The sequence below is a fragment of the Dromaius novaehollandiae genome, chromosome 2 (assembly GCF_036370855.1).
Source record: "Dromaius novaehollandiae isolate bDroNov1 chromosome 2, bDroNov1.hap1, whole genome shotgun sequence".
Taxonomy (NCBI): Eukaryota; Metazoa; Chordata; class Aves; order Casuariiformes; family Dromaiidae; genus Dromaius; species Dromaius novaehollandiae.
Window position 1 is genome coordinate 53,759,693 of NC_088099.1, and position 1,153,433 is coordinate 54,913,125.

The window sequence follows — 1,153,433 nt, forward strand, 5'->3', positions numbered from 1 at the left end:
GGATTTTTCGTAAGCGCAAGAAGAAAGGAATGAAAAGAAGTATTAACCTCTCTTCTATGACAACAGTTATATTTCCCCAGTTTTCTCAGTTTTGGTGTGTGGCGAGGGAAAGTCTGTTTCATTTAAATATTCATATTTAAAACAAGCACTACTTTAAAGTGAAGGAGTAAAATTATTAATGATATACAGCACTGTAGAATTGTGAATTACTAAGAAATGCCAGAATTATTTTTTCTAGCCCAAACATGAAATATGCCAATTTGTACGTAGGTATTACAGTCCGGTCTGTATGATCCTATACATTTTTATTTCATCACCAGAAAGTTCTAAACTTAGGACTTTGATACAATCCTTTCAGACAGCTGCAGACACTTACTACACAGGCCTGTGTAGGCCCTGTACACACAGCCTAAAGAATAATACAAAATTTGTTCCTGAACTGGGCTATCTCAAATTTTAAGTGGGTATATTACAAATATTTCTGTTTTGGTGAACCATCACCTAAAAGCTGCCTTATACTCATGATGCCAATGTAATTTCTGGAGCAGCTATTACACAGCAAGGGACTGAGAGTCAGTATTTTTCTGAAATGCAAAGTGGATGAAATTTGGGTCTGTCACACTACAAGATCTGAAGTCTATTTTCAGTTCTGAAATGAGCTGTTGCTTTATTTCAGCCTAATTTCCAGAGGAAATAACACTCATAGACTCTCATATTTTTTAACTCCTTAGTCAGATTTGAACAAACCTGATAGAAGGATAAAGTGCTCAAAGATGCAAAGCTAATGAAAGTTTCATGAAAAAAACTGTAGAAATAAAGGCGAAAAGCTCCTCCCCCTCTTTAGGAAAGATTACAGTATTAGCTTATTTCTTGTCAGGCATCAGCCATAAAATTTAAGTCACAAATCAGCAGGAAATGAGGCTTCAGGAGTTCATGAAGCAAACATGAAATAAGAATACCTGCCTCCCTCTAGACAGTTACCAGGGTTCTGCCTTGCACAGGAACTTGTCTGCAGAGGAGGCGAGCGCTGAGCTCTGTGCCCTTTCCTTGGCCATCTGACAAGATTTCTGTCAGTAGCTACGACATTTTATCCGCTGTAAGGGCTGACAGAGCCGGGCCAGAAGATACATGACACCGAAGTCTGGCCATGATACAAAGACAGGAAGAGTAGCACTGTTCAGCAACCAAAGAACAAGTGTGGGGGAGGAGGAGGAGTAACGTGGGGAACAGAAAGGTGCACCCATATTCTCCCTCACTAGCAGCCCATCTATTTTATTTACATCCATCTAGAGAAGTACCAAAACAGTCTAGTGGATGATTTTGACTAAACAGGCTTTCCTATGGCAAAGCCAGATCTGTAGCACAGGGTGGATAGGGCTCTTGCATTCTTGCTCCATCTGCTACTTTTCCCTCTACTGAAGAACGGACTCTGCATCTTTCACCCTTAGGCTAATATTCGAGATTCAGCAGTAAACCTACAACTATGCTATGCAACAGAAATAAATTCTCTTGACTCAACCTTTCTCATGAACTACACAGCCCTGCAGCATTTATGCCTTACAGCTAGCAGCCTTTTAACACTCAAAAGTTACACAATGAACTGTTCTAATATTTTTAGCCAAGTGGGATCTATTTTGATGGATTAGCATTTTCATTCAATTCAGTTTACACTGAAAACCATCTAAGTCACTATTTCTAGGCTTTGGCCAGCATTTCAGAGGATTCCTTTGTTAGTTCTGAACAAATCGAAGACAAACATATATACTCTCATGGACCAAGCAATTCAAATATTTATTCAGAACATTTACTGTTCTTCAAGTGTTTTTTTCTTTCTTCCCCTGGAAATACCAAATTTTAGTTAGCTATAGGCCATCCTTCATCTCCTATAAAATTAGTTTTAGAATGAAAAGTTCACACCTTCATTTATTCATTCGCATTTATTTATATATAAAATGGAACTGGAATTTATATTTATATATCAAATGGTAAAGCCCAGTTGAGCTTAAGGATTGCTTTTTTTAGGCTTAGGTGTTTTAAGGAGTCCATTTCCAGAAGCAATCTAAGCTCTCTGTTATCTTTCACTAGACAGCCATTTCTCATTTCCCTTATGCAAGACACATTGCTTGTGAAATCAGGAGAAGGACCTCACTTAACGCTTTCTCAGTAGGGGCAGCATTCAGATACATAAAACAAGCTGAGGCAGTTCTAGGGTATTTTTTGAAAGATGTTTAGCCACTTAAAAATGCAAACCAGTGGAATTAGATATCTAAAAAGGAATTTTTTGAAACACATCTTCTGGCACTTCAGTCTGCCTCTTAGCTTCTAAATCATGATTATTTATGTATTCTACATGTTTGTTGTCCTGCAACATTTCATCCATATGTGTGCTATTATTGTATTTTATACAGTTGCATTAAATTCAAAGCAATGGTTACCTGAAGTGTTAAGAATGAGCTGTCATTTCCTCTAATAGAAATAGCTGCAAGCTATTATCTATATGCATGTTATAGTCATGAGATCAGAGACTCGGAGCTGAATATGTTTAAACACTAAGTCTTTGCTAATAAACAGTTGATACCGCAGCTCTTAGATCTGAGCTCTTCCTTTGTTTCTTTAGCTACATGATCCTCAAATAAGAGAGAACAGCTCAGTATTCTGCACATATAATTTGACACAAAACAAACCAATAGACATGCAATAGACTTGTATTTCATAGAAAAAAAAAAAAAAAAAAGAAAAAATCCCTGGAAGATTTTGGAGGACTGATGGGATGGGGTAAAAATACTGCAAAGGCATTTCTGTCATTGGATGTTTTCTTTTTGCTATCTTATGGATCCTTGTATTTTATTATGAACCTTTTGTACTTTTATCTTCATGAGCTTCCAGCTTTTTCCAAAACTGTGAAGTGTCTATCATCTCAATCCTATGCAATGACATTAAAAGAAAATGCCATAATATAGCATTCTGATTAGACAGCACTGGTACTATTGATGGGTTTCTTTTTTTTGAAGAAAAGAAATATATCGGAGATGGTGGCTCTCTTCTGCAAGTTCAGAATTTCATCATTAATCATTTCTCTAAATATTTACAGCATCCAGTGTTACTGTATCACTGGAAACTCTGTACACACAAATTAGAACAATTCTAATAACTAGCTAAATCATAAAGGTTGTGGGAAGTATGTGAATATTAACTATACATATAAATCAAATCATGATGTGTCTCCAATATGAAGGTACTGCATAGAAACTCAGTTACTTCTGTATGCTTGTACCACTGCAATGCATTCCTGGTTCACATTACCATACCATTACTTAACAATGCCATAATAAATAAGAATGAAAGTACTAAGTTTGGTTTAGCAAATATCTCACAGAAATCTCTTACAACATAGAGGAGATTAAACTATATAATGGTTCTTCTTGCCTTAAAACCCACTAACATTTCCATTTTCATTTCAAGATACTGTTACTTGATTTTTGCTACAAGCTTGATGGGGGATGGGGTGGGGAAAGCAGCAACACAAGAGAGGTTTAATTACACCAACAGACCATCCACTTTGTCACTTGGGACTATTGCCATAGTGAAATGCTTTTTATAGGCAGCAGCCTAACAAATACATGCCAATTATTTGAATTAAACTGGATATGCTGTGCCTGAGTGCTCATGACACCATCCCATCCTTTGGGAGACTGCAGCATGTCAGAAAAGAGTGACTGGAGTAAAGAAGCATCATAATATCAAGTAGAGTGTCCTCTCTTGTTTGTTAAACAGGAATACAGATTAAATTAAAACAGTTCTTCCCTGGGAGCTTCAAATTCATAGCTCTGAACAAGGTTCTAGAGGGAGACAATTGTTAACTTTAATCCCATTTTAAGTATAAAGGACAACCAGAGTTTATCACACGATAGCACAGTTTCAGCTAAATGCTTAACACAGGACAGAAAATACTGTTACAGGTAGCTGAGAAATGTCATCCTTGGAAAATTAATCTTTTGTATTTGGTCAGCAGAAAAAAAAAAATCACCAAATTTGTCTGTTTTTTCTTTAAATTAGAATGGTTCCTAAAGCTCATAGAAGGCAGAGAAGTTTATATTGTACACAGCTATTTCCCCTAGCAGTAATTCCCTTTTATTCCTGAAGGGAAGCAACATTTCCCCAAGGCACAGTTAAACCTTTGGAAGAGGAAACTATTAGCTTTAAATTTGATGTAAATGTCAACTATCCATAAGGCTAAACAGTATTGGATGACTTCAGGAGGAAATAATCAAGGATTTCACTTTCTATAGCTGCACCTGCTTTTTCATAAACTGCTAATTTAAATGTAGTAGTACACTTTCTTTCAGCATGCACCTTCAAAAAAAAAAAATTGTTGTCTCAATGCAAAAAATCTTGTCTCTTTTTATCCAGCTTGAAACTTCAGAATAAAGCCTAATTTTGTGTGAAAATTTGACTCCAGTTTAATATTAGTCTCTTTGTGTTCAATAATTGTTCTTCCTTGCATGTTTCATTCACTTAAGTCTTACTGAAAATTCACATCCTCAGTTGTGAGGAAAACAGATTATTTGGCAGTGTCATTATCTTGTTATATATAATTCCTGACAAAATCCTACTCTATGGTTTTGATGTAAATTATAATTCTATGCCAGATGTTGTTTGTTTCTTATGCTATTAGGAAACATTCATTTCTACTTACTAAACATACTGTGTTATAGCATACACACAGCTTAGCATTTACAATAACTTTGAAACTGAACATGGGATAAAAAAATAGTGACAGTATGGTAAAAAATAGGTGGTTACACTTCAGCTTGCACCTGTAAGGTGCTGCACATTTTGGCTTCGATCCAATGAAGTGCAGAAGCTATAGTTTCATATTCATTAATATTAAACCTGTGCACTACTGGATCACCTAGAAGTTGAAATCTGGATCAGGTATAAGTAAATTTCTTCTGATTAAGCCAGAACATACCATATGGTATTTATGTCAGTTTTTGTTCTAGATATGGATCCATGGGCTGTTTGCTCTCCTCATAGAATCTGCTAGGACAATTGCCCCTTCGAAGTTTATTAATAAAATGAATTAGTAGAGCAACTTTGCATCAATTCACTGCTTTGCATCATGTAGGTATGGCATTTCTGAACAAGTATCAAGTGTCCTAAAACCAGACGTATTGTTTCACCCTTATCCCACTTCAACTCGGTAGAGTTTCTTCTGATCTTAACCATTAACCAGATACTTACATGCTTCAACAGATTTGTGAATTCAAACCTCTAACAATATACTTAGCCTTATCAAAACTGATAGAGGCTGCAGGAACAGATGGGAAAATAAAACCTTTAGTTTGGTAAGTGTCATTGAGAAAGATATTCAAGTTAATATAGACCTCATAGATGCAATGATGTCATGTTAGCCAAGTAGCCTTTATTAAGAGGATGAAATTAACTTCTTAGGATCTTCTATGTTTCCGGGTATGAAAAAATTACTGTTAAGGTTCTGGAAGAACTAAAGAGAAATATTTTGGTATCATAACCAAAACAGCTCTTTCCTCTGTGACCTGGAACACAACCTATACACTGCATCTTCATTCCAAAACTCATTGCTTCTCTTTCTCCTCATTCAATATTCCCTTTCACACATTTCATGAAGTTCTTTCATTGTCTATCTCATATAATGAGAAATAGATTACAATGAAAGAGTTCCTAACCTAGAAAGCTAATGGAATAGACTAGCCTTGATACAGAAATGATTTGAGATAGATGTATGTTTGAGGTTAGAGTTATCTAGTTGTTTACAACTGTTAAAATTTCTTGCAGTATTACAGGAATATTGGCAACATGCATGAAAACAAGAAACTACTCATAAAGCACATTCAGTCTTCCTGCAGCTAAGTGGAGATTACATCCTGAAAACATTTGGGTCTTATACAGTTTGTTTAAACCATACAGGATGGTAACCAAAAATCATCAGATCGTATTTCTTGTCCTTTGGTTTTGCTTCTTTCCAGAGCAATTTTAATTTGCAAAACACATCAATTTTCTGTAAGATAGATGACCAGAGTTCATGTAGTCTGACTTTTCATTTGGGAGGCCACAGTAAGAATCACAAATGGACCAAAAATTTTCTACTTAAGCGCTAGCTTGCCTGCAGACAGCCATAACAACTCACTTCCAAGTGCTAAGAAAATAAGTTTTCCTGCAAAATTATGTTCCACTTATTATTATAAAATGTTTTCTGAAAACAAGCATAGCTTTTTCCCTAAAGTAATATTTTAATGTTTTGATTTTTTTCTAATGAGTATCAGTGCAGAAAAATTCTAAATTGTTTATGCAAAGAAATATTTGCTGCAGTTGCACTTGATCAATGTACCATTTTTTTTCCAAACAAGTAACCACAACCAATGACCACAACCAATATTTTCTTTTGTGAAGCCATTCGGAAGGAAAAAGTACAGACTCTGCTCTGTTAATGTGCTAATAAGGAGGTGAAAGAAGATGCTACAGATTTTAAAACTATTATAAAAGCTCTACTATTCAAAAAGGGAAAAAAAACAGCCCTTACTGCTTCAACATTGAGCTCCACATTCTCATCTGTGAAGTTGCTTTGAGAGACCTGGAAGAAACATCATTTTAGCAATGGATTTGTTTTCAGGGGGTAAGACAGTCATTATGTCTTGATTAATATTACATAGCACTGCATGGTAGGATTCATCAACACATTTTTGTCCATAGGGGCTCAGTTCTATTTTATTTTCCAATAAGAAACTCCTACTTTCCAGTAAGACATTCCTGTTTTAGGGATGAGCAGCATGTAACTTCTTCAAAGTCCACTTATTACACAAGGAAACCAACAAATCTCTTTTCTATAGTGACAGGCAGTTTTCAAATGTGTTCCAGTCATTAACTGATCCTAATCAAGGAGGAAAATAGAGTAGAATAAGTGTGAGAAAGATGTATGGTATTAGAGAACCTAGGCAAACTGGCACAACTTTCTTCCCCTTTGATTTGAACAGAAAGCTGTTTGTCTGCTGATCACACAGATAACACACACACAGGTAATACATATATTATTTGTTACTCTTTATCCAGCAGGCTAAGACAGTGCCATCAGCAATTTCATAGCACCACCAAAACCAAAAATCATATGTTACAGCTTGAAGTCTGAAGAACAGTCATCAACAATTAAATCAGCTGTAATAGGGAAGGCATGGTAAGCAACAGCTGTATTGATAATTTATCGTGGTTCTGTTTTAAATGCTGACATTTTACATGACTTGGATTATGCCTATTATTACAAGATCATTACATCTCCTATCATACAAGCATAACGTTAATTTGGAGATAAAAGCTGCTAGACAATATACAATGCAAATAAAAAAGTTGTATAAGAGAGGGAAGTGCAAAATGATTTTCATGGGCAATCTGGAAACAGGCATCTGACTTGAATTTCTGACTTTGAAAACTTCAAAGTCATTTAACATCTACATTTCATTCATCAAGATACAGCAGCAGCTCCCTCTGAGCCTCATAATTCTTTTTGGCATCCAAAGCCCACATAGCTGCACTGTAAGCTTGAACACCCAGTGTACCAGCCCCATTTCCTGTTCCTGTAACCTAACTGCATGTACCATTTCTTACTATTTGAAAGGCCCGGTGATAACCTGCCACATCCATACCACAACGGAGTTAGTGCCTCCATATAGTATTTTTGCACCACGCTTCACAGAGATGAGCTGCTGAACCCTCCAAATGGTGTACTGTGTTTCAAGAAGGGTGTAGACCAATTGGGGGGAGCCTACAGGAAACTCATAAGGATGATCAGCAAAGTATAAAAGCCTGATTTAAAAAAAAAAAAAAAAAAGACAGAATTACTATGTTAATAGGGAGGAGAAGACTGAAGAGAATTAGCAATGTTTAAACATCTAAAAGGTAGCTATAAAGAAAACTTTCCTGCACATCCACTGTACATAGCACATTGAAAAAACAGAGCTTAAATTACACTCTGGAAAACTTAGGGTAGGTACCAGAAAAAAACTTTGCAAAAGTAAGAATAATTACTTCGACAAGCTTTTGCCAGGACTGATACAGATAGTCGATCATTCACCTTTGGGCTAAGAGAGACACTAGATTATCTTTCAAGATTCTTCTTTCACTATTCCCCTCCCTTTGTCTATGTCTATGGTCACCAGCCATAAACGTAAGCATTTATGTCCCCAGCTGTGCCACTTACAACTGTGTATGTATATGCATATGTCCACACATACAAATTCATTTCTTTGTCAAGCACAATGGGAAGAGATTACACATGGATAAACTGATTCCCATAAAACACTGTTTTTAAGATCAGCACCTTAGTTTCTTGCAAAACATTAGGCCCACAGATCACTGTCAGCACTATGTAAATCATTATTCCAAAATTATGTTCTCTTAAATCTCACAAGAAAATATTTCTTGTATAAAACCTAACTCCTCTCTTTTCTGATATTCCCTTTCTCTGTCATCAGACATTTATTAGATCGTAAAACAACTGACTGAGGCCAAACACCAAAACCAGCAAAATAGCTTACTTCTGTAACAGTTGCATATTAAACATTTGCATATTAATCAGTGTATATAAAGGTAGATACATATTTATAAATATGCAAAATGAATAATCTGTAAGTAGATAGACCAAGAACTCTGCAATAGCATGATATTCCAGATCAACATATATCTGTGGGGAAGGGAAGAACAGAAACATTCTTCCAGATAAAGAAACGCAGCATTAATATGAAAAGATATTTTGTATATGTTACTTGAAATCTATGGAAACAGTGTCTACAACAGCAGTTAGAACATGGGCAAATTATCTTCTCAATAGCACCTTGAAACTAATATGCATTAGGTCTATTGCCAGTTATCACCAGCAAATGAAGGCAATAAATCAGCAGAAGTCTCTAGAACACCGAAAATAAACTCTAAAGTACGTCACATACAAGATATTCATTCTCAATACAGTCCACATAGTTGTGTAACTGTAAAGTAACTTGTAACTGAGAATAAGAATCCTGAAATCTGGCTTGGGGTAAATTAGTTTTTAAATTTTTTTTTTATAACTATTTTAGAAATTTAAAAAATCTTGTTGATTCTTGCACACTGCAGAAACACACACAGTGTTTCTCCCACTGTGAGAGGAGCAGAATAGTATTCTTATCTATATGTTTGTCACAGTAATTGAGGTCACAGGAGGATCTGTACTTTTCCACTGATTGAAAGGAACAGACCAGGTGCTTTGTGCCTCCTACTGTATCTGGAGCATGCAGTTGCCTGGTAACTTGTTGTGTGCTATTGCATATTTACAACACATAGATATATTTTTAATACAAAGCTGACCGTTTACATTTATTAGCCAAAACAGCTTGTAGCAATACTTCAGAAAGTTTAATGCTGAATTTAGAGGAATTTAGGTATGTACTGAAACCGTTTGACAAACAGCTTTAATGTATCTTTTTCTTCATACATAAAATTATTTTTATGCGAATTTGGAGCATAGAAAAGGCAAAGTCTACAAATGAAAATATCAATTAGTAGTAGTAAGTAGCTTTTCACAGGACATCATGTAGTCTCTCAAACTTGACAAGCATAAATTGAACAGATAGTTAGCACTTGAAAATTTCACATAAATCCTAATATTTGTGCTGGACTCACTGTCTTCAATAAATAGATAATATCTTAATTATAAAAAGGGAAATCTGATATATAAATAGTGCTAAACACTAACTTTATAACATGTAATTTCCTCTTGTAAAAATGAAAGCAAGTGTTCCAGTTATATTGCTTTGTTCATATTTAAAATATAAAAATTTTGCAGGTAATTAACTAATCCCCCCACTCCAGCTGCAACCACAACAATATAAACTCCTTATATACTTCAGACTATAAGTATTACAAGATCCTATTTCATTCAAGCCATACAATTAGCATTACCTGTGCAAACCCATTTAAAACAACAGATTCTTCAGGCATCAAAGCAAACTGCATTTGCTATAATTGGTAATGTAACACTTCTATCATTGTATGTAGTACCGTAACAAACAAGAACATGTCTTACTGTCCAAGTCCTTAATTCACTTACAGGGCTGCAAGGAATCAGTGAAGCTATGAGCATGAATTCTTTAATGTCACTGTCAGTACAATTTCCAGATCAAGGATTCAGTGTCCTGTGAAGATGCTCAGTTGCAGTCTTTATTTCAGAAAACAAGTAATCCACAACACTGCATTAGGTATTGTATAAAAACCTATTATCAGATCCTCAGCTAGTTTAAGTGTATGTGTTCTACTAAAGTCAATGATACCGAATACATCAACATATGACAGAAATATTTCAGTGCTCAGACCTAGAAAAACACCTAGAAAATGGCCCTAATTATGTATACAAAGTCTCCGTTTTCACCAAGGATCTCTTGGCACTGAACAAGATTAGGACGCTATTAGTTACTTTCAATATGTTTCTTACTTAACATTAGTTTTGATTTTCATTAAAAAGGAACAACTGATAATGAGCACAAACATACGTTCGAGTTTTAAATTACTTTTGTATAAAGACTATTAAATCTCTAAAAAATAAAAAATAAATTAGTTATATTTATCTACCTATGGATGCTTCAAGAGATGACCAAAGGTGCAGAGGGCAGGATAAGACTGAGCTCTAAAAAAAAAAAAAAAAAAAAAAAAAAAATTTGGCAGGGGTCAGCCTGTGAGGGGAAAGAGTAAGCAGCCTAGAACACTGGCAGACAACAGACTTTCTATCCCTTTTCTCCCTCCCCCTTCCTTTTTTTAAAAGGCAATACTTTTTCATCCAAAGCCTGTGAAACATATTGTCAAGGATGTAGTGGAAGCCAAAAGTTTAAATGAGTTTAAGAGAGGATTAGCTGAATTCTTTAAGATACACACCAACACTATCATTACAGAAAGGATCTGCAGTGTTGAAACATTGACAGCTATTTTGATAACTACACACCTAATTCACCAACTTTGTCTTTTAACCAACTGTATAGTTGCTAATAGTGAGAAGAGACACTGCCATGCAAGAAACAAACTTACAGCATTTGTGTTTTTGAGAAACACAGCCTGTCAGCTCATCACAGATAAGTCTTAAAACTTACACATTCCAATTAGACTCCAAAAAGATCTGGGATGGCCTCCTGACTATATTCAAAACTTACAGCTGATGTAGAAGCCTATCATCAACTTTACTTATTTGCCTTTAACCAATTCTCCAAATCTTTTAAAATTATTCTTAAATTAGTAGGTTCCCAGTCGGATTAGCCTAACTAAACAAAATCTTCCTTCAAATGTGGGTTTCTCTTCTCATCAGTTTTCACATAAGAAGAGAAATTAAACTCACATAACCACTGAAACCAGTGAAAAATTTTCAATTAACTTAACAGCATCAGAAATGCTCCTCAAGTATCATTTATAAAGCAAATGCTTCACTCTTAGAAATGTTTTTTTTAGCAAATGCTAGCAATGCTGTATTACAGATTCTCATTCACAGTTACGCATGCTTCTCCTAAGATTGAGCAACTTAGTATTTTAAAATCACCATCATAATTGTGCACTTGATACAGTTTTTCTGCTTTTCAAAGCTTGTCGATACAGAAAAGCTGCAAGTAATAAAAACAGACTGACTTGCTAGTTCCTGTGGAGAAAATAATAAAAAAAAAAGCATTATTAAAAAAAAAAGACTATAACATATATTAAGTATCCATAAATCTATGATCATGAAGTGTATGAGCTTTTGTTAACATTGGTATTTGAAAACAGACATGCAAAGTGTTCATTGGTTCCATAGAAACTGTATGACAGAAATGCTGTGCAATTCCGTAAGGATGAGAAACATGTCAAAAGCCAACAGTAATCAAGGAATCTTGTTTCATTTCATATGGTAAAAAATAGAGTAAGTGCTGAAAAAGAGGATAGAAATTAAACAGGGAAAGCCTATATAGTCATAGGGCAAGCAGTAAAATGGTTAGGGTTTGGATTTTTTTTTGCTTTTTTAATGAATAGCTAGACAAACGTAGAAAACATTTCCAACAGCAATATTCAGATTTCTGTAAGACAAAATAGAATGCAGAAAGGAACCACATCCATACTACAACACAGTACTGTTAGTCATGTAGAAAAGTTAAAGATCACTGCATCCAGTGCCATCATTAAAGGGGGGGGGGGGGGAGGAGAAGAAGAAAAGGAACTATCACCGTGTATGTCATGAGCATAAAGAAGTTATTTTAACCTAATGAACACCGTGCTTTTAACTCTTCAAGCTGTGTGTATTTTTAAAATTCAAGGTTCAGGTACTATTTTAGATGACTGACTTGTTTTCCAGACTGCTGCTTTAGGGTACCACTGCAGCATACTGTCAAAAGCTTCCAAAGGACAGTACAGTAGCAACACAATTAAACACTAAATTTACAGAGGTTAAAAAAAAAGGTCCATTTAATAGAAAAGCTTATTACTTCTACTTTCAAAGCAACAAGTAATATGAATATTGAATGAGAACTGCAAATCAAAGCAGATCAGACTAGAATACTTGGAATTTCAAGCTCAAAGTTACAAACTTTTCCTTTCATAAGGAAACTGTCTTTAAAGTGATGTCTGCAGACCTCAAAGTCCTGAGTCAAAATATCTTCCTAAGAGAAAATAGTCTTAGCACTTCCTCTGAAGGGGGTGAAAAAACACAACCACAGACAAGAAGGAAGTGAGGCAACACCAACTTTTTATTCTAGAGATAACAAAATCTTGAAAGAATAAAATACTTGTGCTGTCAAAACAAAAACAAAAGTTTGCCTTGCCTATGGATAGTTGCTTTGAGTCAAGATTTATTCTTTTTCTCTCCCAAGCATGAAATCTCTACTCAGTTTAAGAATGTGTTCAAAATATTAAGTGAAGTAGAAAGTAAATGCATACAGCAGAACATTTACAGACTCTTATTCCGGGGGTGGGGTGGGGGGGGGGAAATTAAGTCAGATGAGATTCTTGCACACATACACACTGGCAGTCTGAAAGTTAAACCACTCTGAGAAATCCAAAACACTTCACATAGATCAGAACATGCTCTGAAAGTTAGTCTGAAGATATAAGTAGGTGTCGCATTCTCTTTAATTTTATTAATTTTTCCTTTTAGAAATACTGATGCTATGATATGCATTTAAAATAGGTTTTATTCAGTCATTAAGCAATCACTACAACATCCTTCACAAGAAAGCCTAGCTACAAGATAGCTTTTGCACAAGTGTATCTCCCATTGTGACTACAAAGGCAAGAAAGAGAGAGGGAGACAGACAGACAGAGAGACTAAAAATAGTATTATACTATCTATCAAGCTTTCTGAGAAAAGAACTCAACTGACAAAGTATTTGGGAGCTAAAACCAACAGATGAAATGATTCTAATCAAATGAAAGTTTAAAAAAAAAAAAAACCCTGATTTTCTGATGATATATTAAAAAAATTTGAAGAAGGAAGGAGGGACAAAAAATTAAAAACCATTCAGAGAGCCAAGGGTATACACTGTCACTGTCTAATCTGAGCAGCACAAAAGCAGTTCATAGATTCAAAGCAAATGGATCTTAATGTAGCATGTTCCTGTGGGAGGGAAGAGAGGGGGTGTCTTTTCCCCTTAGAAGGCCAAAACAAGAAGTCCTTCTCAATATACTTCAAGCTAAGACCCAGCTAACAGAAGACTTTTCTCAGACAAAGCGGGGCAAGAGGATCTAATACAACTTCCTTGCAGTCTCCTGCTCCTGAGCCCCTTTCTTCAACTCTTCTTTCCTCTTCTAGTGATGGGAAGAAGGCAAGGCATTCACTATCCCTAGGAGACCATATTCTACCCTGCTTGTCTCTGTAGTAACAGCAGGGAGTTGTGAATCTTCTCCAAACAGATTTAAACATAGAAATCAGTAGAGTAGGGCATTATGGAAGCATAAGCTGCAGTGGACATAATTTATAATCACATTAGTTTCTTGTCCATCATGATAAAATAAATACACCAGTTCCTTCCTTTATCGAGCCTCTTCCAAAGTAGAGGTTTCCTCCAATATCTGTCATGTTTCTGTTTGGATCACAGAAACGTCCAAAAGAACATATTTACTCTGAAATGACTACTCTAAACCATGCAAGCAAGCCTGGGCAGCTTCTAATTTAAGTAAGTATACACAGCACCACTTAGTGGTGAAAAAGCAGTCTCCAGTAACATGAGTGAAAAGTTGTAAGACTAGCCTTTTCCCAAACATGAACTAGGCCTGGTCTTTTCTTGATTAATGATGATGATGAAAGTGTCTTTACTGTAAGAAGGTGTATCTACCAAGCAAAAGAAGTTCAAGAGAGCTGAACCTGAATGATCTCCAGAGGTCCCTTGCAACCCCAACTATTCTGTGACAGCAGAACCAGAGGATCCTGAACTTCAGAAAGATGCATCCACTCTGCAAACTTCTCAGAATTCTACTACACTTCATAGCATTCACCTTGGTTTCAGGTGATTCAGCCTCAAGTAGTGTTTAAACAAATGATCCAGCTTAATCTCTGCCTGTACTCCAAAGAAGTACAACATCTTGGCTCATGAACGTTTACATAGACTTGCAACATATAGGCAACAGCGAGAGAAAACTAAAGACTGATTGACAGCAACTGGAACATAAGCTATTCTTTTCCATTTCATGAAACAGTTGCAAAATCATCTCAAACTTGTGCACTTACATAGCTAAACGCAATAATTAACAAAAAGAAAGCCTTTTATTCAGAACAGATTAGTGCGCCTTTACAAGAAAGTCATGATTTCAACTTACAAAGTCAGCATTAGCAGTGCATCTTTCCTGAAGAGGAAATCTTTGTCTTTTATCAAATATCAACTTGAAATGTGTGTAAAAACGGAACACAACCTCCCCACACACACCCACACCCCAAAAGCTCTATTTAGAATACATATATAACTTGTCTTCATAGATGACAAATGGATCAATTTATACTTCAGGTCCTTCTCCTCCAGGAACCAGCTATAAAAGAGCAAGATGGTTTTGTGTTAGTGCCATGGATGTGAGTTATACAAATCCGCATCTGACGCTTCTTGCTTAACATTTTAGCAGATGGAGATTTCACAGCAAAACACAAAAATGTTTTTTGTATTTGATATTATCTTACCCTCCCAAAAGAGGAAGTCAGTAACTGCCAGAGAGGCATACATGTCAAAAAGAAACTCCAGAATACAAAAACGTTTAATACTAAATAGAAGAGTTCCTAGATAACAAAACATTATCTGTTACTCCATTCAAGAAGATGATTCTGCCTACAAAGACTACAACTCATTTTCAAAAGGACAAAGAGTATGCTTCCTGCCAAGAAGCTTTTCTCCAATTAGTGGTTCTTCCCCAGACTGTTACTATACTGGGAAATTTGTTTCCTCTTTCCAATTTTTATTGCAAAGCGGAGTGCAAAGGCTTATAAAGAGCCGGAATTCTTCTAAACATAGCAGGAAATTAGTCAACATAGTATTTTCCTGTGAAGAAAGTAAAGAACCGAACAACACAAAGGAAATACAAAAGAAAAAATATGAATAAGGAAAAAAACATTCAGTCAGACATTGCTTTTACCAATTTTTTTTTTAATATTTAGCTGAGAGCTTCTAAAGGCAAAGATCTTTCCTTATTTGGAGACAGAGGTGAAGGAGAGAGAGGGGAGGGGGGAGGGGGGGAGAGAAAAGAGAGAGAGAGAGAGAGAGAAAAAAAGCCTAAACCATAATTTTTGACAGCAGAAGATTTCCTCGAAAATAGATACAAGATGTATTGCCCAATACTTGCACTCTAAGAATCAGCAACTTCTGTTTTAAGGGCAAGATACTTCCACATCTACTGGATGACCGTAATTTCACCCCATATAAGAAGTCTGAGTATACACTATCCATTAAGGATGCAGGAGAATAGCCAAAATGGAAAAGGCTTAGAAATTAAGGCAAGATGGCACTTGCTCAGAAAGGTGGGACAGAGAGTAAGAAGGTAGTGGTGTGGAGGTTATTCCTCCTTCAGAGAGTCAACCTAGACTCAAGTCTGTCTTTTTCCTCTTCTCACAGAACTAGGAATGCCCTTATATTCAGATATAGTAGGCCCTGACTTTGCAGCCGGCTATGCAAATAAGCAAAAAGCTACTGTAATACATCTATTTTTGTGGTAAAGTGTCTAGGAAGTTGCAGAATTCAGCTTAGGGATGCATAATCACAATACTCAATTATTGGTTCAGTCCTGGATTACATATATCAACATGCAGTAAACTAAAATCATAATGCTTCTAATTCAGTATAGCCCAACAGACCTCCGTATCTTTTCTCAGACCATAAAGGCACTGCTCCCTAGGCATCGTATGCTATTTCAATAGTTGAATGACTTGGCAGGAGTGTCAAACTGCTGCAAACGCAGCATACAGAACATAACGGATGTGATTTGAATGCGTCCTGCCCCACATAGTTATACAGCCAAGCACTCATTAGTTAAAAGCCACTAAATCAACCAGGCTACAAAGAAGGTTCCAAAGCCAGAAGTGACTCCCTAACATACCTGAAGACCAGAAAAGGATTCAACAAAATGAAATTATGGTCATCCTATTTTCACAAATTTTATACTGTAACATGTGACAAGTATGGCAATAAGATTGCTTCTCTAGCCTCAGTCATATACATATATGTCCCTGAAGCTCCTTGAAGTAGCTTCTGTAATGGAACACTCAGCTTGAAGTAGCAAATCCAGCAATAACTGAACTCAGCAAGTACAAAAAATAAATGTACACAATCTATTGGCGATAATGACTTACCATTGTTATGTTATTTCCATTTAGCAAAATCTGGTCTAGTTTTGTAATTCTTCTGCCCTCAGGTGTAATTTCACTGAAATGGCATGAGGAAAAGAAAAAAAAAGAAAAGGTAAATAAATAAGAACATGTAACTATGGAAAATGATTATAGTTTTGATTATAGTACTGACACAAAGCTCTATATTACAATGGAATTTATCAGAAGTAACAAATTAGCTATGTCACAACATGATTTTGATACACTGGCCACCTGGGTAAAGAAAGCTACCTGAAGACTAAAGAGATCCATTATACTTTTCTTCTCGGTACTTAACGATGTGGATTTACTCTCCAAATCTTATCAAAATCTTGACTACCACTAATATTCAAAGTAGGTTTCAAACAGTAAGATTGCAAGACAAAGTAATAAATATTTATCCTTAAGTGTGCCAGGTTTTCAAATTTTTGCCTATATGTTATGAAGACTTAAAAAACAAACAAACTACTGGAGAGTTCAACACAGAACCTATGCAAAATTAATGCCATAAATTAGGAACTTCATTAAAAATATTTACAGAGATAAACCAGGAAACAGGTGCTCTATGACATGGCTGTCCTCAAAAGATCATCCTCTAGTTTAAGTCTAAGGTCTAAATTATTCAGTCAGCAAGCAGTCTAAAAATATCAGAACACTTTGCTGATACCATGTTTTTGTAACATGGGAAACCAAAGTTTAAAAAGCCACAAGAGACAGAAATAATACTTACAATTCTGTAACATCTTCTAACACCATATCTGAAAGTCTAGTTTCAAGGAAAGTACAGCACAGAGCCTTTAAATTATTTTCATTTTACATGGAAGTGTGATTTTATCTATAAAATGAGAGTAACATATTAATCAATGCAAGAAATTTCTACTCAGTGAACACCAAACTGTTAAAAATCAACAAATGAATTAAACCTAAAGTTTAGTCTTAAATATTTCCATCAAAGGATACTGACAAAGTCATCAAACCCTAGAAGCGTTCCAACGATTTCTTTATCACTCTTCATCACAATATGAATGCGTGAACCTATGCATTTGTCCACAAGTTCTGTAAATTAAAAAAAAAAGAAAAAAAAAGATTGAAAGGGATTAAAAACACACTTCTAAACAAAATGTCTGTCATGATGGCAAAAAAGTAATCGCCAAGGACACTAGTAAGAGAGAAAAATAAGTGTTTTCCTTACAGAGCTTACTACTATTACATTAAAGAGTCTTTAAGGTAATAGTACTGTAATGACATACTTGCTTTGGTGAAGACATATTATTATTGCTGCTAACTGTATGTTTAATTAGTATGTGATTGCTCAGCATCGAAGTTGGATAATCTTCAGCCTGCATCCAGCTGCATCCAAATTAAAAGAATGAATAATTTTTTTGAATCCTGTCCATTCTTAAAGACCCATGATTTCCCCCAAAGGCAGAAATTTAAAACCTCTCTCAGTTAACATCTGCCAGAAACTGAACAGTTTACCAATCCAGACATTGCTCCTGAGCAGCTCGAGGAGTGTTATAATGCACCAAGTTCCCACAATTTAACAAGACACAAGACAGAAATTTCATTGACAAGTTATACCTGTTCTCCTCACCTTTCTTCCCCGACCACCTACTCTTAGAGCAATGGAAAGCTTATATACTACACGTTGCCTCAGTTTTGGGGGGTTATTTTGCTTTTTCCACCAGAAAAGCTTGACGTTTGAGCTACAACCATGTAACCACCTAGCTTTAAGGCGTGACGGCCACTTTTTGACGTATCCCTCGCACGCCGAGGGCGGGCGCCTCGCTTCGCTCCCGCGCCGCCACGGCCAGGCCTCGACACAGCCGCGGAGAAATCCCCTCCCCACCCCACCCCACCCCACCCCACCCCACCCCCTGCCCCGCCCAGCCGGCCTCCAACCACCGCCCTCGCGCACCCGCCGCGCGCCGCCCGTGACGTCAGCACCCACCGCCGCGCGTGACGTGCGCCCCGCCCCTCGCCTTCCAACCGCTCCGGCCCCCATTCAAACCTCCCGACACGCGCGGCGCCGCCAGCGGAGCCTAGGAACCGCCCTCCCTCCCCACTCTTTGAGGGGAGCCCCCCACGCGCGCACGCCGCCGCAACAACCGGGAGAGAGCGGAGGCACCGCGGCGGCGGCGCTGGTTACCGAGCGGCAGGAGCTGAGACGGGTTGGTAGTCGCGTTGGCCGCCATGTTGGATCCAGGCGTGAACAATCGCTCCCGCCTCCCGCGGAAGTGAACGGTCCCCTGACGGGGAGGCCCACTCTTGGGTCGGAGCGGCAGCCCCGCCTAGCCGATGTCCGAGCGCTCGTTCCTCCCGGGCGCAGGCAGGGCAGCGGGGGGAGGACATGGCCGCTCTGGCCGGTGCCTGGCCACCCAGGAGGAGCTCTGAATATGTTTCCTCTTAAGACAGACCTGGTACATCTTCCCCTCTAATCAGAAGGCGGGGGCTCGGTCGCTGCCTGCGTGAATGCCGTGCTCCTATCCCCTCGGCTGCGGTAGGGCTCAGTGCTGCGATCCAGATGAGAAATTAAGGGATTTAAATTCCGCCTCAAAGTGGAAAAGCCACTGTGCCATCTGCACCCGCTTTTTAACGTAAGCTGTAACATTACAGCAGAGAGCGAGCTCCACTGTATTTAAGGATGAGCGTGGCTCTCTGCCCAAAGCTTCGTTATTTCTAAGTGCTTTAAAAATCCTCCTGATTTCTCGAATTGCTTGAAATTTACTGTGCTTAATAGTAGCACTGCCTAGTATTAATGTCTCGAATTGGAGATTGTTGTCAAGCTTTACGCCTCTTTTGAAAAATATTTTACAAAATTTTTTTTTCTGAAGGTTGCCTGCGTTGTAGCACTGATCCTCCTTTGACTAAATACTGTCACCACAAAATAATTTTAAGTAAATATTTTTCCTCCTGTGGGAGATGTACATAGTCACTGAGGGTGGGCAAAAGGAAAAGGTAAAACAAAAGCCAAGCAACATTGCATAAGCAGCAAAACTAGAACTGTGTTGCAGCTAGACAGGTTTTTGGTAATTTGGTACGTTTCATTGAATTTGAGCTATACACAGTGCTCTGAATCAAACAACCACAGTTCATTTAAGGTCATCGTAAATACGTACTTATCCTAAACATGCCATTGATGAAATTCTTGTGCACCTGAATTCACAATAGTGAAGACAGATGACCCTTCACATTCCAAAAGTTTTTTTTTTTAACCTCTTGCCTTACTGCTTTTTTCCATATTTTGATCAAAATAATCACTTTGTTCTTCAGGGTTTTTTGTTTATTTAACTAATGGGTATCTTCTGTATTTTAATATTCATATCTAAGATTTTTGTCTTTGTAAAATGTACTTCAGTTTCCTAATATTGTGAGACACTCATGAAATCTCTAGCCCATCATTACTTTCTTTGTCTTTTATCTTTCTTATTTCATTTACAGGAGAAGTTCCCAAGTGAGAGATCATAATCCCAAGCAGTGTCATGGTCATTAATTCAGATTGGTTTCGCTAGTATTTAGAGTAAGAGCCTCAGAAAAAAATAGACTCCAAACAGGAACTAAGGTTGCAACCAGCAAGAAATCAGTTACAAACCTCAGTTCCATGCTAGGACTTCATCTGTGCTTATTAACAGAAATCCTAGAAGAATTATTTTTAGTTACATGCTCTTTTCTACAAATTTACAATTTCTTCCTTTAGGAAAGCGGGCTATACCTAACAAATTCAGTGAAACTACCAGCTACTGCATGTGCTGCTTACCTCTGAGGCTACTCCTAGATATATGAAACATACTTCTCTTGTAAAGGTTATCCATCTGAAGAAGTCTCACTACAGATAATCAACGCTGATAACTTTGATTATCACTACTAAATTCAGAATGAATGACAAATTCTGATTACTATGCTAATGATATAATAGGTGGTGGTAGCTAAGTAAATATTACTGCTGAGAGAAAGGAACGACCTATATGGCCAATTGAGTTTGTTCGAGTTTGTTACTGATATTTATTAGATATGCATTGAGAGTGTAAATTCCATTAGGAAAGTTCCAACTGAGACTTTTCCACAAGCTTCTGTTTCATAGCTGCTGTATCTCCCCTTCCATTTCATAAAAACAAACACACAGTGTTAGCTGTGAAAAAGACGTAGAAGATGTCAGTCAGATCGATTTTCTAGAACAGGCTGATGTCATTCAGTCCAATGTTTACCATTTTTATTGCCTTAGTGGAAAAGAAAATTTCAAATAATGAAAAAAAATCTAATAACCTATTCAGAGAAGCAATATTCCACAATTATCCAGCAGTCTTATTGTGATGTCCCTATAATGCAAAATGCGTAGCGGTGAGAGTACTGCCACATTGCCCTTTCTTCAGTTAACTGAACATGAGATAAAAATAGTCTCAGGCATCTCTTTTTTTGGTATATCTCATCACTGGAGGAGATAATGGCTCATATTTCATACATTTTTCTGTTTTGAAATTATACTGAACATCATAAAAGTAAGCTACAGAAAAGACCTTATAAGGAATCATTCTCTTGCCAGTGAAGGATTGTTTCCTGCAGTTTATCCTTTGTTCCCTAAAGTATACATTTTATGTAATGGAACTTCTGTTGAAGTTGAAGAATAATATGTAATTATAGACTTTATTGTTATAAGTGAAGCTTCTGGGTGTTGTGTTAGTGATGGGATTTTCTTTTATCATTTTTTTTTTCAAAAATAATCTCCTCTTCTGATTTCCACGAGGAGCATCAACTTGATTTTTCTAACTTTAATCCATTGATAGACATGCCTCAAGTTAAGCAACCCCACAGCTGACTTCTCTCAAGCTCTGAAAACATGAAGCCCTAATTTGCTTGAACAGCAGCACTTTGAAAATGGAAGACCTATGCGAGAAAAAAAAAAAAATGCTTCCGAACTAAATTTTTGTTTTCAGCCTTCCGCAAATCACGACACCTACGTGGATTAAAATCAGCTCAGACTTTTGTGCTGCCAGAAATTAAGTAGTCTGGGGGTGTACTGTTTTCTGTGCTTTCACAGTGGCTTTGAGAAGGGGGGGAGGGAAAGCAGGGGCACCCCCGGTGTGGAGCAGGCCGGTTTGTCCTGCAGCCGAGCTAAACCTAGCGCTTTTTTTTATTATTTATTTTTCCTCCGCGAATCCCTTCGGAAGGCGGTGGCGGGACGGGGACGCCCCTCCCGGCGGGGGGCGGCACCGGGCCAAGCGAGCGCGGCCGGCGCTCCGCCCTCGCTGCCGGCCGCCTCCTCTCCTCGGGCGGCCGGGCCGGCGTTGCGGAAGGAAGCGGGCGGGCGGCCGGGGCGGCTCTGCGGGCGCCTGGGCGCCGGGAGGCGGAGCGAGCGGCCGCGCTCGGCGGCGGCGGCGGCGGCGGCGGCACCGTGAGCCGCGGCCATCGCCATGGAGAAGCGGGGCGCTTCCCTGCCGGCGCCGCCGCCCGGCGCGCAGCGGGGGCCGGTGCTGCACATCGTGGTGGTGGGCTTCCACCACAAGAAGGGCTGCCAGGTGAGGGGGGGGGCTCGTTTCGGGTGGGAATCGGTGGTTTCCGAGGCCCCGTCAGCCCAGCGGCACGAAGGGCCCGGCCCGGCCTTGGGGAGCGCCGCCGGCGCCGTGACTCAGGTCGCCTCGCGCGGGAGGCGGCGGTTGGTGTTCGCCGGGGCGCGCGCGTGACTCCGTGCGGCGGAGCGGCCGCCCTCGGCGCTGGGGCGGGACAAGGCTCGGCGGCCGAGTGCCTTTCGGCAGGTCCCCCCCCTCCCCTTGGCATGACCGCTGCTGGTCAGGAAGGGCCTAGGGGCAGAGGGGGTCTCCCAGAAGGTCAAAACACACACACACACACACACACACATATTTTATTACTATTTTTTTTGAGGTGAGTCCACTAGCGATGGAGGACCAGTGCCCCAGTGTGCGCGTAGCGCTGGACAGGGAAGGCAGCTCAGGCCTGTGCCCTGCTCCCTGGCCTGACGGTGAGGGGAGATGAGCTGTGCTCGCCCCCGGCCCTGCCTGCACTCGGGGGGCTCCCTCCTCTCCTCGGCAAAGGAGGGGGCTGAGGGGGCCTGAGCCCTGGTGTTAGGAGGGGGTTATCCCTCCCGGTAGTTTATCCCTCCAGTGTGGAGTGAATCCCTGAAGCAAGAATTGGATCACCTACCAGAAAGCAGAGACAGAACTCTCTGCCCCTGCGCTTGACTCCTGGAGCACTGCTGACTCCTTGCCCAACAGGATTTTAGCACATTTTATCCTCTTTTCTTTTTTTTTCCCCTCGTTTTTCTCTGTGGTTTTCAATTTTAAGAGCTCTTATGCAATGGAGGATTTTTTTTAAGCTTGTTTTGTGTCAGTAGGAATTGTATTTGAGCCAATAAAATAATGGCTATTCCAATGGTGTTTTGTTTAATGTTGCAGTATTAAAATAAAACTGGTATATAAGCTGCTAGAGTCATTACACACTTTGTGACTAGGCAGTCTCTAGAAGAATTCAGGTTGAATAAATACTGACCTCTGCTTAGAAAGATAGTGAGTTCTGCATTCAGAAATACACATAAATTTGAAATCATCAAATGATGAATAGCTGTTCTTTTCAGATGGCTGTGTTGTGTTTGGTGGGGTTTTTTGTTTTGTTTTTAAATATGGTTATGTTGCAAGAAAATTTTAAACTCTTGGACTTTCCATTCCTAAGAGGAAAAATAACTGTTGCAGTCTGCAGATTTTGTTACCCAACTAGTCACCAAACATAGTTGCTTTGTTTTTATCGGGGCAGATAGATATAACGTTGGAATTGACTTGCTATGAGTTTGCATGACCGGCAGTATTTCTGGTGAATAAATGGTGTATGGAGTGCCAGTCAGGGTAGTTGTAATGATCAAAAGCAAATTTTGTGTCTTGAGCTTCTAACTTACACCAGTGAACGTTTAACACAAACGGTGTTTGTTATGATTGTTCTTTCCCCTTTTGTTTCCTTCCCCTTTCTTCTTTTCTCTCGTTAGCTAATCTTTGGAGATTGTATTTCACTGTTTCAGTGTGGGTAGCTGTTCACTAATGCTCTTCCTCCCCCTCCCCTCCCCAAATCTGGAAGGGTGGATGAAACTGTGCTGTTTGAAATGGTCCAATGTTTCAGTTGTTAGAGAACTGAATGGCCTAGTAACCCATAGCACTGATTTACCAGTATCCTTCAACATTCCTAGAAGAAGCCCTTTTGAAAGCGGGAGAGGACAGACCAATCCCTTTACCTAGAGCATTCTCAGTCTCTGCGAAAATTACCAAAAGAACAGCGTGTCATACTAATTATCTGAGAATCAGTCCAAAACCAACTTATTTAGTACAAGGTAACAAGGAGTTAAACTAATTTTTCTTACGCTTCAGTAAGCAAAACAAGCACAGGATGGCAGCATGTAAAAGAAAAGATCGTACCAACAGCAGCTGAAACTTAAGAGCAATATTATGCATTGAGTGCATTACTAAATCTTTTCTGAAAAACCTGTGTAATTCTGTAGTGCTTCATTTCTTCTCAGGACATGTAGGGGCTATTCAAATGTGCATGTTTGCAGGGTCAGTTTCTATGAAGTAATTGGATCATCTAGCTCTGTTTGCAGTATTTATCGGTCACTTCCTTGTCAAAGATTGTTAAGAGATCAACATCAGTTGGGTGTCTGTAGGAAGAATAGCACGTTTTTGCCCTCATCTAGTTTTTGGCCGTATGGAAGAAACATGGGTTGGAGACAAAAGCAGATGTGGCTTTTGTTGCTTCTGTTCTTCTTTTGGGATCTTCCTTTCTCGTACAGCTATGCAGTGTTGACGCAAAGACAAAAGTTGTAAATTTATTGATAACTGAGTTTTATCTCACTGCCAATAAAATGTCTGTAGAGGAAATTTTCAAGTGTTCTCAAAAACTGGGTGGCAAAGCCTCCAAACCAAAATCTTTTTAATTAGAGAATTTGCAGAGGAAGGTAGTTGGAGAGGGTGGAGCATAGCTGTGTCAGCAATAAGAACTCTGGGAATAGAATGAAAATTGTTAGAATCACAAACAGGCAGACTTTCTAAACGAAATCTGAGTAAAAGGGTCTTCAGCCACATAAATATAAAAATAACTGGAGGACGGAGGTCAGTAGGCAAAAGGGGAGATTGACAATAATTTGCATATGATTCGAAGAAGTCCACATCTCCTTTTTCAAAAAAAACTGTTATCAAGCATGACAGTGAAGATGGGATGAGGAAGCAAAAACTAAATCCAGTAAGCTTGATTAGTGGAGTCATGTAACTTGTTTCAGAATTCAGGAAGAACTGATTCATGAAGCTGAACACCTCAAAGCAAGGTTTTTAAACGTATACTACCTCCAACTTGGCAGGTTCATTACTGAAATATGGAAAAATATATCTTCTTAAAAGAACTGGAGGCAGAGATCTGCGCAGCTATAACCTAATGAGGTTGACATCAGTAATATGCAAGGCTCTAGAGAATTTTCGAAGGAAAGAATTAATTAACAATATGAAAGCAAGTAGAATGAGTCCTGTGTGGATTTACTAAAGATAGATCATGCCCAACTGACCTGCATCCTTCATAAGAGTAAACGATTTGTTTACTCTTTATGTAAAAACAAAGGTGTTTTTTATTCATATATATACATATATATATAATGCTAATAGAATAATATAAGAATGCTTATAACTAAGGGTGCTAATCTGCCTGGAATTGGATGATGATTTATAAAGTACCACAAAGTAAATCATTTTGTAAGATGGCAATATTGGAGAATTAGTACAAGAGCTAGAACTTAGGTGGGGAACAGTTTAAAGGGGAAGAAACAGCAACAAATTTGTGTCAAAAGAGGAACTGCTGGTCTGAAAGGTGCTTGCAAGTGGTGTTTCTCAAGACTGACTTTGGGACAATGTAACAATTGTGATTGTAATAATTACTGTATACAGTAAATTCTGACTTGATGGTGATCAAACTTGAGGGGTCAGCATTACAAAGGAAGGTTGGAATATCTTCTGAGAATGGATGATGCTGCTGAAATGCTAGAAAAGAGATGCAATATGAAAACATGCAATAGGAATGAGTAGTAATAACATTATAGGCATGAGAGTTAACACCAAGAGACCTCTGGGAGAGAAAAATGACTGCATGTGATCAAAGATAATTGTAAGCCACGGAAGTAGTGTGGCTGAGGGCAGGAAGAAAACAACACATGTAGTCCTACAAGGTATCAGTATATGTACTGATGTATAGAAGTTCTTATCACCATCTTTCAGAAAGATAGATTTAGGCTCTCTCTGTCAGTTCCAGGAATGGATGAGATGGCCCTCGGGCAACCTGTTTTATAGGAGGAGAACTTAGAAAAGCTTGGTTATGTAGGCCAGTAAAATGAGTTTTCAGGCTGTAGTTGGATGAATGCAGTAAGCCAACTCTACAAATAGGGGAATATTTTCCCCTTTTCCTCTCCTGCCTCCACATTGCTGTGAGGGGAAGGTAGCTCTGTAGTAAGCTGACACAGGGAACTGATGTGACCAAAAAGTAAGCTTTGTTTTGGTGTTTTGATTTTGAGTTGGTTGGTTCACTGATTCTGTAGTGTACATCTGCAGAAAACAGCTCTGCTGGAACAAGGTGAAGGCTAGTGTGAGGGTGGGAAGAGTGTCTCTTGACAGTGGTAGTCTGGGAGTTCTGTTTATGGTGGTCATGTTTGTTTACGGCGTTTGAAGAGCTCATTGAACATTTTATGTGCTCATACAGCACATAAAATCATATTTCAGGAGAATGTTGGAAGGGGAGAAGCAAGGAGGGGGAAAAACAACTTTAAGCTAAAGTCAGGACTGGAACCAGGACAAATAGGTATGAACTGGCTGTGAATATATTCTAGGTTGGGGATGAGAAACTACTAGCTAGCGAAGTAAAGTTCTAAAGCTGCTTTCAAATGGGAACAATTAAGACTGAACTTGATGAGTTTAAAAATAAGAGATCATACAGCAAGCTTGCCTGTTACAACAGAGATTGGTCTTGCTTAACTAAGATGACTCTTGTCTTGTGTTTCTATCTGTTTCCTCAATAGACTTCCAGAAAATGCATATAAAGTGTACATATTTTAAAGAACAGTTCCTGTTCTTTAAGTTAAAGCTAAGTATAAGAAAAGTTTAATCTATACCGCAAATCATTTTAGGTGCAGTTTAGAAATGTGTAGGAACTTCTTTTTCTTGTGTAGCTCTCTTAAATTTTTTTCATATACACTTGTTTAAAAAAAGAGAATGAGACTCAAAGAATTGCTCCATTTACATATGCCTTTTGATTTATAGCATGAATATGATGGTTATTCTCCATGCTCCTTTCAAGGACACATGGTTAGTGTTTGGTCTTTTTTTTCCGCTTTTTTTCTTTTCTCCTGTGTAAAGTAGGCTTATATAGGAAACGAGGCTAAGGTTTACCATACATATAATACTGTCAGCTGGACTGTGCAGCCTGAGGATGTAGTTTTCTGTGTAATTGTTACAAATTTGGAGTTGATGCTCGCTGTTAAGATGGCACATCATACCACATTTGAAGGAGTGTTCTCTGGCTAATATTGAGTGAGCTCGTGGAGGAGCTGTATGTTTTTGTTTGTGCTTGCACTAGCAGATCTCCAGCCCGCTTATCTAGGCCTATGAGCTGCTGATTTATATAGTGATACTGATGAAATATCCAGAAAGTGCTGTTTGCTGTATTTGATATATCTGTTTGCAAAAGAGAAAACGTAGTTATAGTAGTGTTCTTGCAGAATGGGAGGAGAAGCTTGGCTGGAAAGTAGATTCCTCTGATATTTGAGAGGCTCTCAACCAAGTCATTAAAGAAGGCAATGATAATTTGCTTGAAGCATCTCTTGTGAAGAGTTTCTTTTCTGTGTAAGTATTGGGTGTCTTGTTATGCGGACCCTTTCAGTGTTTAATTAAATAAAACAGCAAATGTCATGAAATGTGCAGGGGTCTTGGGCATTATACATTCAGTCATAATTTTCATTCATCTGAAATGAAGTGACTGAAAAAAAGGATCACAGAATGGTTGAGGTTGGAAGGGACATATAGAGATCAGCTAGTCCAGCCCCCCTGCTCAAGCAGGGTCACCTAGAACAGGCTGCCCAGCACTGTGTCCAGACAGCTTTTGACTGTCTCTGAGGATGGAGACTCCACAGCCTCTCTGGGAAACCTGTTCCAGTGCTCTGTCACCCTGACAGTTTTCCTTAGATTCAGATGGACCTTCCTGTGTCTCAGTTTTCTGCCCACTGCTTCTTGTCCTGTCATTGAGCGCCACTGAGAAGAGTCTGTCCCCAGCTTCTTGATACCTTCCCTCCAGATGTTTACACGCATTGATAAGATCTGCCCTGCCCCTAGCCTTCTCTCCTCCAGGCTGAGCAGTCCCAGCTCTCTCGGCCTTTTCTTGTATGAAAGATGCTCCTGTCCCTTAGTCATCTTCATGGCCCTTCACTGGACTCACCCCAGTAGCTCCATCTCTCTCTTGTACTGGGGAACGCAGGACTGGACCCCAGCACTCGAGGTGTGGCCTCACCAAGGTCGAACAGAAAGGAAGTATTATCTCCCTCAACGTGCTGGCAACGCTCTGCCTAATGCAGCCCAGCATATCATTGGCTGCCTTTGCTGCAAGGGCACATCACTGGCTCACATTCAACCAGGACTCCCAGGTCCTTCTCTGCAAAGCTGCTTTCCAGCAGGACAGCCCCCAGGCTGTTATATAGGAATAACCCAGGAATATAGGTTATTCCTCCCTACGTACAGGACTCTGCACTGGTCATTGTTGAACTTCATGAGGTTCCCATCTGTCCACTTCCCCAGCCTGTTGAAGTCCCTCTGACTGGCAGCACAACCCTTTGGTGTATCTGCCACTCCTCCCAGCTTGGGATCATCAGCGAGTTTGCTGAGGCACACTCTGCCCCATCATCCAGGTCACTGATAAAGATGATGAACTGTGCTGGACCCAGTATTGGCCTCTGGGCTACACCACTAGTTATTGGCCTCCAGCTAGACTTCATGCCATTGATCACAACCCTCTGAGCTCAGCCATTCAGCCAGTTTTCAGTCCACCTCCCTGTCTGCTCATCTAGCCCATACTTCATCAGCTTGTCTATGAGCATGTTACAGGAGACAGTGTCAAAAGCCTTACTAAAGCCAAGCTAGACAGCATCCACTGCTCTCCCCTCATCTACTCAGCCAGTCACCTCATCATAGATGGCCGTCAGATTGGTTAAGCATGATTTTTCCCCTTTGTGAATCCATGCTGACTACTCCTGATCACCTTCTTGTCCTTCATGTGCCTGGAAATGGTACCCAGGATGAGCTGTTCCATCACTTTCCCAGGAATAAGGCTTCCTAGTGAGACAGACCAGCTTGTAGTTCCCTGGGTGCTCCTTGCTCTTCTAACTTGCTGAAGTTAGGAGTGACATTTGCTTTCTCCCAGTCCTCAGGTACCTTTCCTGATCAACGTGACCTTTCCAAGATGATTGAAAGTGGCCTTGCATTGACATTAGCCAGCTCCCTCAGCACTTGAGGTGCATCCCATCAGGGCCCACAGACTTGTGTATGTCCAGTTTGTTTAACTGATCTCTAACCTGATCCACCTCCAAGAAGGGAAAGTTTTCCTTTCTCCAGACTTTCTTCCTGGTCTCCAGGGCCTGGGGGATTTAATTTTAACATTTAACTTTACAATGTAATTTTAACATCTAATTAAATTAATTTTAACATTTAATTTAATTTAAAGAGTTTAACATTTAATGAGTAGTTCAAGAAACTTACTTTGATACCTGTTTGGTAATGACAGAAACGGACAGGAGCTGTAGCACTTTATCATACATAGTTGCTCATATTGTTACCTGTTAATGTAAAATACTATTTCGATATGGTAGTACTTTACTTTCTACACACTTCTCAGGCTACACAGGATACACATGAACTGAGCCCTGTGGAAGAAAGTTGCCCTTGCCTGAAACAAATTCTGGATATCAGCCCACTGTGGTCCCACAAAAAAGTGCTAACCTTATCTAAGTATTTGGTTTTTTCTTAGTTTTTTATGACTTACAAGCTTCTAACCGAGTAGCTATTAGGGACCTTGCTTAGACTGGTTTATTTGTTTACTTTTCTACAGCTTATCATTTAAAGAGAAATTCTGCATGGGGAAAAAATGAGTAAATTGTTTAAAAAACAGTAAAAATGAAATTCAACATTAAAAACATTAACTCAAATAATAAAATCCAGACCCAGACACTGTAAAATTAATAATAACAAAGACAAAAAAAAAAGCGTACAGGCATAACGTCTAATTTTAGATTAAGTTTCTCACTTGACTGCATCTTTGCTTTCCCCTGTTTACTACATGATGTGGGTTCTTTCTGTCTGTGTATACATACAGTTTCTAGTTATTAGAACACAAAAAAACTTAGGTTAAAGAAAAAGGCATGTTAATTTCTGTCTAAAATGTTTTGTCTGAATAGTTTAATTCTGTCTAAACAGTTTCATTTGGAACCTTTGTATGCTGTAGCAAGCTGTGATGTCTAAAGATAGTTTACAGGAAGAACCATATGAGCAAAAATGATTTGGCAGTATTTTGTCCTGGTCTTCATACTGTCTCGGCTTTGATAGCCCGCAGTAAATAGTTATTACACCTTCCAACAGAGAGTTTGCTGCTCATGTATTATGTGCATGTGGGAGAAGTGTTTTCAAGATGCTGCTTTCCTTACCTGGTTCAGAATGCCACGCGTAGTTCTCTATTGAAAGAAAATGGCTCTAAATTGCCTATCAAACTTGAGTGTAAATTGGGAAATATTATGAGGAAGCAATTTGCTTGTGAGAGAAGTTCTTAATCAGTCAGAAAAACATGCTGGCATAAATTCAAAGTAGAAAGATTTACCACAGAAATGGTGTTACCTGTTTCAGAATATCTGTAGGTGGATAGTTACTGTGGACAGTTACTGGCGTAGCTCTCTGGGTCTTGGTTGTGTTCTGCTTGGTTATGCTTGCTTCAGCAAAGGATTGTAAGATATGGATTTGGGGGCTGTTGGTTCTTTATCTTCTGTAGTAGCTGATACTGAATTTCATAATAGTTTTTCAGGAGTTGAAGTGGTAAATGGCTACTGATTTCAAAGCAAATGAAGAGAAATGTTTTGGGGGATTTTTCAGAATCATAAAGTATTTCCTCTCCTCTCATTTAAAGTGAGAGATCAAGAATTTTATTTGCCTTAACATTTTAATTTTTGAAAGCATGAAATGATGTGAAAAAACCCTTACTTATTTTATGATAGAGATCTTCAGCAAAAATCTAATCTGAAAAGAGATTGACTAGTAGATACAAGTCATGTGTTGAAAAATAAATGGGGAGACCTTACTGTTAAAGTAAGAGAGTCATGAGGCCTACTTCTGTACCTAACTCTACTGGAGAGATCTTGTGTGATGGGATCCTTGGGCACTCTTGAGCTCTGTGTCTAAGTTTTTTTTATGTGGGGTGGCAGAGGAAGAATAGCCTCTGAGGATGTAGGTTGAAAATATGATTACTCAAAAAATCCTGCATTCTGAAGGTGAAGTTGAATTGAGAAATGATTGACTTCTTTAAAAGGAGAGGAAGAAAGATTGGTTTCAGCAGAGCCAGAAAAACCTGCAGGAAACAGAATTACGTAGAAGATGTAAGCCCAATGACTGGTTGTTGAGGAATTATATGGTCCATCTACTACTGTACTACCTAATCTGGCACAGGAAACCTGATCTTTTGTTTATGCTTTACATGAGTCTTTGTGGTTATTACATCTGCGTAAACTGCGGCTCTGACTGTGTAACCAGCCATGCCCACAATCTTGCTTCACTTTTTTATGAAAAAGAGGCGCAAAGCCCAGCTTTGCTGCACTTGATGTCCACAGCCCAGTGCTGCAGGTCACTGCTGTCCTTGTATAATAGGTGAACGTTGCGTTACTAGGCATTTACTGTACTCCTGAAGTGTTTGAATATACTCTAAATACTCTTTTAACACAGAAATTTCTAATTGTGCCACAAAAGAAGTGTGGATAATGGGAAAGTACTGCATGTGTCTTGGACTGCTCACATGACCAGTCACTTGTGGTTGCTTGGGATCCTTATTGTGTAAAATAATGGCAGCTAATCTTGACCTGCTTTTCTATATGCCAATGGAGAATGACATTGTAAACTTCATGTCCCAGATGTAGTGGTGGAATACTCTAAATACAGAATATTCTGTATGCTCTTGGAATCCACAAATTTGTGCTAAGGATCTTCAAAATACTTTCAAATATTTTAACTCATTAATGTGAATATAATGTTTGCTTTCCCTTAAGTATTGTTGGACTTGCATGTCTGTGTGACATGCATGTTTTCTGGGTGGATTGTGTTTGAAGAACAAGGCCCCTATCTTGACTGACTCATTGTACATTCTGTTCCTTGTGTGCTAATAAAACTTGAGATCAGGAATGACAGAACTGATATGTATTTTTTTAGAAGAAAGATTGAGTATTTTGAAATTTTAGGGGAAAGTGTGTCCTTCAACTTCTCTTCTCTTCCTAAATTGCGTATGTTCTCATCCTGTAATTTGAGAGGGAAGGATGGACTTATCCATGAGTATATGGAAGGAGTTATGTTCTCTTCTTACAGAAGATAATGCTTGTTTTGCTCTGCAGAAATTAGGACATAAATGCCCTGAACAATCAGTGCATGTGGCCTATTTTTAGACATGCCTAGAGAGCCTATGAGGGGTAGGGAAATTATCTCCAAAAAGCAGTTTTGGCAAGTTATGCTTCAACTTGCTTGCAGAATTAGGAGACATCTAAGAAATTAGTGTGGTTATAGTCTGCTGTTTTTATAAACTGTTCTGAGCATTGCTTACAGTTTCAAAGTCTCCTGTTGTCCTCTCCTGTGCTGTCTTTCTGAACAAGAATGCTGAAGTCACTCTCCTAAGTCACTTCCACAGGCAGCCTTTCTTGAGGCATCTGTCTTTTTTTTTCTTTTATTAAGGGGATTACTTCTAGCATGTCTTATTCTCAGTTTGTCTCCTGTCTTTCCTCTAAGACTCCATTTCACGGGAAAATTAATTCCTTTTTTCTCTTCCTGATCTCTGCAAACCCAGCAGCGGTGCTTCTGTTAAATTTACTTGATATTGTCTTAACAGAGTAAGTGAAGTGCATGCCTTGTCTTTAATATTCCTGAGTCTGTGCTTTTGGGGGAGCACAGTAGGTAGATATTATGCAATAGGTAATCTTGTCTAGTGTTTAAATAAAATCCTGTTCAAGGAGCAATAGAAACAGAAATATCTTGAAAAGGTACTGGACCAAAATCAAGCAGAAGGGTTTTGTTCCTGGCTCATGTTACTGATGATAACCTTAAACATATCACTTAAGTAGGGAACTAAAACGGAGGAATTGTAGTAAAAGTATTTAAGCACTTTACAGGATTTCATGCTTGTAACACTCCCTTAATGTTGCTAAGTTAATGATAACATACATTGAGTATTAAAGATTAGCTTATAAGCTATTGTGTACTAGATGGAAATATATGGATTTGCTTCTCATGTTCAACAGGTTGAAATTTTGAAAGAAGCTTTTAGCTTTTATTAGAAGGGAGGCTACTCAAATTAGCCTGGGATGATAATCATTTTAAGGACACAATGCACTGTTAAGTATACGGCAAAATGAGTATCCAAGACTTCAGTTCTGTAACCTGTACCACAGGTTCTGCTCTCTCTTTTAGAATTAGTGACGAATTCCACTCTCTGCATGGCTTTCTATTCCGTTGAATTAGTATATTTAGTACCTTGTTCAAGGAAAACTCGCAAGTGTGATGGGGTTTTTGGTTTCAGTTGTTTTTGTTTTGTTTTTTGGTTTGGTTCTTAAGTTTTAAAGAGCAGTATGCTCAGTAGTTGCTTCCTCGAAGGCTCGTAATGGAAAGAAGGAATGCTTCTTTTTACAGTTCCATACTGATTATTTTTTCCATAGTTGCCCTAGTGTGTAAATTGAGAAGACTTCTAAATATTTATTTGCAGCTATATAACACCTTCTACCATCATTAACTTTCATCTTACGATCTGTCAGTTCTTTGGACATATCATGGCAACCTTGTAGTTATTTAAGTGATGCTCTGTACAAGCAATTTTGACTTCACTTGGATAAATGAATGAGTGCTAGATGAGTAAAACATGCATTTCTGTATCTCTGTGACACTTCTCGTATGCCTATTTCAGAGTGCTTCCAAATAGTAGCTTGGCCTCCCAGCACATTTGTAAAGTTGGCAACGTAATTTACAACAGGTATAACAGAGGAAGGTGCAAAAATGTAAAATAACTTACCAAAGGGCACTTCTAGCTGCAGGAAGTTGGAACCTGCAAGTCTTGACTTCATGTTCCCCGTCCTAATATTGCCTTATTTTAGAATCTGTGTCTGAATTTGGTAATCTGGCCTATAGCTTGCGTGTGGTGCTGAACTATGACACCTAGGCAGGTGCATTTTTTTCTAAAAGCTTGCTTATAACGTTTCTGACAGAAAAATTGAAAGCAACTTCCTTGTCTATTATGACCTGCTGGGGAATAGGGCATGGGGCTGCCTGCTCCATTGGGATTACCTGGAGCAGAGCATGTTCTGTAGTGTGTAATGCCGTTGTCTTTGTGTAGCTTCTCAGCCTCGTACTTGGTAGTGAGCTTGTCCATGCTCAGGTTTAAAGCTGGTGCTGAAACTTGTAAGGAACTAAGAACTGTTAAATAAGAACTGTTCTGGGACCGTCAGAATTCTTGCAGTAAATATCCTGAACACTTGTCAGATCATAGAAAAAGAGGATTACTAGCTTGGACTGCATCAGTTCAGCAATACTTGTTCTATGAATTAGACACAATGGCTGTTTCTGAAGTGTGCCCACAGTCCTGGTCCTCCAGTTGTCCAGAAAGAGGGGTCCACTGGATCCTCTGACAACTCCCTGTCCATCTGCGTAGGCTTCCTCACGTTGGGAAACGGTGTGCGGCAGAGCTGGGGAAAGGATGCACATTCGAATCTCATCTGTGGCGCAGTTTAGGTGCCAGCCAGGGAGTGAGGGAGTGCTACCAGCCCCTGTAAGTATCTAGCCCCACAGGAGGCTGTGTGGATGGAAGATGGAGCTACTGCTGACCCAGTCTGTACCAGTCACTGCTTTGGTCAGAGGTAACTTAACAGCTAGCTGAGCATCACCTTCTTCTGTTTCAGCGAGGAAGCTGACCTCTCTGGTATCTTGTACCTTCTTAAGAGTTCATTCTGTCTGAATTCTGTCTTATTTTCTGTAAGACCACAGTCTTTCCTTGAGGGCACAGAGTTACCTAGCAAGTCCCCTAGGATGGAATGGCTGCAAGAATATTGTGCTCCTCTTCTGGAAGGAGCTTTCCTTTTTGGAAGAAGCCTTTATTTTAAGGAGAATGATATGGGCAAAAGTCTCCGAAGTACAGGAATTACATCCGAGTTGAATTGTATTATTATAAAAATAAAGTATTGGGGGGAATGTCCAGAATACATACCAAGGTGGTTTTAAAAACAAGTATGAAGGTTGGGGATTTTAAGATTATTTTAACTTTTAAAGGCATAAGAGTTAAAACTCTACTAACCTAGTTGGATTATCAAAGCAAACTTGAATGGTTACACTATGCACCTATAGCTATACAAGTGGTATCATTATAACTTGAGTGGTTGCTTTATAGCTTTAATGGTATGGAAGAATTCAGTTGGCCATAAAATTGGAGGGATAGAGAAGACAGGAAATTAATGTATTATAAATAGGTAGGACATCTATCACTGTTACCTAGTATACTTATTTATATAATCTGCTGTTAGAGGTGTTTAGTGTGTAGGCATTACTGCTCTTTGCCCTGTGAATCCTGATTTGGGTTTGTCATACAGTGAAGAGGAAAGTTTGTCATTTAAACGTGATTTAAATTATGACTTAAATAATAAATGTAATTCTTCAGCACTGAGAACAATGTGCTTTGAGTTTCATATGGCTGCATGCTGCAGTTGTGGTGACTCAGGTAAAAATCATTGGTGTTCTGGTTTCCTCTGGATCTGGTTATGCTACGACTAATGTATCTGGGACTTTTTTGCTTTTAAAATCCTGACTTTGAATGAAGAGCAGGTATACTCACATATTTGAAATCAGGGATCAATTTAAGTGTCATTCTAATCCATTTTATTTGTCACTGCTGCTTAGCAGTATCCTCAATATTCAACATTCTTCTGCTTTTCTTGTTCTTCTTTTCATCCTTAAGTGAGAGAGGAGGAGTTGATATCCAAGAACTGAAACCTGCTGAAATGATTTATGAATGGAAAGGTTCTCCTAAATAGGAATAGTGGGTGTTTTCTGCTGAGCTGCTTTTATTTATTGAAGCAATTATCCTACCTATTGATGCAGTACAAGTAACCAAGAGAACATCAGAGTGGTTGTTTTCTAGAATGGAATGGATTCACTCCCTGCAAAATAGATTCATGAAACTTTGCAACTTGCTTAGAAAAAGTTCTTGTCTTTTAAAATAATACTGTAGTTCTGAATGTTTCAGATTTGCATTAATTCTGTGGTGAAATTGTCTCCCTATTGAAGCAGTGAATAAACTTATTTGAGGATAGGATTTCTTCATCTGTGGTCTGAAGAAAAATCTTCAGAAGTATTTACATTAAAGAGGAGGGTATATATTGTAACTGTGTTGACTAAGAAGGGGGATAGGGAATTTGTACCATGCACATATTAAATATCATTCATTTTAATGTTCACCAAGGATCAAACTCTTACTGTGACTGCTAACACTTAACAACAATTCTCACACACAGGGAAGACAAACCTGACCTGAATATAAAGTTCGTTGAAAATGGATGGGGACTACCTATCTGATGTTCAGATGTTAGTTTAGGTAAACATGTATTTTGTGTGCATTCCTTTATCAGATCCTTATGAATACTTCTCTCTCTCTCTCTCTCTCTCTCTCTTTTTTTTTTTTTTTTTTTTGGTAATAACTATATACTCTTGGTCAGTTCCTGAATGCAGGAACTAAAATACATTTTCCTGTCTGCACTCATCTTTTCTTACCATGGTTTAGTCTGGTAAACTTACTCTGGCTAGGAAATCCTTTTAAGTGGGAGGAAAAAAAACATTGCCTATGTGGTTTTATTGTTTGTTTGTTTTCATTCCCCAAACAAGATAGTACTGTGTATCGGTACTTACTCTGGGTCCAAGCTGTTGTGCAGATGCCAATTCCTGTTAGATTCAGTAAGAATTGCTTACAGAAGGTTCGTTAACGTAGCCAAATTACAGGTAAAATAAAAATGTCAATTTGAAAAATTCAGTTGTAGTTCAGTTTAGGGGGAGGGTTTTGTATTTTGTTTGAACTTGGTAATCAACAGGAATTACTGCGCTCTGTGCACTGAGGATCGCCGTTATATTCTTCACTAAATCACAACATAGTACTTTGTGTTGATTTTTTTTTACTTCTGAAATTCATCATCAGCAGCCTATATACAGAACAAGGAAATGTAACTGGCAGAAAATGTTGCCGTCAGAAAAACCCTTGACAGGCGTGATAGTGTTTCCAGCTTTAATGAAGGTCCCTGAAACTTGGAAGAATAAGAAATGAGTGGAAAAAGTGGTTCATGTTTTATATAGGTTCTTCTGAAGTCTCTGAGGAGTTAGACTTTTAATATGAATTTCATTTTGTCGAGGAGTTCTCTTTAATTCATTTGAGGGGAAGAAAATAAGTGCAGAATCTACTCAGACAATCAACCAAGAAAACTTGCATTTATTTCTTTGTTCATATTGACTCTCCAGTTTTATTAACAAATTCTTTCTCATATTGGCAGGCATTCTTTTCTAATGGTTATATGTGTTAATGATGAACAGAGAAACTGAAGTGCACATGCTTATGTATTGTAATTATGCATTATGAATTTGCATAGATTTATACAAAAGTGCGCTGTTGTATTTAAATAAAAATCAAGCTCTTTCTCTCTTTATGTAGAGAAGAAAGGAGGATAGAAGGAACAGGGGAGAGGTCCCCCATGGTTGTTCTTGGGTTTGAAGTAGAAGATGAGGGAAAAAGAACTATTTTGGTTTTTTGGGTATTAGTCTTCACTAGGAAAACTATACTGCACAATTTACACGCACAGGCTGAGAAGAGAATTTTATTGAGGCTCCTCTTGTTCAAAAACTTGGAAATGATAGAATTGAGATTCTCTCTACCTCACTCACTATCGCTTTTGTATGTGTGCATGCCTTAATTTCAAGATCTTATTAAGACAGGGGCAAGTAACATTATGACAATGTTGGGTAACTTAATTGAGACAAGAACTGCTTTTTTAAAGACTGCTCAGTGTTACTATAATACTTAAGCACTGAAAGCATGGTTTTTGCAGCAAAAGTTTCCTCACTGCAATTGAAGCCATTGTGCAAACTGAGCTGTAGATGTGGAGCAGGCTGTTTAGAAGATGAGGTGCAGTTAGGGTGAGATTCATTTGCATTACTTCAGTCATCTGTAAGTTAGACTTTGAAATCTAAGCTAGCTCTCTTTAGAGATGATGGAAAGACATCAGAAGAATCACCCTCTGGGGATGTCTGCTTTCTCTGACTATGCAGAATGGCTAGGAGAAGTGGCGCTGAGATCCTTCTTTTCAATACGTAGTCAGAGGAGGTGAATCCCCCCTGTGGTGACTACTTGGAAAAAGTTTGATGTGACTGCTTTGAAATAAAATCCCAGGAAACTCTCAAGCTGGAGGCAGGGGTAGAATAAAGTTCTTCAGGGCGTTGCATGCTGCCTTTGCTGTTAAATTGTCCTTTTTCTTCCTATAGCTGTCTGCCTCTTTGCTATTTCCACTCCTTTCAGCCTTTGTAATATGAGATGGTACTTGTGCAAACAGCAGTCCCTTAGCCTACACAAATGTGATTCCTCCTTAGAAACTAAGGTACTCTGCATGGATCCTCTTCAGAAGGGAGAGGAGTCATCATGTAAATTGGGACTATCGTAACATATACAGATAAAACAGATGAATTAAGGCCACTAAAGCAATCTTACTTCTGTTTTTTCTAAGTTTTGTGATCCTCCCTCATCTATATGTGCATGCACACACATGCATACAGAAATTCATATATTAAAATACATATTTTTGGAAGAAAGAGTCTGATATAAAACATGATTATCATTGGTGCCATTAATGCCTGTTCAGTTTGTTGAATTTGAAACCATAAGAGCCTACAGAAATCCCTATCATTGGGAGTCGCCCGTAGCAGCTGAAGTGTTGACAGCAAATTGGGGGCTGGAGCAAGGGGGAACAAGTAGTTTTTCAGCAAGTTCCGTACTGGCAAAAGAACATAGGAGCCAGGTCTCAGCTTTTTTCTGGACTTTAAAAACAAGTATTCCTCAGCAAATGCATGCTTTTCATATAGCTTAACTCATTCTGCCCTCCTTCTTCCCTCTAGATGTATCTTTATATATCTTTCCATTTCTCTTAATTCATTATTTTGATTAGAATGTGAAATAAACATTGCCGTTCTGTAAGTACATGAAAGTGCTGATGCCTTAGATCCTTACTTAAAGTATTTTCTTGTCAAGAATAATGCTTTGGAAGGTATTCATTGGAATTTAACATCTAGGAGTCACAGGGTGTCCTCTGTATTTGATGAAGTTACTGCAAAGGCTGAATCAGAACCCCTCTCCATTGACTGTGCACTGAAATAAAATATCTGCTTCAGGAAGTTAGTATAGATGCTCCTTATAAATATTTGTGTTCTTAAAACATAGGACCTCTGCTTTATTTTTTGCTGAGGTTATTTGTGTTGCAAATAGGATAGCACTGCCTAATCCAGTAATAATTTTGCTAATGGTATTTTCAGCCAGCAAGTCTGAATCTGTGGACAGTGTCAAATTGTATGGTATAATCATCTTCTCAGTTGCAAATGCTTACATTAAATTTCTAACGGCTGAATGTTTTCACAGTCTGTAATGTGGAAAGTGTGTCATGGGATTCTCAGGAATTATGCATGTACTGAATGGCAGGCAGTGCCTCTGCTCCTTGAATATGCCATGGTCCACTGTTTGTCACATTTGGAAGTCAAATACTCTTCTAGTTAACTTAATGGCATATGCTGTTTGAAATGCTGCATGCATTCCTAAAGATAACTAAGTACAAGTAAAAGCCTAGATTTCTTCCCTCCTTCCCCACCAAGCTAATCCTTTTACTATTGCATGTTTTTTTTTTTCATTTTTTTCCCACCTCCCCCTTGCCCTCCTTGCTAAATTGTTCTTTCTGACTTATGTTCAGTTCAGGAATTTGGTCATTCACTAGATCTTTATTCATTTTTCATGAATACCTTCAGGATCTCTTTGCACACAGGGATATGGAATATAGTATGAGGAATAAGAAAATTTGATACAGCAAGTAGCAAGGCTGATTTTTTAGGCTGGCTTTTTGTCTTACGTGGTTTTTGTTTGTTTTGGGGTGGGTGGGTTTTTTTGGAAGTTGGCAACAATTGGAGAAAGAGTGACACTATGTGGTAAGATGAAGAATTTCACTTCTGTTTTCTTGTCCTCCTCCCCTTATTCTTTACGATATTTTTATTTTATCTTCTGTACAATGGCAAGATTATTTTTTGTGTGATTGCTTTGTTATGCTTTTGTATTTTCCATAGGTTATAAATTTGTATTTATGCATTTGACAGCTGACTAATTTATGACTAAGCGTTTTCCAAGAGTACTTGCAATATCCCATAACAGTTTCTTTTACTGATAAAGGAAACCTGTGTTTAAGTTTTGTTCAATACTTCAAGGAATGTATATCTAGAAAAAAAGACTTAGTGAAAGTGGTTGCAAACTCAGAAAGGCTTCCATAGGGAGGAAGAAGAAAAAATAGTGAATGGATAACACTGTTACGATGCTAATCATGAGAAGCTGTGGTAGGCATGTATTACAGTGCAGAGTATAGAGAGATTGCCCTTATTACTTGGAAAAAGAGGTTAATGGCAAATAAATTAGGGGTGAAATCAAAAGGCAGAATTTATTGGGGAAAGAAAAAGGAAATACTCTTAGTCACTGTATAAAACTGATGTCATCATTGAAGCAAACAGCTTGATACTTAAAAGCAATATTTTGCTGTTCATGTAGCTTCTGAGACTAATCAACGTTTGGTAGTGCGAAATATAAAGGCCTGCATGAGTTAGGACTGTCTGATCATGAGCACTTGAGGGGGTTTGAAGCCAAATCCAGTTTTAGGATGTCTGTGCCCTAGCACTAACCCATGCTGACATTGCAGGTGCAGTGACACGCTGTTGGCTATGCACATGCAGGGGAGAAGGTATTCAACTGCCAGGGCAACGTTTGCTGCTTAAAAATCTGTTTCGTACTTCCTTTGAGGAAAAGGTACCAGGCTGGATAGAAGCACAATGGAAGCCAAATCTGCCCAGGGCTGCTCAGACCACAGAGAAGTTGGTCCGTGGATGCTTTGGGGGAAGAGATAAGGAGTGCAAGCAGAAAGAAAAAATCTTCTTTCATGCTGCCGCTAAAGAAAGACTACTAGGCTGAATCACAGAGGCTTGCTTGTTTGGTAGCAGTAATCTGTTTTCTCTCTGCCTCCCTCTGCCCCCCCTTTTTTTCAGGTTGAATTTTCCTATCCTCCTCTAATGCCTGGAGAAGGACATGATAGCCACAGTTTACCAGAAGAATGGAAATACTTGCCATTTCTTGCTTTACCAGATGGCGCTCACAACTACCAAGAAGGTAAGAAACCAGTGAGGAAAGTGGCATGTACTAGTGTGTCGTCTGTGCCTCTAATGTACCCAAGAAAAAAGTCCTAATATCTGATCAACCATTCTTTTCTCTATTAGATTTCTTATACTTCGCATTTTTGTATAACCTGCAAAATACATTGATAATGATGCATTGCTTCAAAGTTTAAAGTGAAAATATATCATAAAAGTTCATCTCCTACATCAGGAAATCGGAGGTGAATAAAAGTTCGGTTTAAGGGTTGTGTATCACTCGTGTGTACTCTTAAAAAAAGTACAAGGACACCTGCTATCTCAAAAAATATTTGAAGGGAGAAGAACCTCTTAAGTAAAACCTAATGTAGTTTTGAGGTAAGGTGAAAATGAGATTCTAACATTCAGCTCTGTAACATACATGCTGATTATGATATCTGTTCCCACACTAACTTCATGATTATTGGAATGACCTACAAGGACCTACAGAGCTCTCATTCAAAGTCTGCAGAATGGCTATATGCTGAACACAAGTAAATATAAAGGGCAGGAACAGGAGCTTTAGTGTATTGGTCTGCAGAACAGAAAGACAGAAGGATTCTTTTGCCTTGTGGTTACTAGTAAGATCATTGCTGAAGCCTAGTGTTCTTAGTAAATTATCACAATAGATGATAATGCCCTTAAGGATTCTTGAGGAAAACAGGGATAAAGGAGACTGGAACTTTTATGTGAGCAGTTTTCTTTCTTATGCTTTCTTCTTGAAGACTGACCTCCCTCCCCCTGGAAACTAAGAATCATACAATTCCGAGATCTGGCTTCAGAATTTAAAATTGCTTGTCCCAAGCCAAAGTAGTGCAAGTACTGTTCACTCCAAAAAGAATGGTTGAAAATAACTGATGGCTTACAGCTGCTATTACTGGAGAAGTTTTTAATTTATTTCTTTGTATTTGACAGCAATTCAGTCCATCATAATAGCATATTTATTTGCATGTGCAGTTATTTCATCAGTTTTTCTGCACAGCAGTGAAGAAACCACTTAAAACAGCAAAATAGCAAGAAGACCTTTAATGCTACTTTTAATGAGGCTTTTTAACTTTATGTGCTCAGTTTTCTAATCTTTCAACTTCCAGAGATTCATTTGGAGGTGAAGGAATTCATATCAAAATAATAATCCCTTTCCCAGCAACAGTAAGAGTCACTCTGACTCTGTGCTTTGTCATGATTTTGTTCCATTTCTTCATTCTTAAATCTCCCGTGAGCAATAGGATACATTTAAAGCTAGGAAATCAGAGGCCATCTCACTTACCTAGTACTATGCTAGTTAATACTGAACTTCTGGCAGTTTTATTACTGCAGTAAAAGGTTATTGATGTGTATTTTTTTGGTAAGGAAAAAACTGACATGGCAATGAAACTGATGCAAATCTTTGTTTTATAGGGAGGAATAAACATGAACTTGGAATTGGCAAATGCACTTCAGATAATTATTTTATATACTGTAACTTTTAGTTGTGTATTTACTTTGAAGTTTATAACCAGCTTCTACTGAAGGAGTTATATTTTGCAAAGAGGATGATTTGATATAGGAAATGCTCTTAAAGGTTTACTAAAACCCTATGTGATCTCTATAATAGAGCTAAATTTGTTCAGGGGATTAAATTTTCTTACGTATAATCTGTCTCTCAGTTGGACCCAATACATATTGGTCCATTCTGCTAGTCCATTCTGTTCTGTTACTGCAAAGCGAGCAAAAAATTTTAACTGATGTCAGTACAAATTTCATTCAGTATATTTTGAACGGCAAACAGAATCATAGTGTATATTTTGCAACTCCTTTACTTACGAATTAAAAATTTTTTTTTGGAGTAACAGCAAGTATGTATCTTTATATCAAGCCTAATAAATTGAATCAAAATACTCTTCTTAAAATCCTTTCTTGTGTCGTATTATATGGAGATTGCGTGCTTCCTGTCACACTTGCACAGAGAAAATAACTATTTTATGTTAGACTGGGGCTCCCAGGTCCTTTTTACTACAGTAGTAGTGTTGTGCATGGATAGCCACCTTGGCAGTGGTAGCAGCTCTAAGCTTTCAGGCTGTGTATTTCCTCCTTGAATTTTTCATACCTTCATTGCATTTACCTTCTTAGTGGCACTGCACTGCTACTGTACACCCAGCCTCATCAGTTCTGTAAGACTAGCCTTATGGTGCCTTGTCTCTGCACCTTCACAGCAAGCCAGAAGTGGGTACCTGTGGGTTTCAAAGATGCTTCTCTGCTGACAAGAGCTGCTCCTGAGCATCTGTCAAGTGACTCATAGGAGTTTGGTCAGGCTAAAACTCAGACTGCTGTCAGAATATCAGTATTAGCGCAGCTGGAGCTACTTCCCCAAGGCACCTCTCAGTTTGAAAACTCTCGTTTTAAAGCAAGCATAGATTTCTAGAGGACTCTTGTTTTAGCACAAATTTTAGCAGACAAAAAAAGTACCCAGCATTTTCAGCAGTAAATGTTTTATAAGTAAGTGGCACTGAAAATAAAAATATTGAATGCTTCCCTTTGTTAGTGACTTACGAAGTATTCTTTTCTTCATAGATACAGTGTTTTTCCACTTGCCACCAAGATGTGGGAATCGAACCACAGTATATGGTGTCTCTTGCTATAGACAGATTGAAGCCAAGGTAACTTTACAAGTTGTAAATTCTATCAGTGAATTGATAGGCTTGATGTGCGAATGACTCTGAAATTCAATGGCTTGTGTTACACCAACATTCAGACAGCAGGATCAGAATTGTCATCTCGCCTTAAAAATCCATGAAAACCTGCACAGTAGATAGCTACAGAACTTGAACTATTTATTTCCTTGTGTCAGCAGACATACTGTATTTCTTGTCAATTGCTTTGAAGATTTCAAAATATGTTTTGGTTCTTGACAAATAATCCAGACATCAGCCCCAAGTAGCAAAACTTAAGCTGACAATCTGTCAAGCTGCCAACTCCTGTTGCCAGAAAGTAGATCTCTTGGGTGGAAGCAATTTAAATTTCTCCTCTGTGTGACTGGGAAGATTTTTAGACTATTTCTTAGAATCTGACCATGCAAATGCTGTGATGTTTCTTTTCACATATCTGCTTTGCCAAAAGTACATTTGTGAAGTGGACCAGAATCTTCCCATTCACTGTATGTAGCTATATAGCTGCCCACTGGTACTGACCTCTTCCCAGTAAAGCTGAAAATATGGGAGGAGAGCTACACTGTATATTTGATCACACTTTGAGGAAACTGTGTACTTGATGTACTAGAATGTGTCCAGATTTTCAAAAGTAGCAGTGATAGTATCATCTATGCAACTCTAATTGAAAAGTTTTTACAGATTTCTTTAAAAATATGCCCTTTCCAGTGAAATGCCAAGGATCTGAAATGCCAGGTAGCTCAAAGTTCTAGATGAGTCATACATTTGGAATTTGCAATTTATGTACTCTGTTTTAGTATTAACCATACCTTGATTATACTTCAAGTTTCTGTTTATGCTATGGGAAGAAATTTTACAAATGCAGATTTTAATTGTTTCTTGTGTTGATTTTGGTTCACTCACTATGTTTGTAGACAGTCTTCACTGTATTCCGTGATTAAAATCATGTTGTGTTTAACTACACAATTGTTTTAACTTGGTTTTATTGCACTCTTGATTCCAGTTTATGCTGTTTACTAACCAATTAAGAAGATAAATAGATTTTTAAATTGAACCATTTGCAACAAGTAGAATATAAAACAATATGTGTGTTTATATAACAACTCCAGCACTCTTCCTATCTGGCTTTTTGATGTGTGGGCTGCAATCTGCACACTTGCTGTTTTGTACAATTAAGTGAATCACTTGGCTGTATTTCTGTCCCCACCTTTTCTAGCTTTGCTGTTAAGTGTTAGGACCATTTGGTCTGACTGAGAAAGTAGTTGCTCGTGCGTATGATACTTCTATTTTATAGATGGCTCAAAGAAAATCCTTGAGTATAAAGCAAGCAAACTATTGCCAGGCAAAGTCTTTTCAGCCTGGTCCATTTGCAGAAACAGTGTTGGAGAAGATCGTGATGTGTTGAGGCTTCTTCTCTTCTGCTATGTTACCCTGAGTTTAAAATGCCATTGCCTTTTACTTATACTAATGTCTTTTAAACAGTCCTGTGCATATCATCACAGCTGTAGTTAGATCTTTACTGTGAACAGTGAGATGAGAGCACAAATCAGTGTTATGGCCATTTGTACCAGGTAAGGACATACTGTTACATGGTTTGGATATTCCACCATTGAAAGCAGTCAGTCCTAGGATTTTATTTAAATAGGGTATGTGACAACTAGATCCTTGAAAGAATTATTTTTGAAATTGTGCGTGGGTAAAAATACCGTAATACTTCTATTTCTTAGGCATTGAAAGTACGGCAAGCAGACATCACCCGAGAAACAGTACAGAAAAGCGTCTGTGTTCTCAGTCAGCTGGTAAGAATGTTTGTTTAACTCCCAAAACACTTCCAAAGAACAAATTAAAATGGTTTGTTTTCCATATTCTTATTTGGAAACTTTTGGCTCTAAATATTTCTTTTTTTTAAATCATTGTAAAGTGTAACAAAATGAACACTGGAGTGAAAATGAATTAGAAAGCCATGGCATTTGAGCGTGCTGCCTTGAATTGTTATCTCCTTATAAGAATAATTGTAAAACTGTCTGCCTGTTGTCAGGAATTGGGATATCTGTTTGCACTTTTGATAGTTCTTAAGTGCTAATTCTTAATTTTTCACATAGTAGAATTTGGGGTTTTGGTTATTGTAATAACTATCAAAAAACTGGAGAAAGTAGCCATTGACAACTGTCAGGGAGGTTTTAAGATAGTCACATGCTCTGTTTTGAGGAGACATGTTGCATATATATACACCTATTTAGCAACAGCTACCAATTGCCAGGCAGGTAAAAACTTCTTTCAGTGCTTGAAGCTGAATTAAGGACTGTTACTGAAAGTGCATGAGCAGTGTTAAGCAGGAAGGTACTTTTCCAGAAAGTTATTCAGTGATGGTATGGTATGTACAAATGGAAAGAAAGAAGAAAGAATTATTATCATTTAAACTGAGCACAGAAGACAAGACAGCGCAAGTTGGCAGTCAAGAGTTTTTGCCCTGAAAATGAACTGTACCTCTAATAATATGTCCATATTGCAAGATAAGAATGGGAGAAGACTGAAGTTTAAAATGGATTGTTAAGTAAGTTTTCTTCACTTGTTTGCTTTTCTATTTGTTTCTTTCTTTCAAGCCTTTGTATGGGTTACTTCAGGCAAAGCTGCAACTCATTACACATGCGTATTTTGAAGAAAAAGACTTCTCACAAATTTCAATTCTAAAGGTAAAGTTTAAACCATATTCATACAGAACAAAGCCTTCAGTGTATGGCTAAAGGTTTTAATGCTTTTAGTGAGTGATTTGCTTAGATAATCCATTTTCAGAGGTGGTTCTGCTATTCAACTCAAATAATAAATTACAATAACTAAATGAACTGCCCAAACCTGACAGAGGGTCAACTTTCTGTTTTGTAATGAAATGCACATTGACTCTCATGCTCATTCTTGCATCTCCATTGGCTCTCTTAGTAAAACTTGCTTTTCTTCCTGAGATAAGCTGTTGAAATCCTTGAAACGAGTCATTTTTATTTATTCTGAACTCTGTGTGACCATATGCCATTAATGCATTCTGGGTTTTTTGTTTTTGTTCCAACTGTTACAGGAACTCTATGAGCATATGAATAGCTCTTTGGGAGGAACTTTGCTGGAAGGGTCACAAGTTTATCTTGGTAAGTGACATTTTTGTACAAGCAGCAGAGGTAATGTTATGCTAACCAACACATTTGCTTTTCAAGCTAATTCATTTCTGTGCATCAAGAAATTAAACACCAGGTTTATGTGCCTGCACAATATTCTATTACACTTTCCTTCCTTAACGGATTTAAATAAATGCCAAATAAATGCTTTAACTATTACTCCTACTCAAAAGAAAGAGAATTTGATATGAGTTCTCCTAACAAAATAACTAGATTCACATAGAGTGTATAGTTTAATTGCTCCTTGGATTTGGGTTTTGTTTTTTCCCCTCTCCTAAAGAAAAATGGTGCCAAGAAGTTAGTTGGAATCTCTGCTAGCTATTAAATTGGAATAATGGCTTTCTTTCTGGTATCTCAGGTCTGTCTCCTCGGGATCTTGTTCTTCACTTTAGGCACAAGGTATGCTTTCTCTGCTATATTATAATTATAAAGTACAGCATGATGATGCCTTGCACAAATTTTGTGGAGTAAAATGCTTTGTGAGCAACTGAAATATAAACATGTCTAAACACACATGTGCTAGGAGTGAGGCTCTTTCCTTAGGACTTCTGGTTACAGACTTCTGATTTCCCTTCCCCTTCTGTGTGCACACCTGCAGCAAAGGTTAGTTCCAGACAAAAAAGTTTTGTCCATTTCCTGGTTTCCCTGGAGACTTCTAGGTTTTTGTGACATTTCTTGAATTACATCCCAAAGTGCAAATTGTATCTTTGTTTCCTGCTCCTTGTCAGATGAACGTGATGGAAGAATGTTGCTAATGTCCTAGCACACACAACTTACCTTTTTCCCTGTATCTTGTAACTTTTACAGCCCCTGCCATCATAGAACATGAGGGAACTTGCTTCCCTCCTTTTTCTTGATGACTATTGAAATGAAGAGTGTATCTTAAGCTAAGTTACAAATAACCTTTAAAATCTTTTTTCATTAACTGAGAGGCATCAAGGAAACAAAGTTGAGAAACCAGGATAATGGTGTATTTGCATATGCACAGTAGATATTGGAGGGGGTGACTAATTTTTGTCTCACTACAAACATCCCAGTTATGCCCTAGAAGCATCTGTCTGTTTTCTTTGAGTACAAAGAAAGTCTGGAGAACCATCTCTGATCTAGGTATCTCATTTGTAGTTGTCTCAAATTAGGTGAGGTGAGTGCTATTCTTGGTGTTCTGCTGAATTCATTTGTGCATTTCTGTGGAGGAGATCTGTGCATATGCAGTTTACTGGTTTTAATAAGCTTTGTATGATTCAAAGTATGCAATTCCTGTTTGTGCAGTTCATTCTTTGTGCATCTCGGATGCTATTTTTAAAGAATGTTCAGGTGGAGAAAGGATATTAGGACACTAGTTTCTATTGGCCGAATGTATTTCACTGTTTAGCCAATAAAATCAATAAATGGTGTTAAACTTTGAATAAGACAAAGTTTGTACAGTATTTTTGATAAATGGCAATGGTTCACTAAGCATGTTTTTCTTTTCTGTATTTTTCAGGTCTTGATTCTTTTTAAATTGATTCTTCTAGAGAAAAAGGTAACATTTTGTAGGCCAAGGCAGAGAACTGAAGTAGAAATGTAATTGTTAGTTATCTTTCATATGAAGATGTGTAAAATATACCAGTGAAAACTAAGAATTATATTTAAAGTACTTTTGTATGCATGTATACATTTGGAAACTATGCTCTAATTAACTGTTGTGTGCTAACATAAATTTGTTCTCACCTCTTCTATACATACTTTGCCTTATTAATAGCTGTCCCAATGAAAGTTAAGTAAAATGTGTTTAAATGAGCGGAGAAGCATGATGTATTGTAAAATGGATGGATACATGAATGGATACATGTAATGCAAACAGCTGCTTGTGTGAAGGAATGGATAGGAAATGTGAGTACCTTAAAGAGCAACATACAGCTGTACAGAGTCCAGTTAACTACAACTTTTGATTTAAGCATTACATAAGCGTACCAAGGGAAACTAGTGCTAGGAACCTCTTTCAAACCTGAATTACACAGACAGCTGGAGGAGACAATGTAAAAGGTCATTTTTTTGCCTTGTTCTTTAAATTTTTGTTTAAACATTGCTTTTAGTTCTTCAAATGTCACTGTTTCTTTAGTGAGCCTGCTCTGTTAAAAGCCAGCTTCTTCAGAGTGGTGAGAAGGAACATCTGAATTTTCCCGTTGGCTACAACTGGAAAGTCAGTAGGACTTGACCTATAAAATATCAAAACAGCTTTTTGAAGTCTGTATCTAAGGCTTACCTACCTTTTGTGAGGCAGTAAATACACCCTTTTATAGATGTACTTGGAGGACTTCACTGAAGCTTCTGCACTTGCTACCTAATTCTGTATGCTAGATATACCTTGATAGTTATAAGTATTTCTTGAAGAGAATAAATCTAATTTCTGCATTAAAGATGCATATGCTAAAGCTGTTATATTATTTAAGGCTATGCGAAGAGTATACTTAAGAAAATACAGTTATTACACAGTGGCAGTGCACGTGTAGAAATGAATTTAATCAAGACTTGATAGGTAAGGTTTTATCCCCAAATCACTGAAAACATTTTGAAATTCTACAGTAAGTTTTTTTTTTTTTTTTTTTTTTTGGTAAAACATCTATATTGATCTGTTTAAAAACTTACAATGTTAGCATTACATCATGGTAGTTCAGCACTTAGGCATATATAAACAAAATACTTAACTGAGCTACAGTTCTTTTTTGAAGCTGCACAAACCACAAGACATAAATGCACAGGGAGAGTGGAGAGAAGCTTTCCCAAGCATGTTCATGTGACTCAAACATATGAATCTGGTTTGAAAAGAATTAGATGCTGATTGAATAAACCTGTGAGTTTGGATTTTTTTGTTTTTCATTTTTTTTCTAAGCCATAACAGGAAGAGAACACTTGCCATTTCAAAAGGAAGGGTTTGGTTTCCTGGTACTGCCTGTTTTCTGACAGATGTTAAGATTCCAGAATAACTCTGGGAAATCTGTATGTTCGAAGACCTTAAAAGCAAGAAGCTGCTAGTAATGCCAATTTTCCTTGAGCAGAAAAATGCCTGAATGCCACAGACCGATTTTCTTTAATCCCTAGCAATTTGGTTAATGCCTTTCCACAGGCTAAAGGAAACTTTTTTTTCACCTCTCAGCTGCTATTAAGCTGCAAGACTACTTCCAGATGGCAATTATTTGACTTTCTGCTGCCAGGACCACCCAATTTGCTGATGTGAATGTTGTAGACCTTATAACAGAATAGGGAGGGCTAAAGAAATGTGCACCCATACAGATAGAAAGACGACAGAGGCACTCAATGGAAAAAAAGTATAGAAAAGTGATCAGCTTAAGTATGCAGTACACCCAACCTAATAAACAAACGTAGGTAGACTTCTTGAAAAGGAGATACTTTATAAACTTGTTTATTACTGTAGACTTAAAAGTAAATTCATCTAGGAATACATGATACCTGAGAATCTTAAACTGAAAAGGGTATTGTGGGGTTTCTGCTGTAGTTCCATGCTATTACATCATCTGTCCTTCATTAACTTATTGACCAGCTTCTCAAAAGAAGCCAGACTTATTCCCATTGGTGTCAATGGAAATTACTCTGGTCAGATGAACTGCCTGTTCTTCTCATCATGCTATTGGCTTTTTCTGCAACTGTTGCAATTCATCTTTCTTGAACGTAGAAAAACAGATTGTACAAGACACTACACATGGTGTACTCTGTTTCCTGCTGAGATACCATTAAACATCATGTGATATGTTAGGACTGCCTTTCTCTTGGATCCATCAGGTCAGTGGCTCAAACACTTGAGCATACTGGTGGATCATGAGTTACTCATCATTTACTTCTAACAAGTAACAAGATTTTTCTAACCAGATTTTCTAGCTTATAGCAAAAGTCTTTTGTTAATTCTAAGTCCACAAACCTGCACTTTTGAATTTCATTATATACCTATTAACGTGGCCTGCAAAGTCATCACATTACTTATGGTCATTCTGTATTCCTTTGTATTGCTGACTCCTTGTAATGCTCATATTTGTCACTAGTATGCTACTACTTTTTTACTGAGTATGTTAAAATGGCATCATAAAGCAAGTTGGGTATTTTTTTTCTGAAAGTCCGTCTTGGAGGGACTGCAGTATTTATATTCCTTGAACCTCATGCTGCTTCTTTCAGTGCTAGCCTTTGACATCCCCCTTCTGAATTCCTAAATAACTTACTAATTCCAGTCTCTCTAAGGAAATTCTAATTTCCCATGTTATGCCCGAAGTGCTTTATTGAAGTTGACATCAATCAATTTTCTGTTTCCAGAAAATCAGTTTTTTAATCATAGAAAGGTATTTTTAATAAATGCATGCTGCATTTGTCCTGTTCTCCATTTATCTGCTTATTAATAATATATTATTTTCTTTGAAGAGCTTTTTTGCATAGGGTTTTTTCAGAATTCTGGAATGGTGATTATTTGGCCTCTGATTTACAACAGAGACAGACTTTAATGTACAAAAAATAAGCAGTGATGTATGCAGAGTGCCAGGAACCACTTTTGTCTGTCAGTCAGTGAGATTTTTTTTCTCCTGAAATTGATCCAGTCAGCATTGGATTGAGTTGTCCAACTGCAAGTTATACATGTACACACATTTAAAAATTTACTTCAAAAAACTGTTGTAAGAGCTTTTGTTGGTGAACAGACATAAAAAGAAAGAAAATGCCTTGGACAGCTTGCATGCATTTTTATCTGTCATGTGTAAGCTATCATTTGATTTTTTTTTTTTTTTAATTCTCTCCTTCCTACTCCACCCCTCCCTTTTTTTTTCCCCCCTCCTGCCACCAGGTGCTGTTTTACATTTCTCCAGTAAATAGATTGGTGGGAGCTCTAATGACTGTCCTGTCACTCTTTCCTGGTAAGAAGAGACATTTGGACTTCTTTTTAATATGGTTTCTGTTCATAACTGAGACTGGCTGTACTGTTCCCTGTGGAAAGCAACCGTATATGACAATAGAGTTCTGTTTATATATTGCCTGAAAAATGGAATAACTTGTATGCATGTCTGTGTAGTATGGACACATCTCCTAACGCTTATTACTTATAGTATATGGATTATTCTCTGTGTTTAGCCAGAACTACTACATCTTCTGTATTATTGCTTGTTGATAACATAGATGGGACTCTGAATAAGTCGTTGGGCGTGTATTCTTGCCAAGTTCTTACAAATCAAAAATACAGCTCTATTTCTTCTACACATACCCCTCAAAGAAAAAAAGGGGAGAGGAGGGGAAATCCTTGCCTAGCTAATTCTTAAGTTCTAACCATTCTTCTCAAAGCAAAAGGTTGCGGCAGATTCTCTTGGAGAGAAGGTTTGATTTTCAAAGTAGTGTTCTGAAGTAAGTGATTTCTAGTATGCACAGAAGAGCATTTCCTTCATTGCCTTTAATGAAAGTCATTTGAATTTGTATTAAGGTGCTGATATTCATGTGTGATATCACTTTCCAGGTATGATTGAACATGGTCTTACTGACTGCTCACAGTATAGACCAAGAAAGAGTATTTCAGAGGATGCTGGCTTGCAGGAAATCACTCCACGGTTAGATGATTATGTTTCTGTGTCTGCTGCTGATATTTCAAATACAAACTTGGGAAAGGGAAGCAGAAAGTTGGCAGGAGACCATTCACTGGAAGGTCAAAAAGCAAATGTGCCTTTTTCCCAGTCAGAGAAGACTTGCAATAGAGCTCAGTCCTCCAATGGTACTGTACAACGCTTGAAAGTTCCTTTCCGCACTTCTCCAGAGTCTTCTGAAAGTGATTGGGAAACCTTAGATCCTAGCATTTTGGAGGAGTCTAATTTGAAAGAAGAACGTGAAAATAAAGCATCTGAACAGGCTGAAAATCTACCAAAAGAACGCATCCACTCGGAAGGCCTTCCAATCACTGTGCAGCCCCAGGCAAATACAGGACACATGGTGCTTGTTCCAGGATTGATATCTGGGTTGGAAGAGGACCAGTATGGTATGCCGCTGGCTATTTTTACAAAGGTAAACAGGTTGTTCATGGTACCTGGTAACTCAAGACGACTTCTGTTTTTACAGAAGTGACTAATAATTTTGGTTATCCAGCTCTAAATGGACTGTAGGGTACTACAATGTACATGTAAGTACAGTCTGTGTGTTCCTAGGCAGATAAAGAAACTGAGTGCCTGTCTGAGGGGGGTGTGCATGCATGTGCACATGCCTTCCACTTTGCTGTCACATGTATACTTGTGTACTGCTTGCAATTCTGTATGATTGTAGCCTGTAGACCCACTATGCTCAATCCATGGTAGGTGTCAGTAACTGCTATTTTCTTTTACTCTCTGGAACTGTTAATCTAATCTATATGGGGCAAGATCAGAGTACTTAAGAAGCATTTAAATACCTTCATCCTAACTAAGATTCTGCAAACTATTCCTTAGCTGCTACCTAAGCCTAGAGGTAACTTTTCTTTTGTCTGTTAACACTTCCTCATTATCTGTGGCTCTTTATGCATGCTACTGAGCTGCAGAGCTCTAAGATTACACAGAAGTGTAATTGAACTCCAGGTATTACAGAGTTTCTCTAAGGACCCTGATAGGCATTCTCAGCTAATGCGGAATACACATTTACTACTGCTGGGTTACCTATGAAAATCAGGGCAGATACCTCTCTTTTAAACATAGCTTTGTCAGTGAAAGAAGTGATATAATACTTCATTTTGTTTTTATATAATAACCTCTTAGATGAGCACATTCGCCCAGGAAGTGGAGGATTCAGATTCATCCCCTCAACCCGATGAGGTTCACAGTAGTGTCCTACCCTTTGGAGATATTTATTTGCATTTCCTTGCAAAACATTGTATTTGACAGTTGTATTTGAGCTTCTCAGAATAACTTTCATTGGCAGCAATACATTAGGCCCAAATGAGCAGATCAAATGCCATCTGCTCTATATTGCCTTAAGCCACTGTTAGAAATGGCTGTCCAGCAAAGATCTACAGTCTGGTGTTTGCCTTTATGGTCTGTCTGGTCTAAAAAATAGTCTGTAAATTGTATTTAGTTTAGTTCTATTAAAATACTAGATTGAAGGCAAGGAACAAATAATTGATGGGGGCGGGGCTAAGAGTGCAAACTTTGTTTGCTGCTAAGCTCATAAAATGGAAAAGTAAAGAATTTTTATGGAAGTTGACAGTTTCTGCATGTTTACCTTCTGTTCCACGAAGGCACTTTTCATTTGAGTTCATCCAATGTAATTAAAATAGAAAAGGCTTTACATCTCAAAGTTATCAGAAAATGTGATTGCAAGTTAAAATTTAACTGCTTACTGGAAAGTTTAAATCTCATTTAGAGCTGTCATCTCTGGGTTCTTCTATGCAATGCCATAGAAGAGTAACAAATCTGACAAATTTGAATAGGATGAGATTTTGCCAGTTGGTAGAATATATCCAAATACACCAGAGCATAAGGAAAAATAGGCTGTGATATTTTGTTTCTTTATTACCAGTTCTATAGGCTCAAATGCTCACTTCAGTTGCACTCTTTTAGGAACAGGTTCACAGAAACCAACACAGTTATATTTATGGAGAAATGTGAATTTGGGAATTGACACTTGATATTTTAAATAGTGAAGTATTTCCAAAATTTAAGTAAAAATTAATTAGACCTTTCTTTGCCAACTTCCTAAGCCTTATTTTTTCTGAATATTTTCTATTTTAGGTTGGTGATTCTGTTTCAAAGCGCTGTTCTTTTGACACAGGCTGTTTGTTTTCAGCTGATAAGTGCTTGTCATCTGGAAAGCTATCCCTGTGTTTAATATAACAAAAGGGAATAGTTGTGCTCCCTTCTTCCATATGTTTCCAATTATCATGTACTGTGTGATAAAGTACATGTGCTCTTTGTTTCTGTCCAGTATGCCATTAGCTGTTCTGGGTTTGTACTAGTGAATAAACTGCATTGTGCTTTATGCAATTGAAACAGCTGGGGTTAGATTTGAGTTTTAAATTCAATCGGTATGTTGATTCTACCTTTAAAAGAAATATCTGCAGCTTCTTCTCAATGATCTTTGCATAACTTGCTTAAAAACCTTACACTTCCTTTAAAATGTGGAGTTTTTTCCTCTTTTTTCTTTTTAATTGGAATGTAAAATACTAGATTAATTTCTAAGCATGGAGTGGTTAAAAAGCACAGTGCATTGCTTTCTTTCCTGCTTTCTCTTAAAGCAGGCATGCACATGCTCACCCAAAATTGACCGCTGTCTCTGGAGCCTGTAAGTCTCCATCTTCAAAATGTGGACAGCAGCTGTGTAAGCTTCTGTAGCTTTTCTGCATGATGCACCTCAGGTCTACCAGAAGACAGTGTGGTATGCAAATGAGAAGTGAGATGAATCTGTGTCCCTTGACTTCGTGTCTTTAAACTGACTTGAGACCTCCATGCTCACTTGACACTGCTTATTCTGCTACTGTGTAAACACATTTGCTTCTTGTCAGCTAGTAGTCTATTTCATTTTCCGTCCTGAGACCAAAAGGCTACACAACCTCTTGAAAAACTTAGTTTATGTGAAATGTTTCCTTTGCTTTACAGATACAATGTAGCAAAGAAATAGATAAACATGGCTGAAATTATAGTAACCAGAGTTCTTCATTCTGGATGGGAATGTGCTGGCTTTTGTTAGGAAAAATTGTGAACAGGGACAATGTTTTGTCTTTTCGTTAATCCTCTAAATATCTCTGTTACTTTAGGGATACCTTTGTTTGCCATATATGGCACTGCAGCAACATCATCTCCTCTCAGATGTAACAGTTCGTGGCTTTGTCGCTGGAGCCACCAACATCCTGTTCCGTCAGCAGAAACATCTGAGTGATGCAATTGTAGAAGTATGAATCCACATTTAAACTTCTTGAACTGGAGAAAAAAAGGGGGGGGGGGAACAAAGCAGAGGTTGCGTTTTGGATGTATGTCTGTAATGTTTCAAGGTCCTGCACGAATTTTGAGTAACTTCCCCAGGAAATAAACTTTTACATTTAAGAATTTATTCTATTTGTATAGGTTGTTAGGGTGGAGAACACAACTTTTAAGCTGTGAGAAAGTAATACATATTTTTCATGTGTATTCTTATATCCAATATTTGAATTTTTAGGGCATTTTTTAAATTTTTATCTCACTACCATTTTAGTTTTACTTGCTATGGACTTTCATGGCTTTGTAATAAGGTCTTCAAAAATAAATGCCTGCAGCTGAGAAACTGCATCTGTATACAGTTGGAGAATAAAGGCTACTAATGCTAACTTCTTTCTGATTTAGTCAGCAGTTTAAAAAGGAAAAAAGTGGGGGGGAGGACCTAAGAAAGCACCACATGTGTTCTAGCAAATAGTCACAAGTATATAATCAGCATTTGGTAACATAAATATATGTAACCAACTTAACATAGTGGAAAAATTAAAGCAGTAATCAAAGAGAAAATCAAAGAAAATACATATGAACACTAGACTTCTCTGCCAAATACTGTGAAATAAGCAGCTTTTACTCTGTGCCAGGAAGATCATCAGGTTCTGTTTTTGTCAGCAATATCTGTCATTCTGAGAACAGTTCGCTCGTGATTTATTTGGTTATTTGTTTCTTCCTGATACAGGTTGTGACTGTGTGTTTAGATTTAGGTAGTTGTTTGACAGTAATAGTACACGGTTGTTTTTGTGTGTGTGTGTATGTGTGTATGTATATATATATATATATAAAAAATTTCATTTGGATCCACTTTTACCCTTGGAATTATTTCAAGCAGATAGAAGATGCTCATGTACAAATCCATGATCCAGAACTCCGTAAGATCCTGAACCCTACAACGGCTGACCTAAGATTTGCAGATTACCTGGTGAAGCATGTGACTGAAAACAGAGATGATGTTTTCCTTGATGGCACTGGTTGGGAAGGAGGAGATGAGTGGATCAGGGCTCAGTTTACTGCTTATCTTCATGCACTGCTTGCTGCTGTGCTACAACCAGGTACACTACATTCCTTATCTAGGGGCTGAGATGAATGTGGGTGTAATAAGCATTTGCTCTGTTGCCGTACATGCTTGGCCTACTGCCAAGGAGAAGGAGATGATCAAAGAAGAAATAGTCTTTAAGGCTGCAGAGTAAGAATTTAGTAAATAAACTTTTCAAGGTATAAAAAGGATAGCCAAGGACAACAAAATCTCCTTGATTTAATTAAGCTTTCCTCATAAGTAGAAGAACTTGCAACTCCATATAACAAGAGATTTTACAAATTTAGCATATTCTACAGACTCTATTGCCACCTGAAGTTCAGTTTGGGGAATTAATTGGATCCAAGGAGGAATGAAGTCAGTGACTGTCCTTAGAGTCTTGGTGGTCTGACCCATCTCTTCTCCCTTCCTGCCATAGTCTTAAATAGGAATTCATTAAGTGAAAAATGTCAGCTATCAGCTTTGTAAGCTTCTATTTTCTGAAGCTTAAGCATTTGTCTCAGTTCAGGGGGAATTCCCTATGTTCTAGTCTTTCCTGCATGAATATAACTGAAAGAATCAGTGGTTTATTTCTGGAAAATGTTTCATTTGCCCCACACTGATCCTCTTTGCCTCATCTTCTTCATGCTTAGTTTCCTTTTACTGATTGCTAACTAATTCAGTACCCGTTCCATGGTATTTATGCGAGAATATGGGATTGAGAACTACACTTTAAGATCTAGAAGAGGCTAAGTTTTGTTGAACAACGTTATTATTTTAAGATGATTACATGCCTGATATGAAGTATCAGGCTTCTCTTGAAACTCATGCTGCTTCACCTCTGGTTCTAAAACGATTTCATATGCTCTTATGTGTTTTATCTTAAAGGAGATGTAATTATAAGTAGCTGATACTTCAGTTTTGGAATCCATCTGAGGTTTACTAAATATGAACGTGTAACAGCATAGTACAGCAAAGCCTAGTGCATCTGACCAAGAGTAGTGCAAATGATGTTTCTGTTCCTGGTTGCTGTGTGGCCCAGAGAACAAGTCAAGAGGGCTGTGTTTGGATGACTTTTTTTTTTTTCCTCCCTAGCTGCACTCCTCAGAGCTTTATAAATAAATTAAAAATAAGAAAAATATTGTTTATTCTTAAGCATTATGAAAAGCTTTTTATAAAATCTGTCCTGTTACTGTTGTCATGAAAAAAAGACCAAAAAAAAAAGAGGCAACATAAATTGTGTAATCGTATCTGGTTTTTGTTTTTGTTTTGTCCTGGCTCTGTATATTTGGGACACTTTTTAAAATGAGTATAATATAACATCTGTGAAGTGTCTGGTTCATAATACTGGAATTTGACTTGACTTTGATTTGTCAAGAGCCTGGAAAATTTTAGTTTTTCTTTAAAAGGAAAAAGAAGCCTTCACTTTTCTTGTATTGCACCTCTAAAAAATTGGTACAGATTCACTCATCTTTATTTTAATTTATCAGACAATGAAAAGACTCTGTCAGACTTTGGAACAGCATTTGTAGCAGCCTGGAAAAATACACACAACTACAGAGTATGGAACAGCAACAAGCATCCAGCTCTTGCAGAGGTAAATTCTAGGTAAGGAACCAATTTTTAGCACTTAGCATAGAGAGTGCCTAGTGTGCAGAGTCAGGCACACTGTTCTGTGTGCCTCACAGCACACAGCGTTCTGTGTGCCTAATGCGTTCCCCTTGTTCCTCTTACAAAGCCCTTGAGGCTGAAACTTTTGCAGCCCTATGCTGAGAGGATTCTGAGCGTACAGAAGCAGAATGTTTCTGTTCTTTAATACCTTACTGTTTTTCTGGGATATAGTTTTATGAAGAAAACTATCCAGAGTCAGGAGATGTGAAACTTGAACAACTTAACAGTTGGCTGTCCCCTGCTGTAGAGAGTTTATTGTCATTCCTCAGGAATTGCCCTCAGATGGTTCTGCTTTTTTTTCTTGCTTTTTTAATTGCTTCCAGGTGTCCAGGGAATAGCTGTGTCCAAGGTTGTCATTGATGGGGATGGAGGGGAGCTGGCTGATTTGTATTTTGTCTTTTATACTTTGGATTGTTTTATGCTTATTTATGCTCTAATATCAGATCATGACAGGCTTGGTAACACTGTAGGTGCTGCGTGTGCTTTGTTTAGCATGGATTATTACTGTACTGCAGGGAGGTTTGTATGTTTTTGCTCTTGCTTTGGCAGCTGCTGTAGTCTGGAGAGGAAGGTTGTTTTTCTTTAGACCTGCAAAGCTCTTTTGGCCTACTTAAGGGATCACTTTTTCACACTCCGTCTTGTTAGAAGGAGGTGTGTGTCTGCCTTAGTGTGAAAAGAAGATTGTTTATATCTGGTTTATAAATAGAAAGCACCTTACAGGTGGTTCATAAGAAATCTAAGGTTGAATAGTCACTGGACCTAGCCTACTATAAAGTGATATACTACTACATCTTTAATAGACTTTTTTCTTTTTTAACAGCAGAGAAGACTATAACCAGTGATTTCAGTTGTTGTAATGTGGGTTCATCATGAAAAAATAAATAAATTTATTTCTTGGGTTTCTTTCCCCTCTTCCAGCCATCCATTCCAGGGACAATACTCTGTATCAGATGTTAAGTTAAGATTGTCACAGTAAGTATATAGTATTTCAATATATACTGGAAAAAAAAGTCAGATATTAATAACTGTGTAACTCTTGCTATGGTGAGCTAAACAAAATAACAATCTGAATCACCCATGTACATGAAAATGTATTTGAAGTTCTCTTGCAAAACTTCACCACATATAAAGATGGATGGTTTGCATAAAATAGGGGAGAATAGTGCTAATACACTGTTTTGTTTAGTCTTCACACAATAGAGCCCCGACTTTCGCATTGCAATTACAAGGCTTTTTTATATCTTTAAACTGTTAGGAATCCACGTAAATCAAAGCTATTAAAACTTTTATCAAGGTTTTTCTGTGTGTTGGCTTTGGGTCCAGTTGTTAGGAGAAATTAGTGTTTGGGGGCATTTTGTTTTTTCTGTTTTTTTTTAATGTGGCATTGTTCTAAAAAAATCTCTCTTGGAGGTCGTTGTATATGTGCTGAGGCTGTGGTCAGATTCTTCAATTTAGAAATTTAAAATGCATCTTCTGAAACTTCTTGCTGCACCAAACTCTGCCTGAACTTTAAGTTCTGTCAGTTCTTACCTATAGTATTCAAGTGTAAAACTGGCTTCAGTGGCACTTGTTATTCTCACAGCTGTACAGCTCTTAACTAAAGCCAAAATTCAATCTTTCAGTTGCAATTAACTGTTTCATTTTGTTCAGCCATCAAGCAAAACAGGTTGTTTTCTCTTACTTAGCTATGTTGACTGTGAAATTTATTCTTTAATAAAAGTCACTGGATTTGTTGAGATTTGATGGTGCCATCTATATCGTTGGCCTATTGTAGACATTTAAGCAGACTGGTTCTATAAGATGCCTGTTAAATCAGCAGTGCATATGCACTGCTAGTTCTGCACGTGCCTTGACTGTAAACTGTTACTTTCAGTACACTTTGAGTAGACCTAAAATACATGCTAACATAAAAGGGCAACTTGAGGAGTAAAAAGGTTCACACTTCAGCCCGCTAAATCTTTTTGTTGCTTCTGCTGACCAATGACAGATTAAACTTCTGTGATGAAAACTGAGAATTGCGAACAAATAAAGATTTAGCTCAAGGTAACTGCCTTCAATAAGGCGCATGCTGATAGCAGCTCTTACTATTATTGTGGCTTGTAGCCTTTGTAGAAAGACTTAATAATCTGAAAGATGCAGGGATGGCTATTATGTGTGCCCCCCCCTTTCTTTTTTTTTAAAGGGGAGATATTAACACTTTCTGGTACTCTGAAACGAATGTGAAAGGATCAGTAGTTGTCTCTAATAATAAAAATATTTTTACAACAGTATCTGTATTCTTCAGAAGCAATTCACCTGTCAGATACTCATCAAAATTACTTAATTTTTTGCAAATTGTACCTGAATTTGTTCTTGAGACGTACTCTGTTCTTTCTGCTTTTCATCTACACTGAAGATTTTGAAAGTACAAGTTAATGTAGAAAATTGTGAGGTGGAAGAGAATGTGGCATGCTTTTCTATAGCTGTGTTGTTGAGTTTTACATAAATAGGTTTTCAGAGTATGAAATGACTCTGAAACTTTAATGTTATGATTTAAAACTAAATGAGACTATTTTCAAGTGATTGCATTTGTGCAATAGAGCTGATTACTTTTGTGTGGTCCTTTCCAAATGATGGTAGTGTCTGTCGTCTTTTTACTTTTTTTTTTTTTTTGGAAACAAAAGCATGAGAGTTAAATTATACTTGATCAAAAATTACATCTTAAAAGCAAACTACAAAGTAAACCCTATTTAGAGAAATGATGACTATTCATTAACATGTATTTCTCCTTTAAGACTTACAGATCAGAGCTAAAACTTCCCAAAATTTCTATAAATTTGATTTTATAATTTAGAACATAAATGCATTTTAGTAAACATTTATGAGAGGTGGTAGTGTGTTTTATAAGAACGAACTGTTGTTGCTTGCTTTTTTTTTTTTTGTTCTATGCCTAACTGATCTTTGTGGATGAGATGCATACTTCCAATATAGGAATTGTACAGGCTTGATTTTGTGTGTGTCTGTGTGTGTGTATATATGTACATATATATGTATATATGTGTGTGTATATGTATATCAAGCCCATACAATTCCTATGCTATATATAAAATATTTCTAACTCTATAGTTTAATTACAATTAGAGATAATATGTCAGATGACTAACAGTCTTCAGCATCTCTTTCGTTTAGCTCAGTGCAAAATAGTGAACGTGGAAAGAAGATTGGAAATGTGATGGTTTCCACTAGTCGAAATGTTGTACAAACAGGAAAAGCTGTAGGTAAGAAATTTATTGAAAGCCAGCTTGCATCTAGGCACTGTCTATCTTGTAGAAGCATCCTGTATCTCACTTATATTTCATTTTAATCAAAGTGTACTTAAAACATACATACAAAATAGAGCAGTGTTTTGAGAAGCTAAGCTGCTGATTGAGGCCTTGTATATTGCATGATAGTAGAAAGAGAAGCAGTTAGGCCAAAGAAACTAGCATAAGTTTCTTTTCCATTGTAAGCTGGATAGGAACATGGGAGAGGTTAGCATAAAAGCTTTTCATGTCTTCTATAAATGCTTAAGACCACAACACTGCCTTCTGCATTCAGCTATTCTCACTCTTGTATCACTTTGAAACTATCCAGAGCTGGCTGAAATCACAAAGACTTTGTCAGTCTCTGTAGGTTTTGCAATAGTCTGCAGTCTTCTGGAAAAGCAGTTTCTGCACTTGAACAGGGACACCTTCATGAGATTGTCACTTTGCAATGTGAGAGAACATGAGTCCACCAGCTGAAGAGTCCTGTAGCTGTTCTGTAGTAGCTTTGCTGAAAACTGTTTGGCTTGCTGTGTGCATTGGAGTCTTGCACTTGTTTTTGCTGCTGTGTACTCTGGCCAGGAGCACTTTTCAATACTAAATCCTAACAGGTCCTCCAGGACAAAGGAAAACATAGGCCATTTCTGCTGACCTACTATGAGTTCTTTGAATGTTTTATGACACAGACTGTGGACTTGCATTTTTAAATCCCAAATTAGACAATCAGTTGTGCTGTTTTATGGGCCTAGTAATGACAAGATGACAAAAACATGACAATCATTGACCCTCTTTCTTTCATTTTATAATGCAGGTCAGTCAGTTGGAGGAGCCTTCACAAGTGCAAAATCGGCCATGTCATCATGGTTTTCCACTTTTACTCAGTCAACACAAAACCTTGGGGACTAAGCAATGCTACTGCACAGTGCTGCTGAATATTTCAGGTGCAGTGGCTTCTCTGAGCTCTAAAAAGACTGCTTCAAAATGTAGGAGTGAAGACTAACAGTCCAGGACCAAAATGAGGCATATGTTGCTTGCAAACAGATGTGGAATGTTATCATTCAGTTTCCCTAGAAGTATAGAAGAATGGTGAGTGTCTCCATACAATGGGATGGCGTTTGCAGCATACTGGTTTAAAATGACTACTTTTCTTTAAATCTGAGCCTTTATAAAGACATTAGCAAACAGGGCTTATTGCAAGCCAAATGTGTTTAACTTCAGATTTGTACATTTTCTTGGATGTTGAAGATATTTATGTAAATTAGCTATATTTTTCAATTCAGATAGCCAAATGTTTGTGAATTCTTGTTAGAAATAACCAGAGTATGAATACTGATTTCTCCTTCAGGTTAGATTTGAGAGCATGTCTGCAAAAAGCATATGGTGGGAACGCTTAAAAGGTTCCAAGCCAGGTGGAACCTTCTCGCTTTCACCTGCAAATTAAAATCGGCATGGTGCAAAGTGATGCTGTGGCTGACTTGAGATTTTTCTTTCTTTTTCTCCTCTGTAGCCATATACAGTTGTTAGATTAATCTATCTCTAACTCTTTGTGTTTTCAAATCTGTATGACAATTGTGAAATCAGTATTTTCTCGATGTTATGCAGTAGGCCTTCTCAACTTTACGTATGTTTCAGCTGTGTTTTACCCTGGGACATGAGTAGGAGTCCGGTTAGAGAGACCTCTTCAGAAAAAGTATTTAAAAAAACAGCTCTCCCAAATTGGGATAGAATCATCTATTGGGATGTAATTACACCATAAATGTAACTACATGCATATGAATACAAAGTATTAAAATTACCTAAAACTAGCACAGTAGCAAACTCTGAACATTTTTATTGCCAGTAAAGTTATGAAGACTCTTTCAAATGAAAATCAGCTGTATAGATTTTCTGTGTTTACTCAGGGAATGTTTTATTCAAATAACTGCTATTTTCATAAGGAAAGGAACATCAGAATTGAGAGAGTAACTGGAACAGCTCAGTTCATATCCATGTATGAAGAAATACAATAGTTTATGTGAAAAGATGTGGCATAATGCTGTATTTCATATATAAGTGCATAAATACAGTGTCTTCTGTATGCAAGCATATTCTACTTCATGCATTTCCTGCTTCTGAAACAAATTATTTCCTGTTTCTTTAAAGTGTATTCCTCTGTATGCCTTCTAACATCCCCATGTGGTAGCTGTTACTGCTTTCTACATTACACTAGCAAGTATTCCAGCTTTATACAGTAAAAGACACTCTTAGTTTATTGCCTCATGGGTATCTGTCAGCTTTTTGCCACGCTCTTTTCTGGGGCCAAGATTTCAAGTCATAGTTATTCCTTCTATTCCTCGAACAAAATATAGCAGCTGTACAAGAGGTAACTAGGAAGAGCCTAATGTAATTTGTTTTAAGAAATTCACTTCTAATTTCTTTAGGTGCATTTGAAAAGTTAATAGAAAAGCCAAATTTGTATCAAGTAGTTACTATCCAACAACTTAATTTTCACCTTTATTACTTCAAAAAACACTTTGAATTTGAAAACACAAGATCTGTTTTAAGGCCTTCATTATTTTTTCCAGGGCAAGCTACAGACAGAACAGCCATGGAAAATCTGAAAGTATACTGCTAGTCTAAATAGTTTTACTTGAAAAGGGCAAATAATGCCTCTGAAAAGCACTACTAATCTACTGCTTCTGACATACAAGTAAAATGTACCTGTAGAAGTGTAACTATTGCTTTTGGTCTCTGTATATATGTGTATCTTTTAAAATGACTGATGCTCTTTTCTGTTCTATTCCACAAATCTGTAATAGACATTTGTATCATTTTAAAGGCTGAGAAATACCTAGTATGCAGGAAGAGCTCTGGTGAAATCAGAGTAGGGATGCAATTAGTCGTGATGATTCTAGAGCATTCTGATTCAGCATGCAGATAAGAAAATAATTACTTGCTTTTGTGAAATAGTTAATTTGTATTATCTGCTGGCTGGATTTTAGGGGATCAGGCTTCATGTTGTAGTGAAGACTCACTACGGCCTAAAGGATTTAAGCACTTACAAAACTAACCTCAGCAACCTAAGGCACACTAGGAAAGTCTAGGCTTAGGAGCTCATGATGGTGAGTTCCAAGAGCTAGGCAAGTAGTTGGGATTTACATGTACAAGGTATAGTAACGGACTGGCGGGGTCCTTTTTTAATATCCTTGTTTCTGTCACCTCTTCACCTTAATTCCTTCTGTAGAATTCCCCTCTGCCCCAAAGTCATATTGCTGATTTGGTAGCTCTTTGCGTTCCCCTCACTCCCACAAACTCCCTCACTGACCCGGGGATTTTGGTAAGGGCAGGATTGTTTAGATTCACCTGAGAAAAGGCAGAATGAGGTGCCGTCTGCAGTGCTCAGCAGATGCCTAGCTGCTTGCTGTTTCATGTGGGGAGTCTGTTGTGGTGCTTCACAGTGTTTTCAACAGGCAGGAAGACCAGACAGATCTTTGAGCAGTCTCTGTCCTACTCTCCCAGCTGTCTGTTGCAGAGACAAACCTATGCAAACTGATAAAAGTGTCTTTATTCTACATTTAACAAATGGTAGAATAAGAAACTTGTATTAGTTTTCTATCTTCTTAAGAATCAGCTTCCTGCTAGCAAGTTGGACTGAGATGTTGCAGTGGATGGAGGCAAAGTGTTCTTCATAATAGGTGGTCTTCATTAATGCATATGCTTGCTCTTTGGGCTACAGTTGGGCATGCAGCCACTGAGATTAATAAGAGCTCTTAGTTTTCTTCTTTCTTTAATTGTTGTAACCTCTCTAGATAAATCCAAGAGAAATGCCTATTACTTTCCTCTCCTTGCCTCTCCTCTCTGTCTGTTTTTAAATTTCCAAAACAAGCATTATTACTTATCCTTGAAGATTAATGCAGTTGAACTTCTATCTCAAAGACCCTGACATCCATTTCTCCACTGCAAGGAATATGGAGTCCTAAATGAATTGGTGACATTGCCTATGATGACTAAGCATTGAAATTAGTTACACCTCAGTCATGATGCATGTTGCAAAGGTATTTCTGGCTGTCACTGTACAGTTACAACTGATTTACTGTTAGTACAACGGTACCTCTTTTTTTTTCTCTTGACTTTCTGAAGTGAAAAGCATCAACTTCTGCTTTTTGTACGTGCCAGGGTTTGGGGAACTGCCTATTGAGTGTATGTAGATACAAGATACAGGTCCCCAAAACCCCCAAGACAAAGTATGGATGACCTAATATTTGATTGGACTAAAGTGTTCAGTATTTTTCATTAATCATTTTAATGTCATAACCTTAATTCCTGTGCACACCGGACACTGGTTTTTCTCAAATATTATGTATCACAAGTATCAATTTTTAGATCAGTATTCTAATAAATTGCACTTGTTTAACCTTGTACATCTGTTTCAAGCACCTTTGTAATTAAATTTAGTATTTTGCCTAAACAAGCTTCCTATTTCCATAGAAATTATTACCAAGCAGAGAAACTAATGTGGCAGTATTTAATTGTGAAAGTGAAGGTGTAAATGCAGTTTTTAAATATAGAAACTGTTATTTGATAAATGAACATACAAGTAATGTACTTGATTTCTCTTGTGCTGCTTGAAATTAAATACATCCAGCCTGTTCAAAGCTCTGTCTGCTCAGAAAGATGTTTTATTTTAAGAAATTAATACCACTAGAAGAAACTGTAGATATCTGGTTTTGATACTAGAAGCTGCTTGTAATACATGGTCAGTCTTTTTGAAACTTGTATTCCATTTAAACTCACTATGGATGTTGCTTTTGCAAATTTATGGCAAGTGGATCATGTAGCGTAACTGTTTTCTTTTCCTAACAAATATTATCCTTTGGGAAATGGTAAGTCTTCAGTAGGTGACAGACTTCTCATATATCAGTAAGAACTTTAGATAAAACTGTGTAATTTTGAACTAAACATCAAAATAATATGCAATTAATGTGGATTGTGACATCTAGTCAAAATCAGGATGCTGAGTAAGTTAATTACTACGTATCTAGCTCTCTGCAATAGTGAGCTATACATTAAAGATTTATTTTTAAGATGCTTACTCTGATTTTGCCACATAACTAGCTGAGAATGATTTGGTAAATCACTTTTTCCAGTAGGAAGAAACTGACTTCCATATATAATATTCAAATGTGCATTAGAGCTTATATTTTGAAAAAAACTGTTGCATTTTTCTACTATTCTGACCATATGCAAGTAATTCTTTAAAGACTTTGAAAAACAAACTTGCATTGTGTCATTTACATGTTGTAATTTTGCTTTCTTGAAGGTATTTAGTTTTTATTTAAAAGAGCAACATAGAGTATTCATTAAAGGCAGAAATATTGCATTACTGTAATGTGATTTAAGGACTTATAGAGAGTTGCTTCATGGTGTTTTGAGTTTTTAATACTATAGTGGAAGAGAGACTGACTTAAAAAGAGCAGGCACAGAACTTTAGTTCTGACAGGTTTGTGGTCTTCACCCCATTCTTTATCAAACATTAGAAGTACTGTTTAGACTTGTAAAACAATTTGCAGATGTATTACTTCTATCAGTGTCCTTAAAATGGTTAATTTTGTTCTGATTACTTTATTCCCTGTAAAGTGATATGATACATCTGTATAGCATCTGTACAAAGACAGTGTAATCTCTGCTGTGATGGAACTTGGAAGTCTAGCTAGCTTGTTGAGTACTTTACTTCTGTGTGTGTTCAAAATAAAATCATTGCTTAATCATAGACTGCTCCTGTTGTAATACTACATTCCAAAAATAATTCATAGAAAATAAAATTGTTTTGTTACTTCCCTGCCTGAATTTACTGACTAGTATTGACAATAGCATATTTACTGTTTGCTTCAACAGTAGTAGAGAACACCTACTAAATCCTCTTCCCTTGTTTGAATCTAGATTACCAAGAAAGTAGCAGTGCTTTCTAGACCAGGCAAGAATGAAGAAAATGAATTAACTATTCTTCTTTCAGTCTAAACATGCTTATCTAAAGTAAAGGCAGACACAGAGTTATTTGGTCTTCTTAAAAATGACGTGGGGACCAATATCATTTGCATGTTACATGAAACAGGCTAAAAGTACTGACTGAGCAAACTTAATTGATATCTTATCTCTAAATTCAAATACTTCATGAAAAGCACACAGAAACATGGTGGAGAACTTTAAAAGCAGAGGCATCCCAGAAAGTGGCAAAAAAATAAGTGAGGTTTAATGTATTGCCTAATACAACCTATAGTCACTGGTCTTTGCTGCTATTAATAAACTGTGTATGTATGTGTTTTGAAATATTTAATGCAGTGCTTAAAGTTGACTGAAGAATATGTCTGTGCATACTTATATTGTGAAACTCAAATTTTTTAACTTTGGTAAGAACAAGTGCTCAGAGCTAAGAGCTAGTACTACAGTACCTTTTTAAAGAAAATCTCAGCATGAAGACTTAGCTTGGTATTTAGCACATAGACCTTAAAATAAATTCAGACTACATTACATCATCATCATCTTAGTATCCTTACTGTCTTGTTTGACTAGATCTTCAGTCATATTAATTAATTAGAGGTGCTTAAGAATGCATGTATGCATTTCTTCTGCCATTTTAAGACATAAGGTGACTTAACACTTCAGATAGAGTCATGCTTTAGCACTTTAGTACTGGGGTGTGTGCACAGTGCTTAAACCAGTTCCTTGCTGAAACAAAGGTGTCTAATTTTACAAATTAGATCAAACTGTAGAAGAGTTGGCTATTCTACATGTTTTCAAGTAGAATGGGAGAAAAGCACACACAGAGGTAGTTATTGCAGTTTCACTCTTGCTCATCTTGCATATCACTGTGTGTGAACCCTGGCCTTCGTGCAGCCAACTAATACTTCTGCTCGAGGTTGTAAGTTTGCTGGCTAAGAGCTCCTGCCTTGCTGAATGGTACTTCTGGCAAGTGCTGTAGGAGGGATATTTTAAATAAAACTCCGTGTCTGGCTAATGGTGGGCACAAAGTGGAAAGAAATGTGTTTTGAGGGCAAGCCTACCCCAGCCTCCTTTCGTGCTCCAAGCCAGAGCCAGAAATAGAGAAAACAATCCAAAGGTGGTGGTAAATGGGAAATGGAGGAGGAAGAACACTAGCCTGGTAATGAGTGTAGTGGTGATACTGTTTCTCCACAGGTGCAGTTAGTGCTAAGGAACAGTAACAGGTGCTTGTATGCCTTAAGAGAAGCTTTAAGCAGAAAAAGGAGACATACTGTGAGGATAAGTACCAGGTAGTGCTTTAAAATACTTTTTAAAAATTATCTTTAAAAATATTATTCCTAAAGATTAGGCAGCCTTCTATCTGTTCTCTATAAAGCTTGACACACTTCACCATCCTAGTTTTGTTTATTTCCCCTTGGAATAGAAGTTAAACTTGCAGTTAGGAATGTAGCCTTAACTGTAAAAAAAGAAAAAAAAAAAAAAAAAAAAAAGTGAATGCATTGGAAATCATTAGTGGAGGCCAGATCTTTTTTCTTTTTTTGGGGCGGGGGGGGGGGGAGGAAGAGAGGAATTGAAATTGTTTGTTTAAAAATTGAAGTATTTCTACCATAAAAGAGGCAAACTTACTTTTAGCATATATGGCAATGTTTGAGAAGGTAACAAAGTTGGTTCCTTCAAACTTGCACGTAAATGCACCTCAAAGCCAAGCTCAGGTTGAACAGTAGTATAACATTAGACTGAAGCTTCATCATAAGATACTACTTTAGAACTGTATGAATGCTTTAATCATCTTTGCTCTATTTATAAACCCCCCCCCCCCCCCGCATTTTCTTCAGCTGTTATCTTTGTTCCCACAGAAATATTTCTCTAATTCTGCCATTAGCAACCACTTTCAGGCATACAGCAGTACTTTGCCTGCACAGTTTCCTTTCCAATTTATACAGGAGCTTAGATGTGACAGCAGCCTTTGACAGTGACAGCTCTTTTCCTTTGGAATTGAATATTGACTGCAGTGATTGTTAACTGCATAAGTGAACTGACAGGATTTCTTTAAAAAAAAAAAAATCACTGGAAAAAGAGATTTGACTAGTCTCATCTTTCAGCACTGTATTATAAACAGTACCTGAAGTAAGGTACTACACAGATTTATACAACCTAACAATGTTCTAAAACGTTTTAAAAGGCAAACTAGCAAGAAGTGTTGTAGACCACCTGTATTTTAAAGGATGCTCCTACATGGGTAAAATCAAGCATCATCTTTCAGGTTCTGCAGGACAACAGTGACCAATAGTTGCTACGCTTAAATTTAAGATCGTATGCATACCTTCTTGCAAAAAATAAGGTTAGTCAGCTACTTCCTATTAAAACTTAACTTTAAAATTCTCAAAAGCAGAACACCACTGTGTGCTGTCATTAGCTACAGATCATATACGCTTGAACTTAGGAGTGACCTAGAGCCTACTGCTATTGGGTACAGCTTGATAAAGTCAGCTAATGTGAGGATGACCCACTTAGTTCAGCAGTCCAGTCAAGCTGGAGTTACCAAGATACTACTGATACTTTTACTTGAGGTGTGTGATTTTTCCAGCTTGCAGTACAAAGCAGTATCACTGTTCAGCTGTTTTTCTTCTAACATGTACTCCCTTAAACAAAACAGGTTCACAACCTGATGTCCCAGACCACAGGAAAGCGACATAAACAGAACCACTGGCAGACAACTTTCAGCTTCCTAACAGGATCCACAGAGTCACTTCTCAACTCTTGTCTAAGCAATTCAGGTGTCAAAAACAGTTTGATGCAGCAGTGAATGCAAACATGTGATTCACCCACAGAAATGAGTAGTCTGCCTTTTTCTCATTTGGAACTCATTATTCTAAAACCTTACACTGCAAAATGCCAGAGTATGAGAAGAGTTTTATATAGGGCAGCTTGCTAATCTAAGGTCCCTTTCCCACAGCCAACTGCAAAAACGTGCCTTCCATGTTGCAAGCTCAGGTTGTATTTACTAGGATAATAAACAAATTCAGTAAAATGTAATTGTCTGGAATACAAAGCAAATAATAAAGTCAACTAGTGAAACTTCTAGTGGAACTAGGAGACCTACCTTCTGAGTTTAGGTAAAAGTCTCCCTATTACTTCTGTAATGCTCTTCCTTCTCACTTTTAGTAGAGCAGAGTTTGTCCCATGATTGGAGAAGTACTGATTTACAGAAATCTTACTATTGGGGGAATAAGTACTACATAATCCTCAGTTTGACCTGTATGCTCAATTTCCAGTTCTTGACCAACTAGTGAGCACGTGTAACTAATGGACATGTCTCCCAGCCTCTTGCAGCTGAACTATCTGAAACTGTCTTCAACAAACCACTTTCTTAAATTTGGATCAGTTGGTAGGGGAGGGGGCTATAACTGTATCAACTTCAACCACAAAGCACACCCAAGCACAGTTGGATTCAGTCTTTTTTAATAAATTAATGTCATTCAAAATACAGTGCCAGAACATGATGCAGCTGAACATGCTAGTAAGGTCTGTCATGAAGCACCTGTGTTCATGTTAGATTGGCAGCGCCCCACTACTGCTAGTGGTTCCTGGGATTAATGCCAGAGCAGCACTAGTCATCTGCTCTCCTGCACACAGAGCACAGGATATTCCTGAACAGTTTGCTCCCCCCAAAAAAGTAAAAAACCTGATAGCTAAGGGATATCTATACACAATCACACTACAGTAATGCTTGTTATTAAATTAACAGAAAATAAAGACCTGGTTAATCCACACTAAAACTTTGTTTTACAATGGAAAAATACATCAGCAGCAGGAAGTAATATACATGAGCCAATGTTACTGTAATACAGAATGTGGAGACATTTACTGATTAAAGCTCCACACAGACCCGCACTATGAGGGCTGACAATTCCTATTGCAAGCCCAGCAACTTAAGTCCACACCTGGTAAACTACCAGCTGCTTGGAAGACCTGTATTCTAAATAGACAGGTATAAGTTAGTGAAAATAGAATACATGCACCTAATAATACAGCTTGACTGAACCTGCAGTCATTTTGCCCTGCATGTTACCATACAATGGAAGATCTACCCTTCCTACCACAGGTAGATCCATGGGATTTGTTTCTTTTTCTTTTAATGGCATTACTATACCAACGTGGATATTAGTATTAAGTGCAGCACAGTCCATTAATTAGGCCACACTGAGAATTACATAACTAGCACTTAAGTAGGATATCCAGAAGTAGTTCAAATATAACTGGAAGATACTTTCAGAACAGTAGTGACATACCATCCTAGAAACAGTAATTACTTTTCTGAAGCTAATTTGCTGAACTGAGACTTTATAGAACTAGAAATTAATTCTTTAGACAAGTCAGATGCTTAAGCTTGTGATATACATATATTTCTCAATTATCAGATAATAGTATTTCAGATTATGGAAGCGTATCTGCTCATTTCACTGATTTATACTGAATGGCTGCAAATGTTAGGTAGGGCATAAAAATACAGCTCATGAAGGACAGGTTTAACATCTCTATTTCAAGACCTGTTCTTACGTGACTATTTCTTTCAGGGTAGCTGAGCGCAGAATTGGTTGCACAATCTAATTTGGGAGCTATACAGGTGGTAAAGTAACCATCTCCCCATCCAGCTCAAATTCATCAGCTCCATCTGGTGAAAAGAGATACGTTGGAGGTTTCCACAGGGACTCTTCAAGGCAAGATGGATACAGCTTTCCTACAGTGCACCGGAAGTCTTTCCCCAAGTCCCACAGCACACGTTCTGATATATGCTGTCTTAGAAACCAGCGATCAAGTTCCAGGTCATATTGATAGGTGGCATACTTTGCTCTCTCGTTCATGTGGGTTTCTCGTATAAAGACGCATAAAGAATTAGAGATGACAACGGCTCTAACGCAGGGGTCAGAATACCGCTTGGCAGGGATATTAGCTGCCATTCTCCACTCATTTTTATTCACATCATAGATTTCCACAGTTACGGAAGACCCATCTACAGTACTACTTGGGAGTCTTATACCGGAATTGCTGGCGATATGCAATCCTCCAATATAGAATATTTTATCTCCAAAAGCGGCAGCTGAAGCAAAACATCTACTTGTTTGTCTCATAGCCATTTCTACCCAAGCATCTGACCTGGGAAAATAACAGTACATCAAGTTGTGTGCCATTACATAAATGCAGTTGTGAACTGCTACTGCTGTGCTCCATTGCCATGCACATGGCAATGGGCTTACCATGGTCCATTCATCTTTTTCCGTATCGTATCTTTCCACAGTTCTCCTGTTGAGTTCTCCTCCTACGCTGTCTCCTCCAATTGCATAGATGTATCCTTCACAGCAAACCAGGGATGGCTTTATACGAACAAAGAGCATTGGCGTCTTTGGAAACCAGGTGTTTTGCTGTGCATCAAACCAGTAAAAGCAATTCACAGTTCTGAAGGCAGCCTGGAGTTTGCTGCTTTTACTGTGATTGGTTTTCGTGTTTTTCAGAGGAACTTGCCCACCTGCTATATAGATATCATTATCAGGAGTTACAAGTGTTCCAACCTTATGCAAATCAGCAGGAGGGTTGCAGAGTTTGTAAACTTTTTCTGCCTGTGGGCTGTAACAGACAGAAGAATAAAGACTACCAGGGTTTTCAGCAGCAGCTTCAATGAATATCATCATCTCTTCTTTAGTCATACCAAGTCTGGGCTTGAAAAACTTGGGCATAGATTTGTACAGTCCTTGCACCACAACTGATTTATCATTAGGCGGTAAACCTTGAAACCAGGCTCTCTGTGTTACTTCTGAAAGTGCATCAATTCGAATTTGGCTAAGAACAGAGGACAAATACTGTGATCGTGATTCTGTGTTGTATTCCAGCCATAACATAGCAGCTTCACGAACTGTCTCCTCCTTTTCCACATTTAAATTGTCACTGCTTAAAATATCTATCAGTAGATCATGAGACAGTTGCATGAAAGCCTCCTGGTGGTACACAGCTGTGAACTTGTGCTCTACCATTCTTTTAGCACTCTGTTTTAACTCCTCACAGCTGAAGAGATCAGCAAAACTTAACAGACGCACACAATTTTCTGCATTAATTTTTTTAATTAAGTATTCCCTACATCGTTGTAGCACATCTTCTACCTATAACAAAGAAAAAACACATGAAGGAACAGATTGTATGCAGTAATACTTAACTTACCAGCAGTAGGTAAAAATACCCACACTTAGAAGTGAACAACCAAGTTTAAGCCTGGAATACTACACATACACAAAAATACAGGAGTGACTTAACTGATTCATACAGATTAAGTACATCTCGTGATGATGCCCCTTTGAGAAAATAATTATCTAAATGTTACAAGTGCACTGTTTTACTTCCACCCTCCAAAGAGACCTTCAAGTCAGGAGGAACATATGTGCAAAAATATATCTGCCAAGTGAGTGCTGTCCACGCTACTGAGCAAACTGAACAAGAGTATTTTGAAACAACTAAACAGAAAGGAGTGTCTAAGAGAAATTAAATAAAAATTAGTTTAGATATTAGAAGCAGTTATTTCATATTCAAAATAAACATTCCTACCTGTAAGAAGCAGGCAGTTTCATAAAGCTGTTCTACCGTGCTGTCACTTATTGCCAAGTTACCCGTGTATGCATAAGTTATTATAATTTGTAAAGTGGCTGCATCCACATTCCTCAGATGTACATGTGTTTGTTTACTTTCACTCAGCCCACTCATGAACATGGCTCTGAAGAGAAATATACAAATTAAGACAAGGACCCTATACAATACAATTGCAATAAGCACTGCAATCTTTAATAGCTTCTTTACCATCTGTAAGTCTGCAGTGATTTCACTCTAAAAGATAAATATTCTTTTTTGCTTGTGTATTTACAGGAGTTGGGTATTTACCTAAGGCTTCCATCTAGCATTTAAAATTGCACTTGTATAAAACATTCAAAAAGTATCATCAGTGCCTTCAGCAAGAGTATTTTATCTTTTTGCATACTATTTTATGTTAATCAGCAGAGAACTGTAATGATTGAAATTTCAAACTTTGCTATGTTAGATAATGATATGAGGGAAGAAACATCCTCCAGAAAATACTGCTTAGGCATATGCAGACAGATCTTAAGATTCTAAAACAAAAGAAGCAGATTTATGCAACTAACAGTTCAGTTTTATCAAAAGACATGCTCTAAGCGAAGGCAAAAGCCTGTCCAGAAAGACGGACAAGCACTAACACTACATCAAGCATTTCTCATACACCATTCTTTACAATATGCAGTAAACTACAAGTTTCTAGTCAAAATCAGTGTCAGAAAAAACTGTATCAGACTTGTTCTGAAAGAATCCTTAAACATCCTTACTACATCTTTCTGAAAAGCAGAAAGGCAACTCTAAAAAAGGGGTTTTTTTTGGTAATGCTTTGTATACTTATCACCCATTCTGCTTTCTAACCACAACACAGTTAAGAACTAACTGGATTCTGATACTGTAAATTGGGTACTTGATATTTTCTTTTAAATAGGTGATTAAGACTTTTATATGCATTCAAATTTAATATTAACAATCATATTGAAAATTTATTTATTTTTTTTAAAGGAAACCAGGTACAAGAGAAGTTAGAAGGATGGTGGGTGCTTGCTCCCTGTAGTCCTGCCTCTAATTACATAGGTGAATGGGACACAGGGATACATTCCCTCAAAAAAGCCATACCATAAAGCATCCGATAAAAATAAGTAGTGCCCTATCTCTCTGCATTCTTTTAAGTTCCTTTACTCAGGGCGAAGGCATTTTAGGAGGAGTCATTGACAGGCCGAGTGAGTATCTTGTCTCAACTTGCCAGGCAGCTTTCTGAAGGTGAGCAAGACAGTACGAGTACCTGGAAAGATTCTCTCTCCTCTTCATAGAAAGTAGGGGGGAGCTGTTACGGAATCTGGCTGTACTGCACACTTAGGCACAGCTGAGCAGCACGTGCCAGAGCTGAGCTGCTGCTAGCACAGTGCTTAAGTACAAAGACAAAAGGTAAGCTGTCCATATTCATACACAATGCTAGATCAGTCTAGGAGATATTTCCCCACCCCCCACCCCCCAAAGTCTCCTTCAGGGCTATCAGTTTTTCATAATAAAGCTAAATTTTGGAAACTGAACACCTTTTCGTAAACCAAAGCAGGGAAGAAAAACAGAACATGTCAAAACCACAAGCTTGATACTTCTTTTAACCAGTGTCAGAACCCCATTCCATAAATAATAAATACATAAGAATAAGAGATCTGACTGCATATTCTAATGCAGCACACTGCATGGACTCATGAGAGCTTTCCAGCTTTATGATTAGCCACCCACACTAAGTCTGATCACATTTCCAGTGGCTCTTACTGTATAGATTGTTGGAACTATGTCATCTGCAGAAGGCCACCACCAATAATCACTATCTAGTGATCGTATGGTATTTGTTGCTAAAAATTGTACCAGATTCATCTGAGATTAAAAAAAAAGATGAATATAGAAAAAAACAAGTGACATTTATGTGAAAGTATCAAATTACCCATTGAATATTGTTGCATTAAGAGTTATACTCTAACACAAGAAAGTAGACAAAATACAGAAAACACTTTGAAAGTGTTCTGCATGGAGAGACCATCTCAGTGAGAAAACAGAATTTGCAAACCGTTTGTGGGAAAGAAAAGCTATAATTCACAATGCATTAGGAAGACAAAATACCCATGGATGTCACCAAAACGAGCTTCAAGGCTTTAAAATTCCTTGCCTGCAAGCAGATTAATTATCCTGTGATGCTAACGAAAATGGTTAATCACTGCAGAAAATCCATGCTGCCTCATTTTCTAGGACTTATTATGAAGTTATCTGCAAAAAGTAGTAGCATTGGATAGATCTCAGTAACAAAACTTTTAAAAAGAAAAACAGGACACTTAGGAAAACAGGAGCTAATGAATTAAAAATTGCAACAGCATCTCAGTGGAAAAAAAACAGCACTGCTGCTTTGCAGCAAGACTGTCAGGCAAGAGCAGAGTTTCTGGCTTCTTTGCTGAATAGAGAAAAACAGATGATTCAGAACAGAAAGCCCATAAATTTGCATAGCAATCCCTACTTTTAGCAGAGGCTTCTGCTAAGACACTTCAGATAAAGTAATCATAATGGGAACTCCCATAGCCAAGTAAATAAAACCTAGTTACCCTATCTTGGAAAACAGAGAAGATCAAATACTTAAAGATTAATTTCATCTAGAAAAAAAAGTATGAAGAATTGGAAATGTAAACATTATTCAGACTCAATTAACTCTCTAAAGAAAACTATCACAAGTGATTTCTTTCTGTACTTTTGTAGAAAACTAAAATATTTACCAGAGTAAGTCACAAGATGCTAGAAAAATTTTACTCTTCATGTTTGCTATTAACGTTTGGATTTCTGTGATTTACTTCACTGCTCTCTAAAATACTCTGCAACACATTAACTGTTTATCAATTAAGCAATATTACACTCAAAAACAGATATCATACTTTACTTGAATTAATAGATCCTGCTTTGAATACTTACCTGAAATACGAGCTACATGTTGCAAGAACCATCTTATGGCAGGGGAATTCAGTGCCCTCAACAATCAATACTATGTCAGTGAGCAACTGCTGTTCATAAAACAATTTTAACTGCTCCAGCAAGGATACAGCATATTCGGTATTTATCTGCCTCTCGTCCTGGGTAGACATGACTGTATTCCATTAATGTTTCCAGGACCAGAGAGAAAAGTCAAGATCTTTCTACCAGAAAAGGGTCAGCTGAATGTTTCTGAAGTAACCAGGGAAGAAATGGCAGGAGGTCTGTAGCCTTCAGAAGCGATACTGATAACAAAATGCAGTTTAGCTTGGACTGCTGAATCAATGTTTTAGATTTTGACCTACTGTTAGGTCATCATGCTTTGACGTGATGTCACAATCTGTTCAGAGACTTTCAAGAGCATCTGCAGAGATCCTGTTGAGACTTATAATGATGCAGCAAATGAATGAGCAAAAGCGAAGTCTGAGGTAGATTTCGTGGTAACATCTCGTGATCAGTGGCTGCACTTGAGTGACTGAAAGCAGGAAAATAAAACTGGTTTACACATTAGTACTTATTCCAAATTGTTTTTCCCCTTTTATAGTTACCCTTTTGTAAAGCAACTGCCTAAAAGAATTATTTCTACATAAGTACTTAAGTACTATCCCAAAAATCCTTGTAGAGAAGAGAAAAATTTAAACAATAAAAATATCCCAAAGAAATGCAAAGCAGAATAGCTTGTATACAAATTCTCATACAGACCTAGAAAAAGTTATCTTAATTCATGCATCTATCAGCACAGCTTCTAACCTTGAAGAGTTTAAATGAGGTTTGAAAAGACTTTATTCCTACTACAAGAGTCACCCAGTTTTCCCACTGAGTTCACCTGTGTATTTACTTCAATCATTGGTAAGATAGCCACATTTTTTTCATTCCCATATTAAGCAGCTCTTTTATTGCCCATACATTTTTGTCTACTTAAGGTTATCAATATGAGGTCTTCTAATAGATGCAGTTTCCTAAACAGTCCATCACTTTCAAGGTCAACTTCCAACATCTCCATAAAACCATTTATTCCACCTATCACCCCTGGCATTTTACTATAGAGCAAGCAGAACCTGAGCCTAAGCATTAAAAAACCTGACAACCTATCTTTCCAAACCTTGCTTGCTTCATCAGCTCTCTCCAGAAGCGCTTCATCTATTTACATTCCACTTTATCCTTTGTTCCAAGTCATTTCCATACAGCCAGACAAGCACTACCACTATAGACAGGAGGAAAAAAAATTAAACAGATAACAGTAGCAAAGGAGTGATGGAATAGCGGCAGTCAAAATACCTACAAAGTGTTTATAAAGTGACCACAAGCTACCAAAGTCTGTTTTCTTGTTTGGATATTTCCTCTCTTAAAAAACAGTCAGGTTTTATCTTACTTTCTACACAAACACAGAAACATAATTAAGAATGGGAGAGTTTTGACAGTAAAATCATTATCATAAAGGACAGAGTACCACATCTATCAAGTACTTCAAGATTTATCTAATGTTGCACTGTTCTTTTCCACTCCCAAATTTAGGAACAACCAGTGACGTATTTGTCTAACATCTAAGTCACTATCACTAGTTCACGAAGAATGGGGAATGTAGAAATCCATCTTATTTGAAATGACATACTTTAAATTCCAGGCAAAATTACAAGATTAGGTGCAAGATGAACACTGTAGAAATACCTGCCAGCCACGTGAGAGATCTGCTATTTCAACAGAGGCCTGCCTGTAACACAATTCAAAGATAGCTGTCTTTTAAACTCACTCACTTAAAACAGATATGCTTAATTAATGCCATTTCAGTTACTACCAATTTAGTGTCAGTGACCTAATTCTTTATCAGTGATGAAATATACACGAAGAGAAAATACACACACATATTCAAACTCTTAGTTTTCACTGGTTGTTTAACTGGAGAACAATTAAAATAATCAAAGCCATCAGTGTTCAGTTTGTTGAAGTGAAGCCAGTTAATTAAGAAAAAACAGAATAAGTGTTAATATTTTGGGGAGGGAGAAGGAGAGACTACTATCTCCTGTAATAATATCTATTAGCATGGAATTCCTGCCCTCATACAGACCTTTGAGTTTCAAGTGCTGTTAAACACCAAAGTCACAAAACTGGAAGTGCATCAAGGAACTGGCTTATCTAAAGCAATTACTGTTTTTCTTCAAGTCTCAGCTTCTTTTCACCAAATTAATACATATCCAGTCTCTACCTCACTGACTGCTATCCTGGTTATCTGATAATAGCTTAATGTGCAACCTAATCCATTGACAGATTTTGCACTGAACCTTAAATGGCTACAAAGACATGCAGACTTCCTAAGTGTGTTAGCTCCATAGAAATAAATAGCTCATGGCTCTGCTGGTATCCAGGGTCTATCCACAGCATTGTTTTTCCTGACTTAGAGTACAGCTTTAAGAATACAAACTGGTGGATTAAGCTTTGTTCAGGCAGAACTTCAGTATTACTTCTTTTAAAGCTTAGTAAGATTTAAGAAATCATTGGTATCATAACTTCATGTTCTGATGTAATTTTAAAGAATATAAATCTTTAGAAACTGAAGGAAAAAAGTAAAACTTAAACATACAGAGTTTTAGTCATTGGCTAACAGAACTAAAAGATTCCACAGAGAAATTGATATACACCTGGTAGTAAGAGCGAAGACAGTTTTGGCAACATGAGGCTGACAGTGGGTAACTGAAAAAGTGGACCTGTTGAACAGAAGACAAGTTGAAACTGTGAAATTAATTACTATAAATAGCTGGAACATTTGAGTATGACCCTGAGTGACAGAAAAGACTGAGGAGATGACAGGAGCCTTGCTGCAGAACATTTATGTGGATGTGAACCACCTCTGAACTGTGAATTCACAAAGCTGGTCTCCTTGGCTTACAGCTGATCTGAAAGAGTGTCTTTTCAATGTTGTGCATTAGGGAGGTCTTCTGCTGGGAGGAACAAGCACACGTTAAGTACACAGGTCCCGTTTTCCACATCTATACTGTGTTTTGCTGACAGTGATAACTGTTTGCTGAAGAACATAAAAGTCCCATCCCACTCCATTCTACTGGAACGATACTAAATTCTCCTAGAAGGACAATCTGTCAACATTCTCTGAATTTTTGTTCTAAAGTTACTGTTATTTCTATAATCACTTGACAAAGAGAAGTGAATTTGTTCAAAACATTTGGGTAAGTGGTGTACGAACATCATTTTGTGCATGGAAAGTCATCCAAGACTACTTGACTCTCTCTCACACCCCTCCCTGAAGAGTTCAAGACAATTTTTAAAGGCGATGTCCCTCTCACCTTAGAGGATGAAATACTGACACACTGAAATAAGCAGCAATTTGGCAAGTGTGTGGCTTTGGACAAAGGAAAACCCTAAGAGGCTCAGTTCTCACAAGTCCCAATCTAATGTCGCGCACTGCACTATGCTTGGTTGGCATACAGCTCTTAATCTCAGCTAACTGAAAAACAGTGGCATTGATGGTGTTACAAACTTGAAAAGATCAACAGTCTTCTGTAGTTCTAACAGCTACACAGAAGTAGACATTTGTCATTTATGGATGAAAAGATACAGATGGCTGAAGTTAGAAATTCAGTTCAGCATATGATGCTAACAGAGTAAAAATACTCCTCGAATCCCAAGTTCCATGAAGGAGACTCTTCCCTCAGTACTAGTGTGCCACTGGAATGACCTACCTCTTATGCCACCTTGTTCTGGGTAACTTCTTGAAAGACTGCTATCAAAAGCAGGGTTGGTAGATAGCAGCTGGAAAGCCCCTGCAGTACTAGATTGCAAATTGAACCAAAATGTTACCCAGTGATCCAAAGTAACTCCATATCAAGCTGGAGACCAACATTAAGTGACAAGTGGATAAGAGGGTTTGTTTTGTTTTACATAATTATTCCTTATAGAGTAAGTTATTTTAATGAGGTGGCTTTAACATTGGTGCATGTAGTTCAAATCTGAAATAGGCCATTCCAAAAATCAATCATTAAATGTTAATGAGTTATGGCACAGTGCTATTAATTGCCTTCCTTGAATCCGTTTATCTTCTAAGGTCAGACAAAGACTTATAAACAGAGATATAACTCTATAAACAGAAATACATACTGCACTACATACATGGAAGTGTTAGCGCTATATTTTGATTTACGTTGTGAAAAAAATTATTATTTCCAATCTGAATAACAGCGAAATATGAAAGTCATACAGATATAGTATAATCTTCAACTGAACTAGAGTCATCTTAAGCTTTTTTATGTTTTAAACAAAAAATTTACTTTTGTTTCCCAAGTAATAAGGGCAGAACAGAGATGTGTAGACACACCTTTCCTTAGATAACTTAGATATTTTGATACTAGGAAAAGAAATAGGTTCCTCTAAAGATCCCATTAATAAGCCAGATTAGATGCCTAACTTCCAATAAAATTCTGGGAAACAAGGACATGTTAACGTTCCACAGGCAGGTTCCTATCTGCACCTTCAACCATCTAAACACCTCTGAAACTAACTTAACTACAATTAACACTTCAATAAACCACTGTGTTGAGGGAGGGGGACTTAACTGCCTGGACATCCAGCTCATTTAAGCAAGTTATAACTAATAAAAAGTTCTAAATGCTACTTTTGTGCACTTTTAATCAAATTCCAGTTTCCATCCAAGCGCAGTTTCATACAAATCACAAGTAAAAACATGTCTAAAGAAGTGAGTCACTCACTATTTTTAACATAATAAAATGTCAGAATTAAGAACTGAACGACCATATGCCAAACTACACAAGCATTCAAGTGTGTAGAGACAGTGATCCTCCCAGCTATCAATGAAAGTACCAAGTTCAGTATTAAGGCTATGCTGAATTACAAATCAACATGTTTCAAAATGCATATACAATCTCATGGCACAGGGAGAGGGGGTGTATAAATGCTAAGAAAGATTAAAAGCAATTATTTAAACCAATACACCTAGCCAACAGATCTCAAAGATGGGAAACAAAGGAGAAAAAGGAGTTGGAAGCTCTACATTCCCAAGCAACGTAACAAATTTGCTTCTTCAGTAGTGAAAAAGAAACAGGTAATTGATGAAGCAGTTTCAGACTTGGAGGTTTTCCTCTTTTCTGAAGCCATCAAAGCCATCACTGACAGCACTGGAGTCCAGAAACTTGAGGGCATCAAGGAGATTGTATCTGATAAGACAATGACATGAAATCTCAACAAAATCAGAAAGGACAAGTTCATTCCTACACTGTTGTCTTCCTGAAAATTACTTTTCATTTCATACAGGAAGTTTTTCAACACACGTTATGCTGGGGACAGGAGTTACAACTTCAAGGTAGATGAGCTTCCTGAAACTAGACAGAAACTAGAGACCGGAAGTGTCAGACTCCAGGCTAACAACATGTTTGGTCACAGTGCACTCCTCAGTACCCTTTTTTTTTCCCCCTGTTTTTCTGCTCCTAAAGGAAGTTATACAGTAAAGAGAAAACTGCACAGAAGTAAAGGTAGCACAAGATAAACCAACAACTTAACCTGGCACCTGGCCTAAGTAGAGCACAGGTACGGTTTCCATCCCCAAGGGCACTTCCGTCTCGTGGAAAGAATTGACCTGCATTGGTAAGTAAACCTTTGAAAAAAATAAGCCATGGATGTCTCTAGTAAGGTCCAGCCATATATCATGAATATACAGAACAAGTGCATTTTCACTGAACTCTAGAATAAAAAAGCTACTTTTTCCTTTAACAACTTCAATTCCAATTCACAAGGGTACATCATTCCCTTGAACGTTATCACAGTTTCATAGTGAATATTTAAGCTACAAAAATTCAAGCATCTCTAAATTAAGAAATTAGGCTAATAATAAGTGTGGCTTAAGTAATCTTAAATTACTTCCTGAAAGGTTAGAGTCATATAATGGGTACCTCATTCACATCCATTTATTCTCAAAGTGGAACAGCTACTAAATTAAGGATGAAACATCTTAAGACTTGCACCAGTTTTGGTCAATTTCACAATCCCATGACCAAAATTAAAAACCCTGCCTCAAAAAAAAGTCCAAAATTTAGTCAAAAAATACTGACCAAATAAGCAGCAAAGTTCTTTCCTCACTTTCGCTCTGTTCCTGCAAGATGCTAGAGTTACACAGCACCTTGTATAACTGGGCCTTTTTATTCCACATGCAAAATCATCAGATAAGAGGTGTAACACCTATGCCCAGATTGTGTGGTTATATGATTTATCTGAGTATCTGAAATACTGAAAATTATCTATTTCTCCTAATACACTTTGGAGAAACCGAACTAACTTGATAAGGTATTTTAATGATGTCCTAACTGCATCATCTTAACAAAATTAAAGTGGAAATAATCCTAGATGAACTCCAGTCACTCACAGAAATTTCCACTGGAGGTAGGCATTGGAGTTTCTGAAACAAACTGACAAACTGAAGGGGAGAGGGGGATACCACTCAGGTTGACTGTGATAATGAAGTAGTGCAAAAACAAAACAAAACAAAAATCATGGTTTTGCAAGGAAACCTCTAAAAATACAGGTGCTAAACACTACCCAAATCTATTTCTAAATCATAATTAAAGTTACTTGAAAAGCAGCAGGTATTTATTCCCTATAGCAAGTGTTTCTAGTAACAGAAATACTAAATATTGGAAAATCTTACGCATGCAAATGGTTGATTTCAAAGCTATCTTGCATTCTCTACTACACGTATGTTTGGTCTATAAAAAGTTCACCACGAATTATTCTAATCTTCAAATCCACACATACTGAACCCCCTCCCCCCAAGTCACTATGAGTCCTAATACTATACATACACACATCTAGACGTATCCGCAAGAAAAGGTGGTCAACTATAAGAAACAGCAGTGCCCACTGCAGCGCTGTTCTCCTGAAGACTACATCCTATCCGCCCTTTCGGGCATCTCTAGAAACACTCACGTTACTCTACGTGCCGGGCCGAAGAGGCACACTCAAACGCTGGGAGCCCTAATGTCCCCACCACAGAAAGTGCTCCGCAGTCCCCTCTAGCCGGCGGCACAGCACTAGGAGGCACGCACTCTTCCCCTTCCCGATACCCCGGTGTGCCGTGCCATCCCGTCCCTCCATTTCTCCACTTCCCTCTCCCCCACGCCAGAGTCCCCGGCCAACGCTAAGGACGGGCAGCGGGGCCGCTGCGCGAGCGCCGGCGCACAGCGGGGGCCATGGCCGGGGCCAGGCCCGCCGGCGGCGGCGCTCCGCCGACAGCCAGGCGCGCTCCCCTCCTCCGGCCGGGCTCTCTCCAGCTCCGCCGCACCAGCAGCCGGCCCCGGCCAAGGGCGGCGAGGCGGCCACAGCAGCCACCACGCCGCCTTCCCCAGGGCGCCCCCCCTCCCCACGGGTCTCTGCCGGTGTCCGGCGGGGCCTGGAGCCGCAGCGGCCGCCGGCGGAGCCGCGCCCAAGCCGGGGGGAAGGAGGCACGGGCCGCCGCGGGCCTCCGGCCGGCGGGGCGAGGCGAGGCCGCCGCACGGCCACGGCTGGGCTGGCCCGCCGCCCTCACAGGCCGCAGGGCGACGAGACGGGAAACGGCGTCGCGGCCGGGCCCGGCTGGGGCGGCCGTCGCCTCGCGGCGCGGGGGGACGCGGGCGCCGCCGCCATCTCCCCAAACAAACCTCCAACCGCCGCTTCCTCTTCGGCCTCAGCGTCCCGAGCGCGGGCGGCGCGGGGCGAGCGGGAAAGCAGGGGGCGGAGGATCCGGTCTCCCCCGGGCTGCGGAGGCGGCGGCCACTACGCGCGCAGGCGCGCTGCCCTCCGCCTCCTCCTCCGCCTCCTCCTCATCGCCAGCAGCATCACCTCCGCCCGCCGGCCGTTACGACGCGCCGCGCGCTGGCGCGCCCGCCTCCCCTGCGCATGCCCAGAGCGGCGACCGTTGGGGGCGGGGGAATGAGCCTCGCGCGCCCTGTCTCGAGCCGGCCTACCCCCGTTTCCTGTTCCTCTCCCTCGAGCCTCCCCTGCCTACGCAAGCGCCGGCGCGCCAAGGCAACGGCGGCCGCTCGAGCGCTTCCGTCGCCTGCTGCGCAGGCGGGCGCTGAGGTGGGACCGGCAGAGGGTTCTCGAGGGCGGCGAGTGCGCCTGCGCGGCAGGCAAAGCGTGCCCGGCCGGCTGGCGGCGCGGGAGGTCCCTGGTGCTGGGGGGAACGGCTCGCGGCGCCCATGAGCGCGGGGAGCCTAACGGCTAACGGTCGGAAGGCAGGAGAGTAGGCGGTTCGGCCCTGCTCGCCATGGTCCCTCTCTTCTTCCCAGGACCTCCATTCCCGGCCTCCGTGGTCCTCGTTAGAGCCTAGACACCGTACACTTAGAACAGTCATTTGGCCAAGTGCCGGAGTCGCAGAGCCTGGCTTTGCCTTTACCACATGCAGCCTGAGGCTTTGAGGGGTTGCGCCTGCAGCAGGAGAGAAACAGCAGGGCATGGAAAAGGGGAGTAGTCTGAAGTCTAGTCCAAGAAAAAGGAAAATCCTGAGATAATCAACTTCTTAAAAAACACACAGTTTTATTTATTTATTTATTTCCCTTTGGGTCCATTTGTGTTTTCCAGTTTTTGTCCACCAAGAGGTAGGCTAAAAATGTAATTCAAAAATAGGTGAAAGCTTAATCAGATGAATCCAGGAGTTGAGGGCTTAAAAAATCCCAGACAAGTCACAGAAATGATATCAAAGTCCAAGATAAGAAGAAAAGACAAGATTTCATTGAGGAGGTCTGAGAACAGCAAGATCAACAATTCTTCCCTGATAGAGCCCATTTCATAATTTGTGTCTTAGTGCAAAGGACAAGGTTAATCTGAATGTTACGCAAAGAAACAATAAAAATACGAGTAATTTCACAACCTAGATATCTTAACTATATCTAAGCATCCACACTTACCTTTCTTCAGTTACTCACCTACGTGCATCATACGTTGGTTGTGTGTTCCTGTCTTGCCATCTCCCCAGTACTGATGGTAGTTGTAGCGTTCCGTCATTCAGAGAGGTTCTCTCAAGCTGTGAAGTGGCAACTCAGATTCTCGTTTCCTGTAAGACCCAGGCAGAGTCAAATTGTAACCATCTATTTCATAAATTACTCTGGTTTACACATGGTAGAGTACATTTGCCTAGAGCAAATATTTCCCTTGTTCATATACAATAAAACTACAGTCACCTGTCCAATTAGTTGTGCGAGGATAGAAGAGCGTTCCTTCTTGTAGTCAGACTGAGCAGCTGATAAACTTTAAAAATGGATGTAAACTTAATCTTCTACTTTCTGCATTTTGTTTCTACAAATGATGTCTTTAACAGTGGGGTTTTAAGTGGAAGATTGGTAACAATTTCCTTTGACACCTATGGTTTTCTTAATGTAAGTTCTGATGTAACAAAATTTCCTAAAGATTGGATATATTGGAATGACTTAGGGACTTAAATGTCTGCAAGATGAGAGTACTAGCTTTCTTCACACAGGATGAAGGCTTCTACTGCTGTTCCTATCCCCATGTTTGATTGTTCTTCCCATTGATTAATGGAAAAGGGCCCCCCATCACTGCTAAATGAGCCTCAGGTGGATGAGGGAGTGGATCATAGTAGCTGCCTTCCATAAAGAAGGTGAGCTGAAAGAGGGTTTAGCTAGTTTCTTGCTGGGCTGTATGCAGCAGCAGCATGGACCTTTGTTTTGAGGGGCCCTAATGGGGGAGGAGTAGATTGGTTTTGTAGGGTTTTTTGTTTTTCTCTCCTGTTTATTTGCCATAGTCATTTTGGGAGCCTTGCTCTAGTAGAGTGAGGGGAGCCTGTAGGGTTCTGGTGCCTGCATCAGCTGGGCAGACTGTTCTAGATGGAAACTGAAGAGGGCTCCAGTGTTCCTGAAAGCTTTTTGAAAATCCTCTAGGCGTGAGCTGTGTGCCAGTCTGTAAGAGGTCTTAACTTCAACTTTACTTCTGTAACTTCAAAGTGTTTAACTTCTCCAAATTGTTTAACTGCTGCCTTTTTCCTATGTAAACACTAAATCTTCAGTGTTCTCCTATTTTATTCTTTTTTTATAAGCTCTATGTGACAGCATTGTATCTGTTCCTTGGAATGGACTATATTTGCTGTATGAATTAACTGAAGAAATGCATAGATGGGTGAGAGGGTTCTGTCTTGTGAACTTTTTATATGGTTCTTAATGTGAACATAAACATAGGGGTCTTGCTTTTCTTGTTGCCTGTCACTGGGTTTAAGCATGGGAATTATGGTGTTGCTGTATTGTGTTATGTTTAATGTTTTTTATTATATTAGCTATTTCTGTTTTAAAGTATCTTCTGATGTAAGAATGATGAATCAGTAGAGCTCTTATTGTGAGTGTAAATACAACATATGTGCTGACATCTACAAATACTTTTTTTATGAAGAACCAAACCTCAGAGCAGTGGAATGCTTTACACAACCAATCTAGTTTCTTAAAGACCTTTTGATCAAGATTCATTGGTTCAAATGTTAGCTTTTAATTGGCTGGCATACTACTTATATGGCTGTGTGCCTGTAAGGCTATGTTGAAGTTCAGTCTTATGACTGTTTTGTGGCTTTAAAATGGGGGTCTGGAGAAGCCTGAAGAAGGTTGGATTGAAGTACTGAGAGTTGAACATAAAAGCTTGCTTGGTAAAGGAGAATTAAAAAAATCTTTGACTTAATAGTAGTATTGGTTTTGTATGTTTTATTTAGAGGGTAGTCTTTTTTTTTTTCTGTGAAATGTTTGGTTTCATTGGGCTAGAGGTGAGGTTAGGGGGAGAAATACCTGTTGAATTCTGACAGGGTATGAAATTGTCAAGTCACACAGAATATGTTGAAGTGGTTAATCCTTATGACTTATCTTTTTCAGTGTTTAAAAAAAAAAAATGAACACCGCCTCAGCTTCAGAAAGTGGATCATATTCCACAAACCACCCAAGACCCTTTTTTTATGCCCAGCCAACAGCACAACAGCCTTTTCCAAATCCATGGTACCTCAGTCATGCATATAATCCATACTGTGTACCAGCACCAGGTAAGGTAAATGAAAGCCATCTGCAGTAGTTATGCTTAGTAAATTAGTACTTGTGTGTTTAGAAGTTTCTTGAGAGTTTAGAGTGGAATTAATATAATCTCTTAGTCTTCAAAGATCCAATTTTTGAAGTGTTAGTTAACTGTGTAGCATTATTGGAAGGTATCTGTTTCTGCAGAATGGAAGCTAAACAAAATACTAAGTAACTTTATAGGGCTCTAGAATATGCCTAAGAATGAATATGTGTGTGTAAATGAGCTTTATAAATGTACACACATGCTATATGTGTATGTGTAAATATAAATCATGCAAACAGTATTGGTAAATATATAATGTAAATAGTATACATAAGCTAATTGCTACCTGTAACTGGAGCTGTCTGTTTAAAGAAAATACTATGGCTTAGTGGGTAAAATTGCAGAAAATACGGAAAGCTGATCAGTGCATAGTCCAGGGACAAAATCAAACTGATTACAAAGTGCAGCTGCCTAGATAAGCTGCTCCATAAGAAGGAGCCCTGTCTGGGGTTTCTGTACAAGACTTGCTTTCAAGTGTTGATGGTTGAAGTGTATTACTTAAAGGGTCAGATCTTCTAGAGGTGCTTAGGTATGCAAGCAGTTATTAATCAGAACAATTTATTTTGGAAAGAAGATACATTTGTCTTTCTTTTTAACCCTATTGTCTAGGCTTCCGAAGTGGAAATCCATATTTTCCATTTTATTCTGTTGCACTCCATGAGTACCCTGGATTTTTTGTTCCACAGCATCCAATGCACGCAAGAATTAACAGAAGGCCTTATTTTAATGCTCCCCCACCTTCCCCTATGTTTTATCATGCAACACGATTTAGACACTATAGTACCCCTGGGAAAAAGACAGAGACAAAGGAAACACAGACTGATCCTAGACAGCCTGAAAACAAGCCAAAAAAGCATCAAGATACCCATATAGAAACGAAAGGTTGTGATGCAGGAAATATGGCCTGTGTTTCTTCTGGTATAGGTACAGAGACTGAAAGTACTTCAGAGAAACAGGATTCATCTGGATCTTCCATTGTGGTAGATAGAGAGTTTCATAATCAGAACCCTTCCAGCTCTACGCAGTATAGAAACCTTCCTTCTGGAAGCTATGCCTTTGAGAAGGAAGAAGTGAGAATAGAATATGGAAATGGCTCTCCAGCAATTCAGTTATGGAAGTCCTTTAAAGAAACTATTCCTTTGTATGATGTGGCAAGTGGTAAACCAGTCCCGGAGAATATAGTGCAGCGTGACTTATTTTCTGTTAGTTCATGTGAAGGAATGATATATGGCCCTCATGAAGGGGAGAAATTGGTGCCAGGAACTTATATAGAGGAGAGAAAAGCTGTTCTGCCCTCAAAACAGAGTGTTGATGCTATGCAAGAAAAAGAGGTCCAAAATAATGAGGTGAAGCTGGATGCAGAAAAGCAGGTGACTACAAGTCAAAGGGCAAAATCCCCCCCAGGTGAAGCCATGGCAGTGCAAATAACAGAGTTGGCCAGATCTGTTAGCATTGATCAACCAGTGACAAGACAGGATGTGCTAGTAGCCAAGAAGTCTTCTAGCTCTAAAAGAACTACAGGCTCAAAAACTTCTGAAGAAGAGTCCAGCCTTATTCAACAAGCAGGACTACTTCCATCTAGTATGGAGGTAATGAGTGACTTGAGTTTACAGCAGAAAAAGCTGAATCTAAGCCACAGTGCAACCAATGAAACTGATAAAAGTATTTGGTGTGATGAGTCAGTTGAGAAGTATGTTCCTTCTAACAGCTGGGTGGCTTGTTTGGACAATATGGACACAAACTACAACTACGATGTGTGTTTGCCACAACGGAAACGTCAAAGTGTCCTCAGTCTGTCTTCTGAGGAAATGTCCTCTAGAGAGGAAGGTTCATCACTTGATAATGCCCCGGTGTCTTATTTTGTCCCTGACTATGTGCTTCAGAAAAGCACGTATACTTTCCAGAAAAGTACAGAGGGCTTGGAGAAAGAGAAAATTAAAAGTGGTGGGTCCCTTAACGAAGATGAAGTGGTAGGAAAGGAGCAGATCAACAGTTTTGATTGCCCAGATGTCAAAAAACCTTCAACCATGAAGATTAAAGAGGCTTCTGGTAAAGGTAGAAAGCTGGGAGCACTTCCTAGGTCTTCTAGCTGGAAAAAAATCTATTCTCTCAAGAAAAAAGCTGCTAAGAGTTTGTCAGAAGCTGAGGACTCAGAAGAATACTCTGTGAGAGGAGAAGAGGAGGATGAAGATGGAGAGGATGAAGAAGATGAGGAAGAGGATGATGATGATGTGGATGAAATTGAATATTTCTTTCAAGAAACTACTCCATATGGAATCTTGATGCCTAATAAAGGAAGCTTCTACCGACAAGTTGGCCAGAAGGTGCTGTGGAAACCACCTAAAAATGTGATACCAGCTCAACTAATTAGCTGGCCTGCTCAAGAGAAAATAAAAACTAGGAGTGGGCTTGGTGAAAACATTGGTCTAGTTTACAAGCCAAAGGGGAAGGAACAGGATGAAGTTGTATACAGTGACTATGGGTATTATGGAAGAAAGAGGCCTACAGCAAAAACAGAGGGAGTTGAACATAAAAGAACACTGCAGAAGTTTTTGGGAGGTAAGCTAATCACTGAGGAAAAGGTGCTGGCTAATAGTTAGAAAACACAAGGAACTCCTAACTGTAACTCCAAATTGCAGTGATCAAAGAATGTAGCTTCACATTTGGCTTAGAGCAAGAAGTACTTAAGAACTTCTTTTGAGGCAGAAGGGGTTTGCTGCAGGTTGCTTGTTGTATGAAGGTTATGCATTTTTGCAACCAGCAGAGAATTAAAGCACAGATTTTAATATCAAGCTAATGTCAACTGATACAAAAATTGATAAGCTTAAAGTTGCTTGAACTACACTTGTTTACTGTTGTTTAATATCTTGGACACTGATCACTTACATCTATACAAACATTCTGAGTGTCCTCTCCCACATCTGTGTTAGGTGGGTTAAATAGGGCTCATTTCCCTGTAACCTGATGGCCGCACCTTGTATAGCTTATGTTCTCTATGGCCAGAGTGTCAAACCATTATTTTTTATCTTGGTTACTGCTGCTCCACTGTTAGCAAAAAGTTTTGCTATACTTTCATAAAAAATCAGTGTGAAATTGTATTAAATCTGGTCTGGAAAAGAACATTCCATTTAATAAAAGGTGGGTATTATTTGAAGTTGGGTCTATCTAAAGTGAGAATAAACAGAAGTATAGTCAAGGTTCAAAACTGGTTATTAGGGCACTTGTGGCTGTGCTTCTCATACTGTCTTGTATTGTGAAAGCCATCTAAAACAGGCTGATCTAATTCAAATAACATGGTTAGTGTTAAACTTACTTGCTTTAAATCTCAAGACTTTGTACAAAGCTGCTGGTAATCTTTGTGAAGTGGGGACTCTAGAAAGTTAGGTTCTTGGTTTTTAACAGACTTAAATTAGATTCAGTGATTGCCTTTGTATTTAGCCTTGTATTGTGGATCAAATAGTATATTAACATTAGCAAAACTAGCTACTGACCTGAAATCAACTCTTCTTAATTAGGAAGGCTGTTAAGGGAAAACATGGTGATACCAGCTGAAGAGTTCTGGATTAGAAGTGGTGCTAAACCCAAACTTACCAGCAGAATACATAGTAGTCTCTCGCCTCCAGCCAAGAGCAAAGAACAAGGTACAACTTCTTTCCTTGGTGTGTTTTTGTTCTTGCATTTTTTGAATAATCAAAAAATATTCAAAAAGCAAAATACCACAGCTTGCAATGTAATAATATTTGAAGGCAATAAAACTAATTCTTATTGCACTGGTATTGATGAAATTGCCTGTCAGTCCAGTACTTCTCAGGATGTTTCACATCCTCCTTGAACTCAAACATGCGAATAAAGATGTACTGCAGCTGTTTGCCTTTAAAGATACTATGGGAAAATCTTGATACGGCCAAGACTTTAATTGTGCAAAGCTTCTATTGCATAAACTGTAGTATTAATTCGTTACCCAGCTAATGCTTTTTTTAAGGGTGTGCACAGCAGTACTGCCAAACCCTGATGAGTACAACATACAGCAACTCATCTGTGATAGCTACATAGGCTAATGTTAAGAGAAACTAACATGGACCAACAGTTGCCCTGCTACTTCTAAAGGAAGTCTGAGCACAAATATTTCTGTTCTGAGATCAGTATTGTTTTGATGTCTTGAACTGACAAATCCAAGTTTGTGTGTTTTAATGTATGTGGGCATGCTAATTGATGTCTAATCACTCTAAAGATTCCTAAGTTTATGGCTTGGTGCCTGCCAGATTATCTTCAGATTATTCATTACCTGATATGGTTAAGGGAAAGAAGTCAAAATTATTCTGTGAAAGCAAAAGGTTATATAGTTTCTTTCTTCCCAAAGTAGAATGTTTTTCTTTGTAATTAAGATCTACTTGAAGTTCAGATCTTTCTAGATGCTCAAGGCATTTCTCAGCTTGAGTGCTGTTAGAGCAACTCTAGCATTTGCCCTATTCTGAATATTGCTATTGTCTCTGGTCACATGCTTTCAAGTATTACATGACCAGTCTATCAATTAACTGAGTATGAAGTTATCTTCAGAATAGATTAACTTATTTATCTTCCTTGTTGGCTTTAGTTCATTGATATTGTACATCAGGTTCCCTGCATCAACTGCCTAGCAGAACATTCTTCAGTGTTGATTTCTCTGCATTGCTTTCCTGCTTGAGGAAGTAAGGGTTTGGGGTTTGTCTCCTGCATGGGAGGGTTCATGTCCTTCTGTATTATAACTTGATACAGACTTCATCAAAATGCTTTTAAGCTGGTCTGCCCTGTCAAAGTTGTAAACTCTTTATTTCAGCAGAATTTTCAGTAGTTCCTTACAGCAATTCATAAAAATAAAATACTTGTAAAATAATCTTTATTTTTAACTTTGAACATGGCCCCTGCATTCTCTTAAGTCACAGATGGTAGAGCAGACTGAGGGTGCTTGGGCTGTGCATTATTTCTTCCTTTCTCCTTCCCCAGCCTAGTCAGAGTAAGCTATCACATTCAGTATTAGATAAGTGGGAACCAGTTTCTTCCGAATGGTGTGTCCATGCCAATGAATCTTTCTTCCTGAGATTCAGAAGCACTAAATATTATCTTTATAAAACCTGGCTTATCTTAGGACTGTGGTTTCTTCAAAGTTAACTTAAATTTAAGTGCCCTGCAAGTAATGGGGTCCTGGCTAAACAAAATATGTTGTTTTAGCAATGATATAACATGCTAAATTTGACTTCTAGAACTGGACACTTGCAGTGCATGACTTAAAATATGACTTGCCACTTCAGATCTATTAAGACAATAGGTGAATTGGGTCACTTGAATGGTGAACTAGAGCAGAATTGGTCAGCCCTCACTGGGTTCTACTTCTGCCACATTAATATCTATAGAAGTTATCCCAAAACATGATGCAGCCAGTGTCATGATTACATAGTCATTAAATATTGCAGACATAAAATTCTTGCTTGGCAGATAGTGTCAGTTTTAGCTGCTGCTAAAATGGGTACAAAGCAGTATACAGGGAAGGGAAAAACCCTATTTCTTGAGAGCAATAGGGGAAAATCAAGCTTAAATTTGCTTTATTGATTTATAGAAATAACACCAGCTATATCTGGCTATTTAGGTTGCCTGCCTTTGGTTAAGCCAAAGAAGAAAAGAATAGGCAAGCCCCCTTCCAAACGCAGAGACACAAGATGCGAGGTGGAAGAAGTGGAAGTGTGGGAGATGCCTAAAAGTAATGTATGCAAAGGTGGGTATATTGCTACAAAAACAACTCAAACATTCTGTTATCATCCCAAGGAATAATGTTGCTCAGCTTGTGATTTGTGAGGGTATTGGATCATCTGTGAAATGACAGCATATGCAAACAGGATAAGGAAAGGAAATAAGTTAAACTTTGAACACTCACTCACTTTGCTATGAATATTGTAGCATTGAATAGGTTACATTCTTTATAAAAAAAAAAAAAAAAAAAAAAAACCTCACACACAAAACCCACTGTTTTGGTCTAGTTGCTTTCCAGATTGTTTTACTACTTAAATGTTGGGTCCTGGGTCACTTCTTGCAATGTATGCCTTTTCCTAAACTATAGGACTGTCTTGGCCAAAATATTGCAATACGATGCATCACAAATGCATATAGATAGTTCTAAAAAACTTAAACTTTTATAGAGTAGGACCTTGTTGCTACTTTAGAGGAAGGTGAGGAACATTGGAGGGGCAAATCACATTGACTAAGTAGGTTCAATAATAAATAAGCTTTTAGTACTTCTGTGGGAGATTATAAAATGGCTAAAAAATCAAAAAGGATCAGTAAGCATAAGAAGTTACTTAAAGATCAATTTGGCATACTAAAGCCAACTAGAATATCCAATGAGGAAATAACACAAGGAAAAGAGGCTCCTTTTCTCTCAGTGAACACAACATTAACCAGAGGAGTCCTACAGACTAGAGTCTGAAACAACTTAAAATGATTGAAGTGTCCTATTAGTCTAAATTGTTGTCAGTCTTCAAGTCTGATTATTTAAATGTCAGTGTTATACCTTTTAATTGCTCATCTCCTTTAGTAAAAGTAGCTGGGATAGTTTGTAATTATGCAATTATCTGCTATATTTTCCCCAGAACTAGTCAGTGTCTTGGATGCCTCCATAAACTTCAGTGTAGTTACAGAGCACACTGAAAATATGCTTGTTCAATGCAGAACTCCTGTTGCTCTGTTATACTGGTTCAGCATCCTCCCTTCAGAGTTCATCCTTTCTGGGAAGTTTAGTACATAGTTCTAATCTCAACCACCAGTGTCCTCTCCTGCAATAAGAAAAGCCAGTTACTGATATCTAATCTTCCTTTGGAAGCAAACCAACACAAGGGAAGCAGAGTGCATAACTTGATCTTGATTGATTTATTTATTTTCTTTAAGGGCGTGGAACAAGAAGATCGCTCTATAAGAGAAGATAACTGCAAATATGGGGTAGGAGGGGAAATGCAATTGTATCTGAAGTTTCTGTAAATCCATAAATTAATTCTTTTGTATAGTTTGTAAGTTGCTGTGCACTCCTAAAAGGTAAGAAGTGACACTGTAAAGACTGAGGACACTATTAAAAAATGGAATTAAGTACTTAACACTAAGCCACCTTTTGTGAATAGCACCCCCACTATTTAAATAAATGTAATAGAATTGCACTCTGAGATTTGTATTCCATCTATACATGGGAGCAAGAAAGTTTCTGATAGGGATGTATGTGTAGCAATGCTGCTATTGCATACCAGCTTGCTGCTGCTGTTAAGCTCTACAGGACTATGATGCCTGTCAGTTCATCTCATCTCATAGTCAGCTTGCCTGTATGGTGGAGTCATGAGGACAAGATTCTCTTCCATCAATGAGATTTTTTTGTAAAGTTCTTTCTGTAGAAGTATAATGGAAAATACTCAAAGCTGTGTCAAGTTCTGACTTACAATATCAAGGCAGTTCCTCAGCTCTTAAGTTATTTTTAAATGCATGATTGAGGACTATAAAAAGTAGCATTGAATAGATGTTGTGCTTCCCCTCCCCTTTTCTGTGAAAAAAGAATAGCTAAATCATGGAGACCTATAACTGGAGAGGTGGACTTGGGAGGTGAAACAAGTTTCTAAATAGTGGCATTACCCCATTCTCTGACTCGTTACTGACAACTCCTATCACTGTCCTTGATACTGTCCTTGGCAGATCTCTATATACATTTTTTATAGTATTAACAAGATAAACATACATTCATCTATACATGTTTCTAGTATTAACAAGATAAAACTATGTCTCTTGCTGAGCTATATTATGAATAACTGGGGCAGGCATACCTAATGAGGTGGATAGCTTGTGACTTTTGACTTTTTAGTCTATGGAAAGTGGTATTGCCATGTGAGAACAATGAATAAAGTGGTAGTGTGAGTGAGGAAGACAGTAAAATTGTAGGAAACCAGTTTAACACAGGGTTTGGGGGGACTGGGGACAGGACTTACCTTCTGCTTCCTCAGTCTCCTGTCTCCATATACTTATTCTGTCCGTGCCCTAGAATAACCCATGGGGATAAAAGCTGCATTCAAACTCTGCACACCTATTACCAATCTGATCTGTAACTGAGCTTACACTTTATTTTCTGTCAGTGAGGAATAGTGAGGTTTCAATCCCCCACCCAAATGATCCTTGCTGTTGCTATTTCTTAATAGCACTTGTAGGAATTTACTTGCTAAAGAGCTAGAGTAATTATAGCCTTTCCCCCAAGCTATTAGGGGAAAGGATCCACATTAATATTGCAATACCAAGTTTTTATTTTCCCTTCCACCCTGAATACCACAAGGAAACACAGAACACAAATCCTTATTTGCCTTTTTTGCTGCATAAAGCTTCTATTAAGGATACCCCTTGCATCAGAACCTCAAAGGAGGGGGGGGGGAGAAAAGGTGGGGGAGAGGATTCTTTCAGGCAAAGGGCTTTTTCATACCATCCTTGCCCTGAATAATACAGGACTAAGTAGTCATTTTGTAGAGGGGAGACAGTTCTCCCAGACTCTATTCTGATGGGCAGAATGAGTGCTGGAATCCACTCAACTTGGTGGCTAAGTGACAACCTAGAAGGAAGCCTCAGCTGTAGCTGAAACCTTTAAGTAAGAATTGACTTTTTTTCCCTGAACTTGAGTGCAGCCTTAGTATTGAATGTTAAGCCACTTCTGCTGACAGACTTAACTGGTTACCTTCTGATCCTTGTCTGGTAAGGGGAATAGCCAGGCAGGTAGAAGGCACTTCTTGGGAGTGGCTAGTATCTCACAGATACTCCTCCCAAAATCATGCTATTCCATCCTTTCACAGGTCTTGTACTGGTCTGTGCTTTCTACCAGATGTAAGAACTAATTTATGGCCTGGTGATACAAGCTCACAAGAACATGTGAGGGAATAGTAGGACTGTGTAAATAGCTTTCTGTCTGAACACAAATGCTACTGTAAATGAATCCCTTAACTTCATACTGTACCCATGCTATGACCCATCTCTATGCTTAAAGCTGTATGCATGAATGTTGAAGTGCTCCAGAAATACTTTTCTGGATAGCTGTTATATATGGTGTACTCTGGAGTACACTAGTACTAGCTAGTCCTCTGCCCTTAAAACTAAGTCTTCTACTTGTTTTTCTTCAGTAAGCAGCATTGCTGACCTGCAGACTGCATCTTAAGTCAGCTGGCTTAGAACCATGTTTAAGGTTCCAGTGGATAAAATGGCTGTGGTTGAGAGAGGCTGTGAGCTACAAACTGTATTTTAAAAGGTTGTGAATCACAGCCCAGGCTCTCACATTCAATCAGGTAACTACCTACAATGATTCCCGAGATCTAATTTCTAGTTAGAGACACATACGTGTCAGTTTTTTGGTCCTTGTGAAGATTGATAGCCCAGTTATGAATAACTGCAGTACTGCCAGTATTATAAGCTTTTAACAGTGGCATCATCTTCAAAGATTTCACATGCCTTCTGCAAAATCTACTGAAAGGCAGCTGAAGACTCTGTTTGCTTCTTGGCAAAGCAACAACAAACAATAGAGGCCTCTGAGATTCCCTTACTGGCTGTTCTGTTGGACAGACTTATTGTCTGTGACTCAGAATTTCTAAAGCATTGTTTGTAGCTAAAACCTCTGTGGCAAAGCGGGTAGGGTGTAATAGCTAAGCTGGAGCCAGTGGTGTGTTGGCTTGTCAGGTTTTAATCTGATACTTTAATTTTCAGTTTGCTAGCATCTCTGTGGCATAACTTTCCCTTTTACAATGCCCTGTCTTCTGCCTTATGTTGGGAAAGATTAATTATAGATCTTTCAATTAAAATAAGACAATGGAGTCTTAAAAGACAAAGGAACAGGAGCCAATGGCAAAAATAGTCATTGTAAGCTAACCATGATGTACCAAGGAAAAGCAATCTACTGTTTAAAAAAAAAAACAAAAAACCAACAACAACAAAAAAAACAAACTCAGATTCCCTAGACTGACTCACTGTCATTGGCCATTCATACTCAACAAGATTGTAAAACCAAAGTCACCCCTGGCTGCATGACAAAGATGTAGGCAAATGTCTACTTCTGCTGAAGTAATCTTTCTGAAAAGAATGGTTCTGAGAATTAATATAATCAGACCTAGGAGCTAAGGAGCACTAATTACAGCTGTATTGCCTACTAAGCATGTTGTAGCTGCGCTTCAGATTTATGTAGATTCATGGGAATATGATTACACTACTATTACCACTCAAATTCCAGTATGGCTTTCAAATGGAAATAAACAAGCCTGCAAAAGAGGCAAGAAATACTAGCAAAAAATTTTGGTTCTTTGAGCAAGATATATTAAGTAGTCCAATAGTTAAAATTTAAATATAATGCTAATCATAGTCTTGAAAGAATATGGCTTCCTCTTCTGCTTTCTGTATTTATGTTTACAGAATCATTTTCCATTGATATAAATGGTTCTTGAATTTATTATTGTTCCTTGTCTACATATTTCTAAAAGACCTATCATCTCTTAAATGCCAGCTTTGGCACTTTTTAAGATGCCAAATGAGGAAACAAGTTGTGCTTCCTAGCACTAACACTGGTTGCTAGTCACCACTGTTAAAAACTTGTACTGTATTGAAAGTGGGCTAACTTTAACTTTGTTGGAACTGGCTATACTTTTATTAAGTTTGAGCAGAGACCTACTAAAATCATCTTTACACAGGGGTTTAGAAAATGGCAGGGGGCAGACACAGTGCTCAAATGCACAAAAGAGCTCTTATATCAGGAAACACAAAAAGAGTGATGGAGGGGCTGGGAATATGATGGTAATCTATAAAACCGCAAATGGCATGGAGAAGATGAATAGGAATCGGTTGTTCACATGCTTTCTAATAGAAGAACTGCTCTATGTGAAATGAGCAAGGGACAGTTTGAAAATATTTCATTACATTGTATAACTAATCTGCAGAATTCCTTGCTGAAGGAAATTGAATACTGGAGTTTACAAGAAGTGACTGGATGTTAAAGAAAAATCCATACAAGACTACTAAATACAAAAATGTGTATGACTCAAAGTAGATGCACTGCCAGCAGTGGACACTGAGGCAGCATTTTGGTGAAATAAGAGAAATATCACTATAGCTTGCCCTGTTCTGTTGCCTAGGCATCTACTATTGACCAACACTGGAAAGGATACAGATCTTTAGTCTGACACAGAATGGGGATTTAGCATTACAATTTAAGAAGAATCTGTTTTGAAATTGGTAAAGAGAATGTCTTTCCTTTAAGGTATTCTTCTTGACAGTTCAAATAGTGAACTCTGATAGGTAAAATTCTATAAAACATGTAAAGGGGAGGGATGAAAGACTAAGGAAAATATAAATTTATTTTAATTAAACTAAGCTTCAGAAGAATCTTAAATAACAAAAGCTAGAATAACCAAAGAGGCCTTTGGGTTAGCTCTGCTCTAGTGAAATCTGTGCATGATGTCTCTTGGAATGTACCAGGTGAATACTTCATTACCTGTGGCTTCCAGCATCTTTCCAACAATCACCAATGCTGTAAGCACACTTCTCATCAAATGTATGAGGTTCATTATAAATCTTCTCAGGCTATTTCAATTGTTAAAAATTCTTTTGGTGAAACAGCCAGGAGCTTCTAATTCATTCATGAGAATGCTGATACAGAGAACTGCTGGGAGTCACTGGTGAGTAAATCCCATCACAGGGAGATTTGCTAAATAACAGCACTGGAAGATACAAAAAACTCACTCCAGAACATTCAAGCTCTGGGAATATGACAATCTATGAGTAGTTTCACATAAAACTACTGCTGTGATTAATACACCTCCTTATAAAGTTGCTAGGATATAGCGGTATCTAAAACCATATGCTTTACCAGTGAATGTGTTTTCCTTTTGTTGCCATTGCTTATTCAAGATGTAAAATCACCAAAGCAAGAGAGGGGAAAGAGGGGTAAAGAATCTTTTTGTAAGTAGGCCTTGTCCGTCTTGTTTTCCCCGGGAAGTACCGTGAATGACTGTCAAGGTATGGGGCTTTGTTTTTACTAAATGACTTTTAGCTATTTAAGAGTTTAAAAAAATGTGTTTTCTCCCACCTTTAACACCTGCTTTCCCTGTCGTCTTTTCCAAAGGTTGAAAGCGCTCTCAAAAAAGGTTCTTAAGTGCATTTTAGTCTACTGTTCCTGAATTTCATTGCTAATGGCCAATGATGTTAGCGCTTTATCATGCATTGTTTTTGTTATAAATGCAACTGAAGAATCTAGGTTCTGTACAAGATCAAGCATGATCTAGTCCTTTCAAAGCAAATCTATGCTTCTTGTTACCCTTTGCAAGGTACCTATAAACATCTAGGTCCTCAAATCACAGATTTGTATCAGTAACTGTTGATCTTTCAAAAAGAGACACTTGCTCTAATGCAGTTTATAGCTGTATCAATCTTTTCAGTCAAGTCTGCCTTGCAAGATTATTTAAAAAAGAATCTTGCTGTCAGTCCCCAAGGTTAGTTAAATACACATAACTTTCCCTTCTTTCAGCTTGCAAGTTCTCTGCTGCTATTCTGTTGCTTACATGTATATACTTGAAAACCATTTTGAAATCCTTCCACATATTTATATTCTTCTTGCAGTATGATTCATAAAATACTACTACACAAAGTAACTCTACTAAACATACAAAATAAGTTGGAATTTACTTCCCCGAGCCTTTTTAAGAAGGAAAAAACAAGATGTATCAAAACAATTGATACTGAAGTGTATGTAGAAATGCATATCTCTTTCATTTCCAACATGAAAACACCCCCCCTTAACTAAAAATGTTAGTTTACAGTAAAACTGAATATTTAACATCCAACTCTTATGCTTGGCTCCCAATTCTATGGTTTGGAGAACACTTAAGATGTTGAAAAACTCTGCCTATTAATGGTGATGATGTTGAGATTTTTGCTATACCTAAAACCAAGTCTTGCTAACACTGCAGTTTTGTCTTGAAGTAAATTCCCTTGCTTAACTTTGCCCTCCCCCTTTTAGCAATGCTTTTCATTTCCCCGACTGCCAGTGCTGGGATAAGTACAGTGAACTTCAGCACATAGCAGTATATAGAAAAAAATACAGTACAACCTGCTCATGATAATTACTGTAAATGAAGTGTCAATGCTTTGCACAGTGCAAACTGCAGTCCCCGTTGCAATGAGGGTTTGTACATAGTAAGTTTACTTCCTGGAGAAAACATACTTCAGTAGACAGTCTGCTGAATTCTGCTGATCTGTTAGCAATCCTTTGGTAGGCACTGTTTTCTGGCTGTTGTCGCATGTGGCAATGCAGAGGCCCAGTCCAACCTAGCTAGATGACCTTCAGCACTGGCTCTGCAGTATAGAGATATGGTTGATTGAGTAAAAGTATTGTTTAATGCACCCCTCTCTTCTCTGGCTGCAGCAGAGGGGCAGAAAAGCAGAGCCAATGTAGGATGCTATATATATATATATATATATATATATATATATATATATCCACCTCTACGTTCTGAGGTTAATAAAGCCCTTTCCGGTGGTTTCTTCTTCATTCTTTGGATGTTTCCTTACAGTTCACAAGTAGGGGTCAATAAGCATGCAGCAGACAACTGCTGTCAATCAGATTCCAACCTCTCATTAGATTTAGAAGATTTATGCTTTTTCTTTTTTTTCTTCTTCTTTTCTTTTTTCTTCTTTTCTTTCTTTTTCTTTTTTTTCTTGTGTTTATCTCTACATTCTGAGGAAGTGGAGCTGCTGCTATTTTCATCATCATGCTCGCTGCTGTCATCACTGGTTTTGTCATCTTCTGAGGTAGAGTCTTCCAGGAGCTGCTTCAGTTGCTGTATCCTGAGGACATTTAAAAATGTGAATGAGAATCTTCTCTAACTCTCCCACACATAATAACTTGTTCTAGCTTTCATCTGTTCCCTGCCTAGCTTGACTAATGGAAGCTGCATGCAAATGGTTGGATTATTTTGCTGGATTACAACTCTTGTTACAATTTTCACAAACAGATGCAAGCAACCTCTTTTCAGACAAGCATATACTCTGTTCTCAAAGACTTTCCACTCCATGGGATATCAAAGAAAGACTAAGTTATTGGCCAATATGTAATTTATGTATGCAAAACCATCAGAGGCAACAGCTATCATCAGACCACCATAAGAAGTTCTATGCTTATGCAAACATGGATGCATACTGGGATTATGATACAAAATTCATTGCCCTGCTGATAGAGACAATGTCAGTGAAGTGGAGGGTAGAGTCTACTTTAGATCCGTAAGTATCTTTGAGAGGCAACACTCTTACTTTGTGCTTTCATGGATTCCTAGCAAACAGGGATAGACTACTTGCTTATTTTATTATTGTCTTTAGTATCCTCTTCATGAATTTGTTTCTTAAAAAACAACAAAAACAAAAAAGCACAACACCTTATCTGCAGCAGCAGTACCACTGTATGTGCCACCTGTAGTTTAAAAGGTTGTCCAGTATTCTTAATGGTGCAGTACAACAGATAAGAAAGCATTAGAAAACTCTGCCATTCTGTTTATTGAATAATGACTTCATATAAAAAGCATCATCAGGTGCTTGCAACTAGCTTTCTAAATCCATACCTACATGTCTACCAAAAGTACCTTAATGTACAGAATTTTAGAAAACATCTCAGTGAAGTCAATGAAAATTGGGCTGTATTTATTAGGTGCCTAAAACAGAATAAAACTCAAGCACCTGAAAGTTACAGTGTAAATGAATGCGACTCCTCTTTAAATTTTGTTTTGAAAAAAATACAGAAGCTAATAGAATTCAAGAGAAGTAGGAAATACTACTAAGAGATTCTTAAGACGGTAGAAATGCATCAGTCTCTGTTAACATAAAGAAACTCCCATTAAAAGATGTTCTGAAGTGGTGTGAGTAAGTTATGATGACATTTCACCTACAAACTTTAAATTAGTAACGTTATCAAAGTTAAAACCTTAAATTGAAAATGCACTTTACTACAGGGATACACTTACCTCATTTCTTTTACAAGGACTCACCTCATTTCTTTTTCATGACGTTTATTTTCTCTTATTATATCATACATTGGATCTTCATGTGCCTTTGGAAGTGAAAAGCAGAAATCCAGTGTTGGTAAAGAAAAGGTTTTATCACTGACTGTTGTAATTCTTAAGAAAAAAACAGAACACCACAACAACTAAAAGCAATCTAACACAGAGTCTTTTATCAAAAGATGAATTACACTCAGCAAGCTCTTAAGTAACAAGCCTACTCTCAGACTTTGGCAAACATTACGGTTAGTCTGGACTCATTTTTTTTACTTTAGAAAAAGCCTATCTAGTTATGTGATGAGGAGGGCTCTCCTTAGCTATGCTACCTCTCTCTCTCTCTACAATCACAGATTACTAACAAATCCCTATAGACATACTATAGGAATAGCTAAACAAAGAATAAATACTGGAGTTCAAAATAATAAGAGCTGTGCCTTTATAGCACATTTTAAAAACCTGGATACAAGCATGCGAGAATACAGTAGCAGGGAATATAAGGCAAATAGGTAAGGAGGTACAAGTTGTCCCAGCATGCTACCTACTACCATTCTTAACTTTTACAGTTTGCTTTGCAGCGAAAGATAGTTTTGAAAGAAGATAGCAAATAAACTTTGCAGATATTTAAGGTGAGTTCATCCCAAGCAAGAAAGCAGCAAAAAGAATGTGTGATCATTTCTGTTGGAAATTTAGTCAAAAAAAAAAAAAAAGAAGAAGAAGGGGGGAGAGGGAGATACGATGTCAAATGCTGATCAGCAGTGGAAACTGAAATTTCAGTAGTAAATGAAAAACATTGGGAATGTACCATGAAGGGCCTTGGACATAAAGCAAGAGTTTGATGCAACAGAGAAGCCTGAGGAAAAAAATGAGGGATAGAAGCAATCTGGTCAAGGGAAAGGTCTAAAAATTCTATTTGCAGTAGCTTGCTGACTGGCCAGAATAAGTCCAGACTGCATTTTCAAGGCTAGAAAGCAGGACATAGGAAACAAAACGATGAGAGTCTAAAAAATAGTTCAACAGTGCAGAACAATAGGAAAAGTTATATTTAAAGTGACAGGAACGCAGAAAGAATCTGCAAAACTAAGATGTAGCCTCATGTAGCAAGAGATCAGAATTGTAGACAATGACTGGACTACAGACCTAGACAACAGGCTTCATGATGTGGTTGTTCACAGTGAGAGTGGAAGGCTTGAAGCAACTGTAATGTGGGCAGCTCAAGCTTGACTAAACTTTTTTTTGTTATGTTGATATTTTATCATAAAAACTTTTGCTGTTACAGTTGAGTGAATATAATGGTTCAAACAGCTTCTCAAAGATTTCCAATTTAAATGTAAATATTAATTATTTTCCTCTTGAAGAGCAGATTTTTCTGCAAAGTAGTCAAACATCCAACCACATCTGTAGCTTTTTCTTTATTAGAAGATTTTCGGCATCTATATTATACTAGAGACAGAGGAAAACTCCTTAATAGAGCATCATCTAATAGGCTTCTCTTCACTTGCAAAATTACCCGTCAGTATTAAAAATACAAGCAATAATACTACAGTATTTGTACTCACTACTCTAAATTGTTCCAATTTCTGATTGCCTTTAATAAAGAATGGGCATTCTTTATCTCCTGTTCTGTGTCCATAACGTTTACACCTCCAACCTTTAAAAAAAAAAGCAGCAGTGAATTGCATCTCTGAGCCAGTTCAGAACAGAAAAAAAAGAAGTGTATTTATATTGAAAATATTTTCATTTTATTGGAACAGATACAGATACACAAGTGTTACGTTGATAAATGTAACTTTCATAAAATGTAAGGCTGTTATAGCCTTCAAGATACTGGTTGCTTTCATACCAATATGATGCCAGTCTACCTGGACCTCATCATCTTGTCTGCCAGACATCCTGCCCTCCCCCAGAGTAAAAGGATGGTCTGGTGACATCTGGAATATATTCAACCTTACACTGCATAACTTTGACTTCTTTTCCCAAAGGCATCCAAAGCCCTTTTGTTGGGGCATGTGCCAGGAATTCTCGTGCACTTTCATTGCCTGGTACATCAGGTATGCAGTCTTCTGGTTTTGTTTCATTTTCCTATGGAAAAAGATAGGAACAGTAAAAATCATTTTAGAAAAAACTTCATAAAAATTAATACTCCAAGTGTACAGGCCCTCATTTAATATGGAACCTATTTTCTCTGTACTGTTTCGTTTTCCTGTAACACATAAAGGATCCAAAATATCTGACTCTTTAAGTAACTACCTCATTTTCTTTTTCTCCTTACCCCTTGGCCAGCTTGTAACTGAGGAGTTCTGAATTATCCTCTGGGAGCACCTACTTCTCTCTGTAATTTATATAGATAACCTAGACACTTAAGGTAGATGGCTAAAGACAGGTTGTGTGAAAACCCCTTGTAGTGGTAAAAGATTTACTAAAATATATTTACTAACCTTAATTAGCCCTGGGGGAGGTTTCTCGTAGCTGAAAAGCAATAAAAATATAGTTACTCTGCTTTCTGTAACTTAGCACAGACAAATAAATTGACAAAATAGAGCATTTCAATGGTATAGCATTAAAATTCTCACCTCACATTTTCGCTTAAATTTTGCTCAATCAATAATCATTAAGAACTATAGCACAACACGGATACCTGGATGCAAATAGACTGAACCACAATGTTTCCAAACTGCCAAGTTTTTGTCATATCACAACATGCATCTTTTGTAAACATCCTTCAGATTCATATTCTTGTGTGGGGCCAACTACTTTAATCACACTGCTTTACAGCAATGTGTCATGCATCTGATTCAGCTTCGGTTACCATAAATTCACAGTTCTCTCATCTTTTTCTGTAGCTATAGCACACCCCCACCCAAGATCTCACTAATCCAAATTTCTTTACTTCAGCACTGCTGAATCACAGATATACTCAGCTGAAAACATCAAATCAGGCTGTTCCTTAAATCTAGCTTTGCCAGCCAAAGTTAGTATAAAATAATAAATCTCTTCCTCGCTCTGTATTTGACACCTAAAGATAGAACCTTGCTGACAAATGTACCATCTTTTCTGCAGCATTTTTCTGGAGCTGACAGTAAAGATACAATTTGCTAAAATCTAAATAGTAAGCAGGTGCTATGTAGTTTATAGCATTTCACAACAAACTTGACTTCCTCTAGGAAAAGATAAAGTTACATTCTAGTGAACTTCCTGATCTTTCTATTCCATTCAACCCCTTTCAATAAAATGGCATATACCCTTTACTGTACAGCACTGTGGACTACTAATGGAGTCATTTGGCATATCTCAAACCTTTTTATCTCTCTTTTTTTTTTTAACCATACTAGTGGAAACCTGCTGAACAACATCTGCTTCTCTGCTGCAACTCCCAGACATCTAAGAATCACTTGCAAGAAAAGACTCCCTTTTCCCAACAAATCATAAAGTGAGGAAGTTTTGCAGATGACACTTTGAAACAGAGACAAGAATAACAGTGTAACACCTTAAAACTTTCATGTTGACAGGTAGAGACAAGGGAGATACTGGCCACCTCCCAGGCGATGCCAAGAGCGACACAGCAGGTAAGCAAATGAAACACACCTACTCACAGATAAAAACGGTCCGCGTTTTGGAGAGCTACGACAAACGCCCCCCCTGAAGAGCTATGCATGGGCCCATTTCGAGGCCTCGTGGCCTGAGCGAACCTGGGGAGCAGCCGATGACGGTCACGTCCCCCCCAAGCGGTCCAGAACAGGCCAAACATGTAATAAATATGTGGTGTGGTGTGGTGAAGGCCCTGTGCATGACTCAGGGAACTTAAAATACTGCGGGTATTACTGCTCAAAAAGGCAATATTTTTAATGACTCAGCTTCTGCATTTGGCACTCCTGAGGCAAGGAGCTTTTCAGGGTGAAACCAAGGAAATGCTGGATTTGCGCAGAACGCAGGTAAATCACGGTGGAATGGGAAAAACCGTGTCAGTATAAAGCGGCAGCCCCGAGACGAGGGAGGCAGGGGAGCCGGCATGCACCCGGGTGTGAGGCCTGCATCGGCCGCGCAGACCCCACGCGCCAGCCCCGCGGCCCCCCGCGACGGCGGAGCGCACGCACAGACGTCCCTACAGGGGAAAAATAAAATAAAACAAAACAAAACAAAACAAAACATCCCCGCGGTGAAAACCGCCTCCCCCCGCGGTGACTGGAGCTGGCTGGGCGCCCCCCCGGTGGCTCCGGCGCGGCGCAGGGGCCGGCCGACCCCCGAGGATCGGGGAGGGGGGCGGCGGGCCCCGGGCAGCCTCCCTTCCCCGCCTTACAACGACTCCAGGTGCTGGAGCTTCTGGAGCTGCTGCGCCTCCCGCTTCTTCCTTTTCCTCTCATGCCGGTCCTGCGTCCTGCCGCCGCTCGCCGGCGGCTCGTGATGGCTCTTGTGCCGCTTCTGGCTGCTCCTCGCCGCTTCTCCTTCTTCCTCCTCCTCCTCCTCCTCCTCCCCCCCCTCCTCCTCTTCCTCCTCCTCTTCTTCTTCCTCCCCCCTTCCCGCCTTGTGGGACATGGGCACAGCGCGCCGGGCCGCGGCGGCAGCAGGCGAAGCCGCGGCGGCGCCGCCTCGCTCCCCGCCTCCCGCTCCCCAGCTGAGGATTTCGGTTTCACTTCCCATCGCCGCCCAAGGGGGGACTTCCTCCGGGCGGCCGGGCACCGCGGGGACGGGCAGCGCCCCCTCCGCCGCCGCCCGCCGCGCCGCGCCGCCTTCCCCCTGCCCTTCCCGCCGCCGCGGCTTCCCCAGCTGGCTGCCCGCGGCTCATCCCCCGCTCCCCCCCCCCCCCCACACTGGTGGTTTGAAAATAACGGCGAAACACGGCGTAGGGGCCCCCCAGCGCCCTGGTGGTTTACAAAGCGGGGCTGCGAGGGAGGGGTGAGGCACCCGCGGCAACATGGCGGCCGGGGTGGGGGGGGGATGGAATGGCGGTGGGTGAGTTAAAGGCCTCAGGCTGGGCCTGGCAGGGAGGGAGGCAGTCATGTCCCCCCGGTGTGCTGAGGGGGAGCAGCCTGTGGGGCAAGCGGCCTGTGGGGCGAGCGGCTGGCAGGTCTCAGGTGGGTGAAAGTGGGGATGGGGTCCAGCTAAATGGCGGCCCCCTCATGGCCCGCCTCATCATGGAGGCACCAAGTGACACTTGCCAGAGGCCAAAATACATGTACATTGGGGGCAGGGGGATTAAATGCAGGGCCATCTCTGCTAATGTAACATCCAAAAGACAATTTTTTTTTTTCTTTCTTTTTTCAGGGGCATGCCGGTGCCCAGGAAAGCACGTATTGGCTATGGGGCAGGCCCAGGGAGACCTGCCTCTGCACTATTACAAAGCTCCTGCTGCGTTTCTGGGGCCCAAACTGCTGTGTTACCTGACAAACAACAGGGAAGGCCCTTGTCTGCTGCGTGTGAGTGCCTGCACCACTAGAAAGCTGAATCTGGCGCCAGGTTTTTGCAATTTTCTGTCCCAGCCATGATCTTTTTGTTACACGTTGAGGAATGAGAACAGGCGACAGTTAGGAAGGCAAGTATAGGTCACTACTTTAGCTTCATGGTGAAGTTCAAGAGTACTTGAGATTTCTGGGATTGCTTAAGTCCTGAGTGATATGCACAAACTAAATCTTAGCAGAAAGAGAGGTCAAGTAATTGAATGTGATTGTAATTATTATCATGTCAGTATTTCAAAAATGCATGTCAAATGCACAGGATTAAGGTTAATTGTTAGTACAGCACTGTATGCTTATCAGTGCTGCATATATGCATATATCAGTTTTTCACTGCACTTAATTCAGATAGTGTTTTCTGAAGTTTTCTGCATATGACCCCAGTTACCCTTTGAGGAATCACTGGGAGCTGCTGATGTACTGCTTATCTTTTTCAAGAGGATTAACACTCTTAGCATTTATTTAACAATATAATATAATTTCAAAAGCATTATTTATTTCAATATTGTTTTAGGCACTACTGTGTAAAACCTTACTGCTTTGGGATACTGCCTTGCCATTGGAACTTCAGATCCTGGAAAATTATTTTTGTTTGTTTAACTGTCATAGCATTTTGCAAAGATTGAGCCTTTGTTTTAAGGCTTAAACAAAATAATCTAGCTTTTGTGTGTCCTGCCACTGATGTCTAATATTTATGATGATTTTTATTTCATGCTCCGGTTTTTTTAGGTTTACTGGCAATGGAAAGACTGCAGCAACCATTCTACCACAAAACAGCACTCAAAAACAAAACAATGTAATCTTGCAGATACATTTCTCAACCCCCGCCAATTTCTGCTCTCCATAAACTAATTCCAGCATTTCCATCTGGCTGAGATGCCATGAGATGCCAGGTAAGATGTGAGAAAACCTTTGTCATTCATTCAGTGGGACTGTAGTTTGTGTGTTTCGCTTAGTTGTGGGCCTTTTGTGAGTTTTATTAACAACCTTTCCTGGGACCTAATCTGAGAATAGAGACTGAGTGGTTGCCATCTCTTAAAATCCCAGATCATAACAGGCTGCAGGTGCAAAACCCATGGAAATCATCTTGCTAAAGGTTCAGAGGCAAAATCAATTTATCTGCTAATCTGAGTTAAATATCTGTTTGTCTGTGCTTAGTATGAGGCAAGTGTAAAGTAATGTGATTTAAGATAATCCACTATAGAGTAGGTTAAGCAGATGACTTGATGTTTGCTGCAGGCTAAGAGTTTTGCTACTGTGACATAGCTAATACGTGGTAACATGTCAAATCGTAATCAGTCCATTGCTCGATCATATATATTAAGGCAGCAGGTGAGGCCGGAAAAGTATTTTGAGGTGCCACAGTTGAAGTTACACAAATCACAGTACAGTTGAGGTTGGAAGGGAGCTCAGGAGATATCTGGTCCAATCCCCCTGCTCAAGCAGAGTGAGGTAGGGCAGGCTGCACAGGACTGTGTCCAGTCAGGTTTTAAATTTCTCCAAGGATGGAGAATCACCATTTAGTGAAAATAATCTGTCTTTGATCTTTCTTCATTGTTGAACTTAAAACTTGAGACACATGAAATCACTGGATAACTTAGACTTTTCATGAGCTGCACTGTGAGATAAAGTGAGCCCAAACCTCACAGCATTTACATAGCTCGCTGTACTGCAACTGCTGTGTGCACAAGGAGCATCTACTGAATTTTGCTTAGCCCCGAGCTTATGATATCAGTTGGGGATGTGTTGCTGTGCACTCGGCCTAAGCAGTGCCCAGACTTTGGAGGATATGTACTTAGAACCTCTGCATCAAAAAGCTCTGATCCCCTTTTTAGCATAGGCCTGATGGCTACACTGAGGATGCTGGATGAATCTGGTCTTGAGAATAAGCCCTGGCTTGTGGTTAACTGGTAGTGCAGACATGCACTTAGGGTGCTTTGGGGACGTAAAATACACGCTGACAGCAAAATCCTCTATAAGATGATGTTAGACTAAGAAGGGCAATCCAGAATGAACCTACGTGGATAAGAGTTATCATGTTATTGAGAATACAGCTGCAATGTTAATTTAGTACTTTTATTGCTGATCTCGTGCAGGTTCATTAGGTTAAATTCAGGAAAGCTGGCTGATCCATATTGCAGAATGCTAAAGCAGGTCCTTGAATCAGCTACATTTTCAGTGCCTTAAAGCCAGGTGAGTGACATTTTTACTTGACAAAGACATCTAACAAAATTTAAAAGAAAACTGTATAGTTAGCAAGAGAAAGAAGTGTACATCAGTGGCGTTATCAAGAAAAGGACCTATAGAAGCTCCAAGTGGTGAAACCTTCAGAGTATAATAACCATTGCAGGTATTCCTGATTATTGTGCTCAGTATTATAGTGACAAAGGTATACTTTTCCTGTAGATGAAAGCAAACTGGATATTACTAATTATGATATGAATGAATAAATAATGTATTTAATATCTCTTATATGAGGCTCACAAAGTTATTTAAAGGTACAACAAGAAATATACTTATTTTATTGATGAATAATCAGAGGCACAGAAAAACAAGGTTTTAGAGCCAGAAGTAAATCCATTAATTAATCACTATCAATTATATTAATAATTAATATTAATAATTTTTAATAAATTAATAAATATAATCATTAATAATTATTAATAATAATTGATTAAAATTACTAAGATTCATTAAAGTAATTAAATAAATTCTCTCATGGCTAACTACTGGCACTTAGTGGTATTTTCCTTAAGTGTTTACAAGCTTTAAAAATTGTTTAGAAACAGGATTAAATCTGAAATGATGACTCAGTTTCAGCTAGTCACTCATATACATCCCTGTAATCAGCTTTAGCTTTATAGTTTAGGAGCAGATCCTAATATCAGTATTGATGAGACAGTATGACTCATTTTCTTCTCTTGCTGGCCCCATGGTGGTAGACTCTGCTCACACCACTGGGCCCCACTCTGTACATACACCACTGGGCTGATTACCAAGAGGTCACAAATCAGTTTTGTTTGGTAGTTCCATGTTTTTGGGCTCTTCCTTTATTTCCATAGATTTTGTGTTTGATCCTTTTTAGTGTGTTGTAGCACAAGACTGCTGATTTATCTGTAGGCAGATACGATATCGGGCCGTGAAGCTGCATTCTTTGCCTCTGGATGACTCTTCACCCCCATACCTTAATGTCACACACACAAGATAAAATTAGATAGGTACGTAATTCTTCTCAGCAGTGATGCTTTAGACTTATTCTTTCTTAAGTTTGATACAGATAATTTTCTAGTTGCTTTCCTCATATATCTTATAAACAAATTTTATCATGAGGAAGCACCCAGCTCCAAAGTACCTAGGATGGAGGACAGTCTTTTTTTTCATGTTTAATAGAAGGAGATTATTTAAAGCTTTACTTGAGATATCTCCATAGTTTCTTTTCCCTCGTTTTCTGAGAAAAGCCCTGGGTTCCTGTGATTGTTGCACACTTACCCAAGGAGCTGATTACTTTAGTATCAGTCATTAGGAAAGATCCATACAGAATGAATTGTGAACAAGGAGGGAGTAGAAAAAGTGTAATGGTTATTTTCAGTGCTGGTTATTTTCAGTGCTGGTTATTCCAGAGCAAAGATTCTCAGGATCTGTAAATTGCTTGAATGTTATCTTTACAGAGTTTATATTAGCTGAGGAGTTGGTTGCTCCTATTTAGCAGGTGATCTATTTGAAGGCTGTTTTTCTTTATTTGAATATAGAATTTCAGACATTTCAGGACCTCATTTTTCATGATCTCTGACCACCATGGTGCTCCAATTCCAGCTTCACCAAAACATCCGTGTGCAAACATTGCAATTGCTGTTGCAATGCAAAGTATCTGAAAGACCTCTATTTTCATAATATCTACTACAACTTTATTTTTGTTACAAACAGTTGAATGTTTCAACTACAAGCAATAATATTTGGGCCAAATTAATTTACATCTATGTCATCCCGTAGGCATCAGTATGCTTATGAGAATGTAACTCTGATGGAATGTCACCCAGTCTGTTTTTCTCCATTTTTGGCTGGCTAGAGTGTTGGACCAGGATCTGTTTCTGATTATGTGTCAGATATTACGCACAGGAGAGGAATCCAGAACCCATGTTAGACTCCATGAGAAGTTAAGCACCTCATAATGGGATCCAGAACAAGCAGCAGGCTGAGCAGAGGACAGCCTAAGTCCGGCATGGTCAGCCTGCAGCTGCTTAAAACTAGCTTATAGGAAACAGTCAGAATAGGTGTGAATTTAGTATCTTGACCATTTCTAAGCTCAAGGAAATCTCCCTCAAGACAGCAGTGACGCTTCTATCCACTTGGGAAACTTAGCCTTGAAGAGAGGTGCTTACATCCTTTTTTGTGGAAAAGTGAAAAGAGCATTAAGTGGTAGTTCTGCCACTTTTCTTTTATATAATAGCTTAACAAATAGAAAGTGAGAGACTTGGGTTCAGTTTCTTCCTCAGTCTAAAGGCATTCAGTGACCCTGGCTCCCATCCCACTAGGAAAAAATACTCTTAACAACAAGGCTAATGGCCACTTTTATGGGGGCCACTCTCCATTCATATTCCACTCTTGTGGAAGCAGTGCAGAAAAGCATTTGAGATTCATGGTGGCACAGAGATGAGTGTGTCCGAACCTGGCTGTGCGTATACTCAGCTGGGTGCCCTCCCCAGCACTGGGAACTGTTCTTACTTCTTATTGTAAAATACAAAAACAATTTTATGAGCAGAGCCCAGAGTGCAGTTCTGCCTGATAAGCACTATTACCACTAAGTGACAATGTCATGCTGCTACTTCCTCGACAGAGTAATCTCACATTTACAGTGGCACTACTCAGCAGTGAAAAGTGTTCCTTTGCAGCCGAACCTTTACTGTGGTGTTTACTACCACAGGCCATTACATAAAGGGAGTGAAGGAGCACCTATTTAAAAGATGATGATGGCCACAGCTGCATTTTGTATAGTCAACCTGTCAGTGTTCAAGGCTCTGTAAATGTCTACAGGGACAAGCCTTCTAGGAAACTTGAGCCAAAGAACACAAAGTTTTGGATCCCTACCAAGCACAGGTACGGACTAGGCACTGAATTTTTCATTTTTGTCAAGACTGGGTTTTTACAGGTATGCAAGAGCATGCATCTGTAGAAAAGCTTTACAGTTGAGCGGAGAATTGTCTTTGGAAATTACGATTAGACAGCAGTTGAGCAGTTACTTGCATTGCAATTTTAGATTAAAGTCCCTTCATGTGGTTACCTCCCATTTTTGGCATCAAACTCCCTTTATTGAATCTATCCCAAAGACTGATAAGCTAGCACTTACAAGGGAAATGACTGGCTCCCTTTTTGTAAATTTTGTCCTCTAAGCCTCTGATAGTTGATTATATGGATGGATTCCCTCCATCCTTCTGTGGAGATACTGCCATATTGATTATTTGGAGCTTGTAGTGGTACTGTCAAGTGGCCCATTCTGTGAGAAGTGTAATGCTTACCGTCTCTCTGAGCCCTACAAAGACTCTCAGAATCACAGAACAGTTGAGATTGGAAGGGAGATCATCTGGTCCAACTTGCCCTGCTCAAAGAAGGTCACCTACAGCAGGTTGGCCAGGACTATGTCCAGTTGGGTTTTGAATACCTCCAAGGATGGAGACTTACCACTTAGTGAAAATGATACATCTTTGATCTTTTTTCATTGTTTAAAGTAACTTAAAACTTGAGAGACACAATATCACTAAGTAACATACATTTTTCATGAGTTTTTGTCCTTTGCTTTCTGATTTTTATAAATAAATACAAATAACTGTACTTAGTCCAAGCCATTTTGCATTAAGTATCATTGACTTTTTTTGAAGAACAGGGCTTTATTTGACAGTATATTTGTGTGGTACAATATTGATACAGAATTGCATTCTCCTGTTGTATACTGACAGAGAGTATCTCCTATTAATAGAAGGCCCAATATAAGTCATTACTGAGACAAGACTTCATTTAGTTTCCAAGGGAGTTTGCCTCAGTGAGGACTGAGCACATTTGGAAACCGTCTGTGTAGTAGGAGCACACGAATGCTAATGACACATTATATAACAGTAGAAGGGAGGGGAAATTTTGGCTGAGAAATCTTGGACAGTCTCCCAGCTTCTTATAAAATGTACCATCGTTTGTGGGAATGCTTGTGCCCAGGCTCAGTGGGCAGGACTTTGGTTTCATAAGAAACAGCCAGATGCAATGGAATCTATAATTCTCTATTTATCTATTCTGCCAGATGAAGGGTTGAGTGAGGCTTGCTGCAATTTGAACCCCTTATTAGAGGGTATATAATTATTCCAGAATGGATGCTCCTCTTGTGTTAAATTTATATATACTGCATATATACTGCTGCTTAACCCTTAAAGGGTGTAGTCTTACTGTCATCAAAGTTAGCAGGAGTTTTGCTGCTGACTTTAGTAGGGATTGAAGCCAGACTCTTCTCCTGGTAGCCAGTTTTTCTCACAGCTGCAGGAAATTCCTCCTTCTGAACTTTGGCAATATTCTTAAATCACTGATCAATTCATAAGAACTTTTGCCTTGCAAAAGCAGATTCCTTCCCTCAACTTTACCTCCTGAAATTCCATAATATAGTGACTGATAAAACAGTTTAAATGATGCTCAGTGTATCAAGTAAAATAGGCAAATTCAGCTTCATTGCCAGCATCTGCCCTTGGTATGTCCCCTATGAATTGCCAGCATTCCAGTGGAACATTGGTTGACTTGCCTAAAAGGGCCCCAGCATTTTTGAATGGATCACAGAAATTACAGAAATAAAGTGATGAAAAATACAGTCTAAAAGGTTTAAGGCAAAGATTCTTGGTTCTGCTAGCCACCTATATTAAACAGGAAGATGACTTTCTCTTACTAAAACAGCTGATCAGTTAGTTCCATGCACGACAGCTGTACCCATTTAACCATAGTTGTTTCAAGACCTATCCAAAGTTCGCAGCTCTTTAAGTTTAACATATTTGCCATATGTCAGGTTACCAACAGCTCCTCTCTAGATAACTGAAAAGAAATAAATGGAAATTCACAGTTCTAGACCACCTTCTTTTCCTGCCCCTGCCAAGAAGATAATGCAGAAGGACCAGAATAGAAATGGTACAGTAATGAAGCACATGTTAAGCAAATGTCTCATTGACCCAAGAGCATCTCTGACAGAAATGAGAAAGGATATCAGGGTGTTGGAATTCACGCCAGACATGCAAAAGGAACATTTTGCAATGACAGGCTAAGAGCTTCTATATTTTTATCCCATTATACTAGTTTTGCTGTGAATGATATCCAAGAACATTCCCTCATAGATACTTTTACTTGAAGGTTGCTGTCATCTACAATGATCTAGTTGGTATTTCTCTAACATGCATTTTCCCAGGCCATTCTGCATTTAGACAGATTTGTGCCTGGCCTATGCTTCTGTATGTCACTTGTGGCATATGTAAAAAGTTCAGTTTAGCATCCTTCAGCAGAGCTTTCTCCTGTTAGCCTTCTGAAGTGTTCTTTGGTCAGGCCTGAATAGACTAAGACATAAGAGCTGTTCTACCCTGTCGTAAAGTAATTTTAATAATGTATCAGTGATATTGCCAGAACTACTAGATATTGGCTGCAGGTGGTTAGGCTGTGTTAATAAAACTAAGTTATTTGGAGACCACAGCTTGAAGGCTGTGGAAATTTTGGGCCTCCCGAAATACAAGCACAAGGCAAGTGGAAACCTGGAAAATTCAAGCACAAGAGAGTTATAGAGGCCTCAGGGATATAGATGCAAACCACACATGATCAAATACAAGTTATTAAAGGAACGAAGCCTTGGGAGTTGGATAAATCCATTTTTGGGGATAACAGAACAAAGAACAAGTCTGCAACGTATTTAAAACATATCACATGTAGTAAAGTGAGATATAACACAGAGTTGTGAACCAGTGAAGAAATAGCAAGTGAGCAGACTGTTAGCAAATGCATAAAAATGACCCCAAGCAGACCTAAAGTGAGAAAAAAGAAATGCCCAACATCAACATTGTTCTCCTGGCAAAGAGGAAGAGGAAACCATGAATATTAACATTGTAATCATGACAAAGAACTTGGGATGCTGACGACTCACTGTAGCCAACCCTCACTTTTTCTAAAAAAGACTGGTGTCACTGACTTTTGGACCAGAGGGATGGTGGAAGGGTGAACATGATACCGGAGAAAGGGGTAGATACCAGGAAGTTTATATATAGTAGTTTTAATTATATCGTTATTGCATCAGCTGCAATAATCAGCTAAGTTGGACTGTAAGTTAGCATCGTTGTAACTGGCCAGATAGTAACTTTTTGATTTACTAAGACTTTAATTCTTGGCTTCGTGTGTATGATGTGTTTCTTTCGCCCACATACATTGCACAGGATGTTTAGTCTGGACCCCAACCTTGAGGACAGGCTGTTAAAATTTAAATGCAACAGCTGGTGCAGAATGTGGGCAACAAATGCTGTGACTTGTGGTGCAACAGCCCAGCAGTACAGAAATAGCATCAGAAAGTACTCAGCACTCAGTATAATCTTACTAGTTGTGTGCAAACACCTAAATCTGGGTATGTGAGCTGGAAGCACTTAATTTTGTAAGACTGGGCCTAAAACTATTCTTCAGTACTGTCGCGGCCCGAAAGGAGTCGTTCAGGACGACCTCCCTCCCCTTGGGGCCAAACGACCAAGTTCGTGATGCCCTTGGACTGAATTAAGGTGAAACGACACCAGCCAACCGGTTTTAAGATTTATTAACACAAAGATAAGGCATGTGGTCAAATAGGATAATTCAATGGCGAATACTGCAACTAGCTAGACAAAAACAGATCTTACCAACATTCAACAAAAGAGAGGGAGAAAGAGAGAGAGAGAGAGAGAGAAAGATATCACCACCCGTGGATCCAGCGGCGTCCTGTTGGTCCTCTTCCTTTGGGAGTCTCGGCAGTGGGGGGGGCTCCCGTCTGGTGGTAGGTGGGTCCTCTTCACCCTGGGTGTAAGTTTTGGTGGTGCGCGTGCAGTAATTACAACTCGAGTTGGGTCCGACCCTAGGTTAGCTCGGAATGACACGCGTGCAGTGGTTACAGCTCGAGTTGGGTACCTCCAAAGAGGGACCCTGAACAAAGAGATCCCTGGGCAATTATAGCTTTTTCAAATTAAGTTTCCCACCCCCCCACGTGGTAGTTCAGACCAATAGTAATTTTTGAGTCTGGGGTCTCCTGCTCCTTATTGGATCTCATCGTTGTTCCTAGGCAGGCTGTTTCTTTTCTCCCTTATCTTTTCTGTTGCAGTTTCTGCAGACAGGTGTGTCTTCCTTCCTTGGGTCCCACCATCATCCCTCAAGGTCTTGACAAAGAGGTGGTAACTCCAGCAATTAGCACTGTTTCAGCAGTGCACAGGAATGCAAATTGCTGGTAACTCCCTTATCGTTCCCGCCTGCACCAGCTCTGGGGCCCTTTCTCACCAAACTAGGGAGTGCGGCCTAAGGCTTCAGCAAATTTAGCCACTCATGCCAAGCAAGTTTTATAGAAGTTGTGCTAAAAACAGATCCCAAAGTCTCTGCCCGACTGTGGTCTCGTTCAGTGCAGGCTCGGTGTGTTCTGGGTGGTCGCAGGGAGACCATCTTGGGGGTCGCAGCAGCCCAGTCCTGTTTCCACCAGGGACAGATGGCTTGTTCGGGGTTATGGCCTGCCTGCACCCCATGCACCAAGAAATGTTTAAGGCAAAAAATTCATTCATCTGTCCGCCACAAGTACCTAGATTATATGCCTGAAAGAGGTTATTCAAATATCAGCCTACAGTTGCTCCTGAGATAATACCTCTTTGTTTAAAAACAAGATGTTCAGAAATGCAGTTAATATCCTATGAATCTGTTTCCTAAATAAGTGTTCAAATTTCTAGTAGAAGTGAACTGTTAGGGTTGATATCTAAACATACAATTTTTCTCTCTCAAGATCCACAATGTAAACAAAAATTCATGCAAGAGTTGTTAAATGACTACTAAACAGTAGAGATGACTACACTGATCTTTGTGCACTGGAAACCTGGTAAGCACATGCTTTCATTGTGTACAAATACTGTAAGAATGAGTTAGCATTATTCTGTAATAGCTGTGCACTGTGGGCCAGTTCCCAAGGGATCCATGTATGAATATTCATGACAGAGGGGAAAAATAACAAGGTCTTATATTTCCAGTTTTCTTAAGTAGTGGCCACTCATACTTACAGTGCTTGTATGCAGGGAAGTGACCAGACTTCTCTCTCTCTGATCACCTCTGAAAATGGACCTTTTGTCCAAGACATGCAAAGTGAGTTTGTGGTGTGCTCATTTCAAAATGCAGGTTAGTTTTACCTCTGGTGGAACAGATACCCTCACATTGCAGGGAAGTTTGCATAGCTCAAGTTGTGCCGAGTTTTCTGAGAAGGAACTGTATCCTCTTCTCCTCCCAACACATACAGCTTCCAGAAACCATTTTATAAGCAAAATGCTGTAGGCTGGGGATGAGGTTGTATGTATGTGTGTGGAAGGGTGCTGAAAGTTGGAAAAAAGGATTCTTTCTTTTGGGGTTGGAGTCATGATTCACACCTAATTTACAGGCCAACTTTATTCAGGCAGCTTTGTTTAAAGGAATTTTTATTTTTTTAATTTTTGATTATAGACCTATAAAAATTGTAGCAGACTGAGTACAGATTAGGCATGATAAATCTAGACATGAGAAGTTAGTTACCCAATTAATCACTTGCTGTTTCAGACCTTGGTGTCTATGCTACTTCTTGATAAAATTTCTAGCCTTCAAATAGATGTATAATGCTTCTGCCCTCCCTTTTGATTCAGTGAAGACCTTTTATAATAGGCAAATTATCCAGTTATTTTTTGACAGTGTTTGTTTCTAATGCAATTCAGAAAAACAGTGTGATAGATGGGATTCTTGTTGCAGGAAACGCCTGTTTCTGCACAGTTTGAGCAACATAGTTTTGCAGGGTGTGCATGGTGCATTTGACAGTTAAATGAGGCTCACTGTTTTCAGGATTTTGTAAAGCACTAGCCTAAAATTTAGTTCATTTGCTTTCTACCTTTTTTTTGCAGTATCCTAGAATGTTTGCATTACAGATGTGAACCCCACCTCGATGGGAGTTTAGGCCAGTGTATAGTGGGCCTTCTTACTGCTTGTTCATAAACCTAAGAAAATCCACAGACCATAGGCTGAAAACCAGTGGCTTAACCACATGTGTCCTTTGCCTATAAATATCCAAGTCTTTCTGCAGCTTAATATAACCACTCTGTTGTTTGAAAACTGTACTTTGACTTTGTGAGTACCTGCAATACATTTGGAAGATGCTTTAGTTCACCTGAGTTATAATAATTTGTTATCAAACAAATTTCGCATTTTGCCTCCAGCTACATTACATTGGGCATGTCACTTATGACCAGATTTTTTAAATTTCAGCCTGTCCGTAGATGAACATTTTTGAAAATCTGGTAACTAATGTTAGTACTTCTGTTGGAACTTCAGCTCTTTTGAAAAAGTGAGTCTTAACCTCTGTGGTCTCTATTTTCAAAGGTATTTTGGTTTGAAAACTTGGTTCTTTGTGTCCCTGTCCTTTTTGTGAAATGGGAATAATGGCATTTTCATATTTAACACATACTCATATATATTGCTGGATAAATACACTGAATGGGGAAGTTCTCAGATACTCTGGAAACTGATAGCATTTAAATATATAGGTAAAAGAAACAGTAAAAATTTTTTCTTGGCAATGGATGCATAGGTAACAGGTGGAATAGAGATAAATGAAGATAAATTCAGGTAAGTGGAATTTACCTACAGAATCAGCAATTTAAAGTATATCCATTTCTGTCATACTCTAAGCACTTCTGTGTTTACTGCTCAGCCACTGTCAGTAATAAATCAGAATAAAATCTGCATGTTAAATAGAGAGTGGAAGTGGCCAATCAATCCAGCATAAGCCTCTGTGAAAAGTAAAGGGTTCTGTGTTACAGTATGTCTCATGACCCAGCAAGAAAGAAGTCCAAGTCACCTGGGTCACTTTGGTCACCTAAGGCATTAAGGGTCATGTCAATCCTTGTTGAGTCATGCTGTTGACAGTAAACCGCTATTAAATTATGTGTAACTGGTGGAACTTATATTAAAATATTTTGTGTACAAAGAGATACTGCTGATTGCGGGTGTTCTGAATTTATCATGTAGCTATAGAAAATAAAATAGTATGTATTCAAATGCTTTTTACTAAAACAGATATTTATTGGGAATGTTTCATGGATATACATTAGCCATATTTAATATATAGAAACAGTATTAATATCCTGTGATTATGTGGTTGTTTCAAAGTATCTGAAAATCTCCAAGAACTTGACAGATATTTTAAATGAGAAATTAGTGCTGAGTTATAACTGGGGTTTTTATTTTCCTTACTTGAAAGGAAGGGAGAACAGCTCAGCAGGGAGAACAGTATGGTTCTTTTATATTAGTTGAAACCAAGAACTGTTCTCTAAAGAGCTTCTTAAGAGTTTTAAAGAGAGTACTGACTGAGATGAACGGCTGTGAAAAACTGTAGAGGAGAAAAATAATTCAGAATCTCTTCACACAATCCCCCTGTAGGGTATACTGCCAAAACCAATACTACACTGTGATCTTTCTGAATATTACCAGATGATTAAAAGCAGGCACATTTTTTTTTTTTTTTGGCTGGATTTGATAGCAGTTCAAACCAAGCTGGGTTTCTGATTGCTCACTTTTTTACTTCCAGTATCTACCAGAGTACTCTCTAAATTTGCTTGTCATGGTTTAAAGCTGGTTTGACATTTTCTTTCTAAGAAAAAAAAGGCTGCTTCTGTTTTTCTTGATCTATAATTGATAGAGTATTTAGAAAGCATCGTAAATCCAGTCTATATTTTTCTGTCTTTGTATGCCACCTTTTTATAAAACCTATGTATCAAAACACAATACATACTTGAGGCATCAGGGGAATGAATCTTCAGGTCTGTAATCTTAGCTGCATGATGGGTCATTAAGAACAATTAGTGGTTAAACGCTGGTTGAGTCGAAAGGCTACGCAGCAGAATATTTCACTAGTCACAGCCTCTCCTATATTTATCTGAATGAATGTACTGCAAACGTTTTAATTTGCATTAGGCCCACCATCTCATAACTGCCTTGTGCTTGACTTCAAGCACATTCCATGGAGCAGAACAGGATCTCAAGTTACACATGGGCAGGATCTCGCCTAACTCAAACTCCAACTGAAACTTTCTTTCCTTTTCCTATGTTACCATAAATTTTTATTTATGTGAGATGACTCATCAGCATGCTCCTCAGCTTTTTTGCATGCTTCTGAGACGTGATTTGTACCAGCAGCATATGAAGAAACTTTCATATCTGCCTTCTTGCCACTTGAGCTGTTGAATTTCCCCTCCCTGTGATTGAGATACACAGGTAGAAAATTAAATTTGGTATTTTACTTCCTTGCCTTTCAAAAGACTTGGGGACAGCATGGAACCCTAGACTTCTATTTTGGTTTGATATAATATAGCCCAAAGCCAGGATCATAGCCCAAAGCCAGGAGCTTGAACATTACACGAGGCACATGGTATCCTCCAAAAGGAGATGGAGCGCAAAGGACTGAATTGCAGCTCATGAGCTGGCACTCCTGTCCCCTGGTAACTACATGATCCTTGATCCTTATTTCAGGTCTAACCTGGGACATTCCTGAGAGCTAAATTTTCAAAGGGAGAATGGTCTGTAGTTGTACTGTGTTTTTAAGTCTGGGAAGCATAATCTTCCCTCTAGGACAGATTTCTGCAGTAGCTTTAGGCATGTCTGTGCTTATCCTGCTCCTCAAACTGTATTAGTCATTTGCTGTGTTTCAAGTTGACTGGAGAACAGGCAATCCGATAGTGATCAGCATCCCCCAGATTGCTTCCAGGGGAGCTGGTTTGGTGTTTAAACAAACCAGTAGATAAATAAGATTTCTTTGTTGTTGTTGTTGTTTGTTGTTGTTGTTGTTTTTAATACATGCTTTGAAAACTAGCAAAAATGTTAAGGATAACTTTTCGAAGAAAAATGATGGAAACCCCCTTTTGTATTCTGCTCCCTTTGTGTTACCTGAACAAAACAAGGAGGACAGAAAGCAACTCTATTTTCCTGGTTGAGAACTACTTGATGTACTATGACTTCTCCATTTCCTTATGTCATATGTGGATGACATACAGGGAGAACAGAGCTAAAGCACAAAGCACACTGTTTTGAAAATACAGAACTTGACCCATGGTTCTTTTAGCTGGCATAAATTATAGCAGTCTCATGGCAGTGGAAGTCTGCATCAGAAGTGGAGAATAGTTATTGACAGCGATAATAAATAATGAGTACAAAACTGCATGGAAATTAAGACTCTGAGGAATTGTTTTAAAAACTATAGACCTTCTTAAATAAATGGGCATAAATAAAGAATGTGTCACTGGCTGGCAAAAAGAAGTGCCAAATTTAGTGTACATTTTATCTTATATTGTATCAACATGTTCTGGTGGTGAACAGTGAGTTTTCTTCAAGAAAACAAAGCGTGCCCATTGAGACCAACATCGAAATAGATTATTTAAAACAAGGCAACTGCTAGCTGATTTGATTTAAATGGCTTGCTTGAAAGGATGCTTTATTGTGCTGATTTGGAAGGTGCAGTGTGACTGTGGTGGCAAGGAGGATGTGATCTGTAATCACAGATCTGGTTATCTTTAAACAGCTGCCTGAGTGCTTACTTTTTTGACTGGTTAGGTCATCTAGCAGCTGCTGTTTCCTAGCAGTGTGGCAATACTATACAAGAGCATTTTTGAAGGCACTTTGAAATCATTTCATTGGGCTGCATCCCTTCTGTTGCTGGAGCGGCAAAGCCGCGTGTCTTGGAGGTGCAAAGAACGGAGGGCTGCGCTGGCGAACCTCGTCCGCCCAGCTGAGATGCTCAGGCACCTATCACCACACCAGTGAAAAAAGTTGCTTTGCAGGCAAGCAGTCCAGTCAAGTGTGAGTCGTGCTTGCTTTATGAATCATCAGTAATAAGAGTTTGTCATCAGTGTTTCTTAAATGAAGGATATTCTTAGGTTTTGCTGTATTTCAGGGAGGCATCTCTCCTAACCATGAAACTCGTGCCATAAAATTTAATGCTTTTTCAAAAATATTGTATTATTTAACTTCATCTTTTTGTGTTCAGGGTTTGATGCTACACAGACAAATAGTTTGCTTTTCCATGCTTTATCACTGAAACCACTTTACAGTAACAGAGAACAAACCTAAGTTCTTCCTTACCAGCATGTGCAAGATCAGAGAGTTATAAAAAACGGATGGGTGACAGATTTTAATTTTGATTCCCCTCGGACACTGGTATGCTACGTGGTACTTGTCAGGTCATTTTTTCTCTCTGGGTCATTTGCAAATTTTACCTGACGGGGTGTAGAGAGGGTGAGCAACTGCCCGTGATGGGCGTGCGTAAAGCCGGGGGTGCCATCACCAACTGGCAGTATATCCCTTCAGAGGCTGGGGATAAGCTGGAGTATCTTCAAGGCGATTTTTTAATTTGCAAATATTCAAAGTCATGCGCGGGCTCAGCGTGCCACAGTGCAAGCAGAGTAATTAAAAAAAAGAAAAGAAAAGAAAAGGAAAAAACCAAAGAAAGGAAATGTTATTCAGCAGGTATCGGAGCCTGTCGCAAGCCGCCTCCAGTGCTGACCGCGGGCCGGGTGAGCGTGCACCGCCCTGCGCAGCGGAGGTGCCCTGCGGGCCGCCGCCAGCGCCACGTCGCGGGGGGAGCGCCGTGGGGGAAGGGGGGCCGGCGGCGCTTCATCCACGTTTGCAAGTTTTGCAGCAGGAGGAGGAGGAGAAGCGGAGCGGGCGGGCCTCCCCGGCCGCCTTTGTGCGCCGCGCCGCTGGTGCCGCGCCGCGCCTGCCCCGCTCGCCGCCCTCCATGGCGGGGCCGCCGCTGGTGCCGCGGCGGGGCCCCGGCTGCGGCTCGCTTCTGCTGCTGCTGCCGGCGCTGCTGGTGAGCTGGGCGGCGTGCCAGGCGCCGCCGGTGCCCGCTGCCGAGCCGCCCTGGGACGGCGCCGACGTCCGCGTCGAGCGGCGCTTCGTGCCCGAGCGCTGCCCGCGGGCCGTGCGCCGCGGAGACTTCGTGCGCTACCACTACCACGGCGCCTTTCCCGACGGCACCCGCTTCGACTCCAGGTCTGCCTTGCGGTCCCGGGGTGCATCCCGCCCCCGGCCCGGATTGCATCCCCTGGTCCCGGTGTGCATCCCGCCCCCGGTCCAGATCGCATCCCCCCCGGTCGCGGTGTGCATCCTCCCCGGTCCGGATTGCACCCCCCCCTCCCCCCCGGTCGCGGTGTGCATCCTGCCCCCGGTTCGGATCACATCCCCCCCATCCCGGTGTGCACCCCCCTCGGGGCTTGGCTTTCAGCCCCTGCAGGCTTTAGTTCGCATCCCCTTGGGTTGTAGTCTGCAACCCCCCTTCCCCCCGGGGCTCGGTTTGTGTGAGGACCCCCTTTGGGAAGAGGAGGGGACGGGGAGGTGGTGCCACAGGGGGGTGTTCTGGTGGGTGACTCATGGCAGTGGTGTCCAAACGGTGGCACTGGGTGAAGGCCATGGCCAAGCTTCGGTCCTGGCCCCTCTACTCTTTCCACCTGAGGCCCTTTTGGGGTGACTGGGCAGCAACAAGCTAGCGGGAAGCTGGGCAGCGCTGCACAGGCAGGCACGCTGTATGTACGGCCTAGTGGGACGGTGTCTGTGAAACACGAACGGGTAAGGAGATGGGGTTCAAGTGCTGGTGAGCGAGACCTCTCGCGGGGCCTCAGCCTAGGGTGTGACAGTCTGTGCGCTCCACGGGCCGCCACCATGCCCTCCCAGCCGCCTGTCCCATGCGCTGGCCTGGAGCTTTGCGCTCCAGGAGACGAGGAGACCGCCAGGATATTCAGCTAGCCTGGTAAACAGGAGCGTCTGTCATGCTGCAGGCAGTCGCTACATTTGGTGATTTCCTGCCGGTTTCTTTCTGTACACTTCCGATGTCTTTGTGAGGCTCAAACTTAACTGGAACACACAAAAAAAATACGAATCGTTTTTATCTGAAGTGCAAAAATTATCAAGCTGTGCTTACTTAGAAAATTTTGCGTAAGTTACTCCTGAATGAATGTGACCCATTCTGCAGACAAGTGTCTGATGGCACTCCTGGTGTTTCTTTGGGATCAGAAAACCTGAACAGCGGGTCAGGAGACTGCCGAGGATGCCAATACTGCCATCTCACTGCTTGCTCGTTTTGTCTTGATTCATTGATCGCCACGGATCAAAGTATTACTCAGAAAGAAAAAACAAAATGTATTTCCAGTAACTCTGGTAGTCTTCATTGTGCTTCAAAGATAATGCACAGCCTTAGGGAAGTAATAACTGTCCTTCAGGGTAAACTAAACTCTTCTCCGGAGCAGCCTGTACTTGCGTATGCCACCTCACCAGGAGTTCACTGCCTAACGCATAGGAGACAGTAGCTGAAGGCTCAGTTGGCCTAACTTGGTGCAGTTTCAGTGAAGTAACACACAAAAACAGTGAATTCATTGGCAACTGATAGTTGTGGAAAATAACTTAGTCACAGACCTGAGGACGACAAAGGCACTACCCTCAGTGCTCATTTTAAAAATGTGTGTGACTGTGGAGACCAGCCACGTGTTTGAAATGTGTTTCTGATTTATACGAGTCCGTACGGGGGCTCACTGGTGTGCCGAGCTGTACCAGCACCGAGGCAGGACACCTGGGAGCGCTGGGGGCCCGGCTGAGCACGTACGCTGGGCTCCAGACTTTTGAAGTGCTGGCTCAGCTCTGCCTCTAATGACCGCATCCTTGTAATCTGCCAGCAAATTATCTGGGGCAGGAGCAGGCTGTGCAGCACTGCACAGCTTTTATCTCTTTGGGTCCTCTAAATATCATTGTGACAAATAATATTGGTGATAGTCTACTCTAACTGAGTATTTGTATGATCGTCCTCATTTCAAAAGGAGGTAAAAAATCAGGTTTGTTTAGCTTGTAATTTTTTTTTAGATGGCAGCTTATGTTGATGTGCATTTTTGTTATTCACTGTTATTTACTAACTATGGTAAGTTTTTTTGATATTGAAAAAAGTTCATGTTAAGGATTAATGGAAAATTAAGAGTTTGGGGGATCCATAGGTTAATTGTAGAAATATTTTGGAATATTTCTCTTAAAACCTTTGCTGCTTACTGCATGCAAATTTAAGATAGTTTGTACCTCAGATTAATTTATTAAAAAGCCCGTTATTTTACTTCTCATAAAGGCTATCTAGTTTTTAAGTTGATGAAAGCATTTACTAATAAAGCATCAATTTAGTCAAATGCTATTGTGAAATTGGTCTAGAAGATACTTCAGGTGATGAACTAAGGGCAGTTTTACTTAGTTTCTTATTCAGCTGCCAAAAATTTTTTTGAGGTTTATGTTTTTTTTTCTGTACGGATATTTCCAAGTAGAAAGTAATAATACTGCTCTTCTTGCTAACAGGCCCTTTTACAAAATCTTACTAATGACAAACTTATCATGTGAATTAACTAACTTTTATTCTTTCAGTATTTGGGGGTTTATTCCCATGGTGCTAAAATGATGAAGATTTTAAAGTCTGAATTTAATTGCATTTGCATCTGCTATTACTTTGGTAATTTCCACTACTGGAAACTAATTTTGCTTAGTTTTAAGCAATCTGCAAAGTCAGTGAGTCATGCAGAGCTGCATGGTCTGTTCACTGCTTTGTTCAGTTCTTTGCTTAATGTCAAAGCTTTCTTAATTGTAGGTTTATTTTAGGTACAAAAAACTGAATGCTTTTATGTTTTAAATCTTTCCAAGACATAGTCATATTTTGTAGCAATTGACAAAGCTTGGCACTTTCCTTGGCTTTTCAGAATTTCTTAACATCTTAATTATATATTTACATATACAACAGAATTTTTCAGGAGCCTGTTTAAATATTTTCCATCCTTGTCCAGGAATAGGAATATTTGTGCCATAGAAGTGAATGCTTTGTATAGAGGGATGTCTGTTTTAAGAAAAATGTTTGCCGGAAGAAAAACTGTGGTGTAAACAGAGAGATCATTTGCAAAATTATTTGAGGGATTCGAGGCTTGGGACTGTTAGGAGGCTCAGTATGTAGTGGAAGTGATGTGTACAGCCTTCGAAGGAAAGTTTGACATCATTTCCCTAGTGATATCTAGCTACTGGCTGCTTTCCAGAATATTTTAGCAGGCAAAGACACACAAGCCTTTTTTTCTTTTTCAGTGCTCCCTTTTATATGAAAAAAGTCCTTTAAATTATAAAAGGAAATTGAGTAAATTAAAGCAGTGAAAATTTAAAAATAGGCAAGAAGCTTTTGAAGTGTTTCCTGTCATATTTGTATGTTGCTCTGAAAAAATAAAGAATAACAGCAGTAATTCAAGTACGGTGAAGTGGGATTGCTGTGTGAATTTAAGATAGTCAGACTAGCCATGTAAGCTAGTGTTAGTTTTAAATCACATTAACACTGCTGCTCTCAGTGCTCTATAGGATACTTTATTATCATCTAAGCATAATTTCTTTTTACCTACCAAATGTTCACATGTTATCACAGTGGAAGATTTAGTTAGATACATCGATTCTTGATCCTGCAAACTTGCTATTTAAAACACATTTGTGTTTTTTGCTATTTATTTAAATCTTTATGAAATGCAAACTGGGAGTGTGGAAGAGAAAATAAATAGCCAATTGCCAAGTCTCACAACTGTCACTCAAAAGGGCACCTTCTCCCCTTTCCTCTTCTCCCACAGAGAGTTACCAGCCATGAGGTCTCATGTCATAAAGCTTATTGATCTTGCAGAGTATTTTTCTGGTTAATCAACTAATATAAAGGTGTTAATCAACTGATATAAATAGGATGAGCAGCCATCCTTTTATACTTTATCATAGTGTTTAATCTGTCCCTTTTGTCATTAATTTTTCAGTGCTGCTGCTGCTTATTATTATTTTTATTATAGCATAAGTGTGTAAATTAACCATTTGTCATTTGGGGCTTGAAGTTTCTGCAGTATACGTCATGTTGTTACAAAGCGTTTGAGAGATGGTGAGCAGTGATGGAAAGGGGGAGTTGAAGTTTGAGAAACCCTGGGATTTGCCTGTTCTCTTGGCAGCTGTCTCTTAATAAAGTTATGCTAACAGGACAAAGTAGAAACACGATACAGTTAAACTCTCAGAAAACAGATGTGGAACAGTTGATTAATAAACTTTTTTTTTTTGCCTGTCCTTCCCTCTTTAGCTATGACAGGGGTTCCACATTCAACGTGTTCGTGGGAAAAGGGCAGCTTATTGCTGGGATGGACAAAGCTCTGGTTGGCATGTGCGTGAACGAGAGGCGCTTCGTGAAAATCCCCCCCAAGCTTGCCTATGGAAGTGAAGGCGTTTGTAAGTACAGCACCAGAGCCATGAATAACTAGTTGTGTGAGCAGTGCAACAGAGCAGTTGGGAGATCGAATGATAGAAAAGAATGGTAGAAATTGCATGTAATTAATGTCACAGAGGTTCTCCCCTGCTTGAGGGTATTTATTAACACTTTCTGTAGCCTGGCTAATCTGTCTAGAGTCCTTCTTCAATGGCATGCAGGATGTGCTAAAGTAAGATATGTTAACTACAGCAGACCTTCAGCAAATGAACCGTGTTAGCTGAAGTTAACTATTTATTTATACCTCCCTCACTGTTAAATACGTGTTGCTGCTGCAAGTCTGCACAAGGCCTTGTTAGTAATGAAAGCAGCTTTGCTCTAAAGACTCAGGGGACAGCAAATGCAAGATCAGTTTGCCCAGTGGACGTACCTGATAGCAGTTCACGCTTCAGATTCTCCCTGCTTATGTGGCTGCAACAGTGACGAGGGACAGAGGGATTTAAACACAGAAAGGAAGAAGTCACACACATTATTTTAGGGAATGTGTGGGTAGGCTTCTGTTTTGCTGATGCCCTGTAAAAAAAAAAAAAAAAAAAAAAAAAAAAAGGGAACTGTAACTGCTCGTGTTGTTTTGCTTTTGCAGCTGGTGTGATACCCCCAAACGCTGTGCTCCATTTCGATGTGCTCCTCATAGATCTGTGGAATTCAGAGGATGAAGTGCAGGTTCAGACTTATTTTAAACCTGAGACATGTCCTCGGACAGTCCAGGTGTCTGACTTTGTACGATACCATTATAATGGAACGTTCTTAGACGGGACCTTGTTTGATTCCAGGTATGCAGCTGCACTTTGTGTGTGTATTTCAATCTGATGTCACTTAAACCAGTGTTTTCCTCTGCCTCCTCTGGTGTCACAAATAATGCTAATTGCCCAGAAACACAGAGTTTTCACAAGAAACTGAAGTTAGCATCATACAAATGACAGTAATTTATTCAGGGATTATGGCAAGGCAGTACCGACTCAAACCAGTAAAACAATTTCATTATTTCTACATGGGCATCAGCAGCCCAGATTATTTTCTGTCATTCCCTGTATCCATATTACTGTTTATTGCAGTCAGCTAATAGTTTTTGTAACAATTGCAGCATTGCTATTCAAGTTAGATGCAAGGTTTATAAACTAAACAGACACAGTTGTTAAAGAGATTGAACTACTAACACTCTCATATTGAGATTTTAAGTTCCTAGCATGTGTAATCCATTAACGTTCTGAGGAAAATGATACTTTAATACCAATTGCTGTTACGTTTGTAAGTCAGTTTTCAAAACAATATTTAGGTTCCTAAATGAGCTAAGTGCTCTGGAAAATGCTACCAGGCAAGACCTTGGTAAATCAAGGAGCAATATATTCCAAGCAGCAAGTTGTGAGTTGTACTGGTTTTGTGCATGGTACAGCCTCTGAGGATTAATATTTTTCCTTCCTCTGGCTTCCTGTGACTTTTTTTTTTTTACATTTTTAGCCATAATCGGATGCGAACTTATGATACCTATGTTGGAATTGGATGGCTGATTCCTGGTATGGACCAGGGTCTCTTGGGAATGTGCGTAGGGGAGAAGCGTATTATTACAATACCACCTTTCCTGGCATATGGAGAAGAAGGAGACGGTAAAAGTTACTCTTATTCTTTCTCAAGCCATCCATATTCTAATGCAAACCTGTGCCCGATGTAATTTTAATTTATGGGCATCATTAGTACCACTTACAGATAAATGGAATGTACTGATGGAAAAGAGAGGTTCAAAACATATTACATGGAGGAGGTGGTTGATTAGAAAGTTCAAGGGTTTTTTTCCTACAAACAGTAAATTGCTTAGCTGACATATTGTTGATTCTAATTGTAACCTTTATATAGTGAAATTTAGTTCCCTTTCAGAGAATTTCCTCTGTGGTTAATGTCGTGGTTCAGAAAATTGGAAGTCAGGTGACTGCTTGATTCTTCCAGTGACTGTCACAGAGAGCAGAAAACCTTTAAAAACAGGAAAATCAGTTTGTAGCTCCAGTTTTGCTCATTTTTTGGCAACAAATCCCTCAGTAATAGCTACCAGATGGACTAACTGTCCTAGCAAACTCTATGCAGCCTGCAGGTCATACACAGAGCTCCCTGCTGTAAATGAGGGGGCAGTTAGGTATATCTGTGGATTCTTCCTTGCCTAAATTCTCTTTCTGCTCTTAATATTTAAGGATTGTCTGTGTCTGTGGTGTACAAGTTTTCATACTCATTCCATGACTTTATTACATTAATTATGATAACTCTACAGAGCTTTGTTATCCACGGAGATCGTTACTTTCTAAAATTTTGCCAAGATCTAGAGTTCATTGGTTCTTTGATAATGTTGTGATACAAATATCTATGATACAATTTGTGTACTGATAGAAAGGTACTTCTTCACTGAGATATTCGATTTACTTTTTTTCAAATTCTATCATCTGCTCTTCTGTTTTGCCATTAACAAGTAGGAAGAGCAGGAGGACCAGATCTGTGTTCTGATTGTTATTTTGATGTGCTTTCATAAAGTATGTTGGAAATATTCCTAGACTAAAACATGTAGCTCAGATGGACCTGTTGTAAGTTGACTATGGTAGGTGTTGTTGAAGAGATTGCAGTTTTTGGTGATCCAGTGCCATCATAATAAGAGCAAAATGAAATAATTGAATGTAGGTGACAAACCCACACATGAAATAAAAGATGGCTTACCGGAAGCAGATTACACTAATTTGTATTTGGAGGGGAAGTGCCTGATACTCTGAAATAGGTTATTTTTCTTCAATAAAAGAACGTAAGTTCATCCTAAAACCCCTGTTCTTTCTTACTGATTTCTACTCTAATACCCTTTCAGGTAAGGAGATCCCTGGCCAAGCTTCTCTGGTCTTTGATGTGGTTTTGCTGGATCTCCATAACCCCAAGGATGGTATTACTATTGAGAACCAGCACATACCTGAATCTTGTGAGCGGAGAAGCCAAACAGGAGACTTTCTCCGATACCATTACAATGGCACACTTTTGGATGGCACCGTGTTTGATTCCAGGTAACCAAACCATTTAGTGTTACGGATCGCGTTTCCAGCTTGGGTTGTCTGTCTGTCTATAATATACCCAAATAAAATTCTTCGCTTTTCCTTCCTTTTTGAAATTTTTGAGTGGGGTTGGAGCTTTCTGTTTTTAAAGCCCACACAAACCTTTTCAGTGTGGGGAGCAAGACAATGGCCAATTTTGTATGATGACAGTACCTAAGACACCATCTAGGGGTTATGATCCACCTGATGGAGCAATGTGTGCTTTAGACAAGCATGTTCGAAGACACTTTAGTCCAAAGAGTTTATCTGTCGAATAGGTAATATTACTAAAGAGAGAGAGAAAATAAATATGATTCCAGTTTAACATCTAAAGAATTGTAAAACAGTGAGCTAGTGGCTAGCTTGAGGTTATGTAAACCAGACCTTGGTCTCAGGATAGTCTTTCCTTCAGTACTTGAGGAGCGTCTGCATTTTGAAGGATAATGTCTTTCAGAACAGAATTCAGCAACAGGATTTCGGCGATAAACGAAAAGGGATCACTGTCACTTCAGATTCAAAGCTTTCTGGGCGCATATGAGTCCCGTGCAGAATTATATGCTGAATAATAACCCTGTAGCTTCCTGTCACTTTTTTTTTCACTTTAATGAGCGGTAGCTTACTTTTCCCACTGCAGGTAGAACAGCCAGCACAAGTAGCTAAAAACAGTTGAAAATGATCCACTGTAAAACATTTTAGAAAATAAACTCATAGAAAATTGCTTCATACTTCTACAGCTTGATCAGGATCAGTTTGCAAACATAAGCTGAGTAATGTGCCACATGTGCTATTAGTGTGAGAAGAAGTCAGGGCGTTACAGTATATGTTGTGTAAGTGAGTTGAGATGCTGTCAGGTTCAGGGTTAGCCTTGATCTCCCCACTCAACTGCTCAACTTGAGGGAGGCAAAAAGCTGAAGACCTGAGTCACCAGCCACCACTGTAGAACTCAAGTATGGCTTATCCACAGTGCACCTACGCAAAGTGTCTCGTTTTGAAAAGTAAATGATTATTGTCTTTTCTGTAGCAATTAGCAATTTTTGAGATGTCTGTGGTATTTCTATAAGGATTGTTGTCAATAGATAGTAATAAATGCTTTGTAGACAGCAGCCTCTACATCATCTAAAGAGCTGACAATTATCACAGGGCTTATTGGTTGGATTGTCATTCCCTGGCTTCCTGTGGAAGTTACAAGGCCAGTGTTTGACAAGCCTATGAAGACACACTGCCAAATCTGTTGGTCATACAAAGAGAGATAAAGCAGCTAACAATAGCTATTGAAAGCCTTGGAGTTGGCCAGGATAACTTTTCCATTGGTACACGGAGCATGCCCAAAGCATGGCTAATGGCTGCGGTTGGGAGCTCTGATAATTTTCCTTCATTCTTTTCTTTTTCCTCTGCAATATTGGCTGCAGAAGTGCTCCTAGGCAGCTCAGCCAGGGCTGCCTGGACTTAGAGCAGGTGAACAAGCCTCTGAATTTTATCAGGGATTGATAAAATTGATCGATAACAAATATTGGCCTCATGCTTTCCCAAAATCACCTTGTAAAGTTGAATTAAAACCTTTCTGCATTTCCTTCTTTGAGTTGTGCCTCCAAGTATCATGCCTTGAAGAAAGGCAGAACACAGCTGCATCCTTTGTAATCAACATCATCTGTTGTTTTAGTCTTGTTTTGTTTTATCATGAGGTGTTGCAGCAGATCCTTCGATCTATGTTTAAGTGATTGGCATAGTTTAGAAGGGAGGGATATTACTGATACTGTTGTCATGACTCATTTTTCTTCTATGCATCACAGGTGAACCTACTAGTTTTCCCATATTATGCTTGTAGCAGTTAAGCTACATAGTTGTGGTTGTTGGAAAATGAGACAGTCTGCAGGGCTAATCTATATCTAGTTTGTAAGCACTTATTTAAGCAGTATTGGGACAGGGGGAATTTAAAGTAGAAAACTTTTTTTCAGTTACTTATTAAAACATGATTTCTGTTTATTTTAAAATACATAAATAGACATGTTTTTTTTTAATGTAAGTGGTAGAAATGTGTTTGTAAATAAACGGCCAGTGTTCCAGTATTGGTTAATAAATAGTGCATGCATCGGTGACTGATGAAACATGGTAGCCTAGATTCATTGAACATGGTGATTATGTTGTGCCCATCCAGTGATAGTTAATGGCCGTGTGTTTGACTTTAACTCATTTAAGAATTGTTGCAGAATTGTGTCACAGACCCATTGCAGGAGTCTGTTTTCTCAAGCACACCTGCCACTGCTAAAAAGCAAATACTTTCCACAGCTATTCACGAAATCGTACGTATGACACCTATGTTGGGAAAGGCTATGTGATTGCTGGGATGGATGAAGGTTTGCTAGGTGTATGCATTGGTGAAAAGAGACGAATAATAATCCCTCCTCATCTCGGTTATGGAGAAGAAGGAAGAGGTGAGTTTGACTTTTTGTTCAGTACAGTCTTCTCCAATCAATGGTGTTTCCTTTGCTGCTCAGTGCAGTTGTATGTAGATAAGGTTTAAAGTATTTGTTCCACTTTTTTCACATTTGAAAGGCTTATGAATTACTCTGTTATTTGGTGGGTGTGCAACTGATAGGTTTACGCACAGAATTTGTAAAATTATTTTAATTAGCTTAATAGGCAGGATGATAAGAATGCAGGCCAATCTCGTATGTAATTGGTGACCTGCAATCATTTGAATGAGTGTTTCAGTCAGACTGGTACTTGGATGCCAGGAACTCTGCAGTGTGAGATCTTCCTTCCTGTATATCTTAACAAGCTCTGTGCATTAAAGGAGTTCATTGTGTTAAGTTTTCTTCCCCATTCCTTTCACAGCCACAGGTTTTGTGGACTCCTAAGTCGCCTCTGTAAACAGTGGATGCATGTAACAGCAAAGCATGTGTGTATGTATAACATACAATTAAAATTCCTTTGGGAAAACTCATTGGTACTTAAGAGTATTGTGAGAGGTTGAATATGTTAATCCTTCTAACCAATCACAATTTTATGGCTGGAGTTTCAAAAGTTGCCTCCTGGGATCTGATACAGGAAAAGTGACGTGCTATAAGAAAAGATTATTTTTGGTGAATTCTATTCAAATTCTATTATGGAGATTTGGGAATTAGACTTTTCTACCAGCAAAACCAGTTGTTGGGTCTGGATGTATCTGTCACTGCTGATGATGCAATTGCACATTATCCTGGGAAGGGGGGAAAGAAGTTGCTTGCTCTCAGGATATTTTCAAGAAATATAACTTTTTAAGCACAATAGCATTCCTTGAAGCATGAGAAGTCCTATGAGAATTTCGCTGATCAGTAATGAGTTGGTACCTGAAACAGAAATCAGTCATTTAGGATGGTCACAGGAAATGTTTGCTTATTACTTCATTTCTACATAATTTTTTAGATTCAGAATGATGAAAATGTTTTCCTTCACTGTTGAACTGAGTGTATATTTATTGCTTTTCCCACGAGTTCTCTTTCCATCATTGGATGCAGCTTGCATCTGTGCTGCACATAGAGGAGATGCAGTCCTCTCATCATGAGAAAGAAGAGCAAAATCAGTCAGTAGCAGACATAGTGGGAATATATATTCTTACAGGGTGCAGTACCTGGTCATCATAAACCCTTTTGGGGGTCATTTCTTTTTCTCCTTGCTTGATTTGCTTCCTATTTAGGAAAGATTCCAGGATCTGCAGTGCTGGTCTTTGACATCTACATGGTTGACTTCCACAACCCTTCAGATTCGGTTGGCATTACTGTCAACTATAAACCTTCCAACTGTACCATACTGAGCAAGAAGGGAGATTACTTGAAGTATCACTACAATGCTTCACTCCTGGATGGTACTTTGCTAGATTCGACGTAAGTAAATTCCCTGGTAAAGAAAATGTCCCTTTGTGGGACATTTTTGTGTCAAAAATTGACTATTTATATTAGAATATATTTTTCACGTCTGCCTACCTAAGACGTATAGGAGGAGGAAAATATCATCGCTTAAAGAGAGAATTGAGAACAAAGAGGATATTGGAATATGTTAGAAAGGAACATAAAGTGCAGGCAGAGTGATGAAACAGGTTGTGTGCATGGCAGTTTGTTTAAATGGGCTAATTCAGATATCTGGACAAGTCGTACTGGAACATCACAGGGCTCCGCATGAGTGAACTTTTCCAGTTTATTCAGTTTCTTGGGTAGGATTTGCACTCTGTCCTGATTCTGTGCTCCTAAGAGGTCTGGCAGAGGTAATCAGTGTAGTTTTGTTCGAGCTAGCTTGAGTGTCTGTGCAGGAAATGGTCACCACTGTGTCTCTACCCACATGAGTGCTAGTTTTCTTGTGTTGTGTGGCTGCAATAAAGGTCAGCATGGAGAAACTATTAGAGGGCTAGATGATGACGGGGACTGTAATGTTCCTCTTCCTTCTTCCTGTTGATGGTAGGTTTATGAGGAAAACAGAGATTGCTGCCAGTCCTTCCCTCTTCATTCAAAGAGCAGCTGAAACACTTTGTCTGACAACCTTGCTCCTTCCTGGTTGATCTTGCTTGCTTTTGTGATATCAAACATATTTCATATTGAACTGCATTGAGCCCACAGCACTGTTTACTGCAGCTGCAAGGGTACTTTTGCTAGCTTCTTGTTTCTGCCTTTATCTTTTGGATAGCAGTTGTTATCTAAATAGTATTGTATTTTATTTTTGGATGGGAAGGTGGAAAAAGCTATTTTTAAACAGAATGTAATTAATATAGCAAGCAAGTCATAGTTTTCACAATGTACACAATGGCTTGCAGAGCTGAAAACCTGGCTTACATTGACGTACGTGATGTGATAGTATGTATACAAGTAATGTGTTCAGCTTTAAAACACCTTTTATATGACAGGAATGCTCAAATCTCATCTTGCATCAAGAACCAAGGGATGTTGAGCTTGTCACTTACTCAGAGCAGTTTGCGGAGAAACAAAGATCGTGAATCTTGTGCTCCTGCTTTTAAGGCTGGCTTCTTATCCATTGAATTGGTTTCCTTCCAAATAATATTCCATGGTACAGGAGTCTCCTGCAATGGTACAACCAAGCCAAATAACCAAATAAAGCAGACTGACCAAAGAAAGCGTCCTGCTGTTGTGACACATACCAAGTAACGAGTCTTAACACAGCACACTCTTCTTTTAGAATCACAATATATGTTTAACTTCTGGGATTTTAACTTTTGCTAATTTCTTATTTTAGAAATGAGACACCAGCAGCAAGGCATAATTCACAGTATAATATGGTTAAATAGCAGTAGTATTCTTATATTTCAAAGCTGTCATGATTAAGTGACTAGTACATTATAGCGAATGATTTAGTTAAAGGAATGGCTGACACATGTAAATATACCCAGATTCTTACAGCTTTGTAGTTCTGAAACAAATGTACATCTGGAATTTTTAGATCTGCTAAAAACCCAACTTTGTTAGTCAAAAATATTTGCAAGGCAAAAAGCCCTTGTTTAAAGATAAAATACTTTGGAGGTTTAATTGGCAGGATTAATGGTACTAATTGGATTTAATTCAAGAAGCCTAAAATTTTAATACTGGAGGACTTAGCCAGAGAAATTCTATTATATGTTGCTTTTTCTTTTTCTCTCTTCACCATCCTCAGACTTAGTCTTGGCAAGACCTACAACATAGTTCTAGGATCTGGACAGGTGGTGGTGGGGATGGACATGGGCCTTCAGGATATGTGTGTTGGAGAACGGCGAACAGTTGTTATTCCACCTCATCTTGGGTATGGAGAAGATGGAGTTGGTGAGTAAAACCTAATGCACATCCACTTAGTATCTCTTGAGTAACTGAAATACACATGATGCATGTTTTGTTTCTTGCTATGCTTTGGGACACAAGGTGACTATAATAATAGAGACATCACTTGGCTGCTTGCATGGGGGATTTTAGAGTTTTTTCATTTAATTATTTTAGCCAACCCCTCCCCAGGGAAATGAAGATACTGTTTCTGTTTCATTTTAAGTCATTATTATTATTCTGTGCCAATGTAAAGATTATCCCAGCTCAAAGGGGAACACTTTTATGCCCCCAGTAACGTTGTGTTGTCAAAACAGAAAGCTCCAGGCACTCCAGTGGTGCAGGGGGAAGTAAACACTGTTTTCACAGATAGGAAATTAGGTACTCATGCTCGGACATACAATGTGTTATGTAGGAAAGAAAACTAAAGGGAACCATTCAGCACTAACATGTTAGAAAATAAAAAGAGGACTGAAAACTCAAGAACTACCTGAACCAAATATAAGATGTGAAACAGTGCATCAGTGCTGTTGAAATGCCAACAGTAACACATTTAAGGCAGTTTTGGAATCCCTATTTTACAGCATTGAGACAATCGATTTTTTATGATAGGGACAGCCATAATTAAAAAGACAAACACAGAAATGACAAGAACTTTAAGTTCCCACTATGTGGGGTTGTTACTGGCCTTCTGAGATAGAAGATTTGAAGGAAAGGAGTCTATCAGGAGATCACCAGGATCCACAAACTCTGGTTTCAGTGGAAACGGTTGCACAAATTGGTCTGTTCTTTGAATACCTCCAGAACAGTTTGTATTTTGCAAAGATTCTTTGTTAGGCATCATACATCAAGCTTAACAGAAAATTAACTTGTGGGAAGAAGTAAATAAGCATTTTCACTTGTATCTGTCTTTCATAAAAATTATGAATGAAAAAATATGAGTGTCATAAATATGCAGCATTTTATACTGTTACATAACATTGCTTAATTATATACAATTAAAAAATTGAAACTTTGCTTGTAAAATGAAAAAAAAATTGTTATGTTAACAAGACCTTAAAACATACCTGTCTTAGATATTTGGCATCATTCAAATTACATTAGGTATACATAGTCTGAAACACTGCATGATTGTTAGTGTTTTGGTACATTCCTACATATCTGAAGAGATTACCACTTATTTGCTATTGGACAGAATTTGTATGTGACATCTATTTTATTTTTTTAAGGATAAATTAAACTCCTTCCATGGTTTCACGGAGGTAATATACCAGGCTGTTGAGACACGGTTGTATCTGTCAGTAGAGGTTAGATACTCAGCTGCAATGCATACAGCAGAGAGATAAAGGAAAATCAATTCTTTCCCACAATTTTTAGTCTGTGAGCTTAAAAAAAAAGGATGCAGTTTTATTATAAAACGTTCCTTTATATTAAATGCTTATCAAAACAATTGAACTGAAACTTGTTTAAACTGTGATACTGGAAATTATCCCTGTTCCAGGGAATATACGTAAGTGGTTTAAAGTTAAAACATGTGCAAGTGTGCCTTTTGTGAATCAAAGCTAAAGGGCTGAAGTGCTGGTCATGTTATGTTTGTCTCTTGCTCTGCCTTTTTCTCATGATCAACATACTGTGCACATCATATATGTGTGCATACTGTATCTTGTGCATGTATCTTAGATCCAAATACTGCATCTCTGTAATCCCACCATGCTGTTTATGTTTGGCCTGATCCAGCCCCCACTGAAGTGAACAGGAAGGTTTGGTGGGCTTGGGATTGCAGTAGAGAGCCATCTCTTGGAGCGGGAAGAGACATTTAATTCTGTGTGAAAAGGATAGTGGGTAGTGGAAAAGAAAAAAGTAAGAAAGAGATGTTAGGCAAGATCAGTGAGAGAGCGATCAATGTGAGATCAGGGTAAGAGGATAAATATCTCTCCGTGCTGTTTGTTGTGACAGAAGGAGAAGTGCCTGGTAGTGCTGTCTTAGTTTTTGACATCGAGCTGCTGGAACTGGTGTCTGGGTTGCCTGAAGGGTACATGTTTGTGTGGAACGGCGAAGTCTCTCCCAATCTCTTTGAGGAAATAGACCAGAATCATGATGGAGAGGTTCTTTTGGAGGAGGTAAGCCAAGGCAATGAAAACACTTGCAGTGATTTTTCTCCTAGCACCGTCACCAAGGTACTCAAAGTCGTTAAAGAACTGGGTGTCCCTCTCTCCCTCTCTCCCTCTCTCCCTCTCTCCTTTTTTTTTCTTGTTTTTTTTAAGCTTTGGATGTGGTGGTTGTTGTCAAATTAACAGGAAACCAGTGTGTCAAATTAAAATATGATTATTTAGTTTTGGAGATGAACCTAAAAAGAAAAATGAAGTATAGGAATGGCCGTACTGCTTAAGAGCATTTAGTGTTTTGGTCTCCTTCTGTGGTCAACAACAGGTATTTAGAGAACAAGTAGAAGAGATGGGGTTAGTATTCAGTTGTCCTTCACCACATCAGCCTTCACAGTGTCTGTTAACTGGACTGCTATAGACAGTTCCCAAGCCAAGGCTGAGCCTGCAGCATTGCGTCCAGGAACAGTCTAATCACTTCTGGAGCTGAGCAGTGCCCACGGCTGCTCCTTCCTCAGATGACTTGTATGCCGTGTGAACAAGTCCTTTCCCATGCTTGCTTTTCAAGTTTGCTGCCTGAAAATTTCATTGGGTGCCCTAATGAAAAATCAGTTCTGTTTGCCATACCGCCTCTGATTATGTAAACCTCCACCTTATTTCCTCTACATTTTCTCTTTCCTCAAGTGAGGAGTTCAGGTTTTCAGCCTCTCCTCCAGTCAACTTTGTCACCTGTCTCTTACCTTTTGGTTCCCTGTTCTTCCTCGTTGGAGTAATGCTGCATGCGGCCCCCAAGGTGCAGGTTGCAGACCTAAAGAATAGCATGAGATGCCTTTCTCTTGTTTTTTCCTCTTCTGGTCACTCTTTCACACTTCTTTGTTTTCCTTCTTTCTCCATCTTTGCATTTACCTCCACTTCTGCCCTTGCAGAGAAGAAAAGAGCTTTTCTCCAGTCCAGAGAATGAGTGAGTTGGGGTGTGACTGATACCCGCATCTTTCTGGTCACTTAGCAATGAGGAGGAGGAGGAGCAAAGGAGATGTGAGAGGATCCTTGGTAAAATGTGTAAAAGAAATGTTAGAAATATCCCTCGTTGCTGAAGCTTATTTAACAAGTAGCACCAGGGACTGCGGTAACTGGAAAAATTGTAATTGATTGATTGTGGGTTTTCTGTTTTTTGGCAAGGCAGCCTGCATGACTTCTGTCAAATGTTGTCTAATTACCTTGAACAACTTCATCATTTGTAGCAGGATAGGGATTTTTAGGGAAATCTTGCCTGTGACCTTTTCCTCCCTCTTTCTCCCTTTTCCCACTCAAGCCAAAGCCCTTGGGAATTGAGTGGAAGGCATAATGCCTGAAACTACTTTTAATAAATCTCATGGTATCCTTATACTTTAACTCTCATCTTTTGATTTCATTCTTTTACGTTGTTTCTTGTAAGATGTAGGTGGGTGTCTGTTTTACAGGGTGGGCAGAGTGATTTAACCTCATTTATCTGTCCTAATTAGTCCAGTTTAGGTTGTAAGCTTTATAGGATGGTAACGGGGCATTTTTATATACACTTAATAATAAGTGGTAAAAGGCTAGATAGTCAACAGCAAATCAATACTTGTTTTGTAAACATCTGTTCAGTTTTAAATATCTGTTTCATTGTGAGCTGTTTTTTCTCTTCCTTTCCCTCCCCCTAGTTTTCAGAATACATTCAAGCTCAAGTCGATTCTGGCAAAGGAAAACTAGCTCCGGGTTTTGATTTTGAAAAGATTGTTAAAAATATGTTCACCAATCAGGACCGCGATGGAAATGGTAAAGTTACAGCTGAAGAATTCAAGCTAAAAGACCAAGAGGCCAAAGAGGAACATGATGAACTGTAAAGCTAAGAAAAGGAAGGTTATTGAGCTGACCGGCTGTTAGATTACATCTGTCCTGGAAGGAGTTTAAGCAAGCGTTTCTGAAAGGTTAGCACGCAGACGGGGGTGTATGTACATGTTCTGTGTGTGCCGATGCATATATGCTGGGTAGACTGTTGGAAGAGATTTTCATTTGGAATTGTTAGGTATGTTACAAAAAACCAAAAAACAGTGTTAAGTGCCTCAAGATGGGATTTTTAAATTGATGGAGTGTACTGCTGAACATGGTTTTGTGAACCATGTGGTTTATTTTTATATGAAAGAATGAAAGTCATCATTGAACGATACAGTCACTTGGATGGATGCTAAGGAGAAAACTTGCAGAGTGCTCTTCAAAGAGTTTTAAAAAACCTTTTGTATTTAAAAATATTTCTGCGGGAGAATAAATCAGAAAATATTCCCCAAGAAAATAATCTGTAAAAATAGTCAGAGATTGACCCCAGTTCCTTTTGGAAGGCAGGAACACTCTTTTCAGTAACTGAACCAACTCATATGAGTATTTGCCAGCAGGAACTCTGATTTGCAAATTACAGAACATGCAAATGATAGCTGTGTCATTGGAAAATTTTCATAAGCTGTGAACTTAAATTAAACAGACCTAGAATTGTAAATGTGTATGTGCTGGATTTTTACTTTACAAAATAAAAGCTTGCCACCATCTGTACCATATTTAATTAGTACCTTTGAATCTTCTTGCTGGCATGTTAAAGCAGTGTTCAGAGCAGTGATTCCCAAACCTTTCTAGCTGCAATCTTACTTACAGTTTTGTTAGACTCTAAATATTAGTGTTATGGGGTCCAAATACTATCATAAATACTGGATAAAATTGGTTTTACGTTGGGCTTCTGTCTCCTATTTTGGGAACTGTTAGACTAAGGAGTAAGTACTTAGATCTTATGCAGCAGAGCAGTCTGGCATGGTGAACAAACAAAAAGACAGTGATAAAATCAAGAAGCGGAGCCATCTGTTTATGCCTGCAAATGTTCTGGTGTATCCCTCAATACAAAATTAGTCCTGGGAGTGCTGTTTCAAGTGTGTGAACACTAACACAATCCCCCATTAGATCTATAAATGTAGCAAGCTGTTTAATGCAAAATATCCTGAATAGACATTTTTCTAGAAAACTATATGATTCCCCCCACAGTATACTACATTTAAAGAGCACGAATACATATAGTGCAACACTGACAAAGACAAGTAGGAAGGGAGTTGTGTTTCCATTATATGCTTTGTATCTAGTTTCTTGCTTTCCCTGATCTGTACATGTGGGTTGTAAGCTCCCTGAGATGCTCTTTTTGCAAACTGCTATTTCAATTGGGTGAAAACATTTTGTATTGCTTTTTTAATGCAGTTGTTATAGAAAATGAAAAGTGAAAATTTTGGGGGGTTTGATACCAGTAAATGTTGGATAACAGATCTTTTTGTTACATAAAATGTTGATCAACTACTACTGTTAACTACTACTGTTTTTTTTTCCTGGCATTTTGATGGGTGGGGAGTCTGAGTAGAAGAAAACACCCTTCACACAGCAGTCTTCTCATGCCCACACAGGCTTATCCTGAGTATGTTCACTATTGCTATTAACGTTTAGGGAAAATATTGTAAACTAAAATTATTTGACTCAAAATGATCAACAATAATAAACTGTAATAAAATATTTTGTTTCCATAGTTCACCTAGGTGAAGATAAATCATTCTTTGGCCTTGGAAGGAGTTCCCTAAACTATCCACCTCCTCTTGCCGTTAGCCGTGACTGTTGGGAATGTGATGTTTCTCTAGGCTGGGGACTCTGAGCCTCTCAGCTAACAAAATTGTCTTACCTAAGGATCACCGTTTCGTTGCCCAGGCTAGTGAAAGCAGCCCCCATGCTTTGTAGCTGAGGGTTCGTGTTTGCACTTTGTCTGTAGCTCTAGAATCACATGAATTGCATGAGCTGTTTCATGGGCAATGTTAGCCCTTTGTGTCTGACGTAAATGCCATGGGTTGCACGTGGAATCCAAATGTTTATTACCTCAATGGCAGCTCAGAAATGTTAATATCTCATGAAAGCAGCATTCTCAGAAGACTGCTGTATAAAATTTTCCCCTTCATTTTATTTGGAGGTTGATTGCTCGCTATTGCTGTAGTTCAGATTCATTGCTTCTGCACAGAGCTGAAATATATGTATTTTTCCACTTGGGAGCTGGAAGCAAGGTGAGACTGAGTGCTGCCAGAAGCAGTCCTTGCATGCCATGTGGAAGTAATTCTTTACTCTCTTCTCATACATTGTCACCCAGTACACCGCAGAAAGACCAGTATGTCAGCTGAATATCCAAAACTGTTTGAGCTGAGGAGGATCTTCGTGAATAGGTCTTTCTGCGTGGAGGATCCCTGGAGGTGCTCTGAAGAGTTCCTAGGAAGCCCCAGTGGCAAATTGTCCTGCAGGGCACATTTAGGACAAGGCGCAGCACCAGGCACAGCACGGCAGCAAGGTGGTAATCGGGAAGACTGTTGTGTTGGAGTTGTTTGGAAGGGCAAGTGGGAGATGGTATAACAGGTAAGATTTTGCCACGGCCTCTGACCAGTGTGTGTCTGAGGAGTGAAATTCTCATTCCACTGCTCCCCTGGCCTTAGCAAATGTGATCTGTGATCTGTCTAAATGACGTTTTCCTGTCAGAGGAAGTTTTTGTCGTCGCCCCCCCCCCCCAAAAGAAAAAAAAAAGCCTGGAGATGGCATTTCTGAAATGAGAATGCAGCTTTAGGGGAAAGCAGAGAGTAAAACAGAAAAACTTGCTACAGAATACTTGGGTCAAAGAAGGAGTTGTATTTATTTATTTACTTGCCCAGACGGTGACAACTGAAGCCAGGACTAGCTGGGTGTGTGAGGCTAAACTGCATAAAATCCAGATTTTTAAAATGCTTGTGCAGACCCAGTGAGTTGCTTTCCTTTCTTTTGGCAGCTATAGGTGCCTACCTCAAAGGGTAGCCACCTCAAAGGTGCTCTTTCTTGTCAGAAAATGCTTGTGTTTGTGCTGACAGCCTCTACCATGGCTTTGCATGGTGGCCCTTCGCAGGGAGGGGTGCTCCAGCCGGGCCCCTTTTCCGGGCCCTCAGTGCTGCTGTGTTGGCTGGGGGACCTATGGCTCCCGGCAGCCAGGTGCTGCTGGGGCGGATGGGCTCCGGCGAGCCCTGCTTTTCCCTCGTGAGAGGGAAAATTAAAAATATTTTCAGATCTTCCCAAGAGGCCTGTGGGAGCTTGGTGATTGCGCTCATCGTGCAGCCAGTGGGATACTACCTGCCAGGCAAGAAACCCCGATGTGGCAGGAGGCAGGGTTGGCTGCGAAGTTGAATTGGGCAGATCCTGAAGGGGAGAACCTGAGCATGGCCCCTCCACCTCACAGCTCCAGTGATAATCCGTGTACATCCCTGTCTAGTTAGAAGGAAAATAAATATTCCTAATTTTTTTTGAATACTTTCTACTTTATGTGGAAAGTATCTATTTAGATACTTTGGTACCCTCTGTACTGAGATACTAACCTATTTAGAAGAATAGCACAATTCTTTAAGGTTAAGTATCATTAATAATTGGATGAAAATAAGTGGTTTTCTTTAGCTCAAGAGAGACTCTCCAGAAATTAGACTGCTGCTGCTCTGATGAAGCAGCCAGGTGTGAGGCAGCTGGCTCCTGTTAGGCAGCCTGGTGGTGAGGGGAAGCTGGCTGCAGTCAAGATTGAAAATTACCTGCTGGCTTGTAAAGGTTGAAGGGAAGAGGGCTCTACTCACAAATGTCCAGGTATTTATAAGCATTTTTTTCTGCATGATTTTTCTGCCTTAATTTACCACAGTTACTTTATACTGTATAGCTGCCCCTGTTCTAAGTATATTCAGAAAAATTTACCAAAATGAGAGTTTGCATTTTTTGCAGTTGATGAACTCAAATGTTAACTTTGTATGTGAAAAATTATTAATTCAGATCTTCCTTGAAGCTTAGAAATGGCATCTTTAGCTAGGCCTTAGTGCAAATGTCTTGCTTAGTTCAGGAGTGTTAGCGCGTGTCTTGGCCAGTAAGAGGAGATTTGAGGAGGCTGCAACACCCACTCAGCAGGAGGAAACATTTTTAGCTAGATAAAGGTCTCAAATAGTTGACCTTGGACATGTGCTACAGAGCGAACAGATATTGTGAGTAGAGGAAAAACTAAGTAACAAATTCATGTAGCTCTATGCTTCTTAGGCCTTGCCTTAAATGTTAGAAATACACTTTTTGTTATGTAAAGGTTTGGGGAAATGTGTATGAGACTTTCCAAGCTGATCACAACTGAAATGTACTATTAGGACTGTGATATGTTTCTGGTTAGAAATCTGATTTAGAAAGATGTAGTGTAATAATATTTTTTTTTCCTAAAACTGAGTGCATAATACAGATGGCATTTTTAAGTTATAAGAATTAGACTTGCTGGAGAAGGATGGTTTAACCTATAATTGCAGTGTCAATTTTGTTTGAAGTAACTGGTCTGCTGCTTGTTCGTCGTCTTGGAGGGGTGATTGATAGTATTAGTTCTAGCCAAAATAGTGGGAGTAAAAGGGGTGGGGGGTTGATCAAAAATAGTGGCTTCTGGGGTTTTTGTTTGTTTGTTTGTTTTGAAAAAGTGGAGGATATCGATAAATGCATTTTGCACTTTCTACTGGCTTGTAAGATGATGAAAGGATATTGGTAATCTGTCCAGTATCCAGTAAGATGTAGAATCTTCTTAAACAGACCTCCTGATTCAGATTTATCAAGTAAATAACTTTTTTTTCTAGAAAGCTATGCATGTGGTGTTTCAAAAAGTAAAGTAATTTTTGGCACGCAAACACTCTTTGTGCAGGAAACGGGTTCCTTCAGTTAAATGTGGTTTTTGCATCTATATGGCTTCATTGTTCCTACGTCCCAGCCAAAGCAGAAGGACAGAGCAGGTCTCGCCGTTCGGGCATCCCCTAACAGGGAGTCTGAGACTGGTAGGGCTTCGTGATTGAACGAGAAAGCATGCTGCAGATTTTTCCCTACCAACATAGCTGCGGAAGGGTAATAATCCTTTTCTTTAAATGACTGTCATGGTGGTTTGAACTTTTGGTGAGTGACAACTCAGTGTCAGCCCCGAGCAGATAAACAATGAAAAATCCTGCTTACGCAGTGCTTGAGAAATGGTCACCTGACCTGAAATCCTCTGTCAAGGCAAAGGGTGTTAAGTGTTCACCTAGCTGTTTATGGAAACAGTCAGATGTTTCCCAAAAGGATCAGGTGACTCTGATACTGCCTGGTCTCCAGCTGGCTGAATACTAATTTACTAACTCTAATTAAGACAGAGTTGGATATCTGTTTTGATAATTCCTTCTAAAGATACTGCCTATTGCTTTGCATGTATTTTTCTGCAGTATTTCATTTTATTTATTTATTTATTTATTTATTTTTAATTATGGCTGGGTTGAATGAGCATCCTCATCACACTGAAGGAGTGAGAGTTTGCTTCCTGTGGAGTTGGGTGAGGTTCAGGAAAAATCTGAGAGGAGGATGAATGAGCTCGCATGAAATTCTGAAACAAGCTGGACAAGAACTTGAAGGACAGTCCTGCCCCTCGGAAATGCTTCACAAACGGACCAGAAATGCTCCCTCCTTTCAGCTGATGCTTGGTTCTCCAGAGAAATCCCCTGTGCTTGAAGTCAGGATGATCTTGTGCCACTGTGTGTTGCTGACATGTCTTGTGCTGTGAGCTGTGGCTATCGGTTGCCTCTCACATGCTCTAAATTCTCTTATCTGGATTCCAAAGGTAGCCTGCCTGTCAATGGGAAAACTTGTTGCAGGGTAAACTTTGGGAGTAATGCCTGGTAAGTAGCCCCTTGCAACTGGAGATTGGATGATGATTAAGCAGTACATCCAAACACCTGGGAGTTTTTCAGAAGACCTTTGCCTTTTGAACTTTACTTGACAGCTATTACAAAATATCCTGCATAATCTCTTAGTTAAAAAACAACAAAAAAAACCCCGGAAAAAACAGACCCCAAAAAACCCTGACATTAGCTCAGCTACTGCCAGCTCTATAGGTGTCTGAAATTAAAATGTTAGACCAATCGTGTGGTTGCTGACCTCCCCTGGAAATGCTACCACCTCCCAAGGAGCACAGCATGCCCGGGGTGGTGCAGGCTGTGGTGCTGAGCAGGCAGCTCACAGCCAAGCCCTGTGGGGATTCATACACGTGCAGCATCGTCCTACCTAGCTTGCTTACAGTGCAGAAACCGGTACCTGTTGGCAGAAGATGACAGCACGGAAGGCTCCTCTCCCTCCCTAAACTCTTGCAGTGTGACTGTGCTGCCCTCCCCTACAAGCCAGGCAAATGGGCTGGCCAGGGAGAGAGGTTGTGTAGCAGAGCCCAGCCTGGCAGTGAGGCTGTGGGGACAGGGATTGGGCTGGCTCCCTGGCATGTCCAGGCAGGAATAAGGGAGTAGGGCTCACTTTGTGCGGTGGGGAACATCGTTCCTGCCCTGCTGCCTGGGCGTTAGGGGCAGGAAGGAGGTTTTTTATCTCTTTCATGACTACCTGTACAAAGCTGCTCTGGCGTAGCTGCTCCAGGGTGATGTGCTAGAGCCCAACTTGCTGCCCTTTCCTGTGCTGCTTCCACTCCACGCGCTGCCCTGCTCCCCACAGCTGCCCCCAGCTGGCATGTCCTGACTGGCCAGGGCTGAGGTGACTGCTGCTCCTGTCTCCCTGCGTTCCTGGCACTGCTGGGGCACTCAGCTCAGCTGGGCTGCTGCTGCTGCCTGAGTCATGACTCTCAAACAGAGAGAGGCCAAGACCCAATCCTGTCCTCAGTCACCTTATGGTTTAAATGGCTTTCTGGTTGATAGATGGCTTTTAAGGCTCCTGCTGTTGGGGATCCAGCTGCTGCAGTGCCAGGAGTAGGGCATTGCATGGCTGTAGGTTGTTGTACATGAGGAATTTGTAACAGGTCTCTGGGCTCAGCAGTTCCCTACTGGCATGTGATATGCAATATGATCACAGGGGGTGCTCGGACCACTTCAGACGGTGCACCAAGGCTCTGCCACCCATTTAAAATATGGGGATGCCTTAACTCCAGTTTTCTGTAGAGGATGTTAATGCATTCATTTCCTCACAGGGATAGGGTAAGGAAACTAAAACATTTTGCCTTCTTCAAAAAGTCCCAGCAGGCACGGTAACAGATAAAAGTTTGCTGATGTGACCTAATATAAATTTGATGCTGCATGGTTGGCATTTAGATACTGGACCACAGGCTGAACAGGGAAGAAGCCACTTTTTGAGATCTCTCCACTGGGAGAGAATGCAGTTCTAAGCTCTCCCAGATTTTCATTCAGTTCCTTAGGGAACAGAAGATGACACAGTTCCTGCTGGGCATAAAAGAAAACAAAGAGGGCACAATGACTACATTGCACATTAAGGAAACGTATGATTGCCTCTGTTTTATTAATGAATAGAATAGTTGAAGTAATGAATGAATAGTTGAGACCTCTTAGTAGCAGGGTCTCAACACTGTCTTTAGCTTATCTTGCAGCACACCAGAGGAAGCTCCCACATCTGCAGCTACACTAAGCTACATCATCTGTACGTGATGCTGAGAGGTACTGCAACATGTTCAGTAGCAGGGGAAATACTGTCTGATGACTCAGTAGATGTTTAATAGTGAGGACTTGCATAGTGAAGCTAGAAGAGATAGACGCTATATCAGTTCTTGTGTTTCCAATTTGTGGACAGTGGGAATGTGACCCACAGCCGGCCTAAAGTCTAGAAAGGTGTTCTTTAATTGCTTCTGAGGCATGGGGCTGCTAGCAAGAAAACTTATTTTGCAGGATGGTTTGACTCAGCTTTAACAGCCAAGATCAAGATCTAGCTCTGTTCCAAGTCTGTGTCCAGAGCAGCTCACTGAGAATTCAGAGAAATTACTTTACACGCACTATTCTAGCTTTGCCGTGAAACAACAGGATAGAAGTGGAGTAATATTAACTGTAAGATCTGAGAAGGGGCTGAAATTATGGCTGTGTATACTAGTATTTGTAAAACTATCTGTTGTTACAAGGATGAGAAACTTTAATTCAAATATACCGACTTAAAACAGTGTGATTTCTCCCGCCCCCCTTCCCCCCCCAAATCCACAGAGGATAAACAAACAGTAGGAATATAGAATATTTTGTAATGATCAAACTTCTTAACAGAAATCTATTAATAGCAAACACTTTGCCTGAATTGGGTGAATAAAGCATTTTTACTGAAGAAAAATATATGTATGAAAAACTTCTGTGAACATCTGTAGCATGTTAGTAAGATCCTTCAAAGTGCAGCTGAGATTGAAGTCTCTTCTTTGAGAGACAACTCAGTAATGTAAAAAGGCAACACAAACCTGTGTACATTGCTTATTCACAGAACGTTTACACCTTTGATTTTACAAAATAGCCACATCTAAAATGCTCCTCTGAATGCCTGATTAAAAGAAAGTGAACCATAGTATTCCATCAGCAGCAGAGTTTATCTCATCTATAAATCCAATTTAAATCTAGTTATTATAATAGGAGTGTGAGACAAAGAACAGTATAACAACAGTAAAAGGAGCTTCTGGTTGACCATTGGTACCATATATACTTCAAAATACCAAAATGATGATAAAAGTTTTAAATTAAATTAAACAGTTCTGTAAATGAGTAATAAACACATCTAAGATGGCACAAGTGTGCTCTTCTCTCCAGTTGCCACCTGGAAGGAATGGAGTGACTTGAGAGTGCAATTTACAGGATTTTCTGTAAGATGGAGTTGGCGACTTCCAGAGATTCATCTTTCACCAAGACGATATCATAAGAGTCCATATATTTTTCCAAAAGCTCATCTACCTGATTGCAGAAAGGATAAAGACCCACTTAGTTTTAGAATATTAACAGATTTTTCTTCATTAAAATATTGCCCTGTCTTCCCACCAAAAATCAGGGAATGAGCCATGCAAATATATCTCATTCCTGTGAGTGAATTCTACAGGATGACAGAGAGTAGGACTAACTTGACGTTAACTGTCTGCACGTTCCAGGGTATAATACCTAAGGTTTATCCCAGGATTTCACATATAAGGATAGTGAAAGGGAAACTACTTTCTCAGGTTCCTGAAAGGCAGACAAAAACAGAAAACAGGGAAGAGTTGTCTCTCAAGTGCAAATGGATGTGCATTGTCATTTAGCAAACAATCAGTTCTGTCTCCTCCAAAATAGGAGACACAGCCTAAGTTTGTTATTTGGAAGATTACAGTTTTGCTCAGTTACCAATCCAGTATTGAAAGGGGGAAGGGACCAAAAAAAAAAAAAAAAAAAGGAATTTCAGAGAATTAATTTCTCCAGTCTCTGAATTTTAATTCCCAACAAAATATCTTTTCAGAAGAATTTCAGTATAAAAAGCAAAGCAATTTACATTTGTGTTTTCATAACTTATGGGTCAGAAAAAAACCTCAAAAGGCAAGAAATCCATGAAAAATGTTTGCAATCTGAAAATAAATATGGGCCTTGCATGACAATGACACTCGGTTTGATATTTGATACTTTCTATAATGAACCTATTGCTAATTCACAATATTTCACTCAAAGTTTACAACGTTACAAGGCTACTTACTTTATCATTGAGATAGCCAATCTTAAGAATGTGTTCAACATTTGCTACTCCATCTGCCATACTCAAGTCTCCTTGGGAATCCCCCAGCAGTATGATATTACTGTTGTCTTTTAATTGTTTGAAGTACTCTGTATTCTTCAAGGCACCATCATGTTTGTTGTAAACATGAATCAACTCTCCTTTAAATCCTTTTAATATTCCCTATTAAAAAACACTTAAGTTACTTTTGGTATTATATAAGCAGATAGAGTCTAGAAAGAAATAGAAAATACTGCTCTAGAACTAATGTTGAACAACTTATTCTTTAATTATGAACAAGATAAATTACTGTTAAATGACAGAAAGACTGTAGTAGCATTCCTAAGACCCAAGACAGGCAGTGATCTTCCTCACTTGGAGGAATAGTTCTGTACTGGGCTAACTGTGAGGTTGTCATTAGGTTGTCATTAAAGGAAACGAATGGCGTCTTAGTCGCACTATGCTAATAGTGTTTGAACTGTTACCTTCTGCTTGCTTTCTGCCTGGGAGAGTGGCTGACTACAGAGTTTTGATTTTCTAACTGACAGGGCAGCTGGCTACATCTGTTGCATTGAAGTGTTCATCTGTAGTATATATAAATAGATACTAAATCCTTCAACCATTATTTTTGATAAGAATGTGTTATTTCATACGTACGTTTTCATCAAAATCCATGAAATTGGAAACAACTTTCACATTAGAATGGTAGACCCCAGCCTGGTGGATAACTTCCTCAAGAATGTCTCCAATCCCAGCAGAAAATATGAACACAGGAATATTATGTTCATTGAGCTTATCAAAGAAGTTCTCATATCCTTCTCTGCAACACAAGATGTAAATATAAGTCAAATCTCAAATAAAAAAAGCCAAGAGAAGTCGGAGTTTTTGGAAGACACTCTTCTTTGGAAGAGAAAATGAACTTTCCCTAGGCTTTTACTGTATTTTCTTTGTCTCACCTTTTCAGTTAGCAAGAACAATCAGCCTAACACAGGGCATATTGTTTTAGCAAGAAACTCCTGCGTCAAGCAGCTTGTTTTGTTTTGGTCTATAGCATTTTTTTCTCCAAACACCTGATTGCGTTTTAAAGACTTCAAACTGAAAAATACTTTCCCCTACCCAAACTAGCAGAACTCTTTCTAGATACTTTTAGGCTGTCTGTCTCCCTTCAATCTTTCTAGCATAAAGGTTTGACTTTTTATAGGTTCTTCCTGTAAAACAAAATATCATTTTTGTTTTAAATCCTGAAAACATTCTTATTTCTCTTTCTTAAAAGCTCTTTAGTTTTCAATACCCAAATCAAAACTAATATATAGTATTCCAGTAACTAAATACCACCTCAACGAATGAGGTGCACTTTCACTACACAGACATTGCAGGGTAGAATTTTAGAGGAGGGTTTTTTTTTTCTTTTCTGCCTATAAAGTTCTTGTTGGAATCTTAGCCTGTGAATGCAGATTCAACCCAAATGGACTTAGGCTTTCAAATAACCAGAGATAGCAAGTGTCTATTTTTCCAAAGAAGAACTTAGTATGATAAACACTTCCACTTAGTATGATAAACACTTCCACAAGTTAAGTTTTAACATCCAGTTTCAGTATTTCAAAGTTTACAGACGATTATTTTGGAGAACTTTAAAAGAGATGGAAGGCACAGCACGTTTAAAGCAAGGATTCTGCTGGCTGTTAAACTTGCCTTTGGCCACCGAGAAAGAACAATAATCAATGCTGCAATAAAACACATGCTCCTCAAGTCACTGTATTTTTACCTCAGATGAAACTATAATAGGGAATGTTTTTCAAGGGCACAAAGTTGAACTCTGTGTTCCCACTTAAAAAAAAAAGTCACTAGTGCAATTTTGAGAGGGCGAAAGTCTGCAGAAATGAAGTTTGTAGAGATGTCACTCAAAATATATATATTTTTTTGATGCAACAAAAAACCTGTAATTTCAGATTTCTAGTTTATACAGTAGCTGTGAAATATCAGTAAAGGGGACATGAATTCACTGCATTCTAAGAACACGGTGTCACATTCCAAGTCTTTTTTTTTTAAACTGAAAAACACACAGTAAGAATCTATGAAAAATGCTTCAAACCAGTACTGTTCAAATCAAAAGGAACTTACTTCAGCATAACATCAGATTCCCTCACAATTTCTGAAAATTTATCCTTCTGTAAGCCTTGTTCAATGAGTAGTGCATGAGATTTATTGTACCTAGAATACAAACAGAAAGCTTGACTTACAGATAAAGATACATCATTAAATCTCATGACCAAAAGCATCCTATATAATTCTTGCTCATTCAAGTTAACAGCAAAGCAAAACCAGTTGTTACACAACACTCAGAGGTTAATTCAGTTGATGCATTACGAAAAGGCTAATCACAGCCATTCATGTGCTTTTAGAGACTTAGTATTAAATCTAATATTATTACAGTTTTAAGATGGGAGATGCCACTTACCATTCCACCATATATGGGTATTTTTCTTCAACAGTGAGAGCAGGATCAATTTCAATAGCATAGTATGTTTCTTTCAGCCATAATAACTGAAGAAGAAAAAAAAAGATGTTTAATGTATTTTTATAAAATAACACTTGTTGTTTGACCTAGCTAATCAAAATAACTTCCTTCATTCTAGTTCCTTTATTTAGGTACAACGGAATCTGAAATACCCTTTTCACGGACAAAAAGAATTAGCTTGTGGATATACCAAAGAAGAAAAAATGGACACTGTTAAACTAAATTATATGCAACTATGAAGAACATGAGCATTTCTGTTCTGTTTTATTAGTGATCAGATGAAATTCTGACTCCCTTGCAGTCAGCAAGGGAGATCTCAGAGCTGCAGGGATTTGAGAGTATCCTTTGTCTTATACTGCTGTGTAAGTCAACACAAAGTAGAGACAGAGAATAAAAACATTTGTCTACAGGAGGGACCAATAGTTAATGTTTTCTGTTTACCTTTTTCCGACATTCCTCTGTGATGAGTTTAGAGTTATCAATGATGTCTGTAGAGGGAAAAAAATTTTAAACGACATTATATTTCTTTCTGCTTTTCTATACAACATTGTAAATGGCATAGAAGACAATGTTTGATGACATACTACTATGTTTCTTCAGAACTTGTCTTACCAGCAACAACTGAAAGGTATGTTCTTTTTCATGAGCATGAAGATGTATTACTATCCTTCCCTCATCTCTCAATCAAAAGGTTAAAAAGTTAACTACTAGCCTCTTACTCTATTTCTTGAGACTTAACTGTTTCTGAAATAATCATCAGGCATCCTATGTATTTTAGTATTCCCACTTCCTTAGTATATTGGTTATTTTTATCTTGTGGCCTTTTAAAACAAAGGAAAAGTATCAAGAATTCCAGGGACTTTACTATCTGATTCTTAGTGTCAGGACTGTTATGGGCTCTTACGAAAAATATGTCAACCATATACAACCACCCACATCTTACAGTTCAAAACTTAGTTTGTAATTGTATATGACAACTTACCTGAATTTAATTCACACAGACTGTAATTAAAATATATATATATAAAATTACATACAGACACTCACTCTAAATCTTCTGCATTAGGATATACAGTTTAGCTAACAAGTCAATATCAAATCTGATATATTGGGGGATAAGTGGGATAGAAAATTAAAATCTGGGGAAAACTGAAAGGATTAAACAAAACAATTCATATTTAAAAAAAAAAGTACTCACTATGGCAAGTTGGACATCTTTTTCCATTGTAGGAAAATCTACTTAATGTCATATCAAAATCTGTAATAATCTATTTAAGAAAAGAAAAAGCAAAACTGTCTTACAACATGAAGGGACAAAATAAAGAATGGCTAGAAATTCTGAATGATCAACAATAGCTGCAGTTGAGTAGCAAATCCATCACAGATATCTCCCTAGTTTACTGAACTATAGTAATGTAAGCCAGAATGTGCTATCAGAATAACTTTTTCTTAAGAAATTTTTTTTTCAGTTCCTTTGGTCAGAATATTTCCTGAAATTACAAATCTTATGTTTATATCATTTACTTAATTACAGACTGGCTGAATTACACTTGAGACAACAAGGGTGACTAAGAGAGTTAAACAGATACAAATTTTGGAGGTTACCTGAAGGCTGACTTCTGTTATATATAAATTGCTGTCCCAGAGCTAAAGTTCTATGATTGCTTTCATTCTGATCTGGTTACTCCTCCTGTTATTTTTACCTGAAGTTTGGCAGCTCCACCTTTGATGAGGCCACAAATAATCTCTTCTACTCTTCCTGGGTCCTTGATATGGACAGTCTTCTTCTGAAATTCCGGCATCTATGGAGTAAGAACAAAGACATATTTACAGAGAAAACTTACTAGGTAATACCTTCTATCCATCAGATTGGAACTGTGCATATGGAAACAGTTTCACATGACATCAAGACATGCTCGGGTTTTTAAATCAGGACAGGAAGACAAGAGTGAGAAGAAATCAAGAACTCTGGATGTACTAACTCATGAATGCATACAGTTTTGTTTGCTTTCCATATGTATTTCGAGTCCCTTCTCTAATATCAAATTACTTAATAAGTTGACACTCAAAGAAAGGATAATCATATTTACAGGAAATAAGGGAAATGTAGAGAAATGGAACATCCAGGGTCACCTTGTAGTTGAAATAAGCCAAGGGAAATGGTGCACCTTAAAACTAGTTCTGTGTGAAATTAATAAGCACTTAAAGTCTCAACACAGATAAAGAAGACAGGCTGGTTTTAGAGTCCCGTTGTTTTGTTGAGAATGCTGCACAGTGTGTCTGTTGACAACAGGCTGCATTGCTCCTCAGCCAGTCCATCAACCATTTCCAATTACCTATTTTGTTGCAAACTTCCCAAGTAACATATGCTATCACACCATATATTCATCTTTAATGAAGAATATTTCCTGAACATCAAAATATATGCTAAATTTGGGTTTAAAAGGAAAAGGCAAGTTTTGCTTAATCTAAAAGTTTCTCTTCACACTTGCAGAAGCACCAAAGAGAACATTTACTAACAGAAATTTCCAAATATAGTATGTATTTATTTCCTTCCTTTATACCCAGTATGGACTGTTCCTAAAGCACAGTCTTCAGACATATGTAAGCTGTTTACATGGGCAGTTACAACTAGTAAGTTTTATTATCTGCGTATAGAACTTAGGAGATGAAGAAACACTAGGAATTATATTTTCCATGTTCTAGTCACTCAGCTTTCCTTTTCTTATACCTGGTATGTAATTTTTGCTGCAGTAAGCTTTTTTTTTTTTTAAAAAAAGCAACAAAACAACAAAAAACTCCAAATCCTTCTATTTTCAGACATGTTTCTGGAACTACCAGAGTTCGTCTGTGACCAGTTAGTTATTAGGTCATACAACACTATTCTTTCTTCCTGTTCTTGATGCTACTACACCTGTTTTTTATTCGTAACAACCAACTTGCAGTCAAATTGCAATCAGGTTGTCATTTAAAAATCCCTCCAATGTTAGTCTCTTAAAAGCAGTCCTGTAGATACTTGTATTTGTAATGGAAAAGACACTCATGTCAGGGAAAAAGCATTGTGTGTGTGTGTGTGTGGATCTTTAAGTATCTTCTTTAGTCCATTCTTTGTCCTCAGAAGCTACTATAGCAACAGATGCTTGTCTAACCTGTTCTTCAAAACCTCCTTTCACGCATTCCTCACTTTCTGCCACAAGGTATTTCAGTACTCAATTATCTTTATGTCCAGAAAAGTTTGCTTATTTGCTAACCTTCCCCCTTTCCACTTCTTTAACCTAACCTTTTCTTACTGAAATTGTAGCTTATTTAGCCACAGTGTACATCGAGAAAAGTATATGCTCCTTTCACATGTGCTCCCTTGGATGTTTTTCTTTTTTGCTCATCTGAAAAAACCCCAGTTGCTTCAATCCTCTTCTACATAGTGCATTTTTCTAAACCTCTGATCATTCCTCATGTTATCCTGGCCCCTCCATTTGATCCACATTTTTCTTGGAACACAGGATCCATAACTGGATATAACCTTTCTGTGCTGCTCAGCTCTGAAAAGGCTCCAGCTTAAAGGCTAACTTTGGCCTATGTCTTTCAGATAGTATTTTTGCATATACATTTGAATAAATTTCTTTTGTTAGCAATAATATGGTGATATTGATTCAAGTTCAGTTGGTAATTTGCAAATATTTTTCTCAAAATTACTGTTGGGTAGAAATAATTAGTTGCAAGAAGTGTTAAATTCTGCATTTAGTCTCACTAGAATATATCTGCTCTTCCAGACCAATGCTCCTATTTGTCAAATACAACAAATAATTCTAATCCTCTAGTATACTCATGACCACTTTCTGGCTGGTGTTGTCAAAGATGCTAATGAGAACAGACAGGAGAGATCCTTCTAAAAGCCTAATCATAAACCTTTGATAATTTTCCATGTTTTCCACCTATCTAAAAAGTTGCAGCTATGCCATAATATCTTGCCAAAAATTATAAAGTCATGACATGATACTTACTACTAGTTTGCTTTATGATCCTGATAAAGAAAGAAACGATTTGTTTTACATGAATTATTCTTCATGAACCCCTAGTACTTACTCATCTCCATATTATCTTCTAATGCTTGAAAATACTTTGATTATTTTTTCTAGAATTTTTCTGGGAAGTGCATTAAGCAAATGGTTTATAAATCACAAAATCATTTTTCTTCCCTTTGATAGATAAGCACTGTTTCGTTTTCATCTGCTTCCTTTTATTTCTACTTTCCTTTACTGGCTCTCTCATTTGCTCACATAGTGAGAATCACTTAATTTGAAAGAATTACACTTCCCCTGTTTTCTGTAGACCTGAGGAAAACCTTACGTCAAAGACATTTTCTGTAAAAGTGGTACCTTCTAAACCGATGTAGTTATTTTTTATGTAGCTGCAGTTCCTTGTTACTCTTATTAACACAGCAAATCCAGAAAATGTATACTTTGATTGGCTTCCAAATGCTAGCTACGTACCAGATCTGGAATCTCTGAGACAGCTAATGATCATAACAAAACCTTCATGAAAATGCCTGAATTCTCTCATCTTTTGAGAACTACATCTGCAAAGCACTTACATTTATTCACAAATACCAAAAGTAGTATATCAAGTGATCTAGTTGCATGAAACAAGACATTAAAAACCTGCAACTCTTTCCAAGGTGCTTTATGGTATTTCTCCTGCATTTTTTACAGTGTTGGTAGACAAAACTGAAATAGGCAGATAACAGCTCTTTGGTGGGTATACAGCACTGTTTCTCTATATTGAAAGATAAAGCAATTTGACTGTGTTCTGTGATTTTTTTCACTGTAAATTGACTAATTAATTGCTTTGGCTTTGAGGAGGTAAACTGTTTATATATTTTTAGACTTAGAATGCAAAAATTTACAAAAGGGAAATCTAAATGAGTCCTTTTGTAAGAAGTAGTTCAAACATCATTTGGTTTACTTAGATGCTAAGCAACAGACTTCATAATATAACTGATTTAAACAGAACAGCTGTTGGGGGGGGATGGAGAGATCAGAGGGAGAGCCTGTACGGCGACAGCTGGATTGTTTGCTACTGCTTTACTTCAGACTTTTGTAGGTTTTGAAACAACTTGAGGAAGAACACCCTTAGTAAACACTTCAGTAGATGATGTTAAACAAGACATTGCTTAAGACTGACTATGATAAAGGCTTCCTGCTTTGAGGTTGCAAACTGACATACTGTACTCTTACTAAAGACCAGTTCTGCTGGTTATAATTTATTCCTAATACAGTTTCATTTTCACACAAAGATTGAAGTGAGGTGAGCGTGAGCATTCTAATATAGGGGAAAAAGTCTTCTGCAGCAAAAACAAGTCTTTTTCATGGATACGGCATGTGATAAAGCCTCAGACAAATATGATTAGTCGAAATAGGTAGTGTCACTATCTTTATTTCCTTGTATTTATATTTACAACTGAACATTATGTAGTAATTATTTTATTTAGGCTTTATCATTATTACAAGTACATGAAACTGAGGGTTGGCTCCAGCAATCACTACAAGCAATCACCAGTTTTCTGGCAAATGGTCTTCTTCATTGCTTCCAATGTTTTACACTTCTGCCTAGTCTTGCTGTTGTTTTTTGCTGCATAATTGCCATTCTTCACAGTTGAAAAAAACCAAGCAGATTAAAGTTGAAAAGAACTGATAAGACAGATGAAAGAACAAGGAGGAATGAAATGCGAATAAGAAAAGTGCAGTTAATTTGATAAGCTCTGTTTCTATTAACTGTTCAGGAAAGCTCTAGTAGTCAAATCCGTGTGTACAAAAGGCCCCAAATTTCTGATGTACCAGCTAACTGAGAAGAACGCAGCTGGAGAAACAACCAACAAGAAACTCCACAGCACCTCGCAAAGACAAGAAAGCTTTCAGGGGCAAGGAGCTTCTACATATTGGACTAAAATTACACAAGCACAGGAAAAGCAATTTGTGCTTCCTTGTGACATCTGAAAGTACATCAAGCAAGCACTTAAGTGCCCTTATTTGTTCTGTTGTTATATAAAGGTCTGAGAAGAGTTTTGCTTTCTTATCAAGGACACCTGTATGTTACTGAAATAGCTCATTGAGACAGGTATCTTTTTGAAGTAGATGTTAAAAGATTACAACTCTCAAAGGTCATTTTTGGTTGATAAACACACTGGCCACAAACACATTCAGGTTTCTAGTCTCTCAGGTTTTTAAGGAGCCTTTAGAGAGAAGCAAGAACAAAGTGAAAAAATTATTTTTCAGGTTGAGCTTGACTGATTTATGAAAAGGATAAAAAGATACGGTTGTTTGTGATAGGAGGTGACTGGACCAAGGATATAGGAAAGTCTTTTGTAGTTCACAATGTTATAATCATACCTTGACGAATGAACTGTAATGGGTTCACGCAGGTTTGGAAATCCCCCAGTCCTACAAACCACAGAATGTGTCATTTACAACAAGGATACTTCTGAAAACAAGTCTATTCAGTACATAAGACATGCATCTATGGAACTGGGATAAATAAAGCGGAAAACTACTTAAAGACCATTTTGAATTTCAGTTTTGAAATAGTTTCCTGTATACAATGGGATCGCAAGAGTGTGAACAAGGCTGCTTTTACGTTTTATTTGGGTGCTGCTTATATACAGTTTTTGGGGGGAGAAGGGAGGGGAGGGGACAAAACAAGAAAAAACACCTTAAGGGCCAAAGTATGGTCCCACTAAAGTCCCTGACTTCAATAGCAAGTTTAATGGCAAGCTCCATGAAATTACCAGCGTTTCTAAAAAACCTAAAAACAGAAACAATGCATGTAATGTGGTAACTTACCACTAAACCTTTCCTTCATTTGTTTTAAAGATTCTGGAAAACTAAAATCTGATGTTTGTTTCCAAAGACTGTTAAATTTTATACAATTACTCTCCGAGATTAAGAAATGACATCTATGGATAGAGTGTGTATATTAAAATATTATATATATATATATATATATAATGTATTTTATATATACATATTTCATGGGGAATCTTGGACTCGATTCAGGAGATGTAAAACAAGATTTGTTCCCCACATCATTTTGCCACTGCTAGAGGTTAAAACACATCGTTATTCTGTATTTGTTACTATTGTAAGAGTGGTCATATTTTATTTCTAACATGTTTACATTTAGGAATATTTATTTTTACATACCTGCTCCTGTTTGGGACTGTATGTAAGGATAAGAGTTAGTTAGGATTTAGACACTTGTACAAGTTCCTCAGAATTATTAAGTCTGGTTTCTGGTGAAATGATTCAATTTATTGCAAAGCACTACTAATTATGTGCATTTTATATCCAAATTAGTAAAAAAGTGGGAAATCCTCAGAGCATGACACAGTGATTTTAAAGTACCATTTTGGGGGGTTTGGGCAATCCTTTCCCCTCCTCCTTAATTTAACAATTTCAAGTGTCTTTTGTGAGGGACCCTCCAGTTAAGTGAATTATATATCTATTTTGCAACTCAAAAGTGGAAAATCTTCCCACAGAGATAATCTACTATTAATGGTTGGTGTGCTACTTAATTATTATTGTTTTAAGACCTTAGCTAAACTCAGTAAGGAAAAATATACAGCTGCTGAAAGTCACAAAACTAGTCACTTTCTAGCAGAAGCGTATGTTTTGTTGGCCAGATTAATAAACAAAGAGTTGGTGATAATCACTAAAATAAGAGGCAAGTATCTAAGAGAATTCTAAAAGAATATTTCCCTTCAGGTATCCTAGGGAATTAATAACTGATTGGGTGCACAAGGTGTAATATCTTATTCTGGAATTAAGATTATATTGAACTTTTTGATCTACTGAGTGCTAAAGGAGATGCTTCCCTCCTCCCACCCAGTAAAACAACATCTAAAGTCCCTGTCATTATTAAAAAAAAAAAAAAAAAAAGAAAAAAAGTATTTTTTAAAATGTCTATTAGACCACTGACTAATAAAAAGAAAGTTCAGGTGAAGGAGGACTGTGGGGCCTTATTGTTTTCACTAACTGTGATTTTAAGTAGGGAAGGACGAGATGACAAATGACCTGCCATCTTAACCACATGGAGATATGGCTCATTTCAAAATCAAATCTAGATAAGCAGCCTGAAATATTATTAGCAATAACTAAAAATGTAAGAGGTTATCATCGTAAGACTGCTAGGCAGTGCTGAGCAATATCATTTCATATATCCTTTGAACAAAAAATTGGGGCAAAATGGTTTTGTATTGATAACTCTGTAAACCTACAGTCCTTGGCATATATGGTTTTCTTATTATACAAAGACTAATCTAATATGGATGCCTCCTTAAAAGCACTGTCTCTTTAAAAGCACCCTGCATCACTGGTTGATAAAGTTTTAAGGGAACTTCTCTATAATTCTCAGTGATTTATACAGTACTTTGTTAGGCATTAGTATCACACGTCTAAATTTTTAATAATAGTAACAAAAAGGAATGTTCACCTCACACTTACAAACATATTAAAAATATGAAAATAATAAAGTCATAAAAGTGATAAGACAAGGTATAAAAATTAGCTATGATACTATATTTTAACGTGTGTGAATAGTGACAGTCTGAGAATTTTGATTATCACGTGATTTCTTCTTTAAAATCTGTTGATAAGCCTGCCTTAGATTAGACTAGGTTCCAAACCTATTAACCACTTCTGATGTAGAGGACACATGAGGGTGGCAGGGCAAGGACAGGGAACTATTACTGTTATTTCTAAGCAAGTAAAATGCAAATCAAAAAGATGAAATGGATAGGAGACAGCTTCCGTGTAAAATGGCAAAAGCCAAGAAGAAACTACATTTATTCTGGGAACTGCAAATGCCTGATTCCAAGGTCTGAGACTAGCTATCATATATACTCACTTATGAACTGTACTAAAAAAGGCAGGGCATGGCATGGCATCAGCTATTGCTGTGCAATCTGATACCGTGGCAAGCTAAAGAAAATGGGATGTTAGCATTCCTGGTGGCAAAAAGCAACAGTTTGGTGAAATTGTAAAGAAAAGGGGCACATTGCTTGATTTGTATCTTCTTTTCCATTTCCTTTCTTCTTTTGATGTTATTACAGAACATTATTTAGATCTGCTTGGTCTACAAAACAAAGCTCGTCAGAAAACTTTTAAAAAGCCTGCAAACATAATATAACCTACACTATTTGCAGCGTATGAGTTGCAAAAAGCCACGCTTACGCCATAACAAAATTCACAGGATGGGAAAGTGTGCGCGCGTCTCTTTTTCCAGCTATATACATACGTATGCTCATGTAAAGCTTTAGGTGTCTCAGCTTTAATTCAGACACAAATTTGACTTTTGGTCCATAAGTGCAAGACAGGTTTCTCTCAGCAGCCCCAGCAGTTAGTTGACTTATCTTTTGGACAGGGACATCAAAAGCTACTGGACTTCAGTGTAATCACATCAATCACTCCATTACGTGCAGCTAGTCAGGAGAACTGTGCTATTGATCATGCACTATGCTAACAGAAGCTGAGCTCAGGACAGGCATCTTTCATTTTGATTACCAAAAGCAAAAACATACAGCAATTCATGTTCATATAATATAAACTCAAATATGATAAGAAATTCCTTAGCAACTAGTAAGTAGTAATTTTACCAGAAATAGCCTTAAAATTACTTATCTAAAAAATAATAGGCAAATATTATTATGGAAATGTAGAACAGAGCATTGAAAATCATCACATTTGCTTGACAGCATCCTGCAAAACTAGAGACTCAGCACTGGTTATATGAAATAAATGGCAGGCCCTTAACTACACAAGCCTATGCCACTCCAAAAAAATGTAGTGGTAAGCACTGGGATGCATACTAAAAATGTTTCCTGTTTTTTCTTATTTCAGTTTTTAATTATTTAGGTGTTTTACACAAAGCGTGCTGGATCCTGATGTTTAATTTGAAAAAAGAAATTGGAGAGACAGGGTTCACAGAAAACACGACAACAGCGTTTTCTCTTGTGCTTTTAAAGGAGAGTACCTGTGCGTTGAGCTTAGGGCACTCCTGATTCTTCTGTCCTTGATTTTGTCCTACTGCAACAGCACAGGTGGCAAGCAGAGTCCAGAGACGCAGGGCTTGCATACAGGCTGCCAACAAAAACCAACCAAATCCTTTTAAGAATTGGCCTGCTATATTATGTGATCTTTACTATTCCTGCTGTATAGAAAAGAAAGCAGACATGCACGGTAAACAGCTAGAACACTGAAAATACCTACATTTAAGACTACTCTGATTGATACACATTTAAAAGTAGATGAAAGTGAAAATTGAATTAACCTATCCAATAAAAGCTGGTAAATGTATTTATTCCTCTAATGCTGTTGTCAATTCTATGCTATCAAATTTATACTTTAAAATGTAATTTGTCAGAATAAACAACAATGACTTAGCTAGTAACCCTGGTTTAAAAATGCAAGCAGAAGACAGAGTCAGTCCTGTTGACAGAAGCTGTGCACGCTTACCGGAGGGTTTTGCAGGAGCAGCTGCAGAAGCAAAAGAAAATTCCTCTTGCTTGTGAAACACTAATATAGCAGTACAAGGTGCAGTTGAGGGCGTTTCCAAATACAGCCTGACTTAATCCCTGTACAAAACCCCAGGGTCCTGTGACGCACGCTGGCAAAGCACAGCAGTTTGTTATGCTCAGCAATACAGCCTGACAGGCTTACAAATGATCAGCTGGTGCACCAACAACAAAACCTTTGACCTTCACTGAATGAACAGCTTTCATGGATGCAGCAGGCAAATTTGGACTGCTCCAATAGAGGAAGGCCCTTGTTTTTCAAAGCAGAAGCTTACTACTTTGTTACTTTTTAACCCTTTCCTTACAAAATCTTTCAAAGTATTTTAGGATTTCCTATTGCAGAGTGCCACAACCTTCTCACAGCTCATTGACATTGGCCGCATTAACATTTAGAAGGGAGCACAGATTTATTTGTGTAGAAGTAGCAAATTAATTACTTAATGAGTCCTTGCTTTGACTTTAATTATCTATGCAATACTGGAACAGGTAATCAAGGAGGCTTGTTTGTCAGGATTTTTGAGAAACAAGGGGCCTCAACATGCTTTTAGAAGTTTGTCATTAGGCATACTGCCAGATGAAAGATAGTACCTCGGTGAGACAGAACATGCATTTAAAAGGAACTGTTTTTTTTAACTGTAAGAGGACAAAGAAGGTCATTTCTAATCTTATTTATACTTTAAAGTTGTGTAGATGCTTGGAAGTGTCACATCCAGTTAGTACCTGTGAAGAGTTCTAGTGCTATGGCAACACTGCAAACTTCCCTGTATCATCCCATAATTCCTGTTTAACTTTATGATCACTATCTCAGGCTGTCAGAAACAACCACAAACATCAAACCAATTCCTATGTGGCCATGAATGTGCTTGGAGCAACTGTCAGAATTAGAGCAAGGGCAGGTTAGTATTGTGGCACATGCAAAACCCCCAATACAAAAACTATAAAAACTATTACCATGATTCTAGAAATTCATTAGTTAAGCAAATTTGCTTTTAAAATGTAGGAAGAATAGCACATTCTCCATAAAAAGACTGACAGACTTTTTTGTGAATGGTACAGTGGATCCATATATGTTTTGTGTCCACATATCAACCATACACCAGTACCTACCATAGGCCAGTACATATTCTGTCAGGATTCCTCAGACTGTAACCTACACAGATGACTTTCATTTTTTCAGTTATGCTCTGTGTGTTTTGACCCAATGAAACAACTAATGAATATTTCAGCTGATATGAAACATGCAACTGTCATTGACACTCCTCTGCTAAAATTGAACAAAGCTCCCAAAATATACATGTTAAGGTCTGCTGTATTCTTGGGCAGTAAAACTGTTTGAAAGCTGTATTAAAAATGTAATACAATCCCTGCAAATACTACATAAAACTTACTTGGCATTGGTACTTGCCAGGATTTATAGCTCCTATTATATCTACTGGATATACTACCTTTTATAGTATTTATTTGTACATAGAGTTAATATACTTTCAGTTTATAATACCTATCTCCATAATAGCATTTGAGGAAGCTACAATATAACACCATATCTTGAATAAATATGAATTATTTGCACAACAAAAAGCTGCACCTTATAGCAGAGCAGGATTTCTATTTTAAGACAGTCTTACAAACACTGAAGAAAAAGTATTCTTGCCAGATGAATAATGTAATTCAGGTAATGGTATCACTTTATACATTTCATATACAAAGTAGCTGTCCTTGAGCTTTTATATACTTCAAGGATGACAGTGCTGTGGACATAAATGAATCTTGTGAAACCTCGTGTGACTAGGACATGGTGGGTCGTGGAGCCTGGCTGTTGATATTCTGGTGCTTCTCAGATATGATTCAGTAAGGGAAAATTAATTCCAAAGCCATCAACAATTTAAAGGAAATTAGCTTGCTCTTTATTAAAGTTGAAAAAAAATTCCTGTATTTCAGTCTTTTTTTAAACTCACTTATGATTTAAGTTTGAAGGAAAGGGTTATAGAAATTAACTCTAACTTTTACAGATTAGTATACCAAACTAATTAAAATTTTAAATGTACTAATATGGTATTAATGAAAGAACTAGAAAATGACACCAGCAAAATTTCTGTAAACATTAAGACAGCCAACATCTACTTCTTAGAAAAACATTTACTGTATCCCTAATAACGATGTATTTTCACTTTACGAAAAAGCAGCATATGAAGCTCCTCATCTAAAAAATACAAAGGACTGTCTTTGCAACTCAAAGAAACCTTTAGCTGAAGTGCTTTACTTAACTGACCAACAACAGAGAATAATAGCTACTGCTGACCATGTTCTGCTCCTGCTGACTTGAGTCAGATCAAGATTTGGTTTACACTGTTTAACTTCTGTTAGGAGGCAAATTAAAATTAGTGTTTGTTTTTAAAAAGAGATCAAAGCCAGCAGGACCTCTGAATAATTTCCACTCTTACAATATCGAAGGTCATTCAAAAATATTTTAAGCACCACAGACTAAAGAGGGATAGTTATTTCAACAGATAGCTTCTATTTTAACCTTCTCTCTTGGGCCAAGGGCCAAACGAATACATATCTCCAGTGCAGAATATTCTAAGCAGCAAAGAACCCCACTTAAAACATTAGATCATTTGTCTGTCCTGTAACACTAGGAAAAGGTTCCACTTTATATTGTGATGTGTTAAGTGAATGTGGTTTAAAAAGATTCAGGATGCTCTCAAAGAGCATAAGGTATTGAAAGTTATTAGTCTAAAACAAAGAAAAAACTGGTTCTACTAGTCCTTACGCACTTTTGCTCTAAGTTTCACCTACTCCTTTGGGGAAAGAAAAGAACACAGCACAGATAAGTTATGTAAGCAAGTCAGCTGAACTGTTTTTTAATAAAAAGTTAAATACTTCAACTAACCTGCCGTTGGGTTTTAAATATCAAGAAAGCAGTCAAATTTAAGTGTAATTTCCATTCATTAAAATCAGAATATTTCCTATAAAAATTAGAGATGACTGAATCCTGTATATCCCGTGAACATGAGCTAACAACTTTTCATGAGCTAACAACTTTTCATGAGCTTATTAACTTTCAGTCTTGTCTAATGAGCCTATTACAGCTGAACAACTTTGAATACATCCATGTACGTTTAGCAACGTTACTTGAGCAGTAGCCTGCTGTTCTATTGAAAGGATTGCTTTTAACCATTAAGAATTTTTTTTCCTAATTTTACTTTCATAAACTACTTGAGATAGTTTCCACAAGACAAGGAATGCTAACTGAACCTTTGTACTCAAACACCAAAACAAAGCAGAAGAAAGGAGCCAAGGTAAGAGTCAATTTGATCAATTTCAATTTGATCTTTATTCGTGTTTTAGCGAACGCAGCTGATGAGCAGCATACTGGTTTGGTTCCAGCAATATCTTTCTATGTTTCTAGGGGACAATCACAAAGAAAATAACATAAGCATCAAGTTAAACAAAGCCGGGGTAAATCAAGTTTTAGAAGAATATTTTGCAGGAATTCTGGAAGTGACTTACATTTTCTGTAGAGTTTTGGTGTAAAAAAAATGCTAGCCACATTCAAGGCTGATATGATGCAACACAAATACGTACACACAAATGTATGTGTGTATTATAGCAGTGGCTCAGGAGGAACACACATAGAAGATATTGTTTAAGCAGAAAGAGCTTGAACAGCGCTTACTGTAAAAGAATGCTTAGAAAGGGATTTTATTCTGGACTCCCAAAGAACATACCAAATGAGAGCAAGAGTGTTGCCTTCAGAAGAATAAAGATTTGAAGATACTAGAGTCCATTAAATCTTGATAAATCCAAAGGCGGCAAATGGTAGGAAGGAGAAGGTCAGCAAAATGTTAACATAAGAAGCTTTAAGATTAATCGGTAACATTTTATCAGAGAATGTGTTTTGGCTACTAAACTATCATATTTTAAAAATGCAACAAATTCATGCATAAAATGGACTATAGGGGGTAAATACAGTATCACAAGATATATTTAGCAACTTATTCAATATAGAATTTTTAGATCTGATCAGAGATCAGTTTTTATCACACAAGAGAAAATGAGTGACCATTTATAGTTTTTCCCTTTCAGTTTAAAGGGGATAACTGTATTGAACTGTAGAAAGCTATTCCATTGCAGTCAAACATACATTCAAATGTATAAACAACAGCTAGACTTCTGATGTATTTGTTTTGTTGTGTTTAACAACTTAATCACTCTGACGTTGCACTGAAAAGTATTTCAGTAAAACCACTGTAATTCATTAAAAATAAGGCTACATAAAGATGGATTTTAATTCAGCAAGATAATTGTGCATTTTTTAAACATAGGTATCTCGTCAGTTTCATTAGGACTAAGCACAGGTTTTAAGCGGTGAACACAAACAATAACTAACTTACATTAAGGTCATGGAAGTGAAATAAATTATGCTGTTTCAATGATTTCTCAAGGTGGTTACTTTAAGAAAGTCAATAATGAGTTTAGAATAAGAAGCTTCTTATCAGTTTCTGCAATTCCATAAATCTAGAACAAATAAGAGATTAAGCATCAATTTGAAACCTGTAGGAAACCATGACTGTTGCAATTCAATATGAAGCTGACTGTTCAGATAAAAGGATAAAACAGACTGCAGCACGTGTCCGTTAGCATCTTCCTCTTGTGCTTACAAAAAACACTTCAAAAGCAGAGATCCCTACTGGTAGTAAATCAACATTTAGCACCTCCCAAGAAAATAAGAATGAAGGCAGGCCAAATATGTTGTTGAACTGCTCTCTTGAAGTCTAGGTAACAGAATACAGGTAAGAGGTTTTGATGGACTTGCATATTAATGAAAGATATATTTCTTGAACATAGAGGTGTAGTTACACCTCTATAAATTATAATTATATATATGTATGTCATAAAACTCAGAATGAACTGCAACAACCGCAACAATAGAAGTTTGACACTTTGTGCGATATTTCAAATCCTCTGTAGAAGTCTCTTAGCAAGCAGCAGTAACTAGAGCTTTAATTTTCAATATATCATGTGATCTCCTCCTCTCAGTTATTACTCCAGGCAAAAATGTAGTCAGATTCTGACAGAATGTACAAACCATCTAGAACCAGTTCTGAAAACTGTGTGAGTGAATGACTATAGCTCAGGGCAGGCATCTTTTGCCTCTGATCATGTGTTAGGGGAATCAACACATCTCTGAATGTGCTTCAACATTCACTCAATCCAGGACAGAAGGAAACCGGGCTTTTTTTCTTGGCCTTTGTATTTACAGTTCACTGGTGACTATTCTCATGAATGATTTCTGGATACCCCTCTGTATAAATTCATTATGCACTTGCAACTTCAATACCAAATACAGTTCTGGTTTCCCTACCTCATAGAGTTAAGACAGCGAACAGTACTGAGAAAGGCAGTAAGAATGAGCAGTGATATGAAAAGCTTCCAATGAACAATTCAGTATACTAATCCTTCAGCCAGGAAAAGAAATGAATGGATGGCATGGGAAAGATTAATAGGGAAAGACTGTTCACCATCTTTTCCAGTGTAAGAGTTAGGGGTAATCAACAGAAATTAACAGGAGGTACATTCCAAAAACAAACAAAAAACCCCCCAAAACCCTGCAAGCTGGGAAGGCTGGGAAAGCATTCTGGGTAAGCACCATGACAGCTTGTCCTCTCCTTATGCTTTCTCTATGCCTCTGCTATAGCCCACTACTGGATACATGATATTACCTGTACCAAGAGAAATCACGTTCATGGAAGGTAAGTCAACACTCCTATTCTGTAACACATGACACGGAGAACCATTCATGGTTCAGGATAGTCATTTACTTACATTTCTGTTTATTTTATTTTTTTCCCTCTCCCTCCTTTTTCTTACCAGTTTGCCTTCAGAGAGATACAGAAAACTCATCTTTGACAAAATTAGAATTTTTGAATTTGATTGGTATTCACAGTTTCCTTTAATGCTGCTATGGTAAGAGAGGACAAATGTTGGAGTTTGGCTACCTGAAAGACCCACTTCCCTCTCGCATTAAACACACGCTAATGCTTACTGGAGGAACGTTTACAGATGAGATTGTTGGTACAAATAATCCTTCTACAAAATACCTAGTAAAACAATATAGAGCTTTAAGCATCGGCAGTATGTAGATATTGTGGTATCTTTATAAATTCTTAATCAGCTATCAGATGTGCAAAAATTCACCGTGCACAGTAACATATTTTTCATCAGCTATACTTTGGATTTTTTCCAAACTGTAAATTTGCATTTCTACTTTTTATAACAAAATATATGAGATATGTCTATTTGTACCTTGAAAGAACTTAGAAGTGCTTGTTTCCCTAGAAGCAGCTTTCCATGTAACACTATCTAGAATGGAATTTGCATTAAGCCTAAGGCCTGGAATGAAGCAGTTGCTGCTGATTCTCTTCTTCTCTTATCTGCTTGTAAGAAAAAAAAAATCTGCTTAGATTCACTAAGCCTAAGAATGGTGTATCTACATCAAATAAACTCTGACCCTTAAATGATGGAGTTGCAGGACCCAGTTTGAAAACAAAGTCCCCAGGACAAAGTTTAATCCACAATGCATTACCAGACACTAAATTCTGATGAAAGAATGTAGTGCTAATATAATTTTGCAATTAAAGTTACATATTAAGACTACCACATTAATTTTTCAACTGTTAGGATGTCTTCTGATACAGGCACTTCTTTAACCTTCTTTAAAAATAATCCAGTAATTCTAAATATGAAATTCAGCTACTTTACACTCATTTTAAAGGTAATAGGCAGCATGATGGGTTGTGGTGTAATGGATTGTTTCACCTCCATGTTCCATTTTTTCATGGCTGTTTCTGGATACTGGATCCATTTAACGATACAATTGGATGATCCTTATTTCTTGTTTCTCTGTGTATTTGCTCTTTGGAAGTGATACAAGGCATATTCAAAAACACTGTATACCAGATATCCTCCTTACCCTTCTGTTTCACACGCAATTTTTCCATACTAACATGCAGAGCAGATTGAAGACTTTAGATGATTGACTTTGGTTGCAAGGGCAGAAGCAATCCAGATGAAAATAATCGACTGCACTAAATAACTGACTGATAACTAATGTTTCCACCAAAGAGGGAGAGCCTTAAAAGAGCAGGTTAATAATATTCAAAAAAAATATAAAAATTTCAGTGGTACTCATTCTGTCTGAAATCAGGGCAAAATATCACAAACTCTTACGTAAAAAAAAAAGCTCCAGTAAATTCAGAGTATTTCAGTCATCCAGTTTACAAAGCAGACAAACCTTGATATAAGGAGGTAGGAAGTAAGCTAAAGCTTATGAGTGGGAAAACAAGTATGAACAAATAAGTAGAACACGACTCTTTCTTGATCGCAAAACCAATTCAAGAAGCCTGAAATTTTATATTCAGATACTTCAGGAATCTTCAGCATTCAAGTCTGGGCCTTGCCACACCCCTTTTTAGAAAAGAAATCATGAAAATTAAAACACTTACAAACTAAATATATTCTTTTTTTAAAGGTTGGCGTACATGAAAGCAGAAGCCACATTTCCTTCTATTACTACACATGCTTTACATAAGTTTATATATAAATTATTTTTTTAAAAGTCTTGTATTTATTGTCTGCGAGCAGGCTGCTGCAATTCTGTCTTTTGTGACATCACTGACCAATAAGCAGATAGTTACTCTTACTATTTAAAATTGGGTGTTGTCCTGTTTGACCTGTGTTCTGCAACCTTAAGCATATGTCCATTTGTACTAAAAAATGCCTCTTTTTTTAAACATTCAAGCAATACTCTATAAATTAAAGGGTTTAGCAGAATTAGAAAAATCCACTGAACTCAATTAAATACATAGAGGTGACCAACACAGTAGCTGCAGATTTCAGCTTATTGCCAGTGCTAGTCAAAGTGCTGCATAATTGACATGGAACTAAAAATCTGTCCACAACTAGCATCATCAGTTCTCTGACATTTTACAGCAGCTGATCATTGGTGATTGATTGCTTCTGGGTAAGAGAGAGAGCAGCTGATGTCCAGCGAACTGGTCAAAATAACTGCTGTAATAGCTTTGCCCCAGGAAGAAACAGTCACTACAGATTAACTGCTGCACAGTAACCTGACTGGAGGAAGGCCAGAAGAAGAGTTAGATGTGTCCACTACAGTATACTTACTTACCAACCTCTCTTGCCTGGTCTTACCTAGCCTCACATCTCTTTGCATGGTAGTTATAAAAGGAGGCCAGGAAGAGTAGTTGTGAGCTATTTCTGCCTCTCAGTTGCAATTAGCATGTGATGGGATCAGCCCAGATTCAGTACTGCATGTCTGACAGGCAGCAGAGACATAGCTGCTGCTCTAGGCCCTCTGGATGCAGAGGCAGTCCATTTGTACATGTCTGATCTGGAGTCAGCAGAGGCCAAGAAAAGCTAGTCACTGTTGGACAGGATTTCTTAAATGACAAGTTACTCTAAAAATATTGTATATCCATCTTCAGAGATGTACCGTGCAAACAGACACAAAATCCACACTTAGTGCCACCTGCTGTTCTATGTTGTCTACTGCAGCTAAACTAGCTAAAATTTAAGTCCTTAAAAAATATCATCTGACGAAGACACCAGATTCCAGAAAAAAATCTGACAGCATGCTTCTTTCATGATATTTTTTCCTTAAACCTCTCTCAAAAACTTACTCTTCACAAGCTATAGCACAAAATGTGCTTGTGTACGTTCATGTACAGGGAAGGCCTGAAACTAATAGCTTGAAGGGTATTAGCACAAAGTAGAACAGGCTAACAGAGAAAAAGATCATGTACTGTATATTATGCAATTATTCCAAGTGCTAAAAATAGGTAAGAGGCAGCCAATCCAGTTTCTTGAAGCAAAGAACTTCAAAAGTTAAGCTGTTTTAAGACATTTTCCAGATTTAGACAAGTTTTAGGTACATTTAAAATCACAACTGAATTTACAGACAGAATTCCCCTGCCCATAAATGCATGATTCCATGCACCTTGGGTCTCTTCAGCACTTACATCGATTTATTTAGTTATTTTTTTATAAAACTTTATAGCTCTTGTTAAGACTGATTGTTGAAATACTGTGCAACTGTAGTCCATAACAAGAACAAATTTGCACTGATACATATATTCAGGCATTTAAAAAATACTTACGTTGTTTGACAGTTAAAAGTAACATGCTTAATGTTTTCAGTTTTTGTTATTGGCTTTCATCTGTAAAAAGTTTAATAGAACAGATGCAATTATAGCTCAACCAATAAACAAGAGTTATTGCAAATAGGAGAAAATCACGTGACAACATGACTTAGCACCTAGAAAGCATTCAGGACAAGGTAAAAATGCTTCAGAGCAGAATGACTCATGGAAAGATCGCTCTACTGTTGTAGAGGAAGACTTTCTAGAAAAGATAAACGAAAGCAGCAATTCCTCAGTGCTGTTCTGAGCCTATACCTACTCTATATATTGTATCCTGACATTTGCTTATTATTATTTACTGCTTGGAGCTCAGTTTTCAGGTGAAAAAAAATCAGTAATATCTAAGTTAAATCAATATGAACTACATTTAAAATATTTTTCCTGGCCCTGTACAAATCTGCTTTACAAACCATGTTCTAGGTTACCATATATCATGATTATTTGGACAGAAAAGTCTGCAAGCAACACAAGCTTGTTTTCGTTATGCTGATGTTTATCACTCTGTCGAAGTGTTTTTTCTATTGATAAGTACAGTCTGAACAAAACCACATTTTATAGAAATAGTTATATGAAACCTCCAGTAGTCATACAATTCTAATGTAGTTTTAAAAGTTTAACAGTCTCCTAAAAATTATTCAAATAGTCTAGTCCCTAGTAATGTAAGGGCTCTCAGTCACGTATGGTCAGTGTTAGGTCTCAGGAGTTCTTTTACTTTTTAGTTCTTTGAGTCATACCATGGCATCATTCCTTTGAAACAGTATTGTTCCCACATGCATTACATCACTGGATAGGTTCCAAGGTCACAAAATTTTAAATACTATCACTGCAATACCCAGAAAGTGACAGTCCTACGGTGACATTTAAAGAGAGTCCATGTTCTTCCCCCTCCCCCTTCTATTGATTCCAATTTGCTTAGGCTCAAGCTCTTTTTTGTCTTTGTAAAGAAACAGTATGTATTTACCTGAAGGACTTTCATGTACTAGCCATTTAGATGCCCAAAGGACAGTGTCAAACACACGCTACATACTGCACACTCCTTTATTTCTTTCTCCACTAGGAGGTCATCAATGACCCACACCAGTGTGACATCACCGTCGCTACAGCAACTAGTGAAAACACTCCGAAGAAGAGCAAAGAGGCAGAGCGGTATGATATCACTGCCAGTTGCAAAGATCTGCATCCTTCATCTGTGACACAACTGCTTTGATCCCTATGAAATGAGAAGCCACTCTTGCCAGGGTGATGCGAAAAAAAAACCCAACAAGAAATAAACAAAAAAATCTCTTCACACAAACCCTATGACAGTCATGCTTACCAAATAAGTTTCTTTATTTCTTAAGAAAGGAAATAAATGGCAGTTACATCACTTCTTATCCACTTCCTTGTATTTCTCCTGGTAAACTTTTTTACTTTTTTTGTCTGTGGACACTCAGTTTCTGCAGACTTTCTATGGGCTTCAAAAAGATAACCAAGAAACCTATGTCTATTGTCAGTACACCTGATTTGCTCTGTAGGGATCCACAACTTCACTGCAAGACTACCTGGGACCTGAAAAATCCAAGAGATTGAGTGCTACTGTAATACTGTAAATTTTAATCTCTTTACAGTAGCTATCAAACATTAACTAATAAGTTACTTCAAGAGTCTAATTAACCTCCTCTTTAAACTGAAGTTAGCAACCTCACTGATAGCTTTTACGTTCACCTGACTGTAGGAATACTCCTACAATTGCATAGAAACAGCAGTTTGACTCTGCAAGGTAATATAGAAGTCATCAAGAGACAGCTGTTTCTTGACACACAGCATAAAACTTCACATAACTGGCTAAATATTTACCATTAATGCCTCTGTTCGATTGGAAAGGGAGTCACAACACTGTTTACATTCATCAGCACCTAAGGCAAAATCTGTATTTGTGAACCTTACATGGTCAATAAAGACAATACATTAATACCTTAACCCTATTCCAAATGTAAACCTTTGCTTTTAAAGGAGATGCAATAATTTCATGGTGTCTCTAATATGCTTAAATTTGTGTATCAGGCTAAATACTTTGCTAAAGAATTAATCTCCTGAAATATGAGACAGATATTTACAAATCTTTTGATTTCATCATTCAACATTGAAACATGGTTACCCTCATATTTTCATAATCCCTGAGAATACTTACCACTTTTCTTTAAGTTAAAAATTCTTGCCCTTACAAGCCTTGATATTACCTTGTCTTATAGATATTCTATTTGATTCACAGAGGTTGCTGTCTTTTTAGCATCTAAACACTCAGATTTTTTCTTAGATTCTAGTCTTATATTCATCTAATTATATTCTAGCCAAGGAAAGTCCAAAAAATTATTGCTGTGGTTAAGTCAAATCAAAGAATATTTCATTGGTAAGAATTAAAGCCATATAACTAAAGTCCAAATTCTGCAGGCCTATTCTCTACTGATTTTAACAAGTTTATACACCACGGTATCTGAAAATCAGAGTCTAATACTGGAGGTAAAAAGCCATAGTATAACTCTCTCCAAGATAACCAATTCCAGAATATAATAAGAAATCCCAGCTGTCCAGTTTCACACTTTCGGTTCAGCTTAACTATTTTAAATAGCTACTGCTACAGTGCTTCATTCAAATAAACTTGGAATTTGGAAATCAAATTACTGTTTAAATGACATCCACTTGCAATTTGGCCAGATATCACCTACAAAACCGTTGACAAGTAATTTTTAGATACCTCTACTGATATTGTGGTTTTTAATTTTATTCTGGTTTTAGAACAGGTATGGAAATACTTCTGTAATGAACAACAACAAAGACAACTCAAACCAGAAAAATCCACCAAAGATACAAGAACAATCCATTAATCTTAAAGTAAATATTCTAATGCAGCCTGGCATAGCAGGCTGCGTATTGGAAAAAATAGATTTCAACAAAGTATAGTCTTCTTTCCTACTTCACACTAACTTAACACTAAATTACAGACTGGAAAGCAGCACCTTCTCACAACAGCTCCAGAGAAGTCCTTCTTTCTGATAAATTAAAACAGATACACTGTGTCTTGTAAATGACAGATGTTGAATCAAATCCGCATTGGTGGAAAAAACTGTTTCAGGAAGATCCGCAGAATGCAGCATGTTCGGCAAACACGTAAACACATTTTCTCCCTTATCTGACAAACTAAAATCCTTGGTATGAAGTTTACATAACTATTTCACTTCTGAAGTAAGAGAAATTTTACAGCCTGACTACATAGGTTCACTGAAAATGCTGCTTGAGGAGAAAAAATACTTGTAGCTGATGAATTTAAGAAGTTTGTTTGCTGAGAAAGTTGCCAACTCTAATTAATTGGTTGAAATAATAACTCTCTGAGTGGGCAAACAGTATCAATGTGTTGTATCCATTTGGTAAAATATTGAAATGAGAACAAGCTGGCATGCTTTGAACAAGCTTTGTTTTTTCCTTGGAATTTAAAGTTGAGAAAAGCTGTGACCCTAAAAGCAGAATTTTCAGAAGTATCTATTTAGCATCACAGATCTGCGTCTGAGAACATAGATCTGAAAATATTATCTGAACATGTTCAAGAGGTAATTTTACCAGAAATCAAATTTTCATTGACATGACAACCTTTTTTCCTACTAAAAGCAAAACTTCTGCAACAAAGATAAAATGTTGAAGTTCAGCCTCTCTAGCTGAGATATCATTTAAAGAATGTAAAGAAAGTTAATACAAATATACCCTTAGCAATTATTATGCATTTTCTGAATTACAGCTTAATTGGGTTACTGAGAACACAAGCTGGTGAAACTACTATAACTGCCTTTTGAGTGTTTGTATGGTCAAGCTTTTGAGTTTTCATATTTTATTGTGCACATAACTCTCTAAAAGAAGATGTACTATCAGTACTAGACCTAAAAAAAGAAATAATTTCTAGTTAACCAGTATTATGCCACTATAGATTTTCAAATGAGTTTTTGTAAAATCCTACAATATAGTTCAGATCCCTGTTTAGAAACAGATCTAAAACCTATCTGAAGTGGTAATCTGAAGTTTCTGCTCTTCCACAAGCTGTTGCCAATAAGAGAGGACACAGAAACCAAAAAGCAAAACAACCCCCCCAAATTACTGAATGAAGGGATTGGTGACTGGGAATAGCATTCAAACATTTTTTTCCAGCAGGAAGTAGGGTGACTCTTATAAAAGCAGACAGTGGAATTCCTCTCTGAATCCACATTACCCTAAATTACATTGTACAGCTTCCACTGGCAACTGTTGAATTACACAGTCAAGTGAGTAGCTAGACATCTCACTATTTACATACACAACGGTAGTAATTCTTAGTAAAAATCTATGTTTTGATGTAAAATTAAAAAAAAAAAGCTCTGAGTAAAGTTTTGTAGGGGATATCACAAAATACTCATTTTGGCTAACATGAAGCAACCGGATGATTTCAGTTCAGTTCCTTAGTACAGCGGTGTCCAAATCATTAACTCGGATTCGAAGGATTTCAGCGTGAGCGACGACAGCATGTTGTCTAAGACCTTTTAGCAACCGCTTCCCCTTAAGTAAACACTCAAACCGTCTTCTAAATAACAAGTTTAACAAGGGCGGTAGACAGCTTAATCTTCCGTTTACAACAACCGTGCACAGGCATCGCTTCCTAGTTTCAACACCGGACTGAACACACCCCGCGTTTTTAGCTCGCTATGAGCCACGAGCAGGCTTTTAAACTCCCACCAGAGCAGACCGCTCGGCCTACGGGTGCAGGTCCGCAGGGTGCGAAGAGGAGGGGAAGGTGTGAAGGGGAGAGGAGCCGTGTGCACGGGGGAAGGGAGGGGAAGCAGGTATTTGGCGGCGGCGGGTGCGGGACCCCAACCACCACGACGTACCATCTCGATGATCTTGGTCTTCCTGCCCGTCTTCTTCTTCATGGTGAAGATGTACTGGGCCAGCACCACGCCGCCCACCAGGGCGCACACGCTGGCGCTGGCCACCGCTCCCATCTTCGCCACCGCGGTCCTGTCCATGGTAGCTGCCCGGGACGCGCACAGTGAGCCGCTGCGCGGCGGCGGGGCCGCTCTGCCGCCGCCGCCGGAGGAGGGAGCTTCTCAGCGCCGCCGCGAGCCGGCTGCCACCAACCGCCGCGGCGGCCGGCAACGGCAACGGCAACGGCAACGGCAACGGCCGCGCCGCGCGCCGCCTCCCCGCCAGCGACCGGGCGCACGTCACGTGAGCGTCGCCTGCCGGCGGTACCACCCAGAGGGAAACGCGGGGGACGGAGGGAGCGTGGGAGAAGGGCGCTTTCAAAAGGCGGCCTCGAGGGCAAGGAAGGTTAAAGGCTTCTCTGTTGCCTTTGAAGAGGAAAGGCGCACGCTGGGAGGCTGTGTTTTTCCTCCGGGACACAAGGAACGCCTTTATTTCTCGCGCTTCTTCCCCCTCCCCGGAAGAAATGATAGAGCCCAACTGTCCTTCGCGCGCGCCGAGGCGGCCGCCGCTTCCGGAGCTGCCAAACTACAGTTCCCGGTGGCGGCGGGAAGGGCGCCCCGCCCTTCCGGCCGGCGGGGTCCGTTGCTAAGGCGCCATGACAACGGTGCTGAAGATGGCTGCTGCGCCGCTGCAAGCGCCGTAGCCCATTCCTGCCGCCGTCTCGCCTTCTGTCCCCTTCCTCGGGGTCGCGCCCGAGCCCGAGCGAGGAGCTCCCGCGGGCGACGGGGCCGCCCCGGGGCCGGTCGGTCCGTGGCCGCGCCCGGGAGATGCTGGCGGTGCCCGCTCGCCTCGGCTGATCGGCGCCTCCGGCTGCCGTGCCGCCGCCCGGCCGCCTCTCTGCCTCTGGCCTCGCCTCCCCGGTAAGCCCCCTACGGGTGTCTCTCTCTTTATCTGTCTTTTTTTCCCCTTTCTTTCTCTTTATCTCTCTCAGCCACACTGCTCAGGTTAGCCCCGCTTTTCCAGAAGCATAGGCTAGGACTTGAGAAGTTTGAACTGAGGCAATGTAGTTGTCAAGCTGCCTACAACGCGATTAGCCTACCTCTTCCCCTCTCCCCCCCGCCTTTTCCGTCCTAAAATAACAGCAGGCAGGGAGCAGAAAAGCTGATTTGTGCCCTCTCTGACGGAGTTCTTCAGTCACATCGTCAGGGCATCTTTAAGGCGATTACTCAGTGGCGATCCTGATACTTTCTGTTTGTATCTTGATTGACTTTTCTAAAATAAGCTTTCTTATGAGAGACCTACACCAGAATCTTTTTTTCCTAATTCTCTTTGGTGAGAGGGGAAAGTCTAATTTCTGTGACTTTGGAAACTTGTATTACTTTTTAATGCTTGTTATAGGAGGCTTGTAACAGTTTTAAAAAAGAACTGTGTTTTTTTTTTGTTTTCTCCTTGTAATTGCCAGTGTTTATCACAACTAATCTAGGAATTCATCACAAGAAGTTCCTTAACTTTTTTAAAGTATATAATTTCAGATATTTGGGGTATTTGGTTAATGTTTTTTCAGTTCATGTTACAGCAATATGAAGCTAAGAGGTGGAAATAGAGTAAATATTGTTAATGTTAAAGTTACTTGTATAAACTCATTCATCAACTATAGGTTTCAACAACAGTTTGCTTCCCTTTCAGTGAAGAAGAATGTCTTTGTTTAAAGCGCGAGACTGGTGGTCCACCGTACTTGGAGAAAAAGAAGAATTTGATCAAGGCTGTCTTTGTGTTGCTGATGTTGATAACAGTGGGCAAGGTAAATTCAGAATCAGTGGCTGCTGACTTTTAAGCCACACAGCTGCAAGTATGCTTTGACAGAGCTAGTGCATGGTGACAGCTTGTTAGCCTGGCTAGTTGGTTAGTTAGTTTAAGGTCTGTTGTCTTCAGTGTGTCCTTAATAAAACAAGGTGAGTGCTCGTATTTTTGTTTACCTTTTGTCTTTGTGTATTCCTAGATCTCTAAACATTTCAATTCTTGTTGATGTTCAATAGCAATTTCTCTCATGTTTTATTCTTTTCTGGTAGCTATGTTTAAAACAAAGACTTTAAATTGGTCATGGAAAGAAACACATATATCATAAGTCATTGAACTTATGGAAAAAAAAAGAAGGCTAATAAGTATTTTTATTTTTAAAAAAGTCTTCTTGTGCTGAAAAATAAGAGCCCATTGAAATCAAGTTGCCCTTCACTTGAGGAAACCTTTTTCTTCTTTGTAGTCATTAAGAGATTAAAATACAGTGTGGAGTTGAAGTGATGCATCTCTGTGATCATATTTTTACAACAGTTAATGATCTTTGCACTCAGGGAGAGTTCTCATATATATGTGTGGTGTTGTGTGATGTGGTTTTTTGAGATTCTCTTGCCACATCTTGGAGCTCTATTTTTTTTGCTCAGCAGGGGTCCTTGAGTATGACTTAATTTTTGCCATTTTTTTGAACTTTGTTCTTTTAGAAGGATTTGAACAAAGTCAAGCTATGCTACTGTTTTGGTGCACTTTTTGTATAGGAATTGACTGAGGAAGTTATGGGTAGAATCTATTGCTAATGAGAAAGTAGGCCCTTCTTTTGTACCAGTTATGAATAGTGTTGTGGGAGTGTAATAGTAGTCCACTATTTCATTTGCTTTCCTAACACTGTATTTTCTCTTTGTTTTTAGACTAGTCTCCTTTTCTTGCAGAGTTCAGGGCCAAAAGTAAATGCAGTCTTAAGGCAAAAGGTGGTCTTCTAGATAAGTCTGTTAAGTATTTTTAAGGAATATGCAACTAAATTATATTTAAAGATATAGGTTATGCATCTGTTAATTTGTTGCTGGTAGACTACCTGTTACAGCACAGAACTGAGGCAAAGGCAGAAGGCAGACAGTAATATCTGAACCAGGGACTGTAGGTGGAAGTTTGCTGCTGGAGTGGAGAGGAAGTAGGCAGCTGATCTGAACTTCTGAGCTGGGGTCCTGTGGAACTATTCCAAGCCTTTAGAGGCTGGTAAGCTGGTTTGAGTGTGCTAGGAGTATGTCATCCTGACTTGCGGACAAGACTTACAAGATTTGATTTTGATCATCATTGATAATGATGACCTGTATCTGGAGAAAATACATACTGATGACTACTTTAGAACGTTGGTTCTTCTAAAGTAGTCTTAGCAGCTCTTTGAGGTTTTTCATTAATAATTTTTTTGTCGTTAACAATATCATCCCAAAATAACCCTGGTGTAATTTACCACACTCCTCTTGGAAATAATGGCTCTATCTCAAGATGTGGAGGTCTCAAGGCTGTGTTGACCTGACATAATAATTGTGTGGATTTAGTTTGCATTTGGATAAATGTCATGGATCGCAATTTTAAAATTTAACACTTCTGCTGGTTTGATATGTGTTTGCACAGATCAAAGATGTGGAAGCTGGAAGTTTGAAGTACTCTTGAAAATCAGAATGTGACCTTTCTTAAAGTGTGAGCATCAAACTGAAATGATAGAATAGTAGCAATGGTCAGTGCCATCACCATGATAATTACGCTATGTGGCCCTGTGCTAACCAGTTTTTGTTGCTGGAAAAAAATTAATTACTAACATTAGTCTAGAAGGCAGACCATCAATAGAATCACGTGTGAATATTTTATTTTTTTAGGGTATTCTTTGAAGCACTTCTGCAGCAAATCCGATTCTACAGGTGCTAGTGTATTTTTTTTAATCTCATTTGTTTTCTTTTTTCTTTTTTTATAGATAAAATTATTGTGGGCAGTTATATGGGATATCTCCGAATCTTTAATCCACATCCTGTGAAACCTGGGGATGGAGTCCAAGCTGAAGACTTGCTCTTGGAAGTGCAGTTACGAGAACCAATACTGCAGGTGGAAGTGGGAAAATTTGTTTCGTAAGTCAACATGCTGTGTTGCTGATCAAGCTGTGTAATTAGCATGGTCTGTGGACTAGTTTACAATAAAAGTTAGCTCCTCTCCCTAAGGATGGTCTGCAACAGTTCTGTAAAATACTTAGGGCAAATATTTAGCAAGTGTTTACAGCTTAGATGTCTGTCTGTCTTTTTAGGAATTTCAGTTTAGGAATTTCACTTTCCAGATTGGCAACCTGTTAAAAATATCCATACTATAGTATTCGTTTGATCTACTTAATCATCTCAATATGAGAGAGTTTTTGCTTAATGTATAGGTGGAAGAAAATCTTCCAGGTGTGTCTTTGACTTTTGTTTTTCTTACTTTTAAGAAACATGAGAAAACTTATGTTTTCTGTTCTAACACCCAGAAAACTTCCAGAGTAGCCTCTTTTGATCTGTTGAGGATGTAATGTTCACCAGTTGTTTTTGACAGAGGATTGAAGATCTTTAATTTCAAGGAATTTAATGAAAATAAGGAGCTGGGTAGAGGAGGTACTCAAGGAAAAGGCTTTATATCTAATTGGATTTAGAACAACCTAGTACAGTTTGTTTTGTTTTTTTTTTTAATTAAAGATTCTCCCTTGTGTAATCCTAGGAAGGACTTCTCTGAATCTTGTGCTTTGAGACCAAAGTCCACCAACCGAAAGGAAGCCTTTTCTGTAGGAAGTCATTCTTTTATTCTAGTAATTATGGAGTGACCCTGTGTAGAAATACTAATGTTTTGCCTGATGGAATGATCTAAAAATTCCTTCTGTAGTTTAGCATGAAAACTTTTTCTCTGCAGGAAATACTACTTAAGTTTGGTGGAGGAAGAAGGTCAATATGGGATTCGAAGTACTGTGTCTTTTTCCTTAGCAGTTTCTGGTGTGGTGTGGGTGTGGTGTGGATTTTCTGTTTGCTTTTTAGCTTAATTCGTTCACGTTTTCCATGCAGCTAGCACTGAAAAGTTAGTCACTTACATAGTTGCTAAATAATACTTGTTTGGAGGAAGGGTCCTCATATCTGTTTGTTTTTTGGAGGAATTAACAGCACCTTGTTTGGAGTGAATTTCAGGCTAAACTGGGAAAATAATTGGCTTGCTCTTCATACTTAAATTCGGAAAAAAATGTTCTGTAAGGATTCATTTTAATTTTGAGATGAAGTTCAAATACTGCAACATGAATTTAAAAAGATATTTAATTATGCTGGGATTTAGCATCCCCAAATCTTGGGGTCTGGCTTACACTTGACAAGAAATTATTGGGAATCTTTACAGTAACTTCAATATGTCACTTAAATTTAATCCTGTATGTTGCACTTTACTTCACACTAATCTGAAACAACTTTTTTGTCTTCTTTCTTTACAGTGGCACCGAAGTACTTCATCTGGCTGTGTTGCATTGCAGAAAACTCTGTGTATATGCTGTTTCAGGTGAGTTTAAAGATACAAACCTTCTAGCTATTTCAAGTTATTCTGAAGTTGGTTTAAGCTGAATATTAAACTCAATAGTAGAGGATTTGCTGGTCACTCCTGAATAGCTTTAGTGGTGTTTTCACTCAAGCTTGTGTTTGAAGAGGAACATTATTAATTAGGTCAAAATATCTCCTCATGATTAAAGGAGATCTGTTAATCTGCTCTGTGCCTGAAGCATTGTGATTTATGGTATGCAGGCTGCAGTACAGAGTCTTGCTCTGCTCTTTGTAATGCTCTAGATGCCTGTTGGAGAAAGATGGTCTTGATCTTGCTTATGGAAGTGATGGCTCTAATCTTTGAGCAATTCAGTTGCAGTTTACTAGCTAACTAGTCTTACAGTGTGTAGTGTCAGCACATGAAAGCTGTAAGTCTTTATATCTAAGTGTACATATCCAAATGTTTGAGTGCAAAAGTACCTGTAAATAACAGTTTCTTATTATAATTTTAGAAACAGGTGTTCAGCATGCAAATGAACAAATGGTTGTTTAAGTACAGCCTCTTTAAAAACAAAGCAGTTCTTATAATTACTTCTGAGAGCAAAAATCCAGTTAATTTCTTAGAAAGCCAAAAGATTGGAAACATATCCCAAGAGAAGATAGGAAGTTAATAGTGGTAAGAAGGTGAAATTACTACTATGGCTTTTCTTAAATCCTCTTTCTTCTCACTATCTTTGTCTGGAAATTCTAAATGATAGACTTGAACTGTATGTGGAAAGGAAGGTCATAAAATACCTATTCTGTGCCTTGAATTATCTCTAATGTTCACCCAAAGCACAGCTTTACAAGGTCTGTTAACGGTACCCTCATCTTCAGAATTCAGTAGACTTAACTATACAGTTTTCACCTTCATGCAGTGACAGCTGTGGCTGCTTTCACTCTAAGTGCATAGTTTTCTTACAGGAGCAGCTTGCCTGTTAATTGAGAGCCTGGTAGGTTACAAATGCACATTCTTTCCAGTTCTAATTGACTTCTAGTTGTCTTACCTGGGGATGCCTATATAATTGATCTTTGAGGGGTGATGCTTATCCTTCTCTAATGTTGCTTATGTCCTGTTGCCTACCAATGTAATTTTTACTGGAACAGCTTAATTTTAAATAGTTTCATTAAGAGCATACAACAAATAAATCCATCTAGAATTTGTTCCAATTTTAGTGTGCCATTTGGTCTATATCGTTTAAGCATTTCAGTCATAATGAAAGTAAAGTTTTACAATCCTTTAATTATAATACATTATATATAATAATATATATAAAAATAACAATTATTAACTAAGTCATAAGCACCCCTACTATAATGATAACCTTCTAACATTTGAACAGATACTTTTGAACAAGCTTGTTCCAAAATTCAAGATCACTACCTCTTTCTGCTTCAAGGGCAAATCACTGTTTTTGTAAAGTAGGATTTTACCTGCTTTATACATGTTGCCATACATTTGTTATTCATAGTAAAACAAATTCACCATGTTGTTTCTCTTCACGGACATTTGAGAGCATCTTTTAAGATTTGTTAGAGTATAGCCTGGATATTGCATTACAGACCATAGGCACAGAATGACTACCTTGTAACTTGTTTTTCTTCTGGTATTGCTACTTACCTGCCAGAGTTCTTTCTCTGTGTTTATTCCAATCCTCTCGCTAATCAGGCCTGCTTTAATGGTAATATCTGAAAATCTATATTGATTTTTAGTTGGAGCAGTTGCCTAAAAAGGTTATCCTAGGCTACAAATCTTTCTCAGAACTCGAAGATTGGTGTTGAAATGATCTTTATATACTTGAGAGTTGTGAGGGGATCTAGCATAGAACCAATTCAGTCAAGCAATTGGTGACTCTTTTTCCTATTAAGGTCACTTTTTTTAAACTTATTGCACTAGCTAATATGACTTCTAGAGTGTAATTCTACATGATGAAGAATTTTGAGTACTCTTCATGGGAGAGCTGAAGAAAGACTTTTGTTTATCAAAAGATGATCCTTAACTTCAGTCTCTTTCAAAAGACTTTGGATTTCTTAGTTCCCTGAAGGGATCAGGAACTTAAAGTTCTTGAAGGTGCTTTTGAGACAATATGACATTTCAGAAGAAATTATATCTATTACTGTATATATGTATCTCTTATCCTTGTGTTCTTAATGACTGCATTGAGTTTCAGAGCAAGTAAAGGCAAGTGATAAATGCACCCTAAAGTAGCTTTTCAGAATGTAACTTGGGACTGGCTACAGCTTAATTTGAGAGACAGACTATTACAGCTGAAACTATCTGCTGGATGTAGCACATCCACTGAATAACTAGAGAATCATAAAATTTCCCCTTTTCATGAGTAGGCTTTTTTGATCTGAGAGTGGTGTGTGTGGGTGTGGGTTTTTTGTTTGTTTTTTAATTTGAGGTGTGCTTGACCTGAGGAAAACTATATTTAAGTAATAAAATCTGTCTCTTGTGAAGTTTTTATACAACATTTAGTACAGTGGGACATTATTTCTGGTTCTGGCCTTCAGGTGCTTTTGTAGCTTGGTGCCTCTTTGGGAATCAGCAATGTCAACTATCGGATCTCAAAGTCATTAGGAGTAAGCTATGGCTTTCCAGGTCATTCTGTAAATTGATACTCCGTTACTTTTTTTCATATTGCATGATTTGGAGGGGTGTGTGTGTACATATACATATATATGTGTCTGTACACATGCATATATATCCCCCTCTTTTTTGTAGGAACTCTGGGAAATGTGGAACATGGGAACCAGTATCAGATTAAACGGATGTATGAGCACAATCTTCAGCGAACTGCTTGTAATATGACTTATGGACCATTTGGTGGTGTAAAAGGTAAGCTCCTTCCTGTGTAGTCTTTGTCATTAGTTGTTTAACTGAAAAGTTGTGTGTTAACTTCAATTTTGAAGAGCTATGTGATGCTGTTTTCTAGAGGAGACCATCTTTCTAAACAATGGTCTCTATCTCATGCATATAAAAAACACTGAAGTTAAAATGAGACAAAGGATATTAAATGCAGGATAGTTCTTTTCCTCACAGCTGTATCTTTTGAGAACAGGATATGGGTTTACAAGGATATATCATTGATTGAGAGGAAAAAAAAAATTATGAAAACCCTTGATCTTCCCTTGTAAAATATTTTAATAACAAAATGATTGTGTTCTTTTATGCTTTATTTTGTTTTGCTTTTCTGCAATGTGCTTATCGTGGACAAAGAAAAGTCAACATCTTCCTTCCCTGAATCTAAAATATTGAGTGTTCTTAAAAATACACAATGCAGGCTTTTTAAAAAAATAATATTTTTTTTATTGGAAAACATAACAATGGAAAGTAATATTTATGGTGTGTTTGTAGTTTTAAAAAAGCTTAATAAATTTCAGTCTCTGAACTTCTGTGACACAACTGTGGGTGCCTTCTTTGTGTTCCAATCTGGAAGCATTTAAGTTTGTTCTACATGACAGCACTTTCTCTTCAAAAGTCAAGTTTTGCCAGCAGTGTTGGGGGATGGTAGTCATCTGCACAAATGATGTCCCTAAGCTGTTGGCGGAGTAATACCACTTGCTGAGGCAGAAAAATATTCTGAGTCAATATGGCAAAGAAAGTGTGTATGCTGACAGTCCGTTAGTTCTGTGACTGTAATAGTCTCTCAGTAATAATCCTACAGTGCCTAACCATAACCTTGGGCTTGTACCTGGGCTTGAATTCAGCAGACCAAAATTCGGACAGATTGAGGAGACTGCCACTTACTCATTTTGCACATCTGCCTTGGAAAAATGGTCAACTCTTAAGTTCCATGAGTGAGAAGGTGAATAGTGCTATCATGAGTATCTTGAGGGGCAATTGTGTGAGGCATGGGCACATTTCTGCTAACAGCAAAAAGAGGATACTGACTTGCCTAGGAAGTGCACTATTTAATTTTCTCACTTCTGATATGCTACAGTGGAATTGCAGAAATAAATGTATTGAGGGATCCTGAGCTAAGAATAATTAGTGTGTCTGGAATGGAAAAACAAGGGATCTTTACATATATACCACCATGCAGTTCTGCAGAATAAACTGTCTGGATCTTCCTGTGTGAGGTGTGTTCTTCTACCATGGAGATCCTGGGCAGTGGTCTGACCAGCTCAGTGTTGATGACAGACCTCTATATGCCTATGAGAAGCTGTGGAGGAAGCTGCTATGTTGCACAGTGAAGAAAATATCTTCGCAAGTTAGGAAGATGGAGGGTGAACTTTACTTCAAAACCTACTCGGTCAGCCAAACACTTTTCAACACCTTGGATAGTTAAAATGAAGGCCAGTCCTTGGCAAACAAAGCTGCAAGGACAGGGAAAGCAACTGGTAAGTCCTGCAAATTTTTCTGGTTTTCTAGCAGCATTTCTGTCCCAGCATGTCAACCTTTATCCCTTTTCCTTTCTTCTTTCCTATGCTCCAGTTTGTGCTAGTTTCTAATGCTGTGGAAAAAGAGTGGCCTCAGGTGTTGTTTTGGGGTGGAAGAATATCAGGAAACAGGGCAGAGATTTGTGTTATGTAATAAATAATCGCTGTTTCTGTTAAAAAAAGAAAAGAAGTAGTTTTCTGTTTAAAACTTATGTTTGAGAAAACTACAGTGAAAGTTCTCCATTCAGGTGTCCCCTCATGGGCTACTAAGGCAGGCATTGAAGAATGGGAGTAATAGGCAAAGTGGACATGGGAGAAATAGCCACAGAGTGGACCAGAAGTGTTCTACCAAGTGCTGTTAACTTTAGTGAACAGATGCCTGTCCTGGTCTGGTCTCCTGTGCCATCTGTCTGTATCACTGGCAGATGTTCTGTGCTGCAATTGAGAGCCAACAACAGGTTATAAATAAATATATATTTTTTGACTGCCTTCCACCAACCTTTCTGGAATTCTTGCCAGGCATCTGTTAAGTCTTCCTCACTTCCAGTAGGGGTTAATTCATGATAGTGGCAGTGCTAGAAGTGTGCAGCAGCAAGCTTGCTTTCCCAGTAGTCTGACCTACACCAGTCGACACCACTCTCTGGAAAAGGTAGACTAACAAAAAACCATAGTGAGGCTTTTTTGTATATATTTCCTTTTCTGTTTTGCTGTGACTAATGTGTCCTCCTTATTGCAGTACTCAAGCATCCTTGGAAAAAAATGAGGAGGTGAAAGAGGCACTTCAGAGGTCATGTTTGCAGAGCTACTGAAGCAGACACAGAAGAGTGGCGGTTGAACAGAAGGAATACAAGGAAAACATGCTGTGGGAGTGTCAGAAGGAGGGGGGTGAATGTAAATCCCCCAGGAACATGATCTTTCATCTGTGGAAGCAAAGAATGTTGCAGGAGTTGTCAAACCACTTGATCTATGAAGTTGCTCTGTCTTGGTCAGATTTCTCTTACTGAAGATGAAGCGCTTTATTTTATTTTATTTTAATTTTTATTCCCCTCCCCCCGTTTTCTCTCTTAAAAAGCCCTTAATCCTATACCTCCAATGGTAGTGGAAACTCATCCTACCCAACCATACCATTTGAAACTGCTAAAAGAAAAAAAAAATGGAGTTGAATTCATGTGCACTGGTCTGTACTAGTGTCCTGTGACATACTTTGAGGTTCTTTTTGTCCTTTCTTGGGACTAACAGTTCTTTGGGTTCTTGTTAATGCTCTGGTTTTGTTTGTTTATTCATTTTCCTCTTGTTTACTAATCCCATACAGTTGGCTGTCAGTTTCATGGAAACTGAAGGAAATAATCAATTCACTACTGTTTGTTCTCACCTCAAATAAAATATTCTACTTTGGGCATTGTTTTCTATTGTGATCATTTAAAATTTGATTTCTGTCCATGTGCAGTTGCAGTCTAGTGCTGTCTAGTGGGCTGCTACTGTTGTGGTCTTAACTGGAATGCAGTGTGGTCTTAGTCTCACAATCCTGTAAGGGTGCATAGTGGATTCTGAAAATCTTGTGGAACCAGTGCATAATTTACATTTGCTATCCCACAGCTAGCAAACCTTTTCTGACCTATGGGGTAGATGGCTGTATTTTTCAAATGAATAAGCAGATGAAAATGTTTCCTACTTTGTTTGAATAAGTATGGCTGAACAGCAGAGAAGGCAGCTCAGGCTTCTCTCTTCTTGGCAGCTACCACCTGTTTCTAGAGCATGCTCTTGGGGAAAAGCTGGAGCATACTCAGTATTCCTCAAGAAGCTTCCTGTATACAAGATGTGGTGGGTAGGACTGTCTGAGAGAGGTGCACAGAGCTGGAACAGAAAAGTCTGAGGCTGGATGACTGCTGTGGAACTGTTCTACAATTTCCATAACTGGGCATCAAGGTATGGAAAGGTACTTAGCTTCAGTCCAGTTTTCAGTTTCAGAACTTCGTTTCTGAATTGCTGGAAATCCTGCAGTCCCCTTTAGATCTTTACAAAGGCCGAAGAGGCAGAGAAGTTTGTTCAGACCATGCTTTTAGTTCTCTTGATACTTTTTTTAAAATGCTTCTTAATCTTTAAAAGTTTGGTTTAGATTGTATTGGAATGGAGTCTACCTCTCCAATTTACAAAGCGTCTTACTGTCTTTAGGAGGCTCACATTTAAGGAGAAACTGCTGGCAATTCTTCCTTTAAATGTTGGTTGACCTATAGTCCTGTCAGAGCTTTTAAGAAGTTAAGCAGCATAGCTATTAAAATCAAATGCTCTACTACTGCTTTTATGGTTCAGTTTGCTTATGAAACCTCACTGGGTCTCCTTCAGCTATTTATAGTTAAACATGTGCTCACATAAACCTCTCTCCATGCCTATAGTCCCCCTTCTTCATGTGCTGCTTGATTAGGCAGGAGTATTTTTCACAGCTTCTCTTCATGTACTAGCTGGGGAAGAATGTCTCTGCAGTTGTTTGAAATGTGCACGCATTTAGAATCGAACGTCATTAGGAGATATGCAGATAGGTCCTGCAGTCCCATCTGGAACTTCACCATAGTTAAGATCCTGCAACTCACTACTTACATGTACCTACTGGTGAAACAGGGTATCTGCAGGATCCAGTAAGAGGTCTTTCCTAGTGCACCCTGAGTTATGCTGATGTCACTGTTTCTTGGACTGGATGTAAAAACAGGATGCATTCACATTGTAATATGCTTTCTTGTTTCTTATGAAACAGCAGACCTATTATGGTCTTCTATTTTCTATATAGTTTTAACTATGGGCTCAGTTTGACTGCTCCGGGTAGTTCCACACTGCACAAACAGTAAGTGTATATGCAATTTTTGAGGGCTTGGGTCAAATCTGTCAATATTTGTATAGATAATTTCATTGAAGTCAAGCTATTCATGAAGTGCTATTCTTCATGTGTTGTGGTACTGTAATAATATAAATATTCATATCTAGGCCAGAGTATGTCCTATATTATTTCTTTAATAAAATAACTGAAGTCTTGTAATTCACGATCTGCTTACAAATTTAAGTTAAATTATGCCTTATATCTTAAGACATTCAAAATGTTTCTCTAGTAACTTAGTCATCTATTCCATAATATTAAAAATGCATAACAGATATCTTGATTGGCAGATGTGAACTAAAATAAGTCTGTTTCAGTAGTGCAATCTCTCTGTCCCATGTCCCCCCCACCCCGGAAGAAGACTGTGTGGAACATGAGCTTCCTATTTAAAAGATTAGTCTTTTAGATCTTTGGCTGAGTAAATTGAGGGAGCAAGCTTCCTCATGAAATGCTTCTGGAGGACTTGTTTTTTTTTCGCTTGATAGGTAGTGATGGTGCTGTTTCCTCAAGCTCCTTGTCTGATAAGTGTAGTGGTGGTGGTGTGCAGAAACTGCTAGTCACAAGGTTCTTACTTTAAATCACAAAGTCAGCGTTCTTGGTTTTTATGCTACAGCACTACAGCTTCTGCAGGAATGTGCTGCTACTGTTACATTCTATAGCAAGTTTACCTGCTTTCTTTACGTGATAGTTTCTGTATGGTTTTCAGGTATCTCAGAAGCACAAATTATTGCTCCTTAAATTGACAATAATATTGCAGGCTTACACCATGTGAAGTCTAGAGTCTTTTCTCTGTTTAATCAGGTAGGAAAAGATGCTGCTTGTCAAAGGCACTAGCTAAGAAAAGCCAGTCTGTATGATGTGCTTTAGACATTAAGAAAACAACAATGCATTCAGTGCTTAGAAAAGAATCATTAGGTTCTCAGTCAACTTAAACTGGAAGGTTTTGTTCTTCTGTCCTTGCTAATTTGTTGCAATCTACTCTCCCACTTGTTATGTTATAATTTGGTCTGTTGATCTGCTTAGGTGATGTGATGGAGATGTAAAAGCTCTTGAGTACAGCTCTTGTTTTTCTACTGGTTCTTTTAGTCTCCTATATGTATTAAAAGAAGTGGCATTATAGATCTTTCTGCTGAAGCTCTCCAGAATTTTGAGGTAAATAAAATCCTACTCAGTCATTTAAAAGCAACCCCATTCTTGCTAGCATTCAAAGGTAACAAAACTTAATGCTGTGAACAACTTTTACATATATAAAAATTGGCATAGATTATTGTCTCGTAACAGGAGCAGATGAAGACAATAACAAATGCATTTATTGCATCTGATAATACAAGGCCTAAATCTAAACTAGAAAAGCTATTAAAGGCTGTAGAATAAAAAACTGCTGAAGAGTGAGAAAACAGAATTGTCCAGCTGACTTGCAGATGATAGAATAACGATGTGTATTTGTCACTGAAATAGTGCTGTGTGGAATGTGGTTGAGTCACCGCTAGATGGTCCTCTCATTACATATATTAGTCAGTAGGCTGCATTTTTAAAGTTCTCAAACTGGAACTGATTCTACAGGTGCATTTACTGCAAGACTTAATGAGGTGTAGAAAATGCAGAAACACTTGCTGAAAGTCTGTATAGTAAAACGTATTATATTGATTAAAATAAAATGTTTTCTGTGGGTTACATGGTTTTGGCAAAAAGGCAAAATGAATTTGACTTCCACTTTCTGCAAAACTGTTAAGGGGCCATGGATGTGAGAAAGAGACAGGAAAGCCCATATATGTTTACCATGTTTAGCTAGACTTCTAAACAAAGCTAGTAAGATTAGAAAAGGGCTAAAAATATAAATGGAAAAAAACTACAAAGGCTAAAACAAAAACCAAGCACAACGTAGGCATAGTTAAAAGTTATGAATTAGAATTTTAAAAACTCTAGCAAAGAGAAGGCTTTTAATATAGAACTTGGTGCTTGTTTGCTGCTTTAATTTTACATTTGTTCTTTGCTGAACTGCTCAAATGAAAACATGAAACTATGAACTGATACAGAATAATAACTAATCATTTTATGTTAAAGAAATTTGTATTTTAGCTCAAACTTTCAAAAATTGAGTTTAGATCCTTAAGTATTATTGTAAATTACAAACTTCTTTTAGTTTCATTGCTCTTGTTACATAGACTATCTGTGTATATCAATTTCCCCTATTTCTGAACTTTTCTTCAAGAATTCAGAGCCATAAACTGAGTTTCTGCTACGATGCCATGATTCTACCATCTGGGTCTTTTTAGGAAGGAATGATTCATGATAAAATCATGAAAGTTAGTAGTGCTGAATGCTGGTTTTTGATCAAGTGAACTCTTAACCTAGCCACAAGATGTCACAGCCCTTAAGTGATGAATAGATTGTACAGTCTTCATTTCTTACTTGAAATGTAAAACTGTAATTTGAAGACCTTCAGGTAACTCTACTGTAAGCTTTGTTTTTTTCTTTTTATTTAATTATTTCAAGAAAACTGAAGTGGAAAAGCCGCATACACTTTTATGATTTGTATTGCAACCTTATCTACGGTGAGGACTCCACTGTACAAAAGTTCTATTTTATATAACCTATTTAGTCACATAATATAATGTGACCCTACATAAAATTATCATGACATCCTGCAATTATGCCACTACAAATTGCTGTGTTAACAGTTCAACTTTCATTGTATGAAATGATGTTTGCTGATGGCTTAAAACATCTTGGAAAGTGGTTTCTGTATTCACATCTGTAGTGAGTCATTCTGGGTCCTTATAAGATAAAAAGTCAAGTTATCTGGTAAGATTATGTTGAAGAACCTGATCAGTTTGTAATAGTAGGAGTATAGTTTGTGTAGTTTATATTTTTCTTTGGAAGAGAAATGCAAAAGTCATTGAGCCTCCTCAGCATGTACAAAATCTTTGGTCACTAAAATGCAAAGCTATCAAATATCTGAGTTGACAGTTTCCCTAACATGAGCAAGGATGTGCTTATGCTTTTGTGGTTGCTGTGTGGCGTAGCTGTACTCATACTAGTTTTGAAGCAGGGTGTTTTCTAGAAGCAGTATGAGACTTCCTAATTTAGAGCCCATATACTGGACAGCAGGCCTCCAATGTGTCTTCTGTGAAGTGCCAAGATTTTTAAGGACAAGTAAATAAGTTTAAAATGTTGTATTTAGCTGGCAAACCCCAAGTGTTGGAACTTCATTTGGCTGATTGGAAGTCTTTAGATGTTTCACCTGAAAGCATAGAAATATTCATGCTAAAAGGATGGAAAAATTCATGTGTTTGTGCCAGAAGGTTCTGATAACCATCTCAGTTTTGCAACTCTTGGAAAAGAATGGAATGGAATGAAGCAAGTGAATTGGATCTGGTACAGTTTTAGTTTAGGAATTCTTTTTCTTTCTTATTCTTCTTTATGTAGCAGTGTATCTTCACTTAGGTACTTAATGAAGGCAAAAGTCTGATATTCATCTAGAGAGAGTTCTTATTAACCAATATTTTACATGTTGTTTAATCTTAATTAGATTGAAAACAATATTGAAAGACAGTAAGAGGAAATTATTTTCTACTGATGATTAGATTTTACTAAGTGTATAGTGATGGATTTTTATAACATGATTGATATCATTTTGAGAATGTTTTTGTTTTATTCTTCTCCTTAGATTTTTGTTTACAGTTCTACCAAAATCATGTGGTTTGTGTTCTCTATGGTAAAATTTGTATTTCTTAGTTGTAGTTCTTTTGATTAAATTAATGCTGAAATGAAGCTATTCTAGCTGTGCAGAAACTTTGGTAAATCAATTTACAAGTGTTGACTTTAATTATATATAATGATAGCAGTGAACTATCCTCCTGGAGTAACACTAAAGTTTTTCCAGAGGGACAATCAGTTAGATAATTTTAAATTGTTAGGAATGTGGTGATTTTGCATATTGATATAACAGTTACGGGAAACTGGCATTAAGCAAAACTCATTTTTAACTCGGGGCAAGAAATAAATTCATATTACTTTTTTATAATTAGTTGTTATAGACTTTCTCTAATGTGATACTTAGATAACCACCACTATGGGTGTCTTAACAGTGTGTCTGCAATATCTGGAAACAAACTCTGTACTGTGCCTTGACTCTCTGTCTTGTTCTCAGTGAGGGCATTTAGACATAACAGTAGGAATTTGTTGCTCTGCCCTTGGAGATATCTGAGATGAGTTATGTTGTGACTTGGCAAATCACACTTACACCTACACTTCCAGTTGCTGTTGGAGGGCTTACAATTCAACTAGCTTATAAACATTCACCTAAGTTCCTCCACATCTTGAGAAAGAGTCAGGACACTACTTGTACCTTGCTCTTTTTGAAAAGAGAGATTTACTGATTGTGGAGCCTGCTTCCTTCTACTTATAAAATGGTGGTATTATGCTCTTATGCAGTTAAAGAATTAGGATGCCTTTACTACTCTTTTGAAAAAGTGTGCAGATCAGGCTGCCATTTCGTTCTTTGCTGTATGTTCCTTGGGTCAGAGGTGTGACTTATTCGTAAGAAAAATGTATGCAGTAGATTTCTGCTGAGATTACATAAAGAATGGAGAAGTGCTTTAAAAAACAAAAAAAGAAAAAAAAAACCCAAAGCACCCAAACCCAATTACTTAAAGTTTATACAGGCTTATAAATTATCACATGAAATTCATGTGATCAGTTATGTGTTAGACTGAATGGTAGCCAGGATAGTAGTTAATATATGAACAAACATAAGCATATAAGGAGTGAATACTAAAATTCCATGCTTTGGAGACAGATGCATGAAGTGTAGGATTCCTGAGCTACTATCTGAAGTGCTCATGAAAGGTGTGAATGATCATATGGTGTAATAGGAAGATGACATTTCCTGGGTGAGAGTTGAGTTATATGATTGTTCTCTGGGGGATAAATGGTGTGTTGAGCTGCGTATATGAACATCGCCAACACTTTGAGATTTCTTTTTCAAATTATGCTTTTAAAAGATGGATGTTGCCTTCCACTCAGGAACTGAAGAAACAGCGTATTGATAGCTCACCAGTGGGACACACAAACTATTGGGTTACTCTTCAGTAAAATAGAATGCTAATTTGATCTGGCAGCAGAGAAAGAAAGCATGGTTTAATAATCTGGCTTTCTTTATTAGTTGCTGGGTTATTTTAAAATGATGTTCATTCATGCATAATACCTCCTTTATTTTCATTTGAAAAGTATTGTTACCATTTTGTGTGATTTCACAAAATATATTTGTGTTGCTTAATGGAGTTAAATGATCAGTGAATTCATAGTGGTTTGATATAGCCTCTTCAAATGAGTTCATAAATGATTTAGAATCGGATCTTCCTTAGTCATGTACAGGGTTTAGATTATTTTTTTTAATTGGAAACCTTAATACTGGAAATTGGCTTCCAGATTGGTCAGATTTGTTTGAAGATATTCCATGAATACGGTACAAATAAAAGGAAGTAATAAAACAATAGCAAAGGGAAGGAAAAAAATAAAATACAATTTGGACATGAAAAAGTTACAAGCAAAAAAATAAGCTGTGAAAATACCTTGAACCTATCTCTTTCTCAACAAATGGCCTTGAATTCATTTTACTTTTATTATAGCAGTGGCCTTGGGGCAAAGTATGTTTGGGTGTTACAACAAAGAGGGTGCTATAAGGAGGAATTTTTTTAATAAAAAAATACAACATATGTGTAAACCATGCAACCTTGTAACAGGAAACTTTATAAGAAGGGCAGACTGTGCTTAACTTTTCCACAATTCTGCAAGAATGAGTTTTATTAGGTGTTAGTCAGAAAAAAAATTATCAGCTGAGTTTTATGCTGCAAGGTTAAATGATTCTTATGACTATGTTTAAATACAGCAGCAATATAAATTCAAACTTTGATTTATTGGCTAGTTCTCTTAAGGAGCAGAGTGTTTTACTATTACCTTTCTGTTAAAATGCTTCTGGATAAAGAAAGATTATTTGAAAGGCTTATTCTTTGTGAGTTTTGTTCAAGAAATAAATCTACCAATCACTACTTTTTAAATGCTTTTTCTCACATAACACAACTTTGGAAGCCTATTAGTATGTTTTCAAATAATGGTTTTAGAACCTCTTCTCTAAATTGAATGTAAGAAAGGAAAAATAATCGAGGGAAAAGCTCTCTGAATCTCTTACCACCCGGTTCCTTTTCCCTTCAGCTTTTTTTCAGAAGTGAAGAGAAAAATCTTACTGAATTACAAACTCCCATTGACTTGAGTATGCCAGAATGTTGCTTCTGTTACCAGTTGCTAGGTCTATCACTTATTCTGTACTTCATATAAATAGGGCATAATAATTAAAATAGAGTAAAACTAACTGTAGAAGTAAATAACTTTGGGAGCAGTTATGTATGTAAGTGGAAGACTACATCATTCTTATTTTTTTTTCCAAATATTTTATGGATTTTGTACTATACTTTTCCTAATTTCTTTTGTTAAAATATGGTACCCAAATGTGTGCAGTCATTGTTCATTGGTAGTATAAAGAGTTTTGTATCTTGCATGTGGGGTTATGGCTTCTGCCGTATTCCTGCCAAGAATCAACCAGTGCCAAGCAGAACAATAATTACCTCATATGGTTTTAATAGCACATGTATATTAATAATGACCCAATCTTGCATTTGGCTTTTTGGTGACATATTGTTGACTCATATTTAATTCATCATCCTACTCTAATCCCCAGATTCTTCTTCTTAGTGCTATTGCCTGCCATTCTCTGGTTTCCTGTGAGACAATTGTCTGAGATCATATCAGATGTTTTACTTAAGTTTAGAGATGCTGTCTCCAAAGTTTAGAAATACAGTATATATTATTACCCTGTCTAATAAATAGTTGGATGTGATGAATTTTCTGTTACTTCAAACCTTTTATGTACAGCTTTATTATTTACATATGTACTTTCTTATTGAATGTTCCAGCATTTCATGTGAATACATTGGTTTACATCAGATTCATTAGCTGTCCTATAATTTTTCTTCTCCAGAAGAGTGCAGTTTTATTTTCTAACTATTCAATCTTTTTCATCTTCTTAAAGGATCTTTCTGAAATGTCTTTACATAGCTTTTAGTTTATTTTTCTAGTGTTCTTCTGTGAGTATTCCTATTGAAAAAAGAAAAAGTCTGCTTAAGTTATATAAGTTAATTTGGAAGGTCACCAAACCTTAGTTAATTGTGTTGCTCTTCCAAAAGGTGTGAAACATATCTTGTATAGGCTATGATGCTTTCTACTAATTTTACTGTAAAAGTTTTTTGGGATATCAGGAATGATTCATACCAACAAATCTATTAGAAATCACTCTGCTAGGTCATTCAAGGGAGATTTTCTTTACTTGGAGATTTTAGGTAGTAGTAGGTCTTAGTGTAACCTCAAAGCACAGGAAGAAAATGTAAAACAGAATACAGCAAGAGGAGTTAAAAATCAGTGAAAATATGACAAGGTAGTTCTGTTTCACATTCATGAGGAGAATTGTAATTTTGTACTGTCCAGTTGGTGCTAGTCATAGGGTGTGCCTTCTTATGGTGACAACTTGTTTTAGACCTTGTTGAAAGTTAGATTTATGGTTGATGGGAAATTTGGATAGCATTACTAATGCAGAATAATAAGATTTTTAAACACATCCCCGAGTTACCAGAAATTCAAGAAGCTAAAAAAATGAAAATTGTCAGTGGACTTTGTTTTATATACTTGTTTTGTGTAGCACTACCATGGTTTCCCTGAGTGTTAAGGCAAGTTATGCTCAATGAGACTTGAACATACCTAAATCATAGCTCTTGCCATCAGCGGAACCTCTCCCCATCGAAGATTTAAAGGCTGGTGCTATACAATGCTGCTATTTCAGGTAGCAAAGTTTTAAACTTTTAGGGGAAATTTGAAAATTCTGAGGGGTTTAAATAACCCCAAAAGCAGGTAAGCAAACTAAAAAGAGAATTTTCTAAGCTATTGGATTCAAAATTTGTTTTTTAGAGTTATTCTGTAACCTCAGTGTGAAGTGCTGTGCTTGTCTACCTGTTCTATTGCTGCTTATGTAAGGTCAGATTGGATGAGAAGATCCATAACTGAAAGCAATAGTGCTGCAACCTTTCAAATCCCATTTTTTTATAACATAATTGAGTCCGATTGTTAGCGTGGTTTAGTGAATAGAAACAAATATAAATAATCCACAGAAATTTACTTAGTGTCTGTAGTGAGTAAGAAGGACAAGGAAGCATTGCAGCAGCTTTGCAAATCTGACGTGAAAATTTAGCTGCACAGATATAAAATGTATTCAACTGCCCATTAATATGGCAATTGATTATAATGAAAAGATGTGCCATCTTGCTTACCTGTCAACAGTGACTTACTGGCCAAAAATGACTGAAAATAATGCTTTACAATGTTAGTAGCAAAGTAATAAGATCATGTGACTGTTTGCAGTATGCTTTCCACAGTCTTGAAATACAAGATAACAATTTGTTCCTGCTTGTTAAATCCATGATGTCTTTTCTCAGATTGCCAAAAAATAAACTGGTTATGATGGTGATTTTTTTGCTAGAGATGTAATATACTGACTCATTTGACCACAAAGTAAGAGTTAGTTCTTTCTATCTGTTGGTTATTATAGGCCTGGGGTGTGTATGGACAAATGGTCTAAATGTTAAAAGTGGCTGTATTTTACTGGCAGTTTTTTGTGGATATTTAGTCAAACTGTTTGTGTTTATAATTTTAAGCAGATATTTGAAACATCTTAGAGGTATAGGAATTCCAACTAAGCTACTGTAAAATAAATGAACAAAACCCCAGTTTTCCATTATAAGCTTCAGACTGTTAGACTTCATTATAAAAGTATATTTAAAGAATTCTTTGGATATGATTTCACTTATTGGGGATAGCATTCCTCAGAAAGTATTTTCAGCAAATCTCTATCAAAATCAATTAGTAAAGAATTAGAGTGCTTTGGGACACACTTGAAGGGACAATAAAAATGGAGAAGTAGGAGAAAAGATGGAGAATTTTACTGGGTTTCATCAATGCTGTCCTGTTCTATTTGGTTGTATGCGTACAAATCTGTGTCTTAGAATTCTGAAGACAGATTTAACATATGATATTGACTTAAGATCCTACAGATAACTTTTGAAAGTGCTTAAAATATCATTGCAAAATAGGGTCTATATTTCAGCTTTAATTGAGCTCAATGAAAAGTCTACTACTTATTTGTGATTTTCATCTAAAATTGTTATCCATATGCATTAAATAACTGTTCAGTCAAAAGCTATTGATTTTGAGGGGCTAACTGCTGACAGTGTTTGTCTTTATTTCATTTTTATTTGTGGCATATTTGCTAGTTCAGTGAGGTGTTAAATAATGTATACATAATATATGATATATATTTGTATAATCTCAGATGAGGGCAGTTTGACATTGGAAGGGTTCACAGATTAGGATTTCTCCTGCCTCCTGCGTAGAAATTCTCTTGCTAATTGATCAAATGGAAAAAAAATTGCCTATACTGTTAGTATTGCAACACTTTGCTAAATGCAGGGGCTTCAAACTAGATTTCTACGGTTTCCTGGGCTTGGAAAATAGTTGTATTGATGAGATGAGGAGAGAGAAGCTGAATTAAAGGGAAAGATGGACTTCCACCATCCTCCCATGAATCTTCATTATTCAGGCTATACTTATGCACACATCCATTCTCCCATGCACAGCTAATGTTCTTTTCAAGACCTGCTCTGTTATATTGTCTAGAATTAATCTGAGCTTCTGTAAGGTGTATTGAAAAAGGAACAACCCTTTGTGTGATATTGCTTTTGCAGTGTTTGTTCTGAGATGGCGAGCTTGCACTAGATGGTTAGGATTGTCCATTCCTGAATGCTTGAAAAATTCTTTGCTGAACAAGGGTTGTAATAAGCAAATCATAGTAACTAAAATCTGTTTGGAGGAGGACATTTTACCTCTCTTATGGCTATACAGTGCTGAATACAAGGTTTCTTTCAGTAGAAAGTTTTCTATGTGCTGGTTGTTGCATGTATGATAATTCTGGATCTCTGTACTGCATGCAGTCAGTCATACAATATGATGGGTGAGAAAAGCAAAAAGATCCATTCCTTAAGGTAGTTCTGCTAACTACATACTTTTCTATGTCTTAACCAGGGAGACTTCTGAAAGAGTGGACTGTTGCAGAGCAAACATCTTTATGTGTTGGGATTTGTGAAACTTTGCAGTAAAACGTGTTCACTATCTTCAGTGCCATAGTGTTTGGAAGGGATCAGAAATAGTTAAAACTGTAATATCAGTAGAGCAAGGATTTAGTGTTTCCCATGTAGTTACTCTTAAATTCCCAGCACCTTCTCTTGTTTTTATTTCCTTCCCGTTGCAGTGATTTTCACTTCCAGCAGAAGGGTGCTTAACTCAGCTGGAAAACATGTATTCTTCTTGCATCATTAGGTATGGATACGTGCATTAGCAGTGAATGATGCAGGGCATTTTTCCTTTTTCTCTTTCCCCGTTCTCAGAATATTGCACTGCCATGGCAATGCTGTCAGACCCTCTGGCTCTAGAATGAAGGTCTTCAGCTGAAGTCTTGAACTTTGATCCCTCCTGTGGTAATGTAGTGAGCAGCCACCAGACCACCAAGCTTGGCAATTTGGTGTTCTTTCTGAATGCACACTGACATGTGCTTCCTGCTTTGGGTTAAAGAAGTAACCTAAGACTTGCTTTTTACTAGGCATACGTTGTTTTAAGAACTGCCCAATGTATTTTTCAAATGGTTTTTCCATTAGTCAGAAGCGATTCCTGAAGTGCTTTTCTTGCAGTTGACCCAGATCTGTTTTGCCTCAGGAGCTACCTTCAGCTGCAAGTTGAATTCTCCAAAGCAACTTTGAACTGGAGGTGACTTTTCTTTGTGCTGGGAGAAATTCTGGGGGTAGATCCCACTGAGGAAGGAAAATAAAAACCTATTTGCTTGTGTCAAGTCAGGACAATGACTTCTGTTCCAGTCTGTGGGAATGCAGTTTGTGTACATCTTTTCACTAGTTAATGCTCTGTAGATTTAACTTTTCGTTTGTTAAAATAAGAAAACATTTCCTATATCTCCATTAAAGGAAAGGCTCTTAGGTCTATTATAAATACCAATTTATCTTTTTATTTCATCGACAATTCCTCCCACACTAAGCTTTTGACTGAAGCTTCTGAATTACTATTGGTGGCAGTAACGTTATCTCTGCTGACATCTCCCTAAAATCAGTAACTTTATGAAGCTTGTTCTGGTTTCTATTTTATCCCATTTGATGCTGAAGTTTTTGTTGCATGATTTCACGTGGTGCTCAGGCCTTGTGATTACATAATGTACTTATTTTCATGAAAACGATTTGGTGCCAGAGGGGAGGCTCAAGCAGAGGAAATCATTAACATGCAAAAACTTGAGCTCCAAAATAGCTTTAATTACAAGCTTATTTCAAAGAGCCACCACCTGCCTCTCATTTTGGCTTTGCATTAGCTCTAAAAATACATTGCGGTTAAAAAAAAAAGTGTGATGTAAATGTATTCGTATCACACTAGAATAATGAAACTACAAAACAACAGTAGCTGGACTTGTGCTTAAAAGTAACACTTGCTGGCTGAGGGACGTTCCTCTTGAGGCAAGTTGCTGAAACTATGTAGAGTTCACTAAGTGATTCCATCTGATCTGCAGAAAACACTATGGGTTACATTTTCACTTTATAAATATGTCACTGGCAAAGCCAACTGGCTGCAATAAGCTTTTTTGAAATGGACATTTCTGGCTGAGCTTTTGGAAGACAGCATTTCTTGAAGTGAAACATAAAAACCCTATTCACTAGCTACACATTAAAAACAAATGGCCAAAGAAAACAAGATGGCCCATAAAAAGCTGGGAAATAAAAGTTCATACACGATTTAATTTTCTTTAATTATACTTTTACCTGTAATAGATTAGATAATTAGAGTTTGATCCATTAATACTAGCTAGTTAAAATCCAAATTTGAAATAAACTATAAGGGAGTAAAAACAACACAAATATGAGCAAAGTGCTAGCAATATTAAGATGTGATGCCATCAAAGGCCATAAGAGTCATTACTGATTTAGTTTTGTTATGTCTTACGTGCTTGAAATACATTGGTTTCTTCAGAAAGTGGTTCAGTAGTACAGTATGTAGTGGAGATTATGGGATTGCTCTAAATAACCTGTCATATATTATTTAACTTAAAGTCCCTCATTACTATTAAAACAGGAGATCTTTTAACAATGGTAACTGTAGGTGTGCTTAGGGATTCATTCATGAATGCTAAGGGTAAATATTTCCATATCTTATATGACATATAACTTGCTACATTTGTGAGAAGATGCTGTTGTTTTATTTCTACTGCTCATTATTATCATGCTGTAACAAAATTGGTAATCATAAGTTTGATACTTCATAATATATATGAGAGCAATAAGTATTAATGCTTGTTACTTAACACCTCAACATCTCTAATAGTCTTTTCTTTTTAACTGTTATTAGCGTTGTAATAGGTCTACTAAATTATCCCTGCTGCATACCAATTATAATATCTGCTGTAATACATTGGGTTATTAAGCTTCATCAAAAGAATAGAAATTAACAATTAAATTGAATATTTTAGCTAAGCTGCTTAAACTTGAAGGTTATAGTCAGAAGCTGTCTAAAAGATACCATTTCCATGCTACCATGAATATAACCAGAAGTACTTGATATTGAATGCTAAGTATTAAGAAATGTATTGTTCAAGATTTCTGTACTAGTAAAGGCATTCACTTTATGATTAAATGTCTTTTACACTTTTCAAGTTAAATCAAGCAATATTTATAATTTTTTTAAAAGAGTAGAGTAACAGTATGGCAAAAACTTAGATGAATGTGGGGTTTTTTTTCCCCATGGTTTTTGAAAAAAATTGTACACTATTCTTATGTTTTGCTGCATTTTTGGGAGGAGTCGTGGCAATATCTTTATCTTTCTAGTGTAGAAAAGATGAAAAATGAGAGTCCTTGAGAAACAAAATACAAATGCATCCTATTGTGTCTTTTAAAAAACATAAATATGGTTTTTGTTTTGAAGTTGATACCTTTTATCTCTTCAGATTTCAGGTAGCAGGGAGATTCCTTGAAGCTAGACATTGAAAGTTAAGGCAATGGAAATAGGGCAGATTTCACCTCAGATTTCTTCTGTAGTGTATTGCATGCTGATGGTAGATTAATTCAAAGGAAACTGTAGAACAGAAGTTGAAGACCTTGTCTTTACACCCAGACTTACAGGGTTGTACTCTTGCTAAAGCTGTAAAATGGAAATAGAACTCAACAGTTAGTCAATGTCAAGTGTTGGGGGGGCTTTTCAGTATGCCTTTGGCTGTCGGATTCTAACATATCTAATTCCCAAGTGGTATTTGGGAGAGACAGCCCACTACACTTTAGAGATAACAGAAGCAGAATAACCATGGTCACACGTACATCTCGATCACGAAGCAGTATGTTCTTGCAAGGCAAATAATAAAATGCCACCAGTGATTTCTGGCAGCCAATAACTATATTTTTAAGACAGCTATACCTAAAAGACTGTTGTGGCAGCCAGTGGGCTAGTACTTTTTACTAAAGTTTTTGGCATTTGTACAAATTTCTCAGAGAACTTTTGCTTACTAGTTAACAGCACAGTTTTAAACAGTTAGCTTCAGCTAACTTTCTTACTTTTTCTAGACTGTATCAGCAGGGTGTTAGTACTGTCAGCAATTGCTGGAAGTGGAAGCTGGGTATCATTAACCTATTGATAGCATACCAGTGCAGAGCATCCCACGTTCTTCTCTAATGGTTTCTGTTGTTTGTTGATCGGAAGATACATGATAGGACTAAGTCTTGTAAAATTTCACAAGCTGGAGGAACAGATAGCTACCACAGAGCTTTGGAGTAGTTCAGGGATAAGAAAGATGAAAGCTTTCTTTGAATAATTTTTAATCTCTCAATGGCTCAGCTGCTAAGCTTGGGTGGAGTTATTTATGTAGGGTGATGATTTACTCATTTGAAAAATAAAAAACAAAAAATCACAAATTCAGGATGGCATCCTACTATCAGCTGACAGCTGTCAGATGATTACTTGAGCACAGGGAACTGGAGGCCCAGTGGGAAGTGGGTAGGACTGACCCTTCCAGCATTAGCAAAACTTTAGGTTGGCTTAGCCCATTTGTCTAGCCACAGCCTTCATGTGCTTCAAGTGACAGTCTCTGAGCTTGTATAGTTGCTATAACTGTTATGAATTTAATACATAATTTTTCTTTTTTCATTTGCACTAACAGTAGGTGAGATTGTCAGCTGCTAAAATGATGATAAGCAGGACATTAAAAATCATTGAACCTTAATATTAAATAATTTTCAATTTCACACATGCATCTTGCTTTATATTTTAATTGAAAAATATATATAGTACTTATAAATGATTTTCACTGACTAATTTCTGAATCATATGTTGGTCAAATCATTGCAGTGTTCTTGGCTAAAACTTCAGAGGCTCAGTATAAGCAGCAAACCAAATGTTCATCCTGACTGTGATCAGTAGATGCTTTAGCCTCTTGAATACTGCAGACTTCAGCTATAGAATGTCCACTCTAAGTTAGGAATAAATCAAACAATGCTGGAACCTTTGTGCTATGTAAATATTACTTAAGAGGTAAAATGACACTTTGAAGATTTTTAATAAAGCTGCTTTATACAAATTTGAGAGGAAACTGACTACTTATCCACATGTAAGAGGTGTGTGTATATATGCTTATCTAATGTGTTTGTATAAGGTCGAATATGTTTCTAATTTTATAAACAATAAAATCTAAGATTGAACAGAAGCCATAGGCCCTGCTTTATAATTTAAAAAGTGTGTGTAGAAAACCCTAGGAAAATCATAACTCTAAAACAATCTGTCTGTTTAGAAAATGTTTTGGGGATCTATATGTCAAAGCCATAATTCTCTTAAAATTATTGAGTTTAGTCACAGGAAACATTTGTTCATTGACTTTATGCTGTTAACAGAGGTAAAGAGTTTCCATTTCCTAGAAGGATGTATGACTTCAGTCTGCACATGGAAGAGGAAAAATTTTAAAAGTGCTGCTATTTGGAAACTTCAAACTTCAAAACATTATAGATTAAATTTTGAGACTTAATCATCAAATTGAAGTTGCTGGTGACAAATTGCCAATAGCTTAAAGAGCTGCTGGTAAAATGATATATTTAAACTTTCTCACTTGCAGTAGTAAAGAAAACCAAAGATGCACTGATTTGCTGACTTCAGTAGCTGGCAAAATCTTAGTCTGAGCTATTGAACAGTACTATAATGGTTTTCATGTTGAATCGCTTTTCTACAAAGTGTTGGTGGACCAGTACAGATTCTAGCATGGTTCAACTTCGGAAGATTAGTTTTCATTGTTTTCTCAGCTAAGTTTTTTATTCAAAGCTTTATTCAAAGTTTTCTCAGTTAATTTTTTTATTCAAAGGATTCTTGATTAATGGAGTACTTTATTCTATTTTGTGTTTGGTACGATAAATAGAATTTTTCTCATGTTGAAGGAAATTCTTTTCTATATCTTAATTTATGAGTTTGTTGAATGAAAGTGCTATTTCTACTTAAAAAAAAGCTTTAAGTGTTTGATATCAGCAGTTAATAACATTATCCTTCAAAATATATGTGCTTTAGGAGATTTAAGAGACAAAAGAACAAAACTTTGTTAAATAACAATGGTGTTTAATTATATGGTTTTCAGAAAAGATCTATATAGAACTAAGGCAAGAGACAGGTGGTGTGATTGTGGTTGAAATGCCCACAAGAGCATTCCTGCACTTACACTGTTGTTTTGCTGGTCTATCTATATCATCATCGGTGTGAAGAACTAAAGTATTTTCATTTTTTCACTAGAGAGACTGAGAGATTGAATTTAGCCTCTGCCAAGTGAACAACGTAAATTACATTTTCAAATATCCATCTCACCAAATAGCTGATACTTGCAGCAGGGTTTATACAACATGCAGTGGATTATATACAGTCTGGAAGGAAGGATAGGCGAACTTGATAATTTTTAGAAAATGGGAAAATCTCAACAGGGGCATAGGTGCCAGTGGAAAGGATTCAGGTGCTTTACCTTCCTTTCATCTTACACAAGCGTGCTGCTTGTGTTAGAATTTTGTGTTTTTACCCTAAGCCACATCTTTATCCTATGTCTTAATCACAAGGACAAGTATTGCAATGTGCTGTGTGACCTATCATGCTATTTATTTTAAATTGCTGTTGATACTTGCAACTTCTATGAAGAATCACAATAGAGAGGGCAACTTTTTCCACTGTGTTTTCTCTTTGTCCTTTTTCACATACTGAGCATCATCTCTTTGACCTTTGTGTAACCATGCTTATCAAGCGTGAGTGAGGTTTTTTTTAGTTCATTTTTGTTTTTCATATGTTAGAAAATAATTTTTAAGGGCTTGGGAATGGTGACTGAGTAAACAGAGAATTTGTCTTAATCCTCCATGCATCTACTATAGTTCCTGAGACATAAAGAGTACTTTAATGCAGAGGAATAGACTTGCATTAAATTACAAGTATTGCTGTGCTATGTTTGCAAGATAGGGGTTTATTTCTGAATTTAGAAGAGGTACTTTCATCAACTTCAGAAGATGTTTGAGTCTTATTGTTCCAACTGTCCTTTTATAAATACATGCAGAAGATTGTTTTTATTTGAATTATTGCCATCGTATGTGAAATGTACAACCCACAACCAGCTTTTGATCTCTGAAGACTTCAAAATGAAACTTGGATTTAGATTGGTGTAGTTGAGATATGGCAAGTCATGTCTAGAAGCTGTTGAATCATGGAATTGCAGGGCTGTGAGAGACTTGAGGTCATTTACTCCAAGCTGAATTTTTTTATTTCAATTTTTAGTAGTGTTGGTTACAAATTGATCAGACCTGTTTTATCTTTCCTTGAAGATATAAAATGTGAATGAAAAGCGTGAAAAACGTTATCATTGTATTATTTTCACAGTAGTGTATATTTCTATGATTATGAATACTATGAATAGTATATATTTCTATGATTTTTTTATATTGTTTAGCTAGACTTGAAAATGTGGAATAGGTTATTTATTTCTAAATTAATGCTGTTATGACTGCTTTTAAGGTATAGAGGTGTTTAAGAACTGGAACAATTTTACTTTTACAGGAGTATTCAAACATTTTTTTAAACTGAAATTGTAACAGTTGTGTCTTTGGGAATTTTAGTTTGAAATGAAGTAATCTAACTTTTTTTTGCTATTAATATATTGTGGATGTTATAAAAAGATTAGTTATTTAGTTTTGTTCTTTTTAATAAATAAGCTTTTTATTAAGATTGGAATGCTTAGCGTTCTTTCCCATAGTAAACTTGTAAATTAAAATTAATCCTATTTTTCTAAGGATTTCTTATGAGTACTATTTAATTTTTTTAACAATAATTTTAAGATTAAAACTATACAATTAACATTGCTTTATTTCCTTTTTATTTAGGTCGAGATTTGATATGTATACAGTCCATGGATGGGATGCTTATGTTATTTGAGCAGGAAAGCTATGCTTTTGGACGATTTTTACCTGGTTTTCTTCTGCCTGGTCCTTTAACTTACAGTTCTCGGACAGATTCTTTCATTACAGTGTCTTCCTGTCGACAGGTTGAGAGTTACAAGTATGTGTTTCTGTTAAGTAACTATTGCATATTTTGGTGATTTCATGTAGTAGGTAAGCAAATGAAATGAAAGTAATCATGTCCAATTTTTATTGCCTTTACTAATATTGTATCCCAAAGCAGGTGATAGGTGGTAGATATGTTGAGTGTGATTAATATCTGCGTACAGCTGTAGAAGAAAGCATACTGTGTGTCCTGATTTTATGGTCATTATTTAAATAATATAAAAATGTTGTTTTATTTGTAAGTTTGTTAACTAATCAAAAGCACATCATGTTGTCCTGCAAGTGCCAGACTTTTCCGCACTTCAGTGCAGTTCAGTTTTATGTGTGTTTTCAGTTTTCTCTGCATTAGACTGCTCAAGCAAGGAGATGTTCCTTCCAATTGTTTCAGCATCATTTTTATTTTGATGCAAATAGATGTTAGCCTGATGAATCTGTCCAGTTTTCAGGAAAATTTTGGATCAGGTTAAAAGTCACTGACAGTGCTTTGGCTCTTTTGATCATAGGATCCTCTTCAAGGAATGAGAGCTGGTAGGGAGAGATGGAATCCACCTGATGAAGCGGGGGAGGAGGTTTATTAACCTAGCTGAGTGCTGCACTGAGAGTTAAGTACTAAATCTTGCAGTTAAGTGATGGAATAGGGGACAAGGGTAAAGTGCACACAGGGGGTGCTGTCATACTCCCTTAGAGGAAGTGGAATGACTGGGGGCCCATTTGGAGGTGTTCACAAACATCTACAATCTGGGCAACAAAGAGGAGCACCTGAAAGTCTGTGTGCAGTTGCAGAGCTATGATGTCACTGTAGTTACAGGGATGCAGCGGGGTAACTTGCATGCCTAAAATGATGCAGTTAATGGCTGCAGGCTCTTTAAGGAGAAAAGAAAGACAAGGGGGATTTGTGTTCACCACAGAGGCAGCTTGAACACATGGCTCTGTTGCGGAATAGGTGATCGACTGGTTGAGAGATCATGGGCCACAGTCAGATGGATGCACAATGAAAGGGATGTTGTGGTGGACATCCACTGTGAAGCCTTCTTTAAACAAGTAGAAATCTTTCAATTGCAGGCACTTGCTCTTGTGGCACTGATATCTGCTGGGAGGACAGCACAATGGACTTGAGCAATCTGGAAGGTTTCTGGAGTGCATCAGGAAAAATGATGCAAGTGCTTGTTAGGCTGGCTAGGGAAGATGCTTTGCTGAATCCACAGCTTGCAAATAAGAAAGAACTGCTTGCAGATGCAACAGTCAATGGCTGAAGGGCCTATGAGGTGGTATAGATTAAGATCAACAGACTAAAGATTGTAGATTTCAGGAGAACAGACTTGGGCTAGTTCAGGGAACTAGTAGGCAGGATCCTGTGAGAGGCTGCCCTGAAGAACAAAAGGGCTCAGGAGAGCTGGTGGGTCTTCATGGACAACCTTCTCAAAGCCCAGGAACAATTCATCTCAATGTGCAAGAAAATGAGAAGGAATAGCAGAAGGCAGCTTGACTGAACAGACAGGTCCTGACTGAGTTCAAATGGGAAAAGGAAGTCTATGGGAGGTGGAAGCTAAGATGGGCTATCAAGGAGGCATACAGTAGGGCATGTGGGCATGCAGGGGATGGGATTGGGAAGATAAGCTTGGTTAAGGTTTCTGCTGGCAGGGGATATGAAGGACAAGAAGGACTTCCACAGATACATCAGCCATAAAAGGATGATCAAGGAAATTGACCTGCTGCTGAATGGATTAGGCAACTTTATGACAAAGGCATGGAAAAGAGCAAGGTACTCAACATAGTCTGCCTCATGTTTTCTCCATTAAAAATGTCAAGGTTTGCTCTAAGACCTTCTGAATCTCTGTGCCTAGCAGTAAATTTTGGAAGGCAAAGGTACTACCCACAATAAAAGAGAATTAACTGTAAGACAGAACAAAGTGTCAGAACTGTCAGACTTAAAGAGTAACAGTCAGCAGCTGGAACTGTCTCCTGGTCTCTTTAAGACTGAAATAGATACTTTAATATTCTCAGAAGTGCAACAAGCAAATATTATATGAATGCCGAAAGTCCTTATTTTCAGTTCAGTAGTTATTTTTTAGTAATAACTTAGTAGAGTTTCATTTGCCTCACAACTGACAGATCATCTTTGTGAATTGGTATTTTAGGCAGCTTTCAATGAATTAAGTAGGCAGAGACCTTTCAAAGTATAAAAATGATCAGAGTTAAGCAGAGCCCAGAACTGGAGCCAGCAATCCATACACGATCTCACTAGTGCTAATAGAGGCAAAGGATCACCTTCCACGACCTGCTGCAACGCTCTGCCTAATGCAGCCCAGAATGCTGTTGGCCTTCCATGCCATGAGAGCACACTGGTGGCTCATAGTCAGCTTGTTCACCAGAACACCCAGGCTTTTTCTGTAGAGCTGCTTTCCAGCTGATCGGCCCTCAGCTGACCAGCCTTCTGCCTGGGGTTTTTCCTGCCCAGATGCAGGACTTCGCATTTCCCTTTATTGAAATTCATGAAGTTCCTCTCAGCCCATTTCTCCAGCTTGCGGAGGTCCCTCAATAGCAGCACAACCCCCTGGTGTATCTGCCACTCCTCCCAGTTTTCTATTATCTGCAGTCTTCCTGAGGGTTCACTCTGTCCCATCATCTAGGTCACTAATGAAGATACTAAACAGTCTTGGATCCAGTATCAAACCCTGGGCTACACTACTAGTGACTGGCCTCCAGCTGGACTTCATGCCTCAGATCAGTCATCTGAGCCTGGCTGTTCAACCACTTTTCAGTCCACCTCACTGTCCACTTATCTAGCCTGTACTTCATCAGCTTGCTATGAGGATGTTATGGGAGTCAGAAGCCTTACTGAGGTCAAGATAAACAACATCCACTGTTCTCTCCTGTCCATCAAGTCACTCATCTCATGTTTGAAGGCTATCAGTTTGGTTAAGCATAATTTCCCCTTTGTAAATCCATGCTGACCACTCTTGATCACCTTCTTGTCCTTGATGTGTTTGGGATGGTTTACAGGAGGATTTGCTCCATCACCTTCCCAGGGATCAAGGTGAGGCTGACTGGCTTGTGGTACCCCACATTCTCCCTTCTTCCCTTCTTGAAGTTGGGAGTGATGTTTGCTTTCTTCCATTTCTTAGGGACCTCTCTCGGTTGTCCTTTTCTTGTGATCTTTCAAAGATAATTTGAGAGTGGACTTTGCAATGACTTTGGCCAGCTTCCTTGGCACTTGTGGGTTCTGCATCCTGTCAGGTCCCATGGACTTGTGTTTCAGGATGCTGAACTCAGTTGAAAACAGAATGGATAACCTGGACCTGTTGTCAAATTAATGTTCGAGTATGCTTGAATGTTATGCTTGAACATTGTTGTATACATGAGGGTTTTTTTTTTTTTTAATATGAAAAGGCTTAGAAACATTGACGCTTATCGTTGGGAAACATTAGTGCTTTTACAGACTGATTCAGAGCTAACCGGTTAGGTAAGACCTAATGCTAGGCTTTTAGGATTTTTTTCTTTTTGAGAGATGTGTTATCTCAAGATTGAGTGCTAGAATGTTAGTCAGGTACATTAGGTACCTTGTAGTGAAATCCAGCTGAGAATCACAAATCAGTATTTTGGTGCTGTCAAAGGTAAATACCTTAGAATTTCGAAAACTGGCAACAAAGCTTTTCCTGTCTGTTCTGAGAATTTTTTTTCCATTTTTTTCAGCTAAAACACTACTTGGCTTACTTATTTTCCTTCGTGTAAAGAACTTTTCTTTTGTTTAAACCTTGACTTTGCTATTTTGCTGAGGATACATGAGATTTTCATGCTACTGTTTGTAAATGGGCTTGGAATATATTCCTTTTCAAATGTCTAATGATCTACCTTCTTGCCATTTTGGTCCTATAGCAGGACAAAAAGGTGACTAGCCATTCTCTATTTGCCTGTCAGTGTGGTCAGATAAAACGAATTGTATTTTTATCATTAGCTTAGAATCATATTTGCTCTTTGGGCTTACGTGGTCTTCTGAGGCTCTGATGGTAAATATTTTTAGTTCACTTTTCTGTTGGGAATATCTTCTACATTAAAAACAACTGCTAAAGCTGGTGACTCCTCTCTCTGCAATAAAGCAGCAGAGAACTTGGGAAGCACTTAATACACTGTTTTTTGTCTTCCTAAAATGAGTTTTTCAACCTCTCCTCTTTTTTTTTTTTTTTTTACTCCCAATCCCAAGAGTCCTCTACTTGATCTCCACATCCCTTGAAGCTGCAGAAACTTCACCTTCACAGTATTGCATGACTATTGGTTTTAGATACACTGAATCACTCCACTGAACAACAGATACTACTAAATAAATGAATAAATTTAGGTCAGGACCAAAAGTCCTTTTTTTGTGAATGAGTTTGAGTGCAGTTGTCACTGCTCTTCTTCCTGGACTTAAGTTATTTTACTCCTAGTATTTAGGAGTGGCCAAGTGATATACCAAACCTGTTAACCATGATGTCTTTTTTCTTTTATTTTTTTTACACTGACTAGAGTTATGAGTTATGATTATGAATGATCTATTGTCTTCAAGTCATTAGTTCTCTGACAGATCAAAATATGCTTTCTGCAGTGGAATTTGGTCTCAATTACAGTAGTGACATAATCTAAGGCATTTAAAGGATCATTCTAGTGTTTTTTTAGAAAGGAATTAACATTTATGAAACATGTAGTGTCTATGGAAATTTAGGGAAACATCCTGTCAACTTTATTTTCTGTCAGAACTAAAATTACGTTTCTTTTTTATCATAAAGGCTCTTAATCATGATGTATTTTGGGCATGAGAGGGTGAAGGTATCGAGAAATAATCATAATAAAAGAAATCAAAAATGCCACTTTTTTGCAGATTATGCCCTCAAGCATCTAATCCAAGGAAAGTTAACCTAACACAGTGCTTGGTCGTACTATATATTACCTTGTTCTATCACCTGAATTTCTCAATCAGTTCTCTGTCTATTATGCTCCTTAAGCTTAGTAAGAAACTTTTAGCTTCTGGATATTGCGTCAGCAGATTATAGTCATTGAGTATTATTTTATGAATAGGGGAAAGTAATGTGGTATAAGTAAAAGTAATTTGTAAAAATAAAAAATTCATATTTTTCTGACTTCTAAGAAAAATAAATTAGAATTCAATTACTATTGATACTGATAATGAGTACAAAGAAATATTTTCCATTTAAAATGGACATCTAACTTGTTTTCATCATGTTTAAAGATTCATGACTTACTTTTTTAACAAGTTTGGTTAAAATTTTCTCTCAGTCTGTAATTGATTCACAAACATGCTCTCTTTATTGTAGAAATGTGTTGTTTTAAAGGTGTTCTTCATTTGAATCCTGGTTATTGGTCTTTACTGCTATCATGCCTTAAGACCCTGTGGTCCTAATCTCTAGTGTGTCTCTGAACTATTAGGACATTAGAACAGAGTTAAGTAATCCTTTTAAACTGAAGAAAATAGACATGGTAAGGAGAGAAGAGATTATTTTTGTTTATATTAAACAGGTTTTTTAAATTATTTTAGTAGACTACAAATGTAGTGGTCCTACCTAGTATTTTAGCAAACAAGGTGACAAATTAGATATTATTTATTTTCCTGTTGCTCATACAGAGCATTGTTTTCAGTTTGAAAGCGATAGCTGCTGTGTTAATTCAGAATTCTTTCACTATCTGACAGCAAAACTGCTTTCATATTTAAATGATTATTTATATGATTAATCATATATTAATGATTATATTTGATGTGATAGCTGGATTGCAAGTTTGTCTGTTGGTCATCTGTGGTTTGAGGCTTTTCGTGGTGGAGGACTTGTATTCAATTAGGTGGTACTTAGACATCAGTGCATATCAATGTTCAGTATGATTTTGGTTCGGAGACTAGGTATCAGCCCATTATTAGATAATGAAAGGATTATGTGCTACTTTACATTTCTTGCCCAGATTCCTGATGTCACCAAAGTAAGATGAAAAGAGAAATTTTTCTTGCATAAGAATTTGAAAGATCTCTTAAATTCTCTTTTAAATTAAAAAAGGCAAGTGAATTTGTTTGCGTAGGGAGATGTTAAAAAGACGTAATCATTTTGCACTTCTAAAGGCAATTTATTATTTTATTATAATATTACAGATCTTTCATTCTCAGGTCTTCATTGTTAACTTTTACTTTATTCTAGGCTGGCAGTTGCAAAGTAAAAACACAGCAACTTTTGCTTGTTTCTCAGATATATTTGAGGCAGATGTGCCACCTACCAGTGTCAATTTACAGCTATCTCTTGGATTAGAACCATTTAGTCTACTTAATGGACATATTTGAGATTGTAACTGTTATAAATAGCAGATTATGTTGTGGGGTAGTTGATAATTTTCATTTTTTATATAAAGCTGATCACAAGCAAAAAAAAAGTTTACTTTTTTTGTCATTGTCCTAATTTCCTATTTTGAAAATATGTTGGTATCCTGTCTCATTTGTAGTCTGTATTTCTATCCTTTAACATATTAAAACTTTGCTTTTTTTAACATCAGATAAAAATTCAAATGAAATGTATGTTTTAAATTCTGCCTTTGCATTTAACTCTTACTGTGCAGTGATATTCATTTAAAAATCTTTACTGTTAATAGGTGCATCTTCCAATATATGCATACTCATAGCTTGATAATTATATTTTGCTTTTTTCTTAATCTAAAAGGAATTAATTACAAAGATATTTGCTATTTTTTCCTTTTTAATTTTCTATAACAGATACCAAGTGCTGGCGTTTGCAACAGATGCTGATGAAAGACAAGAAACAGAACAGCAAAAACTTAGTTCTGGAAAAAGACTTGTGGTAAAACCTGTTTATTTTACATAACCTGTACAGTACATTGCATACATATTAAAAAGATTGAATGCTAAGTAGCAAATGGAAAAATTGTCTGCTGACAAAGGACCTGATCCAACTTCCATTAAAGGCAATGGAAAGACGCAAGTAGATTTTTGTTAGGATTTCTTTGGACTCAAATTGTTTAAGGTTGGGCCTTAAAATTCCCTGTTGTTCTAAGAAAAAAGAAGATTGTGTTCTGAAATTGGCTATTTCTAAGCTAGTCTTTGTAATACAGAATTTAAACTGTAGTAAAATGGGTATATCTGAAATATTGCTCATGTTTTGGACAGTCTATTTGTGATTGTGTATTGGATTTACAAAATAAACTTCATTGCACTTGGAGAATCCTTTGTTCTTTGCTAGAAAACTCTTCACTGAAAAAGATGTTTCCCTAAATAGCCAGTACGTGCAAAATCCTGGACTCTTTTTTCTTTTTTTTTTTGGTCAAAAACATGTGAAATAATGGTCTTCAAAAATGCTCTGCGACTAATAAATTGTTTAATAATTGATCTTCATTCTGTTAAGAGGAAGGGAATTTCCATTTCCATGGTTCTGCATTAGAATTGCTTGTCTGCTGAATATGGTGCATAACTTGCTAGGCTCAGCTCATTTCAGATGTGACAGTAAAATATAGGAGAGAGTTTTCCCTACAGCGGTTCAACTGTGAAGACAGTTGAACTTTGATATTTTCAGACATTAGAAATCCTGAATTTCTGTTCAACCAGCTTGGCAGTAGTCAAAAACAGTTTTTCGCAGGTGTGAATTGGTTTAGTTGGAACTTCTCAGAGGAGCTGAAATAACAAACTGATGAAGTGTATCAGTAAGCAGCAGCATTGTTTAAAAGTGTAAGGATATAGGCAAGGCAAGATTTGCAAGTATTTATTTATTTGTGCTACCAATGTATGTAGTTGAAAAGTAGACAACCTCTCATGCATGCAACCATTCTTTAGGCTGAAAATGTACACTAATGACTGCAAACATGAATGTTGGCTTGTGCGCCTGAAATCTAGTCTACTTTTTCCAATGACATATGTTGGTAGAATTCGTAGAATTATATATATTGGTAGAATAAGTTCTGCTGACTAGCCCTGCCCTTGATATCAAAGGATGTGCAGAGGCAGATTTAAATGATTTTGTAATTGTGTACTTGAATTTAATATTCAGAGTATAAAGCATTTTTATGTTGAATGGGATGTGTATTTTGAAATTTCATTTGTTTGTTTGTAAATTGAAGCGTAGCCATCAATTCATGACCGCTTCAAAAAGTATCTGGATGTTGTTTTTGCTGTTTTCCTCACAATGAGGAAAATCACAACTGCCTTCAGAATAAGTAAGTGGGTAGCTGCAATATTTTCTCCTTCCAAAAAGACTTTGATTTTGCTTTTCTAACTATATTACTGGTATTCATGTAATTTGAATTCTCAGCCTTCTCTGTAAGTGTTTTATTTAATATGCAAATGTCAGCTGATCTCTGGAGCATGTTTTTTCTTTCGAAGGTGGATTGGGTTTTAAACATTGGAGAACAAGCACTGGATATATGCGTTGTGTCCTTTAATCAAGCAGTTTCTTCTATTTTTGTGCTTGGTGAGAGAAACTTCTTTTGTCTTAAGGATAATGGGCAAATCCGATTCATGAAAAAGCTTGATTGCAACCCAAGTTGCTTCCTTCCTTATTGCTCAGGTTTGTAAAATGATAATTCAACTGAAAAGCTTTAGTTCAGTTATTTTTACAGCCAAGAATATTTTTTTCACTGAATAAATATATTCTTCTTAATATGCTGTTGATTCATAGAAAATATGTGAAATCAGCTCTTTCTTGCTTTGGATGAAGCAGATTTATTTTCAAATATTACTTAGTGTGAAGTATCATAAATTTTAGAATTTAAATAGGTATTTTTTCTTGCTAATAGCAGATCCTTGTCTAGGTTTAGATAGCTCTTGAGGCAGCTGAATAAATTTGCTCAGGCTACAAAGGCAAGAAGCATGCAAGAGTGAGAGGCTTTGGGAGAGTTAATTAGTATTTGAGGTGCTTCTGTCATTTACTAATAGAAAGAATGTTTGAAACATTACTGTAGAATAGGTATTAAGAATCTGTAGTTTTACAGCGACATCGAAGTTGCTTCCACACAATGCAGTAAGTTAGTTTTCTCTCCCAATAGTAAACTTTTTTAATATTTGATTTTTTTTGTCTGAAATTTGTCAGTGTCTTATTTTTAGATTTAGACTCTTATTTTAAACTTAAATACTATCGTAATCTTTATATACTTTCTGATTTAAAATATAACTAAAACATAAATGCTTAGATCTTTCATCAGTGTTCAGAGTTCAGTGAATTAATGAGCAATATAAGTAGCTGATCTAAGTTAACCAATGTGTATTTTTTGTCATGTCTATCCTGGCATGTGAACATAGTAATTATGACGAATCTTTGTTAGTCATGTTTTAAATTACCTAAGATGACTGGCTAGAACCATGTGATGTGGAAAAGTTGTGGCATGTGTGATGTGTAGTATGTAATTGGAATTTGTATTCATGATTAGTCACTTATCTCTTGGTTATTGTCAATAGTTATTGTCAATATGATTTTCTTCATTTTGACATTTTAAAATTCTGTAAGTAAAAAAAGAAGTGTGTGTGTATATATATATATACATACATATATGTGTATGTATATATATAAAAATATGTATATATATTCATGTATACCAAGTAATGGCTTACAAGGAAAAGAAAAAATAACATAATAATAATATAAGCCTCAAAGAAAAGTACTGGCTTATGAAAGTATCTTTCATCTAAAAACTATTTTTATATCTTTAACAGTGACAGAAGGAACAATAAACACTTTGGTTGGAAACCATAGTAACATGTTGCATGTTTATCAGGATGTGACACTGAAGTGGGCCACTCAACTTCCTCACATTCCTGTATCAGTAAAGGTAGCAAATTTACAGTAAGTAGCTTCTTAAAGTTTACTTTTTTTTTGTTTATAGTAGTGAAATTAAGGTGTAGATCCTAACAAACGGTTCCGAGGTAGGTAACAAGTAAGCTGAATTGTAGAAGGAAAGTTCAAAGTGTTTTTTCTTTGTTCTGTAAAATATTCAGTACATTAATGTATATACCGATAGTTCTAGAAGAATTGCTGTGCTTGTGCTTTAGATTTTCTGGTTTTCATGTATGAGGGCAGAACTTGGTGTCTCATACCTCCAATCAAGTAGTTTCTTCTTTAAGAGAATAAGCAGTGAAGCTTTGCAATCTGGTAGGGCCTTTCCTGAGACATGAAAATAGGGAATCTCACTGAAAATCTGTTTTTTATTAAATACATAAGAGCACTGGTATTCCAGAGATGATTTGTTGGAACAGATTATTCAACTCTATTATTAAACTTTTGAAATTAATTTAAGGAACTGTTTAAATTGCGCAGAATTGCACTGCAACAGACCAAATTTTTTTGTAAAGCATGTATAGAAGAGTAACAGGGCAAAAAACTCGGGGGGGGGGGAGGAGGGAGAGATCAAATGTAAAGAAATTATGACAGTATTACTTGTGTTGAATCTCTGTCACTGAAACGAGAAGAAAACTGTACAAAAGTTCAACTAGTGTTTTTACAATTCAACTTACGACTGTACTGCGTGAGCATACTGCATGAACAACACTGGGTGCTGGCTGCCTGGTGACCATGACTGCATGAAACGCAGTGGGAGTATCCTTGGCAGGTAGATTACCTCAGGTCCCCAGCAGGCTTTAGTGGCTGTAGTTATGCCTTTGAACTGTAATGCCAACATACTCTGGGTTGTTGAAAACTTACTGGATCGTAAATTGTGTGTTTTATCACAAAATCTCATAACGTGAAAATGCAACGTCTGACTAACTAGCTTTGCAGATTTATGCAGACTAGAAATCTGTGAGGGGAGTTAGTGTTTGCTGTTTGCTACTAATGGATACTTAATGATTTTAAAATAGTTGTAACTTAAATTTTTTTTTGAGAGACTCTAAAGAGTTCTGATAGCTTTCATCAAGCAAGTCTTACATGTAAAATAGAACAAATTACCCCAGTGGGCCAGTTAGCATAAAACAAAAAGGGCAAATTATGCAGGGTGTGACAGCACAGCTTTTGAAGTTTGGAAAAAATGTCATTGTCATTAGAAAAAAATTGAAAAAATAGGAGATTATACTGATATTTGTACATACAATTATTTGTTTAGAAACACATTATTCAAATATTTGTTTTAATTAACTTTTAAGAAATTTATGCAATTTCTGCCTGTTTCATGTGATTTTTAACATTCAGTAGTTTGATCTTAGTGAGAATATTGAGAACCAGGTAATTTGTCCTAGATCACTTTGCAATTACAGATTCAAAATTCCCACAGACATACTAATACTAGGGTTTGGTTGGGGTTTTGTTCTGTGAAGGATGGGGAGAAGGGATTCTAGACATACAAGGTTATTTTTTATACAGGTATTGATAAACACATACACATGCGTGCACATGCATACACACACAGAGATATGTTTATATATAACAAAGATATGTAAATGTGTGTGAGTACACACGCATACATGTGCATATAATGGCCAGAAAGGAATGGGAGAAGTCTAGGGTGTATGTGTTTCAGAGCCATGCACCAGGGGCAGTATAAGATCTCTCCCTTGTGTAGTTGGCTACAGTAAGAGACATGGTTGAAGGACAAAGGTTTGAAAAACCATGTGATTATATGATGGTTGAAGGTATTAAAAGAAAGCAGGAAGTAGTCCAAATAAGTTTTGACTTGCATTGCTTTGAGGTTCGTCTCAGTATGAGCAGACACTGAAAAAACTTGAGTAATCTATGGATTACTAATAATTTTGGATACTCAGCGGGAGCTACTGATTGATTGTGTGCATGTGTGGAGAAAAACAGATGGCCAATACATCAACTCTTTCTTATTTCTGGTAGCTGTTGTTTTCAGAAATCTCACTACAGCTTTTATTGTCGTAAGCTACTCTCACTTCTGACCTCCTCCTTTCCAGGAGGTATAGTCTGCTTCCAAAGAGAAGACAGGTCTGGTCTGGTTTACAGTTCACAGTTTGGGTTCTTATTAGAATAATGGTAGATTCCAGTATTTCATATTGTTCACTTTTTTAATGTGACCTCCATCTTTTTATCCCGCAGGAGTAACACTTGCTGCTTGGTTTACATTTGATTTTATTAACATATACATAATTTTTTATGCATACATATGGCTTTTTGCTTACTTAGACACTCCTTTGGATCACTGTATTCAAAGGGTAATTAAAAAATTTCAGTACTTCATAATATCTTGTATACGTAGCTAAATTCCTCATCCAAGCACATACCTCCAACCTTTCCTACAGTCTTTTCTCAAGTCTTTGCAACCCATTTTTGCTCGTATACACTCAGAATATTCCTACAAAAACTGTGGCAGTTCATCACTTTGAACAAATCATTTCCCTCAATCTGTTGCTTTCCTGGCTCATCCTCTAGTGCCTCAAAGATAGGTTACTTGTGTTTCTTTCAGACCTGTACAGCTGTTCATTGCAGGCACAGGAGGTCTGATGTGTTTGGAGTACATTGCTCTTATGCTTCTGTTAGGAACAAATGTGCCTTGCAAGTGTAGAAGGACCCATTGCTCAGGCACCTAGGAGGCTCTTCAGTACATGTGTAGTAACTTTAATGCTTGCAAAAGAAATGTATGTGACCAGCAAGTCATGTCTGGATATCCCATGATCATAGAACTAGATTTAGTGTATCCCACATGTATTTTATACATGATATGTTTACCATGCTTTTTGAGAAAAGCTAATTTCCTGTTCATTTGATTTTTTTAATGCTGGGTGAGGATGAAAATGCTTGTCCAAGTGGATACATTTAGTCATTTATTTAAATATATGCAGTATGCTTGTACTTCTGTCTAACATTCTAAATGAAGATGAGCTAAACAGCAAAAACTGCAGTAAAGCTTACAAAAGTAGTAATTTGGCTTAAACAAAGAATATGTTTAAAAAATGTATTTACTTAAAAGGAAATTCGTTTTTTATATGAGTCAAATGTGATAATGATTTTCTAATACTCCACTCAGGAGAGGCCTCAGTCTCAACAGGGGCCTCTAGGCACTACTGTTACATAAAAACATAGTTTTTTAATAAGCATAGAGTTGTTAATCATGTGCTGCTGAGAGGGAAGCGCCTTACATATGACATGTCAATGAATTATTTTCATATCCTTTTCACTTTTATTGTAAAACTTATAAAGTAAATGGAGCATTCTGAAAGTGCTTGTCTTTACAGATTGTGTATGTTCATCTACAGTTTATTGTTGGCATAATATCGCGCTTCCAATGTGCGTCTCCGTCTTGCTGGATAAGAAAAGCATTATTAGAAACTCTTTTATGTAAATCTCTTGGGGCAGGGGTAGTGACTATCTCATAAAGGGAGTCATACACTTACAATCTTTATAGTCTATTCCTAAGATCAAGCCTTCAATGGCTTCAGGGAATTTCAACTGAGTAAGCAACTTGTGTGTCTAGTGTGTGCCCCTCTTTTTCTTTATGAATTCATTTTTCTCTTAGAGTAATGTGAAATCCAGTATTTCTTTATAGCAAATAGCAGTATGGAAATAATAATAATAACACACTACAACATTTGAGATTACATTCCAGAATAAGCTGTAAGCTGTTTGATTTCCATACCACCATTTTCAGAAACGTACTAGGAAAAAATTGAATAAAAATTAAGTGGGAACTAATAACCTTTTTATTGAGGTTTATCTGTTTATGCTCTACGAGTGATGTATTTTTAAGCTGTTCAACTACACATTTTGCCCCTTTTCTGTTATAAAAATTTGAGTGTTCTCCATCAGTGAATTGAAAGTGAAAATTTCTTATAAAATCTTGCAATCAGAAACTTGAGTAAAGGTAAAAATTTGAGAGTTTAAATAACTTATTTTGTGTATTACCTGAAGATATGTATAACTATGATCACTGAACTGGCAGTTCAGTTCCAACCATTGTATAGAAATTTGTCCTCTATCTTGTTAGAAGTTTATATCCTTCTTCTGTTAGTGAGTGGTAGTTAATAGCAATATTTATGATTGTTTTCATGTCAGGGGACTCCTATATTATTAACACTGCCTGGGTTGCTTCAGAGTCATAACCACTTAGATTGAAAATTTGGATTAATTTAAACTGTTTAGGGCTGTGTCTCATATCAGCATAAATTCATCTTTCTATTAACAGGCCTGCTTAGACAGTTGTATTTTTTTACATGCTCTGTGTCATTACCCTTAAAGCTATGGCTGTGCAAAAGCATCCTCATTGAAGCTGAAACTTGACGAAAATGGTTTAGGTGTTCTGTCTGAGCTGATGGGGAAAAAAAGACCCCTCTAGAGCAGTTTGAGAGAGAAACTGTTGATGTGCTGCATTTAAAACAGCTGGATTCTGGGAAGTTACACAAAAGAGTTAGTGGCAATTTGAGTGGAATAGGAATTCTTGTGTTGAAACAATAATTCTGAGCACCAGCATTAGCATGGTACCCACCATAGTAACCCAGATATCTTCTCTGCATTGACTTCAAAGTCTGTTTCTTTTTTTCTTACCCTGCAACATCCATTTTTCTATTTCACTGGAGAGACTTTTTTCTAAGACCTTCACTGTACTTTGCAAAGCAAGTGTCATGAGCAGTATCTGTGGTGTTCATGGATTTGATGCAGTCACTTTCTGGTGCTGAGGTATGTTAGATTTTCCTCTCTCTCTCTCTCTGAATTCAGGTAAATGTGGGGGGAGCAGGCCTATAGGAATGTGATTCTGACAAAGCTGTTTACAGTTCTTGTCAGCTAAAACACCTCATATGAACTTTGTGTGTGTGCGTGTGTTGGCAGGAATTTTAGCTTGTAAAATTAAGTGACATAATCATTCTCCTACCAAAAAAGGTGGGTTATGTTTGTCTGAATCATCTGAAATAACTTTCGGAGAAAGTAGGAGAAAGTCACTTTTTAAGGGCCTATCACAGGTCATATTTGTTTTCCTTTGTCTGAATTATCCTGTCTCCATATGCTTGACCATAAAAGGTCCTTGGAGTGGATTAAAATCCTTAGACCGTTCGCTTTTCTATTTATTTGAGATTAATTCACTTGGCAAAGCTGTTTCTAGGAGTGCCATGTTCTAATGGCTGATTGATTGCACTCAGTGCTGCTCTGACCTGGCTGGCCCGAAACTAGAACAGTATGTTAAGGTGCGCTCAGTCCAAAGCAAAGCAGCTCGTGTTGCTAGCCTCAGGGATGTTTCCATCACAAACTTCTGAAACGCTGCTGTGGGCTGAGTTAAAACCATGTAGAGCATTAGGGCTTGGATTTAGTCTCAGGGAAGGGAATTCTGTTTTGATCTCTTCCAAGTTACAAATGTGTTTTTGTACTATTAAAGCGTGAAGACTCTAAATCAAGGACTTTGTTTCTTCTCAGCGTTTTTTATTTCAGTTGGCTAGTTTTGATTTTACTACTGGTTTTGTTTATACACAGCCTTTAGGTTATATCTAGTAAGCCTGTGCTTGCTAAAAGATAGCCTGTCTGTCTCTTTTCAAACTGAAATAGACCACAAAATACATCCCTCCCCCCCCCCCCCCCCCCAAGGTGGTACTGCCTGGTGCCCCTAGTTTTCACTCTTTGTGCTCTGGGCTATCCATCAAGCAGTGAAGACTGACAGTACCTGTAAAGAAAAAAGTAGTTGATTTGATGTGGAATTTATCTACAGATATAGTTCTCAGTGTGGTGCCTCTTGTTTTTACATCTGGGAATTAGAATATGGGTACCAGCTCTCTCCTCTGTGAGCTGTTGTATGTCTTGTGTCTGTGAGTGAAAGTACTGTACTTACTCTTTATAGAAGAAAGATTTTTCTGAGGCAAATAACCAACAAAATGACATATATGCCTTGTTAAATGTGTAGTTCTCTTTCTTACAAGGAGTTGACAGATATGGACAAGTTGGTGAAAGTAGAATACCTGCTTTTACTTTCATTTATTTGACAGATAGATATCATTTTACTTGGTAACAGAATAGCATGTTTTCTGAAGAGGAAATATAAAATGGTCTGGAAAAGGTGTTTCTTTAAAGTTGTTTTTTTTTTGGCCAGAAGTAATTTATTGCATTTGAAGAATAAGAATTTCTGAGCTTCTTATAATATTAAATTTCCAATATTCAACTTTTTAAGTTGAGTTAAGCTAGTAAATAGATTTTCATGATTTGACATGAAAAAAATTTTTCTTTTTTAACAAATGCAACTGTTGAAAAGTCAGGAAATAAAAGTAGACTTTAAATGTTGAAACTAGCAAGCAGGGTTACTTACTAATCTTTATCCATACTTTAACTCTTTCCTGGATTTCAAATCTACCTATGTTTCTGCTCTGAGGAATGACCCATGAAAATATTATACATCTCAATGTTTTCATTACTGATCCTATATAAGTTTTTGGTCAGTTTGCAATCAAAAAAATTGCTAGGATTATAATTGGCTGATTATGGTATAAATTCACTTGCTGATTCTTTTTGTGTGTTCATTATTACTTCTCCGTGTATGATAGCCTAATCCTTGACTGTAGGGATCATGGTTGAACTAAACATTAGTTTCATGAACCATCACGCTATTAAGACTGTTTTGCGTAGTAATGTATTTGTCAGCCGCCAATTAAAGACCGCTACTCAAACGCCATCCGTGTTCACGTTTTGAATTATGCTGTTGCATATTTGATTATAGATCCTACTGAATTAGAGACTTATTTAAAGTTATAAACTAAAAGTTGCATGGTGCAGGCTCAGGTGCAGAAATACTGCAGCTTACTGTATTGCTTTAAACCTGTTGACTGAAAACACTATATTAATGTGTGATTTTTTTTAACTTCCCGTCAGACAAAATAAAGCAATTTAGTAGGTCTAAAATTCAAATGTTGTCGTTGTATAAGTTCCTTTTCTGCTTAACCTCATGCCTTTTATGTCTTCGTTACCAGCGTTTAGGGAGTATTGACTCTCTTTATGTGCCTTTCTTTTACCCTTACCTACTATTAATTTTGAGAAAGATACAATGATCTTCACAAGCATAATGCTTCCACCAATACTTGTGGAAATAGCAAAGAATCAGAGACTATTTGGCTGATGCAGGTACTGAGAATGAATTTTTCTATGTAATCACGTTACTGCATATTAGAATTTTTGTACTGCACCATGTGGTGCTTGCTCATGCTTGGGAAATTCCCACTCATGCTGCAGTTAGCCAGGCTCATTACAAGAGAGAATTTTGCAATATTTTGCAATATTTGCAAGTCTGGTTTTGGAGACAATAACTTATCATTTACTGAAGCAATAATCTCTTGCTGTTATCTAAGTTATAATATAATCCTAGCTGCCGGTTTCCTTCTTTTTTTTTTTTTTTCTTGCAGCTCTTCTAATAAAAGCAAATCTAACATATGTAGCAAATCAGTAGTAAAAAAGATATATACAGTGTTGCTTAGTCATCTACTAGAATATGATTTCCAACCTTTTTCGCTTGAATGCAGCATTGCCTTGCTACCTGTCTTTGATTTTTCTGCCCCTGTTACCATATTCTACTCCAGGCATGTGGCATCCATTCTTTATAATCAGAGATGACCATCTAAGAATACTTACAGATCAAAAGGGAAAACTTTTGATCGATTGCCTGCTGTACTACCTTTGAATTGTATCAGTATTATTTTTCTTGGCCTTGGCTACCTGAGGACTGTATGAGCAACAGTAAGTGCTTAAAACAAAACAATGTTTGAGGAAGGGTTGGGTGATTTTATTTTGCCCCGACTTTGTCTTGTCTCATCTGTCCACGTTAGTACACATCTTGACCTTTACCTTGTGAGGCTGAGAAGTATTGTTCTGGTGATTCAAATGACCAACAGAGATTGTCCCTACACCTCCAGTGGGCTTTAAGCCTAAGCCAAGTGATAAGTACTGCTGAACTTTGGACTGTAGTATGGACACTCATTGGTTTGCGTTTTGAAGGGGAGCACAGCACTGAAGGAGACTTTTATTGCATTTATTGCATTTAAAAACAGCCCCATCCTTACCCCAAAACCAAACAATTAAGAATTTTGTGACTATTTGAACATGTATCATTGAAGATAATCACTGCTTTTGCTTTCTAGAAAAATGTTTAATCCAATATTTCTTTTAGATTATCTGATTTGTTAGTATTACGTAATAGAATATTAGAGTGATCTAATAATAAATGTGAAGTTTGTATAATGGAATACAAAGTGATGATTCCCTGAAGGCTGTTCACCGGCTTCCTAGAATGAAGACTTGTTGTCTCTATATGAGTATTAACCTAAGCCTGGCATGATTAACATGCATGTAACTTTATGGCACTTTATCTGAGTAAGTTTGATTGCAAGTCTCTGAATCAGTAACCTGTTTCCATAAAGGACAGAACATAAGTCAGTGCTTAGAGCCTTTGGAAGAATTTTGGGATTAATTCACAATTTTGAAACTATATTGTAGCACAGCAAACTGATTAGTTTTTATTTAATAGAGTACTTCAATCAAAAAAGATGGAGTTGAGAATTCTGGTGTTTAAACATTGGTTAAAAGTGTGCTTTATTTTATGAAGTTTTAGCTGCATATAGATATAAATATATAAGAGAGAATTAAAATATGTGATCAATTTGCCATTGAGAAAATGTCTGGTCGAAACGTGAACCTGAAGTTAAAACTTGTTCTCTGGCCCAGAGTCATAGTATACTGGGTGGTTAGGTGAATACATTTTGTGTAACTGGGGCTGTACAAACAGTAGAAGAGCAACAGGAACTGAATTTAACTGGAAAAATATGAAGAAATATTGTAGTTGAATTAAATATATAAGGTGTAAAAGTGCAACCATATACAGGGTAATAGTGGGTGGAATCAAAACAAACCCCCTCTCATTCAATTTTTTTAGCTATCCAGATGCTAGAAAATACTTTGTTCTTCATTCCAGACCATCTGTTATTCCTTATTATAACTGACATCACCACAGCTACCACAACTGTTAAAGAATCACCATATAAAAATGGCAAAACTTGCATATAAAAACAGCAAAACTTAGCACTTATTACATGGTTTTATGGAAAGAAAACTGCAGGAATCAGACTTTACAGTTTGCTGAAAGATTTTTCCTTTTTCTATGTAGTAGTACTGTAATAGAAGCAATGCCAGTTATGACGCACTGTATGAACTGTTCGATTATATGTGTGTGTATATATATATAAATTTTTATTTGAGTGTTCCGTAAGAATATGTTGCCTGATCTGAGAAGTTAAACACAGAGGCTTCTAGAATCTTTCTATTTAAACATAGTTGCATTTTAAAGAAAAGTTTATTAGGAAAAAGAAATTGATTACATGGATGTTTTTCATCATCAAATTGCCACTGAGGTTGGCAAGAAACAGCAGTACAAAATATTACCATTTTTAAAGGTCTTTTGAAGAGATTATTTTGATGTGTATAGTTTACACAGCCAGAAATTATGGATTTTTTTGTTTGTTTTGTTCCCTCCTTCCCCCCCCCCCCGCCTCGATAGGATTCTCATCCTGCAAAAAATACAGATGTGCCAAGTACTATATCTGGCATGCACTCTCATTCATGACTGAGGCTTTCTAGCAAGTTAGAAGTTTTAAATGGTATATATTGTATGGCATTAAGCACATGTCCATATTGCCAATTCTCCTAGTTTTATTGCATGTCACTTATTTGCTTTAAAAAAAAGCCTAGTTTTTACGGTCATGTGGTTTTGTAAGGGTTTCAGCTTTCTTTAGAAAAACACTTAAAATATTCCTACCCTCAAGGTTCTAGAGAGAGCCTTAAAAGTGGAAATTCTAAATGCTGAAGAACAACAAAACAAGTAAGTTTAGTATTTAACATAAAAAGACTTGCTTTTAAACGAAATAGCACGAGGCTTTTTGGTTGACTTGCGATTTCTGTATGCTTTTTTGTGTTAAGACAGAGTGGAATATACCTGTATCAGATTTTGAACTTGATCTTGGAAATGGGTATGGAGCAGTAGGCTGGAATTTGTGGCTGCATTGTGACACTTGCTCTGCCCATTGAAGTGCTGGACATCTTGATTGAAAGACTGTTGTAAACAGTCTATGGCTGTTGACTTTGAATGTCTTGAGTATTATTAACACAAATTAAATTTTTCTGTACTAGGACCTGCAAGGTGGGATGTGTATGCAAAGATGTGAAGATAAGAGCTAGCAGTGCAGAGTGCCAGAGATCCTTATGAAGAGTACCTTTGCTCTTTATAAGATAGGGTGAAGGGACAGTGATAAGTATTGTGAAAAATAATCACGTATAGACTTTTCCCAGACTGAAATGCTGGTGACCTTTGAAGTTTGCAAGCACATAATTGTCAAACTCGGTGAGGAGCTGGAGAAAAAGAGATAGAAATTAATTTCTGAAGTTCAGTGTTTTAAAAGTTCTCAAATTATTCAGTCCTGGAGTAAATTTTTTGCAGTTCCTTAGGTTTTCCAACCTGTTGTACCTATGTGTATTGACCTTGGACCTAAAGCTCACAAAACTTACCTGGAGCTCTGGGGATTATGTGAAAATGATGGGAGGAGTTCAGGTCCCAGTGATTTTGTTTGATCTGGAGGGGAAGTGATCTGCTGCTGTTTTTGGTGAAGAGCATTATAAAGAGGGTTGAATCTGGTAGGGTGCACAGAACTAAAGGGTCACTAAAAGCAGAAAAATGAGCAAAACCATATTTAGACTTCATTGACTGGGAAGCCCTGGAGATTCTAAAACAAATTTATATTTGCAAAGAATGATGATTGTATGGAGTGATGCTGGCAGGTGGCAGGAGGTAGTGCAAAGAACTGTTGCAGCGTGGTGATTTAGAATCATGCAGTAGTGGTCATTGAACAATGTTCTTATTTGTAAGATGTGTAACTTTCCTTGTATTAAGCTCATGCCTCGTATGGAATATGATTAAAACAAAGCTCGCAGATGATTTCTTGAAATGTAGTTTTACAATGCTAATGGCACGTGTCCATAGCTGACTAAGACTTCCCTAACACACGAGACTTGTCATCATCATTATTCTTGTTAGCCTCTTTGTAGTTTGCTTGTAGATAGTTGTCTAATTTCACTCATGTATTGTCTAACATTAAAGAGCTTATATGTAACAAGCAGTTGAGAATGAGCTTTTGCCGTAACAATAAACTTAGTAGTTGAGAGTAGATTTTGCCAGTGCAGCATCTTGCATCTCTTACAAATTCTTGGAGCCAGAGATGCTAAGGATCTCTGCAGCTTGCCTGGAGTAAAATGGACTGAAACTTCTGTCTTGAAGAAGTGGGGAAATTAGAGGGTTAGATGAAGGATAAACTTTTGAGGCACCTGGGTCCTATATTCACAATGCTGTAACTGTGGTAATACCTGTCACAGCCTTTTAGTATAACTTCTTTAGCCTTTGGAAGCTGCAGTATACCTATCTGCTAGTGAGGGACTCTGGCCTTAAAACACAGATTTTTAGACTTCAGGGGAAAAAGTTGTAAATGAAGAAATGTGGAGTCCTTAATCTAGTTCTAAGAGGGAATGAGGCATGGAGATGTTTGTGTTAGGCGTTTGATAGTTCCTCTTAATTTCTTCCTTGCTGCTGATGCTGATGCTATCATAAATGAAATTACAATGTAAGTTCTCTTGTTTCTTGTTACTCGAAGGTCTAACTTAGAGACTGTACTCTTATTTAAAACCATCAGCTTTTCTTATCAGTCTTTATATTTGTTTTCAATTCAGATAATGCAACTAAGTGTCTTAGCTACTAAACTGTGAGTGATAATATGAAATACAATGTAGAGGTTATGAACTTTTCCTAGAATGCATTGTACTTCAGAACTTTTAACATTTTTTTTAACCTAAAGTAAGATCACATATTTTAGGAGGCCATCACTTTGAATATTCTGCTTTTATTCTACTTTGTGACAAAAGATGATCCATCAGAAAAAAAAATAATTTCTTACGTAGTCAGTAGCATGAGTTTAAATTGCTTGTGTTGTGTAGCCTGCTGATACCAGTGTGTTTGTTCTCTACCTTAAGGACCCCAAAGAGCACATTGTGCATGGAAGTCTAACTCTGCACCTATGTATATTGTTAGCATTTCCTTACATTTAAACCATCATGCTATTATACTAACCCTGTTAAAACACAAAATAACTCTGTGCTTCATTTAATGTGACATGGTAGCTTTTGGGACTTTTGTATGTGAAAGCTTTGCTGTTTGGCCTGCCCTTGCAAGCCTTGTTGTGAAAACACGATGTGCTGACCCGCAGGTGGCAGCAGTGATCTGGCAGAAGAAGACCCCTCACCCAAAGTGTTAGTAGTGTTTTCTAAGTTGGCTGGAAAAGTGGACACAATGTTCATCTCCGTTGCTTTTTTTCCCTGTTGTCATTTGGTAAAAGACTTTTTATTTTTTGTTTGTTTTTGTTGGACAGTGCTTGACCTTTTAGACAAAGAATCTCTTTTAATCAGAAACCTACAAAAACTAAAGACTGTCTGAAGTTGTCTTTCTGTAAGAAAGATCATCGCTGATTTGATGGTATGATGTGTGGTGTCACCATGTAGAGGTGCTAAAATCCTGTTGCTAATGAAAATATTTTCATCTCAAATAGAGACCAAGAGAGTACTGTAGAAGAGCTAGAAGTTTGTGAATCCTGCAGGCATTCAAAATGGTAACATTCTGGCCAAATTTAGGTTTTATTATATTATTTATTCAGTTCCAACTCTCAGTGGATTTTTGTGTTTAGAAAAGGGGATAGTCTTTGACCTGTTGTCTTGGTTATAACTTCTCTTTTTTAAACTGAGTTTGTATGATGAAATCACGTTTCATCTCCCTCTTCCGCTTACATGTATTTCGTACATCTTTTTACCTGGATTTGTGTCTGGCATTCTGCTAAGATCACCTGTCCAAAATTATCACACAAATGGGAAGCATGAGGACTGCTTTTCCATACAGGAACAGCACAAACTCTTTGCTACTTAATGCTATTCAATATTAAATAATTATAATAAAATATTTTATATGTTGCATGCCCTCTTCGGAGTGTGCAAAGCATGTTTAATACATAATGTAGATAGCCTTAAAGGAATTCCAGTTTTTGTGATCAAACAGGTTATTTGTCTTCATTTGTAGTAGCAGAATGGGGAAGCCTTATATATACAAAAATTACTCTCTCTGCTGCAAAGCTGAGCAGAGAATTTTAATGAGGAAGTAGTTTTCAAAGGAGCCAGAGGGAGATCTGTTGATGCCCAGATATAGATAAATATGAGTGGTAGCTGGCACTGAATTCCATCAGGTAGACTTTAAATATTCAGCCAACGATCTGATTTCAGAGAATGTGTTCTATGGCAGATTAAGATGGTCTTTTGACTTTTACTCCCATTACTTCATGTTAGAAAGTTCTTAGAGTTTATTACAACTAGTCTGATCTTCCTTCAGCATTTTATCAAATACTTCACACAGTTACTGCTAAAGTGAGGTGGAAATGGTAGTGAGACTTAGAACGACTGGAGTTTCCAAGAGCACCAAAAATAATTTTAGTTATGCTATTGCATGTAAAAGTTGGCTTCACAGGATGATAAAATGAGGAGAGACTTGATTCAAAATGATTGAGTGCAGTTCAGGAATGTTTCCGAATTCAGTTATTTATAAGTAATACATTACCAATAAGGAACTGAAAGTAGTATTGCAGAACACTTTGCTTTCTAAAATTATTGGTATGAATAATATAAATTAAGACTGCATTTGAAATTTGGAAGTAAAAGTTTTATATATTATTACAAATATAAATAATTAAAGCTGTAAATAGTGTCAATAACCAAACCTATGGAATAATGCCTTGGTTTGTCCGTTAAGTAGAAATTAGAGAAGCTGAATCCATAATTCAAGGTCAATTTTTGAATGATCGCTTTGGTATTATAAAACTGGAAACATGCAAAGCAGTTTGATTTGTTGAAGAATTATGTTGTGAGCAATTTGTTTAGTAAGAGAAGACCTACAGAAAGCATGTGCCATTATTATTACTAAAATCCAATAAAAGATAGATTTTCAAATTTTTACCATGTGTGTGTAGGAGTTGCTTTGTACTGTAAAGTTATTTTAGATACCAGAATAATTTGTTTCATACTTTGAGTTCCTCTCTGTTAAAGTGTCCCTTTAGATTTGCTATTACTTTGACTATTGTGTGATATATAATAAAAAAAATAGTTTACGATAAAAGAAATTTAACAAGTAATTGAAATTGCAGATTGTGTGCCAAATGTGCCAAATGAAGTAATGGTATTTGCAGGGATATTGTATGAGTGCAGTAGCTGTAGGGAAACTACCATAAAACTGTTAAATACACTGCTCCCCCCACCCCTCCATCTCCAACCACTGTTATAAAAGCCTGAGAAAATAAAGCAATCTGACTGGATGACAAACATTCCAACAGATAAATTCATATACTATATATCAGGTGTTGCAACTTGTCGCCTATATTTCTCTTATGGTTTCTGTTGATCTACAAATTCAGGGACAGAATTAACATGGAAGAATTATTGGAAATAGCTGTTCTGTATTCCTATATGTTTCATATTGAGCAATCTTTTTCTTTAGGACCCGGCAGAATAGTAGTTGGAGCAAAGGCTAGGTGCCATTAGTTATGCTGCTTGCCTAAAACAACGCTTTTGCCTCTGAGCCACAGCAGACTTGAATGACATCAGGGCTAAAAGGAAAGTTGATCAAAATGAGCACAGGTTTATTTTAAGGCCGACTTTTTTCATATGCATTCTATAATCCAAACTTTTTGCTGACATAAACTCCAGAGTTTTTAGGGAAAAGTTCATTTGGATAGGCAGATCACCTCATTGAGGTTTGGTTTGATAGACTGCTTATCTGTGAATATGACTGCCAGCCTAAAGATGCATAAGGAGCACTGCGATTTTTGAATGCACCACATTTAAATGTATTATAGTAGTATATCATCAAAGATTTGTGGCTAACAGTGTAACTATATTTCTTCATACCCTTTGATTTACACTCAGATCTCCTCATGGATCCTTCCTTCTTAGCTTAACAGATTCCTGTCCTCAGGAAAGAAATTTAAAGATAGTCCAAAGCCATTGCTGGAAAATTTGAATAATTGTGTCAGAGTGTCAGAGTTTTCTTTCTCCAGTTGTGGAACAGGTTCATGATGCAATTCTCCTGTTCTCCTGTTTTTCTTCTTTCTTTTCTATTTCAGTAACTTTGGCATTACTTGTTGTAGCTAAATAGCAATTCATGATCTTTTTATTTTCTTTCAATTCACAAGATTGTGTATTTTGTAGCATGGTAGCTTCAGCTACAAGGATTTGTTTCTATAGTCTTCCTTTTTTGAGACTTCTCTGCAGCTGTGGCAACTATGGCAAAGTTCTTTGCAAACACCAAGCAGACGTTGAGCAAGGTCCTGTCTGTAAGGTGTAGTTTGCAAACCTTACCAAAACTGAATTATGCCCTCAGTATTTACAACAGTTAGTCTCCTTGTATTAGCGCACACATAATTTGGGAGTGAGTCCAATGTATTTGGTCCATGTGCCATCCCAGGATTCTGTAAATGTGGCACAGATGTGTGTTGTTTAGAGCCTTTTGGGCATCTGGAGAAAGAAGACCAGGATGAATAGAGCCCTATCTGGCCAGTTTGGCATATAATTCCAACAACAGGCCCAGGCCCGAGCAAGGAAATCAACATCTGCAACAAATACTTGAGTGGCTACAGGAACCAGGGCTCTCACTTAGTTCTACTTCTTGTCATCTTGATTTGTGAGTTTTGAATTTTTCAGAGATCTTGTATGCAAACCCCGAAGCTTAGGGGTTACAACTAGACCATCACCTTCACGGTACAGCGGTTAGCAAAGGTACTGGTTATAAAAGTTGCAAAGCAGTATTAGCAGTCTTCTACTTTTTCTTCTTAAAGTATATTTTTGGGAGAGATTACCATCCTCAGCCCTAGAGCGTTTTGTGAGCTGCAGAGAAGCTTGTTAGTTCTGCAGAAATGCTTTCACCAGTGTCAGTAATAGCAGTTGTCTTACACCTGACAAGTTTCATTCCTTCAGGGAATCAGACATGGATTTCTGATGGCAGTGGAATGGGAATTAACTTCTTTCTGGCCACTGCCACTAAGAAATGGGACTATAGTCATAAAACTGAGAAAGAATCTTTTATGAAACCTCATTTCAGAGGTTCTATGCATCTTTTCGTGGGTAAGATGCCAGTGGCTTCTAAGGAACTTAAAAGTAACAAAAACATGTTTAAAAATTATTTAATTCATGGTTTCTTGTAAATGCTCAAATTCCTCTGAGGATATTATAAAATCTAAGTGAAGATTACTGACTAAAACCCCAGTGTTAAACTAAAATATCATATTAGGTAGAAAATCAAATCTCATAAGTTAGACAACTAAAATAGCAGTATTGATTCTACCAAGAAAAGAGGATCTCAGATTCAGAGGAGGTCTTACTTCTAAAACAGACTTGGGAAGAAAAAGTAAGAATCAACTTCCGAAGCTTCTGACAATGGAAAACTTATCCTTTGTAAGGAAGACTTTCTTTGGAAATAAGAAAATGGCTCCTGGTTAACATTTATCATTCATAAGGTAGAGCATAGTAGAGCTGGCCAAAGATGTCTTCCTTTATACTTTTAAGGAAGTCATGTTCAATGTATCTGAAGAGTGGTTAGTCTTCCTAAACAAATACCTTGTTTATCTTCACTTAAAGGTGAAATGCTGTTTTGCAGAATATTATAGACAAATCGGTATCTGAGCTAGAAGACAGATCTTTTGTCTTGGTCAAAACCAGCATAGTGATGCATTGTTTATAGTTGAATATCAAGTGTATTTAGGGAAGAGCTATAAACCTGACTGAAAATTTAGAGCAGAATCTTCAAGAGAAACTAGACAAATTATCTCCAAACAACCCAAAAAGTCATTCACCCTGCCCTCCCCCCAAAAGAAGTATTTGCGAGTAAAAGATCTTAGTTGCCATGCAAGATTCATTCTGACAGGATGTTTGAGCATGTAGCTTGACTAGAGAAGTCAAGGCAAAGTAAGAATTTGCTGCCTCTGAAGGGGCGATGGTGTTGCTCTCCCCAGTTCCAGTTCTGGCTGTGCATGCCTGCTCTTTCCATTGCAGTAACTCTGGTGCAAATCTGACCTTTTGAAGCCCTGATTTAGCTCTCTAAACTACAAGAAGAAAAGTTAGGAAGGAAAGAAAAAGTAGTTTTCTGCTGGTTTAATTACGTAAACTGGCTCTCTGGGGAAAGGCATGACTGCCAGAACCAGTGGAAAGGAGCAGTCTCATTTTTAGATCACACCATGTCCCTTTGTTTGCTGACAGCAAGCTCTGTTGTCACTTTAGAATTCTGCTTATTTATTACGAAGAATGTATTTCGTTGTACAGATAGTATTTAGAAGATAATTTACTTTTAGAAGATAATTTGCTTTAGTGTACTTTACTTTTGGATAACTCTATCAACAGTATGTTTGAACCAAAGCCGTTTTCCTACTCCCACTCTGGAACAAAGGTCACAGCATAGGCACACAGGTTTCTCTCAGTCCAGTGTACTTGTACAGGATTATGACCAATCCTGGTTGCTTTATGAATAGATACAAGAAACTAGGTAATGAGGAATTTTGGTGCTGACAGACACACCATCCTATTATAGTTTGCTGAGAGTTCTTGCAGTGAATGTTGATATACATTCACAAAAGGGCAAGTAGCCGGAAGCTTTTCCATGGCAACGGGATTAGATTCCCCAAAAGAGAAGACTCGTTCTGTTTAAGATAAGGTTATATAATAGATAAGGGGAAGGGTATTTCTCTACTATGTATATTCAATTCCACAAGGTGCTTTGAACTTGCATTTTAATCTCCAGAGAAAGACTGAGAATACCTATAGTCTAAAAAGATAAATTTTGGTTTCCATATATACATAATTCAACCAGGAAATTTAGGTCATTCATTCAGTAAAAATATCCTTATGTAGAAGGAGAAAGCTCAAAATCATCTGCAGCAACTGCTTATTTTACTTGTATAGTGTTCTGCCAAATAGGGTCCTTATTTCTATACGCAGTTATCACAGAATGGTTGAGGCTGGAAGGGACCTCTGGAGATCATCTAGTCCAGCCCCCCTGCTCAAGCAAGGTCACCTAGAGCATGTTGCCCAGAACCGTGTCCAGACACCTTTTGAATACCTGCAAGGATGGAGACTCCACAACTTCTCTGGGCAACCTCTTCCAGTGCTCTGTTACCCTCAGAGTAAAGAAGTTTTTCCTCATGTTCAGATGGAATTTCCTGTGTTTCAGTTTGTGCCCATTGCCTCTTGTCCTATCACTGGGCACCACTGAAAGGAGTCTGGCCCCATCCTCACTGCACCCTCCCTTCAGATACTTCGGATCCCCCTTCCATCTTCTGTTCTGCAGTCTGAACAGGCCCAGCTCTCTCCGCCTTTCCTCTTATGAGAATTACTCCAGTCCCTTGATCATCTTAGTAGCCCTTTGCTGGACTCACTCCAGTAGCTCCATGTCTCTCTTGTATTGGGGAGCCCAGCACTGGACCCAGTACTCCAGATGTGGCCTCACCAGGGCTGAGTCAAGGGGGAGGATTACCTCCCTTGATGTGCTGGCAGTGCTCTGCCTAATGCAATGCAGGATACCACTGGCCCTCTTTGCCACAAGAGCACACTGCTGACTCGTGTCCAACTGGTTGTTCCACCAGGACCCCCAGGTCCTTCTCTGCAGAGCTGCTTTCCAACAGGTCAGCCGCCAGCCTGTCCTGGTGCCTGGGGTTATTCCTCTCTAGGTGCAGGACTCTACACTGGCCATTGTTGAACTTCTTGAGGTTCCTCTCTGCCTGTTTCTCCATCCTGAGTGGCATCCTCTGAGTGGCAGCACCACCCTCTGGCGTATCAGCCGCTCGTCCCAGTTTTGTATCATCAGCAAACTTGCTGAGGGTGCACTCTGCCCCATCGTCCAGGTCACTGATGAATAAGTTAAGCAGTACTGGACACCTGGGGGACACTGCTAGTTACAGGCCTACAAGTAGCCTATAATGGTTATAATACAACTGTACAGAGTTCACATGATCTCAGTTACAGCAGAGTTTTTTGGGCACTTTTGATTGGAATCCTGAAGCCAACAGTTGCATAACGGCCTTAGCATTCTTTAAAAAGGCACTGTCCGACTGACAGCCATCAATTCTAAAAACGAATCAGTGACGCCTGGTTTGCCTTCGTAGTTACTGTTACCCTGGAAATTAGATTTTTGAATAAGGTCTCCTATCTGTATATACTTGGGCCATGCTTCAGGACACTGTAGGAAACCAGATTGAATTCTGTTGCTCATATAACTACCTGCTTTTTTAGGGAGAATTGTATCAGAGGAGGTACTTCAATGGCACCACCATATATGTTACAAGAATTTTTAAAATTTCTTTACAAATTATAGCTTGAACGTTTATATAATACAATATTTTATGTAGGGCTAATTAGCAGGATAGTGTATTAGACTTTTTCATTAAAATTAAGTTTTATGTCTGGGAATTAGTTAAACAGATCTTTCAATATATCTTTACCTTGTTTAATGATAGTTGTATTTGACACAGCGGCAGTGTCTGCTGTAAGACACTCTAAGTATGGAATAAGAATGTATTACTGGCCTGAGTATGTTGTCATCTTGTGATTATGAAAATAAATGTAAACTTTTAGTTATATCATTTTAAAAATAGAAGGAAAGTTAGCTAGCTTACACTAACAGCTATGCTAGCCTTCCTTTAGTGTTGAGTTCCTCTTCTGATTCTGGATAACCTTCAGGTAAAGTAAAATATTGGTGGTACTTGCCCAGTTGTCTCATAATCTGTGAAAATACCTTTCTGAAGTGTTGTGCGTGCATGGTACATGATCAGATAAAGAAAACAGGAGTGAGATTTTGTAGGAGGAAGATCAAACAAGTGCTGTTCCTGGAGAGAAAAGTGTTACGGACTAGGGCATAGCTAATGAGGCACTAATTTGTGTTGATCTAGAGCAATCTAAGGGAATCTTCTGGCTCTATGCCTCCTTTCAGAAAGATATTGGAAGGAGCAGCTAGCCAGGGCTTGAAGCCAACACAGTAGCTGCAGCCGCAGTCCAAAGTATAAGGGGTGCTGCTGATGCCGTCAGAGTCCTTCCTGCTGTCTGCAGTGTGAATGTTCTTTCCATTTGATTAATGATTTGTTCTAATGTATCCTTTTCCTTCCCTTATTTTGTTTTCTAATTAGCTAATTCGTCTTCCTGCATACCAACGTGAATATCTATACTTCAAAAAAATTTGAGTAACAATTTGTGAATAAAAATGGTTACAACAATTGTACTGTCTATTCTGCTTGTTTGTTCTGGTCATTTCCTTTGCCTGTTTTGTTTATACAGATTCTGAGTTATTTGGATGATATTTATTTTGCCTTAGTAATCTATCTAACCTAGATTGCTCCTTAGCTGTAATTGTAATAAGCAAGACTAATATTCATAAACACATGTGAATAGAAGAATAAATACTGTTGTTTTCTTTTGGTCAAAGAATCTCATTAAATTCTGTTTATAGAGTTCTGTTATACTTGTAGACAGATAAATAGAAACAGCCTAAAAATTCAGTGTTGCTTGTGTGATTCTTTCCCATTTCTTAATAAGCTTTATTTATTTATTTTTTTTATGCAGAGATCTGAGGGGTGTTATAGTTACTCTGAGTGACAGTGGGCATCTTCAGTGTTCCTACCTTGGAACTGATCCTTCGCTATTCCAGGCTCCCAAGATCGAATCTAGGGAAATAAACTATGAGGAACTTGATGCTGAAATGAAACAGCTTCAGAAAATTATCAAGGAAGCCTCAAAAACACAAGGTACACTCCCTCCCTTTTCTACAGTTGTACATACTTCTAACTGCCTGGCTCTCACTTAGCCCTGTAAATTGCTCTATATTTAAATCATGTTTTACAGGAAATGTAATATTTAATATGTTCAACTTAAAAAAGTTCACTTTCTCCTGATGACAAACATACAAACTAAATCATAGACTGTATGGCTCTTGGATACACAGTGTATTTTTATTTTCATAATGTCCGTTGGAACTTGCAAGATATTTATGTCAGATTGCAGAGAATTCTTACTAGTGCTAGGTTTCAGAGAAAAATTGCAGGTAAAAGAAGGGAAGAAAATTTCCGTAATTTCATGCATGCAGTCCAATATACTTTTCAGCCTTTAGAAAGAGCAAAAGTGTTGCCAAGTTCTATTTTTTATTACAAACGGCTTCTTAAATGTCATGCAATTAACAAAGAATGAATTGTGTTAAAGCAACTGTTCTGCTACCTCTTTCAGAAGCAGTTATATTTGAACATGGCGAGAGATATGAAAAGTATTGCACAGAATAACTGATCATGTTAAGCTCTGGAATTTAAACGCGTTGCTAATAACTTATATTGCACTTGTTCAAATAATGGCACAGTATTTCCACAAAGATCCTTCAAAGATTGTGTTTTCATAACTTGAGTTTTCAAACAGTACATCTGTCTTGCATTGGGAATCGGAAGCATGTCATTTTACAGGAAACTGTGGAAAAAAGATCTTAGACAAGTAGAAAGTACCAGTTAAAATCTTTTCTTGGGGATAGTTAACATGTTCTCAAAATGTATATTAAAAATTATAGTTATTTATGTGAAAAAGGGAGCTAGAAAGCACACAGTTGGAGTCTGTAGAAAAAGAGTAGTTTGTTAGCTGCATTCATTAACTTCATTCTTCAAGTCAAAGATTTATTCTCTGTAATTGCATGTAACTTTTTCCATTACTATTGTGATAGACTAGTATCAGGGTTTTTTACTTTAACAAATCCAGTAATTGGTTATTTAAACATGCACACATATCTAAAGTTCCATTGCTTTTACCATAATCTTTACTGCAAATATTAGAACATTTTGTCTGGCTATCATAACCTATAGGAAGAAAAGCATGATGGAGGGAATCAATCAATTTGTGAGCAACTTTTCTATAACTTGCATTTTGATATGTTGTGCCAAATATATAGGGAGGGAACAGGAAGCGGGAGGGGAGGTGGGAAAAAAGTGGGGAGAGGGGTGGGAAAGGAGGAGAAGGGAGTGGGGGGTGGAGAGGGGAGGAGAAGGAGGTAGAGAGGTAGAGGGGAGGAGAAGGGGGCGAGAGGGGGGAATAAAAGGGGGGGCAGGGGGGAGAGAAAAACTTAACTGTCCTTTATAACTTCTCTAATAAAAATATACTGTTGTGAGATTGCCATGTTTATTGTGAATATTGCTGACTTTTTCCTCTTTTTATCCCTCTGTTAATTTTTTTTCTTCCTTACAATCTTTCTAAGGTGTCACAGTACTGTTTTCACAGATCTTACTGATGTTCTTTTCTTTTGGAGAGGTGGTCTAAAGAGATCTTGCTTAATTTTAATTGGATGTAAAACTTACCAGAAAACTTTTGTTACAACAAAACATGAAAAATTTTATAAAAATGCCTTTTAATTTGTGATGTTTTGCTTTTGTCTCATTTTGGCCTTTTTTCAGATCTTTACCTGAGTCCTAAAATAACTTAATCATGGATAGTTGAATACAAACGCTTTTGAACACAGGTCACCATTCAGTTACTTTAAATGTGGTCTTTAAAATGAACCATTGATTTTTCTGTCTTGTGTATTCATATGTGTGCAGTAAGATCTTGTGTTGTTCTAAAAACTGTCTGCCCTTATATGGAATTAATTTTTCTTTGTTTCATTTTGACTTCCAAAAATGGAAAGTTTTTAGAATTAGATCATCATATTAAAAATGTAGAGTGGTTATTTCCATAAATATGTTTTGTCTTTCTGTCCAGTGCTGACCATTAAACTGTTGAACTTTAGTCACTTTATACTTTCAGGGAAGAAGGATTTATATTATAAACTGTTGTAATATTTTAAAACCTTTTTTAACTGTTATATTAACTTAAATCTAATGTTACTTGCATCAGTCTGGATATATAACTGATTAAACATGGGTGCTTTGGTGTAGTTTAATACTAACAAAAAACTGATGCCTATGTGTAAACTTAGGCTGTGGTCTCTGTCCTTTTTCTAATAGAAGAATGACTGTGTGGCAGACCTTGTGTCACAGTTTGCTTGAAGAAACAACCTGAAGAAAAAAGATTAAATAGGGTTGGAAAAGATAGATCTTTTCTTATTCGTATAGGTGGAATGGGTTGTGCTAGTTGTGTACCATTGGCAAAACCAGCTGTGTGCATTTGATTATGATAGTATGAAACAGGCTTTGGCTTCTTTAGTAGATGATATTGGAGGCAAAATGTTTTGGTTTCGCTATTTTTTTCTTGTTGTAAAGGGAGGCATTGTTTCTGACCACAAGAAAATGGAAAGAAAACTTGTTCTCCTTTTCATCAGAATCCTTAAATCCTTCCCCCATCTTTATTGTTAGAAGGAGACATAATGTGCTACCAGCTAGTTCTAAGGTCATCTTTAGTACTCTAGGTGTAATAAAATTCTTGCAGCTTTCTGGATGTGCTCGCTTTCCTTAATTATTCAGTTGATATGTTAATTTCTTAGTTAGTTTGAGTGTTTACTGTTTGCTACGTTAGGAGCTAAAACTTCTTTTTTTTTCTTTTTCCAATACATTTAATATTAAGAAATAAAAGTACTTTTCAGAAAGACACAAATAATTTAAGGAGTTAAGAGAGTATTTTTTTTTTCCAGAAAAGATTATGTAATTCCTCACGATATTTAAATACCTTGCTTTTAACCCTTACAACTTCTTTACACATGTGAATCTGCATAAAGTTTTATATCTTGGATATAAAACAGTTGGTAGCATTTTTTGCCTTGTATGTAGACATTCCTTGGAATCACCATATTACAACCAAACTCCATATAGCATTCTGTATGTAAAACTTTATTATACCTTCCCATGCAGAGGAATTTCTAAAATGCATTCTAATTATGTTCCAGTATTAGTCACAGAATATTTGTCTAATGTATTAACTACCAAATTATTTAGATGAAAGTGTACCATGAGAGATATGTGCCATGTGTTTTGGAAATGGAGTTGTATTTACTATACATGTATATATGTGATGAAAGAAGTTTCAAAATTCCTTACAGGCTTTCTGGAGTCCTTGAAGACCGTGGGTAGTGGCTGTAAAATCCCGTTACGAAACACATCTAAATACTTTATCATCCATAAGACAGAAATCCAGACTGGAATCCAAGTTTAAGTTGCAAAATTGAAAAACTTCTTTGTTCAAAAAACAGGCATTGCTATTTTTTCCTTTACAGTAGTTGCTATAATGATATTAATGACATAAAATTCTGATAAATTTGATGCTGTTGAAATCATTTGAATTTTAGAAATTTAACTGAACATTTGTTAAAGGAGAGCTGATTTGCTTTTTCTCTTTTTCTTGCAGATGTTTTGCCCAAATCTGAAAGACAGAGAGATCTAATTGTCACTGCAGAAGTTTCACCTGAACTGGATGCAGAATCTGTATGTACCTTTATAAAAAGGAAATTTTTACAGTAGCGATGACAAACAGTTCAGATCCTTGGGAATGGAAATTAGAAATAAATTGAAAATAAGTCAATAGCTATTGTTTTTTATGTAGGAGTTTAGATATGTAAAATGCTATACAATGCTAACACATAGTTGTTCACGGCTGCCTGTTAGGTGAGTAGATGTAAGCTGTTTTTAGATCTTTAAACAGAAAAGAAATGCGGGTTGTTTTTGTAGGAGAAAAGCACATTTCGCAGCTGGCTTATTTTTTATAATTTAATAACTTGCCATGCACAAGCAAACACATGCTATTTTGAAAGTTCTCTTTCCCTCTGTTTTATATGAATAGCATCTAAGGCTGCTTGCCTTGGCATTTTGGGTAACGTTGTCTTGTGCATTTGTTTCTTGAACAGATGCGTCAGGAAATTTGAATGTTTATTCTGTGAAAACATTGATTTCATACACGAGTAAATAATGATTGATCACAGAGGATCTATACTAAAGTGCATGGATCCTTATTGAATAAAGCAGTATTGGGCACTTTTATCTGCAGTCCCACGTATACGAATGAGGCATTGCAAATGTGGCCAAATACAATTATTCACCTTACAAAAAAAGTTTAAAGGAGACAGGGCAGAAAGATGGCAAAAATTCCAACTTATTTTACAGCTTGTCATATAGCGTAAGCATTATGTCATAAACACAGTTAAAACATCTGAAATGTGTGATTATTATATATTTGTTTATATTTGTGGGACTGAGCTTGTGCATAACACCCAGAAGTATGTCTATTAAAATGTGCTGTTATGTTAATTATGTATGCTTATTATGTTAATTAGAATAACTGAATTTATCTATTATCTTCTGTCTGGGGACCTTTCGATTTTAGCCAAGCAAAACTAGGCAAAGGAAAATTTCCTTAGAGTTTGGAATAAATTTCTAATAGCGAGAAATGTTACAGCAGTTAATAATATGAGATGAAACAGCAATAAGTGTCCTCCTGTGGATCTCTTAAAGATAAAAGGTACAAAACACCCAAAGATGCATCACAAGAAGTGATCTTTCTCTGACAAGGTATCATTTGCTACTCTCTGATGCAGCAATCTAATTAGAGTTTACTCATCTAATATGCATATGTAGTTTATAAAAAATTAAAATAAAATTTAGGAGAGTTTATCTTCTCTCCTGAAATTTTTCACATGAACCTTTCAAATGTGTACCTCATTTTACAAGTATAACTATAATTAATCATTTCTGGCCACTGATTTCTGTAAAACTGATTTTCAGGGCTACTTATTGTTTTAAAAACACACATGAAACTGCTTTTTAACACTTTCTTTTACAAATCTAACAGCTATCTTTAAATAAAGTCTGTTATTAATATTACTAATATTATTTGATAAAGAGAAGTTTTTTAATATGTCCTGGCGCTTGTATGTTGAAAAGACTAATTGGTGGAAAAAGGGAAAGAGAGTGACAGGATCTTGGCTAGCAGCAGTAATTAGGTCACATCGCTTAGAACTATTAGATCCACAGAACGCTCTGATGTTGTTGTATTCATTTGCTTAATCTTGCAGATGTAAATGATCCGTTTCAGCTATAAGCAACTCAGTATATCAAACGAACCACAGCCTTGAATCTGTAGTGTTCACGGCTGTCACTATATCTTAATTTCCTGTGAGGTAGAATTTCCTAGGGGTTCTTTCAGTAACCATCTAGAGGAGGACAGTCCGATAAGGCACTTCATGGGGAAGAATCAGCACAGCAAATCTCAGAACAATTTTCAGGCTTCCACAGTGATCTCAGATACTACAGGCTTGCGAATATTATCTCTGCGCTTGTGAACAGACTTAAATTGCCATGTGGGTGGGTAGAAGCAAAGAGTATAAGCATGTTAAAATGGATTAGATAAGCAAATGGAGGACAGTTCTGGTTATTTAAACCCACCTCCTGAATGCAGCCTCTGATTCAGGAAGCCCGAGCTGATTTCTGAAAGCTGGATATGGTATACCTGGGCAGGGATCACCCTCTTTGCCTCCTGTGCTATTGCTTCAGGATCAACCACTGGTCCCCATTAGAGATGGTGGGCTTGACAGACCAATCTTTTGATCCGGTGTGAAAGTCCTTATGTTTTTAAACTGCAAATATAAATATATATATATATTTATTTATGCATACATAGGTATGTAGGTATGTATCTATATGAAAGACCTACTTGTAGAACCCAGAGGGAGCCTACTGACTTTTTGACTTCTCAAGAACTCTGCAGATGTGGACCTTACACTAGCATCTTGGGATGAAAAGGAGGGTGGGTTAGAGTGCATCAGATTGTTCTTAATTTACTGTTTTATCATGAGAAAGTATAATTTTACGTTAGTGCATTTTGGTATTTTAGCAATAGTTAAGTAATTCTTAAAAAAAAAAAAAAAGAAAAAAAAAGGTTTAGACAAATAAGAATACTTCCTTAAACTGTAGAGACTGCCCTTGCAAAATGATATATGAGCATAAAACAAGATATTCAAAAAACCTGCATGACCAAGATGAATTTTGCTTTTGATGGAATCGCTTATTGACTTAGACATAAGTGGGAGCAACAAGATGCCCACCATAATTTTCTTTTGAAGTTCAAGATATATTATTCTGATTGTAAGATAGTGTGCGGTGATTATATAGTACATACTGTGGTGTGTATATAATATATTGGTGGATTGGAAGTCACCTTTCCTTGCTGAATAACAGAAGGAATTTCCAAAATTTGAATAAATATACAGTAGAAAGAAGTGTGCCAAGCAAAACAGTTTCAAATATTCATATATAGATCAAAGTGTATTAGCTTCTTATATACACAACTTTCATGACCTTTTGCTAGCCTTTTTGCAGAGGCATTATATTTTCAGAAGGAGCTCAGAAATGTATTTTGTGTATTTTAATCTGTCATTGAAGTGATAAGTCCTTTACAGTTAATTGCCTGTTTACCAAGTTGATGGTAGGAGAGTAATATTGCATTCATTGTGTTCACTCATTCATGTGTAATACTGAATATACTCAGTTTTCATCTTTTTCTTCACAGCAAGCCGTTGACAGTGAGGTAAAAGCAGAGGCAGTTCCATCAGTCACAGTAAAGGTACTGTGCCTAGCTCAAACTGTAGCACTCAGATAGTGGTGGTAAATTCTAGCAAACCTGTCTATTTTCTGTCTGTTTCACTGGGACCATGAACATTAGTAGAATTTCAAATGCAATATATACCTAAATTCTTCCTTCTTTTTCTTAATATGACAAAGTGCTCTTCTTGCAAGCTTTCTGCTGAAGTTAAGGTGATTGGAATTTTATTTTTGATATATTTATGTCTCTTAAGAGACATGTAAAGACTTATGATGGGATGAAGTTATTTTTGAAATTTTAAGAACAATTTTTACAACATTTTTCAAAGGGAATATATGTCAGTTTGTGCAAAACTTGAAAATTGTTATCTTCAGCTGCTTCTTTAGTTATAAATAAGCAAAAATAGACTTTGTTTTCTAAAAAAAATTCATATTTTTAGTTATTATTACCAGAAAAGTCAGAAAATCTAATTTAAAATTCACACTATTTTAGCCCTCACTGAGGGTTTCTGCCTGTGCTTGATTTTAAAGAAAGCGTGTGTGTGTGTGTGTGTGTGTGTGTGTGTGTGTGTGTGTGTGTGTGTGTGTGTGTGTTCTCTGCAAGTGCAATTTCTCCTTGGTATTGCACCCAAAGGACTGTGATTTTATTTCTCAGTTTGATGGTGGCTTCTGGGAGTACCAGCAGAGCAAAATCACGGCCTTGTTTTTGAGAACCTTGCAAGTTTTCCCTCTGTCTGGAGTGAAAAGTTCAAAACCTAACTGGACTATTATTGAATCAGTTTCTCTTACATTAGTGTAGTTTAATTTCATTTAGTCCAGCATCCTTCTATACTTCTTTTTATGCTAAGATGATATAAGATTAAATTCTAATCCTGACTGAGTTGTGATAGTTTTGCTATGAAAACCCAAAGAAGTTTAGATGAACTGCCCTGGGCTTAGAATCGGACTGTGAACATATGGGTGTCTTAAAATATATAACACAAATTACCTCTGGAGATGTATGAATTTATCAGTACTTAGTTTACATTGGAGCTAATACATTGTATAGGTGACTTGTTGTAGATGAAAGTATTGTATACAATTGCCAAATTCTGTTTTGGAGAGGGGTTACGATTTTAGTATTAGGAATGCAGGTAATGCCCATTATTCTCTCTCATCCGATCATTATCTCTAATATAAGGCCAATGCCAAGTGCTATTTAAAATCAGTATGGATTTGTTCATGTGTTGAATATGCTTTTTGTGGAAAGATTTTATACTTTCCCATTCTATTTCCCTGTTCATGCATCTTGCACATTTTAACAGAACCAAGATAGTAAATCTAGGAGTTATCATGCATTCCAATTTTTGCAGAATATTTTTTCTGGGATAAGTGCTTTTAACTGATCTTCACATATGTCTCAAAATCAATTGTAGTTGATGGGAAAATTCTTTTAATTAGTGGAATTTAAATTCTTTATTTATGAAGTTACAAACATTGGTCATTATTAAAATAATAAATATGAATACGTTATGGTTGTTTTATGACTCCCGTCAGACTAAATTGAACTTGAACACTGAATTTGAACAAGCTGAGAACAATTTTGAACTTTATTTTGACAAGTGTTAAAATTAAATCTTATCTGGAATTAAACTGCAGTGAGTTTATATGAATACTTTTGCAAGTTTTCTGCAATATAGATAAGGCTAATAGTAAATGTAGTTTGGCTGTTACAACGGTGAATATGGCACCTGAAAAAATCTACAGGCAATGCATGACGCTGTAAAAAGTTTCCAACATTTGTGACACATTTTTATATTAAAATGTTAAAAGGGACAGCCGCAGGCCTATCAGAAAAGTTTTAATAAAATCATGCGCTTTTGACAAGAGCTATTGGATGAGAGCTTCTCACTTCAGGCTCTTATATACAGCAAAAAGCAAAGCATGACTTGAAACGGTTCTCTAACTGCAGTTGAGTACCGGAGACAGTTACTTAAGGACATCCTTGGAAAACGCGGTTTGGAGGGCCAGGCTTTAGGCAGGAAAGACATGGTCACAGCATGAAGTATTCTGGCAGTTTTAGGTGGTTTATGGCCCTTCCGTGCATTAAAGAAGTTGGTGTAAATTAGACTTCATAAAGTAACCTGATAAATTAGATGTAGTCAGCACTCTGACTGGAAAACATATAGATATTGGCTCAATTAGATTTGAAGGGACTAATTTGGGTATAGTAGCTGCTTTGGAAAGTTAATAAATAGTCAGAAAATTAGCTTGCACTGAAATTTTTGAGGTTGTAGTAAGCAGTCTGGCAGTGTCCAGCTAGCTGGCTTAAAGGTAATGCAAGTGCGTTTATGCAGCTGCATTCACTGAACTATTTCAAGTCTGATGTAATTCAGAACTGAGGACAAAAATGGATTTTTCAAAATGTGTATGTGTCCCTCTTTCCTTCTTTTTTTTTGGGGGGGGGGGAGGTAAAATACAGTTTATCTTCAAAAGCAATTTGTGGAAAAAAAAATTATTTTGGAACTGCCCTGAAATGGCATTTACCAGTGACTTTAAGGGTCACTATTTTGTTTATAAATTTTCTGAAGTGTGCAGTCTCATGCTTGCAGGTTTTTATCTTGCTTACTTGCAGCAGCATAAGTGAGGATATTAATTTCATCTTCCTTGTTCCTTTTGTTGAGATCGTGATTTCAGAGATGGGGTAAGGTTTACTTGATGGCTCTACAAAGAGACATCAGGTAAATATGAAATGATCTTCCCTGCCCTTACTTGCAAGCATTAGTAATTAAGGATTATCTGAGGGCCTGTTTACAGCCCAAACATATTGCTGTTTAACCAAAATTATTATTAAAGTTAGTTAATTAAAGTAGTCAAACTTCCTCACGTTCAAGTAATTTTAAAGCTTTAATAACTTTTTCCCAGTCTGATTTTACCTGGCCCGCGATGACTCTTTGGTAGACCAGCTGTAGGAAACATATAATAATAGATAATTGGTGTGGTCCAGATATATAGAGACCATGTTCAGATCTAGGTCAGCCACAGTAATTTCATTTTATACCTGAGTAAAGGACATTCTTTTGATATGCATTGTTTCTGCAGCCAGTTATTTCCCTCTGCAATGGAAGCAACAAGGAACATTCAGGTTTGCAGCTTATTCAGCTGTCATTTAATCTACAGTTCTAGGTGTTCTGGGCATACTATATATTGACTTTTAGAACTTGCTTCCAGTAAAAATCAAGTGGAACTTGACTCTGAAGTTATTCAAAAGACCGTGTGTTGTTCTTTGTAGTTGGAGGAACTTATTTCTTAGGTTAACTTTGCTTTTATTCTTTCTTTCCCTTTAGCCATCTAAAAGAGGGAAATATATATTTTTATTTTACATTAAAATAAGCAAACATGACATTTGAAAAATATTAAAATATTTTAATTAAATTTCAACATAAATTTATCTTGGCCTAAAATTATAAAGAAAATGTGAGAAATTCCCTCATTTTTTGTAGACTTTCTAGTTATTTCATACCATTATTTTTGGCTGAAAATATAGAAGAAAAGAAAAATATTGGTTTTGAAGTTGAATTTTGAATTTCTTAAACATTGCTGAATTATTTTGCTGATTTTTCTTTTTCTAGTCCTGTTGCTGGTTATGTTAGTTTTCTGCTATACAGAGATTAATTTGTTTCTTCATTTAAAGAATTCTATTTTAACTTGATTTAGATAACAATACAGAGCAGAGTGACTGCACAGAAACCAAAGCTGGCAGTATGTGTACAAGCTCCATTAGCGGTGACCTGCGACCAGTTCGTCTTTGATGATTTAGGTAAATGATTGTAGTACCATTACAGGTATTGTATGATATTTCTTTTTCTGGAGATGTTTGAAGCACATAGTCCAACCTCCATCAAGTGCATTTTTGCAGATACACTACAGTGCAAGCAGTTACATATTGGTCCTGCCTGCACTTCACAGCTCCTATGTGCCATTTGGTGGAGGAAGACGAAAAAGTAGAAAGGTTGAAAAATGGAGGACTGAAGCTTCTTCCTTGATTATGGTATGATGCCTGGCAGTTGCTGCAGGTGAGGAGAGGCAGGGTGGCAGCTTTACTAGGGAGAAAGAAACTTAGTTATTCTCTAGAGACAATAACGTGCAGGGGCATTCTGGCAATTCTGTGTGTGCAGAATAGCACTGTTGAGCTAAAAGCAGGGATTGAAGGCTTGATTACCTATGGGCAGTCCAGCTTATGTTCCCAACTTAGCATTTACTGCTTGGTGAGTCTAGCCTTTATCCAACTCTGTTGATATGGCCACAGGTGGGATTACCTTGAAGACTGTAAATGGAGCTGCAAGCCGGAGAATTGTGTCCTGCTGCCTCAGTTGGGACTGCAGACAATTTCTGCCCTGAGGCATCTAGTATTGGCCCCTGTTGAAAGAGGGCTTTGCTGCTCTTATCTGAAAGGAAAGAGTTCTTATGTTTCTTCAACATGTGACAGGGAAAAAGGGTGATGGTTTTGTAGGATGTTAAAATCACAATATAAAATTGCATTTGTCTTGGGATTTTCTATGCTTTAAGATGGCTTTGAGTTGAAGAGACTAGTTTGCTTTTTACAAACGAGTATTGCAGAAAAAATATGTGCCATGATTTGATAAAGGTTGAACTGATGGAAATGACTATCATCATTTAATAAAATATTTCCTGAAGTGCTAGAAACTCTGTTGCTTTTGTTCCTATTACTTGATTTAATTTTGTGTTGTCTGTAGAACCAGATGCATCTGAAACCGTGGTCCTGTCTGTCTTTTTGAAGGGGAATTGTCCTCCGCCAGAACTCGAAGGAAATGGTGTGCTTTCGTATAGTACACCAATAGGTGAGCCACTGGAAATTTCAAATTGATTAGCCTTCTTTTAGGTCTTATTGTTTACCTATTTCTTTTAACCTTCTTTTGATGTATTTTAAAGGGACTAGTAATTAAAGAAATAATGTGTCTGAGAATCCAGCAGTTGTTTTAGTTAATATTTTATGTAGCATCATTAAGCTGCACAATCTGTTCTGTAGAAGTAAAATCATGTTTATGGTATGAGAAGCAGCTGTGCAAGCTTCCCCATCCTACTCCATTAATTTGCTTCTGTTCAGCTCTTTAAGGAACCACCTCTTGGGGTGAGAAGTTAATTACCTCTTTATGACTATTCAGTCTTCTGGGGCTGCCAACAAATGTGACAATAACTGCCTCCCCACAGAGGAAGAGGATTTGAATAAGCATTGGGAGTGATTATTCCCCACTTCACTTTTAACAGTTGAACAAATTGATTCTGAACAAATAAACTAATCCAAAACAGTATAATTCGGTCATTCCATTTAATAATGTTGTAATGACCCTAGTGATAGAATATGTAAATTTACCCTGCTATCTATAACTGAAAGCTCATTTGGTTCATTTTCCTACAGCAACTCTTTTGAGTATTTGTCAGGCTACATGACAAACTGCACTCAGGCTGGGCTTCCCTGTTAAGTTAAACACAGCGTAAACCAGCTTAAGCAGCCTCATCTTTCCCCACTTCTCACTAGTTTTGCTTCTGCACCTCCTCTTCTAATATGCTCATGCAATCAGCTTAGTTATTTCTCAGCTAGATTTGCTGATTCAGTTCATTGTGCTGGCACAGCTCTCCGTGTTTACACAAAAGGAAGGGTGACATGAAACAGGCTTGCACCAAAGAAATGCATGTGGAGTTACAGCCCCTGTGGTGGGTTGTGGTCTTAAGTACATTATACTATGTATACACTTCTACTTAAGCATTTATTTCACATCAATTCTTCCTTGAAACATTCTATTTATGTTAATAGGCTAGGCTGTTTGCTAATTAAAATGCTGATCTAAATCTTGACATAACTGAAACTCATGCTTTTTGTAAAACTTGATCATATCCTCTTTAGGCTAGACTTACAGATATGTGTACATGGTGGGAAGTTAAAGGATGTTCTTCCCTTTCTCTTGAGAGCCTGCACAAACAACTTGTGCAGTTTAGTCCCTCTGTATTATGTTTCTTAGACTGCTTGTTCCTTGTGACTGAGTTGCTCTACCTTCACAAGTGTCCCAGATAAAGTGATGTGGCTTCAAACTGCTTCTGTGGTGCATCTGTATAGATAGTATACTTTTGAGTGTATTGGATCTTCTGATCTTAGAAGTGTGCTTTTTGTTTTTGCTTCTGTAGTTTTTAGCTTTGCAAGACCACTGTATGAAACTTAAATGTTATTTTCCCTCTGCAAATGAATGAATTATTATTTCTTTCAGGCAAAATTAGTTATGCTTATATTTTAGATATTAGTTTGAATTTTGTAGACCTTTTTGGTTAGAGGAGTAACAAAATCTTTTCACTTGAGTGTGTTTGAGTCTTTAAATGCAAAACAAACATACAAAAAGTCTCCAGAAGACATGACATCTAACAGAAGCAGAAGTAACTTTAAAAGCTTGTCTTGAATGGTAGAATTTGCAAGACTTCTAAATACAGAAGCATAAATGTTAGTATCTTATTAAAATTTTAGATATTCACTGAAATTATTAAGCTGGGATAATTCTCTTCAGTTACGTACCAACACCGGTGCTAACATTGCTTGTATGAGGCAATGAAATCTTTAAGTAATACACTAAAACAGAAAAATAAAGTGCTTTTTATGAGTTCATTTTATCTGAATAGAGACTTTTTTCCTCCATTTTTTTAATCAAGATACCTATATTTGTAGCCAAATTAGTCTTGCATGTAACTCTTTGGGATTCATACAGCTGAAGTTTAATATGAGTCACCATTTGGATGGGGTTGCATGGCTGATGAGCATGGTCTTATGACTGTTTTTTGGCTAATATTATGTTTTTCTGTATTTGTCTACTTACAAACACAGCTTAAGATTTTTTTAAAAAAAACTGTTAATAGATTTCTCTTTTCTTTTTTCCTGTTGCTGGTTAAATGGTAGAGCTCAATCCCGAAGGTGAGTGAACGAAAAAGCAGTCTGAATTGTCTTAAGAGTGAGAGCAGTTACTGAATAAAGCAGATTTGGGAGTGAGCTGTTAATTTACCTACAAGCTGTTCTACTGTTCTAGGCTTGATGCTGCTGTAAAGATGAATATTGGAGAAATTTGAAAGTGAATGAGGCTTAGACATGGGAAAATTACCCATGGGAAAATAGAAAGAAATAATGACATTTCTCAGTGAATTATGTTATGCTTTCACATACGTAACAGGAATTTTGCAATATATGAAGTGTTTTGTGCTTTGAGATTAAAAATGGAAAACACAATTCTATAGTCATTTTTTTACCACATTTTTAGCAATTTTTTCAGGTTTCAGTAAGAACTTATCAGGCAGCTAAGTTGTAGCTTTATTTTGTGTAACACAAATAACTTTCAAGATTTGCAGTTAATGCTATGCTGCTTGGAAAAAGTAGCTCTGAGAATAATGTAACTAACATCTATTAATTCCAATTCCTTTTGAAAGCATCTTAATCCAAGCTAAAATATTGCTTTCCAGGTGATTAAAAATAACAGCACAAAACTTAGCTGTGGTTGTCATAGATGTGATACCTTTCCAGTCCTGTTTTGTCTTTTAATTTTAGCTCTTGCAAGTAGCTTACATATTGGCAGGCTGAAAAGAGGGGAGTTTTGAAATATAGTTGTGTACAGGTATACAACAGTCTCAGTAGGAAATATTTTACTGACTTAAAAAATATTAGGTACAAATTCTATCACACTTGGGGGGTAAAACATTGCTTGTGATGGATTTAGGGGTCAACTGAAAGGACGTTTTTCAGTTTTACAGTTTTCTTCTGAACATAAGTGTATTTATAGATGTATATTTGAGTCTTGTCTTTCAACACTTATGCTCTCACAAGCGTAGCAGAAATGAAAAAGTAGATTATTGTCTTAATGATTCACTTCCTTTCCTACGGGTTTCTGGATATTTCAGGGGACCTCAAGATACTATACAGGAAGTAGATGCTGAACCATCTCGAACAAAATACTATTCTTGGCAAGAATGGCTGTCACTATGTGGCAGATTTTTGCCATGCGAACTAATTAAATTATTATAAAATATATAGAATAAATGTGTAAAATATATAAAAATCACTGCATATAATTTGGGTGACATTCTGAAAATGAAGATTTGGATTCTCTGATTTAAGAAACTTGTACTCAGGATGAAAACCTACTAATATTAAAGGGAATATTGTGGAGCACAGTGAACTTTATAGAATTATCCCTGGCAAAATTTGTGCTTGCGTTAGTGTGACGTGCACTGGGCTAGTTAAAGTCAGTATAATCAATAATAGAAGAGGCGTGAATTCTCTGAATACTTATCATCCCACATTGCAGTTCTGAACTTGACTTTCTTTTATCATACACATCTGATATCATATTGTAGACGTAATTAAGATTAATGCATCAGTAATTTGGAAGCGGAAGCTTAACTACAGTGCATGTAGTTATGTTATTACTTTCATCTGGTAAGCACATAGTATGTCTGTCTTTAAATATAATAGTAACATTATGAGATAGTCTGATTCATTTGTATGTCAGAGTAGGAATTCTACTTTTATACATGGCAAAGAGAATCTAAAAAAAAAGGTTTCTATGTGATTTCTTCTCCATTATTACAGTGTTAAAATTATATGATGTGCAATGCATCACAACTGTAGATGAAGGAAGATCGATTACTAGACATAACAGGAAAGGACTAAGGAAGTTCTGGCTCCCTGACTTTGCTATTGCTTTGGATTTCCTTACTTCCATTTAAAATTACTCTAGCAGTCCCAAGGAAACATTCTGAAAGGTTTTCTGAATATGAGTTTTTCACTCTAATGATAAATTTTGCTGGAGTTTTTTGATTTTGTTTTGTTAGATTTATTTTGGACTCTTGTAGACCAGAAATATCCTTTGTCCCCTCTCTCAAAGCAAAGTATTATCAGATTTAGTTTTGATTTCAATTTTCTCTGAAATGTTGAAAAATTATGCTTTATGATGAGGCAGACTGAGAACAGGCAATCAAGGAGAAGCTGATTTGAAACAAGAAGAAAAACACTGTTTTATATTTAAAAGTGTTTCAAAATATTTTGGATAATTTTGTTACTAATAAGCAAGATGTTTGTTATATTGTCATTAAGAAGAAAAGGTTTTAATTTTCGCATTAGATTGTGAAGAGATAGTTGGACAAATCATTCTGAAATGTCATGGATTTATTTCGAAATATTTTTCAGCGATCCTTCTTGGAGCACAGGGATAGTCTAGCTTTGAGGGGCTGTCTTGAGCTTTCTGCTGGTTTTACACTGATTTTTACAAGCTCCTTCAAAATAATTACTTGGAGGCATTATCAGCCAGCCAAAAGCACTAATGAATTGACAACTATGATAATCAGAATGATGAATTGAGTCCGAGTCTTGTATTTAGTCTTCTAGTAACTTTTTTCCCCCAGACAAGTCTTTGAAATAATTCTTCTTTGCAAGAGATCAGTGAAGGAAAGAACAAAAGAAAATGTAAGGAGAGGGAGTATTTTTATTCTAGTCTTCTAAACTTACATCCCCGATGACCTTTGTATCGCTGTCAGTTTTATAGCACATGACATTTCTGTCCCCATATGATCCATGAAGAGTAACTTTATTCTCTCTAAAAATGTACTCTAACTTCTGCTGGCCTGAGGTGGGTGTTGGGATTTTGAATTTCCTGGGTTGTGTGGAAGAGATTGAGTGATGTTGCTATGACGTTAATACCATTTTCAATTTTATCAGTGTTTGTACCTGTAGTGGTGTCTGTACATGAACAAACCAGTATGTTTTCCTGTTAGCTGCCCCATTCCTGCCCCCCTCCCCCAATAAAAACTGGTTGTCCCAAAGAGCAAGCACTCCACATTTCATAGCACTTAGGATTTCCATTTTTCATATATTGCAATTTCTGACCTGACAGGAATCATAGATAAGCATTTGCTTATATTTGTGCAAATTCTTGACTAATTGTATTGAACATGTTTTCTAAATATTAGTGTTACAACTTCCTCTTTTCTCTTGTGGCCAGCACCATTCTGATAAAACTACATCTGATAGGACATCCCAATACCAAAGACAGTAACTAGTTTGGTCTTCTACAGTTGTTCTATTACCATATAATCAGTTGAGAGATAAACATTTAACATACCTTTGGGTAATTCAGTATTTAAGCAAGTAAAAAAGAACTTACCAGGTTCTTTAACAGCATCAGTCATTAAATCCAGATCTTGTTTTGTATTCTTTTCTGTCTTCCCTGAAAAAAACAGTAACTTTCAGCTCCTTTTGGATTCTGTATTGCCAGCATGAAGGCTGTTAACTTGGGTTGTGATTTCCCCCTAATGTGCTCTTAAGATTCACTGATACAAGAGTGGCTACTACTGTTAGGCAATGATTGTGGGATGTCAGCTTTAAAAACGTTATTATCAAATTGATCATGAGCAGGTATCCTGGTAAAAATAGGAAGTTTTTGCCCAAGAAAAGAGATGAGGAGTTATTTAAAATTGGAAAGAATATCTCTGCAGAGTATGCAGTGATAATTACTAATGCCTGTGGTATTGTTTGCACCACAGGCCTGTTAATTTGTCAAGTCCTTGTGGCATGTTTCTGGCTGATAGTTTGGGTAGAAGCATGCCACTGTTTTGTTATGACATGTCAGAAAGAAAGCAGTATACAAAAATAGCTTTTGATATCTGCCCGTGAAGAACTGGTGCAGTTTTCATCAGTGCGTAAGTAATAGTATCTATTAGACACACTTTTTCTAAGCTCCAAACTTGTGGTAGCTGATAGGAAGGTTACATAGATTTCACTTAAGAGTATGAACACAAACAGACAACCCCCCCCACACCCCCAAACAAAGAGGATGTGTGTTCCTAACAAGCCTGTAGTTTGTTGTAATCATGATGTAAACAAATTTTTCATTTTTGTGTTCAAAGCAACAAGAGTAATGATGCAGCCATCTGTCATGAAGGTAGAATTGTTTGTCTAGAGGTTTAATTAAGCTATTGCTAATCTTTATTGCATGTTAATTGGTGTGAATACAGGTATGCAATGCATTTGGGTAATGATGCTTCTTTCACATTCAGTTTAAAATGTTCACTTGAGAAGGTAATTAAAAGTGGTCAAGTTTAAAGGTATTTTAGGTGGAAAGCTAACAATGATTGAGAGTTTTATGTAGTTTTTTTTTTTTAGCATGTTCCTTAGCTGCATTAAAAAAATTCATTGTTACACCTCTGAGGATAGTAGTATGAAGTATCTTGAATTCAAAATATGCATATGAAAAAATAAATCTGTATGTTCTTTCATTTTAGGAATACTAAAAGTTGCACAGTTTAAATTCAGGCTACCTTTGAGATTAATTTGCTTTCCAGCTCAACCTTCAAAAACAGCAAACCACAAGCTAACTATTGATACCAATAAACCTCCTGTCAGTTTGCTCACCATTTTTCCAGGTAGGATTTTAAATATGTCCATAAGAGGAGATGTGTTAGTAACTCAGACTGGAATCTTTTGCCAATAAGGAGTAATTAAATAATTAACAAAGCTAATATCAGAATGTTTTAAAAGTAAATTTTGAATGAAATGGTAGAATAACATTTCAAGGTAGGTTACCCATCTTGGCTAGTATGGTATCTGTTTCTGGCAAAACTGCTGATTTGTTTACACAAATGTGTAATTTAGCTTAACAAAACACAGGCAAAAACTGGAATACAGTTGCCTTCAGTAAATACTTTAGGGGTATATCTTTGATCTGGATGATAATGTTAGCACAAGAACAAATGAATAATCAGGGCTTATAAAGTGATTGTGAATAAATTTAGGCTGGAAACCCTTAAGTTTCTTAACTTTAGAGGATTAAGGTTCTGGAACAGTCTTCTGATGAGAGCTGTAGGGGCCAACAAATTTAATGTAATAGCTTTAAAGTGGAACTGCAGCCATTTCTGAAAAGATTATATAATACATTTGTCTGAGATATCAGAGGACTGGGCGTGAGTTTTTTGTAGCCTGGCTTTCGTCTCTCTGACAGTAAACATACCTTTTTCTTTCAAATATGTATGTGCTCTGTAACACTTCCCTCAAGCATAAGTAATAATTGAAGAACTTTCTTTTTACAGGCCTACATTTCTGGGTTTTTGTCATAGGTTTCTGTTATGGCTAAATGATAATAAATGTGTTGCATTATGAAATTCTGTTTAGAGATACTCTCAAAATAGAACATTTTATTTTTAACTTAGGGATTTATTGTTGAAAATATAACACAAAGTATAGACTTTGTGTTCCAGAAGGAGGTATTAATATATTCTGATTTTTATTCATCCTGTTTTCAGTGATGGAAAAGAAATATGAGGTATGCTGTTTATGATGTGATCTGTGAGGAAACTTTGGATTTTTGGTGTGCTCTTTAATGGGAATCGTATCTCTTCTACTCCTTGTTTGGTTATTTTAGGGGAAGGTTGTGAAGAGATGTGATTTGTAGTAGTTTTAAAAATGTGGTGCTTTTTAAAATTGAGCTTTTTTAACCAGATGTGGTCCAATACATAGAATTTAAATGAGAATGGGCAGGCAAGAGCTTTGCAGAGTAGCTAATTTTAGCAAGCTAGATGTTTTTTGCCCTGTATGCTGGAAGATAAAGCAGAGCTTTTAAAGTCTAGGGGCCGCTTAAACTTTATAATGATAATTTTGCATAGACGTCTGAGCTAAAGGAGAGCTACAGTGTTGCATCCATCATAGGTGGTCGTCTCTTTGGGCTGTGCAGAATTCACTACTTTTATTAGATGATACAGCTGAACTTCTCAAAAAGTGACCTTTGCCAGACCTACGCAATTTGATGTGAGAAGAGAGGGTGGCTCAGTTTCCTGCCTGTGAACGAACAACAGTTCCATAGAAGGAAGTGTATACCAAACTACTTGTGATATTCCTTACTTCTGAGTTGGAAAACCTTCTTGTTCAGATTGCTGCTCTTAGGTTGCTCATGCAAAGCTTGATATAATCCTTGCTATGGCTTGAAGTTTGGTGTATACTGGTGTTGAATTATAGCAAACTGTTTTTAATTTTCTTTTAGACTTTGCTGATCAATCTGAAGATGACCAGTCCAATGCTCTGGGATTTCAGTTTTTAACTGGTTCAAAAATCACTCTTCTTGCTTCAAAAACATCACGTAAGTGGTATCAGTATTAATTTAAATATAAAATGTAAAAGATGATAGGCCACAAAAGGACAATATGGATCATATATGGAAGGCTAATCTCTGTGTGGGAATTTACACAAGATTTTCAAGGTGTTGATAAACCATTTCTTAACAATTCCTGTTAACTATCCAGTAATGTTGCTAGGAAGTCACAAACTTTTAAAACTAAACAAAAATCATACTTAGAGTATGCTATGCTACAGTGATAAGTCTCTGCAGAAATTGGATTTTCTTCAAGTTTTTACTTTTAACACTGTCTTTATTCAGAATTTAATACTGTCGTCATAATTACGGAAAAAACCCGCATTTCCTCAAAGGTATTTAAACCCCTGTGGTTGGAAGTAATCATCTATTGGAATTTGCAAAAAGGACTAATAACTCCCCACAAATTTTCAGTAATCTTTGACTTTGAGAGATGGCCTTAGCCATCTGACCCCACCTAGGTATTTTTCTACAGATGCCTAAATACCTTTGTAAATCTAGGACTGTGGTTTTAATATCCTTTCTGTCAAATTTATGGAATGCACAAACATATATGTAGCTATACTGTTACCTGGTTCAGTGTCTCTTGTATTGGAGCGGTTTGTGAATTTGGTGGTCATGTTCCAACCACCTTTGCATTTGTACTCTTTAAAAAATTGGTTCTCTTAATTTTGGAGAGTTATGGAGTAGCCTTGTGCAACTACTCAACTTGCTAATCTCTTTCTTGGCACGTGCATTGGAACCAAATCAGTTCAAGTGTTTTAGCATTTTCCATGCCATGGAGTCTTCATTTAATACATCAGACTAACAAATTGCAAAGCTAAAATACCTGCTACTCAGAGTTCAAATGGAACACTATATGAATTCTCTATGAAAACTATTTTGAGTGAGTGAGAGATAAGAATCTAGTTTGTTGATGTGAAAGTCTTTCAATATAAATAAAAATAATCTGCCTCACTGTGTTTTCAAAATTCAAAATTCATGATGGGTTATATAAATATTAGTGGTGTCAGCTGTAAACTGTGGGATAATATTTAATACCTTTTTAATGTAATCAAATGTGTTAAAAATAGAAACCATCTGGAGATTAATTATTAAAGAACTTTCATTATACCAGGAATCACTTTACACTTCTAAGTTTCAAATCCATTTTTATTAGTTTGTGTATGCACTATTTGCATTTTGATTTATTGTAGTTGATTTTTAATATTTGTTTAAATAGACAGTAGATTTTAAACAGTTTAAACTAGCTAGACATGCAGTGATAGTTTCTAGAAACTAAAGAATTTAAAGGTTTTATAAATAGTTATTTCTTTTTGAATGATGATTTAAATCATTTTCTTGGATTTTGATTTGCGTAGTTGCTAAATCTGATGCTTATAAAAGGGACAAATTTGTGTCAATGTAATGAACATATTTTAACTTTTAGTGGGGACATAACTTTCAGTTCTTCCACCAAAACACTCGAGCTTTTCCTCTCAGGTTTATTTATTCACTAGCTAGGAATGACACATGCAGTCTTATTGTAAACTTTCCCACACTGCTTTAGTTGTGAAGTTTGCTTTAAAAAGAAGAGGTAAAATATCTGTTTTTCTCTTAGTGTGATTACTCGTTTCTCTTGTCTGGGAATCCTTCCTTTAGAAAACAAATGAGGTGTTTGATGCCACCTTCCATGTAGTGGCCTGTTCCCAGTGTCAGCCTCAAGCATTGCATTAGTTACAGAATTTCTCAGAGGGTTTTGCTTGTTTGAAATGTTATTTAAATAAAACTCTAAAAATTTTACAAAATCATTTGCAAAAAATGTAGTACACAAGCAGAGCATTTTTGTGAATGGAGGCTATTCATAGCATGACCAATACCAGACAATAGACCTTAACTTCTGAATGGGAAGGATTGTACACAGCAATGAAAGTCTCCAGGTTCAGCTGGGTTTCACCGCAGAACCTGCAAACAAGGATGCTATCGTGACATCTATTTAAAATTTATTTTTAGATGCATTAGCTAATTCATTTTAAACAGTGTAGTAGTTGAGGATGATATTTCAACCTGTCAAAATGTCTGCTGAAAAGTAGCCTAGCCTAAACTTCATTTTGACAGTTAAATATGTTAAAATGAAGCTTGCCCATGAGATTTTGTTTGCTAAAATGTTTAAAAGCTCTGCACTTTAATTCAAGTGTAAGTTGTTTGCTGAAATTTTTTGAAAGTTTTGCACTTGAATTAAAGTGTGAAGAAGTCTTGACTGCTATTTATGATTGTTTTCTCTTGTGATAAGGACTTCCTTGCTGAGAACTGAACTGAGTCTTCTAGACTTCCTTCAGATAAGCTACTGGCAGGGCAAATAATCATTCTTATTGCAGGTTTTATTACTTAAACTACCTGCTGTAGTGTTGAAAGTCTTTGTAACCTATTAGCACTCCTCTGAGTCTCCTGCTTTTCTCTCTGAGAATTTTCTGAAAAAAGTGTATTGTAATTTTCTGTAGGAAAGCTTTTTGACAAAAGGCTAACATAAATTAGTTTGTTTTTATAAAAGCACTGGAAAAGCAGAAGCCCACTTATTTTTCTTACTGCTTCCATTGTATTTCTGTATAAAAGCATGTGTTTAGTATAACTAGAGATTCTCAGTTTCCTACAGTTCCCAAACCTAATTTGTCTTTTTCTTGAGAGCTATAAGATCACGTAAAGCAAACGACAGCAGTGCTGTACTTGGGCCATAGTAAAATTAGATTGTGTTTGTATTGACCAACAAACAATGTATGGAAACTGAATATGCATTTTGGAGGAAATTAGTTTTATCCATTTTAAACCATTAATGTATTAGTTACATCAATTATAAATGGAATGACTGTTGATTTGGTCTGAAAATATCTGAGGTAATTTCACATAAGGAAAAATCGTTTAAGGTAAAATACAATGATATATCCAACTAAGTCCAGCTGTTATATTGTGAGTATTTAAAAAGTAGATATTAGGTTAAATGGTATCTTTAGCAGATGGAGTTCTTTTCTTTAACAGACATGGTTTTTAAACAAAACTTGCTTTTTTCCTGTTACACTGTAAACAGAATTTGTCATTCTCTCTTCAGTGAAATGCATATCCTGGGAATGATGCCAGTGGTCATGTCAAACAATCTTGGATTACTAATGTTGAGAAAATTTTAAATAAGTACATTAAAGTCCTAAAGAATTTTTGTTCATTTGATTTTGCTGTGAACCTTATTACAAAGGGGAAAAAAACCCCTAAACTATTTTGTATCAATAATCCCAACAACTGTTTTTCATCATAGCTTCATTTTTTCTTTCCTTTTGGATAAGATATTGATAGATGCATAATGAAAGGACATATGGCAAAAGTGTTAAAAAATGTCTGTCTGACCAAAAAAAAAATTATTATTATTATACTACCATGGTTTTCAGCAGTGTTTTCCTGTCAATATTTAGTTAATTCTGACTTCCTGGAAACTGAAATATGAAATAGAAACAGAAGAGAAATGAAGTGTCTTGCCATTAGTTAGATAATTTGAAGCTCATTAAAGTGTATCAAGTTGAGTGAATTTGATGGGACAGATAACATTGGCTAAAGAGTATTTATTTACTTACTTATTTTCAATTCAATTTATGATTGTATTGACATTTTCATTTCTTCAGCATCCTAGGCCACTTTTACAAAACCGTTCTGTATACTGTATAGATAGAAATCACCTACTACTATCAGCTGTCTCTGAAGTGAAGCATTGCACTAACAAAACTGAGTATTGTTGCCTATGACTCCTGAATGAGTAACAGTTTCCTACCAAAAGCCATTGTAGGAAGTAGAAATGTAATGCAAATACATTAACAAACTTACTGTGTGGGAACTGTTTGTAACTATGTTTCCAATTAAGAAATTCTATCTGGATTGGGGTTGGTTGGTTATCACAACTGTCAGCTGCTTAGGATGCTCTGCTTCCCTGTTGGTCCAAAGTGAATTGATCCTGACTCTGCCCCTAGCCTGGCAACCAAAGCTCATTGAGGGCATATTATGGCAGAGAATTGGTGACAGTCTGTTGTTATGACTTTTTCTCATCCAGTAATTCTCCTTATATTGGAGGAATCTCTTGTTTCCTTATTTCCTTATTGTGATAGTTCTTCATAGTTTTTGTGCTTCATGAACAGGCCCATATTCTGCAGTAAATAATCCTGAAGCATTAAATACTTTCATACCCTCAAGAAAAGGAAGAAAATGTGTATGTTAATATTTCTTATTATGTGTCATTAAGAGTTATGGAATTAGACTGTAGAATTTAAAGGTAATCTTTCTGAAAACTGTATTACATCAGACTGAAGAGTTCAAAGGTTTTTGTGGAAACAAGAGAGGTTGGGGTCCTAAAAACTTACTTGTCTGCTACAAAGAATTACCTATTAAAGTTAGGATAAAAGAGGGGGTATTTAGGACTATCTTATCTGAATAAAATATAAATGTATCTTTAGCACCATTGAACAAGTATCCCTTATTAAAACCTCTACTACAGACTTTGGATGTATTTAACAACTGTATTAAATTTCTCTGTATTAACTAAAGTATATTATATAGTGAATGTGTATGGCTTAAATTTACACATTTAGTCTTGTATTTAATCTTATTTTTAAAGAACGATACAGAATCCAGAGTGATCAGTTAGAAGACCTATGGCTAATCACAAAAGAGCTCACCCTTAGACTTGAAGAACATTTCAAGAAGGAAAATTGCAAAGACTTTGTGTGTACCTTTTCTGGTTCAATTCCCCTGCAAGAATATTTTGAACTAATTGATCGACATTTTGAGGTATGTTACATAATATATGAATAGCTAACTAATAGTTTCCCCAGTACAAGGTTGCTTGTAAGTCACTGCTGAGATTAATTAGGTTAAAATTGCATAGCTGTGGCACACAGCTAACTGCCTTTTGAAAATAGAAAGCTGTATCTAAGATAATGCTGGAAAAGATCTAATTCTCTGTTTAGTTTTTAGCATGCAGAGTATGTCTTGCCTTTGAAACAACCCTTGTGATTGGCAAGCACAAGTAGTTTATGTGTAGTCTGCAAATGATACAAATTGGGGTATTTGTTTAGTTCACTGCCTTTGTGTACAGAAGCTATAGGTTCTTCATTCAGTTACATCATGTTAATTGTAAAATTGTTTCTAAAATTTGTCCTTGGTCATAGGCTATTTTACTAGTCTATAATAATGAAGTCATGAACATTTGTTTCAGCAGAATCATCTTAGTAGTTATATAAAACGTACCTTTAGATTTTAAAATACTAGCTGCCCTTCTAAAACCATCATTGTAGATATGAACACATTTGCCAGATGAGGTATGAAACGTATGAATTATCTTTGCCTGCCTGTTTGGTCATGCAGATGACAATGAAAAGCCTCTCCTGAAGGAGACTCACCCTTATTAAGAGATTTTTGTGTTACAGAAGCATGTACTAGAAACTGAAAAGGTGATTATAAAGTAGGAATTCTCATTGTCTGGGCATTTGATATACAGTCTTGTCAAAGTTTTGTGAACATTTTAAGAGAGTTGGTTGCCATACTTGATCAATATATATAAGAAGGAAAAAGTGTTTCACCTCAGAAAAAGATGATCATTCAATCAGTGCAGAACTTAATACTCTATTTATATTAAAGGGAATAATCTATTTTCTAATGCAGTGATTATCCCATCTACCAAGTTGTGTGGATGTGTCATAAATAGCATGCCAAGACAAGGAGAAGCCCTGAGAGATCCACCCTGAGAGTGGTGAAATTTCACTCTTGTCATTAGACTTCTTGATGACATTCTTGTGCATTATTACAGATTGTGGCTGTCAACAATTATTTGTGATTTCAGTGGCAACTGATAGTTTTTCCACTGTTGTTTCATGAAGAGTCTGAAATTAACCATGTTGATATGAAACTGGCATGGGCAACAGAATCACGTTTGAAGGAATACGTACTCTCCCAAGAATTTTATTATTTTTCTCCCATATCATTAGAAATGTGCATATATCATGTATATGACCCTTAATCTGAATTCTTGAAAACCCTTAAATTGCAGCTACGTTTGAATGCTGAAAAATTTCAGGAGCTGTTATCTGAAAGGGCTGTACAGTTTAGAGCTATTGAGCGGCGACTGCTGACACGATTCAAAGACAAAACTCCTGCTCCTCTTCAACATCTGGACACCTTGCTAGAAGGAACATTTAGAGAGGTCAGTGCAGTTTGATTGTGAACCTAAACTTTCTGTATGTTGTTGGTAAAACTTAGTTTAAAGCATGTAAGCTATGCTTTCCTGGTTACATTTACCATCCAAGAGACCAGGAAGCAGTAATTTGTTTAACATAATATTCCCTGTAAGTTTCCAGATGATTTGCAATGGTTTTATTTAATCTGCAACCACAAAATTTTTACTCCTGGGTCACACCAGCTTGACAGCACATCATTCTTTCCTAACTGATGTTGATAGTGTAAATATTTTATAGTTCATGTGAAAATATTTTATAGTTCATAGCTTGTGTAAATATTTTATGGTACACTGTAAACTGGTAGAATGGTTTGGCTGGTATAACATTCACAACAAAATAGTCTGAGGCTCACCATGTCCTTCCTTAGGAGGTTTTTATGTTCTAATCATTTCAGAATGCAATAGCTGCAGAATAACTTTTTTTTTTCCAATTCGTTCCTAACTCATCCCTATACTGTGAGTACACAAGAAGGACAGAAAAACAAACTTTCTTTTTCCTACCTCAGCCCTGCAGTGCTTTAGAATAACCCTTGTTCCGTGATGCATCCCCTTTGCTAAGAAGTCACTTTATGGCATTTTGTACATTTCTGTTGGAGGATCTGATATATATTTTTTAACTTGTCCTATTAGAGAAGTTGTGTCACAGTTAGATTCCTTACTGGAAACAAGACTATATGCTGTTGCATTTGTATATGATGACAATTAAAAAAATGAAGGTGTTAAGGAAAAACATTTTTACTGTTTGAATTAGGAAAACCATTCTGCAAATTAGAGAAAAACTACCCTTCCATGTATGATTACTGTAAGAGTTAAATTTGTCTTTATTTCCATCTTTACTGTTATTAAATGTACCATGAGATGGTTTAAGTGTGAAAGTGATTTTTTTTGCTTACTTGAAGTACTAGGTATTGTTGACAGAGGAGTGATTCTTTAGCACTTTGAAATGGCACAACTAGATCAAGCTCCAAAGATCAGTTAAATAAAGTGGGTCTCTTGAGTCTGTTTTTTATATGCATACCTGTTGCCTTTAAATTTAAAGCAACTGGGATGTGCTTGATGGTTTTCTTACGCATTTGAGTTGAAACATCAGGTCTGACAATATGACCAAAGTCATGTAGTTGATATAGATGTACATTCTGGAAGTATCACAGAATGGTTGAGGCTGGAAGGGATCTCTGGAGATCATCTAGTCCAGCCCCCCTGCTCAAGCAAGGTCACCTAGAGCATGTTGCCCAGAACCGTGTCCAGACACCTTTTGAATACCTGCAAGGATGGAGACTCCACAACTTCTCTGGGCAACCTCTTCCAGTGCTCTGTTACCCTCAGAGTAAAGAAGTTTTTCCTCATGTTCAGATGGAATTTCCTGTGTTTCAGTTTGTGCCCATTGCCTCTTGTCCTATCACTGGGCACCACTGAAAGGAGTCTGGCCCCATCCTCACTGCACCCTCCCTTCAGATACTTCGGATCCCCCTTCCATCTTCTGTTCTGCAGTCTGAACAGGCCCAGCTCTCTCCGCCTTTCCTCTTATGAGAATTACTCCAGTCCCTTGATCATCTTAGTAGCCCTTTGCTGGACTCACTCCAGTAGCTCCATGTCTCTCTTGTATTGGGGAGCCCAGCACTGGACCCAGTACTCCAGATGTGGCCTCACCAGGGCTGAGTCAAGGGGGAGGATTACCTCCCTTGATGTGCTGGCAGTGCTCTGCCTAATGCAATGCAGGATACCACTGGCCCTCTTTGCCACAAGAGCACACTGCTGACTCGTGTCCAACTGGTTGTTCCACCAGGACCCCCAGGTCCTTCTCTGCAGAGCTGCTTTCCAACAGGTCAGCCGCCAGCCTGTCCTGGTGCCTGGGGTTATTCCTCTCTAGGTGCAGGACTCTACACTGGCCATTGTTGAACTTCTTGAGGTTCCTCTCTGCCTGTTTCTCCATCCTGAGTGGCATCCTCTGAGTGGCAGCACCACCCTCTGGCGTATCAGCCGCTCGTCCCAGTTTTGTATCATCAGCAAACTTGCTGAGGGTGCACTCTGCCCCATCGTCCAGGTCACTGATGAATAAGTTGAACAGGATTGGACCCAGTACTGACACCTGTCCTGGTCCCTGTGGGACACCACCGTCCCTGGGGGACACCACTAGCTACAGGCCTCCAACTAGACTTTGCGTCACTGATCACAACGCTCTGAGTTCTGTCTTTCAGCCAGTTCTCCGTCCACCTCCCTGTCCACTCATCTATCCTGCACTTTCTGAGCTTGTTTATGAGAATGTTACAGGAGACAGTGTCAAAAGCCTTGCTAAAGTCAAGGTAGACAGCATCTACTGCTCTCCCCTCATTGACCCAGCCAGTCATCTCATTGTAGAAGGCTGTCAGGTTGTTTAAGCATGATTTCGCCTTTGTAGATCAATGCTGACTACTCTTGATCACCTTCTTATCCTTTGTGTGCTTTAGAGATGAGGCATGCAGGATGAGCTGTTCCATCAGTTTTCCAGGGATCGAGGTGAGGCTGACTGGCCTGTAGTTCCCTGGGTGGTCCTCGCCTTTTTTTTATTTGAAAGGTCCTGCAAACCAAAATCAGATGGGTGATCTTTTTAATTACTACTGTTGTGTGCTTTTTAAAATTGTTTTTACTATTACTGTAGTTGAAAAAAGGTTGGGAGGGGAAAAAGATTTCAGAGAATGAATGTTTACATTTTTCCATATTTGTTAAAACTTTATTTTATGCAAGCTCAGATTTTCCTTGGTAGATTCATTTTGTCATTTTCTTTTGTGTGATTCTCTGTACAGTGCAGGACTTTTTTTGTTTTTGTCACAAACCAAAATGTAGTAAAATAGTAATTACCGTAGGGACCCCAAGATTTTATATATTTTGGAAGTGAATGCTGTGGTAGGTTTTAATATTGCCTCTTTGCTATTTGGATGAAGTGTGGTTGCTTGAGTATGTATTCCCTATGCATTGAAAAAGACCTTGCTTCTATTGTTTTCCTTTTTAAAAGTCAGTTTCATCTTCTATCTTTATTATTTGAACAAGTATATCTAACACAAATATTTAAAGCATTCAAAATACAGCATATAATTTTTTGGTAAAGAAGGAATAATGAAGCTGCATAAATATGAACAGTACAAAATCTCATTCCAAAAATTCTTTTAAGCCTATAGTCTTCTTGACATTGAAATGAACATTACTGTTTCTTGAGAATGCTGATTTTCATAAGAACTGTTCAAACATATTTTCTTTTTCTTTCTTTTGGAAAAGTCTGTTCTGAGCACGTTTGGTTCTGTTTGGTAGCTTTCTTATTGGAGGATGCATTCAATGAAGAATGGCAATCCATACCCCATAGAAGTTAGTGGAAGGGCTCCTATTGGCTTCAGTGCAATTTGAATTGAACCCTCAGTGAAAGTAATCTAAAAGATTTAAGTTTTTTGTAATAAAATAGACATGATGAGAAATCCTACAAAAAACATTTTAAACATTAGATAGAAATTATTCTTTTTATTCCATTGCTTATCATTGTGTCTAAGAATCTCATCTCTTCCCTTCTGTTAAATTTTGTTTAAAGAGGAGAAAATAATTTGAATCGTTTTGTCCCCCTCATTTTTCACTGAAGTAATCAATTATTTACAAAAGAAAGCCTTCATTTGTTACTTTTTATATCAGGTTTTGTAGTCAGATGGCAAATGCACATATGTGTTTCTACAGTGTATTCCAAACTACTTCGTCTAGAACAGTTAGGAGTTTACCTTTAGTGAGAATTTTTTGTGAGTACACTTAGTGAGATTTGATTAGTTATTGGTTAAAAGTCTTTTTTCCACCCAGAATCCTCAAAACTGGGACTATGTGAATATGTGTTATTTTTTGATAGAATTACTATCATGGGTTAGTAGGTGTAATGTTCTCTCCAAATCTACACTGATATAAGGTGCCCCTTACTGCATGCTTTGCATTAAAATAGTTATGCAGAAGATGTATAACCTTTGTGTGTAGCATTTTTAATACAAATCAAATGATGATTATTCAGGTCCCATAACTTCATTGTCTGTGTTTGATATCTATTTTAAACGTATTTTGTACAGTCCTTTTCCTTTGCCACACTGCTAATGCTAAGCTGATTGCTGAGCTCATTTGAATTCTACAATTGAAGTAGATTGCAAATGTTAATTTTCAGGTGTTCAACTTCATCAAGCAAATTTGTATGTTTGAGATGTATATGTAGGTGTATAACATATATGTTTGTCAAAGCTATAGATGCTAAGCCAGAGAAGATTATTCAGGCTGCATTTGATTCTCTGGTAAAATGCATTTCTAGTTGTGAGCTAATTTTTCTATTAGTCCTTGTACATGAGCACCAAGGCAGGATGTGTGCAGTGCTACAATAAAATTACTAATGGGTTCATTATAAGTAAACCGTAGCCTAATCTTTTTGTCCTTGCAATAAGAGAGAAACATATAAGCAGGCTTCAGTGTCGGCAGCAATGAAAGGCTTTTGTTTGTTTTTATATTCCTATTTAATCTTATCTCCTATAATTTGTCTTTTTGAATTAATGTTATAGATCTAAATAGATTTGAGTGAATATTACGACAGTTAACAGCTACATAAGGTGTTCTCCTTTAGAAGGAAAAGCTATTACAAAGCAGTAGTCTTGTACATTAGACAAAGGAAATGACATTCTTATGACAAGTGATTTATAGGAAGACACTATGAAAATACTGGAAAATCAGTTTGCAACAGATGCCATTTGCATGTCTGAGTTAGTTTCTTGAGCACTAGTTAAAAAAATTACCTCTTCAATCAAATACACTGCTTGCTCATGTTCTAAGAAAAGAATTTAATTAGATAAATATGTAAACAACTGAACAGCAGTTAAGATTGCACAGACATTTTGTAGCTTAAAGGAGGACTTTAAATATGAAATGAGATTTCAGCAAGTTTTATGGTAGCTGTTGTAAACAGTTTGAGCTTTGTATAATGCTCACTTATTGGAGACATGTTATTGCTTGAAAGTGTAATTTAATGATCTAAATCTCTCCAGTATTTTTTCTGTCATATTAAAAAATCATAGTTCGGCAGTTAGTTGCAGGTGATTGCTCTGGAATTATAATTCCCATACATTGACTCTTGACTGGTACAAGCAGGAATTAACAATAAGGATCATAAGCATCAGAAAGTTCACTTTCTCCTTTCAACCCACATGGATTTTAACCCAGTGAATCTGCATACTACTAACCATGTTTAGTACTAAGCTGTATTTCACCCAATAACCATGTTTAGAAGATTACTGTGGTTATTCCTTTTTCAGGGAAAGAAGAGGAGGGATGGATTTGAAATGTGGGGTGGAGTTCTCCTATGTTACTAACTGTTGCTCAGCCAATCTGATGTACTTGAACTGTTCAGTCTTCTCTTGTATTCATGCTTTAAGAAATGAAATGACAAAGCAATCTCTACTACATTCCATTGCATTGCATTACAGTAAAATGTTGTAAAATTAAGACAAATCATGAAGCTAACGGATTCATGTCCTGTATCCCTACACTTCCATTGTAAACCTATCTCCCTTCCTATTCTTTGATGCCACCGTTGTAATTCCTCAGGTTTTCCCACGTTGTAAGGCTTCTCCATCCCCCCGTAAAATCTCTAGCTCCCTTGAGTTTTCTAATATTGAAATCTCAATACTTAGTCTTGGCCCCAGCAATGCACCTGCAGCTGCTTATTGCATGTGTGTTAGCTGTCAAGCCAGAGCACTTGTGCTGACTGGCAGTAGCCGCCTAACCAAACAAGATGGACAATGTCAAGATTCTTGCCTCTGTCTCAGTGGGACTGCTGGCAGTGTCTCTCTCCCCTCCTGCTTTGCTAGTTTTAAAAAAACAAAAAAAGTATATAGGAACTTACTGACTTCTGGGTCTTCATTTCTCTGTAAATTCGGTAGTGGTCACAGGAATCAAAAGTTACTAGGAATGGGCTGACAGACCCAGTCTGATGTGAAAGGACAGCACAGTTGCAGAACCTTAGAAAACTGGGCTTATAAACAACTGCATTGACTACAGCAGTGGTTCTTTATCTTTTGATTGACACACTTCAGCTTTCTTGCTTTAAGGCACTTTATAAATTTCCTTTAAGGCACTTTATAAATATCCTCCTGCCATTAGCAGGAGGATAGTTCTAGACAGAATTGATAGAACTAGTTGAGGCTGCCAGCTCCATCTGTTTTCTCCTAATTCTCTTTCTCTGCTCTGTTGTGGTCATCTGATTTACGTCATCACTGAAAAGTTTGTCTCACAGAAATACTTGGTTGCAAACAACAATAAAATGGCTTTTGAGGTAATTTTCAGATCTTCCTCTGCAACAAAGTCGTCCAGTTCTGTTCCTTCTGCTTTCTTTAGAATATGCTGTATATTTATCTTGATTGGTCTTGGTCTTGCATCTTAAGAGGTCTGCATATGAATTGCAGCTCACAGAGATTCACACACTCGGGAGTTTTTTACTTCATAAAAACTCTGTTGCTTGAAACAAGGGGACAGAATATTCAAACAGCCCATCAGTTTGGAGAAGTGGTCACACGTTGCTGTTTAAAGGGCGTAGGAACTAGTACACTCTTTCAAAAGACTAATTTCAGTGTAATCCCTCCTCATCTGTTCTCCCTTCAGCATTCCCATTTTGTTTATTTCATTCTTATAGCTAGCAACATTGGAAAGTCAGTGTAGCATTTCTCCATCAGTCTCTTAGAAGTGGTCAACAAACATAATTCCTTCCAATTAAAGGTACCATGACTCCTCATTTAGACTAAGGAAGGTACTTCCATCAGGAAGATCCATTTTAATTCTTCGTACAGTAGTAAGCTGTACAAGAATTTATCACCTGTGACCAAAAATGCTTTATCTGTGGATAAAGCGTCTTTTCCCTGAGATATGTGATCTGAGCCCTCCCTTAGAAATACAGCCACCTCAGTAATTTGCCCTGAATGTTTGCTGGGGATCTTGAGGTTTCAGTAGTGACTGCTGGAGGAACAAACGTTTTTTGCAAGGCATTTGGAAGTCAGACTTCTGTAAATGGATGTGCTGTTTTTTTAATTAGTAATGTCATAGGAGTTCCCCTTCCTCTTTTGTGTACAACAGAGGGGTTTTAAGAGAGGTGCCTCTAATATTTTCAGAGCTTTTTGAACTGCATCATAAAACTGTTCTATGTTGTAGCTTAATTTAAACAAACAGATGGATTATTGCATGTTCTTCAGATGGAATTTAAGCAATTGTGCTGTGAATTAATGCCAGCTGCTAAAAGGTAGGACCAAATTGTAGCTGACATTGGCTCACAGTTTCATGCCACAGCATAGGACTGGTATTTAGGAGTCCTTAAGTTTGTTCTATGTTTCTGGAAAATTCTTCTTGCAACTGGCTGCTCCTTCTAGAGCCTGTCAATACCCCTGTTGTTTCCAGAATGACACAGAGTAGCCATGCCACATGGCAGGATCTATCCTAGTCTTAAAAGTTGACATTTAAACAACCAACTCTAAAGCTAACTTAGCAGTTTTCTTTTTCTCAGAAAGAAAGAAAGAGATATTTTAGAGCAACACCTGATTAAAGAATGTAGGATCTGACTTGCAGCTTTATTTAAGTTTACTTTAAAATACACACACATAAAGAACATTCAGCGCAAGGAAAAGCATTAAGTAAATGTTTTTTTAGAAAAGCATCCAAAAGGAGAAAGCTATGATACAATAAACCTTCAAAGTTAAATGTATGGAGAAAAAGCAAATCTTTTGTATCCATGAACATAATTTAGGAGGCCATAGGAAGTGCACTAAATATTTATGTTTCCTGAGGTTTCAGCAGAATGTGTAATTAATCTGAATTTTTGGGCAATGCTTAAAGGAACTTAAAGTTAGGATCCCTTTGAGCACATCTTTTTTAACAAGACAATTGTGAGGAATTTGCACCCTAGTGCTGCTGATCATGCATGCTAAATCTTTATTTTATTGTGGTTTGCGAAGAAGCAAGAATGTTGAAACCTTGTCAAGTAGTATTTTAAATATTAAAGTAGCGTGTGCCAGTTCTTGTCCGTTTTATAATAATACTTGATACTATCAGGCAAAATCATTCTGGGGTGTATATCACTGTCAAGATTGAGATAACTCGTTGATTCTGAGTCGTGTTCTGAATCATCTGGTTTCCTCTCTGAAGGTTGGGCACTTCAAAGGAAAACCAGTATTCCAGTTAACAGTTGACAAATATCCAAATGCAAGCACATTTTATCCTCCTTTCGTCTGACACATTTGATCAGTTTTCACAACAGAACCTTATTCCAGTGAGGTTGATTTATAAAACATCGGATTCTGGCTCACTGTTTAAGGGCTCGTCTTTATGACTGGGGACGAACTGTCACACATTTGCTTCACCTGTATTCCACACCAGCTAGGTGTGAACAAACTGCCATCTGGATGCTTTGCACCTGTGCAGTGCTGAACAAAAATCATACCAGTGCCCCTTATTCATAGCACTTCACTAACGTAGTTATATAGCTCCCAGTTTGGATATGGTTCACAGTCTGCTGGTTTAGAACAATTCTGCACCTCTCTGCAGCCTTCTCTGTAGATCTCATTCGACCTTTCTCTGGTCAGATGCTATGACAGTAGAAGTTTAGATACTCTCTTGTTCTGGGACTTTAGGGATGTGCTTTAGATTCAGTCCCATATCTGGCATCTCTCTTACAGGTTCCTGGAGTCCAGTTACCTTGTCCCTCAAACTGGTGTCAGCTCTTTCGACTTTGCCCTGAAGAGTAGTTACTGAATTTCTCCAGGCATGAAGGGTGTATATATATACATATATATATATATGACATTTAAAGCAAGTCACACTTAAATTCTGTAATGGAATTTTTGCATGTGCATGTGCACATGCACAAACGTGCATTTTGTTGTTAGGTTGCGTGAAACATATAGCTTTGTGGAAAACAGTGCGACATACGTGGAAATATCTAACTTAATTTCATCTCTTAAGAGAGAAGGATTTTGTTACTGCGTTTTGAAAGGAATTGTAAATCTCCCCTCTTTGTCTGTTCTGTTTGCTCGTTTCCTTTTTTTCTTCACTCCCAGAATAAGGTTTCCCTAGCTGCCAAATGACTTCTCCGTTTGGTATCAAGTCTGATTCCTGTGACTTCATTCCAGAATCACCTGATTGAATTGACTCCACTAGAATCAGCCAGTTTTTGTTTTAGGGAACTGGAAATCCTCCAGGTGGCCTTGGGCTGTTAGCTGCCTGTTAGATACAGTAATTTCTTTTGATATTTCCATAGTGATTGCAGCACAAAGATGTAAAAGGCAAATACATAGGTCTAGGAAGGCAACAGGCAATTTATAGGCAATAGTACAAATGGATACATATTTGTGTGTGGATGTATATGCATGCATACATACACATACACATAATTCATCACATCTTTATTTTAGTTTTCAGTCTTGTTTCCAAACATGTCTTTTCAGCATTATGTGTCTTAAGTAAGAGTCAGCATTTTACTTCCTTGACAGTTAATACTAATGCAGATCTAGCATATAATATATTAAATGAATAAACAACTTCCTTCCCATTTCTTTTACCTCACTTTCATCTACTGATTTAGGAAGCTAGGTTCTTTATTTGTAAGTCTTGATCTGTTAGAGGCACAATGCAAAATAAGTGTTGGAATCTACAATATTTTAAGTAAAAATATTTTTTAAATCTTTTACAAACACATGAATGTAGGTCTCTGAATTATTTTAACATTCGCAATGTGTGGAGCACTTTGATCACTGGTGATATGCGGTCAGTGGCAAATAAAAGTCATTATGTTCTATTCACTAAAATACATTTAGAATCTCATTAAAGGTCCATTAATTCTCTGTTCAGGCTTCTTAGCTCCTTTCCTTGCCTATTAGTCCATTGATAAAAATCTCAAAACTGATCACTAATGATTGAGTATTCTCTCTAGAGCCACACTTCTGACACACATGGCCTCAAGAACACAACATTTTTGGAATGATTCATTGCCTGATTAGTAAGGACTTTTACCTCAAAGCAAAACCATTAGGGTTTATCATGCATGACTCAAAGGCTGTATATCACACCCGCTTCTGTAATAGTCATTTTCCCCTGATAATGTCTGCGAGAGTTACACCCATAATATATATTAGTTCTTTTTGGCTTAAATAAATATGCTGTTCCTTTGAGGAGTTATATTTAGCTTCTCTTGTTTTATTGCTGTTTCTGCAAAATGTAGTATTTTATTCTTTTCATAGCCATTAAAAGTAGCTTACTGGGTATTACATATAATTAAAATTCTCTATTTTATTGGTGTTCAGATAGCATTATGTTTCTGTTTGCCTAAGACTTATTTAGCTTTAACAGTGGAATACTTATAATGTCATCAAAGCCCTGTTTATTTGAAGATGTAGTCAAAAAATGTCTGAAAGTAGTTAGCTGCACTTGGGAAGCATATATTGAGATTGCTGGCACAACTCTTCAGTATTCTAGTCTTTGCTAGCAATTATTTGCTCAAATGAGAGACTAATCTTAAGTGAAGACTAAATTTGTCCCACAGTTTGTGGGACAAATAGATGAAACTGATATTTCATATCCTCAGCAAGGTTTTTTCATGAGGGAGAAGAGTTTAAGACTTGTCTAGGAGCTGAAAACATAGGACAACCATTGTGAGAGAAGGGAGTTGGAAGTAAAGTGTGTGTGTGTGTGTGTGTGTGTGTGTGTGTATGTATGTGTAGATACAGTACAAAATGCCTCAACTAGGGTCTGTTGAACTGCATTCAATCCATCTGGCCTGTCACATCCTCAAAGAAGGACACCAGCTACAATGTGCCATGTCACACAGCATGCAGTCCTACCTACTGCGTTTCTCCCTTTGAACTTGTGAATGGCCAGGTTTGGAGACCCATTGTTCCATTCAAAATGCTGAAGGGCCAGAGGTGTGATTTTTTTCCTGTGTGGGGCTCACGTTTTAGAGCTGTTCCACCACCTAACCTGTCGGAGGATTCCTCAAACTTTGATTCAAGCCTGGGGGGCATGGGGGAGATTGTATCTTCTAGAATATAAAGGTAATAGCAAGAAGTGAATTCTATCATTCAGCTAGCATTGGAAGATCTGATGCCTTTTTAAAGGGGAATAAATGATACTACTTTGTAAGGCCAGAGCTTGTATCCTAGGACCAACACAAGTAGTCCAGATCATATGTTAGGGATCTCTGAATGGACTGAAAGAGCCTGAATACATTTAAGTGAGTGAAAATGAAGCCAGTTGGCTACAGTTCCCAGTAGAAAGGAATATTGAGATGTCTTACTTCTTTGAAAGAAATCTCTGTCATATCTGACAATATGAAATGTAGTGTATGAGATACCTACGTTGAAACTTAAATAATTTACAGGTTCTTCCACAGGGAGAAGTACACTCTGTAAGCGAGAGAGGAAGTGCTATACAGTATGGTAATCAAAATCTGAAGAAAAATTTCATAATGTCTTCATAGAAAGGTGGAAAACCACTATTATTTCATGCCCACTAGGAAGGTTTCTATTTCAGTCCTGTAATAATACAGTGCAAAACCAAATTGAGGCAGGAAAGCTATGTAATTGAGAACAACTAGTGAGTGTATATGAGGAAAATATGATGGCTGCTTGGCAAGTTTGGATATGTGATATTTGCGAAATTGGTCATTTTATGCGGGTGACCCAGACATTAGTTGTTAGACGATTATCAAACTAATATAAATGTTGGTTAATTTCCACGTGTGGTACCAAAAATTCTTCTGATGATGTTTTAATAGTTTGCTTTTGGATGGCTATTATACTTGTTTTACCAGTGTGAGCACAGGTGCTGTACCTTGAGATACCTGAAATAACAACATAATCAACTTGATCATTTGCTGGTATAGCTTACAATAAATTATATTGCTTTCTCAGATTTACAGAGATGACAAGTATATGTTGGTTTCAAATTCATGCCAAGTAGATATTTCAGAGATGTTAATGCTCAAATTCAGGGAAATTGAGTTCTTCACAGAGAACTCTTCACAGAGTTCTTCGTGCTTTGGTTCACCATGTTGAGTCATATGTTCATTATACCAACAATTCACTACACAGTTAGAAGGAGAGCTATATTTCTATTAGATTCAGTTTACAGGAATTTAATGGGTACCATGTAAGTTATCAGCATTTTACTCCAAATCCTGATTAAAAAAAAATAAAAATAAAAAAAATACTGGGCATTAAATATCTTAGGGCCAAACTGACTAAAAACTCATCTAATACTTGCAGGTTTTTAGTAGGAGTTAGATATCTAAATAGGGGTTAGTTACATACTTTTTTAGTGTAGGCCCAGCTTTGCCAAGCTATTTTGTCTGCTGACTTTATCTGAAATCATCTTACATCAGGCCCTGTAATTACTTATTTTCGTTAACTTTACAGAGAACAAGCATCTGAATCAGTCTTGTATTGCCAATTATGCATTATAATATGGAAAAAAAATTAAATAGTAGAATTATGACTTTTTTTGAAACTTACTCCCTTTCTTTGGTTGTATATTCCTTGCAGTCAGCACAATCTTAACTCAGGGCTCCTGGTCTAGCCACTACCTCTCTGAGGAAAAATGTAACTTGTGTGGTCATTTTCTGAATTTAGATCTTTTTAATAAAAGGAAAAGTTTATGTTGGAACAAAACTATGGGCTAAATCTGTAAATCGACAAAAAACAAAGAACATTTGTCTCCAGTTCTTTTTGCCAATTGGCATCTCCCATATCTAATGTATGTTTCAGTTGTGCTTAACTGGTACCTTCCACATAGTTAGTAATTCTACATTGGGAAGCTTTTCATTATTCTATTGTGGGCAATTTAAACTGGTATGAAAAAGGAAAAGATGGCTAATGCAAGAAAAGGTGGTGCAATGAACTGTGGGATCAGAGGTCAGGAAGCAAAAGGACAGTATAGCTGAGTATCATAGCTGTTATTTTAAGGTTTTAATGAAATAAAAGCTTCTTTCCATTCTGTTTATTTCTGAGTAAACGAACTTTTGACAAAGTGCAATAAAAGTTAGAAACTCTGAAGCTATGCTAGTTCTGTGCAAGAATGACACAATATATTCAAGTTACAATAATACATTAGTAAATAGTGGTTAATGTTTTGAAAATACATATATTGGGCAGTTTAGTTTTATACAGTTTTAATCATATTGATATACTTGAGGGATTTTTACCAATATGTCGGAAATAAATCAAATGGCCGTACCATAATTTGGATGATCTGAGTTTATTTTTTCTAAATAATTTGCAATAAATTGCCATGCCTAGCATCTTATGTTCTTTGACAGAGTTTTGTGGCTGCAGTTTTTTGTTTTAATACTGGCAATTTATTGTGGATACAAATTTGGAATTATTTAGCGATCTTAAAGTTAATCATCTGCTTAAGTTCCTTGTTGGATGGTGACCAGGATGCTCAAGTCAGGGTGTCAGGTTTTGAGTATAAGTGCTATATTCCTTATTTTTTCAAGAAGCCCTTGGTCAACCTAGAAAACATTATGTACAGGTGCTGAAGAGTGTGCTTGCTAGTCTAGATTCCTATAACATGGGAAGGAGAAGTAGAAAAGGAGACCTTGTACATTATAGGAATTGGGGTATTTTTAAGGATTTTTTTTTTTTTAAAGGAATCCTTCTCTTTCCCTTTAGGAAATTTGAAAGTTTTTGATATGGATAACATTTTTATCTTGTTCATTGTTTATACTCTGCACCAATTGACTTGGGGGGGGGGAGGAACCCTACACCTATTAAAGACCTTTGAATTCAGTCTCTTTCATGTTACAATGTGTCTATTTACTGCTGTCAGTAGGCCTGTAATATATTTAGCTTGAAGAGGTTAACAAGCATACCTTGGAGTGTTACTTTTATTTTCTGTTCTGTGACACTTAGCAAAATCCCATTATACAATTGAGTAGTATTATAATGTTAAAATGTCCATTTGTTCTGCATTCCATTAAAATTGGATTCTTTTTCTTGTGCATTGGCCCATGCATTTTGTATAAAACCTGTAATTTAAACACTACACCATAGAAATGCCCTAAATTAGTAACCTTTTGCCTTTGCTACCTTAATTACTCCTCATTATTTACTACTTAAAGAGCAACCTCTAGCTATTGGTTAAATATTTGCAAGCTAATTAGATTTGTCCTGTTAAAGAAAACAGTAGCCCTTGCCTCTGTTCTAATTTGAAAGGGGTTTCAGAATTTGGAGCAAATTCCATGCTTTGCTGGGAAGAAAAGTAGAGAACTGGACTTCTTGAATTTTACTTGTTCTTTCAGCTCTCTTTAAGGCATTTGTTGCAGTGCATTAGCTATCTACTACGTTCTAATGTGCAGCTAAAGTCTGTCTTTAAATACGTATTTTTTAAAAGGTTCTGTTTCAGTAGGTTCTGTCTTCTAGTTACAGATATTCCTTTCAGTTTTTATGAGTATCTGAAGCACTTTTTTTTTTCTTTTTAATTGTGGAAGTAAATAGGAGGCAGATTACCTGTTGTCTACTAATAACTGTCTTTCAGATTTTTACCTCTTTTTGGAAACAAGTCTGCATTATTTGGTCAGATTTGTAAGGAGTACAGTTTATTAAAACATTTTTTTTTTTTGACAAATGTAAGAACCACTTCTTTCTTCTTGTTTTTCTTTGGAAACGTATGCAGATATTATAAAATGCAGAAGTTATGAACAGTTCACAGGTTGACTTATCTTCAGTATTTTATCCCCCTGTATTGGATTATATTATTTTTGCAGTGTGTATTGCTAATTTTCTGGTTGTATGCAAGCATGTGAGCAGACTGTAGTTTATAATTGCAATTAATTAGAATGCCATGATGTGAGATTACCTGTCATATTCAAAGATACCATGTTTCATTTCCTGATTTGTTTCCTGAGATCCACAGTTGTTGGAGCTTTTCTAACACAGATTTTTCTACCTGATTTGATTCCTACCTAGCCTTGCGGTTCCCTGCTCAGTTATTGCTGTGTATAACTCTCTGCTTACCTTAATTGTCGTGATGTCACTGACCTTTTAGTTTTAGAAAGGCGTTAGAGACAAGTGGGGAAAAACACACTGATACAAGCCTTCATTTTGTTCATGGGACTTTTTTCCTCCTATGTGAGATCCATTCATAGATGGGGGGAATGTTTTGCCTCTGGTATTTTATTAAATTCTTTTTTTGGGAGGGAGGGCAGGGATGGGGGAAGAAATCTCAGCAGTCCCTTTGCAGTGAAGCAGTGTGGCCTGTCCAATGTTAGGCCAAGTAGTTTAACCTTTGAAGTGGATAGTTTCTATGCAAACTTTTTTCACATTTTGTTTCCTGTGTCACTGTTTACAGATTTTGTAACTCTGAAACCATCACTTAAGTATTCAGGTGAAGACTTTGGGTGATTTGTCGATTATTGCCTGTATTCTTGTTTTTCAGTTCAGGCAGGCAATCCGTAAAGGCACTAACTGGCTAAGAGGCCCTGTTGCTTTTTGCAAAAGAAGTGTTCTGTGAAAACCTTTCCCTGAGAAGAGTTTTTGAGATTTATGTGGATTACAGAGTATTAAGAAGGGTCATTCCTTAATTTTCTTTCCACGCAAACAGGCCAAGATACAATTTTAGCAGGTATTAGCAAAAATTGAAAAGTATGTTTTGTGTTCTGGGACTGGTGCCAACATCTGTATTTGCAACTCCCAAGACAGGTCTAAGGGTGAAAGCTTTTCCTCGTTGCCCTCCAAAGACTGCTAGAACAAGCTTGTGACATTTCTGTTCCATTGCATCTGTGTTAGTTACTTCCCCTTTCACATCTTTTCTTTGGAAGTTTATGGTCAATGCAAAGAGGTTTACTCTTTTTGGAGGGAGGGGAGGATCTTGACCCTTTGTTTTGACTACTGGTGCATTTTTCTAGCAGGTAGACACATTTAATTTGAAATATGGCATCTTTGGGTCATTCTGGAGCAGATTCTCAGCCAGAATAAATGATCTCTGCAGTTAGTAGCTCTGTGGCTGTTAATGTAAACTGAGGTCTGTTCTCTAGTTGTGCCTGGGTGAGCTGCTTCAGTTTTTATTTTTTAATGTAACAAATGGGACTGCAAATGTTAGTTGAATAAAAAGTCTAGTAAATTGTAGTGATTGTTTTGAAGAGATTCAAACTGTTGTCATTTTATATAAATGGTGTAATAACTTCTTTCCAGTGTTTACTATTATTATAAGTGGGGATCGAATGGAAGGAGATAAGTTTCTGTGTATAGACAGATTTTTTTTTAAATATAATCAGGCAGAGGATTTTTAAAATGATGCATGCGAATCCAGAGTTTTCCAGTTTTTGTTCCAAGAAACTTTTCAATTCCTTATTTAGCCACTTACTTTGTTGTAGTTTTACTGTGAGTGTTAGTAAGCCCTCTGTAATCCTGTTCAGTCTAGATCAGTTGCCGGTGCTCAGTGTCTTTGCAAATGGGACATTCTTATTAGACAACAAAATATGGATTTAAATGTCCAGCTCCTGGTTTGAAAAATACCTACACTGCATGATAGTCTATTTTTACGAGAAAAAAAGTTTCCTGGTTTTTTTGACTCTTTTTTTTTTTTTTTTAACATTTCCATTATATATGGAACAACATTACTTTCAGTTGATAAATGGATTGTTCCAGCAGAGTGCAGCAAAAGACAAATATTGCAAATATGTTTAGCCTTCTTGTCAAGAGTTGGAGTGTTGGAAAAAGGAGTTGACAATTCATAAAACGTCAAATAAAACATGGAGAATATCTGTATAAAGACTGCAGTTTAACAAGTTCTCTCTGCAGGTTTTTCCCTGCAACTCATATTAAGACTTAAGTAGAATTTGCTAGGAAAATAACCATGAAAATTATTAATATATAATGAATAATATGTAAAGTGCATAAAGATCTGTCAGGTGTCACTGATAAATAGTGGCAGAATCTCCAAGTTGTAGGTAACTAACCACTATTTGGTTAATAATTTACCTGAGGCTGTACAGCAAGGTGGTGGAAGAGGTGAGGTTACAATTCAAGAATTTTTTTTCCTTCTTCCCATACTTAACCTATCAGACTTCCCTACCTTTCATAATTGTAGCTACTGTATATTTCATTTTTTCCTACTTAGTTGCTTTGAAGTTAGTGGATTTAATTCAAATTATTTTGGCCTTTGTTTTATTGCAGCAAGCAAAAGATTCATTGACACCTAGGAGCATGAGGGATGACACCTAAGTGTCAGTATGGTTTTAAAGGAGACGGACCCAAAGTTTTGAGCAGCGTAACAGGAAGGGAAATGTGACTGATTCAGTGTTTGAATTAGCAGACATAAATTTGAGTTATTAACTAAGGGTGAAGAGTGAGAATGAAAGGAATGAACATTAGATTAAGTAGGCAAACTCTTCCTATACAAATCCTGCCTTCACCTTGTGTCTTCAAAATAAGATTGCAGAGAAAAAGTAGATCAGACTATCATGATGTCAGATATCCTTTTGCTGTCAGTTCTGAGAGGATTCACCAGTTGCTGTATACCTGAGTTTATCACAAGAAGTGTTGACCTGGATCCCTATGGATACTAGCTGCAATTTACTGTAGTATTCTGTATTATTTCTTTATCTTTAATGATTTAATCCAACAACGATATGAGGCGTGAGAAGGTCTAACACATGCTCTGTTAGGCTTGTTACAGAAGAGGAATTTCTTTTTTCTTCTGAAACCTAGACTGAAACCTGCAGGCTACGACAAACCGAAAACCTAGCTTCACTGTTTGAATGACCTCAGATTAGGCAGTATGAGGTCCAGCAGCAAGAGCTGTGTCTCATGCCTGGGACTGCTGATTCTGTGCTCCGACTTCCTACCTCACTGACGGGAGTGTAGGTGGCAGGGGAAGTGCAAACTCCATTGTATTCCCATCAGGGCATGTTCTGCATTATACCCTGGTGCTTTGGAATGGGCATTTCATTTTTAAATGTATTTTTTAAATACTCTTTTTTAGTTATAATAATTCAGGCTAGGCTAATTATTAACATTCCTAAAATTTCATGTAGCCATTTGAAGCTTTATTTAAATGACAACATTTAAATATATGTATGTCCCTCCTCCAAAATATATGAGTTAAGTGTGAGAGTAATTGGTTGAGGGTATTATGTGTAATTTGAGTCAGTCTTCTGGTTTCATTCAAAAATTCCCAATGACATAGGAGGATTCTTGCATGCTATCTATACCCTCTGCATGTCTAAAGTCATTTTTTTATGTTTTACTTTCTGTGTAAGCATAACTTCACTGGATATGAGGAGTTAAAGAATGCTGAAGAGACCACCTACAAGTATAGTCTTTTATTATATCTCTAAAGCTAGTAGTAGTTTTCAGAACTTGAAAAGAGGAAATTGAGTCTTAAAACATGTGTTAATGAGTATAAGAGCTACTTATTTAGCTAAGGAAAAGTAAATATTTTTTTCAAAGATTGAAAATTAAAATCAGTGTATCTCAAAGGAATGAAGTTTTCCTTAATCCATCTGTTAAATTTTATATAATTTGAATCAAGTCATACATTATTACTAATAGTTTCTAATGTTATTCCCATGTCAGAATATAGATTTAAAGCCTGAAGCAGGCTTATGTTTTTACTGTTTGGTTTGCAGCCTGATCCCCTGGTCTTCGTGATCCTGGGTTTCAAAATGCCTTGCACTGCCAAAATTAAAGTGGGAAGTGTTCCCAGGCGAGTTCATTCTCAGCTCATTAATCAACACAAACAAGTCAAATATGAAACTGAGGGTATGCAAGTTTGGGATCCCCATCCAGTCGTATTTGGACACCGGAGAACCACCATGCCCATAATATGCCCTTCCCTCCTTCAGTGGGTTCCCTGCCCCACTTGCTGAGAGCGGCCATTCCCCGGCACCTTTGCCCACTCGGAGTGCAGGGTATTGCTCTGTGCGCCAGTCCCTTCCTTCATCATCTTGCTGGTCAAATACTGACAGGTCTCCAGTGCCCCATGAGAGAAGTAACCTATGGGGATGTTGCCGTTCTGAAGGACTTGGGATGCTGGTTTGGAGAGGAGTCAGAGCTTGGAGAGGAGTTTTAGGAAGTTATCTCAGTATGCTACACTGAATAGTTTCCCAGTTTTCCCACCTCCTCTTGCTTCTAACAGCTGATGGTGACAGTCTGACACATACTGAAGGAGACTTCCTCTGCCATGACCAGGACTCTCTGAGATGGTGGTAAAAGAAAATTCCTGTTTAGGTTGAAAATTTCTGGTTTGGTTCTGATCAGGATCATATATGCAATATGAAGTAACCCTAAATTTCTGGAGTACCTAGCGACTTCCATTAGGATCAAGGCACCCAGTATGTTAAATGCTGTGCAAACATAGAATAAACAGGCTTTTTTTTTTCTTCCTGATGATCTTGCCATTTAAGTGCAGCAAAACAACAAAATTTGAGTTTAACAAATACTCGGGTAAAGATGAAGGCCAAGTGTGAAAAGAACATGCAGATATTTAGGATAGCTGTTACACAGTATGGTGATTCCACATTCATGTATTGACTTTTCTAATACTGTGTTTTGTTTAAATTATTGGATCTGTCCCAGTCTGTAGTCTGAAGGGAATTAGTTACTGACCTTTCTCATACCAGAAAATCTTAACAGTGCCAGAAGGGTGTTAAGCTCATCTATTTTTTTCTTGCCTCAGCTTTGTCAAGACTTTATTTACAAGAAGACAAAGGGGAATGCATTTAAGAATCATTCACTGATGAGAAAATGTGATTGTTGTGGTGGTGATTATTCTTGTGAAAGTGATGCTTAGTTTTACAGAGCCCATTACGAATCTCAATGAACTGAAAAAAGTGGTCAACAAATACAGGCCATAAGGTTCATACAGAAGAAAAATTTAAAACTGTCCTAATAATGTGGAAAATGTGGCAATGACTGCTTTTAGGGGCTGCCCTACAGTATTCATTATCTTAATATTTCTTCTGTGGTAGCACAGTGTGGCCACTCAAGTTGGAACCCTTCTCTGCAGGCACAGTCCAAACATAAATAACATTCATTGTCTCAAATATCTTACAATTTAAACAGTATTTCTCTGTCCGTTTTAACTTAATGACTGCCTTCACACTGACTTAAAAAATCCAGACACCCTCTTATTTTTCTCTACTATTTGGAAATGGGGAACAAGGAAAGATAAAGACATAAAGTGGTTAACATTTAGATAAACAGAATTTTATTGTTTTACAAAGGCATTATCTTACTGCTATAGGAACAAGTATTTTAAATCGGCACAGGCAGCAGTTACAAGCCATCCCCTGACTGTGCCTTCTGGCAGCCCCAGATACATACCTTCCAGCTGAGTGGGACTTCCATGTATGTGCTTTTCATTTGTATTTTTAATTGCCAGTTGCTTCATGGATTCTGCTAGGAAATCCACCAGTAGCTCTGGAATCACAGTTTGAAAAACTTTCAGAGTTTACAGATGTGTGAGATTAGCGGAGGTGTGATTGCAAAGGCTTTAAAAAAGCAACAACAAAAACCAACCAGAAGATGGAATCATAAAAGCCCTTTGGGTTGAGGGGAGTTTGAGATGGTAATTATGGCAAGATAATTATCTTGATGGGAGTCAGTAGGTTGGTCCTGAAATGTCTATGTGAAGAAGTCATTAGTCTTTGAGAGCCACTTTGTGGATGCAGTGGAATGGAGGTTTCAAAAATGCAGTAAGTAGAAAGACTGTCAAGACAGTGGTTACAAAGAGCACATTCACTGTTCTCTGAGATGAGGGAAAGAGAGAAGATGGAGTGATAACTTGAATAGAATATGATGTGCCTATGGGTTTTTTGATTTAATGGGGATACAAACTATATGCCCCTGGATGGACTATAGCACATGAACTGCATGCAGAGAAAGAGGAGAGGCTCAGAGCCCTGGAGTACAGAGCTGTCTTTGTTATCATACGACCAGATGATTTGCAGCTGTCATTTTTACTTTTCCAGGCACAGCAACTAGTAGGGGGTATTTATGATCTGCACGGGGTCTGACTGTTCACAGTGGTTGTGAGGCAGTAGGGAAGGAGATCTGAGTCGTGGATGGGTTTGTTAAGCCTAGAAGAGGTGTGGGTGCGAGCTATTTTGAAGTAAGTGGCATTGCTTAAGAAGAAACTCTGTACATAGATATCCACAATAGTGAAACTAAGAAAGAGTATCTTCAGCTCAGGGGAGGTTACATACATGTGAATGGCTCTTAGTAAGAAGGTGAGGGTTTAGGGAAACTGAGGGTTGGAGGAACATAGTAGAGATTGTCCTTAGAGGAGTAAGATGAGACACTAAGGAGAGGAATAGTGTCTGAGACTTTTAGGGAAAAAAAAAGGGGGATAAAAATTATTTTTACATGTTCTACTTTGCCTTAATTTTTTAGCCTAATCATCAACTTATAGAGGCCTAGAAATGATTTAAGACAGAAGTGGGAGTTTAAATGTTGTATGCCCTGATAGGGGAAAAAAGCCCAGTGGAAAGTACAGAAGCTTAGTCACGCCTCAAAGCAATAATAAATATTTGGTAAAGATAAAGCAACATTTATACTGCTTTTACACTCTTTTGTCAGAGTTGCTTCTTTTCATCTAGTAAAGATAATAAGTGAATTACCATAAAATATTTGTGTTTGAAAGTTCTTCCTTGGTTTTCAAGAAGAGTATTTATTTTCCATCAGTCCATTACAGTGTAACATTGATTGGTGCATGTAATGTATTATTCATACTGTTCTAGTTTCATCCCATTAGCAATGCCAACATTATGCTGCATTCTGCAGCGGTAATCTTGTGTGAAGAGTCTTTGTACAGCAACTTGTGCTGTGGTTCAGATCCTATTTCACATTTAGTGACAAGACAGAGTGAACCACAGCACCTTATTGATACTACTCAGACTTTGTTCCCCCTCCTTCCCCCCCTCCAATGCCGTGAGAATCGTAAATGTACTGTAGAGTTGTAAACCAAATTGTGAAAGGCAGAATGTGTATCAGAACTGGTTTATTTTTAGCTCTTGTATTATATCTTTGTCTTCCTGATAGCTAATGTCGTTGGAACTGACAAATAACTAAAACCATCCCATTACAAAAATAACAAGAACAGAATTAAAACCAGCCTTCACATAAAAGTAGTCTGATATTTTGGTCCATGCATATGATCCTTTGGGTATACTTTCTGATCATGTAAATAAAGTTGTGCCTAGAGCTGATGTAAATATACACTAAATACAAACAGCATGGTTAAGATTACTGAAGGTATGCCTAATGCTGGTAGCAAAAAAACCAAAAAATCAAACTTTTCATTTGAATCATAATTAAGGTTTGATTGCAGTATGCTGCTTTAACATTTAGTACAGGAACTTTTTTCCATGTGTAGTGGCCCAGCCCAATGTCAGTCAAATTCAGTGAGAATCTTTTTACTGACTGAATGATTTGGGCCTGGCTTTGTTAGGTGAATGCTCAGGGTTTTATTCCTTTTCCTGAAAAGAAATATACTTCTCCCTCATTCACTATACTCTCTGAAAATCCAATCCATAAAAACCCAAAATCTCTAAACAGGTAAATGAAGATTAATTTAAAAAATATCTTAACTTTGAAATACTAAGGATGTGGAATTACAAGGAGATAAAATTGGAAGTTTGAAGAATGATTTTTATTCAAATGTTTTCATTTTTTCAAACAGCTGTATAAACAGTGAAACAATCTCTTACTGGCATGGATACTTCAAAAAAAATTATCATGTTTTAAGGTGCATGTGTCATGAGGACAAATGGTTGGCATCTGTGAAACTATTTCTTTGGATTTTTATCTTTGGAGACAGGAAGAGCCTGAGCAAAGTCTGCAGAGCTGCCTGTGAGAAATGGGAAGTTTACAGATCATCAAAACATATTCCCAAGGTTCTGATAAAAGGAGGCGACGGGTAGCAAAGAGGGTCTAGAGATGCTAAGGGGTTAAATAAAGATAGAGGGGGGCAGACAGACAACTTGAGGGACAAAAGAAATAGATTAAAAACTCAAGAAAGAATATACCAAAGGAATAGAAAATAAAGGTTTAAGAGAAAATGATGGTGCAAGAGGGTGAGTATTTTCATTTTTAAGTGTATGCATATTCAAGAAGCATGGTTGTACTTTGGCTTTTATTGGGGCTGGCAAAAAGATGCTTGTTTATCCTTTTGGAGAGTAAGGAGGCTAGTGTTCTTTGACAGTCTCTAGATGGTCTGGAAGGTGCTTACCTTGCATGTAGGTAGATGCTTTGGAGATCATGCCCCCCTTTTCTTTCTTTGTGTTTCTCTGACAGGGAAATCTATATGTAGCAACTTATGTTGATAAAACACTGAGACTTCAGAGCTAAAAATAAAATTAGGAGAAAATTCAGTTATTTACAGCAGTGTTATGTCTTTGCTATATTGCAGTAAAATATTTTGTCTGTGATGCTGTGAATAGACTTTAGAAAATGTGAGGAAGTTACTATTTTCAGTAAAAGCTATGTTTTCAGGTTCTCTTTGCTTTTCATTGTTACCTAAATAGTCTTTATGATTTATTACCTAACATGATTTTGTATTTCAGTTTTTGAGAAATGTGTTTTTGAGTGTTGTAGAAGTTTAAGATATTTCCTCTTCATGAATTGCTGCATGCACATGTATAATGTCAGACAGTTATAACAGCATATTTTGAAATGATTGATCAAAATACTATTTAACCAGCATAGGATCAACCTCTTTGTTTGCACAAACAGGAAAGTTGCTCTACCAAACGGTTCAAAAATCAGCAAATCCCCAGTGTACTTCTCCTTCCCCACTGCCTTCACCTAGTGACATCCAGCGAAGAGGGGAAAAAAACCCATGATTTTGCAATGCCTTGTGTGGTATTTGACCTTCATAAAAGTAGTTGCATCTTAATGCATTCCAGTGAATAGGACACAGAGTTATGGGGAAAGAATTTAGATGCTGGCCAGGGTGAGATATGCCATAGCCAAACAGCATAGTGGATTATGAGAGAAACTTCTTCGTGCTGGCTTGCAGTTCTTTTTCTTTTCCTTTATTTATATATTTATTTATATATTTATTTATTTATTTTTACTTCTCTCCTGGCATCATAAATTTTTCATTCTTCACTTCATTTGGGCCCAACGCAGACTCCTTTATCGTGATGCTTAAGAAGCCTTACTAGAAAACAGGAATTGGGAGAGTCCTGTCCTAGGACAGTGCAGTAACCACTGCGGTTCTGTGTAAAGACCTGCAGCTTTCATTAGATGCCTTTTTTGTTTTAGCTTCTGAATCTTGAGTGGACAGCAGGAGCTACAGTAGAGCTCCAGGCTGCCATGTGCTTATCATTTGCTGTGTCGAGAAACTGGCAGTAGGATGAGAGAATACAGGCATGAGATGTGAAATTCAAATGAAGAAGAGTACAGTAAATGGGATAATTTTTAAATAGTATTCAACTCGTAATGAAAACTGCACTGTTCAGTCCATTTATATGATTAATGTATACATCACAGCAGCATTATGTTAGGGATAAGTTATTAAAGTTATTAAAAGTATGGCAGGTGATGAAAACATACTGATTATTCCCAGCTCCAGGGAGGTACAAATTTGTTAACTGGACTAAAAAACCCTGAATATATACAAACCTCCTCAATATGGTTCTATCATAGGTACCGAATAATAACAAGGGAGTATACCAGGGAGTATACCAGAGAGTACAAAACTTCAGGTTCATTCTTTAAAACATTTTTCTTTTACATTTAATGTATTTAGGGTCAGATTTTCATTGCTTAGTTTAGACTCATAACTTAGTGCATCAGTTAAAAACAGATAATTAGCTCCAGTGAGTTGATTCTGTCCTTGTCAATTAGATGTTTAGTATTTGTATACCACAAATGTCATTAATTGCACTGGGGCAATGCGATACAATGGATAAACTAGACTATGAGAACTGGTATTGGGAGACCTGGATGTCTTTTCAGCTTTACTATGATAGCGTATATAGTCTTGAATAAGTTCCTGCTTATTCAGTGATGCCACCATCTTAAAAACTTAAACTTAAAACTTAAAAAGTGCAATGTAAGAAGTAAATGCTATTATTTGCAAATAATAGTTTAATGAGAGGACTGTTACTTCTTAAGACATGACATTCGCAATCTTTTTAAATCATACTAAGAATCTAAATTTTTTTTTCATCTTGGGAAATTCTTTCTGCACTTCTTTCTCTTTTCAGTTTTCCATCCCTGTGTTCCTATTAAAATGTTACTTTTGTGTAAATGTTGTAAACTATGCTCCAAAGACTGTGTGTGAAAAATTCTTTTTAAGTGCTTCTTATTGCTCTGATAAATTTGTTAGACTTAATCTTCTTGAGATCTTTATCCAGATACTCTTTTTGATTCTGCGATTGTCTTAAGCTATTTTTAAAATTCAAACCAGCCCCCTCACTAACACCAAAAAGAAATATCAACAACAAGGGACAGATATTCTTTTGCCATCAAAATTTGACTGTGTACTTCTGTACATTTCATCAGGCATATTTCTGTTGGATTAGCTTGCTAAATTTTGATACTTTACACAATTCAAGTCAAAGATATTTGACTTGGAGCCTTATAGCTCTATAGAACGTTAGGAAAAATAGCAGATCAGTGGTTTAACCTGTTAAATTCATCCCCTAAATGTAGAAACTTGTTAGGATTGACAGTATTGCATCATTTTATTCCTAAAACGGTCTTTGCCAGTGGCATTGAATATTACTTCAAATGTAGCTTAAGTTTGGCATGTGGCTCCTGCTGTTTCACCATTCAGCTAATCTATAGGTTGGTTTTAGTAGTGAAGTCATAAGCCTGTAACTGTGATATGATGAAGTTTCCTATATCACCACAAATTTCACATTACAACCTTGTGGAATGCTTAAGTAGTGGAGAAAGACTGGTGAAGAAAGAGGTTCAATTAAATGCACACATCAGTGATCCAATGTGGCAATCCGCTTGGAGCTTGGGGAGCAGGAGGCTTGGTGAGTATTGTTAATAAATTATGAGGAAGTAGTGCTAGAAGAATTGGATGAAGTTGGCTCATGAAGAGTTTTGCGAGTACTTCTGTTTTTGCTGACAGCTTGTTACAGTTTGTTCCTATGATATTTTTTCTTAAAGAAGTGGCTGAAATGCAAGTATTTAGACTTGTATAGAGCCTTATGGATTAAATAGTAGGAGAAGCCATATTCTAGAATCATTATTTTAGAGCTATTACTATTACTCATGTTGGATTTTTTTCTTTTTCCATCTCAAGGTTATTGCTATATTGAAAACATACTTAGAGATATACCTTTCAGTAGTTTGATAGCTCAGGTCATCATCTGAAAAGAATAGTTATTAAAATATTTTGAGCCTGAATTGGAAGCCATTTTATTATTTTTATTTCATCTTCTACAATTTCATTTTGAGTCTTTTTTTTTTTCTACTTGCAAATCAGATGACCTGAAGCCCCCTTTTTTTCTGGCATCCCAAATGTCTGCTGCAGGTATCACAGTTTCCTATTTCTCATTCCCTTTATGCTCTTTCTGCTGTCTTTCCATCCACAATATTTAACATTTTCTTTTTTGCTTTTTTATTTTTTCCACACAGATAGCAGTGTCCATTATTATGGACAAAATATTTTTTCATTGGAAAGTGCTGGCTCATTAAGATTAGCCTGTTAACTAGTTTCAGTTAGTCTCCAGGTTTTCAGAAGTATTTGTAGTTGTCTAAATGTTCTATTTCAACATTTTATATATGGAACACATACCTTTTGAAAGCCAAAGATTTTTTTCATTTTGAAATTTAAACTGATTTTCATGTCTTAATATTAAAAGAGAAAATTGGAAAGGCAGCTTTCTGAAATTAAGCTAAATGAATGTTTCACTTGAATTATTATTTTCCACTCTTCATTTTTTTGGCTTTTTAAATGTTTTGTTATTTTGTCCCTATTCAGAACATGACCATTTCAAAATTTCAAAACTAAGAATGGCTTCAAATGGAGTAGTTTTGGAAGTTCTTTACTGGAAAGTTTTAATATTAGATGTTTGCACTGAGATTTTAAATTGTCAAATATTTTGTAAAATAGAAATTAAAGTATTTGCACTTTTTGGTTAATTACGTTTTTGAAGCTGTTAAGTAGAAATATTTTTATATTCATTGCAGAGATGCAGAAACCATGTAACAAGTAATTTGCTGCATTAGAAGTAGGGTTGAATTCTCACTCCCAATCCTCTATTCTCAACATAGCACTCCTTTCCCAGCTGAATTCTAAAGGGAATCCAGATGTTTATTTAAATATTCATAACACAAATACAGTTAGAGCTGGGAGCACCATAGATGGCTGTCTGTACCTGTGTGCATTTAACACTATATTCATCTTCTGGTTAAAAATATAGTATTCATTGCAGTGCTAGCAGATGAGCTCTTTGACAGGGAAATGTTTTCTTTTCTCTAAGTAAGGCTTTATGGAGACGAGGCAGTTGAGCTGTCTCAGAAAGCTTAATGTATTGAGTATTGACCGCAGCCCTACAGAAGAAGCTTTGTGTACTGTATTTAAATATTGTATTCTGTAAGAATTCTGTATTTATTTGCACTTGCTTTAACACTGGGCATATCTAAAAAGAGGATAAAATTTTCAAAGGAGCCAGTTGCAGCTTTGTAGTTAAGGTTGAGCTGAATTTCACATTTAAGACAGGGATTTTATATCATTGTTTGTGGAAAAGACAGAAAAGTTTACTCTCTTGCCTGACATTCAGTGGAGTGAGAAAAAAAATTGAGAACTTCCAAATCTTCATTAATTTGTATGCCATCTGAAAAAAGGTGATTTTATGTGGCAACTTTTGCTGACAAACTTTTCTAAGAAGAATTATGATCAAAATCTTAAATTTTTAACATGCTACCTGATAGAAGTGATGGTATCACAATCAAGTAAACCATTTAGATGTGGCCTTCTTTATCCCTTCAGATATTTGTCCATGAGAGTATAAATGGGTAAGGAGATCAACTGGTGTACTGTGCATATATTCCGGAGTCCGTACAAGGGGATGTGTGTGGTGGAGGGAGATTTACGCAGGGGAATGTGAAAAGCAGGGTATTTGGGATACATGTACAGAAAGACATGGGAAGATGTAAGCAGGACTGGGAATCTGTAAGGTAAAAGGGAGGAAAGGGATGAACTTCTTAGCTGTTCCAAGGATATAAGCATCTGTAAACCTTTCCAAATTGGTACTATGTGCTTTTGCTTTTCATTCATTATGTTTCTGTAAAGGAGTCAAAGTTCCAGTGAATCTGGGCCTCAAAAGTTTAAAGGAAAAATAAAAGTAAGGAAGTATAATTATTACTACTAAAAAATGAAATTGTTCATAGTCACCAAAGATTATGTGGATTCTTCTATCAAAACACTAAAGTGCTGACACTGTTGTATTCTTCACTCACTTAAGGATGCATTCCTATATATTTTACTATAGGTTCTGATAAATTACATATTTAAGAATCTAAAATGAGAATATTTAGCAAATAGGAGTAGGACCATTGGAAGAAGGTAACACACTGAGTGTGCATGGTCTTATGGGAATGTTAGAACAACAAGGTATTTGTAGTTCTGTGGAAGATCGGGTATGAATAGTGCTTTTTCAGGTATTTTTTTCCATCCTTACTCATGCATTCCTTTTCCATGTTGTATCTATCTTGATACCTATATTAAAAATTGTGGCTTTTACATCCAGATTCAGATGTTGCTGAATGATAACAAAACACATTCACACTCTGAGCTTACAGTAGTGGCTTTTAAAAGCCCTGTAATAATGCATTTTATGAATATAAAATATTTTATCTATGTCCAGTTTTATTTAGGAGAAAAGTAATTCATTCTTGCAGGCAGGCAGTATGGATCTATTGTGTCTAAAAGAGCTGAACAGATGTTTTAAAATACTAGCTTTTTATTGCTTTCAAGACACTGGGAAAATGGTCAAATTAGCGTCCGTGGCATTGTTTGTTCGTTTCTGAGTCAACCTGAGGAATGATAAATGGTACCTATAGGAAAAATGAACTGTGAGGAAACAGAACTGAAGAGCTGATTTCTTCATTTGATTCTTTATGTGAATTTTGTAGTCATTCTGACATGCTTTCATGGCATCGAGCACCATAATGCAAATCAAGCTCCTTTGACTAATGTTGTCAGTTTAATTATTCCCGTGGACTATGGCGACCTAAGAGCTACAAGCCAGGGAGGATCCTGATTACAAGAGGTGATCTTCCCTGCAGTTTTAAGGCCTGGGAAGGGCTTGCTTTAAATGGCATGTTAGGAATAAGGTTCATGAACGTGGAGGAAGTTCAGTCCGATCAGGTACCGCATCAGAGAACTGGCCCTTGGGATGAGGCACACCCCGAAACCCATGTTGCTGAGCAGCTGTAGTGCCACATTTTGTGTCATTTAAAACTTGCTTTCTTGTTTTGCGCAGTGAGCAATGATGATGGGAAATACTGGTCAGTGGGGATAAACATTAAATCAGTCTGTGGGCCTCTGCCATATTTTCAGACATCTTATATTCAAAGCACCCAGGAGAGTTTGGTAATTATTAGAAGAAAGTGTAATTAATTTATAGAGTTCGAGTTATTTTGCTGAGTACTGTCCCTGGAAGTACAATGAAGCCTTTAAGTAAGGTCCAGTCACTGTATAAAGCTGTCTTGTGGCTGCTAAACTTTCACATTATGCTGCAGTTGGATATAAACACTCCTTTTATAACTTGCATGTCACTAAAGCGCGCAGATGGCTTGGCTCTGAAAGCACGTTTATGAGACAAGCGCGGCCCTGGATTTCCGCCAGGACCGAGGCACAGGAGGTTGAGGAGGAGCCCTGATACCCCTCCGGGTGGGAGTTCAGCTTAGTGAGCGGGGCTCCTTCGTTCGGGCTGCAGAAATCCAGCCCTCGGAGAGCTCGCTCTGTGCATATTAGTTGCATTGTGCAACAGCTGATTTTTGAAAAAAAATGCATATTATAACATTGCGTCGGTCCTCACTGAAAAGAGCCACTTGTGTTTAACGTAGGCGGTGTGCCTTGTTAAATGGGAAAATTAGAAAAAATCCAGGAATTGTCTTAGTTTTTATGATGAGACCATTTTGTGAAAAGCGGTTAGCAAATGCATGGATTTCTCAAATTCATTAGTAGTACATGTTTTATATAGCAGATATGTAGAGATGTGTGTAAATATATATAGTGTGTATAAATATATATTTATGTGTGTATATATATCCATATATATATAGATCGATATGTATATAAACCCCAGAAATTATAGAGGTGACTGCAGAAGATTGCCAGCAGCATAAATGGAGTTAGATTTTTAGAGTATTTCGGATGTTTTGCCTATGTGTGAGCAAAGTGTTCATAATAAAGCAAGTGGGACAACCAAGTCTCCATAGCTCAACTACAGTATTGGATATTGTACTTTTTTTTGGTACAGATCTAAATATATTATATAATTTGGCAGAAATGTAATAGAATAGAATTGTTTTCGTTTTTTTGAATAATTTGCATTGTAGTTTTGATTTGTTGTTTGAGACCGAGGTGAGAGGTTTTATCCCAGTTATTTAGCACATGAGCAGCTAACGGCAGAGAATTGAGCCCAGAGCTGAAGCACTTGTTTTTCAACACTGAGCCACTTTCCTCCCCTGGTAATAATGATGATATGCAAGTGAGAATTAAGATTAAAATCATATCTTACATTTCAACATTATAGCTATTGGGCAAGATGCTTGGCTCTGCAACAATACTGTCTCCATATCAAAAACGACCATATGAGAATTCCCCTTTTGGTAGGGTTTATCTATACATATATTACAGACAGATGTGAGTTCATTCTGGCTGTGCTGAGATTATGAAGTCATGTCATGTGAAGTATTGTACCCAAGCTACTGGGTTAGCACAGTGCTAAAAACACCTCTAAATTTTCTGGTTTACAGCTGGTTCACATCCAGCCAGTTTAGGTAGTGGATAGCGAATCTCGTACCACCTGTACTTATCTTTTTAGATCTGTTTTTCTTTTGCATTATTCCCAGGTATTAGTGCTATCTTTCAGATCTATAACATAATAAATTACTTAGAGAATTCTTGCATTCAACCCTACAGATCTTGTATGATTACATACTTTAGCTTATAGATGATGTGTGAAGTTATTTTTAAAGGAATAATGTTTTTTGGCAGAAAAAAAGTTATTCTTGGCTTCTTTTCTGATTCGCTGTGTTCTGTTTTAACAAAATATTTGTTAAGGTATTTCTGTTAGTTACTAGCAAGTGGAAAAGTTTTCTTTTAAACTATTTTTGCAAAATGTCCATGTCGGGAACACTTGGTATAATTCTTGGGTATGGATAACAAAATGATTATATCTCCTGTCTATTGTAACACTCTGAAATTAAGCTGCACTAGCAAAGGATTTAATCATGTGCCCCCAACTTATTATTAAACTAAGACTTAAGTATGTATGTTCTACCTATTTCTTTTTTGCAAGTAATTGTTTCCTAATATTGAAATATCCGGGTACAACAAATTAGACATAGATGTCAGGAAAGATCTAGAGGAATATACTATGTAAGGAGTGGCATGGAAATGATTAGTGTCAGTGAACTGAGTCTTTCATTCTAATATTTAGCCCCTTCATGGTAACTTATTTCTAGCAAAACAGAATGTTTTCATTTTTTTGAAGGTTTGCTTATTTTATATGTGTGTATATGCACTATATATTTGTGTGTGTGTATATGCATGCACTGTTTATACATCACACTATCCTATTAGTGGTTTTTTTGCAACAGCAGAATACCATTGATTCATTTTGAGCTTGTGATTTGCTATAATACTGAGTTTTTCTGCAGATCTGCTACATACCTTAGGAATGTTTCACTGTTAATTATTTCTTCCTAAATGAAATACTTTTACTTTTCTTGCTGCATAACAAACTTTTTTTTTTTTTAACCATTTCTCCAATTTTTCAAAATTATTTTAAAATGTAATCCTGTTATCTGGCATGCCCTCATGATGTGGTGGTGTTTATTGCTGTCTGGCCATATTTTACATTCCATGCTCTAGGTGACTAATGAAAATATGAAATAATACAATATTTAGGACAGGCCCATGTAGTTTCCCACTGGATCCAGTCTTACATTTGCATGATGACTCACTGATAATCTCTGAGCACTTTTCCAACTAGCACTTACCTACTGCAGTTTCATTCTCCAGGTGGTTCTTTCTTCAAGGCTCACTGATTTCTATAGTTTCTGAAAGTACAGTTATTATTTAATGCTTAGAGCTAGTAAAGCAAAATAAATACAAGTCATTTTCCCCTTTTTTAATGTTAGTAAATAGCTATCAGAAAACAAGTTGAAATCGTTTCTCTAAAATACTCAGGTCTAAACTACAAGAGTCTATGGAAATAACAGAATTCAGATACTCAGTGTGGAGGATTTAAATTCACAGGTTTCAACAGGTTAAACAGGTCTCACATAGAAGTGGCTACATCCTGGCTGTACTGGTTAGTCTTCATTTAAAGAGAAGATATTGATAGACCTCTGTGTCTAATAGGTTTAGAAGATGCTGTTTCTGGGGGTTGAGATTAAGGACAAAGATGAGTAAACTTTTTCAGATAACAGAAGAACTCAGCTAAGAATCTTTATTCTCATTGAAATTTGAAGTAGCAAGCACTTCTGAAATGAAAGATACTCTGTTTTTTCACTTTGGATTTATGATGCAGGGGTAGTCTAAGAAGAACTAATAATGTATACAGCATAGATATAGCTTGCAATTGTAGCACTAGTGACATAAAAAGTTACCACTTCCAGGCTGTCTGTCACATACATTGCTTCTGGTTTCTTTTATGATCAGTCTTACTCTACTACAATAAAAATTATTTTAATAAGCAAAAATAATATTTTGGACCAAACAATTATACATTGCATTGAGAGGTAGTAGGAGCTCTTGCATAACCAGATACAGTGTCTGTTTTGAAAGGGAGTTAATTTTCTGCTGAGGGACCACAACTAAGTTATAACCAAGAGAATTTAGTCCCTTGAAATAGACCTGCCATCTGTGCCCGGAACAAGGAAGACTTTCCTTATGTTCTTTCATGCTAGGGCTATAAACAGGCATCATAATATTATCACAAAAAACACCTCTGGCTTTGAACTATTTTAGCTTGATTTTACAAGCTCAGATTTATGAGAGGTGGATCAGGCCCAATAATCTTCATATAAAGAAGTGAATATCTAGAAGTTAGCTTGATTCAGCTAGACACCAAGTCTTTTGAAATTTATGTACCTTAAGTCATAAGAGTTGTGATTAATTATCTAATTCTAACAAGATGCTGCAGTAATCCAACTTCTGCATCAAGGTTTCTAGAGTGATGGAATAATCCCGGCTGCCTGTGTGACTGAGGCATTGGCTATGTCTGTTTTTCAGATCTTTGGTAAATTGGCAATTGGCCATTCTTGGGAAATAAGATGAATATCTGAAATAATGAGCAACAAAAGTCCTGGTTAGTGTAATACTTTAGTTGATATATTTTCTACAAATGTATTTCTTGCCCTTATCTTTTCAAAAAGACTATGGAGCTAATAGGACCAACCTGAGATAGTCACCCTTATTTTCTTTTGAAGTAATAGACATACTCGAATTATCTAGTATCTCCAGGGTGGAGAGAGGATGTCGTGTCATGAAATGGGAATCTTTTGAACTAAATTTACTTTTATGAAATTATATAAGTTATGTTAATGGAGAAGTTTCATTTCTTTAGTGGCATCAAATCTCTCGTGCAAATGTTTTTCATCATAGGGGTAAGATAAAGTAGATATTTCCCTAATTTGAGTATTGAAATACTGTTGAACCACACAGAGTTGTCATTAAAGATCATGTAAGAGCTGTCACATGTATACTTTTGAGAATATATTCAAATATGAATTCATCTTAATTTCTTTTGACTACGTATTTTATCAGGTGCCTCTGTGAGAAATGGCCCTGCAATATTTTTCTCAGGTTTAAAATTCTTTGTGATTTACATTACTGATTAACAAGTAAAGAATCTAGAACTGACTGGAGATCAATATAGTCTTTTAATAGTCAAAATATTGACTGTGCAGTCCTTATGTCTGTCTGACTTTTGCCTTGTGTAAGGATTGGCGGCAGGAAAGGGCAGTATAAGCTAGCACCTTTAGATCTCACCTCTTAAAATCCAGCACCAGGCAACAGACCAGTCTAGCGCGTGTGTTAGAGCCACTTTGGGGAGCCTGTGCCTTTGATTGGGCTCTAATGGGTTTTGAAGTGAATTCTGCTCTGCTCAGTTACCTAAGGGCGGCAACGCTGAGGCGAAGCACGGAGGCACGTTACAGATGCTGTGTCTGTATTTTCTTCGGAGAGAGGCTCCAAAGCTGCCTCAGTATTAGTGTGCGGGGACCTCCTGCCAGCCTGGGCTCCCCCCATCCTCCCAAGTACCCCGAGGCCCCGGCAGCGGGGAGCACCTGGCGGCTGGGTACGCTGTCAGGCAGCTCACAGGTGCCCCACAGGGTTGTCCGGAGCGGGGGCAACAAGCAGAGCAGAGCATGCTGTGTTCACCGGGAGGGAAGCTTACGGGCACAGAGCTGGCTTTGCTGCTTTGAAGTCCCTGATGCTAGAGGAAGTGATGCAGGAAGACGTCTCACCTTGACTTCAGCTGTATGCAGGTACTGGGTGGTAGCAGAAGTCAAACATCTGCTGGTAGCCAGGACGTGGTCTGGTACAACTAAAACTTAGTGCCTGTTTATAACATCCCATGTTTCTACAGCGTCGTTTCTAACCGCTGTTTTATGTACACTTAGATAGCACAATCGAAAGAAGAGATGACTGACAGGTAGTAAAAATGAGAAGTATGAAATGTGAGATAGGCATACAGTTTTGTTATACTAAAAGTACCAGTCTGGATGTTTCCAAATTTACACATGCTACTGTAGGTTCCTATGTTTAGGGACCTAAAATAAAAGTCAGCTTTCAGCTGCTTAGAGTACTCCATTTGAAATTATTGGAAGATATTTGATACACTGGAGTGTCAGTCTGTGGTACTTCAGAAGGCTGGATAGTACCGATTTAGGATGCAGATTTGGCACATGATCTTTAAATATGTTGTTCAAAGGAATAAATGCACTGTCATTTTACTTTTTTGTTATTTCTTGGAGTTGATTAAAATAACTTTCAGCAAAACTAGAACATAAAAATCTCTGTGCAAAAAATATTTGTTAAACTGCATACTTGAAATGACCAAAAATGCTGTTGATGACACAAGGCTTTTTTAGTCCTTTGCATAATTTTCAGAGTAAAATGTTTTCTCTACCATGTGCTGACATATTTATTCTTTTTGTATTTAAAAAAGATTTTAGTTAACTCTATAAATGTGTATGACATCATCAATGTATAAATGAGACGTGCTGTATACTCTGTGAGTTAATAACTTGCCTCATTCATTTGTAGGTTTTGAGGGTGTGTTTGTGTTAACTAAGCTGGTGGCACCATTTCTTTCGGTGGAAAAACTGAAGGCTGCTTCTGTCTCCTTCTCTCTTTTCCGGCACTGTTTTAAACACCTTAGATAAGTAGTCAAACTGGATGTTGCAATTAATTGTCCAGAACATGGGAATGGAATGCCGGTCTGGCATAACCCAAATGAGTTACACTGCATTTGGCACAGAGCATAAAAGAAGCTGAAGTCACTTTTAATGATATGTCCCCATTCATAAACAGGTGTTTGCCCAAGGGGGACGCACCAGAGTTACTTTGCAAGCATTATGGGAGAGTGATTCACTGGAATATGTGAACATTTCGAACCCTACCCTGGCCCCCCCCAAATATGTTATGTCAATCCTTTTAGCAATTTGTGTTCAGTGGGGTATTGCTTGCAGCAGTGAAAGAGATTGGATTCCAGAAATTGTGGCACTGTTTTTATCTATTAACTTATCTAATGAATGGTGTTTCAAAATTTGATTGGCAGCTTCTTTTCCTATCTTAATTAAATTGCTCCTTCACCCCAGTGTCTTTGAAGGACAGAGCCTTTGTTAAAGATGTCAGGTTAGTCTTTTATTGTTTGTTTCCATGGGGAGCAGAGCTTGTTGACAAGTTAAGATAAAGGTGTGGAATCAAGAATATACTTGTTCAAATACTCATTAAAACAGTCTTAATACTGCTAACCAGGGCAAAGAGGAAAATGTGCCCAGTGACATTATGTTTTTCTCCACCCTGAGAGGAAAAGAGCTTGTAATATTTCTACTAAATCCAATTCTTTAGCTAAGGTAAGGATTAAAAAGAAAGCTGTAAGGTTTGTCTGAAATCATGAAGACAGCTAAAAGTGAAGAGAAAAGAACTCAGTTAAAGTATTATGTTTCTTTCTTTGGTGGTATGGGGCCTACCTGCCTTTAATTCCTGTTGAAGGAAAGGTAGCATCAAATCAACATCACAAAATGATATTTGTTAAGGGGGAGATTAAATAAATAAATATTTGGTTGTAAATTAAGTGGGGATTAGAAGCAAGGTATTTTAAGGTCACCACTGGAGAGTTAGAATAATCTACAATCTGCATGTTAGCAAGCTCCATTGGAAATCTCTTTCTTGACACATTTCAAGATTCTCTATTTGCATATATATTTGACTTATGAAGAGGTCAAAGTACACCTTCTACTATTTTAAGTTCACTGACATTAGTTTTCTCATGTGAATGTATTCCTGATTGTCAGAACAGTGTGGTTTTAACAAGATTGTCAGAGTTTCGTGAGATACAATTTTCTCTGGATTAAAGGAGATAGAGAAATCAAATTCAAAACAATAAAGGTCATTTAAGGCTGTTAAGAATATATTTGCCATTCACATTAACCTCATGGGAGTTGAGGACCAGCACTTACAAAGTTGTTCTTTATGATCTTTTCTAGACAATAACATTTCTAAGGAGTTGAGAGAGTTCTGACTTATTTAAAAAAAAATACTATCTTTGTTACACACTTAGAAAAAAATCGAGTGAACAGTTGTGCTCCAGTATAACCTATAGTCATATACATTGCATGCTTCTTCATACTTTGGGTATGTCTTATATTTGCATTTTAAATCAACCCATTCATTGTTTGCAGTCATGTTTTAATTGACTGGTATGCAAAATTTTTGATAAGGAACTGATGCCACTTATGGTAATGGAGTCATATAACTGGCCTTAAGTATTGATGCTATTACGTATGTGAGCTTAACCAAAATCACGATACCTTACCTTTAACAGAAAAACCTTATTTAATGTGTATCAGAGTAAAAATTATCAATATTAATGAGTCAGATTTAAGACCATTCAACTAAATTACAAACTGCCTTAGAATGAGAACAAGTTCAAGTTACAGTGTTCCTAGCAGTGCTGTGAAAAAAGTGAAAGATGTTTACTGATCTTGAATTTAGTTCTTACTAAATATAACAATATGAATAAAATGTAACAATATAAACAATATACAATTCCTTAACCTATATTATGGAAAAAGATTAGAGTTCCAATTTGTTTTTAAAATTGGGCATTTCTGCATTAAAATAATTTCATGGGCCCCAAAGCAATCAAAGATGGAAAGTGGGGGAAGACATTAGGAAAATGTATGCTTTTCTTGCTACCCACAGAGTACATGGCATCATGGATTAATGCATGAGCCTTTCACTTATGGGGATCTAATTTAGGTCATATGTGGAATGTATTTGTTTTGACATGTATATTGGTGACTATTGTCAGATCACCAAGTACTTAAAGATTGATAAACGTATTTGTAATGGTATATAGGAAAAAACTCTTTGCTTATTTGACTCCTCAAAATGACCAAGAATAGGACCAGATATAAAGCCTCATATTTTGCTTGAAAATTGCTCAAATTAAGTGCTAATTGGTTTCTTGACAGAATATTCAGTGATGTTGATGTGACCCTAAAAATATCTATTGCTAGCTGGGAGAATAGAACCCAAGAATCCTTAGTGGATGACTCCAGCAGACCTTAATTCCCTTGGCTAGTCTTGAGTGAAAGGAATAAGGTGTCCCAGCCAATTTAAATGGCCACTGATTATAACCAAACTCTGACCCTTACCTAGAAGAGAACAACTACTGAGTGATGCTGTATTGCTGTGTGTGTAACATCATAACTGCATGTGTGCTTCCAGTTTACATGAAGTTTTCATAATATAACAAGTTTGAGTAATGTAAAATATAATGGAAACATTAATAACAGCCACACAAGACCTTATTTGAATAGTTTTTTGAATCATCTTGTAGCAAACTGACAGTCATCAGTGTTATAATCATTAATGCCACTGGTACTTTCAAACACATTTCACAATGTGTTTACATACTAAAATATGTGTATACATACTAAAACAGTTTTCTCACCATATGAAATCTAAGAACACACTGCTAGTTAAATACACATTTTCTGTGTATGTAAACTGAACTCTTAACTTTAAGTTAACCAAGCTAAACCAAGTCCTAAGTGGCTTCTTTGGATTACCTTAAACTAAAACAAATGGGCTGATATTTTGCTTATTGAACTTGTAGCATCAGGTTTTGTCAGAGCAAGGAGCAGTAGAAGGAAATAGGAATTATCATATCAATAAGTTACTTCAGGTGTCGTAATTACATTTGTGACACGGATTAAAGGAAAAGCTCTCAGAATAAGTTTAGGTGCAGGTGTGGGTTTTCTTTCCTACAGAGGTATTTGTGTGTCTCGAAGCAGTATCATTCAGATTGAAAACAGAAGATAGGGATAAAAGATCACAACACAATAGGGAAGAAACCTGCTTGATCCCCTGCCTATTTAAGTTAATTAGGTAATAGCATATTTTTTCCTGCAAGTTTCTTCTTGTGGGCTTTTAAATGTATGTATAAGGGTCAATATGAGGTGCCATTCTTCTCAAACAAGGAAGTTAAAATGGTATTTTGCATTTAAATCTTCATGAATCTGAAAAGTTCCAATTACCTAAGACTGGTACATTCATATTAGAAATTTCTTTCCATTCGAAGTGGTGTTTTACCAATTTGTTGTTGTTGTTCCAGTGGTGATGTAACATAGTAACTCCAAAAGCCAGAAGTGTTCAATATCTATTCTTCATGGATCTAAAGAGAGAAGTTGTGTTCCTATTAAATGATGAAATAGTTTCCAGTAGTCACTAAGCAGGCTATTAAACATTACTGTAAACCTTTTAAAATCCATGGGTTACCTTGTATTTCAGAATTTTAAAGGTTTAGGCAATACAATTCTCTGTACAAATAAGGTTAATAAGATGTGGCAAAGGAGGGCATTTCCAGAGAACTGGAGAAAGCTGATGTTCAAATGAATTAAAGGAAGACTGAAGTAAGTGTAAGGATGTTGACCTGACATTGATCCTGGGTATAATAGTGGAATGGATGAAGTCAAACTGTGTTAGAAATTTATGCAGGAATATAGTATAAATAATAATAGTCTATATGAATTTGTAGAAAGATGTAAGATTTTTATTTATATTACTTTAATTATATGCTTAACTCAAATTATTCCCAAAATAATTTCTGTTCAGGTTGCACAAAACTAATTTTTGATTAAATGCTATTGAATTTTACTACACAGATTCTACTACACAGATACTACACAGGTTACAGATTCAAGCAGTATCTTTTTGTGAAATCTGTTGGTGTGTTATCTGTGAAACATCAACCTGAACAAAGCCCAATGGAAAAAAAAGAATATCTTGACATCCTGTCATACCTAGGATACACTCCTGACTCATCTATCTTTAAAAGTTTTATTAAGAGACCAAAGAAAAAATATCTTTGAAGTATTTTCCTAGGTTGTTATGTAAGGAATTACGTTGTGTGGTTTTTAAAGCCGTTTAATAATGCATTTATGTAAACAGTGTAAAATTACCTATTAAGCTTTGTACTGTAGATGGTATTGCAGTTCCCAAATGGCACATTTTGGAAGAGCCAACTTCATTTGAAATGTTGGCAAAACTATCAGTGGTGGCTGATAGAGAGGACTGGGCAGAGGGCATCAGGCACCGGCTAAAACTGATGCTCAAGAGTATTGAGAACAGTCAGGATGGGTTATTTTTACTTATTTCCTATTCATAAGAGTGTGTAAATAACACATTTGCTTCTCTGTATGTAACTTTTTGGTCAAGAGGGAATGAAACTCTTTCTTCCCATAGAAAATAAATTTCTTACCTGGTAAATGGGTTGAAAATTGGAAGAAATTCGAAAAGAAAACAAGTGGCTATGGATGGCTAAGACTGTTAAATAAAGTAGCAGATCAACTGTGAGGGGCACTGACTGATACCACAGAGAGAAAAACAGATAAGGGGAGCACTCACTAAAAAAGATTAAATGAAAGAGGGCTGTTTCCAATTAGCTGGGGTAATTGCTGACAGAAGTACACCCTTCCCATTTTGAAAGGATTTTGTCCATCAGTACTCTGATAATAACTTCTGATAATAGTAGTGATCTTTGAATGTTGAGAATGCCAAATATTAAAATTGGTGGAAAGAATTTTTTCATTTAATATGGAGCTACTTTTTCCTCAAGTGAAATATTAAAATATTACATCAGGGTAACTCTTTGCCAGAGTTCAGGGCTGTTTAAATCCTTTTTCTTTGTTTCTGTGAATATTGTTATAAGTTCTGGTACCTGAGTGTATGACATCCACACTGAGAAAAAGCTATTTAAGAGTAGAGTAATTGGCAGGGAAAATATTTTACACACTTGTTCATGTTTTGCATTTGATTCTTCCTTGTGTAAAATCCTAGATAGACTAAAGTCAATGACAAAGCCTTCTTTGACTTTAATAAAGCCAAAAATTCTCTTTAGGTACAATTACTTTGGTTTTTTAATTTTTATAATAGGTCAATGTCCTTTTTTATAGAAGATTTACCAAATAAGAACTGTGGAGCAAAAGCCCATATTTTGGGAATTGTGAAAAAAATCAGAATATGAAGTTTGATGCATATACACTGTCTTCAAGAAACTTGTTTAAAATTAAGTAATTCGAAAGGGCTCGAGACATAGTGGAAAAAGATGACTGCAAGATACAACGATTCTTTCCCACTTGTGGTTCATTTTGCCCTAATATTTAACAGCATCAGTAACACTTTCTGAAGCAATAACTTTCTAATGACCTCTTCTGTAAACCTTTTTGTGTGTAACTCAGCATGCTAAGCACTGTGAATGATATTAGCTACCAGAAGGATAGAAGATGTATTCTAAACAGTAGTTAAGGCTTATTTGTTAATGTATTTGTTATTGTACAGATGCATATTGTAGTTGGCTCTACCATGTAGTGTTCTGTTTCAAAATGTACTTGCCATTTGAATTCAGTATACTCTTGCCTGTGCTAAAACCTCAAGTTCAAACAGAGAATAACCATTTTTACAATATTCTAAAACTGACTTGCCTGCATCCCAAACTACTGTTTACTTGTAGCTTTTTTAACACTAGGAATGTATCTCATCTGCAGTGCAGAAAGTAGAAAATAACAAAAATAGCTCTATGGTGTGGTGTTTGTGTTGTCCTTGATCACGTCAGCTGAAGCAGTGGAATTTTGTTCTCTGTAAATGGCTCCCAGGAGTCCCACCAACAACTCATACTGTTGATCCTTTCTTAAAGGTGATGCTTCTAGCCCCCTGCCTCCCCCCTAAATGGGATATGTTGATTTATTTTTTTAAGCTATATTGTACATTTTAAACAAAAGTATGTGTTATGTATGCCTAAGTTGAACCAGCTTTTTTTCAGCAGGAAAATAAATGTTCTTACTTCACAGTTTCTGGGTAAAGTTTTAGTTTACTTATAGCTAGAATTATTTAACTTTAGAGATGTATAGATCATGTGTCCAAAGCCAAACATACTGAAATTTTGTTCTTAAGGGAATTAAAATGAGCGTGGTTACTTTACATTGGACCACTTCCTTGGCTGCTTTTGCAGATTTTAAACTTCTACTCTTCACAGTAATGGAAAGTGTTGGGAATTTTGTGTCTTTAGGATTGTGCTACTATGTGAAAGAAAGAATTGTGGTGAATGCCACTATGTAACAAACTCGTAAATTTTCCTTTTATCCCTACCTTCTTTTTCTAATTTATTCTGTACGTTAAGCTTTTGCTGTCAAATAAAGATCTGACGCTGATTCATGCCTTCGTGCCTTGTATGTGTGTACACTCCTTAAAGGACACCTTTTGTCCTTCAAGGGCATATTGATTATCCGGACGAGAGTGTATAAAGGGAAGAAGGGTAGACTCGTGTAGTCATTTTCAGGTTACAGATTCTGCTGGTCAAGCAGGAGTTGTGGAAAACAGAACTTCATTGTCTCATGGATAGCTTCTCGTTTGGTCCTAGGGATCAAACATCAGTGACTCCTAGGGAGTGGTTTCAGGTGTGCCTCCAGTGCCCAGAGCAAACTTTGGCAGGGCTGAGTAGAGTGAGAGAGTCAATGCTCTATTCTAATGCCTTGTGTGCCTGTTAAAGGCAAAGTAAGACCAAAGTGACCTGACAGTCTTGGGGATAGTTTTGCTTTTTACTTCAGAATGAAGCAAGGATAGCTGCTTTCTGGATGCATGTTTTTGAAGGAGAGCGAGATTTTTCAAAAACATGTAACTTCAGTACCCAAGTCATTGATATATTTTTGAAACTTTTACCTACATGTTGGCAGTTCAGTCATTATACTAAGATAAAGAACACTAATCAAACAAATAACATGCAGGCTGCAATGTATAGTGCTTTTATTGCTGTAAAGTGGTTGTGGCCATTGACTATCTGTACAGCGAGACCCTCCACATAGTTATAGTTATCCTTGTTGCAGTAAAGTGTGCAGTGTGGGAAAAGACCTGTGCCTTTAACTGAAGGACTACTACATAGGAAGTACTGCGAATACCTCAAAATGGTGATTAAAAACCGGAAGTGCGCTGTGCACAGAGTTAACAAAGTGTGTGTATAGGAAATTACCAATAGGTAAGTTACAAAACTGGCTCCTATGCTTTGTTAATTTGTAAATGGAAAAAACTCAAACAAAAACCTTTACTGCTCAGTGCAGCGTCAAGTGACTTCTTTCAAAATTTTCCTTTGAATTCAGTACTTTAGTGGAAAACTGAAAAATCATTCTAATTACATGAAACTGGCAGTTCTTTACATTTTGCTTTTGTCTTGAAGTATTGAAAATAGTGGAAAAACATCAATATTAAGTAAGCCTATGTATTGTAAAAATTTTGCTCTTAGCCTTTCTCATTAGTACTTAAGAAATTGTTACAAACCAATACAGACAAACACTATATTAATGGTAGCTGATTTTTGCAAAAATAAAGCTTCTAATTTCCTTGAACTTTTATAGCTCTTTTTAAGGAAGAGGAAAGGTTTAATGTGTAGAAGAGAGAAGGAAGAATTTAAAGTGTCTTTATGTACAGTACAGGATTACCAATTTCGAAAGCAGAGGGACACAATAATATATCTACACTGGAGCATTTCAGCATATGCCAACATCTTGCTTAGAAGTCTGTCGTTCAGCTACTTATTTCAATAAAATTAAGCGAAATGCCTTTATTTCTTGGTAATGCAGATTGCGTTTAGTGAGATGTCATTGTCCTTTGACACTTTTTCTCGTGAAATCATGTTAGTTTTTATTACAATATTTGCTGCTGAGATTAAACATCATTTATGTGCATCTGTTAAATAGGTGGGTTTTATGCTATGGGGGAGAGAGATTCACAAAGTAGTCAACAGAGTGGAAGAAGGGTATTCTGGAGCTGATCAAAGGTGCTGAAAGTTGCATAACTTCGCTGGATCTCTGGTAAAACAGCTATGGTCTCTCCCTAGCTTAGAATTAGTCTTTATGGATCTCTCACCTTGTTTTTAAACAGCTGTATTCCCATACTTGCTCCAAAAGAAATGTTTTCCTTGTTCTTCACAGTTTCTTTGCTCCATGAGGGTAGTAGACTTTTTTCTCTAGTTCCTTTAATGCTAAGTTTTAGAGTGGAGTTACTTCCTTTGGGAAATTACTTTTCTTTTATATTTTCCCCTAAGAATTTTGCATTTAAAAAAAGAGCATAATGTTTGGTTCATATTCTCATTGCACAGCAGGTTTTCTTTAGTACTTCTCACAGGAGTGGTGCTCAGTAATTCTCTGCAGCCCTGCAGTTTAATAGTGTGCCAGCTGACTTCTTTGTTACATGATAGACTGTACTCAGTAAATTAGTTTTAGCACCTGGTATGAGGTTTTTATCTATTTATGTATTTCGTTATTCATTAATTAATCTACCTATGTAGTCTGCATTCTGCAGTGTGCACCTGCAATATGAATCTCAAATGTCATCCTTCTCTGCGGTATCCTAGGCAGACTCCTAAGCCATTTTGATAAGAGTGGAGGCAAGCAGTGAAGATGGTTCCACAAAAAGGAAGAATATGAAAGTTACAGCTGAATGTGAGCTAAAATGTAGAAATACCTTTCCTTAGGTTCCTATCACTTTATTCATGTTAAATCCTGCCCTCACTCATAACAAATGCTTCTCATATTTTTCTCAGCAGACCCTAAAGAAAGAGGCAGTTGCTACTCTTTCACAGGATGTAACTATATCACTTATGTCATGTTTCTGTGCTCCACCAGTTTGAAACATCAAAGTGAATTTGTTCTGATATTTGGCCAACTTGTTTAGTCATCCCTCTAGACAAAACGTTTATCTGGATTTTTGGTCTACAATGTGGCTAGAATGTACGCTGCCCAGATGTGTTTTCCTAACTTTGATGCAATACAATAAAGCAAAAATAAATACCTTTTTGAATACATCTTGTTATGACCAGTAATGGATGAAACTAAGTTAAAACTATTAGATTTGACTGAACCAGAGCATGAGCTTAAAATGTATTACATCAGGGAAATGAGATAAAAGTGTTTAAATTGAGCTCTTTTTTTGTTGTTGTTAAGGGAGAATTTTTGCTTATCAGAAAGCTTATCTCAGCCAAAATCAGTAAGAGCATTTGTTACTAATTTAGTGGGGTGTGTTTGTGTGTGGTTATATATTAGCCTTGAAAAAATGTGCTTTTTCTTGTTACACATAATTGAGGGTACTATTTGTTAATCCAGATATTATGCAGTAGAACTATGCATAAACTTTTCTGATGCAACCAGGAGATTTTTCTAGATTTAAAACAGAAAGATATAAGGTTAATTATCACATTTCAAAGCCATTTTCAGGCACTGAGGCATACTTGACACTTGCAATTTCTATCTTTCCTCTGCTTCACTACTTCTAGTAGTCCCAACTGGAATCTTAGTCTAAGCCAGCAGGATTTGAAAAGGATCTTACATATCTTTTGTCCCATCTCCTCCATAGATTCAGCTGCTTGTTAAAATGAAGGAGGAATCAAGGAGTGAAATGTTTGCATGGAAGGTTGCAATATTGCATTAATTGCATTAATAATGCATTAATTTTTGTGCATTTGAGGGAAGGCTTTTTAAACTTTTTTCCTTCATGGAAAAAAAAAAGGTGTCTCTCCTAGGAACTAAAGTTGAATTGGTCTTTTAGGCTTTCTGAGGGCACCTTCAAAGCCTTTTTGAACGTGGGACATTATTCCCTCTTCTCCCTCCCTTTAAGGCCAAGTTGGCCTGAAACCATCATCTTGCTTTTCTGTCAGCATACCAGGGCACAGAAGCAAGGAGGCTAGGTCAAAAATGTGTTTATGCTCACAAACTGGCAGCTTTGCCACACAGGTGTTCTTTTGGTAGAGAATTTGTCATGCAATAAACTGACATGGGAAGGACTTTCTTTAATCTATTTGGTAGCTCTTCTGTTTTGGGGGTTTTTAAAAATTTATTCTAAGGAAAAGAAGAACGTGGGATATGAATGGAGTTAGCCCATTCCCTACTGAAAGTTGTATTTCCAAAGTGAAGGAGTTCTGCCTATACCATCCAGTTTGTACTGTTTTTTCATAAAATTTCTCAGAGGATAAATGATTATAAGTGCATCATTAAATACTGTATTTTGAACTGAATGTTAGAAATCCATTATCTTCAGATATATTTAGAAGTTCAACAGGAGAACAATGTGGAAATGTGATGATGAATAGTAAAGTCCCAATCCTGCAGATACTTACATACATATATAATGTTGGCATTTATTTTATTGGGCATCAACCTGTAGCCTATGCTGATACTTCTTCAGTCAGAATAATGCTGTGCTAAAATCATTTTTATGCATTAAAATAATTGCTGGCTTTGTAGCTCACCTCATTTGAATTTAAAACCAACCAGGTTGAGGGAGGAGTGTTTACTTGTTTTTGTTTTATTTTTTGATTTCTACTTGAAGTTCAAATTCCTCGATTTACAAGGCTGAATGCCCTGCCTCATGAGTTTATCATGTGGCTAGGGCAGGTGTGCATGTGAAGAAAACTGCACTTGATTTTGTTCCTGCTGGCTTTGTTCATGTGAACTAGCAGAGGATTTTAAGTGGGAATTTTCTTAACTCCTCTGTTTGAAAGGAGAGAGGTGTTAGGAAGAATGTGCAGTTCCAGGTGCACATAAGAATGCAATCATTGCCTTGACCGTTATCTCCAGCACAAATCTGGTGCCTAAAAGTATATGTTGTTTTGATCACCCGATGAAGAATTGCAATTTAATACACTGTAATGTGGCTTCAGGTGGTTCCTTCTTTCATTTCCTTTCTTTTTCTGTAGATGGAGGGTCACAGGGATATGTTAAACTTTTTTGCTTCTGTATTACTCAGTGACTCTATTCCCCTGTTCAGCTTGGCAGTAGGATATTTTCGGATGGTTTTCTTGTTTATCAATGCTTGTTCCCAGTCTTGCTCCCAGAAAATGAAGTCTACATCACTGAAAACAATAGCACCTTTATGGAAACACTGTTGTCATAGAAGTCAGATGTGTGAAATAAGATGCACCTCAATAAAGTTTGTAAAAGTTATTTGCTGGGTATTGTCTTGGAGCAAGCATTATTTGGTCTGTGCTGTACTTTGTCTGTGGAGGAATACAAGATTCCAGTCTGTCTGAAACTTTGTTTTGGCACCTTGCGTGAGCACTGAAGTTATATTTTCATTAAAAGAATGTTCTGAAACTGTATTTCTTTTGTTGCTAATAAATGAGTCCAGTGTCTTTGAGTTCTCTCCAAGTTTTATACAGATTATGTTTTTTGACTGAGTTATGTAAAACCTGCATCTCATTGTAGCATTCTTTTGTTTTGAAATGGTTATGCTTCTTTCAGAAGAAGAAATAAAGAAGATATAGAAATATTTCTAATTAAACACAAGATATTCAAGAAAGCAACTCATATGTTTTATGTCACTTTGACTTGAGAAGTCAAATGTACTGGCACATGCTTTTAAGATTTTATTAATAATCAAGATAGCCTATCAAGTATCTCAAAATGATAGAATCACAGAATGGTTGAGGTTTGAAGGGACCTTAGGAGATCATCTTGTCCAAACTCCATGCTCAAGCAGAGTCACCTAGAGCATGTTGCCAAGGACCCTATACAGACAGCTTTTGAATACCTTCAAGGAAGGAGACTCCACAATCTCTTTGGGCAACCTCTTCCAGTGTTCAACCACCCTCTCAGTGAAGAAGTGTTTTCTTATGTTCAGATGAATTTCATTTGTTTCAGTTTGTGCTCAGTGCCTCTTGTCCTGTCACTGGGCATCACTGAGAAGCGTCTGGCTCCATTTTCTTTACACTCTTCCTTTGGATATTTCTACACATTTATAAGATCCCTCTGAGCCTTCTCCTCTCCAGGCTGAAAAGTTCCAGCTCTCTCAGCCTTTCCTCTTATGAGAATTACTCCAGTCCCTTGATCATCTTAGTAGCCCTTTGCTTGCTCCAGCAGGTCCACGTCTTTCATGTACTAGGGATCTCAGAACTGGACAAAGTACTCCAGATGTGGCCTCACCAGGGCTGAATAAAGGGGAAGGATCACCTCAGCGTGTTGGCAATGCTCTGCCTAATGCAGCCCAGGATACCATTGGCCACCTTTGCCACAAGGGCATGTTGCTGGCTCATGTCCAACTGGTTGTTCCAGCAGGACCCCCAGGTCCCTCTCTGCAGAGCTGCTTTCCAACAGGTCAGCTGCGAGCCTGTCCTGGTGCCTGGGGTTATTCCTCCTTAGGTGCAGGACTCTGCACTGGCCATTGTTGAACTTCTTGAGGTTCCTCTCTGCCTGTTTCTCCATCCTGTCAAGGTCCCTCTGAGTGGCAGCACCACCCTCTGGTGTATCAGCCGCTCGTCCCAGTTTTGTATCATCAGCAAACTTGCTGAGGGTATACTCTGAGCCCCATCGTCTAGGTCACTGATGAATAAGTTGAACAGGATTGGACCCAGTACTGACCTCTGGGGGAGACTGCTAGCTACAGGCCTCCAACGAGACTTTACGCCACTGATCACAACGCTCTGAGTTCTGCCTTTCAGCCAGTTCTCCGTCCACCTCCCTGTCCACTCATCTGTCCTGCACTTTCTGAGCTTGTTTATGAGAATGTTACAGGAGACAGTGTCAAAAGCCTTGCTAAAGTCAAGGTAGACAGCATCTACTGCTCTCCCCTCATCAACTCAGCCAGTCATCTCATTGTAGAAGGCTGTCAGGTTGTTTAAGCATGATTTCGCCTTTGTAGATCAATGCTGACTACTCCTGATCACCTTCTTATCCTTTGTGTGCTTTAGAGATGAGGCATGCAGGATGAGCTGTTCCATCAGTTTTCCAGGGATCGAGGTGAGACTGACTGGCCTGTAGTTCCCTGGGTCTTCCTCCTTGCCCTTCTTAAAGATAGAGGTGACATTTGCTTTCTTCCATCCCTCGGGCACCTCTCCTAATTGCCAGGCCTTTCAAAGGTGATTGAGAGTGGCCTTGCAACGTTGGCCAGCTCCCTCAGCACTTGTGGTTTCATCCAATCAGGGCCCGTGGATTTGTGGATGTCAGGTTTGCTTAAATGATCCCTAAATCGATCCTCTTCATCAAGGGAAAGTCTTCCTTTCTCTAGACTTTGTCCCTGGTCTCCAAAGCCTGAGATTCCTCAGGACCAGTCTTGCCAGTAAAGACTGAGGCAAAGAAGGCATTCAATATCTCTGCCTTTTCTGTATCCTTTGTCACCAGGGTCCCTGCCGCATCAGCAGCGGGCTCACATTTCCCCTAGTCTTCCTTTTGTTGCTAAAGTATTTATAGAAGCCCTTGTTGTCCCTGACATCCCTTGCCAGATTAAACTCCAGATGTCAAAAATAGAAAAGAAATTTGTATTATAAAGAAAAGAGGTCTTGAAATTAGTGTTATAGTTAGTTTCAGCTTCTAATTAGCCTGCTGTCCTTTTTCATGAGTTGCTATGTTTAGGATTTGTTTCTAGTGCAGTCTTTTAATGTAATATGCTATCCAGCCTGCATGGGAAGTTTGGAAAATTGATCAGGTAGGTCAGTATAAAGCAGAAATGCCAAAATTGCAAATGGGATTGGATGGACAAGTTTCATGGCTTGGAATTTAGCTTAATATTGCACTGTCTTGACTGGCTTACTGATTTGTTTGATGTTGATACTTTTATCACTTAGAAATGTTGAAATGGAAATTCAGGGAGTTGTATTCACTTCAAATGGAAGTATATCTGTGTTCTGTATGAATAGGATTTGTTTGTATTAATTTAAAAACAAATTTTTCAACAGCATGTTTACTGCATTTCATATAATAAAATATAAATATGAGACAAGCCTGATTTAAGAGATATTTGATTAACCATATACTTTGTAGGAAGCAATGACGATTCTCGTGTTTAGTCTAGATTTTTAAAACTCCTCTCATCCCGTGATACCTACCACGCTGCAAACACATTTCTCGTCACTATGTGCATGAGACTGATCACACTGGGAGTAGTGCTCTTTAATATGATGAAATCCTGTCTTTAGTAAATCAGTGTTGTTTTCCCACTGATGTTAGTAAAGCCAAGATTTTGCCCATTGAGCTTCACTGTGCATAAATGTTTGCAGAAATAGGGTCTCATGGGTCTCTCTTGATTTCCTGACATCCATAGATCCCTTTGGACTGAAATACACTTAGAAATTTGCAGGCTGAGGCCCCTGGAAAAACTATTTGTTTAGGTGTACGGCTTATTTTAATATGCCAAAGATACAGCTTAATGGTTTCAAATTTGTTACTTTATTGTAAAATAATTTTTTCGTCATTACATAATATCATACATTTGTTGATATAAACCAAGCCCTCCACCTCTTTCTCCATTTAGCTAATGTTTGGCTGTATTTTTTTTTACTCTTTTATTTTATACATAGCTGCTAATTCGCAAGCAGCTTTGCAGTGAAACTCTCTTGAATGTTAATTGACTATAAAAGATTCTCTGACATGTCTTGTGCATTATTTGGCACATCTCTATGCTTAAATGGAACTTTTGTTTCGAAGGGCTAAGTAAAGGATTCATTGTAACTCATTGGCTTCATGGGGTTTGTGTAATTTGTACCAGATGTTCTTTCACTCAGATAAGCTGCTAATTTTACAACTCCACTTTTAAATTTAGATTTGTAGTATAGAACTTGCTTCTGAATGTATTGGAAAATATTATATGCATTTTGGAATAAATTATGTTTGTGGCCTTCCATCATGAAAGATTCCTTTTTTTGCCCTATCTTGGTATTTAACATTTGTACCAAAGAACAAGCAGTTACTCTTCTGCAAAGCTCGCTGCAATATTTACCTGTGGAGAGCCTATCAAGAGGAGGTATCAGAGAGGTATCTAAATCATTTTCTTCTATGTATTTGTCTTATTCATCACATTAATTTATCTGGCTTCTCAAAAACCCTACATCCCTTTAAAAAACAACCAAACAGAGAAAAGTAAATTAATGAAATTAAAATGCCTAAACTGGAGTTCTTATCCCCACGTGGAAGAAATACTGGAGACGACAGGAGTTCTGCTTTTCTGTTACTGTGGATTTAGAAACAAGGAAGCACAGATAATATAGTGATAGGCAGCAATATAAAATACTAGGATGTGCTTAAAAGAACCAATAAACTGACAACAGTGATGCAATCAAGCAAATTTTTGCCACTGCTTTTATACTGCTAAATATAGAAAATTACTGAACATTAGTTTGTGTGTATGAAGGACAGCCCAGTTAAATCTAGTTGTGGAATATGGTTATGCTTACTGCAATTAGATTGTAGCTGTTCATAATGCAGAGCACACCAGGTCATCTTCATGCTTGGGTTTCACTGGCCTAGCTTGTTTAAATCACCTTTGTCCAATCGTAATAGAGATTTCCTGTGGAGTAGGGTGACATTGATCTATCAGGTTTTTAATTTGGGTTTAAATGTATTAACAATTAAATGCTTTTAGTTAATTCCCTCGGATGCCTGGGGTTCTGAACCTGCTAAATATTTTACAATAACCTTTTAAAAATGTCCTAGTTAAAACAGAAGAAGAATATAATGGTATAGATAAAAGCTGGGGAGTAGAGACTTGTGAAGACAAAGTAATAGTGTATTTCCTTACTGAAAGTTTTAAAGAGAAAAAATAAAAAGAGGAGAGATCTTTTTGCTTTTACATTGTCCATGCCCATACTTTCACATCTTTCGATAGCTGAAAAGATAGTTACTTTATCCCAAACGATTCCCTTATTAACATCATTGCTACTAGTTCCTGAAATAAAATAAAAAATGCATGTGATTCACAGTGGTGATAATCCACTATCTCTTTGGCTTGTGGAGATAAGACTCAGATTTATTATATGTGAAGACTGAGTGGATTTTAAATTTAAACAGTACATGTGTTTGACTTTTAAAGAGGGTTTGAGTTGGCTGTGGCTTTAATTTTTAACCTGTGTTGTGCTTGTAGAAAATACTGATTCTTGGTAAATTCCAGTTTTGAATGGTGCAGTAGAGATAAAAATAATCATTCTGTCATGAAAATAATATAGACATAGGCTGTTGAAATGTAAGAATTGGAGACAACACATAACGTGCCCTGCAACCTTGAATATTTCATTAATCTAGCTGTTCTAGTTTCCAGAGGCACAGATTACTATAGTACTTATTTGCAGCGATCAATAATTTCGTGTTTGTAAACTGAGGCAATAGGATTTTGGGAGGTGGCTGAATGCATCCAGATAACAAAGTATAGATCATAAAGCTGCAGTGTCTCTTGGGTCTCTGCTGCCGTTTCAGATCATGGTCTTGTTGGGTTTTACTTGAAAGCTGAGTATTCGGTGTCTGTATGAACTGATGCTTTTTTGGCATCGTGGTGGCCCTACACCACACTTCCAGAAACCACTGTCATGGTTAGCACTAGCTGACATCTTACCTGAGTCAGATGCTTGTGGCCTGGGGTACTTAATGTGACTTTGCACTCTCACATATGCAGCGCAGTGCTGTGGGAATGTGGCCGTGTCAGAAGGGCTCCCCTGTGGGAGTGCCGTGGTTAGTCTTTCTGGTGACGGCATGTTTGATAAGGATCACTGCTTGACATGGATATCTTTGCCTACATTCCATAAGGCTTTAGTCACATGTCAGGAGCTGGGTGCACAATGGCTGTTGAGTGAGCTGGTCGGCACAGGCAATCAATCTGCTAATAACCGTTCAGATCCTTTGAAAACTACTTTGAGATTGTTCATAAAAAGAGATTTTACTCCCGAATAAAGGATTTTATTAATTAAATAGATATTATCATTTGTCATATTGTCTTATCTGTCCTAAAGATTTGCTTTACTGGTGTCTTAGTTTTTGTGTGTGGTTGCATGCCATGTGTGCAAGTTGAACAAAAGAGCGTGTAGGGAAAAAAATATTTGGTGACTTTGAATGCTTATTTGTTCTATGTGAGTTAAGATATGTGATGGAGATTTCTTAAAACCACAAGAAAAATACTGTGTTATATCTTGTTACAGATTTAGCAACTGAATTGTATTTCCATCTCTCAAATGAGTGAATGTGGTACAGGGTAAATCAGAATAAAAGTTCTGTTACAATAGGAATGAACAAGCAGTAATCCTAGGAGTTTTCTGTTCTCTATTTTTGTGGTTTGCATTCATTAAAATCCTATTTTACGAGGATCCAATTGTGTTTAAAAATAGTTGGAAGGGGTTGGATCAATTAAGTACTTTGCAAGAAATTATGACATATTAAGCTAAGAACAATTACCACAAGAGAGCCATGAGCTCGTGATCACTGTTTCTGCTTGTGTAAGAGTTTTTGTGTACAGAATGACTTTGTCTTTTGAAACAAGGTAAAGAGGCTTTAATATGATTGTGGCTTAATCTACTGTGTGGTACATAGTAATTGTCTTGCTAATTCATTATCTGTTTCAGAATAATTACACTTCTGATCTGGTTTTTCATATTTTAAGAATTTCACATGGAAGACTCGCTCCTCAATGCTATATATGAGAAATCCTGTACCCCTTAAATTCCAAACTTCTGCTTTCTTCAAATTTAGTTTCTGTTGAAAATGAAGATGCTTCAAACTTACCAGAAGTTGAACACACTATGGTAGAAATTGATGAGAAGAAGACTAGTTGGCTAAAGTTTCACCAGTGGTGAACAGTTACGTTTTTCTTGGATGTTATGAAAAGCAAACAAATTGTCAGTCATATCTGTTTTTCTTCATTTCCTGTTCTCCATTTTAGCATTTGGCATAAAACCTGTGCGAGTCTTCAGTCCCTACGGTGTTAAAGGCTCCAAAAAAATACACTCCCCACTCAAAAGAGAGCTGGATGGACCTTCACACTCATTTCTTACCCTTTACTTTTTAAAAAAGTTTTCTTAAACTTCCTAGTCAGCTAATAAGAATACATGTTGTATTTTTCCAGTAGGACTGAACCTGGCAGAGTAATGTTCATTATAGTCCCAAGCAACTTGTCCGAACATGCAAGAGGGGTATGTTGTAAGAATTTTTCGAAAGGGATTAGTAACTTTGAATAGTTATTGCTGGATGCTAAACACTACACTAAAAATATCTTTATGTAAGCACCAATAATGGAGAAATCTGAAAAAAATTTTTGAACTTGAATCACCATTAGTTTACAGTTTTTAAATGCTTCCCATCTTATAAGTTCTACTTTGCAATGAAAGCTTTGTGATATTAAGAAACAAGGAGAAAGGAAAAAATTGAATTGATAGTTATATGGCTTATGCTCTTCATGTGGACTTTTTACTTGATAGTTTCCAATTCAGTTAAAGTCTTTGTATCTAAAATGCATTTGGGACTGACAGTTGCAATATTTTTTTCCACTTATTCTGTGAAGAAATAAAATACACAGGGAGGGAATTCCTTTTTTTGTTATTTTATATCTATTTACAAAGATAATAAAACAGATCTTAACTAAATAGATTGAACAACTGCCATGAAAACAAAGGCGTAGTTGGTAAATTATGGAGAAATCATGACTGGATCTGAGGAGACTGGGATCTCAGTCTGCAAAGACAGAGATTCTTTTTCTCTCTCACCTATTGTAAAATATTATTAGAGATGATGCTCAGGTGAAGATAAAATGTGGATGTTAGAAAATGTTTTTAGAAGTTATTCTTCTTTAAATTCTGTGAGTTTTTGAATGAAGATCTCAGAACACTTCTAAAACTTATAGCTGATGTCTTAGGAATTGTTTAAAGTAATTTTCCTCTGAGGAAAAATGTATATGTATTTTTTTTAAATCTTAAAAACCAAGTGTGGTGCTGTGTGTATTGTCAAAGTATCTTTAGTCTCTTCTTTGTTTCTATGGCTTCTCAGCATATCTCAAGGGATGCAGTACTGATCATCTTTGCTTTATCTGTCGTAGAGGCTGGAGTTTTTAAACTAGAATGGCAGTGTGTATCTTCATTATCTTACAGTAATTAAGCTTGTGTTTTCCTGAATATTCCAGAACTCATGAAGCTACATGAGGCCAATTCTTTGTCTATAAGCAGAATAATTTGTACTTACAAATGTTTTTTTTTCTTTGATTTCTCTGTAAGTGTGAAGTGGAACTCATATATATACGCTGTTATGTAAAGATTTCTTTGCTATATGTTTGAGTAGTGTGCAACCCTCCAAGACCAGTACTTTTCTGCTGGAAACTTAGTCCTGTCACTGGTGTAAGGCTTGTCTTGTAAAGGGTGCCTTTTAGAGCAACAGTACAATTTTGTACCAAAGACATCATTTTCTGACAATATAACCTTTTAGAGTTTTAATAAAGCTAATTTCAAAATAGATTATAGGCTTAGTATATTAGGTGTCATTTGGGAGTATTGTGACATACGTACTTAGATCTGTAGACTATGAAAAGATGAGCAGCTGCTCCTTTGTACATGGTTGTAAAATGGCAGGAAAGCAACCTCTGAAGTGGAGGATTCTTAAAGTAAAAGGTCATGTCAATAACTTCTTATTTATACTTCAAAAGGATACACTATGGAAAAAGTTCAAGTATAGCACAGAATGAGAGACCATCTAGGAATCCATGAGTGACTCGGACTAGGAGGTGTTTAGCTGTTTAGGGTAGATGGAGTTCATGTAGCTGTCGCAGCTACACTTGCTACATCTCTTGCCTGTGTCTTCGCACTTACTGTTGTTAACTGAGCCTTACCCAGAACAGGATACAGCTTAATTCCAAATTCCAGGAACTTTTGAATTTATTCATTCCACTGTCCCATCCAGCAATGATATTATGAGAAGCATACTGATGAATGTCAGCAGTGTATTAAATTCATCCTAGCATACTTTTGTTCCTAGAAATCTCAAAGGCATGTTGAACAGGAAAGGTGGTTGATTAGTTTCTGTAAGGCCCCCATTAGAGGGCAGAGAACTTGTCTGCTGTTGTATTGTGTGTCTTCTCAGACAGATGAAGCTGTGTGGTGCATACAGTTAAGGGGTACAGTGGTCAGGTGCCTAACCTTGATGAAGAGTACTGTATAGCGGTGTTGTGCAGTTCTGTCATCCATAACTTGGTGTCGAAGAGTAGCTGCAATTGTGGGAATGGTACTTTGTGTAGTATACAAGGTCAGAAGGGTGCCATGACTTTGAGATGAACAAACTGAATGCAGGCATGTTTACATCAGATCTCACATGCTTGACTCATGTCTGTGATACTGGTGCTTTCCTGTAACCAATTTCAAAGCATGTCATGTCAGCTTTCACTCTTTGGGATTAATTTCTCACTGATTTTTGAGCAGAGCTTTATTCCTTAGTCTGGTTAGCTGGGCCTTTCTTTTGTTACTTGGCTCTCATGGATGTAGTGTTTGGACTGAGAGGTGTCCTGTGGGTTCTCCGTTTTATTTGGAAACACTACATTTTAAAATCTAAAACAAAAGCTATCAACACGTTTTGTTTGTAAGGCTTCATATTTATGTGTCTTTATCTTCCCAGTCGCATGGGAACCTGGAGGGAACACACACACATCTCTAATGCCAGTGTTGCAGATTAAAAATAGTTTTCCTTCACCAAATGCTAACAGCTGGCTGGCTTTGTTTCCAGGCTGAAGATGCATTGTATAGTATTTTCATTTTCATGCTGTTGCCAAATGTTAATGGATCAAGCTCTGCAAGCTTTACTTTGTAAATTCTGTTGTAATACTAATTACACTTTAACTGCATTTTTGTAAGGCCTTTCACAACTCTGGTCAAGTACCTATTACCCCATTTTGTAGATAAATAAACAGGAGAAAGTGGTTAAGGCAAGTGCTTTGTGTTGATTTAAAAGACAGTGAAGATAATCAGCACTGCTGCAAGCCAAGTATTATTTAGGCTACAAGAACATCTAGTGGCATTAATGAGAACAAGTTGCAAGTTGTGCTCAGACCCTACTATAAACCACTTACTTTTGTTCCTTTCTTTCAGCTAAAATAATTCAGTGTGAGTAGCATGGAAAATCTACTGTTGGCCTATTGAAATGATAACAACTGAATATTGAAATCGCTGTCATCTTCACTTTTTTATCAGTGATGAAAAATGTCTGAACATTTTATTTCAAGAAAGGAGGAATTTATAGCAGTATTTTTCAAATGTCCATTTTATATTGCTGTGAGTGGACAGTATTGTCTATAGTGAAAAGGTATTTCGGAAATGAGTAAAATACCACATAATAGCTTTCCTGTTTTTTCACCATCTTGAAGTGCTCAGTAAACATATCCTACCATCTCACAAGAAGTGAATCTGCTATTTCATTTTATTTTGGAAATTCTTTCATAATGTCCAGCAGTTTTGTTAAAGTGGTATTGACCTCATAAACATGATCCATAGTGTTTTCATTTGGCATAAATGCTGAAGCAACTAGTGCAAAATGTGGAGAGACCCGAGAGTTAATAAAATAACAGATGGCAGTTATATTCATGTGGAAATAATTGTAAATTATATTTTTAATGGAATAAAATCAATGTATTGCTTTTGATTAATAGAACAGGCTTGCTGGTCATATGGGGATTAGCATCATGTGTGGTATAAAAATGAAAGTTACAGTTTGTTATCATATATTATGTGCTATGATGGGGATCAACTTGAGGAATGCCTTATAGACTTATGCACTAAACAGAATCCTTTCTACACTGATTGTAGTAATAGATTAATCCTATTGCCATATGGACTTGAAATTACCTTGGGTAGGCAAAAGAAAAGTCTAGGTAAATAATAACTCATTTAATAGTCTCTGTGGTTTGTGTTTATGGAAAACAGAATTCTTCAGGATCTTCTGAAGGAAAATAAGAGTGTGTCAAATGCAACTTCAGTGTTGAGTGTTCAAGGATGGTAAAATTATACCTAACAGAAGTTTGTAATTTTTTCAGGTAATAGCTCTAGCAGATGGAGCAGAGGAAAACCAAGCCAATGTGTTCCAGGCATTTACGAAGTTGAAAAGTGCCACCCATCTGGTGGTTATGCTGATTAGTCTGTGGCAGAAGCTCAGCACTGATCAAGTTGCTATTCTGGAAGCTACATTTTTGCCATTAGCACAAGATACGCAAGAGCTGGTAAGAATCTGTAGAAGTTACTGGGAAAATGCTCATTTAAAATAGTCTAAGCTCTTAAATTTACATGTTTCGTGTTTACTCTGTCGAAGATTGTTCTTTGAAGGGATTTAGTAGGCTTAATAGGTGGGTGTTTGATGTAAACTACATTAATGTACTCCTATTTTTCTGTGAAGTCATAGAATGGTTCATTTGAAGAGATGGCTTATACCAGTTAACTTCCAGTTAGCCCATCCTTGCTTATCAAGCCAAGTAGGAGTATCTCACTGAAAAAGTTTAGCTGGTTTTAGCGCTGTCTGGTTGTTATCATTAGCAGAGTAGTTCCAATTTTTGTTAAAGATACTAATATAAAACACTATGTAGTATACACACTATGTAGATGCTATAATATATAGACATATATTCACAGTAATATAATATATTGAATCTGTTAATTAAGCTTTTGCCACACACCATCTTCAGTGTTTGCACATTGGTTTATATAGCGGATGAAAGTTATACAAAGAAAATACTGTGAATAGATAACATGCCAATATTCTCCCAACCATGCTCTGTATAATCTTACATTGTGTAGATATCTTGCAAATTCTGCTCTGATTTAATGAGCGTGGGACATTATGTGCAAAGTTCGGAGAACAGTTTGTAAAGAAAGACAGTGCTGCATTCTATCCAGAAATGAGGGTGCTAGTTAAACTACACTGCTTTAGTAAAATTAAGGAATGTTCTGAATTTGTAATAACTACAGTTAGCTTCAAGTATAGCTTTTTCACTGGGTTGTGGACTGAAGTATTTAGAGACTGTGTGCCACAATAAGAACTGAAGTAAACTCTGGTGACATTTTCATCTCTCAACAAAGTTTCTTTGAGGTATGTGATTTAAAGTATACTGTACAGCTCTTCTTACAAATGGATTACATCTAATTTAAAAAACCCTATCTGAATACACTTTCATTTTCATGCTCTTCACTGTGTTTTTGCAATGTGTAGCCAATCCAGGTTTCAGTTCATACCCAGAACACCTGGAATGGTTTGTGGCAATTTTAGAAAGCCTCTGCTAGGTTTCAAGTCAACCTAGGATCATGTACAGTTTCAGCTAGGAAAAAAAGTGTGTCTTAGTGTTTTACATGATTTTGACCCATAGCAGGCAAAGCAAAACAGTTTGGATGAGATTTGCTTTAGATTTTTGGCTCATTTAAACTTGAAAATCAAACTGCACAACTGAGGAGTATGCATTCATGTGAATGAAATTGAAAGAAGGTTCATAGGAATCTCCTAAAAGCCCAAACAACCATTTTTTGCATGACTCACTTTTATTTTGCCATCAGGAACTGCATTGCTTTAACATATGTTTTGATACAACATGGTGAAGTCTGTTGCACGTCCTATAATACAAGATATCACTGCAATACATATCTCAATGTGGCTTTGATATAGTAGTTCACAGTATTCCATGTTAAGCTGTAAGACATCACATATAAATATTGTAAGGATGTGCATCCTGCAGAGCGGCTAGGATGAAAAATGTAAACCTGCAATAACTGGAGGTGGAAATGGAAATGAAACCTTTACAAAATATTGAAATACATGCCATATTGAAGTTATTATGGTACCGCAGAAATCTGAATGTAATTTAAGGAGAGGTTTAGTGAGGCAGGGGGAGGGAAGGGAGGAATCTTCTGACATACCAATGGTATTTACAGAAAGAAGCTCCCAGCTAGTGTTCAGGTTTCCTCACAAGCAGTTGAGTGGAACTGCGGTGAAAGAAAGTACTGTGAAGAATTTTTATTTACTCTTCAAACAATTCTGCACAATGGTTTGTTGTATTTTTATTTGGATGGAATGTGTTAGAAGACAGTTTGGATGCCGTGTACCTCTCCAGAAGATTTTCTGCCTTGTGAACATTAACCTCTGAAAGTGTTTTTTTAATAAAAGGGAAATGTTTAGAATATACTGTTACCGTAAAAAGAAATGCTTCTCTAACCATAACATCAACATTGTTCCCATACATGCCATTCCATTTAGAACAGATTGCATCTTGTTTTCTAGACCTGGCAATCACTCCAGTCAGATTTTTAGCAAATAGAAAAGTCATGTTTTGAGTTCCTGTTGTCACCAAATCTTTCTCAGACCTCTAAATGGTTTCTGTTGCTTAAACTTTTGTTTAAGAGCATATAAAATTTGGTTTTCTTACCTACAAAGGTATAGCAAAAGTAATACTGCAAGCTTTCAAAACAAGTCACTTCTGTGAAGCTGGGATTTTCCCTTGTGCTTTGGTGACAAGGGATCTTCAGATTTCTGAAAAAAAGTTTCATTTTTCCCCTTCCAATTCATAACAATCATTGTATTTTCTAACAACTTAGATATATCCTGGGAATAACAGATTTTTGGCATCAAATACTTTATTTCTAACAGTAAACTTCTAATTAACACCTAAATAATATTTCTTTGACTAAACTGGCTAAAAGAGTGGCTGCTGTTCAATCCTGGAAATTCAAGAGTTTAGCCCTTTTTTTCAGTGATTCTTTCATACAGTTCATGAATTCTGCATAGTCTGAGAAAAACATTGCCAGAAATTGAATGAGATCTATAGATGTAGTAGAAGTATGTTTTGTCAGTATTTCAGAACATAGTGTTACAGTGAAAGTCTAGTTTCATGCAAACTATACTTTAAAATGTATACCATTTTCGACTCCTATTTTTTTTGTTGTTGTTTCTTGAAACATAGGGGAGAAAACTATTTTGGAGTTGTTTTGGAGACTAAAACAAATCTTTGATAGCTGTAATAATATTAATGACTTATCAGAGGTTTTATTATGCGATTCCTTTTTTACAGGAAATTGGTGACTATTCTGCAAGGCTAGCATTTTTATTATTAGCTTACAACAGGGGATGACAACAATTTGAAGTACTATAAAATCTGCAAAATGAAAATAGGAACATTTTAAGTGTTATTTTTCATTGATTATGCTTTACCAAGGTGAGCTATCTAGATGGAAGGAGAAATTCAAAAAATGCTGAGTTTGTGATAGAGCATATGTTTACAATAGGAAATCCTTTTGGGAAGGGAAGGAATTTATTCAGGCTAATTTAAAGTGTTCAAAGGGTTCACAATACACAGGATAGTTTTGATATAATGGTTGCACGGCGTCTGGATTGAGTGTTGACTTAGATGTCTGATCATTAATCTATTAATGCTTTCTTTGTTTAAAATATTACAAAGGGGAAAAAATGTCTGTCAGTGTTAACATTTTAATTTTAGGATTGATGGAGGGCCCCTAGCAGTATAGCCATCTATAGCAATTTCATGGAAGAATAAATATTTTCATAGCTCTCATGATGTTACCAAATAATGTCATACAGGCTTTTCATTGCTCAGAAGCATCCCTTTTTTGCTATGGTCACATTTGTGTTGTTACAGTTTTTATTCACTATAAACTGGCACTGTGGAAGCATGTTTTAATCTGCTTTTATTTATGTTTGGTATCACAGCAACCAAGCAGGTTTCTGTATTCTGTCTTAATTTCATATTACAGTTTAAATTAGAGGGAAAAAATGCCTGAGGATAAAATACATATTCTTAAATGGTTATATGATTTAGTGTAATAAACTTAAGTTAATGACTATAATTTTACTTCTTTACAGTGTTGATACATAAAGTGGAAGAATATACTTTAAGATAATGCTGAAAAAGAGATGATGTCAGAAGAAAACAACTAAATGCCTAATAAGTGTCGCAGGACACTTAGTATCAAAAGTGCCTGTGATTTCTGTGAGAAGATCTGAATGTAAATCATGAGAAAAAGTAGAGACTGGTAATATGGGAAAGGTGGATATGCTGCTAGGTCTCATGCATGATAGCAAATGGGTTTTATTGTAGATGTGTTTGTGTAGCACAGAAAATACCGCTTTGTGGAAGGAATCCTTTTTTGACTGGAAATTCTCAAGATTAAGAATAAGTTTAATTCCTTAATTCCAGAAAGTTTAATTCTGTTAAGACTAACAGTATCCAGCTTTTCTTGACTTTTTCTATTAATGTTTACCATCTTCGAAGCTTTGAGGAGAATAGTTTGCATGAGCCATAATGCTTAGAATTTATTAGAAATTGTCACTTTAAGTAATTCTGTGTAATTAGTTAGAGACTATAGTCCAGCCTGTGTCTTAAGCACAGTAAAATAAATCTGGAATTAGTCTTTAAGATGTCTCATTTTCTATTCTGTTTTTGTACTGTTTAGCCACTTTTTAAACACAGAAGTCTAAGTATGTGACATACCGTGAAATATTTTAAATTAGACTGAAATATTTTAAATTGTATTCCTTTTTGGTATTTTGTAAATACTTTTTCTATTTCTCTCTAAAAAAAAAAAAAAAAAAGCCACAAGGCAGTGATAAGTGGTAATTTGAAACTAGGCAGTTTGTCTTTACAGTTCTGTCGCATTCTTTACTTTCCTGAACAAACAAGCTTATAGCAGATATGGGGTTTTTTTTCCTTTCTTCTTTCCAGAAAAGAAGTGGAGCAGCTGAATGTAAATAGTTTTAGAGGCAGACACACAGGAAATGTGATGTCTTTTTTTCCAGTTAGGAAAAACTACTTTAAATATTATTGATATCTTTTTTCAAAAACCAATACCACCAAACAAAAAGTCTTTCTCGTGTTTGAGGCAAAGCCGTATAGCTGAATCATTCGGAAAGATTGTTCCAGTACAGTCAAGCATCTAGGTCCAATAAAAGGGGAGAGAAAACACTAGTGGCTTTTGAACCACTAATCCCCTAAATAAAGAGAAGGAGCTTTAAGCTTTTCTAGGTTAAAATCATCATCATTTTCAGTGACTGGAAATAAGATCAGCCTCAGTCTGAAGCTTAGTTTTAGTTCAGGGCATTATAAGATTCACAAATGAGGGAAAAACAGAGCAGAAGGAATGACATTTCCCACTCCTCTCTGGGCAGGGAAGATCTTGGTGGTTAGAGAAAGAGGTTACGAATGCAACAGTGGTGCCTGGAACCTGTCAAATGCCCTTTGCTGACGCATATACACGTGACCCTGCTCTAGAGTGAGGGAAGTAAGGGTATGGCTCAAGTGCCGGCCTTTTCTGGGTATGTTTTCCACAAGTTAGGAGGCAGAGAGCTCAGCAGAATAGTCTTTAATTTTCTTCTTAATTTTGTTTAGTGAGGAAACAGTACATGATGGCAAGCATACCAAGTTGCTTTCAGCTGGAGGTTAAAATTGCCATTGCCTAGTGATTTTTGTTTGTAGCTAAATTCACATCATTTTTAATAGTGAATTCTATGGATAGCATAGGAAAGTCCAAATCTTGCTGGATTGAGAAGAAAGGCTTGCTGTTGTCTATGAAATCTATTGTGTGTTACTGAAAATCTGTAAAACAGTATATTTTCTTCTGATGCTTCCTGCTTCAAAGGACTAGCAGAAGAAGCCCTACATTCCAGGAGCTGCGTCCAATGATATTTTCAAATCTGTTTCATCATTTGCAATTTTTACTGTGGTTGGTGAGGTGGGGACATAAGCTTTTCTAATTTTAAAAAAAGAAAAAGAATTCTTACTTTCTTGTGGTGGTCAGGAAGTGTACTGTTTTCAGAGGAAAAAATCTTGTTTTCTATAGGCTTTTTTTCCTTCCTCTAGTTTGCATAAAATTAATTTAAGCAAAAATATGCTGCAAAAAATGAATGTGATGTGCATTATAAATTGTTTAAGTTTTAGGCCAGAAAGGATCATTATATTCTTGTCTTGTTTAACTGTATTTCTTGGGACTTGTATCAAGCCCAGAACAAACATTCAGCCTTGGTGTAAACATTGTACTAATGAAGAGTGTGACATATCTGTTGGTTAGGTGTATTAAAAAGACAATCTTTTATTTTTAGAATTATTTTTTCCTAACTTGAGCTTTCAGCTTGCTTAATTCTGCCAGCATCACAGAGGTCCCAAAGTTAGTGTTTGGTGGGTGATCTCTGCTGTGAGCAGAAGCCTGCTCAGGGATCTTATTTCTCAGTGTAAATTAGTGAAGGCAGAACTCTTGTTCTGGTGTGATTAGTTTGCCTCCAGCATGTATGTTACCTACTTTAAAACTAACCTGGATATCCTACGAAGTACTGCAGTTGTCATGAGAGACATACCCTTTGTTAGCTAGATTAAAAAAGCTTCTGTTGTCAGAAGTCTTTCTATATGTAATATTGTGATGGGGCACCTCTGAACTTTCTCTTTGTGAAGGAAGTGTAATCCATCTAGTTCAGGTACAAAGAGAAGCTAAAATATTTTAGTGTAGTAATTCAGTAATTACTGAATATGTGCTGCATACCAGGAGTTCAGATCAGTTGTCATTTAAACTGCTTAATGACAAGAGTGATGCATTACAATGATTACGGCAACATTGTCCACCAAAAGGTCTTAACACTTGATACATCATCAGTGTGTCTTTCTTTTGGGTTGTTTCTTTCAAGGAGGCTGAATATCAGGGCAGAATTCCCTTGATATGGTGTCCTAATTGAAAATCTGCAGACCCTTGGTATGTCAATAAAGCTGGTCTCTAATGAAAAGTATTGTACTACTGTTTTAAAAATATAATCAGATTATAATAGATTGAAAAAAGTCATGCACTGGAACTACTTGATATTTAAAAAAATACCAATATTTTAAAAACTTACCAGTTTCAGTATCATTAGTGCAATGTTTTCACATTACATGTTAGGACAAAGTTTACAGACTAAGACGTTGCATATTTAATGTTGGTTTTATTTTCTCATTGTCTCACTCCAGATCAAAGCTGTGATTCTTTTATTCCAAATAATGCAATGGTATGTTAGTAACTACGTGTAAAAAAAAAAAAAAAAAAAAAAAAAAAAAAAGCCAACAATGTGTCATGGCCTGATAAAATAAGGAGGAGACACTCCCAATGGTTTTATGAAGCTGTAGATTCTTATCAAACATATGACTTAATAATATGCAGCTAAATAGATATGTCATTTCCCTCAAATGTCTAACACAGAAATGTTTCTAGGAGTGTCTATCAAGACCCGATCATCAAATAATCCTATTTTGGCAGCAGTACAATTTCAGTTTAGAACAAAAAACCCCGTATCAACAACTTCAGAACCAAAAGCAGTAATACCACTATTACTTGGTTTTGGTTGTAAGATAACCTATAGCTGTTAAAGTTCTCTAGTTGCTTTTCCCACTTAGTAAGGACAGCCATTTGAACTGTTTACACATTTTGGTATTGTAAATCTGTGTACTGCAATTTACAAAGATATCGCTGAGCAGTGTGATAAGATATGAATATTTCATCTTGTTAAAAGATCCCAGACATAATCGCTGGCTTTTTTTTAACATGATTTTACAGAGTAGCCGTTTTTACAGGTGGAAGTCTCTTTCTTTTTAGTGGATAGTAAGCTGCTTCGTCTTAATTTCCTAAACGAAGAGTATGAGAATATTCTCTCATACCTGCGTAGGTGGTGGTATGATCACTTTCTGTTTGGATTATAGTGACAGCCCAGTTCAGATTGAAGTAATATAAAAACTGCAAAGAGCATGCTACGGTCTGTTTCAGCCATCATCTCCAGGCTTTTTCAATGAAGTGAGACTTTGATATACTCAAAATCTAATCTTGATTCCTCACACGTAAAACAGAAGATTGTTCATAAGACAAGTTCATACAAACGATGGAGGAGTTCACATTTGTACCCCAAGCTACAGTCTCAAGAAAAAAAAAATTAGTTCCAGCATGAGCTTAAAAATCAGATATTCGAGTAAACCATGCAAATCCGGTTTGCCATTACCCTCTTTGTCCTCACCTTTTCATTTTGTGAGAATACACCTTCCAAAAATTGAAGCAATTGAAGTGAATTTACAGTTACACGTGTATGGATCTGAGGGACCTTGAGAATTCAAATAGGAAATGGTAAACTTGCTATCAGGTTATGTTTCTTTCAGAGCTAAGATATTTGAGTGGGTGGGGTTCCATATTTTGCAGCTTTCAGAAACAAGCTCACTTGTTAGAGTTTCTTAGCACGTTATAGTGGCAAACTAATGAAGGATTTTATAATAAGTTAAGAAAGGAAGTCCTTCCCCAAGGATATCACTGATATGAAAATGTGTGCTGCGATGCAGTGAGATGCCTCAGAAAGATATTTTTAAGCATATATTTTCTCTGCTTTTTTCTCCAGAGCAAGTATAACATGGTCCAAGTTCTCTTCTCCAGATCCAGAAATAGTCTTGCTGAACCTACTGAACTTGCAGACCTTGTTTATGGCAGACCCACTGGTGAATGTATAGCATTCTTCAGCAAGATCCGTTGAGTCCTGATGTGTTTGCATGCCTGCAGACAGCTTTGACAGCATCTACAAAACCCAAAACAGCACCTCAGTTTAGCTGACCTTACTGGTGAAAAGTTTTTGGGGAAAAGATAGATGAAGTGTTAGATGATTTCAGTGCTAAAAAGCTAAACAACATATTTCCAAAGCTGACTACAAAGAAGCCAAACCACTCCATTCATGCGGTGAATACAAGTGTTTCTTTCATCAGTTCCCAGAAAAGAATCAATGGTTGTAAGAAGTCAAATTCCAAAATACAAGATTAAGATGACAAAAAACCCAGAAAATTCATAAACTGAATCAGCAGTGGCCTCTACAGAAACCTGTGATGTGTATGAGCACTCATGGTGCCAGACAGGATACACTCGTATGTATGACAAACAACCATTGCTGGAGGTGTAATTGTACAGTTAGATATTTAGAGTTGGTTTTCTTGAAAAACATACCTTCTTCTCTTTTACAAACAAACTCTGCCTCAGAGATCTTCATAATTCTCACTGTTGGCCAGAAATAAAACAGTAACAAGCAGTTATTAGGAGACACTCTGATCTCATTTTAGAAGATGTGAGACAATATGAAAGGGAAATGGGGTGATATAGATATACTGCTTGTCAAGAAGAAAACTGTTTCAGCTCTATTCTAATTCTGACCTAACATAGTTCTAACCTAATTTTGGAAGTCTTTCTGTGTGGATGGAAAAGAATATCCTGTCCTAAAGGAGACAGCCCACATGCAAGTTTGGGTACAACGACCAGAGATGGTTTCAATTTTAATTGAAGAACTAACAAATCCACCATCTATACTGATCCTGATTTATCATGTTTCAGTGAAGCATGCATTTTCATAAGAGCAGACTACTAAAAGCCAAAGTATGGAAGAGAGTTAATTAGCTGTAGAAATATGAATACAATCCCTTCCTAGAAGAGAGATTTGCTACCTTATAGGTGATATACTCTCTGATCGGTTGTTTCATTAGTACACTAAAACCCTGCAACAGCTAATAATTGTAATTTGTCTCTGTGAGTGGGATTTTCTTGATGATTGTATTTAAAAAAATTTTTAAAATCTTGAATGATCATAATCATCATTATGATAAAATACAACATACAGAATCTTTTAGTCACCCTCAGTTTCCTAGAACACCAATTAGTTGGTGTGCTTCAGAAAGCCTTTTGAATTCCTGAAGAAGTGATGTTCAACAAGCATTTTTAATACTTCTTGTCATAATTCCCTTTTGTGCAATATTATTTTCCCAGATTATTGCTGGTGAAGTATTAGCTTAGGAGCACTGTTCATTAAAGGTAAATATTGCATCTTCTGTAAGATAGTTTTAAAAATACTGTTTTACTTTGCAAGCCAAACACACTTTCAGCCTTCTTCCCATACCTGAAGACATTATGAAAAGAGGCTTTGGTAAATCATGTTTAAAAAACCATGTATCCATAGAATAGAAACCAAAAAAAGCACTGTTAGTCTTACATTTAATGTGAAGGAGTTCAGTGGTTTGTGAATTGTACTTTAGAGAGCAAAGATAGCAGAGCAAGAATAAAGTTTTGAATAGAAAGCATGCTTTTCAGGAAAAGTATCTGTCATACACATTTATATCCTGTATTCTCCTGTGTGAAGCTGCCACAAGGTACATTGTATATTTACTAAGCAGAACTTAAAATGAACAGTTGTTGTAGAGTGGTATTCATGTTGCAGGAGTTCTGTTAAGTACGTATTTCCACACTGTACAGATAAAGATGCTATTCGTATTATCACTGGCAATTACAGCACAGCAATGCAGAAATGACAAGTATATTTGTGACAGATTTTTTTAAATCTTATTTACGTAGGGTTTTTTTTCCTGACTATATATTAATCACAATCTACTGCCTCAGAATTTGAGGTATTAGTATTTGAATTTGATTCTTTGAAGTAGCTTGAAAATAGTTGCTAACATTGAGTAGTTAAGATATTATTTAATAGCTCTGCACAGATCTACTGTGCTATGATCAGAGACTTAGACTAGTTCAACAAATATTGTAAAGAAGACATCTCGTGCAGCTTCCTTGATCAGTCTTGATTACTTTCCATACTATTCTATTTGTTGGTCTTCATAGATTCCTTAATCTTTTCTACCTTAAATAAATGTTGTATCATGATGCCCACAGAGCTTGATTGTTCAGGAGATGGCGTGTTGTGATCAGAGTTGTCTCATTTTTACCTTGTACTGCCCTGTCTGTTGTATTCATCTTTTGTCCCTTGTGTTTTAAGTAAATTGTAAATTTTTGGAGTAGTGACTATTTCATTGTACGGTGAGCCCAAATCCTTAATAATAAGGACAAATAATCACGTAGTATTTGACAATAATTTGAGACTTCAGAGGTGCTGCCTGACAAATAAGAATGTTTTTTCTTTTCCAAATTTTTTTTGCTTCAAAATAAAATGAAATTGGTTCATCTGTACTGGTTTGAACTATTCTTCTAGAATTCTGTATTTTCTTAGTTCTCTTGATTTTAGTTGTTCTGTCTTTTACCTTGTCTTAGATGTTTAGCTCTATCCTCAGTTTGATACTGCTTTCATCAGTCTGGAAATTCCTGTTAGAACTTAAATTATACTTCAATTATTTTAAATGCCAACAGAAATAAAATTCAAATCAGTAAAGAATATTTTGGATGCTATGCATAATATTTGACTTAAATGTAGATATGATTAGAGAGAGCAGAATGAGTATAGCAAGAATCTGAGTTGCTTCTTTTTCCTAATGTGTGTTTGCTATAAACATCCTTCTTAAACATTTAATAGATCTGGAAAGTATTTAAGCTTGAGTCATTCATCTGGATTTTCATCAGACTTGAAGAATTTCACTATTTCCTGTGATGTCTTTTTTTAGTACTATTAGTAATTTTTACAAAAGTGAATTCCTGAGGGTTCTAGAAGAATTTTTCAGACTGGCATTTTTAAAGCACTATGATGTAGAAAAACTGTTTTTCTGTTGTAACAGGGGTAGTTCTTCAATTACATCATATGCATCTTAAAAATTACCTTGTTTCATGAGGCTGTGTGTTCAAAGTTCGTATGTTAAGACTTTGGTAATACTTCATTGCATTTTTTTCTAGTTAGCTATATAGACATAGAGTCCATTCACTTGGCTTTTCTTTTAGTGTTATTCAAATTGTGTTCAAATGGTCTCCTAAATGACTTATCAATTCATTTTTAACAGCAGTTTTTCAGATACGCTCTCAAGGAAACAGTTTGTCCACTCCAGTTCTGCCAGAACAGAGACATCTTGCATGCCATCTGCATGGTTAGTAGCTGCAGCAGTTATCTGTCATTCAGGAGATAAGTAGAATATAGGATATCCTTTAAGAACGTGGGGCAGGATGACTGGAGGTACAGCAAATTCATAGCAAAATTTGCTCATGGTTTGTATCACAGGCTACTGATTCAGTAGCCCTGGTTTAGTGAATTGTATGTGTAACAGTAAGCTAACTTTTCTTTAATCACTGTAAAATCAGAGTATTGAGACACATTGATGGTGTTTCTTGTAAATTAGCTTATGCAATGCTTTCAGCTATAGAAATCTCTTTTGTGTGTGTCGTTTGGATAAGCATAAAGGCCAGGGTTGTCTTTCAGTAAGGTGAGTTTCCACATGCTCTAGCATTTTTGAGAGTTGATGAAATCATTATTGTGACTAAAATCAAGAAATAAGATGTATACAGGCAAATTCCTGAGTTAACAGCTGTAAGAATTCCCATAATTTGGCTTACAGCAGTGTTGCATAGTTTTTGCAGTACGTTTCACATTGCATCTGCTTTCTTTGAGTGCTGTCTTGGCTATAACTTCAGGATAAATTATTTCATAGTCAGCCTGAAAATGTTTTTTGCTTTAGGCGTAATAATATTAAAAGAGTGATAAAGGTTTTCAAAGTGAATCCATGCTTTTTAAGACAGACTTCCTAAGATGCTGCATCATCTGGCTGGTGAACACAGCTTAAGAACTATCTTGATCAAGTTTCACTGATATGCCATTAGAATAGTCTGTCTACACTGAGGACAACCAGTATTAATGTGTAGCTTGCTAACTAAATTTTCACAGTTCCTAGAGTTCTGTTAATTCCGTAAGCCAGTGGTTCTCAAACTTACCTCTTGAATGGCTCCCTACAGCCACTTGTTTCTTTCTGCTTTCCCTTGCTTTGTTGTCTACCCCATCCGTTACCTACAATGTTGCCAGTCCAACTTGTATTTCCGAGCTCTTACATCAGCCACTTCCTTCTGTTGGTATCTCCAGCTTTGCTCCCTGTAGTGTATTCTTCCCCCTCCTGGAAACCCTTTCAAGGTTATCCCCCAGTTTGACAACCTGTTCCCTAAATAGAACCATTGGTTGTCCTAATCTATTCTTTCCACAAAAAGGATGCAATTTCCTGTCTAACAATCTTATGTGGGGGGTTTTGAGTGAATTTTACTCAGCTTTAAACAGAAGAAGAGACCTATCAGCAAGCAAAACTGTAAATACAGATTTCTCTAGGCATTTATGATTTATTTCCCTTTTTTTGCAGCTGTCTGCATAAAGCTCATAAGATGGGTTTTTATGGAGGCTTTTTGTTGCTTAAAAATTCCAGAAACCATATTTAGTGTTCAAGTGAAATTAAATAAATCTTCTTAGCTCATATTTTATAAATTAAACTAGAAATATAAACTTTCTGTGGACAAAGTGACTTGTTCCTTGAGCAGTAAAAAGGTTATTTAGCTTAAAGGATTGTCTCCAAAGGTCTTCAGCCTATTTAAAGAAGGTTCCAGAGAATTTTTAATGCTTTTTGCAAAGTACAGAAGATATTTAATCCTACTGATGTAAACTATCTAGCTATGACTTTCTAGCTTTCAATTTCTATTGAACTTTCAATGAGCTGTAGGAAATAATTTTACATCTGCCATTTTACTTTAACATGTTCTTGAATGTCGTGTATTCTCTGATTTGGACAAGAATCCAAATTACTTTCCTGTATAGACATAGATACTGGACAATTTTATGCAAAAAGATCCCTAACACGGTGGGTTGAGGTATTCTAGATGCAGTGCAGGAGGTGTTATAAAAGAGGAGCTGATGGCACTGAGTACTTAGAGCTACTTTTGTATCTCCGATCCTGGATAATTCTGATCCTGGATAGGAGTCAGTATCCTTGCAGTTTAGAGTGATGTGCAATAGCATGCAAAATATTATAAATGCAGCTTGAAGTGGCTATCTTAATTCCATTTTTCCTTGCTTTTGTGGGTTTCACTTGAAATGCTGAAGCTTTTCTCCTTGACGATCATCTGTAACTTTGCTTGGCTTGTTAAAAAGGACCTAGCAGATTTAATTGAACGGAAACTAAACAGTCTAAGGGAAAAATAGTTATGAAAATGTGTATATTTAACCATTTTGTCATGTGTCCTAGCAGGCTTACATTATTAACAGTCATTCTTTAAGAATTTGCCCTTCTTCTGCATTACCTAGCATAAGAACTGAACTGACTCTGAAAAAGTCTTTGATATTGTTAGTCTGTTGAGCAAACTTTTTTGCTTGAAGGTCTTCAACCAGGGTCAAAGGCATGGCGAAGTTTCCAGTAAATTCCAGTCCTATTTATGTGTTTAGTGTACACAGACTTTCAGGAGACAACATTTGCTTCTCAACCACAACCAAAACAATCTTCTGTTTCTATTGTTCCTTAAACGTTCCACTCTCTCAAATTCTGTGGCATGTAGAACAAAGTAGATTTCTTTTGCATACTAAACCATTAACTCATTCACTTCATTTCTTTTCCAACTTTGTAGGTATAATCTTCAAGCTAAATAATGACTTCTGTGGGGCTGGCATTTACGTATTTTCTTCCTGTTGCCTTTTGCTTTGCTTCCATATATCAAAGATGTTTTCATCAGTTTAATTTTGAGAAGTACAATATTTAATTCTAGTGACCTATTAAATACTACTTTTCAAATATTAAACATCACAAAGTGAACGAGGGTTTACATTCAAAGAGAATCCTATGCTTATCTCTTACACCCAGAGAGGAAAAACACTGGAAGACTGACAGCTTGGCAAAACTGAGTTTCCATGGTTATTATCCATGGTAAAATACAGAAAAAAAAAAAAAATCCTAATACTTTAGTAGTTATTATCTTAATGAAGTTGTGGTCACTTGGTTAAAATTAAGAATACAAATGATATTTCAGTTGTGCTATGATGCAATATATAAAGAACTTGTTAAAGGTTCCAGCTTCACAGCACAAAACCCTTCCATTTGCGTCTCCAGCATTTTGCTACTATTGAGGCTGCTTTTTCTATGTCACAGGTGCTGAATGAAAGCTAATTCCCTCTAGGTAAACTGGTTATCTGTTCTTATTATGTTACTTAATTAATGTTACTTATTCACTCCTTAGAGACCTGAGGCTATGAAATATGATAATCACATCCAACTTAAGTGCATGCTTAAGTACTAAGAAACTTTTGACTGCAGATTAGGCATGACTTACAGATTTTGCTGAACTGGAGTTTTCTGGCCTCAACCACCATGATGAAGATATTTTTCATGAAGTAAATATTCATTAAAAATTAGGCAGTAGCTGGGTAATTAATGAACAAAGCCAGGACGAATTTCCGGTTCAAGAGGTAAAGAGTTTACCTCTGCTACATTTTGGCATAACTAATAAATCTCAGTCTCTCTTTTACGGAAATAGAATTTTTGAAATACAGTTTTTGGTTAATGTGATGCCCAAATGTCTGGGAATTAAAGGTGGCTTGAGGGACTGAAGGTGGCTGGAGACTGGATAAAAACCCTTCTCATTAGAGGAAAAAGGGCCTCCTCCTTGAGAGATATCACTTGTTAAGATTATTTTCTCTTGAATCCAGTTCTGAGCAATGTGAGTGCCAGGGCTACTCCAAGTAGATAAGAATATCTCAAATGAGAAAGTAAAAACTTGTGCCGATTTTGAATCAAAAAACATAGAATGTATCATACTTTTTAAAAGATATATATTTAAAGAGGACCAAGCTGAGACTGCTTAGAATGGTGTCTTTCACAAGATTAATGTATATATTTTGATCTGAACAAATGCACTGTGCTAGCATTTCAAAAGACTCTTCCTCCAAACAGAGCACGCACTTTCCTCGTGTTTCCTTCAGCTACTAGGTTAGCTAGGGGTAAACTTTCAAAAAGGCTTGAGATCCATTTTCAAAAGTAATTTAGACATGTTATAACTGGGCTGCCTAAGTCCCAGAGCTTTCAGCGATACTTTGTTCCTTAAGAATCTAAGCACCTTTTGAAAATAAGACTTTAAAGTTCTTTAGCCAATTTTGAGACTTCTATTCTTGATGTAAAACATTGACAGTTGTGTATGAACGTTGAGAGCTTTTGTAGGATTTCAGCTTTTCTGCATGATGTAAATTTATTTAAGATAACTTCAGAGTAGTAAAGGAAATCATGTTAAATGCTGCCTCATATAAAATCTGAGCATTCGTTCTCAACAGACCACAAAGCTCCTTCCTATCTTCCAGTTGCATCTTTTTTGCCTATATGTGTGTCTTTTAAGCCTGAGGAACAGTGTTGCCTGAAAGTAAATCAACAGATTATTTACATCATTACAGATTTCAGGAAAAAATCTAGTTCACAAAAATTGTAATGTAGTAATGGTTTTTGTCCTTTCAAAATAGGGATTTAATACCAATGGATTAATAGACTGAGTGCTTCTACAAAACTGAACAGCTGTAAGGCTAATTGCTATAAGCTGGCCCACGTAAAGCTTAATGAATTAAACTAGTGTCATAGTATCAGAAAGCTCGGTAATCTTTTTCTTAAATCCTTTACCTAGATTTTACCCTCCATTAATATATTTAAGGCAGTCCTGCAGACTATTCTTGCAAGTCATTGATTTGACTGCCCACAGTTTTTCAATCATTCCTCAAATCAATCTGTACCTATAGAGCTTCTCAGTGAATGGAGGTTTACCTTGGCTGTCTGGATGCTTGTTCACCATTCACTAAATCAGTAGTTTAAAAGCTATTTATGTATCAAGACCTTAAAAGAGTCTCAGAAAAGATTTTAGTAAAGTCCAATATTAAACAGGAAGGAGAAAGGTAGTTCTCTCCTCAAATAATAAACTTTCAGTTTATTAATTATCAAATTCATCCCAGCATATCATGTACTGATTGCAGCAGGAGTGTTTTTCAAGTGAAATCACTTCAGTGTCTTTAGAAACTGATGTCAGTACCTTTTTAGTTTGTGTTTGCAATGTAGCTGGATGACTGTAGAACTTCTTTGCAATGTAGCTGAATAGCATTTGACTGGACCTCCAATAGGAGCAACTTGATTAATTCTTCATCTGTCATTTCACTAACTTATAGTGGCTTAGGAATGATGCTATCTGTGGAAGCAAAGGGCATCTAAAAATTTATGAAGTGGTACTTGTGGACAATATCTAAAATAAATTCATTAAGAATCAGTAAATACATAAGTAGACCTTTCAAGTCTGAGAACAGGCCCTATCTCACGCTTTGCCATATATGTGTGTGTCCTCCGCTTTTTCAAAACGATGTTGTAATCCCTCTCTCAGATCCCAGCCCTATGTATGACTAGCTGACATTGTCTGTTAACCAGTTAAACCGTTGGAGTGGGGTCTTGCAGTCAAGTGAGAGGCTACAGCACTGTGCCTCAGGATAGGGCCTGTCCTGACACAAACTTTGCTAGTGACCATATTTCTCACTTGCATACTGGGTCACAGGATCGGTACCCACCCTGCATCCTGACACCTTACCTGCAGGGTGAAGTCTCATGTACTGGATGGACTTCCAGTTTGTTGTCTGGAATTGTAGAATACCAGTAGGATAATGACTTTCGCTACAGGGGACATTATTTTGGAGGTTTCTCCATGTTCAGCTAATGGGAAAACCTTGAAATCTTCCTTAACAAAAAAACAAAAAAACAAACAAAAAAAAAGTTAGGTACTTTAGACCAAACCTTATGCCAGTGAGGTCAAACCTGTAATCACTGTCACACTCAGCTATGCCATGACACCTGAGAATCATTCTTGATAATATATGTGGAATATAGTTGATCCCTATTTGTACAATCTTAGTCCGGGTAGTCTCACTAATCTACCTTTGGTCTTCAGATTCTAGTAGGGTATTTGATCTGACATAAAGAAACTGCAAAGTATCTACTTACTTATTATCTACATGAGAAAATTAGTAATGTATACCTGCAAAATATGAAGCTAAGCCTTTCCCAATGTAAAAGTTAAATGAATGAGTAATTTTTTTATTTTATTTATTTCACACGATACAATATGAAGATTTTTTCATGATACAATAATACCTCTTTTTGTGAGTCAGTAGTAGTGGGCTCACAATAGTTGTGGTAATGCTCGCTGTTCAGAGGATAATGGGTTACTGGTATCACACCTCAAAGTGCCTTCTTCAGCCCACAGAATACTACACAAAAAGTCAAAAGTGAACATTACAGCTATGACTAGAATTGGTCTTCAATATGGACTATAGACTAGAACACTCACACTTTCAAACACATCTTTGCCCTTTTAACACAAAAGAGATGAAGAATTTTTGTCTTTTCTTCCCATCTCCCCGTTCTTGCACCAATAAAAACTGCTGACAAAGGCAGTCTTATTTCAAGCTATCAATTTTCAGTTGTATAACTCAACATCATTTCCATCAAGATTTTTTTCATATAGAGGTAGCTTTTGTGTACTCTTTGACTAATCATAAAGGCTGATTTGGATTTGAGTGGACCTTTTAGGTCAACAGTTCTTGAATTGGAGAAAATAGTTTTATGGTCTACTGAAAAGAGAGTTTTACATGGAAATTGAACACAAGAACTAGGGTTGGAAAATGTTAAGGTGATGTTACAAAGTAAAACATACCTGTGTGAGTCAAGGACAGAACACTAGCCACTTTTAATTTCTTGACTTTTGTTAGTTTGTATTTCAGTCTCCATATTTAAATGTTCCTTTCACCTGTATTTTTATAGCTTATTTGGAGGGATATTTCAGCCAGCTTTTCAGCTACTGTATACTGACACCAGTTAACCATATGTTTCTTTGTCTTTTAGTGAAACTCAAGATTCTTAGATTTATGTTGTATTATTTTTCATGGTTTGTAGTATAGTCAGGAGAGATTGGCTTGACTGTTTTTGATGCCTTGTACATACTAAGTTTCATTGCCCAGTATGTGGAAATGTAGACAGAATTTACCAGCTCATTAATCTCCTTAAATTGGCTGCAGAATGGATTATTTCCTGTTGCCATCACAGGTCAGTGGATGACTTGCGCCCCAATGGACTCTTCATAGAATATTTGAAAAATGTAAAATTATCACCATATTGGTTGCTTGGCACGATCTTTTTCCTAATTTGCCTACCTTTTTGGCGGGGGAGCAAATAAGACAACGGGTTATGGTGGTACCATACAATGGGTTACCTGAGTAATCGCCATATAAAGAGCTACCTCAGTGTTACTTCTGTGAGGTTAGCAACAGATACCTCTGAGTGGTTCCAGGCTGCACCCTCAGAACTTCTAAAGTCCGTGAAGAGTACTGCCAAGCTGAGTCCCAGCCAGTCAGAACTGCTGTGAGAGCAGACACTAACACTGCAGCAATTGCATGTTACTTCCCTCTACACGTAGGCAGCATATACATGAAACTTGCTTATATGTTGGTAAATGCTAAGAGATGTAATGAGTCCTGAAGCTAACAGACCACAAAGCCCTTCATACTAGTAGCTAGCACTGTACAAGATATAGTGTTGTCAGGAAAAGATATGAGTAGGCTTTGTAACTAGCTTGCAGGATCAAAAATTATAGACCTTTCAGATCAATCACATGGCCTCATCATATAGTGTAACTTAAAGATTGCAGCATGCATCAAGATGACTTGACTCTGCATTGCATGCTACAGAAATGGAATAGGTTAATATGTAATATCTAGTATGTAACATCTGATAAACTTCTGCTGTCCAGGATTTTTACCTGAAGGAACGTGTTTGCTTTGTTCATGTCACTGAAAGCCATAGTACAAATGACAAACTTGAACCTAAATTTTAAAGGTGTTTTTCAAGATGCTTTATGGGGGAAAAAAGGCTTACTTGTTTTTGCTGAGTGTTATTTACAGAAACAAACACTTTATTTTGTGGTGTTTTGTATATTGAATACAACACTGAATATAGCTTTTCCTCCTGAAAGTTTTTCCATTGGTAGTTGCTCATTTTAAGTGATCTGGTGACTAAGCTGCTCTTCTCATAAATTTTTACAGATTTACACTACTCCAGCTTAGAAATCTAGGTCCCAGTTTATCAGAGCACTCAAACACCTGTGTTAATGCCTTGGGCATCATAGCTTAAAATTAACTGGCCTGATAAATGGGTACTTACTATAGTAACTTTGGGTTACAGTCATGATGTTCTGTGTTACTGGTATAATGCCAGGATTTTAGCCAGAGCTCCAAAGGACATTTAATTGGATACATCTTTTTTTTTTTTTTTTTTCTAGCTCTAACATGTCTTCATGTCACTGTATATTATAATGTTTGTATTTATTTCATAGTTCTGTTTTGAATCCTAAATGCTGCACCCAGGAAATTCTGTTTTTCAGTTATTAAGAAAACCACTGAATTCAGTTGTAACTGTCTCATCCTGTCCATGCATTATTTTTATTTAAATTTTATTTCTCAATCAGATCCTAACAACATTGGAACTTGGTTTTTTTCCAGGTTTACTGGGGATTTTTTTTGCTTGTACAGGCTGAAGAACTGTGCACTCATGCCTTTCATTAACCCCAGTTTTATGTATCAATATTGTTTGAAAGTTCTCAGTCTTTGATTTCTTACCTTGTTTGTGGTATGCTGCATCATATTACAGTTCACATCATTTTATCTGGTTTTCTTTTCTTTAATCCAGGGCTGGGAAGAAACTGTGGATGCTGCCATTTCTTACTTATTAAGAACTTGTTTGTCAAAGAGCTCTAAGGAACAGGCCCTGACTCTCACCAGCGAGTTGTCCATACCTAAAGATACTAGTAGGCTGAAGAAACATATCACCCTCCTCTGTGACAGATTGGCCAAAGGTGGTCGCCTTTCCTTAAGTACTGAGACAACCACTCAGCAAACTGTTGTCATGCCAGGTAAGATATGAACTATATGTTTGTAATTCAAAACATGTATATTATAATTAAGAATGAGGTACATTTGGTTGTGTTTGGAGTTTGTTTTATATGAATAGGCAAATAATTCTTTTCCATTTCCTGTCAGAAATTATAGAATAATCTGGAATTTTTACACAATTTTGATGTTGCATATTTTCAGTAGAGTTGCTCTGCTTTTTTTTTGTTTTGTTTTTGTTTTAAACAGGAGTGATATGACACATTATATTTCTGTTCTAAGCAGTAGTATGAGGTAGGTAGTAAGTTGTAATGTATGAATGTAAGTTTTATCTAAAGTTGGTCACTTACTACTCTTCTTACAGCACATACTTACTAATGCAGCAGATGTACCCCAGACAGTCATTCTATTCTAAAAACTGTACAACATATTTCTTTGCACTTTTCAATTGAATGTATGTATGTGTGCATTTTATATAACATATATGATAGAAAAGTGAGGAATGAAAAGATATGCTGTATCCTTGATAGAGAAATCATTGTAGCTGTATTACCCATTTCATGACATATGCATATGACTAATTACAAAGCAGTGAGAACATTGAATACAAAAATCTGCAATTGTAGAAAGTGCCAATTGGTAGGTGATATCTCACAGAAAGCATGAAATAAAAGATCAAACTAATTTAAGCAGGTGTTGAAATCTATTTCTCATTTGGAGAAGGAACATTGAGAAGATTTTTGGAGCGTTGCACAATGGTTTAAATGAATGTCATGGAATGATATTTTTAAAAAATATTATCCAAGTTCTTTTTTATATTCACGCTACTTAGTGACAGTAAGCAGCTCTTTTTTGCAGAGTCCAAAGGCTAGCATCTTTGTATTAGTGAAAGAAATTTTCTTCCTGTCTTTTTTCCCCACGGGCCAGGTAAGTTCTCAACAAATGTCAGACTTTCCTGATGACTTGGAAACGCTGTATTTTTTCAGCTTCCATCTCTGGATTAGGTAGGAAGTTCCCTCAACCCCAAGGTCTCCCAGACCATACAATCTCACTAGGGCCTTTGGCCTCAATGACCTCCTTCACCTACAGCAGTCTTCACAACTGCAGGCATGTGTATGTATGTGCGCTTAATGCATAAAATTAAGAGTTTAGTATTTTGTCTTCACAGATGTTGTTTTTGATCAAGATTGTTTTGAGTTGTTTCAATTGTGATTTCCTATATTTTGTTTTCTTACATTACAATGTATAACTTAATTCCTGGTTAACATAATCCGAATGGCCTCATTTAAAAGTTCTTGCTTGTTACTATGTACAGCCCTTCTTTGCATGTGCTAATTGAAATGCTTAGGTAAAATGACTTCAGAGTGTTCGGTGACAAACTATTCTATTTAATTAATTTCTGTAAGTGTTATGTTATGCCCATATCTGGAAATGGATTTATAATCACATGAATTGAAGATGTGAGCCAGAATAAGTAGCAAATTAGATTTACCTTTTTTTCTTGGTATTTCTTTGCAAGATTTTATTTCCTCATAAAATACATGTTAAGAGTTAATTCATTTGTTAAACTTAAAAAAGATTATATAGTCATTGTTTTCCCTTCTAAATATTTTGAGAAGGTGTAAATAGCTGCAGTTCATTTTTTTCCTCTTAAGTTAAGCAATAAGGTGAAATGATTTAATATGCAAATTCACTTCTGCCTGTTGAGTAGTCTCACTGAGCTCAGTGCGACCGCTCACTTTGGTCATGATTAATTCTGATAGGAAGAGGGTAAAATTTCTAAGTGTAAAGAACTTAGAAGAAATTCTGCTCTTGATGAGGGACCTTGAGAAAGCAGTGTGTTCATGCTCTCCATATTGTATACATTAAAGACTAAAATTCAGAAAATTTTAAACCCACTGTTTTCTCTTACATGAGGCCAAAATACCAAGAAGGCATGAGTGACGTATTAGAGTGTTTTTTCACATTGTGGTACAGGTAGACAGCTATACTACCTCTCAAATTAAAAAAAAAAAAAAAAAAGAAAAGAAAAAGGAGGAGGAAGTACATTCCAAGCAAAACATAAGAAATTTGACCAATAGCAATGTATTGATTAAATGCGGATCAGGCTTAACAGGTTACATATGGTAAGTAGTGAAAAATTACTTGTAAGCAGCTGGTTGAGACTTGGTATAGCAATGTCCCACCCAACATAAACTGTTTTAGCCATATGTGAAAAGCCCTTTGGCCATGATTTACATTAAAAAGAAATAAAATCTGTAATCCGTATACAGATTCTAAAAAAGGTCATTTTCAGAATTGCTGACTGTAGTGTGTAGCCCTTTCAAATACCAAATCACCTAATTAAGAATCAAAATTATGACCTAACTGAGCTAACACTTCAGGCTGTCAAAAGAAGATACCATTTAAAGAAACTGTTTTATAAAGCTCAATAAGACTTTCTTATTTGCACTGGGAGTTTAGCCTGGAGCCTAGAGAAAAGGGTCTATACAGTATGCATTTCCTCATTAACAGTTGAGAGAACATAGATTTGGGAACAGTATGGCACTAAGACCAAAGATGTGTTATATTTAAAAATAAGAAATTTCTTCATTTATAGGACAAGTCACTGTATAGCGAGAAATATTTGTTCCCTATGCTTGGAACAGCATAGTATTTAAGAACTTACTTTCTAGCAGGATGTGTTATATGCTTTGAAAGTTTGTGGATTGTTGATTGTCGGGGTAGACTGGAGAAAACTGGGAGGCTTCTTGGGAGAGTAATGATTTTACTGAGGCTTTTAAAACGTCCATTTTTGTCTTCTGCTAGCTGTTTGCACTTTTTGAGAAGTGCTTAGGACCTTCAGGCACTGCTGAGCTGTAACAGCAACCAGAATTTTTAAAAGTTAAGTCCGATACGTTCAAGATGGTTTACCCTGAAATCTAGAGAAATCAGATGAAGCTATGTTGAAACAACTGGTGATTATCTTTAGGTGCGCAACTACTTGAAGAAGTGCGTTTAGAAACCAGCTATCAATATTTGTAGTCAATCCAAGAATATATGCCTGAGATATGCTGTGGTCTCTGCTGGGCCTGTTTTTATACATTATTTTCCTTAATTGCAGTGATGGAATATGAACATGAAATTTGTGGATCTGCAACAGCTAGAAGTAGTTTCAAACACTTTGAAAGACACAGCAATAACTTGAGTGATCTTGATGAATTAGAGGATTCATCTGAAATAAGTGAGATGAAATTCAGGAAAGATTGCTAAGGACTCTAGCAAATAAAAATCAGACAAACAAATTTGAATTTGAGAAATAATTCCTTAAATAGTGTTACCATAGGGGAGGATCTGTGGGGTTATACTAGACCAGCAGCTGGATACAAGTCAGCAGTATGATCCTATTAAAAAGGCAAATTCCGATTTGGGGTTATAGTCATATGACTTGAATGAAAAAACATAATTATTTCTTTTTACATGAGGAAGCTTCAGTTGAAATTACTGGGTAACACAATTTAAGAAAAACTTAGACGAATAGAATTCAGAATAGAGCATAAAAATTACAAATGACTTGAAGCAATTTGCTTTCTCTTTCTCCTGGGGGAAGGAAAAAAAGGAGGTTGAGCAGGGACATGACAGTTTTCCGGTATGTAAAATGCTCTTCTAAGAATGATTAAAAGTTAATCAGAATCGTTGGCTAAATGTGATCATAAATAAGCGTGCACCACATCAGGCTGTATCTTGCACTGTGTTGCCTTTGGCAAGGTGCAAACGGCTGGAGCAGGGGAAAGGTGAGGGGCTTGGGGAACCGTGCCAACCCACAGTGTGGGTCAAAGCCAGGGAAGTGCTGTGGAAAGGTGCCACAGACCACCCAGGTTGTCATGTACTCAGTTTAATGGGTGGGAGAATTTATAGTATAAATCCTGATTACCTGCAGTGAGTGAATTTTGTAGCTTTTCAAGATCACTTATAATATCAATGAATTTTGCAGGATTATTTTGATAACCTTAAGCAGTGTCAGCAGTGGCTGTTTGGAGACTTCTTTAAGTGTTGGTCTGATTGGAGCTCTGTTTGCAGTATTGTACAACCTGTATTTTGGGTATATCACAACTGTCTAGAATGTGATCCTGCTTTTCTTGTAGTAGTCCCTGATGTACAGATATCTCTTGCAAGTGGCATCTGTGTCAGTTCAAGGCTCTGTTCAAGGGGGAAAAAATCAACCTTTTTTCATAGCAAGGAGTTTTATCTTTAATTTAGGACTTTGTTTTTCTCTCAACCATCTCTTAATGAAGAATATCTCTTAATAGCTTATATGACTGATTGTCCTTATAGGAGAGTTTTTCTAAAACTTAAATTATGTCGTCTTTCCTGCAATCAAACCAGTTTCTTGTGATCCTAATATAGAAGGTAGACATGGCAAGTAATGCCACCTCTTTATAACCTTGTAAGCTTCGGAAGATTGTTATTAGGTCCCTTCAGGACCTCTTCCTATTTCATAGCAATTGTGCACAAGTTCTTTTTTTTGTGGATGATTTTTCTATCCTCCTTATTCTTTCTGTTTTCCGAAATGGAAAGAATGCCAGGTCTAATTGTAAAAACATGTGCTTTTAAGTTGCTAGAAGAGCAATATTCATTTCTTATATAGAACATAAACACTGCTGTAGAATCTTAGTACACCAAGAATGTTCTATAGAAAGACTAATAATAGTTTGCTCAATGTGAAGAAATAATAATTTTTTGCTTGAAATTTCATGTCATCCTTTTAATTAAAAATTTCTTCATTGCTATCATTAGGGGAAAGGAATAAGCAGTATAGCTCAAGTATTCTCAAACTTTACAGCATGGTCTTTCATACAGAATGTCTTATGAAATGTGGTGCCTCCCATTTGTAGTCACATAGATTCTCAGCTCCTCTCTGTAATAGTAATGTTACCTGAGCAGCAACTACAGTAATCTTTTGCCTGGAAAAGTTAGAATAGTGTAGTTTAATAAGGCAGGGAAGACAGCACAGAGGACCAGACAATTCATCTGAACAACCAGCAAATATTCTATAAATGGCCAGAGCCTACTGATCACAGTTTGAAAGTAATGCGAGGATTTTGTACACCTGAGGATTGATTGATACTGACTGGTGGAATTGGTAGTCCACTGAAGTCCATGGAAACTTTGTCATTGACCAAGTTAGACTGAACATATTATCTGCGATTTTCATATTATTCCTTGTCTCTTTCCACTATTTCATGAGGGAGAGTAACATTTACAAAAGTGCCTTACAAGTCACCTACAAGATATTCAAAAATATCTGGGGATCTCAGCAATCTAACTTTTAATAAAAGTGCCTAATTCTTACTGAAACTCAGGTTACTGAGGACTTCTTTTTCTTAAATGTACCCGGAGATTTTTAAGCCACATTTATAAATCACTACCTGATGATCCATTCCCATTGACCTGAGTGTTTGATCAGGCTCTTAAATAGGAAATTGGCACAAACTCACTTCAACTATTACAATGAAAACTCTAACTCATTTTTTCAAGCTTCCTTAATATCATATAGGTTGGTCATATAAAGTACCTTAAAAGGCAGATTTCACCTGGAAGCGGATTGTTTATTGAAGACTGAAAAAGAATTATTATTATTATTATTATTATTATTATTATTTACATCTGTGATGATATTAAAAGATTGAAATCTGCATTTAAGCAGAAAGATAAGATATGTTTCTAACATTTTTGGCTATATTAAAATTATCCAATTCCAATGCCAGTATACTTAAAGTATCACATTTATTAACCTTCATTTGCTTAAGTGCTCAAAACTCATATAGACATTTTTATCTGATCTGAAAATTATGTGCGTTTGTATTTTAACAGGTGTGTATTTTTGTTCTCTTTCCCTGTAAAACCCAGGGTTCACATATCCAGATAAAGATTTCTCTGTGGGAGGAAGCTGTGCATTAAAACAAATCTACCAGTGTTTGCTTCTCTCACTTTCAAGGATCTTCAGCTTTTATTGAAACTAAAACAGACCAATCATCTCTGTATCTCTTTTTCAAACTTTCCTTACTTTCTCTCCTTTGGCAAAGGCTAGCATAAATATTTGGTAAAATGCGTACTTTTTCTCTTCTCTCTCTAGTTCATCCCTCTAGTAAAGATCCTTCTTACTTGTGTGGCTCCGCTTTGCTGAGGTTTCTCCATCTTTCCTCAATTATTTCCTCTTCCAGTTTTCTTTTTCTCATTTCTCTTTTCTACATTATGCTTCACTAATTTCTTTCTCTGTACTGTACTCTTTGAAGTCCATGCAACTAGATAGTATTCTTCACTGTGATAGTCAAGAGTGAGTAACTTTATTGCTAGCCACCTGAGAGTGTAAATGGCTGTGACTGTGAGAGGGAGCAGTGAAGGATAGGAGGACCATTTTCCTGGTCGACTAGAGCTGTACCATTGTCACCCTGGGTGGCCCAAAGGAGTAATTATAGAGAAAACCCTGCAGGACTAGTATGGATCTATCAGGTAATGAGACTCTAGCAAAGTTTGACAAAAGCATAACAGAGTCTAAATCCATAAATACCGTGATCATTGTATACTTCTGTATCCAATTTGTGCAGCTCTGTGCAGGCTGAACTGTTGAGCCAGTTTAAACATAACTTTCTTCTCTCCAGCTAATCGCAGATAATAATCACATAAGAAAATAATAGGAACAAAGAAGTTGTCATAGCTCTTACAGCCCCTAACGTCGTCATGCACTTCTGTTGCGTTGTGTCATGCCAGCTAGTAATGAGACATGATATAGTGTATAATGCAACACGATATGGTAGTGTAACTCTAACATGACTTTAAAATATCCACTGTGAACTTCTACTTCTCCACACACAAAATATTTTTGCAGTAATTTACCAGCTGTTCATGATGAACAGTTTTATCTTAATTTAAAAGCCTAGAAATAAGCAAATAATACATATCAAACCAACATTTTAAACAATAACGTATCAAATTTTTTAAACAAATTATTTGGGTTCTATTTTGAGACTAAAATATGCCTCTTGCTCCAAAAAGCTGATTTACTGAAAAGGAAGGGGAGTAGCAAACCATTAGGGAGAATTTGGGAGTGCTTACAGCAACGAGATCCTGTGGTTGCTCAAGAAAGGCTTAAGAACAACTAAGTGGAGCCAGAAACATTGATTCTTTGGCTCTCTGATATGAATCTTTACTCTTTATAATTTTTATTTTCATTGTAACTTTCCATTGTTTTAGTAACTTTGGTAATTGAATTCTATGAAAGGGAAAATTGAGCTATGCAGAAGTTAAGTGACTTGCCCAAGGTAATACCATGAGCCAGTAACACCTGCATAAATAGGATTCAAGTATAATGCCTCACGGTCTCATACATATTCAAGTATAATGCCTTAGCTGCTACGCACAGTTGTTTTTATGTGTTTTATTGTTAAAAGACAGGTTACAAATGTAATAGATTTTTGTAAGCCAGCTTGCCTGCAGCCTGTTGCTATATCATTCTGTGATCACATTTAAAAATGGAAAACTGAATATCAGACACAGGAAGAGAGGGAGGGAGAGTGCCTCAGAAGGTCTTTAATTTGCATGAATTTAGTCAAATTCCATCAGCCTGCTACAGTCAGTTGACAGCTTTCTTCAAGAGGTTGATTTTCTGGGATTACATAAAAAGCAGTAAAGCACTGAATTTTTTTTAATTGAAAATAAGGACCTGATAGAAAATACATTTAGTTTTTCAGGACATTTTGTAGCTCGCTGTTTGATTGGTGTGTTGTATCTCTCATCTGACTATTTCCTCTTACATATGCAGCTTTTATAAATATCCATTTTTTCAAGATTCCCCTATTGTGACAAGAACCAAAACAAGATGGAAGGGGGTAGCAAGACACATGGGTGTGCAGGATGGTGATAGGCTTTTTATTATATTGCTGGGCAACTCTCTCCTCCTCAGTTGATATTACAGCTGGCAAAAAACAGAGAGTGAAGGAGTATAAAGGTTAAGATGGCTAAAGCAAAAAAACGTTTAGAAAATGAATGATTTAAAGAGGAAAATGTCATGCATAATGAATAAAAAAGAAATTCTGCCTGAGACTTGGGATTCATTCATTTGTTGTACTATGAAATTTAGCTGGCAGCATTGCAATTCCAACTTGCCTCATCTAAGTACAGTTGGGATCAACACATTAGTGCGCTGGTGTATAAAATCCTATTGCTGGCTCTTTCCATTGAAATCCATTACATTTTAATATGTTCTGCTTAAGTATAAGTGGTCACAAATGATTCGTAATGTTGAAGTAAGCTTTTAGTGAAAATAATTGTCTGTTGCAAGAATTTCCCATAATGATCATGCTTGTCATTGAGCTTTATTTTCTTATTCTTTTTGTGTCCTTGAGAGACCACAAGTAAACTTCTCTAATGTGCACTAACAAGTTAATTGCTTAAAATTATGGAAAAGCAGTGTGTTGCTAAAGGAAAAGATATACAGCTTCTGGCCTTCCATTTCAGAAAACTCAACAGCAGTAAGTAAAATAAATAAATAAAGCCTAGATAATTTTTAAGAGGTTGTTACAAATGATGTAATCTATTTTTAAAGAAAGCCAAACGTTTACTGTAAGAATACAACATCATCCTTTTATTTGAAGGTATGCTACTAATGAGGAGTCAGTGTCACATGTTCAGTCATCCTTTGGGTTTCCATTTAACAGGTTTTCCTTGGTTCTATTAAGTTTGGTTTTCTGTAATGTTTCAAGAACCTGTACGACAGAGAGTGAGCCTCAGTAATAATATAGGAGTTATAGGAATTTGAAGAGCAGAATTAGCCCTGCACTTTAGATGACATGTTCCTTCTTTCCAGCCACTATTTATGATGAATAACACCACTACAAAATTACAGCCATTATCTATTTTTCATAAATACAGGCCATGACAAAGCATGTTTATCCACAGGAAGGTACTGGGAAAGAGCAATTACAGAGGAATGGGAGGAGAGGGGGAAGAGAATGATTTTCAGGTCCTCTCTCTTTTCTCTTAAAATGCTGAAAGCTCAGGTTCCTTGGGAGCCTCTACCTTTTGTTGTGTTGTGTTGGGGTTTTTTGTGTAATATTTCTCTTAAGGTGACTGTAAGCATTTCTTTTAACATCATATATAGCTCAAGCCAGAATATGTTAATGGCTTTCTCCTCAGTTTGTTGTGACTGGAAGTAATATCTCTGAGTCAGCAGAGATTTAACTGTTTGCACATCAGGTGATGCTGTGCTCTGTTGGTCTCAGACATTTTGCACTTCCTGCTCTCTTTGTTTTCTTGAACAATTAGATTGAGTAAACCTGATTCTTCTCTTACACTGCAATAAATTAGATATATTGTAACTGGAGTGACTAGTGTTACACTATCCTAAACTATTTTGAGCAAGTGAGCCCAGATTGAGTTTATTTGCATGATTTTTTGCATTATCACTGAACTGAGACTACCATTTTTGAAGAGAAACTCTACTCCATGTTTTATTTAGTCTTCAGAATTTAAAAAATCACTTGAACTATGATAGTATTGATGTTTTTTCTCAATTTTCTGGCCTTTTTAAAAGGAAGTAAAAGTGTTTGTGGGTATGTTGATTTCTTTATTTACTTATACTGTTGCATGATAAAAAATGCATGAGTTTGTAGAAGTCCGTGGTGAATTAGCAATGCAAAACCACATCTACATCACTAATACCAACTGTAATGTATTTGCTCTTCCAGATTGCCGTAAAGGAGTCTAATAAATCTAAAACTAGTGAAAATTTCATGTTTTGTGCATGCAGAATTGATTTTTCAATTACTTCAGACTGTTTTAGGGCCTAATCCAAAACCTGATGAAATCTATGGGAGTTTTTCCCTTGACTTCAGTAAGCTTTGGCTCTGGACCTTGGTTTTCATTTTTTAGAATAGATTTGCCAAAAATCTGCAGAGAACCACGCACTTGGAAAGGTTTTACTTGCAAAGTACAGCTGGTTGATTTGCACACAGAAAAGTTCCCGATGCTTTTCGAAGCAGAAAAAATATTTGTAAGGACTTACAACTTTAGTAGGTAAAAGAACTTTGCTTTAACATTTAAAGCAGAAGTTACTTTGTGTCCTAAACCAAACATGACAAATTCCACACCATGGAAAGATTATATTTAAAGTGCATAAATTCGTGATAACAGAGCTTAAAAATGGCAAATGACCTTTTTTTTAGGTTGTGGCATTAAGAGAGCTGGGACTGCCTGCCTTAATAAAGGATACTTCTTGCTACAAATAAAAACTACACTGCAATTAAAAAATAATTTCCTGAGGTTAAGTACACCACTTTGAGGGATGGATCTCGAACTTCAGAGAGCATAGTATGCAATCAGGTCTGTGCAGCTCCACAGGGAGGGTTTCACTACCTCTGGGTGGTCAGATCACTGTACATAATAGAAGTGATGCAACAGACTGGGTTTTAGAGGCCATGGAGCGTGGTCTGTGCATCAACAAGGCACATGCCCTTCAAATATCAACCTAACCTGAAAGTAATGGTGTTTCAAGGTAGTGTGCTGGGTTATGAATGGCAGTCACTGAGGAGCAGAATCCTTTGCCATTCCCTTTTTGATTTTTGAGCAATCATCTTTAGCAGCGATAGGACACAGATCTGGCTGCATTAAGCTCTTCAGTAACTACACTGTGAATTGGCAGAGACTCCCACCCATGGTCTTGATTGCTTTTTCACAGGGAGAATAAGCGTGGACTTCATCATGAAACTGAGTGCTTGAGAGTGTTACAAAGTTGTGCAGAGTCAGTATTGAATTTACATTTTTTTCCCTTATTTTTAAGGAACTAGAGCATTTTTGAAGACAAGTCACCGTTTTGACTGTAGCTCTCTGAGCAATCAGCTTTTAGTCTACTCATGAAACTAGTGTGGATGGTTCAGCCAGTGTTCATATGCTAAGCCAAGGTCCATAAATTCATCTTTCCCTTTCCCTTGAGTTTATTCAGATTCACCCAACTCTAACACTTTGATCTGGCATTTGAGCTGGAAGATCTAATGAAATCAAACCTGAGGTGCTTCATGATACTGGCAGATAGTGAAAATTCCTCAAAATATATATATATATTTTTTGGTACTATTGGCTGAACCACAAACAGCATTGATATGGGGCAAGCGAAAGCGAAAAGCTGTGTAAACTTGCATCACAAAGATTTTAATTTGGTTCAGTTATATCTTAAGGCAAAGATTTAGCTCACCTTCCTTTGATTAGAATGTTGCTAAAACACTAATAAAATATAACGTGTAGTTAACCAAACAATTTTAAAGTAGTCTCTTGTAAGGCTATAAAAACTTGCAGCAAACTGATGAAAACTGCAGGCTTGATGAGTTTCACGTGATTAACATGGAAGGATGCATCTCTGAGTGTTTGCGGTGTACTGTAAGTGCAAATACCACAGCTGCTTCATTGCCAGTTGATCTCTGTATTTTGATGAAAGATGTGCTTTATTAGTTCTGACCTTAACGAAAGCTTGACTATTATTCCACTTGAAAAAAACTAGTTAACTAGAAATTAGTTATCACTGAAAGTGGTGTTACTTCAAAGTTGGGATATGATTAGGGGGATGTTCCGCTGTATTAATTGAGTTTCCATTTTAATGACATACTGTCTTCAGTGTAACAATAAGCAGCTGTGCCACACTGTGCATTTCAAAGAACATTTACTCAGCCCTCAAATTTGCCATTAGAGATCAAAGAGAGGATCTGATGTGTATGGATGATGAAGGATGCCTAAATTCAGATGGATGACTGAACAGAAATAGTGCAGCTAGAGGATAATAAATATTATGAACAACCTTTTTTGTTATGTAAGTTATGTGGTGCTGAATTATATTAAATTTTATAGCTGCACTGAGAAATCTTTCATGATGTGTTTTTCAACTGTATCATAGTACTGATAAGCATGTGTCTCTTTTAGCACTTATTTTTCAAATGAAATTTTGAGTTAATTTTTTTTTTAGTAAAAAGAATTACTGATGACATTTTTAAAAGCAGTTTAGAAATAAATGGATGCTTACATGTAAGAATTAGGGGAGGACATTTCAGAGTAAAGTCTGACTAAATGGTCAGATTGATTCCTTCTGGTCTTAAAATCTATTTAGATACGTTTAAATTAGTAGCTGTTCTTGGTTATGTCCTCCCTAAATTTGAGAGGTTTTTTTGTAACCAAAGTAGTCATTAGGCATATAAAGTTGCTGTTCAAGGATACTTAAATGAAGTTATAAACTGGCATTCTCATTTGAATCAGGTCATCAGTAAAGCAGGGAATAATTTGCCAGAAGTTAAGCAGGAGATTGCAGTCAGTGGAGTATACTATGCTGTTAGAGATTTTGGGTCTGATTACTTGCTAGCATAAACTGTTGAGAAAAATGGAATTCTGTAGAATAGTGTGAAGCAGAATCAACCCAGAAGCCTTACGATGAGTCAATTAAAGAGGTTTGGATTTAGTGAGAGCTGTGTTGCATGTTATAGATAATAAAATCATGGGAGCTTAGAGAAATCCAGTAGTCTGAGCTAAAAGTCCTTCTGAAAGTATAACAGGCTCTTATGATACCTGTGGCAATAAACTGCCCTGTTTGCATACAAAGGCACTGTATCAACAGAATTAATTACTTTGCAATACTTTCCGAGTCTGAGGAGACCAAACTCACCAGTTCTGTTTGATTACTTCATTCAATTAGTTATTGAGGAAAAAATGCTTGTTGTATGATCTTCTTACAGCAGATTTCCCAAATATTTCACAATAGAAGTTATAGGTATCTTTCTGCCCCCAAAAGAGCCTTTATTTTTGGTCCTATTTGCAACACATATAAAACAGCATTTTACTCTAGTTCAGTGTAAAATTGATTCTCATGTGGATAAGTTGGTTCTCTCTGGCTATTGAATTGCAAATATATGCAATCATTTTGATTAGTATAGTAACAGTGTATATTATAAGCAATGTGAAGAAATACAGAAGGTGTTATAACATTCATGGGTAGTCTACTCTCAATGTCGGTATGTGCTATGTAGAAGATGATACTCCTTCGAATGTTTGCTCTGTGGTTCACTGAAACAGAGGAAGCTTTCTGCAGCACATCACTGCCAAACAGGTAAAACACTTCACTTCGTGGGTCAAACCTATCCTTGTTTAATGCAGGTTTGCCACTTCAGCAGGTAGGACTATGAGTGGCTGGTAACGAGTGGTGAGGGAGCGATAATTATTTATTTACAGACCAGCAGTAAGGTTATACTATGGAGAGAGTATTTTCCACTAGCTACCCTGGTCCATCTGGCTCTCTGCTAAGATGTAAGAAAGATCTTTGTTGTGTATGCTGTTTGATTATGTTGTAATATTTTTGGCAAGTCAACAGTTTACCTTGGTAGAATGAAAAAGGAATATTTACGGAGGTATATACAGTTTCAAACTCGGCATGACAGGTTGCATTAAGAAATTCTTGGTTGGCACAGCACTCTAGTCCTTCTGAACAGTGAAATAATTGTTTTGATCAACAAGATAAGGGTAAAATCCTGGCCACATTGAAGACACTGGGAATTTTGCCATTGTCTTAATTCAGCCAGGATTTCTCCCATGAGTTTAACAGCAGTGTATGTTATTGTTTTACTCATATTCACCTAGTAGATGCTAACCTACTGACTTAGCAGAGCACATAAGAACGAACTGTGTAAGTACTTTTAAAAATTTGCTTCTCAGTTTGAATTCATTCCTTCAGGTAGGACTTCCTTGGGTGTTTGGACAGAAAGGAAGGAAGAGGTGATGTTTTTAGACCATTATCTACTGCAGATTTGGTGCTAGTAAAGAGGAAAACACAAATACTGAGTTATATTTTGGGACAAAAAAGAACACAAAGTTAAGGGATTGTGAAAGCCTTGTTTTTTTGTGTAACTTTGGCACAATGATGGGAATGCTATCCTCTTGTCTCCATGGGATAAAAGTATAAAGAAAATACTAACTACTGATTTATTCGTATTTATTTCCACTGAACACTGAGCAAGATGCACTCAACGTGCCTATACCAGGCCTTTATAAATGCTGACTTTTAACCACTGCCACAAAATGTGAATTTAAAATATTAAGTTTCCCCTAGTATTTATTTTTTTGGTTGAAATCTTCAAATGAGGGGAAGCTAAAGAACTGGGGGAGGAGAACTAGTACAAAGAATTTAAATGTACCTTGTTAATTACAACAGGAAGTAAATCAAATGCAAAGAATCTAATGGTACTTTATTGCTTACAAGGTAGGCTGTAACAAAGAGGACCTCTTGCGTAATTGGTTCTTAACAAATTCGGCCATTTAACCAGTACTCAAAAAATACCACAAGTGTTAGAGGATTTGCAGGTTAAAATGAACAGCCTGCTGTAAGTAGCCTTTCACATTTGAGAAAGTGCAGATGATGCTGCAGCATGTATAATGTTTCCATAGTCAATGATAGATAAAAAGAATTGTTTAACAATCCATATCCTTGTGTGTGCACTTAAGCTATGGGTAGATCGATAAAAAAAGCATTAAGCCTGGTGCCAGCTGAAGTTATTGTACCTACAGGCTATTTGACTACATAACGGAAACTGAATCTGGATTTCAGAAACCCCATTTAGACAAATCATTTTCTAGGCAATGTCTTTTCCAGTCTCTGTTTTAGTCCTGGGTCATTTGGAAAGGGAAAACCTATACTCAATTGATGGGGTTTCTTGTTTGGTATTTCTAACACAAAGAATTTTTCTGCATACGAAGGAGGTATAATTAGTGTGTTAATGTAAATGTTGTAGTGCTTAATAAGAATAATTGTTTAATCCTTTTATCTTTTATTTAATGTTACTATTACCAGAATCTCTCTGTGAAATGGTGGTTCGGATTCATATAATATTTTATCAGTAGGTGGGAGTATTCTCAAATAATTTGTCAAGGTAGCTCTGTAATGGTCATTCTGAGAAGAGTGGATGAGCAGGGGCGCAAAGCCTGCGCTGCTCTGCCCTGCTGTATCGATTCTGCTCCCTGCTGGAGGCTGGGGCAGGACTGGGTCATTTCAAGCACTGGCTTTATTCTTTAGATTAGTTCTCTTCATGCTTCTTTTCATTAGCAGTGACATTAGAGCATAGCGAAAGGGAAGCCAGAAAGGTAATAATGTTGCTTCTAACCCTTTACCCTGCTCTATGTATCTTCTGTTGCAGAAGAGGATAAATCCTAACACTTCTGGTATCCCATGTGTGCTTCTGTGAAAGTGAGTTTAAAGGGAAGTCTGCTCATATCAAGGAAATTTTTCAGTTGAGTTGTGTGTTTTGGCTTAAGTTTGGATGCATAAGAAAACTTCAAGAACATGCGTTGAAAGGATTGCTCAGTTAGAAGAAGCTTTGTTAATCTTTTTAAATCCTATACTGTATTATTATATACTCATATTTCTGTCCATTTTGGAGTGTTGAGGGATGTGTTGCATTTTAGGTGCTTGTTTGATTTTATAAATTTTACACGAGAAGGAGAGAATGCATTGGTTTGTTGAGTATGAAAACATAAACAAAATTTTAAGAGTTTCAGAAAAACTGAGGGAGCAGTAGGCCAGGGCAGTGCTTCTTGGAGCGTACCTACTACGTTCCTTTCTGCTCTGACAAACTGGTGGTGACAAACTGCTCCAGAACTGACAAATGTGCTCCAACTTCTCATAGACATTCAGTCTATGGATCAGGTCAGAGTAATACCTTTAAAACATGAACAGAGTAGACACCAAGCCTCAACATGAGCTGTTTCACTCTCTAGATAGCCTACTATTGCTCTGCCTCACTTAATATTATAGACATAACCAAATTACTTGGTTGCACTTCTTGACTAATAAAATATATCCTTGGCCTTTGGTCGTTTTATCTATCAAGTCAGTAAGCTTATTTATATATATAAAATAAAAGTCAAGACAATTTATGATGTTTGTTTCAGACACAGAGTAGACAAAAGATTCAGAATGCCACAGACCTTCAGCGGGCTATGCTGCAGGTCCTTTAGAAGAACATGAACTGTTAATGCAAGGAAATTAAATAGGATAATGTTTAGAGAGAGTTTTAAAAAATGTCTCACAACAAGTTCTTCCTTGTAATGAATGAATTCAGGTCTTAGTGAGGTCAGGATGATTTTTGCTGGAAAGTAAAAGTTGATTTTTCCAGTGAGACAACAAATAGAATATCAGAGCCAAATAGATGTTATTGGATTGCAAATAAAAGATTTGTGAGGTGTAATGATATAAAGAGAATATTTGGTAGGGTTAATAGTCAGTTTGACTCTGAAATACTTAGACTATTTTTAAATATTGTGAAATTTGGAGAAACTAAGAAATTGTTAATGCTGTTATTAAACTCTTTCCTTAAAATATACTATTAAAACCAGAGTAGATACAAAAGCTCATAGGTTTGATGACAGCAAGCTACATTGATGTAGCATTTTTGGTTTGTCACTCAGATACAGGTATTTGGACTTAAATGAGTTTCAAGTGATGTACAAGTAGAGAAGGAAAATGTATGTGATATATTACTGCTGTGGCTAGAGAGATAGGAGAAAGTAGAGGTGGAATTAAAAAAAAATGGTAAGATATTAACCTCACCTTAATGGTAAGGTATTAACTGTGGGGGAGGAGCAGCTATATCTTTTTTTAATCAATAGTTTCATAGGAAAAAGTCCACCAAATAGTTTAAAAGCATATCCACATTTGCAAAAAAGCTAATTTGGTTTCAGAACTGTTTTAGAAAGTGGAAGTCAAGCCAATTTCAAATTGAGCCTCACTTACCCTCCCAAACTGACGTTAGGGGTTCTAACCTGTGTATTTGTGCATAGTTCTGTAACACAAGTAATACTATTCTGAAGTTGTACAGTGTAGACATAAACTACACAAACAGGTAGTAGACCATAGCATATTTCTTATTCCTGTTTGAAACTCTGTCTACTAACCAGATTGTGCCTTTCACACACAAACCTAACTTGCTGCTGAAAAGCCTCTGTATTGATCAATCTGTTGTTTAAGCATCACTGAGTTCTCCTTGAACAGAACTCTAAATATTACTATGAATATGAACAAGAAAAAAGTTGTAGCATCTCGGAAGGTCAAAATAAATGTTCAGCTTCACAGTTAAGGTAAGATTGATCTAGAAAAGTATTGTAGGAAAAAAAGGCATGTTAGTGGCAAATAGAGTATCAATTGGTTTGTTAAACAAATACAGAAAGTGTTCAGAACGTCTATGGGGTATAAACACCAAATTCAAATTATGAGTTTGACAGAATTTATTTTTAACTGACAGCTTCTTATGCATAGGATTTCATGAATGATTTTGATTGTGGATCCGTAAACTGCTGTTTTGAAGCATGTGGAGCATTAGTTGTTGACAAGAACAAAATTTTGATTATAACAAAAGAAGGTCAGAATGCAAAGGTGTGCAATGAGCCTGTGATTAATACTTTACTATCTAAAATAAATGACACCCTCCCCCCCACACACACTTTCTCATTGCTTCATTTTAACGTTAAGAAATACTCTCAAAGTCCCTTTGGTCGGGCCAGCACTGAACTTGCTGCATGCCTAAGAGCTTCTTTTGGCTACCATGTCCACTAGAAGACATTTCTTTCTCAGAGTCCTGTCTCACCAGCTTTCTCACCAGCATGAAAGCAAAGCAGAGGAAAACTGTGTTGCTCTTTAGACATGTTGTATAATATATACTGGGTTGCGATTACTGCAGAAGCATTGAAGTCCCTCAGTTATAAGGGATGTAATGCCCCCTCTCTAGACACTTGTGTTCCATTACTGGAGTTACATTTGACCTGTTTTCATGTTCAAGAATGAAGGATTTCTTAAGGGAAGGCTTGCAGAAGTGGAGCCTTACTATTCTAGAAGGTGCATGGGTGGGAGGAGAGGTAATGGACAGAAGTTGGAACACTGGAAAATCCTGTTAGATATAATATGGTAGAATCTTTTTGCTGTGTCAAATTCTGGAACAAGTTGTGCAGAGAAGTTGTTGAATCTCTATCTTGGAGATATTCAGAACTCGACTGAGTATGTCCCTGAGAAACCTGATCTAGCTGAAGCTGTTTTGATCAGGAAGTTGGACTAAATGACCTCCAGAGGTCCATTGCAACAAATCATGCCATGATTCTCATATGTTCACCTTTGTGCGTCTTTCTGTTGGGTTAATCTTCAGCTAGATGACTTTCCAGGTCTGACATATCACATGGCTGCAGTCATAGCTTTGTGCTAGCGCAGAAAAGGCAAAGGGGAACCAAAAACTGGGATGGTAAAATGAGCTTCCTATTTTATTGAAGTGTCACTTGACTGGCTAAGAATAGTTGTTAAACTTCAGCTTAAGATTGTGTTTATCACTAGATAAGTTTTAAAGATAATGAAATATTTTTACTTTTAAAAAATGGATATGCAGGAATGGAATAGTATTGCACAAATCAGTAAAAATAGCTTCAAAACCTTATTTTTTCTCTCTCACTTTTTTATTGATTGTTGTGACTGGGCAAAGTAATCTGTAAGAGTCTGTCATTTCAATTCATTCTTTTCTCGAGTTTCAGGTTACTTGACTAATATTTTTATTGTATATCTTGAATAGCATATTTGTTCCTTTAGTCTTCAGATTGCTTTCTTCTGCTTATAGCCTCCTTAAAGATGGTTGTACAGATTTCTACATTATATTTTATTTAAACTATATATTACAACATTTATGTTTAATTGGCCATATACTTTGTTTAGCTTGTACTAATGTTGTGCAGATACAACAAAAATATGATTTGGAGTTGGAGGGAACAACTTTTACCTTGTACTTTATCAGGTTTCAGGGTACTCTGTCATAGTTATCAAAATTGTTTTTAAAATGAATAATCCCTCCTCCTAATCAGGGTAAAAGATGGCCCTTAAAAATTAGAGAGTTCATTTAAAGAGTTAAATAAAGCATATGGCATATAAGTAGCTGATTGAGAGCATCTCCTTATTCCACTTGCTTGGTCACTTATTTAATTTATTATTTTGGACAGTAGCAGCACTGTCAACTTTTTTAAAAGATGAAACAGTACAGTTAATCCTGTTCCTTCCAATATAAAAAGCCACTTTGTTTCAGACTTAGCCTTATATTATAAAAACAGACATTGCTTTACTGAAAAGAGCAGGTTGGATTTGAACATAGTTCTTTTTAAATAACCTTTATCTTCTAGTGGATGTAATTCATTTGATGACATTAGCCAAGTTAAATCTCTCCCTCTTGTCTGAAAAGCTCAGTGTCAAGGTTCTCCCAAGTGGTTAGAGATTTTGGGGAGCACAATTTCTCATATCTGTAGATGCCTGGTTTTCAGGCGAAAAGTATTATACAAAATATTTGCTTCTGTGAATTGTTAAGTAATTCATTCTTAAGCAAGAAGAAATATCCAAAATAACTTCAGTAAAGGAAGATCAATTTTATTTTTCAGTTTTATCATTTTCATAACATTTAAACACCATTGGTATTAGAAAAGTTGTCTGTGGTTTACACACAGATGTGTGGTGATATTGAAAAATCATGAAATTCTATGCACTTTCTAGAGTAAAATTTGCTGAGTGGGAAGAAGTTTTTCTAATGAAAGAGCAATCTCTTTGTCTACAGGAGAAGATGTAGTTTTTAAGTATTATATGCAGTTCTGTGCTCCAAATAAGCTTATTTCCTCCAAATAAGCTAGATTAATTGAATGATACTAAAAGGAACCAAAGGTGCCTTTTTGTTTCAGAAGTATAAAATTTGTGTATTGATAGTAATGGCCTTTTTAACTTTCAGTTATTCTTAGACCTGCCAAAATAATGATGTTTGCTGCAGGCTTTTGCGCATTAGTAAAGTACTCAGGTTCTGTCTCACTGTGATGGTGCCAGGAACCATCCTGTTCTTTTCCTCCTAAAATGAGTTGCGCAGATTTTAGTATTGTGAAGAGTTGACCTAACACGAGATAACATTTGGATTAATTTGAGTATTATTTGAGTAAAGTATTAAATACTAAGGGGATTAAGGTAAATATAAGTCATGTAAATGACTTATTGCAGTATTGGAGCAAAGACCATTCATAATTACCATTTGATTAGTTCTTAGCTCCTAGTGCAATTGGTGAAAAAGTAGGAAGTTACAGTATACAAAAACACAGTGCTGTCTTCAATATATGCAACAGAAAAGCAAGTTTCTTGAGCGGAGATGGTATTTCAGGTGTGGAAGGGAACTTTTGCATGATAAAAGGGGGAATTTTCTTTCTCTCTTAACAATGCTTTTGTTTCCTAGAGTTCTCCATGGGGTACCCAAATGATCTAAAAGTTGTTTAACGTAGAAATTCACCAGGTATATGTTCACTGTGTTTCTTTTGATAACATTAGAAGAGGATGCTTGTATCCCTGGTTATCTCATTGATGTGTCTGATTATTTCCAAGTAGTATCTGGAGATACAGAACAGAGGCTAGTTCTTTAGCCTCTTACGAATATAATGTCTGATTATTTGTACTGAATTTCTGCATGTGGTATTTTTATATTTTATGGTTAGATGTCCCTCCGAATATACATACATGAAGTTTGCTTACCAAATACTTTAGGGAGACAGAATTGTCAGAATTACAGTTTTCAAGTATTTCACAGTATCTCTGCTGGTTCCAGCAAAAGATTTCGATGATACCTTGGTCTCAGAATCTCTACATTTTTTATTTTTCATTGAGAACTATTTGATTATTTGCTACAATTAATTAAAGTAAGCAAATAGTCTTTCTTTTATGATGCATTTCATGTTCTTTTTGAATTCTTCAGGAGAATATTATTGGATAAATAGAGAATACTAATTAATTAGTATTCTAATGATTAGATAACTAGTGATTATTAGATAATAGATAATTGGATAATTACAAAATACTAATACATAAATCTGTATCTGTTTTGTCCTGTCTCCCTTACATCTTTCATTTAGGGGGAAAAAAGGCAAAGGACAGAAAAGAAATTACTGATTCAGAAACGCTGAAGTTCTGTGTTAGAATGGTGTAATTTAATCCCATTAAATTAAAACAACAATGGAGTTGTTTACCTCCACTGATTCTATTCAGGGGCTCTTTAAGACCCTTGCTCTTCTGGTAGGTCAGAAACCATCTAATTTCAACTTGAAATTAATTTATGATTGGTTCCTTCTTGTTTCAAGAGTGTCCTTTGTTTCACCTGACATGAAGGATTTCTGTCCTAATGGTGTTATTGATAAAGATGAGCCCATTCTGTTTCCAGTCCTCTTGGCTTAGAAAGAGTGATCCTTTACTCTCTTATCCTTAAGGTAGGTTTTTTCTATATCATCTCAGTAATCTTTAACTGCATTTGTTTCAGATTTATTTAATCTTTCATGTAGATGGTAACAAGAACTGAACACAGCATTCCAGATGTCTTACCAGTGCCATGTTCAACCCAGAGGGATTTCAGAATTGCATTTACCTTTTTTGTGGTCATCACAATCGCACTGGGACATTTTATTTTATTTTGTTTTATTTTATTTTATTTTATTTTTTAATCTTGATCACTTCTGTGACTTTCATATCTTTTCTATTAAGGCAACTTCAGTTGGTATTGAAATCTGATCCCAGTGGTCTATAGCTAAAGTTTGACACTACTTTCGGTAAACCACTTTTTAAACTTTTCCAAATTAACCAGTTCTAGTACTACTCTTTCAATGGCCCATCACAATTCTACTATGAAGTATTACTGTACCGTTTTTAATTCTGCCTTTCTGAACAGCATTTATCTTTCAGTATCTGCATTTGGGTCCCAATTACTATTCCACTGTCTTCTGTTACCCACAGTATATCTGACTTTGCATCTGATGTCAGTAGTTTTCATTCCTCTCTTCTGTTGCCCAAACTCACATATTACCATGCATCTGAAATGCTTTTTCTTTGATTTCATTCTCTTTCCTACCTGGATAAGGAATAAGCCATTATGTATCTGTCTGACTGCTGTTCCAAGGCTGTCTGAAGTACCCGAAAGACCCTGCATAGTGTGTCCTCAAGTGACAAATTTCCTTATTGCTTATTTCATATTCACAGCTGAGACAAAAATCCTGATTTTAATAACCCCTATTTCTGACCTCCCTCTCATCATTAATGGCTTGTTAATATCATTTTGCCTAGGTCAATAGTTCTCCATCTTCTTGAGGATAGTTAGTTTTCTCTGCCTCCAAATCAATGAAGGAATACTCATCTTGAAGGTCTGAGGTGCAAATGTACCGCAGAACACTTGGGAACACTCGTAAGTTACAAAACTGCAAACAAACCACAAATATTTACTGTCTCTTCAAATTTTCTCTACAGGAAATAAGGACATACTCTTTCTTCACTAGTAAGTCCCAAATTTCTGTGTGTGTATTTATATATGCATATACGTATATATAGTGTGCATGTATGTGCCTGCATGCGTGCATCTTTACCAAAGGGAACATTACCTATTTAATATTTAGATGGAACTTAACAAATAATTTCTAAAGATCTATCTGCCTTGCCACTGTGCATTACTGAAACAATACAGTAAATACATTTTTCCAATGTCATTGAGATTGTGTTACTGAAAACAATATCTTTGACGCAATGCATTATATATTTCACATATATATATGGATATATACATGCACAAAATGAATTTATGTATGTAAAACAAAACCAATAACAACAAAACCCTTGCATATTCCTCCTCTAGCTCCCCAAAAGGATATCAAGTTGAGTTAACATTACTGAAGGAAGAAAGCTGTCTTGAAAATATCTTGATGACAGTGTATTCTGTAACTTCTGCTACTGCAGTATTTAAGCATGTGAAAGAAAATCCTGTATAGCTATGCTAAATGCAACTGCAGTTAGAGAGACAATGAATAGAAGGGGAAGAGGGCATGAATCCCAGTCGAAAAGCACCAGGTGTTATGTTAGACAGTGCACTTCCAAAAAATTACAATGATTTGTATTGTTCTGGTGTTTGTCAAGGGTTGCTATTCCCCTTGAAAAGCCCTTGTTATAAACCAATTTTTTTATACTGTTACATAAGGGGAGATGGAAGTCCTCCAAGCACTACACAATTGAGTAATAATTACTTCTCCCAACACACATCAGAGCACAAAGAGCACATTTTTCAACCAGTCTGAGCTCACCAGGTGAATGTGTTGTTGGATGAAACAGTAGATTTATGTGGTTGAAGCACAACTGTCGTTATTCATCCGCTGTTCATAGTGAGTAAGAAGTGACTTTTGGTAAATGTTGAATGGCCTTATATGGTTTGCTGTTATTCTGTTCTCAGTCCTGCTTTGGTAAGGGTACTACCAAATGTTCATTTTCATTGTGTTCTTGGCTGAATGTCCAATAATGCTTCTTTAATAAAAACAGCTGTTAGATCTGTTCTTAGCAAAGTGGTTTCCCAATGCTATTCCTATGGCTTGCATACCACATGCACTGAACCTCATCCTGGAAAAATGGCCAAGACAATTTGACAATGTAAATGGCATAGCTGCCCTCATAAGGAGATTGTACTGTCAAAGTACCCCAGACTTCCTAAGTCAAGGTTTTACAAATTCAGGCACATTCAAAATATTTGAATATGCTGTGAGATCAGTAGAAGCCGTACAATTGGGGCAAATTATCTTTTTATAGCTCTCAATAGTTGCAATTTATTGCAGGACAAACTGCAAGGGAAATTATGAGCTGGTAGTTTCATTATCAAGCATTTCAGCATAATGAGGATAAAGCAGAACAACAGCCTGGTATGTTCCTGTGTACTCCCCTGTACTGAAAATAATTTTTGGTGACCTGCAATGACCTTGGCCTGTACGCATAGTCAATGTGATTTTTTCATTGAGTTTATTGTTCTAATGGAATGTCATACAGAAACATTTTCCATCAGGTTGAATCCGGTTATGTCAGACCTGGTGTACTGAACAAAAACAGTTTTGTGACTACCCAGTTGTAGCCGCACAAATGGACATGCTATGTGCTATGCCACTTCTCTCCCCCTTCCCTCCCTCCCTCCCTTCCTCTCACCCCCTTCCCTCCCTCTCTCTCTTGCTTCTCACATTTTACAATAGGAATATGCTTACATTTCCAGCATATGGTTATTCAAATGGGGGACTCCAGTGCAGTTCCAGTCTGTGATTCAATCTTGCCTGGACCTCATTAGACTCCCAAATCTGTAGTGTTTTCTTCCATAGATCTTACTGTTGTCTCTCTCTTCTGGGAAGCAGCACCAGCAGTATCTAGCCACAAAGGCTGCGTGCAGTGTTTACTTAAGCAGGCAAGCTCCTTTTTGCTGAGCAGCTTCCAATAAAATTCATAAGACTTTATTAAATGTTGCTAGTAGAGTCAGTAAGAAGTAATTGTTTTGTCTAAAACTCTATTACAGAATGAACAGTCTTAACGCCTTAGACTGCATTTTTAGTATGCACTTTCTTAAACGTTACAGACAGTATGAAAAAACAACTGCATATGCATTTGTCTATAGTTTTGAAGTTCTCTGTGAAATAACTTTGCTCTTTAGATTATCTCCATCATATAATGGTATGCACATGGGTGAAAAGACTCCTTTTTAGAGAGCTTCCTCGTCACATCTTGACTGTCTTGCTGCCAAAAACCGCTCATGAAACATTTTTTTTCCTTCTTTCTCTGAAGACTCTTGTGAGAGATTTAATTTCAGGAGGAAAATGGAAACTTTTGAGTAATTTCGGTTGTGATTGACTGGAAGAGAAAGAGGAAACCAAAATAGTCTTTCCCTGAAAGTGCCTTTATTCTTTATACTACTTTTGTTTTCCTGTTTTTCAATTTTTAGAGCCATATTAAAGCATGTGTAAAAACATGGTGATAGGAACTTGCAGGAAAACTGTCAGTGCTTTACCTTTAAGTATGTATTATATGTTTATGTTTCCTTTGGGTGTGGGTGTCTTTTTCCAACTTATGAACTAAATGTGTTGCAAAAACAGATGTAGTGAAAATAAGCAAGAGAAGTCTCATTTCCTTTGGTGAACAAAGTTCACAATTATCTTGAGTGTAGTTTTGTGCATGTCATACCCTATCAAACAGTTTTGCTGACTGCAGCTTGCTGCTTGGATTTATCATAACTGATAAAAGATCTGTGATGTCAGACAAGAATTTTAGCTACACAGAAAAAGGAGGAAGAGTCAGTCAAATGTAATAACATATTCTAGATGTTATTCCTGCCAACAATTAATGGTGAAATTCATTTTATGAAACACTGTTTACAGACTGACATCTGGAGAACTTCTCAACCTGGATCATTTCCAGACTGTAGATTTATGTACTATTCCTGCCTCTTCCCCCTCCCCCCCTTTTTTCATTAAATATTTCACTTTTCCTGCTTTGTACTGTTCACTTAAATAATAATTAATTAGAATGATTATGCCATTGTGATTTTAATGGGACTTCAGGTGGATAAAAATTTTAAATGCTTGCTAAAATGGACATTCAGTAGATACCTTTTGAAATGGAGAGAGAGATAAACAAGAATTCAAAGAGAATTCTCTCTTAAAATTCTATTAGTCCTTGACCAGAAAACTCAAAATAAGTGCTCTCAGTAGAACCCTGGCAGCATGAAGTTGAAAAGAATTCGGAGTTCTAAAAGGAATGAGTTCTTTTCAGTCTAGTCTTTCTGAATTATAAAATGTTTTTGAATTGTAAAATCCTGGTTAAATAATGTGGTTTAAATGTTGTATTCACAGGTGCATATTTGTGCCTTACCCATTTCCCATTTTACTCAAGTGAAGGATTATTATATCTTCAGTGAATGTTTTAGTTCTTCACATTCTTTCTCTAGAATGTAACAATTCCCTTGTATCCACTACTCCTCCTTTCCTTTGGGGACTCATAGCAGTTGCCAGTGCTATCCATCTTTATCATGAGGATGGGTAACTGCCCATTAAAGCATGAAAGTGGAATTTGCCATTGATTTCAGTAGTAGCAGCACATATCCCTTGTATTTCTGTGTGCAGTTTGATATGTAGATGTTGGGGTCCAGAGTCATCCTACCTAGTCCTAGACATGTGGGCAATTTAAGGAATGGAGTCCAGCAGATTCTAATTGCAGTTAGAAAAAAATACTGGTGTTGGAAGAGGAGGACAGAAAAAGCATGGTTGTAAAGACCTTGTTCATACATGCCTCTTTTCCTAAAAACAGTAAAATTATCACTGTTACATTGCTTTCTTGACTGGTGGTTCATTAAAATAATTATTGACACAAGGGTCCTCGTGAAATCCAGCCCCACTGAGAATAGTGCTCTCAGCACATTAAATGCATTTAGGGAACAATAGTGTTTGAAAACAATTCAGATGGACCAATTATTAGTGTTAGCATCTTTACAGAATTAAGAAGTAATTACTACTCATAATGTTGAAAATGATGCTGATAGTATTGCTCCATATATTCTGTCTGCACTTTCTTTGTATGTAAAATAGTCTGTCACTGGTAAAATTTCAGTCCTCAATATCAGGAAAATAATGTTATGGAAAAAGTAGATTTTACTTTTAGTTTTGGTACCTTCTGACAGTATCAGTTGACAAGTAAATCTTAACAAATTTCTGACATCAAACTGAAGAGCAGGAAGTCTTGCTTCCTTTCAGAAAGTAGCGTGGTATACCTAAGGGCAAATAGACCTTTTCTAACTTTTATTCAGTTACTATCAGCATGAAAAGCCAGTAGTTCTCAAGGCTACATAAGTTAGGAATTTCAGGTTTCAGAGTGAATCTTGTAAAAGTTCTTTTATTCACATGCAGAAATTCAACAGATGTTAATGGACTAAGTGAATTTTCACTCATAATGATATCAAATGTTGTAAAAACCTTTTAAAATATGATACCATTCTGAGGTTCTTTTGTGTGAGAAACCTTAATGTATCCTGTGTTTACAGGTTTCTGTTTAATAGGATAGATTTTATCTGAAGAATCTGAAGAAAAATGGCAAATATCTAAATTGAATTTTAAAGCAGTGGTTTCCATTTCATCAAATCTCGTAGTTTACATTTTAGTCAGAATTTGCAAGTGGGAACAGAAATATTAGTTTACTAGTATTTGTTTTCATTTAGGATGTAGGTATATTTACAGTGTCAGGCATTACCGCAGTGTTATAATTTTTTTAACAGGAAGACATTCTTCTAATTATCCGCTTTCATAGTGTGTACCCTAAATATCTGAAATTACAATGGATCATATCAGTCTGTACATTGTTGACATATTTACTCCTAACCTTCCTTTCTAACTGAACAGATTTGCTTGTTCTAAGTCAAACATGAATCCATGATGTATCTTAAATTGGCTGACAGCGTGTGTCTAGAATAGAATATCTTCTGTCTTCTCTCTTCCTTAGAAACAGAAAATGCTGTATCAGTTCTTCAGCTGATACAAATAAATGACAGTTTTCACAGAGCTTCCATGCTTTACACCAGCTAGCATGATGTGGTACATTACTGTAGCACACCGTGCATTGTCTTGCCAGTGTTTCCAAAACCGCTGAAGAAAATGCAGCTTTCCTACTTGGGAATGCAACATGCTGTACAATATTGTTGGATCAATATCTTTCATTTTTAACAAAAGTTTTATTCTTTTAATGTTGAAGGAGAGAATAGCCTGTGTTGCTGCAAATTGGGTACCCAAGTGATAGGGCCTGGAAGAGAACATTGCTTTTCAAAACAGAACAATTATGGCATAAAGCAGAAAAGTCTGTGTTCTCTTCCATTGGGAGTTGACTTACAGTTTATAAACACATCATTTCAGAAGATGATAAATAGGTAAATGGATTTGTTTGCTTCCTAGTGGAAGCAAATCCTGAGAGGATGAGATGTAAACTTAGGTCTTGGACCAACGAAATGTTTAAATAAGAGCTAAATTTGAAAGCAGGTGAGTATTCCCTTGCAGTTGAGCATAGAGTTTTTATGCACTTTTTGGGGATTTTGATCAAGCGTTAATCTGAAACTACTGAACAAAGTTTCAGGCTGTGGTAAGAGCTGCTAAGAATATTTAAAGAAAAGATGCAGAAATATGAATTATTTGACAAATGTGTTAGGATCTTGGTCTTCAAGCTGAGCTAAAAAGCTACTTCTTTCTTTGAAATCCATGCAGTCTGACAAAAGCTACTTATATTGCCATCCACTGAAAAGCTCACAAATGTGGCAAGCTAAGCATTCAGCCTATGTGCTGTATTGCTAGCAATGTACTCATTGTAAGGTCATGTTTTTGGTGTGGAACAGTCGCACTTTCTCCAAAGGGCTGATCACAGCTGTTTTGAAACAAACTTACATCATCCTACTCCATTGCAAACCACTGCAGCTGTCTTCTGGTGATAGTAGTACTAGATTGTACCTTTCTTCAAATTCTTCTAAATAATCATTTAAACGCGTTTGAAGAGAAAGAAAACGTTTGCATCGTTGTGTTCTGTAGTGAGCTACTCAGAAGGTAATATTGCAAAATACAAAAAAGCAGTTATTTCATATATTCTAAGAGCACTTATGAAGAATAAAAGCACTGCCAATGCAGTGTGTGATTGGACAGGGAAAGTGTCCTTGAGTTTCCATATCTGTAGCACTAATTAATAAAAATACTGTATTTAATAGCCCATCCAAAAAATATAATCATATGTCATTCTCAGTGGTAAGCTAACAGTCTTCATGACCTTTGTTGACTTTGTAAGGTTATTTCATTCACAGTTAATTGCTTTTATTACAAAACTAGGTCCCAGCAATCTGATCTTTACTGCAGATCAGATTATTTCCATCTTGGAAATTCAGCACTGATTGAATTGATTCAACAATCAGTTTTACATGTTTTATAGGTTTAATACATTCAAATTTTTTTTAAACTAGCGTAAGTAGTAGAGAGAAGTCATTAAGGCATAATCAGTATTCTAAACAATAGTTACAGTTATCCTTCACAGAAATTTTTGTCAAGTTTTAAGTAAAGGCTTTTTCAGTTTTATACATTTTCAGGATTTCATATCACTTAATTTATCATCTCTTTTCCTTATTTATGCACGGATGAACTCGTATTGTTACATAAACACCACATTACAGTTCTTCCATTTCAACTAGGTCGCTGCGCTACAATCCCAGAGTCTGACTTAGAGGAAGGAACAATTGTACCGGGCACTGCAGCAATGTTTACCAATCATAGGCACATCACGAAGCAGAAATCCAAGCCTGGTAAGTGAAGGAAAATTACTTTGTTGTACTTAAGATGCACAAGGCATTTTGTCAGGATGTTTGTGGATGCATGAAACAAAGGACACGTATTTCTGGCTTTGTTAGGATAATTTTCAATTTTTCTTGGTTTAATAGCATACTGTGTAGGATTCTGAGTTTTTCCAGCTACTTTTAGCAAGAATAGTTAAGTGTAGAGATCAGTCATGGAATTAAAAAACTTTATTGTTGAAAGGTTTTGTGCTACTTAGTATTTGAATGAGATACTTTAAGATTTTATTCCCAAACTCTTTTAGAGAGGGGGGAATGAAGCTAAGGACATTTTGGTGTAATAAAGTTGTTTTTTTCCTGCATTAGGGCAGTTAGACTTAGTGCCAGTTGGTTAAAATATGGTTATTACTTATCTTTTGTGGGAGGACTTCCTAGAATTTCAGAAAAATATTATTGGATATAATAAAACAAAATTATACTGGTTATAAAATATGCTGCATACAGTGATGACACATTTTCTGGAAAGACTTCATGCTGCCCGGAACTGTGATATAGTGTTAACATATTTTAAAAGCAGTACTGTAAAGCAGTACATTGCAGTTTAATAAAGTGCTTGATTAATAAAGCTCTCAGGCTATGACTACAGGTATTTCCCATTCTGTTTACTAAGTTGCACCTTTCCGCTCATTGTCTATTATGTCATAATGATTTTCGTGTAATACTAGATTTTAGATGTATTTGAGTGTTGTTACTAAAACAGATGTTTTCGTTGTAGATGGGTGTTGAAGTCGGGTTAAGAACAGTAGAAAGAGCATACAGCCTGCAGTCAACAATAGTCAGAAACAGACAGAAAGTCTGTATGCATCTGCAAAAAACAGTTAATTATGTGTGCAAAATACATCCGGCTGCTTGTTTGCACAGACTTTTGCACAGACAGTCATAGATTTGGAATATATATTTAATTGCAATAGCAGGATTTACCTTAGTGAATTTTTAATAGTAGGCAGGGAAGAAAGATACGTAACGCAGCAATGTATAGTAGTAATACCACAATGTGACTTTAAACTCCAAAATCAATATCTGCTCACAAAAACAACACAAAAAACCTACAGAAGGCCTACAGCTCTGATTTTTTCAGACTACTAGTTATCTGCAGTCTCTATGGACTTCAGGTCATAAGAAGAAGGGAAGCTGTCAGCTTTGACATACATACAGTTTAACTTTTGTCATATGGCTATATTAAGTACCCTCCTTGTCATGAAAAGAGATATCAGCTCCGTGTGATGTAGGATACAATCCTGATAAAATTCCAACTTCAGGTGACTACAACAATGAATCAAGAGCATATGGCAGTCAGTACTTCTTCTTCATCTGCTGCTCCATTCTTCTGATCAAGCAGGTGGTGTGGAAATTTAAAAAGACTGTGTTTCAGTGTTTTTCAGTAGATAGTATTCTTCTATGTTTAAATAACCTGGTTGCTGAAAAGACTGGCATAAGAGGAGAAGTTTAGAAGAACAGTACAAAATACTCATGAACTCCAGAAACAGCAGCATGGGGACCTGCATACCCTACAGTAAGTCTTAGCCCATGATAAAAATTGAGACGTGCATCACATAGTTGGCTGTTGTTGATGCTTTGCAACTTTCTATAAAAGTCAGAATGAACATTTTGAAAGCTTTAAACTAGTCTTTAGGTTTACAGCCACGTGTTATACCAGTGAATTTAATTCATTCACGGTAAGAATTGGCTGCCATCTGCCAATTAATGCTGCAATATAGAGAGAGCCTAGAATATCTGCCACTGAGCTGTCTGGAAATTCTAATTGCTACAAGTGTAAGAGCCAAGGGAGCTACTTAAACCATAAGGTAACACTAGGAATGAAATCACAGCATTGCAATGTTTTTCTGAACGTGATTTTTTTGGCCTGAGTTCTTGCTCAGGCACCAGAGACTGGAGCAAGACCACGGTGATTGGGTTGAGCCCTCAAAGAACATTTGTTTTGCCTTGCATATCTTTTTTGAGTTTTTCATAGGGCTGTATCAGCTGAACTGATATGCCATGCAAAATCTTCACAAAAACCCTCCAGTTTATAAACAGAGTTTAATAATAGAGGCTATAACACCAAATAGCTCAAAACTGAAGAGGAAAAACAGGGTCTCTTCAGCTGTAGCTTGCTGTGAGGATGGGTATATCTGTGCAGGGAATCTAGTAACAGCTAGTATTTATACAGAAAGATGGAAATGAAAACAATAGAATGAGCTGATCAAATCAGTATAGTCCAAAGAAATCTGTAGGTCACAGGAGAGCTTCATCTAAATCTAGTGGACTGCCATGAATTGAAACTGAGTAAGAAGTGTAGCTACATACTTGCTCCATCTGGTGCCAGACATAATCTTAGCATCGGTATTTTGTGCAAGTTAAAGTCTATTAGTAGTTATACACAGTGTAGTGCAAAAAGGAGTAATGAAGTTGTGTCAGTGCGAGTGCATCAGAAATAATGGTAAACTCTGATTTCTCCCACTGATGTAGGATGCTAGATTAGAACAATGCTCAAGCAGTTCTCCACAGTGTAATTTGAAGAGGCAGAAAACCAAAACAGAACAAAATTACTTACTGAAAAAAAGTGTACAGCTTAACTTTGCAAAGGTCTCAGTAGGAGGCAGTGGGAGTTGCTCATTTAGAAAGGAAGAAGCAAGAGTTCGCTCTGAGGTGCTGTAGTCAAACTCCCTTGATTATAAGTAAATTGCTTACGGAAGTACATCTGCTGAAGATAAGTGCTATCAAGAAGTTGTAGCATGGAGAAAAATCGTGCTTAGGAGAAAGCCTCAAGAGCAAGAGGAGTCTTGAATTCTGTGCCAGACTTTGTGAGCTCCCTATGAGTATGTCTACACTATTACTGCTGTGATAGAGAGGTTCAGCTAATCTTTAACTAGCTAACTCAAGTATTACTAGCAGTCTACTTGTGATGATGTGGCATTGAACACTGGCTATAGAATTTACCAAACTAAAAATAAATACTCAACAGTTAATTCACATGGAACTCTTGCTACTAATAAATATCTCAGCATGCTAATCTCTTGCTAATGAGATGTATTGTGTAGAGTGTGTAGTGATGAGTGCCAGTCATTGCATTGTAGGTTAGTATGCTCTTTGGGCAGGTTGAGAGTTTTTAAAATTCTTCTGAATTTCATAAGACCCTCGGAAACCCTAGGAAAGAGGTTGCTGCCTTAAAGGTTTTGTGTGAGCTGTTCAAAGAACTCTGCAGGAAATAAGAGATGGAGACCTGGAAGACCATGCTGTTCTTTGAGGAAATACACTATAGGGTAGCATCCTGCTACAGATTTGCAGGGTTTTTCTTCATACAAAATATTAATTGAGACCTTCCAGGCAGCTGCTAAACATGCCAGTGAGGCAAGCTTTAGTTGATATAGTTACTTAGAACAGCAGAAAATGAAATCTAGTAGTCATACTGTGAGTGTGTGTTAGCAGGGGATGAATGATGATGATCCAATCACTGAGTCTTTTTGAAAGGTGAATTAATGGTTGTATGATGTTTTCTTTTCATTGCTGAGATACTTCACACTTTTTTTTTTTTTTTTAATTCAGGTGCATTGTTATTCCATAGCACAAGGCAAAAGCATAGCAAAGAATGGGTTCAGGTTCATGTTTGCAAATGGGTGATATTACTGCAGCTGGAGGAGTTGCTTCTTGCTAGTGGCTTTGAGTGGGTACAAGAATGCTCCCTTGAATGTTCCATATCCAACTGAATGGAAGATGATTCTTCTCACTTACTCCCTCAAGGCCTTGAGTCTGTCTGCATTGCATTTGGAGGAGTAATTATAGCATGATAAATCTATTCCACTAGCTTTGATCTTGCTGTTTGGGTAAAATGAGGACAGAGCAGCGCAGATTCCATTGTGGGCTGCATGAGCCTTGCAGAGAATTTGAACATAATTTGGAGTTCTGAATCTACTTTGAAGTCTCTGCTGCTACATTGTTACTTTTCCCCTGAGCTTGCAGCTATAATGCTAATACAGATGTGCAGACCTCTGCTGCAATCACAAGTGCAAATGCAGTTATTGTAGACTCTCTTTCATGCAGGTCATCTGGATTTCCTTTCTCTGTTATGCTGTTCCTGATGTTTTCCATTTTCTTCCTTAAAAGTTAGGAATTTCTTACTGAAGTCACAGTGTGCTTGAGAGATTGAGTTGTTTGGTTTCAAGGAAAAATTTTCATATATTCTATAAAGTAACAGTTAAGTGGAGTTATGTGAATGTCAGTTTTCAACTTCTTCCTTACACTTAAATATTTCTGACAAAGTGACCTGGAAATGTGGTTTGTAACAAGTAAATATAGGGAAGTTCTTGTAAATGGCAGCTTTTTAGAGAATCTCTCTAGTGAACAAGGTGAATTATCACTTAAATAACTTGTCTGAACAATTGAACTGTGATAGATGGTAAGCTTTAGGATGAAATAAGCACAGTTGTGTGCTTATCAGGATACAGCCCTAAAAATTAGTACTCTTTATTCCTTGTATGCGACTGCTTCATGCTACTTTATGAAAGAGAATTTCCTAAGCAGTATTTTCTAAGCAATGTTCCTGCTCAATATTTTGGATAGAAAGGCTCTGGTTGCTCTTTTATGAGTAGAGAGACCTTTATTCTGGTAAATCATGAGTAACTCCACTAATTAGATAGAAAAACAGAGGAAAAGTTAATACGAATCAGAGAATAATTAGGCTGAAAAATATATTTTTGTTTCTCTGTGAAACAGTGGTGTAGTTTACATTTTTGTTTCCTTATTCGCTCAGCTCAATATTGTGACAACGTTGGGAGTCAGATTTGTCAAATTCATGTCGTGCAGCTATTAGAATTTTCATATCTTGTAAGACTTGATTTTACTGCCAGAACTTTTCACCAAAGATAAATAATCTGTCCTGTAAGTAATCTATTCAAGCAAACAAACAAAAAAAGTCTTAAATATTTGAGGAAAATATTTGCTTGACTTTGCTATGATAGTTCAGAATAACGGTTGTCTATTCCCAAGAAAGCAACAGGAGACATAATACCATGGACTGGCGTTTATATTTATTGTTTAAATACAAATATTTCACAGAAGCTATTGACAAGAGCAGATATTACTTTCAACCTGAATGAAGGTAATAGAATGAGACCGTATTTCTATCCAAAGCTCTGGCATTTGCACTTGCTACTGTTCTGCTGCTGTTTTTAGTTAAACTCTTTGTATTTTACTGTCACACAAATATTTAGATGACTTAAGGATTAAATTTCAAAGTTATCATCTAGTATGCTTATATTTAGTAGAATAAATAGACTTTCATAGTTTAATACTCCTTGCATCTAAGACTAAAAACCATCTCAGAGTTTATAGTTATGTACTGGAATAGATTTTTAACTCTCTCTTTAATTTGAAGCATCTGGCTTATTACTTTGTATTAAACACACAGACAACTATACAGAAATAATTGAGGTTGAGCTATAAACTCTAGTAAAACAAGACATTCTGAGTCAGATTTTCAAAACTGCCTTCAAAACTGCACCCGGACATTACACAACTGCACAGCTTTTCCTGCAAGTTTTGTTTTGTTTTGTTCATGCAGATGTGGTGGATGCAATTTAAGAGGATCGTTCAAGGTTAGCCTTCTAATCAAAGATTGCAGTCCCTGTTGTACCTAGGCAATTTTAGGAACCATTGCGTGATTCCAGCCCACCAAGATATTTATTTACACAGCCAACTGTAAAGAAGCTTGCAACCATTTTTCTTTAATGGATCTAGTGACACATTTAAATTTAGATATGTGCTAAGTTTTCTTATGAATCATGATTTACATGAACACACAGCTGTGTGAAGTTGCCATCTCTGAAGTAGCTCTGCATGAAGTGATGTAATATGAAATGAAGTTTTGTAATAGTTTCATTTATTTGATTTTAGAAAGGAATATTCTTAACCATTTGGCTTAACCATTCTTAACCAAACAATTGGAAAAAGGAAAAGAACTTTGGGATAAAATTCATTGCCAGCTATACATGAGTCTTTTCATTTTTATACTGTGCCTTCCTTACTACTATCTTTTATCTACCCAAATGGGAAGAGAAGCATCCTTGACTTTGTTTTGAAGGGTGTTTAAATATCCTCTAAAAACTCTAAAAGACACAGTCTCCTAAAGATTTCTATTTGCTCTAGATCAGAGCTATATTACCTATAGGACTTATAACCACAGTAAATTTTCTACATATGCGAGTAAGATACAGGTGGCCTTAAATTACTGTCATTGTAATTTAGCATCATTTGCTACACTAGTGATCACTGGGATTTTGAGATTCTTGCCAATTACAGCAATGGTAGTTTCAATGTATGTAGCCAAGCAATTAGTTTTTTCAGATTAGACAGTATAACTAGGACAGAAATCAATGCTAATGCTAATTGCATTGTATATCAGATTAAATAAAATGGAAGTTTATAAATTAACCTCAAGATCTTTTTGGAAAAATGTACATGCTGTCTGGAATAGAATGCCTTTAATAGATTTTCAAAACAGTCGGTTGAATGAATCAGTGTTGTTTGGAATGCAGACTTTTCAGTAGTCCAGGACCAGTTTTGAACCTATCTGGTGTGAAGTTGTGTTACTATATTCACGGTGAAAAAGTAATAAGAACAGGTCTGGTTTTCAGGTTTAATTTCTGAAAATCACCAAAGGACTAATTAGTTCTTGCTATGACTGTTCTGAAGTTTGAAGGGATGAATTTATCTCTGACAGTTTGAGTTCAGTTTCAAGCATTTTGACAAGTGAGTTGCAACACAATGTTTTGTCTTTGAGCTGATAAAGATTTTTTAGAAGCAAATTAGGCATTAAAATGCTAAACCTGTGATGACTGCAGGTAAGTGAAAGCTTCTTCAAGACCTAACCTTATTAGTAGCCTGCTTATGTATATCATATTGATGTATTGTAGTACCATGAGACTGGATCCTTGTTTCTTTCTGTATAGACAGTCTTATGTAAAGGGAAAGCCACCAGAAGCCTGCAGCTGGAACCACCTAATACTTTAAAATTGCTAAGCTAATTGTTTCCACAAGAAAAGGTGCAAAGAAAATCATTGGCCTACAGAAAGCCTGTTTTTGTGGAGAGCTGAAGAGATTTATGGGGGTTTTCTTTTCCATAGAGTCTGTTTTTCTAAAGAGCAGTACAGCTTAAAAGATTAATTTGAGAATTCCTTCATTAAGTCAATACCAAATGAAGTGCAGTTTCTCGAGAGCTTGTATATACATCACCTGTGAAATGTAATATAAGAAATGAAAACCTAACAAGTACCATTTATGTTCTAATACCTGTAGATTCAAGCATATTCTAGTATATACTATCTGTATTTCTGCAGCAGAAGATGATCAGTCTCTGTGTGCGTTTGCCCCATTCCAATGGTCGTAGCAGTGTTTTACAAAATGTTTCCTTTCAAAGGTTTAAAGAAAAAAAAAAAGGAAAGGAAAAAAAGCATGCGAAGTATACTTATCGAGTATCTGACTAATTCCGGTATGTTTTGTGACTTTCACTGAAACAGAAAGAACTGAGGGGTACTTTACACTTTTACTTCATGGGATGGCTCAGGAGGTTTTTTAGGTGACTAAATTTAATGATGTTTCTCATACTTCCTTGGCAATTATTCTGCATAACTACGAGCTTAAGAGATGAAGTAGATGACTGACTGTCACAAGGATTCATTCACTCTCTCTTCCTCTACCAATGAAGATGGGCAGGACAGCAGCTAATATGATCTCTCTTTTCTGCTGCCTACTGTTGCTCTGGGACAGAGAAGGTTGATGGTTGCTCTGTTCTCCTTGCTAATGGTCGTGGGTTTTCTCTTGTTGTTTTTGTTTCCTCATATCAGCTATTTTCTTCTTCAGGTGTTCAAGTGTTGGCATCTGAAGTGCACACTGCAAATCGGTCCAGCACTTTGCTTCTCATAGAGATGAACTGCTGATTATTGATTTCTCTAACCTAATCTTTTTGAATACTGAGTAAGACTTGTTTCTAAAGGCATCTATCTTCCCACATAATGCTTTACTGACTCTCCAGTTCTTACAAGCAAAGTTTTGTACTGAGATTTTTGTTTATCTAAAAAAAAAATCACTATTTTGTTCAGAACTTTAATAGCTTTGAATTTCATACATTGGTTGGTTTAGTGTATTTCTTATTCCTGGTTTCATTTTCTTTGTCAGATCTCTATTGGCTAGTGACATAATACACAGATATCTGTGCTGCTTTCTTGACGATATATAGAAGTGTGTCTGTAAAAAGCACTTTCTATTAATGATTATTTATTTACATTTGTATTAGATGTTAATGAAAAGGTCCTATTCATTCTTGGCAATATTTGAGAAATATAAAAATGGTTTCTGCTGTTCTGGTTTCTAATGAAGTAGTAGTTCTAATGAGGTAGTAGTTTAAAAAAAGGGGGGGGGGGCAGAAAAACTCATCTAATAGTTTTTGGAACACCCACTGAGCTTTTCCAGCCAAGAAGGGTTTAGTGGCTGCCAGGTATATTATTGAACGCTGGGCAGTTGTTCATGGCCCTTGACGCAAGGCTGGCAGGCAGAGGAAACTACAGACATTTTTGGCTCCTACTGTCCATCTTTACATAAAAGAGGTAATTGAAAAGATGATGTTCAATGACACAAAACAGAGCCAAGCATCCCACTATAGGACCCTTTGTACTTCTGAAAATCTGTACTGCAAAATTTAGGAAATCCTAAAAAACTTCATTTGGCTCCCCAAGAAATTGTTTGAAGAAACTGGGGCTTGGCATTATATGGATTATGTTTGATAAAAAGTCAGACTACATATTAATGAAGGTTACTTCTGTCCTTAAACTTTGAGTTTCACTAACCTTCCCAGAATCTGAAAGTTAGTGCTAATGTAATTGTTTCACATATCAGATGAGCGTTAGTGAAGTCCAGAATAAGGCCGTAAAATTGTTTTCCAGGTCTGTTACACAAAATGCCAAGACTTACTTTGTAGCATGTCAACATTGGCCACCAAAGGGAGATTAGCTCTAGGTCTTTAGGAGCTGTTTGCTGGAAAAAAGACACTGTGAAGGTGTTAGAGGTTATTTTCCAAAATGCCTTCTTTTAGAAGTCATTTTGGTGTGCCGCTTCCCCCTCCCCCAGCCCCCCCAATTCCCCGAGGCAGCCATTCACATTATGAGCTAATAGCTTAAAACTTTATAAAAATAAAGACAACTGTTTTTGAGATACAAGTTTGCATGAAGGCACCTGAAACTGCTAATATCAGTTCTCTCTCCCTGAGGGCTGACTCTACAACTTCTTGAAAAATAAGGGATTTGAATGGAAACATTGACTGTCTTTTAAAGAACTGCTGACATGCCTGAAATGAGGGAGCACATTCCCACATGCTATTTGTTGGAGAGTGTTTATGGAATTGTGAATAGATTTTCCATGTCATTTTGTAGGAAATTGTCAGTGGCATTATAAGCCACTTGGAGCATTGCTAGAACTTTGCAATGAATCATCAAGGAATGGATATCAGTAGTAATATGGATGATAGATAATGCCAGAGCATATCCTCTTTGGTAAATAATATTGTGAATGGTACACAAACATTTCCGAAGTTGACTTCAGCAATTTTTTCTTAGTTATTAGAATGAAATATTCAGAATATTGTCACACCTGTGCAGTTTTACAACTCCGAGCTTTTCTGCAATGTGATTTCCATGTCTATACTGGAGAGGATAATGTTTGGGTAGGTGATACTGTGATGTTGGGATTGACATGTCTCAGAAGAGGCTTAAATCCACAATTCTGGTAGTCTGTTGTGACTTGCACAGTATCTCTGGACTCAGGAAAGATTCTTATTTTGGTATGCTGGACCAGTATGTATTTCAGGCACTCTGGCTGCAGCTCTTAAAACCTGTCACTTTGCTTAAAATTGACTATGACATTTTTATTTTAGATTCATACGCAGTAGTGATAAGAGTTTTTCTGCAGTTCTTTGAATGCTGGGTCACGTAGTTCCACTGTATGAACACATGCCTAATACACAGATGATCACATTCTGTTTTTATTAGGAGTGTCTTTTGAGTCCACATCTGCATCTCTGCATGCTGTCACAACTGTCATAGCTGATGGCATATCTCAAACTCCATTTGACTTGGTTGTTATTGCCTGTGGCCGTAAGATACAACACACACATGTTGTAAAATGTAAGATACAGCACGAGTCATGCATTTTTAACTTAATTTTCTTCAGTGGAGATTCAAATTTAGTAGTTTATGACTCAGTAAGTTTGACTATACTTAATGTATATATATCCTTAAAGTCTTCTGTCCCCCTCTGAACAAGAGACACATCAATTTTAAGAACAGAATTCAAAACATTAGGCTTCAAGAACTGATGTGAGTACATCGTAGTCATAGAAAAATTGGGAGAGGATGGTTGGATGACTTTCTTAGAAAATAGCAGTGTACCTTGGGACTGAACAATATTACACTTTGTGAAGATTTTCACAGAAGAGATAAGTAGCAGAGTAGTAGCCCTTGTTATTAAGATCAACAGTTCCAACAGTGCGGTACTTATTACTTACCCTGAGGTGGTGCAGATTTTGTCAGCTGAATTAAAGTGTATTTATCAGCTGTCTCTGCTAAACACATTCTACTTCTGAGTTACTCTGTATTGTCATAACCCACAGGGTATCCTCGCATCTACTTCTTCACCTATTATGGTGACGCCCTCTTCCTGAGATCGCAGTGTCACCCACACCAATTTAAGCCTATTCGGTGTTTCCAAAAGTAGGATATGAAGCTAGTAGAAGTGAATGAAAAACAGTGTAAATGTTGAATTTTGTAATAGCTGCTGGAGCATATGACCGGAAAAACTCATGCTGCACGGAGCAGAGCTAATGGGAGCTGCCATCTTTTCATTTTGTGGGTAAATCTGTACTCGTACTGGAAGTGCTAGGAAGCAATGTGCTAATATATAAAGCCAATAAAGTTCAGATCTTTGGTAACGTGGTGGATGTAAAAATAGCTTTTATTTCCCAACACAGACTTTGGTTTCAAAAGTTTGGGTCTGTTTTGGGGGGAAAGCAATGAGAAGATATTCTAAAATGTTTAGCAGCATGGGATGTGATGTCTGGATTGATGTTAGAGCTACATCTGTTTTTTTTTCCTGCCACCCTCAGAACAAGTGTGCTGTGCCACTTACTGAAGATGCATTTTCTTTTATCAATGCCATGGTATTTACAGCCCATGTTGCCTCACAGAACAAAATAAACTACAACAGAAATTCTGTATTTCCTTAGCTTGCTACATTTCCTAAATATGTAGAGACAAAATTTTTTTGACACAAGTTAGGCCAGATTATTTTTCAGCTTGATTTATAGCTCCTATTTAGTAAGACAGCAAATAAAGTACTGTTTAGTCAAATCTGAACCCTTACTTAATTTAGTTGTCTTTAAAATATCTCTATAAAGGTTGCCATTGCTTTCATGTTAATAATATTAGTCAAATGTGTGATTTTTATATATTTTGGCTCATAGATAGCTGTCATGTATATATCTGTCTTCACCAAGTCGAGTGCCCTGAGTGTCCTGGACAGAGTGATGGACTATGTAACGTTGTGCAATACCCTAGCTATGTATTAGCACACTGGAGAATACAACTGTAATTCAGAAATTAAAAGCTAAGCTTGTTTTCTGGAAAGTAGCCTTATCAAAATGTTGTAACCTAGATTTTGATTTTGATCTCTGATCCTATTCAAGAAAACCTTGAAAGTTAGTTAGGAGTTAAAAATACCAAAATTATATGTAGTTATAAAGAGCTATGGCTTTTCTGTGCCTCTGTTTATCAAGAAAAAAAAATTCTGTAGTTTTAGTCTGGTGTGTTTAACTATTCCAGAAAACATTGTTAAGATTTCTTTCACATGTATGAGTACTAAAACTTTTCACTTTGAGACTGGCAGCCATAGCATGTGTTCCACATCGGAAGGTATTAGACAGTTCTTTCCTCAGTGCATGTGGTTAGTCACCCAGTTGTTCCAAAGACCTGTGCTGTAGTCACAGTGCAGTCTGTTTAATCAGTCTCAAACACATGCACGCTTTCATCTGGTCTGCATTGCTAGCAGCATCAAGCAATCACTGCAACTGTTCCTCAGTGCACATTGCAACGTGTGCCTGAGAAGGTAACCTGAGCATAGCTAGGCTGTTAGCAGTACCGAGGTTAGCTAGATTAAAAATAGGCTGGTTATATTTGCGTGAGCTATGGCCTAATCAGGGCTGTTGCCGCAGCTTCATCTTTTCCTCTCAGCCACCAAGTGTTTCTCCCTTCATGTGTGCCACTACTGCTGTTTATTTGACCAGGTAGTAAGGCAGCTTTAGGGAGCTGATCTGGTTGAAACCTAATCTAGCCCCAAATGTGGTGAAAGGTGCATTTTTATCATACTTTTAAATCCATTATAATCCAAAAGGAGAGGTTACTATTCCATGAGATCAGTGAGTTGTTCTGACTGGGTCTGCAGGTGAAAAGCTGCTAGATCTGCTGTGGAGGAGGTTGGTATGTGCAGCACGTTGCAGGGAGAAGAACAGGACTATACATTTTGTCAGGAGGCCATAGACAGAGCAAATTGCATATAACATGAAACTACATCCCAGCTTTTGACTTAATTAGCTACCTCAGTCATTTGCCTCCTAATTGCAGGAGCACAAGTGCTGTGTGATGGAAGGAGAAGGGAATGGGGAAACCACTGCTGCAGCTTAGGTTAGTTTATATTGCTGTGTGACTTGCAGCCAGAATAGCTGAAACATATTCAGACCCTTAGTGGGAGCACTGAGAAAAGAACCCAGAATGCTATTCTGTTTTTTTAATTATATGCTACGCCTTAGCAAGTAGGTATGTAAAGTTGTTCTGAGTTTTGTTACATAATGAACCACTGCTGGAAATACTAGTTTATTTTTGTGCCATGGAAGGTGGTTTGTTTGTGAGGGGGAGCCTCTTCATTCTTGTGCTCCCAGTTCACTGTGCCAGAACTCATTTATGCTTTTTTCCTGGCAATTTTCTCACAGTTCTAAAATTGTGGATGCAGGCCCTAATCCACCAAGGTTCTTAAGCATATACACTGCTAAATATATGTAGTCTCACAGGACTCACAAGGGACTGTAGTAGGCAAAGTGAAAACACCCTCAAGTCTTTCTGTCAAGTGTATTTGGTCTTTCTTGGAGTAGCATTGGTTGTAGGTCTAAAAGAAATGTCATATGAGGACAGCTGCTTCTCCTATCTCCCTTCATATTGTATTGATTGAGTCAAATAGAGAATAGGTCAAGGCTTCATCACAAACATGAGGCTAAGCCAGCACATAAATAGCCTTGAGCAGCAGTTTTAACATTTTTGAATAGTTGTAGCCAACAACTAAACTTTAGGATAATAAACTGTTCATGGGCTGTGTTCGTCCATTTTCTCTAAAATATATATATATATATATATATATATATATATATATATATATATATTTTCTTTCTGGTGGGATTCCAGACATCTGAGTATGGATTAGAAATCAATCTGGAATGGTCTAAAATTAAATTACCATTCATTCCTTTTTTTTTCCCCCTTTGCTAAAAGGATTTTTGAGAAGAGCAGCCTGATACTCACAGTGTAACACAATAAATGAAACCAAACTTAACCCCCCTCTGCCACTGTTAAACTTCATTTGATTTCTGGTGTAGTTCTCTAACAATTATACATTGATTTAAAGAAATGTGTCACTTCCTGTTTTTCATTGTTTCTTTTCTGGGAACCTCAATGTTTGATATTCATTGTCATGTAATACATCATGACCTATATTAATGCAAAGGCAAACTAGAAAACAGACTATTTAGCCAAAGTGATTTCTGTTTCCAGTAATTATATGCATCTCCCCCCATTCATAAAATCTGTATTTCAGATCTTTTTTTCTGCTGATCAGCTTTGTTTTGGATTTATTCTTTTGCTCTCCCTTTTGCCTTTCATTCTGATGGATCTTATGGGGTCTTTTACTGCTGGACTGGGGTCTTTTACTGCTTTTTCTTCTGTCTGGAGAATAATGAATTCTTTTCAGTGCTCAACATGTTATATTCAGTAGAGATGGCAGAAGGTGTTAATGATTATAGATAGTTTTAAAGAACAAGGTTACTGAGGCTGTTGAGTTTCCTATCTAGATATCATGGGTGCTTTACATGTTCAGTTGTGTGCTTTTGTTGTCTGGATTTCATTAGAAACAATTAGGTTCTGTTTCCTAGTGCCTATAACGTTCCTGAATTTTAAAGACCCATCATATATAGAATTTAAAACTTACTGTATTTCAGGTAGAGAAAAGTTGTTGGATTGAGTGCAAGATCTCATTAATTTGGTCAGTGACTAGATTAAGTCTTCTCCAAATCGAATATTGCCTCGGCCGTATTTATTACCCTTTTGTTTCTTCTTGCAGATTCAGGGTCATTTCTACAAGAGAGTTTAAGTCAACATATTTAAAAGTGGCCATTCCCCCCAGAACTGAGCATTGCCTCTCAGTTCCTTCCTTACGCCAAAAAGGCTGATCTTCTGCCAGCTTAAATTCCTGAACTTGGTCCCCATAAGGGCAAATGAGCACTAATGCTGATACAAGCAGGAGTTCAGACATCTGCAGCCACAAGTTAAGCAATACTGCATTCAGCTAAAACTGTGATAGAAGCTCACCCCGCAGATTTCTATGTGAAAAGCTGATTTTGTTTATTTGCTCTTAAAATCAGATTCTAGGAGGTCATTTGCAGAATCACAGAAGTGATAATATTATCTGATGCTATTGTTAATAAATAACCAAAATGTAGCCAATCAAAATGCTAAGTATGAAATACTTTGTAACATGCAGCTAACAAGCCATCTAGAGAACTAGTATTCTCAGACTTCTGCAAATGAGTGGGAATGCATTTGTAGAAAAGCAAGTAATGGTTAATTCAAGAAATTATGTAGGTTAAATTAGGTATTATGTGTCATTGTCTAATTCCGAAAAAAACTTCCACCTAAATCCGACTTCAGACACAAACAATTTTTTGTGCTAACAGCTATTTCGCTTCTGAATTATCTGTGGTTTCTCTCTTTCTAAAAGCTTTCTTCCTTCATGTTTTTACTGCTAAGTGCAGTAAAATCTGGGAGAGACAACCCATACAGTTTTTTTTTTTAAGCAACCTGAGTGCTGATGCTTGTAATTTTCCTCTCTACCTGCTTTTAGAAGAACCTGTTTCCTATAATGTCAGGAAAATGGGGGTGGAGGAGGGTTTCTATCATGCCCTGTTTTCGTTTAGTCGCAAATAGCAGAATATTCCCCTAACTCTCTGAAAGCTGCTGTTTCAAGCATGCTTGCTCACCATTATTCATCACCACAGAAAGATCGGAATTGGATTTGAATTCTAGAGATGTGCTTTTAGAGCCATTTTAGATTTGTGCTCTTCGTTGATTTTGCTACATATATATTATCGTCCTTTGTGCAGAACCATGGTGATGTGTTTTGTTATCAAACACAACACAGAAAATCTCTGTTTTTACAGCAAACAGGATGGGTTTTAAAATCCACAATGTACATTAAGTAATGCGTGCTGCACAATTTAGTCATAAGTAACAGTTTCAGGGCAGACCACGCTTGGCAGGCACTACTTAAAGTAGAATTAACAGGCTCATGGAGAACTGCTGTCTTTGTAGAGATGTGTAAAATAGTCCAGAAAACTTTCCACGGGAATCTCTGGATAGAGAAGATATATTCCCTTGCTTTGTGCATCTCCCTTCTCCTAGAAGACTCTGCCTCTCATTTGTAACTGTCCTGTTTGTCCCATGATATTTGACACCTCTTTCTACCTGCCTAGTAGAAACTGGTCAGTCTTCTCAAGATTTTCCTGCACAAGGCAATTTATGTCTCATATTGAGCTGAATTTGAGGAGTTTCAAAAAAAAAAAAAAAAAAAAAAAAAGACGTGTTTTCCAACATAGATTTATGACCAATAGAAGAGGCAATGTCTTTGCTAATTGGTTCACCTTTACTAAAGAAACAAAAAAACACTGATACTGAAACAGCCATAAGTAAACTGGTTCATTAGATCTCTTAATGATCAGTGCCATAGAAACATCTACACTGGAAGGCAGTAACAGTAATGGCTCAAATCTCTTCTCTTGCCCAACTTGTGATGAGCAAAACCCTATTCATTTTAGTTCAAATGAATATCAGTCTAAGTGAGATCAGAATCAGTTTGTCGTGTTGTAATTAGAAGAGCTTTAATATAGGTTAACCTGTTGATTAGCATTACTTTAAAATTAAGTTTGATAATTCATTTATTAATAGTAAAATATATTGAACATTTATGATTATGTTACAGGTTTATGAAGTCCAATTTTTTAAAGCCTAAATATTAACAAACTCTGTATGCATTTTTAGTATGCTTAAACCTTGTCCTAGGTAACAGATAAAATCTTTTGGTGTTACAGGTAAGTGAGGGATTAATAACATTATAAGGAAACATTTTTTCCAAAACCTAAAGAGAAATTAAATTCAAGTTATAATTTTTAAGTAGCAAAAGCCAGAAAGTTATCTTCTTCATGTACCTGTTTCCCCCACTCTCCCATCCAGCAGTATGTGTTCAGACAGAGCTACATTACAAACTCTAGGTATTCTGCTCTTTTTTTTTTTTTTCTATCACACTGTCTCAAATCACTGCCATGCCTAAGTTGGTATGTGAAAAACTATATATATACTTCTGTACTATAGATAGTTAACTAATAAACTATATATATTGAGCAGAGAAGGGGAAAATGGTGCCTGAGTACCTGGTGAGAGCCTTGACAGAAGTGGAATTTTAAGACCAACATTGGCAGTGCGGTACCAAGCACAAGAAGTCCCATTTTATATATGAGTGTAAATGCTTAGATTGATCCAAGAAGAAAGAGTTACAAATAGTCAAGTATGAGCTTTCCCACTTCTGGAGAATCTCCAAAGCTCTATAGCTTAAGTTGTGTGTTCAGAATCTGAATATATGTTTAGCCAAGTATATTGCTAAGCATACAGCATAACAAAGAAAATTGTGCCTAACCATATAGCTAAGATACTTGCACTTCTCGTGGTTCCAGGACTCGAAGTACCTGTGCCCCCAGCTCCATCCCTTTAATTCTACTGAGCTCACAGCAGTGGAATGTCTGAATGAGACAAAGCTGCCAATATCTTTCATTCATGAAACCTTTAAATGAAAATGTCTTATTAAATTATGAACATTTTAAATCTCTTCTAGAATGAAATTCTGGGTTATTTTAAATATAATTTATTATTTGAGCATTTGTGCCTGTGTAGTTTTGAATTCTGTATCTGGATCTGTATGAGATTTATTTAGAACTATTGATATTTAATTGGAATGTTTATCACGATATTCAGGTTATTGACATAATCTATATTAGAATTATTAAGAAACAGACTTGCTTTTTTTCTTTTCCAAAGGTCAATTCTATCAGATCCCTAGCATATTTTGAAAGGGGACAAGGCAAGACGATTTTCTACTGACCTCAGTGAATCCGGTGAATCTAGAGGTTGGACTTCTGTTCCACTGGCCTCATAATTCAGTGCAGGAAAAATAGAAGGCAGAATCTTTTCTTAATTTAAATTAACTTAAAGATTACTATTGAATAGTTACTATATATTATAGATATTGTATATACAATATATTCAAGACCATTGATACCACTGATGGGCTTTCTTTTGAATTAAAAGCACTTTGCATCAAGCACTAAGCTATACTTTAGCTGCCTACTTCAGGCACTTAACAAAGTCTTTCAGTATCTGAAAAAGCAAGTGTTTGTTTCAAGCTAGTGCACCTAGTGTAGCAACCTAAGCTTCTGTATGATCAGTGAAGAGAGCGGATTCCTCTGAAGAATTAATTCAAGAGCTAATTAAGGTACCCACCTCACTGTGGATTGTTTTGGGGCTTACATGGATGCCTGCATGTGGCAATTCAGTGCTCCTGCCTGCTGCACAGGGAGCCACATGGAATTGGGGATACCCCTCGGTACAGGCATTCATGACTTTGTGTCTTTGCCTCAGGACTTTTCAGGCTATGCTTTCCCATTTAGTTAGCTGAACCTCAGGCAGTTCCCTGACTCTTCCAAAGAGGGAACGTTGAGGCCTGGAAAAGCACAGTTGCCTATTTTTGAACCAACGTGTTTATGCTGTTTTATTAACTCTGTGGAAATAGAGCATCAGTAGGTTATCTCTATCCACTTGGCGCTTAGGAGCCTAAGTGCTCTTTTAAGTTTACATGTGAAAGAGCAGGGAGAAGTAACCAGTTCTCAGTGCTGTTGATACAATTTACTCAGTGATTCTTAAATGGAACTTCATATGACATTAGGCAGAATTGAGATGGTCCAAATACGACCTGTAATGGCTATGTCTACACTGCTAAGCAGTGCAAGCCCCAAAACACATTTGTGGAAGGAAACAGTTGATGTGGAGGACTTGGTGTTCACACTATATGCATTTCAGGGTGTTTTACTTCAGACTGCCTCTAATCTGATCCAGTGGACTCCATTAGTGGCTGGAGTACATTTCATGGTGTAGCTTCATCTAAAAGGAGTCTTCTCTGTATTCTTTGAGACTATTCCATGGTATGACCCAAAGTACAGAAAGTGGGAATGACCACAGATGACTTCAAAAGCTCACTTCAGTTCCAAATCAAAATGGTAATGTAGACACATCCACTCTATGTCACTTCATAGTGGCAACAGAATTAACAAAACATGTTATTCAGTTTTTACTCATGTTTCTGAGTAATATATTTCAGTAATTAGTTTCTGTTTATTAAAATATGCTCAAAAACAATTTTTGCCTTTGCTGTTTTTGCTTTAAATTGAGTGTATTCTTGTTACAGAGAAATCCTTGCAGATGCATGTTTCTTCTTCTAGAACATTTTGTTCTCCAGTTTTGTTTTTAACTGGAGATTTTCTGTTACAGGTCATTAAAGTATGAATTTTTAAGTGTGCTTCCAAATGTAGCTAAAAGTTGAAAAGCACATTTTTGTCTCAAATCTCACTGTTCTTACCTACATGGGTTTTCTTTTCCCTGTTGGAATAGGAAATGTTGCTACATCATGATACTTAAAGGATAGTGTCTTACTTAGTGCAGCTATCAATGCTTTACACTGCCCTGGTATAGGTGGATTTGTTGTAGAACTTCAGAGCAATTTGAATTTTAAAAGATTCTGGTAAGAGCTATGCTCCTTTTTGAAGAACTGGCTAAATGTGTTTTTATTAGTGAAATGAAATGTATGCAGAATTTGCAATCATCTGAGATATATATGATAAATGATCTGTGATCAACTTTTGCAAAAATGTAATCTTCTTACTGATAAAATTTATTTCTGATTATTCTCAGTACTGGGTTTCTTTACCGCTTATTACCCTCTATGAGTTCTATCATATAACACTGTGAAACAGAGCTAGCAAAACCTGATCAGCTTTTTTTTTTTTTTTAATGTGGATGTCCAGCATGGGTTACACATTCAGATTGAGTTGGTCTTCATGCAGCAGTTATGTCTGTTTGTCATTCAGTGCATAATATCTTTGATATAAGAGGAATAAAAGTTAACTAGGTCACAAACTTTGCCTCATCTCTTTAGTGTGTAGACTTGTGTATATATCAATAGATAATACAAATCAGGAGATTATGAAATTTAAGAATTGTTCCAGTCTCACTTAATATGATTTTGAAGTTATCCTATTTTGTTGCTTGGGAGGAAAATTTCAACCTGAGTTGAGTCTTCAATGAAATGAACCTTATAGGAAATGCTCAGTGCATTTCAGGAGCCATTTACTGTTTAAGAAAGAGTGGATTACTCAATAGGTGCCAAATTCATAGAATACTGGTAAGATGTTAAAAATCTTTTCATGAGGTCTTGATTTTTCAAAGTTTCTCATTAGAAAATAGTTTCACTCACATCAGATTGTTTTATTGGGACATTGTTTTTCTGACTAACATTCTGACTTCATCCCATGTATGATTTTCATAAAAGCTTCTCCTGCCTGAATTTCATTTACTGGCCTTTCAGTGCCCGTATGTTTTTTCCTAGTAAGCTGCGGAGTGAGATTTGTGAAATCTTTGCCTCTCCGTACAGGTATATGTATAACATCTATGCACAGAATCCACAAAACAATTAACATCAATTCAGGTAGAGGAGGAGGTGACCATACTTTTTGGTATCCATGGCTGTTATACTGCATCTTAACTTCTCTTCTGTATCCCCGCTTCTCCTAGCTGGAATTCCAGCTGCGGGCTACTCAGGCTCATGGTCTGCCTGTATGGTATGCCAGCAATGCCCTGATTCTTCCCCAGTCTGTCACTGCTAAGGTCTTTGCTCTACTTTAAGAACAAACTGTTTTATACACTATTTCTATGGTTCGTAAGAACTGTAAGATGCTACTGTGTGAAGTCCTGAATGTTACCTGTGCATATCATGCTGCTCTTAGTAGTAGCAAAAATCATGCTAGCAAGATTAGTCATTTGCCATTTGAGTAACATCTACCTGTTTTTTTCATATGGACATGTGTCACAGAGAAAGAAAATCAGTCTGAAATGCATTTATTGTATTTGCTTTTCTTCCCTTGTTCTCTCCTACTTTCTGCCTCTTTAGATTATTAGCTGTTTTTTGCAGTCTGATTTAAACAAACTTACTTCTTTGGAGAGGGAAAAAGTACAGCTTTGTCTTATTAGATTTATGCATCTAAAACCTGCTTATTCGAACAAGTTTTCTTTTTTCTAAACAGAAATTATCTTCAAAGAAAGTGTTTCTTCAAGTGCACTCTCCTTTAGACATTTGTCTCATAAGCAAAGCTTTCTCTCAAGAGAATGAGGTCTCAACAGCACAAGGACTGAATATCTTTTAACTCACTCTTCCCTTATCTGAACCGAAGTCTTGTTTAGTTCTTTATCCTCTCATCTTGCCCTGTAGGGGAAAAAAAAAAGTATATGTATTAAAAAAAAAAGAAAGCTAAAATATTGACAATTTACTGTTTTATCTTTTTGGATCAATTATTTATATGTAGCCACTTCTGGTTTAACCATTTATATACATGTTTTTGATATTTGGAACAGAATATTTAAACATTGAAGCATGATTATATGCTTTTTTTTGGCCCTAGTCATACAGTTACAACAATATTATCTTGTGCTTAAGCAGTGATGCTATTCATATGTAGGTGGTTTGCAGAACTGAGGCCTGAACTAGTTCTGATCTTTTAATTTTTCCAATAAATTTTTATTCTCTGCTTTTTGGTTTAAAGATGAAAGTTTATGCCGAACCCATTTACTATTACTAGAGGGCTGTGTTTTTTAAGGTACGTTGTTTTAACCATTTGAACTTCAGCTTTCATAGTTGTTCTTATACAATGTACCATGAACTTGTGGGTTTCAGTTAAGTTTTGGTGAAGTATATAAAATTATTAATTTTAAATGAAGAGTAAAATAAAAATGGCAGTAGGACAAAGAAACTGATAATCTTTCTATGTTTGTGCAGTTTAATTTTGCTTTAACTCAGTACATGAAAAACACTGTGAGGTGGTCTATTGCATCGATAAAATTATCCTCTCCACATGAAATATTAGATCTCTTGTATATGTTTGCTCCTTACTGTGTTCAATTATCTTAATGTGTTTTGTAAATGACACTGATTCATGGGCTTAGCATGGGCAGAAGTTCAAAGACCTACATCAGGAAAAGATCCAGGAACCAAAAAATAACCAAATTGACTCCATAATTAATTAACCTGACCATATACCTTCATAGTTCTGATTTAACAGAAATTTGGGTGTTGGTTAAAGAGAATTTTTTTCTCCTTCTCCACTTCGTATTGTACAGAGTGGATGGCTGCATGTGTTTGAACTTGCCAATAGACTACTTAAAAAAATTCATGGTTTTATGAAGCTGCTAGCTTAAAAGGAGAGTATATTACATCTGTGCTGGTGCAGGAGAAAGTAATTTAATAACTTGATCCAGAGAGCAGAGAGTAGGAGCCTCAATTAGAGTTTTGCTTTAATCTGGTTTATGGATTAATTTGGCTCACTTGGATCATATCTATCTCATTATAAAGCTATACAGCAGATTAAAGGGAACTAAAAAAATCATACCTGTTACTAATGTACCTCCCACAAGTCCTTTTCATTTTAAATTATTTTGTTTATTTGTTTCAAATTTCATTCTAACAGAAAAGCCTTCTGGCAATGAGGTATAAGGGTCTGTTACTTGCAAGTCTTAGAGAAAGTATAAGGATGCCTCTCTCTGTGTCTCTCTTTCTCCCTAAGGGGTTACTTTTGAAAGATGATTTCTAATTTTGTACAGACAAATTTATGCCTGCTGTTTAATTGCACAGACATATTTTAGGATTTAGCCATCTAAGCCCTTGATTGCACCTGTGTATTAGGTAGTTAGATGACTAAGCCTCTTAATCTGCAACTACGATTAATTGCAGAAAGAAAACTCTATTAGATTGAAATAGTCTAGATTGAAATCAAAATAAAAATGGTGTTCACTTTTCTAAATGATACTCACTTTTCTCCCTCTGACTGATTTTTTTCTAATGTTTAGTTTAAGGTTGCTTACCAAGGTTTTATTTCTGTCTCCACTGGCTTTAGCCTTGATGAAATTTAATTTTATTAGTAGATTTCACTGACATTATGTTTTTTGACATTTCTTGTTTTGGCTGATAATGTTGTATGAAAAGGTCTCTGTGTGTGGTATATTTAACTGTGGTAAAATTTTACTTTCCATTTGTATTCTCATATTTTTTTTCTCTCATACAGGTGGTATGTTAAGTAGAATAAATGGTTGCAGTGAGATTTTCAAAGCTGCAGTCACTCTGTTTTACTGGTGTGTTTAATACATGTTGGAAGTACATCTTCTGAAAAAGAGAATAGCTTCTTGTCTTCAGTGCTCCTGATTCATAACCCATTATGTCCTGTACTAAACATAGCATTTTTCATTTATGCTGATCTTGTTCCAGGAATGTGTTGTGTAACATCTGGCAGTGGACAACCGGAGGCCTGATCCTGAGGGCCTGAAAATTATTTCAGCAGAAGCTGTAATCTCTTAGTATTTTGCATGCAGCGTTTGGCACTGCCCAACCTAAAGCACCTACCATCTATCTGTCTCACACCATGGCACTTTTATACCACCCAGAAGTATGATGCTAAGTCAAAATTTCAAGCTGTTCATATTCCTATTGTTGTTCACTCTCATCTTTTGCTGTTTTTAAGCAGGCAGGAAAGCAGTTTTCTCCTGAGCTAGAAAAGTGGGTTGCCAACAAAAAACTTTGTATATTCAACTTGCTCTTGCAATTGCTTTCTCCCTGTTGTCTTTCTCAACCTTCTTCCTTGCTGAAACTGTATACCAGATTATTATTCATCAGGCTGGGAGCTGCAAATATTAATATTAGTTGAGATAGCACAGAGAATTTCTTACTGAGGCAAGCTATTGTTTTCTTTTGTTTTTTGGATCTGAATCTGTTTCTTCTGCAATTGTATCTATACTCTCTGGTGAAACCAGCACTCTTTTTCAAGAAACCTTAGTTTTATGATCTCTTTGCCTTTCTTAAATGGATATTGGCCTATCTTTAAAATGCAAAAGGGCTTTGATATTATCGACACCATGAAAAGATACTTTTGAAAATAATTATTTTCATAAGAACAACTTATGTCTGTGTTTTGAAATGAAGATAAACAGTAGTTTATCTGCTTATTAGATCACATAGTCTTCACGATGCTGTACCGTACAAGAGATATGATTGCTTTCACAGCGTCTCTTTTCCAAAGGCAAGATTTGAAACACCTGTTTTGGTGTTTAAAATGGGATGAACAAAAATCATAAGAAAGCAATAGAGAGCCCATGTTCTACTTCGGCCATAGGGATGTCTTAAATGCACTAAGTGACGTCTATTGGACTAAAGCGTCCCCTAAGTTCCCCTGCCTTTCGCCAAGGAGATCAGCTTGACCTTTACCTGCGTCCCTGGCAGAGCGTTCCGTTGGGCGTTCTCGGAGTGTTATTAAAGTACACCCACACCGTCTATTTTGGAACAAAACACGACATTCATTTATATCATTTATATTCAAAAACACAAACAAGAAACGGGCCTGTTATTTTACAAAAGGAGAGCCCTGTTTATTAGAGCGTCTGCCTTCAGTGGCAGATTCTGTGCTTCAGAGTCCAAGTGGGCACAGACACTTAATAGACCGCCCTTGTTTAGATGGAGAAGGAGCGATCAAGTTCCAAAACATACGAAGTGCAGTATTTCTTACTGGCTATCCTTAGTGGCTCTGCACGCAGCTTTTGGACTCCTTGAAGATATTTTGCTATCTCCATAGGCTGCATAGACAAGTGATCAGGATTGCATTCTGGAACCAGGCATCCACTTTTTTGATATTTCAGTCTTTAAATTAGAGATTCCTGAGTCAGTATTCTGGATTTCTCCCAAAATTGCAATTCAGATTTTGGCACGTCAGCCATCCTATTTGCAAAATCAAGGATAGGATGATTTTAGCTACTATGTTGTTGTTTCTTGTTTTTTCGGCCTGATTTTACATATCCAGATTCACAAGTACATTTAGGGAACTAATTTCCCCTGGATTTGAGTGTTAGTCTTTATGTGTGCATGCATGTGTTTGTGCAGTGTTGTTGATGAAAGCTCTTAATGGAGAAAAGAACTTTGGGAAGGAACCTGAGTGACACGCAGATAGGTTATTACCTCTAAGGAAGGGAAAGGGAGGGAAACAACCCTGAGGTCTGGACCGAAGTAGACGGGAATGCAAGAGAGGGAGGAGAATTCCACCTGAGGCATAGAGAAGAACATTGTGAGGGCAGCAAGAGTCATCTAGGGAAAAAAAAGAAGAAAAGATGCAGCCCATATGGATTTCTTTTAGTGTCTTTTCCGCTGCTGAGCTCTGCCTTGTTTTGGTTCATAATGATTTTCCAAGTACAACATACTTAGATGAAAACACTGATTTATTTTTGAGTTTTTGCACTTGCAGTCCTGATTCTGTTTTTAAAATGCAGCTGTTGAGAATCACTCAAGTTTGCTTACATTTTTTGTGTTTTCTCTGATAAGTTATAGTTAGCTTTTTTTGCCAGCTAGATCACACACAACTTCAAAATTAGTCTTGTGTAAAAACTATTAAAATGTAGTTGACAAGCAGAACTAATAATTCTTGTGGCTTTGAACTTGTGTTTTTTTTTATTATGGTCTTATTTCAGACTGGGTGGGTTTTTGTGCAGATTGATCTGCTCTGTGAAAAGCAGGCCAATGGGCTTAAACACAAAGCACTAAAAGGCTCTGTGGTCATATACAATGCTTTTCTGTGGAAAAATGTAACTATGCTGGAGGGTAAACAAAATAAAGTCCACAGGAAAAATAGATAGCTATTTTTCATAGCTGCTTATGAAGCAGCATTGGTTAGCTTCAAGAGAATGGTTCTGCTCATATACAATTCAGTTTAAGGGCTTGCTTGGATTTTTTAGCAGCCAGATAAAGCTGTATTGTTTCTGATACATTAAACACAATACCAATTTTGCTATAGCTATGAATAGCATTATTTTCTTTCACCCATCTTTATTTCTGATGCATACACTATATATTACTGAATGAATGCTGTAAGTTTAAATATAATATATAATATATATAATATATTATATATAATATATAATTCTATATAATGTAATATATATAATATGTATGTAATATATAATGAAGAAAAAATCTAATCCTGTACTTTCGTTTGTTCCTAAGCTATGCTATCATCAACGTTCTGTATTTTCATATTTATAGTCTTATATCGGGAATAGATCTTTTGTTCCTGTTTACTGAGGAAATGGTGTGTAGTCAAAACATTCCTTGACACTGTAGCCTTTTGCAAGAAGCTGCTTGGTTGAGGTTTCAAGAAGCTGCTTGGTTGAGGTTTGACTATAGCATGTCTCCATGCTCCTTGACAATTATATTACCCAGAGTAACAGCCTCTATGACAAAGCTGGTGATAAATTTATAATTTGTCTTTAAAACAACTCTGCATAAGTTAAACAAATATCTGTTCAGATAAATTACTTTCTTTTGAAATTGTTGGTGCAAGATTTCAGTTGTATTGTGTTGACTAAATTTGAAGAACTGATTACATCCTTCTGCCTGAACCCAAGTGAATTGGGCAGATACCATTTTGGCTCCTATCATTAATCAAGAGCGCCTTGTCTGATACTGTGTGTGTCATCCCATATTTTCTGTCTCTCTAAGGATGTTAAAAGGAAGACCATACTATAGCCTGTGAAGTCCTAGCTTTAAACAAAAGATGGCATTGGACTGTTGGCTCAAGCAATCGAAATGAGTCGAGAGCTGAACTAGGTCCCTGAATTACTTGAATAGATCCTGAGACTGTGATTTCTCCCTGCTGATGTTCTTGCTGATCGCATTTTGATGTCAGTATTGGCTTCACTGAAATTACAAGATTGATGTTATTTTTAAGGGATTCACAGCCATATTAAGAAAAGAGGGAGTACTTATAAAAGGCATCAGAGCACAGTTTAAACATCTCCTAGCACACTGTGTGTATCAGATGATGGGAAGGCTATAGCAGCACTTTGATATATTCCCAAATACCACCTAGGTGTTAGAGATGTTTTAAAAAAAGAGCAGAAGTCTCCAGGGATTGTGGAGGATTTTTTATGTTTTTTTTTTTTTTTTTTTTTAATGGAAGAGGAAGAAAGAATGAGTCAGACCGTTTCCTCAAGCAGTTAGAAGAGGTGTCCACTCCCTGTATGTCCTGTAGGTATTTATATTGGACACATCTGCAGGTTTCTTGAAACAGCTCGTACTTTCTTTTGTCTGTGATGATGACACTATTTGAAGGACACGTGAACTTGAAACAAAAGTACTCTTCCTCTGTAAGGAAAATGATGAGACATTCATCTTCTTACCTCAGAAATCATTCAGTGTTTTTTGATGAAATGGAATACATTATAAGAAGCTTACTTTAAATCTCATCTAATTGCTAAGTCATTACATTTCATAAATTACCTAAGCACAACCTGGTCAGGTTGAATAATTTAATTAACAAAATATACATTTATATATATATATATATATATATATATGATATTCCTGAATCCAACTGAATGAGATATTCCTGAATTAACTGAATTTTGTCATCTGTATCATTCTGTAAGCCTCATTGATGGATTCTTTTTAAAAAAAGCTATTGGGATGCATTTTACAATGGAAATAGCTATGTGGGGACCAGATTCATTAATCATCCCTTTTTACTGTGACATTTAGACCACTGAAGTCAATGGGATTCTAGTATATACTTTCATATTAGTGGACTGTTGTACTGAGTGGGAATGGATTTATGCACATGAACAGGTCATCCACTGAGTTAGAATTTAAGGCTGGAACAGTCCTTTCGTATGGGCAGCTCCTTTGTATTTGTATTGCCATTGCAATACAAATATTAAATATATTCTCATATAGTTGAAACATTCATTATATTGATACTTGGACTTACTGGCTGTAATACAGGAAATAGTGACAGTAATTTGACAATAATCTTTGTCATAGGGCTTCTTTGCTGTCTGAAGTGTCCAGAGTTCTCCATTATCATACAGTGATGAGTTTTCTTGCATTGATGGGTCACCTCCTGATATGATCCAAAATTCAGTTCTTCACAAATGTGTCTAGTGATAGGTTCCTATGAGAGTTCCAGTCCGTTTGCTTGCTAATGATTTTTCTTTGTGTTATTATTGTGAACTTTCACTGAAAATTATTTAAAGCAGTGAAGTCCTGGAATCATGCTGTTCAAGACAACACTGTCCATTTAAACGTCACGAGTGAGGAGATTAGGAGATTTACACTGGCTGTTGCTTTTCACTCAATGGTCAGACTAGAGCTGGTTCAAGGAGAAGGGTAGCAGGAAAAACAGTTAGGCCACCTGTTAAAGTCATTGGTTGAACTGAGACTTGCAAAGCGGCCTCTCAGCATTCACTGCATACTTTCATAAATGATATTGTGTTGACATTCAGTTTCTCAAAAGTTCCAAGTGTTCTTTGGCTTTGCTTTGGGCCTCGTTGCTATTTGCAGCTCCTGCAGAACTCTAAAAGCTTTCCATAGGGACTCAGTATATGTACAATTTATGCCTGCCAGTTTGGGATTATGAACTCTATATACTTTTATCACATGGCAAATTTCATTTTATTGTAAGGCTACTTGCATTCTCTCCTCTCTTTTTTCGAAGTTTTTTGGGTAGAATTCCAGGTTCGTGACACAGTGCTAGCAATGAAAGGTTTTTGCATTTTGAGTCTTTGGTAAGAAGTTCATTTTGAGAGAAAAGATGGGTAGGTCAAGAGAACTAGTCCATCCAACTATATTGTGAAAGTATAACTGTTTCAAAGGCAAATACATCTGTTGAAACAGTAGCTAAAAGTTCATTGTTTACAGTATAAATTTTCTTCTAGTGTTGGATTATGGACAAACCAGTGCTTTTTTCCTTATATTTTTTAGCTGATGACAATTTTCATAAATTCTGAACAGATAATGCAGTGAAGGTCTTTATCTGATGAAAATGATCGGAGGTCATCTGCTAAAAGCACAGCAACTTTACGAACAGAGAACTTTCTACCAAGGAGTTTAGAGAGAAGGAAAAATTCAAAGCAGCACTGCTGTAGGAAAAGAAAGAAGATTGTGGATATGCTATAGGAATCTCATTCACAACAAGTGAACTCCTAATGGGGAGGAGATAGAAACTGGGAAGGTCTTGCAGATGATTTGTTTTGCTTGGATCTGTAAATCTCTTATATGAAATGAAGAGTAACTGTTTTTAGATTTGCAAATTCTAATTTTTTTGCTTCATTTAAGCACTGAAACTGTTTAAAGAGTGTACTTAGGCAACTAGTGTGTTATGAAAGGATAGGAATATTGTCTTCAAGACCTATGGATGCTGAACTGTAAGGGTCTGATTCTTTAGAGGGGTAACAAATAAGTGGTGCTCAAGAAATGTGCTGAGGGAAAGAAGATAACAGAGCATAAAGGAAGGTTAAAAGCATCCAGGTCCAGTAATGGACTTAGGTATAGTAACCTAGTGAGTGACCAGGATATATAACTTAACTCAGACTGTCTCTGTTTCTTACAAATTCTTACGTCTTTGGCTTCCCACCAGCCATGGTGATGGCCTGGCACCACTGCCTGTGATGTCAGTTGGATACAAATGCATTCAGTACATCATGGGAGGATACTAGGCTACAGAAATGTATTTCATTAAAAACTACCTAAATCCCTGATTTCAGACCATGCTGGGGTTTTAAGGCAGTGTTTGTGACTGAAGTTGCACTTTCTTCTTGGGAGGCTTTTTCTGTGTATGATGAGAGACTATATTTGATGCAGTGTCAGTTTCTAAATACAGCAGATGCTAATTATTTCGAAGTATAGTGCTGAGTAAAAGAAATGCCTGAGCCAAATTTACCATATTATCCACCAGCTCCATTGTATCTTGGAGCTCTTGTTTTGCTTTAGACCTCACATGGTTTGGAGTTTCTTTTTAGATCTAGGATCACAGCTGGGGCACACCTCATATGTTTTGCCTGTTTTAAAATGAGATAACTTTACAGCTTTCAGGCAAAACGTTCCTTTTCTACAGAAAGTGCTAGAGGGAAATGCAGGTATATTTTGGTGTTTTACATCCCAGAATCATCTACATATGAGATTACTAATTGGTAGATGGAGAGGACTTGTATTTTGGAGAGATGATTATCATTAATTCCACCATGTTAAAAACTGATTTTGTCCTCCTTATGTCACTTTCAAATTTCCAGTTTTTGACAGTACTTGATCTTTCATGTGTGGTCAGTTACTTTGCGTAACAAGCTTCGATAGTCATTTATGCACATTCTTCCTTAGTTATAATTCTGTCACCACGTTCAGTGCAACAGTTTGCTTTACAAAACGTTGGTTTGCTCCTGTCATATTGTAATAGCTTACTTATTTCAGTCAGTTCATCTGCTACTAATGTAACATTTTTCAGTCAGCAAGCACCTTTAATTCCTACAGAATTTAGCTCTCCCAGTCTACCAATTTTAATAACTGATTTTAACAGGAGATTGTGTGTTCTTTTTCCTAGCAGACCTATATTTGATTCTTTAATATATCAACTCTTGGATGAATATAACCTGCTGCAGGTGGATTGTTACTTTCTAGTTGAATACATCTTTCTTTTTATCACTTCTTGCCAAAATATATTCATTTCTAAATAAGTCACCCCTTTGCTATCTGCAAAACTCAGTGATGTTCTTCAACAGCTTGTCAATAGGATTCATTCTGGTGAAGTGTTTGTTTTTTGGTAACTTATGACGTTGTTGCCTATAACAGTAAAGAACGGCCCACTAATAACTTGAAAATGTCTTTAAATCATATACTCCAAAAAATAGATGTTTAACTAGCTACTTTCACTTGCTAATGATAACTACTATTACATATTTTCAGCCTTTGTTATTTGTAGGAAGGTAATAACTGTATGCAATAACTCACATTCAGTATTAAGAACTACAGTAGCCCAAACAGCACATCATTCCTGGTACGGTGTCACTGAAGTCCATCTAACTCAGTTTTCATAAATGAATTGGCAAATATTGCCTTGGATAGTGTAGATTCCTGTAAAGATTAATAGGGTGGCTACGATAAGTATTCTGTAGCTTAAGACGGTATTTTCCTTTTTAGTCCTACCTGTTGGGTTGCAAATCTGAACCTATGTTTGCAAGGAGTTTGAAAGCCTTTAAGTATAAGGAAGAGAGAACTGATCTTTAGAATAACTTTTGAGTAGCCCATAAACTAAAACTAAGAGCACTTCAGCACTAACACCAGCATACCACCCACAGGAATTAGGATTGGCTAATATAAGTGTATCCACTTAGGTTGCTAGAAACTACTAAAGTGGGGGTGCATTAGGATAAATAGATAAAATTAGGCAACTCATTGCTTAAGATGGCTGATTTGTCAGGCACAGGCATGTTTAAATTGCTTTTATATTTCTCACTGAGATGAGGTGGTGATTAATCAATAATTCACTTGCTAGTTTTAAAGGGAAGGGGCAGCCCAAATAACCTTAAGTGAGGGCCTGTGGTACATTTCTCCTTTAATAAATAACAAGAGTTTGCACTTACATTGCAAAATGCCTTTCATCCAAACAGCATAAACATTTACAAAGATGGTAAGTGATGTTACATTCGTTTTAGTATAGGAGGAGCTGAGTTATATTGAGTTTGAGATTCACCCAAAGTCATGCAGAAAGTCAGGATCAGAATTAAATTTTATAGTCAAAGTAATTTTCTTCAAATCATACTTTGAGCCAAATAAATGTAGCTATTCTTCCTTGAGAATCAAAAAGAGCTATTTGACTAGTTTCTACCAGTCTTGCTGGAGTGACTGCTGACCAGTGGAACTACTTGTGGAGTAATACTTCACATCAGGGCTGAAATCTTACTCCTCTGAAGTAATTTGGATTTTCTCCTCTGACTGCAATATGTCTAGGATCTCACCCAAATGTGAGTATAGTTAGTACAATCTATCTGCTCTGTGATCTTGGAAAGCCACTGCTGAACTTTGTTGATCATAAACTGAAGGTAAAATTATAAAGTTTATCCCTTGAAAAGATGATGATTGTTTCTAGGACCTAGATATCTGATCATTTTCAATGATGCTGAGAAAGCTTCCTCTGCAGAATGCAATCAAGTGAACAGTGATTTTGAGTACCATTCTGTTGGGCTTTGCTTCTCACTTACAAATTTTGGGAAAAGAAAATCCAATTACAAATTAACGATGTGTACAATGAATTACCCCTATTTGTGTTGCAAAAGCATGAGGGCTGTATATCTTAGAATGGTTGCAAAAGATAAAATATATAAAATATATAACAGGCTTGTGCTATGAATTGGGCCTGTGTTGCAAGATCACTTCAATTCTGCAGAGATGTTTTAAAGGCACCAGCTTCATGTTGATTTCAAGCTGTTATTACTTTTCAATTTTTTAAAAAAATCTTGTGTACTTTAGGAATCTAAGCAGCCAAAAATATAGTAGCAGAGAAATTGATTTTTTCTAATATAGAAAGCCTGTCCACACCAGAAAGTGAAGTATGGAATATTTGGCACAAATAATGCTTGTTTTTGTCACTAGCAGATCACGTTGCACCACAATGTGTGTATTCTATTAAGTCATGTTCTTATCAGCTGGGCAGGATGAAAAGTAGTTTAAAATGCTTCTAGAAGAAGAAATCCTGATTTTTGACATTTTTTGACCTTGCAGATGCTCTGTTAGCAAAGACATTAGCATTAGCATGGCTAGTGATTCTATTCAGTTGGCTATTTACTGAGAGAGTACAAAGTAGGGGATGGAATCCAAGAAGCATAAGTTTCAACAGAATTTTCTATACTCTGGTATTACCCTCATGTGATAAATACTTTGCTAAGAGCATTGGCTTTGGTCACATGGTATTCCACTAATCTTTTTTTTCTTTAGAGAATCTATATGTGTTCTTAGAGGTAGACATCTGAGCGAATCCAGGGAGCTGAGTGATGTTCTAAGAATTACAATAGTTGTTTGAAAAGTGTTTTTTTAATCTAGAGTGAATTCACAGGGTTTTTTTTCCTTCTTAAAATCTCAGTGAGTTGTTTATTCTGCTATAAGGTGAAAATTTCAAATGTGTATAAATGTGCCTAGATCTGTTTTTCTTAGTTTTTAAGTAGTGTTACCTCTTTTCCTCCTTTTTTTTTTTTTTTTTTAATAACCGTATGTGGGCGCTAAGTGTGCTGATGCTGGTTTCTTTTCAGAATCATAGATAAAAATCACATTTTTATTCTTTTTTTATTTCATCACAATGTTTCAGAAGAGTTTCAGTGAGAAATCATGTCCTGTTATCTCATTTTTTCTATTATTGGGTTTATGATTTTGCTTTTTTTTATTCTGAGTTTGACTCATTTCTAATCACAGAGTATACAGGTGAGGACTTATTTAGGTTTATTGTATTTGTTAAAGAAACTCCCTTGAAAATACACACATATTGCAGATTTTAACCTACCATATTCAGGTGTTTTTGCTGTCCAGCATCACTGCATTTCAGTTCAGAGCTAGAAAGGGTAAATGGATGCAGAAGCAATAAAAGGATTGTTAAAACAGGCATTCACTGAAGGCTGAGCCTTCATTTATCTGATTTGTCTAATTCTAATTTCAAGAAGCTAAATCCAGTTAGGAGATTATATTACTCCTCTCCATTACACTTCCATTCATTTCTCCCATCCTGGCTGCTATTTCTCTCATGTGAGGTCTGATTCAGGAAAAACTTGTGTGCATCTTTCCTTCCTTTTTGTATATACCTAAGAGGGTGTTTTCAGGAAGACTCTTAAGTATGTGCTTAAATCCATTCAGTAATAATCTCTGAAACAGAACCCTGATACAGCTCTATCCCTTTTCATGAAAAGCTTGATCTGATCTTATGTCTTTTTAGCTAATAGGAGCTTGGCCTTTGATTAATAATTTGGGTAGGATAGGTTCAGTAGTCAAATATCTTTTTTTTTTTTCCCCCTAGCCAGTTTTATCTTTCTTGAAGCATTGCTTCTCCTTCTCTTCCACCACTTTTCCATACACTGTCACAGGATATAAATCTACTTCCTTGGTTTTGCTTTAGGTTAGTTGCATAATTCCAGTGTTGAGTAGTTGCTCCATGCTATCTCTCTGTTTGTTAAACATACATGTTAAAATTATTTCCAAGCGTTATTAAAGGACCAGAATAGATGGGGCCTTTATATTAAGTTACATTAATTGCAAGAAGTGTCCCACAAGAAAAAGTTTAAATTCCCTGTGGGAATCTGTAGACGAGGGAGGATATTAATTAAGTGTATGTTTTGGAATAGTGCTTTCCCCAGGGAATAACACTGAGGACCAATTTCACTGAGTTACAGTAGGAATTAATTTGACCCACTGTCTTTGATGTTAAGAAACTGGGGACAAACTGATTTCTTTGGTATCTGCTTTGAAGAAGAAAGTGTATAAGGGTGAGGCAGGGAGTTTACATATCACCAGAGAGCGTGTGGATGTAGTTCAAAAGCAGTCTGCTGGCACAGTATTATATTTCAGGTCCTGTTCTGTGCATGACAGCAGTGAATAGTTATAATTACATTTTTTTCACATCTATTTCTCTGCTATGGATTGGGCAATGTTTCAAAATGCATGGTATTAACAGAAAAAAAAAAGAAATACCCTTAACAAGTAAATTAGCAAGGATCTAAAACTAAAATTAGCAATGCTGGCCAAACTTGTGAGGAACAGTGAAGCAGTTGGGACAGGTAAGGGGAGACCTCTCTGAAACTGGAAAATTGTACTCCTGTGGCAAAGCTTTATTGATAAAGGGTTAACCAAACTGACCCCTTGGTGACAGTGAAAATCTGTGTAAAATTTGCTTGTAAATCTGTAACCTTATTCCATTTACGGACAACAGCTCTCCACACAAACTTTTACATTCCTTGTGCAATCTTCAATAGACATTGTAAAGCAATTATGTAATGCTGCAGTGTTTTCTTTCAGGAAAAAAGGATGGTGGCTGTAAATAGTATAGCCTTTAGCAATTTTCTGCTATTTAGGCCTATGACTGACATTTACAAATGGTGTGTACAGTGACAGCTTAATTAGGTGTAAGATCTTCTGTGTATTTGGATAGTACGGAGGTGTAGATGGCCAGGTTTTTTCAAGAATAATTTGGAAAGTGTTTCTCCTTCTGTTTTCTCTAAACTCACTCTTACATACTGTGCCCAAAATCAGTCTTCCCTGTAGACTTTCCCAAAAAATGGAAAGATGTCAATTTAACAGAGATGTAATATTCAGAGCCATCATTGAATGAGAGATGCTGAATAAAACTGAAGTTTTACAGAAAATGCTTTTGTGTTATGTTCTCATGTGCATAGCACATAAGATGACCCGGGAAAGAGCTTTTGTAGGAAGATTTGTATTTTTGTATGGGTTGCGTTTCTCTTGTTGCTGGTAAAAAGTCAAAATGAGGAAAGTAGTTGAGTAGAAACTCACTTGCTAAGGTTACTCGTATTTTCACTGAAATGCTCTTTCACTGCACAGTGGAGATTACAAAATGTGAAGTTAACGTAAAGAATTTTTGCATCAGTTGTCTTTGTTGTTGGCTTTTTTCTTTTTTGTTCCTGTGTTCTTTTTTTCCAGCTGATCACCCTCTTCCAGAAACTAATGTAAAGTTGCATACTATTTATGATAGTTATGTTAAAAAAGCCCTTATGCAGGTCAGTAGCATGAGTACCCTCCTTTACTGCTGCTGTGTCCCTAAGGCATACAGTGTTTTACCTAAGTTTGGTTTACGAATGAAACTTAGCTTGTAAAATACTTGGCACTTCCTGATCTGAGAGAACCTGCCAGCTGTCTTCTACCTTGGTAAGTGGTTGTTTACAGTCTTCAGACCAAAGAAACACTTAGTATGGAATTTTATTTTATTTAAATAAGACCACACTTAGGATAATGTTGATTACTTTTGAAAATTCTCCCCAGAAAGTTGATTGTGCTTGCAGATAAATGCATGGTAACTCTGGTTGTCAGAAATGAGTTGTTTTTTAAGTTTCTTTGAGTCATCATGCATCATTTACTGGCTGACTTGATTCCAGTTATGCAGAAAAGAGTATTTTGAGCTGCATGTATATCAAGTCTGTACATATAGTTCTCGCTTAGCCAAAATACATTTTATTTTCTGCTTCATAACTCTGAGGAATTTTAATGCATATTTATCATTAGCTTTTCTGATAGTAAAGTAGAAAGCGCATCACATACATATGTCTTCAAATTCTCTTTTTATCACTATTGACAATTTCAATCACTGAATCCTTTTTACAGTCCTTCTATCACAGCATCAAAGGTATGTGATCAAACCATGCTTTTTTTGATAAGAAGGATGTCCACTATTAGTCATGTACACCCACCTAGAAAATTTGCCTAAGCTAAAGGGAAATGTAGTTTCATCCTCCTTTTCTCTGACTGTGAAAAGGGATCCTGATTTAGGATTGTTACATGCAGGGCTTTGGCAGTTCGACCATGTTAAAAAAGATGTAAGTTCCTTGGTTACCTTAACCACATAGATCTACTGTTCTATTAATGTATGGGATTACATTTAATTTCCTGTGCTCTCTATGACAAAAACTGAGAGAAGGAAGAAGTTTCTGTGCTATTTAAATGGTCTTAGTTGGTATTGGTGTTCATTCTACTTTGAGACGAATGAAAGCAGAGGTGAATTCCTGCAGTTTTTACCACCGTGACTGTATTAGTAAGAAAGAGCTGTAAGAATTGTCTAGACTAGTAGAAATATATGTTATTAGTGCAATATCTTTTCCCACAGAAAAAAATCATTTTGCATCCTGAGAAACAATTTTAATTTTGTACTCAGGAAGCTATGAATTTGCATAACACAGCCAAAGGCTCTTGGTACAGGTCCTTAGCATTGCTGTAGCAATTGACAGCTTAACTGCACGAGGTAGCTTTGCAACATCCACGGGGGAAACGATGCCACATAACTTTAACTACTATGTTTGCTATTAATTCACATCTTTAACATCAGTAAACATAATAAATTAGTTATTTAGTAGAGTGCACTATTAAGTAGTTACAGAATTTTTACTTTTGAGTAGACATAATGAATAGTTTGTGACCTTACATCGGTGTGTCACATTTAAGGGCCTTGTAAGTTTGAATGTGCTCCACTTGTATTGGAGATTACCTTTCTGTAATTTTCTTGAACCAACCTGTAGAAGTCTTTGCTGTCAGATAGAACAAAATTCTCTCTTTGCTTGACATTGATTCCATATAGTAAAGATTTTATTTTCAAACAGTTCAGTAGGTTGCTAGAGTAGTTGCTACAGAACTCATGTTATTACCTCATTCTCTATTTAATTCTGTGTATTTATTCTGAACTAAAGGAAAATCAGACACAGCAGTGGTACGGATTCCTTCATGCCGTATCACCATGGTTTGAGAAACTAAATCAGAGGAAATAAAGATATTTCAAATTTTGGCCTCTGAGATTGTCAACATGTGTGCTAGTTCCCAGGCTCCTAATGCAAAATTCTGTAAAATTTAATAATAATCATGACATAAAAATTCCAAAGAGATTTAATAACTCTGTTAGTAAATTTTGTAGACACATTTCTGAAGACGTTAATAGAAGTCAGTGTCCAGTTGGTACATTTGAATCTTCCTTTAGAAATCTAAGAGAGGAATGTGATTTACTGATTAAATATCATAGAAACATCAAAAAAAGCCTGTCAGATTCTGCACAGGTTTTTACGTTGTTAATTTCTTGTCCACTGGTGCATTGATGAAAGTAACAGCTGGTACTGAATATGATTAGATATGAAATAAAGATCTTGAATTTTTTAAAAAAAATAATTTCCCATTCCTAGTCTGTTAAATCATTGTGGATTTATGGTCCTTGGGAAGTGTAGGAAGCTATATGAAGTTGCTTATACTTTTTCTGTGAAGACAGAGAGACGTTTAGATGTGGTTGAAGATAGCATTTCTGAAATAATGATTGCAAAACTAACTTTCTGAAATACTTGAATTAATCGTCTCAGCTATTATATCTGCTGCGCAGGAAGGACATGCCTGACTATTTCTTTCATGATTTTTGTATCCACATCATTTTCTCTTTAAAATTTCTATGGGGAAATGCAAATAAAAATTTATTTTACAATTTTTGTCTTATAATACCTTGTCAGTGCTTCCTGTCATTAATTAAGAAAATTAGTCAATCATTTTTGAAAGCCTCTTTCATTTCCCATGGGACAGGTCTTTGTGCATAATTCTTCTTTGAACTAAACTGGTGAACTTACACTGATTGACCCTGAGAAATAGGTTTTGATATTAAAATGTTTACAAGAAAGAGAATGGCTTATCAGAGGAACTATGCTTAGGGGAAAGAAGACTGCTACTAGATTGAGGAATACACATTTCTTCTCCTAGCTTGTTTTCTCTGTAACCTTTGGACAGACCTACCACAGCTGAAGAGGAAATGCCAAAAGGTAGTAGGTTAGCTGGAAGACAAGGCGGACAGAAGGTTGTTTCTGGATTTGTAAACATTTGTAAATATTGCTACAAGTTTCATGTGGGATCCAAGAAACTACCTTATTAAATTTATCAGTGGATTTCATAACAGCTCCTCTGCAAATCAATAGTTATTTTCTTTCATGAGTCACAAAGAACATTGCATTAATAAGTTTAGGACAAATTTCTGAATTTGTGATGTTAAGAAATGGGGGATTGAATCATTCAAATGAGCCAACAGTCCTTAAATAACAGCTTTTTCCACCCTAGACTGAAGGTTCAGTTTTCATTGAAGGCAATAAGTGTTTTGTACTGTCAAACTAGCTCATTAGTCAAACATTTTGGCCTGATTTGACTCCTGCTGAAGGCAATAGATGACTTTTCCTGGGAATGAGATCCAGTTCTTGAATTGTTCTCAAAGTAGAAACCATTTCATTCCCCTGTTTACATAAGTAGCCTATAAGCAGTCTGAACATATTTAGCCTCACTTATAATTGTTCAGCACTGTGAGTAATTTGCATTGGTGCAGGATAAGATTAAGGTATTGTTGCAGTTTATTAATGTTTTCCCACCACATAGCTTGAAACTTGCTATAAGTTTCAATTTAACATATTAATTGAGATCTAAGACTTATGTTTTGTCAATATCCTTTTTTTCAGATTGAAAGTTATTTGGATCTAACAAGTAGTGCCATTCATGGGTATAGTGAGGTAAATACAAATATAGTATGAACTATTTTTCTAAAGTTTTCTGTGCCTGTGTCAATTTTCCAAAGTTATCCTTCATAACTATATGGCAAACTAATTATTGAGCTATACAAAGTAGTTCTTTTATGAACTGGAGATCTATGTTAATACATCTCAAGCAAGTTGCATTGCCATACCAAAGATCGTGTATGTAGACAGAAATCAGGGTAGGAGCAAGTTTAGATTATTTATTCAAATTAATTTTGCAGGGAAGATAAGCCCCTAGATGGCATGGTACCTACAGTGGTAGTTTAGCAACTATCTAGGTAAGAGAGTCCAGTATTTGCAAGATGATGTAGATGAAAAATCTTGCCTTGCATAGACAAACTCAAAGGTATTATATTAATTCTAAAAGGGTGAGAGGTGAGAATCTTCCTTATTATGTGAAAAAACTAATTGCTCTGTAGAATGAACAAAAAGTATGTCCAGAAAGATGGAACAGGGTGTAGTAATATATTTTCTATTGCTAACATTACTTTCAATACAATATTTATTATATAATCTCATTTACCCTGGGGCGGTGGGGTGAAGGACTACAAAAGATCTATAGCTATGTATACTTTGAAGCTGCGTGAGCTAACGGGAGACCTCCTGTTGATATTTGTAGTGCAGGATTCAGACCTTATATTCTTTTCCACTGCTGCTTCAATTCCTGCCTCTGAAAGAAGCCATTTTCTGCTACTATAGAAAGATGACAATTCTGTTGGTGGAAATCCATTCCTTACAGAAAGTCATTCTACAGAGGAGCAACAGCATAAAAGCTATCACAAAAGTATTATATCATGATCTATCTTTGTGAAAGAGAGGCTTTAAGATCTTAATGATTGAGAATTAAGCCTAATACTTCCTTAAAAAGAAAATGGAGTCTTCTACAGGCTTTTTGTTATTCCTGTGACCATTCACTTGTTTGATTTCATATTGATTCTTAATGTTTTCACTCCTTGGAATTTTTGTACAAACATCATTGCAAAGTTAAACATATTCAAATAAAACCTAATAAATCCAACAGGAAAATATTGTAGAACAGTTCCATTTAGATGGTGGGGACTCTCCCATTAAAGACTCCCATGGTTTTTTTATTACTTTTTTTAATGTTCGGTTCCTAGCTTCCATAAATTATGCATGCTGGCTTTTCATTAACTCAGAAGGCAAACATAATTCATTGTGAAGAATTCTTTAGTCACACATAATTGAGAAGTTCAGAAAGATCAGAGACATTACGCTTTGTGGTAGGAACTAAACTGTATTTCATGTAAAGGTTCCAGCTCCCTGAATTTCAATATTGATTTTTTTCCATTTCCACAAAAATTCAGGAATGCTGATGCATTACACAAAGACATTTTATAACTGCTGGAGCTCTATAAGGAGCTTAAAGAGTGATGTTACCTATTCCTGACAAATGAAATAATTGTGACATTCCTTTGTGTATTAAATGAGAGTCATGCATTGCAATAATTATTTCCGTCTAGAGAAAACTTTAAGGCAATTCTTTGTTCACATGTCTTATGTGTTAGTTGAGGGAGAAGATCGAAGGAACTAGTAAAAAGATAAGATCAAGTTGAGACCAAATAAGGCAAGCTTTGTTAACGCAGGGCTCCGTCTGTGCATAGATTCTTTTTTTTTTTTTTTTTTTTAAGTCTGAAAAAAGTTTGATAGTCATAAGACTTCCAATGAAAAATGTGACATGGATTAAAATGGTATGTGAGAGATGTATGAAGATGAGGATGATGGTTCTCGCTTTCTAAAAGAAAGCGATGGAAAAGGATTAAATTTCATGCAATACTAGTGTCAGAAGTGAGTTTTCTATGCTGTGAGTACAAGAGACTGATTATAGTGTGAGTTTGATAAAGAGACGAAAAATTGCATGTGGTCTAAAGGGAAAGAGGTCCCTAGTGTGTTGGGCCCTATGAGATAGGTTTTAATACTTAGTGTTTGAACAGAAGAGTTAAAATACAGGTGATGTAGGAATTAGTCTGTGAGTATGATGAATTTGAGGATAATGTTAATTAACAGAATATGAGAAGAAGATTTGGATTTTAATACCTACATCAGATTTTTTTCTCAAACAGCAAAGGTACTAAGCAAACATTTTTTTTTCTGTATATGGAGAATATCTAATATTTCTAAAATATATCTGCTTTCTGATAAAACGATGTTAAATATAATTATTCCTAGTTAAAACAGACACTGCTAAAATCAGCAAATATGTAGTAAATAATGGCAAATCTTGATGTAAATTAGAAAGCATAAACAAACTGCACTCAAAAAAGAATGTGCTTAACCTTAAGAGTCTACTACAGGATCAGGATGCAGGCTGTGAGCTCTTAGATAATTCATAGTAATCCTTCCTCATGTCATCCATTGTATTAACATTTTTGGTTAATGGCTATATTTAGATTAGCACAAATAATTGGGCAAAAATCTTCAGTTATATAAATATTATTAAAAAAAAATAAGGTTACATGCACATCAGCAATATTGTGTCCAGTTTTGGTCCCCTCCAGTACAAGAAAGATGTTGACAAACGTGGGTGAGGTCAGCAGAGGGCCACCAAGGTTGTTGGGAGCTGGATCTCATACCCTTTGAGGAGAAGCTGAGGGAATGGGACATGTTCAGCCTGGAGAAGAGAAGGTGTGGGTGGACCTGAGAGCAGCCTGCTGGTACCAAAGAGCAGGTTTATGAGCAGAGCTGCATAGCAAGAGGAGAAAAGACATTGGTCCTAAATTGAAAGAGGAGAGGTTCCAAACTGACATAAGGAAAAACTTTTCACCATTAGGACAGTTAAGCTTTGGAACAGGTTGCCCAGAGAGGTTGTGGCATCTACATCTTTGGAGGTTTCAAGACCTCATTAGATAAAGCCCTGAGCAACCTGGTCTGAATTCAATGCTGACCTTGCTTTTAAGCAGGAGGTTTGACTTAGATGGTCTCTTGTATCTAGAGTTACTCTATGAATCTTAAAAATAAAGTCTGACACTGACCCATTGACTGGATATGTCATTTAAATGTTTCCTATGCCACTGGATGAAAGAAATATAAAATAATTTAAATGATTGTAACATAATTGAAGGAATATAACATAGGTGAAGATACTATCTCCTCCATGTTTCTGTTAGTTCTTCCATTTAATATGACTAGAATTCACTTCGCAGGCACTCGTGCACACTTTCTAATCATCGCATTTGTCTGAGAATCACTGATACCTGTGTATGCCCTCTTTCCTACCTGAATTTGGTCACTACAGACTGTGGTCTGAAGGTTTATAACAGGTGTTAACTTCTATCTAGGTGATCTTACTATTGTGCCAGATCCTAGAAGCTGGAAATGGTATCTCACTGGAAGAAGCAATCTTATCCCAAATAAAAAACGTAATGCTGTTCCCATTTTTCAGAGGGGCATCATAACTATGTTTCAAACGATAGGCTTAACAGCATACATGTCATTTTGGTGGAACTGAGTCCACATCTTCCGAATCCCAGCATAGTGTCAAAACTACAGAATTACTCGTTTTCATGGTAAGGTTTGATTTATGTCTCATGTGCTCTCTTTTTTACAGTTAGAATTAATATTTTATATGTTTAATACTTCTGGTCAAATACATTACTGTAATTCAGTAAAAAGATTTACTAGTGATGAATTTAATACATGAACCCTGACTGACAAAATTTGCAGTGCAGTCCTGTCATCCTGTCCTTCAAAATCCTTTCCTGAATAATATTTTGGCTTCTGTCAGTGGAATTCAATGCACTAATGAGACTGTATTCTTTGACCAGTAACTACAATACATCACCTTAAAGTTTTGATGTTGAAATAAATCACAACATTCATTCTTAATCATACTTAATAGAGGCCAAGTATTTAATGCATTGTAACTCATTCCTAAGATTGTCCCAATAAGTGAATTGCAATCTTGTGTAAGGACAAGTATCAGGTTTGTTAGCTTTACAAGGGATTATTGTCTCCAAAAAAGTGTGCTCAGCGAAAGTATAATATAAAACCTTATGTCTTCCTTTCACAATAACTAGATCAAATTCTGTTCTGAGTGCACCAGTTTAAATCCAGATTATTGCCCACAACCTGGTTTATCCCTCACATGAATTGGTGTAATTTACCAATAACCCCAATAAAATTGTCGTCAATATGTAAAACTGATGTCAACTGAGTGGAGAGTAAAACAGAGAAGAATTATTTTAGATTCTAAATTGACATGACTTGAAACATAATTTTGCTAACTATATGGTTGATAGAATAATTAGGTAGTCCCTATAAATATTTGGGAACTCCTGCACTATTGTGATACACAGAGTAGTAAACCTAAAGAGGTATCAGAGCCCTGCAGCATTCTGAAGAAGACACAATGAAATATTATGCACTTTATTTTTGAAAAGGTATGGCTGAACCAGAGTACTTCTGCAGCTCCCTCATGTTAGCTATGCGGGAAGCTGCGGCCAGTGGATGTGTATAAATCTAAGGCCCCAAGTTACTTTGACTGAGACCTTTTAAATGCAAGGCTAGTTGAGAGACAAAAAACAGAGAATGCACAGGCAACTTACGCAGATCTTTCATCAGCTCCTTCTCAAACTGGCTCTATGTGGGGCTTAACTGCTACAAAGAGCCTTGCATCAATTTTCTACGTTTCAGCTCAAGACCCATCTAGAGATGATTAGAAATGTTGCTGGATACTGGGTTTGATTCCACACTTTGAAAAGTGGTCAAAGAGTAGTACCGTGAGAAAGGCAAACCACAGTTCATATTGGCAAGTGATAACTCTGCCAAGCATCCTGTCAGATGCAGCAAATACCCTCATCTTCCTGAAAAATCAATGTTGGGAAAGGGGAATTACGGAGTCAGGAGGGAAATACTGCGCATGTGATGCATTTTGCAATAGCTGGCTGTGCATATTGACCTTCTTCCAGCTTTCTTCTCTGCGTAGCTGGTGCCCTGTGAACTGAATAAAATGTTAATAGTTAAAAGGAGATGGCCCCAATAAATCCCTCAAATTCTGTAAGAGATGATAAATGAGTGGTCGTAGATCACTGCTCTATATCCAGGATGTGTCTCATTTTGAAGTCTCTCTGGTATTGGAAAATAGTGCTTGGCAGGGCCTTACTCCTCTCCTAAAGTAAGTAAGTCAGAATCCTTTTTCCATACAAATCATTGAATTGTATTCACAATGAATGCAAATTGGCATAACTGCTGACTTCATATTGATCTAAATTAAGTACGATAAAACGCGAGGCTGTGTTACATGGCAAGCCTTTTCTTACTTCACCACCTGCAGTTTGTAACTAGAAGTTCATTTCTTAGAGACAGACTATAGCTTTTTTAAGGTAGCTTCAGAGAAGCTGGAGTAAGACAGGCAGCCAGATAAATGTTTCCCTTTGCTTGGTGAAAGGGGAGCTAAAATATAGCTAGATCTTAAGGCCACTATACTGCCTGTGGTACTGCTTTGTGTCTAGAACCTTCAGAGTAAGCTACAGAAAGTGCTTGAAGACAGCATTCATAGTGATAAAAGTCAAGGAACTGATGTAGTACAAACATTGTTGGCATTATCTTGGTTATTAATTATTGTTGTCAGCATTTTGATGGTTCATTATATAATGACAATGGTTCTGACCATCATATGAGTGATATATGAGCAGTAATACCTGACAGGATGTTAGGCTTGTCCCAGCAGTTTACAGGGTTTTCATCTAAAACTCTCTTAACTGCGGTGTCCTATCTACCTATCTACACACTCATAAACATATATGTATGTATATGTAAATATCATTTTTTTCAATTTAACCTTCCTGTGGTGAGACACATATCTTGAAATGATAAATGTAAAATGGTAACTTGGAACAATGTTATGTGTGTTCCTAAAATGCTTTTAAGAGCAAATGTGTAGTCAGACTATTGTGGTTGCATTTATTTGTGTGTATCTATATTAAAAATGTTAACTGGAACTGAACCGTTTAACATGCCTAATCCGTTGCAGATGTAATGGTCAGTGAAACTATTTCTGTAAACCACTTCTATTGGCATTCTGAGCTTCCTTTAGTATTGATTCAATTTTAGCAAACCACTCAAACTTTAACTAGAATAGGCTGGTGCCAGATTATGCATCAGTGACATATGTATTCTGTATTCTTCAGAAACCCCACGCAATTGCAAATTTTGCTTGCCTGTACAACCACTTTGTAGCTAATTAGACTAGACGTGGCACTAAAAAGAAACCACAAACGCAGCAGTATGCCATGATAGATATTAATACAGTCCAGTCTCTTAACAAAGTGAACAATTGCCCAAATAATGATTTCCTGCTGTGGACTTTTTATGCTTTGTTTGTTAAATCCTATTTTCCTTCCTACTTTCCTATTGACTGCAGCACAATTGAATTTTATTCAAGCCATCTCTCACTGGGTCAGCAAAACTCTTCACCTTTGTGCAAGAAAAGTTAACTCATTGAAGGCAGGCTGGTTTTGAACGTGTCTTATCAGTGCATTGAGCTCCCACCCACAAACAAGGGGAAGGGGTTAATACAGTGTTGATGAAATATGGGAGAAATGAGGAGCTGAGGTACATATTTGCTAATGTGTTTAAAGCAAAGCCAGAGTTCACTGGACCATGATTTGGTTTGTTTTCATTTTTTAACTGTTCATTCTTTTCTTTTCTTACTATATGCTTATTACCTTAATGATTTGGCAACAAGTTGTGCTAAATATATTCAATATAATGTTAACAGTGATCGATAGCATAAACATGACTACAGAAGATGAGGGTATAGTGGAAATTAATCCTGTGGAATATCATGTCAAAAGCGAATGGCAACATCTTTTCTTCATATTCATTGCGCTGCTAGCGTGGGGATACTGAAAGTAAGGTAATTTACAGCATAATTTACAGAATTATACATATAAATAGGTTTATCTAATGATATGCAGAAAATGTCTTCATTGTCGCTGTTGGGCAGAAGAGGAATAATTTGCTAACGTTCTAGGGTTTGTAAGCAATATAATTACATGCAAAGTTTAAATACCTATATTGTTAGCACTGCTCCTTGCTGCTTTTACAATTGTGAAAACAAATGGTCCTAGTAGTCTTTTGAAAATTTGAGCACTTGAAAAAAATGTTTCATATGGAATAGCTTTCTTGCAAGTACAGGGAAAGGAAAGGTCAGAAAGGTACACTTTTGATCAAGAATACTGAATAAAATGCTGGTAATTTTTAAAGACCTTCTTCTTTCATAATAAAATCCATGGTTAATTTTTTTTTCTACCAGACTGACAAGTGTCACACATCTTTTTTTTCAATTTAATACTGTGTAAATACCAAGCCAGCACTGATGCAAATAGTGATAATTCTGTCACAGAATTATCATCAGCAGAAATAAAAAGATATGCTGCTTTTTTATTATTTTATCTTGGAATTTTAATCTTTGTTTTGCATTCCATAAAATATGTTGTGTGGATATACTAAAATCAACTAAGAGTAAAAATTCTATACTGTTAATTTGAACTTTTAATTGCTACAAAGCTTTTCAAATTAAAATTATTTTACCAGGATGGAGAATTGTCACTGTGGTAGATAGAAGATATTGCATTTAAAGCAGTGAATAAGTGTTGGAAGTTGTAGTTTCTTTGGAATTTGAGAAAGAGTTTCACTTTGTGGCTTCCTGTAATCTTGAAAAGTACCCACGGCATCTGCATCACATTCACATTTTCCCAGTATTTGCTGTCTTTTTTTAATGCTTTCATCTGCTCAGGTGGTATTGCTTGAATGCTGAGCTTCCTGATAGGAAAAGCTTTGGGAGGCACAATAAAGGAAAAGTCATTGATCATGGAGGAGAAGCAAATCTAAAGCCAAGTTTCCCAAAATTGCTTTCAATATAGTGATAGTTGCAGAAGCCGCAGAACTGGCAATGCCACACTTCCCGTATCCTTTAGAACGCTTTGAACGACGAAACGGCATGACGCCATTTATTTTTGAATTCTTGGATGGAACATACTTCCAGTTGCACAAATTGATCACCTCAATCAAATGAATGCTGTATTCAGGGCACCTTTGAAATTAAAAAGAAAAATGTTTAAATGCCCTTGTTTGAGGACACAGTGCAGATGGCCAGTCCATTTGCTTATCGCTGATGGCTTGTTCAGATATCCAAAGCAGGTTATATTATTGGTATTGAGCTTTTCAGATGAGTCTGTGAATCAATTTCTGCCATGCTTCAACTGTAGCAGTCTTTCTTTGTGCCACAGAAATGATGCGCAGGTTTATTCAGTAAAATACTTGGAGACTCCTAACTGTGATTCATTTTCTGTAATGCACGTGGATATGTTGGGTAGTTGCTCATCTGTCTACCTCGTTTCCTGTCCCAGGAAAGATTTGAGCTCCTTGACACCAAACCTATGCAAATGTGACCATGTTCTGCAAGAGGCAGATGTGTAAATTAATCAGGCTGGGGGGAGCAGTTTCACCTATCCCCAAGAGACTTTTGTATGATCATTCTGTGGAACTTAGCACAAGCATTTCATACAATTATTAGTCAGCACAACACCACGGTGAACACAGGTAATGATTGTTATTAGCTTAATGTACATGAGGAAACTAATGCAGGCACATTAAATGAATTGAAAAGGTTTGAGGAGGAATCAGGATCTAAAATTCAGAATTTCCTTGACTTGACTCTCACGGTTTGAGACCTTTATATTTTTAACCTATGTGTTACACTTAGCAGCAGTCATATTCACTTGTTCAATTATAGGGAAATGTGGGGGGAAATTTAGATATAACCTGAATTACTGCCCTGTCCGAAGCTGAGTTTTTCCAAACATTCCAGATGGCTGATAGCTCTGATTTCACTTCAAGCTCAAAGGAAGAAGCGGAAGAGAAAGATTTTGTATAACTAACAATATTTAAGAATAAAATCATCGATACTGCCCTGTGAGACTTATACAGCCTTGTGAAGAAAAAAGGGACAAAGAGCCTATTTTAAAAAACTTTGCAATTAGCTTTAACATTTTAGATTTCCAATCTGCAGTCTTTGTGGCTCTTCAAAACTGACTGCTTCTGGTGGTAGCCAGTTTTTATTCTAGGAGTTGGCTTTGCTGTCAGCTATGAGAGCAAGTCAGCTTCCACATTGGGATATACAGCTGATTTTTTTTCTAGAGAAGGCAACTAAGGCCTAACTATCTGACTTTTTATGAGATAAATAGACTGCAATAATATGTATTATATATATTGTACCTGACTCCTTAACGCTGTTTTGGATTGTCACTAAAAACTGCAATTCAGTAGAGCAATTCAGAGAGATTCAACCTGCTGTTCTGCTTCCAGCTGCCGTATTTCAAACAACATGGGACTCTTGACCTCTGAAATGACTGCTTTTCAGAGGGGCATTCAGGCTTCTAGAAAAGTTAAATCAGTATCAGGCTACCAGTATATGACCAAAACAACTTCATTTATCTCACCAGACCAGTTTTTGCTCATCAGGGAACTCCTCCAAATAGTTTGGTTGAGGAGGCAGCTATTTAGGACCTAACATAAAGCTGAGACCTAACATATAAATTGTAGTGTGGGAAATAATTCATTGCTCCTACAAAAGAAATTATGTTCTTGTATATTTATTATGCAAATAATTAAAAAGACCGTGGCACTTGAGATTTTTCACCATGTTTCTGTTCATCACGTTTGGCTCAAGCTAAAATTTCTATTGGTGTCTCTCTGAGCTGTGATACAGTTAGCCTGTTTGATTAACATGCAGTGCCCAAATCCCCATACTGCCTAATGAGGTAAACATTTACTGGCATCAGTTTAGGGTAAACCATTTGTACAAAGTGGCATCATCAATTTATCGTGTAGTATAGTAATATTAACAATGGGGATCACAGTCTAAAGTTCTGATGTGTTAATGGCTTTAGGAAAGAGAAATTACAAGGCTAGTAAAAGGTCTGATGTGCAGTCCGAGAAGGCACTGAGGCAGACACGTAAACGTGCTTTCATTTCCTACTCTGATGTACAGAACTGGCATAAGTAATCTCTAGCAATGCTGCTAATTCATCCTGTCATGTGCTGGCTTGGACCACTGGACTCCACCCTGATTATCGCCTGTTTCATTTCTTTTTGAGGAAACATTTAGATCCTGAATCCCATATTTTTTTTTTCTTTGAAATTACCGTCTCCTGTCCTCAGTAGCTGATAAGCTGTATAGTATTTTTTCCTAGTAGAAAGTGCTGACTCAGCCTTGCTTTGTTTTCTGTATGGTTTATATAGTGAGCCTGGTGAGACAGAGCACATTATTTTGCATGACTGCGTGGTCTGCCAATGATACCGTTAGTGGCTATTTATTGTTATACCTGGTAGATCATCCTTGTGAAGTTGTATTTGTGTTACTTATTTCTAAGGAAATAGTTTTTATTGCAAAGAAGCAAGATCTTATTGAATCTCAGCTCCAAATAGAAACCAAATATTTTAATACACAAGCTCCTCAATGTCTCCCTGACATACATTCAAACAGTTTTGCTTTCCTGGCAATATGCAAAGCTTAGAAACAGCCTTGTGAAGGTTTGGCAATCCTTAGTGAGGCCATGGGTGAGGCAGATTAGTTGTGAGACACACATCTGACCTGTATCCAGAATGAACAGGAGCAAAGTAAGTCATTTTCCCCATTTAGATGCATTTGGAAAAGTGGATAAAAATACACAAACATTTTTTCCTTTATATGTGATCAAATTTATGATCTCCACATTTCTGAAAGCCCTTTTTGTATCAGCGTTGCAGTGTATGTTGCTTTGATGGAAGAGAATAAGCAAAGTATAAATTATCTTTGAATATGGCACAGAGGTTTGAAGGGGGAAATAGTGACTTGTTTCTGAACTTAATTGCGCTAACAAACAGGCAAAAAGATGACCTGAATCTCAAATTTCATTGTCCGTGATGGAAATATGGTTATCTTTTTTCTTTGATACTCAAAAGGAAGTTGGGGGGGGGAGGTTATGTGCCATTCTGAAACTCTTCTATTTCCCTTTCCATTGGAGAATTGTTATTGTTCCTTGCTGCCCTTGCACAAAACAAGTTCAGTGGTCAGCAGACATGTGCAACCTGATGGCTCAAGAATGAAAAATAGTCCTTCACCTCATCTTTCCTTACCATTGGCTTTTTTTGGTGACAAAACAAAACTGATGAACCAGAATTTTCGAAAAGGCCCCCTGATACTAGGTACCAAAATTTGGGGCTAACAGACTTTTTGGAACAACTTGATTTTTGGCTGCTAAATATCCTTAATTCCTATTAATTCCATGAGAGTAGTGAGGGCTCAGCATCTTTTACAATCAAGTTGGGCACTAAGAGTCAAAGATTCTCTCTGAAGATCATGTTGCTACCTTGCTGTTCCTATTTATGATAGGAGAAGGCAAATGTTTATCAATATTGTAAAACAAATTGAGATCTCCTGGTTAAAAAGCTCTGAACAAGGTCCAGATAGCATTTATACCCATCCAGAGATCAGCACTTTTACTCAGTGCAGTATGGTTCACAACTGACTGACCTCAACCAGAGAAAGAATTTTAGTAGACTACTAGGCAGCACAGATTATGCATTTCTTCAGTGGCATTTACATGCAACTTTCCTGGCAAAGCCAAAGTTGGTTACATCTTACTTGCCCGGACGTGTTTCTTCAGGTTGTCTGACAAGAAGTTACTTCCTTGCCTGATGTTTCCCTGACACATTCCAAGAAAACCTTTGCCAAATGGACTTGCACTGAGAATAATTCCACGGCTTCAACAATCGTAACTGACCACAGAAGACGGGCTTGTTTTTGTTGTTTCCCTTTCCTAATTTGGAGCTGGAATCCCGAAGCCAGACCATGGCAGCAGCAAACAACATCAGGAGTATTTTTTTTTTCCGTTCTGTTTTATTCTGCTTTTTGTAGTTGGAATTTTCACATTTATATTCACAGTTTTATTCACCAATTAAAAAAGGCCCCGCCAACCTGCTAGCGACATTTAGAGATTAAAGTGTTTTGTGCCAGTAACAACCAGGAATAATCACTGCACTGAACCAGTTTATTAAGCTTGTGTTTGACTCCAGCTGGCGTGGTTAGCGGTGACTAACCTTCTCCCCGAGGCAGGCACATCAGTGCACACTCTCTGCCTGCCACCGTTATTGGCTCGGGCAGTCATGTAAAATGGCACCTCGCAGAACAGGTCGGAGACCTGTAGTGTGTTTTAACCACCTGAGAGAAGGCACTAGTGACTCTGTGTCTGGCACTGTTACCAAAATGCAGCGGGCCGGATTCTGGCTTAATGGAAATGCAATGATAATGTCATATAATTCAAGATGAGCTCGTTTGCTCCAGTTTAAAGAGGTGAGAAGTGATCCCTGTTTGAGTATATCTGTTCTCTTTTCTGCTTGGCCTCTGATAGTGAGTAGGTTTCCATCTCCTGTTATGCATTCTCAGCAAGGTCATAGCAAGACTTTTTAGATGCATCTTCCAACTCTGTTCATCCCTGGCTGTTTCCAGTGTGATCAGCTGTAGCTGCTGACCTGCAGCCCCTCTGCCTGCACAGCAGCAGTTGGTGCAGTCTGTGAACGTTTGCCTCCATTTGAAGCCCCTCTCACCCCTCATTTGCAGGAGGTCTGCTGCATGCTATTTTTTGTTAGCCCTTGAAGTTTAGGTGGGAAAAAAATTGATGGAGGAGTCCTCAACTTGGATATAGTCCTAATGAAAGACAGAGGGACAGTCCCTCCTTGCTTTGTGATAGAGTAAGCGGCTGAAGCCAGCACACCCTGGTTCATATGGAGACTTTACTTTCTGACCTGCCTTTGAACTTGACTTCGGTAGCCGTCACTCCCCCACTGTTTAGTTTTGCAGACTAATCAAGCTAGAGAGGTGAATATGCAACAGTTTTCTGGAGATGTGGAGTAGGTTTTGACAAATCCTGAATATATCAAAGATAGGAAGAAGAGACAACGCGTAATGGCCTGTCACTATGGCAAACGCTCATATCGCATTCAATCGGCTGACTAAGCATGCAGCTACTTGAACTGATCATCTCTTCCTTTCAGAATCTGACAATCTCTGGGATCATATGGGGAAACCAAACCCTCCTGAAAATTGGTGGATTTGATTATTAATAAGTGGAAGCATGTTGTTGGGTAGGTGGCATGAATTTTCTTGAGTTCACTGCCTGAGGGTTTAGACACCTTGTTCCTCATATAAAAATCATTGCCACCAGATGTTTAAAGGTCTCCTTTCAGACTTCTATAAAGGTGGTGGTGGGGATATAGCTAAAAATATCATAGTATACACTTTTTGATTTTTTTTAAGCCTATGAATTATTATTGTTACAGAGTACAGCTGATTTGAGGTGTGTGTATGTGAGGTCATCATATCTCTTGGTCTTTCTGGCAGTACAATGCTGGGTGTGTGTTGAGTTAAAAAAAACAGTTATGAAGCCATTGTTATGCCTGCAGTCTGTAGTCTGAGCAAAAGATGGGCTAAAAGAAATATATGCTTGAAATAATTTTTGCCTGTGCATAATTTCTTACAGTAAATGAAATGTTACTTTGGTGTAATTACCCTATATAAAATAGGCAGAAGACAGTATTAATTACAGTATTTGTCATAAGGATGTTTAATGAAAGAACCATTAAGATAGGCTGTAGGCTTTCTAAATAATTCTGCCCTGATGTATATTCTCTGCTCTTACATATGTATTCTGTTCTGTAACTGTGGGAATCTATAAGAATATGTCAGGAACCTCTCACGATACACATAGCAGTTCTCATAGTAAGGAAAAGTGAAAAGTAGGTGGAAGTTCCCTGTTGCTGCAGCAAATTGCTAAAGTCTACTTCTGGCTCAGTATTTCTGTCAACATTGTTTATTCTAAAATACAGGGCAGCACACTGTGGTTATCAGGAAATTCCAGCCGTTTTCACAGTTGTCCATTTCCCGTGGGGGTTACAAGGAAACTTTTTAAATTCTTCATGTCTAGACCAATCTGTGGCAAGTAGCTACTGCTGACAAAATCTCGTACAAGCCCGTGAGGTCCTGTAGACTCCAGCCTTTTCTGTCTCACCTTCTAAACACAAGGGTGGTTTTGCCAATAACAGAGGAGAGGAGCTAAAGAGGTTTTAACCTTCCCTCCCCGACCTCCCATTCAATTAGCAGCATCTGGTATGTACTATCTCAGGTTACATGGGAGAAGCTTCGTTAATTGTACCTGCATCCAACCCTGACAGATGCTTTCTTCCATAGGACTGAGGGTTCAGGTACACGTGTGGATTGAGCCATACTCTCACAGCTGGTGTGTTTATGAGGAGGGCTGAGGCTGTGGAGCAAGGGGCAGATAGTGGTGTAAATTATTATTGTTCTTAGTGTTCTGTTGAAGATCTCACAGTTTACAGCAGCAGAGGATCTGCCCATGAAGCATTATGCATAAGTAAAGCAGAATTTGAATAATTTGCACTAATAGCCATGTAATTCAATATAGAAAACTGAAATTTCTTAAGTCTGTAAGAGAAACTGCTTAGGAAGCAATTGGGATCCATGCATCACCAAAATATAGTTAATTGATTACACAGGCAGGCTTGGCAGTGGTCATTGTATTTGGTTTCATAGTGCACAGGATCCATTTCACAGGGCATGGCACCATTATAGTGGGTGCTGTACAAACTGGGAGCAGCAAGGCAACCTTTCCCTGAACTTCACATTGGAGGATAAAACAGGAAGGAGGGAGTGGAAACAGAGAAGACAGTGGAGTACAAGAAGACAGGGTTAGTGTGCATGCAAAGCAGTATTTTCTGCATGCTCGAAGGCTAACTATTCTGCAGCTTAAGCACTACTTCAGTCAGTGGGAAGGTAAAACCTGCACTCTGATAATGCTTCAGGGAAGATTTTGGTTTTTATATAGTGACTATCTTGTGTAAAATGCCTAACATGTCCAGAAGGAGGAGGGTCAGAGGATGAAAATTGGCAGCAGCCTGGCAGTTTAGTATTCTGAGAGGAGCAAAGTATGTTCAGTTCAGGCTAAAAAAGGAACTGATTCCTGTCTCCTACTTCTGTAATAGTGATATATCCTCTAGGCTGGCACTGCAGAAGGTAGGTGCACACATGTGCCCTGCTCAGTTATATATGCTGCCTGGTCCTACTAGTTGGTAGTACTAGTTGTTGGTACAAGCTTCTGCTCATTACACAAGCTTTTCTGAATTACACTTTGAAGAGACTTGACTCCATCAATTCAATAGGGAGCTTAGTCACTTAATTCTCTTTTTTGGGGCCAGGCATGAAATGTAGGTAAGCTAAATTCCACCTAACACATCCCTACTGTGTATTTTCTGTGTTTAGGTGTTTCTGAAGGTTTATGACACAGTTTGCATGGAACAGGAACATAGGGGTCTCTGGATTAAGACCCTGTTTTTTTATTGGTAGAGTGCCTAAGCTAGATGTTTGACTTTTGCCTTCAAGACTCACAAATAAGTGAACTGAGAAGTTTTGTTTTCTCTGTTAGAGAACGGGAATACAGAAGCTCTATCTACATCTGCTGTGCACAAGAAGCACAAAGACCAGATGTGCCATCTGTTGAGCTACTTAGCTATCGACCACCTTTAGTGTTGAATCCAGGGTAGCCCAATTACACTCCTGAAGAGAAAACTTTGAGGACACCCTAGGCTCACTTACCTGGCATATGGAAAGTTAGGCATGCTGCCTGGTCCAGAGTCTTATCTATTTCACCTGACTTGCAATGTTGTCATGATAGCAGTGCTCGTTAGTCAAGGCAGGTCTGGAAGGAACCTGACCTCATTGCTGCCACACAGGTAGGATTTGTGGGTAGCCTGAACTCAAAGAGAGAAATAGGAATATCAAGTGTTTGGTCTTAAAGTCATCTTGTGCTTCAGAGTAGTTATACAGTCTCCCATCTCAGAAAAACACCGTAGGTAGTGAGATTTGTCCAGATCACTGAGGAGGCTTGTTGGCAGAACTGAATTGAACCCAGATTCTTCAGTTTTTGTCCTGCTGTTCTGTGAAGGTATAAACTTTATGTATAAACGTATTACTTCATGGTTTATTAACTAGCGCTATAAACTCATATCCTACGTAATACCATAAAATGTTTTGTGTTAGCAGTAGGAGACACTGCAGTCTCTTACTGGTAAGCAGTGCTGAGAGATAGTGCCTGCTTTTTGAGATACGTATAGAGGCAGGACGGTTGGGTATAGTCATGCAGCAATAAAAGATGTTTTACTTTATGGGATATCTGAGGGATATCATAAAATACGGCTTTCCTAAGCCCTTCGATGTATCATTGTGCTCACGAGGATAATGAAGGATAACTCATGCTCTTTATTCCAGAGAAATATACTGCAGGACACTGCTATCTCACAGGTGAAAAAAAGCTTACAAATCAACTAATGTTGATTTGTATCATATCAGATATAACGTAAGGGCTTTGTTGACTAATTAAATCATCCTTTCTCATGTTTTTAGACAAATAAAACAGTTTTCTTTTTCATTGTCATTTAGTCTAGTGATTTATGTCTTTGTCATTCCATACTGATGCTGTGGCAGCTCTGAGATGTTCGTTGTTAGGCTCAAAGTGTTACAATAATTCCGTTGCTTTCTCTGTCTCCATGTAAAATTTTCAGTCAAGATTTACAGCTATACACCCCATGGATTCTCATATGAATAAATGGTCTCATCTGCAAAAACAGATATAAATGAGTCCCTTGGCTGGTTCTTCGCATTTCTAATGCTGTTACACAGCCTGCATATGGCCAGCACACGGGAATACTCACTCCTATTGATGTAAGAGCCAAGTCAAGTTATTGCCGCTGTCTGTAGGTGCACTTTCTACACAGTTGTTTTTAGGATAGCATTATCTTTATTTCATATAGTCCTTTAATCTCTGTTAGAAAGCTGTTAAAAGCAGATAGGAGATCTGTGTTGCAGAAAGTGTAGCACAGAGTGCTCAATTTTGTTTTCTCAAAAGGCCAACATCTTTCTCAAGTACACTAAATTTGATTTAATTTATTTTTTTAATGGTCACCTTCAATGGTCACCATATGTTGACCATAGATTCTGTACAAATCTAGTTTTGAAACCACATGGGAGTTACTGATTTAAAGCTAGTTTAAATTAAAAAAAAAGTGTTCCCTTAGAGACAGTCTTTTTGTACTTAAAAATAAAAGAGTCATATAATTTTTAGGTCTTAGGATTATTCTAAAGAAAGTTTCTATATCAAACATGGTGTCTTTTCCTCTTTTTTTTTTTAATACTGATTTTTCATTTCAGCTCTGCAAACTCATCCTGTCATACAAAAACCAGGTGAGGTTCTTCCCAGCTTCTGTGTCATCCTTGTACATGCATGCAGAATACACAGTCAGAATTAGCTGACATTATTCTTACTGATATTATTCTTATTTAGCCATTTTGAAAATCTATAAATCCAGATTGTTTTTTATGTAGCCTGTTTTTATTGGCTCTGTATTGGTAAGTGATTAAAAAAATTGGTTTTGTCCAGAAAATAAGCAGATATCGCTGAGAGAGATGCAAGCAAAAATACTCGTAACAGAAGCTGGGTTCAGTATGTGGAACAAAGACTTTTTCTTCTTTTGTTCCCCTGCAAACTCTTGCCTAAGCTACAGAAAAAAAAGAAAAGAAAAGAAACCCAAGCGACAAAAAATTTAAAAAAGTAAAGAAGTTCATGAAAATTCTAAAATTATGATGAAATTTCAAATGACATATTCTTTTCTGTGTTTGTTTCTTTGTGTAAAATTGCTGTTTCCCCACTTTCTCTGGTTTAAATTAAAACTCTCCCTGCCTGAGTTAGCATTGTTTTCCTGTGAAAGTCACTTAGCGGAAAGCAGGGCTCTTCAACTCACAGATATGAGATCCATGAGAACTATTTCTATAGTTCTCTATCTTTTCTCTAGTTCTCTATCTATCTCTATTCTCACTATCTTCTCAGAGTGCAGGCTGCAGGAGGGATTAATCTTTTGGCAGTCCAATGTTCACTTGCTACTTCACACTTTCCCAGAAGTCCTTCAGCTCTTTCTCAGTTGTGTTATCAGACACAGAAAGGGAGAAACCCAAATATAGCACTGGCCTTTGACTGCCTCCATAAGAAGCTCTATAGCCCGTGCAACTAAAAGAGTGGTCAGCATTGGTCTAAGAATTAGAGTTTGTGGGGAATATGTCTTATTTTGGAGTTGTATCAGTGATGGAATAGCAGTTTGACTTTTAGAAGGTCTAAGCAGTAACAGTTAATTTGAATCAGAGCTGAGGTGCCAAGGACTTACAGCTGTATTTTTTTTAAAAGTGCTTTATTTTCTCTACATCCATTTTTCCAATTATAAAATTAAGATAATTATGCCTTTTCATAATAGCACTTGTAAGACAATAGTATGACAGTAGTACAGGTGTTGCTTTGTTAGTCAGTGGTATAATTTCTTTTTCCAAAATAATTAAAAAAAATACCTTTCACATTCTGCATGATTTTTTCCAACCCTCATTCACTGCTGTTGCCCAGATTCATGAGAACAAGACAGTCATTTCTTTCCTTAGTAATCTTTTTTTGCCTCTCCTTTGCTTTCTGTATACTTGTCTAATTATAAAAATCAAGTTGTTGTTATTGCCTTAAATTATTCTTATAATGGAATTATCTCTGTTTTGTTTGAATCAGATTCAAGGAGATACTAATTCTTAATTAATGGCATAAAGTTAATGGCTCTGGTCTCTCCAAAATAGGCAAAGATACTTGATCTTATCTCTTGGCAGTTACTTTCACAGTCAACCATGCATTACAAGCTGCCTTCAGTTCTGTGTAAAAACATGTATTATGTTCATGAGGGCAAGAGAACTGTTGTCTGTTGCTCTGCCTAAAATCTTGATGCCCTGTATGCATACCAAAAAAAAAAAAAAAAAAGACAGGCTAGACGCCAAGGAGACACTATATATAGTAGAGGTTTTTTTTTCTTTGACTGCTGAAAAAGATAAGTGGCTGAAAAAGAGTCAAGTGTTGTTTCTCTATAAATTGTGTGCCAGCAGGTTTATCACTAAGCATTGTAGATTATGTTGAGTGGAATAATCAGGAGGAAGAAAGGGAGGCTAAAATAACAGAGTGATAGGACTGTTTTGACTCCACAATCAAACCCTCCTTGACTTCTGCCCTTTGGGTGGAAAGTGCTTATGTTACAAAACAACATGAAGTCAACCTCTAGAGTCTGCGGGTAGTTTCTTTCTTACTGATCTATACTGAGGGAGTAGTTGCCTAATACTTTTGCGTTTTTCGCCTTTGTGTCCAATGTTACATACTACTGTCTGGATGATAAGAGTGGCAATCGCTTTTCCTACAGAGTATAAGAAGAATCACAGAAGTCAAGAATGAAAAGCTGCCTAGATGGGATTAAGGAGCCATGCCCAGGCACAGAAGGGAGATAGCCTGAAAAATATGTGAGCCTCCAACTTTCAGTTATGTCCCTTCCTCAAAGAAAGCGTGCAGAGTTAGGCAGATTATTTCTGCAGTTATGAAATCAGTATAAAAAAATTTTTGGAGGATGCAGACCATTGATTTAATAGCATTCTATGAAAATTCTCTGGAATTCTCTTTAAAGCGTAAATCATACCTGGTCTAGTCTTCATTTTTTTTTCTGAATCCCTACCAGGTTAGGAATATAACTGCTTGGTTAGTGATCCAGTGATAGACCCATGATGTGGAAGAGGTGTGGGAGCCTGAGCGTATTATTTAATGGCTATGGTACAGTGGAGGAGGTGCCCCTAGCAGGAAGCAATAAAGCAGTTATTAGGTAATGACTGTGGAGGCACCATATATAAGGTTTAATTGATATATGTAAATCACTGACTTCAAGATGCTGAAGCTGCCTCTTGGCACCCATCTTTTTTTACACAAGTGGGGATCAAATAGTTACTGTTTTGATAAATGGTATGTAGCTAACCTACGTTAAAGGCCTTTAGGGAGTTGAACTCTCTTGTTCCTTTGAAATGTAATGGAATTTGGGCGCCTAGTGCTGTTTCTTTTGAAAATGTCACTGGCTCATTTGCTTTTATTAAACTGCTTTTGAAAATAGAGAAAGCAAAGGATTTGATATGTTCTATTACAGTATGGAAGCAACATAGGCATAAGGTATACACACAAGCAAGCACATCTGTCTTGAAACACGTGTTGGCAGTGGCAGAAACCCGTGCAAACCAATTGTAAGTTTAGCTATTAATACCTTTCTCTTGTGTCTAATGCTTGTGATGCAGACTATTGATCACAGTTTTTGGAGGCCTCTGCACATGATGCATGGGATAATTTGAATTGAAATGTTTTGTGTTGTCTTGTTATTTGGTAACATAAATATTATTTAAAATAATACATTTTAAAAGTAGAAAAAAATCTGTAATTTATTGGAGATCAGATTTCTGCCAAGTATGTGAGCCTTAGGTCAATAAAGTGTATAGGAACAAACATAAGTAACTTCCATTTTCTTGCATATCTTGTCTTCTCTGCACCTGTACCTTAAGAACATACCCATATTCAGCAAAGCTGTTAAACATGCTAAATCATGTGAAATCTAGTGTATCATTATTACCCAAATTCAAAATAGATTTAGCATATAATTAACACTTTGCTGAACTGAAATCATGGTCTATTTGTATAATATAGTGTTAGGATATCTATAAACATATATACACAGTTAATATATGAATGTGGAAATATTTGTATGTAAAATAGATATAAACAGGATTTTACAGGATTCTCTGCTAGCTGCAACATCACAAACAAGGCCTGAGATTTTTGAAGAAGGTATCCTTGTTTTCACTTTTGAGTTTTTAGACGCTGCCTTCTCTTTGCTTGCAGAGAACAAACTTTTGCATTGCCCGTGTATGGAGTCTGTTTATATGAATTAAACAAACCCAAATTGTCTCTGTACTACCTACAAGTTTTCTTTCCTCAGAGTGCTTATGTAAGGGCATTGCAAATTGCAGTTTGTCCTTTTATCCTCATATTTTTCATGTGGCAATGCTGTATGGTGAATACTAACTCGTATTAATGGAGGACTGATATTTTTTTCATCTGGGTTTGCAGCTGTAAATGTAGCTCATTCTACTCTGGAATTACAAAATGAATTTTAATTGGTATTCCTTCCAAAAATATTTGTAAAATGATGTGACTTTGTTAGATTGCAATCTGAAGCATTCGCCTTTGATTTGCAATGGAAATCATTAGAGGGTTTTTCCTGGCCACACCCAGGACTCCTCAGAACAATGCTGAATTACATATATATTAAAAAAAAACCCAACTTAGACATCTGTCACGCTTCACAAAAGAAAACGAGAACTTTCTTCATATTGTAATTTACATGTGAAGCTACCTACTCTGAAACTGAATCTGCAATGATTAAAGAAGATAACTAATAGCATTCTTAACAGTTGGCTGTGCTTAGAAATTATCCAGCATTATAATAATGAACGAGTAAAATAAAAAGAAGTGCTGTCTGCTTTTCTTAAAAGATATGTAGAATTAAGTCGCTGAGGCTATGGAGTTAGTCTTAGATACTCGGCTACCTGACTGGGTGATCACCAGGGGAACAGACTTGCTTTTGTTTATGAAGGCACGTGCTATAAATGCACAATAGGCAGTTGAATCAAATTTTGGCTTCATGTAATTGTGTGAAATAAATACAGTTAAAGTAAAACCAAATCAGATGGGATTTTATTCTGCTAATTTATTTTCTTTTATTTATGCGAGTGCAATTTTGCAAGTTTTCAGTTATGAAGTTCACATGTAAACTTGAAAGTCTGGTTGTAAAGTTAAGACAGAAGTACCTTATTCAGAGTTACACAAACCCATATAATGCGCATGAAAATATTTTTGTGCTGCCACATGTGATATATTATTGCTGTGCTATGTAAACAAAATTAAATAGAGCCTTGGGGACTCCCGCAACAAGAGCTTAAACTGGGAAACGAGACCAAATACAACACTCTGCATCTGATGCCTTCCTTAATCGATCAAGGCAGGTTTTCATTCCCAAAGATTTCTATTCCCTGAGACATATATTGTAAGAATTCATAAGTGCAGTTTTCTAATGCTTTAAGTCACAGACATAAGTAGTCTGCTACATACAGATGTGTCAATAGAAGAAATAACAATCCTCAGCCTTTCCACAGATGCACATCATTCTCCTCTCCCTCTTCCCCCTTTTCTTTTCCCCCATCAGAGATTACCAACCATTTAGACTTGTGAGTGCAGCTGCTTGCTCAGTGCTGCCTAAACTGCATGAGATAAGATGACCTTGCTTAGCAAAGACCTACCATGTAAAATGCTTAAGTTAACCTCACTTGTTTTGACTGGAATAGGTTAAGGAAACACTCTGTCTGCAGGTCTATAGAAGGTGCTTCTGATGAGGAGGGTGGATATTAGTAGCTCAGGTGTTTCAGGGAGCATCAGCTTCCTTTGCTGAAATAATAGTTTGCAGAGCATACATGAAGTGTACCACAAATTTAATAAAGTACTTGAAAAATAGTGTCATAAGTCAGGTAATTGCTCATAATTGTTAAGGTGATTCTTTCTTACATGATCTGATTCTGAATAATACTCTAGAATTAATAGTTTTTGATAAAAAATGCCTATTTCTTATGCATTTTAGAATAATGTATCAAATATTAAAAGAAACTTTGTTGGCTTATAGCATTATAGGTGAAAACAAAATTTTGAAGAATGGCATTTTTCAAAATTTATTGCTTTTAATAGCATTCATTAGGACAGAAATACTTTCAACAAACCAGTTCAAATAAACCTCTTATGTTTATGCCATGAAATGGGATATTTTGATGTCATATGTTATGATGCCATGAAATCCATGGAATAATTTCAGTGATCATTTACACTGATTGTTAGTTACAAATAGTTTAGTACTGTATATTTTTTTGTGAGGCTCCAAACTTTGATTTTTCTAGTAATAAATCACAACAAATTCAGCTCAAAATCTGAAATGTAATTTTGGCAGTGTCTCTTGGAGGAAAAGAAAAATTCTATTTAATTAACTTATTCAGTTTTGATGCAGACTGTAATTTGGATTATAAAATTCTTTTCCAAAATTTTCAGATGTTTAAAATAATTTTTAAACAAAATTCTTTTCTTTTTTTTTTGGCTTGAATTATTTTAATTGTCATCTTTTTATCACAGTGAAAATGTTAGGCAAAAACATTGCATTTGTGTGCCAAATACTAGAATACATACTGCAGCATACTGCTCCAAGTCATGAGATATATTTGGTTGGATTCAGACCGTGGACAGAAGCCAGTGGTCTTTTCTGTAGGGTGTTTGGGTTTCCAAAGTTAACCCCACTGTAGCCTGATTTTGTGTCTGATTTTTAGAGAGGTGAGTGTAAATGACACTGCCATACTTGATAAGATTTGCACATTTTGCAAAAGTAGAGAGATGCTTGCATGTGTGTATGTTCATATATATATATGTATGTGCATATATCTTTTTATATCTGTCATGTGCACACAACAGACTCCCTCCTCTTCTCTTTTTCCATCATTATGGTGGTCATACACAGCTTCTTTGATTTGCAATGGAAAGCATTCTTGAAGAGCTTTCAAGACTATGACTTCCTTTTTTCATGTCCAGGCAACTGGAAATAGAAAGTTAGTTTGTACAGTCACTCCAGTAGACTCAAAATAAGCACACGACTGACCCAGCCTGATAAATAGATTATAGGAGCTCTGGTTCAATTTGTTAACTAAGAGCACTCACTGCTCTAGAGATCTATAGTTAACTTCTTTTCATTCTACATGCTGCACTCGATGTGCAATGATTCTTTAAAACAAGTTTCATTAGCAAGTAAATTTATTAAACTGTCCTGCTACCCACAGATTCCCTTTACAGCAATAGCATCCCCAGTGGCCTAATCCAAAGGAGTACCCAGAGGGTCAAAGATCCTACCTAGTTGGTTGTGAACATTGCCTAGTCTCAGAACTGGACACTACACATTATATAAACTAAATTCACACGAAAAATATGTATTTTTTAATCATTCTTGTGAGGTCATAAGAGTCAAAGCTGTATTCAAGAGAGTAGGAAGTAGGAGTGGTGACCTTAAAAGCTTGTTCTTTTACCATCCTTCAGCTTCAGTACAGATGATGGGAATTGGTGATTTCGAAGTAAAAGGCATGAATTAAAATGAAAGTTTGAAAAGAAAAATATACATTCATGGTATGTATTTACCTATTCAATTCCAGAAAAGAAACTTTAATTCAGAAATATTGTAGTTTTAGAGCCGTAGCCTTCTATGGTACAGCAAAGTGATGAAATGTTTAAGATTTTTGCTAACTGTCCAGGAATATTCAGTAACTGAAAAATAAATAGCAAATGGTAAGGGAAGGAAATGGATTTTTAAGCCTCATTTAAAATTAAACCTAGTGTTTATTAGTATCAGTCCATAACAGTAATACTTGTATTTGAATATACTGTTACCAACAGGGAATATTTGGACATGCTGTGAGATCCAGGCAGCTGCTATGGCTTAGCCATTTTTAAATAGTTAATAAACTGGCACTCCTAAACCTGACTTATTTATTATATTATGGACATAAAATCCTTCAGAGAAAGCCAGATGTTTAGGGAAAACAGTTTGGTCTCACGGATTTGGGCTGTGTATCATGCTTTTCATTACATGATTTCTTATTCCCATTCCCTGTATCTTTCCTTTATTTTATCTTTTGACAAGGCTACCAGAAATTCTTGCAGTTCACCGATTCCCCACATACATGAGGTCTACTGATAGTGACTGGAAATTTTAAGAAATAAAACGTATCTAGTTTAAATGTTTGATTCAAGAGCTCATGAGTCTTAATGGGTGTTTTGTTTTTATTCAACAACAGCAGAGTTGCTCTTAAGTACTTTTGAAAATCTTGTTCAGATTAAATCCCAAAGAGTAAACCTGCACAGTTTCAATTCTTCAAAATACTGTTGAAAATAATACTTCCTGTACCAAAATGTAGGCCGTCTGGTTGAACTCTGTGACTCTTCTCATTTTCTTTGTGTTGAGCTTTATATTGTTATCTTTCTGTCTCTGAAAAATTCCACCAAACTCAGTGTTTCTGTCTTTCGTATCAACCTCCCCTCACTGGTGATTTTTGGTGTCACCATCTTTGCTCCTCCTTTGAAATCTCTTTACCTTTGTAAGTTCAATATTCTTGCAAGTTGAATAGCTGTCTTCACTGATGTTCTTTTTCAAGCGCATTTGGGGGGAAAAACTTACAATAGCATGTACATTTAATATATATGTATCGCAAGAAGGCTGATCATTCATCTTGGGCAGCGTATGTGCCTAAACTGGGTTTCAATAGGAGGAATAGGAGGAATTTAAAACGTTTTTCTGTCTTTATGTGGCATCTCATATGTTTATATTTAGAATGAAACTGAGCACCTCCGGTTGCTTAGCAGCAGACATTTACTGATCTCAAAATAGGTCCATTTCATCAGTGGAGAACACTGCTGGAGCTGTAAGAGATTTGTAGTTCATGTATAACATTTCATTAAATTCTCTCTGTGTGGTATTTGAAATATATGGAACTTGCTAAAAAGTTTGGAAGTTAAAAGTATAAAGGGGAAAGAGAGTGTGGCCTAGCAGAAGGTAATTGTGTTTTAGAAAATACTTGCTCAGAAATTATAAATAATGACTGTTTGAAGTTCGGGAGAAAGAATGGAAGAATGGGCATGGATGTGGAAAATGTGAAGTAAAGATAATGTCAGGACTAAAGGTGTACTTCTGAGTCCTCTCCCTTTGCCGTTGAATCTTCCCCTTTTGTTATTCATCTCTCTCCTCTTTAAATTTCTCTCCTTTTTCTGCTCCACCCTCCTAAGTCTGCCTAAGTTTGTCTGCCAATGTAGAGCTGGAGGTAAGTAAATGAAGATGCACCTCTTTGATAAAAGAACCCAAGGACATCCAAGTTGATTCAGTTCATCAAAGTTATTGGATGAGACTATTTGAGAATTGTAAAAGAGTGAACTTTTGAAAAATGAAGTATTAATGGAATATTATGGAAACTTAATTTAGCAAAAGCTTAGGTACATTCAGTCCATAACTGGTTTGGTCCTTGAGACACCCCGAAATGCCATATTTCCTGTGGCCTAGGCTAATGAAGCAACTGGGGAATATGCACCTCCCCAAATTAATTTCTGAGAGAATTGATAAAATTATTATGTGACATTTTGGTTCTGGGCAAGGGTGGGGGTGAGACGGTTGAGGAACAAACAGAATCAAGAAGTCATTTGAAATTCAGTTGGCCATTTTACACCACAGTATTTTCTTAGCAAGTTCCAGTTTCCTGAGATCTTTGAGACGTGATATCACCACCTTGGTTTCCATTGAATAAGAAGAGGAAAAGGGAGGAGAAAGGGAGGAACAAGATATAAGGCTTTGATTTGGGGCAGACAGTAACATATAGGGAGCCCTGAACTGTGCTAAACTTCATCTTACTCTGAAATGTGTGAACTAACTGTATAGGGCTTTATTTATCAATACCACTCTCAGGTTCTGGAGCCTTCCACTGGAAAATTTATGGTTATCCCATGGTGAAATTTTTCTTTGCTGAAATAGTCAGTATATGTACGTCAGCACTGGTGTATATAAACATATATGCAGCAATGAAAAGGCTAATATGCACCGTATATCTAATATTTTCTTGAGGGTAGTCCCAATAGCTTGTACAGATTTTTTTTTTAATCTAGATTTCCTTCCTTTTTACTTGGCAGCTGCTGATTTGACACTCAAATCAAAAAGTACTGTGTTTATATATGCATATGTATGTATATTTTATAATATTTATGGAATGTTACAATGTTTTAGACACTGCAAAGATTGAAGAGGAAATGGAGAATACAGACTTATTATTCAATTTCTGTAGTAATTGTTAAGCATAATTTAAAGAAAATAACATATCAAATAAGCTACATTTTGAATAACTATGAGGAGGATGCAGAGGGAAGATTTTTAGGATTTACCACGGAAAATCTGGGTAAGTATGTTTTGTGGAAATATGTCTTTTGATTGATAAGTGATAAGATTTTATCAAAGAGTTTATTATAACAAATTATTAATAGTAACAGCAATTAAAAACAGCAACACTACAAATCTATTCCAGCAGCCTTTCTCTTTGCTTTCCTAGATGTGTATTGGTATGAAGCATTCCCAGACCAGTTTTGCAAGTGTTTCCATTTACCTTCTGACTATGCTCTTCTGGAGCATGTGGCTTCATGCTCAGATGTTTAGGTACTCTTCCTTCTCAGTGGAATAATCAGTGGCTAAAAAATGATTTTAGATTACTTGAAGAATATTGACCTGGGAACACTTGATTTGAATATGCAACCTGAAGTGTTTGTTTATCTGAACAGTGGCGTAACATCAGTTCTGCTCTGAGCGTTTGTGATCTTTACTTTTTGTAAGAAAAGAGCCCAAATCAGTGGAGCATTTCCAGCAGCTGATAGTCTGGTCCCAAATTTGCCTTCTTTCTTGTTAATTCATTTGTGTAGCCCACGATTTTTGATTGAGGCCTCATTGCTACATTCTGGAAGGGTGTAGATCAATATCCTCTCTTTCCTTCAAAGTAAAATGCGCTTGTTTCAACATGTTACAAATGGAATTAAGTATTTTTAGTAGATGATTTTCAGAACTTCAGTTTTTCTAGTTTGTTTTATATCCCTTCCTCATCCCACATTCATGGAAGGTGCTATATTATACCTGCAGAAATAGAGGTTTGGTTTGAAAATTTTCAGTATTCAGTACTCAGATTTTCTTCTTACTCATATTACTTGCAAAATGAGACGTTTAATTCCAGAATACAGTATTTTCTGTGATGAAAGACAGTTTTATTTTCATTTGATTTGTTGTCCTTAGATAGAATTTTGGTTCTGAGGTTCATCTAAAAATTAATAAATGGAAAACAAAATGGTACAGTCTTGTTCTATTTTATATATATATATATGTATGTATTAAGCATAGGTTTATATTGTAGCTTTATAACCTAACTTTGTGTATTAAGCATATTTTTTTATGGGTGCAGGTGCAGATGGCAAGTGTATCAGTCTATAGCATCAGTTATACTACGTTTCTTATATTAAATTTGACCCTCTGCCCATTGATTAAAAAAATTCCAACCAGTATCAGTAGTTGCTTCTTAACTAAATAGTGTCTGAAAAAGGACATAACCCACACATGCTTTCCCTTATTCAGCAGTCACGCCTACTATCACACCTCCCAGCCTCAATCAAAGGTTTGTTTTGAGAAGAGCACGGGGACTCTGGCTGGAGCAGGTGTAAATGGAAAGCAGATTTCTGAGTCATGAGCCCAGCAGCTAACAACTTCCTGCCATGGTTGCTCATGCATTCAATGTAGGGCTTTTAGTTCCTTAAATGCACTTGTGGTATAGTAGGAGAAGGACAGTCTCTCAGTTACTGAGGTGATAGTTTAAAGTGAATCCTATGTGCTATGCTGAGGTGCCCAACAGGTACGAGTATAGGCAGTTTGTTGCTAAGTTCTGTAGGGAACAGGCATGATTTCTAGGGGTAAACACAAATATGGTGTGCTGCATTAATGTAGTTCCAAGCAAATGTGGATTGGGTTCAGATATGTGATTGAAAAATCCAAAGTCTAATCAGATGCAGATCTAATAAGAGGTTGCCTAGGGTTTCAGGAGTTCCCAGGCAAGTCCCTTGAACACAGGGCGGTGAAACCCTCCTCATAATGAAATAAGAACAGAGGCTGCAATACACCGCTGCACCTAAATAGGCCTCACTATACCACTGCACCTAAATCTGATTTTATTCGCAATCGTATCAGCAGTTTCACTGAAAGCAAAGATTATGTACAGACATAAATTCCCCCCTTTCTTAAGTACTTTGCTGGACGTAGTTGTTTCTGTACCCTCAAGGTCTTTCCTGTGTGGCAGCTTTTTTCCTTTGCACTTTTATGTTTAGAGTTGGCCTACTTGCTCTTGTCCAAATTTTGGATTTACTCAGGCACCAAGAAATCAGACACTATGTTATTTGGTTTAGGTTGTCTCAGTAGTTGCAATAAAATGTCCAGCGCTTTTGACTGAAGATGGGCCTGCACTATAGGATTCTGATTTTTGGATCTATAGTCACAGCTTTAAAGTTCAGAAATGTTCAGAGCAGAAGGTTTTGATTAGGTATATCATATGTACAGGTCACCTACAAACCACTCTGGAGACAAAAGTGGAATTGATTTGCAATCAAAGTATGATGTGAATTACGTGCAAGTTAATATTTTTTGAAACAATCATGTGTTGCGGTGCTATTATGTTGTCTGTATTGAAATGTAGAGAAAAGGAGTTTGCAACCCTTAGTTAGATTAACGTGCTTTTCACCAGGATATCAATAAAACCCTAATGCCAGCCTTGTCTGTGAATAAAATACCTATAAACACAGTATATAACACGTTTTTACATAGTTGACCCATTGAGCATTTCCATATGTTTTTCATTTACGTGAAATTGTTCTCTCTTACTAGACTCCATTCCATTTTTTTAACTTGATTTAAATGGAACAGACACCTTAAATATATTAACAAGCTTAGCTGACCTTTCCATCGAATTCTACAAAAAAGATTGTGTGCAGCTGCTACCCAAGGTGTGCTTAGATTGGGTTTGTGGAGCAAATAAGGTAGAAGAATCCTCACAAGTTGTTTGTGCAAGTACAGTGTAAAAGCTAGACACAAAGAAAATACTAGCACTGGTGAAAGAAGTATTTTGGTGATGCATATAATTTCTCAGTGGTTGTACTGTGCTGCACTCATACATGCAATACACTGGTTAACTGGTAATAGGAAGCCGTTGTTTTCTTTAGAAATCAGAAACATTAGCTCCTGGCATGTCATAAGAACATGTGCATAATGTAATAGCTTAAACATATGTCACTGTCGTAAGGTAGGTGTGAAACAAGGATTTTCAACTTGAAAGATCCTAACACTAGCTTTAGAGTTGAGAGGAAGGCCAGGAGGATTCATAATCTGGCAGTAGACAATCTAAATGTTTTAGGAGGTTGCTTTTATTCTATGTGCAAAAATATGATCTACATACATACCAAAATTCTTACTTATTCTGTGTTTTTCTTTTTTCTTTATTTTTCAACATTCTGGTTTCTCCAGGGAAAAAGCAAGTTAACTTTTGATAAGTTTTTATTGATGCTGTTTTATTTTTTCCGTTATTAAGGTATTTCAGTTTTTCAGGTTGCATTATACACTATTTAGAGAAAAATAAAACAGATTTTTACTTTATATATTTGGCATTAAAAGGAATCATTTGTATGACTTCTGAGACAGAAAGAGATATTATTTAATATTAGAAAGAAGATTATTTTCTATTATGGATAATGGACCAAAATCTTTGAGAATATTAGTCACATTGTATTGTCTTGATTGCCTTTATTATATGTCTTTATATGTCATTGTTCAGTTATGGCTACTGAAAGCACCAGCTCTGTCTGATGACAATCCGTGCTGTAAATGTCCTTAGTCATTTTGAGATGTATGTTCATTTCCTTTTGGTAATGGAACAAACTTTCTTTAGCTCATAAACCCCAAAGCAGCTTTAATAAAAAGTAAAACTGAGGAATGATTTGGCCATACTATGACCTTGTTGTTTTTTGGATTCTATTCCCTCCTTGTAGCTAAGAACTTTCAGAACAACAGATGTTTTAAATGTACAACACGAGATTTTAAATGTGAAGCAAACCCAGTGGATAAATCACAGATCTGGGGCTCTGTAAGCTGCCTCTGTACTAGAGTAAGATTATAGTCACAATCATTGTGGTATAAAACATATCTAGTGATATTTTAAAATTTTCCGTATCACAAAGTGAAATATTTGTACATAGGTTGTATCTGTTTCAAAATCCTTATTTCGCAGATGAAGATAGTTTGCAGAAGCCACGTGCTTTCGTTCTGAGTGGTCTGGGTACGTGCTTTTTTATTTTATTTTTTTAATTTAGGAAGAATTCTTAGAAGTCAGAGCTGATACTTGCAAACTCTGTGTAGAAATGGCCTCATCACAAAATCTTGAGCAGCTGGAAGCAAAAAGACATTTTCTTCTAGCATTGAAACTCCGATTTCTGTTCACTGGGCTAATCTATGGAATAAAAAGTTTTTTTTAAAAAAAAAAAAAGGCAAAAGGCAAATGCCAGAAAGAATCCTCTGTGTGTGTCTGGATGTGTGAGGGAGACAGAGAGAGCAAGCTGTTTCCAAATTACAAGACTGAGGACTTGAAAGTTAAGGCTCTTTGTACTTCCTACCTGCCTGTGAGGTGGCCATATAATGGCTCTGTAGAGTTTTCTCCCTCTGCACAGCTGTGAGCAGCAGGATGGCTAGGTGTAAGGGGTCACCCCTTTTGAGCTATCATTTGTGGCGTGGGCAACAGGGCAATATTGTGGCTGTAATTTCTGCGAATGATGTGTGAAGCCTAGCCTTGATGCAAAGGAAATCAATAGAAAGTCTGCTGTTGACTACAGAAGTCTTTGGATCAGGCCCTGGGCTTTTAAGTCTGTAATTGTCATGGAAAATAAATACTGTACTTCAAGCTCCAGGGTCTCCTAAAAGTGGCTTAAATAGCTCAGAGAGGAGCAGTATAATAACTCCAGCTTTCATATAGTAGGTTCTCACTAGTTTTACATCCCAGTGATACTGCTGGGACTCCCAAATCACTGGTCAACAGTGTAATGATACATGGCAAATTACCTAGGTAATGGCAGTAGGATAAATCACCTCCAGCCAGTGCTGGTTAGCCAAGGAGGGGTGCGCTGCGTATTAACTGGAACCAATTCCCCAAAGACAAAATCAAAGGAAAAACAGACTTGAGTTTTTTTTTTTTTTTTAACCCAATATGATGATTAGAGGTCATTAGTGAAGAAGATTTATTTTTCCTTATGGAAAGGCTAGTGAATGGCTTTAGAAAAGCAAAGTGAATGTGTAGCTTTTAACAGAAAGGGATCCAAGATTTCACAGAAGAGGTGTTCACCTTTAATATAGAATTTCTATTTGTATTCTTCAAATAAGGCAAGACAACATTGTGGAAACAATTCAGGAAATTCTGGATAACATCCAAGCAGTGCTGCTGAACCAGACACAGTGACTTGGTGTTATCATTTTCATGAGAGAGAAAGGAAATAAACAGCAGCTACTCCCAAACCTCCTAAATGTTTTCTTGGGGGTGACATGAAGGTGACGGTCGAAGCGCTGTCAATGCATTAGGAGTTGAAGATGCTGAATATGTCGTAGGATCCTGGCCAGGGAAAGTGCTGTGATTAGTCTTAACTGAAGCACAAACTTCCAGAACCAGGTCAGTCAATTGAAGAAAGTCACAGAAAAGTGTTATATACCTCTGTCCAGAAATGTATGACTTCTAAATCATATCTGATGCTCACAGTTAGCTGTGGGTAAAGTGAATGTAGTTTACATTGATGCCAATTAAAATAATAGTAATTTGAATTGTTTTTGAGCATTTCAGGATATTTTTCTGACACTAATGAATCCTGCTAATAAATTACAGAGTTAAAGGAAGGTGTTAATGGAATCGAGGTACATTGACTAACATTAAGCACATCCTGTATTAGGCAGTGATATATGAGTCCACAGTAGTACTTTTGGAAATTCCTTTGCAGAACAGTGGTGAGTATTAGAATGATCACCTCTTTATGAAGGTATGGGGGGAAGTGACTTAACCATCTCTGTTGCAGAGTTCAGTTACAACTGCATTATTTTCAGTTGGGGTGTATGGAGACAAGCGCTAAAGGTTCCCAATTGCCAGCTTTATGCTGTTATAACTTTAGTGTATTCAAGTGTATTTATGCAGGGGTTTTTTTTTCAAATATTTCAAGGTGAATAATTATGATGACTCACAGAATCATTTGCGCATAGGATTCCTTCTGAGGTTTATAATGACTGCTATGCAACATTCAAAGCCCTCTGAGTTAGAACCAGTATTTATACTTCCTTAAATCAGCTTGTTTTCCTGTTGTGAGCTGCCTGTCTCTGGCTTTCCTGTAATGTTTCTGACAAAAAAATCCAAGACTCTTGTTCCGCTAATGCTGTGGTTTGCACTCTTGACTAATCTTTTTTCCCAGCAACCTGGATCCAGTGTGGTAAAAGAGAAGCAGATATGATTCATCATCTACTGTAAAGTGTGGCCAAATGATACATGAATTCTCAGATGAGCAGAGGTTAAACGCCACAGCAGATTACACACTGAAGCAGGATTCATGCTAGCAGCAGAATGCAAAGAACCCAACTTAGTGTTTGATGCAGGGAGCCTTTACCCTTTGAATAACTTTACTCACAAGAATAATCCCATTGATGAGTCATAATATTCATATAGTTTTTAATATTTTGATTATAGACAGACTAAAGTATTTGGAAATTCTGTTCAACCCTTAATTTTGTGGCAATGAATTCCACAGGCCACTTATATTAATGAGGCAAAATGAAGTGCATATCGATGTACATAATAATGAGTAATGATTTCTACCTGTTTTCTGAATACCGTCCAAATGCTAATAGGTTTAGACATGTTTTTGTTAAAGATGTGACTAGCATAAAAAGAATAGTAATAGCAATTGAATCTTGTTTCCATCTTAGCCAGCAGTCATGTCTGGGACTGATCTCTGATAGCTTTGAAAGGTTTCAAGTGCTTTTTTCCCTGGGATTTCAGTTCGGTCTTTGTAGCCAAAGCTGGGTTGAAAGTCTGTTCTTTAAAAGTCTGTAGTTCCTTTTCTGAAGAGGAATTCTGTGTGCCTGGATAAGACTCAGTGGCTTCTGCGTATTACAGATTTTCTGTAGCTGAGTTGACTGTCTTACAAAGGTGGCCCTTTTCTCTCACAAAGGATGAACTGGGATGCTTTTTCTCTCCCCAGAGTTTGTCGTTTTGTGGCCCTATTTCTAGTTTCAGTCAGCTCTCATTCATCTGAGAAAGATTTCTGTAGCCTCCTGACTGACTTTTCTGCTCCCACCCCCTTTGAATATGCTCTTTTCACAAAACCAGCAGAAAGCTCATACTTTCTGAATAATGCTTCTGACCTTAGTTTTGTCATTGGTGGGATCAACAAGCCTCTAACCGCCATTCTTTTTTTGTAGATGATTTCCTTGTCAGAGTCTGAGTGAGAGAAGAACCCAAAGACCTGCATAAAAAAGAAAAAGCAGTTATTTTCAGTGGAATCAGCAGGTCAGAGGTATAAATGTCTGTTTCTTCATTTGTCCTTGCTATAGACTATCCCACAAAGAAGATAGCGGATCTGTAAATCCAAGAGGCCAGTTAAATATTTTGATTTGTCAAATCTGTTTGGCTTTTTTATTTGGAATCTTACACCATTCTTACTAGTGACATAGTGACTGAGTTAAGTACAAAAATAAAGGTCATATTTTTGTAGTACTAAAGCTATAATGTTTAACGTTGCTGATTAAAAAGATTGAAACTACACAACAGCAAGTGGACCAACTACTGGTTGTAGTGCTAAGCCGTCTCTGCCAAAGTTTGCAAGAGGAACCAAATGTTAGTTGTTTGATAATGTTAACTTTTCCAAGACACCTCACCAACCACAGTTTAAGGCTTTCCTTGTGTGTAACTGGAAACAAAAATGTTCTTTCTGTGCATCCCAGTTTGATGATTTCACTGACTCCATTCTTCTGTAGATAATGACAATGTGCTTTCTACTCTTGTAAGGCTTTTCATGTAAACTAAGAAGGCAGATGAAGCTTTCGCAGTTGGGATTGTCTGGTCAGAGAAATTCTTAAGATAAATTCAGGAGGCATTAAGATTCCTTATATAACCATGAAATGGTTGATAGCCTTCAAAATTCTCAAGTAAATGCTACCTTCAATAACTTCAGGGGAAAAAAAAGAAAAAAAGAAGTCTCCTGTTGAAAATATAAAGTAGTATATGTTTTGCTGTACTTTGGAGAACTTAAAAAAAAAAGAAAGTTTTCCCTCAAATAGCACAGTGACTGCAATTTGCTTTAGCTGCTTTGTTTGCATGATACTGATATCACAGTCTTGCTGTAAAAGAAGCAAAGTAAATTTGCAAGTCATTCACACTGAAAGGAAATTGTGGCCTAAATATTGTGAACGTTTTTTGGGCAAAATCTCTGAGCAAACAGATATACGATTTATTGCAATGCAACCTGCGTATCAACTCGGGCAGTTGTGTAAGTATTAAAGACATATAATCTAAATCTAATGAAGATCACTTTGTACACAGTTATGCTGCTGCTAGTGTAGTAGACATAGCATCTTCTCATCTCACTTTGTTTACTATGAACTCTGTGTACTTAATTGGCATAGGCATGGTCATATTTTAAATTTCACATGGTGCAATATTATTAGGATACTATGACCTAAACTATAAAAATGAAAAAGAATGGAGGAAATTGAATACATACTCAAAAATTTTTGATTTTTTATCTGAATGGGAGGTCATATTTCAGAAAAAAATCTATGGTGTATATCAGTAGATCCACTAGCAAGATAAATTCATTACAGAAACTTTGGCTTCCCTGTCTTAGGTTTCCTTTACACCATTTGCAATTTGAAAGTTATGAAAAATACAATAAAAGGTTTGACAGGAGAACTTAGCTTAATGGTATAGCAACTCAAAAGGAAAGGTATCTAAGTTAGGGCCTCATAGTCTGGATGGGTGAACAACTAGGGGGTAAATAACTGGTTAGGTGGTTGGGCTCAGAGGGTAGTAGTTAGTCTATCTGGAATCCGTACTATTCATCATCTTTATCAATGACCTGGAGGAGGTGATGGAGTGCACGCTCATCAGGTTTGCACATGACATCAATTTTGGGTGGCCAGTTGTCAGGTCAGATGAGAGCTGTTAGGGCTACCATTCAGAAGGGCCTGGGCAGGCTGGAGGAATAGTCAGATAGAAACATTATGAAATTCAGCAAGGACAAATGCAGAGCCCTGCACCTGGGCAGGATTAACCCCAGTATGCTGGGAAGGGACTCGCTGTGGAGCAGCTCTGCAGAAAAGGCCCTGGGGGCCCTGGCAGGCGGTGAGCTGAGCACCAGCCGGCAGCATGCCCTGGCAGTGCCGCAGGCCAACAGCACCTGGGGCCATATGACCAGCACAGCTGGTAGATCAAGAGAACGGATTATCCCCTCCTACCCAGCACTCATTAGACCACATGCAGATACTGCATCCAGTTTTGGGCCCCTCGGCACATCAAGGACATGAACAAATGGGAGCAAGCACAGGGGAGGTCTCCCACAGTGGTGGGGCTAGAGACCTCAGCCCATGAGGAGAGGCTGCAGGATGGGGCTTGTTCAGCCTGGGGGCGCAATGGCTCCAGGGGGGAGGCCCGACAGCAGCCCCCTAGGGCCTGCGGAGAGCTCATCGAGGAGATGGAGCAAGGGTCTTCACAGCAGTACAGGGCAAGAGCACAAGAGACAGCAGAAATAAGTTGAGACAAGGGAGATGCAAAGTAGCTATAAGGAAAAATTTTCCCCCATGAGGACAGTGAGGCATTGGAGCAGTTGCCCAGGGAGGTTGTGCAGGCTCCATCCTTGGAGGTTTTCCAGACCTGTCTGGGCAAAACCCTGAGGAACCTAGTCTGAGCTTGTAGCTGAGCCTGCTTTGAGCAGGAGGTTGGACTAGAGCTCCTCCCAGCTCCCCCTCCCCAGGGTCCCTTGCAATACTGAATTACTCTGTGAGTCTATGAAAAAATTAGCTTCTCTCTGTAGTTGTACTATAAAGCACAGTATTCATAGCCTTGAAAATGTCCTAACTCCATTCATAAGGGAGCTGCAAAATCAAGATATGCCTGGTTTTGGTGAGATTTATGGATTTAACTGTAACCATGAATGACAGATTGCTCAGCTTCCTCTGGTACAAAACAGCTGTGCTGTTATGAGAACATCACTGAAGTGAGGTTAGAAATATCTTCATTTGTTTGGTTAAACAGGTTGTTTCTGAAGCCCATAAAAACAGGTTTGGTGGGAACCAGCATGCTCAAAATAAGCACGGTTTAAGTTCTCAGCAATGTGGCATAAATTCAGGCTCAACTTGGGAATGAGTTTGTTTTTATACAGTGAGAAAACTGATGACTTACAGTTTACAGATGTTTTCAAAACAATTTGTTTCAAGAAATCTGCGTATTTATTTGGAAATGTTCCAGATTTGTGAAGAATTCTTTTTACCCATGTTTAAAAGAAAAATGCTTTCATGATCTGTTTTATACAGTGATAAAATGTATCTACTTTTAGTAAGTGAGATATGTTTAAGATCTAGATCCCTGTTTTTTTAAATTATGAATAAAGAAATCCCTACATTGGGATGTTGTGGGGCGATTGCTCCCCCTCGCATATCTTGACTGTCTAATGTAACATCAGGAAGGCAGGGTAGTTAATGCAGAGCGATTAGTTTGGAGTGTTTTTCCTCATCCATTTTCAATTGATTCTTATTTCTTTGATCTTTGCAGAATAGAGTTACTACGTTGTGGCTTGGGCAGCATGGGCTAGAGTGCACTATGGAACCTGTAGGGTATAGCAGAGTCCTGCCATTTGGCTAAACAAAGGAACAATAAAATGTCTCTTATGTTCAGCGATAGCAGACACTGTCTAAAACCACTCGTTTGCTTGCAGTCAAGGACTAGGCTGCAGGGAAAGCTGTGCAGTGACCAGGCCTTGGTCTGTCTAGGGCCAGGGGAATTCTCAGGCTTCTGATAACAAATATAAGGGAAGAAACTTGACTTACTCATAGTCTTTTGTGTGCACAAGAGAGTGGAACCCTAAAACACAGAAAAAAGGCATGGAGAAAGCAGCAAGAGAGAATTAGGCAGGCTTCAAGGCAAAGGAGGAGAGACTGAGGCAAAGCGTTTTTGAGGAGGCAGGACACGGTGTTCATTTTCCTTATGCGTCAGCAAACCAATTAATCTCATCATTTGTTTCTTTGCATAATAGAGATTAGCCACACTGAATTTTTAATAACTACTTGCATCAAAGAACAGAAGAACATGTTAGAACCTATTTGCAGTAGTAAGCAACTTATCCCATTATCTATACTGTGTGGTTTGCACTGATAGACTAGCTCACAGTGTAAGATCCATTAACACTTTAAAGCATTTGCTTTGTTGTAGCTTTATAAAAACCTTGTGCTAATATAATCAGAATGAGGTTTCGCAACAGTGGCATCGCAGTTTTCTGGTTAGCTAATGTAGCATCCATCAAAATGAAAAAGTGTAACAGCATTAACTACAACTATTAGTGTAAGGACCAGTCTTGAAAGCAGTTCTGTTGAGTTGGTAGGCATGATCTTGCCAGACACTGCACACACTCTTAGAACACAAATGATATGTTACCTTTGAGCTCGTTAAGTGACGAAAAGTCTTAATGTAAAATTGCTGGAACATCAATTTCAGCCAAACTCAGGCTTCTGAAAGCCCAGAAATGAAAAGCTGAAGTCTGCAGGCTCTCCTTGCAGGACAAAGCTTTTTCCTTCTATTCTCTCATGTTTCTTCATCTCTTTTCTCTTAGCAACCACTGAGCTGTAGGTTTGAGGGTTTTTTGTTTGTGCGTTTGGTTTTGGGGGGGTTTTTTTTGGAAGACAATTTCAGCATCATCTCTATTTTCTCTTGCACTTGAGCCATATTACCACACAGGAAAATGTCTAGATGGAAGTATCTTGTTTTGGATTCTTTCCAGATTTGTTCCAGAAATCAGATCTAGCTGACAATAACTAAATAGAGATCAGAGTCAATGGCCATTACAGTTTTCTTGAGCTACCCTGCTTATAAAAAATGACAAGCTACAAAGTGTTTTGCTTACTTAGTTGGTGAAGGCATTATAACCTGTTCAGCTCATGAAAATCAGGCCCATCCTCTTGAGATCAACACTGGCTTTCATGAGGAGGGACCGAGTAGCATAATCATTGGGGTAATTGCCAAGCAATTGAGGCCACCGCCACTGCAGTAAGACCAATTGTTTGATCATGGACATGTACAGAAAGTACTGGGAGAGCCTGTCAGTGTTCATAAAAACTGCTTCTTTCTGAAATCTGGACCATAGGAAGTTTTTGCTCAATGGATCACTTTTTCTGGCTTATCATATAAGGCATATCAAAAGAAAAGAAATCCAAACCGGGTCAGTTCTAGAGCACACAGCAAAGTCAACCTTTATTCAGAAGTAGGTTCTTAGCCTTAGCATAGCAATAATTTGGCATTAAAACTTCAGCAGCAAGCATAAGCTTTTCTTCATGTCATAGTTTACTTTATTAAATGCCTTCAATAGATTCTAATAATTCCAGTTACTGTTTCTTTCCAGTTTACTTTTAGATAGTTTTATTTTCAAAATAATTTTAATAAGAAAAATGAATTTAAATTGCATCCTTGTATGTGTTTAAGTAATTGATATTTATTCAGTGATCTAACCAGAGGCATGATCTTGGCTCTCTTATGACACAGAGGAATTTCTGTACCAGCAGTATACTGATAATTTTTGAGTGAGTGTATTTCAGTCTCATCTGTTGGGGCTGTTTCACTTTAAATCACTAGATATTCATTAATAAGAGGGAAAGACTGCAGTAAAGGGCTGGACCGTTGAGTTCTCTTGGGAAATGGGGAAGTTTGACTGCATATCCTTTCTTCAGTGAATCTTTATTGATCCAAAATGAAATGGTTGCAGAAAGAGAGTGTGTTAACCATCTCAGAGCAGCCAATAGGCTGATAGATAGGGAATGGCCTGGGATTTGGAGAAATAGTGGAATCCAGCACTTGAACTGAAGTCGTCCTCTTTCCAAGTACATGTCCTACCTAGAGGTGTTTTTGTGATCTTCTGCTTCCCTTTTCCAGTGCAAACCTAGGGTACCTTTCCCAGGACAGGTTTTGATTTTGACAAATTTGCATTTTCCAGTAAAAAGAGACTGTCGAAAACCTCTTGATGAATTCTAACCTTGATATAGGCTGTAACATAAGATCTGAGAATTTGAACACTGCTTTTCTTTGCTTCATGTCTTTCATCTGCTTCTCTGATGATTTTCATTTCCAAATAGTTTCACAAACAAAAGTCTAAAATCTTCTGGATTTAGAGGTTTTTTTCTTTTTCTAATTGAAGAAGTGGAAGTTTATTCTGAAAGGTTAGTAGCTAGTTTAAGGTGGAGCAGTGTCCTTGCCAACTATGGAACATTTGTTAACAATGTTTATTATCACAACGCTAATGGTATGTTATTATAAACTTTGTATGAATAATATTTTTGTGCAAGTTACAGCACACAACAAGGTGTGCATTATAATACAGCATGTCTTTGGCTGAATGACCTAAGTGACTTGAAAAGTGGGATTTTTGTATTTATCCACATAAATGTGTTCATACTGTTAAAATTTTCCAAAGCTAATTTCTCTTGAATAGGGAAGGAGATTAAAAAAGGAAAAGTGATTCCATATGATCTTGTCATGATGGAAGGAACTTCATGCTAATGACTGGATTGTAATTTATAATCTGTTCCCTTTTTTTTTTTTTTTAAAGACAACTGTATGTTTTGAGTATATTGTAGTTTAAGAAGGAAACAGCACGGCTTTGTAATCTTAAAGAGACTAATATTCAGTGATGTGTTAAAAAAACAGTAGTGCTACACATCCTGTCCATTTTCAACTCATACAGTTCCACATAGTTTGAAAAACTGTAGCCTAGTGGTAAATGTCAGTTCTTTCATAAGGTTGTAGCAAAGAATCAGCTATTATGTATGTTCTGCACTATAATTGATTCATCTTTCTGCTCCAGGTAAGCTTCAGGAAAAGAAATATGAAATAGCTATATCAACAGGTTTTCACAATTATGGTTTCAAAGTTGGATGTGTGATCAGTGCTAGCTATTTAGGCTCTAGAGTCTGTAGAGAAATAGGAAGGGATGAAACATCATCCTATCCTACGATGGATGCCTAACACAAAGATAGTGGATTACTCTCTGGTCCTGAATTTCTTTCTCCACTATCTACCAAAGCAGCCCATTTTATTTTCTTAAACTGGATACCTAACTTTTTGCACAGTTAGCATTAGGTGAGCTGGATCCTACTCTTCTGTTTTGTTTTGTTTTTGCCCACTGATGAAATAAAGTCATTTGCTAGATAAAGCTCAAGTTGGTAACGAGTTAAAACATTAGTGTGTTGTCTATTTAAGTGGTGTAACACTTTAAAAGAACTAGTGGCTTTACTGAAAAGCCAGGATCTCAGTGCATGTAAAATCACTGTCATATCACTGAAGTCAGTGGACTTGTGCTGCTTTACATGAGCTGAGGGTCTGGCCTGTGTTCTGGAACTAGTTGGGAAGATCTTTCCTTTTTACCTTTTACTTTATTAATGTCTCAGAAATACACAGCAGTGCATATATTTGTGTCACATACTTTCTGGAAATGGCATTCACTGGAGTTGCCCATGAATCACGTAAAAGGTTTGATAATTGTATATTGTTTGACCCCAAAGTAACTGAATAAGAACGCAAGGCAGTTCTTGCCATCCATGTGTTGGCAGGAAGCCAAACCCTTAAATTCTAGTATATACCTCAAATAAAACTTGACATGACACTACTAAATATATAGAGTTTTACTAATATTGTGTTGGCATAACAGAGGACAAAGTTCTTCTCTCCGTTAAAGGGAATTCAATTTCCTGATATCATTACTGTGAGAGCAAAATTTGGCCCCCCTCTTCTTAAGCCACTCTGTCTCCGTTATTGATAAACTGCTGGTTTTCTTGGACAATTGAAATGGTCTGGACTTTAGGCTTGAGATTGAATTAGGGAGGTTTTTCTGTGCATCATATAGTGTAGTAGGTCAGTGCCATTTAGTCAGTCCGTAGGTCAGTGCTGTTTAGTCGGTCCCTGTTTGCTAACATCAGAAAATATGATGGATTGCACTGAAATGAAACCGTCAGGTTCTTAAACTGAATGGTTCCTTTTTCAAGTTCAAGAAAAGGTTTAAACCACTGGATAAAATTATGTGCCAATTATGTATAAACGTCTTTACCACTAGAATAAAGGAAGCCGTAATTCTGTAGGCTTACATTTTATTGAGTTCATCTGTTTTCATTTATAAATAGAAAGAAAGAGAAAAAGAAATCTATACTGGTGGACAGTGATATAATGTGGCTTCTATACACTTGCAGTGAAAGGAACCAGAACCCGCAGATTTTTTTTCTTTGTTAGGTTGAAAGAAGGCTCAAAAAAGGCAAAAATACTTCAAGAAAGTCAGTCCTGAATATTGTAGTTAATAAATATGAAAAATCAGGAGGCCAGTTTTTAACAGTGTATTCAAGCTTGTATTCCAGGAGGAAATTCAGAAAGAGGAAAATTATTTTACCAATTCTTCAGAAAAGAATTTAGACCAATCCTATCAAATTCTGTATTTGGGGCATCACTATCTTTTTAATTGCTTCAAGAATTCCCAAGCATCGAACTTCATAATTTAGAATGTTTAGACTTGTCCTTGTGCATGTAGTCTTTTAAACCTAAATACAACTTAAGTCTAAAAAACAGGGAAAGACAAGGTGTTTAATACATACAGAAGTACTCAATCTGAGGCAATAAACCAGGAGATCCAAAAAGTGCAATGGTTAAGATTCTGCTTTTGCATCTGACTTGGGCATTTGCTTGCAGGAAAAAGGGAATATTTTTTATTTATGATAATTAGGCTTGTTGAATCTAAATTCTTGAGAATGATAAATGTGTATATATACAGTTAAATCTCACTTCTCTTTGCTGCTCAACAGTTATCTTGTGTTACATCAAAGTCTTAAAATTAACCACTGGAATACATCATAATTAGGATAGCAGCCTGTACAAACAGGAATGAAGTGTTTAGTGCACCTGTCACTAATGAAGAATTAATTTCTGTAAAGTATATTAATCTAGGTGTGAACATCTAGCTTGCTAATTGAATTTATGGTGTGGAGTACAGGATGAATATATTCTAAAGTATTCCTTTAGCAGTAATTAGGACTGCTAAGGACAACCTTGTGGTATTTTAATAGTGTCATTAAAATGAAATGATTAGTCAAGTAGTCTTACAGCAAAACCATACCAAATGGGTGGTGTTTAGCTAAAAAGAGGGGGGGGTTTCTACTTGAGTGAATTAGTAAAGCCATGATTAGAATGTTAATTTTATTTATGTGCATACCTATATATACATTAATTACATGGAATCTGGGAAAATATTATATGACTGATGCTATTTACTTTTGATGTTTAGTCTTTGTTTCAAAATAATATGTATACATTCTGCTACTCCCCTAAATTCCCAAAACATCCTCTCTGATATGTCCAGATTTCAGTGAATTTCAACAAAATCATGGTATTTGGCTAATATCTAGAAACAGCCACAGTATTTTCAAATTTTTATTGTAAGAGTGTCTGAGTCTCAGTGAACATCTCTGAATATAGAAAGTATATATATATTTAATGCAGAGTCATTAAATTGTCTGTAGTAATTTTAGTCTGAACTATATGAATCTGCTTATTGATAGCAAGTGCTGTATCATGTAGCTACATAGAGCAGAGTGAATGATAAGAGTCCAATTTTATTTTTGTGAATTTAGGATAATTTTATTTTTCTTGATTTTGCCCAAACACCATCATTTCAGAGTCTGTTTAAGTTCTTGAACAATGTTTTCTGTGAATCCAATCAAGAGTTGAATCCTGAAATTATCACTTTTTTTTTTCTGATGTCACTATTATGTGCAATTTATGGCTCTTATTCAGTGGAAGAAATCACAAAGTTTCTGTGGAATCAACTGGGGAAAAAAGAAGCTGTTTCCAGTTAAAATACAGATATGTTTTACCACCTAAAATTAAGTCACAGCAAAGCACGTGTGCACTGAGGAATTTTTCTGAATATTGCTTGCATAGATGCCTACACAGCTGAATAAAGGCATGATTACAGCACAGGGAGTTTTAATCTAATATTGGTATCAATAGCGACGGTAATGAGATGACCCAGACTAGCAGTATCAACAAACACTGAGAACCCTTGGCAGACTGGTTGCTAGTCCACGGGGCCACGTCTTCACTATGGCTACTCAGCTACCATCAGAGAGATGCCCGTCAAAACTCCCCATTCACCTTCCCTATTTCTACAGAAATAATGAAACAGAGGCAGAAAGACTTAATGCACTGAGGCTGCAGGGAATCGTCAGGCACAGAGCTGTGAGAACCTCAAAAGGTTCTTAAAAGATGGTGAAGAGTGAGCTAAGATTGGGCCCAATCCTGAGTGGGAAGGAAAATAACTCTTTTTACGTTGCTTGTTAATGAAAAGTTGCTTCAAAAAACACATGACTTCTTCATCATTTTCTCTTCATAGCGGAAATATCCTAAAGGCACTAAATTTTGGCTTTCCACTCTGGTCAAAAAGTAATGCTACTCAGGCAAAACTCTGAAAAGATGTGTCCAATAAAAATTTATTACTTTCTTGGATTGCCTGTCACTGACTTAACAGAGATTTAGATGACCTAAAATACATGAGCAATATAGGTCTCTTTGCTTCTCTGTAGTGTTCAAAATCATTCCTCTAATGGCTGTCATAAATTATATGTACCTGTTTAGTACCCAAAAGACTGTCTAGCAGCCAAAGTGTACTCAAAGTTAGGTTTACTCCAGCTATTTCTCCTGTTTCTTTACCTCGTGACAAGCTGATAGGACATACGGAAATATAGGAGTCATTATCCATGCCCTTGAACACCTGAGAAGGCTTTTTACAAGGGTGTGCCATCTGTTTACCACTCAAAATAACTTTTAATGACAGTTTTTCAGCACCAGAGTGCCAAAGAGCAGCTTTCAAAAGGTTGAAATGCTGCCCTGTATCTCACTGCCTTGGGAAATCCATTAGGCAATAATTTAACCTTCCTTCCCCTACCTGTACCTGTTGTCCTGTATTGCACTGCAAATCCCTCATCTGCTTTCTATTTCCTCAGACTGTGTTTGGACTCAAAAACTGTGTTTTCTTTAAAAGTGTGGCCCACATAATTCTCTCTGGAGACACAGGAGAGGAAAAAGATTGCAGTGAATTGTTTCCACAGTGTTTGTGTATATAGGGATGCTTAAGAAAGAGTGAATTTACTTATTATTGAGCAATAATGCATGTAAGCATTAGGTTGGATGGATGTCCTTGTGAATGGTCTCCTCCTCGAATTAAAATGGTCTTAGACTGTGCCACCAGGGTTCTAAAAATACTCCCCTCACTAGGCATAGCAAACATTATTTAATGCATTTGTCTTCACATCTTTTTGCTGAATCACTTTAACTTTCGAGAATGAACCCAGATACATGCGGCTGGTCTATTCACGTCAGTGGAGGTTGTGAAAGGCTTATTTGAGGTGTAATTTCATCATGTGACTAAGATAAAAAGAATTATTGTTTTTGAATGGAAAAAAAAACCTTTTACTCCAAAAGTAAAAGTGGCATGTGAAGATGGTTATGCTGCTTCTCTGCTATCCACACTGTTACATAGGTGGTACTGCGTAGCGCTATGTAGATTTACTAGCTTAGACTTCTGCAATCTCAGCATCATTCTCATTGTGTATTGTAAAACTACCCAGAGAAATCTGTGTCTCTTACTAAATGAAATGTCATTCAGGACAAAGTATCCTAGGAAACTTTCCAGGAAACATAAAATGTAAAGTGGCATTATTTTTTTTCAGATACCAGTGAATCAATGACAGTGCTGAAAGAAAATGTGGCTAATATAATCTGTCTGCCTTTAAATGTAAAAGACTTATTGATACTTTTTAAATTTTTACTGTACTATCCTATTTTTGGTAAGTGAAAAAATAATTTTACAAAATTATGTATGATTTTATGTTTTGTATTCTGGAGAAGAATTGGTAAGTCTAGAAAGAAAACAAAAACTGGTAGTTGCTGGTTTTTAATATTTGGTGTACCATGCAATTAGATTTTGTTTTGTTAATAATTCATTTTGAATATTTTGTATTGGTTCAGTTGTTTCTTCAATCTCAACAATTTTTTATTCTTTATTTAGGGTAGCAGAAATTCTATGAAGGTACCAGGCTCCTTAATAGGAAAATTGGAAATAGGTTTATTAAAAGGCTGTATTTTTTGCTTTTCTTTTATACTTCTGTTCATCTCATACTTGTTCTACTGTTTTTAAATGCCAGCTCTTAAATCATGCCATAAAGTGAAATTACTGATTCATACCCATATCAGTTTATCAAACCCTGTTTTTACTTACAAATGAGTTTTGGATAATCCAGATGATTATCAGGTGGCATCAACCTGATAGGCTTATTACTCTAAAAGTGAGTGCTGTGTTGCTTCAGAGCTTGCGGCTTAATCAGTCTTTGTGCATATAAGGAAAAGTATGTAACAGGCTAGAGCTTAGTAATTTTTTACTGCCCGGACAACGTGATCTTACCAGAGTGTGATTACCCCTACTGTCAAGATTGTAGATATCAACAGTAGCTGTATTTTCCTTTGAAAGGCAGGAAAGGACACTGTAGTGCCAAAAGCATCTTTGGTATTTTCAAGACAGCTGAAATACATTTCAAATAAGCCGTTTAAGTTCATATTCTACTTAATAATATTGATAATTTGTTATTGACATTTTTGAACAATATTAATTTTCAAGAGAGAAAAATGACCTATGTTGGCATTAGGAAAAAAATGTTTCTAGAGTCTTCATCCTCAAAGACTGGATACGAGGTGGGTACGTCTCGCCACTTTCTGTTTTGCTCACATTATTTGAAAAGTGAGCATATATTGCAAAATTTATTTAGGATATAACTAATTTGCAGATTTCTTGAAGAACTTGTGATTTGAAGGTTTCATAACAGTAGTCTGAATCCACAGAATCTTTTTCTGTTATGCTCATGTGATTATTATCGAAGATGAGTCATTTGAAAAGCATCCTTTCCTGGTTCTGAGGCTGCCTTTGCTGCATAGAAGGGAAACCTCCAGTACCTTCCCCTGTAAGCTGTAGTAGTTCAAGTTATTAGTATTTCCTATGTGCATTATGTTTCCATTGAATGTTTCTTCCTTGTCCTTTACATTTCGTTTTTAATAACCCTCTTCATTTTCTGCCTGGATAATGCTCATTCTTGTCTAAGCACAGGAAGAACCAATTACTGTTATAATATTTCAGTTAGGTGACATTGTATATCAGGGTGTATCAGCCATTTAGGAAATACCACAGATGGATCCGTTGATGGCTTGCCTGCTCTGAGATTTCATTCTTCCAGATTATAGACAGCCTGATCACCTTTACTTATGCCTGTGATCTTTGGGAAAACTTGTGTCTTCAGTCCAGATACAGCTATGGTCTTCATAGGTATGTCAGACTGGGCAACAGAGGACTTGTGTAATGCAGATTTTTAATGTAGCTATGCCTTTGTATTCTCTGTTCAAATAATAAAATAATACTGTTTGCCCTTTTATGAGGACATAGCCACAGACAAGTTTGTGAATTGATTAAGACTAGTACTTTTTGAACTGTTTTGATTTGCAAACTACTACACATTTTCCAGAACAGCTGCAGAAAGGTAAAGCAAATCGAAGTTTTTTCAAAGCCTTTAGAAACAGACCTCTGATTACAAGTTTAAGACATTTATTTTCAAGTGTTATTAATTTTCCTTGCTAAAGCAACAGTTTCACACTTTTCATGTATTTTCTCTTCTTTCCTTCCAGCTTGTTAAGTTCTGTCGTTTCTTTCAATTTAATTTTCTAAAATCTCTTTTCTGTGGTGTCATCTACACTAGTTAAATTGTTATTCAGTATGGTCATTCATTACCTGAACTGTTATGGTCTTTGTCATGGCTTCCTCTCCATCATCTCCCTCAGACTACAAATCATATAAATATCTTTAATATAGCTTTTTCTCCTCTCTGTCTGAGTGTCTTTATTCTTCTGTCTCTTACCACATCAAATGCAGTCTCTTGGTCCTCCGCTGTTGAGCGAGCATTTTGTTGCTTCACTTCCTTCTTTGTGGCTGCTGTTGCTTTCTGGTGTACATTTTTCTGATGAGTTCAGTCCTTCCCATGTTCTTATTTTCTTTCTGTCGGTCTAATGCCCCAGGCCCGAACTAATGGCCCCTTTTAGCCTCAACCCCAATGAAACTGAGTTTATAATGATCATAGAAGCTTTTGTCACCACTCTTGTTGAAGAGTAATGTTTTGCTTTTGTCATGCTTAGATTCTTGAAGGTGAGGCCATGTTTTCTGTCTTTGTAGCTTATCTTTCTCAGGAGTTTTTGGTTTGCCCGTGTCTAATTCCAAATATTTACAGTTACATTAAATTTTTGGCAGAATGCAATGGATAAATGCTAGTTTTTCTATTTATTTTTATAAAGGGTTCATGAATTTTGCCTGTGGGCTTTGACTGGATTGTCTCATTTGCTGGGTAAAGGAGGGATGGGTCATCCATATCCTGCATATATGAAATCAGAGAAGACACTTTCCAACCCTGCACAGGCTAAGGATATTTTATTTCTCTGAAAAATTTCGGAGGAATGAAAGCATCCAGTCTCTCTGTGCCAGATGCAGTGTTATTTTGGTCAATAAGTGGCCAGCCATATTTAAGCCGTCCATAGAAGTAAATTAGCATATCTGGCTGTTGTAGTAAAAGATTTCCGAAACTCTTGCGAATCTCGTCTTTTATCAGCCAAGATTTCTGGCCTGTAGGATTAGCTATACTAGTTCCTTTCAGTAATATTATCACCTTTTAACATGCAGAAGCACTCCTCTTGAGTCAAAGATTTATCACATGAAGTAAAATGTTTTTGCTGCATTAGAAAACTTCATCTGAGTGATTATGTAGCTCATGATATCAAGGTTTTTAATTCACAATCTAGTTCAGAAAATCAGAAATTATGCTTCAATAAAGTGTGCTTTATTCATAAGATGTTTTAAGTTTATTTTATTTTTGTGAATATGTGATCTCTTGAGTTTATACAGATAACCCTTTTTTAACCTCTAAATATAGTACAACGGTAACACAGAGCATTTCATCCAGGGTACAAGTAATCTAGCAACAAAAATGCCTGTGTTACAAGGTTTGAGTTCAAATGTTCAAGGGTAGAATTGGCTGTAATGGTATATCTGTGAAAAAAATAAGCCTGTGGTGAAGTTGGAACCCCAGTGCCAAAGCACAACATATAATTGGGCCTAATTTTTTCCATATGTATCAACAAAAACAGTCTTTGCTTCCATGAGAGATGAAAGCTTCCCTTTCTGTCATATTTTTATTTTGTATATAATTCCTAACTCTTTATAATTTCATAGGCTTTTTAGAAAAACATGCCTAGATTTAGGGAGAGATGAGCTGTCACCCTGGATTCAAGTTTATATTTCTAATAGAAAAGCTTTTTTTTTGGTGGGGAAGGGAAAATACAACTATTTCCCCTCCCCTGCCAAAAATGGCCTCCTATGTTAAAATCCTTGTGCAGTGCTTGTGAACCATCCAATTTGGTGTGGAACAATCCATTTGTGAATTGATTTAAATACCTCATTTAAAATAAATAATCTAGTGAATTAGTGTCATAAATCTTCATAGAATAAGCTTGCTATTTATGCACAATCAAAGAAGTGTTAAATACATTTCTGTTCTGTCCACAATATAAGGTGTGTTGGTTTTCCCTCTTCTCAGGTTTATGCTAAGTCTCAAATGGAAGATGCATGTTTAGTTATGCATTGGTTTTATGTTTTAATGTGGTATCTTTTCAAATCTGCTGCTGCTCCTTATCTGTAAGTCAGCAAATATGTATCTGAATTCCATAGAAGACCGATGGTATAAATTACATTTCATCAATAAATTAAATTTCATCAATATATTTTGTTGTATTATTTTACCCTCTGTAGATTTTATAATCTTTATCAGCTTGGTTGATACATTCTCTGCATCGGATTATAATTCTTACAGAGGTCAAATGTTTACTCTCTTAGGAATGGATTAAGAAAAACTTTGCTCTCTATCTTGAACACTTGTGTGTGTACTCATAAACACACACATTTGCGTGCCTTATGATACTGTATAGAGCTAATAAAACTGTCAAGTAGGATATCCTAAACTCCTTGCAGGTGACAGTAGTGCAATGGCTGCTAGATCTCAAGTGCTTTGCCACAGGCATAGGTGTTCTCTTGTCACACCAGCCTCCTCTCCCTGTTTGTGTAGTGGCAGCCCCTGAGACTCCAGATATTTGACTATGTTCAAGAGAAGACAGTTAATTAGAGCTCCACACGATGCTCAAATAGCCTTTTCCTGTGTCTGCTAAGGAGAAAATAGTAGGCTTCATGGAAATGTCTCACAGGGTGCCAGCTGTACCCTGCTGCATTGCTAGTTCACCTCACTTCAACTCTAGTTACACTTAAATCTTTTTTTTTTTTTTTTTTTTTTTTTTTTTTTGTAATTTATCCCTTCCCCAAGTGTTTCCATGGGATAGAGTGGGATTTTTTTTGCTGGCCTTACATTTATACAGAGTGTAAAATATCTTGTGTAGACAAGGTTATTTTGCTAGGGGCAGAGTTGAAAGTTGAATTGGCAGTGGAAGCAGATTCCTTGAAGTGACTTTTGTATTCCCTGTATTACAGGCTGTGCAGAGGCTTTGCTTTGGATGTAAACTAAAGCCATCTTAGAAATTACTTCTCATGGGCTCGTATGTGTCCTAGAAAGAGAATGCACATCGGACAGTGTACCTTGCCCTTTTTACTTTATATGCTGGTTTCCTGCTTGTTGTAAAGAAAGCAGGCACTCAAGAAAGAGAAAGAAGCATTCTTCATTTTCCAATGTAGCTAGAAAATATCTGTGTAAAATCAGTGGAGGCACATCTTAGTCATGGTAACCTGTTTCTGTGGCTCCTCACTGACAGATTTTTGTGGTGGGTGTTTTATACAGTTTTGCTCCTTGTTAAGAGATGGAAATAGCAGCAGAAGCAGCAACTAGCTCAGAAAAATGAAGAAAGGAAATCTTTTCTACTTTGTTCTCATTCCACGTCAGCCAGAGAAATGTGCTTTTTTAGACTAGGTGATCCCAAATCCCAGGACCCTCCTGTAGCAGCAGAACTCCTTTTGGAGGCAATCCAAATGTAGATCAGCCACCCTAGAAGCAGTTGCTCTTCAAGGTGCTTACAGCCTCCAAGAACAAGCCTTCTTTCTCATTCTTTAATCTGCTGCTGTCACTTCCTTTTCAAACCTTGGGCTAGCTGCTCCTTCTTTAGTGCATCTCTTCCCCATAGGTACCACACAGACCTCTAAAACCCCCACAGTCCTATCTCCATCTCAAAAGACAGGCTATCAGAAGTGAGAAGTCTGGCCTGTGTGCCCACTTCAGGTTCAGGTCAGACATGCTACTGGCCTGCTCTTCTAGAGCTCCCTGCTAGTCCGTACTCCTTCTGACAACTAATATCCAGATTCCTTCTGCTCTCTCATGTCTGATGTACTACAAATTGCTACTAGTACTACAAACTAACTATATCTCATCTGTCACTTCCTTTATTGACAGCCACTGGTTTTGTTTACCTTCATGAACCACCATCTCCTGCCTGAATCAGCCTATTGTATCACCCTATTTCATTGCTTTCACACTGGCCTGTCAGACTTTCAGTTCTACATGTACTCTTCTTGTCGCATTTCCTCTCTAGCCATCTTTTGTCTTCCTGTTTTGGCAATATACTTTTATTCCAAGCTCTTCGTAAACTCCGTCATTTGAGACTCATACTTCTTTTACCTTTTCAAAGAGAATATCTTAAGCCAAAATTTTAGGAATGTAATTCAGGCCCTACTCAGGTCAACTGGCCAAGGATTTTGTCCTATATCTGTTTGTATAGTTTTTCCCATGTGTTTGGGCAATATTTGCATATATAATTATTACATATTGATCTTTCTCTTTAAAGAAAAATAAGCTGAACTTACTTCAGTCTCTGTGGAGTCAGATGATTGATATATGACCAGTATAGACTAACAAAAAGAACATTCTCAAATGTGCATATTGCTTTGATTACTGAGGTTTTCAGAATGTCCAAACGCTGTACAAAATGAATAACAAACATCAGATGTTTGAAAAGTTAACTCAGTAGAAGTCAAGGAAATAATGCTTAGTAGCAACTTATTACAAAGGGTTCATATTTTTCTATTAATGGAAAATGACACAAAGATGCCCTTAAGCCAGTTCAGTATTTGTATTAGTAAGTGACCAAAACTATGTGTCAGGGTACTCACACATACTAATCACTTGCATTTGTAACTGCTTCCTCTGTCTTCCTGGCAAAATATCAGCATTAGGAAATTGTGACTAATGCTAAGAAGAAAGAACATTGAAACACTTATCTTAACATGCACTGTATCAGTATAATCTTTGTAGGTGCCAAAGAAAAAATAAAATATAGTTTGATTAACCTAAATAGGACAGAGTGTGAATGAAGCGGGCAGTTCCTTTGAAATGTAAGTGAAAGTGACAAAGAAAGCTCCCACAGAGTTTGCTTTTATTACTTATTATTTTTGATTGCATTTGTTCGGAACATGAACAGTGTATGTACTTATGCCTTCTACACAGAATCAGTCTCGTGCATGTGCAAGCATGAAAGAAAGTCTACAATATTCATCTGTTTTGATTTTTGGATATTTTTACTCCTTTAAAATCTAATATTTCTGGATAAAATTTACATCCTTTGTTCCTTTGTTTAAAAATAATGGGGGTTGGTTTGTTTTTGTTTTGAATAATTAGTTATGGCGTCTGATTGTATAAGAATTACTCTATTGTTTGGACAGTATGACAGTCTCTTGTGTTTTGAGGATTTTTTTTCAGGCAAATGGCTTTTTAGAATGGCAGCATTTCAAGATTATGAAACTGCTGCTGATGGTAATGGTTCTGTGATAATTAAATTGTCCATGATCTTTTTTCTTTTTTTTTCCCGTGAAACTGAGACAAGGGTGGTTGTGATTTCATCAAAGGCTTTGTTTGAGCTCTGGCAGCTGGCAAGGCCAAGCTCTCTGCTAGTAGACTGAGTACCATCCTGAAGAGTTTTCACTGTGCATTTCCTTCATCAGCTGCATATTCATCACATTTCATCTTTGCCCGTTGAGTAACAAGACTAGTTGTCTTCCTCGTGTTCTTTGTTGACAGAATAGCCAATTTGTCCTCTTAGTAGTAATGCAGTAAAATTGGCTTTTGGAGGCTTCTTAACCAACTGTTAAAAGGCATGAAAGTCCCGAAGATAGGGACTACATTCTCCTTGGCAGTTTCTTCCTGTGCTTGATCATTTGTGTAAGGAAGCACAGTAAATCAAATTTGCCCTAATTAAAAAAAAAAAAAAATCCTAAAAGTATAAAATTATCGTGTGTCCCCAGGTTAAAAAATAAAAATGATTTTCTTCTCTTATTTTGAAGAAATGTGCAACTCATTCTCTGTACAGGCCTGCACAAGTTTACATGTCTACCTTTAAGCAATTGTGTAATTCTATTTAATACTTTAGGACTGCTCAGGAGTTTAAAGTTAAGGATTTTCATGGCTAGAGCAACACGGCGGGGTTTTCACAGCTGCTTTTTCTGTGTATGATTCTGCCATGTAGGCAAGAGGTTATCTACTATTCTGTAGAGAAGCGTCCCTGTAAATGTGAGTCTCTGGAGGTTCATGGTGAGTCTCTGGAGATTCATGGGAGTAGAGCTTATAGCACAGTATGTCAACTTTGCTCAAATCAGCTGTTCAAAAAGCATATCTCAAATCTGCTGTTGAGATCCTATGTTTATTTACTGCTCAGCTGGTTCCCTTGCTCACATTAATTGCAGTGGGCTTGGAATCTCCTTGGGATCCTTGTACGGAGAAGCTCAGCTCCTGTTCTCTCTCCTTTTATCTTTTTCATTCAATGTTGTCTATTAATACAGTTTAATTAGGTCAGAAGGTAAGATGGAGAGCCAATAAATAGAAGGTGAAATCCAGTTTAAAACTCATTTATGCTATGATGTTTATAGAACACTTGGTAATTTAGGAGGCAACTGATAGACTAACAGCTCCCTGTTACACTACACAAATGTAACAGTAAGTGGCTCTATGGTCTCTGTTGATTTGTATGTGTTATGAATGCTTTGGGGGATGGGATTCTGTTTCCTGAGAGTTGATGCCACTAAGTACTGCACGATTACTACCCATTTTTGGGTTTGGAAACGGGTGGCCCTTTCTTTCTAGTGGAGAAAACATTGAATCTGGTATGAGGGAAGAGTGGCAAATCAGAGTTGTATTAAGGAGAGACATGATTGTAAGTAGGAAGTAAATCTGGGAAAGTTCTACATAAGTGAAGAAAAAGGTAAAAGGAGGACAGCATTTGTACCGTGAGAAATGTTTTGAGGAATTTAGGTGAAATGTAAAACAGTTAAGGAAGATAAAGGAGATTAATATGTGGAGAACTGTATGATTCAGAGTTTGGTTAACTTGAAAATGTAGAAGTCAGTAAACACTCGAGAGCTTACTAGGTGAATTGTAAGATATTAAAAACTTAGAGGTTGAGAAGGAAAATAAGTCAGCAAACACTGGCAAACAATGAGCAAGACAAAGGGTCTTTAAGGCTGTTTGAGATAAAGGTCTACAGTGTGTGAGTATAGCATTAGATGGGTAATAAGCATTTCTGGGTTCAGTTGCTCTGCAGACCCTCAGCTGTGCCCCCTTACAGAAGCGATTTAGTGTGAAGGTTCGTGAGAAGCTGAGCTGGTCTTGAGCTGTCACTGCTTGCTGGAAGAGGAAGTCTTTCTCCATTCCCCCTCCTGCCCTAGCCCTTCAGCTCTGGAAACTGCCTTCTGCCTTTCACTTTGTTAAGCTGACTCAGTTCACTAAATCACCAGAAGAAAAAAATCTGTACAGTTTTAGCCAGTTTAGCTCTCTGTTGGGTTATTTTGTTGAACCAGTTGTGAAGTCTGATGAGCCTTAACACCTGCAGGAGGAAGGGATGGGTACAAGCTCCTGGAATAAGAGATGGGGGGTAAGAGAGGAAGCAAAACTTTGCACTGTTGTGCATTGGTGACTCCTTAGAGAAGCTATCTTACCTGTCTCCACATTATGGCTGCAGTTTTACGCTAGTCTGAACTGTAGTTAAGTTCAAGCTACCACTGAAAGGGTGGGAGCTGTGCTTTATGCCTCAGCCATGTGTTTTCCCTGCTTCCTGGTGACACACCACTGGTACCTGTGTGGTGGGATGGTCAGCTGAACTAAGGAATTGTTCCAGCTGAAAAGTAACCTGATGAGAGAAAAGAGGTTAATTTTCAGCTGGATCAGTTCCCTGAGTTGGCTTGTGGAAGGGCTGTATGAGCTTATTTGCAGGAACACACAATGAGGGAGGAGGAGGAGGAAGGGTGGGCCTTCCTGTACGGGCAGCAGCCCATACTTAGGTCAGCTTCAGCCAAGGGTGAAACCATGCCCTTAGGCTTTCTGATCCGTGTTGCCTCAGATTCTGCTTCTGTAAAATGGATATAGTCTTACTTGCCCAGAGGAAAGGGGCTTGTAAAGAAAGAGGTAGTTCACAGAGATACGGCAAAATTTAACTTAAAATGTTAAGTTCTTTAAGCTTTTGGGATGAAAGACATTGTATGAATGCTGTTTGTATTAAACTGCAAAGTAACACTGTTTAAAATTTCAGATTGAGGTATTAGGAATAGCTGTGGGAAATAATTTTAGGTCTGTGCAAGGAATGCATGTTATTTTAAAAGAGGAAAAATACAGAAAGAGAAAAGTTACAGCAGAGTGAAGGACAGCTAGAATAATGCAGGAATTCGAGGGTTTCAGTTACGCAAAATAACTAGGTCTGTGTTCTACAGGAAAAAAGGGGATCCTTTTGAGGTTAGGTCTGTGTTGTTTAGGAAGGAAGGGGATCCTTTTGAGGTAAGAGGGATTCCACTTAAAACATGTATAATTTTTAAGGGTATTGAAAGAATGGGTCTTCAAAGGCCTTTTGAGTTAGAGTCTGGGGCATAGGAAAGGAGTTTATGGACAAGATTTGAGAACTGCCATGTATGAAAGGAATTCCAGAGGACTTGCTGTTTTATGCAGATAGTTATTAATATTGTACAGCTCCCAGAGTGAAAACAACAGAGAAGCAACTGATACAAATAGTTTTTGGAAAAGAGATGGATAGGTACTTGGAAGAAAATATGTAGTGAACATGTGCTGACTTAAATGAGGGGAATGTCCTCGATGGGTTTTTGGCTTCTCTGAATGAATAGAATTTTCTATACAGATGGTTCTCAGTCCGTAGTGGTAGACAACACAGGAAAGCAAAATAGATGCCACAATCCGGTAGAGACAGTTTAGCATGGAAGTTGTAGCATGCAGTTTTTGGTGTATATGTTTTAGTACGGCTACCAGATTTCACCTTGATGATTGCGTTTAAGTAGAACATACTGTATTTTGATCAGTCAGTAGGCTGGTGTGTGTTTATTTGCTTGCTGAATTGCAGTTTTATATTTGGGCAACTTTTGATGCATTATGCTCTTTTGCTTCATGCAAGGTATTATTTTGGTTGACACTGTGTTCTTGCAAAAGAACACATATATATATTCTGTGTGTTTTCAGTCAAACCAAACATATATTTTTATATGCAGATGGCAATTCTATATAGGGCAGAAATTGGGATTTCCTTCCTTTCAACCACAGCCTTTTCTATTCCTGTATGGTTATGTCATAACATAAAAGTAGTCATAAGCAGTCATGCACACTCAAGGTTAAAAATGGTTTCACGCAGCAGTGTTATATAACTTGTAAATAAGTGCCAACCCTTGCAAAGTGCACTGAGTCAATAAAAATTTCTTCATTGAATAGAGTGATACTGTAGTTAAGTAACCATACCATTTTAGGTACCCACGTCCCTTGGTACTCTCTTGCAGGTGTTACAGTTGCAGAATTCCTTTCCTCAGTACCGAACTGTAAAGGAAATAAATAGTGACAGGCAAATCTCAAAAGAATTGAAAGTTCCACTCCTGCAGTTTTTCTGTTTAGAATATTTATTCATATTGTTTTGATTTGGAAACTAAGCTGGGAATTTCATGAGAACAAGCATTTTCATGAGATTTCTGGGATTTAATTGCCTTCTGTTTGATATAAGTTTTACATGTTGTAACATGATTTTAATAAAGCTCTGTTTATGCTTTTTAGAAATGCTTTTCTTATGTAGTCTTCAGCTGTGTGTCATGTAAAAGGCTGCCCTCTGACTGCATGGAAATAGAGTACTTTAACGGTAATCTTTAGGAAAAAAATACGTGTGTGTGTGTGTGTGTGTGTGTGTGTGTGTGTGTGTGTGTGTGTGTGTGTATGAAGATATATATATAAGATATATATCTTTTTTAAGAAAGAAGATTCTCTGAAGTGTCCCAGTTCAGATACACAAAAAATTGTATTATTCCAAAGCCAGGAGTTTCATGGAGCTTGAGGAGAGGATCCCATCTCTTAAAGCTATCTTTTCTTCTCCTCTGAAAGCTATTGTTTGTCTTGTCTGTAAAATCAAAATGGTGATGCTTGCAGCTTGTATTTGCATTTCAGCTAGAAGAATTTTTTGTTGTTATTCAATATAATTAGAGACTGGGGCTAACTCTCCAATAACCGTAGATTGCTGTGCTAATTCTGTAACTGTAGATCCACAGAAGATCCAAGACCTGATTATATTTTATCTGATAAAGTTGTCTGTGTAATGGATCATGGATATAAAGACCTGCTGTGATCTCTGAGAGCAGTACAGTTTAAAAAACTGTGAGAATCTTTTTGAGCAGAGGTAAATTTAGGAGGCTGAAAACAAATGAGGCAGTATTAATGCTTTGTCTTATGTAGTTGTAAGTTGATTCTTCCAACTGAAGGTGCAGTCAGGATTTGTAGAGGTATTAAAAATGCAAGCAAAAATAAAAAATAACTGAAACTGCAAAAACTTTTGCTTTGAGGGAAGATTTATGTAGGTTTTTAGTTTATCCAAATTGCTTCACCCATCCTTAGAAACACTAATAGTACTTTGGATTTCTGTAGCACCTTTCATCTGAGAACCTCAAAGCACTTTATAGGCATTAATTTAATTAAGTTTCACAGCACTCCTGTGAGCTAAGTAATGTTTAAATAAGGATCACTTCACCCAGCACTGAAATGGAGCCACTCCTGGGGTGGAATGTGGTAAGTATTTAATAGTACATAGCAACTCTACACACCAGTTCAGGACAGAGTGTGAATACTGTATCCCACTGAGACTGCAGGGTGAATCTTGTTAGACAGCATATCAAAGTTTGTTTCTGTTACTTTTCCTTTGTAATTGTGTATTCAATTCCATCATATTTTTGATGACTGCAAGGGGTTAGGAACTTGCCTTTAGGTCCTCCCAAATGATCCTTGCTTAACCATGGTTTAGCTCAACAGTGCTGTGCTGCTTGATTGGATGAGTTACCACCTCTAATAAACACAGTCTCTGTTACTTTCATGCCTTGATAGTTTGATACTGATTGAAGGAGTGGAGCATATCATCTACTCTGTAATCAGTTGCGGACTGGCAGCACCTTCTTCCTTGGAAGTTTGCCATGCAAGTACTATGCTTGCCTATCCCAGCTGAATTTGTAAGATCTGATAGGATCATAGCACAAGCTACTGTTACCTTCTCACATTGTGTCATGGTGCCAAAAAGGATGGACTGCAGTTTCTGACAGCTTACTTAGCTTTTGTATTCAAAGCTGAGCTAATGTATCTGATACTTGAATGAACCTTTACCAAAGTCTTAGGACTGCAACAAAGCATTTTTTGGTTGTTACTTTTTGAGTGCTGTAGAAAGTAAACATGCCTGTTTGCAAGTGTTTTCCTTTGAAGAGTAGCAGTTTATGGAATTTTAATTTTCAGCATGCCCTGCATGACTTTACCCAGGTTAGAAAGCGTAACTGAGGTGAAGAGGAGGAAAGGGATTCATGCCAGTGGAGATCAGTACTTGCTTTGGGAACCTGAACTGGAACGTTCATAGGTCAGCGACATAGTGGTTATTGAAAGCAGAAGGAATTTCTTTTTCACTAGCTGCAGTGATTACATTATTTTGACATGAAAAGAAATTGCCGTCATACCTCTTACCTTCTGTTGGTGTCATTTCCATCATATTTTGTGTCCTGTTTGTATGTTTTATCTTACTAAGCCACCAAGGTGCTGGGTGTGCCAACCAAAAAGAGGAGTTCCTGTATTTTTTTTACCTTCTTCCTAGCCATTTATCCTTTTAAATCACCTTCTCTTTTTTAACACGACATTGAAAATCTCTTGTCTTTTAAGTAAGTACTATAGAGAGAATATAATGAGAAATTCTACATAACCAAGGGGCAGGTGGTTTCCATTATGAGCCCAGCCAGAGCTTCCTTCCATGCCAGAAGCTTCCCACAACTAAACTAGTCTACTCATCTCTACACTTTTTGGTGGGGAACACATGGGGGAAATGGAGAAGAGCCCTGTCAGATAAGGGATTACTCAAATGGTTTCTGTGACAGTTTGAGGATTAGGTTTGCTTATGAATCCTATTTGATTTTGTGAATGCCGTTTGTACTTGTGACAGTGGTGAATGAGAACATTCTGCTGGCAGGAACTTGGCACCTGAGGAGTGACGGTGGAGGCACTGTGTCTGGAAGGGTGCAACAAAGCAGTCTAGCGACATCGGTATTGAATGTCTCTCACCTGCTTGAACAATGGGGCCTTTTGCAAACAGAGCTATTGTCCATACATATGCAGTCTTCTCACAGGCCTTCTAGGGGTGGGGAAAGAATATGTATTTGGAAGTCTTTTTGGAACAGAATCTAACTGGAAAAAAAGTGTAGCTTTCTCTAGCTGTGGCCACTTGACCAAAGAGGGACAAATTCCTACCTCAGGTGGGAGAACAGTATGTAGAGGTGACAGACTTATCAAGAGAATTAGAAGATCTGTAGAAAATGGAGAAGCGAGATGCTGGTCGTGGTCCATATGGAGAACAATGACAAAAAAGGGGGACGAGACAGATCCAGAGGGCAAAATTTAAGCTAAAGACCAGATGCTTCATGGCAGCATTTTCTAGAATGAAAGAGAGGTGAACGAGGCATGATATGATAGAAAAATTGAACAGCATGGATAAGGTCAATAGGAATTGTTCAATGATTCTCAAAATACTAAAGTTAGAGCCATTAAGTGAAATATCAGGCAGTGGGCTTCAAGCAAACAAAGGGGTTGCTCTTATACACAGTACATAAATAGTAGAATACCTTGCCACAGGATGTTATGGAAGCCCAAAGTACAAGAAATGGGTTCAAGGATTAGATGAATTTATGAGAGAAAAGTCAGTTGAAACCTACTAACTACAAAGATGCAAAAGTGTTCACTAGCTCAGGAAGCCCACCAGCTGCAGAATGCTAGAGGGTGGACGTTGCCTTATAGTTTGCCCTCTGCTTTATACACTACCGAAGTATTCACTTCAGGCCACTGTCAGAAAGTGGCTAAGTAGTCTTTGGTCTAGCTAGAATGTCACTCCTGTGCTTTTTAAGTATTTTTAAGAAGTGTTTTTCTTTAAGCTAAAGAGTTGTTCATTTTTTAGGTATATGCATAAGGCACATCAGGATATGAGAAGCTGGAATTGCCTGGCTTATTCTAAAAAGCTGGATCATGCTTAACTTCAAACTCATGAGTATTGTCACAGCACTCAGTGGAAATATCTGTATGCTAAACTATAAGCATTGATGTGTGTTCTTTCCTGGATCAGTTACATGGTACCTGGCAATAAGTGAACATGTACAGTTGCAAATCAGCATGTACTTTTTAAAATCTTCCTGCTATTCAGCATGAAAATAAGTGTAGTCATTGCCACAGAATAGATTTTTCTATGCAGTTTGGCTAATTGGGAATTGGAATCAGTAGATGGGGAAGCAGATATGAAGCTGGTTTGGGGCGTAAGAAAATAGGAAGGTGGTCACTGGAGTATTTCTCCCTTCTTCCACACTGCCCTACACCCAGCACTGAGCATTAACTGAACAGATTGCCAGGTGAATGAAATGTGCTTGCTCTATACTTTCTAGAGCTATAAGGTAAGTTCCTATTTGATTCTTTTCATATTTCTATATTATACCCATCACCATGCTAAAAGAGTACTAAGGAACTTAATGATAATCACATTTCAGTGAGATTTGGGTGTGTCTGAACTCATTTGACAATTCAAGTTCTACATTTTGAAGTCTTGTTGTTCAGTTTTCCTCAATGAGCATGTTATCTTTTTAAGCAAACATGCTATGTGATCAACTTTAAGCCGATATGTGGAATATAGATTCCACTTAAAACCTGAAGGTTAGTTGCATAGGAAAAATTGATCATGAAGTTAATTAAAAGTGGATAAATTACAACTTTAAGATAACTGTAAAATGTTACAGTGGATGGGATTGGTTTATTTACAAAATATTTGCAATATTATATATAAATGTATAAATGTATATATTATTTACTAGGAAAAATAGGAATCCTAGCATTTTAAATTCAGCAATTGCTTTTTGAAGCTAAGAATGAAATAAAAATTCAGTTCTATCCTCAGCAAAACATCTGAAAAGAATCAGTTCATTCTTTAAATTTCATATTTCAGGGCCATTTTTATGCTTGTTTATATGTTGGTGTAGAGGGAAAGCAGTAGAAATATCGCTTCAGACTTTAAGACCTCTTCCCAGGTCAATTTTCTTTATATTCCACAAATAACTGGCCTGGTTTTGAATGAACTTCCACTGTATTTACACAGCCGTTCTTTAATTTAGTTTTCTATTTCAGTGATGGAACAAATCCTTCTTATTGTTTGAGAGAATTCAGCAAATGCTTCAAACCAGAAATATTGGCTTAGCTGGCAACCAATCTGACCTGTGGCTTAGGTACCAGAGGATGTATTGCCTCAACTCCTAGCCTTTTTGGTCACAAACTGCATACTGTGCAATATTATTGTTGTTCCTTCGGGGAGTTTGTTTATTTTTATTTTTGTAAATCAAATACAAACCAGGTGGTGAAAGACTAAATAGCTAAACTACAGTCAGGAAGTGGTTAGAAACAAAGCAACAGTAGCCTGTTGATTCTCAGCTGGATGACCCGACTGGGGGACCTGGTCCCAGGGTCTGTGTGTTTCTAAATTATGAAGCTGCTGCTTTTATTCTGGTTATATTACCTTCTGCAGAGCAGCTGCCAGAAATGACTCTGGGGCTTGAGTCCCTAGTAGAAGATGACATAGACATGGTTGTAACTGTGTTCCTTGTATTGTTCCTCATTTGTTGATGAATATGGTAAAATGATATTTTTCTAATACTTTATGATGTTGTTACTATGAATTCTGCTACCTCAGCTCAGCCAGTTTCCAACAGAGAGCTGCTTTGTCTTGCATTGCTCTGTTTCCTTGCGCCATTTCATCTCGCAAACTCTGTAGATGTCTCTATCAGACATTCTTTGGTCAGTGCCCTCTGCCAGAGGTGACAGAGAGCTCCTCTGGTTCAGAAACAGCATAAAACTGTGATCTTCCCTTTGCCTCCTACAGCGCTGACACAACTCTGTGCAAGATTATGGGATACTATCTGTTTTCCTACCTCATGCTCTCAAAGGGCCCTTTTAGGATATTGAACAAATGTTCAGCTTGTCCTCATCACTCTGTGCTGCCTCCCTGACCTTCGTCATTTCTTCTTTATTGCTGTCACAGTCAGAGATTGAACAAAATCGTTTCCTAACAATAAACTTGTTCCATTGTGATGAGTGTGTTATGACACTAAAGCTCCTGGGGAAAGATAGCTGCTATTTTTACTTCCTTCTACTGAAGAAAATTCCCATCTTAATCAGTAGGGACTTTTTCACTATAAAGTTTCAATGTACAGAATATAAGATTCTAGTTTGTAAAACCCAGACTCAATTTGCCAAGACCTTCACCATCTCTACTCAGTTCTTCCAGTGACTGGTGCATGGCACAGGACTGAGTTTGTATTCTGTAGTTAAGGCCAGAGAAGCAAATATGTTTTACAAAGCAAACAGGAATTTTATAAGGGAAATTATTTGGTGGTAGAATGACTTATTAAAGTGAAGCTTCTGCATAAATAAAATCGTATGGCTTTCAAACATACTCAAATAAAAAAATCCACTAGACCATTACCTATTCTGTGGAGCAAAATCTGCTGAAACTAGAAGTGCAGAGTGTACTGTGTGTCATTTCTACGTCCTTAGTTCCATCAGCACTCATTGACGAATGAGGCAGCTGTATCCACATTGGGGATAGTTTGCTCAGATAGGTACTTCTTCTAGATTTAATCCTTCTGGTATTAACAAATTGAACTCACTATCAAAGCAATGACAGTTTCAGTAGACAATGTGTGCAAGACTCGAGATCATTATCTTGTACTTTGTATGACACTAGACATGAGATTAAGTGATCGGTAGTGTGTATATTACAGCTATTTTTTACTTCCTTTTGTGTTTTGTTTGATGTGAAGTAGAGATGAACAAAACCGGATTGTGATTTTAGAACCAAAGGATTGCACATGTACATGGCTGGAAGCAGAAGGAAGGAAAATTTGGACCTAGAAATAAAGGACAAATTTTGAGCAGTGAGGAGCAGTTTTCGTACAGATGTGATCCATTCTTCTTCACTTGAAGTTTTTACATCAAAAGGCTCTACTTGAAGTTAAGGACTCGTAGAGTAAATTGTTGGGTGAAATTTTTTATTCTGTATTATTCCGGGAATCTGACTAGATGGTTGTATTGAGATCATCGTAGTTCAAACTTTTCTGTTTTTTTAAAATCTGTGAACAGTGGAAGATTGCTGTCATATGTTTTTGTGTTACCATAGTGTGTTTTCTTAACTTGTGTACCCCAGCAAGCAGTAGCATTCTATAAGTTGTTTAATAATACTCAGTGTTCATTTAAAATAGTAAAATTCTGCTCAGTGTAGCTCCAGTAGTGTTTTCTACATGCTGTAGATTCCCACAGAGTGTCCCCAGCATAGAGGTACTCTCTGTTTGGTGTACATGTGCCAGACGCGTAACCACATCTTCCTTTCCCCACTGATCCATTAAAGCCTTGCTTTGGTGGGGCAGTTTGGTGGGGCAGGGTTGTGTGGTAACAGCTGAAAGAATCCTGCTCTTTCTTATGCTATACTTGTGAGGATGAGGCCAGTTATTTGGTGCTTCATCCAGAACTATAAAAAAGAATGACCTTATCGTTTCCTTTTGAAAATGAGGCACCTGTTTTTGTGCATCCTTACTGAGAATCGTTCACTCTGTGGATTCCTGTGCTTCTCGTTATTGAGTCCCTGCTTGTTACAGGAAAATGTTGGCTCTTTGCTAGTTTCTTGCTGCCAGTGAAAGTTTGTTCTGCTGTGCAAGATTATTCTTGTCATTCCAATGTAAAAGGTTTGAAGTAGCATGATGAAGTGAAAAACTCCAGGTTGCAGCTGAGGAGGATTTCGTCAAGCACAGGTGTGGTAGAAAAATCTCTCAAGCCCTGGTTCAAGGTTCAAGGTATTTGGGAGAGAAAGAGAGAGAGTTAAGTACAAGCCTAAAGTAACAGTGCCGCAAAGACTCCAGACAACACTGCAGCTGTTCAGCAGCCCACAGAAATTGGTTTTAACAAGCTTCACAGAAATCATCCTTAGGCCCTCAAATGGCTCAGGAGCAGAAAGGTGTAAACTAGGCTTACAGCTTTGCTAGTTGTCGCTGATGAGGGCGGGAACAGCTGTGCCTAGGGCATGCGGTGGAGACCACTGAGCTGCCACCAAGTTGGTACATGTGTGTAAAATCAGCCATCTCCAGTTAGAGTATGTTTTTTTTAATCATCTCAAATGATACAGTCTTTCAATATGATCTTACAAGAATGTTAACAATCAGGATTTTTTTAGTGATATTTTTTATTACGTTTGCTTTTAACCCATAGCATTTTGTAAAACTAACTAGCGTCATAGACCATAGGGTTTTTTTAAATTCGAATGCAAGCCTTCGTTTAATACAAACTCAGAAATGCTTGCATATGGACTGTTTTCCGGTTTGAGTATATATTTAAATTGTCAGGATGTGGGCTTTGATTTTGAGGATTTTTTGATTCACTAAAAATTCTCTGCTAAAGCTATTCTCATCTAGGGAAAATCTACGATACCATTTTGTTTTCCAATGGCAAATTTGTTTATGTAAAAATTTTCGTACAAATTTAGGCAAAGTCTTTGAGAAGCAGATGGAATGCAGGAAACCAAGCTGAAAAGGCACATATTCTTGTTTGACATGAAGCAGCTTGACACATTGAAATAGCACATTTTGATTGGCTGAACTGGAAGCCCCCTAAATTATAATTTGAAAATGTCCAGTTATTCATATCTAACAAAAATTCCTTTCATTTTTAACCTGCTCTGAAACCTCATCTAATCATAGTGTTTCCCTGTTGTTCTTTTCTCCGCACCCTTGTTGAACCCCCATAGCCAATTTCTAATGCATTTAAAGGAGAGATAGAGATCTCAAAAAGAATAATTTCATACAAATTTCATAGAAATTATTGGGTGTGTGTAAAGGAAAGGTTCAGATTACTAGGGGAAAAGCTCAAACATGAATTCAACAGTTTTCTGTTCTGTTTGACATGGTCTTGAATGAGCACACCCCTACTTCAAAACCAGCCGGATTTGTGGCTCTTGCTCAGGCGGAATTAGTAAATGTGAAGGGTAGCTGAGGATACTGTGAGGTGAGACTAGAGGGCATGCAGATGGGTTTAGCTGGGCAAACTGTGGGATATGGAGTATGAAAATCTCTGACAGAAATCCAGGGTTTGATATTTCTGTTGTTCACAACTATGGCTTGTTTTCTGGTGACATTTCCCATCTGAAACTTAATGAAAAGTTTCATTTTTGATATATTTCCATATTTTCATATAGTTCAGAATGAAAACCAATGACAAATACCAACATTTTCCATAAAGTGAATATTCCTATTTCTGGACTGAAGTTGCAATCACACACTCCTGCGTGGTTCAGAGTACATATGTATATCTCCAGTACAAGTACCGACAATCAAACTTCTTAAAGAAAATGTCCGATTTCATTATTGCAGCCGCTTGGCACTTCAGAGTTATGGAAGGATTTCACAAGAACTGCTTTTCAAGGCTTGGGTGACAGTTCCATTCCTTGGCAAGGCAGATTTCAAAGACAAAGTTGTTCCTACTGTCAGTCCCCATTTTAGTGTTTGATACCAACCAGGACTTAAATTTAAAAAATGATTATGAAGATAGATGGAGGGGGAGGGAGCAGAGAGACAGACACCATAAAATTAACTGATCTTTTTAATACTTCAAACTGTTTCAAGTTGATTTATAGCTTTTATTTTATCTGAACAAGTTCAGCTATCATTCAATTTACCATGTACCCCTTGCTTTATATTTGTTTTTCTTTCTCACTGTTACAATTCAACATAATGAGATGCAAGTTATGCTTTTATCTTTTTCTTACTTTTAAGTTAGCAAAAATGAATGTGGTAAAAGTTTTGTTAGCTCCTTGTTAATCTTTAATGAGTATAAAAGATGATGCTATCTGCTGTTTACAGTTTGAAAGAGAATGGTCTAAGGAGTGGCTTCCGGCTATCAGATGAAATATAAATTATAGCGACAATGCAGAATTTGGCAGAGTGCGTATACATATGTACATGATTACTTAATTATATAGTACCGTGTATGTGTGTATATATACATCATTGTAATAATGTTCTTTTTAAGTTTTAATCTCAAGTATAGTGTCTTTTAAGATTTCACCACGAATAAAATAAGAAATTGGAAATGGTGCTGACTCGAAAAGTTTCTATTTCTCGTTTCTTATAGATAATGTCTGTTTGTAATGTAGAAATCATAGAAGTGCAGCACAGTTCACTAGGAAAATGAGCTTAGTGTTCTGAATTCAGTCCAAGTTGGACAGCACATTATTTGGCACAATTGAGTGGCCTAGCTTTAAGAGAAGTACAAGACTGAATAAGCATAGAGGCTTTATTATTTTTGAGTAGCTGAACTGTATGCTTAGAATGATGAGAAACCCTTGTACTGTGTCCCACCTGCTTTCAATTCTACTGGTTTCATAAGCATTGGATTTACAGTAAAAAAGTCTCATAGAGAAATGCTTTTATTTGATATTATGTATAGATGAAATGCTGAGTATTGCTGCCCTTCACATACTGTATCTGTGTAAAAAAAAAAAGTTGTGTGAGTTTTACAGAAGCATGGATAAAAATATTAGTGATCACATAAACAGACAACTTTTTTAAGAAAACCAAGGTGAGATATTTTATGTTCAATAGACAAATCATTTTGTTACACTGGGTATTTCTCTTGTACTATCATCCCTACTGAACAAAACTTATTGTTAAGGGGAAATGTCCTTTTCTTTGTCTAATCTTAATAACTGCATGGTAGAATGTTGACTTATGTTGAGTCATAACCGACCTTAAATAAGTTATGGATTCCGTTCCTGTGAATTCTCATGTATGTAGATTGAAATAATGAAAGCAATCCTTCCAGTCCATGGAAAGTATTTTTTGTGTTGAAAGAATATGATGAAATAGAGCTTTAACAATGAAATTCACATACTGAGGGTACCCAGAAAGGGGCTTGAAAACCAGCTAGAATATGCTAGCTGAAGGATAAGTTTCAGTGAAGGTGTGACAGAAATCCTCAGTCTGATATGTCTGATACTCTTCTCAGAGATGTTAAGCATTAAAGTCTGATTTTTTCAGACTATGATTGCAATAAAAGGATGGGATTCTTAGATGATGGCCTTGTAGTTGACTCAGAGATTGAAGAGGAGCTATTGAGTTTCATCCCATACAGACTGTGTTCTGTAGGCAGTTCTATTTTGGACCTAAAGTTACAATGCACTGGGCATTTCAGATGGCTTCAGCCTGAGCTGAGGTTAAATAAATAAATGGTGAAGTTAAGTGCAGTTATCAAATACTCAGTCAAGCAGAAAATAAAGCTGCCTTTTTCACATGGTCTTGGGCTTCTCAGACCTGCCAGAGGAGGAACTTCAGTATTAAGGGTGTTGAAAATAGCTAGTAAACCGGAAGCCAATGCTAATAAACAGTTTTGGAAATATTGTGAGTGGTTTAAGCCATAGTCTGGATTATTGTTATTACTGTGTTAAATCATAGTAATCAAATAGCCAAGCGTTGCTTTGAATGATAAAGTGGAATGGCCGTCAATGAAAAACCTTCAGGCTCTGTAGGAGACATAGAGATGGGTGTGGTTGTGGTCAGCTCTCCCAAACATTACTTTGGATGCTGTTGCAGATACAGAGCAGGGTGTTACATGATATTTTCAGTATCTGGCAGATTTTAGTTTGGTTTGGATATTTTTTATGTACCTTGGCAGGCATGCATATCCCTGCAGCCATACAGCAGTCTGCATTAATGGCTGAAGTAACACCTACCAGTGAGGCAGAGTCAATCAGCTACAGGCTGCTGTTGACTCATGACTTCTGTTGACTCATACTCCATTGAGCTTTGCAGGTCGCTTTCTGCTCCCACCCTGAAGCCAGTGCCAGTTCTTGTCATGATTTGAATGGTCATTGATTAACAAAGTAGAAAACTGTGCTTTGTGGACAAATGAGAACATGCCTTTAAGGCAGGTAAGATAGAGCCTTTTATTATTTCAATTAGCTAATTAAATTAATTAAAATTATTTATCCTAATATATAATAGTCTCTACCCAAAGTTTTAGATAGATTGCACTAATCCTATACCTATGGTATATCAAAATGGCACAGAAAGACTTCACCAAAAATAAGTGATTTCTTTCAAACTGTATTCAGACTTTATGTTCCTCCTGCTTATATTTCTATTGTCTGTCTTGGAAGAGCCTGGAAAAACAGATTAAGCCTGAGATGTGCCAAATCTGGGTCCTGTCATATGAAGGTGGTCTCATTTGCTATATGAAGAGATTTCTAGATCAGATTTAAGAGAAAGAATAAAGAGAGAGAGCATCTTGATCCTAGAATTTGGAAGGTAAAGAAGTATTAGAGCATTTCTAATAAGTCAGTCAAAATAGTGTTGGCTGGAGTGGGAAGTGGTATTGAAGTTTCTCTTCAGAAGATCATTACCTCAGTATGATCCAAATTAGTTTTACAAGCATGAAGTAATTTATCATCCCATGCATTATGCAGGATAGATCTGAGAATCTTGTTTTAATGTGTAATTTGTTAAAATGAGTACTCATCCTTTTTCAAGCTACTGCACAGGTACTCAGTCCAGTAATGCATATGAAATATTTCAGGCAAATAGTGTTTTTGACAGCAGAATTTAAGTTCTCCTTGTCCTGTGTGGATGAAGAAGATCTGACCATGTTATCTGTGAGACAGCAGGCTATTTGACCATTCTGGAGGGAACTGTCTTTCTTGAGCTACTTTCTAGTCCTACAGCAACACATTAAATGAGGTGCTAATACCTGTATCTATTTCAAAAGAATCTCTGTCTTACTGCCTTCCAAAAAGCATGAGGAAAAAGCCTGTGTAGGTGATACATTAAATAGTGTAACTCTTCATTACATGTCATTTTTATTGTTCATATGTTTTATTGTTCATTTTCTGTAGTTTTACGAATACTGCCAAAATCCCAATTTGATCCTGTACTTTTCATCTTCATGCACCACTGAACCACTGGTTTCCAGACTTTCGCAGTCATGGATTTCTGTCTGCCCATTTCTTGCAGATGATCATATCTTTGCCCTTTTAGCTAAAAATACTATAATGATAATGTCCATCTTCTTGTTTAGTGTGGTTTCATGGGCGGCAGAGCATGACTTCATGTATGACAGTTTGGAAAACCCTGGTAGATACCATTCCAAGTAAGGGTTAAGAGGCAAAAAGGTTCTATATCTTAACTCACAGTTCCTCTTGAAACATCTTACATGCGATGTATTTTGCCTTTCTTCCAACAAAATCCCTGAGTACAGTAAGAAGACTTCTAAACTGCAAACATACTGGGAGAGAAGCAATAGCATCCAGCATGTTGCAAGACCCTGGCAGAAGCAGATAATGGACAGGCACTGTGGGACCACCCTGTCTACATTTTGATAAATCTCCATGTACTGTATTTAGATTTCACTTCTGCTCCAACAGAATGTGTCTCAATAACATATCTCTCTTTACATTTTTGTCCAAACTATCACCTTGAGAGGCTGCAATGGAGCTTTTGGAGCACTATGTGAACTTTGATGTAAAACTCTCCTGCAGTGAGAGATCAGAAATGCCATATGTGAAAGTAGAGATTCCTTTGAGAATGCTTTGGAGACATAAAAGTATCTCTTCCCGAAGAAAGCAAGTTTTAAACAAAATTGTATTGTGTTTAATATAATATATGACTTAGGTATTTCCTTGGGAGATGTCACCAGGTGGTTCTTAAAAATATCCATACCAACATTACCTGCAAGTCGCATGTACAATAAAATGTAAAAGTTTTAAAAACCCTTATTTCCATTTTGTCTCTGAATGTGCATTGTTCATTAGCATTTTATATATAATTCAGAACATAAATGTAGACCTTTTTAATTTTAACTTCTGTCCCACTGTAGTTCTTTTATGTCAGAGTTTCAGAGATCATCAGCAAAATCGAGGAGCGGGGGAGAGAGGAAGGGAAGAGGAAAGAATCATACACAAAAACACATTATAAAGATTTTCTAAAATCCATATATTAGCAAGTTTAAATTTGAAATGATATTGGATTAAATCCCTTCACATCACCACTCTTGGAATACGGGTTTAAATAACATCTTATGGCATCAGAGAGGTCTGGACCATGATTAGGAAAGCATTTAAGTCTGTGCTTAGATCTCTTGTTAGGACAGCACTTACGTGTGCACCCAGCTTGTGTCAATAACTTGAACACACACCTGATATGCTCAGCTCCACTGAGCCCAACTGATTGTATGCTTAAGTGATTGGAGACAGTTTCCTGGACTGGAATTATAGTTGATTAAGTATAATTAAGGAGAGTAAAATAATACGAGTAGGTAACCTGGATGTCCAGGCTGGCTTAAGGCCTCCCCTTTGGGCAAAATAACTGCCAGGTTTTCACAAGCCACTCTGAAGTCACTGAAATTCTTCCTTAATGGCATAAATCTGTTCCTACTTAGCAGTTCATAGGCCAGAGCTTCAAGACTCAGGTTTACTAGTTAGGAGAGTAGCGAACTACTCTCCTATTTGACTACTCGTATTTAATTGGTAATATTGTTATACTAATATCAGAATAAAAAGAGAAAATCAGCTAACAGCTTTAAAACTTATATAGTATGAAAATTAGGCTCTAATACTGCAAGCATTTACACATGTGGTTCACTTCACATGCTTGAGGATTCCTCTTGGACTCCTTAAGTTCAGAGGAATTACTTATTCATAAACTATGGCATGTGTTTGCATTACCTGACCTTAAATTAAGCATCCTATATATATTTTTAACATGATTATTTATGGCATAACACTTCAGCCATATTGTGATTTAACATTTTATTTGTAGGTGTTCCAAGCAGCTGATGTTATTAAAACTCCTTGCAAAGTTGTAAAGAAATGCAGTGTGATTTATAAATTAAAACACTGCTCAACAAAGGAGCTCCTTTGCACTGTGTTTCAGTGTACTTTCTGAAAATTATTTACCTTATTAGTTCTTTCTTCTTTCCTTCTTTTTCTTTTTTTGATAGATCATCTCTATCTCTTTGCTTTCTTGGCTTTGTTCAGGCACTTACCTAACATTATTAGTCAGTGACGAAATAATGAAATTGTTTGCTCTTTGTGGCATTGTAAGTGTCCAGTTTAAGAAGAAGCTTATGATCAGTTGTGTTGCAGTGTAATTAAACCAATTTATTCTCATGACAGCAGATTTATTGATTATGTTGAGCAGGTTCATTGCAGAAAACAGAAATTTGGATATAACCTGCATTTGTTATGGAAATCACATAACAGTTGAAGTTTTTGAAAATCTGTAATGCTGAATTGCCTGTCTATAAAAGTTGAGTTTGTTTTCCCTAAAGTCACAGAAAATGATGAAAGCTATAGTGCTCTCCTGCATTCTGAGTATACTTGTTTTTTATTGCTTCCTGAGCCCATGAGAAAATCCATACTACATTTAAAACCGTTACTTTCATCATTCCAGGCCTCACATGCAAGCATGTTGGCTTCAGTCAGTGTTTTTGGAGGCGCTAAAAGGCTCAGTCCTGCAAAGTGCTGCTCCCCCTCCGCTTCTGCTGGTTTTGGTGGGAGGTTGGAGAGCCCACAGCTTTCTAGCAGTTGTTCACATCTGGGCCATAACGAATCCTTAACTGGATCGCCAAATCTGAGTAGCTTCACAGTTTCTGTGAATTGCCATTGTAGCTACTATGGCCAGTATGTGCCTGGAAATAAGAGCAGGGGATGATTCTCTCCTTCCCTCTGTATGAGTCAGTACTGGTACCAGTGGAAAAGTGATGGAAATAAGGAGAATTTTGTTACAGCTCTGTGGTACGGTGGGATGTTAAGACAGTTAAGAGGACATATGAGGTGAAAAATATGAAGTGCTGTTGCATTCACCTCTTCTCCCCCCCGCCTCCAAATTATCCTTTGCATTTGCAAAGATAAGATTTATTGAAAATGCTTGTTTATAAAAAGCAAAGAGATAACAGATTTTTGGAGAACAACAAAAAGAGGCATTTTTAAGTGTCTATATAGAAGATTTTTAGCTGTTATTTAGCTGTTACTTTAATACATGCTCTTTCTTTCTTTCATTCTTTTTTGTTCTTTTGCTTTTAAGCCAATATTGAGACTTACCAAAAGATTGCATGTGGAAAAAACTCTTAGAGCATTTTTCTCATATAGTGTAGCTTAAAAGGAATGTGCAAAATTCAAGATTGGAAAGTATTACACAAAAGTATTCTTTTTCCTTTGTTGTTTTTTTCAAACACATTTTTCCTCAGACCTGCCTCCTTACCCAGCCCTTTTCCCCACAAGACTCCAAAGGAAAAGTGACATCAAATGCTAAAACCCTGTTGTATGTTATTTCCAGAAGAATCCATGGAAATCTTGAATATGATTTTATCATTTGCACTATAATGTTCCATTGTTGAAAGGAACAACATATTGAAGAGTATTCAGTTGCTGAATGCTTGATGGTAAGCAAAAGCTGATATTTCTGTGAATATTACAAAACACTTAGGAATTTGTAGCACCTCAGATCTGTTATATGATAGTAGGGGTTAGAAATGGAAAACTCCTGTTGTATCAGCTTGACCATCTCCCTGACACAGCCAGATTGTTGTCTTCATTGTGGTACTTGGTCTAATTTGCAAATGTCATAAGCCGTGTGGCTTCCACAGCTTCCCTTGGGAGATTACATGGGAGACAAAACAGCCTAAATATTCCTTTCCCTTGAATCCATCTTCTTGATGCTCTTTTATATTTCTTCATTGCACTAAACAATTTCTAATGGTATTTTGTCGTTAGATATTTTATTTCTCTGCCTGCCCTCCTTTTGTGTTTTCTGCTAAGTCACTCAGTCCTGTATGCTTTTCCTTTTGGAATTTCTTTTATTTTGTTGCATCTTTCTGGTACCGAGGAGCCATGGGTTCATATGTGCTGTTCCCCTTGAGGCTATAAAGAAAATGTGGAAAATCTCTCCTGGAGGAAGCAATGTTTACTTATGAATATACTAACTTCTTTTGTGGCCATACAAGTTACACTTGCACAAGAAATGGCACTAGGCCCTAAATAGGTGTCTTTATCAGACTCGCTATTCATTAAAAGTAGGATTTTTTTTTCCTGATAAACCTAAGATACTTCTTATTCCACGTCTTGCTGAAACTCGTGTTGTATAAAGCCTAATATAAACTATAATATATATATAATATAATAATTGCACTTATGTATTATAAAGCTTCATTCTGACAATTATGTCATGCATATTAAAAGTATAACTGCACTATTTTGACTTGCTTAAGATATGGGTACATGCTGCCAAGGACAGAACTCTGTGAATAAATGATTTTTTAAACTTTATGACTGAAACAAGAATTCAGAAAATATGTTATTTTGGGACAATGCACAGTGATTCTTTTAGGTTTCTGTTTCTTTCCTCTCCAAATGAAGCATTTCACTTATGTTTAGGATCTGTGAACTTTTTTTTTTAATTCAACTCAAGGAAGTCTATTTACAATACTTCAGTGCAAAATAAAAGTTCAAAAGATTTTTCTTTTTCACCTAAATTGATCTGACAATTTCGGCATGAATTTGAAAAATGGTTTGTTAGACCTGCATCTGCATTTTTCAAAGGAGTATCATCTCAGCTGAAAATTTTACTCAGCCTTAGCCAAAGTTACATAGATAGATGAGGAATGTTTGAAGATTTTAACAGGGAGGTCAGAGGTCTTCAGATGTCAATTTTGAGCTGCAGTCAGCCTACAGGAGTAGAAAGTGCCTGCAATATATATATATCATATCCGTGAAGGATCTTAGCTCTTCCTGCAGGCAAACACTGGGTGGCTGTCTCCAGGAAGAGGATTCACTGCCATTCATATGAAAATGGTGGAAAATCTTGCCCTAAAGGTAACCTACCCCTGGAGTTTTGCCTATCTGTCACAGTGATCACTTGTCCAGGAAGATAAAGGAATTGTTAATAGTCGGATTGCCATTTGATTGTCGGTCTGGGAAGTCAACAAAACAGCACAACAAACCAAAGCAGGCAGAAGACCAACTATTGTAGTATTACTTCTCCCAAGGAGAAAGCAAAGAATTACATCTACAGTAAAAACACCCTGCTTTTAAGTATATTATCATGTGTCTAATCTAAACATACATAACCCACATGTATTTTTCTATGATAGCAAATTATTAAAGAGCCAACATTTCTGAAAGGCTTAGTAGGATTTTGAGTTGCAGTGAATGGGAAGATAGAAACCTGATGAAGAAACCTGATGAAGAACAAATTCAAGTATAGCCATTCATGTGGCCATAATTAGATTTGTATTTTGTGTATTTGCCTTGGAAGTCTCCGAGTTAATTTACATCACTAACAAAGGCTGATAGCTAATTAGAAAGAAGGGGATTTTGTCCACTGAAAGGCAAACTCATTTTCAGGAATCATTTCCTGGCAAGAAATAACTGTTCCAATGAAATTTAAGCATCATCTGTTGCAGAAATGACTTTTTCCCATGATAATTTTTAAGTGAAAACAACCATTTCTCAAAAATGTGGAAAGCATAGAAGAATGTCCAGGATTTGATAACCGATCGTGATAACCCAACTACTTGGGGAAAATGGACATCTTTCAGCCAAAATTTTGTCTTCATTGAAAATGTGTTTTCCCCAGAAATGACCTGCTCTTTCATTTCAAGATAGTACAAAAAGCTATTCTCTTTGCCAGACTAAGATTAGACTGTGGATAAACTGGGGCTGTAGTATGGTGAACAATTTTTAAGCAGCTTGTCTTCCTGCAAGCATATTCGGACTTTGCTCCATAATCTTCCTTGGATGATCTTTTTGATTCCTAAATGGAACTTAGAATATTGTTGTTAGACTGCTATTTATGAAGCTTCAAGCTACCGAGTGTCTCACTCCTCTTACTCTTCTCTCCATCTTGATATATTTAAATTTAAGCTAGATTCAATGTTTTGGCAGTTCCACATTTCTTCTAGAATGTGTTGGTTCCAGGTTATATATATTTTTTTTAAGTGCAGGTTGTGAAGTAAACATTTATCTAAGTTCTCTTGTGTTACCTAAAAACATGAATGCACTGTGATGGAAGGGTAACGCACTCCATTCCTTTCTATTTCACTCTCACCAAGCTTTATCCAGGCAGGTTCATTATTTTTGATCTATGGCCAGTCATTACACGCAGCAGCCATGCTCCCTGGGAATTTTTGTTCCTGTCACTAAATATTTTTCTTGATGTTCAAGTTTGGTAGTTTTCTATTAGTTAAATTTTGTGTGTTTTTGGCATTCTCCAAATATAAAACCGAAAGAAATTTTGCAGCATTACAAATGTAGAGATTGAACTGCACCATTCACAGGTTGAGGACTTGATTGTCCCAGGAACTGTGACCTGGTACACACCTCCTTACCTTACCCCAAACAGATGGGCTGTAATTCAGTCTCCTTCTTCATTTCACTGGACCCAACAGTGGCAGCTCTCATGCTTTTTAGGTAGTGGGGTTCTCAACAGAAAATTTTATAGTAGGGGTGTGTATGGGTGTCTGTGTGTGTGTGTGCGCGTGCGCATGCAAATACAACATGTAATGGAGGTTAAAGAGAAGCGTGTCATACAAAACAAGCACAGCATAGGTTGTTCATTATCAGATAAAATTAGCGATGGGAATATTTAGTTGCTATACTTTGGAAAACAGAAAAAATGGCTGTTACCTTCGAAGGGGCATTGTAGCTTTTTCCTGCGTACCCCTTCTTACGCTCAACCTTAGTTGCCATGTGCCGAGGTTTGCAAAATTGGGGATAGCCAGCAAAGTCTCCATTGAGGGTTACTGCTTAAGGGCATGAGTGCACAGGAACTTTGTCAGCTGTTTAAAAGTTATTAAAAAAAAATCCGGGCGCTTGTTAAATGTTGCCTATGTCGTTAAGTTACCTCCTTGTTCCTTGTTATCTCCATTGTGTTATGCTGCTACTACATGTCACTATTGAGACAGAATGATAAAATAAAGAGTTTACCAAGGTTTATGAAGGTTTTGTGGGAATGTGCCCTGCTGTTCCCAAGGTGAGGGCTGCCCTTCCTTTGCATACTTTTAGTGTTGCTATTTTGAGACGTGAGTGCCAGTTCTTTGGAAACTGAGCGGATGATAACTTCATGTAGGTTGGACCTTTTGTGTTAGCTGCAGTTAGTAGGGGGCATATTTAAATGAGTGATGGAAACTGTTGTTTCATGTTATCCATCTTGTGGTGTATACAGACCCACAGGACAAGGAGAAGTTCACTGAATGAGCTCCTTACTTGCATCACACTACTTCCTAAACCAAAAGCAGTCATTTGATTCACACAGTTCTTAATGAGTCAGTCCATGTTTCCCATTCATTCATCTACCATCACCCCCCTTTCAGTTACAAAAGTCTGATCATGTTTAAATTACGTATGCATGTATCAAGTGATCAGTGACTCACTGAAGGCTGGAGAGGGACTGGTAATGTTCACTCTGTTTGCTACTCCACAAAAGTGGTATTGAATACTGAGTGAGTGCAGTTTCTTCAGGAGTTTCTTCTGTGAAAGCAGTGCAGGAAATAGTTTGTAGCTCGACCATCATAAGGATCCATCTTCAGCGCAGCATTAGGATCAATGATTTTACATGAATCCATTTTGCACTCCAAGCTAAACCATGTCAATTCACTGGTTATAAGCAAGATATTGTTACTTTCTTAAAATTTACGAAAAACTCCTTGGATTATGCCCATGGAATAAAGATTATATGCTAAGGAAAAGGAATCTACATTTATCTCCTTAGCAGTTTATAATGATAATGAAAATTACTAACAGTGAATGGATGGAGTTCTTAAGAAGAAAATTATCATGATTTTCAGATATGTGACTTGAAGGTGCTGGGAAAATTCTGTGTTCTTTTGTGAACAAAAAAGCAAAAAGAGCTATTAACTTTGGTCATTCGGAATATTTAGTTTTGAGTCCAAAACTTTATGAAAAACAGTTACTTTAAAGCTGTAGTTTGTTCTGAGGCTCCTTTATATCTGGTCTAGAAATAGAAATATTAACCATCAGGCCATGAGTTGGGGTGTTTTTTCCTCTTTTAGGTGGGAAGAGCTGAAGAAAGTGGTACCTCCCTTCTCCAGCTTAATCTGGACTCAAAATAACTTTTTGTTCTCTTGCTGTAACAGCCCTTTTTCTGAGTCACTGTACGAAAAAGAGACTGGGAAGTGTTGAATACTGTCGATTAAACACTTCAAAGCCAACTTCGACTAACTTTTATGCATGCTTCAGAGTAGACTAATGTACAATAATATCCAGGAAACTCAGCCAGTAATTCATGAGAGTCCAAAATGTTGTTTTTAGGATGAGTCATAGCAGCATAAATGATAGGATTGGAGAAGATCCTTTAGGTCATCCAGTTCAAAGCCTGTGTATCTTCCCCTTCACTAATCCCCACTAGGATTTAATCTACCCTATCTTCACAAACCTCTCCTGTACTTGACTCAGCCACCTCCCCAGCCTCCCTGGTTAGTTTCTTCCATTGCCTAATTGCTTAACCCGAACATTTTTAAACCTCACACCATAATGCTTAATGTGAACAATTTATGACTACAGAAAACAATCTTTTCTCCTCCCTTCTGCCTTTGTGCTCAGATATCTTTCCTCCCTTTAAATGTTCTTTTTTTTCTCTCTAGCTGCATGAATAATAGTTCCAGGAAGGATTTTTTTTCTTCCATCTGTCTTCTGATACTTCTGTCTCTATAACTGGTTTTCTTTGAACTTTCTCTGAGTTTTTAATCTTTGAGAGACTCAAAAATACATTTTGATCTAAGAATGAACTTTCTGTGACTGCAAAAATACCTATGCATTAAGCCATGCTTTTCGAAAGGCAAATTCATATAACTGAGCTATTCCATTTTTTTGTTTATAGATATTGCTTTGAGGAAAGTGCTAATGTTGTCTGATTGGCAAATATGAAAAACAACTTGAAGAACATTGGTTAAGTGGATGAAGGTGGAATCCATCTGTGGCAATGTGTTTTAACCTCAGATGCATGCAATCTCATGTTAGTAATGAGGACATTAATTTAATCCATCACATATTTTAACTCTATGGTGAAAACTTGTCTGCAAAAACTCTTTGGTTTGCTCCCTGCACAGGGGTTAAAATTTGCTTTGAAGCAGTTTCCTAATTTATAACTGTGCTGATTTATAGACATAGAAGCCTTCTAATATACATCTATCTAAGATAGCTATTTGCTGAGCATATGCTCAGACCAGTATTATTTTGAGAAGATTTTTTGATGGTGTACAGAATGAAACATTTTTAAAAACTTCATAGTGAGGGATATAAAGTTGGAAGAAAGGAAAGAAGGTGGGTTTTTTTGGTTTTTTTTTTTTCTGAAATGGGGTAGAGGAGCTTTGATCTACTGAATTTTAATTTTATACCATGGATTTCCTAGGATTTGCCTAAGCTTGCCAGAACATACTGACAATAAACCTCCCTGATGTTAATCATCTGACCTACCATGATATGTAATGTGCCAGTTTGATCCATGTGAAATTTATGTTGTTCTCCTAGATGACTAATAAGTACTGCGTGGTGAAAAATACAGGGTAGTGGTGGGAAGGCTCGTTATTACAAGGCACATTTTCATACTGCCTCTCATTTCAGTTACACAATAAAAATATACTCAATCTATACTTCATCTGTCAGCTCACCTCTCCCACAATTTGCTCATGCGGTAGTTCTTTGATTTGTACTGAAGTATTCCAGGTTCTCTCTAGTTATGTATAGTACTGCTGGGCAAAGCTGTGTGAAATTGAAATAATTCCTGCTATATTACTTCAGTTCTGCCAGCCCATAATTGCAGTTAACACATTAGGTTGAACTGATCCACTGCATTTCATAAACTTGAAAGTAACCATGAACACTGTGCATTTTGGCATGGGCATTTGTAGAAAGAGACATGAAGATTATTGGTAAGAAAGCAGTGTCATGGAAATAACTATTTTTGAAGGCAGAATCTTTGGCAATATTTTCTATCTCCAATAATTATTTTTGCTTTTTAATTTTATAATTACAATTTTAATTTTTAACATGTTATACCTTCAGCCTACTAAAAGAAAAGATGCATTTGGATATTATGGCCTTTTCCTGAAGTTCTTTTTCCCCTGTTTTTTGTCAAAACCTCCGCTTCCTTTATTTCTTGCCATTATGCTTCTAAGATGTCCTTTAAGCAATCCTCAAATGTAGTTGTATTGATAATGAGCGGATTGTGCAGTGGCAGTGTCTTGAAGTCTTTAAGTGAGCATCTCAGTAGGTGATGCTAATGGACAGGTTAGTGCCTCTTGGTTTCCCTGGTAAATCTGCGGCTACTCTCTTAAGTACAGAATATCAACAGTGAGTATTTCCACCTTTTTGCTGTTTCTTCTCTGAACTATTTGCGTGTTCAGCTTTTGTAAAAGTGTGCAGAAGCCAATTTCCAAACTCTTGGAAATCTTTTCCCTAATTTTGGTGGGAAAGTAAGCCATTTTCCACTATCTTTTTATATTGTAGTACACAGAGCTGTAGACAGTTTTCCAGATGTAATTGTAACAAGGCCACGTAGTCAGGAACAGCATTAACTCCGGGCTCTGCAGTGGCTGCTGTAGTTCTAAGCTGTATTGAGATACATGGCCTATTTCACTGAAAATGCATGTCTTCTACAGCTTTTCCCGCTGTAGTAGTTTTTGTGGAACTTTCTTTAACAAGCATGTGCTTAAGATTGCTATTTCCATGTACTTCAAGTTGTATCTTCTTTTATCTTTCCTCAGATTTGTTAATCTCTTAGGCCCTACTGCAGTATTTCTTCATCCTCTTCAGGATATGTAGCTCATGTGGGTTTCTTATAATCCACACATTTCATTAACGTGCTGCCTGCCTCCTTCTTCTAGATCATTAATGAAGGCATTAAACAGATGGGACCTAGTGCTGATCCCTTTCGCATCCCAGCATGTGCTATGTGATAAGAGTTTTGAACAAAAGAACTATCATGCTGGCGCTGGCCTTTTTAAACCCAAGTCAGCTTTTAACATGTTTTTTTTAATTATCCTTTTAAAAAAAAAAGAAAGTAGAAACTTCAGTGAGGGGAACCTCTCAGCCTACTGGGGGCCTTGAGATTCCAGCTCTTGCTGAAATCTTACTGCCTTAGTCTTTTGGACCTTAATGATTTTATCCTTGATCTCCTGCTGTCTGTTAGCCTCTCTGATGCTTTGCTTCAGTCTCAGGGCTTGAGGTAAAATGTGTTGAACCTATTACCATCAGCCATGAAAACCATTCATGCACATCCTGAAATGCCCAAGCACCAAAGGACATTGATAGTGGGGGGGGGAGAGGAAAACAAGAAGCAGAAATCTAGATGTGTGGAATTGCATGAATCTAAATGTAGGCATCCTATTTTAAAATGATGTAGATACTTGGTGCTAAATTCTATGTGAACACAGGCAATCAGGCCTACAGACAATGCACTGGCCTGGTTTAGAAGACCTGAATACTAAAATCTCATTCAACTGCTGACCTGCTGGATCATTTCACTTCCCTGGGTGTGTAGGGATTTCAGCCTCCTTCAGAGATGGCTCATCAGAAAAAAAAAATTACATGAAAGTGGTGTGTTGTTTTTATTATTATTCATATGTCATTTGGAGATAGTACCAATTTATTTTGGATTGCTTTGCATTCATTAGGAAAGGATTAAATCAAATCATTTTCAACCAATAATAATAGTAGACATGTAAGAAACTGTGCTGGGTTAAATAATCACTTTAATTAATCCATGCAAGTGTGTGCGTAGGCAAACTAATGTGATTATCTACTGTTCTTTTTTTTGCATAGCCACTCCAAGCAATCTTTTTAGGAGTTCCTACCCACTTTTCTGATTTTGTTAGGTTCATTATTGCAAAGGTTAATTTGAGATCCAATGTGGAATCATCTCTTGCTGTACTGCTCTTTGAAAATAAGAAATTAATAATTTCCTACTTTAAGGAGAAGTCTTTTTTGATACAGGGGGTTTGCTATTTTCTCCTCCCCCAAAGCAACCCTAATATAAAAAGCAATCCTTCTTAAAAAACATACAGGGCCTAAGTTTCTATTGTTTTGCAGTTTGTATTGCCAGTTCTACCTGGGAAAAAATGCAGGCAAAATGCAACTAGATTAAAGTGACTGCATCTCAAATCATTTGCCCAGTTGTTCTCTGCCTTTTTTTTCTGATGTAAAAATAGTCCATTATTTTTTAGTTTAAAGACTGTTATCATCCATCATATGCATAAATAAGTTAATATAAAGTTGCCTTTATTGCTTTAATTCTTACAGTTCCTAAACTTGTGAGTGCTTGAATTTGCAAGTTACGCATTTTTATTGTAGTGGTTTTGCATGTAATAAATTGTTTCCTCTAGCTGCAACCAAGGCTTTTACAAACTCTGATAGGATCAACAATATAGTGTATGCAGTTGCTAAGTATACTGAATTTTTAAGTATCTTCTTTATCCTGTATAGGTTTGTCTGAGGATGCAGCAGAGGAAGCAGAAAAGCCATGAAATCTGAAGATGGCCCTCAGGAGGAATTTCATCTGATGTCAAATGCATTTATAATGCAGCACTACCAAACTACCAATTTTACTCTGTACTGGTTGCAGCCTCCAGAAGGAGAGGACTGTGTAAAATGTTCCCTTCAGATCAAATTAGTTGGGTTTCCCTGCCAACTACTAGCATCATCTCTGTGACCAAAATTTAAGCGCTTACCAACTGTTGTAGGCATGTTGTGTTATGTTTTGTGATATATCAGCCCTTTCTAAGGATTCTGTTGATTGATCAAAGACTGTTTACTCACGGTTAAAAACAACATTTGTTTCAGGGTTTATCTGTTTTTTAAGATATTCTGAACCATACCTCCCTTTGAGATTACATTAACATTTGTTTTATCACAGTTTTGACAAAACTATCTCCCTTCCTCCTGTACTAACATTCACAATTTCAGACAGCTGAATTAACTACCAGAAAAAAAGCTGCTAATCCATCAACTTTTTTTTCTCTCTCTCGTTCCTTATACAGACTCATGCTCTCAAGAGATACAGAGTAAAATATGGTTACTGGACATAAAGGGCATACCCTTTTGCCATTAACTATGTCACTATGAATGTGAATAAAGTTTACGCTCTAAGTACCCTGAGCGCAGCAACACATGGATCTTTTTATGGTTACCTGTGATTTCTGTTTTTCTTGTGAATCAGTCTGTTCTAGTTATGGGTTAGATTTCCAGAAGTGGTTAGCAGTGCCTAAATCTTTTTGAATCTAGCTGGGAGAGTGCTTAGAGGGTCTAGTTTTTAGAAAGTGCTGAGCACTCACGTTCTGCAAGTCAGGCCCTGCAAGGTGTTGGAAATGCAACACTCAGCAACTCCAAAACTGAGGCAACAAAAACACATTTGAGAACCTTGGCCTAGGGTTTGGAAGTGTCTGAATGGACAGACAGGAGCTCACATCTGAATTACTAAGCTGAGTATGATGTCAGTACGAAATATTTGGAACTGAAAAGAACTGAGACCTGTGTAAAGTGTAAAGATAAGGAGTTGCACAAGTTCTCCCTTCACTGTTGCTGGTTCATAGAAAATTATATGCTGCAATCTTGGATGGCAGATACAGAATGCATTACTGGTCTCAACTTAGTTCCTGGTGGATGCAATTGCATGAGCCATCTCCACATCCCATATTCCTGTTTGTTTCCTTGACAGAGATTCACCAAGCTATTGTTCTAGCCATAGAAGAAGTCCCTTCAGCTCACTTTTGCACTGTTTTAGCAGGGATTGTGATGGTTGCTGTAGTCTACACTAGACTTGTTCTGTGAATAAAAACGAGACATTATTTTTCAGGATATCTAAGCCAGCAATTTTCATCACCTCCATATCTACTCTCAACCTCTTTGAATCCAATCCCAAAACAAAACCAGTTTCTCCAGTTTCCACCAATTGTGCATCTGCTGCTTAACCCTGTTGTCCTGCTTTGGCTCAGTAAACATGATGTAACCATGTTTCTTGGAGCCTTTTTCAACATGTTAGCTATTAAGTGGAGCCAAGAGGCTGGGTAACTGGGTAAGGCTACTGATACCCCTAGAACTGAAGTGACCAGTGACGCCCATAAAAATGACTCTGGCCCACAAGAGACCCCAGAGATCTGCAAGTTGTGGGGCCAGAAATCTTGCTGCTTTCCCAGGAAGACAAAAATCCTACCCCCTGCTTATTGTGGAGTGATTCTGCTGGCTGAATTTTCTTCACTTGGATCTGTCCCCTGTGGTTTTTATCAGGAGGGCAGTATCCAACCCATTGTAAAGGTACCCTACTGCGCTGTGAAAAGTACACAATAAAATAATCTCCTGTAGTCTCTGTACACACCTCAGTGACCAAAGAAAATCCATGGAGAACTAATCAATTACTGTAGCTATTAGGCTTAAACTTTAACTATAGATCTCAAATCTTTTGTCCTCTTGTCAGTGGCTACTCGCTATTCTGGAAAAATCAGCTGCAGTTACAACTGGAAACCCATACCGTATAAGTGCCATTATGCTGTAGAATCCTGAGCCAAAGAATCCTATGCTATATACGTACGATAGTAGCTGGAAAAGACACTGCGATTAGACTTCTGTGATTTATATTGTTCTGTTGTAATTATCATTACCAAGTGTGATCCAAATGATCAGAGCTGCCTGGCTCCATTGGGAGTTTAGGGTAAACAATGTCTAGGGACTCAGGTCAATTATACTATGTACTCGTATTTCTTTAAGTTATTTTCTGTCATTTTAAAATGTAAGGCTCAGAGGCACTCTTATTTGTCTTATGTTCTCCATGCTTTGTAAAATGAGGTCTCGTGGGAATATTCTTATAGAAAGGGGAAAACATACTGGTTATAAAGAAAGAAAAGAAGAGGTAGGACTGTCTATAGTAGTAATGTATGACCTCTTTGTATATTGTGCTAAATTGTGAAATGCGATAGTATCATCAGGATTTAAATGAGAAATACTGTAGCAATGAGTGAAAATTACTTGGTTTTCCGCTAATACCAAATAGTCAGGCTAAATCAGGAGAAGTCAGTCGTTGAAATGTAGTCATTTACATGGCAGGCTGAGATGAAATATTGTAAAGTAATTCTTAGCAGTTCTCATATGTAGTTTGAATTTTAAAAAAAATTGGCTGGCAAAAAATAAGGCCAGTTACATGAAGTTTTGAAGTTAGAGAGCCGATCAACTGAAAAATGGAAGGAAACATCGCTAGTTTGGGGGACCAAATGTTCAGTTCTCATCAACAATGTTTTTGAACAGGCCAGGAAAGACATTGCTGACCAATCAAACTATTATAGACAGGATTTTAGAGTAATACCTGGTCAATTGTTCTGTTAATTATAATATCACACTGTTTTCAAATGAAATCAGGTCATTAATATAAATGTTATATCTAGAAACCTAGTGATTTATTCTGCAAAAAGAATACGCATGTGAAAACTCTTACTTTCTTTTCAGTATGCTTAAATATGCAGCTTGTCTGCTCATTGAACTATTTGAAGAGAATTTTTTATTTTTAGGTGGCTCATAGGCAAAAATGAAGTTTAAATGAACATTTTATTAAAATCAGTTTTGGATATTATATATATATAAAGAGAATATCATGACATTTTGAAAACCACACTGAGAGTCATGGCAACTTTTTTATTGTATATGTGCTATAGCACTTTGGAATGCATTTTCTAAGTCATAACCTAAAATATATACATCTTATTTCTATTAAATGGGTAAATATTTTGTAAAGTTTTATTTTCTGAATATTATTGCCCAAGGGCTTTTTCTTTGATTTTGTTTTTATGCTGTTGAATTTTAGAAAAACAGATTAAAGCAATTACTGCTTTGATGACCAAAATCTGAAGGCTTGGGCTCTGATGATCTTTTGGGCTTTGAATGCAATGCTGAGTTCAAACCAGTGCTGTGGTTTCCAGCTCCAGATTGATTCTTTTGTCCAGCTATTATTAAAGCATGACCCAGAAAAACAATAATTCTTTACTTTCAAGGAGCAGTTTTTCACTGTATAATGTCTTGTCTTTCTCTTCTTCAGCATGTATTATGCAAAGAGTGTTAGAAATAAGTTTGAATATTGTTATATCACTTATAAAATTCTTGTATTGCTTATAAAGAGTAATTTACTGCCATAAACTGAAGTTTTCTGAGCAGAGATTGTAATTTCTGTGTGAAGTCCTTTCAGCTTAAACAAATACGTAGGCTATGCATCATATTGAATAAATATCTTCCCTGTTTATCAGAATATCCTGTTTAGAAACACTGTATGCAAAAAACTGTGCTTCAAAGACATTGCAAAATATATGACGTACTCCTGGAACCAAGCTTCTATATTGCTTCTTTGCTAGAAACTAACCTTGAGTTTTCCACAGCCATGTTTGTAATCACCTCTTGACAACATACTTTTTCGTTTATTCGCTCCACGGTTGCTCCAATATTTTTGTGGTATTTTCATATACAGTTTGCAGGCGACTTTGTCCCTTTGCAGCTCCATGGTTGTTTAAGGTTGGCAAGTATGTTTCCCATTTGTTTGTGAGCCATGATCCACTTGAGGTGAGTGAATGGCCTCAGGTCCTGTTGAACAAAGGTAAAGGCTGAGACACTCAGTTTTCCACAGGACTGGCCTTTGAATTAGCAAAAGTGACCCAAAGTAGAAATGTTTGTTAACCTATTGTTTTTGTGAAAATTTGTTCTAATAATCCAGTAAACCAAGTTCACACCAAACCTGATATTCATATAAAGACTGAAAAACGTTGTTTGGTTTAGAGTCTGCAACTGCTCTCTACTTATCCATCTTCTGTATTGTAAATCCTTATAATGGTGAATAATATCAGGAATGATTTCTGTCCTCCTCCTTCTCCTTTATATACCATCTGCTTGCTGTATCAAACATAGGATTAAATCTAATGATAGAAGATAATAATTCTGAGGGGACAGGCTTTATCAATGAGCCCATATTTCTTAGCTGTGACCAGCAGATCACAGCCCAGATACCTAGCAGTTTTATTAGCATTAAATGTATAGCAAGTGATTTAATTAGTTGTGGGATGGAAGCATGACCCACTTAATTGGTTTGACCTGGTGCCCTCTGTCAACATGTCCTGGTTGCTGTATCTTTACATCTGCTGTGACTGGGAGTACAAAGAACAGCAACAGGCAAACACATTTAAATAAATATATTTGTTATTTTAAAATACTATGGTATTTCCTAAGAGTTTCATGTTGTGGAAAGCAGGAAAGGGAGTAAAAAAACCATACTTTCATATGCAGTCATTGTGGGTTGATGTTTCTTTTATATTCACTTTTGTGTGCTTAGATGTACTGTGCATGATATATGGATATATGAGGCATCAATGCTTGCAGACATGGTGTATTGAAGATTTTGCTATCCAACCTCATCCTTAAAATGAAGGGATCGAACAAATTTCTGCTTTCATAGCAGAAATCATGGCAAAAGTTACCTAGAGCTCCATATCCTCAAGCTACAGGACATAAACTGATGTTAGCTCTAATGGTAGTATTTTCCATTTGATACAGCATAAGCATATTGTATTTTTCACTTGTTTGCTAGCACCACTTTAACACTATGTTCTCATCATGAAAATCTTTCTTTTGGAAACTATTTTTGGCAAAAGCAGTTAAGACTCCAGAGGAAAATGGTAACAGTGTTGGAGAAGATATTTTGATTCATCTTTATGAGCGGACTAGAGACTCAGGGTGTTCCATAAGAGGGAATCATCGCTGCAGATTGTTGCTCACCCACAACCAGCCAGCTCCAGCTGGGTGCAGACTGACAGCGTATTCAGCTGCAGAAGCAAGGTACAAGTTCTGTTCTGTGTAAGCTGTTGCTTGATCAACAGTCTTGAAGGGAGGACAGTAATACTGAGTCATTACTGTAAGCTGAGGCCCAAGTCTACCTTCATTGAGTTTAACTGAGTATTTTGCCATTGATTTTGATGGGAGCAGCATCCTTACTCTTTTACCGGAGGGCACATGTCATGCTAAGATGACATATAAGCACCATTTACTCCTAGCTGGATGATATAATAAATTATGAGGATCACTCCAAAAGGCATTATTCTGAAATACAATATCCATGAGAGTTAGCTTGTCAGTATTAATTAAATAGCTACTGCATTCCACCCCAGAAGTGGTTGCTTCTCTGTAGAAAGCAACATTGCATGTTAAATAGGCCCTTTCAAAATAAATAAAATCCCAAAGCATTTTATACATGTTAAGTCACCCACTTTTGAGATGAAGTCACTTTCAGGATAATGTATAGCAGCTCTTCAACAACCAAAGCACCACTATTAAATAATTTAGGAAACGAAGCAATGAACATTATGCTCCCCTTCTGCTCCCCAGTGGAAAAAATATGGGAAGGAAGTATTTCCAGGAGGAAGTTCTTCTAAGAAGAATGCACTTAGCTAACCTGGAATTTGATCAACAGAAAGCTTGGCTCTCTATCTTTTTAAAGATTGCCATGATTTCTGTAAACTGATGTTGTGGTTATTATTGCTATTTCCTCAATTTCATGTACTATGCAAAAATTGGCACCTCTGATCTTTTTAACATTATACTGAGACATTTTGTCATGCTTAATGAATATAGCATAGATGACATTCTTAAGAAAACCCTTAGGATTCATCACCAAGGTTTCTGAACCAGGTACAACTTGGACCAGACCTCTTTATTTTACTAAACCTGATGAGACTGTATCCCAAAGTCTACAGTGTGTTTGGGAAGCATGTTTTTTATTAATTAGATTGATTTTGTTATTTTATTCATTTTAAATGACAGTCCAATTCCACAACATCTTTTATGTGTTAGAAAATATATTAAGAAGTTGGTCTATCACAGATGATAATCCAATTCATTAAGAGGCAAGCATTCAATAATTAATAGTTACTTAAAGTGCCCACAGTGTATTTTAATCATGGTTGGATGCAATTACAAGAGACATAGAGGGGATTATTGTACTTTTTCTTCCCTTGATGATACAATGAAGTGGAAGCAGTTGGGATCCATACATATTGAAGAACAGACAAGTTGCTACATATATTATATAACAGGAACTGCTTTTTCCAGCTGTCTGACTTTCGTCTCTTCCTTCTGCTTGAACAGTGACTGTAACTAGGAACTGTTGAGAACATGGCTTTCTTAACGTGGTGTGATTGCCTCTGATCCAGGAAAAACAGAGTTTGCCTTGGCAGCATATTTGACTGCCATGTTCCAGCATTAGCTAGCTATTTCATGGTGGCATGACACGTATCTTTCGTGATGCAAGTGGACAGCTGCTTTGTGGAATTGAGGGTGCAAGTCCCAAAAGCTGTCGTAGCCGAAGAGGAGCCTGAAGTACACGACTTGTGACGGGAATGTTTTGCCCATTGCTCTGGGCAACTGTATTTCAACTGTAAGGACTTGTCCCTTACATCTGTGACAGAAAGGCCTGGGAGGAGAGGAAAAAGAGAGCCACAGAGCTTTGAAGTGCACTAAACTATCTGATACCCAGCAGGAGTGCGTCCTAATGCTCCCTTGGCGCTGCTGCGAAGAGATGTGTTCTCCCCTGGAGAAGAGGAACGTTGTCCTATCTGGGTAAGACTGTCCCCCCAGGTTTATTACATTCAGGTGTTTGGTGGTCAGGCACTAGGAGTGGATGTAGTGATACCAAACAACGTGATATCAGTAAGAGAGGACTGAAAATGAATGCATTTGGGTGGCCAAACAATCACAGAAGAATATGCATAAATATGACTGGCCTTTAAATAGCTACTGATCTATCATTGTTCCAGTTGTACCTATCTAGTCTTAACACCACTGTGAATCAAGAGATTTACAGTCATAGGAAAGCAAGATCCAAATAAAGTTGGATTATGCTTCCTTACTGCAGGCTAACAGAATTGGAGAAAGTAAAAGGTCTTCATCTATGCAATTATTACAAGTGAGGTTAACAAAAACAAGGTGAAAGAGAGTTGCAGATGCATAGATTACTGTAGATTGTGGCTGGTACACATCTGCATGAAGAATTGATTTTATTTTTTCTATTTTTGTCTTGTCTTTTTTTTTTAACAAACTCCTTCCACGTTCAGCATTCATTGGCTCATCTCGTAGGACAGGAGTCCTTCCTTTGCTTCCCGTCCTTATTCTCGTCATCCAGATTTTTATAGTCACTTTTGCAATCATGTAATTCATTTCTTTTCCTTTTTTCTTTCTTTTTTGAACTAGATACCGTCAACCATAAAATGATGATTTCACTCAGCAACCAGTTTATAGATGTGTTTTAAAATCCTGAAAGAGAGAAGGACAACTTGCAGCAAAATGAGGAGAGTGTTTTGGTTAAACCTTTAAAATACAATGTAGCTATTCTTCTCTGGGATGAATAACATTGCTTTCAGCATCAGAAAAATACTGAATGGAAAACCCAATGTACTCTAAAGAAGTTGAAGCCTTTTTTTTTAAAGGGCTACTGCCCAAGTATGTCATCCAACAGAGGAAAGTTGGTAGCTGTATTGTTTTTTGTAAGACAGCTACCCAGACGGTGATGTGATACCTTTTATTGGGCTCACCAAAGTTAAAATTAGAACTGAGCAAATAAATCCCAGTGAGTAACAGAGTTAGCGCATTTAACCTTTCTTGCTTCTCATTAAGATCAACATTTTCCAAGCTGGCCACTGATTTTTGGTTTCCAGTTTACAGCATGTCTAGAGAGGACCTGAGCGCTATGCCTAGTGAGTTTTCTACCTTTAACTTGATAATTTTGATCACACAAAACCTAAGAGGCACAAAATAGAGTGTGGTCCTACTTTTTCAGGATTCTCTCATTGACCAGTAAAACAGTTTCAACAAATACTTTTCAGCACCTCTGTCACTGTAGATACCCAATATACAAACCTGAACCCTGAGGGTTTAGGTTCTTAGGTCTCCAATCAGTGAGCCTGTCTGTCGCTTTGTGGCTAAGCTAGAAAGTGAGTTCTGGCTTTTACCTGTATATTTATTTGCATTGTTATAATAGAGCTGGAGGAAGTTTTGTGTGTAATATTTATGAAAAACTGTTACTTTTTGTAGAGCGGATTGTTATCAAATCGTTTCCACACTGACTTCTGGTTGAAACTCCTTCCTCCGTGGCTCTCTGGTTATTGTCCTTACTACTGTAATTTTTTAGGTGCTCCTGCAGGCACCAAGTTTAAAGATGAATTGCTCCTGCTCTGTCCCACCGTGACTCCAGTCGATAGCGATGTCTCATTCCAAACCAGCAGCGCGCTGCTGAAAGTGGAGTGAGTGGTGCAGCAGAGGTAAATAAGTCAAACTGCCTGCAAATAGCAAAGTTGTGTAACTCGTACTGATTCAGCACCCAGTAGGTGTGGCAGAGTGGTTTCCAAAGTGGTAAACTTACTCACCAGAGTGGCCAGAGGGGATTTTTTTTTTTCCCCAAGAAAAAACAGCCAGAGGGTGTAAGTGAAAGCAGCACCCTTCTCCTTCTTAATTTCTTACAGCTGCTTTGTAGTTATTTGGGGTCAGACTGTTGTTAGTCATGTAGCTTTTGTGGTGAGAAGATCATGGGTCTGATCCTCAGTGGGGATAAGCTGTAACGGGGGGCGGTGAGGTGCTGACAGCATGCCTGGGCACTCCTGACGCCAGGCACCAGCCCTTTTCCCCTTCTGCCCCTCTGTGCCCCCAAACAGGGCAGAGAGGAAGCAGGAGAAGTGGAGAATGATCTGAGTTTTATTTGTAAAGGATAAATCTCTTATTCCAGCACAGGACTCCAACAGAGGCCACATCTTGCAGTCAGACTGTGCCAGAATCCCTTAAGACCAAGGCAGGGCTCTCCGTGGATTCCCCCGGCTCCGTGCCTCTGGCTCACGTCAGAGGTATTATCTGGCCTTTCTTTGTGTTTTCCACCCTTTGCAAACTATAGCACTAGGCAGTGCTTAGAAAATACTCATAAACAGATGTAGTCGTTTTTAATCACAGCAAATTGTCTCTCCCTTCAGGCTCCAACATCTCTCTTCATCTTCACTATGTGCCCATGAGGATATCTTTGTGTTAATATATCACACATTGTTTCAGTTGGGTTTGGCTCAGCTGCTGTCCTGCCTTCCCTACAGCCTGTATTATCAAAAATGACTGGTGATTTTGATTGCCCTCCTTTTTTAGATATCCCAATTAAACTCAAGGGCTGAAGCTCAGTCTGGGAAACCAGAAATTGAGACTCCAAATTTTGAGAATTTGGTTGTGGATGAATGGAGTTATTGTTTGGGTGCTCTCATGTTCATACCTTTGCAATGCATGTATATCCTACTGGATTCTGCTAACTGTGGAAAAAAAATACTTTGCATTGCACCATTTTAGTTTTCTAAGAGAATAATATGTAGCTTTATATAGAGCCATCTTTCCTTGTGTGTTTCTTCTAGTTAGCATCATGTAAATTCAAACTGTCTTTTCTTATCCTTTTCTGCACTTGGGCTAGCAGCCGAAAGCCTGCAAAAGTATGTGCATTCTGCAGAAACAGCTTTACAAACCACAGAGACTATTTTAAAATAAATGGCCATTTTTTGAAATCATATCATTACAGGGCAGAGGGTTGATTATTGTCCTCTGAATGTTTCATAGCAGCAAAAATTCCTGCATTTTGGGAATTGTACTGTCTATTCATCCAACTGGAATGGATCCAAAAGCAAGGCATGGAGCTGTTGCTAGCACTAGCGACTCACTGGATGTTACTTTCTGTAGTAGATGGTTTGTATTGTCATTTTGCAGAATGTTCAGAAGTGGATTAATCATCATTTACAGTGTGGGAATGGTTGTTTTTTTAAGTAGAGATGCATAGAAATGATATTTATAAAGTCCAATTACTTCCATTACTTCTGGCACGATAGAACTGAAAGCAGTTCCACTGTGGGAGTGCAAAACCCTCAGTTTGGTGATTTATTGTTTGATATCTCTCTCTTGTAATATGAAAGTTTATGAAGAGCAACATGTGCCCCCAGACAAGTCTATTTAGGAAAGTAACTGTGAACATCAAGAAATACCATCCTGAATGATCTGTTAGGTAAAGATTTGTGTCTCCATCCTGCAGGCGCTCTGCTCTGCGAGTGGCCCCCTTCCATGTGACACTAGTGGGTAGCGGAAGGACATGGCTGGCCCCGCGCTGCAGCATCGGCTGGCTTGGTGTAGTCTGTAAGTACCAGGACAGTGTTGCGCCTTTTACCCAAAGGAGTCCTGTTTTACTTGTTGGGTTTCTTTCTGTTCAGCTTTCATGAAACCACTGTCTTCTAAGCAAAGTCTAGAAGCCGCCAAACTTTGACAGCCACTTAGCAGTGTTTATGGCTCAGTTGGTCATGCTGTATTTTGCATCTTTTTTAAAGCAGAGTCATTTAGGTCTGGTGCCAGGTTGTGGCAAATGTGAGGGCCAGCCAACTGGGGTGTGATGCTGTGGGGCCCGTGGTTCTGGGACCTGGATGACATCCTCCGCGCCCAGATTTGTGGAAGTCTGTGCTAATGCTGATGGCACCCAGTGCTACCGTTTTTGGAGGGTTATGCACTTTGCCACCTCAGGGCCCTGGGAACAGCAGAGCTTCAGTCCTCTTGGAAGAAGAGATCTTGGGTAACCCAACACAGAGTCAACCTGAACGCAGAGGCACACAGATACTATAATTGTTCCACTTCTGAATGGAGTTATATTGGTTTCCTATAGGGTCCTGGTTCAACAAATGGGTACAGGACGGCCTTGTTGCCCATGATGTAACTATTCTCATTGAACACATCTGGGCTTCCCTTACGTGTGAATGTTTCCTGGGAAAGGGTCTAAATTACTTGATCTCTTAGCAAGGTGGGCAGTTTTCAAAGTACTTGCAATATGATAACATTGGTTTTGTTTAATAGTCGTTATCATTTATTACTAAACTTCCATACCAATGCAAACTAGAATACAGCCTGACTTTGATTTGATCAAAATGTGACAGTATGAAAGCTGGTTAGAATTTTAACTAACTTGGTAAAAAGGTAATTCTGAGGGGTTTTTCAAACTAGCTTAATTAAAACCAAAGCCAAAACCAAACTTCAAACCCACAAATTCACTTCTGAAAACAGCTTATCACCACCCAACCTTTAAAAAGAAATCATTTTGTATGTTAGAATACCTGCCAGCCATTTCCTTGAGACTTCAAAGTCTACATTTAAAGATACCTAAAGTAAATAGTGTATGCCACATGTAAATACATATTTAAAATTCTATAAAACATTAAAACTGATGATTAATTGTTTTCTTTGGTCACAAGTAACTCAGCTGACTCTCTTGGGTTTAACCTGCTAATATATACAAGACATGGGACTGATACTTCACCAAAGTAAATACTTTTCCCTGTCTCTTTTCACCTCATGCTTCTAAATTACGTATTTAGAGGTTTGCTCTTGTCTGAGAACTTGAGGCTTTTGCAGAACCCCCCTGCTGATCTGCGTAATGACACCAAAAGCCCACAATTAATGATCCTCTCGTGTCCCCCTGAAAGTGTCACAGATAACTGAGAGGCAGGCAGATGAATTACACTGCCTGCTGGAAGTACATTTTTCTCTTGCTCAAGTGGCTGTGTGTGTGTGTGTGCGTGTGTGTGTGAAGATCTAAGATTAATCTGACCTCAGTGAACCAGTAGCAAAATGAAATGAGTTTTTAACAAATTTCTACTTTGTTGTTCCTAGGAACTTGTTCATTTCTACTTTCATTTTTGTGTACTCTTCTCTACTTTTGTGTTTAAGCACATGGAGAATTTCCAGGGTTTCAATTATTCAAGTAGTTAGATTGATGGGCAGTTCAGTATGACTATGAGATCTTGTTTGATTGCTTCTTTAATAATGGCTATATTATTTATTAAGAAACTCCATAACTAGCAGATGTTAGACTAGATCAGAGCAGGATGACCCTGATTTGCTTGTGTACATCTGCAAACATCCTGATGGCTAGAGCTGAAAAACGCTCCTTATTATTGTCAGTTCATTGCTCTTTATATGTGTGGTACTGTCATTTACACTAAATGGTGTATTAATATAAATCAGAAGCCAAGAAAAAAGTTTTCTTACCTACACCAGCTGTAATGTTGCACAGCCAGTTTTCTAAAAAAAAAAAGAAAAAAAGAAAGAAAGAAAGAAAGGGAAAAAAAGTAATTTTAAATTACCTAAAGTTTGTGTCTGTAAAATAAGAATAAAAAGGGGTTATTTGTAACACTGTCTTTTGTTTTGCTTCCGGATAAGATAAAGTACATTGTATCCTTGCAGGGATAGTAAAAGTGAATGCCCTGTACATGTAAAGCCAGATGAGCACAAAGAAAAAGTACATTCTGAGAACAAACCAAGAAAGCATTTCACTCATGTAGGAGCAAGATATTAGCACATATAGATTAGATTGCTATAAACAGGTCTGTGGTTCAGGTAATTGTGGAAGCAGCTCCATCTCTGTCATGTGGCTGCGAGCTGTGGAGATCTGGTCTCCCAACACTGCCATCTGCCAGCAATTGCACCACACAGCAGCTTTTCTTTTTTGCCTGCTATTGTCGACAAGCTGTAACTTTTTATTATAGATGGCTTAAAATTAATGGCCCTTAGTCTCCTCTCACTCATTAGAGTGTGAATGAGGGCACCCATGTGAACGAGAGGAGACTCTGACTTGATGGATTTTATTCCTCAGACATCACCTCAGAGTTTTTAAGCCTTTTAGTTGTCAGTCAAAAAAGGCCTGGGAGAAAATCTGCTGTAAAACAAGAACAATAGCAGGAAGAACAGAGCGATATGAAAACTCACTCGGTAGAGTCTCGGTAGGTGAAGTGATGATCTTACAGGATGCATGCAACTGGAAATGTGTCTTTTAGTAAAAATACAACCCTCTGCCTTTCTGGGCTTGGTAAAGGCAGCTGCTTTTGAGTTGGATCCTGGCTGGAAGGAAAAATCTCATGTCAGAATAAGCATGCCTTTTTGTATGGGGGGGTTTAAGAACTTCGGTGTATGTGGCGCGGCTGTCCATAGTGTGCAAAGGGTCTACCCTCATCTGCAATCATCAGTCTTCCATTTTATAAAATGTTTCTAGACTCTACTCCTTATTTGTTGCAGTCATTAGCTGGTAAAATAGCTGGGCAAAATGCAGGTTTTAGTTTGTCTCACGATTTTAAAACAAAGAAGGACTTCATGTATGGCACTCGATGTGATTTCATTAGCTCTTGTCCTTTATCAGACCCACCAGATGTCCAAGGGTAAAACTAACACAAACACAAATAACTCACACAAAATAACTTTTATTGTCCCTGGAAGAGAAGCTATTTGCAGCAGCTAAGTAACAAAAAGGAATATGAGCATATGCCAGTTTAAATTGTTTGGCCTGTGGCCTATTTCATGATACCTGCTAGGACTTCTATAGTAAAGACTGCATCAGATATAAAGCAAAAATGGTCCATTTTCTCCACATTGAAGTGATATTTTTTTATTGTTCTCTGCCAGATTCAAGTAATTTTTTTAGTTTGAGGTACTGCTGTTTTTACATCCAGCTTAGCTTGTGCTTTTTGTTGGTTTGGTTTGCATGTGTACAAATACAGATAATGATGATGATTTTGAAGACTTTTGCAGTTAGAAACTCCCTTTTGTAAGACACTAACTTTCTGGATTCTTAGAAAATAGAATTTAAACAATGGAAGTATGAAAGTCGATGATGCCAGGACATTCTATGTTAATAAACTCTTTAAATGTTATTCATTATCTTTATCTTGCCACAAATAAATTAAATGCTCTGCATGTTCCATGAGTTTATGGAAAACTGTCAGAATGATGTGTTGTTTGATAAAATTTATAAACATTTATTCAAGTAAGTTTCACTGTAACTTTTAGGTACTTTCTTGTACTACCCTTTTATTTAACGACTTTGTCCATATGTCATTTTTAATCCTGTAACAATTTAAAAACCTGTTGGTGTGGTCTCCAGACCTCATTTACATCAGTTTAGTGTTCTGATTATTTTGCAGTAGGGCAGCTTTGTCAGGAACATCTCTTTGATATATTTAGGCTGGTCCCAAAGTTTATTAATTTTATCTCATGGAGGAAAAGTGGCTGTGCAAGAAATACTGTTTGTTCATTCTGGCAGACACTCTTAACTTTAGAACATGAGTAAAAACAGAAATGAATGAGTTATTCAGAAGAATCAGTTATTCAGAAGAATATGTGCCTGTATTTGAAAGGCTGTAGCCCAGATCAGCACAAGAGAATGATGAAGACCTGATCAGCCACCAAATGATGAACTGTAGAATAACTCACAGCTGCTCTCCTGTGTGGAAGTTTGATGGCTGCGTCACGATGATACGAACTGTTATCAGACTTCCCAACTGGTGTGTTGATGCACTGGCAGCAAAACAGCTCCCCAATTTACTGGTCACTCAGCAAGAATTTGCAGGGTCAGAGCTTATCAGATCCATACCTTCAATTATAGCACGTATGTGTGGCCTTCTTTCTGATTTTTATATAAATAAGTTATTGGCTCAAGAATTCTGTTTATCTCTAGCAAAATGTTAGTAACTATAGAAATGTGTAAGCTGAATCTGTTATGCAAACCACTGTCATTGCATATTCATTGCCTTGTAAATGCATCGTCATTCAGCAGAACAGAATTTCTGGAAACAGTCTGCTGTGCCAATTTCCATAGTCTTCCATATAGTGTTTTTCAGAGATATGCTTCCTTCTTTATTTTGAAAAGTCTCATAAACACAAAGAAACTGCATTAAAATAATGCATAGCAACATAAAAATAATAAAAGCAGGGACATTCACAATGCCAACATATACACCTTCCTATGTAGCATATTTATTGCATACATTCTTGCATGGTAAGTGACCCCTAAGTACACCTATGCACAAGAGTTAAAACAGTACATTTCCTGAACAAAAGAAAGTATAAGTGAACTGTAATGATTAAGTGTGTTCTTTAAGTCCTGGCAGAATTCTTGAGATCATAAAGAATGAGGTTTCTAGCTATTTGGCTTGCCAGTAAAACAGATTATCATGAAGAAAGATGTGAACGTAATCACTGTCATCTTGTTCGCTGTTACTGTTAACTGTAGACCTTTTTTCATTTTAGGTGGGTGCTAACTCAAACCTTTATTACAACCAGCTAGTTGTTGACACTGTTAACACTTTACAGCTGATCACAGGCAAAGCATCACTGGAGAAGCAGTCAAATTAATTAAAGACTAGGTATTTGTGAACAGCCAAAATTCCATCAATGTGAATGAACCTAGATTGACTGATAAAAAAAAAAAACCTACTGAATATATCTTTGTGATACCAAGTGATACCATGTAGTGCTTATACTTTGTACATATATGCTTTGTTATATGCCAGCAGTTAAATCAAAAGTCTCTATGCATATCCAATAGCACAACCAGAGTTTTCAGTGTGCCCCTGATTCTGCTAAAAGCTCTCATAGCTTTGAATGTTGCTTGGAAAAATAAGTGCTCCTTCATGCAGGGATGCATTAGGGACACTTAACGTGGCATCACAGCCAAAAAGGATGCAGACCTCTTGTAAGATAAGCTTGGGAGATAAGGTAAGGAAGAGGTAAAAAAACCCAAACCCAAACCCACACCAGTAGCATGGAGTGGGTGAAACTAAGGCAGGGGAATTAAGATGGTGTATTTCCCTCCCATGCTGGGTTTCACTTCATGAGAGATTTAAATTAACATAAAGTGACTCTTCTCCATGGCATGTCACCATTATCAATATCAGTGAGGAAGCAGGAAGAAACTGAGGTTGCTCCTAACAACAACTGTTTCCCCTTTTCCCAGATGAGAAGGGAGATAGTGCAGCGGGAGACTGCATGGCCTCAGCAAGCCGGTTTACTGGGCAGCTAACAGGCTGGGAAGCATGGCAGAGGAAGCTTTGAGTGCCATTTCAGCAGGCGTTTCAAGCAATGAAGATGGGCAAATTCCTCTCCCAAAACCCGTGTGCAGCTGCAAATAAGGCACAGACCTGGGGAGCTCACCCCGTGGAGCACTCGTGCAACAATTTCTTCTCACAGACCTTGTTTCAGAGGTAAGTTTTAGGCCCAACCAGTGTGCTGAAGGTGTTTTAGTTGTGCTTGCACTTCTTTCCACAGGGAAGGTAAAGCTATATAACAAATATGTGTATATTGCTCGGTAACTGCCCTGCCGCTGGTGTGATTTCATTACATGTTCTTATTAACTGTGAATGAGTTAAGGCAGGAATTGAATGTGATGTTCACTTGCTGTCACCTCTTGTCTTCAGTTTATAAAGGAGATGAATTATTTCACATTTTCAGACTATTTTAGTCCTCTGCGGCTATTTGGGTGCCGGAATTATTAGTTGATGCCCTCTGTGCTTTGTGAATTGTATTCGTTCCTCACACCAGTTGACATTAATATTTAATGAATTTTAGACCGTTGTGAAGAGAAGACTTGATGCACACAAAGATGTAAGTACTCTCCTGTGGTAGTTGTCACTTGAGAAATTATTAGGGTAGCTTCTCCCCCCCCCCCCCGCCAAGGCTGTTGCTTTAGAAAGACTGCGAATGCACGGGGATGAGAAAAGGGAAATGTAGCCGCTGCTCACAGATAGAGACGAAAGAAAAAGCCAGTTTGCCAAAAGATTCAGTACATCTTTCCAATGGAAAAAACATTCAGAACAGTGAAGATCTCTTCTAGGGTAGTGTGTAATATGTAACCCTGTGTATCTCTATGTGGTCATCTATGGTGAAAATACAGAGAATGATGAGGATGTTTCCCAGAAAAACAGTATTCAGATTACAGACCTTGTATTTATATACTGAGCTTGTTAGGTACTCTACATGATGTGGAGCAAATTTTGTATCCTAATTACATTTTTATGGAATATAAAATCCTTTTCTCTGTGTGTTTCTTTTAATGGCATCTAAATGATCATATTTGACTAGGCAGCTTCAACCTGTACAAATTGAGATTGGGTGATATGAAACAAGTAGGCTTTCTTTTTTCATACAGAAGGATTTTGCTGGTGATCTCTATAAGTTTACCAAGATCAATTTTCTGTAATCCCTATCATAGAGAATTTTAGCCATTTTAAGACTTTTGCTTACCACTGTAAGGACAGGTGACAAATTGTATTGGAAATGAGGTATGCATTATCTTCTGTTTTAGAACAAAGATTCAGGCTTTCGGGGTTCTTGGCTTTTGTTTTTTGTTCTTAAAATGAACCTGGAAATCTAATTGCCTTGCATCTTACTGGGAAGTAAAACATATTTAAAATAGTGCTGTACATACCGGCCCTTGTCATGCACCTGATTTGCTATTGCTTTAAGCCTTTTTGAAATAGTAAGTCAGATCCACCCCCCCCCCAAAAGAAAATAAAAACGTGTATAAATCTGAAGACATTTTTCAGCTCGTCATCAGGCTAGTTTATTTCTGAGTGTTGATTTCCCCAAATGAAACATCACAGTTGAAGGAAAACGGTTTGCAAAACAGACTTGTAAAGATCTGTCAAAGAAAAATCTCCTGCCGTATACCAAGAATGTCATACCGTCCAGATGATACATGCGCGTGTGCGTGCAAAGGAGAGGTGTATGCCTATATCTAATATTGCCTGTGTTCATACCCTGAACAGCAAAATGTGGACCCGCAAACGGGAAGCGTTAAGGAGGAAATGGAAAGACTAAAACCTACCAGGGCGCGACGGGGCGATGGACTCGGCGCGGCAGGTCAGATTTAGGGAAGGGGAGCCACCAGCCCGCTGCCCCCTCACCGATAAACCCCTTTACAGGGGCGGTGGGCAGAGCAAGCCCCAGCTCCTGCGGACCCCGCGATGGGACGAGGGGGCCGGGGGCGAAGTGGGCCCCGGGGCTGGGCAGGGGGCAGCCGGGCGCCCCGGGCATGGCGGGAGCCCCCCTTGGGGCAGCCCCCGGGGGGGCCGGCGCCGGCAGCGGGAGTTTGTGCGGCGGCTGCGGCGAGCGCAGCTGGGGCGGCGGGAAGGGGGCAGCAGGCGGGGGAGCGCCCCGGCCCCCGGCAGCCGCGACCCGCGGGGAGCGGAGCCGCCGCGGCGTTTGCAGGCGTTTGCCAGCGTCTGCTCTGCTGTCCGTCCCGTCCCGTCCCGTCCCGTCTCGCTGCCTGCCGGTCGGGGCTGCCCCCAGGCAGGACGAGCCCGCCGGAGGGAGCCGGGCACCGCCGCTTTCCACCCAGGTACCCGGGGCTGCGGCAGCACCGGACCTCTTCGAGGATCCGAGTTTCCTCCGCTCCTCGCCTCCTTTTACCTTTTCCTCCTCCTCGTCTTCTCCTCCTTGATCCTCTCCCTCTCCCCCGCCTCCCCCCTGCCCGGCGCGGCGCGGCGGCCGGGCGCAGCCCCCCGACGCCGGGCGGCGCGGCGGGGCCCCGGGCGGCGCGGCGGGGCCGGGGAGGGAGTGGTTGGGCACCTCCCGGCGGGGAGCCGGGGTCTGGGGCTGGCAGCGTGTGTGCGCCGGGGGGGAGGGAGGCATGGGGCCGGGGGGTGCCGGAGGAGGGACTATGGGGAGAGGAAGGTATAAGAAGCGATGCGGGCAGGGGCGGGGGGCGACGCAAAGAGGGGGTGCGGGGCCGAGGGGCCGGCGCTGACAGCCGCTTTCCCCGCACCGGCAATCCCCTCCCCCGCTGCCGCCGTGGGGTGGGACTCCCCGGCGGGGCAGCGTCTCCCTTCCTCCCCCCGGCCGCCTCCTCCTCCTCCTCCTCCTCCTTCTGCTGCCGCCCGCGGCCGGGCTCGGGCACCCGACGGCGCGTCCCGCGGGGCGATGCCGCGGTTCGGCGGGGGCAGGACGGCGGCGCCGCGCCTCGTCCCGGCCGCCGCCGTGCTGCTGGGCGCCCTGTGCCTCCCCGCCGCGCTGGCCTCCTCGCTGCTCACGGGTAAGCGGGCGCGCAGGCTGCGCGGCGCCCACCTGCCGTCGGGGCGCGGGCGTGGGAAAGGCGGGCGTCGCGGCGGGGTCTGGGGCAGGGGAAAACAGGCACCGCGCCTCTCCCCCTTCTCCCCCCCCGCCTGGGGGGAGATGTTTTGCTGGTACCTGGGGCGTAAAGGGGAGCGCGGCGTCCATCCCTAGCACAAGCAAAGGGGCGCTAGGTGTCCCGGAGCGAATCCAGCGTGACACAACGCAGGCTCATCGCGGATAGGGCCGTAAAGGGATTTCCAATTTGATTCGTTTTGACAGTTAGCCTGCTAATTTTGGCTTGTCTGCCAGTTGGCCGTCATGCGTTAGAAAGGATGCTTGGTTTAGTGCTGCTGTCGTACCGATGATTTTGGTCCAAATCCTCCGCATGTAATGGACAGCTTTCCGCTGATTTCAATGAGGTCTGGATCTATCATTACAGAAGTATCCTGCTTTGCATGGAGTACTCGTTATTCTCCACACGTCATCTGAGAAGAGAAAAAGCGTCCTTCTTTGCTATAACTGGGACACAAAGAAAGTCTAGTAAAAGGCCAGTCATTTACCCGTTCCCTTTGGGATCTTACAGAAACGCCTAACAAACATCCTTGACTGCTTGAAACTGGCAAATTAAGGCAAAACTTAAAATTGAAGGCTAGGAATGGAGCAACTAGGATAGTTTCCAAAAACAGGTGGGGAAATTAAAATACGTCAATATTTTTTAATTTTTATTTCTCTTTCAGGATCCGTTGCAAAATGTGAAAATGAAGGGGAAGTTCTACAGATACCATTTATCACAGACAACCCTTGTATAATGTGCGTTTGCCTGGTAAGTTTGGATTTCAGATAATAAGAACATTCAGGCCTGTACTAAGAGTAACTGCACAAGCGGGGGGAGCGTTTTACCTAATCAAATCTTGGGTACCTCTGTTGCCTTTAGGTAACACAGGGTTATCTCAGTGCTCGGCTAATGGAAAGTAATCCAATCCACGATCTGGCAATCGTTTCTTTGACTTTAAAACTCTCAGGCACAAAGTTATAAGTGACTTTAAGTATGACATTGTGAAACGGCATTTATCATGTGAAGTCAGGGTGAGAACAGTTTTCACAAAGTCAGAGGTGCTCTGGCACACAAAAATCTTTGCGTATAGCTCAGCAAAGGGAGTGAAAGGTAGAGGTTTGGAAATGCTGCTGCTTCGGGCTTCGACATGCTTAGTGCCACACGCCGATGGCTGAGGAATGGGCATGAGGGGCCACAGTGCAGGCTGCGACGGGGCTGTACACACTGTCATAAGAAGACAGTGAAAGCACAAGTGATGCTTTTATCAAAGTGCTTTATTCCCAGGATGACACTGCCTCTTGTGCTGGGAATTCAGCAGTTAATAATGTCCCTGGTTGATACACATTTCTGGGAGAAATATTCTGCCAGAATGCTTCAGAGTTAAGCATTTTGGAAGCAGTTCAGCTTGGGAAGCCAAGGCTTAGGAGTTATTGAAAAATAGTTGTTGTAAATAAAAATTTTCACAATATATTTAAGAGAAAGCCATAAACCTGAATTTGCTGTTGAATGCAAAGAAAAACATAAACAGAAATCACTACACTTTACATTTTGGAAGTTACAGAATAGCTGAATCTACAGAATGTTTTCTGCTTTATGACTGAAATATCAAGAACCCCAATTCTATTACTGCTATTCATGTTATTAGCATTTCTAGAAAGCCATCACTATTTTAGCTCTGTAAAAGAGTTAAAGAATTGTTTCAAATTGCCTTTAGAAGGCAATTTTGGCAACTGTAGGAACGAACCACAGTGAACCTGATCTTAAGCCCGCTGAAGTTGATGGATGTCACCGCACTGACTTCAGTAGATTTTAAGTGAGACTCCGTGATAACTTTTCAGCTAATAGGGATAAAGAATAAGTTATTGATTCTTCTGAGTAGAGAGGGATGGGAAAGGGAGGGGAATGGGATGTGGTGAGTGAAGAAATCAAAGGGAAAACAAGAAAAGAAATGAAGCTGTGTTTTATCATGGCTTACCTTCCTAAATATGTCTGCCACCACTCTTGCTAATGGAAGCTGGTGTTAACCAGCGAGGAAGCAATTTATCTGTGAAGGAGCAGAAGTTCAGTCTTGGGCATCAGGGCAATAATGCATCAGGGTAAAATACCTATATTTATAGATCTCTCTAGACCTTGGCTTATTAAATCAATGAGCACCCTTTTAGTGTATGAACATGAAGAACTGCAAAAAACATGGCACATAAGAAATCTATGTGGTTTGAAGGGCTTACTTTAGGGAACCAGCAAATGAGGACGTTTGGTTCCCTTCTATCATGTAGGATACTTCACGCTATTAAGAATATGGATGCCTAGGGAGCAACTGCAGTTACCTGCACTGGATACGCTCTGTTTTATTTTTGCCAAAGGATAAAAGCAATCTCTGTTTCTTGAGATGGCAGCTGGGAGACTTGGTAGAGGAAAAGGAAACCCATCTGGAGATACTGACTTTAGCACTGTGCAGCATCCAAAGCAGTGACTTATTGGACAGACAGTTTCTGACATCTTTGTCAGGCCTGTCACGAGGGAAAAGGTCAATTATAAGAGGTCTGGGGAGAGCAGAAAGTAATGTGGTGATTTGTGGCCAGGAGGGGAAAAAGAACCAGGTTTTCTTCTATCCAACTAGAAATATTGATTGTTTAATAGCCATGCAGTGAGGAACTTTCTCTGGAAGGCTGATCATACTCTACAAGGGCAAACCTGATGGATGTTCATATAGTAAGCAGTGAGCAACTAACAAGAGAGCTTAATCAGCTGTTCCAGGAAGGAAGCAATTGCTGTCCAAGCATGAACAGAACATTTAACAAAGGGCACTTGTGTTAGAAACAACAGTAAAACAAGTAACTGAATTATTGGATTGGATTGTGACAGACCTCCCCTAGCAGTAATACATTTAGCACAAATGTGAACTGTTATAAAGAACTGCACAAGCTACAGAAATCTGAATGGCTCTGGGAAGAAGAGGAATATCTAAATAACATCTTTCCAGGTCTTTCCCATCTTGCAAATGAGGGAAGACGGAACTGAAGTGCTGGAACTGAATCCTCAAGCGTTTGACAGAGCTGATGCTGGGGGCTGTGTCCTGCAGAGTGCAGGGATGTGTTCCAGTGAGGGAGGAAGAGGAAAGCAGCAGGAGCGAAGCAGTCCCCCACTTACAGCTTCTCTCCCCTGGCTGAATCAGTTGGGAGGGCAGAGCAAGGGGTGGTGGTCCAAGAGGAGATGCGGTAAAAACGAGAAACTCACAGGCCGCCAACAAGTTGCAGTAATGCAATAAAGACTACAAAGAGCAATTATGAGTGGAATTCATTATACACCACTGAGAAGTCTTGGTAGAAAGACCCAAACCAAAAGTTGCCTATTCTTACTGATTGACAGGGTAGACTGATTTTCATGATAGTGATTAAAAACAAAGCAGATACAGCAGCACCCCCTGAACCCAGGGTCTGTTTTATATGAAAGGTTCTGTTTTGTCTTTTTGAGTCATTGATAACACAAAATTCTGAATCTTGAATACAAAAGTGACACTGGTGGGGATCTTCTAGAAACAGCCAAGTCTAGCTAGCAAACAAGATGAGTTCATGCGCATCTGCTGTAATGTGTGGAAAGAGAAGTTGTGATACGGGAATTCAGGCTGGGGGATATGTGCTGGAGTTTTCATGTAGCACGTAGTAAATCATTCACTTCTAAAGTATAGGTAATGTTTTCTAATAAAAAAGGCACTGCACCCACTATGAGATAACTATTTTGGACCTCCCTACTTGTTAAACTGAAATTTGTTGGAGTGTGCAGAACAACACTGATATTTGCTCTTAGTATAAGGAAACAGAGGTAAGACTAAGTGCATGTATGTGTGTAAGTGTAAATGTACGCTGAAGGTCTGTGTGTAAGAACTGCAGCAGAGCAAGCCACTATGGATAATGTTGGATTTTGCATTGTGTGATGCTTTCAAGTGATGCGATACAACGCTTTAACCAGAAGTATGCTTTAGTTTTGAATATGTGATTCAGCAACAAAGTAATCGGGTGAAAGTCTATGGCTAGTGGTAGAAAGTAAGTCAGACAAGAGGGTCCAGTGAACCCTCTGGTGTTAAACTTCCATGAATCTACACAACCTAAAAATATTTTCTGGTAGCAAACATGAGAACTAACAAAGTCTCTGCAAGATTTTACCTTTTACTTAGGACTGATAAAACTCCTTTTGCTTTTGCATTTTGGATGGGATTACTCATTATTATAAGTTCTGAAAGTATCAAAATTTAGAGATGTCTAATTTATATTTTATATGCCACTAATTTATAGTCGTAGTGATGACCATAAAGGTGATCATTTTAAACATCTATAAGCAAATAGTTTTGATATGAGCTTTCACAATTACAACACTTAATCAATTCTATATTGCTTTCCACCTAATCATCTCTAAGCACTTGATAAAACATGGATGAATTTGATCTCCAAAGAACTGATCATTAATTGCAGCTGACCACAAGAAATGACCATTTTTATTGCAGAGGAAAACATCAAAGTCACAGAGAGATTGCGGTTTATCCACAAGGAATTTCTTGTAGGACTGTGATGAAAGCTCAGGCCTCCTAACTCCTGGTCTAATGGTTTGATGACAAAACCATCCCTTTTCACTTCACTAACATTCGCTTTATGAGTGGCTGTGTGTAGTATAGTCACAGCATTAACACATTCATTTTCTTTTTGTCTCTCTGACAGTGGGCTGGCTACACTGATACCAGGTTTTTGAAGTGTCTGCTTAACTAAACTTGTTCTAAGACATAGATGGGAAAAGGCAGATTAAGCTGACTTTATGATCCAGAGGTTTCGAGAATAGTGATGATGACTTGCTGTTGCTATCTGAAAGATGGTGTTAGGGCTTGTGTGCCTTGGTCTCCCACCCACTTCCACTTTGGACATCTGTGGTTCTGCATCTCCAAGGAGACTTGCTATCTCTGGAAAAGCTCATGGATTTCCATAGGACTTGGGACACAGGCAGAGCACAAAGCAGGCTGAAAGTAACTGGAAGTACCTCTTTTCCTGTGCATACACATTGTATGCTGTTAGACATAGAAATGGGAGAATGCACCATCATCCTTAGTACTTAGAGCTAGTGGTTAAAATGGAACGATAGACGCTGCACTCAAAAATCGTTGTTCTGAAGCTAGGCTGGATAAAAATTGCAGGTAGGCCTACTTGTGAAGTGCCGGTGCAGTATACTATGGTGGACTGGCCCATTTCAACCATGGTTATAGCCAAAGACTTCTCTGACTAAGAGGTGGAAAAGACTCTCTCTAACAGGCAGTGAGCTCCTTATCCAGGAGGCACCCAGCTGAACCGGAGTGCCAGATATGACAAACAGTAGCAAGGATTAAATACACCAGCTCTGTGAAGAAAAATATAATATTGTAATAAGGATAAGGATGTAACCCTTGGCAGTACAAAAAATATTTGTAGAATGTATTACTGAATACAATTGTGAAATTAGATTTTCTTATTATTGACCACTAAATTAACAGAAAATAATGTCCTGCTGGACTGTGAAAATCAAAGCAGTGAAACTGTGTGGGTTATGAAGTTGAATGAAAAAAGTTTGTGTTTTAAAGAACTTTTCTGGATTGGCATGGTGATTATAGGTAAAGAAATATAATCTTCATAGCATTCATAAGGGAATTATATTGGTTCAGTCTGAGAAACTGATTCTTTTATTCCCATTATTAAATGCTTTAACACCACCAGGGATTATAACTGTATTACCTAATGCAATAATTCCCTTCTAAAAATATTCTCACTTGTCTGTGAAAAACAAGTTTATTTCCATCTTTAGAAGCACTTTATGCACCTTTACAGTTTGAGAAGATTTGAAACATGTCATGTCTAACAGATTCAGATCTTTGTATTTCATATGTGAAAGTTTTAGGCTGAGGGTACAAGAGGCATGAATGAATTTGTGCTAGTAGAAACAGAACTTCATAAATATGAAGACTTACCACAAAGAATACTATCTAGACTTTCTGTAGCACAGATATATATTGAGCATTTTGATGTTAAGGGGAAAATGCTATTAGCAGAATATTAGGGGAACTTTTGATTAGATTTTTTTTTATATGGACATCAGCATATAAAATGGGCATGGAATATTTTAAGTTCAACTTTAGTACAAGTACAGTAAATGGCCAAGTGCAGCCAGTTTTTGTTGGTAGAGCTTTTTGGCTGGAAGGTGTCTAAAACTCAAAATAGAAATAGACTCACACCTGATATTATGGCATTTGCTTTCAAGAAATATATACTCAAAATAAGGGTGGAAAAGACATAAAAATGCTATAGTCCAGCGAAAATAGGTGAGATGAGAACCTGTGTATAATTATAGGATGAAAATGTAAAAAACCCACAGAATTAGCTTAGCCTGAATTAAACTTCTGAGTGCTGGGTTTTCTGAAGGTGAGATGAGATCAGCAGTGACAATGATGATAGGTGGTAGTGCTGGTGGTGGTGGTGAGACCCATGTAATTTCTTGCTCATTTATCATCATCTACATGAACCCGAACATCTTGCCAGAAGCAAGCAGGGATCCAAGAATAACCCATGCATTGGCTAGTGGTGGATATAGTTTTAAAATGAATGAACCAAAAATGCCAGCTGAAAGGGATAGGCGAGAAGCCAGTCTGTTCCCCTTAACTACAATGAAATAGGTAACTACACCTTAGGTAATGATGGCCTGTGCATTGCAAGAGGTTATCTCAGTTGGGCAGAAAATTATTCTTACTTTGTCAGGAGAATGCAGGGCAGTATTTTCGGTGTGTTCTTTGTGGGAAGGAAGTTTCTTGGGGTTTTTTGATTTTTTTCTGTTGTTTTTTTTTTTAATACTTAAGAACAAAGTAAGTTGTGTCAAGAAACAGCTGATAAAAGGCAGTGGTGATCTTGACAAACCACATCTAAACCAGGGCCAAATCCCCCTCTTTTCCTCCCCCCTCCCTGCCCTCATGTCTGTGCCTCAAACTTGCCAACCGCACCTGAGGAGTGGTAATCATATGTCTCAACCTTTTATCACCTAAATCCAGAAAAGAAGGAAATAAATGTGATCCAGAAAGTGTAACCAAGTGTTGGAAACATGAGAAAAGTTTGGAGACAGGAGCTCACAAAACTAGAAATCAGAGCTTTGCTTGGCATAAGTTTTATTCGGCATGAAACATCATTCTGTAGTTTAAATTTCCTCTTTTAAATCCAAATGTGCAATGTAGAATTTGACCTTTGCTCATAAAAAACAATTATATTAAATTTGGAATTATAAGATCTAGTGTTCTACCTAGCTTGAACCAAATGAGTAGGGAAACCAAGCAGACCAAAAAATGGAAGAAAACACCTCTACCCTTTGTCTTCACTGTACCCCTCAAAAAAACCAACTCCTCATCAAAGGCTAAAGCAAGAAAGCTACTGGATTTTCAGGGATTCTTTACTATATAGCATGTATATATAACATAGTTGATTCTTATGGCACAATAGACAAGCTGAAATTGTATAGCTAGCCTGAGAGCAAGTGTCTGAGACATGTTCAGTGAAGATGGCAATGTTTTAGCACATCAGGATTCAATTGTTGTTGCGTCAAGGTATAATGTGGCCCAGATGATTTTTAGAGGACTAGTGCATATTAAAAAAAAGATACATCAAACAATTCTTTCATATCTATTTCATTTAATAGAATTTCAATAGTTTCCGTACATCAACTACAGAACCTACCAAGACTGCATCTTCTTTCAATTTAAATATTCTTGGTCTTTGTGACTGTATAATATAATCAGCTTTCTCTTCACCCACAAAAATAACAAACAAAGAGACAAAAAAGCCATAGATACAGTAGTGTACTGGTAGTTTTCACCCCCATATTACTGCAAAAGAGAACATTGTTTTGATTGGTGTTTGAAGGCATCCTGGAACACAAACATGCCCCTACATGATGAAAGGTTTTATTAGTTTTTATCCAATTAAAAAATAATACAGATGTACATGCCATCTTTTAAATGAAGAAAAAAAAATCCAACCCCAAACCTAGAAAACAAAACACAGTCAAAACTTTGTGTCTGGTTCAGCTGGATGTCCCATGTGTGCTTTGTCAGAGAGACCAAATATCTGTGTGTGCATACAAAGATGGCTTTGTGAGTGAGAAGTGAATCAAATCAAGAGCTGGAGCTGAGTTTTTTTGCCTGTTCTGGAACCGATCTGCTTTGGTAGAATCTCCTGAGAGATGAATTACGTGTAGATTCAGTTGTACTTTTTCTTAATTCATGCACTACCTGTGTGCAAGACAAGGCTTTGGTCTTTCTGATAATGAAACCCAAACAACTGATGGCAGAAGGTGGTTATTCTAGCTTGATCCAAGTTTCCATCAGCAGCGTCAAGGCAACATTTGAGTCAGTCTAGTCCCATATACAGGCATGGCCACCCTGGTCTCAGAGGAGGCAGACAAGATTTCCTCCAGATCAAAGTGTTGTACTGGCATTAGTCTCATTTCAGGCAGGAGGCTGGCCCATGGTCCTTTCAATCCAACATTTCCATGATTTCTGTGAAACTAAACTGGAAGAGGGGCTCTAGCTGCTAATGGGTGTTCAGTCCGAGAAACAGGCTAGACCTACACCAAAGTAAACCCTCCCAAAATGCACACTGGGCGTGTACTGGATCGTCAGTACCAACTGTTTCCCTCTACAGACCTGCTTCTGCTGGGGCCGTGTGTACACAGCCACAGCGCGAGCAAGTGCTGCCTCTCCCCGAGCCTCCATAAGGATTTTGGTTGCCAGGTCAGCTCTCTTGGTTTCCCTTGTGCCCAGCTCTCTGCAGCTCAATCTGCTTCAAAGAAGCTTTGTGCTCTGCAGTGTGGGTGAGAGTGGCATGACAAACCCCTCCAGAGGTACATTTGCCTTCGGCTTGCTGTGCTTTATCGTGACATTCGTTTCAGAGACGTGTTGCGCAGTCATATGTGACAGCTTGTGATTAAACCATTCTGGAAATCTGCAGGCTTGAAGAAGCTGTTTCATGTTTTTCTCAGACCACATGGGATAGTGAAGAGTTCACTACTTGCACGTTTCTAACCTAGAGTCAGCTGCATTGAGCAAACATAAATATGCACACAGTGCTGAACTGATTACAGGTCTTGGCAAAACGCTACTGGAAGAGAGTTGGTGATATGACACTGCAATGATGATGAAGATCCAGTGCATCAAGTAGGGAAATGAGATTCTCTTTGGCATAATTACAGGGTCAGAAAAGTCAAATACCAAAGAACATATTTAAAATGTAAAAATGATATGTGGAAAAAATATGAAGGGCACAAAAATGCCATGAACTAAATGGCAGAATGTAATACAAGTTGCCAATGTCTTCGGAATGTATCTACAAGAAGTGCAAAATGGATCAGTCTAAGTTAAGGCACTTTTTTATTGCCAATAAGAAAAACATTATTAAAGAGCTGGTCCAATATCAAAATGGCATTTTAAAAGCATACGGTTACCTGTATATAGTTTTTATTAGCTTTCAAGTTTCTTCCATTGAGTTGTTAACAGTCTTTTTAAGAATTATGGTCCTGTAAGTGAATGGTTCACCGTGTCAGTGTTTCTGGTGTTCTGCTTTGTGCTGCTATATAAAAATAGATATTTTTTTCCCCCACAAAATATCTAGTTTTATTTCCCCATCATGTTTTAATAGAAATTTTTGAGGGAAGAAAAATATTAAGCAGCAACCAAAAAATCAAATGAAAATGCAACCTTTTTATATTAAGCTTATGGTCAAATAAAAGGCCATTGTGAAGAAAAAACAATATTGTATAAAAGCTTTTACCTGTATTACTACTATTAAAATGACTATCGTTCTGGTACTTGCTCATATTGTACCTAATAACTGCTCTAATTACTTCCTCTGAGGCCTCTTGGCCTCTTCATCTTATGCATTAAGCTGCAGCTAAAACATTCCTGGTCTGACCATTTGTCAGATTTAGCCCTGTGCCCCATTTTGCATCCAGCTGAATCAAGCACTGAGCTCTGTGTCTGAGAGCAGTGAGGACCCCATCCCTTCTTGTCCTTTTTGTCAGGAGCTGACCTTCTGTGCATCTCTGAAACGTCTCCATTTCATCCGCTTTTTTCTGCCTCTTGCATTTATTTCTCCGAGTTCTTTTTCCTATTTCTTTCCATTTCTTCCCTCTGTGTCTGGAATCCACTTAGTTGACACAGTGCACCAAAATGGCCTGTTAACCTAGGACTGTGTACTTTCCCACTACCTCACTGAAAAAAATAACATGTCTTCATGCACCATTTATGATTTGCATCCTCTTTATTTGTTGTTACATATGTTTTCTCATCAATTCTCCACAACAATCTCCCATCTGTGGTTCTCATTTTCTGCATTGTAATTTAGACTTTTCAGAGAGGGAAGCATTATATCTTTGTGCTGTAAAGTGCTACAGCAACAGGCAGTGCTATTAAATAGCATTAGGGTTGAAGATCTGTTTGTTTTTGCGGGCACAAAGTATGGGCATGTGATCAAATGGCAATTAGAAAAAGGATGCAAAAGATCTGGAATTTTCACTGACAATCTCAGGCCCCAATTTCTTTGAGTCTTGGTTTTAAATAAACCTCTTCCCCAAGGTTCGAAGTTAAGGAGTGGATCAAGTCCTATTAAGTCTTACCAGTCCTATTAAGTCTTACCAAGTCTTATTATCGAGTCTGATCTGGCTTAGAGCTGTATGGACACAATTATACAGCTGTTTGCTCTGGAGTGGGGTTAGTTCATGTAGGACATCTGCTGGCCTTTGTACGGTGGTGACACTGCTCAGTAGCTGTATGGGTGCATAACCCAACTGGCAATGCTGAAGCTTCCCGCTCATTGGATACCTGGCACAAAGTCCTTGACTCCCTCGACCCTTCCATTTCAGTTTTAAACTCTGTCCACTATGTTGACCTGAATGTCCAGAGCTGCCCCAGATTTGAGGAGTTGAATGGTGTCATTTCTACTCCACACTGAAATGCAGAAACCAGGTATTGCTCAGCACTGGGCTGCCACGGTGCTTGCGTGATCCCGGCGTGCGCTGAGGATGCAGGTTGCCCCTTTGGTGCAGTGCCAGCTGCTGCTTTTGCCAAGCAGCTGTGGTGCGTGGTACGGCTCACCGCCTCCTCCCTACCCAATGGACTCGCTTGGGGTATGGAAGAAGCAGCTTCACATTCCTCCTCGCCCAAAGGGATACGAACCCATGTGTCCTAGAGTTCTGGCTAGGCAGATCAGGTTTTTGACAACTTTTGGTCTAAAAGTTGTGTTCTTTTTTTTTTAATGGTTCCTGGCATCTTTATAATCCATTATATTAAGTGGCTTCAATGGGAATTGGATCTATCACAAAGTTTGGAACCCCTGAAATTTATTTCGATGGGCGTCTGTTTTTCTGGTTGCAACGTTTACATCTGTTTTTCTGGTTTGTCTTATGATTTATTAGTGGCTGAAGAATTACAGACCTTGATTGTCCTGAGGTTGTCTCCTCCTCCTTTTTTCTGTCTGGGTGGTTATGTGTAACTGAGGCATGGTTTGGGAGAGAAGGGGAAGAGTTGATAAACAACTGCTGTAAGGCTATGTAATGGCTATGATGTGATTTTGCCACTTGGTGAAACACCTCCAGGTTGTGCTGGCTGGGAATCATTGGTGCAGGAAGGAACTGGATAGTGCGGCTGGGCCTTAGATAAGGCTATTAGCGAAAGCGTTGCCTGTGGGACCCAAAATACTGATAGGGCAGCCAGCCCTCTTACCACAGGGAGACTGTTGATCATTTGCTTGTGACACAAAATATTTTCTGCTGTATATGGCAGTGCATGGTGGATCATTTTCATATTTAGCATACCTCAGTACTGATGACAGCTGGAGCAGTTAACCAGGTTAGGTGGATTGGTGCTTTGATCTGGCAAATGCTTTTGGTAAAAACAAATACAGAAAGTTATGTTGGCTGGCTGGCAACATGCAAAAAGTACAAGCTTTGTAGTCCAGAGACCAAGGGTTGATTGATGTCTTGTTCTTAAAAGCAGTGGATAAGGGCTGCTCGACAATTAAAATTGTTACACTTTAAAATGCTGACAATGGAACAGCATAAAAAATTTTTTTAACAGAAGCCTGCTTTTTCTATGATCTAAGCTCATTAGGCATTTCTGGATAAACTTGCTGATGTGGATATTTAACAAGTAGCATAGTGCACCTATGCTGAATCACAGCTTTTTAAACATGAGCATGCTGAGGAGATTGAAGTAGCATGCAATTTATATGGCTTCTGGAAAAATATCTGAATATGTCCAATTTAAACTTGGCAAGGTTTCTAATCCTCAAGCAAAAACTGTTTGACCCAAAATCAATCTGGAGTGGAAATTTAAAAAAAAAAATACAGAACTCTAGGCCATGATAGTAAGAAATTGGACTGGCTTTATGTACTTGTTGTTACGAGAAGCGTACATATTTAGTACCTAAAACTGTATATAATTATTTTAGTATAAAAAGAATATCTATGATATCATCAGGTTTCTTGGCATAATTAACGAATCCACATATGGAAACATACAAATGTTGGAGCCAAAAGGGGAAAAGAAAGCAAATCATCTACAGCAAAAGGGAGGTTCACTGGAGCGCAGCCATTTGGACAGATGCAGCGGTAGCTTCAGTCTGTTTGCTGGGCATTACTTCTTACATGCAAGACAGCACAAAAAAGCACTGGTGAGATGGGGCTTTAATTGACAAGTCATAGATGTGACTTGACTCCAGGAAAGCCAAGTAGGAGTCTGGAACCAGAGGTGTGAAAGGATTTTAAGCATCTTCTGGAGACTTAGTACTAGTCTTGTGCGTTTGTGGACAGCTTGTGACTGTGGCCCTAAGGTACCGTTACCATCAAAGGATTTAGGTTAACCCATTAGATAGTGCTTAGGTTTGACTGTTGGCCTGAGCAACCCATGTTAACTGTTTTGTCTCCTCAGTTCATAATAGGGATTTCTTACAGCCAACATGCTGAGCAGAGAGCTGACAGGAGTTGCTGAATACTGGGCTGTACCCTAAACTTCTATCTGTTTTGGGGCAAATACCTTATTCTGTCCTGTTCAGAGTTTGCTGCTTTGACCTGCTTTTGGAGTTCAGTGTCTAAGTCTTGTCTTTCAAAACCCAAGCAGCAGTCACTCGTGGATGATACTGACGTCTCCTCTTTTATCATGCAGCTTAATAGTTTGAAAGCATGGGAGAAAATCGGCGTATTTTACAGTATGTCGAAAGTCATTGATGCAAAGATTAGAGATCTCATCTTTCTCAGGAAAGTTCCTGGTCTTCCCTGGGTTAGCAAAGAGTGTCTAAATAGTCCATGCAAAATGCAGCCACGCTGACAAGGTGGCTGAAGTGTTCCTCTTCCAAACCTGAACAGGCTTGGCAATGAGGGCCTTCTCTTGAGAGGCAGCTCCATATGGGACATCCAGAATGCCCTATATCGTGCAGAGAAGGATGATTTTCGTGGTAGTTCCTTCCCAAGTCATGTTTCAGTAGAGACATTTTGTGTCCAATCTAAATGCCCTAAATATGAAGTCCTTCACCTCAGGTAGGGCTTTCTGTAAGAGATGGGTTAGGCAGGAGCTGGCTAGCAGACTGCCCAGAAGCTGAAGCAAAGGTCAGTGCCTGCAGACTTGAAGCGCCAAAGGTTTGAGGCATGTCCAGGACTCGGTAACCATCTCCTGATGGGACCTGCTCTAGGTTATGGTTCATTATTATGGAATGAGGTGCAGTTAATCAAAACTTAATTTCCTAAGTCCTTTGATGGATATGTCTTAGTTTTCTTCAATTCAGGTTCTCATTTTTACATGGGACTTAGCTCTCTCAACATAAAGCTTTAGAAATCTCCACATAAAGTTCTAGAGCCCTTCTTACACTAACGGTGTGAAAACTTTGGGTTTCAGACCACCTTTCCTCCTCTCCCGGGGTTTCCCTCCTGATCACTGAGGTGGCATTGCTGCCCGAGTTCTTGCTCTTCAAAGAGAACAGCGCTGTCCCACACAATGAAATCATCTGTGGCTGCCTTCCTAGCACTGTGAATTCCCAGGCAGGCATAATCCCTTTCCTGACATTTGAGTCTTATTAATTGGGTTAGCAAGATGCTATCTGCACACCATACTTATGTAAATATAGCCTGCTAGCAAAGATCTTAATGGCACCTGATATATCACGCTCCCTTTACATCTATCAAGAGGTACCACCACAGGAGTCACTTCCAAAAGCAGGTTGTGTTCTCAGTCCCCCAGGGCCCCTTATAAGCTGTGAGAAATGCTGGTGGTCAAGGCCAACCATTCAGATGTCTTTAAAGTGTCCCATCGGTGACCGAAAATCACTTTGTCAAGATGACAAATGGCTTGCGCATACCCCATTCACCTTGTAGCTTTGCTGTAATGTCAGCTCCATTTACTTGTCAGAAACAGGTATTTTTTTTACTTCCAGCAGTGCAAGTGGGGCAGGGGAAAGGAAGGAGCAAAGGGAACACAGGCTGTGAGAAATCTGCTTGTATTGCCTCTATTCAATGCATTCTTATAGTTGAGATTCATAAGCTTTGGACGTTCCAGAATCTGTTTGTTTGTACATGTGCAAAACAGAAAGACGGGAATTCGCTTTGCAGAAGTGAGAACTGTCCCTGCAGGGCTGAGATTATGCAAAAGCATGTTTTAACCACTGGATTTTTCAAGCAGAAAGTGGTTGTGCAATATTAGTTTCTTATTTTGGATGGCAAACTTCTTTCCAAAGCAACATTTAAAAATAAATGCTTAATTAACTAGGCCTACCCAGTACGTAGGGCACTGTGAGTGTGTCTGTGCTGAAAAGCTGAGCTCAAACCTCCGCACTCCTGTGGGTGGTTTCATTGATTGCAGTGGTACTGTCATGTGGCTAAGTGATCACTGCTGTGAATGAGGGCTGCTACATCTCACCCAAAAGCAGCAAGGGCCAGGCCGCAAAATATGGTCAGAGTCAGCTAAAGCACTGCAAAAGTGACTTTGACAGCTTTGGCTTTTAGTTTCCCCACAATGACTTCCATATCACTTTTGCTTAGTTCACGAGTCAAAATATGCTTTTTTTCCCCCTAATAGCTACAGTGTCAGCTGAAGTTTTCAAAGTCAAAATCTAAACCTAATTTGGCAATGCGGTTGATCACAGCAAAGGGGAATTTATTCCCCCTCCCTTTCTTATAGCAGTAAAGCTTTGTATCCATCAGAAGCATGAGTGGATATGAAGTAGAAACACATAGAAATGAGATGTGTCAAATAAAGCATCATTTTGGTATAATGTTTTCTGACTAAGTTTTCCTGTGGCTGGAGCTTCCTTCTGTTGGCACCAATTGCAAAGTTAGGATTACCAGCTGCCTCTCTGAGAGGCTAACAGTGCAGAGCAGAAAAAGAGGAGAGAGATCCTGTGAGCTGAGGGCAGCTTAATAAGACCCTGAAAGTTCTTGCTTCCTTCCAGAGTCTGGGCTGAAACGCTGGTGCTCCTTGTCCCTTCCTGCCCACAGGCTTCGCTAGACAGACAGACAAGATATTGCTGCCTCTTCTTGTGACAGACCTCAGTGAACAACCTTCATGTTTTTTGCAATACCACTGTGCAGCATGGGCAAGATCACATAAGAAAACAAAAGCAGAGTCAGCGCTCAGCCTACTTGCAAGTACATTAAAACAGCAGTGTCTGGAGGCCTCTTGCCTAAATAATTTTCTAATAGAAAACAGACTCTTGTTACTTTCTTTTGGGCTACTATTTTTATTTGGTTGTTGTTCCTCAAGCATTTTGGTGCTATTTCAAAACCTGTTTCAATTAAATGAAGAGGTTTTTTTTTTTTTTGGTGCTTTCCAGTTTTAAAGCAAAATTTCTAGGAGTCCTCTAGATTATGAAGTTGGGATTAACAGGGATTTTCCAGACAAAATAACATTAAAAAATAAATTGTAGATTAAAAAAAGAAGAAAATAAAAAGATGCCCCTCTACCCCCCACCAAGATCCCCTGTTGCTACTTCTGGCATGCATCACATCTTTGAGGATACAGTATCATGAGAAAACTGTCACTTAGTGATGTATTAGGGTAATATATCATCAGATCATCATTTCTTTAGAGGATATGGGCAGTAAAAGACATGATTCTGGCCAGACAGAACAGCAGGGGACCTTGCTTTTTTTCTTTCCTTTTCTTTAATCTAACCCTGTTTTTATGTTGTACAGAAGTGAATTTCTTCATGGGATATGACTTGTTGCAGAGTAAGTTAGGAGGCCCATTGGGCTTTCTAAACTCTTTAGAAACTACATGGCCTCAAGGGCTGCTTTGTTCAAAATATTTAGTACAGGCTCAGGCCCAAAATGGACCATTTGCTACTACCTAAATCTCCAGAGTAAAGGCCGAGTAAGGAGATTTCAGGCACAGAAAGCAATAAAGAGTTCTCTTAGATACAGTGAGATGTAACTTATTGTTTGGATAATGTATTTATAGATTTATCCCATCAAAATGTGATGAGATGATTTTTATAAAAACACAATTAATGCATCTCTTTTAAATAAATGCCAAATGAAGGTTTCATTTGCATCAGTAGAAGAGAAATGACTATCAGTTGGTATTCAGTCTGTAATAGAAGATGTGGTGGTCTTATCCCCAAAATGGAAATTTTGGAACTGATGGAGCCAGTTTTCGATGCGCTTTTTAAAGATTTCATGGTTTTGCATTTCTCTTATTGGCAATAAGACCACAGGGAAATAAGCTGAATACAGTCTATTGAACCAGGATGGTAATAGTTAAGAAACAAACATGGAATATTGTAAAAAGGTTCTTTTGATGGGCCTAAGACAGTGTTAAGTTTCGAGACAAGAAGGGACATGAGACTGTGATTTGGTCAAAAATTAATTGAATTCAACTGATTTAATCAACTATTTTAAACCTTCAGCACAATCTGCTTTACCCTCTCTGAAATCAATTTGATAATTCATCAGTGCAAACTTCAACATTTTTTTAGGCTAGAATTTCCTTAGAGTATTTTCAAGACAGTTCTACTAAGGAAGCGTATGGCTTGAGGATATAAGCAAACTCTTCTTCCTCAGGCCATGGCACTACACTGAGATCAGGTCAGCAGAGCAGCATGCTCCAGAAGCTAATACACCTGGGGAAGCAATGATATTTCATATTTGTTGGCTCAGGCTGTGTACAGGAGGCCTCTGGATCTAACCAAGGTAGTGGGAGATTTACTGCCCTCAGCTGCCTTTCCCTTTTCTTTTCTAGGAAATTACTATCTCCTGTCAGACTTGCATGCATGGATTCTCCCTGTCTGCTTCAGTCAGGATAAACCAGGTTAGGCTGGACCAGACTTTCCACATCACTCATCTTGCTCGCCAGGAATTGGGCAGTGACTGTCCAAAAAGTTTGACCGGCTGATCTGAGTGATGGGCAATGTCCAACAAGAGGCAAACTGTAAGCTAATAGCGTCTGATCTGTGAGCCATCACCTCTTCCAGGAGCACAAGCACACGTTTGTACCCTGAACTTCAAACTGACAGGTATTGCCTGTCACTGCCATTTTCTTTGTCAGACTGCTTATTGTCACCAGATTTAGCTGACTATTTGGTAAGTAATATGAGGGTTCTTTTTTCACAAAAATAGAAAATCCATTAATTTTTTGACTAAAACATGAAGGGGAAAAAGCTGGAAATTTTAAATGCATGCATGTCATGAAATACAAAGGTGCGATCTCCCACAAGAACCCTGATGCATGCCCTTTCCCTGAAATGCGACTCTTGGATTTATATGTAATATTTTGGACTACAGTATGAACTGCAGGGAACTTCTGAAGACCATGCCTTTTATTGTTAGGAGATTGTTGTATGCTATTCTCTTGAAAGGTAAAAAGCTTTGCCTTTAACTTTATAGGGTCAAATTATAATCCTAAATCACACTTAAAGGGTGAGGTGGAGGCAGAGAGATTGCGAGCTAAGAGGTCTGGATCCTGTTCTGGCTTTCTCACTGACTTAATGTGCAATTATGGTCATTTTTTCTGTCTGTGTCTACTTTGACGGTAAGCTCATTGGAGTAGAGGATCTACTCTTAGCATGTGCTTATGTGATGTCTAATGTGGTGGGACCCTGCTCCCAGCTGCAGTCATAGCAATTGCATTAATGCAAACAAATATGAGAGGAAAGTGCTTTTATTTCACTATATAATAGTGCAGCAGGCTGCTGTCAGGGAAAATCAGGACTGAAGCTGACCACAGAGGTCACTTTCCTCATGCTGGTGAACATCATTAAACACGCTGCAAAAAAAAAAAAAAAAAAAAAAAAAAAAAGGCTATAAGGGGTTGTGAGTGATGCATCCTGAGCGACTTGCACATACTAATGTGTTCTTCACAGCGGTGGCAAATCCCCATTTGCAGTGAAATTTGGTGTCATCTTTCAGCAAGCAAGACTTTTTGTTTTAATTGTTTATCCTAGGGAGTGGGGATAGCCTAGGCTGCAGGGAGTCGTTGATGTTGGCTGAGCGCTGCTGCAGGGAGAGCTTTAGCCTCATCCCTGCTTGGTGTCAGTGATGGGCTGATGCTTTGAGCAGAGAGGGCAGATAAGCTAAAGAGATTACGAGGACGAGGGAGTGAATCAGAAGCTACTGTGTGCTCTGTTCAGAAAAGGGAAAAGAGACTCTGTGGACTGAACTGGCATATTTTATTCATGATGAAATACTGTCATTTGCACGTGTCTAATGCAACTCATGCTGAAATCATCGTCATGTTGTGTGATTGGCAAGACCCTAATCCTGCAAGTATTTAAGCATCTGTTTGACTTTACTCATGTGAGTTGTCCCACTAAAATTAAAGACACATTTAAAATTAATAGGACTTCTCTCTATGTATGGTGAAGCGTGTGCCTCAGTGTTTGTGGCTTTATGTAGGTGAACAAAGAGAACTTTATCATTTTGCAGAAAACAGCCATTGTTTTATAGGGAAATATTTTTCTAGCTTGAATTTAAAACTCCATCTAGTGTGCTAAATCGTTTTTGTCATTGCACCCACAAAATTTGTGTCTGCTAGGAGAAACCAGATAATTGGAGTGGAAACAAGGGAATTGAGACTTTTTTTCTTGTCAGCGGTTTGAAGTGCCTGCATACTCCTCTCCTTGGTAAGTGGTGTCTCCTCCCTAAGGCCAAATTGTATGGCTCTTACTCAGGCAGAGAAATATTCATTGGAGACAGCAGCCTCACAGTACTTCATACGAATTGCTTTCTTGCATCAGCTCCACTGATTAAAGTGAAGTTTGTAAATCAGACCTGAAACGGTAAGTTCCAAGCAAGAGTGCCAAAGGAGTAAGGGTAGTATTTTCAGAAAGCGCCTCAGGATTTGTCTAGACCATGAGTTACGCACGTGTCTAAGCCTGTCCTCAAGTTGGGGTTGGCCCAATGTCTTGGTTGCCTGCATGTAAGCAAGGTGCAGACACAGACTTACCTTGCGCTCCCAAGCTTTGCTAAGGAGCGGAGCCTGGATGCCAGTGCTGTCCTGAACCCTTGCTCCTGAGGCCTGGCCGGACGCAGCACAGCTCCATGAACACCGAGTGGGTGCTCTGGCCATGTGCAATATCTGGGCAGAAAGCCAGCAGCAGGGCTGGGAAACAGGCAGGTCATGGTGTTCAGCGTGCTTTAACTTGTGCTTGAGCCTGCCCTGCACCTTGTGGTGGAGAGGTTGCCTAAGTGACTTAAGTGCATTTGCCTCATTAATTTCGAATGGCTCTTTTTTCTCCCAAGGTCATATGTGCACACTGGAAAGCGCCATCCCAAATTCCCCAGGGGCAACTTTCACCATTGTTTGGAAGTTGTTACTGTTTTGGAGGCTGATCCCACAGGGCTTCTCCTTGCAGAGACATAAAGACACTCTGAACTACTCTGGGAGGAGTCCTGTCAGTCAGAGTTACTAATGAGCATAGTAGTAGGACTGTGATGAATAATGGTCGAAAATGAGTGTTGTCAGGATTAGCCATTAATGGTAGTTCATGTTCCTACTTAACCTGCCCCTATTGCTTTTACTATTTCTCTCTCTGCAGACCTTTTTGGTTAAATGAAAGTTTAGGCAGCGTTTTTCCTATTCTGTATAAATATTTAATATCTTCAGGTTACCAGAAATGCAGTGTGAGTCTCCTGAAAGCATTTTCAATCCATAAAAAAGAACAGAATTTCCCGGTGGAAATTTACTCCCTGAGAGCCCACATCTGCAACGTCTTCCCAGCCAGGTCTACCCCTGCAGCTGACAGTGAAACACTGGGCTCGGAGTGCTGTTTACTGATGCACTTGCTGATGAAGCCCTTAAGAAACAAAGTGGACTTCTGATTTTTTTCTTCTGCAAGCCAAATCCAGGTTGAAAAGAGCCATCCTCCTAGCGGCTGGTGTGTGAGATGGCAGGAGCCCAGTGGGGAGCCCTGTAGAAAGCTGGCTGTGGCTTCCAAGCTGTGGTTTGGCTCATGTCCTCTCTAAGATCTCTGCCAAATATTCCGATTTCTTTTCTAGTTTTTTTTCTTTTTCTTTTCATGTTGGCATTTTATTTAACTGTACCACATGAGCTTAAGGCTGTTAGTCTTGATATATTTTGTCACTGGAATGGGCTATTTTGTGCAGAGTTCTTTGATGGAAGGGAAAAATATGAGGTGTGTGTGGAAGATGAACAAATTCTGTTGAGAGAAGGTTACAATAAAGGTGACATGAAGCAGTAACACCAGTAATAGTCCTGGTTAACATATCTTTCCTGTACAGGAATTTGACATCACACTGTGTTAAAGATGAGACCTCTGGTTCCCACTGGCAAAGCGTGGGAGAGGTGAGAAAAGAGGGCATCAAACAAAATGTTCTGATTTTCTCCAAAACATTAAAAAGCAGAGTTCTCCAGCAGTCAAGCTCAGTGAGTATAGGAGAGGAGTACAGGGTGATTCTCTAGCACTCCCCTGAATTTTTCTTTCTGAGGGAGTCTGAGATTCCAGCATGAACCCTTTACTGAGTGTTCACTGGGGAGTTGCGTCAGATGTGGCAGCGTTGTTCTGGATCAGCTTGACCTCTTTTAAAAAGTACGTATTTTTCCAACACTAACAAAAAACTTAGCTGAGGTCTAGCGATGTTCTCTCCCTTTCTGTGTGTGTGCCTGAGCACTAAATTAAAAAAAAATAATCCCAGATGTGAATCTATAAACCATCTGTTTAAAATAACTATTGTGCAGGACTATAATTAAAAGTTATTTATTATGAATCTTGGGATCCTATTATGGATTTTGACTGACTCCCAGGTTTCTGATTTAGCAAATGGTTTATGTATTTATGAGCCATGTGTCTCTTCCACACTTCTCAGTGCCAGAGTGCATGTCCTTTAAACAAAAGGAAAAAATCCCCTACCCTCCCATAACAGTTGGCTTCTGAATGTTGCCGTCTAAGAAGTTTTCTCTTAAGAACAGCAAAAATCAAAGTATCTGAGGGCTTTCAGCAACTCCTGAGACGCTGTTGACAACACAGATGGAGGTTTGGTAATACAGCTCTCCTGCATGCAGCTACTTAACAACTTTTTAAATGTATGGTTGGGACAAGTAATGAAATGTTATGGTTACTGGGGGTAGGAGGGAACGTTTTGGAAGAAAAGAATTTGTTGTTAAAATCCATTTGCTCTCACACTCCGCTTTGCCTTGTGAAATGGGAGGGAAGGAGGCAGCAAAACTGGAACAAGCAGACTGACAGTACATGTTAAAAGCAGTGTTTTGGACTACGGGCTGAAAAAAAACCTCCTGGTGACAATTGCTCCTTGTTTTATCTTTGTACTTTTACACCCTATGGGCCTAGGAGATCTGCACTGGATAATGCCTGACTGCAGTAGACTAAACAATGATTTACCAGCCCTGCTTTATCTGTTCCTGTCATATGATTGATCGCATGCTATTAACCCTTTCCTCCACATCTTCTGGCCTAATTTTCCACAAGATGCAGAACTGAGATAAAAGAATAGGATTTTCAGAAAGAATTTCAAGATTGAATTCAGTCTTAGAAGAAACAAGAGGAACTCCATTGCACTTCCACGGAGTTACACTCATCTGTGTTCAGTTCAACAGAGATTTTGGCATTAATGCTATCCTGAGGGGGTATGTCTCAATTGTGGCTCTACTGTGTGTTTGGTGATCAAAAAGATTCCCAGAAGAGCCACAGGGGCTGCATCTCTGAGCATCGCAGTACTTCATGCCTAGACCCCTGGAAGAGCAGCTCAGCCCGTATGTCAGGCCCCATGTCTTGCATGCGCAGGGAGTTAGGCACATCAAGGTCCATCTGCTGGGGCTCACCTATAAGACCAGATAGAGATAAGGACCGTAGGACATCGGCTTTGTAAATCCCACCTCTTGTCAGGGCTTAGATACCCTAGTTATGATGTCAAAGAATTACCTCTGTTTACCCAGGATGCACAGACCTGTTCTAGCAGGCAGGAGGCTGCAGCTTGTCCTTCAAAGGATAGAGCTGCTGGTGCTCTTTTCTTTTTTTTTTTTAAAAAAAGATGCAAATGTGGCATCTCCTCCCCCACCATGCTGTAGTGACTGGTGCACTCACCTCTGACACGGAGATCTTCATTCGGTGCCCTCCACCTCAGAGGCAAATCCAAGATTCATCTCCCACTTTCCCCCCAAGAGTCCTCTTGACCAGGACCAGTGGCTTTTGGGACTGTGAGGAACAAGCCCCTCCTCTGCTGAAGCTGGGCCACTGAGCAGCAAGTAGTTCAAGGTCTGCTGGGATTAAGAAAGGAAATGTGAATCCGTAGCCTGCCACTTAAGATACTCTCCAAGGGGGAGGACCCTTCAGTTCCAGCCACTGCACCGTGGCCCGCTAATGTACGTTACATGGAGCAGCTGCCTAATGTAAAACAGCCCTTGGCACTGGGATGTGAACTCCCAAATCTTCCCTCCCACAAGAACCTCAGTTCTGATCTTTCTTTCTTTCCTGCTACTTCCATCCTCACCTGTAATGAAGGTTCTGAGACTGGGATTTGGCCACCAGGGTTGCTGGTGATACATGAAGAAGAATAAGATCCGAATTTGGCTGGCTCCCTCCCTTCCTTTCTGAGCTGGTTCAATGGTACCAAAATTGTCACTTGCAGAGAAGATTTCTGAGTTAAGTGATCTGGGTCAAACAGGAGAATTTTAGTCTGAAGCCAGATACCTCTTGTTTGAAATACCTGTGTCAGGGTCATCCTTAGGATTCTTTCATACCACTGACGTGGAACAACCAGTTGGCCAGACTGAGAAAGTCCTTTCTACAGAGCCACATGATGGCCAGGAGGTTTCTGAGGGCAGGGAGAGGCAGCCTGTGCTTGAGAGAAAGGGGGAGAAAGTTGCTAGGAAGTAGGGCTGTGTTTGACATATGAATCAGGAGTGCCCTGGGGATCAGGGAACAAAAGGAGATACAGAGCTGTGTTTTACTTCTCACTCCTCTCCCTGCCATCTGCCATAATGATTTCTTCCTTTGAAGAGGGAGTCTAGTGGGTAGGTGCCCACTGAACCCGCAGTAATGGGTCCTATGTGGGTAGGTTACTGTAGAAGGGTGCTGTGTGCCACAAATCCCTTGGGTCTATGACATGTATCTCAGGTAAATCATGTGGATTTTGACCTGCCTTCAAATCCATTTCGCCATGCAAAAGATTTTCCCACTGTTATAGGTAATGAGGCCACTAGATATTATTAATTTGTTGAACAAACTGTCATTGAAAAGAATCAGATCTTAGCAGAATCCTTTAAAATGTAGACTTGTATTTTTGGTAGGTTTAGTAAACTTGATTTTGCTGCCTTTTAACATGTCTGACTGAGGCTGAAATGAGGCAAAGTCAGGGGCACTATGTTCACATAAAGGAAATCAGAATTTCATCTTGAGCTCTGAAAAGAAGTTGTTGAGCCAGTTTCACTGCTGTACTCTGGCTTCTTTGTGCCAATCCAGAACTTCAGAACTGTCATAAATTCAGGTTAACTAGCCAGTTAAATTGCATTTATGGTTGCTTTGCAATGCTGGGGTGATGAAAAGCAGCCAGCACGTATCAGTAACTAGCAGTGGCCTGTCTTTTTACAGTAGTCATTTGTGTCGCTGCAGCTGCAGTTTAGCTGAGAACATTAGGGCATGATTCTCATTTACTGATTTCACACTGACTTGGCTAGAGTTATTCCTCATGTACGCTGATAAGATTGAAGTGCCTTTATAGCTCCCATCGGATGAGGCAGTGACTTTGAAAAAATAAACCTCTGATTTTAGACAAAGAGGCTGGAGTGTAATAAAAGCTTTGTGTTATCCTTCACAGGCACCTTGAATAAGGCCACAGGGAGCAAAAGAAAAAGACTGGGAAGCATGGCTTCTTTTCCTTTAGTTTTATGATTTACATTTTTCTAGCCCTTTGATTTTTTTGGTCTCTAATTAAGTCATAAGATTGGATGAGGTGGGTGCTTGCATCTAGTAAATGGCCACCTGTGTCGCTTGATGAACTGAGGTACTGATTATAGGTGGAGCTCACTTCAGAGGGCTACTTTCAGTCAGGAATTTCAAGTACCAAAATTTTACTTTAAAAAAAAAAAGGTATTAGTTTTCTGCCCTTATTCAAAGGTAGGGTTAACGAGAACGGTTGACATCACAGCGGAAAGTCAGGCTATAAATGAAATATTTCTTCTGTCCATTGTCACGCTTCTACATCAACATTCCTTAATATGATCAATGCAGTCTTTGGCCTTGATAGTTACTGGCTTTCTGCCATAGAAAGATGATACTATAGTGTACAGTGATTCTACCTGCTTGTATTGTTTTGCAGATTCTGAGCATTTTGGGGACAAAGAGGTGAATTATAGTTGTCTCTTCTGAGGGACCTCTGCGTAGTTAGGTAGCCAAAATGATTTTCAGCACTGCAGGAGAGTCTTGTTTTCTTTGAGGTTGTCGCCTCTTCCTCAGCTGTCCACTCTTTTGTCAGTATGAGAAGTGATTTCTGAACCTCTGCGTGAGGTTCAGGGGGTAACACCTCAGGACCCTGAGGGTGTTTTAACAGGCGCATCATGTAACTAGCTGTCCATTTAAGTAAAGTGGATTTCTTCAATAGAGCACATTTTCTGTGCTGGCCTCACATTTTATTTACTGAGTGGCAAGAAACTGAGACCTGGATTTGGTTTACTTACAACAGCTTTTGTCTATTCTTTTTTTCCAGAATAAGGAAGTGACATGCAAAAGAGAGAAGTGCCCAATGCTTTCCAAGGACTGTGCTCTCGTCATTAAGCAGAGAGGAGCTTGCTGTGAGCGCTGCAAAGGTGCAGTTCCCTTCCTGTAGTTTCTCTCTTTTTAAAATGGTATCAGTTCTCTGGCAAGTTTATTTTCGGGGCAAAGTTAGAGTCTTCACAAGTGAGACTTGGCTGTCACCAGCCAAAAAGACAGCAATCACAATTAAAATTAATGTGTTTCCAAAATTGATGGAGATGTGTAAGTTGATACATTCATCCTGTAATTATTAGTTTTTGAGCAACCTCAATCCTTTGGAAATATGTATTTATTCTACTTCATTGATATGTTGTCAGACTTTTGAGTGACATCTCCTTTTCTAACTTTATCTATTATGAATATTTTAGGTCAAAATCAATCTGCTAGTAGCGACTGGTCATTAAGATTTCCTTAAGCTTCTTGAGTAGTTGGACAAAATAGAAATAATACTTTTTATTAAAAGTGGGCATAGTAATCATTCATGACTATTTTTTATTCTATGTTAAAAATAAGCAAATAAAAATCTATTCATGGTACTAAATCTTTCCTGGTTCCAGTAATAATATAGCAGAGATTTTCCTTAAAACCAAAATGGGCAGTGATCCGAACATTATACGTTTATTTGTTGACCAACATGGTATCTTCTAAATCCTTTAGAATGAGCTAATTATCAAGTATCAAGTAATTAATAAATGAATTGTGTAAACATGTTTATTATGTGATTACCATGCTTATCCACATAAGAAATGTAAAAGTAGGTTAAATTGAAAACAAGTCTTTTTTATACTCATACAGTAGATGATAAACTGTAAACCACTGTAATTTTGCTGAGAGACTGCTGACAGAGTCAGTGAAGTGGAGAATGTCAGATTCAGACAACTTTATTTTTCTTTATTTTTTTCTATTGTTTAATTACCCATTGGAGATAGAATAGCTTTGGGAGGGAGATAGGGTAGGATAAATTGTTTGGAAATTCAGGCATTTATTGCCTTCTCAGAAGATATACAAGTGCAAGAAAACAGATTACACTGAAATTCAGATGGAAGAGACGTGATGGATGTGCATTTTTTCCTGGATGATTACAGAGATGTGTTATCTGGTCTACTCATGTTTTGCTTCTATGGTGCAACTTCAGAATAGGCTTGGCAAGCCCGAATACAAAGCTTTGTCTAGAAGGCTGACACTAAAAAAAAGAAAAAAAAAGGAAACAAAAAAGAATGCAAGTATTACCTGAACAGTAAGAATCTGTAGTTACTGCTTTCACATAAATTAAACATAATTTATTCTATTTGTCAAATTGTGTTTAGCATCAGCTTTATAGCAAAAGATTCCTAAACATTAGTGTGATTAGGTTGGAGGTTGAGTCTCCATTTCGATTATGGATGTATTGGTCAGTTGCCTGAAAATTTTAAATGCATACATATACATATGCACACACATGCATACAGCATGTTTCTACATGAAAAGAAAATTAATGCTTTAAAGTTAAGGATACAGAAATTAGGCTTTAAGGGCTGTTATCATTAGCTTGACAGTTTTAATTCAGACTCCTTGTAAAGCTTTCTGGTAATCCTGAATTGTGGTGAGTACCTTCAGAAAATTATTAATAGGCTTGAGCTTGAGATCTGCAGATCAGTAAGCCTGACATCTCTAACAGGAAAATTAATAGAGAGTATTAAAAAATAGAATTAGGGAGCACAAGGATAATTATGATATATGGGGGAGGAGTTATATCTTACAAATGTACTAGAGTCCTTTAAAATGTCAATAAGTATATCAACAGGGAGATCCAGCTGATGTTATCTTCTTGGATTTCTAATAGGCATCCAAGAAGATCCTGTGCCAAAAACTGCCAAAGACACTGAGCAGCCCTGAGTTTATAGAGAAACTCTTCCCATCAATGAATAACTAACAGAAGGTAGCAATGAATGGTTATGTTTGTAAGACAAAAAGGTTACCAGTGGATTCTTGCAAGGATCTCAGCCTGTCAGCTTATTCAAAAATGATCTAGAAAAGGGATGAAGAGTGACACAAAATTTGCTGGTAATGACCTCTTTAGGGCAGTAAAATAAGAGGACTGTGAAGAGTTGCAGAAGGTTCTTAGGACACGGAATAGCTGCTGATAAAATAGCAAAGGAAATTAATGTAGATGCACATGTAAAGTGATACACACAGGACAAAACAGTCCTAACTTTTAAAATATAATCTTGGGCTCTGAGTTCATGACTCCCAGTTCACAACTCGTTCCCAGTGTAATAACAGTTCTATGGCTCAACACTCAGTGGCTCTCAAAGGTGACAACCAAATGTTGGAATTGTTAGGAAAGCAGCAGAATACAAAATGAAACCCCCCAAAACTATTATCCCTCTGTATGGTGTGCCTGCCTCGGAAATCCTGTGTAGAGTTCTGCTTTCTCCCTCTCTGGAAGCTAGTGTAGATCTATAGAGCAGAGAAGAGCGATAGGAATGATAAAAGAAGTGGCATAGCTTCCCTACAAGAAATACCTATGACTCCTTGACTTGGGAAAGACAGGAAGGATATGCTAGACATTTATAAAATGTTCAATTACCTGGATGAGATGAAGAGGAAATGATTGTTCAACGTCCCCTTCGGAATAAGAACTAGGCCACATGATTCAAAGATAGCAGGTGGCAGGTTCAACATACGAAGAAGGAGATACATCTTGCAACATACACTTAAACCATGGAACTCTTTTCCACAAGACATTGTAAAAGCTTATACAGACTCAAAAAGTGACCAGACAATTTAATGGATTGAAAAAAACATTGATAGCTATCAAATACCAAGGCACCGTCTCTAGTGCAAGAAGTTCCTGAGCTGCCAGTCACTGGAAGCTGGGAGTGTATCTTGTGGTATTACTGCTACATGCTTGCCTAGGTGTCTGCTATTGGCTGCTATCAGAGGTAAGACACTGGGCTAGAAGGACATTTGGCCTGACCCAAGATGGCTGTTCCTATGTACTTAAGATGCAAGAACAGCTTTAAATTTTAGCATTTCCAGGTTCTCGAGAGCTTAATTTTGCCAAGTAAATGCTAAATTTCTGAACAAAATTTTCTGCTATTTCTAAAAGGTAAAGCTAAATACATGTCTGTATAACTACAGCAGCCCATACACCACACATTGTCACCAGGCTATTCTGGAGCCATGGGAAGAGGCTGATGGGGCCACCTTCACCTCACAGGGAAGTACTTTTTTTCCTGATGCACTGAATGCTGTTGAAGCTCCTGTTCTGTGCAAAAGAAGTCTGTGTGCAGTTACAGGGCTACAGTCTCGCTGGCATCATGGAGACATGGTGTGGTAGGTCACATGACTGAAGTGTTGTGATGGATGGATGCAGGCTCCTTAGGAAGGACAGGCCAGGAAGGCAAGGAGTTGGAGTTACCCTTTACATGAGAGAGCAACCGGAGAAGGGAGCTCTGCCTGGGGGCAGCTGAGGGGCAGCTGAGAGCTTGTGGGTCAGGATTGGCAGGCAGCCAAATATGAGCGACATTGTAGTGGGTGTCTGCTACAGACTGCCTGGACAGGGAGAAGAAGCAGATGTGGCCTTCTCCAGACAAGTGGAAGAAGCTTCATTTTTGCAGACCCTGTCTTCATGGGGGACTTCAACTACCCTCGTATCTGCTGGAGAGACAACACAGCAAGGCAGATGCAATCTGGGAGGTTTCTGGAGTGCATTGATGACAACTTCCTAACACTGGTGATCGAGGAGCCAGTGAGGAGAGACTGGGCCTCTTACCTACAAACAAGGAAGAACTGGTCAGGGATGTGAAAGCTGGGGGCAGCCTTGGCTACAACAACCACAAGATGGTGGAGTGCAGGATCCTTCAAGGAGGGAGCATGGTAAAAGGCAGCATCATAACCCTAGACTTCAGTAAAGCAGATTTTGGCCTGGTCAGGGACCTGCTTGGAAGAAACCCACAAGATGTGGCCCTGGAGTGAAGAGGGGTCCAAGAGAGCTGGTTGATATTGAGCTCCAAGTTCAAGAATGGTCCATCCCAACAAGCAGGAAATCAAGCAGAGGTGGCAGGAGGCCAACATGGAGGAACAAGGAGCTCCTGATATGTCTGAGCACTCAGACATAAAAAGGAAGTGTACAAGAGGTGGAAGTGGGGACAGACAACCCAGGAGGAATATAGATACACTGTCTGAGCATGCAGGAATGGGGTTAGGAGAGCTAAAACCTCATTAATCAACCTGACAGCTTTATATGATGAGACAACTGGCTTGGTGGATGAGGGAGAGAGCAGTGGATTTTCTCTACCTCGACTTCAGTAAGGCTTTTAACACTGTCTCCCATAACAACCTCATAGACAAGCGGATGAAGTATGGGCTAAGAAGTGGACAGTGAAGTGGATTGAAAACTAGGTGAACATCATCAGAGGCATGAAGTCCAGCTGGAGGCCAGACACTAGTGGTGTCCCCCAGGGGGTCGATATGGAGGCCAATACTATTTAACATCTTCAGTAATGACCTGGATATTGGGACCAAATGCACTCTCAGCAAGTTTGGAGATGATACAAAACTGGTAGGAGTGGCTGATAGACCAGACAGTTGTGCTGCTTTTCAGAAGGACCTTGACAGGCTGGAAAGATGGGCTAGGAGGAACCTCATGAAGTTCAACAAAGGGAAGTGCAAAGACCTGCACCTGGGGAGGAATAACCCTATGCATCAGTACAGGCTGGGGGCCAACCAGCTCAAGAGCAGGTTTGCAGAGAAGGACCTGGGGGTCCTGGTGGACAAGTTGAACATTGTGCATTTGTGGCAAAGAATGCCAGCAGTATCCTGGGCTGCATTAGAAAGAGACTTCCCAGCAGGTTGAGAGACTGACCCTTCCCCTCTACTCAGCACTGGTGAGGCCACATCTGGAGTGCTGGGTCCAGGTCTGGGCTCCCTAGTACAAGAGACATGGGACTCCTGGAGCAAGTCCAGCAAAGGGCCACAGAGAAGATCAAGGGACTGGAGCATCTCTCATAGGAGGAGAGGCTGAGAGAGCTGGGACTGTTCAGACTGGAGGAGAGAAGGCTTGGGGGGAGTGTCTTATCAATGTGTATAAATATCTAATGATAAAGGAGATGGAGCCAGACTCTTCTCAGTGGTGCCCGTTGACAGGATGAGAGGCAATGGGCACAAACTGAAACAAAGGAAATCCATATGAAGACAACACTTTTTTACTCGGAGGGTGGTTGAGCACTGGACCAGGTTGCCGAGAGAGATGTTGGAGTCTCCATCCGTGGAGATATTCAAAACCCAACTGGGCAAGCTGCTCGAGGTGACCCTGCTTGAACAGGGGGATGGAACAGATGAACTCCAGCAGTCCCTTCCAACCTCAACCATTCTGTGATTCTGTGAAAATCCAAAATGGGTGTCCTGTGGGAAGTATTTGGGGATCAAGGGTGGGAAGGACCAATGCCAGGCAGATACTGCCAGCTATGATCCAGTTCAGCTCCCTTTGCTGTCCCAGCAGCTCTCTGGCACTTTCAGTGCAGAGTTCAGCTGCAGCCAGGACTTGGCCCTGCAAAGTTTGTTCTCAGTTACTATTTTGTCAAGCTGCCAGAATGCCCATAGGGAACACAAGCAGGAAAAGGGAAACAGTGATTTTTACTGGTTATATTTCATCTAAACCTGAACAAAATGTTATGAAGAAAAGACACCAGAATCTGATGGATTTTTTCTTGGCTTAAGTCCCAAACCCTGGAAAGGCTTAATCAGACTGTAAGGGCTATTGCAAACTCTCTTTGATAGTGTCAGGTCTTCCTACCTTGTGAAGAAATGAATGAATGGCTGCTGTCATTTGAGCACAGTATCAGGAGGATAACATCAACACCAAAGGGTATGTTTCTAGAATTGGCTTGTGTAGGAAGGAAACCACCACTCTGAGTCAGTCGTAACATTGCTGCCAGGATACTTTATTCTATTAGGAGGAAGGCATGATGACTGGGTGTGCAGGTCCAATATAGCATAAAACATTTCGAAACTAAGAAATACTATATGCCTACAACAGCACATCCTGCTGAGCTCTCTTGTTCAGAGTTTTGCATACAGGAGAACTTGGGTTGTTGGCAGAAAGTTTGCCTGCAAAGGGTTGCATACTGAGCATATGTCCATTGCTTCTGTTGGATATTTGTATGCTACCTAGATGGCTTTCAGCACTTCTTTTTTTCCCTCTTTTCTTAATAAATAAAAAAGTAAAGAACAGCTTTTGCAACCAGAAAGAAAAAAATAGAATGATATTCATTGTGATGGAAGCATCTTGTAATCCCTAGCATATGAAGAGATTTTGCTCTACTTAATATTTTAACCCCCCAGACTAGTAATGTGTTTTAACAGTATTCCTTACTTTAAGCATGTAGGACCTTTGATAGTAAAGTCGGTGGGGCAAGGCACTCTTTTTTTTTTGTTCTGTGTTTGTGCAAAGTCCGGAACAGAGAAACGTGGGCCCATGATTATGGCTCTCTGCTGCAAGGGGAATGCAAACAACTAAGCATAATGGTGAAGACTTTCTGTGAGACTATTCTGACAGATACTTTCTGTAGTTTATAAAATGTATTATATACCTTTAACATACCATTCATTCTGAAAGAATTAAAAAATTAAGCCCTCTTATTACTTTAGTGTAGGAAAAATATTCCACTTTTCATCTCTCATTTTATTTAATATGTTTAATGAAAACATATGAGATCATTGAGATTATAGAAATAGATTTGGCAGCATTTTCTTACTTAGTTGGATGGAGACATGTCACTTGGATATAGAGCTCTCTACACCTCTAATAATAAGTTATTTCTCTCTGAAGAAGTGGCATTACTGGCTCAGGGTTGTATAAAGTGTATATTTCTAAAATTGTGCATCATATTCACTCTTTTATCCTAAGAATGTGAAACTCCCATGGATGTGCAAAGGCAAAATAGGTGGGTATTTGTCACAACAAGTATGATTTGTTGGTTTTAAGTTTCTTTCGCTTCCCAGATGCAATTTTGCTTTTTTTGTACTTGTTAACTTTTGAGAGCTACCTTTTTTCTTTTTTTCTTTTTTTCTTTTTTTTTTTTCTTTATTTAATGAACGTAGAGGTTTGGAAGCTATGCTCCATTCATAATCATGGTGAAGAAAATTCTGGAGTTTACCAGAGAACGAAATCACAGCCCAGGCAGCAGCAGGGCTAGTTCCCCTGCATATTGAATATCCAAAGTGATCGGAGTTAAATTGTGCATTTCTTGGGAAGGATATCAAATATTATGCTTGAGGACTGCGGCCAATTTCAACTATTAGGGCTGGCTTGCAGAGGAAGTCAGAGTGAGGTTACGAGTTTATCAGTCACTGGCTAATCTACCCGCACCCTGCAGGAGCCGTACGTTTGGCACACTGCTTGCCGCTGGACGCCCCTCGTGTGAGACAGGCGATACGAGTTTGGTGCCTTGCCGTAAGAGTGACCAGGGGGACGCTTTGTGTGGGGCACTGATGGGGCACTATAACTTGCAGCCTGTCCTCACGTGCCCTAGGGCGAGCTCTCCAAGGCGAGGATGAGACCTCATGTGTGTGGAGGGAGGGGTAGGGGATGGGAAGGTAATTGCATATTTTTCTACTAAAATCTGTTTCACCTTCATCTGAATAATATAGTCCTGGCCCCTGTCAGAGACGGGTTGTGGGATGAGATGGCTCAGGAACGAAATCGAGTCTAACTTTTCATTTGGCCTTTCCTCATTGCCTCTCAGTAATGTGCTCCAGCTCTGAACCAGGAGACCCCCTCCTTGAGCCTGGGGTTATATGTTCATCTTGACACTCACTCAGTTTGTGGCTCTGTATTTCAAGTAAAGGTAGGGATTTTGAAGCAGTGACATGCAGCCACTAAGGACAGTATCATCACTTTATGGTATCAGTTTTGGTCACTACTGATTGTGCCAAAGGGTGAAAATGTCTCTCCCTCATCACCACTTCCTCTGAGTTAACTCTGCAAACAAAGGTCTTAACACGTACGCTTCATATACTTTCAATATCCAGTATATACTGTCTACAACTGGTATATTCAGTTGTGCCTCAAAGTTTAGATTCCCTTGTTACCTTGATTACCATGATTCTCCCATTTGTGTGAGAAGCTTTTAGGAACTGTCATGTCATGTTGTCCTAAATACTTTTGCAGCCAAACATCAGTTACCCACACTTTTGCGATTGCACAGAAGTTCTTCCCACTCTTACAGTTGAAAATAACATGAGATGCTTGTGGTAATATGCAGATGTATTGACAGCTTGTGTGTGGACATTGTGTCCAGTGCAGCACAGTAAAAGGAAATTAAAGACCAAGATGGAGACTTTGCCAAATAACTTTCATGTGTAACATTTGTCTGGAACCACATAATAAACAAATTTAGTACACATAAGACTGGAATAAGAATTTCTTTCACTATTTAACTCTGAAGCTGTAAGATGCACTGATATTTTTGTGAATGATTTTGCCAAGCCAAGCAATTGGAGAGCTGTGACCTCTCATGGCTGTAAGGGGATGCTGTAAATGATGTTGCTTGGTGACACAATTACTTGCCATTATACCTGATTTTGTCACAGCAGCAAACACATAGGGTATCAGATCAGGAATTAATAGCAACTCTAGCTACATATATTTTTGCATTGCAAGGTTCTTATGGATCCGGCAGGGTCACTTTTATTTATATAAATATATAAAATATATAAATATATAAATATATAATAAAAATATTTTTATATATTATATATTTTTATATATATTTATTTATATATATATAAATAAAAGTGAAACACAAGATTTTTGGGAAGGTGAAATTCATTTTGGGGAGATTGCAGGGGGCAATAACGAACCACTGGGAGGGGGTAATGTCTTGATCTCTGCTGCTATTTGCTCAATGAACATGAGCTGAATACCATCATATGCCTGCTAATTCTGCAGTCCAGGCATAGCCCACTTCCAAGGCCATGCTACTTTAAGATGCTGTACACCCATTACATGGCCTCTGCGCCTTGCATCCCTTGGGTGGTAGAATTGCAGTGGCTCAGCTGCAAATAGGTTTGATTGCACTTAGCTACAGAGGAAAAAGCTGGATTTTTCACCCTTTTAGAGTTAGCCTTAATTAGCATGGGGGATTCTATATATATTTTTATGCTTCCTTGTTGACAAATGAAGACCAGAGTTACCTGATATGAAAATTACACAAAAGTAGAATTGCATCCATGGAACTTTAGTTTACCAGAAACTGTCAATGACTCTACCATTGCTAAGACATTTGGCAGTATATGTAATAAGAGATGTATGAGCGATTCACAGTTCTCTTATTTTGGCCAACAGCTTTAATGTCAGGGAAATACTGCAGAATGTGCAAGTTGTTGGGATTTTTTGTTTTGTTTGTTTTTTTTTTTTTTTTTTTGGCTAGAACTGGTATTTAGTGTTAACATGCCTGGATTCCTCCCTGAGGATTAATTTATCAAATACTAAATAAAACAAGTCTTATGACTGTTTTCTTTTTCCTGATGTTTATTTTCCATGCCAATAGAGAGGTGCCTTTTTAAATAGAAAGTGAAGGGAAAGCAAGAGAAAGACAAATAGGAGAAGAAAGATGCTGAAGAAATGAGGGATGGGGAGACAGTCTATTGTGCGCCAATCTATTACTTTCTCCTGGGAGAATACGGAAATGACTTGTCTATAAAATTCTCATTAGCCTAAAATAAGCAAAAATTTCTTCTGGAATCTTATTAGGCAATGTCAAGTTGAGTAATAAAGGCTTGTTTTTAATGAACTCCTGAGGACACTGGTTGAGCTTTAGCACTATTAAACTGTCTTTTCCAGTCAATTTCCCTCTTTTCATGATATTGCTCTGTGCTGGGGTGTCTGGGGAAAAAAAGGTTCATTTAAAAATATTACTGCATTTGGAATGACAAATGACTTCCTGATTGTCAGCTTGCCCACATGCCAATAACTAAATCTGCTATAATTTGCATCTTTTGTTATTTCAGTCCAAGTCCATGTGAGGATGCTTATTTTGGAATTAAATTGTTCTCTTTCAAATTAAATTAGCTAAAAGTTGGTTTATGCTGTTTGAAACTAGAGTGCTCAAATAAGGCATGCAAACAATTGAATTAAAATAGCTAAATTAGTAAATCAGAAGTGATATAACCATTTTATCATCATTTATTGTGCAAGAATGACAAGTCTAGAGGATCATTTTGCCTTTATGAGGTGACTAGAAGTTAATGAGCAGTTTCCACTGTATATACAACAATTTACCAACTTCAAAGTATTCGGTGGTTTGGTTTGATTCAGATAAGTGACTTTAAGCTTGCATGTTTATCCAAGACTTATCTGAACTATTTGGGTTGAGGTAGATTATAGGAACAAAACCTACAACTAACTGAAAGTTAATATTTTACATTAATAAAACACCAGCTGTTCTTAAAGACAGAAGCAGGAAGGCCTAAAAAATTAGGACACACTCCTTGGCTGATATGAATCAAGCTAGCTCTTTTAAAACTAATATAGACCAGTGATATTCAACCTCTTTCTGTATGTGGAATCCTGAAGATTTTTGTGATGGGGTGTATATCGTGGGATCAGATTTGCCTACTAGTGTTAGGCTGACTCATTTCTGTTACCTTTCATGAACTCCTTCGAACACTGCTTGGGAGTTTTCCTCTTGACAGCGACCTCTCTAGCCCTTTCCTTTATGCTTTAAGTAGGTATTCAGGCAGAATAAGTGCTTGGCATTTATATAATTAAGTGATTGTGCTAAGCTCTGATCTTTCTTGATTTATTATTTTCCCCTGCTCTCCCTTTCAAATGGCGGATGGAGACAGTAAGTTAGTGTGCCAATATCTCCAAAGGGAACTAAAATGTCTTTTAGGAACATGAAGTACATTCAGCCGTAGTCCATTGTAGAAACAGGCACTGGGGCCTTTAGTAATGGATGTGAGATATTCAGTGACTGCTACTTTACAAGCCAAGCATGGTAGACCTTTAACCATGGGCTACTTAGAAAATCTTGACTGAGTAAGCACATTGAAGCAGGAGGGTTTTGCTGAGCTGGATTTAGGTGAAGCCCATGAACTTCCATACTATGATTAGGTGGGTTAGGAAAGTCCTGATCTATGTTTGCATGTGTCAGCTGAGAGATTTGTGCATTGAAAGTGACGTTCCAAAAAACTGTCTGGTATGTGGTCTTTGTTTTCTTTTCATTTTGAAGAATGAGTTCTGGGTGTAGCTTTGAGGTGTACAAAAGGCAGAGTGGCAGGGCACAGCTTTGGTCAAGGACAGGTTAAAATCTTGCCCAGAGGTTTGAAAAGCACTTGCTTTCTTGCCTTCTCTTCAATCTGTCATACGCTGTCTTCCCCCAGCTCTGGCCAAGTCTGTCTGTGTTATCGTCTAACTCTCCCCTTCCTTGGTACCATTCTTCTCAGCTGAGCATCTGCTGACATCCAGCTCCATCATACTTCACTTGGAGCCTGCACAATGCTGCTCCTGTTCCCTTATTCTACCTATTGGCCTGTGCCAATGCTCTGGAGCTTTATTTTTATCTTGAACTCTTCTGCATGCTTTCCCATCCTGGTTTCTATAAATTGCACTTTTGTTGTCTGCAACCTCTCTCTGCCATGGTTTCTTCTGTTATGTTGTTGTCCCCCTGCCATGGTTTCTTCTGTTGTGCTGTTGTCCCCCAGTGCTGACGGCACCATGTATCAGTGGCTTGCAGGCAGGTAGAAATCAGCTACCCCCCTTGCTGCTAACCAGAGTGACAACAGACAGTGCTATGGGCACAAGGATTTCATAGCACAGCTTGAATGCGTCTTTCAACTGAGAGTGAAGTGACTGCATGGATGCACTGCCTTCATGCTTTCTCAACCAGGCTAATCCTTGTACTGAAAATTTCAGTCCAAAATGCACATCTGTACATGAAGATTCGCCTGGGGCTCATTATCTTTCTTACAGAGAAAATCCTTCAAATTAAAACACACAACTGGTGAGCAAATATGTAAGGTGTTTTACAGCCAATACTAGTTTCCGACTGGAGCCTTGATCCTGCGAGGTGCTGAAGACTCCAAACCTTTCTAATAAAACACACACATGTATATTTAACAACACAGATGATTGTTCCATTTTGAGTGCTTAGAAGTTAAGCAGATGCTTAACGTCGTTCTCAGACTGGGACCAGAGTCCTGATACGACCTGATTTCTGCAACCTGAGCAAGCGGAAGCTCTTTGAACAGACTGCTGTTTGTCAAAGTTTGCAGTGTGCAAAAAGTGAGACTCTGCTGTAAAATTATCCCAATATTTTTCAGAATGGGACTTTAAAATGCTTAAGAAGAATCTAGGACTTCAGGTTCCTCTTTTGAAATGTCAGCCTGTGTGTATAAGCGCTCACACAGAATTTTATTGACATAGTGAGAATCTAAACACTTCTTTATTGTTCAAAATCACCCCATCCTGGCTGTGCTACTTCAAAAAAGTGAGGTTCAGATGTATACTTTGTATCTTTGAATCTTTGTCAAAGATTAAATTATCATGGCCAACTCTTACACTAGTGATCAACTATTTTTAAAACATATCTGTTTCAGCTTAGCTAAGTGAAATTGCCTAAGCATCTGCAGGATTCTCTTGTGTTGATATTGCTCTGTACTTAGCCTGGAAAAATTTCTGAATACTGCAAATACTGAAGTCTTCAGTTTTTTAAGATCTTAGATGAAGGCAGTTAATAAACTTGTAAATGATCTTCATACACCAGGTTTCCTTTAAATTTGGGGTTGAATACAAAATTATTTTGTTGCAATTTTAAGTTCATCAGCAGTTCAGAGCTGTGACCCTAAAGATTTCTTTTCTTTTGGGTTTGAACATTTACTGGTGCAGGACTTACAACTTGCAATATATGAACTTAAAACAAAAAACCCTCTATATTTTCAGAAGGGTGCAAAAGGTATCCCAAAGCAACTCAGGACAATGCACCCTGAGCACCAAAGACTGACTGTTAGAGTAGCTGCTGAGGTAAGGTTTGGAAAGGGAATGACTCTGTGGTATTATTTGATTGATTTTACAATTTTGTGCTATGTGACTGCATGTAGATGGCTCTGTCATTCAAAGTCTCTGGCAGGACTCCTGTTGATTTCATGGGCTCTTGGATCAAGCCCATTTTGAGTAAAATAGACTAGGAAAAAACCCTCAGAAGCAGTAAATGGAAAATGGGCATTTTTCCTACTTTTAAAATTTTTGTTCAGAAACATTTTGGCTTTCCAAAGAATTAATTTTTAGTTTTAATTGAAACAATTTTGCATTAATAAACAAACTCTTTCTAAACAAATATTTTATTTTCACTTAGTATGTCTTCTATTTTTGCTTTTCTGGTGAGGTATTTTATTCTTTTCTTTGTGCTCCCTTTTGGCTCTTCCTTCTGCAAAATTTCAGGGAAAAAAAAGTGAAAAAGTGGGAAGGAAACTTGTAGGAACAGCTTATAAAAATGTGAAATTACTTTTTTCTTCCAAAAGACTTGGATGAAACTTCATTTAACAAAGGAAAAAGCCTGTGTTTGAGGAATGTATTTCAGCTCTAGTACTGATCGCGTGCGTGGGCTAACCAGCCTTTCCTGTCTTCTGGTAACAAAGTTATTACATAACCCCTAAGGAAGCATAAAGCTAAGCACCCAAGTGCAGCGCCTTTGTGCGATGCTCTTCTGTGAGCCTCCCCAACAGTGGTCTGACTTGCTTCTGTCTCTCTCTCTATATATAGATTGCAGTTTTGGGGGAGTTACGTACAACAGCTCGATGAAGTGGCACCTCCCGACCAATCCCTGTATTACGTATCAGTGCCAGGTAAGGGTGTTGTAAGCACCACAGGAATTGAATCATGAGCTTTTCCCATGAAATTCTGAGCATTTTTTACCCGATCCAAATAACCTTAAATATTTTATGTCTAAAGCACATAGGAGCTTTGCATTTAAAGTAGCTTAAACCCCTTCAGATGTGGCTGGCTATAACCAAACATTCAGAAAGAGAAGTTTTATGTGTCTTGAGTACTGCGATACCCAAACATTTGTGAAGGAGTGGTACAGAGTCAAGTCATTTCCTGCTACCCTGACCTTGGAAATAATTCTGCTTTTCTCAGCATGCTAGACCTTTTATGAGATGCAAATTATTATTTTAGTAATTAGACATTTTTGTGTGTATGTGTGCATGGGTTTTACTTGGGATGCTCTTTAAGAGAAACCTGCAAGCAACCTTTTTCTTTTCCTGTGCTCCTGCCTTATTAATGCTGTGGATCAAGATATTTTGGTAGCCTGCCGATCTGCAACCATACCATTTGCAAATTGTCCATTTACAGGCACAAAACAATTGATTATGTAAGCAATTTTGGTTTCTGTCTGTGAATAGATCAGTCTGCAATTTTTGCTGGTAATTTGATCCAGTATTAATGCCTGATGCAATCAGGCACCTTGTAAGAATCACCACTATTGGAAATAGGAGAGTTGCCTGAGTTTAAAGAGCTCTACGAATAGGAGAAAAGGATTCTGAGATGTTTTTCTTTTTCTGTGATGTTTCTGCTCTATGAAATGCACCCACATTTTTAAAGACAGATATATTGAGGAGAATTAAGTCGCAGCAGCAGTACTCTGTATCCTTGCACTTAATGGAAATATAATTAAAGCTTGAATTTAGATACTCTGATCACCCCTAGCTACCTAGAATGAGCATTTATTTATTGTCTGCTTTAGTGTCCAAATACACACCTGGGTACGCCTGTTTACCCCAGATGCACACATTTAAAAAAACAGGTTTTCCCTGCCTCCAAATGCAAAGGTGTAAGCAGCAAAAGAATAAGAGCCTTTTGTGCACAGATCCTCACATTCAGATTTGTTCAGGAGGACTTCTTGAACGAGAAGTACAGGAAATGTTAATTTACTAATACTTATCAGGAGCAGCATCAAAGATAAGAGGCTCCCCTATGCAGACCAAGATGTTTTTATCTCCTTTCTAAGTCTTTTTCCTCCAAGGGGAGAGGGAAGAGATTGCTTTGTGTCTGGTCCATTTCCACCAAAGCTGCATGGCAGATTACTAAGGCTAAGGATTCCTGATAAAGCAGGATTCCTTTTCCTAACAAGGTGCTTGGTTTCCTACCTGATGCATTTTAAGGCAAATCCTATGTCTGGAGTCAGGGAGACTCAAGTGGATCTTTTGACTGTGGATTAACCTGAACCCTGATACCAGGCAGCAAATACTGAGAGAAAAGAGGCTTTGAAACCCAGTGCTCCACAGCATGTGTCGTGCTATAATTGTGCCTCTCGTAATTGTGGATTTTTGCTTCTGAAAGCAGCCACAACAATAACGAACGTGTCTGATCTGCTCTTTTTTTCAGGAGGGAGTGATAGTAGAGTCAGAGGTACAGTGTGTTGTTCATTGCAAAAACCCTTCCAAGCCCATAGGAATGTGTTGCCCTGTGTGTCCAGGTAAGATTCCATGGGAGGATGCTGCTCTGTGTCAACAGTATTTCTAATGATAACCATTATTTCCTGAGAGACTGCATCTAATTCCACCATTGTACTTGCCAAGTTATTGAAGTGCGGGCCAGTGGCACACAATGCACTGAATGCCATAAAAGAGTGAGCTTTTTTTTTTTTTTTAGTAGAGTATATACACAGCAGGGGATGCATGGAGGCACATTTGAAGCAATTGGCTATGGCAGTGGCCTGGGTTTTTTTAAAGTATATTTACATCATTTTTCAGAGGATCTGTCAGCTGGGGTTGCCTGGCTGATGACTGGAATTTTGTTGGGAATGGAAGTATGAGGGTAAGCCTAAAGGATGAGGAGATCCTTTTTTTTGAAGGGTAATGGGAGTGGCTCGCCTGTGTGAAGCACTGTGGCAAATTAACCTGGTTTTATAGGCTAATTCATTTTCAACATAGGTTTTGTAGGTAAGCACTGCTCCTGTTGTGCTATAATTGGTTTATTATATTTAATTTGTTACAATTTCTGCCAACATCTAATATAGACTCAGAGTGTAAGAACTAATAAGAAAGAGAAAACAGCTTGGAAAAATGTTTCAAAACCACTTTTAATGGAAGACCTGAGTTAGCCTTGACTTCACTGGTATGTATTTATCTGCTATAGAAATATGCTTTCTTTCTCCCAAAAGTTAGTTGGGGGTCCTCAAGGCCTTTATACAGGCTTTTGAAGTGATGCGTATCAGAGAGGATGGTATGATTTATTTTTCCCATTGTCCTATGGTAAAGTGTGTTATAGTGAAAAGACAGTGTGCTGTCTTGAGCTAAATTTATTCAAACTCTGTTTTCCAGGTTGTATGTTTGAAGGGAGACATTACAATGAAGGAGAAGAATTTCGGCCTGAAGGAAACAAATGCACCAAGTGCTCCTGTATTGTAAGTATTTGCCTTTTGGCATTGTATCTCCCTGTATGAACTTCAAAAGGCACATTACTATTGTCATAACAAAACAAAAAATATAAGGAATTCAGCACTATTATGCATTCTTCTCTCCTCTTGGAGTTCAGATTTCTATTGAAGATTTTACCGCAGTAATACATTAAATCACTCATATTCTTAGTTTATCATCTTTTTTTGTGACCTCGCTCTGTGTGCAGATAGAGCATCATGCTTGGGAGAGGGTTGATGTGTTGAATTAATGATGCTTTTTCAGTGATGGGATCATACAGGAGACAAAAAGCTATTTGGGTTTCATCTATTGATCAACATTTATTAGCTGTTTCCTAAAACTGCTCTGTCATAAGGATTCATTTGAGCTGTATGTGGCAAGGGCCTTTGTTCTGAACTACTGAATGAAAGGATGAGGGTAGCCTCCTTAGGCTGTCCCAGGTGGGTTTTGGCTTGATGCTAAACGAAAAGGTCATATCCCAGATTTTATCCCTGACTAGCAACAATATAGAGAGGAAGTAATAATTGCATCCTTTGGGTAATGAGCACAGGCTTCTCTTTTGCTTCCATTAAATTAAGAGATAATGCTGTATGAGTTGGGGCAGATAACTTTGACTTCATTGGCGTGATCTGTGAGACCAGTAAAATGCAAGGTTCAAATCACTACTTACGTTGCAATTGATGGGCTGGCTATCAGCAGAAAATGCAAGCCCTGGGAAATGTACTTTTCAGTCGAATGCCACACAGTTCTGTTGATACCAGACCCAACTCTCCTGCATCATAAAATAAAAATGGAGTGGAGAGAAGAAAGGATAAAATTTAAGAATTAATATGTATTTATATACATGCGCACACACACACACACATACACACACGTTTAATGAAGTTACTGCAAAGAACTTGAACTGTTTTGAGGTGGAAAATCCTGCTAATCTGAAAAACTAACTTACATTAAATCATCACTGCTCCTGTGGAGAGTTAGGCTGCTCAGTTTTTTTACGTTTTAATCCTGTAATAATGAAAATATGTGGTCCCACATGTCGTGGTGATAAACGCCCTGGGCCCCCGTTCTGCTGAATGCCTTCTGTACCATGCTGAGGAGCGTTGCTCCGCATGTACTCAGTGGGTCCTCCTCTCACTCCAACTAATTTTGCTTTACATTCTAGCTTGAAGTTCCTGAGGGAAGGGCAGGTCTGAATGGTTAAGAAGTCTGTGGAGACATGCGCAAGCCTTTTCAGGCTGTGCTTTGCTCTTTCGTAAATACTGTGCAGATATTGCCTATTGCCCAGTTGCTGGTGTGCCAATATCTCCTTGATCAACCTTCCTTTGTTCCCTAAATACCAAAAGCAACTGTGCCTGGAAGAGCAGAGTGGGGAGGGATATCTGGGAGCAGAAAAGATAAAGAAATACAGGAATATGGGTTCAGACCTGAGGGCCTTCCTTTGATAGTAACCAGTACCAGGTATGTTAGAGAGGGAAATGCATCAGCTGCTGATGGTAAGAGATTTAAAGCCTCAAGCAAGAGGCTTAATGATCCTTTCCAAGAAAGGGAGTATGACGGTTCTGGATATTAATGACATCTGTATAAAGCTCAGCTCTAATTCTGAATCTTACAGATAGCAAAAGGAACACCATCTTTGTGCGTGTCACACCTGCCTTTACTTCCCTCTCTCTGCAACTCCTCTTCTTACTGCCTCTTGACAGCTTTCTTCAGAATTTGGGCCCCTGTTATTTCCTATGTAGTTTACTTTGGAAGCGAGCAATGGGGATATCTTAAAGGCTGTGATAGCAGTTTACCACCTGCTCTACATCCATTCCCTTTCGGGAATGGGTTTCCAGTGAATCTGTTATCTAAGCAGTTGGTGGATATCTTATTTAACGATACCTATCTAGTCATGTGATATGATGGGAACAGACTTGTGTGTGATTTGCTGTAAAATGTGCAGGCTTTATTAGACGAAAGGTAGCTACTCCCCACTAAGTCGATTTCTTCTGTGCTTTGAGATTGTAACTATTCAGTTAGTCTTATAGAAACATGACAGAGGAAGTGACACAAATTATTGCCAGGGTGTTTTGGGGGGGGTGGTATAAGGATTCAAATCAATCTCACTTTGGTGTGAATTTTGGATTTTATTTAGGAGCCAACCTTTCTAATAATGGAATATTCTGGACTCCACAGGCCATCACTGTCCTCAGGGTAACTCAGGCACGGAGCTTTTAAACAGGAAGAAAGTAAAGAGGAATAGCTGTGGTTTGTTTGCCCTGAGAGATGTAGGGCTGTCCCACACTTGCTAAATTCATTAAAATGTGGAATTACTTACGAAAAGGAATTTTACAGTTGCAAAATCATGCACTCAAAACTCAGTACATGTCAGAAAGCTGTATTGCCAGGCACGGTCTTTGAGAAGCTCTTTAGTTGTTCAAGTCGGTGGTATTTTCAGCTTGAAGCGGTGCCTACTAGATACTACTGAGCTCCCAAAGCATGTGAAGTGGTCATTAAGATGTCTTTTTGTTGTTGTTTTCAATGTGCATTGTTTTTGCAAATCGGGCTGGAGTGGGAATCTTAGGAGCTGGGGAGAGCAGACTGGGAACTGGGCAGAACAGACTGGCCCACTGCAGTGCTTTCCTTGCACTCCACGTCCCCGAGCCATAAAGCGAGTGATGGCATGGGTACGCCTGGGTAATTTGTTCAATCCTTGCCCTCTGTGCAGGGAACTTGCTAATATGGTTTCTGTTTAGCAGCACTTGTGGTTGCAGTTATTGTCTACTGAAAACCGGACCAAACCCACCAAACTCATTTCATGTAGGTCACTGAAACAGCCATTAGCTAATAACTTTTGGGTTGCTACTAAGCCAGGCTGCATTCGCAGTGGTGACACCAAGATGAAAGGCTCTGTATTCCATTACCACTTTCCTGGGCAATCTACTCCTTAGGGTGACTAAGATTTCTTGCTGAAAATGAAAATGTGTCACCCCTCACTCAATGCATATTGCCTGTCAGGAGTGAATGAGCTGGCTTTTAATGACTCAGTTTCTCTGGGGAGAGGTATTTGTGTAAGAAAGGTGGACAGGATAATAGGGATCTCCTCTCACTTCAGCTGAAGCCCAGCTGTCTCACAATAATTCATCTGTCTAGCCTGTTCCTGCTTTTCCTGATAGGCCAGCAGAGTGCTCTAGAGAAACCTTGGATATTTTCCCTACCATAAGCACCTACTTAAGTGAAGGGCTGGATGCTTTAATCAAGTGTTATTTCTCAGATACTACTTTTATGAGGTCGAGAGTGTGTTTCTGCTTGCACAGTGTGAATACTTGGCTTATGTGTTTCCTTTCCTACAGCCTGCATTAAAATAGTCAGACTGTGATTATCTTAAATGTTTTCATTTTCTCTTCTGATGTAGCACATTTGGGGGAAAAAAAAATAGTTGGAAGGGGGAAGGAGGGAGAGCTGGAGAGGGAGGGAGGAGAGGAGGTTTGGCAGGGAAGTGACCTTGTGTAAGAGTGGTAACCATGGAGAAGCTTATCTTTAAACGGTAGTATCCAAACTCATAACTAGCCCCTTTTGATTGTGAGCCTGCTCTCCCACCACTGTTTCCCAGACCGTGGGCGCAGGGAGTTTCGGCATGTGAGGCATGCGGCGGTGCGAGGTACCGCCACGCTGGGAAGACGCAGCGCTATTGAGACGTTTCGGCCGAGGACCAGTTTTACTCAAAACCCCCAGCCGGGAGCAGGGGAGCGGAGCAGGGGGTCACCCCATTAAGGGAACAATTGGAGCCTGGATTACCGCATTGCTGGGATGGCTGAGGAGTCTGCTCATTATGAACTGGGCGGCACTGGGAACGGCTGCACCGGCTGTCCTTTCCGCGGGGAGCAACCTCCCTGGCAGGCCTTCTGCACGGCCATCATGTGCTGCGTGTTCCCAAGCAGCAAAGGTCCACAAAAGCAATGCCGGCCTCTTATAGCTGGTCTTCCGAAATGATTAAAAACAAGTGAAATTTAAACAGCTGAAAGCAGAATGCAGGGATTTGGAGCCTTTCAAGAACAGAATTTGAAAGCAGCCTCAAACCGCTCTTATTTATGCATACGTCAGTGGCTTTTATATTTTACTTGAGCATGCTCAGAGGGACTCAGTATGCACACAGCTAGCTTGCCTCCTGGTTTGCAGGTATAAACCTGGGTCTGTGCAGGAAATGTCTTGTCATTTATTTTCCTGAGTGCTAGGGTGCAAAAACGGTATAATGAAAGTTTTGCACAAAGAAAAGGAAATCACACCGACAAAATCTGTTTCTAAATCGATGAATAACAGACGTTGCAACAGCGGTAAGTAATGAGAAACTACATATGCTAGTATTTTGGACACTGAGGGTGGAATTCATCTTGTCTAACTTTAGCCACGTAGAAATAATGTGTTTCGCCTAAGCTACTTATCTGGGCTCCTCTTTAGTTAATGGAGAGAGAGAGGTGGGATGGATTACTCTCTGCAGATCCCTATCTTCCTCCACTAAGTATAGGGAGAGCCTATGCGACTCCCACAGCCTCGGAGATGGCTGCAGATAGCTGAGATGAATCCCACCCCCGCAGTCAGCTGAGTGATAAAGCACCGCAATACTGTTTTAAAAGTTTTTCTTCAACAGATATTGGGAGCTGCTGAAATATGTTCCCACAACAGCTGACCACAGGGGAGGTACTCCAAACATGGGTACTCCAGTCTACTGGGAAACTCTGGAGAGCACATAATTAAACATGTCTTCAGTGAAGGCTAGTAGCAGAAGCTGAGTCCAAACTCTTTTCCATCCTTGGTGCAAGGCCAAATGCTGATCTTCCTGAATTTCCATGTACTTGATGTGCTTTGATACAGTGCCAAATTACAGCAGACATTGTCACTTTTGGGGCTGAGAAACAAAGACATGGAGTTTTAGTTGGGAGCAGAAAAGCAATGAGTTAGTCTTCTGCTAAGAGTAGTATTCACTTTCTTAAAGTTAGTAACATAAGTAGAAACTGTTGGCTTAGAGGTGAATGATGATGGAGAGCAGGGAGCATTAAAAAATGTGATATGGAGGGAGACTTACTGGGTCTTTCTGGGAACACACACAGAAAGTTTTCTGCAGATTTTCTGCATGCCTTGAAAATTTGGTTTTCTGACTAGCCTGATAAAATCCACTCTTCCAGATAGCCAAAGAAATGTACCTGTGCAGATAAGTGTGGAGGAAGAGGGACCTGGTGTGAGCCGAACATCCGCAAGAAAAATAATGTGGCATAGACGTAGACAGTGTCCTGTTATGTAGTCTTTCTTTATTTGATTTTCTTCAGACTTAGAAAAGTACATGGATTTCATGTACTTTTCTGCTTTCATGGGGATTGTAAACTACCTGTGCCATGTCCAAAATATTAAATCCACTTAATTTTGGTAACATCAAAGTCCAAAAAATAGCGTGAACAACTTTTTAAAAATTGATTGAAAAAGACTGTGAGGTTTTTTGTTTTCTTTTTCTTATGTTGAAATATCTGTTCAACCAATTTTAATCTTTCTTTTGATTTCTCTCAAAGAATCATTGTTGAGAAAAGAATATATCTGATGCCCTCTTTTCAAAAATTGTTTCTTTGAGAAGTTAAAAATAGTTTTAATAGAGATCATGGAGAAAAGTTACAACTTTGCAGTTACAGTAAACAGAAAAGTTGTAGTTTTTTTTTCCTGAAATACGAGTAGACTCTGGAATAGTGAGGTGTGTGTGCATAATTCAGTGTAATTATTCAGTGTAAATGATTCATATTTATAAGCACTTGAGATCTCAGACCGTAGAAAGCATATTTTTTGTGGCAAGAACTCCTTCCCTCCCTCTGCGGCTATTTGAACTTTATTGTATATCTCCTCTGCCAGCAAATCTTTCAGCTTACCTAGACCATGTGTGTTCCTAGTTCAGTCTATTCCTGTATGGAAACCCTTGGTCATACTTTTAATTTTGGCAAGGACTGAAGCAGTCCTTTGGTGCTGTTAGAGACCATGCCCCAGCTGGAGCACGTTTCCGGAGGGCTTTGGATCTTGCACAAGAAGTCTCGTCCTGAGAGGGGGCAGCTCTGAGGAGCGGAGGCATTAACCAGCTTCCTCCTCCTGAAGATCCAGGGGACTCCTTAAGGACCCTGGGCCCAGACCATGCAGCACCTTTTCACATCACTTCCTTCCTCAAAGTCCTTGGCTTGCCCCTCAGGATTCAATTCAAATTTCCCTTCTGTGCGTCGGACTGTGCAGTCAGACGCATCTACCTGTTTTTCTTTTTCTTTTTCCTCCTTTCTCCTCCATCATTTCACATAGGTAGCACTACCCAGTTACTGAGATGGCATCTAGGAAGACCAATTAAGGGTCAGTGCCCATCGTGCTTTATATGACATGGCCATGCGTTACCTGGCCCCAAGAGATGAGTTTGGAAGAAGAATGTGAAGAAACACTAAGTGGTGCTTTGACAGATTTCTGCAGGGAATTTTGCCTGCTGGGAAAGGAGAGAATACTTGCAGACCTTGAGGAACTGGAGGAAGGAGCTCTGCCCTCATAAGGCTCCTGTTTAGATGAAGACTGCCTTTGCGGTTTGGTGTTCCAAGATGGTATTGTGATAACTGATGAATTAAGTGATACTAGAAGACATGAAAGACTCATAAAACTTCCTGGGTACCTGAAGGGCCTAAGTAAATTCTGATTAACAGCCCCTCCTGGCTGTGCATTGCATGAACTACCCTTGTTGCGGTAGAGAGAAAAGTGGCCTTTTGATGATAAGAGTACTTCTTATCATTTAAAGGAAACAAATACATGGAGCAGGATGTATTTTGCATTCCTAAAGCATATAAAAGAAAAAAATGAAGCTGAACACTTTAAAATCGTGATAATAAAGGCTTATACCTCAAGTGCAGGTTGCCATACTTCTTAATAACAAAGGAACGGAGAGCTTATGCTGTGAGGTGTCTGTCCCCTCTCTCGTTAAACTTTTCCTAATGAACAGGCTGAGATTGATTGTTCCTATTGACAAAGAAGAATTAAGCACACAGAGCTTTAACAATAAAGGAGGGCTGTTAACAGGCAGCCCCTGATGAAGAGACTATTTTTTATTGCCACTGGGCTGCAATGAAGACTGCAAACATCTCTGCTATAACTCACTCCTTGGAAAGGCAAGAAGCTATCTTGGAGGGAAAACAAAGCCATAAGACTGCAGAAGACAAAGAACCTGGTTAAAGTAAGCAAACAAACAAACAAAAAACCTGCTGGCCAGCAGGGCTTGAAAAGGCTGCACGTGGTTTTAGAAGTGCCCGGGTAACACAAGGGTTTTATGTTAGGCTGCTGTAGCACTTCTTATAAGTGGCTTCGAAAGGAATGCGTGTGGCATCTTGTGGGAACGCTTGTGTGCAAAATTGATTTCGGTCTAAAAGATTCCCACAAGTTGTGGTAGGAAGCAGTAAAAGCAATAGCTTGTCAATTAACAGGGCCTTTGTTTGCAAAACATTTTATGAAGAGTCCAAGCCCCTCCTGGCTGATGTTGCAAGGAAGGAAAAGCTTAGATGAGTAGGAGTGCTTGGCTTTTATGTTTGTCACCCTTTCAGTTTAAATAAACTTGGATGTCACAGGTTTTGGCTTAGTATCGGCTAACAATAGTTACTGATTTTAAACTTGTACACATCCCTCTGTGTCCTGAGACAAGATGTTTCAGTATGCACAATACTACTAAATGAATTTACACAAGAAGGCTTAACAACTTTCTAACACCTGCTTCTTTTCCTTTATCTGATTTTCAAAAGCTACAAAAAAATGCAAAGATTGGTGGAGCTTTGGTTTTCCCCACTTCCCTCTCCCTTACGTCTGACCTCTATATCAGTTTGGGTACTGTATTTTTTACTTAAGCATGCTGTAGCCATTGACTATGTTTGTATTTAATGACTTTTGTAGAAGACATGAAGTGAAGCTTGGGATCATTAAGTCTAAATCAATGCTGAGCTCTAGTGTGATGGCCAAATTCCACCCTGACTTATCAGCCTGCCTAAACTCTCCTTGCTCTTTCCGCTGCACCCTCAGCCTGCTTTTGTTTTCTGCCCTGGCAGCATTGCATGTTGTTATGGCAGCAATAATTTCCAGCTGCCTGATATAACTATTGTCCAGCTGGGAGATGTGATAATTTAACATTTCTGACAAAAGCCAGTGATATAGAAAGACAAGTCAAAGCACTTTGAATGCAATCAGCTTCTAAAATGTTAATGAACATATTATTACTTTTGTATATTGCTTGATTTAATGATGAGAGACAAACACATTGAATAGTCAAAGGGAGGAAAAAGTTACCCAGCAAGTGTCATTTTCAAGACTGTGACAGGCTGTAACTCTTTAATGCAACTCATCCTTAGTCAAGCTGAGAGCAGGATAGGCAGACTAAGTCAGTGATCTCAAAGTAGGCATGGGAAACAGAAAAGAAAAAAAAATCTTCAAAACATGATGGTGATTTACCTGGTCCACCTTTAATCTGTCAGAAATGAAATCTGGCTAGGATCATAACTGTCTGGCTGGTATCAAGCTATCATAACGTTTTTGGCACTCTGCTGCGGGTACATGAATTTGAAGGAAAGATGCAGGAATCCTTGCAGGCAACTCAGTGTGAGAGTCAGAAGCAGGACTTACCACCCAGCCACTGTTGTAGGTGAGGACTCACACAAAGGTGAGTCCTTAAAAACTGTGTCTAACCCTGGAGATAGAAATTGTCTGTATGTCTGACTTTCTTCCAGGCAGTCTCATGGCACCTAAACTTCTGTCCCAAACATGATTAGAACGCCATAAAACTTGACAGTCCTAAGCTTCAATGAAAAACAAAGTTTTCAGTTTTCTGCCAGAAGCTTCGTAATGAAGCATTGACATTTTCCACAGAAAGCAGATGTGTGTGTTTCTTAAACTGCAGTTTAGTGACATTACTCAATATTTTATGCTAACATCATTTGGATGGAAATCTCTTTATTGCCCCTTCTTAGGTGTCAGAGCCAATGCAATCGAAAGTGCAAAGTTCAGATTTCCAGCAGGTTTGGATCTGATGTTTGAGGCATCTGTGGCCAAAGGGATTTGTGTGGCTTGCATGCTTTATGTGGTTTCTTTCCCTTTTTTCCTTCTCTTTCTCCAGAACACAGCACCAGGAGTTTTCTGAGAGTAGAAAAGAAGCTAATATGCCCTTGCCAATAATATTTTTCTTCACAGAAAAAAACAGAGCTGGCCTCAGCTCTGAAAACATAATAATGAGGATATTATCATTTGTTTTACCATCATCTGCCTTGCACCCAAATATTCATCATGCTGAGCAAAAACTTGAAAATGAAACAATACATGGGAAAATAATTATTTCGAAGTAGTAACAGGACTTTGTGCTTTCCAGTGCCTGTTCTCTGCCCCCTCTCCTAGTTGCAGCATAACTTATCTTGCATTAATCTGACTAGGATCTTTTGCTAGCAATCTCCATCACTGATGCACTGTTTATGCTTTCAGCAGCCAGCTGAACTGCCCTGCTGTCTGCCTTTTGAGCTCAGTTTTTTTTAATTCCCTAAGGTTCCTGCAATTACTACTCCTCCCCGTCTAGGTTTTTGAGCACTGCACTTAAGCAAGTATGTATATACATGTCTGGGACCACGCGGGGAGGGAAAACTCTAGGTCTGTTATCTTTTCTTCAATCAACTGCTCTTTGTAGTTGATGTGCACGTGTAAAATCTCTTATCAGTAATACCTGAACTGCATCTGCTACTGTGACTCTGGTTTTTTTTTTACTGCAAACCTGATTGTAACACAGCATTTTGTGAAGTAACTAAGTGGGAATAGGGACCATAAAAGTTGGCACCTGGTGGAAACCAAGGCAGGCAGGCGTTTTCTTTCCCTGTGGTGTTGGCATGCTCCTCGTGGTCAGCAGGAACAGTCCTGCTTGCTGCAGGGCGGTTTTATCCAGTGCTTAGACAGGCACTGCCTGGACCGCCGCGTTCACCCTGTTTGGCAGACAGATATTAATGCAGTATTCAGAGCAGCAAAGGTAGCAGTAAGCACATGTAAAATCAGGAGCAAGCTGCAGGATACTTTGGGGGTGAGGGAAAGGGAGAGGGAACATGCTTCTGCATCCACAACAACGGAAATATTGTGAACCTTCATCAACCTGAGCAGCTCGTTTGCTGTTGTTCCCCTGAGACTGTTTTTGCGGTATTTCTCTGGGTCAGACGAGAGGCTAAAAAGGATGCTATTAGCACATCTAATGACCAAAAGGACATTGTGCGGTTTTCGTAACGTGTGTGTCTTGTGCTTCTGTTTCTAAATATCTTATCAGGCTGCCGGTCTCTGGGAAATGCTTTATTTCAGTCTTTCCTCAAACCAGACTTATGGAAAGCAACGATGACAAACTAGACATTGCTTGCTTATTCCGTGATACTGTTCTTAAGACTTTTCTAGACCAACCCAGTAAATGCTGATTATTATTTACGAGTCCCTCATGATTTTTCCAGCAAAGGTGTTCACCTGGAGAGGACGGTCCCTTCGTCCCTTTTTAGGATGGGACAAGGTTTAGCAGGGAGCTGCCAACTCATGCTTAGGAAAAAAAATTGTTTCTCTCGTGGCATGGTGGTTGTAAAACAACATGTAAAGCGCACAGTGCTTGAAGAGGAGCATCATACTGAGTTCATACTCAGTGGGACCCAGGACCTGCTACCCCAGGGTGGAGTGCCAGCTTGCCCCTGTGAAAACCCACGGACATAAAAATCTGCAATTTCCAGCTACCCACAGATTCCTTCATCCCTCCCTCCCTTTTGAGCTCTATCTTTTTCTAAATACTACATTACTTATTAAAGTGGAGAAGCACGTGTAAGACGTGTCCTAGGAGTGGGCAGATGAAAGTAGAGGCAGCAAGACAGCAGCTGGTAATTTCTGGTGTACAGGATTTACATCGTATTTGTGCTCTTGTGGATGAAGTAAACCAGTAATACTGGAAGTAACAGCTTTAAGTCAGCATAACAAAACTAATTTCTAGAAGCTCATCTGAAATTCATAGTAACTTTTATCGGATGGAAGCAAGCCTTTTGCCTAAGGATGACACTTGCCCACTGAAGGAAAGCTAAAATACAATGTAACATACCACACGTGCCTGAAATATGCATATCTAGAATGCCAATAAGCATATTTGTGATTCAGCTACAGATTAAATATGAATTAAATATTTATTCATTAAATATGATTTAAGCACACAATCTCTGGGTAGCATATAACTTTGAATTTATTATACTCTTCTTCCCCATTTCCCAAATGCTGAACATTAATTTGGATAACAGCTGGTGGTGGGTCTCCTATAAAAGCTTGTAATATTACTCGTGCAATAAATTAGAGGCAACAAGTTGAATATGAAATGTATAGGTGTGACAATTCGTCCTCAGTAGCCAAAAAGCCAGAATGTCGATGTCAGCCCTATGGAATATTGCGAAGAGCTTGTGGGGTGTCTCCCCAGTCTATTGACAAAAATAAAAATGTTTATTGGGAGGACTCAAGGTTTCAAAATTTCAGGGAAGAATGGAAAGCATTAAAGAGGATGGAAATTTTCAAACATGGTAACTTTTGGCTTCAAGTTCCAAAATAAGAATGGCCTCAAATAAGACAGTGCTGAATACCACCACTTCTTACTCAAGTTAGAAAGTCTTAATGTTGGCTTTGAAACCCTAGCCCTAGGGAGGAAGTTTGTGCCATCCCTTTTAAACAGAATTTCACTGAGACTCGATGTCTCCTCTTTATCTGAATTAAACAATACTGAACTTAAAAGATTACAAATATTAAAATGAATGTTGTTTTCTATGATAAAACTGAGATAACTTTGTTGATAAAAATGGAATCCGGGTACTGGGTTGGACGGTATAAGAATGAAATCTAATTATGTCCTCTGCATATTTCTATCATCTCTTGCTAGAACACTATTGAAACAACAGGCTGCCGTCTAGAAGATTACTATGCGCTATCTCTAAATTTTGCAAAATAAAGATGCTTTTCATGTCGTCCTACAAGACGCATGATTTCCTGGTTTAATTAGGTTCATTTAAGTGGTGTTAATTCAGGGATAGATTGACGCCTGAATTTGTAAGTTATTGCTTTGATTATCAAGCGCAAATATTGGCAAACTTTACAGAAACATCTTGAGTAATTGCTTGGAGGGAGAACGGAAAATTTAGTCTAAATGGATTGTTTTGCCATATCGCAAGAAAGTATTTGGGGGAGGGGGGAGGAAACGGCCTTCTTTAACTGGAACATCACTAGCGAGACATCAGAAGTTGGGGGGAGGTGAGTGCCTGTGCGTGTGCGCGTGTCTCTGTGTGTTAGTGATTGTGTGTGCGCGTGTGTGTGTGTGCGCGTGTGTGTGCGCGCGTGCCCGCCCCTGTGTCCGAGTGTGTGGTGTCTGTGCGTCCCCGTGTGTGTCCGTGTGGGGTGTCTGTGTCCCGGTGTCCCGCTGCCCCCGTGTGTCCGTGCGCGTTCCCCCGCGGCCGGCTCCCCGCCCGCCGCCGGGCGGCGCCGCAGCTGCCAGCGGTCCCTGGCGGCGGCGGCGGCGGCGGCGGCGGCGAGCGCCCACGGCGGCACCCGGGGGCGGCTTGAGCAGCGGATGCGGAGCGGCGCCGGGTACCGGTACCGCAGAGCTGCGGTGCTGAGGCGCGGCGTTTTCTCCGCCGGTCTTAAAACGCGTGCCTCAAGATCAAAGCGGTAGGGCCTTTGCCTGTGATTTTTTTAACTTACTCTTTTCATCGATGGCATTTTTATATATAAATAAAAATAAAATAAATATATAAATGAATATATAAATATATTATATATAATATATACATATTTTATATACTTATATAAATATCCATATACATATTTTTATATTTATATATTTTTATATATTTTTATATTTTATATTTTTTATTTATTTATATTTTTACATATATTTTTTTTAAGGCATCCCTGCAAATCTATATTAAATAACCAGCCACTTAGTGCTGTTTCAGTATGGTTTTGCAGTCATTTTAAAGGGTCCGAAATAAAAGGGGTGTTATGGTGTTTGTTCCATGCACCTCAGACTTTTATTATTAGTTCAGTGAAAAAGTTTAATGGCTTATTGCCATGGTTCTTATTTTGCCAATGCGCTGTTAAAGAAGAAAAACAGAAGGAGTTAAAATATTGTAGGAATGTTAATGAATCATATTCCCTTGCTACCATATATTTTAACTATTTTGCATGTAGAAAGGCTATAAACAAATCTTAATGCATCACTTTATAATATTCAGAAGTTGGAAAAAAGAGACAATGATCCAATATCATCTTTACTTCTTCTGCAGTCTCGCACAGCAGCTACACCTCTATGGTGGTTCATTAAAAGGAAAAGGATCAAACCCTGTCATTGAAGTTACTTGCCCTTAGTCAGGCCTCAGGGCCCTTTTGAAGTGGTCAACTTAAAAATAATATGAAAATATATTTGTAATTGCAGATTCTTTAAAAAGACCAGAAGGGCTCATAAAGTGAGAAGGCAGTCACAGAGCTAAAACTTTTCTATAATGAAGACTGAATTGTTGGTATGTTCCCATGAGTCCAGAACTGAGGATTTGGGATTTTTTTTAATATAATTATATATAACTATATAATAAAAAACAATATAGAGAAAGTCCTGAGCAGCTTGCAGTCAGTTGCAATAATCACGAGCTCTGCTTTAGTGCTAGATGGAAGAGGGCGTTAGAAAACCAGTGTCAACTGTATTAGCCTGAGAGATTAGCGAAGTTTAGGTGGACCTTGGAATTAGGACCCAATCCTGAAAATACGTGCATGTTTTTTTTTTTTCCTTCTGTGATTAAATTTACTGACCTTCTGGATGTATTGATTTAGCAAGGTTACTTCAGTAGTGCCTTTGTGTGCTCAGTATCACTCAGACTTCAGAAGGATATTTGTCGTAATGAGGTACATGCATAGTCCAGGACCACAAAGTAGGCAGAATGTTGGGAAAGGAAATAGCCATTAAATAATCCCACTGACTTCAGTGGTACCACTCATGGGGCAAAATTATGCTTCTAAACACCACAGGAAATGCTTAATTAAGGGCGAGGAATCAGAAGAAAATCCCATTGAAAATCCACATGTAGCAGACCAGTGGGGTGAGGAGCAGAAAGGTGGTGATCAAGTCTGGTAGAAGAGTATTTTCTTTTCTGTTTTCAGCAGAATATGTGGCTGCAGAAAGAGAAATTTAATTCTGAGTAATATTAAAAGAGAGGTTACCACATGCGGAGTTGACTATATTTGCTGGTAGAAAGGCACTGTGATATACCACAAGAAGCTTAACTCACTGTCCACAAGGTCAAAAACTCCTAAGCAGAGATATTGCCAATAATGACTAACTGGACAATTAATCCTGATAACAGACATTTAATGAAAACCATATTTGGAGATTTCATCAACTCCATTTTTGCATACAGTCAAAACCTAATTTAAATAAAATTCCCTAGAACTTGAAAGTACTTAGGCTTTTTGTGTTTGAGCTAACTTCCTTGTTCATGGTGTTCCCATGTATGTCTTTGCACCCAGAGGTTTGAGTAATGCCTTTTAATAGTTCTGCTGTTCTTTGCTTTCACCTCTCCCCATAATCGTTTCTTGTCTCTGGTAATGAAACTCAGAGGTCGGTGGGGTAAAACTGTTGGATTTGATTTCTGGTGACATTGCAGCTTTTGAAGTAAACTTTTACATATGTAGATTGATAGAAATTTGCAATACTAGAATGACAGGCACTAATACATGGCTTTTGGTTTTCAGCCTAATTAAAATGAAAAGAGAATAAGTAGGCGGGAAATCTACGCAGTTGTGCTCCACTAGGGAATTAAAGAGGCAGTACTGAGCTGGATTCCAGTTGGTTGCAAGTGCTATGTTCAAGTTGTTACTTATTATCAAAAGGAAAATAAATGAAATCACGAGTCATTAGCTTACAATGTGTAAAGAGCTTTGCAATATCTTTGCAAATGCAGCAGCCTCCCAGACAGCTGCTACAGAGCACCACTGAATTTCACTTCTGTCTCTCTTCGGAAAGGTTACCAGGTCTTTACTGCAGAGTAACCTACACTTGACTTCCCTTCTCTTTGGCAGTTTTGACTTGTAAAGAGTGCCCACACTGTGGATTAAACTCAGGCAGCACAGAATGACTGGGTTACTGAGTAATTTACTTTAGCAGCTAGTCATTGGTATTGGTAGGTAGCCACACTCCTGCATGGGTTAGCCAGTTAATTGCCACTGAATTCAGCAGGTAGGGACAGCATTTAAACTGTAACTCATGTTAAATTCAGTAGCAAGTATTCTTTGCAAGGGAGGGAAGGGAAGAAGGAAGGAAATACAGGACTAGATCCATTTGTAACCACACTTGTAAATAGAAAATTGGCTTTCAGGTTGTAGGGCACCATTATCCTTCCTCTTTTAGCCCTAAGGAGCAGAAGGCTGGCAGACATGTATTCCCCTTATTTTTTTAAAGTAAGAGCACGAGGTTCCACCCAAGAATTAAATAATTAAGCAGATGAGTGCAAGCTGCTAAGACAGTTTAGGGAAAACAATCTATGCTCCATTAGTTCCCCATTCACTTTTTACTTTATGAAATTCAGCAAGTGCAACAAATGCAAAGCCCTGCACCTGGGAAGGATTAACCCCTTACAGTAGTGCTGGGGAGGGACTGGCTGTGGAGCAGCTCTGCAGAAAAGACCCCTGGGGGCCTTGGCAGGCAGCGAGCCGAGCATAAGCTCCCCAATATACACGAAGGACATGAACAAATGGGAGCAAGCTCAGGGGAGGCCACCACCATGGTGGTGGGGCTGGAGACCTCAGCCCATGAGGAGAGGCTGTGGGACAGGGCTTGTTTAGCCTGGGGATGCAGTGGCTCCGGGGGGGCCTGACAGCAGCCCACCACAGCCTGCAGGGAGCTTGTAGAGGAGATGGAGCCAAGGTCTGCACAGCAGTGCAGTGCGGGAGGACAAAACACAGCAGAAATAAGTTGAGACAAGGGAAGTTCAGAATAGCTGTAAGGAAAAAAATTTACCCATGAAGACAGTGAGGCACTGGAGAAGTTGCCCAGGGAGGTTGTGCAGGCTCCATCCTTGGGGGTTTTCCAGACCCATCTGGGCAAAACCCTGAGGAACCTAGTCTGAGCTTGTAGCTGAGCCCGCTTTGAGCAGGTGGTTGGACTGGGGGGCCTCCTGAGGGACTCTGAGACTTTGTGATTCACTTGATTATAGAGTATTACCACTCATATGCTTATCCCTTAGTTTCTTTTAGCACCTCCTTCAATAGTTCAGTTACAGCTCCTGCAACTTCACAGTTTAATTCCCAGCTTTGCTTTTCTGAGCATGGGTGCCCATGACAGACATTCACATTTTGCATGCTCAGATGGATTGGAGGTGCATGCTTAGCTGTATGGTGAGATATCTGAAGAGGAGCCTCAGTTCTTCTATTAAGACAGCTATGCTGGAAAATTAGGTCACCCCAAATTTCTTGGAGTACTGTTAGTATGAAGTGTGCCTTATAGTGCGGCATTCCCTTCCAAGGTCCACATTTCTGTATCTCATTTTTATGAGAACATTTTCCTCTTCGTAAGACTTCTCATGTTTTTTTTACTCCTGTTCCAGCATATGCCCAGGATATTTTCAAATACACCCCTGTACCTGACAAAGAAGAAATGCTATAGCATTGTATCTCAGACAGCTCTTGTATCCATCTTTTTTAAGAGGCTTTCTCTGAGTAACTGGTAGTGTTGCCAATGCCCCATTTTGTGGGATATTTATCATTATGAATTTTTATTGGCTGTCTTAAGTAAAAGGAGAGAATGTCACAAAAGAAGACATTAGATACAACACGGATGTATTTGAAGTGCAAATTATAGGAAAATCCATTAGACTGGCATGAAGCATAACTACATAGCTAGTAAAATATTTCATGAACTTACTAATTTAGAAGTTACCTTTCCCCTTTTTCCTCTATTAGAGAATGACAATTCTCTAATATTCTGAATTCCTGGGAAGAAACTTGCAAAAAAATCAAGAAGGAAAGGAGACTCAGGGACTTCCTGAACCAGCTGTGGCTTCTAGACACTTAGTAACTTTCCATGATTTTCTTCTTCCATGCACTTGTCCAGTTTCCCCCTTGAAAGTAGGTAGACTCTTAGTCTTAGTTGCCCAGTGAGTCTAAAACAGTACCTTTTGAGTGAGGTCTTGTACATCTCCCCAGGGTTACTGGCCAAGAGGAGGAGATTGTGATAGGATCCCCCTAAATGATTGCTCATAAATCTAAGTAGATGAATGAAGTATAAAAATGGAGGTGTAAGAGATGCTGAAGCGAGGAATGTGCTAAATCAAAGATACAATAGAAGTATCAATCATAAAACCTTGGGGAGGACAGATTAATTTCATCCCTGCATTATTATTACACAGAGCCCCAGGACCCAGTTACAAGGAGTCAGGACACAAGGTCCTGTCAGAAGCAAATGGGCAAGACGAAGCTTTTTAACTTTGAACGGGGTTAGGCAAAGTGTTGTATGCTTTGCTCGAGGCCTTCTGGCACAGTGGAAGACGGAGCGGGGTGGAGGCCAGGGCCGTCTTGGGCAGCAAAAGCTATAGAGTCTGTTTTAGGTGCACAGGGGGAGACCCTGGCACCCTCTATTAAGAGAAAGAGAAATGAAAAGAGCCTGAGATATTGGGGCAGCTCAGGGGCATCGTTTGTAAAAGCTTAATCTTGCATTTGATTTATCTTCTTGTATCTTTACTGCACTATTACAAATCTGTGTTTTCGTGCAAACACACTCTTTTAACCTTTGTTTTCCCTCACTGATAAGGCTGTTTCGGGGGATCCTTTCACTGAGATGATGGGATGCTCACAATAAGCGCTGGCCCTCCAGTGTGTTCCTGCAGGGTAGCCAGAGCATGGCAGTGTGTGTCTCCACAGCAATTTCTTAGGTCATTTACAAGAGACAAAACTAGGAGAGGAAGAAAGGTCTTTCAGTGACCAGCAGTCACTGAGAAAACTCTTGCATATGGCAGGCTTTGAAAAGCACTTATGGTTTTGAGGAGAGAATGTGACATACAGATGTTGGGCTAGCGTTATGTAGCTGGAAATGAAAACTGGATGAACATGACATGTTCTGTGAGATTGCATCCTCGTAGCAGAGCATTGCCTCATGTTGAAGGAAATGTTCTAGCAAATGTGCTGCTTGCAAGAGAAACAGGATTAAAAATAATATTTGAATTTTTTTTTAGTTCAGCTGTAGATTGGGGAAACGTATTATTTGTAGCTGTTGAAAATGAGATAAATGTTTTTGTGTTACTTTAATGATAGTCTTAATGAAGAAGAATTCTAGGAAGTAGGGAAAGGTCCGTATGACTTCAGCTGCAGCTATATCCCTGGACTGGTAACACCTTCGCTGGAGAAAATGGGCATGTGGCCAACCAAGCTTAAGTATGAGCTCACCTTCCACTGGGACTGCCCGTCCTGCTTTCTTGAAAAGCATCTGCATGCGGGGCTTATTCGCAGTGCTCTTTCCTCGGTTGTGGCTTGTCCTGCTACAGACAGAAGAGGAAGCTTGATCTGGCTTCACACCTTATCCTTTCTCCCGACATGAAGGCAGGCAAAAAGCCAGCAGGAGAGCAGAGAAATATATTTCATGCTGGAACACTTAATCTCTGCACAATTTCCCAGGGAGCATGGCTTTTCCCCTCTCTTGCGCAGTATTTTCTTCATACTGAACATTGCCCATTCATCTGATATCCTTGAGAACTGTCAAAAAATGGGACAATCATGTGAGTTATAGGATTTATTTACCTTGCCCTGAAACACAGAAAATTCTCAAAACACAAGAAATATTAGAAGAACAAATGATTACACTGAGAAATTCAGTAACAGAATGGTTACTTTTCTCCCTACCATTCCTCCTGCAGTACAGGCTGTCTGTAGCAATAGCAGAGGTGTATTTAGGCAAGCATGGCAAGCAGAGCCCACATGAATTTGTCTTTCTCTGTTGGTGGGAAGCACATCATTTTTGTATAATTTGCAGTAGTAGAAGAGGAATTGAGTGGTGCTATGGAGTGCTGAGCTGTAGGGGAGGCCAAGTGCAACCCTCTAGGTGGACGGAGGGTTGATCTACACGAAGAGGCTGAGATGCATTTTCTTAGGAAGCAAGACAGAGCTTTACTGAAGAAGAAGTGAAACAGCCTCATAGAGAAATGACTTCTGGTGTTCTTGGGCAGGAATTCCCTTTCTAAACACAGTTCTTGAAAACTTTTTTGGCACATAAGAGCAAGGCAGTCTCTCACTGATGTCATGAGAATAGGAGAGCCTAAAGACGTCATCAGTGGGAATGTGCAAGTTGGAATAAAACAAGAATTGATTGCACCTCTGAGTGAAATAAACTACTGTGAGAGACAGGCAGCGTTTGTAGTGATTTCATGCTGGGTGAAGCCAGCAATGCCTGGGAGGCATGAGAATGGGATATTTCCAGACCAGAAAGAGTCTGATAAACTCTGGGTGGCAAGTGTTCCTGCCTGCCATCGCTCTGTCTGCAGAAATGCTGTAACACAGTTTGAATTTTTTGGCCAGGACTGGCCTGAGGCTAAGATCTACTTTTGGGTAGAATTTCCTAAAGCTGGAAGTTTCTGTGTATTAACAGATGTCCTTTAACAGTGGTAGCATCTCCTTCTGCATGATGCATGGGTCAGTGCAGATGTGGTGAACATGACACTATTAGCTAGATCTAAGAGGCTTGCCAAATCCTCAGTGGTGCTTCAGAGAGGGCCCCAGACAGTTAATAAACAATGGCTTTGTCTGCATATGGGAGATCTGCTCGACAACTTATTTAATTACTGGATGGAAAAAGTTTAAAATTTAAGAACCATGTGTCATGTTCTTCAGGGAAGAAAGTCATCTGAGGGAATTGCATCATTATTACCCAACATGCATGTAGTAGTGGTAATGCTAAAAAGTCATAGAGAGTATTCTCCTCTGTGCTGTTTCCTCTCTTAGTTTTACTGTGGGTCATTTACATTAAAACTTGCAAAAAAAATACAGGTATGTTTTGATCAGCAGTGGGGTAGAGAGATACTCAAATTAGTTTAGATAACCAAAACAATCTAGCTGTGGCAGCACAGACCGTTATATGGGCTAATTTATACTGCAGACAAACTTACCCATGGAAGAATTATTTTCTTGAAGAGTGAGCATACATTTGTGTTGTCTGCAAATGAGTCTCTGGGAGAAAACGTTTTCCTTTTGTTTGCAAAAGGAGACCTGGGCAACAGACAGATGTTCACTTTGCAGGCAGCTGTGCTGGTTGAGATGTTACCACCTCCAGCTGTTTAATATTCCCATCTTGCGCATGTTCCTGTCTCCAGAGCGCTGCCAGTGGAAGGGATCCAGTGAGCACTTGCTAAATGGCTTCAGGCAGGTGATATAGGTGGCTTGAGATACTCTGACTGGCTTTACCTAAAGCTCAGGAAACTCTTTTCCTTGATAATGTGCTGAGTGTGGGATAATGTCCAGCTGGCAACAATGAGACCTGGAAGGAAACCATCAGCTGGTGGTCTCAGAGTTACTACTGCTGCCTTTATTTGCAACTACCCCTTCCCATATGTTGGTTAGGAATGAGGAAGATACTGTTTTAAACTGTCTTTATGAGCCTTATGTTTGCAGATTACATGTATGCTTTTTTCAGGTAAACTGAACTCAGAGCTCCTCTGACTTACTCCCTATTTTTTAGGCCCCTCTATAAGGTTAAAATTATGTTCTCATCCATTCCTTACTTCCAGCACTGGAAGTAAACCTGGCTTAGAAACCTTAAGCCTGTTCTGTGCTGAGTAGGGGGAACCTCGCTGTAGTGATGGGGCCTTGGAGAGGCTGCTTTCGCTTGCTGCATTTGTTGTCATGGAGGATCAGTTCTGTGAGTTCTCTTTCGGTTTCAGCCATGTGCGGTCCTTACTTATCTGCGCCTCAGTTTCTCTTGGAGTAAAGTGGAAGCATAGCTGCTTACCGGAAAAGAGTGGCCAGAAAGCTGTTAGATGCTGGTTCATCACTGTAGGCTTTTGGAGATTCCCAGAAGAAATCTCCTCTTTGAAGGCAAAACATATTTCTAGTTAAGCCTCCTGACTGCAGCCACCTATCTCCATGGAGTGGTGTAATGGTCCTGCCTAATTCAGCTCCTGGGGAACAGGCAGGTGAGTGAAAGAAAACAAAGGTCCAGTGTGGCATAGCGGTGGGGGGATTCGGCGAAGGGGCTGCCATGCAGAGCTGCTGGTGGCGCCGTTCCCAGCCAGGCGTTTGCCAAGATAGCTCTGGAAAGCTCCCTGGGAACCCACTGGGGAGCAGCCGGCAGTGATATTGCTGGATGACATATGGCTACTGGAAGTTGCTCGGGCTCAGTACTGAATGAACAGCTTCACAGTGTATTTAGCACCGCTGAGGGGGGGAAAGAAAACCCAAGCGAGGGGGCCTGGATCTGTGACACAAAATTGAAATGGTAATTTACAGAAGAAAAATGATTTCTGTGAAAAACAGATCGCCAAAGATGGGGAGGGAGATGGAAAAGGCTCAGAGTGAGAGACGGAAAAGGAGAGAATCGTGGCGAATCTATGCACAGTAGTCGTGGTGGAAGTCATGTTGCATAACAAATCTCAGCTTTTAAGTCTCCACTTGGCACTAACGCAGCCCTGTGTTGCTGCCTGGATGGCAGTGCTGACAACTGATTCTTTCTCAGCGGATATGACCTGTTGGGGCTTTGTGCTGCATTTGTATTTCTATGAGCCATGCTCTTTAGGCCATGCTTGAGAGGCAGAATTTCTCCTTCCAAGTAGGCAATGATGAAGGCTTTTATAGCCTTTGGGTTTTCAAGAGGGATTGTAGAAATAAAAGGGTTTCATTAAAAATCCTCTTTTCAACCAAGAGAAAAGCGGCAAGGATGAATCAGAGAAGAAGTTTTGCCCATGCCAGAGAGTCCTGACAAGGAAGTGCCACACAGGCTGTTCAGCAGCGAATTCCCAGCAGCATCTCTTGATTTGACCCTTTTTACATTTTGAAATTTGAAGTCCAAATAAATGTTATTTAGCGAAGAGAGGCCGGAAGTTTATTGCTGGTTTTCCAGCTGTTTCATTCCATTTACTTCACTTCAATCGGATGAACTGCTCCGTATAAGAACTGTTCTTTTTCAGTCTTGGTAGGAGTGGAAACATGGAGAAGTGGAAGTTGCAGATTTCTATTTGAGCGTTACTGGTGGGAGAAAGAAAAGGGAGGAACTGCTGGTTTTCCTTTGGAAGTTCACAAGCAAAATGTTGCTTTAAAAATGTTAACTGTTGATTTTATGGTGCTCTTGGTTCTTCTAATTTTTGATGGATGTTGTGAGAGGGGCTTTAGTAATTCTCCTCAACATATACTGCAGGCAATTTTTTCCCATGTTTTGCTGCATTTAGAAATAGCTGCAAATACTGGATTTCTGTTTCATTACATGTCATTCTAATAACACTCTGAAACCCTGTTTGTAATTAGAAAGTTTCACTCTGGGGAAAAAGTGCTTTCTCTCTCTTGCTTTTCATGAATTTGCAAATGGGTGAAATACACGGTGCAATCTGCAAAGAATTTACACTAAAATAGAAGAATCCCCCTGTATGAGTGTCTGACATATGTATAGGTTTTTCTCTCCCTGCCTTTCATTCACTCTTTTGGGAACAAAGGGTGAAAAATTACTTCAGGAACAACAACAACAAAAAATTAAAATCACTTATGTCAAATTCAGCTTTGGTGTAAGGAGCTGCTATTTTACTGTGTTCAAATTGCCTTTGCTAGAGTGGCATTTCCTTATGTTGTGTTTGAATTTGGCCATAAAACCTTATTAGATTATTCTGGAAGGCTGCTGGACTCTCCTTGAGAAATCCTTGCATTAAGAAATATCCTGTCCGAGGTCTTGCTTACACAGAGTCTCATTGTATCTACCTAAGGGTTCTGCTGCTTTCGAAAAATCGGAGTTAAATTTTGTGAGCTTTGCAGTCAAGCTGGAAAGAAGGAAGAAAAAAGAAAACATAATTCAGACCTGTCTTGACTTAATGAGATTATTACAGAATAGACTGTTTCCTTTAGGATTTGCCAGGAAAAAAAAAACAACGAAAAACAAAAACAGAACATCCATCAAGTTAGGAATGCATATAAAAAAATTGCACATCAGGAGTCCAGAGTTTGACTCGGATACAGTAGTTGCCTCATACTCTACAGTGATAACGTGACTGATCATCCTTCCTTGCTTCCTCTTAGAAAGGGGGAGAGAAAAAGAAAAAGAGACAGTAATAATATATCTTCTGTTGCTAATGCTGATATGTCATCTAGAGGGATTTGAGCCAACTTGGAAAGCTCTTTGAAACTAGCAGTAAAATGAATTAAGAATGTTAGAGAGGGCTATGGATGGAAGGGATAATACAGAGGAGATTTCATTTAGCTTTGAAGAGGAGCCCTTCCTAAGCAAGTGGTTCACATTTGGGAGGAGGGCTGGGAAGGACGATGGAATTGCAAAATAATCCCTTTTTCTTTACGTTTGTATTGGTTGCTCCAGCTCGTTTAAAACAGAACGGAGTTGTGGGGAGAGGATGCACACACATATACTGACACAAAACCATCGTATTGTATTTAGAGAGACTGATGAATTTCCTTCCGTGTCTTTAGTTAAAAAAACAATCTATTTGCTTCTGATACATGCACTTGTAAAAATGTCTTGGGAAGAGTAGGCAGCATTTTGAGGGAAGCTCCCAGTATGAATTGCTCTTCATCCTTCTTATTTCATTTTTTATAATTCATTTATACCTAAGGAAGAAACTGTATCATGCCTTTGTCAAGTCAAAACCCCTTCACTGACTTTCCTAGGATACCTTTCTTGCTAATGCCATTTGGAGAACCTCTGGCACATGGAAGATGGTGGTCATCCTCCACCACTGTAAATCTCCACTAAATTTTTCTTTCTTGAAGAGCAGAGTAAACTTCTGAGTAGATTTGGCTTGTCTTCCCCTTTATCTAACTCCTAATCAGTGCTGGGGAAGGCAGTTTGTGCTCGCAAGTTGCCATCTGGGCAGTCTTATTGCCTCACTTCTAGAGAGGCCTTTGGAGAAATAGCAGTCCCCAAGCCAAGAATAATCTCCCTCTCTCTCTCCCTTTTTTTTCTGGTTAATCTTCTCAAAATATAATGTTTTGCAAATCTGAAAATTCATGAAAGAAAAAACACTTTCTCCTAACCAAATAATGAAATTTGTTGAAAATAAGGTCCCTGCAGTGTCTTTGAAGTACAAACAAAATCAGCTTGCCAGTCAGCCTCCCCTGGCATTATTTAAAAATACTGGCTTAATATCAATCAGAACAGTGTTTTTTTTTTTTTTTTTTGATTAAATGTTGGATTGATCCTAGAAATTAAGGGTTCAGAAGTATTAAATGTAGCCAATACCAGCACCGCTTGTCGCCCACAGAAAAGGAAAAAATAGAAATCCCATTGCAATGGCTATTCTAGTATGAATTTGAATTGGACACAGAATTGCAGAGAACTCATGCAGCCTTGCTTGGCAGCACTTTCCTTCTTCAGTCCTCTGTTTCTACCATCCACTGCTATTTTTAGACCCATCTTTAAGAAGATGCCTTTGCCGAGGGACAAAGGCAGGATAACTTGCAGAAAGTGTATTAGCATAGAAAACGCAAAGCTTACAAGATGGTCACATTTGCAGTTTTGTCAAGCTGCTTTCCATTCATTCCCTATCTTTGTCTCTGCTTCTCTATTTAGGTGATAAATAGCTACCTACTTAGGTCATTCAGGCAAGAACTTCGTCTTTTGGCTTTTTTGTGTATGCTTAAAGACCGCGGCATGTTTTTTGTACCTATGTAAATACGTTACTTACAGCAGAAGATCTGCACTGCCCCACTCTGAAACTATGAAAAAAATTCTTATGTCATTTAGCCACAGTGTTTCAAATGAGTACCTAAAATGGATGTGGAGAGTTTTGAGTTCTCAGCTTGTGGTCTGGCTTTTCTGGGACATATTACCTCCGATACAGTGCCATGTTAAGAGGTTAGCGTGGCCTCCAGGCAAAAGATGTCTCATATCTGACCAGCTCAGAATGTGAGATGAGGAGATGTGACAGCACCTTTTTGTATAGCCAAAAATGTCTCGGGTAGCAATCCAAGCTTAATCTGAAGTGAAGACAGCTGGCTGTGGAGAACAGATATGATTCTGGATAGGAGAGGATTTAGTTATTCTGCATGGGCATTTTATGTGCTCTTGGGTAGCCCATCTGGCTGCCAGCTGCTGCTCTAGAAAGGTCTCCCATGATAAAGCTTTATCATGTCTGCCAGTGCTATGGAGGTGTCTAGGGTACTCACAGGGTCTCAGGTGGCTCAGGCTAGGTGTGTTCGTGCAGCTGAATTTTGTTCAGAGGGGCTACTTAGGTCATCTAGTATGGTCCATCCTTACAGAAGCCATCACATTGCATAACCCCAACGTGATTCTTAATTTAGAGATCACATATGCACTTGAATTTGAATGCTGGGTTGTAATTGCTGAATAGGGGTTAGGTCACTTGCTCTAATTGGAAGGTGGTTTGCCTTGATCTGCTGAGAGTTAGTAGCCACCTTCTAATTGCTGTGCATACATTTGTTCGTGGCTTGGTTGTACATAATTATCCTTGGGCACCATTTTCTCTTGTCTTGCATTTCTCTGACAGGCAATGTGAATACCACGGAGCTCCTCTGTGATGCAGGGTGATGCCTAGAAGGTGCTCTTTAGTTGTATGTAGTGAGTAATCCATAGTACCTGGTCCGTATATATACTAACAGTACTATGTGGATGATTAAAAGCACAATTACTGTATTAAATATATGAAAACAAATTATAACAGGCTTAGCAGACTGAGCTACAAGGCTGGGGTCTTGAATTCGACAGAGAATTTGCTTTGTGTATATTGCTTTTTTTCCCCCCTCTCTCTCTCCAGTAACCTCAGGAGCTACATACAGTGCTTTTGTGTGGCATTGCTTAATTTAGCAAGTACTGAATCACAGGAGTGGAACGGTCAGGTGGAAAACTGCTGGAGGGGAAGTGCAAGCCTTCCTCACCCAGCGAGGAACAGACCTGTGGAAACCCGCCACTCTGTATGTTTCATCAGACCTAACACATGTTGCACCAGTGACATGCTAATAAAACTGTCAGGCCTCAGGATCAGTAATTTACACCAGTATTTTTAGATTCTCCATAAGAAAAAAGAAACTCTCTTTATGGATGAAAAATGATGTGTGAATCTGTAAGGCTACTCTGAAAAGAAGCAGATGCTGACATTTCTAGAGTTAATATTTTTGCCTTAAAAATACATCTGTCATCAGCCTCCACTTATAAGAGCAGAGGAGCACTTATCTAAATAAACATGGCAGCTGTTTTATATGATGGGCCTGCTTTTTAAATAGTAAAAACTATTATATCATTTTGGAAGATATAACTGCCATTCAGTGTGAACATAAAATAATAGGTTAGAGTGTGTAGCTGTTCTCTGCTTTAAAATAATTTCAAATGACACTTTCTCACATTATCAAAAAAACCTCCCTGCAAGGCCAGCATGAATAGAGTGAAGGTTAATAAGTGGAAGTGTATGCTGCTGAGAACTGTGCAAATTCTGAAAACTTGCTGAGGAGAGAGTCAGGGATTTTAATCTCAGGACCGTATTCAAAAAATGAAGGGCAGAAGAAAAAAAAGGAAAGAACTCCTGGAGAAATAAATTATCCAAATTCTCTGCCTGCGGGATGAGGCCTTAAATATAACCCCCAGTTCACATTTCTTTCAAATGTCTTTGCTCATCTAATTAACTTCTTCACAGTAGTCCAACAGATCTTTTGCACAGAAACATATGATTCTGCTTCCTAAGAGAATCTTTAATGAGTCACTTTACACTGATTTTAATACCATTTTACATCATTAGACAGATATGAAGGAGAGCTAACAGGGCCAAGGAGAGATGTACACCTGCAACCCAAACATAATTTTATTTGCTTCTTTATTATCTCTGTTAGGATTACTGATGGCTTGTGATGAGGAGGCAGTAAGCCAAATATAAGAATGTATTGTAATTTTCGCTTCCAATTGCATGTGCTGTGACCCCCATTCTTAGAGTTTTAATATGGCATAAGTATTTCATGAAATGGCTCTTCAATGCAAAATGCAGAAACACCTTCCTGTGCGATTAAGTCCCAGAATGTAAAGCTCTCTTCCCTTGGGTTATGTGCCCTGGTCATTAACGTCCAGAACCATAATCATACAACCTAATCGATCCTGGAGTTTCTTTTTTGCCTGCTGGTATTCCTTTCACAAGAGGATGATGGAGTATGTTCACCTCAGGCTTTGCCTCTAGCCTCAAGTGCTCTAACTAATAGGATGTTATGTGAAAGGTTGATACCAGTATTTCCAACTCCTCTGGCAGTCTTTTTGACTGAAGTTGGCCATCGTTACTGTGCTTTGGCCAGAACATACTGTACATGGCCTCACAAAGAATTTAGATACAAGGCGGTCCAGTTTGTGCTGAGCTCTGAGGGAAGTGCCATGCTGGTTGGCTTGCCATACCAGTGCTGAGCCTGGACAGATACAGCAGCAGACCTCTAGGTAGGTGTCAAAAGAACTGGCCTGGCCAAAATATAGACAGCTCTGGAGTGCCAGGTGTCTTCACAGGTTAACCCGTATTTTTGTAGGTTCTACATCTTGACTAAGCCATCCCTTAGGAACCTGTTTTTTATAGATCTGGGCACCAAACCTTTACAGATGCATTACTGCCAGTGGGATGTCAGTAATTAGCAACAGGATCCCACCCATTAGTTAACAGTAGTAGCTGGATATGAATTTTACGGGGAAAAGGAGATGAGACCAGGGAGAACTACGTGTAGGCTGTGGTTCATGCAGAGGACTAAAGGAGGAACAGACTTCTCAGGGTTTCATCTACCCTCTATCTGTGCATGTGCAGATGGTTTGCAGGCCAGCAAGGAGAGGAAGGGCTGTGATTCCCTTATAAGTCTTGCTAGCCAGGATTGGGAAATGTCAGAATTTGCTGCTGATACTTCTGTAAATCATTATCCTGGAAGAAGGAGGAAATGGTAGAGGAACTGTGACTTGTAAATGATTCCTAATCAAAGTGCTTCCTAAGGCTATTCTTAGAGAGCTGCAGATTCCTCAGCACCCCTTGCTCAGGCTTGCATTTAAGGCTCCTTTCCCTTGATCACAAGCCAGAGTGTGCCCTACCTTGGAGTAAAGCCAAGCCTTACCTCTGAGGAGGGGCAGCTCTAGTTAGTACCAAGTAGTGAATTAGTACAGTGGGATAATAGGAATGTTACCACAGATAAGTCCCATTAACCTGCAGTGGGTGCAATCCCACACTACTTTGAGTGAAGCTATTCCTGTGACTCTTTCACTGTAGCAACAGTTTCATAACCTGCTGGTTTCATAAAAGTGGCATGGCATGGCATGGTTTTCCTAAAATTATATTTCCAAGAAATGCTCTGAATGAGCTGCAGTTTAGCACGCTCTCTTGCTGAACTCTGCATAACACTTTAACGTGTATTTTTAACTCTCTTTGCTAAGTGCTTAGAACAAACAGGATCTCCTGTTAATAAAAACCTTTGATGGATGCATTAAGGAAGTGGTGTGTATGTAATCCTATATTTCCTGAAGTTACCTCAGTAATACACGTGGAGTGCAACATTTAAGGAAAGTACATGCACATATAAAGGTCGTGTAAAATGTTAGAAGTAGTGTCCTTAATTCTATGACAGTATGATTTATTTTACCACTGTTGTCCTACAGATATCAGGGCGCTTTATCATCAGACCTTCAGGCAAGGGCATCTATAAATTGTAGAAAAAGCAGGTGAAGGATTACGTCTCAGCCTCTCCAATACCTCATTGCCTTGAATTACTGAAGGAGATTTGTTCTCTTTGCTTGTGAATGGAACAGGGACTCGGTGTGGACTTCCCCCTTTTCTGGCAGTTTTCGACATGGTAACAACAATTCCAAGTTCAGGTGTTTAGGCACCTTCCTCTAAACAGTGTGCTTATTTTTTTCTCTTCCAAGAACAACCCTTGCTAGTTTTATTCATGGCCATAAACATTTGCACCTCCAGAAAGTGAAGCTTCAGACTCTGCAATGACATGAACTCCATGTTGTCTTTAAAGAACTATCCACACCACTATAAATAAAACCTTTATTTTGTATCCAAATATCAGATACCAAAACTTTGACATTTTGAGATTTAAGTCACTCTAGTCTGGCAATTTAGTCCTGTGGATAATTTAAGGTGAATTATTTAAAACTGATGCTCTAGGGGTAAGCTGTACCGATGCATCTGTAGAGTTTCTTGTCATGGAGCAAGTGTTTTACAGAATGATGATGAAGTGAGAGCTGGAATTGTCACCTTTCTGAGGACCACAATGGTACTAGTATTCTCCATGTATGAGAAACATGCATGTGACATTGGAGGGATTTAATCACTGAATATCTCTGTGAATGAACTGTTCTGAAGGAAAAGCTGTTCTCCGAATGGTGGGCCAGTGCCGTGCTGTACTGTTGGAGTTGGAAGCGGGGGAGAAGGTAGCAGTGATAGCTGCCAAAGCATTGGGTTTACAGCAGTACAATTTCTCTAGGACATAGCAAAAAGAGATTGTAGGGCTGTTTTGCAAAGTTTATACTGCAGTTAAAAAAAAAAAAAAAAAAAAAAAAAGGAAAACCAGCCTTTGTGCAAATTTATTTTATGAAAAGCAAGTGCTATTTATATGAACATGTTGTGGCAGTGAATATCGTATTGCAAGCATTGGGTTAGGACTTTGAAACATTATGTAAATGCTCTGGTGGTGTATACACAACTGTACACCCACTGGACTGTGCTTCGTGTGTTCTTGATGCCAGTGAAAACAAAGCTGTCTCCAACTGATTCAGGGGAAAAGTCATGGCTGCAAGAAGCCAGGACCTGGTTTACAGAGCTACTGCTCTGCTTCTAATAACTGAAGTTAGGAAAAGTCTCTTGGATTTAACCCTAACTTTCTTATTATCTGAGATGGGACATGAGTAAGCTGAAGAAGCTTGTTAGTGGTTTTTAATAGTTTTTCTGGCCACAGATGATTTCCAATGTAACATGTTTTACTGCAGTTTTTCATAGAAACAGTTCATTGTAGAAGAGAAATAAACAATCATGTGGCTCACAGCAAAGCTTCCATATTCACTGGAGACCTCTGGTGTAAGAGCTAAATTAATCACAAATAGCTGAACTCTCTCCTGGAGTGACTTTCCAGAATCATTTCCTTGCCAGTGTCTTTGCTTGCCTTTTGCTGTCCCCATGAAGCTGCTGCTTTCTGTGCCCCGCGGTGCTGCAGAGCTCTGCCCCTTTCTGCAGTTTGGGGCTCCACGGCTGCCCAGGTGCCCTGCTGGTGCTTTCCTACTTTGAGCAGTTACCTTGACTCAGTTTTATGCAACCTGTGGGACTTGTGCCCTAAACGCTGTCATCCAAGGCAGACTGAAAATCAATGGAAAAATCCCCACTGATTTGAATGACCTTTGATTCAATCCTTGCCTACAGCCTACCTTAAAATTTAGTTTCAATGTTACAAGCCTGAAGCTTTTTGATATTACTGCCCAGCATGGAGTACATGGGGTGCAGTGGGAGCAGTCAGTTTAATGAGACCTGTCGCAAGGAAGAGATTTTGATTAGTAAGTGCATGAAATGGCAGCTAGTGATGGAGGTGATGTGAAAGGATTCAGATTCGAGAAAAAAAAATAGATTTCAGATGCTGGACAATCATCTCTATTTTGGAAGTAAGAACTAGGCTTGTATGTAGCATTGAGCATTGTAGGTAAAGTTGAGAAAATGATGATAACTTTTTAGCTATTGTCTGACTGAGAAAAACTTATGAGAAGCAAGTGATACTGTTGCTGGAAATAATGCCTGGGATAACTGAACAGCTAGCACGGTTGTTTGAGGCATAGTGTGAATCCAGACAGAACTGAGCCTTAGGGAGATAATGAATTGATCTTTTTTTACTCAATAATAACTAGCAGAAGAAGAAATAAGTACTTAGTACAGAGCTGAGAGGTCTGGCTTCTACACATAACTTTGGAGACATTAAGGAGTCTCTAATTAAAGACAGATTCATTTGTGGGACACATTATTGCAGCTTGCAGGAGAGATTTGTTGAGAGAAACAGGTCTGTCCTTAGAAAAAGCCTGAGTTGTTGCGCTCTCCAGGAGAAGGATCAATAAAATAACAGCTCCCAGAGCAGAACAAGTATATGGGCTCCTGCTAAAAGACTTCAGCGATCCAGGCCTTAGCAGGCCGGTCTGGAGTGTGAATATTGTGAGTCAGTGTGGGTACTGGGCAAACACAGCAAAGGCAGGAAGAAAAATGGCTTGTCTCTCGAGAATGGTACAGTAGATGTGGGACCCAGACGCACCTTCTGTCCCATTGTCGCTGCTAACCTAGGAATAGATACATTGATCCAGAAGCAGAAGACAACTAATGAAGTCCTATTTACTGTAACTGTTTAGCCCTTCTTCCTTAATCAGACCCTGCTGCAATAATCTCAGCTCTCCTCCAGTGCCTCCCACCACACAAGCACCAAGTAAAAGGCAGCGAGTCTGGAAGATGCTGCCTGGGTGGCTAGCTGTTGCCAGATGCTGTATGATGCTTTCTGGTCACCTGTGAGGTACAGACTGGGGGATGTGTGCTCTCTGCAGTAGTCTCTGCTTTTCACAAAACTTGTAGGAACATAATTGCTTTGAGATCTTCATGTCTTTGGGGTTTTTGCTGTCTTCTCTCCCTATACCCTTTTCAGAGAGGTCCCTTGATCAGCTGTGGCTCGATCAAGGACTTGATCAAGGATTCATGAATTATAGGTGTGACTGGTTTGTACTTGCATAAACCTTTCCTTGAGAAATCAGGCCAAGCAAGGGAAGAGCACACACAATGATTCAATCTTTCACAGCTTCCCACGAAGAGGGGCTGTTTACAACATCACTTCAAACAGCCAAGCACTCTCGATATGTAAGCCCTGAAGGGGAGGACTGTTGGCTTCTCAGCAGCTGAAGTCTGCAGCTATGCTATTGGGTCAGGTGATTTGATTTCAGCTGGATCATGAAGCCAGATGCAATGCTTCTCAGCAATGCTATTAGACTGGAGAAATATGACCAAGTGCTGGTTATGCGGAGTCATCTGGCCGAGAGCAGAGTGCTGTGTGACCCTCCTCGAGGATCCCGTTCAGCAGTTCCAGGAACTGTGAAATTTTAGCAGCAGTGTCTCTGCTGGTGTATACTTAAAGGAAGCTACTGTGTAACCCAAGATTTCATATTCCAGAATCTTTCCTTTCACCCCGGGCAGTAAATATCCTGGTCCACCAACTCCTCACACAGGAGAGTCAGTGGAAATCATGTTATAAAACTGAAAAGAATTGGGCCTGCCAGTTCCCCTGCAGTGTGATTTCAGAGTGGAGCCATACCCCAGAAAAGCACACTTTATTCTGTAGGAGGATGCTGTGATATTTCAAATATGCATTTGTAAACAGGCATTGCACACCACTTCCCTCTAAAAAAAGTAGATTTTTTTTTCTCTCTTCTAAGCGATCCCAGGAAATGTGGCTCTCGAGAACTGGAATAGATGACAAGACTAGACTGATTTGGCATTTACATGTGCCACTTTGTACACAGGGTAGTTGATTGATGGAAAGCAGGACAGTGCTTTAGAGGCTTCATCCTGCCCTAAATTGCTGGCCAATTGATAATGTAGGTAATTCCTTAGCAGCTGGATACAACCACATACAGATTAACTTCCAAAAGAGGAAGGCTTTTCAGTTCCTGGTTGTTTTAGGTCAAGATGTTCTAACTCTGTGACGCTTTGCAACCACATATGTGTTTGCTAGGAGTTCAAGGATATAAATTTACATTAGTTGGAGACAACTAGTTGAACTTTCTTTTTAACATAGCTTGTTGATGACACATGCAGTGTACCTGGCTATTTATATCATAGTAGCGCATATGAAGGGGGAGGTGATAAAGTCAAGTTGTTAGCTGCTATAAATTGATGGAGTTCTTTAGGTTTCTCTTGTCTATGTCAAGGAATGACTTCATATCAGATTCAGAGAAGACAGAGAGAAAAGTTAGCTTAAGGATTGTGACTTCACTTTGCCCACTAATTTGTTCTAGAAAAAATTGAGAAGACTCTTTCAGCTTGCCATTTCTCATCTGTATGGATGCTAGCTTATAGTTAAGATATTTCAACAATATTTAATATCCATAGCCACTGGCATGATCTGGTGCTGAAGTGAAGGAGAGCTCTTCAGAGCATTAGCTGCACATGCAGTTCTTAGGGCACTACTTTGAACTGTTGCTAGGACCACTTTCTAAAGGTTTCCTTTAGCACTGATACCACAGCAAGTAGGGCTTGAGATCTAGATCCAGAGTTTAAAATCTAGAGCACACGGGGCAGTATAAATAACTGTTGTTTTGAACGGAAGCTTACGATCTCTCTATTCTGAATTTTTTTTATCTAGTACTTTCTAAAAAGGCATTTTTAAAATCCCAGTCTAGACAGTATATCAGGCTGCAGGGATGTGGGAGGTGCTGACTTGTCTGTCTGTTGGTTTGGTATACTGATTGATGTGCTGTTTGCTTTTATACTGAGAACTGTTTTGCTGCTTTGTGCATTGCCTAAATAGCTGTTCCCTCCAATGACCTTTTCAAGGAATTCTCCCTGTGCACAACATGGCTTTTTCATGGATCCTCAAGTACGTACAAGGTTGAAGTTATTCCAGAGGCTGTATGCCACATATCACACAAGCATTCTTATATGGACTGGATTATATTTCATCTGATTTGAGAGATACCACGTATTTCATTTCCAGAAATAACTACACTCTAAATATGATGTTCTCTCACTTCTGTGCCTGAAATCTACTTGTACTGCACATCAGGAATGGTACGTCTGCTTGTAAACCTAAGGTATGGATTTACAAGCATATGATTTCAGGGGCATTTTGAAGGCCTTTCCATAATAAATGTTTATGACCTGTTTTACGTCTTTAGTACGCTTTTGAGAGGTAGTGGAAGCCTTTACTGCCACACAGTAGTTAATGCATCAGACAGAGTTCCTGGTGACCAGCAAGTGTGTGCAAACCAGTACACTGTCCAGTTCGTGTACGAAGCCTGATTCACTTCAATGAATATGGCCTAGTGAAATAGAAGTCCTGGTATAAGTCTTGTGTTTTTTTTTTTTCCAGAATGGTAATATTCATCATTATCTGAGTCTCATATTTTAAGTGTATCTCATTATCCGGAGATTTCTGTTCACTGCTTTTATGCCATCAATGCCACAAAATGACAATGTCTCAAAATATATTCATGGTGGCTTTAGTCACCTGTGAGGTGTTGCAGTAGTTGAAGGCAAACAGTCATCCAATTTTGTATGTTTATTTGGCTTCTCTTGCCATTGGCTTAGGACAGACGTGCTTAGTACTGACCCTGCTGAACTTTCAAAGATGTTTTTCTTGCTGGTGGAGTAAAGTCTTTATTCATAGCCGGAGACAACCTTGAACATCTGTCTTAGTTCTTACAGCAACCCCTGCTGAGACTACAGTCTGCATCCGACCTTGCTCTAAATGCCTGGAATATGTATCATAAAATTGAGAGGAATGTAATTTTGATTTTCCTTTATAAACTATTTATTTTTCCTGTAAGCATAGCCTAACTGGTGGCAAATGAAATCATTCAAACTTCTTTGAGAATGGAAGTAAAGAACAAATGTCTTACAATCCACTGTGGGCTGAATCCTAATGTCAGAATTTAGACAAAATTTTCCATAAAATCAATGGCAATTTTACTTCTGTAGGAGTATTTGCAGTCTTTCAAGCACAAGGTGAACATAGAGCAAAGCTAAGGAGCAATCATTCTTAAGGTGATTTCTGGCTTCACTTTAAGACAGAGATAAAGCCTGAAAATGGAATGGGAAATGAGATGCCCACAAAAACATAGGTCTTGATAATACCAAAGTCAATGTTTAATATTAAGTAATATTTATATTAAGTAATGTTAGGTTTAAACATACAAATTATCACTAGCACACTAATTGGGGGTATGGTGGCCTCTGTCCTCCTGAGATTTCATGATCCCTGTTAAAATCTGCTTATGACAGGGACAGCTCTGCTGTTGGTTGTCACCGTTCTCTCCTTAACGGTAGATGAAGCCCAAGGCTCTTTGAGATTAATTGTAGCATGGTCTTGACCCTTGGAGAGTTTCTAGACAGACAAGTTTTTATGCAGACATGCTTCTCTCCATCTGTCCTAGCACATGTCCATTGGGATAGAGATTTTTTTCAGGTAGTACAGCAAGCTCTCCCTGACTTGGGAATCAAGCAGGAATGCTGCCTTTTGGGGCATATTCAGAAGCGCTTCTTGTGCTCCCCTCCCTGGCAGAAGACAGACTGCCCCAGGCATGTGGGAGACAGCACCATCTCCTTCATCTGGTGTCCCCAGCAAAGTCACTTGTAGCCTGGCTGCCTGCGTCTCTCGGCTCCGCCGTGTCCTCAGTGAGCAGTGAAGGACTGTAGTGGAGGTATGGCATTAGTAGGAATAGGCAGAAGGATCACCAGGACAGCTCCTCTTGTGTTTTGGGGGGAAAGACTAAGGCAATTGTCTGTCTTTTTCTGAGAGAGGCCTCTCATGGGAGTGTTAGAAATTGCTGTTCTGTCTTTCGCTCTCTTCCATGTCTGTGAGAAGAGACAAGAAGCTACCTGGGTCCATACTGCCCTCTGAGTCGATTCCAGGGATCCTCTTGCTGTGTTTTGTAGAGACTGGACATCAGCATGGATTAAAGTGGTTTTGTTTATTTCCAACATGGAGAGTGAATCTTTTCCCTGTAGAAGCTGATTTCTTACAAAATCTCTGTTACCCCCAGAGGACTGTGCACTGCAGCAGCATCCCCTGATTAAGGCTTCATGTAACTATCACTGAGGAATTTATCTGTCTAGCTATTGAATAGCATTTCTCGCAGGAAGCGGATGGGACTTGTACTTAACTGATCTGCACTGGCTTCCAGTTCAGATTTGGTTTTACTGGAAGGTGTTGCTTTGGCCCCGGAATATTCTGCCTGCTCAGGAGATGTTATACTTAAGAGGGAAATGTGAGCTAGAAGCTGTAACATAATTGGGAGGTGGAGGAGGCAAGGTGTTTACTGTGCAGTTCCCGCCCTGAGTTAGACCTTCCAGAAACAAGCGTTTTGCTTGTTATTTTTTCCCTTGCTTTTTTTTTTTTTTTTTTTTTTTTGAACTTCAGTTGTACTGTATTTGTTTTCTACGCATTTCTACTTAATGCTATTTAAAGCTTTGGCAACACTAGCTAATCCTGCTTGGAAAGCTAGGATTCTGAATGCTTCATGAATTTTGAATAACAATAACTGAGGCTATGCACTTTTCTGAAAATAGAGAGTCTGATGGGAATATTTTGTAGGTTTTGATGTTTCCTTAAAGTGTTGAACAAGCTACCTCTCTAAGCTCTGTAAGGCAAGTAAAATTGCTCTTATTTTAAAAGGAACAGGTTCATTTGTTTCAGACTCTTTTTGAACATTCTGTAGAGGGGTTTGAAGGAATCAAATCCAGAAGCAAGGTTGCAAGAAGAGACATGTGTTCACCATTTGTTAGAACATGGCTTTATCTTCCGTGGGTGCATCCCTGATTCTGCTACCCAACTGACAGAGTTCTCCAGGCCCTGGTTTTCCATTCAGTGAATTATCAGCAAAGTTTGAACTTTGTCTTCTCTTCGTCTTTTTCCCTGGGCAGAATGACAGCACTGCTTTGGAGAGCCCTTCTTAGGTATTTTTTTTTTTCATTCTGCACCTGTGTCTCTTCTCACAGAGCTATTCCCTGAGAAGGAAGAATTCAGAAGAAAGATCGGTGGAGAGTTCATTTCATTTTGTCAAGTTTCTGGTCTGATCCTTAATTTAGAGCAGTCATTTCAGTCTACAATAAACTCTGTGTTCCTGCATGATGCAATGAAAGAATTAAGAGCAGTCCTTGGCCATGTGCATTCAGGATGCTTCGGTAGTCCGGTGGGACACGTAGACTTCAGTGCCTGAAAACTTACTACAGATTGGGGGTACAGTCAGTACACTATTTTCTGTAAAATAGCATATATGTGGCTCTGCTTGTGTGTAAAAGCCTTTACATGATTCACTGAGGCATTGTATCATTAGGAGTGGAATGGCATGTGATTTCAGGCACAGAGCTCCACAAAATGAATGGCTTTTTTTCCATCTTTCCCTAGGGAGCCCCGAGAGGCATCCAGCGTGTACGTGGGAGGAGACTGTTCATAATTCTTCCATCACAGCATCCAGGAACACAAAGCTTATTGTTGGGATGAGTCTGCTGCTCTGAGTGGTAAATCAGGCAGGGCAATTAGAGTAAATGGACTGACTTCTCTTGTTAAGGCAAAAGTAGACTGATCTTTAAAGTGCAGCAACCTGGACATCTCTCAGGAGTGTTTAGAGCACATTTTAGTAGAGGGTCCAGAGGTAAACAGTGTTCTGTAAACACAATGAAGAGCAACAGAGCAGAATGAGAGCAAAGTTCTCTTTTGACTGATTGAAGTTAATTGATCTTACATATATATGTTCTGTGCTTTTGTCTTTGCTGTTCTTTTTGCCTCTCTCTGTTTCCTGATATTCATTGATTCTTCAGGATACATACAGTCCAGGATGCTCATTTTTTCTTTTCACCACATTCATTCTCAAAATCTCATATACCCTCTTGGTTTTCAGTCCTCTGAAGAAAGGAAACCCTCTGGGCTTGAATAGTTGGATTCGGAGGCTAACAAGAATGTGCTTTCTTGAATGATTTTGGCTTATTTGGTTTCTGAGGTCATGGACAGAATAGAAGAACACCTGCTCTCATCTTACTTCAGCAGTTAATCCCTGTCCCAGACAAGCCTAGAAGGGCATGGCACAGGAGGTGAAGAATATTGTAAAAAATTACTCAATAACTGTTTTGAACATCCAGAAAGGTTCAAGGGTAATGATTTTTTTCTTTCTGGTTTTCTCATATCCACACCAAGACATCAGCTAAAAAGACATTGTTTCTGCAAGTATTACATTCTCATTACATTGAGAGAATGAAAAATATGAATACTCCAAGGGCTCTGTAAAAAATGTAGAAAGTGCTGAATGACAGTTGTACACAATCCTTGTATGCCTGATATGTGTAGAAATTTCTGTTGGAAAATACTGCTTTGGCTAAGGCTTTTCAAGACTTGTTACAAGCTTGTGTGGGTGTGTGCACATGTGTACTTGGCATTTTGCTTTTTTTTTTTCTAACTCAGCCTATTTTTCTTCAGGGAGGCAGGACACAGTGCATCCGAGAAGTCTGCCCTATTCTCTCCTGTCCCCAGCATCTCAGTCACATTCCTGCTGGACAGTGTTGCCCCAAATGTTTAGGTGAGTGATTGCCTTCATGGGAATGTTGTATGTAACGTAGCTTGTTTCTGTATGGTATCTTTTATACTAGTACTTCACAGTCCTGGTAAATTTTGGGACATGGAAGAAACAGTGTTGCTCAGTAGATTTTATAATCTACAGGTTGTAAAAGGTGGTCATGGTCGGTGTGGCACAGCTGTGATGGATGATACTAAGGAAGCAGTTGCAGGAGAGCATTTGAGCATAGAGCAGCTGGCTTGCTTGGAGAAACAAATACTGTACAGAGATGATTCCTACCTTCATTACATGTTTTGCGAAGGAGATTGAGATGGGAGGAAATGTTTTGCTTGAATTTGCTGCAGAAAAAGGCCTCACCCTCTCATATTTTTACTCAAGTGTGCATTTGCATTGTTGGTTTTGAGGAAATGCAGGTCAAAGGAAACTTCTGGGTTGAAACTGCATTCTTGGAAGCTGTTGTCAGAGAGGCCAAGGACCTGTGAGTCTGCCTGATTGTTGCCATGTTAAGGGGGAATCACAGTCTCAGCCAGGAATATTTTCAATTATGTCTTTCCAACACATTTTAAAGGAATAAGGCCAAAGGCCTCTGAGAAGGGCTAGTTATTCCAAGTCATTCCAAGAAAGGCAGTGACTTTTGAGAGTCCTTATTTTGCTCATATCATTTCCACACATTCCACAGGTTAACTAAACCTCAGCATGCTTTGCTCTAGTTCATAAAGAAGGAGTGTTTACATCCTGCTACATCAACTAAGTTTAATTTGGTCTATGAGGCTGTGATTAGGTATAGCACATTTTCAGAGCAGATGATTCCCAGTTTTTCAACAGAAACATTTTTGTTGTCTTGGCTGTATCCTTACTGCTCTCTGAAGTCTTTTTCTAGGTCTGGGTTAGTGGAACAGAGAGCTCTAACCTTGGAGGCACTGAGCCATAGAGAGTTCCAGCTTCTCGTAATATTTAACATTTTTTAAACAAACTTGAAATTTATTTATTTATTTATTTATTTGCTAGTTGAGAAGTACTACAAGTACATATCTCTCTGGAACATTTAACTACAGCACCAGAAAGCAATAAGGTAGGAGAATGAACTAGAGAGAAGAACAGCCCAGAACCTATTTTTCTTTCCTTCTTCAAACTCCCCTTGTCCTCCTCAGCTCATGCTTTTCTCAGCTGAATCTTCCCCTCCTTGATCTAGGCATTCAAAAGCCAGCTTTGATCCTTTGACTGCTTTTTTGCTCCTAGAAATGTCTGTAAATTAATTCATTAATAATACCCATTTCCATTTTATGGTGCTTTTGCTCTACAGCAGGTCAGACATGCCTGTCAATAGATAATGTCTGTTCGCAGTGAAATATTGGAAGTTCTGGAGTACGATAGTAGGGAAAGGGAACCATTTTCAAGGATGCTGAGGCATGTTTTTTTAAGTATCATGAAAAGGACCTCCCTGCAATTGAATTCCTGATGTTCAGCATATATAGCCTGGAAGAATGCAGTTGACTTTACTGGGACTTGAATTATTGGTTTAAGTAATGGTTATGAGCCAGCAAAGCAGACCATTAAGCCAATATCCCCGTCACCACATCTTTTAAAGTGGCAGCTCCTTTGTCAGTGGTTTTAGCCAACTATTTGAATGGGCTTGCCCACCCTGAATTGTGTTGGGTGGTTTGCAAGGCAAGGCAAGATGGTGTGAGAGAGAGCTGGACTCTTGTTCACTTGCTGAGACAAGTTATGCGATTGAAGTCCTGGCCCCACATAGTAGCAGCAGCGTTGTTACTGACAGAAATATTGTTAGGCTTTGCCCATAAGCAATGCACGGACGTGCAAGTATTCCACTTAGGGCTACTGGGCATCCTCAGCTGAGTTCATATGTCAGTCCTGCGAGAGAGATTAAGCCTTTTTGAAAGGGTGCACATTCAGTAAAAGGCAGGTTGATTATGTGAGCATGAGTTTGTCCAAGGTAGCTAATCTACAAGAGACAGATGTTTAAATCACATCTTAAATCACAGTAGCAATTGTTTTTTAACATTTTTAGTAGTTCTTTTAGCATTAACTTTTGTAAAAACTCAAGGCTAATTCAATGAATTTTGCTGTCTGCTTATCCTTATGTTCACTTATATCTTAGAGCAAACTGGAAGCTTTTTCTTTTAAGCTGTTCTGCTTTCATCAGGAGTTATTAAAAAGGGAAGGAATTGCATACAGTTTAGAACACAGGGACAAACTTCAGTGATTCCAGCTGAACCTGCCAGTTGACTTGGCAGCTTAAGGGCTAAATTATTGGCCTAATATATAGTGACATGCTATATGTACTTATAGTGGCCATTCCCTACCTTAGAATTGATGTCTTTTTATCATCAGATCTCAGAAATGATAAGCCCAGAGACTGGCTGCCACTTATAAAAGAATTGATTAGTTAGCTGCCACCAAAAGTAAATGGGGGAGGTGTGCAAAGTATGAAGTAAAAATAGTGATTTCACGTTAGTTTTTGTAAAGAACTCATGTGTACGTGTATGTAAGGTGTTCACTTGTTTACAAGACCTTATTAGGAAGGAAACTGAAGAATAGAAGAGAAACTTATAGAACAGCAAACTGTGTTGGAACTTGGATTTCACAATGCTTGCCCAGCTTCAGGAAGGTTTTGGTACTGATGCTACCTTACCTGTATGGTGCTCTAAAATTTGCCTTGCTCTTATGAAACACAAATTTTTAATAGACTATGGAAGGTAAATTCTCCCCCACTGATGTTCTTTACTTGTTGTGTTGGCTCCATTCTGCTTATAAATTGTGTAAATGTATGTAATTCTTGCAACCATGTTTGAACACGGTGTACTAAGCTACCTTAATGAGATTGGACAGTGTGCATTTTTTTGCGTCAGTGTAACTGAATTGATTTAGTTTGGCTGTGAACCCCTGAGGTAGATATGCTAAAACCAGTTTAGGCTGCTTTATTTGATAAGCTATTGTATTAAGTTAAAGATTGTTTAAACTAGTATAAGTGTACCTGCCCTAAGAGTCTGCAATGCTTACTTTGTATTCATTTAGGTGCACTTTATGATGAGAAGGAGTAGAAGGATTTTTCCAACATAAAAATGCCATAAATCGTATTTATATTCCCTCCCACAGTAGAATTTGCACAGATGAATGTGTGCTAGAGGAACAGTGAACTGTTAAAAGAACATTGTTTTCACACCAAAATGGAAACACACAGCAAATGACACACTGCACATGAATTTGGTCTGGTGACAATAAGCCCTACTATTTTAGTTGACAGTATGGCATCTTTTCAACCACATTCTGTTTCTATTACTGTTTATTTATATTCAGGACAGAGGAAAGTGTTTGACCTCCCATTTGGAAGCTGCCTCTTCCACAGCAACGTGTATGATAATGGGTCCTCATTTACTTATGACAACTGCACAGTGTGTACATGCAAGGTAAGTCCACAGTGCTTTGGTATCGTATGCTGCTGGTTGCCTGGCTTGGCATAAATATGTAATGCTGTAGAACTATAATGCCTGATACTGTTCTGCTTTGGCATCTTGTGTGGTCCTTGGGTCTGATCTGAAAAGCACTCACAGTTGTGCTAGGAAAGTTTAAAGGTTATTGACTGCCTCAGTTGAGACGTGATGCCTGATTATGTGTGATGCAAAGTAAAGATACTCAGATTATGTGATCCTCTTTAAGTCTGCACTGCAGTGGAAGACGATTTTGTAGATGATGAGTTTCCACATCTCTGCTGAAGGACAGTGAATTTTTTAGTGGCTCCAATGTGACTGTGATCACTTGTACTTTGGCACCTAGGCACAAAAAATGTAAAGTGTTGCCAAATCAATAAGTTAAGATTTTGCAGGCCAACAAAAGTGCAAGTTGGGCTTTAGCATCACAGACCATGAAAGATTGCCTTAATCCAGTAAATTGTGTTTGTTTTCCCTGAGCTGACCCTTGCAAAGCAGTTGTGCTATAGCTCGGGCAGATAGATACAATGACTGAGCAAACAGAAATGTTACGATAAGGACATACAGGAGCACAAACATCTTCGTGATGATTTCATGACTTCCTTCTGTTTTTACCCAGGATTCAACAGTGATATGTAAGAAGAGATGCTTACTTCCTGGAGAATGCAATAAAAACAAAGACCAGTGCTGCAAGGAATGTGTCTCATATATCTCTCCTGAGGAAGTAAAAGTGTGCAAGTTCGGCAATAAGATCTTCCAGGTAACATTTCAGGTGTGGCTTGAAAACAGATGCTGTTGTAACTGCTGAAACAGCATGGGTTTACTGTAGATTAGCATTGTGGTTTGCTTTTTAGCACAGTCCTCACCATCCTGGTTGATGATGGAACAGCTCAGAGGGAGAGCTTTGCAAAATCTGCTATCTGTTATTTTCTTTTTGAGTCTGTGTGAATTCTGCTGTTACACAGAAATTAAGATTAGTTCCTCCTGGACATGGCATTGTGTCACCCTCTCCCCACACAGAGACTCGAGCTGCTGCTTCATGACAAGTAATGCATTCTTAGTTAGAATTATGCTCTGCCTTCCCAAACAAATGCTGATACTCACGGAAAAGGAAAGAAAGAAAAAGTCCAAAGGCTTTATCAGCCAAGGAGTCCCTGCCCCAGCCCCAGCTGAGCTGCCAGAAGCTGTGCTAAGACTGTCTTGGCTAGGAGTCACTCATCGAGATTTATTATACTTCACAGCTCTGCTGAGGACAGCACCCCTGACACCCTGTATTGGGAAACCATGTAATAACTATCGCCTACTGCAATCTCACCCAACGTTTTCAGATCTCAAGGGATTCCCTGCAGATTGCTGAGCTCCTGTTTGTTTTTTCAAGTGGTGCAGTTTATTTCACACCGCGTCAGAAAAGATTCTGTCACCTCATGGGCCATCTGTGAATGAAGAGACCCTCGAATCAGATCACACGTTAAATCCCTTGTGAATACTTGGTTTGCTCAGGCAGAATTACTTCCCATTTATTCCATCTTTTGTGTACATAGCTGAAGTGTTTATTCTGGAAGTTATATGGGAGCAAACCCTCTGTATACAATAGGTACAAGGAGACTATATTCCATCTGATTGGAACTCGCACACAGGTGCTGTTGTACTTCAGGAACAAATGTCTGCTTCTCAGGCACCCAGATAAAATACTCTGCTTCTTGTGAGGATCTTGTGTGAGTAAGTATTCTATGCTGTAAGAAAAAATAAAGAGACAGTACATGCACTTCGTTGAAGTTAATGGTGCAACACAGATGGAACGGGCACAGGTTCGTGGGGAGTCTGGGCAGTCTCCTTTTTAGATCAAAGCTGTGTCCACTGCTGTGAGGCCAGCTGCATGCAGTTAGCCGTCATATCTTCTGGTACCTTAGCAGATGCTTGGAGAATGGTCATTAGAGGCCCATGGAAACATGTGCTGCATCAGAAACACCTATCTTAACATAGCTTGGAGATAGAAGATAAGGGAGAGACAGCCTTTAACCAAGCATGCATAGATTAAGTCAGTTTGCTTGGCATTTCAGATTTAGTCTGTTTTTCTCTGTGGTCAAAACATCATGTTGGGGTGAGCACATAATTGTTCACAGCTGTCTGGTTGGACTGCCTGTTCTGTTTGTGTCAGGTCTATCCTCACCCTTCCTTCACAGCAGTCCTGTAAACAGAAAACATGCACATTTTGCCTCTAAATCGGCAAGCATAAGACTGCAAGTGGATGAGACAGAATGCTTTAGGAACCACACTTGGCAAAGGCAAAGCTCTACAGAAATGAGCCTGGGCAGTTCCACAAGCAGTCTTTCCTAAGTAAGTGGGGAACAAGATTATGAGGCATATTTTGTTCTGCAGCAAATATTTTAAGAGCCACGGACTGTCTTACCTGTTATACATTTGGGCAGTTTAGCACTGTATCTGTTCTAAACATTTTCAGATGTTTAGCGGATCAAGTGTCTGTGAAAGTGCTGTAAGTAATCTGAATTAGAATTCATTATTTGACCATTCCTGCCGTAAGTCAAAATGATGTCACATCTGGGAATAAATTCACTATATGCTGACATCTTAATCAAACGCTTTCACGTGCAGCAACTTAAACATGTCACTCAACCCAATGAATCAGGTTTTTCTAATTATGTCAGCTTAAATGAAAATTCGTGATAGGTGGGATCACATCTCAGACACATACTGGAGAGAAAACAATGCAACTAATCAGGATATTGATGGAAAATGCAAATGTGATTTGGTTAGCCATAGAAGAATTAATTTCTGATGCAGCGGGCTAAAGGGAAGAAATCCCTGCTGAATTTGATCTTTGTCTGTAATCCGACTGGGTGTGGACAGACACCTCAAAATAATTTAGACTAAACAATGACACAGTGCCAACAGGGAAAGCCATCCTTCCTTGTGCAGTGATACATTGCTGGAATAGCTTCCTGTTGCCAGCCCAGCTGATGCTATATCATGTTCCCTCTTGCAGGATGGAGAGATGTGGTCCTCTGTTAACTGCACCATCTGTGCTTGTGTGAAAGGCAAGACGGAGTGTCGCAAGAAACAGTGCATTCCAGTCAGCAGCTGTCCTAATGTGAGTTTTTTTTAAAGGACATAGCATTCTTCCCTTTTTTTCTTCACCATTGTCTTTGTCAGTGTTTCACGGTGGTACGTGCATGGCAGGAGGGCACGCAGATTGGGGAAGAGGGATACTTTGGCAGGTTAATTTAAGCTGGAATTCCTGAAGTGCACTATTGCTGCCTTGTACATGGGCTTCCCGCCTCTGTCCTTGCTCTGAAGAGGAAATGCTCCTTTTCTCCACCTCCCTTTCCCATTCTCTATCCTGAATACCTACACTGGAGCATCTCTTTCACATATATTTAGTAGCTTTGTAGAATGATGAGATGACTGTTAACAGATCAAGCGCATGTGTTTTTTTTAGAGCAAGGCACAGGAGGTTGTGCTGACTTTTCTTAGTGCAAATGAGACTTAATCACTTGGTTAGACATGTAAATTCGACAAAGCAAGGCAAATGATTTCAGTCAAACCATGCCACTTTATCTGAGGTTACAGCCTAAGTATTTTCTGCACTGAAGTCTGAAGTGAACTCAAAGAGTGGTGTAATTATAACTTTGCTTCATTGCTTCAAAATTAGCATTATATGAAACCTTGAGCTAAAGTCTGCCTTTGTTTCTTGGATGTCTGTTGTCTACAGATGATTTTGTTTTAATGGCTAAAGCTTTCAGAAGAGGGAGCTCTAAATAGCATCTCATGTAGGTGCAAATCTTTGAACAGCACTGCGGGAGAGAGCCAAGTCATTTGCATTACACCTTCTCAGTGTTTCCTTCTCCATCCTGGAAGCCAGCAAGGCAAATATGAGTCACAGACACCTAGGTAGAAAATTTTAAAAGACAAACTTGAGTTTGTAAAACTTTATACTTGTGAACTTTTGACAACCAGAAGCTATAATAGGATAGAGAGCCTGTGTCTTGGTGCTCCCTGTTCTGCTGTGCTCATGGGCTGCAAGAACTGTTTGTATGCTCAGAAGAGGGGACATCCTGCTCCTGTCACCCTGGCCCTCTTTTGCTAGTTAACCACAGAGGGCAGTTCTCCTGCTAATGGGCCTCACACAAGGTGTTGCACACACCTTAGGAGGTGTGAACCAAGGGAGCTCTCTGGGGAGCCTGAAGAGGCCCTTGGTAACCAGGTTTCCTCCCTTCAAGCTATTCACGGGATATACAGGAGGAGAGAGCTTGGGCCCTTCAGGTCTCTTCAAATCCTTTGTTGTCCAGGAACCTGGCCCACACTGCACCCATTTGCGTTTTCCCTGTGCTGGTGCATTTCAAACATTTAAGACTCTTCTGAGATCAAAATGTATGGCTTAACATAATTCTTAAGTGAAATACAACTTCAGCACTACTGTATATAAATTTGAGCATTGAGATGACTACTTGAAGTGGCTTCTGTAAACATGTTAGCTGCTTTGCTGCTCACAGACAACTAGTGAAAATAGTGGTGAGTGAAAATTCACCATCCACAATCCTGTGGCAGCATAACTGACTTGCTTACAAACTCTTTCAGTGCTGTTATATGATCCCTGCCAAGGCTAATGTGAATTTCTAAGCTATCCTAAAGCTCCAAGTTCAGTTCTCAGACAAGAACCAGTTCCTTAGGGCTGAAAAGACCAGCTTTGTTATCCTGCAGCACCATTTCTCATAGTATCTAACCAATCAGCCTGTCCTCTATCTTAAAATGGAGTCAGTAGCTAGCCTTAAAAAGCCACCCTCCTCCACAGGTACAAATAACATTTATACTCTTTCATGCTAAATTGGAAGGACAAGTAGGAGAGAGAATGTAAACTCTAGAGTGAAATTTATTTTCCTATTCCAAGTGGTACCAGCTTAAGTAATTTTAAAGCAAATAATGTACGCTAATGGATTTAGATCTTCTACTTCTTGTCTGTGCTCCACTCTCTGATGAGATATTCTGTCACAATCTGTAAACATTAATAAATCACATCACATCACTGAAGGTAAAAGATATATTAGTGATTCTGGTACTGAGTGTCTGGATATCATGCATAAAGTTTTGCTGCTCTTGCTGAAAACCATAGCAGTGTGAACTCCCTTACCTTACTCTGTTCACAGTACTTCTGGCAGTAAGCAGTCCCTACTGGCTATTGAGGACTGCTGTGGAACAACACGTCATTTAGTGTCCCTTTGAATGTCAGGCCCCATAAAGTTATATCATTAAAACTGTATCATGATACACACATCTGAGTGTGAAAGAGTTAAGGATTCACAAGCAAAATTACAGTGTTATTCCTTGACTTAAATGCTTTACCATGCAGTCTTTATAGTCTTTGCATGATGTCTTTTTCTGATGGAATCTTAATTAATTTATCAACATAAATTTTAGTCTATTATCCCTTGGAAAGGATAGGTTTCAAAGTGGTAGTTCTGGAGAAATTTCCTGTGCCATGCAGCCATTGGTATTACTAGATGTGTTGGTTGCAGGCTGCTGTATTTTCAGAGACTGTTTCTGCCATTTATTTCATTTTTTCTTAGGGTTAGGCATTTTTTTTCCTGTTTCTTTTTTTCTTTTCTTTTTGGAGCATTTAATTCTGTATCAGTAATTACAGAAAGTGTCTTTCTTAGCTTCTTTTCATCTACAGCAGAGGCAATGTATCTCTCCCGACCTCACATCCTCCTGTCATATTAATAGCAAAATCAGTCTTGCTTGGGCTCCTAGTGAGCCTTGTGGCTTGTGGTTTCTATTTCTTACTTTCTGACCATTGACTCCATGTACAAGTTCCCTCTCTTGGTTACCTGGAGTGTCAGCCTGCAAGGTGCAGTACATGCTGGCCCCCATCCAGTAAAGCTATTAAGCATATGTCCAGTCCTGCTGAAGTTAGTAGGCCCTCCATGTGTGCTTAAACTTAAACACATGCTTAAATACTTTATATAAAGGGAGTAATTTCAACATTTGGCAAGACTGAATGTCAGATGTCCTCTAGCCTTTTTCTTACCTAATTTGCTATTTGCTTGCCCTAGTCCTACTCTGTCCTCTTCCTTTCTTGTGCCATCTCCCTTCCATTTTTTGGACATTGTTTTCCACTTTGCCTCTTTTCCTTATGCCTCTGCTATCCCCACTAGTAATGCCAGCCTGTGCTAATGGTCAGTGATTGTGGACAAGTCTTTTTTGGGGCTGCTACAGGAGATCCTGGTGAATTTTACAGCATACAGCCTTTTCTGAGCTCCAAGGCTGTGCAAAAGTTAATAGAACTAAATTCATGGCATGTGAAGACATTTGCAGAGCTTGACTTTGTGGGTAAATTTTGAACCCGTGAACTTCAAGTGAGTTGATAATTTATTCAGAACACGTTCTGTCATCCCTAGCACAGACAGCATTTAATGTTATACACATCTGTTATTATTACAAACAAAAAGTTGCTGTTTTTACTCTAGTGCCAAATGAGGCACAAAAAAACAACAGCTGTTGCTATTGCACAACCAAACAAAAAAACCCCTAATTAGTCTTGCCTTAAGAAAAAAAAAAACCCTCAGACATAAAATTGAAAACCTCATTAAAAAGAAGAAAAATCCCAGAAAATAAATAGACTCAAATGTGGTCTGCTTATAAATATTCATGGGGAAAAATGGGATCACATCACTTAGCCCACTCCTAAGGGAACCCTCAATGCTAACGAACTCTTGCAGCACATGTTAGCAATAATGGGTTTCCTTATTCTACAAGACAAAAACAGGATCTCATGCCAACATGGTGGCTCAAGTAACCAGCCTCAGCAGGCTGCCTTGGAGATTCCAATTTCACTTGAATTCCTGCCACTTCCAGCTTGGCTGATGATTTCAACTCTTTTATTGAAACAGAGAGGTAAGGCTACGCAGTGCAGCGTGTGGCATTCAGCTTCATGTCTTCCATTAGTGCAAATAAGCATTGCCTGGCTTCATATTTCTGTCTAGTCTTAATGGTTCTTCGTTAAAGGTGTTTTATTCTAGCAGGTACTTGATAGAACTCCCTGCTGCCTCCTGGTACTCAGTTTTTCTCTTTGCTGTGAGTGCCTGGTAGTCACACAAATGTCTCAGCATTTTCTCCATAGCCAGTTAAACTCAGGTCCAACCCATTTCTCAAGTTCGGGCTCGCATCACATCCATTCTGTTTGCATGCAGCTGCATACTCAAGGACGGGCTTACACTGAACTCAGGAAAATGAGCCCAAGGGCACTCAGCACCAAGCTATCATTCATATGACCGGGATTGATCAGGCATGAGTGGGAAGGAGCATGCTCTAGTCCAGCCTGCCAGCAGATATCCTTAGTTCACTCCTCCTGACGCATGGTGTCCAGGCTTTGCAGCAGTGCAGGCAGAAAGCAGTGCAGATAGCAATAGGGCTTACTCTCTGTATGCCCACTTCTCCCCTCTCTGCATCGATGTGCCACTTATCCCTTTTCCATCTTCACAAGCTTTTCTGCACTGCTGGGTGTGTTTGGGGGAAAGAAAATCACAGCTCCATTTGCTTACTCTTCTTGGCCACTCATTGCTCTCCTGCTTGCTGGGGAATGGGAGTAGTGGTCCCAAGAAGGGGATGTTCTGTATGTTCAACCATGCCGGAGGGGAGAATCAGTGCTGGGGAGCAGTGTAGCTCCATATGAGTCCTACTAACCTGTGTGGGAACATGGGTGAGCTCTATCACCATAGGTTCTGTTATAACCCATGCCAGTTTTCATTTGGAAAACGACACCATTCAGGCTGAAATTTTCCAGGCTTATTACTTGAAGGTTAGCTTTAGGGAATTTGAGTAGAATCAGATAGGCCATCTTTTGATTCAGTGAAGACTAAAAAGGAGCATGAATGTATGTATGCACATACAGATATGTTTCCTACTTCTAGCCAAACTCCTTTTAGATACTGCTGTAAAGCAAAATGATCTGGGCGGAGTGGTAAGTAAGACTCGAGCCTTTGGTCCATATTACTACAACTAGACCAAACTGTTTGCTTTTAGATGTTACTCATCCTTGGATGTGTGCCCGTTTATTTCAGCAGGGGACTTGGTCCATGATTTCTGAGTTGGTAATAAGATTTGCTAAGAGGTATTACAGGATCTACCTATGAAAGGAATCTGGCCAAACTAGACCTGTATCAGTGCCTCCTTCATTCATGTTTCTGGGAAAACTAGTGGGGTTTTTTGTTTGTTTCATTTTTTTAGAACAGATCACCTCTGCAGAGACATAAAGGGTGCACATAAGAAATGTGCTGTATGTATTTTGGGAGGTGGGGGAAAGGTAGTGATCTTGGTAACCAAATGACTAGTTTGCTTTAGATATCCACGAATATATGAGTCCAAAATTCTCTCACACTCTCTCTAAAGAGAAAAGTGGTAACAGAGAACCCTTTTAGTATTTCATTTCTTATAAGACTGCCAGGAAGCTCTTTGAATAGTTCTGTCTGTTTTTAGCACCTGATATTTGAAGCTGTAACCAGGGCATTGAGTTCAAACACAACTTGAACTATTTTCAAAGGCTTATCCAGCCTTACAACATAACACAGTCATTGCTCCAAAAACTCTTTCATTAAATCAGCTTGTCTTTTTCCCAATTAGGGTAAAATCCTGAACAGAAAAGGATGCTGTCCTATTTGCACTGAAAGTAAGTTCTTTCTTCACATTCTTTAAATTCTTTTTTATTCTTTCAGAGAAAATAAATATACTAGAATTATGTTTGCATTTCTGCCTTCCTTTTAGAGGGAGCAAAAGGGCAGGTGGGTATGGCTGGCCACAGATTTTGTCTTCCATAAATCTGTAAATTTAAAATAAAATGCTTGTCAAGGGGATTATTTTTTCTCCAGATGCCACTAGTTTTGTCAAATTTGAGGTGTTGCTCTGTGTAGGATATAGCTGGCCTGTGAAATCTGAAATATGGATAGAGCTGATACCTTTTATACCTGTTAATAACACACTTAGCTATGCAAGAGTGGAGAAGCATAACCAAAGTATGCATATAATCCAACGCTTTTGCAGATGATTTGTGAGAGTTAAAAAGAGGTGTGCAGAAATCTGGGACGTAGTCTGGGAGAGCAATGGAAGATAAAATAGAAAGCTATCCCTCTGTGAGTAGTTCAAACATTGCCTTTTTATCGCTTTACTTTTCACTTGAGGAATGATCATCTTATGATCATCACTTGTGATCTCTCCTAGTCAGCAAAGCACTTACCCAAGTACTTATCTGTATGCTTGTCCTATTTAAGTCAACAGGGACACCTAGCCTCACAGAAGTTAATGGGATACAATTACATGTTTCATTAAAGACATGTTTAAGTATTTTGCCAAATAGGGACAGACTGTTAAAATGGGGCTTTATGATTTATAGGAAGCATTTGAAAAAAGGAACAGGTTTTTAAGGAGAATGTTATCTATTCTTTTGTCTTAATGGAAATTGCTTTTGCTGATTATCTCAGTTCTGGGTGCTCTTGGTTCTCACGAACATTATATACTAAGTCCCTGCTTCTCCATTCTGTACCTCAATTATTTTGAAACATATCACTTACGGTAAATTAAATATGGTTTGCAAATTTTCAGTATCAGAATGAAATGAAATATGTGTGACATAACCTCAGAAAGTCTTGAGATAAGAAATACCAGAGAGAGGGAGAAATGAAAGAGGATTCAACTGACCAGCAGTTGAATTTCTGCATGCTCAGTTTCAAGGGAGAAGAAATTTCCAGGGACCTCTGTTCAGATATGACATGTCATTATTGTCATGAATTTATTGATCTCAATCTTACCTCTGTTCTTGTGTTTCATTCTCATTTAACATTTCTCATGCATTCTCTTGTAACATGAACAGTGTTCTGTGAGAGGGATGTAAACCAATGGGGTCATTCCCTCAAAGCACTGCAGACTCTCTTCTGGAAGGGGTTAAAAAGAAGACAGTAATATGACTCTTTCAGAAGTGCTACTAGTGAACTATAAATTGTGATAATTATTTCATGAGAGAAGGAGGCAAAAAAATACACATGTTGAAAGTAAAAATAACTCATCTAGGAACCAGGTAAACTAAAGGTCAGAACTTCTGATGATATAAAAAAGAAATAGTCATGACTATAACATGTGAAATTAAAGGCACAGTGTCATCAGCCAGCAGAGCGTATGAAATTTGTATACCTCCTATGAATGAAGTCACAGCTGTAACTTATGTTTGATTTTAAAGAATAATCGTATCTGGCCATGAGCAGGTGCACAGAGAGAGGAGTCCTAGAGAAACTATGAGAATTTGGGCTCTGATTCAGTAGCCATTAGAGATCTCCCCATTCACCTTAATGGATCCAGTCTGTGTGAGGAAATGGTAACCCTTCTTGACATCTGGAAAGTCTGTAGTGTATAGTGCAAACAAATGCACGTGACCATAGTTTCCCACTGTCCCTCTGGTTGGAGGTCTCTAGTCCAACCTCCTGCTCAAGGCAGGGTCAACATTGAATTCAGACCAGATTACTCAGGGCTTTGTCCAGCTGGGTTTTTAAAACCTCCAGGGATGGAGATGCCACAGCATCTCTGGGCAGCCTGTACCAAAGCTTGACTGTCTTCATGGTGAAAATTTTATTCCTTATGTCAAGTTGGAATCTCTCCTGTTTCAGCTTACAGTCATTGTCGCTTGTCCTCCAGCCATGCAGCTCCATAAAGAGCCTGGCTCCATCTTCTTGGTAACATCCTTGTAGGTACTAGAAGGCTGCTGTTAGGTTCTCCTGAAGCTTTCAGGTTAAACAAGCTTGTTCCCTTTGCCTCTCCTCATGGGTCTTGACCACATTGCACTGGCTGTATGTAAGACTGGGAAGCACGTTTCACTGTCGCACAGTAAGCATGCTCCTCTGTTGCACATGAAACAGATGGATCTTTTTTTTGGCGGTGTCTCAGTATGTATCCATCTAATATTTGGAGAAGAGCTGATGATGAACTCATCCTAAGCTTTTTTAATTAAATGGTCATTCCCAGCTTTTATCAGGTAATGTAATCAAAGTCCTTAAATACCTACTCTCATACTGTAGTGATAGCCATTAGCGTTTTAACATTTGCCATTTGCAAGGAGCCAATTCCACCCTTGCGTCAGAAATGCTGTAAATCTCATCACAACATTCAGACAGGCCAAAGGCAAAATCATAAGGATTTCAGTGATGATCACTATCTCAGATAGTCCAGTAATCAAAAGCTTTGCCAATTCAGCCCATTTCAGATGAGATAAGATGCACGTACAAAGCTCTTTCCCCCTCCCACTCGCACATACTGATTCTCTCTCCACATATTAACCAGACATTTTTGGCGGTCCAGCAGATATTAATTTTCCAAAGTAAAAACAACATAGGAGGTACAAGAACATACTGTACACAGGAGAGCTTTGAGTACAGTAAAAGGCAGCCAATTTCTATGAAGTGGGTCAAAAACAGTCACGTTGTTAAAGGACACACTTTAAACTAAAAAAAAAAAAAAAAGAAAAAGATTATTTTTCAAAGCAGTTTTGCTGCAGAGAGAAAAAGTACCTCGTCTCCTAAAGGGCTGGTGAGTCCCTTTTGTCTACTGTTGCTGAAGTTAACTATGGTTAGTTTTGGCATGTTGCTGCTTAAGCTCCATGGCTGGTGTACAGTTATCACTAATTAAACACAGTGGTCATACCAGTGGAAAATTCAACAGTTTATTTTATCCTGCTGTAAAAACGTAATGAAATGTACTCTTTTCGGCTTGATTTAGAAAAATCGCCACTGACGTCAATTCCATAAATTAGTAATCCTATGTTAGACCAAGGTCATTTTCATATTAAAAAAAGAAATCACTAAGCCTAAGTTCAAATAACAGACTCTCTCAACTCTAGACAAAGAAGGGAATTTGCAAGGGAGGATAAATCTTTTTTCTTGACAGTAGAATTGATAGCCCTTGCTGGAATTATAGCATGCAGTGTGAAAGATTCCTATTGCAACCATGTAGATATCAGTTAATCACGATCAGTAATCCTATAACAAGCATACCTAAGTCATTGGTAGACATTATGGGTGAAGATTTTTCAAACTGTACTGCCGTCATATATGTCTAGCAGTACACGTGGTTAATTTTGCATCAAAGAAATTTTGGGGGCAGAAAATGCCGTTCATCACAAATCATTCTGCAGCTTTTTTAATTGACAAAAGACCACTGGAGCTAATGACTAAAGTCACCAAACTCAAGGCCATTTAGACCCAACCTTAGGAGTAAAAGATTGCTACTTTCACCTGCTCCTTCATACAGATTCTTTTTCATTTGTTTTTACAGAAATGCTTAAAAATTGATGACTCTTAAGAGAAAAAAGAAAAGGAAAAACAGGATTATGTATGTAGGTAGCTATGAGAGCAGGAACCTGGACTGATGGACCACAGAGGCCCCTGTTGGTTCTGTTTCTGATGTTATTTCCTTGCCATGGAGAAATACAAAAAAAAACCCTGCAATTGTTTATTCATACTGAAATGCTGCTCGTGATTCACCTCCTCAGCCGTTTCAAATGTGATGGTCTACTGTATAAATATGTATTTGGACAAATTGGAGTAGCTATTTTATTTATGAAATAGACCATAAACACTCCTGTGGAGTTTTTGACACCACACCTTGTAATGTGTATTATATCAAGCTGCACTATGCAGCAGTTATGAGGAAAGTAGTCTATGGCTATGCATTTTTTAAGAAAAGTTAATGAAATTCTATTATTCATGTTCTGTAGCTACTTTTCAAAAGTTAATAATGTGTTGTGTTTGATTTAGGGCTTAATTCAGTATATGGTCTAATTGCATTCAAAGTTTCAGTTTGTTTTTAGAAAGCTGAGATCTTTTTGAATTATAGATGTGCAACCAAATCACCCTTAAGTGGTAAACTTCTATTTTTTCCTCCTTCTCCTTACTTAGAAAGTGTCCAAACCAATTTTAGTTATAATTTAAAGTATATTTTTCTTGGCTACTGTTAACTAGCTACAAGCCCAGAAGAGTGTGACCAGACATCTGGACATCTTGGACTTCAATTGACTGCTCTGATGTCCTGAAAATATAAAACAAGCTATTCCATGAGCACCAGAACTAACAGAGCCTGGTGGCCTATGGATATGTGTCCCATTTCCTTTATACTCCAAGAAATAATAAACCCAGTGAGAGACAATATATCCTGTGGCTGATCTGGAGCTACAAGTGTGCTAATTAGCCAGCCAGTAAGCTCCTGCTCTTTGGCCAGTCAGGATGTGTGCTGACTGTCTGTCTGGCCTCTACTGAGCATTATGTATAAAGGGCTAAATACTGTCTGTCTGGCGGTGGGGACACTGGGTGAAAGGCAGGAAGGTGCTTTTTTGCAACCACTTATTCGAATCTCTTACCTGTACTCATGCAGTGTTTTTTCCCAACACTTACTAGAACTTAGTTGTCTTTGATGCTTTTATTCCTCTGTCAAATGTTCTTTGAATTGGCCAAAACATGTCATGATTTCATAGGTTTTTTTTTTTCCTTAGGAGAGGATGTTAAAACTCATGGAATGCTAAAAGGTCATTTTCCTTTCTGTTGCTTGTTTCAGCTTCCTTTTTCGTACAGATAATTGTGTTTTCAAACCCTGTGCTTTTTGCCTACAGTTATCTTCCCAGCAGAGTCAATATTTTATCTGAATTGGGCACATGATTCGTAATATACAAGGAAAGCAGTCCAAGTACTCTATAGTATTCACTTTAGCACCTGAATATTATTATTACTAGTTTGCTTGCAAGCTTTAGATCCTTAGGTGGGGACTGAGCAAACCGCATGAGTCATGTGTGAAGTTTAAGATTGTCAAATGTAAAAGCATGAAGTCCGTATAGAATTGCTCAAAAAGAGAATGTGGAAACTGCCAAGCTCCCAGAAGTTCTCGCTGAAGCCAGAAGTTTTGAAAACCGATTTGGGAGCCTAAATGTTGGATTTCCAAAAGAGGTTTAGAGGTGTTTTGCAGCCAGCTCCCAGTAATGTTTAATTGGAGTTGAGAGCCTTAACTGCATCAGGCTGCTTGAAAGTCAGCCTTCAGAACATAGTTTTGGGGCCCTCCTTTTACAAATCTGAGTCTTTCAGGGACAGAGAAGAAATAGGGGTATATTTGCCTTCATGCAAAAATGTGCATGTGTGTAGATGAGCAAAAGATCATTGAACAAATACCATAAACGCTGGGTTCAAAACTAGCAAAAGGCAGTGGTTCTCCACACACCTTGCCAAAGGTTGTTGTGGATGCTAAAAATGTATCTGGGTTCAAGGGGAGCCTGGACAAATTCATGGAAAAGAAGTCCGTCAAAGGTTACTAAATAAAGAAGAAACACGTCTAGCTTAGAAAGCCCCTAAGCTGAAAACAGTTGGAAGCTGGCAGTCTTGGAGGAAGTATCATATCCACTTGTCCTTTTCTAACTCCTTCCTAGACCCTAAGAAAAAGCTGACAGGGACTCAGAATATTTGCAATAAGCTGGCGAGGATTTACTGTAAAAAAAGAAGGGAGGATCTTCACCCACAGCTCTCTGCTGTATTAGCACAAGCTAGCAAAACTCACACACTTGCACTGGGTAACATAGCTTTGGTGATCCAGCGGCTGTACCTCTGTAGCAACCCAACATAGATGCAAGTCACCACAATGCTAACTAGCGAATCATTGCTTCCCATAGATCTCAAAAACAGCCAACCAGAAGGGCTGGTTTGTTTCAAAAGGAGAAAAAAAGAAAGGACCAAACCATAAAACATGATGTGATTGAAACCTTCCCAAAAGGAAATAAAAAACAATCCCAAACCTTAAAGCGGCTGGAACTCTTTTCATGTTGCCTGCCTTTTGCTGTCTTGTTACACCCTGTATTTAAGGTTTCTTTCTAGGCCAACCAGTTCTTCTTACTGGCGGACCAGTTCTTCTTACTGGCAGCGTCCAAGTTATCCCATACACTCTTGCAGAGTGTAGATTTTTAAAAACCTGCAATTCTAACAAACCTTTAAAAATGTTTTAGACAGTGATATCAGACAATCAGTTATTCAGGTTGTTTTTAGGAGGTTTTCCCTTCCCCATTTCCTTGGTTATTAAAGAAGACAGAAAATTCTGGATCAGACATTCAGCTATCCAATCCAAAATACATTCTTTTTTATTTTAACTGCACTGCATCAAGTTGACATATGACGTGACATAATGTAACATAACATAAAACAACATTACTCTGCATAACACATTAGAAATTAAAAATGAATATTTCCTTTGGATCCCATTGGTACTATCCATTTTACTTGCACATCTCTACATTATTTTTGCTCTTCGCAAGCCTTGCCTCTTAACCACTGGCTTAGGTGAAGAACTCCCCTCTCAGTCCCCCCACAAGATGTATTAGGTAAGAACATGTACAACATCTCCATTCTTGGCCTCTAGAAGTGCAGACAAAAAACAGTTCTCTTCACTGAAATCTTCACTGATGGTTCACTGATATTTAGGCTGTTTTTTTGTTGACAGTTTCCTTGTTTTCATAAAAGTTTTTATTACATTTAAAGAAAAATTAAAACCTGAGGAAATTAAATAGAATCTGAACGGGTAATAAAAATATTGTTAATATTCATCATGCAGATAATTACATGAGTATATAAGGAAATTAGAATCATATTAGTATGATTTAGTAGCATTAAAATCAGAAGGTCCCCATATAAAATCTACAGAAGTTTTCCTCTGGGTAAAAATTATGTTTGTGATAAAAACTATATTGTTCCTTTCATTTGAAACTTGCAAATTTATCCAGAAGTATCAATTAATTAATCGTCCCTGGATTTTGGGAAACAATCGGTATCCTCATTGGTATCAATGAGGAAATGAGACTCAAAGAAGTGGACCTGTGCTTTTTTAAGGGCATTCCCTAAATTAGGCGTCTTGGTTTTTGGGCTCTACTTAAAGTCCTTTGGGCCTGATTTCGAGAGGTGTTGGTCAGCTGTGGTTCATTTCGACTTCAAATGGAGCTGTGAATATTATGTCCTCTAGAAATAGAAACTTTTGGCCACTAGTTACCAGATATAGTAAACTGGCATAGTAACGATGCCAAATATAGTTATTGGTTTAACTGAAGACTTAATGAGAAAAAAGCAAGGTGGCAAAGTTAGGGGTAAAGTACAACTCTCTCAGGTACCACCTCTATAGGTATGGCTCCGTGTGCTAAGAGAGACTGAAATTAGATTTAAGAAGACCTTACTAGCAGTTAGGATAGCTAGGTACAGGAATAGGTTGCCAGAGGAGCTTGTGGAGTTCCTGGCACTACTACTGCTCTTTAAGAACAAGTTAGATAAACATCTGTCAGGAATAGCATAGATACAGGTGATTCTGCATTGCAACTGGAGAAGGAAAAGATAATGTCTCCTTGGGTCCCCTTCAGCCTTTTTTCTGTGACTCCACATAGGAATCCCTGAACTCTTCTTACTGAAGCAAGTAAAAAATACCAGAAACCGTCTAGCTGCATTAGCATGGCACTTCATCTAGGATGAGCAACCCTGCTGAGGAAAGTGTCAGAGCCCCACACTGGACCCCACCATAGAAATTCGCTGCGTCTCCTCCGTAAAAGCTATGCCTCCCTCATTCTTTGTAGTTTTGAACTTGCCTTTTTTTTTAACTGTCTTTCCAGAGGAGCCATTGTTAGTTAGATTTTTTTTCTCTTTTTAGCAATTGTATTCTCTGTTAATCTCCCCTCCTTTGGGTTTTTTTGATTCGCACTATTCACAGCTCTCTGATTACTGAGTCAAATTTTGTTACCCCACTAAGCTCTCCCTCTAAAACAGGCATCATCTTTCAAAAGCAGTGTAAACCCCTGGGTATTCAGCTCGCAGCAGCCCTGTGCGTGTCTCTGCCTGGAGACTCCTCCTTCCAGGAACAGCAGCAGTGAGATGTGGCTGGGACCTATTGTTATACCCGAAGGCTGAAATGCAGATAAATGTGCTGCTCTCCTTGATTACTAGGCTTTGGATTGTTTCTCTTTCTGAGACGTGTGTTAGACTCTCACTGAGTGATGAGGCAATGGCCCTTCCTATGCCCCACAAATATGGGCCGTGCTCTACAACCCCTGGCTGGAGGGGAAGGAGCCCAGTCCTTGCCCAGTCAGCATTGCAGCTGCATCCATTGCGTGCCTGGAAGCTCCTCGGAGCTCCTGGGAGTGAGTCAATGCCCTGCGTAGCCTGCCTGGGCCTCATTTAGAGTTGGCTTCGCTTTGGGTGACCACAGGGCGACTCAGCGTTGTTGAGTGTGGAAAAGGTCTGCCTCCACGCGGCAGCTTCTCTGACTGGTGTATGAGCTGCAGGCATCACTAAGAAATCTTCCTGTATTCATAATGGTGTAAATGATAGGTGAATATACCATGCCATCCAATAGTCATCTCATCTTGTTATTCGTATATGCCTTTTAGTAGGTAACATGATTCGTATTTGCCTTTTAGTAGGTAACATGATAACAATAACTACTAAAAGTCAGTTGTGTATAAACAACATTTGTGATAGTTTGTAAAATTATACAAAGATGTTAATAGTAAATTAGGTGATTGCATTTCATACATCAGGCATCACGTTCACGATTCAATGATAGATGTGGTTTACAAGCTACTTAATGCTGGTAATACGGAGAATTTGGGAAGAAGGTAGATGTACATAGTTTATAAATGCACAATATTTTTAAATGTGCCTGTGGGAGATATAGACAGACCCTGGTCCTGCTGAAGTGGTCTGATGGCTATTAATTTCAGTTGCTCACCTCAAAAATCTATGTAATTTTTTCAGTTCTGCTGATGCTAATGCTAATTAGGCTTTGCTCCCACAACAGAGCTTAGCAGTGGGAGTTCACCCCAAGTAACTTTAACTGTCTAAGAGGAATGTTTCTAGTCCAAGCTACTTGTCTACGCTCCCAATGCAGGCAGCAGAGAGAAACAGGCACCTCCAGAGAGTAATTCTCCATGTATTGAAAGTGAAGTCTACACTGGTGAGATGAAAGAGTTTCTAGTGGTGTCTGTTTCTCACTACCAATGAGAAAAGCCTGGATAAATTGCTTGGACTAGACACTTAACTTTTCAAAAGCTGAAGATAGGTGGGAAGGCTTCTATCATGTGTGTCCGGACACATGCGGACTCTGCAAAGCCCAGGGATCTGCCTGCTCTGGTACCATGAGTGAGGTTTGCATTTTCTGTAAATGAAATAATTTGAACAGTCTCACAGACATTGTAATAACCTAACCTATTCAGGTGGTACAGTGTATGTGGATGATAAACGCTTAGGTTGGAAGAGTTGTCTTTTGTTTTTAGCTACATGTTAGCCTTCCCATACTGACCCAAGGATTGATTGACCCTCAGTTCCCACCTGCTTCGAAAAATGCTTCTATTAAAAACATAGAGCGTCTGCTTTTGAAAGTATATATCCCTAGCAGTCCTCAGCCAAATCTAACCTGTAGTGGCATTAGGTGGGAGCAGCATCCTCTAAGTTCTTATCAACTGCTTCTTTTCACACATTGATTGATCCTGATATGGCGCTTTTGTTTCTCACTCACCTGCAGAGCCTGGAGTTTGCACTGTATTTGGAGACCCTCACTACAACACTTTTGATGGACGGACATTTAACTTTCAGGGAACATGTCAGTACGTTTTGACGAAAGACTGCTCCTCCTCTGCCTCGCCCTTCCAGGTGCTGGTAAAAAACGATGCCCGTCGGACCCGTTCTTTCTCCTGGACAAAATCTGTGGACCTTGTGTTGGGCAGAAGCACTATCAGCCTCCAGCAGCACCTCACAGTGAAGTGGAATGGGACCCGCATCTCACTACCTTGCGAGACACCACAATTTCAGATCGATTTGGATGGTTATTTGCTGAAAGTGACAACCAAAGCAGGTAGGGCAAGTGTGTGTGTGCACGTGTGTGCATATGTCTTCTTCCTGAAGAACATCTCAAGTGCAACATGAGCAGCAGTCAGTAGAAAAACCATAATGGTGGCAGTAAAGATATTTTATAATTCTGTAGAGATCTGAGGATCCCAAAGTGCCTGACAACCCTTTCAAAATCCCTGCAGCCTATAAGGAGGCAGATACCAGTTGTGAATTTGAAAATCTTTGCAGAACACTTCCTAAAATATGTTTCATTCTGCAATTGATAATTAACTGCTTGCATACACAAGCAGCGTGCCTGTGATTTTCACTTCCAGTAATATAGGAATGATTTACCCAGGTTCATCGTTTGATACTAATTGATAAGAACAGAGAGGAAATCAGTTCTTAAACATAACACTCAGTTCTTCCCCAGTTGCAGCAACACACCTTACAGTCTAAGTGGGCAATATATATAAAATCGTAGTAATTAATTGCCAGGAAAAGATGGTATGTGTTGAAGTTGTCAAATTATAGAAACATTTCATTAGGGATATCCACCAAAATGGAAGTCCTGGTTTGAAAATCAAGACCTGATTTGCTTTGTAATGTCAAATTTTTGGGCTCACTTTGTGTTCAAGTAAGAGTTTACTGGAACAGAAAGTCCACGCAACACCAGACGCAAGAGGAAATTGGAAGCTTCAAAGCATCTGGTACCTTTTTTGCAGAAACATGGAGGGGAACAAGCAGACTCTCAGGTCTTTCAAGTCTTAGAAAGTACATAAATTGTCAAAATGCTAAATCAGAAGACTTGCATTTGTTTTGATAAACTGTTCTGAGGCTATAGTATTCTGGCATAGATAAATACTGAGTGGAAGTTAAAAATTTACTCATTAGCATGTGTTAGGCACTATTGCAGTCCTGGGAGATTTCACTTACACAGTGAAGTACTGTTTCAGTGAGAATATTTACTGTTAATTCAATTAAATGCCATGTGTCAGCAAAGAAACCAGTCTTTCTTATGGAGTGATATGGTCACCGGCAAGAAGCGTAGTCTTAGTCATTATCTAGCATCTTTTTTTTCAAGGGGGACACTAGCACCCACTGTTGAGCTGAGAATTTAGACACCTATTCATATATCCCCTGGAAATGTAAGTCTGTATAATGTGGATCCCAGCTCTGGGCTCATTCCTCAAAGTGGCAATGCAGATTTTTGTGGCTGTCTGTAAAATGCACACAAGTTGACCATTATTCACAACTTCTAATTAAAAGCATCTTGAGGGTTTCTCTTTGCAGCCAGCTGAACACTATGAATTCTGGTGATGTGGATTTCATTAGCCAACCACAGGCCAAGGAAAGGTTTTCATTCAAAGATGAATGACAGCTAATCCTGCTGCTATTCCATTTGTCTCTGGTATAAGCCTAATAAATGACGGCATGCATCCTTGTCCATGTTTTGGCAGTGGAGTGCAAACATGGCATATGACAACATACCAAACAGTGTGTAATCACTGCAAATTATAGTCTAAATAATTCCTTCCCTTAACAGAGAAGGATCAGGTTTCTCTTGCTGAACGCAGCACCATGGGCCAAGTCCTCCTTTCCTCAGCACACAAGGCTTGGAAAGCAGCAGAACGGTGTGACTCCATTTTGCTGGGAGAGGACAACCAGCAGAGAGGCTGAAGAGAGGTGCAGTGTGCTGAGTAGAACTGGTTTAAAGACAAAATTTTTGTTCCACGGGGAATTTTGAAAGGGGGGGGGGAGAGAATTTTCTCTGTTTCAGAATGAAACATAGATTTTTAAAAAATATATACTTCCCCAGTGTAGGGGAAAAAATTGAGGGAGGGGAAGATAATTAGAAATAACCAAAAACTAGCAACACTAGCAACAAAATTCAAAATAAAATGAGGCTTGGAAGTGTAGGGTCTGATGCTTACAGCTCAGGCAGCATTCCCACAGCTTTGGGGTTTCCTTCTGCAAAGCTGGGAGCAGAGCCCTTGATAAACCAGGGGAGCCCAAAATGTCAGGAAGCCTTGCGGTCCCTGGCTGCTAGGCAGTCTGCATGGCAGGGCTGTCCTAGAATTGTGCACCCTGAGAGTCCAGGCTTCCAGACAGCCCACCAGGCGAGCTGGCAGGAGACCAGCTTGGAGCCCTGCCTGTGTTTTGTTGGAAGTTCACTGAATCTGATATGTCTCCCTGAAGTATTTCAGTTCTGATGAATTGGCATTTTCCATTGCAAACCTGTTTTGTTGCTAAATTCCTCACCAGCTGTAGCCCTGGATGCCATGCAGCAGCAATTCTGGCACGCTGCACTTGCAGGTACTTCATCATAGGTGCTGTTGGGATGTGTTGAACCTTCGTCTAAAATTTTCGTGTTGAGAAGAGAAGAGAGCAGAGGGTCCCAGGGTTGGTGTTATTTCATCTGCTCCTGTAGTGCAGGTTTTATTTTATTTTATTTTTTCCTGTGCTGGTCTTATGTCCAAATCCACTTTGTTGAGGTTTTCTGTACCAAGTTGGCCCTAAGTCTTTAGGGAAGAGTGGTCTGCCAGTTCTTGAGGATGCCTTTACTGTGAAAAATTGTGCAGAACAATTGATGGGAGTTTCCAGCATGTGGAGCTGAGTGTGTGATGTGCATAAATCCAGAAGGAATTTTTTAAAGGCAGTAGAGCACACATTGTGCCAAGTTAAGAAATCAAGTAAAAGTTGGTTAAGCATCCCTCAAAGAAAGGGGAAAATTGGAAAACCCTAAAAAGTAACACAAAGAATGTTCCTTTTCTGCACATCCCCAGATGGGACAGATGCTGCATCCTTTGGCTTCAAATCTTGCCAATTACTTAGATTCTGATTCTTGTCCAAGTGAATGGGAAACTCATCCATTTGAGGGGAGAAGAGAGGGGGGAGTAGGCACCAACAAACCCTTCCAAACAATTTCTGTCTGCCAGGGAGACCATTTCAAACATTGCTCCATAGCATAATTCCATCTATCACAGCTCTTGTTGGTTTACTGAAACCAACTGAATTTTCTGCATGTGGACGAACAAAAAGGCACACGCTGCACTGTGCAAGCAGGCACTGTGCAAAATAGCATGTCTGTTAGATACCGTTCCAGGTTATCCAAAAATGGAGCAAGCTCCATTATGGACAGAAACCTGTGAGCTGTTCATCAAAGCTAGAAATCTTGTTAGTAAGCTCTTTTAAAAACAACATACCGTAAAGTTACAAAGTTAAACTTAAATCTGAGCACTTAGCAGAATATAGTGTAATTAAATGTTATCCAATTAGAGGAAGGTACATCCTCTTGTGGTAGTTTGGCTGTGACTCTCTTGAATCAAATCTAATAATCAAAGCAGGAACCTCTAGATTTAAAAGTATGCGTTTTTCTACCTAGAGATGAAAAGTCAGAATTTTGTTATTCATATCTGCATACCTGGAGTTCACAGAGCAACATGGAACAAGTAGATTTCATAAAAATCTCATAACATTATAAAGGACACACACTATTCAGGATAATTTCAGGGTTAACTCTTGTAATGAACGTGAGTGGTTTCAGTGAAAGTCAGTTAGTCCTGATTTGAGAAAAAAAAAGTTGTAAAAGGAAAATTAGGATAAAACCATTAACCTGTCTTTTATGACTGTGCTTAAAGTCAGCAGCTCTGATGGAGCTCGTTGGAGCAACAAGCTGAACATTACTTTAAAAGCTAGAGTTATTTTCTGAAGAGAACTGTCTGAGAACTTGGATCTTGACAAACTTTGAAAAAGTTTATATGGTTCTCAAGTATGGAATAATCTCAGTTTATAGGTTAATGGCAAGGTTTTTTTAAGTGCCAGCATGGCAGTATTAGTCTAATGTCTGCAAATCAAGCTGTGTTTTGTTTTGTTCAGTGTTGTCAGAAGCAGAGGCAGCTGGAATTTGAATTTGTCCAGCAATGATAATGTGTGAAGCAGCTTAAAAGGCAGTTTTGCTCCTTGCCACTGTGCTGGCCTTGTTAACAATTGTAGTCTTGCTCAATTTCTCAGTCAGCTGGGTGTCAAATGCCTTTGGAGGAGAACACAGTGGCCCTATCCATTCTTGGTTTATTAGACATTTTGAAGCTGTTTTAAGGCATAATTAGCTCAGGACATATTTGTACTGTCTTGCTTATCCACAATGATAAGAAAACATGATGAAATAGACTGTAGTGACCAGATGATGCAGAATTATTTGCAAAACCTTGCTAGGTAGATCTTTCCCCAAATGCTTGGTAACATCTAAATCTCACAAGGAACAGGACAGTACTTACCAATGGCAAAACACCCCTTCTATAGCCATAATTGCTATTGAGCCTCACCCTGCCTTTTTGTGGTGCTGGTAGGAATTGTCATAGGAGACAATGGGACATGTTGCTTAAGGAACAGTTCCAGCTTTGAACTGAGTCACTGGTATGTTAATTACTTACATGAACGTAGGGCAGGATTTGGATCATATAGTGTCAAGCACTGATTTACAAGAGAAAAGGGTGGTGCTAAGCCAGCCTACACATCCGATGTAGAAAGCTGGAGCAAAGCCTTGGTCCTGCACCATGGAGTGGTGCTGGTTGATATTCTTGGCCAGGCGGTTAGAAGCTGGTAAAAGCCTGGATTACGCTGTTCAAGAACAGATTCCCATGTTTATCCTTAACTAACCAGTGCTCACAGGTACTTTATGGGAATAAATTAATGTCAGCAAAATGATTTGTGGTCTTCAGATGGAAAGCTCTGCAAAAATGTGAAGTATTAGCAGTGATCAGACATTGGAAATAATTAACGGTTATTTCTGGATGGAAGTTAAGCAGCAGTGATTCTTAGTATTCTTCTTATCCAATATGATACCAAAATTGTCTTCTTTTATGAGACATATATTTACTCCTCAGAGGATGGCATTCATTTAATTTAAATTCAGCTAGGTTAAAACTAGAAGTTTAGTCTCCACCTGATGTCTGGGCCCTAGTGTCAAAGGAAACAGAAAGGCATCTCCAGAAGGTAGTTTATCCCTCTTGTGAAAAAACTAATGCACCCAAGAGCTGCCTGTTTCTCTCCATCAAAAAGAGAGCCCAGACAGATGACTTAAGCTAGACACCTAGCTTTTAGGTGGGTAAAGACAGATAAAATGGATTTCACCCACAGAAAACAATTTTGATTTTGATGCATGGAAAGTGCAAAATCTTATTGTTAAGAATGCAGTAAAATGGATTATACATCATTATACATCATAGCCACTAGATAAATGTTAGATGTCTACCGTCATTCTTCAGTGCTGATGGTTTGTGAAGACTACATTTTCAAAAGGTTGGTCATGGGCTACGGAGTATTTAATAACTTTTAGGTGAACCCTTTGAATCCAATTAAGAATCCTATTTAAAACAGATTTACCCATCTGACATCTCTTTACTGTTACCTCTTTATCTCTTTTTACCTACACAGAATAAGTTATTGGCTTCAGAACAGTTATATTCACCCAAATGAGTTACCAGTTTCAGCTCCACAGGCAGGAAAAGAAGGATATTTTCTAGGAAGTGGTCACTACTAGAGTGCTATGGGGCGCAGAAACTTTGGTATGTGACCTGTGACTTGTCCTGTGGCTGACAGCAGCTGAAATTTTGGCTGCACTGAAATCAGCTAGAAATTTGCCACATCAAATTCAATTCTGCAGAATTTCACAAGAGCCTTTGAGAAGCATAGAGTATTTCTGTCTCATCTCCAGGTTTTTCAGGATCGCCCTATCCAATAGCAAGGAGGAACAAAAATAAATAGAGAGAGACAAGTGTATGGTAACTGTCATTTGAGAAACATTATACTTGCCAGAAGGCACTTACTGGCAGGTATATAGAAATCTAACAACATTTTGGGAAGAAAACCAAAGACTGTTTAGGTTCCCATGAACACTCTTTCACAGACATAAGGCACAGTTTGTTATCCTCATTTTCTTCTTCTTCTTTTTTCTTTTTTTGGTCATCTCCCTCTCTTTCTTTATTAGGCTTGGAAATCTCATGGGATGGAGACAGTTTTGTGGAAGTCATGGCTGCACCACATCTGAAGGGCAAACTCTGTGGTCTCTGCGGCAATTACAATGGGCACAAGCGAGATGACCTGATTGGGGGGGATGGGAATTTTAAGTTCGACGTGGATGACTTTGCCGAGTCCTGGCGCGTGGAGTCAAATGAGTTCTGCAGTCACCCACAGAGGAAACCTGTGCCCGAGCTCTGCCATGGGACGGTGAGGGTGAAACTCCGGGCTCACCGGGAATGCCAGAAACTCAAAGCCTGGGAGTTTCAGAGCTGTCACTCGACGGTGGACTATACCACGTTTTATCGGTAAGTGTGGCTTGCTGAGGAGTGAGAAAGTTGTTGTGTGAGGAGAAAAACTGCACAGAGTTGGCCCACTTCCGGTAGCACTTGAGCGCATGCTCTGACCTGTTTTCTCTAGGAATTAACATACAGGCTTAGAGTTAGGTGCATTTTGAAGAGCTTTTCTGAGTCAGGCATCAGAAGAAGCCAGCCCTGGGTCAATGAAGACCAGAGCAGTTAAAAATGAGAAAGATGGGCAGGCTTATAAGTGCCTAGTGAAAAAGTACTTTTGGAGGCTGAGGAAAGAGGGGGAAGATAACAAAAGTCTCTAGAACATTTTGGGATGCTCTTTCTGATTTCAAAGTTGGCTGTAAAGCTCTGGCTGACTTTAATCGCTATTGCCTGTGGTTCAGAGAACTCTGTGTCTTCCCAGAAGCTTTTTGAAAATGACTTTATTAAAACATGTACTACTGTTGCCTCTTGGATGGTGTGGTTTGTGGGTTTGAGAGTTTGAAAGGACAGAGTTAATACAGTGTTCAGTTTTTGCCTGTCCTGCCCTGAGAGCAACGGAAGACAAGCTGATCTAGAAGCCTTGTTTGAGCTGAATTAGTGAAGACTTTTTTTGTCTTTAAAAAGTTTCCAGTCTAAACCACAGTTCTTTCATTGGCATGGGTTTATTTGCCCCTCACTCAGTCAATAAAATTGTCTTTTCTTTTGATTGCCTGACATAAAAGATGAAAGCAAGCTGAGTCACAGTTGCATGGTGGTGGATGGAGCTCCCTCCACTCTGCGCTTCCAGCTCTCCCCACTTGTGCACATCTGCTGAACTATTGGGCTTATTAGGAAAAGATTTTTAAAATGACTCTATTTCCCTTATGAATTGCCTTTCCTCTTCTTTTGTAATGAGACAGAAAGACTTTTATCTACCCCAATAGCTTATGGCTGGGTGCTAGGAAGTGCTGAAAAAAAGTCACACAACTTGGTTTGCAGTCTGTGTGCTTCTGCATGTAGTTTACCACAGTGTATCCCCATGCTAGGGGCCTGGCAAAGAGTGAAGGTGATGCTATGTGCAGGTTACCATAATGCTCATGGTTTCCAATGGCTGTGGGCACAGCAGAGACCACTAGAGTTGCTAACACACACACAAGGTCTGTTGCATGCATTTCAGCAACATTCCCATCTCACTTCCATTGTCCTTTGAAGGTAAGTGATGACAACGCAAATGGAAAACAGGCACAGAGAGATTTGTTTCATTTTGCAGTTGATTTTTTTCATCCCTTTTTTAAAGTAGTTCATGATTAATTTAGTGCAATACACTTCCTGACTCCACAGCAGAAAATGATTTATATTCTGGCTAGAGGAGCCAGAAAAAAAATCTCTGCATCCTTGCACACAAGAATTACCGTAGAGAATTTCTATTTCTTTAAAGTGATCCTGGCCTATTTGGCCTGGAAAGACAATGAAATCAAGCAAGTATTTAATTTGATTAGATCCATTTTGTACAAGTATATTTTACCCTAAAGAAACTTTACTTTGAAATGACTATCAACTTCTGTCAGAATTAGCTGATTGTTTGCTTTCCTGTAGATATTGCCAGCTGTTAGAACACTCAGCTGCAAATACGAGAATCAAAAAACAAATATAAACTAAAATTAAATAATGGCATTTAGTAGAATGCTAGTTCTTGTTAGAAACTGTCAAAGCTGTAGCAAACAGCTTATTCGATGGCCATGGCCATTTTTCGTACTAGGAAATTCCTGCAACCAGGTAATGATTGTATGATACAGTTTCAAGAAAGCTGTGGGAGCCTTTCTAACATAAATCTTTATACACACACACGTACTTATTAGATTGGCACTTTTCCTGGATGTTTTTCAAAGAAATCATTGTTGCTGATGTACTTCCACAGGAATTAAATTTTAAAAACTCATAATTACTATCAAAAGAGATTTAAATTAACATTTACAAATTTTCACTGAGGTCTTTTAGAAGAATGTACATAGTCAATGTTTTCTAATTTCCTGTTGGGTTTTGCTAACATTTTTCCAAGTCTGCTTTTCTGACTATGAATGTCGTAGCCTCTAGCAATAAGGAAAGTGTAAAAGACAGAATGTTAGGTGCCAGGTTCTTTCTTTTCCGTCTGTTCATCTGCTCTTTGAATTGAATAGCTTGTCAGTTTTTACTCTCCATCATTACACATGATGTAATGTTTCCGTTTGAAATACTGCATTCTCAAGAGTTAACCTTTCTTGGTCATTCTCACCTATATTATCAACATTGCCTCATTTTCATGATGCTGCTCTGTTAGCGACCTGCTGCTAATAAGAATTCTCAGAAATAGAAATAAACTCAGCAGGAACATTACAAATTAGGGTGTGTTTTCTCCAAATACCAAAAAAGGCAGAGGACAATGCATTGCAAACATTTTTCTGACATTGTGTTAGTGATGAGATTTCTGTGAAGATGTCTCAAATTCATGTTAAGACTCATTCTTTTTACAGCTGTAATTTCTCCTTTTGTTATCCATTCAAAAAACATATACAGCAAGATTGTCATGATTATTAGGAGTAAAGGGTATGGTTAATGTTTTAAAGAGTAAAGATCTAGTTGCATGGTCGTGGGGTCAAGAACAGATAATTCCTGAGTTTGACCTTGATAGATCTTTGGTACCTTATGAGAAATGGTTGTGCACGTTTCCCTTAATCCCTATTTGACTTTGTGATTTTGGTGACTTGCGTTTCTCTGCAAAGCACATTGAAGAATAAAACACAATATAAGCATAAAAGAAAGGATTTTGAAACAGTCCAGACTGCAAACTAACATTTTTAGCATCTAATTTTATACTACTCTTTTAATTCTTTGTTTTGTAAGTAGACACATTTTATGGGCTTTTAATTGCTGTTTGTTTTGTTTAGTTTTGGGTTGGTATTTTTGTTTGTTTTTAATGCACTGCTAGTTGTTCAGTATTCATGAGTAATACTCTAAAAATAACCCTCAGGGTTGAACTTTATGGAGGCAAGTTCATTTAAGTAGGGAAACAATTTCCAATTTCCAGGTGATTATAGTAAAATCTGAGGGGAGGCGCAATTAACCAGTGACAGTCGCCACTGTTGCCACTTGCCTATTTTGATAAATATGGGTGAGCATCCTGGATTACTGCTTGCCAAAAACAAACAAAAAAAGGGACTAAAGTTACTCATTATCTGGTTTTTAGAGGGGCAGACTTTGATAATGTGTGCAATAAAGCTTGCACTCTGACTCTTAAAGCTGCTCTTTAGTATAAGCTAATAATAAAAGGTGATAATAATAATCTCTGATAATAGGTCATCCCATTTGAATTTCTCATGCTGCTGTTAATGAAAAGCCCCTATCACTTCATCAGCAAATATTATGGTACTCTTTAAGCTCTTGGATGAGGATTTGGGGGTTTTAGAAAGAAGAGGTCTTTCTGCGCTCACTAAGCCACAGCTAATGTCACAGCATGGCTTTGCTGAGTGCTGGAGCAGGGGCGTGGAGGGGACTCCAGCGCTGGTGAGCCCGGGGCCAGCTCTCCTCGGGGGACATGCAGCCTGGGGGCAGGCAGCGCTGGGCAGGGGGATGGAGGGAGGAGAGCAATGCAGAGGCACAGTGATGCCGGTCAGCGTAGAGAGGCTGGGCTGCAGGAGGCAGCATAAAGAAAGGCAGAGGACTAATACACCTAGTAACGTCTGCCCTCATTAACATATATGCTTTCCACTATTTTTTTTTTAATAGTTTGGTATCACCAATAGGTTTGGAATGTGACAATAATGTGGTATCAGTATATGACCCATCTCTCATATATATACACATAGTAGCTGAGTTCATGAATGACTAATTACACATTGTTCAAGAATCCCACTACTACAGTAACTTTGGAAAAACCTTACGTGTCTTGCTCTTGCCATGCAGTGAATATCACATTTTGAGATTGCAAAATTTGTACTCCTGACTTGACAAAAGTCTTGTTACTATTATTACTGTTACTATTATTATTATATTTTTATTACTCTTACTATTATATTATATTTTTAACAGACAACAGCATACCAAATAATTATCTACTCTTTTCTCTTATGTAATTGTTGTAAGAGATTTGTTTTCCTCTTGAATACCTACATTTAGTCATATTCAATGTCTTATGAAAAGCAGTAATTAACATAGTAATAGCCTTATTTCTTTGAATCACTTAATCAAATGCATTCAGGAATTGCAAATTTATCTCGTTGCAATTCTTGTCTTGCTTCTAGTGACTGTGCTGATATTACTTCATCTTAACTTTGCTAATCAGTTTTCATTTCAATTAACTGATTAACTTTAATGCAGTTAACTTTTCAATCTTGCTGTTTTTCTAAAAATTTCCATTTAACTAGAGAAAATATTATTGTTTAGAGTTGGAACATAAATTGCGCTGGCGTGCAGTCTATCATCTTCCTCTTACTGAGTCTGACAGATAGGCCACTGCATGGCTGCAGAGAGCATGTGAGCTGTAGCATTGCTAAGTTAATTAAGAGCTCTATTTCAATAGAGGGGGACAGAGGTTTTGTGGCTTTGAAGCAGAAGGTTTTAAGGCTTTTTCCCCTGTTAACAATGATGTCCTGCAGCTGTAAAATTCATGTGGTTATTCCCCTATGTTCACTCAGCAGGATGGTGCTGAAGAATGACTTCAGAAAGGGCCATTTTGAGTGTCAGAGGAGTGGGTAAAATTAGGATCTCTGTAGCCTTGTGTTTTCTGATGAGTAAATGAGTTGTGCCAGGTAGTTAGTAAGCCGCCTGCCTCTAGAAGTAGAGGTGCCACAGGTGTATATTGCAAAATGCCCCACGAGAGGTTTCTGCCCCAGCCTCTGCTTCGGTCTCTGTAGCCTCCCAGGGCAGAGCTGCTGCCTCCCCCGTCAGGATGGCTGAGCTGGCAGGTGCTGGCTGAAGGGAAGGATGGCCTGGAGCCGTGGCTGGGCCCCACACACACCGAACATGGAGCAGGGGCTGTTGCTCTCACTCTCTTGTGCTTCCTGCTCCTGTCAGACTGCCCTGCTAAAGCTGGCCGTTAGTCTGGGTACTAATAGCAGTGTAACCACAGCAGAGAGGAACTCAGGATGAAGCAATTTACTCAGCTTCTTGGGCAAATTTTCACTGAGCAGCTGTACAGCCTAGGGAGCTTCTGGTTTGGAAGGAATTTTAAAATATTTGAAATTATAACGGTATTTCTTTAAGCAAATCTTCACCAGGATTTGTGTTTCCCATGAACTAGATGCTCCACTTTTCAGTCCACTCTGTTCAGCATCTTTGAGTCTTTCATCCATATGAGTTACCCACTGGAGCTTTAGCTGCTTGCATTATTAAGTACTTGATAATTCAGGCTTTCTGTACAAAATAATCTGCTTTATGTCATTCTAATTCTACAAAGTGATCCTTTGCAGAGCTACACAGGAGAAATGTGCAAAGGACTAAGCCTGAATGTGTAGCAGTGGGAGAGCTGATGTTCCCAAACCTTACATGAATACTTGTGCTTGGGAATACTTTCTCCACGCATATCTGGACTGGCTACCTGCTGCCGTTAGTTTGTGCCCATATATGAACTGGTATTACTCCCCAACCCACTTATGAATGTCAGCCATTAAGTCATGCCTGTGCATCCTGCGTAGTTCCACAATGAACCTACTTGTATACAGGTAAGAGGCACCGTGACTTACAGTACTGATGGTTGACTAATAATGAGTGGAAGAAAACTCAGACTTTGTAATGTCTGATGCACTTTGGGAGTTCTGGCAGCGAGACCTACTTATATGCTGATGGTAAGGGGTACTACAAAAATACCGCAGTACATGTATATAAATCCATAGATCACCACTGTTCTAAGCCTCCTCCTTGAGCTACTTTTCATCTGACATAGCCAAGAATGAGTGCAAGCTGCCAGAAAAATATTGTTTAGATTTAAGGATTAGAAGTTTGGATTTGGACAAATAGGTTGAGTGGTCAGGGAAGATAGATAAATCTGAACCCAAGCTGAGCTCAATTAACTGCAGATCATGATTCCTCTTCATCTTTCCCCCTCATCCCTGCCCCTGGTGGGGTATTTTTCACTTAACCAAGCCCCATCCACTTGCATCTGTTTAGAAAAGTACCTGAGGAATTTGGGGCTAGAAAACATTCTTCTCTTTGTATCAGTGGTTATTACAGCTGTAAAACATTGAAGAAGTGCCAGAGGATTCACAGATGTCTCCTTTCCTGTTGAGGTATTGGGAGTGGAGGGGGTATGGGGGTGGAGAGGGCTCCAAAATCTGACAAGACCGTGGTGTTGGACAGACACTGTTCACCTGGGACTGGCCATGGCTTGCTTCCAGTAGAGAAACGCATGCTTCCCCGATGACCCACTTTGTGCTTCCCTACATGGAAAGTTAATGATTTCTTTTTTTTAAACGAACAATTTTTATAGGAAAACCAGATGAAGCAATATACTATTCTGTGATTAAAATGCAGAGAAGTTTCCTTTGCTTCAAAGGATGGCATGTCTGGAATGTGTTTGCTTTGCTTACCTAATTACATGATCACAGCCCTACCTGACACCATGCTCTTACATTAAATGAGATGTTATTTTCTACTGGTTGCAAGTGTAATCTGAGGCTTCTTTTCTCTCTTTTCTGGAAAAGTAATCCATTTGTGATTATTATGCATGCAGCTATATGGGTGCTTATTACAAAAACCTGCTTCTGCCTAGTAACTTCATTTGGTTTTGGTTTATTACCTGACTCAATGAAACTCAAGTCAGGTGTTTCATAACAAAATACAGCCTTCTTCCTTGCCCATCTGACAGATGTGAGACTCTATATGTGAAAATGGAAAGTCAATTTGACTAAGACAAAATTGATCCTGGCAGGTGGTAGGAGGGATTGGGAAGGGAGGAGAGGGGGAGACATCTAACAGAACAAGCAGGATACTGTGAATGCACTTCCTATGTATCAATACGGACTGTGTACTCAGAACTTATTGTTCCTGGTTTACCTTTAACAGAGGTTTTGGTTATTTTGTCTACAGGGCCTTGGAGTCCTGGGTTAAAATCCTGGTTCATCAAAGTCAATGGCAATACTGCTATCTTTAGGGGACAGGTTTTCATCATCGTGACTGTTCCTGTCCTGCACAGGATTATTATGCTAATCTCTGCATTAGTAATCCTGGGCTAGCCTTCCTACACTTTGCTGTACCACAGACGACTTAAGATTCAGCTGGTTCAGAGACAGAGGGTCCATTCTTTAGTAGAAGCCAAAGTGACCTGTGTTCAGATCTGGCTTCCCAGATCCTGTCTGGCTGCCACTTTCTTGCTGGATGAAATCTAAGGGATGGCTTTACAAAGCAGAAAACCTAATTTATCTGGCCCCAGGCAATTGCGTGATTCCTTTTGTGTCTCGCTAATTTGAGGTCATTCATGGTTCTTTCTTCTTGGCCACAAGATGTTCATAGAGAAAGGCTGCAACTTTTAGGCCTGCCATCCCTCACATTTTTCAAAGCTTATCTGATAGGCTTTTAAACATACCCCAGGCATAACTTTTCTAATACAGTTTCTCACTTCAAGTATTTTCATTAAAGCTGCGATCTAAAAATGCCACTATGTGACAGTAAGCATGAGTCAGTTCTAGGAACACCATTTAGCAAGATACAAGCACATCCCTGTCACGTACACTATACATATTTTTGGGAAGGGCCCTTTCTATATATCGCACTCTGGAAAACATCCCTGATGTCTCGGTAATATAATACAATGCATGATTTTTAGGAAGAAGAGAAGAGCAGGTGTGGGGAGGAACTGGTAGAAAAGCATAGTGATATCCTCCCTTGTGAAAATGTTTTAAAAGACTCCACCTGCCATTTCATGCATCCTTATCCATTCCCAAAGCAAAAATATTTGCTACTCTGAAGTATTCTTTTTAGCTGCAAAAATAAATCCCAATTTTTGGAGGGATGCTATTCAGAAAAGTTATCATCAGAGGAAATCACCCTATATCTCTCTCATATACCACAGAATTTTAACTACGGCAGCTACAAAATCCAAGACCTCTCTTCGATTTCGTTTTAATTAATCTCTGAGACAAGTTCACAGCAGGGCTTTGTTTGCTTGTTTGTTTTAATTTAATTTTAGCTTTTTAAGTTTTAAGCTTATTGCAGTATTGATTTTAAAATCCAGACATGCTGAGCTGATGGTAATATGTCTGTTTCAGGGAATAGATAATGCAAGAGTGCAACCCCTCAGATCTCGTAGCCTGCCTTGGGCAGAGGCTAACAAGTGTTACTAGGAAGAGGAAACCCACCCATACTGTGGCTGGCCAACTATGCCATGTCATATATGGTGGAGAAATCCCTTTCAGGCCCCTGAGATGACATCTCAAAGCATGAAATTTTAATTACCTTTCCTTTAACATGCATAACTGCAATGCTACTGTATTTCAGCTCCTATTTTAAGACACCTGCAGTATATCCTGGCTAATTAGACACACAGCAAAGATGAATGAGGGTGTTTATAAGCAAGCAAATGAGATGAATTTGTGAGAAACATTTTAAAAATAAGCTTAACCTAATCCTCCTGTTATTCTTATGAGTTCATTTATGCTTCTGGCAGGCCAACCAGACAAAGCAGGACGTGAGCTGTGACCAGCACAAAAGACTTTTCTGTAGAAAGTTTGCCTTAGGAAGGTCTTGACAGCTCAGAGCAACTTAGCCTGCTTGCCTTTGCTGTTGGTCTGAGAACTGACTGGCTGCGTGTGAGGGGTCTGCTCTGGAGACTTTATATGTGTTAGAGTTAGCTGAAAGCTTTCTTGTGGTTGTTTTCAATATCCGAAGGTTTTTGCATCAGTTTTGCTGTTGTTTCCTAAATTTACAGGATAGCCATAAAGTCTGGGATGTTCCCAGTCTCTGAGACTATTGGGGATCCTTGCGTTATGTCAGCTTTTTAGTAGCAATCTGTGGTATAAAGATTATTTCAGGGAGCTATGGAGAGGAGACTATGCCCCTCTCCTGTCCATCTCTGTAAGTGCTCGTTTTATGGATAGAGGTGTGTGGTTCCTATATTCCGTACTTGCTTGCTCAAGTGTAGCAACTGAATTGTATTTCCCTTAATAACTTAAGCTTAATTTTTCCTTCAGTCTTGGCAGCAGACGAGGAAACCGGCACCTCACGTAAGCAGTGATTTGTGCAGTCTCACAAAAATGCATTGCAGAAGCCCTTTCAGGAGGCAGCTGCCACTGCCGTTCCACCTGCAAACCATTTGCTCCCCTGACAGCAGAGCAGTGGGAGTGTGCACAGAAGGGGTTCCAGGCACCAGTAGTGTGCTGCAAGGTGGATGCAGCCCTGTTTCACTGAGGGCACCTGGCTCTAACTGAGCCATATGTGTCAGGGCCAGTGCTACTGAGGGCTCCTGACCCCCATGGCACGTTGTAACAGCCGAGAGTTATTGTACTCTAGTGTGTCACAGCACCAGAATAAAGGGCAGACCTGTAGGAAGTAAGGCAAAAATTTGTGGAGGTGCTTGTAGTTATACAGGAACATGTGTTTGTCCATCACAATATCTAATCTTACCCAAGATACACGGCACATACTCTGTGCATGGGTGTGTGTGTGTTAGGTTCACTCACCCTTTAAACTATTGAGATGCCACTTAGAAATGCATGTTCATAGCTCTGCTCTCATAAATAACTCTCAGATGAAGTCGTCAGAACAGGCATAGACTTATGTTAACACGGTGAGAAGGTTCAAGACTGGAGCTCACTGGTGCCATCCTAGAGCAGAGAGAGAACTAAAATGCCACTGGACCCAAAGTAATCCTGTAAGTCCAATCCTTTTCTCACCCAAAGGGAGGGCTCTGGCTATGTGAGAGCAGGTGCTGTGATTTCGCATCTTCATCATGATATACAGAGGATAAGAGCATTTAAGTCTCTCCCTGCCTCCCCCACTTAAGCCAGTTGAAATTAAAATTGGTAGGGAATGTGCTGGGAATACTGAAGGGAGTTGGAGCCATATGTTTTCTTGCATTCCTGGGTACTCCTACAACTAACATTCTGTTTATATAAAATTCCTGAAACATAAAAGCTAAAATAAATCCAGCATGTGAAAATTAATAACAAGTCATTTCTCTTAAGATCAGTCCAGAGGAAGCTGTCGTAAGTGTTAAGGTATTCAGACAGCTGATTTTTGTACATCAGCTCTCAAGTGAGGTATGCAGTTTACAGAGAGAGTGAGTGCTGAAGTTTATGTACTCTGTGAGTATATGAAGTAAGAGGCTGTTGAGGATGGTGGATACCATGGCAGCAAGGAAAAAGTTTACAAAGTTCATTTCCTAAGTGCTCCTTCTTAGCACTTTACATTTTCAAATTGCAGTGTAAACATTTAATTCTCACTACACCTTGGTTTAAAGTTGTCGAAATGAAGAAAGAGTCCTTTGCTGTGCAGGAAGCCAGGAGTAGATTTGAGATTAAAATCTGAAAGTGCCTGGTTCCTGGCCTCAAGCTCAAGTCTTTCTGATGAGATTTAAGAGCTTTCACATGCACAAGAAGTGTATTGTCTTATTCTTGTCAAAGCCCAAATTCAGAAGAAAGCATTGCTATTCTTTTTAGAAAGAACTAAATCTTATGTGCTCCTATAAAGCCCAGTTAAATGGCAATGTGATAATGCTCCAGGCAGTAATGAGTCCTTGGCGAGTAAAGAATTAACAAGAAATCAAAACTTAGTAATGGATTGCAGCATGGACTATAAAAGACTTGCTTCTGCAGCAGGAGATGCCCATATGCAAGAAAAACTCCATACTCTGATGTCAGAGATCAAGGATTGGGCTGAGGTTTGAAAATACATTTTGTCAATCTGCTCATTTGTCTATCTACTTTGTTCTTATCTGTTGTACAGATTTTCCAGCCCATCATTACATACTTTCTGGAGGCGTATTTTTCTTCATGGCAAGGTGATGACATAGATCATGTCCTCAAAGGGTAACAGAAGTATTCAATGATTTCAAGAGTAGCTGTGGGTACAGAAAACCTTTTGAAAACAGGCTTGTGGACTACGTGGTATGAGGAATTCATTTCATGGCCTTGTTTCTAAAGGCAAGGATGTCTTGCTGACAATACGCAGAAGCATCACCAAAGTATCAGTTGAAGGGATTGAAGGTGATACTGTAATCAGAGAAAACTACACAGATCCCACAAAAAAATGGGTATTTTGTCTGCCATTGTTGAGTTGTAAACCTGCCATCAGATTCTATATGTTAATTAGGTTGCGTTTTGTCAACATAATGCAATTCCTATCATTTGTGTGGTGATTCCTCAGTTTAAAGAAGCCCTGAATATTCACTGCAACCATTACCAAGGAATCTCTGATTTCAGGAAAAAAACATGAGCACAAAATTGAAATACAATGCAGAGACATTTCAACTCATTAGTAGGGGACATTTGGTTCATCTTCCAGGTCTTCTTTTACCACCTTTACTGATCTCTGTTAGATAGTTTGTCTCTCTAGGTAGTTCAGTCTCTAGACAGTTGTTTCAAAACTGGTGTCCATCTATCCCCTGCACATGAGGAATGCACAGTTAGCAGCCACCTGTGAAATGCTTACTGTTCATGAGCTGGCTGGATTACACAAAACATGGTGGCACAGAGGCAAGGAGAGTATTAAATTCTCCAGCAAGGTATGTTTCATGAGACCATGCTTTCTTAAAGGATCTCAAACTGTTGTCTTACTTGACACAATCTGTTCCATAGTCATAACCTGTGGTACAGGGTAAACAGACAATATCTCTGGCCAGGATTCACATCTGGTTTTTGAGGTGAAGGATTCAAACTACATGGTTCTCTTATCAGATGCTTACAAATTGTGCAGTTTTTAGTAGTCTTGAATTTCCTTCACCTGCCTTTTTTATTTCTCTTTGTCTCTCAATGCTATTCATATACTTTTTTCCAAATGATGAAGTAGTTAGCCAGGAATACTTTCTAGTTATAGAATACTACAGGTTTTTTTGTGAATGTTCCCCATGTATGGAAGTTATAGTTTTATATGGGCAGGGGGAATTTAACTATGACACCATAAGCGACATAAAAAGATTCTATTTATTATCGTCACTGTCCTCACTATCCTTGGAGCAGATGCAGACCCTGGTTCAAAGTCATAGCCAAGGTTAGAGATCCTGTGTGCATACTAATAGAAGTGTTGGTGGAATGTGCTTTAGTTCCACAACCGTGATGGGCCTCATAGACAGTGGTCTATGCAGAATGTCTAAAAGCTTTTCCATATGACTAGGAAGTCAGGAGACTGACATATTTCCTTAGTGTTTGTAATTAAAATGGAGAAGATATTAAACAGTTACTGGTTTCTATGTTGTGGTCAATGTTATGATTTATGGACTTGAGAGCCAATACTGACTGAGGGGAAACTAAGCTTAATTTTTCCCCTAAGACCTACTAAATCTGGATGTTGACTGAAAGCAGAAGTTTGCATGCTATAGACATGCAAACTTTTTACACAGATAGTAACTTGTTTCTCTGAATTTTGGAATGACTCCAGAGTTTTTTATACTGTTTGCTGTAATGCTTTACAGAAAACAGCATTACAGGGTTGCTTTAAAGAACCTTTTAAATGTGGATGTGCCCCTTTAAAATAGAATTGATGGGGTTGTTTAGAGTGCATGAAAAATTCCGGATTGCTAGCCCAACGGACGGACCGTTTTCTGTTGAGTGGGTGCGATATGAGCAGCAGTAGTGGGAGTCGATATGAGCAGCAGTAGTGGGAGTTTCTTATGGTGTACGATCAGCATGCTTCAATCTCAGCCTGTGGCAGGATAGCTTGCTGAAATCTGAGGTTGGTATGATCCTTGTATCCATCCAGTCTTTGACTGTGTATCAGAATTACTGCAAACAGTCCGATGACTTTTGTGACACAGAATCCTCCTTGCTGGGAAGCAAGAAAATAAGACTGAACTCATTCCAGATCACAACTGCTTTTGCCTTTGTGATGGAAGTTTTGTTGTTTAAAAACATCAGGTGCCTGAATACAAGAGAGTTCAAGCCAGGAAAGTCAGAGATCAGAGCCTGATCTCATAAACCTACATATACGACACATGTATTGTTGTCTGCTTCTGACTATTGCTTGAATTATGTACCTTGCTGAGGATCTGAACATAGCTATTTTTTAACAGTCTCTATGAAATTAATCTCTCGCAGATGTTGGCTTGAGGCTGGCAGCATCCTTCATTTCAAGCTTAAGGTACTAATAAAATTCTTAAACCCACTTTCCATTTGCATGTGAGGACACCCTCCAGTTTGACATGAACCAACTCTTTGATTCATCTTTTGTTGAGTGGTGAGAGTGGGGCTAGTTTTGCTCTCAGGGCTCTAGACAGAATTGTATTTCATGAAGTAGCCCAATAACCCGTTTAATAGGTAAACCAAAAGAAATAATTCACCCAGGCGTTTTTGACATCTCCCTTCCTTGGCAGCTTGGGGCCTGTCAAATTACATGTTCAGACAGAATTCAGGCTTCTTGGTGGCTCGGCAAAAGGACTGTGTTGTGAGCTGAGTGTGGAACAACCAAGAGAGGATTATTCTGCTTATGTGTGATAGGATGAGAAACAATTTTTGTAATATTGAGTGACAACTGCAAGAAAAGCAGCTTTAGCTGAAGAGTGATGGTATTACTGAAAGCTGGTGAAGGGATACACGGTTTAGTTTCCAAGGCTTTTATTGGTTTTGTCCTCTGCTGTTTTAGCATCCACTGCCTGTTTTGAATGGGAATGTTCTGCAAGAGCAGTGATGCCTTACCTGTCCTTTTGCCTCAGGAATACACATTGTGCCCTGGTAGCTAGGGTGTCCAGAATATAGTAATAACTTCTTACAAAGTCTACCAGAAGCCAGTTGCCTCAACTTCAAAAATTTTTATTGGTCCCTGAGATGTCTTGTAGGTATGAATGCTGTCCTTTCTGCTCCAGATCATGCAGAGTGTGCAGTAATTCAAATGAAATGGTAAGAGAATGTGTTTTTTTCACTCTGACCCTTTGTTTTCCTCTTTTGCAGTACAGGTGTGACAGTGATGGAGGAGCACATTTACAGGTCTGTGGGGCTTCTGGAAAAAAACGATCCCTCCCAGGGGCGTTCACAAAGTGAATCATTAGCCTGACTGTAACAATAAATACCACCACAGAGAACATAGAAGGATTTATCCAGAGGTCACATTAACCCAGAAGGTTTCTCTGCTGAAAGAAACTTGCAGCTGTGTTAAGATTAAAGAGTGTCAGAGAACCATAGTGTGTGTGATTTTTTCACTCTGAATAAAATATGAGCTGTTTGTCTAACAGCCCCAGCCCCAGGGATGCTAGTGTCAGACTGCCTTGGGGCTGTCATATATATTTCCAGTGGGTTTTTAGCATTCAGGAATAATCTTCTCTTTGATGCATTTATCTGACACATCCTAAGCTCCTGTAATACCTAGGAGGAGATCTTCCTCTCCTTATTGTGAGAACTTTGATAGCCACTCTTAGAAAAAGGAAGCCTGTTGAGAACTGCTCAGACAGATGACTGAGGTCAAAGTCATATCCCAAAAGTGGGAGTAGCCCAAATGAATCATTCACTTTCTCACTTGAATGTGCTTGACACAGTGGGCCAGAATGAGATATGATAAGCATTTTATTTGCAGCAGCAGGCAGCTGCATGGGTGAATAATCGAAGCTTGGCCTCAGTGAAAACCCATGTGTGAATTTTTGTGTATGCCTGTAAGGGCACAATCATGTAGGTCAGTGTCGGGATAGAAATATTTCTACGGCTAATCTGTTAACCTGCTTCTCCTTTCACTAATAGTGTTTCAAAAACAGGAATAGTTCTTGGAGTGTCATGGCTTTTAATATTCATTTTAACTGAGATGCAAGAGCTATGTCTATAGTGGCGTTGGGCATGCTGTAGCCTGTGCTTACATGGCATTTCCTGGTCTCTGTGTAGCAGACAGCACAGGTTTTCTCCTTCCCTACCATTAGCAGGCCTGGATCTATGAGCTCAGGCAAGAGGCCTCATGCTTTCAGGACCATAGGCTAGTGCTCTCAGCTGTGACAGCCCGCAGTAGGGGCCATGTAAAAATAATGTGGTGGTAGAAGGGGACCTGCAGTGTTGCTGAACAGAATGCTCCTTGAGAAATGATTGTGGCTATCTTTACATCTGTAGACAGTAAACAGATGAATCTCTGACATTTGCATTGTAGGAAACACTAGGGAAAAGCCATGAGAAAGTTTAAAATAATTTTAACTGCCCTTTGTCACTTCCTACCTGTAAGTCATTTAATTCTGTTATCAGAGGAGTCCGCACTGGAGATGCACATGTGGCAGAGGAGAGGGAGAGAAGTTCGGCAGGTGTCACCTTCTCGATTTCCATTGTGAGTTGATTTATCTCAGAACACTCAGTGTTATGTTTTTGCTCTGTACTTCAGAGAGGTTTCAAGTGATCGCCTAGCGAGAAATGTAGTCCCTGGTGGGGTCCACAACAGATTATAGGCAGATGTTTTGAAGGCCCAGCAAGAACTCTTTAGCAGCCAGTTAGGAGGTTGTGTACTCACCCTCAGTGGGAATAGAAGTGACTTTCAAACTGACATCTTGCTCAGCAGCGTAGCTGTGCTGTATTTTTGGATTAGATCCGAACCTGCTTTCTATCCTTACGATTCCACACAGCTCTTCATACATGGGTTTGATATGGATAGTCACATAAATGATTGCAGGTTGTTATAAGAGGTGGGTTTTCATGTGGGATACTAGCCTTCAAATATGGAAAGCTGCCATTAAACACAGCATGAGCAGAGAAGAAAACACCTGGGGCTGAACTAGTGTCATGTTTCTATTTTACTTCCGAAAAACCTAAGTCCATATCCAAATTGCACAAGACAAAATAGCTTAAATCTGTTGTCTTAGCTTGTGCTGAGCTCCTAGAGGACCTTAGTCAAAGCAGAGTGCACAGCTTTTTGGCAGAAAAAAGTTTTGGGTTTTTTTCATTTAATACAAAGTTGATCCAGTCCTTGTGAGGGAGAGCAGTAACCACTTTAATGTAATAGTATCTCTGCATTATTATGACACTAAATAGAGAACTCTGCAAGCAGGGCTGTGATATACCCATCCGTAGCCCAGTTAGAGACAGGAGAGGACAGAAACCCCATTGCAAGGAAGTAATCCCTTTTCCTCAGACTGCCAAAGGCTTTCATTTTGAATCTTCAAAGCCTTTTACCAAGCATCACATTTTTTGATGTGCCCTTCATGAGCTAGCTGGTGTTTTGGAGCTGGACACATGGGGAGCCTGAAGCCTGGTCCCAGCTCTGTTATATATCACATACCAACTAGGTCAGGGAAAGCTCAGTCAAAGTCTTCAAATGTCAGTATTGCAAAATAAAGTCTCCAGATTGAGAGTGAAACCTCTAAATGGTTATCAGGTGTTATTGTGGAGTCTATCCAGCTCCCCCTGCCTTCTGGTGCAGGTGTGCTGATCAGCTGTGCAGAAAGTGGGCAGCCATTTAAACGACTTCCATGCCATCAGTGTAGAGTTTTGCAGATGCACACACTGGACCCAAGGCTCAGAATATGACCCTGAACCACCCAGGCAAAAACTACTTCAAAATTTATTTTGGATCTCTTTTATACATCCACCCTTCTTCTCTGTCTCCCTCAGATACTCCAGTTCTGTTGATGCATGCGTAGAAAAGAAAAACCATAATAAAATCGCTCTTTAGAAAGAGATTTTGAAGCAGTGACCTTGTTCTGCACTTTACATCATGGTTTCCATTGGCCGTCATGCTTGCAGCAGTTTGAAATTTCCTGTCGGCTTATCCATTGGCTCAGCGCTGGGGCTTACACTTAGTCTTTGTTGCCCATTTAGTGGGCAAAGAGGAGAAATGTGCTCGTGGAGGTGCTTGCTGTGCTGGCGTTAGCTCTCCAGTGAACCTGACAGCTTTAATAATGTCATTATCGTCTGTTTTGCTTATGGCAGCATTGCTGGGGAGTATGTTTTAAGGAAGGGAAGTTGGAGATAACAGGTGGTAGAGGTTAGATTTGGCATACTTGCTCAGTTTGATTACTGCAGCATTGAGGTTAGCACCAGATTTTAGAGTCTCTGTGAGCTGAGGAGAGAGTCCAGTGCCGAGAAAAACAGCTGGGTGCATGATCTGCAACTCACGAGTGGCAGATATTTGCCACTTACCTGTTCGCTGGTTCCTGTGTTTTCTGATCACTTGCGCGCTGTGTGATCCTGCTGGAAACAGCAAAAAAATGGATTCAGAATGAAATTCTGAATCAGTTCAGTTCTGCCAGGCGCTCTCATAGAGTACCGTGGGTTTTCCTGTGTAGGTTTCTGGGAAAAGGGCTGCTCGAGGAGCCAAGGGTGTTTGCTTAATGTGGTAAGAATTTGCACTCCAGTCAGAGTAGAAAGTGCCTGGAAGTTCTCTGGAAATCGGACAGTGAGTGTGACTGACAAGGCAAATGGTGTATCTAAGTGGAGGAATTTATTTTGATTGTTGCTAGGTAAATGGATGTCAACATAGGGCACTGTCCCTTCATGGCGCAGTGTGTGGGCCGAGAGCTGGGACCACATATTACCAGTTGTTACTGGCTCCAGGGAATGAAAGGAGTGCTTTCCCATCCTGCTCTCCGTGCATGCCCGTGGCCTGGCAATTTGTAAAGCTCTCCTCCTCTCTCCATCAGCTCAGGGGCAAACCTTAATGGCACGGTTTTCATCTATCTCACTGCAGGTGAGATTATTTGCTTGAGGCCACCTCAGGAAATTGTATGTGCAGGTTCAGGTTCACATGCCTGCTCAGGATTAATAAAGAAGCGTGTTTTAAACCTACCCTAGAGTGCTGTGCAACTGCATGCAATGAATCATAGGCCCTGTGACTTTTGCTGCATAGAACAATACAACTATTTCTTTTGAAATAGCAATAATATTTATAAATCACAGTAATAATATTTATAAATAATAATAACAATAAAATAAAGAAGAATTGCTCTTAGCCAAGTTCTTCTTTTTAGCCTTTAACCTCCTGTTTCTCTATTTGGTTCATGAATGGAAAAACACCTCTAGGTCTCTTTATTGCACAGAAAACAGGAAAATGAAAATATGTCCTGGGATTGTCATCATGACTGATGGTGTCTAGTCAGTTTAACAGATTTTTATGAAGTTATTGGAAAACTGCTGCCTTTTTATTTCAGATTAGAATATGGGGCAGCGCTTGTTTCTTCTGTTGTCAAGACAAACTCTCCATTTTGAATATTACCCCTCATGACCCCATTTTTTGACCTGGATAGCTCAGGCCTGATTAATCTAAAATGACGTGGCCAGGACCTTGGGCCAGGAGAGAATGCATCTAGAAAATCTGGTATATACTGGACAAGTAATATGAGAAATATGATAATAGTGATGAGGCAGGGACATCTTTCGCTTCTGCATATATTCCCTGCTGCTTTTTGGAACTTGCATTCAAAAGACAACTGTGCTCTACACATGCCCTTGCTGAAGGTTGTGATCTGACTCATTTGGGAAAGCCAGATAGCACATGTCTGCAGTGCTCTAGGCAGCATCAGAGGAACCCTTAGGAAGCATGTGTATCCCAGAAACACGATTTATGTATCACTCTGCAGTCACAGGGTGTGATCTGTACATTTTGTTCATCCTCAGAAAGGCACTGGAAATAAAAATAAAAAAATAAGAGAGAGGATCTGTCTACCATGCAGAGGGGTTTGAGGCATAGGCTTTATAGTGATGAAGTGCCTCATGAGGCAGAGCAATGGGGAGGAAGGAAGGTGGCGTCAGAGCCAACTCTGCCATTCTCTCCCCACTGAAGAAATGACTTGCATGTTACGTGGGAAAAAAAAATCACCACGTTGTCCCCATCTTCCCATGCCTCCACAGAACAGTGCCCTAAGGGTAAAGTAGGGCTTCCTTGGTCAGATCTGCCCATTGCCTTCAGCTCACAAAGAATGAAATTAAGGCTTGGCGTCATTTCTGTCTTCCATCCCCACACATGTAAGGTCTGACCATCAGAGCAAATAATTTTACAACTGGCTCTGGTTTGAATTGAGCCTGGGGCTGAAAGCTGTTTCCATTCAGTGAGCAGTATGCAAGTTACATTAAATGAGATGGTGACTTCCATGTGTTATTAGACATTTACATAAATAATTAGCAGCTCACTGAACAGCATCCTCAGCAGAAGCTATGTAAGGATGCTGCAGTCTTTCCTCACCTCTACAGCAGGACCATTCTCAGTATTCTGTGGTAAATACGTTGCTTTGCTGCATGTCTTATTAAACAGGAGATTTCAGTTCCAGGGTTTTTATCCTGTCAGTATTTCATAAATACTATATTCAGGATTTTTTATAAGTTAAAAAACATACAAACTGCACAAGCCTAGCAGGAAACATACAGGAAAAAATGGCATTTCAAGCTCCTTTGACTTAAAAAAATAATTTATTTGCACATGAGTGTAGTTATGCTTTGGGGCTCTAAATATTTTTACAGTGCCTTGACTTGTGCCATACATTCACTTTCAAGGCTCCAAATTGCCCATGTACTTGAGTATGAAATTAAGTATGGAAATAGACCATGGGAAAATGAAACGCTTCTGGAGCTCATCTGATTGGGATAAAAAGCACTGAGTGGGTTTGGTACCTATTACCCTCACAGAGTTCATGGTGCAAAACACAGAGATGTGTTAGTGGGTGGGACGGAAAGAGTAGGGAGAAGAGCACTTTGTGTTCAGGCGCAAGTGCCCAGGCACTTTCTGAGCCTGGGTTTTAAGGTACAAGGAAGGAGGTTTTGCTTCCAGTACTGGCTTGAGGATTTCCCCTGCCTCCTCCTAGCTCCCACAGTTTATTCCTGGCCTCACTTTCCATAACCTGCCCCTTTGCTGTGCCCTCCCTGCAGAACAGGATCAGGGAGCTGATCTGGCTCAAATGCAGTCCTGACAAAAGGAAAAGGAATGAGGGTTGTTGCCGAGGCCATTTCTTTGGTCTGCTTCCCAGGCTATGTGTGCAAACCAAGGAGGTGGCCAGGAGGCGGGAAGGAGCTGCTGAGGCAGGAAGGGAGCAGGGACACCTTAACCCAGTATTGCCACAGAAATTGTCAAGTCAGGGCCTGAGGTTGGCTAGCTTAGAAACCATGGTGGCTCCTGCTAAGTGTCCCAAGTCCACTGGCTGCAGAGCTGGAAGAGGCTTTGACTCCAGGTCCTTAGTGCTGCTAGTCCAGGCTGCTCTGCAGCGGGGCAGTGAGGGACTGAGCCCGGACACATGGCCAGGCAGGCTAATGGGCTCAAGCGTCCCCACAGCAAAGGCTTAGCCTTGCTCTCCTTTGTAGCTCCTCTTGTTCTTCTTGCTACTGTATTTCAACTCTACCCCCTTGTACAAAGTGGAAGTTAGGAAAATACATGGTTTTCATGGGACTTCTGAAGATAGATGCAAGCTCTGTGAAGGACTAGATGTGGAAGAGTTAGGGGGAATAATCCTGTAAATTATCAGTGGTGAGACTATGAATGTATGTGATACTATTCTACTATGGAAAACAAATATATTATTGCAGAGCCAGATTTTGGACTAAGAAGGCTGGGTAGAGATCTTTGCCTGGAGCTGTCTGTGAATCTCAGCTTTTTCTAGTGAAACTGGACTGATTTATGGTTGTGTCTGGAAACTAGAAGTGGCCCAACATGTATCCAGATCCAGAGGCAAATGTCCTTAAAACTAAGTGTTCCATTGTACGTATGTGTGGATATGCTTATGGGGAATGGAGAATGAGTTTAGTTTGTTACTAAATTGGAACAGATGTAGGATCTGGAATTGAAGATTTTGATTCTTCTTGTCTTGTGGAAACAATGCAGCGCTATCATTTCAACTTGCAAGTTAGAACTTGTGCACAGCTTAGGTTTCAGCTTTCTTGCCCTCCGAGTTTGGAGACTTATCAGAACGGAAACACAAAATATAATTGACATGTTATGATCTCAGAAAATCAAAAGTAGGTGTTGGTATTAATACTGCTATGGACAGGAATCTTTCAAAGTCCCTAGCACTTTATTACCGTAGTTCTGAATCAGTCAGACAGTGTGGGCAGGTCATGATCATACAACAAAAGGTAGATGAACTGCTTATCCTATGTGCAAGACCTGAAAAGGGTATCTTTTCATTTTTAATATATGTCTTCCTATTCACTGTTTTGAAATTTGGCTAAGGAAAGTCATACATGAAACAAAGATACAGGAAAAAAAAACCCAGCATACAAGAGAAAAACTAATGAACATGCTTACTGAAAAGGGACATTTTATTCTCCCTGAGTAATTCATGCCGTTTTATGGCTTATTTAAAATGAAGTAGTCAGTCCTGGTGGGATAGTGAGTTACTTGGCACATGTACTAAGTTGCATCCATGGAGAAAAGAAACAGCTCTTTTTGGAGGAAAGTCAATACTGTGAATATGAGAGAACTTTTTCGGAGCTGGTCATATAGGATGAAATGTCAAAAGCACTTGTTGCTGGCCAACCTCACCTGGCATTGCAGACAAAAGGACTTTGACCTTGGGCTTCAACAGAGACAGGTTATAGCAACACCAAGTGTTTCTAGAAAATCTTATTGATGGAAGAGCCTCCTTTTCTCAAGCCAACCAGTACCCTCCTCTAAACAACTTTTCCAGAAGAGGGAGAAGCTGACCTGAGGTTAACCATCACATGCTCAGCTGGGACCAGCTCAGAGACGGTCAATGTAGAAATGTTTAAAATATACCCCTTAGCTGAAGCTAGAGCTATTTGTTTAATATCCAAATACCCTTACCAATTTCTTTAAAATTCCATTATCCATCTCCAAATCCTAGCTACTCTTTTGTTTAATCATAATATCAAAACGCCCTGACTCATTGGTTAAGATCCTAAGGTGCTAGTGTCGGGCACAGATCAAAATCTCATGGCTGCCCTCAAAATGTTTAAGTTTTAAAGATGTATAAATGTAACACTGTTTGCTTAGCTTTGAGGAGTGCAGAATGGTTTCTCCCATATAGTATTATACATTGTTCTGCCAGTACTCTGCTTCATTTGACAGAGAAGCAGCCTGCCTCACTGCTGTAGCCTGTTTTGTCCACTGACTTTTCCAGTGGACTGAAAAGTGGGTATATTAAGAAGCACAGAGGGGAAATCATAATGGGGTGATCTTCTAAATCTTCCAAGTGTCATCTTCTCCATTCTTTCTTCTTGCTGCCACCTTGAGAAATGCACCATCAGGTCTCACAAACTCAGTAAATTCAGGCCAGAATATTGCTTACACGGAGAACCCTCTGGAATCAAACATGCACACAGCAAGAAGTTTGTTTTAGGACTTACTAGATAGCATGCTTCCTTGGAACTCAGTGCCTTCCAGTAGTATAATCATCAGGATGCCTTATAAAAATGGATCTGAAGGAGTACAAAGGAAAGCTATTTGCAGTGCACAGCAATACATTTTATTAGGTGTACACCACCAAGAAAGGTATATTCTATACTGCTGAGCACATCTGTAGACACGCCTATAAGTATGTACTCAAGGAAATGCTGTCTTCCCAATATGAAATAAAGACCAAAGGATAACAGTGTGTGGGCATAAAAATTAATGTGATATTTTGCATAAAAAGTAAAGGGAGAGTAATATTCTGTTTTTCAGAGTTTCCGTTCTAAACATTTAATTCTGACCACCTCAAATCTTCCTGCACTTCAACTTAACTACAGCCTTTTGGTCACTTCCTGTCATGAAAATTGTTGTACAACATTTCTGTAAGATGATAAACAGGTGTTACTTTTCATTCTGGCGGCAATGGCATTTTGGTGCAGGATGAAATAATCCTACCATTAAATAAGAAGCTCACAGTGGTGTTGTGAAGCCTAATTTGTTTGGAAAACGCTTTGCAGTATTCAGATGAAAGGCACTCTGGATATTCAAAGTATTATTACTGCACAGCTGGTGGTCTACACACTGCAGATGTTTCTTCCATGCTGTTGCATGGTTACTTAAGTGGCTTAGTGCAGATGTTCACTAGTGAGCATGCACAACCTCCTCCATCTATGTTTTTTTGACATAAATTTTACTGCTTCTGCACTTTTGATCTTGAAAAGAATATTCCTCCACCGGTGAGGCTGTTTTTTTCTTTTTTTTAAGGCTAGTAGGTGCTACGTGAGTGTGTGAGTACGTCCGTGCTGGTTCAGCCCCCATTGCAAATGACAGCATCTGCAGATATTTAATGTGGGCCTTTCTCTTTAGCCTCCATTTCCTTCTGTGGCTTTTACTCATTCCCACAGTGTTTGACTCTGGGGACTCAGCCTCTTCTGTTAATATTCCATCATCATCACTCTCTTCATGCAGACGTGATGATTCCCTTCGTACTCCCAGCCCAGCTGGGATCGAGAACTTTGTTGCTTCTTGATTCTTTCTTTCTATGACTACTGCTACTGTTACATAAAGGGATCCCTACAAACTGTTTGGCTTGACGTTGGCAATAATACAATCTCTCTAAGAAGATTTCAAGATAGGATGAAATTCCAGAATGCATGCATTCTGGTTGTCTCTCCAGTTGACATCAATGTGAAGTGTGCTGAACATGCACAAAGCTCCATGGATGTGCTATATGATTTCATCAACCTATTTGGCTATGGAAACAGTGTTAAAATTTATGATCCTCCTGCTGTGCTATAATTGCAGCAAATGGCAAAATATCAAAAATATCAATCTTGCAGTACAAGAAGAGCAACTGAGAAAGACTTTTGCCTGACCTGAAGAGCAGCACAACCTATTACATTACTGATCCTAGGAGCAGTGAAGAAGCAAATATGTACACACATGCACATACAAACAGAGAAAAAGAAAAGTACAACAGAACTGTACTGTTTCTGGTTAGTGTAAATCTTATTTACAAGATTCACATGGAAGACGTAGAAGGATTGGATATAATATATTGGCCTGTTTTTTTCTAAAGTATTTTGAAGAATAGATCTCTCGAGAACGTGTTCAAGAGCCAACATCTTGCAACTCACAGGAATGAATCCTGGCCACATATCTCTGGGAGACACTGTGAGAAAAGAGAGGCTCAATGTTTACTGTATGCAGCCAAATAACTTCAGAGAGCAAGTAGAAAGCACATCACTTTCTGTAGCACTTTCTGCAGAATTCATCATGAATTAAGGTGGAAAGCTCAGTCTTCACCCAGGAAAGTTAGATCTGAAGGTGAGACACCTTGAGGAGGCAAGACCCTGGCTACACTAGGAGATAAAAATGTACCTTCAAACATGAGCACAAATTCAATACAGTATGCAGTTACATCTTATGTCCAGATAGCTAAACTCAAGGGTACAAAAGCAAAACTGCTAGAGATTCATTTCTTCTTTTTTGTTACTTCAGGATGGCAACTTTTATACCTTTCTGCTACATGGTCTTGTGCTTAGGTCATCACACAGGTTGATTTATTTGGCGTGCATTGACACTATGCTGAAAGAATTGTGTCTTAAAGACTTGGTCATTTCCCCTGACTTTTAAGTGTGTTTGCTGGTGCTCATGAAATCTTCTAAAATGGCATCCATAGAGACCATAGATACTTTTATAGACAAAACATAAGCAGATATACACAAATTTCTTTATACTCCTGTGATGCTACCAAAGTGCCTCATCCTTTCTCTGGGTTCATCTTGGTAGGCACAGTATTCATTCTGCCTCACTGATGTCTGTGAACTATTGGAATTGCTATAGATAACATGTAATAGGATTTCCCTACTTTATCTCCCCAGCATTACCTGGTCCAAGGGGACAGATCTATGGTATGGCCTCTTGTCCAGATCCCCATCTCTTTTATTTTCCCCTGGGCTATTGGTATTGCAGCTATTCCTCTTCTTTCAGCACAGCTATTCCTAATAGTCATATGGCCTGCGTCTCTGAAGTGGGGGGAGAGAAGGGGGGAGAAGGAGGGAGAGAGGGAAGGAAGGAAGAGTTTCTAGCACTGTCTCTTTACTCAGTTCATCTCCCCTGATCCATGATCAATACTTCCTCTTCTCTTCTGGCATATGCCTTTGCTTATTCTGGTTAGGTGTCTCAGCTGAAATCTAGTCATCACATGGGTAACATTTGGATGCATACCATCTTGTGTCAGCCTTATTCATTATGATGTGATCATTTTTGATTTACTTATTGCATGGTAATAAAAGTTTTCTTTGCACATGATAAAAATCGCGTTAAGTTACTGGCCCCCTAAATAGTGGCTGAAAATCAATCAGGAGAGGCTTTTACTCCTGCCACTTTGGCTTGAGATTGAAATGTTTTGTACAGTAGCTCTGCTAGGAATAAGCTGGGCTTCCTTACTAATGTAATAAAACGCAGACCATCCTGAGGGGACGAGGGAGTTGCATTCCAAGACTTGCACTGCAAGCAACCAAAGTTTAATGGAAAACTTTGAAAAGATTCTATTAAAAAACAATTTTCCTTCTATATATCATACACTCTATTTTATGCTTTCCCTGCTCCCTCCTTTTTTCCTTACTGGCATGAAAACAGGATCATTGTTTTGACAGAGCTAATCCACTCATGCTTTCATAGGGGCCCTCAGGCTCCCCACCTGTGGAAAGATCCAGGGGAGCAGAAAAACTACTGAGTTCATGCCACATGCTCACCTCAAAGGGAAGAAGTCTGTGGCCTCCCAGCGGTATGGACTATAAACATTGCGGTTCCTGAGGACCCATGGAGAACATGAACTATGAATCCTGTGTAACCTACAGCAACAGGTTTTCCTTCCGTATTGCCTTCTGGGATTTCCCTCTCCTGTCAAGCCGGGCTTCTTTAGGAGACACGCTGTATTGGCTGCTTCATTGCAGCTGTGCTGCTTCCCTGTTTCCAAAGACTGGAAGGCACACTCTATGCTGACAATTTCTTCCCGCAAACTTGACCGGTAAGTAAGCTTTAAAGTGGCTTGCAACCACTGCCAAGTCTGACAGCAAGCTTCATAACAAACCAGTACAGCTCCGAGATTTCTCTGTTCCTCCCGTGGGGAGGCCAGAGAAGATTTTATGGAGTGAGAAGTGATGGAGAAAGAATGAATTGCTTTATGATTCCATCAGGCAGCATGCTCAAGGTGAGTAACACTGGGCACAGATCTGCTTGGCAGTCTCTCTCCCTGGCCAACAAAAAGAGGTAGAGTCAAATTCAGATGTTTAGGACTTTGTATACTGGACAAAATCCAAGATTTGTCTTAGCATCTTGCACTCTGCCTTTGCCACTGAGCATCACCCACAGAGGAAAAAGAAAATAACTCAGGATTGTGGAGTTAATGAGGTTGCGATCCTTTTGTGATAGGAGGGGATTGCTGACGTTCGTTTGGCCAGCATTTCTCCTTAAAGACTGCTGATTCATATCAGAGCTCTCTGTTTAGCCCTGTGAATGACCATGCCCAAACCAACATACTGAAAAGTAAATTTGTCATGAAGGAGAGCAAACCTTAGCTCTGTCTCCTCCTATCATTTCATTCCACCTCACACAGAATTAGGTAATTCTGACTTTATGACATTCATGTGAGTTCCTGTGGCTCCCAGGCAAGGCTGATATGTCATGGAGTCACTATGTCTGGTACAGGAAATTTTAAATCATGGCATTTTAATTCAGGAAGTTTGAATTTAATGTATAGTTGTGTCCTGAATGAAAGTGTCTGTATCCTTCAAAGCCTTGCTGTACAGAACTCCCAAAAGTGCTGATGGTAGTTCTGAATCTTGGCTCCTGTGTTGTCAGTAGGAAAACTCCCATCCATTGCAGTGGAGCCAGAGTTTCATCCTCTATATTTTCAGGCTCTGTTTTGGTGTTTTGTGATTGCAATCTTGCATTCAAGAAGTTTAAAGAACAGTGGTAATATGCAGAGCGCCTCTTATCCTAAGCTTTCTATGTATGAAGTGGCAGGCTAATTCAAACTGACCCTACATCAGAGACCAGAAACCAAGTCTCTACCTTTTGGCTGAGTGTCGGATCACTGTCCAACTGTTGTGCTCATTCTGTGTCTGTCTCTCTTTAGTCCAATGAATTTTGAGCAGGACAGTTGCAGCACTGCTGCTGCTCATGACAGTGGCAGGCATAACTCAGTCATGTCTGGTTGAGCCCCTCAGGACGTCTTGGCAGAGGAACACCACCTCTGGGATCCCAGTCGGGCTCATGCCCGCCAGTGGTCATGCAGTCTTGGGAATATGCAGAAGTGGAACCAGAGATGCCTGAGGAAACACAAAGGCAGAAACTAAGTCTCCAGCTTGAAGAAGTTTGGCCTCGCCAGGGTCAGGGCAACTAAGCCAGGACTGCAATTTTGGATTCTGGTGCCTGAACTCTGCCTAAAGCATGTGTTATGTGCCTACCTCTTTCCAAGGGTCTGGGCCAAGACCATGCAGGAAGCCATAAACCCAAGGATAGAGTGGTTTTTGAATGTTACAGTACAGGTAAGCTGGCTTTTATGGCCCCTATTTCAAGTCCTATTTTTTGCCAGTTATCTTTGATGAGGAACAAACACTGAAACCTTTGTGATGAAATGGACTATGAGCATGTGACAGGCTGAAAGTGTGACATGCTTACTGTGAGCTGGTCTTTGGTGAAATAAGCCTTTGGCGCTTGCTTTGTAAAGGGAGCAAGATGAAGAGAACTATTTTCTAAGTAGTGTTCTCCCATCTACTCCTTTCCTTGCTCTCTCTTTCATTTTCCATCTGGAGGCAGCAACTTTTTAAATGCTCTGCAGCCACCTAGAGGAAAAATATGCTTTATTGTAGTTAATTTTGTGTGGGTTAAGCCAGAGAGTGGGCTCTGCAGAGTTTAAGAATGTGAGATTCTAAACTAGCCAGCCTGTTTATTATTGTATCACAAGACCTCCTTGGAAATATATACAGAGAATCATCATCAAAAGCTGAAGATAACTTCAGTTTATGTTTACACTTCAGAAATACTTCCTGCTTCATGTTCTCATTGTGCTTGTTATTGAATATGACACATTTTCATGACAGATAGCATAGCTGGGCTGCAATATGTATTGTAGGCAGGGAGAAGGAGATGATCTGTTTTGAATTTTTATGTTAGGAGCCTTAAAGCTTGCATTATTTTATATGGCTATCTTATGATTATGGCAATATGCTATTGGCATAACTAGATGGTTTATGTTTCTCTAGGGCTGTGGCTTTAAACATGACATCTCTCAGTAATTTTTGAGGTTCTATGGTGTTTATAAACTCCTGACAAACCTCTGGCTTTTCTCAGATGAGGACTGTCACAAGTAATATGCTAATGGCCTCTCTGTCTTCTAGAGTGAAAGTTGGTGCAGTCAGATTCATTTAGTCTATACCATGTTCATTTGCAGTGCAAGAAACATAACAGAGTTTAACTGTTGATTGAAAGTACCACTTGAATGCTCTGAAGTTACATATTAAAATGTGCCTGAATTGCCTGACTTGAATTGATTGTTATTTTCTCTCTCTAGATAACATGTAACAGCTCAGTCTCCACTTGTGCCTGAAGAACTGGAGGCTGGGTGGAATCTTCTTTAAAAATCAAGTCTAGAGACAGAGAAAAAGATAAAATTTTGTGTCAATTATATAATCCAAAAGCTGCAAAACATTATTGATTTTTCATGGCAGCTATGCCAGAGGACACTGAAAAATTCCATTACGATGGAGTGACTTTTTATCACACAGCACATTCACATAAGCAATCTTAGTGCTAAGCTAAGCAAAGTATGCATACACAGTGAGCAGACTGGAAATGCAGAAGTACTGGTGTGGATATTCAGATGATCCACTAGGACTGTGCCTTCACTTTTCTTCAAGGAAAGAGTTAGTATACACATCTGAAATACCAGTATGACATATTGTGGTGTTCAGGCTACTTTAACCACTGTGTTATGTGAGAACAGGATAAATAATATAGAATTTTATTGGTTTAACAAATTCTAAACAGGGGATTGTGAAATTTAGGGATTTGGTTTCTGAATGGAGATGATGGAGTTTTGAAGACAGAAAGTAGGTCAATTTGGTCAAAACACTGCAGCAGTGTTTTACAACCTCATCCATAGGGAACCAGTGATGAGCGCATAGGCTCTGAACCATAGGCCATTGGGCCTAAGAAAGATATTTTATTAGTAGAAAATCCCTTCAGAGGTGTATTTTCTCTGTGAACATTAAACCCACAGAGCACTGATAGTTTTTTCACCAGAAAGCTTTGCACAGAAGCCTCATCAGCCCAATTGGGTAGCACTAGACATACCGCTATTGTAATTTGCACCAATTGTGTGGTGCATATTTGCAAGCAGATCATTATGGATATTTATTAACTGAAGCAATGCTTCAGAAACCAGGTCCCAGTTTTGCAGTTGATACTCCTAAATTTACCTCTGTACCTTTTGGTTCGTCCAAATTTTTAATGCAGGTGACCTCTTTAAAATGAGTTTGGAAACTCTGTCTGTGCTACAGCAGAGTTATTATGGTTGGGGTTTTTTTTCCAGCTAAATATACAAACTGCAGGTCATACAACATACAAACAGCCAAATCCTTTTCGCAGTAATCCCACCAAAGAAAATGTAACAACTTGTATGCATACTGCTAGTGAAAGTAAGAGATCAAGTATTGATGGACACATTTCAGTGTGATATTAGGCCCTTGCTTGAAAGGTGTTAAGAAGTGTATGCTGTTTGTCCACTTTATTCCAATAATTCCTTATTCAGAGTCCTATATAGTGTGCACAGAAACATCATTTTTAACTGTTTTATTTCAGCGTATGTGCTATGTGTGAATTCATGCATACAGATCACAGAATCACAGAATAGTTGGGGCTGGAAGGGGCCTCTGGAGTTCATCTGGTCCAGCCCGCCTGCTCAAGCTTGGTCAGATAGAGCAGGTTGCCCAGGACAATGCACAGTCAGGTTTTGAATATCTGCAAGGATGGAGATTCCACAGTCTCTCTGGGCAACCTGGTCCAGTGCTCAACCACGCTGACAGTGAAGAAGTGTTTTCTTGTGGAAGTGGAATTTTCTGTGTTTCAGTTTATGCCCATTGCCTCTCATCTGGTTATTGGGAACCACTAAAAAGAATCTGGCCGTGTCTTCTTTACTCCCTCCCATGAGGTATTTATACACATTGATATGATCCCCCTGAGCCTTCTTTCCTCCAGGCTGAACAGTCCCAGCTCACTCAGCCTCTCCTCCTATGAGGGATGCTCTAGTCTGCTAATCATCTTTGTGGCCTTTCGCTGCACTCTCTCCAGCAGCTCCATATCTCTCTTGCACTGGGGAGCCCAGCCCTGGACCCAGTACTCCAAATGTGGCCTCACCAGTGCTGAGCAGAGGGGAAGTGTCACCTCCCTTGACCTGCTGGCAACTCTCTGCCTGATGCAGCCCAAGATACCCTTGGCCTTCTTTGCCATGAGGGCCCACTGCTGGCTTATGTTTGACCTGTTGTCTACCAGGACCCCCAGATCCTTCTCTGCAAAGCTGCTCTCCAGCTGGTCAGCCCCCAGCTTGTCAGATGTTTCTTTCAAAAGTCATAACTTAAAAAGTTAGACTGTGCATGGCCTAGCACAACTGAGCCAGAAGGAGGGCAAAACTCTCCCACTTCCTGAAAGTGAATGGCAGTGCAAGTGGTCATTTCTTCCAGGGGCTGTGGCTAGCGTTTCCATATTCTGTTGGAGTTTTGGGGTAAAAATGCACTCTCTCTGAAAGTGGCAAGTCTGCTGCTCTACTGTACTGTAACCTTCAGCTCTAGGAAACATTCTGAGTCATACCAGATGCTTCTTGTGAGCCCAGCATGGGACTTCATTCTCTTCCTCAGTCATAGTTCAGCTATTTCCCCATGGAGGGACTTTAGCCAGCCTTTCTGTTCTCAGGACCAGAAAGAACTTTTAAAGTAACAGGCCTATAAGGATCTAAGCACAAGATAGTAAAAGCCTACTTAGCATACTAGTAGGAGAGTTATCATGAAGAGAGAAGTAGTGAAGGTTGTTGTTTTGTTTTGTGTTTTTTTGTTTATTTTGTCCTCCATCCCTCCTTTTAAGTGCTTTTACGACTGCTATTGCATATTCAGGGAAGATTATAAACATGGTGTCAGAGTATTTTTGTCCCAAGAACTTTAATTCTCTGCAGTTTTAGAAAATGTTCCAGAACATTTCATTTTTCATTTTACCATATTCTTGTGGGTAATGTTGGTGAAGGCAATAAAATGCAGTTCTGGCACATCATGCTATTTATACGAAGGTTTGGCATTTTCCAAAGGCCTTTGGATAATACTTTTAGTGGTGTGTACTATAGGCTTATAGTGATACTGTGCAGCACAGTATGCTTTTTCAGAGGTCTACAAGGACCTTCATTTATTCAGAGTCACTGGAAAATATCATTTTTTGCATACTGTTTGTGAGGAAAGTGTGGATTCTGAGCTTTTTTAAAGAAGCTGGATATGCAAAGAAATGAAAATCAAATTACTCTTTGTCTTCGATATGTTGGATATTACCAACAATAATTATCACTTGAATTTAAAGCATCTTTTTCCCAACTTGACAGGACTCCTCTAAACAACTACTTTGGAAGGGTGCCTTGGCAATGTGGGGATGGATGTGGATATCTCGTATGTTTCTGTTTAATGATCTGTGAGTGCCAAGTCTGTATGTGGATCAGGGACAATGGCACTCCTCAGTAAAGGACTCCTAAGTAAAATTAGGACTCCTCAGTTTGTGCGTATCGTGAGTACTATACCCAAGAAATTTTATATCACATGCAGCTCTCAATCTTCAGTGAAGTTCCATATATTATCATTTCTTTCTTCTTGGCTTCAAGTTGCAGAACAGTCCACAGTTGACTCAAAGATGCAAAATAAGTCAGAGATGAGGATGAAATTTGAACCATTCATTCAAATGCCTACTACTGCAACCTCCTCTTCTACAATCTGCCAAGAATAACTGTGATATTCTCAAACAGTATGGCCAGTGCTCTCAATGATTTCCCTGCAGACAGCGTATGCCTGCAGTAGATTTCTGATTTGCTATGCACTGCTCACAGAAGATGAACTGTGAGTTCCCTTTCTGCTCCCACATTTCTAGGGTTTTTTGGAGCCAGTTCAGCAGTGTGGGAGTTCTTATACCATGGAGAAGTCTGCAGTACAAAGCATGTGTAGATTGACTACCACTTACTCTGGGTGCTTTCCTGCTTAACAGAGAAGTAGGTTGGGGCATTTATGATTTAACTATATGTTATGGACCCCCTTTTCAGATCCCTGATTTAAGGCAGTGTCACCAGTGTTATACTGTGTGGGAACAGCACAAAATAATGCAGGTATGGCTACCTAGCTACCTGGGCAGAAATAATCCATAGAGATGACTTTGGTTCATGAGAGAGGCTGTTGCCCAGGTAAGTGCTTTGAGTGCATACTCAATGGATGTAAGGACTTCTGTGTTTTTGGCAGCCTCCAAAATTATCTCCCTCATGAGTTACTTGCTATTTTATATTAATATCAGTAAATTCTGGAGGAAGAGAGAATGATCTCAAGCCTCAAAGCCATAAAAGGTCTCCAACTCTGAATACCAAGCTTCAATACTTCTGTAAGATTAAACATGCACACACAGACAAGACAGTTTACAATAGCAGCAGCATGAGCCTTTCTGTTGTATTTCAGAGTCTGGTTAATCTTCTGATCTTCTTACCTTGTGAAATGACTTCTGTACTTTGGGGCCATAAATAATGGAAACTCCTTGGGACCTTCGTAGGAAGAGCAGCCCAAAGAAACTTTCTTGTAATAAGGTAACTATTGACAGAAGCCACTGGCTTTTATTTTTCCTGTAAAAGAGGAAAAAGGAGGTCTAATTTTGGATCCAGAAAATGAATCCAGAGTTCTGTTGCTGAATTGTGAGCACTCCAATTTGAATATAGGAATCCAACTTGGCTGTCATGTAGAATTTGGCTTTTTTCATAACCAGTGCTAAATTAGGACAAAATTGTACTAAACCTCAGATTTTGCATACCAGTAAGTTCTCCTGAAAAGTCTGTCTCACAGGATGGTGGGACTGGAAATTAATCCTCCTCTTTAGGCAGATCCTTCAGGCTTCGGAGTTTTTAATGTGCAGCTAATCCCAGATATGGAGAACAAGCCCCTGCACTGCCCAATGCCTTTGTTTCCACCTATGTAAAATGAGAATAGTGATGTATTATCTCTAAGAACTTTTTTTAAAGTAAGTCCTTTGAAACCTACTGATGGAACAGGGAAGAGGAAAATGTTCTTGATGGAACAGGGAAGGGGAAAATGTTCCTGTTTTCCATCTGCATAGATCCATTGCTTGAAGGTACCAAAAGGTTTGAATAATGTGCTACATCGTATTTCTGTTGTGAAATGAGAAAACAAAATACTAAATGCAAAAAGACACAGTCCCTCCTAAGAAACACAGTTGTGTTTGGATTTTTGTATACTGCAAAGTAGAAGGCACTGCAGATGTTCAGCAAGTGACACCAAACATCTGCAATTTCAATCTCACATGGCATGAACTAGGGCTGCAGGATCCATTGCTGTGATCTTTTCTTCTTCTTTTTAATACTGCATGTAGCACAGGACTCATTTCTTTGCCCTTTGTGGGACTTGGAGCCTTTCCATAGTTTAATGTGAAAAAGAGCTGTTGCTGAAGGAGTGTACTCATCCAATTTGCTTTGAAGATGTGGAAGCAGTGCATGTCTCCTCCAGGGGTGTGTCCCACAGCTGCTGCCTGCCTTCGTTTTCCTGGATTTCCCTTTGCAATAGTTTGTGATTTTACACACCCAGTTAGCACCATCTCTAGCACACACCTTGCAGGCAGTATAAGCAGCATCAAAAGCAGTCACAGCAAGGCGTTCAGGACCAGGTGAGGGTTGAAAGGTTGCCTCTTCCATGGTGCTGGGCTCCAAATAACGTGCTTTGGAGAAGGAGGGCTCACAGGAAAGAAGAGCACTTCTTCCCTAGCTCGATGCGAACAGGTTTCAAAGCCTGCTTTTATTCTCTCTGTGTTCTTGGTAGTCTGATGTTTCCCTATATTGCACGTCTTCCCTCCCTAGTAGACTAGCATGTGAAATCCACTATTTTTTTCAAGTGCTATCCTATACAGAGATTACTGTAATATACAGAGCGCCACACTATGTACTGTAACTATACAGAGAGAAGTGTTGTATAGCAAGTGTCTGCTTTGTTCCATAGGCAAGCATGTGTACATGTGTACTACTCTTGTGACTGGGAAGGAGTTTTTTTAAAAGAGATGTCTAAACAAAAGTGTAAGGCACTGGGAAGGTATGACTGAGTTTAAAGGATGCTTGAGAGGATGGCTATGACACAGAGAGGAAAATAACATCTGCTATCTGCTATCCACTTAGAACAACGTGGGACAGAGCGTGGGATTATTTCCTTGTTACGCAAGTATCTGTGGTTTGACAAAGGATTTATCACTTATGTGTGTGCACAAATAATTATGTCAATTTGCTTAAGATAAAATACCTGTCCTTTCTAATCAGCATGCTGTTCTGTTCTTAAAGTAACATCAGTATCACATGGGAGCTGTCACCTAAACTCTGGTGGTGATAGGATTTTCTCTAATATAAAAGATGGTGAAACAAGAGGCAGGGATAGTTCACCATCATGGGAAAAATAACGTTTTTAGAAATCTTAATATATCCTTAGTAAATATATCCTTGGCAAAAATATCCTTAGTAAAAGATATCCTTAGCTGGACCACAACTTCACTGCATCACTATATGAGGGCAGAGTTAAGGCTGCCTGAGGTACCCTGTGTGTATTTCTGTAGCTGGTAAAATGGCTTTATTTATAAGTAACTTCCACTGTAGTCTTCCTGTGGGATTATTTCTGTATGAATGTAATTTTTTGATGTTTAAGCTTTTGATATGTATTCTCATTTTTTTTAAGCAAATGTTTTATTCTTGGAAAAGAATCACAATACCTTGGAAGAGCCAAAATCTCCATTAGTGGGCAGTACAGTAACTTGACAGTAATGCTTCATTGTCAGCAGAATTCCAAATTTTTAATAAAAAGCATATTTTTCTGTTGTTTGAACAGGCCCGTCAGTTTAGAGTACAGATATGCCCAGAGCCTCTGCATACATGCAGTTAGCGTCATAGAATCTATTTATTTAATTCAAAGGAGGAACGAAGAAGAGGCAGAATATGGAGTTATAGAGAAGAATTTTGAAATGTATCAATCACTGGAGGAGGTAAAAAAGAAAGTTACAGGCCTGCCAAAGATTTTTGAAAAGGGAAAATATTAGGACAGCACGTAAAAATCGGTTTTTAAATTTAACTAATGAAACACCCCCTAGTATCCCTCTAATACAACTATAGCAAGAAGAACTGTGAGAAATATAATTAAATATAAGAAGTAAACACAACTTGAAAAAAATACAGAAGCAAAGTCAAAGCTTGATGGGACATTGCCACCTCTCTCTCACTAGCCAGCCCCCCAGAGAAAGGTCCTCTCTGCTGCTACAGCCTTTCCCAGAACAGCCCTTTGACTCCCTCGGTGGCTTTGCCTGGAGTTTTCCGCAGGGCGCGCTAGCGGGAAGCAGTGACTGTGTTGGTTATCAAACAAACCAAGTACCTGTTCCCTGCTGATTTCAGAAGTGATGTAAAAAGACACGCCCCCCCCCCCCCAACCGAACTGCCAATCTGTCTAACTATGGTTAATATTAAGGCATTAAATTTGCCAGGAAGGAATTTCACAAGAAGAAAAATAATCAGTTTTGTTTTGATTGTTGACTAGGCTTGGCAGTTCTGCATATAGTTTCCTTTATTCTCATTTTTTCACTGTTATTTAACCTTAAAAATAATTAGCAACTATGGTTGATTAAGAAAACAACAGCAATCTGATGATTGCTCCTCAGCCAAACCTAGGGATTGAGCCCAACAGCTGTTACCAGCATTAAACACTCAGGAGAATAAGAATTACACAAGCAATTAGGTGTGTAATGAATCAGAGCACTGTTTCTGTTGAATGTGGCATGCTACCTTTTTTAGCAGACATCCATGCTGAACACTGCAGAAGACAGTGCTGATCCCAGCCATGCTGGAGATGTTTCACTCTGAAGCCTGCCTGGACGTCCTAGGCCATTTCGATGCCAAGGGCTAAGGGCACAGTGTCACTCACGTGAATATGGCTAAACTCTCTGCCCCCTCAAACTATGTGGCTGCCCTGCTGCCATATGGCATCTGGGGTGCCCTGGTCTCCCTTGTCCCCCAAACTGTGCCCTGGCTTTGCTAGGGATAGCGTGAGGCTTGTCATGAACGTGCTACTAATGAAAAAGCAGAGGGGACTGAGGGTGAGCCTATGCCCTGGTCTTGTTTAGTTGTTAATATAGATGTAGCCTGAGCGCTTGAACCTGTAGTTCTGGGGACGGTCCGTCATTTGGCACATTAGATTTTGGTGCCAGGAAATTGCATGACCTGATACGAGCACCTGAGGCAGCTTAACCACACTGGCTCCCTGCTGGGGCTGGCATCCCTCTGAGTAACCAGAGACTCTCGCGGTGAAAAACTGTCAATCTGTGCTCTCCAAACCAGAGGAAGTACCTCAGGTTTAGGATTCTATAATTCCTAAGGCAGGAAGTCAGTGAGCACTTTACCAGCCTGGCACTGGCAAGCAACCCTAAACACCCTGGGCTTAAAAAATAACTACATCTTAGTGGAGAGCAGTAAAATGTGTTTGGTCAAGGAGGCTAGCACAGCAACAAAAAAGATAATGAAATGGTATCTTGATAACTGACTCCCTCTGTGGAGATTATTAAAGACTGTCTTTGGGCTAATAATTTGCTACAGTAGCAAACAAGCATCTACCTCACTGTGAAATGAGACCTGCGCCTCTTAAATGGCAGGGGATATTGAACATTTCCTATTTTGTAGCAGTGCCTGTTAACCACAGAACAGGATGCTAGCAAAAGAGCACAGAATGCTGTGGCCAAAGGAAACTGTGTAAAGCTATTCAGTGTATTAAGTGGCAAGGTGACCCTATATGCCTGTACAAGGCCTTTTATCAGCTACGATGCCAAACAATGCCAAGGATGTTGTGCTAATCTGTTCCTTGCAGCCTATACAGCAACACCTGCTATTCTAAAAGATATTAAGGGACCTACCGTGGAACTGGAGCAAAGTAAAAGTACATTTTCACTAAGAAGGAAAGTTATTTCAAATGAAAACCACTGGGCTGTAAACACAAAAGTGTTATCTATTTGATACAAAGAAATTCTATTTATTTGCATTATGTGTATATGGATACATGCAGGGCAGATACCTTTTTCCATTAGCACTTATGTTGCTTATTTGTCACAGTGAATTTTTAGGTAAATTCATGTTGGGGGTTCACTGAGGGCAAAAATAATTAAAAGCGCATGAAAATGCCAAATAGAGCTATTACGTATAAGCGTATGGAAGGTCATGGCAATAGCCAGTGACTTTGACAAGAGGAAGTGCTCCTCTTTAAGGAGCACTGTTGACTGTGCAGAAACAAGCTTGTCCGTGTTTCAAAGGACAATAATTCTCTCTCCTAGTTTTGTATAAAGCACTCCCAGTGACTCTGAAGTATCTTGCAGGCATTAGAGCTCCTGCACACTTTGGTCAAGGTGCTCCTTTTGCAGGCCGTACGTATGGGGAAGGTTTCTGGGAAAGCAGGCTGATACTTATCCTTTTTCTAAAGACAATTTTTAGTCCCCAGCAAGGGAGATTAACACAAAAACCTCATTCGTGACTTTCAGCCCTTCATATCTGGAGACTTTATGCCTCTCAATGACCCTACCTTGTCCTCTCGGGACAGTGGGTGTGCTCCTGCCCAGGGACACCCACGGGCCCCAGGCAGAGCACCCCCAGGGGAAAGCAGGGGGATGGAGGGCCTGATTTTCAAGGGGCTGAGTGAGTGCATCGTCTCCACACCCTGTCCCTGCCTTCCAATGATTTCCCTTGGAGCAGCAGATGCTCAGCATTTCTGAAAGTGAGCCGTTACGAGTTTGCAGAACCATTTAGGCATTTTTTGCATATGCAGAAACTGCCAACTGTGAATCTGCCCTCTTTTGCCAGTTATGTTTTAGGCCTGTGCCAAATGGGCTTGCATTCTGGGTGAGCTAACTTTAAATATAGTGGTGACATACACAGTAGCAGTTTTGCTTCGGGCCATGTTAGGAGCTTTGCTCCCAGCCACATTTTGCGGTGATTGCATCATACGCAATGGAAGAAGATGGTGGTTTTAACAAGTGTCCAGGGGATTTCCTAGCATAAAACCTGCTCAGTTATGCTGCATCACCCCTGCTCCTTTATAGATCTCTTAAAGTCTGGCATTTAGTAATGCTGCCATTGAGAAAACAGGCATATAGTTGCTGAAAGAAGGAAGAGGCTGGAGAGAGGGCACCGTCTCATCCCTTGCATGGCAGGGCACATGCTCACTGCCTGCCAAACTCCTCCATTTAAGGCTGCTGCTGCTACTGGCTTTTGTTGTTATTATTTTTGTTATGTTTATTATTACTGTTATTAAACTGGTATTTTCCAGGGAATAAGAAGCCTATATTCTGTGTTGCATTTGCAACAAAATTGTTGCAAATGGTGTTTGTCTTCTCCCACTAGTGTCTTGGTTCTCTCTGTTTCTTGGTTTTTATTCCACCTCCCTGCTGCTGTGTGGTTCTCTCCTGGGTACAGATGAGACTTTTCTGCCTCAGCACTGCACATTAAAAAAGAGCTGAACCCTTTGGATTTGGCAGCAGCAAAGTATTTAACTCTTTTACCATTTAGCACAAGCTGCTGTGGCATTGACCTCCATGTGGGGGAAAAAAAAAAAATAAAGAGGATTCCAAAGCTGAGAGAGGTATTTGTCAAACCTTCTCTTGCTTATTTGTTTCTGGGTGTTGTTCTGCAGGTCCTGCGTGACGGACATGTGTGAGTGTCCAGTTCATAAAAACTGCTACTGTGAGTCCTTCCTGGCCTATGCCCGAGCCTGTCAGAGGGAAGGCTTGAAAGTCCAGTGGATCCCTGAGCAGAACTGTGCAGGTAAGTGTTTTCGGATTGCTTCGTTGCAACCCAGTGCATAGGCTAAATAGGGCATTATCCTGGTACTGGTGGAGGAAGGTCAGAAACGAAAAACTGTTTAGAAAGGCCTGGAATTATGTCAGCAGTGAGTTTAAATTGTGAACTATGGAGAAACACCCTACTAGGAAAGTTTTTCAACCAGCAAATATTAGAAATGTTTATTTCATTGCAAAATTTTCCACCTCTGATGCCAGTTGTCCTAATTTTTTTCACTTCCAGGAAGAAGCATGCGTCTTTTTCATTCAGAATATGTAAATAGTTGGTTACCAATAATGTTTAAATTCCTTTGCCCTCCTGTCAAAGCACAGTTACATCTTCAGAGACAACATATATATGTGATTATAATAGGTACAATGAGGGAAGAAGAGAGAATGTTTTTAATGGGAATATTAAAATGCTGAATTGCATTAATTCTGGTGCTTGGGCAAGATTCCCCATGTGATTAGTACTGCATTAATTGCAAGTAATTGTAATTGTTTCCAAGAGAAGTGGTGGTCTGTGGTCATGGGCACTTGAAGTAAAATGCAATATTGCAGATGAGTATTTCCCCTGATGATGGTCCTGTTAATTTAGGACACTCTGTAATGGCATCAGTTTGTCTGGACATGTATTCAGATTTATGTAAAGCAATTGATAGTAGTAAAAAAAATGAGAGAAGGATATTCTATGCTGGTTAAAGAGCTATTGCTCTGTGGTCCATTTCGGTGACTGTATGTGGCTAACGGTCTACTCTCTCAACTTTAATTTCCTTTTATGTTCAAGTCACATTAGCAAGAGTGGGTGAGCGCAAATTATATTTGACTGACTGTTCCTGAAAGGCTTGATTTTTTCTTACAAAGGAACAGAACTATCCAAACAGGGTGTCACTAAATGAATACTGTTCAAGGATGTGTTCTCAAATAATATTAATGACATATGTAATTTCAATCTATTGATTCAGTAGCTAGTAGATCAGAACAGAACCCAAAACAAGCAACCTGAATGCTTTTTACTGTATTATTTCTGACCAAAGCACCTCAGACCAGGACCCCACTGTGGCAGATGCCATACAACACAGAATGAAAACTCCAGTCCCTTGCCTTAAGGGGTTTATGCTAGTGTTGGCATATCATGACTTCACTAATTGAGGCTTCCTTTCACAATTTTTCTGGTATTTTGCCAAAGAGAAGAAAACTTTCTAAGGCAAAAAAAGTCCTTGAGAGAACATTATGAAGGAATTTAAGCACGCATCTTCCATTAAACCTAATGGAAGAAGTGCTTAAATCCACTTGAGTTTTTTAATCTCAGTGCAGACTTCTAGAGAGGAAGGGGAAATCTTATTTAGCAGAAAATGTAGATATGCTGTATGTGGTGAAGTACCCTCAAAACACTTTGTTTAGCATCCAGTGTCAAATGAGTAGCACAACATTCTGTAGTAAATGGTATGGTAAGTGTTAAATTTTTAAAGTGCATCCACTACAGTTCTTACCTTACCAATGGCCAGGATCATGGTTTTAATCTTTAACTCACTTTTTTCCCCAAAAAAACTTGTAGTTACAATTATCATGTCCTAATTATGGATAAAAGTTTCAGGGTATGGAACAATATATCCATCATAAAACTTCAGCGTTCTGTGACTTTCATTTCCTGTTTGACATTTCATAGCTGGTGGGATACTTGGAAGAGCTGTGTTTCTGATGAAAATGGAGTATACTTATTAGTAAAGTTAGGTTTTAATTATTCTTTTGTGTGTTATAAAACCAGATCTTGTGTAGTTGCCAGTTCCCCTACCCTGACTGCTGTATGCTTAGCTCATTCTTCATAATCTTCAGAAAGCTTGCGTTGTCTGGACAGCCAGCCAAACGGGATGCTCAGGAGGCTAAATTATATGTCCTGTTCTCTGCATGTTCTTCCTCCTCCCTCAGCTCGGCAGTGTATCCTCCTCTAACTCATCAACTAAATACTGCAGCACAAGGTTTGGTGTACTTTGGGGCTAGCTTGGTAAGGAGAGTCTCAGCTGTCATCAAACAGGATGGGTGAAGAGAAGAAGCTGATGAATAGTGAAAAGGGAGGAGGTTATTCTAGGAAAGGGTTGGTGAGAACCACATGGGGAACTTAGAGGGCTTGGAAGCGAATCCAGGTTTCCACGGAAAGTAGTGGAAAGTGAGCACTATTATGATGGATACAGGAAAAAAAATGATACACGAAGGAGAAGAAAAAAGCAGGAGAGTCAGGGAGCAGGAAGGAAGAAATAAGAGAAAACAGTATGAGATAGGGAATATATATGACATAGGGAAAATAAAGGTTACAAATTGAAGGAAGAGGTAAGAGACAGTAAGAAGATAGAAAGGAAGATTTTTTTCAGCCCAAGAAAGGATAAGAAAGCAGTTTATGAGGAGGAGGAGTTAAGTAAACTGAGGGGAAAGGCCTTGTCCTGTAGTAATTTAACATTGAAATTCTGAGGGCAATGAGGCTGATGGCAGAAGGCAATAACTCTTGCCACAGGCATGACTACACAGACAGAAAGGAAAAGCAGGGATGAACAACAATAAAGTGTGAAGTACTGATGGGAGCAGTGAGGAGGGGCTGGCATGCTCCAACAGCCTCCTAAAATCGGAACAATTTTCTTCTCTGATCTCTGTGTGGTTAGTTGAACTAGAGAAGGATGAGTCTAGATCTGATTATGTCTCTTCTCTCCTGGATCCTCTCTCTCCTGCTGTGGAGTTTTCTGTCCAAAGTCACTCTTACCCCTGTTACATTTTGCTTTCCTTTAATCACTTTAATCTGTGTGAATAAGTATCAGAGGGAGGAGGGCTATTTTGACTTTTCAGTGGAAACTTCTCAAAACCTGAAAGTTGAAAACATCGACACAGCTGCATTGCTAGGAGGTCAGAGTCCAGATCTATTACCTTCTCCTGCTCCATGTTAAAGGACATTTTGTGAGCTGCAGGCACCATGAGTGACATCTAGCTTGTGAATCCTAAGAAACACCTGGAAAGGACAAGCTGTGTGACACCAACAGAAAAAGCAGCATGAGATATTGATGCACAAATGTCACCTCAGAAGTTTCAGTGGAATCAGATTTACCAGATGCCATCTCACAAGGGAAGCCTCACAAAGCTCCCCCTTTGATATTTCAGCTTTTGTGTTGGGGAAGAAGAACTGTTGCTAAGTAATTAGGATCGTGTCTACCAAGAGGCACAGACAGATACAAGCCTTCTCTGTGAAGGTGCCAAACTGGCTGGAATAAACCGGCTCTGGTTTGAAAACTGTATAGCCTTATTAGGCAGGGTTTATTAGCTCAGGCACAGGGCTGTATTTATGACTATATGGCTTCTGGACCGGAGCTGGCTACCATCCCGCCAGCTCAGAAAGCGGTCTGAGGAAGCTCGCGTCTGTCATGCCAAACACATGTTCTAGAAGAAGAGTGGAAAAATCCTGTTGGGACTGGTAACATTGCAAAACGCAGTATTATTAGTAACTTTTGTACTTTTTTTTTTTTGTGCTAGTGCACTAAGTTATTACTAACAGAGCTCAGTGCTTTAAGAGAGGAATTTGCCTCAAAAGACGGGTGCAAAGGCTTCACTTCTGTTTTCCATGTTTACATGGTCCTGATTCATTTCAGCAGTCCCCGGGAAGCCTACTGCAGAATGTCTTTATTTTTATTTTTTAAACTGTTGATGAAGTGGAATGTTCTGGATCAATCACACCACATGTTAACAGCTGAAGCACTCAACAATAAAAACCATCCAGGGAACTGAAACAGCAGCCATTGTGCTTTTTTTCCCCATTTTTCCCTAGACAGTAGGTTAATACTGCCATTATACGCCGACTGCAGTGGCAGGTCAAGCCCTCGTATGTTCTCCATGATGCTGTCTGAAGGGGAAGGAGGTGTTCTGCCGCGCAGAGGGGCATCTATCCACGTGGAGCAGAGCAGGCAGAGCTGGGGAGCACGTACGGATGCTGTGGCGGCGGAGGGCAGCCTCTACTATATTCTCATTTCCTCTGGGGCAGAGATGAGGAAGTGGAAAGGAGACCTGGAGCCAACTTTCCTCCAACCCACCAGCTGAGGCACCAAACAGGGCTCAAATGGAAAGAAAGGGCTAGCTACGAGCACAGTAGAGCTTTGGGGGAGAAATCTCTACTGCCTAAAAACTTAAGTGTGCGGAGCTTGCTGCATGGAAATTGCATGTACTGGAGCCTGATGTTTCAGTTTTGTGGTTAGTCCATTTGAGACCCTTTGAAAGGAAACTCAGTTTCAGAGAGGAGGGAGCAACGCTTCTGGTGAACAGGTCCCTTAAGATACTACATGCTGTGCATGGACAATCACTATCAGTCTTCCAACCTCTCAGTCCACTCTTCTAGACAATTGATACATTGTTTCCAAAGCCTTTTGAAGCTGCAGGCATTTCGGTTTCCACTCTTACAGAAATTCAATCTCCATTTTAACACACTATGTAAGTGCAGAGTTTGTAGCAAATCTAATGTTTTACTGTATGATTAACGTTGCTTGCATGTTTTCCCACCTTCTAAATTTCCCTTTTCTTCTACATTTCATTTTAACTTTTCCTTTTACATTTCTTCTCTTCTTTAAATGCAGGAAAGTTATAATGCAGGGTAAGATAGAAATGTAAGGCTGGAAAAAAATCCCCGAAAGACCTATGCCCACAGGCAGAATAAGCATATCTAGAACACTGCTGAAAGATGTTTGTCCAACCTATTTTTAAATGCTGTTCAATGAAAGATGTTTTACAGACTTCTTGGGCAGTTTGTTTTAGTGCTTTCTCATGCTTAAAGCTAGAAAGCTTTTTTTAATTTCCTAATATCTATCCTAATATTCAGCTGCTAATTCTGTGCAACTCCAAGAGTGTTTTCTGCTGTACTATCCAATATTTCCAATTTTTTTTTCTCCTTTAATCTCTGTGTTCTGAGATCTTTGTATGCATTCTTTCCTAAATTCTTTCCTTGCTCAGGCCTGCTTTATGCAAATGTATAAATGCCATAAAATTTGCAAGAAGTAAAACTTGCAGGAAGCTGATGCTGTTATGAAGTTCACTTTGTACAGCTGAAGAGGAGCCCTTTAAATATGATCTCTGAGTACTTAGACTTCTATCCTTCATGATACACTCATATAAGCTCTAGTATTTTAATCAGCTTACATGCATATTTTCTCTTTATGAATAATCGCAGCACAGTAATGGCATTTTAAGGCCAATGTTTAATGACATTCTTCTGTCTATAACCAAACTGCTCTTAACAAAATCTGGATCTTCCATCACTCTGCAAATGGAAGAAACCTTTTTAGTACAGCCATTTCACTGTAAATAGCAAGAGATCATCCTGGATGCTTGAGATCGTGTTTCCATATATAAGCTATCTGATCAGTACTTGTTTTTGCCATCAGCACAGCTGTTTGAAAGAATAACGGGCTTTTATTCACTGTCGAGCCATGTATTATTCTCCGTACTGAAATGGCAGGATATAAAATGTTAAGAGTTTAAATATTGATCTGGTGGGGGTATAGTGCTTTTAGGTGAGCCCTCGGTGGTCTTTATGTTGGAAATCTATTGTACTGTTAGCTGCATAAATCAATGAATAGACACTACAATCATTAAGTACAAGAATCATCATTCTCAGTGATTCCTTGATAAAGTAGCATAAAGCATGGAAATCATTGGGGTTTTTTTTTAAGAAATGGAGCTGCTGAATAAACTGCATTGTTTTGATTTGCCACAATATGTAATACTGAAAGTATAATTTTAGGAAGATACGGCGAATGACTTCCCCTTTTTGTTCTTCTTTCCTTAATAGTGGAAATAATAATTGTCTGTCTTTGTAAATGTTTCAGAAATCTTTGATAAAAGGCATCATACTAAATAAATAAACAATGCTAAGCCTTAAATACAAAGCATAGATCTGCTTCTGGATAGAAACCTTCCTAAAGTTTTGGGGACTTGAGATCTAGATCTACATTTCTATGCTTTATATACAGTCAGCTGTGTTAAAATTCTCAAAATCTTGAAGACTGTTAGGAAATTAGATTTTGATACCTTTATATCTGCCATGTAAAGTAGCATTGCATTTAATGTAGTCAAATCTCTTTACAAAAACCATTTTCCTCTGGATGATCATAATACCAAAATGTGCTTTCAGATATTTGCAATAGAAAGCAAACAGATATTTAACTTTCTGTATGTGACTTTGTGTAATACTAATTTTTTTTTCCTTTTAACTGCCTTTCAGCAACTCAGTGTAAACACGGTGCAGTTTATGATACCTGTGGTCCTGGATGTGTCAAAACATGTGACAATTGGAATGAGATTGGCCCATGCAACAAGCCCTGCATTGCAGGGTGCCACTGTCCAGCAAATTTAGTTCTTCACAAAGGAAGATGCATCAAGCCAGTCCTATGTCCACAGCGATGACATTAATTCTCTCCCCACGGACACTAATGCGGGTGTCACCCACACCTTTGAAGCTCACAGCCGGTGAAGGACTGCAGCTGTTTGTGTATGAATTCGGCAAAGTACACACCTACTCGGAGTGTAAATATGCTCCTGTTTGTGTATTTATGTGTGTTTATGTATACACACATGAGCATCTATAAAGATACATTCAAGTATACTGTGTGTATGTAGATATACATATCTATACACAAATGCCCTAAACATAAGTACAACCCATATATTTATATATATATGTACACACACACAAATATACATCATTTCTATATATCATAGAAGGATGAATTATTATATGTATATTTTTTGCTATAAAGTTTATGTATTATTATTTCTAGGATGCTAATCTGCAAGTCATGTGAGTTATTGTAAAAATAAACCAGGTGTTTTTAATATAATATAGTGGCATGAAAAGATTGGATGACTTTGCCATTGCATAAGTTTGTCGTTTCCAAGGAAACTTTTCTAGGGCCATAGCATTGCCAGACTGGATTAGTTTCAACACAGAACCTGGATTTACAGTTGTACCGGAAACACATTTCTCTGGAGATGGAGGATTTATCTAGGAATATTTCATGTGTACCTTAGAGCTGCATAGTGATTGGTGACAGTGCTTAATCATGCAGAGAAAGCTAGAGATCGGCTTTTATGCTTTACTGAAATTACTGTGCAAAAGGATTTCCAAAGCTGATTGGCCAGCTGCCAGCCCAGAGATATTTCTTTCTGGAACGGCACTAAAGAGTCGGGGGCAGATTTTCAAGTGTTCGGCACCCAGCAGCTTGCTTTGAAAATTTGACCACTTCCCATTTCATATCCTAATACTCCTTCTATGCTGTTGTGCTTGGCAGTAGCTGTGAATACACAATAAGGAGCTTGAAGAAAATATTCATGTACATTTTAGCCCCTTTAACACATTCTAAACTGCTGGGTTTGTTCCATATTTCCCCAAAATATTATGCAAAAAGCAAATCCCACTGTGAATTGGAGTTTTTGATTTCAGTGCGCCTTAAAACATGAAATAATGCTGGGTTTAGTAATTCATTTAATTTATCAGCATGGTTAAGAAGAAAGACAAATTCTCCCTTTCAGAAAAACAGAAGAGAATGTCAAATGCTAATTGGAGAACTGCAGTTTATTTCCTTACTGGTCTTTTGCTTGAGGTTTACGAACATGTGGGCTCTGTGAAGTTTGCTTGACTTTTGAAGTCTCCCAGGGGAGAAGCAATAATATGGGATTTCATTAGAAACTGTTAAAAAAGCCATACAACTTTCTCAAGCCTGAAGGAAGAGGGGGTTATTTTTCTTCCACTGGAAAACCTCATGTAGAGCCTGATGGAATGTCCTCTGGAGATGACAGAAATCTTTGGGCATCTGATTTAGGTTTACAATGAAGTAATATCCTCCCACACAGCTACTTCCATTATGCCTCGCATTGAAATTGCTCATTGTAACACTTTGAACAGATTTCTTCCTTAATTCTTCACACTCCGGGAAGCTTCACAAAGTCTGAGTTTACAGTGTGTGAGTGGGTGTGACACACTTGGGTTATACAACATGTCTGTGATCATCTCATAGGAGAAGATGTTGAGGAAGTGTGGTTAGCTTAGGCACCACACTCTCCAAAATGCTGTACCACCACAGTGTTAAAAAGAGCTGGGCAAATAATGCCAGGAGCGTTCCACGGATGTTTGTCCAAATCCTAAATAAATTCAGCTTGATCTTTTTATGTCCCTTTTGTGTTCATTTTCTCGGAACAATCAAATAATTCAGTTTTACTGGCAGAGAGGATTTCAAAGCCACATATACAAGTGCACTGGGAAGCAGAATTGCAAATGTGCAGATCCCATCAGAGCAGGAAACTGAAAGAGTTTTATGTTGCTCATGTGATAATTGAATGGAGACGCTGAAATTTAGAACAATTGCAACTGGTCCACAGAGTTAAAACATAAAATGGCAGTCATTAAAATAATTTAAAGCATCAGTTAGATGGAAGAACATTACTGTCTGCTTGAGCTTTCTATGCTGAGATATGGGGTCTAAAACATTAAGAGGCTTATTTGCCCAGCTCTAGTTTAAGATAGATTTTTGGTACTTACTAATCAGTATTCCTAAAATAAAGATACATGCAAAGTGTTTAACCATAACACAGATGGAAAGTTCATAATGAATTGCATGCATGAACAGTGTAAAGAACTGTCTTTCCTTTTTCTTTTCCTGGCTAATGACTGTGAGTGAAAGAGGAAGGGGAGCCCTCCAGCTCTCAGTCCGCTGATTGCATTCAAGCAATGCTAACTGATGTCCAGTGAAGAGGTAACTGAAACTATCATCTGTAGTATGAACTTTTTTTTCTCAATCCTAAAATGGTTCAGTTTGAAACCTGACCTACATGTCATCTCAAAATGAGGACTCATTCTTCAGTTTGGTTTTGGAAAATCTACCGAATTAATGGCAACCCCTTGCTTTTTGCTTTAATGATGTGGCCTGCAGAAGACAGGAAAGTGGTTTTACCTCTAATCTGTTTGATTGTGCCTCTGTGGTGCTGACAGCTTTTTCCTCCAAACTCCAAAGCTATCAAGGGAATGGTAGGGCTATAGTCTGCCTAGTTCACCTGTATCCTCTGAGGCAAAGGAGTTCTGCTTTTCTAGAGACTGCCCCCAAACTTCAGCTTGGCACAGGCTTTTTATCTGTATTTGTAATTACCCTGTGCCCAGCTGAGCTGTTCAGACCAGATCAGTCCCGGGTGTGGCTGTCTCACGCCTCTCTCCTGTTTGTCCTTCTTCTTCCAGACTGTTCAGAGGTTGAAAGTCTAGCCCAATAACATCAATAACAGCATTACCAGCACTGGCCTCAGAGAGTTTGGGTTGCAGCCCATCTTCGTCCTTCAAACAGCATTCTTTCTAATTCTGCTTTCTTGGCTCATGCAATATTATTCCTAGGATGCTAAAACTGGAAGCTTCCTGCATATCATCAGGGGTTTATTTTTGACAAAATTCTCTGATAATGCAATTTTAGCATGCTCTGGCAATAATGGTTTTTTTAATAATAGCATAAGGTTGATAATCTGTATGGTATATTCACCACACAAAATTGATGGTTGTATAACTTTTGGTCTTGTTTATGTTTATGTCAATATGTTCATATGACTTTATGTTAGTTCATAAGGTGAAAGGAACAGATTCCAACCGGAGGGTGATCCAGAAGGAAAGTCTGAGAAACAGTGCTGTAATCCAGTGGATGGAGTCAAGGAAAGACTTGTATCAATAGCTTTGCCATTAACCTGCTGTGTGTTCTCTGGCAAGTCATTTAATATTTTGTACTTCATTGGGGAAATAAGGCATTCATATTTATGCATCTTTTTAAAGTTTATGGATAAGAAATCTTTTAAAATGCTAGACAGCACTGGAGGAATGTCAGCTGGTATTTTACCACTCTTCTCAGGTCTGCTTTGTATCAGGTTGTCCCATATCTCCCATATCATTGTCACTTCAAAGCTAGCTTTTTGCTGCCATATGTGGAGGTAGAATACATATACCTCCTCCCCATTTACTGTCAATTGTGTATATTTTTGTCAGAAATATTGTGGTTTGTAAACCATGGAGATAAAACTTAGCCAAGCAGAGTAATTTGGGTTGTAGCCAGAAGACTCTGCAGGTACTCCCAGGTCTTCCAAGAACACTTCTTCTTTTACAGATTTAGGTATACACTGAAGCTACTTAGAGCAAAAACAAAAAGATTCTTAATATCTTTACCAAATGTGACCCTATCCTTACATCACATTAGTAGATTCTCGTAGATAACCTAAAAGAAAGAACTGCTTCTCATCAGAAGTTTTGCTTCTTTTGAACACAGGATTCAAATCCAGTTCGACACTGCTTAGCCTCCCATTGATAGAACTTGACATTTGCAAAAGCTGGACTGATCCTTGAAGTGACCGTATAGAGTTGGGTTTTTTGGTTTTTGTTTTTTTTTTTTTTTTGTCCTTCATTAAAATAGGACAAGGTAAGATCAGAGATTAATAGCTCATACATTTGCAGCTGGACAAGCTGAAGAAGCAGATTTAGTGAACTGAGTAAAAGCAGTGAGATGTTTCAGGCATTTTGGGAAGCGTCCTGACTAATGGGACATTATGCCAAGATTTCAGTATTTGACAAACAGGAACTGGGAAGTGGACTTCATTACGTACATATTCTTATGAATCAAATGTTGAGATCAGAATAGAACAGAGTATGTTGAGATCTGAATACATCCATAATTAAAATAAAATTATGAGGTACTATTCCTACTTTTGGTCACAACTCCTAAGTCACAGTAGAACAAGTCACCTAAGTTAAGGAAAATGATTTTATTTCCTGGGCTGAGATTAGGCAAACTTCTGGAGAATTCAGAAAGGGGGTCCCTCATGCTTCCACTAACAAAACAAAGCCATTTCATATTCCTCCATGATGTATGTTTTAGTGAACATGCATCAATTCCCCAGTCTACAATAGCGTGAGCAAAGGCTACAAATGCACATTTATAACTGTCTTGTTCCTGGCTTTGAGATACAATTGCAAGTTTTACTAACTACTAAGAGCACTCAAGTTTTTTTTTTATTTCCAACAATGCCTTTTTATCAGGCAACAATGTTGCTGAATGTCAAGCAGTATTTTAAAAATTCTAAGGAATGTTAAATATGAAATGTGACATTTGCATAGCTATTTGCATGACTTTACCCTTTTTATTACGAGTTTTTCTAGGCCTGCATCAAGGAGCAAGCTGGCTGTAACAGAGTGTGTGTTTGTAAAGGTGGGGTTGTATAATTAGCATTATAATTGATCATGTTTTGTATTCCCCCACGGGATGCTTATACCTGGACACCAGTATAATTTGGTTTTGCACATGAAACTGAAATGATGGGAATGTAGAAATTGCCTGCCCAGACATAAACATGTTTTTTTTCCTTCTTCAGTGGTGAAAAAATGCTTCAAAGCATGCTTCAAAGAATGGTATGTAAGCCTCATAATGGACAGCTATGTAACAACCTGTTCATAGCGGTAATTTGGCCTCATACTCTGGCAGTAAGTGGTTGGTACTTTAATGACCCAGTCTTTCAAAGCACTTAACTATGTGCTCAAACTTTGAATAACCTCATTTGCTTCAGTGGGGTAACATGCAGGCTGACCTCTAACCACATGTTTCAATGGTTTGCTGGGCCAGGGCCAGAGAGTTCAGCATCTGGCAGGATCAAGTCTTAAACCTCATAGCATAGTATTTCATATTTCTTTATTATTTCTATACATAGATCTATTTTATGGTCATGCTGCTATCTATTGCTAGAACATCATAGATGTCAGTGCTTTTCGAAGCTTTTTGTATTAAGACTTTAGAAGATGGGAGAGAATTTTTCTAATGCCAACATAGTAATTTCTTACACTCTAAGTTCCTACCCTATTTTATTTCTTCTTTTTGTTAAAAGATAAGGACATACTGGACTTGATTTTTCTTTTGCAGTGGTGAAAGTGGGGAACAATTTTGGTGAGCTAACTGTTGCTAGCTATACTGATTTTAAACTGATGTGAGATCATGCTAACACCATCCAAGCTTTATAGTTGTGGATCACACAATTCTGGTGTGATTGTCCTCAACTATTAGATTTCTAAAACATCTCTTGGCATATTAACAATCACTATCAATTGCTTCTAGCTATAGTTAATATCAATCTCTGAAAACACTGTACTGGAATAAAAGCATCTACAACACAAATCAGTATAAATAATTTGCTGTAAGAGGTCATAGCATATAAATGAAGGAAAAAAAATAAAAGTAATTTGTTGTAGTTACTTTACTTTCACAAAATTTTGATAAATGGTATTAATAAGAAAAAAGGAAGAGTGACTATAGAAAGTGAAGAGGTAAAGAGGATTTCAGAAATGAAGGGTCTTTTTTGCATTTAAAGTATTGAACTTCTTTAATGAGTATGCTTGGGTGGCTTTTGAAACCTATAGGAAAAACTCGATCAGGTTCTACAGAAGTTGGATCAAAACCTTAAAGAGTATATGTAGTAATTCAGTTTTACAGCTAAAATGTCAGTGTCTTGAAGAGAGTGAAAAAAATGAGTACAGTTCAGAAGATACTGCTTCTCCCGTGTTAGGCAGCTGAATGTTTGCTAGTTTGGGGTGTGAATATGCAGGTGTTTGAACCCCACCATACCTGATCATCAGCTCTGACTTTCTTCATGTTGATGTATATCAAGAATTATCCCAGAGGAAGCCATAGAATTATACTTGTGTCAAAAGACAAGAGAAACTTGTTCATCTTGTTCATTATAATTAACTGTTATCCTGCAAATGATCAAGTGGAAGAGAAGCTGCAGGGAAAATTAGTGTGTCTCACATATATTAGATGTTTGAAGCCATTAATGTATGGATATGTTACTTGAAATATTTTATATGCAGTTTGGGGAGAATGCTCTGTAATGTCAAGAGCATCACTGTAGAATGTTTACAATTTGATGTTTAAAATTGCTTTGCTTTCTCATGCTAATTTTTAAGAGATTTCACCAGAGATGCATTCATGTAAATATAAAATATATTTAAAATTTTACTAAATTTCTGTCTTCAGTATGTCTCAATTTATATCTTTGTTGAATCTTAAATGATTATGTAGTTCAAAGTGTCTTATAGAACTGCAAAACTGTACAGTAACTTTGACATGGCTTGTCTGTGAGTGTCTATACAGTTTTGGCAAGAATATTGTACTAATATAATTTTGTAAAAGTAGGATTGTGATGAGTCTGTTTGTAAAGACATTATTTATTCCCTTATAAACTTAATATTTATTATCTTTACATGATAAAAAATGATGCCTGATTATTTCCTAGCTGTCACTTAAAACAACTGTTCTGATTTGTGTGGTCTGATTCAGAAAAACAACATCTTCCATGCAATGACTGATATTGTGTTCTACCAAGAACTTATGGTAAATACAGTTATTTCTTGGGAGGGGAGGGAGGTGTGCAGGGCCATGTAGACTGTGTTCACTTTTAGTTTTACCTGTGATTTGGGAGCTGGGTTTTTGGAGTCTTTTTTCAGTCCATGACTGGCTTATGTGATATGGTTTGGCCAAGTTACTTCACTTCCATTTGCCTCAGGTTTCCCACAGGTGGAACAGGGATGACAATGCTTTACAAAATCACAGAAACTGTAGGAACAATGCATTTGTTAGAAATCCACTGATTTCTATTTGGGCAAGGCTTCTGCTAATGTCCATTGGGCTCTAGATCAGCCCTCACAATTGCTAAGTTTTTTTATTCGCTGGAAAGAAGAACCTGCCCTACTTCTATAAGCGAGTGTATGGATCATGAACCCAAAAGGCAGGGCTGAGAGCAAGCCTGGCTCTGTCTCGAGCGAGAAGAGGACCTGATGCTTCCTCTCGGGATTTCTCCGTATTCGGCTGAGGCAAGGAGAACCTGGAGGGTAAGAGAGTCTGACCTTTTTTTCACTTTAAATTCATGGGGCTACTGGTGCTGTATGCTCTGTAGCTGTGGGACTGTTTGCTTGGTCTGTACTAAGTATACTGAGGTGAAGCTCGCAGTGACCCTGTGGAGGCTGCTTCAGTACCATGAGACACTGAATGCTCATTTTGGGGAGGGCAGCCTTATCTCACTAATACACATCCATTCATATTTCGCTTTGTTCCAATACTAAGCCGTGAGGGTAATGCAGAGGTTGCAAAGTCTGGAGGTCATAGGTGGGGTGATCTGGGCCTAGATGCTGAGCATGCCACCTGTCTACTTAAATGCTTATGTGTTACTTTTACCCCTAGACCTATGCCTCAGCGGGGAGGGTTATTTGGTGTTATTTTTCCTCACCGAAAATGCTGAAGTATTAATTTTCCTTCCAAGCAGCATGCAGGTACAGACTTTATCCTTACTTCTCTCTTGCCAAACTCCACTTGGCCACTGGGTGAGATTAAGCTCAAAGATGGTCAGCATTTTGTCTGCCCAGCATGAAGGGTTTACACACTGACCTTCTTCAGAGCGCTTGCCCTTTTCACCGGCACAGAGTGTAGGTCCCGCTAGTACCTCTAGCAGCTACAAGTGTTCAGACCCTAGGTGTTTAGGACACAGAACCAAAGGGTGAAGAATATGAATAATGAGGATATCCAGCTTTACATATGAAGCCCTTGGAAAAGACCAGGATGAATCCACAGCTTCAGGATGACATTTGAAACCGAAACACCACCTCCTGCACTCCCTCTAACATGTGCTCTATAGGTCCTGCTGATGACAGCCTCTGACCCATGAGGCCCACGCTCACTGCTGAGTAGGTGCATGCTGGGCAATAGACTCCCTGAGCTGGAAGCAGAGGTACAAAATGAGTAATACTTGTCAGGCATGATGAGGAGATTGCCTGCAGGGGGAAGGGGAAAGGGCCAGGGAGGATAGGAAAGGAGGAGAATGAGCTCCAGCAGGGCATCTCTTAGATTCCAGCCTCTCCATCTCTGCTGCCTGTTTTCATTTGGTCAGCCTGTGCCTCACATCTCATAGTAGTAGTTTTTCCCTTCCTGCTCCTGTGCATCCCATTCTGAACTGGACAGATTCTGACACTCATTTTTTTTCATCAAAGCACTAGAAGAGAAAACCTTCCTTAAAAAAATAGAGAAGAAAGGCCTAACATTCAGACTGAGAAAAAAGGCTGGTAGCTGTTGTTCATTTAATTGTTCTGTAGGCTTCTTTATTTCTTTCAGACTATTCACTCAACTCAGGCTATTAATCAAATGGAGTAATTTTTCTTCATCATCTACAGTTCACCTTCAATACAGCTGTGATGACTGGGTGTACGGGTAATAGCTGATCTGATAGGCAGCCACACTTCTCTGAAAAATAGTATTAAACCATACTGAAAAGCTAATACTCTCCATTAAGGATTTTGAACTGATGTACAGCTTCTGTTTTTATCATTGTGTCATGCAGTCACCACATATTAAATCTCCCCTAAGAAAAGACAATGCTTTGTCTTCAGTTCTATTCATCCTGTTTTGTTTAGTACATCTGGAAATCAGGCCCAACATAGCTGTTTTTTCCCTGTCTCCTTCCACTGTTCTGTTGTAGGACACCGTGTTTTGTAACACGGTTTCTTTCCTAAGTGTCTCTCCCCAGTGTGTATTATATATGTAACTGCACATAAAAAGATAATGCAATTGGATAACTATATAAATACAGTTTAAATATTCAAGAGCTGAAGTAATATATCTGATAGTGTGAAGGACAGCATTTAAATCATTTTAGTTTGATGCTATTTTCTGAACGTACAGCAGATGGTGCTTAACAAATATGCTTTACAGCCAAAGTCTGAAAACAGCAAAGACTGGCAATTTGGATTTTAGTCATGCCTCTTGATCTTTACTAATTGGAAAAAACATCAATTGGAATCGAAGGCCCCCAACAGGATTGAGGGGGCCTCTCATGTGCTATAAGGAACTATACATTTGGAAAGGAACTAGGCAATAGGAGGATTATTTCTCTCCAGATTGTTGCCCTTTCCCTCCAGACTCATCGATCTCAATTAATGGGAAAGAACCAAGCTCCCAAATACGGCAGTCTACTTTTCACAGGGGCAAGCTTCGTCCCCCCAACAAAAGAATATGAAGAAAATTCTGTGATGAGACTTCATCTGATATTCCTGGACTCTCATCAAATGGGGGCATTGCTTCATGTACATGCCAGTGAGGTAAGGTTTTTTTCCACTGGCACCAGCACACTAACCCATGGGCAATCCTTTCGCAGTGTGGGTGGGACGTGTCCCCTGAGTAAAGCAGAGCTTGCATCATTGCTTCTTCTCTTGGAATCTGATTAGCGAGATAAGAACAGAGATATAACTCCGAGGTGCTATTCACATTCTCCAGTGTCAAAAACTCAAGATGGATCTCTAATAAGGCAGCTGTTGTTATATATAAGCATAAGCTACCCTGAGCCAAGAGAATAATATTAAGACAGGCAATGAGTCAGACTGCTAAAGAGAATTTACTGACACATTTAGTAAAGTTTTAACTAATCATTACTCTTTTTGAGGCCTCTTTTTTCTAAGATCTGTAGTTGCTACAGAAAAAAATGCATTTTTGGTAGAAATTCATAACCGATAAAGTGTTCACAATGAACATATTGGAGAGGGAAGTTTGTCCTGCACAAATGCTGATACAGCACTAACAGCAGGAATACAAACATTTGCAACCATCTTCTGTAGTTATGCATCAACCCCAACCTATGGGATGTCTTCTCAACAGTAATGTGTTTTTAGTCAGCTGCAGACTTCTAGCTGTAGCAATTGTGTTTATGATATGCAAAACCTATATGCCTGTATAATTTAGCCTAAAATCGATAGTGTTGTACTGATGTAAAAGAATGGAGCACTTTTAGATACTCTGCTTGCCTCCTAAATAGCCAGTCATGCAACAGAGCTGCAGCAGTTTCTCTAATTTAGGGTCAAAACTTGATTCCCTATTAGAACTGAGACACTTGGCCATCCCCAGAAGTCCCAGGAGCAGGGAGGATCAGGTGGCCATACATCTTATGGGCAGCTGTGGGGGATGTAGTCCCCCTCCTTGCTTGTAGAGGTTTTAAAGGCAAGCCAGCCCCATGCAGCTGCAGGCTTAGTGCCGGTGTTAAGACTCCTTTAAGAACTTGAACATATGAATTGGATGCTTTTCCACCACATCTGCATAGAGATGCACATGATGACCTGCCAGTTGGACTTGCATGCAGAAGTCTCACATCTGCAGTAGATTTACTAGCATTTAAAAACAGAGTGATTTGAAATACGGGCTTGATCAGATTAACTTTGAAAATAGATGGTGCCATGAGATGTTATGAATCATATCTGCTAGTCCAGATAGGAAAAAAATATCAGCTCTGCAGATTAAACCAAGTCGGAGTCCAGGTTTGAGAGCAAAGGTGAGTGGTCCATTAATGATTCAGAGCCCCGGAGACTTGAGTGGAAAACCTGCCACCAATTCAGCAAAGAGACTGAAGACCTGCTAGGACCTTCAGCACAAGCGATGTAAAGGGCCTTTTGTTCCTCGCTCTGGAGCAGAGCAGGGAGTGCTGCCGCTAGCATCAGCAATGTGGCACATGACGGGATGATTGTTTATGGGCAATAGCAAATGATGTGAATTAATCTGAGGCGTAGCCAAACAGAAAAGGCCAAATTTTCCCTGAAACCATTCTAACAACAGACACTTAAAGGAGCCTCTGTTTAATGATCCTAAGAACATTTTGAGGAGTAAGCTATTACAGCCAAGATTGTTCTGCGACTGTGTGGAAACGAGTGTCTGTTTAACCACCACCTGCAGCTGTTGGCCCACCTTCTCCCTCTGTTTAAACTTCTATTCTCCTCAGGAAGCAGAGCAGCACATGCAGGCCGCTGCAAGCAGATCATAGTACTGCTGAGGCAATAATCAATAATGCTCTAATTTTATCTCACTTGCCACTGAGAAAGTCAAATTTAATCTTCTTGAACTTTTTGAGACAAATTTGGGTAACAGACTGCACTGTTTAAGTTGCAGATACATTATGATTATATAGCTGTAAGAAAAAGGTTCATCGATGTACTAATCTGTCACAAATGCATTACATCTACTTCCCTATCATCAGTCCTATTCTGTAGAGTACTGGGCAAACTCCAAAGCAAACTGCAAAAAAACTTTTATCAGCTGCAATAAGAAAACATAATTTAACCAGCCCTGAAAATGGTGTGCCCTTCAGATCAACCTAAGTGTGTGTGTGCATGCTTGCATGTGCTGCATGTGTGTATGCACACAAGGGGAGGTCAGGGAAGAAGTAGGCTAGATAAAACTGCATTGTATGATGCAGAAAGCATGGTCCATTTTAATGGTGAAGGCAATTTCTCCTTCCACAGAAAATCTACTTATCCCTTTTTGGTATGGAGAAGGATAGCATTTCTGTACCTTGGGTCTGTAATTTGGAGAGAGTCACACTGTGAACCCAAGCTTTCCTGCCTGCTTCTGTCCCAAACACAGCCAGTGGGTCTGAGCTGAACAAAAGTGTAAATCTGGCTCTCCATAGACCTGTTTCAGGAAATGGTAAGACTAAAGCAGCATTAGGAGAATTACAGAGCATGTTCCTAAGGAATCTGAAAAGATCAAGCTTTACTGCTGCTTCTACCAGTAGCTGATCAAAACCTGTGCTCTGAAATTTTCATATTTAGGAAAATTTAAAGCTGCCGTCCATCTAAAGGGATGCTTATTTAGTTTCAGAGTTTCCAGTGACATTTGCTAATACTACCAAACTACTTGTAGGGATAAAATTAAAAATGAAACCAAGCTAGGTTGCAGCAACATTTGTAGTTGAAAACATGTCTCCTTAGCTAGAGAAAGGCATGCTCTAACACTGAGAAATGGGAAATTGCTTGTCTGTAGGTGAAATTTAGAAGGGAGGTATTTAAAGGAGTTTTATTATTTAGAAGGGAGGTCTCTATTATGCTTGCATAAATACATCTAGATTTCACAACAAGTTTGCTCTATTGTCTCAAAAGAGCAAGTGTTAACTTGGAGTTGGGTGCAGTAAGTGCATCCCCAGGAGCAGGGGGTATTGTGCTATATTATTTAGAGTTGCTATTTCTTACGTTTGGGTTTATCTACACCACTATGAACTGCACCAATTGAACTGAAAGGAAGCAACTGACTTATACTGGTGAAGTTGAACAAGTGTAGGTGCCTGCTGGCTTGGAGACATAATATAGAAATAAATGCTTACATCTACTCCTTTAAACGTTTAACTGGCTCTTGAACAAGATACATCCTGAGGTGTCCTGTAATGCTGGCTCTAGGTGGCTGCCATTCAACCTGTGTCCAAGCTGAGATCTCACTGAAGGCAACAGGTATGCCATATACTTCTTATTCTGAGAAAACAGAATAGCAATTACACATCTTTGTTTAATGTCAATTGGATCGACAACAATCACTATCCCAAGGCATGGAGCAGCATGATAAAGCCTATGCAGCAACTCTGCAGTGGGTTCCTTGAAAATTGGCAGCAAGCACAGGAGCTTGGGCATTGATTTGACTGCAGTTATGTGTGAAAGGAATCAGAAAGTGAGCAAACCGCAGGAGAAGGCAGTGAGAGAATGAGATTGAAAAGAGTCAGGAAGGGCCTCTGGTGCACAGGACTTTTTGGAAGAAAGACTCTATCAATACAGATCCTGAGTTTAGGGAAACTGTACTTTCTGCTTTCCTTCTATGCAAACTGGACTGCATCATCGAAAACAGTAACTGCCTACCCCAGCCAAACAAACTTGACCTACATAATTTCTAAGAAGCAAAGCTCCATGCTGTGGCTAACTGCTTAAGCACTAACACTTAAAGAAAAAAGCAGGTATTTAGACTAGATGCTTAGTGGTGTAAGCAGACTATTTCTCACGTAGCTCCAGTGAAGTACTGCAATCCATGCCAGCTTCAATCAGCTGACATAGTCCTGCAGTTCCTTTCATTATAGACCAGCAAACCATCCAGAGCACTGTCTGCATCATATAAATACACCTGACCTGTTAAAGCTTCTCCCTGCAGGAGTACGTTGTGATCAGGAGTCATTAGAAGAACAGCTTAGTGCTCTGATGTTCCTCCTCTATCTCTTGCAACTTTTCCAAGCACAGGGTTTCTTTTTACACAACTTCTGTGTATGGTCTCTCAGCTTTTCCCATTGAGCTGTGACTTTTTATTTTGGGTTGCTTGGCTATGACTCAGTTTGAGAGGATGTGGATGGCAGACGACCTAGTTATCTTCCAGTTCTGCCCGAGATCAACGCTATGGCACTGTCTACTTTTGGGCAGAGATGACAGCTTCGTATCAGTACCTTCTGAAAAAGATTATGAAGAAACTGTGCCAGAATCTCTCGCTCGTGATTATCTATCAACCTGGCAATTACCAGGACTGACATGAAAGTCTCTTTTAAGATTACTTTTAAAAAAGATCAAGCCCCCAGTTTTTAGAAAAATCAGAGGTATTAGCCAGATAATCTATTTGCATATACTAGTATTACTTCTCCCAAGTTGCAGTGATTTATGCTTGACATTCCCTAGTTATGGGGCAGCATTCCATTCAGACAGAAAGAAGACATGAAATTGTCTTTAAAGTAGCTGAAACAACAGAGCCAGATTTGAATACTGGAGTCTGATGAGAACTTAATGGAAAAATCCAGCTTATACTGCTGAGGGACTGATTCCATGCAGTTTTTATAGGCAACTCTGAATCAGAAACAGGAAGCGCAGATCCAGCTCCAAAGTCCTCTTAAAGCTTGCACTTACTTTTTAATACCCTATTGCTGTACCACGGAGAAGCAGAGCACACACCTTGGATTCTTATTTAGGCTGAGCTCTTCATTAAAAATATTAATGTATCAGTCATAAAATATATATTTTACAGCAAGTACTTTTTTTGTTGTACTTCCCAGCAGCCCCATTCATCCATTCTGACCTGTTAGCTTGTTCCAGATAGCTTAGGAAGCAAATCAGCCACTATTGAGAGATGGGACAAAAGACTTTTCACAATTAAGCGTGAATGCATGAGAAGACATTTCTGAAGCTTATTGTAAGCAACAACTGAAAGTGAAGACAATGCTGAATGTTCATCTCTGCAGTCTGAATGAGTAATGATCATGTAATCAAAGTGTTTTGTGAAATACTGACCAAGAATGCATTACAAATGCTTCTTCTCCTGTGATTTTATGGGTAAGATTAACTAAATTTTCACACAGCCGCTTTAATTCTCATAATAATTTGTAACTATAGTCTATGGAAGTATTAGTGAATTAGCGAAATTAGCAGGAAATAAATCAGAACAATCTTTTTATTTGGACTGTAAGATGCCAGAAGTACATTTCTAAAAGGCTCTATCCATTGTTTACGATGTTTAAAACAAAAGGAAAAAATAGTTATTTTCCTCACTTTGAAGACAAAGAACAACATCTTTGCAAATTGTTTTTATTAGCTGTAAACAAGTTTTATGACTTTTCACACCCATTCATTTAATTGTAAAGAAAGTTTGAATACTGTAGGGCAAAAGTACATTTTTAAGAAACTGTTTCTCCATTAATTTAGTTGCAACAATATCTCTATTCGTTAGCTAGAAAAAAGAACAGAGGAAAAACTTTTGTGCGGGTAACTTTGAAGACCGAAAAGCACTGACACTGTATCTATGTATACTGCCTGTAACTGATCAGAGATTTTACTCTGAATAATACAGGCAAATTAAATTCTTTGCAAATCAATTAGCTGTCAACAAGCAAGACCAGAAATGGGGAAAAATGTAAAATCTACTAACATGTTAAGATTTAAATTTGGGGTTCTTGTAAATGTCTTCATTCACAAGAAATGAATGAATAAGGGATTTTACTTTGAGGGTAGTAAGCTTAAGGAAATTATCTTGACGTTTGTACACATATACATGCGAGTGTAAAAGCTTTCTCTTTGAGGACTGTCTGTGAAAAATGGCCATGTCTCAAGTAGCAGCATTTCACTTGAGTATTTTCTTCCAACAGACTAAGGAGTCTTGTGTGCAACAGGATAAAGCAGAAATGCACTCCTTATTGAGGCTATTACGGTAGTGATTATAAATGGCAGCACAGGTTGTAAACTGGAGCATTCACATCTCCATAATCTGACGTTGAGCGTAAACATTTTCATCCATCAGCTGTAACTGGTGATCACCTCCGCAAGCTGCAACCAAAGCAGAGTGCTCCAATGCTGCATGTCCCAGCTGCACGCCTGCGATGAGCCATTTTCTCAGGTGCCGACCCAGTGCGAGGGCTAGTCTTAAGCTGCAAAATAAGACTCACTTCTGCGTTGAAAGGCGGAGGTGCTACCTGAAGCAGAGAAAGCTCCAAACACTGCTTGCAAGCAGTCTGCAGAGTCCCGAACGGGGTCAGTCAGGCCTGCAGATGGCTGCATCCCCCTGTACCTCGCACCCAAGTGTTAACGCAGGGTGCCTGCACGCATCAGGCCAGAGCTGCTTTTCAGTCTGCCGCACTGCAGCCCTCGGTTTGGGGGGCAAACGGGCTGCCCTGGCCTCCTCCTCTGCCACAGCCGGGCGCCTCGCAGAGTTCAGGGCGGCGAGGCGGGCAGGCAGCGTTGGTTTTCAGTCGGAGCCCGTCAGCGGGAGTGCTGCAGGGCAAAGGCGCACTTCTTGTAGGCGGCATAGAGCAGCAGGATGGCGCGCAGCATCTGGCGGCACATGGCGGCGGCGGCGGCGCGGGCCTGCGGCGCCCGCAGCCCACAGGGCCGCCGCTGCCGGGGACTCACCACGCGGCAGAAGGCCGAGCGCTCCGACACCCGCAGCGCCCCGGTCCAGCGCGGCGGCTGCGCCGTCACCAGCCGCCCGAAAACGGCGTCCAGGCCGCACAGCCGCACGGCCTGCGGCCGCCGCAGCCCCGCCCCGCGGCCGCGCAGCCCCGCCGCCCCCCCCGCCGCCGTCGCCTGGGGGCCGGGGCCGCCGCCGCGGAAGGGGTGCGCCGTGGCGGGCTGCGCCGCGCCGCCCCGCAGCCACCGCAGGGACTCGTCGAGGGGCGAGCGCGGCGCCCACAGCTGGTAACCGTCCGCCATAGCGCCCGGCGCGGGCCGCGGCATCTTTCCGCCGCGGGGTGCCCGGCAACGCACTCTGACGCGGCCCGCGGGGCCGGGGCCGGGGCCGGGGCCGGGGCCGCTCTCGCCTCGCGTCGTGGCGGTCCGCCTCGGCGGCCACCCGCTCCCTGCCGGGCCCGCGCACGGGGCCGCGCCGCCATTTTTGCGGAGGGAGTTTCTGGGCGGAGATGGCGCCGCTTGCAGGGCCGCGGCTCTCCCGCTGCCCGGTGTGTCAGCTCTCCCTCTCCTCCCCGTGTCTTTCTGCCCCTACGTGGCTATGTTTAATTTTACTCAAATCCCCGCTCGCGCGACTTTTGCCGCCTCCTCTGCTACCGACAGAAACGGAGAAATCATGGTGGCCATCTGTTGTCACTGCCACAAAGTAGCATCTTCTGCCACAGTCTCTGCAAAAACAGCTTCTCCCTGCTGTGTGGTAATGCCCTCACCTATCCTTGGAGCTAAAATTCATCATCTTCTGTTGTGATTTACTGTGATGTGTTTTGCCGTGATCTCCCATTAGCATGAGCAAAACCTTTACCAGACTCATCTTGCTGGTCCCAAGGTGCCAGCAGTTTCTGCAAGCTTGCTTAAGATTCCTCTGTCACGTTGAAGTTTAATTGACACCCCCCCGAAAACTGACCTAGAAATTAATAAAGCACTCTTAACCCAATTTTTAGTTGTAGTGAATATTTTAAAGGTTCTGATTGTGCTGAATAAGACTTACCTCCCCTCTTGATCAGTAGGTCTTTTTATTTCCTATATATTTAAAGCCTTAGTAGTCTCACTTTCCAGCTGTCTCTGAAGGTCTCTACTTTTAATAACACTTGAAACGCTAATCTTAAGGAGAAGCAGTGCAATGGGGAAGATTAAACGTCTTTCTAGACAAAGAACATACTTGGAATATTACTTTTGGAGTGATTTGACCAATAGTTTTAAATGCCCCCACTCTGATCCATTTTCATTTTTTTCCAGCTTGGGGTCACGGTGAACTTGTGTCATGATGCAAGCTGCAGAATGTGCTTGGGGAGAGGGGTTGCATTACACAAGTTTTGCCGAAGTGCTTCTGTACAGATGGAGGAATGTTACAGCAGTGTGATTTTTCAATATGACCAGTTTTGTTTTCAGTCAGAAGCTTCCAGCAAACAGAGCCCTGCTGTTATGAACAACAGTATGGCTGGAATAGAAGAGCAAATGGCTTTGAGAATGAAATGGTTATGCTGTGTAACTTTTTTTGGCAAATGCACACATGCACAGATAACATTAAAGGACTTTGTTAGGGACTATGTCTCTAAACCATATTACAATAATGATTATGATCTGAATATTAGTCTATCAAGTGTTTCTATTAAAACAATGCATGTATTTCTTACTGCCTCATGAGACACAGGGGTGTGTGTTTTGTCTTCAGCTGTAGTGATGCTTGGGGCAAAGTCTTGCAGGAAGTTAGTTTAGGCTTTTTCCACGTGGCCACCCTCCCAGTCAATGGACAAAAGTGATAACACAGAAACGATAGCCTTAACTAAGCTCACAAAGAATAACATAAAAAAACTTATTGGAGATAACTTGCTCAATTTCTGCTCTGGTTAGTTAGCTTGTTTGTTCCCATATTGACCAACTTGCTTACCACAGTAAACAGAAATGTCTTTATATTTGGTTGCTGTCTGATACACAGCTGTTGGAATATGTGCACTTGATGTGTACATGTGAAGTATGTATAAGAACATGACAAGCGTTCCTTAGAAATACTAACGCAGCAAAGTATTAAACATTATGAGCAACATTGTTGTGAGAAATTCACATTCCTGAGTTGTTCAGTGTGTGTGGGGGGGAAGGAAACAGTTTACCAAACCACAACAATAATTTAATAGAAATTAACGTATTTAATTTTGTATGCAGCAATATTTGGCCTGTTCCTGCAGGAAAGCTTTGAAAGGAAGGCATGACTGATGACAATTACAGTTTGTTGAATTTATGACCAGCAAAGAAGGATCTGATATGGCCGATTTAACTTAGTGCAGCATAAATTTTCTTTTTGGATTAATTTCTCAGGAAACAGAGTTTTTAATTCACTCTAGCATCTGTGATTTGCATTAATATAGGCAAAGCATTGTAACAGGATACTCCTTCCAAAGGCAGATCTCTTCAAAATGAAATGCTCCATCTTTCTTTTTTTTCTTTAGAAGGAGATTGTCACGGTACAACCAACTGTCTTTACAGTCCTGGACCATGTGGGTTTCGTGTAGTGGGAGGGAGGGGAGGAGAGGGAAAAGGAGATTTACTGCATGACTCCATAACTTGTGTCAAAGATCAAAATTTACTATGCAGGTTGCAACAATACAAAGCACAATTCTTATTAACAGAAACTTAGCTCAACTAGAATACTTATTTTCTAATTACACTAAAAGTTATGCTAACGGTAACTACTTAGTAAACAGACAAACCTAGCTAATTTATACTAATTGTAACTACCCAAACAGATGAACTAGGCAAACGAAGCAACAATTCTTATTAAACCAATTCTGCTTGATCTTACCCACGTGTTGCCTCAGCAGCCAACGTACACTCAATCCCAGGGCAGTAACTGCAGGAGGGTGTCCCCATCCCAAGGGGATCCACAAGTTGGCAGACCCACTGTCACCCACAAAGAGCCCCAGATGGCCTCCAGGGCCAACCGATTTATACCCTTCAGGGGAAGGTGGAGGTGGAGTCGCAAGGCCAGTTGCAGTTGTCTTCAGGCAGTCGCAGTCCCTAGCCCTTGGCTGCTGCAGGGTTCAGCTGTCCCCTGTCGCTGTTACAACGATCGCACCCACGGTCACAGGGTGTGTGGGGGGAGGGCGGGGGGGGCCAAACACCCCCAACAGCAGACTAGCTGCCTTGAGCACTCTTCAGCACTGAAGAAAGGATTTGAGTGACTGCGTGTGACTGCTTTACTGCTGCAGTGGTGGTCCCAAGGAGAGATCCCCTGGCTGGGGTAAGAAGGAGTTAATCCAGTCCGCAATGGTTAACACTGCCCCATCAGTGAGAGCAGGTGTTGTCTCTCAGTGTCCTGATGAGGAGGAGTTAATTCCAGTCCACAGTGATTAACACTGCCTCAGTAGTGAGGGCAGGCTTTGTTTCTTGAGGTCCTGGTGCCCAGGCAGGCCTTATAAAAAAGTAGAGAGATCTATATGTAAAGGCTCACACACCTATACATAATATAATATATAGATGCATATGTGTGTGTATATATATATTTACTTCATATAAGTGGCAGACCATCATGTAATTTCCTTTAGTGAATCAGATTTTCAATCCTAAGATTGCTACTCAGCCCTTTTGTTTAGGACAATTTTCTATTAACTTCAGTATGAATTTTGCTTAATTACAGTCTGAAGAGGAAACTGATAAATGCTTCACATTTTGGTTCTGGCTTAATTTTGAATGACTGTAATTTACTTGTGGGCTTCAGAGACCTGCAAAATAAGGTAAATGGCTATAATTTCTCGTAGCTGTTGATCTGCAGCAGTCTTTTTGTACTGCCTCCTGTTTGTCTGAAAATCCTTCCATGTCATTTTTTTTAGGTGTCAGCAGATAAACAAGTTGTGTCTTGCTGTGAATTCTTGAATCATGAAAAGAAATAAAATAATGTTAAAAGATCTGGTGGAGACTCTGGCCCACCTCTGTTTTGTCTCCTTAATTTTTACCCCCTCAGTCTTGGATCTGTCTAACAATATAGATATCTTCAAAAGGTCAAAAAACAGTCATTTGAAAAGATAAAAATCTATATTTAGGGCTGCAATACTTGTGTTTACATCTTCCTGATTGTTATAGTTACTTTGATTTCTGGGCCTCAAGGCCTGAAGTTCATCTTAGTATCTCCCCAGCTTAGATTCATGAAAGAAACACATGAGCTGTAATTAATGAGATTTACTATAATTGTAACCACTTTGCTCATGAAACAGTCTATTTTTACTTGATTCTTGACATTCAGCCTTGTTAGTATGCTGATGTGTGTTTTGCAACATTTCACTAACTTAGCATCTCCACCATACAGGCTAAATAGCAAATATATTTTCATAACTAGGACATATGCTGTTTAAAAAATATTCTTGATGATCTATCACACTTCCTGTAACTGGGGGTTTTTTTTAGTCACTTTGACTCAAAGTTTAAATATATCACTTTCTCAGTGTTGCTATTGCTTGAGGTACGTGACAGCAGTCAGACCGATTCTTCTGTCCCGGGTCCCATGTGTGCCACAGCAGAGCCTTCCTCTAGCTTGGCAACAAGCAGAGAGAAAACCAGAAAAATAGACCAATTCAAAAGTCTAGTTTTCAAAAAAATGAATTTTTGCATTCCTCATTCAACATATGCAAATACTTGTGTAATAGAATTTGAGAAGCTGGAGTGTAAAAGGGATTGTATGTCTTTCAGCTTTAGACTGTAGTTACCGAAAAGAATAAAAAATGAGATCTGGGCATTATGGTAATTGTCTGATGACTATTGGAGGACAAAAGCCTAGTGAATTAGGATAATTAAAGAGTAAAAGTCTGTGGGTTTGATTTTAGAAAAAAATCCTTCATTCCTGTGATTTTTCTTCTGCTTGCTTACTTGGTTTATCTCCTAATAGTTTATTTAATTTTCTGTTTTGCCATTTTACCTACCATATATACTTAATATAAACAAACATACCAGTTTTCTTCAACAGTGCCCAGTAGGTCTGCCCTTCGTCTAGTATGCTGGACTATTTCTAAAGAGAAGTTTTTTATTTCTGTATTTGAATTTTGGTATGCTCCCCTTTTTCATGGTCAGATAAAGTAGGCTTTGTGGCTCAGAATACTATTTTATTTAGAGGTGTCTGGAAAAGGAAAAGATTACATTTGAATTTGAAATTGGGGTTGGCAGCAACATTAGCAGCTGATATGGAATGAGGGTAGTACCAGCTTTTGGAGTTTTGTCGTCTCATTTTTAAGAAAAAGGAAGTATTAAGGAGATTTGAGTACCAATGACCTCTTAGAGTCTCATCTCTAATGGACCTATGGCTGTGCAAATAATGTCATTAAATACAAAGTATTTAAAGATGAGCAGATGGGTGCAAGATAAACCAAATGAGAATAGTAGCAGCCTAGAAAAAATATTTTTTTCTTGATCAATAATTGTATGAATGTAAATATTCTTAAATAACTAGTGCTTCATCTGGAAATGACTTACATACAAAAAAATGTCTGTTTGTGGAGTGCTCTTCTAATTCTTTTGCCACTAGGGGGTAAAAAAAGAAGCTAAATTTTGGCTCAATTAGAAAGCGTTTAGAATGATCACACAAATAAATACTGTGCTTCCAGTTAGTGGTTTTAATTTTGTGTCACTTTCCTCATCATTTGCTCTTAATGAGAAGACCAAGATTTCAGTAGGAGTTTTATCATTTACTTTGGTCAGTTAAAGTAATCAGAATTTCATCCATGGGCAATAAAGCTGGTCATAGAATACTGCCTGTTACTGATTTAGAAATGGGGGAAAAAAAGATGAAAGGATTCTTTTCCTGAAATCTCCCCCCCACACACACTCTCCCAAGATTTTGACAGGAGGATCTTCTAACATTTTCTGTCCTTCTCTTTGCTTTTCATGTTAGGCTCGTAAAACAGAAAAAAAACCAAAAGGCAAACCAAAACATAGTATGTGCCCTTGCCTGCGCAACTTCGGGTGCAGGAGGGACTGAGGGAGGGAGGAATGTGTGCGCGAGAGGAGAACCGACAATTTTGTGAAGGGCTGTGCCTGTGTGTACAGGATACATATCCAAAGGAAAACAGCTTCTGTGCATTCTGCTCCTTACAAGACAGCTTTTTTTTGTATCCAGTTTGCTCCTGCAGGTGCCAGGAAAAGTCTAGTAGTGGTTGTCGCTGGCCTCCTGCAATTTCTAAGGAAACTAAAAGTCTGAGATACTTGGTAGCACCCTATTTTTTTGATAGCTGCAAATGTTTCCATGCTTGATTTCAAAGTACAGTTATCGGTAATAAAATATTTTCCTTTGGTAATATTGGGAATATTTGCTTCATTTAGGACACCCGCTAGAGGGAGTAGTGATAATGTTTTAACACTGAAGAAGTTAAACAAATTACATTCAGCAGTGTTCAGGTAGATCTGGAGCACTAAGAAAACATACAGGTTCCTGCCTCTCTCCAAAGCCCTATTATCCAATAAATCACAAATCAGGTGTTCTGCAAGAGGGTTTCTCAGTGCTCTGGACATGCATCTGAATAAACAGTTTTGAAGAAAGGCCGATGTTTCCTTTCTAATTTACATAACTGCATTGTTGAAAGGCTGCACTGAAAAGCATTTTAAATAATAAAATGAATTTTAATTGTCCTAGAAATGACGGATGATGGAATGAATGAAATGATGGAATATCTTTTTTTTTTTCTTCATGGTTAGAATTTGTGTAAAAATGGATTTTTCTTCTCCTTGATCTTCAGAAGCAGTGTTTTTAGGCTGAACTTTGAATTTTAAAATATGTTGGCAATGATAGAGATTATTTAAAATAACATAATGATGTAATTCATAAAGTTTCCCAAAGTTTCTTTCTTCAAGGATTCTTCAACGATCTTCAAGGATTGAATCGATTTGTAGTTGGGAGGAAGAGAATATATTTCAGGTGAAATATTTCCTTTCTTTTGAACTTAAAATTTTCAGTAAACAGCTAAATATCACTATGCTGTAGATGAAACAATAAGGCAGCTACCAGGAGTGCTTAGACTGACGAAAGGACTTAGGCATTACAATGCCTGAGTATTTGTCATGGTTACGCATGCACCCAGCTCCATTGTAAAACTGGCAATCCGGTGTTGGGTACCTACATTCTGTACATATTTAGGATATGAAGAGATGCTTCCAAACAGGATCTTTAAAAGTTAGTGCACTCAATAGGAACCATTCGGAGGTAGTCATTTGGGCAGTGCTGAGGAGGAGGCATACAAGTAGCTGAGAAGTGTTATTTTTGCCCACGAGTTTTTATTTCACTCCTCCAGTTCTTTTCTGTTTGTACCCCACTCCCTCCATCTTCTGGTAGTTGTGAGAAGTGTGAATCTTACATACCCACAGCTATAATGTCAGTTTGAATATTTTCTGTTTTTTCTTTATCTCTTTTTATAATTCAAACCCTCTGAAACATGATTTTATTAGCATAATGTTAAATTCCATGAGCTGCAACTGATTTCATAGGACAGATTTTCCTACATGCTTGCCATTTTTTGGCTGCTTTTCTACAGCCAGCAGACAGGGGGAACTGTGTAAGTTCTGATTTACTAATATGGAACAATCTCTTTAACCTATTTAATCCATTACTTCATCATCTTTTCTTCTGATACCCCTCAAAAGGTAATAGGCACTTAAAAGATGTCGGTCATTCCAGAACAGACACAAAAATTATCATTTATAACCATGAAGCTGAATTTTTTTAGAAAAAGGTAGAAAAGGTGTTTGTTCTAGTAGCTGACTGCTTTTATCACACAAGAAATGATCAAATCTTCAGACTGAACTTAAATGAACAGCTAAAAATTTGGATAGTTACCTCAACATTTTTTGTTGTTCCTCCTTTCTCATCAGCTGTCCCATTTTTCCTCAACTTCATCTAATGTGATGCTTTCCTAAGCATCCTGTTTTATAACCTCTTTAAAAACCCAAATCTGTCCTGTCCTGTCCTGTCCCCAGCTTCTCTTGCTCTCCTAAGATTTATTTTTCTGATACTGTGGTAAGAGTGACAGGGGTGTGGTGGTACTCGTGTAATGCTCAGCCTGACAGATGGAGTAGCCATTCTGCTGCACCTCCCTCCAAAGTTGGAGGATGGAGCCCCAAATCCTGTATCTCACACTGGCTTGAGGAAGATCCAAACCACCAAAATTTGAAGATAGCTGCTGGGCAAGTAGAACTAGATGTGACATAGATTTTCATGGGCAGTTTGTGAAGAGGGAGAGTGGGAAAATGTTTCCCCAAACATATTTGTACCTAAATTCATAACCTGGTTTATTCTGAGATAGGAGACAGCTTTTGTGTTGTTACAGGCCTATCTATTTCTAAACTCATATCAAAAGTGACTGAGTATGGAAGGCTGTAAGATGCTGACAATAAATATTTCTTCATATCATGGAGCTTTGCCTTTGCTGCTATGGTATAGATAGGAACAGGTTCTGCTTACTTTTGACACCTTATTCTTAGCACAGTGTAATCCCTAGAGTATATTGCCATCAGTATTGAATATGGACCAGTCATTGGCTCTGCACAGTATCATAGAATTGTATACAAGTTCAGGTTGGCATGGACCTCTGGAGATTGTATGGTCCAACCTTCTGTTGAAAGCAGGGTCTTAGATTGGATTGGGTATCCAAACACTCTTGTCAAGCCAAGTCTTGAACATTTACAGTGAGGGAGGTTCTACTGCTTCTCTGGACAGTTAGTCCATTTAACTGTTCTTGCAGTGCAAATTGTTTCCCTATTCCAGATGGAGTTTCTCCTGAAGCAGTTTGTGACCATTGTCTTTTGTCTGTCACTGTGCATCATTGTAAAGGGAGTATCTACATCTCCCACTATAATTACCTTTTAGGTACTAGAAGACTCTGACTTTATCCTCCCCTGAGACTTCTCTAGGTTGAGTGGATCCAGTTCCTTTAATCTTCTTCAGCTGTCAAGTTCTCAAACCCTCTCATCACCTTGGTGGCCCTCCAGTGGACCCTCTCTAATTTTTCAGTGTGTCTCTATAACTTGGGGGACTAAACCTAGACACTGTATTCCAAGTGTGGCCTAACAAGTGCCAGGTGGAATGGAATAATCATTACCTTTGATCGACTGGCTTTACTCTTGCAGGTGCAGCCCATGACAAAGTTTGGCTTCATTGCTGCAGGGGCACACTGCTGGCACGCATTCAGCTTGCTGTACGCCGGGACCCCCCCGAGCTATGCCCCAGCCACTCAGACCCTTGCCTCTACTGCTCTGTGGGATTAATCTATCCCAGATGCAGGATTTAACATTTATCTTTGTTAAACCTCATGCAGTTCTTGCTGGCCCACTCTTCCAGCATGACAAGGCATCTCTGTAAGGTGGATCTTCCTTCCAGTCTTCCTTCCTATCCTTTCTTCTTACCTACCTCTCCTCCCAGTTTGCTGTCATCTGTGAACTTGGTGCCCTGTGACTCGTATATCATATTCTGGTATATGTCACAGCCACCTGCTTGCAGGAAGGCATCTGAATTGCTCACAGGTAAAGGTTCAGTTGGCTGAGTGAATAGGCAATATCCATTTGGGTCAGAGAAGACCTGTATCGTATGCTACTCAACTTCAGTGGGAAATGGAAGAAGGAAGACTGCACTGTGATGGAGGTATAAGTAGCCAGATAGGCATCTTATTTTTGAATCTGGTCTAAAACAGCTCAATTTTACAAAAAAAAAAAAAAAAAAAAAAAAAAAAAAAAAACCACCAATTGAATGTGGACCAGTCGTTGGTTCTGCACAGTAGGTAATGCTTTCTTAGAGAATGAATTGTATTAGCGTAGCTCACAGAAGAAGTAGCAATGGGTACCATTTTCCAAATGGCTTTGTAAATGTACATAATGTAGTTCCTATGCCAAATACTTATAAAAGGAAAGAAGATGATAGGCAGGGAAACCAGCACTTAGGCGTAATTCTAATTTGAAGACATGCGGAAAAAAAAATCAGACATGAATTATCCACCCGGAACTGTCCTAATAAGTGAAAACTGAATTTAAGAAAGGATCTCATAACTGAACATATGTTTTTGCAACTAAATCTACATTTTGACAGAAAAAATAAAATATCCTAGAATTAAATGACTTAATTGCACTAGAAGAAAAATGTTACTTCTTACACAGCTCTAAGAGGGAACAATAGAAAATGAATCTGTATATCCAAGCCTGCTTGTGTCAGTTATTGTTCCCAGGTTGTAAGCCAAATCTGTGTTGAAAGGGCTGTAATCTGTCTATGTGTCAACTCTGTATTTTGTCAGAATTACTATATCTGTTTTCAGAAGTGGAATCCTTTTTGGAGTATATCTGGCATGTCCTCATTACAGGCTAAGCATACCTTGTTAAGATGAATGAATGGTTAAATGTACCAAAAAATATAGGCTGCTGTTAATATCTGGCATCTTGAAATATATGCCGTTTAATGTTCAGATATATAGCCTGGCTGTTCTCAAAATTGGTTTAGTTTGGATGATGTGTGCAGATAGCAAGCAGATGGTGGTATGGCCAGATGGCATCCGACTCATTCAGTTTGTTATCAGTGAAAGAAGACTGTAACTTTGATAGAATGGAAGAAACTGGCTAAAAAGAATTATGAATTTTGAGAACTACAACATACATGAATACAATACAATCACGTTATAGTTATTGAACTAATGATGCAATAAAATCTCTGAGATCAAATCTTGGGAGTGGGAGAAGCAGGAGTTCCTAGTGAGTCAGAATTTAATACAGAATGAAATACACTAATACACAGTAATTGTTCTGCAACTGTCTGTGCATGAGCTACACTTTAAAAATCAACTTATTTGCTCTGTGAACTAGTCATGCATGAAAACATTCCCTCTCATCTATTTTCAGAACAAAAGCATGAGACTTATGAAATCTTTAACATTGATGCCTTGTGCTTAAAGAAAAAAATTCCTACTGTTGTTGCTTTCTTTCTTCCCAGCAGACTTCAGTTTTTGCTCTGCACTTCTCTTTCTGGACGAATGTTTAAAGGGTTTTTGGTGGCTTTGAAAGGCTGCTTGTTCTAAGAGTAATTTGTTAGTTAGGGTCCCCTTGAATTTCAGAATGCTTTTGAATGAAAATGAATTTGAATCTTGGATAAGATTAAAAACTCTTGCTAAATGTAATGATTTTGATGAAGAAAAAATGCAGGCTGAATTATTGAATGCATTAGCAAACGTTCAAATAGTCCAGTAGTCTGCAAAATTTTCTGCATTTATCCTCATGGGCACATAAGTGACTACTCATCAGAGGGGGTGGGAAAGAAATTGTAATTCCTTCAATCTTTTCTAAGAAGGGCTTGAGGAAATAAACTCTAGTCTTGCATTTGTCAGTGAATGATTATTATTTGATGCAGTGCTCTGTTCTCCATATGTCACTATTCAGCTCTTTTTCTGTTCTGACACATGAACAAGAGCACATGTTCTGACATCTTTTCTCTTTCTCCCTAGATGATTTCTTATATCTCTTCTTCCTCTGCAGAAAGCATCCTCTTTGAAGTATCAATCTCAAGAATTCTTTCTTTTCTCCCCCAGATCGCTTTCCAGCTCTTCGTAGCACTTCTCTCCATTGACTGGCTCTTTGTAAAGGCTTTTCAAAGCATTTCTCCCACAACACTCTCCTGTCCAGTTGGAGACCCACATGGCACAGATGCACTGTGGCATCTCTGCTTAGAAGTGAGCATAACAAATTTGTCTCTATCATAAAAATATCCTTCCTAACACCACAGTTTCTTTCTAGAGGAACATCAAAGGCCTGATTCTCATCTCATACAAACTAATACATTTGAAGTAAATCTTTTTGGGCCAATGATATAAATCTGTTATGCCATGGGACTGGACTTCTGCCTTCTGTTATCTTGCTACGATAGCAAAATTTTGCTTGGGAAAGTGCTCTGCCAAATACCAATTGAAATTTATCAGCTGTCTTAATTTAGGACTAGACCAATTTTTAGGCATAGCAGAATCCTCCAAAGAGAGCAGTGAAAGGCATAAACTACCCTGTGTGAGTCTGTGCGGTGAGAAGTCAGGGGAACTAATGCAGTCCCTCATGAGCAAAGTTGTCTACACCATCAAGGTTTGTTTATGCAAAAAGAGAGAGTTTCCCCAATAGGATGTGTTCACATCTAGACAGAAATGGATGTAGACTGCAGCCTGTACTGTCCAGCTATCTATCCCTTTACTGTCCAGCTATCTATCTTGGATACATGCTGGACCTTTTTCTCTTCTATTTCCTTTTGCCTCCAACACTACTTTAAATAATGGTAGCAAAGTGACAAAAAAAGGGATTTCCAAGAGGAGCACTAGAAAGTTTGCAAATTTGCCAAATTATCATTGTCTTTTATACTGAAAGAAGAAACTCCAGAGTTATTAAATAGAAGCCTAGCTTTTAGAGTCATTCAGTAAGAACATTTTCAATTCTGGACAGCCTTTGAAAATCTCTCTTCAATCAGAGAATCACATTCTCAGTCATTTCCCATGTGAGAAGAAAAGGGTAAAAATTTTGCAGGCTCTGGAGCTCTTCAGACCTTTCCCCAAGCTGATTTAACTACCAGAGAACTTTTCATACTTTTGCTGGATTAACTTCCTCTGCTTAAATGGGTCGAATTGATTTGTTATATGATCTGATGAGCCAGCTGACTTATGCTTGTATAGCTCCACTCAAGCAGTATTGAGTAACTACTTCTTCAGCCTCCAGGGCCCAAATCTCAGGCCTAAGATTCTAGATATATGTTTATTTTGAATAATGTTTCCTGTCTGACCTGGGCTCTGAATAGGATTATCCTAAAGGATAGGAACAGGTACTCTGAAGAAGCACATTTCTGAAGCCCATATTCACACTGCTTTTGAAGCTGTTTTGGGTTGTTTTCCCTTGTTTCTGGTAGAGGAAGAGGGTGACGGCAGAGTTGTCTGTGTTCTGTTTATAAGTCTTGTATAGTGCCACGCTTTCACAAAAGATTGGTGACTTACATGTCCTGAGCAGCGCTGAGGAAGGTGCTGTTACACAATAAGAGAAAAATCACTGTCTAATCTCTCAGCCCTCATATAAAAATATTTATGCAAAAGAATGGATTTAGTTAACTGCCAGAAAAACTTAACAATCATGAGTTTACTTTCTAAAATTCCTCATCCCAGGGGTTAAATAATTGTTATGTCATTTCAAATTACAATTTTTCTTTACTCTTGCAGATTTAAAACTGATGAAATGAGGATTAGGAGCACTATAGTCTCTCTTTACTCCCTAATCCTCTTTGCAATTAATAATAATATATAACACAGGAGAGACATGCAGCTTTCTTTTTATTTACTGGCTATAGCTCAGTCCCTGATGCTTTGTAGAACAGCATTTATTAGAATAAAGGAAGTGCCTTGTAAATTGGATGTATATCTGACCTGGTCTAGATGTTTGTTGGTTTTTCTTTCAGTGAGGGTAATAGGCTGGCAAAAAACCCTGAAAGGCAGTATAAGTAATCACACTGAAAGAAAAAAGGTCACTGCCTTTTTATATATACAAATAGAATTTTAATAGATGATGTTGCAGGCCACATGGTCGTATTTTGTGCTCCACAGTTGGTATCTCCATACAGTTACAAAAGCCAAACAAGGACACTTACCTCTTGCCTAACACAAAGTTTATGCATGTGCAACTTAAGTGGTTTGGGTGGTTAATCTTGACACACGAGTGTTAATTAGAGGATAGCTAATACCGTAGTTCTTGCTCAAGGGCTTCTGCGAGCTAGTAATATAAACTCTTGTGCAAATGGAGAGGAATAAGTGGATGCAGACTAACTGTCTTTCAGCATTTCTGTTGGAAAGGGTTTTGTCCATAGCACTAGCATGTCTAGCTCAAGCTCACTGCTTGTGAGTGCTTGTGGTACAATTAGGACTGATAGCATAAAAAAGCACAATGGAATTTTAGCTGCACAATGCTGCCCCCAGCTCGTATATTCAGTTTATGATTGATAACTCAGCTGCAAAAACAGAATCAGTTATCTAGCAGTTATCTATCTAAGCTTGCAGGTAGTACTCATGGCTGGATCAGCTTATTCCAAATATGGAGGGTGCATAGTTTATTGTTTTCTTAGGAAATGCATTGGTTCATCACTGGAATAGATATAGCTTGATTCTAAAAGGTTGTTAATCAGCTCAGAATGAGAGGGGAAGGGAAAGGTGAAGCTTTTTGATTTGTGTAATTTTAGATGTTAAGTGGAGAGGAATTCTGGAGTATGTCCAGAAGACTGAATGGCTTACCAGAGACTAAATAAGCTACTTTTAGTAAAACTGGGTTATTGCCATCTTGGAAATGTATTGGAAAGATAAAATCTAGTCTGTGCTCTGAAGTCATCGGTTATTGTTATCTTCCTCTAGTAGTGTCTTGCATAAGAGAAATCCCTATTAAAAGAGGAAAAAACAAGATTAAAGTAGTACTTTTCCTATTTTCTGTTAGGTGCATTTGGGGAGGAGGGAAAGATGTTACAGTGAAGTAGATCAGTAGATGATTCATTTTAATATGGACCCTTGGCAATTAAAGGAGGAGTAACATATCTCCGTTCATAGGAGGTGAAGACATGCCCCAGACTTACTCCCCTCTTCCTGGTAAGCTGTACAGCAAGAAAGTTAGGGTTGCCATTGCGTGTCTGTTAAATGTCATGTGGAAGAGGTGCTGTGTCCTGCTGCATGGGAAAGCAGCTCCTTCTCCTTTCTTAGAAGATTGGATGGGGCTCATAGAAGGATGAGAACTGCTGGTCGTAGAGAGAGACTTCTCAGAGTGAGAACCATCTGTGTCTAAGGGCATTGTAGCTGCTAACATCGGAGATTTATGTGAGGAAGGAGTAAATGGTATGATGAAGACTTTTGAAAGTGTTGGAAGGTTGGATAACACCCTTCCCCAACCCAAATGCGTAGCTCAACTTAACCACCAAATTGTGGGAGAACCCCTCTCCATATCTATACATAAGCTTCCTGTCAACTTAGCTGATTCCTTATTAACAAAGCATATCTGGAAAACTCGCTCTAAGGAGAGAGGCTATAACTTGATCTATATTATCAAGTGTTATTGACAAAATAAGATGAGGTAAAGTCTGTTGTATAAAATCTTGATAAAATATCCGTGAAAGACGCAGGTTTTTACTCTGTATTGAAAGGCATAGTGAACATGATTTTTGGAGACTTTATTTGAAAGAGATGTTTAGTTAAAGCTGTGGTAAAGTCTATATCAGCACTTCTAAAGCTGCTGGTCATCTCTTAAAGTAAATACTGCATCTCACCCAGAAGATGCAGATTTATTTCACAGAGTAGTTTTGGTACTGGTAAGGCAGAAAAGAAGATGATTAGTTCCTTCTGAAGGTAAAACCAGCTGGAAACAGGCTGTACTGTGTACTCCATGGAGTAGAACGCTACAGTTGTGTGTGTATCAGCACATAGTGCCAGGGATTATTCCTGGGCACTGTAACTTGATCATGACACTGTTAAATTCTTAGGAAGGTCCTTGACAGTGATTTGTGGCAAGTATTGCTCTCCCAAACAATTCCTGAGCAAGGCCCAGAGGTTAGTTTGGACCAGGGACCGCTCTCAATAGGCAATTTAGATAGGGCTACATTGCTTTGGAGGTGAGGAGAGATTAAAAGTATGAATGCAGACTCTTTTGTGTTAATTGACCTTACTGCTGGAAGGTCCTCCTGCGCACATTTAATTTAACAATATTAGAAAAGAGCTGACTTTCTGCCAATTTTCCTTGTGTAACATCACAATCTTCACTATATTTTAACAACTCCCTCGGGACAGACAAGTATCTCAGGACATGATTTCCAACGAAGACTTTTTAATTTTACGTTGGATGCTGGGGTCATGAAATATACATTCACTTTAACCTCTGACCAGATGTTGTTGTTGTTATTTAAAAGCAACATAAATAAACCATAATGTAAAGTTTCATGATGTTATAATTTATGAAAGTCTTTATCTTGTACGTAAGCAATGCTCAAAGAGATGCTATTTCCAGCCACAAAACATGTGTTTTTGCTCATCTCTTTGTTCTGGCATTACACCTGTACGGCAGTCTTTTGGGGATTTGCTCCTCTCTTCAAGCAGTTTGTTATTGAAATTCTGTGTAGTGGCTTCCTAAATTTTGCATGTAATTTTGGATAAATTACAGCTTATCAGAAACTAGTTTTGCTACCAGAGAATTGCAGGCATTTGGTGTCCCATTTACTGACAGCTGATTTGACAGGATTAAGCATTAACATTTCTCTGCATGAATAGATGTCGAATTTCTTTTTTTTAGGAGACCGTGCATGTGATTTGACACATGAAAATTCTGAATAAAAGTGAAATCTTTGGCCACTTTCAACCTTGACCTTTTTTGTTATTCTTGTTTTTGACTTTGGTGCAAAGGCTTCACTCAGCCCTTTTACAGAGATAAGATGTAAATCTGGTGCCCTTCTTGTGCCCTTGTGGATCATTGTAGCACACACTTTTTATCTGATTTTTGTTCGGGAGCTGAGAGGTTTGTTGAAAAAGGAATTCTAAAAGTTCTGAAGTGCTGGTGGGTCTTAAGCATCTTTCAGGTCTGTAGCTGTTACAAGATTATGTATAGCTGTTTTGCTAAACTTTCACTAGCCCAACTGTCTGTAATGTATTAACATTTCATATCTAGTTGTCGATTTACCAGAGGCCTGTTACATGAAACTCTGAGTTCCAACTTCAGTGATACATGGATTTCCTTCTGACTTTCAGTGAATTCTTTATTCTTTATCTACAATTTTCTTACTCTTTAACCAAGTAGCTGGTATTTGTGAGGGTTTAAAAGATTGTAAGGTGCCTTCAAGATGAAAGTGTCAGTCAGATATTGTGATGCTAATTAAGAGGCAGTTAGGGTGGTGGTAACTTCCAGTATGCCTGACCAGACTGGTATGCCTGACTGGTGTTCTTCAGAGCAACGTATGAAGTGAAAGTTTGTCTACGTATTTTTCTGTGTCCTTTCTAATTTTTATGCAACTTGGAAGTTAGTTGAAGACAGAAACAATAATAATATCCAGGGGAAAAGAATATATGCACTGAATTAATAGATGAATATTTATGATGTTCTTACATCAGAAAATGTCGCTTAATATAGCTGTAGTATTCTTACAGCAAGCCTATTTCTACCTACTGCTCTCCTTATTGTCAGAACTTCATGTTAAATTCCTTTTGCTGACTTTTGCTTTCATCTATGACCTCAGCTAAACTGTCATGCTATCACCAAAAATGTATGTATCTCTTTCTCTGTGGGTCCCAGGATATAGAAATGAAATTTCTGTCATACCTGTAGGTTTACATGCCAAAGGTCTAACTCAGAAAAAAAGAAAGGATTCCATGCCAAAGATGATTAGCAAAGGCATTTCATTGTGTTTCCACAAATACCTTAGGCCATTGCGCATAGACAAAATAGGCAGCTGCCTCCAGGCATCTCCCTGGCAGCAGGAGCAGCAAGCCCATCAGCATCTGGCTCATGTAGAACTAGTATCCTTCAATCAACTACTTGAGTGTTTTATATTATTATCCATGAAGTGGGTGATCAAAGCATATAAACGTGTACTCTGAGTAGCAAAACTGTAATGATAATTATTGCTTTCCTGGATCTGTGATTTCTGTAATTGGGTATTCCATCCGAAATATAAGAAACCCTAAACTATAGAATTTGTGTGCCTACTGGGGAGGTGGGCAATGGGAGAGGAGGGAGGATACTGTAACTGTTGAACTATACCCTTCCTTCCCTTCCATCCAATGCTACTGTACAGCTTTCTAAAAAAGCAGCTTAGAATTTTAAATGGGGAAAAAAATTACTTGTTTTGGAATGGATTTTTCACAACTGACAACAGAAATCAGTTGACAGCATGCTGGCGTTTTTAATTGATCTCCTAGCACCAGGTGCACAGTAGTCTCCAGTTGACAGACTGAACTGTTGCCAAGAAATACAGCTGGAAGATACCTGCTGTTACAGTGCTGCACATACAAAAACAGACTGGGACATGTGCTTTCGGAAATGAGTGTCTCTGAGCCCACTCATTATTTACTGCTAGCCACCACAGGCAACTTCTGGGCGGTATCTCACTTGCTGTTTGCAAGTCTGACTACTGCCAGTTTCACTCTTCTTCACTTTGGTGGTATCTTGATTACTTATTGCCTGTCAGATTCAACAGGAGATGAATTAGACTCATCTTGACAGAATGGGACAATTCTGAGAGAGGAAATGTCATCCCTCCATATTTTGCTATTATTCGACTTTTCCAGAAAGCCTCAAGGCATGTATGATTATCACTAGCAAAATCTTAATTATAGAGCTCTTAATATTCAGTGACTATTCTAAAAGTGCAGGTACTCACCAAACATTTAATTAGAACTCAGTTTTGTGCAAATCCTTTGTTCATAAAAAGAATTCTAATGATCCTTAGCAAATTAAAAAAAAGTCTATTGCATATGGCAAATATGGCAGCATGATTAAAGTCCCTTCTAGAAATGCAACAGAAAAGGCCAATATATGTTTTAAGATATATATTTTTAGCATATGATGTTGTTTCTACCATCAGATTTTGGCTTTAGGAACTGTTAATAGATTGCATTTTTGCAGACTGTTAATTCTTGATGCTACCAAGCCTTGAAAATAATTATACAAAGTGAAAGTTTAGATTTTTCAATTCTGCTAATCTCAAAACACATCCAAAAGCATTTAAGTTGGCAATTATGGACTCAACATTGGTTAAACTGCTACATTTAGAGTCTGTGTATAGTACTGTCATTTCTGTCTTGTTCATTTATGTTGTTGAAGCGTTTGACGTGCCAAACACTTAGATATCAGAGGATGGATCAGGAAACTTCATGAAATAGCTCTGTGATACTATCATTAAACAAGACAAAGTGATGCCATGTAGCAGTTTGATTGGGCCTAGTGGCCCAGTGGGCTGGTGTAATACAGCATATCTTTGATTTGAATGGAGTATTCCAGTTGCATGAGTTTCTATTCCATTTTATGTAGCTGACTATTTTCATTGTGTTCATGTTCCTGCACAACATTCCAGACAGAAACATGTGTCTGATCTTAATCTTGCGTAGATTTTACAGAACTTGAACTTGACATAGAACCATTTTTGAACAAACTTGTTTTTTTTTAAATTAGATTGAAGTAGAAAACCATAGAAAAGTTGGCAGCTGAAGGTGTTAATGACTGAATAACTGATAATCCATGAATCAGATTATGACTGAGATTAGGAATTAATTTACAGTCATTGAGGGTCTAGTCCAACTGTGGAATAGAAATGTCTGTATATGTATACATGTATATGTGTACATGTTGCCACATGTATGCCTGTATATATTGTAAGTATACATGTATGCCCATGTATAAGTGTGGCTATAGATAAAGATATAGATACAGATACCTCTGTTCCTTGTCATCATGTTAACTCTTGTGTTCCTACTATGATAGTGTGAAATATGTGAACACTATGCCTCTGTGCCTAGTTAGTGTGGGTCCAGCATCATTTTAGCTTCAGATAACATGATGTCCCACAGACATGTTCACAGAGAAGGACTCTACTGAGACAGTAAACCCAGAAAACAATTGTCTCTAGCCCACAGATGCAAAAGGAGAAAACAAAATGACATGGACACCAAGTGGAGTCTGGGTGATCAAGGGCAGGCTTCTTTTTTCACCTACTTCTCTTGGGACCACATAACAACAACTTCCATTTGTTCCCCACAGAGGGGGAAAGCAGCAGAATGCAGGAATTCCTGCTATACCTCTTACTCACCCACTGGTAACTCTCTCAGTTGGTCAATTTCGGTTTTCCTTGGGATTTACTACTTCCAAAACAAACAGACATGAGGAAAGGCTGCATTATGAAGGAGGTTGAGATACAGATTTGGTTTTCAGCTCAAGGTGCCTACAGGGTGCTTAATATATTTCTGCCACAGTTTCCCATCTGTAAAATGAGGCAATGTTCCTTTCTTACCTATGCTCTTTTGTTTGTTTCGATGTTTTAAGGGGATTTATATATCCTTACAGAATGATGCGCCTGGCTTTTATTACTTGAGAAATGCACAACTACCGCTGTGTGCATAGTAGTTAGCTATGTGGCTCACAAGGGGTCTATGAAGCCCCAGTTCAGGACTTTCTTGTTCCATAACGGCATTATGCCTCACTGCCTTCCCCTGTGGGGGATTTCCAAACACATGGAAAATGGCCCCAGCATCTCCTGTGCTTTCTACATAGCTCTTGCAAAGTACATGACAAGCGTCCAATCTGGGATAAAAGGAAACTTGCATGACATTTTTTCTTGGTGTCTTCTCAAACAGAGGCTCTGAAGTCCTTGGCAATTCCCTGGCTTAGTCCCACAAGATGCTGAATGCCTTCTGATCCTCTTGAGGCTGACAGAAGCTGAGAGCGCTTGGAGTACTGAGACATGGTATCAAGTCAGATCCACTTCATGGAGCTTACAGGGAAGAAGCCAGCACATCACGGAATCTGTTTGCATAGCCTTCAGCTTTGATTACTGCAGATGCAGACCTGAATGAGTTTTTTTCACTTTGAATTTCTTGCCAGTTTTCAATTTCAATCGAACAATCAGCACTTTGGGAAAAACTCCAAGTCTCTTATCCTTTTGACATTGGACCAATAAACTGGCTTAGGCTCTCAATCCTGCAAAGAATCCTTCCAGACTGTCACATAGCCAGAGAGTATATGGACTGCCAGTCTGCAAACATAGTTTTTGCACAGCAAAAATCAAAATATTACAGTTTAACAATAAGGCACTGAAGTCATTAGTAGGTACTGTGGTAATCATACTCACTTTGGGTGTTTTAAATCTAAGCTTTAAATTGTGCTTGAAATTAATTAGTGGGAGCCCTACCATGATGTTGGTACTGCTTTAAAATATTACCTTCATCTGTAGTCCTTGCCTGAGCCTGCTTCCTATAATATTATGAGTTTGCATATTGATACATAGGATTGGAATACTGGGTTTTCAACCCCTGTCAGTCAAAATCACATTGCCACCATCGCATTTAATAATAACCCATGTCAGTCCCTCTTTGTGCTGTTCTGTCGTCTCCTGTGTTAATTACAGAACACGGCATCAGTGCTCCTTGGCAGCAAGTAATAGTGAAAAAATATCATTGCTTTTTACAGCCAGAGCATGGCATATTCCAAAAACCAGAAGATATTGGTCATGTCTTAGTGCTTGTGGGTATGTGGAAAAGGCTGACTGTGGTGGTAATGTTTCCACTGCAATTGCACAAACGTCTTATGTTTAACTGAAAACTCTTAAATTTGTCTGATGGCTTTGGGGCTTTTTCCTGTGTTAGTTTTCTTCTGCACCAGCTTGCTGAGCCTATGGTTGTACAGGCCGAAGTTGGCTCATGGAAAGGTCTTAGGAGTGCTGGAGTTGTGGCTGGAGAGGAAGCAGGACCATATGGTCAGTCACAAGAGGCAATGAGCTGGAGCACAATAAAGGGGAAGCCTGATCTTCCCCTTTTGGCAGCACTGAGCCCCGTCTTGGCTCAGCTGCCTGCTGAACCATGGCCTGAAGGGGTGCAGCAAGAGCCTGAGACACTGCAAGGGAAATAGGAGGACTGGGCAGCCAAAGCGGGAAGCAAGGGCCCCTTTCCAGCAGCAGTGAGACTCTAACAGAGTTAATTTGGTCAGCCAGTGGCACAGAATTTTTCCTGTATTTTCCCTAGGCTCAGAGTGTGTCATTATCTTAAGCAAAAATGATACTACGACAAATCTGAGCTCAACTCCAATGCACAGCACTCTGTTTTCCATAGCAGGAAATATGTGTCCCTGATTCTTAATGTGCCTATATACATAGCAGAGACATCTGTCAACCGTGTATTCATTATCTTGCTGTGTCACATCTGCCAGGCGTATTCAATTAAGTGAGCATCCTTCCAGCTCCAGTGAGACTTTCTGTGCCTGCAAAATGCGCCAAACCCCAAATCAGGAGGTACTTTGTAATCAGAAGGTTGAGCAGAATGAACTAGGGGAAAGCAGGGGAGGACTGTGTTAGTATTTCTAGGTCTGCTGCCCCAAAAGTGCAGCTCCATGTTTTTAGAAGTGCTTTCAAATATTAGGTTGCACAATGCTGTGTAAAGAGAGGGTGCTGGAGACCAGTCAGACAGTTGGAAACATTTCACTCCTTGTTATCCGTTACTTCCTTCTTTTGGTAATTCTTTAAAGAAATGCAGTCTAATCTTAGAAGTTTCCGCTTCTGATCATTTAATATTCTCCAGCTTTCTGAAGCCTGAAATGCAATGTGGTTTTGCATGCATGCGTGTGTGCACTTCTTACACTTCAGTAAACACTTACGCAGTTGCACTTCAGTATTTTTACAAACTATCATCAACTTACAAGGCCATGCTCAGTATACAGCAGCCTTTCAACATGGCACAAAAGAGCATGCAGCCTTTACAGCCTCAGGGAAATATGCTGCAGGAATGAGGACCCCTCCTCTAGAATCACTTTTGACTTAAACCATGGTACTAGAAACTTTAGCATCTGAGTTAGCAATAACCACCTGAGGATCACCAGAGGAATGCAGCAGAGACACACTGACACGCACGTGCTCTGCGTGATGGGTGGGAAGGCAAAAGCAGCTCTCAGCAACTTCAGCGAGTTCCCTGCTGCTAGAGGTGATCAGCTGAGCTTGCCCCTCGCACAAAACAGCGTAGCTTGGGGCTGCTGTAGCTTATAGCAGGTAGATAATGTGATTCCGTGACTTCTTAATGAATTAACTTTTGCCTTAAACTCTGTGAAGAAGGAAGAGCAGTCCTGGAAGTTTGGGGAAGCAAAAGAACTAACACTAGTTGAAGGCTTGGCTCCCTGATGCATTTTATGTAATTTGAATATCTGCCTACACACAGTGTTATAGCTTTAGATCTTGAATCCTAACAGTAAAGCAATTCATGGTAACAACCCCTGATAAGGAATGACCAGACCTACAGAGAATATGAAGGCAGACACCAGACTGTTTGTATTAGGAGGTTCTGGAAAGGGATATGATTCTCTGTTGTGTTATCAGTCACAGATTAATTTAACTCTGCTGAAGTCCAGCACTTTGCATAGGTGCAAAAATAATATGATGGGAACGATCAGTCCTAAACTGACTTGTAGTCATGCTGAATTAAATGCCTTCCTTGACTTGGTTTCTATATTAACAAGATAAAGGTGCCACATTTCATTGATTTCTTACATTAAAATCATTTGAAATGCCTGTAGTGGGGGTTTGTGTATTGAATAATCTCATCAAATATAGATGTTCTGAAACTCTTATATAAAGTTAGATTTAAGATCTAGAACTGCCAGAGATTTAGGAGTTCAGGAAAAAGGATTTTGTGACAGCTCATTATAATACAATCTTAATGTGCTTCCTGGACTAGATAACAATTCAGAGTTTGGCACAGGAATTTAATGAAACAGATTTTCCCAGTGGATTGGCCATGAAATAGTTGTAAATACCCAGCAGCATTGTCTACTGAAGAGGAATTATGAGCTGGCACATTCTTGCCTCAAAACTCCTCCCTGCCAGGGCTGGGAAATGAAGGGCAGAAGGGTCCTCTCATACAGTTGCAGTGCTGGCTCCAGGGCTGGTCAGCATCGGGAGCCCAACCAATGCAGACTATTGTCAATATGGGTGTCTTTTTTTTTTTTTTTTTTAATCTTTCAGCCTTGTGATATTAGGTGTAGTATTTCTTGCCATTATTTTTAAAGTTCTAGCAGCTGGATTCATGCTCTTACATGGAAGTCACAGTTACACACAAAATAAAATACCAATTTTATTTTTTGAATTATGATAAAATGTAAAGTTTGAAAATAGGACCAGGGCCTACAATCATTACCTAAACCAAAGGCTAACAACTGCACTCCATTCATTGATTTTTATCATTTCCAAATGTTCACACTTTCCAGAACTCTTTGAAATTTTGTGTTAAAAACATGATAAGTCTTGAAAAACAGTAATGAGAATTTATTGATACTACTGATTTTTATTTTGTCCAGTTCGCAATGGGCAAAGTTCTGGTCCCCAACAGATGTAGAGTCATGCCCCCTATCCCTGCCCTAATTATTATGGCACAAAAATATTTTCACTAAAATGTCCATGTGCTGAAAAGCTCAGAAACACTGAACATCCAAAAGGAAATAAAACTGGAGCAAACCTGTCCATTGCTCACCTGTGGCAGGGGCTGTGGGAACTCTTGTCCCTTTCTCCTCTGTCTTTGCCTGCCACAAGACTCTTTTGGAAATCCATGGAGGCCTTTAAAAATAGCACAACATCCCTGAGTGCCTCTGTGTGTCTTTGTCATGAGAAGAAGATGACCTACCTTCAGCTGTGTTTTTTTTTTAAAGTATGCACTGTACTAGGTAATTTCAGAACAAATTTAATAGACTTTTCAGATCAGTTTAAACAGACACTGCAATTGCTATTGAAGGTGTTTTGCTCTCGTCTTTGTGTGTCTTCATGAGGATCAAAGGCTTAAAATATAAAACCCAGAGGTATGTTTGTTTTAGGAGAGCGCATATGTTGTACATATGCTCATGCTTTTGTCTGCAGCTGAAGCCCTGTGTAAATTGCTGTTTCTTGCTGTCTCCCATCCATAGTTGTGATGGTGGATTATGTATTTCCTTTCCGGAGGGCTGATGTCATCCCAATTTTGACTGGTTAATTTCTAGGTAGTTTCAAGGCAGCTGCAACATCTATAACCAAAGAAACACTCTTTACTTGAAAAAAGGACCCCTACACTCTTTTTTGTTGTATCAGGCTAACTTGGGAAAGTTAGTTGTTTAAGACTCATGTATTCTTCTCTCAGATGGGGTTTATCCTTATTGAAACCAAGAAGATTAAGATTAATTTACAGCAATGTGAGATTAAAATCAGTTATGCAGGAGGTAAACTGCCCAGTCAACCCAATGCTCTGCACCTTGCTGTACGTGCCTCTGCACCTTGCTGTACGTGTTGGGGGAAAGGAGTCCTGCTCTCAGAGCAATTCAGGAATGCTGACAGCCTTCGCGTGCACCCGTAGAGTCCGAGTTTAGCATTTGGATTTCTATAGCCGCTTCAGACTAAGACAGCAGACCCCAAATCCCAGATGTCAGCTAGGCATTAGCTTTTGTTTTTCTCTGATTTTAAACCTGCGCTTTAGGAGATAGTTTCCACACATTTTCTTTTACAGATGATTTGCTTCAGTAGAACAGCTGCATCATTGGGGGGCTAAAGAAGAGGTTAACAGAAATCTGCACATTTGATATTTAGATGGACTTAATTTTAAAGATTCATAAAAAGTGTATTTTTTATGAATCCTGCTTGCAGATTGTCTGTCATCTTATGATATTATTAGATTCCCTTCTGTGTTGCAGAACTCTCCTTTCAGCAATAGTGAAATATCTGTGCCTTCTCTGTCTTAGCAGACCACAGTATTTTTCTTCCCTATCTGTCCATTAATATTGTCATGGAATAAACAGGAAATAAGAAAGTAACCAAGCTGTCTAGTGGCCTTCCTTCTCGTAGGTAGTTTCGCTTCTGTTTTTTTCCAGCATTGCAGATGAGAGATATGTCCAATAACTTTATTTGTTCAGTTGTACTGGGAAGAATGATTTGCTGTGAATCTAAGGAAAGCATTAATCTTCTTTAACTTACCATTTAAAAGTTAGGTGTCTAATTTAAGTGGTTGTCTAGATTCTCTCCATTAACTATGCAGAGAAAGACGATTTCACGGCTGATCCAGTCCATCCAGAGGTGGGGGGACAAATTTTCTGTAACACTTCCTTTCTCTCCCTTGACTGAAAACCAGGTGAATGACACCTTAGACTAGAAGTCTTATTTCTTATCAGGCTAGAATTAAGTACGATGAATGTTCGTCCTGCTCAGGAGCCAACATCTCCTGGCAATGGAAATGTGACCCTATTTGTTTCCTTCAGTCCTCAAATGGAGTCTTTAGAGATACTGCTGTTAGGCTAGATCTGTCCTAGCTGAAACTGAAAGAAAAACAAGTGAGACTACTTCCTTTACCTCATTAATGGAAAAGTAAACATTGCATCAAGAATAATAGGCCAAGGGAATGTTTATGATTTTCAGTTCAATTTTCTTTTCAACTTGCACCACTACCTTCATCAATATCATCAAAATAGAATTTTATGTAAAATTCATCATACGGTGGCATCACAAAAGTCCCTGCAACTGAATGCTCTGGCCATTGCTCTCCCCTTATCTAAAAGGGTTTATAAGTATTCAGTTATTATCACTATTTTTTCTAGCTGATACAGTTCAACAATTCTTCTGTTTTCAAAACCAGCCTGGTAGAGATTACTTACTGAGCAATAACAACACTTTCAGGCATTACTGATACATTAAAGTGCTACTTTAATACAGTCTAAGGATTGGATTTCCTGACTGGGATACCTGTGAGAGGGTAGACTGATTATTCGAGGATGAGAAAAGATTAAACAACAATGCATAAGAGATGAAAATAGTAAATCTGACTTTACAGAAGTCTGAAGATAACTTCATCCTGAAATATGTGGGCATTGGCTGTGGAGACACAAAAATAAGTAGATCAATCAGATAGGCAGACCTTTTCCACATGATGTTGCAGTGATATAAGAGGAAAACAGGGATAGATTTAAAATACAGAACAGACACATAACAAGTACTTATTCAGCCCTCATCTCTCTGGCAGCTGAATGATACTCTCTCCATTTGTTTTCAAGTGGAGATCTGGGACCAGGCCACCTCAGACATAAAGGGACAAACTCTGAGTTCAAGTCTGGACTTAAGGTTTATTTTCAGCTCATAAACTTTCTGTAGTAGAGGACACTGTATCAATTAGTAGTGTTGCAGTCATGATGGTCTAAGGACATACTCAAGGTTTGCAGGGTGAAGTGATATTGGTTGTTTAGATGAACAAAGAGAAAAAAGTAGAAAGGACTTATGGGCATACGAGCCCTTCTTTCACTCTCAGAGCCACCCATTTCAAGCTAAACCATATAGGAGAAGTTGCTTTGAGAAGAATTTACTTTGAGCTGTGAACATAATTGGCACTGGTGAAGCAGGAGGAGTGTTAGCAGTGGAAGAGTGGAAGTATCTATGCCTGTGGGACAAAAGAAGAAACTAGGAGTTTTTAGTCAAAGATCAGCAGTAGGTTTGTACAAGCTGAGGTGCAGACATACAGTAGTGTAACGAGTAGTTATGTGGTGCTCTGGAGGTGTGCATTCAGTTCCCTGAGCTGTTGCTGATTTCTCGTGTGCAGCAGAGGAATACTTAATCTCTCTGTGTGTTGGTCTCCCACTTATAAAAGGATAATAGTTTATACATCCCTCCAGGAGGTGTGAATTTGGACACACTAAAGGTTGTGACCTATGTGTATTGGAATGTCTTGGATGGATGTTTTCTAAAATCCAAAGTAAATGCAGGGGTAGTCAAATAAGCTGCTAAGTCTCTGAAAGGAAACATATGTTCATTTTATTTATTTATTTTACAGAGGTTGGTGAATTAATGCTTTGTTTTTCATTGCTGCTTGCACTGTGGTATATGCTTTAGTGACTGCAGAAAGTTGAGCCTGCAAGATTCATTACCTAACTGGGGAAGGATATTTGCAGCAAAGGTAAGAGAACAGGGACAAAAGTATAGATACCAGGGTAATTTCAGTTTTGTCTGGCTCACTGCAAGAAGACTAAGTTGATCAGGAAGTTCAGAGAACAAATCAGAACCTACTTATTAGCAAATCCACTTCCAAAGGCTGACATACATGGTGTTTAAAGAGTCCAGTCTAAAAGCTCTTTGTTAGCTAGTAGAGCTGTGCGAACATTGAGACACTTATGCTTCTAGGTGGAACTTACTGGGCCGATCCTTTGCCAGCTAGACTATACTAACAGTTCTGCAGTGAAAAAGCTATGTTTTAATTTGGATAACTGCACCTAGACATCACAACAATATATTGCTTGTAATTATTCTGAAATAAGAATATTGTGGCTATTTGTGTGAGCTGTGCTTGCATTTGCCAAGTTTTTGAACCTTGTGGAAATGTAGCTGAATTCTTTGCTCATGAAAAATAGTAGTGTTCTTCTGATGTTGGAGGGAGGGATGAGAGGCAGGACTTTTTGGCAACAGCTCAGGAAGGTAACTGAGCTTTTTCCAGGACCAACCCTCTAAAAAATTAGAGTGCCTATAAGTCATTATGGCATAGTTGGAGATACTGTGCAGAGAGAGTACAGTGCACTCTAAGAGCAGTAGCTGACCATAGGCAGCAGACTGAACTCTTAACTCCTTCTTAAAGAGAGATTAAAACCTTCTTCTCTTTTCTAAGCAATGGGATTAGCCTACCATGAAAAAAAGTGTCACATGGCCTATTAGTCCTCCTTTCTCTTCAAGAATTTGTACTCAGGATCTTCTAAACTGAGCTGATATGAGCAATGCACACCATTGCATGCTTCTGGGTCAGTCTAGAAAGATGGACCTCTAGAAACTGGTACAGCCTTGGGGACAAGCTGTTATCAGCACTAGGGCATTTCAAATAACCCCACTGAAACCTTCTTGAATGTTTGTTGCTCATTAGGAATAAGTGCAGCTCTGCCCACTGAAGAAAGATTTTTATTGTATTTTCAAGGCTATATGCTGGTATAATATAGCCAAACTAGAAGTAAGCTACCCTTCTCAAATCAGCCTTCTGTAGTTTGTTCCAGACTGAAAGTATGTGTCAGTGCTTATGATTAGATACATGGGCGCAATTCATATGACTATCAGTGCAGTCCAGGCAATCTACACTATTTCTGACACAAGAAATAGACCACCAGCACGTTAAAAGACACTGGGCTGTGGGTTATGGTTCAGGTGACACCTCAGAATATTGCAGGGCTGTGGCAGGTAAGATAATCAGGTGGGGAAAAGGTCTGAGCTATTTTCCTTCTATGCTGATTTCCGCATGCCCCGAGGGCATTGGACTGGGGCACACTTTCATTAGGCAGTTTTTTGGTGTTCTTCCTTCCCACCTCACAGCAGTAATTCAGAACTTGCTCTTTCTTGGCTTTTGGTCACAGAAAGGACTGACAGGATCAATAGAAACAACATTTCACAGTCACTTTAATAATAAAAAAGGTTCTTGGCAGGAAATGCAAAAGATTTGTGTTCACTATAGCCCAAATTTTAAAGGTACTTAGGTGCTTAAAGATATAGGTAAGTACTTAGAGGATTTTTCCAGAGTAGCTGTATGCCCAACTCAAATTATTTTTAATGAGACTTATGTGCCTCACCATCTCTAAAAAGCCTGATAGGAACATATGTGAGGCCTTTACAAATCTGGTACCATGTCACTATTGAAAATGAGATTTCACTGCAAGACTAATTTGACATTAAAACAATCTGCGGATTGTATCAATACCCTTGACCTTTTAGTGGGCTTATTTCATTCACATTGAGTAGCTGATCTGGAAAAAAAGTATTTTCTGCTTAATCAGGGGATAATTGTGTGTTACAACTATAGGCTGGAATTATGCAACTGCTAAATGGGGGAGACAAGGAATGGAAATGTGTATTGTAGCATTGAAAAGAAAACACCAGGTCTAGTTTTGGGAGCACTGCAGAGAATGCCCATGGTTTGGTGCTACTGTCAGAGGAGAAGCGGACCTCAGTTTTGAAGAATCTCCCAATGGCTTGAAGCTAACACCATGTAACATGGCCCAGTGCATGGGACACAGTGCTGGCACGAGGAAAACCAGAATTCTCTCCTAGCACCTGACCTGGCACAAGACCACAGGTACCCTACTCCTCTTGGCCAGTCCAGCATCTCCTCCCTCGGGAGGTATATTGAGCTCTCCCAATGGAAGAGGCTAGCTAAGAGTCACCATAGTATGGCCAGCTCTGTGCCACAAAAACCTGGGCCCAGCTGTGTATGAGTCAGGAGCATGAATGTGTAGTCAGTGGGACAAGGTGCATCATCAGCCAACAGTGTAGTGAGCCTGCGCTCTCTGGTGTTTGTGGGAGGGCTTTTATGCTCACACCCACGGGGCTGCGCACAAGCACACATACTCATCCTTTCCCGTCCCCTGCAAGGCACTTCCCTTGCATATGGTATTTCCACTGCTGTGGGGAGTAGAACAAATGTTGGACTTAGAATTGGTTAGGAAATGAATTTTAAAGCTAGAAAAAAGAGCTGTGGTGATAACGATGCCAGTAAGCTGTGCGGCTTTTGAAGTGTTTTTTGAAAAGATACATGATAAGCAGTTATGGAAGTGGGGAGGGAAGGCAGTTAAAAGCAAACTGTAGTGAAAGAAGATTAAAGTGCGAGGATACACAGGAAACAATATTTGGTTTTAATTCTTTCAGCAGAAGTTGCTGAAAAGGAAAATGCTGAAATCTGAAATGAAGGCAAACTAATCAACATTCAGCTGAATAATAATGCAAATGCTAACAAACAGCATGTTGATAATGGTAATTAAGGAGATCATAATGATGATCATGCTGATGTCATTGATTGATTAGGTTGTTGTAATTAGAGTTCTGTATGACACTGAGCCACCTGCCGGGTTTTGACCTCAGAAATCTCTTGTTTCCATAACACAGAGATAAGAAGAGGGACTGAAATATTGTAACATTGTAGCTAATTACTTAGTTGCTTCAGGTTGCCACAGGTGCAAGGTGTGCTACTGATGCGTCAGTCTTATTAGTGAAAACAGTGGATGTGTCCATATAGAGTTTGATGAAATTTTTTGGACAAATAGCTTACTCCTTTCTAAAGAAGTGTACTTTTAGGCTAGGAGAAAGAATCTGTGCAGAAGTTAATGAATAGTCTTAGCTATAAACAAAAAGAAAAATGAAAGAAAAAGAACTGTAGATCTCTTTTAAAAGAAAGTATCTCAATACTGTGTTTCAAAATGCCATTCTTCTTCAAAACTTGTCCAAATGTGACCTTCACAAAGAGCACAAGCCCTCTTCTCCCCCTCCCACCATTAGCGAAACACTTTGTTTTTTGATAAAGGAAATATGATAAAAATATTTTTTTCTACAATTTTTGCCTTGACCAAAGCAGAGAAATCAGAGATTTGTGTGCTTGTGTGTGTGTGTGTGTATGCAGTTAAGCCAAGATAATAAAGAGGAACAGTTTTGAAAAGGAAGATAGCAAGTTTAGAAGCTGGTGATGGTTTAGCTGATGCCTTTTATGTTTTGATTCCTTTTTGACATTTACTGTAGATCAAACCTAGCAATTAGCTATTCCTGGCTAGCTCTCTTTGTCTGTTATCTCACAGGGACTGCCAATATATTCCTTTGAAATACTATAATGCAAAAAATCATTTTCTACTTTTTTCGCTTGCTTTGTGTTTTCATAAAATTGCATTTACAAGAAGTGCAAAACACTTCCATAATGGCAGTCCGGTGCATCTCTTTCATTACAAGCAACAAGGTGGATGTCTTTCCATTTCCAAACCAATCTTCCAACAAATCATTTACCAAAGTTTATATATATATGTGTGTGTGTGTATATATATATATTTATATACACACGCAGAGTAATTAGTCTGGTATTTTAATACTGCGTTTTTAAAATGATGGTATTACTAGATTATGCAATATTCAAACAAAGATTGTAAATTCTGTGGTTTAATATAATGTACATGCATTTGTTCTGCAGTCTTAGATCCATACAGCATAATCAAGAGAAATGAGAATGTGTAGTATTTTGACTGAAATTTTAGAAGTCAGAAAAATGACTGGCCTTTTCAGTTAAAAATCTTTAAAAAATGTAAAAAATCTTTTTCAGTGTAATTAGAAAATGAGAATCTGGGCATGTGAAAACAAGTCGAGCATAGCAAATGAGTTAATCTTCAGGCAGTGTTGCTTGAATGCACTGTGAGATAGCGCAGGTAGTACCCTAGGTCACTGATCTGATATGCACTGAAATTATGGGGAGGCTGGTCCGAAACTGAACAGCTATGTGACAGAGAGTTTATGGCTTCTAGGGAAAGTCATTTGAATGTTCATGGAATAATAGTGTCATTCCTAAAGACAGCAATCTCTGTTGGTTGGCAAGTCAGAGCAATAAGGTAGGTAAGAGATGTATGTATGTTTGAAATCAGAGTTGAGCCCATCATCATCTATATACCAAAGAAAGGGGTAAGCAATGACTTCTTAGATCTGGAAACTTACTCCTGTCTAATGCTGCAGCTTTGACTGTCCTTAACACTCATCCAGACGGGATGTAAAAACACCATCCTTCTGGTGTGAGAGCAGAAAGTTCACTTCCTTTTGCCCTGGGGTAAATGATCTTCCATGGCCTTTACTCATGGGAATCTGGCTTTGGGATTTGATGCTGTCCTTATGGAACTGCAAGGGTCTTTCTGGCTACAGCCCAACATTGTAGGCAGCTATGTCTAGCAATTTCCTCTAGAAAATGATTTTCATCTTAAAATCTGTCTCCTGGGTTCTACTGCAAACTAGTTCCATAGCTCAAATGCCCTGATGAGTATAAATCTCCCATTTTTCCGGATTATGTTTACTTACTGCCATTTTGTGTCTTTTTGCTCTCATTCCAATATAATCTTTTAGCATAAGAGCTGTTATTTCTGATGGAGAATTAGATACCATTTTTCTCCAGTGTGCTTACTGAAAGTAATCTTCCTCCCTCCCAGCTGTGCCTCTGGCAGTCTTCAAATGTTTGAAATCAGGTGTGATTTTTCTATATAAAACACAACCAATAGTCAATGTAATAAATGAACAAGAAAAAATAGTTGGACAGCTCAATGGGAGAAAAAATATATGGCACTACTATGACTTGTTCTATCAGTTCTTCAGTTCTTGGGGAAAAGAATTTTAAGTTGACCAGACTTCTAACTGAATTCCTCGTTTTTTCTTCTCTCTTTCCTTTACTCCTACCTTCCCCCTTCCAGTCCCCCTACTTGTGTATATCATTAACTAAAAACGCATTTTTGTAGCATCAGTTAAACATGTTTGCATTTGGATCAGAGCACACTTTTGAAGTGAGTCTCATAATTGCCCACAGTTACCATGGTTTATTTTGTATCACAGAGTGGTCTCAGAGCTCATGAAATGGATTGTTTTAAGAGGAAATTAAAGTGGAAAACGTGCTCCAGCAATGTGGCATTTCAGCCACTCCTCAGGGCTCGCACTTCTTGCTGTTGTAGACATAGGCTTAGCGTTCTGCCCTGGCCTCCCTGGGTATCTGAGGTGGCAACACAGGAGGTGAGAGCTGCACAATGCTTTCCATACCATCAGTTGACTCTACATTATGATAACCCATATAATATCTTTGCATTCATCTGTATCATGTTTAATTTTCCACAATGTTTGTCCTACATTTAGGAAAACAAACAAAACTACCTTGAGCAGAACAAACTGAATATTCTTCCTGTGTATGAATGCAGTCTCACAGAAGCACAGTGCTGCCTGCTAATCAAGGCCAGGAACCAAAAGGGCATTTTGCTTCTTGAAATGGGTTCCACTGGGTGGTATCCCATGGTTACCTAGTGACTCATGAATACCAGTTTGGGGATAAAGAAGACTATTGATAAAGATGACTATTGTTTTTTAGTGCAGATATTATTAATTTGGAGATAACTTCTTCATCAGAATTTTTTCTTCTTTACATTTAAAAGCTCCTTTTTAGCTACTGTAATCCTGCTGGATTGTAGTATATATGTAGCAATTGAAAAGGCAACTTATTTTCTTGCCTTCAAAATGGGCTGATAGATATTTCCTTCTGGGATACTGCTAAGAATTCCCTGAGAAAAGCAGGAAGCAGAGCAGGTGAAAAATAACCCAAAATGATATGTCAAAGATGGTGTCTCCAACAGATCCTAGCTGTCCTGCCCATGGGGAAGCTAATTATCACAGCAGAACTATGAAGAGCATTGGATACATGTAAATTTTGGGAGGAAATTAAACACAAGCTAGCTGGCCTTTGATGCCCAAGAAGTCTTTTAATGTGTTCATCTGTTTCACCACTTACCGAATCTGGTATTTTTATCCCAAACTGTATGTTTCCTTGCAGTACATCCTACTACAAACATTTGTAGTAAGCCAGGAGGTGCGGCAAAGCTTGTGTGCAGTGTTCTGGCAGACATCCTTCCTTTTATTAAGAATTTATACAAATGGACAACCTCTGCAGAGCCACCATTTTTTTAGTGTTATTCAGTGACCCTGCCTGTGTCTCACCAAGTCAAACTGCTAGAAATTGAGAGAGTATGCTGGAGAAATGCTATGCTATGATTGTCCTATCCTTTTCCTGTTTCCAAGGCCTCCAGTTTGGGCCAGAGTCAGCAGCAGAATATGAGGCTAGGTGGACTGATGGTATGACCTGGCATGGGCACTCTTACATTATTAGCTGAAAGAAGATTAGGTATCCATAAGAATTTTACTGAATTAATAATTCTTCCCTCCAGAGTGTAATTTTACTTGTGTGTTTTATGTGTTACTGTTGCTAAGCTCACAGATAAAAATCAGAATTTTCTGAAATGAGTGATTTTTGGATGATGTGGATTGTGCTTAACATGACATTTTAAAAGGACCTAAATCTCAAATAACATTTGGCACCATTTCTTGGAGAATTAGATCGCTTCCAGGTAGCTCAGACCGAACACAGAAAACAGAAGTATACAATTTCCTACAAGTTTCTCAGACTGACATCCAGATTTAGTTTGTGGAAAGCTTTCCTCTTTCTTCTTATACAGTGACTTCTGAGATACAACACAGCCATTCTTATTTTATCATCCTTTTGGATACTTATTTTGAGCTGGGCCATATTTGGTTGGACCCAGTTCATAGGCTTTGATTGGTTATGTTTGTATTTGCATTTTTCAATGTTTTGTGAATAAAATCCATGCATTATTTTTAAAGCAGCTATTTTAAGAAAGTTTATCACTTACTGCACAAAGGAACACATGGCCATGCTGTGCAAGTGATCTTGCAAAAATGTCCTAGGAAATGCATCTACAGTGGCAGTAGTCATTGAGGACCTTGGGAGCTGTGCCGGGAGCAGAAGCTGTGCTGGTTGACTGTGTACAGCGAGTCGCTGACTGTAAGTGACAACGTTCAAAGCGGTAGTTAGAGGAACTCACACAGGTATCAAGGCCCCACGCAACTCCCCATGGCACCAGAGTCAGGCCTTGCAGCCAGGGTCCATCCCATCGTTTGCAAGGGAGCGGGACAGCTGTGGGCAGCCCCAGCCCTGGACATGGGACACCGCCACGGAGACAGGAATGGGCTGAGGCCGTGGCTCGTGGTCAGAGATGGGGGGCCCACGGCTGGGCAGGGGCAGGGCCATGGCAGGGCTGGAGCCCGGCACTGCTGCGGCATTGTGGGGCAGAGACTGACGGCCCTGGGCTGGGCTGAAATGGGGGCTGGGGCTGGGCAGGGTGTGGGGAGTCCAGGACCGGCTGGGCTGGGGATGCCCTCAGGGGCCTGACAGCAGGCTATGATGTTAACAACACTAGCAGAACAATCAAGAGTTTGGGATTTACAAATATTTGTGGGTAACATACAGTCCGTAAATGAGGCTGAAATTTGTTAATACTGAATAGCACTATTAATAACTTCCCCAGGTCTAATTAATGCATTTCAGGATGATAACACGCAGTATTCCCTCCTTGGAGACTATTCTTGGCAGGGGATTGATGCACGTAGCCATAGTGCATGTGTGTGTAGCAGGACAGAATGAAATAATTGTGGTGAGCTTTTTTTTTGTGGTTTATGTGTGTACTCTCTTGCTTAAAAGAAAAAGGTTTTATTTATGCTTTGAATGGGGCACACTGTTGGAATACAGGGTTCCTTATACGGCTTCTCTCTGAATCTTTTTTCTAAGGATTATCAGGCCGTACAGCTTGCTTCCAGTTGTCACTTTTTGCTATGCACCACAGTGTTACACCTACCAGTACGTAAATTCATCTGTCTGAGCCTTGTGGCCCAAAAAGAGAAGTAGAACAACCTAACAAAATGCTCAGAGTAGTCCATAGGTCAATTGGCTGACTTGAATGAACGCAAACTTCTCAGGGTGTGAAAACTCCAGTCTGATTTCAAACAGTTCAAGGCCATCTATTTTTTCAGCTGGGACAAGAACAAGAACAGGTATATGTGTCTCTAGCTTCATTGCGTATTATGATTCATACTTGCCAGAGTCTCAAATCTTAGCCGAATGAGGGGTGTTAGTTTAGTTATTTCTGTTTTATTGCTTTGTTTTTATTTCTTTTTGGCACTGGTTGCCAGCCAGGCATGGAAGAAGAATTGCTCAAACTGCAGAAGAGTCTGCATTATGTTACCTCCAGCAGAAACACCAGATTTCTGGCAAGTAAGTAAATACTTACAATATTTTTAGCTCAGTTCTGCTGCCTTAAGAGGCACAGATGAGTTTGAAGAAATATCCAGATGCCTTGAGGCATATATGAGTTCCAACTCTGAAACTTCTGAAAATGTATCATCACAGCAGTAAAACCAAGCAATAGAAGGAGATGCTTGAGAAGCGTGACATTCGGTTTGACCTGGGCTATCTGTCTGTATCAGTAAGTACTGTGGACCACTAGGAGTGGCTCTGGGGAGCAAACAGTGGACGCGATGTCCATAATATGCACATTTCAGGGGGATTTACTTTGGACAAGTCTAGTCTGATCCTGCGGAGTTCACATCCATCAGCGACTGGAGTGCCGTAGGGGTGCTCCTGGGATGATGCATCTCCCAGAGAAGTTTCATCCGATCAAGTTTATGTTCTGCAAGACTGCTTTGCTGTGTGAACCAAAGCAGGTAAGTGGGGACAAGGGGGAGATTCACTTCAAAAGGGCACTCCTGATCTGAACTGAAATGGTAACATAGACGTACCCATACTCTTTCCAAGTTGATCCTGGGCTTCTAGGAAGGAGTTTAGGAAGCTACTCCACTTGATAGCTGCACAGAAATGTTTGTGTGTTACTAACACAAACCTGAAGCTCTAGAGAGGTCTCAAGTTTATTTCTTATCACAGTGTTGGCAAAGGTGACTTTTTTCCAAGATAAACATGCAATTATGGTTTGAATAGTTCATGTAATTGATGGTAAACCCCACTGTTTGCATTGGGGTTTTTAAAAAGGCCAATTTGCTGCAGTCTAACAGCCCACACAGACAGGTTGCTTGAAAGTAAAATCACTGTATTTATTCAAGTACATTAAGGGCATGTGAAAACTGAAGGAATTTCTTAAGACTCACAGGGAAGAGAATCTGCATTTAATGAAATCCACCAGAAGAAAAAAATTATGGCTTATTTTTTCCATAGTGCTAGGTCCATAGTGCAATTCCATAGGTCAATGGAACTGCAATCCAGAAGCAAATGGATCAGGTTTTATTCTGCTTTCCTGTAGAGCAGAAATACAAACTCTAACACCTACTGGCATTTCTTCACTGAAGCTTTCATCTGTTTTATACTGTCCTTCCTAGCTGAAGGTGAATAAACGTGAAGTACAGTCTTTCAAACTTGTAAGGGCTGAGGGAAGAGAATAGGATGCAAAGAATGAAATGTTTTTGTGCTGAGCTTCCTGGAATTTTGTGCATGGTTACAAGAGTTGTTTTCCCTTGTGTTCACGAGCTGGATCAGGGAAGGAACCTGAAGCCATTCTTCAAGATTCAGAATGTGAAATTGTTTTTATGCTTTGTGCAGCAGGATTTTGGTAATGACATCCATAAAGTAAGGATCTCATGCAGAAAGTTTGGATGGTTCAGTTACCATATGGTGATTTTAAAAAGCTGAATATATCTGGGAAAAAAGCCACTGAGATCCCTAAGCTAATTGCAGGAATGGCTTTCCTACAAAGACAGGGAAGTAGCTGTGTCACTGGACAAGACACTGTTAGACCTTATCTGGACAACTGCATAAAATTCCAGTCTTCCCTCTAGAAAGATGAACTCAGATGGGAACAGTCACAGAGAAGTGATAAGGAGAATAGAGAGCCTAACCTTTGAGGAGACATTAAAAGAACATGGTTTGGTTAGCCAAATGAAATAAAAGCTTGGTGGAATATGAAGGCTGTAAATGCCTAGGGGGCTAAAATTCCAGAGAGTTAGAAAGACTAATCTAAGTGAAATGACAACAGTAGCTCAGGAATAAATGGGTATTAGGAAACCATGAATAAGCTTAACCTGCAAATTGGACTCCTAGGCATCAGAGCCGTGAGGTTCTGGACCAGCGTTCTGATGGCAGGGGAGCAAAAAGCCCTGTCTAAGCCAGACCTGGATAATATTTCGTGGAAGGAATAGTATGATTTTGTGCCTGCAGGAGGAGGGACAGGATTTAATTACCCCTCAAGATGTTCCTTCTGATAACAGCTGTTGGAACACACTGAAAAAAAAGCAAAAATCCAATTCATGCATAAAAGCAGATGAAATATGAGTGTGTACATACATATATAAATATAAGTGTGTGTGTGTGTGTGTACAAAATTTTGGTTTATTCCTTAGGATCATGTTGTAAATGTCAAATATCATCAAAGTAAAGGCAGTTACTGATCTAATACAGAAGTTAAACAATGATTATGCTCTTGCCTTTGCATTAGATTTGGATACACTTGGTCCATTTTTATTTGATAGGAATTTTGCTTGAGGTATGTAAAGGCTGAAGCAACGCTATGCATGCCTGTAAACAGAAAGTCTAATTATTATAGCAATATGGATGAGGTAATGGAGTGTGACTGTCAGGAGTGCAACTGATGAACACTCAGGTAATCGACTACCAACCAAGATGTAGTAGTGCATTAGAAAACCAACAGAGCTCTATGCAAGGTGCCTTCAGTATTGTGCAGTGGGTATGTGAAGAATGCAAATAGCCAAATATAGCAAAGACATGGAGTGAGTTGAACACATGCTGTTAGTAATGACCAAGGCTTGACTGTGTGCTTAAAGAAACGAAGCCATTTAACTAATGGGAAAATGCATGATACAGTGTTTGAAGATCTGATTAAATTTATACAAATGGGAGCTACAATCTAGCTTCTTTTCCTGTGGGTAACTCACAGCTGGATCCACAGGGATGCTATTTGATCTGCTGAACATAATACTATGCCAGCTATTTGCCACAGTGACTGAATACAGAACCGGAGTGGTGGAGATGGTCTCAAGGTAAGACTGTGGCTAAAGTGGACTGAGTGAGTAGGATCCCTTTTCAGTGAGAGAAGCAGATAATTAATCTACTAATTTTGGTTAGTGGGTAAACACTTGTGGAGCAGTCTGTTAAACAGCTTCTGTGGCTCCAAGGACTCCAAGAGACACCGGGGAAAAGAAATATACATTGAAAAAGGAAGTTAATAGTAATAAGTATTTAGTTTAATAAGAGTAGATTACTGTAAAAGGTGGCTTTTCCCCCCGAGATATCTGCAGTGTCTTGTGTTAGCCTGCAGCAGAAGGGGATTAAGCTAAATCAAATTCCCTAGTATTTATCCTATCTTTAGAAACGTTTTGCTAAAGATATCACAGCCCAGGTTAACACAACCAAGTTATCACACTCTGTCAAGTTATGTTAACAAGTGGTGTATCATACAGCTACTGAGATGATTCTTGCTTGCCTCTTAATGTGCAGTACCTGTGGCTATGTCTTTATTGGGAAACTCTTTCAGAGAAGGGGCAGAAATATCCCACTGACTTGATACAGGGTGAGAACAACATCATTGGTTGAACAGTCCTTATACAATTGTGTGTCTTGACAACTGGAACCAGAGAGTGCCCTAATATCATACTTTCCATTCAGCCATCTGCTACACTGTAGACTGAAATCTGTACATCCATGCTGCTGAAGACTATGGAACTAAAAGCAAACATCACAGCCTGTCAGAAAGGCATGTAAGGTCTTTGCTTCTGTTGAGGACAGTGGGAGTTAGGATCGTGCACGCTTTTCTGAGTTTATGTCTTCGGTATTCATCATTACTGAAAAATATTTCTTGCCTTCTCCTCCAGCTGCATGTCCTCAAAATCCTATATTAACTCTCAAGGTCTTAAGGGAAGTGTAACTCAAAACACATGCACAGTGCAGGGCAGGTTGTACAATATTCAACTATATTGGAGAGATCTTTCATGAAGTACCATGGAAAGTGTTCAAAAATAATTCTTTGAAGCAGGATCATTGCTTTTACCACTGAAGCAGGATCACTGCTTTTACCACTGACATGAGAGGAAATGCAGCCTAGTATATTACATTCCTCACAGGTAAGACTTGGGTGATTTAAGCACAGTACAAGCCAACCCAGTAAACCTGTTAATGAAAGTACTCCTCTGAATAAAAGAGCTCAGTAAGTGACCATAAGGAAGTTTTAACAGGCAGGATGATTTACAAAAAGCAAAAAACAGCCACAAAGCTTTTGTGCAATATTTGTCTTGGATGAGTGAGGTGCTGGGCCTCAACATATGTAAGCAGGTGTAGTCCCTTTGAATTTGGTGGTGTTGTCCTGGTAGGGCCAATGCAGCTGCCAGACTAGTTGTCCCAGACTAGCTTAGACTAGTGGTCAGACTTGATTAGTAATTGCACAAGAGTGGTCCTCAGTCTGAGGCGACATTCCCTGAGGCAGGGTCCAGAAGTCCCTTCGGGGGGGAGTGCAATGGCAGCAGGCTGCAGGAGGGGATGTCTGGTTCAGGGCCAGAGTGGGAGGAGAAGGGGGTGAGCAGCTGGAAAAAATCCAGCTCAGGAATAGGTTGGGCTGTGCCAAGAGCCTCTGGGGCAGAAGGCACATTGCAGTGGAGCTGTTTGTTAGACTGTCAAGTGCATTGGCTGGATCAGACTTCTGTGAGCTTCCCTGACCACAAATGGTGGGCTGGCTGCTTAGCCCACTCTTCAGGCTTGCCAAGGACAGGGCAGAGATGAGGCTGAGTGCAGGCCCTCAGCAGGGCAAAAGAAGGCCACTCCCTCGCTGTGCATCCTGGGCATTTCCAGGACCCCAGGTCCAGAGGGAAAACTGCAGTACCACAGAGCAAAAGACACCTCCGTGAGCAGGCTGTTAGAGTCTAGACTGTCCTTTGAGGATGATGAGTCAGGGCTGTTTAGGCAGCAAATCTGGCAGAGTGGCTAGGATGCTGCATGGCTGAATAAACCGTGAGCTGGGAACGCTGCAGAGCAATGTGGCAACTGGCAAGCTGCCTGCAGGGCTGCTGTGTGCAGGGGGCGGGGAGTGGATTGCTCACCTGAGACAGGCTTGGTAAGGCTGCGGAAATTAAAACCAACCCTTTATTCAAGGCTCAGTGGTTCCTGGCATTAAAAGTCACATTACCAGCTGCTGCTGAGCTTACTGCCCAGCAGGGCATCAAAGCAGGGTATCAGTGGGAACCTGTGTTTTCACTCGAACTGCAACAGATCTACCAAATATGACCCAAAAGAAACTGTATGTGTGGGGGGGAAGAACTTCTCAGATTTATTAAAAAAAGGAGGACCCTTTATTTTATTCTTGAATTTTTTTTAGCTACAAAGACTACGAAAGAAAGGAGGAGTGCTTTATACAGCTGTACTAGTAATGACAAAGGGAAGGGGGGATGTAAAAAAGCACACGGCCAACCTTCGCCATTGGGGAAGAGGGGAACGGTTTCCACTCAATCCGTTTCCATGGCCAGCCAAGGGCAGGAGACATCTTGTTTACAGCACTGGGCTTTGACAACAAAGGAATATGCACAGACCATTAATGCTTCAAGACCATGCTTCTCTGTGCAGTGTCTTGGACCTCCTACTAGTATTTTACAAAAAAATTTACTGCTATCTTTAATTCAATTCCTGGAATTTTTAAGCAGGCATCTCCCCTGGTTAATTCATAAAATACTTGTAGTATATGTTGTGGCAGCAATTGAGTTGAAGTCAAAGAGGGAATGGAAAAAATATTTTGCAGGATTGTTCTTCAGATATGACAGTACTAAAATAAAAAAATTCAGTGGTTAAATGAGGGAAGCAGAGCAACAGTCATTTGTACTAGGGAACCAGCTTGCCCATGTGAAGACTCTTTCAAATACGCTTCCTTCAACAACACACCCTTAGTCAAATCCCCATCCATGAAGGCTACTATGACACAAACTAGTTTAGATTTCATAGTCACCAGTGCAGCAGTACTTAGCAAAATGTCTCCTAGGGCCACTCCTATATTCAGTCATTGTAGTTGTGTACAAATCAGTATTCTGCAAAATAGCTGAGCCTGTATCAGTAGGACTTGAAACTTTGACTAAGTGGTGAAAATAACAGAAACTCGAAACATGTAAGAATAATGCTAACAATCATCACCATCAACAAAAATCAAGGGAAGAAAAATTTTACTGATGAGCATTGTGCCTCATAACCAGAAGGATTAATGATGTATTTTAAATAAGAGGGTGTTTTTTTCCTTTATTTTTCAAAGTTAAAGCTGGTGTGATCTCTCATATAAGTTATAAGGCATGATATGTACATCTCCTTAAAAACAATTGAGAAATACTATGCCCTATCACTACAGTGGTCTCCTTTGCAGACCTTTGGCTGGGCAGAGGTGAACATGTGCTATGTGTCCATGCACATTGGTGGCTCCATGTAACTTGTGTGTGTGCATGCATGTGCTTATATATGGGATGGATTGCTGCTGCCAAGTAAAATGGAAAATCATTCCAGCAGAAAAAAGCATTCTCCTCTGTGGGTCCTCTGTACTGACACCAATGCTTTCTACTGTCAGCTGATGTTCATGAAGTTGAAGGAACTTAATGTCTTGGAAACACCTAGTGCTCTGTCAGATCTGATTGAAAGTGGCCTCAAAAGTTAAGGGCAATCTGAAAGACAGATAATGTAATTACATAAATTTTGTTATTTTAGGAAAGCAGGTTAAAAACTCTCTATCTTAGTATGACCTACCAAATGGCATTCAAATTAGAGTATGCTTAAGCAACTCTTGGTGCTCAAGGACTTCTGCCACCACAAGAAACACCTGACTGCCACACTAAATGACCTGAAGTATTTATCCTGGAAACAGAAGTAAGTATGTGATATCACTGAAGATATTAGGATAGCCCTGAAGCCTGCAAAGACAACAACCAAAACTCTGCAATATGAACAGCTGCATGAGGAACCTTACAGTATTTTATTAAAATGTCAGTGGGAACCATTGGGTTGTTTCCTCTCCTGGAGCTTTATGAATGTCATTGCAAAAAAAGATGAAGAAAAACACTATTTGAACATGTGCCTTTCATCAGATGTGTACCGTGGTCACAGATAGCAGTTCTACTTCCAAATTTGAACGACGACAATAGGGTAAAGTTTCATTTAATCAACACATAAATGAGGAGAGACATTTTGTTCAGAAACCAAAAATAATATCACAGAAGCAATGTTAAACATATCTGACCTTGAAAGCACAGATGAGGAACAGAAATTTCTTTATTCTGTTTTGGAGATTTCATGAGCTCTATGCAGATCTGGATGGAGGATGCTCCGAAAAAGAATCGAACCAATTAATTACAGATAGACCATGTCTCAAAAAGCAAGAAAATGTACTAACTTTCTGTGAACATCATTGAAATGACATGACTCAGCTGTACCAACTGGCAAAAAATTGTGCTGTTTAGTCCAGCACTGTAAGTGCATGTTGCTGCTCTCTAGTGTTATCAGTCTATCTCAGGTCTCAATAGAAGATGTTATTTTAGGATACTTAATAAACCTATGAATTGCTCACATACATTTTTAGTTGCAAAAATATTGTGAAATTTAAAAATAGTGAAAGTGAATAGTGAAATCATGTGAAGTTTACAAATAGTCAAAAACCCTCTAATATTTCCATTTTAAGTTCCATCTCTCTTTGTTGATGGGTTGAATGGGAGCTGAACCTGAACCCACTAAATGCAATTGAACCCAAGCTTGAATCAAACCTAAATAATTAATAATTTAACTCTTTACTCCCTTCTGAGAAGCTAAGCTATATTCTGTAATCCTGGCCTGTGGATAGCCTGGCTCAAAACATCCTGACATGTGTCAGCCTCCACTGAAAACGGTTTCTACCATTAACTTCAACAGAGGTAAGATGTCTCCTGCAGTCTGCACCCATGTAGTGGCACCATACAAAGCTCTTAAAGTGCTTAAAAACCTTGCAGAAGTTTCACCAAGACCTTGACCTGTCAAGGTTCATAAATATGTCTTTATATTTTCATTGAAGCCAATGGGATGCCATGTATTTTGAGATACTGATTGGAGTGTGGAGACTTTTCCTTCTGAACACCTGAGACAGGCAACTCATAACTGGCACAGCCCTTGGATCATGTAAGCACAACTGGTCTGTGCACTATCACAGAAGACAACTGTGGTAGGTGTGATACTAAAACCCTCTGAAGGCCTGACTCCAGCTGACTTGAAGAACCAAATACCAAAACAGCAATAACTGTTGACTTAGTAACAAGTACTAAAGCGAAGAAATGGTCATAGACTGGCATGCGTTTCTGTCACAGTCTTTTGTCCATAGGGGGGGCGGGAGGACAGATAAATAGAGGAGAGAAATACAGTGGAATAAAAGCAACATTCCACTGTACAGCGAAATGATTAAATGGTTGTGTTTGCATCTCAGCAACTTGTTTTGAGATTGATGACAAGCTGGAGGGGAGCTGTTGACTTATGGCAATCTTTGATTATTGCACTCGATTTTTTTTTTTCTTGGCAACAGTAACATAAATTAACTAAGTGAGCAGCACTCCTCCCAGCCGGTCCTGCCTGTATCCCTCCAACCATACAGGCCAATGCACAAGGCAGAGAAAGTGCAGCTGCTTCTCACAGAATTAGTTTTATTTAAACTATTTTTTTTCTGCAAGCACTTGTCCTATCACAGGAAGGACCCTGTTTCTCTTTCAAGACCATGAAAGCCTTAACACATCTGGGGCCACTGTGTGCGAGACATGGAGGGCTCAGAGGCACCCTGCAAAGCTCATGCACTACCTTGCCACACAGAGCTGCTTTTGAGGGCACTTCCACTTGCTTTCCAACGAAATAGTGTTAGACAAGACAGTCTGGAGCTACGTGAAGTTGCTTATCCCTGAAAGTACAGACGAAGCATGACTAGAGCTGGAAGAGTGCCTGGGACCCAATCCTACGGTGGAGCAGCTCTGCAGCCAGGAGCACATGGCTCTCCTGTTTGCAACCCACACTGAACAGAGGGCTCAGGCTTTTCAGCAAGCTGCTGAAACATGGAGACTAGTTAAAAATTGAAGCAGTGATGGAAACAGCTTTAAAACTGGCAGAATACACAGCATGGCTTTAAAACATTTTTGCTTTATAAAGATCAAATGATTTGAGAGGTGTTGGGGGAGGTATTTGTTTCATGCCTCAGCATAATCCACTTTATTTTCATGTTTTATAGCCCTGTACCTGAATACACTTAAGGCTAGTTTTATTCTTGGTCCAGCTCCATATACAGTCACTAATCATTATTTAGCAGTAGATATATGTTTGAACTGCAGATTAAATGCAAGGATTTTTACAGTTCAAGAATGGCCAGACAATTTTACACATAAAGTTAAATCTGAATAGTGGTTTCTTTTATTCCAGGTGCTCACAACTAAGCTCTGATAAAACGTAGGTCTGAGGCATCCAGGAGAGACTGGCAAGTTTTTATCATGCTTCTCTACAGGGTACAAGGCACAGTGTTACACAGACTGTCAGGATGGGGTTGAGAGTTGATGTGCTTTTGCACGTCCTTTCCATTGCAGGTGGGGTTGTCAATATTTTTCATGATGTTATATAGTCAGAAAGACACAAAAAAGAAATATAAAGAATATCACTTAGGAATAGCTGATCTTTAGGAATCTGTTTAAAAAATTTCTTCAGTGAACTCATCCATCTTTGTTTCAGACCAATTTGCTTAGATTGCCTTTTTTTCTCTTTTTTTTAGTTAAATATCTAAAGAAATAGGCAGCAAGCAAATTAAGTTTAAAAAGACCCACAGTCACAGCTCCACCAAGGACTGCTCTGAGCAAAAAGGAGCCCCACTCTTGTCTATGTGAAGCTCCAGGTAAAGTACAGCCACCGCTGTGGTGTGGTGAGGTAGTAGGGACTCATTTTATGCACATCCCTGTCCTGTTTGGCTTTGGCTGTGGGGGAGGATTGGGAGGCTGTGGGAACTGAGTGCAGCTCCATCCTACAGAATCCATTTTCACTTGCTTTTCTCTCTGAGCTGTCTGGAGAAATGGGCCTTGGAAGAAGAATATGCAACTTCTGTTTCTCTGCTGTTGGTGGGAATGTGCTGTTTGAAAGGACAAATGTGTTACGTCTGTCACCTCAGATTGGTTCAGTGTTGCGTTTAGGGCTGTATTAAAAATCTGTACCCTTGATCAAAAAAGGCTATTATATTCAAGAATTTTAAGTATTGACAAAGACTTTCAGCAGCTAATGGCTTCCATGACAGAAAATTTAAATGAATGGACAGGGAAATAGTTACCCAAAAAGCTTCACAAGAGGAAGAGAAGAGTTACCTTGGCTCTCAAATAGCCATCATCTGAAAACTACTTGAAAACTTCTGAAAACTATTTAGTAGAGTTGCAAGCAAAAAGAGGAGGAAAACTGAAGTCGAAATGTAGCAAAGAGTGCAAAATATGAATATTTCTTTCTCTTCTCATGCCCTGGTATGAACATATAGGTAACAACCTATTGATTGATTAGCTTATTTCTGTGAATTGGAAGGAAATGGAGAAGAAGAGAATAATGAGGAAAAATTCATTCTGTGTTTGGTTTACAAAACAAGAAAACTAAGTAATGGTTTGGTTACACTCAACTAAGCTAAATTTGCATGACAAGTTGGTGCAACATAAATGCTTTGCATACACCTAAAAGACTTCATTAGAAGATCAACTTTTAAGCAGATAAGGAGTGTAACTCCAAGGCTACATTGGGCCAAAGCTATAATGCCAAAGCTGCTCAGTGGAAGTTTTCTGGGGGAAAAAAAATATCCTATTATTCCCTAAAAGACCTTGCCTCCTATTAGAAGTAGGAATGAGCAAAACATGTAAGAGAGCAGAAATCTAATAATTCAATCTGATGGACTGAATTCTCAGAATTCCCTGAATTTTGCATAGTTTACCCCAAAATAAGTTAGGTATATCAGTTTAACTTAGAAATTTGAGGGCTTTTTACTTGAAATGAATATTTGCAAATAACTTCTAGGTGCTTGACTTAATGAAAATTCTCAGCAGATAAAATAACAAACAGGAACAGTATAAGAGTTGTGAAACTCTAATTCAAAAATGTTTTGTTTTTTTTTTTCGTAAGTGAGCCCAGAATACAGTGAGAAAGAGAAAGCAAGCAGAATGGGAAAGTAAAATACCTCTAAAACTGATGTAACAGTAAAAAGCTCTGAGTAGAGGTGGACAGCTCCTTGAATGTGTTCTTACCACAACACAGCTGGTGGAACAAGCTATTGTTTGAAAAAATACTGAGAATATAATGTGATTAGACTGAATCCATGTGGGTGGTTTTTGTTTTTTTTTGTTGCAGGAGAGTATTGCTATGTATGTTTACTCTAAAATTGCTTTCCAATTCTAAGCCATTGAAGAAACTCATTAAAAAGAACAGGTCAGAAAGACAACTGAAAAGACAGTGCTTCACAATGTTAGATTTAGATTATTTTTTAAAATAATGGCTAGGTATCTTTTAAAATAATGACAGAAATGCAGTTCTACTTTAAAAAAACAATGCCTTATTCTGTCAATACTGTTTTCATTATGCTCTCTCTCTCTGATATTTTAAAAAAGCAAAGAGAACAAAATAGGAAAATGGAAGATGACTAACACCATAGCTTGTTCTTTGAGAAATACAAATATGAGAAGTCATACACTGGTAACAAAGATGGGGAGAGAACAATTGTCAGGAATAGAAAATGTATTATGAAATATAAACAATTCAAGAAATACTATAAAATATTCAAACAAATTTTTATTGCCAAAATGTGATAATTTGTGATTGGATGGTGGGAATGCAATATGTTATTACTATGCAGTAACTGTGCTAGGTGAAGAAAGGAGAGGGAAGCTGTGACATGCACGGTTTTGGGCTTGCTCATGCAGAAAAGGAAAGAATATTTAGTTATTACTATAGGCAATACCTTAAGTAGTTTTAAATAACGGCTCCAAATAATGAATTAAAAGCTCATTTTGTTTGATTTTTGGCATGGGAAATTACTATTTCTCTGACCAGTGCATGTTACACTTTTAAGTTAAAATAGGATATATGGAGACATGTAGAAATATATGTATGTGCAAAAGTTGGGACTGGTCATGGATACAAGCCAATATTAGCACAGCTCCTGGTCTCCTCTTGGAAGATGAAATTGTCACCCTACTGAAGTTGGTGGGAGATTTTCCAAATACTTCAGTAGGCCCTTCAATTTTGTTTGGTGTTAGAAGAAAATTCATGATTTTGTTACAGATCTGCCAAGAGATGTTGATAAGACAGAGCAAGACAAAAAAGTCCCCAAACCCTACCTATGACAAGATCCAGAAGAAGGATGGGGCAGTTTGCTTAAAAGGAAAAACCCAAGATGGTGCTATGAATTCAATTAGCTTTTTTTTTTTTTTTTTTTTTTTTTTTTTTGACAGAGAGGAAAGGAGGTGGTTATGAAAGTTATTTGCTATGGTGTAAAACACAGATTGAAAGAGAGAGGGTTTAAGAGTAGAATTTATGGCTTGGATATGAACCTGGAGGTTTGTTCCATTTAGATTCTGATGCAAGATGTGAGTGGAAAAGCTCCAAAATGAATGAGTGTGAAGTGGCTCCCTAAGGAGGGAAGTGGGGGACAGGGAGGAGAAAGGGAAAAGAAAGCACTCTCCCTCACTGCGAGACAGAGAAATTCAATAAACAAGGATCAGTGTCCTACCATATTTTTGCTATCACCAACATTCCCTCTCAAAAAATGACATACTTCTGTAATGATCTCTAACAAACATTTCTGTGCTGCTTCTGGGTTAAAAAAAGAAAGCTAAATATGTATATAGGTTTTGACAGTTAAATAAAATGGAACCACATATAAACATGTATCTAGAGATGTAGCTGGAGAGAATTATGGTATCGTTTTCTTACTAGAAAATAAAACACTAAAATCAGAATGCATCAGGTATGCCCTTCTTGCAAGAAGGTCAACTGCTGAGCGCTGTGTCACTTCATCTAAATAATTTCAATCCCTTTAGGACTGCCAATGCAGCTCATTTTTACAGATTGACATTAATAATAAATGAGTGGTTAAAAGCTCCAGATGAGGATACAGCAAATCTCATTGTCTTATGTTTGCAGTGTGTTGTTTTGTGCAGCTGTTCAAAGCATGTAAAAATAGATACAAATCAGTCCTGGTAGTGTTTTACATCACTTCTGTACCATTGGTGTAACGAACTGATCAAAGCACCAGCTGGTGGAAAGATAATGTCTGTACTCAAACTATGCACTTTTCTGGTCATTGAACAAGGCCTTCTGAATGCTGCATTGGGTTATTTCCAAAGTTGCAGACCGTGTTACAGGCATTGGTGGCCAAAACCCTACAGATTTTTCTTGAAAAGGAGTAAAGCCCAAAGAGGGGGGAATGGGTAATGAGCAGGTTCTTATCAAGCCACTAGTAGTCAACCACTTTGACTTCAGCCACCTCTGCAATAGTTAAGAGCTCAACAAGTGGCTAAGCTTTGCTCTGAGAGTGATGCCAGCTGTACAATGTTAAAGGCATACGATACAGGGTGGATGGTGGAGGAACTGCAGCAAGTCTTGAGAAATGCCCATGTGTTGCATGAGCCAGCAGCTTTCAGCAACTCTTTGAAGACCTCAGAGGTCCCTGGGTAATTTCCAAGGAGCTCACATGTAACAATGAAAACCAGACTTACTTGTGGACTCTCAGGCTTAAGGTTACACTACAGTCATCTGCAACACCACTGAAAAGTATTTAAGCACAAGCAAAGTAAAGAGGTTTGAAAACCATTCTTACAAGACTAAGGCATGCTGGAAGATACTGACAGCTTCTGTTGGAGCTATCTTGCTAGTGATAACTTCTGCACTGAATTAAGCAAACTTTGCTGAAATAATTTTAAAATGAGGTTAGTTCTAATTGCAGCTGCAATGAGTTAACTAGAGAAATACCTAGCGCATAGAGTAGATGTGTGAAATTGTCCAGTATTTTTTGGTCTTTAGCTGTTTGTTCACAGGAAACTGAAAACATGCTGAATCTGCCACTAGTTGGCCTTTCTTCCCCTCTTATATAGTATCAGTATCAACTCCCTAATTATATCAATATCATCTACTTCAGTGGATATTGGAATGGTAGCCTAAAACTCTTCTGAAAAGCATTCAGTATGAAGACAGTGGAAAAGCAGTCTGCAGAAACCTTACTTGGAGCTTAATGCTGCTCTGAAATGCACATCTTGATGCATCTCTTGGAGTCCTGTCTTTGAGGGGAGAAGATTGTTCATTTTAGATTTTTTAAACAAAGCAGGATCTGCTTTCCTTAATCACAAGCAGAACTAGGAAATTACAATTTTTTACAGGCATGCTTGCAAAGAACATGATTATTATTCCCTTTTAAATTTCACTGGATTCAGGGAATTCACATATGTCCATGGTTTCTAAGGGATCAGTGGGAGTACTAAGAAAAGCAGACCTGTCAACGAAAGCTTAAATTCACTGGAGAGGACATACAGCTTCACTGGAAAACTTTTATGGGGTCTTCAAACTGGAAAAGACCAGCAGCTTATATAAAGGACTACAACACAGTTTTCTCCTGCTTGCCATTTCTTGCTTGCTTCACAAGCTTCTGCTTTATTTCTGTGCAAAGAAGGCTATATGCTCACATTCATTATATAGCTGAGTTTGAAACTCTCATTCTATGACTCATCACTTTGATATTGACCTCTGTGGCTGCTTGAATTCTTTTTAGTTAAAGAGAGAGTGTGAGCCAAATGTTTTTCGTTACCAAGTCACTGTTACATTATAGTAGACTCAAGCTGAAACTAATTTAATGAATGAGGATGCTCTCAGTTTGAATCAAAGATTGATTCCCACAGTCAGACACATTAATTTAGATCACCAAAGACTAATAGCAATAGCTAGTCTTCCTAAGCCAAAGCATGGATGTAAATGAAAATGGAAATGAATTCTATGATCTTAAATAAGCTCCAAAAATAACCACTTCAGGGCCATTGCAACCTGTGGACAAAGCTCATGACTTGCAGGGTTTGTTTCTACTGGGGAGGTACTCAAGATACTTACCATTAAGTAATTCAGTCATCCAGGGTAATGCAGAACAAGCAAATTGGAAGACTAGTCAGGCTCCCTTTTGAGTAAGGAGAAAATTTCCACTAAGGAGAGCAGGAACATTTGCATTTATGTAAGTAAATGCAAATTACCTATTTGCTTTAGACTTCCTTCAGGTTATCAGTGGGAAAGCTGTCTCATCCTGGCTCAGCCCCATGATGTGTTTAGTAGATGTTCGGGTGTCTAAAATGGCTCCAGAAGACTGTATTTAGGCAGCTGAGTCCTATTGCTGAGGTGATAAAATGTGATACATGTATTGTGAAGTGCCACAGCTGTACAAGAACAATGTTGTTCCTGACTCTGCACTTTGGCATGGATTACAATTACAATTCTCCTTTTCTCTAATACTTTCTACTTAGTTTTCCCTCTAGAATCAGAAAAAAATGGAGATGGACAGAATCTCAATAGATCTGTCTCCTCCTCCCATGGCAAGACAAATTTGTACCTAAAATTTTTTTGATGGATGCTTCTCTAACCAAACTGGAAAGACCCCCCCAGGATGGGCTTCCATTACCTCCCCAAGCACTCTATCTCAGAGCTTTCCCTAGCCTTGCAATTAGAAAGATTTTTTTTTTCCATTCCTAATGGCCACCTTAAAATCCTTGTTGCAATTTTTGCCCATCATGTCTTGTCCCATCTCATGCTGATATTTTTGAAGACTGTTTCCATGTCTTTCTTCATGTTTTCTCTTCTGAGTAGCAGTTCTTTCACATCTTCTCATAGACCACCTCTCCTGAGCCTTTGAACATTTTTATTTTAATGGTTTTATTGTAATCAGCGAAAAGTAATTATTTTAATAAAATACTTATGCTAAATATTGGAAAGACCAAATCCTAATGCCTTGATTAACAGGACTTTTTTAAAGAAAGTGATGAATATGGAGATTTATTTAGCTAAATGTTTAAATTGTCACGTAAGAGAATACACACACACACACACACACACACACATTAAGGAATCCCACATACATGAAAACCATGGGGAATCTGTAAAGGTAGAGACCGAAGATACGAATTCACTGTTTTATTCTTGAGTTTCTCGAATTATTGCCCTAGTGCCACATGAAAGTGATGAGTAAAGGAGAAAGGTTTACCTATAACAACTCCTAGATATATTTATGCTTTCTGAAGCAGTTTTTTTGTGAGCAAAAGCACTTTAGTGTAAAGTGGAAAATGAATGCTTGCAGAAATGCTACTAATCCAATCTAAAATGAATGCTAATAGAGTCTATTCTGTCAGTGATATTTGTTGTTACTGACTTAGATGCTCGTATGTGTTTGATGACTTTATGAATTTCCCTGAAAATACTATTTATCCTCTTGACTTGGATGGAAATCATCAGAAATGTCATCCTCCTTTATGCCCTGATTCAGCAGAGCAGTTAAGAACATTCTTAATACTGAATAAATGCTTAAATTTCACTGACTTCAGTAAGAAACAAATATGTGCTTAGCATTAAGCACATTTTGAAAGCTTTTTGCTGAATCACAATCTTATTTTCAGGTGGCTTCCTTTTCTTTAGCATTCAACAATTCAGTGCTCTCTGATTTATTGCTTATGTTACGATGAATCTTTCATTGCTAACTTTCATTCTCCTTTGTTGTTCAGATGTGTCCTAGTGCTATAAATAATGCTGCTGTGTGAGCATGAAAGAACAGTTGCTTCGATCAAATATCACTGTATGTTGTCACTATGTTTGTGAAGGTTAAAGATTAATGATTTAACAAAGTACTTAATAATGTTCAGATTATATATCATATATCTTCTATTCACTTCCATTATTTTTTCCTCTTGCTATTGTTAAGGGAAAAGGTGTTATTGAATAAGAGTGACTGCAGTAACTATTTGAAAACAGTGAAGAGGGAAGTCGCTTTAATAGCTACAAATGCTTCAGACTTCAAAAAGTTTGGGCCTTTAACTGAAGACAGATGATGGGCTTATTTTGCTTGCTTCTGTCTATTATGTAGATCAGTTGTGGTGTTAGATTTTTTTAATGAGAAAAATCTTTCTGTATGGGGAAAAGCATTGAAAACTATCTGCGAAAATGAGTGTTCATCTGAAACTTTCCAGCAGAAAAGAAGTCTTCTACTGGGAGAAATCTTCCCACCCACTGGACAAGCTCTGTTTCTGGGTCAGCTGTTTTCCTGCAGTTTTGCGCAAGTCTGTCAATAGCTCTGCCCACCAGGTAGGCTTCTAGCACAATGCTCTTTTTCCCCCAGACATTTAAACATCTATGGGAGCCCAGACATCCCTGGTTTGAATTGGATGCCCTGTTAACTCAGGTGACATCATGGCTGCTCATGATTTAATCTTTCGGTCAAAAAAACCCCTCAAGTAACTATGGAAAGAGAACCTGCTTTTATAGCAGGGAATGCACATGGGTTCCCCTTCTTCTCAGACAACATAGGTTGTAATTTCATCAGGCATTTTTCTGGATACATGGGGGTAGATGCAGATTAGAGTCTTTCCAGAAACCAGACAGAACTGAACTCAGCTCCTGTTATAATTACCAAGTAATTGAATGAGTCACAGCACCAGCATCATTACCCTCTGCAAGAACAACTCCTCTCTGTATTTGAAAATGCTGTGTGTTGCTTACCTACCACTGAAGGATCGGCCTGTGAGTTTCAGATTTCTTGTAGCTGAGAATGCCAAACATGTAAATGGAACAGAGATTTAAAGGACACCTTCTTTTCAGTTAGCTCAAGTGTTCCCTCATTCTGCTTGCTGATTTCTGAGATCTTTTCTGTAAGCACCGAACTCTTCCACCAAACTACACATGGAGCCTACCTGCCAATTCAGTGCTACCTGCTGTGTTATCCACGTATGATATCAGGTGATGGAGAATAAAGGTGCAAAGAGGACCTAAGCCCTCTTTTGAATTCATATCCTGTTAAAAAGATTATCACTGAACTAAATAGGGTATGTAGATGAACAGATGTTATCAGTAAACCCCTCATTTGGGAGACACTACATTTTATGGTATAGACATGCTATGGACAGTAAAAAGAATTATTAGTGACGGAGAGACAGAACTTGAAAAACCAGCTGCTGGTAAAATACAAGGCAGAATTCTTTTTTATCAAAAGACAATGATTTCTTTGAACTATTAGATCTAACACACCTCAGGCTCAGTGTGTTTTTTCTGAATCCCAAGCAGTTCCAACAGAACCTCACCAGAGCTCATGGACTGTCTTTCTGAGCTTAGCAAACTGAAAGTTCATGAAGTCTTGGCTCTAGCCAAGCAGTTGCTCAGAGAAAGAGCTCTTTCAGCCTTTCTGGATTGTCAATTTGTGCAGAAGTCTGGAAAGACAAATTGGAAGAATAGGAATTGTGGGAGTGAAGGGAAGAAAGTTTCCATGAATTAGATATACTGCTTTTTAACCCCTTCCATTTCAAGGCAAAATAATGAAATCTATCTGTACACCAACTGGTAATACCTGAAGGTGTAGGAAGCTGGGAATACATGAAGGTTTGTGGATGTGAGAGAGCAGAAAATTTGATGATATGGAAGAACTGTGCAGTAATGTGCCTAATGCTGTGGTCAACTTTATGTAACTTGTCAATCCTTCTTCCAACTTTTTGCTGAAATCTTGTAGGCAGAACTGGTGTGGCAGTCACCTCTAATCACCTTGAGAAACCTGTTCTGCTGTCTCCTGCATCTGTAGGAGATTTTTACTGATTCCAATGGACAACACAGGAGGCTGCTGTCTCTAGAGGGCTTTGAAAAGCTCTGTTGTTCTATAACCCTATGCTAGCTGTTTATATGAGATAAAAACATAGTACTAGCTGAGTATATTTAGAAAAAAACCCAAATGCAATAGTGACAGATGCTTTAAAATGTGAATGACGTTAAATTATGTAGGAGGTCCCCAGTAAGTCGGCACCAGGAACAATGTTCTATTACATTTTATTGTAAGAGATGGTTACCATTTTTTTAGCTGTGGAATGACAGGCAGCCAGTCTGAACTTAGGCTGTGCTTGGGGTGGAATAGCAAAATTCATCTGATAAAGAATGATTTAACGAACCTATGGAGAACATAAGAAGACCTTCTAATGCTTGCTGGGGATGCTGAGGTCCCCTGACAAGGAGTGGCATGCAAAAGGAAGTTTGCTATTGCTAGGCAGTCAGGTCTGGGATACCCACCTTAAAGCCACTAGCTAATGAAAATGGAGGAGCTACATTGCATGCTGAGGTCTGTTTCCCTCTGCATTAACTATGAAAGGAGAAGAGAGCAGCTTGGTTGCCTCAGGTACACGGGAAATACCCCAGGTCTCTGAGGCAGGATGTGTTATAGACTTTCCTGAGAAGAGCAGTTGCTAAAGACAGGGAAGAAGAGAATCGACGACAGAAAGATCCCTTGCCTAAAACCACCTCTGGTTTGATTCAAGTTAGACAGATCCCAGGTGGATGCTCTGCAGATCCCTCCCTACCTTTCTGGTAGGCCACACCAGGACTGGTTCCCAAATCTCAATGGTGGCCTGGAAAAAGCCCCGGGCACACCACTACAAACCAGTGTCCTAGGGGCAGGACAGTGAAAGGGTAGAGAGACTGGAGTAGCAGGGCTGAAAGGGGGAAGGAGTGCTTTGTCATTTCCTTCGTACGGTGAGGCAATTCTCAAAGAGGGACTCGAGACACCCTCAGGAGAAACACTGAGTGTTTTTTCCACAGGCTGAATTCACTAAATGTAAAATGTTCCCCAAGGTAGCATGGACACATGAGTATGGCAGATTAGGAGGCCCCTGTTCTTCGGGGAGAAGGTGGGGCTGTGGGGACTGCTATGGCAGCAGGATGGGGACTTCTCCTCAATCCTCCCTGCAACATGGATCCCTCTCACGAAGACTGCAAAACTGAGCCCATGAAAAGAAGCTGTCTCCTTGTGCTTGGCTTTCCAGAGAAAGATGCACAATCCAATGTTAGTGCTAAGTCAAAGATATCTAAAGAGGTTTGAATTGAAGAAAACTACACAGGTTCTCTAGCCCTGCATCAGTTTTTTGTCTTTAGCATCCACAGACTGACTAAGCTCTGTTCCAGAGCTGAAGGATGTTGCTAGCCATCCAGTACCTCTTCTTCCCAAAGTCCCAGTAACCGATGTGGAAAGCGAATGGTAGTGCCATTTCTAGATGTGTTTTGGTGTTCCTCCCTCATATTTACAGTACCTCACAAAAACATGGGAATTCAGATGCATACCAGAGAGAAATCTGTAATGAAATGATCAGACCAATCGAGTAAATAGTGTCCTTATCAGCCACCTTCTCCTCCCTCCATCTACTTCCTACCATTTTTCCTTCACCTGAATACCATAAATTAAAGGAAATGGTAAATGTGGCAGCTCACTTTAGTTACTGTACTTAACTACAGTTAGGCCTGATATCAGGAATTACTGAATTTCTTCTAATCCTGTGGTACAGTCTCAGGTAAATGGTGTTTATGACCTCTCAGATATACCAAAGAAGTGAATTTGCCAACTTGATTTACTGCTACATCAGCACTACAGGAGAACTAGCATTTACAGACCTCAGCATCTGGCACAAGTTGGCTACATGGGTGTTGCTACTGATATTTAACATCAGCGTAGCTAGTTTTCATTTCTCTTTTTCACTAATTCCTGTGGCAAGAGTCCTGGAGAAACAATCTTACCCAAGATCCTCTCTACTGTTACTGGTTTTCGATCAAGCACTATTAACCTTGTAAGGCAACTTGTAAAAATTTAACTGCCTTTTAAATGCTGGCTGTCTTCAAAGTTTGACTTGAGTTTGGAAGCAAATGTGTAATGACTCATACATAGGCAGCAGCCAATTTCTGCCTTTTGAAAGTTAGGTCCTGTACTGCCTACTTTATTTGCAGAGAATGTGTTGAATTAAGGTAGTCTTTCAAAAACTTATTTCTTTGCGGGGGGGGGTGGGGGTGGGGGGGTGGGGGGGGGAGAGGATATAGTATTGCAAAGCAGTAGAATCTGATCAGCTGCTTGCAAGCTTTTAGATTCAAAGTTCTTACCCACGACTGTGACAGTATATTTCTCTTGGGACTGTCACTGATTCTGGTAACATTGATATACCTTATGAAAAAGGCATGCAACATAGAACATCTGTGCTATAGATTTTTTTAATATAGTTATGGGACAACAACTGCACACAAATGACATTCAGTATTGTCTCTCCAGGCTGGGGATTGAATTGAACCTTCACTGTGAGTTGGGAAAAAAATATTCAAGTTCACTTTGACCTCCAGAAGAAAGTTAGGTACCTGGGGAGATAATTCACCAAGAACTCCCCACACCATGCGTGATCAGGGAGATCAAGCTGTTCCCCGGTGCCCTGTGAGGGGGCATAACTTACTCAGGTCATCATATCATTTGAAAATCTGCTGATTTCAGTTACTGCAGTTTTATAGCACTTCCTCCCCTGGCCAGACAGGAAAATCCATGGTGGGGATACACAAGAGAAGTGTCAGAGGTCTCCCTCCTGTGTCTGCTCATGGAAGATACCAGTTTTTTATACACTGCAACCTCCGAATATCCCCTTCAGCTTCCACTGGAACCCTTCTTAGATTTGTGGGTCCCCTGGTTCAAGGCTATATTTGAGGAAACTAATTTTATGTAGCTTTGGAGACCAAGGTAAAGAGAATGGCCAATAAATAAGTGTCTAAAACTAGTTCTCTTTATTCTTCTTCCAAATAATCCATTCTCTTTGCTTAAAGGTTAGTCTCAAAATTGCTTAATCTTTCCTATTTAGGAAGCATGCTCATAGTGTAAAACCTGATCCAGAAAAAAAAAAACAGTTTAAAATGGTAAGAGAACAGTATCATATTTTACTATACATTAGGAAAACTTTATCATAGAGTAATAATTTGAGAGCATTTTACATTAAATCAGTGGGAAGGCTCTAAATCGCTTCACGCACTGAAAGTTCTTGGTGACTTTTCAAAGTTCTGGCTGAGGAAAACTACCCAGTCATTGGTGGGAATCAATCAGTTAATCATCCTCCACAGAGGAACTGCTAGGATTTGATCTTGCCTTTTATAGGCTCTTGATATTCCATCAGCAAAGTCTTTCCTTTCACCATTCGTTTTAGGGGTATTCAAACAGTTTGCTTAATCTAAGGGGAGGGGAGAGAAAACAATAACAACAAACCCCCCAAAAACACCAAACTTCAGAGAGCTAACATGATGTTGTAGAGGCTTAAAAAAGGAGTGATGGGTCCCAAAGGATTAGGTTAATTATAGATGTGGTACTGTAGACAGTCGATAGCTTGATATTCCATGACTAAAGAAAGAAAACAGCATTTCAGCAAAACCAGCCACCAAGAAACCAGAACGGTGGCAGTGACTGTGAGAGACTCAGAGCCAAGACGAAAAAAGTAGTACTAATGGAAGACTTGAATTACCTCTGTGTAGACTGATAATTGCTGGAGTAGGGCATGATACAGCCTTTTTAATACTATAAGTACTTCTGAGAGCAACTAGCTGGCAAACTCACAAGAGAAGTGACTCTTGGTTTAGCTCTGAGAGCTGTGCAGGATCTGGCTTACCATGTAACTACTGAAAAGCCTCTTAGTGCCCATAACATGCTCAAGCATAACATCTCTGTAGGAAAGACAGCGCCAAAAAACATTCACTGCAATAACATTTAACACTTAGAAAGGGAGTTCTATAAACATAAGAAAGCAAGAGAAGAAGAAGAAAAAAAAGCAAGTAAGCAGTAAGGTGCTTTCAGGAAGTTTGGATGCTACCTAAATACTCCTTATCAGGGACTCAGAGTCAACCTGTACCATCAATTAGAAAAGACTGCAAAAGGATTTCCTCCTCTCTTTCACCTAACATATTAAGGAGTGTTTTCCCTGTTATTTTCAGCTAAATATGGTGGTTCTAGGACATTTCTATTTATCGGATCATATTCCAACCTGCACATCATTCACTACAGTTTAAATATGGATCACTGGAACATACAAATCAGTGCTGATCCTTTCTCATCACGAATTGTACTAATCATACATAGATGGGCTGGAACGAAAACCCTCCTTGGGATCCCGCTGGCATCACTTGGAGAGATCCGCATATTGCTCAGAAATCCAGAGGTTTCCCCAAAGCCCGGAACAGCTTGCTCCAAAGCCCTAGATCCAGATGTGACCCAACCTGGGAGGATTAAGAATCAAAATCCAAACCTGCCTTTTAATATTTGCACCCACATCCTTCTGTTACTACTGGCTGTGAGAGCCAGAAGGCCCTGATGCCACCGCTTTCTCTTGCAACCCTGGTACTGCCTGCATGCACGTACACACAGGACTAGGTTCTGTGGTCAGCAAGTAATGAAATGTAGTTGTGGGGGGCGTGGGTGTGAAAATACATCCAATTCTGCTAATAAATGCACTGATATCAGGGCAGAGTAACTCCACCAAGCCAAACAAGTTCTGCATTTACATGTGATTTTGCACTCCCGTCAGGGAAGAACCTAATCTATCATGTAAACCTGGAGGAGCACCGCTGAAATAAATCAAAAAGAGCAGAGGGTAAGAGTGGTCAATGCCCAGACAATTAATGAGTAGAAAGAGAGCTGATTACCTTGTTGTGAAAAGTCCTGTGCCGATGCCGAAGAAAGTTAAGTACCTAGGGAGACAATTCACCAAGAACTGCCCACACCATGCCTGATCAGAGAGATCAAGCTGTCGCCCCCGTGCCCTGTGAGGGGGCATAACTTACTCAGGTCTCCTCTCACACAGAGCTGACAAAAGACAGCCCCTGCTCTGGTCTAGGTCCCAGTGCAGACCCACTCTGGCAGGATGGCACTTGCACAGTTTGGTCACAGCTAGGAGCTGGAATACACCTTCTTTCCAGAGGCATTACATACACCGACAATGCTACATTTTAGAATAACCCTGCGCTGCCTTTTGCCCACTGCACAGACATATGCAAAGTGTCAAGGGGAGCTTGGCAGCTCAATTCCATAATTTGATTTTGTTCGCTTTTATGCAAGTGTGAGTTCCTCCTTCTCCAAGAGAATCTGCCCTGCTGCAGTTGAAATCCTGTCAATAGCAAGTCAAATGCAAACGGGTTCATTAGTAAAGTGTTGTTATGGTGATAAGTACATCATCGTGACATGGTCAGCTGGGCAGCGGGATCACTTCATAAGCTGATTGCTCTAACACATATTACTTTGGCTATCCTTAAGGATGCTCCATGCTGTGAAATTAACTTTTGCTCACCTCTTTCATTTTAATTGCTGGTGTTAAGTTATGAGGTTAACTCTTTCACTTAAAAGGCTGCAACAAAGGTGCAGAAACCACAGATAGCTGAATACATTACTTATCCACTTCACAGAACTTCAGTTTTTTTATAACTCATGTAGATTACTGTATATAATTACAGGAGAGACATTTCAATGTTGTTTAATGGCCCATGGTGTGCAAAAGGATTTTAAACCCTGGGGACTATGTTTATGTTGCAGATGATGGTCAAAGCTTTAACTTGTCTCCCAGACTAAATCTCTAACCTTGTGCTCCCTAACCTAGAAAACCTGCAACTGTCAGAGGGTTTCTAGGGTCTGTGGTTATCCAGTGCAGCCCGGGAGCCCTTTTACACGGCTAGCAGGGGAGTGGGGCCCAGCTGAGGAGGGCAGCTGGATGCTCTCCTGTCCATCACCCAGCTCTTATCTGCCAATGCTCAGCTGATACGAGGAACGGAGGGGAGAGGAAAAAAAGAGTCTGTCTCTCTCCTGAGCTGTTTGGTGATGCTCCTAAATGTTGCCACACAGCTGAGATCAGAGTCCAGCTGTGGGCAAACCAGTAAGGACCAGTAAGAGGCCAGCAGGGCAAAGCCTTAGGGTCCTCCCCTTGGCTTAACAAATAGCACTCAACTTTGAAAAGAGCTTCAGCTAAAATAAGATGTGAGATAAATTAGAACTTCAACTCTTCTGCAGTGAAATATTTAAGTTTCTTCATTTTGGAAGTCTTGAAACATTATAGATTCATCTACTCAATTAAATTAAAAAAAACAATTACCTGACCTGGAACAAGAACACTAAAATTTTCATTTCACTGCTTTGCTGAACTGACATCCCCTCTCCTCATTGTTTATTATCATAGTTCCAAAAAGCAGCATAGCATAAGTAAGTAGTATCAAAGGCAATACACATACACAGTCTCAGCTAGACTGAGCTACAAGTACACTATTATGTGATACAATCTCACTTTAATTTTGTACAGGTACCCCAAAGGTTTCATTATAACTTATTTGATGTAGTTGCTGACCTAAGTCTTGGTATGTAGAGACGTGGGATGAATTAATATAACATACATTCTTTTTTTTCCCAATTAATTGTACGTATATAGTATATGTATGTATAATTTACTGTTCAGTCTTTGAACTCTAATCTATTTGACAGTCTGGAACAGAGATTTTTAAATTCAGCTATGCTAATTAGCTGATCTGCTCCCTTGACTATCTTCACCTTCTTCAAACAGAAGAGATTTATCTTTGGAGCATATTACAATTTGAACAGAAAAAATTAGATGCTGACATGACTTTTTTTAGAGCATAATTAAAATGCATGACAAAGTTCTGCTTCCACACCTTTAGAAAAGCATTTTATTACATTAAATATTTAATCCAGGACAATTAATCCATATTTATCTTACAGGGCCATGGCAGTTGCTCTAAAATTCCCGGCCATTGATCCTTTCTTGAATTCCTTGCGAAAGATCTACACTAAAATTATGGACTAAGATGGCCTTATAAAATTCAGGCGAATATTCCTCGAAGTTGAGCAGTGTTTAAATCAGTAGGCCACATCTTCCAATACTGTGCTCTACTCCATCCAAGAGACTGGTCCACCTAAGTGAGGGGACAGCAATTCCTTTTCTGATGCTCATCAGAAAGAGAAGCAGATGTTTAACAAGCATCTGCCTTACACATCTTTCATTTTGGGATGCAAGAAATGAGCCAGATGCATGGCATGGAAATGCAAATGAAGTCCCAGGCTTTTCCAGGGAGAAGTTGTACAGGAGAGAGTGTAAAGTTCTTTGTTAGAGTCTTCTTTTTTGATCGCTGTCTGCATTTTATTCTGTTTGTCTGTCATACCCTTCTGGTATGTGATATGTATTCATTGCATTTATTTATTTATTGGGTATCATGTGACAAAGGGAAGTACAACAAAAGGAAGTTCAAAGTCTTGCACCTGGGCAGGAATAACCCCATGTACCAGTACAGGCTGGGGGACAATGACCTTGAGAGCACCTTTGCAGAAAAGGACCTGTGGCTCCTGGTGTACAACAAGGTAAACACAGACCACGAATGTACCCTTGTGGCAAAGAAGGCCAGTGGTGTCCTAGGCTGCATCAGACAGGGGTTAAAAACTTCTTAAAAACTGTGGCAATGTCACAGCAGCTGCATCTTTTTCTCCTCCTGCTTCTCCAGGGCAAAATTGACATGCGAGGCACAGTGACAGAAATGATCAGCGGTCACATATTAGGACCAGCTTCCCTGCAGAATTTGAGCCAATCCCAACAGACCTCATAGTTCAATCAGTGTGAACAGAAGGTGTCACTGCCTTGGCAAACTCATCACCAAGGGAAGTAAAAGCATATGGAAAATCTAGGGCTATTCATATACAGATAGACATAGCCTGCGGTTATGTCCATAAAGCAGGAAGCATTGCCCTTTTGCCACAGTTCCCAGTCCCCTCCTCCCCTTCTTCCACTCTTTCATCCGGCGGAGTTTGAAGATGATTTTTGGTGAACGAAAATCCCGCAGTGGCTACACACGAAGACCACCAAACAATGCCGCCAGTCAAAGGAGATTCCTGCAGGCTGTGCAGCTGCAGTACCACCTTCAGAACTGATCACATATTTGTGCTGATACTGGAGTATGCAATACAGGAAGCAGGAAAGATTAAAAAAAAAGGGGGGGGGGAAAGAACAGCAATAAGGAAAAGGAGTTACGGGTGGAGGGAGCATTTAGCAAGAAGCAGTAGTAGTAGTAGTAGTAAAACGTGGCCACAGCAACACAACTAAAGTGGGAGGGAGAAAGACCAGAGACTGCCTGACAGTGAAAGAAAAAGGGAAAGAGATAAAAGCAACTGAGGGTGAATGACCAATATGATCCGAGGACAGAAGCTATTTTGCTATTGAGGGATTAACAGGATTGAGAGGAATTCTAATTGTCTGCAAAACCGCATCTCTGGAAAAAAAGATGTATCTGCTGCGATGTTGCCACAGTTTTTAACAAGTGGAAGGGAACTGAGGAGTGACCAGCTGCTACCCATGAGAGGCAATGCTCTCTCCCCTTTGAAAGGAAAGGTATGTGTCCGAGGGAGAAGGGAGGACAAATGCCAGATGGGTGAGGCATGGACAGGAGACGTGGGCGACCAGGTGGGTGGGCCACTGGCTTGTGATCAGCAGCACAAAGCCCACCTGACGGGCCAGTGAGTAGTGCTGTCCCCCGGGCTCAGTGCTGAGGCCGACGCTGGTGAATGTGGGGTCCAAGGGCCGGGCTGGTGGCACCAAACGCACCGCCCAAAAGGTTGTGGGTGGCTCCCAACTGGGCAGGGCAGGAAGGACGTTGCAGAGAAGGACTTGGGGGAGTCCTGGTGGACAACAGCTTGGACATGAGGCAGCGACATGCCCCTGTGGCAAAGAAGGCCAATGGTGTCCTGGGCTGCATTACGCAGAGCGTTGGCAGCAGGCTGGGGGGAGGTGATCCTGCCCCTCTGCTCAGCACTGGTGAGGCCACACCTGGAGTGCTGGGTCCAGCGCTGGGCTCCCCAGTACCAGAGAGACATAGGGCTCCTGGAGCAAGTCCAGTGAAGGCCCACAAAGATGGTTAAGGGGCTGGAGCACCTGTCACACCTCAGGAGAGGCTGAGAGAGCTGGGATAGTTCAGCCTGCAGAAGAGAAGGCTCAGGGGCGATCTTCTCAATGTGTATAAATACCTGAGGGGAGGGAGTGAAGACGACGGAGCCAGACTCTTCTCAGTGGTGCCCAGTGACAGGATGAGAGGCACTGGGCACAAACTGAAACACAGGAAGGTCTGGCTGAACGTAGGAAAACTCTGCTTTACTGTGAGGGTGACTGAGCACTGGACCAGGCTGCCCAGAGAGGTTGTGCAGTCTCCCTCCTGGGAGATACTCAAAACCGGACTGGACACAGTCCCAGGCAACCTGCTCTAGGAGACCCTGCTTGAGCAGGGGCGGTTGGACGAGCTGCGCTCCAGAGGGGCCTGCCAGCTCCGGCTGCTCTGGGATTCTGTGAAAACTGCGGTTCAACTGTCACTTCTGCTGCGGTACAATTGGACTCGTTCTTCTGCTTCCGGGCTTTTAAAAGAGAACATCTGACATTGCAGCCATGCATACTATAGTCCTCTTTCAGGAATTACATGGATACCCCCAATGTCTAATGCTGGAGCTGGCTGTCCAATTTTCTGTGCTCAACACTTTTTCTTTATTTGTTTAATTACACAGATCACGGATTTCTTCATCCAGGAATCACTTACAAAAGTCGCACAAGGGCACCTTCCTCCCCCAAAGTCTTAAAAGCAGCCACATACCCCTTGAGAATACACGTACTGAAAGGCAGCCTTAGATGAGCTGGAAGTACGCAGCGTTGCGTGTGGCAAATCGCATGGCTGTCTCCAGTAGTAGGCACCGGGGGTACCAACTTAATTTCTGAGAAATGGATACGGTGTTTATGACGCTAACGATCAACATATTACTTTCTAAAAGAGCACGGTTGCAAGTTAAGCCCTTACGGCCGCGCACTGGTCATGCTGTGTCTCTGCTGAAGGTCACCTTAGTGTCACAAGCCTGGCAGGAGCCAGCGTGTGCCAGATGCTCGCCCACTGCAGTTTGTTGCCCCACGTGCTCAGTTAAGCCGCTATTGCGGTGGCCTGGAGTGAACACACTGGGCGGTAAAGTGGAGAAACTGAAAAGCTGGTGCCCATTCGCTTGTGCTCCCTCGGCTACGGTGCAGTAGCGTTCAGCTGAGGTGCAGGAATCAGCTAACCTTTGACCTGCCCCGCCATTACCTGGTAAACGCTGCCCGGAGACACCTTGTTTAGGCAGGAAGGGCTAAGAGACTCTGCGCAAAACCAGTCGCCACTAGCCCTTTGGCACTAGACGTAGTGGCAGCCAACCTGACTTGCTAAGAAGAGAAGGATAAAACACAGCAGAGGTGTATTTTACAATACCGTGAGACCACACTGTCATGGCTTGCTACTACAAGCATCCCTGTCTGAATTCTAAATTGCTTTTCATATTTATATTTATATTTATATTTATATAATATATATTGGGTCTGTACCCAATAAAAGTACCAGAGAAACGTGCTTTGTGAAACTATTTCCAGCTAAATTCCGAGACTTTTGCCACACCTGCAATCTGATTTATATCAACTGCTGCAAATGAGACACTGAAGAGGTGCCAGATAAGGTTCTTGGGGGTTTACAGCTGTGGCCTAGATAAAGGAAAAAAAAAAAACAAAAAGAGGATGGGCTTCAAGAAAAGGGCACTATTCCCCATACCGAAAAGTCTCACCAGTTGCTAACTGCAAACGGTTCCTTCCAAAAGAGGCACCCGTTCAGAAAAGAATTAAGTATCAGTCATGCACATTGTGAGCTTTCCTTTTCCATAACTATAAATCAGCCTAATGTGTGCAAGAAAGTATGCACACACGTGTCTCAGTGAAGCCTCATAACTTACCAGATCTCACACAGCCAACTGCAGTAATATAGGTAGTAGTATGGGAGTCCAGGCAAAGATGAAGCTCATGCCTTTCTGAATTTGTGTGCGCACCCAGGTGTGCATGCACGCATGCATGCACATACATGCACATACAACCTTCTACTTCTACAAAGACACCTGGTAACTTAAAGTGACATGGTCCTGGTGTCGCTCTCAGTTAGTGTTGTATGACTAAGCACAGTATGAAAAGAAAGTAATTTTTTTTTTTTTTTTTTTTTTGCTCTTCTTCGGTGTCGTTAACCAGGAGGCAAAAACTTGAAAGCTTTCCCACGTGCCAAGAAGAAAGGGAATGCTTATGTTCTAAGTAGCTCTAATGACAACCAGCACCTTTAAGGCAGCTGTACTTTGTGAGACTGCCATTTCCTCATCTAGATTTACCGCTTCCTTTTGATTTACTGCTTCCCCTGATGTTCCCTAGTCCGTCTGCAAGCAAAACAGTGACCAGACAGCCAGTGCTCACAGCACTGGCAACTCCACCATCAAGACAGTTGATTGCAACATTGCTTGTTTGTAGCTGTAGGGCAGTCCCATGCAACGCACAGAGGTAAAAGTGAAGGCACTGTGAGTCTTGTGAAAGGAAGCCTTCTCTTCTGAACACTGAACAAGCCCAGGTCCCTCCACCTCGCCTTTCATGCCACGTGCTGCAGCACCTGATCACCTCTGTGGCCTTACGCTGGGCTCCTCCAGTCTTTCAGTCTTCTTTGGGGCGGGGGAGAGGCCAAACCCAACACAGCAATCCAGAGGAGGTGCCAAACAGGGAAGCAAATATTTTTGCAGTTTGAACAAATCAGCCCAAGTCCTGAAAAGAACTCCTACTGGAGCCATTAGAACGGACGGAACTCCCTGCTGAAATGCAGCACGTCTTCGTGCTGGAATTGAAGCCCTTTGCTGCTCCAGAGGAGCAACTCTGTCCATGGCTCCTGCGATCGCTCCGGTGGTGGTATTTGTGCGCCTCCAAGGAGGGTCTTGCTCCAGTTTCAACCACCCGTTAGGTAGCTGAAGAGAGAAGGAGCTGAAGACAGCTACCCCCATTCACCTTCTCAACCGCCGACTGAAACCCCCCCCCCCCGGGCCCCCCAGTGACGGTGGCAACCCTCTGCCAGACTCCTCCTGTCGCCCCGGCACAGCAGCCCAGAGGAAGGCAGGCCCTCTCCTCGCCTCTCCCTCGGGGCTCGGGGCAGAAGAGAGGCCACCTCTTCACGGCCCAGGGCTTGCGGGGCAGCGCGGGGACGGTGCGGGGCAGGAAAGAAGGGCTCGCACAACACTTTTGACTCTCGGGAATTCTTTTATTCCTTGGCCCGTGGAGGTTGGCTGGGCGTGGTTTGCAGCCCGCAGATGTCTTTACAGCCCCTTCACCCTGTTCTTTCGGCTGGGGGCTGGGGGCTGCGCTCTGTTTGCCGCCGGCAGATGTTTGTCCTCCATGCAGCCCACTCATCTCGATCTTTTGGTGGGGGGCTGGTGACTGGGCCCAGCTTGATGGCCGTGCGGCCCCCTGGCTCTCCTGGGATGACTCTGACGCCGTGGCTTTCGCCAGGCCATCCCACGCACCGGGGGGTTTTGGCAGGCCACCTTTGCTGGCGGCATGTCGACCTCCATGGGCTCCTCCTCATCACCTGCTGGAGGATCGACTTCCATTGGTTCGGGCTCGTCAGGGGGAGGATCAACCTCCATCGGTTCTGGTTGGTCCTTCGGGGGGAATCGTATGGAATCCCTGACGGCCCAGATCGTCTCCCACAGTTCCTTTCTTCTTATCCGCAGGCGTTTCGTTCCCCTGCGGACCACCTGATTCATCGTGCCTGAGAATGCTCTCAATGCACCACCCAGAGGGCAGCAAGTAGCTCCACGAGGCTTCTTGTCAACCTGCTGCTCCAGCTCTCGCTGGGGCTCCAGGAGCAAGAACCTCAGTGAGCTCTGGGCCAGAGCCAGCGCTCCCGCTTTTATAGGGGCAACGGCACTGAGGTGGCTTGTGGCATCAGCGCTCCTTTGTGATCTCAGCCCACTGAATAGCTGACTTTGGGGTCCAGTTGGCATGAGATCACAAAGGAACACTGATGCCACAAGCCACCTCAGTGCCGTTGCCCCTATAAAAGCGGGAGCGCTGGCTCTGGCCCAGAGCTCACTGAGGTTCTTGCTCCTGGAGCCCCAGCGAGAGCTGGAGCAGCAGGCTGCCAAGAAGCCTCGTGGAGCTACTTGCTGCCCTCTGGGTGGTGCATTGAGAGCATTCTCAGGCACGATGAATCAGGTGGTCCGCAGGGGAACGAAACGCCTGCGGATAAGAAGAAGGGAACTGTGGGAGATGATCTGGGCTGTCAGGGATTCCATACGATTCCCCCCGAAGGACCAACCAGAACCGATGGAGGTTGATCCTCCCCCTGACGAGCCCGAACCAATGGAAGTCGATCCTCCAGCAGGTGATGAGGAGGAGCCCATGGAGGTCGACATGCCGCCAGCAAAGGTGGCCTGCCAAAACCCCCCGGTGCGTGGGATGGCCTGGCGAAAGCCACGGCGTCAGAGTCATCCCAGGAGAGCCAGGGGGCCGCACGGCCATCAAGCTGGGCCCAGTCACCAGCCCCCCACCAAAAGATCGAGATGAGTGGGCTGCATGGAGGACAAACATCTGCCGGCGGCAAACAGAGCGCAGCCCCCAGCCCCCAGCCAAAAGAACAGGGTGAAGGGGCTGTAAAGACATCTGCGGGCTGCAAACCATGCCCAGCCAACCTCCACGGGCCAAGGAATAAAAGAATTCCCGAGAGTCAAAAGTGTTGTGCGAGCCCTTCTTTCCTGCCCCGCACCGTCCCCGCGCTGCCCCGCAAGCCCTGGGCCGTGAAGAGGTGGCCTCTCTTCTGCCCCGAGCCCCGAGGGAGAGGCGAGGAGAGGGCCTGCCTTCCTCTGGGCTGCTGTGCCGGGGCGACAGGAGGAGTCTGCTGCAAGATCGAGACAGAGGGAGTTGGGCGACACGAGCTCCAGAGGGGCCTTCCAACCTTAACTATCCCGTGGTTCTGTGAATATGCACGTGGCTCTTAATTTTGACCTGAGCCAATTACATTTCAGTTTATGTATAAAATTATGTATATAATTTGCCAGAGATTTCACCAGAAAGATTGACACATATTAGGGATTGTTGATGTGGGACTCCACGTAAGAGGATATAGAAGTTTATTCTTGTGAAACAGCTTTCAGAAAAATGCCTGTTTGTGTTGAGTAAAATCATTAATTAGACTTGTGTTGAATCATTTTGAGAAAAAGAGTAGAAACTGGAATATTTTGTTTTAATTTTTAAAAAGGGCATTTTTAGTTCATTTGAAAAGTTATTTTTAAGGATAACTCTTTTCCTACAGTGAAAAATTTAATTCAGATCAGTAGAAGATTTTAGACGTTTAAAAAGATTTTTAAAAGATTTAAAAGACCTGCATTTGGATAAAATATTCTTTCAAACTGTCATATCAATGCTGGGAGGAATTCAATCATGCACAATGGGGTTTTTATCATGAAACACACAGTGGATGGTGTTTAATTTAATTTTATTTTTTTCCAGCTCTTATGGATTGTTGCTTTGAGGCCACAGAATAGCTCGTTTGCAGCTCTCAAAGAGAGCTGAAGAGCCCAAAGAGTGGAGGGGTCCAGGCAGCATAAGGTTTCCTGTAAGATACACTAATTTGTGTCCTTCCTGGCACAAAGTGTTGAAATGCCTCTCCAGACTTCAAGACCCCAAGGCGGGGTTAGGTTAGCTGGCTTTTCATTTGCGTTGCCTAAAACACCAGCTGCATAGGCCTGCAAATATAATTTCTTATTTTTCTGTGACTTATCATAGATTCCCAGATTGGCATTTTCATGCAAGTCAAACAGAAGTTGATAAAAACATGTTACCTGAACAGATTTTAATGAAGCTCACATGCTATTTGCAGCACCTGCTGCTAGCTGTGATGAAAGATGGTTGATAGCAGCATGGCTGATAACAGGAAAACCGTGTATTAAGAACTTTGGAATGGAAAATTCAGATTAAGGAAAGAAGATTTCCCTTATTATTTTTGTAATATTACTAAAAAGATTGATTTTCATTCTTTCATTCAGACAGTCACTAAAACAGTAGCAGTAAGGACTGCCGAAACTCTGCATAGAGAGGCAACAAGTAAGCACAGAAAAAAAAAGTGTGTTGCTTTTTTTCTTCCAGGAGTGCCACAAGAACAGTCAACAAATGCTAGAAGTGAGTGAAAGTTTGTAAGCACCTCCTCTCAGCAGCTTACTTGTGCCTATTCGTATTTTTTTATTCCCTTAAAATTTTAAATATTTCAGCATAAGCACCCTTTGTGCCTGTCTTCAATTAAGTGACTGAGACATACTGGACACAACGATTCTTCTGATTAGAGCACATACAAAGTGTTTCCAAATAACCCGCAAATGGTGATATAATTCAGCTAAAAAGATTTTGTAAATAGTGCCTTGGTACAACAGCTCCTACTTCAAAAATGAGAGCTGGACAGGATTTTTGTACTTACTAAGGCTTTTGACTGATGCTAAATACATTGTCATGGTATTTGAATAGCCATACATGGAACAAATCCGAGCATCAAAAAACAAGCTCTAGCAATTTAGGATACGTGACTTTGGATGATTCTTTCCTGGGTATTTGCTTAAACAGAAATACTTGAATTCTTAAGCAAGGGAGACATCAGTTAACTTATGAACCATGCTTTGAAACAGACACTCAGAATGTACCTGCATTTGGATAACAGTTTCATCATTTTTGGCAAATGTTACAGTCCAAGTATCAGGAGCTGCTTATTCTCCTTAGTTTGCTGATGAGACACTAAAGGTGCAAGGCACAATAATGGGTTAAAGTTAGGCACTAATCTTGTTCCAGAGTTTATTGAATATAGGCCATTCTTAGTGGCACACATTATTATAGATGAAATGAAATTACAGCCATGTCCTAAAACATCCCATATTTCTCATAACAGCAGTCTTATCAGAATCAGCAAATAACCTGGTCTAAATAGTTGTACGTTAATGATGAAACAAATCAAACTGCCCATGAGTCTGAAAGAATCCAGCAGGGGATTCCTAGAATTAGCAAGCAAAGTTGGTCAAAAGAAAAACCTGCTGAAAATTATTTTGAGGAAGAATTGGAGTTTTGATTAAAACAGATATTTTTCATGGTAAATGTCTGCTTGCATTAGAAAAAAATTACATCATAAAAGTCAAAAACTGAAAATTCTTGCCAACAAAAAAATGAGAGTGTGTGTGTGTGTGTGTGTGTGTGCGCGTGTACTCACTAGCTTTTGATGAAAATCTAGGTCCATCATGAAAATTGTAGCACAATTTTTCATGAGAAAATCATAGAAAATGGGAAATCCAGCTAGGTCTATTGAAACAGATGAACTTCCTGTTGGGCCAGATATTGACTGTAAGAAATTTCAGTGATATAGCAGTATAACAGTGGGCATGTGAGAGAGCAATATGAAATAAATAGTATGTATAACTTCTTGAACTTCTTTTGGAGAGAAGGAGAACACATTATAAATTGATCTAAAACTTTCAAGAATAACTTTGCAATACTCCACATTCATTCTGCAAGGAATTACATGGACTAGCTAACCAATTCCACTGCTAAGCTTGAGAAAATTGGAACAAAAGGACAGGTCCTTAGTGACATTTAAGCAGTATTTGGTTAGCTTCTAAGAATAGATTTTCAAAATTTTCAGAAGGAGACTCCATTATTCAATTTCTGTTGGCATTTCAAAAGCATGTAAAAGTCCCTTAAGCAAGTCCTATGATTAATTTCTAAAATGATTTCTTTTTTTAAGAAAAAGGAATGAAATGCGAAATAATTATATATGTTTTATTTCTGTAGAGAAATAAAATCAAAAGCTTGATATACACATATATGAAGTTGTTTTGCTCATCTCCTTCCCAAAGAGGAGAGACTTTAATTAATTCTTTTTCTGAGAAAGATATTCATTTCCTCATCTAATCCCCCAAGCTGCAGTTCATATAAAGTCTAGAATCATTTGGCATGATCATAACCATAGAAAACATTTTTCTTTTCTCCTAAGGTAAATTGTGCTACAAAAACTATGAATTCTTCAAATGCAGAGATCATTTGCTTTTGTTTTCTTTAATCTCTCCCTAATTTGTTACATATGTGGATGCAGAACAATTTTTCTTCAAAATTTCTTTTTGTTCCAAAGAGAAAAACTAAGGAACATTGCTTGTGATGCATCATTCTTCAGCATTTTTTTTTTCTTTTAGAAGTTCTGAAAACTTGGCTCTGGGCAGCAGGAGCAACACATATCTCTCACACTGATTTCAGGTTTGTTTCTAAAGATTTTAACAAAATACGTATTGCATTTGTTATTTTATTCCACCCACACCACTATTCTTTTTGCACTGAAAACCTTTTGCATTCCTATTTCCTAAATGATATTTACTACTTTATTCTTTCTGGTTTTATTACAGGAACAATATGACCTGTTTCAGAGGCATATTTGGACAGGGACTGGAAATTTCTTGCATAACTGATGGAGATGTTGTTTTGTCTATATAAACTGTAACTTACCTCTGTTTATAAATATGAACATATAATCAATACCATATGAAGAAACCAATAACCCACTTCACAGGCAGAATCTGGAAACCAGATCTTCAACTCACATACTTGGGATCAACCTGTGAGTTCAAGAGAGTTAAGCCATCTACTTCCATGACAATCTGACACTGTCTACTATAACTTACTGCAAATAGAGCATTCATTCCCAGTATAGCTAGTAAAGGTTGCCTAGTACTAGTGTGATAGTTGGGTGATTTCACCCATTCTGAAAATAACAAACTATTTTACATTTCTCTGTGCATTTGGGTAGTAATACTCACAATTACAAGGGTGAGTAAAGAATCAAAAGTGTAAGATATCCAAATCATTTTTTATGATCAAAGAATTAGATACATCTCATTGAAGTGCTTATCAGGCCAGTGCTCTAACATCCACTAAAGTCTTTTCAAATGTGGGGACATAAATGCACTGGACTGGGAGGATTTATCTAGTCACAGCTTGCTACATCTTCAGTCACTAGGCAATATGAGTACTTATATCAAGTACTGCCCCGGAACTTATGACAGTTGCTAAATTTTGTGTTTTTCTTTAGACAGCATTGGTTTCAACCTGCTGTGTGGAGCATTCCTGGTTTACTCTTTCTCCATTGCATCAGAACCATAACCAAGTGAATTTATTTGTTCAGAAATGGAAATGCTATCAGTCCATTGCCCCATTTTTATGAAACTGTGTGTTTCATAATGTGATCAATAACATGAACATACTGCCTTTGATATTCTAAACAATCCCAGATAATATCCAAAGAGGTATGCCTGAAAAATGTATTAGCAAAAGACTATGGTATTTTGGAAATGAAATTTTGAAACACACAGGAATGAGTAACATACATCTATATTCCAGTCGGAGAAGAGCTGGCTTGCAGAAGACATTTTTCTGTGTCACTTGTCTAATGCTAAAAAAACAAAGTTATTGTACCGCCTAACAGATCTGGACTGCTGTTCTGGCTGCTCTGTATTATTAAACACACTGCTTGTGGCAATATGCAATGACACATATCAGCATAAACAAAGGAATAAAGACTGTATCCACGTGAGATCTCTGAAGCAGCTGAGACAGTTTCCTCAGCAAACATTTCTTCAATTATCTTGGTTCCCTCCCCTTTTCCCCTGCTCTGCAATTGAGTGATCTGAATTCAAATAAGTGCTGGCACAAAGTTGGTGGGACTCAAATAAATCATCCATCTTGTTGCCTGAAAATATACATGATCCTCCTTTAGGGAAATGCCTTGGGAAGCAATTGCATATTATGCCCAATGTTATCCTCTGACCCATATACCCTTTCTGACCCAGAACAGATTTCACCCACTAACAGTTTTCTTTCCATCTGCACCCTGCTTTCTGAGGGGAGAGCAGTGGGTGAAGTATATCTTTTTTTGGAGAGCCTCAAAAGCTGAGCTTCTATAATTGACGAAGTTACGCTGGTCATGTTGTCCTTCACATGCCTGTTAGCGATAGCAGTACAGAACATATACTGCACCTTAGGCTTTATTAAAGGGAAGCTGGATATAACCTGTTCCCCTCCTGTACAGTTATTTGTATTTCCTTCCTTCCGTCCTTCTTTCCTTCCCTCCTTCCTTCTTCTTTCTCTCTCTTTCCTTCCTTCCTTTCTTCCTTCCTTCTTTCTTTCCTTCTTTCCTTCTCTCTCTCTCTTTCTCTGTGTGTGTGTGTGTGTGTTTGTTTACAAATTCAAAGGCAGTAAGCAGCATGCCTGCTACCACAAGGGATTTTTTTTTCCTTTAGCTCTGCATAATTTCTGCAGCATTTATATAAGTGGAATTAAGCCTAAGAGCAGTTAGAATTCAACTGGCTGTTTCTATATTTAATAAATAATAACCCTGCCATGAAATTGTAATTGGCAATAAAAAGTCCTGCAGTTCATCTAACAGCTTTCCACCTCCATTGTAAATCTGTACTTTCACTCAGCTGCTCATCGCCAAAAGACAGAGTGAATTCATTACTCCAGATACAACTTCTTCCACAGAAATGAGAATTGGATTGTACACATTTAAAATACTTTATTCCCACACTTTCTTTATTCTCTTACCTCCCTGTGGGCACAGGGTTCCTCCATTTTTGACCTGTTCCATTTTTCGCTTTGTGCTGGTCTTTTCCCAAGCTTTTAGTGTTGAATTGATTAATTAGATTAATTTTTCTAGACTTCCCTCTTCTCTCTCACTGTGTATCTGTGGTACCATTTGATCTGAAAGCAATATTGGTGAGATAGTCTTAAAGCACATTCTCATGTGTTAATTACTGCTTTTTGCCATGTTATAAACTTTAAGTTGGCCTGGTCCTGCTTAGAATTGTATTTTTAAAGATCTGCCCAGTCAAAATTCATTGCAAAGTAGGTCAATTTTGCTCTACAGTGACCAGCTCACTTATCGTTGTGTGTTTGGATATCCCCGCTTTGCAAAGGTGTCTCAGCACAATTTTAGCTCACTCCCCAGTTCAGACCTGCCAGCCAAGGACTGGGAATGATGGTGGTGTGAGGGCACATCCTCTCCACTCCAACAGGGAACAAATCTTACGTCAGCGCGGGCTTTGAAAATGGGATTATCGTCTTGTGTGCAATCGCTAGAGGCAGCAGATGGGAGGGAGAAGAGAAGTATTTCTGTCCCAAAGCAGGTATGATGTCAGTATGCTATTGTCTAAGATGGACTCAGAACAATGTTAAATCGCTTATAGTTCGATTAAATACGGACAACGGGGGGAATAATGCTTTTGAGCAAGAATATGAAAACTGCACTGAAAAGAATTCCTATCTTTTGAAATCACATATGGGTTAAAAACAGTTGTTTATCTGTGCTGGTGGTTTAAAACGCTGCAAGACGTTGGCTTGTGGAAATCTGGAACTTTGTTTTCCTCTAACTGGCCTCCCTGAGCTGTGCTAAACCAAGCTCAGGCCCTGCTGTGGTGCTGGCTCATAGCTCGAAAGACGCCATATAAACACACAACTAGCTGCTGATGCCAATTTTAGACAAACTGGGAACTAGCATCGGTGTCTGCACAGCCTCTCTGACCCACTCTCAGTAACTGTTAGCACTCATTTTAGTTAACTGGGACCTTAAGTGGAAGGAGGAGAAGGCCAGGCCGGCCATATGGCCAGTGTTTTGTTCTCTGCTGCCACACCATTTCCGACCATCAGGTCCACGGCATGGTGTGGCCAGGCCTGGCTGCTCGCCTGGCAGGCATGCTGGGAGCCAGCCCAGGCTCACCCGGAGCCGGATATCCCTCTTGGCAGCTCCACTTCACTTCTGAGCTGCTTTCCCGTGCCAGCTGAAGCTGGCACGCCAACCCCTTAAGAACGGCAAATGGTGCCTCAGCGGTTTGAAATGGAAGATGATGAATGAAAATCTTTCTGGTGGCTCTGCAAGTTGTGAATTTATTCTGTCTGTCTCGTGGCGTGCCGATGCATAACTGCTTGCCAGGACCTTCTGTGACTGATGACAGAAATATTGGTTACCTGCTCAGCTCTTTAAAAGTAGAAATACTCCAGATGACTATGTTGAGTGCTCAGCATTTTAGAGGAATCCACATCAGGCTTCTCCTTCAGTTCATGTGTCTTGGCTTTTTTTCACTTAAGCTACTTGCAATTCCATTCGCTGAACAGGAAGCAACCCTGATCTACAGGAGATTAAGCGAATGGAGAATCAGGCCCTTGCAAAATGTATGATTTTCTTGATAGTTATACTAAGGGGAAGAGAGTAAAGGGATTTGAAATTTCAGGGTATCTGACAGTTCCACTAACATGATATTCATATTTAATGACATTCTTCTATGTATTCTCTTCCACTGCTTGCCTTCCTTTCAAAGATGCTTCCTTAAGGATTACTTATTCTTCTGCAAGAGTTTCTTAACAAAAACAGATAAATGGCTGTCTGTCCTTTTTGTAAAATGGACCAATCTGAATTAAGACCATAAAAAGCAATAAAGATGTGAAAAAAACTCCTCCCTTTTGTATTCAACTTATCTACGGAAGAGAAATAAAGTGCTTATCTTTTGTCATTACTATTATGAAAATGCTCTGTGATTTCTATGGCTCCAGTGTTTACTAAGGGTAAAATACAGATTTTTTGCAAAAGATCTGATCCAAAACTTCAATCAGTAGAAAGAATCCAGTTACTGAAAGTTTTGAGGTCTGATCCAAAGCTGGATAGCACACTGACAGGTCAGAGATCAGACTGGAGCCTCGCAGAATACAGTCATCTCATTTTGCAGAGGATTTTAGTATTTCAAGACTGAGTTCATACAGATTTTGAAGGAAATACAGATTTTGAAGGAAAAAAACAATCAAAATCCTCCATAAACAGGACAGACTCTTCAGCTCCAGCTGCCGGTCCAGTCTGCCTCCAGAACATAGAAATTCAGGCAACGAGCTAACCCAGGGCTTTGGCAGCCCCATGGCCCCAAGGTGACCCACACAGCGTAGCTGGAAGAGAGTCACAACCTAGGACTCTCTGCAGTTGCTAACTGAGATTCACACACCTTCAAAGAGCAGCTTGGAAACCACTAACACTGATAATGTCAGCAAGCTGCTTGCAGACTCCCAGGATTCACCTCAAAATCCTGCAAGGAGGCAGGGATTTGGAAACAAAACACTTGGGAATAAGACTGAAACTAACTTCTGCAGTCTTGCTGTGTCCCCTGAATCTTGAGATCCTAAGTTACAGCCATTTCATTCAGAAATGTGGGGAATGGGAATTAGAGGCTTCTGTCAGCAACTATATTTGGCTGCTGTAAAAGATCTTAAAAAATGTAAAAGATGTATATTTAACTGGTGTAAAAGACCAGAATCTATTTCTAGCCTTAGAAGATTCAGAAACTTGGTGTTGTCTTGACCAGAGGGGCTGAAAGCAAGTGTAAAACTGTGAGTGTGAAGAGGGGGGATAGTTACAGCCTAGGCTGCGGTGCTGTGCATGCAGATGTGCAGGGAAGGTAGCTGGAGAGCAGGATGCTAAGGAAGGCACAGATGGCACTGGCGCTGCCTTATGCACACTTCCGACCTCAAAAAGTCCAGAAATACGTGCATCCCTTCCTGGCCACGCACACTCTTGCCAGGCCTGGTGAGTTGCTCGCTGCCTTGGTCCATCCCCGCCGAGCGCAGCACAGGCTGCGTGGTTATCTCCCGCCTGCGCTGAACAGGGCTGCGCCTCGCCAAACATGCAGGGCAAACAGGGAATAACATGCAGCCTTTGCATTAACGAGGAATAAGCGTATGCCTCTAGCAGGTCTCTCTGCCAGACAACAGGAACTGTGTCACTAGCGTGCAATTTCTACCCCTGTGCTGTGCAGCAGGGGTGTGGGGATGCAGCTCTCCAGCGCACCTCCGCTGCCAGCAGCAGCAGCTGAGCCCCTCCGCACTGCACCAGATGTTAAGCTTTCGTGGAGACGGGCTGTGAATTGGGAAAAACAGACTGACCTTCCTCTTCCAAGGCCGGTGTATACTTTCTTCCTTCAGTCTGATAATAATAGTCTCTTCTTGCCATTTAATACAATTGTGTCCAACTGTTCCAGGGTGTAGGAAACTCTAAACAACAAAAATCCAAATGTTTGCACTGTATTTCCAACTCTGCCTCAATGCAGAAAAGATATATACTCTACTTAAACTGTATATGTATATACTATATAGACTGCATATATGCTACATATATTGCAATATATATTTTACTATACTTAAAGGCAGTGTAAATTCTTTGTAAAATAATATAGATTTGAGCAGAATGTTTTTTCTGTCCATTTCAGATGTGCTTAATTAATTAAATAATTAGACGCATTAAAACATTTAGATCAGCTGACTTTTGGCAAATTATAAAAATTATGCACAACAGGTACTGCCCCGCTACAGTTTCTACCAGGGCAGACAAGATAAGGAAATGCACACAGGAGGAACTGCCTATTCACACGCAGGTCCCTCTCCTCCTGCCACTGGGCTTTGGACAGTGATGTCCATTGTGGCTGCGAAGGCATCTCCACATGGCAAGGAGTGTGACAAAATGTGATTTCCAAAATGGCCCCTTTCCATGTATTATGTTTCAAGACTGCTGTGGTGGGGAGACCGGAGTCTCTGCATGAGGAATTTCTGACTTAAACAATCAAAATCACTGTTTTGTACTGGTCTTTAAAGTCTTTCAGACTCAATGTGTCTCTTTTCCAGAGGCACCTACCTTAGTCTCATCATATCATTTGAAAATCTGCTGATTTCAGTTACTGCAGTTTTACAGCACTTCCTCCCCTGGCCAGACAGGAAAATCCATGGTGGGGATACACAAGAGAAGTGTCAGAGGTCTCCCTCCTGTGTCTGCTCATGGAAGATACCAGTTTTTTATACACTGCAACCTCCGAATATCCCCTTCAGCTTCCACTGGAACCCTTCTTAGATTTGTGGGTCCCCTGGTTCAAGGCTATATTTGAGGAAACTAATTTTATGTAGCTTTGGAGACCAAGGTAAAGAGAATGGCCAATAAATAAGTGTCTAAAACTAGTTCTCTTTATTCTTCTTCCAAATAATCCATTCTCTTTGCTTACAGGTTAGTCTCAAAATTGCTTAATCTTTCCTATTTAGGAAGCATGCTCATAGTGTAAAACCTGATCCAGAAAAAAAAAAAACAGTTTAAAATGGTAAGAGAACAGTATCATATTTTACTATACATTAGGAAAACTTTATCATAGAGTAATAATTTGAGAGCATTTTACATTAAATCAGTGGGAAGGCTCTAAATCGCTTCACGCACTGAAAGTTCTTGGTGACTTTTCAAAGTTCTGGCTGAGGAAAACTACCCAGTCATTGGTGGGAATCAATCAGTTAATCATCCTCCACAGAGGAACTGCTAGGATTTGATCTTGCCTTTTATAGGCTCTTGATATTCCATCAGCAAAGTCTTTCCTTTCACCATTCGTTTTAGGGGTATTCAAACAGTTTGCTTAATCTAAGGGGAGGGGAGAGAAAACAATAACAACAAACCCCCCAAAAACACCAAACTTCAGAGAGCTAACATGATGTTGTAGAGGCTTAAAAAAGGAGTGATGGGTCCCAAAGGATTAGGTTAATTATAGATGTGGTACTGTAGACAGTCGATAGCTTGATATTCCATGACTAAAGAAAGAAAACAGCATTTCAGCAAAACCAGCCACCAAGAAACCAGAACGGTGGCAGTGACTGTGAGAGACTCAGAGCCGAGACGAAAAAAGTAGTACTAATGGAAGACTTGAATTACCTCTGTGTAGACTGATAATTGCTGGAGTAGGGCATGATACAGCCTTTTTAATACTGTAAGTACTTCTTAGAGCAACTAGCTGGCAAACTCACAAGAGAAGTGACTCTTGGTTTAGCTCTGAGAGCTGTACAGGATCTGGCTTACCATGTAACTACTGAAAAGCCTCTTAGTGCCCATAACATGCTCAAGCATAACATCTCTGTAGGAAAGACAGCGCCAAAAAACATTCACTGCAATAACATTTAACGCTTAGAAAGGGAGTTCTATAAACATAAGAAAGCAAGAGAAGAAGAAGAAAAAAAAGCAAGTAAGCAGTAAGGTGCTTTCAGGAAGTTTGGATGCTACCTAAATACTCCTTATCAGGGACTCAGAGTCAACCTGTACCATCAATTAGAAAAGACTGCAAAAGGATTTCCTCCTCTCTTTCACCTAACATATTAAGGAGTGTTTTCCCTGTTATTTTCAGCTAAATATGGTGGTTCTAGGACATTTCTATTTATCGGATCATATTCCAACCTGCACATCATTCACTACAGTTTAAATATGGATCACTGGAACATACAAATCAGTGCTGATCCTTTCTCATCACGAATTGTACTAATCATACATAGATGGGCTGGAACGAAAACCCTCCTTGGGATCCCGCTGGCATCACTTGGAGAGATCCGCATATTGCTCAGAAATCCAGAGGTTTCCCCAAAGCCCGGAACAGCTTGCTCCAAAGCCCTAGATCCAGATGTGACCCAACCTGGGAGGATTAAGAATCAAAATCCAAACCTGCCTTTTAATATTTGCACCCACATCCTTCTGTTACTACTGGCTGTGAGAGCCAGAAGGCCCTGATGCCACCGCTTTCTCTTGCAACCCTGGTACTGCCTGCATGCACGTACACACAGGACTAGGTTCTGTGGTCAGCAAGTAATGAAATGTAGTTGTGGGGGGCGTGGGTGTGAAAATACATCCAATTCTGCTAATAAATGCACTGATATCAGGGCAGAGTAACTCCACCAAGCCAAACAAGTTCTGCATTTACATGTGATTTTGCACTCCCGTCAGGGAAGAACCTAATCTATCATGTAAACCTGGAGGAGCACCGCTGAAATAAATCAAAAAGAGCAGAGGGTAAGAGTGGTCAATGCCCAGACAATTAATGAGTAGAAAGAGAGCTGATTACCTTGTTGTGAAAAGTCCTGTGCCGATGCCGAAGAAAGTTAAGTACCTAGGGAGACAATTCACCAAGAACTGCCCACACCATGCCTGATCAGAGAGATCAAGCTGTCGCCCCCGTGCCCTGTGAGGGGGCATAACTTACTCAGGTCTCCTCTCACACAGAGCTGACAAAAGACAGCCCCTGCTCTGGTCTAGGTCCCAGTGCAGACCCACTCTGGCAGGATGGCACTTGCACAGTTTGGTCACAGCTAGGAGCTGGAATACACCTTCTTTCCAGAGGCATTACATACACCGACAATGCTACATTTTAGAATAACCCTGCGCTGCCTTTTGCCCACTGCACAGACATATGCAACGTGTCAAGGGGAGCTTGGCAGCTCAATTCCATAATTTGATTTTGTTCGCTTTTATGCAAGTGTGAGTTCCTCCTTCTCCAAGAGAATCTGCCCTGCTGCAGTTGAAATCCTGTCAATAGCAAGTCAAATGCAAACGGGTTCATTAGTAAAGTGTTGTTATGGTGATAAGTACATCATCGTGACATGGTCAGCTGGGCAGCGGGATCACTTCATAAGCTGATTGCTCTAACACATATTACTTTGGCTATCCTTAAGGATGCTCCATGCTGTGAAATTAACTTTTGCTCACCTCTTTCATTTTAATTGCTGGTGTTAAGTTATGAGGTTAACTCTTTCACTTAAAAGGCTGCAACAAAGGTGCAGAAACCACAGATAGCTGAATACATTACTTATCCACTTCACAGAACTTCAGTTTTTTTATAACTCATGTAGATTACTGTATATAATTACAGGAGAGACATTTCAATGTTGTTTAATGGCCCATGGTGTGCAAAAGGATTTTAAACCCTGGGGACTATGTTTATGTTGCAGATGATGGTCAAAGCTTTAACTTGTCTCCCAGACTAAATCTCTAACCTTGTGCTCCCTAACCTAGAAAACCTGCAACTGTCAGAGGGTTTCTAGGGTCTGTGGTTATCCAGTGCAGCCCGGGAGCCCTTTTACACGGCTAGCAGGGGAGTGGGGCCCAGCTGAGGAGGGCAGCTGGATGCTCTCCTGTCCATCACCCAGCTCTTATCTGCCAATGCTCAGCTGATACGAGGAACGGAGGGGAGAGGAAAAAAAGAGTCTGTCTCTCTCCTGAGCTGTTTGGTGATGCTCCTAAATGTTGCCACACAGCTGAGATCAGAGTCCAGCTGTGGGCAAACCAGTAAGGACCAGTAAGAGGCCAGCAGGGCAAAGCCTTAGGGTCCTCCCCTTGGCTTAACAAATAGCACTCAACTTTGAAAAGAGCTTCAGCTAAAATAAGATGTGAGATAAATTAGAACTTCAACTCTTCTGCAGTGAAATATTTAAGTTTCTTCATTTTGGAAGTCTTGAAACATTATAGATTCATCTACTCAATTAAATTAAAAAAAACAATTACCTGACCTGGAACAAGAACACTAAAATTTTCATTTCACTGCTTTGCTGAACTGACATCCCCTCTCCTCATTGTTTATTATCATAGTTCCAAAAAGCAGCATAGCATAAGTAAGTAGTATCAAAGGCAATACACATACACAGTCTCAGCTAGACTGAGCTACAAGTACACTATTATGTGATACAATCTCACTTTAATTTTGTACAGGTACCCCAAAGGTTTCATTATAACTTATTTGATGTAGTTGCTGACCTAAGTCTTGGTATGTAGAGACGTGGGATGAATTAATATAACATACATTCTTTTTTTTCCCAATTAATTGTACGTATATAGTATATGTATGTATAATTTACTGTTCAGTCTTTGAACTCTAATCTATTTGACAGTCTGGAACAGAGATTTTTAAATTCAGCTATGCTAATTAGCTGATCTGCTCCCTTGACTATCTTCACCTTCTTCAAACAGAAGAGATTTATCTTTGGAGCATATTACAATTTGAACAGAAAAAATTAGATGCTGACATGACTTTTTTTAGAGCATAATTAAAATGCATGACAAAGTTCTGCTTCCACACCTTTAGAAAAGCATTTTATTACATTAAATATTTAATCCAGGACAATTAATCCATATTTATCTTACAGGGCCATGGCAGTTGCTCTAAAATTCCCGGCCATTGATCCTTTCTTGAATTCCTTGCGAAAGATCTACACTAAAATTATGGACTAAGATGGCCTTATAAAATTCAGGCGAATATTCCTCGAAGTTGAGCAGTGTTTAAATCAGTAGGCCACATCTTCCAATACTGTGCTCTACTCCATCCAAGAGACTGGTCCACCTAAGTGAGGGGACAGCAATTCCTTTTCTGATGCTCATCAGAAAGAGAAGCAGATGTTTAACAAGCATCTGCCTTACACATCTTTCATTTTGGGATGCAAGAAATGAGCCAGATGCATGGCATGGAAATGCAAATGAAGTCCCAGGCTTTTCCAGGGAGAAGTTGTACAGGAGAGAGTGTAAAGTTCTTTGTTAGAGTCTTCTTTTTTGATCGCTGTCTGCATTTTATTCTGTTTGTCTGTCATACCCTTCTGGTATGTGATATGTATTCATTGCATTTATTTATTTATTGGGTATCATGTGACAAAGGGAAGTACAACAAAAGGAAGTTCAAAGTCTTGCACCTGGGCAGGAATAACCCCATGTACCAGTACAGGCTGGGGGACAATGACCTTGAGAGCACCTTTGCAGAAAAGGACCTGTGGCTCCTGGTGTACAACAAGGTAAACACAGACCACGAATGTACCCTTGTGGCAAAGAAGGCCAATGGTGTCCTAGGCTGCATCAGACAGGGGTTAAAAACTTCTTAAAAACTGTGGCAATGTCACAGCAGCTGCATCTTTTTCTCCTCCTGCTTCTCCAGGGCAAAATTGACATGCGAGGCACAGTGACAGAAATGATCAGCGGTCACATATTAGGACCAGCTTCCCTGCAGAATTTGAGCCAATCCCAACAGACCTCATAGTTCAATCAGTGTGAACAGAAGGTGTCACTGCCTTGGCAAACTCATCACCAAGGGAAGTAAAAGCATATGGAAAATCTAGGGCTATTCATATACAGATAGACATAGCCTGCGGTTATGTCCATAAAGCAGGAAGCATTGCCCTTTTGCCACAGTTCCCAGTCCCCTCCTCCCCTTCTTCCACTCTTTCATCCGGCGGAGTTTGAAGATGATTTTTGGTGAATGAAAATCCCGCGGTGGCTACACTCAAAGACCACCAAACAATGCCGCCAGTCAAAGGAGATTCCTGCAGGCTGTGCAGCTGCAGTACCACCTTCAGAACTGATCACATATTTGTGCTGATACTGGAGTATGCAATACAGGAAGCAGGAAAGATTAAAAAAAAAGGGGGGGGGGAAAGAACAGCAATAAGGAAAAGGAGTTACAGGTGGAGGGAGCATTTAGCAAGAAGCAGTAGTAGTAGTAGTAGTAAAACGTGGCCACAGCAACACAACTAAAGTGGGAGGGAGAAAGACCAGAGACTGCCTGACAGTGAAAGAAAAAGGGAAAGAGATAAAAGCAACTGAGGGTGAATGACCAATATGATCCGAGGACAGAAGCTATTTTGCTATTGAGGGATTAACAGGATTGAGAGGAATTCTAATTGTCTGCAAAACCGCATCTCTGGAAAAAAAGATGTATCTGCTGCGATGTTGCCACAGTTTTTAACAAGTGGAAGGGAACTGAGGAGTGACCAGCTGCTACCCATGAGAGGCAATGCTCTCTCCCCTTTGAAAGGAAAGGTATGTGTCCGAGGGAGAAGGGAGGACAAATGCCAGATGGGTGAGGCATGGACAGGAGACGTGGGCGACCAGGTGGGTGGGCCACTGGCTTGTGATCAGCAGCACAAAGCCCACCTGACGGGCCAGTGAGTAGTGCTGTCCCCCGGGCTCAGTGCTGAGGCCGACGCTGGTGAATGTGGGGTCCAAGGGCCGGGCTGGTGGCACCAAACGCACCGCCCAAAAGGTTGTGGGTGGCTCCCAACTGGGCAGGGCAGGAAGGACGTTGCAGAGAAGGACTTGGGGGAGTCCTGGTGGACAACAGCTTGGACATGAGGCAGCGACATGCCCCTGTGGCAAAGAAGGCCAATGGTGTCCTGGGCTGCATTACGCAGAGCGTTGGCAGCAGGCTGGGGGGAGGTGATCCTGCCCCTCTGCTCAGCACTGGTGAGGCCACACCTGGAGTGCTGGGTCCAGCGCTGGGCTCCCCAGTACCAGAGAGACATAGGGCTCCTGGAGCAAGTCCAGTGAAGGCCCATGAAGATGGTTAAGGGGCTGGAGCACCTGTCACACCTCAGGAGAGGCTGAGAGAGCTGGGATAGTTCAGCCTGCAGAAGAGAAGGCTCAGGGGCGATCTTCTCAATGTGTATAAATACCTGAGGGGAGGGAGTGAAGACGACGGAGCCAGACTCTTCTCAGTGGTGCCCAGTGACAGGATGAGAGGCACTGGGCACAAACTGAAACACAGGAAGGTCTGGCTGAACGTAGGAAAACTCTGCTTTACTGTGAGGGTGACTGAGCACTGGACCAGGCTGCCCAGAGAGGTTGTGCAGTCTCCCTCCTGGGAGATACTCAAAACCGGACTGGACACAGTCCCAGGCAACCTGCTCTAGGAGACCCTGCTTGAGCAGGGGCGGTTGGACGAGCTGCGCTCCAGAGGGGCCTGCCAGCTCCGGCTGCTCTGGGATTCTGTGAAAACTGCGGTTCAACTGTCACTTCTGCTGCGGTACAATTGGACTCGTTCTTCTGCTTCCGGGCTTTTAAAAGAGAACATCTGACATTGCAGCCATGCATACTATAGTCCTCTTTCAGGAATTACATGGATACCCCCAATGTCTAATGCTGGAGCTGGCTGTCCAATTTTCTGTGCTCAACACTTTTTCTTTATTTGTTTAATTACACAGATCACGGATTTCTTCATCCAGGAATCACTTACAAAAGCCGCACAAGGGCACCTTCCTCCCCCAAAGTCTTAAAAGCAGCCACATACCCCTTGAGAATACACGTACTGAAAGGCAGCCTTAGATGAGCTGGAAGTACGCAGCGTTGCGTGTGGCAAATCGCATGGCTGTCTCCAGTAGTAGGCACCGGGGGTACCAACTTAATTTCTGAGAAATGGATACGGTGTTTATGACGCTAACGATCAACATATTACTTTCTAAAAGAGCACGGTTGCAAGTTAAGCCCTTACGGCCGCGCACTGGTCATGCTGTGTCTCTGCTGAAGGTCACCTTAGTGTCACAAGCCTGGCAGGAGCCAGCGTGTGCCAGATGCTCGCCCACTGCAGTTTGTTGCCCCACGTGCTCAGTTAAGCCGCTATTGCGGTGGCCTGGAGTGAACACACTGGGCGGTAAAGTGGAGAAACTGAAAAGCTGGTGCCCATTCGCTTGTGCTCCCTTGGCTACGGTGCAGTAGCGTTCAGCTGAGGTGCAGGAATCAGCTAACCTTTGACCTGCCCCGCCATTACCTGGTAAACGCTGCCCGGAGACACCTTGTTTAGGCAGGAAGGGCTAAGAGACTCTGCGCAAAACCAGTCGCCACTAGCCCTTTGGCACTAGACGTAGTGGCAGCCAACCTGACTTGCTAAGAAGAGAAGGATAAAACACAGCAGAGGTGTATTTTACAATACCGTGAGACCACACTGTCATGGCTTGCTACTACAAGCATCCCTGTCTGAATTCTAAATTGCTTTTCATATTTATATTTATATTTATATTTATATTTATATAATATATATTGGGTCTGTACCCAATAAAAGTACCAGAGAAACGTGCTTTGTGAAACTATTTCCAGCTAAATTCCGAGACTTTTGCCACACCTGCAATCTGATTTATATCAACTGCTGCAAATGAGACACTGAAGAGGTGCCAGATAAGGTTCTTGGGGGTTTACAGCTGTGGCCTAGATAAAGGAAAAAAAAAAACCAAAAAGAGGATGGGCTTCAAGAAAAGGGCACTATTCCCCATACCGAAAAGTCTCACCAGTTGCTAACTGCAAACGGTTCCTTCCAAAAGAGGCACCCGTTCAGAAAAGAATTAAGTATCAGTCATGCACATTGTGAGCTTTCCTTTTCCATAACTATAAATCAGCCTAATGTGTGCAAGAAAGTATGCACACACGTGTCTCAGTGAAGCCTCATAACTTACCAGATCTCACACAGCCAACTGCAGTAATATAGGTAGTAGTATGGGAGTCCAGGCAAAGATGAAGCTCATGCCTTTCTGAATTTGTGTGCGCACCCAGGTGTGCATGCACGCATGCATGCACATACATGCACATACAACCTTCTACTTCTACAAAGACACCTGGTAACTTAAAGTGACATGGTCCTGGTGTCGCTCTCAGTTAGTGTTGTATGACTAAGCACAGTATGAAAAGAAAGTAATTTTTTTTTTTTTTTTTTTTTTTGCTCTTCTTCGGTGTCGTTAACCAGGAGGCAAAAACTTGAAAGCTTTCCCACGTGCCAAGAAGAAAGGGAATGCTTATGTTCTAAGTAGCTCTAATGACAACCAGCACCTTTAAGGCAGCTGTACTTTGTGAGACTGCCATTTCCTCATCTAGATTTACCGCTTCCTTTTGATTTACTGCTTCCCCTGATGTTCCCTAGTCCGTCTGCAAGCAAAACAGTGACCAGACAGCCAGTGCTCACAGCACTGGCAACTCCACCATCAAGACAGTTGATTGCAACATTGCTTGTTTGTAGCTGTAGGGCAGTCCCATGCAACGCACAGAGGTAAAAGTGAAGGCACTGTGAGTCTTGTGAAAGGAAGCCTTCTCTTCTGAACACTGAACAAGCCCAGGTCCCTCCACCTCGCCTTTCATGCCACGTGCTGCAGCACCTGATCACCTCTGTGGCCTTACGCTGGGCTCCTCCAGTCTTTCAGTCTTCTTTGGGGCGGGGGAGAGGCCAAACCCAACACAGCAATCCAGAGGAGGTGCCAAACAGGGAAGCAAATATTTTTGCAGTTTGAACAAATCAGCCCAAGTCCTGAAAAGAACTCCTACTGGAGCCATTAGAACGGACGGAACTCCCTGCTGAAATGCAGCACGTCTTCGTGCTGGAATTGAAGCCCTTTGCTGCTCCAGAGGAGCAACTCTGTCCATGGCTCCTGCGATCGCTCCGGTGGTGGTATTTGTGCGCCTCCAAGGAGGGTCTTGCTCCAGTTTCAACCACCCGTTAGGTAGCTGAAGAGAGAAGGAGCTGAAGACAGCTACCCCCATTCACCTTCTCAACCGCCGACTGAAACCCCCCCCCCCCGGGCCCCCCAGTGACGGTGGCAACCCTCCGCCAGACTCCTCCTGTCGCCCCGGCACAGCAGCCCAGAGGAAGGCAGGCCCTCTCCTCGCCTCTCCCTCGGGGCTCGGGGCAGAAGAGAGGCCACCTCTTCACGGCCCAGGGCTTGCGGGGCAGCGCGGGGACGGTGCGGGGCAGGAAAGAAGGGCTCGCACAACACTTTTGACTCTCGGGAATTCTTTTATTCCTTGGCCCGTGGAGGTTGGCTGGGCGTGGTTTGCAGCCCGCAGATGTCTTTACAGCCCCTTCACCCTGTTCTTTCGGCTGGGGGCTGGGGGCTGCGCTCTGTTTGCCGCCGGCAGATGTTTGTCCTCCATGCAGCCCACTCATCTCGATCTTTTGGTGGGGGGCTGGTGACTGGGCCCAGCTTGATGGCCGTGCGGCCCCCTGGCTCTCCTGGGATGACTCTGACGCCGTGGCTTTCGCCAGGCCATCCCACGCACCGGGGGGTTTTGGCAGGCCACCTTTGCTGGTGGCATGTCGACCTCCATGGGCTCCTCCTCATCACCTGCTGGAGGATCGACTTCCATTGGTTCGGGCTCGTCAGGGGGAGGATCAACCTCCATCGGTTCTGGTTGGTCCTTCGGGGGGAATCGTATGGAATCCCTGACAGCCCAGATCGTCTCCCACAGTTCCCTTCTTCTTATCCGCAGGCGTTTCGTTCCCCTGCGGACCACCTGATTCATCGTGCCTGAGAATGCTCTCAATGCACCACCCAGAGGGCAGCAAGTAGCTCCACGAGGCTTCTTGGCAGCCTGCTGCTCCAGCTCTCGCTGGGGCTCCAGGAGCAAGAACCTCAGTGAGCTCTGGGCCAGAGCCAGCGCTCCCGCTTTTATAGGGGCAACGGCACTGAGGTGGCTTGTGGCATCAGCGCTCCTTTGTGATCTCAGCCCACTGAATAGCTGACTTTGGGGTCCAGTTGGCATGAGATCACAAAGGAGCGCTGATGCCACAAGCCACCTCAGTGCCGTTGCCCCTATAAAAGCGGGAGCGCTGGCTCTGGCCCAGAGCTCACTGAGGTTCTTGCTCCTGGAGCCCCAGCGAGAGCTGGAGCAGCAGGCTGCCAAGAAGCCTCGTGGAGCTACTTGCTGCCCTCTGGGTGGTGCATTGAGAGCATTCTCAGGCACGATGAATCAGGTGGTCCGCAGGGGAACGAAACGCCTGCGGATAAGAAGAAGGGAACTGTGGGAGACGATCTGGGCCGTCAGGGATTCCATACGATTCCCCCCGAAGGACCAACCAGAACCGATGGAGGTTGATCCTCCCCCTGACGAGCCCGAACCAATGGAAGTCGATCCTCCAGCAGGTGATGAGGAGGAGCCCATGGAGGTCGACATGCCGCCAGCAAAGGTGGCCTGCCAAAACCCCCCGGTGCGTGGGATGGCCTGGCGAAAGCCACGGCGTCAGAGTCATCCCAGGAGAGCCAGGGGGCCGCACGGCCATCAAGCTGGGCCCAGTCACCAGCCCCCCACCAAAAGATCGAGATGAGTGGGCTGCATGGAGGACAAACATCTGCTGGCGGCAAACAGAGCGCAGCCCCCAGCCCCCAGCCAAAAGAACAGGATGAAGGGGCTGTAAAGACATCTGCGGGCTGCAAACCACACCCAGCCAACCTCCACGGGCCAAGGAATAAAAGAATTCCCGAGAGTCAAAAGTGTTGTGCGAGCCCTTCTTTCCTGCCCCGCACCGTCCCCGCGCTGCCCCGCAAGCCCTGGGCCGTGAAGAGGTGGCCTCTCTTCTGCCCCGAGCCCCGAGGGAGAGGCGAGGAGAGGGCCTGCCTTCCTCTGGGCTGCTGTGTCAGGGCGACAGGAGGAGTCTGCTGCAAGATCGAGACAGAGGGAGTTGGGCGACACGAGCTCCAGAGGGGCCTTCCAACCTTAACTATCCCGTGGTTCTGTGAATATGCACGTGGCTCTTAATTTTGACCTGAGCCAATTACATTTCAGTTTATGTATAAAATTATGTATATAATTTGCCAGAGATTTCACCAGAAAGACTGACACATATTAGGGATTGTTGATGTGGGACTCCACGTAAGAGGATATAGAAGTTTATTCTTGTGAAACAGCTTTCAGAAAAATGCCTGTTTGTGTTGAGTAAAATCATTAATTAGACTTGTGTTGAATCATTTTGAGAAAAAGAGTAGAAACTGGAATATTTTGTTTTAATTTTTAAAAAGGGCATTTTTAGTTCATTTGAAAAGTTATTTTTAAGGATAACTCTTTTCCTACAGTGAAAAATTTAATTCAGATCAGTAGAAGATTTTAGACGTTTAAAAAGATTTTTAAAAGATTTAAAAGACCTGCATTTGGATAAAATATTCTTTCAAACTGTCATATCAATGCTGGGAGGAATTCAATCATGCACAATGGGGTTTTTATCATGAAACACACAGTGGATGGTGTTTAATTTAATTTTATTTTTTTCCAGCTCTTATGGATTGTTGCTTTGAGGCCACAGAATAGCTCGTTTGCAGCTCTCAAAGAGAGCTGAAGAGCCCAAAGAGTGGAGGGGTCCAGGCAGCATAAGGTTTCCTGTAAGATACACTAATTTGTGTCCTTCCTGGCACAGAGTGTTGAAATGCCTCTCCAGACTTCAAGACCCCAAGGCGGGGTTAGGTTAGCTGGCTTTTCATTTGCGTTGCCTAAAACACCAGCTGCATAGGCCTGCAAATATAATTTCTTATTTTTCTGTGACTTATCATAGATTCCCAGATTGGCATTTTCATGCAAGTCAAACAGAAGTTGATAAAAACATGTTACCTGAACAGATTTTAATGAAGCTCACATGCTATTTGCAGCACCTGCTGCTAGCTGTGATGAAAGATGGTTGATAGCAGCATGGCTGATAACAGGAAAACCGTGTATTAAGAACTTTGGAATGGAAAATTCAGATTAAGGAAAGAAGATTTCCCTTATTATTTTTGTAATATTACTAAAAAGATTGATTTTCATTCTTTCATTCAGACAGTCACTAAAACAGTAGCAGTAAGGACTGCCGAAACTCTGCATAGAGAGGCAACAAGTAAGCACAGAAAAAAAAAGTGTGTTGCTTTTTTTCTTCCAGGAGTGCCACAAGAACAGTCAACAAATGCTAGAAGTGAGTGAAAGTTTGTAAGCACCTCCTCTCAGCAGCTTACTTGTGCCTATTCGTATTTTTTTATTCCCTTAAAATTTTAAATATTTCAGCATAAGCACCCTTTGTGCCTGTCTTCAATTAAGTGACTGAGACATACTGGACACAACGATTCTTCTGATTAGAGCACATACAAAGTGTTTCCAAATAACCCGCAAATGGTGATATAATTCAGCTAAAAAGATTTTGTAAATAGTGCCTTGGTACAACAGCTCCTACTTCAAAAATGAGAGCTGGACAGGATTTTTGTACTTACTAAGGCTTTTGACTGATGCTAAATACATTGTCATGGTATTTGAATAGCCATACATGGAACAAATCCGAGCATCAAAAAACAAGCTCTAGCAATTTAGGATACGTGACTTTGGATGATTCTTTCCTGGGTATTTGCTTAAACAGAAATACTTGAATTCTTAAGCAAGGGAGACATCAGTTAACTTATGAACCATGCTTTGAAACAGACACTCAGAATGTACCTGCATTTGGATAACAGTTTCATCATTTTTGGCAAATGTTACAGTCCAAGTATCAGGAGCTGCTTATTCTCCTTAGTTTGCTGATGAGACACTAAAGGTGCAAGGCACAATAATGGGTTAAAGTTAGGCACTAATCTTGTTCCAGAGTTTATTGAATATAGGCCATTCTTAGTGGCACACATTATTATAGATGAAATGAAATTACAGCCATGTCCTAAAACATCCCATATTTCTCATAACAGCAGTCTTATCAGAATCAGCAAATAACCTGGTCTAAATAGTTGTACGTTAATGATGAAACAAATCAAACTGCCCATGAGTCTGAAAGAATCCAGCAGGGGATTCCTAGAATTAGCAAGCAAAGTTGGTCAAAAGAAAAACCTGCTGAAAATTATTTTGAGGAAGAATTGGAGTTTTGATTAAAACAGATATTTTTCATGGTAAATGTCTGCTTGCATTAGAAGAAAATTACATCATAAAAGTCAAAAACTGAAAATTCTTGCCAACAAAAAAATGAGAGTGTGTGTGTGTGTGTGTGTGTGTGTGTGTGCGCGCGTGTACTCACTAGCTTTTGATGAAAATCTAGGTCCATCATGAAAATTGTAGCACAATTTTTCATGAGAAAATCATAGAAAATGGGAAATCCAGCTAGGTCTATTGAAACAGATGAACTTCCTGTTGGGCCAGATATTGACTGTAAGAAATTTCAGTGATATAGCAGTATAACAGTGGGCATGTGAGAGAGCAATATGAAATAAATAGTATGTATAACTTCTTGAACTTCTTTTGGAGAGAAGGAGAACACATTATAAATTGATCTAAAACTTTCAAGAATAACTTTGCAATACTCCACATTCATTCTGCAAGGAATTACATGGACTAGCTAACCAATTCCACTGCTAAGCTTGAGAAAATTGGAACAAAAGGACAGGTCCTTAGTGACATTTAAGCAGTATTTGGTTAGCTTCTAAGAATAGATTTTCAAAATTTTCAGAAGGAGACTCCATTATTCAATTTCTGTTGGCATTTCAAAAGCATGTAAAAGTCCCTTAAGCAAGTCCTATGATTAATTTCTAAAATGATTTCTTTTTTTAAGAAAAAGGAATGAAATGCGAAATAATTATATATGTTTTATTTCTGTAGAGAAATAAAATCAAAAGCTTGATATACACATATATGAAGTTGTTTTGCTCATCTCCTTCCCAAAGAGGAGAGACTTTAATTAATTCTTTTTCTGAGAAAGATATTCATTTCCTCATCTAATCCCCCAAGCTGCAGTTCATATAAAGTCTAGAATCATTTGGCATGATCATAACCATAGAAAACATTTTTCTTTTCTCCTAAGGTAAATTGTGCTACAAAAACTATGAATTCTTCAAATGCAGAGATCATTTGCTTTTGTTTTCTTTAATCTCTCCCTAATTTGTTACATATGTGGATGCAGAACAATAAAAAGTTTTCTTCAAAATTTCTTTTTGTTCCAAAGAGAAAAACTAAGGAACATTGCTTGTGATGCATCATTCTTCAGCATTTTTTTTTTTCTTTTAGAAGTTCTGAAAACTTGGCTCTGGGCAGCAGGAGCAATACATATCTCTCACACTGATTTCAGGTTTGTTTCTAAAGATTTTAACAAAATACGTATTGCATTTGTTATTTTATTCCACCCACACCACTATTCTTTTTGCACTGAAAACCTTTTGCATTCCTATTTCCTAAATGATATTTACTACTTTATTCTTTCTGGTTTTATTACAGGAACAATATGACCTGTTTCAGAGGCATATTTGGACAGGGACTGGAAATTTCTTGCATAACTGATGGAGATGTTGTTTTGTCTATATAAACTGTAACTTACCTCTGTTTATAAATATGAACATATAATCAATACCATATGAAGAAACCAATAACCCACTTCACAGGCAGAATCTGGAAACCAGATCTTCAACTCACATACTTGGGATCAACCTGTGAGTTCAAGAGAGTTAAGCCATCTACTTCCATGACAATCTGACACTGTCTACTATAACTTACTGCAAATAGAGCATTCATTCCCAGTATAGCTAGTAAAGGTTGCCTAGTACTAGTGTGATAGTTGGGTGATTTCACCCATTCTGAAAATAACAAACTATTTTACATTTCTCTGTGCATTTGGGTAGTAATACTCACAATTACAAGGGTGAGTAAAGAATCAAAAGTGTAAGATATCCAAATCATTTTTTATGATCAAAGAATTAGATACATCTCATTGAAATGCTTATCAGGCCAGTGCTCTAACATCCACTAAAGTCTTTTCAAATGTGGGGACATAAATGCACTGGACTGGGAGGATTTATCTAGTCACAACTTGCTACATCTTCAGTCACTAGGCAATATGAGTACTTATATCAAGTACTGCCCCGGAACTTATGACAGTTGCTAAATTTTGTGTTTTTCTTTAGACAGCATTGGTTTCAACCTGCTGTGTGGAGCATTCCTGGTTTACTCTTTCTCCATTGCATCAGAACCATAACCAAGTGAATTTATTTGTTCAGAAATGGAAATGCTATCAGTCCATTGCCCCATTTTTATGAAACTGTGTGTTTCATAATGTGATCAATAACATGAACATACTGCCTTTGATATTCTAAACAATCCCAGATAATATCCAAAGAGGTATGCCTGAAAAATGTATTAGCAAAAGACTATGGTATTTTGGAAATGAAATTTTGAAACACACAGGAATGAGTAACATACATCTATATTCCAGTCGGAGAAGAGCTGGCTTGCAGAAGACATTTTTCTGTGTCACTTGTCTAATGCTAAAAAAACAAAGTTATTGTACCGCCTAACAGATCTGGACTGCTGTTCTGGCTGCTCTGTATTATTAAACACACTGCTTGTGGCAATATGCAATGACACATATCAGCATAAACAAAAGAATAAAGACTGTATCCACGTGAGATCTCTGAAGCAGCTGAGACAGTTTCCTCAGCAAACATTTCTTCAATTATCTTGGTTCCCTCCCCTTTTCCCCTGCTCTGCAATTGAGTGATCTGAATTCAAATAAGTGCTGGCACAAAGTTGGTGGGACTCAAATAAATCATCCATCTTGTTGCCTGAAAATATACATGATCCTCCTTTAGGGAAATGCCTTGGGAAGCAATTGCATATTATGCCCAATGTTATCCTCTGACCCATATACCCTTTCTGACCCAGAACAGATTTCACCCACTAACAGTTTTCTTTCCATCTGCACCCTGCTTTCTGAGGGGAGAGCAGTGGGTGAAGTATATCTTTTTTTGGAGAGCCTCAAAAGCTGAGCTTCTATAATTGACGAAGTTACGCTGGTCATGTTGTCCTTCACATGCCTGTTAGCGATAGCAGTACAGAACATATACTGCACCTTAGGCTTTATTAAAGGGAAGCTGGATATAACCTGTTCCCCTCCTGTACAGTTATTTGTGTTTCCTTCCTTCCTTCCTTCTTTCCTTCCCTCCTTCCTTCTTCTTTCTCTCTCTTTCCTTCCTTCCTTCCTTCTTTCTTTCCTTCTTTCCTTCTCTCTCTCTTTCTCTCTGTGTGTGTGTGTGTGTGTGTGTGTGTGTGTGTGTGTGTTTGTTTACAAATTCAAAGGCAGTAAGCAGCATGCCTGCTACCACAAGGGATTTTTTTTTCCTTTAGCTCTGCATAATTTCTGCAGCATTTATATAAGTGGAATTAAGCCTAAGAGCAGTTAGAATTCAACTGGCTGTTTCTATATTTAATAAATAATAACCCTGCCATGAAATTGTAATTGGCAATAAAAAGTCCTGCAGTTCATCTAACAGCTTTCCACCTCCATTGTAAATCTGTACTTTCACTCAGCTGCTCATCGCCAAAAGACAGAGTGAATTCATTACTCCAGATACAACTTCTTCCACAGAAATGAGAATTGGATTGTACACATTTAAAATACTTTATTCCCACACTTTCTTTATTCTCTTACCTCCCTGTGGGCACAGGGTTCCTCCATTTTTGACCTGTTCCATTTTTCACTTTGTGCTGGTCTTTTCCCAAGCTTTTAGTGTTGAATTGATTAATTAGATTAATTTTTCTAGACTTCCCTCTTCTCTCTCACTGTGTATCTGTGGTACCATTTGATCTGAAAGCAATATTGGTGAGATAGTCTTAAAGCACGTTCTCATGTGTTAATTACTGCTTTTTGCCATGTTATAAACTTTAAGTTGGCCTGGTCCTGCTTAGAATTGTATTTTTAAAGATCTGCCCAGTCAAAATTCATTGCAAAGTAGGTCAATTTTGCTCTACAGTGACCAGCTCACTTATCGTTGTGTGTTTGGATATCCCCGCTTTGCAAAGGTGTCTCAGCACAATTTTAGCTCACTCCCCAGTTCAGACCTGCCAGCCAAGGACTGGGAATGATGGTGGTGTGAGGGCACATCCTCTCCACTCCAACAGGGAACAAATCTTACGTCAGCGCGGGCTTTGAAAATGGGATTATCGTCTTGTGTGCAATCGCTAGAGGCAGCAGATGGGAGGGAGAAGAGAAGTATTTCTGTCCCAAAGCAGGTATGATGTCAGTATGCTATTGTCTAAGATGGACTCAGAACAATGTTAAATCGCTTATAGTTCGATTAAATACGGACAACGGGGGGAATAATGCTTTTGAGCAAGAATATGAAAACTGCACTGAAAAGAATTCCTATCTTTTGAAATCACATATGGGTTAAAAACAGTTGTTTATCTGTGCTGGTGGTTTAAAACGCTGCAAGACGTTGGCTTGTGGAAATCTGGAACTTTGTTTTCCTCTAACTGGCCTCCCTGAGCTGTGCTAAACCAAGCTCAGGCCCTGCTGTGGTGCTGGCTCATAGCTCGAAAGACGCCATATAAACACACAACTAGCTGCTGATGCCAATTTTAGACAAACTGGGAACTAGCATCGGTGTCTGCACAGCCTCTCTGACCCACTCTCAGTAACTGTTAGCACTCATTTTAGTTAACTGGGACCTTAAGTGGAAGGAGGAGAAGGCCAGGCCGGCCATATGGCCAGTGTTTTGTTCTCTGCTGCCACACCATTTCCGACCATCAGGTCCACGGCATGGTGTGGCCAGGCCTGGCTGCTCGCCTGGCAGGCATGCTGGGAGCCAGCCCAGGCTCACCCGGAGCCGGATATCCCTCTTGGCAGCTCCACTTCACTTCTGAGCTGCTTTCCCGTGCCAGCTGAAGCTGGCACGCCAACCCCTTAAGAACGGCAAATGGTGCCTCAGCGGTTTGAAATGGAAGATGATGAATGAAAATCTTTCTGGTGGCTCTGCAAGTTGTGAATTTATTCTGTCTGTCTCGTGGCGTGCCGATGCATAACTGCTTGCCAGGACCTTCTGTGACTGATGACAGAAATATTGGTTACCTGCTCAGCTCTTTAAAAGTAGAAATACTCCAGATGACTATGTTGAGTGCTCAGCATTTTAGAGGAATCCACATCAGGCTTCTCCTTCAGTTCATGTGTCTTGGCTTTTTTTCACTTAAGCTACTTGCAATTCCATTCGCTGAACAGGAAGCAACCCTGATCTACAGGAGATTAAGCGAATGGAGAATCAGGCCCTTGCAAAATGTATGATTTTCTTGATAGTTATACTAAGGGGAAGAGAGTAAAGGGATTTGAAATTTCAGGGTATCTGACAGTTCCACTAACATGATATTCATATTTAATGACATTCTTCTATGTATTCTCTTCCACTGCTTGCCTTCCTTTCAAAGATGCTTCCTTAAGGATTACTTATTCTTCTGCAAGAGTTTCTTAACAAAAACAGATAAATGGCTGTCTGTCCTTTTTGTAAAATGGACCAATCTGAATTAAGACCATAAAAAGCAATAAAGATGTGAAAAAAACTCCTCCCTTTTGTATTCAACTTATCTACGGAAGAGAAATAAAGTGCTTATCTTTTGTCATTACTATTATGAAAATGCTCTGTGATTTCTATGGCTCCAGTGTTTACTAAGGGTAAAATACAGATTTTTTGCAAAAGATCTGATCCAAAACTTCAATCAGTAGAAAGAATCCAGTTACTGAAAGTTTTGAGGTCTGATCCAAAGCTGGATAGCACACTGACAGGTCAGAGATCAGACTGGAGCCTCGCAGAATACAGTCATCTCATTTTGCAGAGGATTTTAGTATTTCAAGACTGAGTTCATACAGATTTTGAAGGAAATACAGATTTTGAAGGAAAAAAACAATCAAAATCCTCCATAAACAGGACAGACTCTTCAGCTCCAGCTGCCGGTCCAGTCTGCCTCCAGAACATAGAAATTCAGGCAACGAGCTAACCCAGGGCTTTGGCAGCCCCATGGCCCCAAGGTGACCCACACAGTGTAGCTGGAAGAGAGTCACAACCTAGGACTCTCTGCAGTTGCTAACTGAGATTCACACACCTTCAAAGAGCAGCTTGGAAACCACTAACACTGATAATGTCAGCAAGCTGCTTGCAGACTCCCAGGATTCACCTCAAAATCCTGCAAGGAGGCAGGGATTTGGAAACAAAACACTTGGGAATAAGACTGAAACTAACTTCTGCAGTCTTGCTGTGTCCCCTGAATCTTGAGATCCTAAGTTACAGCCATTTCATTCAGAAATGTGGGGAATGGGAATTAGAGGCTTCTGTCAGCAACTATATTTGGCTGCTGTAAAAGATCTTAAAAAATGTAAAAGATGTATATTTAACTGGTGTAAAAGACCAGAATCTATTTCTAGCCTTAGAAGATTCAGAAACTTGGTGTTGTCTTGACCAGAGGGGCTGAAAGCAAGTGTAAAACTGTGAGTGTGAAGAGGGGGGATAGTTACAGCCTAGGCTGCGGTGCTGTGCATGCAGATGTGCAGGGAAGGTAGCTGGAGAGCAGGATGCTAAGGAAGGCACAGATGGCACTGGCGCTGCCTTATGCACACTTCCGACCTCAAAAAGTCCAGAAATACGTGCATCCCTTCCTGGCCACGCACACTCTTGCCAGGCCTGGTGAGTTGCTCGCTGCCTTGGTCCATCCCCGCCGAGCGCAGCACAGGCTGCGTGGTTATCTCCCGCCTGCGCTGAACAGGGCTGCGCCTCGCCAAACATGCAGGGCAAACAGGGAATAACATGCAGCCTTTGCATTAACGAGGAATAAGCGTATGCCTCTAGCAGGTCTCTCTGCCAGACAACAGGAACTGTGTCACTAGCGTGCAATTTCTACCCCTGTGCTGTGCAGCAGGGGTGTGGGGATGCAGCTCTCCAGCGCACCTCCGCTGCCAGCAGCAGCAGCTGAGCCCCTCCGCACTGCACCAGATGTTAAGCTTTCGTGGAGACGGGCTGTGAATTGGGAAAAACAGACTGACCTTCCTCTTCCAAGGCCGGTGTATACTTTCTTCCTTCAGTCTGATAATAATAGTCTCTTCTTGCCATTTAATACAATTGTGTCCAACTGTTCCAGGGTGTAGGAAACTCTAAACAACAAAAATCCAAATGTTTGCACTGTATTTCCAACTCTGCCTCAATGCAGAAAAGATATATACTCTACTTAAACTGTATATGTATATACTATATAGACTGCATATATGCTACATATATTGCAATATATATTTTACTATACTTAAAGGCAGTGTAAATTCTTTGTAAAATAATATAGATTTGAGCAGAATGTTTTTTCTGTCCATTTCAGATGTGCTTAATTAATTAAATAATTAGACGCATTAAAACATTTAGATCAGCTGACTTTTGGCAAATTATAAAAATTATGCACAACAGGTACTGCCCCGCTACAGTTTCTACCAGGGCAGACAAGATAAGGAAATGCACACAGGAGGAACTGCCTATTCACACGCAGGTCCCTCTCCTCCTGCCACTGGGCTTTGGACAGTGATGTCCATTGTGGCTGCGAAGGCATCTCCACATGGCAAGGAGTGTGACAAAATGTGATTTCCAAAATGGCCCCTTTCCATGTATTATGTTTCAAGACTGCTGTGGTGGGGAGACCGGAGTCTCTGCATGAGGAATTTCTGACTTAAACAATCAAAATCACTGTTTTGTACTGGTCTTTAAAGTCTTTCAGACTCAATGTGTCTCTTTTCCAGAGGCACCTACCTTAGTCTCATCATATCATTTGAAAATCTGCTGATTTCAGTTACTGCAGTTTTACAGCACTTCCTCCCCTGGCCAGACAGGAAAATCCATGGTGGGGATACACAAGAGAAGTGTCAGAGGTCTCCCTCCTGTGTCTGCTCATGGAAGATACCAGTTTTTTATACACTGCAACCTCCGAATATCCCCTTCAGCTTCCACTGGAACCCTTCTTAGATTTGTGGGTCCCCTGGTTCAAGGCTATATTTGAGGAAACTAATTTTATGTAGCTTTGGAGACCAAGGTAAAGAGAATGGCCAATAAATAAGTGTCTAAAACTAGTTCTCTTTATTCTTCTTCCAAATAATCCATTCTCTTTGCTTACAGGTTAGTCTCAAAATTGCTTAATCTTTCCTATTTAGGAAGCATGCTCATAGTGTAAAACCTGATCCAGAAAAAAAAAAAAACAGTTTAAAATGGTAAGAGAACAGTATCATATTTTACTATACATTAGGAAAACTTTATCATAGAGTAATAATTTGAGAGCATTTTACATTAAATCAGTGGGAAGGCTCTAAATCGCTTCACGCACTGAAAGTTCTTGGTGACTTTTCAAAGTTCTGGCTGAGGAAAACTACCCAGTCATTGGTGGGAATCAATCAGTTAATCATCCTCCACAGAGGAACTGCTAGGATTTGATCTTGCCTTTTATAGGCTCTTGATATTCCATCAGCAAAGTCTTTCCTTTCACCATTCGTTTTAGGGGTATTCAAACAGTTTGCTTAATCTAAGGGGAGGGGAGAGAAAACAATAACAACAAACCCCCCAAAAACACCAAACTTCAGAGAGCTAACATGATGTTGTAGAGGCTTAAAAAAGGAGTGATGGGTCCCAAAGGATTAGGTTAATTATAGATGTGGTACTGTAGACAGTCGATAGCTTGATATTCCATGACTAAAGAAAGAAAACAGCATTTCAGCAAAACCAGCCACCAAGAAACCAGAACGGTGGCAGTGACTGTGAGAGACTCAGAGCCAAGACGAAAAAAGTAGTACTAATGGAAGACTTGAATTACCTCTGTGTAGACTGATAATTGCTGGAGTAGGGCATGATACAGCCTTTTTAATACTGTAAGTACTTCTTAGAGCAACTAGCTGGCAAACTCACAAGAGAAGTGACTCTTGGTTTAGCTCTGAGAGCTGTACAGGATCTGGCTTACCATGTAACTACTGAAAAGCCTCTTAGTGCCCATAACATGCTCAAGCATAACATCTCTGTAGGAAAGACAGCGCCAAAAAACATTCACTGCAATAACATTTAACGCTTAGAAAGGGAGTTCTATAAACATAAGAAAGCAAGAGAAGAAGAAGAAAAAAAAGCAAGTAAGCAGTAAGGTGCTTTCAGGAAGTTTGGATGCTACCTAAATACTCCTTATCAGGGACTCAGAGTCAACCTGTACCATCAATTAGAAAAGACTGCAAAAGGATTTCCTCCTCTCTTTCACCTAACATATTAAGGAGTGTTTTCCCTGTTATTTTCAGCTAAATATGGTGGTTCTAGGACATTTCTATTTATCGGATCATATTCCAACCTGCACATCATTCACTACAGTTTAAATATGGATCACTGGAACATACAAATCAGTGCTGATCCTTTCTCATCACGAATTGTACTAATCATACATAGATGGGCTGGAACGAAAACCCTCCTTGGGATCCCGCTGGCATCACTTGGAGAGATCCGCATATTGCTCAGAAATCCAGAGGTTTCCCCAAAGCCCGGAACAGCTTGCTCCAAAGCCCTAGATCCAGATGTGACCCAACCTGGGAGGATTAAGAATCAAAATCCAAACCTGCCTTTTAATATTTGCACCCACATCCTTCTGTTACTACTGGCTGTGAGAGCCAGAAGGCCCTGATGCCACCGCTTTCTCTTGCAACCCTGGTACTGCCTGCATGCACGTACACACAGGACTAGGTTCTGTGGTCAGCAAGTAATGAAATGTAGTTGTGGGGGGCGTGGGTGTGAAAATACATCCAATTCTGCTAATAAATGCACTGATATCAGGGCAGAGTAACTCCACCAAGCCAAACAAGTTCTGCATTTACATGTGATTTTGCACTCCCGTCAGGGAAGAACCTAATCTATCATGTAAACCTGGAGGAGCACCGCTGAAATAAATCAAAAAGAGCAGAGGGTAAGAGTGGTCAATGCCCAGACAATTAATGAGTAGAAAGAGAGCTGATTACCTTGTTGTGAAAAGTCCTGTGCCGATGCCGAAGAAAGTTAAGTACCTAGGGAGACAATTCACCAAGAACTGCCCACACCATGCCTGATCAGAGAGATCAAGCTGTCGCCCCCGTGCCCTGTGAGGGGGCATAACTTACTCAGGTCTCCTCTCACACAGAGCTGACAAAAGACAGCCCCTGCTCTGGTCTAGGTCCCAGTGCAGACCCACTCTGGCAGGATGGCACTTGCACAGTTTGGTCACAGCTAGGAGCTGGAATACACCTTCTTTCCAGAGGCATTACATACACCGACAATGCTACATTTTAGAATAACCCTGCGCTGCCTTTTGCCCACTGCACAGACATATGCAACGTGTCAAGGGGAGCTTGGCAGCTCAATTCCATAATTTGATTTTGTTCGCTTTTATGCAAGTGTGAGTTCCTCCTTCTCCAAGAGAATCTGCCCTGCTGCAGTTGAAATCCTGTCAATAGCAAGTCAAATGCAAACGGGTTCATTAGTAAAGTGTTGTTATGGTGATAAGTACATCATCGTGACATGGTCAGCTGGGCAGCGGGATCACTTCATAAGCTGATTGCTCTAACACATATTACTTTGGCTATCCTTAAGGATGCTCCATGCTGTGAAATTAACTTTTGCTCACCTCTTTCATTTTAATTGCTGGTGTTAAGTTATGAGGTTAACTCTTTCACTTAAAAGGCTGCAACAAAGGTGCAGAAACCACAGATAGCTGAATACATTACTTATCCACTTCACAGAACTTCAGTTTTTTTATAACTCATGTAGATTACTGTATATAATTACAGGAGAGACATTTCAATGTTGTTTAATGGCCCATGGTGTGCAAAAGGATTTTAAACCCTGGGGACTATGTTTATGTTGCAGATGATGGTCAAAGCTTTAACTTGTCTCCCAGACTAAATCTCTAACCTTGTGCTCCCTAACCTAGAAAACCTGCAACTGTCAGAGGGTTTCTAGGGTCTGTGGTTATCCAGTGCAGCCCGGGAGCCCTTTTACACGGCTAGCAGGGGAGTGGGGCCCAGCTGAGGAGGGCAGCTGGATGCTCTCCTGTCCATCACCCAGCTCTTATCTGCCAATGCTCAGCTGATACGAGGAACGGAGGGGAGAGGAAAAAAAGAGTCTGTCTCTCTCCTGAGCTGTTTGGTGATGCTCCTAAATGTTGCCACACAGCTGAGATCAGAGTCCAGCTGTGGGCAAACCAGTAAGGACCAGTAAGAGGCCAGCAGGGCAAAGCCTTAGGGTCCTCCCCTTGGCTTAACAAATAGCACTCAACTTTGAAAAGAGCTTCAGCTAAAATAAGATGTGAGATAAATTAGAACTTCAACTCTTCTGCAGTGAAATATTTAAGTTTCTTCATTTTGGAAGTCTTGAAACATTATAGATTCATCTACTCAATTAAATTAAAAAAAACAATTACCTGACCTGGAACAAGAACACTAAAATTTTCATTTCACTGCTTTGCTGAACTGACATCCCCTCTCCTCATTGTTTATTATCATAGTTCCAAAAAGCAGCATAGCATAAGTAAGTAGTATCAAAGGCAATACACATACACAGTCTCAGCTAGACTGAGCTACAAGTACACTATTATGTGATACAATCTCACTTTAATTTTGTACAGGTACCCCAAAGGTTTCATTATAACTTATTTGATGTAGTTGCTGACCTAAGTCTTGGTATGTAGAGACGTGGGATGAATTAATATAACATACATTCTTTTTTTTCCCAATTAATTGTACGTATATAGTATATGTATGTATAATTTACTGTTCAGTCTTTGAACTCTAATCTATTTGACAGTCTGGAACAGAGATTTTTAAATTCAGCTATGCTAATTAGCTGATCTGCTCCCTTGACTATCTTCACCTTCTTCAAACAGAAGAGATTTATCTTTGGAGCATATTACAATTTGAACAGAAAAAATTAGATGCTGACATGACTTTTTTTAGAGCATAATTAAAATGCATGACAAAGTTCTGCTTCCACACCTTTAGAAAAGCATTTTATTACATTAAATATTTAATCCAGGACAATTAATCCATATTTATCTTACAGGGCCATGGCAGTTGCTCTAAAATTCCCGGCCATTGATCCTTTCTTGAATTCCTTGCGAAAGATCTACACTAAAATTATGGACTAAGATGGCCTTATAAAATTCAGGCGAATATTCCTCGAAGTTGAGCAGTGTTTAAATCAGTAGGCCACATCTTCCAATACTGTGCTCTACTCCATCCAAGAGACTGGTCCACCTAAGTGAGGGGACAGCAATTCCTTTTCTGATGCTCATCAGAAAGAGAAGCAGATGTTTAACAAGCATCTGCCTTACACATCTTTCATTTTGGGATGCAAGAAATGAGCCAGATGCATGGCATGGAAATGCAAATGAAGTCCCAGGCTTTTCCAGGGAGAAGTTGTACAGGAGAGAGTGTAAAGTTCTTTGTTAGAGTCTTCTTTTTTGATCGCTGTCTGCATTTTATTCTGTTTGTCTGTCATACCCTTCTGGTATGTGATATGTATTCATTGCATTTATTTATTTATTGGGTATCATGTGACAAAGGGAAGTACAACAAAAGGAAGTTCAAAGTCTTGCACCTGGGCAGGAATAACCCCATGTACCAGTACAGGCTGGGGGACAATGACCTTGAGAGCACCTTTGCAGAAAAGGACCTGTGGCTCCTGGTGTACAACAAGGTAAACACAGACCACGAATGTACCCTTGTGGCAAAGAAGGCCAATGGTGTCCTAGGCTGCATCAGACAGGGGTTAAAAACTTCTTAAAAACTGTGGCAATGTCACAGCAGCTGCATCTTTTTCTCCTCCTGCTTCTCCAGGGCAAAATTGACATGCGAGGCACAGTGACAGAAATGATCAGCGGTCACATATTAGGACCAGCTTCCCTGCAGAATTTGAGCCAATCCCAACAGACCTCATAGTTCAATCAGTGTGAACAGAAGGTGTCACTGCCTTGGCAAACTCATCACCAAGGGAAGTAAAAGCATATGGAAAATCTAGGGCTATTCATATACAGATAGACATAGCCTGCGGTTATGTCCATAAAGCAGGAAGCATTGCCCTTTTGCCACAGTTCCCAGTCCCCTCCTCCCCTTCTTCCACTCTTTCATCCGGCGGAGTTTGAAGATGATTTTTGGTGAATGAAAATCCCGCGGTGGCTACACTCAAAGACCACCAAACAATGCCGCCAGTCAAAGGAGATTCCTGCAGGCTGTGCAGCTGCAGTACCACCTTCAGAACTGATCACATATTTGTGCTGATACTGGAGTATGCAATACAGGAAGCAGGAAAGATTAAAAAAAAAGGGGGGGGGGAAAGAACAGCAATAAGGAAAAGGAGTTACAGGTGGAGGGAGCATTTAGCAAGAAGCAGTAGTAGTAGTAGTAGTAAAACGTGGCCACAGCAACACAACTAAAGTGGGAGGGAGAAAGACCAGAGACTGCCTGACAGTGAAAGAAAAAGGGAAAGAGATAAAAGCAACTGAGGGTGAATGACCAATATGATCCGAGGACAGAAGCTATTTTGCTATTGAGGGATTAACAGGATTGAGAGGAATTCTAATTGTCTGCAAAACCGCATCTCTGGAAAAAAAGATGTATCTGCTGCGATGTTGCCACAGTTTTTAACAAGTGGAAGGGAACTGAGGAGTGACCAGCTGCTACCCATGAGAGGCAATGCTCTCTCCCCTTTGAAAGGAAAGGTATGTGTCCGAGGGAGAAGGGAGGACAAATGCCAGATGGGTGAGGCATGGACAGGAGACGTGGGCGACCAGGTGGGTGGGCCACTGGCTTGTGATCAGCAGCACAAAGCCCACCTGACGGGCCAGTGAGTAGTGCTGTCCCCCGGGCTCAGTGCTGAGGCCGACGCTGGTGAATGTGGGGTCCAAGGGCCGGGCTGGTGGCACCAAACGCACCGCCCAAAAGGTTGTGGGTGGCTCCCAACTGGGCAGGGCAGGAAGGACGTTGCAGAGAAGGACTTGGGGGAGTCCTGGTGGACAACAGCTTGGACATGAGGCAGCGACATGCCCCTGTGGCAAAGAAGGCCAATGGTGTCCTGGGCTGCATTACGCAGAGCGTTGGCAGCAGGCTGGGGGGAGGTGATCCTGCCCCTCTGCTCAGCACTGGTGAGGCCACACCTGGAGTGCTGGGTCCAGCGCTGGGCTCCCCAGTACCAGAGAGACATAGGGCTCCTGGAGCAAGTCCAGTGAAGGCCCACGAAGATGGTTAAGGGGCTGGAGCACCTGTCACACCTCAGGAGAGGCTGAGAGAGCTGGGATAGTTCAGCCTGCAGAAGAGAAGGCTCAGGGGCGATCTTCTCAATGTGTATAAATACCTGAGGGGAGGGAGTGAAGACGACGGAGCCAGACTCTTCTCAGTGGTGCCCAGTGACAGGATGAGAGGCACTGGGCACAAACTGAAACACAGGAAGGTCTGGCTGAACGTAGGAAAACTCTGCTTTACTGTGAGGGTGACTGAGCACTGGACCAGGCTGCCCAGAGAGGTTGTGCAGTCTCCCTCCTGGGAGATACTCAAAACCGGACTGGACACAGTCCCAGGCAACCTGCTCTAGGAGACCCTGCTTGAGCAGGGGCGGTTGGACGAGCTGCGCTCCAGAGGGGCCTGCCAGCTCCGGCTGCTCTGGGATTCTGTGAAAACTGCGGTTCAACTGTCACTTCTGCTGCGGTACAATTGGACTCGTTCTTCTGCTTCCGGGCTTTTAAAAGAGAACATCTGACATTGCAGCCATGCATACTATAGTCCTCTTTCAGGAATTACATGGATACCCCCAATGTCTAATGCTGGAGCTGGCTGTCCAATTTTCTGTGCTCAACACTTTTTCTTTATTTGTTTAATTACACAGATCACGGATTTCTTCATCCAGGAATCACTTACAAAAGCCGCACAAGGGCACCTTCCTCCCCCAAAGTCTTAAAAGCAGCCACATACCCCTTGAGAATACACGTACTGAAAGGCAGCCTTAGATGAGCTGGAAGTACGCAGCGTTGCGTGTGGCAAATCGCATGGCTGTCTCCAGTAGTAGGCACCGGGGGTACCAACTTAATTTCTGAGAAATGGATACGGTGTTTATGACGCTAACGATCAACATATTACTTTCTAAAAGAGCACGGTTGCAAGTTAAGCCCTTACGGCCGCGCACTGGTCATGCTGTGTCTCTGCTGAAGGTCACCTTAGTGTCACAAGCCTGGCAGGAGCCAGCGTGTGCCAGATGCTCGCCCACTGCAGTTTGTTGCCCCACGTGCTCAGTTAAGCCGCTATTGCGGTGGCCTGGAGTGAACACACTGGGCGGTAAAGTGGAGAAACTGAAAAGCTGGTGCCCATTCGCTTGTGCTCCCTTGGCTACGGTGCAGTAGCGTTCAGCTGAGGTGCAGGAATCAGCTAACCTTTGACCTGCCCCGCCATTACCTGGTAAACGCTGCCCGGAGACACCTTGTTTAGGCAGGAAGGGCTAAGAGACTCTGCGCAAAACCAGTCGCCACTAGCCCTTTGGCACTAGACGTAGTGGCAGCCAACCTGACTTGCTAAGAAGAGAAGGATAAAACACAGCAGAGGTGTATTTTACAATACCGTGAGACCACACTGTCATGGCTTGCTACTACAAGCATCCCTGTCTGAATTCTAAATTGCTTTTCATATTTATATTTATATTTATATTTATATTTATATAATATATATTGGGTCTGTACCCAATAAAAGTACCAGAGAAACGTGCTTTGTGAAACTATTTCCAGCTAAATTCCGAGACTTTTGCCACACCTGCAATCTGATTTATATCAACTGCTGCAAATGAGACACTGAAGAGGTGCCAGATAAGGTTCTTGGGGGTTTACAGCTGTGGCCTAGATAAAGGAAAAAAAAAAACCAAAAAGAGGATGGGCTTCAAGAAAAGGGCACTATTCCCCATACCGAAAAGTCTCACCAGTTGCTAACTGCAAACGGTTCCTTCCAAAAGAGGCACCCGTTCAGAAAAGAATTAAGTATCAGTCATGCACATTGTGAGCTTTCCTTTTCCATAACTATAAATCAGCCTAATGTGTGCAAGAAAGTATGCACACACGTGTCTCAGTGAAGCCTCATAACTTACCAGATCTCACACAGCCAACTGCAGTAATATAGGTAGTAGTATGGGAGTCCAGGCAAAGATGAAGCTCATGCCTTTCTGAATTTGTGTGCGCACCCAGGTGTGCATGCACACATGCATGCACATACATGCACATACAACCTTCTACTTCTACAAAGACACCTGGTAACTTAAAGTGACATGGTCCTGGTGTCGCTCTCAGTTAGTGTTGTATGACTAAGCACAGTATGAAAAGAAAGTAATTTTTTTTTTTTTTTTTTTGCTCTTCTTCGGTGTCGTTAACCAGGAGGCAAAAACTTGAAAGCTTTCCCACGTGCCAAGAAGAAAGGGAATGCTTATGTTCTAAGTAGCTCTAATGACAACCAGCACCTTTAAGGCAGCTGTACTTTGTGAGACTGCCATTTCCTCATCTAGATTTACCGCTTCCTTTTGATTTACTGCTTCCCCTGATGTTCCCTAGTCCGTCTGCAAGCAAAACAGTGACCAGACAGCCAGTGCTCACAGCACTGGCAACTCCACCATCAAGACAGTTGATTGCAACATTGCTTGTTTGTAGCTGTAGGGCAGTCCCATGCAACGCACAGAGGTAAAAGTGAAGGCACTGTGAGTCTTGTGAAAGGAAGCCTTCTCTTCTGAACACTGAACAAGCCCAGGTCCCTCCACCTCGCCTTTCATGCCACGTGCTGCAGCACCTGATCACCTCTGTGGCCTTACACTGGGCTCCTCCAGTCTTTCAGTCTTCTTTGGGGCGGGGGAGAGGCCAAACCCAACACAGCAATCCAGAGGAGGTGCCAAACAGGGAAGCAGATATTTTTGCAGTTTGAACAAATCAGCCCAAGTCCTGAAAAGAACTCCTACTGGAGCCATTAGAATAGACGGAATTCCCTGCTGAAATGCAGCACGTCTTCGTGCTGGAATTGAAGCCCTTTGCTGCTCCAGAGGAGCAACTCTGTCCATGGCTCCTGCGATCGCTCCGGTGGTGGTATTTGTGCGCCTCCAAGGAGGGTCTTGCTCCAGTTTCAACCACCCATTAGGTAGCTGAAGAGAGAAGGAGCTGAAGACAGCTACCCCCATTCGCCTTCTCAACCGCCGACTGAAACCCCCCCCCCCCGGGCCCCCCAGTGACGGTGGCAACCCTCTGCCAGACTCCTCCTGTCGCCCCGGCACAGCAGCCCAGAGGAAGGCAGGCCCTCTCCTCGCCTCTCCCTCGGGGCTCGGGGCAGAAGAGAGGCCACCTCTTCACGGCCCAGGGCTTGCGGGGCAGCGCGGGGACGGTGCGGGGCAGGAAAGAAGGGCTCGCACAACACTTTTGACTCTCGGGAATTCTTTTATTCCTTGGCCCGTGGAGGTTGGCTGGGCATGGTTTGCAGCCCGCAGATGTCTTTACAGCCCCTTCATCCTGTTCTTTTGGCTGGGGGCTGGGGGCTGCGCTCTGTTTGCCGCCGGCAGATGTTTGTCCTCCATGCAGCCCACTCATCTCGATCTTTTGGTGGGGGGCTGGTGACTGGGCCCAGCTTGATGGCCGTGCGGCCCCCTGGCTCTCCTGGGATGACTCTGACGCCGTGGCTTTCGCCAGGCCATCCCACGCACCGGGGGGTTTTGGCAGGCCACCTTTGCTGGCGGCATGTCGACCTCCATGGGCTCCTCCTCATCACCTGCTGGAGGATCGACTTCCATTGGTTCGGGCTCGTCAGGGGGAGGATCAACCTCCATCGGTTCTGGTTGGTCCTTCGGGGGGAATCGTATGGAATCCCTGACAGCCCAGATCGTCTCCCACAGTTCCCTTCTTCTTATCCGCAGGCGTTTTGTTCCCCTGCGGACCACCTGATTCATCGTGCCTGAGAATGCTCTCAATGCACCACCCAGAGGGCAGCAAGTAGCTCCACGAGGCTTCTTGGCAGCCTGCTGCTCCAGCTCTCGCTGGGGCTCCAGGAGCAAGAACCTCAGTGAGCTCTGGGCCAGAGCCAGCGCTCCCGCTTTTATAGGGGCAACGGCACTGAGGTGGCTTGTGGCATCAGCGCTCCTTTGTGATCTCAGCCCACTGAATAGCTGACTTTGGGGTCCAGTTGGCATGAGATCACAAAGGAGCGCTGATGCCACAAGCCACCTCAGTGCCGTTGCCCCTATAAAAGCGGGAGCGCTGGCTCTGGCCCAGAGCTCACTGAGGTTCTTGCTCCTGGAGCCCCAGCGAGAGCTGGAGCAGCAGGTTGACAAGAAGCCTCGTGGAGCTACTTGCTGCCCTCTGGGTGGTGCATTGAGAGCATTCTCAGGCACGATGAATCAGGTGGTCCGCAGGGGAACGAAACGCCTGCGGATAAGAAGAAAGGAACTGTGGGAGACGATCTGGGCCGTCAGGGATTCCATACGATTCCCCCCGAAGGACCAACCAGAACCGATGGAGGTTGATCCTCCCCCTGACGAGCCCGAACCAATGGAAGTCGATCCTCCAGCAGGTGATGAGGAGGAGCCCATGGAGGTCGACATGCCGCCAGCAAAGGTGGCCTGCCAAAACCCCCCGGTGCGTGGGATGGCCTGGCGAAAGCCACGGCGTCAGAGTCATCCCAGGAGAGCCAGGGGGCCGCACGGCCATCAAGCTGGGCCCAGTCACCAGCCCCCCACCAAAAGATCGAGATGAGTGGGCTGCATGGAGGACAAACATCTGCTGGCGGCAAACAGAGCGCAGCCCCCAGCCCCCAGCCAAAAGAACAGGATGAAGGGGCTGTAAAGACATCTGCGGGCTGCAAACCACACCCAGCCAACCTCCACGGGCCAAGGAATAAAAGAATTCCCGAGAGTCAAAAGTGTTGTGCGAGCCCTTCTTTCCTGCCCCGCACCGTCCCCGCGCTGCCCCGCAAGCCCTGGGCCGTGAAGAGGTGGCCTCTCTTCTGCCCCGAGCCCCGAGGGAGAGGCGAGGAGAGGGCCTGCCTTCCTCTGGGCTGCTGTGTCAGGGCGACAGGAGGAGTCTGCTGCAAGATCGAGACAGAGGGAGTTGGGCGACACGAGCTCCAGAGGGGCCTTCCAACCTTAACTATCCCGTGGTTCTGTGAATATGCACGTGGCTCTTAATTTTGACCTGAGCCAATTACATTTCAGTTTATGTATAAAATTATGTATATAATTTGCCAGAGATTTCACCAGAAAGACTGACACATATTAGGGATTGTTGATGTGGGACTCCACGTAAGAGGATATAGAAGTTTATTCTTGTGAAACAGCTTTCAGAAAAATGCCTGTTTGTGTTGAGTAAAATCATTAATTAGACTTGTGTTGAATCATTTTGAGAAAAAGAGTAGAAACTGGAATATTTTGTTTTAATTTTTAAAAAGGGCATTTTTAGTTCATTTGAAAAGTTATTTTTAAGGATAACTCTTTTCCTACAGTGAAAAATTTAATTCAGATCAGTAGAAGATTTTAGACGTTTAAAAAGATTTTTAAAAGATTTAAAAGACCTGCATTTGGATAAAATATTCTTTCAAACTGTCATATCAATGCTGGGAGGAATTCAATCATGCACAATGGGGTTTTTATCATGAAACACACAGTGGATGGTGTTTAATTTAATTTTATTTTTTTCCAGCTCTTATGGATTGTTGCTTTGAGGCCACAGAATAGCTCGTTTGCAGCTCTCAAAGAGAGCTGAAGAGCCCAAAGAGTGGAGGGGTCCAGGCAGCATAAGGTTTCCTGTAAGATACACTAATTTGTGTCCTTCCTGGCACAAAGTGTTGAAATGCCTCTCCAGACTTCAAGACCCCAAGGCGGGGTTAGGTTAGCTGGCTTTTCATTTGCGTTGCCTAAAACACCAGCTGCATAGGCCTGCAAATATAATTTCTTATTTTTCTGTGACTTATCATAGATTCCCAGATTGGCATTTTCATGCAAGTCAAACAGAAGTTGATAAAAACATGTTACCTGAACAGATTTTAATGAAGCTCACATGCTATTTGCAGCACCTGCTGCTAGCTGTGATGAAAGATGGTTGATAGCAGCATGGCTGATAACAGGAAAACCGTGTATTAAGAACTTTGGAATGGAAAATTCAGATTAAGGAAAGAAGATTTCCCTTATTATTTTTGTAATATTACTAAAAAGATTGATTTTCATTCTTTCATTCAGACAGTCACTAAAACAGTAGCAGTAAGGACTGCCGAAACTCTGCATAGAGAGGCAACAAGTAAGCACAGAAAAAAAAAGTGTGTTGCTTTTTTTCTTCCAGGAGTGCCACAAGAACAGTCAACAAATGCTAGAAGTGAGTGAAAGTTTGTAAGCACCTCCTCTCAGCAGCTTACTTGTGCCTATTCGTATTTTTTTATTCCCTTAAAATTTTAAATATTTCAGCATAAGCACCCTTTGTGCCTGTCTTCAATTAAGTGACTGAGACATACTGGACACAACGATTCTTCTGATTAGAGCACATACAAAGTGTTTCCAAATAACCCGCAAATGGTGATATAATTCAGCTAAAAAGATTTTGTAAATAGTGCCTTGGTACAACAGCTCCTACTTCAAAAATGAGAGCTGGACAGGATTTTTGTACTTACTAAGGCTTTTGACTGATGCTAAATACATTGTCATGGTATTTGAATAGCCATACATGGAACAAATCCGAGCATCAAAAAACAAGCTCTAGCAATTTAGGATACGTGACTTTGGATGATTCTTTCCTGGGTATTTGCTTAAACAGAAATACTTGAATTCTTAAGCAAGGGAGACATCAGTTAACTTATGAACCATGCTTTGAAACAGACACTCAGAATGTACCTGCATTTGGATAACAGTTTCATCATTTTTGGCAAATGTTACAGTCCAAGTATCAGGAGCTGCTTATTCTCCTTAGTTTGCTGATGAGACACTAAAGGTGCAAGGCACAATAATGGGTTAAAGTTAGGCACTAATCTTGTTCCAGAGTTTATTGAATATAGGCCATTCTTAGTGGCACACATTATTATAGATGAAATGAAATTACAGCCATGTCCTAAAACATCCCATATTTCTCATAACAGCAGTCTTATCAGAATCAGCAAATAACCTGGTCTAAATAGTTGTACGTTAATGATGAAACAAATCAAACTGCCCATGAGTCTGAAAGAATCCAGCAGGGGATTCCTAGAATTAGCAAGCAAAGTTGGTCAAAAGAAAAACCTGCTGAAAATTATTTTGAGGAAGAATTGGAGTTTTGATTAAAACAGATATTTTTCATGGTAAATGTCTGCTTGCATTAGAAGAAAATTACATCATAAAAGTCAAAAACTGAAAATTCTTGCCAACAAAAAAATGAGAGTGTGTGTGTGTGTGTGTGTGTGTGCGCGTGTACTCACTAGCTTTTGATGAAAATCTAGGTCCATCATGAAAATTGTAGCACAATTTTTCATGAGAAAATCATAGAAAATGGGAAATCCAGCTAGGTCTATTGAAACAGATGAACTTCCTGTTGGGCCAGATATTGACTGTAAGAAATTTCAGTGATATAGCAGTATAACAGTGGGCATGTGAGAGAGCAATATGAAATAAATAGTATGTATAACTTCTTGAACTTCTTTTGGAGAGAAGGAGAACACATTATAAATTGATCTAAAACTTTCAAGAATAACTTTGCAATACTCCACATTCATTCTGCAAGGAATTACATGGACTAGCTAACCAATTCCACTGCTAAGCTTGAGAAAATTGGAACAAAAGGACAGGTCCTTAGTGACATTTAAGCAGTATTTGGTTAGCTTCTAAGAATAGATTTTCAAAATTTTCAGAAGGAGACTCCATTATTCAATTTCTGTTGGCATTTCAAAAGCATGTAAAAGTCCCTTAAGCAAGTCCTATGATTAATTTCTAAAATGATTTCTTTTTTTAAGAAAAAGGAATGAAATGCGAAATAATTATATATGTTTTATTTCTGTAGAGAAATAAAATCAAAAGCTTGATATACACATATATGAAGTTGTTTTGCTCATCTCCTTCCCAAAGAGGAGAGACTTTAATTAATTCTTTTTCTGAGAAAGATATTCATTTCCTCATCTAATCCCCCAAGCTGCAGTTCATATAAAGTCTAGAATCATTTGGCATGATCATAACCATAGAAAACATTTTTCTTTTCTCCTAAGGTAAATTGTGCTACAAAAACTATGAATTCTTCAAATGCAGAGATCATTTGCTTTTGTTTTCTTTAATCTCTCCCTAATTTGTTACATATGTGGATGCAGAACAATAAAAAGTTTTCTTCAAAATTTCTTTTTGTTCCAAAGAGAAAAACTAAGGAACATTGCTTGTGATGCATCATTCTTCAGCATTTTTTTTTTCTTTTAGAAGTTCTGAAAACTTGGCTCTGGGCAGCAGGAGCAACACATATCTCTCACACTGATTTCAGGTTTGTTTCTAAAGATTTTAACAAAATACGTATTGCATTTGTTATTTTATTCCACCCACACCACTATTCTTTTTGCACTGAAAACCTTTTGCATTCCTATTTCCTAAATGATATTTACTACTTTATTCTTTCTGGTTTTATTACAGGAACAATATGACCTGTTTCAGAGGCATATTTGGACAGGGACTGGAAATTTCTTGCATAACTGATGGAGATGTTGTTTTGTCTATATAAACTGTAACTTACCTCTGTTTATAAATATGAACATATAATCAATACCATATGAAGAAACCAATAACCCACTTCACAGGCAGAATCTGGAAACCAGATCTTCAACTCACATACTTGGGATCAACCTGTGAGTTCAAGAGAGTTAAGCCATCTACTTCCATGACAATCTGACACTGTCTACTATAACTTACTGCAAATAGAGCATTCATTCCCAGTATAGCTAGTAAAGGTTGCCTAGTACTAGTGTGATAGTTGGGTGATTTCACCCATTCTGAAAATAACAAACTATTTTACATTTCTCTGTGCATTTGGGTAGTAATACTCACAATTACAAGGGTGAGTAAAGAATCAAAAGTGTAAGATATCCAAATCATTTTTTATGATCAAAGAATTAGATACATCTCATTGAAATGCTTATCAGGCCAGTGCTCTAACATCCACTAAAGTCTTTTCAAATGTGGGGACATAAATGCACTGGACTGGGAGGATTTATCTAGTCACAACTTGCTACATCTTCAGTCACTAGGCAATATGAGTACTTATATCAAGTACTGCCCCGGAACTTATGACAGTTGCTAAATTTTGTGTTTTTCTTTAGACAGCATTGGTTTCAACCTGCTGTGTGGAGCATTCCTGGTTTACTCTTTCTCCATTGCATCAGAACCATAACCAAGTGAATTTATTTGTTCAGAAATGGAAATGCTATCAGTCCATTGCCCCATTTTTATGAAACTGTGTGTTTCATAATGTGATCAATAACATGAACATACTGCCTTTGATATTCTAAACAATCCCAGATAATATCCAAAGAGGTATGCCTGAAAAATGTATTAGCAAAAGACTATGGTATTTTGGAAATGAAATTTTGAAACACACAGGAATGAGTAACATACATCTATATTCCAGTCGGAGAAGAGCTGGCTTGCAGAAGACATTTTTCTGTGTCACTTGTCTAATGCTAAAAAAACAAAGTTATTGTACCGCCTAACAGATCTGGACTGCTGTTCTGGCTGCTCTGTATTATTAAACACACTGCTTGTGGCAATATGCAATGACACATATCAGCATAAACAAAGGAATAAAGACTGTATCCACGTGAGATCTCTGAAGCAGCTGAGACAGTTTCCTCAGCAAACATTTCTTCAATTATCTTGGTTCCCTCCCCTTTTCCCCTGCTCTGCAATTGAGTGATCTGAATTCAAATAAGTGCTGGCACAAAGTTGGTGGGACTCAAATAAATCATCCATCTTGTTGCCTGAAAATATACATGATCCTCCTTTAGGGAAATGCCTTGGGAAGCAATTGCATATTATGCCCAATGTTATCCTCTGACCCATATACCCTTTCTGACCCAGAACAGATTTCACCCACTAACAGTTTTCTTTCCATCTGCACCCTGCTTTCTGAGGGGAGAGCAGTGGGTGAAGTATATCTTTTTTTGGAGAGCCTCAAAAGCTGAGCTTCTATAATTGACGAAGTTACGCTGGTCATGTTGTCCTTCACATGCCTGTTAGCGATAGCAGTACAGAACATATACTGCACCTTAGGCTTTATTAAAGGGAAGCTGGATATAACCTGTTCCCCTCCTGTACAGTTATTTGTGTTTCCTTCCTTCCTTCCTTCTTTCCTTCCCTCCTTCCTTCTTCTTTCTCTCTCTTTCCTTCCTTCCTTTCTTCCTTCCTTCTTTCTTTCCTTCTTTCCTTCTCTCTCTCTCTTTCTCTGTGTGTGTGTGTGTGTGTTTGTTTACAAATTCAAAGGCAGTAAGCAGCATGCCTGCTACCACAAGGGATTTTTTTTTTCCTTTAGCTCTGCATAATTTCTGCAGCATTTATATAAGTGGAATTAAGCCTAAGAGCAGTTAGAATTCAACTGGCTGTTTCTATATTTAATAAATAATAACCCTGCCATGAAATTGTAATTGGCAATAAAAAGTCCTGCAGTTCATCTAACAGCTTTCCACCTCCATTGTAAATCTGTACTTTCACTCAGCTGCTCATCGCCAAAAGACAGAGTGAATTCATTACTCCAGATACAACTTCTTCCACAGAAATGAGAATTGGATTGTACACATTTAAAATACTTTATTCCCACACTTTCTTTATTCTCTTACCTCCCTGTGGGCACAGGGTTCCTCCATTTTTGACCTGTTCCATTTTTCGCTTTGTGCTGGTCTTTTCCCAAGCTTTTAGTGTTGAATTGATTAATTAGATTAATTTTTCTAGACTTCCCTCTTCTCTCTCACTGTGTATCTGTGGTACCATTTGATCTGAAAGCAATATTGGTGAGATAGTCTTAAAGCACATTCTCATGTGTTAATTACTGCTTTTTGCCATGTTATAAACTTTAAGTTGGCCTGGTCCTGCTTAGAATTGTATTTTTAAAGATCTGCCCAGTCAAAATTCATTGCAAAGTAGGTCAATTTTGCTCTACAGTGACCAGCTCACTTATCGTTGTGTGTTTGGATATCCCCGCTTTGCAAAGGTGTCTCAGCACAATTTTAGCTCACTCCCCAGTTCAGACCTGCCAGCCAAGGACTGGGAATGATGGTGGTGTGAGGGCACATCCTCTCCACTCCAACAGGGAACAAATCTTACGTCAGCGCGGGCTTTGAAAATGGGATTATCGTCTTGTGTGCAATCGCTAGAGGCAGCAGATGGGAGGGAGAAGAGAAGTATTTCTGTCCCAAAGCAGGTATGATGTCAGTATGCTATTGTCTAAGATGGACTCAGAACAATGTTAAATCGCTTATAGTTCGATTAAATACGGACAACGGGGGGAATAATGCTTTTGAGCAAGAATATGAAAACTGCACTGAAAAGAATTCCTATCTTTTGAAATCACATATGGGTTAAAAACAGTTGTTTATCTGTGCTGGTGGTTTAAAACGCTGCAAGACGTTGGCTTGTGGAAATCTGGAACTTTGTTTTCCTCTAACTGGCCTCCCTGAGCTGTGCTAAACCAAGCTCAGGCCCTGCTGTGGTGCTGGCTCATAGCTCGAAAGACGCCATATAAACACACAACTAGCTGCTGATGCCAATTTTAGACAAACTGGGAACTAGCATCGGTGTCTGCACAGCCTCTCTGACCCACTCTCAGTAACTGTTAGCACTCATTTTAGTTAACTGGGACCTTAAGTGGAAGGAGGAGAAGGCCAGGCCGGCCATATGGCCAGTGTTTTGTTCTCTGCTGCCACACCATTTCCGACCATCAGGTCCACGGCATGGTGTGGCCAGGCCTGGCTGCTCGCCTGGCAGGCATGCTGGGAGCCAGCCCAGGCTCACCCGGAGCCGGATATCCCTCTTGGCAGCTCCACTTCACTTCTGAGCTGCTTTCCCGTGCCAGCTGAAGCTGGCACGCCAACCCCTTAAGAACGGCAAATGGTGCCTCAGCGGTTTGAAATGGAAGATGATGAATGAAAATCTTTCTGGTGGCTCTGCAAGTTGTGAATTTATTCTGTCTGTCTCGTGGCGTGCCGATGCATAACTGCTTGCCAGGACCTTCTGTGACTGATGACAGAAATATTGGTTACCTGCTCAGCTCTTTAAAAGTAGAAATACTCCAGATGACTATGTTGAGTGCTCAGCATTTTAGAGGAATCCACATCAGGCTTCTCCTTCAGTTCATGTGTCTTGGCTTTTTTTCACTTAAGCTACTTGCAATTCCATTCGCTGAACAGGAAGCAACCCTGATCTACAGGAGATTAAGCGAATGGAGAATCAGGCCCTTGCAAAATGTATGATTTTCTTGATAGTTATACTAAGGGGAAGAGAGTAAAGGGATTTGAAATTTCAGGGTATCTGACAGTTCCACTAACATGATATTCATATTTAATGACATTCTTCTATGTATTCTCTTCCACTGCTTGCCTTCCTTTCAAAGATGCTTCCTTAAGGATTACTTATTCTTCTGCAAGAGTTTCTTAACAAAAACAGATAAATGGCTGTCTGTCCTTTTTGTAAAATGGACCAATCTGAATTAAGACCATAAAAAGCAATAAAGATGTGAAAAAAACTCCTCCCTTTTGTATTCAACTTATCTACGGAAGAGAAATAAAGTGCTTATCTTTTGTCATTACTATTATGAAAATGCTCTGTGATTTCTATGGCTCCAGTGTTTACTAAGGGTAAAATACAGATTTTTTGCAAAAGATCTGATCCAAAACTTCAATCAGTAGAAAGAATCCAGTTACTGAAAGTTTTGAGGTCTGATCCAAAGCTGGATAGCACACTGACAGGTCAGAGATCAGACTGGAGCCTCGCAGAATACAGTCATCTCATTTTGCAGAGGATTTTAGTATTTCAAGACTGAGTTCATACAGATTTTGAAGGAAATACAGATTTTGAAGGAAAAAAACAATCAAAATCCTCCATAAACAGGACAGACTCTTCAGCTCCAGCTGCCGGTCCAGTCTGCCTCCAGAACATAGAAATTCAGGCAACGAGCTAACCCAGGGCTTTGGCAGCCCCATGGCCCCAAGGTGACCCACACAGCGTAGCTGGAAGAGAGTCACAACCTAGGACTCTCTGCAGTTGCTAACTGAGATTCACACACCTTCAAAGAGCAGCTTGGAAACCACTAACACTGATAATGTCAGCAAGCTGCTTGCAGACTCCCAGGATTCACCTCAAAATCCTGCAAGGAGGCAGGGATTTGGAAACAAAACACTTGGGAATAAGACTGAAACTAACTTCTGCAGTCTTGCTGTGTCCCCTGAATCTTGAGATCCTAAGTTACAGCCATTTCATTCAGAAATGTGGGGAATGGGAATTAGAGGCTTCTGTCAGCAACTATATTTGGCTGCTGTAAAAGATCTTAAAAAATGTAAAAGATGTATATTTAACTGGTGTAAAAGACCAGAATCTATTTCTAGCCTTAGAAGATTCAGAAACTTGGTGTTGTCTTGACCAGAGGGGCTGAAAGCAAGTGTAAAACTGTGAGTGTGAAGAGGGGGGATAGTTACAGCCTAGGCTGCGGTGCTGTGCATGCAGATGTGCAGGGAAGGTAGCTGGAGAGCAGGATGCTAAGGAAGGCACAGATGGCACTGGCGCTGCCTTATGCACACTTCCGACCTCAAAAAGTCCAGAAATACGTGCATCCCTTCCTGGCCACGCACACTCTTGCCAGGCCTGGTGAGTTGCTCGCTGCCTTGGTCCATCCCCGCCGAGCGCAGCACAGGCTGCGTGGTTATCTCCCGCCTGCGCTGAACAGGGCTGCGCCTCGCCAAACATGCAGGGCAAACAGGGAATAACATGCAGCCTTTGCATTAACGAGGAATAAGCGTATGCCTCTAGCAGGTCTCTCTGCCAGACAACAGGAACTGTGTCACTAGCGTGCAATTTCTACCCCTGTGCTGTGCAGCAGGGGTGTGGGGATGCAGCTCTCCAGCGCACCTCCGCTGCCAGCAGCAGCAGCTGAGCCCCTCCGCACTGCACCAGATGTTAAGCTTTCGTGGAGACGGGCTGTGAATTGGGAAAAACAGACTGACCTTCCTCTTCCAAGGCCGGTGTATACTTTCTTCCTTCAGTCTGATAATAATAGTCTCTTCTTGCCATTTAATACAATTGTGTCCAACTGTTCCAGGGTGTAGGAAACTCTAAACAACAAAAATCCAAATGTTTGCACTGTATTTCCAACTCTGCCTCAATGCAGAAAAGATATATACTCTACTTAAACTGTATATGTATATACTATATAGACTGCATATATGCTACATATATTGCAATATATATTTTACTATACTTAAAGGCAGTGTAAATTCTTTGTAAAATAATATAGATTTGAGCAGAATGTTTTTTCTGTCCATTTCAGATGTGCTTAATTAATTAAATAATTAGACGCATTAAAACATTTAGATCAGCTGACTTTTGGCAAATTATAAAAATTATGCACAACAGGTACTGCCCCGCTACAGTTTCTACCAGGGCAGACAAGATAAGGAAATGCACACAGGAGGAACTGCCTATTCACACGCAGGTCCCTCTCCTCCTGCCACTGGGCTTTGGACAGTGATGTCCATTGTGGCTGCGAAGGCATCTCCACATGGCAAGGAGTGTGACAAAATGTGATTTCCAAAATGGCCCCTTTCCATGTATTATGTTTCAAGACTGCTGTGGTGGGGAGACCGGAGTCTCTGCATGAGGAATTTCTGACTTAAACAATCAAAATCACTGTTTTGTACTGGTCTTTAAAGTCTTTCAGACTCAATGTGTCTCTTTTCCAGAGGCACCTACCTTAGTCTCATCATATCATTTGAAAATCTGCTGATTTCAGTTACTGCAGTTTTACAGCACTTCCTCCCCTGGCCAGACAGGAAAATCCATGGTGGGGATACACAAGAGAAGTGTCAGAGGTCTCCCTCCTGTGTCTGCTCATGGAAGATACCAGTTTTTTATACACTGCAACCTCCGAATATCCCCTTCAGCTTCCACTGGAACCCTTCTTAGATTTGTGGGTCCCCTGGTTCAAGGCTATATTTGAGGAAACTAATTTTATGTAGCTTTGGAGACCAAGGTAAAGAGAATGGCCAATAAATAAGTGTCTAAAACTAGTTCTCTTTATTCTTCTTCCAAATAATCCATTCTCTTTGCTTACAGGTTAGTCTCAAAATTGCTTAATCTTTCCTATTTAGGAAGCATGCTCATAGTGTAAAACCTGATCCAGAAAAAAAAAAAACAGTTTAAAATGGTAAGAGAACAGTATCATATTTTACTATACATTAGGAAAACTTTATCATAGAGTAATAATTTGAGAGCATTTTACATTAAATCAGTGGGAAGGCTCTAAATCGCTTCACGCACTGAAAGTTCTTGGTGACTTTTCAAAGTTCTGGCTGAGGAAAACTACCCAGTCATTGGTGGGAATCAATCAGTTAATCATCCTCCACAGAGGAACTGCTAGGATTTGATCTTGCCTTTTATAGGCTCTTGATATTCCATCAGCAAAGTCTTTCCTTTCACCATTCGTTTTAGGGGTATTCAAACAGTTTGCTTAATCTAAGGGGAGGGGAGAGAAAACAATAACAACAAACCCCCCAAAAACACCAAACTTCAGAGAGCTAACATGATGTTGTAGAGGCTTAAAAAAGGAGTGATGGGTCCCAAAGGATTAGGTTAATTATAGATGTGGTACTGTAGACAGTCGATAGCTTGATATTCCATGACTAAAGAAAGAAAACAGCATTTCAGCAAAACCAGCCACCAAGAAACCAGAACGGTGGCAGTGACTGTGAGAGACTCAGAGCCAAGACGAAAAAAGTAGTACTAATGGAAGACTTGAATTACCTCTGTGTAGACTGATAATTGCTGGAGTAGGGCATGATACAGCCTTTTTAATACTGTAAGTACTTCTTAGAGCAACTAGCTGGCAAACTCACAAGAGAAGTGACTCTTGGTTTAGCTCTGAGAGCTGTACAGGATCTGGCTTACCATGTAACTACTGAAAAGCCTCTTAGTGCCCATAACATGCTCAAGCATAACATCTCTGTAGGAAAGACAGCGCCAAAAAACATTCACTGCAATAACATTTAACGCTTAGAAAGGGAGTTCTATAAACATAAGAAAGCAAGAGAAGAAGAAGAAAAAAAAGCAAGTAAGCAGTAAGGTGCTTTCAGGAAGTTTGGATGCTACCTAAATACTCCTTATCAGGGACTCAGAGTCAACCTGTACCATCAATTAGAAAAGACTGCAAAAGGATTTCCTCCTCTCTTTCACCTAACATATTAAGGAGTGTTTTCCCTGTTATTTTCAGCTAAATATGGTGGTTCTAGGACATTTCTATTTATCGGATCATATTCCAACCTGCACATCATTCACTACAGTTTAAATATGGATCACTGGAACATACAAATCAGTGCTGATCCTTTCTCATCACGAATTGTACTAATCATACATAGATGGGCTGGAACGAAAACCCTCCTTGGGATCCCGCTGGCATCACTTGGAGAGATCCGCATATTGCTCAGAAATCCAGAGGTTTCCCCAAAGCCCGGAACAGCTTGCTCCAAAGCCCTAGATCCAGATGTGACCCAACCTGGGAGGATTAAGAATCAAAATCCAAACCTGCCTTTTAATATTTGCACCCACATCCTTCTGTTACTACTGGCTGTGAGAGCCAGAAGGCCCTGATGCCACCGCTTTCTCTTGCAACCCTGGTACTGCCTGCATGCACGTACACACAGGACTAGGTTCTGTGGTCAGCAAGTAATGAAATGTAGTTGTGGGGGGCGTGGGTGTGAAAATACATCCAATTCTGCTAATAAATGCACTGATATCAGGGCAGAGTAACTCCACCAAGCCAAACAAGTTCTGCATTTACATGTGATTTTGCACTCCCGTCAGGGAAGAACCTAATCTATCATGTAAACCTGGAGGAGCACCGCTGAAATAAATCAAAAAGAGCAGAGGGTAAGAGTGGTCAATGCCCAGACAATTAATGAGTAGAAAGAGAGCTGATTACCTTGTTGTGAAAAGTCCTTGAGCCCAACCTCTGTGCGTGTGGCCCCAGCAACCTCTAGAAGCCGTGCCTTTCCAGAAAGGCTGCCCTTACCATGAAAAAAGCCCTGCTTTCCAGGTGTGTGGCATATTTGGTATCTTTGCAAAGGGAGGTGCCTAGGCCTATTTGTGATTTTTCTTAGTAAAGACAGTGTCAAAAGTCAGACAGTTACTGACAAACAAATGATGACAGCTTAAACCTAAAAGCTTCACAGGGTTTTGCTAATACAGGAGAGCACATTGCTGCTTGTATATGGATATACTGTAATTCTGCAAGTAATCAAAATCAAAGCAGGCTGTGCTGAGGTAAGAAAGCAAAGCTGCTGAGTGGAATAACTAGACTTCTGAGCTATAATGTAGAAAGGATGCCAATGTTTTTACAGGTACGCCTGACTCAGACTTGCCAATTTTGGGTGCAAGACCTTGAGTTTGCAAGGTGTGTGGATGAATCCACAGTTGCTCAGTCTCTTACTGGGGCTGGTTCTGCTGCTGGAAAGAGCAGAACCAGTTGTCATTAGAGTTGTACCAAAGGAGAGCTCAAAGGAACGACTCCAGCTTGCCTTTTTTTTTTTATCACTCAGCTGCACTAAAGCCTTATGCCTCTGGTAGCCAGGGCTGGAGCAGTGAGAAGCTGTTTTTGCTGCTGTGCTCTTACAAGAGAAGCTTGGCTGCATTAACTCTTACAAAACCAAGCACCTAGACAACTAGAACAAAATCCAGTGATGGACGTTGCCTTCACAGAAGCCAGCAGCAGCTCCCATGGAGGCACCGACTGGCTGGATTTTACCCTTGTCACCTGCACAGAAACGGTGACTTTCACTGAAGTGGTAGAAGAGGAGTGGGGATCCTTTTACTATTCTTTTAAGGTATGGACAGCATGCATTACTTTTCTCACGTGCCTGCAGCTTTGGTGCATTTTCAGCACCTCTGCAAGGAGGCAGCTAGGATTATAGAACTTTTTGCCTGAATATTTGTGTTTTCCCTGTAAAGACAGCTGACAAAATGTGGGAATCATTTACTGAAAAAACAAAATCATTGTAGGATTTTGACTTTGGACTTACAGTTCTTGGCCAGTCGTATCCACTTCCACTAGGAGATGGTACTGTTTTTCTAAAGAGGTATTGTAGTTATACATTCATCTTTCTTTAATCAAAGGCTTTTATTTGTTTAATACATCGTTTATGTAATTTGTAACAGCCATCATCTTGACATAAGGGATTTCTTTTTCAATTTTTCAGCTACAACATACATTGTACACAAGTAAGAGTTATTTTTATTTCTTTTAATCAAGAAGGACAGGTTCTAATTAGTTGGTTTGCAGTGTCTCTTGAAGGCTGCTTTTAAGAATGTTTCAGACGTATCATTCAGTACTGAATGCTGTTGAATGACATGAGGAGTGTATTCATTCTTCTCCCAAAATAAACTTCCTACTTGCAGTATATGCATGTAGGGAAAAGATGAAAGGGACACTGAATTACAACTTTACACAGATTTCCTGTCATTGTTTCATTTCATGCTGTATGTCATGTATCGTTTTGCTGTTGTGCCACATTGTGTAAGTTAAGTTTGAGTTATTAAAATGTCTATCAAGAAGTACCTTGCTATTCCTTCTGGAGTTCAGGGCTGAACAGATCTGTTTCAGATAGAAAGATACGGGCATTCAGATCATTTGACAATATGTGTTGAATATAAAGGAATATGTTCCAGAGGCAAATTTTGATTTCTGTGAGATTTTTACTACTCTGATATAATGCCAGTGGAATCAATGGAATTACAACAGGTTTCCACCTCTGTTAAGAAAAAGTTGATCTGTAGACCTACAATTAATTAATGAGGATCTCTTAACATGCTGCTGGTACTTTTTTTTTTTTGTCTTGGTAAGACAGCACTTTCTTATTTGGGATTTCAATAATAAAACTGGTGTGTGTGTGTGTGTGTGTGTGTGTGTGTGTGTGTGTGTGTGTGTGTGTGTGTATTAAACTCCTAAAATGCTCTTGAAAAAAGCAGAAGTAGGCAAAACATTTTTAACAACTTTAACTCCTTTTTTCTCTCCACCACTAAGAGCTGTAAATTGGAACAATGTCATGGAAGCAGTATTTTATAATGGTAAAAGTGACAATTACTTCCATGGTTAAAAAGACTGCAGGCAGAAAAATGCTCCTTAATAGAGGAGATAGAGTAAATTACACTAATTAGGATACCATGGATAGTCACGCATGCTTGTCCATTGCTAAAGGAAACTTGATTCTGTTAGCTGAGAACTTCTCATTAGACTTGTCATCTGCTGCCTCATGTCTCATTCTGACAAATATAATATGAACTTTGCAAAGAGGCTCACTGATGCCACATCAATTAGTAGCTATTGATAGGCATGGAAATATTTTGACTTTGGAGACAAATGGCAGCTGGTGTTGCTACTACAGGAAAGCAAGAATTAAGTACCTGCTATGACAACTACTGTGCAAGGAAGACAGGACTTCCCGCCAGCAGTTTCAGCTGTCTGTAAAGCTCAGTCCTAAGCCTCACGAGTGGAAGGTACTGTTGATACCTGCTGAATCAGTGGTGCTGCTGGCTGTCCTCCACCTGTTGTCCTGTTGTGTCGGTGTCCTGGCCCCCTCCAGCAATACAAACCTTCCTCTCTACAGCACCAGGGCTGTCAAGTTCTGAAGAAGCTAGAGCAATAAAAGGTCAGCTTGGCATAGATTAAATGGATTCAAAACCAGTCAGAGATCAGAACTCAAAATATAGCTGTAAATGGGGCTTTGGCCATTTGTCAGGGTTTTCAGTGCTATGGGTCCCTGACACGTCAGACTTGCCACACACACAGGAACTTCCAATACAGAGCACAGGCACACAAGTATTCCTGTTTGGGAAACGCAGAGGTGCACACTCTCTTATCAAAGAGCACAGTGGGGAAAGGCTGGTGCTGTTCCCCTTGTTTCAACTTCATTCTTTTTCTTTCCTGCTTTAGTTGGGGGGGAGGGGGGAAGGCCTGAGCTTGATACGTTTCACAGCCCTCAGGGATTCAAGCCACCCTCGGCTTCCAGGAAAGTCTCACCAGGTTTTGGCTATTCTGAGGCTTCGCCTCTGATCTGATAAAGCTGTTCTACTTTGACTAGAATAACTTAAGATACTCTGGGCCAGAGAAAGAAAGCATACAAAATCTAGTGATTTTTAATCCCTGCACTTCGGGAATGAGTGTTGGAGTGAGCCTCACACTGTGAAGCCCCTGTGGAGGGAAGTAGGATAGCCAAGAATAAGGCGCTAACTCCAGGACACGGGTATGTTTTCAGTCCTATCCCTCAGTGGATTTTCCTGCAGACTACATTAGGTGGGTGCTTACTCAGAGCAACAGGTTTGTGACGACTTTGGCCACAAGACCTTCCCAGCGGCTGATCAAAGGGGACAAAGTAGTCACCTCCAAGTAGTGTCTGGGTCATACTATGGTGATATGTGACCGAAAAAAAGTGACTCGGAGCATTTCAGTGCCAAAAAGTCCTGTTCTGGGCTGAGGTCTGAATGCCTCTCTGCTCCCCCTTTCAGAAATATTTGCTGAATATTTGCTGAAAACAGCTGCAGCCACGTGTCATACAGGGCGCGAAATCAGCTACTGCCTCCCAAAGCAGATGAGAAAGTGGCTCATCCTCGCCTACGTTTAGGTCTTGCTGTTGTATTATGGTCAATTTTCCATGAAAGTCCAAACTGTATCTCTTCTCAGGTTTCTTTATGTAAGGTATGTAGTTAGATTACTTAAACCACAAGCACTAGAAGGTTTGTTGGCTGTGTCCACGCCAAACTCATAATGCATGTGCAAACTGGTATTAGTTACAGCTCCTACATTCCAGTCTGAAGGAGAGCTCATTATATCCCTTTCCTTTTTCAAATAATTTATAGGTAACTTTGTTATCTTTTGGTGGTGAGAGAGGAAGAGAATTAAGCCTACGCAAGTATAGTATTGAGAACTCCTGAATGCAGGTATTGTAATATGCCATAATGACTGTTGCCATTCCTGAGATGCTGCATGGAGAACGCAATAGCTGATCACCTTGTAAAACAGTTCTGGAGTGCTCTTGGCCAGGCTGGCCTCATCTATTAACTTAAATGCAATGCAGAAGTGATCTGGCTGTATGGCAGGCTGACTTGGTGTCGCTTTGAGCAGCCAGTGCAGGCATTTTTATACTAGCATCCCTTGTACTTCTGATTCCATGGTCCACAGGGCCCATGGGGTTTGAGTCTGTCTGCCTCTCTTATTTACCTATGCCTAGAAAATATAGATTTCTCTAGTTTGTGAGATGTTTTCATTTTGCAAAATAGACATACTGAGAATTGTCCCTTTTTATGATTAAGAAGGAACAGTATTTCACAGTCCTAACTGGGCTATCAAAATTGTACAATTATGGATGGGCTGTTGAGTGACCTTGTATTATCTCCTCACATTGTAAATCTGCTAGGAAAAATTAGATAGGTACACCACGAAAACATTCCTGATGACATTAAAATGAGAGAAATCTATTTATCTCCTTTTGTGGAAGTCTCCTAGGGTACAACGGGTGAAAAAAAACCCTGCAATAACAGAATAATACAGTCCCTATTTATTATCCATCTTGTACCAAAATAGAGCAGAACAGCACCTGCAAACTGAATTGTTACTGTTTGTTATTGGTTGAAAATTTGAATGAAGAAAGATCACAGCAATTCACATGCATTAAATGCTGCACAATGAAATGTCCATGTCTCATTCGTGATGGTGAAGTCAGAGCTAAGAAATATATTTTTTTTAAATTGGAGATTCACAAAAAAAGGTCAATATAGTTCTGTTAGATTTCAAAAAGAAATGAAAGTAATCTTAGTAATAAAATTACCCCTTCCTGTGAGAAAGTGCCCTGATTTAATGAATATGCCTCCTTGGCTTGTCTGTTTCTCTAAGCCTAAAAGGGTGAAAATGTTATAGCTTTTCCTCTATATAGCACCTTAATATTCACAGACGAAAAGTGCTGCACAACGTGGACAAAAAATCAAACAAAACTGCTTCTTTGGTGGAACAGAAAACACAAGCATGGGCCCCTTGTAGCAGGTTCTTTCAGTCGAAGAGACAAACCTGAAACTAAACTAGTGCTTGTGCAGCTTGAATCAGGCTCAATTCCAGGTCAAGCCACCAAAAAAAATCAACTTCTAACAGGCCAGTTGCCTGCCCAAATGTGTTCCTTTCAAATTTAAGCATAGCAGAAGTACTTCTAAAAATATGTATGTAACTTAACTTTGAACTTGTACTTCTCTCAGTCTTTGTTATCTTCACATGAGTTTTCTCAGAGCTTTTTGGTGTCAATCAAATTGCCCTCCAAAATATTTTAGGGGAGGCCAATATCTCACCTTGTGAGAGCAGTGTATACTAACATCTTTTCATTTTTGCCATATTGGATGGAAAATGTTCTTTCCAAACACACTTGTGCTACAGGAACAGCCAGTACAATTGTTGCTACCTGTGGCAACTAAGCCTCAGCGTTTCAATGATCTTCCCATCACTTCAGCATGTTTCTTTCTTCCTGAGACAGGGGCCATCTGCAAATGAATCAGGAGTGGCCCAACCCTTTCCGTGGCTTTTCTTCCTCCACACATTTTCCTTCCTTCTTTTGGAGATTTCTTGAGCCTTAGGAGGTGGCTCAAATTAACCATCTGATCTTCCACATTCAGATGCTTGACTTTTACTGTGTAATGTTTACTTCCAGCCTAAGTGTTCCCACTATTGTCCCTGTTTCAGTTAAATTAATTTGTGTCTCGACTTTGCTCTCTCCTGACAGTCAGAACTGCTATCCAGTACTGAAGGATATGTATCGCTTACTCTCTCACTGTGCACCTTATCTTCAAACAGATTGCTGTTGTTTTTTTCACAGAGTCAGGAAGGTTTCAGCACAAGGAGAAATACTGATGTTTTCAGTTGGCATTTTAACCAAGTCAGTTCTTTTTTTATATTAAAGAACCTTTTTTGTGGTTTTAGCCAGCCAGAATGTAATTGTTATCCCTTCACTGGCATCCCACCCCGCTTCTGACAGCTCAGCCTTTAACCTGGCCATACCCTGGCAGATATGTTTCATCTCAGAGCACTGCATAAGCGTAACACAAATGCCACCTAGTATTTTTTAAGTTACTTTTCTTAAGACTGACATGTTTGTGTCATTCCCACACCAACAGCTTTTACACTTGTACTCTTTTACATACCTTTTCCCATGAAGATCTGAGTTTGTTTTTATGATACAATATATAACATACAACTTGTGCATAGCTGTCATCTGAATACCTGCCTGCATACATTTTTGCTTTAGCCTAATTCCTTAAGAAAATAGGTCTTATGTATATTTCTTCTGTATGCATGTATGCCCCTGATCATAGAATAATTTAGGTTGGGAGGGGCCTCTGGAGGTCATCTGGGCAAACAGCCCTGTTGAAAGCAGGTTTAAACTATTTCAGCTTTCTCAGGACCGTGTCCAGTCAAGTTTTGAATACCTCCAGGGATGGAGATCCCACAGCCTCTCAGGGCCCCTGTTCCACCCTCATCATGAACACTTTTTCCCCTAACAGCTAATCAAAATTTCCCATGTTGCAAATCCTATCTGCTGCCTCTCATCCTTTCACTGTGCACTTCCAAGAAAGGCCTGGCTCCATCTTCTCTGCACCCTCCCACTAGGCAGTTGTAGGCAGCAGCTGGGCCCCCACAGGCTCCTCTCCTCCTGGCTCATCAAGCCTGGGTCTCAGCCTCTCCTTGTACAGCACACGCTCCAGCCCCTTAATCGTCTTGTGAGCCCTCTCTTGGACTCACTCAAGCATGTCTCTGTCCTTCTTGACATTGGGGAGCCCCAAACTGGACACAGTACAACAGATGCAGTTTCAGAAGTGCCAAATAAAGGGGAATAATCACTTCCCTTGACCTACTGGCTGCACTTTTGCTAATACAGCTCAGTATGTGGTTGGCCTTCTTGCTGCAGGGTTACATCTGTAACTCATGGTCAACTTGGTGTCCACCAGCACTCCCAGTCCTGCTTTGAAAAGTTGCTTTCTAGCCATTTGACCCCCATGTCGTTATTCCGTCCCAGTTGCAGGACTTTGCATTTGCTTTTGTTAAACTTAGTGATTTTTCTGCCAACTCATTTCTCCAGTCTGTCAAAATCCCTCTGAACAGCAGCTCTGCCCTCCTGTTTACTGACTGCTTCCCCCAGTTTTTTATCATCCATAAAGAGGGCACTCTATCCCATCATCAGGTTGTTAATAAAGACATTAAACAGTATTGAAACTCCAGGCCAGCCACCAGCTGGACTCTGTATCACTGAATACAAACCTTTGAGAGTAGCAGCAGAGACAATTTTCTACCCACCTTTGTAGTTCAACTATCCAAACCATAGCTAAACAGTTTGGCTAAAGGATATTATGGGACACCATGTTGAAAGCCTTGCTAAAGTCAGGTAGCACACTTGCTAAATACAAGTAACTTCTGAAATAGCTGTCCAGTGGCGCCAAAATTTGGTGTTGTGGTAAAAGCCTCAAAGATATTAAAATGTCTGGCTGGCCAGAGGAGAGAGCAGAGCCTCAGGAAGAGAAAGACTAGGAGATTCTCATTTTTCTTCAAATTCTGCTAGGAGGTATGGTTTCTGCTGTGAGGCAGCCTGGGGCATATATGCAGAGGATATGGGAATTACTAAGTGTTCTCCTTCGTGGAACAATTTGTTTCATATCCCAGCATGGTTTGTACTGTTCCCTCCCTCCTTTTTTTTTTAATAGAAACTTTATGAAATATGTCAGAGATTATACCAATACCTTTAAGACTCTAATTAAATTGTGCCAAAGGGTGTCTGTCTTTAATTTCTTTCAATGTCAGTCCAAAGAGCAATCTGCCTGAGAGGTAAACTGTGAATTCCCACTGGAATCAGGAAAGCTGCATAGCACCTGTCTGCTTCAAGAAAACCAATCTTTTTTTTGTCTTTTCTTCCATCCTAAACAGGGGCTGCTAAATTAGCAAATCTATCCTGCACATATTCAGTATTCAGTCACAGTTGAAGACGCCAGATCTAGACTTCTCCATTAGCTTACATGGTCTTCCATTGAAAGTGATTATTTCAGGGGTGAGAGGGGAGAAGAGAATTTTCCTTTTTTTTTTTTTTTTTCTTCTCTTCCTCCTTTAAGACTGGGCAATGTAATCTACTAGTGGTAAACTTGACTATGAGCACACCAGTTCTCCAACTTAACAAGCAGATTTATGAGTTTATTTCATATTATCTGAGAAGAAGAACTTGTGAAATTATTTGTGTTTCTCCATGATTATGTCTTTATTGCTACAATAAGTTACACTAGGAACATTATTCTTAATATAAACCAAAGGCAAGTGATCAGACTGCTTGCATAATTTAATCAACTAGCAAGAAAAAGCTGTTCAGAGACTTCAGTCACCCCTGACCTGTGGAAGTTCCCATGATATCAAGGAACAGTCCCTCTTCTTCACCCAGCTGATTAGGGACACGGAGCAAGAGGGCACCCTGTCAGCAAGCGCTAGTATTTACTGAAGGTCTCCTTTCTTCACATGAAGAGGCCAGCCAGTTACGTAAGGACCTGTGTACATCTCCCTCTCATTTTTTTGGTTTGCTCTTTTCTTAACTGGCAACCTGTTTCTTTGTTTTTTCAATTTATTTCCAAATCAGGCTCAGCAACTAGGGCAAAATTGTGTTTCACAGTGGGTTGCTGTTCAAGTGAAAACTCCCTTCCAAAACAGGTCCTACAGTTCCCGTTTGGCTCCTTGGGCAAAACACTTGCTTTGTTCAGCAATATTTGGATCCCGCCTGCCTTTTATCAGGCAGCTGCTCCAGCATCAAAGGCTTCTGCACCTCAGACTACAAGCAACAGTACCTCCACTGGGGTGGGCTATCGAATATATCCCAGTTCCACAATCACAGCTTGTACCCCCAACAGAGACGATGTAAATCCCTAAGAAACAAGTGAGCAAGGAGGATGGCTAGGAAGAACGGGAAGGAGGTACAGCATCACGGTACTGAAATGTTTCCCCATGGCTCTGAAAGGATTTAGCTACACACTCAATTAAAGCTACTGCACCAGAATGACTCTGCTCTGCCAGGGCTGGATGAATATGAGATACCTGGACTGGTATCTCTCATCAGGTCTTGCCTGGGAAGTTTATTCATTCTGTTATTTACTGCTGCATGAGTCACAGCTCCCCAGCCACTGGGGCATGCTTTTCTCCTCTGCTATTTAGTGATCTTCAGAGAGTGCTTTTTCCTTGGATACTGACAGACTTTCTCCATCACAACCAGCAAAATGAGAAGTAATCTGAGGTATAAATCAGAGTGAAGTTAACTTATGCTCAGGCATTTATAGTGTTAAACATTTCCCATTTCTAAACTCTCCACACTAGAACAAGTCACATGGCATGAAGAAGCCTGCAAGGGGATTTCAGAGGAAAAAATTATCATTGATATTAGATAAATACAAGAGATGGTAAAATAAAACATACGTCTACAACCCAGAAGGATCCCTTCTGCCTAGTGATGGTTTATGAGCCAAGAACGAGTGACACACAAGGCTCACAGAAATGATTTTTCAAGTATTAGGCACAAAACACCTCATGCTAGACTTACTGCAGCCTATGAATTCAGAAATTTTGTCAGAGAGACAAAATAACAAGCAACTTCTACAAGCAAATAAAAATGCCCACCATTTTCAGACAGATTTTTCTGGCTTACACTTCTTCCATGAAGAGGCTTGCTTCATGGGCAAAAGCTGCTTTTAATCTCAAAGCAAATTAACAAAACATGCATATGTGCTCCAGATGTCCAGCACTTCCATGCTCTGAACCCAGCAGTCTTACGGACTAGCAGTGTATGTAACAGTTGTAGTCAAGCTGAGGAAATCTACCTGACTCTGATCTGTTCTGTGACCTTAACTAAGTCACCGGCATTTTTAGTTTTGCTAATCTAAAAGAACTGGTGTATGACATTAACCTCTCTCACAGCATTCTTGTGTGGTTTAATTAGTAATACCTATTGCAAAAGCACCCCTTGCCAGCAGCTTCTGCACAGGGTTTTGGGAGACATTATTATCTTTCTTTTTATCCAGAATACCTCTGGTGTCCATGCAAGATATTATTAAACAATGATTTTTGAAAATCTTCTTGCTGAAGGTTTTTACAAAAAGAGGATTTCTACTTAATGAACAAATAAGACATGAAATGAAACACCTCTATGTTTAAGCAATCTGAGTATGAGGAATATAACAGAATTACAGAAAATGCAGATGAAGTTCAGGGATCTCTAATCTAATAGTTATTTTTAAGACCTCCAGGGATGGAGGCTTCACTGACTCGATCAATCTATACCAGTATGTTTTTTTTAATGGTCAACCTGAATTCTTTGCTATAATTTTGCTTCACTGATTTTTGACCGATCTGCAGTGGATCTGAAAAAGAGACTATTCCCTTCCTTTTTGGCAGCCATCTTTTTACCTGTTCATATTTTCCTGCACCCTGCTCTTTGCTAGATTGTGCAACTTTGGTCAGTCAGTCTTTTCTGCCAGCTGTATGTTCTTGATTGCCATCAACTCATCACTCTGTGTCCTTCTTGAAGCAGGCTGCCCAAAAGTGGACACAGTGCAGCAGCGGGGTACAGTGGATGGATGAGAGACATGCTATGCTGGAGTTGATCCCGTGGTGCTGCTTGTCATTTTCATGGTAGCACGATATTATTAATTCAATTAATGTTCCACTTATGAGGCGCTTTACCTGCCACACGCGGGGGCATGATTTGAAGTCTTGCCCAACCCGAGCTGACTACAGCTGCTGCAGTGTAGACCCCCGCGCTTGTCCTCTATTGAACTGCGTCCTGTTTTTTCCAGTACACCTTTCCAGTTCATCGACATCATTCTGAATTTCAATTCTAGCCATCATAACAGCCTTTACTTCTGTGGGCATCCCATTTATAACCACAGAACATTTCTTTTCCAAGCTCATGCAGGCTGGGAGAGGCTGCGGTGATTTAAGTTGCCCATTATTACACCTCCTTAATCTCCAAGAATGAGATCTTTCTCTCTCTCTCTGAATGGCAGCTACCACAAACAGCTGGAATAGAAACTCTGGCTTTATTCCTTTGTCTACCTCCTTTCAAAATTACTACTTTTAGATTCAACTTTTGTACTTTTTTGTTCACTTCTGTAGAGTGTCTCAATGGTACATTTCTGTAGAGCCTAAAACTGCTAAACTGTTCAGCGTTGGTCTTTCATTTGGTAGAATGGGATTTAAACTGACTGCATATGCTGTCCCCATATTGTAGAAACACCCCTCTAGCACAGTCCCTGCCACTCCAGAGGTATTCCTCCTGTGGGAATTGTAAGAACAATTTGAGTGCCGGAGGCTGGTTCTATTCTTACTCTTATCAATATAATATAGGAATACAGGATTTCTTTCAAGAAAATGCTCTCAGAGCATTTCAGAGCATATCAGAGAAGATCAGAGCTAAGCTGCTCCCTTTGGTTTTTTTCATGTGCAAAAGATCTTTTTTGAACTGGAAACAAACAAAACCCTGATTAGAATCCACCAATTTCAGGGAGGACAAATATAATGTAAAATCTTACATGCTTCTTTTTTAATTACCTTCACAAAAGACACCTCCTTCCAATTCCTAAACAAAACAAAGCATCCCTGAACAAATAGTTTCACTCTGTCTCTGCCATGCATTTTCAAGGGAATTTGTTTCCAAGAGATTTGCAGAACAAACAGGTTCAAAATGTTTTTAGTTGTGTAAAAGCTAAGCATCCAGCCTAAGCTAGCTGTCTTAGGTAGGTCCCTCTATAATCAGTGCAGTCCATCCCAAGGTAGGTAAGATGAATGGTGACTCATCTTAGACATGTCACTGTCTACAGACTACATGTGAGACAAGTTAGACTAGTTGTCTATCTTTATACCATTAAAGTTAGGTGAGATGACTCAAATGGTAAGTTACTCTGTCAAAAGTTATCATGCAGGGAAAAGCAAAACCATCTAAACACAGACTTCATTGTATGCCATAGCTAATCCCCACATTCAAGCACAGAGTGTGGCCTTGAATTGCTCATACACTGACTCTCATCCTTATTGCACACCTGTGTGACTCCCAGAGGCAGTTCCTCCACATAGCAATGTACCTGCAGCAAAGGGCTAGTTCCTGTGAGCAGCAACTCTCTGGGCCCGTGGGCCCTGACAGAGGAGGGAGCAGGGAGCAGGACTGGTGACCAGGAGAGTGCTGGGAGCTGGGTAAGTTGGTCAGAGTTAGTGACTGCCAAATGCTGTGAGTGGTGCTCTGCTTTGCTGCCTGCTCCCCCACCAACACTGTCAGGTGGGCATGGGTCACACCAACAGCCCCTCTCCTCCCACCTGCTCAGGGCAGCGCCTCGCCCATCAGGGTCACCTCATTAGGGCCAGCAGGCAAGGAGCACAGATTGCTCTTCAGCTGCAGCCCTCATCTCGCTCCTCCTTTTTTCTCTAGACCCCTCAGTGTGGGATCTGGTGGTAGGAACATGGAGATCCCACACAACTGATTTGGCACATCCCGCATCTCAGCCCTGTTGCTAGGATGTGAATCCAGGCGACTCATGCAGCTGAAGCACAGGAAAGCTGTAAGAAGACAGAGCAGGAGACTGATGGCCCTTCCAGATGTCATTGGTGCAACCTGTCTCCTCATGCAACATCCTTAAAAGCAGGGGTCTGCAGGGAGTAGGAGCAGGCTCTGGGAAAGGAAATGCAAGGAAACCCTTCTGGAAGTTGGCTTTACCTTCATAACTAGTAGTTCCGCTAAGACACATGTATTTTTTCACTCATGGACTAAACAAGTTAATAATAATGTACATATTGTTGCTGTTGGGTATGTGAGGATTTTTTTTATCCTGACCTCCCCCACACTACACTCTTCACACATAACTGTTGCTGTGAAAAATACCCTCTGTTCTAGTTGCCTCTGCAGAAGAACAGCAAACCGTCTTCCTCTGTGCCATGACATGTAGCCTCACACAGGACAGCTTTTATAATTGAGAAGTCTGCAGAAACGCAGAGTCTTTTTGCCAAGGTGACCCTGTGCTCACTGGTTCTCGGGCTCAGCATCAGAGCTGGCTAGCTGACAAGTAGAAAACATGGACCTCACACTCCTACCTGGCCAGGAAAAACCTACAGAGCAGCCAGTGAAAAAATAATTATCCTGTGTCTAGAGATGAATGAGTGGCTTTTGGTAGGCAAGGTAGGGGTAAGATTGTGCATGCGCTCATACAAAACAAGCAAACGCACATGTATACGTCCTTATTCTTGCGTCCAGGCGATCCTGATGCTTTGAAAGCATGAGTAACTTTCTTACTTCTTTTCACTGTGCACACTACCACTAGGGGACGTTTTGTCATCAGGTATTGCTCACTACATGATTTTACTTTTCCTTGCAGTCGGTCATGCTTGCTTTTCAGTCTTGGTCACATCTAGATCATGGAGTGGATGTCTGAATTTCATCAGGTTTGTGTATGACCCATATCCACTGGGGCTGGGAAGAAGCAGCTATTTCCCAAATTTCTCCAAATTTCTCCAATCTGTCAATATTCCTTACAAAATGAGGCAGCTGGTTATTTCACAGTTCGCTGGAGCAACATGAGAAAACTGAAGGCTGCCTCTCATTTTAGTGTTAAGTGCTGAACATAGATGCTGCTAGTGGTTTTGTGAAAATAGAAGTAATATGCAGACCCTGCAAATAAAATTGGAATGAATATCAACAGCTGGGATGCATGCTAATGTTTTCTGAAAGGAGATGAATACATTTTGGACCAAATAAGTAAAATCAATTGGCAAAACTCACATTTCACTCTTTTTTTTCCCCTCTCGTTTTTCCTAAATTAACTCACTGGCTTAACCCAAGTTACTATCCACTGACCTACCTATATGCTTTTTTTCTCTTCTCTCCAATGCAGACAGAGCAGCTGGTGACTCTCTGGATTCTCTTTATTGTCACAATTGCTGGAAATGCCATTGTGCTGTTCTCCACCTGGAAGAGGAAGCGGAAATCTCGAATGACCTTCTTCGTCACACAGTTGGCAATCACAGGTAATGTATGGGAGGGAAAGGGGTTTCTGAACTGCACAGAGATCAGGATCAAAATGATAGAAAATGTTTCCATAAATACGAAGATTCAAGCTGAATGGTGAAGAATTCGGTTGCCACCTAATGTCTTTATCTTGTCTGCAGTTTGTCATAAGACAGATCAGTGGCTGCTTATCTTAGGGCTGTCTGCCTCTGATCTAAAAAGATGTTACTGTATGTAATATCTGTGTCAGACAGCAGCTGCAACTCAGTAATTTCATTGAATCTTATCTTCCAATCTGAATTTGCATCCACAGATCCCAGTAGTCATGTCCCCAGCTGTTGTCACAAAACTGTTTAGATTAAACCTATTTAAGATGACTCTCCAGCCTTTTTTTGCTAAAAATCTTTTTAAACTACCTCATAACAGTGTGGCTCCATCAATTATAGACATGCTTTGAAGAGAGAAAATAACTTCTTGTCATCTGGTTTGGCCAAGTAAGGTTGATACAAAAATATAAATGTTGAGAGGAATGCATTTTGTTAATTTTTTGAATTAGAAAAGGGAATCTGATCCAAGAACTTTTTAGTTTTTGTACGAAATGGAAAATATACAGAAACCTGGTTTGTAAAAGGTCATTCTCAACAACGAGGAATAGAAATAGGAACAGAAATAGCACTTCATTTTTCTCTGGCCTAGAATGGCCTGAATTTGTGCAGTTTTAACAGTTTCCCAGAAGAAAACAGGCAGTTTCTATAACAATGTCCTGCTACTAATCTCAGCTTACAAGAGAGCTGTGCTGTATTGTTAGTGTATGTAGGATATATTTGTATGGTTTCTGTTGCTTTTTTTGTAAGATATGGAAGGAATTATAACACAGTTCTGCTAAAGAGAGTGTTTTCCCAGCAATTTTGAGTCCTCCTTTGATGTCTATTTTGTCTCTGTTTAACCTGAAAAAGCAAAGGACTAGACTCCCCAGTTTTCAACATGTGTGCACTCTTGGCAAGTAAATGAACTCCTGCTCATGGTCTCTACCATGTTTGCCCGGGGGTTTATCCTGTTTCAAATCCTACCCCCAGCTGAAAACTGTTGCACCAACACATGCAAAATGATGCAAAGGGCCTGGCCCATAACTACACATAGTTGATGTAAGAGTTGTTGCAAGATGGAGAGGTGAACGTTTGATGTGACTCCTCCTCTAAAGTGCTGAAGGCTAATTTTTGGATTTGCCTATGAGTCACCCTTAATGCAAGGTTTCACTCCTTATCTCTGTGGTGACTTTCATGTCATTTCCTCCATGTGCCATCAGAAAATGCAGATAAGTCATGTCAGTATGGTCTCATGGTTCAGTTTAGAAACGTCTGTCACAGACCAAGCATTACTGCACTCACGTCAGGTCCAAAATACCCAATCCCTGCCCAAAGCACTCCTGCTCTAGGATTAATATGCGGGAAATGGTAAAATGCAGGCAATCAAGCAGTAGCATGGGAAAAGAGCAAACCAGTAGCTGAAGCCCCAGATGGTCACAGTCCATTTATCACCTACTTCACCATCATCAGGGAGCAGAGCGCTGGGGGCACTGCCATGAGAGGGACTTTGAAGGGAGGGGGGGCAGAAAATGACCCTGTTTGTAGGGCTGGCACAGAGGGCACAAGAGTTGGGCTCCTTGCCAGAGCAAAGGCACGGTTGATATGGTCATAGAAGATGACTCCCAATAGGAAGAAAGAAACTAAAGAGTAAAAGGCCTTGTCCTGGTAAGAAAAGGATTTACTACAGCAGAGAAAGAGCCAGTGAAGGGAAATAAGCACTCGAGTGTCCAAGTCAGAGGAATAAAGCAAGAAGTGGACAGAAATGCCTTGACCAGGACAGATCAGGAAAAACCTGGTCCATGTGAGATGTACCAGGAGGGGGGGTACTGTTGCTGCTCTGGGTAAGAGCCTGGATGGGAGTTTTGGCATTTTCAAGCCATAGGAAAGGCTGACTTTTTGGATTAGAATGGAGGTAAATAGCTATTCACTGGGGATTCGAATATAGCCCACACTAAGGGAGCGGAAGGCATTAAAAGTGCAATTTGGAGGGAGCTGCAGTAATCAGTGGCAGAGACAACAAGGCTATTAGATGTTTAGTTGTTGACATGCTAATACCCTATGAGATGTGGGCAACAAATAGTGCTATGCAGCTAATGCTATTATATTGACTGAGGTCCACATGCTGCACTTGCTAATTCTTCTGACCTTTCCTTTCCAAAGATTTTCCTTGACTTCCAAAATCAGAACTTAAAATCAGCTTAACAGTCTGTTCCATTTCAAATTACAGAAGCTTACATAGAAAACTTGTTTGACATTCACATCTGCAATATTAAAAGAATTAACATCAGCTTGAACAGCAAAGCTCCTTTCAAGCAATGTTGACTTCTTTTTGGGATGCAGGAGTCAGATCTCTAATTTATCTTTCCTTCCCAAGAGTTCCTGTCAGCATTCTGGCACAAAGAAATGACTTAATTCCTGAAATGGAGCCATTTAGCTTTCTTATCTTCAAAAATATTAATAAGAACAAAGCAAGCTGGCAACAGTCATCATCCTTTTACAAGTTATGAGGTGTATGCAGAACATTACAAAAACACTGGCTTGTCACATTGCTTTGACATGCCAGGCATATTTAAATCCTACCAACTAAAGCCTAATCTCCTGGCAAACAGTTTCTGCTTAGTCGGTATTACTACTTCCATCTATTTCTGGATTCTTAAAATATTTATTATTTCTATCCCAGTAGCAGAAGAAAGAAGAATGGATATAGCTTTATCAATGCAGGCATTTCAAAGTCATTTAAAAACTTTTTTTTCTCTGTGGCTCGATAGCTGAGTAGTGGCCTCAATTCTCACATCTTCCCACTCATGTAGTACTAATATAAAAGGAAAATATAGTCTTCATGTTAGAATAAACAAGGTATTCAAAACAAACTATGCATAATACATGAATAGGAAATGAGCACTGTTGTTCTTCTTGACTCGCTGCCAAGCCAGATGCAGAAGAGAAGTAACTGATTGAGGCTTCTTTCACCACCGCCGAATTCAATGGTTCAACCCACTTGGCAAATTCACAGATAAGACTCCCTTACTATACACTAATTCAACATGGTGCTAGAGGCTGCAGTGATCTTTAGGAATGTGAATAATCACTTCAACTTCAGTGTACTTAAAGACCTTGCTGAAGCCTGTATTCAGAGAGTATTTCATATCAAATCTATGCCTATACAATGCCTATGTCAATACTGCATTTAAGCCTGTGTTTAACTCTCAGCTCATGCATAAATCCCTTTGAAATTATCTGGGAATAGAGCACCAGGAAATCAGCTAAGAGTTAACAGCTGAGTTGAACAATAGTACTAATCATTAACATCATCTAATTTAACAAAGAGGAATATTGCCATGTTTGTCTTGTGTTCAGCTTGCTTTGAGCATATTCTCTTTTCTAATGTTTTTCCTAGAAACCAATTGTTCTGTGAAGACTGAAACTAAAGGCAGGTTTTCTACAGATTTCTATGTCCAAGGCAATTTAGTATCTCAGAAAGTGCAAACTGTAAAGATTGCCCTGTTAGGAGAGTTTATAAACTCTTTTCCCAAACAGTTTTCTTCTGAATGTAACCCAAGTTATGCACATGGTGTAGATGTCCTTACTGGTGGCAAACCTCTCAGATCTCCCTCCTCTACCCGATGCCATTTCATATAACTTGCAGATTTGAGTGTCCTTAAGACTTCTGCCTCTGACTGAATTTACCAAGTTGTTCAAGAAAAGAAGTGAGGTCTGACAGACAGCCAAATTCACAGACACTGTGTTTACACTGGAAATTTTCAAGCAGTTATATTCAGAGAGCATGGTTTTGTCCACACATTTATTTTCATTTAGATCACTTTACCCAGCTCTATCAAATAAAGGCTCTCGTATCCCTACTCTCAAAATGTAAAAGCAGCAGACTTGAACACATATTTTTTCTATTTATAACAGCATTTTTCAAGTACTGTTGGACAAGTAATGCCATTTATTGGCTAAACTGTCCTTTTAATAAAAAAACTGTTATTATTTGAGCAGTTCTAAAACTGATCAAAGAATACATAAAAAATCTGGTTAAGAAGTATTTTGTCAGTATTCTTCATCCAACTTCAGCTATTAGTGATTGAAGAAAGTATTTAAGTTCCCATTAGTGACCAAAAGTTTATATGCCTATGCATAGTCTTAATTATTTATTCAAAATTAACATTTGGAAAATTGGAGCTTGAAATGTCATGACCATTGACTCTATGATATTTCCCTTTTTATTCCAACATTTAATAGAAATCAATGCCTTAAGAATGGTGTTAGGCTTCTGTCTTTTATTATAAGTAGAAATACAGGTAGGTACTTTACAACATGCCTAATTTTACACCCTTGGCCTGCAGACTTCATTGGAAATACGTGCTCCCTTACGGTGTTACTGTGGACATAATGAAGAAAGGAAAAACAAAGCATGTCAGCTAATTTCTGCTGTAGTGTATTTATAAGCAGAAAAACAAAATAAGATCTGTAAAAGTTTTTAGCTACAGTCTATACTGTGACCATTTAAACACCAAATCCTAAGGGATAATTTGAGAATAACATTAGAAAGATAGGGAGGTATTTTTGAAAGTGTCTCTTCACATCACTTCCATCTTCTTCAGTTGCTCCCAGGAAGAACTTGTCCTTTCTTTCTTATTCTTTGGGGTTTTTTTTTTTTTTTCCCCCGATTGGTCCCTTGGCCTAATCTCCTCCAAATGTGATCTCTCGAAATGATTTTGAGAATAAAACTACAACACAGGAGCTCTTGCACTGGTATGACATTGACAAACCACTGCTTTCTGCTTTCATGTGCTGTATCTGTCCTTCATTGTTTTTCTTTCTTGTCTATGGGACTTGAAGGTATGAGGACGACTTGTTACTCCCTGATCTGTACAATGCTTAACACAAAAAGACCGTTACCAAAATGAACATGTAGAACAATATTAACAGATAGTTCTCTCTGCTCCAGCTTTTCATCTGGAAAATGGTACTTGTAACATTTCCTCACTTCAGAGGAATCATAAGTACAAATTTATCAGTGCTACAAGTACCTTAGGCATCGCAGTGATTATGAGCATTGGGAGTTAATTGCATAGAGCCATTAGTGGCTAACTCAGCAAGTCACCTTATTGGAGGTGGACTGTTGGCAGCCGAAGAGCTCACAGATTTCCCGGTTATACTGGGAAATGCATACCTCCCCAGCTGGTCTTGGCTGGAACTTGCCATCAGATTTACATGACTGTCTACCCATAATGCAGAATGCTGAACTGAAATAGAATTTATTTTACCAATGCCCAGAAAGCTGTGGCTTTCTCCTCTTTCTCACACCTCTATTTTCTGCTTATTTTGTGGAAAAAAATGAGACCTGAAGAAAGGGGACGGTGTTTGGTTTTCGTTTGCTTTTACATTAAGGAAATAGTTCAGTATCCAACATGCAGGAAAGAAAGTTGGAGGAAGATATAATTGTACAGAACCATTCATCAATAACACTGAAAGAAAGATAGCTGCATTCCATATATTTACTATTTACTAAGAGTTGCTGAAACCCAGTTAACATACAGTAAGAAAAAAGTCTGTAATCACAGATTGTCTGTGTTCTACATGACATGTTTCTGTGATTACTGAGAAAGTATAGGGCAGAATTAGGAAGGAAGAGCAGCATTTTCTCCCTCACATTGCCTCAGGTACAGACCTTGAAATGTGCTTGAATACCCAACAGGGGCCAAATTCCCCCATTCAGAAACAAATTTCCGAAGTCTTCATTTGCTACAGTTTGTTTCCTGAATACGTCGGCAGAAGTCTAACTCTACAAATGATCTTAGTATATACATGACTTGAAAAACAGGGAAAGAAGTAGATTACATCCACCTTTCTCTGCAGGCCTGAGCAGCTACAGGGTTTAGTAAAACTGTCATTTTTCTATTGTCAGAATAAATGAGAATCAATTTACCAAGAGCAAAAATGGTTTCAGGGAATAAACACAGCAACATTAATGTTACTTTCTATGTTCATCTCGTGAAACTGTGCTCAGTTTTCTGGCCTGGGAGTGAGTAAGAAAATTCATTGTGTGATTCCATTAGATGCCTGGAGAATTAGCTATCACTCTCCATCCTACCAAGAAGACTAATCCAGTAACTGGAAAACAAACTGGGACTTACTTTAAGCTAGGTACATATTAGCAATGCCCACAAAATATAATGCAGGATGATGAGATAAAAGTGCTGGTGTCACTACCTACAAAACCCTTTGGTAGCACATGGCAAAACAGATTCAATAACCACTGCCATTTCTGGCAATTTAAAGCCACCTACCAGGAACTCAAATTCTCCTTTGAACTCTTCCTACAACTCAAATTGGAAGATGAGTCATAGTATCCTACATGGTAATAGGTAACTTGGACACTTTGACTTTATACAGTTCCAGTTTGATATAGTGAACCATGCTTTGCTATATTCTCAGACTTCCTATGTGAACAGACAGGAAAAATTCTGTATGTCTGTATGTAACCACTCTTGTCTGCATGTATGGTCAATCAATGCAAGGCTCAGTCTTTCTTGGGGAGAATAAAGGGTATCCAATACACACATCCTCATCAAAACACATTTTCTCCAAACTCAAGCCTGAAGTACATGGGGTAACAAGTGGGATATCTCCAGGAGTTAGGCAAGGAAGCCACGTAAGAGCATTAGCACCAAAACTGAGAGAGAAAAGGAAGCTTTGTGTGAAGGAGAAGACATAGTCTCTTGGGGGGAGCCGGGACCTCTATTTCACAGTGTTTGGTCATACAACCAAAGGAAATGACCGTACGAAACAAAGTAAATTTCATGTTTTCAGAGGTGAAAACAAGAGGCTAGAGGTCTGGCACTGAGAACTGGGCATCCTAAATATACATTGCCATTGTCAATCCTGAAACAGTCCAGTAGCATAGGAAGAACAACAAAATAGGGAGTAGGACACAGACTCTCAGTCTAGTTATACAGCTTCCTTGTGTGGTTTAAAGTAAAAGAAACTGTGCAGAATGTTGTCCCGATCCAATATCGGGAGGGTTTCGTTACGATCCCAAGGACGAGATTAAGACGCTAAAACCGGTCAAATATCATACAACCTTTTAACTTTATTTTCCACAGAGTGGGGAATAAAGGTGGGGAAAGGCAAAGGGGAGGAGAGAGAGAGAGAAAGAGAGAGAGAGAAAAGGGGGGGAGAGAAAGAGATATCACCACCCGTGGATCCAGCGGCGTCCCGTTGGTCCTCTTCACCCTGGGTGTAAATTTTAGCGATGCGCGTGCAGTAATTACAACTCGAGCAGGGTCCGACCCTAGGTTCCCGCTGAAAAGTTTGGAGCCAAATCAAGGCAAATTAAATAAATAAATTGTAATGACACGCGTGCAGTAGTTACAGCTCGAGTTGGGTGCCTCCGAAGAGGGACCCTGAACAAAGAAATCCCTGGGCAATTATAGCTTTTTCAAATTAAGTTTCCCACCCCTCACGCGGTAGTTCAGACCAATAGTAATTTTTGGGTCTGGGGTCTCCTGCTCCCTATTGGGTCTCATCGTTGTTCCCAGGCAGGCTGCTTTTCTCCCTTATCTTTACTGTTGCGGTTTCTGCTGACAAATGTGTTGATTCCTCGGGTTCTGCCCTTCTTTCTCAGGGCCCTGACAAACAGGTGTTGTTCCAGCAATTAGCACTGCCCCAGCAGTGACAATAGGTGTTATCTTCCAAGGTCCTGACTAGGAGGATATAATCCAGACCCCCCCCCCCCCCCTAATTAACACTGTTTCAGCAGTGAGGGGAGGCTTTGTTTCCCAGGGTCCTGGCGCCCAAGCAGGCCTTATTTCAAAGCCTTGACATCCTCCCTCCCGGAGTGTGAAGCATAGGAATGCAAACTGCTTGTAACTCCCTTATCTTTCCAGTCTGCACCAGCTCTGGGGCCCTTTCTCACTGAACTAGGGAGTGCGGCTAAGTAAGTTTTATAAAAGTTGTGTTAAGCAGCAGTAATTTGCAGTCCAGGTCCCAAAGTCTCTGTCCAATCGTGGTCCGGTTCAGCGCAGGCTCGGTGTGTCCCGCATGGTCGCAGGGAGACCATTTCAGGGGTCGCAGCAGCTCAGTCCTGTTTCCGCTGGGAACAGATGGCTTGTTCGGGGTTTTGGTTTGCTTGCACCTTATGTACCAAGAAATGTTTAAGGCAAAAGTTCACTCATCTGTCCACCACAAATGTCCATATGACATCCTTTAACTCTCCTTGAAAAGGTAAAGTTGTGCTCCCACATGACTGTGGCTCTAATCTTAGTGGCAGTAATCTTGGTGGACTAGCAATAATCCTGAGGCCTAAGGTAGCTGTACTGCATTTGCTTTCTATGCACATGGGCAAGAGAATCAGTCAAGGACATATACAAGGAAGGACAAAGAAACAGTGATGGAGCTGACCTTGACTGAATAGTCAGAATTTCGGTCTAGAATACGGTACCCCAAACAGCAAGATGGTAAGTACTCAACAGGGAAGCTTATGCAGGAGTGAGAAACTTCCTGAGAGCATAGAAATGTGCCGTAGACCTGTTGAAAATTATTTCTTCCACTTTAGTCCTAAATTCCAAACCAAATTCAGAGTCTTTTTTTTAACCAGCCTGGACCCAAACTTGCAGACTGTAAATTTTGCCAAATGCAAAATATTTTAATAATATTATTATATTAATGATATAACTATGATAAATGATAATATATTTAGCAACTTTCTTAACGGTTCACTGGAAAGTCAAGGGCTGGATACAGTAACTCTGTTTGCTGTTTGCTCCATTGTAGCTCACTGCTGTAGGAAATAATAATGCTGGCACAGATGAAACACTGCGGTTAAAAAAAAAGAGCTGAAGTGTAGAAGGTCAGATGAAATGTCCCTCCTATTAGTGGAAGTGTAAAGATAATGAGCTCTCCAAGTTTGCTACTGAAAGTAAGAATGGTCATACCCCTAAAATGCCTGCAATAACTGTTATTTACATAGCCTACTTTAATCTTATGAATGCAGGAACAAGATGCTCATGATTCCTGGTTTGTAATTAACACATTCACAACCCACTGGGCAGACATCCTTTAACCAGCATTTTTCAGCTTGCTGTCTCTACGCAGTGGTCTTCAGATGCCTCACAGGTATCAAAACCACATTGCAGCATAGCACCCAGGCATAGTGCTGGGTCCCCATGAACAAGGATAACTCATGAAAAGCCCTCTTCTTTCCTATTTGCTCCAAGAACAGCATCTAAATCCTAGGCTAAACTGCCCCAGAGGGGAACAGTCCATGTCTTTATCATTTGCATGCTGTTCAGAGTGGGATTTTCAAAGTGCCCAGTGATATAATTTATCTCAATCCTGCAACTGCAAGATGCTCCCAGCACTCTCCCAGCTTGCCAATAGCTCCAGGACCAATGGCAGGGTCAGGGATGGCAACATGGGTTTTTCACGTTGCATAAGACCACCCAGGACCCCTGAGAATTTAGCAGCTAAGACTAGATGCCCTGCATAGCAGCCACTATCATACTTCTCAAGGCAGAGCAGTAGTTTTCCACTTTTCTTTCCTGGAGCTGTAAAATATTTTCAGGAGAGGTATAGATTCCTGTACAAAGAATTTAAGCCTTTCCTTATAAAACCTTTGTATACTTACTAGACTTCATTCCACAGATCCCCTCCCGTTCTAAAGCACAGGGAAAAACTAGCCCCAAAATGCTTATACCTATCCAATACCACACAAAATGATTATTCATTTGCAGGGTACACATAGATTTAAAATCACAAACACGCACTAGACTTCTATTCCTAAGTCACTGAGGAGTGCCATCCCTAAATGCCATCCCTAAGGCTCGGGCCCTTAGACACCCCCGCAATAGAAATAATAAATAACGTTAGTGGAAACAATTGTTACAATCCTGTCTCTTAAAATTCGTACTTGATCATACATTTTTAAACCAAGATGGAATCAGTTGCTCTGTTTTCTTTCCCTGGGTAATAAGTCATTTCTGAAAGGATTAAAAAATGATGAATGAACCTTGGATGTCCTATCTTTGTACAAAGGCACCATCTTCTCATTTCAGCAGACACACACAGCCTAAACTTGATTCCTCTTCCCACCTACAGATTTCCACATAGGAGATCCACATTTACCAATTTTATTATTTTAAAAGGAGCTGTCATTATTTAATAATGCTTTTCCTGACTAGACATCTGTTTGACTAAAATGAAAGCATTTCTTCTCAGCCAGACTTTGCTAGTAGCTTTTTTTTTTCCTTTCACCATCAATGTAATTTCTCTAACCCTGTACTGAGACCAGCACTGGGCAGCTAAATTACTGTGCCACCACAACTCTGCTGATACTGGTATAAGTGAGTAGAGATTATAAAGGTCTGCCTGGCTGACTGCAGCACTTTTGGGGGCTGTGAGACAAAAATGCATTGTGGTCTGTGTGCGTATGTTAAAATGACCATACCATATTTCAAAGGAAAAACAAAAACAACCACCAGATTCTGATCTTAGCAACCTATCTATTTAGCCCACAGAAATGTGAATTATGCAAATATCTTCAGAGACCTGCTTTCTCTTTTAGCTACCGTAGGCAGTTGAGCATATTGGTGACAACATGCGTTTGCACATCTTTGAGCCAGACAGAGTTTAATCTGTGATCTTCCTTACCTCATAGAACTATTGTTACTCAGGGTGCTACATCTTTTGGTATATTTGTCATCACTATTAGAAGGGAGGGAGAAGGGAAAATGCTCTGTTAGCTTTTCACGATGTTTATAGCAGCAAGAAGAAGAAATCATACAGTTCAACTTCAGTCCTGGGAAACAAAATGGGCCATAGGTGTCATAGAGGTAATTAGATTAAACTCTATTACTGCATCCTCTCACATGGGTTTTCATTTTAGGGATTATGCACACAATCTATTTTAGGCACCTCACTTCATGTACAAAAGATAGGAAGCTACTTTCTTTATGCTCCATTTGTAGCCAAGAGAGGAAAACACTCTGAATTGCCTTTTAGAGGAGCCTAAGATAAGAATCGCTGACTGTACAGGAGTACTGAATTCCTAATTTAGACCCCTGAAGTTGACTATACAAATCCCTCCAACATTTGTACATCACCAAATGTGTCAAGATTACTATTCCTCTTTGACAACTAAGAATCTAATCCTCCACCACTAGAGTCGGACCTCAGAAGGCTTTGACCCAAAACCCACTGGCAAGTAAAAAGTTTTACAGAGAAGCTGTTTCTCAGTACTTTTTAAAATGTTTTTAAGCACAGCAAGGCATATCGACATGTTACCTGATAGAAAACACATAATTAATTTTTTATACTCAGCTATGTTTCTAAGCAGCCATCTGGAATTTGACCAAACTTTTCTGGGCTCTGCCCAAAGGACAATTTATTCAAGTGGGGTCCAGAAAAAAATGTAGCTTAAATGGCAAATGATTTTCCAAACCTGTGCAGTAACACTACAGCTGCATGATTAACCCTAAAATAGAACCTTTGCCCTGTAGATAACTGCCATGTCCCACTCCATTAGCGGAAAGAACAGCCTGAAATTACTGAAGGATATAATGTGGGTGTGGACGTATTTTAGCAGCTCATTCTGTTTCTGCACATATTGAAAACACAAAAAAAGCTCTGACTATTAAATTGAGGTGGCTAAACTCCACAGCCCAAGCTTTGAAATACAGAAGAAACTTGTAGGTAAGTCACATATTTCTCCATTTCTATTATGTTTATTCAGCATGAGGACATAAATAGATAAGCGGTAGCTAGAAAGGGAGAAGGGTGAAGAACAGAAGTAAAACCTGCTTAACAACAAGGACAGGAATGGTCAAAATAGGATGAAACCTACATCTGGGCAACCCCCAAACACTTAACTCCTACTTAAGGTACTGGGCTGATAGCACTGAAAAGCAGAAGAAAAGGATTGATCTTCATGATTTCTTAGACCAGGAGCTTGCTGGTAATGAACAGGCATAATTTTTCTTGCAAGATGTTTGTACTTTCATTGCAACTTGCAAAAAAGAGAACTATAGATAAAATATTACCCAACATGAAGGAAGTCTGAGGACTAGAGCCTGGGACTGGGGGGGTTTCTGCATGGGGAAAATTATTATTTGCTTTGTAGCTCTAGGAACCCAAAGAAACTTGAAAGGAAGGGGAGAAATTTAACCATTTTCTTCAAAAAAGTCAATATTTTGTATATGCATAGGAGTATTTTTACATAGTCATTTATGAACTGAAGGAATAATGTTAATAGCAAAAATCAAATTCCATCCGCTGGATGTGCTGGGCTAGCTTTTTCTTTACCAGGTTTTTGTATAACCTTAACTATGAAGACAAGTACCATACCTCTACATTTTGAGATGGTGGTGTTCTACGGATGGATTTTCTCTGGTCTTGAATGTAGATTCTGATTTCTACCAAGTTTTGAATTTCCAGCTCATGTAGGCAGGGAGAAAACATGAATGGGTACCACATGTGGAATAGATGGAGGTCCTTCCTAGAAAATGGCTGTCCAAAGCTACAGAGATGGGCATCGTATAAACACTGATTTTCTAATGTGTTATGAGGTTACTGTAGTTACTGTTATGTTACTGCTAGGCAAAGGTCCAGAAAACCACTCTAAGGTATATTAAATATGGTCATTTCACACTGCTCCCTGTAAAATTGTATCTCCAGTGATACCTGCTAAACCAAATGCAATACAATAAAGTTTTCTTTTGTTGCTCTGCCTTCTTTGGTTTAAGGAAATACACAAACTATTTAAAAATCAAGGGGAGTTCTCTTTTATCTAAATGTCTTTATTCAGTACTTAAAGAACTGCAAGGCCATGGTCCTTTGCTCATGAAAGCCAATGGAAGATCCCCCTCAAAGAGCTGAAAAGCAAAAGTAGCTTTTTCCTTTAAGCCCTAGCCTGGAATTAAGCAAATATAATTCAGCATTACCACTTCCAAGGTCAGCTTTATACATTGTCCTGAACAAGTGAGAGTCTGCCACTGTTTTGGTTTGCCCATCTCTCTAAAAGGAGAATACCAGCTCACCTTTTCCATCTTTAATTTATAGAGTCACTTTAAACTTGGGTTCCTGTAATTCCCTGACAGAAATACGTACAGACACCCAGCAAGTCTGACACATTTTAAATACCAGGAGTGTTAGACTGTGTGGCCCATTTGGAGTAAGTGTCACAGTACTGGATGCAGGGGACCTGCAGAGTCTGCTCTGTAGCACTGGGCCACCAGCGCAATACACAATTTGAATCTCTGCTGATCTTCTGAGGTGAGTTTTTATAGCTCTCAGTTACTAAAGCTCCCTATGATACGTTAAATGTGGCTCTTGGTATCAATGAGTTTTTGATGGCAAATCTCACTGCTCTAAGTCAGAACTTATGTAATTTTGATGTGCAAAAGACAACACAGCAAAAAAAAAAAATCTGAAATCTTTGCTTTGTACAGGTAGCTAATCCAATATTAGTAAGTGCCAACAACACTGGATGCACACCACCCATCTCTCCCTGAAGGGTCCTCTCATTATATTGTACCGCCAAAACATACCTCTCAAATACTTAAGTCTTTAAAATGAGCAAGTCAGTCATGAGTCCTGTTAGCAACATGGCTGTAAATGAAGACTGTCTCAAAGGCTCCCCACACGGGTAAACTTGTACTGGTATTTTGGTAAGTTAACAGGAATAGCAGCCCCACACAAATCACATACATGGTTTTTGTAAAGCCCCTCCCAAATGCCCAATTTGCTTTCTGTGCAGTAACTAAGCCAACTGGGTTTATTCAAAACAGAGCACGACAGAGACTATTATTCTATAGAGTATATGTCAAACCTTTTGTGCCCCTCAGATGATTCTCAAAAGCATTTTTGTCTCTTCTACAGCAATAACTTTTTGGAATAGAAATCGTAAGTTGTGTGTGCACGTAGCACCTGCAATAATAGGGATCTCGTTCTAGACTGGGTGGGACTGAGGTTCAAAGTTAGTCATCTTCTGTGACTTTTGAGCAAACAGGGTGGCTGATGGAAATCAGCAGGAAAGTGTTTTACACTATGTCTGTGGGGGAATGTTAAAGTATGCTACTTAAAATATGAATTTTCAGTCAGCAATGATATTAAAAACACACATAGCATTCTCAAGCTGTAAGTGCATGCTATCCCCAAACAAGATAGCATGGAGTAACTAGGGCGCTTAAATTCAGAGTTTAGCTCATCATGCACTACTTAATTCTAGTCAAGGAGGAGACATAAACTGCACCTTTAAAAAAAAACTTGCAAGTGCTCTTTATGGGACAAACACTTTTCTCCTGTATAGATCAAAATGATCGAATGATCAAATATCAGCATTTAGACTTGGGAGTGGGAGACGGGGGATGGAGCAATGGAGAGGAGGAAAAGAGAAGGCAACACAGTTTACTGATTACCAAAGGGAAAGTATTTGCTGGTCACATACCAATAGAGAAATAATTGTTCAGAATAAAAATCTTGAGGCTGCCTGAGAAAATAAATAATGTATTGACAATTTCATATTGGCTAGATTGGTCCATGTTCTCTGTGTGAAGATCTTAGATATTCTATCATAGTCTGCATATTTTATAACTGTGGTCTATGGAAAGACTTCTGGGGCTACAAAACCTGGACCCAATGGACACCATAAAGTTAATGCTTAGCTTACAACAGAAGTAGGCAAAATAAACAAATGAAGACAAATTCACAGTTTATTAAGAGAGGGAAGTAACTTCACCAAAGCAGTACTTGAGCACCTGCAGTGCAAATCCTAGACCACCAGACAGTTCTAATTTAATGTAATTTAAATTAGACATTTCCTTGGGGTAAATGCCTCAAGTCATGGCTCACTAAAATTTCCAGCGTCCACTCTCTTAATGCTGTGGACCTCTAAGTAAAAAATTGTTTTCTCTGGAAAGCTTTATATTTCAAGAACTGAGCTCAGATCTTCTGCACATGGGAAATCAAGCATTGACATTCACCTGCTTCAAAAAAACGGCCTGAAAAATGGTGGAAGTTTCATATTCAGAAGCAGCACCATATGTCCAGCAACCAGTCTTTGTGGCAGCAAACACAAAGGCTTTCAGACGAGAAGGAGAAGCTCCTTTGGCCATAGGGAGTGGTTGCCTACAAGCCTATCTCAGAGTGCTCACGGTCACGGTCAAGTGCTCACTTTGACCTAACAAGTTAACTTTACAGCAAATAAAAGCTAGTATGAGCAGAAACCTAGAATGAAGCCAGGACAGATGCAGAGAGAAAAGGGTCCCCACAGGCTATGAGATTTGACAATATTCATTCAGCTGCTAAAAGCTGTGGTGAGCGTCATTGCTCTCCTCTACACTGGGAAAGCTGCAGGCTGCCTGCACAGGACCTGACTTTGAGAGAAATCATGTCCTCAGATGAACTCCCAATGCTTAGGTAAAGGAGTGAACTTGCATGTCTGAACATAACGAGCATAGACACAGCTGAGCAGGGGATGACCTCGGGGAGCAGGGACAAAGGCTGTTTACTGCATCCAGAAATAAAAGCAATATGCTGCTTCCTCAGCAAACAGCAAGGACATCTTTGATATAGCTCCATCAGTATTTCACCTAGTGAAGCGCTCACAGCACTTATTTTGCTAGCAGTCTACAGAAAGCTCACATGCTCTTTCTCTCCACGGCGGAGGGTCTCCATTACTCTCCCAGGGCACCAGTGCTACTGCAGACAGATTCATGCTAGCAGCTTGGCCTGAGCCAAGGGTATGGCCCACCTGCCTCTCTTTGAGCTTCCCAGCAAACCCTGCTCAGACATCCTATGTCTTGAGTTGGAGGGGGAATTGGTGTCAGACCAAACTGGTGAAGGACAGGAGAGCACAAAGCTGCCAGTCAGAAAGTCCCAGTATTGTCTCAAACAGAGCACATCTTGATAATTACAATGCATTAGAAGTATTAAGGCACTTGAGCTTGCGTAGTGTAGAAGTTATGAGCACAAAGGGCATTTGCCTTTTAATAATGTTTTTATGAGCTGCCTGAGTGGTTTGCAAGCAGCTCAATATTCACTGCTGCATACCATTACTACTGTATTTTCTAGAAGACTGCTTGGATAACACAAGAAAGAAAATGACTGTGATCAAGGTGAAATTACAATACACAATTGCATTTCTGTGAACACTCTACACAGCTAATACAAATAGACTGGAGAAAACTGATTCAGCTGGATCTATCTAAAAAACAAAGCAATGTTTTCAAAAACATACTCCTTACAGATACACTTTTAATTAACTTTGTGCTTCACTTACGTGGTTTAAAATGCCAGTGCAAGATCTGAAAAAGGAAATGATTTTGAGTTTTTCTGTTGGGCTTTATTGTGTATAGATAGATAATGTTACAAACAAAATATTTTGCTCTTGCTCAGGACTAATCTGATCATCCTGAAATGTCACAGATAAATTGACTACCTACTCTTCCTAGACAGATGTATGCATTTCCAATCATACTGCCAAATCCTTATACGCCACTCATTAATATATCAAATATATTTTTAAATAAGTGCTTTGGCAGGTTAGCTGTTTTAGCAAACACTGTTTCCACACCTCATCTTTTATACTTTGCAGAAACTGTTCTCAAGAAGGTAGTGACTTTATAAATTCATCAACTTGCTGAAATTATGCAGTTAGAGGCTTAAGTTACCTATTTCTCTTAGGATACTGTAAAAATGTTCACATCCCTTCCTGTTTAGCTTTTCAATGCTCCAGAACTGGAGAAACTCAGTTTGGTCTGGATGAAGCTTTTCCCACAGTTAGATTTCTCGTGTAAATAGTTAATAAATATAAGAGTTCAAATACATTTACTATTTCAGAAAACATTCTAATTTCAGAACTTTGCTGGGATACAGACTGAAAGAGGATGTAGAAAATGTGCAAGTAAATTGATTTTAGTTTTTAAATGAGACCTCTTCATTTACACTCTTTAATCTCATCAGCTCAACAAATTAACTTCGGTGAGACTCCAACAATCTGGATATTCATCTTGAACATACCCAGCCCATTTTGGTCAGGAAGAGAAGCTGGACATTTTGGAAAGACCGATTTCCTTCATGTTTTTAGCATGCCATGGTTTCAGCTTGGGCTGGGATTGCAACAGTGGCACGAGCTGCTCACTGACTTAGCCCTCAAACCAAAAATAACATCTCATCCCAATACTCTTAGGCTGGTGGGAAACTTGGAGCGTCATTAACTCTGGCTAGCAAAATGTTGCTCCTGTTTATGGCATTTTTTTTTAAATTACATTTTCCATAACGACCCATTTTTTGGCCAAGCCAGTGTGCAAGAAGAACAGCTCTACCACATTCAGTACATGCAGAGCGGTATGGGGAAACACAAAAGGTAGAAGGTGAAGTCGAGGTTTTCTTCAGGGCCACAGAGCAAAACCAGACATTAGGGTGGCTGATATTTTAATAACCTTTTCTATGTCCTGGTGGTAGCAGTACATATGCTAGATATACGCAGCAGCCAACAGAATGAACTATGTATTTTTTACATCAGCAGCAGTCTTTTTTGTACTGTGTCAATTTATGCCAGTTTATAGGAAGACTTAATTCTTGTTTTGACAGCTATGGAACTGTTCTGCTGTCCTGAAGGACTGATTATGGCTTTTCTACCTTCAGCCTATGTTAGACGTTCAAATCCAAATGACAGTTTTGTTGCATTTGTTTTTGTTGCATTTGTTTTTGTTTTAAATAAAAAGTGCTCACAGCCAAGCTGTATAATCCTTTGGGTCCAACATTTCAGCATAAAGGGGGAAGTGGATTTCTTTCTGAATTGCTTGGAAAACATGTTGCCTCTAAGTTATATAGATTCCTGTTTGATTCCATGCTGAAAGTACAAGCAGAATTGTCATCTGATAGAGGAGACACTTACATTACAGAGTTATTCTACATGAGGGTGACTTCTGCTGATAAACGAGGGCAGGTGTATGGACTTTTCTGCTTAGCTTCTCTGCATGCTGGTGATAAACATAAGAGAGAGGATGCACGAGCAAGATGTATTTCACAGCGCTGCCAGCTGTATGGCCATAATGACCACATTTTACTCAGACTCATCATGTAAAATCTCATTACTTCCCGTTAAAAGACATGACTTTAAACTTTTGACATTAGGCATATAAATACACCATTAACACCTTTTACTCCATCATCTGTACTATGACATTTCTAATTCCAATCTAACAGCAATTACACTGGAAAGAATCTTTGCAGGTATTAAGAAGCACTGAAAACATTTAGCTACATTAAAAAGGTAGGGCTTTTTATTATTCCCTTCTAGTATATTTAAACAGTGGCATTTATTTAATATCCAAAGCTAGAATGCCTTTGTGTCAACAACAATAAACCGACTTATTCTTTTCCCCACCTTTCTAAAGGGCTGTAGGACAAAACACCTAGCAATTTCTTGCAGTACTTCGTAACCTGCTGATTTTGCAACTCACGTTCACATGTGTCAAAGGTTCTCTATGAGGAGTTACTTCTCTTAACTCCATTGCATAGCTGGATACCAACTGGCTTATAAAGGTTTAACAGGATTTGTGGAATTCACGTCAAAGATATCACATGTGGCATTACTGAGACTTAGTTGTTATAATGAGACCAAAAGCTCAGAAGACCATATTGGCCAAGTTCAGCTCGCTTATAAGACTGAGATCCAGACCATATGTTGCAAAATCTTCACCTTGTTCTAGTATTGCAATATATTTAATGGAAATCAGGTCAGCAGATATTTACATATGCTACCTTTTCTACACATTGTTTTTAAAAGGCAATTCTCCAAAGAATTTCACCAGTATGCTTTTTTCATGTTATCAGCAAACAGCAGCGGAGACAGAGCAGGTACAAAAATCAGAATGAAGACTGTCCTAGTGTTTTGTAATTGCAAGCCTATGGTTAGATAAAAGTTGAGCTGCAGATGACAATATCACTGTTTGAGCATCATGGGAATGTGATTTACAGGTTGACATGAGGCAGAAAAGAAGGCTTTATTCTTACAATCTGTACTTAGACTGAAGTATATACATCAACAATATCTAAGCCTAGGGACAGTATTATAGGAAGAGCATGTATTCAGTGACTATAATGCCTAGCATGCCTGAATTACACCAACAGAAATTATTCCCAGGATAGTCAACAAATTTTATATGAGGAAAATCCTGCAGCTGCTGTTGTGACCAAGGTATAGATATGCAGTCCTTAAAATACTCAAGGTAAAGCATTGCCCAACAGGCTCAACAAGGGTGATGCAGAGGAAATAACAAAAGAAACTATGTAGAAGATGTAGGGAAGGACAGAATTAAAATGGAGCTCTTTGCTGCCTGGTATCTTAGAAGGTATATTTCTTCTTGATAATACTGCTTACAGACATCACTTGAAATAAATGAAAAGGCAATGAAGTACAAACTACAAACAATTTCTTGCTTGTTTTCTGGTGTGTAGGTGAGAGGAGCTGATCCACAGGAGCTGATCATCTGCATTTATACTGAGTTCAGTCTCCTGTATGCAGGATTTTTTCCCTCTGCTGCTTTTATTCTTTTTACCTGCTCTGCTTGGCCTGAAGGAGAGAAGGAGGGTTAAATTAATGGGTTCAATTTAAATTATACTGCCCCAACAGCTAAATAATTATGCAAGCAGTTGTTCTTCCTTAACTTTGACTTACAAATTCAGGCATGTATAAGTCATATGTTTGTATAGCTAGCGATGCTTGACTCCCATTTCTACACCTACAGCCACACTGAAAGGAACAAATACAACAGGATCCTTGACAATAGCGTATGCAGTGCTGTAGCATTTGCCACTAGCTGTTGTGCAAACAGGTTTTGCAATTTGTCCACTGTACAAGCCTCAGTGTGAAACTACATTCAGATGAACCTTTGCATGGTTCAACTAAAAATAATTTTTCCCTCTACGTAGAACTGAACAGCTGCACGCTGCAAAATGATGTTTGACCAAACAGACAGGCCATGTCCTCAACTACTGGGAAGTAACACAAGAAGGGAAGCAGAAACGTTGTTCTAACACTCAGAATTACCATTAAATTCATCTTCCCCTACTGGAATTAGGAGAGTTCTGGAGAGGGGGGCGTTTGGATGGAAATCCTTTGCCTTTCCAATCCTGATGGGCTCATGATACATCCTGATTTTACAAGAAAACAGTTCTTCATTCCACACCGTAATCCTGTTTGCCTGAGATGGGCTGAAGGAAACAGCTCTCTGAATGACCGAAACTCTTGCTGGCATGGATGACCAAGCATCATAAACCAGATCATTCTTCTTGCTGCATTTGCTGCGCCGCTGTTATCCTGGTTGCTTTGCCTTGTTCTCCCAGGACCCTCTGCAGCACCCCTGGTTCATTCCAGCCCTCCGTGACCTTTCCGCTCTATTCCCACAGCGTGGGTAGGGGTGGGAAGGGATGCTAAGAAGCGATTTATTAATAAATGCAAATTATACAAAACCTTAACACCCCTCAGAGTCGCAGCTCACTTTGAATTTGAATTCTTAGGGACCTGTTCTCCAGCTCTCTTGTGAGCACTGTTTGTTAAGAGGTTAAAATTGTGTGTTAAAAGCTATTCTAAGCCCTTCACATTTTAACCTGGATGAGCTCTGGGGTGAGGATGGAGGGAATGTCTTCCCTTTTGCCTTTACAGCCTCCAGCATAACACAGCCTGCCTAATGCCACGGGTGCTGAGAGCAGAGATGCAATAAATGCAATAAATAAATAAAATGCTCACCTATTACAACAAAACTTCCTGTCACTTCCCTTGAGCCAGAAAGAGAAAAAAGCATCAATTCTACCACTGAAAAATTGTGCGTAGCTTCAACAGAGGAACTGAACGGGTTCCCTCTTGAAGATTTTCAAGTGGATTTTGTATTAACTATTTCATTTTATGTTCCACTCCAAGCTTGTGTGCCTGAAGGAGAAAATACATAAAAGCAGCACAGTATGTATTATTAGCACTTGTGGCAGAAGTGCTGCTTCACACAAGCACCGTGGCAGAGCAAAGTCTTGCAGATTGCAAAGGCTGCCAGATTCCCCAGGAAAGCTGAGTGCACCACAAATTTTGGCCAGCACTTTCGCCCCTTCACCAAGGATTCCCCAGCAGAGGTCTGGGCTCCTCGCAGGAACTAGGAGCAGCCCCAGCTACTCCACATCAGCCCTCTTAAAAGAGTTAAGTCCAGCCTGGCCTGGACCGCAGCAGCCCTTGTGGCTGCCAACCTACCACTTCAGGAGTTCTCAGTATACTTGATTTTAAACTCCTTACTCCCCTCAGCTAGTTTAGGTTTTAATAAATTCAAATTAGGTTTTAATAAATTCAAAAACAAATTCACAGCACAGTCTTTGGGAGAACATTATTAGCTAACAGAGCATCAAGCAATGATATAAAGCATAAATGGCGGAAAGGCGACGGCTGTTGCTCGACGAGAATTTGTCTGACAAAAGCCGCCTCATCCCTTCAAAAATCACAGATGCTGCAGAGGCAGGACCCTATTGCTGGTGCCATTTTGGTTTGTAAAGGTCAAGTACTCCCCTGCAGGCAGGCGTTAACAAACTGTTGCCTTCAGGTGATGTGTTCCTCAGGCACAGGTTGTGACGACAGCGCACATGGTGGGATCCCCAGGAGATTACCAAGTGACATGCTGAGTCCTGACAAGGAACTTGTGCCCTCTGTCCTGCATTACAAAACATGCTGCTGCCGTCCCTCATGCAATTTGATGCTAGAAATGAAACAGAACCAAACATCCCTCTTTAAAATGGAATCATTCTATAAACGCTATAAAAAGGGGGGGGGGGTGAAATTTCAATGAGCAACACAGGCTATCGGCTCCATCAAAAAGTCATGGATCACTGCATTCAACTTAATAGGACTGTTCTCCTTGGAGAAAAAACAACTAAACTACAGCTGAGAGGACACGTACAGCTTTTCAAATCACAACAGCTTCCCAGCAATCTGCTCTCCACTTCCTACAGGAAAGACCTTCAGCAACCTTAACATGAAGTGATTTATGGAAAGACCAGTGTCAGTAGTAATAATCAAATCACAGATATTTTCTTGCAGATTTCCTAGCACTGAATTTTGTCTTAACTTTCTTAGTTCTAATAGAAGAAAGATCCTAGAAGAAAGAAGTCTCTAGAAGATGCCTCCCTTGGGCAAAGCCATCAAGTCAATGAATTTCTATAAAAAGAGTAACTGAGACAGTTGTTACATGTCTGTATTCCCATGCTAGATCACCAATTACCTTTGTTTGTTCTCCGTAATGGACTTTTATCTTTGGGGGGGGGGGGGTGCCATGAAAATTTGTCTCACCCACAGTAATAGCAAATCTGCATTCAAATGTGTCCCTCCAAGGGCAGTGCTTTCTTTTTCACATTTTTATGCACTTCAGTCATATGGGGTAATACCCACCACACAAGTTTCTGTAGTCATCTCAGGAACCAAATGGTTCCTGTGCTCAAATATATAGGAGCAAGTTTGGCATTGAGTTAAACCAATAAAAATCCAAAGTGGTTTTACTGAGCGCAGTGAAGTAAGAATTAGTCTTTAGGGCCCAGGATTGTCACAGTTTGTTTCAGTACCTCCCATATTTCCCAGCTGTAGACACTGTAGAGCTACATTCACTGTGTTTCAGTGCCCTCTAGGAACAGGCTGTCTCTACTTCCCAGTGATTTTTTGGTCTTTTTAAGAAATGCAGTTTTAAAATGATGCGTTTTGAAACATTAACAGGATCTTAAAGGTAGATACTGGTTCTGCCATAAAGGGCTGGATGTGGTTGCGTTGATGATGGGGAGGAGGAAGCTGAAACCTGGGCAGCTATGTTTCTCTCAGACCACTGGGTTCATGCATTTCTCTGGCTTGTGCAGTCTCTGACAGGCCATTTTTCCCTCTCTCTGCACCCCACCCTCTTTCCTCCCCACTGCTTCTACTTTTTCTTATTATTTAAGTCTCATGGAATATTTTTTAATACATTTTTAGAAACTCTATCTCCCCTCAACAGCAAGCTGCTACCTTCACCATCACATTGGTGCCATTTTCTTCTCCTCTTTAACAAGGAAACATTTTGTCTGCATCGTTTTGTGAATATGTATTTGGATCATGTTAAAAGTCACTTGCTGGTATTTTTATTTTTCATCAAAAGATAAGATATGTCATTAACTGAGATTTTGTCCTGTTTTTCAGAGGAATTAAATGAAATTATAATCATACAGTTGCCTAGCAATGTAGGCACAAAACTTACAGTAAACATCCAATTCTTGGAAAAAAAGAAAAGTGTTAAGAAAGCACTGGCAATGATAAGACTGCATATAGTTATGAGTGAAGGCTGATTAACACTGCTTTCAGCGAAGAGGTTGATTTCATTTGACCTAGGAACATTCATTACTGAAAGAATAACAGTATGCAAGCCACCAATTTTGTAAGGAGCATTGAGGACATCAGCAGCAATAAGGACGCTGAGATTCAGAGTGATGTATCGGCTAGGTTGGCTTCTGATACTTTTACCACTCAAGATGATAATGATATAATCTAGCAACACATGTAGAAGTACTGGATTTTCAACTGTAAACACTGAACATGTGCTCTGCCAAGATCGCATAACTGAAACCTTCTGACTTCTATATGCTGACCTCTATCAAAACAATTGAAATAACATGAAGAACAAGGATTTCAAGACATCATGATCATTGCTGTAACTGTATGCAAGGTGATAACGTGGGTGAGGAGGATTCATCTATCACTGACTAGAGCTCTGCAGATAATTTGTGATCAGTGCCTCAAATTTATAGCGCTAGCAATGTTATGAAGGTTATGAAAAATATGAAGTCTAATTACTGCGGCTGTGATCAGCAGTTAGGTAATAGAGTAATGAGCAGCACATTCACTGTCTAAATCACTTAACAAAAGTCTGCACCAGCTACCTGTGTGGTACTGAAAGAAGGAGGACGCAGAAAGCAAGAAATGGCCAGATGCTAGATGGGACATTCATAGCATGAAGAGAATCTGGTGCTGCCAACCAATGGAGCTTGGGTGTACACTTAACATAGTGGTAAATAGTTAGCTGACTAGAAAGTAAATAATAGGTGCATAAAAGAAATGATGCCCAGAAACAGCTGCTGAGAAGCATATATAGAAGGGTGCAGAAGCCCAGATTCTTGGTTTGTCATAACCTGCTGGTTGGGTGCACTCGCATGCGTGCAGTTCAACCACCTGTACAAAGCCCAGTGTTTCCTCAGTTGCTCTATATAAAGTAACCTGCATGACAAATGCTGTCAAGTTGTGTGGCTGGAACAGACTGAGGGAGTCTGGGTCTTTGAAGAAACAGGAGAAGAAACAGCCTCTGGAGCAGCTAGAAGTGTAATTGCACCATGAAGTGAGAGGAGCAGGTCCCTGAAGTACCTGCAGAGCTGGTAGTGGAAGAGATAGCAGTCAAGCAGACCCTGGAAGGAGCAATCACAGAGATCAGTAGGATTTCTGGCTGCTGAGCAAAAAACAATAAAATTGGCCCTGTAGTTTGTAGGATCGAGAAGAGACAAGAGAGATTTCTGAAACCGGCAGAGGGTATGAGGATGTCGCGTGGGAGGGTACTTCTCTAATTAAAGAGTATTGAGAAATCTGACTAATTTGGAGTGTGCACGCAGCTGGTTGCATGTGCTTTGGCACACACATGCATTCTGTGGTTGGGGATGCGCACTCTGAGGAATGCATGCTGAGCACTTCACAGTGATTCAGAAACTCAGCACAAAGAGCTCTTAAAATATACCACTGGGTGAAAGCAGCTTAGGCTTGCAGCACAAAGAAGCTGTGAAGTTTAAATCCTGCCTAAAAGCCTCTGCAGTCACCTGAAAACCTTGCTCAAAGGCTTTAAAGGGAAAGACAGTTTCTATTTGTCTTTAAAGTTCCCAAAGTACTTAAAGCTATCGCTATATCGGCAGGTAATGCAGTGCAACTGGAACAGATCTGTAGAATGAAAAAGATGGACATGATATCCATGCTGTACTTTTGGGGAGGATATTACTTCAGCTACACTCTAATGTGGCCCCTCAGCCTGAGCACTGGGTAGCAGTTATGGTGTGTGAGGTGCACCCATAGGGAGCATCTTTAGGCTGAGTCTAATCTGAAGCAGATCCTATTTACTCACTTGTGACTGCTCTGTGACATGAACGAGAGAAGTGGGGTCAAGGAGGAGTCTGAAAATGCATCCCAATGCAAACCGAAAAGCTGATATAGCCATACGCTAGAAGTGTGCTTTCTGGGCCTGCCCAAATCGCTAGCCCCAGGAGGCAGCTCCGCACCCAGCATTTCCGCAGACTGCAAAGACTCTGGCTCTTCCTTCACCTCATCTGCAGGATCTGCCTCCAAGGCACTTTCCAAATGTACCAAAATGTATGACGTTCTAGTGACAAATGTGACTAATCACTGGTGAGAGGAAATGAGAAGACAGCTGGAGTGTCTTCCCTCCTCCCCCCTTTTCTCCAAAGCACCCTCAGATCGGAGAGGGGTAGGGTAGACTCTGCTCCCTCCTCCTCTGGAGGGGATCCGAACCCCTGTTTACCACCTGCTCGGTGGATGCTCTGACCATCAAAAGCTGGAGGATACCCTGAGGTGAAGCTCTATTAATGTTTGCTACTTTGAACCAATGTATATTTCATTACTAGAAAGAGAGAATATGAATCGATAATTCAGGAGTTAGGAGAGGGAACAAGCTGAGTTTGAAACACAGCTAGAGGATACGTTTCACTTTAAAACACTTAAACCCTGTGGTTTCTTCAAAGACCACCTTAATTATAGCAACTTGCAATCTTTTCTAGAAAGTCTTAAAGACGTTACACTCATCAGAGGAACAGTGGTTTCCTCACCCCCATTATTCTAATTAATGAGCAACATTTAACATATAGTTTCAAGGCATACGATTTTATGCTGTCTGGAGCAGCTGTAAGAGTAGAGAACATAGAAATCCTGGCTGGAAGGGACTTCTGGAGGTCCTTTCTCATCCAGTCTCCCACTTGAGGCAGGAGAAGGGTGGAGAAAGAGAAAAAAATGTTAAGAAATACTGGGAGAGGAAAAATAAAGTCATGAACAGGGAGGCATTTTATTTACTTGCAACAGTGATGACATTTCGGTTTTATTTTCATTTTGAACTGAGCCTTGACTAAAAAGAGGAGATAAAGAATTACTGGTACAGAAAAAATAATCTCAGTTTTCCAACATACTGAAAGAGGTTGCTTCTTCTAAAGCATTATGCTCAGATCTCAATTTCTCACTAGAAGTATCTGGAACTTCTGTAGCTTTAAAGGGCAAAGGGTTAGAAGAAACTCAGTTTGTCAAAACAAAAACTGTTCACATGAAGACATTGGTTTAAATCATCTATTGCTTAAAAAAATGTTTTGAAACTGTTGAAATGTCTTGCTTCCAGAAGCATGTATTTTCAAATCAGTAAGTTCTGATTTGTGGATTAGACTGCCTTATCATAGTAAATTTTATAGATAGTTTTAAAGTATGTAAAATGTTGGTCTCAAAATGAAACATTATACCTCAAAATTTTTAAATATGGATTGAAGTTATTTCTAGTTTAAGAAAAATTAGACTTATTTTAGTCTTGACAAAATGCATGAAATCATGTTTTTCCAACCTGCTGTCTTCCATTGTGGTAAGCTCTGTAGGGAGAGCAACATGCTGTGTTACTTTAAGTGGAGAATGCTTGATTGATGCACGTTTTCTTCTGTGCATAGCACTTAAAAGATTTATCCTGTCCTACTGGGAGAGAACTTCATTATTTTTGTTTTAAATAAAAGAGCTTATTATTGCCCATATGCACAATAGCAATAACAGCATCTGCAATTCCTATGTAAAACTTGAAAAGCTGTGAACCCCATTTGTTCAAAAGGTAGCAGAATGAAGACAGGTGTATCTCCTTGGATTTTCTTGAAAAAAAGATAGTCTGAGGTAAATTTATTTTGGTGCATACAGACTACAGTATAAATACAGGCATAAGTAGGTTAACTTTAAGCTGACAGCCCAAGGTTCGCTGTAAAATAATTATGTTCACGAATAAAATCCAGACAAATTTCCCACCAACTTTGGCAGCATTTGGATTTCACCCCAGATGTTTTCGCAGGAGACATGTTTCTTTTTACAGTGAAAAAACTGACAATGAAAATCAGCCATTAGACAGTTCGATATGTGGCATAGTTGGAAGCAAGCTGACACATTTAGACTCTAACCTACAGCTTTTCCAGTGTTATATATTATCCATACATCATGGAAAGTCTGTGGGGAAATAGCTAGCACTCCCAGCACAGCTGTCAACTAAAGATGGGCTTAGTCCAGGCTTAGGCATATACCAGAAACAAAAGCATGACTGAACATTAAGATTAGGACCTATCTGATGTCTGCTATTTATCCTAATATTAAGATAAGTAAGAGACATTGGATTTGTAATAATACATATAAAATAAAGAGACATGAAGGGACCTGACTGAAGTAATAAGAGCAAAATATGGTCAGCATGAGTGACTGCATCAAATTCAATTTTCTCCACTTCTGTAGGTCAAGTAAACGAAACACAGTGATTTGACCAAAACTGGGCGTAACGTCACTCAAAAGCTGTGCCGAATCGTTCTGAAATTATTGTAGTTAAAGCTCATCTGGACTTCACTGACCAGGACATTTTGGGCCTCTCCCTCCCTGGCGCTGGGCCCCCGCCCCGGAGCCAGCAGAGCCTGGGCAGGCAGTGCTGAGCAGGATGAGGGGATGCCCAGCACACTGCAGGATCAGGCCTCAGGGGCCTTTCTGCCAAGACTTTGGTGGATAGTCCTTAAACGTTGAGCTGAACATGAGAGTAACCCCAAGCAAATAGTTATTTAAGGTGGAATTGATCTCAATTAATTTTAGGCATCATTTTTAGGCATCCCAATTTTAGACAGATGTCAGTATAGATCAGGACCTGCATACAGCATAGCGGCTCCTATGTACAGCATAGGGCTGCTGTAGCCATCTCAGCTGGTTGCCACACGTCCCTTGATAGTTAATGGAGAGAAGTAGACACTTTGAGGGTGCAGTTCACCTGACCTGTTTGAAATGCCACAGCCCAGAGGGTAGTGACAAATTTTCCACTGACCACACATGACACCACACGACACCTATGCTTAGAGGAATCACACTGTTTCTGTCTGAAGGGATTTACTTTCAATTGTAAAAACAAGATAACAAAAGCACAGAACTCAAGTGTTTTCTGAGGTTTTCCCTCTTCTCCAGCAACCTGCACTGACCCACCACAGAGTGGCTGCCCTCAAGATTGCAGGAGCTGACTCATCCTAAGAGTCCTAGCTGCCTCCGTAGGTTAACTGCTGCTGTACATTTGTAGCTGTTAATGTACCTTCAGTGGCTTTCCTTTGCAGATTCATTCACGGGACTCATAAACATAATGACTGACATCATTTGGCGCTACACTGGAGATTTCATGGCTCCCGATCTCGTCTGCAGAGTTGTTCGCTACTTACAGGTATAGCAACCACATGCCCTCCTCTATACCAAAGCTCAGATGATAGCAACGAACCCCCACAAAAATGCTGTATAAAGATTCTTCGAGCAACAGAAGTGCTAAATGCTAAAAATAATCATCTAAAATTTAAATGCTTGTAATTAAACCATATGAAATCCTTAACACAATGTAGACAAGGAAAAGGAAAAAGATTTGGGTGAGAATACAAGAATTCTCTTTTTTCTTCTTTTTTCTTTTTTTTCAAAAAGAGTTTTCAAATATTAAATACAGAGAAGTGTTGTAGCTAACATTATTTTATGCAAATGTGTCTCAGTTGCTGTCTTGTATATCTTCTGCCCCAGGTGGTGCTTCTATACGCTTCAACCTATGTCCTTGTATCACTAAGCATAGACCGCTATCATGCCATAGTTTATCCAATGAAGTTCTTGCAAGGAGGTAGGAGAATTTCTGTGCCTTGCTACTACTATAGATGTTATTGGTTAGCTCCATTTCGCTCAGAAAAGTTTCAAAATTATTAACCTTGTTGCCATGAATTATTCATTCCTGCTGTAGCAATATTTGGACTCCATTAGTTTCCCAAATGGCAATAGAGTTGAGGCTTTGAGATTTATTAAGCTGCACTTAGGCATCAGCAGTTCTATAAGCATTGTGTTAGCAAGAATGAAATGACATTTAAAGAAGTATAGAGGTTTTCATTATCTTCCAGCTTTCTGAGAAACTTGTTACAGGCAAAAGCTCTCTCTTGTACAGCTGTACTGAATCGAGGAATTATAGCAGGAATTTCTTACCTACGTTATCTATTTATTCACACTAAAAATAATTGGGATAGAGAGTGAAATATTGAGAATTAATGTGACAGTTTGATTAGACAACTTCAAAAACTATACAGAATAGGTTTGGGATACTTATTGTTTCTTATAATTTCTTCTACTGCTTGTTATTTTTACAGTGCTCAGAAATATCTTGGCTGCTTAGCAATACATTTAAAGAGCATGATTTCTTTTCTATAGAGCTTAAAGTCTAAAGTTTAATATATTGCACTAAGTGAATAAACAGAGATTGCATGCGGGGAAGAAAGGAAGCAGTTACAGGGACCACAATGCTTGGAAGATGCACTTTAACCAGACACAAATATCATTCTTGTTTTGCAGTAATGATGGCATTTGACAGCCTGCTCTATTAAGGGGATCGGACTAATGGTCCTTTCTGGCCTTAAAAAACTATGAATCAATCACAGCTCAGGTAGCTGTGCAGCTTTGGCAGATGTTAAGATCTGCAAACTTCAAATACTTGTGCGAAGCTTAGCCGAGTATTTCCCAGTAGGCACACCAAGTTCATTCAGGACAGGGAGATTGCTGGGAAGGTTTTGGCAGCAGCTTTGCAGAGGTGGGGGGCGCTCTGCGGCGCCCACCGGCATTGCATCGGCTGAGCAGGACCACCACGCCACGCACCTCGATGGTGTTTCTTCTTCAAGTGCCATACGGGAAAAGCAGCACTAGTTGAACTACTGCCAGAGCTTAGTAAGGAAATTGTTCATTAATCTTTGCAAGGCACTTTGAAGCTGGGAGGGGGAAAAAAAAAACCCAAAACTCAAAAACCTTTATAAATGCCTTTTTATGTTGCTAGATAAAATTTGGCAAAGGTGAAAGAACACACTGCATGTGATTTCTTTCTTTGCATGGGCAGAGAGCTGGCTTTTGTGATGGGCGGCCTTGATCAAACTCTTCCTGCTATCGTGGGGCTGGGGCAGCCAGGTCCTGCCGTCCCCATCACATCCGCCCAGGAGACCGCCTGCACCGGGCCTTTCTTCTGTCCAAAGCCGCTGTTTTCACACAGGACATCAATGCTGGGAGCTGAACCGTAGTCTATTGTATAAAAAAGTGATAATGAGCCTAAGAGGACTAGAAACCCAACCCGGTTTTCCTTATCGCCCTTACTGAAGCCTGAGTGATTCGGGCAGCTTTACTGAGATCCCGCATGCCAGGCAGAGAGAGGTGACCATCACGGGGCCCCAATCTCTGGCTATGGCACGGCCAGAATCTGCAGCAAGCACAAAGTCACCAGGCAGAGGTCAGGAGCTGTCTTTAGCTCCATCCAATTTCCTCTATCGACACTACAAAGGCTTTTCTTTTTCTTTTTAAAACCTTGGGAAGAGCTGGCATTGTATCCAGCTGAAGGGCATGAAAGGCATCAGCAGGAGACAGCTTTCGGAAGGGAAAGCAGGCCGCAAGCAGAGCCACACTGCTAAACGCACCGTCTGACACGCTCTACCTGGCTCTCGCAGTGCTATTTACACTGTGATTGACATATTTTATGGAGCGGCACTGTATAATCACCCACACTTGCACATGTTCAAAGGGAAAAAGGGGGAGGCTATACATTTAAAAGAATGATCAATAGAGCTCTACTAACCATAGCAGCTTCCTGCGGTGTATAAAAATATTAACCTTTTGCACCCAGCTATTCCTAGCAGACGTTTCACGTGCAGTGATTTGGGAAAGTCCTGTTAGTTATTTTGCGGAAGAAGAACAAAGAGAACCAGCCTTTGTAATTGGTGCTGACACAGGGAAACTGTAAAAACAGTTCTGAGTCCACCTATGGCAAATAATTACTGTTTTTTCTTCCCCAAATGAAACACTCATCCCTCCAGAACACCTTCAACCAAGAACCAAAAGAATCGTTTCTTTCTACAGCTTTTAAAAATTATATTGACATGTAGCATTGAAATATTATGTTGGGGAAAAAGAAGTCAAACATTTTGCTTTGAAAATGTTGAATAATTTGTTCTTAAAAAAGGCCATGTTTTAACTACTAGCCTCAAGCTATGTTAAGAAACCATTTGAAAGAAGCTGTTTTTGCATGGCTTCTAAGATTAACTTTGTCAGTTAAATATTTTATTTGCATGTTGCAGAGACATAAATAACCACAGAAAGTGTAAGATGTAGAAGATTATACATTCTAATGCTAACACTTTTACTGTGTAAGAGGAATCTAGTTCAATAACCAAAAGGGTCTTTGAAAAAAGGTGAAATAAAGATTTAAGAGAAAAAAGACCTTAGAAGTTCATTCATGACAAGACATTTTAAGAATATGTCATCATATTTAAAACATACATATAAACATTGTACAAACTAAACAACAGGAGGCAATAGAACTACCTAAGTAAAAGACAAAACCCAAATAGGTGTAAACTGTCCCCTGAGCAACTTTGAGCTGCAAATGACACCAATGTGTGCTAGTGCAATGAGATGCTGGAACAGCTCTCTAGGGTTTAGGGAGTGATAAATCTAACTATTTTTAAAATGGCACTTGGCTTATGGAAAGATTGCACAGCATTGCCACTCTCTGTAACAGGGGATAAAACAGCCTGAGAGGTGACTTGCAGCTGCATGTTCCCAGGAGCGGGCAGATGTGCACAAATCCACTGCAGCGATATACAGATGGAAGAAGGGGAGCAAGGGGAACAACGACATGAAAAAGTCCATTAAAAGAGTCAGGGCCAAAGCTGGGAGCAGAAGGCATGGCTGAAATTCCTGTTCTAATGCTGGGTGCTAGTACTGGAGAGCATTTCAGTGTATCTAAAGCTTTATATTTATAAATTCTTATATATATTTATAAATAGCAAATTTTTTAAAAAAAGAAAAATACTGAGATTGATTGAGTGGAAGTTCATATGCAGAAATGCATTTATTTATTAGAGTCCATCTATACTTTACTTAGTTCTAGTCATGTGATTTTCTAGCTTCAACATATTATTAGAGCACTTATTAAAAGCATAATGAAAAAAAACCCCTACTTATGAGGCGACAAATTAACATTAGTCGGATAAAACAAAAATTCTCTTACTTAGATGTTATCAGTTCCCGATAAAGCCTTATAGATTAGCAAGATCATGTTCTACCAAAAATGAGGAATATTTAAAAAGGAGAATAAATGAATACTGCAGCTGTTTTATAAAACATAAAGATAAAATAACCCTCTTGCCAAGCCCAAACTGCCCAATTGTCTTCAAATTAAGGGTGTAGCTAAGCAATACAAAAATAAAGTACATTACCTAAATATAATCTTTGCCCCTACATATGGACCCCACTGAAGTTCCTATGTGTGCTGTTTAAGTAGCTAGTTCGCAGTCTGAAAGGCTTTTCTGTCAGAAAATATTTTGTGATACTTGCTCCTAACATTCCTTTTGCCAAGTTTATTCTGTTACACTTTGCGAAACTTCACAGTTTTCCTCTGCCTGCGCAATATTTATAGACTTAATCTAACCTTCTCACTTAGGTAGATGTCTTCAGAGTTCCCTTAAGCCCTCGATTAGCAAGGCTGAACATGGGTAGCATTTAAAAATGAGCAGGATAAATGAATATTTGCAAATGATGTTTTATAAAGCGTAAAATTACTTTTTGAACGCTTCTCCCATTTGCTTTCATATTGCTCTTTGAGCTTCAAGGAGGAAAAACGTTCTTCTTGATATACACACTTTAAAATGATTTTCTATTTCCATGCACAACCCCAGGTATTTTGCAGGCAGGTAGGGCAAAAAAATAGTTCAACAGCAAAGCTGCCTGGGATCAAAACCTGTCCCCTTCTGTTCCTGTAGCAGTCTGACCGGGGTGGGACAACTTCTGCTGTGGATCACTGGTGCACCACAGGCCAGCACCCCCCCCTCCACTTTTTGGCTAGAGCTACATGGATTTGAGCCAAGAGATGCAGATTTGTGGAACATAAAAGCTTTAGGGCTTTTTCCTTCAACCTGTAGATTTTTAGAAAATTTCCATGGTTGCTATCAGGCATCGCCTGGTTTTCTGACTTGTTTTCCTGGCTTGGCAGCAGAGGAGAGCAAAAGTCAAAGGGAAGCAGTAGCCCAGATGTGCAAACTATCTGGGGATCCTCGAGCTTCTGATCTTTGCTGTGAGGTCCAGCAGGCTCTCCAGGTGGTATCCGTACGAGCAAATAAAACAGGGCTGAGCTTGTGAGCACCAGCCCAACACCGTCGACCTCCTTCAAGAGGTCCCTCGTCTTGGCACAGTTTGGGCACATGCCCATTGGCAGAAGCTGGGCCTGATCCCCACCATGTCACAGAGCCCCTCAGTGCAACCTCTTCAGGAGACATCTGGGCTCTCGCAGCCCTTCTGGGGCCACATATCTTTGGCGCAGTGAGGAGCAGTGGGGAGGTAAAGGCAGCTGGCTGTGCAGTTTTGCTTTGAGCCTGAGCAAAAGCATTTTCAACTTTCCTGAAAGGAAATGTTTTCTGAACTTTCTCATTGCAAGATGCATCAAAATGTTTCATTTCCCTTGTGAGGAGAACATCTTTCCCCACATTATGTTAGGACCTCTGCGCGCTCCGGCCCAGTTTATGTCTTGAACCTGCACTTCCAGTCTCAGCCTTCCTCTGATATGTGTAGGGCAAAGGCTCCTTCTTCTTTTCTGTCCAAGTCCTATATGGACCCCAGCTTTGCTATGCTGGGGTAAGCTCTTGTCTTAGGGCAGGCCCACAGGATCTTCCACACATCTGCTAAGTGGTCTCTGAGGCAGAGCGCAATCTTCTACACCTCACATTTCTGACTTGCTGAGCTTGACCAGTGCCTTTGTCCAACATTTCTGATTCAATGGCCTTTTAGTGTCTTTAAATAAAACAGTTAAAATCCAAGCCCACAACAAAATGACTTTTTATCATAAGACTGAGGTGAAATTCTCCTGTGCAGCCTTTTCAGCATCAACAGGCTGCAAACCAAAATTCCCTTCCTTCATCCCGTTTCCTCCCTCTCCCCCCTCCCTATCGTTCAGCATTGCTACAAGGGGCCGGTGGCGCCAGCACCCCCATTAACACCTTCTGTTTCAATCTGTTCAACAGAAAGGCAGGCGAAAATTCTTATTGGAGTGGCCTGGAGCCTCTCTTTCCTGTTTTCGATACCGACTCTGATTATTTTTGGGAAACGGCAGCTCTCCAACGGGGAAGTGCAGTGCTGGGCGCTCTGGCCTGACGACTCCTACTGGATTCCCTACATGACGGTGGTTGCCTTCCTGGTGTACTTCATTCCTCTGATCATTATCAGGTAAGTCTGGTAGCGGGAGAAAACAGTAATCAGCAAGTGCATGGCGAAAGCTGTCGAGTGTGCAATCAGTTTTAATGCTTTAATTTACCTCATTCATTATGTTTTCATTTCCAGACCTGCCTTAAAGCTGCTTTGGTTTGCATCACATAATGCACAGGTCACTGTAGATGCCCTGGGTGCTCACCAGGCAGTATTAATAGATAGGAACATTGTTTCTGAACAAGAACTGAATCTCCAAGTGTGTCCACTTATCTCCATAGCTTCAGGCTTGAAATATATCTTTATAAATACAGTATAAAAGTGTTATGACAAAGCACAGTTTTAATAAAAGAACAGAAACTGCACTTATTCTAGTTAAACTACAATTAACTTAAAGTGTTCCCAAGCTTCATAGTACTAAAAGAGTGTTTATTCATCAGGGTCTGGAAGAAATCTCCAATAACTTGAGGCTGTCAAGCACATTTTAAAAAGTGAACAAATGAAATCCTTCCCGTTTTGTAACAGGAAGCCTGAACCGCAAATCCTTAACACCTATTTGCTCAAAATCACAAAGGCAATCGGGAGCAGCGTATTGTTTTAAGCTGAGGTCAGTCAATATCCCAGGCTGTGCTTGGTGACCTGTGACTGTCACTGCCTTCCTCTGGGGCCACTACCACTAGCCACTCTGTTTTGAACAAATATTATCTAGCCATGAAGAGCTACCAATGCAAGAGCGCAGTCAAAAACTGGTGTGAAACATCCTTAACAGCCCTGCAGGGCTGGCAGTGGCGGCAGCTTGTCCTGCCTGAGCCCAGATGTACTTCTTTCCCTTTCCCTACCTTTTTTTTTTTCTCTTTCAGTAGAAAAGTTCTTCATGTTTGTCTCTCCTTTCTTTAGTGGCAAAGGCAACTTACTGGGAGGCCTTTCTTGCTTGTAATTTGGTGTCAACGCTATTTGGGCTATGAAAGAAGAGCTGTGTTTGCAGGTCCTTCAGACATCTCTTGACCACACTGCTCTGCTGGTGTGTGCAGTGGGCGCTGAGCCAGGCATCTCCCTCAGCTGCCTGCTCCATCCGTGCTCCTGGTGAGAGCAGGTGGTTTTGATCTTTCCTACATGATGACAGGACTAGCTACATAAGCTAAATACTAAAGCCTGTGCTCTTGTTTTAGTTCCTTTTCAACTGACTTGTGCCTTGAAGTTTCTTACTGTTTAATCACAGAGATTTAGTTCTGCAGCTTCTGAAGGAAACATGTTTATTTCTAGTAGAACCAGAAACATAGGAGGAATGAAACCTTGGTGGCTGAATTCATCTAGCTGACTTTTTGATATTGAACATTGACCAGTGTTGCTCCCTAGAGTGACGGGACAACTTCTATACTTTGTTCATAACACGTTAATTTGCTAAACCTTCCTTTTTTTGTGTCAGATTGCACAGATATAAACAATAAACAAAATTATGCGAAGTTCTTAAATAAAGGGCATCATAGCAATAGGAAAAAAAACTCCTCCCAGATTATCCAATTGCTCTTCTTTCCTAGACAGGGTCATTCCTCTTTCTGTGTTTTCCTGTATCTTAAAACTAGTCTAGTTTTAAATAAAATAAAAATTCATCTTGGGAACATGTGAACAAAGATGTGGGTGACTCTGCAGCCCACCTTCACCAGTAGAAAGAATAAACATACACAAAAGAGACAAAAATAATTTAACTGTGTGCAACAAATGACTCTAGGAAAAGCTTGAAGCCAGCAATTATTTGTGGAGGAGTTTTGTTCTGAATTTTCTTAAATGGTTAACAACCAGGAAATTCAATCAGCGTTTTAAAGCATTTCAGGGAAAAGGTCTATAACCCATCAATTTATTGGTCATTCCATAGATACATAAAAATCTCTCTTTCATATGCGAACTTGCAGATTTGCAGACTTGTCATTACAGATCAGCCACTCTCTTTTACATGGCATATATACTTGTTTGGCAACAAAAGGCAAGCAACAAATATTTCAAATTTTCAAGCTGACATTATGCTACCCCCCTCCTTCCTGCCAAAAGAAGATATTCAAACCAGATCAGCACTGTGACTTATTTTACAGTAATTCCCCAGAAGCGAGAAGGTGATGATGACACAAGGGGCAGGGAAATGCAACGTTTCATGAATTTTCCCTCACAGTTGAGACATGAATAAAATGTCCTAAAATTTTTGCAGCTGTAACCTTAAGTGACTTTCACACAAGAAGTTTATGGCAGGACAGGAACTTAAAGCACCAACTTCTGAGTCACAGGGCAGAGCGCTGCCCATCGCCTGTTCGAACATGCTTCTGAGCTCAGCATATGCTAACACAAAAGCTGAAGTCAAACTCTTAACAGGTCCTAAATGGTGCTGGGAGCTGGGAGGAGGGAAGGGGTGGAGTGGGTGGAAGGATTTTTGTGCCCATTTATCTCTAGATGCCAGTGATATTATTTTCTTCAGAATAGAGAGGACTAAAACCACTTAAAAAGAGGATTACCATCAGGACAAAGTCAGCAGAGACATTGCAAACAATATATGCCATACAGTCTAGAAAGAATCGGCTATTTTTTAAACTATGCTTTCAAGTTCTGAATTTCCAAGCATACAAATGAAGGCTGCAACTGCCCAGCTGATACATCTGTAAAACATTTTTCAGTGTAGCCTCAAGGCACGTCATCTATTCCTTTAAAATTGTTGGAAAATCCTGGAGCTTAAAACTAATCCACCTAATCTGGCTGCAACATGTAAATACTCTGGTAAGCAGTTTGCACCTAAAGGATGTTTGGAATGGCTGCTAACGTATGCAGGAACTCTATTTCTCTTCAAAAGCGCTGTTCAGCTTAATTCTTTCAGATGCATAGTAAATTTGATTGCAAATGAGACTGTTTCAGAAAGGTGAGAGAGATAGCAGATACGTTCTAGTTTTGTGCTACTCTGTTGAAAAGTTAACTATAAAAATGCAATGTGTTATTCAGTAAATTAAGGAAGGTATTTTGTGGTTTCTGAATTTAATGGCCTTTACCTGGAGATTCCATAAAAGATGCCATAACATAAAAATGGATACACAGTCAATAAATGTGCAACTGAAAATCAAGGAACAGTATCTAAGAAGCAGGGAATAAGACCAAACAAATAGTCAAGATGCATACAGCACTTAACTGAGGAAGTAAAGTTTCACACTGCAGGCAGCACACAGAGAAAGAGTAAGACCTTTTCTGTAATAATTCAGTTTGGTTTGCACAGCTACTTTATTTTCTCTTCCACAGCATTCTGATTTAACTGCACTGCAGGTACATGACACAATTTGGGACACCGTCTGGTGGAAATAATTCTAAATTAGTTCTACCGCCTGAGTCTGCAGAAAGCCTGTTCACTCCAGAGCAAAGTAGTTTACTGATGACAGCACTTGTTCTGGTGCCATTCATCCAAAGCGCATACAAGAGAGAAAATTTTACTTTTCAGGTGCCAAACTTAACTCCATATTAAATATGCCACTTTGGCTGAGCAGTTTTCACTTGCTACAGTCCAGGTACCATCATCTTTTAAGCTTCTCTCCCCAAGCCACTCACTCGTAGCAGAGCTGATTTCATGTGTTCCTGATGCAGCATTCAGCTAATTCACAGGAACTTGGGTTATTCATACCAGCCCAGCATATGAAATGATGTATTTAGTTGATAACCTTCACGCTCATTGTGAAAAGCCCGTCCACTTATGAGATAATCCCCCAGACGTAATGGGAGCAAACCCCGTAGATTCCACCAAAATGTGAACCATAAGAAAACAACAACCTGTCTCTCTCTCTCTTTATTTTTTTTTTTCCACAAAAGGGCCATCTACAAACAAAACTACAACTGTCCTGAAAGACTTGTATTGTAGGAAGGTCTGTTCCTACCATGTCTTCACAACTGGAGTCTCAGCTATCATTTATCATGTGGTTTCTGGTTCTGTGGCAAATGTCTGATTATAGCAAGAATGAAAAAGACTTGACTAATGAAAAAATAATGAAAAGCTATGCTTAAATTTTTAACCCAAGTGTATGGTTAGCTTTGAGAGCTGAGAAAAGGAAAAAGTATTTGTTCTCGTCACATCATGTAAAAGCTGCCCTCCTTCCTTAGTGTTGGTTAAAGCCAAATAACCTGCATCATGTTCTTCCTTACAGCATTTAAAAATTTGGCCTGTTCCTCTTATTTAGACTAAACTACCACTTATTCTGCAGTTCATATTGTCAACCTACCAAAAAGATCAGAAAAATGAACTAGGCAATCTGCAGTAATTTATTCTCTCCTATGTTTGGACAAGAGTCATCAGCTATAACCAAAGCCATTTCTCCTGCGCTAAGAAATGACAAGCAAATCTCAAAAAGATATCCGTGATAGCTGAATACCTCCGGGGCATTGCTGAACAGAGGTCAAATACGGGTCGAATCAAGATTACAGACTTCTCTTCTATAAATATTTGCACCTGGCTCTCCCAGGTCCTATCATGGGGAGACAGGACAGTTACTGGGTTTCTGTTCTGTATCACTGCTCTGTGCCAAACCATGATTATATTCTGTCATTTGGGTGTCCAGAAATTCAAAGTCTATAACGGTTTGCTCTTTTTAGCTGTTATTCACCAGTAATATCTTTTCAGTATTTTAACCTGACAAATGCAATACATAGACATTTATCTAATACAATTCTAGATGCAAGTTAAAAAAATTGCAGAAGTATTTCTTGAAGTACAGTGAAAAAAGGATTCATCTGCCATTTAAAATCAAAATTCCAAAGAGAACATTTGCTTTGGAGCAGAGGAAAAATAACTAGAAGGGAAAAAGCATAATAAATTAAAAGAAAAAATATACAATTCAAAACGATGCTTCAATGAGAAAAAGAGTAGATGAAATAAATGGCAGTTGTCCAAATTAAATAATAAGAATAAAAACAACATTAATAACAATAAAAAGGTATTTTTTGAGCTTGATTCAACTAGCACAATCATTTTTGCCTGCAATTTCCACTTAAAAATAAAAAAGCCTACTTCTTGCACATATGTTCCAATATCTGTCTGTCTATTCACTCATCTATTACACAGGCCTACAGTCCTTTGTCTGGATAAAGTTACATATGATTTTTGTCTTGGATAAATGATGATGTAAATTAGCTACCATAAAACATAATATGGTTGCATGGCAATAAAATACAAGGAAACAAACACAATTAGTAGGGAGCTTAAGTGTACTTTTTGGCATTGTAAAGGCTCACTTTACTAGTAAATGTTGAGACTGGATGGGATGCTATCATAATGCAATTAGTTAATGTAAAATTTAAAAAGTTTCTGTGTTTAAAGAGCGGGCAGATCAATAATTCTTGTAATGATTGTTAATAACAATACTTAGCTTAACCAGCACACATTTTATTTTTCAAAAGAAAAGTGATCTAAAAATGAAGAAAAGGCAGTGGGAATACTCACAGTAGGAATTGTATGACTAAACATTAGTTAGTTATTTACAGTGACAAAGACTGCTGTAATTACTGATGGAGTCAAATTAACCAATGCCATTAACTAATAACATGCTACAATGAACAAGCATCATGGTCCTTCAGAATTTGGATCAAGCTAAATTGCTTCTGGAGATGTAATGAATTTCACTTGCTGAGTTACACACACTATCTGAAACATATTCTTGTATTTTTCTGCCAACACTACACATATGTATCTTCTCAGGGCTAGAAAAAAAAACACTGTATTTTCAGATCAATAGCATGTCCTTTCTACCCTGTCACCATCACAGCCTGAGCAGCTCCTTCTCAAAAAGGCTTGGATTCTTTTTCTGCCCAGATTTGACTAGTTCATCTGAGCTCTTTCCTCCCTTTTTTAGCCCCTCGGCTGCAAATAATGGGCCATAACAACTCAGATATTATTTTAACATCATAGTATGTATTAAAATCTTTATGACCACAACTCATGTTCATATAGCCCCCAAGAATCCCCAGTCAGGGCTTGAAGATCAGTGCACTAAACACATAAAGAAACAAAGAAACCTGGTAAAATCTGGACCTAATGAACTATACATCAAATCTCCCAGTGGCGACAAGAACTCATCCAGCAGCATGACAAGTGGCACACAGGCATATTTTGAAGTTCCATGTGTTGGAAAATGAGGGGTTTTTTTACATTTATAGGCATGCCATGCATGTGTCTCTGGTGTGCTTTTACCTTTTGACAGTGAATACCAAGTATTCAAAAAGGGAAGGGAAAAAAACCCAAAGATTATAAGGGGACAGAACGGTGTAGACCATTGCTGAACACACTCCTGTCCATCTGATCACTAACTCTCACCTTCTATTCTTTGTCCACCTGCCATTTCATTTTCCATCAAGCAGGAATTTCTTCCCACCCTTTAAGATGTTACCAACCACCACTTACCCCTCTATCCAGCTTTTAAAGGAAGAAAAGCATCTACAAGCACATTCTGCAAGAAATTTGCTTTTCCCTCGAAAGCAAAACACAACTTTTCCTCCCTAAATGTTTACTTTCTTGTCATGGCTTTGAAATACATAAACAGATGCCTTCTATAATCTTAAACTTTGACTGATACATTTCTAGCAACTCCAGTTGTTTAGCTCCGTGTCACAATAGCTGGAGAAAAAAAGATTAGGCACTAATAAGATCTGGAGTCCCGGAGAGATCAAGGCATCAAGGTACAATTATGGTTGGCAAAGCAGCCGCTGAGAAGTGTCACTAGTGTGACAAGTGACTCCTCTTTCCTCGAGACCCACCCTCAGCAGTGTTCACCACTGCTGGACTCCTCCCAGTAAGGATGGCTCCAAGTAGACCCAGCTGCTATAGAGAAAAGAAAGAGGAACAGAGGCAAAAACACTAAAACAAATCTATTATGTTGGCAACACTTCCGAAGTCCCTGGATTAAACCAGGTATTAACTTTGCCCCGGACTTCAGAAAATTAAGGATTCCAATGAAAAAACATGTAATCTTATACATGAAATGGCAAGTGTATTCTAGGGCCCACTGTCATGCCCCTCCACTGGTGCATTAAAAAGAAATCTGCTATAGCTGCATTTTGTGAAAGGCTTGCTCTTATCAAACTCTGCAGCCAAGAGGGCAGGATTTCTAGGGCCAGAAGAAAGCGAGTGAGAAGCCTCACTTCATAATTGAATCATTAGGGCACGTGGCTGGAAGTAGGAAGTCTGAGCATTTCATCCTTCTTCTCATTGCTGTGTATACATTTCACATTGAACTGTCATTAGGTAAAAAGCAAAAGGAAAAAAAGGCAAAAAAAAAAAAAAAAAAAAGCCATAAAGAATGTCCAGGACCTCCTCTCTCTCATCATAGCATCACTTAACTACAGAGTTAAGCTTCTTCATTCTGGCATTTGGGCAACTCTGGATGTGTCCAACAGGATCTAGATCAGAGAGGATATTGTTCTGACCGCAAATAAAAAAATCAGGCTAGAGACATCAGGATAATGATAAAATACAAACAGGATTTATAGCAGCTGGGCAGAAATTTTCTTAAAATTTTCTTGAGATAACAACAATTATCATTATAATACACTCACTCATTGGAACAATCAAAGGAGAAATAATGCATGAATTTTCAACCATTGTCAGTACCAAGTACAAAGGAACTGTCAAGTGTACCAGCGGACAAATAAACAGGTTCTTGAAAAGCCAGAAGATAAAAGGAAAATGTTCAAGTCAGCTGGGAGCCATGCTGGACTTTTGAAGGGATTAAAAAGAGGACACTGGAGTCCTTGGCAGATGCATGCAAAATCCTACCAGGGCAAGTACGCTACAGCCTGGCTGCACAGCGCGGATGTCACATTAAACCTCCAGCTTTCATCTACTGTGTCTGGAAACCTGATGGCTCTAACTTCCACAGAAAGGAAACCTCCATCACACACAAGTACTACATCTAATAACTGGGAGTGCTGCAGGAAAGGCTCGTATATTCGTCTGAAAGCTCTTATAAAAGTAATGTCTCTTATGATAACAAAAAAAGTAAGCCTACACCTCTTGGTCTCTATGAAACACCTAGAATTAGTCTCCAGAGCTGCACCTTTGTCACAGACTCACCACTAAGGTTTATAGCAATTAATGCTCAGGCTGCCCCAGGCCCAGCCAAACACCATGGTGTACTGCAAACTGCACGTGACTTCTGTTATGACACTAGGTTTTTATACCAGGGAAATGTGGCAACCCAAGTGCATTAGCTGAAATATTTTAAAATTATTTTTATCTTACTTACTAGACTAAAAAAGAAATCACCAGTCAAAAGTATATTGTTGCCTAGCAATTTTACCTGCACACTATCCAAATTTGCAGGAGGAAAGGGACACAGAACAAGGCCTGATTTTTGTGTGTGTGTTTTGTTTTTAAAATATAAAGTGCTAAAGGGGTAACATCTTCATCCAGGATGTGAGATCAAGCAGTTCTTCAGCTGAAATGAATTCATTTTACCCATTCTGTAGTAAATGCATACAATTCCACAGTTCTTATCACCTAGGGAAAGGCCGTAACTATCGAAGGCTGTTGAGGACTAGAGCACTTTTCATCTTTCCCTTCAAAAGTATATGTATATTCTCTTCAACTGTGGTGGATCTGGTTTTGTATCATTTAACTCTTCCCATCCACCCACTTCTGAGCTCCTCAGTTTCACTCCCAGGACCTTGATCCTAAAAGTAATCAGTGCAGTACTCACATCTTCTAATGGATTTTGTCCTTACCTCCTTCATCCAGGATACAGATTTATTCTTTAGCCTCACATTCACAAAGTAACCCCAGAGCAGACCTTTACACCCACCCACACCAGGCTTCCCAATGCCAGTGGCCGCCCCGCTTGCATCCCCTATTTCAGGGCTAGCTTGCCCCTTGCACCTCCCACAGAAAGCACGTCGGCCCATGTGGGAATCAGGTGCCTCCTAGCTGGAGCCAGTAAGCAGACAGACTTGGCCCTGGCTAGCTAGAAATTGCCAACAAACATGCCTGTGGGACTGGGGCTGAATCACTTCATTTCCCTGTACCTCAGATTTGACATCCGTCAACAATTCCCATTGTCAAAACACTGCAGATTTGCTTGTGCAAAGTGCACATTTTGTTTGTTATTGTTGTTGTCATTATTATTACAATGCAGTCCTGTCACCTCCATGAGCTCCATACAGATAGATATGTATAGTCACAGAGCATGAATGACTGGGATGTTAGCTGAGTTCTCTGTGCCTCGTAATATCAATGACTCTTTCCCTACTGTAGCGTCATATACTCAGTTGTGATTCGAACGATCTGGATGAAGAGCAAAGCTCAGGCTGTCATTATATCCAGCTGTCCTGGTGAGTCTCAGCGCACACGTGGTCTCCAGCCACGAGTCAAATCGGGATTGTCCCACCAAATCTGGGAATGGCTGAACATACGATGTTGCATCAGGCCCCAGGTCTCACTAAAACGGGAACAGGTTTTCTGTAACTGTTCGTTCATAGTTCTTTTCTACTGTGTTTACTTTCTCTCCTTTGACACTAAATCCCCTTTTAAAAATGATGAAAAACATATGCAAGAAAACAATTAAAAGGTAAAAATCCCTACTCTGCCTAAAACCTTTGCCCATTTTTAGGATCAAGATTTTTTAGTCTAGTAAGCATCTAGATAATTGGCTGTACTTTTACATGCCCTTGCAATTGCAGATTTTGGTGAAGACAGCAAATTTCTGAATGCTAAAAAAAATAAAATAAAATAAAATAAAATGAACCAAAATTTCCATCCCAAGAACATAAACTTGCTTGGACTGTTCTGAGCTAAACGATCTGAACACAAACCACTAACAAGTACAAGATCCTCACTTGACAGCTGTCTTTCCTACCTTTACTTGTGCAAAAAGATCCTCTGAAATCATGAATTGTCAACGCAGACAAGTAGAGTCGTAACAGTTTCTCAGATGAACCATATTAACTAACTTTGTCCCATGCTCCTAAACATTTGAAACTGCAAAGAACAGTATGTTTCTTTACACTAACGCATTTTACTGTAAGAGGACAGCGCACATAACCAGTTACTTCACCTAAGTGATGAGCGGTAACGCACCAAACTGTGGTGACTATGTTGCCGATACATGCCTTTAGTAGGATCATGCCTGCTACAAGAGCAAGCATCCTGACATGATGCTGCACCTCCTCAGGTATCCTTGCATCATAAGCATGTATCTGTCAGCAGGTATAATCTGGCAAAAATTTACTCCTCCTTTGAAATGTTTGAGCAGGATCAATTTCTAACCATCCTGCCTCAATGACACAATCAGTATTAAGTAGACTTGAAAAAAATATCAGTCTTCTCACCCAAGTGGTATATTCTGCTTTGTGAGCCAACAAGTAATTTACAGTAATATCAAGTATGGACTATTTTCAAGCTTCTAGATGGGGTGTTTCACTGACAAAAAACCCACCTTAACTTTATTTATATTTTCTTCTCACGTATTACACAGCCTGGTTGTGCTGTTTTTATAAGAGGTGCAAAAAATTACATACACAGAGTTACTTCTGATGATATTCATCAAAATTCCAGTTCTAAATTGGGATTACAGGAGTTTAGAGATGTTTTGATAAATATGACCTTCTTGCATAGTTACTATGGTGAACCTAATTATTCTAACACAGCAACATGAACAGAATATTGACATTAATAATGAAATCAAGCATATCATTAAAATCATGATAGTACTGCTATTCAAATACAGAGCTTGATTCTCAGAGACATTAGCGTGACTTAAAAGGAAATGAGATCAACCAGCCTTGGTGTGAGACAGAATAGCATTTTCTTCTCAATTCAATACCCACTTCATTTCTGAAAAGCTAGTCTAACAGCATTTCTTATTTCATTACTGAGCCAACATGAAAAGCAAAATGCTCAACTGATTATCTAACGCATCAAAAAGAGTAAAAGGTTAAAGGAATGGAGTATGGAGCTTTTAAAATCCCTCTAATTGAAATGCATTTAAAGTGAACAGGTAGTCTGTTTTGCCAGGTTATTTCTTACATTTTCTTCATTACAGTTGTTAGTTCCTTTCACAAAATATTCTTATAACACCACTGAGGTAGCATTTTGGTATTTGTGATAACCACATAGTTTTTAGTAGACTAAGTGATATACTTGGGCACAGAAGCACTGTTTTTGCTGACTGTGCACCCAAGTGCCGAGGATCACAATGCCCCAGCGCTGCAAGAAGATTTGTTTTGCTTCTGTTTCCACTTCTGATTTTGGATGGCTCAGGTTTGTGAGTGTCCAACTTGAGAAGACTTGAAAGCATCTGCATTTCAGAAAGTGCTGAGCCCCTGACTGACACCCATGAAGGACGAGCCACGCACCACAGTCCTAACCGTAGTGGCGCGCACGGACAGATGCCTGCACCACCCCTGCTCTTTTACCAGCTGAGCTGTTCTTTCCCCAGATGGTCAAATCTCTGCTGGGTACACCAACCGTGGCTTCATATCCAGGGCGAAAGTGAAAGCAATCAAGTACAGCATTGTAATTATTCTTGGTAAGTGAAAATCCCCACAGCTGGTAGCTACGGAGGATACGGGAGGTCGGGAGCTAGTCTTCCTCAGCTCCCTCCATCGTCAGTGGAGAGTGTAAAGTGCAGGGAATGAATTGAAGAAGGCCCTTTATTTAGACCCCTGCCTTGCCTTCTAACCTGGTCCCCCCTCTCTCCATTGACTGATAGCCTCCTAATTTAGGCATCTGACATATGCCTCGAAGGAAGTGATATGCACAGCCCGTCATATGTGAGTAAGAAAATAAAGGAGCAGGCATTACTAAAAAAGGAACAAAGGAGGGGGTTGTCTCCTTGTAATCCAGGCTGCCAACAGACTTTGCAACTGAGCTGCCTTTTAGGCTTACAGAATATATATGGCATATTAGCAGCTGGGGCAATGAAATGGAAAGGAAGGGGAGGAGGGAGACGCAGAGCAGCTGAATTTGATGCTGCTTGCCTAGGTGGGAACAAGGAGCTCTCCTTTCCCGACCAGGCAGCAGATGACTCAGTGCAGGTGTCCTCTGTCTCCCAGGGAGACAACATTATCCTGATGGAATTAGGAGGTTGACATTATGTCTCAATAAATAAAGGCAGTGTCATGCAGGGCTCGTGATTAGCTACCAGAGACAGGCAGGAAGGCAACTGAAGCGACTTACCCCAAGGGCTGACAGCCACTGCCTACCATTAAAAAACAGATCAGTGATTGTTCATCTTTCCAATCCTGCACAAAATTCAGACTGATTGTGGTAATAGCTGCTAGTGAGGTGCTTAGTTCCCTGTTTAGCAGTATTGAGAGCCACCAGTGTGGCTCCTGCTTCTCAGAAGATGCTGAATACTTCAGAGGTCCTTGAGCATATTAGGCACTCCGTATCTCTCAGCATGTAAACACATTACGGTACCTAACGTTCTTCGATTTCTTTAAAGAAATTTAAAATTCTGTGCAGTCAGTACAACAATCCACACACTGATGCTGCATGTTGTTATTTTACAGGTCAGTGTATACAGACACAATCACTCTGGTACTCTAGAAAACAGGAGGATAGTTTGCCTGCTCCTTGCACATTCAGTGAGCCCTCAGTTAACTGCCAACTAAGAAATGCTGCTTCATATAACAAGAAACAAAACATGGGGTCACTGCTGTCTCGTTTGGATCCCAGTGGGATCGCATGTTTGATTTCACAGATAATCCTACCTTTGCAACTCCTGAACTTACAGGTTAGATGTGATGGACTTACAGCTCTCCATCCCAGAGTTTCTATGTAAATCTTGAATCAACAAACTTTGTGAGAGGAGACAACACAAATTCATGAGGCACAGATTTATTCCCTATGCCTGCAAATAAAGGTACACCTGTGGCCTCTTCACATCTGCCACCTCTGAACAAAAGCAGAGGCTGCAAACAACGCAGTCCTCTTTTCCCTCCCCCAAATTCAATTCTCAAACTGCAGTACAGCAATTAGAGGGTCTTCCTGCGTGCTCAGTCTATGCACTGCCTGCAACCTGCATGCGAAGTCACTTGTTGGGTGGCTGTAATTTGGTGTGAAAGAGTGTCATTCCTTGCTCCTGCGTGTTTAAGAGCCTCTTCTTAGCAGGCAGCTGTGATAGGCAGCACTGTCACAGAGCAGCACTTTGGTGGTGTGTACATTTAGGTTGGCTGTTCACTCAGGGGACCATTAAAAGAGCTCCTCGCTATAACTGATGATGCTTTAACTGGCTACCTATTTACCCTTTATGAGTTGTGTAGTGCTCAAAAGTGCCTCGATAAGTCTAGAGGGAGCACTTTAAACGCTTAAAGGAGCCCACATAATATATTTTATGGGCATTAAAATAAAAATAAAGACAAATAAAAAACATTCTAATAACTATTCTCTTAAATAAGATGCTGAATAGGGAGAGATATTTCTTGCATGAGTGAATATATGTGTTATGACAGTCTGTGTGTATGTGTGTGTGATTACCTCCCTAAATTGCTATACTATCTAACATCAGGCTTTTCCCATCTCTCTCTCTCTGTTGCAGCATTTGTTCTCTGTTGGAGCCCCTATTTTCTTTTTGATATTCTGGACAACTTCAACATACTACCTGAGACCAAAGAACGCTTCTATGCGTCTGTGATTATTCAGAATCTGCCAGCCTTAAACAGCGCCATCAATCCCCTCATATACTGCATCTTCAGCAACCGTCTCTGCCCTCCTTTCGAGTATCGCTCTTTTATTATCACTGCTATTATCCACGAAGAAGGGGTGGGAAAGTGGGTGGGAGGGAGACACATAAATGCAGTTGCTACACTTTACCAACCGATTACCTGCTTTTGCATGTCTTAATTCTGACCTTTTTTATGTTCTTTAGGGAAAGAAGGACAAGAAGGCTAGAGGGAACTTTCAGAGACAGAAGCGACGCAGGGCAAGAGATGCAGGTCCTATCCAAACCAGAATACATCTAGCACGGGTGATGTCCCCCAAAGTCATGCTGGGACCTGTGATGAGGAACGTGGCGGTTCCTCCCAAGCCTGTCATGCTGTAAGCGTGGGTGCACATCACGCGCGTACCAACAGGAAAAAGCAGCTGCCTGCTTCCTGATCTGCAGGATCAGTATTTTGGATGGTACCACAGCTTTGGCGATTGCACACCTTCGGGGCCAAATTTAGTATGAGGGGTTTGCATGCATCGCTTTTGTGATGGCCCCTTCTGGCTCCCTGCTTTCAGACAAGCTGTAATATGCACGTATGACAAATACCAGTGTAAATAGAGCCTCATCAGAATCTGCTCTCTACTTTTAAGGAGTCTCTTGAAGCCATTTACTATACTGTGTGGCTCATATAACTGGTAAAGAGCATTTAAAAGTAATTACAGAGGGAGAGCCCTACTTAAAATGAAAACACTGGCACTCTTCCCATCAGCACACACACCACCATCGCTCTGTGATCTTGTCTTGTTTTCACACAACACCACCTACAACGCTGTACTCTGAAAAGAGGGGGAAAAAGGGCTGGATTACTGCCTTCCACGTCTCCCAGCTCCGCTTCTGAGCCCATGCCAGTCCTCCCAGCTGCACTGTCCATGCAGGTGCTTCTCCTCCATCCCTTGCAGTACGTCCCTATTACCTTACCTTAGTGCATCAGTAGCACCACAGCTTCCCTGCAGCACTGCCCTATGACACACCCAGGGAATTATTTTTCTCTAGGCTACTGTATTAACAAACTGTTTGCCAGCCCTTACCAAACCCTGCGGTGCTCAGATTGACGCATGTTTCTGTGACACCAAAGCACAAAGCCCTGAGCAACCTTTTAGGGATCCTGTGCTCGCACTGGTCAAGGAGAGCTGCCCATGCAGAGCATTTCAGCAAGTCCCTATCAACCTTGCCACCGTGCAGCAGCATTGCCCTCACCCAGCTGCTACTGGGTGATCCAGCCCGTGCCGTTCCTGCCCTTTGCTTTAGTTCTTCCCTGTCATTTAGGACTCGGGTTTCGACCAGTCAATGTACATTAAGAGCACACATGCACAGTCTGCATTTGCAGGATACCTTGCTCACTTGTACTTGAGACTTCATTCCCTGCTTGATCACGTGCACTGCTAATGCTTTTTCCTAACTGCTGATGCCCCCTATATCTCCCAGGGGAATGCAAACTGCCGCTTTGGACAGCAATTGGTATTTTACTGTCTGGAGCCCTACATAAAAAGTCCATGCTACTTTAATCATGGTTACAGATGGCACACATCTTCAGAGAACCTAAGAGGTAGAGAAAGGCCTGGGTGAAATTGCAAAATTCAAATTTTATTTATGAGAAATTTATTTTTTAAATGGCCTACTCTTGTATATTCATTCCTAGGGTCCACAGAGCACAGGCCATTGGGCAGAGAGCTTGGTGCCCCAACCAGTTGGATACTTTCTTCCCTACGCTCTCAGGGGATCCTCCGGCCACAGTGTTTTCAAATTTAAAGAGAAATGTCCTCACATAGGTTTAGCATGTGGATGAATGATACTGATTGCAATGTTTACTTTGCTGTAAGGCAAGTTAAAGTGTTTGCATGATAATACACTCTAACCAGCTGTATTACACTGTGCATTATAATAGATCTTCTGATATATTATATCTTCTGCTTTATTCTCTCACTACAAACTTTGCATTACTACATAAGCGGATCTGTTTAAGCAGGGTTTTCTTTATTATTTTTATTATCCTTTACAATGAGTTTGTTCCCTGCAAAACAAGAACTGAATAAAGTTTATTTAGTTAACTATATTGCAATAATATTTCTTCCTAAATAAGAGAGATACAAGATCATGGGGATTTATGCTCTCAAGAAAATCTTTTTTCTCTATTATTAAAAAGTTCTGTTATATCTAAATTTTGGTATCAAATTAATTAAAACCGTGAATCTACACCACCCTTTACAACAGCCACACTGGACAGATTGTATGTAAGGAACAGATGACTTTTTTCCCTGTTGGCATCTTATCACTTTCCCAACAGTGGATTTCTTGGTTTAAACCTCATAATGAGATTTTATATATATATATATATATATATATATAAAACTTTTCCATCTGATACAAATACATTGGCTGCCTACTTTTGAACAATTAATGGAGTTCGTAGGCTTAATACCTAAGAATCACATAATATTTTTAAGCAGCACTTTGATTGCCAAACTTAACATGAACTCAGCCTCACTAAAGCTCACACATCATTCAGCTGGGTCAGCACATGAATTATCCTGTTTAAACTGAGCATATACGTGATGACTGTAGCCTTAAATGAAATCCTTACCCATTTACTTTCAGAGAAAGTTATTTTGTTTCAACCATTACTGTACTATGCATCATTTGCATGTTATTTATACTGTTTTTCCTGTGGACCTGATTGGGATGCTCTTCTTCATATGGCGAAATGGCACCAACCACTCGTGGCCAAATCCCTTCCAAGCAGTTAAATACACATTTATTTACCTCATTTTCTTCTGCCGCTTACTTACTGTGCAGAAGATGAGACTTGACTAGGTTTTTATGTTCTCCAATATTTTTCTTGTATGCTAGAATGCTCTAAGTAAAGAAACGGAGACTAAGCTGAGTTTTGCAATTAGTCCAGAAAACGCTCCCACAGGAGAGGTAGTGAATGTCAGTCTGCAGATCTGAATGCCGAGAGAGGCTCTGAACGTGACAAAAAGAGGGCACCCAGGTGGCTGGCCTGTGACAGCCCTCCAAAGTAAGCTTTGTGAGGAGCTCCATTTTTCATCAGTTATAGCATTTCAAGACGCATTTGTCCTTCCAACATTCCCACAGCCACCACAACTATTTGTACACATGCCTGTTTGGGCATAAAATCCTGTATGGTCATACATTCCCAGGAAGCATGAGAAATCAGATATCCACCCCGCAGAAAACAGGTAAGCATTATAACTCCCAGTCACATCAAACAGCACAGGTTTACAATACTTTTCAAAGTAATACATTAATTCAAGAGAACAGAAGATGTGTGCTTTCTGTGACAGGTGCCAGTAAAATCTGAATGGAAAAGCTATTTTAACTTGCTCTTGCACATTTTCAGATGTAATTAAAAATCCAATTCTCTTAGTCAGATTTCCATCTGTGGCTAAAAGTGCAAGGCTGTATTTTGTCTTTCATGCTGGTTTTGCCATTGAAATCTCTATTTCCATTTTTATTTTTTACTTTGAAAAAATTAATGAAAGACAACGAAATGAAATGTTCAAATTCCTGGGTATATTCTAGTAATTTTATATAATATTTGATATTGCCACCATGGAAGAATAACAAAGTAAAAGCCTATCTTGAGGCATTTTGCGTCCTCCTGCACGCTGCAGATCAAGGGCCCAGAGGTGCAGATATTATTGGTCAAGAAATATAGTAGCCAGCACAGCTAACTGGTCCGAATGTGTACAGATGTGTGAATAGCCCAGGTTTCTATACTCATTTACTGGCTCAACCATACATGAATCCCACAACCAGGGGCAGATTCTCACCTCTGAAAAAACGCATGCTCTTGGGACCAGACAGGGGAGGCACCTCCTGTTCCAATCCCTGCACACACTGTGCTTTTAGTGGTGTTTTTTCTGGATGGCCCCTGTGAAGACTGACTTTTCCCTTTGCTCCGTTGTCATTTAGCAGCATAGCATTCCATTTTAATATTTTAAAAAATGGACTCTGCAGGACCTGTTAAGTGGATGGACAATGTTAATTTTTCTTGAACTTGATACTTCTGGGAAGGAGTATGTGTACACAGGATACATAGCACTACAGCTACTCAATGCAATTTGGGGGGAAAAGGACGAGTTTCTGGAATAAAACAATTCTCTGCCTCCTAGGCTCCCTAGTTGTCTTTGTCTCCACCTGATTTTTTTTCTCTCCCACAGCTATGTTCCACAGAAAAAAAATGGACTCTGATATGATTCAGAATGACTTGTCTTCCACCGAACAAAACTTCAACTTCTTACACACCTCTAGGTATTACAGTCTTTGAACGAATGAGGGTCCTTGTTATACAAGCTAGATAGACATTTAAATATGAATTCATTTCAATGGGGAACAGGCACATAAATGTCTTGACACAATACAGCTTCAGTGTACTGGCTATGGGAAGTATCAAACCCATACTGACAGCAGGCTGCATAAACAAGGGAAGAAGGCTGCATAAACAAGGGAAGCATAAGCAAGTCTAGTACTTATTTTAGTTCAAGCCCTGGCATTTGAATAAAAGAAAGCTTTAAGATTATTAAGATTTCATATAGTATTTTCTTCACATTACAAGACCAAATAGGAAAAAACAGGCCTCTACTAAGAGCATAGGAAACAAATGACTTGAAAAAAAGAACATTTTCAAAGGGACTTTGGCAGAGAATTTCTCAAGAGATGAAAGCTTTGGGTAATACCAATCTGAGATACCTAAGAAAAGCTTCTTGGCACTCCTACTGTTGGCAAGATGCCCCAAATTATGAGTTCTTTTAGAAAGTACTGCCTGTGCTGTTTGCACGGATGAGTTTCACAGAAGAACTCGGAGAGCTCAACTCTGCATGCCACTGCACCTTACCCATCCCAAGGACTGCAGGTAATCCTCAGAAATACTTGGTGTGAACAAAAGAACTACAAAAGGAGGGAGGTACAGAAAGCACAGCAAAACAGTACATGCACATCATTGGCACAGGTGCCTTTGCTCAAGTGAGGAACCATTCCAAAGATAACGAACTACCAAAAAAGCTATCTGCCTCCATCTTCTAACCAAGAGACCGCTGCTTACAGGAGCAGAGAACTGAGTTTATTCATCAGCCTTTTGAAACATGATTGATTTGGGGAGTAAATGCAATTTTTAGTGTAAGGTAAAATATGTTTCACTTTCTATAGCAAACTGTAATTCATTTTACATAGCATTCAATCTAGATAAGCATTATAGCTGAATGGTTCATCAGATAATCTTTTGTCCTGTTTTGATGGCATCTCATTCTGAGTACTCATAAAATATGGGGGTAGAGGGTTAAGCACAAAAACACAGACATAAATTTACAAATAGACATTGTTGATTCCTTGTACTGAGCTGGTTAGAGTGGTACATAATTAGAAGCTTAACTGTTAATTTAGACTCAAGTGAGGCAAATGAAAATGGGCTAAAATTCAACAGATTTAATCAAGTCAGTAAAAATGAACACAGACTGAGGCATCACATAGAAAGAACTGGATGATCTTCAGAACTGGAATAGCAGAAAGGTACTGTGTGCTAATATTTAATTCTATCAATTACAAGAAATTATGTTATAAATTAGGAGCTCATCAGTTGGAAACGTCTGAGGAGGAGAAAGACTTGAGTGTGTTCATGGGTCAGATGATGCCTGGTTATTGACAACACAGTGCAGCTGGGGGTGGTGGGGAGCTAATATGATCCCAACAAGTATCTGGTAAAATATATATGTCAGAAGAGCTAAGGCCACATTAGTGTCATTGCAAACCTCTGTAGGGACCACTCTGCACAATATAAGTGGGGGAAAAAAAAGTGGAACGGAACCACCTGAGAATTTGGCTTGTTGGGGTTAGCATAATGAAGATCAAGAGAGATATTATTGCTGACTATTAGTACAGCAAGAATGTCAATTGGGGGAAGGAGGGAGAGGAGAGAACTACTTAAAATAAGTGATAGTTTTGCAACACCCTCCCCCACCCCTCAAGGAATAAACTTACCATGAATAAACTTGAATAATAAATTCATGAGACTTAGTGTTCTTATTGCATGGGTCAGGAACAAGCTTTTATGGCAATAAGAGAGTCCTTTTAGCTTGCGTTACTGCTATTTATTGAGGTCTAAACACAAGGCAAGGAAAGACTTTCTGTGCAAGCTTTTCACAGAAGGGCAGTGAGAGGAGGGGGTTAGTTCCTCTCATTTTGAATCATGCTAGTGGCCATACTTTTGCTGTTGTAACAGTGCAGTAAGGAGATCCTTGCTGGGACAACCTGTAAGTCCTTAAGGAACATCACAGTGTTGTGTTGATGTTCCACCTCAAGTCTGCAAACCACAAACCAAGGGGAAGGACTTGCCCGTTCAGGGCAAGGCAACATACAGAGATACAGAATACACAGATGTCAGAGCTGTATTTCCTCCAGATTTGAACTGACTCATGCCTAGAGATCACCAGATATCCTAATACCTCACTTAGTAGTGTAGGCATACAAAATGGCTTCTGCAATGCACAAAATGACATGGCAGTTACCTTGATTGGTATGGAGACGCCTGTGTGACTCCATGACCTTATGAAGAATGTGAATGAGGGAATATTTCTTTGGAGAGGTAATATCTTTTTAGACTAACTGATGTCACTAGGAAAAATGAACAAGCCTTCAGGCACATACACACCCTTCCCATTTCCAGCCTACCAATGCACATCACAGGTTTTAGAAAAGTACAAACTAGCAACTGACCTTTTTTCTTATCTTCAGACTATCAGGTTGGAACCAAATCTGATAACTGCAGAAGTATACAAGCATTATTCTTTGGAGTATAATCCTCTTTCCTGTCTGCCCAAGATACTGTGACTTGCACTGTTCGGTCTCACATGAAAAATGTGTGTTAGGACATCACCTTGTTCCCCTATTGCTGTCCTCCAGCCAACCTGACTGCACACACCTCTTAGTGGGCTTGCTGTTGTACTAACATCACATATGCCCGTGGTTTTATAGAGAAGTCATTAAGAACCTGTAATCTGACAAACATTTATGCATTACATGACTGGAAAACTGCACCTGCTGGAAAGTACAGACTAATATCAAAGGGAAAAAGTACATGTAGCCATAAATTAACAAACTGTCCTTGGCTTAAAGGATTTGGGTCCCTTAAGATACATTATACGGAAAATTAAAGCAAAGTCAGAGTCCCTTGATCATGCTAAAAGCTAAAAGGTACCTTATGAAACTAACAGAGAGAAAAGACTTTAAAGTGATCAAATAGAAAAATAGCACAAAGTTCCATTCAGAGCCCATGACTTAATCTCCTCATTTGGGAGAGAAGGATTACTCTGAGAGAGTTTTTAAAAATATAGACAGGCGAATTGCTGATTTATGCAGATATCAGGTAGGTGGAAGAAGTGTATTTGGTTTTGATATGGCACCAAAATAATAGTTTAAAAGTGATTCTGCTTTGCAGTGTTTACAAAATGCCATGAGTGAAAGATCATTTACTGAGGAAAGTCAAATGCAGTCAGTCTTTCAGGAATATTTTGCAATTCCTCTAAATATTTGGCCCAGAGAACACATTGCTGATGTGGTTGTTCACATGCTACAGGGAGCGAAGTCATTTGGGAATGTGCATTGTCAAACAAAAATTACGCAGGACATTATTTTTGAGAAAAACTTTGATTTTTGAGGGTTCTTACATGCAGACTACATCTTATGGATCAAATGGAAGAGGGAGGCACCTCAGCATGTTGATGGCCCAGTGGTTAAGGAATGCGCTTAAGCAAGGACTTGATCTTAGTTTCCAAAATCCTGAAAACCTTGGGCTATGCGGCTGGGTACTTTCCTCTGAACTAATTAAAAATTCACTCAGATCTGAACTGCTCCAACAGGAAAGGCGAGGACAGACTTCTTGGAGACATCTCTGGGACATCGCAGCATGCACGCACCCTTTGGATGCAAAAGGCCCAGACGCTGCTCCCAACCCCCAGGAGCAGGGTCCCGCAGTGCCTGGCCCATGTGGGATGCCTGAAAGCTGCCTGTTCTCCTCTTTCTCCATCAATCTTTCTTCCCATGCCAAGACTTTCACATGGGCATTCATTCCTCATCGAGGCTGGAAAAAAAGTCTGAACTCTAAAAAAGTGAAATTTAGTACAAAGTAGCTTTGCCGAAGAGTGAAGAGCAGTAACACAGCTCTGTCTCAGCTTTCTACAAAAGCACTGCTTGATAGGGGAGACTCATTACAACACAACTGCTTGACTACAGTAAATGCTCCTTTCAAAGCAGGCATAATTTTATAATTATTAGAATAATTATAAAAGATTAGTATTCTTCCCAGCTGGACACTTTGCAAAAGCCTGAGAGCAATAAAGCTGCCATATTTTTAAAGTATTTGATCGATTCTTCCTCTCTCTCTTTTTTTCTTTCTTTTTTTTTTTAAAAAAAAGATTAAGCAGCATGAACTTCAATATGCATTGGCAGAGGAGGCCTGTTTTGTTATGAATAATTATTATTTGATCAGTCCAGGCCTCTTGTAAGTCAGAAGGATTCTTCTTACTGATTTCAGTAGCTGTTGATTGGGCTCTGTTCTAGGAGGAGACACGGACCTCGTTAATGTGCTTATATTTACTATTTCAGTCAGCACTGAACTGATTTAACTGCCACCTCAAATCAAACTGACATTTAAAACCCAGATTGCAGAAATTTTTTCAGGTCAGCCAAGCCAAACGCTAAGAGAAAATAATGCACATTGACATAGAACTACCTAGGAAAGCATAAGAAACAGGCTAGGAGGCATAGCTTAAATGATGGCAGAAAGAAGAAAGAAAAAAAAGCAGCATCCTTTCTATAAGCACAGGTCATTCCTGTTTCTTGAAAGACTTCCCTGATAGCCAGTAAAAGTTTAATGGATTCTAATTACACTACAGACAAGAAAATCATAAAATGCTGACACATGACAGATGTGATGCTCTGGAAACACAGTCTAGTCAAAAACACTCTAGAGGCACAGATCACTCCAACAATATTGCATCAACTTCATACACATTCTTCATATTTTTATGGGCTGAGCACTGGTGTAATATAACTTCTGGCTCACTGAATATGCTTAGTCACCACCTGTAGGAACTATAGGCAATCCAAAGGATAATGTAAGCCTCTCTCTTGTCTGGAGGAGAGCTCTGTTGGGTTTCACTCCACCTCACCCTTCACTGCGTGCAAGCACAAACTCCACAGGACCAGGTTCAGAGGTCTTAGTAGATTAAAAAGTCTGAAATCCAGTAACATTTCCTACCATAGCCCCAGACTGTGACCAAAAGCCATGGATTTTTGAAAGTGGGTTTGGAGTATTTCACAGTTGCCAGGATCTTCATGAAGACTTTGGGCAGTCACTGCTGAATCCTCTCTTTGCACTCAGAGCAAGCGAAACTGCAGGCCACAGGGTGTATCAGATCTTAAGGAGGAACAGGTAATGCCATGGGTAGCTGCAGCCTAAACTCCCAACCCAGAGAGAAGGAAGCAGTCTGGAAAGAGTCCAGCCAACAATCTACTTGTGATTCAAATCCACATCCAAACCCTTTACTTGGGTGGCCCTCCCTATGCTGCCGTCATGCATGCGTGGGGTTACAGCCACAGGCAAGAAGTCGCGGGCCACACGCTGCGCCCGTACTGCTGTGCATGCGGCACTGGTTTGGATACCTCTGCTTGCTCCTGCACCCAGCTGCATACTGGGATACTGCCTCTGCATATGTGCCAGCCTTATGTCTAAGGCCACAGTCAAACAAGTTCTGAAATCTGTCTCTTTAATAAGGAAAGGCTTTGGGATAAAAGATACAGCATGTCCGATTGCTTTGCTGTTTGTCCAAGAGATGAAAGCAAAAGGTGAGCTTCAAAATAAAAGTGCTTTCCCTGAAACACGTTCTTTTTTAAGATTCATGATACAGTAATTTGATTTTAATCTTCCTATGTGTATAAAGCACAAAAAGCCACCCACATCTCCACCTCTGCTTCATAAAGCTAATGTGGCTCAGATAATTAACTTAATGCCAAGCGATTATCAAGTTACAGGACTTTCACCAATGGAGTCACTAATCCCTTTAAATATATAACCATGGCTCAATTGGCTCACATCCTGTATGTGATTAGCCAAATTCAGTTCATGAACTTTTCATCAGTTACCAGCACAAGACGTACCACTGCAGTTTCCCAGTCCTCCACTTCTGAATTGCCACATTAGCCTCTCCTGAAGTTTGAATCACAAGGATCTGCAAAGCTTCTGCTATTACCTATTAAACTGATTTATGGTTCATACCATTTTATGTCACATACCTGCAAGTAGAGACAGAAATAGCATTTCTATCCTAAAGCTCCTTTTAAGCCCTTTAAAGCATTGCGAAAAAGGAGAGAGAGGGGGAAAAAAAAGTATTTCTAATAGAGACAGTGACTCCCAGGAAATTTTGTTTACTGCAGCCTACAGCTACCAACAGGACTGTAGCATGACAGCTTGACATATTAACCCCCCGCCCCCCCCCACCCCCCCATTTAGAGCTTTCCCCTAGAACTGCTCAAGTCCCTTAAAACTCCTTAGAAATCCTCCTGATACCGTGTTGCAACCCCGTGGCTCGAAAACAGAGACTGAAAAGGAACTAGAGAGAATAATAATTAATAAAAAAATTTAGCATGAGCACCCAGAGTGATCAGGGGATCACAGAAGATCAGTGAAAAAGAACAAGTTGTTCAATGCCCCTATATACACAATGGGAAGGACAGATGGGGATATTGCATCTTTTTCCCCAAAAAAGTTTGAAGAACCTGGGAAGGCTGTGAACAGAGACCCATAAAAGAATCTGAGGACTGAAGAAAATCTCCTGCGTTAAGAAACTTCAAGATCAATCAACTGTGCTTAGAGCAAGAACAAGATTACTGAACACAATATCTGAGAAAAACTCAGTACCAAAAAGTGAAGTTTAGTGGAGCAAGGCATAACACAATTCAGCGATATAAAGCTGAAGCCTACAATCAAGTCAGATATTAGAATCACATTTAAATAGCGTAAGTGTTTTAACTACTGGAGGGAATTACCATGAGAAATACTGGATTCTTCATCTTTGATGTCTTCAAATGAAAAGTTGAGGACTTTATGCTTTAGAAACATAATTCAACAGCCCTTCCTCAGTTTAAAATCTTTGAAGAGCAAAGCCATATTTTGCATGGCTTTGCATTGCCTCTTCTAGCAATATTAGATGAAGTGAGAACCAAAGGTAAAAAGGTTGGCTAGCTTTTGAAAAGTCCCACAAACAGATTTTTGCATTCTTGTTTTTGGATGGAATCAAATGCAAAACATTGATTGTTTGCATCTAATCAATGGGACTGACATGCCCAAGTATCTTTCAGAACATGTTGAGTTGGCACAGGAAAAACAGGAGACGGTACTTGCAGTCTGAGCGAAGCAGACTCTTAACCTGTCCTCAGTAGGACACAGGAAGAACACAGGATGCTGAAAGAAGGGGTGAACAACACACCAGCTGGACAGCAGAAAGAGACTTTCAGGACCGTGAAGGAGATCTCCTGGACCTTCTGCAGTTAATGTAAATTCTACCTTTGATTTCAAAAGGAATCAGGAATTCACACAAACATTACTTAGTTTACACAGGAGAAAGTAAGGATTTGGACACCACTTTAATATCATTTATATACTGCTGTGACAGGTGCTTTAAAGAGATAGGAGTAAAGTATATAAAATAGAGATACAGAGCAGATCAGACAATCCTATTTATTTTGTCCCACAACAAAAGAACAGAGAGCATTGAATTCAATTATAAAGGTAATCACAGTTGTAAGCAACAGCTGTAAATGCAATACTATAATTAACATATCAGTCTTTAGAATTCATTATTCCATGCTAACACTGAGTAGTTTACAAAGATTTAAACTGATTAAATGCTTAAATGAGTAAGAAGAGCACCTGCAATTACTGTAGCTCTGGGCAAATTAAAAATATAATGCTTGTAACATTCCCGGGCAAAAGATACCACCGCTGGATGAGAAAGAAACTTCCATTCTCTGCACTGTGTATTAGCTCTGCACAAGCGTCCAGTCCCATCCTGCTTTTGTACATGACTTTCTTCTCTGCTGCTCCATGCAGCAAAGATCACTTTACTGGTAGAACGGGACAGTGAGGGGATGGTGTCTTAGCCTGTCTGAGGATATCCATTGCCCTCTGTTCTCTTCTCAACTGTTCTGGCTTGATGTAAATCTTTGCCTATAGTACTTTGCATATAGCAAATAGGAAATGAGTCATTTTTCATTTTCACAGAGCCGCACAGTGATATTACCAATTGTACATTTAATCTGCAACGTGTATTGCCTATAGCTCTACAGCTGAGCCACCATGAGATTGCTTGAATCTGCTTTTGTAATTTTGAGAAGGATTTTTTAAGAAAAGAAAGAAAAAAGAGGTAGGCCTAAACAACCTTGCTGGTGTTTGGCAAACATTCCTGTTCTCCTGAATGGCAGATTACTGGATGTTAATCCTTCCTAAAGGCTGTATATTCAGCAGATTCCCAAGGGAAACATGGTCCACTGTGACAATTGAGATGTTCTGCCTCAGAAAAACTTCACAGCTGCACTTGTTTAAATGCCAGGATGCCCATGGCCAAGGAGTGATGGAGCCAGACCGCCCTGTGGGAGGAGCCCTCGGAGCGGGACCCCAGCACTGGCATTGGCAAGGACAGCGCATTGCACCCCCCAAGGCCCAGTCAGCGGTGCCAGGACTTTGGTTCAGTTGAGCCATCATCAAGACAAAGCTTCTCTTTGAAAGAGCAACCAGCAAATATATGTGTTGGTGTCTTGTATGTGGGAGTGCAAGGGTCTGCATCCAAACACAAGGCTAGTAAGGGTCTTCCCAGCAGTTAACCTATACTAATTTCCCCTTCAATTTTCCTTTCTTTCTGACCTTCTGTTCTTTTTAGGCCTGAACTTGCAGTCACACAAAACAGTGAACTTGTACTATCAACAAAAATACAGGATTAGGCCTGTTTTAGTTTCTTCTAATTGGAAAAGGAAAGTAATACTGTGTGAGTTCAAGTTTTTTTTAATCTCTGTGTTCAGTGAAGTTCAGGTTTATTTTAAATATATTGCTTTCTTTCCACCTCCAAGCTTAGACTATGCTATTTTTTATTAAATAAGACAGATGTAAAATTTATTCATTAACTGATAAAATACTGGCAACTGAGGAAATGCATTCATGAATGCTTGAGGGAGTTTGTTTACATGCACACATTCATTTTCAGTGTTAACCAGATGGAAACTCTTTGACTATCCGGTCCCCACCTCCCCCCAGACAAGACACTTTGGTAGATTTTGAAGGTTAATTTAGCATTTTCCAAATGTCATCCAAACTCTGAATTCTAAAGTTTGTCCAATTTCTTTTTAGTCCTCGTCACAGCAAAATGTCAGCAAAGTACTCACTTCACAACTCTTTGGGCGATAACCTCTGCGAACTGAAGGAGTTGGAAAGCATGAGCCCAGCTCTTGATCGTACTAGAACAGTTCCCAGTTTCTGGAGGTTCTCTTGTTTCTGCAGCTTTGTTCTTTTCACGAAAAATAGCAATAGGGCAGCTAATTTCATCTAAACCTTCATCCATTTACAGACAAGGATGCTAAGAAAGAAGGGATGGCCGTGCTGTGAGCACAGCTTGTAGGCCAATAGCTTGTTAGGTCCCTTGGGTAGCAAGTGTCTGTGAGGTTCACTTACAGCTGCTGAAGCTGATCTAACTCTGAGGTGCCACAGCCACGAGGCTACTAGAAAGCTTATTATTTATTTTTTATAGAGTTATTTCCAGACAGATCATTTCTGAGAGTGACTAGCGTTAGGGCACGGGGAAAGAGGGGAAACATGCTGTTGGGGGCAGGGAGAGGACCGTAAGCTGCCACAGACTTTGTCCTCACTCATGCTATACTGCTGAGTAGCGGCAATGCAGCATCAGTATACCAGATGTAGGATGGGAGCCACCTACTCCTTCCTCTCAGACTCTGGGAAAACCCCAGGAGCAAACACGTACCAGCAGCCCTGACTTACTGAGGGATGTTTGGCACTTCAGCAACAGACATACCTTGCAGTACAGAAGCGGAAAGTGTTATAAAAATGCAGATTCCCTCTCCATACAGATTGGTGATGGGGGTATAGGGAACTGAGGGCAGAGAGGGGATTTGACAGGGCCCCCGAGCTGTCTGCATCCCTGAGGGGAACCCCAGGCTCTGCCATGTCAGCGTTATCACTGTGAAAGCACCCACATCTCCATGCAAAATTGCCTGCACTCCCAGCAAGCCCAGCAAGACACAAAACTACAGGCACCAGGAGCAAACTCTTTACTTAAATTTCTGATTCCCTCATGCACTGGGGGTCCCTGCCAAGATGTCAGCCCTACAGACACACAGAGCAAACCAAAACTTGGGTGGTTCAGCTAAGACCTGTCTCTGGCTAAGCCGCAAAAGACAGACTCAGTTCTCAATGCCACTTCACACTTTCCCAAATGAGTTACTGATCTGTACATCTGTTACTGGGCCAGTGTACAAGACATCTAGATTAGCTGATCAGTTTACTGATTGATCTAACTAGATCTGCTGCTGGTGTATCCTCAAGATTGAATTCACAGTTGATGAACCTCCACTGAGGATGGAGAGTTTTGGACCAGAGATTTGTGAAAGCTCTGTACCCAGCAATTCCTGTATTATCATACTTGCCACTAGAGATGCATTTCAGTAGTTGAACAACAGAAGGAAGTGATCATTACAAGAAAACATCAGCCTTACCAGATTATGCAGTGACCTTGATTTCACTTCTTTCTCAGTCAGCACAGGATGAGAAGAACAGTGAGCGAAATATAGTCATTTCCCCAGCATGTGGTCAGCATCCAAGATGAGTATCAAAGTCAGTTTGCCTGAAGCACGAGAAGGACAACTGGTCAAAAATCTAAATTTTAGTTATTTACACATTTGCCAGAAAAGCTTGGTCCTGACAACTCTTTGCATAACAAGCTTCCAAGCAATATTTTTTGTTGTTGTTGTTGCTGAATGAGACCATTTTATTTGGAAATACTGGCAACAATGAGCAAGCTCTCAAATACTAGAGTGAAACAATAGCAAGAGGTGGAAGGAAGGGAAGGCATTCAAAAGTTATTACAAGGAAAACGCCAATTTTCTAATCAGCTCATGAAAGGAAAGTTCATTGGCACTGTGACAATTAGCATTTCAGTCAGACTACAAGGACTATTTTGTCTAATTTGCTGATGAGTCCAGGCAAACTCTTCCTGTTCATTCAGTTTCTTGGTCTGGAGCTAACCACACTCACCACCACAGCTCTGTAGCCTGTCCACCCATGTTTCCTAGAGACTCTCCATCAAAAGGCAAGCATGCAGACTAGGTCTGCTCAGTTTTCATGACTGAACATATTTAGTTATCACAGAAGACCACTTTTAGAGTCAGCACTAATCTAAAGACAAGATATCTTAACAAAAAAGGATGGCAGTGATAAGACAGCCTTACCAGCATAATAGCTTTACGGGAACTGAGGCTGATACTATCTCTAACTATAATTATTAAATAGGCATTAAAGCAACAATATAATTACTTAGTTTTCAGTGTAACCATGTCCTAAAATTACAAAAACATGATAAAGATAACACTAAGCAAAGGGCTACTGCAGCCTATGCAGATTCCACTAGATGTAAAATCATTTACCATGTAAAGGACAAATAAAATGAGCCAAGAAAGAAGGAGAATTTGTGACGGGAAGGTTAGGTCTCAGAGGAAACAGCTCTCTACCAGAACCACTCAGTAGCTGGTACCATCTCCTTCCAAGCAGGAAACACTTGCATACTGCTCACAACTTAATACTCCCATGGTCCTTGTTTAATCCAATATAAATTATGGCTAAGATTATTCCCTGTTCCCCTGCTCTCCTCGGCAACCAGATGGGAGAGAAAAAAAGAGCACTGAAGTGCATTTCTGCAAACCCTGTGTTCTTTCTTGTTTGTTGTGTTTTTCAAAACTAACCAAATGCTACCTATCCAATGGTCAGGTAGATCTCCATTACCAGCAGAACCCTGATTCAGAAGGGTACTTCAAAATATGACTTTATTCACTGATGACCTTTTGTACACAGTGTCACGTTATTGTCTCCCAGACTTCCTCCTCCTGGACTCGCTTAAAAATTTCCTTCAGCAAGTAAGGCTTTTAAGAGCTGGCATGCAAGGGAGCTAACTTAATGTGGCAGCATATGATTAACCGAGTTGTCTATAACACCACAGATACCTAAAATATTTTTAATTATATGAATACCTGAATGGAAACAGGCAGAGTATTGACATCCCAGTTCAACATGTAAATTCAACTTGTAAAAGATGCTGAGCCATAGAAGGAAAACGTCTTTTGATCCAAACAGTCCTAACGTGTCTGTGCCAGAATGGCCTCTGCTTTTCCCACCTTGTAACAGACCCAATCAACTGCAGCACATCCTGCACGTGTGGAAAAACAGCCATCCAGAAAGCGAGAGAAAACCCAAACCAGAGACCATGAACATAGGGGAAGGAGATTCCAAGCACCTCACTAAGAGACTTTACATGGAACTGAAGGAAAAGGATGTTGTCCAGATGCCTTCAGAAAATGCTGCTGAACTTCCCTGGCAGCCACTGCACTTCTGCGGCTTTACCGCCTAGATGGGGTTCACATGAGCCTCAGATTTTCCCTCTCTCCATTCCTGGGAGCAGTGATGGATTTTCCAAAAGGTTTGTTTTAGCTTGGCTCAACCAACTGTTGATCAGTATTTCACAGAGTCCTTTATGTTAATGAAAAGAATATGAAAAATGCTACCATCCAGGTTGGTGCATCTTAACCTACAGAGAAAGAGTCAGACCCACCTTACTGAACCTCAGCTATAAGCAAGTCCCAGACAATGCTGGCAGAGCAGTGATTGTAAGAAGCTGATTCCTTTACTCAGCTTTAAATATTAGATACCATTTTAAAGCAATTTCTGACCTTTTAAAAATGTCATTTTTATTAATTTAAGCAATTTGCAATACTAAACTTTAAGTACTATTCAGAAGAATCCCTTGTCCTTTTAAAAATGTCATTCTATTCACCCAGACACACACATTTTTTTATTTATAATACTCCATTTTAATTCTATTTTATTATATCACTGAAAGCGAAGTGTGTAACCTTTGACTACACTTTGAATTGCACCACTTCAAAACTTCATACTACATGTAGTTTGCTGTATGGTGTCAGGTGTGTTTCTTTACATTCTCCAAGATTAAATTGTCACGATGTAGGAGTCAGGGCTATGCTTCCCAGACACCTCGCAATTCAGAGAAGGGCCCTTTAGTCCTGCGATGCTCCTAGGTGTTTTGTGGGCTGCAGGAGGTCACAGCACAGCTTAGCCAGGCCTGGATCCATCTGCTATCCAGCACGATGAGATTGCGGATGCAAGTGTGGCTGTGTAGATACACGCAAGGTATCTTTTCACCTAACTGGGCTGACCTCACCCAAGATCACTACAACTCAGGGGCATAGCTGCCTTCAGGACACATTCAGGACTAGTGCTGCTGCAGCTACTTGGCTACTGTTATCTGAGCTTTGAAGACTAAAGCTAGCTTCTCTGCTTTTATGTCAGCTACAGTCTTTAATTTCCTGACTGTACGGTTGTTACACTCTCATCCTTTAACCAGCCCGTCCTCAACTGCATCCTGGCAGCAACATCACACCAAAGATCCTCAGAGCACTGCAGGTTTCAAGCTTATCTGAAACTCCCCCTTATCCCTGGCTATAAACCAGTGCTTGAGAAAAGACGGATTTTTTGTACTAGAGGCAAAAACTGTAGTTCCATTCAAAACACTAGAAAAAAACAAAAGCTATTAATTTCCATAAAGAAAGCTCCTGTTTGGTTACTTGCTTATTTATTAGTTTACCTCCAGCTGAGGCTCTGACTCATTGTTGGTATCTAAGTTAAATGACACGTGAAAGAGAATGAATATAGGCAGAGAGTCGCTTAGTCACAACTTTAGATAGCAAAAATTCCTAATAGTTTGTTTACTCTAAGCACTTAAAGTCAGGGAAAGAAGAGATTTAAAATCTGACTAAATCCAAAGAAAAACAAAATGGACTATTTCCAGGAACGAGAAATTACATTTTTTTTGTATTTGCATTTAAAGTGAGAATTCCTTACTGGCTTGCAGTATTAGCGTATCATTTTGTTATACAGCATACAAAGCATGGTATTTTAACAAAAGGAATTTTTACACAGAAATGAGCTAAGTTTCTGAAGTTACCTGAGGAAATACTATGCAGAGAATAAGAAATGGCAAGAAAAGTTGACCATAATTTTCCAGGGCTGTAGCATCCACATTTATGTGGGTAACAGCATATCAAACATTTAACTGAAACCAAACCAAAGCCATTTTGATTCATGGTTGACTATCCTTTGATTGAAGCTAAACATGTGCATTTAGTCAATTCAGCCATAGCATAGAAGTTTTTCTGAATTCTGCACTGAGCTTCATTTCTGACTGATTAGTAGACCCTATGGTTTACTGACACTGAGTTGGTCTCGGTATCTAACACACTCTTTCAGCTAGATTACTGTTATTCAGGATTTCTAAATGCCACATCCAGGATGCAAAAACACCAGCTTCTCCTGCAAGCTTCTGTGCACCCCTGCAACAAAATGGAAGGATACTGGTTCTGACCCTGCCCCACATATTAGCAGCTACTGTGGGGTGCTGAGTCTCATTCAACACATCTGTCTTCATCTTTACAGCACTTCATTGCCTGGGATAACAACTTCTAAAAGCCTAAAGCTCTGGGACCAAGTTAAAACACTTCTGTCCCAGGATAGACATTGCTGATCAATGCCAAATATAAGAGATAAGACTGTCATGCGGAAGCTACTTGACAATCTGGCTCTTAGACCCATCTTTGCATGTTATACAGATGGCACCTACCTTTAACAGTTCAAAGCCTGTTCGCTTTGATTGTCAAATAGAATCAGATGACTGGAGTCAAAAGCACTTAGGAATATACTTCTTCTCACACCTCCTAGCTACTTCATCCTGAACACTCTCCAAATCTCTAACTATACAAACCGAAAATAAGCAAACTAAAGCATAGAACTTTGCTCCTCTTTTATTAGGCATAGTTCATCCACTTTATTTTTCTTCCTGGATTTTCAAAGTAGTAGTAATATTAACTACCGGCAAGGCACAAGATGTGATAACTTTGTTCTAACTTTTGAGCCATACATGCATTCTGAGGTTTTCCTTATTAAATCATACAAGAAAATACAGGATTTTCACTCACTTGTTATATTCCCTTTATTTCTGAGTAAGAATGTAGGAGAAGGCAAAATAAAACCAACAAAATATTCACAGTGCACATGGTATCTCAGACATGGATATAGTTTAATCCTATGAAACATGCTGATATCACACTTCCCTCCCCATGTACACACACACAGCACTGGTGACTGCTCAGATGATGATCTATATTCATTAGGGGTCTTATTTATCATGGACCTTCCCTTTTCAATCCAAAAGGATGAATATAAGCTTGAACAGCTGTCATGAAATGTTTAGAATTTTTTTAATGCTGGAAAAGACTCTCTGCAGCTTAAATGTGGAATTTGTCTTTTTGCAACAAAGGGGACCTCTCAGCTGGCGCGTGTGCATACATGTGCAAGCACTGTTCAGTTCTCTATCCAGGACCCATTCAGAGCCCCACACTGCCTAGTTTCACAGATGTTCACATCAAAACCAGTCCTCATTTTGCACATTGAAAAAGCCTAAGACTTCAGGCTTTAGGGTGCAACATTTTAATGTACAGCAAGTTTGTTGCAAGCCTTGTCGAGAGGCTTTACAACACACTGATTTCCCTCAGCTACTACTGATTTTAGCCCTCAGCTTTATACCTACACTCTCATGCTCATGTTCCACAGGCACCTTAAGGCGGTGTAAGCACACATTGTCACTGAAAAGAGCAATCCTGTCCTCTCCCACCCTCTACCTCATACTCCTCTGTTTGCCAGCTCAAGCACACAATCACTTTGATGGATGGTGCCGTGTTAGCTTTAATTGCAGTAATGTGGATAAATATTATCTCAGTCAATTCCTACATCCTGTTCACTGTGTATCTTCATGGAAATCAAGACTCACAAAAGGAGAAGGCAGTGGAGGGGAAGAGCCAGCAGACGGTCTTTCCTGGCAGCAACAGCCGCTTGTAGAGCTGTTTGTGGATGCCTGATGTTGGCTTTACATGCAGAAAAAGACAGTCCTTCAAACTGTAAAAGCTTTCTGAAATAATTGTCTTATAAAATATAATCTGAAGACAAAGCATGTGATTCAAACTCTTCATCCACAGCATTTTCAACAGAATATCTGGAAGCAACTCACTATTTCAGATAGACACACAGTCTCTAATTGGGCAGCACGTGAATGCAATTGCATGCAGATCCAAGCACTAGAAAACTCACAAATGTGTCAAAGTTAATCCCTCAAAAACTAGCACAAGTCAAAACTAAGGTTGTCTGTGCAACTTGATTTACCCTTTCTTCCTGTATGGGGATATAACATGATACAGAACAGAATTATTACCACAAAGTGTATTTTATACAGTACACAGAATAGACTACCCCAACAAATACTTCTTCATTGTTTAAATCTTATCCTAATCGTTTAATGTATGACTATTTATTTGTTGACCTTATTTATTCCATACTTTTTAAGTGTTCTGCATTAGGTTTTTATGTAATAACCATCATTGCGCCATGGCTTCACTCTAGACACACCAATGAAATTCGCTCCCTTCCACCCCTGTGAGGTAGCACATCATTGTTATTCCACTCTTACAGACACAGAAGAGGAGTTTCGCATTATCTGTTTTAAATTTATGTTTTCAGTTCAGAAATCCCGATGGCTTCATGGGCATCTGTGAGTGCTCAGCACTGCTTTAAAGCAGATTCCAGCAGCCTTAGTGAAGAAGCCCAAGGACAGAAGAGCACTTCAACCCTGACCCCGTGAACACACAAGTTTAAGTGATTTGCCCAGCATGACATCAGCTTTCGCAGGACAGAGAGGAAAAAACAGAGCAGAATCCATATCTTTAGGACAGTGCCCACATTGATCCAAATTGGACACACTTAAAGCCTCGTTAACCCTTAGTCTGGTTTATTCAGTTTAAATACAAGTGGTTAATAGGAAAGGATATTATAGCTCAACCACTTCTTAGAATAAGCACAGGAAATAACACGTTGCATTACAGAAGCACACAGCCACGTCCCCACGAAGCTGGGGACTCTCCATTTTTGAGACCCACAACCAGGCAAGGAGCTGGCCCGCCGCAGCATGGCAGAGGCAGCCTGCGGCGGCAAGGCAGCCCAGGCTGCGCCCGCGTGAGCACAATCCTCCCCCACAGCTGGGGCTGAGGGTGCCAAAATCAGCCTCAGAAATCCCCTGCAGCCAGCAAACAGCACTGACATCCCACTGATGGGGGTAACCGAATTCTTAGACCCTTGGTGTAGATTTTTCCATCGCTCTGCTGCAATCTAGCCCTTAGTGCAATTGCCACACACACGTGCAGAGCCACACGCGCTGCACACCCATGGTGCACACCAGCCCACACCTTGGTTGGTGCCAGTCAGCTGGCGTTAGTGACTTGACCTCAGCAAGGCGTTAGCTCTCTCCTTTGCAACGCTGGGTCTACTAAATTCAAGACAAGTCCAAATCTCAGGTGATCCCTTGCCTTCCAAAAAAAAAAGCAAAAAAAATCCAACCAAAAAACCGGATAAAGAAAGATGACATTTAAATAATAAGTTCTGCCTGAGACACCAGGAAGCCCCTCAAATCCCCACAACCCACATCCCCTGAACCTTTGCACCACACAAAATCTGCAGAAATCCCCCAGCTCACCTTTCGGTCCTGCACCAAGGCCTGTTGCTTGCCGTGTGGCCACAACCCCTGGCAGCCACCCACCAGAGCATCCTGCCTAGCCTCATGTCCAGCCTTCCCACTCACCTTCAGCCAGCCCAGCAGTCGCCCTGCACAGAGAGCCACCCACTGCAGGACCTGGAGGAGTCCTGGGGCTGGGCTTGCCTAGAGCCATCTCTGAATTCCAGCTTGCCCTCAGAGGAAGGCCTGCAGTCCCCACAGGCCAGGTAGAGGTTTGCTCTTCAACTAAAATTCACAATGTGGGCCTTCCCGCAGCAGGTCACAGAGCCCCCACACCACTCAGCCCACCTGTGCTACAGCAATCTCCCCTGAGCCCTTAGAGCATGGCAGGAGCCCTGGGAGGGACCAGGAAGACCCTCTGCTCCCCCAGTGCTGCCTGCAAATTTAAGGCAGGAGGAGGGGCCTTTTCTGGAGGGAGCAGGTGGCTGAGGGGGTGTAATCTCACCTTAAATTTAGGTCAGGGTATTCATGTGCTATGGATACTTTGTGGCCATCTTAATGCTTTCCAAAGAAAGGTGCGTTTCTTCCTCCTATGTGCAAAGCCGTGCACAAAAGCTCCAAAATATAAGCACTTGCCAAGGACAAAACTGGCAGACCCACAAACAGTGAAACTTGTTCTTAGCCTTCCCTCCCCCTTCCTTTATCACCATAACCTCGTTTCCCTGTATCCTCACTACGTCTTGCACAGGCAAGAGACAGCAGCATTGCTGTTAGGGCAGAGGTAGCCACTGCAGATAGGTCTTGCCGGCTTTTTCTGGGTGGGGGAGGTAATGCTGATCTCTCTGGCCCTCCTCCTGCTGCCTACCAGTGTCAGCTAGGCCTGCAGAAAATTATCTTTGAGAACTCTACCGCCTTGTCAGATTTACTTGGAATTAGACAGGAGTTTAAAAATTATTTGGTAGGAACTGATAGACCGAAACACTTAAGAAGGCACAACATCACAAACGCATTCAAACAGTGTAGAATGACATGGCCACCAAAAAAGCTGGTGTTGCCTGTGTCTTCCTCCATGATGCTTTTTCTCCTTCTTGGTTTAAGTCGCTGTACTGACTGCAAGAAAGTTCATGCTACCACAAGAGATGGCTAGGGCAGAATGACTTCTTCAGTGGCAGCTGAAGTTTATGTTGGTCCACAGCATATGTGAAATTACAGCCTTTGCTAGACTAAATCTTTCCAATATTTTAAAATGACTGAGCTGGGAAAGCCTCTAGAATATTGTATTTCAAATGCTAATATTTGTATTGTATTTTGCATTAGCCATTCTCTCAGGGTTAAAACCACTTTTTTTTCTTCAAATGTTCTCCATTTTATTTTTAACTGCATTCCTCTTTTATAAACTCATTGAAAAAGAGTAATTTATGGATATTTTCCTCTAAGTGAATGTGCTGGCTATGTTTGCCCCCAGTCCTTCAAACTTTCTCAGTCAGACTGTAGTCTGAGGAGGTGCTACTACAGCCCGTTTAAACTATGGGGTGTAAGGTTCCAGTTATCCTGACGAGGCAGAAAATCCCTACATCAGGGAAAGTTTAGTTTATGTTCCTCTAAATTCTTCTGGAAACAATGTGCTAATACACAGAGAATGAAGTTTCATGCAGTGATGAGACTGACTTATGAAACTGCTCATGAAAAAAAATGTGAGGAAAATGGGACATTATATTTTATGGCCCATTCCCCTGGGTGTTTAAGTGGACCAAAAACAAGGGCAAACACCCCTCAAAACTCATTGGAGTGGCACTTGAACACCAGTTTTCCCAGTAGTGATACCTGCTATAAATGAAAGCTGATATACTGTAAGAGGACAAACCTGGGCCGATGATGCAATCAAGCTCATCTTTGTGCGTATTTAGCCTTTTGCTCATTATGTTGTCTCTGAATTTCTTTGCGTATCTCTCATAGACAATTTTTTCTGATTCAGCCTTCTTTTTACACAAATGATAGCAATGCTGGTATGTCAGCATGCTCCATGGTGACAGCCTACAGCATCAGTCATTTGCCAACAGCATATGACCTTCTCAGCTTTAAGTATCTCTTTAGGATGTGCCTTACTGGTTGCTCCCTGCCACCCATCTTTTTCTCACAGCTGTGATTCAGTTAATTACACAGGAATCAATGAAGTTGCTTTTACAGAGCTTATTGCAAAGAATACAAATAATATTCAGAAGGATTTGCTCCAAAGGACATCTTCTGCCACTGACTGCGCAAAGAGAGAGCAAACAGTAGATACAGATAATTCAGTAAGCACGAGCCAGCAAGAGATTTTGGCTACTTCACCTTTTACATCCTCAAATGCTCTCACTGCTCATTTATTCTCTATTATTAGCTCAGATGGTAATAGCAAAGTCTGGCCTGCAGTCACACTGTGCCATAAGGAAGAAAATATGAGAGGGTACTGAAGGATCAGAAATTGATGAAGAGTCTCTGTACCCTTCACCATTAGTTGTGAGTGGGCTGGTTTCATTCACTTTTACTGCTCATCCAGACTGCAGGGCTTGTTACCATGGCTCTTGGAGTATTTCAGCCTGATTGCATTGGAGCCTTGTCAGAAATGAACTATATCCCAATTCATGTGCTTCCTTTGCCGTTGATTACAGAGTGAAATCTGATCCATCAGAAATAGATCAATGCGATTCTGTTATGTTATCAGAAAATACCTTTTTTTTTTTTTGGTCACTTTAACATTATCAGAGGAAATTGCCTTGATTTGTGAAGCTTTCAGTAAATTCTGCACGGATCTTTTCTGTATTTACTTTTCACAAATTTGCAGAAGCAAGTTCCAAAGGAAAATATGGGCATTTACAGAATGGCAGAAACACGCGGTGATACATCATTAGTATTATTTATTTGTTAAATGTAAATAGGGTAGTACAGAGCAGATAGCTTTCCATTGTAGTTGCTTGCTTTGCATGTATGGAGTTTAAAATTCCTTTAGTCACACAGACTGTGGAGTGGATCCACTACACAAAGGCATCTGAATGCTGCAGTGAGAGATAAAGCATGATGGTAATAAGGAAAGGGTGCAACACAGTGTCAGGTAATAGGGAACACTGGGATCCTACGGCTCACCACACAGATAACGAAGATGACAGCACCCATATGCTCAAAATGATAAGGTTTACCTGAGAGAGTCAAAACAATTTGGAAAGATTTATGAAGGATTCAGAAAGCACACCAGTACAAAAATAAATGACGCCGCTAAGCTGACAAACAACAATTCCATATAAAAACATTGCCAACCACAAATAAGTCCAGTTTTCTGTTTGCAAACACTCCAGACATCATCTTCTGCTCCAAAGACTCTGAAATCAGAAGGGGTGATTTCATAGGTTGCATGTTCATTAAAGCAAGCTCTTCAGCAAAGATTGCCAACTGAACTACTTAGAATAGCAAGACATCTTCCTGCTTCTCCTTCAGTGACTTGTCTCAATTTACTTATCATTGATCTCAGAAAGGAGAGGAAAAAAAATAGGAGCCTCAGAGCAGAAGTACTGTGTAATTCTCCAAGGGGCAGCAAAAAACAATCAGCGCACTCTAGTCCTACATTCAAAACATCTGTGAGTGAAAAGCAACTTGAAAAAACACACACTGAGGACAGACATATTGATGTTCTGTGATCAGATGATTTGTTTTAATTGAAAATTCTTGTAACACTTCCAAGATATGCTGTAACTACTTACTGTTGTAAAACTAACATGGAGTAAGTTAGTAAGTAGGGTTTCTCTCTCCTTCCTCTCTCTCTCCCTCCCTCCCTCCCCCTTCTCTCCCTGTCTCTCCATTCCCTTTCCTTTCCCTCTCCTCCCTCTCCCCCTTCTTTCCCTTCTGTCTCCTGCTCCCTCCCTTCTCTCTCCCTCTCCCCCTGTCTCCCCCTCTCCTACTCTCCCCTTTCTCTCTCCCCCTCCCCCTTCTCTCCCCCCCTTCTCCCCTCTCCCCTTCCCTCTCCCCCTTCCAAGATTTGGGGGTTAAAGTTTTGCTTTACATAGCCAATTTTGAGTGACTGTATTGACCAATCTTTCTTTCCGGAAGTTAGGCCAAGATTGCATATCCTAGAGTGGAGGGGCACGAAACCATTCGCTACTTTTGAAAGGATCTTCACTTCTTTCGTGCTAAAGTTTGTCTCATTATGTTTCCATCATTAACAACACCAATAATCCCTCATTTTTCTGCTACAACCTTGACAATCATCCTCATTCTAAATAGTCTTCTGTAAAATTGGTAATAAGGTAAGTTGGTGTGAATATTTTGAACACAGCACCTGTGGCAGGATGTTCTGGGATCTCCAAAGCATCTCCTCTGTGCTCTTTTACTTGGTTACGTACAGTGGACAGATTGGGTTACACTGCTAAGGAACACATCAGACACAGCATATGACATTTGTGCAGAAGACTTTGAAGCTGCAGTCAAAGTCTGGGGAAACTTGACCAAATCACCACTCTGACATAACAGATGCAGTTACTGAACCGCTACTTACTGAGTAATATTTGGTAAGTTTCTAAGCACTGAATATAGTAAAATCTAAGACAGAAGTGCTGGATCAGGAGGTCTTGGAATACAACTACTTTTGATCATTAACTTAACATTTTAAGTTCTCTTCTCAAAATATTTTATCTATTTAAATTATGAAATAACACAAAAACGGCCGAACAAAATGAAGCAGTCGATAGCATGATAGTTGCAGCTAAATCAAACAAGGTTCTAGAACACAGGAAACAGCCTTTTTATGCAACTTGAGTTGAGTGACCTTTGGAATACTTCAGGAATATGAGAATTTTCCTCAACTATTAAGCTAGGTAATTTTCCCTCCATAATCAGCATAGGTCTTCCTCTGCAGCGCCTCCATTTCTTGGCCTCTCAACTCAACTTCTCAGCTCATGAACTCATCTCACACAATTACCTTGCTCATCCAGGATCTTCTGTATCACCCTCTTGTCTTTTTGCTTCTAACTTTAATTTGCAGGGCTCATAAAAATGAGCTAAACTTTATCAAACATAGATGCACTGCATTTTCATAATCAAAACCAAAGAATAAAAGCAATGCAGTAATTCAAGTACAATCATAAAGCTAATTTGGGAAAAAATAGGAAGCATTCTATTCTGGAGTATTTTCAGTCTTTGCTACCTTTCATCAACTAAAAAAAAAGAAAATATTTTAGAAATAGTTATGTTATATTATAAAAGTCAATACTTTAGAAGAGGCTAGGAGTTTTTCTAGTACTCAGAGATATGCAAAGCAAAACACTAACTGCCTGTTAAATTACGTTCCCTAAACTGCATCCTAGGATGCTCTAAGGCCTGCTAATCAGGGTAGCTGAACACTCGGTTGCTCAGTAATATAAAGACAATACTGCTCAAGTGTCTAAATACACCAATAATTAATAACAAAAGTAAGATTTTTTGGCATCAAAAATAAGCTTGGTCATGCCAACTGAATAAACTCAAACGACTTGTTTCCTTCCAGATGAACACCAAAAGGTCAGACATTTTCTCTTTAGAAATTTTTCTGTTTCAGGCCAAAAGCTAGATCTCATCCTTCCTGCCAAATAGGGAAGACAAGTGCTGCTTGCACTCAAGAACCAATCTGCACATTGATATCTTGAGTAGGTGGAAGACTGGCCACAGAAATACTCCCATTTGTAGGAATTTTGCAGAATAATCAAGCAGTATTTTCTCACCTAACAGCAAAAGGAGAAGAAACTTTCTAATAAATGATTTCCTGTGTATTTCTGACATGGCTGGGGAGGCCATTAAGCTGCGGTAGCTGTAATGCCTGATCCAAAGTCCAGGGAAATTGATCTGATATCCAGGAAAAGGTTCAGTTGGCATCATTATGGTCTCTTCTCATATCATTGATCAATGTTGAAATGCAGGCTATCCGACTCCAGGCCTCAGCCAGAAAAGAAATTAGAGTTATTCATTCATCATATTTTGTATCTATACCCCATCATCTATTGGCAATAGATGTTCTGTATGTGCTCTGACAGGAATTAATAAAGTTGTTGAACAACTACACGATGAGTCTACTCAAAAAGCTGACATTTTCGTACATTATTTGGACTTCAATAATGGAGAATTATAGGACAATATCAGAAACAGAAGTCAATTCGTGAGGAGATGATAGGGATTTTAAAACTAGCAAGTGTAGTTTTAAAATCATTTGGAAAATACACATTGTTCTTTCAAGATAACACTAGCACTGTTTGACCCGATTTCTCTGCCACTTCACACATGAGCAGGGTGGGTCAGTTTTTGAAACAAACATTATTAAAATTTTAATTTTCTTATTTAAATAAGCATCTGATTGTTCCTCATTTGTAACTGTGCCACGTTTAGTAACTTCTTCAAAAAACCTATACTTGAACAGTTATGTTCTACTAAAAACTGGAACAAATCATGCCTTCTTAAGAGGTGAACAGATTGTATATATACTGATTAATAGGAGTGGTATAGCTCAATATAGTTAAATCAACATAAATTGAAAAATAAACCAAAAAAATGGTAAAGCAATCCTTACCCCTCCTATATTCAGACTCAGGCAAAGATGAAGGAAAAGAATCTGAAATTTGGAGAACCTAAAAAGACCAGCCATTTCCTTCTGGAAGCAGAAGGAAAACTGCTCAATATTGAAGAGTTCAGAGAACACTTCGCAGACGACTCATTTCCTCCCCTAAGTTTGTCATGGAAGAGGTGATCTAGCCCATGGAATTTCATTAATGGCTGCAATTTGACATCTGCTCAATACAGAAGCCAAGTCTGTATGGCCATCCACCTATGCTTACGAGCTGCTATACCAGCTAACACACTTTTGTTAGTGTTCATGTTCATACCATGTATTTCCCCAATTATCATTATTTCTGGCAATTTTAGGAAAACTGTTCCTGTATTCCATTGCTCTGCATTAACTTTTGATACCCCTCCTCAGCCTTCCATTTCCACCTAGCAAAACTAAGTTTGTTCCAGCCAAGGTAGTTAAAAGCTGTTCCTAGGCACCATCTCGCTACAGTCTGATACTCAACCCAGTAAATCCTCCTTATCAGCTCCAAACAAACAGGTCAGCTTAAACATCTGCTGAACATAGTTTATCATAATCTGTTCGACTTTGACCTGAAATAGCTTTGAAATGCTTGCGTCATTTAGCTACAGTTGAGAATTTGTACAACATACCACTAAGAGAGCTTTCACCATCCAAGCAATTACTACACAGCTGACCAGATCTCAAATTTACAACTTTTGCATGCCATTTTATGTCCCCAGTCTTAAAGTCACTCTGAGAATAATCATTCTTCAACATTTATACTGTTTAAATATTTATAGAGTGAAGGCTGCCTTTCATACCACACCTGTTATCCTACTCTCTCCTTATAGTACAAGCATAAAGCTTATACAGAAGACCATTAGTATCAGTTAAGATTTCAGGTCTTTTGTCCAGCTGCTGAAATGATACAGAAGCACCTTTTTATTTGTCTTAAAAATGTCGTATTGATTTATTGCAGTCCTTCACATTTTGTAACTTAGGTGAAATAACATTGTTTATGGAAACTGTGCAACAATGCCATTTGAATACACAGGTCCCAAGACATAATTTGCATTTCCTAATTGCTTTCAACAGTGCTGATTTCCAAAAACCCTGTACTCTTCCTTATGTGTTTTCTTTTGCTGAAGGAGCTTTCTTTACTTATCTCGGAGTGAGATCTGTGTTGTGGAACTCACATCTTAATCGAAAAGCCAAGTGAAACTGACTGACTTAGTTTCACTGTTTAAGCTGAATTGCAAAAAAGGCAAAAGCAAACCAATTTTTTTAAATGGTAGATGAGAATGACAAAAGGCTAGGCAGTACTGAATAGGTCTTAGTATCTTTGTTTCACAAAGGTGCCTCATTTTATCTTCATACTAAATGTTACAGTTGGCACAATTATCAAAAGTGAGATACTGAATTATAAATTGTGCCCATTGTACTGAAGAAATTTATTGCACCCAAAGCTAGAAGTATTTCCAATTCCGACAGATAAATCAGGTAAATAAGAGCAGAAATGTAACATCAGAAACATGAAAACACTTTACATCTTTTTTTTATTTAACCACATATAAGTACATGTTAACAGTTGGCATAAACCTCATAAAAATACAGTACCTTTTTGTGCTGTAACACTAGTCACAATGTTTATATAAAGATCTTTTTTCCTGCTTCCTTGAATTCAGTTAACATTTTAAAAAGTGACTTCCTGAAAGCCCTTTTTGTGATAGTTTCCTTATAGAAATTTTTCCAAAATCTACTCTGTAAAAGTTAAAAGGCTAATGCATTTTCAGCCATTTTCCCTCACTCTCTTGATAAAACAGATTAAAAAAAAATGAAAGTTTTTGAATACTGATCAGCTTTTATAGTAGTACTTTATCGTAAGTTCTCATTTAATTGTTACCGTTTCAGGTGTGACAGGTGCTACTTCTATAGCACCTAATACTGCTAGATGCTGTCAGGGCTCAAAAAGACCAGTCATATCAATAGACTAGTGTCTGAACAAAAAACAAACATGAATGATATCCAGAGGATCTTTCAACTACTACAATCTTAGACTGTAGAACCACAATTGCTGTAATGCTTCCAATGGCTATTTATACAAAAACTCTGTCAAGTTTGTTAAATGACTACAGGGAGTCCTTGCACTGAGTATATTGGAAAGTAATTCTCTAAACTCTTTATAATGTTGGTTTGACGTCAAGATGACAGAAAAACTGTAGAACCATTCTAATGTCGTGGAATGATTATGTCCACACCACCATTTGACTATACCCATATCACAACTGGGGTAAATTTCATTTTTCTTTAGAGCTGAAGATCCTTCAAACTATTTCAAAAATTAGCATTACTAAAACTGGATGAACAATGTACAATAAAATCCAGGCAGGATGGATCTAATACATGGGGAAAGAAAATTGGACATAAATTTTGAAAGTCATTTCTTATCAAGTTAGGCGCTGAAGGTCTAGTTAAGGCAGTGAAGAGTTTATTTTAGTATTTTTCTAAGGCTATGACAGATTTTTCCTGAATAAAGCATTTTCCCTTAAAAATTTCACATACATTACGTCTGCTTATTCTGAATGCGTAAGAATGCCAAAATCCTTGAAGACTGAGAAGCTAAACTATTGCTCACTGCAAACATTACCCTTGTTAGTCTTTTTAATATCAATAAGGTTCCAGAAAGATGCGTCTAAAGAATAAAGTTTCAAGATTGTTTACAAACCTTTCCATTTCAAAAGCAAGCTTAAAGCACATGTTTAAGTGATCCAAAATGATCAATATTCTTAATCCTCTCAAAGAAGAAATGTATTTCTCTCAGATATGACTAATGAAATTACATGACTTTTAAAAGAATTTCTAGCAAGTATCATGTCGTCCAGAAGAGAGATGGGTAATGTTAGTGACATGAGAAATGCGATGCCAGATGCTATAGCACCATTCTTTTGCTCCTAGATGATAGCACCAACACTTTAAACAAACTTGCTTTGCTAAAACATTCTGACAGTCCCATTTCACAATAGTATTGGTTTTGAGAATGGAGTTTCTTTCCACAGCTACTTTTAACTTTTTTGGATCAGTGTTAAATAAAATGTGCAAACATATAACCATTTGCATAGCAAATCTCAAGGGACTGACCCTGAAATAGAAATCCAAACTGTTAGGTTTAAGATACTTCTATAATCAGAATTCATTTAAAATGGTAAAAAATAAAATACACATTTTTCCATTTTAAGTTTAGTAGAAAAGGTATTTCTGATTTAGAATTCTTATAATTACTAGTTTAAAAAATTGAAAGACCGATGGTTCTTTGCATTGAGACATTATTCCTTTGGAACCTTCAGGACCTTGTAATTGCTATTCTCAAATACCATGATGAAATGCGGTCTGGAATCCTTGCTCATAAGGTTACAGAGAGGAATTTTGCCACTATTGGTAGGATCTTCCACATCCCAAATTTCAGGCATACTGCAACCAGGCCTAGAAAACATTTGAATATGTAAACAGAAATTAAGAAATGCCATCAAAAAACATGCAGCTCTTTAAACTCCATTGTATAAACTTTTCTATGAATATTTGATTATGCCTTCTCTAACTTTTTTAGGTTTATTTTTATGCTACAAATTCTTATCAGATTAGAGAATTAATAATTATATTAGTAATTCAACAAAAAGTATTTAGAAGATATAAAATTTGTCTGCTTTGGGGGTTACACAGTTAATAATGATTAATTTTGAAGAGGCGGTATATATTACAAAATGACTCAAATTATGCAATATACATTGCCAGAGATCCTTAAAACTTCCTAGAAAATGGAAGGCAAAGTTCACACCCCCAAAACTTCCAAAGAAAACTCAGGAAATAAAACACCTTTTTAAAAAAAAGTGGTATCTTCTTGCTTTTTTATTAAGGCACACAACCAACAACAATTCCTTATAGGGTTATCTTTCAAAGTTAAAATTACTGAAAATTTCCTAATTTGTCAAAGATATTGTCTAAGAAATAGCATAGATTTATTTCATTTTATTCTAAACACATAGAAAATCAAGTTATCTGAATGAATGGTGTTTTAAAGGGTAAAAAGAAAAATTACGGAAAAAAGCATAGTTTTTTCTTAAGTCGAAACATGACAAAATATTCAGGGATCTACAGTGGTAATATTACAATTCTCAAATTATGTTTTATTCTGCACCTTTTAATCATACTAGACTTTTATTATACACACACATCTGTTCTTTCCACAACAGAATTAGAGGGATTTTAGGGGGGAGATCTTATCAATGTGTATAAGTATCTGAAGGGAGGGTGCAAAGAGGATGGGACCAGACTCTTCTCAGTGGCGCCCAGTGATAGTACGAGAGGCAACAAGCACAAACAGAAACACAGGACGGTCTGTCTGAACATATGGAAAAGCTTCTTTTGTGTGAGGGTAACAGAGCACTGGAACAGGTTACCCAGAGAGGTTGTGGAGTCTCCATCCTTGGAGATATTCAAAAGCCATCTGGACACAATCCTGGGCAACGTGCTCTAGGTCACCCTGCTTGAGCAGGGGGGTGGGATTAGATGGTCTCCAGAGGTCCGTTCCAACCTCAACCACTCTGTGATTCTGTGAATTATAACTTGTTTCTTTTGTGAACCCCCTCTATATTCTACAGTGAAGTTTAAAAATAGACAAAACACAGCTTTTTAAGTGCAAATGAAGACCACAGTGTTATCAATGTGTTTCTAACCTTAGTTATACGTATTAGTGTCTGGAGAAGCCAGACTAAAATGTATTTTGGGCACTTTTAATAAAGTATAGATCAACATTTCAAAACTACTGCTTTATGTGAATGCTAGACTATGTATTTGAGTGGCATACTACTCCTGTGAGAAAGACAGAGATCACTCACTTTGTTCTTCTTATGCACCATGACTCTTCTAGAATGTAGTAATCCACTCCTAGTTTTATCAATTCTTTTTTTACTTCTTTTGCAGGTTTTCGACTGTACATGGAATATACTATCTTAGTTCTGGCCCTTCAAAAAGAAATGCCATAAAGATTAGTTAACAACATGGCAAGAAAACCATAAGCTTAAATTTTAGGCTACACAGGAAGGCTCATTTCACAAGGCAACTAGTCTAAAATAAAGTTTAAAATAAGAGTTATTTGCTTTAATGCAATGGCTTCACAAATAGAATGATTCCAAGAACAATATATACAGTCCTTCCATTTTTCTGTAGCAGGAGACAACTTTGTAACAAGATCCATGGTTACTGGGAACGCAAAAGGTAAAGATGTTAAATCTATGTATTCAAAATGTAGTATTCAAGGCTAGATAGAAAGACAGCAGTTCGAGCTTGCTTGGACTGGACACGATCAAAAGAAGTTGTTTGCTCAGTCCCCTCTGCCGAAGGTAATTCTCATTGGTCCTGTTAGACTATTCTCAAATGCAGAGCCCAAGACCAAAAGTTCACTCTGAAGTCTATTTATGCTGAAAGAGAGCAAAATTGTCACTTGAAACCATGGTCTTGTTTGTATTACCCAGTAATATCCTTCCTTGATTGTGCAAAGCATGACATTGTCAACTCCTGTGCATTTTCTGATAACATCTCTGGCTTATTTTCCCCAAACACACCCTGTCCTATATTTTGGACTTAGCGCAGATACAGAACTAAGGGCATAAGGCACATAACATCGGTGTCCCCATCACCTCCTTTATCTTTGTTTTTTATCCACCTTGTTTTTACCAAACAAATGATCTATGACATTAAAATAAAAAAAAAGAAAATCACGACCTTTCTGGATAAGTCAATTTTGATTTACAAAAATTTCCTGATTTTGAAAATAACAAAGAACACAACTTAGTCCTTCAAGTTCAATGTAGAATGAACTGGTAGAAGTTTCACTACAAATTTCAACTTCAACTAGTCTCAGTATTGCCATAATTAGATATAATACGATGAAAAACAACATTCAATTGCAGAAAGGTGAAAAGAACAACTAAAGTGACTCTCTTGAGGAAAAAAAAGAATCTATACAATGTCATGAGAAAACAGAATGAAAAAAAGGATATATTAGTACATGTTATTCCCAATTCTAGAATCATATTTGGATTTTTTTTGGATATACGTAAGTTTGAAGCTGTATCTATCCTACAGTACATCCTAGCTGATGAAAAAAAATCTTCAAAGAAGCTTCATATGTTTTCAGTCTGACTAAATATCGAAACAAGTTTTACAAGTTTTTAACAAGTTTTACTATATAACATGATGACAGTCCTACTGCATGTTACCAGTGTGAAGAGAGCTAATGGCTAATGAAAAAAAAAACCCTCAACCTTTACATTTACCTCAATCCTGCATCTTCGTAATGAGGATGATTTACAATAGGACGAAGTGTAGACAATTTAACACTTGCCATCGTAGGCATTGCTCCTGCAAAAACTGCATCTGAAACACAGAATGAAAAATATGTTTGAGATTAAGAATCAAGCAGTAAAAGCACAGAATTGATCTTCAAATATCTAAAACAGTATTCCTGTAGAACAAAACAACAGAAATGCAAGGAGGGAAAGGCGCTCTTTTGAGAAGGCCTTTCATGGCACCCACAGGACACACAAAATTGACACCTTTCTATTTTTTTTCAGTCTTGACCCCAACATAAGTCATTAGATAACTAAACATCTAATAATGGGTATGTAATACATATTATTTTTTGTTCTTGAATAGTATTACCATTTATTCATTATGACAACATTTGTTTATTTGTCCCTTCTTATGCCACTGCTAAATGAGTTTAAAAAAAAAAAAAATAAGTTCTTACAAGTCCTTACTGGCTGGAAAGTATTTTCCCACTAAAATGGTAACTATTTTTTCCAGCTAGTTTTATGACACTTTTATTCACTTTAGTAAAAGACAGGAGCAACCACAACACACCCAGTTTGAATTCTCCTCTAGCAAAACAACGATCTTCTATCAGTACAGGATCAGTGTCATGTAAGTGAAAAAATGCTTTAATTGGACTTTGCACAAACACTTCTGCTGTAGGAATACTACAACAGTGGTTAGAACTTCCAGACTGGTAGGCTGGAGTCTAACGAAACAAGCATTTTGCTATTTTTTCATTTGAGACAACTTCTGCGAGTACAAATGACTAAATAGTGACTTTTGGACGGTCCCAAGGCAAAGCCATGGATAGTAGCAACAACTTTGCAGTTGTTGCTCTACGAAGTCCTATCACCTCAAACAGGGAACATCAAATATTATTAAATAGTTTACCTTGTCTGGTATTGACTTTTATCCATTCTAAAAGTTCCTCCTGTGGCAAATTGCTAAATTCTCCTATGATGTTCCACTGAGTTTGAAGGTTTGATGATCCTTCTAATGTCATCAATGCTAAAATGGCAAAGACCAATATTTTGGGCTGGATTTTACAGAAGAGCCATCCAAACAACTGAAACAGAAGAATCGATTAATTCCTAGACAAAAATTCTGTAACACTATAAGCAGGACAACTGATTTTTATTTCTCTGTAAGGAATCTAACATATATTATATTATGAAGTCATTCTTCTATTGCTTCTCCACTATAGTTCGATGAGACCTCATAAGAAGTACCCACATTTATGGAATGCAGTGCATTATACTTTTTAATACTATAAAAAAAGAAAATTGACATTAATGCAGCTTCTAAAGTTTTAGTTAGGATGTCAAATTCTGCAAGTAAAGACCACTCAATAATGCTAGCTGCACTTATGCAGTATTTTATCTTCTTGTATCAAGAGTTTCTGGCTCTAGTATGTGGATTAAGTAAACATTATTATGCAAATTTCTGAAAATGTATCAAAAAAGCAGAATTTTAGAATATGGGCTTAATATTGCTTTATATCCTATGCTCCCCTTTCCTGAACTGAAAAAGATTGCCCTTGCATTTTTCCCTAAAGACAACATGCTGGAGGCTTAAAGCAAATATTAACAAACCTGAAAAAAGTACCAAATTTGCTGTGTTCTTGTTTGGTTTGAGCAAGGATACTTTAAGTCATTCATATCTGAACTAAACGTCAGATCACATTAAAATGTAAAATATTTTTTTAGCTATCTGTTGATTGGAAAGCTTTACATTTCAAATATCAAACCTGCACTACATAAGCACATTTCACTCAGAGTACTTTAACCCACTTTTTAATTAAAGTATGAAATAACAAAATTTCCCAGTAACATCTCCCACTAGTCTGATTACACCAATTAAGTAGCATATATTATTTTTGGTATAAACTAGCCCTAAATTATTTTAGATTATTTAATTTCCCAAGCCACCTGCAAAATACAGTGTACTCCACTCTTTTCCTAAAAGACTTCCTGCTAAACACTCCAGCAAAAACAGCAGCATTATCCAAGAAAACTTAATATACCAAATATGCCTGACCTCTGGCACAGGTCTGGAAGGATGGGAGAGAAATGAATTCATTTGTATGCTGGTCTACATGAGCAAACCTCCTTTTTTAACAGCAGTTGCAGTAGCCTCAGTTCAACTAAGAACATGTTAAAAGTTCAGAACTCTTTACAGAGTTTCATGGCTTTCCAAATCAAAGGAAATCACATACCTATAATGCTTTTACAAAGCATCAATAATATTAAGAAATACCTCAATTTAGCACTATTTTGTTTACATAAAGAGCCTAGAATAGCTGAACTTATATGCAGTGCAAAAGCAGCATTTCTTTTTCCAGCATGTTGTCTCTCTCTCTCTCTCTCTCTCTCTCTCTCTCTCTCTCTCTCTCTCTCTCTTTTTTTTTTTTCCTTTTGTATTGATTCAAGGTTTTGGGGTTGTTTTTTTTTTTGATCAAATAAACAAGTTTTAAATCTCTCTAGCTTTCCATCAGATGCCACAAGCTGCAACAGTGAGATAATGGAAAATATACAGATTCATGAAATGGTCTCAAAGAACACTATAAACAAAATTCCTTCCCATTTACAGATTACTTCTGGTATATCCTATTTACAAAACTACTTCTCAGACTGATGTTCATTAATAAAAGGATACATTTTTACTGGCAGCTGATAAACATGTCTCAAAATAAAGCAGTTATATTAACATACCCCTTGCAGGTAAATTTAAAAGGCCTGTTAGAGGATACGATAGTGTTGACCTCACTTAAAATGAGATAGTTATACATGTTTTATTTGCTTAGAATTTTTTTTACATCTGTAAAGACAAATTGTTGCTTGTCAACATATCTTCCATGTAAACATCTAAAACTTTAAACAATGAAAAACGCAGCAAACTAGTCAATCATTTGGTCTCAAGTCCTATCTTCAGCTGCTCACCCCCTCAATCACAATAATTCCTCTATATCATTATTACACATAGAGTCACATTTTTCAATCTCAAAAAATTATTTCTGCTAAGAAGCCAGTAGGGCAGAAAAAAATATGTAAACCATTTGATATTTTCTTGAGCCTACAAAAAATTCTTAGTCTTAAATTTTCTTAGTCTTTTGTTTGCTTAAGTCAGAGTAGTCTTAGAAGTGGTCTGATAGCCCTATGGATCAGGATGTCAGCATTTCTCTCTTGTGCTCAACCCAGTCATGTGTTACCTGGAAAATTACAGCAGCTCCACACTAAAAAAAGTGTGCCTCAGTCAAGACTGGAGAGAATCTAGCTTGTCTTTTACAGGTATCAATCAGCATCAACCTAGCAAACATTTTAAAGGCAAAAGAATCTTCATTGACAGCAACATGAGGTTTTTTTTTAAATTATTTTTACTTGTACTACAGCTGGTCATTTACCTTCTATACGGAGCAACTCTCCCAAATTACAGCAACCTAAAGCCTTATTTTTCCTAGCATTCAAGACCTGGTTCTTTCAGTCCAACTACTCCTCCATGATGCTGCAAAGAAGGGGGAAAAAAGCCACTGGACCTGAGCCATCTGGTCCAACAGGAACAGCTTCCAGAATAGGTGGACATTTGGATTTGTACCTTCCTGAGAATCTTGCTCTCATTCTACAACCACAAAAATAAGAGCAGGACAACCAAAGGACCAAAAAGCTTTTCGAAGCAGAACACACCTTGTCTTGCACTTTTTTGTTCTTTCCAGTCTCTTTCTCTTTTTAAACATGATAGACAATCTTTCCTACTGATAGACTGGACAAAAGTTAGTGGCATAAAGTAAATCCTAGAAAACTGATACAACTTGAAAGGAAATATATATTGATAAATTACTCTGAACCTTTCCTTCTTGCAAATATTTACATAGTGCTAACATGGCATCCTCTAAAATCCAAAAGGCAATGATTACCAAAAGTATCGTATTTCATTAACTGGCACAATGAACTTAGTTGCAATAGTACAATGAACATACTGTTACCCAAAATGAATTTTGAATTATATTCAAAATGAATCGAAAAATATTGCTTTGGTATTAAAACAAACAAAAAAGTAAAGTTAAAACTTTTGCTAGTTTGCCATGTACTAGCTAGCTTACTATACAAAAAAAGCAAAGGAGACAACCTATTACCAGAAACCTTCCTATCGGCTCATCTTTCACCATTACCAGTTACAAGGTACTTTTTCTTATCTTTCAGAGAATACTTCTATCCATACAACAGAAAAAGAGTAGTTCAGATTTTCTTAAGTAATACATTTGTCAATTTGCAGAGGTATGACAGAGAAGCATCAGGCCTTTTCCTGTGGCACAGAATACAGAAATAGCACAAAATTGAAAGTTCACCTGCTACAAAATTACACAAGTGTTTTAACTCTTGTTGCATTGTATTGTATAATGCAAACCAAGTGCATAACAGGGCAGAAAAGCCAACAAATTTTCTTTTAGGAACACAAACTATTAAAACAAGAATTAAGAACAAATTATCTCTGGACGGAATTCACTTCTATGATAATTTTGTTATCCACAAATTACAACAATATGTTAGAAGAAGATAAACAGATTTGGGTTTTTTTTGCTTTTCTGATGTTTTAAAAGCCATTTCATATCAAAATACTGTACAGTGACACTTCCACTGCTAGTATAAGACAGAGTCCACTTAGAAAATTTTAACTGCAGTGTAACTCCTATTAATTACTCAACAAACAACCAGACCCCCTAAGAGGATGCCAATACTGCAAGATCAAGTAACCAAAAGCTGGGGAGTGTCATAAGAGCACCTGCCTACCTTTCAGAATGGCAACAGAATACAGGAAAGGTAAGTTTCTATTAAGTCTGAATACTCAGTTCCAAGGTGACTAAATGAATTTACTTTTTTAAGAGTATTTCACATGTTCATAGTATTTTATATGTTCAAAGTACAGATTCCTTTGATGTCAGCAAGCACTTGGCACTTTTGCATATGAGGCCCCCAAGTAACAAAATAAGCATCAAGAAAGTAAGGCGCACAACAGTAAACCAGACGGATTACTATGTAGCCTGCACAGCATTATGGAAGAACTGTCCCTCCCTGGATTCTTTATCCCATAGATCCTCATGGTGGTGTTCCCCATATAGACATTCCCATTAGCTTCCTGAAAGTTCAGTATTAATCACCATTCACTCTCTCAGTGTGGGATATTTACTTCATATGATGGAAGTAACACTTTCCAGATAGAGGACTGCTTACCCTACTTTTGCAGCAGCTGCAAAGCTTGTGAAACAGCTACCCAGATACAGATTCAATCAAGTTCACTCTCAAAAACACAACTACTGAAACATGTAAAGCCAATTCTAAGACATTCTATATGTGGAAACCAATCTAATAACATTTTGGTTTTATGGATGATTTCAAGCTAGGAAAATTAAATCTGAATATAAATCACTATTTAGAAATGTCTTTTTAGAGTAAATTAATAACCAAAAAATATGGAGTGCAATCCAAAAAGCTGTGAAAACACAACGTAAACAAGCTTAAACACCATTTGGATAAAATCAGTAGTTCATACAAAGCTTGCAATGGCATAGAAGTGTTCAAATAAAACAAAATCTAGTATATGCCTTCCTATGCTCAAGCTCAATTCACAGTGTATTAATTTGTGTAATAATGCAGTTGGACAAGTTGCATAATACAAGATTTTTGCTTTATTTGGGCTGAGGGGAGAGGGGAACATGTGTAGCCTTACTTTTAGACAGACTAAACTGGTTTACTTTTAACTAGTATAGTCAGATTTACCAATTACAAACACGAAAATTGGTTTTAAAACCAGTATCTGGGTAATAGTACCAGTGCTGGACAGTTACAGAATTAAAAAAAAGATCTTACCTGCTTTGAACACACTAAGGAAGCCATAACACAAAGATGGGGTGTCAAAAACAGTTTTAGTCTCATAATTAAAATCGCTAGGACACTGTACGCCAACAGCTGCAATGCATGATACACCAGCTGCAAAAACAAACATACCACACAAGCATAAGCTAGTATTTGCGTATGTTTCATCTGTATCTTAAATATACAACTTCTTCTTCAGTATAGCTTAAATGACAAGCTTATCCAAAAAAGAGTCTATGTCAAAATAAAGATCTTCACATTTCAGACAGTGATAATGACTTTGCAATCTTTTTTTCAAAAATGTGTGTAGTATGTTAAGGTATGGAACAACAAGAAGGAGAAATAGTAATAGTAACACTAAAAGCAGCTAGTGAAACGGCTACGTTTCCAAAAGATCCTGAAGTATGAGGGAGGCAATAATGTATGTAAAATTTCTTGTATAATTTCTTTATAGGAGTGAATAGACCTTATTACTTAATATCTAAAATACTTAACAAGCATGAAATGAAAGAAGCAACTAAAATCATCCTCAGTAATCACATAACCACAGGTCTGCTTATAGCACCAGACTGCTTTAGCATTCTCAAAAGTAAGAGCTTAGAAAGTTCAACAAGCAGAGTCATCACTCAACACTCCTAACATTGAATCTATGTTTCCTGTGGAAGTGCTGTAGTTAAACATTAAGTATTGATTGCAAAAATACCTGTATCTGATTGATTAAAATATTCTGAATGGCATGATAGTTCTCTCACAGCACAATCCATAATAAACTACTAAATACCCAAAGCAAAATAGAAGCTCTTTAGGAAATCTTTGGTTTGCATTGGAAGTGAGAGTTCATTCCTTCCCATCTGAATCAATTATTATAAAGCAGATTCAGTATTTTTGATACATCACTCTATAGTTATATTTTCCTAATTATTGAAATAATTCTGTAATTTCATACTCTAATGAATAAAGTATTTGGCTTTCCAAATGCGACCATGTGCATATTTAAAACTGATCTTCAGTGAACTGTTTCCCTATTCTACTCTAGAGTTATAGTAGGTTTCCTACTAAAGAATTTGAATAAATGGGTATAAAGGTCAAAAAGGATTATAAAAAGCTTCTCTTGTAAGCTTTGACCACCTTAGATGCTAAGAAAATTTTGCATTGTCCATGCTGACTTAACTGCAAATAAAAAAGAAATCACAAAAGAAAGCTACCATTCAAGTATACTATTTAGGTAATTTTATTAAAAGAACCATATGTAGAACTATCTTCATTGTGCCATATTTAAAAAGGACCTTTAAAAGGATAATATTATTTGTCAAACAATGACAAGCTTTGTCACTGCAGACAGAAAATTATACCATGAAACTACATATAGTAATCATTCACCTCAGTCTGTATGGAGAAACTGAAAGGCCCAGCTTAAGATCAGTGTTCTGTGCCTCTACAGCAAAAGCCCAGAAAATTCCTCTCCTGCACTATCTCCCCTCCCCATTAGCTAGTATATTTCTTTTGTTCAACATTTCAGAGTTACTTCAGTGATATACTGGACCCAATAGAAAACAAGGGAATAGAAGTAGATGTGAATACTTAGCTTCAAATAATCATGTATCAGCATCAGACAACTGCAATTTGTATCTCAATATTGAATATTCGCATTAACATAGGAATAGAACTGTGCAGAACGAGTCCTACCTCACCGTGGCTAAAACGTTCCTCTCTGAATAAAAAACAGAAAATCAGATTATTTGTTTTTATCATATAGAAGCAGTCATTTTACTTTAGAATCATCTATGACAGTTCTAAACAATTGAACTAAGCTGGTATGCATGACTCAGCATCTGCATAGCTATTTTTTTCTTTATAAAAAGCTTTGAAACATATTGCAGATCAGTAACTATTCTCCTCCATCCCTATGTCTATTTGCAATCTGAAAATAAATTTTAGCAGGTTTTTTAATTACTTCCATGGATTATTTCACATATAGAACAGCCTATCTAGAGAATATCTCACTAACATAAAAGAGGCAGAACACTGTCACCAAAGAGTCAACCATTTACTCAGTTACTACATATGTGGTCTTTAGCTTCTTGGAAAGAAATATAAATGTGAATATAATCAAAATGATGTATATCTGCTGTTCTGCTAAAACATCTGTGAGGACAGGATGGTGAAACCTGCTCATATCTGTTGAAATTTTGATAAAGGCCATTAGACTATGGAAAGCAGAGATCACTGAAATAGAGGTAAATAAAAGAAAGAAAATGCAGCTAAAGGTATGTCAGGGAAATGAACAACACTCAGCTGGCCAAATTTCCCATTCTTGAGCCTAATATCAACAACTGATGCCAAACAGATATAACAGAGCAAGCATTACACATATTTAGTAAATAAAATGAACATGATAGGGATTCCTTTCTAAAGATGAAACTCAAGTATCTTCATAACACAGGAAAAAAAATAATGGGGAGGAACATGTTTGCATTCACTGTTTATGAGACAAAAGTGAATAGGAGCATAAATAAATATTGGTTTAAGAACATACAGCAGAAAAATATACTACGAAAGAAAGATTTGGGGCAGGAAGTTAGGATGTCTAAAACTAAGTTCAGCAGCTAAACCTAGTTTTAGACATCCTATAAAAACATCACAAATAGTACATCCAAGACATTCAGTTATTGAACTGCAAATAATCTACGCTTCAAAAAGGGCCAACACAATGTAAAATTCTAAATTATCTAGCATATATCTAATCATTTAAACTTCCAGCAGAAAATTCCATTTTATATTCAAAAAGAAGACAACATCTACCTTTCACATTGGCCTTTTTGAGATGAGACCCACACAAGATATTTAATTGCCTGAAGAAAATGAAAGCCAAAAAAAGCATGAATAAACTTTCAAAAGCATTCTAAAGCATCTTCAACATTTGCAAAATTAAATTGCACCTGGGCAATCTCATTCTGAGATTATACTAAGACAAAAACATGCAATATTTTAGCTAAAAATTCTTTGTTAGCATGTTTAATTAGTCAGACAGTTTTCAGTTATCCCATCTGTTCTTCTGTAAACTGTAAGTTGTTTTTACACAAATTACACATACTGAAATCTACAGAAACAGTTATAAACTATAGTTACAATTCTCCTCAGCTAAAGGACAGAAATTTGTGTTTGGTGCTTTAACATCAAAGCAAGCTTTGCCACTGACTTCTGGACTGTACTTTTGCAAAATCTACGTAAAGCGAAAACAGAATTTTATACAAATATTTTTAAAGAATCGTATTTTATCTAGCCTTCTCCTTCCTCAATATAGAGGTCCCTCCAAAAAACGCTAAAAAGCAAATTCAACGTAAAAGTCATTCAGTAAATCAATCACTTACCCTTTTAATGATTACCACCAAAACCACCAGAACAATTGGTAGTAGCAGAGTCTTTGTGTATCTCACTGGAGTCTGTAACGGAAATAACTGCATTGATTGTTTTCTGTTCATCCATAATTACTACAATGGTCATTTTAAAGAAAATAATAAAAAGACATCCTTCCTCAAGGCAAATGTAAATTTAAACGTATAACAAAAACAAAGTAAGCTAAAAGAGACTAAAATTTCAGCTCTACCCAGAATTCTCAGTAGAGGTGGTAATATTAGGGTCATGAGCAAATGTTTCTCATTTCTTTGGCAAGCTTCCCTCAGGCTAAGAGTAGATTGTATGCCATCTAAATTTGAGTACTATGGTTTGAGGAACATATAAAATTTCAAATACATATCTAGATACTGATTAATTACCCAAGTCCACTAACAGCAAATTAAGAAGAATCAATGCTCCTCTGTAATCTAAATCCACAACATAGGACCTTTAATAGCTCTAATCACATTTTCCCTCTATTCAACATCAGTTACTGACAGCTACATAAAATCTTCAGTTTTCAAAACTGTAAATTTCCATTTGCCCCTGAACCAGAAACTTCTTTCATTCAAGCAAACATGTTTTCTAGAACTGAAATCAAAATATTCCTTCATTTTTAGTTCATTTAAAAGTAATAAAGCTAGTTAAATTTAGCTGAAGTCCATTTATGTCTCCAGCTTCATCAGTAACCTCTTGAATTCAAAAAAGAAAAGTCTTATGATGCGAGCAGGAGATGGCTCTCAGATATTTTAAGTTACAAATTGATATAAATCAAAAAGTTTCCAATTCCACAGTGACCTGATTTGATCAGATTACCTCCTTTTCCATGAAGTCAAATTCTGCAGCACAGGTGTACATCAATGTATCAAAATCCTTGTAGCCAGTAAATTTAGATTTTAATAGATTACCTATATGAGCCTGGTAGGAAACAAAAAACAAAAGCAGTAGTAAGTAAAAATTGGCCTGTGTTCTGCAATGAAGTAGCTGAAATGTAAATGCAAAGATTTTTAATTAGAACAGAAGTCTATAGGACTTACAATATTGTGACAAAAGCACCAAAAATTTATTTGGCTAGATTAAATGAGGTTTTCACACATAAAAGAGCTTGGACAAAATCAAAAGTGGAAAGTGGCAGAAAAAGGGGGATATCATTGGGAGCAGGCTCAAAAAGAGTATGGTTTTGCATACTCATTTTAAGATGCGAGCTTGCCACCTTTTGCCCCTTGATGTAGCATCTGCACAGAAAAGGTCTAAACAGTAGAATCTGATAACAACAGGCCAAAGTGCAATGAGGAGTCCTAGTCACAACAAAGATTTTAAAACTGTCTTCTTAAAAATTAGCTTCACAGAAAAGTAAACTAAGGAATTGAGAAAATACAGGAAAAGATATCAGAAGATAACAGAAATGCACAAAGCTCTACAAAGCCACATTTACAGACAAACAAAGCATTTGTTAAATCAGTAGTAAAAACCTCATAGTCCTTTGAGGTCATAGCACCTCAAAGTGGTAATTCATAATGAATGGGAAAGCAATTGTGTAATCTCTCCTCCACTTCTGCAAAAGTAATCTTGGAGTTTCAGGAAAATATATGAGTAAGATGATAAAAATCAACATATTAAAAATTAGGACGTTTCCTAAAGAAACCAACCTAAATAAATGAAACACATCAATACCTGTCTTGTAGCCTCCGCTGACTTCAGCTGATATGTATTACTTTCTGATCTGTCATTAGTTGATTATTTATATAGTTTTATTATTATACCGTTAATATAACATCTTTCAAAGGGGATTTTTTTTTAAATAAAAAAACCCATAATGATAGAACACAACTATAGGAAAATAAAGGTTCCATGTATAAAGTAATGCTCTTCCACAAAACATAAAAGAGGTTTTCAAACATAAATTAAACTTATTTAAAAGCCTGAGAATAGTTGCATTAAGTTGCTTCCCATGGGCCTAAAATATCTTATTGGACTTGTGTACTCCTAGACTAAGGAAAATTTCTTTTTTTCTGTGCTAACTTACCTTCTCTCAATATCATGCTTCACTGGCAAAATAATGTTAGTTTTTAACCTAACTCCCACTTCAGTTTCATTTAATTTGAAAAGGAAAGAAAACAGAATCATAAATGAGCTATCATATAAAATGTTATCATAGATATCACTATCACATAAATCTACTAAGAAAATAGTACTTTAAAAAAGTGTTACGTAATAGCAGACAGCTTTCTGAACAGAAATCAAAATGCCAGATATTAAGCTAAGAGAAAGAACACTTACATCATCAGATATTCCAAATGCTAAAGAAGTCAGATATTTCAAGGTGACTGTCCCAATAATCCAGGCACATCCTTCAATGACCTTAAAATGTATTCAGAATGATATAAACATGTCTCAAAGGAAGTTTAAATAAAAACTTTCTTTTTAGAAAAGCTTGATCAATTAAGCACTTAGTTAAAAACTCTCAAATGTCATCACCAAGAAGTATAACTATCTCTAACCAAGTGTGCTCCATCAAGTAGAGTGCACCAGGGTGTTACTTGGTTTTTTCCTAATACAACTGAAACAATTTTTGTGCTATTGATTTATGTTATGGCTGTATCACCACACACTACATTGTAGTAGAGGTGATACCTAAGCTGCCCTTAAACAGGTGCAGCCTAACTTTGAATTCCATTTGTTTTGCATACACTGGGGTAGTAGGATTATTTTCCACTGATTGCCCCCCCAACATTATGAGCTTGTACTGTTCTGCTAATCTAACCCTTTGGAGGAACTTGCTTATTTATAGTACCTTCTCAATATAAACTCAAGTTGGAAATTCATGGAAATAGAAATTAAATGCAACTTATACTTTTATTTATATATTAGGTTTACCCCTACACCAGAATGATGCAAAAGAAATTCTAGACAATCTAACTGAAGCTATCCTCATTTCTTTATAAAACCAACTGAACTGAAGAGGACAACCTGGCTCAGCATCTCGTATCTGACAGACACCAGCAGCAGATGCTTTCAGAGAGAATATAACAACAAAATGCGAACTGATCTTTCCTTAAACATCATCAGAGGAGTAACATGACTTCTGGCTGCATTCAGTATCATATTTAACGGCTGCAAACAAACTTAAATTCCTGGAAGGTACTTAATCCTTTTCTAAACACTTCTATATTTTTTGCTTCCACAGTATCTTTCTTCCATCTCCTATGAACTTGCTGCTGCTAACATAAGGGGCATCAGAAACTATAATAAACCATAAACTAGACATAAACTGTAATCATATCCTGTTTAATTATAGGCTGCTTATTGTTGTTATCAAAAAGATTCTAAAATAGTAATTACATAGAATATATTTTTATGTGACTCTCTAATGCAGTATCTTAATCTCCGTATCTGCAATCACGTTATCCTTTAAGCTGCTTCTTCTAAATTCTTTCCTCAATTTTAAAGGGAATTTCATACAGATCTTAGTAGTTGTAAATATATTCAAGTTTTGAGTATAAAACTAAATGTGTTGCGATAAAAAGGATGTTATTTCAATTTTATGAAATAAATATGTTTATGTCCCATTTTTCTTTTTCCTTAAATGAAGATTATTTTCAGGGAATATGGACAATTTACTTGAATACAGCAGTTCAGCTGTATTTCTAGATTTTAAAACACAAGAAACTAAACCAGAAACTATTTCTCTATTTCATAAAAAACAAATAAACCAAATAAAAGTAATTGTCCTTTTCTGAAATTCAAGATATATCAAAATCCTTACCCATAAACTGACTTCTCTTCTGCTCATTTTCAAGCATTTTGGACTTAATTCAAGAATTCCCTAATAATAAAAAGAATGTGCATTTTTAGGTAAGATGTAGTAGCCACACAACAATTTCCAGTATCCCAGATTATTATTTTATTTTAGTAAGAGTTTATTGTACCATGCAACTATTTATTAAAAAACAAAAACAAACAAACAAAACACAGTACTCCAGAATCAATACAACCTGAAATAAGAAAGAATATATTATTCTGCAGTTTCACCTTGCACAGACCTGACATTCTATTTTAAGAACTTTTACTGCAGTTTACACACAATGAATGGAAGACTCCTCTAATCCCTAAATTAATCTTTCTGAACTATTTGGCAATGCAGAAGTTTCACATTTTACATCAATGCATTAAATAACAGTACAGCATTATATTCTTAGCATCTCTCATGATTTCTTTCTTAAACAACTTACCCAGATAACTACTAAAGATGCAGCATAATAGGATGTCAATAACATTGAATTACCAAACATCAGAATAAAACACACTGCAAGAGATACCTGAAATAAAAAAATAAAAGTAATTAAATTTAAAATAGAAAAGATAAGAATTGTCTAAAGTATAGAACTTGCTTTTTGACAACTTTAAAGAAACTTGCTTCACAGCAAATGCAAGCTACATATCCGGCTTAGAGAACTGTTCTGAAAACACTAATTGTAAGGATGCAATGGTTATAAAGTAGCCAAATGTAGAATATTACAGTAACTTACATTAAAATATAAGTACAAATGGACAAAAAGATTTGATCACAAGACCGATTCATTTTATGTGGTATACCAGTTACATTTTAAAAGTTACTCCTAACATATACATTTTTTCAAATTATTATATCTCTATCCTGCTTGTTGTCTTTCAGAATCCTAGACAAACATTAAAAATCTTGAATAAATGTTTGCTTCTTTTTATTTCTTACACACTAAAATATAATCATCACCAAATTCAATAAAGCAAAATTCTGATCTGAAACTTTCATCATATACACATAACTATTTCAGCTGATAAGGCTGAAATTCAAAGCTGAAACACAACTTTTATCCAGCGTCTTGATTTTCTGCTGTGCCTGTTCTAATTTTTCAAGATTTTTCTCCTAAGAGAAAGCAAGATGAATCAAATTTTCTAACTTGGAAAGCTATATCAATGGTTAATCTCTGGGCTTTCTCCTACATACAGGAACATTAGGAAAAATAATGACTATTCTACAATTTTGACTAGCTAACATTCCATTTTTCGTTTCTATTAACCACGAAATATGATGAGTTGAACAATGCATTTTCAGCTTTTTATTTTTTATACCTTATTACGTGGTATATTTTCTAGTTTGCTGTTTGAGACAGTATCTTCACATTCATAGAACAAGTAGGGACAAAAAGGAGAGGCAAGTATTTCCACGATTCTTGTAAGCTGCTAAATTTCGTGAGCTCAAAGACGCTGGTGTGCCAGAAGGATTCTAGTTTCTGACTCTGTGATCTAAGTATGTGTCACATCAAACTGTTCAAATGCAGGCCCCTCCACCCTTTATCACTGCATCTGTTCGATCATCTTGTAACTAAGCAAAACACTTAAGACAGCGAGCTTCTTTTGATGCTCCAACCTGGTTGACAGAATTTAGCTTAAAAAGAAAAAAGAATTACCATATGAGCAGAGAGTATCTTCTGTAATTTGCAGGAGTCAATATAACCCATAACATACACAGCAAATAAAGAAGCTATCTAGAAGCAAAAGTGAAAGATAGTTAAAACAATCTAAAGTGATGTACTCTCCCTAGCAGAATATGTATTTATACAGAAGAAGTAATTTTGAACAATCATACATCAATTTTTACAGCTACATATTTGACTATCTAAGAAATAAGTTTTCAGCTTTACAAAAAAATGAAGGACATTAAAATATAGTACTAAAATAACACCTTTCACCTTTGATTAAAAAAAGAATTAATTAACATTGCTGAAATATTACAGTTAAGTATGGAAACATCAAAAATTTGCTGACAAGGAAAATGCAATTCAGTGATTAAGTAGCTTAGTAAAAGTAAAACAGGAAATGCATGAAATTATGAATTGAGCCCATAACTTCAAATTTCAGGCCCAGAATCTTAAACAGGTGTCTACCCCACCTTGTCTTACTGTTTCTGAAACAAAACAAAACAAAAACAACTAGAAGTTTATAATGACAGGTTTCTTAAAATATTTTATATACTTTAATGACTTCCTCTTTTTTAGTTAGAAAATATGTGTACCGCAGCACAGGCTGATTGTTCAAAACTATTAGCTCAAACCAAGCAGTATCAGCTTTGAGTGGGATAAACAAGTGAAAAGGTATGGACACATGGCTGGATTCTGATCTACATGCCACAGTTCAATCAATTTAAATACTAAGGAAGAGCGCTGCATGTCAATACCCTCTTGCTCATATTAGCCAGTGCTGAAATATAGTAAATGCTAGAACTACCTCAACTATTTGAACTCTCTCAGACAGTTAAATTATGCCATTACTCACAGAATCATCAAAATCAAATACAAAATCATGCAAAATCATGCCAGATATTACATGCCATGCAAAAATTGCTCAGTTTAAAAATTCTGTGTTTAATTTTGTATAACCTAAAGTGACACAAGACTACTGCCTTAATTTATTTTGTAATTCAATTTGCAAAGTTTTCTCTTGTTCTACACTCATTCTAATGTACCTATCTTAGGCTGGAGGCTGCTTTTAAGGGAAAGCCAAATTGTTTAGTCCTGGAAACAGAAGATTGAGTGATGTAGATGGTCAACTTTTAACTTTTTAAGACCACTAAAACAGTATTGATGTGACAAATGGTATGAATCTTTCCTGAGAACAAGAGTGAAGTCTAGCTAAAAGGAAAGCATCAGCATAGTTGTAAATTCAGTGACTGTCTGTAGAATGTAGTCAACTTGCCTAAATAATTCAAAGATGCTATTTGAAGTTGCATACAATCTTACCTGTGTGAGAAGAACAAATTGAGCAAACTGCCAGGGAAGCATGAAAAAGATATTAGAAACACACAGTGCAATCAAGCTTCCTGTATTAATATTCGGAATCCTTGGGAAAAAGAGACAGAATAGGTATCAGTAAGTTAAGCTACACAGATATTTGCGTATTATCCAAAAGTACAGCAGAGAACAGAATAAAAACAAGGTTACTTTGAACCTTAGCTAGCAATATTGATCTACTATAGAGCACATACCTGAAGCAAATCAATTTTCTATCAGTTTCCAAAAACAATAGCTCCCATAGTTCTGAAAAATATCTAACTGAAGAGTGACTATTTACCAGACATGTCTTTTCCTGGCAGCATGTAATACACCAGGCCAAACTATGTCTCTTGCAGGGGTCCAACTCCTTGTGATAACTTAACCACCGTGTCACATCCATTTCTTTTTTCTGCCGAGATCACAAATATTCTCAGAATAGCCAGTATCTGACAATGACTGCATTCCTCTAACATCCTATCTCACATGTTTCTTTCCATATTGACTTTCTGCAACTTTTTGCCAATGTCCCTCCTTGGAATGAAGATGTCACGGCAGGAGAGAAAATCAAATATAAAAAGGAGCTCTTGAAATCCTCTTTAATAGTCATCTGTCTCTCAAAATTGAAAATCATCTTTAACTGAACAAAGCCCATTCCCCAGGTGCTACTAGAAGTACTAATTATTTATTTCTGTGTTAGCTTTGAATTTACTTCTGAAACAAGTCACACTTCAAATTTCACTAAGTGGCCTCCACTAGATGAGAGACCATAAATAGTCTACTGAAAAAAACCCCAAACCCAACAGATAATGGCAGTCTTGCCAAACTCTGTAAAATTATTCATCAGTTCTCTTAGAAAGCCTCAAGATTAACCTATACTGGAAGCTATACTAAGCATGAGACTACTGTTTTACCTAATTGATAAAAGTAGTGGAGCATTTAACTTCTAGTCTCTGTTCCAAAGAAAGTTCCTGTATTACAGCAAAAGACTGCTATACATAACACAAAGCCGCTCCTGAAGCAGGAACCATAACTGAGAACCAGAAAGTTAGGCCTTAAAATGTTTTACCACCTCTTTAGGACCTGGGGCTGAAATGCCTATCTTAAATACCCACTTCTCACTGGCAAATAAGCTTTAGTGCTATTTTATATATCAAGATTTGAAGAACAGGAGAATCAAAAAGCACCATAATTACAGGTGCAGAATACATACACTCTCTTCACCCTAACTTAAAAGTGCAGTTTTCTCCTTTTTGTTTGACCTTACACTTTAGGAATAACCATTAAATGAATAGGTGCCATTCTAATATAAAATCTAGCAATCAGTCTATAAACTGTTGCTCAAAATATTTTTCTAGACAGTATATATATTTTAGCCCCACCTAAAAATGACAGGTCAGTAACAACAAAGCAAAATGTATTTTTGTTTTAATCATCAATGACTACAAATCAGCATGACCTAAAAAAGGAAAATCTGGGGTTGCAAATACAAAATTTAGCTAAATCACAACTAAACTGAGAATCTGATACCATGGAGTTGGTGGAAAAGCCCTCAAGTATCATGCTTATTTTTCAAACCAGAGGCAAGATAGTCACATAAGCATGTTGCAAGCTAAAAGCAACCACTGCAAAACAAGGCATATGACCTCAAGAGCATCCTTGCATTAATATAATGAGATTGCTCTAAAAAGCTTGAGCTAATAAACTCACAGAAAGCTGCATGGGCATACTAGCTTATAGGTGCCTACAGCATCCTCTGTCGCATAGCATAGGCATATTCTAAGTGCAACCAACCTACCGCTCCCTAAGAGGGACAAAACTAAGGTCATGAAATATCAGCTTGTTTCTCATTAGGAAGTAAGTCAACTGAAAATTCTCATTTGTAGTTTACATATGTATTTGTCAACATGTTCAATATGATTTGTATTACAGTGATATCTTGAAACTGCAATGCTTTTCCTCTTAACAAATGAGTAATATGACTGCAGTTTTGGTGCAGTGTCTGCTATGTAGACAGCCACAAGAAAGCTTCTGTGCTACTGATACCACTGTTGCAGCATACAAAGGCACTGGAACTAGCAACAGCTGATAAAGTTCAAGAAAAGTTCCAATCTGCAAAACAACATAGTATTCAAATAATGCCCTGTGACATTCAATTTTTTTTAAATTGTAAATAGCTAAGTATAAATTGAAAGGTACCTGAGAATATAGGTCAAAAGCAACATCTGAAGCACAAGGAATGGGTATGAGAAACTTTCACGAAGAGGCGGAGTCCACATGACACGTGTACACTAAAAATAAGAACTGGGTTAGCTGATGTTTGCTGCTGTATTTCCATAAAGCAATGCATTTGTATGACAAAATGAATGACCACTGACACTTCAATAAAGTAAAACCAAACAAGATGAGCTTTTACTCATAAGCTAACAAAACAACATGCCAAGAAGCAGAAAAGGGAAGGACAAAGGAAACAGCTTTCAGACTTGAGGTCTATGGTGCACTGTTTTTCGGACTGCTACTGTTGGCTCATTCTCCTGAAATGTGAAAATTAAAATAGATTATTGCTTTTCCAAAATTAAATGTGACAGCTAGATAACATCAAAGAAAAAAGCCAGGACAGCAGCTGTTTGTCACTGTTTCTGCTGAAATTCGCAAGTCATTCAGGTAACAAAAACCATTCTGAAATCCAGGCAGTGACTTGCTACACTTACATTAGAAAGTATGTGGCAAGAGGATCTGAAGGACAAATCAACACAGTCCTCATTACTCTTCATTATGCTAGAGTTCTCCAAGTTACAAACATTTTATATTTTCAGCAGCAACAACACAGAAAATACAGAATTTGTAGCTGTCCTGTAGGCCAGTAAAACTCAGCAATGAAACTAAGCTCTTACAGAGCTATACTAACTTATACCCTTCACTCTAACTCTAATGAAGCAAAGAATAACAAAATGAGATCAACTGAGTAGCTTTTTCATTAATTTCTGGGAGTTCATGGCAAACAGCTCAGATACTTAACTCTCATCTTGGATCTTTATATTCAGTTTTTCTTAAAGGTTTGGAGACAGTACTGACCATCAAAAAACTCCTAAGACTTTACATGTTAGCATATTACTCTACATTCCATCTCCATTTTAAATTAATGTATCTGCACAATTATATAATGCATTTCATATTTTTTCAACTTTACATACAATGTTCATTCAGATGCATAAGCAGTTTATGCAAAGAATATTATACTTTCTACAGAATATGTTGTAAAAATCACAAGTCTGGATGGAGGAAATACAATCACTTTTAAATCCACAGTTTATAAGCAAAGCTGGAGAAAAGCTTTGATTACCACTCTGTAGCTATCACATGTGGGGTTTTCACCCAATATTTAGGAAAAATACTTTGAACAAACACTATCTTTGATTTGTATCTATTTACAGTTGCAATAGAGAGAATCACACTTAAAACTGCTTTCAACATTTTTTGCAAAATTGCTAAGTATGCTTTGACAAATGAACTAAACATTCCTGTAGTTTTTCTTATATAAACCTATTATATAACAGTATTACCCATTCTTCTTTGTCTACTACCTTGTTTATCATTAAGTGATTTGTTTCTGTAGGATCGGTGTTACTGAGTCTTCAGCCAGAAAGCATGTAAGTACTGCCAGCAGGAGCCTAAAATTACTCTCCCTCACAATCTGAAATACCTTTCATGCCTGTGTCATGTCTGTGATCAGTTGCTACAATATACTCCAAAACAAATAAAACAATTAAAACGAGGAAAAAGAATATAAATCCTTGCACATCGTTTCTTTTACATGCAACACAAGACTGACTGTGCAAGTAACAGAAGGCAAAAATAAATGAATGAATGTATGAATGAACAAACAAACAAATAAATAAACAAATAAAGGCAATTAAGCATAGGCTTAATCATAAAAACACCCATACTTCAGGAAAGAAAATTATATCCTCAGCTGAAAGAAAAATACATAGATGGATGGTAACACAAGCTCTTGAGAAGACTGCTGAAAAGAAAATTCTGCTCAAAAATTGCAAGGAAGACCAACTAGAAGAGGCGGAGCAGAGGCCTAGTAAAAGAACTGTGTAATGGAGATCCTATCTCAAGAGTGGAAACATGGAAGGGCTTGGCTCATTCAAACAACTTACATGAAGGTTGACGGGGATAAAATTGTGTCAGTAAGTATTTTGTGATATAAGCATTGTGGAATGCAAATAAAATGTTTCTAGTAGAGGTCAACTTCGACATACAAACAAATAGGTTTGGAATGGCCATCAATAGATTCAGGCTAAAAAATCACAAGAAAGTTCTTCACTACTACAGCACAAAAACATAATTCATTCTAACATGGATCGTGATGAATTTATGAAAGTTGATAGTATGTGATGCTGAGATAGCATGGATTGAACTCAGTGAGTAGACAACCCTTCTATTTCGATTCCTATAATATTAGAAACATTTTTAAAGTGTTGCTTCACTGAAGAAGTCATGAGAAGTAGTATTATAACATTCATTGATTATTGGCTTGCTATTTTACAAATACGTTAATTTAATAGTGTAAAATAAATGCAACGGATAGAAGACGGCCACATTCGTCAAAAATAAACCTTAGAGTCTAGCAAGATTCTCTTTGTAACATTTGCATCCTGACAGCCATTAAAATAAACTTTTCATCGATATAAAAGGTAACATGTTATCTTCAGCTGATTGAAAGATATGATTACTTAAAAATTTTTATTAACAAAAAGACTACACTGTTTTAGAATAATCATGATTATGTTTGTTATTTTGCAAGAGTATAGCAACATTTGATTTACCAAATCTTTGATAGGAGGAGGAAAGAAAAATGAGAAAGAAATGGTGAGGATGTACAACCTCACCTATAAAAAGGAAGCACTACCTTAATAGTACGTTGACTAATGTAACCCATGTTATTTTTCTATATTTGGAATGTAATACTAAATCATCAGTGGATAGTTCATCAAGGATGTAAACTAACTTTATTACAGGTATAAATACGTAAGATCTATCTGGGTTTGGAATCATTAAAACATATTAGCACAAGCACAGCACAAATAAAAACATACCGCCTTAGGGATCACCAGCTAAACTCCAGCTTAGCCACTTTTATGTGGCATGGAATCTGAGCTAAGACGACTTGCAAACCAAGTTGACTCTTGTAGCTCAGTCCTACCCTTTCAGAAAGCAATCTTATAGGAATTGGTCTAGCTCCACAGTGGGTACTGTTGAATCACATGCAAGATGATTCCCACAGACCAAAAAGCTTATCGAATTCTCAAAGAGTTATCTGATTAGGTGTAGCAGAAACACAAAGAACCAGCTGAGATCTCGCGCTGAATCTTTGCAAGTAAGCCCTCCTTCCTCTCCAGAAATCCAAACTACGCAGGTGAGACTCAATCAATCACAATACTCAACCTCCACATAAACCCCAGACGAGGTGTGCACACAGCCACGCAGGTGTAATGTCTATGCCATTGTCCCAAATATCCACATTATCTGTGTTTTCTCCCCCAAGTCCAGCCATCCATATAATGGAGAGCTAACTGTACCACAGTGAAAATACATGTTTCTTTTCAATACTGCTACCACTATCTTTGACGCTTCCAACTTGTTCCTTTCTGAAGTTACAGTTTATCACCTTCACAGATTCAGCAAAACAGCACATACTATATCAGTATCTCCTGGCAAAGGATAAAAATATTGAATTCACTTCCAGAAGAGTATTAGTAAGAATGGAAACCCATGCAAAACTCTGCAAGCACTTACAGCATGAAAAAAAGTTTAGAAACACTAATATTTATCTGACTTCTTCAAGGCAGTTAATATCCATAGACAAAAACTCTACACAAAGGATATTTAGAGAAAAACATTTCAAATGAAACTTACAAGAGCTATTTCACCAACAAGATTTTTGTTTTAGAAGAAAACCATCAAAGCTCATCATAAGTAAAAGAATCTTTCATTCTATTATGTACAGCTACATTTTGTTACTACTCAGAGATCTCTATAAAGTTCAGCTCGGTAAACTAAGAAAACAAAATGGAAATTTAACCCTAAACAGAATCATAGGGTATCTCATTTCCATCTAGACAACAAGCTTTACAGTTCAGCTATATTTTAAATAAAATAAAATGCATATTTTAAAAAAATAAAAGCATAAATACTGCCCATGGGCATACAAAAACAGTGACAAGAACAGCACTGCCTGGGAGCAGAGGAGGACATAGTAGGTGGCAGTCTCTTTTCTCCTGATTCAAACAGCTTCCTAAAAACGTTTAGCATTAGACTACTGTATATATGCATGTAGTTTCTAAATTCTATGTATCCTATCAAGAGTATACTAAATATCAGTATAGCATTTGAAAATAGTACTAAAGCCTTTTTTTAAATATTCATGAATTTCTGATAAAATATATGGTAATCTACAGAAAACCTCCTCCATTTTTGAAGCTTGTTCATATGGTACAACTAGTCCAGTTATGCCTGGAATGAGGACAGAAATAAAAGCTTTTGGTGTTTTGAAACTCAAAGTCATTGTGCTACTAAGATTTCAATCTCAAAACCACATTAGGTTACATTTTCTCCCCTCACTATTTCTTCTCTCTAAAATGTAGGTTTCAAGGAAATAAAATTACATTCTATAAAAGCATACTTAATTTGACTTATTAAAGGGTTTTGATAAATTTGCTAGCATTCTACTGGTAAGCGATAAGAACGCTACCAATCAAGGTTTAGCAGAAGATCATTAGTTAATCGATCAAGTTAGGCTAGATAAGACTAATTTTCTGTTAGGTTTCAGTATTTCTTATATACCATCTCTCTTTAAAGAATTAGTCAAGACAAATTATATCAGAGTTCTAGTATGGGATTTACTCTGGAAGATGCCCCAAACTGACACATCATATACAGATGTTTTCCTTCTGAATTTCATTTTTGTACCTAAGATGACATATTAGACAATGCTATAAATTTTCAAGTCACTACTATTCTACTTTCAGTAATACCTTATACCTTTCTTGTTAGCCCTTTAAATTTACCCCAAAACAGACAAGCAATATCATCATCTCTAATGAAGTGACACCTAGCTTAATCAAAAAAAAAAAAAAAAAAAAAAAAAAAAGACTTACCTCTCCATGGTTGAAAAAGTAACATATCACAGTAATGAGGCCTCCTAGACGGCTCCCACTGTGAAAAGAACATGAAAAATAAGTACAGCAGAATCTCATAATTGCCAATACTGCTTCAGAAATGTGGCTACATACAGTTAAGTTAGATTCTGTGGCCAGAATCTCACCGAAGTTTATAGGGGAAAAAATATATTATTCATGCATCAAGGGCAAGCAATCTAGGGTGTAAAACAAGTATGAACTAGCTAGTCAACTAGTGCTTGTTTCAAAACACACCATTCCTCATGTATCAGCTCCTTTCTGCAGAACATTTCAAAATTCTAACAGAAACAACTAGCAAAATGGTTACTACGCTCTGTCTCAGACTTTGGTTTTGACCATTACATGGGCAATAGCTGTGACCCCTACTAGTTATGGCCTTCATTCTGATGTACTTAGAGCTTGAATTTGAGAAGTGCTGAGCATTTTCTCCTTTTTTTTAATGCTAGGCAATAGAAATGGGATATTTCTTCCCTAAGCTGTTGAGCAGGAGACCTTATAAGATGCATGGTTAATCATCCACAGTTTGGGCATCTCTGCAAATTTTGGTCTGAACCGAAGACTATGATAGGGTAATCAAATCAGGCAAACTCAAAAATGTATTTAAACATGAGCTCATGTAACATAGTCAGTGTAAGATATAATTTAATACTCATATGAAGTACTGTGACATTATCACAAGGGTTTTTTAGCATTCCACTTAAGGATTTTTATAGGTTTCTAAACTGATAAAGTTTACCTGTCAACTAACTAGCACATTGCAGTCAAGACTAAGAAGAAAAATAGCACTTATATTCTTCCCACCCCAAAACAGCACTAGGTTAGGTTCCCATTTTGTTTGACTAGATTTGTAGTTGTCCTTGTTCTGGGATATAAAGCAAAGAAATTTCTCTGCAAACAAGTGCACTGCTACTAAGTGACTGCATTACCAAATCTTTACTGTGTGTTAGAACACAGCAATATAATTGCTGTTACTGCTGCTTTGTTCCCTAAAACCTGCCCTTGAACACTGGATCAGCACTTCCATAGCATCTTGTACCCCTGTTTCTTGTCAGAAGGCTGGAACAGATATTGCTCCTGTGCCTTATACCATCCATGCAACAGAACTAGGATTTCCTCCCCAGCCTCACTGCACAAACAAATAAAATACCAGCTCTTCACAGTGCTGTATCCTGTCTGCACCACATACTGCCTCCTTAATCTGATGCACTTCTTGTCCATCCAAGAGCATGCCTATGTTGGAGGGTGCTCTCATTTCCACTCATTAAGGAAAGAAGGGGAAGAGAGCTGTTGTACCAGCCCCCTGCTTCTGAGCCTACAAACTGGTGACATTGCCACCGCTAAGTTTCCCCACATACACATTTCCAGATTAGCAATATGAGAATGGAGAGGGACTGAAGGGAGCTGCATAGTCCTAAACCACATGAAAAGCTGTAAAGCCATAATCACATCCAGTAGCAAGTATCAGCCATTGTACTCCTCTAATGCTGCCTGCTCTCATGCAGACCTCCAGACTGCTGAATCTTGCCCTAGCATTCTACTTCCTATGCTTCTCACTTATCCCTCTAGAAGAAATGTATCCTTCATCTCTCTCTGCTGGTCCTGGTATTACATCCTCCTCACTACCCTTCCCAACACCTACTTTTTCTTAACTCTTCCTCTTCCTCTCCTGGCTGTTTTTGATAGGTCTCTATTTCACATCTAGTTCTAAGCTCTGCCTAAGCTCTTAAGAAAGATGCTGTCCGTTTCACTGTAGGCTTTGAATAGCAGTGATCAGAAACTGGAGGGGGGGGGGGGGGGGAATGGAAAAGTAGCAGCCTTTCTTCAGGTCTCTCTCCCTTACAGAACATTCTTGGCTTTAACCAAGCAATATTCCGCTGCCTTACCTTTTTTCAAAAACTTTATGGTGGTTAAAAAGAATGTGCCCTTATTCCTCTACACTGATCTTGCAGGCTTTAAGCTTTTTATACTTGATATATTGTAGCTTTTTATAATTTTTGATTTTATGTACGCTGGAAATAAACCACCAGTTCTCAGAGATGGTAAGCTCAAACATTCCAACTAACAAATTACGTAACAGTAAAATAAACTTCTGACTTATTATGGCCAACAGTCTAGTATTAATCTCACTCATTTTTGCAGCCTACAAGGAACATAAAATTCAAATCTGTAAATAAATTCCTTACAAGGGCACTGCTTTATACTTCCTGTTTACAATGCATACTTGCAATGGATGTTGCATTTTAAAATTGAAGACAGAAAAACCCAAGCCCTGCCGATAACACCTACTGCCAGATTTACATGTTAGTGACCATTTTGCAATATGCGCATTTTACTTGAATGAACTCTTGCTGATTTTAGATTTGCCCAATGGAAGAACAAAAGAGACTAATTCACTGTTTTCCAGCTCTAGCCAAAAGAGCACCATGGAAATAAATTCAATGGTACATCAGAATCACAGTACAGTGCAATTGTGTATTCGCTGTATAATACTGAGTTTCATGCTGCATCCCACATGATGTGACCTAAAGTGAGTATTATTACATAGTATTCAAAACTATGGTATACTTAACACTAATATTTGAAAGGAAGGAAAGGAAGGAATGAAAAATATACAACTGCATATACATTATGAAATAATTAAGTTTAAAATAGTATCATTGTTCCTCCCATGTACCAAAGCAAACTTCTGATACTGCAGTGTCCATTTGGCAAAGCTCAATGAAAACACAAGAATACCAGTCATCTCAACATATCAAAAGGTACAGATCATTGAACATCTTGTTAAGGGACAAACAAACTAATCTATTTTAAAAATATATGAATATCATCAGCTAAAATGAGGAAGTAATACTAAACTGAATTTTTTGACATCTTAAAAGTCCAGTCTTACTCCGTTAAAATCAATACAACTTTCTACTAATCCATTGCACTGGCATCAATCCAGTCCAGTAATTGCTGGTTTTGTTTAGCAATATTGTTATTCCTTACTTGACTACTGGTTTACAAAAAAAAGCATTAACATCATCAGTGATAGTCATTATGCTGGTGCACAAATAGAAGTCTCTTTGGATCTGGAGAGGCTTAGCTAAAAGTTACTGGCTTCTAGAAAAGGCATAAAAGTACGTATTTAATCTTTTATATGACAGGGCACAAGCTTTCTGCTAATGAAGTAATGAAAGCAATTAGCCTTTTAATATATTAACATGTTAGTCTGAAATGCCCACAGACAAGAAAAGTTTGTGTGTCAAGTGTGCCTTTGTAATCCCTCAGTGAAGTCAGGCTGCATCAGCACCTAATACTTCGAGACGTTCACAAAGTGAAACTGATAAGTCATGCATTAGTCAATTCTAACGCTGCTATAATACTAAAGTGATGTAAATACAGTGTAAAGCAGCAAAATAAAGCACTTCATGGTATATAATTTGGGGTACATGCCCATATACAGCTCACAAATGAATGACAACTTGAATTTCTTGGTTTAGAAAAGAAGAATAAAAGACACGTCTAAGGATTTACTCTTGGAAAAGCTGTTTTCCCCATGACAACATCTGAAATTTGTAAATCGACTTTTTTATACCAATCCTCCACAGGCTGAAAGAATGACCAGAGAAACCTGGAGAATATTTGTTGTCAGATGAAAATTTTTTGTTGTTGTTACTTGAGTATTGTATTAAAAAACACCAAATTTCTGTTTTTTTATTTCAAAAGAAATACCATATAAAATTCTGTACACAACATCAGTAACAGAAGACAATTAAGGAGCAAACCTAAAACAAGAATAAAGCCAGCTAAATTTTAACTTCATCCAAACAGTTAAACTGATATTATGGAACTTGTAAAATCCTCATCTACAGTCACTTGGGAAAAAGTAATACCTAACTAAAAATAAACAGTGCTAGAGCTGAAGCATGTTAGCCTGATGTTATATGATACAGTTTAGTACAGAAGCACTCAGTCTAAAATAATACAGGAAGAGTGTGTATTACACGTAATACATAAGATTTAATTTGTGGAAGAAGATGACAACATAGACATATAACAACATTGCCCTCTCACATCACTCCATAGCATTAGGATGTCTGTGTCTTAGTAGAAAAATGCTTACCACTCCATTATTCAGGAGCTGATTAAAAGACACAACATCCTTTAGGTATGATGTTCACTTAATAAGCAACATACTATCCTAAAGTTAGGAAAATGAAAGCCAGCATGGTTATTATAAATACATTTCTCACATAGCTAAAGGAATTTGATTTAAAGAGAGAGAGAGAGAGAGACAGACAGACAGACAGACAGACAGATAACACTACTAACTGCTGAAGTACTCCACAATATATTTTTCAGTTACTAGGTTGCTACTGTATTTTCGTATTCAAGAATTATATTTGCCTTAGGGATTTATTATTTCTAACAAATGGTCTACATCTCGGTTTTGTTTTAAAAATTCTAGTTTAAGTTGAAAAAAAGTAAATGGTCATGTAAATAAAACATTGATGAAGCATCTACCGTTAAAAGGTTAACACTCACCTAGAAAAATAATGATGTTCTATAAATACTGAACTTAGGTTTTAATACAGGATTTAACACATTCCCCAAAATATCAAGTTGGTGAAGAGAACAACAGTTTAAAAAAAAAAAAAAAAAGAAAGAAAGAAAGAAAGAAAGAAAGAAAGAAAGAAAAAGCTTTTAGAGGTGGTCCTGAGTTCCCCTAAGTCCTTTAAGAGTCTGATGATAAAAGAACCTACAAGTAACAGATCACACTTCCAGAAGTCTTAAGAACTGAAAAAAAATTCCGAAACTTATATTTAAAAAGAAACTATTCCTTCCTTTGTACTCTCTTCTCCAGGCATTTATCTAACATCTCTACTTCTGTGAATTTCAGATCACTAAAAACATGCTGTTTATTAGCAGTGTATGACTTCATGTATTAGAACTACTCTCTTAAATCTGTCCCAGCTGAGACATAATTCTTATCATTCTAACTAGTTAATAGTAGGTAATCTCAATTTTCCTGAGCGTTGCAATGCACAATTAGAAAACACAAACAGGGGCTAGACCTAGGGAAGTAAATAGCTTATTATTTTTGAAGTTGTTATTGTTGATCTGTGTAATTGTTTGTTTCACAGCAATGTGCATGAAAGGTAAAATTGTAAATAAAAAGATACATTTGACACAAACCACCATTTTTGCTACTAAACAAAAATATCAGCCAGCTGTTAGATTTTAAAAGAGCCTCAGATCCTCCACCCATCACTAATACACAGGTCAAACAGTATCAGTGATTTCTGGATACAATATCTGAGGATGAAAGATACCAGCTGAGTGCTAGAACAATCTCCAGGACATGTGCATTCTTGCACATAATACAAAACTTTTAATTCCACAAATACTAAAAGCATGAACCCTGAAACCCAGAATGATTAAAAGAATGTTCTTTTAATATTAAGTCTTAGAGCAAACTAAAAATTTATACATGTACACACACACTCACAAAATATTCAAGGATTATGCTAAAGGTTAACATTCTGATAAAATCTTAAAGTCTAGCATACCAGGTCTTAATTGTATTGTGAATGACAGCAGCCTCTGCAAGGCATCAGTATTTTACCACGTGAGAAAAGAACAGAAAATCTGTAGGCAAAAATAGGGATGCTTGTCAGCATCTTTTCCCAGAAGAGGAAAATACACATAGCGTATATCAGGGAGGGGTACAGGTAAGATTGAGCTAGAATCATTATTTGCTAACATTGCAATGCTAGCATGTAGGACACACAGTAGTTATGACATTCTACACCAATACAAAATATAAATGATAACTCTTCCTGTTGAAACTCTTGTACCGTATTGCAACTAGTGAAGTATATGCACAACTAACTTTTACAAATTTTTTTAAAAAGCCCTTCAGCTGGAAGCTAAATCCCCCATGTTTATAAGCCTACTGATTATTTATTACATCTTATTTTAGACTATTCTGTATTAAAGAACTGTAGCTGACCTGAACAGTTATACTTTGTCTGGTAGCATCAGCTCTGGAATAATAAAGGAACTAGTATTTTGACTCCCCAGGTACAATAAACTTATGCCTAAAGAAACTCTATCTAGGGAATGGTTATAATATATTATTATTGATTAATAAGCAAGAAAGAAAATATTTTAAAAGTATTGTCTAGAAGAGATAAGGAAAATCCACTGGTAGTTCCTCAGGATACAGTATTTGACAATCAGCTTAAGTATTCTGCCTCTCACTCCCTTTACTACAAGAAGAGAGGGACTGAGGAGAAAAAAAAAATCAGAAAAAAAACCCTTAGACTTGCATAAAGTACTTATCATCCAAATGCCATTCCTTTGTCCATAAAAAAGCATGAGTTCTCACCATACTGCTTCAATTATCCTTCTATGTATTTCAATTATCAGAATGTTCCAGAGCTTGAGACTAATTTGCATCAAACGAGAAGACTCCCAAGTGCCTTGCACAAACAAAAGTTATAGTTTCACATTACAGCCAAGCCAATCCAACATCAGCTACTGTTCAAAAGGATGGTTCTGCTCCCCTTCTTATCCTTGGCCATACACTTCCAAGTCTGGCAATCTTCTAACCTTGTGGGAAACTGGTTAAGGAAGCTAAACAGCAAAAAGTTAATCCTACAAGAGCAACTAGTTTTCTGCTAGCTTAACTCCTTGATCAAGCTCACTACAGAGTACAGTGAGCACAGAGGTGGAAACACATGCTAGCTTGGAAAACTAAGGTAACAAAGTGGTCTTCCACAATCCTTTCACCTTCCATCACTAGTCAAAGTTGTGAGGAGACTAAGAGTAAGCAAAGGCTGAAATAGAAATAAAGCATACACTCCATGAATACATATGGAGAGAAAAAGTAGAAGAAAAACAATTACGTATGCTAGGGATGATTGCTGCCAACAAATTACAGGATGAAATGTTAGATGGAATATTAGAGGATGGTCTCCCATGATCAAATAAGTCAGGCCATGAAAAAGTCCATCAAAGTGCATAGCAGAAACAAAACAGCTTTAGGAAGGAGACTTGCCACCATTCATGAGATTACCTACTTCAATGTATTAGAATTGGATTGCTCTGGAATGGTGTATTTGGTTCTTCTATTTCTCACACCTTACAGAAAAGCCTAATTATCCTGGCATTCCTTGAGTAAGAAGAACCTTGGAACTGCCATAACAACTAAGCAGTCATCTATATCTGGTATCCAATTATGACTTTCTTCAGAATAAATAAATAATATCATAAAACTACTTGCAGGAAACTGTGTAGTCAGTCATTTTTTGTAACCCCAGATAGCTAGTGGCTTACACCTTGAAAGAATTGCATTGATATTCTAATCATCCTGACTACCTACACTGCAGATCATTTGCATTTAAAATTAAATTACTTTCAACACTTGATATTTATTTACAAGACTAGTACTTACATTCAACACAGCCCAACTCACAGTACTGAGAAGTTAAGACAATAGTGACTTTTCAATGACATTAGTATGAAATGTTGATGTCTATACATCTCCCTTAAGAGAAACATGACAAGTTAATGATACTAATATTCAAAGTTCATTTACTTCCCCAAAGCATGAGGCATTCATTTCCTATATTAAGAAACACAAACATACACACTTTACACCCAAATACTTGATAGTTTCAATTGGCAACTTCCTCTTTTCACTGTCACATTCAGTTCCTGCCCTGCACTATTCCTTATTTGAACTTTCAGCACTCTTTAGAATCAGCACATGCTTCAGAGAGAGCAGGAACAGAACACAAGAAAGTGAAGCCAGGGAATGAGGTGGGGGAAAAATCACATTTCTTAGAGGAAAATGTAGCATGCCTTTTCATTTTTGCACAATTGGCATATGAAAATAAAATTGTAAAAGTGTTTCCACTTCTGTTTTTCTGCTGAATGTGGAGCCCATTTTCATATGAAAGTGTATTATAGTTCCTGAAATTTAAGGACAGATACTGAGAGCAGAAATTCACAGAAAAAGAGAAGTGTATACAAATGCCTGCAAACAAAGTATTATCTTAAAATACTTTTCCTTCTCATTTAAGCTAAAAATGAAAGAAATGCAATATGACTTCAGGCAGAGCACCATGAAAACTCTAACCTTGATTGTACGTACAGTATCATTCATACCTTATTTACAAATGTGTTGCACTAAAAATTTTAAGAGCACATCATATCAAAAGCTGTTTAAAAACTGGATAGTACCTAGTTTTATGCACAACAAAGTGGTGTCAGTAAGATACCCACTTCACTGAAATTTTCCGCAACTTTTTGTAGCATCATCATTAGTTTTAATCAACAAGCTTCTCTGTCCCAGTAATATTTAGTGACAATGTATATTGTAATAAAAAAAACCTACTACTGTACAAACAAACAAACAACACCCCATCAAAACATTTTACCATTCATTTTTTAAAATGCTACTATAAAGACAGACAACTAGCACCAATTAAATAATTCAGTCACAACTGTCTTACCTCAGGTATGTGCCATATATGAAGAACAGTGACATCATTAATCCATTCAAAAGAAAAATCACAGCAACATAAAAGGAAGCAGGGTCCCCCAGCCCTAACAAACAAACAAAAAGTTAACACATATTGCCAAAATATATGAAATATTATATTGTTTATAAACCACAACCAAGTCAGCATAATATGGCACATAGCATGCTACTGTAATATACCTACAGAAACAGAAAAGCAAAAAAGATAAGTGTCACCAAGATTACTGGGGGGATTAAATCAGAGGACTATACTCCTGAAAAAGGGAGTACAGAGAGGAGACAGCATTTGAGCAGTCAGCATAAACCAAGACAAAAGCATTAACTTTAAAAAAAGACGCAGTGTATTTAAGGGATAAGCATGACTATAAGAACATTCTCCAAAGACCACATTCTGACTTCACAGAGTTTTTTTTGAAAGGGCTCATACTCCCTACACTCTAACTTCCTACCCTCTTTGCAGGAGTAAAGCCATCTTCATATATATCACTGTACCACAAATGCTCTTTCTTCACCTTGTTTTATTAGGAGCCAAGAGTTATTCCAATAATGCAAGCCTTTCAATTTATTTATTCACAAACACTTCTATGTTCACATACCTATTATTCTTCTCTTTCCCATTATTTTTTAAACCGTCCTGGCTCTAATTATTACAGCTATACAGCATAAAAAGCCGTATTCACTACAGAGTATCTAGCAAAACCTCACAGTTCAGTCTGCAGAAATGACTAATCATTATTGCTGAAAATACATGAGGACAGCTCTCAAAAGTAAGATGACAACATGCCCAGCCAGTGTGGAAGCCCTGAGAAAGTTCTTCCCCCCACAAACAGGGAAGATAAATTACAATTTATTCACTATTATTGCTTCTGACAAAATTAGAGAAAGTGAATGGTTCATGCGCTGAAGAAAGTTCTTACAGCCTTTATGCAATGGAAAAATATTAACATGTCACCACTTGAAGACATTTTAAGTGATAAAATGAAATAGCTTCACAAACTACCTTTTATCATTTAGCTATAACTGACTGTAAAACAACACAATGGTGTTTCTGGACAAGGTACTTTTATCACATAAAACTCACTTGACAAGCCACTATCAGCACTATTTTAAGTATGGAAAAAATGCAAAGAAGTGGCAGCATCCAAGCTTTGATATCAGAATCACGATATAAGGCTGAAATTCTTAGGTTGAATATTAGCAGGATTTTCCCAGCAGAATCACTACAAAAGATACCTTCAAAAGGGAGCCTTGTGTTTTCCCTTTCTTCCCCATCCCTCCCCTCAAGTTCTGGTTTGGGGAGGAAATACAGAGGATAAGAATTTGAAATGTAAGATTCTGAAATATACACATTCTGCAGAATGTATATTCTACAGAATCTACAAATATTTAATATATCTCCAATGATCTTCAATTATATTTAGTGACACTTTGCTCTTTATAGGAGCCCAAGACTATGAAGGCTCAGACTTCATCTGTGAAGATTAGAAGTGCAGTATATGAGTTAAACCTAGATAGGAGGATATATCTAAAAGGCAAAGCCCACACCCCTGATGTTCTTAGAAGTATCTTCTTTTGTGCTTCTCACATATGTTGTTACTCTGCCAGAAACACAGGCTTAGCAAAATTAAAGCAAGCAGTGTTAAAGCCATAGGAATATTTATTCCTTCTGAAATATGTAAAGCCACAATTACATGCTTCCAGGAAGAAACTAGACCAAAACATAACTCACCCTCACAGCTTTCAACAGGGCTAAGCCCTGTCCCTCTGTTTACTGTCCAGCATATCTTTGTTGGAACACCCAGGAAATCCATTATGGTAGTATATATGCGGTACCAGCTGGCAAGGACCACCTATGTGGAAAACAGGATTTGATGTTTCTAAAAAGGAATTTTGAGATTAGGTAACATTTCATGACAACTAAACCTCATCCAAGATTTTTTTTTCAAGCTTAGAATTTATCTAAGCAACGAAGCATTGTTGAACACAATTCACTAAAGGCACCCAACACAGACCAACTACTGACTAAGAAAGTAAAATTATGCCTGCTCTAGAATAGGAATCATTTCAACCATTAAGCTGAAGTATTTGGAAAAACTGGTATATTTCAATATTCTGTGGAAGGTTCCCCATTGAACCATTTTGTGTATTAGAAGTTAAAATTCTAGATTTTGTTGACAGAGAACAGATAGCCTAATTAGATTAAAACCAATTTAAAAGGCCAGTCACCTTGATTTCCAAGAACGTGATGGAGTAAATGTTCCTGGGAACTATTTCCAAACACACTAAGGACAAAAAGGGTGATTGGGAGTAGTCAGCACAGATTTACAAAGGGTAAATCATGCCTGACCAGCACGACGGCCTTCTGCGATAACTGGCTTGGTGGACAAGGGACAGCAAGGGATGTTGTTTATCTTGACTTTTAGCAAGGCTTTCAACCCGTGTCCTAAAACATCCTCATAGACAAACTGATGAAATACAAAGTAGGTAAGTAGGCAGTCAGGTGGATTGCAAATGGGCTGAACTGGCTTGGAAGGCTGTGATTAGTGGCACAAAGTCCAGCTGGAGGTCAGTCACTAGTGGAGCACCCTAGCGGTCAATACTGGTGCCAATTCTGTTTAACATCTTTATTACTAATCTGGATGATAGCACAGAGTGCACCATCAGCAAGTTTGCAAAATATAAAAAAAACAGGAGTGGTTGATGGTTGTGCTGCCATTCAAAGGGACTTCAACAGGCTGGAAAAATGGGCCAACAGGAATTGCACAAAGAGAAATGCAAAGTCCAGCACTTGGGAAGAATAACCCTATGTACCAGTACAGGTTGAGGGCTGACCAGCTGGAACGTAGCTTTGCAGAAAAGGACCTAAGCATTCTGGTGGACAAGTTGAATATGCGCCAGCAACGCGCACCTGCTGTGAAGAAGGGCAAGAGTACCCTAGGCTGCATTAGGAAGATTGTCACCAGCAGGTTGTGAGAGGTGATCCTTCCCTCTGTCTGACACCAGTGAGACCACATCCAGAGTGCTGTGTCCAGTTCTCAGCTCTCCAAGACAGGAGTAAAAAAGATGAAGCCAGACTCCTTGCAGTGGCACCAGTGACAGAACAAGAGGCAGTGAGCACAAATTGAAATACAGGAAATTCCATTTACAAGTAAGAAAAAGAATTTTATTGTGAGAGTGGTCAAACACTGGAACAGGTTGTCCAGAGACATTGTGGGGTCTCCATTCTTGGAGATATTCAAAACCAAACTGGACACAGCCCTGAGCAACCTGCTCTAGCTCTCTCTGCTTTGAACAGAGGGGTGGCATTAGTTGATCTACAGAGGTTCCTTCCAACCTCAGCTGTTCTGTGACTCTATGATTTATTAATTCTTCATACTAGGGCTCCAACACTCATAATTCTTCACCGTTGGGAAAAAGTCGAACCTTATATTCTCAAAAAATAACTACATCTTTCTTCCTAGACCCAGACTCCCTGCCTCAATACTGTGTCCTACAAAGTACACTGTCTTGAACTCCTGAAAGCTTCCTGAAAATTTGTGCCAGGCATTTCTGACTATGCATGTGTGCATATATGAACCAGATTCTTGATGCTTCTCCAGGTAAGCAACAACAAGACTTGGGAACCAATTCCAGATCCTTCCTCTAATCAACTGAGCAACTGAGTGTGGTTTGTAAGCTACCAGTGGAATGTGTATGGCAGCTCAGAGACATCTGTCTAGCATATCTGCATGACTAGCCCTAAAAATGACACTGCCCTAAACACATAAAGCATTTTGGCTGAAACAATGCCACATAAAAAAATCCTACTTGATTTATTAACTTAACCTTTTCATGCCAGAAGTGCTAACATCTACTGCAGACATTATCACATGTGAATACTCTCAAAAAAAAAAAAAAAAAAAAAAAAAAAAAAAGCTACCTGATTACGTACTTCATACAAAGCAAAGAAATATTTTTAAAAAGTTACTTTACTTGAACAGTTAACATGGCAATAAAAATGAAAGCAAATTAGTAATACAAAATTGCTACGTCAATTAGAAGATAACAGCTTTTTTGAAATTTCTACTGTTCTGTGTTGGATAAGAAGCAGCAAGTACAAAACACAGAACAGACTATTTTGCAGATCCAGGAGATCCTCTGTAGGCCAGTCCTTTGCTACGAAATAATATTTAGAAAAGTCGATCCCTTTTACTAGTTGCCTTTGAGTAAGCACTGAAAACATATGGGTATTTGGAACATTCTTCAGCCCAGCTAAAATTTTCATCAGCATGGCCACATACAGATATATGAACTGTTTTGTAAAGATGAACAGCCAAACAGCTAATTGCTTATTAGCATGACATTAACACATTCCCTCTCTGCCACTTTACATCAGAGACCATAGACCAAAACAGCAACACAACTAATGGAACAACCTGACTATGCAGCAAATACCTAGAAAATCAAGATTTTGTTGGCACTATAATACTGTATAAGTACAAAGACTGGCTTGATCTTTTTGAAATTTTTTCTTCTACTGCATATTTTTAATTTACACAGACCACTTAGTCCATGACTGCTATGTACTGCTTTTTTTTGGGTTTTTTTGTTTTGTTTTGTTTTTTTTGAGGTTTCAAGGCTGGCACCAACTGTCCATCTAGAACCTGTTCTGTTTTTCTTAATGGGTTCTGCATCCTGTTTAATACGTGGATTTCAAGGCTATTTTTGATGCAATTAATTTCAAACTCCATTAAATAAACAAAAAATTTTATTCAAATTCAGTCTTAATGCTAGTATTGGGCTGAAAAGGCTGAAGTCCTCCTAAATATTAAATAGGAAATGGAAAACTTTCACAAAAAATATGACTGGATACTAGGTATCAGAAGGAAATACTTCATTGCCAACAAAGCAAAGAAATCCACAAACATCTTCCTAATGCACAGCCCCATTATAATTACGGTAAAACAAAAGTACAAAAAATTTGGAGAACATATTTCGGATGTCACGTTGTATCTACTGACAAATTATATAGATGCAGCTATGTAGAAACAACAGCACTCAAGAAATACCATTTAAAAAACTATTTACAGGAAGGCTAGACATCAAGCAGCAAATGGCTGAAAGGAGTAGAGAATATTTGTCTGCTTTGTGTGCCCACACAGGCACAGATATAATGAATGAATTCATATATTATTAAAAAGTTCTATGAGCCAGTAAAATGCTAGAGAACTCTGAATGAACAGACAAGCCTACACTTTCTGCACAGTAATCAACTTAATGTTCTTATAGAAAGTCAGTCATTTTATGGTTGCTCTTGTTTTGATTTCATCATCCAGTTTACTCAGGAATCTTTAACTTTGCTACTAATAATTCAGTTAGAACAAGTTCATTTGATCAGATACTTTTGCTAGTCAGACCGCAGCTGAAGACGATACTTTTCTTTTTTTTTAGCTAAAGAAAATAACACTATATTATTCAAATAATGCAGTTGTTCCTAAGGTTACATTTCTAAAATTGAGCTCCAGTCTCTTTTACATATAAAAAAACAAAAAGGGGATAACAAAGAAGCAGTAGTCTGTAGCATTTAGCTGTTCCAGAGAAAGAAAATAAGACGCAAATGAAACTAGTATATGCAAGTTGTGTAATATGCATGCAGAGAACTCTTAAACATGTAATCCCTGGAAGCGGCTCTGCTCCATCAGAGCAGGGGAATGAGCATAAATGCTAGTAACTAGCAATTACAGGCATGATTATGCTGTGATTCCTCAAAAACTAAGTTATTACTGACACATGGAGTTACACCAAAATAGATTAAGCAAAGCAGGTTCCCCTTTTCAAAATGTTTGAGACACACAGGCAAAAGTGTGTGCATCACCACATTTCACAACCATAAGAGGGAGAAATGTTTCTGTACTAGGACACAAGCTCTTTTTTAGAGTCAAAAACAGAATAAGTAACCAAGTCTAACATCAAATAAGTACAAAACAATAATAGTTAGCCTTTGAAAGAGAAATTTCTTCTGGAATATACAAAGTAAACAACAACCATTCATGGATTTTAGGGCCAGTGAACTGTGATGATTCGTTAGTTCATGGTCCTACACAAAATGCAAGCCTAAATAACCTCTCAGTATCTGCACCATTACAGACATTATTCACATGCATATGCCATATACTATTGATATTTCATGTGTCATATTTCCTGAAGCGCAAAATGTCAGCAACTTACCTGCTTTCAGTGAAAAGAACAAAAAAAGACAGACAGAGAAATATAGAATTAGACTGCAGTTTTAGGGCGTGAATTATTAAGATGTAGAGAACATTCATATTTGATTGGATATACCTGAAGTCTCAGAATGGTAACTATCCATAGCAGTTGATCAGTGTGTGAAGTAACAGAGCCACACTTTCCAGAGTAACATTTCTTACAAACTTATAATCAAAGTTAGAGAAACCAAAGACTGCTCAGAAGGTATACTTTTTAAAATGTGGCTTACCTCTGGGTAAAGATTGAACCTCTGTAAAGTGTTAATCACTAAAGGATATTCAGTTAGTCTGTCATTCATAATGGCCCATACTCCATTCCAAAATGATGGTGCCTCAATAATGGTCTTGAAGTAGGAATAATAAAGACCCTACAGGAGTGCAGAATTATTATTTAGGATTAAAGAGGTCACTTCTACTTCATGAATTGCCATAGATAGGCTTTTTTTACATGAAATTTTGTATTATAACAAAATAGGACAAAATTATTCAAGATTACTATGCAGTTTTCCAAATATCTTCTACTAGTACCAGTGAAGCAAGCAAGGAGGACTTCCTTCTACCTTGTCTCACAAGTGCATCTTAAAATCTCTCATTTTGGCAGGTAATGTGCACTAGCATAGTATTGCACAATTCTCAGAATAAACAAAAGCTGCAAAAAGATGTATACATATGTTATATGTACTAATGAAAAGTGATTTTTAAAGAACTGCTGCATAACGTGGCTGTAATTGAAAGTATGTTACAGGGTATTTGCAACTTTGTATTTTAGGTCCTCTACAATCATATTTTTAAATTATATTTCAAGCAAATTATTTTAAGAGATACATTCACATGAACTGTAAGACACACAAATGCTCTATAGGTAAAACTAATGAACGTTAGTTGTGAAATATCAATATATTAATTGTATATAAAGTATTATGAAATTTTGGAAGGTCCACAATCACAAGATTATGGACAGAAGTTTTCCAATCACTGAATTTTTGTTAAAAGATAATCTAACCATTTCAGTGCGAAAAGCCATTTCTCTTTCTAGCGTTGACAGGTGAGAAAAATGACGGTCATTTTCAAAAAGAGTTGTTATATGACACCTGTTAAAGAAAAAAAGTCTAATAATTAAAAATGAATAAAGAGTTTTAGAACCTGTACTATGTCATACATACCAAGAAATATCCTGCAAACATTTCATGCAGACTTAAAGTCTACTTACAAACTGATATTTTAATTTACTCATATATCATAAGAACATTCTCCTCTATTCAGACTATTTTAACTTGGAAAAAAACCATGAAACCGTAGACCATCTATTAAATACTATTATATAATTAGTTATAAAACATTTTAATGCATTTTAACTTAAGTGCAGCAACTTAACAATCAAAATTTTAATGCTACTAAAACTAACAAGTCTATACTGTAGGAAAGAAAATTCAAATGAAAACAAGGACAAAAGAAAAGAAAGACAGATTAACAACTGGTGGAAATACTACAGTGCACATGTATGTACTGCATGTTTTTTCTATAAAAGTCTTTCCTGACTTGTATTATAATGCAGTTATCTGCAACTATATGTGCTTACCATCAAAATTTAAATAAAGATGCAGCTATGAAAAAATAAAAAGCCAGAAAAAATGCAAGTTTTGCCTCCATAATTATTTGCAAATTCTGAGCTTTATCTCTGAAAAGCGTGAAAAAAGAAAGAAATAGAGCAGTGCACATGCCTCTGCTTCTGGGTAGAAATTGGCAAGAAACAGACTACAACGATCGTTAGTTCTTTTTTAGATAGAAAACAAAAACAGAGTAGCAGGATCTGTTACTTTTTATCTCTGCAATCACAGCTGGGGGAAGATCACTGTAGAAGCCATTCTATTCCAGGTCTTTACCACAAAAACAGAGGGTGAAGATTGGGATGGAACCCAAAACACAAGCATTATGGCTACAAAAAGCAGTTGAAAGGACGCTCCTCTGCACGCAAAATATTTACCAGTCTTCTCTGACGAGATGGAAGGGAACCTGATGCTAAACTAAGAAATTAAAGCAGAATGTAAATAATCAGAATGTAGGAGAAAGCTGAAAGGATTTAACCTGGACCCTCAAAATCAGCTCAAGGGTAAAAGGTCTGCTAGTAGAAATGCACCTGAACTCACATAGCTGGACAATGTTTTCCACCTGGAAAGGAAGCTTCACTCTTGGCTGAACAGCCTTAGGAAACCCTTTAAGTCAGCTTCACAGGAACAGAATTATTGATCTTTGAGATGACAATTTGGTTTTGAGAGGAAAGATCTGAAGATAAATAATCCCCATAGCCTGTCTATGTAAAAGTCAAAATGACATTTTTATTATTTTAAAATATCGTGTTACTCTCAAGCAATAAATATAATCTTACCAATGTAGGACTCCTGCAAAAGCAGCTGTAAAGAAAACAAAAAGGGCCAAGTTATTTAAATATTTAAATCATAGAACATGAAATCATGTTTTTTAAAGCAATTACAGTACTATTTCAGAGACTGGGCTTAGTGCACAGAAGGTGCTCAGTCTCCAAGGGAGCAAAGATACAGGAACATCTGAATCAACTTTTTTGATCAACTTTCAGAACATCTAAAGTTATGCTGATGGTATTAAGCAACAGGTGATGGTCTCACCTGTACCCTGCATCACTCAAACAGATACATCACAATCTAACAAATCTATTTGAGGTATCAAGAAACAAGACTTAGTTATAAGCAATTATAAGTTATATTGAGACTATTACATAATTCCTAAAAATGGTGGAACCACTACATAGTAACACATCCTTTGCCCATTCTGAGGCCATTTGTACTGTTGTTACTGATCACTGCGGTAGAGAATAAGTGAGGTAATTTGAAGAGGGAAAAGAAATGACAGATGATGATAAAGTTGTGGGTAAACAGTCTAGGTCTCTGACTTGTTGAGCACGACAAGATCCACAGAGAGCAGGAGCCAATCCATTTTGCTTGGGCAGTATTCACAAGGTATCCAGAGCTCACACTCCAGATGCAAACCTAGCAAGAGTGAGCGATCAAGAGTAGGCATTAAAGATAGAGGGATCATGGTGCTCCGTTTAGACTGCAGGAGTCTTGGTTGCTTTCTAGACACACAGTGGTTCTCTGCCATAGGAAAGTCAGGTAGACTGGCTACCTTCAATCTAAGAAAGTATATATGCTTAGTGAAGGGCCATCTTAGCTGCAGAGGCTATACGGAGCAGAGAGAAAGCTGAGAAGACAACCACCATTCCTGCTCATGCCCACCTAGAGCCAGAAAGGTGCTGAGCATCACGCCCCTCTCCATGGTGCTGATCTTCACAAACCTTCAACTGCACACAGGCCTGGGGGCATGGCACCTATGTCTGCATTCCACAGAAGGGGTCAAGTTGTGTGCACAGCTGTTCATTGTAAGTAAAACACTTGCATACTGAGGCAAGAGATGGTCAGAGGGTTAGTGAATGTGCATATGTTCATAATGTGTCTGCATTACACGCATGTGATGGGCTGCTTCTGGCAAGCAGCAGGAACAATAGAAAGAAAATACCTTTGCAAGAAGACTAAATTTATAGTGAAAGAAGGGACTGAAGGTACACTTACTTCCCAGCTATACATTCCCCCAAAGTATGTACCTCTGACAGAGAGGCAGAAACTGTTGTCGCTGCCACCCATGGCAGTACCCGTTATCATTGTCACTACAGTTGACAATGCAACAAGCTATATTTATGAATCTCAATTTTAACATTAAGTTTTGAATATAAAGATATGTGAACTGAACCCTCAGGGGTGAAAAAACAAAAAAGTATCACATAAGGGGAATAAATAGGTCTAGCCTACCTGCCTATACAACTAAAAGGAAAACATCTACTTAAAGTTACATATTTCATGTAGTAGCTGAATTTACACAATACCACTCAGAAGTTTCCTTAGTTTTTCAGCTCCACTTTGGTCACTGAAGCAGTTTTCTCAACTGAATTCCAGTTAGAGAATGAGTTCTACAATCTTATATTGAAAACTTTACATTTTTACACATACTTTCTAGAAAAAAAGTTTACTGAGGATTGCTCAGTCTATCTCACATTTAAAGTTTCAGTGAGCTGCAGTTGTTTTACATTAAGGACAATTACATCACTTCTCACACAGAAGCTGCAAATACTTTTTTCAGTATAGCAAATATGATGTTTGGAATTCCAGGTAAGCACATCAGCTCTGTTAGCAATGTAATAATCCATATTTAGTACACAAACTTCTTTCAGAGTAACTGTGTGGACAGAAAGAGAACAGTTCATTCCTTTTTTTAACTATTACTTATTGAATCTGACATTCACAGACAAAAGCACAATAATGCATTATTTTATTTCTCAGTAAAACTTTTAAGATTGTCTTCCCAATAAGATTAGATGCAGAAATATATACATAAATTTTCAAACACATGAACACATATACATACACATCTCAACTACAAAAAAATCAAATTCAAGACAGATTAGATGTTGGGAAAGCATATACAGTAAGGACATGATGCACATTAACAACTAGTACTGCTCATGATCTCAAATTCAGGAGGTATCAAATAAACCAAAAACAGTGTATTTATGTTGCAATTAAATTACGTATTTATACTGAAATTACAATTCAGATTCAAAGGTGTCACTTATTTCATAAACAAAATAATTTATTTAAATCTTTTTCCCTTCTGCAAATATTTTATCTAAATTCAGTGAAATAAATACCTTTAATCAGTTATTCAGAAGAATTTCATATCTATTTTTATTCAACTTCACATTATCATTCTTTATTGTAAATATATAAAGAAAACCTTTTGTAATCACAGAGCAATTAATGTAATTACTTACATTTCAAGAGACAACATGCACCATTCATAGACTTACACTACAAGTACAGATCTACAGTCTTTAACAGGCTGTATCCAGACTCACAGTAAGCTAGTTTCTGAAGGAAAACACATGGAGCAGCTCTCTTAAATTACCATCCTCTGACTCCCTTAATGTTCTTACTGGGGGAAGAAAGGGAAGAAGCAAGAAGGAGAGCAACACTACACAGTCCTGATGTTACACAGATTCATACAACCGCTATGTACTTGAATTTGCAAATGATATTTTCTCAGCCAACAGAAGCATGCGATCAAATTTTTGCATACTAGGGCTGTTGAGTAAAATCTGATTTTTGACTCTTCAGATTTTCTATTTTCGCCTGTGTTCTATTCTAAGAAAGGCAACATGAATGGCATACAAGAAGCATTCTAGTTCTGTAAATTAAATACGAAAAAGAGAAGTCATTCTTAAAAAGACGTAACATACAGAACTTATTCATAAAGAGAGCAAATGCTGAGATGCTGAAAATGTGAAACATGGTAGAAACTGGTTAATACTTTGCAAGCCTCAAAAGTGACTACACAGAAGTACAGTAGGACTGGTAACAATGAGTAAAGTCTAAGGATTGACTACTTTTGCAGCTTACTCAAAATATTTCATTGTGAGACTCTGGAAAAGATGTCTTCAAGAACTAGGCCTCAATTCAGCAGTCATAAGAAAACATCAGAATACATCAAAGCATTGTATAAGAACGGTCTTGAAAATCCTGTAACTTTATTGTAGTGCCTAAGTTGGAGTTAATTTCTAAAAAGAAGAACAAAAAACCCCACCAAACACTATAACAAAATTTACTCCATCTGTAGGAGTCTCTGTATTTTGAAAGCCTGGACTTGAAAGCTTAAACAAAACAACAAAACAAAAATCCAGCCATCACTAAAAGTTACCAAACCACTATTTAATATTTAGTATATTTATATATTTACATAGTTTACTATCTGCAATAGCTTTTCTGCTAAAAATTGTAAATAGCTCCCTGAAGCATTCAATTCGTTATCGAGTTTTCAGATCCAAATGTAAACTCCAGAAATTACAAGGCTGTCTGCCTGATCTGCTCTCAAATTTCAATCATAGAAAAGTATTCAATTTTTGACCATTTGGTCATCTTTGACCATGTTTTTGTGTCATTTAAATAACTACTAGTCTAAGAGATGCAGCATAAACAGAGGTAAACAAAGCAATTCATGAACAGTTTATTCATCAATTAGTCCTTAAGCTAAGAATTATTTCTCTGCTACAACTTTGCAATGTAATCCATCAAACTGAAAAAACTCCCTTTGGCAACATGAACTCTTGGCAGTGTCATTAATACTACCAGCATATTTGGAATACAATGACAGTGTTTTCATATAATAACTTTAAGAGTATATCTAATTATGAATCTGCTAAATACGCTATTATTTAAAATTTCTTAACTTTAGGAACATATTTTGTATTTACCCTTGCAAAAGTTATAGATGCTTTTTCCAATAGGGTGGCCATTAGCGATTTTATTATTTACTCCCAAATATTCCCAGGGATAATGACATTTGAATTTACATCCCCCCTGTTGTTATATCCTCTTCCACCAATAATCCTTACAAAACAAGCTGTTGTGATTACACTACTGAATAACAGTCACTATTCAATGTCTTTTCTAGAAGTTAATGACTGACTAGAAGAGATCCATAGACCTCATCTAGACATTCATTTTCCTACAAATGTCCTGGCACAACATCAACTCCTGTAATAACAGCTTTAAAAAAATTACCAAGCAGGAAGTTATTTCCCCTCTCTTTACAATATGAGCTACACTCATTTTTAAATTGTATTTCCAAGTATATTTTGATACAGTTTATGACTTCAGACCAAGAAAGGTGAAAAGAACAGGTTTTTCCCCAACACATCCCTTCTACTTACCTGAAATTAGTGTGAGCCATATCCTGCTATCGGCTTTTAATATGAAGGCCTTTTTGTCTTCAACAAACACTGTTAAAAGAGAACAAATTTTTAAGCATCTGTTAAGAACAGCCTCTCTAAAAGGAAATTGTTGAAATATTGCAGCATTAGTTTTTCTGTAAAAATCTTGACCAGGCTTCAAAACTGCAGAAAGAAACTTCATACAGCAAGTTAATAATTACACATACAAGCTTTAAACAACACAAATAGACTGTTAAGGTGACTACACGAACAATCAGCTTTTTTATTTCTGAAACACCTCTTACAAAATAACCTGACAAAAGAAAACATGTACGTAAGACAGAAGAAAACGTGTACATAAAAAGAACATATCCATGTTATGGATATACTCGCTCAAACAAGAAATCAGACTTTTTCTTTCAGAATAAACAACTCTCTATCCCTTCAAAGCACAGTCAAGAAATAGGCAAATAACGCCAACAGAGTCAGCAGAGTTAGTCAGTATGAATAGGCTGTGCTAAGACAACTTAGGACACGTTTTTCCTTTTCTCCCCCAAAGGAGAGAAAAAAAAAAAAAAAAAAAAAAAAAGATAAAAGCCCTTTAAAAGCCCTTTTCCTTTCCTGTACGCCAGTTTTCACTGACACGAGCGTGGGTCCTGTCAGCCTCTTTTATCCCCTGCAGCTGTGTCGGGCTGGAGGACAGGCACGGGGAGAGTAGCCAGCCGCCAACCGCTGCCCCACGCAGCGCACACAAGTCCTGCCACCCCTCCGCAGGGGAGACGCTGTGAAGGGGAAAGCGGTGCCCGCTTCCTCACGGAGGTGCTTCTTCCCACCCCCGCCCGCCGCGGGGAGCGGAGCCCTCCCCAGGAGAAGGGCGTCCCGAGGTTCCCGTTTCCAAGGCGGTACTTAAAAGCCGCCCCGTGCGACCAGAGCTATCGCGGCTCGCCTGTGCCGAGCAACGCTACACACACCCGCGCACTCCGAGAAACACCCGGAAAGGGGGGAGGCAGGCGAGATGAAGTCCCATCCCACTTCCCCCGGGGGAAGGGCTGACCCCCACCCGAGCCCCCGGCCAGCCGGGGCACAGGGGCCGCGGAGGGGGGCCGACGTGGGGGCGGCGGCGCGCTCCCTCCCCTCACCCCCACCTCACCTCGGAGCCGGTCTCTGCAGAAGCACAGGAGCCCCCGGGGCCCGCGGCCCAGCGCGTCCCGCGCCCCCTCGGCCGCCGGCCCCTCCTTGCAAGGTCTCTGGGGGTCGCCCCGCGCTCCCCGCCGGCCGCCGCCGCCTCCCTTCCGCATGGCGCCGGCCCCCTGCCTGCCGGGCGAGTGCGTCCGGTGCCCGCGGCCGCTCCTGGGGCTAGCGCCCGGCGACTGGTGCTGCTGCTGGCCCGGCTTGAGCGGCGGCGACTCTTTGTTCCTGCCTCGGGTCTGGACGGCCATCTCCGCATAGTCCCCGCCGCCGCCGCCGGGGTGCCGCGCCGGAGGGGCGGGGAGGGGACGGGGCGGGGGGGCGGTCCTCAGCGCGGAGCTTCCCCCACCCCGCAGGCAGGGCCTACAGGCCGAGGGGCGGAGAGGGAGCTGGCGGGCCGGGAGCAACGGGCGGGGCGTGGCGGGCGGGCGGGCGGGCGGCCACTACTCTGCCAGGCCGGGCCGTGCCGGGCTGCGCTGCTGCTGCCGCCGCCGCCGCCGCCGCCGCCTGCTCCGCCCGACTGGCCACGTGGGGGAGGGGGAGGGGGCGGCGCGCGGCCCCGGCCCCGGCCCCGGCCCCGGCCCCGCCCTCGCGCCCGCCGCTCCCCGCCGGGGCGGGTAACGGCTCCCATCACCCGCCCCGCGGGCGCGCGCACGCATGCGCCGCCCCGGAGCCCAACGGCCGCGCGGCGACGAGGAGCTGTTGCCTCCTCCCCCATTGCGCCGCACGTGCTGCCCCGCGGCGCGCCTCAGCGGGGGCCGCTCGGCTCCCGCCGCACGCGCCGCACTGGAGCTTTCGGTCCTGCGTGGGCGGTAGGGCCGGGCCGCGGGACTGCGAGCTCCCGCCTGCCGAAGGCGTTTGGCAGGGCCCTCTCTCTAAATAAAGCCCTTTCTCCGCTTCCTGTCCCCCTACTCCCTTTAGGGACAGCCTCGATTTTTCCGCCTTCCCCTTATGCAGGTGGTGATGCCTGTGCTCCTAGGCTGAGGTTGTGTCCTGTTTCACCCTTTTCCCTCACCGCGTCCTGCGCTGTTACTGCCTGCTGCCTTTTTCTTGCCCGTTCTTGCACCATTTAGTTTTGTGAGTGTCATCTAAGTTAATGAAATGCTCCCCAAAGAGAAAAATCAGAGGGTGCTCCCCCCCCCCCAATTCCCATCTGCAAAGTTTTAACTGCCACGAAGTGATTTGCTGTGTGTTGCCTTGCCTCAGTGGCTTCCCAGTCACAGAAAACATGACCTCCTCTTCATTTTGGGGTTCATCTGTGGTTTTGCATTATCATTTGTTAAAGGTACTAAAACATCGTAGTTAGCGCCTGCACACAGCCCTGAGATCTTGCTGTGGCCTCTTCCACCCTGAGATGGGTCTGAGGATGCCCATGAACAAACACACTAGCAAGAGCAGTGCTTTTGACCCGTGGTCTGGCTGTGCCTTCGGACTTGGTAGATTACCTAACAGGAAAGATGATGAGCAAAGCAAGGCCATGGGCAAAACGTAACTCTAGTTAAACCCTTCTGGGTTCAGAAGTTTAGAAAGTTTTGAAAATCACAGATCTGGAATAACATTTAGAGTGCTGCTCTGCATCTGAGATTTAATTTAAGGCAGGTAATTGCATGTTTATATGAAATAAAACTCCTTTCAAGTCTGTGAGACTACACTTGATTTATAGCAACTGAGGGTTAGTGGAAAGATTTTCCAGTCTCTTATAACAAAAGGTTAACATTTTTCTCATACAGATTTCACTCAGAGATTTTAAGATTTCACTTTTTATTTAACGTATGCTGCTTGTGCTGCCCCGAGAGAGCTTTGCGCTGTGAACCGCACCATCAGCATAGGTCAGCCAGGGTGGCAGAGCGCATCTCACTTCCAGACTTGCTTGTCTAGCAGCCCGATTCCTTCATTTTCTGGGAGATGCGGGGGAGGAACAGTACTACTCAGCACATTGTATAATTGGTTATAATGGCCTGAAAACATTTATACTTCCTCACAATACCCATTTAGATTCTGTATAACATGGACCTCTGAAAGCTGAAATATTATTTCACAACTTTCTAAAGCAGTCATCTTCAATAAATCATGGTAGCTACTAGTGTAGCTCCTATACTAACAAATAGAATTACTGCTTCACTGATGATGCAAATACAACATAACTGTCAGACAAGACTGAGCTACAAAAGAACAATCTTTCTTCCTCCCACCTGTGTTTTTCTGGTCAGCACAACCTGTGGTCAGGCAGTGACTGATCTGATAATGACACATCAATTTAATTACCATTTTTGGATAATGGTGATTAAATATAAAAGAGTATACCCTCTTCATTCACTATAATCTCTACAGACTATCCCCTTCACTGTTCTCTGTCTGACCCTTTTTATTTTTCTCCTACAAGTTCTTTCTCAACCATACATACTGCTTGTTTCCCAGATGTCCATTATTTCTGTCTGAAGTGTTTCTTTTGACCCTGCTCCCTTTTCATTTCTTCGTATTCATATTTCTGCTCCTGAGTTTTCTACATGCTTGAGTTTTCTTGGATCATTTTTCCATTCAACTCTTTGCTTATGTTTCCCTGGCATTTCCACCCTTTTCCACTCTGAAATAAAAGCCACGTAGCTGTTTCTAAAATGTTTACAGCTTCAGCTTTTCCTTTTTGTTTCTTTTTCCTACTTCTTTAATGAATCCTATCCTGCTTGAAAATAAGGTTTCAGCATTATGCAGCAAATATTATGCTATCATATTCTTTCAAAAAGGTGTTTAATATAGTCAGATTGTTAGGACAGGAGGGTAATTTGGTCCAGGTTCAGCTACCAAGGTTATGAATGTATGAGAAAAGAATGGCCTTTGTATCTTTGTGGTATTAGGAATGTTGTTACCACAATAATAGTGTAAGTATTTATTACTACAGTAATAGACATAAGCTGATACAGCTGAATACAACAAACAAGTCTAGGGGATTGACAGAGGGCCTGTGTGTCCACAGATACTCATAGCTCTACATTCCTTAGCTTGCTGAGGGAAAATCATCGCTTTACCTCCAATTTTTTTTTTGGAAGTAAATTCAAATGGCATATGTCCTGTGTTACATTTATCTCAAACATGAGCAGGGCAGATCTTTGGGGAAAAAATAATACCTTTCATTTGCCCAGTTTATATAATTGTATAAAACAGACAGTCTCCTGGGCACACATCCTTCAAAAGTGAATTACCTGCGACAGATTATCATTACAAGAAACATTTATCTGTGCCCATTATAAACTAAGTATATCTAAAAGAATAAAAGGAATACTATTTTAATGTTTGAAGACTACATACTATTTTTCTATCTGTTTTCCAAGTGGCTAAACCAGAAGTTGTTTCACAATCTACTGTTCTTCCTACCTGATACTTATCACAAAGCCTTGTCATAAATTTAGTAACTAACCAAGTCTGCTGTTGCTGACTGTGTTTTGAAATGTGCAGTCTCCAGATATTTAAGGAGTTCTGCACTTAACTGGCATAGAAAAAGAGTAATATGTTATGTTCTGCTGACTTTTAACCCCTGAAACCTACTTTTAAATTTTGCCAAAGTCAATATAGTTGTGGAAGAGTTAGGAACTAGAAGGGTTGGCATTATTAAGGTTCACATCATTGCTGTGGGATGGCTATTAAGATTAACTGGGCCTAGTCAAGCCTGTGGCAAATCGATTACCTTCACACTGTTTTCTTTCAGTATAACTCTTCAGATAATTTATTTCCAAAGATACCACCCACAGTGCCTAATAACAAAGGCACTTACTACTTAACTAAACAACCCAAAAGATTTACAAAGCTATAAGCTTTGTGATAGGAAAACAAAGATAGAACATCAAATCTTTAAATGTAAAGGTATTCAGCAATTATGAACTGTGATAGAAAACCATTAAAACTACCTTGAAGGCACTGCAGTAGAGCAGTATACCTCTAAAAATAAAATGAGACTTTCTTCAATCTAAAAAAGACATAAGTAGTAAGAATCCAATATTGTTTCAGACGGAATAGATCATTACTAAACCTGCAGATCACAGACAAAGGAGTGATCCCAGTAAGCCAACACATACCTTTCTATTAAGAACAAAAAGAAGAAAGAGGAAATGTGATAACTCTGAAAATAAATTTGATTTCTGTCAGCTCTTGATGGTGCTGAAGGACATGGTAGGCCCTAAGAGAGACAACACCTTAATCAGCTTCTGCTAACTTCTTTTGACCAGGGATAGCAAAATGCATGACACCACTCCCAGGACAAAGCACATCCTGGACCACAGTACTCATGTTTCTGCTAAGTCTTCCTTGTTTCTCTGACCACAGATCTTCTGTCAGTGACCATTTGACTGTCTTTTCATATTTCAAAGTCACTCTTCCAGCTTTCAACAGCCTTAGGGTACTGAGTTGGATGGTATTTTTGACATTCTTTCAATGGAGATAATTCATAGTCCTTATGTATAAGGCCCTACCAGTAAAACACATTGCCTTGACAGTTCCTACCCTTTCTCTGGCAGTATTCACGCCAACCCTGGACATGTACTCCTCATCACCAAACAGTCCAGAGCTCACTCTCTTTTATTCCACTCGTTCTCATCTTCTGTAGTGTTTCTTGCCACCTGTTATCTCACTTCACTTTGCAGTTTAATACCAATACTAACCCCTTCCCTTTCCCAAAGTGGTTTGAATGAGACTGTCCGTGGAGCATTCTCTTTTCTATGTCTATAATGTTTCTTCTGCTGCTCTGCTTTGTCCCAGTTGTGTCACCTTTGAGTGTATGCCACAGATTTTGCAACTAGAGAACAGTTAATCTGCCATTGGCAACTACCACATCACTCTACTTCTTTGAAGCATGTATTGATCCTCCACACTTCCCCATATTCTTCAGCAGGCTGTTAATAATAGCAGGATTTCACTGTAGCAATTTTTAGGGAACATCACCTTCCCTTCCTTTCTCTTATTTAACCTCAGGTTAGCATGCAGTAAAGGCATAATCTGGAAGGGATGTCAGTTCAGTAGACAAATGTGTGGCTGCTGCTTGGTTAGATGTACTCAAGCTAGCTATTAAGCTAGCTGTCTTGAGTACTGACAGCAACATAGCTACAGCAATATGGAGCTCAGAGCCCCAGGTAAATACCCAGGCAATTAGAGCTTTTTGAGCTCCATGCCATATGGGCATGTCTGACTTAACTAATTATTATTCCTGATTGAATTTCAGTCACAGGGCAGACAAAATCTTACCTAGGGAGAGTACTTTGTGAGGACAGAAATATTTGGGACCTCTTCTTATGAGACTAGGCTGAATAGAAGTGAAGTCTGAGGAGTCTCTCAAGGCAGATGTGAAGGAGCAGGGTTGTCCTAGGACTTTGCAAGTGGTGCAACCTTCCAGGAGAAAGAGCAAATGTAATGGTAATCAAGCTATAATGTGTATCTTGTTCTATTTAACAGCTCTGTGGGGCCAATTCCCTTTTTGCAGGATATGAATATCTCCCCTTGAGTTAACTCTCTTACACAAGTGTTACCTGTATCCTGAAGAGAGAAAAATGGGCTCATGGTGAGGTAGTAATACAGCAAACTGATTGCTACTGGCACATCTCTGTTCACATCCATCTTCTCTCACTTTTAAAATTGCAATTGCATTTTTAACTATACTACTGCAGAATCTATGTATATATGGCTAACCTCTTATACAAGCGAAAGCTTGTTTCTACTAGAAACAAATGAGAACAATTTACTCAGCTTTCCTGTCCTGGCAACAAAAAACACTTTTTTAAAGTGGAAGGTCGTGAAGACCCTTCTTTCTTTGACACAGAAACTAGCTCCTTCCTTTCCAGAAAGATGACTGTGAATCTCAAACTGCCTGCTGCTAGAATAACACTAGAGAGCATTAGTGACTCAGAAAAAAACAATTATCCTCCACAGACCTTTTCTGATTTCTTGGCTTTCAGCTTCCAGTACCACCATTTTCATGCTACCTTAAATACTTACCTGCATCTCTGAAAAAAATAGTGAAAAGACCATGAATTATTATGAATATCAAGGAAAAAATATAAGCTACATTGTGAACCTCTTAGATCTAAGATATCTCCGGTTACCCTTCCTTGCTTGCTGCAGACAGAACAGTCACAGCAGCACAGCCTTCCGCTTGCCCTGTTCAGTAGCTGATTTGGGAGATTTGTCAGTGCCCCTTTTTATAACATGGGATGTGATCATCTCCTCCCAACTGGAGCCTGAAATGTTTCTGTAATTCATCACCATTCTGAGGACTTTTAACTCCTTTCCACAATATAATCTCCTTATAGATTTCAAAATGAAGATCTCTTGCTGTATGCTTCACATTCTCACTGCGCACATTTGGCCACAGCAAGTAGTCATGCTGATTTGGCCTGGATGCCATGATTCATAGCCACAGCAACTGCATCTCATTATGCTTGCATTTGCAGCAGGAGATTATGGATCAAGTTATCTGAGGACCTCAAAACTCACTGTTACAGAAAAAAGGGATGGACCCAGCTTATCCTAATCTGATTTACCAACCACCAGGGTTTTGCTTCATTTTTCATGGGGTCAGTGTTTATTTGGCAGCTCTTTAAGCAGCTGCTGCTAGAAGATGTATCAGAGAAGACAGAGGAAGAAGCCTGCAGTGACAAGCAGGAGCTAAGTGACAGGAGCAGCCATTTCTGGTGGAAATACAGGAAGGCCAGCAATGGACTGAGGACAGTAACATGAGAAAAGCAATGATCTGGAGGTGTACACAAAGTAGCTTTTCAGTTAACAACTGGCGGAGCAGTCAGATGTGAGAAACAGTATTGCTCTTGAAATACATTGCTATTGCCGTTTTGAAGTCAGTAAACTTACACTGCTGGAGATTTACTGGCAAATCTACTTTGGCAAGAGAGAGAGAAGCTTGTGAACCCCCCTGAAATACTTACAGACAGCTGTATCAGAAACACTGGCAGGGTCCAAGCTCGCTTACTGAGATGTTAGCAAGTTAATTTATTGTTTGCCTTTTGCCCACCCTGATATACATGTCAGTAGTGATCTCAGTGTATCCTTCACTGCCCCAGTTACTGGAGGCAGAGAAGAGGCAGATTCAGTACCCGCAGACAGTGACAGAAAGTGCCTTTGGCAAATGAAGTAAAATGGCAGACCAGATTGAAGGCAAGATGATCTTGCACATCAAACGCATACCGCATAAATGGTAGACAAAGCCATCACCTTGGAATTTTATTTGCTTCCTATATATGCCTGAGCAAAGGTGAATTCGTTGTCATGAACTGAATCACTGACATGGTCATTTTGAGGTCTGCATTTCATCTCATTTCTTGGTAAGTCTGGTCTTCATGCCAGAGACTTTATCCAGAGAAAAAAATGTTGGTGAGGCTACAAGCCCTTTAATTTTACACCCACACGCAACTGAAAATTAACAGGAATTTTATCTGAAAATCACATATAAAGTCCTCGCTGGTGACTAACAGCAGCAGTTTAATCTATTTTCCTCATCTCCTTCCTCACCTTTTTCACTTTTTGATAATCTATGTTAAATCATGGTCCTGACTATTTGTATGGTTTCATTATGTGTTCTGAGACTTTGCAGATAGCAGGACCGAAAAGCAGGCTTTAAAGACTGTTTGCCAAAATATTTGTTTCATCATGTTAAACTACTTGATAGAATTCTTTCTTTCAGTTTTCCATGGTAATTCACAGTCATCGTGGCATTACAGTACCTATCAGTCTGTCCCTCTTTACCACACCACCATTGCAATCTCTTGAACTACCACCAGGTAGGTGGTGCTTCCTTTCAGCTGGAATAATGCTTTTGTCTGTGTCCTATCAGCTATGCTATGACAAATAGGTTGAACTAGTTCCTAGTTTTGAAGCATATTTTTGAGGTCACAGTGCCCTCTACTGTCACAGGCATCCTCTTCTGCATCATCTTGATAGAAAACAAAATGAAATGTTTGATATGTACTCACTGAAAAAAGCAATATATTTTCTCCTAGAATTAACACGTTCATTTTTGTTTCAACATAAACTTTCATCTGGCCTAGTGGACCAACTCTTGGCTGTTTGACTAGATAGAAAATAAGTTGACCAGGGCATGTTCATTTGCTGCTGACTATAAGGCTATTTTGTCAGAGTAGCTGTTAATTTAAATTAAGCCAATAATCTATGCAGAGTTTGAATCACACCTGACTTGTAGATGTAGAGTTATTCCATATAATTAAATGATCTGATGTGCATTCAAAGTAAGAAGAACCAGGCCTGTGTGTAAAGTACAGATTTTAAGTATGTCTGCCAGAAATTTGTATTGCTCCTGGTGATCATTCCAACTCTAACTAGATAAGAACGACCTATTACATATTGAGACTTTCTTTATAAACTCCTCTCCTGTCTGCTCAAGCCTTCACCCTTTCTCTAATGGATGATGGGATATTCTAGATGGTTTCACTCCCTTTTGAGTGTCTACTGGAACACAACACAGTGTCCTGCAAGTGAGCCTGAAACTATCCCTGCCTTCCTGGTAACTCAACTCTCACAAGTAACCAGAGACCCCTTGTGGCATTCCCTCCGTCACCCCTAAGCAAAACCTCCCCCTTTACCTTCACACAAGACATGGACTGTTCTCATCCACCCTTTCTCTACCAGAAAGTCCTGCTTGCTTATGATTTAGTAAATAAAATTTAACTAAAAGAAAAATAGAATTTAAACAAAAAATTCTAGCTTGGCTCACTTCTGAAGAAACCTGCAGCATGCAGAAGGTAGCACTGAAGCAGGGGGAGCACTAGGTTTAAAAAAGTACTGTTTGTTTTGTATTGTGAGAACCTTTTAGCCTTAAAGAACATCTCAGAGTGCTTAGGGTAGCAGCTGGTTTGTTATTTTGCTATAGGCAGATGCATCCACTTAGGCTCCTCAAGGTGCTACAACAACTTGTTTCCCAGTAGGGGACGTCGTAGCATGGTTACATGTAGGATGACAGGTAGGAGCTCAGATGATTTTGCTTGATGAGAGGTCACACTATATATTGATTATGGACTGAAACTGGAATATCCATACTTTATGCTGATATGAGAATGAGGAGAGGTTGCTGAGCAACTTTCACTTTCAAGTGTACACATATATTCATATATATAAATGTGTGTGTGCGTGCATGTGTGCATGCATGTATAAAAAAATACAAATTAAATACTAAAATCATACAGTACTGCTGGGAACGGAAGCCATATTTCAAATGTAGCAGGCATACTTGTCTTTATTTAGCCATTTTGCCTTGCAACTGCCAAATCATAAAGTTACAGATAATTTCAGTGATACTGAGTACAGCTGAGGACAAATCCAGAATGGAACTGGGGCTGCACTGAAAGGAACTGTGGCCCGACCGGTAATTTGAGTTTCTCTGAAAAAATCCTTCACAGGAAAGCTGCTTTTAAAATTGTCCCTTAATGGAGGGAGGAAAGGAAAAGGAGCTGAAGAGGGTCCTGGATGGAGTGAATACTCGGTGCTGGTTACTGGTACAAGAACACGTTGTTGGGACTATGCAGGGGAACAGAGAAAGCTGTACGCGTAACTGAAATGCAGAATGACTACGAGCAATAGGTGCTAAAATGTTGACAAATCTTTTGTCTTTAGAGAGGTTTCCTTTTTCGTACATGCTGAGGCAATACATGGAAAAGTTCTACCTACTTTTCAAAAAGGAAGAGCTTCGCTGCCCACTGGCAGTTTACAAAGAGCTGCTGGTAGCAGATTTAAAGTAACTTCATGTTTACATGCCACATGCATATGCAGAAGTGCATTTTGCAAACAGTGGGGAACCTCCACAGTTTCAGACAATGTTATAAGCCGTATAGCCCGGGCTGTTAGAAATGTTGGAATAGAAAGAATGCAAAATACATTATGACTGTGCTGCTTTACTATAAACTAATACAAAAATCTCTTACACTATAGTGAAGTCAGTCAACATTGTTGCACAGCTGTAGGAAAACAAAATGCTACACTGGGTATGTGAACAGAAGTTTCATATCTTGCATGTGAAGTCATCTATTGACCCAGTTAGCACTGGTAAGATCTCAGTTAAGGAATGCATCTAAGAGTGAGCACTGCACTTCAGGAAAGATGTGGAGCAGTTTAAGAGTAGGGATTTTTTTTCTCATATTCTCCTTTACCCCTTGTTGTGATACTTACTGTACACCAGCCATGGTAGTTGCAGAGTAGACCCTTCAACACGCACATGCAGCAGGAAAAACCCTTGAAGTCCACACAAGAAAGATGTGAAAAACAGCCTGGAGAAATGTAATAAGAGGATATGTAATATCAGTTTTCAAATAGGTAAAAGGTTGCTACAAGGAAGAGACAGAAGGCACAGGATAAGGAATGAAGAACTAACATTACAGTCAGGGACATGCTAGACATTAGGGCAGATTTCTAATGAAAGGGTAGTTAAGCACTGGACTCTGAGGGACCTTGGAAGTCTCCATTGTCAGAGGCTCTTAAGAACAAATAGGAGAAACATCTTTCAAAGGTAGTTTAACTATAAACTCATCTTGGCTTGAGCCAAGCGGATGATCTCTGAAGAAGCCTTCCTGCCTTATTGTTTATTCTGATATAGGACCTAATCCTCAATGAGTTCTATGGAAAAAACCACTCATCCCAAGTATTCCCTGACCCAGTTGTGGGTTAGAGACCATGCAGTGGTCCCATACACTGAGGAAAAATGCTTTTTTCCCCCACTTTGAGCTACCATTCTATGGTTGTTCATCATGAAGGCTCTCTACAGCTCAGGCAAGATCAATCTTCTGCAATGAAATACATGACAACCACTTCAAATTATGCTAATGCCTGAAAAAACAAAAGAAGAGAATGAACTCCAGAAGCAGAGGAGTAGGAACATTTGATTGGGTTTTGTTTTAGGATGGGAAGGCAGATGAAGAAAGAGAAAACAATGAGTTTACAAAGACAAATTGGTTTGGGTCTGAGACTTGAGTTTCTCTAACGGATCTGCCATGGACCTTCTTTGTAAGTACAGCAGATGGTCTAAAATGAGGGTGATAACAGAGAAGGAAGGGTGTTGTGACAGTTTTTGATTAGTAGCATTGAGAACAGGGCCCATATATGTGGAACAGGACTGAAGGGGCAGGAAATAAATGAGGAAGAAAATGAAAAGTCAGAGGACAAAGAAGGAAAGAAGAAGGAAAAGAAAAGTTATCTTGGGAAATAAATAACCTTAAATGTGCATGTGAAAAAGAAAACTCCAACAAAGAATTTTCTATTTTCAGTGTTTCATGTATTTTTAAAGCAGAGGAAGAGTGGAGAGTGGAAAAGGGATGCCTAAATGCTACAAAGAAACTTGGTCCTAGAACTTGGATCTCCTTGGCCTGCCACTCATAGTAGGTCAGAGACTGTGAGGGCTCACATTTCTGCAGCACTGCATAAAGTTCACTCATAACTAAAATTTTCATCTCATTCAAGAGATTGAGAAGTCCTCCTTCTATGTGTTCTCTACTCCAGGATACAATAAATGTTGCTTTTTTGTAGAATGATATCCAGTCTATTTCCCACATTCAAAAAATGGGTCTGTCTGTCATGTGATGGATTTTTCCTGCCTTCCTCTCTTGAAAATTAAAAGTCTCTTCCTTCTCAAGGTTTCAGGAATAGATTCCTAAGGTCTCCAGGAGGAAGAAGTACCAGAAAAACATGCTGTCATCATCTGTCACTATTATCATCTGAAAAAGGAGAAAAGTTGCACCCTTTGCTCTGGAAAGAAAAGAATCCTAAAGAAGGTAAAGGAGTTCACACCAATAGACACTTGATTATGCAGAAGGAAACTTCAACTGCATCTTCAAGTTTTTCTTACATTCCTCCTGTTGTTAGCTTTACCTCAATAAATACTGTCAGATTTCTGTTCTCTGTCTACTTTATTCTTCAGAGATGCCTCATCCTTATCTTACAGCCCCTATGTTTTCAGAACTGTGTTTGGAATCAGAATCTTCTTTTCTGGGGTTTAACATTCCTGTTTCTGAAAAGCCCCGCAAGTATGGCTTGGAAGGACAAGGAGGAGTTCAAACTCCATGACCTGTCAAGCATGTGTCTTTACTTCTCAGAGATGGCAAGGTTACATCTAGAGTTAGACACATGTTCTATACTTCAACATTTCCATTAAAAGGAGATTTATTCTCCTTTAGTTAGAGAGTCCAGCTAAGACACTCCTATCCTCCAGCAGAGACCATAGTTTTTTCCTTTCATTGTGTCTGCTTGAATATAGAATCAAAAATCATGAAAGTTGAAAGTGAAGATAAGTGTCTAAGCTCCTGATTTTTACTGTTACCTACAGAAATAAGATTTTAGACTCTATATGTGCATATATGAGTTTATCTAGCCATTTCTAATGACTCTATTTAGCCAATTTCAACTTGATTTGACAGTCATGCTTCACAGTAGTAGTGAGGTGTTTTTGTATTCAGTTGGTTTCTGGATTAACAACAGTTTAGATCTGTGCAAATAGTGGAAGGAAGAGAAGACAAAATTTTGAGACCAATGCAGAAGACTAAGTCAAAGTCTTTATACTTTGTTTTCATCCTGCTCAAAGTGAAGATATGAAAGTGCATGAAAATTATTTCCACAAAAGGAAATTCATCTTAATGCAGATATTCCATCTGCATAGCTTTTCCCTGAGTGAGGTGTTAGGTGTGGCACACATGAAGTTCAGCAACAGCAAGTCCTTAAAGACTATCCAGTTACACGATTCTGGTGTACAAAGAAAGCTTTAAGTGGGTACACACATTTGCTTTAAGCTTTGTAATGCTTCCTGAGCATTATAATTTGGCTTTTGTATAAATGAAAATAAAACTCTGTATTTTCTGCCTGGTATGATGTGGAGTACATGCTCCAGAAGTATTTAAAGATAACTCCTTTTTGAAGATATGAACTGGTACATTTGGCTTGCCTACTGGGAAGAAATTAGAAGTAATGCATGTGGATATGAGCTAGCGCTTTTCTTTTTCAGATAGCATTCGTTACAAACAACACTATTATTTGCTGAAAATATGCAAGAATAAAAAAATGATCTTATATCCGTAATCCAAAAAGACATTACAAAAGACATTACAGCTTACTGGTTGGCAGGAATCCAGCTGTAAGTAAAACCCCCACCCCCAAACCAAAAAAACACTCCAAAACATTTCAGAAACAAAAAGATTTAACAGATGCATGTCAGCACCCTTTCACTCACCTTGTGGATTTTGCACCTGAGGATCTGGCAGAAAATCTGTGAGGATACGCTTGGGGCTGAATGCAGCTTTTATATTGCATAGGGGAAAGCGGGGTGGGGGGGGAGACACAAAATGAAATTTTGTAGCAGTGACTGAGTAGGTTCCTGGGGAAAGAACTGAAACAATCACTGTTGAGGGCAGAGGCTGGCAGCCAGGAGAGGAACAAGGGAGTTTTGGGAATATCAGTAATGGGGGCACAGGGAAAAGTCTGGGTAGACCAGATTTTTTTTTCTTCTTCCCTCTTTCCCTCCACCCTACATTGCCACCATCTGCTTGCACCTTCGCGTGTTTCCCCTAACCGACAACACACTGAGGCAGCAGGACATGTACTGCACGTACATCTGCGGGTGAAGTGGCTGTCGTGGCCCAGGGAACTGCCACCATACAGCCAGCAGAGGGCACAGAAAGTCTGTGAAATACATGACTGTAATATGGTACTTGAAAAAGGTATATTTTTCTCTTTCAGGTGGCATTTTTCTTACAGCTCTATCCAAGTGTAGGAGGGGAATGATTAGATGATTTCCAAAAAAACTTTTAGTTTTTGGTTAGAAACAGAGATGGGAATTGTTCCTGTGCTAAGGTAACTTCAGATCGGGCTGACTGTTAGGGCAAGGAAGAGAAAGTAAAGAAACCCACTGGTGCCCCCAAGCAATTGGGGAAGTGCACTGCCCTTCTACTACGGGTCCTCCATGTACCACAGCACACTCCATCCTCCCCTGCAGTGGCCACAGTAGAGAGTTACTCTCTGGGAAAACGTTCCCTGGTGGCAGCACCTGAGCAGGGAACATTTTCATGAGGTTTAAAGTTTGATGGCAAGGCTGTACTGCAAAGGGAACATCTGTGCCAGGGATTATATGCGTGCACACAGACATCAGTATGGGAGTGAGGTCAGCTGTGAACCAAAGACCCAGTCAGTGCTTAGTGCTGCAGCACAGCAGAGAAATGGGTCTGTGGCATGAAGAGGTGTAAGCTGTTGGCCCTTAGCACGTGTTCAAGAGAGAGCTAGATCCCTACCTCTATATGGAAACTGGTGGAAAGGGGCAGGACTGCAGCAGCCCAGCAATATAGGGCATCCCTGTTCTCCAGCACAATCAGCGCTCTGCAGTGTGAGACTGCGTGGCCAGCAGCAGCCCTCAAAGCAGTTACCTAGTGCATACAGGAAAGGGTCTAAAACTACCACAGCATCCCAAGCTACAGAAGGAGGTGTGAAATTATATATTGTCTCAGCCTTTACAGCAGGCAGCACTGCAATTCTTTGTTTGTTTGGCCATCTAATAATAAAAAGAGTACTGTATAACGGAGTGACAACATATAAGAGTTTAGAGTAGGGATTAGATATTCAAAAGAAGAAATGTGACTTAGGACCAGACATGGCCAAGAAGTTCAGTGATGAGTGAACTTGTCAAATGAAAAACCTGTTTCCTGGAAATTGAAATGAGTTTCCAATTCAGACCAAGTGGTTTTCAGCTGTAAGGGAAAAAAAAATCCCAGACACCACTCCTTATATATAAAAAAGTGTTATTTTGATAGATGATAAAGTGTTTTAATATTTCATTTTGAACTGGTGTGAATAAATTACTTAAGGAAGAATGGTAAATCACCTGAGGACAGAATCAAATATTTTCAGCGAATGCAACATTTCAGACTTGCCTGCAATGTGTTTCTTGTTGTTCTCCTTTTAAATTAGCCATTTCTGCCCCTCCAAACTCCATTTTTTCCATTTCAATTCAATCTGAATCGTTTACCCTAATTCTTCAGTTCAGCATCCAACTGAAAAGTACCCCCAAGCCCATTATTTTAGATTCCTAAATACAGCTGTGCAAAGAGCAACACAGAAAAGTCTCTTTGCCATTATAGCTTATTTTGGTTATGCAATTGGGTTAAATTATATTAGAAATAAATATATTTGCTGGCATAGCAACATCAGCAAAGGTTATTTTGCTATTGTCAGTACCAGTATTAAAAACAAAACAAAAAAAACCCTGAGTCGTGACCTAACTAGGATCATAAAGGTGTTTTAGATGTTAATACAATGATTTGGGACTATATTTTTAATCTTACTATCACTTGGGTGCTGAGTTTTGAGGCAGATTTAGCTCACCTCTATCTGTTTGCAACTTTAAGGGGCCTCTTCCCCCCCGCCCCCCCCCCTTTAAAGGAAGCTGAGGTTCTTATGAAATTTTGATTCTCATGGGTATATTTTTAAGGAAAAAAAGTGAAATACCACAAAACCCAATAGAAATACAAAAGAAAAAAAATCACAGGGGCTTTTGCAGGGAAGGGAAGCCCTAATGCTGAAATTAAGTGTTTTAGTTTTAAAATTAGGGGATTGCAGCCATCCTGTATTCAAATTTAAAATGAGTTTTATACCTTACAGCTCTCCATCCAGATATTTCACTCATGTGATGTCGGGTGGAGCGTACTAAAACAACCAGCTTACAACCTCTTGCAGATATAAATAGGGAAATCCAATAAGAATAGCTGAAACCACATTTACATTTCATGAACAATCTCTCTGGTATAATCCTTACCATTTTACAGGAACATACCTCTTACGGAATCAGGTTTGTGCCTACACTTCAGCATGCTTAAGAATCTTTGTTTTCTTTACTAAGAGTGCACACCCTTACATAACATTTTTGTAAAGGCTTTTTTTTTTAAAAAAAAAAAAAAGTATGATTTCCTCACTAGTTTAAGATGCTCCTTTTAAGTGCTACTTCTCAAAGCAACTCCACATGAAGAAATCTATTTTAAGGCATTCATTAATTCACCATTGGTGAAGTGTAGAACAAAATAAAAATGAAGTCCTTTGTTTTAAAATTATTTGTGTCATATGCAGTGGTGGGGAATATTTTGCAGAGCTCTGTTTCTTTCCTCAATTTCATTCCAACAGGTTGGTGCACTTATTCTTATGGCTTTCATTATTTAAATGAAGATGAACTATAGTTCTCCACTTCCTTTTCTGGGGTCCTTTTTGTCTTCTCCAAATAATTTCTCCATCTGGATGAATGCTCAGCCTTTGTCATGATTCACAGATAAAGAAGAAATCCATTATTTTGGTCCCATTTGTTGTATTTGTGTGTTTGAATCATTGGTTTAGCCCCAGCCATGCAAGTTATTTTATGTGGGCATGCTCCAGAACCAAGGAGGGAAATGGGGAAATCAGCATTGTAACACAATAGTTGGGATAAGCACTCATCTTTCTTGCACTCGGACACAGTTCATGGCTGATTTTTAATGATTGCTTGAATCAGGATCTAGTATAGCAGAAATTTTGATACATGCCCTGTTTTTTCTTCAGGTTATATAATAATGGAACCCTTCATCCTACGCTACAATAGTCTTTAACCACATTGCAGTTTTGTTTATGTTCATACAGCATGTGTGTTTTTTTTCTTTTTTTTCTTTAAGAATTCTTTGTTTTCAATTTCTCATGCAATTTTATGTTTTAAAATGTCTCCTCTGGTCTCCTGTTATCATACAGGGCATATTCAGTGCAAAGTTTCACACTTAGCACACAGAGCAATTCATCTCAAAATGACATGTTATTTGCTTAATTTGGTATTTCTATTTACAATGACTCTAAATATCCACTTAGATCTTATTCTCAGCTTCCAATTTATTTCTACTGTAGCATCTGGACAGTTGCTATTCTTGTCTTTCTAGTTTTCCCAGTGTGTTCATTCTGGTGAAAGTGCCCATCTCATCGCAGCTGCATTGTGGATTTGCAGAATACTACAAGTGTTAAAAATATTTAAGTCATCAATTTTTGGATATCCCATTTGTGGACACATTTCTATTTGTTAAAAAAAAAATAATAAGAATAAAAAGCTTTACCAAAGTCTTGCGAAAGTTTGGACTTCAGAAAAAGTATCATCTAAACTTCTCATAGCTTTCCACTAGGATTTTAGACAAAGGCAGGACTAGGACCGTGTTCAGCCCTAACATGCAGTTAGGGGATTGATCTATGAAAGAGACTTGAACATTGCAGATCTTAATTTCTAGGTCCCTAGATCACCAGGGGAATCCACAGCCTTGAGTAAAGTCAGCCCTGCAGACAGGCTGACAAGGCAGTTCCAGGGCATTAAAGAGTCTGTGTGTTTATACATGTGTGGACAGGGGGGACAGACTAGCCTCAGTTCTGCTACGTACTTTGCTCCTTGTATCAAACCTCTGAAGAGCCAAATTTGCTGAGGAGGGTACTTGAATGTGCCAGGGTAGCAGTTACTGCTCAGGAGTGAGGGCTGGAGGCAGCACTTCTTGGCTGCAGTAAGACCATGCTGGTCCTACTCTCCCCTGTGCAAATCCACGTTCCACCTTTTCCCAGCTTCCTTTGTGGCAGAAGAGCTCTGGCTGGAACAGCAAAATTCAGTTTTGCTGAGATAGCAGCTCTGGCTTTGAGATAAGTATATAGACCCTTCTTATGCAAAGCATGAGGAGAACTAAGCTCCTAAGAAGAGAAGCCACAGAAGCCAGCATGTCCCAGTCCCCATAAACAGAGAGAAGTTAATCTCTGCAACTTAGATGAGTGATCTTATTATTGAGATAGCAAATAAAAGGAAGTATCCATGTGTCCTCTGGCAGTGTGGCCAAGGCTATTGGAGGAACAGCAAAACAAAGACATAATATTATGGAATGGGGCGAAAGAAACTTTAAAAGAAACTACAGTTTCAGGAAGGGATGGCAAGACTTCTAGGTTGGTCTCTAAATAAATCATAAGCCTATCAAAATAGCAAACACTATAGCTAAAACTTTCAAAACAGGACCCAGGGACTTAGAAGCATGATTCTTACTAAAATTACTGGGATATGTGCATCTGTATACCTAAATGGATTTTAAATCTCAGCCTACAATATTCCTTATTAATCTTTTTCCCTTAGCAGGCATCTAGGATGGAAGACATTTTCTCTGACTGAAAACACAAGTTGTCTGTCCAGAAGAACTGGAAACCATGCCAGTTTGTCTTAAGTGCTAGGCAGGATATACAGTACATGCTAATTCATTTAAAAACAACTGAAAAAATGCTTAAAGCCTTGTAAAGGAAATTAAGGGGGCACAAGCATTTGACTTTTATATGTGCATACCAAAATGTGTGATGTTCCTGGTGCACTGTAAAATGAAAGAGCAAAGAAGGACAAAGACTAACCATCTAAAACAATCTAATCATCCTCTGAAAATGCACTGTTTGGGGTGACTATGTTAACAGAAAATGGGAATGATTAAATAAAGTCAGGCTGATAAATCTCCTGAGTACTACTAAATTATCTGTAACATCATTGAAGCCAAGTAGCATGACTGCTGTCTCAAGTCTAAAAGCTATGACATTCAGAGGAAGGTAATTGAAGCCTGCCATTCCAAAGCCCTGGGTACATGTTCAGATATTATCAATGTAAATTCTACAACCAACAGTTTGCATCTAGATAAAAATTAATTCCTCTTTTGGCTGCCTTGGGATCTATGAAAGAGCAGGGGAGGCAATAATAGACTTGTAAGTGACTATGCACCAACCATGACTAAGATGTGGAGTGAAAGAAACATGAAAAAAAAATATATCTGTCACCCACACTCAGTTTTTACACTAGAGAACATCAGTGAAGATCAATAGACTTTGCATGTCATAAAAACATTACTCCTCCCCCCCCCCCCAAAAAAAAAAAAAAAAAAAAAAACCACAAGTGCTGACAGAAGTGGAGAAGGACTGACTTCCTATGGAAAGGCCCCTCACTGATCCTGGCCACTTCCAGCAGCCCCTATTAAACACAGGCAATCAGTTTAAGAATCACAGCTCATTCCAGCTCTGTGATAACTCAAGCAAAGAGACAGAGAGAGTGGATTCTGACGACAAGGACCCGAACAATTTAGGATTTTATAGTTTTATTATGCATTGTCCCTAAAAGCTGACTGTAAGCTAGTGCAGACTTTAATTAGAAGAGCTCATGAACTTCTGCAGTTTCATATTACTGCTTTCATGACATTTTAAGATGCCTTAAGACAGAGGCCCATGTAAGAAATACAACAATAACTCTAGTCTGAGGTAACTAAAAGTATATGAATGGATTGCCTCTGAAAGAGAAGATTATAGATTTCTGGGAAAGACACAAGATGTATGATACATACTTCATCCCTGCTATGAATCTCTAGGGACACCTGACCATAAGTTAAGCGTCTAAACAGAGAAGAGTTGTAAATGCTCGAAGAACTTCATTACTTCCACCTGTTTTGGGGACAATTTTTCCTAAATGTCATCAATTATGGATTCAGTGGCAGGTATTTGCGCTTCTTTAGTCAATCTTATTTTTTGACCTAGTCCTTTACAGTAGCTGACTGAATTAAAACATGACAAACTAGTGGAGCGTCCTCTGCATATCTGAACCACTATTATTTGTGTCACCACTGTTTCTGCTAACCGCCTTGCTCCAAACACAGGAGGGCAACAGAAATCTGAAGCAGATACTCATGAAGTCAGCCAGACCTTAGCTCAGAACTAGGAGACTCTCTAGGAGACAAAAACCTGGAGCCACTCAAAAATAACAGCACATATCCCTGGCAGGCTTCACAGTCAGAGTAAAAGCAAATCAAAGTCAGCTAGTAGATTGAAAAGAGCCAGTATGGTTGCTTGATTTTAATTCAATGCTAGAAGAAGATGAAACAATTTAGTGCAGTCTCTGCATTAAGTCTGTTTTCCAACATAAAAGGTCTAAAAGATGCCAGGTTTTACTATATCTGCTTGTAAAACTATTCTCTATTGTTTCCTTAAAAAGAAAATAGACTGAAAATAATTAACAGAGCTAGAAATGCTGCCGTGATCAGACATCTAATACACTCTGCATTGAAAAAAAGTTATCATCCTACTCTTAAAAAAAAAATAAAACAACCTCAAAAATAGGAAAAAAAAAACCCCACCAAACACACTTCACTGATAAACTTTACAGGTACACATCCCCACAGGATTATGTTAGTTCCTCCAGATATCATCAAGGAGGGTAGCTGCCCCAAAGGAATTCCCCTCTAGAGCTTCACTGACCAACACTGCTTATCAATAACTGGCTTTAATAAGCATATGCAACATCAGACCACTGACAATTTAAATCGTTTTTCTTAGATAGAATTGTCATTACTGATTATTGCTAAATACAAATATTGAACAGAAGCTGTATAATTAAGTGTTTTTATGTAATTCTCTTTTTACTTGTGATTCAAAATGTCATTTGCTTCTCAGTGGCTAGCATGCCATTAAATCAGTGTGTTCATTATATAATGTTTTTACACAGGAAGTTTAGAAAATTACTCATTTTCCACACTCCAAGACAGGTAGTTTGGATACAAATCTGTTCACTAAATGTGCCATGCAAGACCCAACCTACAGTCACCATGACTGTTCACCAGCCTTCCAAGTAATTCTGCTGGGAGGCAATTCAGGGACTTTGCTTTATTTAATCTCCTGGTTTTTCTATAATTGGAGTCTTCATTCACTATTGTCAACAAAGGTGTTTGTTGCATGGACAACTTGTTCTTAAGAGTCTTGATTCCACAAAGCACAGAGGCTTCAATTGCAGAGTCAGTGAAATACTTAAGCAATGATTTAACTTTAAGTGAGCAAGCCTACTGATTTTAATGAGGCATAACTATAACTCAAACAAGTATACAGCCAGTATTCATGAATCAGGAAACTGCCAAAGAACATGCTTAACTTTTCTCTCATTCAAGAAAGACCCCCAGCCTGAGGTTATGCAAAAGACTTTCAGAGCACTGAATATCCAAGAGAGAATAAATAGAAGTTTTTTGCTACCAAGCAGACATTAAAATATAACAGAGACAAAGGACACCATATACAATTACTAACTTACTGAGCTATCTTCATTTTCAAATAGTCCAAATGTAAAGGAATACAGTAATGCATAGCTGTAATTCAGCATAGTTAAAAGTGTACTTGAATTATCACACACTGTCCTCTCCTTGCTTATATTCACAGACAGAAACCAAACTAAGGCAATGCTACAGCTGTTCAATGGGACCTTGTGCTCTTCTATCACATCAGGTTTCTCTATGAGCTAACCACTACTGTGAACTAGCTGCAAAAGACCCAACAGCTGATCTCAATTTGAGGATAAACTGAACTACAGGTGTGTGAAGACAACCCTTAGAGGAACCTGAGGATTTTGTCAGAAGCTGCTTTAAGGAATGGCTCTTACAGAAAGTTGGAAAGCACCTCAAAAGATTGTTTGTTTGTCCCAAGGCAACATTAGCTCTATTCACATCATTCTTAACAAATGCATGTTCAATCTGTTCTTAAAGACTTCCAGTGATGGAAATTGCTCCATAACTTCCCTAGGCAATCCTGTGTTTTGCTTCACTGCCCCTCTTCTTGGAATATCTTAGATGTTTCACATAAGTCTCCTTTGCTTTAACATAAACCTATTAAAATACAAACAAAATCTAAGCCTATTAAAAGCCTGCAGTAGATATGTAGAATAATTTATTCCTTCCATCTTTACATTCTTCAGATTTGAAAACCTTTTTGTGTCTTCACTTCTCCAGACTAAACAGACCCAATTCCTTTTCCCTCTTTTGTTAGGTTGTTTTTCCTAGGTCTCTGATCATTATCTCGGTGATCCTGGGAACCCCAAATTCAGCCTCTTATTTTTACTCCTGTGAAAAAAAGGCAATTTTGAGGACTGTCTGAATAAGAATATGGCTGCAAAGCACTTTGAAAAATCATTTGTGTAACAATGCACAAGCTACAATTACATTTAACTACAATATAAATATCACTCCATATGGATCCAAGATTTAGGCCATCTTTTGCAGATGAGCAGCTCTTCTGAATTTTGTGTGTTCTCAGAGAAATCCATCACTGGTTTCATTGCACACAGTGACTTGGTTAAAGAAAGAACAGAAGGAGAAAGCTTTGGCTAAATAAGAATGATATATCAAAACACCCAATATTTTAATGAAAGAAACTGAATATCCACACATTTGCACTTCTGTATAGGTTTTGTGATATATATATATAATTTTAAGCTGTTTACAAATAACATTTAATGCTTCAAATATTACATAATGTTGATATTATTTTTCTAGCAGAAATAAATATATTGCACTTAAAAAGAAACTTTTCATTAGATGTTGCTTCATAGTTTATGTTCATAACTTCTTTTTCCATAAAAAGATTTCCCCCCTATCCCCACCCCATACACACAAACACACACTTTAGTACATGGTGAATGTGCTCACGCAACGCATTATAAACAACAAAGTCAACACAGCAAACAACAGAACTGTGGTACATTCTGTTAAAGAGGTTACATCCAGTTTTTACCTTCCTTATTTTTAAACAAAATCTTTCCTCCTGTTTCTGAAGGTACAATAAAAAGAAAAGATTGTTTAAATGTGCTAAAGGTAAAATACAGCAAACTGTATTTTTTGTCCTTAAACTATCATAAAAAGTTAATTGAGAGTTTACTTAAATCACTGCTTAGTTTTCTTTTAAAAAGGTAAAATAAATGAAAAGAAGTTGTCATTTTATAAACTAGAGACTATATTCAAGGATAGTTTGTCACAGAGTAATTATAAATCTTCTGGCCAGCAAGTATGTGGTTACTGAAAGAAAACACATCTTCTGCAGCAGAAAAGGCTCAGTTAGGAATAGTGATAGTAAGAACTCACCAAAAATAAAAATAATCTTGCAATGAGTGAATGTCTTCCCTCTGCATAAGGAGGGTCAGCATAAGGACTGTGGCCACAACTGCCTCCCAGCTAATGAGCTGTACATGTTACACTGATCTCACTATTGCTTTTCTGTCTATGGGTAAATTAGCACAATTTACATTAACTACCAGTTTTGGAAAATTCTCCAAGTTTTCACAATAGTTTTCATTGGTATTTCTGTTTCCGTGTAATACACACACACACATAAAGAGGATAACAGTGATTAATCAAGTTCCCAAGCCAAACATTTTCGGTTTAAAAGAGGTTTATTTTCAAATGCTGGTTAGTGTTTGCTGGATGTTGGAAGCTGCAACATCTTCTTACGCAGCGTCACAGCCACCATGCTTAAAGCCTTCTGGGGCAAGATTCCCTATTGCATTTTGTAGACTGTACTACTATTGCACAATTATCCTTGAACTTGTAAAGAAGCATTCTCATTAGAAAAGCACTCCTTAATTCTGCACTATTATTCACTTGGTCTATGCTTGTTTGTCATTTTTATACCTAGAAGAGTACCACTGAAACCAGTGGAACTGAATTTGTATCTTTGACAGACCCTCAAGCCATATAAAGTAATACTGCAAATCAAACAGCCAAATTTAAAATGTTTTAGATGTCTAGCTTCTCTCAGGGCTCCAAAAATAGAAAAAAAAATCAGACAAATGCATCTAAGTCAGTTCTGTTAGTCTTTGGGATGCTTTTGTTGGATAAAAGACCTGAGGCTGTTGACTATCTATGGATAAAAGAGTAATCCAGAAAACACCCAAATGCACTCATAATACTTTGGAGGATAATCTTATCATTCTCTTCGAAAAGCATATTCAGGCATGTTCTCCCCACCCTTCTTAAAAAAACAACACAAAACAGCACCAGTTTGCTGAGCCAAGAAAGCTCATAAAGGTGAAGAGCACTTCACATGGGATATAAAATGTGAATTTTATTGGAAAATAAACTCTAGATTATATTTGGCATTTCTAGACCATCCACCAGCAACAGATGTTCTGTACTGAAAGTGATATAATTATGACAGCAGTACAGCAACTCCTTAAATAAATTACTGAGTTATTGTCAAAATAGTACAGATTGTTCTAGGCAAAGTGATTTCACCCTTTAAGTGATTAATAACAAATTTACATTCCTTTTCTTCCAGTTGTGAAATAAATGCTAAAGGTGTAGCACTGGTTTGCAGTCTTTCCTGTAGAGCATTGCTGGTATCTCTACAGTCATCATCCATACAGGTGGACTTCATTTTTAGATAAAAACGTTGGATGAAATCCTGTCCCCCTTACAGATAAGAAATTTACCACTGACTTCAGCAGGGCAGGAATTTTATCCCTGGAATCACTCACATGCTGCCCACTGCCCACAGGAAGCTGAGAGGGACAGGGAGCAGAAATTCCCCAAGGCAGCACAGCTTTTCTGGCATGTGCTCTGTGGTATCTGTGCATTTAATTCCTTCCAGCTAAACTCTATATAACTGGTTTTGGAGACTGGATTGTGAGGACAAAGAAGAGGAGTGGTGAACTGGACGCACCTATTAACCTTATTCCTGAGGAAGGTTCTCAGAAGCTGTCCTCTTTCCCGTGATGATGGTTCTACTTAGGACCTGCCTGTGATTATGCAGTAGTGGGGAACCCAGTGGGTTTCTGATGCAAGGGACACCATGGAGGAGCAGCATAGGTCATGGAACAGCATGGGCAGGAATAAGCACCCCAACAGAGACTGTGGATTTCCATTTTCTTGAGTTTAAAAGTCTTGACAGATGGCTTTGCAGAACTCTGTCCTTGGTGGGCTATAATATGAATCTCATCACCGAGAATTTGGATGAGAAGTTGGCCCTCTCATATTTTTATATAGGGAGAGTCTATAGCCATCTTTTCCAGATATGCATCATATTTCATCCCTAGTGAAAAGCACTTGTCTTTCATTTAATATCTTTGTAAATGATAATGTCAAATTCCAGTTTCATTGTTTCAGGAAGAACCAGGAGAATTTTCTCTGAAACAGTATCAGAGGAATTTGTGCCAAATACTGATATTTATAGGACAAGGTCCAGGAAAGAGCTAAAGAGATCTTATAATTTATTTTTTTGGACATGTTTCATGAAGGGAGGGTAGGTCACTGTGTGAGCAGGTTTTATATAACTTCTAAAGCTTACCTAAGTCAGCGTACCTGTTCCAAACAATTCTGGAGTTGTCTGAAAGCTGCCTACTTACTTGACCATTTTTTGATATAAATATCAGTATTAAAGCCACTGGCTTGAATTTTGAACCTAACTGCACCTCCTGCAACTCCAGATAACTTAATGGATCTGCAGAAGGAAACAGATACAATATGTAAAATAGAATTTCCCCACAGGCTTTAGTGAGAGTCATCATGAGATCTTAGCTAAGAAAGACAAATACAGCTACGCATATCTCTTACAGAAGTCAAGCAACTGAAGGACAGGGATTAAAATTTCCTTCCAGATCATCCCTGAAATTCTTCTTTATGTGGAATCATCTAGGTATTTGAAGAGTTATTTTCTTGTGTGGCCAGTATCATCCGATTTCCTGAAAACTAGGGTTCTTCACACCAAAACTGGTCATAAGTAGGCACAAGAAGTGCCATTTGCAACATGCACTTTTCAGATGATGTGATCGCCTAGAGCAAAATCTAACTTTTAGATACATCAAGCCAAATTCAGTGTTTAATTCTAAGCCATTTAAGTACTGCAGAGCTTGGCTCATTTTATGAACCGGCTCATTATATGGAACTCCTCATCAGCTCATTTGGCTCATTATGGGGAACTCCTTGCAGCAACTCTGGATCCAGAAACTGTGAAGGGTTTCATTACTTGTCTTTGTTCACCTACAGATCAGAAGAGCTGCAAACTGCCTTAAGACACTTTTTTGTCCAACAGTGAGTACATGGAAATTAGGCTAATATTGCAGATAACTGGGATGCTCAAAATGGCCAGTTTCACAAGACTTTAAATTCAGCTACTGGGAAATATACAGAGATGGCCCTTATCCATGGATGCCTGTACTGACCTACAATAGGAATTGGGAAAAGTCTGGGAGGGTGTCATAGCTATGTATGGTTAGGCATGTAAGATAAGGAAATGGACTGAAAAAAAAGACTTATGGCTCACCTTTTACTTTACTGAGATGGGAGGTAGGTGACTCAGTGTCTTGCATTCTCCCTGCTACCATACACATTGGTAAAAAGTAGAGGAGAATAGTGCCAAAGTCGTCTGTTTTCCGTTCTGTGTTCTATCTCTACAGAGATCTTTATTACATGAGATCGTATTGCTTGTTCTTTTAATATCAGTAGAGTGTGAGAATTGAGGTCATTAAGCTTCTTCCATAAGTTGGATGCAACTATACACAGCAACTCTGTGTTGACTTCTTATTTACAGTGAAATCTCAGCTCCTGCCATGCAGAAAACCAGCATCTCACTGGTACTCTTTTCAACAGTGCAAAGGATTCATGCTAGCTCTCTGCAGAGAGGTCATTTTTTCTGGTGACGGTAGGCACAATTCAAACAAAACATACTAGAAAGTATGGACTGTACTTTGAATGAAATGAATTCTTAATTACTGACACGAAAAGGTAGATATGAATAAAAAAACTACAGGCAAAATTCTGCACTGATATTTTCCCAAGAAAACCCCACCATTCTACTGGGACATGAAGAAGCAGAGAACACAACCCTCATTTGCCTAGCCAAACAGCTTGTCTAACAACAGGTGTGACCAAACCCAAGAGAATCAGAAGAAGTAGGAAGATACTCCAGTGCCATTCATCTTACACCAATCCGTTGCTTATATCTACAGAGTAAAATAATAGCCTGAAATTCTGTTATCTTGGTATTTGCAGCTGGGCACAGGTCTTCAGTGGCAAGTGCAGCAGCAAATAAAAGCTTTAAGGATTTGGTAACTTCTGGATTCCTAAGTTTAAGTAACAGATTTTCCAAAATCAGCACTTTCCTTCATCACACCTAACAGACTGTTAAATTGCTCCTCTTAGGATATGGGACAGACTTATTTTTAGACTGAAGAACAGAATACATCATTACTGCTACAGTCCTGTACACAGTTCTTTTTGGAACGGATAGAGTTTTGTGAAGGAAACAAAGAAAGAAAGAAAGCCTTGTTAATAATTTCCTCTTTGGGATTACAGTAGCAACTATGAAATACTTCTCTTGGTGAATATAAGCCAGTCTTTTAAAAAGGACAGTGGCCTTCTCCACCTTGTCCCCTTCCCAGCAAATGTATGCTGAGACAGCCTAAAACATGCTCAAAGCTACAGCAACACATTTTTCTGTATTGATGCTCATTAGTCACAAGAAGAGATGAAGATGAGTAAGAGTATTGCCTTTTTCAGAATTCTTTTAGCACATGAAAAAAAAGATCTATACACAATTAATTTGTACACTGCTGCATAAACACAATCTCTTTCCACAAGGCATAATGTACCTTTGGAACAACCTGCTTGCCATTAAAAATCCTGGGAACTCTGGGATCCATTTTGGCTGTGTTACACATAGATCTGTGAGCAGCTCCACGCTGCATGCCCTCTTCTTGAGATCCCTCGATGGAGGAATCTATATCCATAATGCATTTTATTAGCTGGTCTGAGTTTGGCACTTTCTTGCCATAGGCCTTTCAGGAAGGTCCCTTGTATTTTTCATACCAAACTTGCACATTTAAAATCTCGTGTTTCTCTTGTCTTACATCAGTCATACAAATGGCGTCATCACTGCAGAGGAGTGACGCAGTCCCTGGATAGCTGCATAAGGACCCTGCTGAAAATAATGGTGGTACCTAGGCATGTGGAAGGAAGGGAAAGTGGGGCCACTACCTTGCATTGAGCTGGCAATAGCTGAAGGTGTAAGAGGCATTCCCAAGCGGCTGTACGGAGGCAGAGATCCTTGGATTGGATGAGGAATGGGTGTAGCTATGGATGCAGTGCTGGTACCCAGGGCACTCAAAGACTGTGGATGCTGAAATCCAGGAAAACTGGTTGAGGAAGATACCCAGGAGCTGAGGGATAGATTATCGGAGGTTGTAAAAGCTGATCCTGAAACAAAGAGAAAGAATGCCTGACATATGCACTGCAACACACAAAGCTTTTAAAATAGCAAAAAGGAAGAAAAAGTTTTTCTCAGCAAGGCTGATTTTTATGACAAGTTATCAGTGCAAATACTTCCCGAATACATCTCTCTCCTTGTGTCTTTTTTAACAGTATTATTTGCCAGTTGCTCTCTTTTATCCCTGTATCTTAGACAAACTTCTTTTTTAAGAAGCTAGTTGCAGTGGCTTGATGAGTAAAATCAGCTTTGCACATTGATTTTACATAGCTCCTAGAAAAATCACCATATAATTTTGTTCTGCAGACAGTTTGTGAATAGATGTATAAATTCTATCTCAGTGCTGGCATGAAACACTCAAGCATCTACTCTGACATGGACTCTCATTGCATTACATCCCTGTTTTGATGACAGGCTTGTAGCTTTTTACATCAAATCTTCAATAGAATTGATTAAGTTTTTCTAAAATTTCAGTCTGGCAAAAAGGTTAAAAATGTCATTTGCAATGCAAGGGCATTTTTTTCACAATAAAATCTTGCCAACACTCCATCTTCTTACTAAAATTGGCTTTTCCAAAATTTAGAATAAAAAACCTCTAAAATGTCAAAACATTTATTATTTTTTTCAGCTGCATACAGTGCTCTAATAGACAACAGTAATAATGAATCATAGTAAGAAATGCTGTTTTTCAAGTGAAATATGAGAAACATGCTCCCAAGCTAAATATGTATTTTGATCTAATCAGTGGTTTCTTTGGTAGCTTTTTTAATCTGAAAAGTTACAAAAATTCCTCTTTTCACAAATCTTCCACTCTTTAAAATACATTTCCTCTGAAGATTTCAGCATTAGCAAAAAAGCAAAAATGGTGTCTTTACATTATAAGTAATATTTTTTTGACAGTAAACTTTGGGGGAAACTAATGAATAATTTGTTTTAATAATTATACATGGTTATTTTCAAATAATCTGATGAAGATGTTGCCTTTCCTCTCTGCAGTTCTTCTGTGCATCTGGTTATCAAGAGATGTCTGATTTCTAAGCATGGTGAATACTACAAAATTCTATTAATTATCTCTTATTTTTTAGTATGATTAAACAACAATTCAATGCATGTCCCAACTCTGTTTTCTTTCGTGTCCAACACCTTCCATTGAGAAAAATGTTTCTTACTTTAAGAAATAAATTAACTGGCAGGAGTATCTGTCAAAGCATAATTTTAAGCCAATATTTAAAAATATTCACAGACAACAAAATTTCTAATTATTATTAGAGGTATTAATTCCATAGATCTGATTCTAGAAGATAGGTTCATTCAACTTGTGAAAAGAAAGTATACACAAACATCTATATGTGATGTGTTAACTAATCATAACCATCTACTCAAAACAAAACAATAAGCAAATAACAATAGAAACAAAAAATGCAAACGATGGCAAAAAAGATCATAAATCTATTCAGGGAGAGATTCTCAAATCAGAAAGAGATGAAGGTACTCTTTATTAGTTCCTCCTCTGCTTAATGAAATAAGTAAAATGGCTCAGTAACAGGAAATAGAAATTGTGTCAGTTTGGCAGTAGAAATGGACTTGAACCAAATTCTGACCCTACCACTGAACCAAATTCTGACTGCTGGGAAATTACGATCCAGAGCCAAACTATAAGGATATCACCATACTAGCAGCAAAATCCTTTACAAATCCAGGAATATCTGACTACTGTTGCACTATAGGGAAGGCTGGATGCAAATCTGGATGTGACCTGAAGTTTTACATATGGCTCAGTTCCAAGTGGCTATTACTGTGCGTGGATGTGCTAAAGCACCAGAACCCAGACATTATGGATTAAGGAGTTTTAATCTGATGTATACATTTCCTATTTGTTAATCCCCCTGGAAACAGACTTCCTGTGATAGATACTCTACTGAAGGCAAGCCACTTCCATCTTTAGATGGCTGAAAACAGCTGAGATGAGAATGCCCTGGATGGGTGTTGAAGTATTTAGAAATAGCAGTGATAAACTTTCTTTTTCTATACAGAGGTAAGGTGCCTTGCTCTGAGCACGTCTGGCAAGGGAAAATTTAACATCATCTTCAACAATAACTGGCCAGGGATCTAAGCTGATGTAAAGTGAGGTAATCCCCCAGAAGTGTTTGAAAGGGTGGCGTTGTACCAGCAAAGGAGTTGCTCCAGAAACTCTACAAGTTAAGGAACTAGTCTTAGAATAAACACATATGAACAAGCCCAACTAATCACATTTTGTTGAAGAGCGACTCTTGGTTAAAAATAAGCGTGTTTTCCCTGCACAAGTCCAAAGAGCTTATGACCAGAAATAATGCTCTTATCTTAGCAACACTGTATGAAGCTAGAGGACAAGACAAGGGCACTGCCAGTCGGAAGGCGGATAGAACTGTTTTACCTCAAGTGGCTGTTGCATATCAGACAGGTCATGAAGTCAACATGCAGAGCATAACGCAACACAAGTTTATGCTAGTCAGCGATCCTGCAGGATGGGTTCGAGGTCTATTTCCAGTGGCAAATTATGGCAGATGCAGTCTGTCCTGCAAGCATCCCCACAGAGAACATGCTCCACATTGTCATTAGTTTTGTGACTGCTAAAGCAGACAAACCTAAACCATTTGGGGTGAAATGCCCAAGTAAGAAAGGCATCTTCTGGAGACCATGAGATAAAAAACTAAAGGTCAATTTTCAAAGGCTGCTATGGATTTTTCTTTCTGTAGAGGTAAATCACAGTAACCACAGGCTGGTTGAAGATGATTAGAACCAAGTTCTCTGTTGGCAGAAGGCTGGAGGGGCAACAAAAGGCATATCCACATGGTACTTCACAGGTGGTGCTGAGCTCCAGCTAGTAAGCCTTGCCAAGGGATGGGGAGTGTTAGCTTGTACTCAGCACCACATTAATGAAGTTGCCTGTTTTTCAGCCAGCTTGAAGAGGAAGCAGAGTTCTTGTCTCCTGGCAAAGGCTGTATAAGCAACTCCAGAGCTGCCTCCTGAACCAGCTACCTGAAGCAGTGCCATGGGCATATTCGATGTGCAGAAGGGCCATACAGGAATGAGTACCCTTGTGTGTGTGCCAGGCACACACCAGAGAAATGTTTCAGGATACCACAGTACTGGCTGTGGTCCTCCTTTTCTCCAGTATAACTTGGTCACAGTGGTTTAGCTAATGAGAAAATTTTCCTACCTCTGCTTTGTGTTGCTTGACTCTCATCTCCTAGATCATCTTCTCCTCCATAGGTTCGAATGGGGGATCGGGCATAGGAATGCTTCTGGATAAGGCTCTCCACACTTTCTCTGTGGAAGAAAACAACACATCATATCACTAACTTCCTAAACAGCCTCCTGTCTGTTTCAGAGAATAAGCAAGATAATCATTCCATGATTGGCCTAAAGGAGGCACTGGAAATTTGAACCCTGGAATAGAAAATAATTTGTCAAGTTAAAACTAACAAATATGCTGCCTTCTTCCTGTCCTGACTGTAGTTTTCGCACATAGATTCTTTCTTCAAATTATTTAACAAACGGGTTACCCCATAGCATGTTGCTGGAACCCCCAAACTTGTGATGTTTTATCACTGCTGATCACTTCTTACCTGCATGGTACTACCTCTTCAGCAGACAAATTAGAGTGAACATCTCACTGCATTTCCCAAATATAGTTTCAGGTGGAATATAAGACCAGCACTCCTCACAGATTTGAAGATGCAAGCATAAAGCTTGTACCCTGTAAGTATTTGTGCTTGGTGGCCAGGCTGGGTTCAAAGGGAGAACTCCTTTTGAGCAAGCTTTTGTGTCACATATGACCACCCCATCTGGAACTCTCCCATTCTTCTGAAATGAGGGGCAACAGATAAATGTGTCCAGAGACGGTTCACCTTTAAACATATTCTCCACATCAGGGCTTAGGCCAATTCATAACAGGAAGTCTGCGGATACTACAGATCTCGTGCAGTATCTATTCTGGGAGGTTAAAACTGTCTGCCAGGCCCATACCTCTCCAGGGGCATAAAGCACTGAAGTCACCCAAACAATTTTTAAATAGAAGAAAGCCATATCTGCATGATAAGTCATAGCAGTTTGTAAGGAAGATCCAACCATATACATTCCCAGCATGTTTCCATGTAAGTAGGTGGCATTATACCAAAGATGAATCTGACCTAAGCACATTTCCAAAATGGCTTTGACCTTTTGTTCCCATTTAACAAATCTAGGTAGAGATAGCTGTCTAAATCTGCTGCTCAGTGAAGGGTTTGTCTGAACTCACCATTTGGCTGGTTGTATTTGCTAAATGCCTTTCACTATGAGAGCGTGGCTGTTGCAGAAATTCCCAGGAAAAACATTTTCCAAGTAACAGAATAAATCACAATGGTACATGTTTTTCTTTCCTACAAAAAGCCCATTATAGTCATTTTGTCCTTGGTCTATCACTGGCATCATTACTTATGCTAGTCTCCTTGAAAAAAAAAAATAAAAGAGGGATCTTATCAAAGTGATTTACTTGTGTCAGGACTGGAAGTGGACTGAAAGCAATGGCAGTTGCTACATAGAGGATGATATAATTAAATTATTGCCTTTTAAGTGATTGAAAACAGTAGGCATATCGGGGCTATCCTGAAGAAGATTTTACAAAGAAAAAGACAGATGGCATTGTTTACATTATGTATTGAATGCCTCTTGAAACTTTTTTTTGAAGCACAATATGAAATGCAAAGAATTTTACTTAACTAAAAAGACTGTCTCATATGAGTACAGAATAATGAATTAGACCACTGTTGTCTAAGAGATTTAGATTTAGAGATAGATTTAGTCTATAAACATACTCATAGCCAAAGAATTACTAATCTTTAAAGGTCTGAAGAATAAATGTGATTCAGGTGATTGTCTATATTGTCTCTTATTGACTTTATTTCTACTAAAAGTCTGCTTATAATGATAGACATTACAGCATGTAATAATATCCTGATGCAACAGAAACAATGCAGGCTCTAGTTCCAGTGCAGTGGGCCAAACTCATCTCTAACCTCATTGGATCAATGGAGGTTTGGGGATAAACTCACCTCAATAAATTTACATTTGAATTACCTACAGAGATTTAAAACTAAATCAAATGCCCACAATTATTGCAAACTAAATTCTTTCCAGATGGGTGTGCATGCGAGACAGAGAACTCTGTTATTCTATATGGTTGTCTTCTTTTAAAGGGAAAAGAGAGATGACTTCTTAGTGAACCCTGAATCTGAAAAGTTTGAAAATAGGAAACTATGTGGTTGGCTTATTTATTTTTAATTTTGTAATTCTGCAGGTAGTATGCTAAAGATTTTAGAAGACTAATCGCACACATTGGCACAAGAAGCAAAGGTTTTTATGGCATAGGGAATGGTTTGAAAGAGGAAACTCAGATCAGGGAAAGCAACTCATTTCACAAGAGCAGGTAGCTTTGTGCAGCTGGGATTTAAAATTCAGAACTGTATGTGCTTATCTAGCCTGACCATGTTGGTAGTTTAAGCTATTATCTCAACACGCCTACTAATTTTTCATTTTAGAGGTAGAGGCTGTGATTCACATCATGTGTGCAAAGCACTCAGATTCACACCAGGATTTAGGCACCTGGTCTCCACAGCAATATCCACGGCCTTCAGGTGGATAATTTCCATTCTACATACATGTTCTGCATATATACCTCCGAAAAGATCTGCAAAACACGAAACGCTGAGCAGAAAACCACCTCAGCATGCCAAAAGGAAACAAAGGAAAGCCAGAAGTAGTGTATTTTTTCCACACATTAAGCTTATGTCTGAGTCCTCCCACTAGGCATTGTTCTTTCCACCTAGCAAAAAAGGAGTTCCAGTCTGAACTCAGGTCTCCCTGACCCTGGACAAGTGACCCAACTACTAAAATAAAGGATAACCTTCATTTCCCTCTGTGTCTCAAAGGAAAGAGGTGGTGGCCTCTGCACTGCGTGCACGTATTTCATGCTCAGAGAACACCACCCAGAGATGTAGGAGAAGACAGGTTTGCAACTAATCTAGTCTGTGGAAACATGCAGGCTTAGGTGGGAAAGAGGAGCTCAATCTCCCACACCCTTTGAAGATGGAAGTGCCTCAGAACTTGCTCCAAAGCAGACCTATAGGACAAAGTAGAACTTTAACAAGAAGATTTAAGTGCTGTTGAAATATAGTTAACCTGAGATAGCAGTTTAAAATGCGGGAATAAAGCCAGCAACCTGGAATGTAGGTTCCTGCTTAAACCCTCTTCTCAACCTGAGCCAAAAGGACTTCAAGGTCAAAATCTTCACAAAAGTTCTATTTTTAAAAGTGTGATTTACTTAGGATACCCAGAATATACTGCTATCAATACCCAAAATTTAATAATAATAATAATAATAATGAATTTATTTAAAACTTGTGGCTTTACAGTTCTCTATACAAAACATCTTCAGCAAATCGATATAATTTATAGCACAACCACTCATATCTCAACATGGTTCAAAGCATTTCTGTAGATAATTTTATAAATCACTGAACTATAAATCAGTATTTGCCATATTATGATTCTTCTCAATTAAAAAAATGTAAATGAAAAGCAGGAACAAAAATAGGATTTGATGGAATTTTTTTTAAAGCTTTCCTTTAGTTTCTTCAGACCTGATTCATACTAAACTGGCTGAAGGGCAAAGTGATTTCAAGTTACTCAGTTACTTCTGTTACTCAGTTTGTGATCAGACATTTGTTATCTAATACTTGGACCTAATGATTTTTACTTTTTAATGCATCTTAGAAGAGTGTCTTCTATTAGCAACAAGTTAGCAATAAACTTTGTTTTGAGAGAACAAAAGCTGTCAGCTTGCTGGAAGAAAGATGTCTTCTTTCTGTCAAATTCTTTTGTGTGGTCTTCCAACCATTTTCAGCTTTCCAGACTGCTTTTTAACTCACACTTGTAAATACCCGGAGGGGAAAAAACACACATGCACAGGCATAATATATTACTATGATTAAGCTGTGTTATGTGTACAACTAGATAATAGTAGCAGATGACAGGCTACAAAATAGCAAGTTAGGGGCTGAAGCTGTCTGAGATAGAGAAGAAGGAATCATTTGCCAAATGCAGAGGGAAAACCTAAGCAGTTATTGGCTATCACACCCTATGAGAAGATGCTGAGACAGGATAAACCTGAGGGGAGGTAACATGGGAAAGGAGCGTAGGTTGATCCCAATGACCTGCATTACAACAGAAGCACACCTTGAGCCCAGCCCTTTTAATAAACCTCTGCTCACTATGAACAAAGTGCTTCTCTCCTTTGTGCAAGAAAGGAACCAGTATGTTTTGGACTGAGAATCCAAGGAAGTGAAGGAGATTGGTAGAATTTATCATTCAGCAAGCTTTAGGGTACCTAGACAGCCCCTTGCCATTCTGCAGGTATTAACCTCTGGACTGAACAGTTCAGTCTTCTCCCTGCCAACAACTGATTCCAAAGTTAAAATCTCAGCAAAGGATGCTCTCTCTCTTGCAGCTACAAGGTGAGTCTTTGACGTTGTTTAGCGACATTGCCCTGTACACACACAGCAGTTTCAGGGGATCAAATATAGACAGGAAGACTCTGACGTGGCTGATAAATAATTCACTAATACTTTACAAACTAAATCCAAGATCTTGCCATGGTACTGGATATGAACTGGGAGACAACAGAAAACACAGAGCTGATTTAGGAAGCAGCTGAGGAACAAGGCCCTGTGTGAGGACACTCACTTCTGGTTGTCAACCCCAAGTTATAGAAATTCTCGCAGGAGATGGTAAAGCCCACGATTACCCTGTGCAGGATTTTCACTCAGGATGAAAGAACAGTGCTGCTTTGTAGGTGGAAGCAGGCATTTCTTTGATGCTCCTTCAAATAATTTTTTCTGTTGTTATTCTTTTTCAGCCATGCATTTGCCAAAGCCCACTGACCACCATGACCCTGATCTTGAAGCACGTGACCATAACAGACTCTGTGGCTCCTTAGGAACCCCCCTGACATTGAAGAGGGCTCACCTGAGCACAACAGACCATCAGTACAGAGGCCACTACATGCTTGCATGCACCTGAAGCTATGGATTTTCCTGAATTTGGTAGAGAGAGCACCCAGGAGGTGGAGACAGGATGTCTACCTTCTCCTTTTGAGGCAAATATATTTAGTTTTGGCAAAGGGCATTAGAAAAGCCAATCCAGAACTAGCCTGATAGCACTATCCATCTTAGATCCATCCCATGGAGCCAGACAATTGAGCTGATATAATACTAGCCATCCATTCCACTGAGAGCCTGGATCAACGCCTGTTGAAGGCAATGGGTGAAAGACAGTCTGAAGTGAGAGAGAGCAGGTTCCAGAGCCAGGCACTCTAAATATATATCTTCTGGATAAGTTACTGTCTCATTTAGGAATGTCTACAAGGGGTACAAATTTTAGAGCAGTGATGAGCAACTCATTAGTATTTTCTCTATTTCCCCATACTAACCAAGTGATAGAAAAGCAAAAATGGAAGAATATCCTCAGAATCTTCTCCCTATTCCCAGTATCATGTTTTTTGTCATTTTTTTTTAAGAAAGGCAGTGTTAAAAAAAAAGATTAATAGAAGGAAAATAATAAAACTGGCAACCATGTTTTTCTTGGCCATTCAGTTCTACACAAAGAAAAATACGGAACAGGATATAAAGTGTATGAATTATCAGTTTGCAGCCTGAATGACTTCTTTAGTTCTGCATTTCAAAGGTTTCCTTTTTTTTATAGCTGCCAGTTAGTATGTTTGGAAGAAAGCCCAGATAACAGAAGACATCAGAAGTGAGGTGAGGTGAAGACAGATGGAATAAATGGGCTGAGAAGGCACAAAAATAAACTTGTCGGAAGTCGCACTGTAGTAGAACTTTTTTTTAAGGAAAAGATGACTAATTTGTCCAAGATGCAAGTGCTAAAAAGGAGTCCAAAAACAAGCAGGAGGAACAAATACATTTCCATAGCAGCAGCTAGGAGTGAACAACAAATCTGTCAGAACTGCTGTTCAGATATCACTCAGCCTTCATGTTTCTGTGGCTTATAGCTGTTACTTTACACATGCACAAGCACAGATTCGTCTGTGTACATCTGACACAGATTAATACGCTACATATAGTTGTTCTTATATGGGTATATAAATATTACAGACTGACGTTAGGAACATAGTTCAGCTCTGACACTGCATGGACCAAATCCTCAATCAAAAACCTAGCACTGGTCCACTGATTGGGTTAGAACTGAACCAGTTGCTACCACATAAGAACCAGGGCCCATCAAATTTTAAGAAAGAAAGGAAATCAAAATTAAATTATAAAAAAATCTCAATTTAGAAGATTGCAGAAGAAAGAACGAGCGTGTCTCCAAAATGGTGTTTTCTGGCAGCCTCACAATATACATATGGCTACTGACGGGAATTTTGGAAGATACGCAGTTTGCATGAAGGTGACATAGCCTGACTGAAGCCATGACACAGGAAGAAAAATGACACTTAGGAAAGTGGAGTATGAAGTTATTAAATATATCTCCCCCACTTCTCTAACTACAAAAAAAAAAAAAAAAAAAAAAAAAAAAAAAAAAGAAAGAAAGAAAGAAAAAAAAGAAAGAGAGAGAGAGAGAGAAACAGCTATCTTTATACAGGGAATGAGAAAAGAGAAGAGATTATATTTCTCTTTTCTCACTTGCGCAAAAGCACACACTTACAAAAGCTCTTTCTCTGCAACTTTTTCTCCCCAAATATAGTGACTTAACACTAACATAACCCCACCAGGCTCCATTTCACCCAGTGAACACAAACAGTTCTTTCTGATTGTCAAGCAAAGGACACGAACAGTGCTGTGAAACTGGGACTGGGGAAAGTCCCTGGGAAATTTCCCCTGTGCCGGAAACAGAGGAGGTCTGACCTGACGTTGTCCTGTCCCCTTTTGCATGCACTACACCTGCATGAAGCAAGTGGAAAACACTAGTAAAATAAAACTCTTTATACTATTTTGCACAAGGGACAAGATAACAGAAAATCAGGCCTCTGTGAAGAATGACCTGGAGTGTGAGTGCTTAAAAGTTTGGGAATTGAAGAGGTTTTAGCTGGAATGGAAGGATTTCTGCTGGGAAAAAGGAAAGGTTGTCCAGCTAATAGGGAGCAGAGTTGGAAGAACCAGACTTGCAGGGGATGATTCAGGTGTCTAAATGTAGGCAGCAAGTGCATTCTAGATGTCCTAAGACATCCAACCCTCCTGCAAGGGTCTGGGAGGTGTGATACAGAAACTACAGACAATTTGTCTACCCTTTTGGAATAGCAGCAGCTGGAGGCTGTAGTAACCACAGGGCATCTGGAATGGCAGCAGCTACGGATGTTTAGGCACCTGAGTCCCTGGTGTCTCTCCCTAAACTCAGGACTTCTCCCAACTTCTATGTTTGAGATGATCTCCCATGGCTGGTCATTGACATCTACAGACTGAGAACTAGCGAGGAATAAAAGGTCAGCTGGAGAGTTTGACTTGGAGGAAAACTATGACAAAGCCCTACTTGACCATGGATATGGGAGTAGGTCCTAGAGAGTATATATTTCTGGCTGTTGGTAGGGCAGTTTCAAGACTCAGAAAAGTTCTTCTGGACCAGTAGGAAGCAGTGAGAGTGAGGAGGAAAGCAGCCGCTGTGGGGCAAGCAGGAAAGGGATGGGAGTGAGGACTGCTGCTGACAGCGCACAATTAAGCACATGGCTTTGACTGCTACTTCAACAGGGCAGTACCCATATCTGGGCATTAGCATCCATTTCATTTACAGCCTTATGATGCACTACAATATCTTTCCACATTTCAGACATGAAGCTGCTCAGGGGAAAATTCAGAATCTGATAACCATGCAAATCCAGTTGGGATGCTGTGTTACAGATCTCTTATGTACTTCCCCCATCCCCCATTCCTTCCTTTCTCTGCTTAAAAATTATTTTGGTGTGCAGACCATACTTTCCCATTACCTAAGACATTGCCTCTTGCGGTATGCATCTACCTGCCAGAAGCGTTTATGGGACTTGTGCAGATGAGTGTACTCCCTTAGCTCTCTGTAGCAGTTACAGGTCCATCCCCTGAACTCACCTATCGCACGCTGGATCAAATTGAAAAACTATGTTCACAAAATGATTATGATCTGTCAGTTCTTGTTTGATCATTATTTTATGATTCAGTAGTTCTGTTGACTCACACTCTTGAAATAATCATGCTTTTCCTTGGATTGTTTGCATGATTTTAACTGTTACGGTTTTACTTATTTATCTATTTATTTTTTAAAGTCTAACTCTTCACTGCAATCCAAAAGGTAAATTCAAGCACTAGATAAGAAGTGAATCTATTGGGTTCTGATTTGGCACTTTTTATGGGTTTCAGTTTTTCCTTAACAGAAACATAAAGACATTACCTTAAAACTTCCCTCCAGAGTGAACTGATAACATTAGAAAACCTGCATTAGAGTCTTCTTTACAAAGGTTACCATTAAAAAAAGATCACTCTCAAGACCAGCATCCATACTACAGTGTTTGGCATCTGGTAGTCAACACCGCAGTATGTCAAGATCCACAATCTGATAATTTCTGCTAAATATTCAGTTTTTCAATCACAACCACTGTAGGAGTCTTTTTATAGTAGAAGAAATGTAAATACCACATAAAAAGATCAAAAGGTGAATCATCAACTTATCTAAACACAGTAGCCCTAGATAAAGTCTATCCTGTTAATGTAAATAGATTACCACAAGTAATATATGGAAAGAGTTGATTGTAGAAGGAGCCTCACATTCTACTGAAAATTTGATATGTACCAAAAACACACAAGATTTTTTCAATAGTTAGAAGATCTGCATAATTAGCTATGAGTATGAGGAAGCTGTTCTACAGTGTTTAGACGGGAACAAAAGAAAATGTAAGAACTTCAATAGCTTGCAGTTGCCTAACTCCCTTATTATTTTGCAGACTTTACTACCTTTACATGCATTATTTTGACTCCAATACATATAACACAAATAGATTTAATCCTAAAGGCATTTGCAGTTTGAATTTCCTACATAGGGATCGTAAATCTAGACTGGGAAGCCTGAAATCGTTAAAGTCACGTATTTATAAAATCATATTCAATTAGGTTAAAAAAGTGCAATTTCTGTCATCATGTCATAAAAAGATGTGTTTTTCTCTCAGATCTACTATAAAGAAAAACTCCTTATATTGTTACAGATAGAGGCTGTTTTCAATCAGTTACAAGGAGCAATCCAATTACTGGATGGTTTAGTGCAGTAACTGACTCCAGACTAATTTAATTTCTTTAGGTCTCTAAAGATCAATTGATCTGATTTGTTTCCCTCCCCAAAGGCTGTTTAGGAAAAAGCAGGCTTAAATACCTGGAAATGAAATACAAAGCTCTGTACACTTTCACACTACTTAGGTCATTCTGAAAAGCTGGAACTTGCAATAAGTGAGTGCTCTCTTGGCCCTAACATCACAGGATGCTTTACAGAAGACCATTAAGATCACTGCACAACATGGCAGATTATGCATGCACACGCTGTGTGTCAGGCTGCTTAGGAAACATTACGTGGAAACTATAAACACAGCTTCTAGCTAAATATTCATTTTCAAGAGCTGTGCAAATGTGCATTTGCACTGCATATTGTTCCCAGACAAAGAAATATTTTTATCAGTGAGCCATCTTATTGAACCTACTAGGTTTCCAAGTAGACCATGCTGGAGTCATGTGGTACTGTTCATTGGATTACCTTCATCTTGTAACGCATGCCTCAGTGGACATAAAACAGGAAACTCTTCCGGCTGTTGTATCTCACTTTGTTATTTCTTTTGGTTTATATGAGATTTATTTAAACATTTTTTCTGGTGCTATGATGAAATCTATAAAACCAATGCTGCTGAGGAAATATAGCAATGGGTTTCTGAGAGAGCAATACTGACTGACTTGACATTCTCTCATGTCTGAATATTTTAATGTCGGAACTGAATAAAACCTTTAGTATGTCTGGACTGTACCAGATAACTCAGGAGAGGAAAAATGAAATTCACGGTCTCTTACCAGCACTCTTGTGTGTCACGCTTTTACTATCTTGTTACTTCATGCGCTGTGCAACAATTTTTGGTTTTTTAAAATACAGTTGTCCCCTAATAAGAGCTAAACTTTCCCATTTAAGTCAAAATAGACCTGACCCAGACTTGGACTCTCAAAACCAGGTTTTAGTGTGGTTTCCACACTTTTCACATTCCCTTTCTTGTATTTATTGTAGGTTTCACACTTGGATACCTTATCTTTCATGGCAACTTTCATGCCTGGGCTAGGCTGACTGTCTCAGGCTCTGTTCTTACACTTATCAATAAACAAAAGGGCACTGTGGTTTAAGCTCAGCATTTCTGACTTCATGCCATGTGCTGTTATAATAAGACGTCCTCTGGAAAAATTCCCTTTATATCCAGCACCATGATAGTCAGATCATCTGCACAGAGGTAACTAAGTTTTTCTCTCAGCTTATCTATTCAGACTCTCTCAGCCCTTGTAAAGCTGTGTCATTAGATGGTGCCTGCCTGTATGAAAAGGAAACTCAAAGGTGAAAATCAAGGCCTCTTCTTTTCCTACAGGTTCTTTTCTGACTATTTTCTGCACACAAACCTGATCTCTGGACCTCGTTTACCTTAGTACTCTGCCAGTATGCCAGGCTATGTTGTTTCAATTAAAGCTACTTTGGTTTTCTTCATTTCCAACTAAGACTTTCACTCAGAAAGCAACTTTTAACAACACTGTAAGCATGCACTGTAAGCTGCAAGCTTTTTTTCTCAAAATAACTGTTCTTTCACCCAATTATTCAACAGATCACTAATAATCCAGTAACTAGTAAGGTATAAAACATACTGCCATTTCCCAGCCATAAACTTGCTTGGGACTGATGTACTTTCGAAATGCTGTAAAGACTTTCTCTAGCTGCTTGAATATTAGCAGCTTGTCCCCGATATGCACCCATGAAAGATGAATCATAGAGACATCTGGATATCCACACATAAGAGCCTGGAGGGTTTCAACCTATCCAAATTTTCTTTCACGATCATGTTCTTACAGGAAAATTTGGATGTGCTATATCCATCTCCATCAAATTCGCTTCCAGCCTGAAGGATTCAGACAGCTTAATTTGCTTCATTTGCCAAAGCATTTGACACGGTATCATAAAATTGTGATGCACTGGAGGGATACCAAGAGACTGAAGTTTATTTCTGACCCAACTGCGGGTTAATGCTTCAGTCCCTATGGCAGCGGTTGCTTGTAATGAGCTGTAACACAAAACCCTACAGTTTCCAGATAAAGCCTTCCCCTAATGCTGCACAATTTCAGTGAAACAAAGATGGCATCTTTGTCTGCAGAGTGGGAGTTACGGGATTTGCCCTGGTGCCAACAGTTGCTGACTTCAGTGTCTGGGACTGCTGAGGGTATTTTGGGGAGTTCCCCTCTCCCTTTTCCAGTGAGCGGAGCAGCGGGCAGCTATAAAGACATTGAAAAATGGGACCACAGCCCTTGTTTCCCAGAGATTTGATTCACAGCCTTCAATAGGATTAAATGGCATGATAAGAAAAAAGCTTTTCATTCTGAAGTTGTAAAACTGACCCTCTCTCCCCTCAAGAAGCCCCATCAGGAAGAGGAATATATCAGCCTCAACTGAAACAGATGTCAAAACTCAAAACAGCTCTTTCTTCATAAAGTTTATAAGTATTTTTAAAGGAGGTGGAGGAGGCTTACTATATGCAACAAGATAACATTAAAATGCGCAGCTTCTCAGGAGTTGAAAGGATGCTTTTCCTACAAACTCTCTCTTCTTTTTATCTTATCTGCATGGAAAGTAAACAGAAAGTCCCCATTACCTCTCGATATCAGTGAGTCTGGAAGAGTCCCGGAATCCTTTAGCAAAAGGGTTGCTGTCAATTTTCAGCTTGGTTATCTGGAAACACAGAAAAGAGCAACACAACATAAACATAGTGTTAAGATGTTGCAGTGTACAAAGTGTTAACCGGTCCATCCTCCTGGCTTCACCACTAATTTTATCCATGCTGCTTTTGTGTGTGTGTGTTGTTTATGTGAGTGCAACTCTTGGGATGCTGCAGAGTCCTGGAGGCAGAGCCCGGTTCTCCTCTCATCCCATGGTAAAGAAAAAGCAACTCCTCTGAAATCAGTAAAGTGACACTGCTACAAAACTGGTATCAGCAAGAGAACAAGTCAGATTTCCTTTTGGGAGCCTTATGTCGAGCCAGCTCAAGAAGCAGGCTGTATCATTCCTACGGCAGTGGAAAGACCGAATGGCACAGTGGGTTGAGGCTGCATGTTACTCAAGCAGAGGGAAGCCGCACACATACAAGGTTATTGCTTCCAAATACTTTAGCACAAATTAGATAGTGTTTTCCATTAGCAGTGCACAGCATCCTGCTAAGATCTGAGCCTCTTTGGTGGAGCTGCACACCAGCTAACCTGAGCCCAAACCACGGGCCTGTTGCCTGCAAACTTGAGAATGCTATTTCAGTTCGGTCCCACCTATTTTTTTTAGTTATGCAACTGTTCTCAGCCAGACCTACCAGCCACTGCACAGGGCCAGTATAACTGTTTTTGCAGAGATAAGACACGGGGGAAGGGGAGGAGGGAGAGAAGAAGTGGGAAGAACACAGATTTGAAGTGACACAGTCTGGGTGTTAAAAGGGTGGCCCTGTTAAAACCGTCACAGTCCTGAAAGACCAGATCTCTTGTAACCAAAACTCTCCTCCACTCTTCAAATTCAACTACAGACCTGTTCAGTGCATCTCATGAGCCTTTACATCTGCCATAGTAACCCACTGGTTAGGACTGCCTCTGCCCCAAAGCATCAGGGCTCCCCTTAACTCTGCAATGTTCAGGAATAGAGGGTGGCTACAACTGTGCTTTTTGGGATCAGGAAAAAATACACACCATTGCCCTTCTGAAACTTTCCAGCTGTCCAAAAGAAAAGAGATTTGGTAAATAGAATCTGAGACATCATAATAATATTCAGATTTTCCAACTGTACTATTTCTTCTAGGAATTAAAGATGAACTATAAGTGAGTAGTTAGAATTTGATTGTACACAAGACAAGGTCTGTCCTGCAAGGCACTGAATGCCACCCTAGCAGAAGCCAAAGAAAATCAACAGCTCTCAGTATTTCGTACTGAGCAGCTATTTCTGTTTGGCTTTCCCTGAAAAAAGCCTGTATAATAGCGCCACAACCTCGTTTTTAATAGCTGGCCCTTGAGACTCAGAAAGAAAAGGGATCTTTTCCAAATCCACAAATGATCAAATGCTCTCGTGAAGTAAAGGTATTTCAGAATTGGGTGGCTCCTCCAAAAAAGGAGGAACACAACTGAACCCAACGTTTTGTTCCAAGAGAGAGGTCTTTTGGGAGGGAAACAGAGAGCGAAGGACAAGCTCACAAAAAGTGAAGCATATGGGGCCGATAATGAGTATTTAATTACTGGTCTGCAGTATACAAAAGGCAGGTCTGAGCTACAGCTTTGGATGCAGTAAGAAGAGGAAGGGAGCAGGACAGAGAGGCAGTGTGGCCTGCTGGGTAGTGCGTGGGACTGGAGTCATGAAACCTGAAATGGAAACTAGCTGTCCTGATGTCATTGGCAAAACCACACATCAGGAGGAGAGCCCATGGGTGCTCCGAGCAGCTGCTCCCGGCTCTGCCACTGACCCACTCTGCAACCCTGGGCAACTCACGTCACCACTGTGCTGCTGCCTTCCCTGCTCGACTCTTTCCATTCAGTGTGCAAGTTCCCTGGGGACCTTGCTCTGAGGAATTATGCAAGAGACAGACCCCCATGTCAGCTGGGGTTTTAGGCTGTCTCATCACACAAATACAAACGATAACAACTAGCCTGAACACTAGTCTTGTCACAGGATCTTCTAACAGTTCAGCAAGCCAGTTACAGCCTCTTCCTGTTCCCGAGAGGTCAGCGTCCTTGACTCATGGTCACATTGCAAAGAGCAGGGGGTTAGCGCCTCACATACAGCGAACTGACTTCAATTTGTGGCAATGTTTGAAAACTACCTTGGAAAAAGGCAAGCTCCACGTAGTTCCCTTGACTTAGATCACCAACACACTGAGCCAACTGTATTTCAGAATAATAAGAACTTCTATTCATCTCTTGAGTGTCTTTTCACCAATCAAACTTCCATTTTCCTGATATTAAAGGTTTGGTATGACATCACAAGAGAAACTTTTTGTATCCACCAAATCCAGATGAGACTCGCAATCATTTATGGCCATATTTTTCCTGAGAGACTGTCTCACAAACAATCAGAGAACATCTGCTAGAAAGCATTTTAAAATGAAATTTGACCTACAATTCAACTCTGTGGCAGTGGTTTGACTGTTTAAATAAATGCATGCCCTTTAAATCTTAAATTATGAGATAGTTTGTTGAAAGTGTAATGTATTTAGCTTTTATCTAATAACCTGCAGAAATGTAATCAACCCCTCCTTAAAACAGTTCTGAAAGAAATGGCAAAAATGAAAAAAGGCTCCATTTTCATTAGTCATAAATAAAATGACAGCATCAACCTCTAGGGGTTCCGGAGATGTTCCATTGAGAAATTTTCCAGGACTTCTTGTGTGTGCCTTGGGAAGGTTAGTTTAGAAATGTCTCTGATGTAAATATTATTGGTAAACACAAATCCATTCCCCGGAATGAAATTCCAGGTTAAGTTGTTTTTGTGTTTGTTATTATTTTGCTAGTTTCTAAGGAAAGTTAAGTGGAAAAACCTTTTCTAACCACAAGCCCAAACTTTATATCCTTGAGACTGCCACACGCTGAATTCATTTTCTTTAACATTCAAATAAATACCTGTGTTTACAATCAAAACATTCTGATATTAAAGCCTTAAAGCTGGGTGTGGGGTCTGTTGCAATTACTGACATAGCCCTACTACTATTACGCCCATTGCTTATTCAGCCCAATATGCAGTAATTTCATTTTATTCATAGCATTAGAAACTAATCATTTTTGTCTCATATTAACAAATGCAGATTTTTTTTAACATAAACCAACAGGTATTTTGACTGTGATGCTGCCTACCCATATGTTTGGACAGCACTTGTTACATTTCTAGAACAGCCTGTCTCAACTTGGGGGGAACTGAGAGGGAAAGAAGCACTTTAAGAAGTGCAGTAGTCATTAAAACACACTGAATTGCACTGAAGCCAACAACATCTTTCCACTGACTTAAATATTAAAGCTTTATCCACTGTTGAGCAAAGCCTCTGTTTTCCAATTGTTTATATATGTCCTAAAATTACTCATTAGCAATCCATTGTTATGATCTCCTCCATTTTGTGTATGTTATTCACTGGCACGCAAATTGAAATTCAAACATCTGGATGTAATCTGGGCAGCCTCTGAAAAGCATATCTCTCAGCGATTTCCCTTACATTTGAGCCTTACAGCTTAATTAGTCAACTTTCTAAGTCCACGAAATTGTCATATGCAAACCAGAATATCTGCCAGCTACTAGCTCAAAGCGTGAACTATCACTGGAAATCAGAACAGCTCCTTAATGAACTATAATTTAAAAAGTACTAAATGATAATATGCAAACAGCTTTGTATAGACAGAAAGGAAGACAAATGAAAGCCTCTTTCATGTCATCTTTACTCACATGAACAATCCTTATGTCCCTTTGAAGTTAGAAGAACTACCCATGTACATAAGAATTATTCCTTAATATGAATTAGGCTGGACAAGGTCACTACAAACATTAGAAATGAAAGGTAAGTTATATCAGAAAGTTTCCTCAACCACATCTCAATGTGGAGGAAAAGAGGGAATTTCTTAGCTGTGTGGAATTTAACTAAATCAGAGGAAGTGAGCAACCGTACTCACCAATTGATTCTGGTAGGCAGTAACAGCTGTAAAAACTGTTTCTGGAAAGATAAATGTCCTGAACTCTTCAGATTTCAGATTTAGCAAAGATGCCGTGTGATCCTTCTTCTTAATAATGTGGACCCTTGGCTGGTACTTGTGCATGGAGTTTAAAATGATCTGAAAAAAACAGTTACAAGACATTGTCCTGAGAGGAAGATTAACAAGACTGCTGAAGACAATAAAACTGTATGGAAAAAAAGATACAATTAACACTGTAGAGAGGACATCTTAAATCTAACTAGCCTGGGGCTGGTTTTCAGAGCAAGCTCTCCAGCTCGTCTGGTGGGTGCTTCCTTCTGAAAATCAAGCTGTAAGAACAGGCATTTCAGGAGCTGATTTCCTCTCACCACTAGTGAGCACACATTTTTGAAGCATAAATACCTGTTCCTGCAGGTGAGATGTCCTACATATACAATGTGTTATGGCTAGCTTGTGCTCCAGTTTGTAGGTGCCACTGACAAGTGTAAATATTAACTCTTGAAAAGCACATGGCCAGGAATTCACATTTGCAAAATGGTATGGGCAGGAGAATAAAACCAGGCAGGAACCTCCCCCCAAAAAGCAAAACAAAACAAAAACTACAAAAAAATCTGCCACCACCAGCCCGAAGAGCTGAAAAAACCAACCTTCCCCAGATCCTTTCATCATTCAGACCTTTAAAGCAACCTACTTTGTAGATGCTCTTCACTGCAAACTACCAGAGATGAAACCATGGAGAGAAACCAGTACAGAACCCTAAACTGGCCAGGTTTTGCCATTTTTTCTGGATAATAATTGTTTATGAGCAAAAGCATAATTCCAAACCTAATGGACCAACTAACCAATTTCAATGTTCACTGGAGTCAAACAGAGATTCCCACTTGCTTCAATTAGCACTGGATGGAGGCCTATTTGGCTGCCTCTAACCACAATATTACGATAGAAGAATTAAATACAGAGCTCGGCTTGCACCAGTCCTTGTTTTGGATATAATCACAGTCATAAGACTAAATTGGCAATGGTGTGGGTGGTTCTATTTTACGGGGGGCCAAAACAACATTACAGCCAGTTCTGTACATCTGGAATAGCTAATTTGCATTCCACAGGAAGCGTTAACTTCAGCTGAAACATAGCAGAAGTGCAGTATTTCATGCTAGCTTAGTAAATAAGAAAGATTGCATTTTTGCCTAGGAGTGGGGAGCTTAGAAACAGCTTTTTCATGGCTAAAACTCCCTACAGCATTTTCTTCTCTCCTCCTTTGGGGCTGAAGATTGCTGTGACTTGCACTGTGATTTCGGTGGGTTGCACGTGGGAAGAGGGGAGTCACTATGGTGACGGGGAGTCATTGCTCTGAAAGTGTTATATGTCAGCTTTTGCCAGTTCAGGTCCTTCCTCAAACTGCTTCATCAGTTTACACACACACACACACACACACACACACACACACACACACACACACACACACACACACTAGGCATGTGCTTTGCAGCTAATATTCTCAGTACTTTTCCTTCTATTTCTGAGATTTTGTCTCACCAGCCTAGCCAGTGGGACCCACCAGCCGCTCTGTACGCTGGGACCAGCTCTAAGCAGCTGGAAAAGACATTTTAAATGACGGTGTGTGCATGACGATCAGCTTAGTGAGGGGTTGGCCTACAGCACTCGGCAACGCGCTTTCCATTGTCTGCAACGGCTGCGATATCCGTGCCGTAGCAGTACATCTGAGCAGCAGCCGAGCGGGAGGAGGAAAATATATGTGTGGGAGCAGCTCCCACACATACCCTTTCCTTTCACTCCTTTGTGAATGTGAATCGTGATAATGAAACTCCAATTTTCAAACAAGACCATGTAATCTTCTATGAAAGTTTTCCCAGACCAAAAGTGCACTTAAATAACATCCTCTACTGTGATACTCTACCCCACGTATCCCCACTGGAGGAAAGTTGGATCATTCAGGTACAAAACAAGCACTGAATGCAGCCAGGAGTTCACAAAAGTTCTGGGAGACCCAAGGCCGAAGTTAAGGTCACTATTTCCTTTTTACTAGGGTCTATGCATGTTGTGCTCCATCTGCAGCCCCACAGAGGCTGTCAAGATTGCAGCATTCGCTGACGTTAAAGTCAGCTGGATACTGCACAAAGATACCCCTTAATATCTGTGCATCTCTTTGTATTCAGATCGTCAAAGCAGCCTAAAGGAGTTAGATGCACAGAGTGCATCTGCAGAGTAGTCCCCAAGGTTGGTCTCAAAGTCAGAACGGTCCCCTACCTGCGCTGCGTATTTAGCAGAAAATCTCTGCTGCCGGCTCTGAGATGCTCACGCTCGTGTGCTCAAAGAGAAATACCGGCTGCACGAATGCTTACAGCATCCCCCCCAGCACATGCTTACTGACAGTGTGGAGCGATCACAGGCCTCCAGCCATCCCATCTGCCTCTGTGCTGACAACCTCAGGGAGGGGACATGACCAGGATCCTTCGTGGCAGGATCCCGCTCGCTGTGAGGTCAGGCAGGCTTCAGAGGCAGATGGCTCCCACTGGCCACCAGAGGCAATCTGGATGCCAGCTGCAAAATCCCTGAGGTGACTTTGAATTCAGGAACTCTGCTGTGAATACAGCTTCCACATTCACTGAAGAAGAGCATTACTAAGCAGGGCTTACTTTTAAAAAGCATTTAGGTTTCAAACTTCTATCAGCTTAACTTTTTAAAAAATGGCCATCATTCCCTGTGGCTATTCTGAAACCCTTGCTTCACAGTTGCTCTTTGGCCACGTTCACACCTTTGTGTTTGTTTTTGGGACCGTTCATGCATTCAGGTTTTGCTGTCACAAAAGCCATGTATGCATTTGCACCGGAAAAGCAACTGTGATAATGTATACACTCCTGACTGATCTCACCGTGAATCAAAGATGATACCACCACAACTAAGTGCAATCCAAAGCCCTAAGACAAGCAATCAGTGTGAAAAATATCACCAGAAATCTGAAAAAAATCGCAATATTCATAAATGTTCAGCAACCAGGAAAACAGCAATTGTTTGCACAGCTCTGAAAATCCAGAGGTGGAAGCCATTTCCTCTCCCTCATGAGGATATCTGACAGTGTTTCCATTGAGCAAGCCGTATGTCATGCACACAGAGATAAGGCTTCTGTGTGATGCTTGGGGAGAATATGTGCATAGCTACAGGGTTACACAAGCTGCTGAAGATACATCAGCAGAGATGCTTGCCAAGTCCAAAAGTCTCAGAATAAGTGAAAACAAACAAACGCTAAAACAAACAAATGCCTCTCCTCTCTTCAGGTGGATTCCTTTTCAGGAAATGAACCACTCTACAAATAAAACACCACAATTATCCTAACAGCCAAAACTGTCTTTTGGGGAATAGAGAAAACAAGCAACTAGAACAAACTGGAATTAGGTTGGTTCCATCTTCTATACCTATAAGTAGTACTTCAAGACAGTTTTTAGGCCATTAAAACTTCATCAGGAGCCAACATGCCTTATCAAACATAATGAACATTTTAGTAGCTCAATTAAAAAGATCTCCTTGGTGAAGAAGGGCTCTTTAGAAGGGAGAGGTTTCAGAAGGCATTTCAATTCTCCCCTCCCCTAAGCACACAGGAGCTCAGAAATACCATTGGCCGTACCACAGCAAACCACCCTTTTTAAAGCCTCGGAAAACGAATTTGTTCCTTAATTCTATTGAGCATCCAATGATGATATTTACATAGCTTCAACAAGGCAGCACATAAAACCTGACACCCTAATTTGGAACATAAAACACCACAAAATATTAAAAAGGGAGTGCTCCACGAAGGCATAACGTCTGTCACGCAAATCTCAACCCAGCGTCACGCCTTCGGGGCTTATTCTTAACTCAACAAGCAAAACTTTCTGTTGACTTCAGCTGTTCAAAGCCTTGGTGCAAAGAATCCACCTCTGCCGTTTCTTGGAAAGTTAATCAGGAGGCCACATCTCCTAAGCTACAGATCATATTCTCCCACTGCGTGTATTTGAAACAATTACGTCTTGCTCTGTCATGTCTCAGTTCCCGACAGTTTCTCAGACCTACTTCTTCTTTATACTCATCTGGACTTCTGGGAACTGCACCACTCCTAACTAGTTTGCAATATACTGCTGCGAGCCCTTTATTAGAGGCACACATGGCCCCTGTTATGATGAAAAATGCTTCTTTTTAAATGTGCACGTATACTGCTCTATCATCACTTGATGATAGAGCCCACAAATCTTCAGCTTTGCCCTTCTAGAGATTATGAAATAAGAGAAAAAAAGACATTCTCCGCCAGCCAGGAAGGGAGTGATGGTGGGAAAAAGATTCAATAAAAATATGTCTACCGACAGATCTTTACAAAGGAACAATTCACAGGCATCTAGCTGGACTTTCTTTTGATTTTTTTTCTTCTTCTCCTTTTTTCTAGTTGTAGGGATATATTTCAAACTATAAACGCTGTGGTTCAGTTTTTAGGTCTTTGAAATGAGCAAAACTTCCCTTTCAAATGAGAAGTATTTGCACAGAACACAGCTTAGACAAATGGCCGCTACGCCAAACAGTCTGCAAAAGCAATAAATAGCACGCTACAGGAGGGCTTTCTGATATCCTGTGTCACTGTGCCACAATTATTCTCCTTTGCAGGTTAGTCATCCTCCCCTATGTTTCATAGTTCAAAATCAACCCTGTCTTGCTGACATCTCCTTTATCAACACTCTTTCTTTTTAATTGTCCCGTTCTGAGCCAACAACTTTTTCAAATCCATCCTCTTGCTTCTTCAACCTTCCCATGGAGAACGGCCTAGCTCAGAATCACTTTTAGCCCTTCCTTCTCCATTATAAGTTGCCACCAAGCTGTTCCTGCACTTTTTGGGCAGCTTCTTAGGGGAGGCTCTTACCACCTGGCATTAGACAGTACAGTGGCTGAATGCAGCGTCTCCACTGATCACTGAAGGAGCATAGCGGGAACCCACTGCCAGCAGCTCTGCATCCTATTCTCCAGCTTCCAGCCTCAGAGCTTTTGACAACAGAGTGGTACCAGTCAGTGCTGGGACCTGTTCCCTTTAGAGGTCCAAGTCCACCCTGTGGCATAGTGGGTATCAGAAAGTCTAAGGTTATTCTGGAAATAATTGAGGCGTATCTATTTTTATAATTCTAGAGCCCTTGTTTGGTGTTACATTAACAATTTTCTGCTGACTCTGTATCCATTCTGCCTTGAGTCTGGAAGTAAAAAAGCTATTATCCGTGGATCCAACCCTAATAGGTTGCCTGTGACATGCTATTCAGCAGAAGCAAGCACACACTGAAAAGCATCGGAGTTTGCTAGCCAGTGCGATGTGGCAAAACATACTGCCAAGTCACAGCAAAATGAAGATGGAAGCACAGTGAAAAGCTCACCTGCCTCCCTTTCTTCTTCACCATTGTGCGCAACCCCACCCTGAATTTTTCTCCATTGGATGCTCTGCCTCCAACTGGAAAGGGAGCATGATTTGACTGTGTTGACCTGGGCCCTACCCATCTATCTCAGGAACGTCCCAGCAGGACACAGCCTATAGGCTTATCCAGCCTGTGGGCTCAAATGTTTCCAGGCAGACAATGCAGATGATGCCACACTCCCTCTCCCAGAAAGGTAAATGCAATGGTAATGCTTATGCAAAGGTAATGCTTATGAAATATAATAAATGGATTTCTGGGATTATCAAAAAGAGAGATTAAAATCCCAAACATGTAAGCTTCGCACAGCTTCCTGCTCCACTGTGGTATGAAGGGCTGGCCAAGAAAGGTGTAACCTCAGGGCTAAGGCAGCCTTCTCCCATTGGGACCTTTGTCCTACGGGATTAGCCCTGTGGCACACATGAGAAATTCCCTCATTGCCTTTCTTTTTTTACCCTTTCCCACCAGGAGGGCTACTTACATGGCCATGCTGATCCAGCTCGTTGTTAGTAAGCTTCACTTTTTCAAACGACACCATCTGCTTTAGCAATTGCTCTCCTGTAAATGGTGAGTCAGGGTGAACGTACAACCTAAAAAACACACAGAAAAAGCCTGCTCATAAAAATCTCACCACTTGGCTTGCGTGAGGGCACCACCTCTGTAAGAAATTTAAAAGCCCACAATATTTTGCTTTCAGGATTTGCCATGGTTTCATAGAAATGAATTTCCTGAGAGCTTAGGATAATACAGTTCTGCTACAACCCACAATCTCCCTAAATTAATGAATGCCTGAAATATGACCATTAATGAAAGACAGTAGAGCACATGACTTGAATTCTTTCATTCACTGGAATATAATGAAGAATTCTGTGTCCAAGTGCTAGATTGCTCTCTAACCATAGCTATTATTTTATCTAGTTATCTAAAATGGAGACATTAACTAACATTCACTGTTTTTGTCTTTTCCCAAATGAAAAATTGATCATGTCTTTCCCCACAGCTGTACTAACAAGCACTTAAAATAACAATGACTACAGCTCCAAGAGAAAAAACATGGTGTCATTAGAGAGATAATGGGGGAATGTAGATAAAAATGCATTTTTCTTTATATGTAACACTAAGCTGTGATAATGATTTTAACCTGCACTCGATCACACGTTAACTGTGGTGACGTGTTTACAAGAGGTTGAAGGCTGCAGTCCAGCACAGTGATTTGACATTAAAAAAATAATTGTAGCTATGTAATTAACAATCCACAACTTGGGAAATTAAGCAGAAGAAAAGGAAGCACAGACGACATGTAGATATAAAGATATATACATTATGACTAGACTATTTACAAGTGCTGGGCTATTGAAGAACAATGATTTTACAGGGATGGTAAATGGCTAAAAATTATTTAACTCAAATGTTCCTTTGTGATATTGAATTAAAAGCTAATTTAGCTCTTTAGCTGGGTCAAACTGGAATTGTTCCACTTCTGTCAGTGTTGACTATCGCTCACAGAGGGCCTGCCTCTCTCTCTTCGGATGATGTATTTGGCCTGCCCGATAGATTTGTTCCATTAGGTGGGTCGGGTAGTGCCGAGATGCAGGGTAAAAAGGTAAACATATATATATTTTTTTCTTACTGAGCTACAGTTCATGTTAGGCAAAGGGAGAACTGAAAGACCACTAAGTGACGGGGCGTAGCTCTGACAGACTATGTGGATCCTCTCATCAAGGGGTGTCGGTATTAAAGACTTTTGGGAGCACAGCTCTGTTGCTCAATGGGGAAAGGTTTGATCCTGAATTCTGTCTTTGCCAGAAAATCCCCAAGACACAGTTCTGCTAGCAAAACTGAAGTTTTACCAGCATGGCTCTCTTCAGATGTTCGGGGTGTTTTCCTTAAATTGATAGGAAGCACAGCTTGGCTGGTATAACCATGTCCACAGCAGGAATGCTGTGCCAGGATTAGTACTGCAGCAAAATGTTCCTAACATACGCAGGACCTCGCTACTCTTGACTCTCCTGATTGTACTGCAAGGCTTATGAAAAACAATGCCTTATGTGAAAACCCAAGATGTGGAATCCTGTTATGTCAAAAGAATATTACCATTCCCAAAAATTAAATTCTTTGCCTTCCTGCAGAAAACTATGAAAATCTGAATCTTTAAAGGGTCAAATCGCAAAGGCAAAACAAAAGGAATCTTAAACATATTGCTTCCAACCGCTGCAATTTTTCAGCCAGTCTTGTGATATTGTTTTTTTTTTTTTTTTTTTTTTTGGAGCTTGGCTCCTGATTCTGAGTGGCTGGATAGCTAATACTGTTTACTGTGATCACAGAGTGTCAGGCTTAACAAGGTTTGGCTAATTGGGACCAAAAAGCCAAACTATTTCAAATATGCACTTGGGGAGTAAGCAAAGATCTTCATGTGTTTAAAAACTAAGCACAATTGTTTTACCCTGTACACAGTTAATGTTTGACACCGTTACCAAGCTATGGATTACCAGGGTGTTAGCAGAGAGCTAACAGGAAAGTTGCTGAAGGACTGGTACCTCAATACCGGTTACTCAAATGTATTACTAGACCTTGTTTTCTTTACTGATTTGCTACATGCCTTCCATCCCACATGAACACGTGGTTCCACATGTTTGAACTACACCTATCAGCATACTTCTCCTATGGCCTGATCCTGTGCAGCCTGGAAAGGAGGATTCAAAACTAGATACGCTGCCATCTGAAGTGGAGGGAGTCCGCGAGACTGCGAGTGTGCAGGAGCGGAGGGATTAGAGGACTAAACATGCACATTCCCCCAAAACACACGCAACTCCCACTGCAGTCAGCACAGGCTCTGCCGCCAGAGGCCGGCCCCATGGGAGAGCTTGTGCACTCAAATTTGCAAACGCTTTAGGAGCCTTATTTGGATCTAAATTTGCTCCAAGGTATTTAATGTTTCGTGAGATATCCATGATTTCGGTACTGCTTCCTTCTTGTATATTTTGGAACGCGATACCATTTTCCTTCTATTTGGTTTACAGTTGGACTGGTCCTACAAGCTCTCTCCTACAAGCAGACTTTTAATTACCTTAATGTCACAAACAGATAATTTGCAAAATGCAATAACACCTTTTCTAAAGGTTTCCTTCCTAGAGTTTTCTGTAAGTGTGTAAATACCGCAACTTCATTAAACAAATGATTATGGGCAGGCCAATGTTGCCAAAAAAACTAAAACAACAGAAAGAAAACCCTTTATGAGTGAAAGACAGGAGGCAGAAAAGCAAGAACAGGCACTAAAGGTACATGCTGAAACGTATTAAGCTGATATTTCTTTCAAATAGTCTTTGCAATTCGGAAGAACAAACACAAAATATCACACAGGAATTCTATCTCCAGATAGCCTTCCTTCAGAAGACTTACAAAAGACTTTCTGGAAAGTGCTTTTATTCAAGTGTCCATGGCAAAATAAAGTTGTCTTAAATGTTGACAGCAGGAAGACAGGGATAACACTGTTTTTTGCAGTAAGTTCCCCGAAGGACTAATCTTTCAAACAGCATCACAGAATACTTAATAATTTCGAGAAAAGTTGTTTTAATGTTTAAAGTTATTTTTAGAGTAAAAAGAGCAAAAAGTCTTATGGGTTTGAGGCAAAGCCTTACACTTGGCTGTGTAATGTGACTTGGGCATAATTCCCCTGATGCCGTTGAGACTATTCGGGAATAGAGCAATGTGCATGTGGAGTTAGCACTTTGGCACTGCTGGCCCCAGCACTAAAACTGTGCATTTGGAGGAAAGAAATCACGAGCAATAACATCATTGAAGGCTTCTGTTCCTGGAGCAGGACCATTTTAAGATGGGAAGGCTGCTACTTTTAATGTGTTTGAGCAGGACTGAGGCTTCCCACCTCAAAAGATGCATTAGTGCTCCAGAAACAGCAACAGTGATGCAAGCACGCCAGCACACACCACCTCTTGACAGCCTCTTCTCACCAAATAGGAGTCTAAGAAGCAAAAAGTGCATATACATATGTGCAAGTACCATTTATAGAAATAAAAAGTAATCTGTGCCCATGTTTTTATCAGTTCTGCTTTGTCTAAACATCCTGAAAATGAAACAGGATATGCAGCCTATGTATACATTAGCACACAGGGGCACTGACCTGATGGGGACCTCTAAGAGCTACCAATATGATAGTAAATAGTAAACTGCAGTAAGGTTTGACCTCATCCCTATGAAAGTCGGTATGGAATTTGCTAATTACGTCAAGGATCAGCCTCCTATCTTAGTCTTGTGAGAATTTCTTCATTAAACTATTCTATGCCAGATAGCATGTGGATTAGCAGTCTAGCTAAAGGTACCCCCAAAAAGCTAGGGACTTAACAGACAAAGAAGAAGGGGAGAATCCTACCCTGAGACTATTTCTGTCCTTCCTCAATTTTTTGTTTGACGCTGACTCCTTCGGGAACAAGAGTCATCCTTCCTTGGGGTTTGAGCAGTGCCTATTACAATACTTCAAATGAAGCCCTTAGCTGTTAACCACATTACAAGAAGGAGTTTTTGGCCCTGAAAACAAAGCTAGCATAACTCCTAGGTTGCTGTCTTTAATAATAGCTTCCACGCATGCACTTTTTCTTTACTTCCCCGAGCTGCCTTCCAGAGATCCGGAGTCAGCAAGATTTCAGCAGAACTATTTATATAAGAAAATTGTTCGGGATTTGGTCCCGCACCCACACCTAAAAATGTGCTGCCATTTCTTCTGTTTTAATTTTAATTCCTGTCCTGTAATACCCAAGATCCTAACCTCGGGCTAAGACACCTGGAGAGGGTCTGTGTGCCTGCGCAGAGCCCTCCACGCGCCAGAAGGGCTTCTTGTGGAGCCAGAACGGCACCGCGTTGCTGCCGTATCTCCAGCTCTGACTCAGCAAAGCTGTTAGACATGTGCTTCTGCCTTACTGGTCCTGGGGACTACAGTGCTGTGCTAAATATGATCAAGTGTAGGTTGCCGCTGAAGTGTCTTCCTACCATAAGGCCAAGGGCTGTCACCTCAGTTTCCCAATGCCGAAAGAAGTCAGACGTTAATTACAGTAATGGAAGGCTTTTAGAAATGAGTTTTCTACAGCATTTTGTTCTGTACAGGAAAGGGTGTTAGTTTATTTGATCTTTTTTCCCTAAGGTATCAGAAAAATGCTACAATTCCATAAAAAAACTAAAATTAAAAAAACCTCTACTGGGGATACATGAATACATACTTTGACTGCTGTATAAGAGGTAACTAAAAGCAGGAATAAAATTATTAGTAAACAGTGGATATGTTGTCAAGAAATAATATAATTTCAAGCATAAACAGCATTGTACTGTAATGCAGTATCTCTACTTGGACTTGCCTGGCGGTGCTTGGTTTGCTTTAAATTATAAGGTTGAACTGGGGGCAGGGAACCAAGAGACAAATCAAAGACTAAAAAAAAAAAAAAAAAAAAAAAAAAAAAAAAAGCTCCTGATCTAAATCGAGGCAAATTTCCTTTAAAAAAATATTTAAAAAGCATTAAACCAAATCCCGCACAGCTTAGGAACATTCGATATAAATCAAACCTCATGCAGAGATTTGAGGCCTGATTCTGCCTCACAGAAATTAATCAGAGTTTTGAGATCAACTTTTATCGGCAAGGTCTCAGGCTCTCAGATCACTGTTTGCAAACAGTGTAGAAAGGTTAATAGGTATTTCTTGAAGGGACACACACACACACACACACACACACACACACAAACCAGCTGCAAAATCTACAAACCTTGCAGGGAGTGGAGGGTCAGCTTTTCCAGCTACTAGCCAGGAAGACCTGTGGTAGGCATATCTGTATCTTTTATTGTCCACAGGAACTATATCCATTAACACAATGTACTTGGCTTCAGGATCCACTCCTGAAAAGGAAACCCTGATCGTAGGAAACATTCTCCTGAAATAAAGGCAGATCAGAAAATAAACACAAAGATGGAGAGCAGAAATAAAAACTTCTGAAAAGCTACTACAAATAAGAATTACATTTAAAACTCCTGGAAAAAAAAAATGGAAACATCAATTGCTTCTGTTTCAGCGTGATAGAAATTAAATCACACATATCTCTATAATATACACAGAAACAACAGCTAGAATTGGAATAATTTATTGGAATAATTTCTTTGAAGCAAAAAGATAAAATGGTAACAGTGAAACAGCAAAGGAGAAAATGCATTTTTGCCTGGCACTTAATGTGCACAAACAATGATTTCAGAAAAAAGTTGTACCGAAGGTACATAAGTTCTTACAAACATTTATTTTTGTGGAATCCATGCTAGGGTTAGGGAAATACTGCAAAAATTATTTCCATTAGTATTCCCACAAACTGCAGACACATCTTGTTTTAGCCTCTTCACAGTATTCCCAGGAAGTACTGCCACTAGTAAGCTTCCTTTGCTTCACTTGAATTTTGACACAACGTAGATTTTAAAATGCAATGTTTTGCCATATACCCGAAATAAAGTTAAGCACCTTTTTTAAAAATTGAACTTCACGTTGCAGATTTTATACGTGTTTTTTAAACACACACTGGTATATTTGGCTAGTGATAAAAATCAATGCGGAGCTATTAATAACAAGTAACTTTGAGGATTACGAAAACTGACGTTTGTCTCCTACGGACTGCGTTTTGCTGACCCAAACCCAAAGAGCTTTACTGAAAAAGCTCGATGTTTTGAGATGACTAGAAAGCCTGCGATTGTTTTGCACATGATATGCAAACAGAGAGAAGAGACATTCACCAAAAAAAGAAAAAACAAAAAAACAAAATCGGAATTACTGCTCCGACCCTGCGTTTGCATGTGTCTGCACCGACATGCAAAGTCGGCGGGCAAAGCAAAGCGGCTTTCAGCCACGGTGCTGGCTCCCACTCGCCTGCAGGCTAGGGGCTTCCTCGCGGGTTATTAGGGCGTCTCAATTTCTACCGAAAGCGCCTGGACTCGTCCCGTGCCAGCTCAGCCCCCCGCAGAGGAGCGGCCTGCGCGGTGGCCGAGGAGCGGCCGCGGGGAGCCGAGCCCCGCTGGCAGCGCCCGCCGGCGGGGGCCCCTCCCCGGCCCTGCTGCTCCCCCAAGATCAAGGCTCTTTTGGATGTTTTTATTTTACTTTTTATTGTTTCTACTTAAGCAGCTGCCCGGAGAGGACACCTCGCCGCCCTGCCCTCCGCCGGCGCCGTCCAGCCTTACCTCCCCGACTTGGTGATGATCATCTCGGTGCCCAACTCGTGAAACTTGTCCCAGAGCTCCTTGGTCTCCAGGCTGCAGGAGATTTTGGCCATCTCCTCGCTGGGGATGACGGGGGTGGTGGGGATGAGGGGCTCGGTGCACAGGGACGAAGGGCTCGTGCTAAAATCCCCGTGAGGGTCCAGGCTGGACAAGTCGGTCAAAGGCTGGGCGCAGGAGGATTTCTCCACGAATTGCTCTGCAGGGTTTGGGGGAGAAGAGAGCAGGGCAGCGTCAGCCAGGACGGCGCTACTGGCGACAGCAAACCCGTTTCCGAAGGAAGACATGCGGCTGAGCCCCTTTCCGTAGGCGGCAGCTGGTGATTTGGGCTGGGAGCGATGCTTTCGATTTTGGGGCAGCAGCACAGTGCCGCGCACCCCGCTCCCCCGGCCCCAGCGGCGCCTGTGCCCGAGGTGGGCGGCGAGAGGTGCCGGGGGGCGAGAGGTGCCCGGGGCCGCCGGGGCGCTGCCCCCCGCTGCCAGGGGGTCTCCGCGGAAAAGTCACTAAATCTCACGAAAACGGGAGCGCAGCGGCGGGAGGCGGCAACGCTTTTACCGGGAGAGGGGCGGCCGCAGCCCCGCAACCGCGGCCGCGGAGAGCCGCGCTGCCTGGCCGCCGCCCCTCGCCCTCCTCTGCCGCCCGCCTCGGCGAAACAAATGCGCGGGACCCGTACACAAAAAAAAGAATTAAAAGAAAAGCGAGATTCCGCCCAAATCTTCAGCAAATGAAAGCCGAGTTACGGACAGTCGTTTCCCCTCAGTTTCTAATTGAGCCGTGTGGGGCAATGGAGTTAAAAAAAGTAGAAATACGAACTGAGTGAACGTTTTCAAAAAGCCTTGCGGGGAGGGTGGAGAGACAAGAAAAGAGATGTGTTTAACTCGAGACTGTTTAAATATGTTAAACAGGCATTTTATCACGTACCCGGCCTACACTATTGCATAGACCAGAAAACCTATATATTCTATATACATAAACTTACAAGGAATCCCTAGAATACGTGAAATCTATTAAGTCATTTGATTAGACGGAGCAGACATTAACATTCCTTTAAGCTTGAATGAAATCTTGCTCATTGGCGCCCGGAATTTTTAATACATTCTTTTTTTCGTAGTTTTCTGCGAACTCTTGCATGCATCCAAGGAATACGAGCCGCAGAAATGCGCGGTGGGGGGTGATGCTCGCGGTTTTTGAAAGACTTCGGGAATCTGAATCAAGGCGACCGAATATGAGTGAAATCTCTTACCCGAAAATCGCGAAGGATTATTACAAAAACCCTCTCAATTACTGTAGACTAAAACGGTCCGTATAAGCCCACATCGACTAGCTGTGGAATAAGGGAGTTTTCAGGGCTACGTGCAAATTTTATTAGTCCTTGTTAACTAGGAACAATACCGGAGATGTTTTTATTTGACTTTTAAAAGCACAGGTGACGTGCAACAACTATTTAAGAGAAGGCTTATTTCACGCCAGCAAGGAGAAACATCACTACCTGAGGTGTGCTACTATTCTACGAACGGCAAAGCCGGATAAATGAACAGAGTAACTTAACCTGGAGGAACTCAGAAAACGGCTCGTGTTGTAAACAGCCTCGCCTGAAAAGGACGGTGAGTAATAAATAATAGCAATAAAGAAAAAGGTTTAGGTGGCCTCTGTGGCGAAGCTTTTGCTTCTGCAGAAAGAAAAAAAAAAGAAAAAAAAAATATATATGTATGTACGCGCACAGAGGGAAACGCGCTGCTGTCTGAGCCGGGCTGCAGGAGCTGTGAGGAGGGCGGATTTCGGAGAAAACGAGCCCTTCAGGAGGGGCTCGGCCGGCGGCTGCGGGGGCGACCCACGCTGCTCCGCGGACGCGAACGGGCGCGCGGAAACCGCGCAGCGCGGCGCAGCGGAGCGGAGCCCCCCGCGGAGGCGGGGGCGGGCGGCGCCCCCCGGGCAGCGCGGCCGCCGGGAGCCCTGCCCGGGCCGCCCCACTCACCCAGCGGCTTGATGGTGCTCTCGGGGGACTCCTTGTCCTTGGAGCTCCCGCTGGACATGAGCGCGGCGATGGAGAAGGCGTTGGCCCGCGACGAGAGCTGCGGCTTGGGGGGCGGCGTGTACTCCATGGCCGGCGCCGCCGGAGGAGGAGGAGGAGGAGGAGGCGGCGGAGGCGGAGGAAGCGCGGCGGCGGAGGCTTGCCGGGCGCCGAGAGCCGGCGCGGGGGGCAGCGGCCGGGGAGGCGCCTGCGGCTGCGGCTCCGGCCGTGCCCGCGGCAGGCTGCGGCCGGCCGTGCCCGGCGGCGCGGGCGGGCGGGCGGGCGGGAGGCGGCGGCGGCGGCGGCGGCCCGGGGCGGTCTGCGCCCGCCGCGCCGCGCTCCCCGCCTTAACTTGCGGGCCGCGGAGATCCTATCGGCCGGCGTCCAATCGGCGCCGGGACACGTCAAGGGCCCCGCGGCCCGGCCCGGCCCGGCCCGGCCCGGCGCCGCCGGGGGAGGAGGAGGAGGAGGGGCAGGCGGCAGGGCCGGCCCTGCCAGCCCACGGGGTGGGCAGGGGGCTGGCGAGCCCCCGCGCCAGCGCGGCGCCCCCCGCGCCGGCGCCCCGCTCCCCCCGCCGGGGACCGGCCGCGCTCCGCGCCATCACCGGGGAGACGCGGCTAAAGGGAGGAGAAGAACTAGGGCTTCTGCGCGGGGGATGCCAAATTTTTATTTAAATTCAAATCCTCCCTCTATGTATTTATTATTATTATTATTAAGCAGCAGCTTGGTCATCATGGTCCTTCTGCCTCTAGGGAAGGTTCCCCCAGACTGACCGTGGTTCCCCCAGACTGACCCCCCGCACCGCACCCCGCGTATCGCTCCCGCCCAACGCGATGCGCTCGCCCGACCCACACCGGTACGAGTCCCCGTCCCGGCCGCCAGCCGGTAGCTCCCTTCAGCCCGGTTCAATCGGCGCCGCCGGACGAGGTGGTATTGATCAAGCACTAAGGCAGGGAGGAAACCAGGACGGGCTGATGGTGCCCACAAGATTGCTCCAAGACAGTGATTTAAGCGAATCGTTCACCAGCGCTTTTCCAAACACATCATGCAAGCATCCGCCTGCAAACAAGAAAGCGGGGAATTTAACTCTAGTCCTTCAAGTAAAAAGAGGACTAAAGAGATTTTTTCGCTAAAACGACCCAGGAGCACTAAAGTGCCGATTACTAAACTCAAAACCGAACAGAATCCGAGGGGCTTTTAATGAGCAGTCCGGTGCCAAGGGACACGCTGCTGGAAGCACTGCCCCCGCTAGATCCTGGGTCCCAGCAGGGACCAGTGCGACCCCCTCCCTGCCGAGCTGCTCGCCCCAACGTTTACAGGGAGAAGCAGCTTATTCGGGTCGCCCTGGCCGCCGGCTGGAGTTTCAGCCGGCAGAGCTGGTAAAGCAAACAGCGCTTTATTGCTCTGAAATGGGCGAGAATCAGCTGCTGAGTTTCTCCTTTTACCAGCCGAATTCACTACAAATATAGCGAATATAATTCTATAATTAACAGGACTATAATTATAGGCTATTAACAGGACTAATATTTAGAAGAGCCTGAAGTGCTTTCAGCGTGGCCCACGGTGGTCTGGGGTCCAGGTCTCGCCTAAGGCGCAAGCTAGAGACAGGGCGGGAGGCAGAGGGGCAGAGCCCCGCCAGCCCCGCGCCGGAGGAGCCAGGCGACAGCGGCAAAATCAGGTCACAGACAGAGCCAGGCAAACGATTCTCCCAACATCAGTACCAAAAAAAAGAGGAAAAAAAAAAAAGAAGGAGAGATCGAAGAAAACCGCTTTACTCAGAGCGGCAACCCTCTGTTTAACGCCCCGGGTCCCCGCGGGCCAGTCCCAGCCCGGCTCTGCCGCGGGCACACGCGGGTGCTGCCCTCGGGGCTCGTTTGGGCGCTCACTGCCGCGGCCTGAGACGCCTGGCCTGCTTGGGGGGAAAAACCCAAAGGAAGGTACAAATAGCCCGGGGGACTATTCGCTTCAGCCTTCCTGCCGGGGGGAACCGCCCGATTTCCCTCTGGGTTTCCTACTCCTCCATCCGCCAAGCCTAGCAACCAGGACAGCGCCGATTTTGCGGAAAACTCTCCCTTTTCCCCGCGTACCCCCGTCCCCGAGCACCCAGGTCGTGACATACCTGTCCCCAGAGGAGCTGCCCCCCGCCGTGTCGGGGCGGCGGGGGGGCGGCGGGGAGGAGGCGGGCGGTGAGCGCCGCGCTGGGAAACACCGAAACGCGGCTCAGCCTGAGAGCTGCCGCCGCTCCCAAACCCCTTGCTGCTCTGCCTCGCTGCAGACCTACGGATTTCCACACCGACGGGGCGGGGGACCGGTCGCTATCTTTAGCCGGGCAAGAAAGATTCACCGCCGCTATTTTTTTATTTTGGAGACGTCGTGCTCGGCCCTGAGAGCGGCGCGGGAGAGGGGCACGGCGGTGCCGGGACGGCCGGGCGGAGCGCGGCTCTGCCGGGTGAGGAGGCGACCGAGGCCGCGGGGGCCGCGATCGCAGCCGGGGCTGGGGTCTGCTGCCCTGGCAGAGGCCACCAGCCCCGGGGGCTTGCCCGTCCCTGCTCGCCCCTTGGAGGTCAAACACGCGGGGTGGGAATACACCAGGGGCTTCGTTTTATTTTATTTTAAAATAAAATGTGTAGGTCTATCCGCGCAGGAGAAAACCCGGCTTTGCTTGCTCTGTTGAACCATGCGGACTTTTGCTCTATCCTACGAGAATCTTTACTTTCTGAGCTTTTCCCTTGGTCCATCTCCGATAAGCAGAGGAGCGAGTCTCACTTGGACGCCCAGAGCATCCCCATTTGGGGATTTGCCCCTTGGGCAATGAAAGGGACTCGGCTCCGGCCGTCTAAACCTTACCGGGGTGGGGGTGGGGGCCGCCTTGCTAGGGATCTCCGGAGGGCGAGGTACCTGCTACCCCCTCTCCTTTCCTAACCAAGGGGAAAAATAAAAATGTTCCCCTCCCCTGCACGCTCTTCCCCGGGGGATGCGAGCCGGGACAGCCGGTCCCCCCATCCTCCCCCCCGCCAGCGCTCATCCTCGCTGCAGCCCGACACAGAGCGGCTGTCACCTTTTTACAAACTACGGTCCCGAGAGCAGAACTGCAAATTGTGCTTATCCAGAGCAAGACAGTTGCCTTTTATTAACCCGTTTAAATCAGATCCTTCATTACTGTTTCATCTCTGCATAAAGGACACGCAATCTGCACAGCAGAGTTGGTGTGTTTTCTGGCTATCTTGTAAATCCAGGTGTTTGTCGCTACTGTCAGTCTTGCATGGTAGAGCCACTTCAGTATGTTTCGCTCTCATTTTCCCCCAGACCCTGAAAAGCATCCTTTTTCGTCCTTCTCATGAAGAACTCCCTGCTCTCTGTTGCTCTGGCGAAAACTAACGTGCAGATCACTGCTGCCTACTTCGCTGCGCTCGTTCAGTTACCAGCTTTAACTGGGATTAGACCTCAGTCTCATCGTCAGCTTTCAAACTTCCAGACCCTCTCTAAAACGTCCCTCTCATCTCCGAGACTCGAAGGTGAAAACCTGATCCCATGTGAGCCGACCACGGCGAATGCTGCTTCTTCCCGGCCCTTTTCTCACCTAGCCGAAATCACGACGGGAACGACTCGCACGGGACAGAAAACTGCAGAAACCCCAGAGGACAACGAGAGCCCTACCGAGCAGGAGGGCTGTTTTCAAGGGTGCTTTTGTCTGGATGACACAAAGCTCCGACCCAGCCCCGCACCATCCCGGAACCACGCTCATTTTCTAGCAACAGCTTCACGCAGCTGAGAGAAGGGACACCGCTATTTTTTTTCCCATTTTTCGTGCTTCTGCACACGCAAAATCCCCCGCTGCCCCCGCAATTCACGCCGCAGAGCCAACTCCGTGCGCAGCCCCGCGGCAGGACCCGCCGCGGTGCGCCCGAAGCTCGCAGCGGCTGTCATTTCCCTCCAGAGCCCGGAGCCGGGCTGACACGACCTCCTCTCCCGGCCACCCCTTGGGATAACCTGCCATTTGCATCTGCTCCCTCCTCCCCCGTTACTTCCCCTTCTCCCCGCCGCACCGATCGCACGTGCAGAGGGCGAGAAAAACCCTTTAATTAGACACAAGCCCACGGGTGCGGGGTGCCGCCGCCGAAACCCTGACTGGCACCCTCCGCTCATAGTTGCCTTTTGCCAGGTCCTGCTAGGAGCTGGTGCCAGATCTTTCAGTCTGTACTGCAAGGTAACCTGTGGCGGCTGCTTTTTACTTGAACGTATTCTTGCTTCGGGAGTTAAAACCTTTTATTATTATTGTTGTTGTTGTTGTTATTATTATATTTAGACGAAAACAGCTGATCCTATGCAAAGAATCATGTTCTTTATCTGCTCGGGCTCGGTCGCAAGGGCTCCCACTCACGCCTTGCCAGGGCATCGCTACCGCACCGAGCAGCCGCTACGGGACCGCGCGGCTCCGGCTCTGCTCCTCCGCAGCTGCAGCAAGCTACTTCGCTTACACGATTATCAGCTCTATTTTCAGCTTTCTCTCCTCCTCTGCACATAATTATATTGCACACAGAGCTCTCTCCTCCGGATTCGCCCTCTTTTTACGCTATCTGGTTTCGGAGCAAACCCACTTCCCAGCGCTGCTCCTGCCGCGGGGAGATCTCGCTCTAGCCGCCAGTTCACACTCTTCATTTAACGAAAAGAGCCGTGCCAGCTAGGCAGCAGTCCAGGTAACCGAGATCCAATTTCACAACAGAAACATCTCAATGTCACCTACGCCGAGAAGGTGGCTTATTGGAGCAAAATGCGAGGCATTTTAAACCCATTAGGTATCTCCCAGATGCAAATCCGATGGTGGAAAGAGAAAGGCTCTATTAAGACCCGAGGGCTGACAATTAGATTATAGTCCAATTGCCAGTGGATAATGTGCTAAAAGCTTTCCCACTTAGTGTAACTCCTCGCTGAAAATTATTCACACTTTGCAGGCTGCTGCACTCCTGAAACGGGAGACGTCTTTGTCTGCGCAGAGCGCCGACGGCCAAGCGCAGCTGAACCTCCCCCCCCCCGCATGTACATACACACACACACACATATGCACACATATACGCACCCACACACACGGGATCTCACCGCCAGAATCGTTTAACACATCTATCCCGATCACAAACAATAAAGCACAGCTGAATCTGGCCAAAACTTGCACGCACACGCGGCTACAAATGTACGAGCGTGTGTTTAGCTCTACCTATACGTGTATATACCATCTATTTAAGCGGGCAAAATTGTATATATACAACAACCGCACAGGCATGTAAGCAGGATGCGACCACATTTTAGTGGCCCTTTCCTGTCCCTCCGTTGCTTGCACTTTCTATATAAGCCTGACGTTTTTATTTAATCGGAGCGATGACATTTTTACAAAGAGTAAAAATAATCCCGCTTTTGCTCCTCGAGGTCCTAGCCCGTTTCGAAACGGTCACTAAAAGTCGATCAAACGTATACTAAGAGTTTATGTTTGTAATGACCTATTGCTATCGATAAGTTGGTAATTTGAAGCGCCACCAAACAGTGCAAAGTTCTGGACGTGATAATATAGTGCAGATACTGCGAAATCTGTTTGGGCTTTAAGATTAGCGCTCTGGAAAGCTGCAATGCACCTATGTTGCATACTTTCCGGCCTGAGCTTATTCCTACGCTACCTATACCTAAAGGTCTCTACCCAAGGAAATTACTTCCCTGTTTTGCAGACAGCAAATCATAATAAGCTGCAATGATCTCCTGAATACAGCAGGACCACCTGGCCAAAATCACGCCTCTGTGAGCGTCCGTAGCCGGATGTGCATCAAGCAGGTTATGGATACACACCGCGGGGGACCAGCCCCTTGCTCTGGCTGCAACCGCGGGGTTAAACACAACTAGAAACACGCCGGAGACAAGGTGGATAGTGGACAAAATTAAAACTTTTTTTTTTTTTTTTTTTTTTTTGCGTATCTAATACTGCAGACACCACAGAGCACCACAACATGCGACGACGTCCCAAACAGCCCTTTTGAACTTACTCAGGCTTGAGTCAGACCTGGCTGCCCTGGCCGCAGCCGGGGGGCTGAGGCACGCAGCGGCGCTGCCCGCTCCCCCCCACCCCCCTTTTGGCGAGGACACCCGCCTCCCCGCGCACGGCGGCAGCCTCGCAGCGGCGGCGGGCAGAAGAAAAACCCGCGACCGAGCGGCGGCACCTCCCGGGCGCCGCCGCCCGCTGCCGGCCCCGCCGCTCACTTCGCCCTCGGCGCCCACGGCGGCGCAGCGCAGCGGCGGCGGAGCCCCGGGAGGCGCCCCAGCCCTCTGCGGCAAGAGCGGCTCCGGCAGGTGCGCGGCAACCCGCCCCGCCGGACCCGCTGCCTGCGCCCCAGAAGATGGCGAGTTCCACCCCCAGTAGCTTCCCTCAGCCCCGCGGCCCCGAGGGGCGCCCTGAGAGGCGCCCGAGAAGATGGCGACCTCACCCCAAGTAGCTTCGCTCAGCCCTGCGGCCCCGAGGGGCGCCCTGAGAGGCGCCCGAGAAGATGGCGACCTCACCCCAAGTAGCTTCGCTCGGCCCTGCGGCCCCGAGGGGCGCCCTGAGAAGCGCCCGAGAAGATGGCGACCTCACCCCAAGTAGCTTCGCTCAGCCCTGCGGCCCCGAGGGGCGCCCTGAGAGGCGCCCGAGAAGATGGCGACCTCACCCCAAGTAGCTTCCCTCAGCCCTGCGGCCCCGAGGGGCGCCCTGAGAAGCGCCCGAGAAGATGGCGACCTCACCCCAAGTAGCTTCGCTCAGCCCTGCGGCCCCGAGGGGCGCCCTGAGAAGCGCCCGAGAAGATGGCGACCTCACCCCAAGTAGCTTCGCTCAGCCCTGCGGCCCCGAGGGGCGCCCTGAGAGGCGCCCGAGAAGATGGCGACCTCACCCCAAGTAGCTTCGCTCAGCCCTGCGGCCCCGAGGGGCGCCCTGAGAGGCGCCCGAGAAGATGGCGACCTCACCCCAAGTAGCTTCCCTCAGCCCTGCGGCCCCGAGGGGCGCCCTGAGAAGCGCCCGAGAAGATGGCGACCTCACCCCAAGTAGCTTCGCTCAGCCCTGCGGCCCCGAGGGGCGCCCTGAGAGGCACCCGAGAAGACGGTGGCGCCCCCCGGGGCAGCTTCCCTCAGCCCCGCGGGCAGGGACGCTCCAAGAGTCACCCGAGAAAATGGCGGCGCCCCCCGGGGCAGCTTCCCTCAGCCCAACTTGACGCCTCCATCCCTCCATCCAAAAGCCCTGGCCCAGCCCCAGGCTCGCCCAGCCCCGCACCGGCCTGCGCTGTGTGATGGCAAGAGCCACTCCAGCCGCCAGCTGGGAGTGGTGATGGCAGCTGAGATGTCCGGCCACCCTCAGCCGGGCTTCCTCCAGGGCTCGCCCGTGGGTCCCCAGCGCCCCATCCAAGCCCTCCCTGGAGCCCAGACATCCATCCCATGCGGTCAGAGCCCACGGCAGGGCTGCCCCCTTCAGCAACGAGGCCGTGGTGAGGACAGGGAGGAGACCGCCAGCCCACCCGGTCACCTTAGCTCCCCTCCCTTGCAGCCGCCCACGCTGGTGCTGAAGGGGAGGTCTCGCACCGTGCTCGTCCCCACAGCCCAGCCTTAAATAGGTAGTTTTGTGTTGACAGGTGACACGAAGTGCAGGGCTTCATTCTGACCGAAGGGAGGCCAAAGCGGCGCCACCCACGGTGAGATCGCCCGTGGCTGATCTGCGAGGGCCCAGGGTGAGCTGGGGCTCCACACTGCCAGGAGGCCGTGCATCGTGGCATGCGTAGGATAAGACATGGCCTTCCCTCACCTCCAAAGTACAGCCCAGGTGCTGAGAAACCTCTGTCCTGTTTTGCATCATGCTTACCAGCCATCCTAGCAGTCATGAAAGAGACGATTTCTTTCTTTTTTGATTAACATGCAAGTTTGTGTTTTGCTCAGATTCCCAAGCATACTTTAATTGGAAAAAAAAAGAAAAGAAAAGAAAAGAAGCCCTCCCCACCAGCAGCCAAAACCTACGCAACACGCAATGCATCTGCAACGGCAAAGTGCCTGCTTTGGTTTCTGTTCACGTTTGTCAGTGGTTTTAAGAAAAAAACCCATTTCAGTTGTGTTTTGTGCGCAGTTTCAAATAAGGTCTTTAGAGCCCTTCCACCTGTTTTTCAGTTGCCTCACTGACAGTATTTATCTATCGAATTAACTGGCCGAACTAAGGGGACAGTCTGGCATTTTGGAGGAATGGGATAGGTTCTGAAAAGATTCTTTACAGATCTTCCAAAAAAATCTGAGGATACAAACTTTTCTATTTGCAGATTTATCTACTGTATAGGAAGGGCTTGCATTTCAGTGGCTTGCAAAATGATCTGTTTGCGTGATTTCTTTACCCCAAAAACATATCAGAATCTTCTTCTAAACTTTATAAAGTCATAAAACATGACTTTCTTATTTAGTGGATGAGAGTATTACTCATGATGAAAAGTATATTTGTATATGTATACATATAAATCCACATACATCTGCAGTACTATAAATTTAAACTTCCTTAATGACACTTTTATTAGTTACTTTCCTTGAATCAGTACAAGCAACCCTCAATTTGCCACAGTGCAAAACCATAAACTGACACCACCGCTTTGGACTGATGTTTTACCCAGAAACAAGACTTCTGTATTTCAGTGCTCACTTTAGAGATATACAAATGTAAGTCAGTGATGTGAAAGCTGAGCATTTCAAAATCTCATCTAGTTCATGACTTCTGAAGGCTCACTAGAGTTCTTGTATCCTGACAGGCGTATGCACATCTCTCTATTTGTCTGCTCTAGAGACAGGACTGAATTCATTCTTGACTTTTAACCTGAAGATGGAAAAGTGCTTCCTGGCAGACTGTAACAGTTCCCTCTCTTTTGATCAGGTACTGCGGCGTTTCAGGAATTTTGTTTTTTGCATTTTCCAGGTGAGCTGTCCCTGTTTGTTGGTTGAAGCAAATCTCTTGCTACCGAGTGGTGTGATTGCACAGTAGAACTGCTTAGAAAATATACTAGAGCTCGTGGAATGATTTAAATTTCTTGGTATTGGTGACATATTTTCTGAGAAATTGCTGTAATTCAATTTTCTTTCAAAACTTTCTGATTTTTTTCATATTTCATATTTAATTTTCAAAGTAAGAATTATTTAATAGATCAGTACCTTTAAGCTTTATTACATAGTTGGAATTTAAAGAGGTATTTTGCTTATAATTTTAAAACTTCTGAAAATTTTTTATTTAAAAGACATCATAATACATTGCTAATTAAAATATTTAGAAGAACAATTTCAACTAAATAAAAATGTTTCAAGGAGTACTTTTTAATTTTAAAAAATCAGATATTGCACAGCAATCAATGTTAAGATGATCACATGCACATTAAGAGAATGGGCAAGTTCTTTCTCTTGACTTTAGCAAGCCTTGGATCAGTAGGAGAATTTCAGGGTTGCCTGTAATGGCAATATGAAAATAGGAATAGCGGGAACTGTAGGGAAGAATAGAAACCTCAAGAACTAAGATAAACATTTTCTGGCAAATGTTAAGACTTTTTTTTTTTTTTTTTTTTTTTTTAATTGCACAGTCTCTGGTTTTGGGTCCTCAGCTTGAGATATCTTGGGTGTTACTTACTTCATCTAGATTTATAGTTCCTCAACACTTTTGTTGCGTCCCAAGCTTTATCCCAAAATATCGGAAGCTAAGAATCTAAAATTAGAGAGTGGCTTTAAAACTGCTGACCTCTGCATATTTTCTCTTTGTGAATATACAGCAGTAGGAATACGCCCAAAGACAATGAGTTTTGCTTTGAGGGCTGGCGGTAGAAAGAATTAAAAAAAGACTATCAGCTCTTTTCCAAAAACTTCACTAGTGTATGCTTTTCAATTTTTCCTCAGTAATGCATGTACATCCTATGTCGCAAATCTCTCCTGGTAAAGGTAAGGGAACGTGGTAGTTTTCAAACAAACAAACAAATGAAAAAAAGAAGACTTAAGGTGAATGTAGAACAAAGAAGATTTTATTTCTGGCCTAGTGAACTCAGAGAGCGAGAAGCAGCACAGTGATTTACAACTCTCCCAGATCATACAGAGCAGCTTGTAATAAAGCATGTTATATGGTCTGGGAGCAGCACTGCTGTCACCAAGAAACTACTCTAGCAGCCTTCGGTCTGGAGCATTACAGCAATGATCACAAAAACCTAGCACGCACAGACAGGGCTGCACTGCTGGACCAATCAGACGTAGCAGAGAGGAGTGCCAGATATTCCTGGCTTATTTCCACACCGTAAGGACATAGGGAGTAGCATTCCCACACCGTGGTGCAGTGAAAGACATCAACTTTTGCTTATTTTAACAGTATGGGGAACAGTTTTGGGGTGTTCTGGCACGAAAAGGATTTTTTTTTTTAAACATACAGTGCTAAGGCCTGCAATTTTGAAAGTATTCAGGATTAGGCTTGGAAAACATGTTTCAGTACCCATAATATACTGCTGATTTATCTGGCAATGGCTAAACTTGTAGAGGGAAACTAGGCTTATTTGAAATAACTTGGTCGTAAATAATGTTGGGGTAAAGAAATTCACAAGTTCGTGTAATTCTCAGTATAACCTTTGCTGGAAGATTGGCACTGAAATGGTTTTCATTTCACTGGTGTGAAGACAACTGTACAAGCTATGCACTCCTTGTCTTGTCCACACAGGTTTTCAGAACAATCAGGCTTGGTTCCATTATTTATACCAAAGCAATGAAACCAATCAACCTGAAATTTGTGCCGTAAAACATTTCTAAAAGCCAGGTAGGTTGCCATCAACTTTCAGACTATCAGAGGTGAAAGTCTGGCCCCTTTAAAGGGGAGAGCGAAATTTCCAGCAGCTTGATTGGCTCTACATTTTCTGCAGCTGCAGACATGTCAGGTCTCTAAAGAGAGGACACCCTAAATGGGGAAGGACAGAAGGCTGTCTATCCATGGCACTGTGACCCTGTCACTTAAGTACACATAGTACACTAAGGAGTAGGCTGAAACCTGCTTCACCGGGAAGTCACTCTAGACCTGTATATCCATTTGGCCCTCCCTCACCACAGCAGCTGGACCTCACACATCCGCTATGCCACAGCCTGGCTGCTCTCGCACTCATCAGTGAGCTTGTGACCAACTGTATTTAATACACGTCGTCCTGCCCTGCAGACCGTTCTATGGCTGCATATTATTTTTCTTCTTACATTCATTTTGTGTGGATCAGAGAGGAATCTGAATCAGTACTTCAATTCAACTTTACCAAACTTGTCAGGGTACTCGAATTTATGTAGGTTTTAGAACTTGTTGACTGTGTATTTGTGGTCTATGTTAAAGCTTTTAGCAGTAATGGTTATGATAATGTACAAATACAAATCAATTAGACTTCTGGATGACACAGAAACTAACACAATGTTTTGCCAGGACAGAAATGAGATTATAATGGTTTATATTTGATATAAACAAATGTATATTTTCTGTTAATGCGGAATACTTATAATCTTGTAGTACATCAATTCGTTAGTTTGAAATATCACTAGAGTGAATAAGGATGTTATAGTCTCAAGCCTACTTGCAGAATACAAAGTTGGGCTGAATTTTTCAAGATACTTGAAAAGTTACATTTGACAAAATTGTGACTGGTGTTACTGTAAAACAAGAATGAGGTAAATGTATATGGAGATGAATAATATCTTGATGTATATGTTGAGTACATAACCAATAAATATAATCATAAGTAAAGTTCATAAATGCACATATAAATTGGATATTTTAGGGATAAAAACAATAGGAAGTATACAGGGGTGAAAACAACTCCTTTCCACCAAAATGAGATTGCTTAATACCTATCATGAATCTTACGTTTTCCATGGCAGAAAAATTACAATCGCTAGTCTTTTATTTTTATGATTCTTTGTTACACAATGATTGAGATATATTCACAATCCAGTTTTGTTTTTTGGCTCCGCATTAAGAAGATAAATAGAAAGCTGCTTAAAAACTGCAGACCGGAAGGAATTCCTATTGTGCAAGGCCACTCTCAGGTGACAAACACAGTGTAGCTGACCCTGGACTTGCCTACTCCTGCCTTCGACTAGATTACAAATTCTTTGGAGCAGGAATTGGATTTTTTGTATTTGTATAATTACCCAGCACAATCAAATCCAACCACAGCATAGTTTATGATTAGTAGCAAAGGCAACCCTGACTTCTGGTAGTAGTTGATTGGCTTCCGACTGTCAGTCAAAAGAGCACAGAATGACATAATATACCTTAACCCCCACCCACTGCTGAAATCTGTACCAGGTCTGGCCAGTTAACCCAGCAAACATGCTTCTTTGACTCCACAATTTCTTCTTAAATTTAGGGTTAGGCACTTTCTCTTGGTTGTTCTTCACCCCCAAAAGAAACCTTTCTTTGATGAAAGGATTGATGAAAATTAGCATAAAGCTGTATACTACAATTCCAGCTGTATGTGGAATCAAAGCAAAAAATGATTTGTCTAATAAAAAAACTCCTTTATTAGATGAAATGCTTTCTGATAATGGAACTTATTATTTAAAATATGTTAGAATAAAATATTTCAAGTTAAAACTATACTTTACACTGTCATTTTCCAGTCTATTAAGGATTTGACCAAAAGCTTTGGTCTAACTGAAGTTGAATGAATGAGTTCTGCTTAAAAATCCAAGGTATAGCCTCTTTTGTATATATCACAGTCCATATAGCCCTCTTTCTTTTTTTTAGAAATTCTCAAGCAACTGTGGAGCACAAGGTTTGTCTTACATCTTTCAATTTTAAAGGAAACTGACTAAAGTATAAGAAACTTTTAATAAAGAACTTTTTACTTCTAGTGCAAGGAATGCTATGAGAGCTGGTGCTTTGTAAGACAAACCTCATCTCAGAGGTTTGAAACATTTGAACATGAGCGATCCTGTGGAAAGTGATCTTGACCTTTATATAGTGCACAAAATGCTAAAAATGTTCACCACAATCAGCATGGATAGCCTAAAAAGGCCTACAATAAATGAGAACTGAAAAGTTCCTTTAGCCCTACTAGAATAAATTATGTGGATTTACTAAGCAGATAGTAAGGCACTGTAAAAGGCTGGCATTGTAAAAGGAAGATAACGGTTTAAAGAAGGCTGGAATAGGGAGGAAATGCCTGAACACAATTTAGTGAGTACATTGAAGTAAGTATTTTATATCAAGGAGGGAAAAGCAAAGTTAATTCTGGCAAAATAAATAGGTATATTTGACACTTTACTTGGTAATGGAAAAAAAAAATAAGTCTGAAAGATTGAGAGAGAGAAAAGATTGGTGGTCAGTCTCAAGGACGGAGAGTTACTTCTCCAGGCACGACTTGTTAGCAGAACAAAGTAACTTACGTGTAACTAAACAATTTTGTACCTCAGGTGATACTTCCACCCTTCTTTAGAAATGCTACATTTGCTCTCAATCAGTATGAGATAGTAACTAGAACATAAGAAGGATTTAGTAGTCCTAGGTTCTAGCCCAGTATTGCAGTTGTTTTACACTCCTGTGTTTTGCTTTACCTATTGACAAAAACAGACTTAATGATACAAACTTGCTGTATAAGAGGCTTTGGAGTTCACTGATTAAAAACACCGTATAGAGAGCTGGAGTTAGCACTGCTGACAGAACAGGACATTTGGAAGATAACTTGATTTGCAGACTCTGTCTGAGCTTTGACAAAGAAGATAGATTCTATTCTTAAATCTGGTGTTGCTCCTCACTAAAAGCTGATGACACTATCACATTCAATTAGGTCAGATTTAAGAGAGCTTTTTAAGTATTTCTTTTATCACAGCAACCAATATTTGAACCCATTCTTAAGTTCAGTTTCAAAGGATTCCGAGCCTTTTGCCCTGATGTGTTTCCAAGGATTGGGAAGTGCAGTTATATGTTTGACATGCACTCATGTTTTCAGCAAAAGAAAGGCCATCTGACATCTGTCACTTAATATTTGCAAACTCCATGGCATCCTTTTCTTCAATTTGACAAGGAAGATTATGCCCACAAATAAACATTCCCAATAGTATATTTGGGCTCTTAGTACCTGGCATCCGTCAAACAACTTGCCATCAGCTCTCTAAAATTGACAGTTTCAGTAGCTTTCTGCTAAATGTTGAAAAATAGTTTTTCTGACCTCTCCTCTATTGATGATTCAGACACCAGCTGAGGCAGCTGTCCAGTTCATAGTATGATATAAGAGAAGAGGAATTAACTAAACAACAATTGAATTTGGAAATGTCTTTAGAGAAGCCACTGACTGCTGCAGGAAAGGGAGTATTACTTAGTTCTGCTGTCACTAAAATGGATGGCATGTGCTAATCTACAGTGACTTATTCCTCTCTAATGTGTAATCTAAGCACTGGAAGACTGAATGGGTACAGACTACAGGCACAAGCACGAAAGAATGGTCACCATTATTTTGCTGATATTCTCCTCTAAAAAAATGAGTGTATACAGTTCTGAAAAATATGTAACCACAGTCTTTGTAGTCTCTCATTAATGCTCTTTTGCCTGCAAATATGTCTATTATGAATTGGTGCTTTCAGTACTGATGATGGTGGAATTAAAGGAGCAGGGAGCACTTGTCTCATTGAAAATAGCATAGATGGCAGTGATAGGGGCTAGAGAAGCAGACACTGTGCAGAGAGTATCATTTCTTCTGTATTGCTGTTGCTGACCCTATTATTTTTTTGGCTGATGGAACTGTGCATTCTTAAAGCTGCATTATGCTGAGGCAAGGGAAACAAGTGTCATGGGAATGAGAGGGCTTTGAAGGAAAATGAGATCCAAGAGCAGCTAGCTTTTGGCTGTACCTGAAGCATAAATGCGAACTACGTGGGCTACGAGGATAGAGAAGGGTGGTCACACATGCAGAAAAAGAAAGGGTTAGTCCTTTTGAAAGCCATCTTTTTTCTGTCTTTTCTCAAGCAAAAGAATCTTCAGTTTACTCAAGTACTGCTTATGTCATATCAGTGCTATCTCATGGCCATCAGTGGAAGCCTATAGCCCTCAGCATCTGTAAATGACTTTGCTTTTCTTAAAAAATAAAGTGAGAACCAGTCTGCTGTGAAATGCCAGATCTCTTTCAGACCACATAAGCTTTGAGGTAAAACTTAAGCATCACTTCAATCACAAATCCAGAGCAGTTAATAAGCAGTGGTCATTCTGCAATATTCTTCCTATGGTAGGTCATTGTTTTATATTCTTAACCAATTGTTTAGTTGGAGCTTTTCTAAACACCCAAGGTTAGTGGTGAACATAGTTCAGATATCCACAGGAAACATGACATCTAGCAAAAGACAGGGTTATTTCAATAGTTAACTGTATTTTTGAATTGACTTCTTGGTATCTTAACAAAACCTGCCCTGAGAGCTACAGATAAGTGGAAAGGACTGTAAAAAAGCTATTTTGCAGCCAAAGAACGTGTTGTACTAATAAACTGTCCATAATTCAGTCACATTTTCTTTATTGACTCATATGACTGACACCAGAAGCTGTGGTTAGTCATTAGTCTATTTACTTAGGTTCTTGCACCATGTCCATTGCTTTTATCACTGAGCTTCTGCTTGTTAACAGGTAGTGGGGACATGAATGCCACATATTATCATCTGGATCTTGTAAAGAGGCAGGCCTGACCAAAGCACTAGCACTTTGAATCTTGTGGGGAGGAAGGGGTGAGAGAGACATAACAGAGCTGATGAAACTTGAGGATACTGATGCAGGCTTTTCCGGTGAGAGGAAAGACTTCAGAGCTGGCTCTGCATATGGAACCCAGATTTTACAAAAGCTGGGTTCCCTTTTTAAGAAAGACAGAAACCAGATTTACCATCTGTTCAGCAGACTTAATATTAACTTTCCACACTGATAGCAAATAACTTTAGACATGTCTAGGTGTGGTCCTGTTTGAAGGGTTATGGGAAGTCTCCTAACAGGCCTGTTTAGTCATCCAAGTACCAAGGACTGGAAGAGGTTTAAACTATTGTAGAAGAGGTAATAGCACATGTAGAACAGCCAGAGTTAATTTTCCCCCATCTGGTATCATTTGAATTTAACATTTTTTTTTGAACCGTGGTTTATGACAAATGATACAATCCCATAAACCTGTGCAATCAAAGCAAGGAAGGGAATGTCACATCTCACAAAACTCTTTGTGCTGGGAAACAAGACTCTTCATGGACTTGAGGTACAAGCCTGCTAATACGTCTACCTCAGGCTGGGTTTATTGGGTACCAAGCTATTCCTCTGTAACACAATGGTGCATGCAGTATGTGCAAATACAGGTACAGCTTCTCAAGAGCATGTATTGAGGGGAACATGAAAAAAAATTACTTTTCACAAGTAGCAGAACTTGGAGAGGCTTATCGCTCATGAATTTATGTCTTATGACAGTTTTCCGTGTTGATAATTCGTGTAATTAAGTCATTCACTAAGTCATGCTGCAATCCTTCTGTCAATGGAGGCATGAATAGAGTCTCTGCCTCCCAGTATTAAGCTGCCTGTATTCATGAAACACGTACACATTTAGTATCTTTGACATCCTGTCCCTCTTTTCACATTTAACTGAAATTAGCTAAGGAGTTCAGAAGTTTCAGGGATGGAATAGACAGGCAGGTGTGTGGACACACACACACAATTGCTCCAGCCTTGTTTCTTTACAAAGCTGGTTTTAAAAAATCAGGCCAAACCATATTGGCCTCATGATGATATCACAACAACAAAGCATATCTGCTCTATGTTACATAAACAAAGACATGGTACAGTGCTTTGGAGTCAGAAACTCTAGGAGAGACTTTAAAATGCCTTGCAATTAGTCCATATGTTCATGGTCAGTATTAAAGATGAAGATCTTGCAGGTGACTCATTAGATTAGGCCTCCCCAAATAAGAGAGACACTGAGAGCAAATTGCATAGCATCATTGTCAGCTGAGTGTAAGCAGCAGCAAAAAGCAAGAGACCCTCTCAGACAGGCCAAGTGGAGAAACCCTGACATCTACTTCCCCACTGTTTCATAGCCTGTATTTTTGGAGAGGAAAAAAAACAGCATTAATAAGGTAAGAGCACAGAACACCAGGAACTTCCCCTGCTCTTTGCAGCTTGATCAGCATCTGGTTTAAGAAATAAATACTGTAGAAGTGGGAATATTTTGCTCTTGGCAGCAGTGAAGAAACCCATAAAACTTATCTAATATGTCAGCAGATTGTTAGCAGCAGACATGACCCCAGTTGGGTGGGTACTGTGTCTATGCAGAAGTATAATGGCAAAGAGAGGAGCATAATGAGAACCAGGCTGAGCTGCAGCGCGGTTCACAGGGAGAAGGGCTTTCTTTGCAATCACTGCTATATGTCAAGGAAGCAGAGCCTTTTGTGTCAGCAGCATCAGCATCGCTAGTGTTCCCTCAGAGGGACAGTGCTGAAATAGCTAACAGACCTGGACCAGAGCTGTAAGAATGAAAATACGCTGTTATATCATCTGAAACCTCGCTAGTGAGCGTTGCCCATGCGAATGATAGGAGTGCTTGACTAGCTCTGTCTTCACATGGAGCTTTAGAGCATTTGAATCCGCTGGCTCTTTTTCCTCCTCACAGAAGTCCTCAGAGCTTTGCTAAGCCACAAATGCTGTAATACACCAAGTAGGGAAAGTGAGCAGAAAAGTAAAGCTGGCTTCACACAACTAGCCTTTTAATCAACTACTACGTGCAGATTTGGGGGAACTACAGAAGAACTGGGGAACCAGTTACCAGTTCATCATCATTTGACATGCATCTTTGACAAGTAGTATACTACTGGTCCACTGTTCTCCCGCGCACCCCCAAACACATACGCCTTCCCCAGTTCTTCTTCATGGCTAGATTGAAAGATTTTGCACCATGGCCATTTCCCTGCATTTGTGCTCTAATGGCAGTGGACTCCAACAATGTTCATTAGTGCTGGTAGTAGCCCCATGCCCAATCTTGTACAGTGCCTTGCATTCTTAAAGTACCAGCTAGGTATAAAAGACCAGAGATACAAGTTGAGTGGTTGTGTCTATTCTGTTTTTTTAAACTACTTTTCAAACAGCATATCTTCAGCCAGGTCAGGAAGGCAACATAGTGCATTGGGCTAACAGTAAAACTTGAGGAGAATACGCAAACAGTTCTTGTTTTAATGACTAAGTAATGCAAATTCTCTAAGAGATGCTACTTGTAATAGCCAGATCACTCCATTGAACTCTGCTGGAGTCAAATGTAAGCTTTACAGTTGAGCAATAGCATTGGGCAAGTACATATGTAGCAACAAATGCATCAGCACTTAGCTGATACAAAAGCTAATGGCCTTTGGTTGAGCATACACAAACACCAAATGTTACTGTACTGTGTAGAAAACAGCTATGCCAGAGCAGGAAGCAAGAGGCCCTAGGAGGCCATGAGGGAAGAAATTTGACATCCTCAAACAACAGAAAAATTCAGCTGAGCTTGAACCACATAGATGGTTACTTGAAATCTGCAGAATATGGTAGCTATTAATTCTCTTCTCCTTTTTGGGAGCTGAAGAGAGATCTGTGGGGAATATTGATTTATTTTGAAGGACCTGCCATGCTCTCTAGGTAATCAGCAATAGTCAGCAAAGACGGGCAACCTTTGAGAACATGCCATTGCAAGGCCAAGGGAAGATAACACAAAGGAACTTCTGTAACACACACATTTTATCCCACAGCACTCTTCAGACAAAGCGTGTGACCAAGTGTCTATTAAAGCACAAGCTTTCAAAGGCACCAAACATCTGATTTCAGTTAATACATACGTGGAGGATCTGCCTGAAAGAAACAGAATAAGACAAGTCATCTGAATACCAGGGAGCTGCAGCTTCACTGGTGAGCAGGTGGCCTTGCATCTGTGGCACTCAGTACATCAGAGAAATCATTCTTTTCTTCTCTTTCTGCCATATGAGCAAGAAAGAACTCAGCTGTACGATCCCAGGTCTTGGGCATTTCTGCTAAGGTGGAACTAGGTCTGGGGGGAAAATAATGAAAACATGTCCAATGCAACGACTACAGAAATAGAGCAACGGCTCTCCTCATGAGCATGTGCTTTACTCAAGCTACAGTTCATCAAATCACTTGTCAGTGCTTCTGCAATAATAATAATAGCAATAAATAAAAATAAAAAGGTCTTTTATAGCACTTTTCAATGGTACAACTCAAATGCTTTACAAATAAGGTCATTTTCATTACAGGTAGGAAAGGAAGAGCGCTGCAAAATTGATTCAGCCTTGTCCTCTAGAAGGTGATTGCCACAGTAGGAGAAGTGTGTAAGACTCCCAAGGCTCAACCCAGCGTTACGTCAATTAGAAAATGTCTATGCTTCTTTTCTGTATATAACCAATGGAGCTACCTGAATACAGATGCTTGGACTGGCATGGACACTCTCCAGACATGCCAAGAATCCCATTCTAAAGAGGCAACTCAATCAGTCTCTTGCTGAATAAACAGCATGAGGTACTTCTCTGAAACAAAACCACTCTGATGGCTGTTTGACCACCACTAGAGAAGGAGCAAGATAGTTTCTGTCCAACAGGATGGTTATGTCAGTGAAACCACAGCATAGAGCACTCTGGTTAGAGAAAAAAGAAAAAAAAAAAAAAAAAGAAAAAGCTATGTCCTGTAATGAAACTGGTACTGATCGATCTGATGCAGCATGACGCCATCATGAAAACACAGTAGATGCACTGATAAAACTGTTGTAATGGAAGGGTAATTTTTTTCTTAAATTGTTACACTGGTGCAGCCCCTGTTTTACTTGTGTGTAAAAGCTCATTATTCCTGGATAGCTTATTCCTTTTCCCTTCCAGAAATAAGCAGTATTGTTATAAAATATACCTTATGCTCAAGAGTGAAATGAAAATTTAGAATTCCTAGCATAACACATTTATTTTGTAGCCCATTTCAGAAAAGTTCCAGTACATCTGAAGTTTACTGCTCTAGCAAACAAGGACCTAGCCCAGTGCTTAAACCCATACAGCTAAATACACAGTCTAGCATTTGAACTGTGCTGGTATAGTTAAATCACCTTTGGTATTTAGACAAGCCCCAGTGCAGGACTGGGGCTTCAAGATTTATTTGAGAATTTTGGGGTGGAGATATACACAAGAATATTGATCTGAATGAACTTATTAAGCAGATTGATTAAACCACATCACATCTCCATGTGGACTCTCTTGTTCAAATTAAAGAAGCTTTTATTTGATTTCATTTGCTTCATTTCCAAAGTAAATTAAATGAAATCAGATTAAGGACATTTTAACTCTGAATTAGGAGTTTGACACGGGAATCTAAATGGAGTTTAACTAATCTTCTTAAAATATACACCTTTACTTCATTTGGCTTGTTCTTCCTGTGCGTAGACAAGCCCTTAGACTGCATGAGCTTCTCAGTCTTCTGTTGCATTTACAGAGTGAATAAAACATGATCCTAATTACAGCTCAAGCTGTTAGCCACTATCCAGATACTATGCTAAAATTAATAGTAATTGGCAAGTTTTTACTGCTACTTATCTTGTCTTGCAGATTCTAGGAGTGTTTTGGTTCATAAAGCAAAAAAAGAAGGAAAAAAAGAAGTCAGACACACGGAGTCTCTCAACTAGCACAATTCTCTGGGATTAGGAGACTGTCATTCAGCTTTCATGTCTAATTTTTCCCTTTGTTCATTTTTCCATCTAAACAAGTAGTGTTATTAAATCGAGAAGATTAGCAACAAGATTAATGCCATTTTTTGATGCGTTTTGCAAGGAAAGAAACGTCCTGCAATCCATTTGCAAAGCAAGTGTTCATAAATACACTGCAACTGTAGATAACGCACGTGCAACTAAGTGTTGCAGAAAAGACTCCCGTTGCTTAAACAAGCCATTCAAACAGAGCTACCTGTTCTCAACCTAATTTCAGTATTATGTTACAGAGAGAAGTCTCTTTGTACAAGATCTGACAGGCATGTGCTCGTGAGGAAGTGGAGGGGAAGCCCTCCGTTCATATGACTAATTAGACAGACTTCATGCTGGGTTGCTCTTTTTTGATGCTGATCCCTCTACTAATTGTCAGTTTGTTCCTTGGGAAAGCAAGGTTGAGTTCAAATGCTGCAGTGCCTTGTTCCCTATTAGCTTTCCTGACCTTAAACTGATGTGAATTGACAAGGAGCAGACTGAGAGAGCGTGAGCAGTTCATTCCCCTCGTAGAGTGCACGCTTTGGAGCTGATTCACAGGAAGAAACAGGAACGCAATTAACAGGGAGCAGTTACCACTTAGGTAAAATGGGCTGTTGTGCCCCTGAAGCAACAGCAAGAAGAATTTGATGAGGGAGAGGCAGCACGATTGATAAGCATTCACCCCTATTTGAGATTCTGCACTCCTTTAGAAAAATGCATACGGTTTGATTTTTAACTGGATCTCTGTGATCAGATTTTTTTTGCTCTGCTTTTCTTCTGGTTAGATCTGCAACAATTTAAGACCAAATTACTGCAGCTGAACCAGACTCACTTCCCACCAGCTGTGTTTTTTTGCTGAGGCTGTTTCAGCTTTGGTCAGGCTTTCATGTGAGGGTGGGGGGGAGGGAAGATGGGGAGCATTTAATCACATCTGACATTCGGGAGCTCAATCCTGCAAGGTACTGAGCTCATTGACCTCAGTCCAGCAAAACAATATACATTGGACTTCAAAGGGGATACTCACATGCTTAAAGTTAAGCAGATGTCTAAGTGGTGCATTGGATCTGGGCCAGAGAAAGCAGGACCTTCCAACAACCTAAGGCCCTCCAGTGGGTTCAGGTCTGCAAAGTGCTACCTTTATCAGCTTACTGCTCAGTGTAGCTCCAGAGCAGGTGTTACAATTATAGCAGGGTCTGAGATGAAAGGTGCCCAGTGGCCTGGCTGCAAAGGTGGAAGAAAACCAGCAGTTTTCCTGGGCAGTAGTCCCCATTGCATTCCTTGGGAAATAAATACCATGTTATGCTATTTCTGATTTAGCATGAAGTGAGGCAGCCAAATGCTGCATTTTTATCTAAAGTCCTGAAATAATAATTTACAGTTTAGGCATGAGTACTCTGCAAAAGAAGAAGAAAAATGATTTAAAGTTGTTGGCTTTTTTTTTTTTTTCCTTTTCTTTCTGATGTTTTTAATTTAGGAAGAGTTCAGGAATGCCAAGCCCTAGCTTTCTGAGCTCAGTGGAAGACAGGTTGAAAAATCAGTGTGTACATGAACATCCTCAGACTCTAACTCGAAAATGTTGGCACTGTGCAACTTTAACAGATCTTTTCCCACACTGTATGCAGTCCTCTGAGGGAAACAGCAGAGTTTTTGGCCAAGCGAGGACTCTCTTGGTCTAATTTCAGACCTGATGATCTAAGTAGGACCTCAGCTGTTCAATGTGTCTTGGAGGTAAAAGAAAGCGAACAAGACCTGAATCTGTGATGTTAACAGCAAGAAAAGAAACCCCAAGCAGTGACCCCTACAGAAAACATTTAGTAGTGATTATGATCTGCTCAACTTTTTGCCCCAAATCCTTCATTTAAATATGTTCCACACAGGTACATGTGCATACACCTGTGCATCTTTCAGTTCTCAACTTGCAGCACAGTAGAATTTGGACAACTGGAATGTTTATTGCTGGGCACGGCACAGATAATATTTCTGTCCACCTTAGTGCATGGAAACATCAGGGAGTTGGAGGGATATAGATAACGCTTCAACCTCCGAAGAAGTTAATTCTTCAGAAATTCAACCAGCTGGACAAGAATTAACCAATTATAGAAGATCTTTGAAATTCCAGCCTTTGAAGTGTCTTTGAAATACGTAGAGAACAGTTACTAATCTGTACAGTATGGTAAACATCAACTTTCTGATAAAAGTCATTATATTACAAGTGTTTTGGGGCTTCACATAGCACGCATGATGCAATTTTCCAATTTTCTTCCAGGCTATGTCATTTCAATGTTTCCTTACTTAGGATATGCTTCACTTTTCCTAGACACTGCTCAAGAAAGAAACTTGAACTCCACAAACTGGCTGAAGAAACCACCGAAAGGGGAGAGAGTCCAAACAAGCAAGGCACTGTCACAGGTCTAATTCCATTTAAGAACTAAGAAAGAGGTATAGGCTAATGTATATATTGGAAAAAAACCAAAAACCAAACAAACAACCCCCCCCCCAACAAAAAAACACCTTTCCTGATTCTGCCCTAGAACAATTTAAATAACTTTGTATTGCTATGCCATTTTAATAGCCTTCCAGTGTAAGAGAGTGACAACCTACTCCAAGCCAGATTTCTTGCAATATGGCAAGAGAAAATGTCATCTCAGTCTTTCAAGCCTTTGGGGTTTTAAGGTAACTGCAGACTTCTTCAAACTTGCTATGAACAAATAGATTAAGGGCTGCCAAAGAATGGACCACACAAACTCTGTACTCTTATCATCTCTAGCTCTTCTGTAGTAATTGCCTCATTGGGAACAAAAAGAGTAGTCCAACCATGAGTAAAAATTCACCTCAGACACCTTTTGTACATGACACTGGGAGTAGCAAAACATCCTAGCTTTCTTAATTTGTCAGCGTAGGGTTTCTATTTTAGCACATTAGCAGTAGAACAGCTTAGTTCTCACTGAATACGTCTGCAGCAGGCCCTATTTTCATTTAAATGATGGGTTTTCAACTTCCCGTGGTCTAGACCTTGTCTAAATAGGGGAATATTATTGCATCAACACCTTCCTCCACATTCACAGCAGCACTGACTGGCAAGTGACTTCGCTGCAGAACTGTAGCGGTGCGATGCTTTAAAAATACATACCAGAAAACTCTTTAAAAAACTGATAGGCATGTAAGAGAGAGGTCACAAAGTGTCACACCTGATACATCCATTCCCTCTGAATATGCAGTCTTTCAAACCAAAGCAGTAGGCTCTCCTGCTTAGCCATGACATTTGTCACTACACATTCTCATGAAGTGCTTGCTAACGAAAGAAGGGACTCGCAGAATACCGAAAGACACCATCGTACCACCACAGTTTGCATTCACACCATCAAAGACCTTATCCCAAAGGCTGTCAAAGGGAGCTCTCATAGAGCCTTGAATCAGGTGTTACATCCTGGTCCACCAATTTTTCCTTTTAAACACAAAAGTGGTTTTTTTGGGTTGCTTTTTTCTTTTCTTTCTTTCTTTTTTTTTTTTTTTAATTTCTGGAGCAGTTTTAGGAGTCTGTTGTAATGTCCCACCTATCTGTGAAAAAACACTTATTTGCGCACTATTTCCATATGTTCAGATAGTGTTGAGACAGCATATGGAAAGTAGTACAGCTGACGAGTACAACTGCAACTGTGTGGTTGTAAAGACTCCTACTGCATCAAGTCATCAGAAGAAACACACACATACATGTATGTATATATGCTCAAAGATAGAGCATGAGATGCTAGTAGAGTTCCTGTATCTGGTCTAAACAGGTATCCACATACCAGAGTTCAAGATAAAAATTATTAAAAAACCCCAGTATAAATGGCATGGAATTTTTTTCCTTTTCCTCTTTCATACACATGAAACAGAACAAGATGATGGGAAATAAAGCATAATTCTGACACCTATTCCAGAAGGACAGCTTATGTACCATCGTTGGGGCTGCATCAGAATGCACACAACATTCAAGCTTTCCCCCAAGATCATTGCGGAAGGAATTTATCTCAGCATCATGCACGTGAGATGCAGACCATCTGAAACACAAAAGAACAGCAGGACATCTTTGCTGCAATTAGAGGTCACTTGCAAATGTCTGTTGAAACAAGTCTCAGGAAAATAGTGATCTTGATATTGCAGAGGTCATCAGTCCAATGCTGGGTTTGTCGACATAACAATAATCATACCGCAATAACAAGCTTAACCACAACAATGGGGACAGAGCATCTGGGTGGTAGAGTCTCCAAACCTCAATTTTCAAGTTCAGCCTCACTGTTTGAGAGGAAGTAGCAGTGTGTGTGGCATGCCCCCGTACTGAGGTAAGGGGTCACTGAAAGCAAAAGTGTAGCACTTTGCAAAATAAAAGTTTAGACTAAACAGTAGGTGATATTGTGGGGACTTGACTAGATGAAGGAAGCTTTCATCACAGAATCACATTTTACCAGATATATATATTCATGACTGCACACACAAACTCACAGTCTCTTGTCTGTTTGGAGACAATTCATGTCGTTTTCCCTTGTTTATTATAACATGGTCCTATTTGGACCCGGTTTATAGCAATATGTCAACATATAACAGCTCCCACTATAGACAGCTAGGAGTGAATACTTGAAAATCTAGTCATTAAACATGATCACTGGAGGGGAGAGAAAGAGACTAGAAGAGCTCACCAAGCACAGCACTACCAAAAATTTTATACAAAGGTTATTGCAATACAAAGGTGGGCAAGGTGAAGAAAAGGAGCTGGGAGGATTCAGGGGACTTTAGGGTAGATGGTGATGAAAGGCTGTAGTTCTGAGAGGAGGAGCAGAAAAAAGTTAGACAGAAACAGTTTGGGGATGTGGAAGGAGCTTGAAGGATGTGAGTGATGTGTTGGAAAAGCATCAGAGAGTAGAGCAGTAGTAGAGTGGGGGGTACTTGAACTCAAGGACAGGAGGGCTGAGAAGTGGAATATTATGAGTTCTCGTCACCCAGTCTTGCATGCTAAATCAGGAGAAGATTGGATCATCTATAGCTAGACATAAGCAGAATCTATTAGGAGTCAGGGACACACAGAACCATCTAGTTTTTCCCTTGCACTGGGCTATCGGGATACTCTCCCTTTCTAACAGCCATTTCAGTGTCTTTTGGTAATAGTGTAGACCTATCAAAATTTCCTAACCAATTCCAGATATTTCTTGTAAAATATCTCTATCTTGTAGAATATCTTCTTCCCATTATCCAAGAGATTCTAACATTTCAACATTAACCAGTCTAACTTAGATGATGCATGCATTTTAGTCATCAAATGACAGTTTTCAAAAATGCAAGCCAGTTAACCAACCCAACTCTTTCATCCAAAAAAAAAAAAAAAAAAAAAAAAAAAAAAAGTCTTAATTGTACTATTCAGAGACAACCAAAATGCCCATGTTGTTTAGAAAAGGCTGGGTAGTCCCAAATACAGCTGTGACATAATAATTAGGTATTTCTAGAAAGCATTGGATGTTTGACCTAAGATCTTGTGTTGCCAAGCAGTCTCAGATTACAACACTGACCTTCCTCCTCTCAGTGAACACCACTGTCTGGAAGGCCAAACTGAGATTTTTGAGGTGTATCCAGTTAGAAGTTGTTTTATTTTTATTTTAGATTTTATAGTAGATCATTCTGAATAGTAAATTGGTCTTGAGTGTTGAAAATATGCTTTCTGCTATTTTCTATATAGTATTTTTTAGATACTAAAACAAAAGTTGTATACAACAAATCAAGTAATGGTCACGTAAAATTTTGATATCAAATGGGACAGGCTTTAATATAAAGAGTCTCTTATATTTAAAGACTATAAGATAACTGTGAAGTGAAATCTGGGTTGTGAATTTCCATACTTATATCCTTTCAGAATGATGTAAAAGCAGTGGGTGGACTCTCTGTATGAGAATCTTTAAAGAGATTATACAAAATTTCCTACTGGTTAATATTTCTTTTAACAAAGGGATCTTAGTGAAAATTTGACTGTTCCATGTTAAAGAATAACAAATTAATTCTTAAAACAGTGTCAGCTATGATTAAAATAATTTTGTATATTTTTTGGGGGGGGTGTTAAGCTCTTTTTGCTTGTTTATATCTTTTGCATTCTCATACTCATGCTAGTGGGGGACCAAAAGTCGGTACCTATTTCCAACACAGATACACTTAACCTCCTTAAGATCTTCTAAACATCTTCAGGTAGGAAAAGGAGTATAGTTTGCCAAAGCACAAAGCCACTTGTTTGTAAAGGTGTGGTTCTGCCATCCTTGCACTGAAAAGAATAGTTTAACTGTGAGGAGCCATTACTTACCAATCGCAGAAAATGATTTGTGGGGGCTGTGCTGATGAAGGTCCGCTTCCACCCACCTGCATCCCTAGGGGCTATCCCAGAGCTCCCAGCACACGCACTGCATACTCGCCTGGAGGAGAGGGGATGGTGGAGCTGCAGCAAGTAGTAGGTAGTAAGTAGCAAGTAGGCTGTAGCAAGTAGGCTGTAGTTAACGTGCCACCAGCTCTGGGGACAGTGCTGGAGCAAGCAGAGGGACATTCTGTGATAACAAGAATTCTCTCTCAGATACAAGAATTATCCAGGTTTCCTAGGCTTGGTCTCTACCGTAGCACAGAGCTAAGGAGTCTCAGAGAGGCAGAGCTTTGTTCACTGTTCACCTTTAAACTGAGCACCACAATGTAATATGAGTCTCTGTACAAGGTGACAACAGGTCTAAATGAGCTCTGAATGAGTTACTGCCCCACAAAAATAACAGACTGAGAAAGCGTATTCATTATATTCCCTTTATGGTGGGGCCCAAGGAAGAAGTAAGTGGAATAATTTGCTTAGAAACTAGTCCATCTTTGCAATTATAAGAACTAAATTTCACTAGTTTTTATAGTTTCCTCCCCAGAGATAAAGCACTGAGAGCTAGTGTATTTCCTCCTAGCAGCTACAATAGTTTTACCTTCAGCCTTACTGAGTCAGATCTCTTATGGTAATAAAGTGATTTCCTAAGGCACGTGACAGACACTGCTACACAATTATCCTGTTCTTCATGAGTGTGAGGCATAATATGAAAAGAAATTTAAAAAATGGATAAGGCAGAGGAGCATGGCTTCAGCAGCAAAATAAATAAAGTAACTATTCTCTGGCCAGGCAGAATTTAACTGAAAAAAAAGTACAGCTGCATTTTGACTCTAAGCATATATAAAACAGGAGAAAGTCACATAAAACTACTCATCTGAGATGAGAGTATCAAACAAGAAATTTTCTTCAGTAAAGCAGGGATTTTAAATGATAGTGAAGGGTGACTGTGCCTAGAAATGGTTGAAGTTACAGCAAAAACAAGTGGATGATGGTACTTACTTCTCACAAAACAATCTAAGAGGCACCCAATGAAATTATCCAGCAGCAACCTTAGAAGCTAAGAAAGGGAAATACTTTTTCACACAAATAGTTAAATTCTGGGACTCATTGCCACAGATGGCTGTGAAGGCCAGGAGTATGAAAAGAGGTTCAGAGAAGAATTAAGCAAATCCATAGAGGATGAATCTGTCAGTGCATATTAAAGAAACAACTGTCCTTAAATCGTCAACATCTAAGTTGGGAACATGCACCAGCAAAAGGATCCCTCTATACTTGTCCTAAGTATTCACCATCCCCTCTGATCAGGTAGCTAACAGAGTACAGGGCTGTATGGATATTTTGGTCTGTTTCGCTGTAGCACTTTTTACACTTATGGGAGTCAAAAAACATTTCATAGCCCTTCATTCACCAATATATATATTTTGTCTTTTCTTTGCTCCCACCTAGCTGTTTAAACACAGTTTTCCGAAAACACTATTGGTAGTGTCAGACTGCCTACATTAATAATTACTAAATGCATTAGAAGCAGGGTTAAAACTGTTTATAAGGAAAACTATTCACCATCTTTAAAACTAGGCTCCTAGTATAATTCTGTAACATATTAATTCAGCCACAGTACTGCAGATAGTGTTTGTCACTAGCTCTTTTAATACTGTTTGAAAATAATTTAATCCTACTAGGAGTTTGTTTCTTGTTTTCAAAATTAAGATTCAGCAATTAAAAATTTGATAAATACCCAGGAGTAGTCTCTTTTTAATACTATCTTCAGCAATGTTTCTTTCACCCCAGAATATACCCCAAAAATATTTGGGAAAGGAATATGGAAGGTGAGTAGGTCTGGATGGCACCAACACACTTGACTAGAAAGCACAGTCACCTCAAAAGGTGTATAATTTTATCATCCTAATGAAAATGAAATTTAAATTCTGAGGTCAGAAAAATCAATTATTCCTCTAGCTAATGATAGTCCTTTCCTAAATCTCAGTGCTACACTCAGTTCAACATAATTAATGGGAGTCCATATTAAAATATGCAGCATCGCCCTCAGCTTTAACCAACATATGTTGGGAGCACTAAATAGCTCCTACAGCTGTGGTTAAAAGGCTGTGACTTCCCTGCTGGCAAGAACCTTGTGTGACAAAAGAACCAACATAGCACCAGTTTGGAAAAACAGGGTAGCAGAGAAGCATTACCTGCACGTGACCATCCTTTGAGATGCATTGCACATACCTCCCTGTTGTGGTAGCATCTATGCTGGTGCCCATGACACTTGCCCACAAGAAGCAGGAACACAGCAGTAGATAAGTGCTCAAAGAAGTTACCTATTTCACTGAATTATTAGCTCTACTTTCCCATCCCTTTATGTTGTCTGGGGGTCTGTTCCCTTCTCCATCTACTCATGCAAGCTCCAGGGAGTAAGGGGTGGCTTTCTACAGCTCTTCCTCCCCTCTGGGAGGGGCACACTAACCTCACCAGCAGGGCAGTTGTTTCTCAGCCCCAGGATCTCCAGATAAAGAGGAACAAAACAGTCCACTCTCTTACTAACAGGAAAACTACTACATTTAGGGGAGAGTCACTCAGCTCTTTACTCTTCTCTGTTGTTTTTCACAAGGACAACACCTGCACAAGAGTGCTTAGAAGGAAACCAGGAGCACCTGAGGCCCACAAGTAGGTTTCTCACAACACCTCTTTCCTCTCTGTATATAGCTCTGCTGTGCAGGGAAGACTTTGTTTGTGGTAGCTCCATGCCCGCTGCGGGGGTGTTGGGTACCAGTTTTAAGCAAATAAGGCTCTAGGTAGGTGCCATTCATGAACAGTGATGGACAACTTCATTGTGTGCAGTTATCCAGAACAGCTGAAGCAGCACTACAGCTGTTCCTCTCTATCACCATTGGCGATAGGAAAAAAAATCTCCTTGCCAGCCAGAACTGGACTACTCAAATGGCAAACTGTGGTCTAGGCTTAGACCACCCAGTAAATTTTGCTTGCTGGAGCCCTTCACCTGTGGTTCCAGACACGTTATCTCACATTTCTGCAGAAATGGAGAGCGTGTTTCTGATAGCTTTCTTGGTTTCTTAGGGAGCAGCTATGAAGCAATCATGTACAATGACCAGTGGCCTAGGACCTGTGCATTTCTTCTGGCTGAGCAGAGCTCAGTAAAATTGCCCAGGAGACTTCAATAAACAGCAGTTTAATAGTTGTGCCCTCAAGCTTTACGCCTCAGGACTTGCACATCCACAAAGATAAGAAGTGATTTTGTAATTGCCACAAACAAAGAGTTTATATAACTTAATATGCTACATGACACCTTCTTAGCAACCAGTGCAGCATCAGCTGTTCTCACTTCATTAAATTAAAGCTCTTAAAAGATATTTCTAGAGCTGTCTGAGAAAGGTATTTCTCTCTCTTCCATCCTACGCTTCCTCAGAATGTTTCTGTGTTTTAACAAAAAATCCCCCCAGAATTTAATTGCATTTTTGAAAAAAAAAACCCAAGTCATTTGAGGAATGAACTTAACTGAACTAATCAAAAGACTGAACATAAACATGCATTACTTTGAAAAGACATTTTTCAAAGCAGACAGATTTTTACAGTGGTTGGTTTTATTATGTTACCCGTTCTAAATTTGTTGCAGCACATTATATAATTAAAACTCAAACATCATTTGGGGTGGGAACAGGAAATTAGAGTATTAGGCACATCTCTCTTAGTGGAAATAATACCCACCTCTCTCTAGCATGTCATTGCTTTCTGCCTGTTTTCTTTATGACAGCCAGTTACCATGAGAGAGAGAAAGAAAGAAAGAAAACAAATTTTAGAGCAAAACAAAATCAAGGCCTTAATGACCTGACAACGATCTCTTGCTTTATGGTAAACAATTTCTTTTATTCTCTCAGAGCAGGATCCAAAATCTACTGAAGGTCATGAAGCCTCCCTATTGACTTAAATGGGTTTTGGATCTTCTCTAATTCCCTCCTCACAGTTTTATCTTATTTTTAAAAGGCCAGATGCTGGGTCCATATCTGCTCAAATCTATATTTTGCTAATGGAGCTCAGGTTTCCATAGAAAGAAATGTAACCAAGTTCCCCTAATACCCATTGCTGGGTGACTCTAAAAGAGAGACTTAGTCCATCCTGTGGTGGAGAGATAAGAATCATGGTTTAAACCAGCCTACTTTAAATGAAATTAAATAGCTAGCAGTGTTAATTGAGGACACTTTTCTATGGAACTAAAAAATCTGGTTTTATTTCTTCCTCTTAAAGGGTCTGCACTTATTTCACCTCTCCGAAGGGTGAGATAGAGATGACCTCCCAGGGAACTAAGGAGATACACATTTGTGAAAACTGCTTCTAGCAAGAGAGGGAATCTTTGCTAAGTTTCTGCATAATTTATGTTTCAGTCACCCTTAGATTAAATGGCAAATACTGTATACATAGGTAAAACCTGTTAATAATAACTTTGGTCTGATTGTGAGTGATAAGGTATCTTACCCCTGCAATGTTATACCCAAATACAAAAAAAAAAAAAAAAAAAAAAAAAAAAAGTTTGGATAGAGTTTATAAGAAAAACTACTTCATCTGAGTGCCCTATGCCACAAATGATCTCATGCACGTGACACAGTGTTTAACATGCTGCACAATAGTCTGGGCTGAAGCAAGGTCACAGAGCAGCAAAAGGGCTGTTCTGTGGTTTTATCTATAGGTGGTATTATAGACCACTATATTCTTTGATGTTCTTTCCTTAAAATGTCATACAGATTAATAAAGAAATAAGTCCAAATGAAACAAATAGAGAAAAAGACAGCTTAATTTTTGCCTATAATTTATCATTTCTTTCAAAATATCTGTTATTTAAAAGAATCTAACATTTTGTGTTGCTGCATTAGTTTCCAGAAGGTTATCTCTGTCAGTTAACACAAAGTTCATTGCAAGAGTTTGATATTCAGTATCTGAACTGTATTATTTTGGAAATCTTGGTAGGCGGAGATATTATCTTTTATTAGGCTAACAAATATAAGTGGAAGCAATGACAAGCTCTTGGGTTAATTTGTTCAGAGAAGCTCCATGGCACCATCTCTACTTATTGAAACAATGAATGTGCAGGCATTTGTAGCATTTCACACAATTCACATGTAAGGGATTTTCCCTTTAGTCATGTCAAAGTCATTCATAAATCTCTTCCTTTGAATATGCGTACTGGTAAAACTCCATCACTCAAACATTCGAAATAGCTATCTAGAGAGGGCCTAACAAGGCAGAAGAGAATTCACTCAGAGAAACGTGTAAAAGCTTACTGTCTTTCTTTTTCCACTCTCTTGCTCTCTGATCAAAACTGCAAAGCCTAATTTCTGAAATGCTACATGAAACATGTCTCATCTGCTGTACTTAAGACTGCAAAAGTCATTCCCAGAATGATGATTTCCTCTTAGTTAGGGACTTACCCCTTTCTGCTTGAGCTAGCTATGAAATGCATCCTTCTGCTTGCATTGCACCCTCACTGGCAGATCAAGCCATGGAGAAGTGCTCCAAATCCTGCAACTGTTGTGCTAGGGAAGTTCAGAGCTTCAGATATAGCATTAGTTAAAATATCACCTTTTCCAGCTGCTAGACCATATCACTCTAAACATACTGAAAGAAATTCAAGGAGCAAAAGTATATAGGATGAACAAAACTAAATGACCAAATTGTCTACAAACTAAATAGAGGTATTAATTAACCAGGGAACAAGTAGAGTGAAAAGTTCAGTGAAAGTCAAAAAGGATGAATGATCTCATTCCATTATATTTAAAGAAGTCAACCCCATTTTGCCCACTGATACTTTGGGGAACAGAGAAACTACATTTTGTTTTCACACATGGAATGAAATGCAGAATGAGCTCCATAAAGGATGAATACTCAGAGGAATTTTTGGTTTTCCAGCAGGGTCTCTGTTTTTTCCTCTCTGCTTTTCCCACCTCTTCTTGCCCACTCCCATTTCTTTTATTCAGGAAACACAACATGAATAAATAAGACCACCAATAAGGATGTGAACTATTAACAGGAGGAGCTGGTTGTATTTCTTTACTGTGGTCACATATAGAACTTGATTAAAAACTAATACACAGCACATTACACATTAGACTTTAACAACACCCTTCTCCCACTTTTAGTTTTTCCATTTGATTTTCTCAATTCCAGGCTTTTATCGCCAGAGGGGTTTGATAAAAGTCTGCCTTAGTCGTGTGACACTGCAAAAAGGATTGTACACTCAAGAACATTCTCACCATTTCTGAAGTATCCAATTTTTGTCTCACTTATACCGAAGAAAAATTGCCCCTTGGGGTGTTTTTTACTCCACTTGAGTGCTATGGTTTTTACATTTATACATTTATTCCAACTATGTCATTAAGTTAATATTTAATGAATAGTATTTTCCCCCACCTGCCCAGGGTTAAGGTTAGACAAAGTCCTGCCAGAGCACCAGCAACGAAAGTTGAAGTTGTTCATATTGATTGTTATCATGAAGGAACACAAATACCTGAATCATTTATAGTACTGAGAGGACTCCTCTGGGGTTTAGGACTGCGAACACCTGTCAGCAGCTTTAAAGGGTGAGTGTACCGATGCTACGGCCCTGAGCATGTTCCCCCGTCCTGGGGGTTTGGCTGCTTGGGCTTAGGGCCAATGTAGAGATGGTGCAGGTGCCCAGCTGTGGGAAGCCCCTGCAGGTCTCCCCTTGGCTCCTGAGCTGCACTTGCTCAGGTCCCTGCCTGAACAACGCTGCCAGTACTCCTGTGCCCAGTCTCATATCTTGCTGTCCTGACCCACTGGCTTGATGTTCTAGCCTAGCCTTGGACCTGTCACATCACCATGGACTCATCTGGCAGTCTGGGCTCTGGGTTTGCCCCACTGCCTTCCCTGGACCTGCTCTGCTTGCTGTGCATGAGCACTGTGGGACAGAATCACAGGACGGTTGAGGCTGGAAGGGACCTCTGGAGATTATCTAGTCCAACTGCCCTGCTCAAGCAGGGTCAGCTAGAGCATGTTGCCCAGGACCCTATCCGGATGGCTTTTGAACATCTCCAAGGATGGACAGACCCCAAATGGTGTATAGAGTATTAGCTTCAAGGCTTGTTTAGAGTAAGAAATGAGCCATGGCTCACTGAAGAGTCCTGCTCTCCAGTGCTCACCCTGGCATTGTGAAGAGGATTTCTGAAGAGAAGTAAGCGTGAATCTCTAGACCATCTGGAGATCCATATTCTGATAAGCAAATGGAAACATGGAAATATTTCTAGCTGTACTATAAGAAACCTCCAGTTTGCAATATTAAGCTGGAAAACCTCAGGAAAAAAAGTCCTCCTTCCTCCAAAGATGTTTGGGGCTTATGGATTTCTGTCAGCTCAGGAATAGAAGCTGAGCAAGATAGTGGTAGGAAGGTCTTTGTCAAGAAAAATGTTTCTGTCACTTTCAGCACCTGCAAATGCAATTCTTTTTCTTGTTTGTCTCATCTGTCACTGAACAGACAAACCATTTCATGTTTGTTTTAAATTTCATACTGACTAATCTAACCTGAGTCAATTTGGAAGAATACCATTTTGGAAGAAACCATTTTGACCAAAAAGAACCATTTTCATAGCTCAGGCAAGCACCAAAGCATGTGATTGCACTTGCAGCAGGGAATGGTACTCAAGGAGGAGATGACCACCGTTTTACCTCCTTCCATGAGAACCTCAGGGGATTTTGGCAAGCACTTTTCTGTCTCTTTTCTGCCCTCTTCCTTTTCTCCTCCTCTCCATTGCAGCACAAAGAGGCTCTGACAGGGGGATCTCCATGGCAGCATGGTGCCAGGCAAGACTCCTGTCCTTCCTGGGTAGAGGAGGCAGCCGAAGGGTATCAGTGGAGCGCTTTGCCACTGTGAAAGGGTCATGCTAAGCAGCAGGCTATGTTAGCTTGGGTGATGCACTTCGCCAGTGCACTGCCTGGCCTTCAACATGTGCGTCTGCGTGCTAGTGGCCGAGCCATTCAGGGCCAGCTCAGATCAGTCTGCCCAACACAGAGAGCGGCTGAGCTCATTGCTCCAGCCCGAAGCCCAGAGCAAGTCTCAGGGAAGGGAGAGCCAAAGCAATGCAGAAAATGCAGAGGACACAGACATGAGGGATACACATTTCCTGCCAGAACCAAATCACTTGGTGGTTTGAACCAGAAAGGCTTTACGATGCTGCTCCATTAAGAATGGATGAGGACAGTTCATCAAAACAACAAAGCTAATCCCAGCTTAAACCATCAGATTTCACATTAAAAAAAAGAAAACAGAAGCCAAAAATGCTCAATAAAACCGCAGAGACAATAAATCAGCCAGTTCCATGCCAAAAAGTTACCTTTGAAAAATCCTCTGGCAAACCTGGCCTGAATTTCACAGGGTAATGAAACCTGAAACCTGTGGGTTTGCATTTTGGCTGCTAACTACGACTGTGCACAAATAAAGGAAAAACTACCCCAGTGACTCAGGAAAAACCTTAAAACATCCCTGTTATTTCTTCCTTCTCAAGAAGTTCTGCTTTTCTAGGTCTTCAAGTGGTGACCAGGTCTCCAGCTGGGAGCCTGCGGGAGAGGAGTTCTCCACGTTTCTGCGGGCTTTTGGTTCAGACTTCGGTAGTGCGTGCCTAAGACATTGCACCCAGTACTGCAAAGATGGAGGGGAGGAGGAGGGGTAGCACTTTCTATCACCCAGCGTTTACCTATTAGCACGCAGAAGTAAAGCTTTGGAAATATTTCACCACAGCTGCTCACAGAGTGATACAGAGACTTCCTTCTCAAACATCTACAACCCCTTTTCTCCTTCTTTTCCAGATAGTTATTATTTTTATTGCAGAGAGTTTAGTGAGCCAGGAGAAAGTGCCAAAATCGCTGCTTTCCTAGGGACAGTGGGTAAAGGGCAAGACTGCCCTGAAACTAGCAGATAAGAGCAGACCTTAACTGAAGCTTTTATCGGTTGTTTGTGTTCACCGAGGCCAGATGATTTTCAAGGAGCCGCTTAGAGATTTAAAGCACTGATGTGACAGGAACTCTTTGATTTTAATGTTCCTGCCCTCTTCTTGCAGCCAGTGTTTATGTAAACTTGAGAAAAACTGCCACTACTGTTCATCTCCCTCATTTTTCAACCTTAATGGTAATTACATTCCACGCATGACAGGAGACTCAGCATTGCCTTCAAGACCAGGGCTGTAATGCTGTTTTTGACATGCCATTACTATGCATTAAGTCACAGTTTCATAGAGGGGAAAAAAAACTTGTTGCAGGAGCATGGGCTTAGTGAGCATTGCAAAAACATATTGTTGATTTGTGTAAGAGCTTTAAATAAAACAGTGTGGCCTGAGATTTCCAGAGGTATCTAACTGATGGAGGTGCAACGATCCTATTGAAATTTAGTGGAAGCTAGGCCCCAGTTTCCATGGATTTTTTGAAATCCCAGTCTTCAAGCTTTCCATTTTAAGTGTTTATTATTTTCTTCCAGATCTTCTGGAAGAAAACAAGGCAGCACTCAGTGTGCATGAGGTGGGGTGTGTGTGTGTGCAAGTTGGGTTTGTGTCTATAGGCACAGCATATAGGTCTCCCCAGTCAAATGCCCCTCGTCTCTGAGCTTTCCTTTCTGCATAAATATCTTAAGTTTTACATCTAATGCTTTAGTGTCAACACCTCTTTCAGCACTGTGTTTTCATGTAAGTTCTTCTTTTCTTGGGACCAAACCTCTCCTTGTCCACACAAGATCTGCACCATACCCTTTGCCCTCCCTTGGCTGATAAGCGCCCTTGTTCTCTGCACTGTGGAAAAATCCCACGTTGCCAAATATCTCTTACTGCTGTCTGTCCTGCTTGAACTACCGACCTTAAAAAAAGGTGGCATCCTATTTACTGCAATGACAAAAGATGGTTATTTTAACACTGTGCCTGCTTAGCAAATAATTCCCTCCATCTCTTTCGTTTCATCTGCTTGGGGTTTGCTGTTCTGGATACAGTCCAGTTGGTCATTGGTTTGGAGGGAGGAAAAACAACGATTGCTGGTTCACTCCTTCAGATATAGTGCGATCTGCACAGAGACTTGACTGATCAGCACAGATACCACATTTTCGAGGAAAAGTAGCAAGCTGTGTTGTTAACAAACTGTCACAGGATACAGCTTACAACTGTTGTCCGCGTGAAACACAGTCAGTGAACTGCAGCATGCACGAACATCTGAGACACCTCATAGACACGAGCAAAGGGTGGCAGAGGACAGAGAAGACCTTTTGGCCTGGAAGTGAAGTTCATCTTCACACTCCCAAATATCATTACCCATCTGCACTGCACTTCTCCCAGCCACAGGCTAAAATAAATGGACCACAATGATAAGCAAGTCTTGACATAAAAGTATCTTTGACTCACAGTTTTCACCCTGACACAAAGCCAACTATTCTGGGCAAGGATTATTTCCTGAGCAGTTCAGCTGCAGCCTTGGCTCCAGGCTCCTGGAGAGGAAAATCTTGATGCTGCCTTGAGTGCTAGCTGCAGGCCTTCACACATCTCTGTCTCATGCCCACATCATTTAGGAGCCCCAAAGTGCCACAACTTCTAAAATATGCAATTAGCTTCAAGGATATAGAACTTCTAAAAGTACCTTAGTTGAAAGAGCAACTTTATCTCTCCATCTTAGAGAGCAAAATATACGTGTCTATGAATAACAGGCCAAAAGCCACCTCTGTTACTTTGCAAACACAAATTCTCTTGAGAGGGGAACTAAAAAAAAAGGCCATTCACCTGTGTGTTTAATCTAGACTATGCTGAGATGAAACAGCTGAGCAGTATCCTACTTCTAATGGAAATGGACTGTATACCAATTATATTAGTTTTCATTTTTTAAATTACATAGTAGATTTTAAAATTCCATGCTGCTTCCAAAGACCTTTTTAAAGGCCTTTTTCAGGGTTTTATTTCATGGCCCTTTACAGAACTTGCTTTAGATGACACAGACAAAAAAATAAAAAAAAACACTAAACCCCAATCGATTGCTCTGGTAATGGAAATAGAAACCCTGCTTGTCCTTATTATCATGAGCCTTATTACCCTTGTCATCACCACCACCATTATGCCATGAGGCTTTTATTCTCGAGGCATCAGGAGGAGGTTTTGCAGCAGAAGGGGCAAGCGCCAAACCCTCTCTCTGCCCCTAGCTGCCGAGCCACACTGTCATCTGTCAGTGGCTCTCTTAAGTGGCACTTTATCTTTTCTGCCTAATGAGTTACACTTTATTGTATCTGTGTTACAGTAATGCCTGGAGTTCTCTGTTAAAATTAGGACCCCTGGCAATTACAGCCTCTACAGACATTTAGGGAAAAGTAATCCTTGCCTCACGTGGTTTGCAATTTAAAAGGCATACAGGTGAAGGAAGGATAACTCAGGCCCACACAGAGGGTGTGGATTAGACACTGTGATATGAATTACTACTTCACCTTAGCTGGAAATCCTCGTGGGTCTCAAAGTGCTCTGTGCCAGGAAGGCTTTCCAGATTGGATTCCCATCTCCTGCAAAGGGCAGAGACAAGCTCATGAAGCAGGTCACACAGGACACTGGGTAATAAGAAAAATCAGGTCATTAATTTTCACTTGGAATAGCCAACATCCAGTTCAGCAAATATGGTTCATCTGAAATGGTACACCGAGGACTATATTTCCTGTAGTCATATAGGGCCAAAATCTATTACCCAGTCTAGATGCAAGTCCAAGTCAGCTGTAGCAATGTTAATGGAAATTACTGGATTTTTATAAGAATTAATGAGAGCAGGGTATAGCCCACAGCAAATACTTTGAAAAATGCCATGTTAGTAGCACATACTTTGAAAATGCCAGGTTTCTGCAGCCATACAAGAAAGACCGCAGGTAAGGTAAATATTTAAGAGGCATGTCAGTAACCTCACTATTTCAGTTGAATTATACTACTGTATGATATTTCTGGAGGCATGATTAGGCTGGAGTAAGCATACGTTTTTTTCCTGAGTGATATACAATAAGCCAGAATTGGAGTGGCCACACAGGAAGTATATGGTATGACTGTGGCAATAGGATTAGACCAGAATATTTCCCCTCACCTAGAAATCTTGGCAGTATAAAACACTTCACTCAGGCTCTCCAGATGATGTTTTCCTTAACAGATCTATATATTTAATAGAGAAAAATACTTTACAAGAAAGTATTACAGACAGCATTTTTTCCACTTGGGGGAATATCAGTACTGCTGATATTCATATGCCACTGGACACAAAGTCCCCAAGGGAACCCCACTCTACTGAAGGTGCTGAAATGGGCCCCCTCAGGCACATCACTTTCGCCTATCTGAGCATTGCTGCAAAGGTGCTGTGTTGAAAAATGCAAACCCAAAGAGCTTTGAAGGGAAGGTGGTAGCTGCTGCCATTGAATACTAATGACTTGAGCCCTACGCTGGGCTCCAGACCCTTGCTTCATCTTCAGTGGGACAATCTAGAAACTCTCCCTCTCTCTTTCTCCCTTCTCTTCCTCGCCCGCACCAGTCACAGCCTAATTAGCTGTTCCTGTTATTACTCCCTTTCTCCCATGATTGCCTTGTTCACTCCTAACATTAAGGAATGCCAACTCCCTGGCAATTATCAGCTAATTGGGGCTGTATAAGGTCACTGCCCAAGCATTATCCTCACCAAACCAAAATGCACATTGACATTCAGTGCAAACATTATCCCTTGTGTGAAATATCCCAGCTTTAACCAGAAGCATGCCTTCCAAGCCTGGGCGAAACTGCTCTGCACAAGCTCCACCGTGGTTCTGTCACATCAGCTAGGACAGGCTGCGAGAAAGAGTCCCTGCAGGGAAGTGGTACTCTATGTGCTGTGTAAGCAAGTCTCAAGGCAGCCTTATTCACTGAGGCATGCAGTGGAGTGGCTGTGGTTGAAAGTAGCATCAGCGCTAGGTGCAGTAACTGCGCAGATGAACTCCTCCAATCAGTGATGCACAGACGATGCTCTCACACCTGTACGCCGCAGGAGGGGTCCCAGAAAGCCTGACTGCACGCTGGCGTTGAAGTTTCTTTTTCCACGTTGCATTTTGCCCAGGTTGCAAAACCTTGCTTTCAAACATAAATTTGATTTCTCAGCAGCTGTCCTCTTTAGCCTTTTTAGCATCCTGCTTTTATATGCTAATGGTCTGTTTACAATACCAAAGTTTTGTTGATGTGAATATTTGGGAGGTATCTATTAATCATCCAAATGTCCATACTCATTAGATTGTTCATGCATCACCGTACTTTTTTTGTTATTCCCGATTCATTTTATAATTCTTTCTGTCCTTCAATTAGAAAATTGAAATAATCTCCTGCGACTGAGATGCCAATCAGACACCATGCTTAAGCTACAAAGTAGCTGGCTAAGATATTTCATGGACAGGAAGGCATAAAGTTTGATGTCAGAAGAAACCATTTTTGTGCTTCGTTGAATAACCCTTCTTCTGTTGTGGGGAAGCAAGATACAATATGGGTGGCTGTCTGCTGCGGCTGTGCTCTCTGGGAGGCAACCTGGGTGCATGTAAGGAAAGCTCTGAGGGTGAGCGAAGGGGAGGCCAGCATGAGGGCGGCAAGGAGCAATCTCTCACCTTGCAACTTGAGCGACTCCTGGGCCACTGAGCACAAGCGCCTGGTGCGGACCATTGCAGCAGTGGCTCTACAGTCTGGATGGGAGACCTCTTGACCACAGGGTGGCCATTCTCTGAGGAAGCAGGACCAGGTCTTGGACACAAAAGACCATTTAGCCTTTAGCAAGACCAGAAAGTCAATTCTTTCACATTATGCTGATGCAAAATCAGGATTTCTGCAACTCCATCGCAGTCAGTGACACACAAATAGCAGGAGTTGCCTTTGGCTTTGGGGATGAAAGACAGTTTTTCCTCATAGTACCATTTTCATTTAACAAGGATGTCAGCATCCCAGGGCAGATACCTTCTCACATCTAAGCAAGTCCGTGGCTTTTGTGGCCCTCGCTACTCTGCGTGGGAGAATGATGAGAAGTGCATGGGTAGAAAGCATTGTTGAGTTGGAGTGAGGGTCAGAGGGATATACTTATGGCCAAGGCTTGTTATGAAGCCAGCAAGCCATGGAGCACAAATGACAGAGACAGTGGGAAGAAGGGGGTGAGAGAAATCTCCCTCCCTTCAGCAACAGAGTAAAGGCAGGGAAAAAGGGGAGGTACTCTTCCCTGCTGAAAATCTTCATGTGCTGATTGCTGACACTCAGGTTCTAGATCTTCTGTCAGAAAGCAAAGACTTAAACAATGAGAAAGATTACCAATAATGAAGCTGAGGTTCGGCTTTGATATGAAGTGATTTAATACTTGGCTGTGCAAAACAGTGAGCAAGAGAGAGCTTCCTTCTGCTTTCAGCCAAGCAGAAAATCTCTGTGAAATTATCTTAAATAATGGCATCCTTGCTGAGCTTTCACTTCTGCTCCATACAGTTTCAGCAACCTGACGCTCTTTCCATGTAGGCCCCTGCACTCAGGGCACACGTGCATATGCAGCAGTATGTTAGGAGCATGCAGGAGCCACTTGCAGATGAAGCTGCCCATATTTTGTACTCAGAAGGCCACTCTTCAGACACTGGCAGCTTTCAACTGACTGAAATATTCCAGGTCAAATTTCTAGTTCAGGATGATTTTTTAAGTTTCATTTAAAGTCACATAGGAAGCATGCTTCGATTGAGACACAATTTAAATCAACAGGAGTTTATAACTTCAGTATTCTTTAGGTTGGGCTTTTACTGAATAAAAGTGACCTCAGGTTTTCTCCAATGTCATTTACAATTAATGATCATTTGTTCAGAAAAGAAGAGGATGGTGATTCCTATCCCTCAGCTACTCTTTCACCAGCCTTCCTGTTCTCTCCTCTTCTGTTGCTTTCGCAGACTAAAAGGTGCTTGCCTTTCTGTCTAAATCAATCAATTAAAAATATACAACACTTCTTTGAAATACTGGAAGGGAAATTTTGTCTTTCCACTTTTCTCCTTTAACTCCACAGACTGGGCAATGATTATATTTTGATTGCATGTGTTTCCTGATAGCTGCTAGAAGCAAAGATTGACCCAGGCAGTATAGACCCCATTTCATGCCGTGATGAAACCAAGAAGCAAAGCTTTCAGATGTAATAAAGGATTGGGCAGTACATTTGAGGATGTGTCAGTTAAATTAGCTGATTAATACTACACAATTAAGCGCTTACTTCAATACATTCTTACTGTATTTCCCATTTTGGAAGTCTGTGTTTTCCTAGCTCTGATTTAGGCTTGAATGGATACCATGGATACCTTCTGGTGTTATTCCCTGGGAATAAACCTGGCTCTACAGTCTTACAGATTTGCTCTGATAGTGCACATGAATTGCCTCATCTGAGTGTCATTTTTTCCTCCTCAGTCTCAGAACTGACTGGCCCATTTCTTCCGGGACTGTTATGAATTGTGGCCAACAAACTCTCATCAGACTTAGTATTAAGAGTAATGCATTACACTATGCAAGGAGAAGCCAGGAAGTGGACTGACTTCTCCTCTACTGCCAGTGTTTTGGGGAACAGAGACAAAAAGGCACAAAACCTTTTAACAAGTGAGACACTAAGTTCATAACTCATTTTCCTCTGTGTATCCTCTTAAGAAAAAAGACCATCTCCTTGCTTTTCAGCACAGAATGTGCATGAGACAAGATGTGCCTCCAGCCCCACTGCTCCTGCGGGCAGGTGGTGGCAGCAGGTTGGGTCTCCCCCTGGCTGGCACTTGAATTTTAGGACAGTGTGTGTCCCTTGATGACTCTGACCCAAGCCACAGCCCGGTGACAGTGTCCTTAGTGAGATCGCTGCCCCTCTGCACCTTGCAGGCAGTGGGATGGGAGATATTTGCCCCTGCTTGGCACCTCCCAGCAAGCACCGACCCTGACAAATGTCTCCCTTGCAGCGTCGGCGCTGTGGTTGGGCCAAAGCCTAGTTGTTGGCAATAGTCCCCAGATGTCTTTTCACTGTTTACATTTCACTCTATCAAGGCATTTTTCTAACACCTGCAGTATCAGGATGCAGAGGGAGGCAAGGCAATGCCCTGGGACCACCTCAGACATCCACTTTCCTGGCTGCGAGCTGGAGCCTTTCAATGCTGGATGGCCCCATATGATGCAGAGGCAATTTTCTCTCTGAATTTGTTCTTCCTGTGCCTCCAATTCAGTAACTTGAACTTGGCACCAAGCTCTTTCCCTGGTAACTTTAATTAATGGCTTTTTAGATCCAGAGGAACATTTTGGGAAGGACTGAGTGTACTATATCTCATCAGTCCAAGGACTGAAGAGGGTTTTAGCAGTCCGGGGTTGGATCTCCCCAGGTCCATGCCCCCATGCGCTGCTTGCACTCTGCTGAGGCATCATGGCGTTGACAGGAGAAGTGCCTGTGGTGCCTGTGAGCCTGAAGCATACTGCCCTTTTCCAAGAAGACTGCGAGATATGTGTGAAAAGGGGTGGGGGAAGAGAACACCCCAAAGATGGTGGGTGGGTTAGCAGAGATAGAGGGAGACAGAGCCACCACCCCGGTGTGAAGAAGGAAGGAGCACTTGTAATTGCTTCGGCATTTCCAGTCCAAGAATTTGTTGTAAGAAGTTCAGTGAACCCTCTTAACAAGAACTCTGGAGAAGTTCATTAGAAAACTGCCTAGCGACCCTCAGGATGGGGGAGAGCGGTCTTTTGTACGTATGGACCCAGATGAGTCAGTGTCTTCATGCCTTGGGAGCAGACTTGGGAGTGGCAAGGAAGACTGGAAATCACATAGGCACTTCTAAATTTACAACCCATTTTCAAAAGCAACAGAGGTTCTTAGAAGCAGAACTCAGGAGAAAAAAGTACTGGAAGATAAACATTTGGGTAAATTGAAACAATTCTTAAATTGGTATTAGATTCCAAGTGCTTTAGACAAAAAGAATATTAAAACTGTGTATGTTTTGTTCTGTCATTTCAGACTACCTTACCTTCATTTAAGTTTAAACCAGACCTCTAAAAAGGAAACATCACATTTTGTTTCAAGTTAAGCCTAAAATAGTCTGTTCACTAGTCCAGTAAAAAGCATCTTTTGCCAGTTGTTCATCTGGCAGGAAATGAAGTAATTTTGTGTTGATACAAATTAACAACTTTTTTTTAATCAACAGCTTGATCACCAACTGAAAAAAATCATTCTTGCTGCTCAACTTAGATGCAAAATTACTTTCATGGAAGGTCAATGAACTTGGGCTTCCCAAACATGCCAGCATTCTTGAATATTTAATGCACATGGCAATATTTCCTTAAAATGCCTGAGTTCCTAAATCCACAGTTATGTCTGCAAATAAACTAGCTTAATTTCCAGAGGGCATGTGTATCCCCTAAGTGGTTGAAACTCCTACTGAGGCTGGTGGGGTGTTGTAATATCACAGCATCTTTGAAAAAAAATCAAATCAGTTTTATTTAGGGCACATGGATGTAAAGACGGGCTTTAGGGCACCAAAGTTTCAAACTCTAATCCACAATATATTTGCCTACGTGTTATGTGTGCTGAAATACATTAGTAGAAAGTGGATGAAAGAGGGTCGGTTCAAAGCAAGTTGTTTTATTATGTTACCTTTCTTCATCCACTAAGTCAAACCGAGGGTTTCAGCTTATAGCAAGCTGCACCTGTTTTGATCAGCCAAAGGTTTTCCACAGCTAGAAGCTGCCTTCATCATTTACTGTATAAACTGTGGGCTGAGTTTGAAATTGAAACTCCTTGGCTAAAAACTGTTACACGAAGCACTCAGTGCACTGGATGGAAGGTGCTGTCATTTACAGCATGAGCAACGCTAAAGAGATCAATATCCTCTATTACAAATAGAGTTATTTAAATATCACGTTTTCAATTTAGCAGGTAGATTCTTCTAATATTTCAACTGTGAAGGTTTTGTTGGGATAGTAGGACAGCAACACAACTAATTACAGTGTGAATGCTTTCAAATAATCCTATTAAGATCGTGTGCTTCCCCAGTCCTGCAATGCAGCAGTTCGGAGCAAGTATATTCCACCTCGAGAAACATATGGGCCACTTATAATTCAAAATTTTTTCCTTACTTTCTAGTATGATTGAAAAGATCACAATAGCAGATTTGATTTTTTCTTTAATCTTTTTGAGAAATTGAATCAGGTCTGACATCTCTGCTTTTTTTCCAAAACCTGAAATCTTTAAATCAATTTTTAATAAGATTGTCATTGACAAATCCATTGGAACATTAGTGAACATTTAAATACTAATTAGCTAAACCACTGCTAATCTCTCTTCAGCAGAGCTCACAGACACAAATGTCAATTAAACCTGAGTTTGTCCCTGAGGAAAGAAAGGTCAGAGGGTAGTGTTCAGTCAGCTGTGAGATTATGTTAACACAGAGTTAGGAGTAATAATCTCCGCAAAAAAAGCTAAACTTTCTTTTACTTTTTCAAATAATTACATTAACTATAGGGTGGAGAGAGGGGAGACAAGCGAAGAATTACAAGAAGTAAATCAACAATTGTTGCCTCTTTAGCAGCAAACCAAACTCCCATCAATCCATTGCTTAGAGAGTTATGAGCCAATTCATCCTTTGCTTACGGCTAAATCATAGAGCATCTCAGCAAAACTCTCATTCATTTTCACCAAGCTAAGACTTAGGTCTTCTTTATATACCTCTTAAGTCACTGTAAAGTGTTGACACTTGACATTTTTTCTCCTCTACCTCCCATTCCCCAAACAAAAGTATATCTCAGATCCTTGCACTTCTTCTGTGTCCCACCCAACAGCTGCAGACCTATTTGCTGTGACTGCACAGGAGAGCAAAGTAAGTGTTGTGTGTTCACCACGCACTCCCATTTTGCCTCCTTTTGCATTTGTATTCCAGTTCTGCACTCAGGCAGGCAGATGCTTTTGAGCACACAAACAAAGCCATTACAGACAATGGGATTTCTCTTGTACTTCATATTACACAACTACTTAAGTGCTCCAGTAGACTGAAGCCATAACTCATTAAAGCTGGCAGCACATGGGTATGCTAGAGTGTTTTTACAAATTATTTATTTATGTTGTATTGAAGGACTTCAGCACCTGTCTAAAGTTAAGCACTTGCTTCCTCAACAAGGGCCTCAATACCTTCTTTTCTAGTTATATCTAGTGTCCCTTCCTGCCCACACTGTTTTGCAAGGAGAGGCTGCCACAGAGAGCGTTTCCGGAGACACAGAGCCTCAGAAGTGCAGCTTTACTGATAACGCAAAATCAATCATTTCAAACAAGGAGGGAAAGCACATGATAAATGATTCCTCACCCCAGTAGCAGTTGTGAGAAGCATCTATATTAACAGCTTCCTCTTACCAGAATATGTTCTCATTCCAGTACCCTGCAAATCAGCCTGCTTTGTTAAAATGGCATATTTTATATAAATTTTGTGGTAGAGTATGGGCAGCTTAGAGCATGATAAAGTTGAAGTTAGAGCCAATATAGTGGCATGTAGAAAGTACAAACTACTACGGGAACTGTTTTTAAAAGCCATGAACACTGAACTGACATAGTCTGGTGAGACCTAATATACAACAGATGGATTCTCCATGCTCTTGGAAAGCTTTAGCATTGGAGCCTCTTAACTGTGCCTTTTACAAAAAAATCATATAAAACTGCTCTTCCAAAAAATAAGACTGAAAGAAAAATCATATCTTAAAGGGAAAAAAAGAGGCTGCTTGCATACCATGATGATTAGCAGGCTAAGGATAAGTTGATTTATTTGGGAGCTTTGCAGAAATCTCAACACAGAAAAATATTACAGTTTGCTGTCATAATTTCCTAGAGTTTAAGTGTTCATAGATTTGTACTCTTCCAAGCTAGGAGGGGCCACTCTGTCATCCAATCTGACCTGTTATATATCACAGGTCATTACATCTCACCAAGTTTCCTTTGCATTGAGTCCAATAACTTGTGTTTTGCTAAAGGATATCTCCAGAAAGGCATCCAGTCTGGATGTAAAGACTTTAGGAGCCACAGAATTCCCCCTTCCCCCCCTTCCCAGTGTGCTCCAGTGATTAGGCTCACTCTAATAAAAACAGATGTTATTTTCAGCTTAATTTGTCCAGCTTCAACTTCCAACCACAGATTCTGGTTATGCCTCCCTTCACCCTTCAGCAGATTACAAAGCCCTTTGGTGTTTGGTCTTCTCTACCTGTGAAGATGCCTCTCTCTCAAGTACCTTTTCGTAATTTAAACACACAAAACAAACCCTATCCAACTCACTCTTTCTAATCCTTGATTCCATTTTTACAGCCTTTTCTGTGCTCTCAGAGTCTACTTCTTACAAGCAGAACCTGCTGAACCTGCAGTATTTCAATATCGTTCTCACCAGTCCCAGGTACAGAAGTGCTCAGGGTTCAGTAACATCATTATTCATTCAAGTGTTACTGGCAAAGAGAACTGGAGTATTGCACTGTAATCCCTCGCTTTCTTTCTGGTCCAATACAATCCTTAGAGTTTTTTGTTTTCCAGGGTACAGCCCCCTTTTTTGTAGATGAGGTCTGTATTTTTTATTCCAAGGTATATAAACTTCATATTTTAAGCATACTACTCAGCTTCACTGGGTTGTGCTTACTAAGTCCTTCAGATCAGTTTATGTCACTGCTTAGTCTTCCTACCCTTAGTCTGCCAACCTTTGCCTTATCTCCAGATTATTATTTTACTTCAAATCACAGATAAAGATCATGAACTGCCAGGTCAAATAGGAATCTCCAGTGAACTAAACAAGAAAAATCCACATTTAATCAAAATTCCTCATTTACTTACAACTGTTTCAAGACTTGGTCCATCTAATATGTACCTTACTAACAGTGTAATGCTAACCTATCTATGAAAAATGGCACACAGAAGATAGTGAGTCAGATTCTTTACAAAACTCTAGTATTTTTATGCAGCTTTTTTTACTGATAAACTTTGTAATTCCAGCAGAGGAGGACATCAGCTTTGTTTAGGCTAAGAACTGGCATTAATTCTGTTCCTGTCCCTGAATACTTCATTAACAGAGCCTTGTAGAAATTCATTCATTATTTTACATAGGTTTGATGTCAGGGTAACTGGTTTAAGTTATCCCACTTATTCTTTGTGGGTACAGACAATCTATTCAATATCTAAATACCGGTAATTTTACAGAGTGCCCCAGGTCTTCTGTGATTTAAAATTCAAAGATGAACTCACATACTTATGGTCTGAAGGCCCCTATTTTGCAACCGCTTGAGCATCCAAAGAACCACATTCATGTGACTTTGCTTAGCAAGAATGATCTTGAAACACACTTTTTAAAAGCCATAGGAACCAAAACTAGAGGACTTTGAAAGGGGTAAGGTGATGCTGCATGATTCCTACAAGTGTAGACTATCCTCACTTCAGAACACTTAAATCCCTCAGTCATTTTACATCAAAAACAACTACAGAACGAATGCGACTGCACTTAGGCTTGAAGATAATTTCTGTGCATAAAGAGTCTGCAGGTTTGTGGTCTAGAGAAACCCTAATAACATCGTCCCAAATGAATCAAATCCACTGTGGGGTATCTTCAGGCCAGAAACATGCACGCACATGCCGAAAATGTTTATTTTGTCGTTCGTTCTAACACTGGCAGCCCTGAGTGGTGGAGCCATGGTGAACTTATCAGCTCTTCTCCCTCTTGAATTCCACATGCCAGCAGGGAGCATGTCCATATGCCGCTAGGCTGCCTGTCGTCCCACGGTATCTTGTTGGGTTCCAGGCCTTTTCCTTAAAATTATCACATCCCACTTCCACTGTGGTTCTGAGTCATGCTCGCCAAAACTGATAGAGTTGCCATTTTGACATGTCAAAATTGGTACATAAGGAGAAATCTCATTGTCCCTGATCACTTTCCCCCCCCTCCAGAATGTACAATGTGGCCTGATAAAAGCTATATTTGCTCTAAAATTAAAATGATGCAGATGTGTTTTATCCTGTACGAGAAAGAACACAGCTGTAAGCTTAAAAGTTGCACAAAACCCCTGACTTCGACCCTAATCTTCAGATAACTTCTGCTATATAATATGCTCAGCACCAGGGGGGATATCAAAAGCACTTCCAAATAATATTTTCATAAAAAGTCTTGCTAAACAGCAGACCAAATCCTCAGCAGGCCTGAATTAATGAAGCTATAGAAATTTATTTCACTGAAAATCTGGTTCAGCATCATATACATATACTTATAATGTGATGTTGTTTGCAATAAAAAATAACCAAATAAAAATAAAAGTCTACATGGCTCTAAGGAAGAAGAAACACTGGAGATTTACCCCAAGCATGGTCTTTTAACTACCAAAGGATCTGAGGCCTGAGATGATGGTTTCAGTGTGGAAATGTAGATTGATGAGATATCTAATCTGCAGCATGTCTGTCATCCCAGGGCAGTTTACAAACTTCATTGTCACAGCTTTCTTTACCAGATAGCTCTTCTGGTACATGCTCACCCTATTTCCCAGGCTACAATTCAGGAGGGCAGATTCTCTGACTTCGTACAGATACATAGCCAGGCCATTGCTTAAGCATCAGGGCTGTGTTTTGAGCTCTTTTTCATTTCCTAGGGTCATAAATTTCTGGATCCACAACCTTTCAAGGCTTTGAAGGATGGGATGACGCTGAATATTCAGAGCACCAAGACCTGACACCTTCCCTGTCTGCAGTAGGTCTGGAGGAGGGGGAGAAGACTTCGACATGGGAAAACTTCTCACCTCATCTCCGAGACCCCAGTGCCTGGTGCCAAGCTGTGGGGTACTCAGTAAAGGGGGCTCTCGCTGTCTCTGGGCTTGTATTTAAGTAGGCGTTAGTGCTGACACCACAGCACGGGTCTCTTTCCTCTAATGTGAGCACCCTGAGCTGTACAGCTGTACTTTCCCTACAGTGCAGTGAAAGTTTATTTCATGAAACAGAGAGACTAAGTGCCCAAAATGGATGGGGGCTTTGCTTAGGTGGGCAGCATCTTTACAGGTTTAAAAACACAGGTCAAGATACCTTGTAGGTCCTAAAAGACTACTCAGCCTGGCTACTCAAGAGCCCCGCAGAGCCTGGACAGCACCACTACATTTCGCAGACTTGCCTAATCTACTCAGAACACGTCATTTTGGAGATCTGCGTGCATGCAGCTGATTTCATAGCTGGGATTTGGACGCTTGCCACCACGTCTTTCTCTCCTGCTCTCCTTCCTTCCCTCACTCCTATTTGACCTTTGCTACTGCCGCTGATGGCCCTTGTGGCAAGGAGTGCTGCACACCCTCATTGTCAGCCCTACAGCTTCCAACCAAGAACATGGAGCGCCCTCGTCATCAATGGGGCAGATGTGCTCCCACTGATGTCCCTCAGCTACCCACAGTGCCGGGACCACGCACATCCTCATCTCTGAAAAGGGGGCCAAGGCCCTCAGATATCTCTTCTGGCATATTATTACCCTGCTAGCAAGCTGCAGTCTGCAGCAGTTCCCACATCCCAGATAAAACTCCCTCCCTCCTCTGATTACTGCTAACTCATACTTTCCAGAGTTGATTTATCCCAGGCCTCATAAAAATGCTTCAGAGCAGCCAAAACATGTTGCCTTCTGAGCACATCAGATTCCTTCCAGCACCAGGTATTTTAAAAAGACATATCCCTGGGGAGGATGCCTCTCCCAGTCCAACTCCTACGTACAAAGGCTTCACACTTTTTCCTTAGATCACATGAAGTGTCAGCTGGGCTGAGCTATCATCAGTGCTATTAGTTACAGTTGGCCAAACCAGTGTTTGCTGAATAGATACCTCCAGTGCATCTTTCTTCTTTCTCCCCTCATGCCACTCCCCGAAAACACAAACACCCTAGCAAATAGCAGTTTACCACTGCAGCCCTGCAGAAATACTGGCAGTGTGCCACTGGGGTTAGGGCATGCAGGGGAGATCGCCTGCCCATGCCCAGCTTGGACTGGGATGCACTCATCCTAGCATCGCACCTGCAGCTCTCAGGGTTCTTCTTAAAAGCACTGCTGTCCAAAACTGGGACACACCTGTCACCCTAATGAACTGCTTTCACTCTGTCCATTATCAGATATTTTTTAGCTGCTTTCTGCTTATTGTAGTGCACTAAAAATAGACCATTGTCTTTCACTATCAAAAAAACCCATACTGAAGTAGCAGTATGCTAAAACAGAGCCAAGTAACCTCAAATCATCACTGTGTTGCATCCCAGAAAAAGGATCTAATAAGAGGCAGCAGATTGACCATCTCCTGGCTTCTCTGAACCTCCAAAAGTTTGTTCTGCTCTTTGAAACACTCCACATTTCTCCAGAAGAAAAAAAAAACCAAAGCACAAACAACCTTAAACACTTCCACGTATAAACACGCTCACAGAACCATGAAAACGGACTATACCCAGCAACCAAAGTGCTTGACTTTCTCCTCTCTTGGTGAGAAAACAGAGGTGATGGAAGAAGAGTAGAATACACATCTTTGGTTTTCTTACTTTCTACAGTCCTGAAGACCAGTAGCACATAGGCCTGCCTGTTGGGCTATGACACATCATGCAAGGGGCTGTGAAATCACAGAGAAAAGAGATATTCACTGCTCTCATGATTTTATAAGCTAAGTACAACTTAGAAATCAACATTATTTATCCCTATTACTGCACCTTCTTTCGAGGTGTAATTGAGATGCATACACTCTTTTGCTTTGGTTTACATAATTTATGCACATTTTAATCTGATAGAAATATAACGTATACATTAATTTAGATGGGAAGAGTCATCTGCTTCAAGGGGCATTAGATATAGTCCCCTGAATATGATTAGAACCGGTGGGACTATTCAGTGGACTCTGGATAAGGCCCAGTGCACAGTGTTTCCATGCTGAGAGATCAGCCAAGCTTCAGTAGTGCTTTTCTCCCTGAAACAGCAGATTCCCGTCATTTCTGAGCAGGACACCATAGCAATCAATCAGATGTCTGCAGTGAACAACACCTCTCTTTAGCCCAATACCCACCCCACAAACATAGCCTAATAAGCTATTGTCTTCTTAAAAAGCAGCAGACACACTGATCACCCTAGTTAAGGAAGCAGGACAATTTTCTTCCATAAAACTTCAGCCTTCATAAACATTGTGATTTGTCCAAGGGGAGAAGTGGAGTAGTTTTAGTAGCCAGAGGAGAAATTCACAGCTTCCCCATATGCTGTTGCCTAACTGGGGGAAAAACAGAAGGGGGGTCATTTGCAGTGCTGAACTTCTCTTTTTTTCTCTCTCTCTCTTCTTCTACTTTTTTTAACTTTTGAGAACACTGCTCCCTCCGCGGGGCAGTGAATCACTGGAGAGAGGATTTTCCTCCCAGCAGTTGGACCGAAGGCACCAGTGGAGCCCGCTTTCCAGGCTGATGGCACAACATCCTCAGCTGAGGCCCCAGGCTTTAAAATTTGCTGCCCCTAACAATCTGCCAGGGCCCCAGCTTGGCAAGCCTCAGCCTGTATTATAAAGCTTTTTGGCTTAATCCACTTTTTAATTATGTTTTATTTTTATTTTGTTGCCACGAGGGCAGGCAAGCGCTTAACAGGGATCGATTTTACTGGGCCGTCTCTGACAATGACTCAGAAATGTTTGTTTGTTTATATTGAATGGTAATACACTTAGTGACATCTGCAAGAAGCACAGTTCTGAACTGATACATTAATAAATAACCTGAAAGCTGCCTGGCTGACCCAGTCATTTCCCCGGGATTGTTATTCCAGTGCGTAAGGCAGACCGCAGAGATACCACTTGGGGCCAGGCTGGGGAAGCAGAGGAGAAAAGCAAGTGGAGATGCAAGGCAGACCCTCGGGCGAAGCCTGGGCACCCACGCGGACACCCTGGGCAGGCAGGAACGCAATGGCAGGGGGCCGACTGGCTCAGGGTTTCGGTCCTGAGCATGATGGCTTATGTCGGCGGAGCATTACCGTAATAAAGATTAACCAAGCACAATAATGCATTATCCTGTCCATTTGATGGGTGAGGAAATGAAACCACAGATGAGCCATGTCATGTATTTTCAAGCAAAGTGGAAGACCTGCAGCACCAGCTGAAATCGGGTGTCCACAGGGACACTGGAGCACTGGGAAAAACTAGGTCTGGGGTTATTTTACCAGGTTTACATGTTAAAACATTGCCAAAGCAAAGGAATTAATTATGATAGTCTCTTTAATTACAGCCCACTTTCCTAAAAGCTCCATAGCAACCTCCATGTCCTCACCATGTTGGATGGCATCTTTCTCAGATTTCCTCAGTGTTTCTAGATGGTATACATTAATCCCTAACAAAAATTGATAGGGAGAGGCAAGGACAGGATGACGAGCAGCAGAGCTCTGCTAACTGGTCTCATTACCATTTCTCAATCATAAACAACGTGTAAGTGTTAGCAGATCAAGGTTGCCTATTCTTTCAATATACAACTACTCAGCTTGCTCCTTTGCTGCACTACAGCCCGGGGAAAGATTTCCACTTTACAATTAGGAGCAGAAGTTCAGTTTCCACTGAAATGGATTTTCAAGTGATTAAAAAACATTTTGATCTTTAGAAGAGGAAAGAAAAATAATTCCAGAGAGAGTTACTAGAAGTGGAATTACTTGCATTCACAACTTAAATTGTACCCTGTGGTTTGACATGACAAGGAAAGTTTGTCCTGCACTGAATATTGATGCCCTCTTGACTTACCTAAAGTCAAGAGTAAGTGATCAGGTGATTTAAATCACAAGAAACATAAACTAGCTAATTTTTTAAAAATTCCCGCCACACAAATCCAGAATGCTTTGAACTATTTCAAAGCATTTTAATTACAGTACACACTTCCTCTTCCATTTTTGATCAAAGCTCTATAATAATTCTTTGACAGGGTATAAAATGTCCCTCTGCTAATCTGGAAGCACACAGATAGTTTGTGGATTCAGTACAGTATTATATTAATTTGCAAATACATTTTAACTCTCCATCTCACCCAAGTGACTGCTACTGCCAATTTTTCGGTCATTCCCTCCCTCCCCTCTCAAGTCTCAAGCAACCTCTTCGTGCAGTGGTGGCCACGGGGATGGGCTGTGAGGCCGGCTCTGAAGGTTGGTGGGGTGGCATTAACGGTGGGGGACAGAGAGGTGGACCAACAGCAATGCAGGACAGATGTCCCTGCCCTGAAAACTACAAAGAAAGGCACAGAATAAAAACATTCAGCACATTTTTTTTAAGTTAATGCAATCCAAGAGCACTTGTACGTCCTGAGAGTTAGAGAGACCTTGAGCTTTTTTTTTTAAATTAGAGATTAAAAAAAACCAACACACATGTACAGCTACCGCTCTATTCTCTCTCTGTAGTGATGAAAGAGCCAGAATAAAGTTTTCAGAAGTAGTTAAATAATTACCCTAATTTGTAACATAAAAGTTTTATATACATAGTGTGTGTAATGCAAAAGTATATGTCCGTTCAGTTCTTCAGATTAATCTTCTGGTTCCACCTTGAATGTCCTAGTTTCATTTTACTGTATTCCATTTAAACGTATATACCTGTGTTTTGGCTGCTGTTATAATGGGAGCATAAACATTTTTCGCTAGCCTTTCAACATCTTCCTAACAGTAAGGGTTTCTGGGGGATAGTAACAGCAATTTTTCAAAATCACCCCGAAGTGACCTAATGATACAATTGCAGCTCCATTTTCTCCAGTGATTACTTTGTGTCCCCTCCAGTTTCTTCTGTGCATTTCATGTGGGATAAATATATTGTCATTTATGTTTGAATCCTTTTGCTAGTTATTTTAAAACAAAAACCCCAAACCAGAAAAGGATCAACACTTACTATCCTTACCAGAACCATACAAAAATCTGTATTATTACACTTGCAACACCAGCAATTACCAGCAGTTCCATGTCCTTTTTCTGTACAGTATTATTGCTGGTACACAAGGGCTGTTGGCTTTTAGGCTAAACTTTGCCCAATAGGGTTTCCTGCTCCCATAATGGTTTCAGCTCCATTGTTTCTTTTTCCCTTTTTTTGTTCTCCTCATTAACAACTAATCACACTCAGCATCTGCAGTCTCTCAAGCACAGAAATATTTATATTTTTGCACAGGTCATGTACCTGGTTATCCCAGCTAGGCTTATTTTCTGGATATGAATGCATAAAACTTCTGAGATCTGATGTTTTGTGGTGGTAATGACAATCTAAAATAGAAAATGCCCTGTAGGGAACTTATTTCATTTACTGTGGTTTTGTTTACTTGTTTATTGAACAGAATTGGTTTAATTATTAACTATTCAGATTGTAAGTTGCACTGATAAAAATAATTCCCTAGCCAAATGGCAGAGAGAAAACCCCTGCGGCTCTGAGCTGTGGTGAGATTAAATCAGCTGTCTATTAACTATGTTTTAAACCATTTGACCAAAGTGCATTCAGCAAAGCCCCTCCAATACCCCCAGCCCACTCACTCAACAAAATCCAGGCTGCTTCAGTTTTACATGGTAGTGGTGGTCCTATATATCTCATGCAATAAGTTAAAGTTGTTCTACTATGTATGCCTGCATGAACCTTTTACACAAGGAGAACCTTGGTTTAAAACTGTTGACTTCAAAAACAGTGCTGCCAAAGCAACAAGACTACTTTTTTGCTCACTTAAAGTTTCAGGATGACTGAACTGAGCTTTGGCTTATAGCATTACTCTTCAAAATATAAATCAGAACTTTAGTGGGTGTGTTGCATTGCCTCTCTCCTTGCATCTCTCTGGTCCTTCTGGATAACAGAATATTTTAATCTGCTCTTTCCCTGTTTGTCACATAGCTCCTTTCCCCAAACTGAGCAAGAACGTTCCACCCAAGAGCAGTTCATCATAGTGCCACTTACCTGTTTTACAGAAATCATAATAGGAAATGAAACTAAGGCAATGGTTTATCACGCTTTCACTGGCCTCATTTAAAAGAATCTAGACCCTTTGCACTTACAGTGGCATCCCATTTGTTTGGGGTATTGTTTTCTTTCCCACAAGTTGCACTCCTCCAGTTCTTCTATTCCCACTACTACTTTAGTGGAAGGGTGAATTTTTGCAGCCCAGCATTAGAAACAGGGAAGGAGAGGGAGAATTATCATTGAACAACTCCATCCTGCTCCATAAATCACAGCCCACAGACCTATGCATTTACCCTGGTAGGAAAGAGAAGCACCATCCCCCAAATCAGCAGCATGAGCAAGGGAAAAATCAGATCTGTATCATTAAATATTGACTGTACTGCCATATATTCATGTGTATGAATATGCCCAGCTAGAGCTTTTGTGGTATTTGAAAGGACAGTAAACCCTGAAGAGCCTGAATGTTCACAGAGGAGCTTATCAGTTGTTGATGAGGCCCTGTCCAGTCTTACAGACAGCCAGTTTCCTTCTGCGCTGGGGCACTGGCTTGCTGTGGAGCCAGCAGAAAGGTGATAAGCTGCGGAGAAGATTTTTTAGGAGTCTTGCCTATCTTTCACACCAAGTGGCCAGAGCACATTTTCCATAGTTGCCACTTACAGATAGGCTGGCCGCTCTTGGATAAGAGGCAAGAAAGAAATAGGAGAATGGGTTCCAGTTAGCTTCCTTTCACAATCCCAGAGGAATCTGAGGTTAGGCTTGACTTTTTTTTCTTTTTTTTTTCTCCCCTTTTTAAATATATAAATCTCCCATGGGTTATAATTGCGCCAGACAAGGTAGCTGTGGAGTCAACTCAGAGCAAGAGACAGATTTCAGACTAGCTATCAGTAATTTGCTGTCTGCAACTGCCAGGCAGGAAAAGGCTGCAAGTTCTGCCGGTTGATAGGAAAAGCTCCAGCTAAGCTGAGCTGCAAAACTTGTTCAACCCTCTCATAGGAAGGGTTTTTTTGCAAAAGTTTACCTTCTGCTAAACTGCAAACAGCTCTTTTTGGGACGGGCACCAAGGTAATGGTGATGGCAAACAGGCCGTCATTGCCACTTTACCGGGAAACAGCGCAGGGCTTCAAATGCTGGGGCCAAGCAGCCTCATCCCTCGCTCCACAGACCGTTTCTTTAGATATCATGGGAAATGCAAATATGCAATGGTTGAAGTTAGCATTCAGGGGAGATGACATTAGGAAACTCCATGGCGGGGCTTAAACTGATGTCTGAGGTTGCTGTATCTTCATCTTTCAATCATCCTCTGAATGTCTGACCCCCTTGCTGTTGCCCTAAGTGTAATAGAGAGTTATTCTGGCCACCACTTTTCAAAGTTGTAGACTTACACTAGCAGGCTAAAACATTTTATCCCAACTTCTGATGATGACAAGAGTCACCCTGAGTTACTTGCCTAAGTTTTTGTTTGACTCTCCCCTTGGGGTAGTTCTATTAGCACATAACAATACATAATACCTATAAATCTGACTTGCTGCAGGACTGTGGTGATATTGCATCGAGCAGGCAGGAGCATATTCTTTTCCAGCAGAGAAACTCAACAAACCGCAATGTCATGTCAGGTCCTTTGAGCATTTGAAGTGAGCCATTCTCGCTGTTGCACTCCACCGAAGAGCCTTAAAACAGAAGGAAAAGATGCTGGAAAAAGGGTACATGATGCTTCAAAGATTTAACTGAATCTTTGTTGCTCTAAGACAGAAATTTTAAATAATAAAGAATCCTGTATTTGAGTGCTGCTCTGCCAACCCTTTTGAGTATTGTCAGTATTTTGGGGGCAACATGTTAACAGGGAAATAAATGACTGAAGGGGAAAAAGGATTTCAAAAGTTTCATTCTCAGTTCAAACCATCTCTGAAGTCTGAGGCTTACATTTCCAAGACGTGTACCTCTGTTTCTTGATGCCTAACCCGAAATATTTCATAGTAGCATTGGTATCTTCCATTGCTTGAAGATACAAGTCAAACATCTTCAAGTAGAGCTTCTCTTTCTGTGAGTTATGTGAAAATGTTAGCCTGCTGATGCACAGAAATTGTCCCTATCCTTTCCTTGATGCAAGGAATAGATGCAGACCTGCTGCCTGCACCTCCATTTCCTTCCCCATTTCTCCCACTTTGTTAGGACAAATATGATAAAAACATGCAGTTTGTTCATCCGCCTTACAAAACACTCTCTAAATTGCTCCCTCTCTCCCAATTGCAGCAGAAAGGTGACTCTTTGCCAGTGAGCACACTGGTCTCACTGGCTACGTAGGTAGTATGATTAAACTAAAACCATTGGAAAGGCACGTGTTGCAAATCCCGAGTATGATGGAGAGTGGCAAACTCACTTTAATGAGTGAGGTTTTTTGCACTGCCCGCTCTGCAACCCAGAACGCTGCCTTTCTGCCCAAAAGACCACACGCTTGTCCTGCGGCTGCACAGTGCCAGGCACAGGGCAGCCCTGAAGGACAGCAGAGAATAATGCCATTTTGGCAGGAAAGACTTCATGAAATCAAGGGTTTGGGGTGTTATAAATCAGAGTTTGGCCCTGCCTTTTCAGCCTAACTGCTCTTCTGGCTTTTTAGCCTGCCCTCTGCAGGCCTGTAGCCCGCAAGAGGTGTGGAGAAGTGGCTTATTTCTATTTTTCTCCCACACAGGAGCCAAGTGATTTCTGCTCAGCCTCACAGCCCCCAGACCGGGCTTCTCTGGTTTACCCAGACAAGGGGAGATGCTGCCAGCCAGCCGCCGAGGCTGTAAATGACTTCAGCCAAGGCAACTCCATCCTGTGACGCATGGGACATTTCACAGAGGCTTTTTTTTTTCCTCCTTCCCCTCCCCCCGCCCCACTTCTGCGCACGCATTATTCCTTCGCAAAGTGCTAATGCTTCTAATTAGCGCTGAGGCCTCCTGAAATGGCTGATAGGTTTGGAGCTGTTAAGAGCAGAGGCAGGACTGGGTGGCACGGCGCAGCGGTGGCTCAGTGGCTGATAGACCGGAGCCCCGGCTGCCGCGCGCCCAGCCCCAACGAGGCTCTGGAGCAGCAACGAAGAGAAGCCAGGAGATAAGAGAGGGCAAGAGGGGAATATTTTGCTGACAGAAAAGAAATATACTCAGGGCTAACTTCTAGTGCCAGTGATATTTTAATCTCATTGGCAGGGAGCTGCTGCTGCAGGAAGGCAGAATTAATTTAGTGTTTTCAGTGTCTTCCCTCCAGCACGGTGGCAGACGGAGCGGCACACTCACTTTGCGGCATGCAGGCGACAGTGGTGTGGGCTGGGAGGAAATACTCTAGGATCGAGCAAGCAAGAATTCATCAAGGAAAAACACACACAGGGCCTGATTTTCCCTCCAGGGTGACTGTCATATCCGAGCCACTAACCGCAGCAAAGTGGCTCCTGGGCCACATGGTGTAAATGAGGGAAGAATCAAGCGTCCACGCTCCCAGGCGGCACATCCTATCCAGCAGTGGCAATTAATGAGGCACCACCATGGCTGAATTGCTGCATGTTGCAGTCCACGCAAAGCCACTTCCTTCTCCCACATCCCAACCCACGCGTCTGTCAAGGAGCCCTGCCCGGCCAGCCACAGCTGTCTTGGGGCTACCAAGGATAGCACTGATGCCCAGCAGAGATTGGAAATCAGTGCTTCTGGTGGGCCTAGCTCTACAGATGCCAGAAAATAGTATTCCTGTTTTTGTCTGCAAAGATATTAGAGGGTTTTCACATCTTTCCTCCTCCAGATACCCAAGGGTATCCTGTAGATAGATCAACTCTTGTTGAACCAGCCACGTCACAAGGCTGTGCATCCTACCGCCACGGCTACGGGAGAGGTTTTCTGCATCCCTATTTGCAAAATGTTTCTTCCTCACGATACCTTGAAATACCACACAAGGACAACATCACAGTGACAGAGATGAGAGATTGGCATCCGCTTCTCCTACAACAGACCTGTGAAACCCCCCGGAACAGAAATATGTTATCTTACAAGATAGTTTTCCATCACAGAGATTCTACTGATTCTCATTTTATACCCGATAATGAAATAGCTCAGAACATGGGCGGTAGGAAAAAGGAAGCTTTCGACTGAGCTCAGACCACTTTGTAGAGTTCCTAATTTGATGACTGTCCTGTCAACTAAAAAAAGAAGTAGCTGTGATAACTTATTTAGGTAGGCTGCTTGATAGCTGCTTGAGTTATGCCTAGTGCTACTACAGCTTCTCAGTTGACAGGTGTTAAGAGCAATTCAGGCCACCTCTTCCACGCGGTGGCCAGCAGAGCGGTCTCAGTGCCCACTATCGCACCCAGGTCAGCCTTTATGCCTAACTATCACATCATGGCTATTTCTGTTCCCTGCCTGGCAGGGCTAGATAATAAATCCATTGAATTTCAGACTTTGCAGCAGTCACAACATCCAGCTTCTGTGTCCAGTCAGTTCAAATACAGCCCTTTAGCTTCCCCAGCCACAAAATATCCTGACACTTCTGCACAAACAACTTCACTAACTTCATGGGAATTTCACAGGAGCAGAAGAGTTAATTGGTCAGTGCATTGCACACTACTACTGAGAGCTTTCACTGTAAAGAGCCTCCAGTGTGGTCCAAAACAACAACAGGGTATTTGTCAGGCTGGAAGAAAATCTGCAGAATTTCATTATGCCGAGGAACACTGAAAACTGGAGAAGAGACAGTGGAAAAAAACAAATTACTTCAGCCTTGGAGCAGAGGTCTGCCAATTTCTGAGAGTGAAAAACAAAAGGACTGCCACCTATACTGGATATTATCAGAGGCTACAGTAAAAATGTTAAAAGAAATGTTTCTACCACATGTTTATTGCCTGCCTTTCTTTAGACTTAGAAGCCTGAAGGCTCATTTTTCCTCCTGATTGGTAGTTTTGTGGATTTTTTTGTCCTAGTTTTGTACAAGACGCTGCTTTTCTTCAAAGATCTCAAATGGACTTCAGTACAGAATTAAGATGTTGGTTCCTGCAAGAGATGAAACGCCAAATGAGTACTCAAACAGTACACGTGTGTGTGTATGAGTGCGTGTGGGGAAAAAGAAAACAAGACCAGTCCAACAGAGACATGCACAGGCTCCCTCATAAAATGTGACAATCAATATAACAAAGAAATTAAATTCCTGCCAACCCTCTGAGAGACATTGTACATGCTGGGCCTGGATATTTCCTCTTCTTCCTCTTTGCCTTAACAGGGACATTATTTGAGCAAAACATTAAGCTAAGCCTGTCAATAAAGATTTATTGGCTTGCTGACAAAGTCCACCAATTGCCTGCAGCGTAATCACTGAGACACTCAAGTGAATCAGTAAAAGCCGTAGCATAAGGGTTGCTCAAGAAAGCAGCACTCAGACTGATGGGGCTTAACCATTGTGTATGTTTGCCTAAACTACCAGCTAATTGAGGTGGGAAGTGACTTCTCAAGAAGACGAACACTCCTCCTGATCTCGATTAACTCCCTTTGTATTGTGGTTTACAGAAATATGTCAGCATTCTCCATCAATCTGCCAGCAAGTCTTTTCTCTAACATATTTCAGCTTGCCACTTGGCCTTTCACTGAGGATAGGTGCTGCCACAGCTGATATAGCTCCGACATGACATCAGGGAGCGCTACCTCTTTCAGCTGGTGCTGACCTTCCCCTTTCACAATAAAAATGAAGCAAGTCAGCAACTTCAAAAGAAAAAAAAAATAGGAATCCTGTAGTAGTAGTTGTGAAATTGGATGTGAATCGTTCCCAGATGTCTTTTCAAAACCTCCCTAGCTGTGTGGAGAATAGGTAGGAAAAGTAGGTGGTGGGAGCAATATCAGTAAAGGGTTCAGATACACCTTCAAATCCATTTCTACTAGAATTATTTGTCAGGTACTATTACAATGTTTTAACTTTCAAAAATATTATTTCCTTGGAAAAGGTAGTGATGTTAGGACACCTTAGCAGGAACCATTTACATTTCACCCAGACAAGGAGAAATGAAGGTGCCAGCGCAGGGTGGGAAACAACCCCGGGGCAGCCTAATAGAAAAGGAGCTGGGGGATGCCGACAGCCACAGGCTGCATGGAAAGCAGCAATGCCATGCCTCTGCAGAGACCCCCGTGTTTGGCACCACACTGTATCATCTGTAACATGGCAGTGCTCTGCTGGAGTAGGGTGTTAGGTTTCAGGTGCTGCCCTTCAGGCAAATCTAGCAAAATTTCTCAGCTGCACAGCCAAAATGCATTTACAGTTGCAAAACAGCTTGAGGGATGGGAGAAGTGGTTCAGGAAGGTGAAAACTTGGCTGAAATTCCTTCATTCAAACCTTTCTTCTGCCTCTAGACCCTTCCACTCATCCTCTTTTCTTAGGGCACACCTTCCTCTTTCTTACAGTAACACATTCCTCTACTACCCCTACAGCAATTGGTACAGGGGCTAGAGTTTGGCCTCAGGAAGAGATGTGGACCAGGGAGTCTAGGAGAGGGCAAAGAATGAGAAAGCAGAGGCTAGAAAACATGACTTTGAAGGAAAGGTCAAAGGAATCAAAATATTTGCTGTGTTAATTGAAAAAAAAAGGAAGGGGAAGAATATTTAATTTTCTCATTGTGTATTAGAATTCATGTAATAGCTAATACAAAAAAGAAGAATGATAACATAGTCCATGTAATGCCCTCAGATTTTTAACAACCTTTTGACTACAAAATGCACTGGTTTCTGATCAGGTTGTCAGAAGAATCGCTCCTTATGGATGCCCCATATTTATTCCTGTGACCAATATTATCAGCTTTTTAAAAACTTTAATCAAATCTCTCACACACTATTAACGATATGTTATTTTGACTGCAAACTCCTTGGGACAGACCTCCTTTTGGTGTGTCTCTATGCAGCATCTAATTCAATAAAGCCCTGGTCCAAAAGTCTACAGGCAATAATAGAAGAAGCCTACTTAAGAAAAGTGAGCCAGCAGGAACTCTTAAATAGCTGCAGGGCATATTCTATTTGCTTAATCTGTCATTTGGACATCACTAAGTCTACATGATATTCAACACCCAAAAGAAAAACAGCCTCAAAGTCAACCTTTGCTTTTTCCATTATCATGAAGTTGAGGTGGTTAGCTTTTGAGCTTCATGTATGCTTTATAGAAAACATATATGCCAGATCATTAAAAGATAAACATCTACCAAGAAGGCCTCAGCTAATATGCAGAGTACTGGTAAGTTAAAGCTCTTGCCATGTTTATTATTTTTCATATTATGGGGCTCAGTTCTTTTCCAAGTTGATCAAATGAAAGATTCTTCTCAATTATATATATAAAAACTCATATTTAGCTATGGATGTGTATCACCTTCACCAATATGATATCTGAATGTCTTCCAGCTGTGCCATAAATGGTCTAACTAGCTTTTCTCCTGTTTTCCCTGAGGAGAGAACATGCAGGCAAATGAGTCTGCATGAAAGTACCAGACATATGCTACAGTACAGTGCTCCACATGTTAATATTAGTGTGATACAGAGGAGCACACAAAGAAAGATTAGCATGCAAGCAGTACAAGAAAATAGTAAGGTTTTTAAGGTGGAAATTGTGTAATGTATCTTCCTAGCAGCTATATTAACAGGTTAGTTTCTCTGAACTCCTCAAAGTAATTTTGCTCCCAGTCACACCTTGGTGAGTTTCTTAATGTAAGTATACCTGGACAGCTTGCTTTCTTCTAGGTGATAGAGCCAAAAGGTACATAAGTGATTACTGATCATCAGTGCTGTGTGACAGCTCCAGTCAATCTTATACACTCATTGATCAGCACCAACAGAGAGAGGATTTCTCAGGAGGAGGAGGAAACAACCAACTTGAATTTATTGCGGGCCAGCCTGTGAAGGCTGCTTTTCTTCTCTCTCTCTTTTTTTTTTTTTTTTTTTTTTTTTTTTTTTTTAAGATAGGATGGGTTAATTTCCCAGTTCCACACAATTTATCTGTGCTGAGCTGGAGGAGTGTTGAGTGGGAAAGGGTTTCATTGTCCGCTAGGGCCTTATGGCTCTTCAACACCCACCACTTCTGCCTCATGTCAAAGAAAAGCAAATAGGTTTATTAAATAGCTGTCAGGCCGAATGAGGCTGTACAGAGAACAAACAGAAGAGAAATTGGATTAGAGGCAGAGTACATGCCACACTAAACAAGGGTACAGATTTACGGCTTTCCCTGTGCAACTGGACAAAGAACTTTGAAGATGAGTTTTGGCGAGGCAGTGCCAAAGTCTGGGGAAGGGACAAGCGACTGGGAGAGCCCAAGAAGGGCTGGAGTCCTACTCCTTGGTAGCCAGGAGTGCACAGATAGAGGTACCCCTGCTCAAAGGTTATGGCTACATTTGTTTGGCAGCCAAACTTTGTTTTCCAGTAAGCCATTCTCAAGCATAGTGTTTCAGTGTGTAACATACAGCTGGTATTTTTCGCTCTCTCTACATTGGAAAAGGAAGCTATCATTTGAGGTTGGCTTGTTTTTCAGGTCTCAGCTTGGGTGCTAATCTGGCCCTTGTCATGATAACCATGACAAGCTGTCTTTGACACCACCATGATCCCACTCGAAGCCACTGGAGGCAAACCTGGCTTTTATGTTAGTTAGCTAGAGTTATGGCAGTAACTGCATCTAGGCTGTCCCCCGCCAATCGCCCTCCAGGCAGATGCCTGCACCTTGGCCTTCCCAGATGTCAGGCCTAAACGGCACCATCTAGCCCAGCATCAACAATGAGAGGAAAAAGGATCCACAGCAAAGCTGCAGAGAATTAAGCTTTCTTTGACAAAAGCTTTGGCACATGGTAGGCTTGGAGAGGTTGGAGTCTTTTGTGGATGGCTGATAGTTATTCCCAGAGAGACCCTGGCCAAATTGTCACTGCAGAGGAGGAAGTGCCAAAATATTTTTCATTGTTTTTAGCTAGAAGAAAGGGGAAGAAAAATTCAAGTGTACTCACCAAAGGGACTGCACATGCTGGTAAGGTCAGAAGGATCATAATGCACTAAGCTATAAAAGGAGTTACACAATTTGAGCTGCAGACCTCAGTAAGTTACATGTGGAATAACTGCAACTGACTCCTATCTATTTTGCTAGAGCAGCCTGAACTTTGCTGAATGAGAAAACCATACCACATCACCCAGAGCACACAGACTTTACTTTGAAAAGGAGCAGGAGGTCTTGAATCATTTGCCCTTCTTGCACCTGCCTTCAAAAGCTGGGGGTCTTTTGTCTCCTACAGCCAGGCTGGAAAGCTAAGAGCTGTATCTCAGGCACTCCTCCACACCAGGGTCCGTTACCAAGCCCCTGTCTGGGCCTTTGTCTCAGCAGCTCACATACAAAACCCATCCTTAGTAGTGGGCTGGGTTTTCTTCACACTTCCATCCTGTCACAGCACCACCATCTTAAGATCACAGGATATCACAAGGGCAGAAATGCCCCCTGCTCCGACAGCCCCATCACAGTTACAGCTTAATTCCAAACACTGTGGTAGTGCAAGCAAATGGACTGTTTAGCTGTGCATTGATCTGCATATTTGCATCAGAGTGCTTACAACCAACATTTCCTGTCGTTTGAATTGAATGACACCCTGGGATTCCTACCAGTTTTCTAGCGTCTGCTAGCAGAGTTTGTCCAATCCTCTGGAAAAGTAAGAAAATACGGCAGAATGGATACAGAGGATGAATTTTCTATAGTAAGCTGCCAGGTTTTAGTTTTACATTTGAATTCATTGCTTATGATGCAAAAGAAGATTCCTACTTCTTTCCATTAGGTACATGAATCAGCATACGTAACCCTGCACTTTCCTACAAATTTCCAAGTTACCATTTTCCTAATGACAACCTATCCTTCCACATCTTCACTCCTTTAGCTTGAATTTGCAAATTGTCATCTGCTGAGTTATATAAGCATATGATGGCTGGTGGTTTTTCTTCAGCACTTGATTATGTCACATATTTTGATATTTATCCCACAAAGTGACTTGAAGGGTCATTTGTCTTCAGGTCAATATGTATTTGGAGTTATTCTTGGTTTTTTTTTAAATATGGGAATTTTACTCTGAAGAGCACTTATGAAGATTGACACTGAACACAAAATATCTTATCTACAATTGTGCAAAGACACCTCGATGTGATCCTGCAAGGAAAGGGGTCTTCACTCCATGCAGGTCTTGCTCAACTTGTATTGTGTTCTCTAATCCAGGCTGGTCTTGCACAAAGTCTTAAAGGTTTAATATAACCTAACAGCTGATCCAATTTCTGTCATGTACCTACAGCATCCGAGATATAACCTTGGCTATTTTGCACTCTAGCAAAAATGTTGACATCTAACAAATGAACCAGGTACATTCTTTAGTAACTACTGCAATAGCATCTGTAAGATGACAGTTCACAGCAATGTTTCCTTATTTTTATAAGGAAACATGCAAATACTTTGGTAGAAAGAGAACAAGATAAGAAAATTCAAGAGATTAAGAGGGAAAGTATAATCAGAATAGTTTGTTTCACACTGGTACTAAATTCACTGATATCTCAAGGTCTTAGCCTGAAAACATCAATAAAACTTCTGCCTTTAGGAGTTGAATCAAGGCCTGCATTACACCTGACCAAAACACGAAATGGTCTTCAGGCCCTTAGATGAGCACAATGTGCCCTTCAACTAATAAACTCTTCATAAAGGTAACCAGGTAATCTGGGAATTGTCCCCTGGCCAGGGACATCGGCTTAGTGGAGGCTGGACCATGCTGCCAGAGCGGTGGGAGGAGAGTGGGTGGGAGATGCCATACCTCAGGGCCTGGCTGGCGTGCTCATAGGACGGCGGCTGTCATCCCCGGCACATTATCTGCCCTCTGAGTGACAGGCACCTGTCATCAGCGGTGAGGCAGAGCGGTTTCAAGTGCTGATCTTTGGGTCTGAGGGAGGCTCGCCTGATGCACCGAATAGCTTCGGCTCCTTTCTGAGCCCAGGAAATTAGCTGCCTGAGGTTCAGGCATAAGTAGGTGCCTCTCTGAGTTTAGTAGGTGATATAATAAGAAACAATGTTTAACATTACAGTTGCAAAGTCTGAAGAAAGGCACTTTGCACACCAATCAGTCTGCAGCACGCAGTAAGGGTAATATATTATGACGGTGAATGAACCCATCCATCCTGGGACAGCTCAAGGACTGGTAACTAATTTCACTTACAAGAAATCATGTTTCTTTTGTTGAAACACCATGAAAAACCAAATGCTTCCTCTCAGTCTCCCCACCACTTCAGCAAGAGACGATGCTATCATTACCAGAAAGTGGCTGAAAGTTTCCCTGATGTATTGCAGGAACTGGAAGCAAAAGGCTGTTTTTGTATGCATTTTTGCAATGATTCAGTCACTCTGATTTGGGATGCTGTAGCTGTGCTTAGTTTTACTGTTATATTATATGCTGATAGAGCTTAATTTTTTATTTCACTAACAGAAAGCATCAGTATCTCACTCATGAATTATCTAAACTGTTTCAGCTCTCTCAATAATAAAACATAAATCAGAGGGGAAGCTGATTAGTAGCTTGTAAAATATTGCACATACGCCAGTACTGGCAAAAGAGCATTCAAGCCAAAAGCTGTGGAGTTTAGCTTGTTTGCTTGAACTAAAACAGCTAGAACGACACATATGTGAAATGCTAATTATTTGTACCAGAGCAGCACATGGGAGTACTACAGCTACAAAGCAGGGCAATACTGGGAGAGGGGCCTGATCAGAGAACAAATATAGACATACTTTCTTTAGGGCTGAAATGATCTGTACATTATATTTAGGGCTGAAATGATCTATACATTACAATGCATCTGTATTTAGATACAATGATCTATATTTACAATGAGAAAGATTTTCAGGAAGTACTGACTCTTGGTAAAACTCTTCCCTCAACATCAGTAGAGAGATTCATGCTCTTTATTAAGAACAGATTTAAGTCTATATAAGCTTCAGCAGAAAAAGGGTTAGGTTAATAGAGTCCTACTGAATATCCCACCTACTATGCATACACCAATACTGAATTAGCAAGCACCACAATAAAATCACAATAAATCAAATAAGGATGCAAACACACCAATAAATCTTATATTACATATCATTATGAGTTTAAGCCTGGCATTAAGTAGAAAATGTATTTAATTGATATCACAGTAGAGCTTCCCTCAGAAACCCCAAACAGATAGTACTAGCGTTACAAAGCCAAGCTATACATAAAGGCCACCAGGCCTTGCTTTTTCTATATGAACTAAAAATCAGTAGATTAAGTATGCCATTAAGTTGCTTTGTAGCTTTGCTTGACCAGAGGTTTTGCCTCGAGCAAGTTTCATGTGCAATGAGGCATATGGAAAATAAAGTGATAGCCTAACAGAGAACATTGCTCTAGAAATGGAAAGCAGATTTGACCAATTAACATATGCTACAATATAGAAGTAGCTATTAAAGCATTTGGGCCATGTTAGGAGCAGCGAGTTGATATTCTTCAAAGCTATAGAGTTACCTTTGATCGCTATAAAAGGTGCCCAGTTTCTGGCAGAAGCATGGTAAAGAAAAAACAGCCCAGACCCCTACAACTCACTGAAAACCAAGACCAACTGACCAAAACCAGCCCATGAATGGAGATAGTCAAGAGTCAGTGATCAAGTAAATTGCTGAAGTAACGGAACAGAAGCAAGTAAAGAGAGCATGCACTGTAAGCTAAAATCCTATAGAAAACTAAGGCAAGTCTGCATTAGCAAGGAGCACATGGCAGTAGGAGGGGATCTGCAGAGCAAAACAAGTGGTGGTGAGACCCCAGCATCCACCTGACATGCAATGTAGGGTGTAACTTCAGACTAGTTCCTGTCTGGTTCCCCTAGACAGAACACCCATTACCTGGAGTGCCTTAGGTGCAGTCCAAGGGCATATTTCCATTTTCTTTTCATCCAGAAGCAGTACAGTTTTTGGCTTCCAGGACTGCCCCACAACACAAACTAAAGCATGTAATTGGGGCATGCAGGAGACTGGCTTCAAAAATGCACTTCTGGTCTGAACTAAAATGCTAATGTAGATGCACCTAAGGTTGTCTAAAAGCATACCTGTTAGGGAGATTTCCTATTAAAACTTGACAACATGATGCTTTACATGCTGCAATGGAACTTTTTTTGATATTGCAGTGATTACAGTATTCTGTAGCTACTGAGAGATCAGGTTTTCTGCATCATATCAGCTGTTTTGCTGTGTAGAACTATGCCACTACATTTTTACAATGTCAGAGACAAAATTAAAATATGACCACTCTCCAAACAGTAAGTTTAAATAATTAGTAAGAAAAATAAAGAAAGGAGCTTGATATTAGACTTTGTGATCATACCTGAGTCAATCAAGCTGAAAAGGTCAAGTTTTATAATTACGTCTGTTTCAAAATGAACAAACAAACAGTGACTGATTGCTTGATTTCAGCAACAGGTTTCAGCACACGCAGGAGTGAGACTGGTGTAGGAGCTGGGCAGGACAAAGCAAACTGCTGGACTGCTGTGCTGAAAACTTCAGCAGCATGGATACATGTGTCTGAGATTCATTATCGCAAGAGGTTAGAGCACTCTTTCCTAAAAAAAAAACACTCAGGAAAGTTTGCTTATCATGCCAACCTCGCTATTTGTGTTGTTTTACCATTTTCATGGCATCTTCGAACTACCACATAAGGAAACAACCTAGGACCAGCAACAAGAAATATTGGTGATCAGCTCCCAGTTAGCAAAATTATTCTACTCTCCATTAGCAGTCATTTTTCACCCTCATTTTTAAAGAAGGAGATTTTGAGTAAGTAGATACAACGATGGGACTGGGCCAAATTTAGCCCAGCAGTCCACTGCTTCCTACAGTGGGATTATAGATACCAGCGCAGCCTGTTATTTCTTACCAGCTTCTGCTTCAAGTAAATGCTATCAGAAAAAACAGCTAGTCACACCAATTTTTCAAAGCAGTCAGACTGTTACCGCACCAGGTAGCCCAAATCCATAACCCAGAATTTCTGAAAAGGATACTATGCGAACTACACTGAGCTCTCAAGTTTCTGAGCAATTTGCTGGTCACATGGCATTGACCAGTTGCAGGAACTGTACTAAACTATCTGAATGTATGTATGGCACACTGTCCTGTAGATGAACATTTGCCCATCATTCTTGGGGGTGGGGTGTGGTCCATGGGTCATGGAGGATGCATCAGCCTTGATACAAAACTGCTCCGAAACCTCTTCCATAAACTAAGAGTGGAGAAAAGTCATTTAATCCCCAAAGGCTGATGTTTTATCAATATCATCATTCTCTTTTTTTCATGGATTTCACTTCAATTTTTATACCTACAAAAATAAACTAAAAATAAAAAATCATCACCAGTTCACTGCTCAAGAATAACGTGACTCTCCCAGGTTAATTTAATATAACTGTTTGATTTGAAGTCTACCTACGAACCAATAAATCATAGCTGGTCATGCTTCAGAGGTGGTTTGAAGAAAGAGGTCCAGAGTGACAGACAAAATATCCCCCATCCTTTACCCACTCACCTTCATAGTTTTCCAGACCATGAATTTTGATTTGAATCCCTTCAAAACTAGGATCAAGAAGGCTTTTTCTCAGACTTGAGAGACAAAGTCTCAGAAAAGTAGTACATTAAACACTAACCTGTAGCTCCAGAAAAAAACAGGACTGGTAGTTGTTTGTGAAAGCCTGAATTAGAGACTAGCGACTTGAGATAAGATAGGCAATCAGCTCTGACTCTGCCACTGCAGACTTCTGGTCTACTTGCAAGAGAAGATATGTCATCATTTCTCTTGACAGTCCCCAGGATTTCAGGGAGATCTCTTAGCAGTAGTAAGAGGAAGGGGAAAAATGAAAACAGCACTCTTAAAGAAGAAAAGGTCTTTAGAAGAAAAGGTCTTGGCTTTATTTTTAACAGGGAGTCTACATCAGCTTTAAGTCACCTCCAGATGCATAGATGGTGGGTGTGAGATTGCAACATACTGATGTAACACAGATTTTGCTGTTCCAAAGCTTCCTTATATAAGAGGGTCACAGTGATGGAAGACCACAAGAAACTCCTCAAGAGAAAGGAAGGTCAGTTTATTTTTGATACTGTTCAGTAGTTAATTGAATAACATTCTCTCTCTCTCTCTCTCTCTCTCTCTTTTTTTTTTTTAAATGAGAGTTCCTTCCTAATCTATGTCTTTTGTGCAATTATACTGATCATCTTACTACTGGAAAGGGCTATTCATAGACACTTTATGTAGAAAAGAAAAGGTCATGTACTACATTAAATCCACAGCTTCTGTCAGAGGGAAATGGTTCTCAGAAGTAACATCTGTCAGCTGTACATTCAACTTGTTATTCAAATACTGACGCAGCAGGACTGAGATAGTTGTTCTACTGGCCTGGTTTGCCAGGAATACCTTTCAGCTTTTAAGTTGCTCATTTTAACCTCTCCGGTGGATCTGTCTAGCAGAACCCTGGTTAGCAAATGCCAAATAGAAACCTCAAGCATTGCCACCAAGCAGTAGCTCCATTTGCTATCAGCTGCAGTATGCTCTTTCTTTAATGGCCAGTCTGCATGGATGATGTGAGGTAAGATGCTAATCCATGAGTAATTGTAAGCTGAGGAAGGACCCACTTAATATTTCTTTACTGCAGCATAGTTTCATATAAAATCATGCATCATTAGAGAGATGTATCCCACTACATTTTCTCAGGAGGCTGGGAAAAAAAAAACAAACAAAAAAGGCCCCCCAAACTATTTTCCTCTCAGATATTTATTATAGAATCTTATTCCACTGCGGAATAATAACAAACAAAAAAGTTTCAGGCAATTTATAATCTTCTGGCACAGCAGTTTCACTTGCCCCACTGTTCTTGACTGGTTGATCAGCATTCAAAAAGCACATATCCACTATTGGGGTACCCAGGGAAATACAGCACTACTCATCCAGAGCCAGACCATTCATTAGACTGGCAATAAAAATAACAAAAGAAAGCAGTTATGAAATGGATAAGGGTTTAGCAGGAGTGGGAAAAGGCTTGTGGCCAAAGGGCTGTTGAAGGGGCATTCACAGGAAGGCTTCCACTTCTTCAAGTGAGGCACCCCCTTTTCTTCCAAGTGAGACATCATCTGTTCTCATGCTGTCTAATCTTGATACCATTCAGAACAGAGATATAGGAAGAACAGTGTTATTGCAGCAGACCATCTTCCTTCTTGCCAATAGAAAATAAAAATCCAAAGCACAAGGATCTCCTGCTTTTGGTCACAACATTCAGGCCAGTTTACAAGGAGATGTATGTATGTACCTAATCATTTTATGCAGCCTGCCTGCCTTCCTTCAAAAGACCACACAGTATGAAGCGTTTGGATTTTTTTTCCCCCCCCTCTGGAGCTCATTCTAAAGTGCTTCCACAGATATTTTTCTTGTGCATTCGTGCATCTTGGTGCATTTCCTCTGTAAACCTTGAAAGACTTGGCATCACAACTCTCCTGGCTGGTGTAAATACAGCCATAGATATTTTTCAATCACAAAAGCAAACCTTCCTTCTCCCCCTCCCTCCTCCTCAAAACCCATATCATGCAAGCATCTCTCTCCTCTTTCTGATAGAAGTAATTTCATTATTTTGAAAGCACTTATGCAACCAACAGAGGCGACACCATGTGTGCGTGCATGCACAAGCCTCCTGAAGAGTCAATATGATTGTACCCTTTCCCCCCACCTTCTCTTTTCTCTCTCCATTATCAATATTAATCATTTTCTTTTGCATTTTAACTAGTCATAGGGTTATATCTGCTGTATCCACCTTTAACTTGAGTTTCCAGCGTACAATGTTAAACCCAATCAGGTTGTCACTACTTCAGACAGAAAACACACAGAGAATGCCCTTGTGATGACTTTATACAAGCTTGGCTTCACCATGGAAGTTGCTTCCTTTTAACTGAGTAATGGTCCCCCAATGACTCAATTAACCCTACACACACCACACTTCCTGTGCATCCTTGGCCATCTTCAGTTGTTGCAGCAGTCCCCCTTACTCCATGGCACAGTAAATCCACATTGTCACCTCCTCCCAGTGTTTGGGAAAGGTGTTTGTTGATTTTGGTTTGAAGATGGTCTTTTTTTGCGATCAGAGTGCAACTATTGTTACATAATTAGACTTAGTCTTACCTAGGTTTGAAGTCAGCACCCTTCTCATTAACATCTCTTCATACAGGAGGTAGCAAATTATTGATGCCCATCTGAGATTTTTTCTACAGTCTGCTTCTGCCAATACACTTCCAGCTAACAGAAGCACTTACCATGCAGTATTTGCACCAAAAGCCAGCATAATAAGCAGTTAGAGACAATGCTGACAGAAACAAAGTGAAACCCCCTACTACCTCACTGAGCCAGCGCAGTCTGTCAGACTGGACCAAGACTGCTATTCTAAATGCAGTACTTCCACTTCACTGCTTGGTAGTCTAGAGCAATCTCTTTTCCCTCCCATCCCCTGAAGAGTTGATCTTCCCATGGGTAAGAAAGACTTTGGGGTTTTTTGGCACTTCTCAGTGATTTCTGGCAAGTGACAAACAGCCCCAGATTTGAGAAAGGAATTATTCATTTGTATCCGGGCAGTCCTCCTTGTCTTAGAAACAGCTGTACTCAGATTTACAGGCTTAGCAGGAGCAATTTGACAGGCAGAAAGGGGAACTGCGATATTCAGCAATCCCTTCTTTGTTCAGTGGGCTACAGGGAGGAAGGCCTCTGCTATCCTCCTCCTTCCAGATGTGTAATCAAAGCCTCTCATGTCCCTACAGAGAGGGAAATCTTAGCACCCAGTACCAACACTCAAAGAGGGCAAAGATACAGGTGTGCAGTGTACATCTTAATAGCCAGTCATACTTGAGCTTCTTTGCGCTAAGAAATTATCAAGAGAGCATGGAAGTGCCAAAAAAGTATAGAATTAAGGTTGTTTGGGGATGTTAAAGGTCCTTGTCATTTATTCTTAACAGAAAAGTGTTCCCTCTAAGTATCCTGATTCCTCATGCAATTTTTGCTTGCAGAAGAGTCTGGAAACAGGTGGCCAAAATGGCTCTATAGAGGCCACAATAGTAAATTTCTTCCCTCCTTTGCTTTCTATACTGCAGTCCTGGGACAGGGCCAACACCACCCTGTGTTCAGCGTGGAGCACATTTTTCCCTACTGAAAGCTGAAGGATGTTCCTCCAGGATCTAGGGCCTTTGGTTAGCTGATGGTTGCAGCAGCTTTAGGCATGAGAGAAGGGACAGTGACAGTGGTCTTTGTATGCCCCCTGCCACAACACAGCATACAAATTCCCCCTCACATCTCATTAAGCACTTTAGAGTCGATGAAGTGTTAGCAGCTGCTCTCCACTGAGCCCAGCCATTCTCCACTTTGCTGGTCTCAGTGTTTGATTCAACCAATACTCTCCAGTACTGGTATTAGTTGCCTACTCATATCCCCATGTATTTGGGCTTCCTCTTCTCCTCCAGACAATTCTTCTATACTTATCTGTGCTCTGTATTTCCAAACATTTAGTCTGAGCTACCTTTAGGCGCATTAAGTTTTCCAGGCTCCAGAGCAGCCAAGGAGGCAGGTTGGCAAGGGGCAGGGCATGTTAGACTTCAGGCTAGTTGTAAAAGGGTCAGTCTTAAGACAACAAAATTCAGATTAGATTACAAACCAAGCTGGCATACAGCTAAAGTAGTGAATAATGCACAGCAGGGTATACTTTTCCACCGGTATGCACATGGCTTCCCTTTTGCAGGAAGAACACAGTGCTGTGGCCACTGCAGGATGAAAGAGACGGTAAACTATTTAAAAATCCTTAGTTTTGCTAGCTTTTTATTTCCGAGTATCATTTCAGAAAAGATTATTTCATTTTCATGGGAAAGTATGGGGTTTTTTTTCCAAATAAAACAGGGTAGAAAGTCTGTGTAAACACCTCTCCTTGATCTCAGTGAAAGAGGGGCATGTGGAAACCCCTACCAAATAAGAAAGCAAGATATAAGCACAATATCATTACTATAGTCTTTCTTTTAAGATGCTTAAAATAAATTATTCAGTTTCTTAGTTAAGTCATTTGAGTCAAGCCAAATATTTTCTATCATTATGGATGGATGGAATTTATCATTAAAATTATCTTACAGATATACAGATACAACACCTACAGATTGTATAGTAACATTTTATTTTCCTTAACCTATGCCTGCTGCTATTTCTATATATTTCTGGCACTATTTCTTTGCTGTATCAAATGTATGTCAGAGGCAGCTCTGAAGAGACAGGGACAAGTTAGACAAGCAAATATTACAGGAAGCAATTGTGAGCCTGAGAAACACCAACAGGAGCTCTGAGATGGGCCTTCTGAGGAACAAGCCCATGGGCACTGAAGAGAGCACAAACCTTTAACAGGGCTCCCATAAAGGCAGCAGATCTTGGCTAGGTAGCAAGAATATAGTGCTACTCCCACAGGGAAAAATCCTTTAAGGAAAACAAGCAATACCAAGCTATTAGCTCATTTTCCAGAGGAAGGCTTGGCAAGGGAAGATGAGTATGTGGAGCAGATGTCAAGAAGAGTAAAAGCTGGGGAAGCAATGGCAAAACAAATATAAAGAACTACCTCCAGATGTTCAGGCAGATCCTCTTTTCCTCTGATCAGTGCCTTGGACTAGAACTGCAGCTGCTGTTGCGTCTACTCAGGGTTTACATTAAAAACAAGAGCATCAGCACTTGCCAGTCCTCCTTTGGGGTGTGCTCGAGTCACCCAGGCTCCGACACAACATAATCTGCACATGGAGGTTAACATGGTTGAATCAATCTGATCATGGATGAAGATCCAGCTGGTATCGATCCCCGCCCAGCTCCGCTTACACTGATTGCCCTCCCCAGGTCAGGATGGAGACCCATCCCATTGTTTAGTGAATACAGTATTCTGTTCACTACATCAATTACCCCGACCCCTGGGGGTCCACAAGCCTCCCTGCTCACCCATTTACAGTGACAGCTGTCATGCTAATGAATCTACATTGACATTATAATTAAACCATTATACAAAGTGAGGCCTCACTCTCAGCTGTACAGCAAGCATGCACAAGGCCACTCTGGAGAGGTTACCTATTAGAAATGCAGTATAATAGGATGAGGTATCTGCTAAGTTTCAGAGGATGCAAAACACTGGTGCAAACAGAAGATAAACCTTAAAGAGGAATTAAAAACAAAAGACAACCCTTGAAAAAGTGGCTTTTGTTTTCCTCTTTAGGATAGCTTCTGCTATAGAGGTAGTTTCATGACAAATTAGCTTCTTAACAAAACTTTCTGGAGTACGTCTTACAGGAGAATTAAGGCATCATGGGAATGAGGGGCTCCACCAGCAGCGGAGCAAGTAGCTCTGCTCTAAAACAAGCTTTAGCCCTACTGCCAGCAGCACATTAATCCCCGATCCCTTTGCACTCCTTACATTACCTGCACTGGGCTAGAGACCTAACACATCACAGCCAGTTCAGAGAAATACACACACACACTTATGTATGCATACCTATGCCAATTTGTTGGCCAGGACAAACAGAACAGCCAGCTACTCTGTTTGCATACTGCTTGGCAGAGGTCCTTCACTTCAGGGGGGCACTGCATCCCTCCTGTGCCTGAGCCAGCAACCCTCCCAGAGATCCTTAGCATCCTACATGTTGACTCTCTCCACACACCCTGTTCAAATTTGCTTGCGACTGACCAACTGTTTCACTGACAAACTCTATTTTTGTGGTAACAATGGAATAACTGGAGAGAGATCATTTCTTACCCCAAAGGGCTGTGGCTCTTCCTAAACTTAAATGTAGGAGGCTGGGGAAGGGATGAGAAGAAGATACTGAGGTTTAAGAAAAAGTGCTCTTTTGCACTATACTGTTAGTACTGGTCTTCCCATATATTTTATTGGCATTCTGCAGCCTATTATACAAATTAAACTTCTGATTGTTAGCAAAAAAAATTGCTTCTAAGAAAGTTTGAGTTACGTGGTGCAACACATGAAGAGTTGCTCATTTAGATACGGAACATGATCTGCAAAAGAATATTAAGGGGAACACAGGGGTATACAGATTTTGATAATTTGAATTCAATGTCTGACCTTACCAATCCAAAAGGGTACCCTTACCATATTTAGATTATCAAGTCTCTCATTCGAGACTGAGCACCAGAGGTTTTTAAAGCTGTATTTTGTTTTTGTTTCTTTTAAATACAATACATTCGAGTACAGGGATAAGCTTTGGGATCATATCATCTGCAGCTATTTGGGAGCTAATCCTCATATTCCAAGACTGAAAAATAAAGCATTTGGTACAATGCTATATCTCAAGTTTACATTTTTGTTATATTTAAGGACACTGCTCTCCTTCACCAGAAACTGCCTGAACTTACTTTGATACCTTTGTGGTCATCCTGAAGTGCTTTTGAATCATCAGAAAAAAAGAAGTCAATTAGTTTCTGGGACTATTTATAGGCTTCTGTGTCTATACTCAATAGGTTTAACAGAATTCAGCTTCCACATAACCCAGTGGTTCATGATGGCAAATGATTAGGCTCTACTGAATTATCATCTCTATCCTGTCTGATCATTAAAAGTTGCCTGAAATTCCTCTTGTTGGTTTATATTACTGATGAGGGTCATAGTGCTTCTGCACATACTATGTTAAAGATGTCTGCTTTCAGCCCCAAAACAAAACTCGCTGGCAAAGAGCCACAGTGTTCCTCCCCTTCAAAAACCCTGGACTTTTTTTTCATTTTTTTTTAAACTACTTTGTCATTGGAGAGGCAAGAGAAAAAATCCGGACTTCAGTATAAGGGAAAATGACAACACAGGTTAAAAACAAAAAGCTATTAACCAGAAACTTTTGATATTACCTAGAATATTCAGTATTTGGACATCCTGCAATAGATTGAGATGTGCCACAAGACTTATTTCTGCTAGAGAATGGGAGCAAACTCTTCAATCCTTCCTGTTGCTTTTACTTAAAGTTAACTACTCTGACCACTAATCAACATTTTTCTTCCTGCTCTCCCCCACCACCCCAATGATGGATTATCCCACATCCTACAGAAAAAATAGAATAAAGGAACAGACACACAAGCATTATCACAAAGTCAAACATTCAGAAGTTTGGAAGTGCCAGAACCACAGCTAGCCTGTGACCCTTAGAATATGTTATGTCTTTTTTAACTACATAATTGCACAGAGCCCATTCAGTATACAGGATATATGATATTCCACTATGTAGCATCAATCAATAGAAGAACACAACTAAATTCTTGTAAATCACAGGAAGAACCAAGAAAAACACCAAGAGTATCATCATACGGCATTATGTAGTCTTCCACATGCACTATTAGAATAGCTAGAAGTCTCAGATCTCCCATTATCATAAAAAGACAATCCAAGGCAAACAACTACTGAAAGTGGATATAGTCTTGCAAAGTTAAGGGCAACTGAGAATTGGATCTTGGTGAACATTTCAGCAATAAGTATTGGCCCTACTTACAAATACTGTTGCTACATGAGCAGAGCAAGACCTTCAGTCGGAAAAAACAAAAATCAGCGTGCTTCCTTTGCCTTCCCTAGGGCTATATATGTCTACAGAAGCTGAAGACTGCCTGTAATGTATGTTGTGTTACTCTGGTTTCCCAAACTGTACTTTGAATGATGGATGGGAGGCTGAAACAGCTGATAACAATGCTAAATGTTGAGAGAGCAAATATGTACCAGTAGTTCAGCTGAAATTGTGTAGCTGGCATAGAGTTGGCTTTGGGCTGAGAGACAGATGAAGTGTCCCAAGAGCGTGTCAGCCCTAGAGTACTAGGAGCAGCATTTTCCTTTGTAAAACATTTTTCTCTTGCATGGGTGAAGGGAGGAAGAAGAGGGGGAGCTTTTGAAAGCTATGAACATTATGATTCTTAACCAAGGATGCAATTCATACAACAAAAAGCAAAAGTGATACAGAATAAGTCAAAGATGCCTCCTGTCAGATCCACCTCCTCATATGTGGAAGGGGAAGCTGCACAGATAGGGAGGGCTTCCACAGTTTAAGCTACTTCATTATGCCAAGGTCATGCCCAAAGTTTCAGCTGGAATCTTATTTAAAAAAAGAGCTGTAGCAGAGGTATGGGGTTACACTTTGCCATGCTCTGCATACTACTGCACCTAGAAAACAAAAGGTGCAGGAGGCCAGTTAAAGCCAGCTTTACTCTCCTGAAGGCAGCCCTGCTTTCTCAGAGCTCAAATCAGATGGCCCAGAGGCTCCTTTATAAAGATGTCTGCTGCAACCATTGCAGCCCTGTGCTGCTTGGTAGCATTTCCAGGTGCAAGCCCATATTTCGATGTTAGTCTTCATGTATCTACAGGAGCTGTGGTACCTTTACTAGTCCTCTGTAGGGACACTTCACAAATTTACAGCATTAGATTGCAATTTTAATGTATTTTACTATCAGAACCTCTTCACTTCTGAATAAAACCCCAAACATTTTTACCAGGCTAAATTTGTACAAGTGCTGGAATGCTGGCTAAAAAGGCTTTGCCCCACCTTATTATATTTAGCAAATAAATAGTGATGGTAGGAGCAACACCAACAACCAGGACATTACAAAGTTACACAGGAAGATACTTGGTCCCAGCTGAAGCAAGAAGACTTGAACTGAAACATTATATTATATGAGGGAAGAGTTAATAGAACTCTGGGATAAGATGCTCCAGCAAATAAGCCCAATCATGAGTTTGTAGGCTTTTTTTTTTTTTTTTTTTTTTTTTTTTTAAGTTCTTAATATTTTAAGAACAAACATTATTCAAACAGCATTTGCTAAAACTGCATGTTTATACTGTGCCTGAGGCGTCTGGACACTTTTGAACTACAAGCAACCAACAATATTTGGATTTGGGCTTTCAGTCAAGACGAAGGGGGAGAAGAGGGCAAAGTAGTTAGTATGCTAAAAACCTGACTTTTGCATTTCAGCATTTTTCCTCTATTTATCTGTGCCGGTCTTAACAATAAAAGCAAGCCACGGCTCAGAGAAGAGCTTTTTAGTGCCTTGTCCCTTCTATAAAGGGGTCCTGAAGATCCCCCGCATGTAATCCCTACTGTCTGAAATTTTACAAGATCCCCATGGCTCTTCAATTACCTTCGTTGGCCTGTCAAGACTCCAGCATCTCAAATTCAGTTAGCCAGTGTTTGGACCTCTGCCAAGGGCCAGCCTTTGCTCCTAATGACAGCCAGCTGAGGGGACACTGAGAGGGGCTGAATTCAATTTGCAGGCCCTCTAATCTGATTAGGGGAGCAGGGTTTTTATTTTCTCCAAAGTTTGCAGTAGCCAGGATGAATGATGGCCAAAGGATGAGCTGTCAACATCAACAAAGGCTTGGAAACAAAAGATAGAAAATAAGGGGGTATAAAAAAAATTTTTTTAAAGAGAGAAATGAGTCTGCTCTGATTGACATCACAGAGAGCTGTTGAGTGAATTGTTCAGGCGACAATGTTGTGTTTGCAGAGTGTCACTCTCTGTGGGCTATTAAAGTAGGAATGAATCCAGCCACTAGGCAGATGTTAAACAGAAATTCCAAGGAGAAACTTTCTTCTGTTTTCCTAAACAGATCCAGTGTCCAACCTCTCAGTAATAAATATTTCTCTATTCTCCTGTCCTAGTCTAAAACATGAAACACTCAGTTTGCTACTTCATGATGCTCTATTGTCGCTACCCAGCTGCAGCAAAGACCATTATATACCAACCCACACTAATTTTTAATTCTCACATATCTGAGGGTTTAGCCTCACTAACTGGACTTCAGTTTAATTCAACAAAAAGCAAAATCTCTTCACATTAAAGCACTCCCCTCGAGCACATAAGTTTTATTTGTTTCACTTCATAACACAGGTATGAGGGTCTAATCTCTCATCTTTGTGTGGGTTTTTTTTTAATGCTTGAACATCTAATTTTTCATAGATGCACAGTTATCTTTGATTTTTTTTTTTTTTTTAATTTACAGTAAGAGCACCAGAACACAGGTGTAAGAGAGTGCAGCTATGGCATCCTGCAGGCTCTGCTCTTCCTCTAGCGATATCCAGCATGTCATGTTTGGCACATTCAACATGGTTAAGGGTTCCCCTCCCAACCCCACCCATGTTTATTTCTTCCTGCTCACCCAAGAGAGATCTTGGGGACAATTATTTAAATAAAAGGCCTTCTTTGTTGAACTCCACCCACCCCAACAGGCACAAAGCAGACTCTGATATCGATCCCATGCAAAAGGCTCCATAACAAGTGACATCCATATACTCAGGATTTGCATCCAGAAGGTTTAACAGGCTACAATCCCATTAAGCATAAGCAAAGTGAACAGGTTTGGAAAAAGATGCTAAGTGAGAATTCTGGTTCCAAATGGGATTTTGCAGTGCTGCAGCTTCCTCAATGTTGGTATTTGAGTGACACCAACATCATTTGCAGCCCTAGAAGGGCCATGGAGACCCCTGAAAAGGCCACAGTTTTCAGGGACAGGATCTCTGAAACTCTCACCGAGGAACATAAGACAGAGCTGGTCCCTCGGAGCATCCCCAAGGCACTCCATCGGTTAGCAAGACCCCAGTTTTGATGGCTCATAACATCACCCTATTTTGTTATCCCATAACACTCGCAACAAAAAGCCGCTACTGCATCCTATGAACAGCAGAGCAATAAGCAGCATGAACAGCCAACTTTGGTGACCAAACTTGACCACAGGACTAAAGAGAGCCAGGAGGGGCAGTAGGGTAGGACTGAGGACATCTCCAGTGCAGCCGCTTCACTCAAGGGAGTGCTCAGAGCAGGGAAAACAGGCAGAAGCTCTGAACTGACAAAGCAGAGGGTGGTCATGTCCCCAGGAGCTAGGCACTGGCCATCAGAGAAAGGGATCGCAACATCCTGCAGGGAAGCAGTGCTAGTCTTCTGAAGGGGAAGATAAGCAGTTGTATCATTGCCTTTGGATTTGAAGATCTAAGAATAGAGGACTTGCATTAAGGTGTCTTAGAAACAAGCTGTAAATAGAGAAAAACAAAAAACCCAGGGAGCACACATGGTGGACAAGAGACTCTTGCCTGCACCTCTCAGAGACAGAGAGAATTAAGACAAAAGGGATAGAAAAATAGAAGAATTATTATAGGCAATAGCAAAGGGTGTACACAGCCTATCTTTCCAATGAGAGAATCATTTTGTGGCACTTTTGACTCACACTTACCATCCTGAAGTGTTTCTGGGTACTTACCTCAGGTAATACTTCCCCTAATTTTGTTCGCAATTTGCCTGAAGGGTGGCTGCTGAGGGGGTGCCTTGCAGCCACGTGCAGAGCTCTGGGGTCTTCTGTGCTCAGGAGCAGAGGCTCAGTGTTTAGGAAAGAGCTTTTCATCTTGTCAAGGATGTGCTTTCTGCCTCTGGCCAAGTTTGAAGCCTCTGCAAAAATAAATTAGTGTTCACTAATGCTCAGCTGGAACCTATTAGCTTGTCTGCAAAGATCCCTGACGGTCCCTTGCTCTAACCCCCCTCAGTTCTTATGTTCAACTGGATTAAACTGTCTCCACAGAGCATCCCAGGTCTAAAGGGCCAAGTGAAATGTTCCTTGCAATCATTCTTCCTGCAGTCTTTTCTCCTGTCTATCTTGGGTCTCAGTGGAGCCAGACAGGAGAGCTAACAGCAGGGAGGCTGCCTTTGCTATGCTCTCTGCTTCCCTGGTTAATACTCTGGCAGAGAAGGATGAGAACAGCCTGATGGAGGTGCCGAGGGGTCCATGAGTGAAGGGGAGGATGGAGAGGGGAGGACAAAGCTCAGATGAATGAAAAAAGTGCATCAAAAGGGAGATGCAAGGAAGATAGGAACAGACATGGGCACACAGGGGGCAGGAGGGGCTGCAGCCGAGAGGAACAATTAAGGGACAGAAGCAGCAAGGAGAGCACCACGCTGGCCTCTTCGAGCCTCGCGTCAGCACCCCAAAGTATGGACTTTCCTCTGCTGTCAGAGGATGCCTGTGGACATCTTGCTCCCCTTAGAGCCAGTTTAATAGCAATAATAAGGCTCCAACCTCTCACAAGTTACATCATAAGCTCAACTAGTGAAAGAACCACTCCACAGACTTCAAGGTCTCCCTTGTGTTGGGGCGGGGGGGGGGGGGGGGGAGGTGTAACTGAGGGGTAATCAGTGCAATTGTACAGGATCACATTTTACTATTTTCAGTATGTTTTACATGTTATATAGGTAGGAAATTACAACTCAAATGACATATTGGTAGAAAGAAAAGGCTGCAAAGCTTGCAAAGCCAAATGCCCTAAATTAGAAAGTGACAGAATTAAAGTGACCCATGTTTAGGAGACATAACCCATACTTTCCCAGTCCAAAGCATGAAAATCATGCTTTCAGGAAAGTGATAGCCTGTGTTTACATATGGGACAGGAACTATATAACAGCATAATAGGGATCCCCTTTCACGGCTTGCTGAGATTTTTTGATTTAAGTCTCATGATAGCCCTTGAAGGGGAACTGTCTGCTGCACTTGTTCTTTGCTTTGCCTCTTCACTAAGAGCAAACTGACCAATAGTAGTTGCCTTTCTTTTGCATTGACATCCATCCTTTCAAAAACACACAGAGAAGTCAAATTACAGAATAGTATTGGCCCATCAGTAATGCCACAAGTTAGATGCAAAGCAGTCATACCATATTCTAGATCTAGCTTTTCATAAAACTCCGGAAAAAGAGAACGTTTTCCAATGTCATCTCTACCTCATAAGCAGTGCAGATTGAGAAGGCTAAAGCATTGGACATCTCAAGAAGTCTGTGGATGACAAAACTTCCAAGATATTGCATATGTTCACATTTATTCTTGTTTAAGGCCATTAATGCAGTTATACAATGAGAACATTTGGCCCATTATTCATAATATCCAGAAGATGAAGAGTAACACACTTAATTGAAATCCTTGTCAAAGTGAAAAATTAATTATCCTCCAAAGATTCTCTGTCAAACTGTCTCTTTCTATTTGCTAGACAGGGGCGATATCAGCAGAATAGCTCTGTAAGTCCCAGCTACCAGGAATTGCATTATATTATGTCGAAATAAAGTACGCAGAGGGAGCCAAGATGGGAATCTTACGATGAGGAACACTTTCATCAGACAATGCCTACTCTGAAAACAAAATTATTTGGGGAGGGTAAGAGAAAAGCATCAGGCATTGCAGTTTGAGTACAGCTATCTCAACTCAAGAGTAACATTTCTGAGAGGCAGGAAGGGTCATCACAGAGCTACAAAACAGTCCAATGGCCAGGGCGCTCTCCCAGCTGGGGGAAGTCTAGCCCCTGCTCAAAAGCAACAAAATGAATGCTCCAAGGAAGGACCATGAGGTCATTGGCTGTTTCAGATTCCTCCTGTTTTTGTAAGAAGTCCAGAGACCCTCCAGGGGACAGACACCAAGAAGAGGGACTTTCACATCTCAGGAGTTGCTAAAGGAGGGTACAATCTTCCAATCCATCCCCATTCTTACCCAGGAAAGCAGTAGCACCTAATAAGAAGCATTCATAATGCCTGGAAGCCCTTTTTCCTCTTTCATTACAGGAAAATCCCTTACACTCTCCTTGATCACCCAATGCATCTTGTGGAGTGGCTACAAGCTTCCCCACCAAAAAGCTCAGACAGGATACACACTCCCAGCTCCCTGACTCCTTTTCTACTAGGATGGAAGAGGAAGACTAAAGAGAGCACTTTGGTAGTGGACAGAGATTGTCACTCTTAAACTAGTCACTCTCTGCCCACATCTAACCAGAAACATTCATTCGATTTTTAAGTCTTCCCCAAGCAAAGGCCTACAGTTTCCAACTGCCCAGGTATTTTTTTTCCTCTCCTGCCAGGCGTTAGCCCCAAGACAGAGAGTGAGCAACTCCCAAGTGCCTGTTAAAGGCTCCAGTATACCACATCTAGAGCACAGCGAGAATGGAGAAAGACCCCTGGCTTTTTTCACTTGCGCCCCATTATCACAGAAAGGTGGATTAGAAGTTATCTCAGCTCTGCTTTCTTTCAGAGCTCCTTGGCAACACGGCCACCAAGATATAAATATGCACACACAAAAAATTTGCAGCAGGCATGTGTGCACGCACACACACAAGCCAGTCAGCAAAAAAACATTTCAAGGCATGGGGCAGATATGGCCAGGAAGGCAAAAGACTTCTGGAAATCTCAGGAGGAGGAGGAAGGAAAAAGAAGAAAACCTTTCTTATCCTCTTCCCCAAATTTAGATTTTTAAAGGCAAAAGAAAAATAACCACCTTGGAAAATAAATATCATCACAGCTGTCCTACATACCACCAACATGCTGCACACAAACTGCAGGGGCCAGCCACAGTTGCAGGCCTGCATTGTGTAAAACATAACTTAAACAAACAAGAATAAATGCTGACTGAAGTAACTACTAAAGGACTGGCTTAACCTGAGTGCTCAATAATACACTGATTCAAGGGGTGTAGGCAGGGAAGCTCCCCATTCCTGCAGGAGAAAGGAAAGTAATGTTTCATAGCCCATTCATTACCTCTGTACACCTTAGGCAGCCATTAGCACTTGTACCAAAATCAGGATCAAGGGAGATAAAACATTGCTACTGTATTGGCATTCAGCTATGCTAACAAAGCAGTAGAAAAATATACATCAGATGTGTGTAATACCCTAGCTTTCCCACATGAGAAGGAGATGCAGCACGTGGATGTTACTTATCATACCAATATGCAAAAGTGGCAAATGAACCCACCTCACCAATGCTCAGCATACAGTAAGCAACACACTTCAGCTCAGCTCACAGCTTCCCAGGGCACAGAGCCACAAAGGCTTTTTCTCAGCAAAGGCCAAAGTGAATGTTTGTCACCAGAAGCTTCTCATAGCCCCACTATCCTCTGGGCTGGTCCTGGGAGGGCCCCAGCCCTCCCCTCCTTCCTGCATGGGAGGTTTCCCACAGGTGATGTGCACTGCTGCAATCAGGGTTCCTTGCTCCTGTGTCAAGTGGGAAAGAGACTGGGCGCTGCCATTTGGTACCTTCTGGCTGATATTTTCATGCTCTTGCCCTCAGACACAGGGGAATCACTGTCACCCCTCTAATGAGCAGCAGTGGGGGTTGGAGAAGGAGCAGTTGTGCTGAGAAAGCAGTGCTGGGGAGCTGCTGGGCTTGTGCAAGCTCTTCTCTTGCATGGGCAGGAAAGGACTGTTTATCAGCTGCTCCTATATCTCTTTCTTTCTTTCTTTCTTCATGTATGTGCAAACTGTTTATGTATTGAATGTTGTGCAATACGATTAAGAAATATTTATTCTGAGATAGCTATATTAACTGTTCTTAAACCTAAAGTGCCTTCTTGAACCTAACTGTGATCCATATTCTGGAAGCCCTTTTGTGGCTCGGCTTATTGTTATGAGCAGCACTTAAGTTAACGTGGCTCCAGTGGTCTTCAAGGAAAGCATGAATGTGAGAGTTTGCAGTGGCAACTTCTAACTCTGGAAGTATAGCATATTCATCAGGAAAGCCAAGTCCCAGGAAAGCAGACAGAAGGAATATTTTGCTGATTCTGATTTACTTACAGGTTTTTTTAGAGAGGAGAGAAGGAAACAGAATGAAATTTCTTGTGAACCAACTTTCCTGCTTTGTGACCTTTTTTTTTTTTTTTTTTTTTTGCTTCTACAGCTTCAGAAATCTTCAGCGCTTACATTCATTTCAAGTTTTGAACCTGGTATTTGAATCCAACTATCAATACTGTGATTGAGAATTTGATAGGACAGAAGGCAATTCTTTTGAAAAAAGTCATTATAATTTTCTCCTCAGTTCCCTTCCTTTCTCTGCCCATGCAGACATGTCAGGGTCATATGTATCTACTCCTGGATGTTTTTAAGGCAATCTTTCAGATCATCATCCATCTCTTCTGAGATACCTCATGAACTGCCATTTCCAAATGTTATTACTGCCCTCTAACATGGCTCTTCTAGGTCCCGCTGGTCTCCAGGGGCTCATTCAACATCTGGTTAGGTGAGCTGCTCTGCAGTCCTCTCTGGTTTGTGTTGTAGGAGCTGATATCCTGCAGAGCTGATACTGCACTGTGGAAGAAGATCACTCATCCCCTAACACGGGTCTTCATTAATGAATGATCACGGTCCGCTTACGTTTAATCTCCACAGCTAGTCCAAGTAATGAATTTACTGCCATGAAAGTTTACAAAAGCATATGATTTTAACAAGTATTCACAATGTGGCGCTCACTGTTCGAGCGCACTGGAAACCTGAAAGTGTTCACCCCAGGGGTGTGAAGAGCTACGCTGGGGGACGGCTGCAGCCGCTGCATGCCCGGAGTGACCGCTGTGCAATGGCTGCATCTATTTCTGGGCTAGCTGAGGGGAAGGAGGGCTCCGAGCCCTAGTAAATCTCTACCTACTATTCTGGGGCCCTCTGTTTTATACCCAGTTACTTTCTGGTATCGATAGCCAAGCACCTGTAAAGAACTGTTAAAAGTCCACTGCCCAGGATAGCTGCAGGCTGGATGGTACCCATGCACATTGCTTAGCAATTTATCTCACATCTCTTTTAAAACTTTCACAAAAAGTAGAATCTATTTATGGGATGATTTGCAGAGGCAGAATGATTTGGATAAATTAGGTACGACTGTTTTGTCTTAAACTAGAAGTTGCTTACAAAGCTGCACATTTTATTTCTTTATTTTATACACAAATCTTGGAGCTAAGCCATTTTTAATAGAGTGCTTTCACTACAAATCTGGTTTAAGTGACTATTAACTCTTTTAAGGAAAATTCTGTATTCAGTTAAATATTTCTTTTTTCTAAAACTCTGAAATTAGCTGCTATTTTGGAAGATGCTAGCTCCATGATATTGCTGATACATTCACCTTTCTGTAGGTTTTTGCTTTGCTTTCTTTTTATCTAGAAAAACAGGCAAGTAGATTAATTTTTGTAAAGATTTTAACGAAGAAAGTTATACTTTCTTTTTAAACAACTGCTTTGAACAGTTAAAGACTTTTCTCCTCAAGGAATACAAATTAATATTTTGAGACTTTTTCAAGTTAAAAGAGAACAACAGAATAAAATGAAATAGGGAAAAATATTTTACATACTTCTTTAGTCATATAGGTTAATGCTGGAAAATGGTAAAGAGGTAGAGAGCGCGGAACTTCCCAGAGCCTAAATATTTCTAGCGTGGCAAAAAAAAAAAAAAAAAAGAAAGAAAAAGAAAAGAAAAAAGCTATTAGAACTATTTCAAATGGATAGTGTTCTGATAAAAATTTCTGATTTTCCAGTAAGCTCTTCCAGGCCTGGTCCAGGGTAGGTTACCTGTGACTTTTTATTATTATTTGAATAATGAGTTTCTCCACAAGTGTTCAAGCAGGTAGTTTCGTATGTGACAAGACCTCCCTAATGAAGTGTTTTCATGTTTCGTAGAACTGGATACACTTACAGTTTTGATGTGGTTTATGCAAACAAAATTCACTTTTTTTCTAAGCTTTTCTTTTGAAATATATTTTAGAGAATTAAGGTCTTGACCCTACAAAGATCTCCTCGTGGGAGGATGTAGAGTCCCCTGTTACTGTGGCTGGATGCTGGGATGCTCCCAAAAGGCCCTTTCCGGACAACTGGAAGTGAGGAGCAGGTCTCAGGACACAGTAGTTAAGTGCCATGTCCAAACCTCAGCAAGATAGGAGTGGACTCAGGAGAGAGCAAGAAATTTTCTCAGTAATACCAAGGATTTTCAGGGTGGCCCCTAGCCTGTGGAGTGACATGATTTGTATGGAAAGTCTAATGCTAAAAATACAAGGAAGCCTGCATGTTGTCTCCTACGCGCTCCTCCTAGCTTTAGAGGAAGGGCCAGCATTATTATCCCTCTTAACACATCACGAGGAATTTTTAATGGTGCTTCAGTCATATCTTGTGCCACCTTAAGCCTCGGCTGCATTTTCTTTTTCCAGGCAGGGATAACAAATAAACCCGTTAGTTCGAGCATCTGCAAACCTGGGTCAGGAAAGTTGCATTCTCACATATACAAACATGTAGAGAGAGGTATACAGATATATATGTGTGTGTGTGTGTGTGTATATATATATTTATATATATATAAAGAAGAGAGAGGGGGAGAGAGAGGGAAACCATTTCTCAGCAGCTCTTGGAAGAAAGCTCTTTCATGATGAAATCTTCACTTAAGCCCCTAAATCAATTGCTCTGGAGGGAGCGAGGGCGGATGGAGGGGGGCTGCTGCATTTTCTCCCTTTGGTAGTGTCCTCCCCCTGCAACATGCCGGATGCCGGCGGTGGGAAATCTCGGGGTGTTTCCCAGCGGCTTTCTCGCTGGGCGGGTGCCGGGGCCATTGGGCCGCATTTACTCCCAGCGCCGCAAGAGCCGGGCTCCCCTATCAGTGCGACATACCAGAGACTTAGAGGGGCTTACGTGGCGGCTCCGCTCCCGGGATAAAAGATGGGAGCTGGGCAGGGATAAACATGTCACTCGGGGAGTCTGTTTAGCGGGCCTGATTTCCCTCTCACCTTGCCCAGCTGCTGGCGCAGTTCCCCGCATGCCAGAGCACTAATCCCGATTTATGCCGAGGCCAGGGCGAGCGCGGGACCGAAGCTGCCCCGTCCGTTGGCAGAGCCGTCTCTCCGGCCAAGGGGAAGGAAAATGTGGCCTCCTCATGCTGGCCATAACAATGCATGTAATTAATGTAATTTCCCAGCCTCCTGGGCCCATTTCTTCATATGTATTTCTGAAACACCACTTAATGCTGCCAAGACTCAATAAATATGACAAGGAGCATGGGCATGGGTGGAAGTGAGGCAATCCATTAACACAAACTCATGCCTCTGTTTCATGGCAGAGTCCCCCGGCTCCGGTGGGGATAAATTGCACACCTGGGAGCACACCTGGGAACATCTGCCCTGAGTCCTGCAACCCCGGCAGCTCCCTTGAGGCGACATTCGCAAACATCACGGTGATTTTGAGGCTAGAAGCGTCTGTGGGAGCCACTTTTTGGCGAGGGGATGCCCAGAGCTTTCTGCCGGTGCGGCTCCTCCACAGCGGCCCCGAGAGGCGTGCCACCGTGCAAAACACATACCTTCGTGACGGCAGTTTGGGGAGAAGTAGGTCATTTATTTATGGCAGCTTTCGAGATTCTTGCGGGAGAGATAACAGCATGTCCAACCGCTCCTTAGTCATGTAGTTGCTTTCGAATCCCTAACTTTCCATTTACGAAAGGGAAGTCTGGCACTGGTGTTTCCATGATGCTTCTCTCACTGCTCTTGGCTTTTGGGTCTTTCCTTAAAAAGAAGGGGGAGGGGAGAGGAAAAATTGCCAAAGCATGTGCAAGGCATGCTAGCTGGCGTCCCGTGCAACCAGCACAGGGCAGCTGGGTGAAGGTGAAGAGCTTTTCACCCCACCGCCCCTGTTGCATAAAGCAGCGTCTCGCCCAGATCCCAATGGGAAACCCACCGAGCACCAAGCCCTCCCGGGGTTTTTTTTGGAGGGGCGTTATCGCTCTCCCCCGTGCCTGCCCCTTCCCTCCGCTGCAAGGTCCCTCGCAGATGTTTGGTAGCACACCAACACAGCGTGATGAAATTCCCCCCCAATCTCGCTCAGACGTTACCTAATTGATAGCGTGGCGGCCCCGGCCCCGGCGGCTCCCCACGCCAGGCTCGCAGTACGTGGGGGCTCCTTTCGCTCTTGCCCTGACGTCCCAGAGTTGTCCTCTTCTCTGTATAGCCTGCGCTGCCTTTCTGCGGCGTGATCTACCCTGTGATGTGAAGTTGAATTCAAAGTTATCCTGTTCTGACTATCTGCTCAAGAGATAGCGCATGAAAAAGATAGCTGTGAAACCCTTATTATTGCTACAGAGCCATGGTGGGGCTCAGCAAAGTTTGCCCACAAATATAATTACTGCAATGTAATTAGAGGCCAACCAAAATTACCTACAAGATCCTGTGTACTCCAGCAAATAGGGTCAGAAAGAACGGATTCAAATGAGTGAAATGTGTTTTCTAAACAAAATACTTTTCAAAAGATTTTTTTTCAAGAAGAATTTTGATTTTCCATTCAAAATACTGCTTTTTTTCCCCCAAAATCAAATCCATTTCTAGGTTATAAAAGGATCCCCAAAACAAACCATGTAATATAGTGCAAAATATACACATGCACACATACATGTACACACACATACACATGCACACACACACACATGTATATATAAGTGGAGAAAGAGTGAGGGAGAGAAAGAGGCATGGAGAGAGGGAGGGAGAGAGAGAACAGGGAAGGAAAATTAACTCCTTTTTATTTAGGTCAAAACCAACTCCAAACAATTTTCTCTTCTGACTTCTTCATTCAGACTTCAAACCGCAGAAGAAAAGAGGTCAGCTATTCACGCATAACCTTTACACACAATATCCTTTACTTCCTCCCCTGCCAACGAAACCCATGATAAGCTTCCCAGCTCTGAAATCTAAATCTATGAAACACAGGAAACATTAAATTTTTGAGCCTAAAAGCAAAAAAGTTGAGCAACAGAGGCTCTCTCCTGTTAGCGCTGAATGTGTACTTAATTAATGCTCACTAACACAGGACAACCTGGAGTTTTGTACCATGTTTAATGAGTTGGTTGCTTGGTCACTGCGACCACCGTCCTGCAGTTGGGCGGGATGCCGACAGCGACGCAGTCCTGCACCCCGGCCTCGGCCGCTGTGGTGCCTCACGTGCCTGGGCAACCGGGAGGGAGATGGAGCAGGAGCTCGGGGCTGGGCTGCTGCAGGCAAGCTGGTGATACGCACGCGAGCAGCAGCGTTTCCATAGCTAATGAATCTTTTTTAGCGAGAGGAAGGCTTCTGGGCTGCTTCTGCAGGGCTGGCTGGTGTGGGAACCAGCCAGAGGGGCTGCAGAGGCCCCTCAGCTGGAAGCACAGCGAGGAAAAGCCCCAGATCTGCTTACATTTTAAATCGCTTGGCGTTATTTTCTCCCACCGCAGGAACACAGGAAAGATGAGATACAAACAGGATTTTATTTTCATATCTCATTCACTTGAGGAGAACATGGCTATAAGTCCACCGAGAATAAACAACCCCACAGCTAATCTTCCCACTCCGGAGGACGGTTTGTTGAAATTAGTGAAAGGATGCAGACGTTGCGCAGACTGCTTGATAAGAGTTATAAGCACTGGTTTGTTATTATTAAAGAGAGGGAGCATAACTTTGCTGTCTCCAATGATTTTGAAACACAACATTCTCCCTTACAGCTATCTCCCTACCTACTCTATTTACATTAAATATATGTGTGAGTAAGTGTGGGGATGTGCACATGGAGGGAAATAATAAATAACTTCCAAGGGGAGGGTGTTTTGTCTATTGTATGCATTTTTTTAAGATGTGGCAACAGAAACCATAAAATCAAAAATGAGAACAACTTAGAAGGTATCACTAGACCTCAAAAAACAAACACTAGAGCCTGGGGGTATGGGCAGCTTATTTTCCTTGAAATACCAACACAGATACCAATCAGGAAATACATATGTCGGTTATAAAGTCAACAATGTGCGTCTAGCACCAATTTGAGCTCGCACTTGGAGCTTTATATAATGGATGATATGGGTAATTTAATCTTGTTTTCTCTAGGGTATCCCTGATGCCAAAACCAGGCTGCTAGTTTACTTGATAGCTTAGCTCAGATATTAGCTTAAAAGCTAACACCAGCGGAAGAGTATCACCAAAGCTGCTTTAGGACCGAGAAATCCCACACCTGCCCAGGCAGCCCATTGCTTGGGATGTTCCCGATGCCCACGGCCAGTGCTGAGGGTCTCCCCGCAGCGGTGACCAGACTTCCATAGCCATCCGCAGTGCCAGGTACGCAAGATGTGTTTAGGGCTGCGACCGTTTTGAGGCTGCACAAGGGACGGTCTCTATATTTCGTATTGCTCTTGGCACAGCAGGATCGCCGAGTGAGGCTCCTTGGGGCTGCGGTAACAGAGATGATAAGGTGTCATCATCTCTGTTGGCTACAATAGACGTAAGTGGAAAAACGCTTTGACTAACACTGATCTGACACATGCTGAATGTGCAGGAAAGGTAGAAGGATGGAGGGCAGCGACTAACAGCAGAGAGGGTGGGGGTAGATACAAGTAGGATTTTCTGTATCTAATTTCATAAAGTCTTGATAGCTTTTTTCCTTTCCCATTGGCTTGTCAATGATTTTACTAAGTTTATTAACACCCTTATGAGGCAACTGTACCACTGCCATTTGCTCTTTGACCAAACAGTAACTAAAAAGGAACTTAATCCTGTTATTAAAATTACTGTTGAATCAAGTCCCAATTCATTACAATGCCCTTATTAGCAATGGCTGTGTTTTTGAGATAACTTAGGGCATAGATGGTTCCAATTTAATTTTAGACAAATTCACTGCTAATCTACAGTTGAAGTTACAATTATGTGTCTGTAACAAGAGCAAAAAAGATATTATAATGACATTAAGTTTCAGGAAGAATGCATTTGAATGGCAAAAGGTTCAGAATTAAAATCGAATAGAAACTTTCAAAAACTGAAATTTAGAGTTGATGGAGTGTGTGTGAAGCTGTCATAGCTGTTATTCTTTAAGACATATGAATTTACTGAAAAATACGTACCATTTTGTCCAGCAAGTCAGCTGCAAGTGTTGCTGTGCAGTCTTCACAGCTGCACACTTTGGTGTGATTTTTGTTGGTGCTGCAGTGCGGGAGCTGGGTAGCAGCAGAAGGTGCAGCCAAAATGTGCTGAGGTGAAAGAGAGAAGATCCTGTCCCATGCAGCCACCTTTGCTTTGCTGTGGGGTGCCGCCACAATCCCAAAAGATGCAGAGTGGCCTCTTACGGTCTGGACTCAGTTTCTGCTTGGTTACGTGACAACCTGGGACTTATTCCTGTAGTGCCTCATGCGCACATTGATGCCACACAAAATGGTAACACAATTTTTCTTATTATGTCACACAGCAAATCCTTAGTGTTAATTGTCTGCTTTCGAAAAAACAAAAATGAAAACAATCTAGCCCAAATTAATTGGTTTTGTCTTTGTATGTGAAAAAGTGATGGCCAGCTAGCCAATTTTTATTCTGCACTCTCTGAATATAAGATGCAGGCTATCCAGCAATCAAGTGCATGAATCCTGCCATGTTTCCTGGGATTTCAGCTTATGAACATCTTTTTTTCATTGTATCTTTAATATATTCTAAAGTATTTCCTTCATACAATCAGGACAGTTTGGGCCCAATCCAGTACACTATTTATACAGTCTGACTATAGCCCTCTGTGTGCACTGGTACCATACAAACATACACAGGTTTCTGCATGTGTATATATCTATATTCATATATATTTTTGGGTGTGTGTATGCACATACACACAGACCCATACACATACATTTATGTCATTTTGCAATATTAACACAATTCATTCATAGTAATAAGAATAAAGAATGTGCCATGCTATTTCCTTTCTGTGCAAAATAAGCCACAAAGGTTGGCTTTTTAAATTTTGTTATAATACTGGTTGCTTGCAAATGTCATCATCACGCAGAACAATGTTCCTGGTGATACACCACCAGCATAGCATACTTCCAGATTTAACCCTGTCATTTCTGTATGCCATGTAGTCATGTGCTTGTAATCAGAAGTCCATGGAACTGGAGAAAAAAAATTCTCTTTCCAGCTCTTCTGTCCTTTTACCAGCATTTGGAGATCAAACTGTAAATGACTTGATGAAGCTCCCATAGCTAGCAAATTTCCAACTTCAAAAGCTTTTCTGCTTCTGAAGTTAATGGTTGACTTCCCTCTGGGTTCAGTTTTCATGCTTTTACTCTATGCCATTCAAAATCTTTAGTAACTTCTGGTGTCTGTGGCTATCACATGCAGACTCGGAAACATATGGACATCCTTCAACGTTAATCTTCCCTTCAGGGGTTAGTCTTCCCCTTCAGGGTTGCAATTTGCTAGCGCGTTCTTAGTAAAAGGAGTGTTTCATGGCAAAGGTTCATATGTTAAGAAAAGTACTCTGAGAATTAGAAGATGTATTAGACCTTCTTCTTCTGGAATCACTGGAGATTTCTGGACATTTAATCTGAGACTAATGTGCCCAGGATCTGTGATAACTGAGCCCTTTTAGTCCTAATAGTCACTTTGGCATTTAAGCCATGAAGGCTAAGTTTGTGGGAGCAGATGGCCCCTCTGTGTGAAGATCTCCACTAAAAAACAGATGTGTGCCCATCCATGCTGGGGATGAGGTAGCACCTTGCCAGCAATGTGTCCCTCTTCACTGCATGAAAAAGTCTAAGAAGGAAGTGGGCAGGGCAAAATTTGAAGAACATAGATGATGGTCTCCAAAGCTCCACTCCACTTACAGCTACAGAGTGCAAAACATGATCACGTAGCCTCTCTCCACCACAGATGGATCAGATCTGAGGGAGAGGGTCACCTCTTGTGTGCCAGGTAGCAGCTCATCCCACCGAGGGCAATGCAGCACCGAGGATGATGAGCACCAAATGGAGAGGTCACTCTGCTCACACCCAACACGGCAGGTAAGGTCCTGCTTCTTGACACCAGGAGTTAATCAGAAGTCAGTCTATCCTGGAAATGGACCAGGCCCTTCCTCCTATCACTGATCACTCCCTGACTTGGAGCAGTCAACAGGTACAAAGGCAAATAAGACTGAGTGAAAGAAACAGTTGAACCGACCTACCTCGTAAGTCAACCCCTTCTGACACCTTTATTCTTCATCCTTATGCTTCTTTGCTCCTGGCCAACACTGAAAGCATGTTTTAGGCAGAGTAGGTCTGCCCGGTTTGAATCTCAGAGTGCAGACAAAAAGTGGGAACAGACTGGGCTGCACCCAGGGATCCAGACAGTTATTGAAAGTTATCCCTGGATGGTCACTCCAGTGTATAAGCACTGCCACCCCAAAATCAATAGCCATAACTGCTGTTATGTTTGTCATTTTGTGCAGATTTAAGAATTAAAAATCTCACCCTGGCAACCCCTAAAGATGGATGCAGCCTTTGCAACAGATATCACCTGTCAGCCAAGATGAGGGCTGGCACAAAATAGGAGAGACTTGGTTCCTGTTCTGAAGTTTTACTATCACATCATTAGTATAGATAAAAGTTCAGCATTTGAGCCAACATCTTGTAAATGTTTGCTGCTGCTTCTGTGATAAACAAACAAATTTCTCCCCCTTTGGTTTCTCTTCTCCCTGATCTTAGTAACACCTTCAAGCATATCAAACATGCAGGTAAATATGTTCACATCCCTGTGATCCAGCCCACATTTGAGCGTGAAGCCTGTCTCAGCAATTCTTCAAGAACATCTGCTGAAACTGTTTACCAAGCTGAGATTCTTTATGGCTTTTCTTCTCCCTCCCATCACTCTATGTTTACAGAAAGAATTTCAGCAGTTAATATATAAAATCTACTTATTTACAACTGTAAACCAGTTTGGGACAAATCACATAACAAATTCTTTCCGGTTTCCTGTTTTCTTATTTACTTCTGATTCTGCCCACAGAATTCTTGCTTCAAATATGTAGTGTTATTGCTTTACTTATACTCTGCACATGTACAAAAATTATTAAAAGCAATTTACACAATTATTTTATTGTTGTATTGCCCAAGATAAAACACATAGTGAGAGAGAGAGAATAAAGTTGTGAAGCCTGAATGATCATCAGCGTTCAGACACGAAGATGGTTGTTGTCAAGACTCGTAGACAGAGGTGGCTCAAATCAATTGCCCTTGTGGAGGCATCTAATGCCAACAGACATGTCCTGCGTACCTGAGACATTGGCACAAGGCTGGCAGATATGATTTAAGACATATAGCCAAAAATAGCCAAAAAAAAAAAAAAAATCCAAACCAAAAAGAATTACCTATTAAATTTAGATTAGATTAATAAAAGTTAAATTTGATTAGATTAAACTGAATTAGATGCACTTTCTGAAAACAAAAATGAAACAAAGGGAGCAGAAATCGGACCACAATTAAGGGCAAGCTAACAGAGACAAACATGGCTTTCAAGGGAGTTTGGGAACCAGGCATCTATAAGGTTTCGTATTCAAATCTGTTATAGAGCAACAACCTCTGACTTGATAAAATTCACATAGGATCCTATCTGTTCAAGACAGTCTTTTAAATACAAAGGTGAGAAGGAACAGAAGTAGAAAGGGGAAGAAACAACCCTACATATTTTTTTGAATAGTCACCTTCTGAAAGTTGATAACTCCTCTGCCCCCTCAAAAAATGTTTTTGTGTAACAAAAAGTTACACAAAAAACGTAACTTGGAAGTATTCCCCTTGAGGAAGTGTGTATGTAACTCAAGATGATGATCTGCTCATATACAACACTATCAGCAGCTCCTACCAGCTCCAAAGAGGTGCATCTGTCAATGACAGAGCACACAGCCTTTGCAGGTTACAAACCTCCACAAGCATTTATATTTTATATATAGCAGAAAACTTGTAGTTCAAGACACCTTGTCAGACTAAGGCAGTTGTTCCAGTGAAAGTAAGTTTATCCAAATTATATTTCTCAGCATGCTGCTACATCTTTCCACAACTCCATTTTTTCAACAACCATAGCAGTTTTTGCTACATAAGCATATTGTGCAGTCTGTGCATGGGTGACCAAACCACTCTACGACCCTTAAACATCAATGCATTGAGACAACTTTCCTGCCTAGTTGCTACTGCATGTGACAAGACAAAAATAAAACCACGAGCCTCTTGTAAACTTTAATCACCATACTAACACCCATGAGAAAAGCTTTGGGTGATCCCAATCTCGCTCAAGTGGGTTGAGCTGCAGATACTTACAGGATGTTCTGCCCCTGCTGATTGCTCATTATCCAAAATTAGCTCTCAGAGTAGTCTTTGCCATAGTGTCTGGCAAAGTGGAAACTGGACCTGTTTTCAAGGGCTTTTGACATTCTCAGGACCTCCGCTCCTCCAGGAATGCGTGCCTTTGCCGGGTAGGATGTTACACAACTTTCTGCAGGGAGAAGTCAAGAGCATTGTCACTTGAAGAGGAAATAACCCCCTGAATAATACGGTAATGATGGTTTTGTTGCTTTACTGATATACTCACCACTTTATTTGGTTTTTGGCTCAAGTTTATTGGTTTTCGTGGCTAAGTAGTTCAGGCTCTGTAACATAATAGGCCCAATCTTGTAGATTTTTTGAAAGCAAAATTCCTGTTGACCTTAGTGATATTTTCCCAGCGTGTAAAGAAAAAATGAATGATTTGCACTTTCCCCCCAAAACATGCCTGCCATGAAAACGCACACCATCACCAAGGACCTTCGATTAAGAAAATACCTTCAAAATGTTAATAGGTATGTCTGCAGAAGCAACAGTACTTCAGTCAAAGCAAAGCAAAAATATACATTGCTTAGAGACATAAAATCTCTCCAGTATATCTTGTATAAATCATTTTAGACAATAATTCAAATTTCTGTTAAGGCCCAGCTTAGAATTCCTAAGCCCTGAAAATTTGTAAAGGATTGTCGAGGATTTGTTCAAACTTTTACTAAACAAATGGAGGCTGCAGTAGCTGCTGATTTAGTTCTAGTAGGGTGGTATTTATGATGGAATTTATTTATCAGGCATAACAACTTTCAACAATTCTTTGATAACTTTGAGCTGATAAAATGGGGAGTTTTTTCATAACAAAAATACATTACCATTAAACCTAAGATATTCCCTAAAATTTTGATCAGAAGTCTAATTGTTTTGTATCGACTGTTTGTTTTGATATTGTCAAAACATTTAAGTTTGTGTGCTTTTCATGTATTTCTATATTACAGTAAAATATTTAATATTTATGTTTTACATGTGTTACATAGACTTTGCATACTACATTTAACAAAATGCAAGCTGAACCAAAATCCATCAGAACAGCAAAGCCAGACCCAACATTTTTCACCTGTTGAAGCTGAAGATCTTGTTTTCTAAGAAAGTGAGATGTTTCAATTCTTTCAAACTACATTTTTTGCAGAAACTTGATTTCTCGGGAAAGCTTCCTGTAGAATCTCCTACTTCCACTGTCTTTGTGATAGGGGTGGAAATATGCTCACTTTGAACACTTCAGAAAATCACACCTTCTCATTTCATTTTTTAAACTTTTCCTGTTTTTTTTCACTACATATCATTAATTTTTTAAAAGACTTTGTGGTAACCTTTGCTTGGTAGTGACACATTCTTCCATATGAAAATTTCTTTTAATGTGGTCATTTTATAAATAAATATGCCGAAAGTATACTTTGCTATGTTACAAAATAAAGCTTTAAAACATATGCTTCCTATAAGTCTTATAAAAATTAATGAAACACTCATTCTTACACAGTGGATCTAGTTTTACATATACTGGTAAATTCAGCTTAATTTTGAAAAACTATGTGAAAATACTGAACTAAAATAAATGAGAGTGCTGCTAATGTAAAATATCCATTTGAAAGGGTCTGGTACTTAAATTTAGCTCATTCAGCCTCTGCATATGAATATGGAAGTAAGCCAGTTTCTCTTAATAATAATAAAGTACTTTGCAAATCCAGAATGGACTGTTTTGGAGCAAAGCTGTGCTTTTATTGCCACAATTGTCTTTGGGTTTAAACAGGGGAAAGAGATTTTTGAACATTAAAATCATGGAGCAGAAATGCTAACAAAAAGATTTTAATTTTCCAATTGTTTCTGTTTGACACTTCCCGAATCCTGACAATTTGCTCCTAAGGCAGTTGTAGTCACCAGGTGGGTTTTGTCTTCCCTGCCATAACAGGGAAATATCAGTGTTTTAGATGGGGTGTCCCTAAGGCAGGGAATACCTCAAAAAGTATCCCTTCAATCCCATTTTTCAGGCTAGACCTGAAGGTCTGCATGGGACTTGCCTCTGCTGGAGGGCAAGTTGAAAATATTGCTGTAACTGTACTGATGGCGGAGGAGCAAGAGCTGCTCCAGAGCTCATCCTGGGCAAAGATGCCAAGGGAAGAGAGGAGAGAGATCCACAGCTCTCTGGTGATAACGCTGAACAGAAAAAATTCCCAAACCCTCTTGCTATCTACGTGTGGATGAGATCTCCTGAGTGGAAGTGACCACATCTTCGTGGTGACCCACCTGGCCTGCCCCTCTCCGTGGAACCTGTGCTCTGCCTGAGCGACCACTGCACAAAAAAGGGACGTGCCACAACTCAGTGTGGGGAGTAATGTCTGCAGGTAAAGCACCCCGCACCCTGCGAGCCAGTGGGGCACGCTAGTCAGCGGTGTATGCTTTTCTCTGCTCATACAGAAAACGCAGCCTAAAAGAAGTATTTCTTATCCAGCTGCTGGTGAGGGAGCAGGTAACTAGGGAAGAATTAGGGACAAATAACAGGGTAAGAGGAAACAGGAGCAACATGTCACGGTTATGCTTTCCCTGCAGAAGACAGATCTCTGCTTTTCAGCACACAAGTAAGACAGGGAGCAACGTGGTCTGATCAAAAGGCAGTCTGGATCACCTGCAGTTCCCGTTTAGAGCAGATTACAGTTAGCCAGCCTTTTTCAGGATCAGATCAATATTTGGCATAGGACACTACTCTTTGCTTTCAACTTCAATGATTAAGAAGAACCAAAATTTTTCAGGCCATATGACAATTTCTCCCTGAAGGGAAAGTGAAGAATATGAATATTTGCCAAGTTGAGGGATAGCAATTGATATGTTACAGTTGCTTTACAAGAATCAGCTTTCCAAACATCACACATTCTTATTAGAAATGGTATTAACTCATTTGAAACAGCATTCTACATCAAGATCCAGACTAGGTTATTCTGGACCAGCCTGCTATTATGTTGGACACTTCTCAAGTCAATCAAACCTCTTGTGATGGAAACACTCTATACCAAAAAAGAGATATATCTCATAAAAAGGGAAATCCATTTCACTGTTGGATGTGTCACATCAATAAAAGAATCACTCATCACTAGACAAGAAGACAGATTTTTTTCAAAGTGGCTGCTACTGGAGAGGTGGGGAGGAGAAGCAGAGGTTATGGTTAATGTTAGTAGATTAGAACCACTGTTTGCAACTTACCTTTTAAATGATGTATTATGTTACCAATGAAGCAAAACTGCAGGGGCTTTCATCAGTTTCTTTCAGTTCTAACAGGAGTAAGCATGAAAGGAGGCATTTTTTAAAGAAAGACCATCAAAAAATGATGGCTTGCACATTTTTTCCTGCTGTCCTTCTTGGCATCCCCATTTTTCTTTCAAAGAGCCAGCTGCTGCCAAGGATAAATGTTTTGTGTGCGGCAGGATAGATTCCCCCACCTTCAGACCAGTTGCAAAGGGTTGCTGACAGCTCTGCTCCGAAAATCAGTTTCCTGCATCAATTTGTGACGACCAGGTAAGTCTTCCACTGTGGCTCTGTCACCGCTTGGAAACGGTGTTGGGAAGGCTTTTGCAGTCCGGCTGTCACACGCGTGCTCGAACCCAAGACTAGGATCTCTTTCAAGAAAACTGAAGGAAATAAACTCAAAATTAGTGGTTTAAAAAGGGACCTGAGATACCTGACAGCTTCCAACAGGTGCTACCTAGGCACTGTTAATAACTTCAGTAGCAACATATACAGCAAAACTTTGGTATAAGCTGATTTGAGAAGGCTTGTTACTGTAATTCGCCCTATTTTAGTGTGGTGCCAAACTGTAAAGCAGACAAATGTATTTCAGAACAAAAATGTGGTGTTTTGATTTAGCCTAGCTTTCAACAAAGCAAGACAGCTTTTCCTTTCAGAGGTCTGAACTTGCTGTCAAAATGTAGAGTAAATCTTCCTAGCATTTGCCTGGACTTTTCCAGCTCCTTTCATGCAGAGGTTAAAAAGAAAAGTCTCTGCATATTCAGTTACCTTTTCTTGTGGGAGCTTGTTAACACTGTGTGGTCTGATCTATTTGTTAAAATCTCTTCAGTCCTCTTTAGAAGTGACAGGCTGGCAGATACAGGTGGATAAATGGTAAGTACTTGCGGATTACCCTGCTCCAGCTAGTCAGCAGGGAAGGGGTGGCAGACCTGCGGGAGGAAAGCGGGGCTGGGAAGCGAGCGGCACGCCTGGGAGGCCCAACAGTAGGGCTCACTTCTGTTAACCTGTCCTTTCTTCTGCAGGGAAGTCAAATCAGATAACCAAATCCAGCCTCAAAACTGGGCAGAAAGAGGAGTGCAAAGAACCAGGAGCAGAGGCTAATCATTTCGCTAGATAATAATTACTGGTGAGAGGTGTGCAGAGCCCCCTCCGCGTTTGGGAGAGCACTCTCACTAATGACACAATTATGAGGCGTTCACAAATTGACATGGGGACAGACCTGGGTTACAGGACTTCGCTTGAGCAAGGACTTGAGGATCTGTCCCATAACAATGTCATAACATCTTATTAATCTAGGGCTTCCCTGCATCTGGTTTTCCCTAGACACATCCTCTGTCATCAAAGCTTGTGGGGCAGATTCGGTCTGTCCAGGTCCCGGCACCAAGGAAGGCTGTGCTGGTCTGGGGCTGCAGGGTGCACGTGCTGCGGGTAACCGGGGGGACCCAAGCAGAGACAGCACAGCAGAACTAGTCAAAAAAAGCTCTGGTCGTAACTGCTGGAGAGTCAAATAAGCACCTGCAAGGCCAGACCCAGCCCTGAGCAATGCCATTTTTTTTGCTGGGGGCCTGTCTTGCAGAGATGAGCATGCTCAAGCACTTTAGGAAGGGGCAGACTGTCTTGAAATTCAGAGCATGAACTGCAAGGCGCAGTGCTTTAAGGGTGGGACAGTGCTGAAAATGCTTCACATCCGGAAAAGCTTCCTCCTGCTCAGCCCTAACATCCTTGTGAAAGCGTCTCAGAATTCAAATGATGGAAAAGAACAGGAGAGACTTCCCTGTGATCTTCCATTATTGTAATTTCATAGGGTTCAGTTCAACCTGTGTGTTAACACTGTGCAAGAGACAAACGTTATTTTGGATTAAAAATATGCCAGTGTAACCCAACCGACTGTGCAAGCATATCTGTTATGGCATTATGAAAGGCTGACTGAGATCTGTAAAAGCAAGGAAAGCAGAGGAATTGCGCTACGCCATCCAAACCCACCAGGTCGCCCTGTGTTCGGCTTTGCCGCATGTTTCCAGAGACATCTCTGATGAGGACAGCCTGTAGCTAAGCGGACCACTCTCTCATCTCTATCGGTGAAGGAACAAAGCTGGGTGGTAAAAATGCAATCAGACATGAATTAGTATCTCTCACAATAGGCCTTGTATGTGGCAATGCTAAAGCAGTTTTCAGCCCCCTGGCAAAGTTTGCCAAAAGCCTCTTCCCAATGCCTGTGGGCATCTCCAGAAAAATAAGATATCAGGGTAGCTCTGCAGGTCCAGTGCAACTGTTAGAGGAGAAAAGGGGAGGAGAGTGTTTATACATCTTTTGATATGAAATTATGGATGAGCAGGGTGAATATGAAATATTATTAAAAATTTCATGTGAACCCCAGAGAAATAGTTTGACCTTGTAAATGATTTTTTCTCATCATTCCCTATCTAAAATGTCAATGAAACCCATATATTCTTACAACATATTAAAATACATGCTCTGACAATGAAAGTTTCATCAAAATTTCTTTACTGGCTCTTTTAAAACTTGTGTGGTCCCATAATTGCACACTTAGTTCAGTTGAAGTCTGTGAAAAAAATGAGTCTCACAAAAAAACTCTTTCCACAGAGGAAGATTGTTTAAAATCAGGTCCTCTGTGGTCATAGAAAAAGCAAGAAATTCTGTGGAATATCTTCTCATCGTTGTCTTCCCTAGCATTCTTTGATTTCTATTCAATCACTAGGTTAAAAAAACAGTTTCTGAAACAAACACACACATGCACACACATTGACTCAGAAAAACAATTGAGGAAGATGAACTTCTTCTCACATATAAGGTAAAGGGTCCAATCTTACAGTCTTCTTTCTAGAAAAAATGTCACTGGAATTGAAAGGAGGACAGGACTGTCCCCAAATCATGCCATGATAAAACACCCTACTTTTACTACCTGCTGGATCTCTCCTGATGCACTTTAAGGCCTCAGTTCTTTGGTGGTCTTCTGTTTTGATATCTGCTTACCCTTATCTCTAATCAGTTTCACTGATGGACATTTCCCTCGAGCAGGGAGAAGTCTGATATATTTTTTTAAAACCAACTACTACTTAGTAGTCAGGAAATTATCTTTGTGGCCTGCAAGGGTGAGAGACATTTCCCAACATTCCCATGCACTCGGCTCAGTCTCGCTGTACTTTATCTGATTTGCTCTATTCTATTCTTTATACTTTCATAATATAATGACATTATGACTGCAATATGTTTCTGTTAAACCTGCAATTAGGCCGAATGCACAATATCCCAAGGCACCAAATGATCAGGGAGTGCGTTGTAAGTAATTGTTAAATAATGTGGTAACTTACTATGGTTTATATTGAGTTATACTGCCTGCCAAACCTAAGAGCTGAACTTGGAACACATTATTTAAGGTGAGCAAGAGAAGTTGTAATGTTTTGTCATTTGATGCAAAATCCTTCATAAAAAAAGATCATAAGTCAAAGAAGTGCAGTGTTTTACAGGAAGAGAAATGGCAGCATTTTGCCTTCAGCTGATACAAATGCTCACTGGAATATGCAGCAGCCTACATTTTGCTCTGATGGTTGTGCAAAAGTCGGTGGCTCTCCAGCAGATATAAATGCCCCAGAAAAGGCATGACTTGTCATTACATAGCAATGGTACATTGAATCTCCAGCTAGAGAGCAACAGCCCATTGTGCACGATGGGCAAAAATTTAAAAAAATGGTACCAATCCCTCCCAAAATCTTACCAAATCATGATGTAAGCAGAGAAAGTATACCTTGAAGAAGTTATTCTGCGTTGGCAGGAAGCTCGAGACAATCACTGTCAGACCTCTTGTTAGTGGTTGTAATAAAGCGATATAAACCATGTAGATATGGAGAACTGAGTCCTAGGTGATTTTGATTTGAACTTCTAATGGCACTGAGGGGTGGTAAGGGGTGTCTGTATCTGGGCTTTTAAATGGCAATATCTAGTCTTTTTTAAAAAATCATTTTTTTCTGGGTCTATCAAATGTAATTTTTATTGAATTTCCTTCTGTTGGTTTGTTTTTATTCCATTTCAGTGAAAACAAGGACACACTTGCAAAAACACATCTGAGTCCAGACTGTCAGTACAGGAAATTCCTACAATTCTGGTGAAAACGGGGGCTGAATGGAGGAGGGGGATACATATTTAGCATCTCTAGGGGCTACATGTTTAGCAGCTGCATGAATCCAGCAGTCACTGGGCTGTTTTGGGTCTGCCACAGAGATGGCAAACACACAAGTGAGTCAGCACTAGCGCCCGCTGTGGCCATCTCTGCACCCGCAGGTAGACCTGAAGCAAGAGCTTGGGTGTGATGGCTTGGACTTACTTGGTGGCTCAGGTGAACGTAGCAGCACTGTGCTGGGAAGGGGAAAACCCTCGTGCACATGGGGAATAACTGAAAGCTATGGCTCTGAGGCAGTGCTGGCACACAAATCTGTAGGAAATCTAGACTTCTTGATTTCACTGCTCACATTTTTACTTGCTTCTATAGCATCATGCACTTTTCTGTTGCCCGATTCGTAACAGCAGTCGTGACTAAGGCCTCCTGCTTGTATGAAATGGGGGGGACATTGTACAAAATGGAGGTTCAGTTTTTGCATAGGAAGCTACTGAGAGGTAGCTTGTCCCATTCCCTCAGGCTATTTTTAAAACCCTGTTTTGATCAATTTATGAGTAGCAAATGAATGTCTGGATCTGAGCCTGAAAACTCAGCAAGGGAAAATCTCCACCAATAGCAAATCTAAAAACTCTTTATAAATTCACGTATCTATATTCATACTTAAGGTGAAGGACAATAAGGACCCATACAGCATCCCCAACATATTTCAGACTGCTCCCATCCCAAAAGGGGTAATGACTCTGTGTCTTACAGTTTATAAGCTTACTTCTCTGGTGTGATTAAAGTAAGCAAATGAAGACCAGCCAGGAATGCAAACTCTGTGCTAGACATTCATGTTTTGATGGCTCCTCGTCTCTGGGCCTTATCTGCACTCATACCAGAGCGGCTGGCAAGCACCGCCTCCAAAGTGCTGATGTCTCTGTGCAGTTGTGGATAGGGAAATAACATCAGATCTGCTGCCTGGGAAAAGGGTCTGCAGAGTCCTGAATGGCGGAGCCAGTTCTCTTGTCACTCCTTGCAAAGCAATGATCTCATCGTTGCTGTCTCCAAATTTTGTCTCTCCAGTGTAGGAGAGGGAGGCAGCAAGGGACAAGGGGAGAGGGAGAGGGAAGCTACTAAAAGAAAGATCCCATTGTTATTGTGTTCTTATTTGTGTGAATACTTGCCAAGACAACAAGATTGGGTTTGAAGACATGAACTTGAGGGTCGGTCAGGGGGGAGCTGTGCAAAAATGCTTGAACTTCTTGTGCTCATGATCTTTAGAAAAAAAGCAACTTCCAGATGTGAGACATCCATCTTTCAGTCACTCCGTCCCCTAAGCCTACTAGATTATATGTAGCAAAGACGTCTCTGCCCGTTTGCGTGGTATAGCAATTGCAATATTTGCCTTGGAGAAACAACTGTACCAATATCCCAGACTCAATCACCAATGCACTGCAGGCATATTGGTATCTGAATTCAAATTCAGATTTAAACTTCAGGGATATGTTCACGAAGGACAGGATAAATGCAGGATCTACCCTTAAAAAAAGGTTGGAAATGGACTGCAGAAGTGTTCAGCTCTGGCGTACATCTTGAACAAACTGTGCACACAGATCTAGCCTCTCTCTCTCTCTAAAAGTGAAAAACAAACTGAAAATGTTCAGGTAGTAACATCTGTTGGAAGAAACTGACACACAAAGATCACACACAAGTCCAGTGCTGCACCTAAATAACTCTTTTACACCTCAGCTATTCTGAGAGAAAACGTTTCTACTTAAACAAAATATTCAGGACTAGACCCTGCGTGGCTGTGTGTGCTGTGAGGCACGGAGCAGCTTGGTGAGCTCAGGTTTGCACCCACTGAGGTTGTGCACCCTTCCCTGTCCTTCTGGGTCACCCTGAAAGTGGCTACAGCTACCAGGGGAGCCGCATGTTGACGAGGCCAGTAGGATGCACCGACAGACCGAATGCAGCGCCTGGAAAACCTTTTGTGGGATCGTGGCTTGCACCCAGGAGGGAAAGCCAGCTCTCATTCAAACTAACACTTGCTCAATACTGGGCTCAGTGGGGACTGGTGGTACTTAATTATTAATTTTAAAACAGCTCTGAAACTTCAAATGCCTCTGAACCACTCATCTGTGCCAAACTGTCAGCCAGGGGCATCAGTCCCAATGTGATAGGAGACAGAGGAGAAACTAGGTCCTGACTCAGAAAAGACTCTCGAAACCTATGCTGTACCTCGTGCTTAATATAGGCAATGTGACTTCACTACCTACAGTTAAAAAAAGGCACTTTGCCTTGTTTTTTTCTTTTCTTTTTTTTCTTGTGCATGGTAAAGTATTTGCTGGCAAGCAGCTTTTGCAGCAGGTGCCCATGACTGCAGTGTCTGGATGAGCAGATCTGGGTTCAAACCACCTCCTTTCCGTTCAGACCAACATCATGTTGTTTCCTTGCACTCTTTTCCCAGTGCGTGACTGACTGAGTGCTTGCGAATGCTGTAAGAGCTTGCTAATTTGGGGCTTGTCTGCTAATATCCTGGTGGGTCTGTCTTTCCAGTGTTTGTGGAGCCAAGCTGACGATTAAATTGTACTTGGAGCTTTCCCCTCCTCCTCTGCAACTTTTTCCAGAGCCTGTTTCTAGCTTTTACACTGCGACATCCACTTCCCCGCAGCCCCTCGCTCTCCAGTTTCCCCACTCTCCTTTTTTTCTTTTTTTAAATCGACCTGGTCTTTGTTGTACTAATTAGATTATCTCTACCTCAGGGACCCAGAGAGCAGCCCCTATTGAGCACAGCCTGGAAAGACAGGACACATAATCCCTGTTATCAAGGGGGCTGTCATTTGGCATGTAGATCAACTAATTCTTTCAATACCATGGGAGCAATTGTACATCTTAATATTGATTTTTCCCCAGGATATGATCTCCTACATTCCTACATCAGTCTTGCTTATGCTGGCTAAAAGGTTCCATTTCTTTAAGACAATACAACGTATGCGTGCGCGTGCACACACACCAGCTTTTTAACTTTACAAATGAGAAGATGCTTCCTGGGGAGGGAGAGAGAGTGAGCAAATGTGGAAGAGGCAAGTTAACATAACAATTTCAGGAAGGAACAAGGAATAAACCAAACCTGCTGCACTTTCACTTAGCATTACAAAGTAATTAATTCAGAGCTGACATCAAAGTCTAGTAGCTGAACACCAGTCATAGGAGGGGGCATTAGCAATAAATCATGTGCTAAGAGCAGTAATGCTTTGAGTCAAGTCATGTTGCTACCATTCAGCAACCAGCCTGTTAAATAAGTTTCTGCTTGTTTCTCTTGTTCTTCCTTTCCACCCACCTCAGTATTAATTTTAAGAGTCGCCATTCATATTTTATACTCAATACAAAACTCCCTTAGCAAATTGCAAAGAGAAGAAATACAACAGTGGGCTGACCACCACTTTAGACATCAAAATGCTTTAAATGACAATCCACAAATCAACTTGTACACAAGAAAATTCGTCTTGGAGAGGTTATCCATGAAGAACAAACTGCTTTCTGTGCCTTGTAGAACAACCTTATACTTTCCAACTGATATCAGTTGCCCATCAGCGGCATAAACTGGGCTGCACACAGGATACACTGCCTGTGAGCCCTGTGCTGTTGGCAGTGGGATCACATCCTAGGCAACTGACACAAAAACTACTGCTGTTTTTCATATATACCAACTTCCAGTCAGACTATGCCCTGTAAGGTTTGGGTGTCTTCTTTAGGAGTCAGATGAAGGTAGATAAGGCATGTTCTGAAGGACAATAAATTAATTATCTTTCATAAACTCTAGTACCATACACCATCATTTCTCATTATTTTTTACATTCATTTTAACTTGGCTAATAACTTACAAAAGGCTTTTATGCAAAGCGCAGGCAAAGACCCCCTTTTCCATGATAACCTTCTCAATGCTAACCGTGGATAACTGGATTCTCAAGGTAGTCATTTCTGTCAGGTTAGAGGACTTCTAGCAGTGGTGCACCTGAAAATTTCTTGGCTTTAGGTGCTCCACATTTATCTTCCCAGAAATGTATGTTACTAGACAGCCCCTGTTCAGTTACTTGTACATACTGATTTTTTTGTAACGAATTACCTTCCGATCAACATGCTTAAAAAGCAGGTTTGGGTGATATAATTCATTTTCCATTCTCAGTCAAATTTATGTTAGAAACCAAGAGGAAAGAAACCATTTCCAAGTAAAAGAACAGGGAAAAATTCCTGTAGCTCCGCCATCAAAGCAGCTCTCCTGGCTTACTGCAGCAGAGGGCTATGCAGCTTTAACAAAGAGACTGTATGGCCTGATGTTGGCACTTGTTAATACCATCCACAGAGCTGGACATGTTTTATTGCCAGAAAGGAAACTTTATCCACAACACTGGGATCATGTCCTTCTCTTCCAAAAAGTGTCATAGGATCTCTCACTTCCTCCTGGACAGGCATCAGAGCCAGAAAAAATAGGACCTCGGTTCAGTGTCTCAACTGAGAGCAGCCCTCCAGCAGTGCAGAGCTTCCTGTCGAGCCTGTACAGCTCTGCCAGAATCGCAGATAAATACCAGCCGCGGTTGAGGGACTACGCTTTTGTTTCAGCGCTCCCTCCGCCTAAGTTATCTTCTCTCCCTGCTAGCCTGCTAGACTGCACATGCTGGATGGTGAAGAAAGGCGGAAAGAGAAAGACAACAAAAAGCCAGAGCTCACATTGTCCCTCTGCAACGTTACTGCCGAGATCTCCAGGGTTATTGACTCCTCCATCTGAAGCCCTAGAAAAGAGCATTGACATTAAGCATGTTATACTGACTGTTAATTTCTCCCTGTTGTCTGAGTGGAAGGACAGACAATACTTTACATGTGATGGCAGTAACTTTACAACAGTATTGAATGAAAGGCACCTTGTTTGGGAGAGACTTCAGGGAAACAATTGCTGCAACTGAAGAGTGCACTTAAGCAGTTGCAACAGTTCACCAAGGAGGATGAGAAACGGGATAATAAATGAAAGAGAGATCTTGTTATACAACCATCTTTTCAAAGCATTGCCACACCCCCATTCATTCCAGAGTCCAAAGAGGGGACAGAAGTTTATAAATGCTACTGAAGGATCGAAGTGTGCACAGCTTTTGGAAGCCATATTATCTTATGAATTATAGCTCTGCAGGCAGTGGGACCAGTTAAAATTGGTGTCCTATGGTTTTGCATCTTGCAGTTGTATTTTTCGGTGTCTAATAAACTAGAAACTTTGACTGAAACTGTTTCTAAGGTTGGGAGGAGGTTCCCTTTTGGGTTCTCTGGTCTAGCAAGTCTGAGTTCATGATTTCCCTCAGTGGGGGCATGAATAAGGTGTCTATCCTCTAATCACATATTTATTGCCATGAAACCTGTAGGGGTTGGACATCTTTGAACTGTTGGTTGGTGCTAACCAATGATTTTGAAACTTATTTTGAGGCAGAGGTAGTCATACACATACAAAACGCACTGTGAGACTGCATATGCCATGTTTCCGTTGGCACTCAGCCTTAAAGTGGTTTTTGCATAAGGAAACACAAAAGCAACGGAGGGATTTTTATAAGTTGTATTTAGTTTGCTGTGTTTTGGAGAGTTCTTCAAGACAGATATTTAGTATTATTTTCACACAAATTGAAAATCATCCCCAAAATCTCAGCAAAGCTCCAAAATCGCATGAGTCCAAAACCACTACTGTCATGATGGCAAGCTCTTGCTATGTCTTTGCTTACAGGCTCAAGATTTTTATCACTTTGTGCAAAGTTTCAGTGTCCACATGATACAGAGGTGTCCAAGCTATTTGGATACTCTATGAAGGGCAGGGGGCCACACTTCGGCCATGAAAGCCATTATGATTGTGCCAGTGCAATGCTGGGTCCAGGCTAATTAGCTCTGGTGGGAGGAGGACTCATCATCTCCACAGAACATCCTACTACCTCCAGGTCTAGCATGGTGGAAGGAAGCTTGGGGATCTTTGCACTGCCCTCCACTGGGCTGCACAGGTACATTCAGTGTTTTTTCGCATGAGCTCAGATGCTGCTCCAGTGCCCAGTGCCCAAAGCCAGGCAAAGTGCCAAGGAAGGGCTATAGAGAGATGCAGGGGAAGACAGTTTTCCATTATGCCTGCCAAGTTGTGGCAGACCCGATATGTGGGCCTGATACAGCTCTGCCAAAGAGGGGAAACCTGAGGAAATACGTAATAGCACATTCTTCAGCATCACCTTTTCCCTCATGGGCTTGCACCTACCGTGGCCCCATGCCAAGCAGAAACCTGGGGTGGGGAGAGCAGTGTTTCACCCTTTGTAGGGGTCATGCACCTTTTATGCCCTCCTTTTTCACTGCCCCAACCCAGCTTTCCGTCCCAGTGATGGAACCAGGATTATGCCCCCAAAGCGATCTGTTATCTGCAGGGTAACTAAATCTCAATGTCACAAGAAAAATAAATCATCTCACATCAGCTACCCATAGCCAGTAAGGGAGAAGAGGAGATTTCACACCACAGTGGGAAACGATATACGCAGCCTCAGTCCACGGAGGGCTCCAGGGCTTATCTCCCCCTCAGTGGCCGGGTCTGGGATATATTCTGCGCATTGGCCCGGCGGCAGAGGAATGCCATCTGGGAGCAGCGGCTGCTATCAAGGGCGACACATTCGGAAAATTCTTTGGCTTGTGTGATCTACCCCACAGCTTTTCTTGGTCTTAGCAGCTTGCTCCACTGGGAAAGGAGAAACGGGTGGTGGTGAGCAGAACTGAATGGCATGACAGTTCCTCTTGGGTTGTCAGCCAGCGCTAGCACCGGGCGGCTCTTTGGGAGGTGTTCCCCTGACTGGGGCCACCAGCCCTGCCATGTGCTGGCCAGGAAGAGGATGGCCTGGATCAGGGACTATGCTCTCGCTTTGCTTCCTCTTGCTTTCATGTGAGCCCACCTAGTTTCAGAGAAATAAATCTGCCAGGACAAAAATATTACCAGAGCAAGCAAGAAAACCCCTCAAAACTAAGGCCAGTATATACCTCAGACAGGCAGGCACAACCCCAGGTGGTCTCCTCATCGCCCAGGTAAATCCAGGCTTGATCCAACCTTGTTAAGGCTTTCCTGCATAATTTTGTGGGAGCTTCTTTATATTTCTAGCAGATTTCTTCTGGAGGAAGTCAGGGGGAGTATCTATTTCTGGCCAAATTTTCAGGTTTGGGTGTTAGAAAAGGGTGAAGATGGATAGACACACACACACACACACACACACACACACACACACACACACACACACACACACACACACACACACACACACACAGGTATACATCGATATTTTCTTCATCCAGACCTTCCCACGCTCTGCCCAGGAGCAATAACAACTCCCATGAGGTGTCTCTAAGATTATTCCCTTCATGAACAAATAGTTCTTTTACACCCAGTCAGACATATTAGGTATCTAACTCTCGGTGTCCTGTCCCAAACATGCTAGAACACAGTAAAAAAGCATTCACCTTATGTAAAAGCAATTCTGAAGGTCTTCACATTCGCCACTGGAGAGAAACTCTCTGCAGAAGGAACACAAGAATCTTTGATATGCAGCTGTTTTTGTCTTGGAAGATGGCAATATTTCAGCGCAGAATGACCTGACAACATGGCTTTGGATAGGAAACAAAGATTATTCAAAACAGAATTTAGATAGGCAGAAAAGAATTAACAAGGCTGTAAGAGTATTGAGCAACAAAGTGGTGGAGAGGAGAGACTCCCAGCACCTAGGGAGTTTCGCAAAGAAGTTAGGATTTCTCAGAAAAAAAAAACCAACTACAAAACTTAAGATATATCTGTATTTATCCTGGCAATTGCAAAATGTGTCATAACACAAAGCTAAAATATAAAAAATAACAGAAGTAACATATTCCAAATCTCCATTTGAATGCAAACAGTGCTTTGCGGGGAAAGGAAAAAGGCTGTTTTTTCTCAGATGTTAATTACCTAAGATAGTGCTACATCAGGTCTACCGAACAAACCATTGTGTCAGCAGCGCATCCTCAACGGCTGGCTCTCCTGAACAGCCCTGCACTGACTTTTGGAGTTTCAGCAGAGCACCAGCACCAACCCAAGAACAGAAAGCAGGAGTGGGGGAAAAAGGATCTCTGCACTCCAGGGCCACCATTTTGGCATCTTATCAGTGCTAAATTAATTTTTCACAGGCTGCTCTCACTTACTATTTATATGCTACTGTTTCAGGCACATCGCAAAGGCATAGAAAACAGAGGTGCAATTTAATACTTCAGTACCTAAAAGTGTAAGTAGAACAGTTTTTTGGAAACTCTTTCACTGAACAAGTTAACTCATGTTCATTTAATTAGGTTGTTGGTCTCAGATACCCTGATCTCTTCCTCTATGTGCACTAGGCTAACGAGCTAGCAGCTCTGTGCTTTCCTGTTGCCAAAGGACTAACCAACAAGCAATAGTGTCTGCTATTTAGATTCCATGACATTTTTCATTATAAAAGTTTATTTTCATCTGCTTTGCAAAAGTTAGATGAAGTTTCCATGCCAACTGTCTGAGGCTGAATACATGGTGTTTGCTGAAAATTTCCCATCAAGGTAGTACGTTCTCCTCCTGAGAACATTAGCCATGAAGATATATGCTGTATGTGTTATACCTGTGTGTGTATGAGGCCGCTTTAAGGCCTGCAAGCTTTGAAGAAGTAGCTTGAAATGTGGGAGAAGGAAACTCCAGGCAGTGTTTGTAGAGTGTGTTAAGTGAGGTCAGAGTTGAAAAGAAGAAAAATGAGGCAGGATTAAGTGGCATCCAGGGTGGGGGCTCAAAGGATGAGATTTTCCTATGTTTGCATTGGATGAAGAAGGGATAAGTAGACAGAAGAGAGTGAAAGGATAAGGAGGAAAGTAAGGGAGAGAACGGGATGTGAAGACAAGCAGAGAAGTATCTGGACTCAGTAGCAGAAGTGGAAGAGTTACAGAAGGGAAATAGATTTAATAAAAATCTGACTCTGTGGCAGGGGAAAAGGAAAATTGCAAGGGAGAAAAAGAAAACGCCTCAAGGAGACATGAATGACCATGTGTCACCAGTGTTCTCTGGAAAGACATGGTGAGAAAGGAGAGAAATGCAGGCTATACAGTGAGAGGGTCTGAGCTTGCAGGTGTGAGATTTTTGTCGAGCTGGACAACTAGAGCCATTCCTCCTGGAAGAGGATGGTACCTAACAGGGAGGTCGGCAGTCTGACGGTTGAACTGAAGAACGTTAAAGTTGTGAAAATAGGAAGTTCTCAAGTTCAATGCAAATATTATAAAAATCCATTTCTTAAAAACGAAGTCTGACATACTATTTCATATGGTGCACAGACTTCTACCAAGCTTTTCAATCCATACTCCTGAGCATGAGTGTTCAGTAATAAACTCATCACTCTTGGAGGCCTACCTGTTTTTATTTAGAACATGTTATTCATAGAGTAATAAATTAATCTTCCCACACAGATTTAAAAAAAAAAAAAAAAAAAAAGCATTGCCTTTCCTTTACACACTCAGAACCAGAGCATGCCCAAACTACCCAACCCAGTCGGTGGTAAACCCAGATTTCAGAATTTAATAGCTACATTCCCTAGATTATTATAACCAGCACAGAGTGTTTGCTTTTGATTATGTATCTTTCAAAATTACGAATAAAAATAGTACTACAAGAGACACTGCATTACACCCTAAGAGACACTACATCATCTCAGTCTGGTATACATCAGTAGATTTTGATTCTTTTACGTGTTATATCCTGAGGTCAAGTAAGGGAGTCATTTTAACATACCCAAGTTCTAAGTATCAGACATCTGAAGCAGATTAATGATGTCTGTGTAAAACTCTTCTCTGATAAAATGCTATGGTCCAGACCTCATCACCAGCCTGATTACAGGACTAAAGCAATCTTGTTTCTTTCAATTCAGGCTTAAGCTGCAGTTTTTTAACTTATTCTTACTAATAGCACAGCAAAATGAAACTTATGAACAAGAAGAGCTAGAGCCCTCTTCACTCTCTCAGCTGCATCGGGGCTAAGAGGAAAGAAAAGCTGAAAACTGCCTATTTCTACCACAAAGGCTGAAAAGATGGTTCTCGGATCACACTGAAGCTCATAAAAAGTAAATCATCACTTTGTGGGATGTTGCACACCCACAAGTTACTGTCCTCCAGGGATTATGGCTTTTCGTGATTGCACCTTAAGGATTCGAAAGGTTTGCTTGTAGACACAGCATTGGTCTGAGTCCTGGATTTTACCCTGATTCTCCCACTGACCTGGAGAATGATTCAAAATTTTGCCACTGTGCCTTTGCCTGCCTTCTTAGTCCCCATCTCCTGTATTTGACCAAGCCACCGGCAGAGGGGTTATCTCTCACCCCGCTTGTACTCTGCATAGTAAAACCTCAACTGTGGCCTGTACATTCCAGGGTAACAGTAAATTACAATTAGTCACCCTGATGCCAGTAGGGTACATCTGGATAGTCAGTACTTCATTACTCATTTCTATTTATTTGGCTGAGGTAGTGTGAAGCCTATTTTTAATTTAAAATAATAAAAATGTTGACAGAGGACTGCTGCTTTTGGAAGCAAAAATAATCAGGACTTTCCCAGACTGAAAACTGTTTAGAGCACCGCTCTCATCCATCACTTTGCAGGGCTCCATGATAACTCTTTACTTGCAATTGCAAGTCATTCTCTATCAGCATACAACTCCCCTCCACATAGATGGCTTTCTAGCAAGACACAAATAGAAAAAGGCACAAAGATGCTTATTGGTAAATAAATCAAACAAGAGGAATTGGAAGAAGGAAACAACACAAAGCTCTCACTGTCTCACTGCAGAGATTTATGTGAGAGATTCACTGATACCTGGGCCACTGGTGCTGTTTTCCAGGGTATGAATGGATGGATCTTTTGCATACGTTTCACCGGGTTGACTTAAGTAAGTCTTGACAACTCTCTTTCCCTGGGGACTAGACTAAAAGTATTGTTTAGAAATCTAATATATGGTTTATTTACTCAATTTGTGCTGAGCACTACAGTTCCTTCAGGCCAGCTTCAGCAGTCCATTACTCCATTAATGCTCCATTACTGAAATTAGTGCTGTAATTGGAAGGAGGGAGGATGATGGGGAAGGGGACACTTTTTAAAGGAGCAGGTCCTGCTTAATCCCATCATGGAATAAAGCATTAGAAAACTCAGCTGTCCCCCCTAAGCCCTTCCCCACGCTTGGAGAAAGGGGCAAGGAGGAGAAACCCCTTTCACTGGTGGGCAACATGCAACAGCCACCCAGCGAGCAGGCAGGTCAGAAGATCACGCCAGTCAGTCCCCCTCCAAATCAGAGGGCCCAAAGGCAGCATCATCATGACAAACATCTTGCACAGGGGGCACATGAAGATGAACACCAGCTCCTGAAATGCGAGGACAGCCTGCTCCTGCTGCCAGAGAAGGACACGCTCTCACACCATTGCCTGCTGCCCCCACGCTCCCACCTGCCCCTTCCTTCATCCTTCAGGGTCCTCCAAGCAGCGTTCCCATGCAGCAAGTCGAGAGACACCATTCATCCTTCCAGCAACTCTATTTACTAGGGCAGACATAACCAGTCACCTGTGTTTTCTTATAGCTACCATCACTGTCACGCTGCTTCCACAGAGCCACTTTCTGTGAGGTCTCATTGGCAGTACAAACCCCCTTTAATCCACAAAAGGTGTAAACGCGTGCAGGGTGGCAGAGATTTTTTTTGTTGTTTCACTTCACTTGTCTACCCCAAAAATACATTGCAGCATAAAGGAATTTGGGATGTGTGTTTGATTATATATGAATTAGACACCTAAATTAATTGGCTGAGCAATTAAATTTCATGGATGTTGTGCACAATGTATTCAATTCTATGAATTGTAAACATGCCTACAATCACATAGATTGCAAAAATCTTTCCATATCTGATGTAAGCTTGTTACTGAGTAATCAATACCCTATACAGTTATACTGAAATATGTACTGCATATATACATATTTATTGACTTAGTCAAATAGAAGACTCATCAGAAGACTAGCAAGAGGGTAATACAATAGCCCTAGAGAGGTCATCTGTTAAAAGAGATTAAAAATTTTACGATAAGTAAAAATGTCTGAGCTTTTAGCTGGAATGCTGCTGCTTCCATTTTCTAGGCAGTGACATGATTTGTTTCACCAAGGCTGGAACTGAAAAGTCCCAAAGGAAACTAAATAGTAAAAAGATTTTCCCTATGGGAGTGGGGGACTGTAAGAAGAGACAATAATCCTAAATTTGTTCATGAGAGACTGAACAGAGACAGACTTTGCAGGAGGGAAGAGAGGGGTGTCAACACAGTAAAACTTAGATGTCTCACAATTACAGCACGATAGGACTTAGGGTAAAGTAAATGTGTTTTTGTGTGTGTGTGTCAAAATATCCTTCTCTTCTCATATTTGGCCTTGTTCCTCCCTATCAGGTTAAACAATACTATTCTGAGAAAGCCGTTCGATTGCCTGGGTGAACCACTGCTCCGGAAAGGAAGCCTGCGAGGTCCCAGTCACAGCCCTTTGCCCTGGCATGCCGTGCAGCGGCACGAGAGCTCCAGCTACGGACACCTGGGTCCATCCAAGGGCAGGGTGAAGGCAGAAGCTGAGGGAGGCACTCCCAGAGCGACAGGGAGTCTCTCTCTGTGGAAAAGAAAAGAGGCTTGTTCCCATGGTGCTAGTCACAAAAAATATTGACCCAAAAAGAAATACAACCAAAACTTGTATCTTACATGTTTACAAAAAGAACTTTCGTAGTACTTAGTGAACTTAGGCTCACTTTCTTCAGACCTCCCTTTTTTAAGACCATTTTTGTTCCAAGTATCTGTGGAAATAAAACAAAGAAGACGCAGCATCCAAAGAGCACCCCTAAGCATGCATTAAGACTCTACTATAGTGAAGACATGGAGAAGGATTATAGGTTTAAATTTGGGGGGGGGGGGGGGTCAGTGAGAGAGACCTGTTTCCATGAGAACTCCATCATCCTTTTTGTGAGTACATTTACCAACAGAACAGAATTCAGGTTAATGGGGTGTCTCTGCTGTTGATGTGCACCTAAATAAATCTAGATTCCTCCTAAGTATGCTCAAGTAAAATCAGAACTGAGTTTTCTTAGGTTTGAAGTTAGTTCCAGCATCCCAGTAAAAGCTGCAGACAAATCTGGCCATGCAATCCTTTTCTGCTTGCAGCAGCACCAGCTCAGGTTCCAAGCCTGACCATGAAGCAGCTTCTGCAAGACAATAGGAAGAAACCTAACCATGTTTACAGTAGCAGGAAAAGAAAGCAGATGTTACAGAGAAACACATGCTTCTTATGTGCAGCCAACACTCTTAAATGCTACCAGCACTTCAGGCAGGTACAGAGTCTGATTGGAAGGAAGAGTAATGCTATGGTGGCAGGAGAAGGGGCAAGAGCTGATTCAAAAGCACAGAGTCAGAATCCTCTTTGTGGACTCAGAGGATCATTTAAAAGTCTATGGCTCTTCAGGAAGATTTTGAGACTGAGGCACAGGAGTGAGACTCAGGACAGCCACACTCAGTTTCTTTTGCACCCTGTTACATATTCCCTTTGAGACTTCATGCAGATGAGTTCACCCTCTGAGCCAAGACCCATCCCACTGTACTGAGCAACCATGCCCCAAGCAGTGATTGGGGGTCACTGGACAACAAAGAAGAGACCCACAAAAGCTAGTTCAACAAGCAAAGAGCTGTCAAAGGCAGTAACAAACACTGAGGAAAGGAGAGCGGATGTGTCTTCATGTTGACTCTACACACTCTGACTAGTTCAGGGCCTTATGGCAAAGGGGAAGAGGAGAAGGGATTCTTTTTCCTTTCAGTCAAGTGCCCTAACCAGTAAGCTGTAAAATAACACACATTCCGTCTGCCTGAGTCAATTAATTCCATGCACGGCAGTAGGGAAAGTGGCATGAAAGTCTCATCCCAAGAAGCTTGTGGTTAGAGCATCCATGTAGTTCAGACCTCTGAAGGAGGAAGAAGACACTGCACCCCTTACAGGCTAAAGGGAAGACATCATGCTTTGAGGCTGTGTCTTTGATCAAGGAAACTTTTTCCAAAAACCTCTCCAAGGCTGAGACACACAAGTGAAGTAGGAGTTTGCAACTCCTTTGCCCAAAAGCAGAACCATAGGTGAACAGTGAAAACTAAGGACTCAAAGGGGAGCTAGATCTGCAAGAGCAAACTCCAGGAGCAGAAGCAGATCAGTTGTGGTCACATATATAAGGTGTCCTGCGTAGCACTCTCTCTGGGCATCTGGCAGCATTTCGGATACCTATGTGTCTCCAGTAGCTGTCAGGAAGCAGTTAGGCATTTAGTCTAAAGCTGCTATTAAGCTCTTGGCTGAGAAGGTAACATGAGTGTTAAGAGAGTAAATTTATTCCTATTGGTGAACACCATTGAAAGAGGCCTTTTTTAAGAGATGTGTAGTGGGATTTCATCAAGCTAGGGACTGACAGATTACAGTGGAAAGAATGTTACAGAAATAATAAAGCCTTCATTCATGTTTCTGCATCTTTCCAGCTGATACTTCAAGCTACTCTGGATTTCTCAACAAGGGCATCAAGAGCAGAGAGAAAACTGGGAAAGACAGGGGAATGCCCCCTCAAGAATTAAATCCCAATTAACACACCATCAGTGGCAAAGAACACATTTTACGAGGTCGATTAAAAGACTCCCCTATATTGATCTTTGCAGATAATCATTGTCCTACCCTGCTTATGGAGCACAGATACAAACCAGCGATCTAAATTTATCGAGACTCCTTACAATCAATAGGTCAGACTCCTAGAGAAACATTATGCAGAAAACATCTCAACTGACTCATCACAGACGTGTGAGCCCAAGTCTCCAGGAGGTCCCTGAAGCTCAGGGCCTTTTTCTTCTCTGCCTGGACAGCTCACACAAGGCCAGTGCTTCTCTGCATATGCTCCTTATCAAACCCCAGACTAACAGCCCCATGACAAAATAACAACCACAGCAACCACTTTTGCCTTCAGCTCAGCATCACATCATGAGAGTTGGGTACCTGGAGGCAGCAGACAGCTTGCCTGGTGAGCCCTGCAGTTTTGATTTAAACAAAACAGAAGTGAGTGGCTGTAATTTCACAGATGGAAGCAATTTATTAGCTGGCAAAAGATGTGGTCATTCTAATCAGGAGTGACTGGGGAGCTTTTGATGCAAATGACCATTTGCAGATGCCTCTCTCCACTTCTCACCAGGTCCGTGCAAGGTATATACAGTGAGATGGAAAAATCAAACCATGTTAATTTGATAGCCTGCAGTAGAGTGGCGACACTGCTAGGTAATATTTCTAGGCCCTGCCGTATGTCCAGGTGATCTGCCACTTCTGGATTTTACAGTACATGATAACAAGAAAATCACACACTCAGTCAAATCATCCAGACAACTGCTGTTCCTACGGCTGCAGTCAAAGGGCCAGAAGTAAAACACCGGAGAGTGTCTGAGCTGGGCATCCTAGTAGTTCAGGACTTAGAGGACAGAGGTGGGAAGAACAGGCCAAAATAAAGGACATGTCAAGTTTTAATCAGTCACCAGCTAAGCTTGAATGCCTCATGCAATTGCTGATGGTACAAACCAGTCTTTCCACATTGTCCAGCTGCACTGCAGCAAAGTGTGTCTTCTCTGGCACCATAGCCTGGCCACTGTAGATAATCTGAGAAGCAGATGTAAGTATTTTTTGGTCTGGAAGAACTTTCATGGTTAGCAAGTAGCAGGGAAAGCAGAGAAATGGGAGGAAGGAGCTAGGAAGATGAGCTGCCCAGCATGGTGCCAGATGTCAGGGATGACTGTATGGAGAAAGGAGGAAAGTGTATCCTAGGTTGTGTGGACGGTGGCACGGACACCTTTTGTTTGGGTTAAAGCTTCAAAAGAAAGGGTCTGCATGGCTCAGACTAGGATCTGCAGGACTTTGAATGCCAGCACACAGGTGTGAGGTTTCACCAGCTGTCCATTTGGGACATTTCTGTGTGAGACTTGTTTGTAGGCAATAGCATTCTGATTGTTAATTGAGTTTTGCTGGACGGTCTGACAGCCCAGTTGTGCATCACAAGGAGTGTTTCAGCCTTTGGAACAAAATAAGGGTGGCCCTTGTAGCCCTTTGTGAAGAGCAGTCCTTAATCTACTTCAGCTAAGTTAGCTGAGTTAGGTCAAAACCCTGGTCAGAACGGAACTGTTCCTGAGTGGAAACCATTGAAAAGTCTCTCACTGACTGCAGTAAGCTTTGGAGAGAGTTCTCGTTAAAGGAGCACAAATTATCTAGCACTACACTCGTGTTTGAGGGGAGAAAGGGGAAAGAAGAGAGGTGGAAACACCAGGTGGTGACTTAGGCACTGTGATGCTCCCTGCTTTCCTCCACTAGAGTTATTAGATCTTGCTCTGAGTCAAATGCCTCCTGGTGCTAAGGTTTGTACAAGAATTAGGCACAGCCCCAGTGCAGACCCTTTAAATGATGCATGTGCAAATTTGGACGAGAAAACCATCTTGCCATTCCTACTTCAGATAGAAGTCCTTTTTGTCGAGTAAGTGGAGAAAGCACCGATGTTTGTTTCCTCAGTAATCTCCACGAGCAAGTTGCAACAATCTCACAGTGATAAGGAATGCAGGGGACATAACAGCCTTGTGTGAAAACACAGAGCGGATTTAGCAAGAGAAAAAGAAAAACCCCAGACAAGCTACATATTGTTTCATTTTTCACCCAACAGGCAAAGAACGTAGAGCCACTATTGTTGCCTAATGTCCTTCTAATCCCCTCCGATGAAGTGGCGTCCCATGATAAACGTCTTTGGGAACAAGCATACATACAAAAAAGGGGGTAAAAAGATGGGGAATGGGCAGGGTCATTTTAATTTAGATTACTGAATGATGCAAGAAAGCTGCCTGGGGGAGAAGTCCTTAGAGAAAATGGTAAATCTTTATATTACATGACATTAATTACACTTTTACTGTGAGCTAACCCTATTACAGTATTTTGTATAACTATGGAATATAGTACTTCTGCGGTGTCCTTTTCAATAAAAAGCTGTCCTGCTGAAGGCCCAGGGGCCAAAACGTGGGTTTTACAGCACTTTGTGTCACAGCTCATAAAGAATGCTTAATGGCTTTCCTTGCAAGTACTTTTCTTTACAACTTGTACCAGATTGGGGGGGGGGGGGGGGAGAGTAGGATTTTCATTAACTTATTTTTTAAGGCAAGTTCCTTTAACAGGAGTTTTAGTCTACATACAAATGAAGAGTGAATAGCTTGGTCCAGACATCCTGGCTATATCTGTACTGGGGGACTGGAAAAGCACTGCAACACCAATGGTGCCGGGTGTCATGACTAGCCATTGCTGTTCCCTTGCACTTGTGTTAATCTAACTTCCAGCAAAACATTGTGGAGCTTAAGCCTCAGCACAGCTGGTGGATGTAACGCTCAGCCTTTGTTCAGAAAAGTGGCAGAAGTTACCTCCTTGATGCGCTAGATCGCTGGAGGATCAGGAATCGCTACCACAAACTCACACAGGAATGGACAATATAGCAGAGGTTCAGGGCTGGAGGAACATTGCTGGCTTTCTGTTGGAGGAGGCAAATGTCAGAGAAATTAAAAAGGAAGGAGAGACTAGACAGCAAGAAAAGCACAGTTAGCCCGGCTCTGAGAAAATGCTACCAGAAAGAAGTTCGGGTCAAGCACTATCACGTAAGGCCTTCTGACTGAACAACAGAAACAGTCTCATAGCATTTGATTCCTCTTTCCCTCAGGACAGTAGGACTTAGCCAACACAAATTAAATTGCATCGTTTCCCCTCTCCAACTAAAATAGTTTACAGATCCCATACCTAAGCAATGTTGTGCTTGAGGCAAAGGTATAACAGAGATACCAAGCAAAGCACTCAATAGCAAGGTCCAAACAGACCAAAAGCAGCCAGTAAAGCCATATCAAAGCAAACATTTTCTTAACAGAGATGTCAAGGTACCCACAACTCACTCTAACACTGAGTGATCACAAGCGTCTTCCTCACCCATAGCTGAAGAAGCCACTGACTCATCTCAGATCAATTAACATGGGATGCTGGTGAGCATGCGTGAAGCTGCTTTAGCAGAGCAAAAGCAGTCAAAGCCTCAGGCTGGTCCCTGCCATGGGACAACTTGCTGAGACAACTTACAATTTGTCTGAGACACTTTTCAATAGCAATTGAAACAAGCTCTTCAAGGAACCACATGCAGGAAGGCCTTGAGGTGCACTTGGACAAACCACCACAGGCAGTGCTGTCAGGGGCAAAACCTGGAGTCAGCATCCCCTCCTAATCAGAAATGCTCTTTTGAAACAATGATGGGATGGATGAAAGGATGATAAACAGCCATTACGTACTGGAGAGACAGCAGATCATCTGTGTCCAGCTGACCTGGGCAGGGGACTATCTCCCCAGCTGCTCATTGCAGATGTAATCCTTGCTGAAAGTCACTGCATCACCCCTCTACCAAGTGAACTTCACAGGAGCACTCTCAAATCTCCTGCCAGAAAAAAGCAAGAGGATGGGTCTACACAGAGTTCCTACACCAAGCTCACCCTCTCATTTTCCTGGAATTGAATTAACACTGGCACAAAATACAACTGGCACATCAGCACCTTCTGACCAGCTGACAGTGACAACTGGTATCTGGAAAATATATTCTCCTATTGGCTTAGCTAGATTTGAAAGTAAGTCTTCCCATAGGCTCAGATTATATTTCAATTGCATTTACACCAGCATATGCTGTATTAGTAGTGGATTTCTCCTTGTGTACCGCAGACAACATGTACTGGTTGCTCAGCAGGACAGCAAACTCACACTTTGGCAGGCTCTTCCAAAAATAATTTCCTGGCTGCTAGAAACACTTTGTGTAGTTGCATGTGCAATTGTTGTGCAGTAATCAGTGCAAATGCACACATAAATGAGGTATGCAACCTGCGTACAACATTGACCTTCAAATGTAGATTTTGGATGAACAATTTGCAGGTATGTAATGCTTTTCAAGGAAGCAATGAGATTTGGTCACTGACAGATATCTGTAAAAAGCCTATGTTTACCATTAAAAAGAACAAAAAAAATCCAGTGGGAACTCTGGAAGTAAAAAATGTCGTTAGCTGAGTATCATCCTTGTTATAATTCAGTGAATTACTGAAAAAAAGGAACAAAAAGCCTGTGTGATGAATTCATTCTGGAAACTGCTTTTTCCTTTTCAAATCAAAAAACAGTAGGCCTAGGCAAGAGGAATTTATAAATTAGACATGTTGCTTATGGACCAGCCATTCTCTATAAAAATACTTTCTCATTAGAGATGACCATAGAAAAGAATGGAGAAAAAAATATGTAAATAAAGATGTGGGGCAGTTTTATATCTTGTAATTAACTATCAATAACACCATAAGGGACAGAAATGGGTCGTGAAGGACAAAAAATTTAAAAAACTCTTTACACTGGGCTATTTCTTGGATAAAAGCCCTGATCCAAAACCCCATCTAGCAGTCTGTGCACCTCTCCATGAAAGCTTTGCATGTGCAGAAAAACCTCAGTATTCCAGCAATCCTTTTAGAGACTACACTGCTATGAGTCATCCTTGGTGGGCTTTTAGTTACTCTGGACACCCCCGGGGAAGGGGGAAGTGCTCGGGGGGGGGGGAGCTGAAGGCTGCAGCAAGCCGGACGGAGACCACTGCCAGGACAAATATACCTGAGCCGTACCGCCACCGCAGCCAGGGAGGGTGGTCGTGAATCCCCGGTATCATCATCCAGCAGGTTACTGAAGGGTTTTTTCTTGCTCCCTAGCTCTTGAGGGGAGCTGGGAGCAGGAGGGCGAGAGGGGAAGAAGGGGAAGGCGGGGAGAGAGGCTGGCAGCGGGAGGAGGGGAGAAGGGAGTTATGCTCACAGCTTTTCACAGCCGAAAACAGAACCCGCTGCTGGTAATGTGAGAGGGCTGGAGCAGGCGCCAAATGGATAAGGCTGTAGACAGTGGGGCCAGAGCACTGACACTTGCCAGTACCTGCAGATAGGAGACAAATAATTGGCACATGTTAAGAAACAAGGGGCGGGGGGAGAAAAAGAAGACAGGGAGAGAAAGAGAGAGCGAGTTGTTAGATGTCCGTATTTTCTAAACGTGTCTGGCAGGAGCCTCTGCAAGGAATTTAATCAGCAAGAGTTGTTTAAACTGGGCTTTGAACACAAGCCCTGAGCTGCTAGTAATGAACTTCATATCATCTGCAACTCCTGTTTGCTGACGACATTCAATTTGTTAATTCTGCAGCTGGTGATAGGGGTCAGATATGAAAGTGACGATTGTTTTTTGACGTTCCAACCCCTGCTCACATCTTTCTAATTAATCCTTTTAGGAGCCACCAGCAGATCCAGAAGTGCGGGGAGGGGGGAAAGGTGCAGAGGAGGAGGGCGAAGGGAAGGAGTAAGAGCGAGGCATCCTCTGTGGCCACCCTGTGGCTCCTCGTCTCCTGCCTGATGCTTTAGCACACAGGAGACACGAGGGCGTACCTGCTCTTCATCCCCATGACTATTAGCCATTTCAGGCCATCTTAGAAAACTCTAATGTCAGAAGGGTAGGAACAAACAAAGAAGGCTTCCTTTCCCTCCCAGAATATCTTAGCCCATGTTTAGACCTAGCGAGTATTTCATATTAACTGTCATCAGGGGGGATTAGACGGTTGGGGGAGCTGGCAGTGGGATAGGAAACCTTCGTCTCTCGAGACTACCCTTAAGATACAATGCTAGTGAGATCTCCCAGCAGGCTATCGGGAACCAGTTTAAACAGTTCAGGGTGTACATGGCAAACCTGGACCCGTCATTTTGGCAGAGACTAGTAGTAGAGTCAGTCAGATGGAGAAGAAATCACAGCCATAAGACTGTGGGGACCAGGACAGCTTGATAGCCACATGGCCCATGGCGCACAGATTGCTTGGAGGGGAGCTGCAAAAGGGCTGGTGGAAAAGAGATTTCTCCCTCCCCACAGCAGTGAGCAAACACAAATGCCTTGCAGTCCCTCAAGGCTTAGAGTCTCCCTCCAGCAGATTTTATCTCTGGAAGTTATTTTGGGGGTGGAAGCAATGAGCACCCGTGCATTGGAGCAGCAGCAGGACCAGCCCAAGCACAGCTGGTGCATGTGGAAACAGGGGCCACCACCGAGCAGGAAAGGCCACCAATGAAAGCCACAGAGGGCTAGACTGACCCCGAGATCAGCCTCGACCAGATGGAGCCCCAGAGCTGAGATATTCTATGAAACATCTTGTAGCACACCTCAAAACCATTCACGCTGTACTCCTCACTTCTTGCCCTTGGCATTAAGTTCATCACAGGTTCATCTGGTCCCTGCCAGGTTCTGCTGCAGATCTGTGGCTGGGCTCATAGGAGGTGGGGAACAGTTGCGAAGCTGGTCCTAACTCAAAAGTAGACTTTGCCACAGTGCCATGCAGCAAAACTTCAGTCCAGCCATAATGGGGTGAGGCCCATGTCCTTTCATGGGGTCTGAATGAAGAGGCCTTGCAAGGCTGAAGAGCCAGCAGCAAAGGTGGGAGAAACTTTAGCAAAGGAAAGAAAAGTAAGAGTGGAAAGTTGGCAGAGTGGCAAATTTTGAGAAGAGAAGAAGGCCTGAGGTTATGCAAAGAGATTTTTGGCACTGGGAAAGAGCAGAAGGGAAAAAAAAAAAAAAAAAAAAAAAAAAAAAAGCGCTCTAATTAGTATTAGGCCAAAAGTGTTTGTTTGGTTTTTTTAAACAGAGGAACTCGGTCTTTCAGTCTACCTCAGCAAAGAGGCTGGAGATCAAAGCAGACATGCAGTAATAAGCAGTAGCCATTGACACATTACAAAAACTGGCAGGAAAGAGAGAAAGAGACTTCAACTTTTCATTATCAGCCTCCATATCTGTGACATAGCTCCTGGCATTAGCGACAGAGCTGTACAAACAGAACTGCATGGGTCTACTGAGATTTGGGCTTGTGTAAAGTAAATCAGTACCAGCATCTCTAAAGCAGGAGAGCACTCCTAGAGGCTGGATGTGCTGTGGGTCAGAGCCAAATAAACACCTCCAAATACCTGCTCCCTGAGGGAAGGTCCCCAAAGAGCATCATCCCAGTTTCTAGCACATCAGGTGAAGGAATCAGCTGGATAAGCACATCTGCTGCCATGCCCAGTGGAACGGGACCCTTGGTTACATCCTTGGCGGATGTACAACAGCCCTAATTCCTCTCAAGTAAATGGAGATGTATCAGTTTATGCTAGCTGCTGTAACCTCTTTTGTTTGTGACAGAAAAAAAAATTCCAGGCCTGCGCTCAAATACTGTCAGAGCTCTCATTTTCCTATAGAGTAAGTTTTTACTTGACTCACTTTATCAGTCTATAAGTACTGCTGTGTCCTTTGTAGGGGGTTACCCATCCAAGATAAACTTGCAATACCTGCTATCCTGAAGGCAAGTCCATCCAACCACCATAAACATTTATCATCTTCTTTAATAGACTTTATCATTATGAATTGATTTGCATGTGCAAAGAAGTTATGTTACTGTTTTACTCCAGACTCTAGAAATCAGTAAAACGGAGGCTCAATTCTGCTCTTGGCATGTCTGCATGAGACTAGCTTCAATTAAATTAGCCTAGATTTACAACAGTAGTCTCTTGAGCAAACTTTGCCCTTACAGTGTCTCTTTGGTTTGTTTTAAACTTTGTGCAGTAAAACTAGGAAAATACTTGGAGGGTGGGGGGACATTGAATGTTATAATTAATTTGATGAGTCACACAAAAAGATTAACAGAATTTAAAAATAAAAGTAACAAGCGGCACGCACCCAAAAAGGACATTATGATGATCAGTCCCTGTGATTACCACCCACGAACATAAGACTGACCGTCTCCCTTAAGGCCTGACGTTCGAAGGGTGAGTGCCCAGCACTTAGTAACAAATCAGATCTCATGAGGGTGTTCTTAGTGGCATGCTCAAAAATGGAGACATCAAAGAAATATGTCACTAATCTCTTGAAATCTCAAATCAAAAGCCTTCTAAGCACCAACATCACAGAGACAGGATGGAGAAGAGTGGCTGAGGGCTGCCTGAGGCTCCTGACGTACAACAGCCCTATAGGAGACTGAGTCCTCTATTACAGTCACTGGTCATCAAGAGCAAATGACTGAAAGGAAGAAGCTGCTTTGGGACTTCAGCGCTGCAGATATTTGGGGCATTTTGGTTAAAATAGAGTGCATGTTTCAAATTTAGAAATCCAACAGTATTTCCCTATCAGAAAAGCAGAAGGGAAGAAAACAAAATCATGCATGCCTGAAGGAAGGAGTCACACAGAGAAAACAGATCAGGAATGACTGACCTTCTCAGGCTATACATAAGTACATGCACTGCTATTTGTTAATACGCTCTTACATGTTGCATTTGTGAACTTGAGCACGGCTTTCATTCATGCAACATTTATAGGCTTAACTCAACTGCTTATGAAAAACTCTTGGCCCTGGACGTCTCTGCAAGCAGCAATACCAACAGCAGCAAGTGATTAGTGGCATCCACCCTGCTTAGCCAGAAGCCCAAAGCACTTAGTGAAAAATATTTTCCTTTTCAGTGTTTACATACAGCTTGAGCACATCTTAGCTGTTTTACTCTGTGTATGGCTAAGTCCCGCAGGTACCCCGTCATGTAAAATGCACATTGTTTATTATTCAAGTGTTAACAAAGTACTTGAATGAAAAATTAACCTATTTCCAGAAGGAAAAAAAAAAACAACCAAAGCAAGTATTGCAAGAATTACCAGCTCCAGCAGCAACAAGGATATTCTTTTTCTGTTCGACCCACAGCAAAGGTACCCCTGCACAGGCCTTCTGCAGGCAGTTACACTCCTATTAGCTGCCTCTCTAATCATGGCTATTATTTTGCTATACCTTAGTCACGGCTATTATTTTGCTATTCCATGCTACACTCTGCCATTTTGGCAAGATATTTCTTTGAAATCCAAACAATGTTTCCTTTTATAAAATAATCATGTATGCAGTTATAAATTCTATTTTAGGTCAACAGTTCCAATTTCCTCCGGTGAGAGGCGGCCTTTAAATCAATCCAGAATGCCTAACACCATAAAGAGTCATTCCCACACATTGTCATCCTGTTTTCTTAAAAAACAGCATATTTTCCTTTTTCTACTAGAAATATCTCTTGCTACTATATATTGTGAGGTTTTAATGAATGAGAAAATATATATTTGAAAGAAACATTCCCTCTCTCTGAGACTCATATACAAAGTAAAGCATTTACAGATAGAAAACAGCTAAAAAGAGTAGAGTCAACAATGACAGTGTTTAAGTAATCAGCATTCCCAGATATGTTATGTCAAAATGGCAATTATTCTTCCAGAGCTGTCTGAAAATCTAAACCAGAAGGTAAATATCCAAAGAAGTGTATTTCAGGACTCTAACCCTGGACTGGTTAGAGAGTACATCTGGAATAATGTGCTCATGAAACAGTCTTCATCTTCCACAGTTCTCTGGGGCTCTAAGAAAGGGTGTAGGTGGTCCAAAGGGACATAATTAAGAATAAAGGAATGAAATTAAGCCTGGCAACATTTACATTGCTTATCAGGACAAATTCCCAAGCAATGAGGCATAGCTGACTTGTGGAACAGTGTCCTTAAGGAATCAATGGAAGCTCAGTTGCTTAAGTCACGGAAGGTTACATTAGATAAAGCAAGCTGTGCTACAATTTTAAAAGAAAAATTTTCAAATGCACGGATTTACTCTACAAAACAAAATGGCAGAGCATTCACTGGGCAGCAAATTTTCAAAAGAGCAAGGCAGAACAATTAGATTGTGTTAAATCAGCATTATTCAGCAGACAGCCACTCTCTTAGATGTTCTGGACCAGTGCTAGCTTCTTGCGTTTAGGCTGTCAGTTCTACGTTTAATTGTTTACACACATGCGCCTTGCACCATTGTTGCAGTCCCGGCTGGGTGCTGAGGATGCTGTTGCAGTATGAACAGTGAAGCATTGGCTTGACTGAGGCAGAAGACTCGGCTGACGTATGATGCAATTTAGCCAGGTCACTTCCATTTAGGCGTCTAGCCATGGACGAAACAGCTTTACAGTCTAGCTTTACATGTGTCCTTCAAAAATCTTGGGTTTTTATAGATATCTCTTTGACACTTCCAAAATGTGCGTTCTATCATATTTGACTGAATTCAAACATGTCCTTCCCAGATAACACACCAACCACAGAGACATTGCAGGCCTTCCCACCTGCTTATGAGATGAGAGCATGTCCTATTTCCTAAGAGAGAAAGGAACTGTATTTCAGACCATCCCCTGCAGATTTGGGTTTTCTCTCCTCAGACCGAGAAGGCCTGCAGAGCTTGGCCAGGTCTGGTTTGATAGGTGAATGCAGGATGGGGAGAACAAGAATAGGTACATGAAGCTACCCAGTGAGCTGTCTAGCTCTGTGTTGAGGAACCTAAATGAAAGTAACTTGCTTGAAAAATAAATGTATAAAAATAGCAGACCATTCCAGTGAAAAGTCTGCTTTAGGCATACGAGTTAGGAACAGCAGGTGAAAGGAAGAGCTAAATGAGCCTATTAGCTATGTGCAGCATGTGTTATGGAGCAAGGAAAAGGCCTCAATTGTCACTGTTAGCAAACACCTACACTTATCTGCCTTGGGACTAGAAAGATATCAACGCCAGCAAATGAAGAATGGGAGGAGAGAGAAACAACTTAAGACAATGCCATTAATGTGCAGTTCCACAAATGCAAGCATGTAGATAATTGCCCTTGTCTCTTTGTATAATGAGAGGTCTGATCTGTATCCCACTAGCTGAAAAGGATCGAGTGACCCTCTTATTACCAGTGGGCCCAACTCTCTCGCCAATAAGTGCCAATGCATTTTGCATTAGCACTTCACATGAGGAGACCCTGATTCCCAGCACCAATGGGGTTAAGGAAGTGTGAAAAACTTCCAGAATGTGCTTTCTCGCAGCCTGACCGATAACTTGCCATGAAACCCAAAGACAGTCATATCATCCAGAACATTATATTCCATGTTATAATTCAGTAGGTTACAGTAGTCAAAGGAATGAGTTGCTACACACAGGTTACATACATACTTAATCCTCAGAACCACTAATAAAAATGACTTCTTATTTTAACCAGAACTTTGCTTCCCAACCAGCCTGCTCCCTAAATCCACAGAGAATCTAGTTCTTTTAGCTTTCTTTGGAACAAAGGAGCTAGGCTGCTGGTTTGAAAGAAAAGAAAAGAAAAACTACCAAATATTTTCATTTTATGGAATTTCATTTTTAAAAAATACCAGGTGAGGAAAGGAATAGGGACATATACAGCAGGGGAAGGAAGAGGGTGGAAATGCTTTAAAACACCAATTATTGCTTTTGAAAAGCAATCGGTTAACATCAGGGAGGTTATTTTATCTCCTAACGCCAAATCCAAGACTGCTCTGAGTGAGCAGCGGTTGGGACAAGGCTAAAGTAGTAGGTTTCTCTTTAAGGAAATGCAGACCAAGTAGCAAAATATAGACTGAAAATTAAAGTGCAAGAAGAGAAAAATGCTTAAATTAGCCTGGTGAAGTCTATCTATCTAAGCCTTGCCTATAAGAGAAAGGGTTTGCTGGAAAAGCGTAAGCTGCAAAATGAGCAGTAAATTGCCCTACTGGAAGCACAACCTTATATTAGCAAAAAAGAGCTTTTTGGCTGGTATAACTCAAGGCAGTTCCTTCAAGCAAGCAGGTCGAGCTGGGAAAAGCATTAAACCACTGCTGAAACACTTACCTACACCTGCAGCTGATGGGGAATGGTGTTAGCTTTGCTGATAACGGTTAAAATCTCGGTATTTAAAGCTACCCCTGGCATCCTCGCACACAGATCTGGAGAGACAGTAGCAAGTTTCACACACTGGTTTTCAAAACAATACAATGTCCTGGTTGGCAACATTTATGATTTCTATACAGCCTTCTCAAAAAAGAAAAAAGAACAAATTCTTTCCTTCATTAGAAAAACTTCATTAGGTGTAAAATTTTAAATGTAGGCATCCAGAGACAGACAGTGATCCCAAGGGAACTGAAGGGAAAGCAGAGGTTGTGGCCTTCTGTCCACCCAGATGGATAGATCTGAAGCCCTCTTTAGCCTGTCAAAAGAGAGTCCTGGTGCAAACTGCCCTGTTTCACCCCCTATGCCTTCCCCAGCTCACAGACACTGCATCTCAAACATAAATTTTGAGGGTGGATCCAAAGCCTTTCCTAAATTGCCCTCACCCAGTTTGACCAGGACCTTTAGGAGAAAGAGGAACTATTTTTGCAATTCAGTTTCATGATTTTACATTTTTCACACTTGTCTCACCATCCCCAATCCCTTCCTTTCCCCCAAGCCTTATTTTAAAATTAGTTTTTAACCCATTGCAAAGGAGCTATAGCAAAGATTTTTGAAACACTGCCCAAAGCATATTTCTTTACTTGATTTTACAGCTTGTAAATATTACAGTTCTTTTTTCTATGGCCAATACCTTCAAATTTCACAAATGGTGGCATCTGTGGCCAGGTAGATGCTACCATTTTGTGGCCTGTTTGGTACAGACTGCTGGGAGGGATGTATCAATTTTCTCCCCATATCTGTTTTTGCCAATTCTCGTTTTGCTGTTCTTGTAAACTGGGATGCCCAGGATGGCTTATGAGAGCTAGGCATCCAAGTCTCAGTTTTAATCTGTTAATGCACACTGGCTGCAATTCCTTTGCAAACTCCAAGCCTTAATCTAACCTTACGAAGGTCACTGTAGCTGATGGTCTCTTTGCTGTTCATAAGAGAAAAAAAATCTATCAGGCAAAATAAACCAGTGGGGCTTGTGATAAAAAGACTACTCCCCAGTCAAAGTTACAGCATTTTCCAGGAAAATCTTGACTTTCTACTAACAAACTATGGATCTCAGAATCATATTCTGTGTTGCAGATTTCACGTTTTTGGCCTGTAGTCATGGGAAAATTTTCCTTCAGAAGTCGAATTTAGTGGGACTGCTATACAGGACTTCCTGTTCAAAACAATAGGAAAAACATTTCTTCCTTTCTCTCACTACCACAGCAAAAAAAACAAAAACAAAAAAAAAACAAACAAAAAAAACCTTTCTCTTTTAGAAATGTCACATTTTCTCTGCGTCCTTCAGAATACATTGATTTCTCCTCTCTTCCTCCCCTGGAGTAATTGCCCGAACCCCTTCTGCCCATCCACACTTTTTATACCAGAAGCTGCAGAAGCATTCTCTATTAGTGTGTAGCAGAGGTGCTAATCTAAAGAGACAATATTAAATAAATAAATAAATCTGTCTGTACAGCCTTTTCTATCCTTTTTCATTCTTATTTTTAGGAGACAGTGAGTGGAGGAGAGATTTCCACAACGGTATTGTTTAAGATTATTATGAAAAAATCCTTGATCCTTTCTGTGTGCCTGGAAGCCTATAGTAATCATATTAATCCAGGGTCCTTATTGCTGGTTAATGGAATTCTTTTAATATTGAACTGAGTTTCTAGTAAATAGATTTACATTGATCTGGTGATGTATAGAGCTCAAGTAAGTCTATCTATGTGTAAGCAAATTAAAAATCGTAAGCCTATACAGCCAAACTATAATCCCATGCTGGAAAATTGATCTTCTGATACTCTCCTGGGGACTTTTTCTTTTCTTTTCTTTTCTTTTTTTCTTTTCTTTTCTTTTTTTTTTTTTTTTTGGTGGTAGAGACACTTTCAATTTCTTTGCAGGAAAAGGATCAACATAATATTTAAGAGAGACACATGACATTTCACACTTAAAATCTAGTTCAAAGCCACCAGAATAAGTCTTTATAGTTAGAAATTACACTTCATATTGGATAACACAGCACTGATCATCCAGCAATTTGAGTGAACATATAACTGTGATGCTACAGTGTCACTAATCCTCACTTTTCTGCTTGCACACCAGGTTTGGTATTTTTGAAAGAAGAGCATTACCACAGCCTTGCTGGAATGGCAGCTGGCAGCAAATTTGACACCAGCCTCACCCAAACCATTTCTCTTTGATGTCAAGTTGGTCCCAGTGTGGCATTCCCCTATCCCAGGAGGAAAATGTTAGACACTCTGTAGACTTTGCTAAGGCACCATTAAGAGAAAGCCTCAATGGCAAAAGGTAGGAATCACTTCTTAGAACGTAAATTCCCATCGGACACCGATACCAATACTGGTGTCACCATTAACCACCCATTACTATCATAGTGACACCCTGTGTTACGTGGACATAAAGATGTCAAAACATTTAGCAAAGTGAATAATATTGTCCTTGTCATAGAACTACAGTAGTATTGAAGATGCATACAGGAGACCTGTGTCTACAAGTCTGTGGAATGGCAGTCCTGGGCTGTGACAGCCAGTGTTTGCTGCTGCTGAGCAAGGAGGACAGGTACGGCACTGTGAGCAGCAGGAGTTACGCAGGGTCATTTCCAATAGCTGTGTGCCTCGTGGTGAACTTACCTCAGTCTAATAATAGCTGTGTTCACCTTGCAGCCTTTGATTTAAGTGAAGGCACCGCTGCGGTCCCTCCTTTCCCTCCCATCATGTCCATTATGTCCATTAATTAAACTGGAGAGGATTCTGCTTCCCTATCAGATCTGGCCAATAGGTTCAGAAAGCAACTGAGGAGCAGGAAGGCAGACACACACGTACACTCAAAGGAAGTTGGATGGCTTAAGCTTTATTTCCATAGGAAATCGAGCTAAAAATAATTGTAAAACCTAATTTGGTTGCCAGCTCACTTTCACACACATTTTGGCCCTCAAGCACATCTGTGCTAGATATAATTCTTGTCTAACATTTTCCATGCATCTAGCACAAAGCTAGAAAACACAACCATATCCAAGATGACAAATTGTGTATAAAGAGCAGTCTACATTTTGGCAACCCAGACAAAACAGCTATTATTTGGAGGTCACTTTTCTGTGACAGAGTCAATACACTTGTACACCTCTGTTGTGCGTTTACAATTTGTAAACACAGATTGAGTAGAAACAAAACAGAAGCCCTGCAAAAAACAGTGGTCAGGTTTGCAGAGATCATGCTGCATTCACGGAGGGGACAGAGGATGAACAATATCGCATCACCTACCTTGCTGGGTGGGAGAGTTTCAAGCAGATTTGTTCAAAAAAGAGAAGGCAATGTGATACTGTAATGTAAAAGGACATCTTTTAAAAAACGCTAATTCCATTGAAACACTGACCAATAATCTTTAAAACCTCCACCTTATAAACATTAATGACTGCAGCTTTGCAAATGCAAGCAGGTGTTGGAGGATGTGGTGATCTCCTGTTTGGAGAAACAGCTCCTATTTCACCACGTATAAGGATTTCCATTACTTACTTGTCAATATCCAGATTCGTTCAAAACAATGTGTCAGCAAAAATAGCATCTTTTACATTACTGTATCGCATGCCACGATCCCTGCACATACTCAAGATGTCTTTTTACTACTTGTCACTGTGATTTGCACAGGACTGAGATGTGGCCTCTGTTCCCCTGTATGTATGTACCTGTATAAATGCAAGGTCAGGAATGGTTTTCCTCTGAGGGGTGATCCATATGATACAGTAAAAGCATCATAATACCTTTGCTTCTGTAACAGAAGTTGCACACTTGCTTCTCAATGATTTCTCAAACACACATGCGCAATTTTAAAGTGCCAGGATAATTTTCCTGTGGGTCAGCTCCCTGAACTTACTTTGGGGTGACAAGAATGAAACTCTCCCCTTCACATATCATCACCAGCCCTAAATATTTTGCAGAACAAATACTGCCCATCAGTGCCAGGAGCTGAGCCTTGCATTGTGGCCACCTTTAAATGGATGGAAATTTAATGGGATGCTAAGGAAAAAAATTACCAGTGTGGGTTTTTAAAAACAGTTTTATCACAGAAGCAGTAATTTCCCTACTGCACAGAGCAAAACAACCTTCCTTCTCACTGCCTGCTAATGGTGGGCATTACCTGCTGCACATTTACCTGTGGGATCTCCAGGGAGCAGAGCATGTGAACAACCTTTGTTCCTCCAGGTGTAGAAATCAAATTGGAAAAAAGGGAGCAGTACACCCTGACCCTTTAGCAAAGTGGGGGGTTGTTACAGCTGACTGGTTGGACTGGCTGACATGAGGTTTGTTTCCCCAGCCCTCAGACCTGAGCACACTCCTGAGTCCTGCCTACCACCTGCATTTCCTTGGTCTTCTGCACCAACCCATTGATGGAAGGTGACCTGCATAAAACTCAGAAAAGACATTACTGTTTTGTGTCAGCTCAGAAAACCAGAACAGGCCAGGCAGGCAGAAAAAAAGGCTGGAGAGGAAATCAAGGAAATTCACTTTGGCAGAAACTAGCAAAGCCTTTTTCTGAATGTTAACTATCTAATTTAATGAAGTCTAGAGATCAGTAGAGACAATTGTCACTGCCAGCTTTGATGCCAATCACAACTCTGGAATAGGAGCCAGCTAATGCATCCAACACACAACAGAGAAAACAAAAACAAGGCAAAGATTTGACCCTTTGCTCTCACGATCCTTTAAGAAAGATCATCTTTCAAAACTGCTGAGGAAAAAAGTCTTCTTGGTCAGAACAAACAAATACAAGAAAAAGGAGAGAGAAAAATTGCAAGGTGAAAGAATACAGAATTGTAATTTCTCTCTGTGATGCTTTCAGCAAATTCTGACATGGCACCTTCTTTGAGGAATGAAAACCACCAGATGAAGCACCTCCAGGTGCTGGCCCACCAGCATGAATTCTTATGGGCTGAAAACTTCTTTGTGGGCTGGGAGATAGGGAAGATCTCTGTAAGTGACATTAGGAAACACAACTGTACTTCCCATTACAGCAAATCCCTGTGCCTTCAGTGCAACACTCTCCCCCCAGAGGAGACACTGCTAGTATGTTGCTGGGATCCTAGTTCTCTCAGCTGCATCGTTCAGAGGGCACATGATTTTTGCTCTCTGGTGAGTACATCTAAACAAAGTCCAAAGCCTCAGTGCATCAAGGGTACAGCTAGACAAAAACATCTAGCCTGATTTCTTTGGAGTAGGTTTTTCTGTTGAGATTTTCAACTGAGGAGAATTTCAAGAGTCATTTTCATCATTTATTGGGAGTCCACTGACTGAATTCACTTTTGTCTTCATTTCAGGTTTAAAAACAAAGTGGAAAAAACAGGTTTTTGATATCACCTTGCAAATGCAGAGGGACAGAGGCTCACAGAAATTTAATATGGCCCACAGGCCCACACATTAGTGGCATCTGCTCTTAGGTCCATAACTGCAAATGTTACACATCCCGGGCACCTGCAGAGTTTGGGAATACCCACCACTTTCCCCTGCACACCAAAGACCTTTCCTGCTGGTCAACAAGAACATGTGTCCCTCAGATTGCTCTGTTACTGCTCCCTACACAGGCTAGTGCAGCTTGGTGGAGAGGCAGCAGATTGCTTTCTGGGTGCTCTGAACCTGCTTTGGCACAGAGAGAGGGTAGCTGAAGACCCTGATTTTAAAGATGGCCACATCTACAGGAGAGGAATGCCTTGGTGTATATCAGAGCATTCAGCAAGCTTCATCACTAGACAGGATTTACTCAAGAGCTTAATATAGATTCCCCAAAATAAAACAAAGTTATAAGGAAGGCAAAACAAACTGTTTTGATTATTAGGGTTTTACTTACCAGGAAGGACTCTCCTTAGCACTTCCAGCATCTCAGCTCCCTTGGGAAGGTAGTTGATGACTTCCACTTCTTTTCCAGCTGTTTGTGGGTTTACAGTTCCCTCTCTTATTGTTAAAGATAGTTTAACATATCATTCTGGACAACCAGCTGCTTCTTCTCTAGCCCAAGAACTGAATTCTTTCTTCTCTCATCCTCTTGAGGCACCCTTCATTCTCTAAAAATGGCATGGGAGAAGTCCTATAAGGGATAAAAGCATTTCATTGCCATCTGCCTAAGATTAGAAACCTCAAGTGAGCCCATCTCTTGCTTTACAGTACTTTCTTCTGTCTACAGCCCCCTTAAAACACAGCAGCAGCATTTTACAAGTGTATCACAAGAAATTTTGATGGTATTGGATGTGCCCTTAAATTGCACAGTGCTCCACTTACTAAGAGCTTTGCACAGAGTTTGTATCAACCATGCAAGTACGGAAAAAGATTTGGGGATGAGATATCCCAGAAGGTGCAGTCTTTACCTTGCACTCAGTTAGATCTGGAGGAATCCTGTCACAATACAAAAGCAAGAGCAGCTGCCTCCACTCTCCCTCCTGCATGCTGGGAAACTCATAAGGGATAAAAGATCCTAAATTCTCATGTTTGACTTTCCCTTGCCTTCTCCCCTGTCTTTCCACCCAAGCTACCTGAATCCCAAATCACAAAGACTTCCAAAGGACCCCAAGGTCAGGACCACATGGATGCACATGGAGAACCCATGACCACACTGTGCAAAGTCACCCCTGTTTCCAACCTTCCTCCATTTCTTACATGTCCTATTAGAGTGGCACTGACAGCATTGCCGAACTACACCAAGACTTACTATATACCAATAAAAATAGTATTATATCTGCCAAGGTCTGTCTGGGCTGGTCACGTATTTTCTACAGAAGCGACACAGGAATGGCTTTTCTGTTTAAGCAAACACCTATTTCCATAACCTGTCCTTGCAGAACCCAAGCCTGCGTGAAGGAGAGGTTGAAGTTTTACCTTTTTCATCTCAGGAAAGATGCTTCTGTCTTA

General features: G+C 39.5%; 13 protein-coding genes and 1 long non-coding RNA gene across 30 annotated transcripts; 7 read left to right on the forward strand and 7 right to left on the reverse strand.

The window, feature by feature from the left end:
• Positions 1-13,184: 13,184 nt before the first annotated feature.
• On the reverse strand, positions 13,185-19,111 carry LSM5 (LSM5 homolog, U6 small nuclear RNA and mRNA degradation associated). Its single transcript, XM_026100773.2, has 5 exons — positions 18,999-19,111; positions 17,810-17,905; positions 17,580-17,607; positions 16,835-16,907; positions 13,185-15,030 (listed from the first exon to the last, which is right to left on the reverse strand). The coding sequence occupies exons 1-5, from the start codon at positions 19,042-19,044 to the stop codon at positions 14,998-15,000; spliced, it is 276 nt and encodes a 91-aa protein (XP_025956558.1). The 5' UTR covers positions 19,045-19,111; the 3' UTR covers positions 13,185-14,997.
• Positions 19,112-22,066: 2,955 nt separating this feature from the next.
• On the forward strand, positions 22,067-68,136 carry AVL9 (AVL9 cell migration associated). 2 transcript variants are annotated; one of them, XM_026100756.2, is made up of 16 exons: positions 22,067-22,362; positions 41,458-41,578; positions 44,149-44,234; positions 45,971-46,042; positions 46,847-46,936; positions 47,314-47,380; positions 47,766-47,806; positions 48,891-48,929; positions 52,230-52,299; positions 52,890-53,428; positions 56,142-56,276; positions 57,179-57,401; positions 58,855-58,972; positions 59,954-60,007; positions 62,204-62,292; positions 63,128-68,136. In XM_026100756.2, exons 1-16 carry the CDS (start codon positions 22,258-22,260, stop codon positions 63,220-63,222), a joined length of 1,944 nt encoding a protein of 647 aa, XP_025956541.1. In that variant the 5' UTR covers positions 22,067-22,257; the 3' UTR covers positions 63,223-68,136. The 2 variants fall into 2 exon arrangements, with proteins under 2 accessions (XP_025956541.1, XP_025956542.1); XM_026100757.2 differs by having other exon boundaries at positions 22,068-22,362; positions 57,182-57,401.
• Positions 68,137-71,740: 3,604 nt separating this feature from the next.
• Positions 71,741-85,828, reverse strand: KBTBD2 (kelch repeat and BTB domain containing 2). Of its 3 annotated transcripts, none has more exons than XM_064506542.1 (5): positions 85,578-85,828; positions 79,028-79,129; positions 77,869-78,400; positions 74,890-75,055; positions 71,741-74,450 (listed from the first exon to the last, which is right to left on the reverse strand). In XM_064506542.1, the coding sequence occupies exons 3-5, from the start codon at positions 78,036-78,038 to the stop codon at positions 72,915-72,917; spliced, it is 1,872 nt and encodes a 623-aa protein (XP_064362612.1). In that variant the 5' UTR covers positions 78,039-78,400; positions 79,028-79,129; positions 85,578-85,828; the 3' UTR covers positions 71,741-72,914. The 3 variants fall into 3 exon arrangements, with proteins under 3 accessions (XP_064362612.1, XP_064362611.1, XP_025956537.1); XM_064506541.1 differs by having other exon boundaries at positions 79,028-83,105; XM_026100752.2 differs by lacking the exon at positions 79,028-79,129.
• A 2,962-nt stretch (positions 85,829-88,790) lies between these two features.
• LOC112983565 (uncharacterized) lies at positions 88,791-96,200 on the forward strand. The gene is made up of 5 exons (XM_026100758.2): positions 88,791-88,948; positions 89,632-91,581; positions 92,538-92,663; positions 94,646-94,771; positions 95,938-96,200. The coding sequence occupies exons 1-5, from the start codon at positions 88,801-88,803 to the stop codon at positions 95,973-95,975; spliced, it is 2,388 nt and encodes a 795-aa protein (XP_025956543.2). The 5' UTR covers positions 88,791-88,800; the 3' UTR covers positions 95,976-96,200.
• Positions 96,201-101,620: 5,420 nt separating this feature from the next.
• Positions 101,621-108,722, reverse strand: RP9 (RP9 pre-mRNA splicing factor). The gene is made up of 6 exons (XM_026100767.2): positions 108,382-108,722; positions 106,523-106,553; positions 106,037-106,166; positions 105,644-105,735; positions 104,076-104,137; positions 101,621-102,885 (listed from the first exon to the last, which is right to left on the reverse strand). Exons 1-6 carry the CDS (start codon positions 108,720-108,722, stop codon positions 102,654-102,656), a joined length of 888 nt encoding a protein of 295 aa, XP_025956552.1. The 3' UTR covers positions 101,621-102,653.
• A 109-nt stretch (positions 108,723-108,831) lies between these two features.
• Positions 108,832-119,765, forward strand: LOC135327498 (uncharacterized). Its single transcript, XR_010387694.1, has 5 exons — positions 108,832-108,977; positions 109,347-109,614; positions 110,264-110,427; positions 111,631-111,727; positions 119,535-119,765. It is a non-coding gene; the product is annotated as an uncharacterized LOC135327498 (long non-coding RNA).
• Positions 119,766-125,308: 5,543 nt separating this feature from the next.
• Positions 125,309-144,374, forward strand: FKBP9 (FKBP prolyl isomerase 9). 2 transcript variants are annotated; one of them, XM_064506546.1, is made up of 10 exons: positions 125,309-125,325; positions 129,915-130,060; positions 130,681-130,870; positions 131,556-131,701; positions 132,934-133,123; positions 135,437-135,582; positions 136,827-137,013; positions 138,785-138,930; positions 140,881-141,044; positions 142,709-144,374. In XM_064506546.1, exons 2-10 carry the CDS (start codon positions 129,973-129,975, stop codon positions 142,889-142,891), a joined length of 1,440 nt encoding a protein of 479 aa, XP_064362616.1. In that variant the 5' UTR covers positions 125,309-125,325; positions 129,915-129,972; the 3' UTR covers positions 142,892-144,374. The 2 variants fall into 2 exon arrangements, with proteins under 2 accessions (XP_064362616.1, XP_025956544.1); XM_026100759.2 differs by lacking the exon at positions 125,309-125,325 and adding an exon at positions 125,364-125,806.
• Positions 144,375-150,978: 6,604 nt separating this feature from the next.
• On the reverse strand, positions 150,979-180,244 carry NT5C3A (5'-nucleotidase, cytosolic IIIA). 3 transcript variants are annotated; one of them, XM_026100763.2, is made up of 10 exons: positions 165,600-165,738; positions 165,118-165,224; positions 156,798-156,896; positions 156,293-156,362; positions 155,536-155,582; positions 155,035-155,120; positions 154,698-154,787; positions 153,234-153,396; positions 152,559-152,759; positions 150,979-151,795 (listed from the first exon to the last, which is right to left on the reverse strand). In XM_026100763.2, the coding sequence occupies exons 2-10, from the start codon at positions 165,217-165,219 to the stop codon at positions 151,694-151,696; spliced, it is 960 nt and encodes a 319-aa protein (XP_025956548.1). In that variant the 5' UTR covers positions 165,220-165,224; positions 165,600-165,738; the 3' UTR covers positions 150,979-151,693. The 3 variants fall into 3 exon arrangements, with proteins under 3 accessions (XP_025956548.1, XP_025956549.1, XP_025956546.1); XM_026100764.2 differs by lacking the exon at positions 165,600-165,738 and adding an exon at positions 161,481-161,531; XM_026100761.2 differs by lacking the exons at positions 165,118-165,224; positions 165,600-165,738 and adding an exon at positions 179,763-180,244.
• Positions 180,245-180,348: 104 nt separating this feature from the next.
• On the forward strand, positions 180,349-499,584 carry BBS9 (Bardet-Biedl syndrome 9). 5 transcript variants are annotated; one of them, XR_010387693.1, is made up of 24 exons: positions 180,349-180,719; positions 181,486-181,600; positions 183,560-183,710; positions 185,075-185,139; positions 187,882-187,995; positions 209,988-210,162; positions 216,910-216,994; positions 218,527-218,710; positions 219,853-219,982; positions 240,773-240,954; positions 244,514-244,590; positions 247,667-247,720; positions 251,395-251,497; positions 252,435-252,539; positions 254,639-254,653; positions 259,006-259,146; positions 260,757-260,852; positions 265,492-265,664; positions 266,923-267,075; positions 324,862-325,044; positions 345,280-345,502; positions 374,567-374,677; positions 447,709-447,803; positions 495,704-499,584. XR_010387693.1 is itself a non-coding variant. In XM_026100770.2 (23 exons), the coding sequence occupies exons 2-23, from the start codon at positions 181,495-181,497 to the stop codon at positions 495,742-495,744; spliced, it is 2,667 nt and encodes an 888-aa protein (XP_025956555.2). In that variant the 5' UTR covers positions 180,349-180,719; positions 181,486-181,494; the 3' UTR covers positions 495,745-499,584. The 5 variants fall into 5 exon arrangements, 4 of the variants coding, with proteins under 4 accessions (XP_025956555.2, XP_064362613.1, XP_025956556.2 ...); XM_026100770.2 differs by lacking the exon at positions 447,709-447,803; XM_064506543.1 differs by lacking the exons at positions 374,567-374,677; positions 447,709-447,803.
• Positions 499,585-505,035: 5,451 nt separating this feature from the next.
• On the forward strand, positions 505,036-671,237 carry BMPER (BMP binding endothelial regulator). Of its 7 annotated transcripts, XM_026100779.2 has the most exons (18): positions 505,036-505,128; positions 506,337-506,437; positions 512,070-512,316; positions 513,880-513,973; positions 515,902-515,987; positions 540,429-540,528; positions 554,223-554,305; positions 555,846-555,936; positions 556,784-556,866; positions 595,280-595,379; positions 598,695-598,804; positions 599,445-599,597; positions 601,830-601,934; positions 607,460-607,505; positions 617,402-617,731; positions 623,696-624,032; positions 662,903-663,033; positions 669,295-671,237. In XM_026100779.2, the coding sequence occupies exons 4-18, from the start codon at positions 513,919-513,921 to the stop codon at positions 669,474-669,476; spliced, it is 1,992 nt and encodes a 663-aa protein (XP_025956564.1). In that variant the 5' UTR covers positions 505,036-505,128; positions 506,337-506,437; positions 512,070-512,316; positions 513,880-513,918; the 3' UTR covers positions 669,477-671,237. The 7 variants fall into 7 exon arrangements, with proteins under 7 accessions (XP_025956564.1, XP_025956565.2, XP_025956567.2 ...); XM_026100777.2 differs by lacking the exons at positions 505,036-505,128; positions 506,337-506,437; positions 512,070-512,316; positions 513,880-513,973 and adding an exon at positions 514,874-515,144; XM_026100778.2 differs by lacking the exons at positions 505,036-505,128; positions 506,337-506,437; positions 512,070-512,316; positions 513,880-513,973 and adding an exon at positions 514,875-515,144 and having other exon boundaries at positions 599,445-599,585.
• A 13,094-nt stretch (positions 671,238-684,331) lies between these two features.
• On the reverse strand, positions 684,332-686,335 carry FANCD2OS (FANCD2 opposite strand). Its single transcript, XM_026100748.2, has one exon. It carries the CDS (start codon positions 686,122-686,124, stop codon positions 685,651-685,653), a length of 474 nt encoding a protein of 157 aa, XP_025956533.1. The 5' UTR covers positions 686,125-686,335; the 3' UTR covers positions 684,332-685,650.
• Positions 686,336-809,934: 123,599 nt separating this feature from the next.
• Positions 809,935-871,943, forward strand: NPSR1 (neuropeptide S receptor 1). The gene is made up of 9 exons (XM_026102146.2): positions 809,935-810,078; positions 823,181-823,313; positions 851,796-851,899; positions 852,241-852,334; positions 857,751-857,952; positions 867,188-867,264; positions 869,370-869,459; positions 871,473-871,653; positions 871,803-871,943. Exons 1-9 carry the CDS (start codon positions 809,935-809,937, stop codon positions 871,894-871,896), a joined length of 1,119 nt encoding a protein of 372 aa, XP_025957931.2. The 3' UTR covers positions 871,897-871,943.
• Positions 871,944-901,659: 29,716 nt separating this feature from the next.
• Positions 901,660-952,955, reverse strand: DPY19L1 (dpy-19 like C-mannosyltransferase 1). The gene is made up of 23 exons (XM_064506549.1): positions 952,493-952,955; positions 951,343-951,411; positions 946,936-946,960; positions 945,553-945,640; positions 944,780-944,917; positions 940,034-940,154; positions 938,276-938,369; positions 929,730-929,787; positions 924,763-924,854; positions 922,534-922,633; positions 921,205-921,282; positions 919,987-920,073; positions 919,521-919,580; positions 918,035-918,115; positions 916,571-916,672; positions 915,730-915,801; positions 915,161-915,210; positions 914,045-914,069; positions 912,353-912,472; positions 907,383-907,557; positions 906,455-906,554; positions 905,015-905,140; positions 901,660-903,602 (listed from the first exon to the last, which is right to left on the reverse strand). The coding sequence occupies exons 1-23, from the start codon at positions 952,779-952,781 to the stop codon at positions 903,446-903,448; spliced, it is 2,307 nt and encodes a 768-aa protein (XP_064362619.1). The 5' UTR covers positions 952,782-952,955; the 3' UTR covers positions 901,660-903,445.
• A 23,064-nt stretch (positions 952,956-976,019) lies between these two features.
• Positions 976,020-1,014,366, reverse strand: TBX20 (T-box transcription factor 20). The gene is made up of 8 exons (XM_026102128.2): positions 1,014,204-1,014,366; positions 1,012,193-1,012,427; positions 1,010,746-1,010,910; positions 1,005,462-1,005,570; positions 999,522-999,680; positions 995,498-995,574; positions 983,765-983,874; positions 976,020-980,555 (listed from the first exon to the last, which is right to left on the reverse strand). The coding sequence occupies exons 1-8, from the start codon at positions 1,014,328-1,014,330 to the stop codon at positions 980,215-980,217; spliced, it is 1,323 nt and encodes a 440-aa protein (XP_025957913.1). The 5' UTR covers positions 1,014,331-1,014,366; the 3' UTR covers positions 976,020-980,214.
• Between the last annotated feature and the right edge of the window lie 139,067 nt (positions 1,014,367-1,153,433).

What these genes read in the sequence shown, in the direction of transcription:
- LSM5 (XM_026100773.2), bottom strand. Translation starts at nt 19,044, where the DNA reads ATGGCGGCCAACGCGACTACCAACCCGTCTCAGCTCCTGCCGCTCG. An exon ending in GTCTCAGCTCCTGCCGCTCG is followed by an intron (nt 17,906 to 18,998) that starts GTAACCAGCGCC and finishes TTTAATTTACAG; the next exon opens with AACTTGTGGACAAATGCATA. An exon ending in ATGGAAATAACATAACAATG is followed by an intron (nt 15,031 to 16,834) that starts GTAAGTCATTAT and finishes GCTCTTTTATAG; the next exon opens with CTGGTTCCTGGAGGAGAAGG.
- AVL9 (XM_026100756.2), top strand. Translation starts at nt 22,258, where the DNA reads ATGGAGAAGCGGGGCGCTTCCCTGCCGGCGCCGCCGCCCGGCGCGCAG. An exon ending in ACCACAAGAAGGGCTGCCAG is followed by an intron (nt 22,363 to 41,457) that starts GTGAGGGGGGGG and finishes CCTTTTTTTCAG; the next exon opens with GTTGAATTTTCCTATCCTCC. An exon ending in CACAAATTTCAATTCTAAAG is followed by an intron (nt 46,937 to 47,313) that starts GTAAAGTTTAAA and finishes CAACTGTTACAG; the next exon opens with GAACTCTATGAGCATATGAA.
- KBTBD2 (XM_026100752.2), bottom strand. Translation starts at nt 78,038, where the DNA reads ATGTCTACCCAGGACGAGAGGCAGATAAATACCGAATATGCTGTATCC. An exon ending in ACATGTAGCTCGTATTTCAG is followed by an intron (nt 75,056 to 77,868) that starts GTAAGTATTCAA and finishes ATTTCTCTTCAG; the next exon opens with AGCCATGTTCATGAGTGGGC. An exon ending in AAACTGCCTGCTTCTTACAG is followed by an intron (nt 74,451 to 74,889) that starts GTAGGAATGTTT and finishes TCTTTGTTATAG; the next exon opens with GTAGAAGATGTGCTACAACG.
- LOC112983565 (XM_026100758.2), top strand. Translation starts at nt 88,801, where the DNA reads ATGAACACCGCCTCAGCTTCAGAAAGTGGATCATATTCCACAAACCAC. An exon ending in ATACTGTGTACCAGCACCAG is followed by an intron (nt 88,949 to 89,631) that starts GTAAGGTAAATG and finishes CCTATTGTCTAG; the next exon opens with GCTTCCGAAGTGGAAATCCA. An exon ending in TAAAAGTAATGTATGCAAAG is followed by an intron (nt 94,772 to 95,937) that starts GTGGGTATATTG and finishes ATTTTCTTTAAG; the next exon opens with GGCGTGGAACAAGAAGATCG.
- RP9 (XM_026100767.2), bottom strand. Translation starts at nt 108,722, where the DNA reads ATGGGAAGTGAAACCGAAATCCTCAGCTGGGGAGCGGGAGGCGGGGAG. An exon ending in CTCCAGCACCTGGAGTCGTT is followed by an intron (nt 106,554 to 108,381) that starts GTAAGGCGGGGA and finishes ATTGCTTTTCAG; the next exon opens with CTACGAGAAACCTCCCCCAG. An exon ending in AATTGGAACAATTTAGAGTA is followed by an intron (nt 104,138 to 105,643) that starts GTGAGTACAAAT and finishes TCACTTCCAAAG; the next exon opens with GCACATGAAGATCCAATGTA.
- FKBP9 (XM_026100759.2), top strand. Translation starts at nt 125,550, where the DNA reads ATGGCGGGGCCGCCGCTGGTGCCGCGGCGGGGCCCCGGCTGCGGCTCG. An exon ending in GGCACCGTGTTTGATTCCAG is followed by an intron (nt 133,124 to 135,436) that starts GTAACCAAACCA and finishes TACTTTCCACAG; the next exon opens with CTATTCACGAAATCGTACGT. An exon ending in GTATGGAGAAGATGGAGTTG is followed by an intron (nt 138,931 to 140,880) that starts GTGAGTAAAACC and finishes TTGTTGTGACAG; the next exon opens with AAGGAGAAGTGCCTGGTAGT.
- NT5C3A (XM_026100761.2), bottom strand. Translation starts at nt 179,900, where the DNA reads ATGGACAGGACCGCGGTGGCGAAGATGGGAGCGGTGGCCAGCGCCAGC. An exon ending in AGACCAAGATCATCGAGATG is followed by an intron (nt 156,897 to 179,762) that starts GTACGTCGTGGT and finishes CTTACTCCATAG; the next exon opens with ATGCCGGAATTTCAGAAGAA. An exon ending in TACCCATATATGGTGGAATG is followed by an intron (nt 154,788 to 155,034) that starts GTAAGTGGCATC and finishes TTTGTATTCTAG; the next exon opens with GTACAATAAATCTCATGCAC.
- BBS9 (XM_026100770.2), top strand. Translation starts at nt 181,495, where the DNA reads ATGTCTTTGTTTAAAGCGCGAGACTGGTGGTCCACCGTACTTGGAGAA. An exon ending in TTTGCTCACCATTTTTCCAG is followed by an intron (nt 259,147 to 260,756) that starts GTAGGATTTTAA and finishes ATTTTCTTTTAG; the next exon opens with ACTTTGCTGATCAATCTGAA. An exon ending in GAAGCAGAAATCCAAGCCTG is followed by an intron (nt 374,678 to 495,703) that starts GTAAGTGAAGGA and finishes TATCCTGTATAG; the next exon opens with GTTTGTCTGAGGATGCAGCA.
- BMPER (XM_026100777.2), top strand. Translation starts at nt 515,033, where the DNA reads ATGCCGCGGTTCGGCGGGGGCAGGACGGCGGCGCCGCGCCTCGTCCCG. An exon ending in GTATTACGTATCAGTGCCAG is followed by an intron (nt 554,306 to 555,845) that starts GTAAGGGTGTTG and finishes TCTTTTTTTCAG; the next exon opens with GAGGGAGTGATAGTAGAGTC. An exon ending in GCACCAAGTGCTCCTGTATT is followed by an intron (nt 556,867 to 595,279) that starts GTAAGTATTTGC and finishes ATTTTTCTTCAG; the next exon opens with GGAGGCAGGACACAGTGCAT.
- FANCD2OS (XM_026100748.2), bottom strand. Translation starts at nt 686,124, where the DNA reads ATGCCGCGGCCCGCGCCGGGCGCTATGGCGGACGGTTACCAGCTGTGG.
- NPSR1 (XM_026102146.2), top strand. Translation starts at nt 809,935, where the DNA reads ATGGACGTTGCCTTCACAGAAGCCAGCAGCAGCTCCCATGGAGGCACC. An exon ending in CATTATATCCAGCTGTCCTG is followed by an intron (nt 867,265 to 869,369) that starts GTGAGTCTCAGC and finishes TTCTTTCCCCAG; the next exon opens with ATGGTCAAATCTCTGCTGGG. An exon ending in CAGCATTGTAATTATTCTTG is followed by an intron (nt 869,460 to 871,472) that starts GTAAGTGAAAAT and finishes TCTCTGTTGCAG; the next exon opens with CATTTGTTCTCTGTTGGAGC.
- DPY19L1 (XM_064506549.1), bottom strand. Translation starts at nt 952,781, where the DNA reads ATGGCCGTCCAGACCCGAGGCAGGAACAAAGAGTCGCCGCCGCTCAAG. An exon ending in AACGTTTTAGCCACGGTGAG is followed by an intron (nt 912,473 to 914,044) that starts GTAGGACTCGTT and finishes TTGTTTTTGCAG; the next exon opens with CTGGTGTATCATGCATTGCA. An exon ending in CCTTAGTGTGTTCAAAGCAG is followed by an intron (nt 907,558 to 912,352) that starts GTAAGATCTTTT and finishes CTTCTGTTTCAG; the next exon opens with TTGTTTGGATGGCTCTTCTG.
- TBX20 (XM_026102128.2), bottom strand. Translation starts at nt 1,014,330, where the DNA reads ATGGAGTACACGCCGCCCCCCAAGCCGCAGCTCTCGTCGCGGGCCAAC. An exon ending in GACCCTCCACTCCCTGCAAG is followed by an intron (nt 1,005,571 to 1,010,745) that starts GTTTGTAGATTT and finishes TGTGTTTTTTAG; the next exon opens with GTTGTACGTTCACCCTGACT. An exon ending in TCAAGCAACACAAAGCAGAG is followed by an intron (nt 980,556 to 983,764) that starts GTAGGAAAATTT and finishes TCTTTGTTTCAG; the next exon opens with GATCAGCTTTTACAACCTCC.